This window comes from Armigeres subalbatus, chromosome 2, assembly GCF_024139115.2.
Source record: "Armigeres subalbatus isolate Guangzhou_Male chromosome 2, GZ_Asu_2, whole genome shotgun sequence".
Classification (NCBI taxonomy): domain Eukaryota; kingdom Metazoa; phylum Arthropoda; class Insecta; order Diptera; family Culicidae; genus Armigeres; species Armigeres subalbatus.
The window spans coordinates 138,137,021-139,149,018 of record NC_085140.1 but is presented as its reverse complement, the minus strand read 5'-3'; the positions used below and the strand labels follow the sequence as shown (position 1 = coordinate 139,149,018).

The 1,011,998-nt window shown below is 39.9% G+C and overlaps 8 protein-coding genes, 1 long non-coding RNA gene and 1 pseudogene across 16 annotated transcripts; 2 read left to right on the top strand and 8 right to left on the bottom strand.

The window, feature by feature from the left end:
* Positions 1–29,183: 29,183 nt before the first annotated feature.
* Positions 29,184–32,681, bottom strand: LOC134215180 (putative ferric-chelate reductase 1 homolog). Its single transcript, XM_062694415.1, has 7 exons — positions 32,572–32,681; positions 31,928–32,027; positions 31,648–31,705; positions 30,417–30,648; positions 30,175–30,287; positions 29,514–29,573; positions 29,184–29,449 (listed from the first exon to the last, which is right to left on the bottom strand). The coding sequence occupies exons 1-7, from the start codon at positions 32,579–32,581 to the stop codon at positions 29,360–29,362; spliced, it is 663 nt and encodes a 220-aa protein (XP_062550399.1). The 5' UTR covers positions 32,582–32,681; the 3' UTR covers positions 29,184–29,359.
* A 47,346-nt stretch (positions 32,682–80,027) lies between these two features.
* LOC134210913 (basement membrane proteoglycan) lies at positions 80,028–734,725 on the top strand. Its single transcript, XM_062687352.1, has 18 exons — positions 80,028–81,390; positions 138,366–139,259; positions 360,190–360,306; positions 536,755–537,358; positions 537,476–537,588; positions 608,909–608,991; positions 611,592–611,710; positions 638,976–639,120; positions 656,835–657,018; positions 658,291–658,427; positions 668,775–668,852; positions 671,150–671,289; positions 688,529–688,604; positions 688,923–689,075; positions 699,729–701,410; positions 702,387–702,488; positions 708,205–708,308; positions 734,062–734,725. The coding sequence occupies exons 2-18, from the start codon at positions 139,172–139,174 to the stop codon at positions 734,214–734,216; spliced, it is 4,080 nt and encodes a 1,359-aa protein (XP_062543336.1). The 5' UTR covers positions 80,028–81,390; positions 138,366–139,171; the 3' UTR covers positions 734,217–734,725.
* Positions 387,210–438,588, bottom strand: LOC134210906 (uncharacterized). The gene is made up of 3 exons (XM_062687340.1): positions 437,687–438,588; positions 424,725–424,992; positions 387,210–388,145 (listed from the first exon to the last, which is right to left on the bottom strand). Exons 1-3 carry the CDS (start codon positions 437,874–437,876, stop codon positions 387,956–387,958), a joined length of 648 nt encoding a protein of 215 aa, XP_062543324.1. The 5' UTR covers positions 437,877–438,588; the 3' UTR covers positions 387,210–387,955.
* LOC134210905 (17-beta-hydroxysteroid dehydrogenase 13-like) lies at positions 450,915–468,071 on the bottom strand. Of its 3 annotated transcripts, none has more exons than XM_062687339.1 (7): positions 467,515–468,071; positions 454,432–454,608; positions 451,822–451,894; positions 451,559–451,742; positions 451,371–451,496; positions 451,185–451,290; positions 450,915–451,113 (listed from the first exon to the last, which is right to left on the bottom strand). In XM_062687339.1, exons 1-6 carry the CDS (start codon positions 467,902–467,904, stop codon positions 451,206–451,208), a joined length of 1,035 nt encoding a protein of 344 aa, XP_062543323.1. In that variant the 5' UTR covers positions 467,905–468,071; the 3' UTR covers positions 450,915–451,113; positions 451,185–451,205. The 3 variants fall into 3 exon arrangements, with proteins under 3 accessions (XP_062543323.1, XP_062543321.1, XP_062543322.1); XM_062687337.1 differs by having other exon boundaries at positions 450,915–451,124; positions 451,205–451,290; XM_062687338.1 differs by lacking the exons at positions 450,915–451,113; positions 451,185–451,290; positions 451,371–451,496; positions 451,559–451,742; positions 451,822–451,894 and adding exons at positions 451,977–452,192; positions 452,260–452,385; positions 452,453–452,636; positions 452,708–452,780 and having other exon boundaries at positions 467,515–468,068.
* LOC134210916 (17-beta-hydroxysteroid dehydrogenase 13-like) lies at positions 479,408–495,255 on the bottom strand. The gene is made up of 5 exons (XM_062687355.1): positions 494,467–495,255; positions 480,363–480,435; positions 480,107–480,290; positions 479,926–480,048; positions 479,408–479,869 (listed from the first exon to the last, which is right to left on the bottom strand). The coding sequence occupies exons 1-5, from the start codon at positions 495,040–495,042 to the stop codon at positions 479,791–479,793; spliced, it is 1,035 nt and encodes a 344-aa protein (XP_062543339.1). The 5' UTR covers positions 495,043–495,255; the 3' UTR covers positions 479,408–479,790.
* Positions 505,869–509,359, bottom strand: LOC134210918 (uncharacterized oxidoreductase YoxD-like). Its single transcript, XM_062687357.1, has 5 exons — positions 508,812–509,359; positions 508,360–508,432; positions 507,833–508,016; positions 507,615–507,737; positions 505,869–507,548 (listed from the first exon to the last, which is right to left on the bottom strand). The coding sequence occupies exons 1-5, from the start codon at positions 509,340–509,342 to the stop codon at positions 507,464–507,466; spliced, it is 996 nt and encodes a 331-aa protein (XP_062543341.1). The 5' UTR covers positions 509,343–509,359; the 3' UTR covers positions 505,869–507,463.
* A 6,049-nt stretch (positions 734,726–740,774) lies between the features above and the next one.
* LOC134210917 (uncharacterized) lies at positions 740,775–745,011 on the bottom strand. The gene is made up of 3 exons (XM_062687356.1): positions 744,449–745,011; positions 743,710–744,382; positions 740,775–743,623 (listed from the first exon to the last, which is right to left on the bottom strand). Exons 1-3 carry the CDS (start codon positions 744,689–744,691, stop codon positions 743,526–743,528), a joined length of 1,014 nt encoding a protein of 337 aa, XP_062543340.1. The 5' UTR covers positions 744,692–745,011; the 3' UTR covers positions 740,775–743,525.
* Positions 745,012–793,389: 48,378 nt separating this feature from the next.
* LOC134210902 (protein windpipe) lies at positions 793,390–987,889 on the top strand. Of its 6 annotated transcripts, none has more exons than XM_062687335.1 (3): positions 793,390–793,624; positions 910,723–911,352; positions 984,502–987,889. In XM_062687335.1, exon 3 carries the CDS (start codon positions 984,544–984,546, stop codon positions 986,632–986,634), a length of 2,091 nt encoding a protein of 696 aa, XP_062543319.1. In that variant the 5' UTR covers positions 793,390–793,624; positions 910,723–911,352; positions 984,502–984,543; the 3' UTR covers positions 986,635–987,889. The 6 variants fall into 6 exon arrangements, with proteins under 6 accessions (XP_062543319.1, XP_062543315.1, XP_062543318.1 ...); XM_062687331.1 differs by lacking the exon at positions 793,390–793,624 and adding an exon at positions 910,120–910,329; XM_062687334.1 differs by lacking the exon at positions 793,390–793,624 and adding an exon at positions 910,120–910,548.
* On the bottom strand, positions 812,913–813,595 carry LOC134215178 (large ribosomal subunit protein uL5-like; annotated as a pseudogene).
* On the bottom strand, positions 889,140–890,239 carry LOC134215177 (uncharacterized). The gene is made up of 3 exons (XR_009980060.1): positions 890,093–890,239; positions 889,963–890,032; positions 889,140–889,881 (listed from the first exon to the last, which is right to left on the bottom strand). It is a non-coding gene; the product is annotated as an uncharacterized LOC134215177 (long non-coding RNA).
* Positions 987,890–1,011,998: the final 24,109 nt, after the last annotated feature.

Here is a 1,011,998-nt window from a genome sequence, read left to right as displayed (position 1 = left end):
ACTGTGCGGTTATAGACAGTATAGCTTCAATATACTAATTATTCTAGAAACTCGTGATATTCACGAGAGATCGAAACGTTCTCTGCATCTTGAAATATGTGGAAGAAGCAAGTATTGTACCATTAAACATTCTCGTGAGATATTTAACGATTCCCTGCCAACTTATGCCGCGATTGTACGTACGTAACTATGTCGAGTGTGTAGCAGCCTATATGTGTGATGGAACCATAGAGCAAACTATGCTGACGATTTTCCTTTGCGACCACATTTGTGCAATATGTGAAACCACGACCGACAGCTTTGGACCGTTGCGTTGCTGTGCCTCACACTGCATGGCAGATAAAATAACTTTATCTGGCTTGCAGTGTGGGTTCTCAAACATCATATGCATTTTATGCACATAGTAGAATCAAGAGTACTAGAACGGCCAGATGCCACGAAAATGAATTTTGTCTAAATACAGTGAACTCTCTCTTATTCGATGTTCTGTAACTTTGTATCGGTGTAAATCACGGCCAATCTTTATTTTATTTTTTTTATACTAATTTCAAAATTTTATCTCTTCCAACTTGAAAGTCTTTTTAAGGTGAAGTATAAATGAGAGTTTGATTTCATTAGGATCGAAAAATGGATTAGTTTATGGCTCGATTTGCTAGATCTTACACCGTAAATCACTACGAAAAAGTGATCTACCCAGCTTTACGGGAAAGGCTTTACTTCATATCCGAAGCAAAGCGTGTCCAACTGTTTTCCGTCTTAGAAAATGTCAACGATGCGACTGAAATCGGCATCAAAGAGTAAAATTAGTATGCAGAAATTGCACTTACATATAATTTTAAAGTGCTTTTTCAAAAACATTGTAGAATTTTGCGAGATTATGTCTGATTCCCATACATATTTATGTCTTTGTTGGATTTCTAGAAAAACGTGTCCGAATTATGTATAAATGTAACGAAAGTCATTGTGATTTAATTCTAAGATAATAGTGGGTTCAATCTCAGACCCGTTTCACCTTCGTGACCCTTCTGACATTCTCTATATTCCTATTTTTCTTCTATCGTTCAGTTGCTAGAACATGAAATGGATTCTATACCAATTCCATCTGCTATCCTATATATTTAATTTGACTATTTCTCTGGTACTTATTCAAAAGTACGTATGTGATTTTGTAAACAAAGAATCAAACGTCGATTTGTCCAATTTGATGGCACTCCCACGCAAACCAACACTACCAACAGGTAGCCAAAGGCTTCCCCTACCTGTCTGTGATGCTGGTTTGCATGGGAGTGCTACACGGGTAAAAATCCGTTCCCAGAAATGAGAAAATAATTCATGATTCCATGAATCCGTTGTGTTTTCATGCTATGAAAATACACCATGAATATAAATCATGATTTCATGATTTATTTTTGCGTAACGCAACCAATGCGTTACAATTTGGTTGTTAAAATCGACAGAATAAAAAAAAGTTCAACAGGGGATCCGAACTCGAGTACACTGAGCGAGAGTCCGGCGTGCTACCTCTCAGCCATTCTTACTTCTTGGGAATGGAGTGTTGGAAGTATAACCGGTTATGCATACTGTCGACTGATGAGGATTGCCTAGTATTATGAATAATGTTCCTGAAATCATGAATTATAATCATGGCTTCATGAACTGACCTGATTCATGATTTCATGATTTATTATTCATGCCTGTGGGTATGCATTTGTTTCCGTGTATCAGATTGGACAAATCGACGTTTGAAAATTTGTTTAACAAATCATATACGTCCTTTTGAATAAGTAACCAAGATTTCAACATTCTGTAAGAATTGGAAATGATAAAAAAAATCAGAAGGATTGTGTACAAGACACGACCGCTCGACGTCAACTATGTAAAACCTCTTAGGCTCTGTCTCATTTGGAGAATTAAACTTAAAAGTGACAGTTCGAAAATTAGCAAATAACCCAGTCATAAGAATGGCTGGTGCTACCCAGCAATTCCAATAAGACATCGATGCAAAATGATTCGATATCTGTCAAAAGTAATCTTGCACTGCGAGCAGGGTTATTTGATAATTATTGAAATGTCACTTTTAAGTTTAATTTTAGTTTAATTCTCCAAATGAGACAGACCCTTAGTGCAATGAGAATCGTAATATCATGCCAATATTAGGTTGTATACATGACACAATCGCATATTTTAACCAAAAATTATGTGAAGTGTAAAATATTTACGTTACTAACGGATCGTAATCTGTTCTCAACAAAAAAAATTGCTTTTGTACTGCTCCCACCGACGACGAGATTTCTGCATCAATACCGCCGACGGCCATCATTGTTGGAAGATTTTCGAAATCTTGATGATGTTGCTGACGACGCTCGGCCGCACGATTATTTACAGCAAACCTGATCTGCAGCAACCGCCAATTACGCGAGAATACACCACTGATGATGTTAATACTGGGACCGAGCCATTTTGTTCGAGAATCCACGGATAGTGGTCCCTTAATCGGCATCAGTGGCAGTCGTTGCTTTCAGCGGATTGGGGTCCCAGCATCGGCTTGTTGGTGCCCGTCGGCGTGCTGCTGCAGAATCATCGTCGTGTGGCATTCATCAGCACTAGTAGGGGAACCCGGGCAAGAAGGTCACCTTAAGCATTTTGAACTATTTCATGGTAAAAACACCACTAAATCAAACGTTTATCGTACGCAAAATGTAATGTAGATTGCTATCAACGAAACTTCATCGATATTGATATGAATCATATGATAAATGTGTACAAAATATGAACATTTCTTTTGGTTGTTTTTTCATTGGAAAAAAGGCCACCCTACAGGGGCAAAAAAGACACATATCGAAATAAAGTTGTAATAAATAACCTATCGCACATAATTGAGTCCTGCATCGGGGGCCGTGGATGTTGCCTTAGGAATACGCGGGCACAGTTCAGGATGGTGTTTACGGAAGCCGTGAAACCAACTTTCACCGGCCAATTGGAACTCGGTGATGAACGGATGTTAAATTTTGTTCCTTATCGCCTGCTGAAACGCAAATTACTACTGAAGTCGCAAATTGGCAGTGCAAAGAATTGTTGTTTCAAAGGGCTGCCCAACGTACGGCCCGCGGGCCGGATGCGGCCCTTGGCTCCATTTTTGTGGCCCGCGGCGTGTAGGAAAAAATACTTCATAACTTTATTACTGATTAAAAAATTAAATCTTTGCAAACATGGTGTTTAATAATCCAGCATAGGCCAGTTTTGTTGGTAATGTTGGCAATACGGATGAAACCTTTCCAGGACGAAGAACTTGTTAAGAAATGCATATCGACTGTTGGCGTTATCGTGTGCTCTAAAGTAAAAGCCTCCTTCAGAAGTATTAGTTTCTTGTAAAGCACGGTGAAGAGTTAAAGTTTTCACAGAAGATTTAAAAATAACGTTACATTAAATGTCCACCTGCTTCTGATTCTACCTGCTCGCAATTGACGAAAATCCTTAATGTAAAAAACAAGACACATGTAGCTGTCTTCATAAGGGGCATTAAATTTATGATCATCTTCAAATCACAGAGGAATCAGCAGCTTTGATCCCAATGAAGGAAACGACTACCAGTATAGACCATAGGAAAGCTGTTAAGACCTGTATGAAGGATACTGAACTCTTCTTTGAAAACTGAAGCCCTAACAACAGATGGAGCTCCGGCAATGACGGGAAAGAACACTGGCGTTGTTACACTTGAAAATTAAAGCAGTTTGTTATTTGTTTATTGATTAATCAATTGTTAATCAGCCACAAAAGTTGATTTGTGATATTTCTCTGCACATTGCATTTTTCAAAAAGATCTATGTGCAAAAACGATCAATATTTGTGATTTAGCGACGCTCGTTATTAAGAAAATCAACTTTACCTAAGCGAGGAAACTCAACCACCACTAATTCCAAATTATGTTGACGGAAGTGGAAGCAGAATGCGGAGATTTGTTATATTAGTTCGTTGGCTAACCCATGGTACCTTGCTTGAGAGATTTTATTTTCTTAGAAAGGAAATCACACTATTTCTACAAGATAAAGCAAAATTAATGCCCAAGCTGCATGATCCTGAATGGGTGAGTGGCTTGGCCTTTATAGTACATGTCATCAAACATCTCAATACCTTGAACATAAAGCTGCAAGTCAGGGATCAACACGTCGAACTTTTATTATTCAACATGCAAACTATTGAAACAAAATTGAAACAATTTGGCACAATTGATTGTCGAAAACAGATTCATTTCTCTAATCCTGTAGAACACAGTTCATGCAAATCTGGTAAATATGCTGGTAAACTCGAAACCGACTGTGAAAATCAATATGCGTCGAGTATTGGGAAGAATCCAACAATTCTATGTCCTGTTACGTAAAAAGAAAAAAAAAATAAGCACACATAAAAACGATTGTTCAAACGCAATAATATCGTGTTTAGTTTTTCTTTTGAAAAATTTTGCCATTCAAACTTAACGCCATTAAAAAAAATACTTTGGCTATTTTTAAAATGTATAAAAAATATGTTCCAAATAATTCCTGGCCCGCCAGCAAGTGGTCATTCTAAAAATCGGCCCTTGGCTTGAAAAGGTTGGGCAGGCCTGGTAGGGTATGTGCTGAACGAGCCATAGCTTTAGACGAGGAACACCGCGCTGTGTGGCTGCTCGCTTCACAGACATGCCTGGCTCGGTCATCGCTTTTATTGCCGCGGTCATGCTGGCGGATGGCCATTATTTCCGCGTCGAAATTCATACCTCTTTGCCCCGGATCGTCAAAAGTGCATTTAAATGCATATTTTCGCAAAAAAGGTGCCACAGCCAGAAGTGTTGAGTTGGGAACACTTGTAAAAACTGTGAACTTGGTTTCAACTTTGAATAACCCTAAATAAATATAAAATACCCTTCGAAAATCCTTATTTTATGTGATTATTATTTATTTATTCAGACTAAGGCCGAAGTGGCCTGTGCAGTATATAAGAGTCTTCTCCATTCGGCTCGGTCCATGGCTTCACGTCACCAACCACGCAGTCTACGGAGGGTCCGCAAGTCATCTTGCACCTTATCGATCCACCTTGCCCGCTGCGCACCTCGCCTTCTTGTGTCCGTTGATTCGTTGTCGAGAACCATTTTCACCGGGTTACTGTCCGACATTCTGGCTACGTGCCCGGCCCACCACAGTCGTCCGATTTTCGCGGTGTGAACGATGGATGGTTCTCCCAACAGCTGATGCAACTCGTGGTTTATTCGCCTCCTTCACGTACCGTCCGCCATCTGCACCCAACCATAGATGGTACGCAGCACTTTACTTTCGAAAACTCCACGAGCATCGTCCAGGTCTCGTGTCCGTAGAGGACTACCGGTCCAATAAGTGTTTTGTAGATTGTCAGTTTGGTACGGCGGCGAACTCTATTCGATCGGAGAGTCTTGCGGAGTCCAAAGTACGTACGATTTCCAGCCACTATGCGTCTCCGAATTTCTATGCTGGTATCATTTTCGGCAGTCACCAGTGAGCCCAAGTACACAAATTCGAGGTGGGTGGCTCACATTGTCTTCTCTTGAACCTCTTCCTATCATGTACTTCGTCTTTGACGTGTTGATGGCTAGTCCGATCCGCTTGGCTTCCCTCTTCAGTCTGATGTAGGCTTCCTCCATCTTCTCAAAGTTACGTGCCATAATATCTATGTCGTCGGTGAAGCCAAATAGCTGGACGGACTTATTGAAAATTATACCACTCGTGTTAATCCCTGCTCTTCGTATTACCCTTCCAAAGCGATGTTGAATAGCAGACACGAAAGACCATCACCTTGCCGTAACCCTCTGCGGGTTTCGAAGGGACTCGAGAATGCCCCTGAAACTCGAACTACGCACATCACCCGATCCATCGTCGCTTTGATGAACCGTGTCAGTTTATTCGTAAATCCGTGTTCGTGCATTAGCTGCCATAGCTGGTCCCGATCGATTATATCATATGCGGCTTTGAAATCGATGGATAGATGATGTGTGGGCACGTTGCATTCGCGGCATTTATGCAGTACCTGGCGAATGGCGAACACCTGGTCCGTGGTTGAGCGTTCGCCCATAAAACCCGCAATTGGTGCTAGTCGACGGCATAAAATTTGGGAGAGTACCTTGTCGGCGGCGTTCAGCAATGTGATTGCGCGGTAGTTGCTACAATCCAGCTTATCGCCCGTTTTGTAGATTGGACATACGACACCTTCCATCCACTCCTGTGGCAAAACTTCCTCCTCCCAAATCTTGGTAATGAGCCAGTGCAGCGCTTTAGCCAGTGCCTCACCACCGTGTTCAAATAGCTTTCCTGGTAGTTGGTCAACCCCAGGGGCTTTGTTGTTCTTCAGCCGGCCAATCTCCTCCTGGATTTTCTGGAGATCCGGAGCCGGTAGAATTATGTCCTGCACGCATTCTCCCAGGTCCATCACCATACCCCCATCTTTGTCTGCCACATCGTCATTCAGGTGCTCTTCGTAGTGCTGCCGCCACCTTTGGATCACCTCACGCTCGTTCGTAAGAAGGTTCCCGTTTATGTCCTTACACATATCAGGCTGTGGCACGTGGTCCTTACGTGAACGGTTCAACTTCTCATAGAACTTTCGTGTGTTATTAGCGCAGTACAGTTGCTCCGTCTCTTCACGGTCTCAATCTTCCTGCTGGCGCTTTTTCCTCCGGAAAATCGAGTTTTGTCTGTTCCGCGCCTGTTTATATCGTGCCTCGTTCGCCCTCGTGCGGTGTTACAGCAATCTCGCCCATGCTGCATTCTTCTCTTCTACTAACTGCTCGCATTCGCCGCCATACCAGTCGTTTCTCTGATCCGGGGCACTGTGCCAAGTGCAGCGGTTGCGGTGCTACCAATGGCGGATCGAATATCTCTCCAGTCATCTTCAAGAGACGCTGCGCCTAGCTGCTTTTCCGTTGGGAGTGCCACTTCCAGCTGCTGCGCGTATTCTTGGGCTAGTCTACCGTCTTGTAGCCGCCCAATGTTAAGCCGCGGCGTCCGACTTCGACGCGTGTTGTACACCTTCGAGAGTTTTGAGCGCATGCATACTGCAACGAGGTAGTCGTCGGATTCAATATTCGCACTGCGGTACGTGCGGACGTTCGTGATGTAGGAGAGAAATTTACCGTCGAACATGGTCGATTTGGTTTTCCGTCTCTTGGTTAGGTGATCTCCATGTGGCCGGTCCATACATTTCCTCCCTGCCTACCTGTGCGTTCATGTCACCGATGACGATTTCGACGTCCCGCAGTGGGCATCCTTCGCATGGTTGCTCCAGCTGTGCGTAGAACGCTTCTCTCTCGTCGTCGGGTCTCCCTTCGTGTGGGCAGTGCACGTTAATGATGCTATGGTTGAAGAAGCGGCCTTTTATCCTCAGCTTGCACATCCTTGCGTTGATTGGCTGCCACCCAATCACACGATGGCGCATTTTACCAAGCACTATGAAGCCGGTTCATAGCTCCAGCTCGTTGGTGGTGCCACAGCTTTAGTAGAAGGTAGCCGCTCGATGCCCGCTTTTCCACACTTTCTGTCCTGGCCAGCAAATCTCCTGCAGCGCGACGACGTCGAAGTTGCGGGGATGTAATTCATCGTAGATTATTCTGTCGCAACCTGCGAAACCTAACGACTTGCAGTTCCATGTTCCAAGCTTCCAATAGTGATCCTTCATTCGTCGCCTAGGTCTTTGCTGATTATATCGAGTCGCATTATCTCTTATATTGTTCGTAATTAATGGTTTTCCAGGCGGCTTATTGTGCCTGCGCAAACCTCCTGTCTCGTCGGAGGGCCGTCGTGTCAGGGCTGTTTAGCGTCCCACCTAACACCTGGACTTGGGCTTGCGCGCTTTGAGCGGCACACGGTCGCGTTGGTGGGACCTACTTGCGGATACATGCAGCTTTTTATAGGAATTTAACAGGGCCCACTGTCAAACCCCACCACATCCTAGGCAAGACCCACAACTCGCAGATGGCCTGGGGAGGGATCGTCAAGCCCTTGGACATAGTCCCTGCTGCCTGCTTATTTTATGAGATATTATAAATTTTGACCAGATCCAAGAAGCTATTTTTTCAGCTTTTTTAGCTTTATTCAGAACTTTTAATACAACATTTGACGAATATTACGTTATAAGACTGTAAAGAAGGTTAATAAGTCATCGATTATGCTTATATTATTACTTTTACAGATAATTTAAGGGGTGTCCTTCTTGCCCCGGTGTCCTTTTTGCCCCGGGATCCCCTCCTCAAGTGAAATTTTCTGTAAATCGTGATAAAGCATCCAGCAACAATCGTCAGCGGATGTGTATCGAGGCTCATAAGTCGGTTTTTTCAGGATCAGCATTTTGAATGAAATACAATGGATGTGCGACGAATATTCTTTACAGGAAAAGGACATTTGATGAAAATTATGGTGATGGCCGTCGGTGGTGGCTTCTGCAGTCAATTTAATTGTCGCGTTAGCATTTGTAACCATTTTGCATTAGAAAGTGATATTTGATTACTAGTTTGTGGTTAAAATTTGGAAAGACGCTTCCTTGGGTATAATTTCCTGGCGCATGTCAAGAACGACGCCATCCAATTTTCCACAGACAGATTTTTTTTTTTTATCTTTCGTTTATTTGGAAGGCTCATTTGCCGTGAAGCGTTACGGAGCCGAAATCAAGTTTAACAATACATTTCTTGATTCTTATACATAGTGTTAGTTTTGGGGAACCGAAAGACTCGCGGTTTAGTCGAGGTTAGGGAATACAATAATACAGTAGGAAAGGAAAGGATTTTAGGGTGCTTAAGTAATTACTATGCTGATGTTCACAAAGTTGACATTCCTCGCATTTTACATCTGTAACGGGACAAACAAACTTTTTTTGGGAGACAACGACGAGAGGAAGACATACGGAAGGGATTAACGACAGACATGGAAATGTACAACAAGAGGAAGACATTCGATATGGGGTACGACAGACAAGGGAATGGGCAGACAATGATTACAGTTTTACATCAGCAACTTTCAAAATTGGTGGACCAGGGACATGTACTCGAGATCAAGGCCCGACAACACTTCCCTAATAGGCTTTGGTTGTTTTCCTCGGACCCGGAGATGTTCAGTTAGCGCAGATCTGGGGCCACGATGCTCCCTCGCAAGCCCACAAGACATGATCGATGTCCTGATAATCCTCGCCGCAAACACAGAGATTTCCTTCCGAGAGCCCCACTCTGAAAAGATGTGCATTTAGAGTGTAGTGATTGGACATTAGACGACACATGGTTCGAATGAAGTCACGTCCCATATTCAATTTTTTGAACCATGGACGCTTCGACACCTGCGGGCGAATTGAATACAGCCATCTACCCAACTCCCCATTTGTCCATTTCTGTTGCCAGCTGTTCAAGGTTTCCTGACGAACTAATGTGAAAAATTCATCGAAGGTGATTTTCCGATCGTAAATATCACCTTCCATAGCGCCCACCTTAGCCAAAGAGTCCGCTTTCTCATTTCCCGGGATCGAGCAATGAGAAGGGACCCAAGCCATGGTGATTGTGTAAGACCGTTGTGATAAGGCACTCAAAGCTTTCCGTATCCCATTTAGAAGATACGCTGAGTGCTTAACCAGTTTCATTGACCGAACAGCCTCCAAGGAACTTAGACTGTCGGTGAAGATGAAAAAAGTGGTCAGGAGGTAGGGATGCGATTTGCTCGAGTGAATAGTGTATAGCTGCTAGCTCAGCGGTATACACGGAACAAGGCTCTTTGAGCTTAAAGTAGGCGCTATGAAAACGTTGAAAACACCGAAACCAGTGGAGTCATCAATTTTTGACCCGTCTGTAAAAAAGCTTCTCTCCTCGCTGGCGTGCCCGTATTTGCTTGCAAATAATGGAGGTATGATCTCCGCACACAGAAAGTCTGGTATTCCATGAACCTCCTGCTTCATGGACAGATCAAAAGTAACAGAGGAACTGTAAGAGTCTAAGAAGTTAGCACGATTGGTGTCAACCAAAGATGGGCTTATCTCCAGCGTTATGTACCAGTGGTAAATACTCATGAATCGAGATTGAGGGTTTTGTTCGAGCAGCTTCTCGAAGTTGTCAATGACCAATGGATTGAGAACCTCACAGCGGATGAGGAACCGGAGCGATAATTCCGCGAAACGATCTGTTAGTGGCAGTACTCCCGCAAGTACTTCCAAGCTCATCGTATGTGTCGAATTCATACATCCTAACGCGATACGAAGACAGCGGTACTGAATCCGTTGAAGCTTCAGCATGTGTGTTTTAGCCGCGGACTGGAAGCAGAAACTACCGTATTCGAGGACCGACAAAATGGTTGTTCTATACAACGTCATAAGATCTTCGGGATGCGCTCCCCACCATGTTCCGGTTATTGATCGCATGAAATTGATCCGTTTTCTGGCATTTTTGTGTCAGATACACAATGTGCTTCCCGAAGGTACATTTCGAGTCGAACCAGACCCCGAGGTATTTAGAAGATATGCTATGAGTGATTGTCTTACCCATCAGATGGAGCGGGAACTTTGCCGGCTTATGTTTTTTTGAAAAGACAACCATCTCAGTTTTCTCCGGAGAGAATTCGATACCCAGCTTCGTAGCCCAAGTAGACAAATTGTCCAAAGTATCTTGCAATGGTCCTTGCAGATCAACCGATGTTGGCCCCGAAACGGATACAACACAATCATCTGCAAGCTGTCTCAACGAGCAATTTAGCATGAGACATTCATCGGTGTCTCTGACGCAAAAATTGTAAACAAGGGCAATCAAACATGAGCCCTGGGGGACCCACATGTCGCTCATTCGTGCAGCTGTCAAGTCACCATGAGAAAAGCTCATACGCTTCTCTGACAACAAATTGTACAAATAGTTGTTCAAAATTGGTGAAAGTCCACACTCGTGGAGTTTGTCAGATAAGACATCGACGCAAACCGAATCAAAAGCCCCTTAATGTCCAAAAACACTGAGCCCATTTGCTCTTTTTAGCGAAAGTTAGTTGAATTTCTGAAGAAAGCAACGCAAGACAGTCGTTCGTTCCCTTACCCCTGCCGAAACCAAATTGTGTATCTGACAACAAACTATTCGACTCAACCCATTTGTCTAGCTGGAAGAGAATCATCTTCTCCAACAGCTTCCGAAGACATGACAGCATCGCGATGGGGCGATACGAGTTACAATCCGACGCGGGTTTTCGGGCTTCTGGATGGCTATCACCCTCACTTCCCTCCAATCATCCGGAACAATGTTGCACTCCAGTAACTGATTGAACAAGTTCAATAAGCGCCTCTTCGCGACGTCTGGGAGGTTTTGAGCAAATTGAACCTGATTCTATCCATCCCTGGAGCGGAATTGTTACATGAAAGGAGAGCAAGTGAGAATTCAATCATCGAAAAGGACGATCCATATCATCCCTGTCTGCAAAAGCATCACGTAGCTCTTGCCTCACCGGTACCGAATCCGGACAAACTTTCTTTGCGAAGTCAAGTATCCACCGCGACGAGCTTTCACGATCTTCGTTTACGGACGACGCGTTGCGCATTCTTCTCCCGACGGTCCACAGAGTTTTCATTGAAGTCTCGCGCGATAAACCTTCAACAAAAGTGCGCCAATATCCGCGCTTCTTCACTTTGACCAGTTTCTTGAACTGGATTTCGAGCGCGGTGTATCGTTTGTGAAGAACGATCGCCCCGTGTTTCCGAAATTCTTTGAACGCGGCGGATTTCTCGCGATAAAGTTGCGTACACTCGATGTCCCACCACGGACTGTAGGGTTTCCTACGAACCGAAGCTCCTGGCACCGGCCGACGTTGTGCCTGAAGAGCGCTTTCAAGAATCAACTGCGATAGAAACTTGTACTCTTCCCGCGGGGACGTGCTTCTATCGACTGTATGCCATCGCTGATGGCGTCCGCATCTTTGCCCCAATCGATGTGCTTCGTGAGGGCAGATGAGAGATCGATGGAAGCTGATTGCTTATGTCCATTGAAAATCGAAACTTCGATCGGCAAATGATCACTACCATGGGGATCTTGGACCACCTTCCAAGTACAGTCCAACGATAATGAGCTCGAACAAATGGAAAGATCTAGACGGCTATCTCTTGCTGGAGGAGCCACTCGTGTAACTTCTCATGTATTCAAAATTGACATATTGAAGTCGTCGCAGAGGTTGTATATCATTGATGAACGGTTGTCGTCGTACAGTTCCCCAGCCTGTTCCGTGGGAGTTAAAATCTCCCAGGAGCAACCGTGGCTCGGGCATAACCGAGCAGATGTGCGAAGATCTCTTCGAGATATCGCGGTGTTTGGAGGAAGATATATCGAGGCGATACTGAGGTCTTTTCCTCGAATAGTCACCTGACATGCGACAGCTTCGGTGCCAGACATCGGCGCAAGATCGACTCTATAGAAGGAGTGCTGTTTTTGATCCCTAAAAGCACTCCTCCATATCGATTTGCCCGATCGCGGCGGATTATGTTGAAATCAGGAAAATGAAGGTTCACATCTGGTGTTAGCCATGTTTCACATAAAGCAAAGCATCGCATTGTAATTTGTTAACTAAAATTTAAAAATATCTAATTTTGGAAGAATACTTCGACAGTTCCACTGTAGAATCGAAATCATGTTACCCTTATTGACTAAGTTAGCCATCGAAGGATACAAATGACTCGAGGAGGGGCATTTTCGAAGCCAGCTGCTTCAGGAGAGGAGTCAGAATAGGAAGAACAGTTTTGACCATGTTCTTCACGGGGTCGGAAGCATCAAAGAAGTTGAGGATGAGCTCCACGATGCCAGAAAGTGTGAACATTGGAGCGCTCGGGAGTTCTTCTGCTCGCTCTGTATGCTCTCTTTCTGGCTGAGAAATCGCAAAAAATGGGGTATCTGGGATTTTAGATGTTCCGGAAGCGGTGGAAACTCTCGATCATCCTGATGTGAAACCACAAAAGTTGATCGTTTTTGAGTATTTCCTCCGCTTTGAATTTGACCATGTTGGATTGGGGCTCACTTTTGAGGCTGTTTTCTAGGCTTTTTCGAGGATCGCTGGCTCTGTTTTATTCTCTTCCTCGTTGAGCCATTGAAAACAAAGGGAACCCCATTTCCAACCTCGAGTCAGAGCTACCTTGATCGTCCAAAGGAAGAGACGAGTAGATGGTGTCAGAACGAGTGGAGGAGCGGCCTTCCTCAACATTTCGGCGTAACTTCGCCGAGAACGTTGCTGAAGAGACCGCTTCTGGTGGATTCGCTGCTGTATGTACGTTGGGCAAGCTTCAAGAGCATGTGGAGGGCTTTCGTTACAATAGACACATTTCGGTGCCGTCTTGCACGCTCCTCCACATGCTTCTCTTCCGCATAATGCACAGCGAGGTTTATTGCAACAGTACTGAGCGGTGTGGCCCAGCTGCTTGCAATTAACACACCATCACCTTCGGTACATACAGCCGAACAGGTAGACGAAGTTTGCCAATCACTACGTAGTCAGGCAGTGCGGACCCGGAAAAAGTGACGCAGAAAGAGTCAGACGGGGAATAGCTCCGCTTCTCTCCCTCCTGCGACACCGAATACATTTGTTTGCAATCCAGTATCGCAACAGGAGGCAAAGAAACGTTCTTGAAACGACCGAAACCTTGTTTCAAATCGTCGCATGTCATACTTCCCTCCGTCACCACCCCCGCGATCTCACAAACTGCTGACGGTAAATACACCTTATATTCGAGAGTGAAAAGCTCACAGGTGGCAATCTCGTTGGCCTGTTTGCGATCACTGACCGTGACACGGAGTTTACTGGACCCAACCATGTCAATGGTCGTGACAGACGAAAATCGCTTTTCCAGATCTTTGCTGATCTGGCTGATATTCAAACGTTTGCCTTTGGGTCGAAAGAAACTAACATACGGCCCACTAGAGTCGTGAGGGTAGACCTTGGGACGGGGGCTCGTAGAAGAAATTTTAGCGTTGCTGGTGTCCATTTCATTTTGGTTTGGAACACCTGAATGCAACGAAACATCTGACATGGAATACGAAGTACCCCGCCAACTTCGCCTTCGCGCATTGCGGACACAAAATGCGCCGCTGCAGCGAGGCACAATCTATTTTAAAACTAAACACTTATCACAAGAACAGAAAAAACACACACACAACTTAATGAGAGGGGAAGACGAGTTAAAGAAAAAGGAAAAAAACTATTCAAATAAGATGGAGAAGAGAGGGAACAACGAGAGGGAGCTCAAGTAAATACTTGCGTTCACACTGCTGTGTCGCCGGCTAACGGTTCTGGCAGCACACACTGACTGGATGGACAATCGCCGGGGCGGTGGTGCGGTCGAAGCGAACCACGCTGTTGTTGGTGTTCTTGCTGCAGACAACACTGCAACTGGGTGGATGGATGGTGGCAGGACGGCAGCGTCTGTGTTGGTGGAGACGCACGATGGATGATGACTGTCGGCGTGGGGCGATGATGCCTGCGCCTGCGATGGACGCCGAAGAAACTGCAAAACTTTGCGTTGTCTTGCAAAAGCAACGAAATGGCTACTTAACTGCTTCCAGCTAAGCACCACTTCCACTCAAGCACTATGCTTCAAAACACTTTCGGAAAAACCTCTACTTCAGGAAAAAAACCAAAAGAGAAGCAGACCGTACGCGGACTTACAACCGTCTCGCTCGGATGCTCGACGTGGAATGTCCACAGACAGATTATGTTTAGTAATGTGGTGAAAATTTCTCTCAATTAAACTTGCTTTTGTATATAATAGAGCACTAAGAAAAAAATTATATAAGAAGTGAAATAGTTGCGCAAGAGTATGACAATCGGCTGGTTGCTGTTAGTAGTTGGTAATGCTCTACAAGGTCTCAAGAAGAATAAATCGGTCTTATCAGAACCCCCATTTGAAACAGAAGAGTTGATTTGAGGCATATTTTCTTCAAAGTGACATTCAGTGACAACAACATCAGCGATGGCCGTCGACGGTGGTTGCTGCAGCAGACAATTTATTCGCCGCGGAAGCGTCTATAGCCATTCAGCAGTAGAAAGTTAAAATATATCGCTATATTCGGATAATCGTTTGGTTGCTACTAAACCGATCAGCGTGAAATTTTGTATATGTGTATTTTTTGGGCCGGGGAAGGTTCTTAAGATGCTTCAAGACCCCTCCACTCTCTTGAAGAAATGAAACCCAAATGTCCACATAATTTGAGAACTAATCAAGCAAATGAAACCAAATGTGGCATGTAGAGGTTTTTGATTAAAATAAATGCTTCTAAGATGGTTCGAATGGTTCTTCTGGACTAGGTTACGGTTATATCAATCCATTTTTTTTTCATTGTAGGATGCCTTATCCGATGAATTAAATATATATTGATGGAGAAACAGAACATCTATCATTTCTTGATGCTAAAATTTATAACAGCTCAGGTTGGCCCATAGGGAACATTATTCCGTACTAGACTGACACTTTCAGTTCTGGAATTACGCCTTTACGAGCGTTGAAATTCGTAAGGTGGTCACGCGAACAGCAGCGACAATGGAGATCTTTCATTTCTGCATCCACCCTTAGCACAACGAAGAATGCAACTAGGAGTCTGCTTCGAAGGTAAAACTTTCTGTACACACTTGCACCGGAACTGTTTATGGAAAACAATTCCAAACGCGGAAGGGACTCCGCAGGCCATAATGTAGAAACTGATGCACGGTGGAGCGTTCGTTGGGCCTTGCTTGCGAATTTTCATGGATCAACATTTTTGTTTCCTAGGCAGCTACTAGTCTATTATTATTATGTTGTAGTAGGGGAAATCAAGAAGCTGAGCTGAATGTTTGTCACATTACCAACCGCCTAAAAGCTACGCAGGCCTGCGGATTGTGGTGATGACAATATTATTTGGAGACCATGCATCTAGTTGTAGAATTAATTAATCTTTTAAAAATAAGCCGTACCTGAAATTTCAACTAGATTATTATACTTACAAAAAAATCTCGTTCAATTCCTTTGTTCTTAATGAGTTATTTATACTATTATGCAGTTTCAATATCTTCTTGAAAGGTATGCGCTTCTAATCACGGATGTGGAGCTTCCGCGTTACCACAATGTAATTTGTGGATATTTGGGTATTTGCTTAAAATCTAATTTAAGCAAGTTATATTGAACCAATAGGTCTCTGGCTGGGCTCCGTTTTCTCATTTGCCTCGTCAGAGAAAATGGCAAGGGTGATTGTTGGGATATCGCGGCTCCATAATATGCCATTCCCAATGGGCAGGATCGCGCGAACGCTGCTTGCCATTCTACCTACACGTATATACATGCTGGTGCGTCGTGTGCTGAAGCGCTGGAAAAGTGGAAAAGTTGCAAATAAAGATAAATTGGGTTGAAAGTCTTTCAGAGGGAAATTAACCTGTTTTGTGCCACTTCGTGCTGTGCGAGCGTGTCAGCTGTATGGAAACCCGCAAACTAATGAATGCTGGTCCCGCGTGGCTGTCTACACGTGGGTGTTGAAATATGGCGCTAAAGCAAGTGGCGTTTTGGGGAAATGAACTTGTTTGCCAGTGAGATCTTACTTGAGTGATGTGAAGTTTATGTCAGGATATTACGTGAATAGGTGCACTTGTTGATTGAAGCAGAGGTATAATTATTATGTTGTCTTGTATCATTTTGGTTTGCCTGTCTTGTCCAACTAATAATTACTGAAATGTTGCTCGACGAGCACTTTTGATGATATTTTATGCATTGAAAGGATTTTCATGGCTCTGTCTTTAGAGTGGGGCGCAGTTGTATGGGAAAACGCAAACTTCGTCCGATCAAGTTAGATCAAGGTTTTTTTGAATCGTTTTGGGACCCCAATCAACTGTGCAAAATATGGGCTCAATTAGTTGCGACCTCGCATGCCGCATCGCGTTTTAAATTTACATAGAGATTAGTATGGGAAAACGTACTTTTTTACATTTTTGCTATTAGCGACTTCAATGTATCATCAATCACGTGATTCAATACGTTAGCATATAGTCTGGAAGATGCCGAAAGACTTTGCCGAAGAAGGTACGTAGCTGGAAGGTCTACAAAAATGTTATTACGTTTCGAAAATTGATTGTTCAAACCATATGCAAGAAATCAATGTTTCTGCCAGCATTACCAGACAACCTGTAATTGTCAGAGGCAAAACCCATTTTCCTTCAAGTCGGAATTTTTACTTTGTGAAATCATTCCGAAAATCTCCCATTAGCTCCAAAGTCCTATAAAATCAATAATTTTGAAATAACACTCAGTTAAATTATTGCTCCACGTAGTTCAGCAGTGCTGGCAGAATAAATGATTTTTTGCATATGGTTTGAATACTCAATCCTCGAAGCGTCATAACTTTTTTCGTGGTCGTTCCAGCAACGTGCCTTCTTTAGCAAAGTTTTTCGGCATCCTTTGGGTTATACTTTAACGTAATGTGCCACTTGGTTTAAGATGAACTGAAACCTCTAGTAGTAGAAATGCAAAAATATACGTTCTCCCATACTAATTTCCATACAAACTTCAAACGTAATGCGGAAAGCGAGGAAGCAACCATTCATTCATTCATTTTCATTTATTTAGTTAACATCTAAACAGATAACACTGAATCAACAATTTGACGCCACAATGCACGGTTCGAGGCCGCATCTCTCCATCCTCGGATACGCCCCACGCTCACCAAGTCGTTCTGCACCTGGTCTGCCCATCTCGCTCGCTGCGCTCCACGCCGTCTCGTACCTGCCGGATCGGAAGCGAACACCATCTTTGCAGGGTTGCTGTCCGGCATTCTTGCAACATGTCCTGCCCATCGTACCCTTCCGGCTTTAGCTACCTTCTGGATACTGGGTTCGCCGTAGAGTTGGGCGAGCTCATGGTTCATTCTTCGCCGCCACACACCGTCTTCTTGCACACCGCCAAAGATGGTCCTAAGCACCCGTCTCTCGAATACTCCGAGTGCTTGCGAGTCCTCCTCGAGCATTGTCCATGTTTCATGTCCGTAGAGGACTACCGGTTTTATTAACGTCTTGTACATGACACATTTGGTGCGGTGGCGAATCTTTTTCGACCGCAGTTTCTTCTGGAGCCCGTAGTAGGCCCGACTTCCACAGATGATGCGCCTTCGTATTTCACGACTAACGTTGTTGTCAGCCGTTAGCAAGGATCCGAGGTAGACGAATTCCTCGACCACCTCGAAGGTATCCCCGTCTATCGTAACACTGCTTCCCAGGCGGGCCCTGTCGCGCTCGGTTCCGCCCACAAGCATGTACTTTGTCTTTGACGCATTCACCACCAGTCCAACTTTTGTTGCTTCACGTTTCAGGCGGGTGTACAGTTCTGCCACCTTTGCAAATGTTCGACCGACAATGTCCATGTCATCCGCGAAGCAAATAAATTGACTGGATCTGTTGAAAATCGTACCCCGGCTGTTACACCCGGCTCTCCGCATGACACCTTCTAGCGCAATGTTGAACAACAGGCACGAAAGTCCATCACCTTGTCTTAGTCCCCGGCGCGATTCGAACGAACTGGAGTGTTCGCCCGAAATCTTCACACAGTTTTGCACACCATCCACCGTTGCTTTGATCAGTCTGGTAAACTTCCCAAAGAAGCTGTTCTCGTCCATAATTTTCCATAGCTCTACGCGGTCTATACTGTCATATGCCGCCTTGAAATCAACGAACAGATGGTGCGTTGGGACCTGGTATTCACGGCATTTTTGAAGGATTTGCCGTACAGTAAAGATCTGGTCCGTTGTCGAGCGGCCGTCAACGAAGCCGGCTTGATAACTTCCCACGAACTCGTTCACTAATGGTGACAGACGACGGAAGATGATCTGGGATATCACTTTGTAGGCGGCATTAAGGATGGTGATCGCTCGAAAGTTCTCACACTCCAGTTTGTCGCCTTTCTTGTAGATGGGGCATACAACCTTCCTTCCACTCCTCCGGTAGCTGTTCGGTTTCCCAGATTCTGACTATCAGTTTGTGCAGGCAAGTGGCCAGCTTTTCCGGGCCCATCTTGATGAGCTCAGCTCCGATACCATCCTTACCAGCTGCTTTATTGGTCTTTAGCTGTTGAATGGCATCCTTAACTGGGGGCTGGTTGGCTTCCATCGTCCGCTGAACTGACGTAGTCATCTCCTCCGCTGCCTTGACTTTCACTGCCTGTACTCTCAGCGCCATTCAGATGTTCCTTGTAGTGCTGCTTCCACCTTTCGATCACCACACGTTCGTCCGTCAAGATGCTCCCATCCTTATCCCGGCACATTTCGGCTCGTGGCACGAAGCCTTTGCGGGATGCGTTGAGCTTCTGATAGAACTTGCGTGTATCTTGAGAACGGCACAGCTGTTCCATCTCCTCGCACTCCGCTTCTTCCAGGCGGCGTTTCTTCTCCTGAAAAAGGCGGGTCTGCTGTCTCCGCTTCCGTCTATAACGTTCCACGTTCTGCCGGGTACCTTGCTGCAGCGCGACCGCCCGCGCTGCGTCCTTCTCCTCCAGAATCTGTCTGCACTCTTCGTCGAACCAATCGTTCCGTCGACTTCGACCCATTAACCCGACGTTGTTCTCCGCTGCGTCGTTAATGGCTGCTTTGACTGTACTCCAGCAGTCCTCAAGAGGGGCCCCATCGAGCTCACCCTCTTCCGGCAACGCTGCCTCGAGATACTGCGCGTATGCAATGGCGACATCAGGTTGCTTCAGTCGCTCTAGGTCGTACCGCGGCGGTCGTCGGTACCGAACATTATTGATGACGGATAGTTTTGGGCGCAGTTTAACCATCACCAGATAGTGGTCAGAGTCGATGTTAGCGCCACGATATGTCCATCAATCAGAACGTGGTCGATTTGTGATTCTGTCTGCAGTGGTGATCTCCAGGTGTACCGATACGGGAGGCTGTGTTGGAAGTAGGTGCTACGAATGGCCATATTCTTGGAGGCGGCGAAATCAATTAGCCGTAGGCCGTTTTCGTTCGTCAGCCGGTGAGCGCTGAACTTTCCAATAGTCGGTCTAAACTCCTCCTCTTGGCCAACCTGAGCGTTCAAATCTCCTATGATGATTTTGACGTCGTGTCTTGGGCAGCTGTCGTACTCACGTTCCAGCTGCGCGTAGAATGCGTCCTTATCATCATCAGTGCTTCCGGAGTGTGGGCTATGGACGTTGATTATGCTGAAGTTGAAGAACCGGCCTTTGATCCTCAACCTGCACATTCTTTCATTGATCGGCCACCACCCGATCACGCGCCTTTGCATATCGCCCATCACTATGAAAGCTGTTCCCAGCTCGTGTGTGTTGCCGCAGCTCTGGTAGATGGTATGATTACCTCTAAACGTTCGCACCATTGATCCCTTCCAAAAAAAAACTTCCTGCAGCGCTACGATGCCGAATCCACGGTCCTTGAGCACATCGACGAGTATGCGTGTGCTCCCGATGAAGTTGAGAGATTTGCAGTTCCACGAACCGAATTTCCAATCGCTAGGTCCCTTTTTGTCACAGTAATCTTCGCCGATTGTTCCGGTCCGTACTCTCTTGTTGATTGTTCGTTGCTTATGATTTTTTAAAGGCTGGCTTGCAGGGCCTGACACCAAACCCCCTAAATTTCCGGAGGACCATTCCTCCTTATTTCCGGTGGACCATGGTGCACAGTTTCACTTAGAGTCCCTCGCTGGCACTCGGACGATGATCGGCCGTTCTCCAGACGCTGTTGTGAGCCGATCCTGACATGGAGAACAGACGCTCAATAAGATTTGCACCTCCGGAGAGGAGCAAACCCCCCTTCCCTGTCAGCATACGACCATAGTTCCCACCGGGGTTGGTTACCCGATCTTCCCTAAGGTTGCTCGTATCCCGGCCAGCACCGCGGGGAGGTAGGAATAGGAGTTGCTGGGTAAGAGGCTAAGGACCGCGAGATGGGGTCTATTTTATTCCTTCAGGTACGCGATGTACCAATGGTACGCTTTACCCAGCATTTGCCGTGCCCAGGAAGCAACCAATCGGTCCCAAATTCTGCACAGTTGTTCAGGACCCAGAATGGCTTCGAAAAACCATTGATTTGAAAAAATGATCATGACGCCCCACTCTACGTCTATCCATATCACGGAAGAAAGAGACACATAACAAACATTTTTTTGACAGTGCCGTAGTTGGCCTCCGCCAATCAAAAATTAGGCTATAAGAAGTAGAACAATTTCAAGCCAAATAATAATAAAATGACATGCCAAAATGTCTATGGAAGAAATATTTTTCTGCAATCTGATGACCCTGATCTGATTGACCCCTTGAAATTTCGGAGACAAGTAGGACAAAATGTTAATTAAGGTGACTCGGGGAGGCACTTAACACCGTGTTATTTTTCCTATCTTTCGTCTCTTTCTAGCTTTATCACCTCGTAACTTTGGAGCGGCTTATTTCGGTTTTCAGTTGTTTGATGTAACTGTAAATGTATCAGCATGTAGATTGCGACTAAGCACGCGCCGGTGGTAATTTTTCAAAATCATATTTGTTGTAGAAAGCATTCAATGATGAAAATGATGACGATTTGATGATTGTTAGTGCTTTCCGTGTCACCTTAAATATTTGTAACGGCCTTTGTGCAAATTTTATTATTTTTTCAAGAAGTTCCATGAAAATTTCAAGAGATTTCTAGATATTTTATGAATGTTTAGCAATCCCTGGGACGGAAATCTTCGTTTAATATCACTTGCATCAACACTCAGTTGACAGCTTCGTCATTGGCTCGTGTTTGTTTTGATTAGACGCTCCACAATGCAGATACGAATAGCTAGCAGCATGCTGTCAAACTTCCAAACCAAATTTGCTGCCTAATTCTCAATAGCAGATTGATAATCGAGCGAAAAAAATGAATATCTACCGGAACTGAAATTAATATTTTGAATTGCTGTTGATTTGCACCGATAAATAAAGAATGTACGTTGTGCCTATGCAAAATGTTCATGCGAATCTTAATTTTAGTCTTTCACGATTTACTCAGCCTAAATATATCCTGGAGGAACTTCCGGAAAAATTTCTGGAGTAATTTCCGGAGAAATTCCTGGAGAAACTTCCGGAGGAATTCCTGGAGGAACCTCCGGAGGAATTCCTGGAGGAATTTCCGGAGCAATTCCTCGAGGAACTTCCGGAGAAATTTCCGGAGTATCTTCCGGAGGAATTACTGAAAAAACTTCCGAAAGAATTCTTGGAAGAACTCATGGAGGAATTTCCAGAAAAAATCCTGGAAGAATTTCCGGAGGAATTCCTGGATGTCCTTCAGCAAGAATTTCTGGAGGAACTTTCCAGAAGTATTTCCGGAAGAATATCTGGAAGATTGTCCAGAGGAATTTCTTGGTGAACTTCCCAACGAACTTGTGGAGGAACTTCCTGAGGAATTCGTTGAGGAACTTTTGAAGAAATTACGGGAAAAAATTTAAGCGTTCGAAACTAGTTTACACAGACCCACGCCACCGCCGATCACTAACCGCCACGCCGCCGCCGCTGACTGAAAATGATCTATCACTCCGCCGCTGGTAGAATTTCAATCAGCGCACAGGTCTAATCTTCATCTTGAGCGAGACTATAGACTAGATTTTTATCAGCTTTGGTTATTTCTTAATGGGCTGCCTCTTCTGCCTGGTAGATTCCAGTCCAATGGTTGTACCGCATAGCAGCACATTTCACTATCATTCATTCATTAATTTTTCTTACATCCACTCAGATAACACTGAGTAAACAATTTGAGTTGAGGCCACAACATTTGGCTTATCCCCGGTTGCGCCCCCACACGCTTCAAGTTGTCGACGCTTTATCTACATTTATAGATTTATATGAACATAGATGAATAACTGGAAAGATTAAGTTTTGGTGGCAACGTCCTTTCTAAATGTTGATCTAGAGATACCGTATATGAATGTAGGATAGGTGACGATTGTTTATTGCTGTTGGAAATTTCCATTACATTATGGCGTATTGGATGAGTTCCAATGTTGGTTACATCTCCAATTGAGATGAGATTGATAGGAACTCATGCCGCCATTGTCGAAAGCAAAATACTAGATACGATTTGTTTGCTCATTTTCAATGCACAACGCTATCAACACCACTAGATGGATGCTTCTGAGGTTTTACTGTTAAAATACTGTTCGCCATGAGTATTATCATATGCATCGCGCAGTCATCCATCCTTTCGTAAGTCGATGGAAATCTTTATTATCCAGCTAAAAAGACCATACGAAACAAGTTGATAGCATGCACTTCTTTGTCGCCGTTGCTTGGTAGACTTTTCACAAGGAGCTACTAGGCATAAAATATGAATCAAAGCAGATGACATCCGATTAATGGGGGGTGGGGGTGAATAATTAATCATATTATGCTTACTCGGCGTCCTTTATTGTAACGTAAAGAGGGCACGCTTACTTTCGTTCGAAATATAAACAAGAAAACATATTATATACATCCTTTGAGCGTATTTAGGTCTCATTTAGCTGTATTATCTGCTGATCTGCTTGTCGGAATAAATAAAGGAAAGAGTTGGGTAGTGACGTCTGCAAGTTGGGAACAGAAAAAAGTTAAATGAATGATTGTTAACATTGATGGGGTATAGTTACGTTTAGTATTTCATGCTGTAGCCACACTACTGGTCTGGAACCATGGTTTCTTTCTATTTATCAATGTCATCTTTCTCTTATTGGCATTACATCTCTACACTGGGACAGAGCCGCCTCGCAGCTTTCATTAAGCACTTCCACAGTTATTAACTGCGAGGTTTCTAAGCCAGGTTACCATTTTTGGATTCGTATATCATGAGGCTAGCACGATGTTACTTTTATGGCCAGGAAAGTCGAGACAATTTCTAATCCGAAAATTTCCTAGATCGGCACCGGGAATCGAACCCAGCCACCCTCAGCATGGTCTTGCTTTGTAGCCGCACGTCTTACTGAACGGCTAAGGAGAGCCCCAATCACATATCTCTGTCAATGTTTCATTTTTTGCTCATGCTTTCTGGTCCTGTATATATAAGTGAAGGAGGAAGCTTCCAACTTAAACTGACAAAGAAAAACTCGCTTTTACACATAAGAATGTACACCCGATTCTTTTTTCAAACACGGCCGTGTAAAAAAATCCCATGCAGAACTTTTTTTTACACGGAACGCTTCCCCCGTAAAAAAGGATCAGGTGTATGTATTTCAAGCAATAAATCTGTGTTAAATTTCCCGCATCAAACAGCCAGAATTCAGACGTTTACTACTCGAGATCTTTTTCTAATCTCTCAGCAGCTCCTGTTTCATCAGGATTATCCTTGTCAACTTAAACTCAACTCTACGCGGAAACAATTGTCTGGCTTTCTAACCAAGAAGTTCCACATCGAATGGATTAATAGTTTACAAAATACACGACGGTTAAAGTTAAATATAACACAAGACCGAAAATATATACCCATTGGAGTCTTCTAATGTGCTACTAAAAATTTGAGAAGTGGCTTGAACAATCTGTTTAATTCTCATGGGAACCTTGAAAACATTACGAAAATTAAAATGTGAGCTCTTCTTCAAAATCAATATGTTTGTTACGAGATTCTAATTTCGATCAATCTCGAAGGACTATTCATGCATGTTGGAATCCAGCACTAATATATTGCAATTTCGGAGTACTTTTCTTCCAGTTGCCTATTTATGTAAATGGTTACCACAATCTGGTGACTTCTTAGAAATGAATACACCGTTCATGCTTCTTTTATATTATGCTTGAAGAGATGAAAAATTGCAGATATGTTTCAAACCATCAACGCGTTTCGCCACGGCTGTCGTGTTACAAGTTGGCCAACTTACCCCACATTTTAGTTGTTGGTACAACCAACCCACCATCATTTGCACGTGCACCTCAGTTGAGACATGAAGTAAACTTTAAATTTATAATTTTCTTTCCTTCTTCGAGGAAAACTGACAAAAGAATCAACGAGAACGGCTTTTCATCAACATCGTGGCAGTGGAACAGGAGGATTTCCATAAAAAAAGTTTTGACGTCTTCAACGGTTAATTTTTTGGCTTTCTCGTACACTAAGTGTTCATTTTAATAACGATCCATATAGTGTTATAAACCGACGGACACAGCTCTACAAACCATGGTTATGTGATTTTAATTAGTGGATTCATGATGGTTTGAAATGTTTTCCTTTTATAGCTATATTGTCTTATCTGAAAAGGCATTCGGCAGGAAGATAACTCTTTGAAATTATAGTTCAACTTAGCTTGATTGACTGTACACTTTGTAGTTGCTATAAAATGATACAAAACTGCATTATTTCAATACAACAATTGTATTAAAATCTTCCGAAATTGTATATGCCCAATTATTATACAGTTTCTGTAAGGTTCTTATGCAGAACTGTATAAAAATCTGCCATCCGCAGGTTGGGTGATGCTTTGGAGATTCATTACTTCAAGACCAATAACGATGCAGTCAACGACCTAACAATGAGGAGGTAATCTATAGAAAGTCGTCTTGGTGAAAGGCTAAATAATTATTTTATGTCAAGGTAAATTTCTGATCCGCACAAAGGAGAACCAATTATTTCGATGATCGCGCGATCGTTCTACGTCAGTTCGTGTCGGAAGACACGAGCAAACACGCACTCGGACGATAATTCTATGAAATTATTCCTAAAAAGTACGTTTAATTTCCATCATAGAAAAAAAAAACAATTTAAATATGCCTTTAATTTCATTTTTTGCCTTTATCGTTTACTAAGTATACGTAAAGGCTATACGATCACTCCAAAATCAAACTTTTGATAGAAGGCTCGGAGACCCATAGTGTTATATACCAATCAACTCAGCTCGACGAAATGAGGTGATGTCTGTTTGTGTGTATGTATGTGTGTGTGTGTATGTGTGTATGTGTACAAAAATTTGTAGACACACTTTTTGGAACTTAGCATTGGCCAAATCACTCGCAAACAAGTTCCATTCGACTGAGAATCCTGTCCCATTGTTTGCTATTGAAAATTGGCCAAATTGGACTATGGGTTCAAAAGTTATGGCCAAAATACTATTTTCTATGCGCAAAACACGCTAAAAAGCACTCACTCATATTTTTTTAGTATTTTTTTTTTTGCACGAGATAGGCACCAACACCGCTAGGTGGATTAATCAGGGTTTTTTTTCCTAACAATAGACTTTAAAATAAGTTCCGGGTAAGAAATCGTCTCGACTTCCCTGGGCATTAAAGGGGTAAGTCATTCGAGCGAAAGGCATCTGACCGAATACCACTTGGCTGAAAACACGTTAATCCGAAAATCGTCTATCCGAATCCTATTCCGATCGATTTGGACGTTTGGCCAAAACGGTTGATAGGCCGAAATCGATTTGGACGAAAATGTAATTTAGCCGAAAGCGACATACAGCTGACAAAGACATACGGCTGAACTGGTCATTTGTCCGAATAGGTAATTTAGCCGAAAATTTTGGTTGGCCGAATGGATTATTTGCCCGAAAATGCCATTTGGCCGAAATGATCTAATCTAGTCTAGTCTACACATACACAGCATGTTCGTAAAATAGTTCTGGAAAGTGATATATTTGACCACATCCATCACTTTCTGCCGTAATCTGAAAAACTGACGTATACGCCATTTCCTAAAAATGGTGTTAAATATTAACTAACATTAACTAGTATTCATCGAGCTCTTTAATAGAGAAATGGAAAACATGCACTTTTCAGATTACAGCAGTTTCCTTGTCATTAATTATGTACGTTAATTATTACGTATACATATGACCACCAGTGTACATATAAGCCATTACTTGCTTTCTGAAGTGAGATGAAAAGGAACACAGCAGTAAAAAACAAGCAAAATCCCATAAGACTATGATATTTATGCCTGGAATCGTTGTCGTTATCTTGATTATCCCAAATATTCACTAGCACATATTCAATCATAAATGAATCACGAGCAGTTACTGGTTACTGTCAGCATCCAAGCGCTAACGTATATGCGCGACAAGCCTCATGAAGATAACCGTCAGATATCTGTATGGCGGAAAAAATTTAATGTGGGTCCTCTTGAAAGTATGAACTTTTTTTTTTATTTTTTTGTTCCCTTCCTGCGTAACTGGAAAGTGTCCGATAATTCAACCATAGATACCTTTCCCTATAATAGCTTCTAAAAGTAAACTCCTAGTGTACCGCTGTAAACACGAGCACAAAAGGTAATTTATTGACAAAACAATCGATTATTTTTAAGCTTGTGCGCAAGCAAAAGTGTGACATTCGATGTTGATGAAATTAGAAGTGCTTGATGCATTTGTCAGAAATAATTTTGCAAAAGAACTTCTGCAGCGAAATTTGAAAGTGTACCAATGACAACGGCCTACGGCTAGTAAGTGTCGCTGTTCCCAGAGGGATGGCCATCAGTAGCACCTTCTTCTTCTTCTTATTGGCATTACATCCCCACACTGGGACAAAGCCGCCTCGCAGCCTAGTGTTCATTAAGCACTTTCACAGTTATTACCCACCATGATATTGTATTGGTGGTGACAAAAATGCCACTCTGGCCTTAGTCTGGTAATAAATAATAAAGTGTGCAAAGAAGCGGCGTAAATAATAATATGAAGTGAACTCTCCATCCCTCGTATCCTTAAACTGCAGTTAAAAGTCAATGTTCTCACTTTTAATTTTTGACTGAATATTCATTTGGCCGAAATGGTTGTTTTGCAGAAAAGTCCATTTTGCTGAAAATGTCATTTGATCGAAAAAGTTGTTTGCCGAAATATTTGATTATCTTATCCTATGGCATCGAATGCGCCATTTGACCGAAATGGTCATACGGCCGAAAATGTTGATTAGCCGAAAATGTCGTCCTGCCGTAATACATATGCCCGAAAGTGTCATTTGTTGAACAGATAATACGACGGTAAATGTGTTGAGTGTTGTTTAACCAAACAATAGTGAATGTGAAAAGTGTGACAGTCGAGTTGTTAACGGTATTAATTATTATTGAGAAGTGAAAAGTAAGAAATGAGGAGTGAGAAGTGAGATGTTCAACTTCTCTTTTCTCACTTCTAATTTTTCATTTTTCATTTCTCATATTATTACTACTTTTCTTCTTCTTCTTCTGGAGCTTTGCCCGCTTATCAAGTTATTATTCATTTAGCATTTCCTTAGTTATTATTTTAAAGCTTTTATATGCCCACCATTGCATGAGTATGTACTTTGTGTTGCCCAGGGTGTCGAGAAAGTTTCCAACGAGCAAACTTCCTAGACCGGACCGAGAGTCGAACTCGCCATCTTCGGAGTAGCAATCCTATGCCTTTGCTCGCCAAGTTATTGAAGACCCCTTATTACAACTCACCTTTCAATAATCATTAATCTCTTCTCAGTCATTATTATTCGGCAAAACGACATTTTTGGCCATATGACCTTATCGGTAAGACGACATTTTCGGGGTGTGATTCGTTCGGATACTTACAGTTTACAAATTGCCTTCACTGCCAAACGACCATTTCGGTCATACGACTTTTGACCTGTTGGACCAAACGACATTTTCGGCCATATGACTTGTTTGACCAGATCACATTTTCGGACAAATGGCCCTTTCTGCCATACGACCATTTTGGCTAAATTGCATTTTCGTTCAAATGACCGATTCTGCCAAACAACTTTTTCGGCTTAATGGCCTGTTCTACCAAACGATATTCTCGGCCCCACACGCCCATTGTAATTTACTCAGTAACTGAGTCAAATTGTTTTACCTTTTTTTTCTCACGGATATCTTACTTAATTTTCGTATATGTGCTCACAGTTTGGGTAGTTCCATTTTTTACGAAAAATGAGTAAGATTAACGTGAGAAAAAAAGAGGTGGCAATAAAATTTCACTCAGTCTCTGAGTAAATTGAAAAGTTTGAAACATCTTAGACCAGACCGAGAATTGAATCGAAACTGGGACCATGTGATGGGGTCATAAACATTAATAATATAATAGTAACAATCTATGTGTTGAAAATAATGTGTGCTTACAATATCCTTTTGCGAGTAATGCAAAAGCACTGGATTTTAGGTATAATATGCATCACTTGATGTTACACAAAAACGTATAATTAGTTATTGAAAAACAATCACGCATTATTAAAATAAAAAAAAAACAAACCAAATTTCTCATATAAACAATAACAATACTCCTAAATTTGGTTGGGCGTATTATCCAATAATGTTAAACTCTGTAATAAATGCATTCGTCGCTTATAAATTAAACAAACATAAACACACATTCAGTTTACTCATAATCACAGTACTTGAAACAAAGTTGAGTTCTATATGAAACATTTTCGCATCTTTCCTCAAACTGACGTCCACACTGCCTTCGAAACGGTGATGGTTGGGTCTCTAACTCCATAGCAAGGCGACCAGCGCTATCGTGAAGGCGAGCTGTCCAATCATTTGGGCCATCAGCGTTGTTTTACGCCATCTCGAAAACTGTACAGAAAGTATCATAGATATCAGAGCACCATCACGGAACCATTTGTAACTGTTTACGTACCGAAGCATCCTTTGTTGGATCGGTGGGGGTTCCTCTCTGCGCCGACATGTATTCCAAAACCTGTGGAATAAGATAAACAATACTGTACACGAATGTAACTGGAAAATAGACTTAAATTTAAGAGACAAGAATGAGCTTCAGAAAGAAACAAAGTATCCTTAAAAAATATGTTATATATTATAGATTACGATTTTACATATAAAATAGAAGCAAAAGTTTGCCTACACGAGATGAACCAGCCACGGGCTGAACATATCGAAAATAAAAACAAAAGAAGCAAAAAGTTCGAAATAGTTTCCGATATTGTTAAATTTGAGTTAAAGTCAAAATTACAGCAACAGCATTTTTATCAAAAAGGATTTGAATACAACATTTTTTTCAGTTTGGAGCTTTGAAACGTTTATGTGTTTTCAACGATATTTGGAATTTGCAAATACGTTTATGTGTTTTCAACGATATTTGGAATTTGCAAATACGATAGCTCATTTTCTAGGAACTAAAATTTCCAAATTCCTTATTAATTCTTACTTGGATGAATCTGTGGTAAGAATTAGTTTTCTGCTTCTACTCTTTCAACATCAGATGTTTCAGGATTATTACTGCTAATCATATTTTTGTTTTGATGTCAGGATTGATATCCGAGAAATCCAATTATACTTACGTTGAATGCCAAGTTTGCCAAAAAGTGTAGCACAACGGCTGCCCCGAACAAGCCGTACATCTCATTTGGTAGCTGTGCCGAGCTCAGTCCCATAGCCAGGAACATGTTGGTCACTGTCATCGTTGGTGGACACGAATTCGTTGCGAAGGGCGGAAATGAAACGAAATTCAATGACAATCATTTTTTTTTCTGGGGAATCAAAAATCGAAGTTACGCTATGATTCCTTCGCCCAGTTACTTACTTGATAGAATGTATGACAAATGGCCGGACACCACATGCACTAGGCGAAAGATTTTTCGTACGTTCTCTGGTGGACTGATTGCGCCGAAGATAGGCTGCAAGAGACACAGGATGAAAGCAATCAGACCCACAATGGCGTGAGCATGATCCTGCCAGGCATCCATATCGATGAAGATGATGATGAATCCGCAACACGTTAGCAGCCATGTGAAGAACATGTAAACCCGGTGATACTGAAAGATTCATAATTTGAGAAATTTCATTCATATTTTTTTATGGTTGAATAGCAGACATGTAAGAGATTCATCTATTAGTGAGTGACTGCTCCTAAATTATTGTCTTTAGTAATTAGATTTTTTATTCAAAATAAAAATGACTTCTGTATTACAAAGAAAGAAAAGACAATTATTAATTTCAATGTGTTACATGAGTAAAATCACCTCCTCTTGCATAACAATCTATCCTGCATGAACGAGTTTAGAGACAAGGATTCCAAATCCATAAGGCTAATTTATAAGAAAAAAAATCGATATAATGCAATCGGTATCCAGAAAAAAATCAATAGGTATAAACCAAAGCGCACTCTGAAAAACGGTATGGTACGTAATTTATGTTCTGCTGATAACAAGTTATTAATTCACCACCACCATTATCCAATACCATATTTGCAACAATAATGATGAAATCGTAAGTAAATATCGCTTGAATAGTTTTGTTTAGTAATAATAATATCATGACCTAATAATTGAAAAGCATTTCATTAAATTTTGTTATGCAAACATTTTATTAGGTTGCAGAACAATAAAAAAATTATTCAGTTGATGTTAAAGTATTAGATCCGTAATGTCGTATGACCAACAATTGAAGCACCGGTTCTAGAAGTGTAAAGCCGACGAAGGTCATAAAACACAACCACTTGATGCATAGTGAACAACCAAGTTAAGGTAATTGAGACGTATTTTGGAAAACTTTGTTCAATAATTATAACACTACTATCAATATAGCACTTAACTCTTCAAATTTAGTCACATGTTGCAAACTGCTACCGTCTTCATCTCACTTTTCCCAAAGTCACTGATAAAATGAAACAAAACATATTGTTCTTCATTTAACTGCTTTTGATTGCATGGTTATGAGCTATGAGATGAAGAACCGGAATAGCTACCCAACATATGCTTGTGCTACCTCACTGAACACTGTCTTGTTTTCTTACTCTACGATTCGATACTCACCAAAAACCATGCTTCTCCACCGAAGTATTGTTCTGCAACCCACGTTTTCTTGAAGTACCTGCCATCAAACAAAACATTTTTTTTTATTCACAACATCTCCATCAAATTTGATTATCAATAGAAACGGCATGCAATCGATTAATCGCCATTCATCAAGACAACAAAAAATATTCGCCGGTTTATCAATTTATTTATCAACGCCATCCGGTGATTACTCACGGTGCGTCACGATAGTACGCTGCCTTAGCATTAAGTGTCTCCAAATTAACGCGTTGATTACCTTGCAACGGTGCTTCCAACAGACGCGAAGAGTATCCAGGCGATAATCATGAAGGTGCCGTGAAGTTTGATAAGAACCGTTGGGTCCGGCAAGTCTAGATCTGAGGAAGGGCAAACCGGTTAGGAAGGATTAAAATTTTCCTATACAAAATTTCGATCGTGACTAATACGAATCCTTTATGGCGTAGTGGTAAAATATTCGACTATAAAGCAACGACATGCTAAATGTGGCTGAATTCGATTCCGGGTTGGTCTACAATTTCGGGGTTGGAAATTGGATTTCTCTGAGCATAATACTGTCGTGTTATACTCATGTTATAACAATGCAAACAAAATGTAAGCTTCATGATTCAAAACTGCAAAAGTCGTAACTTAACAAAAAGGGAAACTTGGCTTAGAACACTAAGCTACGAGGCAGCAGTGTCCCAGTGTGGAATTTAATTAAAAAAAAAAGAAAAAGAATAATCCGAACGTGAATCACAAAGACACAACATTTAATCTGTTTTCATCATAGAAGATTATTAATGATACTAATCGATTTTCTTTTATAAACATTAGAAGCGTAAAACAATTGCAAAGAGATGCTTCGAGTTATAGTCACTTCTTGAATTCAGATAAGAGTATGCATCAATAACACTAACGTACCCACAACCATTTTTGAGATTCTTTTCTCGAGTCGGAGATGAAGGTGTCAATATATATATTTTTGTGGCGCGTTCCTAACTGGTGATGCGACCGATCGCGTTGGGTTAACGGAATGAACTGACGTCCATGGCAATCCTCCAAAATATGGAATATTCGATATCGAACGGTAATGGTTTGCTGATAAACCTGTCTGTTGATAAGAATTTAACGGTGGGTTCAGGTCTTTAATGTCGAACCATTCGTAAACCGTTAATGCGCATGATGGTGAGGATAACTTGTAGTTACAGTCTGCGAAGAAATATGAAAGTGGCGTTATCAGTGGATAGCTTACAACGGATTTCGTTCGGAATCACTGCGTACATAGCGTTTGTCTACTGTAAATCTTGATAATCTATTTTATCATTATTGTATTGCAATATTATTCTTATTTAAACTGTTTTCTAACCTAATATAACTTTTAGCATTATGAACTGGTCGTTCTTCTTTAATGGCTCTACATTCCAATTGGAACTTGGCCTGCTTTTCAACTTGGTATTCAATTAACATTGTCACAGTTATTAATTAAAAGGTTTTCTGAAACAACATGAATGCTTTGTACTGCGTAAACACGATCAATCAGTTTGACCTGGTTTGACTCCAACAGCGGCACGAACATTCAATTTATTCGACCAACAATATCATACACGAAACGAACAACCGAAGCACCAACTTGAACACCCCCAGAATTTTAGAAAAATTGATGCTCTGTTTGATCATGTGTAGAGCCATTTGACAAACCAGGTTTACCGACAGCTCAAACAACTCTAACACGGTCAAATGTTGAACCGATTTGTCTATTTTCCTGAGGACGTAGTCAATGTTTGACGAACATGCATGATCATGTGTATAAGAGTTTACGATTTTTACCAACTCGAATGCAGGTTATGGCGAAATAGTTATCTGTCGAGTATGGTCTGTGAGACGCATATCACGAGTTTCTGCAAGGTTACGGAAGTCCGGCTCACATTTTAGGGGGTCAAACGCAAAGAGGTATAAGCAGGGCTGACGATAGTCTCGTCGTATGATGAAAGCGAAAAAAATATGGTCTTCGTCAAAACATAGAACGACGCAACACCTGCACGGTTTCTTCGTGCCGCATCAAAAGTCATGACGATTTTGGTAGTTTCTTCTTCATATAATTGACGGCACATCATTATAGACGGACTGGTTAAAAATAGACTAGCGTCTCAAATAAACAAATAGTAGCAACTATTATAATATAAATATATCTAAAACATTTAAAACGCCTCTATAGGTTACCTGAAATTCATTATTACAAAAGTTTGAAAAAAAATCGTTGAGTGGCAGCTGTCACCTGAAAAATATTAGTATGGAATCTTCGTGCTTCGATATCGTCATGATGTTAATATGGACAAAAGGTATAGAAAGCGATTCTTTTGCATCCTTCCTCTCCTTTTTTCTTCATTCCTCCTTTTTCTTCTTCAATCATTCTTTTTCTTTTTTCCTTCTTTTTTTACTCTTTTTCACGTCTCTTTTTTCCTTTCTTCTTCCAACATCTATATTTTTTTTCTTCCATCTTCTTCTTTTTTCTTCCTTCAACCTTTGTCCTTTTTTCTTTTCCTTTCTCATTTTTCATTCTTCTTCTACCTTTTGTACCTTTTTACGTTTTGTCTTCTCGACCTTTTGTTTTTACAATCTTTTGTTCTTCTACCTTTTGTCATTTCGACCTTTTGTCTTTCAAACTTTTCTTTATTTTTTTTTCGTACAAAGTATTTGGGACATTTGTTTGAGGTCACACGCACATGAATTAGGAGTGCTTCTAATCGATCTAGATTTTGTCTAGATCGTCTTTGACTATTTTTGAATCTACCGTCGTCGGGGGTGACAATGGGTCAAATGGGGGTGAGAATGGGTCACTGTTTCAACTACTTAGAATGCTTGTAGAATGGATTGAATGTATCTGAGGGCAAGAAGACTAAAATATAAGAGACCTTTTTGAACGATTTTGCTCTACGAGCTCCAGGCTGCCGGTGAGAGCGATGACCCATTCTCACCCCCAGACCCATTGTCACCCCCGATGGCGGTACCGAAACTTTTCCTAATGCCCTGTAACTTAAAGAATTTTTAATTATTTTAAAACAAACAAAGAGCAACAGATATCAACGTTTTATAAATTTTCATGTCATTTGGCATCGAAAAAAGTATTTAGATTCCTTCAAGGACCTTTAGGTAAGTGGGGAATGGTCGTTTGGTCGAAACCCATTTGACCGAATGCCACTAGGCCGAACAAACCATTAGACCGAAACCCATCTGGCTGGAAGTCATTTGGCCGAAAGGGTCATTTGACCGAATAGGACACAGTGAGAAAATAGACGTCTTACTTCTCACTCCTCATTCCTCACTTCTCACTGTGAAAAATGTGATGCGCGAAGTGAAAAGTGAAACGTCTCACTACTCACTTAGCCCTTCTCACTTTTTACAGCAAGAAGCACGTGAGAAGTAAGATATGAGGAGTGAGAGGTGAGACGTTTCACTTCTCACTCCTCAATTCTCACTTCTCCCAGTAAAAATTGAGAAGTGCGAAGTGAGTAGTGAGACGTCTCACTACTTACTTCGGGCTTCTAACATTTCACAGTAGAAGTGAGAAATGAGGAGTTAATTTTTCACTTTTTACTGTGAAAGGTGAGTAGTGCGAAGAGAGAAGTGAGACATTTCATCACTTACTTTTCACTTCTCACTTTTAACAGTGAGAAATGAGAAGTGAATAGTGAGACGCCTCACAAATGACATCATTGCATCAAGCGAGATTCAATAGGGCAATTTTAAACGAAACGGATTTTAATCGAAACCGTTTTTGGGAATCAACCTTTAAAAGGATATTTCCCAAAAACGGTTTCGTTCAAAATCCGACCGTCCGAATAGACATGCTCGGTCAAATGTCCTATTCGGCTAGATAAGCATAACTTATAAGATACATATATGAAAATTGACTCGAAATCCAACGCAATATATGGCTCTCCAAAATATTTATTTTGTGAAACTTAGCTGTTCAAATTAAGCTTATCCAGCTTTCCACGCTCGCCATAATGGCGACTGCTATAAAATAATTTGACAGTAACTGCTTCCGACGCTGCAAGGTATCTTAGCAACCATTCATTTTGTTTATTTATTGAAAAAAAATTGGAAAACCGTTTGCAAATTATTAGCTTTGATTTTATAAAATTTCTAATATTTTTACATTTCCAGGACATTTTCTAACATCAATTCAGGAGCGGAGGCTTTAACGAGTTTTACCAACTAACGAATGCATTTATATGGATGACTGTCTTACCCGACCAGAAATAATGTGGATTTAAAATGTTTTTGGCAACGCACTTTGATGTCTGGGCTTCCAATGTCCAACTTTGCTGCATTCTCAATCCGTTTGTCAGTAATGACCAAGGCTTACGAAAGTATCGGCATATGAGTCCTGACTAATAAGCAGCTTGAAGTAGCTCGAACTTTTTCCCCTCCCGCTTGGTTCCATTTTGTTAACAAAAAAGAACGAGCAGGATGGGAGAAACTTTGAGCTACCTCAACCTACAGATTAGACAGCAATATTGTTAGCATCCATCTTCATTGATGGGAGACGAACATCAGGGGGCTCTGGGGTTTATTTTGCTGTTTCACTGTGTGTAGTCGTTTTTCAAATTGACCTTTTTTTTGTTTTCTAATTTCCAAGGATTTTTTTTTTCGATTTTTAGCTATCACTATTCATGAACAGTGATATGATTCTAATATTTCTCTCTAAGCTCAATCTTTGAAACTTTAGCTTTTTTTTAGCTGAAATTCTTAAGCAGACTGACATTGCATAAACCCCATAAACCAGAAAGCTCTTCTATGTTGGTTGGACGTGGTTGAGAGGTTGGATGTGGGATGTATCAGGGTCCATTGGCGAAAGCATCCAAAATCCACATTACTGGTCAGATGAGCCTGCGGTCATCCACATAAATGCATTAAGTAATTGTAAAACTTGTTAAATGTCTCCACTCCTGACTAAATGTTGGAAGGTGTCCTGGAAATAGAAAATCAATATATTTTAATTAAATCGAGGCTGATAGTATGACAAACACTTTTCCTGAGTTTTCAGTAAATAAACAAAACGAATTAGTTGCTTAGATACCATGCAGCGTCGAAGGCGGTTCGGCGTCGGAAGCAAATACTGTCAAATTATTTTATGGCAGCCACCATTATGGCGAGCGTGGAAAGCTGGATACATCAAACTTCCTGTTAGACTTTGATAACTTTTGGAGGCTTCCAAGCCGTTTGAAAGAAAGCTTTCGAGCCCCTTGGAAGGAGGCTTCCAAACCTCTTGAAAGCAAGTTTTCGAGCCTATTGAAAGAAAGCTTACGAGCCTCTTGAAAGAGAGCTTCCAAGCCTCTTGGAAGGAGGCTCTCAACTCTTTTGAAAGCAGGTTTCCGAGTCTTTTGAAAATAGGCTTCTGAGCCTCTTGAAGAAAGCTTCCGAAACTCTTAAAAGAAGAATTCCGGGCCTCTTGGAAGGAGGCTTCCGAGCCTCTTGAAAGGAGGCTCCCGAGCCTCTTGGAAGGAGGCTTCCGAGACTCTTGAGAGGAGGCTTCCAAGTCTTTTGAGAGGAGGCTTCCGAGCCCCTTGAGAGGAGGCTTCTTAGCCTCTTGAAATGAGGCTGCTGAACCTTTTGAAAAAAAAAAAGGATTCGGAGCCTCTCAAAAATAAGCTTACGAGTTTCCTGGAAAAGAGCTTTCAAACCTTTTTCAATAAAGCTACTGATCTTCTCGACAATTCCTTTATGCCACTCAAATGTAGGTTTCAAAACCTTTAGATTCCAGATTTTAGTCTCTAAACTTTTTGTTCTTGTTGCACAGCCCTTCATACAGTATGCTGGTTATAGTGGACAGAATCCAATAGGTTTTGATTTACTGATCGTCATGCATATTATGTACAATTAAAAGTTTTGGAATCTAAAAAACTGTATCAGTTAGTTTAATTAGAATTACATCCGCCATTATGCATTTTGGTCATTTGGGCCGGCAATTGTACCCCCAGGCAGGGGTACATGTACTCCAGGTTCGGAATTACTGGTTTTGAGGCATCCCTAAAACATGTCCGATTGAGCCTAAAATTAACAAATGGTCATATTTTTGAAGGATAAAAATATGTCAGAAGCGTCAGTTTTTGAAATTCGAAAACGTCATTTTGATTGACACCCCGTTAGAATTGTGAACAGAAGTATTAGTAATTAAATAATTATTTTTATTTGCATCATGCTCTTTTGATCACTGTCTTGAGCTCCTGACTCGTTCGACGATGACGGTTCCATTTCCATTAATTTAAAACACTTTTTCATCACAATTTTTTTTTCTTGGAAGAACAAAAGGATGTAATTAGTTTTCACTGGCTTCAATAGAATTGGCATAATGTGGTATACCTACCAAGTTACGATGCAGTGTAGTTTGTTACCTCTAAAAGATACCCCCACTCAGGTCAACTCATTGGCAGCGCCATATGTTCGACCTATATGTGAAGAGAGGCTAGAGATTTTGTTTTTCATTTCAATTTACCTAAACTACAGTTTCTAAAATTTGTTTTCCAAAATATTATTGTCTTGAAAATGAAAAACAAACAAAAAACAATTAAATAGATTGTTCTTCAAACTGGTACTGCCATATTACCTGTCGGTTTAATGCCAAGGCAATTTCAGTGTGTCTAAAACCACATACCGCTTAGCATCTTCCGAATAAAACGATTTGTGGTACGACATTTTAAAAACATCAGATTGTCTTCTCTTGTGAGCACAACATACTCGAATCGCAACAAGTTCCGCCGACTGACGACCGGAGTGTCTCTTAAATAGAAAATATTTCCACTGTTGAACATCGTAAAGATTATCCTCGAAACGGTTGGTTGGGTCGATGAGCTGGATAGAGAATTTTGTGTCTTACAGAAAACTGTTGTAAAACTGTTCCTTGATGATTTAGGCATTGCTTTTATAAAAGCGTTCGTAATGTGTTGGAGGTTTGCTTGTTATTATTATTACGGTGCGTTGAATTTGCTTTAGGAATATTTTTCCATTTTCTCGAGCAAATTTTCATTACGGTTGGAATGGCTTGTCCGTCCATCAACTAAGTTGCAACGACAAGTGCCTTGCACCTTGAAATCAGCAACATTATCAAAAACCGCTGAAACATCGAGCATGATTAGGACAAGGGTAATTCTGCGTTGTTGAGCGGTCGTTATTATGTGATAAGACAACGAATTGCCGTCTGCTCGTTAGAGACTGTGCCGTTCAACGGGAATTTAAATTATTAGCATTATCAATACCTGGCTATGGCAACATCTACTGCGATAAGTGGGACAATTGCTGTTAAGCGGTCGTTTTTTTAAGATAAGGCCGTAAATAGTCAAGATCCGTTACTGATTGAGTCGTTTAACGGGAACCATGGTTGAAGTTTGATTTATGGAGCTGGTAATACCTAATTTCGAATCATTGCGAACAATCATGCTCACAATCTGTTTTGAAATACTGCTCCGTTTGACTGGGGTACATGTTCCATCAACTAAAAATTCGTCGAACGTTTTTATCAGTTGGTGCAAAAGTGACGTACCAAATACGAAGTAATGAGACTCTCGCCTCTCGCCTGATCGACCGATGAACTTCAAAAAGGTCGTTTTATCTTTATCCGATGAAAACTGATTTAGTATTATGTTTGTCTGTGGTCCATGTTCTCAAAAATAAAAAAAAATCGAGTTGTCATCAAAAGCATTATTCATTATGCTATTGCTTTTGGGAGATTTATATTCAGATTCAGCAGAAACAAATAAATACTTTAAAACATATGCCATAGGTATTTATTTCCATATGTCTGTTTCATTCAAACTTACTGCTATTGCAATATTATAATCTACGAAACAACCCGACCAGTTAGTCATAACAAAATTTTATCACAATTATGTGTTACAAATAACAAAACTTGCAATAATTTTGTTATAAATTCACTGCCAAAGATGGAGGAAAGAAAATTTCATGATCGTCATAACATGATTATAACATAATGTGTTATGTTTATTTCTAGCGAAAAAAAAATTGCCTACATTTTTGGTAGATAGCAATTGGAAAAAAACGAATGTACCACCTACAGTATAACTTGAACTTATATTCAAAGTAGACCTGTGCGCCGAAGTATTTGTGAACGGCGGCGGCGTAAGGCCATTTTTACACCGGCGGCGGCGGCGTCGGCGGCGTCACGCCGTAAGCAATGTTCGGCGGCGGCGTGAATCGGCGTGCAATTATCAGACTGATGGGAGGAGCATCCTAATAGCTGTAGCTTGTATCTCCACAGCAAAAGTTTACATTATATCCTCCACTAGGACATTTCCGCATAACAACTCATGAGTTCATTGGAAAGTACTTCGGATATAAATCCAGAAATTCGTGTGGAAATTCCTCAAGATATTCCTCAGAAAATTCGAGAAAGGGTTTCTAAGAATTAATTTAAAATTTCCCTAATGAGTTCCTTCAGAGCTTCCACCAAGAATTCAGTTGAAAATTTGTTAGGGTATTTCTTCGGAAATTCTTCCGAAATTTCTTCAAAAGTTCCATCAGGAATTTCCTTCTACTTGGGGAATTTCTTCGGAAATTCTTTTGCGGAGTCTTTTGGGAATTTATTCAGTAATTCATTCGAATCTACTTTTCAAGATTCCTTTGAAAATTACTTTAAGAATTAGATACCCATGGAAAATCATTCAAGAAGTTCTATGAGAATACCTACGGACACTGTTTTAGGAATACATTCAAAAATCCATTTGGGAGAAATCTTTCAGAAATTTTTAATAGAAAATCTTCCAGTAATTCCTCAAAATATTTCTTCGGAAACTCTAGGAAGATATTTTTGGTATTCTCATAGGAATCCCTTCGGATATTCCTTTAGCAACTCTTCCAGAAATTCCTGTAGACCAGTGGTGCTCAGCACTTTGGGCGTTTTTTTCTTTAATTTACTTCTCACACAAGGAAAATGAGCTTTAACCATGCAAATTAGCACTTGGTCGAAAGCTTTCAAATATATCTATCTGCTGAGAGTAATAAAACGGATATTGGTGATAAATTCACTCCGTACGAAACGATCAAAGCAAAACAAAAGTGCGGACCGCGGGCCTCAGGGCAATTTTACTTTGATCAAGTCGTACGGAGTGATTTTAACACCAATATCCGTTAAATTACCCTCAGCTGATAGATATATTTGAAAGCTTTCGTCCAAGTACTAACTTGTAAGGTGAAAGCTCATTTTTATTGTGTGACAAGCAAATCAAGGCAAAAAACGCACAAAATGCTGAACACCACTGCTGTAGACCTTCGAAAATTTCCTTTTAAATTACTTTAAGAATTATTTCGGGAATCTCTTCAGAATTTCTATTGCGAAATCTTCGGAAATTTTGTTTGTAAATTCCTTAAGTTTTTTTAAAACGTTTTTAAGTGTTTTTTTTTATTTGAAAATAAGTTTAACTCTCAAATACCTTTAGAAATTTCTCCGAATTCGAATTCTTTCCGGAACTATTCCTGCAGTAATTTTGTCTAGTTTACTGAAGTAATTTTCTTAAGTTCCAAAAGAATTTCTGAAAATATTTCAAATGCCTTTCCGGAGGGGTTTATGAAGGAATCCTTGGATAAATGTCCAAATTAATTCTTGGTGGCTTTTCTAAAGAGATTTTCGGAAAAAATCCTGAAGAAAAGGAAAGAAAAAGGAATAACCGGAAAAGAACCTGAAAAGATTTTCGAACAGAATTTTAAAATGAGTTTCTGGAGGAATATTCGAAGGAATTCTGAAAGTAATTTACGAAGGAATTTTAAATGGATTTTCCAAACATTTATTGAAATTTACATAGAAATTCATATATTTCTCCTGGAATTTCTTCAAAAACCCGGACAGTAGTAAAACAAATTCAGTTTTGACTCTAGAATCAAAATTACATGCCAAGAAAAACTCCCAATATATTGAGATTGCAGGGCTGGTAGCGACCAATGTCGTTCAAAATAGTGACTTTAGTGACCAATGCTGACGAAAAAAGGGACTAAATAATGACTTTCAGTTCCAGAAAGAGTGACCAAATAGTCACTTTCAGTTGACTTTTATGTGGCAATGGTACTTATTTAATTATTTCTCAGACATAGAATTATTTTGACTCATCAAGTTTATAAGTCTGCGGTCGGAATCTCTGTTGTTATGGAAAATATAGCAACGTTATAAAGATTTTTAGAAACTAACTTTCTTTATAAAACTTGTAAAAATGCATCCCACTTTCAAGTATATTCATAAAGGGAACTGTTCCGTTTTCCATTTTACTAAACATATATTCATCTTATCAAACTAATACAGCACAATCTTCATTGTAACTTTTCACAAACATGTATGCTCACTGTTTAAAAAATCACAAGAATAAGCAACAAGCAGTAAATCTACATTATGAAATCATGAATTTTACGAACATAAATGGACAACTTACTAGTAAGCATAATAAGAAAGTTTCCGAGGAAAATTAAGCAATTCCGATAAAATAAAACTACGCGCGCATGTTTCCTACAAGCTTTGCCAGACTAGTTTTTACGCGGGTTAAATTCCACATAAGTTTCCAAAGTTTAAGGGGAATTACCAATCAGCTGCGTAAAAAACGACTTCATTGTACGAAACATGTTAGTTAACTGGGTAAACAATTGAGTGGGTTAGAAGCAAAAGGGTGTAAGTGACATTTTGGTCAACATTGAGTTGACTATAGCAAAAAATGCTTTGGTCTTAGAACTTTGCGTCAATATATTCATATACTCAGTACGGTATTTGTAAAAAAAATAAAAATTCCCAGTATATTAGTTATTTTTTAAATCTTTATACGATTTGTATGAAAAAATATTGAAAAACTTAACAGTCATTTTTCTCAAAACTAAGATTTTGTCACTTACACCCCTTTGAGTTTGACCCTCAATTAAGGGTTTGCCCTCTTATGATTTCGAAAAATATTAAGGAAACTCATGAGCTTCATTACTTCAAGCAAATTCAATGAATCCATAAAAAAATGGGAATGTTTTAAAATCTTATCAAGCATTCATATTTTATCGCTTAAGACTTTTCTTTCTTCATGGCCAAATATACTGAAACTAAAATTGTTTATGTTGGCAGCCTATAACCATGGAGCACCTAAACGACTTCGAATTGGCGGATGACGTTGCACTACTCGCGCAACGGCGCTCTGATATGCAGAGTAAGCTCAACGACCTTGCCGATCGCTCCTCCTCGGCAGGTTTAGTCATCAACGTCAACAAAACCAAATCGTTGGATGTAAACACGGTGACTCCTTCCAGTTTCACAGTAGCCGGGCAACCAGTGGAGAATGTTGAAAGCTTCCAATATCTTGGTAGCCAAATGGCGTCAGACGGCGGTACCAAGATCGACATAGGCGCACGGATCAAGAAAGCAAGGGCTGCCTTTGTGAGTTTAAGAAATATCTGGAAAAACAGGCAGATAAGTGAACGCACCAAAATACGAATTTTCAACTCTAACGTGAAATCTGTGCTGTTATACGCTAGCGAAACATGGTGTGTATCAGTGGAGAACACTCAACGGCTGCAGGTGTTCATTAACAGATGCCTGCGGTATATAATTCGGGCCTGGTGGCCTCACAACTGGATCTCGAACAACGAGCTCCATCGTCGTTGTCACCAGAGGCCGATAGCAACAGAAATTCGGGATCGGAAGTGGGGCTGGGTCGGCCACACTCTACGTAGGCGGAAACGAAATCTGTAAGCAAGCATTATACTGGAACCCAGCGGGACATCGCAGCAGAGGCAGACCCAGAGGCTCATGGCGGCGAAGCCTCAATAAAGAAATAAAAGAAGTCGACCGAAATCTAACCTGGCAACAGGTTAAAGCGATAGCCGGGCATCGCTCAGGATGGAGATCTTTCAAGTCGGCCCTTTTGCACCACCGGAGGTGTACAGGATCCATAAGTAAAGTAAGTATGCATTGTATCTTGGATGTAACTCTTACAATTTAAAAAGAAGTTTTAAGAAAGAAAAGAAAAAACAAGCAAGAACAAACAAACTTTTTCATACATTCCAAAACATATAAAAAAACAACAATCTTCTCCCCGTCTCATAAAAACTGTAATATTTGCATTGAAATTATGTTATTTTAGAATTAGTTACAGAACAGATTCTTGCCAGAGATCAAAGAATCATTTCAAAATCTATTTTTTTGTTAATGACATGTCTGAACAAGCAGAACACGGTGTGTGTCAAATTCAAAATCATCAAAATTTTAAAACATTCACGATTTTTTTATATTTGAGTACCCAAAATTTATGCATTTTCAGTTTCAGATGTATATCATCTGAATATATTTTTAAAAATTCACAAGTATTGATACGTGATCAATAAACCACCTCAAATCCCATTACATTATCTAACACAGATGCAGATTTTAATATTTCGATTCTTTTTATGTTACAAAATTGATATATTTATTTGTTACAAAAAATGGAAAGCATGCATGTTTACTTAAGGAATACATTAATGACATTTCGAACAACGCAACCCCTTGCTCACTTTCAGTTTCCTCGAAACACTGGAAAGTATATTTAAAATTGAAAATATTAATCTGAACGTAAACAGTTCAATTGATACGAAATGAAATTTAATAGTTTTTGAAAAAACTTATAAAATCAACAAATCCCTGTGGGCATTCTGTTTGCATCACTTATAGTTTATAAACTATGACATGAAACCCTTTTAATAAATTTTTGTCGAAAATCCCATAAGAACACCAAGTTTCAAAGCGAATATTAAGTCACGAAGAAGTTAAGAGCAACTTTCGGACAAAAAGGCACTTAGCGGTCATTTTTTCCGATCCGTCATTCAATTTCCGCCATGAGCTCTAGGAATTGGCCAAAATTAAAATTAGCCAAAAGTTTCAAAATAGTTGAAAATAGTGACTTTAGTGATTTGAGCTCGAAAAAAAGAGACTTTTTAGTGACTCGCCCAAAAAAGTGACCAAGTCACTAAAAAGTGACCCGGTACCACGCCTGAGATTGCGGATGTTCGAATATTCTCAAGAATTTCTTGGGAACTCACTGCAGGAGCTCCTTCGAAAATTTATATTTTTTTTTTCGTGAATACCTTTAATAATTCTTCAGAAAATTTATTCAGTTAGTCATCAAGAAACTCATTCTAGTATACCTTCGAAAATTCCGTCAGGAATTCAGTCGGGAATTTCTCCAGGAATTCCTTCAAAAAACCTCCACAAATGAAACAAATTTTTCTGAAGATTCTCTGAAAACTCTCCTACGATTAATGCTGACAATGAGCAATTTTCAAAGGAGCTTCTAAAGGAATTACCGACAAGCTTAAATTTCTTTGGACATTCCTCCAAGAATTCCTTCGGAATTTTCTCCAGGAATTCCTTCAGAAAATCTTCCAGACGGAGATAACTTCCGAAATTCCTCAAGACTCTAAGAATTTTCTTCGGGTATTCCTTCAGAACTTCCTCCAGGACTTCCTTCGGAAATTATTTCAGGGAAACCAAGAAAATTCTTTGGGAATTGTTGATCAAAATAAATCGAAACCGTTATTTATAGAACAATTCTGGCTATTTAAGTACAAGGAGAGTGAAGGAAATGTTCAATTTGGTGGGTCACGTGCCCCATCGTGCTTCAGCTACAGAAGCCAAGTTCCAAGTTATTGCTTTCTGTAGCCAATAAAATCTTGGATGATCTAACATTTAACACGCCAATGCGGGTAAAAGTGACAGAGATAGAAGCAAACAAATCTGCTAAAGGTATAACAGCTATTTAATTAATGCCTGATCGGTTGCCTTGGCTCGGCAGATGCAAACGATCTGCATACTGTGATTTTTGTGTTGGCCAATCATCGGCGTGAAATACGAAATTCGGCGGCGTTGAGCCAACCGGCGTATGGCGCGCCGCCGACACCTTGACTGGCGTCGGCGTACGTCAATAAGTGTCGGCGGCGGCGGCGTGGCGCGGCGGCGCACAGGTCTAATTCAAAGTAGAAACAGCTGGACTAAGTTAATTGCCTACATTATGGATAATCATAATCTTTTCAAGAACATAATTTGTTATAGTATAAGCTATTTTCACCCCTTTTTATGTAACACAACGAGTTATAATTTTGTTCAAAAAATAACATATTCAGTAATATTTTTGTTAAAACTAGAGGAGATTTTGTTACAATATTGGTTATTTTAACTACTAATAGTACATGTTTCATAACAGCCGCTGTTATAAAAAAAACTGCTGTAACAGAATAACAAGGCCTGATATAAATCTGTTACTATCTACTGGTCGGGAATTGTTTTACATATATTTACTTATTTTACATATACACTGGATTTTGTTTTTACACGATTTACATTTTCTCAATTTTCCACTCATCCTAAATGTTTAACGTATATTAATTATTATGTGATTTTTCTTTGATTTATTCTGGATTTTTTGAAACATGTTGCGAAGAGTTTGGTGGCAAATTGAAGTCACACGATCAAAAATACGAGCGAAAAAAAATCGTGTAAAAACAAAATCCTGTGTATGTACTATGAAATAAAAATAAAATATTTAAGATATCATCAATCTATATACTATCAAACTATTTTATCTATTGAACTATTGGCCAAGCAATCATTTGAAAGCATGCAAGAGCAACATGTTAAAAAGCAAGACGGCAATCCAACAAATGTATCGGTTGACAAAGGTTCAATGAAATGAGCAAGATGATTCGATGAAGAGTACGATGTGCTCCATGTGTCCAGTTTTGTTTTTACTTTCAATTTCTCCTACTGCCAACAAAAGCCATATGAACGGATAAGCATGTCCGTTCAGCGAACAAATGGGCGAAAAAAATGATCTCTGAATATTGAATGAAATGCAAATATGTGGGCTGGTGGTGACCGTTACGATGACACTATTGCAGAATGGAGATCCATTCGATGGTGGCAGTTATGGGCATCAGCAGCAATAAACGAGTTGCATGGAAGGTGGTCAAAAGTTTTTCAGTGAATATACAATTTGTCAAACAAATCAAGAACATAATCATATTCCATTAATGAGTTAATTCTTTAGAATGCGTTAAATTGACATTTTATTCAATTTTATAATATATTTTTAGTGTATAACACAACAATCGAAGGACAATTCTTTCCAAAATAGTTCCCATAGTGCACTCATGAAAAGTCATCGTTCTAAACTTCATCCACGACGTTATGTATCTATAGTGTAGATGCCATATCTACACGTATCACAATTTTGCTTCATTTCCAAAACGCTCGGCACTGGTGCACTCCACTGGAGCTATTCTCACTAGGGGATAACATTCCTCCCGTTGCCGTCAGATGCGGAGTACGAAGTGCCTCTTTTACCATATTGGTTTTTAATTGGTTCTAATAGAGAGGAAAATGATATTTCGATTGAGATTTCTGCTCGGTAGTCAGAAATTGAAAATCATCCAACATAAATGTTGCACTGCGTTCTTTCCACACCCTGTCAGCCTATCGCAACTGACGGAGCTCATTGGATTAAATTAGTTTTCGTCAAACATTTATCGTTATGATTATTGCTGGCATTTGTGAATTTTCTCTTGATCTTCTCGAACAATTGAAAAAGTGGAATATGCTTAAAGCTAAAAATACGACAAGCAATACGTATCTTTAACCTTGACCTATTTCTGACCTAAAACTTGGGATAAAAGCATAACAATACACTCAACCAGGATTAAAAAGCTGCTCCACAAGATTCATATCAACAATACCCATGGAAAAAACTACAAAATAATCATGATTTCTTCAAAGTGTTGAAACTTTGTTGCAAAGAAGGTAATCTCCTATGTGGAACAGTTTGCCCTTTGAAGTAGTATGTGCTCATTTTGCTGTGCATTTGTTCCCCTTTTGTCTATGAAAGAAAAAAAAAACAATCAATTTGTTGAAATTTTCTCCACATGAAACCGCAAACGTGAAACTAGTGAGCAGACAAAGAATGCAACTTCAGGTTCAGATAATATGAATTCTGTTCTTTGTAGTATGTCGCATTGAAGCCAGAAATGGTTTTATGGAAATGTAAAATCAGTTTTAAGAGTATGATTGATAATTACAGTTTGGCAACACAGTTTAATAAAATTTTGTCCAACAAAAAAAAATGTATCTTGTAGACTAAATTAATGATTTCGTGTGTGTTACTTCTACGTGAAGTTAAACGATTTACAATGATATGGAAATGCTAATATCATCTTCCAAACTTGGACGTACATGATCATGATAGCATTAGAGGCGAAAGTATAGAATTGATAGTTCCGTTAGGATACGGCAGGCATGAAGAATGTTTTTATAGAAGTCGATTTGAAAGCGAGCGGAGGGCAATATTTGTGATGGCACATATCGCACGACCTTCCTTCTGCCAAGCTCCTGTATGAAGAATATCAGTGTGGAAGCTGATATATCTCCACTGGCAAAAGGAAGGTGGTTTGACTTGCTCATATGCCATCGCGTGCGGAAGGATTTGCTATCGACGAGTACTGTCTCCAAATTTCTAATATGACATCAGCATTTAGTCGAATAGGATTTTTATTGCACAGTTCTGTTTTCTCATTGCGTCCGTCTCGTCGCAACCAACTTGGCTGCCTCGGAGAGAACAAAGCAGAGAAAGGCACTGCTGCTGTACCGTCGACCAATAACAGCTGAATTGATGGATGCCCCCACCAAGGGTAGTACACTAAATTAATGATTTCGTGTGTGTTACTTCTACGTGAAGTTAAACGATTTACAATGATATGGAAATGCTAATATCATCTTCCAAACTTGGACGTACATGATCATGATAGCATTAGAGGCGAAAGTATAGAATTGATAGTTCCGTTAGGATACGGCAGGCATGAAGAATGTTTTTATAGAAGTCGATTTGAAAGCGAGCGGAGGGCAATATTTGTGATGGCATACGGGAGCTTGGCAGAAGGAAGGTCGTGCGATATGTGCCATCACAAATATTGCCCTCCGCTCGCTTTCAAATCGACTTCTATAAAAACATTCTTCATGCCTGCCGTATCCTAACGGAACTATCAATTCTATACTTTCGCCTCTAATGCTATCATGATCATGTACGTCCAAGTTTGGAAGATGATATTAGCATTTCCATATCATTGTAAATCGTTTAACTTCACGTAGAAGTAACACACACGAAATCATTAATTTAGTGTACTACCCTTGGTGGGGGCATCCATCAATTCAGCTGTTATTGGTCGACGGTACAGCAGCAGTGCCTTTCTCTGCTTTGTTCTCTCCGAGGCAGCCAAGTTGGTTGCGACGAGACGGACGCAATGAGAAAACAGAACTGTGCAATAAAAATCCTATTCGACTAAAATGCTGATGTCATATTATAAATTTGAGACAGTACTGTCGATAGCAAAACCTTTCCGCACGCGATGGCAAATGAGCAAATCAAACCACCTTCCTTTGCCAGTGGAGATATATCAGCTTCCACACTGATATTCTTCCTCCCTTCATACGGGAGCTTGGCAGAAGGAAGGTCGCGATATGTGCCATCACAAATATTGCCCTCCGCTCGCTTTCAAATCGACTTCTATAAAAACATTCTTCATGCCTGCCGTATCCTAACGGAACTATCAATTCTATACTTTCGCCTCTAATGCTATCATGATCATGTACGTCCAAGTTTGGAAGATGATATTAGCATTTCCATATCATTGTATCTTGTAGATTTTGGTTCGCTGAATACGAACGAAAATGACTTCAGATTTGCTCTAACATGTCGGGATTTTGAGATACACTTCGATAAATATCGTAAAATCAATGATTTTAGGCCTTTTAGAACGGCCTTCGTTAACCCTATAAAAAGAATTTACTAATCAATCAATGCCCAAAATGGTCCACACGCATATGATATTTCAAAATGTGGTGAATTACATAAAAATGAATATCTGTCTGTCTGAACCTTATAGACTCGGAAACTACTGAACCGATCGCTGTGAAAATTTGTATTCTGAGGTTCTTGGGGTCAGGGAAGGTTCTTAAAATTGTTCGAGATTTCTCCCTCCTTTGGAAAGGGGGGCTCCCATAAAAATGAAACACTAATTTCTTCATAATTCGAAAACTAATCAGAGAATAAATTAATTTTAGGCGAGACGAAGTTCGTCGGGTCTGCTAGTTTATACATAAAAAGAGTCATTCAGCTCATTTTGCGTTTATTGCAATATTAGTTATTTTGAGCTATATAAAAAATGTTTTATACAAGTCATGTCCAAAAACTTATATACTAGCCAGGATATTCTGCGGACGGTTCTGAGAGGAAAGTAACAAGAATTCAATCCATTATCCATGCAAAAAAATAATATAATTTCATCGAAGTATCTCTATCTAAATGATTTGTTGCATTTTCTCTGTCATTTTCAATAATCAGATCAAGCTATATGGTGTAAATATTTACTGTCAATAGTAATTTGGTCTATAAAATTGTTCGTGGAGGGAGCTGCGTGCAATAATAATCCCAATGCATTTTGTTTTATGTGTGGTCAGTTTATGACAGTGAAACGAGAAAAAAATGTTCACTAGTTTCATCAAGCTGTGTTATGAGCTATATTTCAGACGCAAAGTTATACGTCAGAGGATAACTTGGACTTTACTTGCATGTTCTTGCTACATGGCACCGTAATCAAGAATAAATTGTCAATAAATTGGTTGTAATTAGATCAACCGTCTAAGACGAAATAAGTACTCTCCATTTAATTCCACCAATTAATTTTCGATATCTTTGCAGATACGTATTTCGACCACAACCGTGTGGTCGTCTTCTTCCGTCTTCTCGTACTTGACTCGACTTGGACTGAATTCGTCTTAGACGGTTGAATACATTCCACTAAAAGAGCTTTATATATTTTTCTGTAATTAGATTCCAAACACATACTTTTGGGTGTCTCTATGGTTTGACGAGAGCCGAAAGACTATTAAAAAATTGTTTTTTTTTCTGTATGGAGCATGTCGTTGCAGGAGCAACTTAAACAAAACATCATTTAAACATCAAACAATTAATGAGTCGTTGGGTAGTTGAATGATCTGGTAGGGGTTTTAAATTTGTTCAAATTGCATTCCTATCAGTTTCCTTCTCGATAAAAAGGAAAGAGCCTTCTGGCATCAGGCATCAATATTTTGGAAGCTTCTTTTGTTAGGAAAATTAATTTCTGTTTTCCAGGTCATGGCAAGCCGCCAACTGCCAAAATCATTAGATTTATGCTGCAGACTATTCAATCAAGTGTCAGGCATAACACAATTGCAACATGATAGTAGATTACGTGCGGTCATTGGAAGTAGATTGATCGCAAAAATACAACCTGAAGTCGTCTAAAATATACATTTAAATATAGGGAGAAAAGTGAAGCATAAAAAAATTAAAATGGATATTTTATTAAAAGTTGAATGAAACATATATTAACAAACTGACTAGTATCTCTATATTTCATATTCAAGTTCCTCTACTCGCATGTTATTGAATTTTTGGTGGCTTCAAACTGATGGTGATGGCGTTTGCATACAAGTTTTTGAAACGGACTTGCATGGAACTTTTTTAAGTTAAATTCATCAGCGCCCTTGGCGAAACCGTGATTTGGCGCTCCTCGCTTACAAATGAAAATAAAAATGCGAAAATTATACATTTAGAGACAATTTGAAAATAGTGGTTTAAATATGCTTCAAATATCATTCAATACTGCGAAGAGTGTAAGAACCTTGTTCCTAGAAGTTCACGTGGATTGCTGAGTGTCCTCCTGAGATTTTTTAAATTTAGTGATGCTTTTATGACTCATTCAGAATCAGAATTGCTATCGAACCACTAGGTCTAGTTAAATCAGGGAAAACCATATTTTGGAGTGAGTTGGTTGATGGCCGGTCAGGGGCCCTCCTTAGCCGTGAGGTAAGACGCGCGGCTACAAAGCAAGACCATGCTGAGGGTGGCTGGGTTCGATTCCTGGTGCCGATCTAGACAATTTTCGAATTGGAAATTGTTTCGACTTCCCTGGACATAAAAGTATCATCGTGTTAGCCTCATGATATACGAATGCAAAAATGGTAACCTGGCTTAGAAACCTCGCAGTTCATAACTGTGCAAGTGCTTAATGAACACTAAGCTGCAAGGCGGCTCTGTCCCAGTGTGGGGATGTAGTGCCAATAAGAAGAAGAAGAAGGTTGATGGACGGGAATCGCCAATGAACCTATTTGGATCAAGAAAAAATCAACTTTGGAGAAGATCCTTCGATAGGGTGGACCACAGGACAGATAAAATTCAATTCTAACGTGGGTTGGCTGATCGATGTTCAAAATCGCTTCAGGACAAATCAAGAAAAATGAAATCTGACAAATATGGCTTGATCGGTAGTTTGAAGGAACTAATGTGTCAATAGTGGTCAAAAGTGCAATTGTATAGTTAGGAGATTGGCTGATGATTGAAATCGCCAACGGATCTACTCGGATCAAGAACATTTAACGCTGAACTGAGTCTATATATGGGGGCATTTCCTGAACATAGTTGGCTCGATAAAATTTAACTCTGCTGTGGGTTTGTCAATGATCGGAATCTCCGTCCACCTCAGAACTTCATCATTCATGAAAAATGGCTCCCGAGCCTCTTGAAAAACGGCTTCCGAGCCTCTTGAAAAAAGGTTTTCGAGCCTCTTGAAAGAAGGCTTCCGAGCCACTTGGGAGAAGGCTTCGGAGCCTCTTGGAAGAAGGCTTCCGAGCCTCTTGAAAGAAGGCTTCCGAGCCTCTTGGACGAAGGCTTCCTAGCCTCTTGAAAGAAGGCTTCCGAGTCTCTTGAAAGGAGGTGTCCGAGCCTCTTGAAAGGAGGCTTCCGAGCCTCTTGAAAGGAAACTTCCGAGCCTCTTGAAAGGAGGCTTCCGAGCCTCTTGAAAGGAGGCTTCCGAGCTTCTTAAAAGGATGCTAACGAGGCTCCAGAAAGGAGGCTTCCGAGCCTCTTGAAAGGAGGCTTCCGAGCCTCTTAAAAGGAGGTTTCCGAGCCTCTTGAAAGGAGGCTTCCGAGCTTCTTGAAAGGATGCTAACGAGGCTCCAGAAAGGAGGCTTCCGAGCCTCTTGAAAGGAGGCTTCCGAGCCTCTTAAAAGGAGGTTTCCGAGCCTCTTGAAAGAAGGCTTCCGAGCCTCTTGAAAGAAGGCTTCCGAGCCTCTTGAAAAAAGGCTTCCGAGCCTCTTGAAAGGAGGCTTCCGAGCCTCTCGAAAGAAGGCTTCCGAGCCTCTTGAAAGGAGGCTTCCGAGCCTCTTGAAAGGAGGCTTCCGAGCATCGTAAAAGGAGGCTTCCGAGCATCGTAAAAGAAGGCTTCCGAGCATCGTAAAAGAAGGCTTCCGAGCCTTTTAAAAGAAGACTTTCGAGCCTCTTGAAAGAAGGCTTCCAAGCTTCTTGAAAGAAGGCTTCCAAGCTTCTTGAAAGAAGGCTTCCAAGCTTCTTGAAAGAAGGCTTCCAAGCTTCTTGAAAGAAGGCTTCCAAGCTTCTTGAAAAAAGGCTTCTGAGCTTCTTGAAAGGGGGCTTCCGAGCCTCTTGAAAAAAGGGTTCCAATCCTCTTGAAAAAAGGCTTCCGAGCCTCTTGAAAAAAGGCTTCCGATCATCTTGAAAAAAGGCTTCCGAGCCTCTTGAAAAAGGCTTCCGAGCCTCTTGAAAGGAGGCCTGAGCCTCTTGAAAGGAGGCTTCCGAGCCTCTTGAAAGGAGGCTTCCTGAGCCTCTTGAAAGGAGGCTTCTGAGCCTCTTGAAAGAGGCTTCCTGAGGCTCTTGAAAGGAGGCTCTGAGCCTCTTGAAAGGAAGCTTCCAAGCCTCTTGAAAGGAGGCTTCGAGCCTTCTTGAAAAGGAGGCTTCCGAACCTCTTGAAAGGAGGTTTGAGCCTCTTGAAAGGAGGCTCTGGAGCTCTTGAAAGGAGGCTGAGCCTCTTGAAGGAGGCTTTCCTGAGCCTCTTGAAAGGAGGCTTCTGAGCCTCTTGAAAGGAGGCTTCGAGCCTCTTGAAAGGAGGCTTCCGAGCTCTTGAAAGGAGGCTTCCTGAGCCTCTTGAATGAGGCCTAAGCTCTTGAAGGAGGCTTGAGCCTCTTGAAAGGAGGCTTCCAGAGCCTCTTGAAAGGAGGCTTCTGGAGCTCTTGAAAGGAGGCTTCCAGGCCTCTTGAAAGGAGGCTTCTGAGCCTCTTGAAAGGAGGCCTGAGCCTCTTGAAAGGAGGCTTCCTGGAGCCTCTTGAAAGGAGGCTTTGGAGCCTCTTGAAAGGAGGCTTGAGCCTCTTGAAAGGAGGCTTTCAGCTCTTGAAAGGAGGCTTTGAGCCTCTTGAAAGGAGGCTTGAGCCTTTTGAAAGGAGGCTCTGAGCCTTCTTGAAAGGAGGAGGCTTTGAGCTCTTGAAAGGAGGCTTTGAGCTCTTGAAAGGGAGGCTTGAGGCCTCTTGAAAGGAGGCTTGAGCTTTGAAAGGAGGCTTTCCGAGCCTCTTGAAAGGAGGCTTGAGCCTCTTGAAAGGAGGCTTGAGCCTCTTGAAAGGAGGCTTGAGCCTCTTGAAAGGGAGGCTTTGAGGCCCTTGAAAGGAGAGGCTTTTTGAGCCTTTTGAAAGGAGGCTTCTGAGCCTCTTGAAAGGAAGCTTCTGAGCCTCTTGAAAGGAGGCTTCCTGAGCCTCTTGAAAGGAGGCTTCCTGAGCCTCTTGAAAGGGAGGCTTCCGAGCCTCTTGAAAGGAGGCTTCTGAGCCTCTGAAAGGAGGCTCTGAGCCTCTTGAAAGGAGGCTTCTGAGCCTCTTGAAAGGAGGCTCTGAGCCTCTTGAAAGGAGGCTTCTGAGCTCTCTTGAAAGGAGGCTTCTGAGCCTCTTGAAAGGAGGCTCTGAGCCTCTTGAAAGGAGGCCTGAGCCTCTCGAAAGGAGGCCTGAGCCTCGAAAGAAGGCTTCCGAGCCTCTCGAAAGAAGGTTTCCAAGCCTCTTGAAAGAAGGCTTCCAAGCTTCTTGAAAGAAGGCTTCCAAGTTTCTTGAAAGAAGGCTTCCAAGCTTTTTGAAAAAAGGCTTCTGAGCTTCTTGAAAGGTGGCTTCCGAGCCTCTTGAAAGGAAGCTTCCGAGCCTCTTGAAAGGAGGCTTCCGAGTCTCTTGAAAGGAGGCTCTGAGCTCTTGAAAGGAGGCTTCCTGAGCTCTTGAAAGGAGGCTTCTGGGCCTCTTGAAAGGAGGCTTGCGAGCCTCTTGAAAGGAGGCCTGAGCCTCTTGAAAGGAGGCCTGAGCCTCTTGAAAGGAGGCTTCCTGAACCTCTTGAAAGGAGGGTTTGAGCCTCTTGAAAGGAGGCTTCCGAGCCTCTTGAAAGGGAGGCTTGAGCCTCTTGAAAGGAGGCTTGAGCCTCTTGAAAGGAGGCTTCCTGAGCTCTTGAAAGGAGGCTTCCTGAGCCTTGAAAGGAGGCTTCCTGAGCCTCTTGAAAGGAGGCTTGAGCCTCTTGAAAGGAGGCTTCCTGAGCCTCTTGAAATGAGGCTTCCTGGGCCTCTTGGAAGGAGGCCTGAGCTCTTGAAAGGAGGCTTCTGAGCCTTTGAAAGTGAGGCTTGAGCCTCTTGGAAAGGAGGCTTCCAGCCTCTTGAAAGGAGGCCTGAGCCTCTGAAAGGAGGCTCTGAGCTCTTGAAAGGAGGCTTCTGAGCCTCTTGAAAGGAGGCTCTGAGCCTCTTGAAAGGAGGCTTCCTGAGCCTCTTGAAAGGAGGCTTCCTGAGCCTCTTGAAAGAGGCTTTGAGCCTCTTGAAAGGAGGCTTTCGAGCCTCTTGAAAGGAGGCTTCCGAGCCTCTTGAAAGGAGGCTTCCGAGCCTCTTGAAAGGAGGCTTCCGAGCAGAGCGTTAATGAATAAAACTTCCAATGAATGATTAAATTTGTTATGAATAAATCATTCAGCTCTATGATTAAAGATTATGATTAATGATTTATTCATTTTTGACAATGATTAATGATTATGATTAACGATTAAATTAATTTTTGGCAATGATTAACGATTATGATTAATGAATAAAACGTTTGAAGTATGATTAACGATTACCGATCGTGATTAAATGTTGACACAATATGTGTATGATTAATGATTAACGATCGATATAATTAATGATTAATGATTATGAATAATCAAATTATATGATTTACATATTGATCAATCAAGTAACCTTTCTATCAAATTGTGTTATTAAAAGGTATAAAAATTGTATGATTATGATTAAAGATTAATGAATAAAAGCGATGTATGCAATGATTAAAATTGATGATTAATGAATAAACCAGAAAGAGTCATGAATATGATTAGTAATTAATGATTAAATGTAAAAATCTATGATTAACGATTAGTGCTTAATGATTGAATCGTATTTTTTGTATGATTATGATTAATGAATAATGATTAAATTACCCATTATTCATTAATCATGATTAAATCTATGATTAATCACTAATGCTCTGCTTTAAACCTTGTTTCTTAGAAGGAAGTGGAGAATTCAGAGACTCCCCCTTCCTCTTGTTTTTCTCTCCGCTATGTTATTACCCCTTAGGAACCGAGTTCTGTGGGAAGTGCCGCGTGTACTTTTGGGCAAATGCGTTAATATTCAACATTTTTCTTCGATCAGATAGATTGCATTGAAGACTTTTTTAAATTTGTCAATTCGACGTTTTGTAGTTGTCCTGTAGCCCTTGATACACTGTGCTTGTTATGGAAGGCAGGATGCAATTGGCTTTGATTTACTGATCACATGTACAAGACAAAGTTATGAAACAAGAAACTACACACATATCAAGCCTTTATCCGAAGACCACTTTATCAAGAAGACTGGCAGCTCTGGCATTTTTCCATACAAGCGGTCAACTTCATTGCCGACAGACCCTTTTCTGAGCAGGGATGCCAGTGGATATTTTCAAATGTCTTCACAGTCGAGTAAAAATGTCTTCAAATGTCTTCAATATCAAAATTATGATTATCAGTGAAAAAATTTCAAAATCCAATAGGTTTGTAACTTCAATCATCTCCTTGTTTTATGTATCGTTTATTTTTTAACACTCAAATTGTTAGAATTCAAAAGAATATGAACTCTTTTAAATCTTCATGAGTAACGGCAATGACTTTTCCTTGGATTTTTTAATAAGTCTTTAAATATAATTCCAACGGATTTTTCTAACTGAATTTCCTTGTGGAATTCTTCTGAATTTATATTTAAAGACTTCTTTAACTTTCACAAGATTTTCTGAAGATATTTCCGGAAGAATTTCTGGAGAAACTTCTGAATAAATCCCTGATGGATTTATCGGAGACTTCCTAAAGGAGCTGCTGAAGGAATTTCCGGAGGAATTGCTGTTGGAACATCCAAAAGATTTTCTGAGGGAACTTCCAGATAAATTTCTGAAGGAACTTCCGGATGAAATGTTAATGGAACTTCCGGAGGAATTACGGGAGGAATTCCGAGGGACTTTCAGGAGAAATAACTGAAGGATTTTCCTGAAGAGTTCCTGGGGGATTTTCCTGAGGAATAACTAAAAGGGTTTGCAGTGGAGTTCCTGAAGAAATTTCTGAAGAAACTTAAGGAGAAACTTCTGGAATACTTTTTGGAGGAGCTTCCTGAGGTACTGCTGCAGAAATTTCCGAAAGAATTCCTAAATAAAATAACAGAGAAATTCCAGAGTATAATTCCAGAGGTATTATTGGAGAAACTTTCGGCAACATTACTGGAGCACCATCAAGAGGAATGGAGAAACTTCCGAAGGGGTTCTTGGCGGAATTTTAGTACGAATGCCTGTAGGAGCTTCGAGGGGAAGAAGATGCTGTAGAAAGTCATGAAAGAAACAAACTAAGGAATTTCTGAAGGAACGACTGGAGGACTTTCCGACGGAATTCTTGGAGGATCCTACGGAGAAAATTCTGGACGAACTTATGGAGGAGCTCCTAGAGGTACTTTCAAAGGAAATTCTGGAGAAATTTTCTGAAAGATCTCTGAAGGAATTGCTGGACGAATTCCTGGATGAGCATCATGTGGAATTTCAGAAAGAATTCCAGAGATGGATTTACTGGAGAAATTCTTAAAGGGATTTCCAGTTAAAATACTGGCAGAGTGCACAAAGATATTTCTTGAAAAAGTACCAAAGGAATTCAAGGAAGAATTCAACAAGAAAGTGTATCGAGTTTACCCTGAACTTTCTACTGAATCTTTAATAAAAACTCTGGCGGATTTGTTTATGAAATTCTTCTGATTATTTTCCAAAAGATTCTCCTGTAGAGAATTGAAATTGAAAATTCTTTTTAAATTATCTTGGAAATATATAATAATTTCAGTATGGATTTATATTTTCTATTCGCTGACTTATTGATTGTCTTTAAGTATTTTTAAATAAGAAGGTAAGTCTTCAAATATTTTAAAAAGTCTTCAAAATGTCTTCATGAAATAAATTCAAATGTCTTCAAATTGAAGACATGTCTTCAAATCTGGCATCCCTGCTTCTGAGTTAAAGTGGTAGCTTGTTATCTGTGTGGTACACTGAACCAAAACTTCATCCCGACAGCGACTGATACTTGATTTGGTCCTGCCCCTTAACGAGAATCATTCGCTTTCAGGATGATCGTCATTTGCCTGTTCCCATTCGCTTGCGTGCATCGCGTATGACAGTCATCCCATTTCCTTTACACAATACAGATGGCTGAAGGATGACAAGCATTCGATTAACGGTTGAGTTTTTGATGGTTTTGGAATTAATTTGATTTGAAAGTAATATGCTGTGATTTGGAAGCCGAATAACGATCTGCATTGTCTTTTCGTGATGAAAAATAAAAATACTATTTTAGACGCATGTTTTATTTACATTTTGCGAGAATCGAAACTCGTTTTTATTCATGATTTTGGTGTATTATCAACAGAAACGCGTAGTTCCGACCTGCCTTCATTAAGTTGTATCTTAATTGCGAAATTTTGCTATATGGGACACCGCCCTTCAGCGGGATAATTCCTGTGTCGATAGTGCGATTACCAGGGAATCAATTTTTGTGGAATGCGCGTGTGAAACAAGCGACAAAAGAGAACCAACGACAAAGCTTTGTTTTTGTCGGAGATAATAATGACAAAGATCCGAAAAATTTTGTCAACAACAAAAAAGAAGACAATTTTGTTGCTAATTTTTCAACCCGTTATTTCGCATTATTTCAAGAGCAAATTTCGGTTTTATGCTATCATAGTTTCTGCTTTTATGGAAATATTCGAGAATCGAACAATGATTACAAAATTAGCATCGTATTTTCGGAAATTTAAGAGCATACAAAGCAAATGATTCTTGTCATATTGTGTTCAAGTTCGGATAAAGGTTTGTCGCTAGGTGCGTTTGTCAGTACATACTCTGTTGATGACAAAGAGTATATTGTTAGGCGTTGCCCGAATATTGATTCTCTGGCGATTACATATCATCGCGTCCAAGCGGCCGTCCATCAGGTTTCAAATCTTTATTTAGGCCGTTCAGCGAGTCAAATCCTGTAGAAAAATAGAACAAAATTCGATTTCATAACGTTCTACATATTCGTAATAAACATGTTCTCACCGGATGCCTTAAGGACAAAAAAGTCTTCGATGTTCCAATCGGGTTTCGTTTAACCTGTAAGTCTGACGCGATAAAATAGTTATTTTTAGAATATTTAGAAATGATTTATCACTCACCTATTTACTAAAAATAAAATGTTCTTTAGCGACACTTCAACTTAGCTTGAAACCGAAACTATTACAAATGGCGACAATTGAGCAGTGAACAAAATCATCGGACCCACTGACCTAAGATGCATAATAAAACTATATGATAAACGTAATGGGGCGCGACCAAAAGGAACATCATTTGTGTTTTGGGTTTCAATTCAGTCGGTACTGCGTCATCCTATAAGTGGATGACACGTCATTTGGAAATGGTTCGAAAATCATTCGTTTCCCGTATAACTATTTTATGGGATTTTGATGATTTTACATTCACTCCGTTCCATCATACGCAAGCGGGATGACACGTTTCATAGGTAATAGAAATTACAAATCAGACTGTTTTGGCAGGATGTTTGGGTTCAGTGTAGTGATCTTAGCTGACAAAAGTAAATGGGATCTAATAAAGGTGCGGAGGAAGTCGATGTCTGCTAGTGTTAGTTAGCTGTCAACAAATTACTTTTAGAAAAAATATTTTCCACAGTAGGGAAAAGTAGAATTCTACTCTAAATTGTGTCGACATCGCGAATACAGATACAAATACTTCACACTTAAAATAAATCGCAGATTTCTGTGAAATTTCACCGAAATCTCAACAGCAGAACTGTTCGGTAAAATTTTTACAGATTTTTTGGTGGTTTTGATAGTTGAACTAAGGAAAATACCGCAGAAAATCGGTGAAATAATTACCGAACAAATCTGCTGTTGAGATTTCGGTGAATTGAAGCAAAATTCACCGAAATCTGTGAAATGATTTAAGTGTGTTGGGATCGCAATATGCCAAAAGAATTGTCATGAAGCGTGTATACTAACTATTTTCGCAAATCGCCAGTACCAATCAATTTACATTGGCCATCCATGATTATGCCCTTCAGTTAATTGCCTAGCTTTTGGCTATTAGTCAACCGGCACCACGAACCCTCGCCGCTTGGTTCGCCGGGTTACAAAATTTCTCTTTTATGTTTATTTTGCTGAAGATCTACCAATCCAAGCAAACGTCGATGAACCCCGCACCTTTATTATTTGCAATGGAATATAGCTGTCAATTCACAAAACAAACCACACGGAATCACAAATCAGCTCAGTTTTGTACAGGCAGAAAAATTCCTCGTGAAAATGAGTTTGAAACAAAAAGAGTTTTTCGTGGCAATTTAGAAAAAAACAAAAAAACACAACAACACACGAAATTATTATTTGTATGAAAATCTCGCATGGACAGTTCCTTAGTACTTAACATCAATCAAGAGAGAGAGAGAGTCAGAGTGTAAGTTTAAAATTGAGGCTGTTTACTTAGTTTTATATGCTTTAAACTTATTTCTTTGGGGTCTTTTTTGTGTTCTTATCCGTTTGTCTACAAAATAAAGTGTTGTAATGAATTTAAACCTATTGAAACGGTAGAAACATCAAAAACTGAAAAGCGATAAAAATGAGTTTTATTTGCATCGGAAAATTATTAATCTGTCAAAATTCTGGCTTGCTCCAAGGTAGCACAGAGAACAGACGTTCATCTTCATTCGCGTGCTTGTGTAAAAGTTTGTACTGGTCATTTTAAAGTATGTCGTTATGCCCCCGTTGCGCGGTGCTAGTGTGCTGATAAATATGGTTAAAATTTGCCGTGTTTTACTTTTTAGCGCTAGTGTTCATTCCAAATTGTTCCCTGGCTCGCTCCTAGGTGGCAGCAGTACATTGTTTATGAAGTGTATGCTAACGCCATCACTTAGTGAAATTGAGTTTTTATGTCGGGCAGCCTGCGTTGGCGGCGCTGAGGTGCGATTTAAATCTTTACACACGTTTTTAACGAAACTTTGTTCGAGCGACCATGTCTGTTCTCTGTGAAGGTAGTTTAATCACGGCTAGTGAAGTAACATTCTCAATAGTTGCCGTTTCTGTATATTAACATCTATTTTTGTTATCTATCATCTGAATTTTCTCAATGATAATGTGGTCTTCGCTTTATCGATAAGTTTTGATTGGAATTTTAATGCATACACCATATCGTATTTTTGACCGAGGTACCTCTGCGGGGACTGTTGTTCTACTATGAAAACAAATACGAAAACGAAATTGAAGGAGATTCTTCAACGGTGACGCCTCCTTATCTGTGTCTTGTCTATACTTCCCTCCTATGCCTTTCAATATGTACACGGTAAAAAATATACACGTCCATGTGAACTGTTCTGCATTTGAATATGCACTACTTTGGAATCAAATCAATATCAATAGCAGAGCTCATCGCATTCAAAGACCACCACTTCCATTTGACGTGCACAATATTTTGAATATAAAGCAACAAAATAAAAAATAGAATTGCCTCAACTCAGATTTGAATAACAAACCTTTTGATTGAAAGTCCTTCGTCTTACCATGACTCCATCTCACACTTCGAAATACCTCTTGAAATAAGCAGAACAGATGAAAGAACTGTCATCTATTTTTAGAACAACACCAATATCGCTCCACTCTTAAATCAATAGCCTTGAACCTGTGAATTCAATAGCATAGCACTTTCAATTCTAGTGGAGACATCATTGGTGCTGATCGAAGTGCTAATCATTTCAACATCCAGTGAGTAGCACTTTGATCAATCGTGTTGATGTTATGGAATTGTCTGCATTCAACACACTTGTGAAAGGTGTGACACCACTTCAAAATCAAAGGAATATCATTTTCAATAATAGTGATTGTAAAGTTGATCATTCAATAGATGGAACAGTTAAATTGAGCGTGTTGATTTTTTACCGTGTAGGTGATTGTGGGATAATAAGGATATCACAGACAAACAGACGTAACACTAGAAAAATACCATCGACCATGATTTCAACGATCAATTTGAATTTGATTGGTTGTGCGTTTCACAACTAGAGGCGCTTGTGTCGTAATCCTTCGAGTTTGACATTTCACTCCAGCGCCTTCTGGTGACAATGTCATACGAAATATTGTTTCGTGCAACATGCTCGCAAGATGGTGGTAGAGGAGTTGGGCGATGGATTTTTCAGAAATTTGTTCAAGCTGTTACGTCTGTTTGTCTGTGAGGATATTTCAACCGTAGTAACATCGATACGTTACAGCTCTCCATCCTTGTTTGACTGTTTATGGGTTGAAATTATAGATAGTAGAATCTATAGATGAGCGAAAGCATGGCTGAGTCTATTTTTTTGCCCGTGCACACGCGCATATGACGTCACAGCCCTCAACGTTTCCATTGAAATCGTGACGTCATGCTCGTTTGGAGACACGTTTGACAGTTCGTTTGGAGACAGAGGATTTATCTTCGCTCATCTATATATTCCACTATCTATAGTTGAAATGCTTTACATGGGCAAATGCTCATAAGTCATACCAAATACATGCAAAAAGCGCGATGACTTCTATGTCAACTATGAGATCATATGCAGTTTCTGTTTTCCCTATTTCTGATTACCTACTGACAAAATAAGTACATGAACAGATGAAGGTGTTTGGGTGGCCTTTTATGCAATACGTTACTCATTCCTATAGCAAAAAAGTTCCAACCACAAGCAATCTATAGATGAAAAGAGAGTAAAACTATATAGGTAGCTCGTTGACAAGTCGTTGACCGTCCCCGTCGGGGTTACACCTCACACCGATTGGTGCCACGTATACTACACAGTTAAATCCTTTCCGTTATCCTGCTGCATTTTTGCATCATTAGGCTTTCAGCGATCGTGTACGTACACGCACGTTTCACTCACACTTTTACTCGGTTTGTTTGCAACCACAAGCAGCTGTCACGGCAAAATCAAATGGGATTGTTTTCAACCACGAACCTGCGTTCGTGTTGGTGAGAAATGTCGGCAAGACCCTAATACCCCAGCCGAGCCGGTGTGCTCGATGTTGTAATGCACTTGTGCCGTGCCTTTGTTCAATCGTACACTGTCTGCGTTGCCTCATCGCCATTCATACTTCTGTTACTCGTAAGTGGAAGGCTCCAGAAGAGGCCGTCAATAGCACTAGACCAGCCGCCACCCGCCTGCCTCAGCCATTCTGACTACCGCATCTAGTCGGGCTGGCAAAAGTAGAGAAAAAAAAAATCGATTTTTTTAGAGGCCTGAATAAAAGAAACGCGGATAGGTATGTGCCGCCAATCGAACCGTCAAAAAGCAGCAGCCAATCGAGCAGGAGACCTGTCAAGCAGCCAAAATGTTGGCTCAAATACTGAAAACGGCTAAATTCGATTTTATGTCGTTTTTAAATAAACAAATTTGAATGCATTTTACATTAGTTTGCAATAATCTATGCAAGTCATTTATAGATTATGAAATTAAATTGCATTGCTTATTGGATTCTATTGTCATGTGATGTGGACACATCAAATAGCGGTTTATGAGATTTTATCTACATAAACCATTTCTTACTTTTCATGTGTTGCTCTTTAATGAAGAAGATTGAATACAGTGTTGGCAGAGTCATATCTTCTATCCGCGTTTCTCTTATTCAGGCCTCTAGATTTTTTCATCAGTTTTTTTTGTGTCCGTTTGTAGGGTGAAAACATAAACATATCACTCCGCCGGTCCTGAATCATGATTACGTGCTTGTCAGTTGTCCACCCAAATTTGAAGTGTCGCTATTGAACCTGCTACGTAATTTATTAAAAAATGCGTGTTTCGAGAAAGCTACCGAGTATATACCGATGATAATGATAAAACAAACGTGATGCGACGGCGATTCTGTTGCCATATCGGTACAGAAGCCTTAATTGAACATTGCGTGCAGCGATTCAGCAATAGAGCCGCGGCGACTAGTTGTCACCGTCGTGGCGATGAACTCACTTAGGTTTGGAGGAGCCTTTAAACTAATCTGACGGTGTCCTTGCGAATGTTGAGAAAGGGTATTAGTTTGATTAGAAGAAACAAATATAGAGAAATGTCTTTACTAACGTGTCACCTGAGATTAGAAGATTCTATTCGGAACTGATTGTAGGAAAAGTTGTTTGAAACAGTAGGGAAACAGATTTGGGATTCAACACGTGATTATAACAATGTGTAAAACAGGAATAATAAAATTTCCTGTTCCTATTTCTAAAACCTTTATGTTAGTTATTACAATAAAATTTGTATTAAGAAGAACCAGTTGCGCATCCATATACCACTTGGAAAAAAAACACTTTTTTTTATAAGGAACAAAGACTGGCGGCGACGGGGGTGTAGATAGTGAAGCTGTTTATCGAAAGCATTTCAATAGAAATTAAGAATTTATATTGTGACTCCTAAAGGATTATCACATGTTTGTATAGGAATCCCTGTCAAATTCTATGGTGTTACAAAAATAGGTATAAACCTTAAAAAATCTCTTAAGTCTAGTTTTTTAAGGGATCTATAAACTCCGAACATTCATTAAAGATATCAAAGGTTGTTTGCGTACTATAAGGACCTTCCTATGAATTTTGTATAAGAGATTCTCGCTTTTACAAAGTTTGAAAAAGTCAGAATTTTTCAGATTTTCATCTCGATGCGTCACAATGTTATTGGTCTACTGGGGTTGAAATGAACCTCAATGCATTAGGAAGGATATGTTAAGTGCTGTCAAAAACTTTTTTTTTGCTTAAAATATTTAAACTTTAAACTTTAAACGAAAATAATGGAATATCACAAAAAGTAAATATAATTATACATACATATATATATATATATATATATATATATATATATATTTGTACAACAATTTTAATGAGGGTTCGACTGATACGACTGAATACGAAGTTTTTTTTTATTTTTCCCGACGTTTTGACTCTATTTCGAGTCTTCGCTTTGAATTCCTGGGGATACTACAATTTTAGTCAGCTGATTACAAATTATTAGGGAAACAGATAAATTCCGGATTCCGGTAGGATTAGGATAGTCAAATTGGAATAAAGATTTAATTTTGGTATGCAGGTCAGTCATGCAAAACCGAAAACAGTGGCATTTGGCTACAGCGTCGGTACAGCATGTAGTGTGGCACGTGAATCCTCGGAACATCTGCTTTCCAGTTGTGATGCATTGTACAAGTGTAGATCTAAATTTCTGAATTGTGGCTTCATGCTTTTCATAGCAAACATATCTCTAGTGTTTGGGCAATGATCATATTAGCTAGGCACTGATATTTTGATTGTTAAAAAAATCACATTCAAATATTACTCTGATATGATATTCAATTCCTCTATAATAGTTCGGTTTCCCATATTTGGTTCCAAAAATAGTACTTTAAAACTTTTGGAGAAACTTTTCGATCATGTCTTTATGGAATGATGCTGATGATATAAAGAAAAATCTCACATGATAAAAAATATGAATGAAAAAAAATAATCATTCATCTGTTGATTTTGAGGAAGTTGAGAAGTTAAAAGGTTAAAATGAGTAGATGGCAGAAATGAGAACATAGAAGTGAAGTTAATAAAAAAATTAAAAGTGAGAGCTGTGAAGTGAGAAGTGAGAAATGCATAGTGAGAAGTGAAAAGTTAAAAGTAAGATGTGAAAAATTCGAAGTGAGAATTGAGAAATGAGAAGTCCGAAGTGCGAAGTAAGAAGTGAGTAGAGGAAAATTAGAAATGAAAAGTACGAAGTGAGAATTTAGAATTGTGATATAAGAAGCTGTAGATGAGAAGTGAAAAATGAGAAGTGAGAAGTACGGAGCGAGAAGTACGATGTGCGAGGTGAGAAGTGCGAAGTGAAAAGTGAGTAATGGGAAGAAGGAGGTGAGAATGTGCGAAAGGAGAAGTAAGAAGTAAGTAGTGAGAAATGAGAAATAAGGCGTAAAAAGTGAGTTGTGAGAAGGGGGTAGTAAGAGAAGTGAGGACCGAGGAACGAGAGGTAAGAAACGAGTTTCTTTCTTCTTTCCTTTTTTTATTTTTCTGCTTCCTGCTTCTATTTTCCTTTATTTTCTTTTTTATATCTCTCCACTTACTTCTCACTACTCAACATTTCGCTTCTTACTTCCAAATTTTCATCTCTTTCTTCTCACCCCTTGCTTCTGTTTATCTCACTATTCACATCGTACTTTGCAAATATTATATCTCACTTCTTACTACTCACTTATCACCACTCACTTTTCATTTCTCACTTTTCGCTACTCACGTACTGCATACATCTTACAACTTAATATTCACTTCCGTTTCCCAGTACTCACTTCTCACTACTCTGTTAAGGAGAGTTCACTGTATAACACATACCTACTCATTATTTTATAACACATACCGTGGATAATCAAAATTCGGACATACTCAAATTTTGGACACTCCAATTTGTATGGGAGGTTTTGAGAAATATTTCATTGAAATGTTTCATCCAGCTGACTCATAAGGGCACACAGTTTTAGCTTTATTTAGGATAGTTTCATTCTAGTAATCCATGTTAATTAAATGCGACGAAATAATTAAATGTCAGTCTGAGCTACCTAGTTATAGTTATTTGCAATTATTCTTCTCAATATTCGTAATTTGATGTCCGAAGTTTGAAACGTTGTATCCGAAATATGGATCCAATGTAAGCTGCTGTCCAGAGTTTGAATAAATCAGAATTAATCGCAAGGATTCTGCACAATAGTTCGTATATGTTAATCTCGTGTTACAAAGATAAGCGACATACTTTATGATTGTTCATGGGCGTAGCCAATATTCCGAGTAGGGAAGGGGGCAAGATCTTCTGAATTGTAGTTTTATAGAAGTTTTATGAAAAACACATGAATATTAGTGCTTGGTACAATCTCCTTCTAAGTTCCAAAAATTTTGATACCAAATCCACAACCAACAGTAAAATCTGGATCGCAATAGCGCGTTGCGCGTCACATCGTTCTGGGCGTTGAAGTCAGCGTTTTGTACTGGATGAAATTAAGAATGCACGATTTATTGCTCATCAGATATTTTTAAATAAAGTGAGAAAATTATGAATGAACTTAGTATTCAGAAAGAATATAAAATCGGCTATAACAATTATTATAAAAATCCTGCATTCATCAATAAGTTTTAGAAAACTAGAACTATACATCTGAAATTTTAAACAAATCCTCTCTGAAATAATATTTATCATAAAATAGGCAGAAAAAAAAAACAATATGCAAGCTTTCTCCAGGAATTCCTTCGACAATTGCTCCAGGTACTCTATCAGGAATAATATCAGGTATTCTTTAGGAATGCCTCCAGCAATTCCTTTGGCAATGTCTTCAGGAATTTCACCATTAATTTCGCCGAGAATTGATCTGAAAATTCCACTCCGAGAAATCTTCCACGAACTCCTTTATAAGTTCTGCAGGGAATTCTTCAGATAATTCTTTCGTGCTATTTCTCCTAAAAAATTATGTAAAATTTCACCGTGGAATTCCTAAGAATATTCCGTAGAAATTCCGCAGAATACCCAGTAAACATTCCTGAGAGTTTCACGAAAAATCTTCGTTTCAAATAAATTTCAAAGAATTTTTCCAGAATTTGCATTGAAAATTTATACAGAAATTATATTCTTAAATTATTATCCTAGATTAATTCCCAAGAAATCATTAAAGAATTCCGGAAACTTCAAGGTTTCCAGTGGGAGATCGCTCAGGAGTTTCTCCGAAAATTCCTCCGGGAATTCTTCCACCAGTTCCACCGGCAGTTCCTCCAGGAATTCCTCCAGGAATTCCTCCAGGAATTCCTCCAGGATTTCCTCCGAGAATCATTCCGGTAATTCTATCGGCAGTTCTTGCGGGGGCTCATCTGAAAATTCTTCCGGGAATTTCTCCAGAATTTCCTCCGGGAATTCGTTCAGGCTTTCTTTCTGGAATTCATTTAGGCTTCTTTAGGAATTTATATAGAAATTCCTCCAGAAGCTCCTCCGAGAATTTCTCTGGGAGCTCCTCAGGGAATTCTCCAGGATGATGATGATGCTACATACCCCTATTAAGGTTTTAGCTAGACGAGATTTGTCTATAAGATGAAATCTCCAAGATTTTTTCCGAGAATTTTTCTGGTAGTTTCTCTCCGGGGGTTCCTTTGAAAATTCTCCCGGGAGTTTCTTTAGAAATTCCTCCGGAAGTTCCTTCGAGAATTACCTCGAGAGTTCCTCCGGGAATTCCACCGGCAATTCATCCGGGAGTTCCACCAGTAGCTCTTCCAGAAAATCATTCAGACTTTCAGGAAATTGTGTGGCCTAATTCCGCCGAACGAGCAATCCGTAGATTTGATCGCTTGTGTGCTGTCTTCTCGAGCGTGCAACTCCGGGTGTGCCCGACGAGGAAAGAGGCAAAGTCATGGCCTGCTATTCACTGGTCAATGTTGGCAACCGAGCCGTTATACGGATGATATTTGCATATCTGTCATCAATGCACGCTCAGAGTGGATTGCCCAATTTCTAATATATCTCACCCTCACAGAAATCAATTGGGCTTTCTTCAGAAATTTAGCTGGAAATTCCTCCCGAAGTTCTTCCGATAGTTTCTCTGGGAGTTCCTCCGGGAGATCCTCTAGGAATTCTTCTAGGAGTTCTCCTGAAATTCCTCCGGGAGCTCTTGCGGCAGTTCCTTCGGGAATTCCTCCGGGAGATCCACCGGGAGTTTCTACAAGAATTCCTCCGGGAGTTTCACCGGCAGTTCCTACGGGTGTTCCGCTGAGGAGGAACTACCAGAGCAATTTCCGGAGGAACTCCCGGAGGAATTTTTTAAGGTATTCTCGGAGATATTATCAGAGGAATTCTCGGAGGAACTACCAGTGGAATTTCTGGAGGAATTTCTTGAAAAACTACAGGAAGAATTTCCGGAGGAAATCCTGGAGGAACTCTCGTAAGAACTTCTGAAGGAGCTCCCGAATGAGCTTCCGTGAGAATTCCAGGAGGAACTCCTGGAAGAATTCTTAAAGGACCTCCCGGAAGAATTCCCGGAGGAACTCCCATAGAAATTCTCCGAGGAACTAGATAAATTCCTAAAGAAAGCATAAATGAATTCCTGAAAGAAAGCATGAATGAATTCCCAGAGGAACTACTGGTGGAACTCCCCAAAGAATTTTCAGATGAACAGCCGGTGGAATACCCGGAGTTGTATTTCTAGAGGAACTTCCGAAATCCCATTTCTCGTGAAATTCCTGCCAAATATTCTCCAGGGATTCCCTGTGAAGTTCCTGGAGGGATTTCCGGAGGAACTCTTGGAAAAACTCCCGGAGGAACCCCCACAAGCAGCACTTCAGGAGGAATAAATCTTGGAGAAGTTCCTGAAGGAATTGCCGTAGATGTATCTGAAGGAATTCCAGGAAAAATACCAGGAGATAATACAGAAATTCCCAGATGAAATCCTGAAAGTATTCCCAAATGAATTGTTGAAGAATTCTGGATGAACTACCGGATGAATTCCCAGGGGTTTGTTCTGAAGAAATTCCTGGAAGAACTCTTGGAAGATATCCTGGAGGAACTCCGGAAAGAATTCTAGGACAATTCCGCGGAAAAATTCCCGGAGAAATTCCTGAAGGAATTCCTGGAGAAGTACCTGAAGGAATTCCCGGAAAAATAGAATTTCCGGGGAAATACTTGAACGAATTCCTGGAGAAATTCCTAAAGAAATTTGTGAAAAGAATTCCAGAATGAAATCCTAGAGGATTTCGCTATGAATTTATGGAGGTATTCCCAGAAACATTCCTGGAAGTTATCCCGGAGGAATTGAAGGAAGAGTTCCTGGAGGAATTCCCGGAAAAGTTCCTAGAAGAATTTCCAAAGCAATTTCTTATAGATTTACAAGTGAAATTATGGAGAGAAATCGGAGGATTTCCATCATAAATTTCTGAAGAAACATCTGGTGAAATTTTTGGAAGAAATTCCGTATGTATTCTTGAAAGGAAACTCTCGAATGCATCCCCAAGAAATGTCTAGAAGTAAAACTTGGAGAGAAGGAAAGAAATCTTCTAGGAATTTCCTAAAAAAAATAGTGAGTCATTTCTAGATAAGGAGGAAATACAATTAAATGAGAAGGATTTTCGAACGATTTCCAGAGGAATTTGTGGATAACTTTCCAGAGGAATTTAGAAGTTCCAAGGGAAGCTTCTAGAAGGATTTCAAGGAGAATTTTTGAGCCCGAAATGTTTCGAGTTGCTTTGAACTTTAAAATTTTATGGACTCTGGATACACAAATAAATTTTTGGGAATCTTTTGAATTTCAACCACCTATTTCTGAATATTATTGGATCGTAAAGTGCACATGTTTAAGAGAATTTATTTCAGTAAACGTGCAATCTTTCCACTATTTAGGGGGGGGGCGCCCCCTTGCCCCCCTCTGGCTACGCCTTTGTGATTATGACAGTAATTTCAAAGGTGAGTCTTCAAATTTGTGTTAACAGACTGATTTCATAGCAGAAAGTGCTTAAGCATCCGAAGTTTGAATTGGCACGGTATCTCATTATTTTGGTTTGCAATAATTTTCAAATATTTTAACTAGGGTAACCAACTTGATTTGGAACCCCACACATTTTGTACCCTCCCACAATAGGAAAAAAGGAGGTATTTTGGCCAAAATTATGAATCCTGCAATAAACGGTGGTATTCATCATAAAAACATAGATAGAAAAGAAAAATATTTTTTCTGAGCCATCAATGGGGTAAGGGGCCAATTTTCGGCATAGCATCGATTTTTGACATATTCTACAAAACCATAGCCCTTCAGCTGGCGTAGTAAAGAGAAATCTACATGATTATTTGCCCAACTGGCTCAACGTGACATAGTTGACGAGCTCGGTGGTCTAGTGGCTACCGCTTCTGCCTTATAAGCAGGAGGTCGTGGGTTCAATTCCAGGCTCGTACCTTTCCTACTTTGTATTTCTATCTTAGTTCTTTCTGTGTTTCACGTTCTACCAGAACGATTCCTACTGTTAAACCTTCAACACTAACAATCCAAAAACCTCCCGTGGCACCTATGAGAGGTCGTAGAGTTCTCTGCATCTTTCTTAAGTAGGTGTCCAACTAACCATCCTTTCCATTCCTCAGCATTCGCAAGGACGTGGCCAGGACAGATCTCGACTATTGGAGAGTGCATTGCTTCCATCTAAGAGATAGCGATTAGTCCCAAATCAATATCTGTGGTACCGGATGAAAGTGTTGCTACTCTCATACAATAGTCTTGGCTTGTACCACCTACGAATTTGTGCGAAATGCTCAATGCTAATGCAATGCTAATTCTACAAAACCAACGGAATTTGGTCACTTTTTGGCTTGCAATAAGCCTGTTCGATGCTAAATAAATTCCTAATGGTCATATACTGTATATTCGTGTCACAGACAAATGGACGCAACACAGATTTCTTAAAATGATCAAAAAGCACTATTAGCTTCTGGTGTTGAAAATTCACGAATAGAACTTATTAAGGAGGGCAGAACAGATTCAATTAGCGTCATTTTGTGACATCAACGAAATGGAGATTTATTTATTTTATATTTCATTAAGATTTCTTTCATAATTATAAAAAGGTATTGTGGCAAAGAGTTATTCACACTACTCATCCAACACGTTATGACACGTTATGGTTAAATCTATAATTCGCTCCTATAATGTAGTAATGTCAATATTGTAAATTTTGAACAACTTCCCTTCTCACTGCTTAACGCTTTTTATATGATAGATGATTTTTTCTTGAATTATGCGCAACGTTAAGGCATAACCCTTTCCCTTAAAATGTTATGTAAATTGTGTTCGTCACCAAATTCAATTAAAGTGGCATTATTAAGTAACTCAGATTAAAATTTAAAAATAAGAAGTTTACCAAAACACCTGATTAATCCCCCTAGCGGTAATGTTGTCTTTCTCGTACATTATAAGAAAATGTATTTTGGCCATAACTTTTGAGCCCATAGTCCGATCCAGCATATTTTTAATAGGGAACAATGTATCGACGTTCTCTGACGAATGAAACTTGTTGTGAGTAGGTCGGTTTAGAGTAAGTGCTTAAAAAAGAGTTAAGACCATTTTTGCTCACACACATACAGACATTCACACACACGTACACACAGACATCACCTCAATTCTTCGAACTGAGTCGATCGGTATACAACACTATTAGTGTTTGGGCTTTTTTTAAATGCTTTTAGAGCGATCATATAACTTCTACGTATACTTTGTACACGAGAAAGGCAAAAATGGGCAATTTTTAAAATTCATGTATCTTACAAAGTTGTGAATTTGGGCAGAATTTTATTCATGGTCCTCAAAGCTTAAGAGTTCAATAGTGTAGTGCATGATGTTTTATTGCGGGGTACTGCGGGGTACCAAACTGTTTTGTTCGTTAAATATTGCGTAAAATTTGCTTTTACAAATCTACTAAAAACTAAATTCTGGACGGAGCTATTATTACATTATCAAGCCTATTGCATAGATCTGTTTAAGAGCTTTGTAACGATATATAAATATGTTACTTTTGAGACGAAAACATGGCAAAGCTGTCCGTTTTCCCAAAAAACGTAAAAATATAATTTCTAGGAGGGGCTAGTTTGAACGCCCCCCACCCCTCCCTAAAAAATCTAAAAAATAAAAACCGTCCTGATTATAGAAATATAGGTTATTAGCTGTGTATTCATCACATTTTACTCGCCCAAATCGAAAATTGGCCTTTTGGTAGTTTTGGCCACACCTTTATATAGGGCTGTCCTATTGTGCCTCCTTCTGAACTAAAATCAATGCCACTGCTAATTCCCTCATTAGCTTCAGGAAAATAATAATGTTCAGCATCTGTTTCACTGGTTTCCCATGCGATACCGTGTATTATCGAATTTCGGACACACTCAAATTTCGGACGCTTTAATTCGTATAGGAAATTCTCAGAAATATTTCATCGAAATGTTTAGTCAAGCAGGGGTGACATTGCGCATCTCGAATCGAATCACTCGATTCGTAAGTTTTTCGATTCGTTTCGAAAAAATTGCGGCATTATGTATTTCGTTCGACTTCATTCAGTCGCAGTACAAGATTTCGAATGGTGTTGTACTAGTTCAATCGAGTATGTTCTGTCAAACGGAATGTAAACAAAGAGAATAAGAGATAGCTGTCTCCGTGTTTAGTATGCCGCCTGCAGGAGAGACAACCTTCAGCGCATGGCGAATGTGAGTAAACAGAGAGAATAAGAGTAATTTCATCTGCGTGTAGTATGTTGCCTGTTGGATAGGCATCCTTCATGGCATGAATTTACAGTTAATTTATAAACAAGCAAATTGTGCTCGATGACTTTAAAAAGCAATATTATTTATTGAGCAGTTGCAACCGATTAAAACATTATGCCGATACGACAAGTTTTGTAAATTGAGATATTGTTACGACACAAATTATAAGTTTTATGTTTTTTCGAATTTATGCCATAGATCCAATTTTGAGCTAAATAATTTAAAGCTAAAGAAGGATTCGATAATAAATTACTTTGATGTTTCTATGTGTTTTAGTTAAATGCACTTGAATCTGATGCGCGTTTTTTTATTTAACTCATTTATTTTTACGTAGATTGTGGAATAAATACGTTTTTACGCAGATTTTCCTCATGGATTTTTCACGCGGTTTATCGAAAACGTGAAAACTTCGAAAAACCGATTTTAGTTGAAGTCGTTTTTACGCGGATTTCGGGATAATTGGAAATTGCATATTGTCAGGGAACTGTAAAAGTAGGTATACTTATGACATTGTTTTCCTCAAGAAACAATAATAAAACATTTATTCTCTTCTCGTAGAGAAATAATAACAAATTATAATTAAAAACTTTCAGCAAGAAATGACTCTCGAACAACATTCGAAAGCTAAAAAGGTGACGAGTGTTTTTCATTCGACTTGAGTCGTTTTTCAGTGTGCTATCGAGCATCCATAATGCCAAAACATCTCGTTATTCTTGTACCTCCTCGAGCATACTCGAACGATGAGTCGTTTTCGAGATCGAATCGAAACCCGTAATGCCAAACATGTTCGACTCGATAGAATTACGTTCGAATCGAGATGCACAATGCCACCCCTGGATTGGAAGGACTAATAGTTTTAGCTTGTTTTAGTATAGCTACTTTCCAATAATACATATTAAAACAATGCGACGAAATAATTAAAAGACAGTCTGAGCTGTGCAGAGATAATTGTTTTCAATTATTCTTCCCGGCAATGTGTAATCAAATGTCTGAAGTTTGAATCGTTGTGTCCAAAATATGAATCCAACCCCATCGGTGTCCGAGGTTTGAATCAAACAAAAGCCGGGAATTTTCATAAATTGCAAACATTCTTTGCAATATCTTGCACATATTAAATACGTAGTTCAAAGATGAATACTGTACTTAGTGATTGCAATGGTCATTGAAACGGTGTGATTTGAAATTTGAGTAAACAGGATGGTACATCAAAAAGTGCTTAAGCGTCTGAAGTTTGCACGGTATTTAGATGAAATTTCGAGGAAATTAGTTTGTTCCAGAAGGCGAGCGTTACAATGCGTTACGCTTGAAAGTATACGTCACTGAAAATCGCAGAACGCACACAATAAGTTTTTGTCAAAATTGCGAATTTAAAAAGCAGGAATCTTCTCATTTATTCATGCCAATCGAAAGATTAGGGGTCTAAAATATGTTGCACTGTCCAAAATGAAGAATATTTTCATTTCAGAAAGTTACGATTCTCAGCGATTTATCAACACTTGATGCAAATTTCATATTTTTATTTCATAAATGAGACTTCCATCTATCAAATGGTGTGATTTACGCCCACAATAAACGTGCCATTTGATACATATAATACTTGTGACACATATATGATACCAATATCACTGTACAGCATAAAATCATATGTCTGTCACCCAGAATCACGCTGGTATCACGATAGCACGATGATTTCCGTACCCTGCCCTTCGACCGTTGTATTGTACGAAGCAGAACATAATTTGTTATTTTGAAATGTCAAATGTGCCGTTTGACATATGAAATGAAAACAAACATTTGCAAGCTGACTGATTAAAATTCGTTTTTCTGCAATTCCGGATGATATTTTTCACAACATTGGCAAAATAATTATTCGTAAGCTCATTATTTGCTACAATCAATGTGAAGACACGGGACTGACACTTGTATACCTTCACCACAGTTTGTTTCGTAGTCAACATAGAAAATTCCGCACTGACAGCCATAAGGATAAACACGGGAAGAAAAGAGATAGGTGCGATCCACACTGACAGTTCCATAAACGAAAAGCAGAAGAAAAGAGACTGCATCTATACTACGAAAACACAACCAAAACATCAGACCCCTGTGTGAAGATGTCTTCATATTGATTTTGCAAGTTCTTGGGTTGTTTCGGGGAAGATCTATGGTCACTTTTGTATGATATTCAATGGTTTGAGTTCTGTATCGTGTGATTTCGAACATTTTGTGCAAGGATCCCATGGGTTTTAATTGGAATGAGGTCTTGGGATTGGGAAGGATGCGGGATCTTTGATTTGCCATTAGTCAGCATCTCCTTTTTTAGATGGAAAGAATGTTTTGTACCACTGTTTTGGACAAATTCAAAATTGGATCTGTAGTGTTTGGAGAGGGAGGGAGGAGAGGAAAGGAGGATCTCGTGGACATAAAAGTGGAGTGCAAAAATAAGAGAACATCCATAAATTATGTAACGCTTTGAGGGGGATGGGGAGGTTGCCTGAAGTGTGACAATCTATACAAAATTTTCAGATGTTTTATGCAAAAAGTGTGACATAGGGCGGAGGAGGGGGGGTTCTTCTTCTTCTTCTTCTTATTGGCATTACGTCCCCACACTGGGACAGAGCCGCCTCGCAGCTTAGTGTTCATTAAGCACTTCCACAGTTATTAACTGCGAGGTTTCTAAGCCAGATTACCATTTTTGCATTCGTATATCATGAGGCTAACACGATGATACTTTTATGCCCAGGGAAGTCGAGACAATTTCCAATCCGAAAATTGCCTAGACCGGCACCGGGAATCGAACCCAGCCACCCTCAGCATGGTCTTGCTTTGTAGCCGCGCGTCTTACCACACGGCCAAGGAGGGCCCCAAGGAGGGGGGGTTGAAAATGGCCAATTTTTGCGTTACGTAATTAATGGATCTTCACTAAACGGTAGTCAGCGCGAAGTAAATAAGTCTTTGAAAAACATGGAGTTCCGTTTCCGAATAAACCTATTACGGGTCGTTAAATAATGACGTCACAGGTTTTAAGGTAGTACTAAAATTTTGCGAAAATACATATAATAGGTATACAAAAAATCGTGACAGACGGAGGTAGTAGTGGACGTCATATTTGAATCGCCCCTTACAGGATCTATGATCCAATTGAACGGTGCTGGCTTTATCCTTCAAAATGTTCAAATGACGAGTTAAGTAACTCCATTTAATTCCACCAATTATTTCGATATCTTTGCAGATACGTATTTCGACCACAACTGTGTGGTCGTCTTCAGTGTCTCGTACTTGACTCGACTTAATAAAAAGAGCTTAAAATATTTTTTCTGTTCAAATGAATTAAACAATCAGTGCCGTTTGCACTGAAATCACCCCAAACCATAGAATAGAGTGATTAACGTCCACAGAAATAATTGCCCTGCAGAATATTTACAAGAACTCGCATATTTCTGCTAAAATACCTATACGAAGAATTGGAAAACTATGTCGTTTTCATATCGATGAATGAACTGCTGACGCGAATTCACAATTTATTCAAAAAATATGTGTAAATATTGTGTAATACTCATAAAAAAAAACTATAGTAACAGTTTATGATTTCTATACATTTTGATGAAAAATATAGTTTTGGAATACGGTAGAATCAGTTTCAAAACAAGCTGTCAAATAGATACAATGGTGGAAAGAAAATATGTGTGTCATCTTGTCACTGTACGCGTACAGCGTGATATGAAAATCATTGTGCGGAAATCATATATCTGTCGATAGTATAAGCAGGTATCGGTAAGCACTTCCTTTAAGGGGTCCAAAATAGAATATTTACCCTACTAATGGGATACAACTTATTACAGGATCTGTCACAAGATATCAACGATTTTGTTCAATACAGGCACAACTCGAAATCTGAAAAAGTTCAGAAATGACGTTTAAAAATTTTCACTTAAAAAATGAAACTTTCCTATTTTTCTGATTATTTCGAACTCCATAGTATCAGACATTGCCCAATGCTCGTTTTGCAATTAAAATTAAAAGAGAGACTACCCTTTCATTTATCGAGATTTATTGCAATGCAATGAATGATTCTTGAACCACAAGGATATATGGATTATGACATCTATCATCATCGAAAGAACTCATTTTTTTTTTGGGTAAATGTAAAGGTTTGGTCCCATTGTTTCCAAATTGAATCAATAAAAAAAATCATTTGAAAAAAAATGGTCGTTTTAAATATTTCCTGTTAATGCCAATAACATCCTTGAGAATTCTTTTGTTCGGTCACCCTACGTGATATAATTTCCTTCCCCTACAAAGTCTCCCCCGTAGCAAAACCTTCAGTTTCAGATTGAATATTAAATTGAATTACATTTCAAATTCCACAACATCCCCGTGAATTTATTGAGAACCCTCTGTGTTGTACGTTCCCTAGGAATAGGTCGTTACACAATAACACATACACATTCACTCGAACCGACAGATTACAAGCCAAAGTATTACATCGAGCATATTGAGAACAGACAGACTAGAGGATAATGTTATCTACGAATAGTGTCTGACAACAAGCACCAGTCGGAGAATTACATCACACCAACACATTCGAGCGTCGCTGGCGCGACGACGACGACGGCTCACAGGCTGGCAGCTTTTCCAACAAACACCCACAAACATTACACCTTCCCGTGTGGTGCGAGGTATCCAGACTGGGAAAAGGATACTTGGGGGTGGTTAAAGGAGCAACAACGGAGACTTCGTTGGCTATAGTTATTTACAAGACGCACGACTTCGGAATTGCATGAGTGGAAAACAAACCACAACTGAGAGTGGGCTCGTTTCCAATGCACGCTCTCTCACGGCCATGATGCTGGGGGTGGAACGAGCGGGTGCGCATGACTTGGGAAAGCGAGTTATCTCCTCAATTTTCTGTTGTTGGATCGTGAATGTGAAGGATAAAACAATCTCTCAGTTATAAAGGAGATGGGAAACATTAACAACCCTAAACGACCGCACAGTTTTAGACTCTTAATTAGAATGAAACACTAAGGAGGTAATATATTAGTTTATTTATTACTGGGAATTGATTATTTTGACAGTTTTGTTTCTATTCTGGATTTTTTTTTGCTGATGTTGAATTAAGCGCATACCGCTTTTTCATTAGGCGATGCATTTGTAGTCGAATTTGCTCCGCTTTTTAGTACATGTTATCAAAATTAATGTTGATATTTTCATATGAAGAACCCATCAAATTTTGGTTAAATATCAATTAGCTTAGAGCAACAGATTTCATTAGAAGAACAGGTACTGAATTTTCAAATAATCACAAATGCGTAGTCTAGTCTAGTAACATCGAGCCGACGATGGTTCTTCGTGAAAGCGAACACTTGATCAATGTGTAGCAATTGTATACACACTTTTTGTAACTAAGCATAGACCGATTTACACACAATAAGTTAATTTCAGAGACAAACCAGTATCGAGCTTGAAGTCTTTTTAGAAAAGACTCCAAAAAAGGGGAATTTGGTCCCATTGTTTGTTTTTGAAAATGAACTGATCGGACATTGCCTTCTGAAGTTATTGAAAGATCATTGTTTTGTTCGCTTTCGGGAAAAATCGCAATAATTTAAAATTTGTGTTGGCTTCGATGTATATAAATGAGTGTATTAAAATTAAATCAATGAAAAAAATAAAACCCAGCTACCTAAAGTGCTAATTTAGTCCTTTTGTATGTAATTGTTTTCAAAATCTTCCTAAATGCATGGGAAAGGTAGCATCGCTGCTAGGTGGATTAATCTGGGATATTATTGTGCCTCATGGTTATTAGATTCAATAAATCATTCCTTTTCTTTAAATCTGCGTGGTTTTTACTCGTTATTCTCTATTTAAAGTCGAGCTTTAAAGAGTGCCTTCAACCGAACCACAAAATTGAAGTGTCCAAAACTATTAAATTTACGAAATAGTCAATACAAATTTTTAAATCGACTAAATCTAGCTAATTTTTTTGTTAATAGTAAAGTCATTCGTTTTGCTAACCATTGGTATACAAATGTTGGCATAATATCAACTAGGAACAAAGTTATAGACAAATGGGTGTCTACAACCGAACTTATTCCCTTATATGTATAATAAGTAATGGGCTTCGTGGCCGTACGGTTAGCGGCGTCGATTGTCTAAGCATATTTGCGTGCCGTGAAGTGTGAATTCGATTCCCGCCCTAGTAAGGAGAAAAATGTTCGTAGAGCGAAATATTCTCCACTGGTCTTCGGGGTGTTGTGTCCGTTGTCTTATACTAGGTGTTAAGTATTCAGTCTTTGCAACCTCTGGTCGAAGACGGTAATTCTGTCTTTTACATCTGTTCTGAAAAAAATCTGTCCAGCAGCACTGATCGACCAGCAGTTCTCCACACCTGAGATCACTATATCCATTATTGTATTGGTATCGGAAAAGCGCCACTCTCATCTCATATGTCGGATAAAAATCCGCCCTCTCACAACTTTCGCTCATTCTCTCCGCCAAGGATATGCCACGGAATATAAATCCTGCAAACGCGATGCTCCTTCGACACACAGTTGGAGTTTGGCATTCGTGAAAATCGGTCGCTTCGCTAATGGTGCGTTCCTGGATTGGCTCGGCTGTCTGCTGAAGAGGATTAATTCATTTAGCCACAGTAAGTGGTGGCACGGGCTGGAAAGTGTTCCAGAAGTGGTGCGCCCAGCACGGAAGGGGGTGATTTTCCTCCCACCCACTCGTACAACGTCAGTTGCCGATTCTTGGATAAGCTTTTGGAAGTACAGTAGTTGTGAGCGAGGGGTTGGTGTTGGTGTGTCGGACGGAAGTTTCATTCTGGAAGGATATCATCGTTCAGGTGATAGTAACTGGATTTCGGCCGTGGGGAAGGTGGTGTTTTGGAATTAGTTTCACTTCCAATAGGAAGTGGAGAAAAAAATGACGGTGACTAATTACATTCGTCTGGTTTGGTTATAGTTTAATTTGATAGTAAATTGCTTTCGGGAAGGCATAGTGAAAAAAGGAAGAAACTAAAGCTGGATTTTCCTTCGTTTATTTGACTCGGTTCAATTTCATGACTAGCATCAAGTAATGAAATAGCTACGGTTTCTTCAGAAGTGTGGTATACATTGTTACCAGATAACAGTGATCATAAGTTGTATTTTATCAGCGGTCATACCGAGCGTCTTGGTACTGTTTTGTCGAGGTTGTTTGGGGATCTCTCATATTCAAAAGCGGAAGTGAAAGCTTGTGAAGTAAAATTGCCAGAATGCGATCTCATGTTATATGTATCTCTGTTGTTGTGAGTCCCGACAATCACAATGTGAACAAGTGTAAGTGGAGGAATTCGTCTTGAAGAAGGTGGCTGGAAAGTAAAATACACCTCAGTTTTCCTCATGACTGCAGCACCGTAGATGATTCGTTGTTGAGTAATGTTATTGCCGCAGGAAAATAAGCCATTCTCATAAAAAATACTGGATATAAACACAAGATTTACCCTCTCCAAATTACCAGTGCAGTGGTTGAGCGACAAGTATAAGCTCTCGCATGGTGATTGCGTGCTGACTGAATACGTAGATTCGTGTTTTTGGGGTCTGTTGGGAACAACGGACGGTGCCTACTTTTGAGCTCGTAAAATGCTGCTACCGTGACAGTTACGATTGCAATTATAATTATAATTTCCATCAGCGCACAAAAAAGTGGAAAACAAAAAAGTTCAGTGCTGCTTTCGTGACGAATACTGGAAGTAATTAAAATGTTGCTTGGAAAATTTTAATTTACGTCCTCAGTGCAGTAAGCGACTCTTCGCCTGAGCCTGTAGTGGAATTTACCGGAAAAACGTTTTGTGGTGGGGGACATTGCGTGCGAGTTTTAAAACGTTTACGTTGCTGTGTGCAGTGCGCTATGAAAATGAAGGATTGTAATTGTAGTCTTTCTCCTCAAGCGGATCACAACAGTGAAGAAAATTTCCAGTAAAGGATAACCTGATCATAAGGTAAGTTCTTGATTGCGTGATGAAATGAAGTTACTGTACAGTAGTTCGTTCGCATGAAAGTATGTGTAAACATAATCCTGTGGGTTCGAAGTGGCTGATTATTGCACATTTCCCAAGAAATTTTGTAAAGTTTACAATAAGAGACTAGGAACACGCATAACGTTCATGTTTTGTGTAAATCGACAGTTCATTAAAAAGGATTGCAACATTATAAGATATTCAACCGCGTGAAAATAAAAATTGAGGCATGGAATTAAAAAAAGGGTTTCGCGTTGCAAACTTTTCATTTATTATTTTAGTAATATATCAGAGTCCACGGTTATGGGCTTCCTTAGACGAGCATAGACTTCCTGAAGGTGGTTTGGTTCAATGATCGGGTCTAGGACATTTTCAGACGTATATTTCCAGGGAACTGTGGAAGTACTTGATAAACACTAAGCTGTAAGGCGGAAATGTATCAGTGAAGGATGTAATGTCAACAAAAAGAGGGTACGCTCTTGGTCAGAAACATATGACCTATTACAGCCTCAAAAATTCTTGAAAATATCAGCTCCGATACCCATATTAGCATCTTTTTGATAAACTAGAAATCCTGCCGCAGGCTTCTTGTCAAAATTTTAAGAATTTTACCTGATGGTTTAGGGGTGGCACAAAAACGTTTTTTATATGGAAAAAATGTGGTTGATATCTTCGTATACTGTAAATCGTGTTAAATTAAAATGAAAAACTCCATTTGTTATTGTAAAGTTGCATCAAACAACATTTTTTACATTGGCGTAACTAGCCCCGATGCCTAGGGGGCTATAGCCCCTTTATTTATTTTCTCTCTTTTGAGCTTCTTTGAAAAAATCTCGAACCTTTCACCACCTCACTAAGTTATCTTAGGGGTAATGTGATAAATACGGTCCAACTACTTAAGGCAGTGGCGGATAAATCACACTCATCCATTTTCTTTAATCGCGTGCTTTCTGTTGTAGCCCACAGATGAACTGCTAAATAAGTGAATAAAAATAATATAATACAAAATACGTAGGCATTGGGAACTAGTTCTACACAACGTGGTCGAACCGTGGGCACGTCGTTATTTTGATACCAGGGGTTGGGTCTTACGACAGGATTAGATGTCAGTTGAAAAAGTGAAGAAAACCTAACTAAAGGGTTTTCAGGGTTTATTTCAAGCTAAGAGCAGCCAGCGACTCCATCGAGCCTAAAACCTATGAATTTTACTGTCTGAAGAATGTTGGAGGTCGCGTCTGCTCTGAAACATCATGTTTATGTGCAAGTCCTGAAGCGACATCTGATGTCGTCTGGTAAAATAACACAAGAACATCTGCGGGCTTCGTACGATACGTTAATCGATCGTTCATCGAAACTTGACCAGTGAACTTTTCAAAAGGGATATATTTTTTCGTGAAATTGAATGATATTGAAATATTTGTTTTTTGTTTTGATCAATTAGCGGACCCTGTATGTTTTTGCAAATCTATATACATGAAAATGAATTTTTGTCTGTCTGACCCTCATGGACTCCGATACTACTGATCCAATCGGTGTGAAAATATGTATGCAGAGGTTTGGGGGGGGGATTCTTAAGATGGTTTGAGACCCCTCCCCTGCATAACTTGAGAACCAATCAATTTTAGGCGAAACGAAGTTCATCGGGTCTGCTAGTATTTTAAAAATATTCTATCTGTCTTTAACGAAAAAATAATAATAATAATAATGCAACATTTTTCCGATTCCGATTTGATTAAGATATTCCGACGGGAATCTCCAAAGATTTCGACGGGAATCCTCCAAGCATACCGAAGGGAACCCTCCACGGATTCTGCAGGGAATACGCCAGGGATGTTACAGGGAATCCAAATTCCCCCGGGATGTTGACGGGAATCCTCAAAGGATTCCGACGGGAATGTTTCAGGAATTCCAACGGGAATATTTCAGGGATTCCGACAGGAATTTTCCATAGATTTTGTAGGCAATGTTCCAGGTATGTAAAGGCAAATCGTCGAAGGATTCCGAAGTAATCTGTCGAAGGATCCTGAAGCAAATCGTCAAGGGACACCGAATTAATCCTCCAGGGATTCCGAAAAGAATCATCCATCGATTCCGATGGGAATCCTCCAGGGATTCCAAAGCAAATCATCGAAGGATTTCGAAGCAAATCGTCAAACTAAATCTTCGAGGAATTCTGAAGCGAATCTTCGAATGAATCAGAAGTAATTCGTCGAGGGATTCCAAAGTAAATCGTCAAGGGTCTCCGAGCTAAATCTTCGAGGAACTCCGAAGCGAATCTTCTAATGAATACGAAGTAATTTGTCGAGGGATTTCGAAGCAAATCATTAAGGGATTCCGAGGTAAAACATCGAGAGACTCCGAATAAAATCTTCAAGGGATTCCGAAGCAAATCGTCGGAGGATTCTGATACAAATCGCCAAGGAATTCCGAAGCAAGTCTCCGAATGATTCCGAAACAAATCTTCGAACGATTCTTGCAAAAAGCAAATCAACGATGAGAATCCCTCTCGGACTCTGATGAGAATCTTTCTTAGAAATGAGAAACAAGCTCATTTGTATACACATTATGATACACACTTAAAATAAATCGCAGATTACTGAGAAATTTCAACAAAATCTCAAAAGCAGAACTATTCGGTAAATTATTTTAAAGATTTTCGGTGGTTTTGACAGTTGAACAAATAAAAAAATACCAGTAATCATTGGCGTAAATAAGGGGGGGCCGGGGGGGGGCCTGGCCCCCTCCAGACCTACTTGTGGCCCCCCCAGAAAATTTTGAAAAGTAATTCCAACTTAGTCAGTTTTTATTTCATTTACATATTTCCTACATATTTCTTAATTTTGATTATGAATTCTATAAACATATTTTTTGTTGCGTTATCACATCTATGACCATTTGTTCAGCAAAGCATCGAAATATTTAAGTTGGAACATTTTCCCGGGAACATTTTCTCGATTTTTAAGCTAAAATCAATGCCGCTTCTAATTCAGTTGCTAGCTTAAAATAATAAATTTGTTCTGCATTTGTTTGACTAGTATCCTGGTCGCAGAAACATAAAAACATAATTGTATTAAGATATAAATATTTCTGTTCTATTAAACTACCATCCGCTTCAAAAAAGACTGAAGCAACTACATCAAAATGAGCACATGTACACAAATCCGGTCAATGAAATTTCGAACGACCATTCTTTCAAAAATCTTCGAGTTAATCGCAAGGTATGCCGCAAAACAGTTGATCAAATTCCTATGGAGCTTTTTGCTCTCGCTAGATAATTCTGGCACAGAAAGATATAAAATTATAAAACTTAAGAATCTTTGTTACAATGACAGAAAAATCAACAACGCTTTCCATTGAAAGTATTAGGACAAAACTTAGGCAACCTTCGCACTCACAACAGAGATTGCATTAAAGATATATTTTTATAATCCTCAAAAGATCTTGTTCCATTTAATTTTTTGGCGATTTCATAAGGATCATCGGAAAACTCTTTTGTGTCTGCTTTAGTTAGAATTTGATTTTTAGGATAAAAAAAATTAGATTTAGAAACCAGTTCGTATCAGAAAACATTTCTTTTGCAGCACAATTCAGATCGATTTGGTTGCTTCTCAAGTCTCTTTGATTTTTGCAGAGAAATCTTTCACCTATTCAGAAAACCATAATAAATGTTATTCTGGAATTTGATTTATGACTCATAATTTTATGACTCATGGAATTTATGACTCATAAAAAAACACTTTAGGATTCCAAATTTGTGTTCATCGGTCCTTAACTATTTCACCACATAGCATACATTTTGAAATTGCATGAATACTTATATTGATTATGACAAAATTTCGTGGAATTTATTCCACATCTAAAGAGTTTCAAAAATTTCAAGTTTCAAAAAATCGAGATCTTTATACATTAAGTAATCATGGAAATGCTTGAAAACTTTCAGAAATATACTCATATCGAATTTCATTTATAGATAATTCGAAGAAGATTCTTGAATCTTAGATTACACACTTATCCACATTTAGTAACATGGAGAAGACAAGTTGACACAGACACAGCGTTTTGAAGCAATCACAGCATCATTGGAAATCAATTGTATTATTCGCGTTTTTTTTATGTTAGTTCTAGGACGAATGAGCGATAAACTTAGTCAAACAATTTTTATTGCAATCCATGCGAACAGTGCTTTAAATCGCCTTTGAAAATTACATCCCACCAGCTGGTGCCATGGCCCCCCCTAGACCGAGACTCTAGTTACGCCTATGCCAGTAATTCGGTGAAATATTTACCGAACAATTCTGCTGTTGAGATTTCGGTGAAATGAAGCAAAATTCACTGAAATCTGTGAAATTATTTAAGTGTGTAGAGAAACTAAGAAAGCAAACTTATACTTTTCAGTAATTCATTATTCTATATGTTGAAAGTTTATATCATTGCTTACTAACTTTTTAAATCCTAGAGGTGGCTATTTTTTTTCTAGGAAGGGCTAAGCTCTCCCTAGCCCCCACCTTATTTACACCAATGATTTTCTAGTTCATTTTATCTTTTCGGCCGAAAATTTCTTATATTTTTCGATCCGATCCTCTATTCGTTTGGATCACCAGAATAGTTTGGGTTTTATACATGACAAATGTAGTTTCCGTCGACATATTGGGTGAGCAAATCTGATCTTCTTCTTCTTCTTATTGGCATTACATCCCCACACTGGGATAGAGCCGCCTCGCAGCTTAGTGTTCATTAAGCACTTCCACAGTTATTAACTGCGAGGTTTCTTAGCCAGGTTACCATTTTTGCATTCGTAATATCATGAGGCTAACACGATGATACTTTTATGCCCAGGGAAGTCGAGACAATTTCCAATCCGAAAATTGCCTAGACCGGCACCGGGAATCGAACCCAGCCACCCTCAGCATGGTCTTGCTTTGTAGCCGCGCGTCTTACCGCACGGCTAAGGAGGGCCTAAGAAGAGCAAATCTGATCACGTTATTCATAAAAGGCCCATCGAAAAAGCTTAAGGGAAGCATTTTGATCTGTCCTCCCTCAAATAGCTGGAATATATCGGCCTCTGTTATAATTACGTTACGGCTAGTGCGATTTTTGTTATTTCAACAACAAACCCAGCCAAATTTATATCAAATTTTGTTACAATATTTTTCTGAAATAAATAACTCCCCATGGGTGAACGACCCTAGATAACAACATGCGGTTTCCACTAGATAAAAGAAGGATACATAAGTAGGGAATAAAATAGCCATAAATATAGGAAGCCTTTTGGTGATAAACAAAAACACATTTCCTAACCAGCCCTACTGTTTAGTAAATCTTATTATAGATCTAAGAAGCTTTGTCCAAATGCATTTTTTCGTCTATCATGGATGCGATATCCGTGGATGTGAGCCTTTATGTGCGTACATAAAATAGTGCGCGATACGGTCGCACACTTTCACGTTCATGCTCCAACTCCAAGATAGTTTAAATGCGTTAGAAAAGTCACTAAAAACTTATTTTGAAAAGGAGATCATTGTGAACGCAGCAAGTTTTATAAATTTTGTATCAAATTACAATAGGTGAAAATAGGTGAAAACATTAAATTAAATAGGTGAAAACATCGAAAAAACTTAAGGACACTCCACACGGAATCCAAATTTTAAAGTACTCGCGTTTTGAAGTTAACTTCAAGTTAACGCAGAGATAAGAAAATTATTTTGAGCTTTTTAGTGGAATGTTTTCACCTGTCATAAGACGAGTTTGAACAGTCCCATTGAATTCCACCACTTAATTGTATCCTGACAGATACGTATTTCGACCTCAACAGTAAGGCCGTCTTCAGTGTCTTGTACTCGTCGAGTCAAGTACAAGACACTGAAGACGGCCTTACTGTTGAGGTCGAAATACGTATCTGTCAGGATACAATTAAGTGGTGGAATTCAATGGGACTGTTCAAACTCGTCTTATGACAGGTTAACGCAGAGGTTAACACGGTTTTTAAACAGCAAAAAATGTTCAAAAAATTGGTATTTTCATATCTCCGGAGGGGTCGTTCAATAATGATGTCACAGATTTTAGGGGGGTGTTTAAGATTTTGTGACAATACATATACTAGGAATACAAAAAGCGTGACAGAGGGGGGAAGGTGGGTTTCTAAAAATTTTAAAAAGTAGTGGGCGTCATAGTTGAATAAACCCTGAACAGTTTTCTCAAAGTGGCTGCATTGACAAAAGTGACAAAAGAGGTTCATAAATGTATTCGGGAGGGTGCGGTGAAGTCAGATAGTTTTGCCTTTCTCGTATACTAAGTACACTGAATTCTCTTTTTACACGATTGATGCGTGCGTGCAAAAAGAAAATCGTGTAAAAAAATTGTATTTTCGAGAAATCGTGTAAAAAAATCGCGCATTTTCGAGAAATCGTCTAAAAATAAAATGCATTTTTTTGGAAGTTACGAAAAAAATATGCATTTGTGTCTTCTGCCAATTATGATGCTACATATGTTCTACTACTCCAGTTATTCAAGAATTTCCAAGAAACCACTATGACTGCGCACTGATTTGAATATGATACATGCTCTTTGGGCCCTCCTTAGCCGTGCGGTAAGACGCGCGGCTACAAAGCAAGACCATGCTGAGGGTGGCTGGGTTCGATTCCCGGTGCCGGTCTAGGCAATTTTCGGATTGGAAATTGTCTCGACTTCCCTGGGCATAAAAGTATCATCGTGTTAGCCTCATGATATACAAATGCAAAAATGGTAACCTGGCTTAGAAACCTCGCAGTTAATAACTTTGGAAGTGCTTAATGAACACTAAGCTGCGAGGCGGCTCTGTCCCAGTGTGGGGATGTAATGCCAATAAGAAGAAGAAGAAGAAGAAGAACATGCTCTTTGTGAAACATAGAATAGAATGTGCTCACAACAGATGTTCTAAGTCATCCAAGAAATCCCTGAAGTAAGGCCTTATGGTCTACACGCGTTTGTGGACCGTTTTGAATATGGTACATGCCCTTTGTAGAACATTGAGTAAAACAGATGTTCCTAATCATCCGAGAAATCCTTGAAGTAAGGACTTAGGGTCTTCCGAAGTTCATTCGGACCGTTTTTAATATGCTACATGCCCTTTGTAAATTATAGAATAGAATGCGTTCACAACAGATGTTTTTAGTCGTCCGAGAAATCCCTGAAGTAAAGTCTTGAGCTCTACCTGCGTATCTATAGATCATTCGGACCACAAAGGCATGTTTCACATTAAAAACTGGCCAATAGATCTCTGATTAAGCGTATAGACCTTAAGGCATGACTTCAGAGAATTCTTGGCTGACCACTCCCACATGTCATGATCGCATTCTATTCTGTGTACCACAAAGGACATGTTCCACTTTTTTAACTGACCAATAGTATACTGATAGGCGTGTAGACCTTAAAGCCTGACTTCATAGAATTCTTACCCACATGTCATGATCGCATTCTATTCTGTGTACCACAAAGGGCATGTTCCATGTCCATATGTCATGAATACGATTATGCGGTTACGCGAGTAGACCTCAAGGCCTGACTTCAGGGAATTCTTGGAAGACCATACCCCGTATCATGAACGCATTCTAGTATGTGTAACACAAACTGCATGTTCCATGTTTGAAACTGGCCAATAGATCACTGATTAGGCGTGTAATCCTTAAGGCCTGACACTCCCACACGTCATGATCGCATTCTATTCTGTGTGCCACAAAGGGCATGTTCCATGTTTAAAAATGGTCAATAGATCTCTGGTTACGCGTGTAGACCTTAAGGCCTAACTTCAGGGAATTCTCGGATGACCATACCCATATGTAATGAACGCAATTTTTTCTATGTACCGTAAAGGGCGTGTTCCATATTTAAAACTAGCCTATAGATCTCCGATTACGCGTGTAGACCTTAAGGCCTGACTTCATAGAATTCATGGATGCCCATACTTGTCATGATCGCATTGTATTCTGAGTACCTCAAATGGCATGTTGCATATATAAAACTGGTCAATAGACATCTTTTATCCGTGGAGACCCTAAGGCCTGACATATGCTATGAACGTATTCTATACTTTGTACCTCCTTTTTTAACAATCCGATAAGGCACAAAAAAAATATATATATTTTTTGAAAATCGCGTAACTTTGTGAACATCGTGCAAATAAAAATCGTGCAAATTTTAATCGTGGAATTTGAAAAAAAATCGTGAAAAATAAAATTGTGTAAAAAAATCGTGTAAAAACAGAATCCAGTGTATACGTAAAGGCTATTCAGATGTTCCTAAACTGTTTGGGTATGCGACCCACCTAGCAGAATCGCATAATGCTTGCTACCCATATGGTACCAAATGCATAGATTTCTAGAAAATAGATAAAAATGAGCTCCCGTTTAATTGGACAAATGATAAATTGCTTCATGTATTCGTCAAAATCTCGTCAATTTTTTATCTATTAGAATTGGATGTGAATTGGATATGGATGGGATTTGGCTTGAATTTAGATTGCAGGGTGTCCATTCAATTCTAATTTTTGATTCTCCGTTTTTTCCCGGTTCCCAAATCCAGGTACATCAGATTTTGGGTAACAAGAGATATGCTCAACAAATATCAAGGAGACGGAAATAATTGTGACACCAATAACTTTCCTTTAAACAGACAATTAAACCAAAATTTAAAAATATAACAAAAACTTGTCATTAGCTCAGCTTACTTAGTAAGATCTTTCATCTGTTTATCTGCCAACTCATTTTGCGTTTCAGCCACCAGCTTGACCTTTTCAATTCAAGATTTTTCATCATCCGAGTTGCCTCCCGTTTACGGTGCTTTTCCTTTGCTGAATCGTCCTTTTCCTTCTTTTCGTTATCCAAAGCTTCCTGATATATTTGGTCCGCAATCTTTGCGTATTGAACTAATTTCTTCGTGATGACAAAATCCTTTACGCTTCCAACTTTCGCCAGGACGTCGTATACAATACGCTAAGTCACCAAGCTTTCCTCTTCTTGATTTACAATGAGGCAGTCTTTGTTCACTGAGAAACCGCGCTCCAAAGTTGCATTACCATGCGACATAATGCAGATGTCGCGGACGAGGACCAGTAAGTTAGGCAACTTACTCGATGACTGCTGTATAATGCTTTCCCAAAATGTGTCTAGGCGTGTCACTTCTCTTCTGTAGTTAGAACAGGCTGATTTTACCTCCGGTTCATCGATGAAGTTACGATATTCGACCAATATATCTGCTTGTGTACCAGATAGATGATCTTTTCCACTAGATGATCAAGTAAGAAGGACAAACGTTTCTTAGCTGTTTCTGGTGAGTCAGTGATTACTTGTGAGCTCAGGCAAGACACGTATCGTGTAAGCGAGTAAGTGAGAGGAGATTTGTCGATTTTTTTTTGTAGAAATGCAATATAAAATGATTTGCATTCATTTCTGAAGAACAAAATATGCGATTTTTTCACAGGCGAAACACTCTTTAACGATACTTTAGTGGCGAATCCGACGTCCACTTAATTGCTAGTGAGTAGATTCTCGTCGCTCAACTCAACGGATACCAAAGCTTTGATATCAACTTTCAGATATTTTGGCTTGACCACTCTTTCCATAATTGGTTTTATGAGATTTACCAGAGCGCCGAAAAGAAACGGAACCATCGGTGCATCGGATTGAAACATCTTAAGAAATGGCTCAACAGTTGCCGCCATAGACATCAAAAAGGACAATCTGGCCTCTAGCTAGCTAGGATCATTTATTTCTTTAGCAATCGTAGAAAATACTTCCGATGTATGAACCGTAACGAAACTTCGTTTATAATCAAGATGCGATTCCTTCAATTTTCTGTCGTGTTGCTTCTTTACAGCATTTACGTAAACCTTCAAGAAAGGCAACATTTTGCAGGCTCTCTCGGCGACTCGTTGATTTTTCACCCAGCGTACACCACAGAATTTCAGCGGAAACAGAGAAGATCCGGTTACAGTTGAATAATCCGCACGTCGCAGAAGTACATCTTTGAACTAATTATGCAGTGCGTACAAGAAGTCATCAATGTTCCACAATGTTTTTTGCGCACCTGATTTTCCTCATTATTTCAACAATTCGGTTAAGCTATCAGTACACTATTTGTCATTATGACAAATATTTACCAAGTAGGTCTGATATCCATCCTAAAAAGCTCAAAATAATGTTCTTACTGTTTGCGTCCCGCAATTAAACTTGACTCTAATGTTGTTTTCCCTTCTCGTGACTAACGAAGGCTATTTTGAAAGTCTTATTGCACCATTTACAGCGAGCAGATCCACAATCTTTCGGATTCGGTGCACTCCAGGGGAATTCCTCTTCGTACCGCGGTGCGTAGTTTGTCGGCATGACTTTTAGGTTCGGATCAATAGTTAGAACTAGTGGAATTAAATTTTGAATGAGTAAATAGCTTACCTGATTCACTGATATCTAAATCGCCTTCCTTGCGCTCAATTGAAAGATTGTAAAACACGAAACAACGTTTGAAATTTGAAACACACGTGCAAGCAGCAAAGTAGCCAAATATGAATGATGCAAGAACAAGAATGGTGTCAAAATATGTTTTGTTTCATACAAAATTGACAGCGGTATGGCTGATTGCTGGATATTCAGTCACAGGTGGTGCAAGTACATAAGGGTTGCTGACGGTTAATCAGCGCATAGAAAAGATGGGAAACGTTTCCCGATGAAAACAAATCCTATCCTTCCTTTGCATTTGAAAGAGAAAGGGAAATGAGGGAAATTGTGGTTTTTGACAGTGAGTTGATAGAAAATTATTAAGCTGACAGATGAAAAGTTGATTTTTTCCCGATGACTTTCAACAATTCCCGCATTTTTCCCGGTTTTTTCCCGGCTGTTCGTAATTCCAGGTTTTCTTCCGGTTTTCCCGACTGGACACCCTGAGATTGAATTTGGATTGCATTTGTAAAGGTTTTAGTTGAATTAAATTTGAATTAGATTTGTAGTTGAATTGGATTTGGGTTTATTAGGATTGGATTTGGATATGAGCTGGATTTGGATTTTATTGGGATTGGATTTGGATATGGATTTGATTTAGATTGAATTTTGATTGAATTAAAATTAGATGTGGATTACATTTGAACAAGATTTGGATTGTATTTAACTTCATTCTAATTGCCCAAATATCGTATAACAAAAAAAGGCAATTGACTTCGTAAAATTTGTTATTCTCTAGTTATCCAATCATTAAGTAATGACCCTAATCTGAAAGCTGGTATTGATTTGTGGGCAAAATAGTAACAACAGTGACATAGATTTGTCTTGGTGGGTCGATTGATCAGTCCACGATCTCCCTGGGGGTCGCAACCCACAGTTTGGGAGCCCATGGGCTATATGAAGTACACAAATTCTTCTACCACCTCGATTTCGTCACCACCGATGCAAACTCGCGGTTGGTGGCTCACATTGTCTTCTCTTGAACCTCTTCCTATCATGTACTTTGTCTTCGACGTGTTAATGACTAGTCCGATCCGCTTGGCTTCCCTCTTCAGTCTGATGTAGGCTTCCTCCATCTTCTCAAAGTTACGTGCCATAATATCTATGTCGTCGGCGACGCCAAATAGCTGGACAGACTTATTGAAAATTGTACCACTCGTGTTAATCCCTGCTCTTCGTATTACCCCTTCTAAAGCGATGTTGAATAGCAGACACGAAAGACCATCACCTTGCCGTAACCCTCTGCGGGTTTCGAAGGGACTCGAGAATGCCCCTGAAACTCGCACATCACCCGATCCATCGTCGCTTTGATCAACCGTGTCAGTTTATCCGGAAATCCGTGTTCGTGCATTAGCTGCCATAGCTGGTCTCGATCGATTGTATCATATGCGGCTTTGAAGTCGATGAATAGATGATGTGTGGGCACGTTGTATTCGCGGCATTTCTGCAGTACTTGGCGAATGGCGAATACCTGGTCTGTGGTGGAGCGTTCCCCAATAAAACCCGCCTGGTACTGCCCCACGAACTCCCTTGCAATTGGTGCTAGTCGACGGCATAAAATTTGGGAGAGTACCTTGTAGGCGGCATTCAGCAATGTGATTGCGCGGTAGTTGCTACAATCCAGCTTATGGCCCTTTTTGTAGATGGGACACACGACACCTTCCATCCACTCCTGCGGCAAAACTTCCTCCTCCCAAACCTTGGTAATGATCCAGTGCAGCGCTCTAGCCAGTGCCTCACCACCGTGTTTAAATAGATCTCCTGGTAGTTGGTCAACCCCAGGGGCTTTGTTGTTCTTCAGCCGGCCAATCTCCTCCTGGATTTCCTGGAGATCCGGAGCCGGTAGAATTATGTCCTGCGCGTGTTCCCCAAGGTCCATCACCATACCGCCATCGTCGTCTGCCACATCGCCATTCAGGTGCTCTTCGTAGTGCTGCCGCCACCTTTGGATCACCTCACGCTCGTTGGTAAGAAGGTTCCCGTTTATGTCCTTACATATATCAGGCTGTGGCACGTGGCCCTTACGTGAACGGTTTAACTTCTCATAGAACTTCCGTGTGTTATTAGCGCGGTACAGTTGGTCCGTCTCTTCACGGTCTCGATCTTCCTGCTGACGCTTTTGACGTAAACTACGTCTAAGGGGAAGAATCTGATACAGGGTGTAAAACGGAAATTTCCAAATTCGAGACCGTCACGAAATTAGGATAGATTTCAAACGCTAATAGCTCCTTTATCTTTCAATGGATTTTCGAGATTTTATTATCAATCGAATCCGCAACTCTCCAGCAATTTTTTAAGCCTATTGAAATTATTGATTGTCAACGAAAATTTTTTAAAAATTCCAAATCTTCACCAACCCAGTAAAATTTCACAGTTTCGTTACGACCGCCGCTGCGGTTGGTTTTTGCGCTCTACTTTTGTGCGATGATTCGCACAAAAAGTACAAAATAGAACCAGAGCAATGACCGCGGTCGGAGCAAAAAAGTAGTGTTTATGAAAAAGTGCTACAGATGCTGGACATGTTCATGTAAGCAAGAAGTGAATATTAAAATTGATCAATTTTAAACAAACACTCTAACTTTTCGAAGGAAATTGAGTAAAATTTCTGTGGGATAGAAAGAGAGAGCAATGCAATTTTACTCAGTCACTGAGTAGGTGAAAGTTAGGGTGTATCCTACTATTTATGCAGCATCCCTTTAAAAAAAAAACACTTCAAAAGCATTTAATCACCATTTAATAGGCAATTAACTATGAAATGCATAATTCACTTTAAGTCGAATAACAATCGGAGAAAGGCATCATCACCACTGCGGAATAATAAATTTGGGGTTTTTAAATGAAAATTTTAAATTGTCATATCCAACCATTTTCATATATAGTGAGTTACGCCAATTTTGTTCGAAACATAAATGGATTGGTGTGCGATCGAACATGATTTGCGGAAAAACTACACATTACACGCGGCAAAACGTTTACATATACAAACCTCGCTACCTCCCGACCCCATATATCCAACATCCCAATGGTTGTAATTTGACTAAGCACGCACGCGCAGTTTGAAGCTTGTATGAGAATTACTATGAAAACAGTAAATTTTTCGGAAAACCGTTTTGCAACGTTGGTCATTAATATCTAAAAATATATGAGTACGTTGGCAACATAGGAAACTTAGCAAGTGAATAAATCGTCTTTATTGCGAAACAATTCGCTGCTTGCAAGAAAAATTATTAAGGAAATACTATATTGTGGGAAATTCAATTGAGCAGGTGAAAGAATAACATCAATAATGAGCAGTTTTATTTTCTTTATAACTTTGCTTACAAAAATCCGATCGGTTCGCACCAACAATCGTATTACAGATTTAGAAATATTCTACGAAGTCTTCGGGTTGATTATATTTAGGGGGTGATCCTCCAGTGCCGGACACATAAGCCATTAAACAAAAAAAACTTTAACTATCCGGATTATATTTCCTTTTATACCATACTAGCAGAACGTACCCTGCGTTGCTCGGGTATTTTCGTTTAACGTTCGAAATGTCATTTTCTGCGTTGATTGCGACGACGCCGCACTCTAGATCATTTTTCCAGCGATCGAATTTGGTTTTCTCCAAACTCGCCTTAATATTGTATTTTGACAATTTTCCCAACTTTTCCTTTAAAATTTACTAACCTTATGCATATAGAAACACAGCTGATCCCAATACGAATCGATTAGTGAGGAAATCTCGCAAATCGGTCATCCTCTTCGTGAGTTATATTGCCTCAAAGGAAGAATAGATAGAAGAAAGACACAAAATATGACTATTGGCCATTAGACTGGCCCAGATTACTATGGGGAGAAAAAAATGTTGTCGAATTCCACGGGGCACCCCCCAGGATTGGGTCTTTGGGTGAGAAAATCAATCTCTGAAAATTTCAGCTCAATCGTTTGTTGCATAAGCTGGCGCATTTGATTTGAAGTTTGTATGGGGATTTCAGCCAAAATGTATAGGAAAATACACCTCCGTCACTCATTCGATCTGGAAATTGGTTCTGATTGCACGATTGATCTCAGAATTGCAAAAACGGCAGTTGGTATGCTACAGAACAATTTCACAGAACATTGCATGATGATTAAATAAACTTTTATATAATTTTCGGCTGAATTATTAGGAGCTGATTTGTGTATTTTTGTGTTTTTTGATCGAATTGCATCAGCCGAAACCCATATAAAAGTTCATTTAATCATCATACAATGTTCTGTGGAATTGTTCTGTAGCATACCAACTGCCGTTTTTGCAATTCTGAGGTCAATCGAGCAATCAGAACCAATTTCCAGATCGAATGAGTGACGGAGGTGTATTTTCCTATACAAATTTTCAGAGATTGATTTTCTCACCCAAAGACCCAATCCTGGGGGGTGCCCCGTTGAATTAGACAACATTTTGTTTCTTGGGCCAGTCTATTGGCCATTGATGATTCATACAAACTATATTTGATCATTTGAAGTGGAGCTTATTTGACTCTCTTCAGCTTAATTTTTTACATCCTAATCCAAATTCCCACCTTTTTCAATGTCCTCTTCAATTTTGTTTCTGCTAATTTCTGTGGCTTCTCAGCAAGAAGAAACAATTGAATTGAAGTAAGTGTAGTTTTGTACAAAGTTTATCACATGAAGATCTGATATTCCTTGCCGTTAGAAGCCTGTTCAATAGCTTCCTTTTGTACTTAATAAGATGAAGGAGGGACTTCTGCAAGTAGTGTCGTTTTAAGAAGTGTCCGGTATTGGGAGGTGTCCGGCGCTGGGAGATCTTCCCCTAAATCAGCGGTTCTCAACCTGGGGTACATGTACCCCTGGGGGTACCTTTGCTGGACCTAGGGGGTACCTCGGACAAAAATGCGTAATGGCGGACGTATTACAATTCCAATCAAAACTCATTGATAAAAAAAAGACAGAATCATAAAGTTTTGATAATTGTGTATTTTTTATTTCAAAAATTTATATTGTACATAATATGCAATGCGATCAATAAATCCCAACTGAATTCTGCCTTCCACAACCAGCAAAATGTAATAAGAACTTCGGAACAAAAGAAACGAACAAAACGTTGAATGAACAAAATTATTTGATTTTTCACTAAAGCTCGTTTGCTTCGTTGCAAGAGGATTAGAAGCATCCTTCTACGCTTCTCGAAAGCCTTCTTCCGAACAGCTTGAAGCCCTCCTTTCAAGAGGCTCGGCAGCCTCCTGGGCACTTCAGAAGCCTCCTTCCAAGTCGTTAGGTTGCCTCCTATCAAGAGGCTCGTAAGCCTTCTTTCAAGAGGATCGTAAGCCTCCTTTCAAGAGGCTCCGAAGCCTCCTTTCAAGAGGCTCGGAAGCCTCATTTCAAGAGGCTCTTCTTCTTTTAAAAGGCTCGGAAGCCTCCTTGCAAGAAGCTCAAAGACTTTTTTTCTTGAGTCTCAAAAGCCTCCTTTCAAGAGGCCCGGGAGCCTCCTTTCAAGATCCTTCCAAGAGGCTCAGAAGCCACCTTTTAAGAGGCTCAAAAGCCTCCTTTCAAGAGGCTCAAAAGCCTCATTTCAAGAGGCTCTGAAGCCTTTTACAAGAGGCTCGGAAGGCTCCTTTCGAGAGGCTCGGAAGCCTCTTTTCAAGAGGTTCAGAAGCCTCCTTTCAAGTGGTTAGGGTGCATCCTTTCAAGAAGCTCATAAGCCTCCTTTTGAGAGGCTCGGAAGCCTCGCTTCAAGAAGCTCGGAATTCTTCTTTCAAGAGGCTTGGAAGCATGAGGCTATCAAGAGGCTCAGAAGCTTCCTTTCAAGATGCAAAGGAAGCCTCCTTTTAAATGGCTCCAAAACCGCCTTCAAGAGGCTCGGAAGCCTATCTACAAGAGGCTCAGAAGCCTTTAATCAAGAGGCGCGGAAACCTACTTTAAAGGGATTCAAAAACTGAAAGGAGCTTCCCTTCAAAGGGCTCGGAATTATTTTTTCAAGAGGATTGGAAGCCTACTTTTGAGAGGGGGTACCTCAATTAATGCAAAAGTTCGAAGGGGTACCTCTCAAGAAAAAGGTTGAGAACCGCTGCCCTAAATAGTTAGTGATCCGCCTCACGTAAGGATCTCTCACATACGGGGCGTTTTCTATAGTAATTTCTATACAAACTTCAAACTGCTCGTACTCAGTTATGTTATAACCAATTCAGTTGAAAATTTAGGAGGTTAACCAAAACAGCAAATGTTATCGTTCAAGCATAAGGTAGCGAAAAAGTCAAAATTTCAATCACTCTAGGCTCTAACCAAAATAATTATCTTATGATCTGTTTTACGTAGTTTACGTCGGGCGGTCGTATCTTGTATATAACCCTTCTGATTTTTTTTCCGAAAAATTGAATTTTGTCTGTTCCGCGCCTGTTTATATCGTGCCTCGTTCGCCATCGTGCGGTATTGCAGCAATCTCGCCCATGCTGCATTCTTCTCTTCTACTAACTGCTCACATTCGCCGTCATACCAGTCGTTTCTCTGATCCGGGGGCACCGTGCCAAATGCAGCGAATATCTCTCCAGCCATCTTCAAGAGACGCTGCGCCTAGCTGCTCTTCCGTTGGGAGTGCCACTTCCAGCTGCTGCGTGTATTCTTGGGCTAGTCTACCGTCTTGTAGCCGCCCAATGTTAAGCCGCGGCGTCCGACTTCGACGCGTGTTGTACACCATCGAGAGTTTTGAGCGCAGGCATACTGCAACGAGGTAGTGGTTCGTGGTTCGTGATGTCAGAGAAGAATTTACCGTCGATTAGAACGTGGTCGATTTGGTTTTCCGTTTCTTGGTTAGGTGATGCGAAGTTTATGCATCGTTGGCCGTTGTCATTCAATACGGTGTGCAGACTATCCGGTCCGATGACCGGTCTATACATTTCCTTCCTTCCTACCTGTGCGTTCATGTCACCGATGACGATTTTGACGTCCCGCAGTGGGCATCCATCGTCTGCTCTAGCTGTGCGTAGAACGCTTCTTTCTCGTCGTCGGATCTCCCTTCGTGTGGGCAGTGCACGTTGATGGTGCTATAGTTGAAGAAACGGCCTTTAATCCTCAGCTTGCTCATCTCATCAGCTTTGGTAGAAGGTAGCCGCTCGATGCCCGCTTTTCCACACTTTCTGTCCTGTCCAGAAAATCTCCTGCAGCGCCACGACGTCGAAGTTGCGGGGATGTAATGCATCGTAGATCATCCTGTCGCAACCTGCGAAACCTAGCGACTTGCAGTTTCATGTTCCAAGCTTCCAATCGTGATCCTTTATTCATCGCCTTGGTCTTTGCCGATTATATCGAGTCGCATTATCTAATTATTGGTTTTCCAGGCGGCTTATTGAGCCTGCGCAAACTTCCTGTCTCGTCGGAGGGCCGTCGTGTCAGGGCTGTTTAGCGTTCCACCTAACACCAGGACTTGGGCTTGTGCGCTTTGAGCGGCACACGGTCGCTTTGGTGGGGCCTACTTGCGGATACATGCAGCTTTTTATAGAGGTTTAACAGGGCCCACTGTCAAACCCCACCACATCCTAGGCAAGCCCCACAACTCGCAGATGGCCTGGAGAGGGATCGTCAAGCCCTTGGACATAGTCCCTGCTGCCCGCGGGTCAGCTAGTAATCCATAAATTTTGACATATGATCCATAGATATTGAAAAAATTGTGGATCAATTAATATATATGCCCATATATTCAGTCACTCGCTCCGTGGGGTATTAGTTGTAATACCACTATTTTCATCATGTCTCCCCTTTGTACACCTGCTGTGCATCCATTTTGGCGTGGAACACCTGGCCATCACTAGTGCCTCAACGCTTACCTATCAGGGCAGGTAGTCTAGCAGGTACCTTGCAGGAGGTGCCCACCTGCAGCAGAGTGGCACCATTTGTCTTTCATGTCTCCTATTTCTGAGGTGCAGCAGAAGCATCAACTCCCCGACTCTCCTGTCTGGCATAGCGAGACTTTCGTGTCCCCTAATTCTGACTTCTGAGTTGCCGCAGAGGCATTTGCCCCCCCCCCCCCAACATTCCTGCTAGGCCTAACGAGGCTTCACTCATTCTATCACTACCGAAAATGCGTATCATGCTAGACTTACTTGTGTGCTCACCCATACACTCGGTCCCTCACTCTGTGGGGGTATTACGTTTAATACCCTCAACTCCCTTTCGCTTGCATCACATGTGCACCACTTGGGGGTGTGCGGGTACCATCCGCTGCCACCCACTTGCCGTTAAAGCAGCTTGCACTCTGTGGAACCTCCTCAGGCTCTGTTAACTACCTGGCCATTCATCCTCTCGGAACAGGTCGCCTGACAGCTTGGGATTCGGGGCTAGGCAGACCATATTGTCAGCTTCAGTGAAAACTGATCAGATTGGACTATGGGCTCAGAAGTTATAGCGAAAATACTTTGTTTTACAGGCGGAACACGCTAAAAATCATATGAGTGAATATGAATTATTTAGTATTTTTTTAGCACAAGATAAGTACCAATGCCCGCGCCGCTAGGTGTATTAATCATGGTTGTTGTCTACACTTTGTAAATACAATCAAGAACAACATATTCTGACCCTTCGCGTACTCTTGACCTACCCAGCTCTACACTAAGGTACATCGATCCAGTGAATTCATTACAAGTCAGTCAGAACAATAAGCTAGTGAATGAAAAATTGCTTCGCACATAATTCAGTCGATTGGAAATGCCCTTCTATAAAACTGACAGAACAGAACATACACGCAGCCTTCCTTATATGATATATCAACTCAATGCTTCCCCGCGACGGACGTATTTATTTTACCCTGCGTTATTGGATTTTAGACATTTGTTTCAACCTCCAATATTCGATGGGGAAAACATCATCGATGCCTCATTCATTGATTGATGTTTAAGTTCCGCGTGAGTGAAACATTGCTATTTGAAGCGACAGCACATTTTAGCACATGTTTAGCAATATGAAATATCAATGCATTTGTTTTTAAAATTCACAGTTTGCTTTAGATTTAAGTATCGGATATCTGTATGCCCTGCTTGTTCTTGATTTGAAATGTTTTGTTATTTCCCAAAATGAAAAAAAAAAGGTTTTTTTTTAACTGGACTATGCTCAGACCATGCTCACGATTATTTAAATACCACATAGGTACTATTAAATGATGGTCTAACTTCAGCGAGTAAACATGCTTCGCTTGGCCCGAGTTCGATTTAATTATGGAAAGCTAAGCTTCCGCTTGACTGAGCAGATCATCACGATTACGAAAACAAAAAAACCGAAAACATTGGAGAATAATATGCCAGAAAATCGGAACAAAATAAAGGAAAATTTGTTCATCGTTCCGACAAAGCTCATAAATGGTGCCTGTTTTATAAAAATCAGTTAACCGTGGAGGCTTCCTTTTTGTGGCTGTGGTTTGCTTTTTGGTCTGGTAATCAAAATATTTCTTTCTCCATTGGCACACTAGAGTTGATGGTTAATATTAATGGCCAAAACATGTAACACATTAATGTATTAGGATAAAGTAGCATTAGGGTGTATGAGCAAATATTTTACATACGCATTTTCCTATATTACAAAATTATTTTTTCGAGAAGAATTTTGCGAGCAAATACATTTTCAATCTGGAGTTGCCGAGTGCGACTGTTCGGCTTTGAATGTATTCGAATGGGAACATACATGCTACCCTGTGCGTTATGAACCACAATTTTGTTAGCTTTGAGCATAATTTGAAGCAATTCCAGATAAATCAAGCATGGGTAGACAAGTTCCTTCATTCACATTCAGCCATCTATGTTCACAACCAGTTTTCTACGATCAACATTATTGATTATAGTGAATAACTAGAATTATTTGAAGCTTTTCATCGATAAGAGGTCATACAATGTTGTTTGTAGCTCCTATGAAAGTTCGTATTTTGTCGGTAACATTCAATCCAATTCCTACCAGCTTCTCTCCCATGGCATCCGCAAGGCAATGTAGAATTGGGCCGATATACAACGTAATGAACAAAATAAATATTTTTGACCAGTTACTCAAATGTGCCACGGCTTCTGGGAGCCACGGTAACGACTGAATCATTGACAGATCATGCAGGTTGTAGATATTTTTCAATTCAACCATATCGTAGGATAAAAACACTCTTGTTACTTTCAATCCAGTGGGATACGCCAGAGTCATAACTCACGTCTTTTTATTGATTTTGCCGCAAGAGAAGCAGAAATATGTCCTTCCCCTGGGAAGCAACTGGCACAGCGGGAATATATTTACGAATATTACACCTTAATGGAATGGGGACCATCATTCAAAACAGGCTCGCATTTGTTTACCCTGCATGCTTGTTTTTGCTGGTGGTTGCTCGAATGGCGAGTGATGTGTACTGTTTACGTAGATATTCATAAAGTCGTTCGCGAATATAATGTTATGCATTTGTTTGAAAATTGTCTTGGATTACGGTTCATGCTTGGCTGGTAGTGATCCTTTGATGTTTTTTATAGGCTTTATGTCAGATTAAAAGTTGATGTCTCAGCCGGTTCGTAATATAAACATAATATGCAGGGATAACGATTAGATACAGTCGAATGTTAGGCATTGAATTGATTATATGGGATGTATATGCCTGTTCGAGGAAGGATTTTTTTTTCTGGCTACGTCAAACTGCTCAAAGAGAATAAGTCAAGTAAAAAATACAAATATAAATGAATAAATAAATTGAAATGGATAAAAGGTTCTGTAAGAAAAGTAAGTCCACTGATCCAAGCTAATCTATAATTAAAATAATTGTAAACTAAATTTATAATCGAGTAAATAATGTTATCAATCAATGCATCAATCATCTGTACAGCTTTCATGCAATCGAATCCAATCAAAAAGTATCGAAGTTGGTGTTCTATATTCAAGCACTGCCTAAGAATGTACATTGTATACTGTCTTGTTTCAAACTATCTGGGGAAATAATGCTGGAAATAACTTTTCCACATGGAAAGCCAGCCGCCACACCTTTATGTGTCCTCATGGGCGAGCTTCGCACGTAGTAGCATATTTGGGAAAGAAAATGGTTTGCCACCCAAACGGCTAATCCTCGATGAACTTTCAGATAAGATTAGTGTGTTTATGGGTGTTGGGGTCAGCCCCAGAGCCTACATGTGCTCGGTCTAGTGTCTATATTTGCGCATTGGTCAGGAAGTTTTGGCCACCTCGTGGGCATGGGACACCAAATACTACTGGCCTATGAATACTAGGGATGCTCCGCATCGAATGTATGTGTTTGTGTGTATGCATGTGTTTGACATCCAACCGTAGTCCGAAAAGAAATTTACGTGTGAGCTGTGGTATTTAATCTGCAAACCAGCATCCATTATACATATTATCCGCCCGGCAGCATCGGACCGACACAGATAATGCCGAAACACCATAAGTGTTTGCATTTAGCCACGTCGTCCCCTTGATACCATCTAAGCACAGCAAAACGAGCGGTAAAAACTTTTCCTGTTCCGAGCCGTATCCCAAATTGAGCTGGATCATAAATAAGAACTGGAAAAGTTGAAACTCACTAAACACTAGCTGCTAGCGTTGGGGCTGGGCCGGGGCAATTCGGGGGTAGATCCACCCGACGATATTCAAGCAAGAACGCTTCCACTTCTCTCGAGGCTAAGCGGCAATATCTCAATATTTTGAATTATGATCACCTCGTGAAACATGAGGAATTTTGCCAAATAGATGCTCTTCTGTTCGGTACAGGTTGGCCCACAGGTAGCACAATGCGTCAAGAGAGCGATTGTAAAAGGCAAAGTGGTTTACGATGTGTTTTCCACAAGCGTGGAAAGGCTTTCCAGGTACAATCGAGAGCGAAAAAAAAGGTCCAACATTTTTTCGGCACTTTTATTTTGATAAGATTTTCCTATTTTATACAAGTAGTGCTTCTTTTTACATTTTGTTTACCATTACAATTGGTCAGTCGTCGTCGGTCTTGATGGACTTAACTAGGTACCCAACAGATTCCATTTGATTTTCCTAGGATACGGTTTGAAACGCAATTTCCGTTATTGCGAAACATACCGAAATTAATAATTGGATTGTTTAATTTTTGCGATGTCAAATATAAGTCCACAGGGGAGCAATGTGCTGATTTTTCTGGGTATTTGATACATGAGACCTAGATAGCAATCATAACACGTCGATACCATTTCAAAGTTGCGGAAAACCTCAATAATATTCCTAACATTTTCATACCACAATCGTGTTGGTGTAGTGCTGCCAAACGCAAAACGCTTGTTAGGCCTTAAAAAACAATCCTAGGTAGCTCCATTTTTTTCATGCATCAAGCGTGGAGGCGCGTGGTATATCATAGTTTGGCGTCGCAAAGGGTGATGTTTAACCTCGCAGAAATGTTTTATCCAAATGTGGAAAATTTTATTTTTTCATACTTTTTCTTTCATATTATTTTAATGCTTTTAATACCTACTTTACATAATTTAAGAATTAGTTTTTGTTTTAAAAAGCCTTTTTCCTTTTTCTAGATCATAATACCGTTTTGGCTCAAATCCTGAAATTAAAACATTCATCAATTTTTCGCACTGTAGATCAAGAACACAAGAATGGAGAAAATAACACAAATAAAGCCAAAATGTTCATTTAAACGCGAGTGTTCGGAATTTGAGCCAAAACGGTATGCACCAGGTTTTACAATTCATGTTTAAGGGATAAAACGGTCTATTACATTCGAAATTTCATATTTAAAACTTTTATCTACTTTCCATCTCTATAAATAAAAATGAGTTTGCATTTCCTTTGAGGCAATATTACTCATGAACAGGTGGACCGATTTGCAAGGTTTCCTCATTAATCGAATCGTCTTAGGATCGGCAGTATGCAAATCTATCTTTTCTATCTTCTATATAATAAAAATAAAATGGTCTGTGTTCGTATCCGCATAACTTGAAAACGGCTGGATGGATTTTCTTCATTCCTTCAGCAGTTACATTCGTAATAGTTTCCGACGGGTTTATATGATATTTCCTTAGTCGAAAATCATTAGTAAAGTTGAGTAAGTCATGAAAAACTAAAATAAAGATTTGTATCAGAATTTCGTATGGGCAGTTAACAACGCGCATTTTCGCCTACTATGCAGGACAACGTCTGCCGGGTCGACTAGTATATGATATATATGAAATGGAAACATATGGAAGATGGAAAATTTCAACGGGAAAGTTTAACAATTTAAAGAATAGAAAGTTCTGATGTATTCTGAAGGAAGTCATCAACCTCGCCATGAAATCGATCTAGAGTGCGGTGCTGCAATCAACTCAGTTGACAGAACGAACATCAAATACCCCAATCAAGATCGGGCTGGTTTGTCTAGTGAAATATAAAATGGGGTAGGGTCGTTTGGCCAAAAATCATTTGATTATTTGTCTACATTTACATCTATTTCCACTTGAGACTAACACCGTTTGGACTCGTTATCTATCAGCTACCAGCAAAGGACACAATGGAATCTTCCATTGATTTGCGATCTACATAAACGATGTCGATGTCATCCGCAAAGCTAAAGAGCATGTAAGAATACTTGAATTGTACCTTCCAGAGCTTGGACGAAATTGTTGTTAAGCAAAAAGCGTCATTACCTCTCTCTTACTAAACAAATGATAAAATGATATTGATTGTACATATCACAAAGAATCTTGACTCCGTAAAGTGTTATACACGCCTGAACCTACCGAATAAAAGAATTTGAAAAAAGGTCGTTTGACTGAAAATTTCATTTGGCCGAACAGGTCGTTTGGAAAATGTAATTTGGTCGAATGGGTCAAACAATCGTAAATGTCGTTTGCTGAGGGGGTCATGTGGACGAAGATGTCGTTCTGCTAAACAATAGTGAATGGGGAGAACTGTAGAAAATGAGAAGTGCGAATTGAAACGTTTCATTTTGAAAATTTAATTATTCCGAGCTCTTGAAGAGAGGCTTTCGATCCTCTTAAAAGGCGGCTTTCAAGCTACTTAAAAGGAGGCTTCTAAGCATCTTAAAGTGACGCCTCTGAGCCTCTTGAACGTACACTTCCAAGCCTCTAGAAAGATGAATTGCAAGCCCCTTGAAGAAAGATATCCAAACCTTTTGAAAATAGGCCTCCGAGCCTCTTGAAAATAGGCTTCCGAGCTTCTTGAAAGTAGGCTTCTGGGCCTCTTGAAAGGAGGCTTCCGGCCCTCTTGAAAGAAGGCTTCCGGCCCTATTGAAAGGAGGCTTCCGGCCCTTTTGATAGAAGGCTTCCGGCTCTCTTGAAAGGAGGCTTCCGGCTTCTTGAAAAGAAGCTTCTGGGCGTCTAGTAAGGAAGTTTCCGGGCCTTTTGAATGGAGGCTTCCTAACCACTTGAAAGGAGGCTTCCAGACCTTTTGAAAAGAGGCCTATTGAAAGGAGGCTTCCGGCCCTTTTGATAGAAGGCTTCCGGCCCTCTTGAAAGGAGGCTTCCGGCCCTCTTGAAAGGAGGCTTCCGGTCCTCTTGAAAGGAGGCTTCCGGGCTTCTTGAAAGGATGCTTTCAGGCCTCTTGAAAGGAGGCTTCTGGGCCTCTTGAAAGGAGGCTTCCGGCCCTCTTGAAAGAAGGCTTCCGGCCCTCTTGAAAGGAGGCTTCCGGCCCTCTTGAAAGGAGGCTTCCGGCCCTCTTGAAAGGAGGCTTCCGGTCCTCTTGAAAGGAGGCTTGCGGGCCTCTTGGAAGGAGGCTTCCGGCCCTCCTGAAAGAAGGCTTCCGGCCCTCTTGAAAGAAGGCTTCCGGCCCTCTTGAAAGAAGGCTTCCGGCCCTCTTGAAAGGAGGCTTCCGGCTCTCTTGAAAGGAGGCTTCCGGTCCTCTTAAAAGGAGGCTTCCGGGCCTCTTGGAAGGAGGCTTCCGGGCCTCTTGGAAGGAGGCTTCCGGGCCTCTTGAAAGGAGGCTTCCGACCCTCTTGAAAGGAGGCTTCCGAACCTCTTGAAAGGAGGCTTCCGAACCGCTTGAAAGGAGCCTTCCAAAACTCTTGAAAGTAGGCTTCCGTACACACTTAACTAAGTTCACCGTATTCGGTAATTTTCACCGAATTCTCAACAGCAGAACTGTTCGGTAATTTATTTTACAGATTTTTTGTAATTTTTTCCATTGTTCAACTATCAAAATCACCGAAAATCAGTTGAATTATTTACCGAACAGTTCTGCTGTTGAGATTTCGGTAAAATTTTACCGAATTCAGCGATTTATTTTAAGTGTTTACCTCTTGAAAGAAGGCTTCCGGGCCTCTTGAAAGGAGGCTTCCGGGCCTCTTGAAAGGAGGCTTCCGGGCCTCTTGAAAGGAGGCTTCCGGGCCTTTTGAAAGGAGGCTTCCGGGCCTCTTGAAAGGAGGCCTCCGGGCCTCTTGAAAGGAAGCTTCCGGGCGTCTTGGAAGGAAGCTTCCGGGCGTCTTGGAAGGAAGCTTTCGGGCGTGTTGGAAGGAGTCTTCCGGCCCTCTTGAAAGGAGGCTTCCGGGCCTCTTGAAAGGAGGCTTCCAGGCCTCTTGAAAGGAGGCTTCCAGGCATCTTGAATGGAGGCTTCCAGGCCTCTTGAAAGGAGGCTTCCAGGCCTCTTGAAAGGAGGCTTTCAGGCCTCTTGAAAGGAGGCTTCCAGGCCTCTTGAGAGGAGACTTCCGGGCCTCTTGAAAGGAGGCTTCCGGGCCTCTTGAAAGGAGGCTTCCGGGCCTCTTGAAAGGAGGCTTCCGGGCCTCTTGAAAGGAGGCTTTCGGGCCTCTTGAAAGAAAGCTTCCAGGCGTCTTGAAAGGAGGCTTCCAGGCTTCTGAAAGGAGGCTTCCAGGCCTCTTGAAAGGAGGCTTCCAGGCCTCTTGAAAGGAAGCTTCCGGCCGGCGGCTGATGTGTTGCATTTTGCATTTGAAGTTCTCGACCTCTAAAATCGACTAGTTACTGGCGTTTTTCGTTTGATTTGGAAAATTATGCGATCATTTGGTCATAAAGTAGGAAAGTTAGGAAAGTAGGAAAGTCACTTGCCTGTTTGCATAATTACATGTTCAGATAAGTTGAAATAATAAGTTATTTCGATATATGAATATCCCCATATGAGTGTTTTTTCAGGCAAAAATAGGCCTCTTAGGACAAACTATAGGTAGGGATTGTGAAAACTTTTTTTTATATATCCTTATTAAGGAGGCTTTCAGCCCTTGGCTGGCTTATCTCCGGCTGATTGTGAAAACTGTTCTGCAGCATATAAGCATAAAAGCATATGGATACGCATGGTACATTTGTGCGATGTTTCATCTTGTGATTAAACTTTTTACGCAAATATTATATCACAAATGAATGAACAAGTGTGGCAGCATTCGTATGGAATATTTATTATGGGAAACTTGAACCTAATTGCATGTTGAGAGCTACATGTTCTTGGTTAACATGTCGACTACTGTGATCAAAAAATCATTAGAACACGATTTCAGACAGCAGGTTCCCGGACGTTTTCTAAACGGTTTTCACAATTCTTTCACGGTTGTCTTATCTACCTCATCTAGTTTCCTGTAGTTTGCTAGTTTGTTATATCTCTAGGGATTCTAATTTTTATGGTAGATCAGCTGGAGTACGGATGCTGTCATTAAAAATGGAGAAAACTTCGATTGACCAAATGCAATATGAGTAAAATTTACCGATCACGAAGAACTTTAAAAGGGAAATTAACCAAACTTGTCCCTGCAAGCCCCTAAAGTTCTGGCGTATTATATTGGTTTGATGCAGATGCTCTAGGTTCACCAAATTATTCATAAGTTCAGATCGATTGGTCTTCAAGGTCAACTACGCCTGGTATGCAATCGTAATCAGCCCAGCATGTTTGCACAAGTCCATATAGCCCTTGCGTATTATATGCAGTCCAAATAAGGTTGATGCAGATATTCTAGGTTCTTCAAATCGTTCTGGAATTCAGATCATTTGGTCTAGCAGGCCAACTACGCCTGGTATCCAACCGGAATCAAATCACCATGTCTATGCAAGTCCTTTGAGTCCTGGATTCAATCCGAAATCAACCCTGCATGTCCACTAGAGTGGGGCGTCATGGTCATTTTTTCAAATCAATGGTTTTTCGAAGCCATTCTGGGTCCTGAACAACTGTGCAGAATTTGGGACCGATTGGTTGCTTCCTCGCTTTCCGCATCGCGTTTGAAGTTTGTATGGAAATTAGTATGGGAGAACGTATATTTTTGCATTTCTACTACTAGAGGTTTCAGTTCATAGTAAACCAAGTGGCACATTGCGTTAAAGTATAACTCAAAGGATGCCGAAAAACTTTGCTGAATAAGGCACGTTGCTGAAACGTCCACGAAAAAAGTTATAACGCTTCGAAGATTGAGTGTTCAAACCATATGCAAAAAATCGTTTATTCTGCCAGCACTGCCGAACTACGTAGACCAATAATTGAACTGTGTGTTATTTCAAAATATTTGATCTTATAGGGCTTCAGAGCTAATGGGAGCTATCCGGATTCATTTCACAAAGAAAAAAATGCGGCTAGAAGGAAGATGGGTTTTGCCCTTCGATAACTATAGGTCGTCCGGTAGTGCTGGCAGAAACATTGATTTCTTGCATATGGTTTGAACAATCAATTTTCGAAACGTAATAACATTTTTTGTAGACCTTCCAGCTATGTACCTTCTTCGGCAAAGTCTTTCGGCAACTTCCAGATTATATGCTAATGTATTGAGTCACGTGATTGATGATAAACTGAAGCCGCTAATAGCAAAACTGTAAAAAAGTACGTTTTCCCATACTAATCTCCATGTAAATTTAAAACGCGATGCGGCATGCGAGGTCGCAACCAATCGAGCCCATATTTTGCACAGTTCATTGGGGTCCCAAAACGATTCAGAAAAACCTTGATCTCACTTGATCGGACGAAGTTTGCGTTTTTCTATACAACTGCGCCCCACTCTAATGTCCACACAAGTCCATAGAGCCCTGGTGTATTATGTGCAGTCCAAATTAGTTTGATGCAGATGATATAGGTTTTCAAAATTGTTCTAAAGTTCCGATCATTTGGCCTAGTCGGTAAACTGCGCCTGGTATCCAACCGGAATCAACTCAGCATGTCCATACAAGTCCTTTGAGTCCTTGCGAATTATGTGCTGTTCAAATTAGCTTGATGCTAATAGCAACCATAAACTGCCTTGTATGGACTCTGTGGGTACCTTGGTTATCGATTTTAAAAGCTTTAGAAGTGAACACTCTCGTCAGTCACTTGAAGGGTTGAGTAAAAATGAAAGTTGCCAAAATGGTTTCATGAGCATCATTCATAAATCAATGAAGGAAGATTCTCTTTGCGAAACTTTACTGTTAGACAGCTTGGTATCAACGATTTCAACTGTCAAAGTGAAATTAGTCCTATAGTGAATTTTTTGAAACATCATTGAGCCATTATCATCATACAACCTCACCGCGATTCTTGCAATTCTGTATAAATTCGTGGCATATGTAGAATTTTTAGATTTTCATGCGAAATATAAGCTTCGTACACATGTATTGTATGGAAAAAATGATTGGTTTGTACGAATTTTGGCCTTTATCGTGTGTAACGAAAAGGCTATATGTTCTTTTAGAAGTCAAAATTCAATAAAAAGTATCATTAGAAAATCTGAACCAAAAATTATTTAAAGCTCGTTTAGTAGAATGTCTTCACTTTTCGCAGTCCCAGTAGTACCATTCCACTTAATTTCACAATTTTTCAATCTTTAAATATATGTACGTATAGCTCAAAACACAATTCAGCGGATTGGCAAGATTTGATAACTGTCGTAAAAAAAAGTCGAGTCAAGTACGAGACACTGAGGACGACCTATTTGTTGAGGTAGAAATACGTACCTTAATGATTACAAACTGGTGGAATTAATTGGAGTAGTATTTACTCGTCTCGCGATAAGTGAAAAAGAAAGTCTGGCCTGGCATTTAAAGGTTGTATATCGCATCAAATGAAATCTCCTTCAAGGTACCTACTAGACACGCCACTGTCGGTTACAAAAGAATGCCGTTCTCCGTACAATGGGATGCAACTTTGTTCAACAAATTTCACTTTAACGTTGCTGTTGGAAGCAATTGGTCAAGTTTGTACAAGCTCTCGTTATGCACAGCTAGTGCTTACGACACGTTTGCTTAAGAAATTGCTTAGGAACGTGACTCCAGCGCAGCCAAACTGGGTCAAAGGATAACCACTTACCGAAAAGGAAACTCCCAGACGTTGTCAATCCGGTCGCAATTTCGTTTGTAAATTTAACTTGATATGGCATTATGTGTTTATACAGCTTACTTGGAATGGGATCGTTGTCGTTTTCGTTGCTAAAGCTAGTAGCGCATCTCAATTATCGTAAGAAGATATAGCCCGGAGTCCTTTCAATCAGTAAAATATTATATGGTAGACAAAAACTACGGTTATATATTTCATCACTTCATTTCATTAATTTTATCACTGCGTATTACGGACTTGTCTGGGTTGACAATGAATTGAATCGTTAGTGTGTCGTCCTGGAAGGGGTTGACTTTCCAATCCCGGTCCAACCATACCCCATCGTCATTGTCGACTGGAGTGATATATTGCACGAATACCTTAATTTACCGATAGACTGATGGTTTTGAACAGTCAACATGAGTTTTAGCTCTTCCAAAATGCCTTCTGGAGCAAGTCTCGGCAGGGTACTTAGAGGTGAAATAAACGCATCAATCAACCATGTCAGGTCCCTTCCAGCAAGGAGACATACACACATTGATCGCAAACCATCCCAGAGTATTCAGGGCAAGCTGCTGAAAAGGACGTCCCAAAGCCGTACCATTTCCGATGTATGCATGAGGCACAGACTGAAGACAAACAACTTCGGAAGATACCCTGCTCAGTAGCATGAATGGGTCCGAGTGGATTTTAAACCTTCTAACTCAATTTATTCGTCGTATGCAAACGAGCTTTGCGATAAAATTTACCACTTGGAAAAGCTCATCCTAAACAATAATGCCATGTGGAGAAATGGAGCCAACTGGGTTAAGTGACCCCGAGTTGGAAAACTAATTAATTTGATAACGAAATTTCGCTCAATCAATCAACCTTGAGCTTCGGGCGTGTGGTGATGGCAATGTTTACGGCTTGCGTAAAGTATTTTCAATATACAATGTATGCTTAGCTGAATAGATATCTGATTTTTTGAATGACTATCGATAGCGATGCTTTGGGATCTTTTTTGAGTAGATTTCGTGAGAACAATTTCCTTTTCAAAAGACCAAAATGAAAATGCTTTGTTTCATTTGAGTAAACAACGATGATTCGTCTATTAAATAATCATATTCTTCCGGTTGAAAGTATTGTTGAGTTGAAAGTGATAGTAATAACATTATTGAAGCATAGACAGCTTGTTTACAATAGTTTGATGTTCTTCCATAAACTAAAAAGATATGATAATGATATGATAATGATATGATAATGATATGATAATGATATGATAATGATATGATAATGATATGATAATGATATGATAATGATATGATAATGATATGATAATGATATGATAATGATCTGATAAGGATAGGATAAGGATAGGGTGAAGATATGAGAGGGAGCTGAAAATGATAAGATAATGATATGATAATGATATGATAATGATATGATAATGATATGATAATGATATGATAATGATATGATAATGATATGATAATGATATGATAATGATATGATAATGATATGATAATGATATGATAATGATATGATAATGATATGATAATGATATGATAATGATATGATAATGATATGATAATGATATGATAATGATATGATAATGATATGATAATGATATGATAATGATATGATATTGATATGATAATGATATGATAATGATATGATATGATAATGATATGATAATGATATGATAATGATATGATAATGATATGATAATGATATGATAATGATATGATAATGATATGATAATGATATGATAATGATATGATAATGATATGATAATGATAATGATATGATAATGATATGATAATGATATGATAATGATATGATAATGATATGATAATGATATGATAATGATATGATAATGATATGATAATGATATGATAATGATATGATAATGATATGATAATGATATGATAATGATATGATAATGATATGATAATGATATGATAATGATATGATAATGATATGATAATGATATGATAATGATATGATAATGATATGATAATGATATGATAATGATATGATAATGATATGATAATATGAAAATGTATAATTTGGTAAAATTCCATTCATTGTTTATGTGTTCTTGCTCTTCTGGGAAAGGAGTCAAAATATTGCGTGACTTCTCTAATTGAGAAAGAAAATCTCAAAAATCTCTACAGTACACAAATTCTTATTTACAGAGCTTAAATCCATACACCAGTTTAATGATTCAATATCTTGATTACCACACAAATGCAATCTGGTTTAAGTCCATTGATTTTAAAAAATCTCACAATAATCAGCAAATTTTGAAGTTTATTTTCCGTGGTATGTCATAATTCATTAGGGGAGATCCTACTGTGCCGGATACGCAATTTTAAAAGTTAAAAAAAGTTAAAACAAAAAAAAATCTATTTACAAGAAATAAAATTTTCATAAATATTTATAAACATTAGCATAAACAATTAAAAATCTTCCACAGAATAAATATTTTTTCACGTAATTAAAAACTTTCAACGAAATATGCAAAAGAGCAATAAAAACTATGAAATTTGGAAAAACATAATTGAAAAAAAAGCCAATAATATTATAATAGCAGCAAACATGACCATCGTAAATGATTGCCCCTATGTAGGATCAGGAGTTCATTGCATTTGTGTGTCCAACTCTAAGAGTGAACAAACTCACTATCTCAACAACAGCAATAAGCAGGGCTTTGCAATGCCATTTCTCAAAACTGCTGTATTACACCCAATTGCTGGAAAATAATCACAATACATTTTGTGGAAAATCCTCGCAATACTTTTGGTGCGTCTACATACGAAATTTTCGCATGTGGAACTTTCCCAACCCGGTTGGTAGCGGCGACAATAACGACTGCAATTCAGGCATTAATCCGGCTTATCCCTCAACAGACACCCGCTTTTTGCCCGAATCACATCGTTGGGTTCTGCCTGTGTGGGAAAACTCGAGAGGGGCATTGCCAAAACTGTAGTGTGACATATTACCTTGCGACGATTGTGGTCCGTGGTATAGTTGAATATGTACAATTGTATAACTACAGTTGACTTCAGAAAATATTACCACAAACATTTTATTATTTAGATCATAGCTGAAACATTTAGGTATTTCCAAAGGCTTGTGAAATGATTACCACTACGAGTCCTATAGATTTCTTAATTGGAAACAAACGTTATATGTATTCGAATTTAAGCCGAAACTAGCGATGTGGCGATTGATGGCACAATACTTAGCCAAATCTGGATCACAGCCATTGCTGATCTTCATCATCAACGACTGTTTCTTCGTGTAAAGAGTTCTGTATCGAATTAGTGTCGCTGAAGAGCTGTGCTAACAGAACCAACTACTAGCCCAACTACATGCTGTACAATGAAAAATTGCAAGAGTGCAAATAATTGCTTCCAGGGTAGCAGTAATACGGATGCATGTTCGGAGTGCATATGTGTTTGCCTATATAACTAAATGTATGTTTCCGCATTTGTATTCACACAGAAACCGACAGAAGAGCAGGACAAACATTAGTTTAGACATTGCGAGCCGGTAGAGACTCGTCTTGACTCCTACCAACTAACTCTCAAATGAAACAAAAAGTTTATTCATATATTTTAATTATTTGTGTAAAATATCCTGACATCCTCTTGGATAATAGTTGTCCCTTCCTGTAGGAGTTTTCTGCTGTTTTCGCCGTTCTGTTCGTAGGCGAATATAAATTCTGGCAACGGGTTGCACAACGCCAGCGGTGGGTGAAAAAGTGGGGTGTGATAATAGCAAAGGTTCTATTCAGTAGCAAACGAGCTGGTACAAAATGCAAGTGACATCTTTTGAAAAGATGGGTTCCTCTATTATGCATCTCAGGCATCTGGAAATGGTACAAGAGTAGAATAAAAAACAGAATAATCATCCTATTGGCAATGGTGGCTTTCTGGTGCAAAAAAACACAGAGAAGTCGGAACGTTATGGAGGTGTATATTGTACATTTATATTTACAACTGCTTTCCCTAAATTTGTTTTAAATCTTGACATCTTGTTTGTCAAGAGATTTTCACCCATCACAATGATCGATCTGACCTTTCATTAATTACAGTAAAAAGGATACGACTTGCAGTTATCAAATGATCCTTGTACACCACATTTCAACTGAGTTTGTTTGTATAAACTAATTTTTGGGGTGATCTCATATTCTTTCGGTACCTTCTGATGTACGAGAAAGGCAAAAACTTATTATAAGGTCGGTTGGAATAACAGATTTGACTTGGACGATGGTCTTGCTTCGGGCACACAATCAGTTCGGTACCAGCTGTGATGAATAAGTTTGGCCATAGGAGAGTCATCCGTCCACTTACCGGGTGAGCCCAGCTAATTTGATTTCCCTGAGGCTATTTGTGGCTGAATGCGGATAGGCAGGTGGTGTATCCGGAAGCATTTTAAATGGATACATATCATCTCTTTGGGAAGCCAGCAATGATTGTAATCTGCAGTTGCAAGGTGTTTTGCTTTGCCTGGCACGATCTTTGACACTCGGATATTTTCTTGACGCAGTTTTAGTACATACGTTGAATTGAGATACATATGAACATAATACAAATTTAGAGTAATGTGTGGTAAAGGTTTGTGTAGAGACTCAATATTTCAAATGTAAACAAATTATTATCAGTGAAAGTAAAATTTACGATGTTAAGTGCCATTCCAAAACTTCATGTGAAAATTGTAGCTTTTGCTCATCTCAGTGTTTTGAACAACAATTTGTTAACAAAACTAAGACATTATGGTCATATATCGAACTCAGACATTGTTTCTTAGATTGTTTCAACCACTTCTTCTACCATCTCTATAATCTTCTTTCGACCATTTTCTGCATATGACTTGTTACACATTCGACGCATCCGATGCCTGGCCAATGAAACCTTCATCAAGAACTTCGATCATGTCGTCCTTCGCTGCATCCAACAATATCCGCTCAACTATTACTCTACGTACTCTTAACGCAACTATGGTGTATACGATTTCTGCAATCTTATTTGTTTGCTTATTCGGTTTGACGACCCGATCTGACGTTGGGGGCAAGAGTCAAAAGGGCAAGGGCAAAAGGCCGTCATAGAAAAACCTTCCTTTCCGATCGATGACGACGCGACGGTATGAAAAAGGTTCATTTCCAAGATTCATTGGATTTTTTCGCGAATAACACGATCCATTTATCCAAACCTGGCTTGCGTCGATGATAAATCTAATATTTTTTTTATTGTTGTCCTACTCAGTAAAAATATCAGAACCAACCAATCCCTTTAATGCATTCCCAACACGGACATCAGAATGATGTAAGATACGGGCCTTTTGACTCACCGGTTCATTGTCTCTGGGTATAAAAAGGCCCGTATTTCGCGCTTACGCGTCATTTCTGTTCGAGGATCTACAGTGGGTGGTCGCGGAGAGCGGACAGAACGATGGCGTCGGTAGCGGTTCCAGTATCGATGGCAGTGGTTTCTGCATCTGTAGCGGCAAACCATCGAGTGGCTATCGTTGGCGTCAGCAGTACTCCAGTGAAATTTTCTCCCATCGTTCTGGATCCAGTTTTGTTGTGGTTGATTGGGAAGGCGCATTATTGAAAATAAACCGGTTATAGTAGAAAAGGTTGAGTCGACACAAATTTTCATCATCGCTTGGCGACAGCAGAAATTTGACTTCAGCTGCAGAATCACAAGTGCGCGTTGGATTGTTGAGTGGTTGCTGTTAGTGATTCGGAATGCTCATGATTGGAAATAATCCGGTTTTTCCCAAGACCAACATTCTATACAAGGGAAGGTTAAGCCTGGACGAATTTGGCGACCGCAGAAAGTTGCTGCCAGTAGCAGAATCAAAAGCGCGCGCCGGAGAGAGACATCAGTACAAGTATTGTGCAATTTGATCTCAAGATTCTGTTTGGTTTTGCTGCTGTTAGTAACTGGAAAGGCGCATTGTAAAACCACAATTTTGTAGAAGAGAAGAATTAACCGAGACAAATTTTCTCAATGTGCAAGTCATAATCGCTTGGTAACGGTAGAAAATTTCCATCGGTAGCAGAATCATAAGCGTGTGTCAGAGCGAGAGGCTGCAAACAATTATTCGAATGCAATGCAGCGCACTGCTGTCATGACCGAAATCAACGTAGCGATACAAGCATCCGATAGCCCGAATGATGTGAACGGAAAGGCTCGCGCGCGGGAAAGCTATGATGGCGTCTTTGGCGGCCATGGCAGTAAGATACGCGACTATAAAGCAAGACCAGGGTGGCTGGGTTGGATTCCCAGTGCCGGTCTAAGCAATTTTGGTTTGGAAATTGTCTCGACTACCCTGGGCATAAAAGTATCAAGTATCAAGTAGCCTTATCATATACGAATGCAAAAATGGTAACTTGGCTTAGAAACCTTGTTAATAACTGTGGAAGTGCTGAATGAACACTAAGCATCGAGGCGGCAATGCCCCAGTGAGGGATGTAATGTCAATAAGAAGAAGAAGAAGAAAAAGAGAAAGAAGAAGAACAGCAACAAAACCTAATCAGAATATTGAGAAAGAATTTCACATTACTGCTACTAATGTCATCCATGCGAATACATTTTTGCAACGTCTCCTTCTGCCACGCTTGTGATGCTGCTGCCGAAGGTAACTTTATGTGGTCGCCAAGTGATAATGTCATCGGTGAGAATAAAATTTCCTTTCTTTCCAATGTTGGGACCGCTCTCCGCTTTTCGCGAAATTTCGAACGAAATGGCTCGCGCGCGAGAAAGCAGCTTACTTTTAACCAATAAAGAAGACCCATTAGTCTCGTCTCTTTGTTGATCGTGTGCAATTTTATGTGCAACCGTAACACCCATCGGAATTCTTGAAGGAACTTCCGGAGGAATTCCCGAAGGAAGTTTCGGAGGAATTTCCCGAGAAACTTCCGGAGGAATCCCCCGAGGAACTTCCGGAGGAATTCCCGGAGGAACTTCCGGAGGAATTCCAGGAGGAACTTCCGGAGGAATTCCCGGAGGAACTTCCGGAGGAATTCCCGGAGGAATTTCTGGAAGAATTCCGGAGGAACTTCGGAGGAATTCCTGGAGGAATTCTCGGAGGAATTCCGGAGGAATTCTCGGAGGAATTCCGGAGGAATTCTCGGAGGAACTTCGGAGGAATTCCCGGAGGAACTTCGGAGGAATTCGGAGGAACTTCCGGAGGAATTCCCGGAGGAACTTCCGGAGGAATTCCCGGAGGAACTTCGGAGGAATTCCCGGAGGAACTTCCGGAGGAATTCCGGAGGAACTTCGGAGGAATTCGGAGGAACTTCCGGAGGAATTTCGGAGGAATTCCCGGAGGAACTTCGGAGGAATTCCCGGAGGAACTTCGGAGGAATTCGGAGGAACTTCGGAGGAATTCCCGGAGGAACTTCGGAGGAATTCCGGAGGAACTTCCGGAGGAATTCCGGAGGAACTTCCGGAGGAATTCCCGGAGGAACTTCGGAGGAATTCCTGGAGGAACTTCCGGAGGAATTCCGGAGGAATTCGGAGGAACTTCCGGAGGAATTCCGGAGGAACTTCCGGAGGAATTCCCGGAGGAACTTCGGAGGAATTCCTGAGGAACTTCCGGAGGAACTTCGGAGGAATTCGGAGGAACTTCCGGAGGAATTCCCGGAGGAACTTCGGAGGAACTTCGGAGGAATTCCGGAGGAACTTCGGAGGAATTCCCGGAGGAACTTCGGAGGAACTTCGGAGGAATTCCCGGAGGAACTTCGGAGGAATTCCGGAGGAACTTCCGGAGAATTCCTGAGGAACTTCGAGGAATTCGGAGGAACTTCCGGAGGAATTCGGAGGAACTTCCGGAGGAATTCCGGAGGAACTTCCGGAGGAACTTCCCGGAGGAACTTCGGAGGAATTCCGGAGGAACTTCCGGAGGAACTTCGGAGGAACTTCCGGAGGAACTTCGGAGGAACTTCCGGAGGAATTCGGAGGAACTTCGGAGGAAATTCGGAGGAACTTCCGGAGGAATTCCTGGAGGAACTTCCGGAGGAATTCCCGGAGGAACTTCCGGAGGAATTCGGAGGAACTTCCGGAGGAATTCCCGGAGGAACTTCGGAGGAATTCCGGAGGAACTTCGGAGGAATTCGGAGGAACTTCCGGAGGAATTCCGGAGGAACTTCCGGAGGAATTCCCGGAGGAACTTCGGAGGAATTCCGGAGAACTTCGGAGGAATTCCCGGAGGAACTTCCGGAGGAATTCGGAGGAACTTCGGAGGAATTCCGGAGGAACTTCCGGAGGAATTCGGAGGAACTTCCGGAGGAATTCCCGGAGGAACTTCCGGAGGAATTCGGAGGAACTTCCGGAGGAATTCGGAGGAACTTCCGGAGGAATTCGGAGGAACTTCCGGAGGAATTCCGGAGGAACTTCGGAGGAATTCCGGAGGAACTTCGGAGGAATTCCGGAGGAACTTCCGGAGGAATTCCGGAGGAACTTCGGAGGAATTCCCGGAGGAACTTCGGAGGAATTCCGGAGGAACTTCCGGAGGAATTCCCGGAGGAACTTCGGAGGAATTCCCGGAGGAACTTCCGGAGGAATTCCGTAGGAACTTCCGGAGGAATTCCCGTAGGAACTTCCGGAGGAATTCCGGAGGAACTTCCGGAGGAATTCCGGAGGAACTTCCGGAGGAATTCCGTAGGAACTTCCGGAGGAATTCCCGTAGGAACTTCCGGAGAATTCCGTAAAGACTTCGGATTCCGTAGGAACTTCCGGAGGCTTTCCTGGAGGAACTTCGAAGGAATTCTCGGAGGATCTTCCGAAGGAATTCCTGAAGGAACTTCCGGAGGAACTTCCCAGGTAATTCGTGGAGAAACTTATGGAGGAATTTCAGGAGTAAGTCCTCTGAGGAACTGCCGGGGAAATCATTTGAGGAAATTTGACGAAATTCTGTACGATTTTCTCTGAGAAGCTTCCGAAAAAAAATCCTTCCGAAAAAAAATACTTCCGGAAATCCTTTGAGAAACAGAATTTTGAGAAACTTCTGAAAGAGTTCCTAAGAGTAACATCCGATGAAATTCCTCTGAGGAACTTCCGGAAAAAATCCTTCGAGGAACTTCCAGAAGAATTCCTTTGAGGAGCTTCTGGAGGAATTCCTTTGAAGAACATTCGAAGGAATTGCTTTGAGGAATTTCCGGAGGACTTACTTTTAAGAACTGCCGGAGTAATTCCCAACAAAAAAATTTAAGCTAAATAAGTTATGAAAACTTATATGTGAATATGTACATTATGTGGAATGTGGTTTAATCCCCGGAAATAGGCAATTTACTTCGATTGAACTAAATAAGTTTATTTTTTTAGCTGAAGAAGACTATTTTTGGTTTAATAAGCACTATATCAGAATCCAATATTGGTTGAGTTCCTTCAAAGAACTGTCGAAGAAATTCCTTTGTATAACTTTCGGAGGAATACCTCACAGAAACTTCCGGAGTGATTTCTTTTAGGAAATCATGGAAGAATTCATTTGAGGAACTTCTGGAGGAATTTCTTTGAGGAACACTCGGAGGAATTTCTGGAGGAACTTCCAGAGGAATTCTTGGAATAGTTTTTGACCGATGGTATTGAAAGGATTTCAGGTCGATTTAACGAACGGCACCAAACATGGATTTCCGGCTACTACTCACCAAAGGGGCGGAGCGTTAGGGTTCACTTTTTTAACTACATGAAAGCAGCTCTCCCGCGCGCTCGAGCCATCACGTTCAAGATATCACGGTGAATGGAGAGCGGACCCATGCAAAAGGAATTTTTCGTACCACTGATGGTCGTCGTCGTCAGCATCAGTAGTTCTCGACTGGAACTTTCTCGCAGCATTCAGACTATCGGTTGGCGCTTCGATGGCGTATGTTGCGGTCATGGCAGCCGCGGTGGAGTACATTTCTGCAACGGTGGCATCTGAAGTACCCTCGACTGGCAATCAGTGGAAGCAGCTCACAAGCCACAATTTTCTTGCAAATCCAAACTACTGAGTGGTTACTGTTAGTGATTCGAAAGACGCATTATTGGATTCTAATCGATTCTTCTCAGGACCGCCATTCTATACAAGGGGAAGTCAAGCCGAGACGAGTTGTGCAATTAATCGCATAGCGACCGACGGCAGAAAGTTTGCGTCGGTAGCAAAATCACGAGCGCGCATCTGAGGGAGCAGTTGCAAAAATTAATTCCCATGGATGGCATCGGTAGCAGTCAAGTGAAACTTTTACTCGATATTATCATTTGGTTTTGCTGCTGTTTGTGGTTAGGAAGACGCATTATTGAAAATAAATCTGTTCTCTTCAAGACCAACTTTCTGTACAAAAGAAAGCTGATCCGAGAAGAAATTTCTTCAATGTACAATCACAGTCGCTCAGTCACGGAAGAAACATCGCAACGATCGTGTCTTGCACACAATCCTTCTGATTTTTTCTCTTTGCTTGCGCGGTAAAATTGTAGGTTTGTTCGTTTTGACTTCTAAAAATTTGGGCTTGCTGACGTTGACGATGAGACCCACCGAAGAACTGAGTAGAGCACCAATGCTTGAAGACTTAGGGAAAGCGAAAGAAGCAAGAGAAAGCAATTAGGGTTATATAATTTTACCAATTCGCACTAAGTAAACAACATTCCAAACGCTGCCTTGAAGATGTATAACTGTAAGTGTTTCCTGAATATCCTCAAAAAGAATCCAACGCTCGTGGGAAAGCTTAACCCGGAAAGTCACAACATGCGGAGTGTTAGCTCCATTTAGTGGCAATCTAATTTTACGCCAAACGCTCACGCGTAGCTTCCTCGTATTAGATGGGATGCAAAACTTTTTTAATCGCATTATAGTTTTCCATTATCGTCTGCATACATTAGGGGAAACTGGAATGGAATATGTTGTGAGGGTGAAATTGCGCAGAAGTAATACATTATCGAAGCAATGAAAATTACGTAGCGCTGTAGGCTCTACACCTGATTTATTTTATACACTTAAATGATTTTTTCCAAATTCTTAATAGCAGAACTGTTTAGTAACTATTTTTAAGTTTTCACATACTCAATAATGTAAGCAACTCGTGTTTTAACTTGATTATTCAGCACTTGCACTAATTATTCAACAATGCTTTCTACGAACAACTCTAAAGAATGCTTTGATTCCAACAAGCAGCAGAAGTCATTCTTATTTTTCTGTACTAAAGAAAATTCCATTAAGTATGATTAATAAAGAAGCTTATTGTAGACAATCGAGAAAAAAAGCTGTTTCCCGATTCTACTGCCGATTAGATTTACTGCTACAATATGGTAGTCAAATGAAAAACAACCCGAGAACAACGGTAATATGTTTTTAACATTATATCCGACAACGGTTTGAGCGGATACGATTTGTTCGCTTCCCTATAGATCCCTGGAATCCAGAAAATAATTTAGAATATGAAAAATAATACGTTGTATGTGTATTCTGCAAAATGCAGATGGCCCCAACTTCCCCTATCTCATTGCTTCACCATCTCTTACTTGATTGCATCCTGCACATTACCATCCTACATCCCACCCAATTTCGGTGTGGAAATGGCTAAACTTTTACCCACAATGTTCTAGCTGCTGCACTTCCAGCGACGCTGACGTTGCGTTATGGAGGCCGATGGGAGGCATTTCTCTAAAAGTGCAATTTCAGACTCGGTTGCAAACCTTCAAAGTTTTCTCCCCTTCTGCGCTCCGTGTGGCTATGCCTTTTCTTTTCGCATTGTCGCGTCGGCGACGGAAGCCTGCAGCACAGTCATGTGCTTTTCTGGTTGGATGCATTTTGCACTATCAACGGGGGTTTGTTCAGAAGAATGCCTGAAATGCAAATTTTGTGTGATGATTTTGGATTATTTCTTTATTATGGAGTCAAGGGTCATCGAACTGACACTAATTTTTTAGGAAGGGCTGTTGCCAGAAACTCAAATTTCTATAGATTATATAAAGTAGTAGCCGAACAACTTATGGACATCGGGTAAACTGTTTGCATTTATGGTACATTATCCAGTTTTCTGCGAGCGGTAATGGCCGCCAGCTTACCTGCGGGTTAGTCTCTGATTTGACCTTTATGGAGGTCAACTGCACCCACCGTTTGAGCATTTTGATCAATGTGGTATACACAGCAAATAATTTTGAAAATTCAACGACGTGTAAAATTGCAGCAAGTCCCAACAAACGAATAAACACTCGATATTCAATAAAATTTGATTGATTTTTACAAGCAAGCACGATTTAAATTTGTTTCAATTTAAAGTACGTTACGTTTATTTGCATGCTTTAAATATGTGCATGCAAAAACATTAAAAATCACAACATATTTTTATCTGTGTATAAGAAGCTTGAATTCACTTAATCAGCACCTTCTTATATGCCACATTGGTCAGAATGCTCGGAGCGGTGGGTGTAGTTGACCTTCACAAACGTCAAATCAGAGACTAACCCGCAGGCAAGCTGGCGGCCATTACCGTTCGCGGATTTATGAAACTAGTGTAAAAAAGATCTGAAAAGATGCTGAAAAAAAATCAAGTTTTGCAACCTATATTATGTTTCACTCAAATATGAACTTTTAAACCATGTATTATGATCCGAAATTACAAAAAAACGTTTTCCTACATCAACTATGAAAGCCACCACTAGGAAAGCCACCACTAAAGTTATATAAAGTACACATTGTGCACTGAAAAGTTACTACACCGTGCGCAAAATTAAACCTGAATGCATCCAACTTTTCCAAAATTTCTTGCAGCTTTTATCATCATTCCACTGAGTATTAGAATGAAATGGAGATTGGAATGAAAATTATGAAACCAACTTACAAACGAACAAATCTCGGTGGTCTGCGGATGTACCGTCCCGTTTTTGGCCTCCGGGGGACACTGCGTTCTGCTTTGCTGCTGCCCATAACACGAGTCCGAAAAAAACCCTTTTTGTTGACCATTCGTTGCCTAATGGATATCGTTTCGGTTGCTGAAAGGGATGATGACCAGGGTTGTAATGGGTGATGCTAAATCATTGTTTCAACTTTTATGTGCTCGTTGTGTCGAACAAAGGGCTGCCCGGACTAGACACTGCATCCAGAGAGGCTGCCGCATCGATAGATACGACGACACACGAAACAAACGAACCAAAGTAATGATGAAAGCGGAAACATTTCCATTGAAAAAAGGACTTCCTCTTCGACTGTTCTGTTTCCGTAGCCAACGCCGCCGTCGCCGTCGTCATCGGTTGGACCGCAGCCACAATCCCATTCTCTTTCCTGTCCAGCTCGCGCTACATAGTCAGGCTGTATGATAACCTCCCTGCGCTGCCTTGCATCATCTGGTGTATACAAGGGAATGACGGGTCTAGGATTAGCATTGGTTATGGAGTGCTGTGCTGTGCTGGATATTCATTCCACTGTGCAAAATTTGTTGGATGAGTGGGGGCAGACAGCACAAGTACTGCTAGAAACAAGAGGAAGTCACATTTAGCTGGTAATTAGTCAGTGGATACTGCGAATGGATGTATTTTGACTGATTCAGAGTGTCCCACAGAGTGCCCGAGGGCACCAATGTCGTACTGCCGAATGAAGAGCACTTGTGAATGGGTTTGAGAGTGGATTTAAGAGTCATGAAAAAGCTTGGGTTCATAATTGAAAAATTGATTCAGTCGTTCACATAAATTGTATTCGAAGCGTAGTTTAATAGAGAACAAAGGCGGGCAAGGGTCGAGAAAAACGAAAGATAAACAAACTTTGATTTCTGTAGTATTTAATTCAAACAATTTAAGTTATCTTTGTGAATAAAACAGTTTTTTAAACATACTTAATACATAATACAAGTTTACACATATTTGTATGTCGTATAAATTAAAAAAAATCTTCTTCTTCTTCTTCTTCTTCTTCTTATTGGCATTACATCCCCACACTGGGACAGAGCCGCCTCGCAGCTTAGTGTTCATTAAGCACTTCCACAGTTATTAACTGCGAGGTTTCTAAGCCAGGTTACCATTTTTGCATTCGTATATCATGAGGCTAGCACGATGATACTTTTATGCCCAAGGAAATCGAGACAATTTCCAATCCGAAAATTGCCTAGACCGGCACCGGGAATCGAACCCAGCCACCCTCAGCATGGTCTTGCTTTGTAGCCGCGCGTCTTACCGCACGGCTAAGGAGGGCCCAAATTTAAAAAAATAATAATGTCAAATTTTCAGTTAATTCGGATATAATTTCGAAGTGACTCAATTCGATTTAGTGTGGGTTTTTTCTTCAATTTTGAATAAAATCTAATAAGAGCTATAAAAGCCGGAAATAATCGCAACAAATTCTAAACAGAAGCTTTTGGTGTGCTCTACAAGTTTTGTGAACTTTGCGGTTCGTTCCGTTCACGTTTTGTCCGTTTTGACCGACTTGTTGAAAAATCTTAACGTGTAACTGACAATTGATCAGCTCCTGATTTTTATAATTTTACGATAATAACAATTTGGCAATTATAATACTCAAATGTCCAGGGAAAAAAGGAATAATAATAGAATGAATTAACAATGATTTGTATTAAATTCAAGAATTTTGTAGAACAACGACAATTGACACTCAAAAGCTTGAAAATCACCTTGAATGGTCAAAACGTAAACGGAACGAATGGCAATATTCAAAAGACATGAAAAGCATACCAAAGGCTTCCGTAAGTCATTTCGAAATGAAATATAGTTTCCGATTTTTGTACTATTTTCGTTGTATTTATAATGGTTTCTTAGTTTTATAATGGTTTCTTAGTGTTCTTAATTGTAACACTGATAATTTCTTGTTTTATTCCTTTTTTATTGAACTTATGGATTCTAAATATAACCCTTATGACGATGCAGGAATGGAATTTAAAAAAAACTTGTGCAATCTGTATAATTTTTAAAACGTTTTAGGTCGGTGGTGCTAGAGCGTTAGCAAACATTCAATAAGCTCTTCAATTCTTGCTACTTGTTTGCCATGTTGTAGAAATCTGTGTAGTAGAGAACCGTATTCTAACTGTAATTATTTTGCAATCCTGTAGAAAATTCATCTTGCGCTTTAATAACTACTGATCCTACTACATTTATATTCAAATATTTTCTCCGAGGATAATTAACATACTGGAGCACGACTTCAATTGCCAACAGAAGAAACACTGATTCAAGCTTCGTTTTTATTCAGGAACACTGCAAATTTTCTTGTTATGCATTGCTGTCTTGAGAATATAATGAAGTGATTAATGTAGCATCTGGTATACTTGCCATGAACCATGATCTAGATGGTTGAGCCACTTTTGCGGGTTGAAGCTTATTTTATTATAGATGATTGAAGCTCTGCTATGCAACTGTGTCGATGTTTATCGATTTCATACTTAGAAACCGGCAGAAAGGTTTCTAAACAAATCGCAGATTGATGAAGATGTGTATCATTTATCACTGTTCATTAAATTTAGTTTTTTAGTCATTTTATTTGTTAGGCTTTCCCAACGCTAAGTTACTCTAATTGACCGGATAATCATATCTTCCATTCTATATTGAATTTAATAGTACTGTTTTGACTCAACTCCTGGAAACTACTTTTTTAAAACGACTCCTTCAAACTTAGTTTGCGTAATTATTTCGCTAGAATCGTGAATTAATTTACAATCTTGATTCACAGTATGGAAAATCAGTGATATTTTTAGTTTAAGGGCGTTTAAACGCCAGTGTTCGGAACATGGGTCATGTTCGGAATTCAAGTCAAAACGGTACTACGGATCGATTAATCCCAGTTGTATTGCCATTGGGCCGTGCACACATATAAAGCTAATCGTGTGAAGATTAATAGGGGCACGGCAGGTATTTCCGTCCTTCGTCGTAGGGGCTAAAACCAACGAAAGCAACGTACATTTGCTAGAACTTCACTATAGTAGAACGTTTCTCCTGAGCTTACGATTTGGTACGTATGAGTTTTACAAAAAAGCGTCTTTTTTATTGGTTTTAGAGACTATGACGAACAGACGAAAATACCTGCCGTGTACCTACAAAGCATAGAACACAATATCTTGTGCAGCGGGGATACACATTTTCGCATGTTCTTCATCAGCACGAGCGTCGTTCCATTTGGTTGTCTTGGACGCTCTTTGTGCAATGATGGTTATCCATATAGAAAGAGTGTCATTTTAAGGTTTCTATAATTATACAAAGAGTATCCTGATATTGCAGCAACTGCCGCATCGCAGCTTTCGTTCATTAAGCACTACCATAGTTATTAACCGCGAGTTTTCTAAGCCAATTACCATTTTTGCATTCGTATATCATGAGGCTTACACGATGATACTGTATGCCTAGGGAAGTCGAGACAATGCCCATGCCGACGAACCTTTGATAAAACATGGGGTCTTAAACCCAAATATATCAAACATAACAGTTGTACGACCAATTTTGGCTTATGGATGCCTTGTGTGGTGGCAAAAGGGGGAAGTGAGGACAATTCAGTCTAAATTAGGCCATCTTCAAAGGATGTGCCTAAAGGCTGCTCTCGAAGTTCTCTTCGACGTGGCCCCACTACACATACATCTCAAACAAGAAGCATTTTCCTGTACTTTCCGACTCGACTGGGTACTCGGTTTTATGGAAGAAAATACTGTAAACCGCAGTTCTACACACACTTCGTTGTTACCACTTATGGTTAATTGGGACAAAATTTTCCTTGCTCCAAGTGATCTCACACACGTTAGTAGTTTTCCTTATAGGACATTTTCAACACAATTCCCCCCGCGGGATGAGTGGACATCTGGCTATTTGGAGAGAAGTATGTCGGACAGCATTGTTTGTTACACTGACGGCTCCCTCCTCGAAGGTAGAGCAGGTGCAGGCGTATATTCGCGTGAGCTGAGATTGGAACAGTCACACTCACTGGGTACTCACTGCACTGTCTTTCAAGCGGAAATATTTGCCATCATGTGTGGAGTGCAATCTGCACTGCAGCAACTCATTATGGGCAAAGTAATATACTTCTGTTCAGATAGCCAAGCAGCTATTAAAGCTCTCGCCTCGGCCAACTCAAGGTCGAAGTTAGTAATCGCATGTCGAACTCAAATTGAGGAACTGAATTCAGTTAATTCTTTATACCTTAAATGGGTACCAGGCCATTCTTCCATAGCTGTAAAACGATTGGCTGATGAGTTAGCTCGTAATGAAGCATTACATGACTTTATTGGTCCTGAGCCAGCTATTCCAATATCTAAGTGTTGGGTGAAGCTTTTGATCAACTCTTGGGCTGTCACTCAGCACAAATGGCATTGGAGTAGTCTGGATTCATGTCATCAAACAAAATTGTACATTCGGGAGCCATCTCCGGTAGTAGCAAGCTATTTAGCTAATCTGTCTAAACAGAATTGCAGTGTCTAAGTCAAGACCTTGACAGGTCACTGCCGACTGGACTATCACATGGCAAATATTCAACGCGTTGAATCATCTGTTTGTGATAGTTGTGACATTGACATTGACATCTGCTTGCAACGCGCAACAATCCACCAAAGACGTTACAACTCGAAACATTTCCAAGTCGTCGGCATACATGGGTTTAAAAGATTTCAATTCGCTGCAAAAATCGTTCACAAAAAGCACAAAAAGTAGGGGCCCTAGGTAGCTCCTTCTGGTACCCCACACGTTATACGGAAAGGAACCGACATAACTGTCGGTTGTCGCGGTATGAAGGGATCCAAGTGGCTAGCCAGTCAGGGAAGCCGATTCTTCTGAGTTTCTCTACCGCAAGAGTTAATGAGTTGTCCTCGCTAAAACTTTTGCTCTTAATACTTGCTTCAACAAACGGTTTAAATAACGGTTCATAAAAGGTCGCAGCATTATAGGACGAATATCAAGAATTGGCAACTTCTCGGGATGTTCCAGAGCATCCGTAGAATCGCTTAGTGACCACCAGGAGTCAATGAGTTGACCACGCAAAGACTTTTTCTCCTACTCGGTTCAACAAGCTGTTTGAAAATAAGTTGCAGCGTTCTAAGACGAATTTAAAAAAAATACCACTTCCTCGTATGCTCCAGAACTTATCCGATACACTGGGATATGTGCGCACTCTGAAGTAGTACGTGGTGTTAATTCGGTCAAATCGCCAGGCTCGGTACAACACTGAAGCTGACAATATGACGTCCCTAACCCTGAATCCCAAGGTGTCAGGGGACCTGTACTGAGGAGATGAATGGCCTGGGGGTGAAATAATTCGCCAGGCAAGTAATGGATCCTGTAATGCTGGGTAGATCCTTCTCGTGGTGCATTACGGAGTAAGATCTACCACACTGTGCTCTAGTTAATACTTATGAGTAGTATTAAAAAAAAAACAACTTGCCGCTTAGGGGTCAATGTAGTCAATGGAGTAAATTATATATATGTAACTCAATCTAAGGCTGGTTTCGAAGCCGACGACATGAATCTCCAATCTCCAGAGCGCTGATTTATTAGGAAAAAATACGAATTTGGTGGATCTGCTAAACCATCCAACTGATTAGTGGTCTATGTAAAGGTGAGATTCCAAAATACCAAACGCAATGAAATCAGACCTCTGTACAAAAATGAGTTCTGAACTCATAAGAAGAGCATTTGGAATTCAGCAAGAAGAACTTCAGTACCATTTAGAGGTGAGCCAGCCTAGGGCTGAAAACCTCACAAATGAAGACAAAAAAACTTCAGTACCGATACATGATCAAAATCAGTATTATTCCAGCATTTGAGAGTTGGTATAAGCCATTTCCCGAAGGGTATAAATAGGGGTACCTCAATCTAAAGAGGCCTCATATTAAGTTTGAGAATTATCTGAATAAAAAACGACTACTTTATTTTTTCTTAATAGAAATGGAGCAGAAAGACGTGACGAGCTCGGTGGTCTAGTGGCTACCGCTTCTACCTTATAAGCAGGAGGTCGTGGGTTCAATTCCAGGCTCGTCCATTTCCTACTTTGTATTTCTATCTTAGTTCTTTCTGTGTCTCACGTTCTACCAATTACCAAAACGATTCCTACTGTTATAACCTTCCACACAATCCCAAAACCTCCCGTGGCACCTATGAGAGGTCGTAGAGTTCTCTGCATCTTTCTTAAGTAGGTGTCCAACTAATAATCCTTCCCTTTCCTCAGCATTCGCAAGGACGTGGCCAGGACAGATCTCGATTATTGGAGAGTGCATTGCTTCCATCTAAGAGGTAGTGGTTAGTCCCAAATTATTATCTGTGGTAACGGATAAAAGTGATGCTACTCTCATACAATAGTTTTGGCTTGTACCACCTACGAATTTGTGCGAATTGCTCAATGCTAATGCTAATGCTAATGCTAATGCTAATGCTAATAGAAATGGAGCAGAAAGACATGCACTAAACAAATTTCAACAAAATTCGATTTGAAGAAAGTCATAGGACACTTCGGAACATCTGTCAGTGTCAAATTCTTGAATACTTTTCAGCATTCCAGAATTTGACACTGACAGATGTTCCGAAATCCGGACCTTTCGGAGGATTACATAGTGGCCACCATAGGGGTGCATGAGTAATCCTAGTATGAATTTTTCTCTGATATTGGTACATCAAACGGTTTACGATTTTGTTGACATTCCGCAGTATACAGAAAAAGCGTCCCGAGCAGCACATGTCAGGAAAATATGGTTGCAGCAACTTTATATATAAAGCCAAAGAACCCAAAAAACAAATCTGACAATTATTGTATAAGATCTGGGCATATACAATTCTGTAAGCTTTTTAAAAAAAATATTGTATTTAAATAATTCAAATCTGTATTATTTCAATACAATAATTGTATTGAAATAATACAAATTTTGTATATGCCCAATTATTATACAGTTTCTGCACGGTTCTTATGCAGAACTGTATTAAAATCTGCCATCCGCTGGTTGGGTGAGTGACTAAATCTTGTCACATATGAGTTGTCGTAACCCATGTGGAACATGCGTGCTGCTAGGGGTAGATAGTAAACAAAATAGAAGTAAAGATAAATAGAAGAAAAAAATGTAATCGAATAATTAAGTAATCTCCGCTAAATTGCTCATATCTGAAATTATGATTAATGATTATTATCTTCATTAAAGAGACTTACAGCTCTAGGCTAGCTCATCTCTGCGGCTTCAGATGTGTTTTTCTACTACCTACACTGCTTTTCTACGCATAATTGTCCCATGTTACCTTTGATGGAAGATCTCAAACACGAGTCAATTTAATCCATTGAAAGCATGAAGATGTCGTTTTATGATAAAGGAGACTGTAAAACGTTTACTTAAGAAGTGATCCGTCTTACATTCTAGAAAAGTGTTGTATAAGCTAACTAAATTCCAAAAATATGGGTGAAATTTTCAGATATAGTTAGATTTTTTTTTCATGTCATACAAGGTATACCAGACATTAGAATAAGTGTACGTTTACAACGAATATATAGTAATCACTTATTGGAATGAACATAGAAATAGTTTTTCAATTAAATAAGATGGACAGTAAATGTTTTCGATTTATATGTTCATATTCGGCAAAGATTCAGAAACTCCAATGATATTTTATGCCTCATAAAGTTTTATTGCTGATCAAAATCCCACGGCCCACTCGAATCTACGTCCAGCAGTTTTCACAATACGCTTTGTGTAAGCACCTTTTCCGTATAATAATATAAAAAGGCATAAATAGGGGCAAGCGGAATTCAACGTAAAACGATAAACTTTCATTCCGACCAAACTTCGAAACACAAGCATCTTCTGGAAAGGGCTTGGGATGATTTTCCTCCTAATCTCTTTCGACACCTTCCCTTTCTATCTCTTTCTTCTAGCTCTGCCTCGCCACCACACCAAAACGTCTTGCGTTCTTACGTCATCGTTTCATCTTATTCGTCCCAGATATGAGACAATAGATTTTTTTCCGCACAAGCCCAAACTAATAGAAATAGAAAATCCTAACAGCCCAGCACAAAATGGAAGTTTTGAAACATACGGCCAGGAGTCGGAATAAAAAATAATGTGTCTCTTTGTCTCACATTAGATGCTTATCAAGTTGAGAAAAGTAAATATTTTATGGTAGACCATTAGATAACTTTGTTTCCTGCTGGCGAGACCAGCTGAGCACTGCCGGGAGGGTTCATGAATTTTTAAAAGCACCGGAATGAAAGTGGGACGTGTAAGTTGATTTTTCAGCGTACTTTCTTTTTTCTTTTTCGGCTCCAGATTATGTTTTCTGTACTGGATAAAAGTCCTGTCAAGATCCTTCTTTAAGCGATGTGATGCGTGATAAAAGCGGTGGTGCACATTATTTATGGATACAATTTATTAATTGAACGTCTCCGTAGAGTGGAAAGTAAATATTTATGTGTTTAAAATTTTTAGATCTTTTTTGTAGAGGTGCTAATTTAGCACGTGCATTTAATGTTTCGTTTATTTGGTTAAATGGCTGCCCCTTCTAAGAAAGATTAGACCCGATAGATGGTTTTTTGAATCTGATTATTATGGTTATTAATGTTTATTTAAAGTAAGGCCGGAGTAACCTCGTAGTCACGGCATATGGTTTTCTGTATACCGTGCTCGTAGTAATGGATATTAAAGCACTCATTTCATTGGCATGGAAAAGTAGGCGTTTCTTCATTTAAAAATGAATTGTTAAACCAGATGTTATGATACGGAATTGCAAAAAGTATTTTTTCCAATCTACACAAAATCGTGATTAACTTTTTAACGGACAGTTATGAAAAGTTGCTGTTTTCAGCAAAGTTTTTCGTTATAAAATTTGCTATCTTTATATGTGTGTCAATACAGCAATATTATGTATACCCTCTTTTGTTGATTGAATAGAAAAGTATATAGAAAAACTCCTCATTTCTGGGTATTTAAAACATCTGTAAAAATATATAGACCTTAAACCATAAAGTAAAGATCCTAGATTAAACGTAAAAATTATGAAATGGATGGGTTTCTTCGAGAATTTTTCCGTTATATCATTTTTTGACGACTTTTTTTTCATAAAATGCAAGGCGAGTGTGTTCTTGGCTTGCAGTGGGCGAGTGATTGCATCATCAATTCCTTCCCATCTTCGATAGACCGTGATGTCGTGGCCAGCGCCATTATCCAGGTTGGAGAGCAAATCTCCATGCTTCCATCCATTGGTTTCCTAATACATAAATAAAGTTAAAAAAATATTAATTTCCTGAGCAAATGCGATTGCTCTGGTCAATCACGGACTATCAACTACAAAATGCACGGTCATCGTGCTCATGCTTATGCTCAAATGCGTCGCGGCTACCCCTAATAGTCATTACCCAGAGTTGTCGTGAGACAATTTTTCTTTCGTCATTCCCTAAGCTTTCCTTCGAAGGTTGAGCCCCCAATTTCCAGACTTTGTCCAATTTTGGGACACCCTAACCTGGACGCACTCGTATTAAAGTGCAATACGCCGCAAGTGCCGTCCTCTGTTGGACCACCTCGGTAGGATTCAGCATGACCGTATGTATGTATATGAAGGTATCAGCTGTCGGGACCGTGCTTCAAGTTGGGGAAACCGTAAAATTGTTAAAGTACTCGGCGTCTCCATCGACCGTGGCCTCACATTTCTGCCTCATTTTCGGACCGTTAAAGTTTACTGCCGTACCAGGGTCAACTTGATAAAGACCCTTTTAATACCCCACAGGACCAGCAACAGGAGTAATTATCTCCGTATTGGGAAAGCTATAATAGACAGCCGGCTTATGTACGGTCTTGAATTCACCTGCATTGCCTACCGTAACCTCCTCAACGCTCTGTTCCCGATATTCATAATTTATGTTTCAGATCGCCTCCGGTCTCCTCCATACTCGAAACCGAGACAGGCATCTCGGTACTTCGTCACTGCGTTCTGGCTTCTATATGCATCTTTCTTCGCTGCTTCTGCTGCCGGAATTCACAGGATCCCTCTACTTATTGAAGGGGACCGGATCCTGCGCATGGTGGCCGGCGTCTCTCCCTAGTGTGATCAGTATCACCTGGCATGGAGCGAGGAGCTGGCACTCCTCCATAGCCAATATAAATCACTCCATCGCGAGACGCTTCAAGAAAGGATACAATACGGAAGCTCCTCTCATGGATTCAGGCCATTATTGAGCTCTTTCAGTGGAATGTCTCCACCTGTCGTAAATCAAGGTTTAGTACTATTTTATTATAATTTCATTATGTTGTAATCTTTACCTACCTATATTTATGATGGTTGTACACTCCGTTTTGTCCGGGACAAAACCGAATGTAATGTCTAGTACCAAGTCGCTCGTTCTTGGGCCAGCAGTCGCTAGGTACCCTGCACGCCGGCTTCACGCGCATCTTCCTCGATTCAACACAGCGCAGTATTTCCGCTCAAATACTCCGAGAATTCTATAGTCTGCTTCTTTTAACGTCCATGCTTAATGGCCGTACAGAGCGACAGAACGAGCCAACGATATGTGCAGAGCTAGTTTTGTCCGTGTCTGTAAGCTGTGAGACTTGAGTTGGCTACGTAACAAGTTTTCCATTTCGCGGCTAACGTCATTATCACATGTAAAAAAGACAGGATTACCGTCTTCGACCAGAGGTCGCACAGACTGAACACTTAACATCTACCATGAGACAACGTACATAACATTCACACAACACCCACTGGACCAGTCTAGAACTTATCGCTTTACGAAAAGTTTTCTCCTTACCGGGGCGGGAATCGAACCCACACTCCACAGCACATGCGCCTAAACGATTGACGTCGCTAACCGCACGACCACGAAGCCGACAATACGGAGTAACTAGTGTTCGTAGATATATGAAATCATCGACAACCTCAAATCGCATCCCATCCATTTCCACCTTGGGACCAACATCGTTTAGACTGCCATGTTCTGTTTTAACAGAGTTTATAGACTCTTCCACTGCACTGCGATATACACCAATGATGTCGATGCCATCCGCAAAACCAAGGAGCATGTAAAACTTGTTGATGGTTTCGTTACTTTGCACACCAGATCTTTGAATTGCACCTTCCAGAGCTATGTTGAATAGCAGATTAGAAAACGCATCCCCCTGCTTCAATCCATCTAATGTCACGAACGAGTCAGATGTCTCACCAGATATTCTGACGCATGTGTTGTATCCATCCAGCGTCGCACAAATCAGCGTAATAAGCTTTACCGGGAAGCCATGTTCTAGCATTATATGCCATGGTTCTATCCGTTTCCACGGAAGGCCACGAACTCGCTGGCTGCACGTGGTGGAATCGGACTTAGGGACCCTGAACGTTCGGGGAAACTGGAGGAACATCGCCCAAGACCGACGATTATGGAACTCTACAATACGCCAGGCATAGGTGTATCGACGCTGTAGCCGACCAGGTATAGATACCAGGTAGGTATCTATCCGTTTCACTGAGTCGTACGCTGCCTTAAAATCTACACACAAATGATAAGTCCGCAAGTTGTATTCCCGGAATTCATCAAGGATCCTTCTCGAAAACCACTTTGATATACACCGACAAAGGTCTCTGCAAACGGACGCAGTCTGCTAAAAAGTCAGTATTGAGGAGTGTTATAGTCTGTGCCCTTTTTTGTAGATAGGATATATGAGGCCATCAAGCGAACTCGAAGGAATTTCTTCTCCCTGACAAATTATTTCATTTATTCGTTTATTCGTTCAGCCGATCACTCCCCACTTTTAGAAGCTCGGCCGGGATTCCGACCTTCCCAGTGGCCTTACCGTTCTATATAGCTCTCGGATAATTTTTATAACTACGTCTAGTGTTGTCTATCAGTCCCGATTCTGTTTCCGATTGTTCATTCAACAATAGCTCAAAGTACTTCTTTCATCTAGCAGCGACCCCTGTTCGGTCGGTCAACAGATTTCCGAAGCTGTCTTTGATCATGACTGGCGTAGGTGCACTTTGTTTCCCAGCCAACTTTACTGTAATTTCGAAGTAAGCTGCATTATGGTCAAATTGTTTTTTGTTGTTGATAACTAGTAGTCGTTTGGGCTTCGTGGCCGTGCAGTTAGCGACGACGTCAATCGCCTAAACGCATGTGCTATGGAGTGTGGGTTCGAGGAAACTTTTCGGAAAATTCTGGGTGTTATGTGCCTTGTCCGTTGTCTCATGAAAGGTTTTTTTTTATATATATATTTCTATTAGGGAGACTTTCAGCCCGAGGCTGGCTCGTCTCCGGTCTCATGGAAGGTGTTAAGTGTTCAGTCTGTACGACGGTGTTCCTGTCTTTTTTAAAAAAGAAAGAAAAAAAAATGCTTAACATAATAATGGAAACAGTTATATTTATCATGCTGTTTATACCTTCAGCTTCTTAGGGAACCTTGTTTCCTAAGGGGAGGGATAGCTTTTTTATGCGATCTAAACCCCAGCTTACGGCATACGAAGCTTTGTGATATCGATCAGAAGAAATCGAACACATGATGGATATTTGTTTACATTGACCAAGTTCATAAACTTCCTGGGTGTCCGGTTCTGCCAGGGAAATGGTTTTTTTATGTTCTTCGCGATAAGATCGTCAATATGGACCCAATTTTCAACTTAGTGCAGCTACCAAAAATATAGAGTACAATGCAGCTTCCTCAATATTTCAAACAAAGCGTTTGAACTTTCTTATCTGAAACCATTGCCATGTCCGATCTCAAGTATAAAGGTCCTTTTGGGATGCTGAATTGAAAAAAAAGTTGATCAATTTGGCTAAAAATTTGGCTATTGGTCAGGGAATTGATTATTAAAAGACAAATATGCATAACAAAGATAATAATCTGAAATCTTGTTTGCAGATTTGGAAAGCTTGGGCTCATAATAATGAAATGTCAAAGAACAGTAGACAATTTGATATCAATTTTGAGCATTGAATATTATTATTTTATAAACTGGTGAAAACAGATTAAATACAAATTTTAAAATATATCTTTTTGTTATCATATTGTATAAATCATTCCGGTAATTTTTTTTAACTGTTTGAGTAGAGATATGAGATTTATTGAACCAAACATATTTTCTTAATTCCCGATTGAAATACCAGTTTTTTCTATTTGGTGTGTTATGATGACTGATGAAGCACTTACATATGTAATGTTCACAATAGAAATATTTATATTGGAATTGGAACACCAATTAAGCGATTATATTTGCGCAACGTTTAATGATCGAATAGTGTGTTCCCTAACCTTCATCTCATGCTGAAATCTTCTTCTTTTTTAAGGCCTCTGGCTCTGGGATTGAAATTCAACACTAATAAAAATTAGGGTATCATAGTCTTATTTCATTAATATTCCAAACCCATATACCGTTCTCCGCTGTCCGTTGACGCTATCTTCCCATTACATGCTTCTGCCCTTTCAATGAATGTTAGGCTCGATTTATGATATTTGTGGCACATGTTTCCTTGCATATTGCTCCTTTTTCGTTCAACTAAATGGTGGTGATTTTGGGTAGCCCGAAATGGTGAAATATGACGGGTGAAAAAAATATCGGTTCGCTTATGGGTTAGCGATTTCGGTGTGCGATATCCTTTATCATATCCCAAATGAGAATAAGGCTGCGTATTATGAATTTCAATGCGTTTGGATTTGATTTTGAAATCAATTGAAGCTATGGCTCTCTTAGACAAATGAAATGTTGGACATCGCACATTTGAATCTATGCATTTTTATTTGAATCATAAGGTACGATTCATAAATTAGCAAAATCTATCCAAATTCAGTTGAAATCTGAAAAATCAGTTGATTTTATTCTTTACAAACGTAGGGACGGCTTTTGTTTGTTACAGTTTGTTATAGTTACACTCACTCTAATGGTTTTTAGTGGAGAAACGAATTGAAACACAGCTAAATCTCGATTTTATTTTGTTGTCTGTTATTCATTTGTGCAATTTTAATTCATGGGGAATATTTTTGACAGAGTTAGCTAAGACACCCATAAATCGGCTCCACCAGTTTTCACCCACCTATTTCCAAATCACCTTTTCTCGAAAACTAGTTGTAGAAAGCAGTTAAAGTACATGTTTGATTGTAATTGTTTAATGAAGGTGTGAAAAGTCTTGGGCTTTGACTGTTTTCATTACCTAGTTTTCGAGAAATTAGAATTTTGAAATGGAAAACGAAAACTGGGATCATGCCGATTTCTGTTTGTCCTGACTATACATGTCGTGTTGGTTTTATTTTTTCCCAGAAAATGTCCGTGTTTATGAAATTTTTATTCGCCTTCCAAAGAAATATAACGAAACAGCTCGTTAGTCAGAGATATCATTATATGATCTAAATAAAGCAATCAAAACCCAGCAGTCATAAAGTTAACTGATGAACCTTATTTTCTCTTACACTCCCATCCACAGATCATCAACCCTCATCAGCCCTAAACCAAGCCCCACCGATGGACCAACAAAACGCTGACCAACCTGCCTAACGTGTTTCCCTGTACAAACCGGGGCAACATTCGCTGATTTAATTATTTCGCCCCTGCTGGATGTGTAGTGAGGGTGGTAATCATCCCAGTGAGGCGTGTGCTTAGGATAGAACGGGAACGTTAAACAAACATAATTAACCTTCAACCCGTTCGTTGTGCAAACTCGTACAAACTCGACCGGGTGGAGGAGCGTTTGTTGAACAGCCGGGTCAGCCAAAGTGAAACATAAATGAAATATTCTTAGGAAAATAACAGTCGAAACAGCCCAGACAGGTGTACTGTACGTGGGTGGTTCTAGAATTCAAACATATTTCTCGGATGCTTGCACTGTTTCGGCGAAGAAAATCTTGAAAAATGCTCGGCAAGTTCGACATGTGAAAGTAGAAGCCACTGGTGAGATCATCCTTCGTGGGAATGTGGAAAGAAACCATGAATAAATGATTTTAATGAAAAATAAACAACTGTGCAGAAAGCTGAAGGTAGCGAAGAGACTCATCGTCACCAGGCTGAATGAATAATACGCCAACAGAAAATATGCAAACTCGAGAAGTTTAAACTGAGGATAAATAAATTTCAACGGTGTATTTGTACGCGCTGCTAATTAGTATCAATGGTAATTTGTTGTACAATAAATAGTGGAAAAATCGCTGTTCAGTGTTGGTATTTTGATTCATAGCTATCTCAGTGAATAATTCGTCGCACAACTGTGGACAACTCAACGGAACAAAACCGAAAATGTGGCTGTTTGCGTTCTCACTCATCGTCGTCGTGTGCGCAGCTAAATGCACTGATGCCGACGTGTCTGTTGAAGCTGCTTTTCAAGGTAAGTTTGAACTTGATCTAATATGTTGCATAATACTGAAGATAGTCAAATTTAGTAATTAATGTTTGACGTCCACGGTCTTCAGTAGCCTTACAAGCAAAGGCGTAACATTGCCAATCCGGAGATGACGAGTTCGATGTGTAGGTGTTCTCGGGTTGGAAACTTTCTCATAGTGTATCCATTGTACTTGCCTTACAAGATACATATTCATGTAATGGGGGGCATAGAAAAGCTTTCAATTAATAACTGAGGAAATGCTAATAGAATACTAAGCTCAAAAGCAGGCCAAGTTCCAGTTGGAATGTAGAGCCATTGAAGTTTGAAGAAGAAGTTTGACGTCCAGAAGTATTTCAAGATTCACATAGATTCCCTAATTTGTGTATAAATGATTCAAAAGTCTGATCGAAATCTTATGTTTGGACTATGATGGATGCAAAAGTTTGCAATGGTTTGAATAAAATGTTCTAAAGTCAAAAGTGAGGCCAAAATCAAATTCACAATTCCAGTGAATCTGCCCTTAGAATATATGTAGTACCCTTGGAAACGTAATAGCAAGTTAATAAAACTACGAGAAAGATACAAATCACTCTTACACTAGGCGGATTCGCTTACATAACATTGAGACTAAGGTGCGTGCACTCATTTCTGAAAAACATCACAAAAATAAACTTAATTTTTTGCGCTCTAATGCAAGTTTAGCAAGGGGAGCGGGCTTGGTAGTCATATGGCTACTGCTTCTGCCTCATACGCAGGAGGTCGTGGTTTCAATCCCAGGTCCGTTCCATTCTCCTACTTTGTATCTTTATCTATATTTCTCATGTTCTAGCAATCGCTAGAACTGGAAATGGACTTCCATACCGTTTCCATTACTATTCCTATACCTTCAACTTGAGTATTCTAACAGTAATCTGCTAGAATTGGAAATGAACTATAGATCTCGTTTCCTACATCCAATTAGAAATTCCATCAGTTGCCTTCTCCTATCTAACACATTGGCAGCTCGTTAACCAAGACGGACCTCTGCCTGTCCAACCTAACCCAGAAATTCCAACAAATTCACCACCAGTACTTGTGTGCTAGTCCCAAGCAAACATCTGTTGGTTCCCTGTGCAAGAACAGCTGATCTGGTCATAATGGAGTAGCAGCTACGAGCAGTCAATCAAGCTCAAGCTCTAATGCAAGTTTAGCAAGGGTGCATTAAAATGTAAACTCAAGATCAAAAACCCTGTTTTTTCTCTTCGGTTTTCATGCCAATTTGTCAATATGTTTATACCTACTGTATCAAAAAACTTTCCAATCAACAAATCGCTAATTTACCTTCATCATAATAAGGCGTAAACAGTGATTGTAAAACTTAGTATGAATGATGAGCTGATGAGTTCAAAACCCAATGGTTTTAAGACAATATTCCCACAGAAGAGCCAACCAGTCCGTGACCTTTAATACTCAATGTACCTTGTAGTTTAAAATCAATAACCCGTCTAAATTAGTGCCGCATTTACCTCATTTAGTGTGGGAAATTTCTCTTCAGTATTATGGTTGAACATAGCTCTTGAAGTTCTGCCAACTGGTAGCAAGGAAAATAACAATGCCGTAGATTTTCGAGAGATTTCACATCTATCTATTTCACGTCTTTCCTCGATGAACAGACGGGTTCTTGTGCTGCTGCTGCTAAGAATAGGATCCTTCAACTCACCCCCAAAGCATGTCCCAATCGGAAATTCAAAACAGAACATAAGTCACACCTGGCTTTACCGCTGAAATTTCCGACTGCTGGTTGGTACACTCAAACTAGTGGTGTCAACGTTCAAAACTAATTGAAAATTCAATTTTAAAAATTAAGTATAAACGACAAAATGTAATGTAACGGCTGTTATTACACCCCTAACTAGATTGTACATTAAACGTTTCTTCAACAATTGAAAATCATAAAATTGAAATGAAATCGAATCGTTTATCACTGTATTATTTGGGTGCGCTATACCAAGGGAGACAGCAACACACCGTGTAGCCATAAATATTGCAGTTTAATTAATTTTCAATAAACTTCTTGGCAGCTGTTCAATTCTCCACCAACGACAAAAGCAGGCTTCCAGCGTACCGTCCTGTGTATTTGAAGTTGAATTTGTGTATTATCGTCTTCGGTGGAGTATAGGTACACAGCCCACCTTCAAATTGGTGCTTGGAGGTTTCTCCGATTTGGTTCGGTTGATGTACAAACAGTATGCCGCTGCTGGGATCCAAAGGTTTCTCAGCGCCCACATGCACTGGCTGAACGGGAAGGAAACCCGGTATCTTATGAGGTTTTTCACCCAGCAGCATTTTCTGATTGATGCATGGAAGTTTCTATATCGATAACATTTGAGGGTATTTAATGCTCTTGTGGTAGACAACGCAGCAAGCTTGTTCAAGCTAAATGAGAAAATAGGAAGAATGATGGGTGTAACAGAATAAGTTTTTCATTATTCTTGGATAAATGTTTGTAATTTTGAACAAGAAAGGCAAAAAAAACTTTGGTACCCTGTAAAAACTGATATTCTATAGTGACAGTGACGATGCGTCACAAAATCATATTTTCTTGTTGCTGTATTGGTAGGGAAAGTCGATTTAAAATACGTCAAATAGTCCCGTTCCAAAGCCGGATGCACAGACGAACAGACGTAACACTTTCATCAATTCCATCGTTCATCAATTATTTTGCGTGATTCTTCCTGCAGAAGCGCTAGTTGTCGACAGACTAGAGTTTAGGCGAAGACTATAATTTAGGGTTCTGAACATAAAACGCACGAGGTGTCACATTATCTTGCATCATAGCAAGCGCATATTGGTGAAGCGCAATCAATAAACTAACAAATCACAATCTCATTCGTTAGTGTCATTCATCTACCTCAATTTTTGGCAGTAGGGTAACAAAACTACATTTACATGAGAATTAGAATCAACAGGAATCAACTGTTTTATGGTTCTATGCTTGCCTTTTGACCGACTCTTGCTAAATGCTCGCATGGGACAAATAGGACGCAAAGACGATGAAGAGCATATAACCAATCATAAAAGGAATACGTGGGAATACTTTCATTTTATAAAGAAATGGCAAATACATCGTTAATTAGTTTTTCATTGAATATTTATTTAGAGTTTTTTTAGGGTTAGCAATAGTACGAACCTGTACGAACGATCAACTCCGTTAGGGCCCACAAAAATACTATTTTTACTTCGCACCGCTTGACCATTTGTGGACCGGGTTTTGCTTCCGATTCATCTATGGGTTAGAAGCTTTGGGGTCCAAATAGTTACCAACGTGAAGCGGATTGCAAAATACAGCTTAGGTTCGATAAGCACTTATTGGACACCACGGGGAAATGGTATGACAGGGCGTTGGCCAGGGTGTACTGAATCATGAGAATATGCAGAACGGTCAGAACGAACTATGTCACGTTGAGCCAGTTAGCATTAGCATTAGCATTTAGCAGTTCGCACAAATTCGTAGGTGGTACAAGCCAAGATTGTTGTATGAGAGTAGCAATTAGCATCACTTTCATCCGTTACCACAAATATTGATTCGGGACTAATCACTAACTCTTATATGGAAGCAATGTACTCTCCAATAGTCGAGATCTGTCCTGGCCACGTCCTTGCGAACGCTGAGGATGGCGAAGGATGGTTTGTTGGACACCTCCTTAAGAAAGATGCAGAGAACGCTACGACCTCTCATAGGTGCCACGGGAGGTTTTTGGGATTGTGTGGCAGGTTATAACAGTAGGAATCGTTTTGGTATAACGTGAAACACAGAAAGAACTAAGATAGAAATACAAAGTTGGAAAGGGTCGAGCCTGGAATTAACCCCACGACCTCCTGCTTATAAGGCAGAAGCGGTAGCCACTAGACCACCAAGCTCGTCAACTATGTCACGTTGAGCCAGTTGGGCAAATAATCATGTAGATTTCTCTTTGCTACGCCAGCTGAAGGGCTATGTACACAAAATCACAAGCAACTAAACAAAAAGTGTTTTGGTGTATACTCCAGCCAGTCGAAAATGTATGTAAATGTTTGTAGCAGCTCACGAAAATTGACTTGCGGAATAAAATTAAAAAAACATCAACAAACAGGAGCATAGCATTGAACGCAGAAACATATGCCGCAAAGCGTCAAACGCGAATTCATCCTAGCTGCCACTGATTCGAGTAGATTATGCAACAGATGACGCTAGTCTTTCAATATTCTATGAAGACCAAGATGAAGACGATATTTTTTAAATTAATTTTCACTAAGAGTTACGTCTGTTTGTCTATGCCAGATGTCTAAACATGTTTTGTGATTTTCAAATGAAAAATATTTTTTTTGGAAAAGATGTTTAATTTTGATACACATAGTTAAGTTTGCCATCTTAGGGTGTTTTTAAGAGATATTGCGAAAAAAGATTCGGCTGCCGGTGGGACTTGAACCCACACTATTCCATTTAGTACACAGATCTTTTTTCGCAATATCTCTTAAAAACACCCTAAGATGGCAAACTTAACTATGTGTATCAAAATTAAACATCTTTTCCAAAAAAAAGAAAAAATCTGACTTCCCTCACAAGACATCAATCAAGAAAAAAATAAAAAATAATGATTACAAAATCAATCCAGTATTTTGCGCTCGGCAATGGCGGCCAAATGAGTGCCGTTTTGACATCTAAGAGGTAGAAAATATTTACATATTTTAATCAATGTAGGCTTCGATTCATTAAAAAAGATTGGCACTCATCGGCGAAGCAATAATTTTGTTTTCCAAATGTCAAAAAACTCCACTCCTTGATTTGTTCGTTTCTTTCAATCTAACATTCTGCCTGTTTTCAAATATGAATCCTTTTTTTAGCTGAAGCATTCGAAAATCGCAAGTAGCATTTATTTCTAATTTTTGTCTGTACTGGAATTTGCAGAGGAATGCAGTCACAACTGAAAGCAGCAGAACGGGAGAATCTATACTACTGCCCAAAAACATTAAAAAGGAGTGGGAATCGTTGGAATGCGTGGGAGAGTAGCACAGAAAACTTTTTTATCCATACTTCCTGCTTTCAGCTATGGTTTTTGATGCCTACCTGTATTTGTATAAATTCACGATGAAACATAATTCGTACCCATACATACAGTTTTGTGATATCAACTTTAGCTTTTTTATTCCATGACTTATATACTTAGACTCAGACCGATTAGTTGACCTTCCGGACGCTCCGGACACTGCGGATCAGGGTTGTAAATTTTCGGCAGCACTGGATGAAGGTGATGTTTTTTCATATCATGTTTTTATTTTCTTCCTGCTTTGAAATCAACCTCACATTCCCGGAGAGGCAGAAAAGTAAACAACAGAACTCACATCACCCACTGCGCCGCGAAGATGAAATTTACCACAGCAAAATGTACACATTCACCCAGCAAATTGAAAAAAATCACCACGCCTTTAGATGGGCCATTCACAGTCATACGGTAAGGCGCGAACTGAGCAGCCTGTCAGAGCGACTTGTGAGTGGCTGAATGCGAAATTGAACTGTCGGTGTTGGAAATGATTTTTCGGATGCACCCAGTCGCACTCACCACGGCGGCGATGAAGGCGACTGCAGATTATACTGAGATCCATATTTTTCACTGCATTGACTGTGAAATATTTCTACCCTGCTGCGGATACCTAAACCCCTGGAAGAGCTCGGAAAGTGCGGACCATTTCTAAAATAAAAAATTTTTCAGTTTTTAGGAAACAGTTGAAAATATTTAGAATTCTTCATAATGACTAGGAGAATCCTTCGGTCCGAAAAGAATTGTTCGTCAAGCTCAGATGTCTGTTGATGGGAGAGAAGTTTATTTGAATAAATTAACCTTCTTGTATCTGCGTTCTTCATGTCCGTTGAAAGGAAACCCAACCCTTCAAATAAATGTCCGTCAGGCACGCCCACTTGTTCTGAATTAGCCGTCAAGTCCATCAAGTCATTTGAGTCTCCGACAAGTTAAGTGTTTGTAATTTTGAATACGGTTACTACAAATACCACGGCCTTGGCCTGATGACAAAAAGATTTTATTAGTAAATAGTTGTACATAGTACATGTACATAGTACATACAAAATTATTTCTTTTTGAAGGTACCGAGAGCACTTGAAAAATAAAACTTGAGTAGATAAGATTTTGTTCTGGTTTGAGCTAATCACCGTGGAATTCATTAATCAAAATTGATTGGCTTTTTTCGGTGACGATGCGTTGCGTTGCGTTGCGTTGTAACGGAGTATTTCGTAGATTGCATACTGATAGTTGTCATGTATATTCTTTACCTTTCTTACCCCAATTGCTTATGGATTTCCATTTGGGATTCAATGGAAATCCAATTGGGGGTCCAAAATGATAAAACATGAAAGCTATCATTGCCGGCCACGCCCATCTTCTCCGTTACTAGGAAAGGGAAGGAAATGATGATATGACATCTACTTAACGAGAGGCCAGCGACTCACCGACGCCCTCATAGATGTCAAGGAATTGGATGTTGGGTAGGGTATGTGGTTTAGGAGTATCATTATAAGCAAATGATAGAAAATTTGTGAAAATACGTTGGGAGTGACTTTGCTAAGAAATTTATGTCACTCCATTATCCTTGCCGATGATTTTCCTCGGATGGGGCGAAGCTATTAGCCTTGCCCTGGCTAATAGCCTAGGTTTAAGCGCCTTTGCTCGCTCTCTGAAACGAAAAAAGAACAAAAAGAAATTAAATTCCCCTTCCCCCCTGATATGATAATGATTTTGATCAACAAATGAATTCTAAGTGGATGAATAAATGATCAAACGGCTGCAAACAAGCCTCTATCATTGACACAGGTTTGCATCGCTACAGAAAATATGTTGCTTTTATAATCCATGGTTCCCTTATGAGGTTAACTAATACAGTTTTTATTCCATAATGGCTGTCAATCATTTAGTTACGCACTATGGCTCCTATTCAATGCAATATACCTACATATAAGCGTTGTGCAATATAATACAACTAGCGTCACCTAAATCCATAATTTTGGCTTGACCAATTAAATGAACCTTTCAAATATTAACTAGATGCTGTTTCAGTTCCCGAAACACTGTGCTTTGAAGTTTATCCATATAAATAACATATCCATAAATATCCTTCGTTTGTTTCGTACATTATTTCCATGGAACAAACAGTATTCGTTCGTACATAATTTTTTTAGTTAGTTTATAAGTATGAGTGGAAAAAGGAACAAACTTACCAAAGTAGTTAGTTACACATACTACCAGTACCGTATAGGATCTTCCGCACCGTTTAATAGTTCTTGGCAGTGGTGGAATACTCGCTTCACGAGTAAGAAAAGAGTGTAATTGGGCCTACCAAAAATGCCATACTCGCGCGAACCTCAAAAATTGATTGGCTTTTTTCGGTGACGATGAATTAAAAAAGGCATTTTTCACGTTACGCGTTTCGGCCTACTATTCTTCAGCCATCATCAGACGTAATTCGCTAATGCAACCATTTCCCTTCCTCGGTCAAACTAAACTAAACAAAAAATTTTAGTTTGACCGAGGAAGGGAAATGGTCGCATTAGCGAATTACGTCTGATAATGGCTGAAGAATAGTAGGCCAAAACGCGTAACGTGAAAAATGCCTTTTTGATTTCATCGTCACCGAAAAAAGCCAAACAATTTCGATTAATAGATAAGATTTTGGTCTATGCAAAGTTGAAGTGAATTTCACCTCCATTTTCCACTGATACAATTGATGTTTATTTTCGGGTTCCATAGTAAATATATACCAAAAGCGGTTGTAGATAGGACTTCGTATAGCCTAAAGCGGAGGGTTCGGATAGTAATTAAGTTTTCTTTGCAACTTCTTCTTCAGAAACACGCTTTCAGACGATTGGTATTAAGTTTTGCATAGTAGTAGGTATTGATTCTGCTAAATTGAATGCTACTTGCTGTTGTAACCACATTCCTCTGCAACGAGAATACATAGAATACATAAGGAGATGGACCTTTCTCAAATGGTTCGTTACTATAAATTTGTCCTCATATTGTGTGTGATCTAGCTAGAAAATAAGAATTAATATTAATAAAAAAGAGCAGAATTCCATATAGCAAATAAATGAAATAAACAAATCAGGGAAGAAAGTATTTTGACATTTTTGCTAACAAAATTAGGCAGAGCAAATGAGTGCCCGTAAATCAAAGCCTACATTGATAAAAATATGTTTTCTACCTCTTGAATGTCAAAAGGCACTCACTAGGCCCCCATTACCGATCGCAAAATACTGGATAATGAAATTATTTTTAAAAAATCAATGTGTTTTTCCTTTTCGTGAAATAATTTAGGATTTCTTTTTTATGTTTGACCCTGGGAGTTGTAGTTTGATAAGGGTATGTGAAAAACCAATTTTCATCACTTTCCACGTGATGAGTGATGGGAAGTAAGAATCGAGTTTCGAATCCAGCCACCAGCCTAAGGTTGATTGAATTACGCACCTTTCCGGTCATTACCCAGTATTAAGAATAGTTAGACCTAGCCCACAGTGTGGCAAATCTTAATCCGTAGCACAACAAGTAGAGTATAGTGGGGCAAAGGTGCGCGTGGGGTAAGAGTACGTTCTAGATTTTTCGAAGTTATAAAAAAGATAAACTAGCAGCACTGCATCGGTTTGAAAGGTATTTTGACCAACTATTGTCATGTGTAATTGTAAACGATTTGAATAAAACACAAGGGGGATATGAAGTTGGATATTTTTCTGGCCATTTTGTTATTAAAAATGTGTTTTCACAACTACACACTTAACTTTTTTTACCGGGATCTCAGCAAAATGTTGAACTTTTACCGAGAATCGCACAGCCGTGCCCCAGCAAACCTGTTTTTTGCCGAGATTTCTGTCAAAATTGCTGATATTGAGCAAATAATTTGCCGAAAATCAGCTAACAAACGCTATTATTGCCGGAATATCAGTTATTTATTCTGCTGGCGCACGGCTGTGCGGATTTTTGCCGAGCTGCAGAAATAAAAACTGAGTGTGTAGTATTCGATTACCATATGTACCTTCAGTCAGGCGAACATTATACCACTTCGATAACCTATTGTATATAGTACTTTATAGTGTATCCGGTTGGTTTCCAATAGGTAAAAAACATTAAATGAATAAACTTTGGGGCTGTGGGAACCTTCAAGTTCTGATGCCAAACCCGTATTTACTTTACTTACTTATGGATCCTGCACACCTTCGGTGGCGCAAAACTTGAAAGATCACTCCAAATAGTCTAAACGTAGTTTCCACCTGAATTTTCAGGTACATTTTACGTGCACACGTAGCTGCAAATGCTTTAGAAAATTCTGGTGAAATTTACGTGTCCGGTGAATTCTATCCAAAACTCAGGTAGAACTCTATCGAAAAATCAGGTAAAAGTTACGTGAATTTCAGGTGGAAAAAATCTACATACTTTTTCAGGTGGAAACAACGTGCAGATTTTTTTTTGGGTGATCTCCATCCTGAGCGTTGTCCAGCTATCGCTTTAACCTATTGCCAGGGTAGATTTCGGTCGACTTCTTTTATTTCATTTTTGAGGCTTCGCCGCCATGAGCCTCTGGGTCTGCTTCTGCTGCGATGTCCCGCTGGGTTCCAGTCTAATGCTTGTTTACAGATTTCGTTTCCGCCCCTACATAGAGTGTGGCCGACCAAGCCCCACTTCCGATCCGTATTTTGGTGGTTTGGTGGTCACTTATCTGTATGTTTCTCCAGATGTTTCTTAAACCCACAAATGTAGCCCTTGCTTTCTTGATCCGTGCGCCTTTGTCGATCTTTTTACCGCCGTCTGACACCTTTTGGCTACCAGGATATTGGAAGCTTTCAACATTCTCCACTGGTTGTTCGGCTACTGTGAAACTGGAAGGGGTCACCGTGTTTACATCCAACGCATCGATTTGGTTTTGTTGACCTTGATGACTAAGCCTGCCGAAGAGGAGTGCTCGGCAAGGTCGTTGAGCTTACTCTGCATATCAGAGCGCCGTTGAGCGAGGAGTGCAAAGTCATCAGCCAATTCGAAGTGGTTTAGGTGCTCCATGGTTATAGGCTGCCATAACAGGTTTGGTTCACGGTCAAACGCACCTACCAGAATCTTGTCGATTAAGATGAGGAACAGTAACGGTGATAAAATACATCTTTGCCTCACACCAGCCACGACCCGGATAAAAAAGGCCTCGTACTGTGCCTCGATGAGGCCGATGATTTTCTCAGAAACCTCCTTGCGTATCAGGGCGCCACACATATTCTCGTGATTGAGACGGTCGAAAGCTTTTTCGTAGTCAATGAATACCAAGTAAAGGGACTCTTGGAACTCGTTGACCTGCTCCAGAATGATGCGGAGCGTGACAATATGGTCCACACGGCCCGCCGGAGAGTCACATCGATCTTCTCCTGAATCCGGGCTAGGATGACTTTGCATCCGTATCTTTTCAAACCCGTATCTCCAGCCGAAATAAGATTACTTCTAAAGCGTAAAGATCCACAACAAAGAAAAATTGGAAGTCGAAAATAAGCACAAGTTCTCCTTTTAAGAATAAGTTGGAGTCCTTTTGTGTTAGAAAGGACTTAGCGAACAAAGCACTTAAGCGAAACAATGATATTGTATTAGGTATAGATTTACACAATTTCATACAAATGATTATTCCATTTGATCAAAACAAATATCTATAAATTACGCAACGCTTAGCGGTATGCGAGATGTGTGATGATTCACACATTTTTTTAGAGGATTCATACAAAAAGGGTAAGATAGGGGAAGGGGTAATTAAATGGAAAAATTTTGCGTTACGCAATTAGTGGACTTTCTTTAAAGAAAATTCCTTTGTTTACGCCACGTGAAATCTGGTATATATTTACCTCTGTAGTGTTTTTATATAAAAATATAATATTTTTTCGTATGAAAATTCACATTTCAAGGATCCCCTTTCCCTTTCGAATTTAAGTAATCTTTAAACATTCCATAATATACTATCAATCAAGATCAATTAAATGTTATTAATTCTTATTTTTGTAATTCTTCTTCTTCTTCATTGGCATTACATCCCCCACTGGGACATTGCCGCCTCGCAGCTTAGTGTTCAATTAGCACTTCCACAGTTATTAACTGCGAGGTTTCTAAGCCAAGTTACCATTTCTGCATTCGTATATCATGAGGCTAGCACGATGATACTTTTATGCCCAAGGAAGTCGAGACAATTTCCAATCCGAAAATTGTCTAGACCGGCACCGGGAATCGAACCCAGCCACCCTCAGCATGGTCTTGCTTTGTAGCCGCGCATCTTACCGCACGGCTAAGGAGGGCCCTATTTTTGTAATTATATACTTTAAATACATGATTGAAAAATTGGATACTCTTACCCCACCCGATGCGCACTCTAACCCCACCGGTGTGCGTTTTCAGGTGTGTTGCAATCAGGGCGTTAATGATTCCAACTTCCAATGAATGATTAAATTTGTTATGATTAAATCATTCAACTCTTTGATTAAAGATTATGATTAATGAAATAATAATTTTTGATAATAATTAATGATTATGATTAACGATTAAATTAAATTTTGGCAATGATTAAGGATTATGATTAATGAATAAAACGTTTGGCGTATAATTAACGATTGCCGATCGTGAATAAGGCCGCTACAAATATTTAATTTAAATTATGTCCTACTGGTCTAAGAAAGGTCCAGGGGGGTATAATAAAAAATAAATAATAAAATGGAAAAATTCAATAAAATTCCTCGGGTTTGTTAAAGAATGTTTTGAAAATCCTCAAAATCATCCAAATTTTTTTTAGTTGCCCCCTCAAAATTTTATTTTTTTGCACAAAAATCCGAGGGGGGGAGACATAATTGTTTTTAAATATTTGTATCGGCCTAAATGTTGCCCCTTCAAAATTTTTTTTTGCACAAAAATCCGAGGGGGGAGGGGAGACAGAATTGTTTTTAAATATTACAGAATTGTTTGTTGACACAATATGTGTATGATTAATGATTTACGATCGTTATGATTAATGATTAATGATTATGAATAATCAAATTGAATGATTTGCATAGTGATCAATAATTGAGTATGATTAAAGATCAATGAATAAAAGCGATGTATGCAATGATAAAAATTGATGAATAATGAATCATTTCAAAACAGTTATGAATATGATGAGTGATTAATGATTAAATGTAAAATTCTGTGATAAACGTTTAGTGATTAATGATTAAATCATATTTTTTTATGACTATGATTAATGAATAATGATTAAATAACCCTTCTTAGCCGTGCGGTAGGACGCGCGGCTACAAAGCAAGACCATGCTGAGGGTGGCTGGGTTCGATTCCCGGTGCCGGTCTAGGCAATTTTCGGATTAAAATTGTCTCGACTTCCCTGGGCATAAAAGTATCATCGTTCTAGCCTCATGATACACGAATGCAAAAATGGTAACCTGGCTTAGAAACCTCGCAGTTAATAACTGTGGAAGTGCTCAATGAACACTAAGCTGCGAGGCTGTCCCAGTGTGGGGATGTAATGCCATTTTGAAGTGCACATTTTCTTTCACAAAATACAATCCAATTGTTATTTCTGTGTTACTTTGTTAACTACTGATTCAATATATCGATATCGAAAGCAAAATATCAATATGACCGATATATTGAAAGCAAAATATTGATACAAAAATTTCGGATATCGAAATTAACATATCGATATTCCGATATATCGGAAGTATCGGAACGTTCTTAGTTTATATTTCGAGAAGTGCGCAGAACGATTGCTCAAAAATTCGAAACAATTTGTTCTGTTTTGTGTTAACTGTGTTCCTTAATGCGCGTTTGGTCTTATTTCAAATCTCACGCCGGTTCGGTTAGTAGAAACGTGAGTAGAATATTTTCAATGCGCGTATTTAAATCCCATCCTATGTATGGCATCGCTTACCGATGCGAATCCAGATAGAATATCCTTTATAAGTAACATGATACCCTATCCCAAGATAATTGTGGAGATGCAGAGGTATACTCGGTCTCTAGTAGCAACGAGAGTCGGACTAACAATCCTTCCCTTCCTATATGACCATAAGGGCGTGGTCGGTGCCGTTAATGATTAAACATATTTGAGCTTTCGAAACGTGTACATTGAGAATGGATAGCCAACCCCAAGCCGCATTCATTTGGTACTCTGTGCAATTTTGGAAGGTCTGGTCAATCACGGAGTAGCAACTACGAATTGTACGGCCATAATGGTCATGTATAAATGTCCTGTCCGTTGTGCTATTTATTCAGTCTGTGTGACCTCTGGTCGAAGAGGGAATCACTTTATCTCCACTTAGAGCTTAGACCAGGTTAGGCACAGGGTAAAGCGGAGGTGAAGAAAATTGGTCCTAAATTTTATAAAAATTGAATGTGCTTCCTTGAGTATATTTCGGAAATATATATATTTATTCATGGAACTCAATATTTTTGAAGCGCACTGATACCAAATTTATCTGGTCGCTTTTCCATAGTCACAAAATGTTGTATTAATCATATAAATAATTATGAAAAGGACATTGCATTGAACATCAAATTAAGTACAAATATGTAAACCCTACGAATGGAATCAAATAAAAAAACAGATTTCGGTACAGTACGAATTTTGGTCCCACACATGAGAGACGAAAGGGATGCTCAATTTGACTACCCATAATTATTTCCATCCTTTGCTTTCCTTTTATTGTTATTAAATCATGAGGTTTGGAGTTAGTGACTTGCTGTTTTTCGACATAAAGTAGTTATACAAACACAAGAGGATCAATAAACCTCAACTAAAATAGAAGTACCAAAAACGATGCGGGGAAAACTGCTACTTTACCGCGTATTCACTCTCCTCTATTCCACCCTCATCTATAGCTACTTGTTTAACCTGTGAAATTGTGCGAGTGGAAGAGCTTCTATCTCACTCTACTGTATCCATATTCCTACTTTTGAGTGATTATACGAAACTTTAAGACACATATTTTCGACGAACAAATAAACGAGTTCACCACTAGGGTATTTAAGTAATTGTTTAGCTGCATGATAAATACGGCAAATTTCATTAATTAATTTAACGTCAGACCTGGAAGCACATTCTGCATCGTGACATGAGAGTGCCATAAAACTTTGTGAGTTCGGCTGTTGTGCCTCCCGCTATACCTACTCAAGGACAAACGTATCATAATCGAGAGATGGCCTTCCTATTCCTTGTTTTTTTGTTTGTAGCACAAATGTTAAATGGCTCAAATCATATTTCTATGCATTCTTCATCACATGAACACAGATTTTCATTATTTTGTTGTTGTTGAGATTGGTGCCTCTAAAATCATCAGATAGCATTGAAATTAGATTTTGACGCGTATCACCTTAACATTGTGCTTCCTACATCTTCGATAGACGTAGCTGCCTGCTGATGGGATATTGCCTGTCTATGCTACCGGCGGCGGCCCCATCGGAACGGTATCGGTACGGCACTACGCAATAGAACGATAACGTCTACAGCTATTCAGCGGTGGCACGAGGGCCCACGTTCCAAATCAATTATTAACCAGCATTTCGTTTGCTAATTAAGAGCGGCCTCATTTCACACTAAAAACACGATTCCATTTAATCGTTTGGTTACGGCACTGACAGAATGTTGCTGCAATAAATTTGGCTTCCAGGTAGAGTGATGCTACCACACAGCAAGAATGCCTATCTACGCATCAATAAATTTCCGAGTTTGTAATTTCTGTTACTCGGTATAGAACCTTGGCATAATTTTGCATCAATTTTCAACCAAAAATTTCTTGTTGGTTGAAATGATCTTATTTGACAATTATAAACCAATTCACTGTACTTATGATAACGCGATGCAAGTAATTTCCATTTTTTCTCTACATACTTATAGTTGTTTCTAACGCGTATATTTGGTGTTGAGATGCTATAAATCTAAACTATTGAACAAGTAAACTCTTTATTCTGGGCTTGATCAATTTTACGTTGAATAAGAGAGATTCGTTTGTAATATTTTGATTAATTTTGATCATTCTTGTTCAAAATGCTTTATGCTTAATCAATTGTTTTAAGCAATTCTGCTTCCGGATTTAAACATGTCCCTTTTATTCCCAGCCTTACAATTAGCAGATAAGTTGCAATTTGGAGAAACTTTATCCGACTTTAATAAAGTATATCTCTCCAAACCTCTATTCAAATCTTTCCCGTATCAGCCACTCTGGGCTAACAATTTTAACATTGTAGCAAGCTATTCAACTATATCTGAGCTTTCATCTAACCGCCTCCAGGGTGCTGGTTATATAATATTCTGGGCGATGGTTCGTTCACCTTATTAGGAGGGGGCTTTGTCGCATTACAGTAGTTACAGACGAGACTAGGATGACGTCGGCGACGACGATAGCGACACTTAAACAAGAACGCCTAGCTTGAACTCACGCGCGTAAAATTGAATCGCTCCACCGAGATAATCCTATTAATTGTGCAGATTTTCTCCTTTCTCCAATGGGATTTTTTACCCTCTGGTTTCATTTGGTTGGCTGCCTGTGTAGTGGCCTGTTTCAACTAACGCCATTGCAAGGCTTCATGATCAGGTAGTTGGAGCCACACGTAGCGGTGGCTTATTTCGAGCAATGATTTTTTTCGTTGAATTACGGCTATTTTATATCCGTGTCTATTATGGATAGAGCTGCCATATGAACAAATTTATCTAAAAATAATGATGATCTTGAGAACTATTTTCAAAACATTTGAAAGAAAGAGATGTTAACCCATTGAAGTTCCTTTATTGTCTACACTATAACAATAACAGATATAACAGATGCTTCACTCCTAGAAGGATTTTGTTATATTTTAGCCTTTCTAGTACACGAAGTAAAGGCTATAGGATTTCTCCAAGAACGAAATTTAGATAGAAATGTCAGGGTTCATAATGTTATATATCGATTGAATCAGCTAGCCGAACTGAGGTGATGTTTGTATGCATATTACCCAAGTAACCAGTAAGAACTATATTTCGCCAAATCGACCATATAGTGCTACTTTAATGCCTATAAGTTTTTAACTAGCCGTATAGTGAGCATATATGGCAGTTTGGCGTAATATAGTGCTAATGGTTACTTAGATAGTGATTGTGTGTATGTATATATGTGCAAACAATTTGTTTTAAGCATTTATGTGTGTTTATTCAATACGTTCAAAAATTATGCTTAAAAAACTAATTTCAAAACCCGAATAGAAATCATCCGGCAGCTCTGGTCCCGGATCCCACTCTGGTACCGCAGCTGAATCTGACCGAAGTGGACCGGAACCGGCTGAACCTGGTGAAAATAAAATTTATAACAAAGCAGCAAGGATAATCTCCGAGAGAAAATAATCCGTGCTTCTGCTGCCTATACGTGGCTTCTCGCTGGTCCCGGAGCCCGGCAGTCGAACGCATTCCCGTCACATTTGCATGCAACATATAACCTTAGGTTTTAAACAGATTCCGAGAATGTGTGGGTTCCGTTTTGTTATGTTGTTCCATCACCGTTGGCTGGAAATTATGCCACGGTTTTATTTTCCTACCACACCACGCGTGAAGGATGATGAAGCTTCCAGGGGTGTTATTTTTCATGAAGGAACAATATTTCTCTATTTCGGTAAGCTGTAACCAATATATGAAAAAATATATACATCTATTTCCAAACTTCAGCTAACAGTTCACATTACACTGCACTTTAATAATTCGAAGCAATCCAATTTGTTTAATGAGTTGTGCTTTTCTGTATTAATTGCCCTCCAATCAGTTGCAGTCAATGCCAAATTAATCAAATTTCTGCGGAAGATTCAGTTTATTTTTTATCCCTTTTCGCGCGGAAAACTGTTACACTTTATATTTTCGTATTTATGATTCTGTCATGATTCGCATATAGTTTACGAATGTACATGCCGTCCATTTGGCTACGGACAGGCAACATCACGAGGAAATTCAGTGACGATACTGAAAAAGAATGATCATATCCATCCATTGGTAAATGCATTTTGCCTTTGCCGAAATGAATTCTGTTTCTGACGTAATCCCAGTAATAGTGTGAGCGGAATGTACTTACAATTATTTTTATTGAGGGTCTATGAAGGAAAATAAATACTTTGATGCGTGATGTGATGATGATACTAATTGATTCTTGGTTAGAAATATTTGAATGTTTTTAAACTTCACGGATTATGAACGTTGCCCTAAAACATATCACGTGTTTGTAAAAATGCGTTGGTTTTCCTAACCAATAGTTCAGCACGAATTTTATATTGAACATTAATGTGGCTTTTCTTGTATAAAATTTCAATATGTGTTCGCGGCTTTCCAATCCAAAAGTAGTCCGAACGATGTATTTACTCAAAATTATGCATCATATCCGATGGTTATTTTTCAGCTCGATTTCCCCGGAAAACAGCAATAATTGTAGATAATCTTTCAATTTGAAAAGCGCGATGATGAACCAGCTATTGGAGTTTGTCGTACATTAAGTACATATGTTGCAGCTATGAATGCTGTTATTAGTATACGGATAGTATGGATAGTACCTTGTGCATTGACTGTAGTTGTGGAAGCATTATTTTGCCTTTCTAGTTTTACTGGATTACTCTGAACAAAGATGTTTTTACTTGTTATAAGACATGTTAGTACTATCCCATTTAATTCCACCACTTGATTGTTTCTTTACAGATACGTATTTCGAAATTAACAGTAAAGCTGTCTTCTGTGTCTAGTACTTGACTCGAGCTAGTAGTAAGTCGAGTCAAGAACGATATGCTGCAGATGGTCTCACAATCAAATAGAATAAAATGGGAAAGTACTAACTTGTCTTATGACAAATAAATCCCATCCCGAGTAGCACAAGTCAGACATAAATGGTTGCAGCAACTTGATTGTGACCAGATCTGGTCACATATGAGATACAGTAACATACGTGGTACATGTGTGCTGCTAGGGATACCACTAGAAATCTTTTAACAATTTTCGTGTCAATTTTTTTTTTGATAAAATGTTCGAAACTGTTATACTCTTTTGTTCTGCTAATCAGTCTCCTAATTCCTCGAATCCCTTGTCTCACTTTGTCTGTCTTTAGAAACATATTCTATCTTACTTACTTATGGATCCTGTACACCTCCGGTGGTGCAAAGGGCCGACTTGAAAGATCTCCATCCTGAGCGTTGCCCGGCTATCGCTTTAACCTGTTGCCAGGTTAGATCTTGGTCGACTTCTTTTATTTCTTTATTGAGGCTTCGCCGCCATGAGCCTCTGGGTCTGCCTCTGTTGCGATGTCCCGCTGGGTTCCAGTCTAATGCTTGTTTGAAGATTTCGTTTCCGCCCCTACGTAGCGTGTGGCCGACCCAGCCCCACTTCCGATCCCGTATTTCTGTTGCTATCGGCCTCTGGTGACAACGACGATGGAGCTCGTTGTTTGAGATCCAGTTGGGTGGCCACCAGGCCCGAATTATATGCCGTAGGCAACACCTGCAGCCGTTGAGTGTTCTCCACTGATACACACCATGTTTCGCTAGCGTATAACAGCACAGATTTCACGTTAGAGTTGAAAATTCGTATTTTGGTGCGTTCACTTATCTGCCTGTTTTTCCAGATATTTCTTAAGGTGATTATACAATCAAGCCGTGTGGTGAACTTCGAATTCACCACACGGTTTTCTACTTCTATTATCAACAGTTCAAAGCTAGCGTAAGAGTTTTCGTACAATGCTGAAATTAAAGTCGATTGTTTAGCACAAGTAAGCAAAAGAACTACGGATGTTCCATCCCCATGGGCATTGTGGTTCTCTCAATTCGTGCTCATGAAAAATCACAAGAAAAAGCACGTGGTTTCCAAGATGGTCGATTTGTGGCTTTGTTGTATAACCACCTTAAACTCGCAAAGGCAGCCCTTGCTTTCTTGATCCATGCGCCTATGTCGATCTTGGTACCGCCGCCTGACGCCATTTGGCTACCAAGATATTGGAAGCTTTCAACATTCTCCACTGGTTGCCCGGCTACTGTGAAATTGGAAGAAGTCACCGTGTTTACTTCCAACGATTTGGTTTTGTTGACGTTGATGACTAAACCTGCCGCGCTCGGCAAGGTCATTGACCTTACGCTGCATATCAGAGCGCCGTTGCGCGAGGAGTGCAACGTCATCAGCCAATTCGAAGTCGTTTAAGTGCTCCATGGTTATAGGCTGCCATAACAGCCCGCGGTTTGGTTCACGGGCAATTTCACCTACCAGAATCTCATCGATTATGATGAGGAACAGTAACGGTGATAGAATACATCCTTGCCTCACACCAGCTACGACCCGGATAGGGTCAGACAGGACCCCATTGTGCAGCACTCTACACGAAAAGGCCTTATACTGCGCTTCGATGAGTCCGATGATTTTCTCAGGAACCCCCTTGCGTCTCAGGGCACCTCACATATTCTGGTGATTGAGACGGTCGAAGGCTTTTTCTCTATCTTCCTCCAGGTCTCATCGGTGATCCATTGTTTTCTCTGGGTGCGCAGTTCGCCCAGATTGTTCTCGCTGGTTGCGATGAAGGCATTCTTGATGGCGGTCCATTGGTCTGCCACGCTGCCACCTTCCGGAAAATTTGCAGCACGCGTCTCCAGTTATTCAACGAAGGACCGTTTCACCGTGGCATCTTCCAGTCGGCGTGTGTTGAATCATCGTCCAACTCTTTCCTCCTGCCGACGAATCCGCGCAATGCGCAGGCGTATTTCGCCGATGAGGAGGTGATGATCAGTCGCGATATCGGCACTACGTTTATTCCGTACATCAAGAAGGCTCCGTTTCCATTTTCGGCTGATGCAGATGTGGTCGATTTGATTTTCTGTAAAGCCGTCAGGGGAGACCCACCTGACCTTGTAAACCGGTCGATGAGGAAGAGCGATCCCCGATCACCATGTCGTTATTACCACAAAATTCTGCGAACAGCTCTCCGTTTTCGCTCATTTCTCCGAGACCATGGCGTCCCATAATGCGCTCATGGTTCGAGTTGTCAGATCCGATCTTCGCATTGAAGTCGCCCAAACAGATCTTGATATCACCCTTCGGAATTCTATCTACAACGGCATATAGTTGACTGTAGAAGTTCTCTTTGTCTTGCAGGTCGGCAGCATCGGTTGGCGCATAACATTGGATTTTAGTAAGGTTTCGGACCCGTGTTCTAAATCTAGCAACGATTATCCTTTCACTTATAGGTTCCCACTTCATAAGCGCAGAGTGAGCGCTTAGTAGGAGGCCAACTCCGCGATGCCGGGGAGGGTTGACCAAACTTTGGAGAACACAGAACGCCGTCGGGACAAGTTGTGCTATACTCTGGTTTACGAGGTGAACTTGTCCCGACGGCGTTCTGTGTTCTCCAAAGTTTGGCCAACGGACTTCACTCAGTCCAAGGATCTCAAGCTTCATGCGGCGTGCCTCATTGGCAAGTTGTGCCAATTTACCCTGCTGGGCTAGGGTTAAAACGTGCTATGTTCCTATTCGTGTCCGTTGTTTCGCGCTAAGAGTCGTCGCCGTAAAATCAGTCCTTATTCTTCATTATCGGATTCTCGAACAAATTGATGTTTCGGGAACAATAGGTTGTTGGCCCAAGGTTCTCTATCCACCGGAATGGGGCTGCCATCTTAGGTATAGCTTCCGGGGAATAGCATTTCATACTCAGCCGCTGGATGCCAGAACAGACGCTGTTGGAGCCGCACCTCCTTGGACAGACGCTCGATCAGTCGGGTCCAATTTGTTTAAAGTCCCACCCAACACCACGACTAGGCTAGTGCGCTTTAAGCGGCACACGGTCGCTTTGATAGGGCCTGCTTGGGGACACATGCAGCTTTTTATAGAAGTTCAACAGAGCCCACTGTCGAACCCCACCACATCCTAGGCAGACCCCACAGGTCGCACCCTCTCACTCTAACTGATGTGCCAACAGTGCCCAGGTTACACTACCAGCTAAGTATGCCACCCTTAGCTGGTGGTCAGTTGTCATCGAAAGAGCCGCGAAAGCGTGAGTATTGGAACTTGTGAGGACCAGAGCTATGTTAGGCGCCCCTTCCCGGATGTCAACTCACCATTTCGCAGCTCATATTCTATCTCTCTTTTCAATAGATACGCTGTATACTGGCTCTCAAGTTAGCTTTGCGTGCAGAGGCGTGAGATTGCCAATCCGGAGATGGCGAGTTCGATTCTCGGTTCGGTCTAGGATGTTTTCGGGTGGGAAACATTTTCGATTCCGTGGGCATGGTGTATCCATTGCACTTGCCATACAATCTGCATACTCATGCAATGGCGGGCATAGAAAGTTTTCAATTAATAACTGAGGCAATGCTTATTTATATATTTGTATTTTTATTCATCTGAATGAATGCTACTTAAACTATTCAAACATAATTTGGGCGCATACAACGTTGTAGTTTTTTGTCTAAATCTGAAGAAGTCATACCAAACTCAAACAAGTACGCCACGTCATTGAAGGCACTTATCATAGAGGACATCGGTTCATAATAGCCATATGAAGATCGATAAAAAATTGTAGCGAGCATCCGTTCAAGGCTTCTACGTTGTATCCTGTTAGGAGCATTTAGAGATAACCTTGCAAGAAGATTCGGAGAGTCTATTTCACCGTTCAGCACCTTGGTAGCAGTCACAGCTTGTTGAATGGTCCGCCGTTGTACGAGCGTTTCGATTCCAAGCAAACAACACCGGACAGTGTATGGTGGGATATTCACAGGGATCATAGAAGCAGCCGTAAAGCATAGTGTACAAAACGTTTTTGAATACGAAATTGAAATTCACGAAATTCCAGAATCGCTTAAGATATCGACGGAGACTTCTTTGCATTCTGTCGACATACTGCATGTAAAGATGATTGTTTAGCGATCTGTATGAAAACGACGCCTTTGAAATGGCGTTCGTAGTCTGCGGTAGTGACGCTGGCATGCATTTTTCTCGCGTTTGACCGAACGGAGTCTATCGTTCGTTCCCCCAGGCCAGGGTTGCTTCGCCGGTAAACGCCTTTTTGGAACGTTCGATGAAAACCAGTTCAAGACAACATTTGCACAGCATTGTCAATACAATATTTGACAATATTTGCACAGCATTGTCAATATCAACATTAGCGAGAATTCCGGTCCAATCGACATGCTCTAAGAAGCTATGTAATGAGGCAAAATTGACGCGTTAGAAGTCCAATGGAAGAGTGTCTTCGTGATCGAATAAAGGCTCACTATCGGTAACGATTTCTAGAGGAGGATGCGGGCGATCAACCTTCAATAAAGCGACAGCAGCTTCAGTTACAACGCAGGAATCGACGTTGGTGAACACCAAATCTAGAATATTGTTCCAGGGATTCATTACTTGACAATACTGTTTTAAATTCAGCATGGCCATGTTGTCTAGTAAGCAGGCGCTCGCCAAACCAACGCTATTGGGTTCAGCAGTAACAGAGTTCTGGTCAGTCACGAGGTTAGCTTGATTGAAATCACCACAAACAATAATAGAATGCAGGTTGAAAAGCAGGCCAAGTTCCAGTTGGAATGTAAAGTCACAGAAGAAGAAGATAACATGCTGGCTCACTTATATGATATTCTTGATGCCTAGAGAAATACTTCAAAAGGGTTTGTTTTGTAATCTTTCTTAGCAGAAGGATTTAATATTCTATCTCAGGGAAACTGTGAAACGTCAGTCAACACATGATCCATCGTTCACCTTTTCAGCGGTGGTTTCATTTCCTGTAGTCGGTCACTGATGGTACTTCCTTTGATTATGTTTGGTTTTGTTACACATCGTTGAGTATCTGGAAGTGGGCGAAAACGGTTCATATTTAACAAATTAACAAAGTTTCGACAAATAATTTATTACCAGACTGGGTCAATTAAACGACACTCTGCGTTTTGGAATTGGTAGCAGCAACATTGGTTAAACTTACTGTAAAACGAATTTCCCCAAAAATCACAGGTCTTAAAAGGCTAACATCAAGAAGCAACTATTCAAATGAAGTTCAAGATTTCCTTATGATTGATGCAGATGATGAAGAATAGAAAAAAAGAACAATGAGAACTAAAAACAAAACACACATACAAGAAAAATCAAATATAGGGTTACAGCTCCTGTACATGTACATTGTCAAGTTAATTTCTGGAGCTACAACGGCACTGTGCAGGCTATTTTTGGGCGAAGCACACCCGTGCGATGCATAATCTGGGCGCCGAGGAGGTGACAAGCTTCACTGAAATGGAGCAGTGGAATGCGAGAAGTGAAGAAGAGAGTGAGCGATTGCTGTTTTTTGGCGGGGAAGTGTTAATGAATGCGTCGGGAGCCAGTTGATGTTGAACTGTGAAGCAAATGGCATCATTAAGTAAAAGTTAACAATTTCTGACCGAAAAACCACGTTTTTAGTGAGGTTTTCAAGGAGTCTCCGTGCAGGCAGAAATGCAGGTTTCCGTGAATAGTGGGTTTCGCGTACCCGGAATGTATCACTCCACAGCCTTTGTTATGAACCTGGAAACATAAAATGAATAGCATAGCATAGCATAGCATATCTGACCGCACACTATCCTGGGTTGGCTGTCGATAGGGACGTCTGATGTGCCAGAAAAACAGCCTGGGGCTTGGTATGTTTTTCATTCAACGATCCCTTTGTTCAACACCTGGCCAGGTCCTTATGATCAGTGGGGATTTGGGTGGGAAGTGTTGATTAAATACCTACTTAAGAAGATGCGGAGAACTCGCGCGACCTTCATAGGTATCTGGAGTTGGAGTTTAAATGGGTTATTAAGGGGTGCTTTTCTTGGCGAAAAAGCGTAAATATTATATTTTTATTGGTATTGATATTGTAAAAGGTGATGTTTTTGTAATATGAATAAATAGATTTTGGCAAAACAATTGCATTGATTTTGCAATCTGCAGCATATTTCTAAAATAATAAATTGTAGTAATATTAGACTTGTAGTGTGATGCTGCTTCAGAATCTTCGTCAGCACCCAATGTTTCTGAAAGTGAAGATCAATAATTGTTATTTGGTTAGGTAAATCGTTTATGGTAAGATGGTTCTTTATAAATGTTGTTTATAATTGTTTATAAATAATGCAAGATTATTTAAAATATATGGAGCTCCGTGGAAATTGAAGAAAATGAAACACGCACTGCACTCACTTGCTCGATGCTACTGCAAACTCGCTTACTAGAGAAACACGACTGGACAAGGAACAAACTTTTACTTTCTGATTTATTTAATCACCCGCGCAAAGCAAAAAAAATCGGCGACCGGCCGATCGTTTTGCTTCCCGCACAAAGCAAAACTAAATTTCGACGACCAGCCGATCCGCTCACTGAGAAACACGACTGTCACTCGGGTAAATGTTAGGCCAATCTTGAAAAACAGCACTTTTCAATTTGTCGTTTTGAATTTTAAAAAATACTTAGAGATGTCAAAGAATATGGGTTCTTTGAGAAAGTTCATCTTGAATCAAATAAAAAGTCGATTGAGCAAATAAAAATTTTTGGCGGGAAAAGTCAATTCTTGATATAGCTCAATTCTTCCAAACAGCTTTGGTCACATTTAATGTAATTTATGCTACTTTTTCATTGATTTAGAAATTAAGATAATGTAAAACTAATGATTTTAGCTGTCGAAAAATCGATTAAAAAACGATTAATCTGGTTTAAAAAATCGATCCAGGAAAAAACGGATCGAAATCGCCCACTTTGTTGAATTTTAACCAGCAGTCTGGAATTAGATGCCGGTTTACCTACGAAACCGTGATTTGCGGTTTGGGAAAAAAAAGATCTTATAAGCAGAAAGAAGCATAAAGTCACTAATGGGACGCACAAGGGAGGAAATGGCGATCCTTATGTGCTACAAAAGAATAAATTCTATAAATTAGTATAAGTATACCTCTGGAGCTTGGAAGAGTTTGGCTGATAGAAGCAATCGAAGTTTAAAAAAGCTATCTTCTATTCAGTCCCAATTTCAGCATTTGCTTCTATGAAATTTACAAGTATAACTTAATTTCAAAATTTGTGGAAATTTATTGGGGTACGTACCCTAACAATAAAATAGATTCTTTAGTGATATGTCATGAAATTATCTAAATTACATAAACCTTGAAGGCCCATGTTGATAGAGTTCTTTGAAATAATAAACAACGCCACAAAGAATCAATTTTTTGGGCATATGGGAATGGCGAAAAATGCAATAAAAATGCATTATTTTTTTAAAATAATGACTGAGGCTTCAATATTCAGACTTTGACAAATTTACGCAAAAAATATAGTTTGAAACAGCGAGCTAGAAACAGCACGCATTGATTATTTTCCCTTGCATCTCCTGCTGTTCATGTCTCGATTACAAGTTCGTTTACATCTTGCATCTCGTGTTTCACTCCTTAAATCCTCATGGCGATGGACGATGGTTCACTAGGTCAACGACAGAAAATGTCGTTTGTCGAAAATTCCGTTGGTAGTTTGGCTCAAAGGATCATTTAACCAAACGGGTAATACAACTGAAAATTTATTATTTTTATTTACGGTTATGTGAGCGAAAATGTCATCTAGCAGAACAATCCTGAATGTGAATATAGTGAAGTGATTGATGATAACTGGGTGAGGAGCCCGAAATGAAAAGTGAGAAGTGTGGAACAAGAAGTGAGAAGTAACATTTGTGAAATGAGAACTGAGACATCAAGCATCTCACCTTTTTGTCCTCACTTCTTACAGTGAGAAGTGGGAATGAGAAATGAGAACTAACAAGTGAGAAGTATGAAGAAAAAAGTGAGCCGGCTCTTCTCACTTTGCATTTCTCACTGCTTCCTCATAATTTCTCTTGTCTCATTTTTCACAGTGAGAAGTGATAAATGAGGAATAAGATGTGAGAAGGCTCATTTTCTATTTCTCATTTCAAACTTCTCACTTCTTATTTCGCCGCACTTGTTCACTTTCGCTATTGTTCGGCGGACATTTCTGGCTGTATGACTGACCTGTTCGACGAACAATGTGTTCGGTCAAATCACAACCTTTCCGGCCAAACGGTATTTTCGCTTTCGCAATACAATTTGCACCCGAAGCGTTGTTAAATAAAAAGAACTGCAAGTATTTGAAATAAATCTAGAGTTTATCACATCCTTGAAAGTGCTGGAAAGAGCGCTTAATATCAATCAATTATCATGAAATTTATGTGAAATTTTATTCAATATACGAAAAAATGATCAAAAAATAAAAAAAACATCTTAATTTCATCTAGCGGCGATGGTGTCTTTCTCGTGCATTATAAAATGACCGAGGTTCTGCCAAATTGCACCAGACGCCAATGAAAATTTACCATTTTTTCGCCTTATTATTCGTAAATCCCATTATTTCTGCAAAGATACTTCGGAACACCCCGAATATGTGATGGGTTTCCAACTAAGCATATGCGGTATTTCGAAAATTTCGTTTCAGGTGGTCCGAAACGAAATTCCGCGGAATTTCTCGGAATTTGAGCATGGCGAAATCTGATTTCTTGCTTTCGTTTCGTCTCGTTAAATTACAAAAAATTCGCTAGAAAAAACAAGCTCCTAACGAAATTTAACGGAATTCCGCGGAATTTCGAAACGAATTTAAACTAATCCATACTTCACATCATAAAAAAATTTTGGCTGGCGCGCTCAACAAAATCGTTAAGTTGTTTTCAAAACTTAAGGTTATACAAATTTTTCTATTGACGCTTACTCACCCCATTTGTCGACTAAGAGACAAATACGTAAGTAGTTTTCTTCTATAAAACGTCTTCAGTGTTTCCATGATTAAAATTTTGTGTTTTTTTATTATTTGCACAATATGAATGCGGAATGATCGCGTAGCAGAAATTTGTTTAACCAGTGTGGAATCGATCGTGTTGATGCTGATCACGCCAGCTAGTGTGGGAGAACGCGAAGTGATACATTGGCGTAACTAATGGAAAATTCTAGGGGGGTCTAAATTTTTTTTAAAATTATTTCTACTTTTTCACTCAAAACAATTAAGTTATCGTTTTCGCTCAATGCTCAACACAACTCGTATATATTGTTCGCAAGTTGGCCGACCAAACAAACATTGACCTATTTACATACAACAACACATCCATTGACGACTTGAACATTATAAATTATGGTCCACGACACTCAGCCTATAAAAAAAAGAAAAGCCGTGAAAAAATCATACGAGCCTTAGCAAAGCAAAATTGGATTGGATTGGAAATTGGATCTGTGGATTTGTTTGGGTCTGGTCTCTCTGAACTTTTTTTATTTAGAAAAAAAAAATCATTCAAAAATTTTGTCTTTGGGGGGGGGGGGGTTTATGAACAAAACCACCCCCGTGGCTACGCCACTGGTAGACGAGGAATAAGAAGGAATCAATTTTGGCAGACACACCCTTTTCAATTGTTGATCTAGTTTTATCAATTCTATATCTGCGTATACGCCTGACAGATGTGGATACATGGTTAAGTATCCCACTAAATAAAAAAAATAATATAAGCATTCATTTTCAAATTTTGACAAAGTCAATACTGTAAAACCACGCTGACAAGATAATATGCAGTATGCTTCAGCATAATTACATAATTCTTAAGTGAACTATGGTTTTAAAGGAAATTTGAATCCGTATATGAAAAATACCACAATTTCTTTATTTTTATATACTTTATATAAAACTGATATAAAATTGATCAGATTCAGGAGCACACGCTCCACGATGAATTCCTATGAAAGCGGCACATGGCACTTATCGCCAATGGTATATGCGGCGAGAATGTGGCGATTTATCACAGATTGCCTCTTCAGTTATTATAACTCTTTTGGTCGCAAAACAGTTATTCGACTTCGAAAAAGTGAAATCAGAATTGCGTACATAATGTAAAACCAATTCAATAAAAATTCCGCGGAAAAAAAAATCAAAATTTCGTTTCGTTTCGAAAAATTTCGAATTAAATGAACCTCGATTTCGTATCGTTTCGAAGTCTCGAAAGAAATCTATATTTCGTTTCGTTTCGATCCGAATCAACATAGACATTTTAAATTTCGTTTCGTTTCGTTTCGTTAGGAAAAAGTGTGTTATCGCATACCCTTATTTCCAACTCGCACTATTGAAAGCATTTTTTGGTTTGTCACAGATACCTTTCCGGAAGCCGAACTGCTTGTTCGTTCTCCAGTTATATAAATGATCTGTTCAAGATCAACCATTCTAGCGGCTTACCAACATTATCCAGCAGGCATATCGACCTACATGCTGATTGATCTTATAAAGTTTTCCTGTTTTTAGCAATAGCATCAACTTGTCCTTGTTCCAAAGGTCGGAAAAGTAAGCAACGTAGATGCAGTACTGCAGTGCGGACTTGAACATTACCGGTTTCGCCTGGCTCGTTGTTCTCAAAATGTGTTTTGAAACTCCGTCAGCAACCCAAATTAACTCCAACTTTAAGAATGAATTCTGTTTACTGTAAGTTAATTATTAAAACAATGTTTCAGGTCATCTCTACTAGGAAAATTAATTTGGTGTTTTCAGAATGCTGCTTCTGTGCTTACGATCTGATATCTTTCTGGACTTTGCTTGCTTGTTTTCGACTAAAACGCTAAGGAAATTGAAATCAATTCGTAGAAATGTTTCGCTTCACATTCCATCGAACTTCTGCATTCTATCTTCATATTACGGAGAAGAAAATACTTTCATGACAGGGGCAATACATGTACATAGTATTGAGTATTTTCCATCAATCCAATTGTCGGATGGAGCTGAAGAGCGGCGTAAAAGTGGAAAAAGGGTTGGAATGCTCGCGTTGTTGTGGAACACTTTTGCCTTCTTGGCAAGTGGGCTGAAAGATGAGAGGTAAAAAAATACCTGACGTCGTCGTTCCGTTACACGGCGAAGTGTGCTCCAGTGCGTAGCGAAAAACCAGGCAGAAGAAGTCAGGAAGGTGGGTGGCGAAATCCCGCACCGATCGTCTGTCATTTGCACGAGCTGAGCCATCATTCGTTAGTTCAATAAGGGTTGTTGTGCTGAGTTGTGTCGTGTTTTTTTTTTCTGCGGAAGAGTTGTTTTTGTCGTTTTGTTTTTTTCTTACGAAAAAATATCGCTCGTTATAGGAATTTCTAGAAGAATTTTCCGGGCTGTCGATGGCATCCGATAATGTCCAGCGGCCAAACGAATGATGGTGGCTGATGATGATACGTTGTGTGCTGACATTTGAGCCTTTGTCAGTGGCATCGTGTTTCATTGGGCATTGACAAAGTACGTTTGCTGAGGTTGGATTACGTCCTCTGGCAGCGAACCTATTAGAAGCATACCAATCAATTGCTCACTTGACTCACAATAGCGGTTCATGTTTTTCTCGAAGAAAACCATTTCTTTTGAAATATGAATATTTTCGAAAGCAGTGAATGACGTCTTGCGCTCCACAGATATGTCACATATTAGGGTAAATAATAATACGCTCGAAGAATAGTCAAACGAATCTTCAACCACCTAGATTCCGATACTACCGATAAAAAATCATGGTGGGTGGCTTACGTCCAGAACGGCACGAGTCTGATAAAAATTGTTGCAGCAACTTAATTGTGACTAAATCTCATATAGTCGTGTTAGCCTTTGTGAAACTTGTGTGCTGCTAGAGGTGTATTCTCTTGAGCTTCTTCCTATCACGTACTTCGGTTTTTCGAAGCACATACAGCATTAGCTTTTATTTTCTGTTTAGTCTAATTCGTATTTGTTTGGTGCGCAATCTCTATTGAAAAGTAACCGTTAAAGTGAAACAAAAATCCCTTTGTTTTTGGCAACATTTCTGTTTTGGTTATAATTATTTTTATTAGTATTATATTATTATATTCTATTTGGCATGAATTTAATTCAGTGTTAATGTAAATGTTTTCCATCCCAAAATGCTCTACACGTGTCCCCACGCGAAGAGTAATCGACGATGAAGATAGTAATCGACCCTCAGCTCATTTCCAATTGATGGTTGAATTAGGAACATCAATTTCACACTCTTATGAACACAAAACGCCCCGCATCCTCCGCCATGGAATTCATCACCCAACGGTGGTGGGCGGTCTGTGGGTACAAGTAAGATTTCACACGAGTGAATTCCTGCCTGATCAACGAACCGTGCAGCCACGTTCCAATTTATGGTTTAATGCGCGCATGATTTGACCGGGAGCGTGCTCGCGTAGTTTCTACGAACAGCTTCATCCTGCTAATAATTTTTACACCACCCAACCGCCGCGCCAATGACCCAATGCATTCGGTTCACCCACAGAACAAACGATTTTATCGTAAACCAACATTGGAACGTGCCAGGACAACTTCGGGCAATTACCCCTCGTAGGAACGCCATTCCATAGCAAAACGTACTTTCTCCAGTCTCCTCAGCAAAGCACGCTACTATATATGTCGGTATTTATTAAGGACATGTAATATTTCGATTTTAATAGACACAAAGGTACATAATTCCATGCACAGAATATGCTACAAGGGGTTTTACCTTTTTCGTAACCAAATATTGCATCTTTACATACTTTTTCGTCAATCTGCAAATCAATTATTCTACGCTTCATGATTTTGTTTCCCATGGTATTCAAAACTTCATATTTCGTTTTGATATCACGAAATCGGATATCACACACCCTTAACATTTACAACCACTACTGCTCAACCCCACTAGGCAGCCACCTTCAGAAGCCGATTCAACCAGGACTTAAATTGAAGCTTAATAGGTTTCAAATGGAATTATGGTTTATTTATATCTCCCGAGGAACGCTGCCAATGATACCGAACCGAATCCTGGCCAAAAATATCATGCTGCCCACTCAGTGACCATAATTTCAGTCGTGTGTCACCTTGCGAACCCAATTCATTCCCGTCCCTTCGTCTTGGCATTTCGGATGGTGGTGATTGCTATGAAAAGTTTAACGATTATTCGGAACCTTCTGGCAGCAGGGCTCGCTGTTGGATTAACGTTCTTTCGATAGTGTTGATTTTTTCGTACCCCCTTTCGGCGTAGTACTCATACATAACTCTCGAGGGATGCGAGCAACTCACTGAAATATTTTTTTCGCACCACCCACATTACTTGTATCTGTATTTATTACTTGGAAAAAGCATGCAGCAGAAACGAGCCCGACCGACGTGTACACCAACCGAATATACGAGCGAGGGCGGCCGTGAGGTGTGATATTACTTCGAGGGGTGTGGTGTGGTGGAACTTTTCCTATTTGTTCGGTTGGGGTTTAGCAACGTCAATAAAAAGGGACTTTGTAGGATTTCAGGCTGGAGTTAAACAGTGCAGCCTTTGCCGTACCTTCAAGGTTGTTGGCCGTCGATGGGTGTGTGCGGGTTGGGTGTGAATGATCAAATCTTACGAAATCCTTATTATATCCTGGGTGTGCCATTATTGTTTTGACTTGTTTTCACATTAAATTTTACCGTTTATTTCTTTCTTTATTTATTATTATTATTTTGCATCGCTGTTATTGGCAAACGCACGCTGTCGTGTTTTCATCAGATGGGGCAATTTTTAGTAATGGTGGGGAAAATGTTTTATTATTTAATGTGTAAACCAATATAGGAATTATTCATAATAGGCTTATTGCTATATTATATTGGTGAATGCAGCTGCTGTACTATTCCAGAATGATATTAGCTTGCTTCTCCTTATTTCGATTATTAGGTACTGGTACTGGTACAGGTATTAGATTCAAGGAGATAAACCATTGAATATTGAATATTTGTTTTCTTTTTTTTATCTTTATTTACTACCAATTAGAATATCGCCTAGTAAAAAAACCGAGATAGAAGGACATCTTTAATCTCCACGTACAAACCAGTTATAAAATAGCGAATAAAGAAATGTGTATAACCGATTAACTTGTTACTGATAGTATTGGGGTTGCTGAAAGTAAAAAGTCAGTAACTGCACTGTAAATCCGGATACCCAAATATTTATAGTTTTGGACAACCTTACTTTCATCCGTGCGAATTCGAATTTATAATTTGAATCAATGGGCATCAGAAGTAGTTGCTGATTCGTTACTGAACAGAACTAGCACCATACCAACAAATGGCCGTTGGGGTGTGCACTATATCCTCAATAAACACGTTACATAAGCTCGACTTTTGCAAGGTCAATAACGCCGCTGACCCTGACACAGCCATCGGCCATCGCGGAAAAAGAAGGAATATCATTGTAACGTTCGTTGTTCTAGAGATCGACGAATCATCTGCATCTAAACGGATGATACGGGAAGAAATATTGTTTATAGAAGAGGGGAATGTCACCATCATTGAAGAAAAACTGATATAGTGTTTAGATATGGGCACCAACCTGCAGTAATATTATTTGAGCGAAAGTTACAGCTACCACATAGATAAAATATAAATAAAGTAACGATTTGAAATTATAACAAATACAGAATTCTGAAACTAGCACTGAAAATTATGAATGAAAGATAATCGTACAATAACACAGATAGTTTAGAATGAACATTAGAAGCTATGCATCTGCAATACATAATAGATATAGATAGATATATTTGGGGGCAGCAGGGACTATGTCCAAGGGCTTGACGATCCCTCCTCAGGCCATCTGCGAGTTGTGGCGCCTGCCTAGGATGTGGTGGGGTTTGACAGTGGGCCCTGTTAAACCTCTATAAAAAGCTGCATGTATCCGCAAGTAGGCCCCACCGAAGCGACCGTGTGCCGCTCAAAGCGCACAAGCCCAAGTCCTGGTGTTAGGTGGGACGCTAAACAGCCCTGACACGACGGCCCTCCGGCGAGACAGGAGGTTTGCGCAGGCCCAATAAGCCGCCTGGAAAACCAATAATTACGACCAATATAAGAGATAATGCGACTCGATATTATCGACAAAGACTCAGGCGACGAATAAAGGATCACGATTAGAAGATTGGAACATGGAACTGCAAGTCGCTAGGTTTCGCAGGTTGCGACAGGATGATCTACGATGAATTGCATCCCCGTAACTTCGACGTCGTGGCGCTGCAGGAGATTTGCTGGACAGGACAGAAAGTGTGGAAAAGCGGGCATCGGGCGGCTACCTTCCAAAGCTGTGGCACCACCAACGAGCTGGGAACCGACTTCATAGTGCTGGGTAAGATGCGCCAACGCGTGATTGGGGGGCAGACAATCAACGCAAGGATGTGCAAGCTAAGGCTTAAAGGACGTTTCTTCACCTATTGCATCATCAGCGAGCACTGCCCACATGAAAGGAGACCCAACGACGAGAAAGAAGCGTTCTACGCACAGCTGGAGCAGACATACGGTGGATGCCCACTGCGGGACGTCAAAATCGTCATCGGTGACATGAACGCGCGGGTAGGAATGGAGGAAATGTATAGACCGGCCAACGATGCATAAACTTCGCAGCCTCCCGCGGAATGGTAGTCCGAAGCACCTTCCTTCCCCGTAAAAATATCCACAAGGCCACATGGAGATCACCTAACCAAGAAACGGAAAACCAAATCGACCACGTTCTAATCGACGGTAAATTCTTCTCCGACATCACGAACGTCCGAACTTACCGCAGTGCGAATATTGAATCCGACCACTACCTCGTTGCAATATGCCTGCGCTCGGAGTCGTCCACCGCGGCTAAACATTGGGCGGCTACAAGACGGTAGGTTAGCCCAAGACTACGCGCAGCAGCTGGAAGTGGCACTCCCAACGGAAGAGCAGCTAGGCGCAGTATCTCTTGAAGATGGCTGGAGAGATATTCGATCCGCCATTGGAAGCACCGCAACCGCTGCACTAGACACGGTGGCTCCGGATCAGAGAAACGAATGGTATGACGGCGAATGTGAGCAGTTAATAGAAGAGAAGAATTCAGCATGGGCGAGATTGCTGCAACACCGCACGAGGGCGAACGAGGCACGATATAAACAGGCGCGGAACAGACAAAACTCGATTTTCCGGAGGAAAAAGCGTCAGCAGGAAGATCGAGACCGTGAAGAGACGGAGCAACTGTACCGCGCTAATAACACACGAAAGTTCTATGAGAAGTTGAACCGTTCACGTAAGGGCCACGTGCCACAGCCTGATATGTGTAAGGACATAAACGGGAACCTTCTTACGAACGAGCGTTAGGTGATCCAAAGGTGGCGGCAGCACTACGAAGAGCACCTGAATGGCGATGTGGCAGACGAAGATGGCGGTATGGTGATGGACCTGGGGGAACGCACGCAGGACATAATTCTACCGGCCTCGGATCTCCAGGAAATCCAGGAGGAGATTGGCTGGCTGAAAAACAACAAAGTCCCCGGGGGTTGACCAACTACCAGGAGAGCTATTTAAACACGGTGGTGAGGCACTGGCTAGAGCGCTGCACTGGGTCATTACCAAGATTTGGGAGGAGGAAGTTTTGCCGCAGGAGTGGATGGAAGGTGTCGTATGTCCCATCTACGAAAAGGGCGATAAGCTGGATTGTAGCAACTACCGCGCAATCACATTGCTGAGCGCCGGCTACAAGGTACTCTCCCAAGTTTTATGCCGTCGACTAGCACCAATTGCAAGGGAGTTCGTGGGGCCGTACCAGGCGGGTTTTATGGGCGAACGCTCCACCACGGACCAGGTGTTCGCCATTCGCCAAGTACTGCAGAAATGCCGCGAATACAACGTGCCCACACATCATCTATTCATCGACTTTAAAGCCGCATATGATACAATCGATCGGGACCTGCTATGGCAGCTAATGCACGAAAACGGATTTCCGGATAAACTGACACGGTTGATCAAAGCGACGATGGATCGGGTGATGTGCATAGTTCGAGTTTCAGGGGCATTCTCGAGTCCCTTCGAAACCCGCAGAGGGTTACGGCAAGGTGATGGTCTTTCGTGTCTGCTATTCAACATCGCTTTGGAAGGGGTAATACGAAGAGCAGGGATTAACACGAGTGGTACAATTTTCAATAAGTCCGTCCAGCTATTTGGCTTCGCCGGCGACATAGATATTATGGCACGTAACTTTGAGAAGATGAAGGAAGCCTACATCAGACTGAAGAGGGAAGCCAAGTGGATCGGACTAGTCATCAACACGTCGAAGACGAAGTACATGATAGAAAGAGGTTCAAAAGAAGACAATGTGAGCCGCTCACCGCGAGTTGGCATCGGTGGTGACGAAATCGAGGTGGTAGAAGAATTTGTGTACTTGGGCTCACTGGTGACTGCCGAAAATGATACCAGCAGAGAAATTTTGAGACGCATAGTGGCTGGAAATCGTACCTACTTTGGACTCCGCAAGACGCTCTGACCGAATAGAATTCGCCGCCGTACTAAACTGACAATCTTCAAAACGCTCATTAGACCGGTAGTCGTCTGCGGACACGAGACCTGGACGATGGACCAACGCGCACTCGGAGTTTCCGAAAGGAAAGTGCTGCGTATCATCTATGGTGGGGTACAGATGGCGGACGGTACGTGGAGGAGGCGAATGAACCACGAGTTGCATCAGCTGTTGGGAGAACCATCCATCGTCCACACCACGAAAATCGGACGACTGCGGTGGGCCGGGCACATAGCCAGAATGTCGGACAATAACCCGGTGAAAATGGTTCTCGACAACGATCCAACGGGCACAAGAAGGCGAGGTGCGCAGCGGGCAAGGTGGATCGATCAGGTGGAAGATGACTTGCGGACCCTCCGGCGACGTGTAGCCATGGACAGAGCCGAATGGAGAAGACTCTTATATACCGCACAGGCCACTTCGGCCTTAGTCTGAATAAATAAATAAATAGATATTGGGTCTCCAGTTAGTCTTGAGTGCAAAGGCGTAGGATTGCTAATCCGGATCCGACGATTTCTCGGTTCGGTCCAGAATGTTCTCGGGTGGGACACATTCTTGATTCCCTGGGCATAGTGTATCCATTGTACTTGCCACACAAGATACATACTAATGCATTAAAGGGCATAGAAGCTTTTAACTCATTACTGGTAGTTCAGCAAAGATTTTCATGGACATTTTTTGGTCCTTCGAACCGGATCCAGCGTCGAAGGGTGTAAATTCTGACTTAAATCTCATAAAGCGTCGCGAGGGAAACCTGGCAAATCCGAAGAACGCCATCAGTGCCGCGGACAATCTAGTAAGGTGAAAGGAAGGAGGAGCTAATTTCGCTACTGCGGAGGCATTATTATTACTAATAAAGGAAAGTGAACAAAAATGGCACGAAAGTGACGGTGCGTTGGTGTTGAAAACAGGACAAGGGCACCGCTCTTTCAGCAGGGCAAATTGCAATAAAACATTTGATGTTTTGCTTACCGCATGCTACAAAGCTAAATAAACTTTATTAAACTAAATACAGTCGATACAAATAACATAAATAACTTACAACTACGGTGTTTTCAACCTCAGAATTAAAACTAACGCGCCCGTTCTGTCTCATGTTTCCACTTACTCTAAGCCTAAACTAAGCCTTATAAAAACCCGAAGTCTGCAGCACTGATATAAAACAGGGGTTCTGTATTCTGCTTTCTCACGCAACAGTTGGACTGTATGCACACACGATGATAGGTCAGGTTGATGATTGCGACATGTGTTGGTATGATGGTCTGATGACCGAACGGTGACTGAGTGAAATGATTGAAGAGTGAGTCATTGACGATGACAATGTTTGAATCGGGATGTTGTGGTTTTCGCTTGTGGTTGATAATTCGTGTTGCATCTTGCTTTCGATCGGCGGAGGTGTTTTGATTTGATTTGATTTGAACGATATGGCGAAATGGGTAGAAAATTCATACGTGAAAGTGAATAGAAAACGAAAAAGTTTGTAACAGTGTAATTTATTAACCAAAACAAACTATGTAACTATGTGATGTTGATTTTGTTGTCGAGAATCGATATTAGCGTAGAAGAGATTTGGTAAAAACAGATAAATCTGGAAATTATTTCACTACTTTTTGTCTTTCTCGTACAACAAAGTTGTACCGAAAAGCTATAGGGTCCCCCCTTGGAAAAAAATCAAAATCGAATAAAAAACCCGGATTAATCCACCTAGCGTTGGCGGTGCCTTTCTCGCATTTAGTTAAGACACCAACCTTATATGGGGTTTATATGGTCCGGTGTACCATTTTCTTTTAAACTTTTAAACGCAATGACCGATCGTTATAAAATTCAATAGTAATCAACAAGGCTTTGTCCCCTGTCGAATGAAACTTGTTGCGAGAAAATCGGTTGAGGATTACTATACGAAAAGTTGTCTGATGTTTTTTATAGCTTTTGTGCACACACATACACACACACATACACACACACATACACACACACACATACACACACACATACATACATACATACACACGGACAGACAGACATGTGCTCAGCTCGTCGAGCTGAGTCGATTGGTATATAATACTATGGGTCTCAGAGGCTTCTATAAAAAGTTCGTATTCGGAGTGAAATGATAGCCTTTCGAACTTAGTTGTACGAGAAAGGCAAAAATCCTAAACTAGTCCCAATGCATATTAATTAATGCAAAAACATAAAAATGAAAGAAAAATGTGACCTAGGCCCCTAAAGTGGTTTTTTGACCTTTATTATGTGATTTTTTCAATACTTTTATAATGTACGAGAAAGGTATCATCGTCGCTAGGTGGATTAATCTATTTCTTGTTCATTCCGGAGCGAGAGGACCTGGTCGCATTTTTTGTATTTATTCCGGAGCAAGTAGGACTCCGAGGCACTTTTTTTTGTTTTTTTTTTCCGGAGCGAGAGGACTCCGGACTTATTTATTCTGGAGAGAGAGCAGAACTGCGCGGCATTTTTTGTTTATTTTGGAGAGAGAGGACTCTGAGGAATTTTTTGTTCATTCCGAAGCGAGAGAGACTCCGAGGCAAATTTTTGGTTTATTCTGGAGCGAGAGGAGAACTGCGAGGCATTTTTGGTTTATTTCGGAGAGACAGGACTCCGAGGCATTTTTGTTTATTGTGGAGCAAGAGGACTCCGAGGCACTTTTTGTTTATTCTGTAGCGAGTAGGATTTCCAGGCCTTTTTTGTTGGAATATTGATTGGATTTGAGCTATCTTGGAATCGATTGGGCTGTGGATTGGATATATGTGTGTGAATATGAATTTGAGTCAAAAGGGCATTCAAGGTTCCAAGGCACGTTGTTCGTTGCTCATGTTCATGCGTTAAATCAGTGCGTCAATGTCAGATATATGATACGGCACCAAACAAAAATAGTCAACATGTGATACCACCACGACAGGATATGCATTTGGTTGCTATCTCAGTGCTGATGATGTAAGCCCACTCATTGCATCAAGATAACATCAGGTGTGTGATGAAAAAGGCTGTGAAGGCGATGGCACAAATCTCCAAATTAAAGTGAACGTGGACCTGAAGCCGACATTCTGATACATGATATCTAATACTAAGGTGATCCAACCCAATCCACATCTTATGTAAAGATGCTTGTAATCAAATTTCGTGCTAATGACCCAAAAATCACCTCAGTTGTGGCCGATCCGAAAGATACTGTAGTATAATGAAAACATGACCATAGCTGCACAATTCAGTCCAAATTTGATGCAGCAACTTATACATGACTGAATTTGGTTGTATATGAGTAATACTAATTAATTAACAACATGTGTGCTGCTCGGCTAGCTTCGAAGGCATCCATATGTTTTCATTACGGAACATAAAGTGTGGAAATGACCTCTCACGTCACATTTTCTATTGGTTATCAAAACTCGCCTTTTATGTGAGAAAAAATCTCAAATTCTCTGTTATCACTAAATCTGGAAAAGAAAGCGAAATTGAATACTTGTTTATCAAATTAAAACAGGCCAACTTAGTCTGTGGAGTCGTCTATAAACCCCCAGACGTGGCAGTTGCTAAACTAGATACAGTTTTCTGCATTGTTTCTGAAATTCTTTCTACAGAACCCAATATTTTGGTTACAGGCGATTTCAACATCAATTTGATGATGGAGAACTCTAACAAGACATTAAAACTAATTGATCATTTAAGCGCATTATCCTTTAAACTGATTCCAACTTATCCAACTTGTCATAGGCCCGGTTCTGCATCCACCATTGATTTATTCACAAGTAATTGCACAGAGAACATGAAGAACGTTTATCAGTCATCAGTGGGAGGAATTAGCGATCATGATTTTATTTGCATTGATTACAAATTCAAGCTTCCTAAACCTGGTGCTAATGTATACTGGACACGTGAATATCACAAAATTAATCAATCGACTTTTCTGTCTGATTTACGTAGCGTAAATTTTGATGGTGTGTTCAATTGTGTGGGGATTAATGGAAAACTAAAATGTTTCAATGATGTATTCTTCACCATTCTTGATAAGCATGCTCCGCTCAAGAAAAACACGATTTAAGATCCAAGCACTCATTGGATCAACACATCCATCAATTGATTCCGGGGCTTATGAATGTTGGAAACGCGATAGAGGGAATCAGCGTAAATGGAAAAATTTCACTTGTCTTCGTAATTTAACAAACCAAGAGGTCAATCGTACAAAACGTCAATATTTTACCTCACAGTTAAGAGCTGACCTTCCTGCTAAGCAACTTTGGAAGAACATTAAACGATTAGGCTTAAAACAAACAAACACTTGTATGGGTGGAGGGATGTAAGTGCTGATACTCTGAACTGATTCTTTGTTGCTCATTACACTCCACTTTCATTCAATCAAAATGACGACGTTGACACACACCCGAATTTATCATTTGGGTGTGTTACAAATGACGAAATACTTACTGAGTTTGTTAAATTTTCATGTGATGCTGTTGGCAACGATTCAAGTCCACTACACGTTTTATAAATGTCTTTAAATGTTACTCTCTCATACATTCGGGATATCTTTAATTGTTGTATCACTTCCTCAGATTTTCCACTTGCTTGGAAAATCGCGAAAGTAATTCAAATAGGTAAGATAGACCACCCAGTTACTGAAAGAGACTATCGTCCGATCAGCATTCTTTGTGCCCTCTCAAAATATTCGAATCACTACTCTCTCAGCAACTGAATGACTACTTGACACACAATGATCTGTTATGTCCATTCCAGTCTGGATATAGGAAATCATGCAGCACCGTAACCGCGCTTATTAAAATAGAAAACGACATTAGAGAAGCGTTAGACAAGAAGATGGTCACTTTACTGGTTCTTCTTGATTTTAGTAAAGCATTCGATTCTATTGATCATAGACAATTGTGTAACAAGTTAAAATTTAACTTCTATTTAGATCAATTCTCCATAAAATTAATTCAGTCATATTTGTCCAACCGATTGCAATACGTTGACTTCAACAACCAACAATCTGAATTAATTCCTGTTCTAAGCGGGGTGCCTCAAGGTTCAATTCTCGGAACGCTACTTTTCTCAATGTACATTAATGATCTTCCATTGAATCTGTCACATTGTCGATTCCACCTGTATGCAGACGACTGTCAATTATACATATCTGGGGTCCCTGGCACAATATCAGAAATGGTAAATCGAATGAACTCTGACATTCAGAGTATATTGCTATGGTGCGAGCAAAACGGCCTGATTCTTAACGGAGGAAAAACCCAAACGATTATTTTTCACACAAAACGTGCCGTTTTGTCGAATGTACCATCAGTTAGAGTGGAAAACGATATAATTGAATATTCTAATGTCGTCAAAAATCTCGGTTTAATGATGGATACTAACTTGAACTGGTCACCTCAGGTTAATGCCGTGTGCAGTAAAATTTATAATGCCTTACACTCGCTTGTATTATTGAGACGGTGTACTCCCAACATATCCGGATTCAACTGGTCAGTCCTCTTTTAGTTCCATTGTTTGATTATGATGATATTTTGTTTGGCCTTGTTACTAAGAAAAACACGAAAAACTAAACCAAGTATTCAACGCTGCTACACGATATGCTTTTAATCTGAAAAAGTTTGATCATTTATCCAATTATAGAAAGGCTATTCTTGGAACTGATTTTACAAATCATTTAAAGTTTAGAACCTGTATCCAAACATTCAAAATTATTAACAACTCTCCAATTTATCTTCGAGATTTTTTAGATATACTCGTTCTTCGCGAGGTTCGTTACTTATCGTTCCTAGATGTTTCACAAACAGTTTAAGAGACTCCTTCCGCCTACGAGCTATAAGAATTTGGAACGATTTACCTAGGAATCATAGGTGCGAAAGAAGTTTTTCTTTATTTAAGCGGAATCTAAATATCTTATTCAGTATGTAGTTATTGGTATTAGATGTTGCATAGTAGCATAAGCATTGAAAATCAATATGTGATTATTTATGTTGCTATATGGTAATTGTTAATAAATAAATAAAATAAAACTAACGCCACATTTTCTATTAGTTATCAAAACTAACGTCTTCATTCTCGATTACTTGACTTAATTCTTGCCAGTGTCCCAATAAATCATCTAAAAAGTTCTGAATTCTAACTTTGGACTGATATTTACCAGATTTTGGGAGAACATTAATCTCATTCTGCAGGACCGTTCTCCCTTTTGTTGTCTATGTTTTAAATAGTTAGAGGCGTCAAAATATGATTTGGAAAAGTTGACTCTAATTAAATCAAATAATCGACTGAGACAATAAAATGATTACCGAAGTGTAACAATATCATGTAAATGCTAATATCATCCTCTAAACTTAGACGCTAACATGTTCATGAAAGAATTAGATGCGAAGGTACAGTTTGGATAGATCCGTCAGTATACGAAGTTTGATATAGAAGTTGGTTTGAATGTGAGCGGAGGGCAACTATAGTGATGTAATTTGATTCTGTACACCCTTTACTATCGGTGAATGCACGACAAAGACATGACGATCAGTGTAGTGTATCAGTGTAGTGTATCAGTACTCCCGCAATGGCGTCAGAGATACTGACGGTCGGTGGTGACAATAAATGGTTATAAGAACATCCGTTACAGTTAGCTAGCTGATTCCATGCACAAACAAAAACTCAAGACTCCTGGTGATGAACGGATAGCAGGCGGAGAACTATGGGTTGTCATGATGGTAGCAAAAGAAAGTGATAAACCTTTATATATGAAGGTCGCACTTTTTATCACTTTCTTTTGCTACCATCACCACACCTTCCTGCTTTGGGGAGAATTGTACACAATGAAACGTGACGCTCGTGTCAATCCGAATGGACAATACTTTTGGATAAGACAAGAAGAAATTTTCCAAAATTCATATTCTTTATCAACAGTTACACCGAACCAACGACTGTGAGATTTTTTAACAATTCTGTATAAGAAACTACCAAAATCTTCATAAGGATTGGATATATTTGTTAGAATCTTATACAAAAAATGTAAGAAGAAAAACTTACAAAATTGTAAGGTCTAATACAAAATTTTTATAAGAATCTAGCATTTTCGCATATGCCCACTGGGCATTGCCCAGTTATTATACTGGTTTGGTAGGTTCTTAAACAGAATTCTTAGAAAATCAGTCACCGGTTGGGTGATAATTTATAGTCTTATGTAGTTTGTAATATAACGATGTGCACAACTCATTTATCGTAAAACTACATTTCGCAAAACATCTTATACTTATTTAAATAAATATTTCTGGCGTACGGTTGAGCATTATATTTTAGTTTTCTTATTAATCACAATTAAGGCTTTATCGCGATTCTGCAAACATTTACCATTCAGTATGTAATAGTTTGTTGATCCCGGATGAAAATCTAGGTATTGTGTGTATTTTGTACCCTTTTCGCTCACCAAGAATAAATAAACAGATTGTACAAATGTTTCTAACAAACGAAATAACTGCAACAGTGCTACCGCCAACAAAGCAAAAAAAAACAACTACACCAACGACGAACAAGACAAAAGAAAAACGAACAAATTGGGCACCGGCCCAAAGGGGAAAAATGGGTCTTGGTGAAAGCTTCGTCCTTCGCGGTATAATGAGGAAACAAATTTTTCCCCTTGGCAGCTTTTCTTGTGTCCCTTAGTTCGGTCGTTTGTAACCCTTCCATATTTATCACGATCGAAGAAAAGGAAAGTAATTAGGCAAAGAGTTATTTAATTGACATTACTGACCGATATTTTCAACCGTATATATTGTGTTGTTTCTAATTCATAAATTCTTCGCTGTTATGATTATTAAAATCAGTATATCAGAATTGAGTTGAACTTACCTTGGAAAGCTAGACATCTAATTAAGGAATCGCAAATTTCCAGGATACTTTGCAAAGTATCTTTAAACGATTGATGATATTTCGAAGAATTATCCATACTGTCGTTGTCTATTTTTGCATAAAATTATCAGAAAAGCTTTTCTTTTAATCAATACCTTACACATTATAGTAAATGTGACCTCTTCACGATACTTTCGCCTTTGATGTGGATAAAATTAACTGAGTCATCAAACATGTGAAGATACAACACACGAGCGCTGCTGTCCGAACCAAGTCGACATGTATTTATGTATCTTCATTTGATAAAATGAGCATTCTGACGTCTAGACACTGCATGGACGGTACCCATAGGCACAGGATAATTGCTTTTAGTTTCATTATTTAGAGTGGTTTCCTGCTGTAACTAACGATCTTTGTAATTAGAGTGGAAGCAATTTTTGCCCTCCTACTGCTATCGTTGAGAAGGGCTTTCCAGGTCTTTACCGGGCCAGTGTAGAACGAACATGAACATTGCTACTGCTACCGCTGCTGCAACACTTTAGACAGCCACGAACCAGCTAGCATCGAAGTTTCATTCCGATCTGTAGGATACTAACATGGATACCGATGCTGGAGGTAAAATAGCTATTCGTTGGAGTGTACCTACCGAGGGAGCATACATTGAAATTGAATTCATAAACCCAAGGCGATCTCCAAGAAGAGGCATGCTAATAATTGATAAGTAGATTCCACTCCAAGACTGCATGCTATACATAAACCATTCCCTCGTTGGTTCAACATATATGCCGTTTAATTAAACTCCGGGTGATGCGGCTAATAATCACATTAGTGATGAACGAAACACTTATTTTGTCTTCATTTCAAACAAAAAAAGATAACATGTTTACAATATAAAGATAAATGTACGCTTGAATATAACAATGACTGCTATAAGCTTGAGTTTTCATGTTGGAACAAAAACAACAAAAATCAGTTCTTACAAAGTCAATAAACCTTCGTCCGGGTATTTCCCTCCCGACATTACAATGCTTAGAAACACGATGTGCGTATGCTAGGCATGTGGAAGGTTTAATTCGAAAAATGTATTGAATGTGGAGTTTGAGTCTCGACGCTCAGTTCGCTAGACTGGTGCCTTCTCCAACTAACCTCCGCCCGTCGGCCTTCGAAACTCCCAACATAGGGTACATGGTCTTGCACTCGCAATTTATTTTTCGAATCAACCCTTCAATAGAAACTATCCCCGCATGCGACGGTAAATGAACAAGTCAAAACAACTTCCCTTTTCCAATGAAGAGAGGTCGATTTCCACGCTGGTAATGTCCCTCCCAATCCAGAGAGTCATGTGTTTTATACGCCACCAAAAAATTACTTCCGTTGCTTTACATATCTTTTTCTGTTAACAATTCTCACAGATACCGTTTCATAACGAAACTGTCTAATATATACTTTCTACTACTCTACTACTATCATAAACATTTACATTTAGTCTGCAAAATGAAATTAACATTTCCATATGAGGGGGTCAAACGCAAAGGAGTGTAAGTGACAAAAAGTTCGTTTTGAGAAAAATGGGTGCAAAGTTTTTCAATATTTTTTCGCTTCATACAAATTGTATGGAAGTTCAAACAATTACTAATTTTTTTGTAAATTTTCACATTTTCTATAAACATCGTATAACATTAAATAACATCGTGACCAAAATGTCACTTACACCCCTCTGCTTCTAACCCCCTCATATAATTGTAAAATAAATCGTCTTCTCATAAAATAATACACACACTTCATTAATTATAATGTTCGAATATACTATCTGATATGATAACTTTACTGGTAGAATACAACATTTGACTTGTTACATTTGTTTTTTTTTATTATTATTTTTTGAATCATTTGTTTTGTATCTATCTATCGGAATAAACAATCGAAAAATTACACGCACCTCACACATTGAGAATGTAGGGAACAACTTTTCATGGAAATGATAGTTGAAACTCGAATGTTTTTGGTTGACATTGTAGGAACATTGTATGTGTGTGGATGGCCCCATACTGCTGCGGAGCATTGGCAGAACACTTTTCTCTTTAGGACATTATCCATTTTCAGTAAAAGCTATTCTCGTTCATTCCTGGTAATTGCTTTTACTGGAAATAAAATATTCAAAACCGTTTTAGGCTCACATGATGCCAACCGTTTACCTCAGCCTATATTGTTCTGTGCTGTCTTTCTAATTGAAATAGCTAACTAAAACTACTATGACATTTGCTTTTATTTATTCCTCATGCAGAGATAAACACGTGGAATAGTGGTGCAAATGCCCAGTTTCAGCATAAACAAGAAACACCTACATCCCGTTGACTATGGTGGCTGTTTCGAACGAATGTTTCTCAATTATTATTAGTCTAGTTTTCACAACATCAATTCATAAGATGTCGAAACTATCGAAAGCAAATTGGCTGCTGCTCCACAACTCTTGACTAAAGACCGACCAACCTCATGTCGTAGGAGCATTTGAGACAAACATCCGGTGGCTGAGGTTAAGCACAGTTATTTTGAAATATTTGCGCCTAGGGAAAACTGACCGCAGCTGCCATATAAACGAGGCTAGCAATATTCACCCTCGGTTTATTGTAGACGCAAAAGTTTTCGGAATGCATCGAATGTATATCTATTAGGGCAGTTCACATTTCAAAAATGTTCAAAAATGCTTGCTCCCATTTCTTAATTAGTATATATATATAATTGGCAAAATGACAAGAAATTTGATGGTGAATGCAAAGGCGACGAAATCTCTGTGATGAAAAAAATGTTCAAGGCATCTTGCAATAATTCAAATATACTTTCCCAATTACCGTTTCTAGAATCTACATACACTGATAATTTACTAAATAAGATGATTTGTCATTGTTGAACTTCGCTCTTTTTTGTCGAACATCTAAAAGTTTATAGGTTATTCACTGGTTTAGTTTATTTAGATACTAGAAATGAGGCTCGGGGTTGTACATTTCAACTAATCACGATTTGAAGGCTGTACGAGGTTTTGAAACGTTTTTAAATTTCCCCTGCAAAAATATCCATATAAGAAGTGGCTAGAAAAATTGGGGTACATAGAAAATTGTTTGGCGCCACCCCTAAATCATCACCGAACTGTCTGAAATTTTGCCAGGACTCTTAGATTGTCAAACGGATACTGACAGAGATATGGAAGCAATGGTTTTAGATTTTTCTAAAACATGAACTGCCCTAAAGTACCTACGTACACATAAGGAAGGTGTAGGCATTAAATAGGACTAACGCCCTCTTTAGCTTGTGAAACCAGAAATTTTAGACACGTAGGAATACTGATTATCTTTATTTTGTTCCTATTGACAGAATAATAGTTCATTAATTAAGGAATGAGAGTAAAACACAAAAGAAGAAAGAAGAATTGTCTAAAAAGTTTTTTTTCTGAATTTTTTTCGGGACATCGAATTTTGCAGGAAAAATCTAATGAAATTCTCAAAAAGATTTTCAAAGTTTTCCCAAAACATTCATTTGGATCGAAAGTTTTCATGGGATTTTTTTTGAATTTCCAAAAAAGCTCTTTGGAATTCTCAAAGAAAAATTTTCGGAATGTAAAAATAAAATGTTTAGAATGTCTAATGCAAATTGTTTAGAATTTTTCGAGAAAATTGTTGGGAATTTGAATGAGAGGTCCCGACCAGTAGATACCCTAGTAACATTTTGGTTTTATGCTGGTTTTATAACACTCCTGAAGAGTAAATTATGGTCTTCAAGAGCGTTATAAAACTTAAAATGTTATTTGGGTAGTAACAGATTTATATCAGACCTTGTTATTCTGTTACAGCAGTTTTTTTTATAACAGCGGTTGTTATAAAACATGTACCATTAGTAGTTAAAATAACAAAAAATATAATCTTATCTCTTCTAGTTTTAACAAAAATATTACTAAATATGTTATTAATTGAACAAAATTATAACTCGTTGTGTTACATAAAAAGCGGTGAAAATAGCTTATACTTTAACAAATTATGTTCTTGCAAAGATTATGATTATCCATAATGTAGGCAATTATCTTGTCCAGCTGGTTCAACTTTGAATGTAGATTCAAGTTATACTATAGGTGGTACCTTACTTTTTTTCCAATTCCTATCTACCACAAATGTAGGCAATTTTTTTTCTGGGGAAATAAACATAACACATTGTGTTTTAATTATGTTATGACGATCATGAAATTTTATTTTCTTCATCTTTGGCAGAGAATTTATAACAAAATTATTGCAAGTTTTGTTATTTGTAACACATATTGATATAATTGTGATAAAATTTTGTTATGACTAACTAGTCGGGGTTCTTCCAAAGTTACACGGATTTTTTTTCCAAATTTTGACGTAAAATTGTACTGAATTTTCATGAGAAGTTGTTCGGAAGTTCCAGCGGATTTTCTTCGGTATTTTTACAGAAAACAATTTAGAATATTCGCGTGAATCTTTCCGAAAATTCCACGAAAAATTTTGAATTTTCAAAAAAAAAATCTACCGAAAGTTCAAAGCCAATTTTTTGGAGCTTCGGCGGAAAATTGTTCAAAATGTTTATTACAAAGAAAAATTCATTGGAATTCAACAATAAATTGTTAAGAAGTTTCACAAGAAATTCTTCGGAATTTCCATGGAAAATTTTTCGGAATTTTCACAAAAAAAATTAGAGTTTCCACGAGAAGTTTTTAAATTTCACGGACAATTGGGAAATTATTTAAATTGTCCATAATGCATTCTTCGGAAAATCCACAGAAAATTATTCCATCTGGCCGAATTAAACGTTTGACTGGATTGGTTGTTATGTTGAGAAATGTCGTTATTGCCGAACATGTCATTTGTCCGAAAGCGACATACGTCTGAAAGGGTCATACGGCCCTACTGGTAATTCGACCGATAAAGCCGTTTGTCCTAAAAGGTCATTTGGCAGAATAGGTTATGTATTCGAAAATGCAATTTGTCCGAAAAGGTCATACGCTCGAAAATGTCAAATGCAACTTGAAGTTCTTTAGATTTCAACACGAAATCCTTAGGAATTTCAACGAAAAATTATTCGGAATTTTATTAGTAAAATCTTCTGGAGTGTGCGCCTAGGTTCTCTGGATTTCTACAGAAAATTCTTCCAAATTTTCACGGAATTGCACTCTGGATTTTATCGGGAGTATTTTCGGAATTTCGAAGGTAAATTTCCTGAATTTCATCGTGGAATTCTTCTCCATTCTGTATTCTTCTTTTTTTGAGAAAGCATGTCCAGACTTCAACTAGAAAGCCTACATATATAACATAATTATGGTTATTTTATGACTCAGAGAGTTGATTAACCGAGTCGTGCTGAATAGGTGATCAATTCATCACGTAGGGTATTTTGACTTGGTACCTATGCCTGATATGAAATACTAAAAGTCGCTGTAATAATCTTTAGCACTTGAAACGCAGGAACTCCAAAATAGATGTTTTGTGATTAAAACATTAGAAATACGATTATTTATTATGAAAAACTGCAACTATCTGTGAAATTGAATGATTGATCATAAGAATGTCAGTTCAATCAAAGTTAATTGCCTATTTCCGGGGATTAAACCACCCGACTTGGACGTTAATTTACGTTAATTACATGTACGTTATGTGGGAGATATTGATTTGAAAAATGTATTGGAGGTAACCACTTTCCCTTCGATGGGACTCGAACCCATGACCCTACAGTACGCTAGACTGGTGCTTTAACCAACTAAGCTACGAAGGACCTCCGTCGGCCTTCGCAACCTAGCGGCTACTGAACGAGCTCGAGATTCCCAAATTGGACGCATAGTCAAATCACTCGCAATCCATTTCTCAAGCCAACACTACCACATGTGTATAGTACACGTTCACATTAGAGGAGCGTGAGTATTTAGTAACCTCACTTGATCAGTACAGTTGCTGATGAAGAATGTGTGTAGCCGCCAGACATTCTAAATACTCACGTTCCTCTAATGTGAACGTGTACTATAGACGAATCCAAGTAAAAATAAGAAGAAGACACGCGACGGTGTTAACTTTGACAGATCCTACAGCACAGCATAGGAAGATCATTTTAAAATGCTTATAATAAATTCTAGACAAAATGTAATTAAAATCTGATCGATGTATGATACGGAAAAAGTTCCGAACTGTATGATAGATACATTTTTGGAAAATATTCAAAAAATTGAGATAAGCTTCTTTGATATGTAATTCAGAACTTTTTCCGTACTGTACATCAATCAGATTTTAATTACAATTTGTCTAGGATTTATTATAAGCATTTTAAAATGATCTTCCTATGCTGTGCTGTAGGATCTGTCAAAGTTAACACCGTCGTGTGTCTTCTTCTTATTTTTACTTGGATTCGTCTATACACATGTGGTAGTGTTGGCTTGAGAAATGGATTGCGAGTGATTTGACTATGCGTCCAATTGGGGAATCTCGAGCTCGTTCAGTAGCCGCTAGGTTGCGAAGGCCGACGGAGGTCCTTCGTAGCTTAGTTGGTTAAAGCACCAGTCTAGCGTACTGTAGGGTCATGGGTTCGAGTCCCATCGAAGGGAAAGTGGTTACCTCCAATACATTTTTCAAATCAATATCTCCCACATAACGAACATATTCACATATGAGTTTCCATAACATAAGAATGTGTTTGATCAATTTGGTGACATTCTTGAACCCCAATTTAATTGCAAGATTTAAATGCGTTTCTTAATATTTCACGGCAATGCTAAAAAAGCATATTTCAAAACCAACTTGTGAATATTCTAATTTTTACCTACAGTACGTATGTATTACTGTTAACTCGATAATTATCGATAAATCAACGAAGACTCGAAAACGATAACGATAAATCAACGCTCACTTTATCGTCAACGAAGCATCATCGTTAGGGTGTCCCAAAAAAAATCGATGTTCGAAAAGTCATGGTGCTCAACCCTAAAATGAAAGATATACCTGTCTGGATAATTTTTGTAGAACAAACCGAATTTCTAAAAAATCGTTTAGAGGTCGCGCCAGATCGATTTTTGAAAAATGAGCTTTTTTTAGGTCAAAAATCAAATATTGGGTCCTTTCACAATTTTTTTTCAGGGTCACCCATTCGTTTTATATTTTTTTATTTTTCTGTGGATCTTTGCCCATATTCTCCATGAATTAGTTTTTAGTATTATACGTGTTTACAGTCAGAAGAACTTTTTAAACATCGAAAAAAGCACATTTTTTTGACTAATTTTTGAAGTTATTTCATCCTCACACAAAAAATATTTTTTTCTCGTTCAGAAAAACTTACATACTACGAAGAGCTATTTATAAGGAGTATTTTCATAAAAAAATATCCAAGAAATGTTGTTCTGATGCTGAGATATTGCAGTTTTAGTAAATAGTCAAAAAGTGTTGTACACATTTTATTTACGTGTTATAATTTCATCAAGATTGCACCAATATTTTAATTTAAATTAAAAACAATTCAAAAGCGAATAAATGGGAATATTTTCTATGTAACATAGCTTTTATTTCCGATGGAGTTGGTTACCTGAATTACAGGATTTGGTCGGAGTATATGGATGGAGACAGTTATAAAATGATATCACATCCAACAATTAATATGTAGCAATATACAAGTAATCAGGTTTACTATGATCTCTTTATAAGTTTTGGTTCAATCATAGGCAGGCTCAGCACGTATGTAAACATTCAGTTTGAACGTAAACATCTGTGGTCACTACTATCTTCGCACAAGCTGAACTGAAACGATGCTCTACGGTCTCAGCATGCTTACTTTTGTACTCTAACATGTGGCGATAAAATATGCGTCTCACTTGAAGTGTCATTTTTCCATTTTTACTTTACGTTTATTCCGTTTTTACTTTTCCAATATCTCAAGTGAACTCATGGAAAAGCTGTCGAACTGGTACGACGAAAAAAATGTTTGACTGTCATATGACATATCAAAAGCATCACGGTATACAGACAACAAGGTAGGCTTGTAAGAAAAGTGACACGTCAAGAGTGACGCATATTTTAATGCCACATGTTAGAGTACAAAAGTAAGCATGCTGAGACCGTAGAGTCTCAGTTCAGCTTGTGCGAAAATAGTAGTGACAACACATGTTTACATTCAAACTGAATGTTTACATACGTGCTGAGCCTGCCTTGTTTTTTGTATACCGGGAAAAGCATCCTATGATTGAATCAAAACTAATAAAGAGATCATAGTAAACCTGATTATTTGTATATTGTTACATATTAACTGTTGGATGTGATATCATTTTATAACTTGCTCCATCCATATACTCCGACCAAATTCTGTAATTCAGGTAACCAACTCCATCGGAAATAAAAGCTATGTTACCTAGAAAATATTCCCATTTATTTGCTTTTGAATTGTTTTTATTCAAATTAAAATATTGGTGCAACTTGATGAAATTATAATATGTAAAGAAAAAGTACCGAATTTGTACACTTTTTGACTATTTACTAAAACTACAATATCTCAGCCCCAGAACAACATTTCTTGGATATTTTTTTATGAAAATACTCCTTATAAATAGCTCTTCGTAGTATGTAAGTTTTGCTGAACGAGAAAAATTTATTTTTTGTGTGAGGATGAAATAACTTCAAAAATTAGTCAAAAAATGTACTTTTTTCGATGTTTAAAAAGTTCTTCTGACTGTAAACACGTATAATACTAAAAACTAATTCATGGAGAATATGGGCAAAGATCCACAGAAAAATAAAAAAATATAAAACGAATGGGTGACCCTGAAAAAAAAATTGTGAAAGGACCCAATATTTGATTTTTGACCTAAAAAAAGCTCATTTTCAAAAATCGATCTGGCGCGACCTCTAAACGATTTTTTAGAAATTCGGTTTGTTCTACAAAAATTATCCAGACAGGTATATCTTTCATTTCAGGGTTGAGCACCATGACTTTTCGAACATCGATTTTTTTTGGGACACCCTAATCATCGTACAATCGTTAGCGTTATCGAAGATGGCGTTACATTAACGACGATAATTTATCGATTAACAACCCTGGTCCCATGAACAAGTCGATGGTCAATGAGCGGCTCGTTCAGAATTTTATCCGTTGTGGGTAAGGGAGGTATTTTGAACCACCAGTTCGACGATATTTTGGACCACTGAGTGCACATTCCTCTTGGTGGTCCAAAATAAGAGCCCCCGCAAGGGTGGTCCAAAATACATCCTTTACCCTAATAACTTGTTTTATTTATGTTTTATTTATTTTTATTTTATTTATTTTCTGGAGCAGGGAAAAGCCCATTTGAGTAGAGCTATTAATAAAAGCTCTTTCTCAAATGGGCGCTAAACTTCCTCTTCTTTTCATATCAACAGAATACAAATTTCCAAATGATACATACAAAATATGCTTAATTAATTATCTAACTAACTAACTAACAACTAACTATCTAGCTAACACCTCACGATAACGATTCTTATTGGTGACACGGGACAAGTGGAAGTCAAAAACAGGATAGTTTGTACGAGAAGCAGGAAGACGAAGAAATTCATGAGAATGGAGCTGACGACGACAGATGTCAATATTCAACATATCTAGTACACTAGGACAATCAATGTGTGACTGAAGAACATCAGAAATGAACGAGGCTTTGAAAACATTCCGACGTGTTTCCAATAACTCCAGATCAATTAACATACATCGATTCTGATAAGGCGGAAGGTTCAGCGGATCGCTCCATGGAAGTCTTCGAAGGGCGAAGCGAATAAACTTGCGTTGGACTTTTTCTAATAGTTGAATTCCATTTTGATAGTAAGGAGCCCAAACAACGACAGCGTATTCCGAGATAGAACGTACCAAATAGCAATAGAGAGTTTTGATGCAATGGATATCATCGAAGTGTTTTGCAGCGCGGAAAACCATGCCCAAACACTTGAATGCTTTGACCGTAATCTAGCGTATATGCTCCTTAAATGTTAGTTTCGAATCTAACAGAACACCAAGATCTTTAATGGTGCTTTCTCGTTTGATTGGAGTGGAGGAAATACAGTAGTTGAATGACGTTATTGAGCGTTTTCTGGCAAAAGAAATCACGGAGCATTTGCTTGCATTCAAGCTCATTCTGTTCAGTGTGCACCAATTGACAAAATTATCTAGTTCCTTCTGAAGAAAAATAGCATCTTCGTGACATGACACTATATAATAAAGTTTGAAGTCATCAGCATAGGAGAGTTTGAAACATTTCAGGATTCGGTTGACATCATTCAGGTATAATAAAAACATAAAAGGCCCCAAATGACTCCCTTGAGGAACACCTGATGTTACGACAAATGGGTCGGAAGTAGTGGATCCTAATTTGACTGACACTGTTCGATTGTGTAAATATGAACGAAACCAATTTAATATTGGATTAGAGAATCCTAGACGTTCCAATTTTGCTATCAATATTTGATGATTTATCTTATCGAACGCAGCAGAAAAGTCAGTGTTAATCGCGTCAACTTGTTTACGGTTTTCTAAGGCTTTGATGATGAAGGACGTATAAACAACAAGATAAATTGACGTTGACCTTTTCGGAAAGAATCCGTGCTGAGTTTCAGATACGTAGTCCAAGCATTGGTGTTTTAGGAAATCAAGAACAATTAGCTCGAATAGCTTAGATGTAGCACATAAAGCAGAGATTCCCCTGTAGTTGGAAATGGCCTGTTTGTCACCTTTCTTATAGACCGGAAATACAAACGCCTTTTTCCACAAACAAGGGAAACAACCGGAAGATAGAGAAAGGTTGAATAATAATGACAGCGGCTGTGAAAAAGTACCGCTGCATTTCTTCAGTAATAGAGCCGGTATTCCGTCGGGACCAGGGATTGGTGCTTACAGCAGAGGAACGTAAAGGTACATTTGTAGCAGCGTGGATAACTTGAACGAACTTGACGATGCGAACGAATACGACTACATGTGCACGAATACTAGCAAGCACCGATTTTCGATATCAGCATGGTATGTGTGGTGTAAAAAATTGAGCTTTGGTGAACTGATACTCAATTCGATCAAAATTTGAATAGGGTAGAGGATGTATTTTGGACCACCCTTACGGGGGCTCTTATTTTGGACCACCAAGGAGACATTCGTGTCCGCATCGTCAAGCACATGATCAAAACAAACACGAGTCGGTTGCCGATGCAAGTGATAACAATATGAAGATTTCTGTCCCTGGTAGTGACGATCAAGTCACAAGTTTCCGGATTTTTTTTCTATTCCAAAGCAGTAGACATAGTTTCGTATGTTTGATTAGTTGCACGCAGCTAGACCCGGCCAGAAGATCGTAGGGCTTTTGTATTCCTTCAAAGGCAGACTTCAAAAACAGATGCTTCTGTGGACACTCCTTGAAGTAGATCTTCCCGCTTACCGTTCCGGTAGTTATGAAAGGCACACTCCGTTTGCCACATCAGCAGATCGCTTTCTAAATGATTTATTTAGATTTTTTTTCTGTTCCTTTACTTTTTCCGAAACATCGCTTGTGCTGGGTGTTGAAGAATACTAGACCCGGAAGCTGTCTTGGAGCCTTCTGCACTTTGAATATATGCAGTGTCTCTTGGTCATTTTCTCTCTGAACGAAAGACGTGGACAGAATCAACTTTTTGGCCATACCCCTGACCGAAACATTCGCTTAATCGCATTCACAACACAACACAATATCCATTCTGACTGCATTTCTACTTCCGTTCAATGCTCAGTGTTTCGTAGTATCATTTAATCACACGACCCACCGTTGTCTGTACAATTCCGAGTTGTTTTTGATGTTCCGATGAGAGATTTGAGGATTCTCCAAGTGATTGCGCAAAATCAATTTGCGACGTTGTCGTCATATTTTAACTTTTTTTCTAAAACTGACAGCGATAAAAATACAGTGTAAACCAAGGTGTAAACAGTAGAAGCATAAGTACTAGAACGCTAGTGACGCTGTAGTCATTAAAAGTATTTTGCGAAAATATGCTTCCACAAGCCTAACTTGGCCGTTTATTATGCATCATGTTTTAGTGCATTTTTTAGTAGATTTTTTCAGCACGAGTTGTACGTTTATCCAACGAGGCTTGCCGAGTTGGATAAATACTACGAGTGCTGAAAAAAACGAGTTGCACCCGCTATTTTTTGCAATGATGAAAAATGGGCTTTGATATGATAAATCTGTACCAAAATGGTACAATTTTATTTACTTCACATGATAAATCTTGCCAAAAGATCATGCTGCTGCAAGAAACAAACATATTCCATGTTATTATGCCTCATTGTATGATCGACAGACCATGAAGCGATAGATAAACCCGCCTTTGGAAAATTTTATGTCATGGCCATCAAATTATTTCATTTATTGTGTGACACGGAGAATACACTATTTGAACACTCACCCAAGCTAATTGAGCTAAATATCGTCATGTAACTACTGTTCTAATGCTGGTTTTTCATTTTAGCACCCAAATGAGTGCTTTAATGGATTTTATGCAACCCATTTGAGTTGCATAATGTTCATTAAAGCACCCATTTCATTTGTATGGAAAAGTAGGCCGTTTCATCACTCAAATGTCAACTGTAAACCAGGTATTATGATCAGGAATTGCAAAAAAAAAGTTTTAAGAACTCAACTTTAAATACGAAGTTCAAATTTTCAACTCAATAAGGCAGTTTTCTCACTTCCTCTCATGGATGATATTTTAAACGTTTATGAGGTGAACCGGTCAAGGGCCGAAAACCTCATTAATAAAGACAAAAAAAAATTAAACGAAGAGAGCTGCATCGATCCAACGTGTGTTGTTCCGTGGAATAAGCCAAATTTGAGTTGTTTTCACCATAGTCTCGGGTTAGTGAAAATAACATAAATTTGAGTTGGTGAAAATTCAACACGGAAGTAAAGGCAAAGTACTCACCGGATTTTTTCGCATTTTACTTAGTTTTGGCTTCTTCCACGCAAGGGCGGATTTGAGTGAAAGAAACCATAAAGTTGAGTTAGATGTTAGCCACGCGAATAGGAACGACATTAGCAATCTTATATTTTTGCATCAACTGTGTAAACACTATACTTTAAACTGCTTCTACCAAAATTTTTGAGAGAAAATACCTGATGAGAAATTTTCTACATCGTTTCTTTTCGTGATGTAATTTGATGTGGAACACCATTTAGGACAATGCACACAGTATATGTGTCAACTAACGGGATTGTGGCTTGGGCACGTAAGATCAAATTCCGGCTCCATTCAAAATAAACGGGGTCCAAAATCCGGCGGAACATTTTCTGGAGGTGTGCTACCTTCAAGTAAAGCAATACGACCAAGGTCCAAGGTCTGGGTGGTTTTCGATGCGCCTTGTTGTACAAGTACAGGCGCGTCACTAAACGTTACATTGCTGGCAGGTCCAGTGATTCAGAAAAATTTGCTTTCCGTAATCCTACGGATGAAAATTAAGTATATCCGTCAGACCGGTAGGGTCTCTCGTTACAGAACATACTGTGGCGGAAGGTGGGCAAACCGAAACGTGCGAACTTGGTATAGTAACACAAGAAGATGCTTGAAGCAGTTAGTGTTGGACAAACAGCAAGGGTTTTCCGTAGCGGCTAAGGCGATTTTGGGAGACGTCTACATGGACGAAGTTTTGACGGGTAATAAGTGGGCGAAGACAAAGATCCATCACTGGCAGAGTCTAGTGCTAGAGATAAAGCAAGTTTTTCAGTGCGATCCAGCTTCAGTCATGAAGATTTAATCGTTAAACGGAGTTGCGGGAGTTATTATTATTATTATTAAAATCTTTATTAAAGAGGTTTTTAGCCCAAGGCTAGTTCACCTCCGAGTTGCGGGAGTTGTTAGGAATGAATCACTCAGGAAACGAAAGGATTTCGTAGCTTATTGTGACAAGGTGGAAGGCAGGTAGACTGAGACCAATCAGATGCTGCCAAATAATGTGAAAAAATTATGGAAACCAGCTGTTGTGTGAGGAATCACGTGGGTGAAGCTGTACTGGGAATACTGACGAACCCAAGTAACAGGGATGGCTGCGAATGAAGCAAAAATAGACATGGCAAACCATCGCGTACTGCGCAGCGCCAGAAACAAGAACTAAAGTTTGTTGCCTTGAAAAAACGGGTTTTGCCTTAAAAAAACGATTTTTCGAACCCATCGATCGAAAGAAACTACTAAACCATTACCCATCCTATAAGTAAAATCGAAGGAAAGGTTACAGATAATCCACCCAAATAAACGCCCGCACAGGAAGAAGCATTCCAAGGTTAAACACTTTCCTTCGAATTGAATGTGTACAATACTTTAAACATTGATTTCACTGTTTTGAGGTGAACCCCGTTTGAATACAATTTCAACTTTACTTTAAGAGTTCAAATGCATTCATCTCAACCGAGAAATAGCTAAAAAGGTGTGTACAATAATGATGTGAATACTCTACAAGAATGGTTTCTATATCAGGAGATTACGGCACCGAAGAATATTCATCTGGGTGAAGAAAAAATGTGTCGGTACAATACAGCAGTTTAATTAGAAATTCGAAACATTGTGTGTACAAAGTTCTGCGGTTAATTATATTTCAAAGGAATCGGCTCAATTACCAACAACTCACTAAGGGTATGCGATAACAAACTTTTTCCAAACGAAACGAATCGAAACGAAATTTAAAATGTCTATGTTGATTCGGATCGAAACGAAACGAAATATAGATTTCTTTCGAGACTTCGAAACGATACGAAATCAAGGATCATTTAATTCGAAATTTTTCGAAACGAAACGAAATTTTGATTTTTTTTCCGCGGAATTTTTATTGAATTGGCTTTTACATAATGTACGCAATACTGATTCAACTTTTTTCGAAGTCGAATAACTGTTTTGCGACTAAAAGAGTTATAATAACTGAAGAGGCAATCTGTGATAAATCGCCACATTCTCGCCGCATATACCATTGGCAATTAGGCAATACCCATTTGTATATGCGGCACATTTGTGCCTCTTTCTAAGGAATTCATCGTGGAACGTGTGCTCCCGAATCTGATCAATTTTATATCAGTAAGTATATAAAAATAAAGAAATTGTGGGATTTTTCATATACGGATTCAAATTTCGTTTAAAACCTTAGTTCACTTAAGAATTATGTAATTATGCTGACTTAGTCAATGCTTAGATTTATTTTTTTATTTAGTGGGATACTTAATTATGTATCCACATCTGCCAGGCGTATATGCAGATATAGAGTTGATATTACTAGATTAACATTTGAAAAGAGCGTATCTGCCAAAATTTATTCCTTCTTATTCTTCGTCTACATATATAGCACACATTTGCTCACTAGAAGAATCCTGTGCACCTTTCTTAAATGCACAAAGATATGTATTCCAGATTGAATTTCACAGACCCATAACCTTATATACAATCCGCTCGACAAACTGAGCTATTGTGTGTGTCCTTGGCATATAAAAACAGCTGTTACGGTCAGTATGTGCTGAATGCAATCAAAAGTAAATAATTTTCAGCAATTTTAATGATCTTTCAACCCATTCCGGATTTTTTGTTTGCAAATTCTATGCGAAGATCTAGAAATGCCCACAAATCTGCAATGTTTCTCACATATTGTGCAAATAGTCAAAGAAGAGCTTATTAGTTTGATTAACTGTACATATCGTAGTTGCTAATCATGATTGGCCGAGGAACAGCAAATATGCACAGCTCACCAATTAAATAATATTCTTGGGATACAAAAAAGTTATTCTTATTGTATACTTGCTTCGGAGCTTCCAATTCATGACTAATAACGATGCTGGTCACGTGCTTATAGTCAATTTAGGATTAGGAGAGGAGAATTAGTTTAACACTCATTGTTTTAAGAGACCGAGGAATGCTCTGCATCTCCGTGAGCGCTACGGAAAAGGAATCGTTGGTTAGTTGAGAAGGTAATTCATGTGAAATCCCTTGGTAAGCAACAAAATATTTATTGTAAACGAAGTTATTTTGAAAACAAGAAGACGAAAACTGTGTTTCAAATCAATCCAACGCAAGATCAATGTGCTTCGTTTAATAATCTTCTACAACACGATCGATTCCGCACTAAATAATTTTGTGCTTTTCGATGCAGACAATAGTTTTATCACTTCGCGTTCTCCCACACTAGCTAGCGTGATCAGCATCAACACGATCGATTGCACACTGGTTAAACAAATTTCTGCTACGCGAGGTAGATTTTTTTCACTTCGCGTTCTTCCGGACTAGCTGCCGTCCCATGACCAGCAGCAACACGATCGATTCCGCTTTCATATTAGCATAAGCATTAAGCAATTCGCACAAATTCGTAGGTGGTACAAGCCAAGACTATTTTATGAGAGTAGCATCACTTTCATCCGTTACCACAGATATTGATCTTGGGACTAATCACTATCTTTTAGATGGAATCAATGCACCCTCCAATAGTCGAGAATGCTGAGGAAGGGGAAGGATGGTTAGTTGGACACCTACTTCAGAAAGATGCAGAGAACTCTACGACCTCTCATAGGTGCCACGGGAGGTTTTGGGATTGTGTGGAAGATTATAACATTAGGAATCGTTTTGGTACAACGTGAAACACAGAAAGAACTAAGATAGAAATACAAAGTAGGAAAGGGACGAGCCTGAAATTGAACCCACGACCTCCTGCTTATAAGGCAGAAGCGATAGCCACTAGAAAACCGAGCTCGTCTACGATCAATTCCGCATTCATATTGTGCAAATAGTATAAAAATATCACATAATTTATCACATAATTTAAATCGTGGAAACACTGAAGACGTTTCATGGAAGAAAACTACTTACGTATTTGTCGACTAAGAATGGGGTTATGTACAGGGTGTTCAATAAGTTCGAATATACTTTCAATTCACTTTCTTTTCCCGGTTACATTTCATTGAAAGTATTGTTTATAAGGAACGTTTGTAACATTTCTTCTGGAATGACCTTTATTTTGTACTTCTTTACGAGCTTCAAACGTTTCTGAAATCCATCGCAAGCGGCACGCACGGTCTGCATGGGCATTTCGTTCCAGATTTTGAGAATTACGTCTTGAACTGGTCCAAGTTACTGACCTTGTATTTGTACAGCTTTAACATAATAAAGGACCAAACAAGAAAGTTAAGAGGGTTCAAATCCGGGAAGCTGGGAGGTCGCAAAGTTTTGTCCAAAAAGTCGATGAAATTGTCCCCATATAAGGCTTAAATCGCATTTTCCGTGTATAAAGGGTTATCGTCCTATTGGAACATGTAGGGCTGATCTCCGTCTTATCACCGGGCCACTGGGGGTATCAATCTTCCCCAAAATCTCAGTTTTGTAGTACACCGCAATGATTTTGACCTTCAAAAAATGCTGTTTACAATGCCCCAATCCATTTTCACCGCGCGTAATAAACAAACAACAAGTGACAGAATGTCAACACCACACATATACGTTAGCGTATATATACCGCTAACGCTGACACCAATACTTATACAGAATATGTACATTGGGCTTACAAACACAATGATCAAACATTTGTATTCGAACTTATTGAACACCCTGTAGCAGCGTTAATAGTAAAAATTGAATAACCTAAAGTTTTGTCAACAACTTAACGATTTTGTTCAGCGGCTTGGTTTAGTTCAAATTTGATTCGAAATTCCGCGGAATTCCGTTAAATTTCGTTAGAAGCTAGTTTTTTCTAGCGAATTTTTTGTAATTTTACGAATCGAAACGAAATCAAGAAATCAGATTTCGTCATGCTCAAATTCCGCGAAATTCCGCGGAATTTCGTTTCGAACCACCTGAAACGAAATTTTTCGAAATACCGCATATGCTTACAACTCACAGCCAACTCCCATCAAATCGTGCTACAAATTGCAACTCGACAACATCTAATCGTCACATCCAGTCAGCGAATTTTTTCGAACCATTAATTATAACCACCAAACCTCGCACGACATCCACCCACGGATTCCGCCCATTCATAACAGTTCAAGATACTGAATGGGTAGCGAGCGGAATGGGCTTTTTCTAAAAGTAGCTACAAAATATTCTCCAACAATTTCGTTTCCGCTGGCGAACAATGCACAGTGGCGAAAAAGACGAACGACAGGCGAATAACGGGATGTGTGGGGGCCAAAATTAAAATATCATTTGCTATTCCAATATTACAATCATTGTCCTATTTATCCGTGTTCATATTATTGATAATCAAGTTTATTAGATTGTGTAATGATTTTGTTTACTTATTGTTGGAAAAAAGAAATACAATTTTGGTAATCCTCAATTGGAAGTTTATCAAGTGATATTTTGCCTATCCAAGATAGGCCAACCAAGAGGAAATAACTATAATAGGGGAACTGTTCGGCACTTCATCTCAAAACCCCCTTATTTATCCCATTAAAAACAAAGCGGTGAGTACGCATTTTAGCAAAAGGAAGCGACGAGATTTGTATTGCGATGAGATGGATATATGTTCAGTGAGATGGAAAACGGAACACTTCCCCTAGAAACTACCCATGTTCCCATCTTGAAATCAAGAGCCATTCCAAACTATATTTGGTGAGTGGTGAACATTCATGAAACGAAGAATGATTTTATCGCATTTTATATTGGCTATGTTGGCATCTACTTCAAACACATTTGACATTCACTTAAATTGTTTTTAAATATCTTGCATATTTCATTGCAAATTAAATTTGTGTATAGCCATTTTAACTCAAATTTGTGTATATAGTTTAAAACTGTTTCTATTAATTTATATGTGCTTGACATAAAATTAAGTTTATTAAAAAAAAAATTCAACTGCAGGTTAACCTAAATTATTTTTTCTCAGCCGTCATTTAGCTCAAGTTTTGTGTGACCATGAGTGAGGAAAATATCCCACTGTGCAACGCTAAGACTCACCAAGGAAAACTAAATCAAATGTGTGCTTCCTGGAGCAAACTTGAGTTGGTTCTCTCCCTTCGTGCCCCATAAAGCTGGAAAATTGCTCCATTTTCTACCGCACCAACCATTTCGGCAAACGACAGTCGACAACTGACGGAGGCAAATGCATGTGGCTGAGCGCGGCTGCTGCTGCTGGCCGCAAAACTGAAAACAGGAAAACAACCAACCATCAAGTCAGGAAGCAAGCGAGTGTGAAACGACACCGGTTATTCGTTAGTTTCGTTACAATGTTGTTAAAGCTTTTACGCTATTCCGGAAGAATATTGTTGCTGCTGCTCGTATCGGCTGTTGCTCGAACGTTGAGCGGGTGTGCATATTATGTGAATGGATTTTCCTGATAGAACGTATGTGCAATGTGCATGCTCGAAACATTTTACATGTGCGTGAGAAGTTGAACAGCAATGGCGAATGGTATTTTTTCTTAGGTTTTTTCACTGCAAACATGTCTTTCGGACAGGCGATTTTATATAAATGTATAGCAGTGCAATGTGCACAGGAAATCCAGCAAACATGTGACATTCATGTGTTTATGGGCAGTACAGTTTAACAAATCTGAGCAGTTTCATCTAGGTGAGGTGATTTAATTCATTTTCAAGCACTTATATTGTTTTAAATTAGTTTACCGAATTCAGTTACGAATAATCACAAATGCTCACTATATTGTAAATCACTTCTGCACATATCAAATGAAAAAGGGGGGGCCTTAGCTTTCGATTGGAGAGTGTTTTAGCGATACTGTTTTTTTTTAATTAATGTTGTTTACTAGACACTCCGCGAACAATGGCCCATTCCCATTGTCACCCTCGACGACAGTATTTAAAAAAAATCTTGATTCTTCTAGTCTTTTAGTGCGAGAGGAAATTCACAATATTTAGGATATTCTATATCATGAAACCTCAAAAACAATTTCTGTTGAGCTCCTGGAGCTTGTCGTATTCCATCCGAAAACGGCTGAATGGAATCCGCCGTTGAAGAGCGGTGCGACTGTTCGTTTTAAAATTCGACAACAAACTGACGGTGCAATCTTCGTCGTTGCTACTCAACCCGATGGCGCTACCAACACCATCTCACACTGCGGTGGCTGCAATGCGCTAGCATTGCCATACCCCGCCGCGCAACCTCTCTTAGCCCTTCACAAGCTACCGATTCCTTGGCACACGCTTAAATGAAGCAAAGTTCGTCAGAAAATTCAATATGTTGCTCTCCATACTCTCAAATACTCAATCATGCACAGATTCTTTCACGATAGAGATCAATATTAGTGCATATGCAAAATTGAGAGTTCGAATCAAGTCTTATGTAAAACTTGCCACATTGTACGGTAAATTGGGGCATGCGAAATATGTGATTTCACGATTGGTATATTTGATTGCTTATGTTTAATGCACTATCCGCAATAGCAGAATCAATTCATAGTCTAGAATCACTTATACAAACTAATATCATTAGCCGCTTACTCTGAATACTACATCTTTCTCCTTCCCTACTCTTTCAGCTTTGTAAGAATATGATTTCAATTTTATAAATATTTCATTATAAAGAAAAATCATACCCAAATTGCTCCAAAATAAATTAAAACAATTCTTAATATTGTAGTACCATCAACATCTAATGCAAAGAAGAACAAACTTGATATGTTAAGTACCGTCATATTTTTGCTAAAAACTAATAATGATTGTGGGTCACATTTTAATTTTTTTTTCGAAATTCTACTTGCTTCTGCACAATTCGGAATACACTAAAAATGCCTCGGAGTCCTGCTCGGTACTCACAAAGAGCAATCCTCTATAGAACTTGCAAACGTAGTCCTACGTCAACATTCTTTGGAGTTTTACTCACTCTGGAATAAATAAAACAACGCCTCGGAGTCCATTTGCAAAATGTATTCCTTCATAGAAGCCACAGACGTAATCCTACGTCAACATGTCTCGGAGTTCTACTCGCTCCGGAACGAACAAAATTGTCTCGGAGTCCTATTCTGCATTCGTGTGGTCTTCTATAGAATATCCAAACGAACATATCTTGGAGTTGCATCGGAGTCCTGCTCTGCATTCGCAAAGTATACTCTTCTATAGAACACACGAACGATGTCCTACCTCAAAATGCCTTGGAGTTCTACTCGCTCCGGAATAACCAAAAATGCTTTGGAATCCTTCACATTTGCAAAGTTTACTCTTCCATAGAATACACAGACGTATTCCTACGTCAAAATGCCTCGCCTCGTTTCGGAATGAACACAAAATGGAATAAACACAAATTTTCTCGGAGTCGTGCTCTGTATTCGCAGAGTGTGGTCCTCTATAGCATACCCAGACGTAGTCCTACGTCAACATGCCTCGGAGTTCTGCTCGCTCCGGAATAAACAAAAAATGCCTCGGAGTGCTTCACATTCACAAAGTGTACTCTTGTATAGAATACACAGGCGTAGTCCTACGTCAATATGCTTCGGCGTTCTACTCGCTTCAGAATAAACACGAAATGCCTCGAATGTCGGCTCGCATTCACAAAGTGTACTCCACATAATACACAGACGTAGTCCAGCGTCAACATGTCTCGAGGTTCTACTCGCTCCGAAAAAGAAACAAAAAATGTCTCGTAATCTTGCAATGCATTCGCAAAGTGTACTGCTCTACGGAATACCCAGATGCAGTCATACGTTAAAATGTCTTTGATGTGTACTCGCTCCGGAATGAACACAAAATCCCTTGGAGTACTGCTTTGCATTTTCAAAGTAAACTTTTTTGTTGAATACACAAACGTAGCCCTGCTTTAACACGCATCGAAATTTTACACGCTCGGGAATAAACACGAAAATTCCTCGAAGGTCTGCTTCGCATTCACAAAATGTACTCGGAGACCTGCTCGCTCCGGAATAAACAAAAAAATGCCTCGGAAACCTGCTCGTTCCGGAATAAACAAAAAAAAATGCCTCGGAGACCTGCTCGCTCCGGAATAAACAAAAAAAAATGCCTCGGAAACCTGCTCGTTCCGGAATAAACAAAAAATGCCTCGGAGACCTGCTCGCTCCGGAATAAACAAAAAAAAATGCCTCGGAAACCTGCTCGTTCCGGAATAAACAAAAAATGCCTCGGAGACCTGCTCGCTCCGGAATAAACAAAAAATGCCTCGGAGACCTGCTCGCCCCGGAATAAACAAAAAAAAATGCCTCGAAACCTGCTCGTTCCGGAATAAACAAAAAATTCCTCGGAGTCCTACTCGTTCCGGAATAAACAAAAAATGCCTCGGAGTCCTACTCGTTCAGGAATAAACTAAAAAATGCCTCGGAGACCTGCTTGCTCTGGAATAATCAAAAAATGCCTCGAGACCTGCTCGCTCCGGTATCTTTTATTATATCCTCGAGACCTGCTCGCTCCGTGATCATGATTTATTAAACACTCGAAGACCTGCTCGCTTCGGTATTTTTTTTTCTATAATTTCGGAGACCTGCTCGCTCCGAAATCCACAACATGAGAGCATACTTACCATTTAGTAACTAGCACATTAATGGATGTGGCAAGCACCATTTTCATGCGCTAGTTACAAATATAAAACCAAACACTACCGACTGCGACATGTCGTATTCCATCCGAAAACGGCTGAATGGAATCCGCCGTTGAAGAGCGGTGCGACTGTTCGTTTTAAAATTCGACAACAAACTGACGGTGCAATCTTCGTCGTTGCTACTCAACCCGATGGCGCTACCAACACCATCTCACACTGCGGTGGCTGCAATGCGCTAGCATTGCCATACCCCGCCGCGCAACCTCTCTTAGCCCTTCACAAGCTACCGATTCCTTGGCACACGCTTAAATGAAGCAAAGTTCGTCAGAAAATTCAATATGTTGCTCTCCATACTCTCAAATACTCAATCATGCACAGATTCTTTCACGATAGAGATCAATATTAGTGCATATGCAAAATTGAGAGTTCGAATCAAGTCTTATGTAAAACTTGCCACATTGTACGGTAAATTGGGGCATGCGAAATATGTGATTTCACGATTGGTATATTTGATTGCTTATGTTTAATGCACTATCCGCAATAGCAGAATCAATTCATAGTCTAGAATCACTTATACAAACTAATATCATTAGCCGCTTACTCTGAATACTACAGAGCTGTTTTGGTATTTAGAGTTCAATTATAAAATGGTTTTCAATTCCCTGTAATTTTGCTGTGAACATTTTCGACGAATGAAATCAAGGTTGAAAACATTGAATTCGTAGAAAGTTTATGCATAATGAACGTGTTTCGAATGATTGATAGTAATGTGACACTATAAACAAAGCATGATTATATGCTTCTTTTTAATTTACAATTCTATTTAATTTTGAATTATTCTTTTTCGCAAGCCTCACCCACGACATCGTTTAAGCGCTATACATACCATTCATTTACACCCTATACGATGATGCATCCTAACAAGCTTTTTATTTTCATAGTTTAGTGATCCAATTCAACCATAAGCTCCCGGATCGTAAACTGAACAAAGAAATTGGACTGATAAAAATTGCTCCACATTTAATAACAACCACAACAAAGTGCTCGCTTAATGGAAAACGAATGGCCCTGTCATCCGAAATGGCAAATGAAACCTCGCTTGTTGTACGATTTTCCACTCTCAAACTGCAACATATTTTATCGATGGCTTCTCGTTGGTTTGGACCTCTCGCTCCAACAACGGCGACGGGCGCTGCGTTAGAGCTTGTCAGTCCTCTGCCTTCTCCCGTTCGTTGCCATTTCGCCGAACAAGTTCACCCGAGGAGTGAGCCGAACGTTTCACCCTTCAAAAGAGGGATTACAGCATATCGATACAAAATGAGCCCCCAACTCTGCACCAGTTACCACCCGATATCATCCATTGCTATCCCTTAAACTGTTTGAGCCCAACATCGATACCTTTCCACATCCTGATTTCTGTCTCTACTGTCATCCGCACTCGAAATGGAAGCCGAACAAAATGATTTCTCATCATTTCCTTCGAAAACGCTCCTAGCTTATGTACTTATTCCACCGACATCAGGTCTAATTGGTCGTTTGGGACGGCCCCAGTGCTTGCCGATGGCGGTGGCGGCATTGTGACAGACAACTCAAAAGGTTTCAGTCTGGTTTGCATTTTGAAATGGTACCGGCGGGATGGAGTTTCATGGGAAGTTCGTGCTACAGTTACTGAGTGCGGCGGGAAATGATGGGATCATGCCAAAGTATCTTGAAAGGTTCCATTTTCAGCACATGCTGTAATTCGAAGTAAGTGAAATTCGAACCGTTGCATTGTCCTCGGCTCCAGACAATCGTTCGCTTTTGCGAGTTTGATCCCGTGCTGCTTGAATGAAGGCAAAAAGGGGAAAAGTTCGGTATTATTTTAAAGCAGAACAGTCTTTTTGAAGCTATGTATTATGAGGATTATTATATTCAAATGGTACCAAAGCATCGAAGCATTTTCAAAAGTATGGAAAAAGGTTTTTAGAGTTTAGGAACAGTTCAGGCCATAGGATTTTTTTTCGATATTGTTCGTACATTCTCTACCTACATATTGCTTTTATCTTCCATCAGAAATTAGAGGGGGTTGAAATTCTCGATTCCAGTGTCAAGTTTATATTGGGAAACCATGATGATTACCGGTATTAGCCCGTTTTATCACAACTAGGAAGTTGCAATGCAAAGAACCGTTTATGTAATAGGGGAACAGACGGCTTTGGCAGGTTTTGTTCTATTATTGGCAGGGGGTTTTTGTCGACCGAATTTTATGAAATTTGGCCACAATGTTCTTTGATATGCAAAGAATGTTTGGGTCAAATTTGAGCATAATCAGTCATAAAAAACCCCCCTGCCAATAATAGAACATAACCTGCCAAAGCCGTCATTAACCCTACTAACCTAATGAGAAATCTCATTTTTTTATAATAAAGGGAACATAAATTTTTGAATGTATTTTCATTAATTCTCAACAGATGTATAATAAAATCTTTCAACTACCATATTGGGATTTGTTCTCCAAACTTCAGGGGGTTCTATCAGCCCCCTGTTGAAGAACTGTAATCTCTTTCTTAAAAATTGCCGGACAATGGCATAACAGATCTTCCGAGACCTCTACATGTATATCGCAGAAACGATATACATCATCTTGAAGTTTTCCCAACAGCTTTTGAAATTTCATAAATACTTTAATAATATTTTGAGGGTGGTAAATACGTTTGGTGTGATTATATGTTTAGACTGGTTAGCAATCAAGGTGTTTTTCCAGATGCCCTCTATTCTAGAATGTTCCCAACATAAGAGTTCCATTCTACGAGAACACGCAGATATTCACACCACAAAATGGTTAGGGACCAATGAATTTTTGAGATGAACCTTGCTCGTTGCCTTCAATGCCACAGTGACCAGAAATCCAATACAAGCTGAACAGTGAAAACATCCCCAAATGAGACTAGATGTGCATGTTGCTGATTTCAAAGCATTCATTGATGCTTGCCTGTCAGACATTATGCAAATATTTGAGCGCCTGTAATTTCGACGTAAGCATAGACTAGAGTAGGGCCCTCCTTAGCCGTGCGGTAAGACGCGCTGCTACAAAGCAATGCCATGCTGAGGGTTCGATTCCCGGTGCCGGCCAATTTTCGGATTGGAAATTGTATCGACTTTCCTGGGCATAAAAGTATCATCGTGTTAGCCTCATGATATACGAATGCAAAAATGGTAACCTGGCTAAGAAACCTCGCAGTTAATAACTGTGAAAGTGCTTAATGAACACTAAGCTGCGTGGCGGCTCTGTCCCAGTGTGGGGATGTAATGCCAAGAAGAAGATAGACTAGAGTATTCAAGACTATCTTGTACTTTAGCTTGGAAAACAGTTGGCCACTTGCCCATGAAAATCGAATTATTTGTCCCTGGGTCAGTCACGCCTGCTCGTAGTTGATTGTTCAGCTTTGAACCATAGCACAAAGGCTAAAATCGTGTTTTTAGCGCGTTTTGACGTAAACTACGTCTAAGGGGAAGACTCGGATACAGGGTGACAAATGGAAATTTCCAAATCCGAGACCGTCACGAAATCATGTAAGATTTTGAACGTTAATAGCGCATTCATCTTTCGATGGATTTTTGAGATTTATATATCAATCGACTCGGAAACTCTCCACCAATTTTCCAGTTATATTGAAACATTTGATTATCAACGTTAAAGTAGGGTATTGGACCATTTTGGCAGCGCCTCTTTTTCTGGTTCGCAACGTGAGTCTCATTCGGCCGTCGTTCAGTGTAGTTGGTTTTTAAGCTCTTCTTTTTGACGTAAACTACGTCTAAGGGGAAGACTCGGATACAGGGTGACAAATGAAAATTTCCAAATCCAAGACCGTCACAAAATCATGTAAGATTTTGAACGTTAATAGCGAATTCATCTTTCGATGGATTTTTGAGATTTATATATCGATCGACTCGGAAACTCTCCACCAATTTTCCAGTTATATTGAAACATTTGATTATCAACGTTAAAGTAGGGTATTGGACCATTTTGGCAGCACCTCTTTTTCCCGTTCGCAACGTGAGTCTCATTCGGCCATCGTTCAGTGTAGTTGGTTTTTGGGCTCTTCTTTTTGTGCGGTGTTTCGCACCAGTTTGCCACAAAAAGTAGGGCCAGAGCAATGACCGCAGTCGGCGATATAGGGTATCCAATCATGGTTTGAACTAGTGAAAAGCGTATCATGGTTTGAACCATTTTGAAATCAGTAGAAATTACCATCTAATTGGCAGGAAATGAACCTAAAACAGTATGAATGGAATATATAGGTTTACTGGAAGTGATAGAGTTTATTTAAACATTTGTACATATTGTTTTAGTAATAAAACAAAGCAATTTAAAAACGTCCTGAATTTGCGCCAATTCCCCCCACCAGTGGCATAATTTCAAAAAGCTCGTAAAGGACGCATTTTTGACACAGGAGTGAGATCAATATATAAAAAGAATGCTTTTTTCATCTGTAATCGATTGACGTCATCATACAATTGAGAAACAGTTTCAAATAGTTAAAATAGTAACATTTATACATGGTAAAAACTGATCATGATTTGAACTAAATTCGTACCATGGTTTGAACTTGTAAATGCAGTCATGTTCTGCTGCTGTCCGCTAGGAGCGCTGCGTCTAGCTGGAGCATTTTGTTTACATTTCCAGTATGGAAAAATCGTAATTTTCATATTGATAATTTAGACGATTTTCACACGTTTCGAGTTACTAATCGAATGCGAGAAGATGAATAGTAAAACAAATTTGCTTTTCTACAGATTTCTTCAGCCTTTCATGCATGTGATTAGTATTATATTTAGCAGCTGCTGGCTGCCGCAGTAGTTCAAACCATGGTACGAATTTAGTTCAAACCATGAACAGTGTAGTTCAAACCATGGTACGAATCAAAGTTATGTAATTATTAAGTTTTTTCAATGAAACTAAGCATAAGTATGTGCACCCAGGATGTTTTTAGAAAGATAAGCTTCTAAGCTTCAATACAAACTAGAAATCGCAGTTCCAACATGTCCCTTCAATGAAATAAATCAACTTTATTTTGACGGCTCAACTGAAACCTGCCATTTGGTTCAAACCATGATTGGATACCCTACATACAAGCGCATGTTTGTGCAAGGATAGGATGATCGATTGATAGCAACGGCAATGCAATGTCATAATGCGATAATCGCAATGCAAATGAACAAACATGTTCGATTCAAAGATAACTTAGGAAAATGGTAAACCATTTTATGATAAACTGCAAATTGTTAATTATATTGTTTTTTCAATATGCGCCAAAATCAAAAGAATTCAATTAATTCAGGAAGTTTGTATACACTCCAAATACTCTGTGGGTACAATCATGCGCATTGTATACGGCTATAGCTTCGGAACGCATACTTTATTGAAACGGGCTATAGGTTACAATAGAGCTATTACCTTCTAGCTCCCAGATCTAAGATTCTTACAATTATATTAATAAAATGTTTGCACGAATATGTTATCCATAATGCCACTGCCAGATAGTGGGAGTAAGATTGTAATAAAACAGCACAAATACCCTATTCCCGTCCGCAGCGCTTACTACTTACTACTCTGGTGCATCTGAACCGAATGGCTTGGTTTTTGGTACCGTTCTGACTCAAATCCCGAATATGACTCATATTTCGAACACTGGCGCCTTTAGCGCCCTAAAACTAAAACTATCATTGGTTTTCCGCACTGAGGATCAAGAACTCCAAACTCCAAGAATTCAAACTCCTGTGGAGAAAATTACACGAATAAAGTTAAAATGGGCATTTAAAAGTTCGGAATATGAGTCATGTTCGGAATTTGAGTCAAAACGGTACATAGCTAGTATTTGTTGATTTCTAGTTGGCGCAACCGGGTTTTATCGACTCGCGCTTCTTTGTCGGACTCAACAATCGACTATCCCTTCTCTGCCAACTATTCCTCGTCACTCCAAATAACAGAAGGCGGAAATTCTACCAAAGGTCCAAGGCTCGTATTCTTCCACCAGTGATGATTTGATGCTCTGACTACCATTGGACAGAGGCTCCTGTTTGTCCGTAGCTAAAGCAGAGAATCTTTGCAAGATCCAGGGCCGATGCGTATCGTCTCGCATCTGTCGTAAAATCACTAAATCGTGGTACACGCAATCACCAGTATACCCCCAGCAACAAACATATTGCACATCGATCTTCAAATTTTAAAAAACACTAGCGCCTCCTGAAGGCCGTCATGATACATTATATTTTAAAAATTAAGTCAAACATTATAATCATAATAATAACAATAATTGAAATTGAAGTTGGAGGGCCAACCGGCCGATCACTGTACATGTTAAAATTAATTGTAGAACCAAAAATGTTTTAAATAAAGAAGAATTTTACTACTACTACTGCACATCGATCACAGTAACTTATATATGCCCAAATTCTATCACAATATGGTTACTACAGTGATTCAAATTTTGACTTTTTTGCCCCCCGATGCTTAAACGATTGCATTTGCCATTTTAATAATCCTGCTAAATTTTTAGCAAATTTGGATGTAATTTGACTGTGCATTTAAAGTTTGCATGGAAATTACTATGAAAACTGACCATAATGTGAAAGACCGTTCCGTGAGGTGGCCCATGAACTATTTAAATATAATCAACACATTGAGTACACAGAATACTTCTAAAACTGAAAGGCAGTTGTTGTTGCGAAGCGATTTCTCGTTTAGAAGCAAAGTTATGAAGAAAACAAAAATGCTCATTTTTGATATTGATGTTATTCTTTTACGGGTTAAATCGAATTTCCCACGATTCAGTATTTTCTTAATACATTTTCTTGCGAGCATCAAATCGTTTGGCAACAAAGACGGTCTGTTTCATTGTAAAATTTCCTGTATTGCCGGTGTACTCATATGTTTTTAGAACTTGAAGGGAAGCGTTGGGGAACGGTTTTCCATGAAAGTTACTGTTTTCATAGTAATTTTCATACAAACTTCACACCGCGCGTGCTCACTCAAATTAGATCCAAATCTACTTAAAATTTAGGAGGATTATCAAAAAGTCGAGTCAAGTACAAGACACTGAAGACGGCCTTACTGTTGAGGTCGAAATACGTATCTGTCAGGATACAATTAAGTGGTGGAATTCAATGGGATTGTTGAAACTCGTCTTATGACAGGTGGATTATTAAAAAGGCAAATGCAATCGTTTAAGCATCGAGGGGCAAAAAAGTCAAAATTTGAATCACTCTAATGGTTACTGCAACAAGATTGGCTCAACGTGTGCTGCTTGGGATATCATAACCATGTAACGCTAGTGAGTTATTTTTATTTCAGTTCTTTCATACTTATCATACTCCACTATTTCCACCTATATATTACTACAAATAAACTAGAATAGTGGTCGAAAATTTGGAATGAAACTGAATCCCTACTAATTTTACTCTAAGTCGAATGCAACAGTTGGAATTGTGAAAAGCATTATTACCACTTGGGGTTTTAAAGTTAAAATTTTAAGTTATCGTACCGTCGTCGGGGAGACAACGGGTCAAATGGGGGTGAGAATGGGTCACTGTTTCAACTACATAGAATGTTGCAGAATAGATTTAATGTATCTGAGAACAATAAAACTGAATTATAAGTGACCTTTTTGAACGATTTTGTTATCCGACTTCCAGACTGTCGGTGAGGGCTCGGACGTCACCCCTGACTACGGTATCCAAATTTTTTTTTTATATTTTGAGTTATGGTAATTTTGTTCTAAACTAGTGACATAAGTAATCGAATGAATTATCTTAAAATATGACTACATTCCTCAATGCACCAAACTGTTCTACGTAGTTTACGTTGTGCGGTCGTGTCTTGTACATAACCCTTCAGATTTTGTGCGGTGCTTCGCACCAGTTTGCCACAAAAAGTAGGGCCGGAGCAGTGACCGCAGTCGGCGATATACATACAAGCGCATGTTTGTGCAAGGATAGGATGATCGATTGTTAGCAACGGCAATGCAATGTCATAATGCGATAATCGCAATGCAGATGAACAAACATGTTCGATTCAAAGATAACTTACGAAAATGGTAAGCCATTTTATGATAAACTGCAAATTATTAAGGCTGTGAACCATTCCACCGATTCATTTAACTTTTGGTTAAAATTTGACACTTTGATGGTTATTTTCCCATCGTGGTTAAAATTTTACTCCGAAGCCGACCCATTTGATTTTTGACAGATTGATAGTTATTCGGAACGAAATGTATTTTATCGTAATATGCGCCAATTTTCTCGCGAACAAAGTTTAACTATTGAACTGTCAAATCTAACCATGCTCCGGAGCAGGGTTATTTTTAACCACGGCGAAATAACCATCGAACTGTCAAATTTTAACTAAAAGTTAAACGAATCGGTGGAATGGTTCACAGCCTAAATATATTTTTATTATTAAACTAGCTTTATGTACCCGGCCTTGCTCGGAGTTGCCAGTTTAATTCGCAGTTTTTTTCACCATCGGAATTGGAATAGGTCAAAAGGATAATTGTGTTTTCTTATTGATATTTCATCATTTGATTAAAAGAAGGTAGATTACATTTGAAAACATTGACTGATTTTGAAAATGGGATCAAACCCAAAATCGCTTTATTCCGGGCAAACGTCTATTTCTAAAGAAGGAAAAACATACACCGATGCCTTATTCCGGAAAAACGTCTATTTTTAAAGAAATGATCACATTTACCGTCCAGAAGGAAACACTTTAATCATTGCTTTTCTCTGGGCAAACCATGATTTCGATGAAGTGTTGAGTTGATCGATCCCTGTCATCTTCGCCTTCTTAAGAAAAAGAATGTTTGTTCCAAATTTGGTTGAAATCGGGCAAGGTACAGAAGTTATGCTGGAACATTGGATCATTGCATACCTTGCTTTTTATTTATTAATCTTGAATCATTATCATATAATTATCATACCTTTTAAAATTTGGAATAAAGGTTACTCGATTATGGATCACTATGCAATTTGATCATTCATAATCATCAATCATTAATCATATCGATCGTTAATCATTAACCATACACATAATGTGTCAACATTTAATCACGATCGGTAATCGTCAATCATAAAACAACGGTGATTTTCATCTATTATTCAAAATCGTTAATAATAGTAAAAAAAGAATTTAATCATTAATCATTATCAGTAATCATTTTCAAAAATTATAATTCATTAATCATAATCTTTAATCCATAGAGTTGAATGATTTAATCATTTAATCTGCTTAGAATTGGTCCTGGGGGTCAGGAGTTACACTGAATTGCCCGTTTTCTAAAGACAACCGCTTTCCCTTTACCCTTCCTCTTTTCTCAACGGCCATTTCACCCCTTTGTTATCTTCTCCTAGGGATAGAAAATGTGTACCAAATTTGGTTGAAATCGGTACAGGGGTTCAGAAGTTACACTAAATTGCCCGTTTTCTGAACAATACCCTCCCTTCAGACCCCTACCCCCTTATCCAAATTTCCCTCCCGTACGATCGGCTCCTCATAGTGAATATGTGTACAAAATTTGATTGAAATCGGTCCTGGGGTTGGGAGTTACACTGAGTTGCTCGTTTTCCAAAGACAACACCTCCCCTATACCCTCCCTTTTTCCAATGACCATCCCATCCCCTTTGTTATCTTTTCCTTATGATGTAGAATGTGTGTACCAAATTTGGTTGAAATCGGTACAGGGGTTCATGATTTACTTTGAATTGCCCGTTTTCTAAACAAAACCCCTCCTCCAGACCCCTCCCCTTTCCCAAATCCCTCCCATATGATTACCTCCTCGTAGTGAATATGTGTACAAAATTTGGTTGAAATCGGTCCTGGGAGTTGAAAGTTACACAGAATTGTTCGTTTTCTGAACAAAACCCTCCCACCACCCTCCCCTTTTCTACATGACCATCCCACCCCTTTGTTAACTTCCTCTGAGGATAGAGAATGTCTGTACCAAATTTGGTTGAAATCGGTCCTGGGAGTTGAAAGTTACACAGAATTGTTCGTTTTCTGAACAAAACCCCTCCCACCACCCCTCCCCCTTTTCTACATGACCATCCCACCCCTTTGTTAACTTCCTCTGAGGATAGAGAATGTCTGTACCAAATTTGGTTGAAATCGGTCCTGGGAGTTGAAAGTTACACAGAATTGTTCGTTTTCTGAACAAAACCCTCCCACCACCCCTCCCTTTTCTACATGACCATCCCACCCCTTTGTTAACTTCCTCTGAGGATAGAGAATGTCTGTACCAAATTTGGTTGAAATCGGCCAAGTGGTTCAGAAGTAGTTAGCGAACATACATACATAGATTGGTTTTTATATATATAGAAGAAGAAGATAGAAGAAGAAGATATGCGCCAAAATCAAAAGAATTCAATTTTAATTCAGGAAGTTTGAATGCACTTCAGATACTCTGTGGGTACAATCATGCTTGGCTTATTGTATACGGCTATAGCTTCGGAACGCATACTTTTATTGAAACGGGCTATAGGTTACAATAGAACTATTACTTTCTAGCTCCTGGATCTAGGATTCTTGCAATTATATTAATAATATGGTTCCACGAATATGTTATCCATAATGCCACTGCCAGATATTGGGAGTTAGATTGTAATAAAATAGCACAAACACCCTATTCCCGTCCGCAGCGTTTACTACTCTGGCGCATCTCAACCGAATGGCTTGGTTTTTGGTACCGTTCTGACTCAAATCCCGAACATGACTCATATTCCGAACACTAAAACTAAAACTGTCATTGGTTTTCCGCACTGAGGATCAAGATAACAAACGAATTCAAACTCCTCTGGAGAAAATTACACGAATAAAGTTAAAATGGGCATTTAAAAGCTAAAGTTCGCAATATAAGTCATGTTCGGAATTTGAGTCAAAACGGTACATGGCTAGTATTTGTTGATTTCTTGGTTGGCGCAACCGGGTTTTATCGACTCGCGCTTCTTTGCCGGACTCAACAATACGACTATCCCTTCTCTGCCAACTATTCCTCGTCACTTCAACTAACAGAAGGCGGAAATTCTGCCAAGGGTCCAAGGATCGTATTCTTCCACCAGTGATGACTCGATGCTCTGACTACCATTGGACAGAGGCACCTGTTTGTCCGTAGCCAAAGCAGAGATTCTTTGCAAGGTCCAGGGCCGATGCGTATCGTCTCGCATCTGTCGTAAAATCGCTAAATCGTGGTACACGCACTCACCAGTATACACCCCCAGCAACAAACATATTGCACATCGATCACAGTAACCCAAATTCTCTCACAATATGGTTACTGCAACAGATTGGCTCAACATGTGCTGCTTGGGATATCATAATCATGTAACAATACACAGTAAAAAATAAAAAGTAATATCACATCAGATTTGATGCACATCATCCCCGTCGTAAATAAGATGCTTTATTACATCTGGATGATGTTTTAAAAAGTTGACGTACTTGATATTTCGTTCTCAAATTAAAACGATGTAATACATTTTCGACGTAATATTTTCGACGTAATTGAATAAACGACGTAAAAACCGGATGGGATGAATCCCGCTTCCGGAAGCAGGGTTGGGGGAATTCGGATTATTTCTTTCATGCTAGAAAATAAATTTTCAGAGGATACAATTTTACATTTTATTTATTTTTGACACATTTTTTGTTTCTACAAATAATAATTTATACATTTACTCGATTTTTTATTTTGATTTCAAGCATGATATTTTTAGTTTTAAATCAATTAAAATCAATCAACCAATCAACTAAATTATCAATTCTAAATTATAGTTTCGATTTCAAATATGAAAATTTTAAATTTTTAATTGTATTTTTTTATTTTGATTTCTAATTTTTAAATATACTAATTCATTTAGGGAGGATTCATTAATTACGTAACGCTAAAATTGCCCATTTTTAACCACCCCTCCCCCCTCCCCATCAGTCACACTTTTTGTATGAAACATCTGAGTATTTGGTATGGATTGTCAAAATTCTGGCAAACCCCTTTAAGCGTTACGTAATTTATGGATGTTCCCTAACTTCTAATTTTCAATTTTCATTTCTTTATTTTTTATTTTTGGTGGGTCGACGTGAACATGATTCAGGCATTAAAAATTCATCTTAGAATATTTCCTACACTACTAAAAATCCACACATATTTATTGGCAAAAATCCATAGATTTAACTTATGATGTATATCAGCGCACACATAACCATTCTCCAAGCGAACTACTAATAAAATATATATCCAAATAAACTTTATGTGTGGTCTCGAATTAGCAATTATTTAATTTATGTGTGGTTCTATATCGATTATATTAGGGTGGAGCTATTGCAAAATTTATAACGGCGACACATATATCTTATATAGATATTTTTGGCAGTGTAGAGTTACTTCGGAAGTTTCACCGAGAATTGTTCCGGAAGTTCCTCTAGAAATTCCTCCGGAAGTTCCTCCAAGAATACCTCCAGGAGTTCCTCCGGAAGCTCCTTCAGGAGTTCCTCCGGAAATTCCTCCAGCAATTCCTCTGGAAGTTTCTCCAGGCATTTCTCTGGAAGATCTTTCAGAGATTCCTCCGGAAATTCCTCCAGGAATTCCTCCGGAAGTACCTCCAGGAGTTCCTCCGGAAGTTCCTCCGGAAGTTCCTCCAGGAATTCCTCCGGAAGTTCCTCCAGGAATTGCTCCGGAAGTTCCTCCGAAAGTTCCTCCGGAAGTTCCTCCTGGAATTCCTCCGGAAGTTCCTCCGGGAATTCCTCCGGACAAACCTTCAGGAATTCCTCCGGAAGTTCCTTCAGGAATTCCTCTGGAACATCTTTCAGGAATTCCTCTGGAAGATCCTTCAGGAATTCCTTTGGGAGACCCTTCAGGAATTGCTCTGGAAGTTCCTTCAGGAATTTCTCCGGAAGTTCCTTCAGGAATTCCTCCGAAAGTTCCTACAGGAATTCCTCCGGAAGTTCCTTCAGCTATTCCTCCGGAAGTTCCTTCAGGAATACCTCCGGAAGTTCTTTCAGGAATTCCTCCGGAAGTTCCTTCAGGAATTCCTCCAGAAGTTCCTTCAGGAATTCCTCCGGAAGTTTTTTCGGAAGTTCCTTCAGGAATTCCTCCGCAAGTTTTTTCGGAAGTTTCTTCAGGAATTCCTCCGGAAGTTCCTTCAGAAATTCCCCGAAAGTTTTTTCAGGAATTCCTCTGGAACATCTTTCAGCAATTCCTCTGGATGATCCTTCAGGAATTCCTTTTGGGAGACCCTTCAGGAATCGCTCTAGAAGTTCCTTCAGGAATTCCTCCGGAAGTTCCTACAGGAATTCCTTCGGAAGTTCCTACAGGAATTCCTCCGGAAGTTCCTACAGGAATTCCTCCGGAAGTTCCTACAGGAATTCCTCCGGAAGTTCTTTCAGGAATTCCTACAGAAGTTCCTTCAAGAATTCCTCCAGAAGTTCCTTCAGGAATTCCTCCGGAAGTTTTTTCGGAAGTTCCTTCAGGAATTCCTCCGGAAGTTTTTTCGGAAGTTCCTTCAGGAATTCCTCCGGAAGTTCCTTCAGAAACTCCTCCGAAAGTTCCTTCAGAAATTCCTCCGGAAGTTCTTTCAGGAATTCCTCCGGAAGTTCCTTCAGGAATTCCTCCAGAATTCCCCTCAGGAATTCCTCCGGAAGCCCCTTCAGGAATTCGTCCGGAAGTTCCTTCAGGAATTTCTCCGAAAGTTCCTTCAGGAATTTCTCCGGAAGTTCCTTCAGGAATTTCTCCGGAAGTTCCTTCAGAAATTCCTCCGGAAGTTCCTTCAGGAATTCCTCCGGAAGCTCCTTCAGGAATTCCTCCGGAAGCTCTTTCATGAACTCATCCGGAATTTCCTTCAGGGATTCCTTTGGAACAACCTTCAGATTTTTTTGTTTGTTAGATCTTGGCTGTGCATATGCACAGCATATGTTTCGAAATGGACAAATTGATATGAAATTTGCGAAAAAGAATCCACGTGTCTTCGTACGGCCGAATGGCGAATAATATGCAATTAATTGTAACCTTCAGATATTTCTCCGGAAGATCCTTCAGAAATTCCTTCGGAAGATCCTTCAGGAATTCCTTCGAAAGATCCTACAGGAATTTCTCCGGAGGAATTCCTGAAAGAACTTCCGTAGGAATTCCTGGAGGAACTTCCGGAGGAAATCCCGAAGGATCTTCCAGAGGAATTCCTGAAGGAACTTCCGGAGGAGGAATTAAATTTAAAAATTAAAAATAAACATTTAAAATTTAAAAAATAAATGAAAATTAAAATCAAAATTAGAACTTTTTTCATGATTTTGTTTTACGTCGGTTCAAGGCTCTAACTCATTATGCTTACGGAGATTATGAGATTTAGGGTGCGGCCAGAGTAGACGCGAAGTGCGAAGCGAAGCGTCCATACGATTTGACAGCTCCTGATTATTGACTGTTACTCCTTTGCGTGCAGTTTTCGCGCGTTCACTCTGGAAGGCACCTTACGCGGCTTACAAGTGGTTTCAAAAATAAAAAATAATAAAAAAATTGTTGCCAAAATCGATTGGGGTCTGTTTTAGGAATAATCACTTCGACACGGTTGTTTCATGAGGGCCGATATCGCAAACGTAAACAATGCCTTTTTCTGCAAATTCCTCAACAACTAGGACCGCTCCCAGCTAACAACCACTTGGAACTGGTGGCGCTCCGCGCCTTCTATCGAACGGAAGTGGAAAATGCCACCAGAAGTCTCTAATCTTTCTGAAATCAGCAGAAGAAGTCAATGTTTACGTTTGAAACCTCACCGCCCTTTTGAAACAACAATGTCGACTTTTTCGTCGTTTTACCGGGTAGCGTTGGAGTTTCCCATTTCCTGCTAGCAGCCGTTTAGTCGCACCACTTCTCCACCATTTTGCTTAGGGCCGAAAACACCGATTTGAACACTGACACGATAAACTCCGGAACACTCGTTGGCTGGACACTGTGCGTAAAATTCGGCGATGACTGCAATAACACAAAACCATTTCAACATTGCAATAAACCTCCTGCCGATCGGAAACTTACCTTTCATCCTGAACCTAATTTAATTTATCCTGAACTTAACACACACTCGATTCCCGCAATTATATGCTTGCTCCATGCTTTATATTTAATTAACATTAAAAACGCACAAGTTTTTCTCCACGCACCGACATGTTCGTCAACCAGCAACAAGCAAATTTTTCTTCTGACTGACAGTTCGTTTCGAGTGGCGGGTTTGAGTTCGATTCCTGCAATGTTCTGCAATTTCACGTTGATTTAACATAATATACAACATAAGTATGTAATATTACGCTTCTTTTCCAACTGGCATGATGTGCATCGTTTTATGTGTAAGAAATTACCGATTTATAGAGGTAATGATACGTACTTTGCGCGCAACCGAAAAAATATTTTGTCCGTTAGATTTTACGTTCAGTTATGTAATAACACATCGAATTGACTTGAAAATACATCAAATCGGCTATTACATAGGTTTTTTAAGTGCATTGACCAATGTTACGTCATGGGATATTAACATTTTTTTTGCTGTGTAGTGAGTTATTTTTATTTCAGAATAGTATTATTTAATAATCATACTCCACTATTTCCACTTATATATTACTTCAAATAAACTAGAATAGTGGTCGAAAATTTGGAATGAAACTGAATCCCTACTAATTTTACTCTAAGTCGAATGCAACAGTTGGAATTACGAGAAGCATTATTACCACTTGGGGTTTTAAAGCTAAAATTTTAGGTTAACGTATCGTCGTAGGGGAGACAACGGGTCAAATGGGGGTGAGAATGGGTCACTGTTTCAACTACATATAATGCTTGTAGAATAGATTTAATGTATCTGAGAACAATAAAACTGAATTATAAGTGACCTTTTTGAACAATTTTGTTATCCGACCTCCAGACTGTCGGTGAGGGCTCGGACGTCACCCCTGACTACGGTATCGAACATTTTTTTTTATATTTTAAGTTATGGTAATTTTGTTCTAAACCAGTGACATAAGTAATCGAATGAATTATCTTAAAATATGACTACATTCTTCAATGCACCAAACTGTTCTACGTAGTTTACGTTGGGCGGTCGTGTCTTGTACATAACCCTTCAGATTTTTTAATAGTACCTAAGTTAGCGTAATGGTGTCTTAGAGACATTTTATCGGTAAGTTAATGCGCTTCTTTGAAGATATTCAGCTCACTGATTGACTCACTTCCACTTCACTACATATAAGGTTTGATTCTTCACAAAAGTTGTAGCAAAAGCTCTCCGAGTTCAGTGCGTGATCTCTCTTGCTTCGGACAGCAGAACGATCGCGCGGTCGGCTGAAATATTGTGTTCTGCATTGCGGGGCCGGTAATAAAATTAATCAGCGCATGTTGCATGCGCGCGATTGAAAAAAAACACGCTCTTCAATAGTTTGCTGTAGCCATCGAGCAAGTTAGTACAGAGTGCTGCGCTTCCGTGCGGTCGTCCAAAACGCGAATCTCCTCAGTTTTCTTATGCCACTGGGCGTGCATGTTTTAACTTTTAACTCGTATTAGTGTTATTTTCTATCCCATAGATCGCATCGCTTACCAAAGTGAATCCAGATAAATTATCCTTTGTAACTAAAACGATATCCTATCCCAAGACAATCGTGGAGATGCAGAGGTATACTCGGTCTCTAGTAGCAATGTGAGTCGGACTAACAATCCTTCCATTCCTATATGACCGTAAGGACGTGTCCGGCGCCGTTATTGACCTTAAATATTTCAGCACCCGAAACGTGTACATTGAGAATAGGTACACACCAAAAAATTCTCAATTTTATAAGGGACGCAATCCTTTAAGCTGACGTAAACAACCGAGATGCATATCCAATCATAACATAATATTGTGTCATATTTGCTTCAGACACACAAAACAATATATTTGCAGTATCGTTCTGTCATCAAATACCGAATGCTATCCACACACCAAAAAATTATTATTGTTACAGGTGACGTGATTGAAAAAACTGACACAATAACGCAAGACGTAATATGAATTGAGATGTATTTTTCAGTCAATTTGAATGCACACGAAAGTTTCAGTCCAATCGCCACAGTTTCAATGAAAAACAAACTGAAATTTACATCCATCGAACCCAAAGCACAGCAACCGGTGCGATGAACGTATGAAATGACAACACACGCACCCAATACCCAAGCAGCCGACGGGTTGATGCAATGAACATAGCGTACGCGGAAGAATGTAGAACTTGTTTCACTTTGATCTCTGCTTCCTCATGAAGCGGTGATGGCTGGGTGGTAACGTGAGTGGCGCTCACGCAGCGAACCAATGTTCGATTCCCGTCTGGTACTTTATCATTTTTATTTCAATAATACAGCCGTGTAAATTTAAAAGTGAACCTAGTTTCACATTTATCATGACACAATTTCACATCAATAATGATGCTCGTCGGTGTCAGTCTCAAAGCATCTAAAATTACATGGCTTTTTCGAAGTGTGAACGCTTCTCATTACCAAATGGCTTAAATTTACAGTAAGAATGACTGAAATCCAAAGCACCCCGAAATAAACAAAGTGACCCATGAATACAAGATTCTTTACGCACCAGCTGAGCATTGTTTTCGTTTCTCCTTTTTGACCTTCAGCGCAGTTGCAAAGAACAAACAGTGCGGATGGGCTGATGCTTCTCCATATTCGTGAAATTGTAGAACATGATAGGCTTCGATCTCCCTTCTGCCAAGCAGCAGGAATGGTAGAGTGGTATCGAACGGGACTCCCACTCATAAGATCTGGTGTTAGATTGACATGCTGGGCCTTACCATTTTTGTTACATACACTAGTTTTTTTTGGCCGTGTAAAATTTAAGATACACATCTTCAGAGCCTTGTAAAAATTAATTTGAACGCAATAATGCGTCTTTTGGTTCGGTGACATAATGTTACAGGACTTTTTCGTACTACGAATTGTGCGGTCATAATGCTCATGCTCAAAGTTGTAGCAAAAGTTCTCCTGAAAAACTTTGTCGAAGACACCAAGTTCGTAATTTCGTTACTTTTGAACAATTTTTACGTTTTATGCAGACAACCTCTTAAAATGGTTTTTTACCATATCTTTTTCATTTTCATTTCTACATTTTTTGTATTTCAAGAATGTTTTAGATAATATTAAAATACGCCGTTTGGTGGCTAAAGACGATTTGAAAGCTTAAAAAATAAAAAAAGTTATAGCAGTTTTATTGGATTTTTTAGTCATATTTGATTTAACTGGAACTTGCCAACGGGCTAATTGTGGCAGTAAATCTCATACGCATAACAAAGTACAAGTAATGATCTTTAAATTAAGATCTGAACTGTGGAGTTGTAAGCGAAGGGAATGAATGTTTTATCAAAAACTATTTCCTACTATGCACTGTAGAAACCAATGGGGGATTGGGAGTTGATTTCCAAAGCACCATGCGTCTCCATATGCTTGTATGCTTATCCGTCGAACATGTTCAAATCTTGTTGGCATAAAAAGCAATAAATCTCCAAGGGTAATGAAATTACGAACTTGGTGTCTATGATAAAGTTTTTCAGGAATACTTTTACTTCAACGCTCTCGAAGACATATACTTTGCATGTTGTAAAGTGGAAAGTTCCATCATAAGTTTCCATCGCAAAAAGTGCCCGATCGTACACAACTACGTAATTGGTGATGAGCCGCTAAACCGTGCTTTTTTTTGTTCGAGATCTTGGAGTTGTTCTGGATGCCGAGCTGACGTTCAAAGAACGCCAAGAAGAAGTAATCAAGCGAGCTCGTTGTCAGCTTGGGGTTGTGACAAAAATCACTAAAGAATTTCGTGACCCTTATACGTTGATGTCATTATACGTTGCGTTGGTCCGTCCAATCCTGGAAACAGCATCGTTGGTATGTGATCCGTATCAAGCAACAATTATCGAATGATTAGAATCGGTGCAACGAAAATTCATAAGATTCGCCCTACGTTTTCTGCCCTGGAATGACTTATCGCACCTTGTACCGTATGCAACCAGATGTCAACTGATTATCATCGAAACTCTGAGACAGCGTAAGAGAAACGCGATAGCGACTTTTGTTGCCAAAGTTCTGGTTGGAGAAGCGGATGCCCCCAATATTTTGGCGCTAATCGACATCAATGTGCCTGCGTATACGTTCCGTTTTAGTGCCTTCTTCAGTTTGCCTCGACGACACCATGACTACGACCTGAATGAACCAATTCGATCAATGATGATCGTATTTAACGTGACACTTGACACACTTGACAATATACAATAAACAATAAACAATAAACAATAAACAATAAACAATAAACAATAAACAATAAACAATAAACAATAAACAATAAACAATAAACAATAAACAATAAACAATAAACAATAAACAATAAACAATAAACAATAAACAATAAACAATAAACAATAAACAATAAACAATAAACAATAGACAATAGACAATAGACAATAAACAATAAACAATAAACAATAAACAATAAACAATAAACAATAAACAATAAACAATAAACAATAAACAATAAACAATAAACAATAAACAATAAACAATAAACAATAAACAATAAACAATAAACAATAAACAATAAACAATAAACAATAAAACAATAAACAATAAACAATGGAGCAATAATAAACAATAAACAATAAACAATAAACAATAAACAATAAACAATGAGCAATGGGCCGATGGGCAATGAGAGCGAATGATAAACAATGATGGGCGATGGGCAATAGACGATGAATGATGATGAGCGATGGAGCTGATGAGCGGTGACGATGAGCGATGGAGCGATGGAGCTGATGGACGATGGAGACGATGGAGCGATGGAGACGGTAGACGGTAGAACCGATGGAGCGATAGACGATAGACGATGGGCGGTAGACGATGGGCCGGTAGACGATGGGCGATGGAGCTGATGGGCGATGGACGATGGGCGATGGACTGATGGAGCGGTGAACGGTGAAGACGGTAGCGGGCGATGGAGCTGAACGATGAACGATGGGCGATGAACGATGAGACGGTAGGGTAGACGATGGAGCGATGGGCGATGAGACGGTGGAGCGATGTGATGGACGGTAGACGATGAATGATGGAATGATGGACGATGAAGCTGATGAATGATGGGCCGGTGAATGGACGATGACGATGGGCCGGTGGGCTGATGAATGATGGAGCGATGGAGCTGATGGGCGATGAATGGGGAATAGACGATGGGATGATGAACAATGATGATGGAATGATGAACCGATGATGAGACGATAAACGGTAAACGAGTATGATGGTGATAAGCGATGAAACAATGAATGATGGACAATGAACGATGAACGATGAATGATGAATGATGAATGATGGGCAATGATGGAATAAACAATAAACAATAAACAATAAACAATAAACAATAAACAATAAACAATAAACAATAAACAATAAACAATAAACAATAAACAATAAACAATAAACAATAAACAATAAACAATAAACAATAAACAATAAACAATAAACAATAAACAATAAACAATAAACAATAAACAATAAACAATAAACAATAAACAATAAACAATAAACAATAAACAATAAACAATAAACAATAAACAATAAACAATAAACAATAAACAATAAACAATAAACAATAAACAATAAACAATAAACAATAAACAATAAACAATAAACAATAAACAATAAACAATAAACAATAAACAATAAACAATAAACAATAAACAATACTGTTTATTGTGACGACTATTTCTTTTGTATTTTAGTTAAAACAGCTACTCAGTCTAAACTTAGTAAAACAGGTATGTCATTTTACCCAACGTTTCGACACAGGGATTTGTCTTCCTCAGGGGAACTGTAAATTTTTACTATTACTATTTGTTTTACATGTTTGTCAAGTGGAACTTACAATATTGTCGTTTTTTGTCTATTGTTTGGTCTAACTTTAACTGTCACAGGTGAAAATTTGGTTTGTTGGTACATTCTGTGGATGGTATATCTCTAATGAGCTAATTGGCATGATTGAGATATACCATCACAACAAACAAACAAAAATTAAACAATAAACAATGAACAATAAAACAATATGATACAATAAACAATAAACAATAAACAATGCAATAAACAATAAACAATGAGCAATAAAGATGAGCAATGCAATGAGCGATGGAATAAACAATAAACAATAAACAATAAACAATGGGCGATGAGCGCAATAAGACAATGGAGCAATAGAATGGGCGATGAAGCGATGAAACAATGAAACAATGGAGCGATGGAGTAGACGATGGAGCGATGAATGATGGCGATGAGCCGATGGAGCAATGGAGCGATGGACGATGGGCGATGATATGAGCGATGGGCGGTGGACGATGGAGCGATAGACGATGGGCGATGAAGCGATGGCGATGGAGCGATGGACGATAGACGATGATGGGCGATGGACTGATGAATGATGGCGATGAGCGATGGAGCGATGGAGCGATGGGCGTGATGGGCGATGGTAGACGATGGCGGTAGACGATGGATGGGCGATGACTGATGAATGATGGGCGATGAGCGATGAGCGGTGATGATGAATGATAGACGATGGAGCGATGGAGCGATGGGCGATGATGGGCGATGGAGCTGATGGAGCGATAGACGATGGGCGATGAATGATGGCGATGAGACGGTAAGACGATGAGGCGATGGGCGGTAGACGGTGGAATGATGGACGATGGGGCGATGAAGCGATGATGAGACGATGGGCGATGAACGATGAGGGCGATGGAGCCAGTAGACGATGGAGCGGTGACGGTAGACGGTGGGCGATGGGATGAATGATGGGCGATGGACGATGGGCTGGACGATGGAGCGATGGGCGATGGACGATGAATGATGGGCGGTGGGCGATGAATGATGGGCTGATGGACGGTGGAATGATGGGCGGTGGAGCTGATGGAGCGATGGGCGATGATGGAGCGATGGGCTGATGGGTGATGGAGCGATAGACGGTGGGACTGATGGGGCGATGGAATGATGAATGATGGGCGATGGAGCTGATGGACGATGGAGCCGATGATGGAGCGATGGGCGATGGGGCGAGACTGATGGGCTGATGGGCGATGGGCGATAGACGGTGGAGCGGTGGAGCCGGTGAATGGGGCGATGGACGGTGAATGATGGGCTGATGAATGATGGGCTGATGGAACAATGAATGATGGGCGATGATGAATGATGGAGCTGATGGACAATAGGCAGGTAGACGATGGAGCTGATGGATAAACGGTGAATGATGGATGGGCAATGATGGATGAACAATGGAGCCAATAAACAATGGGCAATGAACAATAAACAATAAACAATAAACAATAAACAATAAACAATAAACAATAAACAATAAACAATAAACAATAAACAATAAACAATAAACAATAAACAATAAACAATAAACAATAAACAATAAACAATAAACAATAAACAATAAACAATAAACAATAAACAATAAACAATAAACAATAAACAATAAACAATAAACAATAAACAATAAACAATAAACAATAAACAATAAACAATAAACAATAAACAATAAACAATAAACAATAAACAATAAACAATAAACAATAAACAATAAACAATAAACAATTGCAATTTCTTTAAGAAAGCCTTCCTAATTGTTGCCAAAATATCAACCGAAAATTAACCATAATTCCTACCGAAAATTATTCGGAAAATTCTTTGGAATGTCCATAGGATTTTTTCAATGGGCAGCACCAAACATGTTGGGTACAGAACAGTCAAATCATACGGATTTAAGATGTTCCGAATAGTGACAGCCAATTGTGGTGCGCGAGAGTAGTTTCCATGTTGCTCAAAGAGAGCGGAATTTGTGAAAATTCTCAAGATCCACAATCCACTGCCGCTGCCCGCTGACTCATCGATGCAACTCCACCTCCAGTCTGGGGAATGTAAGGAGGCGATAGGATACGTCCCACGATCAACCTGTAATGACTTCCTCAGCGGTTAGAGACTTTTTTTTTCAAATATGTGTGCTAAGAATGGTCTGAAGATTTTCAATTTGAACGTTTGTTGTGTTAAGAGCAAAAAATACACAGCAGAAAGGATATTGAAATCGCTATCTCCATGAAAACGCACCTAAGGATGGAAGTCTTCATCCCCGATTTCTGACATGTACGGCTCGATCGGTCCTGCTTCTAACCAAAGTACGTGGTCGTTGCTCTACATCACAACATGTTTGACGCCATGAGAGTCGAAGTAGAAACCACTTTACACTCGATCACCACTATGCCTGATACAAATGAATATTGGGAACAGTCTTTTTGGCTGAAATTGTCGTTCGGCCGAACCCTTTGCTTCTATGGTTGCTACTCCGTGATTGACCAGAATCCGTGAAATTGCACAAAAAATCAATTGAATGAATGACTGGGATTGTTCAAGTACCGTGGAAACTCAAACTTCGGACGCTTAAGCACTTTCTGATATACAATCATCCTGTTTACTCACATTTTAAATCACACCGTTTAAATTACCATTGCAATCACTAAGTATAGTATTCATCTTTGAACTACGTATTTAATATATGCAAGATATTGCTAAGAATGTTTGCAATTTATGAAAATGTCCGGCTTCTGTTTGATTCAAACCTCGGACATCGGCGGGGTTGGATTCACATTTTGGACACAAAGATTCAAACTTCGGACACTTGATTACACAGTACCGAGAAGAATAATTGAAAACAATTCTCACTGCACAGCTCAGACTGTCTATTAATCATTTCGTCGTATTGTTGAAACATGTCTTATAAGAATGTAATTTACTAAAACAAGATAAAACTATTAGTCCTTCTGATCCAGCTTGACGAAACAATTTGATGAAAAATTTCAGAATATTTCCCATACGAATTGAAGCGTCCGAAGTTTGAGTGTGTTCGAAATTTGATTATCCACGGTATTCTCAGCGTGCAAGTTTCAGTGACTCTAATTTCAAATTAACGGCGCTGGTCACATCCATGTAAGGTAAGGAAGAGGACAGGAATATTGCTATTTGAAGACAGTGTTTACCTCTGCGTCTCCACAAAAGCCACAGGAAGGATTATCAGTTGGTCGATAGGCATTGTTGGATCCGGATTAACTCTGATAAGCGATACGACCGTGCCATTCTTGTTACACAAAAGTTTTAACGAATCATGATTAGGCCGCACAAAGCAGAATATACCAACAACCTGCACACCGAGCAGGAACACGATCAAACGCATATCAATTAATTTACTTCTCGACCGCACAAAGTACAACGATATCAGATTGTTCGACGTGTCTATGAACCGAGCATGGACACTAATCACCATGCATGCCCGTTGGCATATGCAAACTGTGGAGGATCGCGTTTTTCTACGAGGACGCGTAACATTCTATTCATACTTTCCCGATGGCTACTGCAAGTTATAAAAGAGCGCACTTGTTTCGACCGGAGCAAAGCGCATTACTAGCGCATGATCCACCGATTATAAGATAAATATTTTTTTCTTCCGCTCGCGACGAATAACATATGCACTGTACTTACTTTTCCGATGGCTACTGCCACTTACGTTTGATGGCTACTGCAATTATTGAACATCACGCTTGTTTCGACCGGAGCAAAGTGCAATACATGCGCATGAGCCACCGATCACTCCACATAGATATTTTATTATTTTCGGGACGACTAAAACACGCTTGTTCAATGGCTACTCTGAGACTGCTCTGCCCTGCTCGTTAGACAAAGTCCAACTAAAGCAAAAAAACATTTTTTTCAATAATTACCCACTTTTTACTAATTTTTATTAATCGTGTTACCTCAAAATTGAACTGTCGTTCGCTGAGAAAATTGCATTTGTTTGAAATGCAATTTTTTCTTCAATTTCTATAATTTTCCTAAGTCTGGTGTCTGAGGCGTAATGAGTTTTAATCACAGAGGATTGAAATTGTGAAAATCTTGGTTTGAACAATCGGTCTATCGAATGGTACACAAGACACTTCATTCAAAACAAGTCAATTTTTAGATTTTTGGCCACCATTTACCCCATCATGCGTTCGTCCCATCTATGTGATGGTAGTCGAAAAGGTTAATTTAGACTCTCCTAGTTATCACTATCAGTCGCAGGCAGTAAGCAGATAGTTCGCGCGGTCGAGTGAGTAAATAATTGGTGCACGATCGGACGTGTTTTAGGTAGGATGCAGAACATTTGTAAGATCCGGGTTACTTTGTCGTGCTTTGGACGGTTCGTAAGTAGATTGATGAATATATTTGAATAATTTTTCAGCATATACTGTTATTGACAAACACTCTATATTGTCGAATAGAGCTCCTATAATTCACCTTACCTACTAACAATAATTTTCCTTCCAGAGACATCTATGAGGGTAGTGTGGGTTCCCTGCATCTTCATTCCTTCCATGTCGAACTAACATTCCTTCCTTTCCTTCCGTGATTGTAAGGACGTGGCCAGGTATACAACTGCTACTGTATAGGAAAAGGTACTAGTCCCAAGTACCAATTTGCGACAATATACAGTAGATTGCTCAATTGAGCATTGTATAGCCACCCACGATTTGTACAATCAAATATGCTATGCTATGCTATGCTAAGAATGCAAGCTATACAGAGGGAATTGTTAGAGTATGCCAATGATAGTATGTCGATTTAGAAGAAAATTGAAATTTTAAACACCCATCTTCAAATGCGGCTTTTAAAAATTATTGTAGACTAACTGAGACGATATATTTATATGACAGCTAAATCTTTTTGCTTTAGGTCTCGTTCAGAATGATTAAATGGCGAACTATCTATTGAATTAACCAAAGAGTCCAACATTTAACGTGGACAGGGTTTATGAAATGCGTTGTTGTAGTTGCAAGTAAGTTGTTTATGAATGTTTGAACTGATCGTTTTTCAATAAATGGTTACACTGCAGCTAGGCGGTGTTTCAACAGCAAATCCAATGAGAGAAATCTGGTGAGGTAAAGGATTTTTTTCATGTTTCAGTCGTTTTATTCGGACGAGGTCGTTCAAATATCTAGAGGTTGAGTTCTACTGTTGATAATGGCCGTGTAGGCAATATTAAAACTCGTAAAGCCGACGGGTTGCAAAGAGTAGAAAAAGCTTGTATGAGTTTTTTCATTACATTTTATTATACACGAGAAAGCGTTAAAGCGTCGGATGCAGTTCACTTTTGATTTTTTTACCACAAAAGTCAAAACAGAGAGATATTTTTCTGCTATGCAAAGCTTTTTAAAATTCTGCCTGTAAAAAAAGTTATTGTCACATTTCTAAATGATTGAAGCCATCCCTAATAATAATTGAATAACATGGATGTAAATTAATCCGAATGTTTGCCTCTGTTCTCATGTGCTGTTACGTTTTATGGAATTTATGGGAATAATAACTGATTGACATTTCCCATCCTTCGTTCACCTATTGCTGCCTATTGAAGTAGAAAACCCACTGAAGGCGGAAATGTTATTTCTCCCTTCTTTGCCTATAGTTCATTAACATTTCCGCGATCTCGCATGCAAACTCCACTTCCATCACATCCGCCCGGAGGTACCTATCACAAGCCATCCCACGGCCATCGGGAGCAGCAAAGTGCCGAGAAAAGGCACGGAACTTTTCTTCATTAAACAAATGAAAATTAATGAAGCTACTTTTTTTTCGTTCGGTTTGCTGCCTTTGCCACTCTCTGCTCAATGGAACGGGAAGCTTCGGGTTCTTTGATATTTTTCCCATTTTCCGGGCAGTCATGCTTCTCTTTAGCGCCAATGGTTTCCCGTTGGCGGGGTGGCTTTTTTGTTCTTTCGTGCAACCGACAACAAACAAAAACATCGGTTTTGAAAAGGGGATCCCTACCAACTAACGGTGATGAAGTGATGGCGTGTGGGGAGGCTGGAGGGAATTTTATCCTAATTGCACTGCAGAAATCGTTAAATTTCGAAAGGCGGATGAAATAAAAAGGGAAAAACATTATCTAGGATTTGAATATGTATACCCGTTCAAATGAATTTGGTTACTATTGGGAAGGATTCCGTTTAACATATTTGTTTTATTTTATTTTCAATTTTACCCTGAAGACCAGAAACCGATTCTAAATTAATTGCATTATTATGTGTCCGTCCCTCAGTTGGGTAAGCATACCGGTTTTCACCACTTTGGTTCATAATTTAACCATCTTTAAAACATCGATTTTATAAAGATAATCAACCGCGATGAAACATAATTAACGAATCTCCTATTGGAACTATTTTTTTGCAAAATATTTACAAGCAAATCTGTATATGTCGACATAACTTCAAAATCGAAAAAAAATAGCAAGCAACCCTTGTTCCATTCCAATCCAATGTAGAATGTTACTGGAAAATCGAATCAAACGTGTGATGATTGGATGTATGTGTAACATTAAATTTGCGATATGATAAAAAATGCGACATGCCACGACAGTAATGAGTTTTAGATTCTGTCACATTGTCAAGCACTTAATCTTCCTATTTATGGGAAGATCATTAAAAATGCCGCGTGACAGGCCAATAAATTAACACCCGACAATCGAATCTCTCAAGCAATCATCCACATAATTTAATCCTCTATAATCTTAATCTACCTGCCGCCGTCATTGTACCACCGCCATCTCCAAACAACTTCATGCGATTCACAAGAAGTTCTCTCGAAGATAAAAAATCATGATCGAATTAAATTTTCATAGATTTTCATTATCCGCTCACTGCGAGCGCCTATCTTCATTCTTGTTCCATTCAATTGCGCCGCCGCCCGCTCTCATTATTCGCTCTTATTGATGTTCTTTTTTCTCCGCTCCGCTTCCCTCACAAAGTATGCACACGTTCGGAACAACCGACCTTAGCGTGTTTACTCTTCCTCTCACAGCCATGCTCGCCCACTTTTTAAAACACTGGGTTTCCCATCCTCCATTAGCTGATTTTGCCTTGCGGCATGGTTTCGCCATCATCGTCCTCTCGTAGCCTTCCGCCTGGTGATGTTTGTACGGCAAACGATTCCGCTTTTCCGACGATGACGTGAGACTGGGGAAAAGCGCATTAGTCCGTTTATTCGCGCTTCCTATACATACTGATGCTTCTGCCTGCCGTTGCTAGTTATAGACTTTTGTGCCGCTCCTGTAAATCTCAATTTACAGAATAATAGCAACTTGCCCAGCTCCCAGCCTGAAACAACAGCTGAGCACTATAGGATGAGAGCATGGGAAAGTTTTGCAGAAGCGCAAGTTAACTGTAGGATTATTTCCTTCCCTATCTTCGACTGCTGGGAAATGAATTGGTAGACCGAACGAAGGCGAAATTTTGAATCTTTGGCCGGGTTGTGTCTTGAATCGACAAAAAGGAAAAAATAGTACCGTTTAGGTATCTTCCCCTCCTGTTACATTGTAACATTCTTTCCGTTATACTTGTGACACATATATGATACCAATATCACTGTACAGCATAAAATCATATGTCTGTCACCCAGAATCACGCTGGTATCACGATAGCACGATGATTTCCGTACCCTGCCCTGCGACCGTTGTATTGTACGAAACAGAACATAATTTGTTGTTTTGAAATGTCAAATACGCCGTTTGACATATGAAATAAAAACAAACATTTGCAAGCTGACTGAGTAAAATTTGTTTTTCTGCAATTCCGGATGATATTTTTCACAACATTGGCAAAATAATTATTCATAAGCCCATTATTTGCTACAATTACGGTCTGAAGATGTCTTCCTATTGATTTTGCCAGATCTTGGGTTGTTTCCGGGAAAGATCTACCGTCACTTTTGCATGATATTCAATGGTTTGAGTTCTGTATAGCGTGATTTCGAACATTTTGTGCAAGGATCCCATGGGTTTTGATTGGAATGAGGTCTGGGGATTGGGAAGGATGCGGGCTCTTTGATTTGCCATTAGTCAGCATATACTTTTTTAGATGGGAAAAATGTTTTGTACCGTTTTTTTGCCCGTAGAAATAATTGCCCTGCGGAATATTTGCAAGAACTCATATTTGCAAGAACGCATATTTCTGCTAAAATACCTATACGAAGAATTGGAAACCTGACGCGAATTCGCAATTAATTAAAAAAAACATGGATAAATATTGTGTAATACTCATAAAAACTATAGTAACAGTTTATGATTGCTATACATTTTGATGAAAAATATAGTTTTGATAAGCGGTGGAATCAGTTTCAAAACAAGCTGTCAAATAGATACAACGGTGGAAAGAAAAGATGTGTGCTTAGATGTGTGTCATCTTGTTACTGTAAGCTTACAGCGTGATACGAAAATCATTGTGCGGAAATCATATGTCTGTCGATAGTATTAAATGCTTGCAGGCTTGAAACTGTATTTCTTTCATAGTTTTTCCAGGATTGTTTTGGAGCAGCATTTCGTTGAAACATGTACGATGATGCCACTAAAAATAAATTAATCCAAAAGGAATTTTCTTTGTACCTTTGATGCAGAAGCCACTGATGTTGATTGGAATGAAGATGGAAAATAAGATAATCATTGGAACACCCAAAAGCAATGAACGATGAAGAAAAATAGTATCGGTTTATTTTCATTACCAAATTTCGCAGTACAAGCTTCCGAGTAGAGAATTTCAAAGGAATTTAAGTTTACATTCAGTAATAGACACATTTGACTACTGTTGACTATTGTGCTTGACTTTTGCTTTGTTTCCACAAAAAGCACATGAAGTCAAATGACCTGATCTTGATCTCATTTCACTAGGCGTGTTTGAAACATGTTTCGTTGAATGACATTAAGCTTAAGCAACATTACGTCGAGGAGACATTTGATTGGAAATTAATTTTAGATTGACTGTTGGATGTGGGACATTTGGTCCATAGTTATTTCAGGATTTTTTAAATAAAAAAATCTTTGGGACATTTCGTCGGATAACATATAGCGAAAACACTCTGGTAAAAAGGTTTGGTTGAAGTGATGTTTTGTCGAATGGTCATTCGATCAAAAGTGTATAACAGCAGTGCGAGTAGGTCACGTAGTCGAAATTGGACATTAGGTTAAAGTACAGTTTTGGCTGAAAGTACATTTGTTTCAAAGTTTGGTCTAGCAGTTTTTTGTTCGAGTGTTTTGAATTTCTCGTACACTAAGTGTACCGAAAGGCTATATGTTCGAAACAAAAACACAAATTTTATAGGGAACTCTAACACCCATAGTTTTATATATCAGTCGACTCAGTTCGACGAATTGAGGTGATATCTGTGTGTATGTGCGTATGTGTAAGTGCGTACGTAAAAGAAACTCACTCAACAGGTTGCATTCGACGCAAAATCCTGTCCTATTGTTTCCTATTGAAAATTTGCCATATCGAACATTGGGTTCAAAAGTTATGGCCAAAATACTTTTTTATTCGATAAAAAGCGTGAAAGTCTTATACATTAAAGACAATAATCCTTAATCGATTTTCTTGCAACAACTCGCATTCGACCATTAGTACTTCGGGCCCTCCAAGCCAGCCTTTAAAAAAACCTACGCAACGAATAATCAACAAAAGACAGGGTTTGAAGCCGAAGGAGAATGAGAAAATCTCTCACTCATCATGTCTGTATACACTCTCGATAGGTAGCATACCGTGATAGACGTTTTTATTCATTTATTAATTTATTTGTTCATGACCAACAGGCTCAATTTAGCCCTAATGATCGTTACTTATGCTATTACATATATACAAAATACTTCAATTATTATATGACATACTTCAACAACAATGAGGACAACCAGATAGTGATATTCAAATTGAACAAAGCATTACTACACATAAAACATAACACGTAAATTTGTATCACGGCTCCCAGTAACAGTTTTCATTATTCACAAACTCTCTGAAAAGCAGCCCCGTTGGCCATGTTGAGTCCATTGTAGCCATTTCCTTATACGTCCAGTCAACACCAACTTTGAAGGATATATAATGCAGATTTTCTACGTTGCTCCAGCGTGGTACTAGCTTAATAACATCGGGTTCATGGTTCAGTCGCAGAGAATCACAAACCATTTTTCGCATGGCATCAGTTGAGACATGTTTGGCCACCTTTGTAAAAAATATCCAGAACCTACGGGAACCAGCTTTGTTGGTATCAGATCTAGTACCCCTTAACAATCGAGAAGAATCGTTGTAGTTTAGAGTAGGCTTGGGTTTTTCGTAGATTTTGGCAGGAGTCGAGGTAGAAGGCATCGTTGCAAGACTTTCGTTCAATTGGCGGTTACTGTTTAACGATTGTTGTAAATCAGAGAAACGCTGTTTAATTACAGATATCTCTGATTGGAGTTGATCTACGGTAAGCGCGATCTGGCACTCATACTCCTGTTTATCGCCCTTCTTCTCCATCAAGATCGTTTTGTCCGTTATCGATTTCGATCGCTGCTTGCGGAAGCAAGAAAGACATGCATCGCACAACCAGAGCACATTATCAAATTCAACACACACTCGCCACTGATAGGGATTCATATTCGTGCAGCTTAGGTGGTATGCTTTACTGCACCCGTGGCAATCGACACGCTCTTGCAAAGCATTGATAGACAGCGAGCAGTTCGTACAACCAAAACCCATACTGAATAAACGCGTTGTTTTGAAGTAGATGGTAACTCAGGCGGGATACAGCTAGCAAGTTTCGATGAGATGAGACGAAAATAACAACAATGGATGCTTGTTTCACTGTTGCAAACTGAATTCTTTTTCTCCAATTTATACAATTTTCGGCATTACAAGACGTTGATATTCAATACTCTCGAAGTCAGCTACAGGCTTTATCGTCACTGAACGCAATTTCAACAATAACGGGAATAAAATCACGACGATTCGGTACAAAACTCAAGCGCCAATTATACAACAAGCACGCAATATGACGATCAAACAACATTTCAGCTGAAAAAGTCGGTAGTTGTTACGGTAGCTGTTACGATAATGAACTGATTCGGGGGGCTACAACCCATGATAAATTTCTTTAAATAAGCCCCTATTGCAGAGGAACCGGTTCTGATGATGCATTTACACTTATTATACACAGCTGTGCGAAAAAATATGGACCCCAACATAAAATGAGCGAGAAAAACTTGTTGTATCAAACTCCCTCGGTGGGGGCCTATCCGAATCAGTTTTTTTTTCGACTTGCATACAAGTGCGATAGTTTTGTTTTCAGGCTTGTTATGATTCGAAGAAGTTTTTGCCTCTCTTTTATCGTTGTTCGTTATCTATCGAGAGCGATTTCTGCAAACCCTGACAAGAGAGTACGGATCGGAACAATCGGCGAAGACCACTGCGACGTAAAGGGACTAGCGATTGGAATCTCGGTTCGTGGAATTGCAAAACTCTCAACTTCGTCGGGAGCACACACATACTCTCCGATGTGCTCGAGGACCGTGAATTCGGCATTGTAGCGCTGCAGGAGGTTTGTTGGAAGGGATCAATGGTGCGAAAGTTTAGAGGTAATCATACCATCTACCAGAGCTGCGGTAACACACACGAGCTTGGAGCAGCTTTCATTGTGATGCAAAGCCATGCGATCGGGTGGTGGCCGATCAATGAAAGAATGTGCAGGTTGAGGATTAAAGGCCGGCTCTTCATCAACATTATATGGACCCATTCATCTATTCTTGTAATAGAAGTGGCGCTAAAAAGTACTACACGATAGTTCCTGGTGCCCGGATAAATTCAAATTTCGCAGCCCCTACCGAAAAATAGAGGGGGCGATATAACATAAAGTTGTGATAAAACGTTCTATGCTAAGACAATGTAACAATAAAACGGGACTTAGTTAACTCCTTGATAAAGGTACAATATATGTAACCGAAACGTCGGATAAAAACCCAGATTAATCCACCTAGCGGTGATGGTGCCTTTCTCGTTTTTTTTTTCGAGTTAGTAATTTCTACGCGCTTCTGGTATGAAAAAAAGTATTTTGTCCATAACTTCTGAGCCCATAGTCCGATCCGGCAAATTTTCAATAGGAAACAATGGGACAGGACTCTGCGTCGAATGCAAGCATATACGTTAAGGGTAAGTGCCTGAAAATGGGCTAGACTTTTCCACTCGTTGTTGTCTAAACAAAAAGTATTTTGATCATAACTTCTGTGCCCATAGTCCGATCCGGCCAATTTTCAATAGGAAACAATGGGACTCCGTCGAATGCAACTTGTTGCAAGCAAATCCGTTAAGGGTAAGTGCCTGAAAAATGGGCTAGACTTTTTGCGAACTTTTGCGCACATACACACACATACACACACACATACACACACACACATACACACACATACACACAGGGACTTTGTGGGGGCAGCAGGGACTTTGTCCAAGGGCTTGACGACCCCTCCCCATGGCCACTGCGAGTTAGACCGGGACCATCGTCCCTAACCCCTAATCCCAAGGCGTCAAGCGACCGTGCCGAGGGGATGCATGGCCAGGGGGGTGAAATAATAAGCTAGGGCTTTAACGGAGCCTGTGGGGTACCTGGGCACCCTCCACAGTAATTGTCCCGAGCTTGGAAAACCAAGTCAATTCTTCAATTAGTGGTAGTAGTGTAGGCGACAACCCCTTCGCAAGAGGTGGGTTGTTCAGGTCTCCGCCTAGGAGGCCAGAGGCAATAGTCGGCAGCTCAGTGCGCAGCGCCAGCGTGGGTCACTCAACCTTCCTCTCGGCTATAAAAACGCCGGAAGGGGTTATTGACGGCCCATGGCTTGTGAAGGCGATGAACCGCAAACGCGATGGGCTTTCGGCCTTCGAGGTGGCGACGGAACAGCTGGACGCCATCATCGACTTTGCGTCATCGAAGCATAATATCAGCAAGGACCTCAAGAGGAGCTTGCAGAAACTTCGAAAGTCGATGCTGGACGCCAAGCTGGAGAGGGCGGTCTAGACGGCCAAGTGTAAACCCGTGAAATCGGTGGAGTCGAGGTCTGCAGACTGAGGCCCAAGGATTCGCGGACTCGGGCAAGGTCGAGTCGACCGAAGGCGTGCCAGCTAAGACGGTGGTGCCAAAGTCTACCCAGACTGAGGCTCAAGTATTTGCGGGTACGTCGGGGTGACTACTCCAACGGAGCAGACACAAAACGGGGAGACAGTCTCCAGGGATGAGCTCCTGGGGCCGCTCCAAAACGCGGAGGGTTACTACCCCAAACAAGGGTAGTGGGGCTGGGAAGCTGAACCCCGGTCAGGTACCTCCAAAACTGGGGAGGAAGGACCTGGAAAGGTCCGTCCACTCAGGCAAGACGGTGGTAAGGGGTTACGGCAGGCTGAAAGTTCTCAGCCGCACCAGACCAGGGAAATAGAGGGAATGACGCCTCCTGGACCCTGGTCAAGAACAAGAGGAAACCGAAGACGTCAAGGGCCGAAAAGAAGGCCCAGGCGAATGAGGGTAGCAAGAAGTTCAGGGTAGGCGCCAATCGCTCCAGGGCGATGCCCTAGTCATCACGGCGGACGAGGCTAAGTACTCGGATGTTTTGAAGGCGATGAGGAGTGACGTTAAGCTCGGTGAACTCGGCGCCGACGTACGTCGAATAAGACGTACCCGGATGGGCGTGATGATACTCGAGCTGAAGCGGGGCGTCTCGGCGTCTACAAGAAGTTGGCGGAGGAGGTCCTAGGCGAGACGGTCAAGGTGAGGGCACTCACGACGGAGGTGAATCTAAGGGTTAAAGACCTGGACGAGATCACTGAAGTCGAAGAGCTCGTCACGGCACTGCGGCGACAGTGTGAAGTGGAGACGCCCACCGCAGCCGTTCGGCTACGGAAAGGTCCGGCAGGGACGCAGGTAGCATTGGTTCGGCTATATGCAGCGGACGCCTCCAAGGTAGTCAAGTTAGGGAGCGTCAAGGTGGGATGGTCGGTATGCCCTGTGCGCATATACGAGCAACCCGAAGTTTGCTTCAAGTGCCTGGAACCGGGGCACAAGCAATGGGACTGCAAAGGCCCTGACAGAAGCAATCTCTGCCGACGCTGAGGATTGGAGGGACATAAGGCACAATGCTGCACGAACCCTCCCAATTGTTTGATTTGTTCCAGCAAAGCTGTGAACAGCAAGCACCCATGGGGCCCCATCGATGTGCCCGGCGTTTAAGCGTGCTGCAAAATCAAAGTGCAGGTAACGCAGCTGGCTTGCTCGGCTTCGCCCGAGTGTTTGGTGTGCGCAGGTTTAGAGGAAACGGCGGAACACGTGTTGTTCGTGTGCTCACGTTTGTAAATGTGTAAAGACGAAGTTGGCTGGAACGCCGTTTTATCGGCTATCGCCCAATTCGTCTCGGAGCTACACAGAAGGTGGCGCGTGGACTCAAGGATGGCTAGTTCAGGCGCAAATAAGAGGTGGTCCAAGGGATCGGAGTCGGCTTCATGGGCCATACCGGTGGTCATGCTCTGTGGTCGAACTCGATCCTTTTATCGAACAAGTGGCCGCGCGAAGAACAACATGGTATCGTCGCTTTCGCGGCGTCGGTCAACCGGGCGGGTTCCGAGCCCGAGGACGGAAAGGGGTCCTCGTCAAGGCTGGGGCAGGCGTAGGCCTCGCGTCGGCAAGTCCCTCTGTGTGCTGGCGAATAGGCCCTATCGCAGTAAGGTCAATTTGGGGTGGACGCGGCATCATCATTCTTGATACCAGTCGTGCAGAGGGAAGCAGGCGCGAAGTCGACCCTGCCCACCTTCCGAGGACATAGGGCGTGGTAAGGCCACCTGGAAAGCCGGCAATGCGCTGGCACGATACCATGGTGTTCTTCTAAAAAAGCGAGTCACGATGTTCGATGCTGCAAGGACACGCAGCTAACCTCGAGGGTGCGTCATGCACTGGCCCCCCTTTGAAGCATTACTTTCTGGTTGTACCGAAGGGACGATGGGCTTGGCGGCAATGGAAACGGTTTAGCTGGTCGGGGATGCAGCCCTGCCTCCCTCATTGGAGGTGGCCCCTAACCCAGCACTTCCTGGTCAACCCAGGATGTCTGTTGAGCAGATTCCCCCTCCATTGTTTAGGAAGAAAAAAAAACACACATACACACACATACACACACACAGACATCACCTCGATTCGTCGAGCTGAGTCGATCGGTATATAACACTATGGGTCTCCGAGCCTCCTATAAAAAGTTTGTTTTTGGAGCGAACATATAGCCTTTACGTATACTCTGTATACGAGAAAGGCAAAACGTAAAACCCGTTTTTGAGCATAAGAAGACTGAAAGCCATAACCTCAAATATAACCATCATAGTCTGTTTTTATCGATACATCGAAAGCTTCAAAACAACAGTATAAATCGGAAAGTTATCACGAATGTGTGTTGACCGAAGGGCAAAGTCATGTACCATGCAATGATCATGATGGTTATTTTAATTATTTGAATTCACGTGAGTTTTGATTATTTTTCGTTTTTAACTGTTTGAAGATCAAGTTCAAGCAGTTTTTCGATGTTTTCATGACCAATTTGTTGAGTACTGCACAACGAATGAGGAACCGGAAAGGTAATTTCGCAAAATAATCGGCCAGAGCTGATGAGCTACTCGAATGAAATCGGATTATCTGTCAATCACAAGCTACATCGCAATGAATAACAAAATCGCAAAATCGCTCGCAAATTGAACACATCGCATGTACTAACGTACAACGTCGGATAAGGAATATACTGCCCTTCTACGCATAGTTGTCCCATGTTAGTTTTTGTGGATTTTGACTTTTCACCATAGAGCAGTCTATTTTGATGTATATTTTTAGAAAACTCTAACAGATTTTGAACTTTGTTCGGAAAATCATTGAAAACAACATCAAGTCTCATTCCACGTCGAGCATCTGTGTAAGGCAGTGCATAGTCCGCGTACGGTCGATTGTTCTTCCGTTTTTTCCTCGAAGCCAGGTTTTTTTACCGAAGCTGAAGTGCTAGAGTGAAAGTGTGCTGGGCACTAGCAACACCAATGTCTCCCCCACGACCCCGCGCCTCAAGGACTACCCTTCCGACTCTAGTAAACCGTATGTAGTTTTCTTCCGACCCAAAGGCAAGCGGTTGAATATAAGTCAGATCAGCAAAGATCTGGAAAAGCGATTCTCGTCTGTAACGACCATTGACCTGGTTGGATCCAGTAAGCTTCGCGTCTCGGTCAGTGACCGCAACCAGACCAACGAGATTCTCACCTGTAAGCTTTTCACTCTCGAATATAAGGTCTATTTACCGTCAGCAGTTTGTGAGATCGCGGGGGTGGTGACGGAGGGATGTATGACATGCGAGGATTTGAAACAAGGTTTCGGTCGTTTCAAGAACGCTTCTTTGCCTCCTGTTGCGGAACTGGATTGCAAGCAAATGTATTCGGTGTCGCAGGAGGGAGAGAAGCGGATTTATTCCCCGTCTGACTCTTTCTGCGTCACCTTTTTCCGGGTCCGCACTGACTACGTAGTGATTGGCAAACTTCGTCTACTTGTTCGGCTGTATGTACCGAAGGTGATAAATTGTGTTAATTGCAAGCAGCTGGGCCACACCGCTCAGTACTGCTGCAATAAACCTCGCTGTGCATCGCGCGGAGAGAAGCATGTGGATGGCGCGTGCAAGACGCCACCGAAATGTGTCTATTACAACGAAGGCCCTCCACATGCTTTTGAAGCTTGTCCGACGTACATACAGCGCCGAATCCACCAGAAGCGTTCTCTTTAGCAGCGTTCTCGACGTAGCTACGCCGAAATGCTGGGGAAGGCCGCTTCACCAGTTGTTTCTGACACCATCTACTCGTCTTTTCCTTTGGGCGATCAAGGTAGCTCTGACTCCGAGGTTGGAAATGGAGCCATTGTTTTCAAAGGCTCAACGAGGAAACGAGTAAAACAAAGCCAGCGTCCTTCCAAAAAGCCTATAGAAAACGGGCTCAAAGTGAGCCCCATTCCAACATGGTAAAATCAAACGCAGCTGTAACTCAAAAACGTTCAACTTTTGTGGTTTCACATCAGGATGAACGAGAGTTTCCACCGCTTCCGGAAACACCTAAAATTCCAGATTCCCCATTTTTTGCGATTTCTCAGTCAGAAAGAGAGCGACAACCTCCGAGCGCTCCAATGCAATGTTCACACTTTCTGGCATCGTGGAGCTCATCCTTAACTTCTTCGATGCTTCCGACCCCGTGAAGAACATGGTCAAAACTGTTCTTTCTATTCTGACTCCTCTCCTGAAGCAGCTGGCTTCAAAAATGCCCCTCCTCGAGTCATTCGTATCCTTCGATGACTAATTTCGTCGATAAGGCTCATATGATTTCGATTCTACAGTGGACCTGTCGAAGTATTCTTCCAAAATTAAATATTTTCAAATTTTTAGTTAACAAATTACAATTTTTTTTTGCTTTATGTGAAACATGGCTAACATCAGATGTAAACCTTCATTTTCCCGATTTTAACACCATTCGCCACAATCGGGCAAATCCATATGAAGGGGTGCTTTTAGGGATCAAAAAACAGCACTCCTTCTATAGGGTCGATTTTGCTCCGATGTCAGGCACCGAAGCTGTCGCATGTCAGGTGACCATTCGAGGAAAAGACCTCAGTATCGCCTCGATACATCTTCCTCCAAACACCGCGATATCTCGCAGAGATCTCTCGCACATTGAGCACATTGAGCTTGTTCAACCAGTTACTGGAGTGCAACATTGCTCCGGATGATTGGAGGCAAGTGTGGGTGATAGCCATCCAAAAGCCTGGAAAACCCGCGTCGGATTGTTACTCGTATCGCCCCATCGCGATGTTGTCTTGTCTTCGGAAGTTGTTGGAGAAGATGATTCTTTTCCGGCTAGACGAATGGATGGACAAATGGTTTGTTGTCAGATACACAATTTGATTTCCGCAGGGGTAAGAGAACGAACGACTGTCTTGCGTTGCTTTCTTCAGAAATTCAGCTTACGTTCGCCAAAAAAAAAAGCAAATGGGCTCAGTATTCTTGGACATTAAGGGGGTTTTGATTCAGTCTGCGTCGATGTCTTATCCGCCAAACTCCACGAGTGTGGAATTTCACCAATTTTGAACAACTATTTGTACAAATCAGAGAAGCAGTGGCGTAGCTGAGGGGGGGGGGAGGGGGGTTTCGACATACCCCCCCCCAAGAGACGAAATTTTGAAAAAATTTTAAGAGGAAAAAAAAGTTCTGAAAACCCCCCCAGACCAATTTTCTGGCTACGCCACTGCAAAGAAGCATATGAGTTTTTCTCGTGGTGACTCGGCAACTTCACGAATTAGCTACATGGGTCTCCCCCAGGGCTCATGTTTAAGCCCCCTTCTTTACAATTTGTACGTCAGAGATATTGATGAATGTCTCATGTCAAATTGCTCGTTAAGACAGCTTGCAGATGATTGTGTTGTTGATCTGTTGATCTGCAAGGACCGTTGCAAGATACTCTGGACAATTTGTCTACTTGGGCTTTAAAGCTGGGTATCGCATTCTCTCCGGAGAAAACTGAGATGGTTGTCTTTAAAAAAAAAACATAAGCCGGCAAAGTTTCCGCTCCAACTGATGGGTAAGGCAATCACTCATAGCATGTCTTCTAAATACCTTGGGGTCTGGTTCGACTCTAAATGTACCTTTGGGAAGCACATTGTGTATCTGACACAAAAATGCCAGAAAAGAATCAACTTCATGCAAACGATAACGGGAACTTGGTGGGGAGCGTATCCCGAAGATCTTATCACGTTGTACCGAACAACCGTTCTGTCGGTTCTCGAATACGGTAGTTTCTGCTTCCAGTCCGCGGCTAAAACACACATGCTGAAGCTTCAACGGATTCAGTACCACTGTCTCCGCATCGCGTTGGGTTGTATGAACTCGACTCATACGATGAGTCTGGAAGTACTTGCGGGAGTACTGCCTCTGACAGATCGTTTCGCGGAATTATCGCTCCGGCTCCTCATCCGTTGTGTGGTTCTCAATCCATTGGTCATTGACAACTTCGAGAAACTGCTCGAACAAAACCGTCAATCTCGATTCATGAGTACATATTTACCACTGGTACATGACGCTGGAGGTAAGCCCATCTTTGGTTGACACCAATCGTGCTAACTTCTTAGACTTTCACAGTTCCTCTGTTACTTTTGATCTGTCCATGAAGCAGGAGGTTCATGGAATACTAGATTTCCTTCGAGCGGAGGTCATACCTCCATTATTTGCAAGCAAATACGGGCACGCTAGCGAGGAGAGAAGCTTTTTCACTGACGGGTCAAAAATGGATGACTCCACTGGTTTCGGTGTTTCAACGTTTTTCATAGTGCCTACTTTAAGCTCATAGAGCCTAGTTCCTAGTGAGCTAGCTAGTGTCTAGCTAGTTCACTCGAGAAAATAGCATCCCTACCTCCTGACCACTTTTTCATCTTCACCGACAGTCTAAGTTCCTTGGAGGCTGTTCGGTCAATGAAACCGGTGAAGCACACAGCGTATCTCCTAAAGGGGATAAGGAAAGCTTTGATAAGGAAAGCTCGATTCCGGGAAATGAGAAAGCGGACTCTTTGGCTAAGGTGGGCGCTATGGAAGATGATATTTACGATCGGCAAATCACCTTCGATGAATTTTTCTCATTAGTTCGTCAGGAAACCTTGGCAGCAGAAATGGACAAATGGGGAGCTGGGTAGATGGCTGTATTCAATTCGCCCGCAGGTGTCGAAGCGTCCATGGTTCAAAAAATTGAATATAGGACGAGACTTCATTCGAACCATGTGTCGTCTAATGTCCAATCACTACACTTTAAACGCACATTTTTTCAGAGTGGGGCTCTCGGAAAGCAATCTCTGTGTTTGCGGCGAGGATTATCAGGACATTGATCATGTCGTGTGGGCGTGCGAGGAGAATCGTGGCCCCAGATCTGCATTAACTGAACATCTTCGGGGCGGAGGAAAACAACCAAAGCCTATTAGAGAAGTGTTGGGCCTTGTTCTCGAATACATGTCCCTCGTCCACCAATTTGTGAAAGTTACTGATGTAAGATTGTGATCTTAGTCTGCACATGGCGGATTTTGTTATTTTATGGAGCAACACACATTGAAATAGCATTTTCTGTTTAGGTTTTGCAATCTTAGCCTGTTGCACTGATTTAATGGGGGCAATTTGTACAATACTCATTCTTAGCGACATAATCACTTCAACCACGTGGCAGGTTCACTTCCATAGATAAAGCATGTGGAGACATATGTCAATCGCAGTAGTCATTTACAAAATCCGGGGCTGATATGCGTAGAAACCATAAAACAAGTCTCGTTTAACTTTTCAAAAGGACCTAAGTAGCATTTTTTCATGAATTAATTTGAGTACTGCAATCAAAAGCTTAGTGCTCTATTTCTCGCCATAACTGTCCCGCCAAACTATTTTCATCATCGTTGTCGCAAATTCTATTTGTGAGTGAAAAATAAGAATGATTTCAGTGAATTGTCTTCTGAATAGTTCTGTGATGTAATAATCTTATATTGCATTATGGTTATACGCCAGCAATTAAAATTAGTGTTCAATTTCGAATGCCATTTTCTCATTTGTCGTTTTTTTTTTAATTTGGTACAAGCATGCGTAGAACGGCAGTATACTGCGCCCATGATTTCATAGTTGACGCAACAACCATTTCACTACCGCTTGTGTTTCGAATCATTTAAAGACAAACATTGCAAATTTGAAACATTGCAACCCGTAAACACTTAAATGAGGCTTCAATCACTCAACGTAATGAATCTTGTCGACCTGCTAGATTTGCTGGTTTGCGTAGCCGTGCATGGGGAAATTTCGCGCAAAAGATTTGGAGCTGTGATATCAATTGGAATGAGCGAATCAACAACAATATCTACGTACCGTGGCAAAAATATAGATCTGTAGATGTAGATTCTCTAGAAGTCTATGAAGTCTTACCCTCGTTTTGGTGTACTTCCGAGATGCAGACTCGGATGGAATAGAGACTTGTGCTTTGGTGACTGCAAAAATGAAGGTCGCTCCGTTGAATACGTCACCATTCCTCGATGAGAGCTGGTGGCGACTGTTATATAGGAGTTCGTCTCTTCTCGACTACTAAGAAATATCTCACCGTTCGGATTCATCTTTGCAGATACTGGTCAGACAAGTGTTCACTTAATAAAGTATAGTTGGCATGACCCCGATCTGATAATCACAGGTACAGGCCTTTCATCATTTATCGCGTCTGAATAACCTTATCACTATCATTTATCACGCATCTTGAGGCATCATAGGCAGTCGCTAATAGGTACTGCATCAAGAAAACGATGGCTGGCTTCGATGGTTAACTCACGGCCGCCTATTTTTCTGTAAGTGTTGATTCTGAACCATTTCATTATGGGAAATTCTAGGCAGAAACAATTCGGAAATCGTGGGATTTAGTTCAACAGCGCGTCGACAATTTTTGAAAAAGGTGAATTCTGGAATATCTAGTAGTAGTAGTAGTAGTAGTAGTAGTAGTAGTAGTAGTAGTAGTAGTAGTAGTAGTAGTAGTAGTAGTAGTAGTAGTAGTAGTAGTAGTAGTAGTAGTAGTAGTAGTAGTAGTAGTAGTAGTAGTAGTAGTAGTAGATATTATCTACCCACTCTAACAAAACAAGTGGTTTGCTGAAGCGACGCCAATTTGTCCTGGCGATTTAGTAATCATAACTGGTGAAACTAGGAGGAATGGATGGTAGCGTATAATAGGTTACCACAGGCAGGGATGGTAGAATCCGACAGGTTCATCATGTGGACTGTTTTGACGGCCGATCTATCTATCAATTAAAATGAACACCACCACAAAATAAAAAGCAGTAAAAATATCAATTCTTACGACCCGTTAATTTCAAACCATTTATTAGAAAATTAGTATTGACTATTTCAAATATAAAACTGAATCTTCTCCATTAAGAGAAACTCATATGATATCAAAGCATTTTGGCTGACACTCATTTCATTCTGCGCTTGCAACAACAGTATATCGTATTCTACTGAGGTACAGCGTCAGAACGTGATTTTTAAGTTCTGCACGTTTTTGTTCCAATCTAATTTTCCCTTCACCGTGCTGCGCTGGGACGTCGTATTTCAAGACTTTTTACGACACCGAAGTGCATTTTTGGGACTTAGAATCCTTTCTACCGAACCAAGGTAACGTGTACTGCGGAACGCTGCTATCTCAAGCACTGCATCACCAGTCACCACTCGGCACTCACCTATGGTCATGTGGTGGGGGTTGTGCAGCTATCAGATAGCGGAAGAACATACACGAAAAGCATCAGCGTGGGCACGAGCAACGGACACGATGGCGGTGGGCTTCTGCTGGTGCTTTACGACGTCGATCAAATGTAGATTCGTGTTTTACGGTCGCTCCAGGAAAATGAAAATGGCAGAAACAGAAATCAAATTAGGGCAGCATTGTAAAGCATAGGTGTGCTGATACCTCCTTCTGCAAATAAACATCATCGCGAAATGGTGTGGCTCTGGTGAAGCAAAAATGGGTTGTTTTCTCCATTTGATGAACAACACGGTCGAGGTCTAAAGGATACGAGATGGGAACAAGCTGGATCTGATTTCTGATACAAATAACTTGCTACTTTTCAATCTTCCACAGTCTTATCCATCCCCCGAAGGCTGCTTTTCATTTTAGGGTTGAATCAGAAGGGATCACTAGTACCAGATTTATAATAGTTTTTAAAAAAATTTAAAGCAATTAATGCTTTACAGACTGTTATAAAAGCAAAAATGATTATTCAAACTAACAATAATTTATTTTGCGTATATTGCGTTGCCTCAAGATATTGCGTTTCCATTTTAATTACTATGCATACAAAAGTTGCCCTTACGCTATCTCCAACACCAATTGCTCACTCAAAATGCTATTTCCATAGGTACTACAGCCACCTTTTTTTCTGTTCCTCATTCCAGGTAAGCACCCACTCAGTAATGCCCATTTTCCATTCACCGTGAGGGAATTGAACAGCACAGTCGAACGGCAAACGGTCCCCTCGGTAATATTTCATGCCGATAAGGTAGGATGTAAGTAAATTGTTCGATTCGTGGTACGGTTGTTACGGTTCACAGATGCACAGTTGGTAAGTTCCGGAGAAAAGGCCAAACAATGTGAAGGCGTTTTTTTTTCAATTGTTAGTCAGACTCTCTAGCATTGTGATTCTACTTACTGGAATCAGTAAGAAATGTTTGTTTCAAGTGCAATCAGTTTTTTTTACGAATAGTGTTATTTTTTCCTGATCTAAAAACACTTACATTCTGCTCAAAATATTATCATTGAAGGTCCCGGCTCGCTTCGGTTGTGATAATTTTTGGGGACTTACGATTGATGATCAGTCCTACATGTTTCTATTTGTGGTCAAGCACAGTCACAGTTTTCTGTGAGATTGTGCCATTGTGCGATGAGGGGATGTAGAACGCCAGTCGCCGACCGGATGATGTTTGTTTGATAGAAGTTAATGGAACTTATTGATTGGTTCACATTTGGGGAAAGAGTTTCCGTGATTCAAAGTTGAAATTGACGGCGATTGTTCTTTTCTTTCCCGAACTTTCATTAAAGTGTACTTTAATGTTATGTGCTTTTCCCTCTACTTGACATTCATTTATTCATAATCTCGTTTGCCGGGTTGGATGGAAAATATATCTTCACAATTTCAGTCCCAGCCAGCGCAGTGACTTCTAGTTTGAACTTGGGCTACTTGACTGAATAAGAAGTGAGAATATCACGAATAAAGAAAAAAGTGAAGATCGCTCTGTAACTAAAGCTAGAGCTTCCTGAAATATCCCTCGACATTTTTATAAAGTCATATGAGCTCCATGGGATCACACTGGAATGAGTATGAAAACTGAGCGGGTAAGGGGAGAAGTGACTGTGACTCAATTGTACACTTTAAAAGAACGTTCAAGTTGAGGAGCGAGAAATGAAGGAATAAAAAAAATTGAAGTGCCGGGGCTTGACTCCTGTGGGAGTCCTGGCCAAGTGTAAAGAAGGGTTAGGATGCCAGAAAGAGTTTGCGTCTTTGTTGGAGGCGGACATTTCGTCTTACTTGAACATGAAGGATACAAAGTGTGAGCGCCGAGTGTTGAGGAATGATGATTTATATCCCTGACGGTGTCTGTAGAAGCACACCAGCTAACTCATGTTGGTTTTACTTGGGTGCTTGTAGATGTTTGATTTTTTTTTGCTTAGATGGTGGTGGCGGTGCCACCATCTAAGAGCTAGTGTTGAAGTGATGAAAACCATAGAAAAATGAGAAGAAATGTATGATAGGCTAGGACGTCTTCAAAGGACAAAAATGTAGCATTCGAAAATTTGAAACTCGACATTTTTTATTGCTGATGTTTTATGTAAGAATGTAGGGTAAGACGGTATAATGCTCCCCACCTGGGCAAAACGCCCCCCTTTGATTTCTAGAAAACTATAACTAACTAAGGGTCAAAATCAGTTGGTACCTATAAATATTTGAAAAACCATCTTACTATGTGAATGTGGAAGTATTTTGTATTACATAATGAAAATATTGGCAGTTTACAGTTTTGATGTAACTTTCAATGTTTATTTGTTCAACATTCTGGAGCGACGCTAGCATACCGTCCGCAAAACTTGCACGTGAATACTCACTTGGGCAACAAAATAACTTTTCTCAGTGGTTAATATGATATAAAATTGCTTCCATCTTAAAAAATGTAACGTTTTTTTTTTTAATATGTTTCACTGGTCAAAACGCCCCAGTGTAGGCAGGACGGCGATATGCCCTTACCAACTGGACACAAGCGCGGCGAGCTTGCAGCAGTTGCTTCCAAATCATATGGAAACTATTGAAATGTAATTCAAACCTGCTTAAATGGACTTATGTTGGTTTTTCAATGTCAAGCACATAAGGATGTGTGACCTTTTTATTATGGGATCAATAAAATACTAATGAAGGGCTAATAGGAAACGTCTTTGGTTAAAGTGGGGCATTTTGCCCAGGCACTTTTTGAAATCCATTTTTTCACGACTTTTCAAAAACCTTTATTGCGTGTTATCTGTAATATTTTTATATGAATACTCACGGGCGATGCATTTGCGACTTCCTGGACTACTAAATAACACAAAGTTGGCATAAATTGCGTTACTACTTGACTCGACAGACGTTGTCCTGCACAGTAGGCGAGAATCCCGTGCCAAATTGCCATACCATTCTAAATTTTAGTTTATCACGACGACTTTTCTCCTGATTTTCATATGAGGAAATATCATATAAACCCGTCGGAGAATAAAACGAACAGTTTGTTGAAGGAATTATGAAAATCCATCCAGCCGATTTCAAGTTATGCAGATACTAACACAGACCAATTTATTTTTATGTTACACAGATATTACTCAACAGCGGTTAACAAATAATCGATTCCAAGAATCGATCTCTTTCAAAACCATCAATCAGAAGACTTCCCAAAAAGCACGCTTGTCACATATCAGTCACAGTGACTCATAGGCAACCAAATCCAGTCTCATTGGAGTTGCTGCAACCAAATCGATCCGAACTGTGCTACAAGGGTTTTTAGTCTCTGCTCATTGTACAATCGGTTATTCAGATTTCCTAAAGAACCCATGTAGTGTCCACCGGATTGAACAACTAGACTGATATTGGATAAAAATCGGGCTAATGTCAGGCTATATTTTTATTGCATTGTGAATGATTGCCTCACCCTAGTAACATTTCGGTTTTATGCTGGTTTTATAACAATCTTGAAAAGTAAATTGTGGACTTCAAGAGCATTATAAAACTTAAAATGTTACTTGGGCAACCTTCCTTATTTGTATGTTCGTATGTAAGTAGTTAGCCACCATCCTAGCTCGAGTCTTCGTCTACATGTGATTCCACTTAAAAGTAAGAACAAATTTCAATATCGTTTTGAATTCAACTTATTGCTGTATGAAGGCCCAAAAATGGGGATGACCTGTGAGCAGAGACACTTACACGAAACCCACGGAAAAATGAGAATCTCCTTCCAGCAGATTTATCCAACAAATTGAATAATGAATTTTGCAATACTTGTCAAGATGCCGTACAATGGTGAGCTGTCCAGAAACCACGTAGACCGAATTTTCACATCTTCACTTCTCCCCCCTAGCAGACTTTCGTAGACTTTTTCAAAAACCCCTTCCCCCTCCATTGAAGTCTACACGTAGACTTTTTCATATTTCATAAAACATCATATGTGTTGTGCATCATGAAATAATATGGAGATCGATCTCGTGTTAAGTAACTCAGTTATTCAAATCCATTTAGAAAAAAAAAATGTTTAAACAAAATCAAATTTCAAAAACCCTGATTGATCCACCTAGCGGTATGCGTGCCTTTCTCGTACATTAGATATACAAAAAACGAGCAATGGGTAATGTTTTCAACATAACCGCGAGTAGACGTAGGACTTGTATAAACGTAGCGTATTTACATTTAACTTCTAACTTTTGGATCTATGGAGTTTGATTATAGTATCGATATTGGAAACGACAACTTCCATGCTGTGTAGAATTATTAGCAATGTTTATTCAAAACTTCTAGAAATAAAACTAATAATTAAAACCCAGATTAATCCACCTAGCGGTGATGGTGCCTTTCTCGACCTTCGTAAAATGTGTGTGCTTGAAAATAGATGAGCTAGTAGCTAGGAGTAAAAAAGACAAATTTCTTTGTCCGTTCTATGAAAATCAGATTATTTATGGCAAAGATATTGTAGATCCAGTTGAAACCCGAAAATCATATTTTGTCCCATTCCCGGATGTCGCCACTGCATCGCGAGTGGTACCCGACTAAGGCACAGTTGCGCACTACTCGCGATGCAGTTGCAACATCCGGAAATGCGAGAAAATGCGATTGTCGCGAAACCTCGGTTCGGTTTTCAGCTTGATCTACAATATGCTAATAAGAATTTCAACATTTTTGTTTCCTTTCCAAACTTTTTGACGTACATACCCCTGTTTTATTTTACCAAGTCATATATTTTAAGGATATCACTTTTGGATGTAAATTGAACCGAAGTTCCGACTACACAAAAAGAAAACGAAAATATTATTCCCATCAAGCGAGCGGAGGGCAATATTTGTTATGATATAAATCTCATGACCGTCCTTCTGCCAAACTCCCGTATGAAGAGGGAGGAAAGTGTATCAGTGTGGAAACATCCGATAGTTCGTTTTCGGAAAGAAATTATAGCCTTTCGGTACAACTTTGTTGCACAAGAAAGGCAAGAAGTATTTTGACTATAATTTCTAAGGTGATAGTCCAATCTGGCCAATTTTCAATACAAAATAATAGAACAGGATTCCGCGTCCAATGCAATTTGTTGTGGAGTAAATCGGTTGAGGGTAAGTCCATTAAAAGTCAGCTCGACTTTTTACTCGCTTTTTATAGCACATAGTATATTTTGGCCATAATTTCTGTGCCCATGGTCCAAATTTCTAATAGAAAACAATACGACAGGATTCCGCGTCGAATGAAACTTGTTGGAATTATAGATAGTGGAATATATAGATGAGTGAAGATAAACCCTCTGTCTCCAAACGAACTGTCAAACGTGTCTCCAAACGAGCATGACGTCACGATTTCAATGGAAACGTTAAGGGCTGTGACGTCATATGCGCGAGTGCATGGGCAGAAAAATCGACTCAGCCATGCTTTCGCTCATCTATATAGTCTACTATCTATAGTTGGAATTAAATCGGTTGAGGATAAGTTCCAAAAAAGTGAGCTAAACTTTTCGCACTTTTGGTGCGCACACACACACAGAGACATCATCGCAGTTCGTCGAGCTTATACGTATATAACACTATGAGTCTCCAGGCTTTCTGTAAAAGTTTGGTTTTGGAGCGAACATACAGCCTTTTCGTATGAAAAGGCAAAATGGTGTTTCGGCCATAACTTCCAATCCCATAGTCCGATCTAGCCAATTTTCAATAGAAAACAATGGGACAAGATTCTGCGTCGAATGAAACTTTTGCGAGCGACCTGAGAAGCACACATATTGCGCATCAATCACAGTAACTTATATATGACCGGATTCAGTCACAATATGGTTACTGCAACCAGATTTGTTGAACTTGTGTTGCTTGGGGAATAGATGAAGTCTAAGTGCTAAAAAAGTGAGCTAGACTTTTTCGAACTCTTTTTCACAATAAATAGTAATTTGACCATAACATCTAAGCCCATAGTCCGATCTGGCCAATTTTCAATAAGAAAATATGAGACATTCTGCGTCGAATGCAATTTAATGCGAGCAAATCGGTTGAGGAAAAGTGCCTGAAAAAAGAGTGAGTTTTTTTAGCGATTTTTCCATAAAAAAATGGTATAATTTTCGATCCCATAGTCCGATATGGCCAATTTTCAATAGGAAACAACAGGACAGGATTCTACGTCGAATGCAACTTGTTGAGAGTAAATCGGTTGAGGATATGTGCCCGAAAAATGAGTGACATTTTTTACGCGATTTTTACGTATGAATTTGTATTTTGGCCATAACTTTCGATCCCATAGTTCGATCAGGCCAATTTCAAATAGGAAACAATGGGACAGGATTCTGCGTCGAATGCAATTTGTTGCGAGCAAATCGGTTGAGGATAAGTGCCCGAAAAATGAGTGACATTTTATACGCGATTTTTTCGTATGAATTTGTATTTTGGCCATAACTTCTGATCCCATAGTTCGATCTGGCCAATTTCAAATAGGAAACAACAGGACAGGATTCTACGTCGAATGCAACTTGTTGAGAGTAAATCGGTTGAAGATAAGTGCCCGAAAAATGAGTGACATTATTTACGCGATTTTTTCGTATGAATTTGTATTTTGGCCATAACTTCTGATCCCATAGTCCGATCTGGCCAATTTCAAATAGGAAACAATGAGACAGGATTCTGCGTTGAATGCACTTTGTTGCGAGCAAATCGGTTGAGGATAAGTGCCCGAAAAATGAGTGACATTTTTTACGCGACTTTTTTGTATGAATTTGTATTTTGGCCATAACTTTTGATCCCATAGTCCGATCTGGCCAATTTCAAATAGGAAACAATGGGACAGGATTCTGCGTCGAATGCAACTTGTTGCGAGCAGTGCCCGAAAAATGAGTGACATTTTTTGAGTAGTTTTGCGCACACACACACACACACACATACACACACACATACACACACACACACACACACACACACACACACACACAGACATCACCTCAATTCGTCGAACTGAGTCGATTGGTATATAACACTATGGGTCTCCGGGCCTTCTATAAAAAGTTTGTTTTTGGAGCGATCATATAGCCTTTACCGTATACTTAGTATACGAGAAAGGCAAAAAATGGTATAATTTTCGATCCCATAGTCCGATATGGCCAATTTTCAATAGGAAACAACAGGACAGGATTCTACGTCGAATGCAACTTGTTGAGAGTAAATCGGTTGAGGATATGTGCCCGAAAAATGAGTGACATTTTTTACGCGATTTTTACGTATGAATTTGTATTTTGGCCATAACTTTCGATCCCATAGTTCGATCAGGCCAATTTCAAATAGGAAACAATGGGACAGGATTCTGCGTCGAATGCAATTTGTTGCGAGCAAATCGGTTGAGGATAAGTGCCCGAAAAATGAGTGACATTTTATACGCGATTTTTTCGTATGAATTTGTATTTTGGCCATAACTTCTGATCCCATAGTTCGATCTGGCCAATTTTCAATAGGAAACAACAGGACAGGATTCTACGTCGAATGCAACTTGTTGAGAGTAAATCGGTTGAAGATAAGTGCCCGAAAAATGAGTGACATTATTTACGCGATTTTTTCGTATGAATTTGTATTTTGGCCATAACTTCTGATCCCATAGTCCGATCTGGCCAATTTCAAATAGGAAACAATGAGACAGGATTCTGCGTCGAATGCAACTTGTTGCGAGCAAATCGGTTGATGATAAGTGCCCGAAAAATGAGTGACATTTTTTACGCGATTTTTTTGTATGAATTTGTATTTTGGCCATAACTTTTGATCCCATAGTCCGATCTGGCCAATTTCAAATAGGAAACAATGGGACAGGATTCTGCGTCGAATGCAACTTGTTGCGAGCAAATCGGTTGAGGGTAAGTGCCCGAAAAATGAGTGACATTTTTTGAGTAGTTTTGCGCACACACACACACACATACACACACACATACACACACACACACACACACACACACACACACACACAGACATCACCTCAATTCGTCGAACTGAGTCGATTGGTATATAACACTATGGGTCTCCGGGCCTTCTATAAAAAGTTTGTTTTTGGAGCGATCATATAGCCTTTACCGTATACTTAGTATACGAGAAAGGCAATACATAATGCATATTCGCAGACCCACCGGCAGTTCTACAGCTGTCGCTGTGTAGGTAAACAGCAAACGAACGAACGAAACAAAAAATGCGCGAGCAAAAAGCACGTCAGTACGCACTGCTGTCACAAATTGTAATGACTCGCACACGGCAGGCACTGCTTCTTTTATACACAAAGAAAATCTTCCGGTAGACCCGAAGGCCCGTGACATACCACATTCTGATGTCCGTGTTAGGAATGCAAGGGATTGGTTACATATGAAATTTTTACTGGCTTTGACAAGAATTGAAATTTTTAATAGCTTATCGTCAATAATCTTAAGTTTCAATGAAATAGGCAAAACGATGCAGAGTGTCCGAGTCGATTGATATATGTATCTTAAAAATCCATCGAAAGATAAAGGCGCTAGTAGCATTCAAAATCTTCCCTTCCAGCGTAACGCTCTCGATTTCCAAAAATCTAAATGACACCTATTATAGTAAAGAAAGACGTAAGTCCTACGTCAAAAGAATTGAGGGAGAATTTCTTAGCGTGTTTTTTTGTTTATGAAACGTATTTTGGCCATAACTTTCGATCCCATGTCCCATCCCGATCTGGCCAATTTTCAATATGAAACAATGGGACTGGATTCCCCGTCGAATGCAACTTATTGCAAACAAATCGAATCAAGTTAAGTGCCTAAAAGATGAGTGAGTTTTATTTTACGCACATACATACACACACGCACACACAGACAGACATCATCTCAATCCGTCGAGCTGATTTGATTGGTATATAACACTATGGGTCTCCGGACCTTCTATCACAAAATCATCTTGGAAGTGAATATATAGCCTTTTCGTTACACCTTGGTGAACAAGAAAGGCAAAAAACAGAATCAATCTAAGCAAAATCCAACCAAACAAAAATCAATATATAGCTAAATCAAATTTAACGGCTGTTGAGACTAAATCGCGTGGTCACCAAATGGAACCTCCGGTAGATTCGATTACTGCTAGAGGTGTTTTTGCAACGACGTGCCACTGTTTGAAATCTGCAACGTCACTGACCTATAACTTTCCACGCCGGTTCACATTGGTGGAAGTCCAAAGATTTTTTAGGGCAAACTTCGAAGAATTTTCCAAATGATAAAACTAAAGGGTGTACGGAATCAAATTGCATCACTTTGAACTACTCGCCAAAAATTAGTCTACCAACCGATTGTCATGAAATTTTCAGGGACTGAAATACAATATCACTGTTTCACTGTAATTCTTAAATACATCCAAATTCCATTTAAGAAACTTTTTTCTTAAATGAACTCATAAGATTTTGTACATGTCCCTAACTAACATTTTTCATCCTGCAATCTATCCCAACAAAAAAATTAACTAATTTTATTGTCGCAGTCGATTATTTAACTTAATTAAAGTCAACTTTTCCAAAGAAACCATATTTTTTTGATGCTTCTAACTATTACAAAAATCGAAAACAAAAAATCAAAAAAGTGCTGCAGTGTGAACCGGCCTGAACAATTAGATTGATGCTCTCTCAAAATCTGAAAAATATCAGTCCAAAATTAGATTTCAGCGCTTTTCTTATTTTTTTGATTTTGGTTGTTTACTATAGAAGCGACAAAAAAGAAAGTTTTTTGAAAAGTTTACCTGTATTAGTCGGATAAACAAAAATGTTAACGTTGGAGTTAGAAACCAATACGAAATGTTGACGCGAAAGGCCAAATTAACATTTTATGTTCCGTAATAATCAATTTTGGAGGCTTCCGAAGCTCGTGTTTTCATTCCAGACCAGTATCTTTTAATCTGCCGCAATTCTGGTGATATCGGGGTCAGAGGCAAAAAATTGGATTACTAACATCTTTTTAAAAGATGTGGAATACGGAGTTGAATGCGCAAGATTTATTTTCACACGTCCTGTTCCTTCGGCTGTATTTTCGAAACTACTGGAAGTCTCTTAATGAAATTCACGCTGAAGCCGTCTTTCACAAAATTTCGTTGTAATCAGCCTAGTAGGTGAAATGTTATCGACTTTTGAAAGTGGTGCAATTTGATTCCGTACACCCTTCACAACACGTTGATAATCTGTGAAAAACTTTCCGTGAAAGTTCCGATGCTTTCCTCGAAAGAACTTTCCGTAAAAAATGAAGCTTTCCTTTCGAAAACTCCAAGATAATTGCCGTGAAAATTTAACATAGTTCTCCGAGGTTATTTAAGATTTTCAGCAAACATTCTGAACTTTTTCCTGTGGAATTTTAGAATAACTTGACGTAGAAGCATTTGAAAAATTTGTCATGCTAATTTTGAGCAAATTTCTGAGGAAATTCCATCCAATTTAGTATTACAATCCGGAATAATTTCCGAATAATTTGCAGAGGAAATTCTAAAGAATTTCCAGTGGATGATTTCTCAATTTCATTATTTATAGGGAAGTTGTTTCCATTGATTTTGAGGATATTTTTTAAGTTCGTTCGAGAATTCCTTATTAAAGTTTGGATGTACTTAAACATTTTTTTTAAAGTTCAATAAAAGCTAACTGCCTACTCATGTAACATTTTAAGTTTTATAACGCATATTCTTGAAATCCATTATTTGCTCTTCATGAATTCTATAAAACCAGCATAAAACCAAAATGTTAATGGGGTATATTACGGGTATTGACCACTCAAACAAACATGTGTGTAGTACACATTCACATTAGAATGAGCGTGAGTATGTATTATTGTGGCTTCACACATTATTCATCAGCAAATGCACTGATCAAGTAGAGGTTTTGTGCACAATGTAACTGCGTAAATTTCAAACTAGAATCCGCGAAGAAAAGTTTAGCTTAGCTTGATTGACTGTAAGTACACTTAGTAGTTGCTAGTCGTGAATGGCTGAGAAACATGCACAAATCACCAATTGAATAGCCTTCTTGGGCTTTGAAAATTATTCTCACTGTACATTATTCAAAACCAATAAAGGTACTGGCCACCACCGCAATCAATTTAGGATAAGGATAAGAATAATGAATTCGACTCTCAGCATTTCTGAGAACTAAGAACTAAACATTTCGATGATCGCACGATCGTTCATGTCCGACAGAAAACACGAGCAAACGAGCACTGAAGTTTTATTTATTTTTTGTTCAATTTACTCACCAGCACAGAACAGAACTCGAAATACGTTCCATAGCAAACTAATTGATTTTCTTCCCAACCACTTTCTGATCGTATAAAACAGAACTGAACACCTGGATCTGCATCCTTCGTATCGGACATTACTAATTGATATTTTTTCCGACCTCACAAAACAGTATTACACCCAAATCCGCGTCCGATACGAAACACGTTCAATCGTCCACTGATTGATTTTTATTCCGACCCATCAAAACAGAACTAAACACCCGGATCAGCGTCCGAAACGAAACACGTTCAATTACTCACTGCCAAAATCCGCGTAAACGATACGTAAAGAGTGACCCTAGTCTAATGTAATTTGAATGAACTTCTTCACAACGCGATAATTTCGTTAACTGCGCTGACCATTTTCAGTAATTAAAAACAATTAGGAAGGGTCGTATGGCCGAGGGTTATTTGACAAAAATCCATTTGGCCGAATGCCACTTGGCCGAAGAACACGCTCTGCCAAAATCATCTAGCCCAATTCTATTTGGCCGAATAAGAGAGAAGAGATGGCCGAAATGATTATTAGGGACATACAACCGAAAATGTATCCAATAATACTGATCATTTGGTCGAAAAAGACCGACGTTTCCATTTGACCGAAATAGTTGTTCAACAGGGCTTTGGGACAGTTCGTCGAATAACATTTCGTCGAATGACATTTAGTCGAAAGGACATTTGGTCGAAGGGACATTTGGTCAAATGGACATTTGGTCGAATGGACATTTAGTCGAGTTGATAGCGAATTTCAGCCAGTAATAGATAATTTAGTAAAATGTAAAGCTCGATCCACATAGTATTTGGCCGTTTCTTTCCAATTACTGCGGCGCCTCTGGTGGCCGTACCGAGAAGTAAAATACATCACATCGTTGCGGAATGTTTGCTTAATTTATGGTGAAAGTTTCATCAGTATTGATGATCACGTTCAAAAGTTATCGAAAATGGAACGCGAGAGATGGGAACAAATGTTGCACACTAACGTTGGAAATCCAACATGGTCAGGAGGAGTGATTTCAAAGTATCTAAAATTAGCGAAATTGACTGTAAAAACTGTCAAACGTTTTCGGGAAACACTATTGCTGGATCGCGTAGAACAAAACAATCGTAGAAACGGAACATACGACCAGAAACTACAAGTGAAAGTCTGCAGAGCAGTTCGGAACCATTTTGGGATTTCCTTGCGTGATTTAGCGAAAAGGTTCACTGCGCCGTACAGCACAGCTCAAATAATCTGTCGGCGCGAAGGTTTCAAGTCGTATGATGTCTGTAACGTCCCAACAGGACCCTGAAACAGAACCTAGTTGCCAAACATCGCGCAAGAATGCTGGTCGAGCAAGTTCTGACGAAATACAATTGATGTATTTTGATGGGCAATGAAATTAATATTAAAATTGACTTTCAATTCCCGGGACACAAGTTTTACCTTGCCAAACGGAAGGGTAATGCCCCAGGAAAATTCAAATATGTATATGCAGGCAAGATTGCCCACAAATTGATGGTATGTCAAAGCATCTGCAGTTGTGGAAAGAAAACTAAAGTTTTCATCACTGGAGCGACCATAAATGGGCAAATATACAAGGAAGCGATTTTTGCCATCCATTAAATCACACGACTGTCCGGTGTTGCTTTGGCCTGACTTAACAAGCTGCCATTACAGACGGGATGTAATGGAATGGTATGAACCGAATGATAATGACGTTATTGAAAAAACTATCAACCCACCAAAATGCCCAAATTTTCATCCCAACGAAAAATATTAGGTAGTTATCATAGGGAAACTTGAGAAATGGTGCAAAACAATCAGAAAACCATCTTATGGGGAAGTGGTGTGAAAAAATGGCAGATTAAGTTGACCGTTCTACTGTGCAAAAAATAACGAGTGCTATTGAGAGAAAAGTCCGAGAATTCAATCGAAATGCCAATGAATCATTTTTCCATATTTTTTCCTTCAAAGTTTATTAAATTTCCTGTATAATAAACCTTAACCACCTTTTTATGTACTTTTTCGGCAAAGAAATGTTTAATTTCGTGCGGCCAAATTCTAAGTGGATCAAGCTTTATAATTCTTCAATAGATTTTTCACTTCTCACTGTAAAAAGTGAGAACAGCGAAATGAGTAGGGAGACGTCTCACTACCCACTTCACATTACTCACTTTTTATAGTGAGAAGTGAGTAGTGAGATGTTTTACTACCCACCTTGCACTACTCTCAGTAGTGTGTAGTGAGACGTCTCACTACTCATTTCGCGTTTCTCACTTTTTACAGTGAGAAGTAAGAAATGAGGATTGAGAAGTGAGACGTCTCACTTCTCTTTCCTCATTTCTCACTTCTCACTGTGAAAAGTGAGTAGTGCGAAGTAGGTAGTGAGATGTCTCACTACTCATTTCGCGCTTCTCACATTTAACAGTGAGAAGAGAAAAATGAAAAGTGAGAAGTGAGACGTCTCTCTTCTCAGTTCTAATGTCTCACTTCCCAAATGAACTATTAGGCCAAATGACCTATTCGGCCAAATGTCCTATTCGGCCAAATAACCCTTTCGGCCAAATGACCCTTTCGGCCAAACGATCCTTTCGACCAAACGACTCTTTCGGCCAGATAACCCTTTCGGCCAAACGACCCTTTCGGTCAAATGACCCTTTTGGCCAAATGACCCTTTCGACTAAACGACCATTTCGGCCAAATGGCCCATTCGGCCAAATTACTTGCGCTCATTCGGTCAAACAGCTTTCGGCCTAGTGGCATTCGGCCAAATGGCTTTCGGCCGAATGGGTTTCGACCAAATGGATTTCGGCCAAATGACCCTTCCCCATCTACAAGAGACATTGAGAAACTGATTAGAGGAATTCAGTGGACGTGAAGCAAATGATGATTTTTGCCTGAGCAAACGAAAACTCTTGAAGGCCCTTGTGAATAGAAATATCAAAATATTAGGTACTGATGGTGAAATACCCTCTGTTCTATTTTTCGGCACAAGATCAAAAACCAATGATATCAATGTCGTTTTGTCAATACATCATCGTAGTCGGCTTTGGAACATTTCGTTGATTGATTGATTGGTCAAATGACGTTTCGTTGAAAGGACATTTGATCGAATGCAAATGGTTTTCTTATTCTTTTCATTGATTTTTCTTTCACTCAATATTTATACCATAAATAATTCAGTATAAAATTTACTTCCAATCATATTTCGTTGATTATTGGCCGAAAATTCAATTTCGTCCAAACGTCCATACGACCTAATGTCTATTTGACGTAATGTCTTTCCGACCAAGTGCCATTTGAGGAAACATCATTGGACTCGAGGAGCTGTTGCCCATCAAGTATCTAGTATCATAAGAAAACATATATTTAAGGTGGGTTGTATTGATTAATCGCAGTCGGTTAGATAGATTCGCTATAGTCAATATCCTGTCAGGAATATTCAACGTTGTCGTAATTTATTCTTACCATAAACCAATTTTTTTTTTATTCCTTTCTTTATTTGGTAGGCACTCTGTGTTACTTAACCGCTACTATGCCGAGATTTACTGTGATATTCTGCTGCCAGAATCCACACAGAAAATATTTTTAGATTTTCCATTATTCATTGTTGTTGTCGTTGCTGGTCCATCTCACAGTGAGTCCATTGTGTCTATCTGTCCGGTCCGTGAATCCAAACATCGTTGCGCATTGTTCGGTTGCCATTTATCCGGGTACGTTGGAGGAATGCCTCCGTCATCAGGCAGTCGTAACGGTAAGGGCGCTCCCCAATACGCCACTGTACAGACTCCGCATCCGGCGACTGATGAGGGTTTGGGAATCGAACCCATGACCATTCGCTTGTAAGGCAAACGTGTAGCCAACTACGCTACGGGACCCCTCTAAACCAATTGTTCTTTGGCTAATGTTGGAGCATTAATTATGTGACTCTTTGAAATACAACAAAAAATTATTTATTTGTTCAATTATTATTGACTAAAGCTCCTTTCTTTCAAATATCAACTCGACAGAATGTTATTCGACTCAATGTATCGAGATTATTCATTCAAGAATCAGTTTTTGACCGAATGCCCTCTCAAACAAACGTCATTCGATCAAATGTACGAAGATTCTTCATTCTAAAATTTGATTTCGACTAAATGTCCATTCGACGTAGTGTCGTTTCGACCAAATGCCCTACGTCTGTAATGGATTTAAAATTTATTTTCGACTAAATGTCTCTTTGACAAAATGTCCGCTCGACGTAATGTCCTTTCGACCAAATGTCATTCGACCAAATGTCATTCGAACAAATGTCATTCGACGAAATGTTTTTCGACTAAATGCTATAGATTCGTTCGACAGAGAGTGCCATTTGGCCGAAAATAAGAATGGGAAACGAAAAGTGAGAAATAAAAAGTAAAACATGAGACATCGCGCTTCTCATTGCTCATTGCGCACAATGAGAGTGGAAACAGAAAGAGAGAAGTGAAAAGTAACATGTGAGAAACTAGGTGTGAGAAATAAGGCATATCTGTTTTTACTACTCACTTCTTATGAGAAGTGTGACGTCTCACTTCTCACACTTTTTTTAAATTTCCTCATTTTGCGCTTTTTTTTCGCCGTGAAAAATGAAAAATTAGGAATGAGAAGTGAGAAATGCGATGTCCTACTTCTTACTCTTTAAGTCACTCGTATAATTTCTCACTTTTTACATCTTTTCATAGTGATAGGTGAGACATATTCAAGCATATGAACTTTTCAGCAAACGACATTCACGGTTGTATGACCCATTTTGTTAAATGATGTTTACGGATATGACGTTTTTGTCTCTATGACTCGTTCGTCTAAATGATATTTTCGACCAAATGGCATTTTCGTCCAGATTACCTATTTGGCCAATTGACTTTTTGGGTCAAATGACCTGCTCGGCCGAATGACATTTCCGGTTGTTTGTTTTTTTTTTTCGGCCAAATGAAGTTTTCGATTAAATGGGTTTCGATCTAATTGTTTGTTCGGCCAAATGACAAATTCGGCAAAACAACTTTCGACTTGTTTTTCGGTCGAATGGTTTTGGCCTAGTAACGAGCTTGGTGGTCATATGGCTATAACTTCTGCCTCACACGCAGGGGCTCGTGGGTTCAATCCCAGGTTCGATCCATTCCTCCTACTTTGGATTGTTCCATTTATTTCTCATGTTCTAGCAACACGATTGTGTTGGAATTGGAAACGGATTTTCATACCGTTTTCATCTTCTACAACTTGCATTATTTTAGTAGGTATCTATTAGAATTCGAAATGACCGATGAGCTCATTTTGGCATCCAATTAGAATATACCTCCATTTTTTTATTACTATCACATTGGCAACCCGTTAACCAAGACAAACCGCTGCCATAGAACCTAAACCCTCAGATTCCAATAAAATTCTGCCTGCTCTCGTGGCGAGTGTAAAGGTGTTTTCGGCTTGCAATGGGCGAGAGATTGCATCATCAACAGCATCAACAGGACTTCAAAACAGTAGTAAAGAAAGAAGGATCAATTGATGCTTTTTCCTTATTTACAGTATGAGATAAATTTGGTTATTGCATTGAGAAGGCACCGATCAGCTATTCAACGTAATCTGTATTGCCATTAATAGGGATCCTATATGTAGGATCCCTAGTTATCACCTTTCGTGATTATTGAACATTTGCGGAACGTAGTAATAGAAATAGTTCATCTTTTTTTTTTTTTGAAGAGATGTTCAATTTTGATACACATAGTTAAGTTCTTCTTAATTGCAGTTTAAGAGAATATCTTATTCTAATTCAGTCGGTGGTTGTTGGGAAGATTGCACGTTTTACTTTATTTAATTTTAGAGGTTTTCGATGTACTTTTTAAACACAAATGTACGTACAATATGCTTCAAACATCTCCGAAATACGAGAGACAAAAAAAATCAATAGGATTCCTAAGCCTGAGCAAATCTACAAAAGAAGTCACCACTCGTACTTCTCTATCGACCTTGTTGGAGTGTGTACGTATGAACTTGACTTCCATAATGGGAGCTTGAACACATGAAAGCAGCGCATGGAAGCGCCACTAGTTAGGCTCCTAGAAGCAGCGCGGCGGGAAAAGGGAAATGTAAACGAAAATGGATATGAGGGAAAAATGATGATTTTTTCTCCATTGCTGGAGCTATGTGGACGGGCAAAATAAGTGTTAGCAAACAAGCGCCACTGATAAAGCGCTGAAGAAGAGAAGATGTTATGAATTATGGATGAATAATGCTCGAGGAGGGGTGACGATGGATTAAGACGACCTGCGGTAGGGAAAGGAGGGCCGCCTGGCGGGCGGTGGTTGAGTGATTTTCGGCTTCTGAGAAATCGGGGGAAAGTTCGTCTAATACACCATCCGTGTTTGTACTGTGCGAAACGAAGTATATTTTGTTAAGGGGGAATTTTGCTTAGTGATGTGAGATTTTTTACGAAAGGGAAACGATCGGGAAGGAAGTGGAAGAATGTTTTCCAAATATTCATAAAGATTCATGATAAGAGGGCTTGGCCAAGAATGAACCGAACACTTATCACTAATTGCATTCTTACTTTTACAGACGTGATGGCATGTAGTTCCCTGTGGGCACCGGAAAAGAATACAAATATGCACTTTCATTTCAGCACTCTGTCATCATTCGGTTGTACCATCTTGAAAGTTGCAATTTCACAGGAAAATTTATTTTAACACGTTTCAACCAATGTACTCTGCTCGTGTTATTCTTTTACGTTCTGTCTCGGAATGTGAAAATAGATCTTGACAGACCATCTAATATTACGTTCAATGCAGAAAAAAAACAAAGAATTTTGTCCCGTCTTACGTTGCATTCCATCATCAAAATAGCATGTAATATAATTCTGTTGAAGAACAGCAGACAGTTGACAAACACAGTAGCATACCTGGGAGCGTTGAATATTTTAGTCAAATGACAGAGCTTGTGGCCATCGAAGTCATTTTAAATTTATTCTCGGTATCAATTAATATCATCAGCGAGAGATTATGGTTGTGTTTTTTTTTCGAAAAATATCGTCTTACATTTTGGTTATCAAAAGTCCTGTAGAAAAGGAACATTTATGGATTTGAGGCAAATCAAGGGTACGGTTATTGGTTTCTTTTCAAATCGCGTCCAAACGTTTAACACGAAAAAGTCATGGATTCAATAAACCTTGATCGGGAAGGGAAACAAGTTGATATTGATCGAACACTTTTTGAACGAAAAAATGTGGTTGATAACAGCGAAAAGAACAGTCATCATAGTGAAATAACATTTGTAATCATTTGTTGAGCTATAGGATGTTTCTTGATATACCTAACCAACGGATGCGATTAGAATTCTGTGCTTTAAATAATACATATGTATAAAATGTTGCCATATTTGAAATTGATTCTAATACAAACCAAAACCTTACAATTCTGTTTAAGAAGCTTGCATTTTTATATTGGCATTTTGCTGCTGTGTGTGTGTGTGAGTCATCCTCTACCCCTCACCCAGCTGGGGGTGTTGGTCAAGTAGTACTACGAATAATTTGATCAGATCTCATGCTCCGTAATGGTGCCCTTTTTGTTACGAAGACTAGTACTACAAAAGGGATTCACTTCGGAAACAAGTTTCTTCAGCGAGTGTAGGGAATGGGATGTACTAGTTGTTCATAACAGGTACAGCAAAACTTAACAAGGACGCCCTTATTCGTACTAACTACTCAGGGAATAGAAGGTCGAGAAGAGCCACCGTTGCTAACTAAAGCGTGAACCGAATATCTGGGACTCCCACAATATCCGCGGCAATAGCAGCAAACGATGCCCTGTACGTATTTAGTGGCATTCAGATGAAATTTAAACTTTATAGCACAATGAAATGAACGATCAGAAAGTAAAGAATTGGAACGTGCTCACCGATTTAGTCCTTCCACTACTGTTGACTTCATTGCTGGCGACATAAAAACATTGACCAAGTTGAATTTTATGACGGCACAGGCTCTCCTGACTATGTCAGAATAAATAGTAAACGACTTCATACTGGTAAGCTGCAGGGATGCAAAATCCGACTAATTAGACACTTGAACGTTTACTGTCCAATCGACCCAATGGATATTGCAACTTCGTTAGGATCCATGTTGGGATGTTCTAACATTTAAATCGACTCTCGGCTCTCTGAGAGTTTCTTCCGCTAAACCTTCTCGCTGCACCTGGTTAACGTGGCAAGGGTCATCGATGCTATGGTATGGTGTTATCTTCATGCCTCAACATCACGGATATACTAAGCGAACAATCAGGAGAAACATTATTCTTCTGGTATAGTACCATCAGCCAAAACAAAACAAAAATCGAGCTGTCAAAAAATTTCACATCCGCCCGTCGCACGCGGCACACTACGATCCTTGGCATTTTGCTGCTGTTTGTGTATGTCAAAATTTCATATAGACTAGCCTAAATTTGTTTTTGATCGTATATATGACTATTTTGACTTCATCTGTACTATCGTCTTCAGCGGCCAGAAGTACATGAATCGAGTTACTGAAGTCGATGTAACAGCCAACCCTGAAATATCATAACCTGTAAAAATATGGAACTCCTATATACTATCTCTAAAGAATATTTGGAATCTTCGTCCATTGCATTGCATTTGCTTTAACTATTTTCAAAATATCCAAACAACATTTGAAACGTTTGTTTGAGAAACTGCATGTGTGACATTATTGACCAAAAAAATATTTTTATATATAAAAATATATTATATAAATAAATTTATATATAATTTCATGAAACTACATATGTACACGCACTTTGAAGCGTAATTATGGAGTACTACGTTTTCACGCTGGAAGTGCCTCGGGGTGTTGAAATTTGAAAAAACAAAAAGATTCAGTGCCAATTTGTTCAAAGACAGTTTTGTTGTTTTCTCGGAATTGTGTAAAATGGATATAAACAGTTTCTCAAACAAATGATTCCTGAGTGCTCCAAAATTTCATGGAATTATTCTATACGACACGAAACTGGCTATGCCTATGTTCCCAGAAAAGCTTTCGCGCACTGCAGCAGTTCCATTTTGCTTCCGGTTTGCACAGGGAGATCATTGCATTTTTCTTCACCACGCCGCCGATGAAGGCGATGGCGTCTAGCGCTTTGCCAGCTTCGAGTTTTCCTTGGGAAGATTTTTATTTATCTTTTCCGGAACCGGAACACGATACACTATATTTGCAGAAAATTGAAAATTGAGTTTCCTTGTATACTCTCCAGGTTGTCGCTGTGTCGTCGCATATTCCAAACGTCGTTGCTCCGCTCCCACAATATAGGACTGGGACTGCTGCAGTAGTAGCGCTCCATTTTTTTTAGATGCCATTATTGCACATCTCACATACTGGAGGGTGGGTTGTCCCAATAGTCATGCAGTGCGGAGCTGTATTTACGGAGATATGAGCCCAACGAAGGCAAAAAATAAACGTATAAGGCTGTTTAGGTTACCATTTCCGGACCAGTGCACTGCATCGGTGATGTGAATGTGACGGAATGATATTTCAAAATGTGATTAGATTTGACGAGCGATGCGCAGCACCTGATATGACCGGGTGATATTTCGAATGTATAGAACGCTACGTTCGTAAACATTGGAAGGTAGAAATAAACTCGAATATTTTTTCACTGACGGGGGCAGGTAAAGGACTATTGATTAGAGATGTAAGAACAACTTCCATTTAATGTCCTTTCTTTTTTCTGCTATTGGGAAGTGTCCGGCGCTGGAAAACCACTCCCTACTCCCTAATTACAAATAACCCTTCAAAACTTGCTTCAAGATGTAAGATTCAATCTTACAAAGGAGAAGTTAAATGCTTTTCTAATATTTTCTATTTTTTCATTACTTTTGGAGATTTAATGCTTATTATGCCAACAAGCTTTGAACATGTTCGACGTATCAGCAAGCATACAAGCATATGGAGACGCATGGTGCGCTGATTCATCAACTCCTTGTGATGGGAGATTGATTTTGCAAAGTAGGAAATGTTTTTTGATGAAACATTCGTTACATTCGCTTACAACAGTTCAGGTATTAATTTAAAGTTCATTACTTGAACTTTGTTATGTGTATGTGATTGACTGCCACAATTTGCCTGTGGTCAGGTTGCAGTTAAATGAAATATACCTAAAAAATCCAATAAAACTGTAATAACTTCAGAAAAAAAAAAATTTTTTAGCTCTTTTTAGTGGAATGTATTCAACCGTCTATGACGAGTTTAGTACTTTCCATTTAATTCCACTACGTTTTGTTATCTTCGCAGATACGTATTTCGACCGCAACTGTGTGGTCGTCTTCAGTGTCTCGTACTTGTCTCGACGAGTCGACTAAGTCGAGTCAAGTACGAGACAATGAAGACGACACACAGTTGCGGTCGAAATACGTATCTGCAAAGATAACAAAACGTAGTGGAATTAAATAGAAAGTACTAAACTCGTCTCGTCTCGTCTAAACTCGACGGTTGTTATAACTTTTTCATTTTTTAAGTTTTTAAGTCGCAATAGCCACCAAACAGCGTATTTTTATTATCTTATTAAGTTATTAAAATTATCTGAAAGATTTTAGAACATGCAAAAAATGTGGCAAAAAGATATGATGAAAACCCCATTTTTAAGGGTCTGATGGCATACAACGTAAAAAAATCTCCAAAACTAACGGAATTACGAGCTTGGTGTCTTCGACAAAGTTTTTCAGGAGAACCTGCAACAACTTTTATGACGAGTCAAACCTTATACCTCCAAACGAGTCAAGCTGAATACCTCCAAAGAAGCGCATTAATTTACTGATAAAATGTCTCGAAGACACCATTACGCTAAATTGGATAATAAAGGTACTGTTAAATAAACGCACTAAAAACACGATTTTAGCCACTGTGCAACGGCGTCTGTTTTATAATTTGCATGTCTACAAAATATGGAGGCGCTTGGTAATCGCTAGTTAGAGTAGCATGCTGCCTCGCAAAATCGTGAGAAATCATATAACACCACCCCCCAAATAAATTACTATTTTATGGTTACATATGTTACAAAATTTTATTTACTTCCATATAGCATCGAACATTCGACAATGTTTCGAATATTTATCATGCTCTATGAATTTTTACTTCCCATTGTTTTGAGGATTTTGCACAACATGCTTTCAGCTATTACTCAAAAATTTTCATAAATATTTCTACTTACTCCATACGATCTGTTTTTGGCACTCATTTAACAAGCATTATGGATTTTCAAAATTGAAAAATTGCAATCGGATGAGAATTAGAACAATTTCAAATTAACAGCTACTAGCCTCAAAAAACATTAAAAATTATTTTTCACTAATGCAACCAGTTTTTTACTTTTTGAAGCAATGTGGTCTGTGTCATTAGTGTCCAGATCAAACCTCAGTACGCATGAGGATTATTTCATTTTCGAAATAATTTTTGAGGTTTTTCGGAATTTTCAGGTTATTGAAATCATTTTCAACCAGATCTCGTCGTTAATGCGACATTTTTATGTATCTGTATTGAAAATTATATTGATGTAACAGTTACACGTTTTTTCAGGTTATTTACCAAAAAACACGTTCCAAAAATAACTAATTCAGTGCAAAAAAAAAAATTGGTCAAAAATCAAACCCTCATATTTTTTTAATTTTCAGCGAAAAATTCGGTTCTAATATATCACGTGAAAGAGTAGGATGTACCCTAAATGTATGTGTGTGAGTGATATGAATGCCCGTTCCATAAAAGTGCATTAGTTTTACTTTGCCCCACTTCAAAACCATGTTAAATAAGTTTGTTGAAAACTATTCAATTTGCAGTGTTGTATACCAATCGGCTCTGCTCGACGAACTGAGGTGATGTCTGTATGTGTGTATGTGTACACATTCTGTAGACATACTTTCTGGAACTTAGCTCGCAACAGGATCCATTCGACGGGGAATCCTGTCCCATTGTTTGCTTTTGAAGATTGGCCAGATCGGACTATGGGATCTGAAGTTATGGCCAAACCACGCTAAAAAATATTTAGTCATTTATATTTTATTAGTATATTTTTGCACGAGAAAGGCATTAACACCGCTAGGTGGATTAATCAGGGTTTTTTTTTTATTTCTTGAAATGATAATTATTATAATGGTTTACCTCATCTATAGAGTATGTATTAGACCAAGTTTTGCTTAAAAACGAGGTGATTGGTATACCCAAAACGCGTTTTGTCTTATGGGTCCTTATTCGGTCATAAATCGAACGCATCAATAGATGGTCCTGTTTCAGCCAAGCACGTCAGTACCTACGCATTTGCCATTAAAATGTGTTATGTGATCTTTCGATTTTGCCTTTTCGACAGTAGCTTTGTCACGTTATATGCAACATAATTGACACGCTGCAGATCCAATTATCCTATGAATTTGAAAGTTGTGGACATATCTTCAAATGATCGTTTATTTTTCGTGCTATTAGTCGTTTGTAAATGGCAACACTCAACTTTCAGCTGTCAACACTTAACTAACAGTATCTGAAAACGATTTCCCTGAGGCGGCACGTTTGCGCAATCAACAGTAGAACAATGAACAGCAGTTGTTTCTACTCGTTTTCGGCCGTTTCAAGAGAAAACATAATGGCTTTGAATCTACAGCACTGTACTTAATTCTGTTTGGTGATCGGCGTTGGTCAGTATAATTGGTTTGATAATCGACTGATGATGAAAGTGACTATGTTTCAGTTATGAATGGTATTAACGGCATAATTATGACCGAATAAGTTGTCGCATAGATTTGATATGCCATTCGCAAAGCAAGATAATTAATTCCCATTTCACATTATTTAATATAAAACTCATTATTCTTATCTCAAATTGTGAAAATGAGCACACACTTAATTTGTTCCTCACTTTCCATTGCAGGAATGATTGCAAAATTCAGCTTTACGTGAGGCTTAACGATATTAAGAATGTTAGCTCTTTAATCAATTTGTCTTTTACAAAATTATTTATTTGTTAAATTCATCTCAGCCTAATTCGTGATTTAATGTAAAATTTGTACTGACAGAAAAAAAAGAAAAAAATGATGAGCAATGGATAATGGCACAAGGTATGCGCACGATTTCAAATGTAATGTGTTCTAGGGGACACATGTTTATGCTTTTGTAACTTTGATATCTCCAAACTTCAAAAACAATTAACATTAATTCTAGTTTTGTAGATTGTACAAGAAAAATTAGCTTCCAAAATAATGTGATCGATATATGTGTATGAGACATTTCCAAATCAAATTTAGTGAAAAAGCTTATACGCAATCCGTTTATATTGTATTATATTATTATATATATTATTATATCATTATATATATTACTAGTCGACTCGGCAGACGTTGTCCTGCATAGTAGGCAAAAATGCATGTTCTGCACTGCCCATGCGAAGTTTCTATACGATTCTCAATTTTAATGTTTTGTCATTTACTTGACGTTAGTCGACCCGGCAGACGTTGTCCTGCATAGTAGGCGTAAATGCCCATGCGAAATTTCCATACGAATCTTAATTTTAGTATTACACGATTTACTCAACCTAACTCGTGATTTTCTTATGAGGAAATATCATATAAACCCGTCGGAAACGATAACGAACATATTTGCCGAAGGAATGAAGAAAATCCATCCAGCCGTTTTAATTTTTATATATACATATAGATTTATATTGTTGATTGGGAAAATCTCAAGAGTATTTAAAGTGGGTTCGTCGTTTTGACGGTTTTGATATTTGCATGTTTGTATGATTACTTTTTCATATAAGTTCAATTACTAAGATTTAATTCTTAAAAAGATTTAATGGTAATCTACGTTATGATGGTATTTGTTTGTCCCCATGAGTGATTTTTTGGCAAAAAATGGGCCTCCTGGGGAAATGATAAGTAGAGATAATAAAAACTGTTCAGTTGCATATAACATCGTGAGTAAGAAAAGAGTGTAAATGGGTCTACCATAAACGCAACACTTGCGCGAACATATAGGTTTCTCGTTTTTGGGGTAGGCTCACAGATTTCCACCACTGCATATAAGCATAACAGCATATAGAGACGCATGGGCAGAGTTTGCTGAAATCGCTCTCAATAGATATGAACAATGATGAAAGAGAGGACACCTCGTCGAACATTACAAGCCATGAACACTAATTTATATAATTTGTATACAAGTGCAATAAAATGTAATCGAGAAGACCGCCCCATTGATAAGCTATGATAAAACCCTTCTTTCTCGCTCAAATGCCATTGACCATATTTTTTTCCGCACAGTTGGGGTTTTTCGTACAGAATAGGAGCTCCCGCAATGGGATCTTCATTGAAGGAATTTATCATAAAGTACAGCCCCAGCAAGAAAAAATTAAAAAATCTCATATTTGTCATCTTGTTTTTAGATTACTGTTAGTTTTGATGATAAAGGACTGTTTCGGGGGCTATACTTTATGATTTCTTTTTAATAAAAAGCATTAAAGCATTTTTCTGATGATGCATTTCAAATTGTTTTACACGCAAAATGAACGAGAACGAAGCATTTTATCATGGTTTCTCGGCCTATCCGATATTGTTTTTTTTTACATGTTTATACAAGTTTGATAAACTTATTTTCATGGCTTGATATGGTAAGAAGAGGTTTTTGCCTCTCTTTTATCGTTGTTCGTTATTTATTTCTGCGCATCCCTTACAAATTTAACCTTTTCTGATTGCTTTTGTACAGAGGTAATTATTTTTGAAAAGTAATTAATCTATGAATTGCTGAATATTTTGCCTTTCTCGTATATGTACTAGACAAAAAAGATGAGATAGGCAAAATTTTGTCGAAATTTAAATTAGTATAACTTTGCATAAGACAATCCGATTTTGATAAAACTGGGACCAGGGTTTGAATCCAAAGGAGAATGAGAAAATCTTTCACTTATCATGTCTGTATACACTCTCGATAGGTAGCATACCGTGAGAGACGTTTCACGGTAGCTGTTACGATAATGAACTGATTCGGGGGGCTACAACCCATGATAAATTTCATTCAATAAGCTCAAATTGCGGGAGGCACCGGTTCTGATGATGCATTTCAACTTGTTTTACACAGCTGTGCGAAATAAATGTGGTCCCCAACATAAAATAAGCGAGAACAAAGCGTTTTATCAAACCCCATCGGTGGGGGCCGCCTATCCGAATCATTTTTTTTTTCCAACTTGTATACAAGAGCGGTAGTTTTATTTCCATGGCTTGTTATGATTCGAAGAGGTTTGTGCCTCTCTTTTATCGTTGTTCGTTATCTATTGAAAGCGATTTTTGCAAACCCTGACTGGGACCATCAAATGCTGAAGCTAGTTTTTTGAACTTATTCTAAAACTCAGATCGGTCCGGATTTTTCGGTGGTATGTTAAAAATAATGCATTTTTTGAAATTCATTTTTCTTTCCTGTACCCTTTTGACTCAAATCCCGAACATGACTTATATTCCGAACGCTGGCGTTTTGGTACCCTAGAACTAAAAATTTCATCGGTTTTCAGTTCTGAGTATCAAAATTACAAATGAAATCAAGATCCTATGGAGAGTTAATTACACAAATAAAGCCAAAATTGCCATTTGAAAGCGAGTGTTTGGAATTTGAATCCGAACGGTAATTGTCGCTGAAAAATGCAAAAAATAAGCAACAAAAGAGAATAGCGGGTAAAGACAACTGGGTTCTATAGTGATGAACTTTGTACCTTACTTAAAAATCACTCAAATAAAGAAATAAATAAAAAAAAATAACTGGGTTCTATTTTATCTGGAACTAATATAGTGAAATAATTGTTGTGAACTTTTCAAATTGCGATAGTTGGTATATTTCAGAAGTAAAACACAAATCATCTCAACAGATGGCAATGTTTATGTCTACACATTGACAGGTGTTACATTTTTAACCGAAAACATCATCGAAAACCGATTAATTACCAAAATGCGCGGCATGCGGTAACGATCCTATTTTGCTGCTTTGGGACAAACGCTGTTTGGGACAAACGCTGTTTGGGACAAACGCTTGTTGCGAGTTGAGTTTGTACCAAACATTTTATCTTGACAATATTGTTGACAATGGATCGATCGCCGCGATTTTTCAGTTTTGTTACAATGTTACCATTGCTGTCACTTTTGTTTATTTTTATGTTTTTCATTTTTTTCGATTTTTTTATTTCACTTTCATTTTCTAACGTAAACTGCAGTCGTTCATGGAACCTGTTGAACTCATTCAAGACGGTTTCAACCTCTTCTTCTCTCGCACACAGTAAACAGTAAAGAGGTTGAAACCGTCTTGAATGAGTTCAACGGGTTCCATGAACGACTGCAGTTTACGTTAGAAATGGAAGTAGAAGGGAAAATAAAATTTCTGGATGTTGTTCTGCGCCGTGAAGACACAACACAATTACAACTGAGTGGTTCCTAAAGGATATCGACGGAAGGTATTTAGATTATACATCTGTTAGCCCCTTTATACATAAGAAAAATACAATTATAGCATTAGTAGACAGATCGCTGAAATTAACGCACGCTATATACCGAAAAAACACACTCAATATTGCAAATCAAATTCTAGCCAATAACAATTGTCCATGTTGTCTTGTGGAAAAAGTTATTAGGGAAAGGCTACACCTTATGTACAATTCACTACAACAAAACACACATAGAATTAACAATTTTGTAACAATACCATATATTCATGGATTAGGAGAAAAGCTGTCCAAGTATTTAAGAAATCACGAGTTCAAAGTAGCTTATAAACCAGTAAATAAAATTAAAGATATTTTGTTTACAAAAACTAAAGACCCAATACCAAAAAACAAAAATACTAATGTAGTGTATGAAGTGCCGTGGTGCATGCAACAAATCGTACATTGGGGAAACTAGTCTGTTCTTAACCAAACGTCTAGAACAACACAAGTACAATGTAAAACAAAAACATTTCTGGAACTGGTTTATCACAACACACTGTAGAAGAGGGACATATTTTTGACTTCGACAAAACAAAAATACTTGACCAAATTAGTAATAGTTACAAAAGATTGACAGCAGAAACGTTTTACATTAAAATTAGAGGGGACGATAAAGTTGTGAACAAACAGAAAGATGCAATGAATTTTAAAACCGCCTATAACTCAATTATAACAAAGCTTAAAACCCCCAATAGCAGTACGTAACAATAAGAATAGATGTAAACAACTAGTAGTAGTAATGGCCGTCTTAGAGTAAGGAAGCGGCAGGAAGATTGTGAGTGATTATTTTGTGTTATTTATGTTTTCTTGACAATATATATGTGTATTTTAGAGTCCGCAGAAGATGGTCGAAGGCCAGTGAATCGACCGAAACGTCCGGACAATCTGGCAAACATTTGTTTTATTTCTCGCCGAAAATCAATCGATTAGCAACCGAAACTTAACAATATTGTTGCCATTGACAAAGTGGTAGTTTTACATACACTGGTCTCCTGTCTACTTTATAGCAGGTTCCAGGGCTCTCCGAGGAAGGGGTTGTTTTAGAACCATAAAACTATGCATATTTGAGTGGTAAATTTCATGATTTTCCAAGAATTTATTTTAAATATACATTTTGGTTCAGGAGGTACGGCCAAATCTCGACCCTTTTTCACGGAAACGACCATAACTCTGCATTTTTTTGACGTTTCTTGATCAGCATCCAGTATTGGTCGGCCAATTAGTTATAATTTATTTTATTTCAGTTATTTCAGTTGCTCATTCGGGAATTTGAGGTCGTGAACAGTGTGTAGCGTCGTGCTCGGATTATGGTTCGTCAGGAAGTATCTTCCGGGAGTCCAGAGCTTCGTGATACACTTAACAATTAGACAGAAATAAGACAAAAAACTTAGCTTAGCCGTGCGGTAAGACGCGCGGCTACAAAGCAAGACCATGCTGAGGGTGGCTGGGTTCGATTCTCGGTGCCAGTCTAGACAATTTTCGGATTGGGCATAAATCATCGTGTTAGCCTCATGATATACGAATCCAAAAATGGTAACCTGGCCTAGAAACCTCGCAGTTAATAACTGTGTAAGTTCAATCAAAGGTAATTTCCTATTTCCGGGGATTAAACCACCCGACTTGGACGTTAATTTACAATGTTATGAAAACTCATATGTGAATATGTACGTTATGTGGAAGATATTGATTTGGAAAATGTATTGGAGGTAACCACTTTCCCTTCGATGGGAGTCGAACCCATCCCAAGTAACAATTTCCATGCTTATTGAATTTATTCAATTCTTATAGTGGATTTAAAATAGCAATCACAAAAGCTAGTTGCTCAGTTTTATTGTCGTTCTTATTGCTATCTATAAACCTCTCATAAATATTCTGAAAAAGCTTCAAACGTCAAATGCGTATTGATCTTATGAGCAGCTCTACGGTTGTGATGAAGAGCGTAATAAATCATATTTCCAAAGCTCGAATAATGCCATAATTTTTTGTCCTAATGTGGTCAAATGAATAACCCCAATAAGAATATTTGCATTGCGAAGAGTTTAAAACGGCTTGTAATAAGAACCGCATTTTTCTGATCGAAATTGATGGTGGCCATGTTGAAAAGGTACAGGCATTTTCAAGTCAGTGTTATTATCACTGGATCTCATGATTTGACGATGTTTTCAGCACGTAATCTACTTTTTTGGAAATTAATTTGCATTAAAAATATATTTAGGTGGAAAATTAACACAATCAGTTAAGATTTGCGATATTGCTTTTATAACTATTTTTATTTGATTGCCCAAAATTAGAAGAGAAATCGCCTTCTAGTTTTTCGCCCACCTATTTTAAAATCTTTCATTTTCGTAAACTAGTTGTTGAAAACAGTTACAGTTGAAGTTTTTCCATACAAGCATCAATCAATTACGAAAAACTTGAACTTTGACTGTTTCCAACAACTAGTTTTCGAGAAATGAAGGTTTTAAAATAGGTGGGCGAAAACTGGGGAGGGCGATTTCTGGGTGTCTACCCTACACTATTTTGGGAGCGCTTGGTGATCAATCTAATTTTTTTTATTAGCTTTCACCATAAAATCGAACGCGCACCTCATTTTAAGGAAAGTACAATGAACGACAATCATGTAAAATACATTATTTTGTAACCCATCATCATTATCCTCAACAACCATTTATTTTGTTATTATTTTTCGGCAAAGTTTTATTTCTCTTTTTCAAAGCAACATTTTTGACAGCAACCGCAGCCAAATTCCCTTTTCTGCGGGTAGTTTAAAAGGGGGTTTTTAATACTCTTATAATAGGTTTATAGCGGTTATCCAGGGAGGGCCACTTGGCCATATCTTACTCTTATAGTGGTCATCAAAAGGTTGTCGTATTATAGTGAGTTTTATTGGTCGATCTTATTATTTAATCTTGAAAACCACTCCTAGAGCGGAATAAAACTTGAAATGTTACTTGGGATGACCCTACAGTACGCTAGACTAGTGCTTTAACCAACTAAGCTACGAAGGACCTCCGTCGGCCTTCGCAACCTAGCGGCTACTGAACGAGCTCAAGATTCCCAAATTGGACGCATAGTCAAATCACTCGCAATCCATTTCTCAAGCCAATACTTCCACATGTGTATTGTACACGTCCACATTAGAGGAGCGTGAGTATTTAGAATGTCTGGCGGCAATACACATTCTTCATCAGCAACGGTACTGATCAAGTTGTGTAAGCTATTTGCCAGTCGGTCGTCAAGCTCAGACCCGACCGCATTGCGTAGGCAAGAGCACGCAACTCAACTGTGTAAGTGCTTAATGAACACTAAGCTGCGAGGCGGCTCTGTCCCAGTGTTGGGATGTAATGCCAATAAGAAGAAGAAGAAGAAGAAGACAAAAAACTAAGAAAAATAGAAGCATTAGATTTTTATGACAGCCAAGCAAAGACTTGTTGAGAAACTTGCATTGGATTAGTCTACGCCAGTTCAACCAATTTTATTCAACCATGCTAATTATTTCAAAGCTATCGTGCCCATTGGGATATTATATGTCATAAGTCGCCAATAATTAACCCTGTAGTCGGTTCGCTCGGTCCTTACTCGCTATTAAAATTGATCGGGTAGATGTTCATTCGACGAAGCATTGTTATTTTATTGACACTATTCAAACAGCATCTGTACTACGTACTCGGTTGAACTTTTTGCACCAGTTTCCACCCACTATGGGTACTTACATTCGCATACAACGAGCATCACTCCTCGGATGATGGATGTTCCCGACCAGCAGCTGAAAAACAAAACTACCAGCACTCAAACATTTATGGCCCATCCTTGCCTTGCTGCACCCATCGGATCGTGACTCCGCAACAATCTGCGGCTTATTGATGGCAGTTTCCACGACAAATTTTCCTCCCGATCCATCGCGGGCGTCTATCATAAAAACGTTCTACCGACTCCCATCCACATGCGTTCGTCTTCTCCGTTTGCCTTCGCCACCGCATCGATCCTTCTGTTGCTTGATTTGTTCTGTAGATTGTGTGTGTGTCTGTGGGAGAAAATTGATATTTACAACAAACTGAGCGCGCCGGAGCGTGTCATTTTACAACAGCAGCCCCACCAGTCAGTAGTGGAGGCAGTTCGATGGTCCTACTGTCGGCTACAACAGCCGATGGCGGGACCCAGAACGCGGCGCATATGTTGCCCTGTTATGAAGGTATGATTTATCGCTTGCAGACGCGTCATACCATTTTCCGATTATTATGGGAGCGACCGCACCTTACGCTCATCCCAGGGGACTCGTAAAGTTGCGTCCGGAGAAAGGGTGAGCGGACACTTCCGTGGCAACTTGTTAAATAGAGAGCTTATGCCTAGGAAACGGTAGAACGATTGATTTGTAACTGCTGGTTCAAATTTGAATGATGTAACTAAGAACCTTGGTAATTAAATTTAACATTGACGAATCTATATGTGCCATTCCAACTTAATTCACAACTTTTTTACCTTTTTTACATTTCTTTTTCATGCTTGCAATAACTCCATGATTTCACCTGTCATAAGACGAGTTTAGCACTTTTCCGTTTAATTGCACCACGCTGTAAACTTTAGGTCGAGATACATATCTGTGAAGATTACACTTATTCTTCTTCTTCTTTTTAATGGCTCTACATTCATACTGGAACTTGGACTGCTTTTCAACTTCTCTCCTGAAAACATCCTAGACCAGACCGAGAATCGCCTTCTACGGATTGGCAAGCTGTGGAGCTGCGAAGATTCAATTGGTATCATCACAAGAATAGCAACAAACAATAAAACAAAGAGCAATGTTGTGCAATAAACAAGAATAAGAAGACAAGGGAGCACATCTGTGCATGTAGTTGCTGCATGCGTCATTTAGCATGTGCAGATCCCGATTAGAAACGTGGGATGACAAACGAAGTGCTTAACCTGAACGTAAGTAGTAATATTGCAACCAATTGCCTTCGTACTGTTGGCCTACGAGATTCTTGAAAAAAAGTTAAAGCCCCTACTCAGGAAGGCAAATATCAATAACACTTCTAACTTTGCGAGGAAGCATATTTCAAAGCCAAGAATTTGAAAAATAGTATGAATTTTATTAATTAGTTGATTATCCCGTTGATTTATTTTTCAGCAGAAAATAGTATATTTATCCATTTCTGTAGATATTTTTGCTTTTCTTTAATTTTTTTAAGAGCTGGTTTTGGTGATGGAATCCATGGCGTTAAATCTATAACTCCACAATTCGAAAAGGTATCCGGCCATTTGGCCAAATGCCTTTCGGCTAAATGTCGTTTGGCTGAACGCCATTTAACTGAATGCCGTTTAGGCGAAAAGGGTCATTTGGCCGAATGCCGTTTGTCGAAATTAATTTATTGGCTTTTTATATATACTAGGGTAAGTGTACCGGTTTTGGCCACTAGCCTACCCAAGTAACATTTCAAGTTTTATTCCGCTCTAGAAATGGTTTTCAAGATCGAATTACAAGAACTGACAATAAAACCCATTACTACAGGATTACCTTCTAATGACCACTATAAGAGTAAGATATGTCCAAGTGGCCCTCTCTAGATTACCACTATAAACCTCTTATAAGAGTATATAAAAATCCGTTTTAAGCCGCCCGCAAAAAAGAGAATTTGGCTGCGGCAGCTGTCAAAAATTTGCTTTGAAAAAAGAGAATCAAAATGTTGCAAACAAATAATAACAAACTAAAATGTTGATGAAAATCATGATGAGGATGACTACAAAATAATACTTTTTTAGGTTTTTTCTCCAATGTACTTTCATGGAAACGAGGTGCGCGCTCGATTTCATGTTGAAAGCTAGTGCAAAAATGAGATTAAGCACTACGCGCCCGCAAAATAATATAGTTTTGGGCAATGAATTTAAAATTATTATAATATCAATAACGTAAATCTTCGCTAAACTAATTGATATTACACCCAGATATGTTTGTTTTTTTATATCCTTTACCAAAAATGTGTCTTTTTGCGGCGAAAACACCGTCTAATCATAAATTCCAGTGATAAATTTCACTGACTTGAGGATGGTTCTCCATTTCCAATATGGCCATCATAGATTTCGATCAGAAAAATGTTGCTCTTATTAAACACCGTTATAAACCCTTTGCAATGTAAATATTCTTATTGGGGTTATTCATTTGACCACAGTACGACCCAAAATTATGGCTTTGATCAAGCTTTGAAAATTAGACTTATTATGCTCTTCGTTACAACCGTAGAGCTGCTAACAAGACCAGTCGGCATTTGACGTTTGAAGCTTTTCGAATAGATTTATTAGAGGTTTATTGATAGCAATAAGATCGCTAATAAATCTGAGCAACTAGCCATGGTGACTGCTGTCATAAATCCGCAATAAGAATTAAATAAATCTAACAAGCATGAAAATTGTTACTTGGGTAGTGTGCCCAACCCTGAAAAGTGCTTTTTTTCTAAAAAATATGTGGACCAGTTTCAACAGCGGAGAAAGGTAAAGGATATATCTCCTGTTAGATCTAATAAAACCCTCGAAATTGCTTTGTTTTTGGAGTTATGCGATAAACTGGCCCAATTAGGAACATGGCCAAAACAGTTTCTATTATACTACTGAAAACGAAAGGGAGTAGATGAAAGTAATGAAGATACACCGATTGACACCGCAAGCGAGCGGCAAATATAAAATGAATAGAAACTGAAGATTAGCATAGGGCCATATGTGAGATCAAGCATCCAGGAATGGCTTGCAAATGCCGTTTAGCCGAATTGTTGAAAAAAATCATAGATTGCGAGTAGTGAAATGTGAGTGATGACAAGTGAGTAGCGAAAACTTAGACAATACTTACATCTCATTAGAAATAAGCCGTGAGAGGTGAAAAGTGAGAAGTGAAAAATGAGAAGTGATCTGTGAGAAGTGAAAAGTGAGCAGGGAGCAGTGGGAGGTGAGAAGTGAAAAAAGAGAAGGGAGAAGTGAGATATAAAAGTGAGGAGTGAGAAGTGAGAAATGAGAAGTGGGGAATAAGGAGTGTGCAGCGAACAGTGAGAAGTGACAATCGAACAATGAGAAATGAGAAGAATAAATTAGTAAGGAGTGAGAAGAGAGAGGTTGAAGTTAGAAGTGAAAAGTGAAAATTGAAAAGTGAAAACTTTTCTTCTTCTTTCTGTCCTATATCTCATATAATTTCTCACATCTCAACATATCGCTTCTCACTTCCCAATTTTCATCTCATTTTTTCTCATTACTCCCTCCTACTTCTCACTTCTTAACTATTACTTCACACTCACTTCTAATTTCTTATTTTTCATTTCCCACTACTCACTTCTCTCTTGTGGCTGCATACATCTCTCACTTCCATTTCGCAGTACTCACTTCTCGCTACTCTGTACTCACATCAAGCATCTTATTTCACACTTTTCTCTATTCACTTCGAACATCTCATTATCTTAATAAGGAACCAAATTTCAGCTATTCGGTCAAACGGTAATCGGCCAACTGGCGTTCGGCCAAATACCCTAGTAGAATCTATAGATGAGCGAAAGCATGGTTGGGTTCGTTTTTTGGACTGTGTACCAGGCGCATATGACAGAACACCCCTTTATATTTTCATTGAAATAGTGACGTCATGCTCCTTTGGAGTCACGTTTGAAAGTTCATTCGGAAACAGAGGATTTATCTTCGCTCATCTCTATATTCCTTTATCTAAAATCAGAACTTTTGTAAAGGGCTTTGGTGCTAGTGGATCGGGAAGGAACTGTTATGACTTCCTAACTCACACGAGATCTGAGATGGCTTCTCAGGTGCCTGGTTGCAAATTTTCATTTATCTTGCTCTTAAAGGTACGAGACACTGACAAAACAGAACTCAAGTACAAGTGGCGCTCATTAGTTGGAAGCCAACTTCCACACATTCAATCTAGGGGCCTGAGTACCATTCTTAGGGGTACCGTCAACTGGGGGGAAGATGATCATTGAGGTGAAGATGATCATTTGATGTGTCAGTCAAAAGTGCCAATTTTTTTTATGAAACGGTTGTCAACAATATTCTCCGTTCAAGTAATGTTACCGCTAGGTAGAAATCCGAGTTTTTCGATTATAATCATGAAAATGTATTTTGTGGAAGAAAGAGAGAGATAGTCATAAATGACGCTATTTTCTTTTCAAATATTGACTTCGTAGACTTCTTTACGTAGTAAATTCAACATTCATACAAATAACCTAATGTATTTTGACTACTAGGTCATAATGATTTTAGTAGAGCTGTCTTGATCAACTTCACCCCAAACCAGATTACTCAAAAAATGTGTGATATTTTAATTTATTTTAATAAATGCGAACGCATTTCAGAAAACTAAAGTTGTTGATTATTGCAACGTATAGCAGTACATGTTTTGAAAATATTTGTTTCGATTTAAAATGTCAACACACATTGTTATTGCATGTTTTGTCTTAAAAATGATCATCTTCCCCCCAGTTGACGGTACATGAGGCCACCGTAAATGGTTTCCATCCTCGTTTTAGTCCTCACTTGGGCCTAGGTCAGATTCATATGACAAGTGTGCTGCTCCGGCAATTTTTTTGTTGAGGTTTCGTCGCCACAAAAAATTACTGCGATATCCTGCTCTTGCCAATCTTGTCGGGTGAGGCCGACGATTCTGTTTGGAGCTCCCTTGCGTCTCCCCCACAAATTTTCGTGGATCATACCATCGAAAACTTTTTTGTGGTCAATGAGTACCAGATGGAGGGACTCTTGGAATTCGTTGACCTGCTCCAGGACGTCTGCTGCTGCAGCCGTCGGAATATTGCGTCTAGAATGTACAGAACAATGTACAGTAACATGAAACGTCGCTAGTTGTCGCACCCGGTCAGATCTCCTGTTTTGAAACCTTCACTTATACGCCTTGCATCCAGTCCACCAGAAACGAAAATGGCAGATTGGTTGATGCAGCATCTATGCTAATCTACCGTCGATTCTTGGGTTTTACAGGCATACCTCGATAGTACGTACACCTCCGTAATTTTAGTGTACGTACTATCGATGCATACGTACTATCGAAGCAAAAAAATACCGAACAAAAAAAAAATGTTTTTACCTTTCTATTTATTTGGGAGTGGTGTAATGTTTATAAAACCACTCGGAAGCCAAAATTTCGATAGAAGGCTCTGTATTCTAAGCAAATTTATATTTGATATAGTACACAACGGACCAGCATGACTCTGATTTTTCTTAAAATGGTGCCTACATGTAGCATTGCGCAAAATTATCGTCCTTGTAAGGCTATTGTTTTTATGAAATATTGTACATATGTTAATGCTTCGGAACATCCATAAGTAACGTGATATTCGTGATGTTTCAAAGATATGTTACACATCATGAATAATTATGCATGTGCATGTTGCGTTGCGTTGCGTTGCGTGGTAACGGAGTATTTCGTAGATTGCATACTGATAGCTGTCATGTATATTCTTTAGCTTTCTTACCCCAATTGCTTATGGATTACTATTTGGGATATAATAGCAACCCAATTGGAGGTCCAAAATGATAAAGCATGAAAGCTACCATTGCCGGCCACGCCCATCTTCTCCGTTACTAGGGAAAGGAAGGAAATGATGATATGACATCTACTTAACGAGAGGCCAGCGACTCACCGACGCCCTCATAGATGTCAAGGAGTTGGATGGTTGGTAAGGAATATAGTTTAGGAATATCATCATAAGCAAATGATATAAGTTTGTACAGACGTTGAGAGTGACAATGCTAAGAAATTTACGTCACTCCGTTCTCCATAGTGTTGCTTCTTCTTGGGGTGGGACGAGGTATTAGACTTGCCCTGGCTAATTAGCCTTGGTTTAAGCGCCAATACTCGCTCTCTGAAACGAGAAAGAAAGAAAAAAAATTGCCCCACCCACCTCCCAATACATGTCAATAGTCATTTCCTTTATTGGTTACAGAAGAAACTTCGACAAAGATAAAAATTATAATTTTTGTCAACAAAAAATACAGATGCGAATTTTAACATGATTTTTTAGCTGTACCAGGCGGTAAGAGTATTAGGGCTATCGCTGAGAGTTACACTAATACTTTTGCAAAGGATAAAAGAGACAAACGCTCTTTCCTTCGTTAAAAATTTCTTGCATCTTAAAGACTATGATTTTTAGATTAACGTAAATAATGTTCAAAAACTTACTAAATTAGGATTTCACTTACGGATACCATCTCTAAATGACCAGTGATGCCAGCGACGTTTATTCGTGCTTCCCACAAAACCATTGATGTCCCTTACAGCTTGCCGTAATGAAGTGAGTTGGAGTTATTTGCAAGGCCTAATACAACTACGCACAATTGAAAAAAAAAATGGTAATATAAATGTGGACACACAGGCCAGAAAGAATTAAAATAATAGAAGAAAACTAAAGCAATAAATTTAAAATGATACTTAATGATTCCAGGAAGCTCTTCGATGTAGAATTCAGCAGGAACTATTGAGGAATAAATTTAGAAAAATCGGCTTCCCAAGATACGCCAAACGCTGTCCGTATATTTCACCCATTTGATACCGTTTCTTCACAGTCATCTGTTTCTGACGGGGCACCAATCTGACGATTGGTATTTGCTTGGCGGGAGTTCCGAAACAGTTCAATTGATTCAAACAGGAACAGATTAACGGAATATCATCGGGATATATGCAATTCACACATATACATGCAACTTAAATTTGAAACTTTCTGGGTAGAGCAAAAAACACTTGAACTGGAGTTCTAAAATTCGAGGTAAAATTCCCAATTCAAATCGACGGAAAATAATCTGAAAAAAAACTGTGACAACGAAAAACAAACACGTCGATTCGCGGCACGACTTACTACGATTCTTCGGAATAACTATGCATGTGCATGTTACTACAAAAAGTGAAGATTGGGGGTGGATCACAACATTTTTACGTGACGTATTTTATGGATTCCACCTATAGTTTTTATGTAAATGAAAAGCTTTAAGATTGTCTTGAACTGTCACTGTCGTTGCGATTCTATTGGCTCCATTGACGCTTCCTTACCAAAGCGATTTTAATTTTCTCGTCTGTAGAATCGTTTATGCCTTTCTCGTACAACAATATGTAACAAAAAGGCTATATACTGCAAAAACGATTTTTGGTTAGGAGACCTGGGGGGCCGACTTTTATATACTTGATCGGTATCAGCTTGATGAATTGAGGTATCACTGGTGTCTGTCGATAAAGTATTTGAATCTAAATCATTGGATGTTGATTTACTCACAAACTGCAACTAGCGGCCAAAAAGGGCAACGTGGGATAATTTTTGGCAACATTGGGCACTATTCAACACATTCTCGGCCAAACATAAAGATACTTTTTTCTGAAAATGTGGGTTTGATCTTCAGGAAACTAAGAAACGCCCTCTGAAATTCTACTAGATTTTTTTCGTATTTTAATTTGAAATTATTTCAAAACCTTATTTGAAATTTGTTTTGGCATTCATAAACATTTTCCTCTGAAAATTCCTCAGGAAATTCATTCAAAAAACTTCTTATTTTCAAATTTCTCCTAGATTTGTTTCAGATATTCTTCTAGGATTTTTTTTCCGAGAATATATCCAGGAAATCCATAGATAAATCCATCAAGATTTTTCGAAACTCAAACTCAAACCAAGAAATCCATCGTGATTTTTTTCAAAAATTACTTTAGGAAATTCTTCAGGAAATCCTTTAGGATACTCCTATTCTTCCTAAAAAAAAAGAACTTGAAGGAATTTTCTGCAGAATAATTTGAGAAAATTCTGTGGGAATTCCCAAACGAATTCCCGGATAATTCTTGAAGAACTTTTCGGGGGAACTTTAAAAGAGATTTCTGAAGAAGTTCTTCACGTAATTTCCGGGGAAACTTTTGGCTGATTTTTTGGAAATACATGGAGGAACTTCTGGAATAAAAAGTGAGAGAGTTTCTCGAAGAATTTTCGGAGTTATTGTTTTAAGTAGACCTGTGCGCCGAAGTATTTGTGAACGGCGGCGGCGTAAGGCCATTTTTACACCGGCGGCGGCGGCGGCGTCGGCGGCGTCACGCCGTAAGCAATGTTCGGCGGCGGCGGCGGCGTGAATCGGCGTGAATGATTTTAAGTTGAAAAAAAAAATTCACGCAGCAAGGCCTATCATGCTTTTATTTTATTTTAGGTTTTTGTACAATTGCTAGCTACAGATAGACTGATAGGGTGAACATGCTAATAGCTATAGCTTGTATCTCCACAGCAAAAGTTTACATTACATCCTCCACAAGGTTTTTGCTGCATCACAGCACATAAATTCAGTGGAAAGTACTTCAGATATAAATTCAGAAATTCGTTTGGAAATTCCTCAAGATATTCCTCAGAAAATTCAAAAAAGGAATTCGGTGAACTAATTTAGAATTACCCTATGAATTCCTTCAGAACTTTCTCCAAGAATTCCCTTGAAAATTTATTTGGGTAGTGCTCCGGAAATTCTTTCCAAAATTCCTTCAGGAATTTCCTTGAAAATTACTTTAGGGATTGCTTCGGAAATTCCTTTGCGGAGTCTTTTGGGAATTTCTTCGGAATCTCATTCGAAAGCTTTTTTAGGGATTCCTTCGGAAATTCCTTTAAGAATTCTTTAGAAAATACCCATGGAAAATCCTACATGAATTTCCATCGGAATACCTCCGGAATACATCCGGAGATCCCTTTAGGAGAAAGCCTTCGGAATTTGATTTAGTTTTTTTAATTCCTTCAAGAATTTATTTTAGGAATTTCTAATAGAAATTCTTCCAGTAATTCTTTAAAGAATTTCTTCGGAAACTCTAATCTTCTTATATATCTGGTCTTATATATCTGGTATTCTTTCAAAATTTCCCTCTGGAATTTATTTAGAACTTTCTCCAGGAATTCTTTCTGAATTTCCTATAGGAATTCTTTCAAACATTCCTCCGGAAATTCCTTTAGCAACTCTTCCAGAAATTCCTGTAGAACTTCGAAAATTTCTTTTAAAATTCTTTTAAGAATTCTTTCGAGAATATCTTCAGACATTCCTTTGGAAAATTTTCTTAAATTTCGTTTGTAAATTCCTTTAATTTTTTTGAACCTTTGTTTAAGGTTTTTTTTAATTAAAAATAAGTTTAACGCTCAAATACCTTTGGAAATTTCTTCGAAAATTCTTTATAAATTCCTCCAAATAAGAATTCATCCGGAATTATTCTTGTATGAATTTTGTATAGTTTATTGAAGAAATTTCCATAAGACCTCCTGGAGGAATTTCTGAAAAAAATTACCTCCTAGAGGAATTTCCGATTCAATTCTTGAAGGAATAACCGAAAGAGAACCTGAAAAGATTTTCTAACAGAATTTTTGAATGAATTTCAAAAAGATGAACCATAGAGATGGTCGGGTTTCACATTTTGTAAACCCGAACCCGACCGAGAGAATTCTGAAAGTAATTTACGAAGAAATGTTTAATGGATTTACCGAACAAATTGCTATTGGTATGTACACAGAAATTCCTATAGTTCTCCAGGAATTTCCTCAAAAGTCCGGACAGTAGTAAAGCAAATTCAGTTTTGGCTCTAGATTAAAGACTACATGCCAATAAAAACTCCAAAAATATCAAAATTGCAGATATTCGGATATTCTCAATAATTCCAGGAATTTGCTGCACGAGTTCCTTCGAAAATTTCTACAGGTTTCTTTTTTCATACATACCTTAAGTAATTCCCTAGGAAAAATATTCAGGAATTAATTCGGTAAGTCATCAAGAAACTCATTCTAAAATACCTTCAAAAGCTCCGTCAGCAATCCGATCAAGAATTTCTTCAAGAAGTTCTTTAAAAAACTCTCCACAAATGAAACCAGGCTTTTCTTTTAAATTCCCCCTAGAAATTGCTTCGGAACTTCTTAGGACCTTAAGAAATTTCTTAAGGAATTCTTCTGGAAATTCCTTCAAAAATTCATATAAGATTCATACTGACCATTCCATAATTCCTTCAGAAATTCTTTTTTGGAATACTTTTAATAATTTCTACTCATGTAGATGGGTACACTTCCCCACAGTTGTAATGGACTCGACGTGCCCTTCTTCAAAGAAGCCATCCCTCGGAAAGCTCAAAAAGGATTGCGAATCTATTTATTAATCTGTTGGATTACATTGCTGAAAGGAGATTCTCTCTATCCCGCGGGCTTCGCGTAAGTGTCTCTGGTTACGAGTCCGCCACTTCCGTTTCTTGCCCTTCACACAGAAGTGCATTGAAAGCTGAATGGTAATTAAATTCGATTGTACTATTGGGTGGAGCCGCATGCAGATCAAGACTCAATACATACTTTAAAAATTTCTACAAAATTCCTTCGAAAATTATTTTAACAATTCCACTGGAATTTTTCCAGGTATTTCATAAGACATTCCATTCCCTCGGAAATTAATCTAGTAATTCCTTCGGAATTTCCAACACCAACTTCCAAAACTGTAGGACGAATTTCAAGATATCTCCGTACGAATTCCTAGAGCAATTTCCAAAGGACCTCCTAAAGGAATTACTGACATACTTAAATTTCTTAAACAATTTGTTTGGATATTCCTCGTAGAATTCCTTCATGATTTGCTCCAAAGATTCCTTCAGAAAATCCTCCAGAAATTACAACGGAGATAAATTCAGAAATTCCTCAAGGCTCTAAGAATTTTCTTCAGATATTCCTTCAGAACTTCCTCCAGGACTTCCTGGAAATTATTTCAAGAAAATCAAGAAATTTCTAGCCGCGTTTTTCTTACTTAATTTTTTTCCGGGATCTCAGCAATTTGTTGAACTTTTACCGAGATTCGCACAGCCGAGCCCCAGCAAACGTGTATTTTTGCCGAGATTTCTGTCAAAATTGCTGAAAATCAGCAAATTATTTGCCGAAAACCAGCTAACAAACGTTATTTTTGCCTAGATATCAGTTTTTATTTTGCTGGGCTAACGGCTGTGTGGAATTTGCCGAGCTGTATAAATAAAAACTGAGTATGTAAGCACTGGACCAATTAAGATATGTAGCATTCCAACCAAGATGATGAACCACCCAATGCGACCAGAATGAGGTTATTCCACATGAAGTTACATATTGTCGGGCCGTCACCAAACCGGACCGCGCGATTGAGCACTCGCGCTGCGACGCGAGTCGCGACAATTTGAAATATTTCATTAGTAGTGCACGCAAGGATGTACTATCATGCGCACTAATCAGAAATGAGTTGCGACGTCTGATAACTGCAGATATTTCATTTTATTGAAAACAAATTTTCGATTTTCTACTATACACGGAATATGAGATTAGAAGTTAATCGCCACGCTCATTGATTTTGGATCTGTAGCAAAGAAGTTTTTGGATGCCCTAACATTTAACACGCCAAAGCGGGTTAAAGTGACAGGAATAAAAGTAAACAAATCTGCTAAAGGTATAATAGCTATTTAATTAATGCTTGACAGGTTGCCTTGGTTCGGCAGATGCAAATCTACTGCATAATGTGATTTTTGTGTTGGCCAAACATCGGCGTGAAGTACGAAATTCGGCGGCGTGGAGCCAACCGGCGTATGGCGCGCCGCCGACACCTTGACCGGCGTCGGCGTACGTCAATAAGTGTCGGCGGCGGCGGCGTGGCGCGGCGGCGCACAGGTCTAGTTTTAAGATATTGCTACGTATTCCTGAAAAAAAAATCTCGGAAAATACTAAAGAGCATTTTGGAGGATTTTTTATAGAAATTTTAAGCAAAATACCGTAGTAATTTTGAGAATGGCTGCAGGATCTTCCGGGAGAATCCCTTAAATAATTTCCAGAGGAATTTCTAGGGGAATCTTTGTAAGTAATTCCGAAAGAGTTTTGACCACTGGTAGAAATCTGTGAACCTTGTTCATAAAACAAGAAGTAGGCCATGCTTGTTTTGACTTTTCTTGCCTACCAACTACTCGCAGAGAAAACAGAAAAGCGAACCCCGAATTCGATCAATACAGTTACGCCCCTATGAAATTAAGCGCGAGATTTGTTCATTGTTTTTGTGTTTATGTTAAGTAAAATTTATCCATTTTATTCGAAGTAACCTCAAATACTCGCGATCGTGATTTTTACTTGTGAAAAAATACTGCCCTGCTTTTTGTCATTGCTCTGCCCGTACACGCATACAAATCAAGCGCTAGAAAAAATGCAGGCAGTAGGTTCGCGCGAGTATGGCATTTCTAGTAAATAACACTCTTTTCTTACGCGTGAAGCGAGTATTTCCAGCACTGGTTTTGACGATATTTAATTTTTGTAGCCAGGTTAATTTGCAGACGAATTTTGCATGGAATTTCCAAGAGAATTCCCGAAGAAAAAAACGGGAACAATTTTCCGGGAGAGTTCTTGCAGGAATTTCTGGAAGAATTCCCGGGGCGTGCGTATCAAGGGCTTCCACGTGAGTTTCTGAAGAAATTCAATGAGAATTTCCGGAAAGACCTCGAAGTGTCGAAGTAATTAATGGAGAGATCTTGATGGAATTAAAAAATTACCGTGAAAATAACGGAATTTAGAGGGTATATTTGGAAGGATTAACGGAGAAATATTTGGCTATAATTTAAGATGGATGTTCGGAGAAATTTTGTAAAAATTCGCGGAGAAATTCCTAGAGGAACTTCCGGAGGAATTTCTGAAGGAACTTCCAGAGGAATTCCTGGAAGAACTTTCAGAGAAATATCTGGAAAAACTCCCGTAGGAATTCTCGGAGAATTTTTCGGAGGAATTCCTGGAGGAACATCCAGATAAATTCCGGAAAACTTGTAATACACGAAATTGATGCACGCTGACTCACGCCACTGCCACTGGGTGAAAATGATCTATCACGCCTCACCGTCGATAAAATTTCAATCGGCGCGCAGGTCTAGATAGAATATTGAGTTAAATCATGTATGGCATTTTCGACCAAACTACCAAGGTATCCCAGAAGAACCCTTGGGAGGAACTACTGTTCCAGGATAAACTTCTTCGGAAATCCCAGTAAGACGTCTCAGAGGAAATTTTCGACCAAAATTTTTCCTCATTTTAGTAACGCTGCTAATTTGTTTCTCAAGAAAAAAATTGTGGAACTAAACTTAATGTAAACTTAATTAAACAGTAAAATATCTTGCCGAAAATTCAATTTTATGAATCACCATTCCCATGATGGAATTAATTTACTCCTCGGGGAAATATTTTCTGGTCTATCAGATGAACTAATGCTTGGAAATAGTTCTAGAAGTGGAACTAATTTCCTTGATAGATAAAATAATTCATAAACATAATAATTGTTCAATCCACTTATAGCTTATAGCTAATCTGCTTTCTAAGAAAATCATACCCATAAAATTTCAATTATTGCTGATAACACTCTTATGCTGGTGACAAACTCACGTGAGTGCGTGTGCGAACGCGTCCAAGACAAAAGAATTCCTCTTGCTGATATTCTGCTTTATGAGGGCTTGGACGCGCTCTGCATCGCTCAGCTGTTTCAGATGTACCTTCAATTGTTTTAAATGATGTTTTGTGGGCTTCGTGGCCATGCGGTTAGCGACGTCAATCGTCTAGACGCATGTGCTATGGAGTGTGGGTTCGATTCCCGCCCCGGTAAGGAGGAAACTTTTCGTGATCGAAAAATTCTCCACTGGTCCACTGGGTGTTATGTGTCCGTTGTCTCATGCTAGGTGTTAAGTGTTCAGTCTGTACGACCTCTGGTCGAAGACGGTGTTCCTGTCTTTTTAATATGTGTTACGTAAGACTGGCAAACATTTATGACACGCTGCTTTTTTCAAAGTTTTGCTACTAAATTCGTTATGACCTCACGATGGTGTTTAAATCAGTTGTGAAATTATTACGTAACATATGAAGGACCCGCATGTGCCATGATCAAAGCATATTCAAATTTTTACAAAAATCCTACAGAAAATTGAACGAAAAAAAATATTTTTTTTGTACGTACTATCGAGGTAAAATGTACGTACAATCGAGGGTACGTACTATCGAGGGTGCGCACTATCGAGGGTACGTACTATCGAGGTATGCCTGTATTAGATTTCGTGTTTAAATGGATTCGAAGCTAACAGGATTAATGCGTTGCACTCTTGGCGGCACATGCCGTGATGTTTATGGTTAGACGGGCATAAAAACATGAAGATCTTGTTCGAAGTCCGAGATACGTAATACGACTATGCATTCATTGGCGGGCGGGAGTGGCGGTCGGAGAGGCCCTAGCGGTGAATCAACAGTCAACACAGACCGATTAGAAAATCCAGCTGTGAAGAAATCGATCGTTGAAGAACTTTGAGCTTGGGGAGCGGACAGCTATCAAGAATGTTTCAAACGAAATCAGGTAGAACAACCTGGGGCGGAGACGAGCCAGCCTCGGGCTGAAAGTCTCCCTAATAAAGACATAAAAAAACAACCTGGGTGAGCTTTACTGGCGTGAGTGGAAAAGAAGCAACAATCGGAGTTTATCGCATCCTGTGCGTTGTCTCACGATATCTGGGTGAAGAGGACAGGTCTGTTACTCAAATACTTGGACTCCTGAAAAATTTGTTCGAGCATTTCGAACAGCTTCTTCAGGTCTCGGCCAATATTGTAGATCAGCGATCTGTAGAGAGAAGCCCAAAGGGACTCTCGAGGCTGACCCCATGCTGTTTGTGGGAATCTTGTGCAATATATAGCACCGCTCCACATTATCCTGTAGCAGAGATCCAATGTCCTACTATATCGTGAAACGCAGTGTGTATAGGCAGACCACAGACCACCGTAGAAGAAGATAAATCATCGTATTTTCATTGAAATTCCTGTTGGTGTCAAATCTATGGTCTGGACGATGCGTACGTATGCGTCTGGAAAAGAACGATGCGTAATGCTTAAAACTAACATGAAGTTTTTCGAAACATGTTTGATTTGTTTCGCTCTTTCAATACTTTTAGAAAGTATCCCCTTTCTACTTTAAGGTTACCGAAAAAAAAACTATTTGAATCGGTCTTATGATAATACTTGATAATACAATAAAATAAAAAAATAAAAAAAAATAAAAAATCATTCCGTGCCGATAGTTTGAACGAGCCAGACGTGTGTGCTGTGTCTCATCGCGGGTGTTGTTCGGTAGTGCGAGTCTATTGTGTGGTGCCTACCTACGGATCCAGGGCGATTACTGTCGGCGAGCGAAGTAGCTGCTTCTGGCGACGCCAGTAAAGCAGGCTATTGTTTCTGCTGCTACCTACAGCAGCAGCACAGATAAGTGGCAGATTTTGTTTTATTGTTCTCCCTTTTGGAGCGGGACTGATTGAAATCAATTGAATTAGTTTTTTTCTTATTATTTTTTTTCTGATTTGCTAATAGTTTTAAGTTAGTATAAGACAGAATTGTCCTTCCACCTCTCGGGGTGAGAATGGAAGCAGAGACTATGGGAGGTGGTGAGCCACCAAAAGAGGTTCGCACACGGTTTTACCAGGCATCTTCGCCTGGCCCTTGGGTTGTTTACTTTCGGCAGAAAGCGAAAAGCCTAGATTTTCTCGGCATCAAACGAGACTTGACGCGTCGTTTTACGAAGCTTACGAAGCTTCAATCAAATCAACAGAAACAAGCTACGCATCACCGCACCTACATACCAGGTGGCGAATGAAATTGCTGGCGACAGGGCGTACAACATTGAATATTTAGTTTATGTCCCCTCGCGGGAGGTCGAAATAGAAGGTGTGATCAACGCAGCGAGCTTAACTTGCAAGGATGTGCTTGCAGGGAAAGGTCGCTTAAAGAATGCCCTGCAATCTACCGTGGATATCCTGGACTGCAAGGAATTGCATTCAGCAAACCACAGTAGATGGTAAAAAGGTATATGCTAAGTCAGGCTCGCTTCGGGTGACGTTCGCCGGTTCGATGCTCCCAAAATATGTAGATATCGAGAATATGTTGTTTCCGGTGCGTTTGTTTGTACCAAGGGTATTTAATTGTACCAACTGCAAACAATTAGGTCACACTGCCGAGTTTTGTGACAACAAACCACTTTGTGGTAAATGTTTCCAAAGACATCGGGAGGATACCTGCCAGCAACAAGCCACAAAATGTGCTTATTGTGGTTTGGATCCTGCCCATGGTTTGCAAGATTGCCCGGTGTACAAAAGACGCACCAAAAAGTGAAGCGCTCGTTGGTACAACGCTCCAAGCAGTCTTATGCGGAAATGGTTAAAGCGCAAGACACATCCGCCACTGCCACCGCAAAGACTGCTTTTCAGCTGCCGTTCAAGTAAGTGACTATTATGATTCCATCTCCATTGATGAATCGGACTCTGACGCAGCCGACATGGATGATTCTTCGAGGTACACGCGCCCGAAAAGAGGAAGCAACCGTCTTCCCTGGATCGCGCCGAAAGAAAACAAAAGTCATCCATAAAGGCTTGGCAAAATCTGAAGGTAAGGGGGGATTATTTAAAATCCCGAAGCAACCAGTCTTCACTGCAGATCCCTGCTGCTCTAAGACATTCCCGCCATTGCCTTAAACCGATGTTCCTAAGAAACATCCGGCTAGGATTATCAATGAAAAGGAAAATGCTACTCGCACTTCCGAAAAGAGAATCTCGTCCAAGCGAGGATTGACATCCTTTAAGGACTTCGTGGACCGCTTTTTGAATCTTTTCAATATTCCGGATTCATTGAGGCCAATCATTGACCTCTTTATTCCAACAGTAGAAAGTTATCTGAAGCAATTGACTGTTTCATAGCCCCTTCTTGCAGAAATTGTATCTTTCGATGGATAATACGGCCATACAAGATACAATCACTGTGCTGCAGTGGAACTGTCATAGTCTAAAAAATAAATTGGACGTGTTCAAGTTTTTGATTCGCAATTCCGATTGTGATGTATTTGCTCTCTGTGAAACATGGCTTTCTTCTGAAGATGAAATCAACTTCCACGATTTTAACATTATTCGCCAAGATCGGGATGATCATTATGGTGGCGTTCTTTTGGGGATCAAAAAATGCTACTCCTTCTACAGAATTCCCATTCCGACTGTTCCTGGCTTAGAAATCGTCGCATGCCAAGTAAATGTGAAGAATAAAGATCTTTGCATAGCTTCAGTGTACATTCCTCCAAATGCCTCTATTAATCGTCGACATTTTTGGAGCGCAGTCTCCCTCCTATCATCTCCAGTATTGATATTGGGTGATATGAACGCACATGGTATTGGATGGGGCGAAACGTATGACGATTGTAGAGCGCCTATTTTCTATGATTTGTGTGACGATTTCAATTTGAATATTTTGAACACTGGTGAAGTAACTCGAATAGGACCAAATGGTCAACAAAGCCGTATTGATCTGTCTTTATGTTCTAATTCACTATCGTTAGATTGCACGTGGAAGGTTATCCAAGATCCCCACGGTAGTGACTATATGCCGATAGCCACCACCATTAAAAGTGGCTATCAAGTATCTGAGCCAGTTAATGTTCCTTTCGATCTCACAAAGAACATTGACTGGCAAAAATTTGCATCGGCGGTAAAAATTGGTATTGAATCAACTGATACTCTTCCGCCACTGGATGAGTATCGATTCCTTACCGAATTGATTCATAAAAGCGCACTGGAAGCTCAGAAACGACGCGTTCCAAGTACATCTGTCATAAGAAGACCAGCCACTCCTGGATGGGATGATGAATGTACTAAGTTGTATTCTGAGAAATCTGATGCCGTCAAGGCCTTTCGTGAACACGGAAGGTCCGAGCTTTTTGAAGAGTATTTGAGGCTTGAAAGAAAGCTCAAAAATCTTCTCAAGGCTAAAAAACGTAGCTTCTGGCGACGTTTTGTCGAGGGACTATCGCGAGAAACCTCAATGACAACACTTTGGAAAACGGCCGCAACATGCGGAACCGCATTTCCACCAACGAGAGTGAAGAATACTCCAACCGATGGATATTCAATTTCGCAAAAAGGTCTGTCCAGATTCCGTACCAGCAGAACCGCTATTTCGAGAATCAGTCACTGATCCCGGTTCTTTGGATGGGCCATTCTCAATGCTGGAACTTTCTATGTCTCTTCTTTCATCGAATAACTCTGCTCCGGGATGCGATAACATCAAATTCAATCTTCTTAAAATCTCCCAGATATCGCAAAAAAGACGGTTACTTGACCTGTACAACTGTTTCATGGAGTACAACATTGTGCCACCTGAATGGCGACAGGTCAAAGTAATAGCTATTCAAAAGCCTGGGAAACCAGCGTCTGATTACAATTCCTACCGACCGATTGCCATGCTTTCATGCATGAGAAAATTATTGGAAAAAATGATCCTTTCAAGAATCGACCATTGGGTTGAACAAAATGCATTACTCTCAAATACTCAGTTTGGATTTCGTAAAGGTAAAGGAACAAATGATTGTCTAGCGTTGCTCTCTTCAGATATACAGCTGGCCTTTGCGCACAAGGAGCAATTGGCTTCAGTATTCTTGGATATTAAGGGCCCTTTTGATTCAGTTTCCATAAAAGTGCTGTCAGACAATCTGCACAGTAATGGATTGCCCGTTATTTTGAATAATTTCTTGTACAATTTGTTGTCAGAAAAACAAATGAATTTTACACTCGGCACTCTGACAACTTCCAGAAATAGCTACATGGGTCTTCCCCAAGGTTCATGTTTAAGTCCCTTGCTTTATAATTTCTATGTTAAAGATATTGACAATTGTTTGGAAGGACAATGCACGCTCAGACAACTTGCAGATGATGCCGTGGTCTCTCTAAGAGGTCCAAGTGCAGCTGTCTTGCAAGGACCATTGCAAAGTACCCTGGATAATCTGACTGTTTGGGCCAGACATTTGGGGATCGAGTTTTCACCGCAAAAAAACTCAGTTGGTTGTGTTTACTAAGAAGCGGTACCCTGCTCAACTGAAACTAAAGCTGTTGAATGATGACATCAACCAATCTTTATCTTCTAAATACCTTGGGGTCGTGTTTGATTCTAAATGCACCTGGAGACTTCATATTGAGTATTTGATAGAGAAATGCCGGAAAAGGATCCATTTTCTACGTTCTATCTCCGGAACATGGTGGGTGCTCACCCGGAAGACCTCATCAAACTCTATAGAACGACTATTCTCTCTGTTTTAGAGTACGGCTCCTTCTGCTTCCTCTCAGCAGCTGATTGCCACCTTATCAAATTGGAACGAATTCAATATCGTTGTTTGCGTATTGCCCTTGGCTGTATGCATTCAACGCATAACATGAGCCTGGAGGTGCTTGCTGGAGTCACTCCTTTAAAGCACCGTTACTGGGAGCTCTCATTAAGAATACTAATCAAATGTGGAACAAGTAACACACTTGTCTTACATAACTTCGATAATATGCTTGAACTGGTTCATCGGTCAAGATTCTTAAGAGTTTATCTCAACTACATATCGTCAGATCTTTGTCTTCCATGTTATACTCCCCCTCGAGTTGACTTCACCAATGACAGTTTCTCAATTGAATACGATCTGTCCATGAAACATGCTATTCAAGGAATACCAGATCATCTTCGAAATCTTTCTATTCCCTCCATTTTCCTGAAAAATATGAACATGTCAATTGCAACAACAGATATTTCACTGATGGTTCTCGCATTAACGGATCCACTGGCTTCGGTGTTTTCAATGTAACTTCAACCACCTTCCGAAAACTTCAGGAACCGTGTTCGGTTTATGTTGCTGAGCTGGCAGCAATTAACTTCGCTTTGGGGATAATTTCAAATCAGCCCGTAGACCATTATTTCATCTTCTCGGATAGTCTTAGTTCTATCGAGGCACGCCGGTCGATGAAACCTGTTAAGCACGCATCTTATTTTCTTACAAACATAAGAGAGCAGATGCGTGCTTTGGTCGAAAGATCATTCAAGATTACCTTTGTTTGGGTCCCTTCTCACTGCTCAATCTACGGCAATGAGAAGGCAGACTCGCTGGCAAAGGTGGGCGCACAGGAAGGTGAGGTTTATGATAGACAATTCTCGAGCAACGAGTTTTTCCCATTAGTCCGTCAGAGTACTCTTCAAAGTTGGCAAAGAAATTGGACACACAACGAACTTGGACGGTGGCTATTTTCTATAGTTCCAAAAGTTTCTGGGCGAGCGTGGTTCAGAGGTGAGGACTTAAGTCGAGGCTTCATTCGCGTGATGTCGAGACTTATGTCTAATCACTATTCACTAAACGCACATCTGTACAGAATAAACCTTGTCGATAGCAACTTATGTAGGTGCGGAGCCGGTTATGATGACATCGATCACGTAGTTTGGTTCTGCTCGGAAAACGACGTCTCCAGAGAGCAATTATTGGATACCCTAGTGGCCCGAGGTAAACAACCCTTCCAGGAGATAAGAGGTGTTTTGGGGGATCGTGATGTGGTCTATATGCAAGCCATTTATAGTCTTCTTTGTTCCTCTGACATAAAAGTCTAATACTTTTGTTTTTTTTTCTTTTCTTCAAAGTTTTTTTTTTCTTTTGTCTCTGTCTGTCTGTCCCGAAGAGTGCCGTAGCTCTGGCCGTCCAGAAGATGCTCCCATTCGAACCACTCTTTGAGCACGACGACACACCACATCGTCCTTGACCAAATGGCCAAATGACCGGATGAGCTGCTGAAATTCCTTGATTATGATGATTCCCTGATTCCCGAATCCTAATCCCCGTCCATCCTTAAACATTGTAAACCTAACCTCGAGTCACCACGAGTACGTTGGCTTATTTCCCTCTCTTACTAATTTAATAATAAGATTATGTCGATTGTACATATCTCAAAGAAACGTGGCTCCGTAAAGTGTTATACACGCCTGAGCCTACCAAATAAACGAAATTGGAAAAAAAAATACAATAAAATATTTTTTAAAAGACAGGAACACCGTCTTCGACCAGAGGTCGTACAGTCTGAACACTTCACACCTAGACAACGGACAGGACATATAACACCCAGTGGACCCGTAGAGAATTTTTCGATCCCGAAAAGTTTCTCCTTACCGGAGCGGGAATCGAATCCACACTCCATGGCCATGATTGACGTCGCTAACCGCACGGCCGCGAGGCCCAAAACATATTAGCAATATGAATTTAAAAACCCCAAATTAATCCACCTAGCGTTGGTGGTGCCTTTCTCGCGCATTATAAAAATGAGAAAAACATATAAGAGAGGTCGTATTTGCACTTTAGGGGGATGGATTTTACTTTTTCCTTCAATTTATGTCTATTTGCGGTCATTTGAGTGCATTGCATCGGATTCTTTAAAAAAAATCTTTATAATCGAGTTCCAACAGTTATATTTCTTTACATGTTTTACAAACTTTTGAAACGATCCACATCCACCGAGGTGAACCATTCTTCATTCTAGTTTTGTGTATATTTACTCTATTTTTATTTGGTGGAAAAAACTCCTGCATTAGAACACACTGCTCTGTCGAACTAAATCACGTTGCAATTCGGATTTTTTTTAATGTTTCCATATCACGAGCAGTGCTTCATCAACATGAGTGCATGCAATGCATTAGGTTATATGCATTCTGCAACCACTCGAGACATAAAAACGTATCCAGTTTTTCCATTATCTCTGCCTTTAGTCGAAATGCGATACACCAACTTTTATTTAACTCACTAAACGAACAGCTGAGGTGTTCGCCCCTCAAAAATAACTCACAAACGGAAAGCACCGAGGATGCCGGAAACATAAACTGGGTTATCGTGCAAGAATGCCAATCAATGTCTTTCGTCACCTTTTTGACTATTAGCCGGTTATAAGGCATCTAGTACCTGTCTGTACTCTACCGACGAACAGAACGACGATGACAGCTCTCAGAGGTGGTCCTTTCAGGCTCTCGTGGTTCGGGCATTGTTCTTTTCTAAACAGGCAACGACAGTCAAGCTTCGTCCGGAAAACTCTTCCCATTCACCGTTCAGCGCACTTGGTTTTCTTTGATGGCTCCAGGAAAAATGCTTCTCGTGCTGAGTGATTTTCACCGCTTTGTGACCGACGACACAAATCAGCATAATCTCGATGTGTGAGTCCGTACACTTGAGCACAAAGGTACATTTATGTTCACATATATAGGTAGATTGGTCCACGGAAATGCAGTTAGGCGAAAACACTCGGTTGGCATCTTTTGCGAGTGCGGTCTTTTGCTTAGCATTCAAAAGTGAAGCTTGACATCGATGCACTCATTGCACACATCCCATGGTGGAGGAAAACAAAAAGAAAAATCAAGCCGTTGCTTCCAATTTGCCCCGGGCAAATGTTGGAGCATCAAATATTTGCAAAACTTGTTTGCGCTGTTGTGCTACATTGTTAGTTCTCTCCGCACTACTTGGCATTGTGATAAAGAGAGTAATCCTTTGAAATCTGAAAATTTATACTGGAAAAGTATGTGGTTGGATGAGTATCGCGTCGATTGGCTTCCAAGTTTGATGATCTTGATTCGGAATATGGAATTAGTTTATAGTTTTGTTTAAAAAATATATTTATATTGTTTTCGTTAGTTGTTAACCAAATAGAAATGATAAATGCAAACCACTTTCCATTCTTCGCATTAGTGCAATTAAAATTAATTTTGTTTTAGAATGTTTGCATGAAATATCCTTTAAAGTCTATTTTAAAATATGCATCACTTTGTGGTTGGTATGCTTTTACGGGTAAGATATATTATTTGTCTGCTGACATTTAATCAAAAGAGACTTGATGTAGAGCAAAAAACAGTTGAATCTTAATCATGAAGACGCCTGCTGAAATGTCATCCTCTAGGTAACCTCCTGATTCTCTAATGATGATGAAGGTGACATTGCTTCACCACACCGCCTGGTTTTTCATCGCACTCTCAGCGAACTCATCCCTAATAGACGACATGACGAAAACACCATTAGTTTCACATTACCTACGTGGTTTCCTCGGTATCACGTCGTACACTGCACTGTCTGCTTCTTCACATCACCGTCGTCATCGTTATTTTCGCACATCGAGCCTTGATACATATGCCAGTGATGAGTTCATTTTTGATGACAAGTTGTGAAATTTAATCAAAAACTTGTTGATATGTAATTAGTTGGCACATCCTGGCAGTTGCCTTTCTGTTGCTTGGTTTGAGAAGCTGGTGCATGATGACCCCGATTGGGGGCACAACGTAGGTTGGTAACCGGGGTATAATACAGCTTCGACTTGATATAATGATTTAGAAATGGAAGTTTTTTTTATGTGCTGTGAAACATACTCACAATGCATGGCAAACCTACAAGCTTCATGAGATTTTATAAAGGTATGTCAACAGAAAATTATTGTTCTGTATAAGACAAACATATCCAAGGATTAATCCCGAAATATATCATTTTTATTGTGCAGTGACATGCAGCTCTGTTCGTTATTCTGAAATCTACGTGCCGATTTGACAATTTTCCTTATCACATAATACACTACTCGGGGAAATCCACTGGATGCGACCGAATCAGATTAATAAAAAAAAAGTTTCAACCATTTTACTCATTTTTTAAACCATTTCATTGGACTGCTAGGCTCAGGCGTAAGTAAATTTGATGGAACTGAAATGTATTATGATATTTACAATCGATATCGTTTTTTACCAGTGATTGTTAATTTTTTTTTAAATTCTGTATTAGAACCTATCGAAACCTGTATAAGAACTGGGCATATGCGAAAATGCTAGATTTTTATACAAATATTGTACGAGACCTTCCAATTTTGCAAGCTTAATTACAATATTTGTTTGTGAGCTTACATTTTTTGTATAAGAATCTAACAATTTCGCATTAGGGTCTGGGGTCTCCACCAGCCTTGCGAACAAAAACGTAGGATTGCCAATCCGGAGATGGCAAGTTCGATTCTCGGTTCGGTCTAGGATGTTTTCGGGTTGGAAACTTTCTCGACACCCTGGGCATAATGCATCCATTGTACTTACCACACAAAATGCATAATCATGCAATGTAATGGAAAACATTGAAAAGTTTTTCAATCAATAGCTGAGGAAATGTTGACAGAATACTAAGTGGATAGCAGGCCAAGTTTCAGTTGGAATGTAGAGCCATTGAAGAAAAATACGCTTATGCCCAGTTCTTATACAGGTTTTGAAAATTTTATCAGCCGCTATTTGGATGTATCAATCATCATCATAGATATTTATTAAGATATTTTAAGCATATTCTCAATAACAAGTATATCTTGTGTGAATACCGTCGGAATCCCTTAAATTTCCAGAAGATTGTCTTCAATATACCCAACTAAAATAATTTCTACTCCAAACAATGCCAATCATTCGTTCCCGAAATACATATGCTTCGTTACGCATACCGAGAACACAACCCCCGATTAAGCCGCTCCATTCTGCCGGACGTTTTTTGTCGCTGTGCTGCTTCCATTTCGGATGGCTGACTGTAGTTGGCATGATGATTTTCGGAAAACATTTCTCACACCAGATGATGCACCCGTCCACCCACCTCTCAACAAATTGTTGCCTCAATTGAGTCGCCAAACCGCTCTGCTACCGTTCGGTGCCCTCCCCCCACACCAACCAACCGAGTGAATTGAACTGAGGGGGCAATTTTCCAAGCCAATCGCGTTTTTGGCCAGGATCTGCCAGTAGTGGGGCCCATTCGATTGAGACCTCCATACGGCTGGTATGGATTCACATTTGTGCCAATTGCACCGAATCGGCAAACCGCATACCGTCGGACGGAGCCTGCTTCTGCCATTGGTTGCCATGATGGTGGTGGTAGTGGTGGGGAAAATTTAAAACACGCAATCATTTAAAATTGACGATAAATTCGTTTTGGGGCGAGGACAATTATAGTATAATTATTTTATTACCATCGGAAACTCGGGTGTGTTTGTATTGTTCGTGGTACTTGGGAAATCGGATGAGAGAGTGACAGAATACACGGCGTGTTCAACAGAATCATATTATCACAAAACAATGGGCATGCTGTGAAAATCTAGCTTTCCATTGTTTTTATATTCTGTCTGTGAAAAAATATCACCGGATGAAATGCAAGCATTTTTTCCCTTGGTGAATACGTAGGGAGCTTTTTTAAAGGAACATCTGAACCGGTGCCAGCGAAAGTGGTACATAAACCATTTTTGTCGATTTTGTGTTTTTTACACCAACGGCTTCTATTAGCAAAGATCTGGTAAGGGAATGACGAAAAGTGATTTTTGACAACTAAATCAGGAGATATGCACTTTTTAACTTCTGGTATATATCACAATGGCAATTTCGTTGACAGGAAAAGTGGTACATGTACAGTTCTACCCACTAAAATCAGCTAATTGTTTCCAAAATTTAACAACAAAGATGTTCCCGCAACAGATTTTAACTCTATTTTAAATTTCAAAACGGTTTACTGCCGTTTAAAATAATTTTATGAATGAACATGTACTACTTTTACTAGCAACGAATTTCGATTTCTGTTGCATTTTGTTCCCATTAATAGAGGTACATGTGCATTTTGTTTAAACAAACTTGTAATTTGTCAAGAAACTTTGCATATTTCTAATTGAACCGGTGCCAGCGAAAGTGGTACATAAACCATTTTTGTCGATTTTGCGTTTTTTACACCAACGGCTTCTATTAGCAAAGATCTGGTAAGGGAATGACGAAAAAGTGATTTTTGACAACTAAATCTGGAGATATGCACTTTTTAATTTCTGGTATATATCACAATGGCAATTTCGTTGACAGGAAAAGTGGTACATGTACAGTTCTACCCACTAAAATCAGCTTATTGAAAAGAAAATTTAACAACAAAGATGTTCCCGCAACAGATTTTAACTCTATTTTAAATTTCAAAATGGTTTACTGTCGTTTAAAATAATTTTATAAATGAACATGTACCACTTTTACTGGCAACGATTTTCGGTTTCTGTTGCATTTTGTTCCCATTAATAGTGGTACATGTGCATTTTGTTCAAATAAACTTGAAATTTGTCAAGAAACTTCCCATATTTCTCATTACTACCTTTAGGCACACCAGTCATAACACGTTGGTACAGTTAAATTGCAGAAAATAGCTAATTCGAATTTTATTTTTGAGGTTTTTGGAAAAATGCGTCTCCTGTAAAATTTACTCAATGTAACATGTACCACTTTCGCTGGCACTGGTTCAATTACTACCTTTAGGCACACCAGTCATAACACGTTGGTACAGTTAAATTGCAGAAAATAGCTAATTCGAATTTTATTTTTGAGGCTTTTGGAAAAATGTGTCTCCTGTAAAATTTACTCAATGTAACATGTACTACTTTCGCTGGCACCGGTTCATCTATAAAATGAGTTTGATGGTACTAACTAAAAAGAGCTTAAACTTTTTTCTGATTACACTACAAATAACGTTACATAATGTTATGTTAGCATTGTAAAAGACTCGTGGATATTTATAGCTTCCGGTACTCACATGATCTTGAATGACTGATGCAACCTCGTGGGGATCTGTTTATAATAAGCGAGACTTTTTCGATTGTTGTTTTTTTTTACTTTTCTACAATGGTGCAAATACAGACGGTTAAGTTTGATTCACTGATTTTAACTTAAAATATAGTTTGAAGATAACATTCTTTATTTTTACGAAATATTTATGTTTTGCTTATCGCATCATAATAAAAGCAAGATTCCTTACTTTCAAAGATTAATTCGGCTATTTTGTATACCTTTTTTGAAGTCTTTCTTTTGAAATAATTTGCTGGTATTTGCTTTGTAGCGAGTATGCGACAGAGCAAAGAAAAAACAGTATGGCCGAATTTTATTCGCAAACATTAATCCCGGTAAATGCTTTTTCGATTTGATGTAAAGGAGTTGGAACATTTCGTTCGGAAGATTTCAGGAATACCATTTTGATTCAATTGCCAACAAACTCAAGTCCCGAACATTTATATTTATGTATATATAGAGGACTGTCTGGAATATTTAATTGATTTTTTTTAGTATCCGAACTATGATAAATTTATATTTAATTATGAATACATAAGAGCGTAAACGTAAACAAGTATTCCCAATAGAATTTCCAGTTCCTTCGGTGAGATTTGATCCCACGACCCCAGTACGCTAGACAGGTGCTTTCTCTCCGCCGTCCTCCCTGGCTCAGTGGGTGCTGATGAGATCAAATTTCCAACACCATGCACAAAGAAAAATCCCACCGAAGGAAGTAGTTACCCTCCAATGTCGAGAACTAAGTGAACATCCCTAGTAAATCCACTCTCTACTCTCTTTTTGAATTTCAATTTGTTCAGAGAATTCTTTGTATGAAATTATATTGCCAGTACTCGTATGGACTTGTAAGAGGCTGGTTCTTGCTACTCGTATTAAAAGTATTCAGTATCCGGTAACGGTTTTCCAAGTCATTCAATCATCTTGAGATCCGAAAATAGTGATTCCCTGTGGTCAACTGTGGTCCGCGGTAGAAATTACATTAAAAACTCACAAAATTGGGGACTCGTCCGAGAATTCGTATGAAGCATGTTGATGCTTTAAGCCGCAGTCCAGCAGTGCATATTCTAGAAAGCAAAGTGATTGAGCAAGTGAAAGCAAACCAACGTAATTGCGTTGCGTTGCGTTGCGTTGCGTTGTAACGGAGTATTTCGTAGATTGCATACTGATAGCTGTCATGTATATTCTTTAACTTTTTACCCTTAACTGCTTATGGATTACTATTTGAGATTTAATAGCAATCCAAATGGGGTCTAAAATGATAAAACATGAAAGCTTCTATTGCTGGCCACGCCCATCTTCTCCGTTACTAGGGAAGGGAAGGAAATGTTGATATGACATCTACTTAACGAGAGGCCAGCGACTCACCGACGCCCTCATAGATGTCAAGGAGTTGGATGGTGGGTAGGGATATAGTTAAGGAATATCATTATAAGCAAATGATATAATAAGATTGAACGAACGTTGGAAGTGACCATGCTAAGAAATTTATGTCACTCCATTGATGATTTCCCTGGGATGGGGCAAAGCTATTAAACTTGCCCTGGCTAATTAGCCTAGGTTTAAGCGCCAATGCTCGCTCTCTGAAACGAGAAAGAAAAGAAAGTTTATTACACTCCCCTTCCCCTTATTTATTTCCTAATCAAGTTAAATTATTATGTTATAGTATTTATATCCTTCCGATAGATAGTTCACCAATTCCAAAATACCTGTATTATTTGTTCTGATAACAACCTCGTTTTATAACAAACATACTGCTCATAATCACATGTTTGTTCCTAATGAATAGGAAATTCAGCAAAGATGGGGCTATTATGTGTTTATAGGGGCTATATGCTTTAATAAAATCACAACATTTTTGGGGGAACAAAATATAACATTTATATAAATTTGTAAATCAAATTTTGCTTTGCGTACAAAAATGGAATATTTAAAGATTTTCCAATAATTGTATACCTTTAATTAATTTCTCGAAAGCAAAAGCAACGTCAAGAATTTATATACCCACTCAAAACGTTTATTTTTTAGGATTCGAATTCACCCTTATTCGTTAGAGTCGAGCTAAAATACCGCCTACCCCATATCAAAATTAACCAATCTTTCAATCAATTAAAATTATTTGTAAGCATTTTCATTTCGGAAGCCTGTTTCAGTTTGAAATAATTATAAAGCCACGCCACTTGTATAACGCTCTAGAAATAAGTCTAGAAATAAGTGCTGGAAGAAGTGTACACTTATTGGGCAAAAGAAAATACAAGTATTGAACGTAAAATAATTCTAACGCCTCAAACGACGACGATACTAGAAGAATTTGACAAATACGGTTCTAGTAGGATTTGACAAATAATACATTGACATACTGTAAAACTCAGCCGCCGCCCGTTACCTATTTATCGTGCTCAGGGTTTGAAGAACGAATTGAGTGGTTTGAGCTAATAATAGTAATTGACAGTATAAATTATTTAGGTGCTTTAAGATGCGGTGAAAATTCGAGTAAGGTATAACAGTGTTACAAAAAAGTGAGTGAAACGTAAAATTATTCAGCAAAGCAGAAGCATAGAAACTTATAGGAAAAATAGAAAACACATCCTTCCTTTTTAATAAACACAGTTAGTTTTCCATTCACATTTCCATTCCATCCATTTTCCATTCACAAAATGAAAATGGTAAAATAATTTAAAGTAAAATTTAGTAAATTTAGTTTTAAATGGTACCCTTGAGATAGAACAAACGAATGAGAAATGACACTATACGATTTTATGTCTGTTAAAATTATTCAAACTTAAAACGTTTGTCAACGCAAAAATATAATGGTTTGATCTCAGCGGAATAATTTTGAATGAAAATTACTAAGGCCTCCTTATCTACATAGGTGAAGACGGATGTGATCAAGTTTTTAATCTTCCGATGATCCGCCGCTCGATGCTAGCAAATACCAATCCTACATTATGCTGAAGGCTTCGCTGGTCCGCCCTAATGTTCCATGTATAAAAGTCCAGGTGGAAGTCTCTTGCGTATTGGAAGATCTTCGAGCCCGAGCGTTTAATTGACATTTATTGGACGACTGGGCCCAGCGTAGAAAAAATATATCAGACATTCAGCTATTTCCACCAATCACTATAGTACAATTCTTCTACTAATAGTTCGTTCCCACACAATTTATGATTTTGTGATTTATTGAGCGGATTTTTCTTTAGGATTTTTTGACAATCTTTTTTATTTACAACTTTCTCCTATCGCGGCATTATATTCAGTGATATAGCTAAAATAGTGAAATAGGTACTTACTTTGGTCCCAAAAATACATACCATCTCCTTCCGCAACCAACGCACGGAATCAAATTACCCTTAAAAATGTGCTCTTGATGGGACATGCTTGCATCGCGATGGACATGTTCGGTTGGACATCAGGTGTGACGCTTGATTTAGGATGCACTTCAATCAAGATTTCGACTGCATACAAACACGGCTTTCCTTCTTTGCGATAATATTGTCATCCTCAGACCACAGGTTCAATGGATCCGGTTCGAGAGATATTTGCTGATACGCATCCTATACTCCCCTGGAACATACCTGTATCGCGATGTCCGTGAAATTCATTTTCGCTATGTAGCATTAAAAATCGATTGAACTTAATTTTTCATCAAATAAATTTTCTTTTCATAAATTTCCGATAAAAATGACGAGTCGTGAAAATCTACGTCTGTTCGCGGCCACAGCACACTACCCAAGTGAAAGCAAACCAACGTAATGATCAAAAACTACGAGCCATAATGAAAGTCCTGGAGCAAGAGAATTTCGACGATTTCTATGTGGACCATGGTGTAAACTTCTTGTGGTACCGCGTATTATGCAGCATTCGGTAATTTGGCAAGACCACGAGCAAGGACATTTCAAGCTAATTAAGGTGAAAAAAACTCATCCAGCGTGAGTATTGGATCGAAGGTCTACAAGCAAAACTAGAACGTTTCATAGATAACTGCATACCATGCATCTTATATCACGTTGACCATCTTGGTCCTCTAACAGCATCTAAGAACTATCGTTACATATTCACGTATATGCTTTCACCAACTTCATCTGGAGCTACCCAGTGAAATCAACGACAGCTGAAGAGGTTCTCAAAAAAAATGAAACTCAAAAAGCTTGCTTTGGAAACCCGGTGCTATTCGCTATTCCGTTCGAGGGGCGGCATTTACATCTACCATGCTTCAGGAATACTGTGAACGTGAAGGGATTCAACACGTTCTAACGACAACTGGAGTTCCTCGAGGTAATGGGCAAGTTGAGCGGATTCATGGTATTATCGTCCCTGCATTGGCAAAATTGTCGATGGATAATCCAGATAACTGGTATCGTCACGTAGCTTCCTTACAACGTAAACTGAACTACTCCTATCAACGTTCGATCTACCGTGGAAGATACACGGCTGGCGGAAAGAGTCTTGCAAGAAAATGTACGGTTGTTCGATGACGAAAAAGAAATGGAGCGCGTTGAAGCACGGATGAAGATAGCAGAAGAACAAATTAATTCGAAGCGACAGTTTGATCGAAAGCGTACGGGAGCAAACGTTTATGAAGTTGGTGATTTGGTTGCCATCAGCAGGACTCAATTCGGATGCAACTTGAAGATTGCCAAGAAATTCCTTGGGCCGTATCGTGTTACGAAGCAGAAACGAAATAGCCGCCACGATGTCGAAAAAGATGGTCTACACGAGGGACCGAGCCAAACCTCAACATGCGCGGAGTATATGAAGCACCGAATCCTGGTGAATCAACATTTGATATTATTGAGCTATTTTCGTCTACTAGGGTACGCATGAATTGACAGGCATAGAAAACCGCAGGAGTGGATGGAAGGTGTCGTGTGTCCCGTCTACAAGAAGGGCGATTAGCTGGATTGTAGCAACTACCGCGCAATCACATTCTTCCTGAACACCTCCTACAAGGTACTCTTCCAATACTTTTATGTCACCGACTAACACAAATGGCAAGAGAGTTCGTGAATACAACGTGCCAACACATCATCTATTTATCGACTTCAAAGCCGCATATCACAGTGTTCGATTTCGTCGATTTCACGATCAAAATTGAATAACTTTTAAACCGTTGGATTTAGATGTTTGGTGTCTTCTAGAAAGTTTTTGGGCGTGAAAAGACACATCTTTGGATGTAATGAGTTTGATGATCAATCCTCCTAGAAGTGAGATGAAAATTCACTTTTCGTCAAAAAAATAAATAGAGAATTGGTTTCTTCAGCAAAGTTGTAGAGTAAGGCATTACGAGAAACTTTGTAGAACATTCCGAAGCTCTATCTATTAAAGGTAATGAAATATGAGCGTTATCTGAGGATGACCCCCTCAAAACCTGTTTTTTAAATATAACTTTTTAACGTGATTTTTCACATTTTCACGATCTTCTACAAAGTTATTCGGGCCAACAAAATACGCATTTTGATTACGATAGAAAGTTTCTATCTCTTAAGATTACAAAGTTATTCACGATTTTCCATTTTTTCTTGGTGAACTTTCACCTTAAGTAACTTTCTCCGGCGCAAAATGGCGCAGTCAGTTCAGGTGGTATCCGAAAGTCCTAGCCTTCTGCTACAACTGACATGTGAAACTCCTTGTAGGCAAGAGTAGGCAAGGTATGTTACATTCAGAAGAAGTGTCCAATATAACACCAACAAAAGGCAAATAACGCAGCTCGCAACCTACTGTTAATGCTTTAAATGCATTTTCATTCCATAAAATTATAAGGAGAACTACTGTAAGCCCAAAGCGAAGCACTGGTTTTATTTGGTTCATCAAACACAATAATAGGAATGACAAAAGTTATTCTCAAATACATTTTTCAAACTAAATCGTTCACATGTTGTGCATATGCACAAATTGAGTTTAAAAACATAATAATTAATTTCCACTCTGGGTGGCCAATATCCGGAAAGAAGGCAATGAACTTTGATTGAATTTTCAGAATCTATGTTTATTTGCGTTTCAGTCAATTGTTACTGTAAAAGCAATACTGATAATATTTTATTGTGTTTAATGAACCAAAAAAAAACAAGTGCTTCTCTATGGGCTTACAGTAGTTCTCCTTATAATTTTATGGAATGAAATAGTAGTTTGTGCAACTAGTTGCAAAAAGATGATTTTTTCAGCACGAGTTGTACGTTTATCCAACGAGGCTTGCCGAGTTGGATAAATACTACGAGTGCTGAAAAAATCGAGTTTTGCAACGAGTTGCACACGCTATTTTTTGCAATGACGAAAAATGAACTTTGTTATGATAAATCTGTACCAAAATAGTAAAGACCGATTTACTCCACATGATAATTCTTGCCAATAAATAATGTTGCTGCAGAGAACAATCAGAATCTATGTTATCACGCCGCATAGCTCCACAAGCCTTGAAGCGATAGATGAACTGAAATTCTGATGTTATGTCCATCAAACTATTTCATTTATTACGCGACGCAGAGAATACACTATCTGAACACTATCCCAAGCTAATTCAGCAAAATGTAGTCATGTAATTACTGTTCCGATGTTGGATTTTCATTATAGCACCCAAAATGAGTGCTATAATGGATATTATGCAACCCATTTGAGTTGCATAATGTTCATTAAAGCACCCATTTGGTTGGTATGGAAAAGTAGGCCGTTTTATCACTCAAAGACGAACTGTAAACCAGGTATTATGATCAGGAATTGCAAAAATGCATTTAAAGCATCAAATGTAGGTTGCGAGCTGCGTTATTTGCCTTTTTGTTGGTTTTATATTGGACACTTCTTCTGAATGTAACATACCTTGCCTACTCTTGCCTACAAGGAGTTTCACATGTCAGTTGTAGCAGAAAGCTAGGACTTTCGGATACCACCTGAACTGACTGCGCCATTTTGCGCCGGAGAAAGTTACTTAAGGTGAAAGTTCACCAAGAAAAAATGGAAAATCGTGAATAACTTTGTTATCTTAAGAGATAGAAACTTTCTATCGTAATCAAAATGCGTATTTTGTTGGCCCGAATAACTTTGTAGAAAATCATGAAAATGTAAAAAATCGCGTTAAAAAGTTATATTGTAAAAACAGTTTTTGAGGGGTCATCCACAGGTAACGCTCATATCTCTATACCTTTAATAGATAGAGCCTCGGAATGTTCTATAAAGTTTCTCGTAATGCCTAACTCTACAACTTTGTTGAAGAAACCAATTCTCTATTTATTTTTCTAACGATAAGAAAATTTTCATCTCACTTCTAGGAGGATTGATCATCAAACTCATTACCTCAGAAGATGCGTCTTTTCACGCCCAAAAACTTTCTAGAAGACACCAAACATCTAAACCCAACGGTTTAAAAGTTATTCAATTTTGATCGTGAAATCGACGAAATCGAACACTGTGATATGGTACAATCGATCGAACACGAAATCGGATTTCCGGATGAACTGATACGGTTGATCAAGGCGACGATGGATCGGCTGATGTGCGTAGTTCGAGTTTCAGGGGCATTCTCGAGTCTCTTCGAAACGTGCAGAGGGTTACGGCAAGGTGTGTCTGCTATTCAACATCGTCCGTCCAGTTATTAAGTTTCGCCGACAACATTGATATTATGGCACGTAACTTTGAGAGGATGGGGCAAGTCTTCATCAGACTGAAAAGCGAAGCTTAACGGACTGGACTAGTCATCAACACGTCGAAGAAGATACATACATGATAGGAAGAGGCTCAAGAAAGGACAACGTACCCGAGCAAAGTCGGTTAACAAAATGAGAGCGAATTGATATTAAGCTCTGCTGTTGAGATTATATTGAAAACAAAATTTGATGTCAATTGTTAATTAATACAAATTGATATCGCAACATGTTTTCAATATGCATTCTTCAGTTATCATAATGATAGCAGCTTTACATCAAATTATGCTGTCGATTATCTAAAGTGTATTATTTACGAAAATCAAATGCAATCTGCAAACAAAATATGCTGTTGTTGTTATTAATACTCAAAAAAATAATCTGGTTGAGTACTCACTTTGATATCAAATTAAAAATCTTATGATATCAAATTTAGTAATCATGTTGATTTCATTGATAGCAAAATTGGTTTTCAGTATGATTTCACAAAGTAAAAATATGCTCTCATTTCTGCTGTGTTAACCGTTAATCCATACAAAACGAGATCAACTGGAGTAATCAAATAATTGACATCTTGACAGCAAATTTTGATATCAGTTTGATTTCAAACTTTGCTCGGGTAAGCCACCCACCACTAGTTTGTATTGGTAGTTAACAAATCGAGGTGGTTGAAGAATTGGTGTACTTGGGCTCACTGGTGACCTCCGATAACATTACCAGCAGAAAAATTCGGAGACGCATCATGGCAGGAAATTCCGTGGCGGACTTCAGTTTAAGATTCTGAATTAACACCCAGCCGAGACAGAAGCTATGAACAGAAAAACAAAACATGATATGGACTTGATTGATATAAGAGATAGAAGAACAGGCAACAATATCAGAATTTAGCACTGAAATATCGTTTCAATATCAAGAAATGCTATGCATAAAAACAAACTAATGGTGCATGATATTGATCACTTCTTACAAATAGCATATCTTGATCTCCTCATGATATTTTAGAGCAAAATATTGATATTGTCGTCACCCGGTAATAAGAAAGTCTGGTGCTACCCAGCAAAACCAATAAGACAAATATAAAAAAAAACGAAATCTGTCAAAAGTAGTTTTTATGCGATCAGGGGTGTTCGTTAATCTTTTAACTGTCACTTTTAAGTTTAATTCACGAAATGAGGCAGACGATTTCCGATGCTGTCAGTTTGTGTTTTGCCCCGAAACATTAATATTATCAGAGTGCGCTACTATGCGACGCAATTCACACAAAGGAATAACAATTATTATCAATGAGTTGTCAAATTGCACAGTCGTGTCGCGTCGCATCGCGTGGTCGCGTCTACTCTGACATCACCGTAAAGGCTCCATCAGGCATTGGCAACGAAAGTGGCACTATACCGAAAGAGTAACAACTATATTTTCACATAGTGGATTTTTGAAGCTTTAATTTTTCATCGAAAAGCCGTCCCACATGCACGCCGTGCCCTGGACTAATGACTTTTCACCATTTGTTAGAATCAAATGAACTGCGTTCACATTACAGGTAATTATGAGTTTTGGAAATTTGCCAGTTCAATTATTATGAATTTGATTTCTTTTACGAAAGCCTGAACTGTTTGCTGCTTAGTATTCGAAACATCAATTGAATGTCGATTAAACACAGATTCCCAGATCTAGAGGACAGTCTCACTCAGGATTTTTTCCACATTTTTAGATCTTCCATTTTTTTGCTGAAGCTTGGAATGTCTATTTTTATAATTTCAGGCTTCGTGAAGCTTCTTCCTGGCTTTGATTAAGTTTTAATACGATATGGTCATATGGTAAAACTTGAGCTGTAAATATGTTTACTATTCTCCGCCAAAATGATCTTCTGCCTGTTTGAAATCAATTTTCATAAAATAAATATTATGTAAACGGGTTTGTTCGATCAACCCTAATCAACGCTGCCGTCCGGTTTAGTCACGCTTAGTCGACAACTAAGAAGCTTATTCCCCTAAAGCAAAAATTCGTGTTGGTCGATTTTAGCTCTTTAAAACTCAGATTCGCCTATATGGGTCTCAGTATGATAGTTATGTACTATCAACTGTGTGTACAAAGAATAGTAAACCAATCGGTTGTTGTGCATCCGCGAGTACGGCTTCGCACTGCCCTATATGGGTCTTGATTCTGCATTGAAAGTATTCTATTGTTCACCTGAAATCGCATTCCAACATCCTCTGAAAACATATTTTATTTTGGGATACTTGGGTCATTCCTAATTTTTGAGTTGTCATCTCTTCTATTGCACTCTTTTCTATCGACTGAGGAAAGCCTATTTTGCATTAAATAGATTAAACTGAAATTAAGATGATTTGAATCTAGAATTAGGAGACAATAATTTATTATTATTTTTACGTGGGATCTATTCCAACTATTTTGAGAGCGTACACTTATTATTTAAAAGATTATGGAGGGAGGAAGGTTTGACCCTTCTTACGCTCCATGTGAATAAGAAATGTTTTGCATACAAATTTGGTTCCTCCACAAAAGTGCTAAACTAAATGGATTGAGCTCAATTTTGAGTTTTCCAAGCTTTATTTGGTGGATTTATCTACCCGTATACAAGTTGGCTGTATCTAGTTTGAAACTACGCTAAACTGTGTTAGATTTGGTGGTACATGCATACCTTGATGGTACGTACACCTGCGTTAATTTTTTGTTTATTTTGGAGTAGAAGAATGTTTATAAATCAATCCGGTAGCTAAATTTTCGATAGAAGGATCTGTATTCTAAGCATATTTTTATTTGATATAGTACACGAATCTATGACAAAAGGTCGAAAGACAAAAGGTCGAAAGACAAAAGGTCGAAAGGACAAAAGGTCGAAAGACAAAAGGTCAAAAAGACAAAAGGTCGAAAGGACAAAAGGTCGAAAAGACAAAACGTCGAAAGGGACAGAAGGTCGAAAGGACAAAAGGTCGAAAGGCACAGAAGGTCGAACGGGACAAAAGGTCGAAAAGGACAAAAGGTCGAAAGGGACAAAAGGTCGAAAAGGACAAAAGGTCGAAAGGGACAAAAGGTAAATCAAGAACAAGTTAATAATAATTTGGGTGTATTCCAAAAGAATTTATGAAATGCATTTAACTTTAAGTTTATTTGAATTTTTCGTTGGCTTTTTCCGGTGAGTACATACGCACTAAGCTCAAAGTAGAAGGGAGCAATCGAAAGCAATGAAGAACAGAAATGAAAGATATCGCAAGCGAGCGACAAGTATGATTTTTTTCCTTTATAGAAGGTTAAACTGTGCGTGCAAGGGCCATCAGTGAACAATATTGATTGAAATCGCTGTTATTTTGCCCAACGTCCACCCAGGCACAGCTTGACTGATAGCGTGGGGACCATCATGCTAAGACCGTTCGGAATTAAATGGAAAGTACTAAGCTCGTCTTAAACAGTTGAAGACATTCCACTAAAACAGCTTAAATAATTTTTCTAAGGAATAGTTTTTAGAACGGCCCGAATTGTAGTATGCAACGATAAAAGAAGGACGTATTTTTCATGTCCTGCCAAATCTTCATTTTTTCACAAGACGAAAAAACAAAAGAATTTGGAATCGAAGTGCAACATATAAGTGCGAGTCAGTACCATTCGGAATCAAAAACCGGCTGGACTGGGAGTTGTGCATACCAAGTTTTCGGGTGAGAAACGAATGTGCGGACTGGTGCAGGCTTGTAAAATGTCATCTGCATGTCATTTGACTAATTTGTTCATAACTTTCTTTAGAAGCAAAATTTCTTCCATAATTTTGAATGTACTCATAACGCTTGAGTAGGGTTATATTTTTGTCCAAGGGTACATTGCTCTAAGTATAACATCAAAGGCTGGAGAGTGAAAACTCTCCAAAATGTCACGTGTCATTTGACATAATGTCATTTGAATGACATTTTGCCTCCCACGCCCCAGATTACATATTTACAGCAAAGTCTCGTTAGACAAAGTTGTAGGCCCATTTAACCGCTATAAGTTCGTCATATAACATGAATTGATAGCTACCTTCTGAAAAAAGTTCTGGGAAAATTATACAAACGAATGCAAATGACATTTTACAACACTGGACTGGTGTTTCAGTTGGTGGCTCCATCAATCGAACAACGTCTCAAACATCAACATTATAAGGAGTAGAAGAATGGATCAGAATGGATGAAATCTGGACGCGTTTTTCGTTGCCTGCTCTCGTTGTCGTTCTCTGTAGGAACCTACATTTGTATCGGTGTATCGGTAAGGGTACTCCATACGCGTTGGTAAGTTGTAGGATGTTCTACTTCTCTACTATATGAACTGAAAGGTAGGTGGATTGATTTTCTATTATATGACATTATGAGTCGTCGTTAGTAATTTATTGATTTGCCAAGTACACGCATGTGCCAAAGAACATGCGTCAAGTCATGTTACATAAAAATCAACGAAATTATTGCCAATGAATCTTTGAATCCTACTGATCTTTCATGTGGCGTTGCTTAAATGCGTCCACTATTTACGTAAGGAATTTGATGGATTTTCAACCCCATCCCTCCTATAGTAAACATTTTCCATACGAATTATTTGTTGTTTGAAAGGAGTGCAAGAAAATGCCAGGCCCTCCCTTTTTCGTATAACAAATTAGTGTGAAGCTCCACTTTTGCAAATATCTATTTAACGCAAGCGTTACGTGGTAAAACGAGTGAAATAATGCCTGTGAACTCCTCCGTGAACGTTCATCACGCCATCTTTTAAACATGTCTTCTATATTCAAAATAAAGTAACTATGTGATCAAACCAGAAATTTTGGGGCAAATAAATCAGTCGAACAACGTTTTGTATATAGTGAGGTTCAAAGTTGATTACTCGAACAGTGATCAAATGTAATATTGTTTTTTACGGAAATAATTGATGCAGGGCTGACAATAGTCATTCTCGTCGTATGAAGAAAGCGAAAAAAAAATTAGTCTTCGTCATAACATTGCACGACGCAACACCTATTCGTTTTCTTCGCGCCGCATGCGTATTACGACGATAGTCGCGCAGCCAAAAGTTATGACGATTTTCGTCGTCACTTCTTCACACAATTGATTGCACGTCATTATAAACGGACTGGTTAAAAACATAATAGCGTCTCAAATAAACAAATAGCCCTCTCCATCCCCATCAGTGTTGGTGCTATGTTTACAAATTTTTCCTTTGTTTGCTGTTAGAACTGTCATATTTTTCTTGTTTGCTGTTAGAAAACAACAAACAATGCGTGGAAACACTAAGAAAAATATCGCAAATTTGAACTAGACATCAGGTGAAAATGAAAATTTTCATTTTGATTCAGTGTGCAGCAAAAAAAATTCACTCTGTGATAGTGTTGGTAAAATCTGCTTGGAGACCTCAATAGTAGGAAATTTGGTAACATAAATGTATCAACAACATTCATAACGCTTTCATACGTTGCTTCTAATTCATTATTACAAAGAATTAGTAAAAATCTTCACATGACAGCTTCCGCTTGAAGAATAAAGGTATGAAGTCTTCGTTCTTCGATGTCGTCAGGACGATTTGGTTACACGACGGAAGCTAACGTCGGGCGCGTCATTGACGATTTGTAGAGTAGCAATGAAGACAATGCAACTCGTCGCTACTGTGGTATTTCGTGCTATGACAATGACGATTGTCAGCCCTGAATTGATGTCGAGTTTCCAGGCACGAAAATATGGACCAGTAGTAAGTAAAAGATATATATTTTGTTATGCTTATTTTCATGCTTTTGCTATTTTATCTTTTTTCAGAGGGCGAGTAATGGCGCTTGCACATTCCAATTAGATGTCTTCATTTCAGTATAATATAAATATAAACGATTCATCTTCAAGAGTGTTTCCCATATGTTTCGTCTATATGCTTCTAAGCTACATCCCATATATCGAATTAAGTGTAGAACTGATCACTGGTATCAAAATTACCAAAAATAAAGTTAAAAAAATCGAATCAAACTCAAACTAAACTTAAAGTGACAGTACGTTAAAAAAATACCACCATGAGAATCGTTATGGTTTTCAATATGACAGGTAAGACATCTATCTATCTACTCAATTGAACGGTATATTTTAATTTTAATTCAAGTTATTTCGTACAATGAGACGAGTTTTAATATTGTTAACTTAATATGTTAACAAGAACATTGAAATATATTAAGAATGGTTAGACGACTAATACACATTTGTAATCAGCATGTCATACATATCAGAAACATGGGGTCTGTACAAATGTACAATGAACGTTCCTCAATTATTATTATTATTATTATTATTTCATAATTTGCTTTCGGAAGGGCTGTTCTTTCTTGATCATTTTTCTTTAGTTTTCGCGAAACTTTGTGGTAAGCAATTTCAATAAATTGTGTTTTGACGGGGGCAATTAAAAAAAAAACCGATATCAAGCACGGAAAATATGGAGATGTTGTAAGTATATGGTATAATTTTATCGTCTTGAGTTTTTGCTTGTTTTCATTGCTTTTGTTTCTTTGTTCTCGTTACAGAGAGCGAGTAATGGCGCTCAAACCTTGGTCTATATGTACACTGATGTACATAAGTATTCGTCATGTTTTCATAGTAATCTATCTGAATTTTTGCGAATACTTTTGCTCATCAGTGTATAAGCCAGGGCACTAGACTAAAAACTGTGCCCCATCCCAAGACGTTGAGAACCCAAGGATTGAACATTAACCTTCTTAGCAAAGTCACTCCCAACAATTTCGTTAATCATTTTCCCCCTGAATGTGAAACGGTTGGTACGGCTGTCCTCGTTTCTTCCTTTCGTAGATTCAAAACTCTTCGTTGATCATGTTATTTATAACTAAATAATATAATTGCCGAGATGTTTTGGATTTTCTCCCAAATTCAAGCCTGCACGGTGGGCCTGGCCGTTTTAATACTTGTGTCATATTTATGATATGCTGCAAATATTAATGCAGACAAGAAAATGCTCGGGAATACAACCGACATTTCCAGGATGCTTTTCAATACTGGCTGTGCATGTGCTAAGACAAGACAAGACAAAACAAGGAATAGTTTTTAGAACGGCCCATAAAATTCAGGAATGACTTCAGTAAATTCTTCAGGAAATCCTTTGAGAACTCCTTCAGATAATCCTCCAAAAATTCCTTCCGAAATATTTTCTGAAAAAGTAATTTTCCGGAGTAGTTATTGGAGAAATTTTCTGCAGAATATCTTGAGAAATTTCTGTGGGGATTCTGAAACGAGTTCCCGGGAAATTCTTGAAGAAATTCTCGGGGGAACTTCTAAAAGGATTTCTGGAGGAGTCTTGAAATAATTTCTGGGAAAATTCTTGACGGAATTTTTGAAAGAAGAAGTGGGAATGTTTCTAGTAGAATTTCCACGGTTATTGTTCTAAGATATTGCTGCGAATTCCTGGAAATAATTCTTGGGCAATCCTGAAGGGGTTTTAGATGATTTTTTGTAGAAATTTTAGGGGAAGTACCCGCAGAAATTTTGAGAATTCCGGCAGGATCTTTTGGGAGAATTTCTTAAATAATTTCCAGCTGAATTTCAAGTTTTGACGAAATGTTTCGAAGCATATCTGGAGAAATAAGCTGAGGAATTTGCAGAAGAATCTCTCTAGAAATTTTCTGGAGAATTCCCGAAGAATCCCTGAATAATTTTCCGGGAGAGTTCTTGGAGGAATTTTAGGAAGAGTTCCCATGGCATGAGTGGCTACAGAGGAGGATTTTTTGAAAGAATTCACGGCGAAATTTCTGGAATAACTCATGTGAGTCCTAGTCAATTTTTTGGAGCAACTTGCGGTGGAATTTCTGGAGAAACTTGCGGAAGAACTCCAGGAGAAACTTGCGGAGGAGCTTATGGATGAATTCCTGGAGGAACTTGCAAAGGAATTCCTTGAGGAACTGGGATTGTGAACTTTGGATTTGATTGGTTGTCATGGAAAACGTGAGCATGTTATCAAAGGTGGCTGAGATATTTGTTTTGGCGCGGGTGCATTGACATATGGGCGGGTATATGCCGGCAATGAAAACATTCCAAAAGCCTTGGTTGATCTGGTAGATAACTTGAGTTGAACTGGAGAACGTTTTGGAGAACCTTGCACGTCTCGTATTCCTGAAAATAGATCATTGTCTCAACAATCTGGACTTGTTAACTTAATGGAGGCGCATGGTTATTGTTTGGGTGCATATGACTCGGAAAAGCCAGAACAGAACTGCTAAATGTTTTCGACCTCGTCAATCTAATTAGAACACCTTGGCATTCCAATGCATTATTTGCATCAAAGTGCTGAACGCTGAATCAAAGCCCGAAATTGCGGTGCGTAATTTGGTTATATACTATGTCCAGTGATCCATAGCATTTTTGACATTATTCTTCTCAAATAGCATCTAACAAAATGAAAATCAATTTTCTTACAAAGTATTAGGGTTTCCCCAGATCTAGGGGATTTAATTGGCGGGACGGCGACAACTAGTCGCCGCGATTCTATCGTTGGGTCGTTGCAGGCAATGTTCCATTTATGCTTCCATACCAACGGCGACAAACTCGCAGTCGCCAAGCGATTGAATTACGTCGCGTGTGTTTGGTAAAACCTTTAGTTGAATAAAGTTCTAAGTAAAGAGTATTGAAACTCATATTTGATATCTTTAGAACAACAACCATATCGTACGGACCAGTGCGGAGACTTATATAAGTTTTGATATTGTTTACTTTTATTGTGCAAGTAGCAAGAAAAATACCGAAAACTCTAGGAATAACGGTTTTCGTCATCAAGTATAAGTTCACAAACAAATAAGATGCTCCGCTGAGTTGAAAGTAGATGTTGTTTATAAATGCTGTGTTTGTCTTCAAACATGAGAAACATCTTTGCATCTAAAGCTAAATCAACCAGCTGAAAGGTTAAAACAAATATGTATATATATTTTTCAATGGTAATCTGTTAAATCATATTATCACAAAACATTGAAGTGAGCTTGTGGTGATTCCAATTGCAATGATTATGCAGATGATTAAATATTGTTTTAATATCTATATAAAATAAACTAATAATTGTTATTCGGAAATGCTATATGCATGGATTAACTTATTACTTATGTCAGCTTTTTATCTGTGGTTTTATTTGTGCAATGGACACATCAGGGTTAATTATATAAAAACACCTAATGAACTGCTATTGAAAGTACTTTGCCAGAGTGCCACTGCACTACTGCAGGCCATAACTCTGAACTTGACACTCATCAAACCAAAAGCAGTGCACTTCATATACTCTGTGTAATCAACTTAAAATGTACAATTTATTAATACGAAGCCCTCTCAAAGAATCAACTGCAGCTGGTACTCCGTATGGCTACGCATGGCAACGTAATACGAATGACCTGACGTCCATAAAATATGCAACCTCACAAGAGCCTCTACCACGAAAAGCTACTCGACGCTGACCTGGTCTGTTTTGTTGGTCCCGACAAAATATCCATATGGGTCCCGCAAAGTGCAGTTCCCGGCCAAGAACCACATCGAGATCGAATATGCCAGCAACCAGCTGGAAAGTAAGCTTTGCAACATTGAAATCGCATCGATAATTGATTTGCATATGAACCAGCTCCCCTTGAAAATCTGAATACAACTGAATGCGAAGCATAACCGTCACAAATCGGAGCATATATGAGTGGAGAATGGTGCAAGCTCTGTTCCTACCGTGCCGCAAATTGAAATATATTTTTGAGGAATGCTAATGCACATGATGGATCCATCAGAGCGTACCATTTTTGGATGAAGTTTTGTTCTGAGCTGAATTTCATATATTCACGGCACGTGACGATGAACCATCCATCCGAAGCGTTGGTGATCAGTTTGATGATAATGACAACGAATTATAAGTTAGTTAGATTGATATGATGTCATGCTAAACAATTCAGTTCAAGAAAAAGAGATACATATTGACCAAAACAATCTGTTTTAATTGCGTTACGTTTTCTCGGGGAACTGACAGTCCCAAATTAACCGTATTTAGGGCTTCCATTTTTCCCCGGAATCAACTTCCCGGGAAACGGCAAATGATATAATAGGGTTTCTTACCCCATTCCCGGCCTAACATGCATACGACTGCATTATTTAATTGATATTTATGACAGGAAGCAACTTTTCCTGAATTTCGTGGGCCGTGCAATACTGCAAAGAGGTTCACTTCTGCTTAAAAATAGCTTTTCTTGGTAAACATGGTTTGAAAAAGCTTTTATTTGATTTAAATTAACGATGAACAGCACTCATTTCAGTCATAGCGATTCCATATCCGGCCCACATCCAACCCAGTTCCCGGCCTAAGCAAAATTTCGCTCAATCTCTCAACATCTTACTCTCATTCTCTCTCGGGACAGTAGAAAATGCGACGTAAACAAAAATATGCACGTTCAACGCCGACATGATGCCAGATGGTATTTTTTATAATCATTTTTATTTGGTTGAAAAGATACATTCACTCATCCAAATTACTTCCAAAAGATTACAAACTATATTTTTTTTCACTTTTTGAAATCGAGAGAATTATAAATAACATGATAGCGTCAACTAATTAGATAGTTTTCCTATGAACGATGAAGGATTTTTTTCATACTAAAAAAGACTCCTGGGCTTCTGGCAGCACGGTGCGGCTAGAAGTTCTTAGGCCGAGGTGAATTTTTGTTCGGTTTGAGGATACATTTTTAAATGTATTCTAATATGTTTATATTAGTTCTAGTGAAACGAACAAATAGAAAAGATTAAAGTGCGCGAGTTTAGAATTATTGTGTGGTGATTAACAGATTGAAGCAATGATTGTATCGAGAACTGTGACGATTTTCAGGTAGGTGTTTATATGAAAATACCGTTTTGTAAAAGTGGAAAGATTCACTTCGGCTCAGTGGTATACCAACGGAGAGCGAATGTTCGGAATCTACATTTTTATTTTCTATAATTGGACCAATCAGGAGTGAAATAAATAGTTGGAAAATATTGAGTATTGTGCGAAATAAATGGGAGACTTTTTAAAAATTATCAAATCTAAACCTATGGCTTCCAAAAAGTATGAATCCTTAGTTTTATGTGCAGTGAGCCGGGAATCGGGTCCATAGGCCCAAGTAGTGATTTACCCTAATTTCCCGGGATCCCGAAAAAAAAACTCTCGAATCTAATTCAAAATCGTAGTTTTTAATTTTGTCGTAAAATATGATTTCGAAAATATACATTCGACAGGGATGCTTGCTACTTTGTCCTGTTGAAAGTTGAGAAAGTTTTTGTTCAGTTCGAAAAGCGTTAACTCCTTCTATAAAACGTTCGCCATGTCATGAGTATCAGCATCTGCTCTGGCTCTAGAGTAAGATATGCAGTGTCCTGATGAGCTCCGCTATGTGCTACTTTTCCATTTTTTTAAACTTTTTCATGTTGTATCCGCATCAGTTCTAAGATTCTCATTTTCATTGAGAGAGGTCACGCGATATTTACACTTTATTCTCTCCCGCTTTCATAGAAAACATAAACATTAATTTTAGCAAACATAAACATTGAAAGAAATTCCACTAAATTTTCACAGATTTTTATTTCATGAAAGCGCATCAAACTAGTGTAAACAAGCTGTTTCTTCTTCAATAACGTTACTTCTAACTCGAAAATCAAAAACAATACAATCATTGTATCGATTAGTCATCGTTATTTGCACAGATCTATTAAAACTATTTAGAAATTTAGATTTCAAAACAAAGCACATTCCCATCATGACTGCTTGTAATGTGACAGGTGACCGGGAGGCGGCTACATTTTCATTTGGTCTCTTGAAAATGAAAATGCAACTGTTTTCGCTTTCACATGACAGTCACGAAAACTAGCAGTACTGATCCGCTTTTTTTTTTTCCAGTTTTTGGACAACGACGGCTTCGAGAGATTCTCTTCTAATATCCGTAAAATATTCCTAACATGAACTATTCTTATACTCGATGACTTTTTTTAGTGCATAGAATTTTCTGGTCAACTTTGAAGGATAAATTATTTTTATTCATGTACGTCCACTTGAACACATTTTCGACATTGCATGTATTTAAAGCAGATGAATGAAATACTTGAAATGAGAATTCTTCCATTCGATTGTGCTTGATTGTCGTACTTCAATGATCCTGACCATAACATTTTTTTCAGTCAAATTTTGCTTGAAATGCCGAACAGCACCTAAAACGCATAAAATTGCAAAAGTTTTGCGAGTATTTGTTGTAAGACAGTTGTAATGATCGTATACTAAAGACCTAAAATCTGAGCATGAATTAAACTGTATAAATACATCACCTTACCATTATTTCTACACTCTGTTGAAAACAACACATTATTCACCCAGAAAATTCATTTATAAACCATTGTTTACATGATATTATGTGAACCGATACAAAAGATGGCCACGCTTGCGACGATCTCGGTGGAATGTAAACAAAACAAACAATTCCATCAAGGTAGCTGCAATTGCAGCTGAACACCTTCGTTTTCGACCGCCGTCATACTAAAGTGAAGATTTTCCATTACGACTACAAAACAGCATCCATGATGCTGCCTTTCATCGGTGTGCTTCATCAGGCGCTTACTTAAATCGATGTAAAAACTTCAAATTCTTGCACTTCATCCCACTGTTCGAACGAATCATGTACATTTACATCAAATATATGCATACTTTACATCACTTATCATTTGTTGTTTTAAATTTACATTTTCTATTTTATGCTATATAAATAAAAAAATCGGTTAACATGAGAATCGAACTTAGGTCCGCGGAGTGATAGCCCGTTCTGATACCACTCTACCGTCTTCACTTCTTGAAACCGACGATGCCCAAAGAGTAACAGGTTCTGAGTTATGGCGATTCAAACATAAAGTATCGAACCCGTCGTGATCGGGTTCTGGCTAGGTAATGTAAAGTTACATGCACTGAGTAGGCGAATGCGCATCGTCAAGGGGGAATATCTGACTGAATGAAGTGCAAGATTTTGAAGTTTTTCCATCGATTTAAGTAAACGCCTGATGAAGTACACCGATGAAATGCAGCATCATGGATGCTGCTTTGTAGTCGTAATGAAAAATCTTCTCTTTAGTACAACGGTGGTCGAAAACGAAAGTTTCCCGCTGCATTTGCAGCTGCCTTGATGGAATTGTTTGTTTTGTTTACCGAGATCGTCGCAAGCGTGGCCATATCTTTAGTTACGGTTCACATAATATCATGTAAACTTAATTGTTTATAAATGAATTTTCAGGGTGAATAAAGTATTGCTTTCAATAAAGTGTAGTCATAATGGTAAGGTGCTGTATTTATACGGTTTAATTCATGCTCTGTTTATGTGCATGATTTTCAACGCATAATTACATTGAGAAAACGATTACATGATCTGCATTTACATTAGTTTTATTGATTACATTACCAGTAAAAGTCAAATTTTTTTGCTGTGAGTCATATATTTCCCCTTGACGATGCGCATGCGCTTACTCAGAGCATGTAAATTTACATTACTTAGCCAGAACCCGATCACGACGGTTTCGATACTGTATGTTTGAATCGCCATAACTCAGAACCTGTTACTCTTTGGGCAACGTTGGATTCAAGAAGTGAAGACGGTAGAGTGGTATCAGAACGGGCTATCACTCTGCGGACCTGAGTTCGATTCTCGTGTTAACCATTTTTTTATTTATATAGCATAAAATAGAACATGTAAATTTAAAACAACACATAAATTTGAGATGATAAGTGATGTAAAAATAAAATTAAATGTAAATTTCTATCGTTTATCATGCTCCAATTATGTGCATGATATTTGATGTAAATGTACATGATTCGTTCGAACAGTGCGGGAAATAGGATTTCCCGGGGAATCGTTTCCGGGAATGGAAGCCCTACGTATTTAAGCTATTCATTGAGTGTCATCATCATACCATTGTAGTCAATTAATTCTGATTTTGTAAAGATACCGGAAGAAATTGAGCAAAAAGACATTTTCTACAATATTTCTATCCAAAAACTTTGTAATTTATAAGTAATTGAATATCATTAATCCTAAGTGAGTGTGCAAATTCGAGCGTTGGTCTTTCAAAAAGTAAAAAAAGCATTTTTTTATTAGACATCTCTGGGAACAGAAGGTAAACAACAATCTCTGATTCAACTCAACCATTCATTGGTATTTTTTTAACGGAAGCTATTTAAAAACAAGAGATATATATCATTTTCTGCAAATTTATAGATACCCTCTCGAACGGAACACTATTTTTTGGCATTGTGTTAGGACAACTTCAACTTTTCAAATGTATTGCATATTCATCAGATCCACCCTAAGCCAATTTGCTTGGAACATTTTGATGCTGTTCAAATGCAAATTTAAAAGAGAGTGGTCTAAGACCATCATCGTCGTCAATTTTAGAATACTATCTCTCGTGATAGTATTGCTGTATGTTTGGTACGTTTTTGTGTGCAGCAAGGACGTGCTCTCAAATATGCTTTTGCATGTTGCACATGCAGTCCCTTTGATACTCAAATATGCGAAAGGTCGGCGAAACTCTGGAACTGTCGTTGCTTACATATCAAAAAATGGAATCCTTTCAATTATTGACGAAGTGCAGCTGGGTTCAAGCTATGCTCTGAACATTGCTTTACGTATGATTGACAAGATGGTAAAGATGCCAACGTGAATTAGATATGAGAAACCTCTACAGCTGTGATGGTTCAAGGATGAACAGCCAAGCACACGAAAATATAGAAGTCATCTGGGTTCCTCAATCTCGTTGGTAAGGTTATTAGAAAGGACATACAACACAAATTTGAGAATCCAAATAAAAAATGACTTAGTGCAGTATATTCCACAACCGATTATGCAACAGAAAACCACTCTCTCATATATTATGTTTAACAGAAAATAGAATCTTGGTGGGCTGGAACAAGATAGAGGACATCCAATGCTTTATTACATTTCAAATATACGCAGTATGCTTTAGTCAGTTTATATTAATCGGGGAACTATCACAGTCTAAAGTATCTTGTACGTTCCACTGTCTAATGTGCTTTTTCACTCAATCTGTTGAGATGGTACTCAAACACAAATAATAAAAATCAATAAAAATCAAAACCATAAATCTTCTGTCAAATAAGGCTCAGTAATAATGTCTTATTTGCGTGAATCGGCTTAAATACTATTAGTCGACGGTAATTCACCACCATTCAACCATCGCTAATCCCCGGTGACACATTTTGCCCTAGGAAAACCTTCAATTTCCCTATTTTATTGGTAGCAATCATCATTTACCGCAGATTTGCGCACACCATTTACCACATTAGCTTCCCATGAATATATTTCCCGTTTTCAGCCATTCAATCATCCCCTTTTTTAGACTTTTGACTTTTTCTGTGTGCCACCATTCCATGTCGCACTTTCCGATCCGGTGCAGTTTCCATTGACTGCGATCCAGAGAAAGAAACCCAACAAAGAGCAGAAAGTGCACTTCTACCTCTCGCTAGGCCCGTAGTAGCACCTGAAACAAAGACTAAAAAGCGACAAAAACCGTTCAACTGCCATATTTCCATGCCACACGGTGGGAACGACTCCAGCATCAGCCCATTTCAGTGCCTCCGCTCCGGGATGAGACCGTTTGAAGTGGTTCTTATTGTCTAAGGAGCGAACAGAGCAGTTTTCTGTCTCGCGTCGAAATAGCAAGATGGCTGACGGCAGAGGAAATTCAGTGGCCGGGTGTCGGGCATCACCTTAAGCGTATCACACTATTTCGACTTTTGTCAAAAAACAGAAATTTGAAAATTGTTATCACTAGCCTAATAATAAGTCGAGTAAGTGAGATTTTGTCTGAACGACATGGGCATAAACGGGTTACCTTTTGTGATTATTTCCGGCGATTCTACGGTGGTCTGCAACTGTGCTCCAGCAACGGTTTTTATGCCGAATCTGATCGAAGCGGACTATTATTCCGCTGGGTTCACGAATGGGAAACAAGTGAATTTGAATATTCTACCCGTGCGACGTAAGATGGAACACAAAGCCAACTAGCGCTGTCAGTCGCTGAGCCGGTTTGCGATGCTGCCGCAACTCACCAGCAATGGGAGGAAAGCGAGGAAAATCAAGCGAAGTCTCGAACGCACCCTCTTTACCGTGCCTTGTCGTGGGCTCTTTTATTTTCCCATCTACAATGAAAATTTTATACTTCATTGAATTTTTATCGTTTGTTCCGGTTGTAGGGAGGCAGGTAGTGTGTGCATGGCGGTTTGATGGGACTTTTCTTGGTAAATTTTTGCCTCATAGTTCGAGAACTGAATGAGCAGGGTCTTCGATGGGAAGCAAGAAGCAGCTTGTCACCGGATTCGACGGAAGAGAATTTTACTTTTAGAACAATGTTTTATAATGCAAAGAAAAAGGCTTGGAATAATATTCTTTGCGTATCGGTGAACCTTAAAATGTCTAATTTGTCCACCTATTGGTGACACTACCTTTCTCTTTATGCCTGTTGTTGCGTTAAAACTGTATTGATAGTAACAAGTAAAAAGGCAACGGATCAGCAGAGATGTCTTTCTTCAGAGCCACGTTTCCCCCCAAAACTACCCCCGCTCAAACGTCCAAGCAATCAATCAGCAGAACTACAATGCCAATAAATCAAAGATCTACCCCGGTCAGGAAGTCTTTTATTGCCCGCAACCAAAGACTTCAAACAAAGACCTACCAACTACGACTTAAATCACTCCCTCTAACTTCGGAGTTGGTTTTGGGGTTTCCAATACAAGCCCAACTAACACATCCTCTGATTCCTTAGGCCCCAGAAATTTCCCAAAACCCAACGTTTAATCAACAAAAAGGATTGCGAACCTCCCACCAAGACTTAACCACATTTTCAACAAGCATTCAAGCACCCCATAAGCTACAGCCTCCAACCACTGCGTATGAAGACGGTATTGGACGTAGTAAACAACAACGGGCCCGGGTAGCCGTGGCGCTAGAAGACCGGATGTCTTTCACACACTGGAACTGGGGAATACTCAAGGCGCCCGGAGATAGGTAAAAGAGGGACGGTTGTTCAACCTGCAAGCAAATTGTCAAGCACAATGTATCAAGCCGCTGTTTCTCCGAAGGACTCCGATGAAGTTAAGTGTTTTCCATCAGGCATTCTCAGATTGTTTTGTTTATTCCCGACGGACGACGAGGAAGTCATGACATCCAGCAGCAACGTGTCTATCATGCAGATCAGCTGTTCTTACGTTAGAACGTTCGACGCTGCGAGTATTGCTCGGGCACTCTGAAAGCTTCTTTACGGGAGGAAGTCCCACCCCTCCAGGCCGCTTTTTGGGCACCCAGAAACTCCAACCCGGGCAATAAGTCCCACCAGAAACAGTGTCTTAGGCATCCAAGGTACCATCCTGGTTATAAGTCCAACATTTGCCTGCGTCTTTCGCAAGCTCTTTCTTCCGTCCGTATCTACGGGTTCAACAATCACCAAAATCTGATCACACAAGAATCTACCATCGATAACAGCACCCCTTCGGATACATGCGGAGGACACCATCCCCAAACACTCAGGTTTATTCTCCCCTGACTAGCACAAGTAGACTGGTACATCAAACACATCGCCCCTACCTTCCACTGAATTCCACAGTTCTGAAGATCAACTTCTGTCTCCAGTGGCTCATCAGCGGTTTCTGGAAAACTTTCCCAATCTGGAGATTGAGCGCTCGTCTGAGGCCACTAGGTGGACTAAGCATATTCTTCGCTTCTTTTCTTTTTTTCTCTTCAAGGAAAATCTCGCGCTTAGTTTCATAGGGGCGTAACTGTATTGATCGATTTCTCTTCGTCGATGTTTTATTTTTATTATTGCATCGAATTGACATAGTTTGTCGATGATTTAATAGTTTGGTGTGATAAAGGATGATTGTATCTTGCACCCGAATCAAGAATCACGGTTGTAGCTTTTGAAACAATTGAGTTATTACCAAAATATAAAATCGATGAAGAGAAATCGATCAATGCAGTTACGCCCCTATGAAACTAAGCGCGAGAAATATCTATAAAAGTATTTTTGTAAAACTGTTATGTCTTGAACAAGGAAATCATCCCGGAAAAGCTCGGAGGGAAGTTCAAGTGGACTCTTAAAGCAGATTCAAACACCCGTGGTAAAAAGGGTTCTTTTGAATGTCGCTTTCGACGTCCTTTAGTTCAACGAAGACCTCTCAGTTGTTGGAGTCCGTCTTCAAGGTAGTTTCCCTGTTAGCGTGGTAATATAATCGACGATTAGCCTTCCCCTGTCCTTCTGCTGCGGGATATGGACGCGCACTTCCCAGTCTAGAGTGATTGTGATCCACTAAGCTGAGCCGTCTAGGTTTATCCACGAGGTACCAAATCGTTCGAGATTGCGGACCTTGTATCACATAACAACAACGCCCACCTTCTTTAATGGTCACTCGGCCACTGCGGTCGACGTGACCGCTGATAGTCGGCCTATACTTTCCACTCTCAAGTGGGAAGTGTCTGCAGACTAGGGTGGTCGGTATTGGCCATTTTTGTCAAATACCGGTTTTCGGTATTACATGGAGTCAATACCGGTAATACCGTAAAAATTTCAGGTAGGGAAAGAAAAACTGTTGATTTGGACTTCTGGATGAAAAACAATATTTGTTGATAAACTTTAAATGTTAAAATCATTGCTTGTTGAACTGGGCAAATCAAAAATTAAGTGAATATTACATACTGAGCGACTTATCTCCCAATCCACATTGGATTTTTTAGCAATGTTACCAACTACTGAGAATGCCCTCTCTGGTTCAACTGAAGTAGTTTCGATGGTTCCAAGACCGTCGAAAGTCAGTGTCAAGTTCTTGCCCTTAATCCCTTCCGATTCATAGTAGGAGAATTCCTTACGGATTGTATGCAAGGATCCTGGCGTCAACGTATTTGCCACCAGCAACGCAAGTGTTTTGCTATGCTACAGTCTCTTCATGAGTTGTTCTTCAATCGATAAACCAGAAAAATATCCATAGAGGCATCTTTTTCGTACCGTTCGACAGGTAGGGTCGTTGTCTCATTTTCACCGACCGAATCAGGAATGATTAGACGCTAAAAGCCCCCATCCGTTTGCTTAATAAAGGGGGCTCTGGATGCCTTGAAGAAAATGCCAAAATCGTTTCTTATTAATTGCTTCACGGCAGAATTATTCAAAAAAGCAAAAAGATCGGCGTATTTGGATCGTCTCTCTTGGATTCATTCCTTAGAAGCATCGAAATAGTGGTGGAAATTTCTGTAGCTTGATTTGATAATAGTTCCAACGTAAATTGGAACGCCACGTCGGCTTCATATAGAGTGCAGAACTCACAGAGCAGTAGTTCCACAACAGCTTGGAAGGTTCGGGGGCTTGAATTATTTTAGCGTGCCTTGGCATCAACCATTAATTCAAATTCTTTTCCGAATTCAGAACGGACATATTTTTGCAGAAAATCGTTTCTCACAGGTGGTCTACGGAAAAGAACTACTACGGCTCGTGCCGTTTTCACAATTTCATACATTGCGGAAAAATTCGGGACAATATTAACAATGTTTATTGAAGAAAAAGTCACATTTTTTATACTGACAGCAAAATTTTAAATACCGAAAATACCGGTATTTTCCGTCTCTAATACCGGTATTTTCGGTACCCAAAACTGGCCGGTAATACCGGTATTACCGGTTAGACCACCCTACTGCAGACTTCTTCAGGAGTGACCATGCTTCTTCCCCGGACATTACTCGCAGGCCAAGATGGCGTTACGAAGCCGCTGACTGATTTCTTTGAATTCCTTCCGAAATTCACATAGAATTTACTAAACTCCCGCGAATTTTTCCGGGAAATTGTCTAGGAAGACTTGTATAACTTCTTATGAAAATTAAATATGCTCTTCCCAGAAATTCATACCTCAGAGTTCTTTCGAAAATATCTTCAAGAACTCCTTCACAAATTCCTCTGAGAATCTACCCGGAAATTATCTTGGGAATTATTTAAGTAATTCTCCCAGCAATTCCTACTGAAACTTCTCCAAGAATTCGCCTTAAAACCCTAAAGGATTTTCCGGGAAATTTTCTTGAAAACTCCTCCGATATATCATAAGGAAATTACTCCGGAAATTCTCCCGCTTTTTATTCAGAAACTTCTTTAGAAATTCTCCAAGGAACCCTTCCCGACTTCACCAAAAAGAAAATCACAACGAATGCAGGGCAGTAATATTTGAAGTCAAGAGGGACCAGTGGGAGGATTTCCTCAATTCGGTCAACACAGATCGTTCAGATCCTGAACTGTGCTTAGTGGCAAGCGAAGATCTTCTTCAATCCACATTGATACAACTGATCAAGGTAGCCAACAAACTTGAAAAATACACACTTGGAAAGTACTAGTGTCGATGACCAACTACTCCACCGAGTTCCAGCGGACAATCAGGAGCTGTCGTTTGTCCTCTTCAACAGCAATGGGAGGTCCTCCGGTCCTGATGGTATTAGGAATCCTATGCTCAAAAACCTAATGCGATCGGCTAAAATCCGGTTTCGAGAGCTAGTCAACCATATATGGTTAGACCAAACATTCCCGGATGAGTGGAGAAATAGCTGTGTTTTCCTCATGCTAGAGAACAGGATCTGCTTCCGGAATGTAAACAAATGAGGTGGCCCATCCCGCTGACCACTTATGTGCAAGGATGTTAACGATCATTTAGTAATTTGCATTCGATCATTTAGTAGTTTGTCAAGTTTGTCGCACGCATTCCAGAAGCTGAATTTCAAAATATGTTGTATGGTGGACTTCTACTGCGAAGGTTTTTCTACAACTTTGCCTAATGGTTTGTTATTAGAATTCAACTAATAACGGAGTTAGAGCGCTAGTTGCAGTAACTTAAACTAAATGATTGGAATTTTGTTATCATTTAGTCTAAGTTGCTGAAACTATAGCTATAACTCCGTTACTAGTGGAATTCAAACAACGAACCATTAGGCAGAGTTGTAGAAAAACCTTCGCACTAGGAGTCCACCATACAACATAATTTGAAATTCAGCTTCTGGAATGTGTTATTGACAATCTACTAAATGATCGAACGCAAATTACTGAATGATCGTTAACATCCTTGCTTATGTGTCTAAGACCGTCGAGAGGTTTGTGAACTGGACTTAGACCCCCTTCGTTCTCTAGCAGTTAAGCGAGTGGAGATTTACAAGCAACGTCATTTGGGCTTTCATCCGATTTTTTTTCGCAGGGCGCTCCTTTCAAGTCAGAATCGGAAACCAGTAGTGTAGCGACCAAATGTCGTACAGTATCCCCTAAAAATTCGAAAACCCAAGGCAGATAATATTCACACAGCAATGGGAAAGAATATCAGCTTCGATAAAAGTGGCACATTTACCATTACCGACATAGCGATCATATTGTTAACAAAACTTTGCTTCTTACTGTGGAGGGCAATTTGATTATTTCCGCTTTCTTGTTTACATATAGGAGCTGACGGTTCCGCGTCCAAAGGTCTGATGACATTAAAATCCCCTCACAAGAGCGGAAAAATCAACGCAGCCAAAAATGCGGAGAAGCTGCGCATACGTCCGGCGACATGAGGGTCTCTTGCGAGAGATTTACACTAAATTTTAAGAAAATAAATGATTCATGAGTTAACCACGCATTTTGTTTTCGCGTCTTTTGACGGACTGGGAAAGATGCGTCTTAGGTGTTTTACATGTCAAATGGTGATCGATTTACAAGATGCGAATAGTACAGTACACCACAAAAGATCAACTCAATGGCCACGCCACAAAACAAAAGAACCTCGCATTTGTAAAGAAGTCTGAGTTTTAATTCAGTCTATTAATTCGAAAATCAGTGCCGTGCCACCGACTTAGTTCGAAGACTTTCCCGAAATACTCCGGGAATCAAATGCGAAGCAAGCGTTTGCAAGCTAATGAGTCCTTTTCCGAAATAAAACTATTTATATAAGAAGAGGTATTGAGATGACGACAGAAAGCTGCCCTTCGGTAGCAGAATCACAACCCAGTCAACACAAGATCGTATAAGATGTCACATAAGATGCTAAAGTGGAGGCCATATAGGTACTTCCCCATACAATATGTACGTATATCGCCTCCACTTTAGCATCTTATGTTGCATCATATACGATTTTGTGTTGACTGGGAAGCGTGCGTCGGACGTAGATGATGCAATAAATATTTGCTCGAATAGATGGCGTCAGTAAGCAAGCCAGCTACCACGCATAACGCCCATGCCACCAAAACAGTCCTTTTTTGCAAATCAACCTTTCTTTCCAGGAAATGCTGGTCCTGAGAAGAACCAATTTTCTTCCCCAAATCTGCCTTTCCCATAACTAACTGCAACCAAACGCTTGTCGGAATCTTGCGTTTAAATTTCACTTCGTGCTAAGACGTTACCATTTGGAATGAATTTACAGCACAGACGCGGGGGACCGCAACAGACGTCATTTTTAATAATCAAAATCTTCATCACGCACAATGCTGCTTCGTTGAGGTTGAATGATCTGCAGCAACCATCCCGACGACCACCACCGATGCGATGGGTTTCCATTAAAACTGCTACCAGTGCTTTCGTGATGCTGTGTCCGCTCTGCTGCGTCCTCTCTGCGTGAAATCTTGTTCTAACTGAGGATTAGATGCGAACTCGCAAGTTGCTTGATTTTGATGTCTGTGCATGCGATGCATGTACGTGACTGGTTGGTTTACCTATTTCTCAATTTTTAATCAATTAGGCCGATACAAATATTAAATTTATTTTATGTCACCCCCCTTCAGTTTTCCAAAAATATTGAGGGGGCAAAAAAAATGTTTTTTGTGGGGTTTTAATTTTTTTTTTAAATTTTGAACATTATGCATCACAAACAGTGATGGTGCGAAATATATCATTTATAGTTCATAAATTTGTCGCCAAGAGTATTTTAATAAAAATACGAGCATATATCTCTATTGGCATAAATATTCTATATCCTATCATGTCACAAATATTAAGGGGACTCTTGCTTACAGATTCCGTTTAAGCTACTTTGCAATATGTGGCCGACCCATTTCCATCCAGGTTATTAAACATCTTTTTTATTGGTATTTGATGGTTTTTATGTGTCCGATATCCAGCTGTAAGGTCGTCAGAATTATAAATTTAAGACATCATCTGCGTTATCTTTGCCTATATACAACACGTTTCACGATAGCGTAGTACACTGCCGTCATACGCATATTTGTCCCATGTTTGCTGGGATTCCCTATATACATGGGACAGTTATGCGTATAACGGCAGTGGAGTATAAAAAAAAAATAAATTGGTGCGTGGATGAATCCGGTCTCAAATATTTCGAAAACTCGCAAAGGTAGCCAGCCTTTCTGACTCGTGCTTCCATGTCGATCCCAAGTTCGCCATCTGATGGTATCAAATAGTAAAGATATTGAAATCCTACGATCGTTCGACTACTGAAAAGTTTGAGGGGCTGTTCCAGTTTGACACTCAACTACCTGGTCCTGCTAACGTTGATAGTGAGACCCGCCACAAAGAAGCATACGGTCAGCTCGTTGAGCCCACTCCGCACAAAAGAGCGTCACAGCATTAATATAGTATTTCGTGTTCATTAGCCAAATCAGAGTCGATTAAGGTATGGTACCGTTTTGACTCGAAGTCCGGACACCTAAGCACTGCTGAATTTTCAGTTCAATATTTCAAACGGAATTAAGTACTTTACACTGAGTGATAACACACCCTGTCAAGATTAACTTATCAAATTTGCTGTAGTGTAGTGAAAATGACATTTTGTATGCACGAAATAGCTAATATAATCGAAAACATTGAACATCGCTTGCTTCGAAAACCGGACACAGTATAAGGGATGCTTCAAATACCGGACAATTTTGCTTCGAATTTCCGGACACTTCAAGTTTGGCTATATTGATTCTCAAATAGCCAATTTAATCCGTTCAAAGACAACTAGGATATAGCATTCATATTTCTCGATTAATATAAATCCGTAAAGTAAGGTTTCTGTACACATTTGTATGAAAATCTGGCATCCCCCAGTTGTGTGTACCATCCGAAGTTTCTGCTCCGAGATTGACCAGGACTACCAAAAAACAGCATTTGAAACCAAGCGGGAGTATTTAACTGCAATATACAATATTGGGAATCTAATAATTTCATACAATCTCCCCCCTCTCCCGTTTCAAGGTAGCACGCCTCTTTGACATTTGACGTGTCTGTGGGTAATGAAATATTTTCTTCAATCTCAATCCTCTAAAATTCAACGTGGGTAAGCTGCAATTAGTGTTATTTATATGTCTTTTGAAATCCGTTAATTTTTAGAAATCAAGGATTGAAAGGAGCTATTGAAATAATGAATTCATGCGGATTGATAAATCCGGGCGTGTCCGAGAAATGTTGAGTTTTTTTTTATTTGACGGGAGTCATTCACAATGTGTCTTTTTATACAATTCTGTTGAAAAAGCTAGTTTTACGAACTTGTTTTTTTTTCTACAAAAATGTGAATGGGTAAAAAATACATGTGAAGACAACCTTTCACTAGAAACTGAAGGCAAGTTTTGCTACTTGTGTACAATTAATAAGGTGATACCATTTACAATATGTGTATAAGAAAATATCGAAGCTGAGAGCAAGCAATGTTCCTTTTGGGGTGTAGCAACTAAAATCTAATGAAATTGTAGCTTTGATTGCTTATTATAAATCATTTGATTTCAATTAACTTAACTGATAAACAGTTATTTAACATCATTTCAGCATGTCCGGTAATCGAAGCAATTGTAAAAACTTGCCTCGAAGTCCGGACATACAGAAAATGTAATAAAAATTATAAAGCTATGAATTCTCAAGCAATTTCTCTAATTCATGACAAAGAGTCCTATCATATTATGTCAATAAATTACTAATACCCCTTGCAAATGATAGAATATAGAAAATATTAGCTTAGTTTCTCTAATGTTGAGTCTTAAACTGCATTCAAGAAAAACGAAATTCACCGTTGATTATAACATGCTTTCAACTTTTACCTCTAATTTTCAAGTTTTTACCACAGATCACGGATTACTTGTTAAAATGGTTTGAAGTCCAAGAATCGTTCCCTGCATTGATAACCCAAGAAATACTTGATGAGATGGTTAAAAAAGTCGAATAACAATTGAAGTGTCCGGCATTCGAAGCGTCCGGCAATTCGAAGCAAAACGGTACACTGTCAATCGTACCCACCAAGATCTCATAGATTGAGAAGTAACAGTGGAGATGAAATGCATCCTTGCCTCACATCAGCGACTATTCAAATGGGGTCTGACAAACTTCCGATCCTATCTGAAAATCCCTTGCATCCTTAGGCCAATTCCAACTTGTTTACCTGCTCCATAATGATTCGGAGCGGGGCAAAATATTGCATCATAATTGCTACAACATCCGCACAGACAGCATAGGGTCAGCCCTGAAAACCTCCGCCGACAGCCGATCGACCTTGGGGCCCCCTTTAGATTTAATGCCTCGGATGGCTGCTTTTTGAAGAAAACTTAAAGTCAGTTTTCTTCAAAAAGCTGTCGTGTTTGAAGTGCTTCAACAAACTATCTCTTCACAGCTGGATCATCTAGTTGGTCTATGTTGATTCGTTACCCGAGCATCTCCTCCCACCGCTGAAATCGAGCAATGCGTTGCCGGATCTCGTGAATTAGACGATGATAGTCAACCGCGATGTCAACTAAAAGCGGTTCTAAAAAAGTAAGTTGCTGGCTGCAGACGGGAGAGGCGGTTGGACGCCCCGGCCGACGATGTGAAGAAAGTCGAAACAACCGGCGATCATCGCCTACTGTTCGATATTTCACGACGCCTGATTGGAACAAGGACAAGTTCGTGGATGCCAAGGAAAGACGCGACATGTCAGTCACTCATCGATCTTACTGATCAGCTAATCTAATACGTTGCTCGACCTTAGCACAAATTCTTCAAGTTTTGACGACTCATACTAATTCGGATATAGGGAAAGGTTGACAAGTCTCCGACGACAGCAGGCAGGATTCCGGGCGATCATGTGAGAACCATACTGCCAAGATTTGCGTCATCCTGGAGCAGGACAATGGATTTCAAGAGTTCCTCTATTTGTTACTGATTGACCATGGAAAAGCCTTCAATCATTTAAATCACAAAAAACTGCAGGACGTCCCTAGAAGCAAGGGAGGTCTAGACAAAATCCAGACTCCTGCACAATGGAATCGCTAGCGTAAGGCAAGGATGGATGTATTATATCTCTGTTGCTATTGCCCATCGTAATCGAGGAAATCATTGGCCACTCTACCAGCCCACCACCATAGAACAATCGAATGACCTCGAACCAGATGATGATAATGCTCTACCAATGCAACATCGCTCTACCATGTAGAGTAAACTGAATGACCTGGTCGACCTGACTCATCAACGTCAATTAAACCAAATCAAACAACTCCAACTCCACGGTAGACGGGCAAACAGTGGAAAGAAGGCCGAAAACCAAAGCCAGCCAACGTCGGGTGGCGGCACAAAATCAACATAGAACATGGAGATCCAATCGGTCCAGGTAGTTCCTGTGGAGTTTATTCTGATTATTTGCAAGCGGGAGCCACTTGGAACACCTTATCGCACTGTTTGTTCACTGAATGTGATCGACGACACATTCCCCGATTGCTTTGATTGCTGATGATGTGACTCTAAGTTGTGGTTCACATTAGGCCTACTTCGATGGTTTCAAAGCAATTGAATATATGATTTATGTAGTAAACGGTAAGTACTGTTTCACTGCCACACAGTTCCCCAAACCTATAATACGTGAAATCTGTGATGTTATAGACCAGTGAGACTTTGTGCGTATTAGCAGAGATCACATAGATTTGCAAGTATTCATCAACCGATGTCTACGTTTTACAGCTCAGACCTGGTAGCCTTACAACTGGATCCCGAGTGCTGAGCCCCATCGACTATGCCACCGAAATTCGATATAAACACATAAGAACGGTGACGAGATCTCCAAGCAAGCGCTACACAGGAATTCGGCAGGATATCGCAGAATAGGCAGAGCAAGGATCTCCTGGTTCTGAAACCCTAACAGAAAAATGAACGCAGTAGATAGAAATCAGACTTGGGCCCAAGTCAAGGATGGAGATCTTTTACGTAGGCCCTATGTACTCCTAAGGGCCGTTTTTTAGGCTGCGTGCACACCGCGTCCACGCAAGGTACTCAGCATCAAATAGAATAATGCACTGCACACATATACAGTCACTCTCAAAATTGAGCGTACAGCATGGGTTAGATGAATATATTCGAAAATTCCAAAGGAAATTTAATTGTTTGCTCGGTTGTTTTTAATGCATTTCAATATTTATCCCTTCCTTCAATGTATGCGTACATAAAATGGTTGAAATTTTTTCGCTAAAGTTCATTTATTTGAAAATAATCTCAAAATACGCCTATTAGATGTGACAAAATTGAGCGTACAGCTAATGTTTTTCTATAAAATTTCTTATTATAAACACGATTAATGTATTTTAATATTGATTTTTCATTATTATATTTATAATAATAAACATCCGCTACTTAAACATTCAATGTTTTGAAATTAAACCATGTTTTAATCAAAATGGTGAACAAGTAAGATGTATAAACAATACTATTTAACAATTCAATGCTGCTGGGCAAAATAGATACTTTAAGATATGGATTTCACCGGCATCGTGTCTTATATATGATAGATAATCGAAATCGAGCGAGACATACGATAAATTTAGGAAAATTCAGTCGGTAAATGATGAAAACAGATGTAAACATATAAAGAAAACGACAAATGTTGGGAACGGCATATTTCAAACTAAGTATAACTTTATTTAAAAGTCGATGTATTGGTAGCTTATAAGCTCAGGACACTCATTAATAATAATATTAATAAAAGAGCAGCACACGGATACATTATAAGATGTCATTTTATATTTGAAGACTCAGTCACCGTAGGAACAAATTTGGTTGAATCATTTCAATTCACAAAGATATCATCAAATAAGCTGCCGAACTCTTAAAAAAGTTTATTTTTACTCGCCACATGGAAATCATCCAATTGTATCCCTTATGGTAACAGATCGTGGAGTTTAATCCAAATTTAATTATGAAATTACGATTTTAAGCTAACTTTTCAATATTCAATCAGAAGTGCTCTACGGGATTGAAAAGCTGTTTTTATGTTCGGTACCTTAACATGCACCTTATACTTTTAGAATTTGACTGTGAATGATTGGATTCAATAATATTACTCTTAATGATAGACCTGAGACAATAACCGAGCTTTAAAACAAATTTATGTTAAAGACATACTAAATTTGAATTATGTCATTCCTAACATTTGTCGTTTTCTCTGTATGTTTACATCTGTTTTCATCATTTACCGACTGAATTTTGACAAATTAATCGTATGTCTCGCTCGATTTCGATTATTTATCATATATAGGATGCGATGCCGGTGAAACATACAAATTTAAGCATTTATTTTGCCCACAGGCATTGAATTGTTAAATAGCAATGTTCTTACCTCTCACTTGTTCGCCATTTTGACCAAAACATGGTTTAATTTAAAAACATTGAATGTTTAAGTAGCGGATGTTTATTATTATAAATATAATAATGAAAAAACAATATTAAAATACATTATTCGTGTTTATAATAAGAAATTTTATAGAAAAACTTCAGCTGTACGCTCAATTTTGTCACATCTAATAGGCGTATTTTGAGATTATTTTCAAATAAATGAACTTTAGAGAAAAACCCAGATAATCCACCTACAGTGAGATTTTGACCCTTCCTTAGTTATAAGGAATTTTTTTCCAGACTCCAGTATTTAAAACGAGATAAAACTACTCAGCTTCCCACGGCGATTTACCGTGAAAGTGACAAAATAATTGCCTACCCAAAGGCGGATGTCTTGGGTTGAGTGACAACTTAACGAATGATAACATACAGTACTTCATGCTGCCTATCTATAAGGCGCTCGTCGGATTGAATAACTATTGTGACATGGTTAGCAACTATCGTAACGCTGGTTGCATATATTGTACTCGTAATTTCTAGAGACCTCGATATTAATAAATCCAGAACTAACTAAATCAGTCATTGATCTGAGCGAAACTCAATAGCGTTCAATAATAACATATATTTCACCTTATGGATGCCTAATTTGGTAAAACTAAACTTGTTCAATACCTTAAAAATGAGCGAGATTTTCATGGTAGTAAATTTCAGAATTTGCACACATACGCACACATACATGCATATAAGTGATCTATTAGTGTCTCAAAACATGCTCACATTTGCTATCTAGCTTCTACTGAAGAAATTTTTGAAATCCCTTTCATTTTTTACGTTTTCGCTTTTCTGAGAAGATTTTTTTGTACATGCTTCTATATGTTCCTCAATAAAAATCATTTGTTTCTTTGAAACAAATCAGAAAAATAGGCATAATTCCATATCATATCATTTGTTATAATTATATTTCCAATGTCAAAGTGAATTTGTTTCAAATACCATACATTTTATTTAATAATTAACGAGATTTCTTGATAGATTAATACGTAACACACCTGCGTAACGCATACAAAGTGAAATTATAGACACTTCCGAAGGAAGGGTCAAAAATTTAAACAATTTTATGTACACATACATTAAAGGAAGGGATGAATATTGAGATGCATTAAAAACAACCGAGCCAACCATTTAATTTCCTTTGAAATTTTAGAATGTAGTCAACTAATCCATACTGTACGCTCAATTTTGAGAGTGACCGTACGTGTGTCGTGTGCACTACATTTGATGCAGGGTACCTTAGGGCATTGGGCCTAAAGCTCAGAACACAATAGTGAGTATGTGAAAATTGGATTCCACTTGATGAATGCCACATATACATGGTTGCTGACTACTGAGAAGAAACCCAATCTAAGTGTCGTATAGCCAATGTATTGTGTAACTTTGATTAGCTATTTTTACAAAGTAATGGAGATTTATTTTAGAACTTGTTTGGAAGAATGTTTTATTTTTTATAAAACAAGTGGAGCTGTAGCTCTCAAAAATCTAGGTTGTTTTCAGTGTTTCGTACATTTGCATGAAGTAAGGTAAACGAAAAGCTGCAACTAGATACCTGAGAAGACATCGCAGATTATGCGGGGTTTTATTGCATGGGTGAGTTTATCGTCCATTGCATCCTCTTTACGGGTTGACCCGAGGTTGTATCTATGCCACCAACAAGTAGCATGGCATTCCAATAATTTGAGGAACATGGGCTGATATGACGTGCTCCACCGATTCTGCTTCAGGCTTCACGTGTATTCCGTATAGTCTGGGAAGCCTGCAATTCCAAACCTATCCAAGAAATTTATAAAACAGCCAGGTTCAGACAACACATCTGTTATTTCAAAAGTACATCTGACCATTGCCCTTATTGATTCAACCAGTTTGAGTTTCAGACTTGATTTAAACAAAGGCCTCTAATTCTAAAAGTACTTTAAAAAATGGTGTTATGGATTCAACGGCACTTTTCCAAAAAGAAAAACAAAAATTTCTAAAGAAATGAGTTCCAGTATTTTTTTTAATTTATGAAGTTTATGCTAAATTCACTAATGGATAAATATACTACAAATATTCATATCCTTTGCTTCTCCGAAGATTCTTTGCTATCATTTTCCATTAAAATTTCAATGGATTATTTGCATTTTGAACTTTTTTTTTTCGTTTCATTGTTATTATTTTTATTCCCCCCCCTCGTACTTTTCAAGAGCTGTTAGACATAAAATAATTTTAATATTTGTATCGGCCTTATCGATAATAAAAAACAGAAAATCAGCGTTTTCAGAATAATACAAAGCAGCGTTGACTCTCGCTTAATCGAATGATCCAAAAAATTGAAAATCCGGCGAGAAACGACTGAGATATTAACTTTTGAAGTTTATCATATTCTCGTGACGGTCTTCGATTGTCTTTATTACAAAGTGTACCCCAATATAGAAAACACAGACGTCAAAACACAGTAGAGGCAACCGCGCAAGGACTCTGGAGTGTGCGGGACAGTTTCGTCAAATCAAGGACACTTCACGGCCTAGACGAATCTGAATAATCTTAAGGAACAGCAAATTGTCTTTCGGTTTCGAACTGGACACACGCGGCTCTCGTTCAACTTTGAGGGAAGCCCTTTCTGGACAATATGCAACGTTTGCGGGGTACGCAATTCAGTGGAACATTTCATATCTCGACGACCTACATTGCAGTTTTCCAGGGATACCTGCCTGCTTTAGGGACACACTCTCGGACGATGCAGCCAGCATAATTGCCCTCATCTGTTTTCTCAAGGATGGGGGCTTATATAGGCATATTTAAACATCAAATGCTTCATAGGCATCCCGAGGTTAATCCTTGGAGTAAGGCCCATACCGCGAGGATTTCTGGCGTTTCTTAGATCAATCCAAGGACATAAGACCCCAACCACTAGTGACCGGATATCCCGGGAACCTCAATCTGGATCCTAAGTCCCCTCTTCAATCCAAGCTGCAAAACTCAACACGGTCACCTAGGGGGCTCCCCCCTCTACTTCCCTGGTCATGTCAAACAACTTAAGTTCGATTGTGCTGTTTTCAGCACTCATAATGGTAAGTATTCCCAAGTAACATTTCAAGTTTTATTCTTGGAATGGTTTTCACGATCAAATTATAAGAACTCACAATAAAACTCATTATTATACGACAACCATCTGATGACCACTATAAGAGTAAGATATGGCTAAGTGGCCCTCTCTAGATGACCACTATAAACCTCTTATAAGAGTATTTGAAAACCCTTTTTAAACCACCCGCAAAAAAGGGATTTTGGCTGTGGCAGCTGCCAAAAATGTTGGTTTGAAAAAAAGGGAAACAAAATTACGGAGAAATAATAACAAAATGGACTGATGATGAAAATTATGATAAGGATGTCACACAATAATATTTATTCAGGTTTGTTTTGCAACATTTTATCATTGAAATAAGTTGTGCTTTCGATTTTATGGTGAAAGCTAGGTAAATAATAAGATTCTATACTACGCGCCGGTAATGTAATTAAAATATCAACATTGTTAATATCCACTTAATCTGTAGATTTTCACCCTGATATGTTTCCAATTCCAATCATTTACCAGGAGAAGTGTTCTACGCGATGAAAATATTATCTAATTATTGATTTCAGCGATAAATTTGATTGATTTAAAAATGCTTCTTCTTTTCCAATATGGCCATCACCAATTCCGATCAGAAAAATGTTGCTCTTATTTCACACCCTTATAAACTCTTTGCAATGCAAATATTCTTATTGCGGTTATTAACATGACTACATTACGACCAAAATTTTTGGCTTTTTTTGATCTTTGAAAATATGGCTTATTACGCTCTTCATCACAACCGTTTGACGTTTGAGTCTTTTTCAGCAGATTTATGAGAGGTGTATTGGTAGTAATAAGAGTGCCAATAAAACTGAGCAACTAGCCATGGTGATTGCTGTCATAAATCCGTTATAAGAATTAAATAAATCCAACAAGCATGGAAATTGTTACTTGGGTTCTGCTGAATTCAGCACTCAGATTCCTTTTATGCCAGTAGATTAAACCAGCGTTCGAAGGAATTCCCAGTCGGAGAATCCGGCTTTCTTTAAATACCCGTCAACAGAAATACATCTGGTCTGATTTTTTTTCGACCAGAGGAAATAAGGTGGTATGCAACTTTGGGGTACGTGTTTTCGCCACAAGCCATTCCACTATTTTCGAAGCACAATAAATAAAAATAGGGTGTTTGTTCCCATATCAATAACAGCCCGTATATTAATCACAACCGTCGATAAACCAAATAAAAAATCAATTTAATAACTATTCCTCACATCGTATGAACACAATAATGGATGGAACACATTCTTGAATGTTTGGAATATTATTTAAAATTCCGTTTGAGTAATGTTTTAGTTTACAAGACTCAAATTATTTAAAACAAAATTATAAAACACATTTATTTTCATTTTCCTACCTCTGAGCTGTTGGTTTGATGCACTGCTCGTTTGCTACTAGCAGATTCATCTGTTTTCGCGACGTTGTTTTCCACTCAATTTGAAGCTAAAACAATTCTATCACTTCAAAATTTACTTCACAACACATAAAGCACATCACATTTTCACTTTAAATATAATTATATTTAAAAAACCAAAGCGATTTCCTATAGTTTGATATAGGTTTCTTTCGAACAACGTCTAAATTATGCTTGTCCGTATTCCAAACTGTTTACATGGCTTGCAGTACTGTCAAGGGTTGCCGACCTAGATTTTTATTTAAAAACTGCTTGAATGAACTATCTCTGTGAAATTCAACTCTTATGTTTGTAAAATAAGGTATATCGAAAAGATAATCTATGACAAACATAAAATTAAACTTATAAGTTGAAAAATAACAACAAAAACCAAAATTTTGTAATTATATTTCAACTCAAATACAAAACATTGATGAATTCGGCATCACTGCAATCATATCGTTACGTATACACACAAGTAATAGTGTGCGTGTTTTATGTTGGAAACAGTATTATTGATATAGGTACAAGCATAGGATTAACTGTTTTTGAATGTTATTGATATAGGTACATGGCGGGGATGATGTTTTTTAGCTAAATACTTCTATAATGTGATAATAATTTCATTTTTGAAGTTACCAAATTGTTTTCAATTAAAAATTACGTGAGCCGAGTATATTTAATCCCATGTTTCTTGATTATTGGGTGAGAAATCAATGCATTTCATATGCGCATTGCCTTATTGTTATTGATATAGGAGCAGATACCCTATGTTTCCGTTTCATGTCCATTGAAGGAAGCGAGCTTGGTAGTCATATGACTACTGCTTCTGTCTCATACGCAGGAGGTCGTGGGTTCAATTCCAGGTCCGTTCCATTCTCCTACTTTGTATCTTTCTTTATATTTCTCATGTTTTAGCAATCGCTAAAACTGGAAATGGACTTCCATACCGTTTCAATTTCTATTCCTATACCTTGACCTTGAGTATTATAGTAGTAATCTGCTAGAATTGGAAATGAACTATAAAGCTTGTTTCCTACATTCAATTAGAAATTCCATCAGTTGCTTTCTCCTATCTATCACATAGGCAACTCGTTAACCAAGACGGACCTCTGCCTCTCGATCCTAACCCAAAAATTCCAACAAAATTTCGCATGAACTCGTGGCAAGTGCAGAGGTATATTCGGCTTGCAGTGGGCGAGTGATTGCATCATCATTTCATCCCCCTTCCCTACATTGACTTGCAATTTGACGTGGCAGGCGCCCGTATGACCTAACAAATGAGATCACCAGTACTTGCGCATTGAAGATGAGTGCTAGTCCCAAGCAAACATCTGTTGGTTCTCTGTGCAAGAACCGCTGATCTGGTCATAATGGAGTAGCAACTACGGGCAGTCAATCAAGCTCAAGCGTGTTTTCGCCACAAGCCATTCCACTATCTTCGAAGCGCAGCGCAATCAATCAAAATATGTTTCCGTTTCATGTCCATTGAAGGACACCTGGACTTCCTTAGAACGATTGGTCCATTATTCGGTTCAGTCTTTATACAGCAAACTTTCTTGTTTACGTTATCTCTAAAGAACCAGATTTCTTACCCAAATTTTATAATCTTACACCGAGTCCAATATATTCTAATAGAAATTCAAACTTCGATTATTTCACAACCATTATTCGGATTTTATTATTTATTGTTTACTAGCAGACCCGACGAACTTCGTTTCGCCTAAAATTGATTTTTTTTTCTGATTAGTTCTCGAGTTAAGCAGAAATTTCTGTTTCTCTCCTCCTTTTCTAAGGCGGGAGAGGTCTCGAACCATCTTAAGAACCTTCCCAGGCCCCAAAAACCTCTGCAAATTTTCACACCGATCGGCTCAGTAGTTTCCGAGTCTATAAGAATCAGATAGTTAGAAATTCATTTTGAACCGAATTCAGTGAATGAGAATCCGCTTCCGCCTTCTGCAACACGAAATCATCCTTTCCGTACATTTTGTCTAAGCTTTGCCTTACGCCATTCTGTAACACTTCCATTTTACAACAGAAAGCGTTAACATTAACGCCTTTCTCGATAAAAACAAACGGTGGCTTGTTACGCTTGCAAATGACTTCACCACGAATAGGTAAGTCCAATTTAAAATCGTTTATTTGTAAATGATTATTGCATACGGGAGGCCTCTAGGTTGGACCTGAAGTGGTTCTCAAACCTCCTCACCAATACATTAACTAATAATAATAAATATTAGAACAGGATGAAGGTAACTAAATGAAGTGATCATCACGAGTTGTGAACTGGGCCGAGAGTCAAACTCGTCTTCTCCGGATTTGCTATTTTACGCCTTTGCTGGCAAGGTTAAATGAACACATGGAAAATTTCATGAACACAATTTGTTATACAGAGTTTCAGCGTGTAACATCATGCTTACAAGTTTTAAACCCCTTTTTAAGTTAATGATATCGGTGCATTTCCCATAAGCATGTGAATGTCGCAAAAACATAATCTATTCCTAGCCACGATGAAACTCAACGACACTCAATTAAGTGAAGACACGTGTTGTCGCCGACAGCAGAAGAAGAATGGTAACACCGTGTAGATACTTAAGAAGGAGCAAGTAATGGGGGTAGCCACTCATGAAAGTTGTCATTGCTTAGTTCCTTTTTGTCAAGATTTCAATCGTGCCGCACCGCGAGGAAGAAAAACAATCTGTATCCTATTCATTAGGACGACAAAGGATTCAACATTTCAGTACTCACTCCTTCTCTTAAAATTACTGCTCTACATTTCACAAAACTGACTCATCTCCTCTACTTAAAGAATATCAGATTGGTGACAATCTTTATATGACACCAATTAATCGTGACAACTCTATTATGTCATTTATGTAAAATTTATTTTAATCGTATAATTGTGTCTACGTTGACAGGATTCCTTCCGTTGTTTGTTCAATGGTACCTTAAGACAATTATGCGTGAAATGGTAGCCAGCTACCCGCCTGCCTAACTTACAATGTGGGATGAAACGACCCAGAACTTACTCCGAAAGGAAACCCCTTTCTTGCGCAAGGCAGCACAATAAAACCTACAGACTTCCTGGTAACGAAGTGGAATGATGCTTCCAAGAAGAGGCCAGATGAAGATTTTCCAAGCACTGATACAGCCAGTAGAACTTTGGCTTCGAGTTAGATTTCGGCATCATGGTGGCGGTGTGGAGCGACAATGTGCGGAAGACAAAGTCTATGAATCAAAATGGCATCGATCCTTATCTGGGGGTAGGTCTTCGCCGTACTGACTGAGTGCGTTTCGGTGTCTTCAATTAATTAACTCCGGCATTGAACCACCAGCATAGTCAATGGAATGAAAAATTGAAATCTTTGCGTCGATAATTCAATGTCGTCTGAATAATGGATCGTTGATGCGAACCTTTTCGATTAATATTCCGTTAGGACGCTTTATTAGAATGGTTTTTACACCACTCATCAAATATTTAATTTGAATTTCGAGAACTTTCTTTACTCAGATGAAAACTAAATGATTGTTTAATGGGCGTTACAAACATTATAAGCGACCATCAGTCGATCGAACTATTATGTTCATCATTATTCTTATCAAGATGCTGCTGAAAATTTAAATTGAATTTCCATTCTATAGTTGATTTGTATTTGGACACGACCAAGACTCAATCATTATTTCATGAAAATCGTTTCTTCAATTTTGTATTTTACACTGAATATTGCCTATTTAAAATTACTGTTTCTGACTTGGTTCTTGCGAACTACTTAAACAATTTGATGTTTTTTAATTATCTGCATGTAAAGGCAAATACTAACCTTCGTGTACATATCAAGGGAGCTGAGAATTATTTTGACCGGACTGTGAATCGCCATTTCCGGATTGGCAACCCTACGTTTTTGCTCACACGGCTAACAGGAAACGCAAACATACGTTATGAACATCTTGCAACTAAATTTTGTGAGATCTGGATTGGAAATTCTCTACAAGGCGGTATGAACCTTAAGAACAGTTAAAAATCTTTTTTTTTTTGCTGCACCTGTCTCTTTATTTTTGACAAGCACGCTATTCATTCAGATACATTTCAAACCAGATCAATCAAATTTAAATCGAATTCGTCATTGCAAACAGTACTGTACGCAATTTGGTATAAACTCGATTTTTTCATCACTCGCAGTATCTAAAAGTTTCAGATAAGGATATAAGTTTTAGAGAAAAATGTTTTTTTACAAAAAAAATGTACGCCCAAAATGAAAAGTAGTAGCAAAATAACTATTTGGTCAATGACATTTTGCATTTTTTTATCATTTCCCTAAGGCTCAATGAACTTCAAACTTTAAATACACATATTTTTCCCATCACTCGGATCCGTGCCATCAATCACATTCAGTTTTTCAAATAGATCCCAGTGCAGACAAATCCTGTTTATTTATTTACCAACTGCTCACGGCGGCCCCGGTTAGGTTAAATAGAATGCCGAGTGGCAGGCTAGCTGCTGCTGCTGCTGGCTACTTGCGTTACGTACTGTGCATAGATATTTATTCGTCAGCTCGGTACCATGCAGATTGCATTCTGCTCGGTATTATGCATTGTGAATTGTACTTCTGTTTAGAGACACGCTTTTTTGCTCTCGTCTATGTCAATACAGCGTAGAGCGTACACGGCAATGATTCAAACTGTTTAATATGTACCAGGATTAGCGAGCGGTGGACATGAAAGCATACATATTGATAGAAACGAGTTTAAACGAACGTGGCCATGAGCACGGTAAATACTGACCAGACTAATGGGTAAGTTTTTTTTGTAGGAAATTCCACGCATTTTTTGATTATTTTGTCAGAGGGTACAGTGACCTGCATAATAAAATGCCCACTTGCCGTTTTTATACAAAATGGTCAACTTTGTAGATCTACATTTCGGTTGCGTGCGAGCCAGTTTTGCTGAGTATTTGACTAGAGCCCAGAGCTCATATCATAGGGTAAAACATTATTGCGGTAATACCAAAAGGAATTTCTTGACATTTTTTTATATCTTGGGCACTACAATTCTTAGTGTACAGGTAAACAGCAAACTGTTTTTATTACCAAAATACGCATTTTTGCTGAATAAGTCATCAATTAAGAACCTATAGAATACAAGATATTTAAAAAAATATTGTTTTGCTATCAAATTCATTTTGGTATTACCGCAATATTTTTTTACCATCTGAATCAATAAGCCGTGCGATAAGATGCGCGACCATGCTGACTGGGTTCGGTTGTGAAATTGTTTCGGGCATCAAAGTATCATCGTGTTGGCCTCATGATATACCTACCTGGATACCTGGTTGGCTACAGCGTCGATACACCTATGCCCGGCGTTTTGTAGAGCTTTATAATCGTCGGTCTTGGGCGATGTTCCTCCAGTTTCCTCAAACGTTCAGGGTTCCCAGGTCCGATTCCACCGCGTGCAGCCAGCGTGTTCGTGGTCTTCCACGAAGTCACCGGCCCCTATCTGGTTCTCTGCCGTATTTTATATGATTCAAAATATTTTATTCTTTGTATACTTGTTACTTGTCTCTTGAAGATGGCTGGAGAGATATTCGATCCGCCATTGGTAGCACCGCAACCGCTGCACTTGGCACGGTGCCCCCGGATCAGAGAAACGACTGGTATGACGGCGAATGTGAGCAGTTAGTGGAAGAGAAGAATGCAGCATGGGCGAGATTGCTGCAACACCGCACGAGGGCGAACAGGGCACGATATAAACAGGCGCGGAACAGACAAAACTCGATTTTCCGGAGGAAAAAGCGCCAGCAGGAAGATCGAGACCGTGAAGACACGGAGCAACTGTGCCGCGCTAATAACACACGAAAGTTCTATGAGAAGTTAAACCGTTCACGTAAGGGCCACGTGCCACGCCACAGCCTGATATGTGTAAGGACATAAACGGGAACCTTCTTACGAACGAGCGTGAGGTGATCCAAAGGTGGCGGCAACACTACGAAGAACACCTGAATGGCGATGTGGCAGACGAAGATGGCGGTATGGTGATGGACCTGGGAGAACGTGCGCAGGACATAATTCTACCGGCTCCGGATCTCCAGGAAATCCAGGAGGAGATTGGCCGGCTGAAGAACAACAAAGCCCCTGGGGTTGACGAACTACCAGGAGAGCTATTTAAACACGGTGGTGAGGCACTGGCTAGAGCGCTGCACTGGGTCATTACCAAGATTTGGGAGGAGGGAGTTTTGCCGCAGGAGTGAATGGAAGGTGTCGTGTGTCCCATCTACAAAAAGGGCGATAAGCTGGATTGTAGCAACTACCGCGCAATCACATTGCTGAACGCCGCCTACAAGGTACTCTCCCAAATTTTATACCGTCGACTAGCACCAATTGCAAGGGAGTTCGTGGGGCAGTACCAGGCGGGTTTTATGGGCGAACGCTCCACCACGGACCAGGTGGAGCCAAGTACTGCAGAAATGCCGCGAATACAACGTGCCCACACATCATCTATTCATCGACTTCAAAGCCGCATATGATACAATCGATCGGGACCAGCTATGGCAGCTAATGCACGAACACGGTTTTCCGGATAAACTGACAAGGTTGATCAAAGCGACGATGGATCGGGTGATGTGCGTAGTTCGAGTTTCAGGGGCATTCTCGAGTCCCTTCGAAACCCGCAGAGGGTTACGGCAAGGTGATGGTCTTTCGTGTCTGCTATTCAACATTGCTTTGGAAGGGCTAATACGAAGAGCAGGGATTAACACGAATGGTACAATTTTCAAGAAGTCCGTCCAGCTATTTGGCATCGCCGACGACATAGATATTATGGCACATAACTTTGAGAAGATGGAGGAAGCCTACATCAGACTGAAGAGGGAAGCTACGCGGATCGGACTAGTCATCAACACGTCGAAGACGAAGTACATGATAGGAAGAGGTTCAAGAGAAGACAATGTGACCCAAGCAGCACTTCTTGAGCAAATCCGGTTGCAGTAACCTTATTGTGACTGAATCCGGTCATATATAAGTCACTATGATCGATCTGCAATATGTGTGTTGCTCGGGGAGCCACCCACCGCGAGTTTGCATCGGTGGTGACGAAATCGAGGTGGTAGAAGAATTTGTGTACTTGGGCTCACTGGTGATTGCCGAAAATGACACCAGCAGAGAAATTTGGAGACGCATAGTGGCTGGAAATCGTACGTACTTTGGACTCCGCAAGACGCTCCGATCGAATAGAGTTTGCCGCCGTACCAAACTGACAATCTACAAAACGCTAATTAGACCGGTAGTCCTCTACGGACACGAGACCTGGACGATGCTCGTGGAGGACCAACGCGCACTTGGAGTTTTCGAAAGGAAAGTGCTGCGTACCATCTATGGTGGGGTGCAGATGTCGGACGGTACGTGGAGGAGGCGAATGAACCACGAATTGCATCAGCTGTTGGGAGAACCATCCATCGTTCACACCGCGAAAATTGGACGACTGCGATGGGCCGGGCACGTAGCCAGAATGTCGGACAGTAACCCGGTGAAAATGGTTCTCGACAACGATCCGACGGGCACAAGAAGGCGAGGTGTGCAGCGGGCAAGGTGGATCGATCAGGTGGAAGATGACTTGCGGACCCTCCGTAGACTGCGTGGTTGGCGACGTGTAGCCATGGACCGAGCCGAATGGAGAAGACCCCTTTATACTGCACAGAATAAATAAATAAAATAATACTTGTTACATCTCGTAATTCATGCGTCTGTTCCCTCCCTACCGCCCGAGTATTGTTCGCAGCGCTTTTCGCTCGAAAACCCCGAAAGCTCTTCGGTCCGCCTCTTTTAATGTCTATGCGTCATGTCCATAAAGGGCCACTGGTAGAATCAGAGTTTTTTTTATAGAACAAATTTTGTTTCCGTCTGCATGTTGCGGGACCTAAGCTGGTTACGTAATCCGTAAAAGGCACTATTCGCAGCAGCAATACGTCTTTTTACTTCACGGGAAACGTCATTGTTGCATGTCACAAGCGTTCCAAAGTAAACAAATTCTTCAACAACTTCAAACACATCCCCATCAAGCACTACCTCACCACTAACACCACTAGGTCTTCCTCTATCTCTACCTCTTCAGTGCGACAAAAGCCTCCACTACTGCTTTGTGATCGATTCCAATAAGGTCGATGTCGCCCGCATAGCCCAGGAGCGTATGCGACCGTGTGATAATAGTGCCGCTCCTCTGCACGCCAGATCTCCTAATAGCGCCCTCGAGTGCAATGTTGAGCAATAAATTCGAAAGTGCATCACCCTGCTTCAATCCGTCTAAGTTCACAAACGAGGTTGACACTTCGTTTGCAATCCGAATACTTGATTTCGAGCCATCCAGCGTTGCGCGTATCAGTCCAATCAGTTTTTCCGGAAAACCATGTTCGGATATTATCTGCCACAGCTCATTTCTTTTCACTGAATCTTACGCTCCTTTGAAATCAATGAACAGATGGTGAGTCTGCAAGTTGTACTCCCGGAATTTATCAAGGATCATCCGCAAGCTAAACATTTGATCTGTCGTTGATCGGCCCTCACGAAAACCTGCCTGGTGTTCGCCGACGAAGGACTCCTCAAGCGGTATCAGTCTGTTAAACATGATATGCAACAGGAGAACCGTTGCACTTCTCCTAATCTGAGTCGATGTTCGGACCTCTGAAGGACCTTACATCTATAATATCCGAGAAATGTCGTCCGTCGATCAGCACGTGGTCTCCCAACAAACATTGGAAGCTGAAGAAGAGCTTGTTTCGTGGCAATTAAGCTTCTTCAGCTAAAAAACTAGCTTGTGCAGCCTAAATTGTTTGTTGGGCTATCTGTGAGCAAGTGTCTCCACTCGGATGTTGCCATGTGTGTTTGCGGATATTCTTTCGTGCGAAGTAGGTACTGCTGATTGCCATCCCTCTAGCAGCAGCAAAGGTTACAAGCCGCAGACCATTATCGTTGGTAGCCGAATGAAGGCTTTCCGTACCAATGACAGGGCGAAAGAAACATTTTGTTCTGATCTGCGCATTTGCATCCCCGATGACAATCTTTACATCATGTGTTAGGCACTCTCCGTAGGCCTTACCAAGGCTCTCATAGAACTCATCCTTCACGTCATCAGGCTTATCGTTCGTTGGGGCATGTGGGGTTTGAGTAAGTTACCATCAGCGTGTACATTAACGTACATTAACACCTCAGCGCGTCAATCGGTGAGCAGCAAGCCATGACTCGTCCTCTTCTTGTCAGATCTCGGTGGCGTGCATACGCACCGACGGAGAGCTGCTGTCATTGCATTTCGCTCCATCCATTTGGAGCCACACAGGGCATAGATGCTGATCAGGCTTATAGTTGAAGAATTTGCCCTTCATTCTCAACACGCAAATGCGGTCACTTATCGGCTTCTACGATTCATCTGCTTCCCGATCACCATGAAGCCCACTCCTCGTTCTGCTCTGTCACCGCCGCTATAGTAGATGTGGTCGCTATGGAATCCACCGCCCGGAATTCACGTTCTCCAGTTCTGGGCCACCGTATTTCCTGGATTGCTGCCACACTCACGCCGACATGCTGCAGCTCACGAGCCAGGAGCCCAACACGTGCGGGTTCATTCAAAGTTCTCACGTTCCAAGATCCGACTTTCCAATCGTTGTCCTTTATTCGTTGCCGGGTCTGTTGCCATTGAATCCATCCGTTTGCTCTACTTTTGCCTTTCTTGGTAACCGTAGAACCTTCGGTAGTCAACCTTGCCAGGGTTGCGCTACCTACATCGCGTTGAAGGGGCTGCCTCTCGATGCTGACACGATGCAACATGGTGTGCACAGTTTAGTTTAGAGTCCCTCGCTCCTAACATGGGGAACAGACACTGTTGTGAGCCACTCCTAACATGGAGAACAGACGCTCGATCAGATTTGCACCTCCGGAGATGATCAAATCCCCCCTAACGCATCAAGGCACATAACCAATTAATGAGTCGCGCACTGGCCTACCTCATACTGAACAACGCAGTACAGAGCACGTATGTAGGGTCAAACAGTTCATCCAGCTCCAGCGCATGCCATTATAAAAGTAACGCTGCTTCTAGGTCTGTGACTTAATAGATAATTCAGTTTCTATGCCTAATTATAAATTCTCAAATCTGAAACAAGTCAAATAATTCTAAAATAATGCTCACCCTCCGTTTTAAAATCTCGTTTAGCCATAATCACATTACAATCGCGCAATTTGTTAAGAGAATACGATATATTGAACCATTAACACTACACACTTTATCAATTAAACCGATGCCCTTCACAGTGGATACGCCCACGTGTGCAGCTTCCCATTTACAATATCGCACCGGAGGGGTTTTTCGTGTACTGTGTTCTTACAAGGCTGGGTCACGGAAATCTGACCCGACGGTGCCAAGGGACAGGACCGCAAAATTAATTTGCATTTAAAATAACACCGTTTTCCGATCTCGCGAGAACCGTTCCCAATAGTGGGAACCATCATCGTACCACGAGTGTCCCACTGAAAATTAATTGAATTCTCGACTTTTTTTACTTTTTCCAAGCACTGCCGGTACCTCTCATTTAGAACAACCATGAATATGTAACATTTTTTGCACCGATAGGCTTTTTGTGTGAAATATTTGGCCAAACTTGATTTTCTGTTTGTAATAAGTTCATTTAAGCTGTATTGTATTGTAGTATTATATGAAACAGTAATGTTTTATTGTATTACAAAACCAGTTGGGCTTTTCCAAATTCAGTAATTTGATTTGACTCCTTTTGAAAGATACTTCAAGCTTGTTACTAATTATCTTAGCAAATATTACACACAAAAAAAAATCACAAAATGGCAAATTCTAAAATTCTAAAGCCAAAATAAGAAATCCACGTAGAGAAATTGTATCGTAATTTATCAAAAGAGAAGTAAATGTACTGTTTGATTTGTCCATTTGGATGTAGGCACCGTGCATCCCAATTGACCTTCGAGTACGTACTGGACTTACAATCTAATATGCAGGAAACTTGTATGACCAGACAAGGGCTCCTACAGATTCGATAACACCTTTCTGTACTCTGTACTGTAAAACGACATCTCCAATCTGATTGATATTGAATTGAGAGGAACAGTTCGTGAATAACGAGCAACTCTGCTAATTCCACTTTTAAACCATTCCTAAACACATTTTTAGCTTGCCAATTCGGGCAAGAAAATTTTAGTCACTCTCTGCCAGTAAGGATTGCTGGTCGTTTCAAACGCTTTCCTTTTGATCGAAAGTTATTAGTGTATCGTGAAGGGATGTTTAATATGCATAATAAATGGCACTATCTCTCAGAGGTCAGAATACCTTTCATGCAGATAAGACACATTTAGAATAACTAATATTGTATACACAATTAGGTAAAAAGCAATTCCGAGAGACTTAACCAGAGCGTGCCATTAAAAAGGTTGCCTCTACATTGGAGTACACAAACAAATCTTACCATCGTACTCTGTTAAATGTACTAAGTGATCAGATATTCGAAATATGAATGTGAATGGTAGAAGCAATATAAGAGGTAGGCTTTAACTTGATACCATTTGAACCTTTTCTCAAATATAAATTCTATAGAAGCTTCCATCGGGTACAGTAATTGATCATAGCTCCAAATATTTGTCCAAATTTTGGTAATAAACATTAACGCCGAACCGGCCATTGCTCCCACTTTCATTAACCGACAAACTCAACGAAACACAACAAAAGCCCCACAGCTGATGGTAGCCAACGATATCGTTATTATTGAAAATGTCACGTAGCCCGGCAACTCGAGCGATATTGAATCAGATGAAAGCTCACAATCAATTCTGCCCACCGCGAACCACTCGGTAACACGGTCCTAGCTCTGACTGTTTCATCGGGTCACTTGAAGAGGATTAGAATAATTAGGTCAGCCATGATTGGTAAATTACAGCTGGAGCGGTAACAATGGTCCTTGGAGCTAGAAATCCCCATTTTGACGTCTGAGGTCTTTAGCTTAATTGAAAAACGAATCGCACGAACGGCGTGGCATCGGCGGTTACCATCATCACGATAAGCGTGGATTTCGTTGTTTTGTTTTTGTGAGAAATGAGAGAAAGTAAAATAATAATCAATAAGTGCCGGAGCATGTCGACCGAGAGGTTGTTCTGGGTTAATCTTGATTGTTATTTTGGAACAGGTCTGACTCTGAAAAGTATGTTTGTTGTACATATTTGAATTATGGCATGTCGAGTAATCGAATATGTTTAAAGCTTATGAACGTTAAAAAATAGACTAAATAGTTCCTATTGCTCACTAAATTACTTTCTTTTTTTATTTATTTATTTTCACCGTCTTCAGTTTAAGCTGCACAGACTAATATTCTTATAACTAATGTAATTGCCTTATGCTATTTTTATAACGGTCTCTACTGATATTGAAATCAAACGTGGGTACATAGTTGAGCATAATAAAATATTTTTCCAACGGGTGATTTTGTCCAAACACAGTGCGATGCCGATTTGTATAAAATAGTGGACGTTGGAGATAGGGGACTCCCGAAGGGGACTTAAGATGCTTACTAAAAAAGCAGTCTGATAAGTTACTTAATAATTACTGTTACATTTCGCAGCTTATGAAAAAATATAAAATCGATACATACGCATTCCTAGTTATAAAATGAGATTCATATTAAGGAAGACGCCAACAGAACTTAGTGTTTAGGTAGTGTGGAGGATCTGTTAGCAGGGAGACAATCGGTTTCAGACAAGTTACCGAAGTCGTGAGTTATATTTGTACTGATTTTGATTATGTAAATCAATAAATGAATATTGTTTGTTTCAGCTTTCTAGCTAATAACTGACAAATAATGTATTTCATTTGCTGTAAGCATCGGATCGAAGCCGCCAGCTAACACTCCGGCAACAATTACTATTGCTGCAGTACTATCGTACTATGCTGTAGTAAGATGCTTACTAAAAATAGCAGTCTGATGAGTTGCATTGGTTCTCCGTCTTTTTTTCATGCAATAAAACCGCCAATGTTGCACTAATTGAAAGATATTGCTTTTTCAAAAACGCTTTTGTTATCTCGTTTGTGTTTCAGGACGTTGTGGCCATGGTAGCCCTTGCGAACAACTCTGCTATGAATTGCACGACGGAATGTACGAGTGCGACTGCACCGAAGGATTCGAGCTGGACAAAAATGGATACAGTTGCCAAGGTGAGTACATGCTGGCTGGGAAATAGGTGTGGTGGAATAGAAGACTGTCATGGAACTACACTTCAGTGATGTCTGTAGGCAAGCAGTTGCGATTTATTTCGGGATGGCCTATATGTAGGGGAGGATGGCTCTCCTGAATCTTTTTGTCGTTTTAACCGTTTTAGAGCAAGCGCACCAATGCGTTGCTACAGCTATTATAGTAACGATCACCATAACGTAGTTATCGCACCGGGGGTGCTATCCGGGTGCGGGAAATAGCAATGCATTTCAGAATTAGTATCAAGTGGCCAAATTTAGCAACACAATAGCAACCATACATGCAGTTGCTATTTGAATGTAACGTCAAAATGTTTGTTTTGGCTCCGTACAGGCTGTTTTTGTTTTTGTTATGCAACCATTTTAAAGTGGTGTCAAGAGTTGCTTGATAATTTAGTAGATTTTATAGTTGATTAAATTATTGTGAAGCTGAGATGAGTGCGTCGAAACAACGAGAAAAAAATTGGAGTATAGCGGAGGATGAGGCACTGTGCACTGCACTGCAATATATCGCAAGATGCAAGCATCGGAACGAACATACGTATCGAATCGATGTATGATCGGGTATATGATTTGTTCATAGAGATTTGCACGGAACGGCATGTGTTGGCAAATCCGGAACTGCGTACCGCTAGTGGCATCAAAGCCAGGTGGCATCACATAAGCAAAATAGTCAGCAAGTTTGTTGGCTACCATGCTCAAATTGAGTCTCGCTGCCAAAGTGGTGCCTCACCGGAAGATATTTTAAAACAGGCGGTCACTTTATTTGCAGCTTCGGAAAACACCTCGTTCTCCCTGATGCACTGTTATATTATTTTTCAAAGTGCTCCGAAGTGGCAGCAGTCAGGGATTGAACTTATCATTTCATTATCATTTAGTATTCAGCCAATAACTCATTTCAGAGACGAAATTCCGAAAAGTGTTGTATGGCGGACTTCTAGCGCTGATTCCCCTCTACAACTTTGTCTAAGGGTTAGGGTGTCCCAACAAAAATCGATTTTCGAAAAATCATGGTGCTCAACCCTGAAATGAAAGATATACCTGTCTGGATAATTTTTGTAGAACAAACCGAATTTCTAAAAAATCGTTTAGAGGTCGCGCCAGATCGATTTTTGAAAAATGAGCTTTTTTTAGGTGAAAAATCAAATATTGGGTCCTTTCACAATTTTTTCTCAGGGTCACCCATTCGTTTTATATTTTTTTATTTTTCTGTGGATCTTTGCCCGTATTCTCCATGAATTAGTTTTTGGTATTTTCCGTTTTTACAGTCTGCAGAACATTTTAAATATCGAAAATAACACATTTTTTGACTAATTTTCGAAGTTACTTCATCCTTACACAAAAAATAATTTTTACTCGTGCAGAAAAACTTACATACTACAAAGAGCTATTTATGAGCAGTATTTTGATAAATAAAGATTCAAGAAATGTTGTTCTGGGGCTGAGATATTGCAGTTTTAGTAAATAGTCAAAAGTGTTCAAATTCGGTACTTTTTCTCTACATGTTATAATTTCATCAAAATTGCACCAATATTTTAATTTAAATTAAAAACAATTCAAAAGCAAATAAATGGGAATATTTTCTAGGTAACATAGCTTTTCTTTCCAATGAAGTTGGTTACCTGAATCACAGTAATTGGTCGGAGTAAGTAAATGGAGCCAGTAATAAAATGATATCACACCCATCAGTTAATATGTAGCCATATACAAGTAATCAGGTTTACCATGATCACTTTATTAGTTTTGATTCAATCATAGGATGCTTTTCACGGCATTCAAAAAACAAGGCAGGCTCAGCACGTATGTAAACATTCAGTTTGAACGTAAACATGTGTAGACGATGCTTTACGGTCTCAGCAGACTTACTTTTGTACTCTAAAGTGTGCACATGGCGATAAAATATGCGTCACCCTTGAACTGTCATTTTTCCGTTTTTACTTTACGTTTATTCCGTTTTTTTAAATATCTCAAGTGAACTCATGACATATCAAAAGCATCACGGTATACAGACAACAAGGTAGGCTCGTAAGAAAAGTGACACGTCAAGAGTGACGCATATTTTAACGCCACATGTTGGAGTACAAAAGTAAGCATGCTGAGACCGTAAAGCATCGTCTCAGTTCAGCTTGTGCGAAGATAGTAGTGACGACACATGTTTACGTTCAAACTGAATGTTTACATACGTGCTGAGCCTGCCTTGTTTTTTGAATGCCGTGAAAAGCATCCTATGATTGAATCAAAACTAATAAAGTGATCATGGTAAACCTGATTACTTGTATATGGCTACATATTTACTTACTCCGACCAAATACTGTGATTCAGGTAACCAACTCCATTGGAAAGAAAAGCTATGTTACCTAGAAAATATTCCCATTTATTTGCTTTTGAATTGTTTTTAATTTAAATTAAAATATTGGTGCAATTTTGATGAAATTATAACATGTAGAGAAAAAGTACCGAATTTGAACACTTTTTGACTATTTACTAAAACTGCAATATCTCAGCCCCAGAACAACATTTCTTGGATCTTTATTTATGAAAATATTCCTTATAAATAGCTCTTTGTAGTATGTAAGTTTTTCTGCACGAGTAAAAATTATTTTTTGTGTGAGGATGAAGTAACTTCGAAAATTAGTCAAAAAAATGTGTTATTTTCGATATTTAAAATGTTCTGCAGACTGTAAAAACGGAAAATACCAAAAACTAATTCATGGAGAATACGGGCAAAGATCCACAGAAAAATAAAAAAATATAAAACGAATGGGTGACCATGAGAAAAAATTGTGAAAGGACCCAATATTTGATTTTTCACCTAAAAAAAGCTCATTTTTCAAAAATCGATCTGGCGCGACCTCTAAACGATTTTTTAGAAATTCGGTTTGTTCTACAAAAATTATCCAGACAGGTATATCTTTCATTTCAGGGTTGAGCACCATGACTTTTCGAAGATCGATTTTTTTTGGGACACCCTACTAAGGGTACATTGCTCTAGGTCTAATATTCACCGCGGGAAACGCTAGTATCATTTTATATACTAAATGATAATAACACTTAAAGCTTGTTCGCGACAAAATCTGGACACAAAACTTTAAGAATAAAAATAAACTGCTGTTGGTTTATTTCGGTACGTTTTTTACTTCAAATGGCTTCATTCCTTATCGATGCTTCGATGTATGCACGAAACTTGGTGACATTTGAATTTTCAAAGAAATAATACGTGCCGAAAGATCTGGCATCCTCAGTAGAATTTGTTTCGAGCTCGTATCCTTCTGGTGGCTCATAAAATCCGTTTTTGTTCTACTCTCTAACGTTTTAGATGTTGTCAAACAAGCATCGACAAATTTTAAAACGCTTTGAACAGTGTTCACATGAAAACAAAATGTTTTTAGTCAGTTTCTGGATCGAGAGACTCGAATTTCAATTGCGACTGCACACAATTCTTTCCGAACCTGCAATTCCTTCGACGCCATCTTTCACTACGTACTTGTAACACTTATGAGAAATATATTTTCAGAAAGTACAGACATACATTCATCAATCTACGAAATAATTCACTTGTTGATGAGCTATTTCAAAAGTTATACGTGTTTAAAGGTGTCCAGATTTTGTCGCGTACAAGCCTTATTATCATTTAGTATATTGAGTGTTCCTAGCGTTTCACGCTGTTAATATTAGACATAGAGCAATGTACCCTTGGCAGCAGTACAACAAAGTAAAGGTATGTCTTTTTGTTTATCTGTTACTCATATTCCTAATTGGTTGATGAATGTGTCCTAGGCCCAACCAAAACGAAAATCGTATGCAGATGAAACCGTTGAAAACGTCAGGCAGGAAGTAATCATGCCAGATGATATGTCTTCGACCTCCAAACGACCTATGGGACAAAAGGCTAGTAAATCCCTTAAGAAGCACCATGGATTCGCTGCAACTAATGCTGGACTGGAAATGGCGAAGGCTGGCACTCAGTTGGCGTATGCTGCAAAAAAAAGGTTAGCTTACAGCCAACAGAAAGCTGTGGCCTTGAGCAGACTGGCCAACCATTCGATTATGTCGATGGATTTGAACGGCTTGAATACGACCGCTAAAGAATATTATATGTTGGAGCAATCAAGAATATTGAAAGAAACCAGAGAGTTGGCCGAAATAGAACCGGGTTCAGAACCAGAGCCTGAAGACGATGATCTGCTTAACGACGATGCTGCGATTGAAGAGAATGCAGCGGACTATGATCCAGATAGGATTGTCGAGTATTTGCATGAAGGCTATTCGGAAGAGAATGTTTAGCTATAACACTGGAGTAATACTGTGAATGAAAAATACTCTTAGATCTAGTTATTATGTAAAAGCAGCGGTGTGAAATAAAACTACGAAAAGTAGTGCGACGACTTATAGCATTTGTTTTACCTTTCTCATATACACTAAGGGAATATATTCATTCCAAAATCATTTTTTTTATAAAAGGCCCGGATATCCATAATGTTAAATACCAATCGACTCAGTTCTATGAATTGAGGTGATGTGTGTGTGTTTTTTTTTCTTCCTAAACAATGGAGGGGGAATCTGCTCAACAGACATCCTGGGTTGACCAGGAAGTGCGGGGTTAGGGATCACCGAGGGAGGCAGGACTACATCCCCGACCCGCTAAACCGTTTCCATTGCCGCCAAGCCCATAGTCCCTTCGGTACAACCAGAAAGTAATGCTTCAAAGGGGGCCAGTGTACAACGCACCCTCGAGGTTAGCTGCGTGTCCTTGCAGCACCGAACATCGTAACTCGCTTTTTTAGAAGAACACCATGGTATCGTGCCAGCGCGTTGCCGGCTTTCCAGGTGGCCTTACCACGCCCTATGTCCTCGGAAGATGGGAAGGGTCGACTTCGCGCCTGCTTCCCTCTGCACGACTGGTATCAAGAATGATGATGCCGCGTGCACCCCAAATTGACCTTTCTGCGATAGGGCCTATTCGCCAGCACACAGAGGGACTTGCCGACGTGAGGCCTACGCCTGCCCCAGCCTTGACGAGGACCACTTTCCGTCCTCGGGCTCGGAACCCGCCCAGTTGACCGACGCCGCGAAAGCGACGATACCATGTTGTTCTTCGCGCGGCCACTTGTTCGATAAAAGGATCGAGTTCGACCACAGAGCATGACCACCGGTATGACCCATGAAGCCGACTCCGATCCCTTGGACCACCTCTTATTTGCGCCTGAACTAGCCATCCTTGAGTCCACACGCCACCTTCTGTGAAGCTCCGAGACGATTTGGGCGATAGCCGATAAAACGGCGTTCCAGCCAACTTCATCTTTACACGTCCTCCGAACTAGGTTGTCCGGGGTAGTGTCCAGACCACATGTGGCAAGCATGTGGTCACGCATTGCGCGAAAACGTGAGCACACGAACAACACGTGTTCCGCCGTTTCCTCTAAACCTGCGCACACCAAACACTCGGGCGAGGCCGAGCAAGCCAGCTGCGTTACCTGCACTTTGATTTTGCAGCACGCTTAAACGCCGGGCACTTCGAACCCCCCATGGGGTGCTTGCTGTTCACAGATTTGCTGGAACAAATCAAACAATTGGGAGGGTTCGTGCAGCATTGTGCCTTATGTCCCTCCAATCCGCAGCGTCGGCAGAGCTTGCTTCTGTCAGGGCCTTTGTAGTCCCATTGCTTGTGCCCCGATTCCAGGCACTTGAAGCAAACTTCGGGTTGCTCGTATATGCGCACAGGGCATACCGACCATCCCACCTTGACGCTCCCTAACTTGACTACCTTGGAGGCGTCCGCTGCAGATAGCCGAACCAATGCTACCTGCGTCCCTGCCGGACCTTTCCGTAGCCGAACGGCTGCGGTGGGCGTCTCCACTTTACACTGTCGCCGCAGTGCCGTGACGAGCTCTTCGACTTCAGTGATCTCGTCCAGGTCTTTAACCCTTAGATTCACCTACGTTGTGAGTGCCCTCACCTTGACCGTCTCGCCTAGATCTTCCTCCGCCAACTTCTTGTAGGCGGCGCCCTTTTGCGAGACGCCCCGCTTCAGCTCGAGGATCATCTCGCCCATCCGGGTACGTCTTATTCGACGTACGTCGGCGCCGAGTTCACCGAGCTTGACGTCACTCCTCATCGCCTTCAAAACGTCCGAGTACTTAGCCTCGTCCGCCGTGATGACTAGGGCATCGTCCCTGGAGCGATTGATGTCTACCCTAGACTTCTTGCTACCCTCATTCGCCTGGACCTTTTTTTCGGCCCTTGACGTCTTCGGTTTCCTCTTGTTCTTGACCAGGGTCCAGGAGGCGTCATCCCCCTCTATTTCCCTGGTCTGGTGCGGCTGAGAGCTCTCAGCCTACCGTAACCCCATACCACCGTCTTTCCTGGACGGACCTTTCCAGGCCCTTCCTCCCCCGCTTTTGGAGGTACCTGACCGGGGTTCAGCATCCCAGCCACAGTACCCTTGTTCGGGGTAGTAACCCTCCGCGTTTTGGAGCGGCCCCCAGGGAACTCATCCCCTGGAGACTGTCTCCCCCGTTTTTGTGTCTGCTCCGCTGGAGCAGTCACCCCCGACGTGCCTGCGAATACTTGAGCCTCAGTCTGGGTAGACTTTGGTACCACCGTCTTCGCTGGCACGCCCTCGGTCGATTTAACCTTGCCCGAGTCCGCGAATCCTTGGGCCTCAGTCTGGGTAGATCTCGATTCCACGGATTTCACGGGTTAGACTTGGCCGTCCCGACCGCATGCTTAATGATCTGTGCTTATGAAAATGTCAACATTCCATCAAAATTGTAGGATATTTAGATTTGAAGTTATTGCCTCAATATGGAGACACTTGATCCCCCATTAGTTTATTTATTTTATTTCGTCAACCAACGTAGACTAGTACATATACATATAGATGTTTGTTTTTGTAATCCTATAGTATGATTAAATAATATTTTTTTTAGTAAAGTGATGTATAATTTTGATTTTGAATTTATATTGCTGAATTTGTAATGCTTGTTCTTTGAAAACATTGTCTAATGTTATGCCGGGACATTGTTGTCAATAGTTTCGCAGTGTTGATTATAAACAGCCATCATTCGGTTGAGAGGCCCAAATTTGGCGTAATTTGTTCGGCAGTGGTTGGTTAAAAATAATGTTCTATGTTGAAGTAGCCGAGAAGGTATGTAAAAATTAAATTTCGATAATTCCTGAATGTGCACAAAATTCCGGACGTCTGAATGTGCACAAAATCGGGAGATCAGGAATATCAGTGAAAATGGTCAATTCCAAAAGTTCATCCCACAGCTTTGATAATTTTCGCTTTCATTCATATGGGTGAATTATGTACGCAATCAATAGCGAAAATCCTCCGTGATATGCAATGACAATAATAAAAGTCGAGTCAAGTACGAGACACTGAAGACGTCCTTATTGTTAAGGTCGAAATACGTATCCTTATTGTTAAGGTCGAAATACGTAATCAAATCACATAGTGGAATCAAATCAATTGGTGGAATTTTTTTTTGTAAACACGTTTATTGGGGCTTCAAACATTAAGACTCATTCTACAATTTACATTTGTAAACAATTTAAAACAAATTCTAACGCATCTACAGAGAGATCGTTGGCATTTAAAATGAAATTTATATAACTAATAAATAATTTAAGTGCCTGATATCTGTTTCTCCTTGGTACGTCCTTTAGTTCCGGGCGCTGTAGATCATGGAAACGTACTCTCCGACCCAGGATTGTTTCCAACCTTGGTTGAAAATGTCTCCACAATGCGCTGGTTCGTTCGCAGGTGGTAAATTTATGTTCCAGATCCTCTACGACGTTAGGACACAATTGACATATTGGACTAGCTATACGGTTCTGCCGATGTAGAAGCGCAGCATGTGGGATTTTCCCGTTCACAAGAAGGAAGTATGTAGATTGCTCCACAGATGTAAGTTCCTTGGTTCTTATGTTCTTCCATACCCTCTTCCACTCAACTCCTGGATTATCTTCGACGACTTTTGGAAGTTGCAAACCATCTCGATTAAAGTTGTGTATAGCTGCGGTGCAAGGATTATCTTTTAGTTGTTGCGGAATGTATGGTAATGTCTTTGTTATATTCTTCAGGCAGGGATACAGGGCTGGTATTGCAGCCACATTTGGAGGATTATCCATACAATATCTGAAGGAGCTGGCAAATGGTGTATATTCCAATTCCTTGAGAAATCTGGTGTTGAGTAAAGCTTTACATTTGTACATGGGTAGGTGAAGATTGAGACCCCCCTTTTCTTTAGGTAGTGTAAGCTGTGCTATAGGTACTCTGTAGGGGTATCGCTCCCAGATGAAGCTTCCGATGTGCGAAGTAATGCGCGCGACTGCTTGATTCGGGATACTTAATGTGGATGCAAGGAACCATAATTTTGACGTGATGAATGTATTGAGAGCTATCACCTTCTGGTGTAGATTCAAATTTCTTGGTTTGAACATCCACATCAAACGTGACGTATTCCTAATGACTTCATTCCAATTGAAATCAATTGTCCGTTTTTGCGAGTTGAAGAAGGTCACTCCTAAGATCTTGATTGATTCGCACACCCGTGGCCAGAAAGTATCATCTCCATCACGCTGAGGTCCAATATTTACTGCAAATGATTTGTCAAAGTTCAATAACGATCCAGAGCATCGACCAAAGTCCAGGAACGTTTGCTTGATAACATCGAGTTTTCTTATGTCCGTGATCACAATCGATATATCGTCAGCATACGCCACTATTAGATCCAGCGGACCGTCACAGATGGTGTGCAGTTTTTCTAGGAGAGGATGCAGGAAAAGGACAAAAAGGTGCATACTTAAGGGATCGCCTTGACGGATGGAACGTTGGATGGGAAAATACGGAGTGAGATTTCCATTGATAAGAAGGCGAGAGCTAGAAGTGGACATGATCTTCCCTAAGAGCTGTATGAAGTTTGGATTCAAACGAAAGTTCTGCATCACACTCAGGAGGAAATTTTTACTGACACGATCAAAGGCATGATCGAGATCAAAAGAAATCAGTTTCCCAGATCTACGACGACAGTTAAGCTCTGCAATTCTATCTTTAATAGAGTGCACTGCTTCAAAAATGGTTCGATCAGCATTTGAGCATTTTTGGCTGCATGTTAGCAGATTGTTTTCAACCATCACATTTTCCAAACGCTGTTTCAGTATTCTTGAAAGGAGTTTGTAATCATAGTTAAGGAGACTTATAGGTCTAAATGCCTTGATAGTTTGGTCATTCGTTTTCTTTTTGCTTAATACAATTACTCCCTCAACAAATTTTTCGAGGATATTTCCCCTCAAAGCTTCATTAATGATTAAGTTTAACTGTGGGTGGATAATATCAAAAGCTTTAAGATAAAATTCCTTGGGAATTCCATCGTTACCAGGAGATTTCCTAGAAGCACTTTTTTTGATGGCGAAGAATATTTCTGCCGTTGTGATTTCGTTCATCATGGTGTTGTTGGTATCAGAGTTAGGAGGAATTATTCGATTGTGGAGAAAATGGTCGTTGTTATCCAAATCTTCTTCCCTGTATAAATCCTTGAAAAAATTGAACACATGGTTTTCTATTTCAGATAAATCAGAAAGACGATGCTCCTGATGCCGTAAAGAGCTAATTATAGTTTTTCTCCGATACCTCTCACCTAACTGATAAGCAGAGATCTTTTCTCCACAGATAAATCGATCATTTAAACGTTCGTATGATTTAGAAAACCGACTTTGAACAAGGAGCATTTTGGCTTTAATTTTATTTACATCTGTGGTTCCATTTGGGTTCCGATGTAGATCATTATAGGCTAGTTTCAGTTGTCGATATAAAATTTCGTTAGTTACATGAAATTGCCGAAACGATTCGTTAGTTTTCCATCTAAAAAAACTACGTATTTTTGGTTTGGCGTATTCGATCCACCAGGACATCCAACTGCCGTAGTTTCGGCGTTCACGCAACCAACGATTCCACTTATGGGAGAACTCCTCCAAATTATCAGCATTCAACACATGAGCGCGGATCGACCAGTAGCCACGACCATGTGGCTTACCTAAGTTGGGTAGACAACAACGAATTTTGTACGCTTTATGGTCGGAGAAAGACGTTACAAATAGCTCTGAAGCACGAAGATGCGGAACAAGCGACCTAGACACGTAAATCCGATCTAATCGCGAGGCAGAATTTGGGCGAATGAAACTGTAGTCAATTGTGTTTCTGTGTAAACAATTCCATGAATCGGACAAATCAAGATTCTCTACCAATTGTTTGAGCGACATACTGAAGTTACTTGTACCAGTTGCATCTTTCGCGTCAATTACACAATTAAAATCGCCGCCTATTATAAGATGCTCGGCCGAGTTCTGTAGATAGAAGGGTAACAGTTCTCTAAATACATTTTCACGAGAGGCATGATTCTGCGTCCCCGAATGGGCATAAACATTGCAGATTGTTACAGAATTCGATATTTTGACCGTTAAAACACGACTATTGAGGCTGCGTTGTATATTTGAGTATGGAATATGGGATTTGAGAGCGATAGCAGTTCCTCTTTTGGCTTCATCGACATTGGTTATTAGATTATAACCAGGGATAAATAAATTAGCAGATTCAACCTCTTGTAGAAGAATAATATCTAATTCTATCAAGCGAACGAAGGAGCGAAGAGAGGCTATTTTGTTTTCGCTAGAGATAGCATTTATATTGATTGAACCAATACTGTAACAGAGAAGGGGAAGTTGGTTCATTTCAACAGGTTACAAGACAATGGACCGTATATACTCGCGGTGACTCGAGGTTAATTTGTCAGGATTGGAAAGGCTTTATTAAATGTGAGCTTTAGTTTGTTGGAATAAAGAAATAGTTTCAGAACGTCGTTAGTAATGTTAAGCAGAGTCGATTCTCTAGGCCGAAGAGGGATTCAATTTTTGCTTTTCGGACGTCCTCTTCCCCGTTTGGCTAAGACGAACGGGCCGCCTTCAGTGGATGACTCATTGCTCTCACTCTCAGAAATCTCCATGGATAGGGACTTGGATGGGAGTGGGACTTTGAATAAACTGACTTGACATGGTGAAGCATTTCTGTGGAGTTGTCCCTTTACAGCTTGTTTCTCCGATGTACCATTCGCCAATTCTGCAACAGCAGCATCAGCATCTGTAACGGTTGAACATGCAGCATCAGTAGCAGTACCAGTGACGGTCGAACAACTAGCAACAACAGCAGCAGCAGCGATGACGAACGATGATCCATCAGCAGCAGCAACAGCAGCAGCAGCAACAGCGGTATTATCTTCCCCATTTGTAGTTCCCTCATTCTCGTCCATTCGCTTGTCTGTTTCTGGAGGCGGTGAAATGGTGGAACAGGAAACCAGAGACAGTGGCTACTCTATTTCCATCATCCACAGTTTGTGCTCTTGACGATCGAGCTAGATCATTCAGCTGGTTAAGGTTTGTACCTACAAACTCTGGCATGAGCGAGGCCACACCAGCAGGTTGGTTTAACACATTTGCGTAGCTGGATTTACTTTGTGCTGCTTTCAGCCTGTTGTTGAGATCGGTCTTTTGTCCCAACAGCTTTTTATTTTCGACACATGTACTCCCTGGATGAGATGGGTTAGTACAGTGCCGACACCATTGAGGCTGATTTCTGTAAGAAATCAGGGTCTCCTCGCCACAAATTGTCACAAATGATTTGATGTGACGACGCAGAATTACTTTTGCCACTCGCACTCCCGATGATATGCCTTTGAAAGCGAAATTTTGTCCCCATACTTGCTCCTTAATGGATACGACATCTCCGTACTGCTGCAGGTATGCAACAATATCATCGTTCCGAACGTTTTCGGACAAATCGTGGATCTTTACTTCCACTCTCCCGTCGTCCATAACCAACCGCACCTTGACTTTGTTTTTGTTCACCTCCAGCTCATGGCGATTGTTGTGGCGATCAACCACATCTTGGGCAGTCTTCAAATCACAGCACTTAACATGGGCACACACTTGCGCATGGTTCATCTGTAGACGTAAGACTTGTTCTACGGTGAGACCGATCGTCTCATGAATGAAACCATGAATTTCTTCAAAAGAAGGTCTCTTCGGGAAGTTCGATAGATCGATCTTAAAGGCGTTTTCACGGGCGCGCACGGCGGTCATGTTTGCTAGCGAACGACAGCACAGTTTTCGAAGTCGCCAGAGTAAACTGACGCAATTTAACGTTCTTCACACTAGAGTGTGAGACAAAGCAGAAAAATAAAACCGATAGGGTTGCACAGAGCAAATTTGAAAATACGTCTGGTGTCAGCAAGAGCTTGAACCTAACTGAATCAAATGGAATTGTACAAATTCGTCTGATGACAAGTAATGACATTCCACTGATAGCTCAAAATAATTTTCTTATCAATAATAAAAATTCCTTCGTTAATTACCGTACAGTACCGAAAACTTTTATTACTGATTGCAAAATGAAAGGTTATCAAAAAATCGCGAAGCTCTGGGATGAACTTTTAGAATTGGCCAATTTTACGGAAATTCCGGATCTTCCAAAGGGCTTTCCGATGACCGCTCGAGGGATAAATTTTTCCAGAAATGGCATATACAATATATCAAAGTTGGGATCATCAGAGCACATATTTCCAAGCAATTTTATGTTTCAAAACACGAAACTCGAAAATTTGGTGACAAATTGAGAAGCTCAAACAGTACCTCTTTAGCACAGGTTCCCCGGGGACTAGAGTGGTCAATTTGGATGAATCAGCCCGTGGGCTTGTTATTGGAACCTACAGCTTTTGTTTGGTGCCTAAAGATCGAAAATCGGTTGAAATTTGAGTTTTTGTGATCGAGATGAAATCTTGGGTCCAAATGGACCCCAATGCACAATGTGTCACTTTTTTTGTGCCGCCTCTCCTAGATGTCGCTGGAAGCTGATTTTCTCAGGGAATCTTAATTTCTTAAATTTAGGAAAAATCTGAAATTTTTCAGATTTTTTTCTCGTTGCGTTGCAAAGTTACAGCGGTGTTTTGAGTGTGCTTGGGACGAAATGGACCCCAATGCACTAGGAAGGTTAAATGGTATAAAAATAGAATTTTCGTCATATAGAAAATAGAATATCAGAACAGTCTCTATGTTGATCTGAGGTGTGAGAACTGGGTTGAACGCTCGCTAGCGTCTATGAAGGCGGACGCAAGATCACATTAAGTACAATACGGCCAATCTGAGGTGTTCATAGCAGATTGATCTCTCGTCTGATGCCATGAGGGCGGATGCAGCATGTTCTAAGCTTCTTTTTTTCTTCCCTTCGAGGGAAATAACTAGAAAAGTATTTTTGTAAGAATGTAGTATATTGAACAAGAAAGTCATCCCGGAAAAGCTTGTTAGTCGTCGACTAACCGCGACCCGCCACTACTACAGGACTGTTTGACTTAGAAACCTTGCAGTTAATAACTGGATGTGGGGGATGTAATGCTAATGAATAAGAAGAAGAAGAAGCGCGAAATTGCATTACTAGCATCTTTTCATAAGATGTGGATTGTTTGAGTGAGTGTACAAGATTTTCTCGCGCACGTTCTATTCCTTCGACTGTATTTTCGAAACTACTACCTTCAATGTATAAAGCTTTGGAAAAGTTGATAAAGAGCAAAAATATTGCACCCTTTCTATCAATAAACTGATTTTACTATCACTTGTCATAAGACGAGTTTATACAATTCCATTGAATTCCACCACTTAATTGTATCTTGATAGATACGTATTTCGACCTTAACAGTAAGGCCGTCTTCAGTGTCTTGTACTTGACTCGACTTCGTCAAGTACAAGACACTGAAGACGGCCTTACTGTTGAGGTCAAAATACATATCTGTCAAGATACAATTAAGTGGTGGAATTCAATGGGATTTCATAAACTCGTCTTATGACAAGTGAAGACATTCCACTAAAAAGCTCAAAATAATTTTCTTATCAAAATGATTTTACTATGTTTATAGGAATTAAAATTCGTCACCATTAGAGAAAAAATCGGTATCTCTTTCAATTCTAAAATGAAGAAAAAGTATAAAATCAAAATAAAAATTCCGAACATTCAACTTTTTAAATTGCCATTTTAACTTTAAGGTTCCCCTAAACAAAATTGCCATTTTAACTTTGAGGTTCCCCCAAACACACGCGACGCGATTCTGGAAATGTAAATGGAACATTAGTTGTCGCCGTCGCGGCGATGAAATCGCTCAGGTTTTTCCAGGAGCCTTTATTCGTGTGATTGTTTCCAAAACATATTAAAATCATTTGGTCGGGGTTCTGCCAAAACGCACCAAGCGGCTTATTGACTAACTTGCGATATTTTGATCGTAAAAGTAAAACGGAAATCATTTCATATCAACTCATCCACACATTTGATGTAGGATATCCTTAGTTATGGAGTAGTGGGAAATCCAACCGGTGGAGGTTGATACTCGGATTCTGATGGCTTGTCCGCAAACGAGACCTTTAAGTGGTCTTGTTGTGTAGGGGTTATCACGCCTATCTAGAGAGTAAGAGGTTGAGGGTTCGAGTCCCTCCAAGACACGTGGATTCTTTTTTTTTTTGCAAATTTCATATCAATTTGTCCTTTTCAAAACTTGTGCTGTGCATATGCACAGCCAAGATCCCATTGGAGTGATATAAATTTCTTGGCAATGTCACTCCCAACGTCTATTCAAGCTCATGATGATACTTCTAAACTATATTCCATACCAATCATCCAACTCGTTGACATCTATGAGGGCGTCGGTGAGTCGCTGGTCTCTCTTTAAGTAGATGTCATATCATCATTTCCTTCCCATTACTAGGAAAACGGAGAAGATTGGCGTGGCCGGTAATGGTAGCTCTCATGCTTATTCATTTTGGACCTACAATTGGGTTATCAAATATTAATCCATAAGCAGTTGGGATAAGAAAGTTAAAGAATATACATCACAGCTATCAGTACGCAATCTACTAAATACTCCGTTACAACGGAACGTAATGCAACTGATTTGTTTGTTGAAGAAGTTACGCATAATAATGGTGAATTGAATAAATTAATTCATCAAGTAGGCATGATTTTCGTTTATTTTTGTTCTGGTGAAAAGAGTGGTGGTGACTTACAGATGTTTTTAATCACAACTACGAAAATGACTTCTCCTTCAATTCCGACTCTGAAATTGAACAAACAAAACAAAACAAACAAAAAAAACAAAAAATAACAATTGAACAAAAATATTTTGAACATGGTGCAATTCTGAATCGTGAAACTTTTCAAATGATCAATTATATGGATGAATCAGCTCTGTGATTAAAGATTATTATTAATGAATAATAATTTGTTTTACAATAATCAATAATTATGATTAACGATTGAATTAATTTTTGACAATGATTAACGATTGCGATTAATGAATGAAATGTTTGGAGTAGGATTAACGATAACCGAACGTGAATAAATATTGACACAATACGTGCATGATTAATGAATAACGATCGATTTAATTAATACTTAATGATTATGAATAATCACATTGAATACATTAAATTTGTTTTTGCAAACCTGATCAATCAAAATTGGGTTATGAAAAATTATAAAAGTTATATGATTGTGATTAAAGATTAATGAATTTAATTGATGTTTGCAATGATTAAGACTGAAGATCAATGAATAAACTCATAACAATTATGGATATGATTGATGTTTAGTGGTTTGATATAAAATTCTGTTAATAACGATAAGTGGTTTATGATTAAATCATATTGTTTGTATGATTATGATTAATGAATAATGATTAAATAACCCAATATTCAATAATCATGATTAAATTCATGATTAATCACCAATGCTCTGTTTGAAAATATAAATTGGCTTTTCACAAAGTAGTTCTTTTTTTATTTTATTCAGCTTATTTCTTGAAATAGCAATAAACATTAATTGTTAAAATAACATAAAATCCTTCTCATCGCAACTAACGGAATCCGACCGATTATCATAAGCACTGTCCAATTTGCACAATAATTGCTCTCTAAGTGGTAGGATTTCCGAGGTGACAGGAAAATTATTGCTGGTAGAGCACGCGGGTTGCCACCTCGCCGGCCGGTAGCTCATCGTAGGATTACCGCCACTGACTGGTCTACATGAGAAAAAAAAATAGTGCCAAACCAGCACCCAAAAGCGTCTGATAAAAGAGATTTTTTCTGACCATACCCCACCAGCCAAAGGCCTCCAGTGTCCTGCCGAATCCACAAGCTCGATCTATTCAGTCCGAATGGGAATGAGTATGAAAAGAAGCGACAACATGAATCAAACTACTAGCGGAGATATTCCACACCCACCCCCTTTATTGAAATCTACTCTACGGGGAGTGGATTGCAGCGCGTGCGGGGAACGGAATCACTATCCGAATTCTGTACCGTGGATAAGTTGGAAGATTTATGGCATTCAACAGCTTTGTGTTGTTATCAGAGAAACCGTTCTCATCCCCGTCCGTTCGTGGACCATCCTTCTGCGATTGTTTTTTTTTCTGTTTTGAACCTTTGGCGATGCCAGGTGTGCAGAGGAGCCCACTCTGCTGACCTTTTTTCACTTTTGTGAATAACTGATATTCCACACGGGGGTTTTCCTGGGGAATTGGTTGAACCATAACAGCTGCGTTCGGATTCAGATTTCTGGCGTGGTTTACCCATAAAAGAACCATGATTTACGCATTGCCTTGCGTACGCGCGGTGGTGAAATTGCTTTTTCCGATTTTCCGATACGCTGAAAATGTTTTCTCACGCCGGTGGTGTTGCGGGGTCAACGCAGATTGGAATTTTAGTGGATAGGAGTTTTTTTTTAACATTTTAAATTAATTTTTTATCTCGCTTAACCTAAAAACTTAATAATCACAAATCATTTTAAAAAATTTCTAAATCAAAGGCTCTGCAATGTATCACTAAGTTTAATGTTATCAAATGTTCATTACCGTCGTGCTTCTTTTGACAAATGGGGGTCTGCTTTGGACATTTTGAAACAAGAATTTTAACGTAAATTTTAAAGAATTTTAAACTATCAAATTGTCATTATCGCCATTCGGGTGTCTTTTGATTGTTGGATGACAACTTTTGGTTTGAAAATTGGAATTTTTTTGCTCTAATTTCTCGCAAATTAAAACCTATTCAACGCACATTCGAAAAGAAATACCTTATCAGTAAGCGTTTCGATTTTATGATATTTATGATATTTTTTTCACTTCCACAATTAATTATGAGTGCATATAAATAGCGTCGTATATTTCATCTTTTACTCAAACAGTTTAATGTTTATCTACTGCCAATTTCAGGATTATCTAGTTTCCAACTGCTTTTTTTACGGAAAACGGAAAAATGTAAATCTTATTTAAGTGTTTTTGTGCTCGAGAATTGTTGTTTCAATTCAAAAAAGATTCTCATTGTTATCAAAACATTAAAAAATCTCAACAAAGATAAAATGTTCTATACATAAGAATATGAAGATAAACTCATCTCATACGGAGGAAAGGTGTTTAATGAAACGAAGAAAATGCAACAGAACTTATGCATTTCGCCTTCGCTTCGGACGGTTCATACACTTCGTAATCAAGTCATCTTTTTAAAACATCCAACAACCTTTCAACAATCAAGACGGGGAGAGCAAAATCAGAGCAAACAGAATCATCTCGTGCGACATTATTTCACTCCGCATCGCTCGAAGTCATGTGTCACCTATGACGCAAATAAAATTTGCTTTCTACGAAAACATTGCCCGCTAGCTCCAGGTTCGTTGGTTCCCAGGAATGCCCCTTCGCTGGCAATGCCTTTGGTCGGGTAGCTGTTGACCAAGTCGTACCGGCTCCGGCTCCATCTGCAGATCTACAGAACTATTGCAGCAGTACTTCTAGTACTGGTAGCTCACTGTGACGCGCAAGCGAATGCAGCAACATCCACACACGAGGAGGGCGATAAACCGCTTGTAATCCACTCTGCTGCTGCTGACTGGAGTTGACTCGGATGCCGTTTTTGGGGCATAAGTGGCACTGGTCGTTGTGGACCTCTTTGTATGTACCTTTCAACTGTCGAGAGGTTGCTTCTGGTTGTCTCCCATTCGGCTGTGTGAGATTAAATTAAGATGAATGATTCTATGAATTAAGGCTGGCACACCGATGGCCATACCTGGTGGAACATGATTCCAGCTACGTGGAGGGGCCATGTGGCAGTAATGTTCGAGAGTAACTTTTAGCCGAACAAATATGCTATCCAAGAGCTTTACGGATTTAAGTCAATTCAGGTGGGTAAATTGGAAACATTGGTTTGGATAAGTGTGCAATCTTCGAATAGAACTTTTCACTCGAACCTGTGACGTTCTACTAACCAAATTGGAGAGAGTCTCATTAAGGCTTAAAAGCAATACTAATAGCAGCACTATTTTTCTGTTTAATAATCAAAATAGAACAGAATGATCCAACAACAGTAGCGAAATTATGAATAAAATTTTGTTTCATGCTGATGCTTTGAGGGTAGTCAATTATTACCATGAAAGCACTACCAAGCTTTTTGTTTTTCCCGGTAGATCAAAGCACACGAGCACAGCCTTCCACAACCGTCTTGAAGTTATAAAAAAAATCTTTGATCCTATGATTATGCATTTGTAATTTGTAGATTGGAAGGAGGGAAGAAGGGAAGAGCGACGACGAACGGCGAACGTTAAATGTTAAATGTTAAATGTCTTGGCTGTGCTTATGCACAGTACATGTTGGACAAATTGATATGAAATTTGCGAAAATGAATCCACGTGTCTTAGAGGGACTCGAACCCTCAACTTCCTACTCTCTAGACAGGCGTGATAACCCCTACAAAACAAGACCACTTTTCGGAAAAGACATCAGAATCCGAGTACCAACCTACACCGCGGTTAGCTCTTTTTTGCAAATTGAATATCTTTCAAATGCTTGATTTGCCCAATCGTCACATGTGCTTTACTGTTGCATATCCACAGTCAAGAGAGCCCACATTGTGTATAGTGTGTGAATCAATCAAAGTCTGCTGTATCAAAGACTTGCTTGGCTAAAGCATTTGATGAGTGTGACTGTTCTACGCAGTGTTCAAACGAACAGCTCGCTTTACTGTTGGTATACAATAGTAAAGCACTTGTGTCCAGGGAGTCGGGAATGTTTCTGACCCGAAAACATTCTGGACCGAGAATCGAACTCGCCACTTCCGAATTGACAATCCTACGACTTTACTCGCAAGGCTACTGGAGACCCCAACGGGCCAGCACCTATTGTTGAAGTAAGGGATTAAATCTAACATTGCCTTTTTCCAAGCAAATTCAGAGATCACATCCACAATTGCCTTGACCGTGAAAAACGCGATGTGATAATTATGAAAAAGAAAACATATTAATCATTGCTTTTAAAATTCCATGGAAAACTAACAATTAACATCACTTCATATTCGCCGAATACACGCGTTCTACGAAAGGACTATGTAGTATGGAGTAAACAGAATCATGTATTGTAAACATATATACTAATGTTGTTTCAATTCAAAGGAGAAGGTAATGTCACACAAGAATCACAGAGAACTATTTTTAAACCAGGATATTTCGAATATTGAATTGGCAGAAGTAAAGGAAGAATGTATATTGTGCAAGGTCAAATAAAATAACTTCCTTCATTCTTATTGTGAAAACTTATAAGTTACGATCGGACAATCAACAGGTTTCTCAACAGTAAATTACTTCACGGAACACATACCGGTGCAATCAAATGTAATGGCTTTTGGTTATTGTTGTTGATCGCATCTATTTTTCATTTAATCATAAAAATTATGAGCACTGTTTTGGCAGCAGATTTTATTAGTATTCAGCATACCTGATGTCATCCTAAACCGTCGCTTTGAGTAGTTATCTACGATAATCACTGATCAATCAAAGTATTTTCCATGCTGCTATTACAAATTTAAAGAAAATACGTGACGTTGGCATGGCAAATGAAGTGATTATGTGCACGATCAATTTCATTCGACAAATCTTTTTGCATTAGTAACCTAAAGGATTTATGCTTTTTGGACCACATTCTGGCTCCTATTGGATATAGATCTGGAAAAGAATCGTCGTCTTTATCTTTAATGCAATTACAAGTGTATACAAGTTTGATAAATTTGTTATCATGCCTTGTTATGATCCGGGAGAGTTTTTTCATCTTTTTTATCGTTGTTCGTTATCTATTGAGAGCGATTTTTGCAACTCCTGCTTCTAGTACTTATGCTTCTACTGTGTAGTGCATTATTGGTCGTCGTCGGGCCAGCTTCCCAACCCTCACAGAAAGATATTGAAAGTTCTGGGGGTATCAATTGTCGAGCTTCCAGGCAATTAAGGTAAGCTGTTAGCCGAAAATAAACCTTATCAAAACCTTTTCCAGGCCCCATAGGGTAACAGCCGAGCGCTCCATATGTGGACCAAGCAGTCAATCATCGACAGCAGACTGCTGCAAAGCCGTCATTTTTTTCCATTTCACATGCGGAGAACACCGAATCGCTCCCATTGGCGAAGGGGGTTGGATCCTGACCTGCGTACTATAGCCGGCGTTGGTACCACAACTCCAGCTGAGCGGGGAGCTAGCCCTAGCCCAGCTCCATAGCTCTTCGTTTCAAGAGGGGCGATTACTCAGTCGCATCCAGAAGGTCGGTTACAAAATTATTGAATATTGAATACGGGATTCGTGGATTTGAACAATTTTATGAATGGGTCAGTTTCAAGCCGAGAAGTGTGAACCAGTGTCACTGGTAACAATTTGACGATTTCAGATAGCCTGTCGCACCAGTAAAACTTGTTATTCGTCGATATAGCAGCGGTCTGATTGCATGCGTATGTTTTCATGGCAATTAACGAATTTCAAAGTGTTCAACCCAACTCCAAATAAATCAGCCAAAAACTGATTTAAAGTTTATTTAGTTATAGTAGAATTTTATGTCGAATTGTTCATGTAACATACCCACTTCATTTCCTGCAAATCTGGGCTCAATCGGGCTTTTCCTTCCAATTTCCTGTACGAAATAGTAACAGAGGTGTATTTTCCCATATATTTAGGCTAAAACCCCCATATTAACTTCAAATTAATTGGGCCAGCTTATGCAATAACCGATTATACTGAAATTTTCAGAGAATGATTTTCTTACTTTACTTACTTATGGATCCTGTACACCTCCGGTTTTGCAAAGGGCCTGCCTCTGCTGCGATGTCCCGCTGGGTTCCAGTTTAATGCTTGTTTACAGATTTCGTTTCCGCCCCTACGTAGAGTGTGGCCGACCCAGCCCCACTTCCGGTCCCGAATTTCTGTTGCTATCGGCCTCTGGTGACAACGACGATGGAGCTCGTTGTTTGAGATCCAGTTGTGTGGCCACCAGGTCCGAATTATATACCGTAGGCATCTGTTAATGAACACCTGCAGCCGTTGAGTGTTCTCCACTGATACACACCATGTTTCGCTAGCGTATAACAGCACAGATTTCACGTTAGATTTGAAAATTCATATTTTGGTGCGTTCACTTATCTGCCTGTTTTTCCAGATATCTGACGCCATTTGGCTACCAAGATATTGGAAGCTTTCAACATTCTCCACTGGTTGCCCGGCTACTGTGAAACTGGAAGGAGTCACCGTGTTTACATCCAACGATTTGGTTTTGTTGACGTTGATGACTAAACCTGCCGAAGAGGAGCGCTCGGCTAGGTCGTTGAGCTTACTCTACATATCAGAGCGCCGTTGCGCGAGGAGTGCAACGTCATCAGCCAATTCGAAGTCGTTTAGGTGCTCCATGGTTATCAGCTGCCATAACAGCCCACGGTTTGGTTCACGGTCAATCGCATCTACCAGAATCTCATCGATTACGATGAGGAACAGTAACGGTGATAGAATACATCCTTGCCTCACACCAGCTACGACCCGGATAGGGTCGGACAGGACCTCATTGTGCAGCACTCTACACGAAAAGGCCTCGTACTATGCTTCGATAAGGCCGATGATTTTCTCAGGAATCCCCTTGCGTCTCAAGGCGCCCCACATATTCTCGTGATTGAGACGGTCGAAAGCTTTTTCATAGTCAATAAATATGAAGTAAAGAGACTCTTGGAATTCGTTGACCTGCTCCAGAATGATGCGGAGCGTGACAATATGGTCCACACATGATCTTCCGGCACGGAATCCGGCTTGCTGACGCCGGAGAGTCGCATCGATCTTCTCCTGAATCCGGGCTAGGATAAAGTTGCACAGAACTTTGAGAACGGTACACAGCAACATAATGCCTCGCCAGTTATCGCATACAGTCAGGTCACTCTTTTTGGGCATTTTCACTAAGATAGCTTGCATCCAGTCGACCGGGAAAGTTGCGGTGTCCCAGATATTACGAAATAAACGATGCAGTAGTTGAGCGGATGTCATGGGGTCAGCTTTGAGCATCTGGGTTGATATGCGATCCACCTTTGAAGCTTTATTCGATTTCATGCTTTGGATGGCTGGTTGAATCTCTAGCAGTGATGGAGCTTCGGTATTGACGCGTGTTATACGTCGGATCCTAGGCAGATCATGCCGAGGTCTGGCTGGCACTTGAAAAAGTTGTTCGAAGTGCTCGAACCAGCGTTTCAGCTGGTCAGTTGGGTCGGTCAATAACTGATCATTCGCGTCTTTCACAGGCATCGTTGCATTCATCTTCGCCCGCTTAAGCGTCGAGAGATATCGTAGAGGAGGTGAATGTCTCCGGTTGCGGCGGCCCTCTCTCCTTTGTCGGCCAGAGAGTCTGCCCACGCTCGCTTGTCCCGTCGACATGAGCGTTTTACTTCCTTCTCCAAAGTATTAGCCGCGTATCGTTGACGGGCTAATACTTTGGCTCCTCTGGTTTTCGATTGCTCTATCGCGGCTTTGGTTTCTCTTCCCTCCTCTATCTTCCTCCAGGTCTCATCGGTGATCCATTGTTTTCTCTGGGTGCGTAGTTCGCTCAGATTGTTCTCGCTGGTGACGATGAAGGCATTCTTGATGGCGGTCCATTGATCTTCCACGCTGCCACCTTCCGGAATGTCTGCAGTACGCGTCTCCATTTCTTCAACGAAGGACCGTTTCACCGTGGCACCTTCCAGTCGGCGTGTGTTGAATCGTCGTCCAACACTTTCCTCCTGCCGACGAATCCGCGCAATGCGCAGGCGTATTTCGCCGATGAGGAGGTGATGACCAGACGCGATATCGGCACTACGTTTATTCCATACATCAAGAAAGTTCCGTTTCCATTTTCGGCTTATGCAGATGTGATCGATTTGATTTTCTGTAAAGCCGTCACGGGAGACCCACGTGACCTTGTGAACCGGTCGATGAGGGAAGAGCGATCCCCCGATCACCATGTCGTTACTATCACAAAACTCTGCGAACAGCTCTCCGTTTTCGCTCATTTCTCCGAGACCATGGCGTCCCATAATGCGCCCATGGTTCGAGTTGTCGGATCCGATCTTCGCATTGGAGTCGCCCAAACAGATCTTGATATCACCCTTCCGGAATTCTATCTACGACGGCATAGAGTTGACTGTAGAAGTTCTCTTTGTCTTGCAGATCGGCAGCATCGGTTGGCGCATAACATTGGATTATAGTAAGGTTTCGGAACCGTGTTCTAAATCAGGAACCGATTATCCTTTCACTTATAGGTTCCCACTTCATGAGCGTAGAGTGTGCCTGAGCACTTAGTAGGAAGCCAACTCCGAGATGGCGGGGAGCGCGTTCACCTCGTAAACCAGAGTATAGCAGAAATGGTCCCGACGGCGTTCTTTTTGTTCTTCAAAGTTTGGCCAACGGACTTCACTCAGTCCCAGGATCTCAAGCTTCATGCGGCTTGCCTCATTGGCAAGTTGTGCCTATTTATCTTGTGCCTATTTACCCCGTTCCATGTTCCTATTCGTGTCCGTTGTTTCGCGCTGATTCGTCGCCGTAAAATCAGTCCGTATTCTTTCATTATCGGATTCTCGAACAAATTTATGTTTCGGTAACAGTAGGTTGTTGGCCCAAGGTTCCCTATCCACCGGGATGGGGCTGCCATCTTAGGTATAGCTTCCGGGGAATAGCATTTCATACTCAGCCGCTGGATGCCAGAACAGACGCTATTGGAGCCGCACCTCCTTGGTGGACAGCCGCTCAATCAGTCGGGTCAAATTTGTTTAAAGTCCCACCCAACACCAGGACTAGGCTAGTGCGCTTTGAGCGGCACACGGTCGCAGGGGACACATGCAGCTTTTTATAGAAGTTCAACAGAGCCCACTGTCGAACCCCACCACATCCTAGGCAGACCCCACAGGACGCACCCTCTCACTTTAGCTGATGTCAGAAGGACAACAGTGCTCAGGCTGCACTACCAGCTAAGTACACAACCCTTAGATGGCGGTCAATTGTCATCGGAAGACCCGTGGAAGCGTGAGTATTGGAACTTGTGAGGACCAGAGCTATGTTAGGTGCCCCTTCCCGGATGTCAACTCACCATTTCGCAGCCCAATGATTTTCTTACCTAAATGCAAAATCCTGGAGGGTGCCCCGTAGAATCCGACGACTTTTTTTTCTCCCCATACTAGGCTGGGCCACTCTAATGTACATGTACAATTTGGGCTTGGGTCATATACTCGGAGGCAAACGGTATTTCTCCTGGTCTCCTCGTTTTCAAAGGCCCAGAAGCCTCCTTTCAAGAGGCTCAGAAGCCTCCTTTTAAGGAATTGGAAGCCTTCTTTCAAAAAGCTCGGAAGGCTTTTTTCAAGAGGCTTGGGATGCTCCTTTTCAGAGACCTAGAAGCCTCCTTCCAGAAGGCCTGGAAGCCTTCTTTCAAGTGGCCCGGAGGCCTGCTCTGAAGAGACCTGGAAGCCTCGTTTTAAAAGGCCTTCTTTCAAAAAGCTTGGAAGGTTCTTTTCAAATAGCTCGGAAAGCTTCTTTCAAGAGGCTTGGAAGGCTCCTTTCGAAAGGATCGTAAGCCTACTTTTAAAAGGACTTCAAGTTTCTTGGAAGCCTCCTTTTAAGAGACGCGAAAGCCTCATTTCAAGTGGTTTGGAACCGCTTTTTAAGAGGGTCGGAAGCCTTATTTCGAAAAGCACGGAAGGTTTATTTTAAGAGGCTTGAAGGCTCCTTATAAAATACTCGTAAGCCTACTTTTAGGAGGCTCGGAAGTCTATTTTCAAGAGGCTCGGAAGCCTACTTTTAAGAGGGTCGGAAGTCTCCTTTCAAAAAGCTCGGAAGGCTCCTTCCAAGAGACTCGGAAGCTCCCTCTCAAGTAGCTCGGAAGCTTTCTTTCAAATGGTTCAGAATCCTCCCTTTAAGAAGCCTGGTAACCTTCTTCAAGGAGCCCGGAAGCCTGTTTACAAGAGCCCCGGAAGTCTCATTTTGAGAGGGGTTGAAAGCTTTCTTTTAAAAAGTTCGAAAGGCTCCTTTCAAGATGCTCGGAAGGTTCCTTCCAAAAGATTCGGAAAGCTCCTTTCCAGAGGCTCGGAAGGCTCCTTTCAATAGGCTCATGAGGCATTTTAAGAGGCTCGCAAGCGTACTTTCAAGAGACCCAGAAGCATCCTTGCAAGATGCATAGAAACTCATTAGTGGCTTGAAAGCGTCTCTTCAAGATATTTAAAAGGCTCTTATTCAAGGATGCGGAAGCCTTCTTTTAAGAAATTCGGAAGCTCCTTTCAAAAGGCTCGGAAGGCTCCTTTCAAAGGGCTCGGAATTCTTATTTCCAGAGGCTTGGAATTCTATTCTCAGCATGCTCAGAGGCGTCCTTTCAAGATGCTCAGAAGCCTCCTGTTAAGTGGCTGGAAAGCCTCCTTTTGTTGGAAGCCTTCTTTCAAAAGGCTCGGAATGCTCCTTTCTAGACGCTCTGAAGGTTCCTTTCAAGAGGATCGGAATGCTCTTTTCAAGAGACCTGAAAGCCGTCATGGCCGCTGAAAAGATGAATGTCGGCATGTTTTCAGCTATTTCGCAGCTTTGCCGATCAATTGCTCCTTTTTTACCCAATATCCTGCTTAGTGATCGCCAAGTCGGACACCTTTTGTCAAGTCAGAGATAAATAAACATTTCCATTACATTTCCAAAAGCAATCTTCAACTTCCGGCAAGCTGTTTAGTGCAATAGTTTTGAATTTTGAGCTCCGTGGCAATATATCAGTATAGGTAATCGTATTTTTTAAATTTTGATGTACATTTGACAGAATTTGATGTAGGAGTGTAGATTTTCTAGTTTTTTAGGATACTATTATCGATTCTATAGATATAAAGAAATGATGTATATGATATTTACCTGAACTCTATTAACATATTCAACAAATTTCTCGAAATTTATGCTCAACAAAACTTCTGGGAAAACCTTGCTTGAATGATTTGAAAACGATTCCGAAACAAGCATTCATTCATCCGGCTAAGACGAGTTTAGTACTTTCCATTTAATTCCATTACGTTTTGTTATTTTTGCAGATTCATATTTCGACTTCAACTGTGAGGCCTTCTTCAATGTCTCGTACTTGACTTGGCCTCATAGTTGAGGTCGAAATAAGTATCTGCAAATATAACAAAACGTAGTGGAATTAAATGGAAAGTACCAAATTCGTCTTAGACGGTTGAATACATTCCACTAAATGAGCTTAAATAATTTGTCTGTCTTCCATTCATGTAAGTACTATATTTTCACAGTTCCAATGCGCTGATACTCTCATGATTTATATGTTTGCATAATACTATCCGTAGTACGATTAAGTCAACACTTTATCCGAGCCACAAATCCTCGTCGCACGTCTACATAATTACTGACCACCAATTCTGATTGCATTAAATATTTGCAGAGTTCACAGTTCCAACCCACATATGGTTTTCGAAGGGTGCATTAACAGATCAGAAATAAATTGTCAACTAGCATTTAATTTGTGTTTATTTACAATCCGTTCATATTTCATATCGTTTTTTTGTTTCTTCTATCTCAGTACAATCGCTGCTTCATTAATAATTCAATTAGGTATATACAACAGTTAGTGCATAAAATCACATTAGCATTCGCAGGTAATGATCCGCGCATTGAGCGGGTGAAAAGTCACTCATTCATACATTCATCTCCTAGCACTCATGTAACAACACACATCATACAATCACAAACATAAGGTTGTAACACTTCTGAAATTTCCATTGACCACCATAAATTAGAATTCGACTGGTTTTGAGCTGTTTAAATTTTGAATTTCATGTTTGAACCCTTCGCTAGGAAAATAATTCATATGTTTACTCCATTTGTCTATGATTCAACATTACAGCCATTCATTGTCCTTTATCTACTATAAACTCTGCAACAAACTAATCTCTCGAATATGGTTCCACCTCAAAAGAAGCCAAACAACGGAGCCGGGATGATTTCATTGATGACTAATGGGCGGGCAAATCTGTATGCCCGTGGGGGTTTCTAGTATTTACATTTCGAATTAGGGGGACATCGTCGTGATGTATGGCTCCAATTAAAGTACATAATGCTGGTAGTGATGCTATGGTTCTTCGCGGAAAACCGTAGAACAATGCAACCCATTCGCGATAATGCAAACATCTGGTTTTCTACGGATTTCCTCCGGCGTCATCGGCTGGACACCTATTCGGCGGGGCTCATTTCAACTGGACCACGTTCGTCAGCTTGAGTAGCTTCTTCGAACTGTACGGACAGCTGGGCCACAGATGCGAACAGCCCATCGGCGTGACCAAGCTGTCGCCCGCGTCCCGCAACAGTTGACCCATGTGCGCCGCAAAGTGCCATTTGGTTGGGCTGACTGCCATCGTCAGTGATAGCGTGGTGGACCTGTGCGGGTGAGGCAAACAGAGAGTAACATTAGAGAGCTTTTAAAGCTTAGGTGGCGTTATGTTTGTGTTGTGCGGCAAGTTGTACACTGAATCGTGAAACGTATTTTAGACCAGTCAATCGATACTTGGAATTACGATCGATACATACATGTTGGCGTTCGGGTTTGGTGGTGGGTAAGTGCGGTACAGAAATCTGGAACGGTCGATTCATATTTTACAAGGCATTGCAGAAACAGGAGAGATTTTTCAGTCGTTAAACACTTGTTGTATTGGTTTATTGACAGCCAGTTTCTAATTATCCAAAATTTTAAACCAAAACAAAGTATTAAAATAGCTGGTTAGGTGCATCTAATTATATTCGTTATTTATTTATATCGAATTTATATCTCTGCAGTCATTTAAAAACTGACAAACAGTCTAGCATGAACTTGAAACTTCCTTGTACCGAACAGTCAGTCAACTTGAACTTGCAGTATTCTTAATTAATAATGTACATATAACAAAACTTATAACTGGTGCTATAAAAAACTCAACGGGCTGGATCCAAAGTCAGACTACAACCGTAAATTTTATTTATGGTTATTGGCTGGTCTGAAATGCATTTGAAAATATAAGTTCAGTCAAGCTATCTGTAATCAAGTGCCAATAAGTTTAAAGTAAGTCCATGACGTGGTGAAATTGAAACAAACAGAAAAGTTGTCCAATCAGGTATTTGAATGAGTTGAATATCCTCATGAATAATACATGCATTGCAAGTACTTTTGTGAAGGTTGAAAAACTGATTTAATTTGTTTTTATTATTGAAGGAAATATGAAACTAGAGGCCCTCCTTAGCCGTGCGGTAAGACGCGCGGCTACAAAGCAAGACCATGCTGAGGGAGGCTGGGTTCAATTCCCAGCGCCGGTCTAGGCAAATTTTCGGATTGGAAATTGTCTCGATTTTCCTGGGCATAAAAGTATCATCGTGTTAGCCTCATGATATACGAATGCAAAAATGATAACTTGGCTAAGAAACCTCGCAGTTAATAACTGTGGGAGTGCTTAATGAACACTAAGCTACGAGGCCGCTCTGTCCCAGTGTGGGGATGTAATGCCAATAAGGAAAAGAAGATGAAAATGAAACTCAAATAACGTGAATTATTAGCTTCTGTTTGCGGTAGTCATAGGATCAAAATCATAGAAAGTCAGTGATCTCTCGAAAAAATAAATAAAATAAAATAATGCTGCCTCACTTTTTCTTTTTTTTCCTTACCAGGTTCAATTTACTTAGCATCTTGTGGTTTACTTTGGTCTTCCGAGTTCAAAATTAGACAATATTCGTTGAACTTATAGTTTTAATTATTATAAAGCTTTTTTTTAGATTAAACTCAACCGTCTAAGACGAGTTAAGTAATCTCCACTTAATTCCACCAATTATTTCGATATCTTTGCAGATACGTATTTCGACCACAACTGTGTGATCGTCTTCAGTGTCTCGTACTTGACTCGACTTGAAAAAAACAGTCGCAACTTACATGACATTAATGTCATGACATTCCGTGATATTTTTAAATTGCCTCTCATTTTTCACACTTCGTATTTGAAGCAATGATATGCATGTTAGTCACAAAATTTGAACTGTAAAGGGGTTATTAGAAAATTAGTAGTAACAATCCCATGACATTTTTTTTACATTTCCCATGACTGCGTTTCAGTACTGTGCTCGATGATGATGCTCTGTTCACTCCATTCCTAGCGATGGTTATTGAAGATGACCAACTCGTTGCTGAAGGTCGCGTTGCAGTGTTGAAAATTCGATGACACGGTGCTATTTATCTTCTTTGATGCAGCTGATTTAATCATCGGCTACCATTTAACATCATCTTTTTCACACCAAGGTGACGCATATCTGAACATTTGCATTAATGTTGATTTTTAAAAATTACTCCAGAAAAGTAAAATTTGAAATATCTCTATTAATCTTGGATAAATTAAAAGTCGTTAATTCAATGTGAACCACTCATAGGTGGACCAAATAGCATCAAAAATGCAAATGTTTAACATGTGCCACCGATGCAAGGGCCCCTCCCTGCCTCGTGTACCTCCACTTGAAAAATCAAATATAGAACCCAGCCTTGTCTGGAATTGCCAGTTTGATTCGCTGTTTCTGTTACAATCGGAAAAGATAAAACCAGTTGGTCAACAAGGGTTTGTCGTAATTTTGGTCGGCGGCGGTGGCGTTTTGGTATTACTCCGAAAGACATTTTAGCCGCCGGCAACGTGAATCGGTGTGGTGATTATTTTTATCCCATTCATTTCTTAACAATTGGATTCATTAGTTCAGGAAATCGTTGCAACAAAATTTTCAAGTGGCTATCTCAGAGGTTTTTTAACCGATTTCTTAGTTTTTCACAAATCTCTTAGCCATTTCTTCTAGTTTCTAGACATAACCAATTATTGTGTCTAGGGAGGCTTATTTTTCGCTAGAGCTGTGGGAGTAAAGCAACGGATTAAAAACCCAGATTAATCCACCTAACGGTGATGATGCCTTTCTCGTGCGGTAAAAAATAGTATTTTGGGCATTACTTCTAAGCCCATTGTTCGATTGAGCCAATTTTCAATAGGAAATAATGAGACAAGATTCTGCGTCGAATGCAACCTGTTGCGAGGAAATCGGTTCAGGGTAAGTGCATTAAAAGTGAGCTAGATTTTTTTACGTGCTTTTTTTCTGAAAAAAAAGTATTTTGGCCATAACTACCAAGCCCATTGTCCGATCCGTCCAATTTTCAATAGGAAATAATGGGGCAGTATACTGCGTCAAATGCAGCCTGTTGTGAGGGAATCCGTTTAGGGTAAGTGCATTAAAAGTGAGCTAGACTTTTTTACGCGCTTTTTTATGAGAAAAAGTATTTTGGCCATAACTTCTAAGCCCATAGTCCGAATCGGCCAATTTTCAATAGGAAACAATGGGGCAGTATACTGCGTCGAATGCAACCTGTTGCGAGTAAATTGGTTGAGGGTAAGTGCAAAAAAAGTGAGCTAAACTTTTTGCTCTTTTGGTGCGCACATACACACACACATACACACACACACACACACACACACACGCACACACACACAGACATCACCTCAATTCGTCGAGCTGAGTCGATTGGTATATAACACTATGGGTCTCCGAGCCTTCTATAAAAAGTTTGTTTTTGGAGTGAACATATAGCCTTTACGTATACTTAGTATACGAGAAAGGCAAAAAATCAATTTTGGAGAAATACTTATATTCTAATACCTTCTTCTTCTTCTTATTGGCATTACATCCCCACACTAGGACAGAGCCGAATCGCAGCTTAGTGTTCATTAAGCGCTTCCACAGTTGTTAACTGCGAGGTTTCTAAGCCAAGTTACCATTTTTGCATTCGTATATCATGAGGCTAACACGATGATACTACATGATACACCCTCAGAATGGTCTTGCTTTGTAGCCGCGTGTCTTACCGCACGGCTAAGAAGGGACCCCTATTCTTATACCGAAAACGATATATGATTATGATGGAAATATTGAAATAAAATATTGATATCACCTGGAACATGGGAACAAATTTTGAGCATTCGTAATATGCATACAATGATGATTTGGTGCCTGATGGAATCACCTTCTACTACAGAGTAAATGAAGCCCCAAAACACATTTAAAAGCATGTTGTCTCCTGTGAACTTGTTAAATTAAATATTAACGATTCAGGAATCATTTGTGATAACAAACTATGGTGTTCTAGGTTATCCGAATTGTCGTGGTGTTTGAATCAAAAGGTCTACCAAATCAACCACGGCTTCGATTTTAGACGCAAATGGAAGACAAATCCTCAGGTTGATATCGCGGCTGGGGTCATTATGGAAGCCGTGGTTGATTCGGAAGAACATTTGATCCCAACTCCAGGATAATTTGAAGATCTCATATGTCTCGATTTGAGACGCCAGATGGGTTTGATCTATTCGGCCAAACTATTTTTTCGGCAAAATGACCTTTTCGACCATGACCTTTTCGACGATGCACTAAGGGGTAACTAGACCAAAATCCTGGCCAAAATTATATTTCAGCGTTTTCTAGTAGGTTTTGCATCTATGATGAAAAAGAGATAGTAACAATCGATTTTCGAACATTTTTACAGGTGCAAATTCACCTACCAGTGATAAGTTACCTTTCTTGATATGTTCATAAATTAAACAGCGTTATTATAAACTAATACAGAAGCGACAGCTCCACGACAGTTCATTTGTTTACTCGCTTTTGTCCTTAATTCGCGTGGGAGACGTGAAAATTGAAAAATCTCGCGTAACATTTGATAAGGGCCTATTACAGAAATGTAAACATTAATCGATTCAAAACAAAACATTAGATTTTCAGCTCCTATTTCACAAGTTGATGATATTTTTAGCAGTGAAAGCTTCCCAGAACGTACAATCAACACTGCACTAATTACGTACGCATAACATCAGTGGCATCGGAAACTTCGAAATTGATTAAACGAAAGTCTGGCTATTGTTTTTGCACCCTTATGGGTCGTCCATAAACTATTTGCTAAAATCTTGTTTACAAAAACATGGGATCGATTATTTTTGGAGAGGAAATGTTTTTTTTTTTCTATGGATTTGGGACGATGACAATTTAGAATATTTCCTGTTTTGGTCCTAATTACAAGGTTGCCTCAAGTAGTTACTTCACTTAAGACTAAGTAGACTGCTTATTCGAATTGTTTTTATTTAGCTTGAGGTGGCATCTGCCCATTTTATCCCCTACTCCATATTATGTCTATGCTTCAACTTGTCTACATAATATCAACTAAATAATGTATTTAAATTATATCGAGATTTACATATCTGTTGTCAACGCAATCGCCAAATTCAATACAATTCATATTTTGATTTTTCATAAGATTGGTTAGTGTGAAGGAGACGAAAGATAATGGATCATGCGGAATGCTTTGTAGAGATTTAAACGAGCAGCAGATGCTTCAAACTAATATTATTGTATGAGCGTTAGGTCACAAAATTGTATTAAAAAGTTTTTTTTTAATCGGCTCCGTAACGCCCGACAGCATTTGAGCTTACCAAATGAACTAATGAATAACAAAACACAGAGTATGTTACTATTGTATCCAATCATGTCAATGTATCAAATGCCTCGAAAACCAAAAAAAAAATTATCTGCGGAATTTTTTGCCTATATACTGTTGAAAACAATGGCGGAAAGTATGGAAACAACCTATTTTGAAGTTACTCGCAAATTTGTTTGCGGACGAGTGCGGATGATCTTTAACCCGCAATAGAAAGATGAAAGCCTTTATTTTCATGTGTATACAATCTCGTAGCGGAATACGAGGGAGTACTTCTACTTTTTGCCTTTCTCGTATACTAAGTATACGTAAAGGCTATATGATCACTCCAAAACCAAACTTTTGATAGAAGGCTCGGAGACCCATAGTGTTATATACCAATCGACTCAGCTCGAAGAATTGAGGTGATGTCTGTTTGTGTGTATGTATGTATGTGTGTGTGTGTATGTGTGTATGTGTACACATTTTGTAGACACACTTTTTGGAACTTAGCATTACCCGATTTACTCGCAACAAGTTGCATTCGACGGGGAATGCGGTCCCATTGTTTGCTATTGAAAATTGGCCTGACAGGACATTGCATTTCGAAATTATTGAAAAATCATTGTTTTTTCCCAAGGGTCTGTCTTGGAAAAAAAAAATCAAAATCGAAAAAAAAAATTATTTTAAAGAATGGTGGGAATGCATAGTAATTAATGCAAAAACATGCAAAATGATAGAAAATATGCGATCTATCCCCCTAAAGTGCTTTTTTTACCTTTCCTATGTGATTTTTTCAGTACATTTTAAGATGCACGAGAAAAGCATCATCGTCGCTAGGTGGATTAATCTGGGTTTTTAATAATGAAGTTTGTTAAAAACTGTCAAAAACTCCATGTTATTTATGTTTATGAAAAAATATCTTAATGTTGAATATAATCCATTTCAACTCATGGAGGTCCCAGGGCAGTTAATAAATGATGTTTTGTGTACTATAAACCTAACATTATATCTGTTGTTTAGATTTGTCAGCAATGGTAACTTATCTTTGTTTGACGGCACGCTAAAAACCATCAAATTAACCTGATTTTTGATAGGTTGTCATTAATACTAATAAGAAACAAACGTAAAAATTTCAATGACAAATAATGGAGATACTATTGAAGAATATTCTAAAAATGTAATACCATGCAAAAGTTCGAAAAACGAGAAAGGGTTTTTGGCCAGCCATTTGTTCTAGCTACTCCATCTTGCGATGACCAAATAGCTTTCATGCTTGTTGCCTTCGGCCAAATGGCTCTCAACCAAATGTGTTTCGGCAAAACGACGCTTACCCGTCCAAACGCAAAAATTCGATTGATTTTTAGTGCATATTACGTCAATTTGAAAACTTTCCGCAAACCAATCGCTACAAACATCAATTCCACTTATCACTTATAAAAATCGGAGACAACAAATTTATTTTCAGCTCAATTTCCCATTTTCCTAACTATCAGACATATTCGAAAGACGTGTATCTTCATTAACTGAATATAATCTGTCAATTGACAAGACACACTGATCAATTGAGATGGCATTTGATACTATAGCGGTAAAAAATAGCTGACTATATTCACTATAATAAATTAGACAACATTCATCTGCATTGGATACTAACAGCCGCATGTCCACTTCAGCTAAATAACATTTTTGGCCAAACACTTTTTCGGCAAATGACCTGTTCGGCCGAACGCTATATATAATGCCGTATGTCCATTTCGACTAAATAACTTTCGGTCAGATGATTCTCGGCCTAATGGTTTGTTCAGCCAAATGACATATTTGGTTAAAATTTTTTCGGGCTGTTGGATATCAACCAAATGGCTTTCGGCTAACTGTTCTCCGTTCAAAAATTTCATTTCATAGATTTTTCGGGAAATCATAAGTTTTTTTTTAAACTTTTACAAGAACAAATTTTCATGTTTTTTTTTTATTTCCATGGGAAATTTTCCGGAATGTGCACGTACATTCTTAAGAATTTCTACGTAAATTTACTCAGGATTCCAACGATTATATTGACTGAATTTTAAAGAAACTCCTTATATTTAGGCGGCGGCGTATGTCAAAAACTGTTGACGGAGCGCACACACACATCACATACTACAGTGAAATGTCGTTTTTTTTTAAATCTAGTTTTCGGGAAATGTCGTTCTTGGTAAAACGTCATTTTTTTGGGGAAATGTTGTTTTCGAGAATTTGCTATTTTTTGAGAAATTCGAGGAATTGGTTACAAAGAGTGAACGATTAAACGTGTTTCGTATCGGACGCAGATCCAGGTGTTAATTTCTGTTTTGTGTAATCGGGGAGAAAACCAATAAGTTCGCGATTGATCTCGTTTCAGAGCTCTCGGAGTGAGTAAATTAATTAGCAAGTGAATGTTTAGTTCGCCAGACGAGCTCGGTGGTCTAATGACTACCGCTTCTTCCTTACAACCAGGAGATCGTTGGTTCTTCCGTTTATTCACCCTGTCCAATAAACAAAACTTACTTTTCGTGGTATTGTGTCTATTGTAGCGACAATCACTGCACACTAACATTCCCCTATTTTGCCAACTGACTGTAAGGACTTGGCCGGCACCGTTATTGAACTAGATTTGTGAGCTACTAAAACGTGTACTTCGAGAATGGGTGGTAAATCCCAACCTCTATTCAATTAGATCTAAAAGCAATTTACACCAGTTATGATTAATCACGGTCAGTCTAAGCTAAGCTCAGCTAATTTGAGGAATTGGTTTACGGAAAATTAAACAATCTCAAAGAACCTTCGCGAATGGGGAATTTAAATTGTGCCTAACTTCCATTATGGCTAACGTGATTGTATAACATTTCACCGAAAACTATTTCGCGGAATTCATTTTCGCGGTTGAACATTTCGCGGAATAACATTTGGCGGTTTGTAACTTTTCGCGGTACGACATTTTGCGGATTGTACCTTTTCGCCGAATGACTTTTGGCGGAATGTACCATTTCGCGGAATGCACCATTTCGCGGAATATTAATAATAATAGCCTTTGTTCATTCAGCATTCCGAGATTATTACCTGCGAGGTCTCTGAGCCAATTTACCATTTTGTTTTGCATTCGTTTAACACGAGATTAACGAGACTATCCTTCAGCATAGGCTTGTCTTGCAATCACGCATCTTCCCGCACGGCTAAGGAACGCCTCCCAGAATATTTAGAAGTAGTTTTCCAAATTTCAATTGCCCCTTATGCCGAGCAGATACATTCATTTAAAGAAGGCGTTACCCCTCCTTTCGCCTTATACCGGGCAGACGCGTTCATCTAAAGAAGGCATTATCAACTCCTTTCGCCTTATACCGGGCAGATGCATCCATTTCAAGAAGACGTTACCCATCCCTTCGCCTTATACCGGACAGACGCATTCTTTTAGAGAAGGCCTTATCAACTCCTTTCGCCTTATACCGAGCAGATGTATTCATTTAAAGAAGGCGTTAACCCTGTCTTCGCCTTATACCGGGCAGATGCATTCTTTTAAAAAAGGCATTATCAACTTCTTTCGCTAAGGAGGGGCCCTCCTTAGCCTAGCGGTAAGATGCGCGGCTATAAAGCAAGACCATGCTGAGGGTGGCTGGGTTCGATTCCCGGTGCCGGTCTAGATAATTTTCGGCTTGAAAATTGTCTCGACTTCCCTGGGCATAAAAGTATCATCGTGTTAGCCTCATGATATACGAATGCAAAAATGGTAACTTGGCTTAGAAACCTCGCGGTTAACAACTGTGGAAGTGCTAAATGAACACTAAGCAGCGAGGCGGCAATGTCCCAGTGGGGGATGTAATGCCAATAAGAAGAAGAAGAAGAAGATTATCAACTTCTTTCGCATTACCAACTCCTTTCGCCTTTTACCGGGTAGATGCATCCATTTAAAGAAGACATTATTAACTCCTTTCGCCTTATACCGGGCAGACGCATTCTTTTAAAGAAGGCATTACCAACTCCTTAAGGGCCAACGTAAGGGCCACGTGCCACAGCCTGATATGTGTAAGGACAGAAACGGGAACCTTCTTACGAACGAGCGTGAGGTGATCCAAAGGTGGCGGCAGCACTACGAAGAACACCTGAATGGCGATGTGGCAGACGAAGATGGCGGTATGGTGATGGACCTGGGAGAACGCGCGCAGGACATAATTCTACCGGCTCCGGATCTCCAGGAAATCCAGGAGGAGATTGGCCAGCTGAAGAACAACAAAGCCCCTGGGGTTGACCAACTACCAGGAGAGCTTTTTAAACACGGTGGTGAGGCACTGGCTAGAGCGCTGCACTGGGTCATTACCAAGATTCGGGAGGAGGAAGTTTTGCCGCAGGAGTGGATGGAAGGTGTCGTGTGTCCCATCTACAAAAAGGGCGATAAGCTGGATTGTAGCAACTACCGCGCAATCACATTGCTGAACGCCGCCTACAAGGTACTCTCCCAAATTTTATGCCGTCGACTAGCACCAACTGCAAGGGAGTTCGTGGGGCAGTATCAGGCGTGTTTTATGGGCGAACGCTCCACCACGGACCAGGTGTTCGCCATTCGCCAAGTACTGCAGAAATGCCGCGAATACAACGTGCCCACACATCATCTATTCATCGACTTCAAAGCCGCATATGATACAATCGATCGGGACCAGCTATGGCAGCTAATGCACGAACACGGTTTTCCGGATAAACTGACACGGTTGATCAAAGCGACGATGGATCGGGTGATGTGCGTAGTTCGAGTTTCAGGGGCATTCTCGAGTCCCTTCGAAACCCGCAGAGGGTTACGGCAAGGTGATGGTCTTTCGTGTCAGGGATTAACACGAGTGGTACAATTTTCAATAAGTCCGTCCAGCTATTTGGTTTCGCCGACGGCATAGATATTATGGCACGTAACTTTGAGAAGATGGAGGAAGCCTACATCAGACTGAAGAGGGAAGCTAAGCGGATCGGACTAGTCATCAACACGTCGAAGACGAAGTACATGATAGGAAGAGGTTCAAGAGAAGACAATGTGAGCCACCCACCGCGAGTTTGCATCGGTGGTGACGAAATCGAGGTGGTAGAAGAATTTGTGTACTTGGGCTCACTGGTGACTGCCGAAAATGACACCAGCAGAGAAATTCGGAGACGCATAGTGGCTGGAAATCGTACGTACTTTGGACTCCGCAAGACGCTCCGATCGAATAGAGTTCGCCGCCGTACCAAACTGACAATCTACAAAACGCTAATTAGACCGGTAGTCCTCTACGGACACGAGACCTGGACGATGCTCGTGGAGGACCAACGCGCACTTGGAGTTTTCGAAAGGAAAGTGCTGCGTACCATCTATGGTGGGGTGCAGATGGCGGACGGTACGTGGAGGAGGCGAATGAACCACGAGTTGCATCAGCTGTTGGGAGAACCATCCATCGTTCACACCGCGAAAATCGGACGACTGCGATGGGCCGGGCACGTAGCCAGAATGTCGGACAGTAACCCGGTGAAAATGGTTCTCGACAACGATCCGACGGGCACAAGAAGGCGAGGTGCGCAGCAAGGTGGATCGATCAGGTGGAAGATGACTTGCGGACCCTCCGTAGACTGCGTGGTTGGCGACGTGTAGCTATGGACCGAGCCGAATGGAGAAGACTCTTATATACCGCACAGGCCACTTCGGCCTTAGTCTGATTAAATAAATAATAATTACCAACTCCTTTCGCAGATGCATCCATTTAAAGAAGGCGTTACCCCTCCCTTCACCTTATACCTATATACTCCTTTTAAAGAAGGCATTATCAACTCCTTTCGCCTTATACCGGGCAGATGCATCCATTTAAAGAAGGCGTTACCCTTCCCTTCGCCTTATACCAGGAGACGAAATCTTTGAAAAACATTAACAACTCCTTTCGCCTTATAACGGGCGGTAGATACAGTCGAGTCGAACCCGTACCCGATGGGTTCGGGTTTGAAAAATTATTACAATATCGGGTTCGGGTCGGGTACGGGTTTGAGTAATAAATACTGTAAATTATTTTATTCAGTTTTGTTAATTGTGAGGCTAGTTTGTTGTTTGGGCTTACATTTTTTTTTTTCAATTTTAAGAGAACCAGAAAATATCTAGTTTGAATTTTTCGGAGAAAAATTGTGTGCGGGCTAAAATAATTAAATTATGTCGGGTTCGAATCGAAATTCTCGTGAACGGGTCGGGTTCGGATTTGCATTAAATGCAAACAAAAATGCCCGGATTTCATGTAATTAAGCAGAAATGGGTTATTATTTGAATGATAATTATTCTAACTGAATTCCGCCAAATGGCATTCCGCGGAATGACTTTCGGTGAAAAGGTACATTCCGCGAATTGTCTTTCGGAAAAAAGGTGCATTCCGCGAAATGTGTTTCGGTGAGTTGATACATTCCGCAAAATGTCGTACCGCGAAAAAAAAAAATCAGAAGGGTTATGTACAAGACACAACCGCCCAACGTAAACTACGTAAGGCAGTTTTGATCATTAAGGATTGTAGTCCCATCATGCATAAACATTTTTAGAAAATTTATCTGACATACAGGGGTTAGACAAAAAGGTTGAGATAGGCAAAATTTCGTCGTAGTTCAAATCAGCATAACTTTGCGTAGAATGATCCGATTTCAATGAAACCGGGACCTTCGGACGCGTAAACTCTTCTAGTATACTGCCGAACCCCAGATTGGCCCTTGGCCACCGGAGATGTTCCGGGTTTTCCGAAGATATGTTAAAAATGCAATTTTTCTTCTGCTTGTCGTTTTATCCGACGTTTACTGCCATCATGTTTTATACTCTCCCTGGAAACTAGAACTAATAAGCTGATCAATGCTGGCTGCAGATCGAAAAATCGTTTGGTATACGCAAAGATATGGCCATTTTCGTAAAATAGGTACGGGATTGGCCATACACCCTGACCAAATGTCACTTCCGTAGAACACCCGGAACCTGTTACAAATTGGCCAGAGAGTCTAAAAGTCACCATAATGTATCTTTAATAAAGATCCTATATTCATCCTCTTGGGAAAACATAAATTTTGACACCGATACATGCATATTTCCAGACGGTGCCAAAACCTGCCCCTCCTGGAAGGCCCTTGGAACCTGCTATAACGGTGGCAGTGGACACTATCATTCTGGAAATGTTTCTGTAATCATCGTCTCGCAAAGCCATGAGCATAGATACCCATATTTGCATTATTCTGATCTGTTTTCATTTCATCATGTTCCCGGATCCGTTTTTACGGAAATGGCCATATCTCTGCGTAGTTTTGATGGATTCTCGATCTACAGCCACCATTGACCGGCATATTAGTTCTAGTTTTTGGAGAAAGCATAAAACATGATGAAAGTAAACGTCACATAAAATGACAAGCAGTGGAAAAAATGCATTTTGAACACACCTTCGGAAAACCCGGAACATCTACGGTGGCCACGGACCAATCTTAGGTTTTGCAGGGAGGCAGTATACTAGAAAACCGTCCGGTTCTGAAGGTCCTGATTTTATCAAAATCGGATTATTGTACGCAAAGTTATGATGATTTGAATTTCGACATAATTTTGCCTATCTCAACCTTTTTGTCTAACCCCTGTAAGTACTGGTTTCGAACAAAACTTGCGTATCTTAAGATATGAAAATTGTTGGATACGACAATTGTTTAAAAAAATTACTATGAAAACCCAAATTTATTCCTCAGTGGTAATGATGCCTTTCTTGGATCCGAATTGCCAACATTTGGGTTTTGAAGCATTTGATGAAATATTTCAATAGAAGAAGCTCTAGGGGAGCATCCTCTTTTCCGTTTGCAACATTTGTTATTCAGAAATATTCCAATCATAGGCATATCTTGTTTTTCGTGCATCACTAGAAATCATAAAATTTCAATCATGTACCAAAACCCAATCAATTTGGTTGTGATGCGCGCGAGTAGTAAATGTTGCGGACGGGAAAAGAGGGTGTGTGTGTTATTACAATCTAACTGCCACTGTCTGGCAGTGTCACAAGTGTTGGTAAAATCTCAAAATCTCAAATCTCATTGGCGATTCAAACCATGCGTGAGTCAATTTCCATTAGAATCATTTTATTAATATCATTGCAAGACTTTTGAATCAGGGAGCAAGAAGGTGATAGCTCTATTGAGCTCATATAGCCCGTTTCAAGAACGTATGCGTTCCGAAGCTTTTGTCGTGTACAATAAGTACCGCATGTTTGCACCCACGTGTTATAAAAATATCTTAAGTGCATTCACACTTCCTGAATAAAAGGTAAATCCTTCTGATTCAGGCGCGCATTTAATTGGACAAAATATTATTAGGCCGATATAAATATATTTTTTTAAATATGTCTCCCCTCCCCTTCGGATTGTTTTGCTCAAAAATACCAATTTGAGGGGCAACAAAAAAAAAATTCCGGTAAATTTTGAGAACTTTCAAAACATTCTTTAACAAATCCGAGAAGTTTTTTATTTTTTTTTTATTTTTTTTTTAATATTTTTTTTTTACTAGCAGACCCGACGAACTTTGTTTCGCCTAAAATTGATTTATTCTCTGATTAGTTCTCGAATTATGCATAAATGTTTGGTTCATTTGTATGGGAGCCCCCTTTCCAGAAGGGGGAGGCGTTGCAAACCACCACAGAAACATATCTTCCCTTCCAAAACCTCCACACGCCAGATTTGTTTCCATTCGCTTAATCTCGAGTTATGATGAAATTGGTTTTTCATTTGTATAGGAGCCAGGTTTCAAAGAAAAGAGGGGTCTCGAACCATGTTAAGAACCTTCACCGGCCCCAAAAACCTCTGCATTCAAATTTTTACGCCGCTCCATTCAGTAGAAGAAGAAGAAGATTACCCCCTCCCCCTTGACTTTGCCCTTGCGTAGACCATAATTTTCAATAAATATGTATAACGGCCTTAATAGTTTTCAGTTTGCAAAAAAAATGCTCAACATTTTTCCAGAGTCGTTTTTCAATATAAACATGTTTGTGCAATTACATTGCGATGATTGCATTACTAACAAAGGCATTGGCATTGATAACAATTGATTGTCTCATGCCCGCACAAACATGCCCTATCTGCATCACTTTTTATACACCATGCACTACATTACGGTCGGAGTAAAGTCGGACCGTCTGTGGGCAAGTTGTACTGTCAAACAGTCGTACAACTTGCCCACAGACGGTCCGACTTTACTCCGACCGAACCAAATTTCCTGGGGGTGGTGTCAAAGTTGTACAACACGTCGGAGCGTGTATGGGGCCCCTTACGTATTTTTGTTACATTTGTTTCGACCGCGGTCACTGGTTCGGCTCCATTGTTCTACCTTGTGTGCGAAACACCGCACAAAAAGCAGAGTTCAAAAGCCAACCGCACTGAACGGCGACGGCCGAAACGAGACTCTTGCGGACAAGAAAAGAGGGTGCTGTCAAAATGCACCGATACCCTATTTTTATTTATTTTTTTTTTTATTTATTTATTTATTTTTTATTTTTTTATTTTAACGTTCATGACCCAAAGTTTCAATATAATTGACAAATTGGTAGAGAATTTCCGAGTCGATTGATATATAAATCTCAAAAATCCATCGGAAGATAAAGGCGCTATTAAAGTTCAAAATCTTACATGATTTCGTGACGGTCTCGAATTTGGAAATTTTCATTTGTCACCCTGTATCCGAGTCTTCCCCTTAGACGTAGTTTACGTCAAAATTCCGCGAAATGGTTTTCGGCGAAATAGTATACAACCGGCTAACGTACATTTTGCTAACATACTTATAACTAGGCTGACCATACGTACCGTATTTAACGGGACAATCCCGTTTTTTAGACCTTATTGTGCTGTCCCGTCGTAATCTAAAAAATCCTCGAATTGTCCCGTTTTTTCATTGATTCTTCCAAAAGAAAAAAATCAATAATTTAGGCAAACCAAATACAAAGAAAGTGGACGAAACCAATAAAAAAAAGTGTGAGATTGTGTTGATTTTCAAAGGAAGCTATTTATGCCATTATGCATTTCGCATGGATTGACTTTCTTAAGGTTTTTCACAGTAACTGTTAATGACAACGGGTGACAACGGGAAATTTCTTCATACAGTTTCATTTCAATGACTTTTTCTGTTTATTTCGAAGTCAATTTGGCCAATTTCATCAATGAATTAAACGGAACCGGTAACTTGGTAGGCAAGTACATCCTGAAAATCAGGTCAGGCCTCAACGTCAAGAAAATAAAGCGCAGGGACAGACATTCTAATTTCCAAATTAAATTTAATTTACGATTTTCTTTTCTTGCGAAGGTAATTCTGTTTTTTTTTCGATTGATTCTTTTCGAAACATTAGGAATAATTCAGTCTTTCTGAATAATTCCTAATATTTCGAAATCATATACTTACTGTAAAAAATCGACGATAATAAAAAAAATATAAATCAGTTGAACAAATCGAGTTTGAGGCATTTTCAAACCAAGGGAAAGTTTGTTCGGATTTCGGTTCTCACGTACTTTAAGGCTAGGAACTTGTCAGCAAGTTTCGCTTTCATATGTGTGACAAGCGTCATTTAAAATCAATTTTGATCAAAAAGTACTGTGTATTGATTAGTTTTTACATTTAAGCACATGCGCCAACCATGTTCATGGAAATAATTAAAATTACATTTAATTAATGTTCGTTTCGGGGCCCTCCTTAGCCGTGCGGTAAGACGCGCGGCTACGAAACAAGACCATGCTGAGGGTGGCTAGATTCGATTCCCGGTGCTGTTAATAACTGTAATAACTGTGGAAGTGCTTAGATAGAACACTAAGCTGCGAGGTGGCTCTGTCCCAGTGTGAGGATGTAATGCCAATAAGAAGAAGAAGTAATGTTCGTTTCTTGTTGATATTCTTGTTATTCTTGTCTGTAGATTTTCCCTCACTTATATTCATGAAAAAGGGTTTTCGCACGAAAAATCTATAATCCTGTTGCTCTTTTCGCATATGCCTTTTGACAGTGTACTTCGACTATTTTTTTGTTATTTTCAAGTTCACAATAGAGATGACCCAAGTAACACCAAGCATTACAATATTGCACATATATCAATCGCAAATCGGCATGCTAAATGCTAATTGCATTAGATCTGTTTTAACGATGTGTTGTTGCATTTATTCATCAACTGTCAGACAACGATACTCTAAATCAGCAGTACGAATGCAACGATGCATTACTGGTGCTTTATTTCAACATGCCAAAGTAATGAACCATTATTTCGGTCTTATAATTGCCCTTTTCCACTTTAAGTCAACTTTTAGGGCTGTGTTTTTTACAAGCATATATAGCTTCATGGTTACTTGGGGAGTGACGTTTAACGCTCGCACACTGATGTGCAATTCGGCATGTGTAAATACATGTTTGTTTTCCTTCTGCTCATAACCTCAAAATTGATCGAGTCATCACAATGGTTGCGAAGGAGTCAAAAAATATATGGAAATATACTAATTTTTACCCAAACTTTGCTGAGTAGCACCATCTAGGAGTGTTTGTTTTCCTTTTATCGCCACTCACACATTCGGACGTGAGAATCTCAATTGGAAAAGTTTTCGATATTGGTCAGTAATAAAATCCATGTTTAAGAGTAGATTAAAAATTTCAAAGCTCCACAATTAAAAAAAAATGAAGAATGCGTTAATAATTTAAATAACTTCTTCGTGTTTTTCCGCGAGAGAATTATTTGTTATATTTTTCCACAACTAACTTAATACAAGAGAAGGTTATGGTGGTGAATGATTCACTCTAAAAAAAATCTCTAACTTTTTACACGGAAAATGAAAATAAGCCCACACATTTTGAAATTTTCACAGCTTTTGAATTTTCCCACAAGGTTTTTTGACATGTTCCGTTTTGCAAGTGCATTTGTCCCGTTTTTTCACCGAAAGGATCTGGTCAGCCTACTTATAACATACTTTTATATGCATGACCTTGCGCTCTACACCAACATATCTCTCCCTTCTGACTCAATGACAGACCAACCCTTGCTACAATCGTCTGCTTAGGATAAAGATTATGTATCAAAATTTTGATGGAAATCGGTGAAGGTGTTCAGAAGTGATGCCGAATTGTTCCATTGTTCCATTGTGTGTATTGTTTTTATACAATACTCAACCCCGTCGACTAGCACCAACTGCAAGGGAGTTCGTGGGGCAGTACCAGGTTTTATGGGCGAACGCTCCACCACGGCCACGGACCAGGTGTTCGCCATTCGCCAAGTACTGCAGAAATGCCGCGAATTCAACGTGCCCACACATCATCTATTCATCGACTTCAAAGCCGCATATGACTCTTATATACCGCACAGGCCACTTCGGCCTTAGTATGAATAAATAAATAATAATCAACCCCAGTAACCTCCCGCATTCCAAATGACCCTCCCATTCACTTTGAAATATTCATTTTAAAATAGCGAATACGTGTTCTAAATTTGATTGAAATCCGCCCATTTGTTAAAAAGTTACATAAAAATGTTCGTTTCTTTCATTGTCCCCTCTCTTTCGCATATGGCCCTTCTACCCAGTCTAATGTAGTCTTCGTATAAGTGAAAATACTTGTTCCAAACTTGGTGGAAATTGGTCAAGGGATTCAGAAGTTTCACAGAATTGATCGATAACTAAACGATACACCACCCCTACCAGTTCACCAATTTGACATTTTCTCATTTTTTGTTGTTCTATGGAGTGTTAAGAAAGACAGATTCTCTTTCTCTACGCTGATTAGAAGGAGTTAGGTGATTGTATTGCAGATATAAATCTTGCGATAGTTCTCTTATCAACGTCTTATCAGCTTAGAGGAAGAGAATCTGACAATTTTAACTCACCATTAAACGATACAGAATGAGTAAAACGTGATTATGGAGAACAGCTGATGGGTTGATTAAAAAAAACAGAGAATCTATTTCACAACCAATGTATGTATTACCCCATCAAGTGTGGGATCAAGCAGATACTCCAGAAAGCGGTTATATTGGATTGCAAATAGCTGAGTCATTCTATTTTTGATGTTTATGTTTACATGCGAGGATCGTTCTGAAGCGGTACGATCGATACCATTTTTTGCACCGTTCGCGTATACCGGTTGGTTGATGTACTAAAATATAAAGAACGATGCTAAACACTGAGAATACTGGTTGTTGATTAACAAGTTTGTCGTGAATCATAATGACAATGACGATTGCATCATTTTAATAGCAGCTGAAGAGTGAAGAGTCACTGAAGACTAATTAATTGAAAATGTCTTCGAACAGAAACATGTGTAGGGAAAACTTTCCAATTGTTTCCCCTTCATGCGAACATAAAAACAAATTCTGAAACATAACTTTGACGCCACTTTTGCTTCATATTGCACAATCCTGGTGGTGTATTTGTAGTACAGATGCAACTATGCAATTGAAGCTGTTTAGCCACTGGTCATTTTGCTTTCATTCCTAGTTATATTTGTTCACGTGTGATCTTAATATATCCATACAAACATGGAATAATCTCTAGTTACAAATAAAAGCTTTTATCATTCATCACCATTAAAAGAGCGGGCATCAGCGCTTACAGGCGAGTAATCACTAATTAGGTTGACCTATAAAAATGCTTTCCCAACAGAGCCATGCTTCCCCGCAATAAACTTCAACAAACTCCAAATTAGCAAAATCTAGCCTTAAGCAACTTTTCCGAAGCAGATCTATCTATGGAATTAGATAACAACATAGACACAGTGCCGCTGTCACGCGTTAGTAATGTTTCTGTCGACAAGACTAACGTCTGGTGGTCACGGCGGGCCGCATCTAGTTACATAATTTATGTACGCTCGTACACATGAAAGCTTTTTTCAAGATCAGCTGCGTGGAGTCGTTGGAATGGTCATCGTTGGGCCCGGCCCTGACATGACTGCGCGGTGGGTGGGGTCCTCTGAAAATAGGCTTAATCACTTCGCTGCCATTGTTGTTGGTCCGCTGATCCGCCGATGGTGCCTGGGTGACAGACAGCAAACAAGCGCCATTAGTGAGTCGGTACTTGACGCTCTGTTCTACACATCAGTGGTGTACTTTGTATGTACGTACAACTTGGTGCCGTTTTGACTCAAATTCCGAACATGGTTGATATTGCGAACACTGGCATTCCAGCGCCTTAAAATTTTCATCCGTTGATTAAGAACACAGATTGCAATACCGTTTGGAACGAATAACGCAAAAGAGATTGAAATGGCCATCTGAAAATAAACGCTCAGAGTATGGGTCTTGATCAGGATTAAAGTCACAACGGTGTAGTTTTATTTCACGTTACTCTGCAAATTTTTAAACCAAGCAGTTATTTGTGGCATTAAAAAAAAATATTTCAAACCAAATCACAGTGTACCGACTGTAGAAGCATGAGTACTAGAATACTACCCGAGCAGCACAAATCAGACAAAAATGGTTGCAGCAACTTGACTGTGACCAAATCTGGTCATATATGAGTTGCAGTAACTCATGCGGAACATATGTGCTGCTTGGGTAAAGGCGCTGTTAACATTAAACACGCTTCAACAATACTGGCTTCAATATGTTAAATATAATGTTAGTCACGCGACTTGAAACGACAATACTAGACCAACATTTGAAAAGGGCGTAACAGCCAAAATTCATTCGATAAACCGCGCGGCGTTTGTAATGTTTCCAAAAGCGCATTTGCACAAGATTCCACGCGGCGTTTCCCATTCGAAAGGAACAACCGCACCCTAGGAAACGCCGCAATATTATCTCCCCTTAAGAATCGAGTATACCGGCAGCAAAAAGTGCGGTGCGTCGTTTCCTCTGGGGAGCGCCGCGTGTACTTTTGGGCAAATGCGTTAATATGTGGACGAAAAATCAAAAGAAATAAATTTTAGCTGTTGCGCCCTTTACAAATGTTGATTTATTATTATAGTAATCTTATACTTTTGAATCAACTGTGGCGACATATCTATACTCCAATTTCAGGAAGCGATCCCATTATTTTGTCAAAATTTCACCGCAATCCTTTGTGCTTATTCAACATAAGCTTACTCGCGAATAAAAAAAGAATTGCTATTTGTAATGTTTCATACACTACAGTGAATTTGATATATTTATTTCGATATTTTGAACCTAGCTAAGCTCCAGGTTTTGAAGGGAAACGATGGATGGAGAGGTGGTTGTTGTTGTGTAAATGAAATTCACTGCAATGGTTTACGCAGTGTATTCAGCATTAAAAGAAACATTTTAAAATAGAAGAGTACTCGGTTATCTAAAATCTCTGGAAGATCCTCCAGAAATTCCTCCGGAAGTTCCCCCAGGAATTCCTTCGGAAGTTCCTCCAGGAATTCCTCCGGAAGTTCCCCCAGGAATTCCTCCGGAAGTTCCCCCAGGAATTCATCCGGAAGTTCCCCCAGGAATTCCTCCGAAAGTTCCCCCAGGAGTTCCTCCGGAAGTTCCCCCAGGAATTCCTCCGGAAGTTCCCCCAGAAATTCCTCTGAAAGTTCCTCCAGGAATTCCTCCGGAAGTTCCCCCAGGAATTCTTCCGGAAGTTCCCCCAGGAATTCCTCCGGAAGTTCCCCCAGGAATTCCTCCGGAAGTTCCCCCAGAAATTCCTCCGGAAGCTCCCCACGGAATTCTTCCGGAAGTTCCCCACGGAATTCCTCCAGAAGTTCCCCACGGAATTCCTCCGGAAATTCCCCACGGAATTCCTCTGGAAGTTCCCCACGGAATTCCTACAGAAGTTCCCCACGGAATTCCGCCGGAAATTCCCCCAGGAATTTTTCCGGAAATTCCCCCAGGAATTCTTCCGGAAATTCCCCCAGGAATTCCTTCGGAAGTTTCCCTGGAATTCCTCCGGAAGTTCCCCAGGACTTCCTCCGGAAGTTCCTCCAGGAATTCCTCCGGAAGTTCCTCCAGGAATTCCTCCGGAAGTTCCTCCAGGTATTCCTCCGGAAGTTCCTCCAGGAATTCCTCCGGAAGTTCCTCCAGGAATTCCTCCGGAAGTTCCTCCAGGAATTCCTCCGGAAGTTCCTCCAGGAATTCCTCCGGAAGTTCCTCCAGGAATTCCTCCGGAAGTTCCTCCAGGAATTCCTCCGGAAGTTCCTCCAGGAATTCCTCCGGAAGTTCCTCCAGGAATTCCTCCGGAAGTTCCTCCAGGAATTCCTCCGGAAGTTCCTCCAGGAATTCCTCCGGAAGTTCCTCCAGGAATTCCTCCGGAAGTTCCTCCAGGAATTCCTCCGGAAGTTCCTCCAGGAATTCCTCCGGAAGTTCCTCCAGGAATTACTCCGGAAGTTCCTCCAGGATTTCCTCCGGAAGTTCCTCCAGGAATTCTTCCGGAAGTTCCTCCAGGAATTCCTTCGGAAGTTTCTCGAGGTATTCATCAGGAAGTTCTTCCGAAAGTTCCTCCGGAGGTTCCTTCAGGAATTCCTCCGGAAGTTCCTCTATGTTTTCCTTTAGAAGTTGCTCTAGAAACTCCTTTGAATGTTTTTTCAGAAATTATTCCGAAGGTTTTACCTGAAATTAGTTGGGAAGTTTTTCCAAGAATTGTTTGGGAAGATTCATCAAGAATTGTTTGGGAAGTTTCTCCAAGATTTCATCGAAAAGATCCTCCAAGAGTTTTTCCCTGAATTCCCACAAAAGTTCAATAAAAATTCCTACAGGAATTCCTCATGAAGTTTGCTCCAGAATTTTCTGGGATTTTTTCACCAGGAATTCCTTCGGAAGTTCCTCAGGGAGTTCGTCTGGAAGTCTCTCAGATAATTCTTACAGAGATTCCTGCAAGATTTTTTTTGGAAGTCCCTGAAGCAATTCCTCCAAATTCCTTGTAAAAAATTCTGTGGAGTCCAGAAATTTCAAAGGAGCTATTACGAAATATCTTCCGTGACTTCCTTCACATTCTTCTCAAGGAAATTCTCCAGAAGTTCTCCTTGGAGTTCAGGAAATTTATTTAAGAACTCTTCATAAACAACTTTGAGAACCGTCCAGAACTTTCCACTGAACTCCTTTCCTTACCTGGAGGAATTCTAATACTCAGATACCTTTAATCCATTCTACTGACAGTGATATTCTCCCTCACATTTGAATCATTGTCACTCGATGATGGTACAAAGATAAACTGAAAGTTATCCTTCTACAATTGAAGCTACAATTTGTAAAGATTGGGACATTGCCAAAATTTTTGTAATTTGTAATATTTTTTCTCACTCGTTATAGGATTTCAGCAGAATGATTTCATTTCATGGTGACGCATTTAAGCGTTGTGAAAAGTTGATTTGCTCGTTTTCTCACTTTCTTTGATCTTTTTTGTGCCTTCACCAATGCCAACAAGAGTAACGTTTATGGAAGAACCAAATTCCTATGAGCAGTCGATGTGATGGTGTGGCAGAAGTGAAGCATCCCAAGGCCATTTTTTCAATGTTGCAGGTTCGAATCCCGTTGCAACTATACAATTTTTATAATTGTTTGCTGGAAACTTCCACAAAAAGGGAGTGAGTGACGTTAAAATAATAAAACGAAAAAGAGCTTCATCAAGTAAGCTCGATTTTCACTTATCTTCTAGGTTCGATCTTAACAAAAAAAAGTGGAGTGGTGAGTGAAAGATGTTTTCGCTACGAAAATAGATTCTCATTCGACCCGAAAATCGCTTGATTTCGTTTCGAACCTCTGAAACGAGATACATAAATACTTGAGAGTGCAAGTTCTTTCATCCATAAAAATAATAATTGAATTGTAATTGTATGATTGTAAACGCTAGCATGCATAGTTTTATTATCAAACACTATCAAATTTTTAATTCACCCAACAAAAATATCACTAAACTGAATTCACTTCTATGAGCGCGCGGTTGCTGGGCGGAGCATGTTGCGAAGCAAACAACACTAAGCTCATTAAGCTAATTACGGCTACATCAAACCCCTAGTTCATTAAGCTACCTGGAACAGGTATCCAGTCATGAAGTTGTTTTCGTGGCATGTCTATTCTGTTCGACATTTCGAGCAATCGACACTTTGCACAAAAGCCATACAAAGAATTAAACGTAGGCGAATTGTCCCTTTGGTTGCAAAAATTGGGCCAATCGTAACCAGGTTACCTCGTTTGCACCATGTCCCATGTTTCAACAAAAGCGAGAGATGTGAGTAACCCATTCAACCTCCACGGAAGGTCTGCGTTTCATCAAACAGTGGCGAATTCAGCATGATGATGGCACGCGGTGCGCTCATCTGCGGTTTGTGTCAAATTTTCTACTCCACTTCCCATCGCATTTTTGCAGCAATCGTTCATGATGGAACCAGCCAAGCCTTTTCCCCTCACACGTACCGATACCAAATGCACGTGGGTCGAGTTTGCATGAACACAAGAAACGAAACTAGGGAAACAAAAACGAAAGTTAAAAAACGGTTACTCAACCGTTGCAAATCAGGTACGGCCCGTGGTTACCGCATAGCCGGCGAACGCCGCAGACCATCGAACGGGTGGACGAATGGATCAATGGTTGTTGGCTGGTTGGTTCGTTAGGAACATCGTGTTGAGGACCAGTGCTTCTCCAACGATGGAGTACGGATTTACCCCAAGAAATTTGAAACACTTTAAACATACAACATTGTAACTGTGATTTTTATTCATCATACGTCCAGTAATAATAATAAACTAGATAAAGAGTATCTCTCTCGTACAACAAGGATAGATTATGGTGCAAATTTATCGACGTACCGCAACAAATGCTTACATGTCCAATCGCATGAACATTACTAAAACATGATCCAAACCATCGTTCTTGTTTTATTTGACGCATCAGGCGTTGACTTGCGGTTGACAAATCATTCATATACAGGATGCGTGACGAATTTTTGCGAAGGATTGCAGATCAAGATTCAGATATATCTGGCAGCACTGAATATTTTGATGTAAATTTCAAATATATTTTAATTTTATCATTGCAGAGCAAGGATCAGCTATATCTGGCAAGACTGGGTATTTGACTAGCTGGTGTAGATTTGCAATAAAATAATAAAAATTAAAATTTTTCTTTCATTTTGGGTTTGGAACATTCTCTGTAGGTTCATAGTTTGCCAAAATCACATAGAGCTATGGAAATTGCGTGGGAATTCCTGCTTGGTAACTGCTGCTTGCACTGCTACTGATTGCTGTTTGCAACCGCTGCACTTTAAACATTGACAATGCAAACTACCAGCCAGTCTCAACAACGGTAGGTCTTGGGGGTCTTCGGGGGTAATGCCATTTCCACACACTCTTCTCACAGCGCAATTTACCAACAACGTAAAAAATACACACATTTTCGGTGTTAACCCCACGCGTGCGGTGAGTTGTTTACTTTTTTGCTGCGTCACAGACTGTGGGGGTCTGCTTTTGGATGTTGCTTCTGCAGCGCGCCGTTGCCATGCCGTTGCGATGGTGGCCCCACCACCGACTCTGGCTGGTTGCAGCTTTGTTTTGAGTATTTTCCTTTCTCGCGTGAGCCGCTGAAGGTCAGTCCGAAAACCTGATATTTTGATTTTGGTGCCATATTTTTGTGGTTCAATGTTTTCGGATCAGATATTGAAATGAGATAGGCGATGTCCTATTCGCCTTGAAGGGAACGATCGGCAGGTGTAGCGGCAGAGGCAGGGAAGGCGACGAAGACGTGCGACCCACTTTGCACTGAAGTAGCATGGCCCGACCGACCGGCGTTTTCAAATGCAGTTATAGTTAGTACGGCGCGTGGTTGACCTTATCAAGTGACGAAGCAGTCAACGTCGTCAGCTGCGTTTCAAATGCAAAAGCCCGGCGGTCGGTAATGCCGGTCAATTGTGGATCAAGTATGAAAGGCATTAACAGCCGTTCACAATTAGTTTTGCATTGAATTGGGGTTAATTGCGATTTTCACATGCAAAAAACACGCAAATTGAATTTTATTAATTTAACAATTATTGCTGTACAATGAAGACAAAGAATCCATGGTAGTTTGGATATGACTTGAGTAAATATTCCATTTTCTAACTCACAAAATCATCAAATTACGTGCCCATTGCTGAAAAACCGTTAAAATAAGCAACATGACAATTTGTTTGTTAAGACTTTTTCTTATAATTTATTTTTTTTTTGCTTAGAGCGCAAGATGCAAAAGCTATAATAATTGAATAAGTTGGGCATTATAAACTGCAATTATTTAGCCTCTAACCTACTATTTTATAATGTAAGAATTTGTGTCGTTTGATTCGTTTTCTTCCATATAGTTGGTTTAGTTCGTTTTTGGAACAGACATTATCACATCCTCCAAAGTTACACAGACGGTCATATTTTGTAGTTTTAAATTTAGTATTATACATGTCTCCAAAGAAACATAGCTTTGAATTAAACTTCCTATCATTTTAATTGATTATTGAAAATGTGTTTGTTTGCATTTCAGATGCTTTCTTACATGTTGTTGAATTTTCAATACTGTTTGCTGTGTATTCTATAATTAGAGAAATTCGTCCAACCACTTGACTCCACCCACATACATCTTGACAAGCTCGTGGAAAGACAATGAAATCCACCCACCACCAGTCTTGATGAAACGCTTGTGCACTTGAACTGGTGACTGGTGAAGTGGTGACAGAAGACAACGACACTTGTTGAAATATTTTGGAAATGCGTCCTGGTAGGGAGCCGTGATTTTTGGTATCGTTTGAGATTACGAAAATTCCACTTTTTATGTCATTTTGAGTTATTGAAGAAAAAGTCTATTTTTTTAAAAAATGCCCGGATAAGATGGGTCAAAGGGGCAAAATGGGTCATCTTTGAATTATAGTTAATGTTGTTTTTTATTTATAATATAAAAATTCACACATATAGAAACGTTTATTGTCATTAGTTTCGTTGTATAAACCACTGGGATGTTGGATATATGGGGTAGGTAGTGTAGCACGGTTCGTTTAGGTTTACGGAATGCCGGCTGCAACGTGTAGTTTTATCGAGATTCAAACCAAAACCCAATCGAACGAGCACTAATCAATTGCCTTACCGATCACATAACGCATAATCAAATATTTCTATGCTTACGCGATCGTTCTGCGTGCTAAAGGAAACAGGATCGGACGGGCACTAAATTTTTAATTGTTAATCAATTTCCTCAACCGCACAGCGCAGAACAAAATATTCCGATGATCGCGCGATCTTTCTGGGTACTGAAAGAAACACGATCGTACGCGCACTAAATTTCTACTTGCTAAATAATTTACTCAACCGCACAACGTAGAACAAAATATTTCGATGATAGCGCGATCGTTCTGCGTGCTAAAGAAAACATGATTGGACGGGCGCTAAAGTTCTACTTGCTCATTAATTTACTCACCCGCACAACGCAGATCAAAATATTTTGATGATCGCGCAATCGTCTTGCGTGCTAAAGAAAACATGAGAGTAATGCCATTTTTTTGACGTTAACTACGTCTAAGGGGAAGCCTCGGATACAGGGTGCAAAATGAAAATTTCCAAATTGGGGACCGTCACGAAATCATGTAAGATTTCAAACGGTAATGGCGACCTAATCTTTGGACGGATTTTCGAGATTTTGTTATTAATAGATTCGGAAACTTTCCACCAATTTGCTAATTGTATTAAAACTATTCATTATCAACGGTAAACTATTGAAAATGTTATTTCTTTCCAAACCGAGTGAAAAATTCAAAAATAATCAATCCCGTTCATAAATCACCAACACGGACATCAGATTGCAGTAAGGTACGGGCCTTTTGATCCACTGTTTCGTTTTTCATGTGTATAAAAAGCCCCGTGTTTCGCGTGCGCGCGTCATTTTCATTCTGGATTTCATGGAAAGCGGACCAAGGTGTCCTAGACCTAGCGACAACGGCTGTGGTGGTGCGGATGAAAATTTTTCGTTCGATAGTGGTGGCGGTCGTGGCAACAGCAGTACATCTTTACATCCGTGTTACAAGCAGCATTTTTGGATCTGGCAATTAACGGCGTGCGTAGAGCCGAATCATCAGATGGCTGTCGCGCAGTCAAGTAGTTGTTGTTGGTGAGGCACATAATTGGGAATGAATCGGATCTTTTCAGAACCACCATTATGTTTGGGAGGAAGGTTAAGTTGAAATAATTTGTCTATAGTGCAACCACTAGGAACTAGAAAATTTTCAGTGAAATATTCTAGCGTGATTCTGAGCTCAATTATATGATGTTTGTCTAGCACTTAACTACTCTTCTTGCTGTGGATGTAATTTTGAACAATGATTCAGTGATTGATAAGTAATTGAGAAAGTTGATATAAGACGAACTTTTTTCATAGAACAAAGCATAATTGTTTGGTATCGGTAGCGGAATCATAGCATTACTGCCGGTCCGAGCGCGCGTCAGAAGGAGAAGCTGCAAATATGTATTCGCATGGATGGAAATAAAACCTTAAACAAGTAGCAGGCTACTCACTAGAATTATAATCTTGATGGGAAATTTCACTTGACTGTTACTGCTATCCACGCGAATAATTATCGGCAGCGTCTACTTTGAACAAAATTTTTACGTTTTACTTTGAATAAAATTCATCTCGCCTCAAGTTGTGACTTAAGAGCTACTTTCTCTGATGGTAGCCAATCATTAGTACTTCAGAAAAGAAAATTTAATCTGACCGCGAACGACCGCATGAACCACACCATCGATGAGAATGAAATTTCCGGTAGCAGCTCCGCCGAAGCCGATGGTGGGACTACGATCTGCTTTTCGCTACATCTCGAAGGAAATGGCTCGCGCGCGGAAGAGCTGCTTTCTTGTAATCAATAAAGTTAAACCTGTAGTGTAGATGGGTACACAATATTTGCAGTCATACCGGACAACAAAGAGGCGGGACTAATGGGCCATCTTTATTGTTTATAAGAAAACTGCTTTCCCCCGCGCGCGTGGCATTTCATTTGAAATATCGCGAAGAGCGGTCCCAGCATCGGTAGAAATGTCGCAAATTAATCGATTACTTCCCAACGATTAATCGATTCAATAATCGACAAGAATCGAGAGTAATCGATAATTCGGGATTACTTCAATTAATCGATTCATCGTTATGATAATCGATTAATTTTGATTCGATTACTACTCAACGATGAATCGATTCAATAATCGTCAAGAATCAAGAGTAATCGATTAGTTACTAATCGATTAATCGAGATTTTACGACATCTCTAAGCATCGGCGGAGTTGCTGAGCAAATTTTATTCCAAATACATATGGGATATTGGAAAAATCGGTTCTTCTCAGGGCTTCCATTCTATACAAAGGAAGATTGAGGCGAGGCGAACTTTTTTCAAAATGCAAATTAACCGCTTGAAAACGCCATAAAGTTGCCTGGCGTCCGTAGCAGAATCACGAGCGCGCGTCGGAGGGAGATGCTACAAATATGTATTCGCATGGATGGCTTCAGTGGCAGTCAAGTTTAATTCTTTCAAGATTCTTATTTGGTTTTGTTATTCCAGCCTATAACATATAATATGAAAAAAAACTATACACGTCAGAAAATAAAACAAAATGGCTGAGATTTTAGAAAGCAGTATTATGTTTGTCATTTTTTAGTTTTCTACTTTTGCGTAAATGATTTTTATGTGAACGAAAGCCCTATCAGTGGATGACACACATTTATACAATTATGTATCAAAACCATGCAAAATCTATGTAAAATACCATTGTGAGTAATTCTCGCTGAGACTGGGCCACTATTTGCACGAGGTTCTTAAAAATGACTAAATTTATGATCATTAGAAAGCTTTCGGCGAGTATATTAAGGATCCGAGTTGAATTTTATAAAAAAAGATGGACCTCTCGTTAGTTATACGCGAAATCACTTTTATGGACCCCTCGATTTTTGTCAATTCTTGTCTCACCAAAACTATCATAACTCCAACATTTCTCAACCGATCTTAGAGATCATCATATCGTTTGAAAGAGGAAAATTTTGTCCTCAATTCTTGAATTATTTAATACAATAACTTGAATTCGGCTCCGTTATGCTCAAAAATTTTGAGCCTTCCAAATAAAATACTCTTGTAGATATGCTTTTCATTTTCAAAATATATTTGGCGTAGAATACTTAGTGTATGAAATCAAGGAACTGACGTCGTAGTATCATATTAACCATGACAATAATGTTCGTCGGTCAGATGGGCCTTAAAAAATAAATCGTACATAACTTTTGATAGAAAAAACATACACCTGAGATTTTATAGAAAACAATATAAGCTAAGTTTTCAATCGATGTATTAATATTAAAAATCGGTGGTTGCGAACCTTGCGGAAAAACAGTTTTCAAAAATAAATCTAAGATGGCAGCATAATTCAATATGGCTACCTCCATTTTTATTATTGCAAGTTGAGGACAAGTTACCTCTTTCCAACGATATGATGATCTCTAAGATCGGTTGAGACATGATGGAGTTATGAAAGTTTTGGTGAGTCAAGAATTGAAAAAAATTGAAGGGTCCATAAAAGTGATTTCCCGTAAAGGGTGTACGGAATCAAATTGCATCACTTTCAAAAGTCGATAACAGTTCGCCTTCTGGGCTGATTTTAACGAAATTTTGTGGAAGACGGCTTCAGCATGTGTTATTCACACTGCGTGAGTTTCATTACGAAATTTCCAATAGTTTATAAAATACAGCCAAAGGAACAGGGCATGTGCAAATAAATCTTATATATTCCACATTCCACATCTTATAAAAAGATGTTAGTAATCCAATTTTGTGCCTATGATCCTAAAGTCACCAGAATTGCGGCCGATCGAAAGATACTGATCGAGAATGAAAACACGAGCTTCGGAAGCCTCCAAAATTAATCATTACGGAACATAAAATGTTGATTTGGCCTTTAACATCAACATTTCGTATTGGATTATAACTCCAACGTCAACATTTTCGATTATCCGACTAATACAGGTAAACTTTCCAACAAACTTTCTGTTTAGTCGCTTCTATAGTAAAAAACCAAAATCAGAAAAAAAATAGAAAAGCGCTGAAATCCAATTTTGGACTGATATTTGTCAGATTTTGGGAGAGCATCAATCTTATTATTCAGGCCGGTTCACACTGCAGCACTTTTTTTGATTTTTTGTTTTCGTTTTTTACAATAGTTAGAAATATGGTTTCTTTGGAAAAGTTGACTTTAATTAAGTTAAATAATCGACTGAGAGAATAAAATTAGTTAATTTTTTTGTTGGGATAGATTGCAGGATGAAAAATGTTAGTTAAAGACATGTACAAAATCTTATGAGTTCATTTAAGAAAAAAGATTCAGCATTTGGATGTATTTGAGAATTACAGTGAAACAGTTATACGTAGTCAAAGCTTACATATTGTATTTCAGTCCCTGAAAATTTCATGACAATCGGTTGATAGACTAATTTTTGGCGAGTAGTTCAAAGTGATGCAATTTGATTCCGTACACCCTTTATAACTAACGAGAGGTCCATCTTGTTATAAAAATCAACTCGGATCCTTAATATACTCGCCGGAAGCTTTCTGATGATTATAAATTTAGTAATTTTTAAGAACCTCGTACAAATAGTGGTCCGATCTCAGCGAGAATTACTCTTGTACAAATTTGAAGGATTTGCTCACAATCGCTACACTAAATTTACACAACTATGTTTAAGTTCAATAAGTTTTCGTGTAAGAAGCCTTCATTTTTAGATTTTTTTATCAAGAATTTATACATAACTACGAAATTTTATTTTTGGATGAAGCAGAATCAGATGATATTCTGATTCAATGATGATTTTTACAACTTAGTAGAACTTTTTTTTCACAGAGAAACAGACGTCTCATGTAGAACGAAATGCTATCAAAAGAATCGTCACTCAAACATTATCGCCCAATCCTAAACTCACTGTGAGTGGACGATCGGCAACTAGATGTCGGTGGTGTGTAAACGTCAAACACAAGAAAAATTGATGGAAGCGCCATCGGTGGCCGATCTACCACCAACAAAAAATTGAATCCAGCGTTGGAAATGTGAACAATGGAACATATGTTGAGTGTTTCTCTGAGGTTTTTTCTTAGCTCAGTTGCTTGACATATGAACTATTGATCGGTGGGTTGAAAACCAAAAAGTTTGAGAAACTCTGTACTACTATCAAAGTCTAAAATTAAATGACTGTGAAAATTAAACCGTATTCTCAATGAAATCTGGAGTCAAATTGAGTAGCGTGTTGGAGTTGACATAAGTAAAGCTAATTGGTTGAATGTGCGACTAAAACGTCTAAATAGATTTAGGGGTAGTATACTAATTACGTAAGCACTTATGGGAGGAGGGGTGTTCTGCCATTTTCTTACGTTCCATATACATAAAAAATCCCTTATACATTTGAATTGAAAAGGCGTTTAACTTGCCATCTTTGGCTTGATAATACCGTGCCCAATCGGTAACAGGCTACCTGAGGCTCAAGAATATTGTGGAAATGAAAATGGCTGCTGAACAAGACTCATGAACAAAATAAACGGATAAATCAAATCTATTTGAATGAAATACCACAACAATTGGAAAGAGTCGGTTACTTCCGTATAATTTGTTGTCGCCAGCAATTTTATGATCATAAATCAAACAATATCACACTTAGAATAATCGACGTTGTCCTTTTACCCCTGAAAAAATCTAAACGCATTCGCGTCTACTCTGGCTTCCAGGGAATCAATTTTTCTTGGATGCGCATGCGAAACAAGTGACAAAATAGAACCAACGACAAAGCTTTGTTTTTGTCGGAGATAATAATGACAAAGATCCGAAAAGTTTTGTCAGCAACAAAAAAGAATACAATTTTGTTGCTAACGTTTCAACCTGTTATTTTGCATTATCTCTACAGCAAATTTCGATTTTCTACTATCATAGTTTCTTCTTTTATGGAAATATTCGAGAATCAAACTATGATTACAAAATTAGCATCGTATTCTCGGAAATATCAGAGCATACAAGGCAAATGATTCTTGACATATTGTGTTTGGGTTTTGATATTGCGAGAAGATAGAAAAATTCGAACGAGAGTCCGACGGTCGACCGTCGGAAAGTTGTTCCGCAAACGTCAAATCACTTGATGCACGGAAAATAATGTTGGTTAATTTTTTCGGTGTGAATGTTGTTTATTGAAATCAAAGAAAATATGTAACTTTAAACGAGTGCTACATGCCGCTATATATTTTAAATATGTTTTATAGTACTTTCAAGGCATTTCGGAACGTATTTATGCGATTTTGAAACATTTTAGACTTCTCGAATATTCTTGATATCAAGGAATATCATCACTTTTCGCACAGTGCATGTCATTTCTATGTTTTCGCAATATAGGCTTGCTGCGAGATGCGTTTGTCAGTAACAAACTCTGTTGACGACAAAGAGTATAGAGTTATATAAGTAGAGTTACACGAATATTGATTCCCTGGGCTTCACCCTAACTTTCATCTACTCAGTGACTTAGTAAAATCGTATTGCTCTCTCCTCTCTCCACGGAAACTCTACTCAACCTCCGTCAAAAGCGACGCGTCCTCCTCACCGGCTCTCAACGGCCTATATTGTTAAAAATCACTCTACAATAGATTGCATATTGCAACAGACGGATTTTTTGCATTTCCGCCCCTTTTGACATTTGAAGCGCTTAAGGACATGTTAATTCGTTAGCTTAAAAGAAGCCAAAAGGAGTTCCATTACAGAAAGCTTGAGCTTGAGCTTGAGCTTGATTGACTGCTCGTAGTTGCTACTCCATTATGACCAGATCAGCTGTTCTTGCACAGGGAACCAACAGATGTTTGCTTGGGACTAGCACACATCTTCAATGTACAAGTACTGGTGATCTCATTTGTCAGGTCATACTGGCGCCTGCCACGTCAGAATGCAAGTCAATGTAGGGAAGGGGGAGGAAATGATGATGCAATCACTCGCCCACTGCAAGCCGAATATACCTCTGCACTTGCCACGAGTTCATGCGGAATTTGTTGGAATTTTTGGGTCAGGTTGGAGAGGCAGAGGTCCGTCTTGGTTAACGAGCTGCCAATGGGATAGATAGGAGAAGGTAACTGATGGAATTTCTAATTGGATGTAGGAAACGAGCTCTATAGTTCATTTCCAATTCTAGCAGATTACTGTTAGAATACTCAAGTTGAAGGTATAGGAATAGTAATGGAAACGGTATGGAAGACCATTTCCAGTTCTAGCGATTGCTAGAACATGAGAAATAAAGAGAAAGATACAAAGTAGGAGAATGGAACGGACCTGGGATTGAACCCACGACCTCCTGCGTATGAGGCAGAAGCAGTAGCCATATGACTACCGAGCCCGCTTCCAGAAGCCAAAAGGAGTTCCATTACAGAAAAAGAGAAAACAGAAAAAATGTAGGAAAATTATATTTGAGGATTTTTTATCCAAATGAATGAATCTCAAACCGGAAACCATGCGAACTCTGAAGTCTAGAACAGCAACTTTGAGGAAATTCAAAAATATTCGGTGGTCGCACTCAAAAGCTTGCAGATTTGACAACGATTTTTCTTTTGAACGCAAACTTCCACGGAAGCAAATCTTCACGAAAATCTTCCAAACTTCGACGGCAAGCTGTTCAGGTCACTATTGCGACATATGTCTGTTGACTTTAGTCGAACTTAAGCTGAACGATATCCGTATTCAGCTTTTGGAGATTTTTGTCAGTGACCAGTCAATTAAGAATTTTGAAATACATATAATTCCGGTTTTTATTCCCATTTCAAAGACCAATACTGACTTGGCAAAAAACATACGTCCATCTTTACTCATGGCACACTAAGAACTCAGCACCTTTTATAAATCTTGGCATCATGGATTTTGCAGAAACCAAGGAAATGTTAATTCTGGGCTCCTGAAGAGCCACTGGAATTCAATTTGGTGAATTCTAGACTAGAGATAAAACGCGTAAATTCCATAATCCGTGTAAAAAAAAACGGTTTTGATCGCAAAACCAGCGTAAGAATAGGTTAAAAACCCAGATTGATCCACCTAACGGTGATGATTCTTTCTCGTGTATCAGATTTTTTTTTTTTAATCACATCAGAAGGGTCTAAAAACTCTTTAGGGGAATAGATCGCATTTTTTCTATCATTTTGCATTAGTCAATGGCATTGCCACCATTAAACAAAATTGACTTTGAAAAAAAATTTCCCAACAGAGAAAAAAAAAACAATGATTTTTCAATAATTCCGAAATGCAATGTATAACACTATGGGTCTCCGGCTCTTCCATCAAAAATTCTTTATTGGAGTAATCCTATGCCCTTTCGCTACAACTTTAGACGAGAAAGACAAAAGCGCGTGAAAAACTTTCAAGAAAAAAGCCTAATTTTAAAAATTCTATCACAATAAGTGAAGAAATCTCGCTCAACTTTTCAAAAGGACCTAAGTAACATTTTTTTCATGAATTAACTTGAGTACTGCAATAGAAAGCTTTCATGTTTTTATGTTGATTGCGCTATTCAAATTAATTCATGAAAAAAATGTTACTTAGGTCCTTTTGAAAAGTTAAGCGAGAAATGTGAAGTATCATGAGAAAACAAAAATCATTCGATTTTGGTAATACAAACGTGCCGAACGTATTGCCAAAATCAAACAGGGTCTGTACATGTAGGGGAAATGTTCCGATCTCCATCTCACTGAACATATATTCATCTTATCGCGAAACAAAGAAATATGGCACCAATTTCGTCGCTTCTTTTTGTAAACATGCGTGCTAACTGCTGAAAAATCAAAACAATAAGAAACAAATCAAGTTCCTTTCCATTACTTTGTTTTTTGATAAGATGAGGTGAGGCATGAGGCGAAATCCAGGAGCAGTTCCCCTAATTTTGTTAAAAAAAATGGATAAACTCTTGAATTTCCTAAATCAAAACAGCAGGATGTAGAAATTCTGCGCATTCATTAAAAGAAACGAAAAGACCCAGCGTTGAAAATACCGTCAGATGCTCGTGCCAAGAACTAGATCTTTGCTTTTAACACGTCCAACTGATTGCAGTCATGAGGAAGCATTCTAAAGAATTTGCAATGCAAAATAGGTAATCATACGAAAATATAAATGTATACACGCAAGGAAAACAATCGTTTATCGTGGTCAATATCTCCGAGTGTGTTTTTCAGCCTTGTCGATTTGAAATTAAAAATAGATTTACTACGAAGCTTCGTCCAGGTTTGCACATAATAGTCAATTAAGAAACATATTCGAAAATATTGGCAGCCATCGTGCACTAGAGGTACGATTCAAAACAATACCAAAGTTGATGACCACCGTGCGCAGCGCCCGTTATCCAATCGTTTCGAACGCTTCGATGGCTGCTACTGCTGCTTCTTCTGCAACCGCAAGTGCGAATCAAATCGTGCTAATTGGAAATTGACGAGCCACTCCAATTGTACACGTTGCACAGTAAAAAAATGAGTGAAAAATTATGACTATTTAGCTCATGGACTGCATTTGTATTGATTATAGGATCGTGACGATCGCCCAACAAAAAGTTTACACCCTAACTTTCATTTAGTACAGTGTTTAATATTGTTGACTAAAAACGAATAGTGCCTTTATTACAATTTCAGTATTTTTTTTACCGATGAGCCATACTTTTTCTTTTTCACACATGACCGACCATGTAGATGTATCGCAATATTGTAGAATACATCGTGATGTTTACCACAAACGACGTTTACTCACTAGCATTGTACAATGCGTGATCAAGTCATAAAACTTGTTTTAATTCTGATTCTCAAGCTGCACGCTTAGAACATTCGATTTGAAGAAATATTTTTATAGCCGTTTTTACGGAAACATCTCAAGCTATGAGACTGATAAATTCTACTTCCCAAAACATGTTCAACAATACAATACATTCAAAATCAATAATACATAAAATGAGGAGCGAAAAACCAATAGACTCAATGCAATGAATTGGTTTACGCCACGTGCCGCCACGGCGCTTAGCATTAAACGATTTGTAACCAATTGCATTCGATGAAGAAAACAGGTTCTGCATATTAGGACAATTCCATCGAAATGCTAATCAAAATATGAAAATCAAATTCCCAGTATTGGAGAAGTGATAATTATAACAGTATTGAGACTAAACATATGATCTAGCCCCCTAGCAGAGATATTTTTACATTTTTACGCACGTTTTTTCCCCTGCCTGAAGCCCGAAAAAAGTTTATCATCCCTAGTAAGATTTTGACTTTGTGTTGGTTTTATAACACTTACTCTTCAAGAGTTAAATTATATTAAACTTCAAATGTTACTTGGGATCACCACTTGGTGAACTACTCCGATTTTGTCTTTCCAACACAAATCACCATCGCATTAAATTTCTTGTGCCATTTTAATCCAAAAACAAAAATATTTCGACTTCTTGTCGTCATGAAACCGTTCTGTCCAGCATTGCACCAGAAGAATCAGACACACAAATATCTTTCATTTGTCATGTCGGTGCTAAATGTCGCTTCAAATATTGCCGCCATTAACCTTGAACAGCAGTCTACTCAGGCTTACCGTATCAGTGAGAGCAGGTCCCTTTCGCGCACGTTGAGCGAATAGTTTGGTTTGGCTGCCATCTCGCACAGCAGCTTGGGAAGACACGCTTCCCGCAGCGAGTTTTTCAACTGCTCCTTGTGGGTGGCAAGGTCGGCCGCCTGACTGCCGCTGGCGGCGGTTGACTTCGTGTTATCACTGTCGCTGTTGCTGTTGCTGCCGCTGCTGCTGCTGCCGCTGGTGTACGATCGAGGAGCCAGGGGGGTTTCTCTGTCGGTGGATGCGATTTCTGTTACGGATCGAAGAGCAGAATAAAATGCAAATTGATAACATTTTGAACACAGTAGATATTTTGTTAGAGTTTTATTGGGTCCTTTATTACAGATTTTGAGATTTCACAATGATAAAGCTGATTTCCCGGAAGTACATATTCAAAAAATACTTTAATCAAAGGGAAACAGCTCGATTGTGCAATTGTTAATTAGATCATTATATCATTTAGATAAAGTTCAAGCAGCAAAAAATGTTTGATATACCTACCATTTAGTTTTGTTTTTCTAATCGGGTATTGATTGCTTTAGCACGCAGAAATCTGCCCTGAATTTAGATATCATCCAGTCCAGATAGAAGATTTCAGGATAGCTAAGACGGTCTCTTTCAATGATTGTTATTACATTTCGCCGAAACCACACTCGACCACCCAACAATGCCGATAATAGAGCACTTTGTATGCATCGTGGTGAATTATTGTTTTGAAACTTTAGAGCTACATATATGCGCGACTTGGGTGTGTTTGAGCAACGGAGTTATCGAGCAGCGCAAAACAAACAGAAATACGTGCGTGTCTCGATGTGCACATTGATAAATAAAAATGAAGCCTTAATCGATATTTGTCGATGGATTGTCGAAAATAATTTCTCCAGATAACGGAAATTCCACATTTTGCGCATTATCTTTTGATTCTCTCTGCATACACCAAATCATAAATCATATAGGAGCAGTACAGTCGACTGAAATTGGAGTTGAAAGTCATAAATGGTGGTCAAACTACACAGACTTTACGAAGTATGTGCTAGAATATAATATTTGCTATGAGGATAAATTTTGGCAAAGACATGTTGAAAGCGGAACCCAATAAATGAATCTAATCAGTGGCAGCCTCAGATCACATATGCTTCAGATAATTATACATAGAGTAGAAGTAGTATGAGATCTGAGAATAAAAAAAAAATATTCTGCCTGAAAGTGCACTTTAATAAAAAAAACAAAGTTAGTCGTAACTTCATTGTACCGCTTGTGGCACATATAGAAGACTATTAAAAATAAAATGTTCCTCAGCAAAAAGTATTTTGCAACACATCAGAAATATTGGCTCACGAACAAGGACATGTTATTATTCGTGCTACTTATTTGTGTTATTTTGATATTTGACAAATGAACTTATAATCAACCAAGAAGTCATTGCGAGGCAGATTATAACGTCACTGAAACGGAAATGCAACTTGGTGTGTTGCCAAAGAATTAAATGCAATTTATCAGGAACAAGCCACTTTTTGAAAGTCATGCACAAGTGAGAAAAGCTACTTTTTGAAAGTCATGTCAGTGAGAAGTAATAAGTGTCTGTGAGTGCACGTGACTATTGTGGATGCCTGCTCAAGTGTTCATGCCCGTGAGTTCCTATAAGTGCTAATGTGTGCCAGTCAGTGCTTGTGATTGCCAATAAGTTTCCGTAAGTGCCAATGAGTTCTCGTAAGGATCATTTAATACTCATGAATGCAAATAAGTGTCCCTAAGCGCCAGTTAGTTTCCATGACTGTCAATGGATTCCCGTAGTACACGTCAGTGCTAAGGGTTCCCATCAGATACAAAGAGTGTCATTGAGTACCAGCGAGTGCTCATGAGTGTTGAGAGTGCAATCAAATGCTAATGAACTACCGTAGTTGACAAATAAAATACTCGTGAGTACCATGATTACCCGTGAATGTCTGCGAATAGCTATGAGTTCCAAAAAGTGCCAGTAAGTAAATGTGAGTTACGTGAGTGCACAGTAGTGCCGATGAGTTTCCCTGATTGGCGTCAATGAGTAACCATGTATTTTCCTAGTAGCGTTAAGTAACCGTGAGTTTCTGCTCATGAGATCTAGTGAGCACCAAAGATTTCCATTGTACCCGTAAAGAGTTCCTTAGAATTCGCAACTGTCGTTAGTATGCAGCAAGCGCGTGGGGGCAGAGCGTGACGTCACTTTCACTTGCGGAGAAGTTCTCGCTGTTGGGGAAGTTATCGTTGGTGCAGATTAGTTCCGCCGCCAGGCCATTTTAGCCGGTAGCGGTAGTGTGAATCAGCGTGGCGATAATTTGTTTCTGAAAGGTTTTACTGCATTTTTTCGGGATATTTTCAAAACATTATTGATTCATCCATTTCATTTTCATTTATTTAGTCTACATCTAAACAGATAACACTGAATCAACAATTTGATGCCACAATACACGGTTCGAGGCCGCATCTCTCCATCCTCGAATAAGCCTCACGCTCGTCAAGTCGTTTTGCACCTGGTCTGCCCATCTCGCTCGCCGCGCTCCACGCCGTCTCGTACCTGCCGGATCGGAAGCGAACACCATCTTTGCAGAGATGCTGTCCGGCATTCTTGCAACATGTCCTGCCCATCGTACCCTTCCAGCTTTAGCGACCTTCTGGATACTGGGTTCGCCGTAGAGCTGGCCCAATAAACCACATATCGTATATGAAATGATAAATTGTATTGCATATATTGCTATTTTCTTTCACATTCGTATATGACTACTTATTAAGATGGCTAAAATATGAACAATATTGTATATGATACTTGCGTATGCAATATTTACGATTTCGTTTATGAAAGTCATAAACCTTTATAAACAATATCAGTTTTATCGGATAAAATCGTAAATATCGTTTATGTATACTAATATTGTCATGCAAATCATATACACATGTATATGGCTTATATAGCTATGGCGTATATAGCTTCCACCCTCTGCGTATTGAGCACTAACCACTGAACCCTACCGATTAAATAAATTTCAAAATTACATACTTCACTCCATCCGATCTGCCAAAATTCCGGTTATTGTCGGTGTAATTTTTTGCTGCCAACTATTATCGCTCAATATCTGCACTGCACTTCATCGAACAACTAAAATGTAATTGAGCTGCAATACAGTTCGAAAGTAAACACGATGAAAGACATTACTGATGTTGACATTTCAGAATCGTTTATACGTGGGTTGAATCGTTTGGAATGATACGCAATTGTTGTTATGTACGAACATTATCAGGATAATCATAAGTTGTTATCATATACGATTCAATCCACATTTGTACGTACAACAACAAGGCATCCGAATCGTATCAATGTAGTTCATATCGTACACTGAAGCTCTTGTCAATAATAAATCTCCATATAGATTATGATTGTCAAAATTTTGCTGCTTTTCAAGAGTTGCTGAGTAGCGCAAGGGTAGAGCACCAGCCTTTAGTTCCAGAGATCAAATGTTCGAGACAGGGTTGTTACCATTTATTTTTTCAAATAAGTCAAATAAGTCTTCACTAAGTCGTATAAATGTTCATGAAAACTCGAGAAAGTTCTTATTTAGCACGTATATGGCCTCCACTTTAGTAGGTAGGGTAACGGAGGTATTTTGGACCACTTTAGGAGATGGCCGAATAATTTTTTGAAATAAAAGTTGGATTTTGTAATAATGCTTGATCAATCCCCTAAGCAACTAAACAGTGGTGAATGCTAGGTAGGATTTGTAGGTAAAAATGTTGTAAATCCCACCGAAAGAACCAAACTATCATAAATTCTGAAGATATGTGAGATTTAATTTTGGACCACCTGTTTTTATTTTGGACCACCTGTTGAACATATTTTGGACCACTCGAACAATTCTGTATTGCTTGCAATTTATGTTACTATTAGATCAAGCTAGTGATCTCCAGCATTTTCGGCGTTTACAATACATTTTTATAACCACTTTAAAGTTTACAACATTATCTACCAGCTAAGGGTATTGAAGCTATAATCAATTTCAGTACCACTCGGTGTAGCATCATCAAAGCAAAACAAACGTTCTGTCCATAGCCGTTATGTATGCACCTGGTTACTTCTACCCTGCCATATTTTTTGTGTAGTCTGCCAGATCTGTTCCATTTGTGTTACTGATAGTAGTGGGTTGCCCGGTTCTTCTTTGCTCCTTGCACGTTATTTTCCAAACGATCGTAAGGAAATAATGAAAACAGTTACATGTTGGTTTAATAGAAATTTTCCTAGTGTTTACATCAATGAACGATAGTTTATAATTGCGGTATGAACAGTAATTTATGAATGGTTTGATACTAGAGAAACAAATGGTTGGTAAAAACAAAAATTTAAGAGATCTTGAACTAAAAATAAAGGTATGTCGAAAATATATTCGGTTCAATGAAAAATGATCCTATTTTCGACATGCCTCAGAATACTGTTTTTAAACTCACAATGTTTTGTTCGAGATATGAAACTGCTTCAATTAGGTTTTAATAAGTCAACAACATCATTCACATGTTTTAAATCTATGTACAAATAAATTTACAGCTTTTGAAAGTTGACTTAAATTTTACAATGGCGTCTTGGTTTTGGTCTAATCCAGCCGGAATGGTTAAATGCGTGACAATATTTTTTCAAAATTACTATATTTCATAAGAAACAAATGTAGGAGATACCTTATGGATAGTTTCTTTTTGCAATAATGTTGAAATGTTGCATGATTTATTTAGTTTTGTGATATAAATGCAAAATTCAGTTAGGTGGTCCAAAATATAAGCCCGGTCCAAAATACAGCCGTTACCCTATATAGCGATTCGGTGCATTATATACATAATATCTTATGTTTATATGATGACCTATATCAATAGCAATAAGTATAAAAATGATGACTGAGGGCGAGCTCGTGGTTCATTCTTCGCCGCCACACATCGTCTTCTTGCACACCGCTAAAGATGGTCCTAAGCACCCGTCTCTCGAATACTCCGAGTGCTTACAAGTCCTACTCAAGCATTGTCCATGTTTCATGTCCGTAGAGGACAACCGGTCTTATTAGCGTCTTGTACATGACACATGTGGTGCGGTGGCGAATCTTTTTTGACCGCAGTTTCTTCTGGAGCCCGTAGTAGGCCAGAATTTCACAGATGATGCGCCTTCGTATTTCACGACTAACATTGTTAAGAGCCGTTAGCAAGGATCCGAGGTAGACGAATTCATTGACCACCTCGTTGTTGCTTCACGTTTCAAGCGGGTATACACCAATATGTTCTAAGAAAGGTGTGGAGGAAGTCGACATTTACTTGTATTCGTAAACTGTCAACAAAAACAAACTTTGAGGGGAAATTGAGCGACGTAACACAAGCTCATGTTGTTAGTATGATGGTTGAGGCAGTGATATATTTTGAGCTTCTCATTAGAATGTCACAAGGTTATCGTGATATCGAACTAGAACCGTTAACCTGAATAACCTTAGAACAGAAAACTTATTCAGATACCTAGCCGAGTATCATCTAAAACAGGAAAAAAAACTATTTTTGTACTTTTGCCAGTCGTAGAAGTTTTCTGCTCAAACTGGTACGATAAACGAGCCACCATAGCTGCAAATGGATTGATTTGATGCAATCATGTGAACTAATGAATATCTTCAACATTGTTGTCAGTTTGTACATATCCATAGAATATCTTCTTTTCTCGTAAAACCTCTCCATCCTAAAAAAACAGAAATTTAGCGCAAATTTAATTAAAGATATTTACCTCCGACATTCTCCGCTGCTGCATTTTTTTCATGTTTGTTTATGCATAACAATGTGCAGGTTACCCTTAGGAACGGCAAGGGGAGGGATACAATCACATGCTTGCCTGGAGGAAAATTAAATAACAACTTTTGTGACGTAGGGCGTCGTCAAGATGCCAGACGTTGCTATATGAACAAAAGTACACGACGCACTACTACACATAGACTTCTGTGTAATACACGTATTGATTTCCACACCTTTAGTAGATCATATTGGGTATACACTGCCGCTAACCGCAAGTCGAGCACATCTGTATATGGGGCTCCATATACAGATGTGCTCGACTTGCGGTTAGCGGCAGTACAGTTCTGCCACCTTTGCAAATGCTCGACCGACAATGTCCATGTCATCCGCGAAACAAATAAATTAATTAATTTGTAAACATAAATAATAAAAACAATAAACAATAAAAACATTATTGATGGAATATTTCAATTTTCAAAGATTCTTCCGAAAATTTTAAGTTTCCCAAATTATTTCCAGGAAGAAATGCTTTAGAATTTTCAATGGAAGTTCTTTGCAATTCACAAGGAGAAATATTTTGAATATTCATATGGAAATGTTAGAAATTTCTTACGGAAATTTTCAGTAGACATTCTTTGGATTTCAACAGGAAATTGCTCTGAATTTCCAAGGAAAATAATCGGAAGTTTCATAGGAAAACAATTGGAACCGAAAGAGTTTTTTTTTAAATTGTATGAGAAATTCTTTGGATTTTTCACGAAAATTTTCCGGAATTTCTACAATTTTTTTTTCGAATTTGGTGGTGATTTTTTATAATTTCTCGGATCGAATTTCTCAAATTTTCAAAGAGAAATTTTTAGTAATGTTGAAGGATTTTTTTTGGATTTCTACGGGAAATTCTTTGTATTGATATATTGCATAAGAAATTCAAAAATTTAACGGGAAATTGTTCAAAAAGGGGAAGACAGTTAGCTAGCCGAAAGTCATAACACATTAAGCTGAAAGCAATCTAACCGAATTTAATGTTTCACTCAAACAATTATTGTATTGAAACGGTTCAGCCGAAAATGTTATTGAGCATGAGCATGAGCGAGCATGATGACCGTGCATTTCGTAGTTGCTACTCTGTGATTGAGCAGAACAATCGCAATTGCACAGGGAACCAATGGAGCATGGGATTTTGCTTTCCAACCTCAATGTGCGCAGCCCGAGAGCTCTGGTATTTTAAATGGTCGATAACGGCGCTGGCCACATCCTCACAGTCTATCGGGGATGGAAAGGAATTGATGATGTAATCACACGCCCACTGCAAGCCGAGAACACCTCTGCACTCGCCACGAGTTCATGCGGATTTTTTTATTGGAAGGGGATCAGGTTCTATTGGCAGAGGTTCGTCTTGGTTAACGGATTGCCAATGTGATAGTAATGAAATATTCTAATTGGATGCTGAAACGAGCTTTTTCGCTCATTTCAAATTGCAACAGCTACCTGCTCGAATAAGACAAGTTGTAATTATATGATAGAATATGGCAACGGTATGGAAGACCACTTCCAGTTATATCGATTGCTAGAACATGGGAAATATATGGAAAGATACAATGTGGGATAAATGGAACGGGCCTGGGATTGAACCAACGACCTCCTGCGTATGAGGCAGAAGTGGTAGCCATACGACCATCAAGCCCGTTGAAACAGTTTAACCGAAAATGTTATTTGGCCGAAAGAAACTTGGCTTTGCTCTAACAAGACGTTTGGCGGAAATGATCGTTTGGCAGAAAGGGAAATATCATTTGGCAAAACGAGTCATACGGCCGAAAATGTTATTTGCAGAACAGGTAATATGGGCAAAAATATTGACCCGTTTGACAAAACAGAAACTTCTGCTAAACGACCAATTCGTCCAAATGATTAATTCAGCCGAATGACATTTCAAGCCGTATGTTGACAAATTGACGATTTTGGCCACATGCCCTATTCGCCCAAATGTTCAGTTGTTCACTTTGGCCAAAATAAATTTTTGCCTGGATGGGTTTCGACCAAATAAAATATTCGGCCAAATAACTTTCAGCATTATGGCTGGTTTTCGACCAAACAGCCCTTCCCATCGTTTGGCCGAAAGTCAGTTGTCGGAATTCAATTTGTACGAATGCCACTTGGTCGAATAACGCGTTAAGACGAAAGTCATCTAGCCGAATTCCATTTGATCGGAATGTTAATTGCTCATTGCTCAAATGGCTCATTTAAAAAAAAATCGTTTGCTTTGACAAATTTTGTTCCGATTCCGCTATAATCTCTGTTGGATGGGTTTGCCAGTTTTTCACCTTTCCATGGACGTTACTGGCTTAGCCATGAAATGATTAGGGACAATAATTATTAACCTAAAATTTGTGAGCCTCCATAAGAAGGGCTAAAATATCTACGGTTAAAAAATAAGTGTTTTGTTCTTCATCGATGTTTTTTTTTAACTAGATGGAAAAAATATTCTTCCTTATTAGCGCCAATCTCGGAAACTGACTGACGTGAAGTAAAGTACTACTTATTATGTTGTGCAGAGCAGCAGAGGATATATAGGATTTACTATTTGGAATACTGTTTTTAGGTGGCGCATATTATCCAGCATCGTTCTTTTCAGATGAAAATACACGACTTTCGAAGAAAAAAAACTGATTTGAGTACAAGTACGTATCATCGATGCAAAACATTTCGAGCCTTAATGTCGCTATCAGATAGACCTCGCATCCCTGAACTTGTACAAATTAAAAAATACATTTACGTTTTCATCGAAAAAACTACTCGGTCGGAAAAGATGCTTGTTTACAAATTAGAAAAGTAAATGATTCTTCATGCTAGATGAAACTCCATTGTCGATATTTCTTAAGGTCACTCCTGACGGAATCCAAGTTTAAAAGTGCTCGCGTTTTCGGGGGCACACTACTCGATACGGAAGCAACGCACAACTGTCATTTTTATTATTTCACGCATGCTGCGACGCAGCAAAGCTAAATCAACAAAAATGACAGTTGTCCGCCGCCTCTGAATCGAGTGGTGTGCCCCCGAAAACGCGAGCACTTTGGAGCTTGGATTCCGTCAAGAGTGACCTTAAGAAACAAATGTATTGCTATTTTGAATTAACATAAATCTTAAATCTCAAATTATCAAATTTCATCGGGGATTCATATCATGCGTGAGTCAAATCCCATCAGAATCATGGCCCAGAGAATCGCTCATGAATCGAATTTTTACGTGTTCTCTATTGTTGAATGCATTGGAATTACTTTTCTCGCTTGCAACAATGGATAATAAATCCATATGTAAACAAAACACACGCCTCGATTGCGTTTTGACGCTTCTTAGAGCAAAATAATTTTTTCGGCGGGTAAGCGAAGCGATGCGATTTTGTCCGAGAAAAACTCAAGCTTGATGCTCTCCCTACAGAACCTCAAGCGAGTTAGCTCGTGAATGCAGCCTCGATGATTGAGATTTGAGTATGATTTTACCAACACTTCCAACACTTCACCTCATACTGGTTTTTAAGTCCTTTTATTTGGCGCCCTTAACTACCATGCAGAGTGTTTTGATTTGGTTTTTAGGCTGTTCACTTCATATTGTTTAATTAGAAAATCTGGCTTCAATTTATTTTAAAATGTATATTCTTACTAGGTTTTCAATATACCGCATAGCACAACTGCTCTGACTAACAAAACTAAACATGAATAATTATTTGCTAATGCTTAGGGAAAAATGTTACACGGTTCGACTCGATAACAACACACTGAAGATGTCCTCAAGTGGAGGACGAAATACGTATCTGTGTTGATACCAAAAAACGAATTAGTGGAAGTAAAAGGAAGGCAATAGTCTTTTAAACCGTGTAAAGCTAAACAAATCCGATGATGTATGTTACTATGCGTTGAGCTAACGGCTTAAAAGCCAGACGTCCTGCCGGTAATATGAGTAAACGACGTAATTTTTGTGTCAGCTGAAAATTTGCAGACTTTGTATGGATTTACTGTTATAATATAAGCGTTTTCGTATAGTATTGACATGTTTTTGACAATAAAATGAGATTCTACTTCATTTAACGAATCAATCTAGAACTTAGAAAACTTGAACTTATTTTTTCGTTCCAGCGTTGTTGGCTTTCGGTCGTATTCATATGTTGCTCGAGATTTGTTCTTCGTGTATGTGTATGAAATTAAGAGTGGAGACACTGTCAGAATTGGAACAAAATTCATCTGTCATTCCCATACAAAATCGTGTTCCAAATGAGCAGAAGACCTGTCAAATGCGGCACATGTCACCACTCTTAATTACATAAACTCTGGTCAACACATTTGTACAGTTTGTGAATATTTGCATTGAAAACAAAAACGTAGTCCTGCGACAAAAATATAATTTATTAATAGTACATGTGAAGTCGTGTTATGTATTTCATGCGAAATTAACTTATAACCTTGGAAGAAGAATAACATAATATGTTTGCATCATACACTTATCTTTTATCCAGTGGCACTTGTGGAGCTGCATGAGATTGATTGCTCTCTTATTGACTGCAAGAAAATGACCGGTGAAAGGGTGAAACGCTTATATAAGCTAATGATATATCAATAAAAATGATTGTAACAATCAAGTATAAATTTTTTTATCTAGTGCCGCTAACACTTAGCATCAGATTCCAAATTAAACCCATAAATCAGTATATACAGCAATATTCCGATTTTATCACCCCCTGGTAAAATTTGGGGCGATAAAATAGAGAATGTGACAAACTCGGAAAAAGATTAATTTTCATTTTTTTTTAATTATTTGACCAATATGCATCAGTTTAATGTCTTGGAATATTTCTAGTTTGAACGGTACCCGTTATTTCTTGTCCGAAAGGCTTACAAAATCCTTGACAGGTACTCAGAAATTTTTCATAATGAACCGCAGGCGGTGGAAGTTATTTAACGAAAATCATTGTTGTTTGCGATACTATATACGAAAATGAAAAGAACGACTTAAATTTTCAAAATTTGTTGGGGTAACAAATTCGGGTCGAAAACGTGATAAAATCTGGGGTAGACACAACCGTGGAATTGGTTTATCGAGTTCCGAAGTTTTGTTTTAGTATATTTTCAGTATAGATCCTTTAGACAAATGATCGTTATGTGGTGAGTTATTTTTTGGATTCACAACCGTATTTTTTGTACAAGAATGTTTGTGTGTTTTGACCGTCCAAAAGATTTTTTTAGTGGCTACGCAAAATTGGAACAACTTCTCCTAACAATGACCAAATGTTATCATTTTTTCACAGCACAAAGCCATACATATACTAAATGACTGTACTGAAAAAAATGTCAACATTCTTTCACAATTTTAGGTTATTTGTATTTTAAATTGTTGCTTTAACATGGGGACACTTGATCCTCATTAGTCACCCATACAAAAATTTACCGAAAAAAATCAAAAATATATATATTTGTTCTAAGGCAGCTAATTTTTCGTAGATTTGACAGATTTGATGAAGGGTTGGCTAGAAAAAATATTGATTGTGGTCATAGAAAGGGGATCAAATCTCCCCAAGTTCTAAGATTTCATGCGCTGTTGCTGCGCATAACTAAAATCGGAAAAATATTTAAATAATCAGAGAACAACTTTCTAATTTCATCAAAGCAAGTTCTTGGAGAGGGATCAATTCCCCCGAATATTTTAAAATTCGACCTTTGACAGCACTCCAAAAAAATTGATTGTGTATCAATAATAACAACCCAGCTAACATTTTGATATGTATAACTTTTGATATAAGTTGTCATATACAAGCAAGCAAACTTGTATATAATGCACTGAATCGCTATATACCCACTAAAGTGGAGGCCATATACGTACTAAACAACGACTTTCTTGAGTTTTCGTTAGCATTATTACGATCTAGTAAACACAAAAAAAAATAGAAAACAACCATGCCTCGAACGTTTGACCTTTGGATCTAAAGGCTAATGCTCTACCGATGTGCTAAACAGCAACTGTTGAAAAGCAGCAACTTTTTGACAATCATAATCTAGATGAAACTCTAGTGTTGACTACGATATTACAGTATACGATGTCTATCACATTTATACGATTCAAGTACTATGTTGTTGTACGTACAAATGTAGCTTAATTCTTAAATGGAAACTGTTTGTAATTGTTCCGATGATGTTCTAAAGCGATTACGCAGCATTCCAAACGATTGTGCCCACATATAAACGATGATGAAATGTCAACATCAACAATTCGCCGTGTTTACCATTAGTACTGAGTTATTTTCATTCGTTTGAAGTTTATAGAACGGGATTAGATAACAGCATTTATGCAATGGAGTTAAATCACATCGGATAATTTGAAGTAAGTAGAAATGAAATTTATGTTATCGCAGAGATACAGTGGCCTTTGGCCAACGCGCAAAATTAAAAACTATTTACGTACAACGCACATCCGTATACGATTTTTATGACAACACGTAGGGGGATATACGATATTCGCAATTCAATCAGATTAACCGGATATTATTAATATCATTTTACGATTTTTTTAAATATAATCGTAAATATTCCATATGCAGGTATTACATACGATAGTAATCATATTTGGGCTATTTTATAAGTAATCATTTACGAGTGCGATAAAAAAACTGCAATATATGCGATCAAATATATACTTTCATATACGATCTGTGGTTGACTGGGAACAATTTACAGACTGTCACACATCAGTGAAGTTAAATAATATATTTCTTAGAAAATCTGTGTAAAAACCGCGTAGGCTTAATTATTTTTCGATGAGATACAACATCGGAAATGAGAAAAGGGGATCAAGTCTCCCCAGTTTCCCCTAATACAAACGGATCAAGCAATCAAATACACACACTAAAAAGTGTGCGAAATCATGGAATCATGTTTCTATCATTCCTTGAACTTGTTCGCATTTTGTCCAAAAGGCATATTTCGACGAAATATTTGATAAATGTTGTGGATCAATAAGTATAAATTTACCATAAAATGATAATAAAACAAATTGGTAGTGCAAAATATATGCCACTGCCTCATAACGAAGCTAAGTGCTAAGCAAATTAACAACATCTCAAGCTTCATGCTCATTGAAAACTCCAATCATCACATCACGACCTTCAGCTTCCTTTCACTTACCATTTTCACGGCTGGACCCCGCTGCGCCATCCATATGCCCGCTCACGCTTCCGAAACCAGTAGACAAGCCCGACAGCAGTGATTTATCTTTTGGATCTTTCTTCGCTCCACCATACCCAAGCAAATCGCCAAATATGATCACCGCAAATGCCATCGCAAAAATAATTCTAAATCGCCAAGCCACTTCCATGTTTCAATTCTGCCTGAATCTATTCGCCTCGAGCACGCGATCGCTGCTGATCGATTTTCCGCCAATGCAAAACAGCAACTAGAACTTCAACTTCTCACTGAAGCAGTGCAACCTCGCACTTGACTGCACCGAACACTGTGTTTCAGTTGAATTCCTTGATCTCGATACTCAAAATGATCTGAATCTGAATAGCAGCACACTACACTGCATTGCTATACAGCACTCGATGCAACATATCAACCGTCAGGCAATCACCCATCCATTTCAAGTTCGGTTCAACGAAACTGGATACAATTACCCGTCACACTCACATGGAACTGGCGCGTCTCGCCGAGATTCCCACAAGTGCAACCTTTCACTATCTATTGCGCGCCCTTACGCTTCCCATGCACGCAACCCATAAAATAAAACTTCGGAAGTTGTTTCCCGCGGTGTCGATAAGGTGCCACTTTATTGCGATCTACCGCAATCGATTACGTCAGCTGGGTTTATCTTACCAACAAGCCGAAGTTGTTCTTGTGCTGGAGAAGTAGCAGCGATCGAGCGGATCGATGACCGAATGGTTGCCGTGCGATGAAACCACAACAAAAACAACGTGAATGGTACCCAAAAGTGTACGCGCGATCGCGAGGAAAAAAGCTTGACCGTTTCGAACCAACTTTGAAAAGCAACTGTTGAGGCTGCAAACGCATTTTATTGGTTTGGGCTGTGTTTTTTCTGCCTACCCACTCAGATACAGGTAAGGCAGGCTGCTTGCTACACCGATCTACCTGAAGAAAGAAGCGAGCAGCTGAGCGAACATGGGCTTGCTGCATGCTGCGCAGAGCAGCTCGCGATTGTTTTTTGCTTTGTTCTGTTGATGGTGAACCGCAACAGCAACTGGTAGGCTTTCTTCGACCATGTTCATGCGTTCATTTGATAAATTTGAAGCTTTTTGAATCGGTTAATATTTTTGAAGCTTTTTGAGACAGAGCTTAAAAGTTTGAATCGTTAAATGATTCATTGAAAAAGCTTCTATCTTTTGGTATGAGTCAAGTTAAATGAAAAGTTTGCATTTTCAAACGAACTTTTTACATGATGAATTACACAAATCAGTGTACTAATTAATGATTAGAGTGTATTACTTCTATGTGAAGTTAAACGATTTACAATGATATGGAAATGCTAATACCGTCTCCCAAACTTAGACGAGCATGTTCATGATATAATCAGAGGCGAAAGTATAGAATTGATAGTTCCGTTAGGATACGGCAGGCATGAAGAATGTTTTTATAGAATTCGATTTGAAAGCGAGTGGAGGGCAATATTTGTGATGGTAGAGGACCAGGGGGCATTATGAACACCCGGGGCAGATTGGACACTAGGGTGGCTCAAAAAACACTTTTTCAAATTTTTTGATGGGCCGCCCTCTTTTTCGGTTCTATTTGACGCCCTGAAGCTCTGGACAAAATTTCAGCCAAATCGGTCAACGTTTGGGCGGTGTTAAATTCATTGGAAGTTTATATGGAAAAATGTATGCAGAAACATCGAAAAACAGTGATTTGCAGTTGGACGGCTCAATTTACGATCAAGAACCATGATACTCATTCAGTTCTTGTAGAATTAAATACAGAATGTTATGCTGAAAACCGCGAGAATATTAGAGTTTGTTAGACAAAGATATTAGCATTTACTGGAGTGTTGTAGGGGTGAATTTATTTCTTTTCAAAGGTAAAAGAAACGAAATTTGCTCGAACCGCACTTCAGAGAAATGCTAATAACTTAGCCGGGCAAACTCTAATCTTCTCGCGGTTTTCTGCATAACATTCTGTATTAAATTCCCCAAGATCTGAATGAGTATCATAGTTCTTCATCGTAAGTTGTGTAGTCCAACTGCAATTTACTGTTTTTGGATGTTCCTGCATACATTTTTGCATATAAACTTCCAACGAGTTTAGCACCGCCCAAACGTTAACCGATTTGGCTGAAATTTTGTCCAGAGCATAAGGGCATCAAATAAAACCGAATAAGGGGGTCCATCAAAAAAATTGAGTAAAGTTTTTCCCATACTAATTTGAGCCACCCTATTGGACACCCCCAATATTCTTGTTAATTCAATCATTTTTCTACTTTCAATGCAGTGAACTCTATAATATTTTCATAAACAACTAATTTATAGCGTAGAAGTCATTGTTTTATCTTCTCAGCGCATAAATTTGACAAAAAAGTTAAAATGTCTTCCAAATGATTAAAAATTATAAGTTTCACCTCCCATAAAATAAGCTTTACTTTACCATAGAGGAGGATTTCTCAATTATTGATCATCCCATAGCAAAATTCTGTTATTTACAGTGATCTGGCATGTATTTATGACAAGTTTCCTTGATTTTTACTAAATTTGGCAACAGTTTTTAAATATGTTCACCTGTTGGGGCAAACTGAATACTCTATATGGGGGTAGAACTGACGCCTTGAAAATTAAAAATATAACCTCAAACTCATCGAACTAGGCTTTCATATCGTGTTATTTTCGTGTTATCATGGTGCGGAATTATAAATCGCTATAAATGTTCCAGTACATGACATATATACCATAGAAGTTGCTGAAAGTGCAACAAAAAAGGAAGTGTTTTGTATAGATTTGGCAATCTCGTTGGCAAGTTGATCGGTACATCCCATTGGAAGGACTGGCGATGCCAATATGGTGGATAATAACATGCATAGATTACGCAATGCTTAGAGGAGAGACGATTAGGATCCATATAAAAAAAATCATATGCTTCATATAAAATGTTCGACATACATGTATAAGGCCTGCAGAAAGTGGCAAATTTTTGCGTTACGTAATCATTCTTCTTCTATTCACCATGGAATTAAAATATAAAACGACCATATATAACCTCGCTTAAGAAGAGGGAAATAGATTTTCGGATGTGGATGATCCAAACACAATTTTAGGTGTCTAATACAAAAACATTACAGGAAGATGAATAATTGGATCATCCAACAATATTTTTGTTGGATGATCCATAAAATAGGTCGAGTAAAATAATTTTCTTCATATTTTATAAGGGTGTCCATACTGCCCCATGGGGGTGTCCAATCTGCCCCGCTACCTTCCCGAGGGTATTAAAAATTAACTATCACAAAATCGTCCTATTTGATTGAAATTGCCTTATTTTCAATACGATTCAAAACAGAACTGGTAGTTAACGAGTAATAGTATCATGTAACTGCTAGAAATCCGAATTATATTCAATTTAAATCACCTAATATTGAATAAAACTTACTTCCCCACACTGGGACAGAGCCGCCTCGCAGCTTAGTGTTCATTAAGCACTTCCACAGTTATTAACTGCGAGGTTTCTAAGCCAGGTTACCATTTTTGCATTCGTATATCATAAGGCTAGCACGATGATACTTTTATGCCCAGGGAAGTCGAGACAATTTCCAATCCGAAAATTGCCTAGACCGGCACCGGGAATCGAACCCAGCCACCCTCAGCATGGTCTTGCTTTGTAGCCGCGCGTCTTACCGCACGGCTGAAGAGGGCCCCAAGTTTCGATGTCTAAAATCTGAAAAAAAATAATCGGTTTGAATAATATTGAATTACTTAGGGTAACCGTACCCTTAGTGGAGGCAGCACCAATAGTGGAAGTGGAAGCTTTTAATGAGATTTTTCATAACTATACACTTTACGATGGTTTCAGTTGATGCGTCGTGCTTGCGTGTGTATGAATGATGGATGGTTCTCCCAACAGCTGATGCATTCGGCTCCTCCACGTACTATCCGCCATCTGCACCTCACCATAGATGGTACGCAGCACTTTTTTTTTTCGAAAACTCCCAGTGCGCGTTGGTCTTCCACGAGTACCGTCCAGGTCTCGTGTCCGTAGAGAACTACCGGTGTAATAAGCGTTTTGTAGATAGTCAGTTCAGTACGGCGGTAAACTCTATTCGATCGGAGCGTCTTGCGGAGTCCAAAGTACGTGCGATTTCCAGCCACTGTGCGTCACCAAATTTCTTTGCTGGTATTGTTATTGGCGGTCACCAGTGAGCTCAAGTACACGAATTCTTCAATCACCTCGATTTCGTCACCACCGATAGAAACTCGTGGTGGGTGGCTTACATTGACCTCTCTTGAGCCTCTTCCTATCATGCACTTCGTCTTCGACGTGTTGATGACTAGTCCAATCCGTTTAGCTTCGCTTTTTAGTCTGATGTAGGCTTCCCCCATCCTCTCAAAGTTACGTGCCATGATATCAATGTTGTCAGCGAAACCAAATAACTGGACGGACTTCGTGAAAATCGTACCACTCGTGTCAATCCCTGCCCTTCGTATTACTCCATCCAAAGCGATGTCGAATAGCAGGCACGAAAGACCATCACCTAGCCGTAACTCTCTACGCGCTTCGAAGGGACTTGAGAATACCCCTGAAACTCGAACTACGCACATCAACCGATCACTCGTCGCCTTGATCAACTGTAACAGTTTATCCGGAAATCCGTTTTCGTGCATTAGCTGCCATAGCTGGTACCGATCGATTGTATCATATGCGGCTTTGAAGTCGATAAATAGATGATGTGTGGGTATGTTGTATTCGCGGCATTTCTGCAATACCTGACGTACGGCGAACACCTGGTCTGTGGTATAATGCCATAAATCCCGCCTGGTACTTGCAATTGGTGTTAGTCGGCGGCATCAAATTTGGGAGAGTTCCTTCTAGGCGGCGTTCAGCAATGTGATTGCGCAATAGTTGCTAGAATCCAGCTTATCGCCCTTTTTGTAGATGGGGCACACGACACCTTCCATCCACTCCTGCGACAGAACCTCATCCTCCCAATCCTTGGAAATCACCCAGTGCAGCGCTCTAGCCAGTGCCTCACCACCGTGTTCAAACAGCTCTCCTGGCAGTTGGTCAACTCTAGGGGCTTTGTTGTTTTTCAGCCGGCTGATCTCCTCCTGGATTTCCTGGAGATTCGGAGCCGGAAGTCGCATGTCCTACGCCCCACAATGGGATCATCCTGAAAATAGACGATCGAAAATTTTTTGACCCCCTAAACGCCATTTTTTCGCCACGGTGTCTTCCTAGGGTAGTCTCATTTTTCCCCTGCATCAGCAGGAATGTAAATTTCAAGGGTCAATTTACATGAATACCCGAGCAAAAAAAAAATAATGATAATTTTTTTTAGAAGGTTGATGTCTTCAGCAAAGTTTTAAAGTATGTTATTTTAAACTTCTTTGCTGAATAAACCTTATACTTTGGACTTACATTTGTAAGAGAAATCGCTTCAATTTGGTAAACTAACCTCAAAATCGGGTTTTCAGGTTTTTCATGTTTTAGTTTCAATAAATCAACTCAGTATGTTCTGTGAACTTATATATCTAAGTAAAATATAGCAAATTAAGGAGACTCCAGCAATATACAATGAGGATATGTGATGATATAATGATTATTAGGTCAAATAGGTGCTACTTTATTCAATGTTTATTTTTTCAATTGGCACTTCTTGGCACCCAAATTAATAATTTGTTAGCCTATTATGTCTAGAATAAGGTAAGGGATAAATAATTATCGGGTCTCATAAGGCACATTTCATCCAATTGGTATTTTTAAATGTCTAAAAATTATGGAGAACGAACTGTTTCTACTATCCAAGCAAGATCAAGGAAATATTTGTCAATGTCATATTATTTCTTGAAAGAAGCTTTAATTCTTAAGCTTTCATTTCATAATAATAGATTGGAAATCGGTCCAGTAGTTCAAAAGTTATGGATTTTTTTACAAAAGTAAATTTTTGATAATGGTAATACATTTCAAAATTATTCACCCTAATGGCTAAACAATGCAACAACGGATCTATTAATTTTCGTAGAGGAATAATTCAACAATTCAACTTAAATTTTCCAAAACTCTGGAAGGTCGTAAATCGGTTTCACCTGATATTGCTGTACGTATACCTGCATTACGATATACCATTTCTATAAAAACGATATTTTCGAATATTTACTTTTGTCAAGAATCCATAACGTTTGAACTACTGAACCGATTTTCAATCTATTATTATGAAATGAAAGCTTAAGAATTCTACTTTGAAGAAAAGATACGAGATCTTACAATTTATTCGATTTTGCTTGACAAATTCACGAATAAGTTTGTTTTCCTTGATTTTTGAGACATTTAAAAATACCAATTGGATGAAATGTACCTTATGAGACCCGATAATTCTTTATTCCTTACCTCATTCTAGACATAATAGGCTAATAAATTATCAAAAATGTAGGTGCCAAGAAGTGCCAATTGAAAAAATAAACATTGAATAAAATAGTACCTATTTGACCTAATAATCATTATATCATCACATATCCTCATTGTATATTGCTGGAGTCTCCTTAAATTGCTATATTTTACTAAGATATATAAGTTCACAGAACATACTGTGGGGATTAATTGAAACTAAAACATGGAAAACCCTAAAAACCCGATTTTGAGATTAGTTTACCAAATTGAAGCGATTTCTTCTACAAATGTTAGTCCAACGTACAAGGTTTATTCAGCAAAGAAGTTTAAAATAACATACTCTAAAACTTTGCTGAAGACATCAACCTTCTAAAAAAAATTTATCATAATTTTTTTTTTGCTCGGGTTTTCATGTAAATTGACCCTTGAAATTTATATTCCTGCTGATGCAGGGGAAAAGTATGAGACTACCCTAGGAAGACACCGTGGCGAAAAAATGCCGTTTAGGGGGTCAAAACATTTTCGACCGTCTATTTTCAGGATGATCCCATTGTGTGGTGGCGGTATGGTAATGAACCTAGGAGCACGGGCGCACAGAAGGACCAATCTTCAAAAAGACGGTCAAAAACCATTTTTTCAAAATTATCCAAATTGATAACTTGAGTCATGGGTTGTTAGTAGAATACTTGACGATGATGTAAACATAGTTTTGAGTCATTTTATTCGGGTGGATCTTACATTTACAGGCAATACAAGTTGAGCATGTTTTCGATTTTTAATTCTGTTAAATTTTGTAACATTTATCTTACTGCTTCATTATGTTGGCCACAACGTATACATCACCCAAACCTATTTTATTTGGCACCATCACAAAGTGTAGTCCAAAAACTAATAAAGCCACGCATATATGTTCGTTACTTATTTTTGATCGCGCAGAAAGTACTCGGTCTTTATTATGTATAAAATTATTATTGTATTATGTTCTTGCTGTATTCATTGTGAAATTCAAAAAGGTACCCATCGGTACCCATCAATGAAATTCACACTGTAGTTTCATTTTTTTGTCAGGAATCCAATCCTGCAGAAATTATGTTCCGCCACCCTCCGCCCACTCAATTATTTTAGTTTTACTGACAGCGGTCTTGCCAATCAATTTTGATAAAAAAGCAACGCACAATATGTTTTCTCTTCTCCTTCTACTTCTCATTTGCCTCAATGCAATCGTGCGACATCAGCTGAAAACTGTGTAGGGGTTGTACACCTATTGCGTAAGCTTTATTTCTAGTTTTTTCAACATCCCTCCCTTCATGTATGATTTCTTACATACAAATTATTTTTCATTTATAGGTAAAACGACAGATCCCCCTCTCTCATAAGAGCATACGTAATATGTGTACGGCTCTCTAGTACCATTTGTTCTTGTCTCACGCATACTTTAATTAAGGAAATTCCGCGTGATCATGAGTTTTTACAGGCACTTGCGCTCTGAGATTTTGAAAATATTATTAAAGGAAGTAGGACAAACTATCAGGTCATGTGATGTTTAGTCGCAATGCAGGGACAGTATTTTATTTGACCCCCACGTCTAATTTTCCATACTTACTCTGTAAAATATCATGAGTTTTTCACATGAATCGTAATATCAAGAAACGATTTGCGTAATATCAAGAAACGATTACGCCTCTTACTTTGTGTAGGGACGAAACAAAATCCATTCTAAATGTTTACAATTTTTATAATGGAATACATTTTCCTTTAGCACTGCAGTGAGGCGGCAGAAATTGGTAATTAAAGGTAGCAGTTAATACCTGTGAAAGTGCTCATAGAAATAGAACTCTACACTGGCGGCGCCAGCCATTTATATTTGGTGAGGCACCACTTGGTGCAAGCACGTTGTCTTTGAGAACGTTAGCGTGCTTGCGACGACTGGTGCCCCACCTCTCGTTCCGGTAGTGGATCTCTAGCTTACGGGTCGGTGATGCCGAGAAGATGAACCATCCATTCAATGAAATATCATAATATGTGGCCTGCTAGACCATTTTATTGACTTCTAACATTTTTGACCGCCTTTTTTGGAGTTGGTCCCACTGTGCTCCGGCGCGTGTTGTACACCGTCGAGAGTTTCGAGCGCAGACATACTGCAACGAGGTAGTGGTCGGATTCAATATTCGTACTGTGGTAAGTGCGTACGTTCGTGATGTCGGAGAAGAGTTTACCGTCGATTAGAACGTGGTCGATTTGGTTTTCCGTTACTTGATTAGGTGATTTCCATGTGACCTTGTGGATATTCTTGCGAGGGAAAAAAGTGCTTCGGACTACCATTCCGCGGGAAGCTGTAAAGCTTAGACATCGTTGACCGTTGTCTTTCGATACGGTATGCAGACTATCCGGTCCGATGACCGGTCTATACAGTGTGTGTGTATGTGTACAAATTTTGTAGACACACTTTTTGGAACTTAGCATTGTCTGAATTACTTGCAACAAGATCTATTCGAAGGGTAATCTTGTCCCATTGTTTGCTATTGAAAATTGGCCAGAATGGACTATGGGATCAGAAGTTATGACCAAAATACTATTTTTCATGCCCAAAACACGCTAAAAATACTATATATATATTTTTTTTGCACGAGAAAGGCACCAACTCCGCTAGGTGGATTAATCAGGTTTTTTTATATAGCTTTATTAAAGAGGTTTTCAGCAGGAGACTTATTCGACGCTGTTCTATTTATCAGACTTCTACATATTTCTCTTCGGTAAGTGGGTATTGAGTTGAACGAGCTTAAGGGAATACGAGGGGCAACACGGGATAAGCAGGGAGAGTTTGTTTTCCGCAGATTCGGCAGGTAGTTTGAAATATGCAGCCAGCAACCGTTCAAAGATTTTCCCTGGTAATGCGTCAAGAAATTCGGGCAAATCAACAGACTGGTGATCTCTCGCTCACGAGATTATTATTTTTCTTTTCACGGAAAGATCGGTAGTTCAAATAAATACATGAATGTATATAAATGTGAGATGATAGAAATAAATGTGAGTTGATAGAAATAATGGCACGGCAAATGTTGGGTAGAGTTCAAGTTAGATGATTAACTCATGCTCAACCGGAAACTTCTTAAGTTATTAATGTTCTTGGGATCTTCATCAACCAAAGTCTGATCTTCCTCCCTAATTTTAAAGCGGTGAAAAGCGGCTGCAGGTTCAACCTGATCAAAACCCTTCTAATATCGCTTATGACAAACAACAGGGCCACCCGGTACTAAATCGTTTAGGCACTGACTGATAGCAGGCTGCTATACGGGCTAGAACTGACATGCACAGCACGCCGAGAATAAATCAACTCCCTCTCCTCAGTATTCAATTAGTACCTGTACATGGCATGCAGACTTCTATCCTCTAAACCCACCGAGGCCGCCTGTGCTGAAGCAGGCGTCCTTCCATTTTGCCACCGTATGCTGGCGGCCATATGCCGAAAAGCCACCGTGTACGCTTCCATCACAGCCGGAGTTTACAGGATCCCTCTCCTTGTGCAAGGAGGTCATATTCTGCGCACGATGGCCAGCGCCAGTCTCCCCCAGTGCATTGACTCGCTTCCACTGGCACGGGGCGGGGAGCTGGTGCTCTACCATTGTCAACGTAAATTACTCCATACAGCTGCCTTTTTAAAATGGGTAGAATATCGAGGTTCTTCAAAGGTCTGTTGCGGAACTGCTGAATACTATTTTTGCCAGATTCGAGCATCGTTACACCAGCGCCAGCGGGTCACTTTCGAACTGAGGCGTCGGGATGAGTGTATCTGGGAACGGCTTACCCAAGTAGCACACGCAACATCTTCCTAAAAGCACCTTGTTTCTATTCAGTTTCAATTAAGGCATTGGAAAAACATCAACGCACGAAAAAGTTGCAACAAGATGTCAAAAACGTTCGAATTGTGATCAATGTTTCATTAAAATTGCAATGCAGTACGTGTTTGACACTTGGAAACAAACAACCAAAGAATACTGCGCTTCATGTTGCAAACACGAAACAAAATCATCAAGTTGCATATTTTTCACCATGTAACTTCAATGCGTCTTTTAAAATGTAATTGTTTGTTTAAATTAAGTTGCAGAAAAGTTGAGTGCGCCTTCATGTTTAATATAGCATCGTTCAACGTTTTGACAACTCACAATTTTTTCATGTGATGGTGCAATCAAGTAACAGGAAACCCGAGTACAAAACTTCATAATCGTATGGTTTTTATGGTGAGTCAACATGCAGTCCCTTCGAGGTATTGAATGGTGCTGTGGTAGAGTGAAGGTCTATCAATCGCAAGATCCATAAATCGAATCCAGTTTTATATTTTTATTTAATTTTTTTCCGCTGTAGTATTTTGCAACATTATTGTAACTTTACTGCAATCGAAAGATGTTTCCGTAGGCTCCACCTCTTGCGCTTTTTAGATTGCAAGAGTGTTATATTTGATGGCACATACGCAAAGATGGCTTCTTTTCAAATAGTTGCAACACAGTGAATTGTTCAGTAGTGAGACAAGTTGTGCTGCTTGGATAGCCGTTTTCAACACCCTGCCCTATCAGTGAAGCGTATTTTCTACTGATGCTGTGACAGTGCACCACCCTTCATATAAACTTGTACTCATTCTATTGGACTCAGCCAGTGTGATTGCGACCCTGCAAAGTGACCACTCCAAATACCCCTGAATCCACAGTAACCACGCAGTAGCACCTTTTGCAAAAATTCTGGAGAATTGTATAATTTCGGGGAACACTGCCGCCAACCTATAAGCTGGAACAGGGTATCAAGGGCAGGACTTTCCAACCCATTGACATTAAAAACTGGATCAAGAAAGCTGTTTAACTAACTCTGCTTAGGGTAGTTAAGGGCACAATCGGTCTTCGGACCGAGCTGGAAGCTTCGGACCTGTCACACGAGATTCTCGCATAATTCTAGAGGCAAACTTTTTCGGTTCTCGTGCGAGCTCTTTGACGTTCTTAACAATGTGGAGCACTCCATATGCGGGTGCCCTAAATATGAAGTGCCAAGAGTCACCTACAACATTCCGACCAGATAACCCGACGTCTTAGGTGACGACGGAGTCACCTAACAAGTGCTTCTCTACTTCATGAAACACGCCACCAATTTGAAGAGGTTTCGCCATGGTACACTGGAACTATACTTACCGCAGAAAAGCCGATCCCACCCCAGAGGAGGTCTTCCTTGGAGTTTAAAAGATATAAGTCACTCTCCTGCAGTAGCCCGTAGGTTAGCTGGAGGAAGGCTTCCCCCCCAATCAGCAAGAATAGATTGGTCGAACTGATTTGTCCCTGATTTTTTAATGTTCTATCGAATTGGCCCCTTTTGCCCAATATCCCAAGTAACATTTCAAGTTTTATTCCGCTCTAGGAGTGGTTTTCAAGATCGAATTACAAGAACTGACCATAAACCCATTACTACAGGATAACCTTCTGATGACCACTATGAGAGTAAGATATGTCCAAATGGCCCTCTCTAGATTACCACTATAAACCTCTTATAAGAGTATATAAAAATCCGTTTCAAGCCGCCCGCAAAAAAGGGAATTTGGCTGCGGCAGCTGTCAAAAATGTTGCTTTGAAAAAAGAGAAACAAAACCTTGCAAACAAATAATAACAAACTAAAGTGTTGATGAAAATCATGATAAGGATGACTACAAAATAATACTTTTTCAAGATTTTTTTCCAATGTACTTTCATGGAAATGAGGTGCGCGCTCAATTTCATGGTGAAAGCTAGTGCAAAAATGAGATTAAGCACTACGCGCTCTCAAAATAATATAGTTTTGGGCAATGAATTTAAAATTATTATAACATCAATAACGTAAATCTTCACTAAATTTATTGATATTACACCCAAATATGTTTGTTTTTTATATCTTTTACCAAAAACGTGTCTTTTGCGGCGAAAACACCGTCTAATCATAAATTCCAGTGACTTGAAGATGGTTCTCTATTTCCAATATGGCCAACATAGATTTCGATTAGAAAAATGTTGCTCTTATTAAACACCGTTATAAACCCTTTGCAATGTAAATATTCTTATTGGGGTTATTCATTTGACCACATTACAACCCAAAATTATAGCTTTGATTAAGCTTTGAAAATTGGACTTATTATGCTCTTCGTTACAACCGTAGAGCTGCTAACAAAACCAGTCGGCATTTGACGTTTGAAGCTTTTCGAGCAGATTTATTAGAGGTTTATTGATAGCAATAAGATCGTCAATATATCTGAGCATTTAGCCATGGTGACTGCTGTAATAAATCCGCTATAAGAATCTAACTAACTAACTAACTAATAACTAACTAACTAATCTATAATAAATCTAACAAGCATGAAAATTGTTACTTGGGATGTGATCTGAACACCCTAAAACTATATGAATATTTTTGTTGTTGTGCTCCAGAGAGCGCTCTGCAGCAGATATGCTTTTTTCCGAAAGATCTCTGCACTTGGGTCACTGAGAGCTAAACTACTGGACCTACTATCACACCGAAAAATCTCGCTTTTTGCCTGCCCCGAACATGATTAGATTGGCAATCATACTACAATCGCAAAAATTGGATACTGGCCCGTAGCGAGAGTAGGAGTCGATAACTTTAGCAGTTCCAACCAGGATAGCGTGTTCCTTTAAACGTGTTTCATTTTATCTGCATCTTTGACAACGTGTTGGATTAATTTTATTTTTGTTCTTCGTATTGTGGATACGTACATTTAAATTATTCTACCGTTAAAGATTCGTCCCCATGTTATAACATTTTTAGACTGAATAGTCAAAACCTCCATATTCGATACTTTAATCTTCTATGTATTTATTAAACATTTACTTTCTTTCTTTCGTTTCAGGTATTGCAGCATTTTATGGTACCTAATTTCCACTTGAATGAATTGTTCTTCAATCTGGTAAGAGTTCTTCCATTGTAAATCGGTTTAATTCACTTATTTTCTACAGCCTCGAAGAATTTCCACAATAGTGGAAATATCAATGATTGAATATGTCTGGAACAAGTAAATAGTAAAGAAATAAAAATGTGAATAATTCCGACTAAACAATCAATGCTAAGTGGTTTGGTTCTAACTCTAGGCGGGCAACGGCATCAATCGTGGAATATCTCCTTGAAACACCAGTTTCCGTCCCAGCCGTTTCAAATCGTTCGGTATGAATCTGCAATACAAAGTCATTAAAGCATTAATTACAAACCTAATTCTGACGTTCACGTCAGCACAGTGTTGACAGACACTCACTCGTATTCCTTCAATCCCGGACCCAAAATCCTCGGCAAAAAGACCTGCCGACTGTTGGTGAGGATTCCTTTGACGGTCAGGTGTGCCATTCTCTCCGGTGCGAAAATTGGCACCCTGCCGATGATTCTGGGAAAAAATCATGAATTATTCAAGCTTCTTCTTCCACCCACCTGTCATAATGTACTCACTTCAGTTTACAGAGCATGTCAATTAGTTCCTTTCTGGTGGGCATGAAAAATGGGAATGTGATTGTGGTATTTATTTGATTCGATACTCCTTCGTAGTAGAGCTCGTCACTGAAGGCTTCCATCATACCACGGAGACCGTATTTTGAAGCAACGTAGCATATCATTCGGCCCTGTGGGAGGTACGCTGTAACGAAATGCAAAATTGATAATACGTATGTATGAAGTTTTAATTACATCAAATGTTCATCATCGTTGGAACATACACGCAACGGAAGCAACCGCCACAATATGACCTCTCTGCCGTTTGATCATCCCATCGATGAAGGCACGAATGGTCTGAAAAATAATGAATAAAACAAAACTAATTTATGATTTGATTAACGCATATTTATGTTTGAAAGAATGGCATTAAATCGTATCATTAGTATCATAAGCTCTTATTATTTTATTTGCGACTTTTTGATGTACAATCACAGTGATGTTCGAAAGCAAAACGTATTCTGGTATTTACATTTCAGTCATACTAAAATCTAAAAAAAAAATATTTTTGGTTTCCTAGTCCATGAGTTTAGGAACTCCTTTGTTTTTCAGCAACAGCTTGGTCGCAACTCTCCTGATATCCACTGGAATAGTTCTAAAAATAAGCAAACAGGGGATTGAAATATTGCGCCAACAGAATAGAATTTCTGTAGCAAACTTACTCATAGTGGGTCAGGAAAGGACCCACATATTTCGGCATGAAAACGTGGCGTTGATTCCGAAGCATACCACTGACAATGGCTCGTGCTGTTCTCTTGGTCGAAAAAATTGGCATTCTCGACAGAATACTGCAATGTAATGTGTTTCCAATTAATCAAAGTCCCCGAGCCACCTCAAATACACACACAAACTTACTCCAGCTTCTGCAAAGTATTAATTACTTCTTTGCGCGTATTCATGAAACACGGGAACACGGTGGTAGTATGGATTTCGTTCTCGAGCCCATCGAAATATATCTCATCGTTGAGCGCCTCCATCAAGCCTCGTACTCCGTACTTGGAGGCAACGTATGACACCAAACGTCCCACCGGGACGTACGCTGTCGTTATGGAGAAAAGTTGTTAGCTTTAAGATGCGACTTACGGCAACGAGTGTCAACTGGGTACTTACAGGTGGCAGAAGCAATTGCCACAATGTGACCCGAGCGTCGAGCAACCATGCCTTCGATAAATGCGCGGAGGGTCTGCAATGAAAGAAAACAAAGAGAACATGATTGAATCTCAAGTGTACTGTCAGATGGGACTTACGTCGAAAATGAGAATGAAAAGTTTCATTTTTGTGAGATGTGCTGATATAGTCGGATCCTTGTGTCAATATCATTATTCTGCTCAGCAATTATTATTGATTTGTCAGATCGGATATTGGATTAATATGACAGTGATAATAATTGACGATATTTGAAGAGTAACTGTGATCATAATAAAAAATCTTCAAAGTTGCTATTGTTTCGCGTTGTAATAAAGACGACGGCTCACATTATTCTAAGAAAACCATTCGGTGAGCTCCGGCTTTAACTTTTATTTCTACCAAAATATCCTTAGTGATTAAATTAATAATGGATGGGTATGATCTTTGTGTAGTTCAGAGAAGGTTTCCAAAAAAAGCAAGCCCGTATAGATTTATGCGCAAAATCATTAAAAATACATTCGAATCATCACGAGAAATTAAAAATTACTTAATTCAAATATGCTCCCCGGTCATGAATTTTATAAAACACAGCCCAACTTGTTATTCTGGCCGAAATTGACATTCTTCCAAGATAACAAAGTAGATAAAGTATGATAACAAATGTATGGTACAGTGAACCTTTTGTACAGCTGGGTTCTTCTTCTGATTGGCCTTCAAACTTGGACATTGTCGCCTCGCAGCTTAGAGTCCATAAAGCATTTCCACAGTTATTAACGGCGAGATTTCTAATCCAAGTAACCATTTTTGAATTTGTGGCTACCGCACGATGATATTTTTACGCCCTGGGAAGTCGACCAAATTTCCAATTCAAACATTTCATAGACCGGAACGGGAATCGAACCCAGCCACCCAGCCATCAGCATTGTCTTGATTTGTATCCGCGCATCTTACCGCACGAGTATGGAAGGCCTCTACAGCTGGGTTCTCTCAGTTTATTAGGAATAGTCGCGTATTGTTTTGAATTGATTTTGTGCTTACTGTTCGAATTAGGACAGTTCACATTCCAAAAATGTTCGAAATTTCCAACTCCCAAACGTCTGTTAGCATCATTTTAGTAATTTAGGAATCCTAGCAAAATTTCAGTCTTTACGAGACGAGCCAACCTTGGGCTGAAAGTCTCTTTAATAAAAATATAAAAAAAAATTCAGACAAGTTGTTGGCTATTTAGGGGAGGTGCGAAGACAATTTATTGAAGTCCCTTTACAACTATCAAATCAAATCTAACAAATTCTTCATATTTGTTAAGACACAATATTTCGTCTCCTTCATAATAGCATCGCATCTCATAACTGAGACATGGCCGTATCGCAGCTAACTATTCTCTATTCAGTTAGACATATATAAAGTTATTATCTGCGAGCCAAGTTACCATTTATGCAGTGGTACCTATATCATGTGAGTAATACGAATGCTCTTTAACGAGATAATTTCTCGTTTGCTGTTTATCCTAGTATTCTTCCCCTTCCTATCATGTTTTTGGTGCGAATTAGTTTAACAGGCTATCCAATAGAAACAATACACAGAACGTTATTAAAAATCTAATTCAATGCGGTTTATAAACCAGTAATCAATCTATTCAAAACAAAGCACATCAGTTGAACAGTTGAAGCAATGTACGTACACTGAACTTCAAGCAAGATACTTACCCAAAAATGCGACAGCAGGTTAATCTCCAACACTTTCTGGATGTCTTCTGGCTTGCCTTCGCGAAGAGACATCAACGGCAGCACACCGGCATTGTTGACCAATATGTCGACCGATCCCAAGCTGTTCTCGATTTCTTTGCGCAGCCCCTGCACCGCATCAAAGTTGGAAATGTCCGCCTAAAATCATCGAAATAAAAAAAAGCTGATAGCAAATAAAAGAAAAAAATATCTCTGGCGATTCATCAGTCAGAATTTTCCATTAATAGTTCGATGGCCGCCAAAGTTTGTTGTCAATGTGCACAAGCACTCGCATAGCATAGACCATAGAGCATATACAGATAAACAAGTCTATCGGGTAATGTTTCCCACCAATTGCATAATCGCACTTCAGTTGCACTGTGTTTACCCTTCTGCAGCGCAGTCGTCGTCGGACGTTCAGTGCAATGCAATACTTGGGCCGGTAAACGAGTTTAGAGCAGTTTGGTTGTACATTGCACATAACTTTACTGAGCATGCTACCGTTGCAAGTGTGCTTACTCGTTCGATGTTTTGTTTACGTTCACATGCGAAATGATGGAAGAAAAAAAGCTAGGAAGTTTTACGGAAGAATTCATACTTTGCTGCAGAAGCACATTTCGGGTGTCGAACAACACTGCCGCGACGAGTCTACTCCGATTGGTTGTTTATTATGCGATTATTTGCTTTGATATACAGAACATTGTTTTACCCTACGTTTGCACGCCTATTATGAATTGGATTGTCTTCCGCATGTTTTATAACGGAACCATAGTGGGCGTTATGAGAATGTAATAAAAACTACATTCATATATTAACCCTCTAGGGACCGAATCCGCCTTTAGACAGAGAACTGTTAATGAATTTTCGAAATTTTCAATATTTATTTATTTTATTTATTAATTTATTTATTTATCATATCATAACTCTAGCGAAATATAATTCTGGAGAATAGCATAAGTCTATGCGTACTAAGAGTGATTGATAAATATATGATGTTATAATGATAATTGATAATTTTCAAAGTTACAACACAGCGAAAAATTTGCAATGAAAATTTTTGTAGAATACCGTCGTCGGGGGTGACAATGGGTCAAATGGGGGTGAGAATGGGGGTGTTTCAACTACTTAGAATGCTTGTAGAATGGATTGAATGTATCTGAGGGCAAAAAGATTAAAATATAAGAGACCTTTTTGAACGATTTTGCCGGTGTGGCCCCACTTGTTAAATTACGAGCTACTACAGAATTCCACCACTGGTTTATAGCTTTGCAGATACGTTTTTATATAGGGGGAATGACGGCTTTGGCAGGTTGTGTTCTATTATTGTCAGGGTTTTTTTTATGACTGATTATGCTCAAATTTGGCCTAAACATGCTTTGCATATCAAATAATATTGTGGCCAAATTTCATATTGTGGTCGACGAAAACCCCCCTGACAATAATAGAACAAAACCTGCCAAAGCCGTCTTTTCCCTTACCTATCTTTTATTTTTACTCCGATGGCCGACAATAAGGCCGATTCAATCTTTTTTAACCGATTCAATCCTTTTTTTAAATTTTCATTTCAATATTATTATTAGTTATACCAGTTCTAAATGTGATACAAACCATAAAAATACGTGGAGCAAATTTGTTTAGGATGTTTTAGACAGTTCAAATCTTTCTTTGATTTTGAACTAGATTATCTACGTGACTTACAAAGCGATTCGTGGGGTCTCGGTGGCAATTTGTAGTTGGAACAGCTTCTTGGGAATAGCACAAAGTAACATGATTACATACACATTTCAGTTTTCCCTGAACATAAACATTCAATCAACCCTCCAAATTATCCTTGAGGTCTGATCCTTGTCATCTAACTGATCAATAAAGCGTTATGTGGAGTCTTGATCACATATTTTTTAGCTAGATTAGCTCCATGGGGCATCACTTTCTTATTACGTACGAACATATTACAGTACTCCCAGGATATCTACGATACTCCAAACTGTTCTTCAACTCAGATCTTGGCGAAATGTATGGTTAACAAAGTGATCTACGGGGAACTAGCTATACATTTGAATTATAATAGCCCCTTGAGACATCACTTCATTACTAAAATCATGCCATCTCCCGTTTTGCAAACTATTCTTGAGTCACAATGTTCTACGACAGCGGTTCTCAACCTTTTTCATGAGTGGTACCACTTTAGACCTTTGCATTGCTTGAGGAACTCAAGTTGAGGTACCCCTTGTATTTTTTTTTAATGAAAATTGAACAAAAGGCTCATATTTCAAAAAAAAATCATCGGGTTACCGACGAAACAATTAAAACTTGGATTGATATTTAAAAAAAATTAAGTCGGCTGGGTTCAATTCCCGACTGAGTTAGGAAGTTTTTTTTAACTTTCCTAGGCATAAGAGTTTAATTTCAACATGTTGGCCTCAAGATATATATGCAACAATAATATATTGGCTTTGAAAAAATCGCAGGTAATAACAATAAAAGCGCCTAATAAACACTGAGCTGCTATTTGGAAATGCCTCAGTGTAAATATGCCATTGAAATATAAAAATAAATGTTCAAAATTTTTGAAATTCTCGGAATTTGTTTTTTATTAGTATCGGACAATATTCTGAGGATATGGGACTCTTAGTAAATCTTTGGAATTCTGTACGAAATTCTAGGAATTAAAAGGATGTTACTGGTGTCCATTTCTGACATTTTTTATACTCCAAAATGTGATAGAAGGGTTGACTTTTTAAGGATCTTTTAACAATTAAGTTACTTACGCATTTAATTGAGAAACTAAGATAATAAAACTGCGTCATGCTGCTGCTGATCATGTTGGATTCGAGAGGAGACCCGAATTGGTCTAGTCATTTTTCATGCCTAGAGAAATTGTAGGAATTTCGATTGTTCATATTATTTTTCCTTCACAAACCGTTGTAGCAGAACTCTGTCTGAAGCTATGAAATAATAGTTTCAAATGGTTTGTCGGCGTTCTGGTGGTTGAAAGGTAAGTATGCCTGCTTCTCATACGAGTGTGCCGGGCTTAATCTCAGTCTCTGCTGTTTGTGGTTTAAGAGACGAAAATCTCAAGTCCATCCTTAGGATAGAAATGGATCACAATCACAGACTTTAACCCCGGGCATCTATTGTGCGTTACAGAATTTTTAGTTTTTTTGCATCCTCATTGACGCTCTACTGTTCTAGTATAAACTGCAAGAAAATGACTAACCCTTACGTAGTTAGTGTATGGTCTTTATGAACTCCAGGACTCTATTTAAAAAAAAACTTGCGTTGAACTTCTCTTCATTAGTATGTCAAAATCAATGCCCGGTTTTTTCCAAACCTCACTGAGGAGAACTAGTTCTTATGAATTAGTCAAAAAAACGTTGTGCGGGCTTCTTTTGACTCCGGCACTACTATAGATTATTTATTTCCTAAAAACAAATTAAAGCTTAGCTTAGCTTAGACTGACTGTACATAATAATGGTTACTACTCCGTGATTGATCAGAGCTGGTGCAAATTGCACTTCGATCCAAGTGAATAGTTATTGGGGTTTGCCATCTATTCTCGAAGTGCACGTTTCAGCAGCTCGCACATGTTGATCAATAACGGCGCCGGCCAAGTCCTTACAGTCAGTTGGGATAGGAAGGGAATGTAGTGTGTGGTAATTGTGGCTACTAGAGACCGAGAATACCTCTGCATCTCCACAATTACCACGGGAAGAAAGTTTTGTTAGTACGGTAGGGTAATTAGAAACATAGATCGGGATGCACTATGGAAAGTGATGTGATGTATGGAACTTCTATTCTACTAATTAGTTACGATATTTCGAATATTAGCATTTCCTTATATTGTTTAATTGTTCATTCTTCGCGAGGATAAACAACTAATCGATTGTGAACGATTGTGTATTTGAGTTTTGAGTCAAGCACCTGCAACAGAATACCTTTAAAGCGAGGACAGTTTAACCACGGCTGTTTAACCACTTTGATAATTTTCGGAAAGTCAATCAGCAACCCTTTTTGAATCTCAACTTGTGGTTAAATAAGTAAGGGTATGCGATAACACACTTTTTCCTAACGAAACGAAACGAAACGAAATTTAAAATGTCTATGTTGATTCGGATCGAATCGAAACGAAATATGGATTTACTTTCGAAACTTCGAAACGAAACGAAATCAAGGTTCATTTGATTCGAAATTTTTCGAAACGAAACGAAATTTCAATTTTTTTTTTCGTGGAATTTTGATTGAATTGGTTTTACATTATGTACGCAATTCGGATTTCACTTTTTTGAAGTCAAATAACTGTTTTACGACCAATAGAGTTAAAATAACAGAAGAGGCAGTCTGTGATAAATCACCGCATTCTCGCCGCATATACCATTGGCGATAAGGCAATAACCCAGCATTTATGCCGCTTTCATATCAGAAAGTATAAAAGTATGTGTGTCCTTGGCATATGAGAACAGCTGTTGAAGCCTCTTGAAAGGAGGCTTCCTCCTTCTGCAAATGGAGGCTTTCGAATCTGTAGACTCTAGAATCATATTCTTAACATATTATTCAACATTCTGTTTTGACCCGGTAGATTGCATAGAAGATTTTTAAAATTTGTTCATTCTAGGTTTTGCCCTTTTGATCTTTTGTCCCACATCTTTTCATCCATTGCTGTGGTTGTGAATGACAGGATTCAATAGGTCATGATTTACTGATCGTCATGCATAGGATAAGGGAGGTATTTTGGACCACCAGTTCGAAGGCTCATATTTTGGACCACTGAGTGCAAATTCCTCCTTGTGGTCCAAAATAAGAGCCCCCGTTAGGGTGGTCCAAAATACATCCTTTACCCTATTATGTACAAGACAAAGTTTAGAAATAAAAAAAATACAAAACTTTATCAATAAGTTTGGATTAAAATTGTAATTCATCCGCCATTAAGCATTTCATCCGAGGTACCCCCTGGGCCCGGCAAAAGTACCCCTAGGGGTACATGTACCCCAGGTTGAGAACCGCTGTTACAAAAGACCGAGGAATGCTCTGCATCTCCGTGAGCGCTACGGGAAAGGAATCGTTGGTTAGTAGAGAAGGTAATTCATGTGAAGCCCCTAGGTAAGCGACTGAATATTTATTGTAAACAAAGTTATTTTGAAAACATGAAGACGAAAACTGTGTTTCAAATCAATCCAACACAATTCAATGTGCTTCGTTTAATAAGCTTCTACAATACGATCGATTCCGTACTAAATAATTTTGTGCTCTTCGCTGCAGACATTTGTTTTATCACTTCGCGTTCTCCCACACTAGCTGGCGTGATCAGCATCTACAAGATGCCGTCCCATGACCAGCAGCAGCACAATCGATTCCGCATTCATATTGTACAAATAGTAAAAAATATCACAAAATATAAATTTGAAACTTAGAAACACTGAAGACGTTTTATAGAAGAAAACTGCATACGTATTTGTCGACCAATAATGGGGTTATTTATGTAGTAAGCGTTAATAGAAAAAAATGTATAACCTAAAGTTTTGAAAACAACTTAACGATTTTGTTTAGCGGCGCAGCCAAAATTTTTGTTAATATAAAGAACGGTTTAAGTTTAAATTTGTTTCGAAATTCCGCGGAATTCCGTTAAATTTCGTTAGAAGCTAGTTTTTTCTAGCGAAATTTTTGTAATTTTACGAAACGAAACGAAATCATGAAATGCGATTTCGCCATGCTAAAATTCCGCGAAATTCCGCGGAATTTCGTTTCGAACCACCTGAAACGAAACTTTTCGAAATACCGCATATGCTTATAAATAAGGATGCACAGCCAGACATATTTTGACGATTTATGTTTATTTTACTTGTCGTTTATATGTTCTTGTGTGTGTTTTTTTAACATTTATACCCTTTATGCATTCTATTAATGCATTTGTAATAAATTATCAAAAATCATTAGCAACATTTATTGCCGTTAATATAAAAGTAGAAGTGTGTTGGGAAAACAAAACAACACCAACAGTTTCTAATCACTAAATGTGTTGCTAGGACTAAGATAAGCTCTTTTAGAGGAATGCTCCCATCTGTCGCAAGACGAGTACAGTACAACTTCATTCAACTAGACTGCGTTGCAATCTCCACAGATACGAATCCCGACCACAACGGCAAAGTCGTCATCAGCGTCTCACTTCGAGTCAAGCATGAGACACCAAAGTCGGCCCCACAGCTTAGCCAGAAACACACTGGAATAGCACTAGTCTTATGACCAATGATCAAAAGGTTGCCCCTAAAAAAATCGAAATCTAAATTAAACTATCATTGACGAACTGCAGATAGAAAAAATCAGTGGATACCTAGTTGTGAGACGTTTTCAGAAAACTAACCTGCAGTATCCAGTTCTATGTGTATTTTTTCAGAAATTTTGCTTCTAACGCTGACCCAGTCTTTCGCTGTTCTTTAAAATCTCATTACTGGTTTCAGATTTCCAAACCATTCTGGAGTTCAGGCCCTTGGCCTACCAGGTTATTGACGCTTGGTACAAAAACGATCCATAACATGCGTATGATTTACGATTTAGATATACTCAAATCATATGATTACCAATCCAATCCAAAAACCAATTACAACCAATCACTTTCATACAGGCCTTTCGATTTGTCTATATATCATGTTAAATTAAAATCATATTGGAGCTCAGACCAATTCTGCCATAATCTGAAAAAGTGACGTTTTAACCATTTTCCGAAAATGGTGTTAACGAGTAGTACTCATCGTGCTTTTTAACAGAAAAATGGAAAACTAGTATGTTGTAATTTGGCACATACGTCACTTTTTCAGATTACGGCAGAATTGACCTACCATGAATCTGTGTCAAAAGGTCGAAGGTCAAAAGGTCGAAGGTCATAAGGTCAAAGGACAGAAGGTCGAAAGGACAAAAGATCGAAAGGACAAAAGGTCGAAAGGACAAAAGGTCGAAAGGACAAAAGGTCGAAAGGACAAAAGGTTGAAAGGACGAAAGGTCGAAAGGATAAAAGGTCGAAAGTATAGAAGGTCGAAAGGACAAAAGGTCGAAAAGACAAGACCGAAAGGACAAAAGGTCGAAAGCAAAAGGTCGAAAGGATAAAATGTCGAAAAGTCAAAAGGTCGAAAGTCAAAAAATTGAAAGTACAAAAGGTCGAAGGAAAAGAGGGTCGAAAAAATAACAGAAGGTTGAATGAAAAACAGGTCAAAAAAAATATTAAAGTTTCCCGTCTGAAGGCGGTCTTGGGCGTTAGAGGGTTACTAATTGACTTCAAAATGAAACACAAACATTCATCAATCACGTAAGGGAAGGGGTTGAGCGAAGTGTGATGATCTATACAAAGTGAGGGAGGCTTGAAAACTCGCTATTTTTGCGTTACGTAATTAATGGATCTTCCCTAATGCAAGTTTTGGCAATGCCATACCCCTCCCAACTTCACAGCGTAATGTAACGGTTTCTAATTATAAAAATAAATGTATTTTGTATATTCGTGCATAGTTAGGCCGTTACAAATATTTAATTAACTTTTTGTCTTACTGGTCTGCGAAAGGTCAAGGGAGGGGGGATAATAAAAAATAAAAACTAAAATAAAAAAAAATCAAAAAACTCCTCGGATTTGTTAAAGAATGTTTTGAAAATCCTCAAAATTATCCGAATTTTATTTTGTTGCAACCTCAAAATATTATTTTTTGGCAAAAAAATCTGAGGGGGGGGGGGCTAGACAAAATAGATTTTAAATATTTGTATCGGCCTCACTTAAAAACACATTATGTGAACAAAAACGTATCATCTTTTGAGCACATAAAAATAAATTATTGTCATTAGAAGATGGTATGTTAAGCTAAAATTATATATTTTGAATTATCATTTTGATGAAAATGAGTAAAGCACTATTTTCATGAATTACAATTGAAGTTATTAAAGCCTGGCAATACTTTGATAAAAATAAGAATACCCTATGTTTTAACAAAAGGAACATTCTAAAATGAAATGTTTTCAAGTGTTGGTATTTCATATGCGGTAGAAAATGAAATGTTTTCAAGTGTTGGTATTTCATATGCGGTAGAAAAATGCGAAACTCGAAAGAAAAGGTTATGAATAAAATAATGAAAAGAATCAACAATAGAAATAAGGTTAAGCACAAAAAAATATTAACGTGCGAAACTCGAATGACAAGCCTTTGATTAAAAGAAGGAAAAATTCAATAATAAAATATAATCAGGCGAAACACAAATAAATATAAATATGTGAATCTCGAAAGAACGGCCTATGACTAAAAGAAGGAAAAATTCAACAATAAAATATCAGGTAAATCATAAATGCGCAAAGGAATGGTTGATCAACAGTCAACGTTTTGCCCAATTTTTTCGACCTTCGACCTTTTGTCCAACAACCGCAATTTCTATCTTTTGTTCTTTCAACTTTTTGTCTTTCGACTTTTTCATTTTCGACCCTTTGTCTTTCGACCTTTTTTCTTCCAACCTTTTGTCCTTCGACCTTTTGGCTCAGATTTTTTTGTTCGACCTTTCGACCTTTTGTTCTTTCGACCTTTTGGCTTGTATTTTTGTTTAGACCTTTCGACCTTTTGACCTTTCAACTTTTTGTCCTTTCGACCTTTTGGCCTTCGACCCTTTCACCTTCGACCTTTTGACCTTCGACCTTTTGATATTCGACCTTTTGTCCTTCGACCTTTTGGCTCAGATTTTTTTGTTTCGACCTTTTGACCTTTTGACCTTTTGACCTTTCGACCTTTTGTCCTTTCGACCTTTTGACCTTCGACCTTTTGACATTCGACCCTTTGACCTTCGACCTTTTGTCCTTCGACCTTTTGGCTCAGATTTTTTTGTTTCGACCTTTTGACCCTTCGATCTTTTATCCTTTCAACCTTTTGTTCTTTCGACCTTTTGTCCTTTCGACCTTTTGACTGAGATTTTTTGTTTCGACCTTTTGACCCTTCGACCTTTTGACTCTTCGACCTTTTGTCCTTTCGACCTTTTGACCTTCGACCTTATGTCCTTCGACCTTTTGACCTTCGACCTTTTGTCCTACAACCCCTACCATGCTATCTAGGCTCGGAAAAAACAATAACAACTCATTGAATTCATTTAGGTCAAGAGACAATGCGTATGATTTACACTTTAGATATGTCCAAATCTGATGTTCTAGGTTTTTCAAATCGTTCTGGAGCTCAGAGCAATTGGACTACCAAGTCAAATAGGCACGGAACCAAACTAATAGTAATTCACTGGTCCACCAGACCAATTAAGTTCGGTACAAAATCAGTAGCAACTTTTTATATTCATACAGGCCTCTAGAAACCATGCCTATGAATAACAATTTTTATATATTCAAATACCATGAGCTAATTATGATGATGATGATACTACCATCTATTGTAGCAAGGCGCCTGCCTATAGCACTGATCATATCCGGAAAACGATTTGATCATGTTTGTATTTCATCAAACTCCAAAAATGATTGGGGTGGTTCATAAGCAGACCCATTTATGCGAAATCCACGGAATGAACAGAAAATCTTCTTCCAGGAGAAATTTCGTATAAACTACATTTCCCAGATTGACCCAATACCTGGGAAGGTGAGCCTACCCTTTATCCACCCTTTATAAATCGCTTTAATCGGGTGGTCTTTTTTAAATAAAAGTATATAATTTGCATATGCAAGTAACAATAATGAATTAATAGATACATTAGAATTATGTCATCAAATGGGCTTGCCATGCATGTCCAGGATATTATCTGAGAAAAAGTTTCGTTTTCAGTCAATGTCAATGGAAGCCCAAACCTCAGGAAGTATTAAAAAGTTGAAAAATAGAATTCTTGAAGCACTCCGCCACTCCGCTTCGGTCGAATCTGTGATTCATTCTCGTTGGCTTGCACATTCTTGTCTGCAGACTCGAAGCCGTTCCACTAATGTTCCCTCAACGCCAGTATTGTACCGGAGGTAGACGGTGAAATCGTATAATGAAGTTGGACACTATTTTGTTGTGGTGCAACAGATTAGGAACATATAAGGTACTCAAATAAAACACTTCACTGTTAATATTCGTTTTCATTGAACTTAATGGAACTCCGAAAAACAAATTAAATAAAATTTGGAAAAATGACGGCACACACTACGATCCTTCTATTTTCGCACACTACGATCCTTCTATTTTCTAGAAACAAATTAAACGTAAAAAACACCAAATTTGAAATAGAAAGTTGCCATCCAAAAATCAACAAGACACCCGAGTTATGATAATGGCCATTTGATAGTAGTTCTTGTTTCAAAATGTGCAAAGTCCCCCAATTTTACAAAAGAAGCCATGCACGACGGTACTTGTTATGTGCAACTGTACATGATAACTATGTTAAGTTACGTGAGGACTGATTTAAAAATTCGACTGAAGTATCAAGGACATGAATCTCACTTTGTTTATGCATGTATGCATGCATGCGAAGACGGGGCTTGATGTATTTCTTACATCGCGCACCCATAGATATGCTCAACAGAAAGTATTTATGCTGTTATATTTGGAAACTTAACGGAATAGGCTGAAAAAATACAGTCGTTAAGCGTACTCGAAAAAAGTTCATAACATTAGTATTCTTTGCTATTTTAATACAAAGTCCGCCATTACGCATTTTTGTCTCAGGTACGTGTACCCCAGGTTGAGAACCGCTGTTCTACGAGCCCGTGGCCAAACTTATTGAGTTCGGATCTTGAAGAACTGAACTTCGCCATACTTTTGAGTTGAAGAAATATATTGGACGCTGTTTATCTATCATAAACAGGTTACAATTTTTTCATAATCCTACGTTAAATAATGCGTCTTTGATGATGTAATAATGTCCCAGGGAGCTGATCCAACTCATAAAAATGCCAGGGACATTGCACATTTTCTTGTTTATTGTTTAAAATATCAATTTTTGAACTTGAGGACATTTCGTATTGTCGTAGATAATGCTCATGTTGATTGTTAAGAGCATCAAGATGTGAACTTGACTACAGTTCAGATTGTCGTAGATATTCTATACAATAATATCCCTAATAGCTGACCTAACTCATGTTGATTATTTGGAATATCAAAATCTGAACTTGAGGATAGTTCGGATTGTTGTAGATATTCTGGTAATACTTTAAAATATGCATGACTAGCAGACCCGACAAACTTCGTTTCGCCTGAAATTGATTTATTCACTGATTAGTTTTTGAGTTATGCCGAACTTGATGTTTCATTTGTATGGGAGCACCCCTTTCCATAGGGGGAGGGGTCTCGAACCATCTTAAGAACCTTCCCCGGCCCCAAAAACCTCTGCATACAAATTTTCAGGCTGATCGGTTCAGTAATTTCTGAGTCTATAAGGTTCAGACAGACAGAAAATCATTTTTATGTATATAGATTATGTAATGATGTCCATAGGACTCAAAATTTGAGGACATCGCATTTATTAATTTTGATTATTTAGAATATAAAAATCTGAGCTTGAGGATATTCCGAGGTATCGTAGGTATTCTCACAAATTTAGTTCTGAAATTTAAAAATTTCTTCGAAAAAAAAACTCTTTAGTGTTTCCTTAGTAAATTTTTCGAAATTTCCTCGGCAAAATATTCGGGATTTTCTCTCCAAATTTGTCAAAATTTCCTCAGCAAACTCATCTTTTTTCCTCGATAAACTCTTCGATGAATTCTTCATAATTTCCTTGGGGCTCTTCCCTCAGGAAATTTCATCAATTTTTTTTTGTGCAATTTCTTCAAAATTTCCTTGAAAAAATTCCTCAGCAATGTCATTGGAATATTCATGACCAATTTACTGAAATATCCTCGCAATTGCTTCTGACTTTCCTCGGAAAACTTTTTGTGATTTCCTTAGCAAATTCTACTTAATGTCCTTTGTGCCAGGGTTGTTAATCGATAAATTATCGTTGTTAATTTGACGCTATTTTTGATTCTTCGTTATCGTTAACTAATATTCGTTGATTTATCGATAATTATCGAGCAAATTGTAATACCGCTACAATAGATCTAATAACTGGTCGCAGTGGCACACCCGAACAGGAAAAAAAATGTAATACGTACACCAGTTCAAAATACAAATATTCTATAGTTAGTTTTGCCCAACCAAATTTAGGCATTGTCGTGAAAAATTAAGTATCGTCTTTGAATGTTGAATTGAATTTTGATGCAATGAAATAACCGGATTGACCAAAAGCATCCAAATGATGAATGATTCAATTACGCAGAGTTCCGCAGTTTTCCATTGTAAATCATCTGAGAAGTTTATAATGTTTGAACTGACGACTAAAAGTCGCTTCAACTTTCTTTAGCAATTTTCAGAAATTTAGCGATGGAATATTCTTCGGTATTTCATCCGTGGAACATTCATGCGAGATTATATCTATTGATTTTCTTTTGATTTGTGAATTATGTAGACATCTTAGAATTATGCGTGAGAAACTTTAGTGGCGTGCCGAAGCAAAATGCGCACCTCAAAGGAAGATCATTTTATCTTTACTTAGGTGATTTTTTATTTTAATAATAAGCTCATCACTGAAAGGAAAAAAATCTTAATTTTGATAATTAGAGAAAAATTGATATTTTAATTAGAATTGGAAAACTCGCTCGTATGAATAGTATCCTGTTCATCACTTTCAGTATTGTCGCAAAGTCACAAGTCGAAATCACGTACTTTTTCTAGTTGTTTTCCAAAAGCACGAGATAACGCGCATTAAAATGAAACTAAGTAAAGGTATAACATTTGCTTGTTGATGCTGAACAATCTACTTTAGTTTCAGACTCAACACATATATCACGTGATATTTGATATTTTTTTAATAGCCAGTAGCCACCATAACTTTCTAAAAGCCCAAATCTGTTTGAATATTTTCTTATTTTATTACTGACTGTTATATGAATTCAGTGTTTAACTGGATGTGTTCGAATAGCTAAATTGAATTCTGAATTGAAATCAAGCCAAAATCTGCTAGACTTGCGGTTAGCAGCACTGTTGGCTTATCATAATCTTACAATTGGACTCTCGAACAACTCTAGAACGGAAACTGTTTAACATACCTTGTAGAACTTCGCCTTCACACCCATCTTCTGCAAGTCGTCCACCGTTTTCGCCCCATTGGTCGCATCCAGATCGTTAACCGCAATGTTGCAGCCCTCCTTTGCCAGCTGCAGACAGATTTCACGTCCGAGCCCGTTCGCACCACCCGTCACCAGCGCCAGCTGTCCGGCGATTTTCTTCTTTGGCTGTGTCACGAACAGACCAACCGCATACCGGACTAAAATGGGAATCACCAGCACCACAAACGTCAAACAATCGAGCACAACCGACAAAGCAAACTTCAACGTTTCCAGCCCGCTGCTCCGACCGCCGTTTTGCAGCTTCCGCAGGGATTCTCCACGTGGGGCCGGTTCGTACGGTGTTGCCCCGATATCGCTGATGCGTTCCATCTTGCTGATCCCGCAAACAAAGTTTCACCGCACAGGCTGAAACTGGTGCGGCCGATCTGCGAAAAATGTAGTGTCTATCTGAACTGCACTGGAAGACCCTGGCAGCGCACAGAATGTGACTTTATGGTCTCAAGCCGACCGTGGTTCGCGCTGAACTAAGTTACCGATTGCTTGTGCTGACCAAGCTAGGCGCACGTGTTGACTCCTTCATAGGGTTCCCACCATACGGGGCAGGGAAATGCAACCATCGTTATTGGCGTCGTCGTCGTCGTCGTCGTCGTCGTCGTCGTCGTCGTCGTCGTCGTCGCTGCAAACGTAACTGACTATGTACGTCTGGGCTCTGATGCGGTGCGTGCATGCGATTGCCGTATGCCGGGTATCAGTTTTGATTATGTTGGAAGCATATTCATAGGCACTTGCTGTTCCGTCTAGGCTTGTTCGCCGTTGTGACAAGCCGCCGCCAGTGATGCTTGTTTATACGCCGTCGGCCATGGCGGTTTGGATCTTTCACGAATGGATATTTTTTAGGATTTGGAAAACTCAAAAAAGTTCTCCACCGAAACACATAAAAATTGGCTTTTATAAAATCTAGTTTTAAAGATTTGTGTTCTCAATGATATAATTATCGACCTATTAATTTCGGAAAAACGATGAAACAGATCGGTGCAGATGTCTATTTACATTCAAAAATCGAGTGTTCGATAAAATTGATTTCCGTATTGAGCACTTTCCTACTTGTTTTCGGCTGCTCCAGTTAAATACATTCATTGATGCATGATTTGAATATGTTGGTGAAAGGATTTCAGTGATGATTGAAAATCAATAGTTGATAGATAGTTAGACACTTCGTGGCAATCCACAGTTGAACAATTCTTGAAATGTTTGCAATTTTCATTAACCATCATGTACTCAAATAATTATTCTATGACACACCATTTTTGATTAATTTATATCTTTTCTCACTAGTTAATCGATTGACTTCAGTATTTTGAATACAAAGTTTCTTGGTGGTTTGTATGTAGGGTTACTGTTCCTGGAATTCATCTTATAGCTCCGATATTCATCCCATGAAAAACAAAGCAATGAAAAGGTATTTGATTTGTTTCTGTGTGTTTTTTCAGCAGTGAGCATGCATGTTAGCTAAAATAAGCGATGACATTGGTGCAGTTTATCTTTGTGTCACGATGAAATGAATATATGTTCAGTGAGATGGAAAACGGAACAGTTCCCCTATTACAATGCAATTAATCATCGCAATGCATTCACCAATAATATGAGAAAAAATCACTTAGCGCCGATTTCTTCACCTCCGCTTAGTCCTCAAACCAGCATATGGCTAATCACTACTTAAGAGCTAAGCGGAGGTGAAAAAATGTGTTAATCGTTTGAATGGACCACTCATTTCTTGCGCTTTCGTTCGAAATGAGTGGCTTAATTGTCAGTGCGGACTGTGTATGGCCGATTTCTGACTCGATCGTTTGGTTATTTTCTGCTTTTCATACAAATATCATCCCTTTTACTAAAAAAACAAACAAAATGCTGATGATTGTTTTCAACTCTGGAACGCAACAACCAATTCAAGCATTTTTCAATGGGAAGTAATGTGAACGAATGTCTGTCGTATACAACTTGTGCCAATCAATTGGTTAAGCAAAAGTGCCTAAGAGATGAGTGGGTTTTTTTGTGAGCACGCACACATACAGACTTCACCCTTGAACTTTTTTTTTATTTATTTATTTATTTAACTTTTATTGCTACTGAAGTTAATGAAAACTGTGTACAGTCGCCTTAAAGTGCAATTCAGACAGAGTATATGTATGTACCAACTAATTATTTCAATGATTGTGATTTGTAATGTTTAATGTAATGTACCTATTCTAATGTTGTTGGTTCAAAGTTTGTAGCAAAAAAAACATGATGGACATCTTTAAAGTGCCGGAAAGGAAGCCATTTACCCAACCGTACAGATTGTACGTCGGGGACTTCCCAACCCTACGAGTCCAGATGAATAGGTTAATGATCTTGGTAGCAGATCCCGCGCCTACAGTCGCGTTACTTTTGATAGTCGTAGGGAGCCAGCACTGTGAGGTTAAGGGTTTTTCAGTGGAAACAATAATTCACGTCATCCGACGCTAGACACACTATCTTTGTACAGTGTGGTTTCGCAATCGTGATGAGTGTTTTATTGTTGAATTGGTACTAATTGCTCAGAAATGAACGTAACTTGTCCTTAAAATAAGCTAGAGTTCTTGCAGTTTTTATATCAACAGGAAGATTGTTGAAAAACCGTACTCCTCTTTGAAATATACTATTCTGCGCCATAGATAGTGATGAAACTTGGTAGATATGATTTTGCTGTCTAGTACGTTGTGAATGAACAGTAGATACTCTAATAAGAGGTATATTACATTTTATCAGACCATGTTGTACTTTATACTTATAAATCAAAACTTCAAACCTACTTAAATTATACAGATCTAAAACTCTTTCATTGTACAGATCAGAAGAGCCGGTTAATTTTTTTTTTATTCCTTTATTTATTTGTTAGGCACTCTGTGTTACTTGACCGCTACTGTGCCGAGATCTACTGTGGTATTCTGCTCTACAGAATCCACATAGAATCTATTTTTAAATTTTCCATTACCATTATTGTTATCGTTGCCAGTCCATCTCATCGGGGGTCTATTGTGTCCGTTTGTCCATGTCGTGTATTCAATGATCGTTGCATTGTTCGGTTGCCATTAATCCGGGTAACGTTGGAGGAATGCCTCCGAGAAGAACAGTTTTGTCAGTCATCATCAGGCAGCCGTGTCGGAGAGGCGTATTCCCCAAACGCCACCGTACGGACTGCGCTGCTGGCGACTGACGAGGGTTTGGTGGAGGGGCTGGGAATCGAACCCATGACCATTCGCTTGTAAGGCGAACGTGTAGCCAACTACGCTACGGGACCCCCCTAGAGCTGGTTAATCTAGGTAATTTTTTGATGGTTTTTATAATACCATTCTGCAATCGCGATAGCTTGAGTAAATTCGTATTATTTGCACTACTCTAAATGCAATTCATATACATTAAGTGAGGATGCACAAATGCAAAATACAATTTCCATGCTGTATCTTCCGTAACTATTGGTCGTAATTTTTTAAATGCAAATGCCATAGTTTTAAGCTTGGTTTCGACGTGTTTTATGTGGTATATCCATTTGAGGTTGGAGTCAATTATTAGACCAAGAAATCGGGTATATTCAACTTGTTTCAAGCATTTGTTTCCACACAAAATTCTTAGACTCGAAGGCTTGGGAATATCCAATTGAACAATAATTAGTTATTGTTCGATATTCTGACTTGGTGACAGGTCCACCGTGGTCGTCCGATTATTGATAAGTGAACCAAGATGAATACACCACTAGGTGTTTCCAATCTGCAAATTCACGATTTTAGTATGGAAGAGCCAGCCGGTTTGTTTTCGTTTTGCACTAAAAATGAATTTTTCACCCCCGCCTTCTTCTCTAGTACTGTATTCAACTTGGTGTGAACGAAGGATACCCGATCAGGAATACATAACAAAATTATAACTCAATTCTATCAATGGTTGTTATTTAAAACAACGTGTGTTATAATTAGATAATTCGATAAAAATGTGTCTTCGGCCAGTTTTATTTCATATCAAAATTATAACAACATTAGTTATGTATATTTACACAAAATAATTGCCTACATTTTTTGATATTGGAAAAAAGCGGAAGTAATCACCTCCAGTATAACTTGAATCAATGTTCGATGCTAATAGCTAGTACAAAGTTAATTGCCTACATTATGGATGGAAATCCGGCGTTGCAGCGTACCACATTTTTATACGTAATGTAGGCAATTACCATGAAAGTAGATTTTTGTACCTCATAATCATATCAACGGTTGTTATAATGTTGAAATGAAGGTAACAACCTCTGATATAATTATGTTACGGCTAGAGGGAATTTTGATATAATTTTTGTTATTTTAACAACTAACCAGCCAATTTTATAACACATTTTGTTAATTATTTTTCTGAAATAAATAACTCCCCTTGTTATAATTTTGTTATGCATTCTTGATCGGGTAGTTCTCCCAACAACAATTCGTGGCTCATTTGCCTCGGCGTATAACATACGTTTATCCATATCCACTTAAACCATGCATGAAGGCCAGTTGCTAAGTTTAATGTGCTGGTGCTAATTTTTAAACTAAAGAATAACCTCATGCCAGAATATTTAACAAACATTATTGTTAGAGGTGGCACGGCAAATGCTGGGTAAAGCGTACCATTGGTACTTCGCGTACCTGAAGGAATAAAATAGACCCCATCTCGCGGTCCTTAGCCTCTTACCCAGCAACTCCTATCCCTACCTCCCCGCGGTGCTGGCCGGGATACGAGCAACCTTAGGGAAGATCGGGTAACCAACCCCAGTGGGCACTATGGTCGTATGCTGACAGGGAAGGGGGGGTTTGCTCCTCTCCGGAGGTGCAAATCTTATTGAGCGTCTGTTCTTCATGTCAGGATCGGCTCACAACAGCGTCTGTTCTCCATGTTAGGGGCGGCTGATCATCGTCCGAGTGCCAGCGAGGGACTCTAAGTGAAACTGTGCACCATGGTCCACCGGAAATAAGGAGGAATGGTCCTCCGGAAATTTAGGGGGTTTGGTGTCAGGCCCTGCAAGCCAGCCTTTAAAAATCATAAGCAACGAACAATCAACAAGAGAGTACGGACCGGAACCATCGGCGAAGACCACTATTGTTAGAGGACGAAATTTACATCAGCATAGAACTAGGCAAATTGACGATTTACGTGTTGTACCATTTACAATGACGACAAATCAAAAGTCAATGTATTATAGAGGAATACGAATTTTTAATGAATTACCTTTAGATATAAAAAATGCAAGAACTATTATTGAATTTAAAAGAAAGTTTTCTGAATTTGTAAAAACTATGTTTATGTTAAGGTGAAAACTGTATGAATTAATTTTAATTATCTGAAGATAAATAAATGAACTATTATTAAGTTTTTTAAGGGCGAGTTCAAATTTATGCGATAGTTAGGTTGAACTTAAGCCAAGTTAATGAGCGACCTCGCCCTACGCCCTTCTATTCGGTAATCCGTTGGCTACCCGGCGGTCATCTCTTTCGTCCAACTGCTGACTGTATTGTGCATCTCTCGTGTTAGTAGAGGAATACCAGTATAATGAGCTTTTCGACTTCTTTTATTGCTTCATGGAGGCTATGCTGGGCCTACCTCTGCTGCGAAGTCCAGCAAGGTTCTATTCCAATGTTTGTTTACAGATTTAGTTTCCGCCCCTACGTAAGGTGTGGCCGACCCAGTCCAACTTGCCGAATTTCAGTTGCTATCGGTGTCTGGTGACAACGATCCGATGATGGAGCTCGTTGTTTAAGATCCAGTTGTGCGGCCACCAGGCACGAATTATGTACCGCAGACATCTGTTGATGACACACACAGCAACATGATGCCCCACCAGTTATCGCATACGGTCAGGTTACCCTTCAAGGTCACGTTCACTAAGATGCCCTGCAGTTGACCGGGAAAGTTTTGGTGCCCCAGATATTACGAAACAAACGATGCAATAGTTGAGCGGACATTATGGTAGAGCTCGAAACTTCGGAACTTCGGTATTGACTAAGCATATGCGGTATTTCGAAAAATTTCGTTTTAGGGCATTCGAAACGAAATTCCGCGGAATTCCGCGGAATTTTAGTATGGCGAAATCTGATTTTCTGATTTCGTTTCGTATCGTTAAATTTAAAAAATTTCGACAGAAAAATCAATCTTTTAACGAAATTAAACGGAATTTCGCGGAATTTCGAAATTAATGTTTAATAATTCCAATTTCCATATCATAAAAAAAATTCGGCTGCGCCGCTGAATAAAGCCATTCAAATTCTTCTCAATATTTTATACATATAAATTCTTCCACTTGATCTTATCTGTATCTTCAACAGAAACGCATTTGTTAATTTAAATAATATTGTTAAGTGAAGTAAAATAATTTGTAGATCTCATCGTTTTGGTATGCTATATTTTTATTTAAATTAACTGAGTTGTGTATGAAATATGTAATGTATTATGAGGCGTTTGTTCGATTTGTGCTTTCCTAGTTGTGGAAACTCTTCGATAAGCGAAATAATCCTCACTGTACTACTGAGTATTGTCCGTTTTCCGTTGTCTTTGGAAAGTATTCAGTTTAAACAATCATTGTTTAAAAGCAATGAAATGGAAATGATGACGTTTCAGAAGTTTTCCTGATGTAGTAGATTGTAAGATATTTGCAGATTTAAGAATGCTCCAGATTTGAGGCATCCTGCGATTTCTCATTTATTTCGGATTCTGGAACTGATTCATATCTTTCCAATTGAGATCATTGTCATGATCTAAACTTCTACCTTCAGATATTTTTGATTCCGTAAAATGCGTGGAAATCTATAACTTTCTCACATTTTCTAGATCCTTCAGATAATGGACTCAAAAGATATGGCAAAAATAATATTTTTCCATAATATACCAGAAAGTTACCGATGCCGCAGGTGGATTATTCAAGGTTTTTTTTTCTAAATAATTTTTGACTACACCACTGCAAGTAAAATAAAACATAGGTTTTTTAATTGCAGATTTATTTTTTTATGGTGATTCGATTATCCGGAGTGAAAATAAAATCGATACTTCGGATAATCGAGTCCAACCTGTATTTCGAAGATTCTGTGTGAAATTAATTAGGTTATACTGGCGATCACCTCTTCAGAGCTGCCTACTGAATAGTAACAAGGCATTCTCAATTGAATTGTTATATCATGTCCTAGCTTTCATTTTATTGCTAAAATCAGCAAATAACCGTATTTTTTACGGAAATTTGTTCTTTATTTTGCTGAGCTGCAGAAATAACGGCTTTACAGATTCATCATGGAATTCGGAACGTTTCCGGGGCACCAGGAAATGCGAGGCAAGTAGACTGTTCCACATAATCCGGGACGTTTAGCCACTGTAAGCTAATGCCTACATGCAGATAGCGTGAAAATGTTGCTAGAGTCAGCGCATCCCACGGATATTATTGTTAAGGTTCAACTCCCACCGCATTGCACCATAGAATTTGTGAAAAAATGATGAAACGAAAAAAGGTTTTCATCTAGCAGTCACGATTTTCGTTTATCTTCCAAGGCTAACTTCATAAAAAAACCCAGATTAATCCACCTAGCGGTGATGTTGCCTTTCTCGTGCATTATAAAAATAGTATTTTGGCCATTACTTTTGAGCCCATAGTCCGATCTGGCCAATTTCCAATAGGAAATAATGATAGAGTATCCTGCGTCGAATGCAACTTGTTGCGAGTAAATCGGTTAAGGATAAGTGCCTGAAAAATGAGTGACATTTTTTTTCTCAATTTTTCTATAAAATAGTGGTATTTTGGCCATAACTTCCGAGCCCATAATCCGATCTGACCATTTTTCAATAGGAAACAATGGTAGAGTATCCTGCGTCGAACGCAACTTGTTGCGAGTAAATCGGTTGAGGATAAGTGCTTGAAAAATTAGTGACATTTTTTTTCTCAATTTTTCTATTAAAAAAGTGGTATTTTGGCCATAACTTCTGAGCCCATAGTCCGATCTAGTCAATTTTCAATAGGAAACAATTGTAGAGTATACTGCGTCGAATGCAACTTGTTGCGAGTAAATCGGTTAAGGATAAGTACCTGAAAAATGAGTGACATTTTTTTTGGGTTGGTGCGCACAGACACACACATACACACACACACACACACACACACACACACACACACATACACACAGACATCACCTCAATTCGTCGAGCTGAGTCGATCGGTATATAACACTATGGGTCTCCGGGCCTTCTATAAAAAGTTTGTTTTTGAAGCGATTATATAGCCTTTACGTATACTTAGTATACGAGAAAGGCAAAAAGTGATGGATGAAAAATGCCCCTCATCATAAAAAACTCACAACGTAAAAAAAAAATACTTTAAGTACATTCAAAGTTAATTGCCTATATGCCGGGTATTAAGCCACCCGGAGTGGAAATTAATTACTATGTCTGAAACTTGATTATGCATATGTACAACATGTGATAGATTTAGTTCGGAAAAGGTATTGGAGGGTAACCGCCCCTTCGGTGTGGTTTGATCCCACGACCACATGATCCCACCGAAGGGGCGGTTACCCTCCAATACCTTTTCCGAACTAAATCTATCACATGTTGTACATATGCATAATCAAGTTTCAGAAATACTTTAAATTAAAAAAATAATATTTCAAAAAGACCTTAGTAAAAAAAATTAAAAAGTCGAGTTTTGTATTGCAATCAACTGCTTATCTGTTGAAAAGATCATTTTGTTTTTCAATTTTCAAAGTTTTACATATTCAATGAATCTTCATGAATTTGGTCGAAAATTTACCTGGAGACTTAAAATGGTGAACAGATCTAATCAATATGAAATCTGTTGGAAATATTGAGCGAAATTAAGCGATGAATATTCTAACGTTGTTTATGGTGAGGGGCATACTTTTGAAAATGGTTAATGAAATCTGGAGCAAAATAGAACGAACTCGCAGGTTTCCCCAACACATGATTTTAAAAATTTCAATTGAATTAAATCATTATGTTGCTGCCAAGAAAGCCAACGCAATTGCAAAGTGGATTGATCCGTAGATAAATTGATAAATAATTTATTAATTAATAAAAAATATGTCCTACTGATGCCGGAAAGGTCAAGGGGGAGGGGGTAATAAAAGATAAATACTAAAAAAAAAAAAATCAAAAACCTCTTCGGATTTGTTGAAGAATGTTTTGAAAATACTAATAATTTTCCGAATTTTTTTATGTCGCGTCAAAATTTTATTTTAGAGAAAAAAATTCTACGATTTTAGTTGACTTTGAAATTTTTTTTTAATCATTCGTTTATTTGGAAGGCTCATTTGCTAACTCTAAAAATATTAAACAAAATTATTTTCTCCGCGGTTTTTTTTTATTCGTTTTTTGCATTATTTATATAGGTAATGCTAAAAAAACTATTTAATAAAAATTTCGCGGAAAAAAAAATTAAATTTCGTTTCGTTTCGTAAAATTTCGAATCAAATGGACCCGGATTTCGTTTCGTTTCGAAGTTTCGGAATAAAATTTGAATTTCGTTTCGTTTCGTTCCGATCCAACAGTAGCATTTCTATTTTCGTTTCGTTTCGTCAGGAAAAATTGTGTTATCGCATACCCTTAGTATTGACGCGTGTTATATGTCGGATCCTAGGCAAATCATGCCGAGATGGTGGTGGCCTTGCTGGCATTTGAAAAAGTTCTTTAAAGAGCTCGTATAAGCGTTTCAGCTGGTCAATTGGGTCGGTCAACTATGCAAGTCGCATATTTCACATGCATCGTTGCAGCTATCTTCGCTCCGGTTAAGCGTTGTGTGATATCGTAGAGGATGCTGCAAATGTCCTCACTTGCTTTCTCTCTCTTTTTTCGGCCAAGGAGTCCACCCACGCCCGCTTGTCCCGTCAACATGAGCGTTTCACTTCCTTATCCGGCGTTGACGGGTTAAGACTCTGATTCTTCTTTTTTTTTACGTTTAATTACGTCCTTCGGGAAGATTCTGGGGAGTCATTCTGCAGATTCAAATTTGAGACCGTCACGAAAAGTGACAAGGAAGTATGGGCTAATATCTTAGCCATCTTTCAACCAATTTAGGAAATTTTGTTATCTATCGATTGTTAAGATTTTATCAACTATTAAAAACAATTGATTTAAAGCGCCAATCTATTGAAAAATTGAATTTTGCCAAGCACTGTTAAAATAGGTAAACCAACCAATTTCGTATGTGCATCACAAGCACAGACATCAATATTGTGCAGCTTACGGGCTGCGCTCTAACTCTCAATTTAATTAAGATTTCATGGAGAGCGGACACGAGGGCCGCAAAGTGCTGTCGCAACGATGACGCGTCATGACGCCGGTGGAAGCAGTTCCAGCAGTAGGCTGATCATCGAGAAGCCGTCGCCAACAGCAGCCGCACTCAAGAAAAATTTTCACGTAATGAGTGATTAGAAAGGTGAATTGTGGATTGAAAAACTATTCTTTCCAGATCAACGATTTTACTAGAGGTAGAGCCGAAAAATTTTCTTCAATGTGCAAATCATAACTGTTTGGCGACAGTTGGAGTTAGTAGCAGTGGAGACGCTCGTTAGAGGGATACGTTGCAAAAATTCATTCGTATGAATGACGTCTCAAATCATCGAGTAACTGACGTTGACGTTAGTAGCAGTAAACTGGAAGATTCATGCAAATTTCAAATTTTTGATTTTCTGCGTGCAACTCCTCTCTTCTGTGAGCACGTCTGGGACTCTAAAAAGAGATTTTTTGGGTAAAGCTATCCCTTGTTCGAGATGGCGTGGCGTGTCTGACCAGCTCGCTCGGCGGCAAGAGGTGGACGGTGGTCTGAATCTCGTGTGTCGTGATCGTTGAGGGTTTGTTGCAGTGCGCCAGACGGGGAGTCACAGCCTTGATGTCGTTTAAGAAGCTGTTCATGATGTTCATCGCCTTCGAGGAGACGCCAGTGCTAAGACGTCAGCAGCAATTAAATTGAATTTTCTCTAGATTGTGATTTCTATTTTGTAGCGGCTTGTTATTGAAAAGGCGCATTATAGACAACAAATCGGTTCTTTTCAGAATCATCATTTTACACGACAGAAGGCAAATCATAATCGCTTGGCGACGGCACAACCCAGCAAACACAAGATCGTAAATCATAGCGAAAAAGTATACAAAGTGGAGGCCATATACGTGCATTTTGCACGCAGTCAAATGGAGCAATGCGCCTATATCGCCTCCACCTTGTACACTTATTCGCTAGCATATGCGATTTTGTGTTGGCTGGGAAATTCTTCGTTGGTAGCAACGCAAGCGCTCGTCGATGAAAAACGGGACAAAAATGTATTCGCATGGATGACGTCTCAAGATATCGAGTAGCGGACCCTAAATGTCTGGCCCAAACAGTCAGATTATCTAGGGTACTTTACAATGGTCCATGCAATACATCAGCGCATGTACCTCTTAGAGAGACTACGGTGTCATCTGCAGCTGTTCTTCCAAACAATTATCAACATTTCTAAAATAGAAGTTATGAAGCAAGGGTCTTGAACACGAACCTTGGGGGAGGCCCATGTAGCTATTTCTGGAAGTTTTTAGAGTGCCTAATGTGAAATTCATGTGTTTTTCTGACTACAAATTATACAAGAAAATATTCAAAATAACTGGCAATCCTACTACTGTGCAGATTGTGTCTGACAGTACTTCTATGAAAACCGAATCAAAAGCGCCCTTAATATCCAAGAAAATTTCAAGGTTAAATCTAACATCACTCGAGTCGTTGGAAAAAAGTCAATAGAAGTGAACTGTAAAACTGAAAGCCGAAGACAGAAAGAAAGATCATGATATTTAAAATAAACCAAACATACAGTTATTGTAATTATCTCAACGTGAGAATGATATTTATTTTTATTATTTGATGCCTATCTATTTACATTTCAACGCCTTACATCCAATCTAACATTGTACAATTACCCCTATCATAAATAGTGACTGTTGATTCTATATTTGCACTCTAAGCACTTTTGCTGTATCATGTCATCGGCTATTTCAAAATCTGGTTCGCCCAGATGCACGCGAAAAGTATAATGACAGATTCGAGGATTTAATAATATGTATATGGACATGCTTTCGTTTATCAACATCCATGATCTGCTAAAACTGACAGTTTATCATCGATCATATTGTCGTTTGGTATTGCGTGCTGATGATTATTACTTTACAATGAACCACACCATATCGACATTAGATAGTTTATCCCCTTCTAGTGAGCACAGGAATTTTTCCCACTATTATTTCACTCACAAGAAGACTCAAAGATCTGGGCACAATGCTGAAAATACAATGTTGCAAGTATTAATTCGATTTACATGGGAAGGTCTATCTTACTGATACATCGCTGCAATGATCCGCACTCCAAGCGAACTTGGAATGACCTCCGTCTTGTTCACTAGCACCGCATCAACGATTGCATTCGCTACGTATTCTGGTGAGTGCACCGGAATCGTCAGCCTAAAATTCAAGTTTAATTAATGATTTAAGTACAGCACTGTTGTGGGTTCGCTTTTACTTCAGATCTCTCATCAGATCGATAAACTGCTTCCGAGTGCGGATTCCCGCCGGATAGACGCAGGTGGTGTGCAAATCGTTTGTCAGTCCATCCAGATGGAACTCCTCCGTCAGCGATGCCATCAGTCCTCGCACTCCGAACTTGGTCGCACAGTAGCTGATGGTTCGACCGATCGGAATAATGCCTACCGGAATGGGGGAGAATGTTTATTTAGTGAATGTGGGGAAGAAATAACCTCATGCAGAAAATGAAATACCCAGTAGAGAGCAGATGGCAACGATGTGTCCCCGACGTCTCTCTACCATGCCATCTTTGAATGCTCGGATTGTCTGCAAAAGAGAAGAATGAGTCGGTCAGGTTTATTGATAACTGATTTTTTAGTTTCAGAAAAAAATGCACACGAAGGAACTGTTCCATCTTGCATCTCACATATTCATATGCATCTCTTTTTTTACATGCTTTATACAATCACAAAAAAGGAACACATCAAATTGCTATTCATACTTTGTTTTTTTTATAGGACGGAAATTGAAGCTGTGAGATGAAAACCCGCAATGGTACTCTACTCAGCTGGATGTTAGATTTCCTTGGGGATGGACCTCAGAATAGTTCTCCTTCTGCGAGTGGTATTCGGGTAGACTTGTTTGTGGTCTTCCTTGGTTTTCACATGTGTAGTGGATTGGTGGTTTCTCCAAATTGATGAGATTAAAAGCTTCGATTTTCTTCGTATTGATCGATTTCTCTTCACCGATTTTTTATTTCGTCAATAACTCTGTATTCTGTATTCTGTAAAAGATGCGGAACTTCTAACGGCAGATGAGGAATTACTAGGATTTCGGCTAAGGAGGCTAATTTCGTACATTACAACAATATGCGATTCTACGCTACCCATAATTCCATTACCCCGAAGGTCACCTCAATGATCGCAATTACCCCTAATGGGACGCTACCCAAATTAGTTATTATTTCAAGTTTATACTTCATTTCAATGACAAGAATGTTACTCAGTAAAAGTTTATTTAAATTTCATGTGAATATTAAATAATTGTTTTACGAATTAATAAATATCAAGGCGACTCCAGTCGAGTTATCTACACAATTTTAACGAAAATCTTGATGCTGGATCCATACTTATTTTCTGAGTTTTTATTGACAAGGTTCACGAAAATCCCGTTCCACATCGTGTGGCATATATCAAGATTATTAGAGGTAGGGGAGGTTGGATAACGTTTTCATACAATTAGAATAGGTATTATGTTCTATGTTCGCCTTACACCGGACAGACACTTGACTATTATCGAGGGGATTGCGGATGGTGAACGCTGGGTGTCGTACAAACATTCTCCCTAACCCTGAAATTACGCAATTTCTGAAAAGAAAAGAAACCTCTTCGAACACAGGACGGGTGGCTTGGCAATCGAATCCATAACCACGCCTCTTATTCAGCTGGTTGGCACGATGGGGGTAAAATTCAAAGTGTCTCAACAGCGTGTTTTGCCATACCGGAAGCGGTCCTAAGTGTCACTATCCTAACTACGATGTCTACCGCAGGATGAACTTCCTGAGTCCGTCGCAAGTTCCATTGTAATGGAGGCATGTTGTCTTTCCTGACAACGACGAGTTTCCCTACGGTTACAGGAACAGCTGGGTCAATTGGATCATCTGACATAGAAGTCAGTGGCCTTGAGTTTAGGCATGACTCTACATGAGCCGAAATCGTAGCCAGATCTTCGTATGAAACGAGGTTTTCTCCTAAGGCCTTCATTAGGCGTAGCTTCGTCAAACGAACGGCTGCTTCTCAGAGCTTTTCAGAGCCACACAGACTAACAGTGTCACGTATCCTTTTACTGCAGTTCTGCGTGGACCTGGTCGGAAAGAGACGGGACCGAAGCAATAGGGTGGTTCAAAAAATCGATTTTGCTCCACAGTGCTCATCTGATTTTTTACCATGTTCTGAGTGTCCTCTGAAAATTTGAGCTCATTTGGATTTAAACTGATTTAGCACAAGCCGTTTCAAGTTTGCATGCAAATTAGTATGGGAAGATTTATTTTTTCATTATAGTGATTATGGCGCTTCTTCATTAAGCGCAGGTTAAAAGAAAACCTACATAGCTAAAAGGAATACTTAACAGCTTTCACCCAACGAAAATCGCATGTTGATTAATCGCCTCAATAATTAGTAATCGATTTTAAGACAGGTTGCGAATCTTTAGTCATGATAGTTAAACTTCTTTGAGGGCATCACTGAAATGTGCAGTGCAACATAGTAGCCTGAATTTGTGTGTGCTATCTTTCGCGCCACGAGCAGCAATGTTGCCTGTTGTTGAGTTATGCAATTAGCTCCAGAAAACCACGGTATAGATTAAATTCGATTACTAATTATTGGAGCGATTAATCAACATGCGTTTTTCGTTGGGTGAAAGCGGTTGAGTATTCCTTTTAGCTATGTAGGTTTTCTTTTAACCTGCACTTAATGGGGAAGCGTCATTAACAGTATAATGAAAAAATAAATTTCCCCATACTAATTTGCATGCAAACTTGAAACGGCTTGTGCTAAATCAGTTTTAATCCGAATGAGCTCAAATTTTCAGAGGACACTCAGAACATGGTAAAGAATCAGATGAGCACTGTGGAGCAAAATCGATTTTTTGAACCACCCTACTAAGCAATCTACGCATATCCTTGAGAAGGGTTGTGCTACTGGCAGTTCACTCATAAACTGCTGGCAGTTCACCCATATCGCTCAATGGCCAAGGAAGTGGTGAGCCTCTCGTGACCAGACTCTTCTTGGATAATGCTGACCTTGGACGGGGCTTGCAAAGAGGAAAAAATGTAACGTCATCTGCTGCTAGTCAAATGCTGTCACGAGCTGTCGAATGCAGCCACCAGCTTTTTGTGTGAAAGTATGGGTATCCCATTTAAAGTGTTCCGCATGTTTTTTTTTGTTTTACGAAGCCTTTTTCACTTTGAAGAGTATTCCAAATTAGTCGGGTAGCTTAATATTACACAAATATGAACGTATATTTTGTTCTCGATATGAAAACCTTTTGGCAATCGATTTACAAATTCGCAAATTGGAAACACTTTTATTGTGCTCAGAAGAGTCTACACGTGACACGATGGGACAGTTGAAAATCTATGGTCAACTGTGACGACCATCCATCTACGATCTTCCAAAACATTTTCCTTCCGGCACTGCGCAGTGTGCGACGGATCTGCGTATCTCTTCTTCGTTCACATAATTTCCTGTGACGTGTATTGGCCAGGATTCCGGTTTCAGCTTCAGCTACGGGGCTCCCAGCACAGTTGGTTCGCATGATTGTTGCTGTAGTAATCCTCTAGAGTTCAGGTCTACATCTTGAACATGGTTACATGCACAATTCTCCGGTGCTTGTTGTATTTTCATCACACGGTTCGCTACGAAAGTATTCTATGCAGCCGGTACTGTCTATATAAACTGTAGTACGCATGTCGAAAAGAATGTTTCCGTTTCTATTTTCAGCAAGCTGAGCACCTTTTCATTCAGCTGTAACACTAACTATGCTCTACCAAGCTCCAGACGTGAAATTGACTGCGATTTCAGTGGAGTAACCTTAGATTTTGAAAAAAATGTTGCTTCTTTTGAAATTGTCTGTACTTTAGACACAAAGGCAGGTCCTGCAGACAACTTTGGAAGCGTCCGAAATTAAAAGAAGTTGAATACGTGTTGGTCCTGGCATCACCACTACGCATAACTGAATACATAATAAAATCACAAGTGGGATTTGCTTATGAAGTTCCATCCATTCTTCACATTCACGGGCTCTTACTGCTTAGACCCAGGCTAGCTTTCTTCCTCCTTCATCAGTCCAGCACCGAAGAAGTTGCATGTATATTCTCGTCGTCACAATAACCGCAGCTATCAAACATAAGGGTTCATTTGGACTAGCTCCCACAGCCTTGAACAGGAACTTGAAGACGCCACTTGTGGGGAACCATTATAACCCTATTGCTGGATCCGGGTCGACTTGCTATCCATTCTTTTTCGCCAACGCTAGATTCTCCTCCGGAATTCCATCACCCCTGTAGAATTGATGTTTGCTCAGTTACACTTTGTACTGTTGAGCTGCAAATTTGAATAAAGTAGTCGTCACATTCACATAAAACGACAAGCAGTAAAAAAAGCATTTTTACAGACACTCGGAAAACCCAGAGACCGGAACGTCTCCGGTACCCGTGGACCGATCTGAGACCATAGTTGCATCTTCCCCCACTGAAAACTGATAATGAACGCAAAGCAGCTACACGCTAACTTTCACCTACTCAGTGACTGAGTAAAATTGTATTGCTCTCTCTTTCTATCCCACAGAAATTTTACTCAATTTCCGTCAAAAGCAGGACAACTCAAAACTATGAGTAATCCTGCTTTTGACGGAAATTGAGTAAAATTTCCGTGGGAAGAAAAGAGACGGCAATACAATTTTACTCAGTCACTGAGTAGGTGAAAGTTAGAGTGTAGTCAAATCAAAGCATTCGTAGATCATCGCATGCACCACAGTGATAGACCATTAGATTCATTCTTTGCCTTATGGAAATGAGTGCCCTATACAAATGTATGGCCAATGTTATCCTCTACAAAAAAATGAAAAGAGAAATGTGGCGAACGAATTCCACATTCATTCCGATGCTAGAGTGTTTAGTTTATTTGCCTTTTCTGTTTATTTCAATCTGTTGAGAACCAAAATGAGAAAGTGGGAGAATTGCGAAAATTTTAACAAATCGCACTCAACATGCGCTGTCAAAAAATTGCAACTATGTCTGAGACTTTGGATAGGGACAAAATGCTAGAAAAGTTTCTACGTCCGATCTCCCAACTCTATCATAATCGGATTATATTCTCCAATTTTACGCTCGAATTTCGACAAAAAATTAGCCTATAGGGCACTGCACGGAAAAGTCTCTTTCTCTTTCGTTCTTTATAAATTTTGACGTTTACTGGCCTTGTTGTTTTCTAATTTCTTTGCAGCGAGAAAGAGACAAAGCAGTCCGTGCAGTGTCCTATATCAACATTTTTGTCTGGGTTAGGAGAAAAAGGTAGAAAGACAAAACGTCGAGAGGACAAATGGTCGAAAATGAGAAAAGATCGAAAGGGTCGAAAGATCGAAAGGGAAAAAAGATTAAAAAAATATTTCATCCATCCTTCTTCTTTCTACTTACTTTCTCCATCTTCCTTCTTTTTTATTCCTTAATTCTTCTCTTTCTCCTTCTTCCTTTTTTTAATTCCTTATTTCTTCTTTCTTTAACCTTCTTCCTTATCCTTTCGTATTTGTTCTCCTTCCTACTTTCTTCTGCATATTTTCTTCATTCTCCCTGCGGCCATTCTTCACAATTCTTTTATCTTCCTCCTTCTTTCTTGTTAGTTCCTTCCTCTTTCTTCTTTCTTTCTTCTTCCTTCTCTTCTTCTTTCTTGTTAGTTTCTTCTTCCTTCTTCTTCCTTCATCTTTCATCCTTTTCCTTTCTTCCTTCTTCATATTTTTTGCCTTCCTTCTATTTTCTTCCTTGTCACTGCTTCCTTATTCTTCTTTCTTCCTTCTAGCTTCTTGTTTTTTCATATACCTTCGTTTTGTTCCTTCTTCCACCTTCCTTCTTCTTTCTTCCTTTTCTCGTCTCGCTCGTGATTTTATTTTTCGAATTTATTTTTCGTGAGTGTAAAGTTAGGTTTAAATTTTTTCTGCTGAATCCACAGATTTTTTTTTCGAAATTCTGAATATATTCCCGTTGAAATCCCGAATTAATTTCCGTAAAAATTTGGCCGAATTCTCCGTGGAAATTCTGAAGAATTTAAGTGCACAATTCAGACATTTGTTTGCGTATATTCCGAATAATTTCCCACGAAAATGAAAAAAGTCGAAACACTCCTTGTGGAAACTGTAAGAATTTTCCGCAGACGCTACCGAGTATTTTCCATTGAAATGTAAACAGTTTCTTGACGAAATCAAATTATTGAATGGAGAAGGGTCGTTTGTCCAAAAGTCATTTGGCTATAGACCACAAGGTCGAAAGTTGTTTGGTCAAATATGTGATTTGGCGGAACGTACCATTAGGCCGAAAGTCAATTGGCCGAAATGTCATTAGGCTGAAATGGACATACGGCCGAAATTGTTATTTGTCTAAACTGATTGTTTTGCCGAAAAAGTCATTTGTCCGAATAGGCCAAACGGGTTGACCTTTTTGGCCAAATGACTCTTTTGGTAATGACATTTTTGGCCGTATGTCGCTTTCAGCCTAATGACATTTTCGGCCAAACTACTTTTGACCTAATAACCATTTCGGCCAAACGTCCAATTCAGCAAAATGTAATTCGGCTAAATGACAATCAGCCAGGTGGCATTCGAACAAATGGTCTTAGCCGAATGACTTTCAGTCTAACGACGGGAAGAGCCATACGGCCCAAAATTGTTTAGCCGAATATGCCATTTGGCCGAACAAATCATTAGACCAAAACTCATCGAAAATGTCATTCGGCCGAAATGAACAACTGGTTATTTGGTCAAAAAAGTCGTTTGGTCGTATAAGTCATTTGGCTTAACCTTCGGGGACTTGCGCCGTTGTAAAAAGTACAACAGGTTCGAAAAAAGCACGCTTCTCGTTTACATCACAGGCGGGACTGCGTGAGCGGTCCAGGATGAAGCGAGTCCCGGAAGGTTAAAATTCCCTTTTGCATAAAGGGTCCGAATGGCTGAGATGGACATATTTACTACCGGAACTGTTTTTGGCCTTTGGCCGTGAAAGTAGTTTTGCAGAAAAAACGCTGTCGTAACTGATTAGAAAGGACCATTTAACGGAAAATGTTGTTTGACCTAACGGGTCGACGTTTTTGGCCATATAACCTGTTTAGCAACTAATATTCTCGGCCTTAGACCAAATGAACATTTCGACCAAACGGCATGTTCGGCTACTTGACCTATTCGACCAAACAACCTGTTAAGGCAAACTGCCTTTTCGGCCAAATTACATTGACAAATGATATATTCGGTCAAACCGTTTTAGACCTGTTAACCATTTCGGCCTAGCGTTTAATTTGCCGAATGAGTTTTGGCTTTATGATTCTTCCTCTTTTTGAACTATGTCCCGTCGAATTTCCGAAGATTTTTAAATGGAAAATACAAATAATTTCCTCTAATTCCTGAAAAATTCTCGTAAAAAAAGAATCCCGTGCGAGTTCCAAAAAAATTCCTGTGGAATTCAAAGAATTTCTCCCACATTCTGAGCAATTTCTCGCGAAAACTCCAAATATTTCCAGTGAAATTCCCGTAGAATCTTCCTCGAAAAATCCCAAGAATTTCACGTGAAAGTTCCAGAGAGTTTTCCGTGAAAAATTGTAAGAGTTGCCCACAGATATTGCAAAGAATTTTATGTGAAAATTCCGAAGAATATCCCTTGCTAATTCTAAGAACAACCCGCGGAAATTCTGAATAATTTTTCGTTAAATTTTGGAACAATTTTCCGTGGAAATTCCAAAGAATCTCTCGCGGAAATTCTAAATAATTTATTCAGAAATCCCAAAAAAATTAATTTCGATATTCCAAACAATTTTACATAGGAATTTCTTTAATATTTCATTGGAAACTCCATAGATTTTTTCGGGGAATTTAAAACAATTGCCAATGGAAATTTCAAGGAATTTCCGAAAAAAAAAACAAATGAATAATTTAGAAGAATTTATTGAGCAAGCTCATTGTATTTTTCAGACGAAATACAAATGTTTTTCCTGTTAAAGTGTATAGATTAAATAAAGGCAAGCCAACGCAGGCTATATTGTTCGTAGTTTGTGCTAAAACCAAATCGCAAATAATTTTACTTGGTATCTATTTCAGCGTGTGCTAGAATTTTTTTGATTCAAGTGATGATAAAATATTGAATGAGGTTTACAAATGAGATTTGTTGTATCATACACAGGTCAATAGTCATTCTAGTCGTATAAAGAAAGCGAAAAAAAGTACCTAGTATTTGTCATAACATATCACGACGCAATACCTAGTCGCGCAGCCAAAGGTTATGACGTCATCACCGTCGACGTCAATTCTTCTCATGATTGATTGCACGTCATTATAAACTGGCTGGTTAAAACATAATGGCGTCTCAAATAAACAAATAGTATGCAGTTTTGTATCATAAATGTATCGATAACATAACGCCTTCACTTATTAATTCATTAAGACAATGGATTGATAAAAATCTTCGCATTGCAGCTGGCGCTTGAAGAATAATGGTTTGAAGCAAAGATGGCAAGAAGCAACAAGATAACCGAGTTCAAAACTTTTCATACATCTCACCGGAGACACTGAAATCAATGAAAGTGCTTCCATCTATTGCACAAAAACTCAACCATTAATTCTATTCTCGGAGTATTCGAGAGACGGGTACTTAGGACCATCTTTGGCGGTGTGCAAGAAGACGGTGTGTGGCGGCGAAGAATGAACCATGAGCTCGCCCAGCTCTACGGCGAACCCAGTATCCAGAAGGTAGCTAAAGCTGGAAGGGTACGATGGGCAGGGCATGTTGCAAGAATGCCGGACAGCAACCCTGCAAAGATGGTGTTCGCTTCCAAACCGGCAGGTACGAGACGACGTGGAGCGCAGCGAGCGAGATGGGCAGACCAGGTGCAGAACGACTTGGCGAGCGTAGGGCGTATTCGAGGATGGAGAGATGCGGCCTCGAACCGTGTATTGTGGCGTCAAATTTTTGATTCAGTGTTATCTGTTTAGACGTAGACTAAATAAATGAAATGAATAATTCTATTCTTGAAGGTTTTGGTTTACCGTGTATCGAGAATGTAAATAAGAAAAAAAAACACAAACGTCAAATAACTCGGCACACCATCTGTACCTATTTGTTATTTTAAGGTTCTCCAAAATACATGCGACGGGACAGTCGCGACGCGATTCCATCGCTTGACGACAGCGATTCTGTCGACGTTGATATGGAAGCGTAAATAGATCATTGCCTGCAGCGACAAAGCGATAGAATCGCGGCGACTAGTTGTCGCCGTCGCTGCGATGAAATCGCTTAGGTCTGGGGAAGCCTTTATTCTGCAACAAGATTGATTCGTGATTCTGTTTACACATATTTTTATGGTAGCTCCTTATTTTTTTCTATAAAACTCTGTCCTCCTCCTTCACGATAACAAGTCGCTCAAGAGGATTAATAACTCGTTCCGCATCAAATGCGTAATCATGATCATGGACCTAATGGATCAAACAAGGTAACTCATTTCGCACTCACCGCATCAAAAAAAACGGCGACACTGTATACGTATATTTCTATTATGTTCGTTTCATAGCGGCAGTTTTTGCTTTGATCTTTTTTGATTCGATTGATCCATTCTTGTCGCGACTCGCGAGTTTTCCTCGGATTTTCGTTAGGTGTATTTGCTGATCCATGTTGACATTTCCCAATTGAACTTCTCCAGCAACATCAATTTCGTTATCCTCATAGTCTTGATCCAAATCCATTGGAGTTGCTTTTCGATCGATGAAACATGTATTTCCATCGGAGTTGATATCAATACTGCTGGATTAGCCGGGAAAAGCGATGGAGCTGCTAAATTAATGCATTTAAAATTGATTTAATTGTTGGACTTTGTTATCATTGTTTCAATACACCATTGAGATTTATTTCTGTGATTTGTGAAAGCAGAGTTGGCGAAATGCTTCGCAGATTTCACTGTTCTTATTGATACCCGGGGTTTGGCAAAACTCGATCCAGGGTCTCACATCCCTGAACATAATTTAATATACGCACTTCATTAAATAAAAATAAAATGGATAAACAGCTTTCCAGCTCAGTGTTAAAGAAACTATTTTTAAGCATCGCTTTGCATGTTTGCATGGTGCAGTCTCAGCTGTTATTGTTTTATTTTATTGAAATTTCTACAAAAGATGATCGATTAAAATTAACAGTGTACTAGTTCGACTTTTGTTCACTTGGCGCTTATCGTGTCTCCGTAAAATCATAGAAGTCGGGTATCTTGTTCCTTCTAGCCATATTTGTTTGAAGTCTTCGTTCTTCGATGTCGTCCTGACGATTTGGTTGCATGACGAAAGTTAACGTCGTGCGCGTCATCGACGATGCGTAGAGTAGCAATGAAGACACTAATACTCGTCGCTACTGTGGCATTTCGTGCTGAGACGAAGTCATTGACTATTGTCAGCCCTGAATATAAATAGGAGATAACAGGAGATAATAGGAGAAACAGTGTATCCTACAAAGTAAGTACAAATTTGCTACTATGTCTGAAACTCGATTATGCATATGTACAACATGTGATAGATTTAGTTCGGATAAGGTATTGTAGGGTAGCCCACCGAAGGGGCGGTTACCCTCCAATACCTTGTACATATATGTTGTACATATGCATAATCGAGTTTCAGACATAGTAATTAATTTCCACTCCGGTTGGCTTAATACCCGGCATATAGGCAATTAACTTTGAATGTAAAAATTTGCTATTCGTGTGCTGTTTTCTTTAACAATGCAATACAAAATGGCAAGGATTTTTCTATTTCTCGTTTATTTTGGAGGCGCAATTGCCGTGAAGCGTTACTGAACGAGCTCGGTGGTCTAGTGGCTATCGCTTCTGCCTCATAAGCAGGATGTCGTGTGTTCAATTCCAGTCTCGTCCCTTTCCTACTTCGTATATCTATCTTAGTTCTTTCCGTGTTTCACGTTATACCAAAACGATTCCTGCTATTACAGGGCTGGTAGCGACCGAAGCCACTCAAAATAGTGACTTTAGTGACCAAAGCTGACGAAAAAAGGGACCAAATAGTGACTTTCAGTTGCAGAAAAAGTGACCAAATAGTGACTGCCAATTGCAAGTTTAATGGGACGAAATCAAGCGTTTTTGGGTCGAATGAGAATAATTTGTGGCGAAAAACATGTTTCACTTACCACTCTTTTCTCTTAGAACAAACTTAGAAGAGAAACGAAAATCGTACACGCTAACTTTTGTCTACTCAGTGGCTAGATAAAATTGTATTGCCCTCTCTTTCAACCCCACGAAAATTTTACTCAATATCAGTCAAAAGCAGGACTACTCAAAACTATGAGTAGTCTTGCAAGCAAATCAGTTTTACTCCATTGGAAGTGAGCACTCATCACTCATAACACCTGTTTTTCTTTCCCGAAAATGTTTTCTCTGCGAAAATCTGCCTGAATGAGCATTTTCTTCTCTTGAGAATGAGTGAAAATTACGATAATTGGATTAGCTGAACACCTACTTTAGAAAGATACAGAGAAATATACGATTTGTCACTGGTGCCACGGAAGTTTTTGTAATTTTTAGTGCGACAGGAACAAAAGTGCGGATCGTTTTGGTAGACAACGAAACAAAAAAAAATATAAAGATTCATGTACAACGAGACTGGGATTGAACGCTCGACCTCCTGCTTGTAATGAGGACCATGCTCTCTGAACTTTTAAATTTTTTCCTCCTTCCACAGATTATCCGACTTGCTGTGCGTATTCATGAACGATTTTTGCTATGGAATTCGACAGCGCATGCAATCTTCAAAATTGGGGAGACTTGATCTCCTTTCTATGATATCTACTAAATAAATATTTTTTACTGCAAAACCCTTCATTACATCTGTCCAATTACAAAACAATTGAGAACAAATTATATTTTCTCGAATTTTTTAGACAAAAATTTTTATATTATATTATATATGGATGACTAATGAGGGATCAAGTCTCCTCAAATTGAGGCAACAACTCAAAATCCAAAAATCTTGAAATTGTGGTGGAGTGTTGGCATTTTTATCTCTTCATTAAGCATATTTATGGATTTTTGCTGTGAAAAAATGATAGCATTTTTTCATTATCGGGAGAAGTTGTTCGAATTTTGCGTGGCCACTAATAAAAAACTTTAGGAGGAACAAAACACAGTAAATAATAGAGTTAATAAGGTTGTCTTCCAAAAAATAACTCGCCACATAACGATCATTTGTCTCCCCACCTCCCCTGCTGTATTGAGTTTTAAGAAAACTTGAAATCGACAGGTCTTCTGCTTGCATGACTGTATACCAGTTTATAAATTGTGACGTAAAGCACCTTCAATAAAATGGCGAAATGCGAATAAGAGCACCGAGTTGAATGGCTCGCGAAGTTTCCGAGCGATAATTTTTCCAAGATCCGTAATTTCATTTCTGCATGAACAAAGCATCATCCGATGGATACATAAAACTTTATAAAAAATCTTGGCCAATAGTTCCAAAATAGTTGAAAATAGTGACTTTTTGCGAGAAAAAGTGACTTTAGTGACTTGAGGTCGAAAAAAGAGACTTTTTAGTGACTAGCCCGAAAAAAGTGACCAAGTCACTAAAAAGTGACCCGCTACCAGGCCTGCTATTATAACCTTCCCCACAATCCCAAAACCTTCCGTGGCACCATTGAGAGGTCGTAGAGTTCTCTGCATCTTTTTTAAGTAGGTGTCCAACAAACCATCCTTCCCCTTCCTCAGCATTCACAAGGACGTGGCCAGGACAGATCTCGACTATTGGAGAGTGCATTGTTTCCATCTAAGAGTTAGTGATTAGTCTCAAATCAATATCTGTGGTAACGGATGAAAGTGATACTACTCTCATACAATAGTCTTGGCTTGTACCACCTACGAATTTGTGCGAACTGCTAAATGCTAATGCTAGTGCTAATGCAATTGCCGTGAGCGTTACGGTGCCGCGATTAAATTTAATATTACATTTCTTGATTCTTATACATAGTGTTAGTTTTGGGGAACCGAAAGTCTCGATTTAGTTGAGGTTAGGGAATACAATAGTACAGTAGGAAAGGGAAGGAAAATGGCAAGGATTTCGCAGGTTCAAATTTGTTTCCGCTTTTAATTCTACAAATTCTTTTACTTTTAGGCTAAAGTACATTAAAAGCCTGCACTTCAAATTGTGTGCTGGGATCTGAATTTTGTTCAAAGGTGGTGTATTTTTGTCGGATTACGAAAATATTGTTAGGGCTGCTAACAACAAACGCAAAGTTTGTACTCATTTGTGTATCTCATTTGCGTAAAATTTATTGATGAATAAAAACCTAGAGAAGCTAAACGCTCATTTTGGCTAATTAATTCAATTAACATTGGGAACTTACTACGCTGGCTACCGAATGCACATTGTATCGAATGCACATTGTATCGAATGCACAATGTATCGCCAGCTTGCTGAAAATTGTAAATTGAGCGAAAAAGAAAATATAAATACGGACAGGGTGTTTGACTCAAATTTTAGTCCATCTTCGTCAGTTGATCGCACTTTTGTCACAAATCAGATAATGCAGCTAAAGCATCGGCAGAAGAATCACACGATCATGGTGATTATGTTGACCTTACATTAATAGACAATTTCTAATGCATCACATTGCACCATTTACGCTATTTTTTTAACTTTCATCATTGAAATGAATCACACTTATGTCGTTTTTTCGCGGTAGATACGTTCCGCAAATACATAATTGCGTTAAAAAACCCATTCTCAAAATCCGAGTGAATTCCAAATCCACCTAAATTTGAAAATCTGCCTAGAAACGATTTTGAGGAAATTCACTTTTGTGCAGGACTGGCAGGGGGAACACGAATCGTATATGATACCGTTCTGCCATTATACGCATAATTGTCCATATGAATCCCATCAAACATGGGACAAATATGAGCATGACGGCAGTGTAGTTATGGGTCAATTTCTTACTTCATAATATTTAATGCTTTTTTGCGACTATTTAAAAAAAAACTGATTCTATTTCTTCAAACGTTATACATGCTATGTCGCTATAACATGTTGTGTCCCCATTTGAATAATCCACTTTCGTCAAAGATTAATGAAATACTTTTCCTGCCGGACATTCACTTTTGAACTCGCAAGCCCACTGTAGAATGCGCCTCGATAAAGGGCGGTGAATGAGCTGAACTTGACCCAGTGTGTCATTAATTATCCTGCTCGCGTCGATGCGCGCCTTAATAGTTTCAGCTACCCGTCAGTAGCCAATCAGTAGTGATTGGCAACTCATAGACGAATGCATTTTCTAATTTGAAATTAGGCGTTCCACAATTTATAATTACTGCTGTCAAGAAATAATGACAAGTTCATTGAACACTTATGATTGTGGTTATGATCACTGGACGATTTGTACAAAATCGTTGTTGATAACATCTGATACACGATTTCATGTAGGTACACTACGATGGAAGCTACACTTATGCTGACTTGTATCAATGTAATTATATAGCGCAACCAAGGTTGCAACAAGTGCAAATAAGGTAAAATCAAGTTCAATGTTAGCCTTGTACTATGTATGCTCAACAATCTTCTCTAACTTACCCAGAAGTGTGATAACAGATTAACGTTCACTATCCGCTGGATATCTTCCGGTTTTCCTTCCGATATCGAGAGCATGGCCAACAAGGCCGCATTATTCACCAGAACATCAACATTTCCCAGTGCGGATTCGATGTCCTCTTTCATTTTGCAAACCGAACCGTAATCACTCACGTCCACATGAAACGCGTTGGCCTTCACGCCGAACCGGGTCCGCACTTCTTCGGCGGTACGACGCGCTCCAACCAGGTCGATATCGGCGACGGCCACCGCGCAGCCCTCTTGCGCCAAACGGAAACAAAGCGCTCGGCCCAGACCGTTGCCACCGCCGGTGACCAATGCTAGCTGCCCGGTAATGGATTTCTTTTTCGCCGGCAAAAACAATTGCACAAAGTCTCGGAAAAGCACAGGAACTAAAAGCAGCAACAGTTTAGTTATTTTGGGAACAACTTCCACCAGCACAAATCGCACGTTCTTTTCCAACCTATCAAGGTTGAACGGTTTGCTCGAGCGGTGGCGTTGGGCAGCCGCTTCATATCTGCCGTCCGCGTGTGTAAAATACTGCTCTTGGAGCACCATACTTCTGAAACTGCTGCACCACTTTGGAGGAAGGAGTTTGCAGTCCGGTCGACCGTTTCGGCTCACACTTTAAACTTAACTGCACTGCGCTGTGGGGTTGACTGAGACTGGCATCAAATCTTTCTGTTGTTGCCCACTTCGGAGTGCATGGCAAACGAAACCTAGTTGAGTGCGATGCGTGCCGGAGAGGTACTTTGTTGTATGGTTTATGTTGATGTTTTATTCTGGCTTTCGCGCAAATACCTATCCACAATGCAATCCACATGCGATGGAATCTCACTTTTGGTTCTGTATGAACATTCAGGTGAAGGTCATTTTCATAAGACGAAAGCCACTAGTCAGTGACTCGGTTGATTCACTATAATGAATAGCAGGATTTCTTCCTAGGGTTCTCTACCCGAGAAAAGTCTGACATCATAATGAGAGCCAGAAGAAAACGTATGTTGATATCGACATCAAATTGAAACCATAATTTGTTTTCAAAGTGCGATATTCATGATAGATAAAGGTCCGTTCACAAATTACGTAACGCTGTAGGGGGAAGGAGGGGGTCAGGCCAAACATTACGGTCCATACAAAAAAACTTCCTTAGCTTAGCTTAGCTTAGACTGACTGTACATATCAATGGTTGCTATTCCGTGATTGATCGGAACTGGTGCAAATTGCACTTCGATCCAAGTGAATAGTGGTTGGGATTTTCCATCTATTCTCGAAGTGCACGTTTCAGCAGCTCGCGAATGTTGATCAATAACGGCGCCGGCCAAGTCCTTACAGTCAGTTGGGAAAGTGAGGGAATGTTAGTGTGTGGTTATTGTTGCTACTAGAGACCGAGAATACCTCTGCATCTCCACAATTACCACGGGAAGGAAGTTTTGTAAGTTGGGTGGGGTAATCAGTAACATAGATCGGGATTCACCATGGAAAGTGACGTGACCTATGCAACTTCTATACAACAGTATTAGCATTTCCTTATCTTGTTCAATTGTTCATCCTTCGCGAGAATAAACAATCAATTACTTAAAGTGGGCGATTGTTCATTTGAATTTTGGATTAAGTGCCCGCGTCATCATTTTTAACGAATGGAAAGAAGAAAAGAAGTAGGATTGAAATTGAAAATATGAAGATAATCATGGCTATTCAACAACATTGATAGAAATCCTAAAGCTTATGTCAATCAGCAATCAACAACCCTTATTTAATCTCAATTTGAGGTTAAATAAGAATTTAGTTAATTTATGTTTATTTTACGTAGGTGCCTGTGTGCGTGTGTGTGCGTGTATGTGTACGCGTGTGTGTGTGGAATTTTCGATTTGTACTACGGATAAACATCCATGTTATACATATTTGATCCTAGCGTGTATTTAGTAAAATCGTTTTTATAAATTGTAATCATGGAACGGACTCACAACTTCGCTTGAAGACTTTAGTTTTCAGTACTGTATGCCAAATCTGTATGCCATTCAGATCATCAAATCCAGTAAGATCATTTCCTTGGAAACATCTAAACAGTTCAAATCCAGTACATCCACGTATCAAGTATAATTTAAGTGGACATTTTTCTTCCTTGACTTAGTTGCCATATTTAGTTTTCTGTGAAAATATGTGAAATGTTAATATATACATTTAATTGATTGCTGTTCATAACCAAGTTATTAGTCAAGGGTAAAACATTGCAATAATTGGTCGAAAGAAATTAACTATATGATGTTGAAATCATTGAATTAATAGTTTTTGGTTTCAATCCTTTGAATATTTTTTCCCTGATTTATAATCTGATCTGGACACTCATTTTCAGAACTATATCTCTTTCCAGACATTTGAGCTCATATTTTATATATTGTATGAAAATGTCATTATGTGTTATATTGAAGTTTATTTAAAAAAAAAGAAGTGGGAATTTTTTTCATGGATATTCTTATTTCGGTGGTGTACTTGGTACGCAAGAAAAATCTATCACATGCTGATTGGGTGTGGGAATCTGATTAGCAATAAATATTGGAAAATTTATTGAATGTTTCGATATTTTGAGTTTAATGGGATATCGAACATTAAGTGTAATTAAGGATATTGTAGATATTTAGCATATTTTTCAAGTATATTTATTCTGTAACGATACCATTCATGATTAACGTTTTTTATTTCTAGTCTAAACGTTATTGTATTCGAGTTGTGTGCGAAATAATAACACGTAAAAATGCCCAAATGAGCACACGCATTTGTTGAAGCAAATTTTAGAAATGTACCGTTTTTTATACATCTCCTTAAGGTTAAGTCTTAATTCTATTGCCTAAATGATCATTTTCACTAGAATTGAAATGTATTACAATTATACTATCACCAATACTTACGACCATTTAATGACCGATGTACACTTGTGAATGGCTAATGCATTCATGATCATTATGCATTATGCTTTTATTTACTTTTCATTTGTCAAACATTGAGTGATTAATTGTTTAAAAATTGACAATAATTTAATATTATGATATAATGAAAATAGTTTACGCCGTTACAAGACATTTTTTTTCTTTTGACTAGTGATTTGAGAACGTAATTGCTTTTTCTTTGAATCTTCATTTTCATCTCCAGGTAATGATAAAAACGAAATGAAACATAATATATATGTTTGATAAATATTGAAAATCATCCACGATACATCAATTTAAGGAGTATATTCTTACAGCAAAATCAAATTAACGTAATCTGGAAGTATAGAATCCGATGATTTTCATGCAATTTGTAATAATGTATCCTAATATTTTACTTAAACAAATCACAAAGAGCATTCACTTTATTGAAATTAAAAAAATCTAAAAGCGTGGCAGCTGTATTTTATTATGCTAATGTGACTCTTTTGATATGCCAGTACCCATTTCTGTACCATTTATGAATGTCAAAAAGTCAATCAAACATTGAATGTGATATTATGAAAATTTACCAATGGGAGGTTTATATTATGCTTTAAACGATTTCCAAAAATACACATACCCATAAAAAGAACATGAATAAATACAAAATAATTAAATAAAATTATACTTGGCCAATCAAATCAAGTCAAATCCGGGTCAATATGACCCGAACACCGTAGTGTGAGTTTTTTGGAGCCCTACAGGGACGTCGTGAAAAGTATGTCAATGTTCTGAAACATAGTTTTCCACCTAATAGGAACCCGAGCAGCAGAGGGAGGACATCAAGGAAGGAGCGCCAAACAGAGCTCTGGTCCCCACAAGTCCCTATCTCACGCTTCCACGGGTCGTCCGATGACAAAAGACCGCCAGCTAAGGGTTGCGTACTTAGCTGGTAGTGCAGCCTGGGCACTGTTGTCCTTCTGACATCAGCTAGAGTGAGAAGGTACGCCTCGAGCGTCTGTTCACCAGGAGGTGCGGCTCAAACAGCGTCTGCCTGGTACCCAGCGGTTAATTAACGAAATGCTGTATCGCGTCAGCTATACCTAAGGTGGCAGCCCCATCATCGCGATGTAGGTAACGCGACCCCGGTAAGGTAGCTTACTGAAGCCTCTCATATACCATGAAAAATGGAGATAGAAGAAAAAGAGAACGTTATTTTTGGCAACCGACCCGGCAACGAAATAAGGACTATGATTGGAAACTCGGTACCTGGAATGTCAGGACCCTAAATGAACCTGGACGAGTGAGCCTTCTGGCTCGTGAACTGCAGAAGGTTGGAGTGAACGTGGCTGCTAGAAGAAGAAGTCCGATGGCCTAGATCCGGAGAACGTGAATTCCGAGCCGTGGACCCCACGACCAATACTGCATTCAAGTATAACATCTATCACAGTGGCGGTGAAAAGGCAAAGCATGGAATTGGTTTCGTAGTGATGGGCAAGCAGATGAAGCGAGTGATGCGGTGGAAACCCATTGGCGAACGAATCTGTGTGTTGAGGATACGGGGCAAATTCTTCAATTACAGCCTAATCAACGTTTACGCACCGACAAACGATAAATCCGACGACGTGAAGGACACGTTTTATAAATGTCTTTATAAAGCCTATGGAGAATGCCCAAAGCATGACGTGAAAATTGTTATCGGAGACGCTAACGCTCAGGTCGGTAGAGAGGACTTTTTCCGTCCCATAATCGGTAGGGAGAGCCTTCACTCCGCTACCAATGACAACGGCCTACGGCTAGTAAATTTTGCTGCTGCCAGAGGGATGGCCATCAGTAGCACCTACTTTGCACGAAAGAACATCCGAAAGCACACCTGGAGACACCCAAATGGTGAAACTTGCAACCAGATAGACCATGTTCTGGTGGATGGGCGCCATTTCTCGGATGTTATCGATGTGCGGACATTCAGAGGTCCGAACATTGACTCTGATCACTACCTCGTTGTCAGTAAAATTCGATCACGGTTGTCAACTGTATCGAACGAAAGATCACAGCGAACGATGCGTTACAATATCCAGCGATTGTCGGCGGAATGAGTATCGGTTGAGTACCGCCAGAAGCTCGACGAACGGATAAGTGCAATCAACGTTAGTGACAACATCAACGATCTGTGGGAGTCGATCCATGGAGCGGTGAGCACAACAGCACGAGAAGTGGTAGGCACTGCACAGAGGCGACTCAGGACGGGTTGGTTCGATGTGGAGTGGCAGAGAGTGACAGACGAGAAGAACGTTGCCAGAAGCCGGATGTTGGTGTCAGGTACCCGATCGAATAGAGATCGGTACAAGGAAGCAAGAGCAGCCGAAAAACGAACCCACCGCAGGAAGAAAAAAGAGTACGAAGAACAAGTGATTAGTGAGGCGCAGGAAAAAATGGAGCAGAACGATATGCGGAGGTTTTATGAGTCTGTCAATGGCGTGCGGAGAAAGACAGCGCCATCTCCCGTCATGTGCAACGACCAACAAGGGAATTTGCTGACAGATAAAACTGAAGTGGCTGCCAGGTGGAAGCAACACTTCGAGACTTTGTTGAATGGAGGAAGTGACGGTGCATCGGTGAACAGAATAAATATTAGCGACGATGGACAAGCTGTGGAGTCGCCTACACTAGATGAGGTTAAAAAAAGCTGTCAAAGAGCTGAAAAACAATAAGGCTGCGGGGAAGGACCAGCTCCCGGCTGAACTTCTCAAACATGGCAATGAGCAGCTTTATGAAATTCTGCACCATATTATGTCGAAAATATGGGAAGACTAGGAAATGCCTGCTAGCTGGTTGGACGGCCTCATTTGCCCTCTCTTTAAGAAAGGGCACATACTGGAGTGCGCCAATTACTGAGGAATAACACTCCTTAATTCGGCGTACAAAATTATGTCCCGTATTCTGTTCAACAGATTGAGACCGCTTGAAGAGTCCTTCGTCGGCGAATACCAAGCAGGTTTTCGTGAGGGCCGATCAACGACGGATCAAATGTTTACCCTGAGACAAATCCTTGATAAATTCCGGGAGTACAACTTGCAGACACATCATCTGTTTATTGATTTCAAGGCGGCGTACGATTCAGTGAAACGGAATGAATTATGGCAAATTATGCTTGAACATGGTTTTCCGGCGAAACTGATACGGCTGATTCGTATAACGTTGGACGGATCGAAATCAAGTGTAAGGGTTGCGGATGAAATATCGACGTCATTTGTTACCTTAGATGGATTAAAGCAGGGTGATGCACTCTCGAACCTACTGTTCAATATAGCGCTCGAGGGAGCGATTAGGAGAGCTGGTGTGCAAAGAAGCGGTACCATTATCACAAAATCGCATATGCTCCGCATGATATCGATATTATCGGAATTGATCGCCGTGCCGTGGAAGAGGCTTTTGCACCTTTTAAGAGGGAGACAGCGAGGATTGGACTCACGATCAATACCAGCAAAACGAAGTACATGGTCGCTGGCAATCAACGTGGGTTCATTAGTGGTGGTGGTAGCGAAATAGTGCTGGATGGTGAAAAATTTGAAGTGGTAGAAGAATTTGTGTATCTTGGAACATTAGTGACGTGCGATAATGATGTTACCCGCGAGGTGAAAAGGCGTATTGCAGCTGCAAATAGGGCTTATTACGGACTTCGTAACCAGATTATGTCCCGTAGTCTGTAAACGAAAACAAAACTCGCGCTGTATACTACTCTGATTCTTCCGGTGGCTTTATACGGCCATGAGACATGGACGTTAAAGAAGGCTGATCGGAGAGCTCTCGGAGTGTTTGAGCGTAAGGTGCTGCGGACAATACTTGGCGGTAAACAGGAGAACGGTATCTGGCGGCGTCGCATGAATCACGAATTGTACCAGGTGTATAAAGCGCTGGATATTATTAAGCTTATACAACACGGCAGACTACGGTGGGCTGGTCACGTTGTTCGTATGCCGGAAGAACGTCAAGCGAAGATAATATGTAGTAGAGAACCCGGAAGAGGCCGCAGGCTTCGTGGAAGGGATGGCTTTTTGCAGTTGAAGAGGACCTGAGGGCGCTCAATGTTCAGGGCGACTGGAAGCGATTGGCCCAGGATCGAGTCCAGTGGAGAAGGATACTCCATTCGGCGTAGGTTCATCGAAGAGCTGTAGCCCATCAAGTATCAAGTATACTTATTCAACGCGGCGTACCGAGTTTCGACCGATTATTGGAAAGTTCAACGTTTACCGGCTGATAAATAAAAAGGGTCTATGACTAATTGATTCCGTCGCTTCCAAGAAAACGGCAATTCGCAGCACCTACTTCCAACACAGCCTTCTGCATCGGTACACCTGTAGATCACCAATGCAGACGAAATCACAAATCGACTACGTTTTGATTGGTGGATGTCACTTCTCCGACATTATCTACGTCCGGACATATCGTGGCGCTGACATCGACTCTGAACGCTATCTGGTGATGGTTAAACTGCGCCAAAAACTATCCGTCATTAAAAATGTTCGGTACCGACATCCGCCGCGGTACCACCTAGAGTTACTGAAGCAACCTGATGTCGTCACTACTGTGTACGTGCAGCATCTGCAGCTGGAAAAGGGTGAGCTCGATGGGGCCCCTCTTGATGGATGCTGGAGTACAGTTAAAGCAGCCAATAACGACGCAGCGGAGAACAACGTCGGGTATGTGGGACGAAGTCGATGGAACGATTGGTTCGACGAAAAGTGCAGACAGATTCTGGAGGAGAAGAAAGCAGCGCGGGCAGTCGCACTGCATCAAGAGACCCGGTAGAACGTGGAACGCTATAGACAGCAGACCCACCTTTTCAGGAGAAGAAACGCCGCCTGGAAGAAGCGGAGTGCGAGGAGGTGGACTAAAGAAGTTTTGTTCTAGCGTATTTTTAGTATAGATCCTCTAGACAAATGACCTTTATGTAGTGATTTATTATTTGAACTGACAACCTTATTTATTCTGCAGGGCGGTTTGTATGTTTTGACCTTCCTAAAGATTTTTTTATCGGCCACGCAAAATTTGAAAAAAAAAATTATAGCAATGACCAAATGCTTTCGGTTGTTCACAGCTCAAAGCCATAAATATGCTTAGTGATCTGTACTGATGAAAATGTCAACATTTCATCAAAGTTTTAGTATATTTAGACTTAAAGTTATTGCCTCAATACGTTAGTCACCCATACAAAAATTTGGGGAACAAATTCAAAAAAATATAAATCTGTTCTAAGGCTTCTAATTTTTTGTAGATTTGATAAATGCTTGACAGGAAAAAATATTTATTGCGTGGATATCATGGAAAAGGGATCAAGTCTCCCCAAATTTTAAAATTGCATGTGCTGTCGAATTCAATAACAAAAATCGCTTATGTATACGCACAGCAATTCGAATATTCCGTGTATTTTGAAGGTAAAATATCAAAAAAATCTGAGGGCACCTTTCTTATTTTATCAAAGCAAGTTCTTGGAGAGGGATCAATTTCTCCCGTAAATTTTAAAAGTCGATTTTTGACAGCACTCCAAAAAATCGGTTGTATATCAATAACAATAATTAAGGACTGTCATACATCAGTAAAGTTAAATACTATATTTCTCAGAGGGTCTGTGTGGAAATCGCGTGCGTTTATTTATTTTTGGCTGTGATACATCGAAAATCAGAAAAGAGGATCAAGTCTCCCCCGTCTCCCCTATTTTTGTCGATTTGGGAATCGAGCGCGACAGGGCCCGCCTGGCAGCAACAACTTCTGCTGGAAAATACTAAATTGATGTCGATTTTTTTTAGTCGATGGCGTAACTAGTTGGCGATGTGTTAATCATAGGGGATCGGTACTCTTCTTTAGCAGTTTATCGATCGGTGTTAGTGTTGTCAATTCGTTTCTCCGTACGTTCCTTTTCCTCTTGTTGATGAATGCTTGTATATTGTCCTCTCCTTATATCCGTTGATCTTCGCTGTTTCCAAAATATTCCTTCGTTTCGTCTGCAACCTGTGGATCATATGATGAAATGCTGGCATTTTATGGCTCTCATGGTGTCGGTGGGCTTTCTGTGAATCTTGAAGTCTAATGTTTCATTTGTTCCCTTGATGATCAGAAGATCCAAGAAAGGTTATTTACCTTCCTTTTCATCTTCGTGGGTGAATAGGATGTTCTTATGCATATTAATTATCATCGCTTCAAAAAGCCTTCGTAGATACTCCGGGTAATGATGTTTAAAATATCGTCGACGTATCTCCACCATTTCTCTGTAGGTTGTTCTCCAAAATAGTAGAATAAGTTATTGTATCCGGATAGTACTTCGCCTGGTATAAATAGTGTAAGCTGTGACCATTTTTAAGTAGAGTCAAGTACGAGACACTGAGGACGTATCTGTTAAAATTACAATCAAATTATGGAAATTAATGAGATAGTTCGAACTCATCTTATGATAAGTCATATTTTTTACTGGATCGAAAACCTTTCTGTGTATATACGCTGGATATCTTGCTGGATTTTTATCCATTCATCCTTTTACTCATATGGGAAATATGTGTGAGAGTAGGCTGTATTGCTGATACTCCTGCGACCCAGGAGGCTGATTGTAGATCCTCGATTCCACAGAAAGAAGACTTTTATTTCTACCGAAAGTGACGGAAATGTCCCAGGGGTAGATGGTTTTAACCGTCCCCATTTTTTAATCTCCCAGATTCATTATTTCCCCGAAAACTTATTTTTCTGCTCGAATCAAAAATTTAAAAATCAAATAAATCTTCGGGATTTCACTGTCAATAACAACAAAAAGCTTGCCGATGTCAAATTCAAAGAGTTTAAAATAAAAATCAAAATAAATACAGTCAACTCTCTACATCCCGATGCTCTATATACAGATATCTCTCCCTTTGTCGATGATTTTCTTGGTCTCTTAAATCTTTATACATTTCGGCTTTCTACATATCGATAATTTCCCTATCTCGATATTTCTCTATCTCGGTGTCCTATGGCCATATTTTGTTCAGGATTCTCTCTCCCTATGTCGATACAGTAAAATATGTAGGCTACTAGATCATCTTTGGACAATAGCAAACTAGGATAGGATGTGCCAATTAGTCATTAAAAATCGTACCGATTTTCTGTCAAAATCGTACCGGTTGCTGATTGGGCGAAAATGACAATCTGTAACGGTGTCTAATATTTTGCGTGAATATTCTTACATTAATTTTTACGTTCCAGTTAATAAATAATTAATTAAACTAGTTTAGATAAATTGATACTTAATATTTCGCGAACCATTTACACAACTGCCACTTGCCATAAAGTTGTGTAATAAAAAAACTGCCATTTTTAATATGCTTTTTAGGATAAAAGTTTAGAACTAAAGTAGATTAAATATTAATGAGTCCTGAGAGAAATTATTTAGCTTCAAAGTAATACTATAAAACTCGTCTAAAAATAATATGAATGTATTAGTAAATTTCAATTATTCTAAAGCTATGACTACCCAAATTTGAGGAACTAATATGTGCTTCTGAAACTGCTCTGCCATTTCTATTTTAACTTGGCTGAAGAGTAGAAGCCAGTTTCAGTGCGATAGCTATTTTTTAAAAAGTTTCTCTAAGGTGTGTATTAAAAAGTGAAGTTACATAAAGTACAACTTGTAGTGCAGTGATGAAAACTTAATATACATTCTTATTTCTATTTTCTTAAAATTATTTAAATAGTTCGAGTACGTTTAATTTCGCACTTTTGAGGCGAACGCTCTACTCTCGAGCAATTTATTTTAGTACTTAAAGGTAATTATCCATTGAATTCATTTATTTAATTATTACACACCTAACCAAGATTCATGTCGGACAGCAGCGTCCGAACGACGCTTTTGTACGGGTTTTCTTTTTCCCATTCCCGCCGGACACGTCTCGACCACGCGGTGTAAAACCATCCGTGCGGGCCCGCCATTACGGTAGCCAAACGAGAAGTGAGGCCTTCCGACCTACCGAGAATCTCCGAAGGAAAGTATCCCCTAGTCCCGGTGGTTGTGTAGTCCTGCAGGCGAAGGCCAGTTGGAGACCCGTGACGCTTCCCGAGGAGAGGAGACGGCAGAGTATCGGACCATCAGCCACTGCCCCTTCTCGCAACTCTAAATCGGCCATCAACGCACGTGTGCCCATTCCGGCGATGCATCTGCCGAAGAGCTCGAGTGTTCCGTCGCACCATTGATCGGACACCCCCTGTAGCTGGCACCGTCGTTATCATCGCTCGATGACGACACAGCCCTGTCGGTATACCAGCCGCCAGCATAAACCCTGATCAGGTATGTCGCAAATCATGGCCATGTAACACACACAACAACACTCACACTCTCACTGCACGCGAAAATGAATCTTGAAAAAAACATAATACATAAATGAATTCAATATAAATTTCTCTTGCGTTCATTCATTTATCTCGCTAAGCCCTGTGGTTTATTAGTCTGCCCGGGAATGTGCTGAGTTTTCGTTTCTTGCGCTACAGATAGAGTACGTTTTGCCTACGTTCACTTTACTGCTTCGGTGCGTTCACCTCAGGAAACTTCACCTCTGAATTTTCGTTGTCTAGCTTTGGAACCGTTCTAAAACCCCTTTTAGATTGCGCTCATGCTTCCTAAAGCTAAGTCGGGCAACTTATTATAACACGACCAGTGGTCTCTCAACGTTGAGAGTGGCGCATAAGTCACTGAGTTTGCGGCAATTCATTCAGAGCTTTGACGAACGGTTACAAATCGATTACTTCGATCGGTGGTATCACATTTTCAAAAGGGTAGTTTGTTGTTAACTTGGCCGTGTTGCCGTGGCCGACTGCAAATGATGCATGTATGATTCTCAAGGGTTATGCTTATTTAAAACTCTCGATTAGAAGCATTATTAACCAACTTTTTACCCATTTCACTGTAAAACTCATATAATTCCATGTAAAAACTTTTTTTTTTCATAGTACGTAACATCTTTTATTACGAATAATGAAAGAAATGAACGAGAAAAGATTATTTTTTTACAAGTATTATTTGGCGGATTTCGCCAAAAAAAAAAATCGGAAGCACTGGCCACCACCTCGTCGAAGCAATCGACTGAGGAAACAACAAGGCAGTCGCAATTCAATTATCACATCCTATCCTAGATAGCAAACACATAAAAAACAAGATTTGACATTTGTTGTCGTTTTTCATAGCAACGAGCTTTTCTCGATCTAGTAGTCATTTCAATTTTCCTTCCATTCCTCGTTCTCTTCTTATCTCGATGATCCGTTCAATATCGAGATGAAAAGAGGTGACTGTATTGGGCCTATTAAATAATTGTTCGTTTATAAAAAAACATCTAATGCTAGATTGCATTCGTTCTGTAAATTAAAACAAAATGAAGGGTTTGTCAATTTTCTATAGTAAATCAAAAATTTGTCAGAAAATAAGGCTAAAACAATTACTAAATGTTTTTGTCATAACATAATTTTCCATGTACGAAAAAGCAAGTAATTTTGCATGGTCAAATTTATATTTAAAAAAAATCGTCAAAAGATAGCAATTTTTCATAGAAAAATTCTAATTTTCACGATAAATTAAGTCAAGCAACAATAAAGAATTCTCAAGATAAATAGTGTTTCACATGAAAATTGTTTGTTTGTTTGTTTGTGTATTTACGACACGTTACACCAGAAGGGTGCATTCGTGTCGGAAATACACATGAAAATTAAAATGTATGGTAAAAATTCTATAAGAAATTATGAAAAGGCTAGAATATAGAGCACATTGTACATAAACATTTTTCTAAGGAAAGAAGTTTGTGGAAAATTTTGAAATTATTGATTGCTCATTTTGACTTATTTACTATTTTTTCCTCTGCAATTTCGGTACTAATGCTTCATTATTTTTGAACAATTTCCATTTTTGGTTATGGAAGTTTTCAGTTATTTTTTAAATTTCATATTTAGGAATTGTAACCACTTGTAACTTGTAACCACTAACCACAAGCCGTTTTCTGGCAATTTTTAAATTTTCTTTGAAAAAAAAACTGATCTGTAACGGAGCGTGCCTATTTCAGTCGACATCAGCCCTCCTTCCTAACCGTCAACTGTGGCACCTTGTCGATAAACATTCCAACCAGCAACCGAGTCACCGTGTTCGGCATCAGCCTAAAATAAAAGATCACAATCAGTGTGCTGCTACAATTAAACTGTCATTTATCTATTGCAACGTACGCATAGAGCTTGATCATGATCTGCATGTACAGGGGCGAAGTAATGACTTCGCATCGGTTTCGTAAAACGGCTTCAATTGCAACATCTGCTACCTCATCCGGTGTGTGAATCGGCACCCGACATCTGGAATAATAAACATTTTTTTTATTTGGTGAGTTGATTGCTTGAATTATGACTGCAATAATAGTTTTAACTTTCAGTTCGGAGCAAACAATTACCCAAGCTGTACGAGATACTCCATAAACTCCTTCCTGGTAGCCACAAATCCTGGGTATACACAGGTGACGAATATATCGTTGGCGTAACCGTTCATGTAGAACTCTTCGTTGAGACCTTCCATGAGGCCACGAACTCCGAATTTTGTAGCGCTGTAGCATACTGTCCGACCGAATGGAACTATGCCTGGTTAAATGACAGAGAAAAATACTGTTCAAATTGTTAAGAAAATTATTTTTCAGCTTTTTAGTGGAATGTCTTCACTTGTCATAAGACGAGTTTGTACAATCCCATTCAATTCCACCACTTAATTGTACCTTGACAGATACGTATTTCGACCTCAACAGTAAGGTCGTCTCGTACTAGTCGAGTCAAGTACGAGACACTGAAGACGACCTTACTGTTGAGGTCGAAATACGTATCTGTCAAGGTACAATTAAGTGGTGGAATTAAATGGAATTGTACAAACTCGTCTTATGACAAATGACTGTTCAAATGTTTTACTTGTAATTTTTTAAATCTGTTTTACCGAACGTAGATGAAACTGCGACGATATGTCCCCGGCGGCGTTCCATCATACCATCCTTGAAGGCACGGATCGCCTAAAAACAAAATAAAAAGTTTTGGAGGTAGAATAATGTTAACCATTTTATACAGAATAGAATAACAACTGATTACTCAAAGAAATCCTGCCAGGATATTTTGTTTTTATTTTTTCAAATTTGAGCTAGAGCTTTCGGCTATTTATACTGCCTTATACGCATATTTTATCATGTTAGGGATTCCTATGTATGTATATGGGTCAGTACTGCATATAACGGTAGTACTGCTCTTCACTTCATTCATGCGATAAGTCAAATATTAATAATGCATATTTATTTAAATATATTTTCAACCTCTTTGTCAGCGTCAAGGTTAATCGATTCAAACCAAATAAGCATACATTCAGATTTTCAATTCAGTTACAGAACTGTAACTCACCCAAATGTGCGAAGTAAAGTTCACATCAACGATTCGTTGAACATCCTGTGTAGTTCCTTCCGACAGTGACAGCATAGCCAGCAGTCCGGCGTTGTTCACCAAAATATCCACCGGGCCTAACGCTGCTTCCACCTCAATCTTTAGCTGCTCAATGGACCGTTGATCTCCAACGTCAACCTTGAACGCTGCCGATTTGAGCCCAAGTTCACGAATTTCTGCCGCCGTTCGCTGAGCACCGATTAAATCGATATCCGCGACCGCGACCTTACAACCTTCTCTGGCCAATCGAAGACACAGCGCTTTTCCGAGCCCATTTCCGCCACCGGTCACCAATGCGATCTGTCCCTTGATAGATTTTTTCTTGCCGAACAGTAACTTGTACCACTCTAAAACTAATGTGGGAACAAACATCACTATCACTTTTATCATTTGGACAACAATATCTCCCAATTTTTGAGGGTGATTTTTAGGTTTGGACGCAGGGACGTATTCACCATCCTTGTGCTTGAAATACTGCTCTTGGTGGGCCATGTGGAAGAATGTGACGCGATGTGATCCAAAAGACAGTTCCTTGTAAACTGAAGCTAATGGCTTCTTCAAGTAAGCTGAAAAATTGAAGAACGATCGATGACAAGCGTATCTTTTGATACTCTACAGATAGCTTGATACCAGGCGGCGCAACGATGGGTAAAAAAGGTAACCACAAGAGCGGAACGTGAAACAAATTGCGATGAGATTTAATAAACATTTCATCATTTGCGCCACGGTCTAGACGAATCAGTGGGTGTTATTAGGCGGAATTCATCGCAACACTTATGGGGCCTGGTACCAAACAGATATATGTACCAGTATTTTGAGCATAACTTATTTGTTCAGATGTGGTAATGGCGAGTACAATATGTGTACTACATAACCAGGAAATCAACAGCCTTTCCCGTCTGAAATGGTTCACAATCGTGTCCACGGATTTACTTCCGTGGCTTCAAATTGCCATTATTACTAATTGGCTAACAAGAACTGATAAGGACTTGAATATGGCTAAATGTTCAAGAGAAAAAAATATAACTAAAAAACAAACATTTATTATTTAAACATAACACTTCTGAATATATTTAAGATTCGATATTGAATGTTGTTTATATTTTTTGGCTTTTCATATCTCTTTGCCTTCAACCACTGTACTTACCATTCATAGTGATCATCATAAATATTAATTACGTTAAAGGTCGTATGCGCGGTGTATATGTGTACGAGTGATTTGGTAATATTTCAACTGCTTACAACTGGTGAAGTAGCAATAAGATACGCACGGAAGTAGGGTGAAACAGTCAAAACAGTCGACCATTACTAATGGACAGGGGAAAAACTTACAGCGTATAAGTGTATAACAAACATTGCAATGTATTGGTAAGAAACAGAATTTTAAATAAGAAAATATTGGAAAAATATTAAAAATTTAAATTTACTTCTTTTCTACAATCCAATGGTTGAAATTCGGTTTGTCGGTTAGCAGACTCGGTATTCGGTTAGCAGACTCGCAGTCGAAAATCGTCTTTAAAAACCTTCACATGCCAAATTCGGTTCCTTTTGCTTAATTTGTTCTCGAATTATGCAGAAATTTGTATTTTATTTGTATGAGATCCCCCTTCTAGAGCGGGGAGGGGTCTTGGATCATCGTAGAAACATTTCTTGTTTTTGAGAACCTCCACATGCAAAATTTGGTTCCATTTGCTTGATTAGTTCCCGAGTTATGCAGAAATGTGTGTTTTATTTGCATGGGACCCCCCTCCCTGTGTGAGCAGGGAGGGATCACGAACCATCATAGAAACATTTATTGTCTTAAAAAACCTCCACATGCCAAATTCGTTCCATTTGCTTGATTAGTTTTCGAGTTATTCAGACATTTTTGTTTCATTTGTATGGGAGACCACCCGTCTCGATCAGTCATAGAAACGTTTCTGTCATTAAAAACCCTAAAGATGCCACATTTGGTGCCATTTGATTGAACAATTCCGGAGCTATGTATAAATTTATGTTTCATTTGTAAGGGAGCTCACTTCCCAAAGCCCAGTTAACCCCTGTATACTAAATTTCACGCCGATTGGTTCATCAGTTTCCGAGTCTATAAGGGTCCGACAGACATGTATTATGTTTATAGAAGAAATAGAAGATTACTGTTTTACAAATAATTTAATATTCTGAGTAGCCAGTATAAATAGCACGAACTAATGAATTGCAATTCTTAAATTTTCGCTTTTTTTACGGTCTCACTTTCTAACTAGAACTAGGTCTGCTTTTCAATTTAGTATTCTATCAGCATTTCCTCAGTTATTATTTGACAGTTTTTCTATGCCCGCCTTTGCATAAGTATTTTCTGCTGGAAAGATTTTTTCAGCTAGAGCGAAATCCATCAGGACATCCAAACATCGTTGGAGATTTTCTATTAGAGATGTGATCACTTAAAGTGATTCACTTTATCCCTTTACTAACAGTTGATGCAGAACTATAAGATTGCCAATGAAGCTGATGTTCGAGTGACCAACATCTAGTTTGCAGTCAAAGCACCGGTACTAAAAATGTCAAACCGATGTTGGTGATGAAACTAAACGTGCACTACAACATGATGCATAATAAACGGCCAAGTTAAGCTTGTCGAAGTACATATACTGCAATGTACTGTCGACTCTCTACATTTTGAAATTGAAGAGCTGATCGAGATAGGGAGAGATCGGGGTATGAAAGAAAAATGTATATGCTCATTGCTCTGATAAACGACAACAAAACAAATGTTATTTCTTATATTTGATGTTTTGTTATTGCCCAAAGTCATGGTCAGACTTAAAGTTGGGACCAGAAAAGGAGTTAAGGTTTGATACGTCAGTGTTACCATGCTACTTCGTGTTCCTTTATTATTTATACTAACGTGAGTCATTGCACCCAACATGAAATAGGCTTAATTTTAGATTTTAATTGAATTTTTGAATGTTTTCAAGACTCCCACGTTTCCCATCATTGGAAATATTCGAGGAGTACGGATCGTTTGTTCTGTTTATGCAGTTCCAGCTGGCAGCAGCAGCGAGAAATGTATCCGAGCCAGTACTTGTAGTTTTCGTGATCGTCATGTGAAAGCGAAAGCAATTGCATTTTCATTTTCAAGAGACCACATGAAAATGTAACGGGCTCCTGGTCACATTACAATCAGTCGTGATGGGAATGTTGAATAGAGGTAATAAACTATAGAGGACGCTTGTCGCTGTCGTCACTGGCGGAACATCTTTTGCCAGATAGGTACCCTACATGTTTGGGGACGATAACAAAGGGAACCGCAGCGACAATCGTCCTCTATAGTTTATTATCTCTATTGAATGTTGCTTTGTTTTGAAATGTAAATATCTTAATAGTTTCAATAGATCTGTGCAAATAATGATAACTAGGCGATAAAATGGTTATATTGTTCCTGGTTTTCGAGTTAGAAGTAACATTATCGAAAAAAGAAACTGCTTGTTTACAATAGTTTAATGTTCTTACATAAAATAAAAATCCGTGAAAATTTGACGGAATTCCTTTCATTGTTTATTATTTTTTTATTCCTTATTTGGTCGACACTCTGTGTTACTTGCTACTACGGTGCCAATATCTACTGTGGTATTCTACAGCCAGAATCCAGACAGAATCTATTTTTAAATGTTCAATTATTCATTGTTGTTGTCGTTGCTGGTCTATCTCACTGTGAGTCCATTGTGTCTATTTGTCCATGTCGTGAACAGAGCATTAGTGATTAATCATAGATTTAATCATGATTAATGAATAATGGGTTATTTAATCATTATTCATTAATCATAATCATTCAAAATACGATTCAATCATTAATCACTAATCGTTAATCATAGATTTTTGCATTTAATCAATAATCACTAATCGTATTCATGATTGTTTTGAGTTTATTCATTAATCATCAATTTTAATCATTGCATACATCGCTTTTATTCATTATTCTTTAATCATAATCATACAATTTGGTAGAAAGGTTACTTGATTATTGATCACTATGCAAATCATTCAATTTGATTATTCATAATCATTAATCATTAATCATATCGATAGTTAATCATTAATCATACACATATTGTGTCAACATTTAATCACGATCGGTAATCGTTAATCATACTTCAAACGTTTTATTCATTAATCATAATCGTTAATCATTTTCAAAAATTAATTTAATCGTTAATCATAATCATTAATCATTGTCAAAAATGAATAAATCATTAATCATAATCTTTAATCATAGAGTTGAATGATTTAATCATAACAAATTTAATCATTCATTGGAAGCTTTATTCATTAACGCTCTGGTCGTGAAGCCAATGATCGTTGCATTGTTCGATTGCCATTTTTTTAACGAAGGTAACGGAAATCTGCATCCAGACACCTGGGGAGGCGAACCCAGGTAGTGTGGAGATGGGATCACCACTCCCGACCTACTAAAACCAACTTCTTCCTCAACATTCAATTAAGCAATACTTTGGGGGATGACTATTGGGCATTGCGCCCTCAACATGACGTACACAAGTGCACGTATCCTCGACTCTCCTAGGACCTCCCATGCATCACATGTGCGCAAGACATACTGGCACCACATGTGCCGCTCGAATGATAGCAAGAAGTCTATAGGCACCCTTCAGGAGGTACCCAATGTCGCCATCTTCCAACATAGACAGTCCTCATTCAGTATGGTGCTCACCCCGTCCTGCAACAAGGTAGCACCACTTGTCTACCAATCCGAGGCAGGCACTACGAGGCAGACCCTTTCATGTCTCCAATTTCTGAGGTGCCGCAGAAGCATCAACCCCCCGACACTCCTATCAGGCATAGCGAGACTTTCGTGTCCTCTAATTCTGAGGTGCCGCAGAGATATCTCCTCCCGATACTACTGCCAGCCCTCACCATACTTCAGTCATTCTAACACTACCGACAAAAACACGACATTGTATTAATGCAAAATGCGCATCCGAGTTTGATTTTTTTTAATCTGGTTATTTTGTTACGTAACGAATCATAAACTCCCCCTCCCTCCTATGTCACAATAAGCAACGGTCGTTCAACCTTCCTTCTTCCCCCTCAAGCGTTACGTAGTTTGTGCACAAAGCCTTAAGCGTAAATGATACAACCCCACGAAAAAATTGACAAAGAACCAAACAAAATTCAGGTTGTATTTAAAAAGCTGTGAAAGTTCAGGTTAACCGAGAAATTAATGAATTCCAACAGCTTTAAAAACGTCTGTGTACTTTGTTCTGCTTTATGCAGGTGAGTTTGTTGATTAGCGAATAAAAATCAGTGCATGTACTACCGTGTTTCGTTGATTACGCAGAACAATCGCGAACAATTATTCAACCTTGATCAAACTACACTCTACACCTGGTAACCATTTACTAAAACGAATCCTGGTACACTACCTACTGCATCTATCCAACATACCAGTCTTTTTTCGTGGAAGTGCAAATGACACGTCGGCTTCCATCAAAGCGACCATCACGTCAACAATTCAGACCTAACCCTTAATTGATTTACATTCGAACACTGTCGGCGCTGGTATTGCTTAGTTTTTGGTCACCAGTTCTAACAAATAGAAGATGATGTTAGTCCCAAATATCAGCTGTTTGTCACCATTCTTGATCAATTTTCGCGTTACTATCTGTATTTTTCTAAGAAGAATTGCAATTTTCTTACAGAACAAATACTTTGCTGCTAAAATTTAATCATTTTTGCTAGAAAATTAATGGCTATTTTGGCGACTTATATTTTCAACTGTATTCTGCATCTAAATACTATACTAGCTATGCTAATAACACGTCATATTTTTTGTCAGTTGCTTGATTATACCACATGTTTTGTTTTATATTCTCATGACATGGAACATATCATCAGGATGATTTTTAGAACTTATAAATAAAATGTCATTTTTTGACTTTTGTTTAGTTAAAAGATTTGTAGTTATGATGTTGTTCTCGCTGAAATAAGTGTTCCGAAAGTAATTTAAACATATTTCTATGGAATGTGTTAATAGATGATTACCCAATTTTTAAAGTTTTTAGTGTAGTGCCTATTTTTCTCCAATCAAGCAATGGCGTATACATTTAGAAGCTTTTTTGTATTCAATGCGTATGATCATATCATGTGGAGAGGATCTTATTGAATACTCACTTCGGAATTAACTATTGGGAATGTGTTACGATTTCTATCTTGCAAATGATTTATCTCTGCACTCCACTCGGTCCATATTACACGTTACCAACCACGCAGTCGTCGCTTTGATCAACCGTATCGGTTTACCCGAAAATTCGGGTTCGTGCATTACCTGACATACATAGCTGATCCTGATCGATTGTATCAGATGCGGCTTTGAAGTCGAGGAATAGATGATATTGTATTCATGAATCAAAGGAAATAAATAAATATTCTTCTTTTTCTTTTATTTTAAACCTAATTTCAAAGGCTCAGATGTGGACAAGCATAACGCTTCGCAATGATTAATCTCACTGGTATGCAATCTTTTCCTGATCAATATACTTTGGTTTTGTTACACTTTTTGGATTCTAATGTAAATTGGAAAAACAAACCGTAGAGATTTATCCAGATATATGAGAATTTACAAAATTATTATTTCTAGACCAACATTTGAAAAGGGTGTACCAGCCAAAATTTATTCCTTCTGATTCTTTCTTCACATATATAGCTATATAAGTAGACGAAGAACATTTCCAAGGATGATATTATTAACCCATTTTTACCTACCTGTGCGCTGAGCATGCCCAGACCATGCAGGAGGTGGCTGATCTGTATCCCCGGTTTGGTCTAGGAAATTTTTAAGTTAGTTATTTTCCCGGTATTCCTATGTAAGACGATTTTTTGGTTTTGATAGTAAGGAACACAGTTTTGACAAATATTAGTGGGGCCTAATCATTGGTAAAACTTTTTGAAATTACGGCTCTGAGCATTGCCCATCTAGATTCTTTCCTTTAGATAGATGAATGAAAGTGATGTTCATCGATCACTTCAAAGTCTACTGGTTGTACCAATAATCATGAAAATAAGTGTCTAAAAAAATGCATTTGGAGTATGGAGTATATTTTCGTTTTTTGGTTCACTACACCCAGGTTGTTTTTTACACGGTTTAGTTTTAGTCGTTTAAGACCTTCAGCGTCAATGAAACAATGAGTTAACCCCACGAAAAAATTCACAAAAAATCAAAGAAAATTCAGGGGGTATTTAAAAAACTGCGAAAGTTTAGGTTAACCGAGAAATTAATGAACTCCAACCAAGGGGCAAGTAACTCTAAACTTTACGATAATATTACTCATTGTTTCACTATAGTATTTCGTGATATTTCTAGTATCCATGATTTTCGTCAAACAAAGAAACGGTTGCTAGTTCGGTTGTTATGGCGTTTGTCAGTTAGTTGATGAAACACAGTGCTCCCTCGTATTGGAAACACCTGATTTCTACTTTCTACAGATTCTAGAAAACTTTCAAACCACATTTTATAACTCTAATGCCTTTAAACCAAAACGTGGGTTCTAAAGATTTCTTAAAAGTAATAATAATAAAAATAGTTGTTCAGTGATTTTTTAAGAGTTTAAAGGAGACTGAAATCATGTGTTGCCTAAATCTGGTTGGACTGTATCGACTGGGTACCGTTGTGTTTCATGCTTTTCCTACCAGGGCTCTTCGATCAATTTACCGTAGATACGACGTAGTTTTTCGCTAGTATTTGTTAGTATTTCTGGATACTGTCGACAGTTGAAAGTTAGTTGCCCCTTAATTCCAACCGTGTAAAAAAAAACCTGGGTATATTCTGAACTGTGGGACAATTTTGTTTTCATGAGATTCATCCCTTTAGCACGATCTTCTGACTAAAAATTCAAACTTTTGAAAATCCTTTACAAACTACCCTGGTTCTGATCGTCCAGATTTTGTGTTTTCGTTTTCTCTTAGTGGTATTTGGCTTGATCTCGGGCTTGACCAAATAAATAGGGTTGATGTACCAATTGTCGCCATACATAAGAACAACTATTTTTTTAAAAATAAGTAAAAGGCATGTCGGTGGACTTTATATATCAAGCGAAAGGTTTTACTTCCTGCTCCTTCGAACAGCTGTGAAAACCACAATAAAATTAGTTATAATCATCAAAATTAATTAATCCATAATAGGAACGCATGCACCAGTTGTGGCACTATTCTTAATTTTGGTTCCTTATTTGGCAAATCCCATTGTTTTCTTATGGGACTGGCCAAAAAGGGACCACTAGTGCGACAACTGGTGCAAAGGACGTCAAAAAATAGGCAAAATCAATTTTTACAATTATGCTTGGCTTGTTTTGGGGGAGATCAAAGGTTTTATCGTATCATATGAATATGCTTTATCGATATGAACTTGGTATGCGATGATTTGATTGGCCATTTGGCATATAAAGCACTAGTGCGACAACTGGTGCTATAGCCACAACTGGTACATCTAGCCTAAATGTTATTGAAAATGATTGTCAATGGTAATATTGCAACTTCTAAATGAAAAGTGAACTAAATTTTGAATTGGTAAAGAACTTCTGGAGGAAATAATTGTTTCTAATAAGTATTTCTCCAAACTTACGCATTGCAATATCATAGAAAACTGGTGTGATAATATTTGTTATAAAAATAGGGAGAAAATTAAGCTGCTGTTTGAAAGAGCCACATCATTTGTAGTGAAATGAATTTGCTTTTTGATTGAATAACTCGTCCTCATTAACTACGCATCGCAGCGATATGATTATTAGGACAAAGTACTGCTAACATTTTTTTTTTAGATTTTTATACGCTTCCCGAGCAGAAGCCTTGAACAGAATAACAAAACATGATATGGATTTGTTTGACATAAGAGATAAAAGAACAGGCAGCAATATAAAAAAATTGCACTGAAATATCATTTAAATATCAAAATATGCTATGGAAAAGAACAAACTAATGGCACATGATATTAATCACTTCTTACAAATAGCATAACTTGATCTCCTCATGATATTTTAGTGCAAAATATTGATATTGTCGTCTGATCTTTTATCTCCTTAATCAATCAAGTCAATATCTCATTTTGCTATCTAATCAACATTTGATATTATTTAGCTATTTTCGTCTACCCGGGTTGTCATTTACTTCCATTACCAGCCACCTTCAGCATGGTGTTGCTTTATAGACACATATATTACCACATGGATAAAGAGGGCCCGTATATTACCATGATAAATTATCGTTTAACATGATCAATCGTTTTGGATAATTTTTTGACACCAGTTAAACTTATTCGTTCACATAACAATTCAATTTTGGCATGTGTTGGGAAAGAATTGGGTGTAGATGCGCATAAGATTACGATGCAGTGCATAATCTCCATCCAAGCCTTTCTTAGCTGTTTTCAGAGGACAACATAAATTTGTCGAGTTCGGCTTCGTTATGCCTTTTGACGATTGAGATCCACCAAACAAGTTATTTAGACTATAACTAAGTAATAATCGATTCTCCCTTAGTTTTTTTATGACGATTGGAAGAAAAAAAAAACCAGGAATCGGTAATTTAGTTTAATTTAATAGGGGAAGCGGTAGATAATCGATGGTTTTCCAACTAAAAAGTTTCGTTTTAGTGAGAAAAAAAAAGAAATGAAAGCTGAAGAGCTATGTTTTCATGTAGTGAAGGTTTTAGCGATGCTCATTTTTTTGTCCTAAAGGTCCCCCATACACACGTCGTGGGCTATGTATGATTTTGCTTCCAAATGTCTGACCCTTATAGACTCGGAAACAACTGAACCGATCGGCGTGAAAATTTGTATGCAGAGGTTTCTGTGGCCGGGTAAGGTTCTTAAGATGGTTCTAGACCCTTCCGCCTTTGGAAAGGGGGATTACCATACAAATGAAACACACATTTTTTCATAACTCGAGAACTGGCATGTAGACGATTTGAAAGGGAAAATATGTTTCTGTGGTGGTGCGAAACCCCTCTCCCTTCTGAAAAAGCAAGCTTCCATAAAAATGAAGTATAAATTTCTGCATAACTCGAGAACTAATCAAAGAATTTTACTATAATTAGAGAAAATCGATTTTAGGCGAAACAAAGTTCGTCGGGTCTGCTAGTGAGCCTAGTAGATATTCTTGCGGGTGGAAAGTGCTCCGTCCTACCATTCCGCTGGAGGTTGTGAAGTTTATGCATCGTTGAACGTGGTCATTCGATATGGTCGGGTCCGATCACGAATCTGTATTTTTTTATTTCCTAAACATACATGAGTTTTCATGTCGCTGATGGTGATTTTGACGTCCCGCAGAGGTTTTTCATCATATGTCTGCTTCAGCTATGCATAGAACGTATATTTTTCGTCGTCAGGTCTTGCTTTGTGTGGACTGGCCATGTTGACGATGGTTGAAGAACCATCCTTTTATCCTCAGCTTCCACATCCTTACACTAATTGGCTGCCAGCCAGTCACGCGTGGACGCATCTTACCCAGTAAGTACTATGAAGCTGGTTCTTAGCTCATTGGGGATGCCATAGTTTCGGTAGAAAATCGGCAAATTTACTACAGCATCACGAGGTCGAAGATGCGGGAAGGCAATTCATCGTAGATTATCTTGTCGTAGTCCGCAAAACCTAGCGACTTGTAGTTCCATGTTCCACGCTTTTTCAAGCCAAGCCCAGATCCTTTATTCGTCGTCTAGGTCTAGGTTGAGTCGTACTACCACTTATGTTGGTCGTAATGCTTGGTTTTACTAGTTTTACTAGTTATCGGGCTTGCGCAAATCTCCTGTTTCGCCGGAGGGCCGTCGTGTTAGAACTGCTTAGTGTCCCACCAACCACCAAGACTTGAGTTAGTGCGCTTTGAACGGCACACGGTCGCTTCGGTGGAACCTGCTTGCGGAATGCGGATACATGCAGCATTTTAAAGAAGTTTGACAGAGCTCACTGCCAAACCCCAACACATCCTAGGCAAGCCCCATAAATCTAAGTGTACTGGAGAGGGATCGTCAAGCCCTTGGACATAGTCCCTGTATTGGTCCAAATCAACAATTTATAAATTTTAATACACATTTTATGCAAAACTATAGTTTTGACGCGAAGAAGCTTATTTTTTATCGAAATAATAAATGAGTTTTGACCCTGGAGCAGTAACCCTATGCAATATTACCAACATAATTGCTCATAACATAAACATAGAATTGTTCGTACAATTATAGATCCGTCCAAACATGTGCAATAAACGGCATTCTTTCCCGACTACAATTCACAGTGGATGATTCTGTAGCTGACAGAACAAAACCAGCTGGAAAGTTTCCTTTCTACGACTCGGCTGACACACGTCAACTATGTCATCTGGCAGTCGCAAACACTGCTCATCATCATCATACTACCTACTCGTTATGCAGGTTTTGTTTCCGTCGACAGCGAGCGAAGGAAAATAGTCAAGCTCATTTCCTATGCTTCTCATCGTTTCTCGACATGCATGCAATACAACACAAAACCCACTCTCCCTGGCCAGTCCTGCTGACAACTTCTTCTGTTGCGGTGGGTGGAGGCTGGTTCGGCACTCCATTAAGGATAATATAGTACTCATTTCTAAAAAAAGTGAACCGCATGATTAAGTCGAGATTTCGAGGGAAGAGATTGAGAGTTTTTTCTTGCCTTGCCGAAGCAACAAATCCAAATCGAGTGTCTGTACACATAATTTCTAAAGAAAAGGGGAACGGGGATGAAGTCGTATCCGTTCGCAGGGGACTTGCAAAGTATTCATAGCGAAATGAGAAAAAATCCTGAGAAAAAACAACTTTGCAGTACGTGAGTGAAGAAAACCTTTCTATCATCTCGTGCGATCTACGTCTCAAGCCTCCACCACGTCATGCCTGCTGACTACGAATGCCAAGCACAATGAAAATGATTCCAATTAGAGGTATGTGCTGCTACAAATTATTTCGTTTTCGATTTTGACAGGCCAGTTAGTACTATCTCGTTTAATTCCACCATTTGGTCAAATAGTGAAATTAAATGGGATATAACTAACTCGATTTATAAGTGTAATAAGTGTAGTATTCCATCAAAAAATCTTAATAATTTCCTATTCAAACTCAATAGTTTTTTTTTTTTTTTGTTAAATATCTTGGCTGTGCATATGCACAGCATATGTTTCGAAATGGACAAATTGATATGAAATTTGCGAAAAAGAATCCACGTGTCTTGGAGGGACTCGAACCCTCAACCTCCTACTCTCTAGATAGGCGTGATAACCCCTACACAACAAGACCACTTAAAGGTCACGTTTGCGGAAAAGCCATCAGAATCCGAGTACCAACCTCCACCGCGGTTAGCTCTCTTTTTTACCAAATTGAATATTTTTCGGATGCTTGATTTGTCCAATCTCCACATGTGCTTTACTATTGTATACCCACAGCCAAGCGAGTGCACATTGTTTATTAAACGAGAGGATCACACTCCATGCCCCCCAGGAACTGTCTGGGCGGGACGGTATAGAATGCGAATTCAATCGCACTCTGCTGTGCCAAAGGCTTGCTTGGCTAAAGCATTTGATGAGTTTGATTGCCTTAACGTAAGCGGTCACGTGTACTCAGACGACTATGACGGTGAAAGATCATCTCGTTTAATAAACAATGTGCACTCGCTTGGCTGTGGGTATACAATAGTAAAGCACATGTGGAGATTGGACAAATCAAGCATCCGAAAAATATTCAATTTGCAAAAAAGAGAGCTAACCGCGGTGGAGGTTGGTACTCGGATTCTGATGGCTTTTCCGCAAACGTGACCTTTAAGTGGTCTTGTTGTGTAGGGGTTATCACGCCTATCTAGAGAGTAGGAGGTTGAGGGTTCGAGTCCCTCCAAGACACGTGGATTCTTTTTCGCAAATTTCATATCAATTTGTCCATTTCGAAACATATGCTGTGCATATGCACAGCCAAGATATTTAACAAAAAAATAGTTTTCGTACGGCCGAGTTGCCGAATAATATGCAATAAATTGAAACTCAATAGTGTTGAACGGAACTCGGGAGAACCATTCCGATTCGCGTCATTTCTCATTCACATTCCATTTATGTCCCAGGAAACAAAATAATTTTTTGAGGATTTTTGTCAGATATTTATTGGACTCTATGTGGTGCTGTGCAATTTTTTTTATTATCAAAATTTATGTCGACTTTTTTCATTTGCGTGATTAATGAATTTGAAATGCCAATTTTATTGAGATTTTGTATTCTTAACTATTCTATTGGATTTCAGAATCAAATCAAATCAGATATCGCATATCCACAAGGCCAAGCTTGCGATGGTGTGGGACCGGGGACTACATAGATACCGAGTTGCGGAAAAATTAGATTTCTTTTGTTTGCTTATGAGAGCTGTGCCGCAAACGAGAAACCACTTATGCCGTTGATAGCGTTGCTCTGTTGAATTTTCCACCGAGCATTAATCTTCAATGCGTGCGTAGAGTGGCACAGGCTCCCATTCCCGACGTGTGTCTGACGCTTTCCTGCGGTTGAGTCAGGCGAGTGGAACTTGTTGGTTGATTGGAGAGAGCTCTTGATAGAAATCCTCGCTACGACATTGACGTTAAGCACCTGCACACCGGAACTGTTGTGACACTTGTCACTACCCTGCCTAGCCCGAGGCAGTGGACCGTGTGGGATGCAAATTCTTTCTACCTAACCTGCACGCAATGGATATGCTTCTCATGTGCCATCATTATTGTCATATAGCACCGCGCCAACAACCCCATTCAGTACGTACACAGGATATCTTGATCCACCGGCATGCAGTATAAGAGCGAAGCTACGCTATCGAATGCGGGGGTAGTAGAGGCATCCTAAAAAGCTATGCTTTCAGAGGTATGCGGTGTGGCACAAAGGACCTGCCGTGTTCCGTCTCGAGAGACACCGTAGGTATTCACGCGAAGCTACTTTCTCTGCTATCGCAACAATCTTTTTGATTGAGGAATGATGAATTCTGATCATGTACGTGCTTCACTGCAAAACACGGAATGGTTTATGGTAGCCGTATGGCTCTGGCTTTTTTAGTGGTGCGCCGTACAATTGATCAATCTACCGAATGTTTGTAAATTTTAGGTGACCACAGGTAAGATATTAGAAAACAATGTTTCAAGATTTTATACCAGTAATGAGCAGAAATTCATCAGATACTAGTTGCAAGGGGTTTCTTGGTTAAGAAAATGACTAGCCCTTCTAGCAATGACGATTCCATAGTATTACTGATTGAGGGCAGATTCAACTCTTTTATTTTCATTTACACCACGATCAAACGATCAAAGTTCCAGTTTTTTTTATTTGAACAAGCTTTTTTAACCATGAATCCAAAGCATAATGTGAGACTTTATCTATGATTGATAGTAAATAGAACCATCGTGTATAGTCAATGGAATTTAAACTTCACAGACAAAGATCTACACCAATTTAATATAAGGAGACTGATTCTTACTGCCGTTTGGAAAACAAACATCGACATTTCTAAAGCTACTGAATACGAGAAAAGAGTTTGTTAACGAGCAGATTTTTTTTAATACTTGTTCTTAGTGTGTTTTACCCATTTAAGCACGTATTAAAACCTTTTTTTGGCTAATCTGACGAGAAGCTTTCACCTCGATAATAAGAGTATTGTCCGGTACTAATCAAAAGTTAAGGAGAAACTATGAGAGCTGTCAAGAAACCACGAGGAGAAGGGAGGAAGCATCTTTGATCCGAATGAAATCGGATAATAAAGATTCAAAAAACATAAAAAAAAATGTGCTGATGAAAATGTCAATATTTCATCACAATTTACGGATACTTCTCGGGTACTTATTCAAAAGGACGTATGAGATATTGTAAACAAAGATTCAAATGTGTGCTGATGAAAATGTCAATATTTCATCACAATTTACGGATACTTCTCGGGTACTTATTCAAAAGGACGTATGTGATATTGTAAACAAAGATTCAAAGTCGATTTGTCCAATCTGATGACACTCACGCGAGACTTGGCTTTTAAGTTGTTGCCGGAGATCGAAGTGTGCCGTGCTCGCGGGTAGGGTTATGCGCTAATTCGTCCATGGCGCTAGTATCCGTCATATCAAATTCTAAATCACTAAATACTCGCGAATCGTAAACTAACATAATATACTAGTCATCTGGCGAGTTAGAAAAAAGTGTACACTACGATCTGCATTCATTTAAATTACATTCCGGTGTTACTTACTTGAAATACAGTTAAATTTAACTTTGCGACTGTGACTTTTTGCACAATTTCCTACGTTATCCGTGCGACGAAGGAAAATCCAGTTCGTTCACTGCTGTAGAAGACGCGCAACACCGTCACCAAAATCAACGTAATTCACTGATTTTCACCGCACTTTTTCACATAATTTTCTCACTGCGCACTAAATAAAAGCAATGTTTATTGCTCAAGTGAAAAATAATTGTAAAATAACTACCGGAAGGCGTTCAAATGATCTGTTTTTTCAAACTTTAGAGCGTTTGAAATTTATTTTCTTCGTCGCCTTGTTTATAGTCGAAAAACGCGTTGCCAAACTGGCGGTTTGAACTGAAATAATCTTATGTTACACATCTGATAATACATCATGCAATCAATAAAAGTAGGTTTTTCAATTATTTTCCGCTAGCGTAATAAAAGAAAAGTCTTCCAAATAAATATTCTTCATACACACTCGTCATTCATACTAAAAATTTCTACTATTCCAAAAGTTTGAAACAGGAGAAATAATTTCATAATAGAAATGTGTTGGCAGCACTACCCACGTACATGTTAAGCATGTGTGTTAGTTGTTTGACAGACTGAGGCATTTAGCTGAATGGCAGCACAATCAAAACCATTTTTATGCGGTCGAAATGGGATTGCACTAGGAAATTTTTGTTAACTGGAATTGAAATAAATTTTCAAATTTGACTTTCAAAATTGACCGAAATGATAGTTATTCTGCACGAAGTCACAGATAAGTCATCAAGTTATCTAAGAAATGACTTGAGCTCAGGAACAAAGATTTGCAGTTTTGTTTTAAGTATGGTACATGCTCCTTGTGGTACAGATAAAGGATACGTAGATGATCAATTTTTCGATTTCAAATATGGTACATGCTCTCTGTAGTACAAAGAACAGAATGCGTTCACAGCATATGTTCTTGGTCATTCAAGAAATCCTTGGAGTCAGGCCTTCCGATCTATAAGCGTAACTAAGGATTAGTTTTCCGGTGTTAGGCGACTAAGTGTGCCATGGTTATGAACGCACGTGTTGTTGATTTCGCGTCGGTTTGCCAATTTTTCTGCATTTTGTGAGATTCGGCGGGTGGTGTTTCGGGCTACGCCACCCAGCAGGATAGTGATTTTCTGGTGTGTTTATTGGATACCGTGGAAAGTGTTAACGACTGTAAAATATCCTTATATGCGTGTAAACTCTTTACATATTTGTAAAAAAGGATACGCAACAAAGTCAAAGTACTGTTCCTGCTGGCTTTGAACTTTGTGGATGCAGATGTTAATATGGTGAGCAAGTTTCTTGTTGGTTTTTAAAGTGTTTCAATATTGAGTCGTAAGTTGAATTGGGTATAGTTTTTGCACTATTTTTAGGAGTGTGGTGACCGAAAGTCATTTAGTTTATTTAGTCTGTTTAGTTTCTTCTTTTTACTATAACTAAACTTTTCTTATTTTCTGAGTGATCGATTGTTAGCACGGGCAATGCCCTTACTAATAATGTGATCAAGAAATGTAAATGTACAAACATGGTTAGTGTACTATTACTATTGGGAAAATGGTAAGTAATTTTTGATAAATCATAAATGCCTTTTTTTATATTGATTCATTTTATTACTAAATACGCGCCAGGATTAGAAAGTCAAATTTTGATCCAGGAAGTGTGAATGCACTTCAGATATCCTTATGATATGTGGGTGTAATCACGCGGGGCTTATTGCAAACGACTATAGCTTCGGAATGCTTGCGCTCTTGAAATGGGCTATAGGAGTGACAATAGAGCTATCACCTTCTAGCTCCCGGATCTAAGATTCTTGCAATTATATTAAATTTTGATAGCTGCACGAATATTCTATCCATAATGCCACTGCCAGACAGTGGGAGTTAGATTGTAATAACACACACACACACACACACACACACACACACACTAAGGATTAGTTTTCCGGTTTCAAATATGGTACATGCTCTCTGTAGTTCAAAGAACAGAATTCGTTTACAGCATATGTTCTTGGTCATCCAAGAAATTCCTAGAGTACGGCCTCTCGATCTAAAAGCGGAACTAAGGATTAGTTTTCCGGTTTTAAATATGGTACATGCTCTCTGTAGTACAAAGAACAGAATGCGTTCACTGCATATGTTCTTGGTCATCCAAGAAATCTCTGGAATAACGCCTTTTGATCTACACGCGTAGCTAAGGATTAGTTTCCCGGTTTCAAATTTGGCACATGCTCTCTGTAGTACAAAGAACAGAATGCGTTCACTGCATATGTTCTTGGTCATCCAAGAAATCCCTGGAGTATGGCCTTTCGGTCTACAACGTAATTAAAGATTAGTTTTCCGGTTTCAAATATGGTACATGCTCTCTGTAGTACAAAGAACAGAATGCGTTCACTGCATATGTTTTTGGTCATCCAAGAAATCCCTGGAGTAAGGCCTTTTGATCTACACGCGTAACTAAGGATTAGTTTTCCGGTTTCAAATATGGTACTTGCTCTCTGTAGTACAAAAAACAAAATGCGTTCACTGCATATGTTCTTGATCATCCAAGAAATCCTTGGAGTAAGGCCTTTTGATCTACACGCGTAACTAAGGGTTAGTTTTCCGGTTTCAAATATGGTACATGCTCTCTGTAGTACAAAGAACAGAATGTGTTCACAGCATATGTTCTTGGTCATCCAAGAAATTCCTAGAGTACGGCCTCTCGATCTAAACGCGGAACTAAGGATTAGTTTTCCGGTTTCAAATATGGTACATGCTCTCTGTAGTACAAAGAACAGAATGCGTTCACTGCATATGTTCTTGGTCATCCAAGAAATCCCTGGAGTAAGGCCTTTCGATCTACACACGTAACTAAAGATCAATTTTCCGGTTTCAAATATGGTACATGCTCTCTGTAGTACAAATAACAGAATGCATTCACTGCATATGTTCTTGGTCATCCAAGAAATCCCTGGAGTAAGGCCTTTTGATCTACACGCGTAACTAAAGATCAATTTTCCAGTTTCAAATATGGTACTTGCTCTCTGTAGTACAAAGAACAAAATGCGTTCACTGTATATGTTCTTGGTCATCCAAGAAATCCCTGGAGTAACATGCTCTCTGTAGTACGAAAAACAGAATTCGTTTACAGCATATGTTTTTGGTCATCCAAGAAATCTCTGGAGTAAGGCCTTTCGATCTACATGCATAACCTTTAAAAGTTTTCCGGTTTTAAATATGGTACATGCTCTCTGTAGTACAAAGAACAGAATGCGTTCTCTGCATATGTTCTTGGTCATCCAAGAAATCCTTGGAGTAAGGCCTTTTGAACTACCCGCGTTACTAAGGATTAGTTTCCCGGTTTCAAATTTGGCACATGCTCTCTGTAGTACAAAGAACATAATGCGTTCACTGCATATGTTCTTGGTCATCCAAGAAATCCCTGGAGTAAGGCCTTTCGATCTACACACGTAACTAAAGATTAGTTTTCCGGTTTCAAATATGGTACATGCTCTCTGTAGTACAAAGAACAGAATTCGTTTACAGCATATGTTCTTGGTCATCCAAGAAATCTCTGGAGTAAGGCCTTTCGATCTACATGCATAACTGAAGATCAGTTTTCCGGTTTTAAATATGGTAAATGCTCTCTGTAGTACAAAGAACATAATGCGTTCACTGCATATGTTCTTGGTCATCCAAGAAATCCCTGGAGTAAGGCCTTTCGGTCTACACACGTAACTGAAGATTAGTTTTCCGGTTTCAAATATGGTACATGCTCTCTGTAGTACAAAGAACAGAATCCGTTCACTGCATATGTTCTTGGTCATCCAAGAAATCCCTGGAGTAAGGCCTTTTGATCTACACGCGTAACTAAGGATTAGTTTTCCGGTTTCAAATATGGTACATGCTCTCTGTAGTACAAAGAACAGAATGCGTTCACAGCATATGTTCTTGATCATCCAAGAAATCCTTGGAGTAAGGCCTTTTGATCTACACGCGTAACTAAGGATTAGTTTTCCGGTTTCAAATATGGTACATGCTCTCGGACTAGCGGATCGGACTAGTCATCAACACGTCGAAGACGAAGTACATGATAGGAAGAGGTTCAAGAGAAGACAATGTGAGCCACCTACCGCGAGTTGGCATCGGTGGTGATGAAATCGAGGTGGTAGAAGAATTTGTGTACTTGGGCTCACTGGTGACTGCCGAAAATGATACCAGCAGAGAAATTCGGAGGCGTATAGTGGCTGGAAATCGTGCATACTTTGGACTCCGCAAGACGCTTCGATCGAATAGAGTTCGCCGCCGTACCAAACTGACCATCTACAAAACGCTCATTAGACCGGTAGTCCTCTACGGACACGAGACCTGGACGATGCTCGTGGAGGACCAACGCGCACTCGGAGTTTTCGAAAGGAAAGTGCTGCGTACCATCTATGGTGGGGTGCAGATGGCGGACGGTACATGGAGGAGGCGAATGAACCACGAGTTGCATCAGCTGTTGGGAGAACCATCCATCGTTCACACCGCGAAAATCGGACGACTGCGGTGGGCCGGGCACGTAGCCAGAATGTCGGACAATAACCCGGTGAAAATGGTTCTCGACAACGATCCGACGGGCACAAGAAGGCGAGGTGCGCAGCGGGCAAGGTGGATCGATCAAGTGGAAGATGACTTGCGGACCCTCCGTAGACTGCGTGGCTGGCGACGTGTTGCCATGGACCGAGCCGAATGGAGAAGACTCTTACATACCGCACAGGTCACTTCGGCCTTAGTCTGAAATAATAATAATAATAACATGCTCTCTGTAGTACAAAGAACAGAATGCGTTCACTGCATATGTTCTTGGTCATCCAAGGAATCCCTGGAGTAAGGCCTTTTGATCTACACGCGTAACTAAAGATCAATTTTCCAGTTTCAAATATGGTACATGCTCTCTGTAGTACGAAAAACAGAATTCGTTTACAGCATATGTTTTTGGTCATCCAAGAAATCTCTGGAGTAAGGCCTTTCGATCTACATGCATAACTTAAAAAAGTTTTCCGGTTTCAAATATGGTACATGCTCACTTCATAATGGGTACATTACATATTCAGAACAGGCTTTTGGATCGTTGGTTACGCGTGTCGACCTGAAGGCCTCCACTTCAGGTATTTCTTGGATATCCGTGAACGGCTTTCATACGCAGATTCTGTTATATGTACCACAATGGGTACATTACATTTACAAAACAGGCCTGTAGATCATTGGTTACGCGTGTAGATCTGAAGGCCTTCACTTCAGGGATCTCTTGGACAACCGTGAAGATCTTCCATACGCACATTATATCATATGTACCACAACGGGTACATTACATTAACAAAACAGGCCTGTAGATCATAGGTTATGCCTGTTGTACTGATGGCCTTCACTTCAGGTATTTCTTGGATATCCGTGAACGGCTTTCATACGCAGATTCGGTTATATGTACCACTATGGGAACATTACATTTACAAAACAGGTCTGTAGATCATTGGTTACACGTATAGATCTGAAGGCCTTCACTTCAGGGATCTTTTGGATAACCGTGAAGATCTTCCATATACACATTATACCATATGTACCACAACGGGTATATTACATTTACAAAACAGGCCTGTAGATCATTGGTTGTGCCTGTAGACATTTTGACCTGATCAAAACAGGCCTGTAGATCATAGGTTATGCCTGTTGTACTGATGGCCTTCACTTCAGGGATTTCTTGGATAACCGTGAATATTTTCCATATGCAGATTCTATCATATGTACCACAATGGGTACATTACATTTACAAAACAGGTCTGTAGATCATTGGTTACGCGTGTAGATCTGAAGGCCTTCACTTCAGGGATCTTTTGGATAACCGTGAAGATCTTCCATATACACATTATAGCATATGTACCACAACGGGTACATTACATTTACAAAACAGGCCTGTAGATCATTGGTTATGCCTGTAGACCTTTTGACCTGATCAAAACAGGCCTGTAGATCATTGGTTACGCCTGTAGACCGGCTCCACCCCACTACCCCGAATGACAGTACCCCGAATTCCATTACCCCGAAGGCTACTACCCCGAACGGTACAGTACCCCGAAAGCCATTACCCCGAATGGGACACTACCCCGAAATCCATTACCCTGCAAGGCCATTACCCCGAAAGTATTTCAAAACAGATACCGATGAATCGTGAAATGAAAAAAATTGCAAAGTATAAAAAAAATATGCTACTTGGAGTCACTTAGAGAAACGCAATAATGATTCTGTTTAACCAAACATTTTTTTATTTACGTGTAATTAACTTGGACTGTCATTCTACCCCATTACTATCTGCGAAAGTGCTATTGTACGAGAGAGGAGATAATAATTTTCTAATTTATAATTTATTTGAACACCGCCTTCAATTAATGGATTGCACAGACTGATAGTTTGACTTAATTCTATTTAAAAAAAACTAATTTTCTGTATTTTCTGTATTCTCTCGATGCGGTCGACGTGAACGGAATGACACGGAGCCCAGATTTGTACTCCATACTCGAGTATGCTACGAATTAGTGCACAATACAGCGATTTAAGAGCATGAACATCATCGAACTGTGCTGTGTTACGCCGTAAGAATCCCAGCATAGTGTTTGCCTTAGCGATGGTAACTGAGATGTGTTCAGTGAAACGAAGCTTGCTGTCGATGTAACTCTCTGAAGCGCTGTGTGACTCAGAAAACCGACAGCGAGTGAATGTTATGGCTCTGCATTTCGTCCATTAATAATACTTTCTTGCAATTAACGCATCTGTCCGGCGTGAAGCGAACAGAGAAAACAATGCCTTTTTAAACCTTTGTTTAACTTTATTAAGGTGTTTTTTAAATTTTGGACCACCTTTTTCTAACCCTATGCTTCCCATGGTGGCTTTCAACTTCCTTCGATTTTTTCAACAACAAAAAGCAATATTTAGCACAGCTTTATAGTTTCATTAGACTACTAATATGATCAATTTTGCGTTTAAAAATAATTTTCATAAACGCGCTTGCTCGGTGTAAGGCGAACTGAGAAGATAATGCCTTCTTAAAATCAACGCGCCTGTCCGGTATAATGCAGATTGAAGAAAAATGCCTTCTATGAATGAACGCGTTTGTCTGATATAAGGTAACCAGGGTGAATAATTAATAAATGAGTCTGCCCGGAATAAGGCGAACTGAGGAGATGATGCCTTCTTTAAATATATGCATCTGCCCGGTATAATGCAAAAAGTTCGAATTTGCCCAGTATAAAGCAAACAGAGATGATGCCTCCTTTGACTGCCTGGTATAAAATCAGATAAAAAGACAAAAAGAGTAGATGCCGCCCTCATTATGCTTCTAGCTGTCTGTCTGTCATTCTTCTTGTCGCAGCAAGGTAAACCGCCAGCTTTTCATACAGTATTGAAGCTACATTTCCACAAAGGATCTTTTAATTTATTCTGTCCATCATTGCATCTAAAGTATGCAGTCTATATATGTCTAAAGTATAGCCCAGTCGTCGTGGTTAAGTTTCCACCAACTATCTGCATTTTACATGAAAAATGCTGCAAAATCTACCCTCAAATACGTAGTGGAATGGGATTTCACGGAACAAGAATTAGTCGTTCTATACTGTATTGAAACAATTCCAGTTTGAAGAACGGAACGCACCATCGAGTACTTGCTAGTTGAAAAAGACGCAAATAGGAGGTTACGAAAGATTGGTATTGATTATTTCGTAAAAAAATGTTAGTAATTCTGAACAAACTTTTATTGAGAAAAAAATGGTTTTCATTGAAATGAAGAATAAACTTGAAATACTGACTGATTCGGGGTATTGGCTCATTCGGGGCAGTGCCCTATTCGGGGTAATGTCATTCGGGGTAGTGATTCATTCGGGGTAATGGCGTTCGGGATTGTGGCCTTCGGGGTAATGGCATTATGGGTAATGGAATTATGGGTAGTGTCGTAGAGTCCTGTAGACCTGGTGGCCTTCACTTCAGGGATTTCTTGGATAACCGTGAAGATCTTCCATATGCAGATTCTATCATATGTACCACAACGGATACATTACATTTACAAAACAGGCCTGTAGATCATTGGTTACGCGTAAAGATCTGAATGCCTCCACTTCAGGTGTTTCTTGGATAACCGCGAACATGCTCCATACACATATTCTATTCTATGTTTCACAATGTACACATGTCATATTTAAAACAGGCCAATATTAATTGAATTTATGTTATTTTTATTTAACACGGTATGATACCGCATAAAAAACTAATTTGGTGTACTTGTAGAAATCGCACACCAATACCAACAGATTTATTTGACAGCAATCCATCGAATTTTAGACTGGACGAATGAAAATTATCATGGACGTAAACAGATTTTCATAAGACAAATTTAAAAATTTTGAAGTTTGTTTTTAATTGCCGATTCTCAATAAACTATGATTTGTTCAATGCGCTAATAGTACACAATGAAAACTAGGAACTCTAAAATACGTGTTACATACAACTTAGTTAGAGTAAGTAGTTGGGATAGCGTATAAATTAGATTTGAAAACCAAGCATTACCTACTACGACGGGAATTAGCTCACTACCCTAGATGTGTTTTCATTTCGTCACGTCATTTTTTTTATTGTTTCGTCCGGTCAATGAATAAACGGCCGGAGATTTGTGTGTCAGGATTTCTATGTGCTTTTCGAGAATATGCATTGCGGGATTGTGAACGGGAAGTTCTGTGCAGGAGAAGAGACGCCTCCGGGAAGCTGTTCCAACGAGGTCAACACTGCTTTACATACAAAATGTTCGGTTTTCGTTTGATAAAGTCCGTCCGTTTTGACGCGTGTGTTTTTTTATTCTAAGCCCTAAAGTAGTGCAATTTGGAATTTGGAATTAACCACAGGTCGGATGCAGCGTTGCTGACTGTGGATTGGTGAAAAGTGTATTCACGTTGGCGCATCTATAGTGCTACGAAGTTAATTTACAGATACTTGCTGATGCTACAGATTTGGTGAGATTGTTTCAATTTGCACTCTAATTTCATTAAAAAAAACTAAATACGCTCTGGATTGGATAATCCGGAAGTTTATTTATGGGTCCATTGTTCATTTGATAATGGTAGCATAAACAGGCGGGGCTTATTGTAAGCAAAAGTGACCTCGGACTGGTCATGAAATACCAGGCAGTCTGAAATGGGTCACTGGAGCTGCAATAGAGCTAGCACTTTCCAACTTCTGGATTAAATCTGACTGTTTAAACAGACAGCTTTCTTCCATAACAGAGTATGGTATCAATAACAGAGTAAGGTTCCATTGAGTTAATTTCTGCTGCTCGGGACGTGTAGTTAACGACTAAGAAACAACAGGTTTGGTCTTTTGGTAGTAATTGAAGAACTGGTTCAAGTAATCTTCAGCGAAGGTTGGCGATGGAGAAGCGGTTTCTTCTTTGAAAGCAACCCAATTGCTTACGCCTTCTACTGGTATAGGCTACGCATCTTTATCGCAGCGAAGCCATGGAGTTCCTCGCCCCCATCTTCCACGTTTCGTTTAGTTCGTTTCTCAGTTATTAGTTGAAAGCTTTTCTATGTCCGCCATTGTATGAGTATGGCAAGTACAATGGATACACTATGGCCAGGGTGTCGAGAGAGTTTCTTACCAGAAAACATTCTAGCCCGTACCGAGAATCGTACTCGCCATCTCCGGATTGGCAATCCTTCGTCTTTGCTCGCAAGGCTACTAGAGTCCTCCTTATTGCATTATAATTTTCATATCGAAGATCATTTTTTGGTAACATTCAAAAGGATTCAATGGGAAAATAAAATTAGGCAAACATCAAAAATTTACAGAAATCGTCAAAAGAATTTTTTCTTAATTTTACTACATTAGGCCGACACAAATAGGTGAAATAACTATGTCTCCCACCCTTCTCGGTTTTTTTCCCAAAAATAATAAATTGAGGGGGCAACAATGATTTTTTCGGAAAATTTTGAGGATCTGCAAAATATTCTTTAAAAAATTCGAGGACCAGTAGGACATTTTTTGTTTCAATATTAGTAACGGCCTCATAGACAGACGTATTTCTATGTTAAATTAAAAATAATAAATCTAATTTTTTAAGCACTTTAAAATTTTCAAAAATTTTGCAGAAATTTGGTCTTGTGACTTTTTTTCATATGCCTCTCGCGATGGGGTGGTTTCACTTGTTTCCTAAAATATTTCCGAAAATAATAAACTGATCTAAGCTAACATCAGCGGTACTTCGAGTAGCCAGATCTTGATATTTCACATAGTTGACAAGAAAGTTGTCAACGTTTCGGCCGTATTTTCAAGCTGGTTTAACTACAAAGAACATCCTTTCACTGCACTAGGCAAAGTCTAGCGATCTCAGAATATTAACATCCGAACAATTCTTGATGCTTTACGTGATCAATATGAAGATTTTCGATATTTCGGCCGTACTTGATACAAGTTGGTCTATTAGGTTTATTCTAGCCTAGCAATAAAATGCGCTTGTATAAAGCAAGACCATGTGAAAACATTCGAATCCCTCTGGCCTTACATGGAAAGTTTCAGGTTGGATATTTTTTTTTTTTTTTTGTTAAATATCTTGGCTGTGCATATGCACAGCATATGTTTCGAAATGGACAAATTGATATGAAATTTAGAATGCGAATTCAATCGCACTCTGCTGTGCCAAAGGCTTGCTTGGCTAAAGCATTTGATGAGTTTGATTGCCTTTTTCGTAAGCGGTCGCGTGTACTCAGACGACTAATGACGGTGAAAGACCGACACTTGATTACAATTAATTGCATATTATTCGGCAACTCGGCCGTACGAAAACCATTTTTTTGCTAAATATCTTGGCTGTGCATATGCACAGCATATGTTTCGAAATGGACAAATTGATATGAAATTTGCGAAAAAGAATCCACGTGTCTTGGAGGGACTCAGACCTCAACCTCCTACTCTCTAGATAGGCGTGATAACCCCTACACAACAAGACCACTTAAAGGTCACGTTTGCGGAAAAGCCATCAGAATCCGAGTACCAACCTCCACCGCGGTTAGCTCTCTTTTTTGCAAATTGAATATCTTTCGGATGCTTGATTTGTCCAATCTCCACATGCGCTTTACTATTGTATATCCACAGCCAAGCGAGTGCACATTGTTTATTAAACGAGAGGATCGCACTCCATGCCCCCCAGTAACTGTCTGGGCGGGACGGTATAGAATGCGAATTCAATCGCACTCTGCTGTGCCAAAGGCTTGCTTGGCTAAAGCATTTGATGAGTTTGATTGCCTTTTTCGTAAGTGTGTAGGGGTTATCACGCCTATCTAGAGAGTAGGAGGTTGAGGGTTCGAGTCCCTCCAAGACACGTGGATTCTTTTTCGCAAATTTCATATCAATTTGTCCATTTCGAAACATATGCATATGCACAGCCAAGATATTTAACAAAAAAATGGTTTTCGTACGGCCGAGTTGCCGAATAATATGCAATTAATCGTAATCAAGTGTCGGCCTTTCACCGTCATTAGTCGTCTGAGTACACGCGACCGCTTACGAAAAAGGCAATCAAACTCATCAAATGCTTTAGCCAAGCAAGCCTTTGGCACAGCAGAGTGCGATTGAATTCGCATTCTATACCGTCCCGCCCAGACAGTTACTGGGGGGCATGGAGTGCGATCCTCTCGTTTAATAAACAATGTGCACTCGCTTGGCTGTGGATATACAATAGTAAAGCGCATGTGGAGATTGGACAAATCAAGCATCCGAAAGATATTCAATTTGCAAAAAAGAGAGCTAACCGCGGTGGAGGTTGGTACTCGGATTCTGATGGCTTTTCCGCAAACGTGACCTTTAAGTGGTCTTGTTGTAGGGGTTATCACGCCTATCTAGAGAGTAGGAGGTTGAGGGTTCGAGTCCCTCCAAGACACGTGGACAGACCAAGACACTTTTTCGCAAATTTCATATCAATTTGTCCATTTCGAAACATATGCTGTGCATATGCACAGCCAAGATATTTAACAAAAAAATGGTTTTCGTACGGCCGAGTTGCCGAATAATATGCAATTAATTGGATATTTTCTCTACTACCCTTAACATATGAGTACCATCTCATGACAAATCTTCTTTTCCTTTCGAAACATATTCTGTTTCAGTCAGTTATATGATCTCAATCTCCCAATTTGAGGGGTCGTGTCCTCGATTCGGCTTTCTTGTGCATGAGACTACATACGTTAAGAATTATATCTGATGGATCCAAAGACCCATATAAGGAACGCTGATGCGAAGCCGAGAACAGTTCTTGAATTAATTTCTGATTCATTAAATTAATCTTTCAATTTGAAGAGAAATTCAATGTTTTGAAATAAATTTGGGTAAAGATCCCGGATTTTTTAGCAGAATTGAAGCAATCATGACATAGTCCACAAATTGGCTAGCAAGTTCTGGAATTTTGAAGAAAATGTAGAGGTTTAAATTGTATTGCTTTGGGTACGCTACATATATCATACACAATTTTGGCATAGCTGAACTGACTGCTCATTTGCTGATAAATAACGAGGCGGGAAACAGCCTCAGTGATATTGCACAATGAATCTACAGAACAAAAATGTTTTTCATATTGATAAAACTATTTTCGTTTCATTCCTTCTTTCCAGAAATCAACTCCACAACGACCGACGAAAACATGTCTGCGGTAGAGGAGGACGTCCTGTATCAGCGAGGTGCCTCGTTCAGTGCCAAGCTGGACATGTCCGACCTGCACATATCGATGAAAACCTTCGACGACGGCGACGACGAGGACGGCGAAGGCAGCATGAAGCCAATAAATCTCAACGCACTCGACAGCACTTTGTCGCTGAGAAAAGCTAATCATAATTGGAAAACGAACAGCTCGAAATTGGCCACGTCAAAATCGTCCGGCAGTGGCAGTGGCCGCGGGCAAACCAATTCCGCTAATAGCAGCAATAACGGCGACCAAAAGAGACCAATCGTCACTGGTGCCACTGCTGGCAGAAGTAAAAGCGATAGTAGTGGCACTAGCTCCAGGTCAGTTCATATGGAAATCACCGACGACATCTCATTACATATGCAGGACGCAGACGGAAGCAATCCCGGTGAAATAAAAGCTCTCGCGCTGACGGCTTTCGAGGATGACTTTGACGGTGGCAAGGTAGTAGCTTCCGTTTCACCACCTGCCACGAGTGAGGAAAGTTCGACATCGTCAGCTTCTACTCTGGGATCGACACCCGTCGTGACAAGGTATATATTAGAGCATTGATTCGATTCAATCATATTTGGACCGCTCTGTACGGGAAATATGTGCGCTTCAAGGCGTGACTCATTGACTGCGTCGTGTTTTTTTTCGTCTCGAAACAGGGAGCCATGTACGCTGGATTGCGGCTATGAAGGGATCTGCAGCAACGGCGAAAGTGGGCAGCAACAGCGGTGTCTTTGTCCTTTCGGCAAATCCGGTCCCCGGTGTGAAGATGGTATGTATTCTAGTGATAATCTATTGATAAGCTTGTTTCTGTTCAATATTGATAGCAAGTGTCTAAAGGACACGTAGCCGGAATGTCGGACAATATATCGGGAAAAATTATTCTCGATAGTACGAGAACGCGTGTGGATCGCTCAGATAAAAGATTATTTTTGGAACCTTCGTAGACTGTGGTAGACTGCGTGGCGTGTGGGACAGCTGATAGATAAATACCTCAATTTTCTGTTTTGAACAAAGAGGAGCACCAACATATCATGCAATGATACAATGGAATGAATTGAATTATTCACAATTCTGTTTCCGATGAGTTCATCGCCTTGTGATTTGTGCTTGATTATAATCATGCATGATTTTCGGATGTTGAGTTTTTTTTTCAACTTTAGTGATGATGTAGATACTCAGAAGAGGACAACATGTGTTGCAAACACTTGTTCATATGCGGAGCCCTCTCGACCAAGTAGAACAAATTCCTTGGTCAGGGTGTCAAAATGTTGTGTGCTCGAAAATAAAGTGACAATCGCTGTCGCGTCGTCATCGTCGTTGTGGTCGATGTCATTGGTTTCCCAGACCGGGACCCAGTTCAACTCCCCCGTCGAGACTCACGCTTCCCATTCCAACTGCCGTGGCGATTCATAATCCGTCGTAAAATTATGTTTTCCTCATGCAGGTCCCAAGGGAGTATGCTTTGAGCAAAATCGTCATCATCGTCGCCGTCTGCTGCGTCCGGTCAAATTGAAGGAAGTGACTTTTTCATACCGTTATTCGTACTTTTTTGATTCAGTTGTCTGACGCACCGCACCACACGCCATGTCAGGGGACGGGAAAGTTTTTTATATAAATTTTCGTCGAAGCTTTTGCTAACGATGGTTGACGTGGAACGTTTCGGTCCCCGTCGAGGGATGTAGGGATCTCGCAAATATTCGCCGCGCATAAAGCCGTAGTGATACCGAAGCCGCAAAATAGACGACGAAAAAGTTCAAGCACCGCCCGTCCAACGCGACTTTGTTGAGAGGTTTCCCCGCTGCGAGGTGTGCTAAATATTCAGCCAGAAAGCTTTTGGTGGCTTTTCCGGTTTGGATTACGTGGACTAGTGCAAACCACACGAATGCATTTAAATTCAAATCAAGTAGTCAAAACAGTAAATTTCGCGGAATGACCGAGTTTGTCAGGGTTTTTTTAGAGGGGAATTTGTTCGAAAAAAGTGTTAGCTTCCGGGACTGGTGTTGTGTCCAACTAATCCGATTTATCTTCATAATATTCCACAGACATACCACGACATAACTTAGTGTACGAAAGAAAACAAATAATACCCTTGTAATCTAAACACTGAGTCACTGGATCACATGATAGAACATCTGTCATAAGCCATGATATTGGCACCCAAAATGCCTCCAGAGTGGTAGGCGATTAATATTAAATGTCGAAAAGCTAAAACATTCTGTATATTATTACCTGAAGCTTTGACTGTCTCTCAATATGAAGATCAAAAACAACAAAACAAACAACGAAATACCAGCATTTCCCTGTTCTACTTGACCAACCAGCACGTGAAACCGCAAATAGTAGCCTCGCCCAATGGTGGTGAGATGGCAATCGATTCAAAGTAAGTAATCCTATCGTCGTCGTTTCCACCTTCACTTTGACGTACACGTGTTTGCGATGATTCGACTAAGTTTTGTACAAAAAGTTGAACGAAAAGAAACGGAGCGAAAACTCACCACATCATTGATTTTGCAATTAAATATGCATAGGAAACGTCTGAATTGCTGCCACCAGTAGTGCACTAACCGACCCAAAGCTCGTCAACGCGGTCAACATGGCTAACAGCGTAACGTCTTGATTGAGTGCTACCGTGACGAACTTTCTGCGGGAGTTGATGGTTTCGTGTCTGTAAACAGTAGGGTGGCTCCTTATAACAATGGTTTCTATAATAAAGTTGATTCGATTGGGGTCCCAACAAGGTTGAGATAATGAACAACTGTTTAGGTCACAGCTTTTCCGAATGTTTTCCATCAAATGAAAAAGGAGCGATGGTTTCCATGTGTACCCCCTAACGTTCATCACTATTTTTGCTCAGTGTGAGATGAATAAATAAAAGCTCCGCAGCATCAGATACACAGCCGAGAGGCAGCGTGGAGTGTCGTGGAGCCTCTCACTTGATCCCAATGTTAGCATGTTTGATGAATGCCTCGGGCATACATACACGTAGCTACCGCGCTGGAGGCATTGTGGGTGGCATAGTAAGTATGGCACGAAAAACTTGTGAATGAAATGAAGAGACACGTAACACTGCATGACACTGATCATATTGTGTGGGAAAGTTCATTCACTACACAACAGTGAAGGATAGACGTGGTAAACCAGATGCATGTACGCTACTAGGTTTCAGTTGAACAAGGCCGTAAAAGCTGTGCCGTCACAAAAACAAAAAAAACAGAATCAATTCAGTTTGCTGCAATTCAGTCATTCCCAACTGGTGGTTAACAGAGATGACGTAATCAATTCATCAAAATTCTATAAAAGCACAATAATATTATTTTTAAATTTATGAAATGAGGTTAAATTTTTATACATCCCCTTTCGTACGGGAAATTACAATTCACCTTATTTGTACCATACTTTTTGTTCATAAGGTGCGAGTGTTGTTGAGTGAGCGCTTATTTGGCCAAAAATATTCTTCTTTAGCTAAAAAAACAGTTTTTTTTCATCTGAAATTATTTGTGGTTTGATATGCATTATTTTCAATATCGGAACCCATCTGGTCAGTCCCTAAACGATGACGAACCACTGTGCTGCTGTCCACAATGTGGATTGTTCACGTGATCGCAGCAAAAAGTTTACACTGTAAACCCCCAACAGTCAACCGTTATGATGAAAGTTTTGTGGCGCTATCAGAGGAATATTCAATGGACTGTAAAATAATAGCTTGAAGGTATACACCATGGGAGATTAGTCTACGATACTTTATATTTAAATTTTATTCATGAAACCTGAACAGAGCTGAAGCAAAATGGTCGTTCATTGCAGTTAATATTATCATTCTTGGTTGGCTTTTATTGAAAACCGACTATAAAGTTCATTTTCGGTTTTAAGTGAAGAACTTTTAACACTGAAGAAATCACTCTTATAAAGAATAAAAAAAAAAAAATCGGTAACTAAATGATTCTTGAGCAATAAACTTTATCATATTTTCCTAGTATTTCAACTTTTTGATTTGTTAATGTTTTAATTCATTCAACGAGTTGTTTACTGTTTATCAATATTGATGGTTTTACATCCCTATTTTGTCAATTGGTACATTATTGGTTGGTTGTTCAAATTTGTATAGACATTCCCACAGCACTTTCCGGCTGCCACGTCATATCCAGAAATCATTCTAAATCAGTCGACTTCTTCGCAATGAAATATTCCGAAGATTCCGAACCTTATTTCCAGAACCGCTCAAAATCTGGAATTGAAAAGCCAATTTCGTATCTCGAATCCTGCACTTGCGTGAATTGGCTTACCTCTAGGCTAACGCTACGCACTGTATGTTTAGTCTGCACTGTTTGCGTAGGTGTTCAACTTCAACAATAAATGGTTGTGTACTTCACAATTTCACTCTTATCTGCTTAAGTGTTCTACTAGTGGAACTATAATGCAACACCCACGTCACGTTTTCGATGAAGAAGAAATCCTTCACTGAATTAGGCAGCTGTTGATCAGAAAAAATGAACGCAAATGTGGAGAAGACTTTGTTCGGAAAAGGCAGCAAAACCTTCGGCTTTTCCGTATATGGTCCAACTTAGTCTCGGTTTTAGTCGTAACTTGTTTGCAATTCTTCCCTTACGTTTTTAAAACGTCAACAACAGCTTGTCATTATCAATACTGATCAAAATACAGAGGCAATGGTGGTATAGATTAGCTATGTACTGTAAATGAAGGCCTTCTAGGTCACAAAATACTTCGAGGTAATTATACTGCAGGTGCAGAGCAAAGCTTCAAATAATCTATTGATTTTGGCAAAGCCTATTGGCCTTCTTTGTCACCTCACTTCACAACATTCATTCATTCATTTATTTAGTTAACATCTAAACAGATAACACTGAATCAACAATTTGACGCCACAATGCACGGTTCGAGGCCGCATCTCTCCATCCTCGGATACGCCCCACGCTCGCCAAGTCGTTCTGCACCTGGTCTGCCCATCTCGCTCGCTGCGCTCCACGCCGTCTCGTACCTGCCGGATCGGAAGCGAACACCATCTTTGCAGGGTTGCTGTCCGGCATTCTTGCAACATGTCCTGCCCATCGTACCCTTCCGGCTTTAGCCACCTTCTGGATACTGGGTTCGCCGTAGAGTTGGGCGAGCTCATGGTTCATTCTTCGCCGCCACACACCGTCTTCTTGCACACCGCCAAAGATGGTCCTAAGCACCCGTCTCTCGAATACTCCGAGTGCTTGCAAGTCCTCCTCGAGCATTGTCCATGTTTCATGTCCGTAGAGGACTACCGGTCTTATTAACGTCTTGTACATGACACATTTGGTGCGGTGGCGAATCTTTTCGACCGCAGTTTCTTCTGGAGCCCGTAGTAGGCCCGACTTCCACAGATGATGCGCCTTCGTATTTCACGACTAACGTTGTTGTCAGCCGTTAGCAAGGATCCGAGGTAGACGAATTCCTCGACCACCTCGAAGGTATCCCCGTCTATCGTAACACTGCTTCCCAGGCGGGCCCTGTCACGCTCGGTTCCGCCCACAAGCATGTACTTTGTCTTTGACGCATTCACCACCAGTCCAACTTTTGTTGCTTCACGTTTCAGGCGGGTGTTCAGTTCTGCCACCTTTGCAAATGTTCGGCCGACAATGTTCATGTCATCCGCGAAACAAATAAATTGACTGGATCTGTTGAAAATCGTACCCGGCTGTTACACCCGGCTCTCCGCATGACACCTTCTAGCGCAATGTTGAACAACAGGCACAAAAGTCCATCACCTTGTCTTAGTCCCCGGCGCGATTCGAACGAACTGGAGTGTTCGCCCGAAATTTTCACACAGTTTTGCACACCATCCACCGTTGCTTTGATCAGTCTGGTAAGCTTCCCAGGGAAGCTGTTCTCGTCCATAATTTTCCATAGCTCTTCGCGGTCTATACTGTCGTATGCCGCCTTGAAATCAACGATCAGATGATGCGTTGGGACCTGGTATTCATGGCATTTTTGAAGGATTTGCCGTACAGTAAAGATCTGGTCCGTTGTCGAGCGGCCGTCAACGAAGCCGGCTTGATAACTTCCCACGAACTCATTCACTAATGGTGACAGACGACGGAAGATGATCTGGGATATCACTTTGTAGGCGGCATTAAGGATGGTGATAGCTCGAAGATCTCACACTCCAGCTTGTCGCTTTTCTTGTAGATGGGGCATATAACTCCTTCCTTCCACTCCTCCGGTAGCTGTTCAGTTTCCCAGATTCTGACTATCAATTTGTGCAGGCAAGTGGCTAGCTTTTTCTGGCCCATCTTGATGAGCTCAGCTCCGATACCATACTTACCAGCTGCTTTATTGGCCTTTAGCTGTTGGATGGCATCCTTAACTTCCCTCAAGGTGGGGGCTGGTTGGCTTCCATCATCCGCTGAACTGACGTAGTCATCTCCTCCGCTGCCTTGACTTCCACTGCCTGTACTCTCAGCGCCATTCAGATGTTCCTCGTAGTGCTGCTTCCACCTTTCGATCACCACACGTTCGTCCGTCAAGATGCTCCCATCCTTATCCCGGCACATTTCGGCTCGCGGCACGAAGCCTTTGCGGGATGCGTTGAGCTTCTGATAGAACTTGCGTGTATCTTGAGAACGGCACAGCTGTTCCATCTCCGCGCACTCCGCTTCTTCCAGGCGGCGTTTCTTCTCCTGAAAAAGGCGGGTCTGCTGTCTCCGCTTCCGTCTATAACGTTCCACGTTCTGCCGGGTACCTTGCTGCAGCGCGACCGCCCGCGCTGCGTCCTTCTCCTCCAGAATCTGTCTGCACTCTTCGTCGAACCAATCGTTCCGTCGACTTCGTCCCATATACCCGACGTTGTTCTCCGCTGCGTCGTTAATGGCTGCTTTGACTGTATTCCAGCAGTCCTCAAGAGGGCCCCATCGAGCTCACCCTCTTCCGGCAACGCTGCCTCGAGATGCTGCGCGTATGCAGTGGCGACATCAGGTTGCTTCAGTTGCTCTAGGTCGTACCGCGGCGGTCGTCGGTACCGAACATTGTTGATGACGGATAGTTTTGGGCGCAGTTTAACCATCACCGGATAGTGGTCAGAGTCGATGTTGGCGTCACGGTATGTCCTGACGTCGATAATGTCGGAGAAGTGCCGTTCATCAATCAGAACGTGGTCGATTTGTGATTCTGTCTGCAGTGGTGATCTCCAGGTGTACCGATACGGGAGGTTGTGTTGGAAGTAGGTGCTGCGAATGGCCATATTCTTGGAGGCGGCGAAATCAATTAGTCGTAGGCCGTTTTCGTTCGTCAGCCGGTGAGCGCTGAACTTTCCAATAGTCGGTCTAAACTCCTCCTCTTGGTCAACCTGAGCGTTCAAATCTCCTATGATGATTTTGACGTCGTGGCTTGGGCAGCTGCCGTACTCACGTTCCAGCTGCGCATAGAATGCGTTATCATTATCAGTGCTTCCGGAGTGTGGGCTATGGACGTTTATTATGCTGATGTTGAAGAACCGGCCTTCGATCCTCATCCTGCACATTGTATCATTGATCGGCCACCACCCGATCACACGCCTTTGCATATCACCCATCACTATGAAAGCTGTTCCTAGCTCGTAGATGTATGGTTACATCTAAACGTTCGCACCATTGATCCCTTCCAACAAACCTCCTGCAGCACTACGATGCCGAATCCACAGTCCTTGAGCACATCGAGTATGCGTGTGCTCCCGATGAAGTTGAGAGATTTGCAGTTCCACGAACCGAGTTTCCAATCGTTAGTCCCTTTTCGTCGCAGTGGTCTTCGCCGATGGTTCCGGTTCGTACTCTCTTGTTGATTGTTCGTTGTGTGAGTTTTTTTGGCTGGCTTGCAGGGCCTGAAACCAAACCCCCTTAATTTCCGGAGGACCATTCCTCCTTATTTCCGGTGGATCACCAGTTTCACTTAAAGTCCCTCGCTGGCACTCGGACGATGATCAGCAGACGCTGATGTGAGTCGATCCTGACATGGAGAACAGACGCTCTATAAGATTTGCACCTCCGGAGAGGAGCAAACACCCCTTCCCTGTCAGCATACGATCATAGTTCCCACCGGCGTTGGTTACCCGATCTTCCCTAAGGTTGCTCGTATCCCGGGCAGCACCGCGAGGAGGTAGGGATAGGAGTTTCAGGATAAGAGGCTAAGGACCGCGAGATGGGGTCTATTTTATTCCTTCAGGTACGTGAAGTACCAATGGTACGCTTTGCCCAGCACTTGCTGTGCCATGTATACTATGTATCCGTAGTAAAAATAGCACGTGCTATCAAAGCATTCACCACCACAACACATAACGTGGCGGTCAAATTTACAAAAAAAATCAAATCAGCTTTTTTTCTGGATGTATTTTTTATAAGACGTCTATTTGGCGCTTTTTTGTCGTTGCGGTTGAAAATAAACGGAGGAGTAGTTTTTTTGCACGGTACAATAATTACCCACAAAGATTTGATCTCGACGTTCAACTGAAAGGTATCTTTAGCGCCAAAAGTCAATATAAGCAAGGCGAATTATATTTTGTCATACACAGTGACCATTATTAGTACCAATCATATGAGTCAGTTTATGAAGAAGAAGACCTAGGAGGTTGTACAACATTTTGATTAATCATGCGATGTTACTCAAAATTCTGGCCGAAATTGCTTCATGTAGTTCAGCGGTTCTCAACCTGAGGTACATGTACCCCTGGGGGTACCTTCGCTGGCCCCTGGGGGTACCTCGGACAAAAATGCGTAATGGCGGATGTATTCCAGATCCAATTAAAACTTATCGATTAAGTTTTGACAATTGTGCAATTTTTTTCTTGAACGTCCTATTTTATACATAACATGCATAGTGATCAGTAAATCAAAACCTAATCAATATACAGTATGGAACAAAATGCAGAGTGTCTAAATTCTAGAATCTAAAATCTCGGAAGCCTCCTTTTAAGAGGCTCGGAACCCTCCTTTCAAGAGGCTCGGCAGCCTCCTTTCAAGAGGCTCGGAAGCCTCCTTTAAAAAGGCTCGGAAGCCTCCTTTCAAGAGACTCGGAAGCCTCCTTTCAAGAGGCTTGGAAGCCTCCTTTCAAGAGGCTTGGAAGCCTCCTTTCAAGAGGCTCTGAAGCCTCCTTTCAAGAGGCTCTGAAGCCTCCTTGCAAGACGCTCGGAAGCCTCCTTGCAAGAGGCTCGGAAGCCTCATTTCAAGAGGCTTAGAAGCCTCCTTTCGAAAGGCTAGGAACTCTCCCCTCAAGAGGCTAGGAAGCCTATTTTTATTAAACTAGGAAGCCTCATTTCAAGAGGATCTGAAACCTCCTTTCGAGAGGTTTGGAAGCTGCTTTCAAAAGCCTCAGAAGCCTCCTTTCAAGCGGTTCAAAAGCGATTCAAAAGGTTCGGTAGTCTTCTGCCATTATGGTTGTAAGTCTCCTTTTAGGAGGCGCGAAAGCCTCCTTTCAAGAGGTTCGCAAACCCAATTTAGCGAGTCTATAACCAGCTCGGACGAGATGCGCAGAAGCCTTAATTCAAAAGGCTCGGAAGCCCCCTCCAACCTCCTCCCTCTTCGAACATTTCAGACATCTTTTTTGAGAGCTATATATTCAGTTAGTTTTCAGGTCCGTTTTTCATATATCTTATAAGTTATGTTTAATTCACTGCAAAAAAAATGGGGGTACCTCAATGAAGGTAAAAGCACGAAGGGGTACCTCTTAAGAAAAAGGTTGAGAACCGCTGATGTAGTTGAATATTTTATACCCTGATGCAGAGGATGCGGCTGAAGATTCAAACTTTCAACCGTTCGCACGTAGCTCGAAGGTTGCCTACTATCACTACCAGCCAGCAGCTGAGATTTGAAGCCGGACTTTTGATAGTTGTTTTTATATCATTTCACAAATCCTTCAAATCCTTCAAAATTGTTGTATGCACTGAGCCATATCGTGGAGAATCTCCAACGTGTTGATAGACGCATTATTTCAATATAGTGTTTTGGGCAGAATCCGGAACAGCACTGAACAAGAAAGTTGGCGATGGACGTTTATAGTTGCTGGTGATGTAGCATGACTTTTCACTGACATTCTGGATGCAGTAGTTGACAGTTGAGGATCTCCAGGGTGCAGTAGTTTATGATGACGGGCTTCGTAACTGCCAATATCACAAACCGTAGCCTTGCATGGCCGCTTATCGTGTGGAATAAGGCATCGAAGACAAAGGTTCAACTGTCTTCCAGCGAGAATTGCTTTAACCTGTTGTAGTTTTTCACTTTGTGTCCATTCTTCTTGCACATCAAACAGGGTTTCAGGTGATTAGTTGCATTGTCGACTTGACCACAGTCTTGTAATCTGCCTCTGTTGTATGTGCATTGACAAAACGTTTTTCTTCCTGCTCATCGTTTTTCAGCTTTCTCAATGAAACTCTTTGGAGGCTAACGTTGCTGGCTGCAGCTCACTTTGAGACCGGCAGATTGTCAACCACTTATTCTATAAGTGAGCGAGCAATCATGTCCATACTACGCAACTGACTACAGAGGTTCTGCACTACCTGTCAGAAGCTTACTAAAATATTCAACTGGTTTTCTGTCGGCGCCGGAGCAAGTTGAACGAGTTGAGTGGTAATAGCTGCTCACGAATAACGGTCAAGCTATTGAATTACCGTAGAACTCTGATTGCTCCTTGGACATGACGTGTTTTGAGGCAATTTATTGTGCTTTATTGTGCACTTGTGAAACCGCCGGCGTAAAAATAGAATTCTGAATACTCGGTGCATGCACGACGACAATGGAGGAGGGTACACTGAAAACCGCAGGTTTCTGGTAGATCAAATTCAGAACGCTTGTGAAGAAAAATTTTGCATCACTTCGTCCACTAGCCACGAAAACAATCGAAGCGCAGGGTTTAAACGGCTGCCACATATTATCAGAGTTATTCTCAATCACATCATTAAACACTTCACTCTTTTCACATTTACTATTGTTCGGCCAAACGATATGTTCAGCCATATGATCCATATAGCAAATGACCTTTACGATCGTTTGATTCGTACGGCCAAATGACCTATGACCTTAGCCGTGCGGTAAGATGCGCGGCTACAAAGCAAGACCATGCTGAGGGTGGCTGGGTTCGATTCCCGGTGCCGGTCTAGGCAATTTTCGGATTGGAAATTGTCTCGACTACCCTGGGCATAAAGGTATCATCGTGTAAGCCTCATGATATACGAATGCAGAAATGGTATCCTGGCTTAGAAACCTCGCAGTTAATAAATGTGGAAGTGTTTAATGAACACTAAGCTGCGAGGCGGCAAAGTCCCAGTGTGGGGATGTAATGCCAATGAAGAAGAAGAAGACCTGTGCGGACAAACGACATTTACGACCTTATTACCAGTTAAATCAAGTGGCATTTGTGACTGAATATCATGTTCGGCCAATTAATCTTTTCTGTCGAACGATCATTTCAGCCAAACAGGATTATAAGCCAAATAACCTATTCGGCAAAATGACTTTTCTGACCATATGATCAGTATAGCCATATGTCCCTTATCGGTCGAATTACTTTTTCGGTCCAATAACCATTTCGGCCAAGCGACCCATTCGGTTAAATGGGGTTTTTGATAGATGACATTCAATGTAGCGTTCAACTGGCATTCGGTGAAATGACTTTCGGCCGAAAGACTTTTTGCCATTTGAACCTTCCTCATTTTTGGGATTGTATAACATTTCGCCGAAAACTAATTCGCGGAATTCATTTTCGCAGTTGAACATTTCGCGGAATGATATTTGGTGGTTTGTAACTGAGTACATTCAAAGTTAACTCCCTATGCTTCGGGTATTGAGCCACCCGAAGTGGAAATTATTTTTTTATTTCTGAAACTCGATTATGCATATGCACAACATGTGATAGATTTAGTTAGGAAAAAGTATTGGAGCGTAACCGCTCCCTTCCGTGGGGTTTGATCCCACGAAACCGTTGTTCGTTGTCCTCCGCCGTTTAGCGGGTACTGATGAAACCAAACTTTTGGCAGTTTGTACCTTTTCGCCGAATGACCGGAACGTACCATTTTGCAGAATGCACTATTTCGCGGAATATTAATAACGAAGAGCTTCGTGTTCATTCAGCATTTCCACAATTATTACCTGTGAGGTTTCTAAGCCAAGTTACCTTTTTTGGCATTTGTATAACACGAAATTAATACGTTGAAACTTTTATGCCTAAAAAGTCGAAAAAATATATAGACCAGGCCAGAAGTTAGACGCCTCCATCAGCATAGTATTACTTGGCAGCCACGCATCCCGCACGTCCAAAGAAGGCCTCCCAAAATATGTAGAAGTAGTTTTAAACATTTCAATTTCCTCTTACAAATCCTTTATTATATCTGGACGGGCCAGATAAGATTAAGGGATTATCTCCTCCCTCTACTTTGTTACGGTTGTTACGGATAGACGTTTTTATAAATAATCCTTTATTTCTTCTTTACCGAGGAATCGTATTCATTTAAATATGGTATTATATCCTCCCTTCGTTTAGTACCGAGCAGACGCTACTATTTAAAAAAGGCATTACTCCTTCCTTCGCCTTTTCTGGACAGATTCATTCTTTTAAAGAAGGTTTAATCAACTCCTTTCGACCTATTCCAGGCAAATGCATCCGTTCAAAGAAGGCCAACGGGTTCGGTTTTGAAAAAAATAGTACTATATCGAAAGCTCTTATAGTGGAATGTATTCAACGACGAGTTAAGTACTCTCCATTTAATTCCACCAATTATTTTCGAATTTTCGCAGATACGTATTTCGACCACAACTGTGTGGTCGTCTTCAGTGTCTCATACTTGACTCGACTTGAAGAAAACAATCGCAACTTACACTATTTATACTACGCTAAGGTACCTAAATCTAATCTTATTTGCCTACTTTATTTACCTATACAGTTAATTACTTTATTGCTTAGGTAGAAACTTGAAGAGCCAAGAGCTGCCGTTTCCCTGATCCTTATTCAACAGCGCTGTTTGTACCTGTCGGTAGATTTTCAAACTCTCAGCTACATCGAGTTTCCATGGAGAAGAGACATTTCTTTAGATTTTAATATTTGATTACGTAATTGGGTGATTTTCCTTATACACATGCTCTGCTACCTTGAATCTAAATTCGTACTGTAATCCCTTATCGTTTTCTATTTTCGCCTTACTCACTTCCGCCATATGTTCCTTGAACCTTATATCTAATGATCTTTTTGTTTGGCCTACATAGACTTTTTCACATTGGGAACAACTTATTTTATAAACACCTGCCTTATTCAATATTTCTACTTTATCCTTCGTTGAACCTAATAGAAACTTGAGTTGGTTGCTTCTACTGGAGAATACTAGATCGATGCCGAATTTCCTTAGTGGAGGGCGACCACAGTTGTGGTCGAAATACGTATCTGCAAAGATTCGAAAATAATTGGTGGAATTAAATGGAGAGTACTTAACTCGTCTTAGGCGGTTGACAATATCGAGTTCCTTGGGTACGGGTTTGTAAGATAAAACGGGTACGGGTTTCAGGTATAAAATACTAAGGGTATGCGATAACAATTTTTTTCCTGACGAAACGAAACGAAACGAAATTGGAAATGCTATTGCTGATTCGAAACGAAACTCAGATTTACTTCCGAGACTTCGAAACGAAACGAAATCGAGGTCCATTTGATTCGAAATTTTGCGAAACGAAACGAAATTTAATTTTTTGCCGCGGAATTTTCATTGAATAGTTTTTTTTTGTATTTAAGCTAAATGCAAAAAATAAATCCAAAAAATCCGCGGATGAAATTTATTTTGTTTAATACTTTTAGAGTCAAATAAGGCCGCTACTAATATTTAAAACGAATTCTGTCCCTCTCCCTGGATTTTTCGCCCTAAATTAATATTTTGAGGGAACAAAAAAAAATTTCGGAAAATTATAAGGATTTCGCAAACATTCTTAAACAAATTCGAGGAGTTTCTCGATTTTAATTTTTATTTTTTTTTACCTTTCCGGGAATCTAACTTAATTTTTCAAAAGGACATACGTAACAGATCAGTTTTGGACCTATTCACCATTTTCAAAAGCATGCCTTCACCACAAACAACGTAAAAATATTCATCGCTTAATATTTTCAACAGACCTCAGTAAAAATAAAAAAAGCCTATTTTTAACTGCAATCAACTTGATTTCATTACAAAACTCGACTTTTTCTAAATTTTCTAATGATCACTTTTTTCTATGAAGTTAGCCTTGGAAGATAAACGAAAATCGTGACTGCTAGATGAAAACCTTTTTTCGTTTCATCACTTCACCTCTCACGGCGAAGTGGCGGAAATTAAAAAAACAAATGTATGTTAGGAGTCAAACCTTAACAATAATAGCCGTGGGATGCGCTAACTCTAGCAACACCATTACGTTATCTGCATGCAGGCATTAGGTTACAGTGGCCAACCGTCCCGTATTCTGCTGGACAGTCCTGGGTTCAGCCTACTAAGCTCGCATTGCCTGGCGCCCGGTAAATGTTCCGCATTCCATGTAGAATCTGTAAAGCCTTGAATCTCCATTGGAAATGGAAATTAAAAAAAACTGTAACAGATCTGAATAATTAAGGGAAAAAATAAAGCAATGGAAAGCAATTCAATTTGTTTTTTAATTTTGTGATTTTTTCAGCAGTGAGCACGCATGTTGACAAAAAGAAGCGACAAAATTGATGCTGTATTTCTTTGTTTCGCGATAAGATGAATATATCTTCAGTGAGATGGAGATCGGGACAGTTCCCCTATATATGACTGTTAGATAAAAAAATAACAGAAGAAGAATACACACAGTTCGAACGAATCATGTACATTTACATCAAATAGCATGCACATAATTGGAGCATGATAAACGATAGAAATTTACATTTCATTTTATTTTTACATCACTTATCATTTCCAATTTATGTGTTGTTTTAAATTTACATAATTTATTTTATGCTGTATAAATAAAAAAGGTCAACATGAGAATCGAACTCAGGCCCGCAGAGTGATAGTCCGTTCTGATACCACTCTACCGTTTTCACTTCTTGAAACCAATGTTGCTCAAAGAGTAACATGTTCTGAGTTATGGCGATTCTAACATACAGTACCGAACCCGTCGTGATCGGGTTCTGGCTAGGTAATGTAAATTTACATGATCTGAGTAAGTGCATCGTCAAGGGAAAATATCTGATGGATGAAGTGCAAGAAGTTGAAGTTTTCCATCGATTTAAGAAAACGCCTGATAAAGTACACCAATGAAATGCAGCATCATGGATGCTGCTTTGTAGTCGCAATGGAAAATCTTCGCTTTAGTATGACGGTGGTCAAAAACGATGGTTTCCCGCTGCATTTGCAGCTGCCTTGATGGAACTGTTGGTTTGTTTACATTCTACCGAGATCGTCGCAAGCGTGGCCACCTTTTGTTTCGGTTCACATAATTTCATGTAAACTTAATGGTTTATAAATTAATTTCCAGGGTGGATAAAGTATTGTTTTCAATAGAGTGTAGTTATAATGGTAAGGTGATGTATCTATACGGTTTGATTCATGCTCCGTTTATGTGCATGATTTTCAACGCATAATTACATTGAAAAAACGATTACATGATCTGTATTCACATTAGTTTTATTGATTACATTACCAGTAAAAGTCAAATTTATTTGCTGTGGCAGTTTGAATGGCTTTATTCAGCGGGGCAGCCGATTTTTATTACTTATGATGTAAAAATTAGAACTATTAAAAATTCATTTCGAAATTCCGCGGAATTCCGTTTAATTTCGTTAAAAGAATTATTTTCCATCGAAATTTTTAAAATTTTACGATACGAAACGAAATCAGAAAATCGGTTTTCGCCGTACTCAAATTCCGCGGAATTTCGTTTCGAATGCCATAAAACGGAATTTTTCGAAATACCGCATACTGAATATTATTTTATTCAGTTTTGTTAATTGTGAGGCTAGTTCATTCTTTGGGCTTACATTTTAGTGGCAAAAATGGCAAAACTTTAGTGCGGGCTTAAATAACTACACAGTTCGAACGAATCATGTACATTTACATCAAATAGCATGCACATAATTGGAGCATGATAAACGATAGAAATTTACATTTCATTTTATTTTTACATCACTTATCATTTCCAATTTATGTGTTGTTTTAAATTTACATAATCTATTTTATGCTGTATAAATAAAAAAAGGTCAACATGAGAATCGAACTCAGGCCCGCAGAGTGATAGTCCGTTCTGATACCACTCTACCGTTTTCACTTCTTGAAACCAATGTTGCTCAAAGAGTAACATGTTCTGAGTTATGGCGATTCTAACATACAGTACCGAACCCGTCGTGATCGGGTTCTGGCTAGGTAATGTAAATTTACATGATCTGAGTAAGCGCATCGTCAAGGGAAAATATCTGATGGATGAAGTGCAAGAAATTGAAGTTTTCCATCGATTTAAGAAAACGCCTGATAAAGTACACCAATGAAATGCAGCATCATGGATGCTGCTTTGTAGTCGCAATGGAAAATCTTCGCTTTAGTATGACGGTGGTCAAAAACGATGGTTTCCCGCTGCATTTGCAGCTGCCTTGATGGAACTGTTGGTTTGTTTACATTCTACCGAGATCGTCGCAAGCGTGGCCACCTTTTGTTTCGGTTCACATAATTTCATGTAAACTTAATGGTTTATAAATTAATTTCCAGGGTGGATAAAGTATTGTTTTCAATAGAGTGTAGTTTTAATGGTAAGGTGATGTATCTATACGGTTTGATTCATGCTCCGTTTATGTGCATGATTTTCAACGCATAATTACATTGAAAAAACGATTACATGATCTGTATTCACATTAGTTTTATTGATTACATTACCAGTAAAAGTCAAATTTATTTGCTGTGTAGCGTCTTGAAAACAAAAAATTCGAAACTCCGCGGAATTCTGTTAAACTTCGTTAGAAGCTAGTTTTTTTTAGCGAAATTTTTGCAATTTTACGAAACGAAACGAAATCAAAAAAACAGATTTCACCATGCTCAAATTCCGCGAAATTCCGCGGAATTTTGCTTCGAACCACCATAAACGAAATTTTTCGAAATAGGGGGAATGACGGCTTTGGCAGGTTTTGTTCTATTATTGGCAGGGGGGTTTTTTATGACTGATTTTGCTCAAATTTGGCCTAAACATTCTTTGCATATCATAATAATATATAAAATTCGGTCGACAAAAACACCCCTGCCAATAATAGAACAAAACCTGCCAAAGCCGTCTGTTCCCCTACCGCATATACTTAGCAGACGCATCCATTCAAAGTAGGCAATATCTTTTTTTTTAGTATACAACCCATTTTTGGTATTTCCACGACCCTTCCTCATTTTTGGTATTTAATTTGTTCCATTACCAGCGCTTAGTTTTTTTGCCAACTTCTCAAGTCGCTAGTTTTTTTTTTCGCATTAGGGGGAGCTGAGGACACTTGTCCCTATTTTATCATTTCCAATGTATCACAAGGGGCCATCCTTAGCCGCGCACACCTAAAAATATTCATGTAACTTTAGGTGTTGTGACGCTGACATATTCGAGCATCATTTTTGACGTGAAATTAGGTGATACTTTAATTTTACATCACAACTTTATTGACAAAAAAATGAAACGGTTGGAACGAGAATCGAATATAAGCCCGCTGAGTGAGAGCCCAACACCTTACCACTCAGCTATATTTATTTCTCGAAAGAGGGGTCATCGAAGTGAAACAGGTTCCACGATTTGCACTGAACAAGTATTTCACTGCATCAAGTCGTCGACTGCTTGTGCGTTAGGTGCGTCGCATCGAGTGCTGTGTTTAGGTTCCGTGACATGTAATTTTAAATCACGTGACAATGAAAAATATACGATTCAGTTTATAGGTGTGTTGTTAAACTCATCTTATCGTTTTTTGATGAGTTTGGTTGTTGTTGTTGCAACTGTGTCGCGCTACACGATAAGTAGTTCATCCGCAACCATCATGCAACACATCAAGGCATCGTAGGATGGATCGTGATGGGCTGATGGCCCAGATCAGAGTGAAAAGGAGAGCGTAGTTTGTTTTGACAGCTCGCTTGCTTCCGTTGAAGTTGAAAGTTATTTATATAAAGATTCTTTTGCGAGAATTCGCTTATTTCTTTTATTCCGGTCGAATTTTGTTGTTAAGGAGAACCAATTTAATCTAAAAATAAAAACCAACGAGACGCGTATATTTCATGGTAAGGACCATTGCTCAGTGTTTTTAAACCAGATTAAAACAGGCATTTATTTTAGCGCGTCATTAGGGAATAAAACTAATCTGAATTATTCGTCAATCACCACTGTAGAGATTGTAGAGCCCACCACCCAGAACGGCAAACCAACGAGCCTACGTCCATCAAGAACACGACGTTCTATGAAAAATAAGACCAGTTAACTCACAATAAGCAAATGAAACGCTCAAAGAAATCCATGGTACCAATGTCAGAGTAAACTTTATTGAAATTATAATTAAACTCAGTTGAAATTAATTAAATTAAAGACAAAATCCACCAAAAAAATTTACGAGAAAGCTTGTCACCTTTCCTCAGACTTCCAGCCCAAGGAGGCGCATCTAGAGATGTCGCAAATTAATCGATTACTTCGATTAATCGATTCATCGTTGTGATAATAGATTAATTTTGAATCGATTATTACCCAACGATTAATCGATTCAATAATCGAGAGGAATCGTGAGTAATCGATTAGTTACTAATCGATTAATCAGAATTTTACGACATCATAAGGATGTCGAAAATTAATTGATTATTTCGATTAATCGATTCATCGTTGTGATAATCGATTAATTTTGACTCGATTACTATACAATGATTAATCGATTCAATAATCGACAAGAATCAAGAGTAATCGATTAGTAACTAATCGATTAATCGGGATTTTACGACATCTCTAGGCGCATCCGGCACAGAGACAAAATACAGTACATCAAAAAAGACACACAGAACTGAATCCCCCAATCCAAAACTCGACCTGTGGCAACTTTTAGTTCGATTACAAGCAGAACCCACTGGAATCAACGAGCCATTCCAATTGAAGTCTCACAATGAATACGTGATCATTTTTTTTTTCAGAGGTACCTTTGGGAATTCCTAGAAATTCCTTTTTGATTTCTTTCAGGAACATTTATAGAAATTTTTCAGGAGATCATTTGTGAGTTCCTCAATCAATTTATTTGAAAATTCTTCCAAAAACCATTGAGGAGTTTCTTCAGGGATACCTGTATAAAGTCTCACAGGAATTTCTTTATTAACTTTTCTAGAAATTCCTTCAAAAGAACTAATTAAACGAAGAAGTCCATCGAGATTCCGCTTCCAATGAATCCTGAATAATTTTTCGAGGATTCTCTTAGCATTTAAAAAAAAAACAGATTCACCAATTCTTTCGAGTATTTGTCGGGGATGTTTTCAAAATGAAAGTTAAATTATTGTTGAAATTATTTCAAAAATATTTTTAGGAATTCTCTCTGGTACTTTTTTGGACATTTATTTGAGAATTCATGCGAACATTTCCTGGAGTATTAGTCCAGAAAAGTCTCCAGGAAGCCCTCCAGGAATCCCTTTAATGAAATTAGTGAACGAATTCCCGAAAATATTCCCGGAGGAATTCACGAAGAAATTCCCGGATGAATTTCCGGAGGAATTCCCGAAGCAATTCTCGGAGGAATTCCCGAAGACATTCCCGGAGGAATTCCCGAAGGCATGCCCGGAGGAATTCCCGAAAGCATGGCCGGAGGAATTCCCAAAGGCATTCCCGGAAAAATTCCCGAAGGCATTCCCGGAGGAATTTCCGAAGGCATTCCCGGAAGAGTTTCCAAAAGAATTCCCAGCCCAGCGGAATTCCCGAAAAGATTCTCAGAGGATTTCTCGAAGGAATTCCCAGAAGAATACCCGAAGGATTTCCCGAACAAGTTCCCGGAGGAATTCACGAAGAAATTTCCAAAGGAGTTCCCGGAAGATTTTCCGAAGGAATTCCTGAAGAAACTCCCGAAAATATTCACGGAGGAATTCGCGAAGAAATGCTTTCGTGAATTCCTCCGGGAATGCCTCCGAAAATTCCTCCGGGAACGCCTTCGGCAATTCCTACGGGAATTCCTCTGAGAATTCCTTCGGAAATTCATCCGGGAATTCATTCGGGCATTCATATGAGAAAAATCCTTCAAGAATTCCTCCAGAAATCCCTTCGGGAATTCCTTCAGGAATTTTCCTTTGGAGGAATACCTGAAGGACCTTCCTGAGAAATTTCTGAAGGAACTTCCGAAGAAACTCTTGAAGGAACTTCCTGAGAAATTCCTGAAGGAAATTCCGGAGAAGTTATTGAAGGAACTTCCGAAAGAGGAGGAAGAAGCATCTTCAGCAATTCCTCCGTACGTTCCTCCCAACATTTCTCCGGAAGTTCCTTAAGGAATTTCTCCGGAAGTTCTTCAGGGATTCCTCCGGAAGTTCCTTAAGGAATTCCTCCCTCAGTAATTCCTCCTGGAATTCCTCCTTCGGGAATTGTTCCATGAACTCCTTCGGGAATTCCTCCGGAATTTTTTTTCCTTGAGGAACTTTCGGAGAAATTCTTGAAGGAACATCCGGGGAATTGCTAGAGGTGCTTCTTTCTCCTCCTCCGGAAGTTCTTTCAATAATTCCCCCGGAAGTTCCTTCAACAATTCCAATTTCTCCGGAAATTCCTTCAGGAATTTCTCCTGATGCTCCTCCAGGAATTTCTCCGAAAATTCTTTCAAAAACTACTCCAAAAGTTCCTTCAGGAATTCCTCCGGAAGTTCCTTCAGGAGTTCCTCCAGTATTTTTTTTCGTGAGCTCCTCTGGGAATTTCTTCGTGAATTCCTCCGGGAATATTTTCAGGAATTACTTAGGAAATTCCTCCAGAAATTCATTAGAAAAATCCTCCGGGAATTCCTTTGAGAATTCCTCTGAGATTTCTTTTGGGAATTCTTCCGGGAATTCATTCGGGCATTCCTATATGAGAATTCCTTCGAGAATTCCTCCGGAAATCCCTTCGGGAACTCCTTCGGGCATTTTCCTTTGGAGGAATTCCTGTAGGACCTTCCTGAGAAATTCCTGAAGGAACTTCCGGAGAAACTCTTGAAGGAACTTCCTGAGAAATTCCTGAAGGATATTCCGGAGGAATTATTGAAGGAACTTCTGAAAGACGAGGAAGATGCATCTCCAGCAATTCTTCCGGACGTTCCTCCAAAAATTTCTCCGGAAGTTTCTCAAGGAATTTCTCCGGAAGTTCTTTCAGGGATTCCTCCGGAAGTTCCTTTAGGAATTCCTCCGGGAATTCTTTCGAGAAATCCTGCCTCAATCATTCCTCCGGGAATTCCTCCTTCGGGAATTCTCCCGGGAACTCCTTCGGGAATTCCACCAGGATTTTTTTGTCCTTGAAAATTTCTCTGGAGTTCCTCCAGAAATTTTTTTCGTGAATTCCTCTGGGAATTTCTTCGTGAATTCCTCCGGGAAAATTTTCAGGAATTACTTAGGAAATTCCTACAGAAATTCCTTAGAAAAATTCTCCTTTGAGAATTCCTCTGATGATTCTTTCGGGCATTCTTCCGGGAATTCATTCGGGCATTTCTGTGAGAATTCCTTCGAGAATTCCCCCTGAAATCCCTTCGAGAACTCCTTCAAGGAATTTTCCTTTGGAGGAATTCCTGTAGGACCTTCCTGAAAAATTCTTGAAGGAACTTCCGGAGAAACTTTTGAAGGAACTTCCTGAGAAATTCCTGAAGGAAATTCCGGAGGAATTATTGAAGGAACTTCTGAAAGAGGAGAAAGATGCATCTCCAGCAATTCCTCCGGAAGTTCTCCAAAAATTTCTCCGGAAGTTTCTCAAGGAATTTCTCCGGAAGTTCTTTCAGGGATTCCTCCGGAAGTTCCTTTAGGAATTCCTCCGGGAATTCCTTCGAGAAATCCTGCCTCAATAATTCCTCCTTCGGGAATTCCTCCAGCATTTTTTTTCCTTGAGAATTTCTCCGGATGCTCCTCCAGGACTTTCTCCGAAAGTTCTTTCAAAAACGACTCCAAAAGTTCCTTCAGGAATTCCTCCGGAAGTTCCTCCACAAATTTTTTTCGTGAATTCCTCCGTGAATTTCTTCGTGAATTACTCCGGGAATATTTTCAGGAATTACTTAGAATTCCTCCAGAAATTCCTTAGAAAAATCCTCCGGGAATTCCTTTGAGAATTCCTCTGAGAATTCTTTCGGGAATTCTTCCGGGAATTCATTTGGGCATTCCTATGAGAATTCCTTCGAGAATTCCTCCGGAAATCCATTCGGGAATTCCTTCAGGCATTTTCCTTTGGAGGAATTCCTGTACGACCTTCCTGAGAAATTCCTGAAGAAACTTCCGGAAAACTCTTGAAGGAACTTCCTGAGACATTTCTGAAGGAAATTCCGAAGGAATTATTGAAGGAACTTCTGAAAGAGGAGGAAGATGCATCTCCAGCAATTCCTCCGGACGTTCCTCCAAAAATTTCTCCGGAAGTTCCTCTCACAAGGAATTTCCTCTCACAAGGAATTTCTCCGGAAGTTCTTCAGGGATTCCTCCAGAAGTTCCTTTAGGAATTCCTCCGGGAATTCCTTCGAGAAATCCTGCCTCAATTATTCCTCCGGGAATTCCTCCTTCGGGAATTCTTCCGGGAACTCCTTCGGGAATTCCTCCAGGATTTTTTTTCCTTGAGAATTGCTCCGGATGCTCCTCCAGGAATTTCTCCGAAAGTTCTTTCAAAAACTACTCCAAAAGTTCCTTCAGGAATTCCTCCGGAAGTTCCTTCAGGAGTTCCTCCAGAATTTTGTTTCGTGAATTCCTCCGGGAATTTCTCCGTGAATTCCTCCGGAATTATTTTTAGGAATTACCTAGGAAATTTCTTCGGAAATTCCTTCGAGAAATCCTCCGGGAATCTTTTCGGGAATTCCTTCGGGTATTCTTCCTGGAATTCCTTCGGGAAATCCTCTGCGAATCCCTACGGGAATTCATCTGACATGATAATTCCTTCGGGAATTCCTCCGGGAATGCCTTCGGGAATTTTTCTTGCAATGCCCTCGGGAATTCCTCCAGGAATCGCTTCGGAAAGTCCTTCAGTAATTGATTCGGAAATTCCTTCGATAATTAATCCGGGAATTTCTTCGTAAATTCCTCCGGGAATTCCTTCGGGAAATTCTCCGGAAATTGCTACTGCAATTCCTCCGAAGTTCTTCAAGATTCCTCAAGGAATTTCTCCGGAAGTTCCTCCAGGAATTCCCACGAAAGTTCCTTCAGGAATTCCCACGAAAGTTCTTTCAGGAATTCCTACGGAAAGTTCCTCCGGGAATTCCTACGGAAGTTCCTCCGGGAATTCCTACGGAAGTTCCTCCGGGAATTCCTACGGAAGTTCCTCTGGGAATTCCTACGGAAGTTCCTCTGGGAATTCCTACGGAAGTTCCTCCGGGAATTCCTACGGAAGTTCCTCCGGGAATTCCTACGGAAGTTCCTCCGGGAATTCCTACGGAAGTTCCTCCGGGAATTCCTACGGAAGTTCCTCCGGGAATTCCTACGGAAGTTCCTCCGGGAATTCCTACGGAAGTTCCTCCGGGAATTCCTACGGAAGTTCCTCCGGGAATTCCTACGGAAGTTCCTCCGGGAATTCCTACGGAAGTTCCTCCGGGAATTCCTACGGAAGTTCCTCCGGGAATTCCTACGGAAGTTCCTCCGGGAATTCCTATGGAAGTTCCTCCGGGAATTCCTACGGAAGTTCCTCTAGGAATTCCTACGGAAGTTCCTCTAGGAATTCCTACGGAAGTTCCTCTAGGAATTCCTACGGAAGTTCCTCTAGGAATTCCTACGGAAGTTCCTCTAGGAATTCCTACGGAAGTTCCTCTAGGAATTCCTACGGAAGTTCCTCTAGGAATTCCTACGGAAGTTCCTCCGGGAGTTCCTACGGAAGTTCCTCCAGGAATTCCTCCGGAAGTTCCTCCAGGAATTCCTAGGGAAGTTCTCCAGGAATTCCTCCGGAAGTTCCTACAGGAATTCCTCCGGAAGTTCTTCCGCAGTTCGAAGAAATTCCCGAAGGAATTCCTCCGGAAGTTCCTACGAAGTTCGAAGGAATTCTAGAAGGAATTCCCTGAGGGATTCCCGAAGGAATTCCAGAAGGAATTCCCGGAGGAATTCCCTAAGAAATTCCCGGAGGAATTCCCTAAGAAATTCCCGGAGGAATTCCCGAAGGAATTCCCGGAGGAATTCCGGAAAAAAATCGCAAAGGAATTCCCGGAGGAATTCCCAAAAGAATTCGCAATAGAATTCCCGAAGAAATTCCCGGAGGATTTCCCGAAGGAATTCCCGAAAGAATTCCTGGAGGAATACCCGATGGAATTCCCAGAGGAAATCCCGAAGGAATTCCCAGAGGAATTCCCGAAGAAATTCCATGATTTACCCGAAGGAATTCCTGGAGAAATTTATTGATGGAATTAGAAATTACCGAAGGCATTCCCGGAGGATTCCGCGAAGGAATTCTCGGAGGAATCCGAATTGCCGAAGGAATTCCCGAAAGAGTTCCCGAAGGAATTACCGGTATTACCGGAGGAATTCCCAAAGATATTACCGGAGGAATCCCCGAAGGAATTCCCGGAGGAATTCTAAAAGAAATTCGCGGAGAAATTCTCGAAGGAATCTTCCAGCACTTCCTCCGAGATTACTTCCAAAAATTCCTCCGAAAATTGTTCCAAAAACTCCTCACAAAATTCGTTCGAGAATTCCTCCAGGAATTTGTTCGGGAATTACTTCGCGGAATCCCTCGGGTATTCCATCGCGGATTCCTCCGGGAATACCTTCGGCAATTTCTGATTACATCCATAAATTTCTCCAGGAATTCCTTCGGGAAAATCATTACTACCTCCGGAAATTTCTTCGGGAATTCCTCTGAGAATTCCTTCGGGATTTATTCTGGGCATTCCATCGGGAATTCCTTCGGGGATTCCTACGGAAATTACTACAGGAATTCCTCCGGGAATTTCTTCGGGAATTCCTCCGGGAATTTCTTCGGGAATTTCTCCGGCAATTCCTACTAGAATTCCTCGGGGAATTCCTTCGTGAGTTCCTCTGAGAATTCCTTCCGGAATTCCTCCAGGAATTCCTTCGAATTTCTCCGAATTCCATCGAATTCCTCCGGTAATTCCTTCAAATTCCTCCGAATTCCTTCGAATTCCTCCGGAAATTCCTTCGGAAATTCCTCCGGAAATTCCTTTGAGAATTTCTCCAGAAATTCCTTCGGGAATGCCTCCGGAAATTACTAAGGGAATTCCTTCGGAAATTTCTCAGGGATTTCCTTCGGGAATTCCTCAGGGAATTCTCTCGGGAATTCCCCAGGGAATTCCTTCGAGTATTTTTTCGAACTTCGGATGAACTTCCGGAGGAATTCCCGGAGGAACTTCCGGAGGAATTCCTGGAGGAACTTCCGGAGGAATTCCTGGAGGAACTTCCGGAGGAATTCCTGGAGGAACTTCCGGAGGAATTCCTGGAGGAACTTCCGGAGGAATTCCTGGAGGAACTTCCGGAGGAATTCCTGGAGGAACTCCCGAGGAATTCCTGGAGGAACTTCCGGACGAATTCCTGGAGGAACTTCCGGAGGAATTCCTGGAGGAACTTCCGGAGGAATTCCTGGAGGAACTTCCGGAGGAATTCCTGGAGGAACTTCCGGAGGAATTCATGGAGGAACTTCCGTAGGAATTCCTGGAGGAACTTCCAGAGGAATTCCTGGAGGACCTTCCGGAGGAATTCCTGGAGGAACTTCGAAGGAATTCCTGGAGGAACTTCCGAAGGAATTCCTGGAGGAACTTCCGAAGGAATTCCTGGAGGAGCTTCCGAAGGAATTCCTGGAGGAACTTCCGAAGGAATTCCTGGAGGAACTTCCGAAGGAATTCCTGGAGGAACTTCCGAAGCAATTCCTGGAGGAACTTCCAGAGGAATTCCTGGAGGATCTTCCGGAGGAATTCCTGGAGGAACTTCGAAGGAATTCCTGGAGGAACTTCCGAAGGAATTCCTGGAGGAACTTCCGAAGGAATTCCTGGAGGAACTTCCGAAGGAATTCCTGGAGGAACTTCCGAAGGAATTCCTGGAGGAACTTCCGAAGGAATTCCTGGAGGAACTTCCGAAGGAATTCCTGGAGGAACTTCCGAAGCAATTCCTGGAGGAACTTCCGAAGGAGTTCCTGGAGGAACTTCCGGAGGAATTCCTGGAGGAACTTCCGGAGGAATTCCTAGAGGAATTTCCGGAGGAGTTCCTGGAGAAACTTCCGCAAGAATTCCTGGAGGAACTTCCGGAGGAACTCCTGGAGGAACTTCCGGAGGAATTCCTGGAGGAACTTCCGGAGGAACTTGCGGAGGAATTCCTGGAGGAACTTCCGGAGAAATTCCTGGAGGAACTTCCGGAGGAATTCCCGAAGGAAGTTCCAGAGGAATTCCCGAAATAACTTCCGGAGGAATTGCAAAATGAGATTCCACTTGTGCTTTTTCGGAAATCTCTGCAGGAATACTTTTGGAGATTTTTTCAAGAATTCCTTCGGGGATTCCTTTGAAAGTTTCTTCAGGAGGAATCTCAGGAGTAATTCCTGTAGGAATTTTCGTAGATATTCCTGGAGGAACTTCCGGAAGAATTTCGGGAAGAAATTCCAGAGGAATTCCTGGAGGAATTTCCGGAGGAATTCCCGAAGGAATTGCTGGAGGAATTTCCGGAGGAATTCCTGGTGAAATTTCCGGAAGAATTCCTGGAGGAATTTCCAGAGGAATTCTTGGAGGAATTTCCGGAAGAATTCCTGGAGGAATTTCCGGAGGAATTCCTGGAGGAATTTCCCGAGGAATTCCTGGAGGAATTTCCGGAGAAATTTCCGGAGGGATTCACGGAGAAATTTCCACAGGGATTCACGGAAGGAATTCCTGGAATTTCCGGAGATATTCCTGGAGGAATTTCCGGAGGTATTCCTGGAAGAATTTCCGGAGGAATTTCTGGAAGAATTCCTTGAGAATTCCCGGAGGAATTTCCAAAGAAATTCTCGGAGGAATTTCCGAAGGAATTCCTGGAGGAATTTCCAAAGGAATTCCCGGAGGAATTTTCAAAGGAATTCCCTGAGGAATTTCCGAAGGAATTCCCTGAGGAATTTCCGAAGGAATTCCCTAAGGAATTTCCGAAGGAATGCCCTGAGGAATTTCCGAAGGAATTCCCTGAGGAATTTCCGAAGGAATTCTCTGAGGAATTTCCGAAGGAATTCAAGAAGAAATTCTTGTAAGATCTCTCAGATAGATTCCCGATGGTGAATTCTCTCAAAAATTCCGAAGAAATTCCTGGAAGAATTCTCTGAAGTGTTTTCGAAGGCATTCCCGGAGCAACTTCCAAAGGACTCCCGAGAACTCTTTAGGGAATTTCTTCCAGAGGATCTTCCGGAGGAATTGCTAGAGGGACTTCCGGAGGAATTCCTAGAGGAACTTCCGGAGGAATTTCTAGAGGCGCTTCCGGAGGAATTCCTAGAGGAACTTCCGGAGGAATTCCTAGAGGAACTTCCGGAGGAATTCCTAGAGGAACTTCCGGAGGAATTCCTGGAGGAACTTCCGGAGGAATTCCTGGAGGAACTTCCGGAGGAATTCCTAGAGGAACTTCCGGAGGAATTCCTAGAGGAACTTCCGGAGGAATTCCTAGAGGAACTTCCGGAGGAATTCCTAGAGGAACTTCCGGAGGAATTACTAGAGGAACTTCCGGAGGAATTCCTGGAAGAACTTCCGGAGGAATTCCTAGAGGAACTTCCGGAGGAATTCCTAGAGGAACTTCCGGAGGAATTCCTAGAGGAACTTCCGGAGGAATTCCTAGAGGAACTTCCGGAGGAATTCCTAGAGGAACTTCCGGAGGAATTCCTAGAGGAACTTCCGGAGGAATTCCTAGAGGAACTTCCGGAGGAATTCCTAGAGGAACTTCCGGAGGAATTCCTAGAGGAACTTCCGGAGGAATTCCTAGAGGAACTTCCGGAGGAATTCCTGGAAGAACTTTCGGAGGAACTTCCGGAGGAATTCCTAGAGGAACTTCCGGAGGAATTCCTAGAGGAACTTCCGGAGGAATTCCTAGAGGAACTTCCGGAGGAATTCCTAGAGGAACTTCCGGAGGAATTCCTAGAGGAACTTCCGGAGGAATTCCTGGAGGAACTTCCGGAGGAATTCCTAGAGGAACTTCCGGAGGAATTTCTAGAGGAACTTCCGGAGGAATTCCTAGAGGAACTTCCGGAGGAATTCCTAGAGGAACTTCCGGAGAAATTCCTGGAGGAACTTCCGGAGGAATTCCTAGAGGAACTTCCGGAGGAATTCCTAGAGGAACTTCTCAGAGCAACTTCCGGAGGAATTCCTAGAGGAACTTCCGGACGAACTCCTGGAGGAACTTCCAGATGAATTCCTGGAGGAACTTCCGGGCAAATTCCTGAAGGAATTTCCGGAGGACTTCCTAGGAGAATGTGGGTTTCGTGGCCGTGCGGTTAGCGACGTCATTCGCCCAGGAGCATATGCTATGGAGTGCCGGTTCGATTCCCGCCCCGGTAAGGAGGAAACTTTTCGTGATACGGAAAATCCTTCACTGGTCCACTGGGTGTAATGTGTCATGTCCTTTGTCTCATGCTAGGTGTTAAGTATTCAGTCTGTACGACCTTTGGTCGTAGATGGTGTCCCTGTCTTTATTGAGAAGAAATAAAAAAAAATCGTTGATGAACTTCCGGAGGAATTTCTGGAAGAATTTCCACAGGAATTACCGGTGGTACTTCCAGAGGAAATCTCAAAGAAATTCCAAAAGGTATACCCAAAGAAACTCCAAAAAGAATTGTCGAGCGGATTTCTGGAGGAATTTCCAATGGAATTCCCGAGCAAATTCCCAAGTGAGTTTACGAAGCAATTCTCCAGCGTATTCCAAGAAAGGTTGCAAAGCGTATATTCCCAAAGGAATATTTTTGGAATTCACAAATGAACCCCCAGAGAAACAGGAAGTCGCAGGGGAATTCCCAAAGGATTTCACAAAGGAATTGTCATAGGACTTCCCGGAGGAATTCACTAAAGGAACTCCAGAAGAACTTCTATGAAGAATTCGCGAAGGAATATAAATTCCTGAACGACTTCTCTTAAGAAATCCTTATGGTATCAACGAAGGAGCTCCATGATGAACTTCCAAAGGAATTCTTAAAATAATTTCCGAAGAACTTTTTGGAAGAATTTCTGATGCAATTCTCGGGAAAATTTCCAATGGAATTTGCGAATTCATTCTGTCGGAATAATTCCCGGAGGGATTCCTGGAGAATTTCCCGGAAAAAGTTCAGGAACGATTTCCCGAAGAACATCCCAACGTGATGTGAGGAATATTCGAGTGAATTTTTGGAATTCCCGATAGTATTCTTAAAGGAATTGCCGAGTGAAACCTCGGAGAAATTTTCGAAAAAAAATCTTAAGGATTTCCCGTAGGAGATCCTGAAAGATCCGGAAGAAATTTACGGAGGAATTTGTGAAGAAATTTCCGGAGGAATTGCCGATGAAATTCTCGGTGAAACTACCAAAAGTTTCAGTCTGCCGGTGGAATTCACAGATAACAACCCTCTTTCTTAAAAAGGAATTGCTGAATAACCTCTCCGCAGGATTTTTTAGTGGAATTTCTTGAAGTATTTCCGCAAAAATTCCTGAACGTCCTGATAAATTTTCAGAGCATAGTTCCAGTAGAATTCCAGTACGAACACCAGATGCCATCGTGAATCAACATCATTAATCGACCTAGAATAACAATTAAGGATTAAAATATAATTTAATTTCATGAAAAATCATCTTTGAATATCAACGCTTGGAACAGCTTTGAATAATTTACTGCAAATGATTTTTTTTGACATCTTAGATGTCAACAAACCGAGTTTTTATGCAGCAAAATCTGTGCAACATATCGCGTGAACCAATTTTGTCACGGATGAACCATACGAAACAAAATATGACAGATCTACTCATCAAAATCAGTCATCAAAGGCGATTGTTGAATTTAACAACACAGCTTATGTCTTGTGGTTTTGTGTCATTATATTGAAATACGTGACCTGTAATATTCATAATTTTTTGGTGTGCGGCTACAAAGCAAGACCATGCTGACGGTGGCTGGGTTCGATTCCCGGTGCCGGTCTAGACAATTTTCGGATTGGAAATTGTCTCGACTTCCCTGGGCATAAAAGTATCATCGTGTTAGCCTCATGATATACAAATGCAAAAATGGTAACCTGGCTTAGAAACCTCGCAGTTAATAACTGTGGAAGTGCTTAATGAACACTAAGCTGCGAGGCGGCTCTGTCCCAGTGTGGGGATGTAATGCCAATAAGAAGAAGAAGAAGAATGTATCACAGACGAAAATAAAGGAGTTTACGTGGTTTTCGTACAAACTTTCACGGGAAGCATATAATTTTACTTTACTAATGTGTTGCAGCTATTAATTGTTGTTGTTTTTAATACACAATCCATTTTTTGGAGTGCTGTCTTAACTCGAATTTTCCAAATAGATGGAAGAATTAATTTCTTTTCGAGAATTGGGTATAGATGAAAGTGCTCTAAATATTTAAAAAAAAAATCGATTTGCTGTGCGTATTCATGAAAGAATTTTGTTTAAGAATTCAGCAGTGCATTCTATCTTAGAATTTGGTGAGACTTCTCTTATGATAGTCTACGCGTTTCGTCTCGTCACCGTGTTATCTGCGATGGGCAATACGGTGATGGATACAATTTCGCCACAGCACGTACGTGACATATGCATTTAGATGTTATGTTCAATAGCTTAACGTCGATACAAATGAAATGTGGTCTTGATAGGATGCAGGATGTATCTAAGGGCACGGAGCTTCGTTAGTTGAATTTTTCGCTTATTTTTAATCGAAGTTTGTGAAAATTGTATCTCATCATTAGGCATAGCAGGACACAAATTACAAGTACATTGAACTACTGTTAATGCTACTCTCCTCGTTAACAATTGTCGATCAAATAGAAACAGTATAACAAGATCGCATAGTGTCCATAAAGACATGAAAACCTACATACTAAGTTATCATCTGAATCGAGTGGTATGTATGAGGCTTCTCTTATGGATGTAGCTATTTTGTACATTAACTAGAAATGCGAAAAATTCAAGTGTTTTTTGGAAAACGTGTGAATTTTCAAAACACATTATCTGTTTTCTAAGTAAGTCGAGTCAAGTACGGGACACTGAAGACGACCACACAGTTGTGGTCGAAATACGTATCTGCAAAGATATCGAAAATATTTGGTGGAATTAAATGGAGAGTACTTAATTCGTCCTAGACGGTTGAATACATTCCACTAAAAGAGCTTAATATTTTTTTCTGATTTCTCGCGAGATTTGAAAAATAAAATAAGTTTACGGCAATTTTATTTCACATCCACATTTTCTAAAATCTGGTGAAGATATATTTAATGGTGAATATTTAATCGTCAAAAGCCGTCCTAAACTCAAAATTCAAGCACAAAAAAATCTTGTTGTGCCGGGCAGAAGCCATGAACAGAATAACAAAACATAATATGGACTTGATTGATATAAATATTTATATTGTCGTTTGATCTTTTAGTCATAATCAATAATATCCATATGTCATTTTGAGAATCATCATTTGATATTATTGAGCTATTATCGTCCACTCGAGATTACTTTTATGCACTTATTTTTTTAAATAAAATAAATGTCCACATCAAGTGCCGCATCCAACTTCAAATTAGACCGGAAGTGACATTCCCCTTTCACCATTTGTACCAAACAGGTGGATGGATACAATAAGTTTGCAATTTGCACATGAGCGGAAAACGCACGAATACCGTCACTCCTACGAGCAGTATGAACTATCTGATAAACATTTTTTCAATATTTTGTTCCATTGCCATTTGTGGAGTCCGCGTTGGTGAGTATGACGACAATGACGTTTCGCCGATGATGATGATGATGTGCCGGTGATTATTGCCACCAGTGTCAACCTACCCACCTGGAGTATAATGAAGCGAAAAAAAAAGTGATTGGCTTTTTGAGCCATAGTCGGCATCGTTTCATCGCGGAAGAGAGTACGGAAATTGGTCCTGAACAGAAGGTCCGTGTTTCAGTGCCACACCTCGTTTTTACGTTTGTGGTACAATCAGCGATAGTGTCATATGAGTCCGGGCGACCGCCTCCTGCCGGAGCGATGAACAGCACAGACATCATCGGAAATAGGAAACGAGCTTTCGACAGTGACTGGGGTTTAATTTACTGACTGATGTGAATGCGAACCGCACTGACACCTGGAACTAATGACAGTGTAAACGTGACGTGGCGGTGTGATGTTCGATTCGAATGCGGCTGGAATGTGATAAGCGTTTGGGGTGATGATATACACATTACATGGGAACTGAATTGAAATGTTGGGAAATTGGATTTGAATGTCTCTGAATTGCTGCACCTGGTTTTTCTAGGCTATTGCTACCTGGATGACAGAGAGCATTAAATTTGATTTTAGACCTGGACTGCCCCTCTTCGCATGTCCGTCCCATGTCGGTTTTTGATGATTTTGGTTTTCCTGCGGGAATCAGCTATAAATTGACTGCAGTTCATGAAAAACTGATAACTTTGTAGATTTTGTTCCTGACATGTTGGAAATCAAAACCCGTTTGTTTTGTGCCATGTCGAAAATATTCGCATAATAGTCACGTGATTTTCATTACATCGTTGAGAGTCACAGCGTTGTCTTGCAAGTCAATCGAAGGAAAGACTGTGAAGTGGGGCCCTCCTTAGCCGTGCGGTAAGATGCGCGACTACAAAGCAAGACCATGCTGAGGGTGGCTGGGTTCGATTCCCGGTGCCGGTCTTGACAATTTTCGGATTGTCTCGACTTCCCTGGGCATAAAAGTATCATCGTGTTAGCCTCATGATATACGAATGCAGAAATGGTAACTTGGCTTAGAAACCTCGCAGTTAATAAATGTGGAAGTGCTTAATGAACACTAAGCTGCGAGGCGGCAATGTCCCAGTGGGGGATGTAATGCCAATGAAGAAGAAGAAGAAGAAGAAGAAGAAGAAGAAGAGACTGTGAAGTAGCGTCGTCTACTGTCCTGCCCTACAAATGTCTGTTCATGCCTTGGTTCGTTTCACGAACACAATAGCTTTTTATTTATTTTTATTTTTAAACTTTATTAAAGTGTTTTTTAATCTACAGATCAAACTCAGCGCCGAAACACAATAGCTGTAGGTATTACCACTATAAAAAAGCTAACTATCAATCAATGAATCAGTTTCTGGCGTGCATCAACTGGAATGAGCTACTATCCACTCATGATGTAAATAACGCTGCCGTATTGTTTTCAAATATTGTATTATACGCAATCGATCAGTACGTTCTTAAGAATACTGTAGCGAATCTCAAACATCCGGTTTGGTCCATGCCGTGCTGAAACAACCTAAAGCCAATTTGCGATAATATACATTTACAATAGTTTCTTCAGTTGAGCATTGTATAGCCACGATTTGTACAATCACCTCTAAACCGTTTTCTCAGTTGTCCAACGAAAACACAGATCTGCCCCAGTTTGCAATGTTACACAAATAAGCCATTTTAGTTTCATCGGAAAACTATGCTCTAGCACAGCGGTTCTCAACCTTTTGCTTGAGAGGTATCCCTTCGCACTTTTGCATCAATTGAGGTACCCCCTATTTTTTTGCTGTAAATGAAAATAAGTGTAACTTATAAGATATATAAAAAATGAAACTGAAAATTTACGAAATATATGACTCTTCATGAAGTTGGCTGAAATTCCCATTATTCCGAGCTCTCGGAATGAAGCTTCCGAGCCTCCTGAAAAGTGGCTTTCGAGCCACTTAAAAGAAGGCTTCTAAGCATCTTGAAAGGATACCTCTGAGCCCCTTGAACGTAAACTTCCAAGCATCTAGAAAGATTAATTTCGACCTCTTGGAGGGAGACTGCCGAGCCTCTTGAAAGGCGGTTTTCGGGCCTCTTGAAAGGAGACTTCCGGGCCTCTTGAAAGGAGGCATTCCGGGCCTCTTGGAAGGAGGCTTCCGGCCCTTTTGAAAGGAGGCTTCCGGGCCTCTTGAAAGGATTGATTTCAAAATTATTCTGCGCTTTTCAGTGGATTTCTCGATTTCTACTTCTAACTTGTCGTTTCTCATTTCTCACTTCCCGTCACTCAATACTTTTTACGTTGATTTTCTCACTTTTCAATTCTTACTCTTCTTACTTTTTAATTAACCCTTAAAAGGCCGGGACGACAGTCGCTTCCTTCAAAGTGCTCGTTCTCAGTAAAGCGTTGACTAAATTTCATGACCCCGGACTTTTCTTAAAGGGGATTAGTAGGGCTTTCTTTTGACTTCGACTCCGCCCCGCTAGACACCTCCCCGCGTTCATGAGTTTTGAAAATGTCTGTGTTTTTTCCCTATTTTTTGCTACGAAGGCCAAATTTCTTCAGTAATCAAGTGCAATAAAGTTCTGGCGTCTTAAAACAAAGTAGCTACATGAAATATATCAAGTCGAAGTGATTTTGAACGTTTCCAAGTTATCTGATTACTGTAATTACCGATATTGAAAGTCATATTCCTGATCTAAGAGTTATGGTCATATTTATTCAAATCTGATCATGAAATGAACCAAATTGTGCCAGATAAGAGGGAAAAGTATCACAAAAAACTGTAGACATATATGTTATCAATTTTATGTGTTGAAGATACGATTTTGGAGCATTCCAGTTCATCCAAAATATCCATAAGTTCAGGTCTTGAATTCTACCATAGAAGCGAAAGGTAATGTGAAAGTGCAGCGGTTGCGGTGAAAATACTCAGAGTACATCCTACTCAGTTCAAAGATATCAAATGACTCATGGAAATTTTTTTCTGCATGCCCCATTGTGACATTCTAGAATGCGCGAAATGTTTTGAAGTTCGGCTCGTAAGATCTACGCAACAACGGCCTCCAATATGTTTTCGACAGCTATCAAAACACCTTTCCCAACAGATCCTTGGATACCTACCAAGAATTGTTATACCGATCTTTCTGCATTTCAATACACTGAAGGCCATCCAAAACGTTCTTGAGTTCAGGTCGTCAGTTGTACAATCAAGTAGAAGCGCTTTGTTCGTATCAAATGAAACTCAGGTGATCCTGGCTAGTTCAAAGAAATTAAATGATTTATTGAAAAAAAAACTGCGGGCCTCATAGTGACATTCTAGAATGCGCGAAATGTTCTGAAGTTTGGCTCGTGAGATCTACGCAACAACGGCCTCCAATATGTTTTCGGCAGCTATCAAAACCCTTCCCAACAGATCCTTATATACCTGCCAAGAAACGTTATACCAATCTTTCTGCATTTCAATACACTGAAGGCCATCCAAAACGTTCAGGTCGTCAGATCTACAATACTTGATTGTATTCAACGATCTGTTAGGAAGGGTTTTGATAGCTGCCGAAATCATTTTTCTTACTAGCCGAACTTCAGAATATTCCACGCATTCTAGAATGTAATTGTGGGGTACTACGCTTCTACTTGATTGTAGATCTGACGACCTGTACTCAAGAACGTTTTGGACGGCCTTCAGTGTATTGAAATGCAGAAAGATCGGTATACCGTTTCTTGGCAGGTATCCAACGATCTGTTGGGAAGGGTTTTGATAGCTGTCGAAAATTTTTTGGAGGCCGTTGTTACGCGCATTCTAGAATGTCATTATGGGGGGGCCGCAGAAAAATTTCCAATAAGTCATTTGGTTTCTTTGAACTGAGCAGGATGACCTGAGCTTGATTTGAGACAAGCATTGTACTTCTACTTCTACGATGAATTACATCCCCGCAACTTCGACGTCGTAGCGCTGCAGGAAATCTGCTGGACAGGACAGAAAGTGTGGAAAAGCGGGCATCGAGCGGCTACCTTCTATAAAAGCTGTGGCACCACGAACTAGCTGGGAACCGGCTTCATAGTGCTGAGAAAGATGCGCCAACGCATGATTGGGTGGCAGCCAATCAACGCAAGGATGTGCAAGCTGAGGATAAAAGGCCATTTCTTCAACTAAAACATCATCAACGTGCAGTACGTGCACTGCCCACACGAAGGGAGACCCGACGACGAGAAAGAAGCGTGCTACGCACAGACGTCAAAATCGTCATCGGTGACATGAATGCTCAGGTAGGAAGGGAAGAAATGTATAGAGCGGTCATCGGACCGGATAGTCTGCATACCGTATCGAACGACAACGGCCAACGATGCATAAACTTTGCAGCCTCCCGCGGAATGGTAGTCTGTAGCACTTTCTTCCCCAGCAAAAATATCCTCAAGGCCACATGGAAATCACCTAATCAAGTAACGGAAAACCAAATCGACCACGTTCCAATCGACGGTAAATTCTTCTCCGACATCACGAACGTACGCACTTACCGCAGTGCGAATATGGAATCCGACCACTACCTCGTTGCAGTATGTCTGCGATCAAAACTCTCAACGGTGTACAACACGCGTCGGAGTCGTCCGCCACGGCTAAACATTGGGCGGCTACAAGACGGTAGACTAGCTTAAGACTACGCGCAGCAGCTGGAAGTGGCACTCCCAACGGAAGAGCAGCTAGGCGCAGCATCTCTTGAAGATGGCTGGAGAGATATTCGATCCGCCATTGGAAGCACCGCAACCGCTGCACTAGGCACGGTGGCTCCGGATCAGAGGAACGACTGGTATGACGGCGAATGTGAGCAGTTAGTTGAGGAGAAGAATGCAGCATGGGCGAGATTGTTGCAACACTGCACGAGGGCGAACGAGGCACGATACAAACGGGCGCGGAACAGACAAAACTCGATTTTCCGGAGGAAAAAGCGCCAGCAGGAAGATCGAGACCGCGAAGAGACGGAGGAACTGTACCGCGCTAATAACGCACGAAAGTTCTATGAGAAGTTGAACCGTTCACGTAAGGGCCACGTGCCACAGCCCCATATGTGTAAGGATATAAACGGGAACCTTCTTACGAACGAGCGTGAGGTGATCCAAAGGTGGCGGCAGCACTACGAAGAGCACCTGAACGGCGATATGGCAGACAACGTTGGCGGTATGGTAATGAACCTAGGAGCACGCGCGCAGGACATGCGACTTCCGGCTCCGAATCTCCAGGATATCCAGGAGGAGATCGGCCGGCTGAAAAACAACAATGCCCCTGGAGTTGACCAACTACCAGGAGAGCTGTTTAAACATGGTGATGAGGCACTGGCTAGAGCGCTGCACTGGGTGATTCCCAAGGTTTGAGAGGATGAGGTTCTGCCGCAGGAGTGGATGGAAGGTGTCGTGTGTCCCATCTACAAAACTGCCGCGCAATTACATTGCTGAAAGCCGGCTACAAGGTACTCTCCCAAATTTTATGCCGCCGACTAACACCAATTGCAAGAGAGTTCGTGGGGCAGAACCAGACGTTCGCCATACGTCAGGTATTGCAGAAATGCCGCGAATACAACGTGCCCACACATCATCTATTTATCGACTTCAAAGCCGCATATGATACAATCGATCGGGAACAGCTATGGCAGCTGATGCACGAAAACGGATTTCCGGATAAACTGACACGGTTGATCAAGGCTACGATGGATCGGGTGATGTGCGTAGTTCGAGTTTCAGGGGCATTCTCGAGTCCCTTCGAAACGCGTAGAGGGTTACGGCAAGGTGATGGTCTTTCGTGTCTGCTATTCAACATCGATTTGGAGGGAGTAATACGAAGGGCAGGGATTGACATGAGTGGCACGACTTTTACGAAGTCCGTCCAGTTATTTGGTTTCGCCGACGACATTGATATCATGGCACGTAACTTTGAGAGGATGGAGGAAGCCTACATTAGACTGAAAAGCGAAGCTAAGCGGATTGGATTAGTCATCAACACGTCGAAGACGAAGTGCATGATAGGAAGAGGCTCAAGAGAGGTCAATGTAAGCATCCCACCACGAGTTTCTATCGGTGGTGACGATGGAATTCGTGTACTTGGGCGCACTGGTGACCGCCGATAACGATACCAGCAGAGAAATTCGAAGACGCATAGTGGCTGGAAATCGTACGTACTGTGGACTCCGCAAGACGCTCCGATCGAAGAGAGTTCGCCGCCTTACCAAACTGACTATCTACAAAACGCTTATAAGACTGGTAGTTCTCTACGGACTCGAGACCTGGACGATCGAAAGGAAAGTGTTACGTACCATCTATGGTGGGGTGCAGATGTCGGACGGTACGTGGAGGAGGCGAATGAACCACGAGTTGCATCAGCTGTTGGGAGAACCATCCATCGTTCACACCGCGAAAATCGGAAGACTGCGGTGGGCCGGGCACGTAGCCAGAATGTCGGACAGTAATGGTTGTGTGAAATTGGTTCTCGACAACGATCCGACGGGAACAAGAAGGCGATGTGCACAGCGGGTAAGGTGGAGTGGAGGACGAATTGCGGACCCTCCGCAGACTGCGTGGTTGGCGAAGTGCAGCCATGGACCGAGCTGAATGACGAAGACATTTATGTGCAGCACAGGCCACTCCGGCCTTAGCCTGGTAATAAATAAAAAAATTGTACTTCTACTTGATTGTAGATCTGACGACCTGATCTCAAGAACGTTTTGGATGGCCTTCAGTGTATTGAAATGCAGAAAGATCGGTATAACGTTTCTTGGCAGGTATCCAAGGATCTGTTGGGAAGGGTTTTGATAGCTGCCGAAAACATTTTCGAGACCGTTGTTGCGTAGGTCTTACGAGCTGAACTTCAGAACATTTCGCGCATTCTAGAATGTCATTATGGGGCACGCAGAAAGCTTTTCAATAAGTCGTTTGATTTCTTTGAACTGGGCAAGACGACCTGAGCTTGATTTGAAATAAGCATTGCACTTCTACTTGATTGTGGATCTGATGACTTGAACTCAAGAACGTTTTGGATGGCCTTCAGTGTATTGAAATGCAGAAAGATTGGTATAACGTTTCTTGGCAGATATGTAAGGATCTGTTGGGAAGGTTTTTGATAGCTGCCGAAAACATATTGAACGCCGTTGTTGCGTAGATCTCACGAGCCAAACTTCAGAACATTTCGCGCATTCTAGAATGTCGTTATGAGGCCCGCAGTTTTTTTTTTCAATAAGTCATTTGATTTCTTTGAACTTGAAGCCAGGATCACCTGAGTTTCATTTGATACGAACAAAGCGTTTCTACTTGATTGTACAACTGACGACCTGAACTCAAGAACGTTTTGGATGGCCTTCGGTGTATTGAAATGCAGAAAGATCGGTATAACAATTCTTGGTAGGTATCCAAGGATCTGTTGGGAAAGGTTTTGATAGCTGCCGAAAACATATTGGAGGCCGTTGTTGCGTAGATCTTACGAACCGAACTTCAGAACATTTCGCGCATTCTAGAATGTCATTATTGGGCCCGCCGATTTTTTTTCAATAAGTCATTTGATTTCATTGAATTGGGCAGGATAACCTTGCTTGCGCTTCTACTTGATTGTAGATCTGACGACCTGAACTCAAGGACGTTTTGGATGGCCTTCAGTGTATCGAAATGCAGATAGATTGGCATAACGTTTCTTGGCAGGTATCTAAGGATCTGTTGGGAAGGGTTTTGATAGCTGCCGAAAACATTTTCGAGGCCGTTGTTGCGTAGATCTTACGAGCCGAACTTCAAAACATTTCGCGCATTCTAGAATGTCACAATGGGGCATGCAGAAAAAATTCCCATGAGTCATTTGATATCTTTGAACTGAGTAGGATGTACTCTGAGTATTTTCACCGCAACCGCTGCACTTTCACATTACCTTTCGCTTCTATGGTAGAATTCAAGACCTGAACTTATGGATATTTTGGATGAACTGGAATGCTCCAAAATAGTATCTTCAAAATTGATAACATATATGTCTACAGTTTTTTGTAATACTTTTCCCTCTTATCTGGCACAATTTGGTTCATTTCGTGATCAGATTTGAATAAATATGACCATAACTCTTAGATCAGGAATATGACTTTCAATATCGGTAATTACAGTAATCAGATAACTTGGAAACGTTCAAAATCACTTCGACTTGATATATTTCTTGTATCTACTTTATTTTAGGACGCCAGAACTTTATTGCACTTGATTACTGAAGAAATTTGGCCTTCGTAGCAAAAAATAGGGAAGAAACACAGACATTTTCAAAACTCATGAACGCGGGGAGGTGCCTTTGAGCACTTTGAAGGAGGTGACTGTCGTCCCGGCTTTTAAGGGTTAAAAATAGTTTATAAATATATCATTTATTACATACGCCTTTGTCAAACTATGATACTCACATTCAAGCATATATGTGTGTTTTTCTATGAAAAATGGTGTTAAGTTAAGTTTTTAGTAACTTGACACAATCATTATTAATTTGTTCTTCTATGTTAAGGCTACCGAAAAAAAAAAATTTCATCTAGTAAAAAAACCTTAGCGAAACGGAAGGATAAATTTTATCAAAAGGGGAAAAAACACATTTTTTTAAATTTCACTATAGATGTCTGTGAAAGAAATAATGAGAAATATTTTCAATTAAGTGATCTGACAACACGTTTGGACGTCAGCTGCAATCGGTTTTGTAACTATATTCAGTCTATTAACTAAGAGATTACCATGGCGCATATTAGATGTCTGGCGCTTTTTGAACCTAATTCTCGTATATGTTTTCCATATGATGTTAGATTTTTAGATTTATAAGTTGTTCAATAAGACTAAACAAAGTCAGTTGGATTAAAACAAATAAAACAATAAAACAATATCAATCTATACCATAGAGTTCTGGTTATTTGACCGTTTACGGAGAAAACAAATTGAATATCGCAAAATGGAACGCAGTTTCCTAATCTTAAGAGGAAGGATGATGTAAATGGATTTCATAGTTAAGTGTTGATTTTTTTTTTAAATTTCATGTAGCGTTTTTTATAAAAGCTAACAGAGAAAAGGCTTCCCCAGATCTAAGCGATTTCATCACCCCGACGGCGACAACTAGTCTTGAATACACTGCCACAGAACCATAAACCCCTCCCCTCTTAAACTGCGGACAACATTTTTGAATGACCCCTTATGATAGCATTCCAAATGCTATTTATAAATGGTTTCCAATTCAATTATGCGAAACAATTTATACGACCCTTTTTATCAATAAACGTTTTCGTGGTAAATAGACCGTTATTTATTACACTGCAAATAAGATTGCTTCACCTTTTCGAGAAGCAGCTTGTTGTTCGTTGCTGTCGTCGATCTCAGGGCTGAATTATTTGCTGCACTGCCAACCACAACAAACCAAACTAGGAAAAATTAAACGCGAAGAAATTGCTCCGAATTTCTTCCGAATCCGATTGAGAAAGATTCGGAACGCTGGCTGACTGCGGTGGGGTGTACGAATGGGGGAAGGATATTTTCCCGTGAACTGACAGCTTTCAGGAAACTCGGATATTAATTTCATTCGAAGTTATACCGTGAATTTCTTGGCTTATGCTTTTTTCCACTCTACGCAGGTTCCGCTACGGGGCTTTGAGCTCGGAATAGATTCCAATGGTGAAGCTGCGTTTTTCGGCATTGAAATAAAAGCCCTAGAATAAAGTAAATATTTCCAAGTGGAGGAACAGTTTCTTAGAAAGAATTGAAAATATATGGGTCGTTTTGATTTTAAAAAGTTAAACTTATTCCTAAAAACCCAGATTGATCCTCCAGGTTGTAGTAAAGGACAGACACAAGCAAAAGTCGTTTTTGTACTAATTATGGAAAAAGCATTCTATTGTAATTTAATAATTTGAAAAAGTTTCCGATTGCAATTTTAGATTCTTTCTTAGCTTTATCTTGCAACATTTATCCTATATGTAAAGCTATATATTCTCCAATAATAATCAGAACCCTAAAAATCAAGATTGTACACCTAGCGATACATCAAACCAGATCTTGTGTTGATATGGAAGTATGTGACGCAGTAATTCAACTTGACGAATAATGATTAAATTTATTATTATTCAGAATCTTTTTTTATATAATTTTTATTTCGATATAAATTGATAAAAATTAAATATCACCAGGAGGTCTACAACACATTTGATCACTTTTTTCACCTACTGCAGGGCAAACCATCGTATCGGAAACAAGGAGAAAAAGTAGCAACATGGTGCCCCGGAGTCTGTTTGAAAAAGAAAACAAATGCCGTCCTACCCCACAACCTAGTATGGTTTGCGGAAGTTGTGTCAGCTGTTGTGAAAGGTAACATTCGAAAGCAACACCAAGCCAAGCGGGATGCGTTGGAAAATTGTTTTTCTCGTTTTGGTGGGTGTTGGTCGCTAGTGGGAGCACTCAAATTGAGAGTGGGGTGATGATGGTCAAATGTTGTTTAACGAGAATTAGAGCAGTTTTTTTTTGGCAAATTAATTTGCTTGGGGTTCTAATGAATTTACAGAAGAAGATAGGAAAAAGCCTATATTTCTCCAAATAGCATTCACGTAACACTTGATGATGAATTTGTTTTGAATATTTAATTAAAGCTCTTTCAAAATATGGAGAACATTTTTGCTTTTGCCATTTCCAAACATTTCTTCATTGCAACCGATTTTCTTGCTTAGCATTGACAAATTATCAAAAAATGTGTTTCTCAGGTTTCAGAATAAAATCCTTTGCATTCGACCTATACCTATCTGCAGATCGATTGCACATTTTTATTTATAGCACCATCTCGGTTCGCTGGAAGACACGTCTCAAATTTACTTTTGTTTGTTGTTCAGTTTATATCGCCTTTCTTCTCTCGAACCATTAGATCGTTGGTTTATAAAAATATTCGCGAAGAAATTGATAGCGGAATCGAAGTTTTCTGCCATTTGCTTTTATTGGCGTATTTTAATTTAGAGACGTAGCGTGAACGAAAGAAAACAGAACTTTTCAAATCAAGCGAAGTGGACGGGAAATTAAGCAATTGACGGTTGTTGTGAGAAAGTTTGCTGCGTGATGGGAAAATCTTTATTTCTGCTTTGTTATTCTTGAATGATAGCACGTACTTCGATTAGAATCTTGTGCCGTTTGTATTTTATGCGTTGTCAAGAATAAGCAATTGTCCCACTTGAGGTGCCTCAACCTGTTGAGTAAAGTACGAGAAATTAGAGACGACCGTACGGATGAGGTCGAAATTTGCGTATCTGTCAAGTTTGAAAAGAATAGAAGTGGAAAACGTTTTCTGGATTTGAAAAGTTTCTTCACTAAGACTTGAACCTGAACAAATTTTAAAGTTGTGGGATTTAAGAAATTTCATCTCTTCCTGGCGGATTTAACACAAAGGAAATAGACAAATTACTAAATAACTGTGATTAATGCATCACCGCAGTGATTACAAAACGATTCTCTCATCCTTCTTTGTTCAAAATTGTGTTTCGAGTGATTATATTCTGATTGAATTCTAACACGTTACACCATAAATGACTGTGCAGTGTGCATCGTGGTACGCATCTACGTTTACTTCACAATGTGCGCTTATTGATAGCAAAATGCCACTCATTCGTGAACGTCCGTTCACAAGCAAGGTTTCCCAGCCCCAGCGAACCAGATAATGGATTTCCCGTCGCCAGTCCTATACACAACCTGCAGTTTCGTCCCGCAATGTCATCACAGCCAATGGACCATCGCCGGCTGCAGCACCGATTGAAACCACGCGCGTGCTACACTTTCGCATCCGGAATGACCTCTGCTGACGATGACGGCGATGTCCCCATCGGTTAGACGATCTGGTCCAGAAAAGCATGTGCAACCCCGTGGCGTACATTGGAACAGAACCAAGGTTTGGTGTTGTCAATACGATTATTGGAAGATGGTAATTTTGAGCTAGTTTATGAGAATCTATAAATTTTTAAACTTTGCAATACCAGCAGGCTCAAGTTTTGCCTGCGTTCTTGCTGCGTTCATTAAATTTCTTCAGTGAGTAAATGATTGTTGCTTCTAAACCAAAAGCTAAATTCACTTAATTGTAGCTAAAAATCCCTTTATTTGGATAACTTACACAACTTACTTATCTTACTTTTATTTATTGAAACACTCGTGGAAAAAAAATGTGATTTTAATATGGAAATACGCAAGTTCTACTTTTTATTTGAAAATGAATACTCCCTGCTGATTGTTACGATTCACCACGACTCTCGCGAAGAACAAATTATCGGTTCAGCAAAATCGTTTTTTTAGAAATACTGAAAGCCCATTTTTTATTTATATGAAGGACAAGAAGATCATATTTCTGACCATGTGAATATTGCGAGTAGCACAAACATGCTTAAAATCCAAATCGGGACCTAAGAATAATTTTTACAAAAATAGGATTCTACCCCGGTGTGCAGAACTGATATATAGAACTAAACATAGAGATCGACGGCTTGGCAGTTCGATCCAGTTTTTCTACTGCACTGCATGTGTCAATTAATGGTTTGAAATGGATATTCAATCGATTATGTTTGTGTTGTCGTGATGTCGTCCTGGATACGTCGTCATCGGAGCCCATTGCGCCATTGCTGGAGAGTATAGACTAACGTTGGTTGGGTAGGTCGTGTATTCTCATTCTTCGAAGAACTGTTAGTCGATGAGAACTCACAACTAGTGAAGGTGGGCAGTAAGCCGGAAGGGAATCGTTTTGATGAGATGACAGTTTGCATTACGCTTCGTCCATCTTTATGGTTTTCCTAACAAGACCATCTCGAACCTTGCATCCGTGCATCGCTATCTGCCACCCATCGCATCGCTTTCGATTCGCTGCTGGTTGGCCTCCTGTAGCACGTGTATTACGACTGATAGTCATCCGAGATGCATCGGACTAGTTACGATAACAATGTGTCCAAGTGCGGTGACATTTATTGGGCCATGTATTTCGTTCATTCGTTGCAGTTGTTGCCGAGAGTGCCACCACCACTGCCACACTGTTGAAGTGGAATACGAATGGGGAGGAGGCAGCTCCTGAAGGTTGGAACTAAATGTTGATGGGAATTTCGTGTTCCTCTGTAACTGGTTGAGCGAAGACGGTAGAAGCTAGCTCAGGATACAGATTCACGTCCAACGAATGGTTGGACGTGGATGCAGATGTAATAAATTGAAACGTATTTGTGGTGCGTGTGGTGTCTAATGTTTGGACAGCAAAGAAAGTTCATATCTCTAGCCGAGGGCGATTTTCTTGGAAGAGCAGTACTATCATCACTTGTCTCCAATAGTTGCATGTCCCATTGGGTCAATAGGCAATGTTCGTAATAATATGTCATGTAGCAGGCACGGCCATGATTATACCATATACAAACATTTCGGCAAATCTGATGCAAGTAATACGATGACAAAGCAACAGCGTATTGATGACATGGTCAATTATAGTTTCTGTCATACACGATCTACGATTTAACAGTGAAATGTCTCTTACTAGTCGGTACTGAAGGTATATAGAGTGAGGTGAGGAAAGATATCTAGTTAGAGAGGCCAAAATTTAAAATAATATGAAGAAAGTTCTACGAGTAGCTGGGATTTACATCGAGTTAGAGAACACATCCAGCTACATACAGATGACTGTATTTCTTAATTTTTGAGGGGAATTGATTGACTGTTTTTTGAAATTATGATTTGACCAGAGTTGGTAAAATCATACTCAACTATCATTCAACCATCGAACAGTCAGGTGTGAGAAATCTCGTTTGACAGGAAAGAATCACACTTGAGTTTTTTTTATGAAAGTTTCAGCTCAACTCAATAAATACAAAAATCAATAAAGGCAAAGGTGTGAGGTCAGTTATGAAAAAAGTAGGAACATTACTGTTTAGCCCTGCGTCTTCACAAAAAAACAGAGAAAATACATTTTTGCCTTTCTCGTATGTATACTAAGTATACGTAAAGGCTACACGTTCGCTCTAAAAACAAAGTTTTTATAGGAGGCCCAGACACCCATAGTGTGATACACCGATCGACTCAGCTCGACGAATTCAGGTGATGTCTGTGTGTGTATGTGTGCAAAAGATCTCAAAAAGTTTAGCTCATTTTTCAAACACTTATCTTTAACCGATTTGCTTGCAACAGTTGCATTAAAAATTGGCCAAATCGGTCTCTGGGCTCAGAAGCTATGGCCAAAATAAATTTTATTTGGACGAAGACGAGTGAAAAAATCTAGTTCACTTTTTTGGCATCTATTTTTAACCGTTTGGCTCGCAAAAAGTAACGTTCGACGGAATCCCGTCCCATTGCCTTCTATTGAGAACTGGGTTGACGGGATCATGTTTTTCTTTTTCTGTCAATGAGCTCGGACCTAGTTGATCTATCTTGCTAAAGCCATGTCCATTTAGAATCCGGAATCATTTATTGTATTGCAGCGGCACGGAAAGTGACCGCTGCAAGAATTCTTTTACAGCGGTTTGTCTACCTAGGCGCCCACTTGCTGTGGTATAAATTTCACGATGTTTCGTGCAGCGTGTCAAAAATTATTCCAGATGGAAGCCTAAAGGAGAGAAAAAAGTCTGCACACCCACGTTGATAATCCTGCTCATCGACGATGGAACCTACGTCAAAATGGATTTCGGACAGCTTCCTAGCCAAAAATTCTAGATTGTGACGGCACGAGGAGTAGTTCCTGCGAAGTTTAAGTTTGATTTTTGGACAAACTTGCAAAAAAACGGACGATTATGGCAAGGGATATGCAACTGTGGGGCAAAGACCTTAGTGTGTTTGACGAATAAGACGATGGACTCGAAGCTGTACAAGGAGGAATGTCTCAAAAAACCGCGGTCGACCTTCCATAAAGCCCATAAAGGTCCCGTGAAGTTTTGGCCAGATTTGGCGAGTTGCCACTACAGCCGGGAAGTCATCCAGTGGTACCGGGATAATAAAAAAGATTTCATCGATAAAAACATAAATCCACGCAACTGCCCACAGTTCCGGCCCATCGAGACATTTAGGGCAATAATGAAGCGGAAGCTTAAGAAAAGTGTAAAAAGTGGAAAAACAGCTCGGGACGCGACTCAGATGACCGAAATGTGGAACAAATGTGCCAAGGAAGTTGACTCCGGAGGTGTGCAACTTCTGATGAGAGGAATAAAGAAGAAGGTGCGAATTTTCACTAGAAACAAGAAGAAATTATTTGTATCAATAATTTTTCCTTAAAGTACAGTGAATTACTCTTGTTTTGGTGTATTAACCTTCTTTGTACGTCAATCCGTTACCGAGACACAGATGATTTTACCATTCCGGATTCTAAATGGACATAGCTTTAAATACATTTTTTATGCAAAAAAGGCGTGGAAAGTCTCACCAACATTTCAATTAGCTTCCATCAACCGATTTGCTCGCAACAAATTGTGTTCGACGATTCCGATTGTTTCCCATTGGAAATTGGGCTGATCGGACTCTTGGCTCGGAAGTTTTTCTACAAAAAAAAAAAAATAAATAAAAATATAAGAGGCCCTGGGACTACTTTTCTATTCGTAAAATGGATTTAAAAAATCACCTATTTATGGGACACTTAGTTTTAACTTGTTTACTCACAACAAGTTGTACAGGACGGCGAATCCTATTTCATTATTTCCTATTAGAAATCAGACTATGGGCTCAGGAGTTATGGCCAAAATACAATTTATATATCAGTTCATTCAAAGTTAATTGCCTATGTTCCGGGTATTAAGCCACCCGGAGTTTAATTGCTCCCGGTGGGGTTAGATCTCATGAAACCAGTACGCTAGACAGGTGCTCTCCCTGTCCGTCATCCTCCGCATCTTAGCGGGTACTTTACTTACTTACTTATGGATCCTGTACACCTCCGGTGGTGCAAAGGGCCGACTTGAAAGATCCATCCTGAGCGTTGCCCGGCCATCGCTTTTTTTTATATTTATTAAAGACTCTTTAAATATTATTCGAGTCTTGGTTGTTCAATTCACTATCGCTTTAACCTGTTGCCAGGTTAGATTTCGGTCGACTTCTTTTATTTCTTTATTGAGGCTTCGCCGCCATGAGCCTCTGGGTCTGCTTCTGCTGTTTACAGATTTCGTTTCCGCCCCTACGTAGAGTGTGGCCGACCCAGCCCCACTTCCGATCCCGAATTTCTGTTGCTATCGGCCTCTGGTGACAACGACGATGGAGCTCGTTGTTTGAGATCCAGTTGTGAGGCCACCAGGCCCGAATTATATACCGCAGGCATCTGTTAATGAACACCTGCAGCCGTTGAGTGTTCTCCACTGATACACACCATGTTTCGCTAGCGTATAACAGCACAGATTTCACGTTAGAGTTGGGTACTGATGAAACCAAATTCCCAGCACCGGACACGTAGCCGAACTCTCGCAATACATTTTCAGAACAAATTCTTCATTTATTTTTTTTTTCATTTATTTAGTGTACATCTAAACAGATAACACTGAATCAACAATTTGACGCCACAATGCACGGTTCGAGGCCGCTTCTCTCCATCCTCGGATACGCCCTACGCTCGCCAAGTCGTTTTGCACCTGGTCTGCCCATCTCGCTCGCTACGCTCCACGCCGTCTCGTACCTGCCGGATCGGCAGCGAACACCATCTTTGCAGGGTTGCTGTCCGGCATTCTTGCAACATGTCCTGCCCATCGTACCCTTCCGGCTTTAGTTACCTTCTGGATACTGGGTTCGCCGTAGAGTTGGGCGAGCTCATGGTTCATTCTTCGCCGCCACACACCGTCTTCTTGCACACCGCCAAAGATGGTCCTAAGCACCCGACTCTCGAATACTCCGAGTGCTTGCAAGTCCTCCTCGAGCATTGTCCATGTTTCATGTCCGTAGAGGACAACCGGTCTTATAAGCGTCTTGTACATGACACATTTGGTGCGGTGGCGAATCTTTTTCGACCGCAGTTTCTTCTGGAGCCCGTAGTAGGCCCGACTTCCACAGATGATGCGCCTTCGTATTTCACGACTAACGTTGTTGTCAGCCATTAGCAAGGATCCGAGGTAGACGAATTCCTCGACCACCTCGAAGGTATCCCCGTCTATCGTAACACTGCTTCCCAGGCGGGCCCTGTCGCGCTCGGTTCCGCCCACAAGCATGTACTTTGTCTTTGACGCATTCACCATCAGTCCAACTTTTGTTGCTTCACGTTTCAGGCGGGTGTACAGTTCTGCCACCTTTGCAAATCTTCGGCCGACAATGTCCATTAGAGTGGGGCATCATGGTCATTTTTTCAAATCAATGGTTTTTCGAAGCCATTCTGGGTCCTGAACAACTGTGCAGAATTTGGGACCGATTGGTTGCTCCCTCGCTTTCCGCATCGCGTTTGAAGTTTGTATGGAAATTAGTATGGGAGAACGTATATTTTTGCATTTCTATTACTAGAGGTTTCAGTTTATCGTAAACCAAGTAACACATTGCGTTAAAGTATAACCCAAAGGATGCCGAAAAACTTTGCTGAAGAAGGCACGTTGCTGGAACATCCACGAAAAAAGTTATAACGTTCCGAACATTGAGTGTTCAAACCATATGCAAGAAATCGTTTATTCTGCCAGCACTGCCGTACTACGTAGACAAATTATTTAACTGAGTGTTATTTCAAAATAAATAAAATAATTGGGCTTAAGAGCTAATGGGAGCTATCCGGAATTATTTCACAAAGAAAAAAATCCGATAAGAAGGAAGATGGGATTTGCCATTCGATAACCATAGGTTGTCCGGTAGTGCTGGCAGAAACATTGATTTCTTGCATATGGTTTGAGCAATCAATTTTCAAAACGTAATAACATTTTTTGTAGACCTTCCAGCTACGTACCTTCTTTGGCAAAGTCTTTCGGCATCTTCCAAACTATATGCTAACATATTGAGTCACGTGATTGATGATAAATTGAAGCCGCTAAGTGCAAAAATGTAAAAAAGTACGTTTTCCCATACTAATCTCCATGTAAATTTAAAACGCGATGCGGCATGCGAGGTTGCAACCAATCGATCCCGTATTTTGCACAGTTGATTGCGGTCCCAAAACGATTCAGAAAAACCTTGATCTCACTTGATCGGACGAAGTTTGCGTTTTTCCATACAACTGCGCCCCACTCTAATGTCCATGTCATCCGCGAAGCAAATAAACTGACTGGATCTATTGAAAATCGTACCCCGGCTGTTACACCCGGCTCTCCGCATGACACCTTCTAGCGCAATGTTGAACAACAGGCACGAAAGTCCATCACCTTGTCTTAGTCCCCGGCGCGATTCGAACGAACTGGAGTGTTCGCCCGAAATGTTCACACAGTTTTGCACACCATCCACCGTTGCTTTGATCAGTCTGGTAAGCTTCCCAGGGAAGCTGTTCTCGTCCATAATTTTCCATAGCTCTACGCGGTCTATACTGTCGTATGCCGCCTTGAAATCAACGAACAGTGCGTTGGGACCTGGTATTCACGGCATTTTTGAAGGATTTTCCGTACAGTAAAGATCTGGTCCGTTGTCGAGCGGCCGTCAACGAAGCCGGCTTGATAACTTCCCACGAACTCGTTTACTAATGGTGACAGACGACGGAAGATGATCTGGGATATCACTTTGTAGGCGGCATTAAGGATGGTGATCGCTCGAAAGTTCTCACACTCCAGTTTGTCGCCTTTCTTGTAGATGGGGCATATAACCCCTTCCTTCCACTCCTCCGGTAGCTGTTCGGTTTCCCAGATTCTGACTATCAGTTTGTGCAGGCAAGTGGCCAGCTTTTCCGGGGCCATCTTGATGAGCTCAGCTCCGATACCATCCTTACCAGCTGCTTTATTGGTCTTTAGCTGTTGAATGGCATCCTTAACTTCCCTCAAGGTGGGGGCTGGTTGGCTTCCATCGTCCGCTGAACTGACGTAGTCATCTCCTCCGCTGCCTTGACTTTCACTGCCTGTACTCTCAGCGCCATTCAGATGTTCCTCGTTGTGCTGCTTCCACCTTTCGATCACCACACGTTCGTCCGTCAAGATGCTCCCATCCTTTTACCGGCACATTTCGGCTCGCGGCACGAAGCCTTTGCGGGATGCGTTGAGCTTCTGATAGAACTTGCGTGTATCTTGAGAACGGAACAGCTGTTCCATCTCCTCGCACTCCGCTTCTTCCAGGCGGCGTTTCTTCTCCTGAAAAAGGCGGGTCTGCTGTCACCGCTTCCGTCTATAACGTTCCACGTTCTGTCGGGTACCTTGCTGCAGCGCGACCGCCCGCGCTGCGTCCTTCTCCTCCAGAATCTGTCTGCACTCTTCGTCGAACCAATCGTTCCGTCGACTTCGACCCATATACCCGACGTTGTTCTCCGCTGCGTCGTTAATGGCTGTTTTGACTGTATTCCAGCAGTCCTCAAGAGGGGCCCCATCGAGCTCACCCTCTTCCGGCAACGCTGCCTCGAGATGCTGCGCGTATGCAGTGGCGACATCAGGTTGCTTCAGTCGCTCTAGGTCGTACCGCGGCGGTCGTCGGTACCGAACATTGTTTATGACGGATAGTTTTGGGCGCAGTTTAATCATCACCAGATAGTGGTCAGAGTCGATGTTAGCGCCACAATATGTCCTGATGTCGATAATGTCGGAGAAGTGCCGTCCATCAATCAGAACGTGGTCGATTTGCGATTCTGTCTGCAGTGGTGATCTCCAGGTGTACCGATACGGAAGGCTGCGTTGGAAGTAGGTGCTGCGAATGGCCATATTCTTGGAGGCGGCGAAATCAATTAATCGTAGGCCGTCTTCGTTCGGCAGCCGGTGAGCGCTCAACTTCCCAATAGTCGGTCTAAACTCCTCCTCTTGGCCAACCTGAGCGTTCAAATCTCCTATGATGATTTTGGCGTCGTGGCTTGGGCAGCTGTCGTACTCACGTTCCAGCTGCGCGTAGAATGCGTCCTTATCATCATCAGTGCTTCCGGAGTGTGGGCTATGAACGTTGATTATGCTGAAGTTGAAGAACCGGCCTTTGATCCTCAACCTGCACATTCTTTCATTGATCGGCCACCACCTGATCACACGCCTTTGCATATCGCCCATAACTATGAAAGTTGTTCCCAGCTCGTGTGTGTTGCCACAGCTCTGGTAGATGGTATGATTACCTCTAAACGTTCGCACCATTGATCCCTTCCAACAAACCTCCTGCAGCGCTACTATGCCGAATCCACGGTCCTTGAGCACATCGGCGAGTATGCGTTTCCAATCGCTAGTCCCTTTTCGTCGCAGTGGTCTTCGCCGATGTTTCCGGTCCAGAGAGTACCTCTTGTTGATTGTTCGTTGCTTATGATATTTTTTTGGCTGGCTTGCAGGGCCTGACATTTTTATTTATTTTTTTTATAAAAAAAAAAAAATGTCAGGCCCTGCAAGCCAGCCAAAAAAAAAAAATCCTGGGCCTGACACCAACTCCCTAAATTTCCGGAGGACCATTCCTCCTTATTTCCGGTGGACCATGGTGCACAGTTTCACTTAGAGTCTCTCGCTGGCACTCGGACGATGATCAGCCGCCCCTTACATGGAGAACAGACGCTGTTGTGAGCCGATCCTGACATGGAGAACAGACGCTCAATAAGATTTGCACCTCCGGAGAGGAGCAAACCCCCCCTTCCCTGTCAGCATACGACCATAGTTCCCACCGGTTGGTTGCTCGTTGGTTCCCCAAGGTTGCTCGTATCCCGGCCAGCACCGCGGGGAGGTAGGGATAGGAGTTGCTGGGTAAGAGGCTAAGGACCGCGAGATGGGGTCTATTTTATTCCTTCAGGTACGCGAAGTACCAATGGTACGCTTTACCCAGCATTTGCCGTGCCGAATTCGTAACTAGTGAAGTCCCAATAGAATATCAAGTGTTATCGACAAATATAGATTGAAAATTTTCAATTTGAAAAATGGGCGTTTTTTAATTGCGTTTATTGATCTCAAATCTTTCGGCTAATATTTTTCATAACTCAAGTTCAATTTGAGTTTCGTGGATATAATTAAAACCTTGAAATCTAAAAATCGCTAGCTGGGATGATGGAATTTTCAAACCCTTTGTAGGACCAATTACACATGCATCGGTGTAAGCGGCTTAATAGGTGTGTGAGTTAGGAGATGACGAGTTCTGCTTTAATCAGGGCAATTCAAAGCGTCAAGTCGCCCAATTAGTTTCCGGCTTAACCCACTTCTATCTACCACAAGCTACTCATATGCAACCGAACATAGGACGAGAAAGGCATCATCAACGCTAAATAGAATTTCTTAATTTTTGATTTTTTTCCACTAAAAATTTTAGAATATCTACTTGAAGTTTTCAATTTTCCTGGAAAAATGTATATTGTCAAAAATGTCATTCGACCGAATGGGTACTGTTTTTTCGACAAAACATCATTTTCGGCCTAATGACTTTCGGATAGGTTTCGGTTTATTAGTCGGTTTAACCAAATGACATATTCGGCCAAACAACTTCCGGTCTTGTGGCCTTTGGCCGTTCCCGTTCTACATCCGAAGGTGATTCGGCGGGAAGCCATTTGTCGGAATGCCACTAGGCTGAAAAATAAGTTAAGCCAAAAGTCATTTAGTCAAATTGAATGTTTGGCCGAAACGGTATATTATAAAATATAATTTAGCTGCAAGCAACTAACTAACAGGTCATTTGATCTGAAATGTCGTTTGACAGAAATAGTCAATTGCTGAACGGGTCGTATGGCCAAGAAGGGCGACCTGTTCGGCCCAATGGTCCCTCTGCCAAAATACCATTTCGGTCAAACGGCATTTTCAGCTAAATGATCTTTTCGGTCAAACGACTTTTTCGGCAAAATGACTCGATGAGCAGGGCACTTTCAGCCGTATGTCCATTTCGGCCAAATGGCATTTTTGGCTCAATGACCCTTCTGCCAAACGACCAATTTTATAAAAATGCATTTTCGGCCAAATGACCTATTCAGCCGAACAACTTTTTCGGCAGTACATCCATTTCGACCAAATCACATTTTCGGCCAGATGGGTCTTTGGTCAAATTTTAGATTTTTTTTTTATTTTTAATTTTTTTATTTTGATCCCAAACCTAATGAGAAATTCTTTGGATTTCAATAGAATTTCCGTAGAAAATTCTTTAGATTATCCACAAGAAGTTGCTTGAAATCAGCAGAGATAATTTTTTTAAAATTTTCATGGGAAATTCTTGACGAATAGATTACAAAACTTTACCTCCAGTATATGTTTGCCATAGCACCTCACGGGTATCATTTACAATTTTGAGTTTGTTCTCTGGTCATCTTCACAAGGAATGGCAGGTTTACGCATCCAGCACCTATGGGGCTTGGACTTTGGACACACCATTTCATAGTTTCATCAGAATTGCTTTGACTATGAACCTAGAGCTCAGGCAATACATAGGTTTTTTTTATTGCCTCTCAGCTTTGAAGGTCGAATAATACTATATATGCATACAAAATCTTCTGCATACACTGACCTCACAATAACCGTATTGTTAGTTATCCGTGTAGTTGTGACATATTTTCGAATTTACAAGAATATAACCATTTATTCAAGACTTAATGCATCAATGCACGCCAACTTACATGAATGTTCCCGTATACAAACAATATTTATGACTTTCTACCAGCACTTCGCCAATCCGCGAGACGGAGCTGCCCTTCCTCTTACAGAACATTCGGTATCCAACTGGTGGGAGTCACCGAGAATAAACGCACGACAGTGGCACGGTCCTGTTCGCTCCGCTCCGCGTGCTTTTGTGCATGTGGATGTGTGCTCTTAGTAGGTACATGATTTATGAGTCTGGGAGAATATATTTTTCTTTTTGTCGAGTCGAGACCCCAATTACTTCCATTCCACACGGTCACCACCTGAACTGGCCTGGCCCCAACACAACGAATCGTGGCATGCGTCGTTGTTTACGAACGTGTAGGCACCTACAGCTACAGCTACATACCATTTCAAACTAACACAAACAATAGCCAGGGGCAACCCATGTTTCAACCTAACTGTGATGGCGTTAGATTTTTTTTACTGAATTCCAAGAAAAATATAACACAAACAGAGAATAGGCCACACCGGAAAATAACCCGTACCAGTGCCGTTCCCGGCGATTAGCATATGAATGGTCGGTTCTGTTAGTACCGAGCAGAACGGGGAAAATCCAATGTTTTCCAATTTCGTGGAAGGGATGGACGAACCGCCCTGCAGGCAACAAACAAACCTTGATGTTAATGTTGCTCCCTATGCAAATTTGCTTTTATTCTTTAAGTTTAGATAAAGCCATTTACGGTGCAATACATTGGGTAGGTTGCTCTGAAGTGATCCCAATTCTGTTTGGATATTGAATCAAACTGAACCTTATGTAAATTGATTGTAACACCTGGAACAGCAATGGGGAAAAGGAGTGCCAATGCCATCGAATTGGGATTCTAGAAAAAATAACTGAATGAACATCGTTTGCGGCATAAAATAGCCCAATTAGGAAGAGATTTATTCTTCGCATAAAATAACAAAATTGTTGGAAAACTTATTAAAAGGCTTTCTACCGTCTGCCACATTATTGGTAATATATTTATTTTTATGTTTATGAAACTTCTGCTTCTGAGTGGAAGTTTCATTTTCTACGAAACTGCAAAAATAGGTCAATTCTTCTTTTGGTCCGAGTATGAAAAAAACTATATTTCTACGTTTATTACTTAAAAACTTATATCACTTGATACTTAACCCTTTTAATATAACCTACAAACGTGAAACAGCTTCAATGAGAAACACACAGAAATGGTTTCATAGTTTTCTTTTCACCAACATAATGTCATAGAGAAAAATAGTATCCAGGTGACTGCATCCATTGAAGCCCATCCCATTATGCCCGGGTGCACAATGCACATCCTTGCCATCGAAAGCCGGTATTTTATTCGGGAAATCAACAATCGCAACAACATCCACTCTTCAACATAGCCGTCGTCGTCCCGAAATGCCGTTGCTGAATGTACACACAAGAGGCACATGTACGTACCGAGTTCGAGTACAAGACCCATAGCACAAAGGCATTGAAAGCTACTCTATAGATTTTTGCTATCTTGCTTTGTTTTGATGCAGCAGTTTCCCAGTTTAGTTGAGCTTCATTCAGTTTAGCAGCCAGTAGTGGAAGTGCTTCTCGTGTTGGAGGGGGCCAATTTGTGTCATTAGTTTTCTCGGATGTGTTGCATTCTCTGTTGTTCTTACCGGATTGTGGCTCTGTGGGTGGATACAGTCAGCCGGTGAGAAAATTCAACAGGATGAACACATCAGGATCAATAGTCCACATCGCCATCCGTATGGTTCACCCACTGACTGAACTGACGGGAGAGAGATGAGGGTTGATTTAGTATTGCATTTCATGTACCAACGGGGGACAGCTTTCACAACAATTTTCTTCTTATAGACGATCATTATTCCTCAAGACGAATGGGTGTTATTTGAGGGGAAAAAAGACTAGAAAACATATTATCCTTAGCAGTAGAAGGGTATTAAATAAATCCAATGAATTAATTTTGGTGACTGATTTCAGATGATTATAAATCGATAGATTTTTGTCGTGATAGATTTGGACGATATTGTTTGTTCTATAGGAAATTATCATCAAACGTAAATGGGCTTGGCTGACTCTAAACGGCTTTTGCTTTGGCTCTTGTTCTAAACGAAGAAAGTTGTGAGTTCAATTACAGGATCGTTCAACTAACAAAAGTGTTTTTTACTAACAAAAGTGTTTTTGCACATAATATGAATTTTAGATGCATTATCAATTATAAATAATGTTATTGGTAAGTACATTACTTTTTGTCATGATATGAATCATGAAGCTAACTTCTTCTTCTTATTAGCATTACATTCCCCACAGAGACATTGGTGCCGCGCAGTTTGGTGTTTTCTCTCTTCATTGTGAGGTTTCTAGGCCATGTTACCATTTTTGCATTTGTATGGCTAGTAGCCATTGGCTACACGATAATACATTTATGCCCAGGGAAGTCGAGACAATTTCCAATCCGTAAATTTCAGCATGGTTTTGCTTTATAGCCGCGCATCTTACCGCACGACTAAGGTAGGATCAAGAGGACATCTTTCACGGATCAAATTTACCTCTTGATGTATTTATTAGCCTGCTTATTGAAGCGATTTATTGGGATGCGGTTTTCGTTTAGTGAATGCTTTTGAGTATTGACAGGATTGACTGAATTCAGGAGCCACGATGGTAGAGTATGGGCTTCAAAATCAATTACTATGGAATAAGCATGCTGAAATGGGCATGAGGCTGCTCAAGCTTTACAAATCAGTTGTTTTGAAAATTTCATTTTCAATTGACATTTACCTTCTGAAATTATTGTCAGTGACGGATTCAAGGGTCAAACGAGGGAGAGCAGAGGCCATCACACTATTTACAACGAAAGCATGCGGCTGCTCAAACTTAATGAAAACACATAAGGAGAAAAATTATTAAAGCTCTTTTAGTGTCGAGTCTAGTACGAGACACTGATGACGGCCTCACAGTTGAGATCGAAATACGTATCTGTAAAGATAACAGAACGTAGTCATCAGAACGGGTCATTTGGTCGAAAGGGTCGTTTGGCCGAAAGGGTCATTTGGCCGAAAGGGTCGTTTGGCCGAAAGGATCGTTTGGCCGAATGGGTTATTTGGCTGAAAGGGTCATTTGGCCGAAAGGCTCATTTGGTCGAAAGGATCATTTGGGCGAAAGGGTCGTTTGGCCAAAAGAGTCGTTTGGCCGAAAGGGTCGTTTTGCCGAAAGGGTCATTTGACCGAAAGGGTCGTTTGGCCGAAAGGGTCGTTTGACCGAATGGGTCGTTTGGCCGAAAGGGTCATTTGACTGAAAAGGTCATTTAGCCGAAAGGGTCATTTGATCGAAAGGGTCATTTGGCCGAAAGGGTCATTTGGCCGAAAGGGTCGTTTGGCCGAATGGGTTATTTGGCTGAAAGGGTCATTTAGCCGAAAGGCTCATTTGGTCGAAAGGATCATTTGAGCGAAAAGGTCGTTTGGCCGAAAGAGTCGTTTGGCCGAAAGGGTCGTTTTGCCGAAAGGGTCATTTGACCGAAAGGGTCGTTTGGCCGAAAGGGTCGTTTGACCGAATGGGTCGTTTGGCCGAAAGGGTCATTTGACTGAAAAGGTCATTTAGCCGAAAGGGTCATTTGACCGAAAGGGTCATTTGACCGTAAGGGTCGTTTGGCCGAATGGGTCATTTAGCCGAAAGTGTCATTTTTCCGAAAGGGTCGTTTGGCCGGATGGGTCGTTTGGACGAATAGGACATTTGGGCGAATAGGTCATTTAGCCTAATAGTTCATTGAAAAGTGAGAAATTAGCAATGAGTAGAGAGACGTCTCACTAGTCACTTTGCGCTCCTCTTTTTTATCAGTGAGAAGTGAGAAATGAAGAGTGAGAAGTGAGACGTATCACTTCTCACTCCTCATTTATTACTTCTCGCTGTAAAAAGTGAGATGCGCGAAGTGAGCAGTGAGACGTCTCACTATTCACCTCGCGCTTCTTACTTTTTACAGCGAGAAGTGATAAATAAGGAGTGAGAAGTGAAACGTCTCACTTCTCACTCCTCATTTCTTACTTCCCACTGTTAAAAAAAATGGAGCACAAAGTGAGTAGTTAGACGTCTCACTACTCACTTCGCACTACTCACTTCTCAATGTGAAAAGTGCGTAGTGAGACGTCTAACTACTCACTTCCCTTTTGGCCATATGATCCTTTTGGTCAAATTACCATTTCGGCTAAATGACCCTTTCGCCCAAATGATCCTTTCGGCCAAACGACCCTTTCGACCAAACGACCCATTCGGCCAAACGACCCATTCGGCCAAATGACCCTTTCGGCCAAATGACCCTTTCGGCCAAACGGCCCTTTCGGCCAAACAACCCTTTCGGCCAAATGACTTTCGGCCTAATGGACTATTCGGCCAAATGGTATATTCGGCCAAATAACTTTCGGCCTAGTGGCATTCGGCCAAATGGGTTTTGGCCAAATGACCCTTCCCCGCAATTGAAATTGACCTTCTGAAATTTCGACCAGGGCCGGATTTAGGAAACAAAGTGGCGAGAGCGGAGGCCATAACACCAATTACAATGAAACTGGGCATGCTGTTGCTCAATCTTCATGCACACATAAGGTCATGCGGTTACTCAAACTTCACAAAATATCATCATAAAAATAAGGTACCAATTTTTTTGACCCTTTTTGCAAACATGTGAGCTTAGCGCCGAATGAAAATCACAAAAATAATTAGTAACTCAAATTGTATTTCTTTTATTTTGCGAGCAAACTTTGAGAGAAGAACCAATTTCTCATGTCCAATGTTGTTCTCATGTTTTTCATGTTTCCAACTCTGGCTGAAATTTTAAAAAGACAATTTCAAGTTCAAATAGCTTTTTTTGAGTTCCTGATGTGTTTTCATGAAGTTTGAGCAGTCTCATACTCGGTTTCATTGTTACTTGTGCTATGGCTCGATCTATCCCAATTCCGACCCCTGAATTCGGCCCTGGCCGAGATTTTAGAAAGTAAATTTCAAGTTCCATCAAAATGCATTGAACTCCTGATGTATTTTCATGTAATTTGAGCAGCCGCATGACAAGTTTCATTATTGTCGGTGTTATGACTTCTGCTTTCCCCTATTTCAAGCCCTGAATCCGGCCCTGGCCAAAATTTCTTAAGGTTAATTTTGTTTTCAAACAGAGTTCTTTGAGCTACTTATGTGCTCATGAAGTTTGATGCCTAGTTTCATTGTAATTAGTGTTATGGCCCCTACTCTCCCCCATTTGACCCCTAGAAATAAATTTCTAAAACTCCTGATTTGTAAGTAAAGCAGCCACATGCATATTTCATTGTAATTGATTTTAAAGTCCATATTCTACCATCGTGGCCTCTGAATCAGGACCTGAATCCAGTCAATCCTGCCCTATCAACGAATGAAACCATCCAGGTGATGTTCATATTACAGAAAAAAAAACCTTTGCGCACAATTATGTTTATCAATTATTTGGATCTGAACAGGTATTTCGGTCTGAAAATATATCAGGGCAAAAATATAGCTATTTCCATTGAGCACAAATGAAACCGCGTGAAATTCCGACGATCAGGTGCTAAATGTGAGCCATTTAAAAAAAAACTAGGTCTTGGTCCGTCCTTGGTCTTGGAGGGATTCAGTACAATGAGAAATTTAATTTCTATACATACTTTTTTCTGTACAAACTTGAGCTGTTAAATCAATTTTTCTATTTAATCTATATACCCTTCAAACGGACGCGATGGTCATTTTCTAATCTAACAATTCTATATTAATGTTCGCCAATATAATCAAATTGTTCCTAACAGTACGGAACTCGCCTAGTCAATTCTGTGATTTCTTTGTTGGCCATTATTTCCACCATCTGTGGATATTTTTCCTCGTGATACATCGGGCATTGATACCATCAATCATAATAACGACGGCTATCGCCCACCAATTCCCAGTCCACCGATATTATTCCATCCAACTACACTGAGGAGTCTCTACTTTTATCGTTCGACCAAGGACATACTTCAGACATAATTTATTCTTCACTACCAAATTATTTCTCCCTCGGCTACTATTTCATTTGCTGTCTAAAACTGGTGAGCGACTGACCACTTATCCGTCCACGAACGTCCTGTGCCAGGAAACCCCTTTCCCTAACAAACGACCCTTGGCGGTGAAATTGAAAAATAATCGTTTGGCCGTCATAAATTTAAATTTTAATTGACTTTGACAAGTTGTTGTCAGGTATTGTTGGAACAAATCACCAGCGTTCAGTTGCCAGCTCTCGCGCGTTCCACGTTGATGCCAGTGGGGGAAGATGAACTTTGGCGATTAAAATTTGCTCATAATTTGATACTACTCGACTAGGTAAGGTACCTGCTAGTTTCGAAGAACGTCGGATTAGTGACTGCACGGTGAGTTTACCCTTACGGGGTTCTCTTAAGATTATAAATATGAATTTAAATCACTACTCTTGAATAATGGAAATCCTGATAAAACTTTCTCAAGAATAAACATTTCAGAATCCTGAATGGCCGCCACAATCGCCGATTTGTTTCAATTGACGAGTAGGTGAGATTTTAACTTCTTAAGCTCAAATAATTCTATTTGATAATTTCGTATGTATTAAGTCAAATTATATTTTCGTTTTGTTGATGTTTTTGATCGGGTTGCAGCTTCCAGCATCGTGATGTAGATTGCGATGAATTCAATTATGCATAGAGTTTGACTTGGCTACGAAAATCGAGTTCTAATCCTTATTTCCTCCTAGACAACAAAGTCAACGTTGATGCCAGGAGTCTTATTAAATTCTTTATGAAAAGTTACCACTTCACCCGTAGTTTGTGCCGTGGATCAACCGATACCTGTCTGGGACGTGCTCGCGTGCGAGCAGAGCAAGCGGCAAGCTAACGTTTGCAGTAGAAATCTCCACCTCCTTGATAATGGCATAAATTTCAAACTTTTTAATCCCCGGGGGGAAATTTCCTAAACAGTATATTGATATAGCAAACTATAAATATGATGACAGCTCAGCAGGAAAGTTTAACCGGAAGCATAATTTCACAATGCAGCGTCACTCTGGGTGGGGAACATTTCGAGCAGTTCGTTGGATGACTTTGAGAGGAGGAAATCCGTTTGTCTTGCCTTCTGCCGCCAACACAGCCGACCGGCAAAACTATTTTTTGGCAACTGAACAGCAGAAAACTGGCCATTGCAGGAAGTACATAGTTGAGTTGTTTGAGTGCCAGCGGTTGCTGAAAAGTGCACGAACCCACTGCAGCTTGTTTAATGGACTTTTGGTGGCCAACGGAAAAGGAGAATGGACATTTTTCTGGTTAACAATGTTTTTCTAATGTGATGGCTTGTAAGTCTACCAACGGATAAACTTTGATGGATAATCAGTTTGACTTAGGGTGTTTTTATATTGCTTCATTGACTCCGGTCTTAAGATTTTGGCAGACCTAAGCGATTTCATCACCACGACGCGACATATAGCTGGGTTACTGCAGGCAATGTTCCATTTACGCTTCCGTACTAACGGTGACAGAATCTCAGTCGCCAAATAATAGAATCGCATCGCGTGTGTTCTAGGGAACCTCAATTCAATATAATAACTAATAACTACGAATTTATTCATATTATTTACCAGGTATTTTGTACGCATCGCAAAGTCGTACCCTAAGCCAATTACCGAAAATCCTGTTTAGAATTATTTTTAAGAGCAGATTCCGAATTTATCATGATGTTGCACGAGCAATTCTATACGACGATGATGATTTTGAAGATATCGTATAAGTATAGACAAATTCATCCCTAGTAACATTTTGGTTTTATGCTGGTTTTATAACACTCTTGTAGCTTAAATTACTGTCTTGAAGAGCATTATAAAACTTAAAATGTTACTTGGGATACGATTCCTATGCCTACGTTAACAATACCGATTAAACGAATAACAGAACTGAACAAGAGAGCAAAACCATGATGTAACATTTTTATACGATATAGACCATTTTAAAATGATTTTCTTGATTGAAAAAGTTTATCTATTAGTAAAATAAGGAAAATCTCATGGCAAATAGAGGTTTTCAGTTTCTGAGATGCCATAATCATCTTTACTTGTTTAGTTTCGACACCGAAAAAAAAAATTATTTGGACTGGAATCATTTTTTGTTCGATCAACAGATTTTTTCTTTAAAGTACCGTCAACTGGGGGGAAGATGATCATTGAGGTGAAGATGATCATTTGATGTGTCAGTCAAAAGTGCCATTTTTTTTTATGAAACGGTAGTCAACAATAGTCTCCGTTCAAGTAATGCTACCGCTAGGTACAAATCTAAGTTTTTTGATTATAATCATGAAAATGTATTTTGTAGTTATATTCAGTGTCATTGTTAAGGATGTGAGTGGCTTCATCAGTGCTATGATTGCTCATTTGGGGTGGTTGATATATAAATATTCATCTTAAATGTAAAAATTGTGAATACGATACAGGTTTTCTCTTTTTAACTATCACATGCGATTTATTTGATGGTTTGGTGGAAGCTTTTTAGTTTTAAATTCACAATAGAACCACCACTGAAAAGGTCAAGCAAATGTATTTTAGGTAATTTTCTTTGTAGTTGCCAGACTTCGTTTATTCTTTTTAGACTGTTTTCACAACATCTATGGACTTTCTATATATATTCGATACACAAGACATTTTTCTTCTAGTAAATAAAATAAAATTATTAAAATTATAAAAAATATAGGGTTTTGAATATATGCTTCTCTTTTTTTGCACTTAAAAATTCATTGAATGGTTCGTCATAGTAGGTGACGACTTATGTTGGCATTAATATCCCTAATTAATCATTAATATCCCGGTCAAAATAATAAAAAGCATTTTTTTGTTTCATATTATCGAAGTTGCATGGATCGCATCACTTACCAAGGTGAATCCTGATCCGTGTAACTACCTACCCCGCCCACTAATAAGAATCCCTCCTGTGGCAACTGTGGAGATGCAGGGGTGATCTCGGTCTCTAGTAACAAGATGTCACACCAACTATTCCTTCCCTTCCCAGATGACCGTAAGGACGTGGCCGGCGCCGTTATTGATCCTATAATTACTGAACTCTCGATCTGTGCACATTGAGGTTGGAAAGCTTATCCCAAGCCCCAACTGTTGGTTCCCTGTGCAATTTCGATTGTTCTGGTCAATCACGGAGTAGCAACTACGAATTGTGCGGTCATCAAGCTCAAGCTCAAGCTCAAGCTATAATCATGAAAATGTATTTTGTGGAAGAAAAAGAGAGATAGTCCTAAATGAAGCTATTTTCGTTTCAAATATTGACTTCTTAGACTTCTTTACGTAGTAAATTCAACACTCATACAAATAACCTAGTGTATTATGACTACTAGGTCATAATGGTTTTAGTAGAGCTGTCTTGATCAACTTCACCCCAAACCAGATTATTCAAAAAATGTGTGATAATTTAATTTATTTTAATAAATGCGAATGCATTTCAGAAAACTAAAGTTGTTGATTATTGCAACGTATAGCAGCACATGTTTTAAAAATATTTGTTTCGATTTAAAATGTAAACACACATTGTTATTGCATGTTTTGTCTTAAAAATGATCATCTTCCCCCCAGTTGACGGTACCCAACTTGCCATGTATGGATGGCAGGGGACATAATTACCTATCTCGAAACAAAATTTCGTCCAAATCAAAAAGGTCTTTTTGCCTTCCTCGTATACTAAGTATACCGTATACGTAAAGGCTATACTACCGCTAACCGCAAGTCGAGCACATCTGTATATGGGCGTCCATATACAGATGTGCTCGACTTGCAGTTAGCGACAGTATATGTTCGCTCCAAAAACGAACTTTTTATAGGAGGCCCGGAGACCCATAGTGTCATATACCGATCGACTCAGCTCGAATTGAAGTGATGTGTCTGTGTGTATGTATGTGTGTATGTGTGTGCTCAAACCAATCTCACTCATTTTTAAGGCACTTATCCTTAACTGATTTGCTCGCAACATGTTGCATTCGACGCGGAATCCTGTCCTACTGTTTTGTATTGAAAATTGACCCAATGGGGCGCTATGGGCTTCGGAGTTATGGCAAAATATATTTTTTTACAAAAAAATTCTCACCCATTTGTTGGGCACTCATCCTTAATCGAATTGCTCGCAACAAGTTGTATTCCACGGAGAATCGTGTCCCATTGTTTCCTATTAAAAATTGACCGGATCGGACTATGGGCTCAGAAGGCCCAAATTCCTTTTTTTTTTTTCATTCCAAAAGTGCGTAGAAAGAAACAAAGAAGGCACATCACCGCTAGGTGGATTAATCTGGGTTTCTTAATTTTTCAAATCAATGAATTGAAATCAAATCTGGAGTTTTTCAAATATTTTTGTTCGAAAATATTACTGATTTTGCAAAAGTCACCATACAACATTTTTTTGAACTCGAGTGGCTATCTTTCTTCGCTTATATGGTCGGGATCTGACGACCAACTGGCACAACCTCACACAACCCTACTTCATTGAGCGCCGTTGCTGATGAAGCAAGTGTGTAGGAGCCGGACAATACTAAATACTCATCCTACTTGGTTGGCATGTGTACAAAAATACATATGAGAGAGTTGGTTCTGACAATGTATTGCGAGAGTTCGGCTGGGGCCCGGTGCTGGGAAAAGTTCCTGTCTAGTGTAGGGGAAAGTGGGTAGACTTGATCCCCGGGGAGACTTGATCACCCCCTGTTTTATCGAGAACTAAAGTAATTTTGTTCTTGCGTATTTTTAGTATAGATCCTCTAGACAAATGACCTTTATGTGGTGAGTTATTTTTTGGATTGACAACCTTATTTATTCTGCAGACGGTTTGTATGTTTTGACCTTCCTAAAGATTTTTTTATTGGCCACGCAAAATTTGAATAACTTTTCATAACAATGACCAAAGTCTTTCGTTTTTTCACAGCACAAAGCCAAAAATGTGCTTAATGATTTGTACTGATGAAAATTCCAACATTCCATCAAAGTTTTAGGATATTTGGATTTGAAGTTATTGCCTCAATATGGGGACATTTGATCCCCCATTAGTCACCCATGCAAACATTTGGCGAAAAAATTCAAAAAATATAAATCTATTCTCAGGTTTCTAATTTTGTGTGGATTTGACAGATTTGATGAAGGGTTGGCAGGAAAAATTATTTATTGCGTAGATATCATAGAAAGGGGATCAAGTCTACCCGAATTTTAAAATTGCATGTGCTGTCGAATTCAATAACAAAAATGTGGTTAGCGACGGACGTCATCCAGTCAGGTGAACCACCGGATCGGGCCTCGAAAATGGCCGGCGGATCACGACACTATATTCTTTAGAGAGTCTGTGTGGAAATCGCGTCTGTTTATTTATTTTTGGCTGTGATACATCCGAAATCAGAAAAGGGGATCAAGTCTACCCAGTCTCCCCTACTGGGGTCGTGGGATCAAAGCCCACCGAAGGGGCGGTTACCCTCCAATATAGAGTTTTAGTACCGGGAGTACCGGTACCGGAATTCCCGGGAGTACCGACCTATTTTCGGTACCGAAATACCGGTACTGCCTTAATGAAAGTACCGGTATTTTCGGTACTAAGGAAAAAGTTTTGGTTAAAACTTCCGATGGTTTAAACCACATTATTTGAATGCAGCAGCTAGTAAGAAAGATATTTTTTTCCCTTTGTTATTGTCCCAAAACATGTTGGCTACCTATCTGTCAAAAGGTACTCATTATTCCTTCGTTGACATTTAGTGCCCTATCCTTGCCAGTAAAAGATGTTTCGCCAGTGACGACAGCCACAATCAATTAGGACAAACGTCAGGCGTCCGATGACGTACCTCAAGACAATCAAACCGCAACGACATCTTCACATCCCAAAAAAATCGTCACACTTCATCAGTATTTTTCCAAATCGTCCCTGCTTGAGGCAAGAGTGTTCTTGTAAGTTCGATTGCTGCTCCAGGATTCGTGAAGATTGTAAGACAAGAGTTAACTTACAACGACTCAAAAAAGCTGAAAGGAAAATACTTGTCAATGCTTCATGATTCACTAGCAACAGTTCGCCCTACTTCTGTAGACTCAGAAAGAGCTTTCTCTGTTTCTAGAAGCTTCGCTACTAAAATACGATCCCGTATGTCTGACGAAACATTGAATATGCGGTGCGTTTTGAAAGCATATTTCAAGGATAAGGACAAACCCCAAGACAAGTGTTTAATACATATAAAGCAATGAATAAAGTTTGAATCCTTACCATTTAATCCTGGCTTTTAATTGATTTTAATGGTTTTCGAAAAAATCTTCCAGTACCGGTATTTTCCCGGTACTCCCGGTACCGTAGTACCGGGACTCGCCAAAAAAGGTCGGTACTAAAAACCCTACTCCAATACCTTTTCCGAACTAAATCTATCACATGTTGTGCATATGCATAATCGAGTTTCAGACATAGTAATTAATTTCCACTCCGGGTGGCTTAATACCCGGCATATAGGCAATTAACTTTGAATGTACAACGTTTTTTTGTAGGACTATTCATTTTCCAGCTATTATTATTTATTTAGTTTACATCTAATAACACTGAATCAACAATTTGACACCACATTTTGTACGTCTAATAACACTGAATCAACAATTTCCGAATCGGAAGCAAAGATCATCTTTGCAGGATTGCTGTCCAGCATTCTCGCAACATGTCCTGCCCATTGTACCCTTCCGGCTTTAGCTACCTTCTGGGTACTGGGTTCGCCGTAGAGCTGGGCGAACTCGTGGTTTATTCTTCGCCGACACACACCGTCTTCTTGCACACCGCCAAAGATTATCCTAAACACCCGTCTCTCGAATACTCCGAGTGCTTGCAAGTCCTCCTCGATCATTGTCCATGTTTCATGTCCGTAGAGGACTACCGGTTTTATCAGTGTCTTGTACATGACGCATTTGGTGCGGTGGTGAATTTTTTGACCGCAGTTTCTTCTGGAGCCCGACTTCAACAGATGATGCGCCTTTGTATTTCACGACTAACATTGTTATCAGCCGTTAGCAAGGATCCAAGGTATCTATATCGCCTCCTTTTTAGCATCTTATACGGCATCATTTACGATCTTGTGTTGACTGGGTAATGTTTTGTTCGGCCAAGGCAACAAACAGCAGAAAGGCTGATTCGGCCGAATTAGTAATTTCGCCGAAAAAGTTGTTTAAATGACAAAAAGTCAAATTGACCGAAATGGTCGTTTGGCCGAAAAAGTAATTTGACCGTCTAAATCATCTGGCCGAAAATGCCGTTTGGTATAAATGGTCGTTTGGCAAAAAAAATCGTTTGACCTGAAAATGTCCTTTCTGCAAAACAAACATTTCAGTTAAACAGCATTTTCTGACATATGACCTATTCAGCTAAATGGCTTTTTTGACAAAATGACCAATTCAGTAGAACGACACTTTCGGCCGAATGTCCATTTCTGCCAAATGACCTTTTTGGCCAATTGAGCTATTCGGTCAACTGTTTTTTTTCAGTCAAAGTAACTTTTCGACCAAATGACATTTTCGATAAAATAATTTTAGACTAGAAGGGCTTTAGCCAATTCTAGTATATTAGGCTATACAACTTTCGGCCTTATCAATAAATAATGTTAGCTATATAAACTATATAATACTAATTTTGGTCATTATCCTTCAGTGTTTGTTGGGCGTTGTGGCATTCGAGAAAATGGCTTTCTGTCAAACGACTCTTCTCCGTTAAAACATATTCTTTTTCAACAAGATTTTTTTCGGATTTCAACGGAAAATCCTTAGAAATTAAAACTCGAAATTTTTCTTAGTTTTCACGGTAGGATCTTCAAAATTTGGAAATTGGAATTAGCGGAGTTATTTTCCTTTTTGTTTTGTTTTTATTAAAGAGATTTTCAGCCCATGGCTGGCTCATCTCTATATGTGGAGTTCTGTCGTTATTCTAGGGATCAATCGATAAAGTCGACGGAAATTCCATTGAATCGTCGGAATTTCCGCCGCCGAGGAAAATTATAGACCATGCAGAAATGTCGGCGGCGGGCCAAAAAATGTCGGTGGCGGTGCATACCTCTAGTTCTATTTGAGCTTCTTTTTGTAATCGATGCCTTATCATTGCTATTATTCTTCTTGACTTGACGACCTTGCTCGATATTGGATTTGTCATGTGATGCAGATAAAGCTGTTTTCAATGCCTGAGGTATTTGGGCTCACCTACAGCCATTCTCAGCCTACGTCCTAATAAATCTATTGAAATTGTTGCTAAAAAGTTGATAGAATTTTTACACGCACACATACATCACCTCAATTCGTTGAACTGTTGAACTGAGTCGATCAGTATATAACACTGGCAAAGAACGATGTCACTATGGTGCCAAACGGGGGAATGTGTTTTCCAGCTTGGATATGCGACATTGTGTTGGCTGGGTAACCACTTTTTCAATAAGCACCCAAACACCCCATATGCTTCAGCTTCCACCGTGCCAAAAACAACCCACACTACTGCAACACCTGAGCCGTTTCCTGATCCGGATAGTCGTGGTGCCTTAGGATCGGAAGTTATACTCTAGCTGGAACCTTTGTACCGACCACAGAGTCTGGCGGCGGTATCGGTCGAAAAAAACAACCTCGTTGCCTTGGGTAGTAGACAGGACGTTATGACCCCACATGAATGACTGTCCAGGTCCTCCAGTAGAAGATACGCCCCCTCTCCCAGCCATCCCGTTTTTGCAGACGTCTTTCCATCGGAACTTGGGAACATCCACCTGGCGTTCGGGGTTGTACGGAAGTTGTACGCCTTTTTTCCCTGCAAGCAAATTGTAAAGTGAAAGATATTAAGCCGCTGCTTCTCCGGATGACTCCTTTAGAGGCAAGCGTTTTCTCGGTACGTATAGTTTTTCCCCGACGGAGGGCGTGGAAGTCAAGACATCGAGGAGCAACGTGTCAACCAACTGTTCTTTTATTCATAGTCGCTGTGAGTATTACTAGCCATCTCGGGCACCCCGAAATCTTTTTTTTTTTTGAGAGGTGATCCCACCCCTTCAGGCCGCTGTTCTGGCGCCCCTGGGATGTAACCTACGCCTCCCAGCCAAACATCGGTTGTAATAAGTCCTCTGCATCTTCCAGCATCTTCATCCAGCTCTTTTTTCGACCCTTCGGGTTCAGGAATCACACAACTCTGACCACTCAAGAGTCTCCTGCTGATCACAGCATCCATCCGGATTTTTTTCCGGGGGACACCATCTTAACTCACAACCTGCTTTCTTCCCCCATGACCAGCACAACTCGAGTGACTCGTCGAACAAATCGCCCCTACCTTCCACCGGATCGTATTTACGCACGACAACCCGCCAGCCCAGATCATTGGCCAGGATGAGGTCAACCGGGTCGCACCTGACTTCATGGGTTGCTCCCTCGAGGGAAAGTAAAATGGACTATTAAGATTCAAACATCCGGCATTTTGTGACTATATAGGTCCTTTGGCGGGGCATCCGACGTATTCCAGTTGAATGGAGTCCTCACAGTTTCCCTTTTAGCGTAAACGTATACTTACCCTACGGAAATCTTCCGTGTATAATAAAGAAACGATCTCGCAAATCAGCACTTGACCAGGATGAAAGGCATTCCGCTGGTAGCCGGATGATACGCATCGGATGGTTAAAAAGAGAAGGATGGCACTCCGAGCACTATGGAGACTTCCCGCTGGTCATTCTGATAAGGGAAGTGCCCTTCAGGCTAACAAAGAAAAGCTCTACGAATTCAGGTCAGTAATACTTGAAGTAAATAGGAAACAGTGGGACGATTTCTTCGATTTCGTCAACCGGGCCACTCCATTGCCAAGCTCTGGAGGAAAGTCAACAAGTCTACCATTTTCTATGCCGAGTTGTCGTTCGCCTTCTTCAACAGCAATGGAAAGTCCTCCGATCCCGATGAGAATGGATACCCTAACGCCTTCCGCTAAGATCCGGTTCTTAGAATTGGTCAACCAAATATTGTCTGAACAAACCTTCCCGAATGAGTGGCGAAAAAGTTTGATCATTCCTAACCCTAAGAACAGTAAAAAAATCGTCAAGGTTTCTGGAGGACCAGAGTCAATTTGGTTCGGATTCTTTCCAAGACCCAACCCAGCCCCCCACCCTACCGTAAACTAATAATAGGAAGTTCCGGCTAAGGATCGAGCGGACTGTCATTGATTGCATTACGATTGCCGATGCCCCGAATTTCAGGTTCCCAGACTTATAAGATACCTACCAAAGGCAGGGATGCGTTTTCGGTCGAAGTAGCCAGCATTATTGCCCGTATCTGTAATTTCATAAAGAGGCTCGAAAGATTTCATGGCAATCTCGGGAAAAGACCCATACGAAAAACACGATGCGCTTTTGCTTTTTTGGATTCTCCTAAGATGATAAGTCCTCACCCCTCCTGTCAAGTACCCCCCTGACCTTGGAATATACGACGAGTGAAAAACTGATCCAAATCTCAAAACTCACATAAATAAATTGTGGTTGGATTACGACTGTGAATTTTGTAGTTCGATTTTCGGATTTCATCGAAACTGGAACGAAACGTCGGCGATGAAGTAAAATTGTCAACGCTTTTATTCATGACTGATAGCCAATCCGAAAATCGAACCACATAAATAATTATTTGAAAAATGGTTTGAGTATCAGGGTCATTCTCGAGTCACTTTTAAACACGCATAGTTATGTTTTTGAGATAAGTTAAATTATTGTTCACTTCAATGTGAATTTGGATTATTTTATTGAACTGAGCCATGGTTGAACCTCCCGACCTTCATAGATATAGGTTGGTGTAGGTAAACCATAGCAGCACGCTTCATGTTGATTTAGTTGCATATATTACCTTATTTGATTATATAAAAATACTAGTAATTGTTTTACCACATGTGTGTTGTAACTGAACGGTGAAACCTAAGAATTATACTCGTTTTATGATTGAATTGAACGCAAGTCCTTAAGGGTTTCATTTAACCACCTTTACCGGTATACATATTGAAGAAGAATAACTTCAACCGATTACATTAGGTTTATTGATAGCATTATCAAAAAGGAGAACAACAATGTATAGAAATAGGCACATACACGGCCTGTTTTATCCTTTTTCCGGATCGGTACCTTTCCGTCAAATCCGATCAAACGTCACGCCTTTATTTTTCTTTATGGCGATGGCATTCTTCTGTGAAATTGGGGAAGCAAGCACCCACCTGCTTCGCAGGTTTTGAAGCTGTAGCCCATTTTCATCGAGAATTACTCAGCGTGAATATCCCATGGTATTAGATATTGGTATGAGATGTAACATAGAGTGTGTGGTGACTACAAGGTCGACACAAGTATTGTCACAGCATGAAAGGATTCTGAGTTTTCCATCCTATAGAAGTCTTTAATTAATATGTAATATATCAACTTGTAACGCTATTTTTAAAACCATGTGAAGTGCGTTATTTACCGAATGGAATCGATGCAGCTCATCTAAATCCAAATGGATAAATATTTAAATATCGATCATATCTAGCTCGCTTCTAACAATTTCAATATTTCCTCCTACTTCTTTTCAGATTCTCGAATCAACACACCACGCTTCAACCAGCATTCGTGGCTTGCTTTTCCGGCACTGCGGGGAGCCTATAAACACGTCCAGGTAAGCACTAAATTCTGTTCACAAACCATGATGGTGTTATGTTCGATTGCGTGTGTGTATTTACTTCACGCGGAATATAAACTCCGAATAGCCACACCCAATCACATGTGCCCGGATGCAGCAAAAATCATCGGGGTAAACGCAAAAATCAACTCACGCAAAATGCACATTTTAATTGATCAACAAACCTGATGAATAATAGTTTGTTTCCCGGTTAAATGTTGTACCAGCAGCCACTAAACGGCGCAGTGCTCGGTGAAACGGGACTCACAAAGCCAGAAAAAAACGGCGTTGTCCAGTTTTTACCCTTTGATCAAAACTGGAGGTGTTGCGAAGCTCGCACTACGGATCTGCGGGTCCATTCATAAAAGTGTTCGGAATTGTTTGCAGACTAGCATACCGTACACCTATATTCATATGACTTTCCCAAGTGGAAGGGACTCCCAACATTTTGAACTTGTATAACATTCTACAATAAATTGGTCAAACATGTAGGAAAAAACTGATTAAAATAGCTAAAAATCAGTAAATACCTCATATGCAATAGATTGTCCCATTCCACATAACAGATACAAAATAAGAGATATTGGATAAGCCGTTTCTGGAGATACATTTTTCTGCTAGTATTAACGTCATCGATTTGCCATACCAACACTATGGTCAACAACCATGCGTCTCCATGTCCTTGTGGTGCATATTATAGCAGATGGTGTTCGTGAGGCGAATCAAATAGGGGAAGGGGGGGCAATATGCCCTAGCTAAGTAAAGACTGCTTTATTGTCTTATTTGTAACGCTATTCATGGGTATTATTACATTATGCAACAGTTAAACAAGATAGCTAGTTGATGCCATTCAAAAATTGTCAAAATTCTTAATCATATTGATATTATTCACATTTCAAAAAAGTGGTGATATTCTGTTGCCGGAAAACTCATGAGGCAAAACGCCTTTTAGCTGGCAGCTCCTAGGGAACAAAGCACCATGCGTCGGCGAATCAGCATTCTAGTATGGATAGTGCGTGGAGACGCAAGTACATTGTAGATTAATGCCACTAGGGCGTTTTGCCTCGCCAAAATGTTAGATGTTTCTTCAAAATGTGGAAATTTTCGGTTTTTCCGACCTTCCCATACACTATTTTGAAACTTTTTTCGCCTAACTAAAATATTAAACTACTCAAGCGTTATGGATTCATTAAAAATTATGCAGTGAATCAGATGTTTAAAGAAAAGTTTCAAACAAAATAAGATATACAAACCCTTGAATCTTTACTGCTCTCTGCTAGAACAGTTTTGCTGCAAAATGCTGAGTTTAAGGTTCGAGAACACCTGCTGTTGCACTGCATGCCACTGATGTTCCGATGATATACAAGTGCTATTGCTGTAGTGTGTTTACTGGCGAACAACCGTTGCCTTTGGCACTGTTCCTGCCGTGATGAGCGGCCAGACAGGTATTTGCATTGTTCTAGATTGCTGGAAAACGAAAAAAAATACGAAAAAACAGAGCAGCAGCTACAAATGGGTCGAAAAAGGCAACGAGCCAGAAAAAACCACTCCTGCAACAATAACTCGCTCACACAGCGATATCTAGCAGCCAGAAGTGCTGTCGCATCGCTTGGCAGGCAGTTTTCCCACTTTTCTATGTCCGGCTTCGATGCAGTCAATGTAGTCATGTGAGATAGAGTCTGCCTTTGAAAATGGTAAATTGCAAGGCAATGATGGTAGAGACATACCAAATTGACAAAATAGTATTTTAGCTGCTTGCGATAGCTAAATGATAAGGTTGGTCGTCCAACTCGTTAAAAAGGCTTATCGATATCATCATTTTTACGGAGCACCATTTAGCATTCTCTGTGTTAATGTTAATAACGGGTGGCCACTAAATAGCGGGAATTGAAAGAATTGCTCGGGTAGAAAACTACAAAGAAGTACAGTTCAATCTGATATACGTTATATAAAGTGTTGGCCTTAGTCTTTAAACTTAAATTAATGAATAATAGCATATGGTCCGTGGTTTGCCTTGCAGCGTAGTTTAATCTTGCAGATATCACATGACCGCTGGACGGCTGCCATTTCCGGATGATGCTTGTGATCCTATTGATGAGTTGCTTCGTGTCATTGGCCTTCCAATCACCTTTGTATACAATGCAGCGCAGTAGACCAAAAATCCTTTTATAGTTTTCGAAACATTTTCACGCTTAAAATTATTCACCGTGTATTTTTTTTCATGATTTTTGTTAGCTTGGAAGAATTAATCAATGCCCACCGCAGAACTTCCTGTTTTGACGGCATGTTGTAAAAAAACTGAACACATTGAAGTGGAACTGTGTGCGACAATTTCTGAATATACTAAGGATTCATGCACATAGGAAAATATTTCTCTGAAAGAATCAGTGTTCTCATAGAAAAGTATTGAAATTCCAGTTTTTAAGTGGCCACCCGTTAGTTCAAGTGCGTAAACATACCTAATAGTAATAAGTAATCGGTGACATCAAACTTGCAAAACGTCTCTTTTAGCTCTATTTCGTTTAAAGCATGACAGCCACGGTTTGCTTCTATATTCACGTAAATATCATCTTATTAAATTTGTTTATTGTTTCCAGCTTCACATCGAGTTTCGACCGGAATCGTTTGATGGCATCCTGCTGCTGACGGGTGAGAAAGACGATCTAACGGGCGACTTCATGGCATTGCTGATTCACCAAGGATTTGTGGAGTTTTGGTAAGTCTAGTACTTAGTAAATAAGCGAAGCACTTTCAAGTGAAAAAGGTGTAAAATAATGAAAAGTTTTTAAAGTTAAAAGAGAGTGTTCATTCCGAAGATCATAATTACACTATCGTATAATCCAACGGACGAAAAAAAGTCTCATTGAATAAAACTTATCCTATCTGGAAACGATAGGCGGTGAAAAAAATGAGCATTTGTTGTCGAAACACACCCGAAGAAACGTTAAAATCAAATAGGTTGAACAAATTATTAAAAATTGATGACGAAATGAGCTTATGCAGAGCATAGCCTTTCTCGTCGATTCAGGTACAAAACATTGCCTTGACGAAGTGGCCTCTGAATTGGCAGATCAAAACATTCGATATTTCTAGAACATCATTTGAAAAGGGCGTAACAGCCACCATTTTATTCTTGGCTCTGGCGATTATGTCATTGTAGTGAACCCGAAAGGTAAATGCAATGTCTAGGATTGCGCCGACATCCTCAAGGATCTGCACTTGGATGAGACTGCGTCCAGAAAGGACAGAATCGAATATAATCGGCAGGTTCTTACGGTGGTACGGAATGATGTTGAAGTATGGGACAAATCTAGACCAACATTTGAAAATGGCGTAAAAGCCGACATTTATTTCTTCTGATTCTTCGTCTACATTTAAAACTATATATGTGGAGAAAGAATCAGAAGGTATACTTTTTGGCTGTTACTCCCTTTTTCAAATGTTGGTCTAGAAATGTCATTTTTCTTTGTGGAATTATGGAAAGAATATTTTTCCGCAAAGAAAAGTGACAGCTCCATTTACTTTACATCCTTCTTCTTCTATGGCTCTTCATTCCAACCGGAACTAAGCCGGCTTTTCAACTTAGTAGGGTATCCAGGATCCATACTATATGAAATTTCAAAACAACTCGAAACATTTCGGGCTCAAGAATTATCCTATAAATCCTTCTAGAAGCTCCCCTGGGAACTTCTAAATTCCTCTGGAAAGTTATCCACAAATTCCTCTGAAAATCGTTTGAAAATCCTTCTCTTGTAATCGTAATTTCTCCTTATCTAGAAACCCCCAACTAATTTTTTTTTGGAAATTCTTGTGAAAGTTTCTTGAAGATCTCTTTTCTTCAAGTTTTACTTCTAGACATTTCTTCGGCTATTCTTCCAGGAAAATCTGCGACATTTCCTTCAGGAGTGCATTCTAGAATTCCTCCAAGAATACATACGGAATTTCCTCCCAAAATTCCACTAAAAGTTTCTTCAGTAATTTATGACGGAAATCCTCCGATTTCGCTCCATAATTTCATCTGCTAATCTATAAGAAACTGCTCCGGGCATTCCTCCAGGAACTCTTCCTTAAATTCCTCCCGGATAACTTCCAGGACGGAAATTCAATAGCGAAATCCTCTAGAATTACATTTTGGAATTTTTTCCGCAATTATTTCAGAATATCCTCCAAGAATTGCTCTAGAAATTTCTTTAGAAATTTCTCCAAGAATTCGCCGGAAAATTCTTCTCTTCCTTCAGGAATTTCTCCGGGATTTTTTCCGCGAAATTGTCTTAGAATTCTTTGCGGACTTCACTCGGAATTTACTCCAGAATTTCATTCGGAAATTAATGTTAGAGTTCCTCCAGGATATTTTCCAAGAGTACTTCCAGGAATTTCTTCAGAACAAACAAAGAACAGCAATTCATCTGGGAATACTTTCTGGAACTCATCTGGTAACTTCTGCATTAATTCCTCCTGGTATTTTTTCGGGAATTCCTTCTGATATTTCTCCAGAAATTCCTTCATGAACTTCTCCAATAATTATTTTAGTACTACCTTGTTAAAATTCCTCTGGAAGTGCTTGTGGGAGTTCCTCCGGGAGCCCCCCCAGGAGTTTTTTTTTTCAAAAGTTCCTATAGTAATCTCTACAGGAACTTCACAGGGGATTCTTTGAGGAAGTTCCTCTAGAAATTCAACTCTGGGTATTCCATCGCCTGTTCCTCTGAAAATTTCTCCGGGAGTTCCACTAGTAGTTCCTCCGGAAATTCATTCAGACTTTCTTTTAGGAGTTCATCAAGGCTTTCTTTGGGAATTTATCTACAAATTCCTTCAGAAGTTCCTCGGAAAATTTCTCTGGAAGCTCCTCCGGAAGGTCCTTTAAGAATTCTTCCAGGAGTTTGTCCTGGAATTTATCCAGAAGTTCTTACGAGAGTTCCTCCAGGATTTCCTCCGGAAATTCTTCCTGTAGTTCTTCAATAAGTTCATCTAGAAGTTCCTCTGGAAGTTCTTCCGAAAATTCCTCTGATACTTTCTCCGGGAATTCCTACAGAAATTCCACCGGGAGTTGCTCCGGAAATTACTCCGGGAGTTCCTTCTCAAAGGAACTGCCGGTGAAACTCCCGGAGAAATGCTCATAAAAACTGCTGGTGGATCTCCCGGAGGAATTCACGTAGGAACTGCCGGAGGAGCTCCCGTAAGAACTCCCGGAGGAATTTCAGGAGAAACTCCTAGAAGAATTCCTAGAGGACCTCCCGGAGGAACTCCCAGAAAAACTATCGGAAGAACTTCGGGAGGAATTTCCAGCTAATTTTCTGAAGAAAGCCTAAATGATTTCCTGAAAAAAGCCTGAATGATCTCCTGGAAGAGCTACTGGTGGAACACCCGGAGGAATTTCTAAAGAAACTCCCGGGAGAATTTTTAAATGAACCTCCAGTAGTGTAGTTTTTAAAAGAAATTTAGATATTTTAACAACATCCTGCACCATATTTCTAACAAATTTTGTTATAAAAATTTAGTATAACATAATAACATAGGATGATATAATTATGATATGACCTTCTAGTCGGGGAGCTTCTGGAGGAATTTCTGTATAATTCCCGGAGGAAATTCTGGAGAAATTCCCGGAAGAATTTCCAGAGAGCCCCCATGGGAACTGCCGATAGAACTACTGGAATAATCCTCGGAGTAAATCCTGGAGGAATTCTTGGAGGATCTGCCGGTTGAACTCCTGAATGAATTCCCAGAGGAACTCCCGGAGGAATTTTCGAAGAAACTTCTGCAGGATGTCCAGTGGAAATCTTGTAGTTTCCACCGGAATTCTTTCTGGATTTCTTTGGGAATTAATCTAGGAACTCCTCCAAAAGTTCCATTGATGATTTTATTTTCGGTATAATTTCTGTATAAATTTTCGGTGGAATTCCTGGAGAAATTCTTTGAAATTTTCACAAGAAATTATTCGAAACTTTCACGGAAAAAAATATGGAATTTACACAGGAAGTTCGAAGATTTTTCGCGAAATTCTCAGGAATGTTTATTGGCAATTCTGAGGAATTTCCACGGAATATTCTTAGGAATTCCACGGTGCATATTTTCAGATTTTTTTATGAGAAACAGCACGAAAGTGGAAGAATTCGTGGAGGATTTCTTGGAGTAAATAATGGTGGAATTTTCGGTCAATTCCCGGCGAAATTGATGGTGAAATTCCTGAAGACATTGCCGAATAAATTGCGGGAGGCATTCCTGAAGAATCCGGGCGTGAATGCGTCACGTTTATTGGCATTACGTTTTAGTACAAACGCTGACGCGCAACGCACTGTTGAGATTCAGCCTTTCTGTTGGTTGTTGATTTGGTTTCAAAGTGTTTGGAGCTTAGGGGTCGTACACTTATTACGTAAGCAATTTTTCTGGGTTTTTCGAGCCCCCCTCCCCCCATGTAAGATTTTTCTCATACAAATGATTTTTTATTTATATGGCGCGTAAGAAAACAACAGACCCCCCCTCCCCCCAAAAGTGCTTACGTAATATGTGTACGGCCTCTTAGAAGGAAAAAGTACCAAGCACTTATATTCATGTGTTTTTATAAAACTAGTATAAAACTATGATTCAGAAGACCTAAAAAATTTGCACCCCCCCCCCTAATCAAAAACCTGGCTACGCCCATGGCCCTACACACTTTTTCACTTCAACGGGTGACCGGACGAGTGCTCAGGTCGATTCAAAGATTCCGGGTGGAAATAGCTTCCGGTTCAATGGAGCTCCGACGACCCGAAGCTGGAGCATTCGCACGCCACGGTCAACTCAGCTGGTCCCCGGCGGTGGACCTAGCCTACACCGATAACGCCTTATTTTTTTTAGCTCCCTCCTCGTACGCGATCGCGAACAGCAGTTGAGACGTTGGTAGATGGCGCTGGCATTACCATTCATTATAGACATATATCTTCCGCGGTGGTGTACTCATGGCAATGGCGGCCTACTGCTACTCCGTGCGCCAACTTCGTTGTAGGATGTCGACTATCCTGGTCGACATTCTTGCGACCGCACTCCACTCTGCTGCGGTTTGGCACATGCTTCTGACGATGTTATCGGTGGTAGCGTTCATTTTGCATACCTTCAACGTAGCACTCCTCTCCGTTTCTAACCAGTGACATGTGAACATGGTGTGCTCAGCCGTTTCTGTCACGTCTAAGCATCGTGGACAGACGGAGTAAGCCGCATGTCCAAATCTGTGCAGGTACCATCTGAAGCTTCCGTGACTTTTTAAGAACTGAGTCAAGCCAAAGCTAGCTTGACATGAGCTCTGTTAATCCATGCCGACACACTTGGGACTAGACGATGGGTCCATCTGCTCTTAGTCGAGTTGTCCCACTCCCTCTGCCATTTGACTACCGTTGATGCCTTAATATTCCTTCGGGAATTAATGGTGCCCCTGAGGGCGTAGCACACATCGTCTTGATTCACCACCAGTTTGATAGGCATCATGCCCGCTATTACACATGCCGCCTCGCGAGATTATTTTAGGCACATCTCCGTGATGCGCCATGATGCGCCAACTAATGCTTCTTGCTGTCCAACCATTCCTCAACTAAACTGATCGAATATACTGAAATCAATTCGACGTCCTCAATAGATTATCCATACACGATCATGGATACGATATCGGTGAATCGCACTAACTTGACTCCTGGCGGGAGCTTTAACCTCAGCACGCCATCGTACATCACGTTCCACACCAATGGACCCAGAAACGATCCCTGTGCGACACTGCCGTGATGGGAGCGCTGGCCCAGCCTTGAACTTGTGGCATGATTGAACTGCAAGTTATTCACAAAAGCCCTATGGACATGGGTGGGTTGGTGGGTTGACATCGATGTGTTACAGAACGTAGTTGACCTGGTAGATCATTTGATCTGTACTCCAGAACGGTTTAGAGAACCTGAAATTTCTGTAGGAATGTTGTTTGTAATACGTTATCTATCTCCTCAGGAATAATTTTTGAACAAATTTATGAAAAAAGCCGGTTCAAGATCATTTGAGAAATAGCTAAAATATAGTCATTGTTTAGTTTTCCAACATAGTAAACCCTTCCAAAGGTATCTAGGAATGTTCAAAAAGTGTTTGTGGCATTTCCTTATGGAATGATAGTGAACTATGTAAATTAAATTGAGTAAACCGAATTTTACTATTTTCTGATTGGCAGCGTCCTGACTCACGGCATTTCAGTGGAAAATTGAGCACCCTTAGAAACACAGAACACCGGTATTATGAAATTAAATGAGATGGGTAAAAGATCAATAAAAGTATTTTGAAAATCGGTCAACGGGCTGCTGTGATACCTAGGGTTACGGCAGGCATTTTCGTCTTTTCGTCATAGTCTCGAAAACCAATAAAAGAGACATTTTTTTGCCGAACTCATCCGTACCGAATCGTAAGCTCAGGAGAAACGTTCTGCTAAAGTGTAGTTCCAGCAAATGGACGTTGCTTTCATAGGTTTTGACCCATACGACGAAGGACGAAAATACCTGCCGTGTCCCTATAGCGATTTGAATTTTTAGTTTCCTCCAAATTTGATCTCGGTATTCGGCGTGATAAAAAATTAAATGCTTTAGAAAGTCTAAAAAACCTAGTTATTTTGAGTAGGAGATCATTTCTATATGATTGGGTTTCTGCAAAACCGTACAAAACTCCTTTAAACTGGTCTGGATGTGATATTTTGTTCTTAGAAGGAAAATGGAAATTTCAACAGCTCTGGAAAATGGGAAAAAGGCATCAACTACTTTACTTCTAAATTCGAGTTTCAAACCAAGATCATCTTTACATTTGGTGTTGATTAAATTAAACATAGAAATCTAAAACCAGAGTGTTTATCAGCCAAGCATCGATTATCCGTTTGTCGCAGCTTCCTATTTTAATCCATCGTAGGTACAACTTCTGCCAAACTAAACCGTACCAAGTGAATTGTAATGCAACGCTAGGACAAGTTTCGCACTGAGTCGGATGAAAAAAAAATCGCCAGAACTGTTTACAGCATCCCGGAATGTGATGCAATTTAAACTTCCGATGGACTGTTTGCCCTGCCCTGACAATTGGATCCACCTGTTCTTCTTGGTAGCGGTTGCTTGTTCACTGCACAAATACTCATTACATTTTCTTTTCTCGAAGTTTGATCGAACACCCGAAGCGAACCCGTTTCGAGGAAAGGAGTACAAAAGTTTACCGGATAGATGGAGTTTTGCGTCCCACTAACTGACAGCGCACAGAAAGACGGTGTGCATGCCCCTGTGCCCCGGTGGGATGTTCAAAGAAAAGTTTCAGGCACATTCACCGACGAGACTGCTGCTGGTCGGGTGTCGTTGATACTTTGATGGCCGGGACGAAGATGATGGTGATGGAAATTACTACGGCTGCTATTTTCGTCTTTGAAAAAAAAGTACAGAAACCACATTTCTAGTTTGATGGTTTTTTTTACATATTTTCAGAAACGGTTTTTTGACAAAATATACTATTCATTCATTTATTTAGTTAACATCTAAACAGATAACACTGAATCAACAATTTGACGCCACAATGCACGGTTCGAGGCCGCATCTCTCCATCCTCGGATACGCCCCACGCTCGCCAAGTCGTTCTGCACCTGGTCTGCCCATCTCGCTCGCTGCGCTCCACGCCGTCTCGTACCTGCCGGATCGGAAGCGAACACCATCTTTGCAGGGTTGCTGTCCGGCATTCTTGCAACATGTCCTGCCCATCGTACCCTTCCGGCTTTAGCCACCTTCTGGATACTGGGTTCGCCGTAGAGTTGGGCGAGCTCATGGTTCATTCTTCGCCGCCACACACCGTCTTCTTGCACACCGCCAAAGATGGTCCTAAGCACCCGTCTCTCGAATACTCCGAGTGCTTGCAAGTCCTCCTCGAGCATTGTCCATGTTTCATGTCCGTAGAGGACTACCGGTCTTATTAACGTCTTGTACATGACACATTTGGTGCGGTGGCGAATCTTTTTCGACCGCAGTTTCTTCTGGAGCCCGTAGTAGGCCCGACTTCCACAGATGATGCGCCTTCGTATTTCACGACTAACGTTGTTGTCAGCCGTTAGCAAGGATCCGAGGTAGACGAATTCCTCGACCACCTCGAAGGTATCCCCGTCTATCGTAACACTGCTTCCCAGGCGGGCCCTGTCGCGCTCGGTTCCGCCCACAAGCATGTACTTTGTCTTTGACGCATTCACCACCAGTCCAACTTTTGTTGCTTCACGTTTCAGGCGGGTGTACAGTTCTGCCACCTTTGCAAATGTTCGGCCGACAATGTCCATGTCATCCGCGAAACAAATAAATTGACTGGATCTGTTGAAAATCGTACCCCGGCTGTTACACCCGGCTCTCCGCATGACACCTTCTAGCGCAATGTTGAACAACAGGCACGAAAGTCCATCACCTTGTCTTAGTCCCCGGCGCGATTCGAACGAACTGGAGTGTTCGCCCGAAATCTTCACACAGTTTTGCACACCATCCACCGTTGCTTTGATCAGTCTGGTAAGCTTCCCAGGGAAGCTGTTCTCGTCCATAATTTTCCATAGCTCTACGCGGTCTATACTGTCGTATGCCGCCTTGAAATCAACGAACAGATGGTGCGTTGGGACCTGGTATTCACGGCATTTTTGAAGGATTTGCCGTACAGTAAAGATCTGGTCCGTTGTCGAGCGGCCGTCAACGAAGCCGGCTTGATAACTTCCCACGAACTCGTTCACTAATGGTGACAGACGACGGAAGATGATCTGGGATATCACTTTGTAGGCGGCATTAAGGATGGTGATCGCTCGAAAGTTCTCACACTCCAGTTTGTCGCCTTTCTTGTAGATGGGGCATATAACCCCTTCCTTCCACTCCTCCGGTAGCTGTTCGGTTTCCCAGATTCTGACTATCAGTTTGTGCAGGCAAGTGGCCAGCTTTTCCGGGCCCATCTTGATGAGCTCAGCTCCGATACCATCCTTACCAGCTGACTTATTGGTCTTTAGCTGTTGAATGGCATCCTTAACTTCCCTCAAGGGGGGCTGGTTGGCTTCCATCGTCCGCTGAACTGACGTAGTCATCTCCTCCGCTGCCTTGACTTTCACTGCCTGTACTCTCAGCGCCATTCAGATGTTCCTCGTAGTGCTGCTTCCACCTTTCGATCACCACACGTTCGTCCGTCAAGATGCTCCCATCCTTATCCCGGCACATTTCGGCTCGCGGCACGAAGCCTTTGCGGGATGCGTTGAGCTTCTGATAGAACTTGCGTGTATCTTGAGAACGGCACAGCTGTTCCATCTCCTCGCACTCCGCTTCTTCCAGGCGGCGTTTCTTCTCCTGAAAAAGGCGGGTCTGCTGTCTCCGCTTCCGTCTATAACGTTCCACGTTCTGCCGGGTACCTTGCTGCAGCGCAACCGCCCGCGCTGCGTCCTTCTCCTCCAGAATCTGTCTGCACTCTTCGTCGAACCAATCGTTCCGTCGACTTCGACCCATATACCCGACGTTGTTCTCCGCTGCGTCGTTAATGGCTGCTTTAACTGTACTCCAGCAGTCCTCAAGAGGGGCCCCATCGAGCTCACCCTCTTCCGGCAACGCTGCCTCGAGATGCTGCGCGTATGCAGTGGCGACATCAGGTCGCTTCAGTCGCTCTAGGTCGTACCGCGGCGGTCGTCGGTACCGAACATTGTTGATGACGGATAGTTTTGGGCGCAGTTTAACCATCACCAGATAGTGGTCAGAGTCGATGTTAGCGCCACGATATGTCCTGACGTCGATAATGTCGGAGAAGTGCCGTCCATCAATCAGAACGTGGTCGATTTGTGATTCTGTCTGCAGTGGTGATCTCCAGGTGTACCGATACGGAAGGCTGTGTTGGAAGTAGGTGCTACGAATGGCCATATTCTTGGAGGCGGCGAAATCAATTAGTCGTAGGCCGTTTTCGTTCGTCAGCCGGTGAGCGCTGAACTTTCCAATAGTCGGTCTAAACTCCTCCTCTTGGCCAACCTGAGCGTTCAAATCTCCTATGATGATTTTGACGTCGTGTCTTGGGCAGCTGTCGTACTCACGTTCCAGCTGCGCGTAGAATGCGTCCTTATCATCATCAGTGCTTCCGGAGTGTGGGCTATGGACGTTGATTATGCTGAAGTTGAAGAACCGGCCTTTGATCCTCAACCTGCACATTCTTTCATTGATCGGCCACCACCCGATCACGCGCCTTTGCATATCGCCCATCACTATGAAAGCTGTTCCCAGCTCGTGTGTGTTGCCGCAGCTCTGGTAGATGGTATGATTACCTCTAAACGTTCGCACCATTGATCCCTTCCAACAAACCTCCTGCAGCGCTACGATGCCGAATCCACGGTCCTTGAGCACATCGGCGAGTATGCGTGTGCTCCCGATGAAGTTGAGAGATTTGCAGTTCCACGAACCGAGTTTCCAATCGCTAGTCCCTTTTCGTCGCAGTGGTCTTCGCCGATGGTTCCGGTCCGTACTCTCTTGTTGATTGTTCGTTGCTTATGATTTTTGGCTTGCAGGGCCTGACACCAAACCCCCTAAATTTCCGGAGGACCATTCCTCCTTATTTCCGGTGGACCATGGTGCACAGTTTCACTTAGAGTCCCTCGCTGGCACTCGGACGATGATCAGCCGCCCCTAACATGGAGAACCGACGCTGTTGTGAGCCGATCCTGACATGGAGAACAGACGCTCAATAAGATTTGCACCTCCGGAGAGGAGCAAACCCCCCCTTCCCTGTCAGCATACGACCATAGTTCCCACCGGGGTTGGTTACCCGATCTTCCCTAAGGTTGCTCGTATCCCGGTCAGCACCGCGGGGAGGTAGGGATAGGAGTTGCTGGGTAAGAGGCTAAGAACCGCGAGATGGGGTCTATTTTATTCCTTCAGGTACGCGAAGTACCAATGGTACGCTTTACCCAGCATTTGCCGTGCGTTATACTAATTTTATTTAAATTTTTAATTAGATGTGGATGACAAGATCATTAACGCTTGTAAACTTTGATTAGAATATATTATGTAGTAGGCATTAATCTATCTGGTTAAAACAGCAATACTTGCAACAGTGGAACATTATTAAAACTACGTTCTTTCTCATGCAATCATGCAAATTGTACTCATTTACTCAGAAAAATTTATTCCGAATCTGCACTTTTCGTTGGGTATAGCCCGTTATTTAAAAAATTTCGACAGAAAAATCATACTTTCAACGAAATTTAACGGAATTTCGCGGAATTTCGAATTTTTAATAATTTCATTTTCCGTATCACCGCCGCGCCGCTGAATAAAGCCATTCAAACTCTATTCAAAATTCTATACATATAAATTCTTTCACTAAATCTCACTACGTAATCCAATTTTGTATCTTCAACAGAAACGCATTTAGTTTTCCACAAATTTCTTCGTTGTTTTGTTAAAAGTGTTCATGTAAACGTAAGCATATCTGTTAAGGTACACCGGGGCAAGTTGAAACGGTTTTTTCAAAGTTGAACTTTGAAGTGCTATAAAAAAAACGCTTTTTAATAAATTTTGAATCCGTTTGCGGTGTTTGCTAGTTCGGGCCAAAGATTATACATAAAAAATAAGCAACATCACCAAACTTTTTTATAAATATTTTGTATATTGAAATTACTTTTTTATGTGCATCATTTCAACTTGCCCCGCGTATCGGGGCAAGTTGAAACACTGCGCTACATACATAGATAATCTATTTTTTCCGTATTAAAATCACAATATATGTACTCAGTGAGACTCAAGATGCACGAGGTTGTAAAGGTGACTAAATTCGCATAAGAGTCCCTTGTAATTTTTTGATGATTTTGATTTTTTTTAGAAACTAGCTTAAAATTGACTCCTGTTTAAGAAAAACTGATAACATAGTAGGCTTTGTTCTAAAATTTTTAAAACCAAATCCCTAATTGTGTCGCCTCATCTTGATATTTACTCGCATAAAAGTCACATTCCAGATATTGATATTCTTTTATTAAAAAAATAAACTTAAATATGGTCCATTCAATTGTCTCATATCAATATATACCGTGGGATAAAATCCGTACTCTAGACTAGACTATAGAAATCGAATGCAAATGAAACGTTTGTCATTGACACGGGAACATTAAGGCTTCTACTTTTGAAGTGTTTCACATTTACACATAAAAACTACGAAAAACATGAGAAAATTATGAATTAAGTCACCTACTCCTGAATCGAAATCCGTCCACCGCGCCCGGATTTTGAATCAAAGGATCATAATCCGTACAGCTATTTTCAAACTAAATATTTAATTTGAAGCAGACTGATTAAACAAACTACCATTGTAAAAAGTTCAATACGCACCTTGAAAAGCGATCCCTTCGTTTTGTAGTCCACTTATCTTATGTAATGATTCGCAATTAGCAATTAAAAAACAGTTACCTCTGGTGTAATTATGCTCTACCCGTAGAATAATGGCGGCAGAAACTCCACGTTTGGTGGGTGGCGACTTGTTTTTGATTTTTGTTGTTTTAATTTCAAAGCCTACTTTCCATTTTATTGCCCTAAAAGCTTACTATCAAGTATCTGAATTTTAGAAGAAAAAAATTGCGAGGAGACGTTTTGAATCGTTGTTTCAACTTGCCCCGCACCACACATTTCTATTTGCCCCGATGGGTTTAAATTGCGGAGCAATTTCAAACGACCGAAATACAAAAATTAAAATGGATCTCCCATCGATTTTTCATAATCATTATGTTTGTTCAACATTGAATGATTACCTACCGTGAAAATTTAAGGAAAACCAAACATCCAAACATCATTTTGAGACCTGTTTTATTGGCACGTCAAAAAGTTGGTTAAAATTTTGCAAAGGGCGAAAAATAAACATAGGCAAGGATTGCGTTTTTGTAGCTGCAATCTTCCGGGAATGGCAGTCAGAAGGTGCGTTCAGGGGAGTAGTTTGTTGTAAAAAATAATCAGGGCATTGGGTCATTTCCGATCCAAATTACAGCTTCCGTTTCAACTTACCCCGCATTTCAACTTGCCCCGGTGTACCTTAAATTAAAAAATATTGTTCAGTGAAGTAAAAATAATTTGTAGATCTCATCGTTTTGATATGCTATATTTTTATTTAAGTTAACTGATTTGTGTATGTAATATGTAATGTATTATGAGGGAATTGTTCGAATTGTGCTCTTCTAGTTGTGGAAACTATTCGATAAGCGAAATAATCCTCACTGGTCTACTGAGTATTGTTCATTTTCCGTTGTCCTTTGAAAGTATTCAGTTTGAACAACCATTGTTTTCCTGATTTAGTAAATTGTTAGATCTTTGCAGCTTTAAGAATGCTCCAGATTTGGGGCATTCTCTGATATATCATTTCTTTCGTATTCTGTAACTGATTCGTATCTTTCCGATTGAGATCATTGTCATGACCTAACCCAAGCAACCAAAAGTTCGGATAAGAGGGGATGTTTTAGCTTAATCAGCTCGCATTTTAGGTAATTTTTTGTATGGTGGGAGCGCAAAAGTGAACTTTGAAGTTCCGTTAAGGTGCTTGGAACTCGATGTGAACCAAAAGTGAACCAGTTGGTTCGGTTAGGAACAAATTTAAATAAAATCTGAACTTTTGGTTGCTTGGGAAACTTCTACCTTCAGATATTTTTGATTCCGAATATCATGGAAATTTATATTTTTTTTCACAACTTCTAGATACTACAGATCCAGATTATTCAAATGCTTCAGAATCGTACCGGTTTTCCGTCACAACCGCGCTTGCTCAGTGCGTTTTTCCTACACGCTTAAAAATAAGCATGTAAAGTTATGTCATTAAACATGCACATAAAAGAAGTGGCCCTTTAAACGTAAATTTGTGTCATGTCTTAAAATTACATGATGACAAGAAACCAAAAAAATACACGTCGTGACGTAAAGTGAGCAGCAAACGAGAAGCCCATTTTTACGTCACGACGTGTAATTTTGTTTTCATTTATCATGCCACGGAAGATGTTTCACAGATAGAAAAATCCACAGAAATTTACGCTAAAAATCATGCACATAAATGGAACGACATTATTAGCGTAATTCCATACGGGATATAGCATAAATCAAGCTCTATCTGGAATAAGGGCGAATGTCGCAAGAGAGAATTCTTTTCGCCGACTTCCCCTCTTTTAAATTAAAGTGACAAGCAGATGATTTCGTTACGGTTTTTCCCCTCAGAACGAAAGAAAACAATGAAAACTTGCATTCTGAGGTGATAAACCGCGATGAAATCCTCTGCTTGTCACTTTTATTTAAAAGAGGGGAAGTCGACGAAGAGAATCCTCTCTTGCGACATTCGCCCTTTTACCAGATAGAGCTTGAAATGTATACAATATTCGACGTGAATCGTCAATATTGCATACAAGTTGAAAGCAATCTTGTAAGCAAGAGGACCATTTCAGCGTAGAATAGCGTAAATTTTCGCATGTCAAGTTTTACGCGCTGTTTATTTTTCATTATTTTTTCCTGTGTTCCTTAAAGTGATGAAATGCAGCAGATTATTATTTTCTTTTTCAATTTTCGCACTGAACTTACGTTTTAGTTTTGTCGATCTATGGATTAATACGTCGTTAATCATCGCTGGCAAAATAGACAAAATCTGTTCATATTTTGAAAACAAAATCACTACTGCTTCATGGATTGGCCTCATGCGCCGATTCCGGTATCCGATTATATTTGTATGCACCGCGCTCTGATCGAATAAGCAAACTAATGATGGCCGTGATGTGAGCTCTCAGTACATCCTCGTGCAAATCTACGTGCAATTGATTTCAAAAAATCAAAACTTCAATCAAAGAGAACATCTTTCAACGATAACGTGACAACGAACGTAAGTTTAAGTCTTATATATGATTGAGTATCAATATATTAAAGCATATCAGAGATTCGGTCAGATGTAATTTTCACGATTTTTAAGAGTGTAGGACAGTTTGAGCGCATTTCACGGATATTATCGCACCGCAGCCACCACAGAATTTGGAAAAAAGAAAAAAGGTTTCCATCTAGCAATCACGTTTTTTGTTTATCTTCCAATGCCCCTCGCCATAAAAACCTCACAACGTAAAAAAAATACTCGCCTAATATTCCAACAGACCTTAGTAAAAAAATAGAAAAAGTCGAGTTTTGTATTGCAATAAGCTTTTATACTGCTTAGATCTGTTGTAAAGACCATTTCTAAAAGTTTTACAGATTCAATAAATCTTCATGAATTTGGTCGAAAACTTACCATCAGACTTTATTCAAGATGTTAACTGAAATGGAGGAGAGGCACTTTGAATCTGTAATACTTTTCAAAATGGTGAACAGATCAAATCAATATGAAATTTGTTGATTGCAGTTAAAATTCGGCTTTTTAATTTTCACTGAGGTCTGTTGAAAATTTTATGTGATGAATATTTTCACGTTATTTATCCCTCACCATCATACTTTTGAAAATGGTGAATAGATCCAAAATGATCTGTTACTTACCTATGTACTTTTGTAAAATTAAGCTAGATTCTCCCTATGGCATTTGGGTGACAATTATGTAGATTTAAATCAGTAGTGATTCAGTTTCAATTCAAATTTTCGATCACTATTCTAGTTTGAATCTGGAGCAAAATAGAACGAACTCGCTAGTTTCCCCAGCAGTGTACAACACATGTTTTTGAAATTTTCAAATTAATGATATAATTATGTTGCTGCCAAGCAAAGCATCGTATTTGCAAAGTGGATTAATCCGTATTTAAAATGACGCATTCATGCACCAAAATATTTGAAACTCGTGATTCCTTCGTGGTTCAAATATGCAGAAAATAGAGCTGAGCGTTATGTCTGTTTTAAGCTTTTGACAGTTGACTGGAATAAAAAATGAATCCAGAACAGCTGCTGAGCAAATAAATGATTCAGATTCATATTCAATATGAGCATTGCTCTTAGGCCGTTATGCCGTTTCCCCAGCAGCACAACTTGTTTCACTACAGAACATTTCACTGTGTTTCAACTATTCGGAAAGAAACAATATTTGCGTATGTGCCATCAAATCTAACTCTCTTGCAATCTAAAAAGCGCAAGGGGTGGAGCCTACGGAAAAATCCTTCGATTGCAGAAAAATTACAATAATGTTGCAAAACACTACAGCGGAAAAAAATAAAAATAAAAATATAAAACTGGATTCGATTTATGGATCTTGTGATTGACAGTCCTTCGTTCTACCACAGCACCATTCAACACCTCGAAGGGACTGCATGTTGACTCACCATGAAAACCATACGATTATGAAGTTTTGTACTCGGGTTTTCTGTTACTTGATTGCACCATCACTGGAAAAAAAAAATTGAGTAGCCAAAACGTTGAACGATGCTTAATTAAACATGAAGACACACTCAACTTATCAGCAACTTAATTCGAACAAACAATTAAATTTTGAAAGACGCATAAAAGTTGCATGGTAAAAAATATGCAACTTAATGATTTTGTTTCGTGTTTGCAACATAAAGTGCAGTACTCTTTGTTTGTTTGTTTCCAAATGTCAAACACGTACTGCATTGCAATGTTGATGAAACATTGATCACAATTCGAACGTTTTTGACATCTTCTTGCAACTTTTTCGTGCTTTGATGTTTTTTCAATGCCTTTAATGAAACTGAATAGAAACAAGGTGCTTTTTGGAAGATGTTGCGTGTGCTACTTGGGATTGCTTTTAGGCCGTTACATTTATTAAAAATTATATCCTATTGATGCCAGAAAGGTCAAAATAATAATAATAAATAATAAAAGTAATAAATATTAAAATGAAAGAAAAAATTTAAAACCTCCTCGGATTTGTTAAAGAATGTTTAGAAAGTCCTTATAATTTTCCGAAATTCTTTTTTGTTGTCGCATCAAAATTTCATTTTATAACAAAACAAATCTTCATTTTTTTTATATTTGTATCGACCTTATTTGACTATAAAAATATTAAACAAAACTATTTTCCCCGTAGATTTTTTTATACGTTTTTCTTGCATTATGTATATAATTGTAAAAAAACTATTTACAAAAAATTCCGCGGAAAAAAAATTAAATTTCGTTTCGTTTCGTAAAATTTTGAATCAAATGGACCCGAATTTCGTTTCGTTCCGAAGTGTCGGAAGTAAATTTGAATTTCGTATCGTTTCGTTTCGATTCAACAGTAGCATTTCTAATTTCGTTTCGTTTCGTTTCGTCAGGAAAAATAGTGTTATCGCATACCCTTAGACATAAGTACGTTAGACATGAGGACGTTAGGCATGAGGACGTTAGGCATGAGGACGTTAGGCATAAAATGACGTGCTTATGCCTAACGTCGCAGACCTCTTTTCGTTTACACTATTTGTGACTTTCTTATACATCAACTTTACGCTGTTGCGTACATAGGAGTATAGAATCACTACAAAATCTAGCTTTTGATAGACCTTTCGATCGACCTGATAAAAAAGTGACTACCTTGATTTAGTTAATCGCCTCGTATCATCAGCAAATTTTCCAAAAATAAAACTATGCTTCCGTGCTGTTAGTAATTCATATTCATACAATAACTACCTAACGATACAATCTTAATTTAATTTAAACTCACTAAATTTCCCTCACGTTCAGTTGCGTGGTAAAATTCTCCCAAAAACTAACTCCATATCGTATGCTTTGCGGTGAACAATTGTTTTCCCATTGCTTCTCCAGGAGTAAAAAGGAAAAATATCCCGTTTAATTTTCCGCCTACCGTGCGAATTATACCTCATATCGTCTGAATCCCGACGAAAAAGCAGCAAACTGCATCTACAAACTTACGCTGAAAAGATTACCGACCTTTGAATGCTGCCAGCAGAGAAACTTTTCCCCCGAATAGTGCATTGTTGCGAAAAAAAAATATCTAGGTATATTCTTGAAGATAATTCATGAAGAAGTAGAATTCCTGTAAAATCTTGAGCGTCGGACGGTCACCAAAGTAGACGCATTTGAAACCGATCAAACCCCGATATCTTTTCCACTTCTCCCTATTCTGCATTACAATCAAAATAAATTACCTATTGCAAATGTCTCAAGTGCTTTTTTATAGAGTCGATATTTTTGCAGGAACATCGTATACAAAATTCTAAATTACTTACAAAAAGGTTGCTTTGATGTGTACAAACTAATTAAACCAGGTTTTTTCCGTAGTTGGATTTTTTTTCACAGCTGTTTTAAATATAACCTGAATTTTCTTTGACTTCTTGCGATCATTTTTCGTAGGATTGACTCATTGTGTCATTGACGCTAAAGGTCCTAATCAACTAAAACCAAACCGGAAAAAAACTGGGTGTACATCAGAGTAAAGAGTTTGTAGATTGGCAATAAATTGAACTGATTGGTTCAGCTCAGAAAAAGGTTTATTCTAAATGTGTCCTTATAAATGTATGCTTTCTATAGAAATCAGAAATTGTTATAGAGAAATAATACAACAAAAAATAATACTTGGAGATAACAAAAACAATCTTTTGTGGAAAAAGTTCAAATACAAGAATAGCTTCATAATCCCAAGGCGTACTTCTGATTTTGAGAAAAAAAATCCGATTGTAGATCGATGCAAATTCACAAGTCAAACTATTTCTTGACCATCATTTGAAAAGGACGTAACTGCCAAGATACATTCTAGATTTCCCCTGGTGGTTTCCATAAAAACATGATAATAATTTATTTTCCAAACTTTTGGGTTCCCCGGATTCTACTTGTAGACCAATTCTGTTTGGCATTCTTTGCTTTGTTCACATAGAGATTAATCTTTTCAAAATTTATCTTCAAATAATATTATTGGAAGTATTTTGAGAATTCCCCTCGTTTCTAATTAAAGGTATACCATCACATTTGTTTTGGACAAAATTATTCAATGTAATTTCTCAATCCGACATCAGCTGAAAGATGAATGATTATTATTTTGGCGTAGCACGCGAGCGGCAAATGCGGGATAAAATTATGTGGGACGTTATTAATCTTCATCGCTTTTTTACCTTGGACGGAAAACAAAAGCGATGAATCATCCGCGCTTTTATTTGCCGAAGCTCGACCGATACCGGAAAATAATGGAGTGGGGACAAATTCTGTTCCGGCGGTTGTTGTCCTGTTCCATCGATGACTTAACTATATTTAGGTGTAAGTTCCTAAGCGTTGGTTTTTCGGCGTATAACCTTTGAATTGAAGTCGATGCAATTAATTATCGAGGATACATAAAAGAGGTCTTTCACTTCTGAAATTTAATTTATTGCGTTGTAATTGAGTGAGTAAGGCAAAATTAGTTTCCAGCCTTTTGATGGGAAGGGTGTTAATGTTTTAGAAATGTAACCATTTGCTATACCTATTACTGAAAAGATTGAAAATGTGTTATCATCATTTTGTCTATATTATTGCGGATGATGACTTAGACCGTAACTTTTCTCAAATTTAGAGCCTTGACTCAAAGTCTGCATTTATTCTTAATTTTTATATTTTGTGGATGCTCCAAAAGATGCGCTTCCAATGAAGTGACACAACCCTTTATACGTATGCTAAACATAGGTTCAATATACAGGGTCCGGCAATTAACCCTTACGATACCAACCCCCCTTTTAAAAACGAAAATAAAAATCTTTTTGGCTGTAACTTTTTTGTCTTTCGACATTTTTTCGCAACTTTCACCAAAAGAAGCGGAATTTAATCAAGTTTCAGGGGCTCTATGGATTTTTAGGACTGGTCACTCGAGACTGGAATTATTCCGGATTTAAAATGGGTGTTAGCGACGCATAAACTATACCAAATTTTATCAGGAATTTTATCGGTCCGGCCTGTATTCCGAAATCCGGACGTTCCATCGGAACCTGTTACGGGGTCACTTTACGGAAATGGGCGAATACCATCATGCAACCCATCAAACTTCATAAATTCAAAAGTTATAGTATTCTATGGTAGTTTTGTACTTCCTGGACCGTATTTGAACCGATTGGAACCGGTAAACGGTTTTACCATGATCCGGTTCAAAGGACATTTTAGGAAAATAAGCAAACTCCATCATGCGGCGTATCAAACTTCATGAATTCAAAAGTTATAGTATTCCATGGTAGTTTTGTACTTCCTGGATCGTATTTGAACCGATTGGAACCGGTAAACTGATTTACCACGAACCGGTTCAAGGTCAATCTTGGGAAATGAGCAAACCTCATCATGCGGCATATCAAACTTCATGATTTTAAAAGTAATGGCATTCTATAGTAGTTGAGGGTGGTTGGGTTCGATTCCCGGTGCCGGTCTAGGTAATTTTCGGATTGGAAATTATCTCGACTTCCCTGGGCATAGAAGTATCATCGTGTTAGCCATGATATACGAATGCAAAATTGGTAACTCGGCTTAGAAACCTCGCAGTTAATAACTGTGGAAGTGCTTAATGAACACTAAGCTGTGAGGCGGCTCTGTCCCAGTGTGGGAACGTAATGCCAATAAGAAGAAGGAGAAGTAGTTTTGTACTTCCTGGCTCGTATTTGAACCGATTGGAAACGGTTAACAGATTTATAGAGTACCGGTATGAGAGTCAATTTTGGGAAAACGAGCTAATACCATCATGCGGCATATACAGTTTCATGACTTCAGAAGTTATGGCATGGTAATCTTCCATGGTAGTTTCGTACTTCCTGGATTGTATTTGATCCGATTGGAAGCGGTAGAAGGGTAGTTTTTCACCTCATGGACAATATTTGAACCTATCGAAATTTTTGTACTGGTCGAATGGAGAAAAATGTTGTTTTTCCAATATTTTTTTCCTGGGGAAATAAGCTTTAAATTCAACGCAAACATTGAAGGTATATTGAACAATTATTCCTAACATAATGCCCCAAAATACCATTTGTAAAATATTCTCAAATCTTCTAAGATGCAGATGAACAGTTGATTATTTTTGGTAGCGTATTGGCGATAAAAGAATGGATCAACTGAAAATAAAGGGGGAGGGAAATCTAATGTTATTTTTTTTTCTTGTTTCAGAGAGCGAACAGTGGAGCTTAAACCTGGGCTAATAAGCCAGGGCAAGTTTAATAGCCATCCCAGGAAAATCAACAATGGATTGACATTAATTTCTAAGCATGGTCACTCCTATAGTTTGTTCAAACTTACTATATTATTAGCTTATGATGATATTCCTAAACTATATTCCCTACCGACCATCCAACTCGTTGACATCTATGAGAGCGTCAGCGAGTTACTGGCCTCTCGTTAAGTAGATGTCATATCAACGTGGCCAGCAATGGTAGCTTTCATGCTTTATCATTTTTTACCTTCAATTGGGTGCTAAAAATCCCAAGTAGTGACACATAAGCAATTGGGGTAAGAAAGTTAAAGAATATACATGACAGCTATCAGTATGAAATCAACGAAATAGTCCGGTACAACGCAACGCAACGAATGGATAAAATTGTTACCCAGAAAATACAAAGGTATCAACTTAGTATTCTATGACCATTACTGCAGTTATTCATTGAAAACTTTTCTAAGCCCATCAATTGAGAGCTTCATGGCCGTTCGGTTGGCGACGTCAATCGTCTAGACGCATGTGCTGTGGAGTGTGGGCTCGATTTCCGCCCTGGTCAGGAGAAAACTTTCGTATACATGTGTGTTGTAAAATGCCCTGTCCATTGTCTCACACTAGGTGTTAAGTATTCAGTCTGTGTGACTTCTGGTCAAAGATGGTTTTTCTGCTTTATAATTGCATGAGTATGTATTTTTTGAGACAATTATACTGCATAAACAATGCCCAGGGTTCCTATTTCCGGTGCCTATTTCCCAAAATTGAACAAATGCCCAAGTTCACCTGTCAAATAATTCCAATCGGTTCAAATATGGACCAGGAAATGCAAAACTAGCATAAAAATGCCAATCATGAAGTTTGATATACCGCATGATAAAATTTGCGTATTTTCCAAAATTTATCCTCGAATTATTATCGATTCCAATCGGTTCAAATAGTACAAAACTACTATAGAATGCCATAACTTTTGAAATCATGAAGTTTGATACGCCGCATGATGGGGTTTGCTAATTTTCCCAAATTGAACCGGTTCATTATAAAACTGTTTACTGGTTCCAATTGTTTCAAATACGGTCCAGGAAGTACAAACCAACCATGGAGTGTCATAACTTTTGAAATCATGAAGTTTGATATGCCGCATGATGGGGTTTGCTTATTTTCCAAAATTGTTCCTTGAACCGGTACATAGTAAAACCGTTTACCGGTTCCAATCGGTTCAAATACGGTCCAAGAAGTACAAAACTACTATAGAATGCCATTACTTTTGAAATCATGAAGTTTTGAATGCTGAATGATGGGCTTTGCTTATATTCCAAAATAGACGCTTGAACCGGTTCATGGTAAAACCGTTTACCGGTTCCAATCGGATCAAATACGGTCCATGAAGTACAAAACCACTATAGAATGCCATAACTTTTGAAATCATATGCCGCATGATGGAGTTTGCTTATTTCCCGAAATTGTCCTTTGCACCGGTTCCTGATGAAACCGTTTATCGGTTCCAATCGGTTCAAATACGGCTCAGGAAATACAAAACTACTATGAAGTGCCATTACTTTAGAAATCATGAAGTTTGATATGCCGCATGATGGGGTTTGCTTATTTTCCCAAATTATCCTTTGAACCGGTTCATGGTAAAACCGTTTACTGGTTTCAATCGGTTCAAATACGGTCCAGGAAGTACAAAGCAACCAAGGAATGTCATTACTTTTGAAATCATGAAGTTTGATATGCCACATGATGGGGTTTGCTTATTTTTCGAAATTGTTCCTTGAACCGGTATATAGTAAAACCATTTACCGGTTCCAATCGGTTTAAATACGATCCACGAAGTACAAAATCACCATAGAGTGCCATTTCTTTTAAAATCATGAAGTTGGATATACCGCATGATGGAGTTTGCTTATTTTCCCAAATTGTCCTTTAAACCGGTTCATGGTAAAACCGTTTACCGCTTCCAATCGGTTCAAATACGGTCCAGGAAGTACAAAGAAACCAAGGAATGTCATAACTTTTGAAATCATAATGTATGATATGCCGCATGATGGGGTTTGCTTATTTTCCCAAATTGTCCTTAGAACCGGTTCATGGTAAAACCGTTTACCGGTTCCAATCAGTTCAAATACGGTCCAGGAAATACAAATCTACCATGGAATGCCTTAACTTTTGAAATAATGAAGTTTGATACACCGCATGATGGGGTTTGCTTGTTTTCCTCAATTGTCCTTTGAACCGGTTCACGGTAAAACCGTTTACCGGTTCCAACCGGATCAATAACGGTACAGGAAGTACAAAATTACTATAGAATACCATAACTTTTGAAATGATGAAGTTTGATGGGTCGCATGATGGTATTCGCCTGTTTCCGTAAAGCGACTCCGTAACAGGTTCCGGTGGAACGAAAAATATCTAAAATAATAATTTCCGTAGTATGCGTTCTTGCATATGGTCAAAAGCTAACAACCATTTTAAATCCGGTATCAACTGGCCAGTCCTAAAAATCCATAGAGCCCCTGAAACTTAAATAAACTCCGCTTCTTTTGGTGAAAGTTGCGAAAAAAATGTCGAAAGACAAAAACTTACGGCCAAAAATATTTACATTTTCGTTTTTTAAAGGGGGGTTGGTAACGGAAGGGTTAAAGTGCTACATTATTATTAAATTATTAAAAACAAAAATTTAATTTCAATTTCATTAAATTTCACAAGAACACGTATCACTTTTTGACAGTTCACTAGTCAAATTGATCTTTTTCGTCCACTGGACGCAGAGGATAAAGCAACGCATCGTACGAGTCATGCAGGTGCTCTTGAGTTATTTTCCCAAATGCCACCAGATGTCGCTCCAGGACTTACATACGAAAAATAGTACGAAAAACATGATATTTTAGAGCAGACGCGGCCTCCAGCATACTCCGGACAGTGTTCCTAATTCATAGAGTTCATGTCCGACGAACTCGTTGGCCGCTTTAAGCTCGAAATGTACACTGAACCCCTCTTAGTTGGGTTTTCTTCACTTTTTGAGCTAGCTAGTCAAATCCTGCCGTACAACTCCTGGTATAAAAATAACGATGTGCCCATGGTTCGACGACGTTTTGTAGATCTAATTCCCAATACGTATTTTGTACTAAGTTTATTACTCACGTATGCAATAGTTCAGTTGCCGGACCATGTAGATGGAAGTGTTAATTTTGAGTGATGTGTATTTATTAGACACTTCCATGGTTATTTTTTTTTTGCAAAATTTCTAAAACATGTTAATTTTTTTTTATTCGTATGTCATGAGGCTAGAACAAGGGCTACAACGATGATACTCATATGTCGTATGCCCATGGAAGTCAAGTTTCCAACCCGATAATTTCTTAGGCTGAATCGGAAATCAAACCCAGCCACCTTTATCATGGTCTTGTTTTGCAGACGCACATCTTATCGCTTGGTTAAGGAATAATTCTACTAAAGTATTGTCTACAGCAAGCCTTAAATAGTGATGCGAACCAATATCATGTTAGGAATTCAACATATAAAATTTAAATGTTTCTGCCTCTTCAGAAAAAAAACCTTGCAGGATTAAATTAGCTCTTCTCTTGGCTATTTTTGGATTTTTCCTATCTCCAACACAGCTGAAAATCCTCTTCACTCTCAACCGTTTTGTTTCAAATGATTAAATTTAACAACTTTCATCCAATTAACTGATATCCCTCCCACACCGAAAGCCCCGTACGAACTGTTCGTCCGAGTTGCTCCCGAATCGAAACTGTACCAAAGAGAAACCGGATGCCAGCTCGTAAAATGTGAACAATTCAATCAAATTATCGAGCGACTAAACAAGTTCATGGCAGAAGTTATGTGTGCAATAAAGCCATCTTTTATGGCTCATCCGACCGTTTTGCGACTTTGCCAAAGGGCTGTCAAACGATAATCCTGAATGGGCATGTGTTGCTCCTGGTCAGCTCCTTGATGACACTCATTATCCAGTTGGTTCGGTGAGGAAGAGAAAAGAGGGCATTGTATGTAAACAATCTTCATTTTTAGTATTTCATGCGATGGCCCTCTCACCTATACTTATCCCGAAAATAAAAGATTTTCATTTGACCATATTTCTGACACCCAAATTTGTTTTGCTTTAATTTTATTTGTTAATTATTTACTGCATTCATTCGTTTCTCAGACTAGATGTTGCTGGTTTGGATAAAACCGCTTTCCTAATTTGCTAGAATACTTATTAAGTATTATTACATCTACATTGCCTTTGGCAGCTAGAATTTTTTTCTGGTTGAATTAAACATTTCAGCAAGTGGTATAATTTAGTTGAGAATGTGAAGCTTGGAGCTTACATTTAATAAAAAAAAACTTCGAAAACTCATAATAAAACTTCACAACAGGCACTCAGCTTCTGCCTACTAGCAAAAACCAATGAGTACAAAAGTTGTTCACTTGCTGAGCATGACGTTAGTGTTTTTTTTTACTACTGAGACATTTGTTCAGCTTATTCTCGTATGTCCTATGTCCGACAACACCAGTTGCAATAATATGGTAACACCATTCCAAACGGTGACAGCTTCACAAAAAGTCATTGGAGCATTGGACTTCTATCCGGTGCTTCCAATAGATATTCCGTTCGTATGCTCAGTCTTTCTCTTCCTCAAGCAATCATATACCTAGATACAGCAGACCAGAAGCATCGTCCTGTATTTATCTTGCATAATTGAACATTCCCTGTTCAAATTAATGTATGTACACATAAATATCAGTTGCTAGTTGATTTATCGTGAGGAATTTCTGTTCTCATGGCTTCTTGCGGCTTCATAAACGAGGGCTGTACTGTGCCTAGGAAAATGGCATTTGGGAAATACTCAATACTTGTTGCATTGTATTCAATTTTGAACATAGAAAAACAAAAACTGGATGATATGTATGATTGGTTACATCATTTTTTATTTAGAACACAAATGGATAGAAAATTACAATCAACAAGATATTACATCATTTTGAAAACTGTAGGTATCACTTGAAAAATAGTTATAAAGAAAACATATTATACACGTTGCATCATTAGTCTTTACTACAGCACTGGTGCTTTAACACTTAATAGATACAGTTTCTCCACTGAACGATGCAACTAGGAATGCAATGCCGCAATTTATATTCGAAGCAAAGTTTTTCCACCGCCCTGCCACTATAAACCATTTGTGGGTTAAAATATGAAATGCAGGAGGCGTGCACAAAAAGTTGGCCAAACTTCATCATTACTTGCGCACATATAAATAATTTGTCAAACAATTTGGTCAAATTTTGCAATTTCTTAAGGAATCTTAAACATCGCGTATATAAGTTTGGTTGACAATTCAACTCGAATTCCGAATTCCGTACGTTGATGGGTTTAATATTTCCAAACGCGAGACTGTACGGAATCGAATAACATTCAAAATTTAGTCACTTTCAAGTGATTTGATTTGAGATCCCGTTTCTCATTTATCACATATTTTCTCTTCTCAACTTTTGCAAAGCTTTGAATCAAAATGTAGGTACCGTGGGGGACCGAAATCCGTACAGCACCGAAATCCGTCCACCTCATGAGATATCAGTAAATTAAGGGGGGTTCAAGGTTATTAATTTAGAAATAATTTATCTTATCCTGTTCAGATACTTGACAGTAAGCTTTTAGGGCATAGGAATGGAAAGAATGCTTTGAAATTAAAATAACAAAAATCAAAAACAAATCGCCACCCACAAAACGCGGAGTTTCTGCCGCCATTTTGTTTTCGGGTAGAGCATAATTGCACCAAAAGTAACTGTGATTTATTTGCTAATTGCGAATCATTACATAAGATGAGCGAAATACAAATCGGAGGGATCGCTTCTTAAAGTGCGTATTGATCTACTTACAGTGGTAGTTTAGTCAATCGAACTGCTTCAATTTAAATATTTAGTTAAAAAAATATCTGTACGGATTTTGATCCTTTGATTCGAAATCCGTCCACGGTGGACGGATTTCGATTCAGGAGTAGTTTATTTTATTCATAATTTTATCATCTTTTTCGTAGTTTTTAATTAGCAAATGTGAAACACTTTAAAAGTAAAAGCCATCATGCTCCTGTGTCAGTGTCAAACGTTTTAATTACATTCGATTCCCATTTTCTAATGACTTTTTCATATACTAAGGTGCATAAGTGTACGGATTTCGATGCCCCACGGTATATTGCGTCTTGTCTACTGTTCGATTGAAATTTCCTTGTGTGAAATGGTGCACGATGGCAACGTTGACAAGAGAAGTGAAACCGAGGGCTACTGAGGGTAATTGTCATATCTCTTCCGACAATAGGAAACCACAGTTTGGGAAGCAATTAATAGAAAGTTAGAAATCTTCAATGGATTGGAGTGTTTGACTGACGGAAAAGTTTATGGGCTACTAGGGGTCGAAATTGATTTATCCGCTCTCTTCGTAACTGAATGCCGTATGTTGGCCTTGCATATGGCACTTGGGTTGCATATAGTATCAGCAAAGACTAGATCCAGGGGAGAAGGTTGGTGACTTATAAAACCGCATATGGAGAAGATTGTTTCGTGCAAGAGTCTCTTAGCTACATTTGTTATATTTCGGAATAAAGATGGTCCCCACAACCACAAGTCTTTAAGTCATAACTGGCTTTGTGTGGTGAAAAGGGGTGTGTCGGATGTTAATATAAACAAACAAAAAAATAAGCTTTCAATATTCAATTAAACTTGTGGTCATGAAGCCATACTCATTCATTATAAAAAAATGAAATACAATTTCGTCGATAAGCCTTAACATATACAGTACATAGAATACATAAAAGCTTTGCATATTGGGTGAACAATCGTTACCGCAAATAAAATTCACTTGCCGTCGATAAAATATTTTGCATTCTAGCGAAGAACATTCCTCTAACAATGCATCATTTTTTTCCTCCTCCCACACACACACACAGGTTCGATTGCGGCTCCGGAACGGGACGTGTGCGTTCGGAAGAAACGATTGTCTTGAATCAGTGGAATACCATCACAATCTATCGGCATCGTTGGGATGCCTGGCTGGTGCTGAACCAAGGCAACCGAGTGCAGGGACGCTCCAAGGTAAGCCCACAGGACCATTCTTCTTTTATCGAGTACAGTTGGATCTGCATTCGCATTTTGCATTCCGGTAGAAATACACATCATCACCGGAATGCTTTCTAATACTGCATCTGCACTCGTTATGGAAAGAGCGTATCTGTACACATATTTAGTATCCATACATCATCATTCTTATCATAGGGGAAAAGAAAGTCACAATTTATCGTTCTCGATCGGTTGCCATGATTGTGCATCGGTTCTGCCGATTCAAGCTCAATTTCAATCAGATTTAATTTCTTTACTTCTCAAATCCGAACAAATAATCCGATTTGCATACACATGAGGGTACGAGCTGGGTGCTTCTTATTGTGCATGATTGGTATGTCGATTGGAGGTTTGTCGTAGAGTAGTTTTTCCTGTTCTTTATTGGCGGCATCATAATAGATGCTCGAATTCGTTTGTATCGATTTTAAAAATGATTAAATTAGGCATTCTTTGAAATGCAAAACTTGAATCAATTGGATTTGACAAGTTTCATAAAAATGCATTCAAAAAGACAGCTAGGGAAACGCCATGTTGTCAACGGAAGGTATTGTCTTTTACCAGGCGCTTTTAAAACGGTATTCTAACGATGTCCTCTACTTTTAATATCTATGGCACATGAAAAATAATAGAAATAGGGTTAAGGCAGGCATTTACATCATAGTCTCGAAAACCAATAAAAGAGACACTGTTTTGCCAAACTCATCCTTACCAAATCGTAAGCTCAGGAACAACGTTCTGCTATAGTGGAGCTCTAGCGTTTAAGCTGTAGATATTAAAATATGTTAGTAGAGCTTATTTGACTCTACAGCTATTTTTTTTTACATCCTTCTCCAAATTCCCACCTTTTCAACGATACTGCGCGGAATTCTCGTTTTCCTGTTCCTCGCCATCGAATTTCCTGAAGCGCTGATATATGAGGGTCTCAAAAATCAGAATGGTTATGTACAAGACATGACCACCTGACGTAAACTACGAAAAACCTTTTGGTGCAATGGTAAAGTCCGTTTCATAAGTATAACGCCACGTGTGATTCGCATGGTAAACCTTTTAGGGGAGGTCAGACGTCTATGCTGATTTGATCATTTGGCACACTCGTTTGAGACTATTTCTTGTGTATGTGCGGAAATAAAAAATTATCTATTTTGTATGAATACCAGAAGGGAATGTTTATTTAGGCATTTCTTAATTATAACGCCACTGACAAAAATAATGTTTTTGTAATTCAAAACAGCTTTCATTTGTCCAACTGCTTCCCATTCTTCTTGATAACCTCAAAAATACGATTTTTCATGCTTCCGATTAAGTTCTGCAACAATTCTTTGTCCAGCGAGGTCCAAGTTTCCATAATGGCCGCTTTGAGCTCTTCAACTGTCTCAAAGTGACGATTATCTTTGTAAACACGTCGAACCATGATCCCCCAAAGATTCTCAATTGGGTTAAGGTCGGGGGAGCACGCTGGCCAATCCATAACATTAATTTTGTTGCTTGAAAACCATGCCATGGTCTCACGACTAACATGAATTCTCGCATTATCTTGCTGGAATGTTAACTTTTTGGATCGGTTCCTTCTCAAAAATGGTACTAGACTGCGCTGAAGAACGTTAATATACTCTTGACTATTCATCCGACTCGTTGTAAACTGTAGATCAAGACATTTCGAAGCCGTGAATGCTCCCCAAACCATTACGCTTCCACCGCCAAAGTTACGCTTTGAAAAATATTGCGGTTCCTTTCGAAGATCCCTCCAATATCCACGAAATCCGTCTGGACCATCGAGATTCCACTTCTTCTCATCTGAAAATATTACCTAAAAATATTCAGAAATGAAAACATCAATAAACTTTATGTTTCTAATAGACATCACCATTTGCCAATTCCGGTCCATATTATCACGGGCGAACTCTACTCTTGCATCTTTATGACGCTTGAGTAGTCTCGGAGCTAGCTTCATTTTTGCAAATTTGATATTTTCACTACGATGTAGAACTCTCCAAACAGTTGATTTCGATGCTTTCACACCAGTAACGTTTATTATTGAAGTCAAACTTTGTGGGGAATTGCTCGCCTGTCGGAGAATTCTCGACTGATCACGTCTGCTTATTATTCTTTTACGTCCGGATCGACGTTTCTTGTTGTAATTTGATGGGTCTTTGAGAAAATTTTGAACAACACGGTGACTTCTCCCGAGCCTGCGAGAAATTTCACGGATTCCAACATTTTCTTGTTGGAAGGCAAGGATTTGGCCCTTTTCAATGTCGCTGAGCGATTTTCCACGAGGCATTACTCTACTTTCATAGAATAGTACTAACCAAACGAAAAGGAAAACACAACGCGGTTCGGAACGAAATAAATAGTGTGTAACTGTATTAGTGCCATACTGGCGTTATAATTTTGCAACAGAATTTTTACTAAGGTTTTGAATGTCGGTGGTCACACATACTAGCAAATATGAAATTTGATCGTTATAGTGGTTATCATGATTAGTTTTATTAGTGCATCAATATACCATATAAAATCAAGTATATTGATAAACACTTCGAGGATTATTTGTAAATATTAAGGTGGCGTTATATTTTTGAAATGCACTTTATTTGTAGCGTCGTGTAAATATTAGATTATTAACCCTTTCGTTACCAACCCCCCTTTTGAAAACGAAAATAAAAATCTTTTTGGATGTAAATTTGTTGTCTTTTAACATTTTTTATCGCAACTTCCACCAAAAAACGCGGAATTTATTCAAGTTTTAGGAGTTTTAAGTGTTTCCAGGATTGGTCACTTGGATCTGGAGTTATTTTGGATTTAAAATGGGTGTTAGCTTTAGGTCATTTCTCAGAACGCATACCTCAGAAATGATTCTTTTAGATATTTTGATTGGAAACGGCGCATAAACTATAACAAATATGATCATGAATTTGATTGGTCCAAAATATATATCGTGATTTCAAAAGTTATGGCATTCTATGCTAGTTTTGTACTTCCTGGACCGTATATTGGATCCGATTGGAACCGGAAGACATACTTACCTAGAACCGGTTCAAAGTTTAAGACGTTTGCTGACAAAATTTAAAAGTTTGAGACGAGTAACAAGAGAGTTGATCTGAGACGAATTTTCTTCAAACTACAGAAAAAATGCTTGGCATGGGTCGCGGAATCATGGCGACAGTGTCGTTCCGAGTGATTGCTTCAGACACTTATTGGCGTCTTCATCTATTTGGCTGTCGTTATAAAAAAATACCATGTTCTTAAAAGATTCTGACTTTGGTTTTGTTGCTAATACTGACGCCATAGAATTTTCTTCAGTCATAATGTGAATAGGGTAAGTCCGGGTGAGATGCCACACCTTTTTAAAAATCTATATTTCTTCAAAACAATCCGTTAAATTGAAACTCTAATTATTGTTTTTGATAGTTTAGGGATCCTTCTTAGACGTGCGGTAAGACGCGCGGCTACAAAGCAAGACCATGTTGAGGGTGGCTGGGTTCGATTCCCGGTGCCGGTCTAGGCAATTTTCGGATTGGAAATTGTCTCGACTTCCCTGGGCATAAAAGTATCATCGTGCTAGCCTCATGATCTACGAATGCAAAAATGGTAACCTGGCATTGAAACCTCGCAGTTAATAACTGTGGAAATGCTTAATGAACACTAAGCTGCGAGGCGGCTCTGTCCCTGCGTGGGGATGTGATGCCAATAAGAAGAAGAAGAAGTTTAGGGATCCAAATACTTAGTGTAGAAGTCATTTGCGGAAAAAAATCGAACTGTACTATTTACATAACAAAAAAAAAGTCAAATCCAGGTGAGATGCCATACCTCAGGGGGAGATGCCGCACGTGGGAAATGTTGGAAAAATGGGATTATAATTTTTTTTGCGATAAACGATATTTTTCAGCAAAGCATAGGTAGTGAGCCAATTCCCGTCATAGTATATACTGCATGGTTTACAATTCCAATTTAAACGCTGACTTCAATTTATTTATATGTAACATGTATTTTAGAGTTCCTACTTTCCATTGCGTACTATTAGCGCAATGAACAAATAATGGTTTATTGGGAATCGGTAATCAAAAATTCCCTTAATTTTTTTTAATTTTGTCTTACGAAAATCTGTTCACGTCCATGATAGTTTTCATTCGTCCAAACCAATATTCGGTGGATTGCTGTCAAATGAATCTGTAGGTATTGGTGTGCGATTTCAACAAGTACACCAAACTAGCTTTTTATGGGGTGCATACAGGACCGGATTTAGCCGGAAGGGGGCCCCGGGGCCGACGGTATGTGGGGGCCCCAAAATGTACAAAAAAGGTTGGTTTTAGTACATAAGATTTGTGGGGGCCCGGGGCCACGGCCCCCCCGGCCTCCCCATAAATCCGGCCCTGGGTGCATATTAGGGTGGCTCAAATTAGTATGGGAAAAACTTTTTTCAATTTTTTTGATGGGCCGCCCTCTTATTCGGTTCTATTTGATGCCCTGATGCTCTGGACAAAATTTCAGCCAAATCGGTCAACGTTTGGGTGGTGCTAAACTCGTTGGAAGTTTATATGGAAAAATGTATGCAGAAACATCCAAAAACAGTGAATTGCAGTTGGACGGCACAACTTACGATGAAGAACTATGATATTCATTCAGATCTTGGAGAATTTAATACAGAATGTTATGCAGAAAATCGCGAGAAGATTAGAGTTTGCCCGGCTAAGTAATTAGCATTTCTCTGAAGTGGGGTTTGAGCAAATTTCGTTTCTTTCACCTTTGAAAAGAAATAAATTCACCCCTACAACACTCCAGTAAAATGCTAATATCTTTGCGTAATAAACTCTAATCTTCTCGCGGTTTTCAGCATAACATTCTGTATTTAATTCTACAAGAACTGAATGAGTATCGTGGTTCTTGATCGTGAATTGTGCCGTCCGACTGCAAATTACTGTTTTGGGATGTTTCTGGATACATTTTTCCATATAAACTTCCAATGAGTTTAGCACCGCCCAAACGTTGACCGATTTGGCTGAAATTTTGTCCAGAGCATCAGGGCACCAAATAGAACCGAATAAGAGGGCGGCCCATCAAAAAATTTGAAAAAGTGTTTTTTGAGCCACCCTAGTGCATATGCACCGTGTTAAATCAAAATGACATAAATTTATTTAATATTGCCTGTTCTGAATATGTTTTGTATCCATTGTGAAAAACAGAATAGAATATGCGTAGGGAAGGTGTTCGCAGTTATCCAAGAAGCCCCTGAAGTGAAGGCCTCCAGATCTACATGCGTAACCAATGATCTACAGGCCTGTTTTGAATATGTAATATGCCCATTGTGGTACATATGATCGAATATGCGTATGGAAGATGTTCGCGGTTATCCATGAAACCCCTGAAGTAAAGGCCTCCAGATCTACACGCGTTACCAATGATCTACAGGGCTGTTTTGAATATGTAATATGCTAATTGTGGTACATATGATAGATTATGCGTAGAAAAGAAGCTCGCGGTTATCCAAGATATCCCTGAAGTGAAGGGCTCCAGATCTGCACGCGTAACAAATAATCTACAGATCTACAGAATATGTAATATGCCCATTGTGCTACATATGATCGAATATGCGTATGAAAAATGTTCGCGGTTATCCACGAAACCCCTTAAATTAGGGCCTACATGCGTAACCAATGATCTACAGGCATGTTTTCAATATGTAATATGCCCATTGTAGCACATATGATAGAATATGCGTATGGAATTAGGGCCTTCAGATCTACACGCGTAACTGATGATCTACAGGCCTGTTTTGAATATGTAATACGCCCATTGTAGCGTAATTGTAAAGTAAATTGATCTTTGGTTGCGCGTGTAGATCGGAGGCCTTGCTCCAGGAATTTCTTGGATAACCAAGAGCATATGCTATGAACGCATTCCATTCTTTGTAGTACAGAGAGCATGTACCAGATTTAAATAGGGCTTATTGATTTTTGGTTACGCGTGTAGATCGGAAGGCCTTACTCCAGGAATTTCTTGATTGACCAAGAGCATATGTTGTGAACGCATTCCATTCTTTGTACTACAGATGTACCATTTTTCAATTGAGTAAATTGATCTTTGGTTACACGTATACATCGGATCGCCATACTCCAGGAATTTCTTGAATGACCAAGATCATATGCCTTACTCCAGGATCGAGAGGCCTTACTCCATGGATTCCTAGGAAGACTGGAACTTATACTGTCTACAATTTATTTTCTCTGTACCACAAGAAGCGGGTACTTTATTAAAATCATCATCAGTCTGTCAAACAACTAACACAAGAGCGGAGAATGTACGTGGGTAGTGTTGCCATCAAATTTCTACTATGAAATTATTTCCCAGTCAAATAACGGTTTTGCGACCAATAGAGTTACAATAAGAGAAGAAGTATAGTCTGTGATAAATCGCCTCGTTCCCGTTTATATACCATTGGCGTTAAGGCAACACCCCAGCATTTGTGCCGCTTTCAAAGCAAAACATCGGGGAGCGTGTGCTCCCGATCTGCTCAGTTTTATTTTAGTAAGTATATAAAAATATAGAAATGGTGTGAAAATATAGAAATAGTGTGCTGCCGCTTGCTGGGCCGTCTTTAATGTTTTTATTGTTTGACCACCATTAGATTTAAGAATTGGGTCCTAAAATGAAGAATCGATATTCGATTTTCTTTCAGGGAACGATGAAGGTAATCATCCTGAACGCGTCAGTTTTTATTTCGACTCAAAAATCGAAAAGAACATTGTTTAATTTGAAATTAAAAAATAGATGAAAAATGCTTCCTCGACATTTTTGGTCTTGTTTGACGTACGGAATAATATGATTCAAACGCACTAGCAAAACACCGCAGGGCACTTGACTCAACCTTTGACAGTTAATATATGGGCCTGACGTTTTGGGCTGATGGTTCATTCGTTCTGAAATGTTGCACAGCCCAAAATTTGCCTTAAAATGTCTTAAACACAAAAATATTATTTTTACTGATTTAGAATTTTACCAAAATTTTTATAACATTGGTTCAAGTATTCTTGACCGATGCACTATCGTTTGCAACCATAAACGAGGTAGGGCTTTAGGACCCAATTTCATGTAGACAACATAGTCCGATGAACAAAAGAAATACAAAAAGAAAGAAATGTTTAGCGGCGCAGCCAAAATTTTTGATAATATAAAGTATGGTTTAAGTTTAAATTTGTTTCGAAATTTCGCGGAATTCCGTTAAGTTTCGTGAAAAGCTAGTTTTTCCTAGCGAATTTTTTGTAATTTTACGAAACGAAACGAAATGAAGAAATCAGATTTCGCCATGCTCAAATTCCGCGAAATTCCGCGGAATTTCGTATCGAACGACCTGAAACGAATTTTTTCGAAATACCACATATGCTTATTCAGGAGTGTGTTTTCGAATAATTTCACAATTCAGTGAAAGATATTCCTTTGATTTAGTGCATAGCGGAGAAAAAAAGTGAGAAAGTGTAGTGGAAGTTTTTGAAAAACATCGATTTTGATGCGGGGTGGCTCGACTTCTCTAAGCGGCTATAGGGAAGAACGGTCCAAAATGCACCCCTGGGGGAAAATGGCCTCACTCATAAAGTCACTCATATAATCTGTTGTAGTACATTTATGAACGAATATTACAATTGCAATTAATAATTAGTTATTCATTATTGAGCTCCATTGGAAAAAGTGAGCGAAATCCCTTCATATTCACTCAAATTTAACGATTTGAGATTCTTCCACCTCAACCGTAAGATTGTAGCTCAATCCATTAAGAAAAAACAAACAACCATGCGTTCACCATCATTTTACATGCAATTGAGTCATTTTAGACCACCATTCGGGCGTTTTGCCCAGGCCTATTTTTAAAACATTTTTTAAATGCGTTAGAAAGTCATGAAAACCTTATTGTTTTTAATAGGAGATCATTGTGAAATGTAGCTGGGTTTGTAAATTTTGCACCTATAAGATGAAATGGTTGGGTATTTTTGTTTATATGGGCGAAAACGTCGGAAAAGCTTAAGGTGGTTGTACAACAAAGCCACAAATCGGCCATCTTGGAAACCACGTTCTTTTTCTAGTGATTTTTCGAGAGCACGAATTGGAAGAACCACAACGCCCATGGGGATGAAACATCCGTAGATCGTTTGCTTACTCATGCTAAACAATCGACTCCCTTAATTTCAGCATTGCACGAAAATTATTACGCTAGATTTGAACTTTTGATGTTACGAGTAGAAAACCTTGTGGTGAATTTGAAATTCACCACATGGCTTGATTGTATAATCACCTTAAGGGGTGCATTTTGGACTGTTCACCCTTACGTCTTTGGTAGGTTTTATTTGTTGACAGGTTTACTCCTTCCCTGGTATGGGGGGTAAGATGAGTACGGTGACACATGCACACTAAAAATGAGCTATTCAAATCAAATTCAAATCGAATCCGATTTTACATATGGGTAGCATAAAATTTTGTGCAACATGTGCGCTGCTAAGGAAGCCTGTCATACAAGAATAATTCAAGCCTACCTAAGACGTATACTGCCCTTCTACGCATAATTGTCCCATGTTACCCTTGATGAAAAATCTCAAACTCGAGTCAATTTGTCCCACTGAAAAAATAAAGCTGTTGTCTGATAATAATAGAGGCTGAAAACCGTTTAAATAAGTAGGGATTCGTTTTATGTCCCGGAAAAGTGTTGCCTACGCTCATAACATCCCAAAAATATTTGTTAAATTTTAAGATCGAATCGATTTTATAAATTGGTGGGACTAATTGACTCGAGTTTGGATTTTTTCATCAAAGGTAACATGGGACAATTATGCGTAGAACGGCAGTATAGCCGCTTAGAGAAGTCGAACCACCCCTCATTTTAGCGTGTGTGTGTGTGTGTGTTTTAACTCAACTACTGGCGCATCTCACCCCGCATGGTTTTAAAATCATTTGTTTTCAGATGCTTTTTAAAAACAAAATTTCTTCGAAATAAAATGTTTAATATGATAACTGCTATCGGTAGTTAGTAGCAGATATCCTATTATTCCGTTTGCACTGAAGAAAAGTTGCTAAAATCTTGGTTTTTAGCGATTAAAAAAGTTTCTTCCTTAACGTTGACGTCTTACCCCCAGTTCCCCTAATCTCGGTAGTCCCTGTAAAAAGTGTATTCATTGTCCCTGCCATACAAGAGTCATGTTCATATAATGGGAGGCATATAAAAGCATTCAAATAATAACAGTTACTGGGGAATAGAGAGGCATCCAAATAAAACATGCTGTGGTCTCCATGTGCAGGTGATTCTAGATAAACAATATGTTGCAATAAATAGAATCTTCAAGGATCTATAAGTTGATATTCAAGGATACCTTTTATACCTGGAACTACCGGCTCGAACGATTGCTTCAATAAAATGATTTGAAATAGATTTATCACATTGTTTATATTCCCTCTGCCATCAATGAGATCCAAAGACAATCTAAATATTCCTCATTCCAGCTACAAAGCCGAGTGCATCAGTCTTTGCTGCACCACCACACTTTCTCAATCCTCACATTTGCATCGATCAAGATTGATACCTAATGAACCTAAATAATAGGTCGATTATAGTGTTTGATATAGTATTTGTCTCCTTCCTTCATCCCCGCCACTTGGAAATGTCGCCTTGGACAAAATAATTCTTCATGGCGCATATGTACAATGCAATCATAATCTCGGCAAATTGATACGTTGTGGGCGGACATCCGCGTAGTTGTCTGCTCTTTCCGGCTCTCTGATGGAGTTGTCTACTAAATTGCATACAGCTCTTTATGACCGCTCTCCGCTTGCTCAACTGCAGGACGATAAAATACGTACGTGCTCGAGCCAGCCAGCGAGACACCGGAATTCAGATCGGATTACAGATTGATGAGTAGCGGATCCGGCTCTGCAGGTCATTACGCACTCTTTGATGTATTGAGTGCTGTCCGAAGTGCATTCCTCGAAAACCGATGCACTCGGCCGGAATGTGCTCGAAATAATGAAGAGCTTTTATCCCACATTCGTTTGGCGAAGGCATGTTGCAGGCGGTTAGTCACTGCTGGTGTGACCGAACCGAACGCCGCCGCCGAGAGGTGAAATAATGTTTGATGATGATGGGGCTTAATTAGTTGCAAATAGGTTCTTTGGTAATTAATTAGGACAAAGGACGTTCGTAAATGGAGGGATAATTGGTCGCTATGACATACGATCGTGAGCGAACTTTAAATGCAGAGCGATGGACATGCGATACTATAAACCGAATTATGTGGTCTGAAATTACTTAATCATTGGATTACAAAATTCGCAGAAGTGTTGTAGTGTGTAAGTATTTGGAAAAGATGAAATCTCAATTTTGAAACATCGATGATTGTAGCCGTTATGTAGATCCTCTTTATAAAAGATATACAAAGCATCCAATCGCCATCACCATTATCTCGGTACCATCTATTGAAGTATCGCCATTGCATTGAAGTTTGCCTTCATCATCGTTGTCGAGATCAGCACCGGTGATGATACCTTCCAACCATCAGCGTTACGGCGTACTCTAATCTCATCGTTCGAAGTTAATTGAACTATTCGTGTAATCCGTAGAGCAAACATAATTAAAATCCCATTGTTTCCACACCGTGGTCGTCGTTCATTTTGGTGCATCGGAGTCGAGTCCCTTGGCACTAGACCAAGCCGCTGTGGATGGTGTCGATGAGTACCTGGGAGGAAGCTGGCCGATGATGGAATGGCTTTCTGTGGTTGGTACAACAGGGAAACGGTATGCGCATCGAAATAACTTGGGTGCCGACCTGAAACTATCACCGGCACCACCATCATAAAACAAATAGTATGTGTATGACTAGAAATATGTTATAATTATTGAGAAATGGGTCGTTATCACGAATCGATGCGTAAACAGATAGATCAGAACATTTTTTACCTGATAGCCATCTGATGCTTTTTAAACATATTATAAAATTAATCCACAGTTTTTTTTATATGATGGCATTTTCATGTCAATATTAATGGCACAGCAAATGCACGGCACGGCAAATGCTTGTACCATTGGTACTTCGCGTACCGTCAACTGGGGGGAAGATGATCATTGAGGTGAAGATGATCATTTGATGTGTCAGTCAAAAGTGCCAAATTTTTTTATGAAACGGTAGTCAAAAATATTCTCCGTTCAAGTAATGTTACCGCTAGGTAGAAATCCGAGTTTTTCGATTATAATCATGAAAATGTATTTTGTGGAAAGAAGAGAGAGATAGTCATAAATGACGCTATTTTCGTTTTAAATATGGACTTTTTAGACTTCTTCACGTAGTAAATTCAACATTCAAACAAAGTGTATTTTGACTACTAGGTCATAATGGTTTTAGTAGAGCTGTCTTGATCAACTTCACCCCAAACCAGATTATTCAAAAAATGTGTGATAATTTAATTTATTTGCATAAATGCGAACGCATTTCAGAAAACTAAAGTTGTTGATTATTGCAACGTATAGCAGTACATGTTTTGAAAATATTTGTTTCGATTTAAAATGTAAACACACATTGTTATTGCATGTTTTGTCTTAAAAATGATCATCTTCCCCCCATTTGACGGTACCTGAAGGAATAAAATAGACCCCTATCTCCTCGTGGCGCTGACTAGGATACGAGCAACTTTTGGGAAGATCGGGTAACCAACCCCGGTGGGAACTATGGTCGTATGCTGACAGGGAAGGGGGGATTTTCTCCTCTCCGGAGGTGATCGAGCGTCTGTCCTCCATGTAAGGAGCGGCTTACAACAGCGTCTGTTACCCATGTTAGGGGCGGCTGATCATCGTCCGAGTGCCAGGGTAGGACTCTAAACTAAACTGTGCGCATCATGCTGCATCGTGTCAGCATCGAGAAGGCAGCTCCTTTAATGTGATGTAGGTAGTGCAACCCTGATAAGGTAGCCTATCCAAGATTCTACAGCTACCAAGAAAGGCACAAGTAGAGTAAACGGATTGATTCAACGGCAACACACCCGGCAACGAATAAAGGAAAACGATTGGAGAGTCGGATCTTCGAACGTGAGAACTTTGAATGAACCCGCACGTGTTGATATCCTGGCTAGTGAGCTGCAGAAGGTCATCGTGAGTGTGGCAGCAATCCAGGAAAGGTGGCCCAGTACTGGAGAACGTGATTTCCGGGCGGTGGATCCCATAGCGAACACTTCATTCAAGTACCACATCTACTATAGCAGCGGTGACAGAGCAGAACGAGGAGTTGGATTCATGGTGATGGGGAAGCATATGAAGCGTGTTATCCGCTGGAAGTCGATAAGCAACCGCATTTGCGTGTTGAGAATGTAGGGCAAATTCTTCAACTATAGCCTGATCAGCGTCTATGCCGCAAAGAACGATAAGCCTGATGACGTGAAGGAAGAGTTTTATGAGAGCATTGATAAGACCTACGGAGAGTGCCCAACATACGATGTAAAGATTGTCGTTGGGGATGCAAAAGCGCAGATCAGAAGAGAAAGTTTCTTTCGCCCTGTCATTGGTACGGAAAGCCTTCATTCCGCTACCAATGTTAATGGTCTGCGACTTGTAACCATTGCTGCTGCTAGAGGGAAGGCAATCAGCAGTACCTACTTCACACGAAAGAATATCCGCAAACACACTTGGCAACATCCAAGTGGAGACATTTGCTCAAAGATAGACCACGTGCTGATCGACGGACGACATTTCTCGGATGTTAAAGATGTAAGGTCCTTCAGAGGTCCGAAAATTGACTCGGATCACTACAAAATTTCGGATGCGGCTTTCCAGCTTCACGAATTCAATATCCAACGCTTGTCAGTTAAAGGAGTTGCTGAACAGTACCACCAGAAGCTGGACGAGCGGATAGGAGGTGCACCGGATCTGGCGACGTCAACAGATTGTGAAATATCCACAAAGCTGTGACTACAAGAGCGCAGGGAGTGTTAGGCACTGCACAGCGACGCAAATGAAATGGTTGGTTTAATGAGGAGTCCCAGCGAGTGACGGACGAGAAAAATGTTGATAAGAGTCGAATGCTAGTGGCTCGTACCCGTTCCAACAGAGAGCGGTACAGTGTAGCAAGGGCAGAAGAGAAACGAATCCACTGCAGATAAAAAGGCAACACGAAAAGAGTGTGATAGCTGAAGCGCAGGAGAACATGGATAGAACCGATATGCGGACGTTTCACGCAACTGTCTATGGCGCGCGGCATAAGACTGCGCCAGTGTCCGCCATGTGCAATGACCGAGAGGGGAATTTGCTGACAGACGAGACTATGGTGGTGGAAGGAGCACTTTGAAGATTTGTTGAACGGTGAAAATGAAGGTGTATTAAGCAGCAGGATGGACATAGTCGGCGACGGTCAAGCTGAGGAACTACCAACGCTGGACGAGGTTAAGAAGGCTCCAAACGAGCTGAAAAACAGTAAAGCTGCTGGGAAGGACGAGATCCCGGTCGAACTTCTCAAATACGGAAGTGAGCAGCTGCATCAATCATACCACCACGTTATCCAGAAAATATGGGAGGATGAAGAACTCCCTTCCTTCCTGGTTGGATGGCCTCATATGCCCAATCTATAATAAAGGGCACATGCTAGAGTGTGCCAATTGAAAAAGGGATCACCATTCTGAAATCGGCGTACAAAAGACTGTCGCGTATACTGTTTAACAGACTGAGATCGCTTGAGGAGTACTCCGTTGGCGAATACCAGGCAGGTTTTCGTGTGGGCCAATCAACGACGGATAAATTCCGTAAGTACAACTTGTAGACTCACCATCTGTTCATTGATTTCAAAGCTGCGTACGATTCAGTGAAGAGATGTGAGCTGTGGCAGATAATGTCCGAACATGGTTTTCAGGCGAAACTGATCAAACTGATACGTGTAACGCTGCCCGAGCATCACACATGTTGTACATAGATCACAGTAGCTTATGTGTGACCTGATTTAGTCACAATTAGGTTTCTGTAACCAGTTTCATTAGACTTGTGCTGCTTGGGTGGATGGCTAGAAATCAAGTATTCGGATTGCAGACGAAGTGTCAACTTCGTTTGTGACCTTAGACGGATTGAAGCAGGGTGATGCACTTTCGAATTTATTGTTCAACATTACACTTGAAGGCGTTATTAGGAGATCTGGCGTGCAGAGGAACGCACTATCATCACACGGTCGCATATGCTCCTGGGCTTTGCGGACGACATCAACCTTATTGGAATCGATCGCAGAGCAGTAGTGGAGGCTTTTGTCCCACTGAAGAGGGAAACGGCAAGGATAGGCTTAACCATTAACTCTACCAAGACAAAGTACATGGTGGCAGGTAGAGATAGGTGAAGACCTAGTAGTGTTGGTGCAGAGGTAGTGCTTGATGGGGATGTGTTTGAAGTTGTTGAAGAATTTTTTTTTACCTTGGGTCGCTTGTGACATATGACAATGACGTTTCCCGTGAAGTGAAAAAACGTATTGCTGCTGCGAATAGGGCCTTTTACGGATTACGTAACCAGCTTAGGACCCGCAACATGCAGACGGCAACGAAATTCTTTTTCTCTATACAAAACTCTGATTCTACCAGTAGCCCTTTATGGACATGAAGCATGGCCATTTAAAGAGGCGGACCGGGGAGCTTTCGGGGTTTTCGAGCGAAAAGTACTGCGTACAATACTCGGAGGGAAACTAGAAAATGGTGTGTGGCGCAGACGCATGAGTCATGAGCTGTATCAAGTATACAAAAAAGAAAAAATATTGTGATTCGTATAAAATTCTTCAGTGGGCTGGTCACTTAGTTTGAATGTCGGAAGAAAGATTAGCGAAAACAATATTAATAAACAATATTATATATCAGTACTAACATTCGCCGCTTCCAGCAATCGAAAAAGTATCCTTCGTCTACGCACTTTTGTAACGTAGTGCAAAACTTTCGAATGATCGACTGTTTATTGTTATTTTAACTTAAAACGGCTACGCAGTCTTTAAGGATTAAAACAAGATTTATATTTGTCCAACGTTTCGACACGGGGTTGGTATCTTCATCAGGGGATCAGTTATTGTAAGACTAAACATTAGACAAGGAACAAACATAATATTTTTCCCCTGATGAAGACACCAACCCCGTGTCGAAACGTTGGACAAATATAAATCTTGTTTTAATCCTTAAAGACTGCGTAGCCGTTTTAAATTAAAAAAAAAAACAAAGTAGTGCAAAACATATCAGGATTAGCCTGGATCGCCTTTTTCAAGACCAAATTGGGGATTCTATCTAGTCCAGTAGCATGATTAGTATTTAGACTTTTTGCTGCCGAGACCAGTTCCCGAATAGTGACACGGGTTTTATCCGTACCCCCAGATCTAAGCGATCGACGAAGTAGACTGGCTGGCGAGCATTCTGTGAAATATCTTGGCTGTGCATATGCACTAGGGTGGTCCAATCGGTAGTACCGAAACCGGTAATACCGGTATTACCGGCCAATTTGAGTACCGAAAATACCGGTATTAGAGAGGGAAAATACCGGTATTTCCGGTATTTCGTATTTTGCTGTCAGTATGAAAAATCTCGAATAGTTTTCACCTACATATATCAGCTAAAGACTCACCGTGCAACAAACACTTACAAAAAATGAATGCGCACATGAATGAACCTTTGCACAAATAAACATCAGTGACGACGTTCGCACGCTACAGCAAGAATCGATCATCATCGTCATTAATCATACGTGTTGATTCATTCTCTTATGTAACTTTTAGACAGGGCAAGTAAATTGAACAAGTCGCTCGAGTTGAACGTCTAAACACCTTCATTCAACTCACTTGAATGAAAAGAAAGTTGAATAAGTTTAACTTTTGTCAAGTCAATTGAATTCAGTCGCTATTTGACGGGGCAACGGAATTGAACAACCGTTGCCCCGTCAAATAGCTTCAGCCATCTGTCAAATTGCTAATGACTTTTATCTACAATGGACATTGCTTACAACGTTGAGAATTTTCCTGCTACGTATAAAATGGTGATAAAGGTACGTGCCGTAGTAGTTTTGTTCCGGAGATCACCAGTGAAAAATGATTTGCTGTTCTGAAATTGGAAAACATCTTGTATTGGGGGCTGATACCAAGACACATTTTATCCATGCTCAAACGATTCTATGAGTTGAAGGGGCCCGTTAAAAACTCTCATCGATTTGAAGCTTCAATTCAAATTCAACTTCAGTGATGATGATGTTTTGGCGGTAGGTGAACCTCTCCTAGGTGGGCCCTTGAACCTGTTCAAGCCGATGTGGAACTACTCTGCCGTGAGTTCTGCATTATGAAGCCGACGTGAAGCTCCAATTTATGTTGGAGCAATTATCAAATCAAGCTACAGAAATTGCCGTCAACTTATTCGATGATCTGTACGCAGAAGATACCTCTATAGATGATTTTGTCTGGCTTATCGGCTAAAGAACAATTCGTAAAGAGACTTCAGCAGATCAAACCACTTGCGTAGCTGATGGCAACTACGTTGACGCCAGGATCCTTGCAAGCAATCTGTAAATAATTCTCCTACTATGAATCTAAAAGAATTGAGGGATGACACTGATTTTCGACGCTCTTGGAACCATTCGTTCAACTTCGGTTGAACCAGAGCAACATTGCCAACAAAATCTGCAGCCGGCAACATTACATTACCAACAAAATCCGATGTGAATCGGGAGATAAATCGCTCAGTATGTTATGTCTACTTAAGTTTCACTTCGCCTGGCTCAACAAGCAATGATTTTAACATTTGAAGCTTGTCAATAAATATTGTTTTTCACCCAAAAGTCCAAATTTCTGAAATTTTCACAAATACCGGTATTTTTCCGGTATTACCGGTATTGATTCCACCAAATACCGAATACCGGTATCAAAAATGGCCAATACCGACCACCCTGATATGCACAGCACATGTTACGAAATGGACAAATTGATATGAAATTTGCGAAAAGGAATCCACGTGTCTTGGAGGGACTCGAACCCTCAACCTGCTACTCTCTAGATAGGCGTGATAACCCCTACACAACACGACCACTTATAAGTCACGTTTGCGGAAAAACCATGAGAATCCGAGTACCAACCTACACCGAGGTTAGCTCTTTTCTGCAAATTGAATATCTTTCGGATGCTTGATTAGTCCAATCTTCACACATGCTTTACTGTTGTATATTCACAGTCAAGTGAGCCCACCTTGTTTATTATCAAGAACATTACAACCTAAACCCCCAACAACGAGCTGGGCTGCCATATCCTATCCATAAATCAAGTTTCAACCGATGTCGTTTGCCATTGACCAGTAACCAAAATCATGATCTAACTGCTTTCAATCCTAATGCGCCTGTTGGCACACGTGTTGGGCTTGTGTGCTTTGAGCGAAGGTCCATTAAAAAAACTAAGAGATACCACAAGCTTTGCAGAAGTCCAGTAATGAAAAGCGTTTAGAAACGCTGATGTAGGTACATAATTCTAACAACCGTTGGACATTGAATGAATTCAGTTGTAAAACTGAAACGGTGCCACCCTAGTGAGGTGACCATTCTGCTTTGCCTTACAGTTCTTTCATAATTTTACGCATCAAAAACGATTAAAACTTTCCCATGTATGTCTTACCAGTGCAGATAGTAGTGACTTGCTATTTCCATCATGTGTATCAACTTTTCCATTTAACGATGCAACCTTCTTTTACAGGGACTCTTCTCTCGGATCACTTTCCGGGAGCCGGTATTTCTCGGAGGATTTGGCAACATCACCGGCCTGGATAAGAAGCTTCCCGTCAGCAATGGCTTTACCGGCTGCATACGAAAGTTTGTCGCCAACGAGCACGACTACAACTTCCAACCGCTCGGTGACGTTTCCCGGGGTTTTGATATCCGTAAGTATGCATTAATATTTGTGGTGCGGGTCATTTGTTAGGGTTTCTTGTTTCAAAAGTTTCTTCCTTTGAAGTGTGTTCGTTCATGTTCTCTGGGAACATATCGGGTTTATTATTCAGTGCAGTGACATGTATAATATAAGTGCAATTTTCATTTCATTCTGTACTTTACAAAATTGTACATACATACATACACACTGGAAGCATGTGAAGGCGCGCGGTATATTGCAGGTTAATGTCATTAGAGAGTTTTGCGTCGCACAATTATTAGACGTACCATCCAATTGTGTTTCACACTTTCATGTATGTTTTTATAGTTCTTTTTCCATTACTTCATTTGAGATCTAGTTTTGTACATCATCAATCTCATCCACGAATAATATTAGCTTTTTACCTTCGATGGCATTACGGGGTCTCGTCACCTAATGCTTTTTTGTTTATTTTGTGAAAAAAACGAGAAAAATCACATAAGTGGAGCAAAACTTGTAGTCTTAGGTTATGAGTTGAAAATTTTGTTTGAAAATGCAATGCAAAATTTATTGAATAGCCACATTTTACGCATTTTCAAGAATATTTAGTCTTTTAGCAAATTTTGTCCTGGCATTGACAAAAGCATTTCATTCCACCCAATTTCAAACGATCCATAAAAATACGCCACCTACCGCGGTTCAATAAGTAGCTGAGATGGCAAAACGTTCCAGATGAACAACTTTAAGCTCGCTTCGCAAACTCAAACTGATATCAGCGGCAAAACTTTGAAACGAGAAATAGAGCAGATTTCACATTTTTTCTCCTCACAACACCCAACATCTGCCATGGACGACGTCAGGCAGCAATTCCACAGCGCAATACCAGAGCGTTCATTACAGTAGCGAAAAAAAAACAATTAAACGAAATCGTGCATCTTCCTTCCATGGTTCATTCTGTTACAATTTAATTAAACGATAATTAATTTTAAACTTTTATCTCTCGCATCGTTTTCCCCGCGCGTGCTGCTGTCGTCGTCGTCAGTTGCATGTTCCATAATTCATATCATTCTATGCATTTCTCTTTCCATTCCCACCATGGCTGAACCACCCACGTGTCATGCCCTACTGTGTGCAACTGTCAACCGACCGAATCATTCGCCACAATGGAACAAACGCCGCCCTATAATTTGGGATCCTCTGACTGAACTACGAACTGATTGTTTGTGGCTGTGAATTTGTGTATTCCGGTACGGGGGCAACAACATCAACCAAAAAAATCGCAATCACAACATCCATCCAACAGAGGAATGTGTCACCGATCGGTGCAGCCGGTATCCCTGTCAGCATGGGGGAAAGTGTCTACCCTCGGATGATGGTGCAATCTGTCTCTGTCCGCTGGGATTTGGCGGTGATTTATGCGAGATGAGACTGGATCTGCAGGTACGTTAGTTCATTGTTTTGCAGATTAAAATTTTTCAATCAGTTCATGGGTTTCTAGGGATGTGTTGTTAAACATACTGCCGCTAACCGCAAGTCGAGCACATTTGTATATGGAGGTCCACATACAGATGTGCTCGACTAGCGGTTAGCGGCAGCATAGGTGTAATGCATTAAATTATCGAAAAATTTGTCTAACAAAAAAAAAACAAAATATGATTTACGCAAGAACTCTGAAGAATTTATATTTCCGTTTTAAAAAGTCTGTAACATATGCTGTAATTGCACGTGTTTGTTAACGATAATATCGAAATTCGCACAGCCCTAATTCAGACTACGCCATTTATTATATGATAATTACCGTTTCACAATTATGGGACTTTATGCCATTTTCAACATCATAACCCATACATTTGGGCTGTGAAATGTAGGGTTGTCAATTTTCAGCATCTTGCTTGAGCCGACGTGTTTGTATCGGCTGCACTCCGATTCAATTTTGTTGGAGTCTACATTATTCACTGCCAAGTTCTTCGTCGGCATGACATCTCCCCAATAGTAAACTAGGGCCTCGCAACTTAGTTTTTTTAACCTTCCACAGTTATTATCTACAAGGCTTCTAAGCTGTCATTATTTTTACATTTTTGCCTTGGGCTTTGTACACAAATAACGCAGCGCAAAAATCGGAATTTGGAATCCCCTCCCCCTTCATGTAACAACAAGTAACGCGTGACCAGACTCCCCCTTTAATTACGCAACGGTCACCGACACAACCTTTCCCTCCGTGTTAACCTTATTACAAGAAAAACCGTTATTGTTGTTATTTATGTTTTATGCTTTTATGCTCATTTGTATTAAAGCAAAACCTTGTATTAATACAAATTGCGTTTCCGATTTTAATTTTTTAAAATTTGGTTGTTTTGTTACGCAACGATTAATAAACTCCCCCTCCCCAATGTGCCACATTAAGTAATTATTGCTAATGATCAAGGATGTTATCGATCATTTAGTAATCTGCCTTCGATCGTTTAGTAGTTTGTCAATAACTCATTCCAGAGGTCTAATTTCAAAATGTATTGTATGGTGGACTTTTAGTGCGAAGGTTTTTCTACAACTATCCTTAACAAGTCGATGTTCGAATTCCACTATTAAAGGAATTACGGTGCTAGTTGCTATACTTATACTTAATGATAACAAAATATGCAATAATTTAGTCTAAGTTACTGCTACTAGCGCTATAGCTCCGTTATTAGTGAAATTCAAACAACGAACTGTTAGGTAGAGCTGTAGATAAACCTTGGCACTACAAGTCCACCATACAACACATTTTGAAATTTGGCTTCTGGAATGAGTTATTGATAAACTACTAAATGATCGAAGGCAAATTACTAAATGATCGATAACATCCTTGCTAATGATTCGTGCCCTCCTTGGCCGTGCGGTAAGATGCGCGGCTACAAAGCAAGACCATGCTGAGGGTGGCTGGGTTCGATTCCCAGCCTCATGAAATACGAATGCAGAAATGGTAGCTTGGCTTAGAAAACTCGCAGTTAATAACTGTGGAAGTGCTTAAGTGAACACTAAGCTGCAAGACGGCAATGTCCCAGTGGTGGATGTAATGTCAATGAAGAGAAAGAAGAAGATGAAGAAGAAGTGATTCGTGTACAAAGCCTTTCTCGTATACAAAGTATGCGTAAAGGCTATATGTTCGCTTCAAAAACAAACTGTTTATAGAAGGCCCAGAGACCTATAGAGTTTGTACTGATCGACTCAGTTCGACGAATTGAGGTGATGTCTGTGTGTGTCTTGTGCATGTCTGTGCGCAAAAAAACACACCCATTTTTTCATTTTTTGGGCAGTTTAATTTGGTCTAGCGATAAGTTGCAACCGACGGAGCCCGAGCAACACACTTGTTACAGGGGAGCTTTTTTGACTCATGTGCAACCAAAATGAGTCACATAAGAGTTGCTGCAGCAAAATCTGTCAGAATTGTTCTACTAGGGAGAATGCTGTCCCATTGTTTTCCATTGAAAATCGTCCCGTTCGGACTATGGAATGTGATGACCAAAATCCATGTTTTTATACGCAAAACTCGTACAAAAACTCACTCATTTCTCGGGCACTTAACCTTAACTGATGTGTATAAACAAATGTGAAAAATAACCTATTTTCAAACGAAAAATTTGCCAAGGAGATCCAGAAATTGAGAGCCAGATGAAACTAGATGGTGATAACCGTGAATAAAATATAAAGATCGATCAAAAGATACACGAAAATCAAACTTTTTGCTCCTATGCTTTCCCGGTGACTGTATTCCAACAAGTAACTAGGCTCAGGTTCCCCTTAAATCAAATTTCCATGCATATGTTAGCACACTTGTTAAATCATTTAATTAACAGATGTGATAGTATACACACAAAACGTTTATTCACACCACAAGAAGTTGATGAACCAATACACCATGCGTCTCCATGTTAGCAGGATCATAGATCATACATATATACATGTTAGGGAAGGGTATTTTGGCCAAAACCCATTCGGCCGAAAGCCATTTGGCCGAATACAACTAGGCCGAGCACACCATTAGGCCGAAACCCATCTGTCATTTGGCCGAACGGGTCATTTGGCCGAAAGGGTCATTTAACCGGAAGAATCGTTTGGCCTAAAGGGTCATTTGGCCGGAAAGGTCATTAGGCCGAAAGGGTCATTTGGCCGAAAAGGTCGTTTTGCCGAAAGGGTCATTTGTCTCTCTACTCACAACTCACTTCGTGCTCCTTATTTCTTACAGTGAGAAGTGAGGCGTATCACTCTTCATTTTTCTCTTCTCACTGTAAAAAGTGAGAAGCGCGCACTTTCAGCTTCTCATTTTTTCAGTGAGAAATGAGTAATGCCATGTGGGTAGTGAGACGTCTCGTCTTTTGACAGTGAGAAGAGAAAAATGAAGAGTAGAATGATGTAAAAAACGAGAAGCGCAATGTGAGTAGTGAGACTTCGGCCTAATGAAGCTTACGGCCTAATGACCCTTTTGGCCAAGTGCCCCTTCCGGCCAAATGACCTCTTTAGCCAAACGACCCTTTCGGCCAAATGACTTTTTCGGCCAAACTAAAGACACTATAAACAAAGACGGGAAATGTTCCAATTGGAATTCAAAATTTACTGTCAGTATCATTCCAATCGAGCAAGAGACCTGTCATTCCAAAATATCGCGTTGCAACACTTGGCAAGGGTTCATTTGAACCAGCACGAATAAATATGTTTATATTATTATTTGAATATTCTTTGATGGATTTAGGCAGGGATTGAATCCTAAAGAGAAAGAGCAAGTCTCTCACTTATCATCTCTGTGTACATATAGGATATGTAGCATACCGCGAGAAACTTTTTTCGCAAGCTGTCATGATAGAGGAATGATTCGGGATGTTATACCCCATGATAAATTTATTTTAGAAAGCTCCAAATGTGGGGAGCACTGGCTCTGATGATGCATTTCAACTTGTTCTACACAGCTGTGCAGTAACCAACACGAAAGGAGCGAAAATAAAGCAAAAATCACCATTTTTCTGTGGGGGCTGGCTATCCCATTCTGTTTTTTCGCAATTGTTATGATTCGGAACAGTTTTTGCCTCTCTTTTATCGTTGTTCGTTATCTGTTGAGAGCGATTTCTGCAAACCCTGGATTTAGGTAAAAAAGTGTTCGTATGTGGTTGAAAATCAATTACAGTCAAACCTCCATGAGTCGATATTGAAGGGACCATCGACTTATGGAAATATCGAGATGAGGAATAGCAAATCTTTGGAAAGCCGTTTGAAGGGACCATCACAGTAACCCAGAAAATATTTTTTAATATGGCATAATTTGCTTCCTTGAGTCGATATCGAGTCATAGAACATCGACTCATGGAGGTTTGACTGTATTATTATTATTTATTCAGACTAAGGACGAAGTGGCCTGTGCGATATTTAAGAGTCTACTACATTCGGCTCGTTCCATGGCTACACGTCGCCAATCACGCAGTCTACGGAGGGTCCGCAAGTCATCTTCCACCTGATCGATCCACCTTGCCCGCTGCGCACCTCGCCTTCTTGTGCCCGTCGGATCGTTGTCGAGAACCATTTTCACCGGGTTACTGTCCGACATTCTGGCTACGTGCCCGGCCCATCGCAGTCGTCGAAAATCAATTAAGCATGTTTATAGTGAATTGTGGCTTTTTATTGGGTGGTTGAACACGATACAAATCAAATATAATTGAATTATGAAATTCGTATAGACCAATGTGGAAAGTATGTCCGGCATCAGTAGTGTTGCGCACGCAGAGTTGCCTGGTGATTTATTTGTTCAGGGATCAGACTTCCCGTCTTTGTATATAGTGTCTTTAGGCCAAACGACCCTTTCGGTCAAAGGACCCTCCCGGCGAAATGACCCTTTCGGCCAAATGACTCTTTCTGTCAAATGGCCTAATGACCCTCACGGCCAAATGACCAAATAACTAATATTCTGGCGAATATAAAACATCCAAATCACTTTAACAAAAATGTCAAGGGAAATTCACAAATGGCGAACCTCCTGCTGTGACCAAATAATCTCAGAATTTCCCCGTCATCTAGCTGGCGACAGTCATCAATCAATTTCTGAGGTCGTAAACTACATTGCTGCCTCGCAAGTTTACGTTTGTCACTTGACAGTTTACGTTTGTCACTTTTTATTTCATATTCTAGCAGTTAGAATTGGGAAGTAAAGAGTGAGAAATATGGAATAAGTATCATGAAGGAATTAATATGTAAGAAATAGCGTGTCGGTTGTTTAAAAAATACTTTCCATGACTCACACTTTTGACTTTTTGCGTCTCATTGTGTGAAGGGAGAAGCAATAAGAAGTTAAAGGTGATTCGTGTGGAGTAGTGAGTGGAAGATAAAACACCAAACTTCACCACTAACTTCTTACTTAACAATTTAAAAGTCTCACTGTGTGCAGTGGAAAGTAAGAAACGAGAGATAAGATGGAGGAGTTAGGTTTAAGTAGTAGAGATTGTTCACTTCTTAATTTCACATGTCTCCCTTTACACTTCTCACTTTATACAGCGCGAAGTTAGACGAAAGATGTTAGATGTGAAAAGTGATAAAAGAGAAGTAAGGAGTGAAATCAGATCGCCTCACTATGAGTAGCGAAAAGTCATAAGTAAGAAACAAGAAACAAGTAGTGAAGTGTGTTATCTCATTTTTATTTTCTTCTTCGTGCTTTTCACTTCAAACTTCTTACTTTTCACTGCATACTGATAAAATGAAAAGTGAGAAATTAGAAGTGAGAAGGGAGAAGTATGAGGTGATGAGTGAGAAGGGGTGAGAAATAAAACATGAGACATCACTCCTAATTACTTATTTCTTATTATCTAGTGCGCTCTTTTAGATGTTCATTTCTCACATTTCACTTCTCACTGTCAAAAGTTTAGTATGTTTTCCTTTTTATTAGAATAATTTTTAATTTGTAGTTCAGGACAAGCCCCTTAGAATCGAAAACCAAATTCACTCGCGTTTTCAAGGACACACCACTCAATACGGTGAAATTGGTTGAAATGGCTTAAGCGCCACTCCCTGAGGAGACCATTAACCTGATCGAAGGTTGCCCGACCTAGTGAGACCCTTCAGAAGAGGGTAAGATTTTTCCCAAAGAGATTGGGCGGGAGACAAGTGGGCTGTTCAGGGAAAATTGGATGCCTTTAGACCGTGAGGTCTAGTAAATAGAGAAATTGGTGTGAACAGAGGTGATTTCTGCTGGCGACAAAGCGATATACGCGGTTGTTATCATCATTGGAAGACTTAAAACCAATACACTCCGAACATGCCACGTTCGAATGGAGAGAATCCTTGGTTGGAGTAAGGGCCAACCTCCCCAGAAAATAACCAAAAAAAAACGGTATTCACCCTCTTTCAGAACTATAAATAAGCCAACTACCTCGCTGATGCGTATGGAAGGAACGGTAGGGCTATCAGCTTGTCCACGCTAGCGGATTGGCTAAGGCTAGGGGCTCTCATTCGCCATGCGCATGGGGAAAAATAATGGAACATGCATGTTACTCACTCTGTTCGTTACTTGGAGGCGTCAACGGTTCTCCACTACTGCTGCTTTGGCGCCACGCGTGTCAGGCGCGGTCTCTCCCACGGACTCCGAAAATGTTCACGCGTCGTTCATTGATGTCGCCGTTGTCGATGACGCCTCCGGTGCGAAATTATGGACTGCTCGACGGGGTACAGCCGTCGGTGGTGTCGAGCTACGGTGTGCGCCTCCCGATCCATAGGTCGCCGGTTCGGCCGGGGGAAAACTTTTTATACGTGACCGTGTCACGCTCTGCACGCCGTCACTCACGAAAAATGATGAAGAAACTTGATTACCGGTTCGTAACCGGTCCGGTTGTTGCCGCCCTGCCAAGGGCGCGGGAAAAAACGTGCGCTGCCCTCTCCGGTCCACGTGTACCACCGGGACGTCCTTCGTAGCAGGTAAACGGGGTCAAAAGCAGTCTCCAACTGTGTGGGTGGTGTGTCGGGCCTTGCAACTTGCCACAATCGCTTTATCCGCAAGTCTACACTACCACCTAACCGCCAGAATGCACTAATCACTTGATTACGGTTTGACTAACTTCAAGAACACACCACGACGCGATTTAGAAAATCCGGACTGCTCTTGCCTCTTCCGTAGACCAGAACGAAGTGAACGAGCTAAGTCCTTGGATCCTCAGATCAAAGCGCGAGATTCTATGATCGTCGCCGGAAATTACGCGAATCGCGAAGGTCAAAAATCGCCTCTACCCACACCAACATCCATATTCGGCGGGTAAAGAGTAAATACCTCCCTTTTCCCGAGCTTCCAAGTGAAAACGATCAATCTACTTGTCTCCCACCCGAAGTTTGTAAATGATTCCGGGGGTCAACGAATCTTGAAAGCGATCCGGATAGGTCATTGGCCAGGCCTTGCCACATGGTCGCTGAGATATTCGTTTGAACGACGGATATTTTGCGCCATACATTTGAGTGGGTACTCATTCAGTGCAGAGATTTACTGAGTCCAAAACTGAACTTTATCGGTATGCACTCAAAGTGAGCGTTTGAATTCAAGGGGTAGTTCAATGGGCAAATTCATCGTTACTGTGCTACTTTGTACAATTCTATTTAAAATTCAAAACATAAATCATGGTACTGTTACAACGGAAGCAACACACTACTGTCATTTTTATTATTTCACGCATACTGCTGCGCAGCAAATTAGAATAATAAAAATGACAGTTGTGCGGCTTCAATGTATGGCATTGCATGGGTCGATTCGTATGCAGGTGGGTGGCACGACGCCACGTTTTTGCAGCCAACATATCCGTGTAAAATTCCTGATAGTATGTGTTTGGTTTACAAACATCACATTTGATTCTCATTAGGATACAGAACTGTCAGTGGGATACAGTCGCGCAATGTTGGCTGCAAACCAAACCTATTGTGTGAGATAGGGATGCCACCGGGCTGTTCGTATGTGTTATTAATTTCGGTGCTCAGATTGATTCAGATTGGTTTCCCCGTGTCAACCTTTATTTCACTACTCATACCATTTCGGTAGATTTGTATATAGGAATTATATCAGAAACAAAAATCATTGCCCCTTTTGCGCATAATCATGCCCTTCAATCTGCACGTAAATGTAATGATAGAGTATTTTATAACTTGAGCAACTCTAAGCAAACTAAGATACTTATTTATGATAGAGTGCATTATCCAGACAGAACGAAAACTGATTTGCGACCGTGAGTAGGTGCACGCATCGAAGAAAATAAATAATTTGTTACATTCTTTCACTGAATCAGTAAGTCGTATTATATTTCTGTAGATTGTTTGTGTAATAAACATATTTTTAAAGCTTTGTAACTGATCTTAGGCATAAATATGTCTCTGACAGTGTCTGTTGAAAGAGTCGGATCTATCGGCACCTTCCTTCTACTGAAACAGTTCCAAAAAACAGCTAATTCTATATTTTGGCTTTTTTTAAAAACATGTGGGGGACAAAATTAATCTTGGCTTCAAATCATGATTTTAGGGATGTTGGCCACCCCGAGGTCACTTCAGAGGCCTTTCAGAAAGCCTCGAAAGGCATCATAAACAACCATTAAAAAATAAACTATCTGAAATATGGGTATCAAAATTCAACTTTAAAAAACAAGGTTTCACATGTCAAATCCGATGCTTTTGGGAGGAGCCTTCGATGGCATCAAATTCGACCATATTCAAGAAATCATAAACTAAAGGGTGCATCACAAATTTATCTGATATCACTCTAGGATAGGATGTGACAACTCAATTGAGACTGCCTTGTTGTTTTGGTTGCTCTGACGAGGTGGTCGCCAGTGCAGCCAAAGTAATTTGGTACAAAATCTTCCAAATATCATGTATCAGAACTTGATGTTTTTCTTCTCGTTTCATCCATTATTCATGTAAGAGAAGCGAAAGATTAACAGAGAGAAGTTTTCGCTACTGAAAAAATGAATTTGAGATCGAAAATGACGGAAAGGTGAATGATAATGTTAAAAATCAATAGTTTTAAACCTTTACAGCCCTTGAGAATAATTTATTTTGCGTTTGCATTTCAATATAAATTTATTTTTCATCAAAAAACTGGAACTCAAACATTTACGAAATTTTGCTTAATATTAACTTTACAAACCTGCAACACGCCAAACTAACAACATGCTGCCCTACGAAAAACGCGCCGCCACCAATCGAAGTAATCGATTGTTATTTTCAACCAATCAGCAACCGGTACGATTGTGACAGCAAATCGGTACGATTTTTACTGACTGCTTGGCACATCCTATCCTAGATATCACTTAGGTCAATACCGTGAGGCATCGAAATCCGTACACTTAAGCACTTCAGTATATGTAAAAGTCTTTAAAAAATACAAACCGAACGCAAATAAAACGTTCGTCGTTAGTACTGGCTCACAAGGGACTCTATTTTTGGAGTGTTCCACTTTTACGCATTAAAGGATACGAAAAACATATTAAAATAATGACCAAAGTCAACACCTCCTGAATCAAAATCCGTCCACCGTGGACGGATTACGAATCAAAGGATCATAATCCGTATAGCTTATTTTTGACTAAATATTTAAATTGCAGTCGATAGATTGACTCTGCTACCACTATACATAGTTCAATATGCACCTTGAAAAGCGATCCCTATGATTTATTCCCCACTGATTTTGCTTTATTTATTGTTATTCACAGATTGAATACAGTCACTTTTGGAAGAATTCTAGTCAGCACGCGAACGGCACCAAAAGCTACGAGTTTTATGTATGGTGGTTTGTTTTAGATTTTTGTTGTTTCAATTTCAAAGCCTACTCTCCATTTTAATGGCCAAAAAGCTTACTGTCAAGAATATGAAGAGGACCAGAAAAATTATTTATAAATTAATTACATTGAACCCACTATAATTTACCGATTTCTATTGAGGTGGACGGATTTCGGTTCCACACGGTATAGGTTATTGATCTTTTTGCTTCTGATTCTTTGTTGGAATAGTTGGAGCTCAAGCTCATACGATCATTAAGCACTACTGATTCACAGCTGATAACAAACGGGGATTTTAAAACTGTTCCATTGAAGGATCATAAACGCAATTTAACGGATTTTATTACAAGATTTTTGGCAGAAAATGATAAAACTCATGATCAAGTTCAGATCGACAAGTGGTGTAAAAATAAATGGAATCAACGTGTACTCGTCATGCTTGATGGTATCGAAAGAAAATTCAGACAGGTAGAAAATTTGAGATTACTGAGATATGCAGCGCAAACGAATCGGAGAACTTCTACCGGAACTGAACCGAATATAAGGCCGGATTTGGTAGATTTGATGGCGAGTTTAAATCGGCTTATATCTGCTGACTAACGGCAGACTATGTTCCGTTTGATGAAGTCCAATCGAACGATCAAACATTTTTGTCTATGATTGGAAGCGAGGGCGAACCTTTTTTTTTTGCTTCGATAGTTCGTACACTAAACGCACGTCAATATACTATCGAGGTATGTCTGTATTCAGTAGAAAAGATTCTTTATGATTCTTTACATGCTACGTACACGATAGGTTATTTCACCCTCAAAATCCACCTAACTTGTGGCGGTTAAATAGTTGAATTCTTTAGTGAACACAACTTTTTCATATTCACAAAAATACGAGACAACGATCATTATAATTATCATGTTAGTTTTGGTCACCCGGAAATTATCATTCAATTAACCATGTGTTTGGAGGATATCTTTATTAAAGAAAATGTTTGAAATGTTGTATTCCTAACCCCTATTCGTTTTATTTGCAGGTACCTTCATTTAATGGATCATCTTATCTGCGGTTTGCGCCACTAGGGGATAGTTGCATCATTTGGTTTGAACTTAAGGTAAGTTTTCTTCTGGATGTACCGAAATCTGTTAAATGGCCTAATAGAGTTAAATTTTAAATAAGCTTATTATAAAAAAATCTTGAAGTAAAATACAATGCCTTAACTAACAGATGAAACCAATCCCATTAGCTTTCGTACAATTTAATTTAGCTATCAGTCTACTTTATTGAACTTCCAACAAACGATTTATGAACTACACCCTTTTCAATCTCATAAATAATCTGAGGCATATAAATCTCGAATAACAACTCCCGTGTGCGAAAGTTTATGCGGCAACTGGTGGCAACATGCACACTCGGCCAAGTACGCAAATTTCATCAATTACATTTGATAATCAGTCTACATATTCAGCAACACATTTTAACTCTTCCACCCATTATTGCATTGATCTGGGGGTGGCAAGGGTAACATGGGTATAAAAGCGTCGCAATATCATCGGCCCAAACACACATAATTATTCCGCCCTCGGATCCTGACTGCAAACATTATTTAGCGTGCGAAATGGCCCTCATCTGCGCCGATTCGGTTTTGCGTAAAAAGAGCACCTCTAAATACGCAGCTAAAATGATAATTAGATCGGCACCGATGAACCGATACATGATTCATAATTGCATAAATTAATTTGCCGCACATTAATATTCCCGGCTCGTCTTCGAGTGTTGGCGCCGGCAGAACGAAAGCTCGTGAGCATTGTGCCCTGCCACCGAAGTGTCCCACACGTAGGTTGTTTGCGACGTGCGCTCGCTCTCCACATAATATTGATATTTGATTCTGTGGATGAGGACGATTGACTTCCTGTGAACGCTCCGGATTGCTACAAGTAGATTAGAACGCCGCGCCGCCCGCCCTGGGTGGATTGCGAGAGTTATGAGACTAGGTATGCGTGCGTGCGGCGGGATGAATCGAATTGAACGAGATAGTCTAATTACGTGGCATCCATGTAGTGACGAACAATATTACGTTACGAATCGATTTTGGTTGTGGTGAGTCAATAATATCGTTTGTGCAGCTAATCACAAATAGCTTGCAATCGAATGACTGGAATAGATTGATAATTGTAATGATTGCAATTCGATGGTATGAATGTTTATCCATTCAGAGAACAGTTTCAGGTTGAAAATAATTCAAGCATGTATTGCATCCTTTTCCAAGATAATTTTCCCAAGGTTTCTTTCCTACTTTTCATTGTGTTTCTTGTTGGTTTTCACTGTGATATCGTGGATGTTTTTTTTCTGTTTACCTCAAAAGTTATAATCCATTAGATTAAACGTTATTTGCAAATAACTCACAAGAGACAACTAAAGACCTCAATATTAAAATTCAAGCAATCAGCAGGGGGCTCCAATTGTTTACCTGATATACCATTTACTATTGCTTCTTCCTATCTATCACATTGGCAGCTCGTTAACCAAGACGAACCCCTCTCCTACAAACCTAGCCCAAAAGTTCAGATAAATTTCGGCATGAACCTCGTGGCAAATGCAGAGGTATATTCGGCTTGCAATGAGCGAGTGATTGCACCATCATTTTCTCATCCTTCCCTACATTGACTTGCATTCTGACGTGGCAGGCGCCAGTGTGACCTAACAAATGAGATCACCAGTACATTAAAGATGTGTGCTAGGCCCAAGCAAAACATCTGTTGGACATCTGTGCAAGAACAGCTGATCTGGTCATAATGGAGTAGGAACTACGGACAGTCAATCAAGATCAAGCTCAAGCTAACAGCAATATATTCTGAACTAACAATTCGTTCATTTTATTATTGGTTGTAAGGACGTGGACAGTGCCACAATGGAACTTGTTAAAATGGGTCTCTACGGAGTACCAACTACGACATGTAGAGTTGGTCAAGCTTACCTTAGCATTGGCTTCTTGTGTATATTGTACTAGCTGAGTCTAAAGAATTATTAAACTAGCTTGCTTTCAAATTGTTTTTGGTGTGAAATGATTGCCTTTTGATAAAACTTTGATGTACGACAAATGCAATAGAACAAATAATCAATTTATGCTAATCTCACATATCGCACATACTAACGAAAATATCGTTCTCTTTTATCTTTCCATGCACCAAAAAACATCGTGTACCATCGCTAATTAATTACCTTCACTCAAACAAAATCGCGCCATCGATTCTCGCGCCAAACCAAATCGCCACAAATGACCGGGATCACTGGAAACCATGGTCAAAATCGGGAACAATCCGAACAAAATAATGCTATCCTTGACGCTTCCGTGCCAATCATCGTATGCAACATCAAACAACAAATAAACCCTTTTCGGCACTGGCACAGATTATCATCAAACCCTTGCTGGAGGACGGGCTGCTGCTCTACAGTGGCCATCACGAGTACGGGGACTACATCTCTCTCTGCCTGAACATGGGCTACGTGGAGTTTACTTTCGATCTTGGAAGCGGCCCAGCCACGGTGAGGTACGTATCATTTCCAGTCGTGTCCGTGATTATGAGGGGAAACGTGCATGTTTTAATTTAGCAGCTTTGGAGCGAGTTTCGAGCGCTCTTGTTTTGGTCTGGGGGGAAAACGCCGGAGCCAGAGCTACACACTTTTCGACGCGACAGACGACGAAAGCCGGTCGAAAGCCTACCGAGGCTTATTCATAATGATGTTCAAACAAAAACATTCACCCAACTCTTCGTATCGTATGGCATAATTAAAACCATGCGGAAAGATAACGACGTCAGATATTAGAAACAGTAAATTGTAGGAGGGCGGGTTTAAAATCATGGGACATTTTCATTGATTTTTTTTTTAGCGAAATCACTTTACTATTGATGTTGATGATGATGATGACGATGAGGGTCCGAAAAGAGAATTTTTATTTTGCAAAATTTGTCATTAAAAAAGATGCGAGGCAACAATCAATTTCAAATAATATGCATTGACTTTCTTAGTAGCATGAATTAAAAAGGATAAAATCCAATTACCTGACTTCTGTAATGCATAAAATATTATATTATTCTATCGATAACTGATTTTTTAGATTTAAGACATTTTCCGATACATTATTTTTCACTACCAAGGGCACATATTTAAAAATGTAGATGAAACTTTTCCATTACGCTGAACAAGGGAGTTATTATGCTACCACGATCGTCCGCACATCAGCAATTGCCCCTAACCACTCGGCAAAACATTTTTACCACAATGCAGCAGCCAAGAGCAGACAAGAATTCCTCCCGATTCAGTAATGGACGCTCGACGCTCCCTGCATAGTTCTTCTACCATATGGGGCCGAAATACGCCCACCCCATGATTTATGGTTGGATTTTGAAGGTTTTAGGCTGGTAAGGTCAGAAGATGAAATTTTGAAATTAGTATGAAGAGAATGACAAAAGTAGTCAGGATTTACGTCAAGCTTGAGAACACAACAAAACACTGAGTAAATGAGTGCCACTAATAAAATTTAATGAATTCTTTCATAATTTAATAATTATTGAATAACCGCACCACGTTTTCCTGTGAACAGGAAAGATGGTTATGCATCGCTTCGTTAATAAAAGTGATAGCAAAACAGATAAGAACTTTTAAGCGGGTGACTAGTGACAAACATAATATAAATTCCTTTAAATCATTCTCAAGATCATTCAGAAGAACTATTTGCAGTACTATTTAATTCTTTCATTCTCACCACCAAATCCACATAACGGCAATAGATTCGCACATGATTTTTTGAGCATTTTAAGTACAAATCATCACATTGAGCCAATAATTTGTTGATGTAGGTTAGACCTCTTCATGTTTTCAAAAAGTATCAAAAATTCAATCGGTCAGCCCAGCATCACAGTTCTTAAGCTAAAATAAGTCTCTTGTCAAATTTTCAGCTAATTCGGATAAAATTTCGAGGTGCCTCAAGTCGATTTAGTGTTTTTGGGCTATTTTCAATTTTGGAAAAAATCTAACAAGAGATATAAACGTCGAAAACTATCGCAACAACCTCTATATGGAAGCTTTTGGTGTGCTCTACAAGTCTTGTGAACATTGCCGTTCGTTTCGTTCACGTTATGTCCATGTTAAAGTGATTTTCAAACTTTCAAGTGGATAATAATACTGTTTCCCCCCAAATTCGTTGTTCTACAAAATTCTTGAGTTTATGACAAATGATTGTTAATTTATTATATTATTATTCCTCTTTTATTCCTGGAGATTTTAGTAATATAATTGCCCATGTGCGATTTACCGTTAAATTCTTAAAAATCAGAAACTGAACATTTGTAATAAATCTGCACGTTAGGATTTCTTCAAGCAAGTTGTTCGAACAAAACGTAAATTAAATCATATGATATTTGATACTTACAACAAACGACTTCCAAATTTTGTTAAATTCATCATATGTCTGCATGCTTTTAACATTGAGTGCATTGTAGTAACAAGTGAAATCGAAGCTTCTTTGTTTGAACAACTTGTTTGAAGAAATCTCAGCGTGCAAATTTATGACAAATGTTCAGCTTCTGATTTTTAAGAATTTAACGGTAAATCGCACATGGGCAATTATATTACTCAAATTTCTAGGGAAAAAAGAGGAATAATAATATAATAAATTAACAATCATTTGTCATAAACTCAAGAATTCTGTAGAACAACGACTTTTGGGGGAAACAGTATTTTTATGCACTTGAAAGTTTGGAAATCACTTTAACATGGACAAAACGTGAACGAAACGAACGGCAATGTTCACAAGACTTGTAGAGCACACCAAAAGCTTCCATATAGAGGATGTTGCGATAGTTTTCGACGTTTATATATCTTGCTAGATTTTTTCCAAAATTTAAAATAGCCCAAAAACACTAAATCGACTTGAGGCACCTCGAAATTTTATCCGAATTAGCTGAAAATTTGACAGGAGACTTATTTTAGCATAAGAATTGTGATTCTTGGCTGACCGGTTGAATTTTTGATACTTTTTGAAAACATGAAGAGGTCTAATGTAGGTATGATTGTACCCCGTTTGGCATAAAGTCATTTGGCATAATGCCGTTTGGCATAATGTCGTTTGGCATAAAGTCGTTTGGCATAATGGTCGTTTGGCATAAGGTCATTTGGCATAATTATTATTTAAGCTGTTTAATGGATAAATAAGATTTGTTGAGCAATTCAGTTACGTGGTTTCTTTTATATGGGCAATACTTGACAATTGGGAACGGAATTGTACGGCGTGATAAATTAAGAATAAAGAAGCTTTCTGTCAAAACGGGACCATTTGAAATGTTGAGCATCAACCAGCAAGATAGATCAGGATTAAATTAAATTGACATTGTTTTTTTTCATGTAAGGGATAGCCAGAAAACTTGCATATTTCTCCCTTTTATGAGCAAACGGTTTCTAAGAAAGGATCATATTTCCCCTTGCATTGAACCGAGCGAACCAAATGATTGAATTGAAAGTAGGAGTCATATCCTCTCTGGCTTCTGCTGGGTTAATGCCGGTAAAATGTACCTTTTGAAAGAAGGGAAATATCTTCCCGTGTCTGAAACCAAGCAAATTCCTGAATTGAAAGAAGGAATCATTTCGACTCTATAACACTACCCATATATCCATAATCCATAATGCCATTACCCCAAAGGCCACTACCCCGAATGCCATCACCCCGAGTGGGACACTACCTGGGAATGGGAATGAGCCAGTATCCCCAGTAGTCCTGATTTCAAGTTTATAGTTTATTTCAATGAAAAATTTAATCAATAGAAATTTATTCATAATTTATGTAAATGATTATCACTTGTTTTACGACTTATTCAATAGCAGGGTGACTAAAAATTACAGGGTGAGTAAATTACACAATTTTTACGATATTTTTTATCGTTGATCCTTACTTATTTTTTGACCCTTTTACAAGGTTCACCGTGTTGGAGTCGCGATTCGTTTCATCAAAATCGAACTTTTTTTTTTTTTTTGTGTCTTTATTAAAGAGACTTTCAGCCCGAGGCTGGCTCGTCTCCGGCGAGAGAAAAAATCGAACTATTTGAAGCCAGTATAGCACAAATAGTTCTCGGTCTAAAAACTCCCATTACATGTCATATGCCAATTTTGAAGACTGTTTAAGCTGAGATGAGAATTTTGAAGCACGTTCTCATGCTCAATGCAGGAAGCTGGAGGAAAGTTCAGCCCACATCGACTGGGCTTGAGACGGCTTGCGAACATGTATTCAAACAGAATAAAGGGGTAGAAAAAGTTGCTTCTGAAATTTTCCGGCAATAAACTTTACTGTGATAAGAAGGGCATGATGACAAGACCCTAGAATGAGACAATTTCTTCTGTTCGTCGAATATGTTTGTTCCTCCATGGCAAGGAACAGGCATTGTTTCGTTATACAAACGCGATCATTTAAAGGAGGTGTTATCTCTTCTGTTTGCCTCATACCGGGCAAACGCGTTTTTTAAAAGCAGATATTTTCAACTCTGTTCGCTTTAAACCGAGCAAATGCGTTCATTAAAAGAAGGCATCATCTCCTGTGTTTGCCTTAAATCGGGCAAATGCGTTCATTTAAAGAATGTGTTCATTTCAACTATGTACGCCTCATATCGGTCAAATGCATTCTTCTAAGCATGGCATTGTCATCTCTGTTCGCATTAAACCGACAAAAGCGTTCATTTAAAGAAGGCATGATCGCCTATGCTCGCCTCATACCGGGCAAATGCGTTCATTAAAAGAAGGTGTTACCAACTCTGTTCGCCTTATATCCAGCAAATGTGTTCATCTAAAGGAGGCATTATCAATTCTGTTTGCCCTAAACCGGGCAAACGCGTTCATTTGAAAAAGGCATTACCTCCTCTCTTTGCCATATACTGGACAAATGCATTCATCTGAAGAAGCCATTATCTCCTATGTTTGCTTTATACTGGGCAAATGCGTTCGTTCTAAGAAGGCATTATCTCCTGTGTTTGCCATAAACCGTTACCGTTGCATCTTCTGAATGAAGGAATCTCATCTTTCCCTTCTACTTGACCTTCTGCCATCCTCTGATCATATCATATCTTCTCTCGCATTAAACCGCCTGATTTGGAAAAAGGAAGCATATCGTATTTCGCCATCTGCCGGGCAAATGTATCCTTTGAAAATTGAAACCATATCTTCTCTGATGTAACTGTCGGGAAGATGCATCCTTTGAAAGAAGAGATCATATCATCCTTTGCCTTAAAACGAGCAAATGCCTTAATCGAACAAATGAATAAAATCTCTTCTTGCCTTCGCCAAGAAAATGCATCCTTTGAAAGAAGGAGCTATATATTACCTTCCCTAGAACTGAATAATGCATATATTAAGAACAGGAACCATACATATTCTCCCTTGTGATATGCCTGACAAATGCATTGTTTGAAAAAAGAAGCTTATACTTTTTAGACTTATGAACGACAATGTACGTTTTTGAAAAGATGAATATATGCAGAAATAACTTCATTTGCTTTGTATTGCCTTTTTTTGTGTAACATTGTTTTTGCTCTTGAGCACTTACAATTTTGCTATTTGACTTTCCGTATTTTGTAGTTTGTTTCAGTCAACAACGATCTTGCTGCTTATTCAGAGGTAAAAAGATTATCGTTAAGTGAAGTGAAATAGGCAGATAATAAAAAGTCTCAGTAGCAGTGATTTGATAGAATCTGAATTTTAATTCGAAAAATCGTTTCAAAACATCTCTCTTATAATGTTAAAGTGACAATCATTATAAATAATTGAACATATTATGTATAAGTTTCGAAATTGATGATTACCCAACTATTATGCCAAATGACCATTATTCCAAACGGCCATTATGCCAAACGGCCGTTATGCCAAATGACATTGTGCCAAACGACCTTTATGCCAAACGGCCTTATGCCAAACGGCGTTATGCCAAACGACTTTATGCCAAATGACCTACCACCGTAGGTATGTGTACAGAAAGTTATTTAGGCAGTAATGGATATATGGATGCGCGCCAAATGTTGTGGATTCGGCGGACATTCACCATAATCTGGGTTAGTATGTGTTTGCTTGGTACATAAAGTGCAATCTTCCATATAGGGGAACTGCTTCTGGAATTGATATCATGGCTCCGATATTCATCCCATCAAAAACAAAGCAACAATTATTTTGTTTTTTTCTTATTTCTGAGATTTTTTTCAGCAGTGAGTACGCATGTTGACAAAAACAAGCGACAAAATTGGTGCTGTATTTCTTTGTTTCGCGTTGAGATGAATATATGTTCAGTGAAATGGAGATCGGGACAGTTACCCTACTCAAAAAAAAATCATTCAGTCGAATTGAAGAAATTTTCGAAATTAGTTCGAAGCAGTGCTAGAAAAATTAAAATTTTAAAAACTCATGAACGATACAAATTGTGAGCTGAAACGCACCCAATTCAGCAACTGACAAATCATGCCTGAGTTGAATAATCGTTTTCAATAAAGTATAGTTCTGAAAAAAGAGACACCAGGCGAACGTCCATACACGTCATCGGTAATCATTACCGAGATCTCGGTTAAAAGCCAACTTTGCCGAGTTTCGGTAAAATTGTGACGAAATTTCGGTAAAGAAAAATACCGAGATCTCGGCTGTTGGAATCTCGGAGAAAATTTTGCCGAGGTCGGCAAACTAATTTAAGTGTGCAACGACCGTGGTTGAAAAAATCTATTTAGCTTCATCACGCTCACCCGATTCGGTATCATACAGTCCTAATATTTTTATTATCGATGGTTCAAAAAATCGATTTTGTTCATTCGATTTTGATAGTGTCCTGCGGAAATTTGGGCTTTTTCTAAAAAAAACTTATGCAAGTTTGTAAAGAAATTAGTGTATGGGGAAATTATTTTCATTATACTGATTATAGCGCTTCCCCATTGAGCAATGGAGAGAAACTTACATAACTGAAAAGAACATTCAACAGCTTTAACTAAATCAAAATCGCTTCTTGATTGATCGTTCCAATCAGTAGTAATGGATTATAAAATCTCCATCTACTTTTTATGTAAACTTGAAACGGTTTGTACTAAATAAGTTTTTATCGGAAAATGCCCAAATTTTCACAGGACAGAGACAAAAACGAATGAACAAAACGGACTTTTCCATCCATCGTGGTATAAATATTTCTATTAGAACTGTATTTAACACTCGAACACTAACGAAGAAACATCGCTCACATCTACACAGCACGAAAAAGCCTGCATGAGCGTTCCAGGACTGCATGAGTGCTAAACGGTTAAAAGAGACTATGGAATGTGCTGAGAGGTCCGGTTCTCGGTACCTCACGGTACTTGTTTTCTCCTTTTCTGGAGATGAACATTCCGTAAAGCACTTTAGCTCGATTCCAATGCCAGAAGTTTTTGGCCCGATGCGTTAACAACATGAGCTCGGCAAAGTGAAGTCCTTGAAAGTTATGTGCTAAATGTTTGCATTACTAGGGCAAATTCAACAGCATTGAAAAAGAAGTAAACATCGATCTGAAATGCACTCGTTGCAGATGAGCTCAAGTAAACAACTGGAAAAATCTGCTGACACGAAATCCAAAACATTCCTACAGCCAAAGGGCAATTTACTATTTAAGGACTGTTCAGTTTATAAAGAGGACACTTATAGAAATTATAGAAATCTTTTTTTTTTTTTCGTTGAATATATTATCTGACCTTCTAGAAATGAAATCCTATTATTAACGAAATAATTGCAATCCAGAAATTTGCGATATTCATAACAATCTCAATTTATTGGATTTTCAACAGCTCCAACCGTTTTTTTCCCGGCTCTACTGTTTCTGGATATCGACAAATCATTGACAGTGTGTTTCTTTTTCATCTTCTTGATGATTTCGTTGACATGCCGATATAATTTTATTTACAAACTTTCTATTTTGCATATAAAAAATTCTGTTGGGTAACTTATGTTTACTCGAAATTCGAGAAGCTTTGACAATTGGCGTCATTTTGGTGGATATAAACTTTTTTTTATCTCTTTTCAAAAATTAGGCCATTATAATTATTTGATTAACATTTTGTCCTATCGGTCTCCGGGGGTATAATAAAAATAAATATTAAAATGAAAAAAATCAAAAAAATCCTCGGATTTGTTAAAGAACGTTTTGAAAATTCTCAAAATTATCCAAATTTTATTTTGTTGCCCTCTCAAAATATTATTTTTGGGCAGACAAATTCGAGGTGGGGAGACATAATGTTTTTTTTAATAATTGTATCGGCCTCACTATTGATTCAAAGTGTATAATAATATAAGATAAAGCAAACTCCATCAAAATTGACCAATCTGTCTGTTTTTTATCGTCATGTAAAAGTGACCTCTCAATAAACTGAACAGTCCTTATTATGAAGGGTCACTATTGGATAAGAGTCACTGTTGGAAATAAGACAACTATTTTTTATTCTGCCCTAGGCATAAGACCGTTTGGTGAATTCTCGTTATGGATCAAAACTACCTGAGTAATTTAAATGGCACCAGACTACAAACTACATAAATAATATTTTTTATACTCAAATGGGGAGATTCGGCAGTAAACATCTATAGGCAATATTCAAATTCTAAAAACTCATGAACAATTCAAATGTGACGTCCAATATTTTTTTATTTTTTTTAACTCCTTCTTTGTAAAGACTTTTTGCATATTTCATATATAAACTGTCACTCAATCTCAACCGTCTCATTCAAACTCATTCCTCTCGAATATTTCATCATCGTTAAAAAAGTCCGTGATCGATGTTTACGATGTATGTATGTAGTTAGCCAACATCCTGGCTTGAGTCTTGCTCTGCATGCGGATCCACTTGACACTAAGGTCCATTTTTAATATGATTTTGAAGAAGACATATTGCTGTATGAAGGGCCAAAAATGGGGGTGGTAGACCAGTGAACAGAGACACTAACACAAAACCCACGGGAAAATGAAAATTTCCCTCCAGCTGAATGATCCAACAAAAAGAATAACGAAATTTGCAATACTTGTCAAACTTTCCACGGGATGGTTTGTTTGAAGAAGGGCGCGTCAACTGGTTAACAACTGTTGGAGATAAAAGTAATAGACGCAAACGAATGATAATTTCCTTCCTTGACTCCGATTGGCTACAACTTCATTTTCCAGTTGTAACTCCATTGATGCCCTGATGCACCCACCCAATCCCATCTAATATATTTACAGTGGATTCAGAAATAAATTGCAATGCATGTAAAGAATTTGAATATATAGATAAAATGTATACCTCGACAATTCATATATGGCCTTGCTTTTTTTTTTAAATTCTAGTCCTCAGAAATCAGAATCTGAGCATTGATCCAAAAACATTACTAGCTGAATATTCGAACTTCAGTTTGTTAGATAATTAATATGAAGCTAAATTTCGCCTGTACGTGCTGTCGAGGTTTACCCGTAAAATTAAATGAATATGAGGATATAACATACTTAAAACATGTAATAAAATGTACCAGGTGTCAAAGGATGTAACTATATAACACCTGGAAATGAGTTCGTTCCGATAATTAGTACATAATACCATTTTTATTAATTTACTATCAGCCGTAAAATTGCATTGCAACTAGGGTGGTCTAACCGGTAGTATCGAAACTGGTAATACCGGCATTACCGGCCAATTTTGAGTACCGAAAATATCGGTATTAAAGCGGAAAATACCGGTATTTTCGGCATTTCAAATTTTGCTGTCAGTATAAAAAACCTCAAATAGATCAATGATCACGCTACAGAAATCGACCATCAACGTTACTAGTCATACGTGTTGCTTCATTCTCTTAGCCATCTTCTGTCAAATTGCCAATGACTTTTTTCTTTGAAGAACAAGGAAACCGTTATGGCGCTCCAATTTATGTTGGAGCAATTGTCATAACAAGCGACATAGATTGCCGCCAACTTATTCGATGCTCTCAATCCAATCCAATAGGAGTGATCAGAATACGCCGACCTTTTTGCGTTTTTGAATAATCCTTTTGCAGAGATCCGAAACGATTTTGGCATTTTCTTCTAGACATTCAGAGGTACTTTGATGAAGCAAGCGGATGAGATCTTGAAGCGTTTGAACATTTCTGGAGCGAAAGTTGAAGCTGAGACAACGACCACACCAGACGATTGGTATGAAGAGAATGCCTCTATGGATGATTTTTTCTGGTTTATCGATTCAACAACAACTCGTGAAAAGACTGCAACAGCAGAGTAAAACACTTGCGTTGCTGGTGACAACTACGTTGATGCCAGGACCCTTGCAAACAATCCGCAAAGAATTATCATACTATACATCTGGAGGTATTAAGTGATTTTCAGCGCTTTTTCGTCCTTCTTCGGTTGAATCAGAAAGGACATTACCAGCTGCTGGCCAGTCTTCAGTGTCTGGTAGTCGTACGTGACAAGTAATACATTTTAATTTTTTACTCAAAAGCCCAAACCAGAGGTTTCTGGTATTTTCACAAATATCGGTATTACCGGTAATGGTATTTGTCAAAAATGCTTAATATCGACCACCCTAATTGCAACGTTTCTATTTTGTAAGATTGTATCCATCAGGATCTATAGCTGGGAATAGACAACCCAGTCAGCACAAAATCGTATATTATGCAACATAAGATGCTAAAGTGAAGGCGATATGCGTACATATTGTATGGGGAAGTACCCATATTGCCTACACTTTAGCATCTTATACGGCATCACATACGATCTTGCGTTGACTGGGAAGCATTGAAAAATAAAATGACGAAAATACAAATTATATGAGTAATTGACAATTATATGATAGATTTTATGAATATGTAAGTTATTGTATACACATACAGATATAGGGTTCTTTCATTTTGTAATCGATGTAATAAAGGGACATGATTTTATGCGGCATATTTTGTTTTCTTGATGATAAGCCAGTAAGCCAATAGTGAATTACAGCTAATGAAGAGTCCTCCGAAAAATTAATAATTTTCTTTTTTTATTATTATTTTATTTTTTTATTATTATTATTTATTCAGACTAAGGCCGAAGTGGCCTGTGTGGTATATAAGGGTCTTCTTCATTCGGCTCAGTCCATGACTACACGTCGCCAAAAAAACAGTCTACGGAGGATCCGCAAGTCATCTTCCACCTGATCGATTCACCTTGCCCGCTGCGCACCTCGCCTTCTTGTGCCCGTCGGATCGTTGTCGAGAACCATTTTCATCGAGTTACTGTTCGACATTCTGGCTACCTCCCCGGCCCACCGCAGTCGTCAGATTTTCGCGGTGTGAACTATAGATGGTTCTCCCAGCATCTCATGGAACTCGTTATTCATTCGCCTCCTCCACGTACCGTCCGCCATCTGCACCCCACCATGGATGGTACGCAGCACTTTCCTTTCAAAAACTCGAAGTGCGCGTTGGCCCTCCACGAGCATTGTCCAGGTCTGTGTTCGTAGAGGACTACCGGTCTAATGAGCGTTTTCTAGATTGTCCGTTTGGTACGGCGGCGAACTCTATTCAATCGGAGCGTCTTGCGGAGTCCAAAGTACGTACGATCTCCAGCCACTATGCGTCTCCGAATTTCTCTGCTGTTGTCATTTTCGACAGTCACCAGTGAGCCCAAGTACACAAGTTCTTCTCCCACCTTGATTTCGTCACCATCTTCCTCCATCTTCTCAAAGTTACGTGCCATAATATCTATGTCGTCGGCGAAGCCAAATAGCTGCACGGACTTATTGAAAATTGTACCACTCGTGTTAATCCCTGCTCTTCGTATTACCCCTTCCAAAGTGATGTTGAACAGCAGACACGAAAGACCATTACCTTGCCCTAACCCTCTGCGGGTTTTGAAGAGACTCGAGAATGCTCCTGAAACTCGAACTACGCACATCACCCGATCCATCGTCACTTTGATCAACCATGTCAGTTTATCCGGAAATCCGTGTTTGTGCATTAGCTGCCATAGCTGGTCCCGATCGATTGTATCATATGCGGCTTTGAAGTCGATGAATAGATGATGTGTGGGCACGTTGTATTCGCGACATGTCTGCAGTACTTGGCGAATGGCGAACACCTGGTCTGTGGTGGAGCGTTCACCCATAAACCCGCCTGGTACTGCCCCACGAACTCCCTTGCAATTGGTGCTAGTCGACGGCATAAAATTTGGGAGAGTACCTTGTAGGCGGCATTCAGCAATGTGATTGCGCGGTAGTTACTACAATCCAGATTATCGCCCTTTTTGAAGATGGGACACACGACACCTTCCATCCCCTCCTGCGGCAAAACTTCCTCCTCCCAAATCTTGGTAATGACCCAGTGCCTCACCACCGTGTTTAAATAGCTCTCCTGGTAGTTGGTCAACCCCAGGGGCTTTGTTGTTCTTCAGCCGACCAATCTCCTGGAGATCCGGAGCCGGAAAAATTATGTCCTGCGTGCGTTCTCCCAGGTCCATCACCATACCGCCATCTTCGTATGCCACATCGCCATTCAGATGTTCTTCGTAGTGCAGCACCTTTGGATCACCTCACGCTCGTTCGTAAGAAGGTTCCCGTTTATGTCCTTACACATATTGGGCTGTGACACGTGGCCCTTACGTGAACGGTTTAACTTCTCATAGAACTTCCGTGCGTTATTAGCGCGGTACAGTTGCTCCGTCTCTTCACGGTCTCGATCTTCCTGCTGGCGCTTTTTCTCCTGGAAAATCGAGTTTTGTCTGTTCCGCGCCTGTTTGTATCGTGCCTCGTTCACCCTCGTGCGGTGTTGCAGCAATCTCGCCCATGCTGCATTCTTCTCCTCAACTAACTGCTCACATTCGCCATCATACCAGTCATTTCTCTGATCCGGGGGCACCGTGCCAAGTGCAGCGGTTGCGGTGCTTCCAATGGCGGATCGAATATCTCTCCAGCCATCTTCAAGAGATGCTGCTCCTAGCTGCTCTTCCGTTGGGAGTGCCACTTCCAGGTGCTGCGCGAAGTCCTGGGCTAGTCTACCGTCTTGTAGCCGCCCAATGTTTAGCCGCGGCGGACGACTCCAACGCGTGTTCTGCCGTAATCTGGCAGAATTACGTATACGCCATTTTCCAAAAATGGTGTTAACGAGTAGTACTCATCGTGGAAAATGGAAAACATGGGTGTTGTAAAATGGCACATACGTCACTTTTTCATATTACGGCAGTGTTGTACACCATCGAGATTTTTGAGCGCAGACATACAGACATAGGTAGTGGTCGATTGAATCCGATCACTACCTCGTTGCATTCGCACTGCGGTAGGGTGCGTACGTTCGTGATGTCGGAGAAGAATTAACCGTCGATTAGAACGTGGTTGATTTGATTTTCCGTTACTTGATTAGGTGATTTCCATGTGGTCTTGTGGATATTCATGCTGGTGAAGAAAGTGCTTCGAGCTACCATTCCGCGGGAGGCTGCAAAGTTTATGCATCGTTGGCCGTTGTCGTTCGATACGGTATGCAGACTATCCGGTTCGATGACCGGTCTATGCATTTCCTCCCTTCCTACCTGATGGTTCATGTCACCGATGACGATTTTGACGTCCAGCAGTGGGCATCCATCGTACACAGTATAAAAATGTTACAGCATATATGATGTAACAAAAAGGCTCCGTTCGATTCGACTCATTTTTCCATCACTTATTAAAATTACAGGTCGTCATTACTATGGAGCTTGCATTCAATATTGTGTACAAGAAAAAGATGGATGTAACATTAGAGGCTATTAGCTTAGCTTAGCTTTGACTGACTACACATATCTATGGTTGCTACTCCGTAATTGACCAGAATCAGTGAAATTGCACAAAGAATCAACTGAATGATTGACTGGGATTGTTCAAGCATTCTCAGTGTGCAAGTTTCAGTGACTCTAAAATTCAAATGATCAATAACGGCGCCGGCCACGTCCTTGTAGTCAGTTAGGAAGAAGGAAGGAATATTAGTAGGTGGTTTTTGCTATTTGAAGACCGTGTTTACCTCTGCGTCTCCACAAAACCACAGGAAGGATTATCAGTTAATTGGTAGGCATCGTTGGATCTGGATTCACTCTGATAAGCGATACGACCGTGCCATTCTTTATACACAGTGATTTTACCTAGCCATGAATCGGGCGCGAAAAGTAGTACAAACTAACTACCGGCCTACCGGGCGCGCAATGCAGAACACATTATTTCGGCCGATCGCGCGATCGTTCTGCTGTCCGAAACAAGAGAAATCTCGCACTGAACTGATTTTTATTACCGTCCGCGCAAAGCAGAACACAATATTTCGGTCGATCGCGCCATCGTTCTGCTGTCCGAAACAAGAGCAATCTCGCACTGAACTGATTTTTATTACCGGCCGCGCAAAGCAGAACACAATATTTCGGTCGATCGCGCCATCTGCTGTCCGAAACAAGAGCAATCTCGCACTGAACTGATTTTTATTACCGGCCGCGCAAAGCATGACACAATATTTCGGTCGATCGCGCCGTCGTTCTGCTGTCCGAAACAAGAGAAATCTCGCACTGAACTGATTTTTATTACCGGCCGCGCAAAGCAGAACACAATATTTCGGTCGATCGCGCCATCGTTCTGCTGTCCGAAACAAGAGCAATCTCGCACTGAACTCTGGATGTAACATTAGAGGCTATTGAGCACAAAAATATGGGCTCAAATATTTCCATAGCGTGTAATTTTCAGAATTTTTAACTGTGTACGTTTGCTCCAGCTGTGCGTAGAACGCTTCTTTCTCGTCGACGGGTCTCCCTTCGTGTGGGCTGTGCACGTTGATGATGCTATAGTTGAAGAATCGGCCTTTTATCCTCAGCTTGCATATCCTTGCGTTGATTGGTTGCCACCTAATCACACGATGGCGCATCTTTCCCAGCACTATGAACCCGGTTCCCGGCTCTGTGGTGGTGTCATAGCTTTGGTAGAAGGTAGCCGCTCAATGTCCCCTTTCCACACTTTCTGTCCTGTCCAGCAGCCTACGACGTCCAAGTTGCGGGGATGTAATTCATCGTAGATTATCCTGTCGCAACCTGCGAAGCCTAGCGACTTGCAGTTCCATGTTCCAAGCTTCCAATCGTGATCCTTTATTCGTCGCCTAGGTCGTTGCCGATTCTATCTAAACGTATTATCTTCTATGTCGTTCGTGATGGTTGTTTTTAAAGGCGGCTTATTGGGCCTGTGCAAACCTCCTGTCTCGTCGGAGGGCCGTCGTGTCAGGGCTGTTTAGCATCCCACAGCAGCTTTTTATAGGGGTTTAACAGGGCCCACTGTCAAACCCCACCACATCCTAGACAGGCGCCACAACTCGCAGATGGCCTGGGGAGGGATCGTCAAGCCCTTGGACATAGTCCCTGCTGCCCCCACCCAAATACTTGCTGGGTATTTTTCGGCGGATTCACAATTGACTATGACCTGGACAGCCTTATTCGGTGGATTTAGAGCCACATGAGTTGAAAAGATGATTTATTCATCCCAGGCCCATAGCTATCGATTAGCTAAGGTGAAGGCGGTCCGTCAACAAGCGTGTTCCTTCGTGGGAATGAAGGACTGGAAAGGTCTTCTTTTAATCTTGGATATGGAAACATTCTGTTGAACTTTTTAGTTAAAAATAAGAATAACTGATAACCTATTTAAAAAACAACATATACAGGAAATTGGAAAAGTTCAATCGTGTTCAAATATTCAAAAGCTTTGTGCACTTTCGAATATTGTTTATTGTATTAAAAACCTTTAGTACTGTAAAATTTATTTAAAAAAAAGCTTCCGTTTCGGAATTTTCGACAGTACAAAGTTCCAGCTTTTAATGATTGTTCAGCTGGAAGTTCTGCTATAAATCATTTCCGTTCCAAATTAAGTTCCAAATGGTCAAACTCTTATCTGAACTCCAGTTCATGAACTCTGCATGAATGGAACGGTTCACACCAAGCATATACAATAAATTTAGAAACTGAATAACAAAAATCATTTCACCTCACTAGTGGCGCAACGACAGAAAGCTATCATCATCGCTCGGTAGACCATGGGACATTTTACGGTCTCATCCTTCTGGTTTCGGAAAGCCAATTTTGAGCGTGGTCTCTGTATAGTGCCCATGTGTGCCGCCATAGGGAGCAAGCTACGGTACACCGATAGTCATTATTATACATTGACCACAACATGACGGCACTCTACGGTGGCCAACTGCCAGAATCCCATATCGAATCACTGGTAGTTCCTGGTTGGTGCCTGAAAAATAAAACTAATGCAGAGCTTGGCCGTTTCCTAAATATTATAAAGAGACGGGGGGTTGAAAACTTCACATCCAGTGCAAAAATAAAATATGGTTGATTGCGGAGTAGTGTTTTGTCCTGTAAAGGCACCTGCATTTTCTGATGCAGTATCATTGTTGAGAATTAATTTGATGTTGCGTTGAAGCTTTGATCAACTATTTTCTTGACTGTTTTAGAAGTTTACCACGTTTAAGTAGTTTTTAGCAGAATGTTTTTATTGACTTCACAAACAATGCTATAAAATGTTGTAGTAATTGATAAAATGTGGAAGTAATTATAAGGTGTTGGCAGGTGGGGGTGTCCATGTTATGAGATTCTTTATCAGTATAAAAGCATATAGGGTAAACTGGGGTAATATGACCCTCGGGGCAAAACGACCTTTAATCATATTTAGCGGTGTTCCAGGAATATTTTCAAGAATGCTTACTACGGAGTTGGTAGCTCGAGATCTGAACTACATGCTCTGTAGTAAATACTATCGAAAATCTGCCGAAAATGTACTCCAAAATGCCAAAAGGACGTTTTGCCCCGGGGTGCATATTACCCCAGTTTCCCCTACAATTAAGAGTGGTTAAAAATATCGATTTCGAAAAAAATAATTTTCCCATGCTAATTTGCATGCAAACTTAAAACGGCTTGCGCTAAACCAATTTTTATCCAAATCAGCTCAAATTTTCACTGAACACTCAGAACATGTCACAGTTGGAGAGCAAAATCGATTTTTGAATCACCCTAATATAAATACATACATACAGCGAGTTGTGGATTTATTGATCAACAAAAAATGCTCATGGGCACGGCAAGCAATCAAAGTGTGCTGCACAAAAATACGATTCAGGACGTCAAAACCAAATTGTGTTCTAGACCAATTTCTGGCTAAAATGAATAATCAAAATTTCAAGTTATGTGAAGATTCCTCCAAATTGTTAAATCAAAATTACTTTACCTTCAACAAACCACATCACTATCCTTACGAAAGCGAATCACTGGAATTCATTGGAGTCGCTAAACTATCGGAACCAGTAATCTACCAAGCTGCACCACCCATCCATGAACCGCAACCACTTGGTACCAGTTCCAACTTACTCGCCATCGAATCAATGGATTCCTGTTCGTCGTGTTTAACGTTGACCGATGTGGAAATGTTCTCAGTGAATGATGTCGGTTCCGATGCCTCGATGACGGATAGGGGGCTTCCAATGGAAACGGAACCAGAGGCAGGTGGCAGTGGAAAACTTGACGATGTCAGTATTTCAACGATGTGCAAGAGCTCTTGTGGTGGATCCCGGCAAGGGTCGAACGATCAAATTAAATATCATACGGAGGAGTATGAGTTCTATTCATAGACATGTGAATTACTGTATGCAAATAAAATTACGTATATGACACTGTTTAAATTGTCTCTGCATTTATTACGAAATATTTTAATTCATTGGTCTCTTATGTCGTATTTATTTGCTAATTTGCATTTAATTTTTTTCCAGGAGCGAGTTTCCGTTGACAATGGGGCAATGGCATACAATCAAAATTTCAAGGACATCCCGATTAGCAGTTTTGAAGGTAAGTTACCAACTCTCTAACATAATTATATACTTTATCTTACATTTATAATGTTTTGCATTGTATACATACAGTTGATATTATCAAGTTCAAATAAAACATTAAGAGCTATAACAACGGCACTTACTACATCAGCACGAACAATTCTTTTTTTTACATTCTTCACATTGTATAAAGGTGTTTTATGGAAAATAACATTAACTTATTCATACGGAATTGATTATTCTTCCAATTAAATTTACTTAACTACCAATTAAATTTTCCGTCTCACAGCAAATCGTTTTTATTCCCATTTTCCACTTTGTTTCCGCATTGCAGATCGATCAACTGCCAGAGGTGATGACGGTTTCGCCGAACGGATTCTGGCATCTTTCGCTGCCGCACAGCTTGTACCTGGGTGGGGTGCACAACATCCACACGCTGCCAATGAGCCTCAGGGATAAAGGTTCCTTCGCCGGGTGTGTACAGAAGGTAAGAATCACCCGATTTTGCGAGCTTCTTCCTCTTTTGATTTTATTGCTCTGACAAGTGTTCTGTCATAGGACGATGACGGCGGACGAAATGGAGAATCCCACGTCGTCGTTGTCGTCGCCAAGCGTAGACGGACAGAGATTGGTGCAGCGTACGCCGGTGCGGTGTGTGGCATGCGGAGTTCGAACTCCGAGGGATGAAATGGCTTGTTTCTATATCGTGTTCTCTTCACCCAGAAACGTTTCTTGAGGTTTTATGACTTTGTTCCGGTGGATTGAACTTTCTGGCAGCAAATGCAATTATTCCGCATCACAAACCGCCAACAGAGGCTCCATCTGCGATGTGGTATGGTGGCGTACTGCTGGCATGCAGAATCCTCCGCTACGTAAATCCACAGGGATTGAGTGCCGGCCGGTGCCTTTATCGAATTTGTTGCTAATTTTATGATAGCAAAGGCTATTTTAATTTGCTGTAAAATGTTATTTTCAACATCTGGTGATTTGATGCGCCAAAAACAGATTGAAAGTAAATCTGGGTTGAGTTAATTCCCTCAATCTGAATACTTCGTTAAATTGTAATTGATTGTGATGGCAAGGGCTATTATGGTCTACCCTGCGGTTGACAAATGACCAGCAAAACTTGTTCTACAAAAGTTTTTGTGGATTGTGGTCAATTTGAAAAGCTAGTAGCACTGCTGCCCCATGTGTTCCGCGTAATTGCTGAACGATGCAAATCAGCTTCAACCATTCGCTTCACAGTACATTCAAATATTTGCGGGGAACTTATGAACCAAAACTGAGCAGTAAAGCAGAATTCGTGTGGTGCATTGGCTGACCAACTCGTCCTTATATTGTATTTTAATAGTTTTTCAACTTTTCCCTTAAATTTTTCAAATATTTCGTACATCGTACATGCAAATCTGTCGCTCGTAAGTTATATTGCCGAAAAGGAAATACAAACTCATTTTTATATAGAGAGATATCAATCAAGCCCATATCATATTTTGTTTTTCAGTTTATGGATACTGCCCGAGAAAAAAATTTGTCAGTAGTGACACAAGCTGTGTTGCTTCGGCAAGTAGAAAAAGAATAAGAGGGCAGCGTTGCGTTTTCGCGTACGGTGCGTGCAACTTTTTCGGTTTTAGATAGCACGGAAGAGATCTCGCGATCAGACACTCTCGGTGGCAGATCGTAAACCGCACATAGCGTGACACCAAAATTGTTCATCCCATTGCACTATGGGGAATCAGGTGGCCGAAAATAAAAAAATCGACTTTCTCTGATTCGTAATTCAAGTTGACCTACTAAATGCTAATGCTTTGGAGCATTAAACCCCAGCATATCAGCACTCTAAGCCATATGGTTATCAAGATATAGGCATTAGAGCCAGACACTTTTTAGTTCTTGAAAAATCAATGCATTATTCAACTGTCAATATCTTCGGCTACAGTAGCTCTTTTCCAACTCTTTAAAAAGTTTCTGAAAGCTTGTTTCATGGACTTGCGAAGAACGAATTAGTTATGGGAAAATAGGTAGTGAAACATCCGAAAATGACCCGAAGAAAAAAAAAATTTTTTCATACAAAAAGTTCCATACAAAAAAAGTTTCTCAAAGTTTCGCTTAGCGACTACCACTACGACTTTCTTTGGACCTCCCAGAAGGCATTAAAACAAATTCCAGCTGCTTATGGCTGCAAATCTGCGATTCCGATCACTTTTTCGAAAAAAAGTCATTAATTTTGAAACATTAAATGTAATTATTCTTATAATACACGGCAGACTGTGATGGGCTGGATACAAATCCCATGCGTATGACAAAAGAGCATCAAGAACAGTTAAAATAGAGATAGTAGATAACACGAAAAGTGTCGTAGGCTTCGTGGTAGGCCGTGTACACGATAGCTTATGCAGCTATATGATACATTTGGCGTAGGCTCACCAAGAGGAGGCAACTCATTATCTATTAAGTATCAAGCAAATAAATATGAAAAAAAAAACAATATACTCTTGAGGGTTACGAAAATACTCTAGGCTTCATTTGAAATTATTTCATAAAAAGTAAAATTTTGATATTGGTATAAAATTCCTGCTACGGTGCATAAAGTCCTTGCCCATGCTGGGGATATAATTATTCATTCACCAGCACCACTTGGAATGTTGACTGAAGAAGCAGCTGAGTGTCAACACAAGCACTTAAAAAAAAAGTCGGACTCATCATGCCAGGAAAACCTCAAGAGAAGAAAATTTACATGACGTTTTCATTCGTGCTATGAACTCGTCGGATCCTTTGATAAGCTCCCTCAACTTAGGTAAGCGACTTCAAAATAAATCTAATCTGTAATATCCAGAAGATGTTCAAAGTTTTTTAGTGACTGAAACTTCTTGCAATACAACAGATTCGAGTACAGAAAAATATACCATAGCAGATATTTTAATCGATCTTGAAGAAATAAATGATGATTTTGTTGAGGATGTTCATGTACATAATGAATAAATAAATGTTGTTGCAGTATACTTATATATCTTGAAGCTTTTATTGCATGGAGTTCGTTTAGCTTTAATAGAGCTTTATATTGTATTCCCTTTACTTGTTTTACGGGTTAAGAGCCTGAACCAATTTGAAAAATCCTACAAAGACAACCTGTTACGTATGTAGATGCAATGGCCTGTATTTGACGGAGTCCTTGTGCAACTTAGAACATCTGTACAATTCAATTCACATAAAAACAGTATACAATTTTCTAGTTTGAACTCTACAGGTCTGCGCTGCAATAAAATACACATCTATAGACTGCTGTGTACATGAGACATTCGTAGATAAAAGGGATATATTCCATAGAGATCAAAGGTCTGTATTCCAGGGAGTTTGGAGACCTTAGAAGTAATAACGACCTGGAAAACAAGTATTTCACATCTTTTAGACAATAATCTACGATATAAGTGTGGGCCACCTACTTGTATGGAGCCGCCCCATAGTGCATTGGTGTAATGGTAAGGAAGCATAGCTAGAGGTGTGCGCCGCCGCCGACATTTTTGCATCGGCGCGCCGCCGTTTGAAATTTATCACGCCGTTGATCTACAATTTATCACCCCGAGGCAAATTTGTAGAAGTCCACAGATTTTTCCCGGAAATTCCGAAGATTCAATGAACATTCCTTGGAATGTTCAAATAGATATACATACAACATCACGTTGAAACTTCTCTGTAAAAACCAAGGCAAACCAAAAGGAAATTCTAAAGGATTTTTTAACGATATTGTTTGGCAGAAACCCATTTCTCTTCTTTCTCCTGTTTCATCCTGTTTTCATCCTTCTTTCTCCTTTTATCTTCCTTATTCCTGCATTATCCTTCCTTTTCTTATTCCTTTGTCCCTTATTCTTTCTTTGTCTTTCTTCTTCCTTCTTACTTCTTCCTTATTATATATTCATCCATCCTTCTTTATTCTTCTTTCTGTCTTATACCTTACCACTAACTTTTCACTTCTCACATCCCAATTATCATTCCTCACTTGTCATCTCTTGCTTCTGTTTTCCTCACCATTCACTTACTACATTTCACTTCGCAACTATCGCATCTCACTGGTCACCACTCACTTCTCTTTTCCCACTTCCAACTACTCATTTCTCATTTATCTACTGCACATATCTCACTACTAAGTACCCACTTCCATTTCTCACTTACTTCTCACTACCCTGTACTCAGTTCCAACTTCTCATTTCTCACTTTTAACTGGTCACTTCGAAAATCTCACTTCTCTCTTCACCATTTTCCCTGTTCGGCCAAGTGACCCTTTCTTCTAAAATGACCCTTGCGACCAAATGATCTTGAACCATATTTCTACATGCTATGAAAAGTATTTCATATTTTGGGAAAAATGTCATTTAATCAAAAGAAAAATACGCTGAATAGTTCCTTTGGCTGAAAAAGTCGGTTGTCTAAATAGCTTATATGGTTGAAATGGTCGTTTGTCAGAAAGGATCATTTGGTCGAAATGAACATGCGGCAGAAAGTGTCGTTCGGCTGAACTGACCATTATTCGGAAAAAGTCGTTTAGCCGACTGATAATTTGACAGAAAGGACATTTCCGAGCCTAATGACTCTTTCTGCCAAAACATCCTTTCTACCAAACGGCATTTTCGACCAAATGATCTATTCGAACAAACGACATTTCCGGTCAAACGATTATTTCGAGTAAACGGCATTTTCAGTTAAATGACCTGTGAAGGCAAACAACTTTTTCGGCCAAATTACCATCGTTTAGCCGAAAGGCATTTGGCGGAAAGCCATTTGATCGAATGCTTATTGGCCGATAGAACGTTAAGCCGAAAGTCATCTTGCCGAATTCCATTTGTCCGAAACGGTTATTAGGAAATGGTTTGGCCGAAACCTATATGGCCGAAAATGTCGTTTAGCCGAAATGGGCATATATGATCGAAAATATCATTTGGTCGAAAAAGTCGTTAGGACAAATAGGTCATTTCGCCGAAATGGTCCTTTGGCCAAACGAGTCGACATTTTATTCATAAACTGAGCAGAAGAAAATAGCACAATAATAACAAATCGTGATTCAATGACAAAATGAGATATGGAGTTGATCGGACGACAATATCAATATTATCAATTCAGTAGAAAACCGAAATGGGTGACTAGCGAAGCTGGATTTTTCTCACAATCTATACGTTAAACCTAATATCGGAAGTGGTGCGCTGTATAGCGCATCACCAAATAAAAACAGCGCACCACTTCCGAAGTTAGGTTTAGAGTTCGGTTTGTGAGAAAAATTCAACTGCGCCCATTTCGGTTTTCTACTGAATTCATAATATTTTGCACTGGAATATCACAGTTATGTCAGGTGTATTTGTAAGAAGTGACCAATATCTCGAACTATTAGTTTGCGGTGCACATTTGTGACATTGTTGCCTGTTCTTTTATCTCTTGTACCAATCGAGTCCATATGATGTTTTTTTATTAACGCATTTTCCCAAAAGTACACTCGGCACTCCCCACAGGAAACGACGCACCGCGCTTTTTGCTGTCCGTATACTCGATTCTTAAGGTGCGGTTGTTCCTTTCGAATGTGGAACGCCGCGTGAAATCTTGTGCAAATGCGCTTTTGAAAAACATTACAACAGCCGCGCGGTGTATCGTATTGACACCACCCTACAATATTCAATTCATAACTTCTGCCCTGGAACAAATGAACCGTTTGTTTGAGAAACTGCATATGTAACATTTTTGGCCAAAATGAGATTTTTATATATTCTGAATCCTCGTCCAAAAATACGTATTCTGACAAAAAACACGAAAAACATTTTTTTGTTCAGGAATGTATGAATTTTTTTCGTTTGTTTGAGAAACTACATAAGACCACGATCTTTGAAGAGCAATTGTGGTGTACTGCCTACATTTTTTGCACTGAAAGTGCCCCAGGGTGTTGAGTTTTGCCAAAAACTATTGATCTGTATCGAAGAAATCGAAAGATTCGGTGCACATTTGTTCAAAAACAGTTTTTTGTATTTCGAGAAAAATAGTGTAAAATGGATTTATGCAGCTTCTCAAACAAATCTCGCTTAACTTTTAAAAAGGACCTAAGTAACATTTTTTTCATGAATTAATTTGAATACTGCAATCAATAGCTTTCATGTTATTCTGATTCAAATGATTCAAATGTTCAGCAAATTACATTTTCGACCGTATGCCTCATTCGAACAAATGACATTTTCAGCCAAATGGCCTTTTCTATCAATCAACCATTTCAGCCGAATGGCATTTTCGGCCAGATGACTTATTCGTTCAAACTACCATTTTGGCCAAATGATCAGTAGGGTGGCTCAAATTAGTATGGGAAAAACTTTTTTCAATTTTTTTGATGGGCCTTCCTCTTATTTGGTTCTATTTGAGGCCCTGATGCTCTGGACAAAATTTCAGCCAAATCGGTCAACGTTTGGGCGGTGCTAAACTTGTTGGAAGTTTATATGCCAAAATGTATGCAGAAACATCCAAATATTGTAAATTGCAGTTGGACGGCGCAACTTAAGAAGAAGAACTATGATACTCATTCAGATCTTGAAAAATTTAATACAGAATGTTATGCAGAAAACCGCGAGAAGATTAGAGTTTTCCCGGCTAAGTTATTAGCATTTCTCTGAAGTGGGGTTTGAGCAAATTTCGTTTCTTTTACCTTTGAAAAGAAATAAATTCACCCCTACAACACTCCAGTAAAATGCTAATATCTTTGCCTAATAAACTCGAATCTTCTCGCGGTTTTTAGCATAACATTCCGAATTTAATTCTACAAGAACTGAATGAGTATCATTGTTCTTCATCGTAAATTGTGCCGTCCAACTGCAAATCACTGTTTTTGGATGTTTCTGAATAAATTTTTCCGTATAAATTTCCAACGAGTTTAGCACCGCCCAAACGTTGACCGAATTGGCTGGAATTTTGTCCAGAGCATCAGGGCAACAAATAGAACCGAATAAGAGGGCGGCCTATTGAAAAATTTGAAAAAGTGTTTTTTGAGCCACCCTCATGATCAGTTAGGGTAAACGCTTTGGCCATATGAAATTTTCAGTCAAACCGTTTTCGGTCTAATGATCGTTTCGTCCGAACGTTCATTTCGGGGCGACGGCTTAACGCGTAATTCGATCAAATGGCTTTCCACCAACATATTTCGTCAATTTTTTTTTAATTTCCGTGGAATTGCAAAAAAAATTCTTCGTGAAATTCTACGTTCAAATATCGAAAAGTTTTCCTTGGAAAAATTAGAAATTCTGAAGTTTAGTAAAATTTCCGGATAATTCTTCGTGGAAATTTCGAATAATTTTCCAGAATCTTCCGTGGAAATTCCGAAGAATTTCTCATGAAAAATACAGAGTTTCTAATAAAAACTTTCCCCGCGGATAGTTCGAAGAGTTTTCTGAGTAAATTTTGAAGAACAATCAACAGAAAATCCGAGAAACTTTCCGAGCATATTTTAAACAATTTAATATAGAAATTTAGAACAATTTCCTGAATATTTCTCATGTAAATTCCGGAGAATTTTCAATGGAAATGCCAAACACTTGGATATTCCAAAAACCTTCCCTTGAAATTCCAAAGAAATTCGCATGAAAACTTCAAAAGAGTTCCCGTGGAAACTCTTAAAACAATGTTCTAATAAGTTGACTCAAATTCCGAACATGACTCATATTCCGAATACTGGTGTTTTAGTGACCATAAACTAAGTTTTTCATCGGTTTTCCGTACTGAGGATGAAGATTACAAACGAATTCAAGATCCTATGGAAAGAATTACGAGAATAAAGCTCAAATTTCCATTTAAAAGCGAGTGTTCGGAATGTGAGTCATGATCGGAATATAAGTCAAAACGGTATTTTAGAAAAACCATTAGATTTTTTTTAGAGAAGCTCAAAAAATTCTCCCGGTAATGCCTTGAACATGTCCCGAAAAAATCCAGAAAAAAAATTCAAGAAACGAACGCAATGAAGTAAAATCAACGCCGATTCACGCCGCTGCCGCCGCCGGCTGAAATGGTTTTCGGTGTGACGCCGACAACGCCGCCGCCGCCGACCATAATTATGACAAACGCCGCTGCCGACGATTTTTGAACCGGCGCATACCTCTATTCATAGCATCTTCACTTTTGAATCGAATAAAAAACCAACTTCTCGTCTCTTTATATGGTAATTTACCAACTATGATTTGTTTCCGTTTAAAAACTTCTTTAAGCGGCCCACATTCGCCAGAGAAAGTTGAGCAACATTCTCTCAACCAAGCAACAAACAATGCGTCTGTTCACATAGATATGTGATCGTCCACTGATATCCGACACATTGTAGCTACATCTACATCTGCTTACGAACGTGCGATCGAAAGGTGATCCTGATCCCGTTGATGCTGGAGGCGATATGGGCGCATGTCGCCATTTGACTGCACGCAAATTGTACGTATATGGCCTCCACTTTGTACACCTATTCGCTATGATATACGATCTTGTGTTTGATGGGTTGCCACCATCTATTGGGTGCTTAACCATGTGACCGTTCGTGTGGCCAGTGTTTGCAGCAGGCATATACAAGTTTTCAATTCCTCGTGTCCGGGAAAACCGGTCTAATAAACGTTTTGTAGATGGTAAATTTGATACGATGATGTACTCTAAATTGTCTTTCTTTTTTGTCTTTTTTCTCTTGAGTCTCTTCTTATCATGTGGTTCACCATGGACGTGTTAATGACTAGTCCGTCCCACTTGACGTCCTTCTTTAGTGTGATGTAAGCTTCTTCCATCTTCTCACAGACACATGGCATAATACTATTGTTTTCGATGTAGACGTACGCCGTGATTTCCTGTTATAATTTTACCACTCATACTCTCCAAAGCAATCTTGAACAGCAGGCATGAAATACCATCATCTTGCCATAACCGTTTGTGCGTTCTAAAGGCAATATCAAACTAAGAATATCTACATAGCCTCTTGGTGAATTGTACCAGTTTACCCGGAAATCCACACCAGGTCAGTGGTGAAGCATACGCCTGTGCTGCACATGGCTGCAGTGGCCTGTGCTGCACATAAAAGACTTCTCCATTCAGCTCGGTCCATGGCTGCACTTCGCCAACCGCGCAGTCTGCGGAGGGTCCGCAAGTCGTCCTCCACCTGATCGATCCACCTTGCCCGCTGTGCACCTCGCCTTCTTGTTCCCGTCGGATCGTTGTCGAGAACCATTTTCACCGGGTTACTGTCCGACATTCTGGCTACGTGCCCGGCCCACCGCAGTCTTCCGATTTTCGCGGTCTGAACAATGGATGGTTCTCCCAACAGCTGATGCAACTCGTGGTTCATTCGCCTCCTCCACGTACCGTCCACCATCTGCACCCCACCATAGATGGTACGCAACACTTTCCTTTCGAAAACTCCCAGTGCGCGTTGGTCCTCCACGAGCATCGTCCAGGTCTCGTGTCCGTAGAGAACTACCGGTCTTATAAGCGTTTTGTAGATAGTCAGTTTGGTACGGCGGCGAACTCTATTCGATCGGAGCGTCTTGCGGAGTCCAAAGTACGTACGATTTCCAGCCACTATGCGTCTCCGAATTTCTCTGCTGGTATCGTTATCGGCGGTCACCAGTGAGCCCAAGTACACGAATTCTTCAACCACCTCGATTTCGTCACCACCGATACAAACTCGTGGTGGGTGGCTCACATTGACCTCTCTTGAGCCTCTTCCTACCATGTACTTCGTCTTCGACGTGTTGATGACTAGTCCAATCCGTTTAGCTTCGCTTTTCAGTCTGATGTAGGCATCCTCCATCCTCTCAAAGTTACGTGCCATGATATCAATGTCGTCGGCGAAACCAAATAACTGGACGGACTTCGTGAAAATCGTACCACTCGTGTCAATCCCTGCCCTTCGTATTACTCCCTCCAAAGCGATGTTGAATAGCAGACACGAAAGACTATCACCTTGCCGTAACCCTCTACGGGTTTCGAAGGGACTCGAGAATGCCCCTGAAACTCGAACTACGCACATCACCCGATCCATCGTCGCCTTGATCAACCGTATCAGTTTATCCGGAAATCCATTTTCGTGCATTAGCTGCCATAGCTGGTAGTTGCTACAATCCAGCTTATCGCCCTTTTTGTAGATGGGACACACGACACCTTCCATCCACTCCTGCGGCAGAACCTCATCCTCCCAAACCTTGGTAATCACCCAGTGCAGCGCTCTAGCCAGTGCTTCACCACCGTGTTTAAACAGCTCTCCTGGTAGTTGGTCAACTCCAGGGGCTTTGTTGTTTTTCAGCCGGCCGATCTCCTCCTGGATTTCCTGGAGATTCGGAGCCGGAAGTCGCATGTCCTGCGCGCGTGCTCCTAGGTTCATTACCATACCGCCACCGTTGTCTGCCATATCACCATTCAGGTGCTCTTCGTAGTGCTGCCGCCATCTTTGGATCACCTCACGCTCGTTCGTAAGAAGGTTCCCGTTTATGTCCTTACACATATTGGGCTTCGGCACATGGCCCTTACGTGAACGGTTCAACTTCTCATAGAACTTTCGTGCGTTATTAGCGCGGTACAGTTCCTCCGTCTCTTCACGGTCTCGATCTTCCTGCTTTTTCCTCCGGAAAATCGAGTTTTGTCTGTTCCGCGCCCGTTTGTATCGTGCCTCGTTCGCCCTCGTGCGGTGTTGCAGCAATCTCGCCCATGCTGCATTCTTCTCCTCAACTAACTGCTCACATTCGCCGTCATACCAGTCGTTTCTCTGATCCGGAGCCACCGTGCCTAGTGCAGCGGTTGCGGTGCTTCCAATGGCGGATCGAATATCTCTGCCCCTTTTTTTTTTCTTTGTGATGTCTGTTGACAGACGGCTGGGACCAATCATGGTCCATGGGTCCATGGGCCAATAAGAAGAAGGGTCCATCTCGCCAATACTGCCCCTTTTTGGTATAGCATTTGGGAGAGGTGGCGTTTAGCAGTATGATCGCTCGACAGTTTGTGCAATCAAGATTTTCATCTTTTTTTTTTTTAATCGGAGTAAAATAAAATCGCCCCAAACGATTGTGTGATTTCCATACTAGAATTTTGATTATTGAAATTTTTTACTTCCTCCTCGTATCCTGCCAATCACAGTAAAAGATTTTTTTCCCTATCCTTTCTGCAGGTGGACATTAACGATCGCACAATTTCCATCATCTCGGAGGCTCTCGGTGGTTCGAATGTGGAAAACTGCCCGCACGCTTGCGTAGCTCGGCCTTGTGGACCATTGGCCAAATGCGTCCCCAATTTGGACAGCTACGAGTGCCAATGCAATCCGCAGAACAAGCAGTGTAACCAAGCGGAAGAGCTGCCCACGGAAGTGATTGAGCAACGCCAACGGTTACTGAAGCAACATCAGGTGCACCTTCGGAGCCAGGATTTGGTGCAAGAGCAGCAGCTGGAAGATGATGACTACACAACGACTACGATGGTTCCATCGACCAAAGGTGTTGGTGGTAAAGGGGAGACGGGCAGTGGGGAGGATGATTACTATTATTATGAGTATGATGATGAGAGCCAAGAAAGCAATGGGCAAGCTAATGAGAATAGCGGTCGTGTGAAAGATAATGAAAAAATAATCGTAAGGGCGGAACGACAACAAGCGGAACCGGCCAATAGTGGTGTCATCGATGATGGCTACCGGGACGGTGAGCGAAAGGGTCAACTTCCGGGCGATAATATGAGTTCAAATGGTGACGACGACATCGACGACAAAAATTATGATGGAACGGGATATCTGGTTCAGGATGACGATGTAGATGGCGGAAACGCTGGTGGTGGTCGGGAGTATGGTAACACAGATGATGGTGATGATGATGAACATAAATATCGTTATGGCACTGGTTCGCTATCATCATCAAAGAAAGCGAATCGATTTTTAAAGCAGAAAAATATTGGACTAGGAAAAAACTTTGCTGAAAAATCGAGGGCTCCCGAGTATGGGGTGGCCATAAAACAGCAGGGTGGAAAAGTGAGCGATGCTTCCACCACAAACATAGATAATGGTTTGGATAGCGAAACCACAGATGATGATTCGCAAGATGAAAGCAACGGTTTCAGTGGCTCAAACGATGAATATAATAAGGATTATGATCAAAACGGTGACAGAATACCGTATCGTCCTGATCTAGTGAAAAAGGCGGGAAATGAGCCAAGGATGAGAGCTCATAGCAAGCAGACGGAACGTGAGCCTGACATTGATGAAATATTAATCGAAGAGATGCATAGAATAATGAAAAATAAAGACGACGGGTACGAAAGTGATGATGTGTCCGATGGTGGCCCTGAGGTTTGGGATTTCGCCTTGGACGACGAGGAAATCAGGCACGCGGGCACCGTGATGGGTGGGGTCGGCAACAGCCTGGGTGACGATAACGAAAATGGTATTGATGTCACTCGCGATGCGCCCGACGACGAGAGAAAAGAAAACAATCAACTTCGTGATAAAAATACGAACCTTAGCAAGGGTGCAACGAAAATGACATCCAGTAGTAGTGGGGCCAGTGCTAGGAGCAGCAGTACAAACAACGACCGGCAACACCCGAAGCACGCGGATGGGGAGGACGGAGTGTCTCGCAGCGTCAAGTACAAGAACAAATACTACCGACGGTATCAGGGGGCGTGTTTCACCGGCACGGAAAGTTTCTTTCATTACAGTGACGCGGAGACTATGCGCCGGGTGATCAGCTATGAAATTGATCTAAATTTGCGGTTTAAAACGCATTCGACGAGTGGGCTGATACTGTGGACCGGGCGGCACAGCGCCCTCGAGGGAGATGATTTCCTCTCGCTGGGCGTCGAGAATGGGTAAGTGAATTAATAATTTTCTTTAATGGCAATGAAGTTCATGAAACGATAAACGATATTCAACTCCTCGCGGATTCAGTCAGCTCGAATAATATGTTCTTTACACATACATAAATTTAAATAATTTGTAGTTTATTGGAGACTTAAAAGATTTTTTACACCAATGAAAGACATCTGAAGATAAAATATATAAGTAACAAATTTTCAAAACGGCGTATTTATATACTATCAAACATAAATGTGTCGAATCTGGTAGCACATCACGAAAACCGAGATCATTACCAGGTAGAAGCCTATTTTCAAAATCAAATAACCCGTTTTGAAATGTATTTTATTCTTGTTAGAAAAAGCGGATTCTGATATTTCTCGGGTACTTATTCAAAAGGACGTATGTGATTTTGTAAACAAAGATTCAAACGTCGATTTGTCCGATCTGATGGCACTCCCACGCAAAACAACTCAACCAATCGGTAGCCGAAGGCTTCCTCTATCTGTCTGTGGTGATTGTTTGTGTGAGAGTACTATCAGATTGGACAAATCGACGTCTGAATCTTTGTTCACAAAATCACATACGTCCTTTTGAATAAGTACCCGAGATTTTACTTCGATTACGTTTTCTGTGTACCTATTCCCATTATTCACCTCACTTTCAATTCTTGGATTTTTTTTTCTTCCCAATCATCGGTTTTTGCCAAACTGCTGATACCACTTTACGATCCACGAGCAGCAATACGCCCGATGTGCTGTATTCAATGTTCGATAACGTGATTGGAATGAGCAAATATTTAGCTTTAGCTAACGAAGTGCAGAAATGAATTTCGGATTCATCTGGGGTGGTGTCGGTGATTAAATGTTTGAAGTTAGATGGATTTTCAAGTTGATTTAGGCTATCGGTCGGAAATGGAGCATAATTATGGCAAACCGTTCTTTCAATAGAGATTTTTCCCATCGTTTATTGTTTCTATTTTACTTCCAGGTTCCTCCACCTCCGGTACAACCTGGGGTCAGGTGAGGTGAACATCAAATACAACTCAACGAAAGTCAGCGACGGGCTGTGGCATCGTGTGCGGGCATTGAGGTGAGGAGAATAAACATTTCCATTTTATGGGTGTCTGACCCTCTTTTACACAGATTCCAAGAAGCGGATGAACGTCCGCATTATTTAAGTTCGCTACTGCACACACACGGTAGCATGATAGCGTGGTAAGCTAAGTGAGAATGACAAGAAAAGTTGTCGTAAAAGTTATCTGGAAAAAAAAAGCTTCGTGCCGCCTACGCATTGAGCCATATGTGCAACGTAACACAGTCACGGTGAACTTCAAGTGATATGAAGTGATTGTTATGGTGACAAATTATGTGAACACTAAATATGATAATGTTCCTCAAGTAGCTTTTTTCATTTCGAAGTTACTTCTTCCGGTGAAAACCTGAAGCTCTTGATCCCTACTGTCACTAATAAGGACTAAGTTTGATTTCATTTTTTTAGCATTAGCATTTTTTTCATTTTAGTCTTCTTGCACTTCGGTCCTAAGCAATACAACTGGTGGGATGAAACAGGACGCTGGGCAAAGTGTGATAGCCGGATAGTCTCACATAGGAGTGATTGAAGTAATTTCCTGGACAAAATTATTAAATTATTCATTGATGTTATTTACACTAATTTGGGTTGTCTTCAGTGTCTCGTTCTTCTCAAGTAACATTTTGAGTTTTACCATACTCTATCAGCAGTTTTGGAGAGCAAATTTTCAAGAGGCTGCGGGCTGGGGCTGCGAAATGGTGAGTTGACATCCGGGAAGGGGCGTCCAACATAGCTCTGGTCCTCACAAGTTCCAATACTCATGCTTCCACGGGTCTTCCGATGACAATTGACCGCCAGCTAAGGGTTGCGTACTTAGCTGGTAGTGCAGCTTGGGCACTGTTGTCCTTCTGACATCAGCTAGAGTGAGAGTGTGCGTCCTGTGGGGTATGCCTAGGATGTTGTGGGGTTCAACAGTGGGCTCTGTTGAACTTCTATAAAAAACCGCATGTGTCCCCAAGCAGGCCCTATCAAAACGACCGTGTGCCGCTCAAAGCGCACTAGCCTAGTCCTGGTGTTGGGTGGGACTTTAAACAAATTTGAGCCGACTGATCGAGCGTCTGTCCACCAAGGAGGTGCGACTCCAACAGCGTCTGTTCTAGCATCCAGCGGGTGAGTATGAAATGCTATTACCCGGAAGCTATACCTAAGATGGCAGCCCCATTCCGGTGGATAGGGAACCTTGGGCCAACAACCTACTGTTCCCGAAACATCAATTTGTTCGAGAATCCGGTGAAGTGAAGTCCGTTGGTCAAACTTTGGAGAACACAGAACGCCGTCGGGACAAGTTCTGCTGTACTCTGGTTTACGAGGTGAACACGCTCCCCGGCATCGCGGAGTTGGCTTCCTACTAAGCGCTCAGGCACACTCTGCGCTTATGAAGTGGGAACCTATAAGTGAAAGGATAATCGTTGCCAGATTTAGAACACTGGTCCGAAACCTTACTATAATCCAATGTTATGCACCAACCGATGCTGCCGATCTGCAAGACAAAGAGAACTTCTACAGTCAACTCAATGCTGTCGTAGATAGAATTCCGAAGGGTGATATCAAGATCTGTTTGGGCGACTTCAATGCAAAGATCGGATCCGACAACTCGAACCATGAGCGCATTATGGGACGCCATGGTCTCGGAGAAATGAGCGAAAACGGAGAGCTATTCGCAAAATTTTGTGGTAATAACGACATGGTGATCGGGGGATCGCTCTTCCCTCATCGACCGGTTCACAAGGTCACGTGGGTCACCCGTGACGGCTTCACAAAAAATCAAATTGACCACATTTGCATCAGCCGAAAATGGAAACGGAGCCTTCTTGATGTACGGAATAAACGTAGTGCCGATATCGCGTCTGATCATCACCTCCTCATCGGCGAAATACGCCTGCTCATTGCGCGGATTCGTCGGCAGGAGGAAAGAGTTGGACGACGATTCAACACACGCCGACTGAAAGATGCCACGGTGAAACGGTCCTTCGTTGAAGAACTGGAGACGCGTGCTGCAGATATTCCGGAAGGTGGCAGCGTGGGAGACCAATGAACCGCCATCAAGAATGCCTTCATCGCCACCAGCGAGAACAATCTGGCGAACTACGCACCCAGAGAAAACAATGGATCACCGATGAGACCTGGAGGATGATAGAGGAGCAAAGAGAAGCCAAAGCCGCGATAGAGCGATCGAAAACCAGAGGAGCCAAAGTCTTAGCCCGTCAACGATGCGCGGCTCTTGAGAAGGAAGTAAAACGCTCATGTCGACGGGACAAGCGAGCGTGGGCAGACTCTCTGGCCGACGAAGGAGAGAGAGCCGCCGCAACCGGGGACATTCGCCTCCTCTACGATATCTCACGACGCTTAAGCGGGGCGAAGATTAATGCAACGATGCCTGTGAAAGACGCGAATGATCAGTTATTGACCGACCCAACTGACCAGCTGAAACGCTGGTTCGAGCACTTTGAACTACTTTTTCAAGTGCCAGCCAGGCCATCACCACCTCGGCATGATCTGCCTAGGATCCGACGTATAACACGCGTCAATACCGAAGCTCCATCACTGCTAGAGATTCAAACAGCCATCCAAAGCATGAAATCGAATAAAGCCTCAGGGGTCGACCGCATATCAGCCGAGATGCTCAAAGCTGACCCCATGACATCCGCTCAACTACTGCATCGTTTATTTCGTAATATCTGGGACACCGCAACTTTCCCGGTCGACTGGATGCAAGGCATCTTAGTGAAGGTGCCCAAAAAGGGTGACCTGACTGTATGCGATAACTGGCGAGGCATTATGTTGCTGTGTACCGTTCTCAAAGTTCTGTGCAAAATTATCCTAGCCCGGATTCAGGAGAAGATCGATGCGGCGGCAGCAAGCCGGATTCCGTGCCGGAAGATTCTGTGTGGACCATATTGCCACGCTCCGCATCATTCTGGAGCAGGTCAACGGATCCCAAGAGTCCCTCTAATTGGTATTCATTGACTACGAAAAAGTTTTCGACCGTCTCAATCACGAGAATATGTGGGGCGCCCTGAGACGCAAGGGGGTTCCTGAGAAAATCATCGGCCTCATCGAAGCACAGTACGAGGCCTTTTCGTGTAGAGTACTGCACAATGGGGTCCTATCCGACCCTATCCGGGTCGTAGCTGGTGTGAGGCAAGGATTTATTCTATCACCGTTACTGTTCCTCATCGTAATCGATGAGATCCTGGTAGATGCGATTGACCGTGAACCAAACCGCGGACTGTTATGGCAGCCTATAACCATGGAGCACCTAAACGACTTCGAATTGACTGATGACGTTGCACTCCTCGCACAACGGCGCTCTGATATGCAGAGTAAGCTCAACGACCTTGCCGAGCGCTCCTTCCCGGCAGGTTTAGTCATCAACGTCAACAAGTCACAGTAGCCGGGCAACCAGTGGAGAATGTTGAAAGCTTCCAATATCTTGGTAGCCAAATGGCGTCAGACGACGGTACCAAGATCGACATAGGCGCACGGGTCAAGAAAACAAGGGCTACCTTTGCGAATTTACGAAATATCTGGAATAACAGGTAGATAAGTGAACGCACCAAAATACGAATTTTCAACTCTAACGTGAAATCTGTGCCGTTAAACGCTAGCGAAACATGGTGTGTATCAGTGAAGAACACTCAACGGCTGCAGGTGTTCATCAACAGATGCCTGAGATATATAATTCGGGCCTGGTGACCTCATAACTAGATCTCAAACAACGAGCTCCATCGTCGTTGTCACCAGAGGCCGATAGCAACAGAAATTCGGGATCGGAAGTGGGGCTGGGTCGGCCACACTCTCGGTAGGGGCAGAAACGAAATCTTAAACAAGCATTAGACTGGAACCCAACGGGACATCGCAGCAGAGGCAGACCCAGAGGCTCATGGCGGCGAAGCCTCAATAAAGAAATAAAAGAAGTCGACCGAAATCTAACCTGGCAACAGGTTAAAGCGTTAGCTGGACATCGCTCAGGATGGAGATCTTTCAAGTCGACACTTTGCACCACCGGAGGTGTACAGGGCCCATAAGAAAGTTAATTTTTGTGAACTGTGCAAAATGAGCAAAAATGTTTCCTTTGTTTAGCTTACTCTCTGCAGGCTGTTTAAGGGCAGTATCTTCTAAGTGAGATAGCATGCGACACTCATGCGACAGTAAAGATAAATCTGTGTTTAACCTCTTAGCGTATTATGCGAACGAATCTTCAAACAAGATGCGTTCCATTATTAAGTATTCCTTCAATGTTTCACTTCCATGAATTTTCCTCTACTTGATTTTCATCACTAATCCTACCCGGTAAATAACCCAACCGTTTTCGACATGAAGCGGTACATATATCCATTCATCGGAAGCAGGCACCAGCTTCAATTCACAAAGCAAAGGAAAACCCGTCTTCCTCTCCTCCCTCTGTTTTATGCGACACCCACAGTTTTAGTGCTAGTTTCAAGTCACAGGAACTAAGTGCTTTCGCGGCCACATCGAATTTAATATTCAAATTCTACTTTCACGCCAAGATGTGCAAGAAGCGAATCGCTCAGCACGCGGGTGTTGTTTGGAAATTTAGCAACACACCCAATTCTGTGGAAACAAACTGCAGAACCAACCGGTGAATCATTTTGTCAGTCTTCTTCGTATCCTGCCCGTTCCGACCTCAACGATTGACACCTTTGGGGTGTGGATTTCGGAGGAATTCATGAATCGCCCTACACTGGAAGAAATGAGAACGAAGACAAGCTTGATTTTTATACAAAATGGCCACCATCCTCATGTTTGATGAGGAATATTGCTGCAGGAATTAAATTTTCAATGAATGAAATGTCTTCATAATTCATTTCAGTTTCAAAGGATTGAAGGAAGGTCAAAAGGCTTTCTTACAAATTACTTACAGATAAATAGTACCGGTCTTAAAACGAAGGTGGGCCAAATAAAATCGCTGTTAATCGAATCAACAGGCGCCATAATAATGCAAGAGAATCAGGCTTGTCCTCATGTTTGTTTCTGGTAGTTTATTTAAAAGTTACAAAAAAAGTAAAAAGATATTCAATTTATTTAATAATAAAGATGTTCCTTAAATTTAGAGGAAAAATAAAAGAAGCATATGGAAAAATCTTTTTTTAATCCTGAATCCAGAACTTTGAAATGATGTTGAACGAATCATAAACAAATAATCAATTTCTACTTTATGTAACTATTACATAATCCCTTAGTTAAAGTTTCCCTTTCACCTTATGTTGAATAGAAGCAGAACTCCACCAGAGTCAGGCGAACGAAAGCACGTCACCTCCCGTGACATGTGGCTAGGAAAAGATACAACGCGGTGCGAGATCACCACTGACTGGTCCCTATGTGTGCACGTGCGGTGGGTTCTGGTTATTGTTTGACTTCTTTTTTTTTGCTCTCCCATGCAACTAACATGGAAAGCTATTTTCCATGAATTATAAATCAATCAATCACGAATGCCCGGCGCGCGGTAAGAGGATCAAGCACATTGGATATGCAGGAAACTGGTGGTCGGAGTGAAAAAATCGATATTTTAGTGTTTGCTATTAGTGGTCGTCTACAAACTTGGTCGTACCGACGACGTGGCCGCTGTACGAGGTTGAGCATTGGCTGGGTACCGTTTTTGTAGACATGCTTTTGTGGGAACCCTTTGTTGTCTTATTGAAAGTCGGTGGCAGGTAATTTTGTTTCGACTCACGATGTTTTCTATTTTCCACAGGAATTCCCAGGAAGGCACGCTGAAGGTTGATGGTGGAAAGCCCATTACTCGGAGGTCCCCGGGCAAGCTGAGGCAGCTTAACACGGACACCGGGTTGTATGTCGGTGAGTAAATTAATCTTGACTATGCATATTTTTCTGGTTCAATTTTGATTCTAATAAACTAACTATTTTTAACATGTTGTAATCGTAAGTTATGGAATTAAAATCTGCACATTGGGTTTATTTCAAATCATATGGCCCAGAATTCATTCAAATGGAACGAACATTTGTAAATGTAAATACTTTTTTCTTCAAGCGCTTAGTATGTTAAATTATAAATTAGAGGAATCAATCGTATTTCCGAAGAATTTCCTGTGCTAATACAAAGCAATGGTGATGAATCGATCGCATCCAAAATCCTCTTCAGTCCACCGATACGCCTACATAAACCGCCCTCCAATCACCGCTTCATAAATTACGACAATTGTGATGATAAAGATATAGCTTGGGATATAATTATGCACATTGGAAATATTCTACTCACTTTCTTTCCAATAGAATCGGCGTGCTAACCAAAAATATGACCAAGCACGCACTAATTACTTTATTTTATCAAAAAACTCAAGAGTAGCGCATCAAGGGCTTGATATTGTGACCATTCATTCATAGGAACAAGAAGTATAAAGTAGCATCAAGCAGAGAAATACGAGTCATGATTAAGCATATACGGTATTTCGAAAAAAAATTATTTTAGGGCATTCGAAACGAAATTCCGCGGAATTTCGCGGAATTAAAAAATGTCGCGGAATTTTAGTATGGCGAAATCTGATTTTCTGATTTCGTTTCGTATCGATTAATTTCAAAAATTTCGACGGAAATATCATGCTTTTAACGAAATTAAACGGAATTTCGCGGAATATCGGAATAAATTTTTAATATTTCAAATTTTCATATCGTAAAAAAATTTGGCTGCGCCGCTGAATGAAGCCATTCAAACTCTATTTAAAATTTCATAAGGTACATCGGGGCAAATTGAAACGGTTTTTTCGAAGTTGAACTTTGTAGTGCTATAAAAAAATCATTCTTTGATAAATTTTGAGTTCGTTTGCGGCATTTGCTATTTCGGGGCAAAGATTATACATAAAAAATTAGCAACCTTACCAAACTTTCTTATAAACAGTTAGTATACTAAAATTATATTTTTATTTGCATCGTTTCAACTTCCCCACGTATCGGGGCAAGTTGAAACACTGCGCTATATACAGACATTAGACAATTTTGCCGTATCAAAAACAAAATATAGTACTCAGTGAAACTCAAGATGCACAAGGTTGGCATGGTGACTGTACTGCCAGGACACTCATAAGAGTCCTATGTAAATGTTGATGTAAACTTCTGATGATTTTGAATATCTTTCAGACGTTAGCTCAAAATTGTCTCCTGTTAAGGAAAAGTGATTAAATAGTTGGCTTTGTTCTAGAATTTTGAAAATCAAATCCTTCTTGTATTGTCCATCTTGATATTTACTCGGATTACTTTTCAAGATGATTTTTTTTTTTTAACTAATTTTATTTGCTAATTATCTAATACATGCATTCATCTCTTAGACTAGGTGTTCCGTGTTTTCTTAACACTATCATCCTTATTTGCTATGTTATATTTTTAGTTATCTTCTTCTTCTTCTTATATATAAAAATGAAATGGTCTGTGTTCGTATCCGCATAACTCGAAAACGACTGGATGGATTTTTTCATTTCCTCAGCAGAAACATTCGTTATAGTTTCCGACGGGTTTATATGATATTTCCTAATGCGAAAATTACGAGTAAAGTTGAGCAAATCGTGAAAAACTAAAATTGTGATTCCTATGCGAACTTTGCATGGGCAGTTCGGAACACACATTCTCGCCTACTATGCAGGACAACGTCTGCCGGGTCAACTAGTTATCAATACATTTTAATTGCCTCTGGCAGTTAGAATTTTTCCTCTGGTTGATTTGAACCATGTAGGAATTACAATGTTTTCAACTTAAACTAATCTTAACCTATTTTATACTAAGCGTACAAGGAGTTAATCATTGCAATAGAAGATTGCAACGATTTTTGTCTAAAATTGGAAATTATTTTGTTGGACATTTGTTGCAATGTCTCAATATTAGAAATTCTATGAAGTTCATTGGTACTATACCACGAGGCAACTTCAGAATCATTTTCAAAATTTTATTTTGAATCCTCTGAAGTGCCTTCTTTCTGGTATTGCAGCAACTAGTCCATATTGGCACAGCATACAACATGGCAGGTCTAAAAATTTGTTTGTAAATCAAAAGTTTGTTCTTAAGACAATGTTTTGATTTTCTGTTTATAAGTGGATATAGACACTTAATATATTTGTTACATTTGGCTTGAAGGCCTTCAATGTGATTTTTAAAAGTTAATTTTTGATCTAGCAGAAGTCCTAAATATTTACTCTTAATAACTGATGAGTGGTTGAATGCCCATGGCGAAAACCAAATTGCTCATCAGCAAAAATAGAATTGTCATTAATATGAACCATCATTCTATTTAAAATAATCTTTTCAAACAGTTTGCTTATTGAAGAAAGCAAACTGATTGGGCGATAACTAGAAGCCTCAGCTGGATTTTCGTCCGGCTTCAAAATTGGAACAACTTTGGCGTTTTTCCATTTATCTGGGAAGTATGCCAATTGAAAACATTTGTTAAATAAATTAACCAAAAAGGATAAAGAGCTCTCAGGAAGTTTTGCCTTTCTCGTATACTAAGTATACGGTAAAGGCTATATGATCGCTCCAAAAACAAACTTTTTATAGAAGGCCCGGAGACCCATAGTGTTATATACCGATCGACTTAGCTCGACGAATTGAGGTGATGTCTGTGTGTATGTGTGTGTGTGTGTGTGTGTGTGTGTGTGTGTGTGTGTATGTGTGTGTGTCTGTGCGCACCCCACCCAAAAAAAATGTCACTCATTTTTCAGGTACTTATCCTTAACCGATTTACTCGCAACAAGTTGCATTCGACGCAGGATACTCTACCATTGTTTGCTATTGAAAATTGGTCAGATCGGACTATGGGCTCGGAAGTTATGGCCAAAATACCACTTTTTTTTATAAAAAAAGAAGTAAAAAAATGTCACTCATTTTTCAGGCACTTATCCTTAACCGATTTACTCGCAACATTTTGCACTCAACGCAGGATACTCTACCATTGTTTCCTATTGAAAATTGGTCAGATCGGACTATGGGATCGGAAGTTATGGCCAAAATACCACTTTTTTATAGAAAAAATAAGTAAAAAATGTCACTCATTTTTCAGGTACTTATCCTTAACCGATTTACTCGCAACATGTTTCACTCGACGCAGAATACTCTCCCATCGTTTCCTATTGAAAATTGGCCAGATCGGACTATGGGCTCAAAAGTAATGGCCAAAATACTATTTTAATAATGCACGAGAAAGGCATCATCACCGCTAGGTGGATTAATCAGGGTTTTTTGATAAGTATGTAGAAAATACCATCATCACCCGGGGCTTTCATATTTTTAAATTTTCTAGTAATAGATCTCACTTCATCCAAATTAGTTCCCAACGAAGGGTCAAAAACATTCCCTTGATTGAGAATGTCTTCGAAGCTCCGTGTAACCTGATCCTCAATTGGACTAGTGAGACCTAGACTAAAATTATGGGCACTCTCGAACTGCTGAGCAAGTTTTTGAGCCTTTTCGCCATTTGTTAATAAAATTTTATTTCCCTCTTTAAGCGCTGGAATTGGCTTTTGAGGTTCTTTAAGAATTTTCGTTAATTTCCAAAAGGGTTTCGAACTGGGATCCAACTTCGAGACATTATTCTCAAAGTTGGTATTTCTCAGAATAGCGAAACGTTTTTTAATTTCATTTTGCAAATCTCGCCAAATAACTTTCAACGCGGGATCGCGAGTTCTTTGGTATTGCCTTCTTCTCACATTTTTAAGACGGATCAGTAGCTGAAGATCGTCGTCAATAATAATGAAGTTGAATTAAATTTCACATTTAGGAATTGAAATGCCTCTGGCTTCGACTATAAAATTTGTCAAAGATACGAGCGCATTGTCAATGTCACTTTTGGTATCCAAAGGAATATTAACATCAAAATGCCTATCGATATATGTTTTATATAAATCCCAATCAGCTCTATGATAATTAAAAGTAGAGCTGATTGGATTATAAATGGCTTCTTGTGAGATTTCAAATGTCACAGGAAGGTGATCAGAGCCAAAGTCAGCATGAGTTACCAATTGGCCACACAGCTGACTTGAATCCGGTAAAACTAAATCAATTGTAGAAGGATTTCGACTGGAAGAAAAACAAGTAGGGCCATTGGGATATTGAATAGTATAATATCCCGCAGAACAATCTTCAAATAAAATTTTGCCGTTGGAATTGCTTTGAGCATTATTCCATGAACGGTGTTTGGCATTGAAGTCACCAATTACGAAGAATTTTGATTTGTTGCGAGTCAGAATTTGAAGATCAGCTTTCAACAAATTCTTTTGCTGCCCATTGCATTGAAAAGGCAAGTAGGCTACAATGAAAGCAAATTGTCCAAAATTTGTTTCAACAGAAACTCCCAAGGTTTCAAAAACTTTGGTTTCAAACGAAGAAAATAATTTATGTTTGATACGTCTATTAATGACAATGGCGACCCCACCACAGGCGCTGTCAAGACGATCATTTCTGTAGATAAAATAATTTGGATCTCTTTTAATGGAGAGTTCGGGCTTTAAATAAGTTTCTGTTATAATAGCAATATGCACATTATGAACTGAAAGGAAGTTGAATAATTCATCTTCATTACCCTTTAGAGAGCGGGCATTCCAATTTAGAACTTTCACACAATTATTTAGATCCATTAAAACGGAGTCCGATAACAATTTTTTGTTTGTACTTTATACCAACCTGAACAGCTTCTGGTATGGTATTTGCTTTGAACATTGCATCAATCATGTGATGCAATTGTTCAGTTAAAAAATCAAAATCGGAAGCAGTCATGCTACCTGAGTCGGCAACATGACCATTATTTTCCGTTGGGACATGGGTATAAACCTCATTTTTAGAAGAGAAATTTTGTCTACCAGCAGCGATGTTTGCATACGTAGGTACATTGGAAAAATTGGAATTTACTGAAGTGCTTGCTACCCGTTGACGAGCGGCAAAATTTGTTTGTGAATTGTGGTGGGTATGAATTGCTCGACCGGTAACCGGTTTCGAAATTTGAGCGTTTGAAAAATTTCTACCCGTCGAATCTGGGATCCGATTGGAATTTCCCGTCATCAATTTTGCACGGGAATTCAAAATTGCGTGAAGGGCATTCCCAGAAATTGGATTTATGATTGCCCCCACAATTTGCACATTTAAATTTATTGGAATCTTCTCTCACAGGACATGCGTCCTTGGCGTGAGAGGTTCCACCACAAGTCATGCATTTAGCATCCATGTGACAATGTTTGGTTCCATGACCCCACTTTTGGCACTTACGGCACTGGGTGGGGTTTTGGAAATTTCCCCCAGGCCTGCGGAAATGTTCCCATGTAACACGGACATGGGACATAATACAGGCCTTTTCCAAACTTTTCATATTATTTAGTTCACTTTTGTTAAAATGAACTAAATAAAATTCTTGAGAAATGCCCCTCTGGGAAGTACCAGAGTGGGATTTCTTTTTCATCTTAATTACTTGGACTGGTGAAAATCCAAGTAATTCAGAAATTTCAGTTTTAATCTCATCCAGTGATTTATCATCACTGGGGAGACCTTTCAAGACGACTTTGAACAATCGCTCAGTTTTGTCGTCGTATGTGAAGAATTTATGGCGCTTCTCAGTTAAATACCCGAGAAGACGTTTGCGATCGTCAAAGGATCCTGGCAAAACGCGGCAGTCACCCTTCCTAGCAATCTGAAATGAAACCTTGATCCCCTGAAGGTTACTCAAAATCTCATTCCGGAAGCCAGAAAACTCGGCAACAGATACCACAATTGGCGGAATCCTTTGCTTTTTCGCATGAATCGAATCACCTGGGCTATAGGAATATTCGATTTGCTCAATTTCATCATTAATCAAATCGAACTGATTGCTCAGTTCGATTGGAGAAGAATTATTTCCGATATTAGAGTTAGAAGGAATATCTGAATTCTCCAGCTTCCTTCTATTTTTTCCGCGCGAAGGAAGTGGAGAATTCAGAGACTCCCCCTTCCTCTTGTTTTTATTAATGCTCATGGCTGAGCGTGGAGACGTGACCTTCTAAGAGGTTTTTTCCCAGAACGGTGTCCCTGCAGGATTACCACCGCTTGTCGGAATTTTACTTCCGCAAACGGGTCCAACGTAAAACGAAGGCACGGGTCCTTGCAAAGATCGTAACGGGATCAGTGGGTACAAATAGCGCTAAGAAGCACCGTTGAAATTAAAATAGCTTCGGGTAGTATTAAAAACTTCCTTCCGCAAAGAGAGAAAGAACCGCACCTTTCAAGATGATTAATTATTAGGTTCGCTTGAATTGTGCGCTTAATCAATTCGTTTGTGGCTTTTTGGTATATTCACATTAATTAACCAGCAAACCCCTCGATTGAAGAAACAGGGGACTAGGGAAGTGAAAGGTGGAGGTAACAAAATGGTGACATGCTCTGTTTTATTTTTTTGAAAGCCAGTGCTCACTACGAGGAAAAGTAGATTAAGAATCTCGAAACTAGACCATGCAGTTTGAACATGACCCCTTTTAATACTATTCTTGAGTGAAAATTGCAGGTGGGTTTCGCGTTTCGCATTCGTTTTGCCTAAAATTGATTTATTTTCTGAATAATTCTTGAGTTATGAAGAAATTGATGTTTCATTTGTATGGGAGCTCCCTTTCCAAATGAGGGAGGGGTTCGAACCATTTTAGGGACCTTCCCCGGCCCCAAAAACCTCTGCATACAAATTTTAACGCCGATCCGTTTAGTAGTTTCGAAATCTATAAGGTTCAGACAGACAGAAATTCATTTTTATGTATATAGATTGGATGATTACCTACCGTGAAAATTTTATGGAAAAAAAACTTTTACAAACACCATTTTGAGGTTTATTTCATTGGCACGCCAAAAACAACTACCATTATATGTGAAGCAACTTTATCCAATGGAGATTTGCAGGAAATCGTTGATTCCAGCGTTAACTTTTGGTTTTTGTTCAGGGGGTCTATTATACGCACGGGGTCCATTACTAGCACTCTCCCTAATATACAGCAATAAACGTAAATGTCTGCATTCTAGTTTGATGGCATAAAATTAGTTTACATTTAATAGCTAAAGGCTTATACATTGTTCTTAAGGTCTGAAAAGATTTATAACTGTTGATTTTAAGCATTATATTCATTGTTTTTCCATCTAGCAGTTATATTTTTTCAATCTTTTGTGCTTGTAACTTTCGCTTCTCTTACATAAATAATGAATATTTCTATCTAGTTTAGATAGTTTCTATCGAGGAAGATAAACATCGATTTTTGAAGCATATTGTATGGAAGGTTCTGTACCGAATTAATTTGGTTACACTGGCGATCACCTCATCAGAGCTACCGACTGAATAGTAACAGTTTTCCGGGGCGCCAGGCAATGTGAGGCAAGAAGGCTGAACCCGGTACTGACCCGCATAATCCGGGAGGTTTGTAACCTAATGCCTACATGCAGTAAGAGAGAGCTAGAGTAAGAGCATCTCACAGCTATTATTGTTAAGGTTCGACTCTCATCAGCGCACCATAGAATTTTTCTAATCGTTCTCACAAAAAGTGAGTGAGACGTGAAGTGATTAAACGAAAAAGGTTTTCATCTAGCAGTCACGATTTTCGTTTATCTTCAAAGGCCGAGAAAAAATTATGGATGAAAAATGCCCCTCACCATAACCAAAAAAATGCTCGCCTAATATGTCCATCAGACCTCAGTAAAAATTTAGAAAAAGTCGAGTTTACACACTTAGTTTTTAGTTCTGCAGCTAGGTCAAAATTCGCATAGACGTTCGCCAGCAAAACAAAAAAACTGATATCCCGCAAAAATGATGTTTGTTAGCTGATTTTCGGCAAATTATTTGCTGATTTCCAGCAATTTTGACAAAAATCTCGGCAAAAAACATGTTTGCTGGGGCACGGCTGTGCGAATCTCGGTAAAAGTTGACCATTTTGCTGACATCCCGGTAAAAGAAATTAAGTGTGTACTACTGCAACCAACAGCTGTTTGGAAAGTCTCATAGATTCAATAAATCTACATGAATTTGGTTGGAAATTTGCCTGGAGACTCTATTCAAGATGTCGATTAAAATGCAAGGGTGGCACTTTGAATCTGTAATACTTTTCAAAATGATGAACAGATCCAATAAATATGAAATCTGTTGATTGCAGTTAAAAAATCAGCTTTAATTTATTTTTACTGATGCCTGTTGGAAATATTAAGCGATGAATATTTTTACGTTGTTTATGGTATAGAGGCATACTTTTGAAAATGGTAAACATGTACAAAACTGATCTGTAAGGGTAATTGTACCAGTTTTGGCCATGTTCCTAATTTGGCCAATTTCTCGCATAACTCTGAAAATAAAGCAATTTCCGAGGGTTTTAGTGGCTGTAACAGGAGATGTATCCCTTACGCTTCTTGTGCAAACAGATCGATATTTTTTTGGAAAATATGCATTTTTCGGGGTTGGCCAAATTAGGCATTAAGGTGGCCAAAACCTGTACACTTACCCTACTTATGTCCTTTTTTAAAATTCAGCTAGATTCTACCTATGGAATTTGGGTAACAATATTTTTCTTTAACAATATTAAACAAAATTAATTTTCTTTTATTCGTATTCTTTTTATTAGTTTTTTGCATTATGTATATTAGAGTGGCCCAGCCTGGTATGGGGAGAAAAAAAGTCGTCGGATTATACGGGGCACCCTCCAGGATTTGGCCTTTAGGTAAGAAAATCATTCCCTGAAAATTTCAGCCTGATCGGTTATTGCATAAGCTGGTGCAATTGATTTGAAGTTAATATGGGGGTTTCAGCCGAAATATATGGGAAAATTCACCTTTGTTACTATTTCGTACAGGAAATTGATTGGAAGAGCCCGATTGAGCCCAAATTTGCAGGAAATGAAGTTAACATGCCCATGAACAATTCGACATGAAATTCTACTATTACTACATAAACTTTAAATCAGTTTTTGGCTGATTTATTTGGAGTTGGGTTGAGCACTTTGAAATTCATTAATTGCCATGAAAACATACGCATGCAATCAAAGGTGCCTGCGATGCGTGATTTCGCGCGCACTGAAACATAAGTAACTGCATGCGCGCCACAACACATATCGCAGCTACCTTCGATTACATGCGCTTGTTTTCAAGGCAATTAATGAATTTCAAAGTGCTTAACCAAACTCCAAATAAATCAGCCAAAAACTAATTTGAAGTTTATTTAATCATAGTAGAATTTTATGTGGAATTGTTCATTGGCATGTTAACTTCATTTCCTGCAAATCTGGGCTCAATCGGGCTTTTCCATCCAATTTCATGTACGAAATAGTAACAGAGGTATATTTTCCCATATATTTCGGCTGAATCCCCCATATTAACTTCAAATCAATTGCGCCAGCTTATGCAATAACCGATCAGGTTGAAATTTTCAGAGAATTATTTTCTTACCCAAAGGCAAAATCCTGGGGGTGCCCCGTAGAATCCGACGACTTTTTGTATCCTGGGCCAGTCTAATGTATATAATGCAAAAAAAACTATTCAATAAAAATTCCGCGGAATTTTTTTTTTAATTTCGTTTCGTTTCGAAAAATTTCGAATCAAATGGAGCTCAATTTCGTTTCGTTTCGAAGTATCGGAAGTAAATCTGAATTTCGTTTCGTTTCCTTCCGAACGAACAATAGCATTTCAAATTTCGTTTCGTTTCGTCAGGAAAAAATGTGTTATCGCATACCCTTAGTCATGATGGTTAGGCGTATCGTTAATCCACCAACAAATTGACTTCCCTTTCACGTTCAGTTTCAGTATGCTACATTATAGATACTCGAGGAAGCACAAAGGATTACAGTATGGAATTAGGTTAAATAATAATGCCATCTATGGCATTTGCCAGGAATACCTGTCATTACGCTTTATACATATTTTACTCGTTACTCATGTATATTTATGAGAAATGGAATTCCGAAATGCCCATCGGCAAACATGACTTTTTTGTTGATATAAACCATCATAGGGACTGTCCAGAGCATTTTGATAAATGGTAAAATAACTGGGAAAACACCGGAATGATGCGGAAACAGTTTGCTCGCAACTGGATTATCCACAAAGCTAACTTTTTGCCGGTGACAGTCGGTGAACACTGACTGGGTGCTCATTGTGATGGATGCTTATCCGTAATGATGACAATTATTCATGTCTGAACAAGCTGCGTAGCTACTAGCCACTTATTATCTGCTGAGCCGTGTGGTACGGTGGCAGCTGTAAGCATATTTCACGATTTGTGGACAGATTCATACACATTGTTGCGGATACTCACTTGCAGTTTGCATCAGACTGCCTGATGGGCGAAAATTTACATTTCCACAGACGAATGCAAAGAATTCTCCCCGCTAGTTTCTATAGGTATATGCGGTGACTATGAGCGTAGAATATGTGCTTGTGGTTGTAACTAATACTGCTTTTATTTGTTTACAAATACTTGAAATAAAAAAATGGTTTCACAACCAATATTACACTAGTGCCAATTTCAGCACCTGTTATAGGTATAATAGCATCTATAACGCCAAGCTATATATCATGATTCAGCATAATTGGAACCCATTTATCTCTTATTTTTTTTGTACGAAGCTTTTGTTTTGTCAAATCAAAACTTTTATTTTCTACCATTCTAGCAATGCACGTATACATTTGTTTTCTCAATTTGTAAAAAATCTGATTTATTTATTTATTCGCAACACATCCTGCTGTACTTTCTCGGTTTTGCTGGGTGGTCCACACGTCGCATGTACAGCTTGTTCGTTCGGATGAATATGATGATTGTGATGACGATGAACATAAAGTGCCGTCGTAGATCTTTTTGCAGATATTACACTCGTCCGTCGATCCGTTTTCGAATAGAAAATTAAATATATTTCACCAAGCCATAACTCGTCCCACCCTTCTTGTCGCTCGACCGACAATAGCTCAAAGAGCTAACTCTCAACTCAACCGACGACGATGACAGTGAAAACTGGCACAAGTGGAAGAAATTTATGGCACCAATAAAACAGCACCAACCGGTTTGAAAAATGTTTTATTCTAGTTGACCATATTAGGTACGGGGATGGGGGAAATAAAACCCAAATATTTCCGACGATTTTCCAGCATTTGGGAAAACGATGCTTCCTCGCTTGGTCGTCGGTTTCCTTGAGCAAGTCGAGACAGTAAAGAGTCATTTGTACAATCCACGTCATCCAGCGGAGGAACTTCATAACTTATTTGGTTGGTTTGTTTTAGAGGTCGTAGATGACTTACAACTTTAAGGTTCCCCTCAAACACACGCGACGCGTCAATCGTGACGCGACGCGTCAATCGTGACGCGATTCTATCTAAGCATATGCGGTATTTCGAAAAATTTCGTTTTAGGGCATTCGAAACGAAATTCCGCGGAATTCCGCGGAATTTGAATATGGCGAAATCTGTTTTTCTGATTTCGTTTCGTATCGTTAAATTTCAAAAATTTCGACTGAAAAATTGTTCTTTTAACGAAATTAAACGGAATTTCGCGGAATTTCGAAATTAATTTTTAATAATTCCAATTTCCATAAAATAAAAAAAAATTCGGCTGCGCCGCTGAATTAAGCCATTCAAATTCTACTCAATATTTTATACATATAAATTCTTTCGCTAAATCTTACTACGTAATACAATTCTGTATCTTCAACAGAAACGCATTTAGCTTTCAATTTGTTAATTTAAATAATATTGTTCAGTGGAATAAAATAATTTGTAGATCTATATATGTATGAAATATGTAATGTATTATGAGGCGTTTGTTCGATTTGTGCTCTGCTAGTTGTAAAAACTCTTCGATAAGCGAAATAATCCTCACTGGACTACTGCGTATTGTCCGTTTTCCATTACCTTTTGAAAGTATTCAGTTTAAACAATCATTGTTTGAAAGCAATTAAATGGAGATGGTGACGTTTCAGAAGTTTTCCTGATTTAGTTATTTATTTATTTGATTTAGTTGGATATTTGCAGATTTACCAGATTTGAGACATTCTCTGATATTTTATCTATTCCGGATTCTGGAACTGATTCATAACTTTCCGATTGAGATCATTGTCATAACCTAAACTTCTACCTTCAGATATTTTTGATTCCGTACATTATGGAAATCTATAATTGTCACACATTTTCTAGATCCTTCAGATTCAATTGTTTCAAAATCGTACCGATTTTCTGTCACAATCGTGCCGGTGCGGTGCGTTTTCCGTAGGGCAGTTTGTTGTTAGTTTGGACGTGCTGCTGCTTTTAACAATTAATATTTAGCAATAATCGTAAAGGTCTGCGTTCGAGTTGATGGCATAAAATGAGTAATGGCCAAAATATTATTTTTTGTGCAAAAAACGCGTAAAGAGTCCAGCCATTTTTTTGTACTTATTCTCAATCAACAAGTTGCATTCAAATGGAAATCCTGTCTTATCATTTCATATTGAAAGTTGGCTGGATCGGACTATGGACTCAAAAGTTATGGCAAAAATACTATTTTTTCATAATACACCAGAAAGTCACCGATGCCGCAGGTGGATTATTCAGGGTTTTTTAAAGTAATTTTTGACTACACCACTGCAAGTAAAATAAAACATAGATTTTTAAATTGCAGATTAAATTTTTTAATGGTGATTCGATTAGCCGGAGTGAAAATAAAATCGATACTCCGTATAATCAAGTCCTACCTGTATTTGGAAGATTCTGTGTCAAATTAATTAAGTTACACTGGCGATCACCTCTTCAGAGCTACCGACTGAATAGTAACAAGGTAGTCTCAATTGAATTGTTATATCATGTCCTAGCTTTCATTTTATTGCTAAAATCAGCCAATAACCGTATTATTTACGGAAATTTGCTCTTTATTTTGCTGAGCTGCTGGAATTCGGAACTTTTCCAGGGCACCAGGAAATGCGAGACAAGTAAACTGTTCCACATAATCTGGGGCGTTTAGCCAATGCAATGCAAGCTTAAAGCCTGTCCACGTTAAATTTCGGACAGTTAGATAATGTTCAATTCATTTGTGGCCATTTCATCAATTTGGACGAAAGCTAAAACATGCTGAAAGCAGCGGTTAAGCGAAGAGATTGAGCTGTCATGTAAATAGTTCGTCTCAGTGGTTGGTAAAAATGTTTAAAAATCGCGTTTGATGATGGGTGTCCGAAATTTAACGTGGACAGGCTTTATGCCTGTATGCAGATAGCGTGAACCAAGAATTTGTGCACGCACCAAAGAATTTGTGAAAAAGTCATGAAGCAAAAAAAGGTTTTCATCTAGCAGTCATGATTTTCGTTTATCTGCCAAGGCTTACTCCATAAAAAAGTGATGGATGAAAAATGCCCCTCATAATAAAAAACTCCCAACGTAAAAAAATTACTTTAAATTAAAAAATTAAGATTTCCAACAGACCTTAGTAAAAAAAATTTGAAAAAGTCGAGTTTTGTATTGCAATCAACTGACCATTTTGGAAAATTTAACAGATTCAATAAATCGTCATGAATTTGGTCGAAAATTTACCTGGAGACTTTATTTGAGATGTTAATTGAAATGAAGGGGTGGCACTTGGAATCTGTAATACTTTTCATACTTTCACCATACTAAAATGGTGAACAGGATTCAGTTTCATTTCAAATGTTCGACCACTATTCTAGTTTGAATCTGGAGCAAAATAGAACAGACTCGCTTGTTTCCCCAGCAGTGTTTTATTCATGTTTTTGAAATTTACAATTTAATGAAATAATTATGTTGCGGCCCAAAAAATCCCGGTATTGGAAAGTGGATTGATACGTGGATAAAATGACGCATTCATACACCAAAACAATTGAAAAATATTTGAATGTCGTGATTCATTCGCGGTTCAAATGTGCAGAAAATAGAACTAAGCGTTATACCAGTTTTATTTTTTTGACAGTTGACTCATATAAAAAATGAATTTAAAACAGCTGCTGGGAAAATTAATGTTTCAGATTCATATTTCAACTGACAGCCCCGAACGATTTGAATCACTGCTAATTTTACTCTAAGGCCGTTACATTTAATAAAAATTATGTTCTACTGATTCCGGAAAGGTCAAGGGGGAGGGGTTAATAAAAGATAAATATTAAAATGAAAAAAAAAATCAAAACCCTTCTCGGATTTGTTGAAGAATGTTTTGGAAATCCTAATAATTTTCCGAATTTTTTAATGTTGTCGCATCAAAATTTTATTTTAAAGAAAAAAAATCTACGACCTTGACTCTAAAAATATTAAACAAAATTATTTTCTCCACGGATTTTTTTATTCGTTTGTTTGCATTATTTATATAATGCTAAAAAAACTATTTAATAAAAATTTCGCGGAAAAAAAATTAAATTTCGTTTCGTTTCGTAAAATTTCGAATCAAATGGACCCGGATTTCGTTTCGTTTCGAAGTTTCGGAAGAAAATTTGAATTTCGTTTCGTTTCGTTCCGATCCAACAGTTGCATTTCTAATTTCGTTTCGTTTCGTTTCGTCAGGAAAAATTGTGTTATCGCATACCCTTAATTCTATCGCTTAGCGATTGTGATTCTGTCGCCGTTGGTATGGAAGAGAAAAAAAATCGGAACATTGTCTGCAGCGAGTATTCTGAGTAGAATATTCTTGTCAAGAAGATTGGAAAATTTCCTATCAGGAAAAAATCATCGAAAAATCTTTGGTCTCTGAAGATACGTAGTGCATGTTTTGGTAAATATCCTTGATTGAGCTCTAGAAACATTTTTTGCGACTTTTATAGGAATTCTTAGAATTCTCGGAACGCAAAATTTTCTACATAATATTCAAAGTTGTTTGAATGATTTAAAAAAACGAGAAAAGGTTTTCTCAACAGAAACTACAGAAGAAAAACATCTCTTAGAATCAAACAAGACACGAACGTTTTTGATTCATTCAATACATTATTTCCGTAATAAAACAACAGCAGCTTGTTCTACTAGGCTTTGATTCCCTCCAAATTTCGTGTTATTTATGATAAGTTTCGTTATTGGGAAACACATAGGAAGTACACACTTTCAATTGTAATCATTGTTCTTTTTGAAGGTTTGCTCAGGGGCGCATATTGATCGTGATTCTCGTGAAAAGTTGGCCAATGTTTTCCTGACTTATGTGCACACGCACTCATATTTACGGGCAGACAGACATTTGCTCGATTCGATTTTCCTACCGCAACGTGACAAATAACCGGTCTTAGCTATCATTAACAAATAACAAATTGAGTAATTCAAAGCAAAAAATAGAGACTGAAAAGCATTTGGTCCAATTCAAAACCCTTCATAAAGAGGGCCCGAATGGAAGAGCAAGCTTCCAAAGTGAACAGAGCGTGGTGCCAAAGAACCAACACCCTCTCAGTTGAGTAGCTGCCAACGCCGATTGGATGGTTATGTCTTCGGTTCTAAGCCCCCCGTAAACCCAACATAATAGCAAATGTGGTTCTGTTCTGATGAAAAAAAAACGAGTCGCTGCGAAAAATCGCTTTAAAACCGAACAACATATTGCTCGACCATGCGCTCCGCGGCATAAATAACAGCTTTATGAGCGAGATTGGAAACTGGATCAAATATTTGCCTTGCATTCCTCCCGTCTGGCGATGTGGGCAACGCGAATTGCAGCTTTACAGTGAAGGGAGGGATCTACGAAGCCGGGTAATATTATCGTCATCATCATCATCAACGTCCGTTTCATTCAGCTGGTCTGAAGAATGTGGATTTCGTAGAAATTTGACACAAAGAAAATAATGATGGCGACGCCAGACAGAGCCGTCGCGTCGTTGTGGACTGGCTTACAAATCAAATCAGGCTGAAAAGGTTGTTTTTTTTTTGTCTCGAACTACTGCGAATGCTTGTGCGACAATCGTGCGATTAGACCACGTGCGCTGGTGGACTCCGAACATCCTGCTGGCCCATTATATTCGTTCTATAATGGGTAGCTATTTTGGAACGTATTTGGGGGACAAACACTTGGTCATAATGGTCGGGCTCCATACAAAAGAACGGGCAAAATTATCAAAACATGGTTACGAAGACTGTCTACTTCAACTTTTTCATGCACAGGAATTTGTTTTTCCTGCTCTTAAATTAGATAAATTACAACTTATAAAAATGATTTCACTGGATATGGCATCCATGTTGTGATAATCTTGAAATAAATGCTTGAAAACTATAGTTTTGGTCACACTTCGTTGTTTGCCGACCATTTGTACAATGAACGTGTGCTTACGGTGGAAACGCATGGTCTCTCATGTCGCCCTGTGTAATGTTTGTACCTAATGAGCAAGTTCTTTGTCGTGTGCATGATTTCCTCACTTAGGCTCGATGCCCACGTAGCGTATTTTCAACGCTGCGTGCACACGGCGTTAAAAGGACGCATGTGTGCATCGGGAAAAAGCGGTAACGCAGCGTCGCCGCACCGATGCACACCAGCGTTTTTTCAACGCCACGTGCACGCAGCGTTGAAAAAACGCTACGTGGGCATCGGCCCTTAGTCATACTATCTAAAAAATATTTCTTGCAACATTGTGTATTGCCATTTGTGGTAACAAATTTGAGATAAACGTTGTCGCAATTTACAACGTTCTGAATGTTTTGATAGCTTGTTTGAAAACAAAAAAAATAGGTTTGACGGTTTTGCCTTTCTCGTACAACTAAGTTGTACCGAAAGGCAATCATTTCACTCCGAAAACGAACTTTTTATAGAAGCCTCTGAGACCCATAGTATTATATACCAATCGTCTCAGCTCGACGAGCTGAGCACATGTCTGTCTGTCCGTGTGTATGTGTGTGTGTATGTGTGTGCACAAAAGCTATAAAAAACATTAGACAACTTTTCGTATAGTAATCCTTAACCGATTTTCTCGCAACAAGTTTCATTCGACAGGGGACAAAGCCTTGTTGATCACTATTGAATTTTATAACGATCCTTCATTGCGTTTAAAAGTTATGAAGAAAATGGTACATCGAACTATAGAAGCGCCATATAAGGTTGGTGTCTTAACTAAATGCGAGAAAGGCACCACCAACGCTAGGTGGATTAATCTGGGTTTTTATTACTGTATTGAACACAAAATAATTTCTCGCTTATCTTTTCAAAAGGACCTAAGTAACATTTTTTTCATGAATTAATTTGAGTACTTCAATCAACCACTGCCTGGAACAACTGTGGATGAAAATAAAGCTGACAGACTGTTCCGTTAGTGTTGGAGTTCTCTATCTACCACCTGACCGGAGAGATGACCTCAATATGATCTTAGACCATGTTGACTCCGTCGAATCCATTATATCTGGACTAAACCAAAACGATTTTGCTCTTCTTCTGGGGGACTACAACCACTCTGAAATGCATTGGACACGTTCTGAGAATGGTGGATTTAAGATTGATGTAAGTAAATCAAGGATGACACGATCTGGGAACGCACTTTACGATGGATTTTGTTTCAATGGTTTGACACAAGTGAACCCCATACAGAATACTAACAATAGGACTCTCGATTTGGCCCTGGTGAATGACAGGACGTTACCAGTCTGCTGCGTTTCTGAAGCAGTGGAACTTCTGGTTGTTGCCGGTATCGCTCATTCACCAATTGAGGTCGGTATAGTAATGGATTTACCGCTGCAATTTGAACAATCTCTTGCTAGGGTTCAGTTTGATTTTCTACGTGCCGATTATGATCTTCTAGCATCCGTCCTATTATCAATTGATTGGCGCTTCCTAGATTCCGATCGGGATCTGGATGATATTATCGGCATATTCAACCGCGAAATTCAGCGTGTGATTGAGCTCCATGTACCACTCAAGCGACCGCCGCTGAAGCCTCCATGGACAAACAGATATTTCCGTAAGCTGAAAAAATGTAAGCAGTCTGCCCTCCGGAAGTACAGACATAATCGTACTCCGCACTCCAAGTGTTGTTTTGTGTTGGCTAGCAACAAATATACTAGCTTTAACCGTTTAATTGATCGTGACATTGCGAATTATAGGGGCATAACATCGTTAAGCGCCTGCTCGAAAGTTTTCGAAATAATCATGAACAAAGCTCTCTTCGGTACCTGCAAGGCTTACATCTCTACTGCTCAACATGGGTTCTTTCCAAAACGGTCAGTGACTACTAACCTTGTCGAGTTCTCGTCTTTGTGCATCCGCTCAATGGATGCAGGCAAACAAGTTGACGTGGTATATACAGACTTTAAGTCAGCGTTTGATCGCGTGAATCACTGCATTCTCCTTCACAAACTTGGAAAACTCGGAATGTCGACTGGACTTGTGAGCTGGTTTAAATCTTACCTATCAGACCGGTGTATGAAAGTGCGAATTGGTTCGGAGTATTCAGATTCCTTCCATATCGCTTCAGGAGTGCCACAGGGGAGTAATTTAGGACCATTGCTTTTTTCGTTATTCATCAACGATGCAGCGTTTGTATTACCTCGCGGTATGCGAGTGTTTTACGCGGATGATGTAAAAATGTATATGGTCGTTACAAGCAGAGATGATTGTCTGGAGTTACAGGCTACCTTGGAATCTTTTGAGAGCTGGAGCAAACGGAATGGTTTGGAACTCTGCGTGGGAAAGTGCAACACCATTACTTTCTGTAGATTGCGGCGCCCGATTATATTCAACTACTCTCTGTCTGACGAAGTACTTCAGCGTAAAACTGAAGTTAAAGATCTCGGTGTAATAATGGATAAGGAGCTGACAGTTCGGTCTCACTATGAAGATGTGATTTCGAGGGCGCACAAGCAGCTTGGTTTTATCTTCAAGATATCCAATGATTTTCGTGATCCTCTCTGCCTCAAATCACTCTACTGTGCTTTAGTTCGTGCCATTTTGGAATCTGCCGTACTGGTGTGGTGTCCATACAACAAGAATTGGATTGACCGTATTGAGGCTGTTCAGAGAAAATTTGTTCGACTGGCACTCCGGAACCGTCCCTGGCGTGATCCTGTGCGTCTTCCTCCATATGAACATCGATGCAACTTAATTGGCCTAGCATCGCTGGAAAGCAGGAAATCTGTAATGCAAGCCGCTTTTATCGGTAAAGTGCTGAGAGGTGAGCTCGATGCTCCAGCTATTCTCTCTGAGATGAATATTTATGTCCCGGAGAGATCCTTGAGACGGCGAAACTTCCTGCTGACGGACGCTCGCAACACCCGATATGGACAACATGACCCCATTAGGTTTATGGTATCCAGGTTCAACGAAAGGTTCCAGCAATTCGACTTCGTTACCTAGGCTAGGTTACCGTATACTGATCATGAATGTTTTGTGTTATATGTATAATGATCCTTCTGACAACATTATTGGCTTAACTGTTTGTTTGTTTTTAATGACGATGTATTTTGACTGATTCCATGATTTATGTTTGTACCGAATATTTTTGTAATTTAATTTGGTTTAGTTTTTACTTCATTAAGACTTAGGTCAGATGAAGGTGATCAAGCAAATAAATAGAAAAAGGTTTCATATTATTCTGTTGATTGCGCTATTCAAATTAATTTATGAAAAAAATGTTACTTAGGTCCTTTTGAAAAGTTAAGCGAGATTTGTTTTGTCATAAGAAATGATCATAAAGGAGGGGATGAGGCACACAATAGTCATAAACCTCATTTGGGGACCTCAAAACCTGTGAATAAATATTACTGCGTGGTTTTTTTAGAAACCCCTCAAATCAATAATAGCGTTTTCTTTTATTCTTCGCTGTTGTCCATATGATCAATATGATCATTTTTGAAAATGGTCTTAAAAGTGAAAATTTATTGGTAGCAAATCAGATCAAATATACAAAAGAAGATAAACACTTTTTTTCTAAAATAAACACACTTGAAAACAATCTCGTACTGAAAAATATTATGTTATGTAAGTCTTTCCGGACTGAATCTCTTTAGAACAAATGACGTACCAAATATTTATACACATTTGTTGTACACAAACACACATACAGACATCACCTCAATTCGTCGAGCTGGGTTGATTGATATATAACACTATGGATCTCCGAACCTTCTATCAAAAGTTCGGTATTTGAGTGATCCTATAGCCTTTATGTATACTTGAAAAGGTAAAAATAATACCAAGAAAATAAGATTGTATATAGGTACGACATTGTTTGTCATTATCATTATATTTTATTTGAATGCTTTTTGGGCAGCTTGCTGTGATTTAAAAAATAATGTTGATCTTAATTTTTAATTTTTGCGAAAAATAAATGGAATTACAGTCAAAATTATATTATTCAGCAGCAAATTTAATCAAGAATAAGATACCTAAGTTACAATAAGTAATTGTATTAAGAGAATAAACTATTTCATAATAAAAAATAATTCTTGAAAATGGTTAAACTTGTTAATGATACCCCGGCGATCAAAGCTCCCCCGGATTTCTGTATTATTATTTTTTTGATCAACCCAATACCAAATTTTCAAAACGACTTATCTGCATTTGCAAACAAAGAATCGCACGTCAATTTGACGAATCTGATAGCACTCCCACACAAACCAATACCATCAACAGGTAGCAGAAGCCTTCACAAGCGAGAGATAAACAAACAATCATTCGAAGTGAGCGATCGTTCATTTAAAGTTACGACAAATGTGAATTATTGCTTCGTATGAAACAGAAATGAAGCAATTAATAGATTCTTTATAGCTTATAAACCGTTAAGCATTTCGATAAGTGAAAACAATTTTAAAATTTTCGTCGAAATGATTGATTTAACCTTGTCGAGTTCTTTTCGATGCACGATACATATCGCTTACTTGCCACTCTTGAGATATTGATCATGAGTCAAGGGCTCAAAATCAAATTTTAGCATAAACGCTTGATAGATGGGAAACATATAGTTCTGCAAATTCAATTCGTCGCTTATCAAACAAGTGCATGTTCTTCCTCTTCCTCTTCTTCTTCTTCTTCTTCTTATTGGCATTACATCCCCACACTGGGACAGAGCCACCTCGCTGCTTAGTGTTCATTAAGCACTTCCACAGTTATTAACTGCGAGGTTTCTAAGCCAAGTTACCATTTTTGCATTCGTATATCATGAGGCTAACACGATGATACTTTTATGCCCATGGAAGTCGAGACAATTTCCAATCCGAAAATTGCCTAGACCGGCACCGGGAATCGAACCCAGCCACCCTCAGCATGGTCTTGCTTTGTAGCCGCGCGTCTTACCGCTCGGCTAAGTAGGGCCCATGTACATACTTTTAATCACCATCTTAAAATCGATAAACATTGTCTAAAATGCTGCTGAAGCATTTCCTGCATTGGCAACAACAAGTTGACGCGTAAAATACGAGGAGCAAAACAGAATGTAAAGTCATATTCCAGGGCGCTCGTTCTTGGACCGCCAAACGCCAGTATCCCTGCCTACCGGGCGGCTGCATGCGCATCTCCAGTAGTTTCCTAGTCTATAAATGTCAAGCTGATAGACATTTATTTTTATGTATGCAGATTAACTACTGAGGAGAGTTATTGTATAGCCCAACTGAGTGTCCCAGTGCAGGTTTGCACGGATCATGCATGTCGTAATTTTTTTCTAATCGAAGGATAGCGAATGTGATTGATTAGTATTTGGAGGATCACGTGTTAGAGCTGCGCGTCATTTTGGTCATCCAAAATTCAATCCTCCACAATTTACCGAACGGGTCATTTGGCCGAAAGGGTCATTTGGCAGAAAGCGTCATTTGACCGAAAGGGTCATTTGGCCGAAAGGGTCGTTTGGCCGTGAAGGTCAGGGCTGTTTGGCCGAAAGGGGCAATTTGGCGAAAGGATCATTTGGCCGAATAGGTCATTTGAAAAGTAAGGAATTTGGAGTTAGAAGAAAGACGACTCAATTCTCATTCCTCATTTCAATCGTGAAGTGAGTAATCAGACGTCTCACTACCCACTTCGTACTACTCACTTTTTGCAGTGAAAAGTGAGAAATGAGGAGTGAGAAGTAAGACGTCTCACTACTCACTTTCCGCTCCTCATTTTTTACAGTAAAAAGTAAGAAGCACGAAGTGAGTAGTGAAACGTTTCACTTCCCCTTTTCGCACTACTCACTTTTCACAGTAAGAATTGAGAAATGAGAAGTGAGACGTCTCACTTCTCACTAATCACTGTAGAAAATGAGGGCGTGAAGTGAGTGGTGAGACGTCTCACTACTCACTTCGCGCTCCTCATTTTTAACAGTGAGAAGTGAGTAGTGCGAAGTGGGTAGAGAGACCTCTCACTACTCACTTCGTACTTCTGACTTTTTACAGCGAGAAGTGAGAAGTGAAATGTCTCACTTCTCACTCCTTATTTCTTGCTTCTCACTGTGAAAAGTGAGTAGTGCATAGTGAGACGACTCACTACTTACTTCAAACTTCTTACTTTTTACGGTGAGAAGTGAGAAAAGAGGAAATAGAACTGAGACGTCTCTCTTAATTTCTCACTTTTCAAATGATCTATTCGGCCAAATGTCTTATTCGGCCAATTAACCATTTCGGACAAATGACCCTTTCAACCAAACGACTCTTTCAGCCAAATGACATATTCGGACAAATGTCTTATTCGGCCGATTGACCCTTTCGGCCAAATGACTTTCGGCCTATTGGCACACAACTTTCGGCCACATGGCATTCGGCCAAACGGCAAATCCCCGTTTGCACATACCACCGGGCATGCATGATGTGGAATGCGCGTTTGATCGCGTTCATGCGCAATTCTTAGATACTGTGCTTTGCGGTCGAAAGAAAGAACAGGTGGAGCGCGTTTGATTGTGTCCCTGCTCGGTGCGCAGGTAGTTAGTTCGTTCTGCTTTGTGCAGCCGAATAAAAGTTCGTTAAAATCATTGTGTATAAAAAACTGGCACAGTCGCATCACTTATCAGACTAAATTTAGATCTGACGACTAACTAATAATTCTTCCTGCAGTTTTTGTGGAGACGCAGAGGTAATCACGGTATTCAAATGGCAAAACCACCTACTAACATTCTTTCCCTTTTCCTAACTTCCCATCATTAAGTTGATTCTTTATGCAATTTAACAGATTCTGGTCAATCACGGAGCAGCAACCATATGTATGTGTAGCCATATACAATATACTCTCAACCTAACAATATACTCTTTGCCATCAACAGAGCTTGTTACTGACAAACGCACCTAGCGACAAACCTTTATCCGAACACGAAAACAATATGACAAGAATCATTTGCCTTGCATGCTCTTATATTTCCGAGCATACGATGCTAATTTTATAATCATTGTTCGATTCTCGAATATTTCCATAAAAGCAGAAACTATGACAGCAAAAAACCGAAATTTTCTCTAAAAATAATGCAAAATAACGGGTTGAAAAGTATGCATCAAGATTGTCTTCTTTTTTGTTGCTGACAATTTGTCATTAGGCCGATACAAATATTTAAAAACATTTATGTATCCCCCCTTCGGATTTTTTCGCCCAAAAATTATATTTTTAGGGGGCAACAACAAAAATTTTGGATGATTTTGTGGATTTTCAAAACATTGTTTAACAAATCCGAGAAGTTTTATTGATTTTTTTTTCATTTTAATATTTATTTTTTATTATCCCCCCCTTGACCTTTCGGAGTCCAGTCGGACATAATTTAAATTAAATATTTGTAACGGTCTTATTATCTCCGACAAAAACAAAGCTTTGTCATTGGTTCGCTTTTGTCGCTTGTTTCGCACGCGCATTCCAGAAAAATTGATTCCCTGTACAGAGGCGTTTTGGACTGGGGGCACATTATCCCGTCTTACCAGAGAAACCCAAAATATTAAATTTCATTCTTTTAGGTTTTTTCAGCATTTCTTGTGCGAAACACTATTGATAATATATATGTATTCATCATAACATTATTATTACGAGGCATTTTAAACAATTATTCCCCCACTCGAGTTCATGGCCGACGAACGAGCTGAGTAAATTTGCACAAATGAATGCGAAGGATCCTTGCGGTTCACTTTGGCGAGCAACGTCCGTCGACCAATGCAGAACCGTACATTTTCGATAAAATTAGAAATTCTTGCCTTAACCACAGGCTTGCATGGTGTGCGGAAAGCTTCACCATGAATGGGGGGTTGATTATGTTTCCGAATTTATGGCAAAAATTATTTCACTTGAATAGACAAATGTGTCTGGCTCATGGAAATGGCTGAGATTCTCTTCTGTTTGAAACTTATTTGCGTTGTTTTCAAATTCCGAAAGTTCCGTTGGATAATATACTATGTAAAATGTCTGGTTTATGCTTCCTGCATAAACGTAACACCTTCAGATTCCGCATAAGATACCGCGTCATATGAATTACGTTTATGCTGCTCACGACACCTTTGGCAGAGGAAACAATTAATTCATTATCCAATAATGTTATGATAAAAATCATGACTAAAATTGGAAAAAGAACTAATCAACCCACGATATAATGTTGTCTTCTTTATTTTTTCCTCTGCCAAAGGTATCGTGGGCAGCGTAAACATAACTCATATGACGCGTCATATCATCTTGTAGTAAGGCAAAAATGACACCTGTTTGACAAGTTGTACACAACACGGAGCATCAAATTACAACCCCCATTCAAAATATTCGAAAATAATCCAGCTGATTAATAAAGAGCCAACTTATATACCCCATCAAAATATGTCAATTGCAACCACTCATTATATGCAATTGCACTGGTCCCGTTCGTTACCACCGATTAGTAATTCCAATCCAATCAATTTGTTTGAATACTCGCCCACAAATACACCTGCTCCGTTCAAATCCTTCACAAACGAACCTAATCAAAAAGCTATAAAATGGATTTGCCCAAACCGAATTAAATTATTAATTAATACCGATGCATTCTTATTCACCTGTCACACATGTGAACGTGAACGGAAACACCCTCGGCACAAAACCGATCCAGCCACGAACACACACGCAAACCGAGGAAAATATAATCCTATTTCGAAATGTTGATCCAATTCCGGAGCCCAATCCGGGAGGGACGAATTTTCCGAATTATTTTTCCGTTCTGTTTTTGTTTCATCATTTGGTGAGCAGCAGCTGTTTCGTCCATTTGATGTGCTGAACACCTACTACCTACTGACTGCTGATTTTGTCAAGTGGTTACCCGATGACAACGTATTCTAAGTGGAACCATTACACGTCTGTTGACGATCGGATCGGATGTAGAGGGTCATATAAAATGGAAATCCGGATTTGCGTCGCACATATGCATGATGAGTTTCTATCTGATGCATTTTGGAGATTTTGTGTTCCATATTTGATTATGTCGAGTAATGAAATACAGACAGTTTCGAAAACAAGCCGAGAGCAAATCGAAGCCAATCGGAAACATCATATAAAAATATCGTATAATAATGATAACAAAAGTTGCCGAGGCTTAGGAATTTGAATTTTTGGAGGGCATACAGGTGCGAGCCCTGTATATTCAATTCAATATATTTTAACAGTTTTTTTGCGCGAATGTAAAATAATGCCCAATTATCGATTCTCATCGTCAATGTCTCGAATTATCGCAAATATTACAAACTTCTTCCCCTTTCTTTCTTCAGATTTCAATTCCATCGTAATCGACACATCACTAAATGGAGCATTATGACTTTTTTCCAGGTGGCCTACCGGCGGCAGCATTCTACACCCGCCAGCGATACTCGTCCGGTATTGTGGGCTGCATCTCGGAGCTGATACTGGCCGGCGAGTTGAGGCTCAACTTTGACTCGACGATACTGGGCACGGCACACAACGTGGAACCGGGCGCCCCATGAAGGTAGATTTAGGCGGCGAGTGTCACAACCAGCAGCCAGCAGCCGTCGTTGCCGCTGCTGCCGATTGGGGATATCGCTAGAACTGCTACCGATGCTACTACTATTACTACTAATATTACGACTAGAGCAACAACGGCTACTGCTATCACTACTAGGAGTAATATCAATTGAAAACGTCCATCAGCGAGTAGACAGGGGGAGAAAGGAAGGATCCTGAAGGTGTGCGACGGTGTGTAGGTGGGAGCAAGTGGCGAACGTCGAAGTTGGCGAACGAATGCAGACGAGGTGATTTCTATAGCACTGGAGTTCGGATGACAACGGTTGTGGATGTTTAGGGATTCGAGTGTGAGAGTAACATGGAAAGAGAGCGTTAATACCGACAGATAAACTAAGCGGATACATACACACCGATTTAGACTAAATGAATTTTTTATATAAGAATGAAAAACTAGGCTAACAATTTAAATGTAAGAACTAGGTACTGAGAAATTGTAATATTAATGTTGAAAGGGCGATAGCTTATGGAATGAACCGAAAACCTGAGTAGAACTCGTGAAAAAGTCATTGGAATGTCAGGTGATAATGGATAATGGAAAGTGTGAGGTGAGAATTTGATGGATTGTCAAAATCATTGCGTGACTTTAGTTATTCTATCATACGATGTGTGGGATTTATAAGCGATAACAAGCTCTATTTTCAAGTACTTATTTAAGAATAATTTTTATATTGCTCTGAGGTCTGACCCTAGAACGGCCTTTGTTACGAGTTGCTTTTCTATGGGAAAACTATCAAAACATACGCTAGCGTGTCCAACGTGCGAGGGCCTTTAAAGAGGCGCGTTGCTGCGCCGCCTCTGCTTACAGCACTGGCGGCCTAAGAGCTTTAGTAATGGTGGGACACCAGCATTTTTGGCGTTATTGTCAGTAGTAAGAACTACAATAGAGGGCGTAATCAGTTATGCGATAAATCAATTTAAAAAATGTTAAAAGGTCTCTAGAAATTCTTTGGAATGTATTTCCAAAAACATAGAATTTAAAAATTATTTCAGGTATTCCTTCGGATACCATCGGAAATTTCATTCTCTCGGAAATTTCTCCAGTAATTCTTCCGGAATTTCCAGCAAAAACGAACGAATTGCTAAAAAAGTGACAACGGAACTCCTGAAGGCATTTTCCGACATTAAATTTATCCAAGACATTCCTCCAAGTATTTTTTTCGGAATTTAGTCTAGGGATTTTTCCATAAAATCCTCTGGAAATTACTTCAGAGATAAATCCAGCAATTCTTTTAGATATTCCCCAAGACATTCTTTTGAAAATTCAAAGAAGCAATTTGAGGAAAATTTTGAAAATTTCGTCGGAAATTCCTTTACGAATTCGTTTAGAAATTTCTTCAAAGATTCTTTTAAAAATTTCTTTGAAAATTCCTTTGAGAATTCCTCTTAAATTCCTTTGAAAATGTCTTCAGAAATACCTTAGAAACTTCCTCCAGGAAATCCTGCGGAAATTCTTTTAGTAAAGCCATATGAAATTTCTTCCGAAATTCCTGCAGATAATATACCGGAAATTTTGTTGGAAGAGTTTTTCTGATAATTTATCAAAGTATGCAATAGGAAATACTAAAAGACTTAGTATTATTAGAAAAGGAAGAGTTTCTAAAGGAATTTTCAAAGTTGGGTTCAGATGAAATTAATGAAAGAACTCTGAATAAAAAAAACCGAATGATCCTAAAAAAATTCTGAATAAATTTCAGAAGTGACTCCAGAAAAAAATCTTAAAGGAATATCCGAAGGTCTCAAGGCATTCGTGGATGAAGTTGTGAAGAAATTTCGTAAGAGCTCCAATAATAATAATAGTGGGAATACTGTAAGAATTCACTTAATAAATTCCTGAAATAATCACTGAAGCAATTTCTAAAAAATAGTTCGAAGCAATTCCTAAACCAATTTTCGCAGATATTCTCAAAGCCATTTTTAAAAGAAATCATAAAGAAATTCTCTAAGGGATTCCCCTAAGGGAATTTCGAAAGATTTTCCTGCAGCAATATCCGTAGCCATTTCCGAAACTTTTTTTCGCAGGGGTTCCGACCAAATTTTCAAAGCAATTTCCGATGGAATTTATGAAGAATTTTCGAAGAAATTCTAAAAACAATTCGTTAAGGAATTTCCGAAGGAATTTTCCAAGATTTTTTAAGGTTTTTTCAAAGAAATTTTAAAGGAATATCTTGATGTATTTCTGAACAAATTTCTGGATCTATCTGGAGGAAATTCTTGGAGGATTTCACAGAGAACTCAAGAATTCCGGAAACTTCGTTCAGGAGTTCCTTCGGAAATTTCTTCCTCACCTGAATGATTACTGAAGGAATTTTCAAAGCAACTCCTGAAGTACATTCCTAAAGAATTCTCGAGAATATCCGAAGAAGCATGATGTTGGAGCGACTGTCATCCCAATATTTTTGGTTTTTTGGCAAGTCTTAATTCCAGATTCAAAACAGGGTTTTTTTTACTGCTGTACGAATTTCGAAGGACTTGCCGGAGAATTCCCGAAAGAAATTCTTGTAGAAATCTAAAAAAATATATGAAATTTCCATTACGAATTTGTTTGAAAATTCCATAGGGAATTCTTACGAGGATCCTTTTAATAATTCTTACGAGGATCCTTTCAATAATTCTTTAGGGAATTCTTTCAAAAATTCCTTAAGAAATTCGTTTAGAAATTCTTGTCCCAAATCTATTCAGGTTAATCTTTGGAAATGAAGAATGAAATAGGAAATCCGAGAAGAATTTTCGGAGTACTTTCTAATGGAAATTTCAAAGGATTTCCTGATCGAATTTCAAATGTAAACTACGTAGGTCTTTGTAGAGGAATTTTTGGAAAAATTGCTTAATTCACCCGAAGGAATAACTGAAGGAATACCTAAAAGAATCCTCGAAAGAAATCCTGATGGAAATTTCGAAGGAATTTGAAAAATAACTTCCCAGAGTTTCCAAAGGGATTTCTTGAGAAAGTAATTGCAAGAGTTTTAAAATTTATTCCGAAGAAATTCCTAAAACAATTTCCGTAGGTGTTGTAGGTACTGTAAAAAATATTGAAATAAGGATCTTTTGAAATTTTCATATAACTCCTTCTTTGAATTTTCGAAGTAATATTATGAGGAATATCCACATACATTTCTGGATTTATCTCCGATGCAATTTTCGGAACAATTTCAGAAGAAATCCCAAAATATTCTGAAATTTTTTTTTGGGGGCTGTCCAAAGAAATTATTGTAGAAATTTAAGAATGTCGGAAACTCCTACAAAATTTAATTTGGAAATTTGTTTTAGAAATTCCTTTGGAAATTTCCTTAAGAATTCCTTAGGAAAACTCTTTGAAATACCTATTGAAAATCCTTCGGGAATTGAATCAGGAATACCTACGGATTTTTTAAAGGATCCTACGAAAATGGATTCAGGAGAAATCCTTCAGAAATTTCTTCATCCTGGGAAAGTTCAAATTATTTTCGAAAATACCTTGCGAAATTTCTTCAATTTTTTTTAATGATTTTCAACAGCATTTTTTCCAAGATTTTCTCAAACAAATTCTTGCAGTATTTCCTTAAGAAATCCCTTTCGAAACTCTAGGAAGAAATTCCTAAAATTTCTTCGAAATTCTTCGAAAAATAGGAATATCGTCATAATTTCACCCAGGAATTCTTAAGAAAATTAATTAAAAATTCCTTTGGACATTTATTTAAAAACTCATTATGGCTTTCGAACATTCCGTTAGAAATTCTTTGGAAATCAGAAATTTATTCAGACATTCTCTTAGGTATCATTCAGAAATTACTTCAAGAGTTCCGTCGGAGATTTCATCTGGAAATTCCATTGACATTTCCGTTAGAAACTCTTCCGAAAATTCCTTTAGGATTTTCTATTTCATTCTTTTCAAGAAAAAATCTTCCAACAAAATTTCCGGAATGATTTGTGCAGCAATTTTGAAAGGAATTTTGTATGGTTTTACTAAAATAGGAATATCGGAATGAATTCACAAACGCCTCTTCAGAGGATTTTCCGAAGGAATCCCTGGAGGAATGACAAAAGGATTTGATGGCCTGATTTTCTAAATTATTCCTGGAGGGAATTCCTGGAGTAGAAAGAATTTCAGAATGATAAATTTCAGAATGAATTTTCATACAATTTCGCAAAGCAAAACCTTAGAGATTTCGGAAAAATTTTGCAAAGAAATTTTCAAAGGAATTGCTAGAATTATTTTTAAGGAATTCTCAGAGGAATTTACGAATTAATTTCCAATAGAATTTTCGAAGAAATACCGTGGTGCATCGAAATCCGTACACCTAAGCACTTGTTTTTATTAAAAAGGCTCTAGAAAATACGAATCGAATTCAAATGGATCGTTCATTATTGGTACAGGTGCCCGAGGGCCTCTATTTTTTATGTGATCCAATGTATTGCATTGAAAACAACGAAAAATATGATGAAATGATGAGTAAATTTACGTGGACGGATTTCGAATCATAGGATCATAATCCGTGCAGATATTTTCTAACTAAATATTTAATTTGAAGCAGACTGTTTGACGCATCTAGAGAAGTAATCCCTTTGATGTTTATTCTGCTGATCTTACTCTATTAATTGCAATTTGCAATTCAAAGTAGTCACTTTCGGTACAATTATATCCGACGCGATACAAAATGGCGCCTGAAACTTTGCGTTTTCTGGGTGGCGATTTGTTTTTCAATTGTGATATTTTAATTTCAGAGCATATTTTCCATTTCAACGGCCAGAAAGCTAACCGTCAAGTATAAGATAAGGATAAGATAAATGATTTATAAATGTATTCCCTTAAACCCTCTATAATTTAGTGGTATCTCACAAATGGAGGGAATTCGGTGCTGTACGGATCCCGGTCCAAAGAAATTCCAAGATGTATTCAAAAATTCTTCCTGAAATAGCCCTTAGAATTTTTGGAAAATCAGTTTTTTAGGGCAATTTTGGCGTGTATAATAAAATTTCGGGGAAAATATCCTATGTGGTGGGTCGCATGTCCCATCGTGCCCCAGCTTAGCTCCGCCAGTGGCTGACAGTTTTTGGTAACACACTGTCACGGGTATTATAGAGTCGTAGTACCGTTGATTTTATTTGATAATTTATTTTGTTCATAATTCATCTGACAAAAGTCTTAATGAATGCCACTCAAACTATCGAAACATCAATCGGACGCAATTTATCAGTTTCGCAGCATCGTTTTCTTCAGTCATGAGTAGAATACCAATGTCACACAGATTTTCGAGTAAATTGGAGGCATCATCATCGACATCATTGACTATTGCACTCAGTATTGTAAACATTTGAAAAATGTTTTGCGAGAAGCATTTTTCTTAAGCAGTTGTTGATAATTCTCCGGAAAAGGAAACCAAAGCAGTCACACCCTTTGTATGGTACTGTTCTGGTTGCACTTAGAAATTCGAAAGCATTAAGGATACCACTTCACTGGTGCTTTTTTTTTGTTTTTTTCCGACATTACTGACTCACTTATGTGTTCTGAGCATCCTTTGGGGAAATATAAGGCTAACGTATAAGATCTCCATCCTGGACGGCTACTCGCTTTTGCTTCGATCTGGACCCTGGCGTATGCTTGCAGATTTCGTCTCCGCTCTTTCGTTATGTGTGTCCGACCCACCTTTATTTACGCTCTCGTATTTCTGTTGACATCGGTTTCTGATGGCATCGTCGATGGAGCCCAGCATACGAGAACCAATGCATGCAGTTTCTGCGTGATTTCTGCTGATATACACCAAGTCACGTGTAACTGGGGTATGACAACATCGATTTTAGGCTAGAGTTGAATATTCTAAATTTTGTGAAATGAATAAACTGATTGAATCTCCATATATTTTCGATCCGTGCTTCTATGTCAATCTTGGTTCCGACTTACACTGCCAAGCTATTAAAATTTTTCGACCTTCTCTACTGCTTGCCCGGCAACCGTGAAGTTGGAGGGTTTGCTCGTGTTGACATCCAACGATTTGGTCATGTTGACGTTTATGGTGAGAACCACCGTGGAGGAGCATTCGGCCTGGTCGTTCAGCTTACTTTGCCTCGAGGAAAAGTTCCGGTGACAGAACACATCCTTGTCTCACTTAATTGACTCCCATGATGAGATCACACCCTGGGGCCCTCCTTAGCCGTGCGGTAAGACGTGCGGCTACAAAGCAAGACCATGGTGAGGGTGGCTGGGTTCGATTCCCGGTGCCGGTTTAGGCAATTTTCGGATTGGAAATTGTCTCGACTTCCCTGGGCATAAAAGGATCATCGTGTTTAGCCTCATTATATACGAATGCAAAAATTGTAACCTGGCTTAGAAACCTCGCAGTTAATAACTGTGGAAGTGCTTAATGAACACTAAGCTGCGAGGCGGCTCTGTCCCAGTGTGGGGACGCAATGTCAATAAGAAGAAGAAGAAGAAGAAGAAGATGAGATCACACAAAGTTCCATTATGCAGCACTCCGCATGCGTATTGCGCTACGATGTCATCCGGAACTCCCTTGCATCGCCCCAAAGATTTTCGTTGTGCAGGCGATCGGAAGTTTTCTCGTTGTTGGTGAATACCAAAAATAGGGTCTTCTATAATTTGTTGCCCTACTATACGTTGATACGGAGCGTGACAATATGGTCCGCATATGATTTTCCGGGTTGGAATCCTACCAACAAAGAGTAGTGTCTATCTTCTCCTGTAATTAGGATAACTATTCACAAGACTTTGAGAAGAATGCTCAGTAACCAGCCAGTTGTCGCACATTGTCAGTTCCACTTTTCTTTGGACCTTTACTAAGACGCTCTGCATCCAGTTGGTCGAAAAGCACGATTTCTTAGATATTGTGATGTGACTTCGGAGTTCACGCGGGTAATATGACGCTCTCTTAACAGCATATGCCGAGATATTGATGTTTGGTCGGTCGTCAAAACTTAAAGAAGTAACTGGAAGTGCTCGAAACAACGTTTCAGTTGATTAGTTGATGTGTCGCGTCTTTTCGTCGGATCTCGCCAATTAGGTGATGGTCACAAACGATGTCAGCTTTGCGTTCATCCCGAACATTAATGCTCGATGCCCACGTAGCGTCTTTTCGACGCAGAGTACACGCGGCGGTAAAACGACGCAGGTGTGCTTTGGGAAAAAACGGTAACGCAGCGTCGCCGCGCCGATGCACATCTACGTTATTTAAATTTAGTTTTGCACCGGCTGCTGCACAGAAACGGTTAAATATTTCACGGATCATTCCTATCCGTGCTGATGTGACGCTGATGTCGTCCGCATATGCCACAAACAAATCATCCTCACACGCTTGCTCTAGTCTGCATAATACTTGTGACACATATATGATACCAATATCACTGTACAGCATAAAACCATATGTCTGTCACCCAGAATCACGCTGGTATCACGATAGCACGATGATTTCCGTACCCTGCCCTTCGACCATTGTATTGTACGAAACAGAACATAATTTGTTGTTTGAAATGTCAAATACGCCGTTTGACATTTGAAATAAAAACAAACATTTGCAAGATGACTGATTAAAAATCGTTTTTCTGCAATTCCGGATGATATTTTTCACAACATTGGCAAAATATTATTCGTAAGCCCATTATTTGCTACAATTATGCTCTGAAGATGTCTTCCTATTGATTTTTCCAATTCTTGGGTTGTTTCCGGGAAGATCTACCGTCACTTTTGCATGATATTTTATGGTTTGAGTTCTGTATCGTGGGATTTCGAACATTTTGTGCAAGGATCCCATGGGTTTTAATTGGAATGAGGTCTGGGGATTGGGAAGGATGTGGGATGTTTGATTTGCCATTAGTCAGCAACTATTTTTTTTAGATAGGAAGAATGTTTTGTACCGTTGTTTTGGATAAATTCAAAATTGGATCTATGACTCAATTGAACGATGCTGGCTTTATCCTACAAAATGTCCAAATTAATTAAACGATCAGTGCCGTTTGCACTAAAATCACCCCAAACCATAGAATAGAGTGGTTAACGTCCGCAGAAATAATTGCCCTGCGGAATATTTGCAAGAACTCGCATATTTCTGCTAAAATACCTATACGAAGAATTAGAAAACTATGACGTTTTCATATGACGTTACAGTACCAGTTTATGATTTCTATACATTTCGATGAAGAATATCGTTTTGGAAAGTGGTTGAACCAGTTTCAAAACAAACTGTCAAATAGATTCAACGGTGAAAAAAGATGTATGTCATCTTGCCACTGTACGCGTACAGCGTGATATGAAAATTATTGTGTGGAAATCATATGTCTGACGATAGTATAACAGTGGATGGAGATACAGTACAAAGAGATGCATTGACAACGGGCCCCCTTGCCGCACCGACCGAGCGATCTCGAACGATCGAGAGAGGTGCCCGTTGACAAGCAGCCTGGATGTGGACCGACTGGCTATGCGCGCGAGAAGAGCGATGAGTTCCCAGCCCGGTGGCATCCCTATCTCACACAATAGGTTTGTTTTGCAGCCAACATTGCGCAATCATATCCCACTGACAGTTCTGTATCCTAATGAAAATCAAATGTGATGTTTGTAAACAAAACACACACTATCATGAATGTTATACTGAGATGTTGGCCACAAAAACATGGCGTCGTGCCACCCACCTGTGAGTTCCTCGTTGAACCAGAGCGACCGCATGGTGCCGAACAAGAACGAATGACGAACCAGATCGAAGGCGTTCTTCAGATCGAAACTGTTGAGCCTACCGGTGCCACGGTGCACTATGGGGCGGCTCCATACAAGTAGGTGGCCGAAAATATTTTCATTTCATTTCTGCAATATTTCACACTTATATCGTAGATTAATGTCTAAAAGATGTGAAATACTTGTTTTGCAGGTCGTTATTACTTCTAAGGTCTCCAAACTCCCTGGAATACAGACCTTTGATCTCTATGGAATATATCCCTTTTATCTACGAATGTCTCATGTACACAGCAGTCTATAGATGTGTATTTTATTGCAGCGCAGACCTGTAGAGTTCAAAGTAGAAAATTGTATACTGTTTTTATGTGAATTGAGTTGTACAGATGTTCTAAGTTGCACAAGGACTCCGTCAAATACAGGCCATTGCATCTACATACGTAACAGGTTGTCTTTGTAGGATTTTTCAGATTGGTTCAGGCTCTTAACCCGTAAAACAAGTAAAGGGAATACAATATAAAAGCTCTATTAAAGCTATACGAACTCCATGCAATAAAAGCTTCAAGATATATAAGTATACTGCAACAACATTTATTTATTCATTATGTACATGAACATCCTCAACAAAATCATCATTTATTTCTTCAAGATCGATTAAAATATCTGCTATGGTATATTTTTCTGTACTCGAATCTGTTGTATTGCAAGAAGTTTCAGTCACTAAAAACTTTGAACATCTTCTGGATATTCCAGATTAGATTTATTTTGAAGTCGCTTACCTAAGTTGAGGGAGCTTATCAAAGGATCCGACGAGTTCATAGCACGAATGAAAACGTCATGTAAATTTTCTTCTCTTGAGGCTTTCCTGGCATGATGAGTCCGACTTTTTTTTAAGTGCTTGTGTTGACACTCAGCTGCTTCTTCAGCCAACATTCCAAGTGGTGCTGGTGAATGAATAATTATATCCCCAGCATGGGCAAGGACTTTATGCACCGTAGCAGGAATTTTATACCAATCATACAGCTGCAAATATAACCGGTAGGTTGCTTTACAATAACTGTCTAGCTTTTCAGGATTGATTGGCTCTTGGCAGTTTATCGCAATCAGAATGTTCCAGAGCCGGTGAATTAGCTCTTCGTTGACATTTAATGCTTCACTTAACAGATTTGGATTCGAAAACGCTCGTCGACAAATGTTTCCAGTTGTACTTGATCCTGCTCCACCTTGCCTTGGCTGGTCGACTCTCACACCAAAGCTATCATAAAGCCTTTTCTGTATAAGTTGTTTTCTCTTCAAGTACGCTTCCTTTAATATCTTTGATACCTGCCACTTTTTAAAATCCATTCGGTAAGATATGTGAAGAAGGCACTCGAAAAATCGCATCCATGCATGTAATGGAGATATTCCATAAATAAGTGTCCCTATCTCTGGTATATATCCTTTTTCAAACTCCTAGAATATTTGAAAAACAAAACAGTTTTTAAAAATGTACAAGTATTTCTTTTAAAAAAATAATACCTCTAGGCTTGTCATTACATTTGGAGTGGCTTTACAAATTGGGCAATTTTGCATAGATGACGTACCAGTTATGTAATTTAGAACTTTACCATCCACCATGCTCATGACAAAATCGAAGTCAACCAAAACATATTTCTCCTGCTCCAAATCGATCTTAACTGGAACTAATTCACTTAGTTCTCTCTCTATGGTATTTTTGCAATCGATCACAACTTCCTTCGATTCCTTCACAAACTCTAGCATAATTGGTCTACAATAACGAATACTTTGTGGGGTCAAGTTGTACCAGAAAATGTTTACGATTACTTAGTAAATATAAATGTATTGGAGTCGTTGTCACTGAAAATACATCTGAATCATCTTGTTGATTCGTACCTGGGAATGATTGATGGTATTGCGAGTATCCCGTAGATCCGTCCATACCCCAACTACTTAAAAGGACCATTTCGACGAAGTCCTGGTTATTTTCATCCATATATTGATTGATTTCGTGTTTCAATGATTTCACTATTCGTTCTACAGTATGTTGCATTAGCGATTGTATTCTAACCTAAAAGAAAAATATGAATACATATATTATTCCATTTCAAGGAGATGATCTATCTTTCATTACCTGTATTTTTGTTGCCGTTTTTCGATGGAATCCAGCGGAGGAGAACATATCGCTTTCATTTTTGTATCACTTTGTAAGTAGGAAATCTTGCAGGATTTTTTATGTGTTTGTTCGTACACATATTTACTCATATCATAATCGAGCAAATATTCAAAAGTTTCTTCATCGGACATCATTCCATGAGAATCACTTAGAGTAGTGTACATGCTGGAAGCGTGATCTCGGTTTTTTTTAATATGGCCTATCACTTTCACCATACTCGTATCACTTCTGTTGTAGGCAGTTCTTCTTGCTCCCAGTAGCGCTTTTTCTATGGTATCCTCTCTTGGATTCATTAGCTCGTCATTAATTCTTCCGCGCTTCGTACGCTCACTTAAATCCTCAAAATTTTTTGATGGTCTTCCACGAGATGTTGAAGCCACTGGCTCTGGCTCAGCATGATAAAATTCTTCTAATTCAAATTCTGTGTCAAGCCATTCCTCATTATATGAGTCAAAGTAAGTTTTGGACCGGGATGCGGCCTGCCATTTTTTTTCAAATTTCAAATGCAGATTTTTCAATTTTGTATGGAGTTAACTCTTTTTTTGTTTATCCACTGCGAAGCTTTGGCAGATATATTCCAAAGCTTTTTCAACGCGATCTACCTGACGTCCCTCGTGAGCTCTAAATACTTCAATGAGTTGCCTATAATTCATGATTCGCCAAATAATAAGTACAAACACTTCACACGATTTACCTTCGCAATCACAGCTCACTATGCACTCAGATAGACATTCATAAATGTACTGTTTATTTATTTCACCTAGGTACATACCAATAATTATCGAAAGATGTCCTTAGGTACAGACATTTTTGCTTCTTGTATTCACATATTGGATTTTAATTAATATCAAAATTTTACTTTTTATGAAATAATTTCAAATGAAGCCTAGAGTATTTTCGTAACCCTCAAGAGTATTTTGTTTTTTTTTTTCATATTTATTTGCTTGATACTTGATAGATAATGAGTTGCCTCCTCTTGGTGAGCCTACGCCAAATGGAGTATCATATAGCTGCATAAGCTGTCGTGTACACAGCCTACCACGAAGCCTACGACACTTTTCGTGTTATCTACTATCTCTATTTTAACTGTTCTTGATGCTCTTGTGTCATACGCATGGGATTTGTATCCAGCCCATCACAGTCTGCCGTGTATTATGAGAATAATTACATTTAATGTTTCAAAATTAATGACTTTTTTTTCGAAAAAGTGATCGGAATCGCAGATTTGCAGCCATAAGCAGCTGGAATTTGTTTTAATGCCTTCTGGGAGGTCCAAAGATAGCCGTAGGGGTAGTCGCTAAGCGAAACTTTGAGAAACTTTTTTTGTATGGAACTTTTCGAATGAAAAAAAAAAAAAAATTTCTTCGTGTCATTTTCGGATGTTTCACTACCTATTTTCCCATAACTTCGCAAGTCCATGAAACAAGCTTTCAGAAACTTTTTAAAGAGTTGGAAAAGAGCTACTGTAGCCGAAGATATTGACAGTTGAATAATGCATTGATTTTTCAAGAACTAAAAAGTGTCTGGCTCTAATGCCTATATCTTGATAACCATATGGCTTATAGTGCTGATATGCTGGGGTTTAATGCTCCAAAGCATTAGCATTTAGTAGGTCAACTTGAATTACGAAAGAGAAAGTCGATTTTTTTATTTTCGGCCACCTGATTCCCCATAGTGCGGTGGTGGCGGATGCTGCCAATCCGGTCTTTGAGACTCGAGAGTTGCTTGAAAAATATTGCGTTCTGAGTCCGAGTCGAACATTTCTGTCCGTCGTGCAGCACACGATGGGATTGCATGCAGGTGGGTGGCACGAAGCCATGTTTTTGTGGCCAACATCTCAGTATAACATTCATGATAGTGTGTGTTTTGTTTACAAACATCACATTTGATTTTCATTAGGATACAGAACTGTCAGTGGGATATGATTGCGCAATGTTGGCTGCAAAACAAACCTATTGTGTGAGATAGGGATGCCACCGGGCTGATTGCATGACGTGCTCTAGTTGGTTTTTGAGGATACGGAAAGCAATTTGTAATCGCTGTTGAGCAGCGATATGGGTCGCCGGTATGCTCGGGCCGTGTTATTACCTCCCTTTTTCTTAACCAGCACGATAATACCCACGAAGGCATTGGTGAGATTGCCGGTGAGTGCTTCATTCAGTTGAAAGATCGACATTGGTTCGTCGGCCAGATGCGTCTCGTTGATATGCATACAGGGTTTGCAGAAATCGCTCTCAATAGATAACGAACAACGATAAAAGAGAGGCAAAAACTGTTCCGAATCATAACAAGCCATGAAAAATAAATTTATCAAACTTGTATACAAGTGCGAATAAACAGAATCGGATAGGCAGCCCAGAAAAATGGCGATTCTCGCTTTGTTTTCGCTCATTTCGTGTGAGTTACTGCACAGCTGTGTAGAACAAGTTGAAATGCATCATCAGAGCCAGTGCTCCTCACATTTGGAGCTTTCTAAAAGAAATTTATCCTGGGGTATACTGCCGTGAATTGCATATCTGTCCCATCTTTGCTGGGTTTCCTGTTCATATGGAGCAAATATGCGATTCACGGCAGTATAGCCTCCCGAGTCAGTTCTCTATCATGACAGCATGCGAAAAAAGTCTCTCGAGGTATGCTACATATCGTATATGTATGTAAACAGAGGTGATAAGTGAGAGACTTGTTCATTCTCTTTTGGATTCAATCCCAGTGCGCATAAACATGTGCGAGAAATTACGCTGCAGTGCCAACATTTCTCCTTTCAGCCGATTGATGGTGGTTATCAATTGTGACTGCTGGTACTAGCCGTCGTTCGTTTGCCGTAATTGCGCATAGATATGCTGGTGCGCATCGTGAAATTAGTCAAAAACAGATAGAGATTTCCACTTACAAAACGACTTGATTTTAGGCCAGCCACCAATCCAGAAATGTCCCATAGCTTCTGCGTTGTCGAGTCCAGTGTTGCCACTTATACTGGAACTCGGCAACATTTTCATCGGTAAGGAGATGCGAAGGGCCCAGAAACCCGGCCCGGGTCATGTCCCAGTGGAAGGAGACATATTCTGACTGTAAGCGTTTTATGGTCTGTGAAGCAGCAGACGAATGTGAAGGCCGACTGCAGTTTGTCGCGTAGTCCCCGGTGAATACGGTCGAGTCGAGACCACGCGTTTCGATTGATGAACGTGAAGCCGACATCGCGTGGGCACAGCATATCCTACTGCAGCAGCTGCAGCAGCTGTACGGAGGTTTTAAGGGATGGACTAGTATTCGGGCTAGACGAATCGCAGGCACGCAGCACGCATTGAAATCGCCAGTGAGGATGACGTTTCTAGTGTGGTGACGGAGATAGTACGCCAGCGTGCAATTGAAAAAGCCTTATCTGGTGCGCAGTACCGGAGGGAGCGTAGACATTGCAGATGGTCGTGTCGTGTATTCTGAGTCGGCTGTCCAGACTCTTCTCAACGTGAGTGACCTGGATGTGCTCTTTCACCGCAACAGCTGTTCCTCTCCTCGCGTAGTTCACATTCGCGAAAACGACAAAGCCAGGCAAGAAAGCTGTTTGTTTTCGACTTCCTGCAGACGCACGATAACAAGACATTGGCTGGTGATAAAATTTCGTGGTTTTAGGACGGTTTTAGAAGGTTTTAGGATGTGAGAGCCATTTATGGATATTAGCTATCGTCCCGCTCATCGTTACTGTCGTCGTATCGTTGCTTCTGGTCGGGCAGGCGACCTCGGCTTCTGCTACTCCTCGTAGATGTTGGCGAGTCATCCGTCTTGTTGCCGGCTGTTCAGCTTTGCGATCGAATTGCGCTAATAGGTTTTCTAAAAACACCCACCAAGGCCACTTCGGTGCTCTGTGGGTTCTTCCGCATCGACCGACGAGGACGATAAGCTGCGCTCTTGTGGAGCTTGCAACAACGGGCTGGCTGGGTTCGTGTGGTGCGCGCAGCTAGCTGGCCTGCTGGTTGGTTGTTTGAGCCAAACGGTTCGGTCTGACTCAGCTGCTTCGGTAGCTAGGAAAAGGCCTCCAGCGAAGCTGGTGCTGAAGTGACGGAGCGTAGTTTGACCGGTTTGACGATCGGATGTTTCGCACCGTTCGTCTTCTTCGGCGGTTGTCGTAGCTCTTTTGAACCAGCAGTTTCTTGTTCTGCACACAAGATATGCCAGTATGAGCCTGCTCTTTGCAGTGTTTGCAAGAGGCAACCTAGTCCTTGTAGTGGATGATGATTGCTGTTCATCGATCGTGACCCACGAGTTAATGTTTCGCTGAATCTGCATACGAGCCGACCATATATCGAGAGGGGTGCCACCGAACTCGAAACCATCACCCTAAGTTAATTCCCGCAACGAAATCCCTTCCTCGAACGCACTAAGAAATTCCACAATAGTCCATGCTTTTCGTCGTGTTCGTCCACGATTTTTGTGCGAGCGTCAGCTCTTTCACCTTGATGAACGCACATTGTTCACCGCGGTGGCACTGAAATCTCACTACATCGGCTTTCTGCAGTCCTAGAACTGTGCGACAAAAGCCATGCACCTTCTCGAAAGACGGCTTCACTGGAAAGCATAGTCAATTCGGAAAGTGTTTTCTCGCCTCATCGCGAAACACTAAAGGCGCGCGACGCGGCACGGACAGATGAAAGATAAACCACGGAAACGGAAACTGACTATTAGCAACAAATCCAGTCGAAACCCATGAAGTTTATATTAATATAAAAATTGATTGAACAGCTCACCACGCAATGATTTTAACAATCATCAAATTTATATGAATAATACGAAAGTTCATGTTTTAGAAACCGAATGAATCAGAACGTAATCATTATTCCGAACGAAACAACAATTCTCCACTAATCAAATTGTGAACAATTCATTATAAGTGCGTCAATTCTTTTATCGGCCTTCCTCATCTACCAACTATTGATTTCTTTACGTTTTACGATTACTAACAAAGTTGAACATTAGTAACCCAATCTATTCAAAACTACTGAAAGCGAAACAAGAACAATAATACGATCATATCACGTTGAAACTATTTTTCAATAAGTAATCGCATAAGTGGTTCAAGCAAGACCAGTAATCAATAAAACAGCGCAAACCTTAACGAACACAAGACAACCCTACTTACATGTTGCTTACCGCTTAGTATTTGATGCACTCTTCTTGGGCGAAACTGTAGTTTTAACTAGATTCAAAACCTTAACACAAATGTATTGATCGGTATTTGAACCCATTCGTTTAACCTTCGAAACTCAATACCCGACCCGTCGCATTCGTGAATAGGAGGCTAACGAGAACAATTGATAACGATAATATTTTGTATGCAACAATACAGGGATGAACTTCACAGTTTTTTGAGCAAAATTCACACGTTTTATGTTTCCATTCGAATGCTTCGTTGACCCTGTTATTGTCATACATTTCAAGTGCTTTACAGAGATGAAATAACTTTTAATGAATATAAACAGCAAACAAACTCCAAGTAAGGTGACACGCAAAACCGGGAGTATCACAGTCGACGATGGAAAGATAAACTTTGTTGTTTGTGCTTAGACGTGCGTACAAATACAAATCCAAAAAGCAAACAGTAGGAAAATGTGTTTCAGTTTTCAAAAACCAAAACATTTTAGCGCAACCAGCCGAACGGAAATGAGGTGTAGAAAAAAAAAACGTGGATCACATACAAAGCAAGATCACACATCGTGTCAGTCAGGTATTTACAGTTGTAGTGCAGCGATTTTTGTAAGTCCAACTATTGATTTTTGGTAGCGAAATTTTTGAAAAGCTGTAACTCTATATAGTCTAATGCGAACTGTCCTTAGAAGAAGATGATATATTGTAGTAGTGTTTATTTGTGTGATACGATGGAAGAATGTATTATTTTCTCTCCCATAGTAAAAAACGGAATGGTGGCAGCACCCTACTAAAGCCATATAATGAAAATGTATACTGTAAATAGTCTAAAAGGGAGGCAACTCTCAAATGCGAAATACTAAATGCTATATATACAATGTAACATGCAAACAAACTGCAGGAACACGTGAGATCGCAATATAGCCTTTTCGTTTGTTTTTGGAATGGAAGCTTTTGTCACTACCAAAGAGGAAAACCCACAATCTTAGTGTGTAAATAATAGCCACCCCTTAGAGGAAATAGTGAGGAAATCTGCTTATCAATGTTCAAGACAATGTGATGTGCAACAATCGTGCTAGGATTAATTACAGCTGTTTAGTTCTGAATGTGTACCTTTCCCAAACCTGATTGCTAGCTTAACCCGCTGTTAGACATTCGACGAGCAAACGTTAATTGTTTAGAAAATTTGGCATATCAAAGAGAACAACGTGCAATTTTACTATCTCATCGGTTCGTCTTCAAACAAACTCGATTGTACATCGAAAAAGGATGCTTATTTGGAAAAACTGAAGATTTGAGAAAATTTTAGTACAGAAATCACACAATGCTGCCCAGAGATTATTTCCGTACCCTAGCATTAATCATTAGGTTTAGGTTCTAGTCACGTGTACTAAGGTGAATCGCAAAGTATGTATATTGTAATGAGATTCAAATAAACTGAACTGGTTTTGGGTTTTAAATTCCTGTTCTTGTTAAGAGTATTATCTATCCGAAAATTGATTTCCTTGGGGATAATGTGCTACTACTCTCAGATGCGTTTTGCATCACAATTCACAATGTTATGTTAATTCTTTCAATGGTGTTAGGCAAAGCTGAATGGCACGCAAGAATAATCAATCCATTTATATTCTCCGCTCTCCCGTACAACATTGGATGCAAGTTCTCATAATACCGTTTCATAGCTACATTGAAAACATGTTTCATCGAAAGCTTTCAGAATCATTCAACTTACACGAAATCAACTTTTTCGCTGAAGCTGCACGAAAGCTTGTTTGATATCTTGCAAACAAGAATGCTGAAAGCTATATTAAATATAATAAATAATAACATATAATAAAATACTATAGCCGTGTTTGTCTGTCCGGTGACTAGCCAACCAGACGCAGCACCCGGGGAAATTCTCACAAAAAATTAAATATTTGACACTTCAATTCTTTTTTACTATCAGATGCAGAAAACAAAACCAGTGACAACCTTAGACAACAAGACGCAGCATTTGATGAAAAAAATCACAGACAACAGACGTTGAAAAGTTTGATTTTTTTAATGCGTGAAATAATGAACCGTTTATAGTAAAAAAAAAACACTTGCCACGGGCGCTACTGCGTCCAAAAATAAACTAGTTTATCATATTTATGAAGGTGCATTTCTAAACTAGGTCCCCCGAATTAAAACCATCGCATGGTTAAATTTGGATTCATCAGTGAGTTTTTTGTCTTTATTTTAGAAGTTTTCAGCCCTCACCTCTCACTTCTCACCGCTTGGAATCAGCGAGTTGATAATTACGCATCAAAAATATTTTAAAAATCCTGATTATATCACCCAGCGGTGTTGGTGCCTTTCTCGGGCATTAGATGTATCAAACAATATGGTGGAGTATTTTTAGCTTGTTTTGCTAATAAGAAATAATATTTTCGCCTTAACCTCAGAGCCCAGCAAATTTTTAATAGCAAACAATGGGGCCAGGATCCTCGTTTAATGGAACTTGTAGCGAAGAAATCGATTCCTTGTAGCGAATAAAAGTTCCAAAAAGTGTGTCTAGAAAATTGTGTACACATACACACACATACATACATACATCACTTTAGTTTGTCGAACTAAGTCGATTAGTATATACGACTATGAGTCTCCGAGCCTTCTAACAAAAGTTTGGTTTTAGAGTGCTTCTGTAGCCTTTACGTATATACTCAATAAACGAGAACAATAAAAAATCAGAGAAAACTTTTTTTCGGAGCTTGAAGGCGTAGAGTTTAGTTGAATTAAACAATTCTTCATCGCATACGCCAAAAAAGTTTTGACTTACGATTACCAGTAGACGAAAACGACTAAAATTTATTTCTCAATTTGCTCTCATTTCGTCAATGATCAATCGATTTTAACAAAACAGACATGGTTGGATCAAAAATTTAATGTATTTTCAGGAGAGGGTTTGTGGACGTGAATTTTCGTAATGGTTCCGGATTGAGGCCAAAACCCCGTGGGGTACATTTAGTACCCAGAATGTAATTTTTCCAAAAAACTCACAAAAAAATGATTTTGTTCATGGAAAATCTGTGAAAAACCATATGGTATATTTGAGATTTCTAGAACCCAGCAGTTGGTTTCGGGTACATGGCTGCTTGATATCGGTTCCGGTACGGACCTAAAGTGGACACCTCCAAAATAGATATATTGGACTAGTTTGAATGACCAAATGTCTTGAATTCACTTATAAAAGCAAAAGGAGCTCATTTCGTATACTTTTAAGTGTGTTTGATCACTTTCAGGTGGCCAACCTGGAGCCGGTTCCGGTGGGAGCCCAAAGAGGACATTTACGCAAATGATTATATTGGTGCCGTTCGACGGCTCAAAATTTGGGATTTTTACAAATTATGCTCAGTACTTCCAAGAGAGTTTGGTTGCCCTCAGGTGGCCGAACTGGAGCTGGTCCTGGTGGAAGCCCAATGAGAACATTTACGGAAGGCAGGCTTAAGGTGGCTTTTGAGGAATGTCACATGAGTTTTAAAAGAAATTCACAAGAAATTTCTGGAGAGCTCTCAAGGTAACTTGTGTAAAGGTCTCGAAGTGCAGGAGTTCACGGAAAAAAATCGAGAGTAAGTGCTAAAAGAATTTCTGGATTTAAGAGACATTTCTTGGAAGATTTTTCGGAGGAACACCTGAAAAAAATTCTGAGCAAATCTTGGAGGTACTTCCTGAGAAATTCCTGGAACAATTTAAGAAACAATTCCAGGAAAAATTCTAGGTGGCATTGATGAAGCGTTAACTCCAGGAATTTTTGAAGGAAATCGTTGGAGGCATTTCCGGAGGAACTTTCGGAAGAACTTCCGGAGGAGCTGTTGGAGGAACTTCAGAAAGAACTCCTAGAAGAACATCCGGAAGATCTCCTGAAAGAACTTGCAGAGGAACTTCCGGAAGAATTCCTGGAGGAACTTCCGGAAGAATTCCTGGAGGAACTCCTGGAGGAACTTCCGGAGGAATTCCTGGAGGAACTTCCGGAGAAATTCCTGGAGGAACTTCCGGAGGAATTCCTGGAGGAGCTTCCGGAGGAATTCCTGGAGGAACTTCTGGAGGAATTCCTGGAGGAACTTCCGCAGGAATTCCTGGAGGAACTTCCGGAGGAATTCCTGGAGGAACTTCCGGAGGAATTCCTGGAGGAACTTCCGGAGGAATTCCTGGAGGAACTTCCGGAGGAATTCCTGGAGCAAGGGAGGGATTCCTGGAGGAACTTCCGGAGGAATTCCTGGAGGAACTTCCGGAGGAATTCCTGGAGGAACTTCCGGAGGAATTCCTGGAGGAACTTCCGGAGGAATTCCTGGAGGAACTTCCGGAGGAATTCCTGGAGGAACTTCCGGAGGAATTCCTGGAGGAACTTCCGGAGGAATTCCTGGAGGAACTTCCGGAGGAATTCCTGGAGGAACTTCCGGAGGAATTCCTGGAGGAACTTCCGGAGGAATTCCTGGAGAAACTTCCGGAGGAATTTCTGGAGGAACTTCCGGAGGAATTCCTGGAGGAACTTCCGGAGGAATTCCTGGAGGAACTTCCGGAGGAATTCCTGGAGGAACTTCCGGAGGAATTCCTGGAGGAACTTCCGGAGGAATTCCTGGAGGAACTTCCGGAGGAATTCCTGGAGGAACTTCCGGAGGAATTCCTGGAGGAACTTCCGGAGGAATTCCTGGAGGAACTTCCGGAGGAATTCCTGGAGGAACTTCCGGAGGAATTCCTGGAGGAACTTCCGGAGGAATTCCTGGAGGAACTTCCGGAGGAATTCCTGGAGGAACTTCCGGAGGAATTCCTGGAGGAACTTCCGGAGGAATTCCTGGAGGAACTTCCGGAGGAATTCCTGGAGGAACTTCCGGAGGAATTCCTGGAGGAACTTCTGGAGGAATTCCTGGAGGAACTTCCGCAGGAATTCCTGGAGGAACTTCCGGAGGAATTCCTCGAGGAACTTCCGGAGGAATTCCTGGAGGAACTTCCGGAGGAATTCCTGGAGGAACTTCCGGAGGAATTCCTGGAGGAACTTCCGGAGGAATTCCTGGAGGAACTTCCGGAGGAATTCCTGGAGGAACTTCCGGAGGAATTCCTGGAGGAACTTCCGGAGGAATCCCTGGAGGAACTTCCGGAGGAATTCCTGGAGGAACTTCCGGAGGAATTCCTGAAGGAACTTCCGGAGGAATTCCTGAAGGAACTTCCGGAGGAATTCCTGAAGGAACTTCCTGAGGAATTCCTGGAGGAACTTCCGGAGGAATTCCTGGAGGAACTTCCGGAGGAATTCCTGGAGGAACTTCTGGAGGAATTCCTGGAGGAACTTCCGGAGGAATTCCTGGAGGAACTTCCGGAGGAATTCCTGGAGGAACTTCCAGAGGAATTCCTGGAGAAACTTCCGGAGGAATTTCTGGGGGATCTTCCGGAGGAATCCCTGGAGGAACTTCGGGAGGAATTCCTGGAGAAACTTCCGAAGGAATTTCTGGAGGAACTTCCGAGGAATTCCTGGAGGAACTTCCGAGGAATTCCTGGAGGAACTTCAGGAGGAATTTCTGGATGAGTTTCGGAGGAATTCCTGGAGGAACTTCCGGAGGAATTCTTGGAGGAATTTCTGGAGGAACTTCCGGAGGAATTCCTGGAGGAACTTCGGAGGAATTCCTGGAGGAACTTCCGGAGGAATTCCTGGAGGAACTTCCGAGGAATTCCTGGAGGAACTTCCGGAGGAATTCCTGGAGGAACTTCCGGAGGAATTCCTGGAGGAACTTCCGGAGGAATTCCTGGAGGAACTTCCGGAGGAATTCCTGGAGGAACTTCCGGAGGAATTCCTGGAGGAACTTCCGGAGGAATTCCTGGAGGAACTTCCGGAGGAATTCCTGGAGGAACTTCCGGAGGAATTCCTGGAGGAACTTCCGGAGGAACTTCCGGAGGAATTCCTGGAGGAACTTCCGGAGGAATTCCTGGAGGAACTTCCGGAGGAATTCCTGGAGGAACTTCCGGAAGAATTCCTGAAGGAACTTCTTGAGAACCTTCCGGACGAATTCCTGAGAGATAAGAAATTCTGAGAAAAAATCAGAAAATATCTAATTCATGATATTGGTTCACGCTGACCCACGCCACTGCGCCGCCACCTATCGCCAATGGCGTGACGCCGCCACATCACCGCCGCTGACTGAAAATGGTCTATCACGCCGCCGCCATTTCAATCGGCGCATAGGTATATCATCCACAAGTTCGATTTTTTAAATGTCCTCATTGGGTAATCAACTGGAACGATTCAAGGCTCCAGGTAATGAAGAACAACCACACTTGGAAATACGTGGCATAACTTTCCTAAAATGTCCTAAAAGGGGTCTCTACCGGAACCAGCCCCAGGTTGGCCACCTGAAAGTGACCATACCTACTTTGAAGTGCTCGGAATGAGTTCCATTCCCTTATTAATGATAAATCACGAATTTCAAGTCGTCGAACGGCACCAATATGATCAAATCCGTAAATGTCCTCATTGGGTTCCAGACGGAACCGGCTCCAGGTTGGCCACCTGAGGGTGACCAAACTCACTTGGAAGTACTCAGCATTAGCATTAGCTGAATTATTAGCCGTGATTCTGTAGTCTCAATATACGAGAACGACAAAAATCAGTTTAGTTTAATTGATCAATTCTTCATCACAAACGCCACAAAAGTTTTGACAACATTTTTAAAGACTGTACTCGACTTGGTGCTAGACCGGTGCGCCGATCTACTTTGAGCCGGCGACGGCGTGAACGCAATTTTCTAACGGCGGCGGCGGTTTAGCCGGCGCCACGCCGCGGTTGCTCTCGGCGGCGGCGGCTGCTCGGATCGGAGCGGTACAAAATTATCGTTCAAACTTTTCGTCGGTGGGTGATGAGAAATGCGAATTCTTTGAGTGAATTAAAAATCTGGGAGAGTAAAACCCCCTAAAATTCTTGGATAAGAGTTTCACAGGAATTCTTGTAGGATGAAATTCCCCGAGTTTCTGAAGGAGATATTCTCCAACAATTCTAAAGCAGGAATATACCACAATTCTTGTAGTATATTAGGAATACTTGGGTTGAAGTGAGAAGGTTGGCTGTAGTTTAGAATTCCTGAGAAAGAATTTGTACAGAATTCAAGAAAAATGTCAGTCTGCACCAATTTTTTTTTAATTATTGGAAGAAGAATTCAACATAATATCTGAAGGGGCACAGGGAACATCCTTAGAACTACTGGGAAACAATTCCCCGTAATTTCTTAGGCAGGGAAAGCCTTATATTCTTATAATAGAAGAAGAAAAAGAACTAAATGCGGTAGCGAAAAACACGACCGTTCGTGTTGCTGTCACAAACTGAACAGATCAACGCATGGACCGAAACTTATTTCTTATTACTAACTTGCAGACACGCGAACCTCTTAATCAGTGATGCCGTTCGTTTGAATGTTTTTTTTTTTGTACTTATATTTATTATTTATTATTTTATCAGAGTAAGGCCAGTGCGACCTCTGTAGTGGCTATAGGTCACCAAGCCAACCGTACAAACGATTTTCTGCCACGACGCGTCTTTGATTTTCTCTGCTGGTATTGTTTTCGGCGGTCACCTGTAAGCTCAAGTACAAGAATTCTTCAAACACCTCAATTTCGTTCCCGCCGATGGTGAATAGCTAACCTTGCCCCTCCTGAGCCTCTTCCTGTCATGTACATCGTCATCGACGTATTGATGACTAACTAGTCCAATCCGCTTTGCTTCCCTTTTCAGTCTGATATGGGCTTATCCATCTTCCAAAGTTACGTGCTTTAATATATATGTCGTCGGTGAAACCAAATACCTAAAGCTTCGTGAAGAACGCTCCACTTGTGTCAATTACTGTCCTTCGTATTGCTTCTTTCAAAGCGATATTGAATGGAAGCCATGAAAGATGCATACCCTTGCCGTAACCTTCTGCCCGTTTTAAAGGACCAGATCCATCATCGCCTTGGTCAAACGAATCAGTTTAACCGGAAATCCATATTCGTGCATTAGCTGCCATAGCTGGTCCCGATCGATATGAAGACTAAGGGTATGCGATAACACTATTTTTCCTGACGAAACGAAACGAAACGAAATTAGAAATGCTACTGTTGAATCGAAACGAAACGATACGAAATTCAAATTTACTTCCGAGACTTCGAAACGAAATGAAATTCGGGTCCATTTGATTCGAAATTTTACGAAACGAAATTTAATTTTTTTTCCGCGGAATTTTTTGTAAATAGTTTTTTTACAATTATATACATACCAATTATATATATTACCGAAACCGTCGGATGCAGAAGTAAACTTGTTTTTGCTGCGTTACAAGACTGCTACAGCCGGAAAACTACTCGTTCCGTTACATACCCACAGTCGTCAAGCATTAATTCGTATTATATACATAATGCAAAAAAAAAACGAATAAAAAAATCTACGGGGAAAATAGTTTTGTTTAATATTTTAAGAGTCAAATAAGGTCGATAGAAATATAAAAAAATGAAGATTTTTTTTGTTATAAAATAAAATTTTGATGCGACAACAAAAAAGAATTTCGTAAAATTATAAGGATTTTCTAAACATTCTTTAACAAATCCGAGAAGGTTTTAAATTTTTTCTTTCATTTTAATATTTATCTTTTATTACCTTCATTATTCATTATTATTATTTTGACCTTTCTGGCATCAAAAGAACATAATTTTTAATAAATGTAACGGCCTAAAAGCAAACGGCATAACGGCCTAAGAGCAATGCTCATATTGAATATGAATCTGAATCATTTATTTGCCCAGCAGCTGTTCTGGATTCATTTTTTATTTAAGTCAACTGTCAAAAACTTAAAACATACATAACACTCAGATCTATTTTCTGCAGATTTGAACTACGAAGGAATCACGAGTTTCAAATATTTTTGGTACATGAATGCGTCATTTTAAATACGGATTAATCCACTTTGCAAATACGGTGCTTTTCTTGGCAGCAACATAATTATATCATTTAATTGAAAATTTTAAAAACATGTATTGTACACTGCTGGGGAAACCAGCGAGTTCGTTCTATTTTGCTCCAGATTCAAACTAGAATAGTGATCGAAAATTTGAATTGAAACTGAATCACTACTGATTTCAATCTACATAATTGTCACCCAAATACCATAGGGGGAATCTAGCTTAATTTTACAAAAGTACATAGGTAAGTAACAGATCATTTTGGATCTATTCACCATTTTCAAAAGTATGATGGTGAGGGATAAACAACGTGAAAATATTCATCACATAAAATTTTCAACAGACCTCAGTGAAAATTAAAAAGCCGAATTTTAACTGCAATCAACAGATTTCATATTGATTTGATCTGTTCACCATTTTGAAAAGTATTACAGATTCAAAGTGCCTCCCCTCCATTTCAATTAACATCTTGAATAAAGTCTCCAGGTAAGTTTTCGACCAAATTCATGAAGATTTATTGAATCTGTAAAACTTTTAAAAATGGTCTTTACAACAGATCTAAGCAGTATGAAAGCGGTTGATTGCAATACAAAACTCGACTTTTTCCAATTTTTACTAAGGTCTGTTGGATATATTAAGGATATTAATTATTTATATGTATTCATTAATTAAGATATATTATATATATATTAATATTAAGCGAGTATTTTTTTTTTACGTTGTGAGTTTTTTATGGTGAAGAGCCTTGGAAGAAAAACGAAAATCGTGACTGCTAGATGGAAACCTTTCTTCGCTTCGCTTCGCAAGCACGAACCAGCGACTCGTTTAGAGAGGTGACCTTCCGTAAGCCGCCATTGAATCCCGTCAACCAGTTTTGCATTCCCGTTTCGAGCGGACACTCTTTTGTTCCCGTTTTGAGCGGTTTTAGCAAGCCCAAACCAACGACTCGTGGAGGGACGCCGGGTGCCGGAAACCATTTTGTTTGACCAGCTTATCGCCATTCTGTGTGAACACCTTCCACGCGACGCCCTTCATCGGTGAAAGATTACCCCTCCCTACAAGACGCGATTGAGTGTTACTGCCGTAACCTGCCTGCCACCTATTCATCGTCGTTACTGTCGCAGTGACCCGCTTCCACCGGTCTGTCGCATTGCGCCGCCCCACGTCATCCTTCTCCCTCTGCCGCCCGGCAGGATCGACCGACTGTTCAACTACAGATCCATTTCGTAAGTGAATATAAATTCTAAAACTAACCCCCGAATTTATTAGGTAACCAAGTCCGAAAACCTCCCCAATTACCCCCATCGACGCTGGGACTCGAGGACTAAAAGAGGCCTTGCGTGCCCACCCCGTTGACTACCGTTGGCTATAGACCAGTAGTCTGGGGTTTAGGACGGTTCCTCTTCTAGAACGTGTCGACGGTTCCTCGAGGGCAAGAGGCCGTACCAGAAACGGTATCAAGATGTACTGAGAGCTCACATCACGGCAATCATTAGTTTGCTTATTCGATCAGAGCGCGGTGCATACAAATATAATCGGATATCGGAATCGGCGCATGAGGCCAATCCATGAAGCAGTAGTGATTTTGTTTTCAAAATATGAACAGATTTTGCCTATTTTGCCAGCGATGATTAACGACGTATGAATCCATAAATCGACAAAACTAAAACGTAGGTTCAGTGCAAAAATTGAAAAAGAAAATAATAATCTGCTGCTTTTCATCACTTTAAGGAACACAGGAAAAAATAATTAAAAATAAACAGCGCGTAAAACTTGACATGCAAAAATTTACGCTATTCTACGCTGAAATGGTCCTCTTGCTTACAAGATTGCTCACAACTTGTATGCAATATTGACGATTCACGTCGAATATTGTATACATTTAGGCTATATCCCGTATGGAATTACGCTAATAATGTCGTTCCATTTATGTGCATGATTTTTAGTGTAAATTTATGTGGATTTTTCTATCTGTGAATCATCTTCCGTGGCATAATAAATGAAAACAAAATTACACGTCGTGACGTGAAAATGGGCTTCTCGTTTGCTGCTCACTTAAGGTGGTTATACAACAAAGCCACAAATCGGCCATCTTGGAAACCACGTGCTTTTTCTAGTGATTTTTCCAGAGCACCCCGACTAGAAGGTCATATCAAAATTATATCATCATATGTTATTATGTTACACAAAATTTTTGAAACAAAATTTGTTAGAAATATGGTGCAGGATGTTGTTAAAATATCTAAATTTCTATCAAAAATTACACTACTCGAAACAAAAAACTATCAAATTTTGTTACAATTTTATCATAAAAATAACATATTTTGTTAGAAATTTATAACAGAATCAGATGCAAAATATATTGTTTACTGTGCAGTTACAAGTCGTGATAGGTCTCCAGATTGTGATCAACATTCAGAATTATTAGTTTTTTTCTGAACAAGAATATTTTTCAAGAAAATGAAGCTAAGAACATTACAAATTAGACAACTTTGCTTCATCTAATTTAATTGCCTACTGTTGGGCAATTCGGTATTGAGCATTTTTTAAATCTTATTATGTTAAAATCCTGTTACAACATTGGAAAGATAATGACTACTAAGATCAAAATTGTATCAAAATAAGTTATAAAGATCACAATATGTTAAAATTGTGTTAAGTTTTAGTTATACTCTTCTAGTCGGGACGAATTGAAAGAACCACAATGCCCATGGGGATCAAACATCCGTAAATCGTTTGCTTACTCATGCTTAACAATCGACTTTAATTTCAGCATTGAACGAAAGTTTTTACGCTAGGTTTGAACTTTTGATAATAGGGGTAGAAAACCGTGTGGTGAATTTGAAATTCACCACATGGCTTGATTGTATAATCATTAATCACCTTTACGTCACGACGTGTATTTTTTGGTTTCTTGTCATCATGTAATTTTAAGACATGACACAAATTTATGATTAAAGGGTCACTTCTTTTATGTGCATGTTTAATGACATAACTTTACATGGTTATTTTTAAGTGTGTAGGAAAAACGCACTGAGCAAGCGCGGTTGTAACGGAAAACCGGTACGATTCTGAAGCATTTGAATAATCTGGATCTGTAGTATCTAGAAGTCGTGAAAAAAATATAAATTTCCATGATATTCGGAATCTAATACATAAAAATGAAATTCTGTCCGTCTGAACCTTATAGACTCGGAAAAAACTGAACCGAACGGCGTGAAAATTTGAATGCAGAGGTTTTTGGGGCCGGGGAAGGTTCTTAAGATGGTTCGAGAACCCTCCCCGATTTGGAAAGGGGGGCTCCCATACAAATGAATCTGAAATTCCTGCATACTAATCAGAGAATAAATCAATTTTAGGCGAAACGAAGTTCGTCGGGTCTGCTAGTCAAAAATATCTGAAGGTAGAAGTTTCCCAAGCAACCAAAAGTTCAGATTTTACTTAAATTTGTTTCTAACCGAACCAACTGGTTCACTTTTGGTTCACATCGAGTTCCAAGCACCTTAACGGAACTTCAAAGTTCACTTTTGCGCTCCCACCATACAAAAAAAAAATACCTAAAATGCGAGCTAAAACTAAACAGCCCCTATGCGAGCTAAAACAGCCCCTCTTATCCGAAGTTTTGGTTGCTTGGGTTAGGTCATGACAATGATCTCAGTCGGAAAGATACGAATGAGTTCCAGAATCCGAAAGAAATGAGATATCAAAGAATGCCCCAAATCTGGAGCATTCTTAAATCTGCAAAGATCTAACAATTTACTAAATCAGGAAAACAATGGTTGTTCAAACTGAATACTTTCAAAGGACAACGGAAAATGGACAATACTTAGTAGACCAGTGAGGATTATTTCGCTTATCGAAGAGTTTCCACAACTAGAAGAGCACAATTCGAACAATCCCCTCATAATACATTATATATTAAATACACAAATCAGTTAACTTAAATAAAAATATAGCATATCAAAACGATGAGATCTACAAATTATTTTTACTTTACTGAACAATATTTTTAATTTAACAGATATGCTTACGTTTACTTGAACACTTTTAACAAAACAACGCAGAAATTTGTGGAAAACTAAATGCGTTTCTATTGAAGATACAAAGTTGCATTACGTAGTGAGATTTAGTGAAAGAATTTATATGTATAGAATTTTGAGTACACGGGTAAAAAACCGGAGCCCCAAAGTGACAAAATGAGTCATGATATCTGGAAAAATGTGTTTTTTTATGTTATGAAAATACACCATAAAAAAAGGTCATGAATTCATGACTCATTTTGACGTAACGTTACCTTGGCGTTACGTTTTCGATATTTACGACGAATAATGGCAAGTTGAGTCATGATATCATGAAGCATGCACTCCGGAACCATGAGCTGAAGTCATGGATACAGAATCATAATTCATGAATTTGGAATCTGTCATTTATGATCCCTACTGTTTTGCAGAAAAGTGGAAATTTAGGTCATGATATCACGATGCGTGTACACTGGAATCATGAACTTAGGTCATGAAATCAGAATCATAATTCATGAATCTGGAATCTGTCATTTATGATCCCAACTGTTTTGCAGAAAAGTGGCAATTTAGGTCATGATATCACGATGCTTGTACACTGGAATCATGAACTTAGGCCATGAAATCAGAATCTGTCATTTATGGTTCTGACTGTTTTTCCGAAAAGTGACAAATTAGGTCATGATATCATGAAGCTTGCACACTGTAGCCATGAACTTAGGTCATGAAAATAGAATCAGAGTTCATGAGCCTGGTATATGTCATTATTGTGTCCAGGGTGTCGCCTCTAGTTTGAGAATAAAATTCGCCAGCCTTTCAATTCTTAAAAAAAACTCATATATAAAAAAAAATGTAATAATAGTTATCATAACATTGCTTTTTATAATTTTGGGATTTTTAGCAAGGTCCCAGAATGCTAATAGTTTACCTAACTCGTTTGAATCTAAATAGTCCCACAGAAAATGAATGAAGATCCATAAAGTACGTCACGGAAAAATTATCTATTTTCAACCCCTCCCCCCTTCGTCATGCTTTTTATAACAAACTCTCAAAATTTTTGTATGGATCGTCACGCTTCTCAGAACCCCCTCCCTCTAGAGGCGTGACGTACTTTGTGGAAGACCCCTAAATAAGTTAGGAGAACAGTTTTTGGAATACAAAGCATTTAGTTGTATGGTTCCATACTTCTATTGAGCAGGATAGAAAACCGTTATTATGTCACAAAAAATTGACCCCTTTCTCCTGGCCCATTTTTGGTGAGGTCATAAATTTTTATATTATCGACACGCATGACCAAACCCGCTCCTTCAAAGCACAACGTAATTCGTGGATATTCGCTATCATCACAGACAAACTTACGTATTTCTTCTTTTCTATGAAGAACTCGAAAAATTATCGTCACTCGTTTACAGAACCCTATTTCCATCACTATCGCGAGAAAAATTGTCAGCTATGTATGATTGACATTATCGAGATTAATCTTCTTCCATTTAGATACCTTGCACTCAGCTGCTTATACACTAATTGTTTGTTTGTCTGTGGTACTACATTCAATTGTGGAATACGTTTTTTTCTGAAGCAGTGGCGTAGCCAGAAAATTGGTCTGGGGGGGGTTTTCTGAACATATTTTTTTTGAAAAAAACAAATTCTTCTAAAAATGTTGTCTTTGGGGGGGGGGTTTATGCCCAAAACCACCCCCCTGGCTACGCCACTGTTCTGGACCACTGTGGGAGCAGAAGTAGGCACCAATCGAAATGGGCTTTTCTTTTCAATTATTTAGATATTAATGACTTTCAAACTCATTATGATTTTATTATTGCGGTATTCGAATGTTGAAAACATATTTTACTCTACTACTACGTATTTTCGGTTTGTTGTTTTAAAACAACATTGCGCATTTAACCTTTCCGTCCCCAACGTCTGTTTTTGAGGGCTTTCAAAAATCTAAACTGCTGTAAAAATCGCATTTCTTGACCGATTCTTTCGCAACAAGTTGCATTCCATCCGGATGGATCCCAAGTTTCGATTTATACTAGGTTCGAGGTTATCCACAGTACGGTTCCAGAATTATTCCAGATTCCGTTGGGGTCAGTTGTCCCCGGAATAAGTGGCCATTTACAACTTTAAGTCAAAACAGGTCGTGCGACACCTCAAACTTCATGATTTCACAAAGCAATGATGGGAATCATATTTTTGGGATTCCTGGCCCACTCGGACTCAATCTGGCCACATCGGTCACAATCCGGGGACCTACAGAATGGCCATTTTCTAAATTGATTCAAAATAGGTCGTGCGACACCTCAAACTTCATGATTTTACAAAGCAATGATGGGAATGATATTTTTAGGGTTCCTGGCCCACTCGGATCCATTCCGGCCACATCGGTCACAACACAATCCGGGGACCTACAGAATGGCCATTTTCTAAATTGAGCCAAAATAGGTCGTGGGACACCTCAAACTTCATGATTTCACAAAGCAATGATGGGAATCATATTTTTGGGATTCCTGGCCCACTCGGACTCAATCTGGCCACATCGGTCACAATCCGGGGACCTACAGAATGGCCATTTTCTAAATTGATTCAAAATAGGTCGTGCGACACCTCAAACTTCATGATTTCACAAAGCAATGATGGGAATGATATTTTTAGGGTTCCTGGCCCACTCGGACTCATTCTGGCCACATCGGTCACAACACAATCCGGGGACCTACAGAATGGCCATTTTCTAAATTGATTCAAAATAGGTCGTGCGACACCTCAAACTTCATGATTTTACAAAGCAATGATGGGAATGATATTTTTAGGGTTCCTGGCCCACTCGGATTCAATCCGGATACATCGGTCACAATCCGGGAACGAACGGAATGGCCATTTTCTAAATTAATTCAAAATAGGTCGTGCGACACCTCAAACTTCATGATTTTACAAAGCAATGATGAGAATGATATGTTTAGGGTTCCTGGCCCACTCGTATCAACTCCGGCCACAATTCGGAGGACCTACGGAACAGCCATTTTCTAAATTTATTCAAAATAGGTCGTGCGACACATCAAACTTCATGATTTTACAAAGCAATGATGGGAATGATATTTTTAAGGTTCCTGGCCCATTCTGATTCAATCCGGCCACATCGGTCACAATCCGGGGACCTACGGAACGGCCATTTTCTAAATTTATTCAAAATAGGTCGTGTAACACCTCAAACTTCATGATTTTACAAAGAAATGATGGTAATGATACAAGGGCGTAGCCAGAGGGGGTAGGTTGCGGCAAAACAACTCGAAAAACTTCGGGCTCAAGAATTCTCCTTGAAATTCTTCTAGAAGCTCCCCTAAGAACTTCTAAATTCCTCCGGAAAGTTATCCACAAATTCCTCTGAAAACCGTTCGAAAATTTTTCTCATGTAGTTGTAATTTCTCCTTACCTATAAACCCCTCACTAAATTTGTTTTTTAGGAAATTCATGAGGAAATTCCTTGAAGATTTCTTTTCTTCTCAAATTTTTCCTTCTAGATATTTCTTTGGCTATTCTTCCAAATAAATCTCCGGCATTTCCTTCAGGAATACATTCGAAAGTTCCTTCAAGAATACAAACGGAATTTCCTTCCAAAATTCCACTAGAAGTTTCTTTAGAAATTTATAACGGAAATCCTCCGATTTCGATCCATAATTTCACTTGTAAATTTATAAGAAATTCCTTCGGAAATTCTTCCAGGAACTTCTCCGGGCATTCCTCCAGGAATTCTTCCGTTAATTCCCCCAGGATAACTTTCAGAAGTTTTTTCCGGGAAAACCTCCATAAATTTAATAGCGAAATCCTCTAGGATTTCATTCTGGAATTCTTTCCGCTATTATTTCAGAATATTCTTCAAGAATTCATTTAAAAATTTCTTTAGAAATTTCTCCAGGAATTTGTCCATGTATTTCCTCGGAAATTCTTTCCGGTATTTTCCCTGGAATTGCTTCAGGTACTTCTCCAGGAATTACTCCCGGAATTTTTCCGCGAAATTGTCCTAGAATGCTTTCCGGACTTCACTAGAAATTTACTCCAGAATTTCATTCGGATATTAATTTGAGAGTTCCTCCAAGATATCTTCCAAGAATTCTTCCAGGAATTTCTTCAGAACTAACCTCCGGGAATTCATCCGGTAATTTCTTCAGCATTTCATCTGGGAATTTCTGCATTAATTCCTCCTGGCATTTTTCCGGGAGTTCCTTCAGATATTTATCCAGAAATTCCTTCATGAGAGAATTAGTTCAGGACTTCCTTGTGAGAATTCTTCCGGAAGAGCTTGTGAGAGTTCCTCCGGGAGGTCCTCCAGGAGTTTCTCCGGAAATCCCTTCAACAACTTCACAGGGAATTCCTGGAGGATATATGGCACTATGGCAGGAATTTCACGGGAAATGGAATTTCGGAAGTTCCACTTGAATTATACTTCGTGTATTCCAACGGCTGTTCCTCTGAAAATTCCTCCGGGACTTCCATCAGTAGCTCCTCCGGGAATTCATTCAGGCTTATGGTGGGAATTTATCTACAAAATCCTCCAGAAGTTCCTCGGAGAATTTCTCCTGGAGTTCCTCCGGGAATCCTTTGAGAATTCTTCCAGGAGTTTCTTCTGGAACTCTTACGGAAGTTCATACAGGAGTTCTTACGAGAGTTACTCTTGAAATTCTTGCTGTAGTTCTTTAAGAAATTCCTCCAGAAGTTCCACCGGAAGTTCCTCCGAAAATTCCTCTGGAAATTTCTCCAGAAATTCCTCCAGGAGCTCCTCCAGAAATTACTCCAGGAGTTCCTTTTTAGAGAAACACTCGGAGGAACTGCCGTAGAAACTTTCGAAGGAATGCTCATAGAAACTGCCGGTGGACCTCCCGGAGGAATTCCCTTAGGAACTGCCGGAAGGACCCCGTAAGAACTCCCGGAGGAATTTCAGGAGGAACTCTTAGAAGAATTCCTAGAGGAACTCCCAGAGAAACTATTGGAAGAACTTTGGGATCCCCGTGGGATCTGCCGATAGAACTACCGGAATAATTCTCGGAGAAAATCCTGCAGGAACTCTTTGAGGAACTGCACGTGGAACTCCCGGAGGAACTCAAGAAGGAATTTTCGGAAAAACTCCTGAAGGATCTCCCAGTAGAAATCTTGAAGTTTCCACCGGAATTCTTTCAGGATTTCTTTGGGAATTAATCTAGGAATTCCTCCGAAAATTCCATTATTGATTTCATTTACGGTATAATTTCTGTATAATTTTTTTCGTTGGAACTCCTGGGTCCCTGGAATGTGACCGATGTGGCCGGATTGAGTCCGAGTGGGTCAGGATCAAAAATAAAAATATCATTCCCATCATTGCTTTGTAAAATCATGAAGTTTGAGGTGTCACACGACCTATTTTGAATCAATTTAGAAAAAGGCCGTCCATAGGACCTCCGGATTGTGGCCGGAATGGATCCGAGTGGGCCAGCAACCCTAAAAATATCATTCTCATCATTGCTTTGTAAAATCATGAAGTTTGAGGTGTCGCACGACCTATTTTGAATTAATTTAGAAAATGGCCATTCCGTAGGTCCTGCGGATTGTGGCCGGAATGGATCCGAGTGGGCCAGGAACCCTAAAAATATTATTCTCATCATAGCTTTGTAAAATAATGAAGTTTGAGGTGTCGCACGACCTATTTTTAATCAATTTAGAAAATAGCCGTTCCGTAGGTCCTCCGGCTTGTGACCGTTGTGGCCGAATTGAATCCGAGTGGGCCAGGAACCCTAAAAATATCATTCCCATCATTGCTTTGTAAAATCATGAAGTTTGAGGTGTCACACGACCTATTTTGAATCAATTTAGAAAAAGGCCGTCCATAGGACCTCCGGATTGTGGCCGGAATGGATCCGAGTGGGCCAGCAACCCTAAAAATATCATTCTCATCATTGCTTTGTAAAATCATGAAGTTTGAGGTGTCGCACGACCTATTTTGAATAAATTTAGAAAATGGCCATTCCGTAGGTCCTCCGGATTGTGGCCGGAATGGATCCGAGTGGGCCAGGAACCCTAAAAATATTATTCCCATCATTGCTTTGTAAAATCATGAAGTTTGAGGTGTCGCACGACCTATTCTGAATCAAGTTAGACAATGGCCATTCCGTAGGTCCCCGGATTGTGACCGATGTGGCCAGATTTAGTCCGAGTGGGCCAGGAACCCTAAAAATTTGATTCCCATAATTGCTTTGTGAAATCATGAAGTTTGAGGTGTCGCACGACCTATTTTGAATAAATTTAGAAAATGGCCATTTCGTAGGTCCTCCGGATTGTGGCCGGAATGGATCCGAGTGGGCCAGGAACCCTAAAAATATCATTCCCATCATTGCTTTGTAAAATCATGAAGTTTGAGGTGTCGCACGACCTATTTTGAATCAATTTAGAAAATGGCCATTCCGTAGGTCCCCGGATTGTAACCGATGTGGCCAGATTGAGTCCGATTGGGCCAGTAACCCCAAAAATATGATTTTAATCATTGCTCTGTGAAAACATGAAGTTTGAGGTGTCGCACGACCTGTTTTGACTTAAAATTGTAAATGGCCACTTATTCCGGGGACAACTGACCCCAACGGAATCTGGAATAATTCTGGAACCGTACTGTGGATAGCCTCGAAACTAGTATAAATCAAAACTTGGGATCCATCCGGATGGAATGCAACTTGCTGCGAAAGAATCGGTCAAGAAATGCGATTTTAACAGCAGTTTAGATTTTTGAAAGCCCTTAAAAACAGACGTTGGGGACGGAAAGGTTAAGGGTTAAATTGAATTTGTATTGGAATTGGGTTGGATTTGGATTGTATTGTAATGGACTTTACTGTATTTGCGAAAATGTCAGCTATTTGTTATTCTTTTTCTGAGTAGACACCTCAGTTCAGCATTCATATTTTTACCTGTTTCAGATAACAAAAGAAGGCTAAAAAAAGGTAAAATTTGTTGTTCAGTCGTTCATTCATTACTAAGATTCAAAAATCTAAAATCTGGTATAGGTAGGTTTTTAAGTCAAAATAGGGACCTAAATATGAATCAAGATTTGTCTTTCGCGACGCACCAATGATTAGTCCTCGACCCCTCTGGGGGCCGCGATCCACAGTTTGGGAAACCATGCGATAGATAGTTCCAAACAGAAGCGAAACATAATTACAGTTTACTATGTATACCTATACTTGTTTTCTTGCAACAAGTTGCAGTATGCGAAGAATGTAGCAATGTGTTTAAATTTTTATATAAAAGTTACTAATTATCAGGTCAATAGACGAATCCAAGTAAAACTAAGAAGAAGACACACGACGGTGTTAACTTTGACAGATCCTACAGCACAGCATAGGAAGATCATTTTAAAATGCTTATAATAAATTCTAGACAAAATGTAATTAATATCTGATTGATGTATGGTACGGAAAAAGTTCCGAACTGTATGATAGATACATTTTTGGAAAATATTCAAAAAAATTAGATAAGCTTCTAAATATGTAACTCAGAACTTTTTCCGTATCGTACATTTATCAGATTTTAATTACAATTAGTCTAGAATTAATTATAAGCATTTTAAAATTATCTTCCTATGCTGTGCTATAGGATCTGTGAAAGTTAACACCGTCGTGTGTCTTCTTCTTATTTTTACTTGGATTCGTCTATTGTAGACTGTTATGCTTTTTTGGGTGTTAAATTATTGTTTTTTTTTGCAAATGATTTCGTAATCTTCAAAAAGCTAGCATGCAATATTTTGCAATAGCCACATGATAAGGTTCGTAATTCACACCCGCCATTTTTATTTTTTTTAGTTCAAAACTTTTCCTGTTCAAAACTTGGCTGGTAGTTTTTTCGCTTACAGTAAGTAAATACAAAAACAAGTGCACTTACCTGGTACAACACTATAAATCACTATATATAATCACTATATATATTAGTTATAATTAAATCAATACACTTTTTTACGCAAAACAATTTTTTCCGATCTTACGGAAAGACAGCTCCGACTAAAACAGACGCCTAGACTGAAATGAAAAAAAAATGTGCTAACAGTTGTGCGTAACGCTTAGAAAAGTTTCGGATATTTCTATCTTGTTTTCATGACTCATAGTCATGGTTTCATGACTCAGAGCCATGGTTTCATGACTCCGTGTCATGATTCCACGAATGAGCGTCATGGTTTCATTTATGAAAATCTGAATAGTTTTGCGATAACGCTTCTGGAGGCCATGAACTTTAATTCATGAAAAACGGATATATTGGTCATGACAACTGTCGTTTAGGTCATGATATCATGAACTATAGTCATGATATCATGAAGTGGCAAGTTTTATGTTTTCATAAATTTTTGGTCATGAATCCGGCAACGGATTTTTACCCGTGTAGAGTTTGAATGGCTTTATTCAGCGGCGCAGCCGAATTTTTTTATGTTACGGAAAATGAAATTATTAAAAATTAATTTCGAAATTCCGAGAAATTCCGTTAAATTTCGTTGAAAGTTTGATTTTTCAATCGAAATTTTTGAAATTTAACGGTACGAAACGAAATCAGAAAATCAGATTTCGCCATACTCAAATTCCGCGAAATTCCGCGGAATTTCGTTTCGAATGCCCTAAAACGAAATTTTTTGAAATACCGCATATGCTTAATGAAGACCGCCAGCTGTCACCTAGAGAAAAAGTAGATTACACAGTGCGGCATAGGAATTGAATTATATTTTGTTATTCTATAAAATATTCTTGGTTTAAAAGATTAAAATTTTGAATGCACTCAAAAAAAATGTAATATCTCGATTTTCATATTTCATTTTCAAGCAGTTAAATCATAAGATTGTAGAATTTCTAACCTTACAAAACAAACAAACTGAAAAAAATGTTATAACGTTTTAGTGGAAATTCAATTTGATGTAAAATTTCCATGTTTCTACTTTTTCTTAAGTATTTTCTAGGTGGCAGTGATGAAGGAGCCGCACTATAACAAGCAAACTTGTTCAAATGAAGAAGCTGTCCACCTCTTATCTTTGTTTTTCAAAAGTATATTCAGATAGGTGTCTTCAGTTCTTCGTCAAGATTGCTTAGCCCATATTTCCTATACCTAGTAAAACATGAATCTTCCCGTGGTACAATTCTCTCTAGATGACGTGTTGTTAGCCAATGAAGAGCTTGATTATAAGATTATAAGGTCAGTTACGGACGGATATCTTCCACTGTTCCTGGAAAAGTGCTTTACTGAATTAGCAACTCCAATCACGGCTTTGTTCATAAATCTGGCAACAAAGAACGAGGAATGTAAGAAACAAATCGATGGTACCGTCGTCCGGGGTGACATTGGGCCTAGGGGGTAAGATTGGGCCAAAAACGAAAAATGTTTCAACTCCTAATAACTAGGGGTGGTGAAAATTCGCTTCAAAATTTTCAAAATTTCGCGGGCAGCCAATTCAGAAAATCTGATAATTCGCGGCAATTTCGCGGTAAATTATATTTCGGTACAGAAAATAAAAAAGACATTATAGATTCCATATTTATTTAAATTGTTGCGTTTATCAATTTCAAATTATTTTTTTATTATTTCTTTGCATTACTGGTCAAAAGCACTTGGTTGACCAAATTTTTTCCGTCAACTTTTGGCGCTGGGAGGTGTTGATTAAATTGTACTGTCTGACACTACGTTCAGCATCTACCGAGTTTCCAGGAATAGACAGATATTTCACCGCTATTTTGAAGAGCTGAGGAAAGCGGTCTCCAAAACGTGAGTGGATCGGAATTTTCCTGTATTTCCGTAATGGCATGTTTGTAGGCCGATAGCTCATCCTGTATCATAGACTTGTTGCTGACACATTCTGAAATTCCATCGTACAGGTCATCAACATACAAAAACTTCGCTGGCTGCGAATCCAGTAATCGGACCATACGTAAAAACTTCAAACCCGGTTGGCTCAACATTCGACCGATTTCGGACTTTGCACTTAAAAAAAAATTTCAAGACGTCAAAAAATACGTTGTTTGACGAGTCAAGAAATCGACTTAGGCAATAGCATGGAATAAAATTGACAAAAAAGGTTAATTTCGCGGTTTTTAGCGAAAATGTCTAAATTTCGCGGATTTCGCGGCTACCGCGAAATCGCGAATTTCCACCACCCCTACTAATAACTCAAAAACCGTTACGAATTTTGATGAAAACTTCAAACGGTTCGAAATTATATTAAAATTCACGTCTAGGAAATCACAAAACAAATTCCAAGAATTAATTGTGCTCGTACGATAATGCTTGGAATTTGAATGTAAAACTATTGAGCGAATGAAACCGTATTAAAATAGTGTCAGTACTGCCCCACAAATCTATTACATAACTAGTTTTTAGATCGATGGATACCTGGTTATCATGTTACGATAATCTGTTTTTGTTTTATCGAATTTTAATAATATTTAAATAACGGTTCTATAGAATTTAAATAACGGTTCTATAGTTTTTCGTAGCAACGAGCAATGCACGCAAAAAAGGGGTGAGATTGGGCCAAGCCTTCAGTTGATTTGCCTCACATAGTTGGCAAGAGCCGTAATGTAGGGGAACTGGGGGTAGGACGCCCACGTTAAGGAAAATGCCATTTTTATCAATGAAAACCACCATTTCAGCCAGTTTTCATCAGCGCATACTAAAGAACAGCATATCTGCGACTGACTACCGATGACAGATATCTAATTGTACATTTTATTGCACAGAAATTTGATTTTTAAAAAGCACCCGAAAAATATTGATTTTGAAACCATGCGGGGTGAGATGCGCCAGTGGATGGGTTAAAACGCGCATGTGTTTATCGTACTGATTTTCATTTTAATTGCCTACATTAAGGCAATTAACCGAATGTTTAAGCTGTTTCGGTCATACGAAATGAGCATGGGCGTACTGCCCCACACCGACCTCAGAAGTTTGAAGGCCCATCAAATCGTTTTAAGACCAATTTTGACGACGATTTCGTGTGGAACATAAAGAACACGAGTAAGCAGCATGGCTCATGGCTCAATTTTCAATTTACCAATGAATAACAGCGATAGAAAGACTAAATTTCGCCGAGCTAGAATTGCATCAAAACACGCAAAAATCATTTTTTCGAGTTTTTCATGTGTAACTAGAGAAAAATCATGAAATATATGTATCCAATGGCAATATTTTGCATTGATTCATCGTATAGACTATTGAAAATAATCACAATGGGGATATTTAACCTTATTCAGGGGTGGCGCGTTTTAACCCCTATGGGCGTGTTACCCCCACTTCCCCTAGGCAATTATTTTGAATGAACGATTGGATCGTTTCATCGTCACCGCTGAACTATTTCATTTGGCCCAATGTCACCCCCTGTGCGGGGTGAGAATGGGCCAATTTTGAACAACATATAACTTTGAAGAATTTCCATAATTCATTATTTTTTCCCCACACAGCGGTAAATTTATTATTCAAGCTGGTACCAAACTAATTAAAACTTAATTCCAATGTTAACTACTAGAGTTTTGTAACATTTACTTGGAGCTTACCACATTTTGGCCCAATGACACCCCCGTTGGCGGTACATTGCACTGTTGTGAGTTATTCCGATTGGTGCTTGACGGTCAGTGCTGACGACTTGAAACTGTTTCCACAGCAGTGTATTTTCAAAGCACAAGGAAAGCATCGTCGCTGTTAAATGGATTATTCTGTTTTATTTCTCAAATATGGGTAACCTTCGCTTGGCAAAATGCAATTAGTCAACTGAAACAATGCAATGCATTCGAACTTGCCAAGGTTACCTACATAGAACGGCTGTCATTGGAATTAGGGATTATCCCCCAGAGAATAGCGGGACCTCACGAATCAAATGATACTTTTCTAGGAAAAAAAACTTCTCCTGAATGGGGGAAATGTTCCATTCCCCATCTATGGGCAACAATTTCAACTAATTTCGAAGGAAAATAATAAAGCAATTGATAAAGTTCTTTTCACTATCATGCGTGCTCATTGCTTAATAAAGAACAATAAAGAGGCAAACCAATTTGCTTTTCATTCCTTTGTTTTTGGTAGAAAAATTAGGAAACCTATAAAATAAAGAAACAAGAACCGGAACAGTAACCTTATATGAATTATTTTTTATTTCTTTTTTTTTCTTTTTAGTATATACTTCCTTCAGTTCACATAATACCTTAATACCTTATGTATGTAATACGCACGCAACAAGTAGAATAACCACAGACAGCATTATGTGACAATACTTGAATAGAAAAAAAGGTCCCCCTCCCAAAAGATAGAGATGCACGTAAAGCACCAAAAAAGTCAATGTCGTTTGGGCTGGAAGTAAAAAGTTGATAAATTAGTATTCCACAAGAGTGTTTATAGGAGTGATAGCAATTATACTGGACATAGCGCTAGAACTTGAGCAACCGATCGAGCTGAGTTTGGACTGACGCCGGTTATTGTTTGGATAATCGATCTGATTGGTGCATGTATTGGGAAGCCAAATTTGGTTCGTTGATTTTTTAGTGATATACACACTTAAAATAAATCACAGATTTCTGTGAAATTTCACCGAAATCTCAACAGCAGAACTGTTCGGTAAAAAAATTACAGATTTTTTGGTGATTTTGACAGTTGGACAAAGGAAAATACCGCAGAAAATCGGTGAAAAAATTACCGAACAAATCTGCTGTTGAGATTTCGGTGAATTGAAGCAAAATTCACCGAAATCTGTGAAATGATTTAAGTGTGTAGGTAATTAGATCTACGAAAAAGTGTTTCCGTTAATTGTTACTGGCGCTGACCAAGATGGTGGTAGGGTAAGACGGTATAATATGCCCCCCCTAAGGCAACTCCTTGATAACTTTTTACTTTTCAACGCAATTTATGCAAACTTTGTGTTATTTGGTAGTCCAGGAAGTCGCAAATGTATTGCCCGTGAGTAGTCATATATAAATATTACAGATAACACGTAATAAAGCTTTTTTGAAAAGTCGTGAAAAAAAGGATTTCATAAAGTGCCTGGGCAATACGCCCCACCTTAACCAAAGACGTTTCATAGCCCTTCATTAGTATTTTATCAATCCCATAATAAAAAGGTTACAAATCCTTATGTGCTTCACATTAAAAAACCAACATAAGTCCATTTAAGCAGGTTGGAATTACATTTCAAAACTTTCCATATAATTTGGTAGCAACTGCTGCAAGCTCGCCGCGCTTGTGTCCAGTTGGTAAGGGCATATCGTCCTGCCTACACTGGGGCGTTTTGACCAGTGAAACATATTTTTGAAAAACGTTACATTTTTGAAGATGGAAGCAATTTTATATCATATTAACCACTGAGAAAAGTTATTTGGTTGCCCAACTGAGTGTTCCTGTGCAAGTTTTGCGGACAGTATGCAAGCGTCGCTCCAGAATGTTGAGCAAACAAACATTGAAAGTTACATCAAAACTGTAACTTTTTGTATTTTTCTATTATTTTTATTACGTAATACAAAAATACTCCCATATTCACATAGGATTATGGTTTTACAAATATTTATAGGTACCAACTGATTTTGACCCTTAGTTAGTTATAGTTTTCTAGAAATCAAAGTGGGGCGTTTTGGCCAGGTGGGGCGCATTATACCGTCTTACCCTATGTGGCTTTTATTATTAGTTTAAGGTAACACATGTCTGAGTCTATTTATTACCTAGCGGTGATGATGTTTGGTTTATAAGAAACTTTTATTTCTTCATCTCCACATCAACATTTTATCCAGCTTTCCACGCTCGCCATAATGGCGACTGCCATAAAATAATTTGACAGTAACTGCTTCCGACGTCGAATTGCTTTCGACGCTGCAAGGTATCTTAGCAACTATTCATTTTGTTTATTTACTGAAAAAATCGGAAAAGTGTTTGCAAATTATTAGCTTTGATTTTATAAAACTTCTAATATTTTTACATTTCCAGGACATTTTCCAACAGCTATTCAGGAGCGGAGTCTTTAACGAGTTTTACCAACTAATGAATGCATTTATATGGATGACTGTCTTACCTGACCAGAAATAATGTGGATTTAAAATGTTTTCGGCAATGCACTTTGATGTCTGGGCTTCCAATGTCCAACTTTGCTGCATTCTCAATCCGTTTGTCAGTAATGACCAAGGCTTACGAAAGTATTAGCATGTGAGTCCTGACTAAGGAGCAGCTTGAAGTAGTTTGAACTTTTTCCCCTCCCGCTTGGTTCCATTTTGTTGACAAAAAAGAAGGAGCAGGATGGGAGAAACTTTGAGCTACCTCAGCCTACAGTTTAGACAGCAATATTGTTAGCATCCATCTTCATTGATGGGGGACGAACATCAGGGAGCTCTGGGGTTTATTATGCTGTTTCACTGCGTGTAGTCGTTTTTCAAACTGACCGTTATTTTTTTCTTCTAATTTCCAAGGATTTTTTCCGAATTTTCATGAGAAGTTCTTTTGAATAGTAATGGGGTTCCCGTGGAAATTCGGAACATTTTTCTTTGGACATTCAGTTGAATTTATCGTAACAATTTGGAATAACGGGAAATTCTTCCTTATTTCTATGCCAAATTCTTCCGTATTTCCACGAGAAATCCATAACCATTCGGAACTAGTTTCGGTTTGGAATGTCTAAGAATTTCTCGTTGATATTTGTAAAAATTAAAAGTAGGGAATTTGAAAGAAAGCTAAAAGAAGCTGGCTATTATTAAATTGATATTATTATGTACATCAAACACAAAAATAAGTTTGCGCGATGGTTACATCTTCTTCTTCTTATATATAAAAATGAAATGGTCTGTGTTCGTATCCGCATAACTCGGAAACGGCTGGTTGGATTTTTTTCATTTCTTCAGCAGAAACATTCGTTATAGTTTCCGACGGGTTTATATGACATTTCCTCATGCAAAAATTACACTTAAGGTTGTGCAAATCGTGAAAAACTAAAATTAGGATTCGTATGGAAATTTCGCATGGGCATTTTCGCCTACTACGCAGGACAACGTCTGCCGGGTCGACTAGTTTTTAAATAAATATTAATCATTCAAGGAAATAATAACATCATTCAAGGAATTAATTTTTAGATCTTCAATGAATAGCTATCAATATTCATGAACAGTAATATGATTCTAATATTTCTATATGAGCTCAAAATGTGAAGCTTTAGCTTTTTTAGCTGAAATTCTTAAGCAGACTGGCATTGCATAAACCCTAAGAACCAGAAAGCTCTTCTATGTTGGTTGGACGTGGTTGAAAGGTTGGATGTGGGATGTGTTAGGGTCCATCGGTGAAAGCATCCAAAATCCACATTACTGGTCAGATGAGCCTGCGGTCATCCATATAAATGCATTCAGTAATTGTAAAAATCGTTAAATGTATCCACTCCTGACCAGTGTTGTAAAATGTCATTTGCATCCGTTTGTATAATTTTCCCAGAACTTTTTTCTGAAGATAGCCATCATTCCTGAGGTGTGACGAACTTATAGCGCTTAAATGTGCCTACAACTTTTTCTAACAGGACATTGCTGTAAATATGTAATCTGAGGCGTGGGAGGCAAAATGTCATTCAAATGACATTATGTCAAATGACACGTGACATTTTGGAGAGTTTTCACTCTCCAGTCTCATATGTTATATTTAGAGCAAAGTACCCTTGGACAAAAATATAGCCCTACTCAAGCGTTATGAGTACATCTAAAGTTATGGAATAAATTTGGCTTCTGAAAAAAGTTATGAACAAAATAGTCAAATGACATGCATATGACATTTTACAAGCCTGCTCCTGACTAAATGTTGGAAGGTGTCCTGGAAATAGAAAATCAATATATTTTAATTAAATCGAGGCTGATAGTATGACAAACACTTTTCCTGAGTTTTCAGTAAATAAACAAAACGAATTAGTTGCTTAGATACCACGCAGCGTCGAAGGCGGTTCGGCGTCGGAAGCAGATACTGTCAAATTATTTTATGGCAGCCGCCATTATGGCGAGCGTGGAAAGCTGGATATGGAGTAGATCTAGTTTTAACAGCTATTTCGTATTTTCAGGGACCTCCGACATCGGGCTGAGTGAGGAGAGTATGTTATTTAAAAAGTTTTTTGAAAATCATGAAGTTGTATACTAGAGTGGGGCGTCATGGTCATTTTTTCAAATCAATGGTTTTTCGAAGCCATTCTAGGTCCTGAACAACTGTGCCGAATTTGGGCCCGATTGGTTGCTTTCTCGCTTTCCGCATCGTGTTTGAAGTTTGTTTAGAAATTAGTATGGAAGAATGTATATTTTTGCATTTCTACTACTAGAGGTTTCAGTTCATCGTAACCCAAGTGACACATTGCGTTAAAGTATAACCCAAAGGATGCCGAAAAACTTTGCTGAAGAAGGCACGTTGCTGGAACGTCCACGAAAAAAGTTATAACGCTTCGAACATTGAGTGTTCAAACCATATGCAAAAAATCGTTTATTCTGCCAGCACTGCCGTACTACGTAGATCAATAATTTAACTGACTGTTAATTCAAAATAGGGACACGGCAGGTATTTCCGTCCATCGTCATAGGGGCTAAAATCGAAAGCAACATCCATTCGCTAGAGCTCCACTATAGCAGAACGTATCTTATGAGCTTAAGATTTGATACGAATGAGTTTGTCAAAAAAGTGTCTTCTTTATTGGTTTTAGAGACTATGACGAAAAGACGAAAATACCTGCCTTAACCCTAATTGATCTTATAGGGCTATAGAGCTATCCGATAATCCGATAAGAAGGAAGATGGGTTTGCCCTTCGATAACCATAGGTTGTCCGGAAGTGCTGGCAGAAACATTGATTTCTTGCATATGGTTTAAACAATCAATTTTCAAAACGTAATAACATTTTTGGTAGACCTTCCAGCTACGTACATTCTTCGGCAAAGTCTTTCGGCATCTTCCAGACTATATTCTAACGTATTGAGTCACGTGATTGATGATAAATTGAAACCGCTAAGAGCAAAAATGTAAAAAAGTATGTTTTCCCATACTAATCTCCATGTAAATTTTAAACGCGATGCGGCATGCGAGATTGCAACCAATCGAGCCCATATGTTGCACAGTTGATTAGGGTCCCAAAACGATTCAGAAAAACCTTGATCTCACTTGATCGGACGAAGTTTGCGTTTTTCCATACAACTGCGCCCCACTCTATTGTATACCCACATTGCGATTGATTAAATTGTTGGCCACTATGGCCATCAGTGTTGTCCTACACTTTGTGCAAAAACTTCTGCTCTTTCATTTTACACCATCCCAACAATTATATAATCTCAATACAGTAAGAGGGACTAATAGAGGGACATTAGAATTTCTTTACATTTTGCAACAGCAATTTAGATGCTTTGCTGAACAAATGGTCATAGATGTGATATAGTTCAACGCGAACATATTTTCTGTAGAATTCAAAATCAAATCTAATCTTGCACAATGTTATGGTGTGTAAAAACTGTAAAGTATGTACAATTCCAATTTTTCGAGTCGATTTTTCCACTTCCCCCAGTAAACCTTAAATATTTTGGCCATACCTTTTTGAGTCATATTTTCTCCGACCTGGCCAATTTTCAATAGGAAACAATGGAACAGAATTCCCCGTTGAATGCAATTACCTGTTGCAAGTAAATTTATATAACAGGTGAGTTAATTTTTGTGTGTACATACATACACACATACACATACAGTTAGGCATAACCTAAAATCCTCCTATCAAAACTTCGTTTTTTGGAATAAATATAAAGCAATTTTTTATTTGTATCTTCGAAAATATAAAAAACCGCACAGACTGGAAACTTGAAAATGAATCTTAGATTTAAACACATTTTTTTAACCTTCGGGGACTCGCGCCGTTGTAAAAAGTACAACAGTACATAGTCTTCTAGTTTAATACTAGGCCCTTACCGCTGATGCCTGCCTATACAGAGGTGATTACTAATGTTAGACAGTATACCCGATTCTGTTTTTACACGGATTTTTTTTACACGGCCGTCCGTCCGCGGGAGTAAATCACTGACTGCAGATTGTATTCTAATTCCGGTTCGGCCGGGGATATCCCCTGTTTCACTAATAGGATTAGGGACGTTCCGATACTTAAAAATATCGATATTTGACTCCGCGTTCCAACCAAACGGCTTGATTTTTTGTACATCACTAGATATCGACAGAAACTACTTCTTTTTCTTTTTTTTATTGGCATTACATCCCCACACTGGGACAGAGCCGCCTCGCAGCTTAGTGTTCATTAAGCACTTCCACAGTTATTAAATGCGAGGTTTCTATGCCAAGTTACCATTTTTGTATTCGTATATCATGAGGCTAACATAATGATACTTTTATGCCCATGGAAGTAGAGACAATTTCCAAATCGAAAAGTGTCTAGACCGGAACCGGGAATCGAACCCAGCCATCCTCAGCATGGTCTTGCTTTGTAGCCGCGCGTCTTACCGCATGGTCAAGGAGGGCCCCGACAGAAACTAACCATGTACTAGAAAAACAAGCAATTCGATTGTAATGCGCTCGAGTAATGAACGTTGCTGACGGGAATAGGGGATGCTGCCCAAATGGTTCTCTATCCTATTCTTTTGAATTTCGGATGAAAATTTTCATGTTCTCAAATTCTTCTTAACTCTCATTCCAACAAATCTCCTCCTAATTTTTTAAGGTAATCTAATTTATCATAGGAACACGTCAAGTATATAATTGAACTCGCGTGAGGATTCAAGGACCATCGGCATGACAAATGTTACATAACGGCGCATCAATGTAAAGTGTCGAGTTGTCAAAACTGTTTGTGATGGCAGCGCACACCTCACACCATCCGCGCTATCGAGAAAAATCATCCTAACCAATAAAAATACGACATTTCAGCTCCATTTTGAAGTACTTTCTTTCACAAAATATAATGCAATTGTTATTTTTCTGTTACTTTGTTCTGATTCAATATATCGATATCGAAAGCAAACATATCGATATGACCGATATATTGAAAGCAAAATATCGATAAAAAAAATTTCGAATATAGAAACAAAAATATCGATATTCCGATATATCGGAAGTATCGGAACGTCCCTAAATAGGATGTCATTGGCGTAGACGAAGTTGTAGATGTTAGCCGGACTTAATTTTAGGATTTGGACATGATCTATTCCCAATACTATACTAGTCGTTGTTATACTATTTTGCAATACTTGGGAAGGTCACTACACCTATATAGGCGATATATTGTCTGCAATCGGGTGGTCGCCCGAGAAGTTCCCACAGGCCACAGGTACTATTATTAGTTTTACAGCGAACCCTGGTGTGGCAGAAAGCCCAGCAGTTAAATCACAGCGATAGCCACTGGAAACGATGGCAGGTCAACACTAGTTGACGTGACCAGGCGGCTAAATGAGCTACAAACGAGGGAGCGCGGTAGCGCATTGAGGCTGACGTCAGTAAGGTCTCAATTACGGTACTGACAGGCGTGTATATGGTTGTGTGTTCTGGATATTGTTATATTGTGTAAGCGAGGGCTGACAGTCGAGCCATTCCACTCCCTTAGTAAAGCCACGTGACACCGACTCGGCGGGTAGGCTAATGGACAGGCTGCCTTCCGTTCGATGAAACCGGCACGCTGTCCAATCCAGCCACCTAGTCGGTGACTAGGTAGCAGTAGGTTCAGATCATACTACCTGACTAACGCCGGTCTGGCTTTGAACACGTATCAACCCACGCATGAGATCAAAAGGCGACTGCTTCGGTAAGATTCGATAGTAACTGCAAGGGGGACCCATAAGATATGTTTAATTCTCCAAGAGTCGGCGGTAGGAGCGCTTCTAACACAACGGGAGAGCCCTTCGCAATAAGGGGTCTAGTGAGATCTCCTCCCATTATGGAGGAGAATAGTGAGGGGGTAGTCACTAACGAGCACGGCGCGGCGTTAGTACTCCTCCAGCGGTGAGGGAAGATAGCCAGAGTGGTGCCCTGGCTATCGACACGCTTGGCGGGCAACTACCCGGGATCCGGTTAGTCGTCGAGCAGCTTGATGACATCATCGAGTTTACGAGCGTTCGAAATAATATCAGCAAGGATCTGAAACAGAAACTGCTGATACTTCGACAGTCTGTTCAAGCTGCAAAGCGAGAACAAGACACGCTCATTAAGAGGGAGGTGGGAAGTGAGAAGGTTGAGGTAGGCTCGCAGACCGAAGCCTTCTCCTTCCCAAGCGGTACGGAGGGGACGCAAGAGGTGATTGAGGTCGCCTCGAGCGTCATACGAGAGCCGGACAGCGGTGTGTCCCAAACGCGCCAGGCAGCAGTCCGGGGGTGAGCCTAGTAACGCCAGACGGCGGTTGTTCGCTACGGGCAGTGGTACGGCCAAGTCCGAGAAAGAACCTAGACGAGGCCTTGTTGATTAAAACCGACAAAGACAAGTACGCCGAAGTCCTGAAGTCCATGCGATGTACCGAAAGTCTTTCGGCACTGGGTGAGGACGTGCGATGCGTCAGACGCACTAGAGCAGGTAAACTGATCCTGGTGCTGAAGCGTGGAGCACAAGCGAGTGCAACAGCCTACAAAAGGCTGGCCCAGGATGCCCTGGGTGACTCTCCAGTGTAAGCAGCTGGACGAAGTCACCGAGGCAGAGGATCTGTACAGTGCGGGACAGAAGTTGAGCGGACTTCTGTGTGACTTAGAAGGGGAAGGGAGGGGCGGGGGATTGGGGGGGTGGTTTTGGTACGCAGGTAGCTTGGTTCAAGTTACCAGTCACGGACGCCAAAAATGTCCTTGCGGTCGGTAAACTGAAAGTTGGATAGTCAATATGCCCAGTAAGCATGTTCCATGTAAGGCTCTCCTCGGGAGCAGCAGGGACTATGTCCAAGGGCTTGACGATCCCTCCTCAGGCCATCTGCGAGTTTTGGCGCCTGCCTAGGATGTGGTGGGGTTTGACAGTGGGCCCTGTTAAACCTCTATAAAAAGCTGCATGTGTCCGCAAGTAGGCTCCGCCAAAGCGACCGTGTGCCGCTCAAAGCGCACAAGCCCAAGTCCTGGTGTTAGGTGGGACGCTAAACAGCCCTGACACGACGGCCCTCCGACGAGACAGGAGGTTTGCGCAGGCCCAATAAGCCGCCTTTAAAAACAACTATTACGAACGACTTAGAAGATAATACGACCCGATACAATCGACAACGACCTAGGCGACGAATAAAGGATCACGATTGGAAGCTTGGAACATGGAACTGCAAGTCGCTAGGCTTCGCAGGTTGCGACAGGATAATCTACGATGAATTACATCCCCGCAACTTCGATGTCGTAGCGCTGCAGGAAATCTGCTGGACAGGACAGAAAGTGTGGAAAAGCGGGCATCGAGCGGCTACCTTCTACCAAAGCTGTGGCACCACCAACGAGCTGGTAACCGGCTTCATAGTGCTGGGAAAGATGCGCCAACGCGTAATTGTGTGGCAGCCAATTAACGCAAGGATGTGCAAGCTGAAGATAAAAGGCCGTTTCTTCAACTATAGCATCATCAACGTGCACTGCCCACACGAAGGGAGATCCGACGACGAGAAAGAAGCGTTCTATGCGCAGCTGGAGCAGGCATACGATGGATGCCCACTGCGGGACGTCAAAATCGTCATCGGTGACATGAACGCTCAGGTAGGAAGGGAGGAAATGTATAGACCGGTAATCTGACCGGATAGTCTGCATACCGTATCGAACGACAACGGCCAACGATGCATAAACTTTGCAGCCTCCCGCGGAATGGTAGTCCGAAGCACTTTCTTCCCCCGCAAGAATATCCACAAGGCCACATGGAAATCACCTAATCAAGAAACGGAAAACCAAATCGACCACGTTCTAATCGACGGTAAATTCTTCTCCGACATCCCGAATGTACGCACTTACCGCAGTGCGAATATTGAATCTGACCACTACCTCGTCGCAGTATGTCTGCGCTCATAACTCTCGACGGTGATCTACACGCGTCGGAGTCGTCCGCCGCGGCTTAACATTGGGCGGCTACAAGACGGTAGACTAGCCCAAGACTACGCGCAGCAGCTGGAAGTGGCACTCCCAACGGAAGAGCAGCTAGGCGAAGCATCTCTTGAAGATGGCTGGAGAGATATTCGATCCGCCATTGGAATTACCGCAACCGCTGCACTAGGCACGGTGGCTCCGGATCAGAGAAACGACTGGTATGACGGCGAATGTGAGCAGTTAGTTGAGGTGAAGAATGCAGCATAAGCGAGATTGCTGCAACACCGCACGAGGGCGAACGAGGCACGATACAAACGGGCGCGGAACAGACAAAACTCGATTTTCCGGAGGAAAAAGCGCCAGCAGGAAGATCGAGACCGTGAAGAGACGGAGGAACTATACCGCGCTAATAACACACGAAAGTTCTATGAGAAGTTGAACCGTTCACGTAAGGGCCACGTGCCACAGCCCGATAGGTGTAAGGACATAAAAGGGAACCTTCTTACGAACGAGCGTGAGGTGATCCAAAGGTGGCGGCAGCACTACGAAGAGCACCTGAATGGCGATATGGCAGACAACGGTGGCGGTATGATAATGAACCTAGGAGCACGCGCGCAGGTCATGCGACTTCCAGCTCCGAATCTCCAGGAAATCCAGAAGGAGATCGGCCGGCTTGAAAACAACAAAGCCCCTGGAGTTGACCAACTACCAGGAGAGCTGTTGAAACACGGTGGTGAGGCACTGGCTAGAGCGCTGCACTGGGTGATTATCAAGGTTTGGGAGGATGAGGTTCTGCCGCAGGAGTGGATGGAAGGTGTCGTGTGTCCCATCTACAAAAAGGGCGATAAGCTGGATTGTAGCAACTACCGCGCAATCACATTGCTGAACGCCGCTTACAAGGTACTCTCCCAAATTTTATGCCGTCGACTAACACCAATTGCAAGAGAGCTCGTGGGGCAGTACCAGGCGGGATTTATGGGTGAACGCTCTACCACAGACCAGGTGTTCGCCATACGTCAGGTCTGCAGAAATGCCGCAAATACAACGTGCCCACACATCATCTATTTATCGACTTCAAAGCTGCATATGATACAATCGATCGGGACCAGCTATGGCAGCTAATGCACGAAAACGGATTTCCGGATAAACTGATACGGTTGATCAAGGCGACGATGGATCGGGTGATGTGCGTAGTTCGAGTTTCAGGGGCATTCTCGAGTCCCTTCGAAACGCGTAGAGGGTTACGGCAAGGTGATGGTCTTTCGTGGCTGCTATTCAACATCGCTTTGGAGGGAGCAATACGAAGGGCAGGGATTGACACGAGTGGTACGATTTTCACGAAGTCCGTCCAGTTATTTGGTTTCACCGACGACATTGATATCATGGCACGTAACTTTGAGAGGATGGAGGAAGCCTACATCAGACTGAAAAGCGAAGCTAAACGGATTGGACTGGTCATCAACACGTCGAAGACGAAGTACATGATAGGAAGAGGCTCAAGAGAGGTCAATGTGAGCCACCCACCACGAGTTTCTATCGGTGGTGACGAAATCGAGGTGGTTGAAGAATTCGTGTACTTGGGCTCACTGGTGACCGCCGATAACGATACCAGCAGAGAAATTCGAAGACGCATAGTGGCTGGAAATCGTACGTACTTTGGACTCCGCAAGACGCTCCGATCGAATAGAGTTCGCCGCCGTACCAAACTGACTATCTACAAAACGCTTAAAAGACCGGTAGTTCTCTACGGACACGAGACCTGGACGATGCTCGTGGAGGACCAACGCGCACTGGGAGTTTTTGAAAGGAAAGTGTTGCGTACCATCTATGGTGTGGTGCAGATGGCGGACGGTACGTGGAGGAGGCGAATGAACCACGAGTTGCATCAGCTGTTGGGAGAACCATCCATCGTTCACACCGCGAAAATCGGAAGACTGCGGTGGGCCGGGCACGTAGCCAGAATGTCGGACTGGAACGGGAACAAGAAGGCGAGGTGCACAGCGGGCAAGGTGGATCGATCAGGTGGAGGACGACTTGCGGACCCTCCGCAGACTGCGTGGTTGGCGAAGTGCAGCCATGGACCGAGCTGAATGGAGAAGTCTTTTATGTGCAGCACAGGCCACTCCGGCCTTAGTCTGATGATAAATAAATAAATAAATAAATGTAAGGCTCTCCTTAGCCGTGCGGCTACAGAGCAAGACCATGCTGAGGGTGGCTGGGTTCGATTCCCGGTGCCGGTCTAGACAATCTTCGGATTGGAAATTGTCTCGACTTCCATGGGCATAGAAATATCATCGTGTTAGCCTCATGATATACGAATGCACGAATGGTAACTTGGCTTAGAAACCTCGCATTTAATAACTGTGGAAGTGCTTAATGAACACTAAGCTGTGAGGCGGCTCTGTCCCAGTGTGGGGATGTAATGCCAATAAGAAGAAGAAGAAGCGTGTTCCAATCACCTTTAGTCGAAAAGTGTTTTAGGCAAGATGAATACACCACTGTCCGGTCGAGTCCGGTCACAAATCATGGGAGTGTAAGAGGCCGGACCGTAGCAACCTTTGTCGCCGCTGCGGTGAGGAAGGACATTTTGCTCAGGCCTATGATATAGCATCTAGGTGCCATATCGGCGCTGGTAGGAAGCAAGCCCGTAACCATGTTATGAGCGGACCTACTTGTCCTAATAGTGGCAATAAGAAGACGCAGTGCGGGTAGCACAGCTGAATCTTAACCATTGTGCAACTGCTCAGCAGCTGCTGTGGCAGTCGGTTTTCGAGTCGGAGACCGACGTCGCCATTCTTGCGGATCCGTACCGTGTCCCTGCCAACAACGGCAACTGGGTCGCGGACGGGTCGAAGATGGCGGCGATTTGTACAACGGGCCGGTTTCCGGTTCAAGAGGTCGTACACACACCTACCGAAGATGTTGCCATAGCTAAGATCAACGGGGTGTTCTATTGTAGCTGCTATGCCCCACCACGGTTCCCAATAGAGCAATTCACCCATATGGCCGACAAGCTATCGTCCGACCTTGTAGGTCGGAAACCAGTTGTCCTCGTGGGTGACTTCAAGGGTCAAGCTTTGCTAAAAGCTCTAGCAAAGCGGGAGGTAGTGTTAGTCAATGACGGCTCAGTCAGCACATTCCGGAATGGGGTCGAGTCGTTCATTAACGTAACGTTCTGTAGCTCTGGCTTGGCCAGAGGACTGAACTGGAGAGTCGACGAGGGCTACACCCATACTGCCGTAATATGTAGCATACCAACTGCCCTTTTTGCAATTCTGAGCTCAATCGAGCAATCAGAACCATTTTCCAGATCGAATGTTTGACGGAGGTGTATTTTCCTATATATTTTGACATAAATCCCCATACAAACTTCAAATTAATTGCGCCAGCTTATGCAACAAGCGATTGAGCTGAAATTTTGAGAGCTTGATTTTCTCACCCAAAGACACAATCCTGGGCGGTGCCCCATGGAATTCGACAACATTTTTTTCTCCCCATACTAAGCTGGGCCAGTGTACTGTACAACATTTTGGAAAGCTATTTCCAAAATCGCGTACTATTATACGAGACCGATGTTGGTCAGAGCAGTGTCTCTATCACCGCAGGTGTCCCTCAGGGGTCTATCCTGGGCCCGGTGCTGTGGAACTCTATGTATGACGGTGTTTTAAGACTCAAGTTCCCTCCTGGTGTTAATATCGTCTGCCCAGGGGTGGACAAGACGGCCAAGCACCTACTATTCGTATGTCCTCGTTTCGTCTTGGAGCGGAGCGAAATGTTAGTCGTTTGCGGGAGGGACACTACCCCGGATAATCTTATCCAGAGGATGTGTCAAGAGGTGGAAATGTGGAACGCGGTCTCGGCCGCTACCATTCAGATTGCCTGCATTGCAATTGGCAAGCACCGACTAGTGGGTAGCTACTCAAGAGGGAGTGAAACTAGTGGGTAGCTAGTTAAGAGGTTGAAGCTAGTGTGTGGCTAGTAACGTGGGCGTGCGTAGGACGTGAACAGGGTGGTTTTAGCGGGTTCCGTAGCCAGCCCCTTTCGCCGGTAACCGCAAACGGTATCTGGATGCAGATTTCCACCCTACTGAAAAAAAGGGATAGAGGGGTGGATAGGACACCTTAAAAATCAGAAATTGATTAATTCCAGCCTCGTGGTCTAATCGACGAACGGAACAAGAAGGGGGGGGGGGGTTGAACCCTCACAACACCAGATCTTTTCTTCATCCTATATGCACTTTGCCAACGCCCAAATCTTTGAGATCAAGTTTAAGCCCGGAAGCTTCGTAGTCGACAACAGCCCTACAATACAATACACGATATACTTCGGGAAGTTGTGCACTGGGTGGGAGAGAGCATGTTAAACAATGAAGTTTATTCCTAGCCTTAAGGGAATATGATCTTCTTATACCCTCCGGGAAGTTTATCTTTACCAAAATTCACGGAAATTACCTGTACCCAGGGCCGGATTTAGCCGTAAGGGGGCACCAGGGCCGACAGCTTGTGGGGGCCCCAAAATGTGCAAAAAATGTTGGTTTTGGTACATAAGATTTTTGAGGGCCCGGGGCCACCGCCCCCTTCCTAAATCCGGCCCTGCCTGTACCTTAAAAACGTAGAACAATTAAATCTCCATATTTATCTCTCGGGGTTCATGATATGCTAAATTAATCACCATGAAGGAATCCATTTTTCCGTGAATGGTAATGGCCGCCAGCTTGCCTATGGGCTAGTCTCTGATTTGAGGAGGTCAACTGCACTCACCTTTCCGAGCATTTTGATCAATGTAGTGAGCATCTGGAAAACTGAATAGATTTATTAGATTTCTAAACCATTTGCCACAATAATGGACTAATACATATTTGACACATTTAGAAGCTGAAATTTTGAACCAACTAGAACAACAAGTTGATTTAGGACGAGAACGATTGACAGTGTAAGATTCGGTAAAATCAGTAGGATTGTGTACAAAATAAGACCGCAAGGGCAATGTAGATGTTGGACAACGCAAGGCAGTTATTGCGATTGATCTTTCTGCCGTTGTCAAGCGATTTTGTTTTGTACTTTGAATAAATTTGTTCTTGGATTTTAATAGAATGGTTGTCTTGGAAAGAATTATAACGCGAAGTTCCAATCACTTAAGATCCCAACGCAATGCAATGAAGAGGCGGAAATCGAATCGGAATTGCAGCGTTTTTATCCTACATGCGCTCGTATTTCTGGTACCGACGGCAAATTTCGGCCATCGCCAAGCGATTGTGTTATGCACTTTGAAAAAAGCTCGTCTCGGTTCAACCTTTCTTTTGTATAAAATTGGGGTTCTTAAAATAAAAAAACGATTTATTTACAATAATGCACATTTCCAATCATTAACAGAAACAAATCTAAAATCAGAATCTTACGAGGCACCAGCATAAGCCTTTCAAAGCGAATAATTTGTTGCAGCGTCTCTTTCGATGCGCGCTTGTGATTTTGCTGCCCAAGGCTACTTTCTGCTGTCGCCAAGCGAAAGAAAGTTTGTCTCTGCTCAAATAAAATTGTGGTTCTGGAAAAGAAAAATAATGCATCTTTCCAACACCTAACAGTAACAAGACCTAAATCAGAATCTCGAGAGAAAATTTCAGTTTACTGCAACTGACACCATCCATGCGAACAAATTTTTGCAGCACCTTCTTCTCACACGCTTTTGTGATTTTGCGCATTTACAATCAACGTCTGCAACATCACCAGTGCCAAAACGATGCGAGAGTCTTTTCCTTGAGTGCTGCTAACGCTGACAAAAACCACTCGATAGTTTGCCGCTGAAACGCCACAGATGCAGGAACCACCTTGATCGATGTTGGGTGGGACCGCTACCGACGCCATCATTGTGTCTGCTCGCCGTGTTCGCTTACCGAGGATTCTTGAACAGAAATAACGTGCGTGAGCGAAACACGGGCGACAAGTGAATGTGAAGCGGTGAGCCTAAAGGCCCATAGCTTACTTCATTCTGATGTCCGTGTTGGGAATGCATGAACTGGAGAGTTTCCGAGTCGATTAATATATAAATCTCCAAAATCCATCGGTAGATAAAGTTCAAAATGTTACAGGATTTCGTAGCGTTTCCTAATTTTGGATTGTGATTCAACTCCCTGGGGGTAAGACGTTAAAAACAACAACAAAAAATTACTCGTTTTGCATTGTTCAATACAATACGTGTGAAAGTGTTGGCTTCAAAAATAGATTGCGAGAGTTTGGCTATGTGCCTGATGTATCATAGGTATCATCAGCACCCGCAAAGCTGCGGAGGTCGATGGAGGTCCTTAGTAGGGAAGCACCTGTCTAGCGTACTGAAGTCATGGGATCAAATTCCACCGAAGGAAGTGATTACCGTCTAATACATAAAGTCTCAGACATAGTTAATAAAATGTAAGTGAAAAAGAAAAATCTATACGCTATATGCGTTTTCCTAAGAAATCGGATCGAATACTAAGATAAAAAGAATTATACAATAGAAAAATCCCTGTCGTCTTCGTAAGCAAATTAGAATTAAAAATTGTTAAGCTTGCCTTTTTGAGCTCCATTATAATAAATGCAACCAACCATACTACATTTAGAACATTACTTTTAAACCATCGGCATGCTTGAGAATGATATTTCCATTTCTAACTCTCGCAGTTGAACCAACAGAGCGTGACTTGCATTCCAGCAGTATGCATCTCATTCGTCTTCTGCATGTTTTTAGACTTCAATGTTGAAGACGACACAATCGTCAAATATCATCCAAAGAACATGGAATGTGCCCAACCTGTTTCGATTTGATACGGTGATGATGCAGCTTTTCAACTTTTTCCGAAACAATGCATACTAACGATCTGCGTACGACTGGGAAGATATTATGTTTGAATAAGATTGGTGATTGTTCGTTGTCGGCTGCTGCAGTTCGCTTTGCTCCAGTGATTGTTCTTCATCCAGAAAAGACGACAATGCACAAACGATTCCACTAATATGTAACGAAGTGGAAAAGTGGATAAAATTCTAATTCATTTTTCATTCATCTTTCATTTTTAACTTTGGTGGAATATAAAGCAGTACTCAGAGTAATGTATAAACTAAATCTAGAGATTTCTACTTGAAATATGCGTAATTGATTTTGACCTCGGTTTTTGGAATGGCGATTGCGCGCTTCATTCAAACAATATTTGTCAACCTTATGTGCTTATCAGAAAGAATAGATTCTAATATATCTGGTGGTAACGTCAGTTGAACAAAATATGTTAAATAGAGAGAGTATTGGCCATTTCAAATTTCTAGGTCAAATACAAATAGGTCTATTTGAAAAAAGTTTCTAGAAATAAATATCTCATAATATTTGATGTACATTGCAATTCAGGTATATTTACCCAGAATAAAATATCCTGTTCTATTCTTTGGCAGCGCCAAGTTGAGGAGCAAAGCAACATCCACCGGTCATCCAGTCAGTCAACTCAAAACATTCACGGGGATAAGTTGAATTTTCTTTGTGCGGGCCATCCTATGAGGAAAGCTTTCTACGTTTGCCGGTACATAATTGACTGACTGCATTGACTGCAAGTTGATGAACACCGGTTTACGTTTATCTAGAGCGGCGACGAGAGATGGTGAGCATGAAAATGAACACGGAGTCTGACGAAACTCCATCGCACGTGTGCCGGTGCTGCTGACGACAAACTACCTTCGGGGCACGTTCACAGAGTACAAGTAAACAGAGAGACTGTTTCTCTCTTTTGCTCTCGGTCGGTACCTATTGAGTTTGGGTTACTTGAGTGGCATCGTCGCCGGTGGCAAACTGCATCTCCGCGGTTTCGATGCAAGACCGAAGTAAAGTGAACTTTTTTGTTATCATGTTTATTTATGGTGCAATAACAACTAAGTGTTAATGAGGAAATTAGGAAAGCTGTGCCAACAAACAGTTGCCCCGCGAGAAGAATACGGAGAAAACAAACAACATTATAATGACTGTTTTATCTTTCAAATGGTGACATGCGACACGTTGGAAGCTGGCGAGCGCAGTTCGTCCATTCGAACATGTTCATGAGGAAAGAATGTATGAGCGAGAATATGCTCCACATCTAAGAGCAGAGAGAAGCACTAATGCTAGCGGTGATCAGTATTCTACCGAAGTGCTGGGGTTTTCGAGATCGTTACCGGACCCTCTGAATGTAATTCCTGTTTGGTTGATGTTGCCCCGTAGGAGAGAAGAGCTCATTCCGCATTAGTTCGCGGATGGTGTGGGATTTTGATTCGATGTGGTGCGCACTTACGAAGAAAACAAAAGTGAACTTGAAAGCATATAACGTGAAAAATTATTGCTTCGAATTGGCCTGTTGGCAAGGGATTGTGTTTTTATAATATTCGTTTTCTGTTTTTTTCCTTCGCCGTCATTACATTGCGAATCTACGTGTCTGTTGCGGAATGTACTGCTCGTAACGTGTTCACTGACCAAAAGAAACAGAGCAATGTGAGTGTGAATTTTGGGTTTTTGATTTTCTGATTTTATTGGGATACATGATAGTGTGTAAAACCGAGTTTAATGTGAAGTGTTTTTTTTATCCACTAGTGATGAATTGGCGATCTTCTGGTACGATGAACAAATTCAAGCCAAGGTTGTTTCAATTAATTTTCACGTTTATGTGATTGAGAGCCGTTTCGTTAAAGAAAAGCGAACGATTCGCGATTTTTCCGTTGAGTTTGGGGTTACGCTTCAGTAGTTAAATTGAAAAGTGGAACTGTTGAACGGCTTTGTAGATATGTTACGATGGTCTTGCCGGGTGAAATAAGAGTAGACACGGAATGTCAAAACGGGAAATCCAGAGTGAAAGAAAAATCAGCACGCCACGCCGCCCGTGGTGAACTTCGTACCGTAAAAATGTGTCTCGTGTAGCCGAACCCATCAGTGAAAGGTGAATATTTAATTATACGGAGACGTTGAACGTTTATGGTTTGTTTTGGCTTCTAGGTATTTATTTTTAAAAACACAAAAAAGACATTTGAAAAATTAGCTTCTAGCGCATTTTCGGGAGGAGCCACACCATCGTTCCCTGTCGAATGCAGGTTTTCACCTATGAAAGTTATCTATCTCAAGCGGATACACGTGCTTTGGTTGTCAACTATGCTAAATGCTCACGAACAAACTGACTACATAAGGGGGGTTAAAGAACTGATTTATGATGCTTGTGGTATGGCAGGTTTTGGAGAAGGAACTAGAAACACGCATTTGCTGCTAAGAACGAACATTGAAATATGTTTGACGTAACCGGGGAAAATGTATTGTGTAGGAATGATTAATTTGGAACACGTTCGGAATGTGTCTCCGTTCTATGGCGGATATTGTATTATGAGATTTTAAACATTACATGTCAAACATTTATATTAGAAGCTTTTTCCGGACTACAAAGTGTACAAAAAATTATTAACACTACACATGAGTTTCAGTCTGAAGGATCGATCATATTATATCAACTCATAGGGGTTAAATAAAATGCTTTTTTATGCAATTATCATTAACAAATTATCTTCTAAATACTTGCAGGAAAACACTGTTTAAACAAACGATCAAAGTGTTTGAAAAGTGCAATAAACTTATCATAGAACAAATGTATTCAAAAATAATAAAATGACGTAGGAGAAATGACGGCTTCGGCAGTTTTGTTCTATTATTGTCAGGGGGGTTAACTAATTATGCCAAATTTGGCCTAAACATTTATTGCATATCAAAGAATATTGTGGCCAAATTTCATTAAATTTGGTCAACAAAAACCCCCTAACAATAACAATACAAAATCTGCCGAAGCCGCCATTTGCGCTATACAAATTTGCAAGCCAGCGAACTTGTCAGCAGTCAGTATTAATTTCCCTATTACTTACCACACCCCGTGTCGAATTACTAGGCCTAGACCCTTGTACCTAGTGATATCCCAACAACCATAAATCACTTTAACCTCCCGCAACTCGCTTCAACTTTCATAACACGAGAACTCGCATGTTGTAAAAGTACAACAGCCCGAAAATCCTTTATATTGAAACCAAATAAAACGACATCAACGATTTTTTTGGGAGAATAATAAAGGGGAAATATACTTTCATACAAAGACATTTTTTAAGTGCAATGAATCTTATTATTCCGATAAAAAGAGTTAATTTTCTCAATAAACGGCACGATGCTCCTCTAACATTTCTAAAAATTCTGGCGAAGTAAAACGAATGCCTAATTCATCCAAGATCCCATGCAGCCTTGTGAGTCAAGAAAATAATTGATTTGGAAGTATTCCACTGGGCGGCGCTAGTGTATATACAACTACCAGTTTCGATCGATCTGTTGGCTTTAGTCCAGGGATTAGAAACCATTACAGTACTGAGAAACTGTTCAGTTTAGAATTCATCCGCAAGGCAGCGCTAGTGTATATGAGATATTAGTTTTGTTCGATATCTCGTAATTTGTTGAATTTAGAAAGTTGCCGTCTTCTACAAATCTGTTTGGGGATTAGAAATCTATAAGATGAGAAACCATTTAGTTTAGGAATCTTCGGCAAGGCGACGCTACTGTATATGAGAGATCAGTTTGGTTTGACATCTTGGGATCTGTAGGATTTTGAAAGTTGCCGTCTTTTACTAAGTTGTTCAGGGATTTTTTTTAATGGGGCGTAGAACCACTGCGTCCATTGAGTTGAACTTTTGTGGTATTTTCAGGGATTAGAACAGAGGAAAAAAAGTAACTTCCTGTGTACCTAAACAATATCCATCACCAACTATCAGATGCATTCATCCGCTTTTTGTGTGAAAGTATTCAAATTATTTTGAATCACCTTTGTTTTACGAAGACTTTTTCCACGGGCAAACATACATAACACATTGGACATTCACTCTTCAGCTTCATCGTTTTACAAACTTTAACAATATCTGTTGTTTTCACTTAGCTGGGGAAATCATTAACCAATGCAAATGCGATGCACGCGCCACGAGAGATTTAGTGACCAACTAATGATTCTTTCAATTGACGAGTAAATCAGTGAACGATGAAAAATGCATGAGTGTTATGAATAGAAGTTGGTTTCAGTACTGATCTGAAATTTAATTATGGAACTAAGTTAACAAATTCGCGAATCGGATACGATTTCATTGCGTTAAGAAAAATCTACACGGGACACAGGTGAGTCAGTTGAAAATTGATGGTATAGCTGTAACTGCTGGAATTAGAAATGAACGAAAAATACGTTTCCTACAACCAAGAAGAATTACACGCAATACATGGTACTTTCCTATCACATTGGTATTCATAGTAGCCAGGATTCACATCGAGTAAGGGAGAGTTCACTGTATGTAAGGGAAGGTGGGGAGACTTGATCCCTTGGGAAACTAGATCCCCCCAATTTTACGGAGAACCAAGGTAGTTTTGTTCTACCGTATTTTCAGTATAGATCCTCTAGAGAAATGATCTTTATGGGGTGAGTTATATTTTGGATTGACAACCGTATTTATTCTGCAGGACGGTTTGATTGTTTCGACCCTCCGAAACATTTTTTAGTGGCCACGCCGAATTTGAACAGCTTTTCCTAACAATGATCAAATGCTTTAAGTTTTTTTACAGCACAAAGCCATAAATATGCTAACAGATTAGTACTGGCCAAAATCTCATCATTTCGTCACAGTTTTAGGATACTTGGAATTCATGTTGTTGCGTCAATATGGGGACACTTGATTCCTCATTTGGTTGATGGAGGGTTGGCTCGAAAAAAATATTTATTGGGTAGATATCATTGAGAGATGATCAAGTCTCCCCAAATTCTAATATTACATGCATTTACAAATTCCATATCGAGAATCGTCCATGAATAAGCACAACAAATCGGAAAATCTGCGTACTTTGGAGAAAAAATATTTAAAAGATCTACTTTTATCAAAGCATGTTCTTGGGGAGGGATCGACTACCCTCGAAATATTCTTAAATTCGATTTTTGGTAGCTCTCCAAAAACTCGATTGTGTATCAATAACAACAACCAATTAACAGACTGTCACACATCAGTAAAGTTAAATTATATATTTCTTAGAGAGTCTCTGCGAAAATCGCGTAAGTTTATTCATTTTTGGCAAAAATGAGAAAGAGGGTATCAAGTCTCCCCAGTCTCATCTACCATAAGTAAGTATAAAACCTCAATGAGGTATGGTTACTGCTTCTGGACTTCATCTCGTGGCTACTATTTTCATTCCATACAAAATAATGGACAGGATTAATTTGATCCTAATTCAAGTTTTTCCAGCAGTGAACACACATGTTAGCAAAAGTATGCGACAACATTAGTGTTGCATTTCTTTGTTTCGCGAAAAGATGAACATATGTTTAGAGAGATAGAAAACGGGACAGCTTCCTAATTTTAACAGGCGTTTCATATTTTGCGGATTTTTTTTAAAGGCAGTAATGTATTCAAATGAACGCAAATAAATATATATTGATGAATATAACTGGATCTGCCACCCTAAAGTGCCATTTTGACCTCTCTCATGTGCTTTTCTTGTTACTATTATGTGTTTTCTTGTTGTATAATACACGAGAAAGGCATCACCGCTAGGTGGATTATTCTGGGTTTTCATATTAAAATCGATAAAAATTTGATCACTATAGCGTTTCTTCAGCGACCAACTTTCGCTTCATGTATATTCCTCTTCCGAAATAGACGAATTTCACACTTGGGCCTTGATGCTTCGTTGAACACGTTGAATTCGAAAGGTGGTAAAGCCTTGTAGATCACTATTGAATTTTGTGGCGATCGGCTGTTGCGTTCAAAAGTTATTAAGAAAATGGTTCATTTCACCATATAAGGTTGGCGTCTTGGCTAAATGCGAGAAAGGCAGTATCACCACTCGGAGAATTAAGTTGGATTTTCAATTTCATTTTGCAAATCTCGTCAAATAACTTTCAACGTGGGAACGCGAGTTCTTTGGTATTGCTTTCGCCTCACATTTTTAAGAATGGTAGCTGAAGATCGCCGTCAATAATTCATTCATTTATTTAGTTTACATCTAAACAGATAACACTGAATCAACAATTTGATGCCACAATACACGGTTCGAGGCCGCATATCTCCATCCTCGGATACGCCCCACGCTCGCCAAGTCGTTTTGCACCTGGTCTGCCCATCTCGCTCGCTGCGCTCCACGCCGTCTCGTACCTGCCGGATTGGAAGCGAACACCATCTTTGCAGGGTTGCTGTCCGGCATTCTTGCAACATGTCCTGCCCATCGTACCCTTCCGGCTTTAGCCACCTCCTGGATACTGGGTTTGCCGTAGAGTTGGGCGAGCTCATGGTTCATTCTTCGCCGCCAAACACCTTCCTCTTGCACACCGCCAAAGATGGTCCTAAGCACCCGTCTCTCGAATACTCCGAGTGCTTGCAAGTCCTCCTCGAGCATTGTCCATGTTTCATGTCCGTAGAGGACAACCGGTCTTACAAGCGTCTTGTACATGACACATTTGGTGCGGTGGCGAATCTTTTTCGACCGCAGTTTCTTCTGGAGCCCGTAGTAGACCCGACTTCCATAGATGATGCGCTTTCTTATTTCACGACTAACGTTGTTGTCAGCCGTTAGCAAGGATCCGAGGTAGACGAATTCCTCGACCACCTCGAAGGTATCCCCGTCTATCGTAACACTGCTTCCCAGGCGGGCCCTGTCGCGCTCGGTTCCGCCCACAAGCATGTACTTGGTCTTTGATGCAGTGGCGTAGCCACGGGGGTGGTTTTGGGCACAACCCCCCCCCCCCCCCCCAGAGACAAATTCAAGAAAGGATCTCGCCCAGTCAAGTCAAACGAGGGAGCTGCAGTTTTCTCGGACAGGAATTTGGTGAGAAAATTCCATTATATATATTGATAAATTATATTAAACGCATATGATTATATAAAAAAAGAACCATCAGGGCACCCGATTGAAGCGATTTGGATAGGAAGAGTGGAATCGCCAACTTCCTGTTGTTAACATCTCGTGGATAAAGGGCGGGCTCTTCTCCCCATCTATTGGGTCAATCTGGGAAACGAAGGCTAGATTATAATATTGCATGTATGAACTTTCTTCTTGAAGGAGATTCTCTATTCATCCCGTGGATTCGCATAAGCGTCTTTGCTTATGGAACCACCCCACCCATTTTTGGCCCTTCACACAGGAGTCTGATGAAATACAAACAATAGCATAATCATGATCAAATCGTTTGTCAGATATGGCCAGTGCTATCGGCAGGTGCCTTGCTACAATAGATGGTAGTATCATCATCATCATCATCAACCCCCCCAGAGACAAATTTTTTAGAAGAAACTTTTTTTTCCAAAAAAAAATGTTCTGAAACCCCCCCCCAAACCATTTTCTGGCTACGCCACTGCTTTGATGCATTCACCACCAGTCCAACTTTTGTTGCTTCACGTTTCAGGCGGGTGTACAGTGCTGCCACCTTTGCAAATGTTCGGCCGACAATGTCCATGTCATCCGCGAAGCAAATAAATTGACTGGATCTGTTGAAAATCGTACCCCGGCTGTTACACCCGGCTCTCCGCATGACAGCTTCTAGCGCAATGTTGAATAACAGGCACGAAAGTCCATCACCTTGTCTTAGTCCCCGGCGCGATTCGAACGAACTGGAGTGTTCGCCCGAAATCTTCACACAGTTTTGCACACCATCCACCGTTGCTTTGATCAGTCTGGTAAGCGTTCCTCGAAGCTGTTCTCTTCCATAATTTTCCATAGTTCTAAGCGGTCTATACTGTCGTATGCCGCCTTGAAATCAACGAACAGATGGTGCGTTGGGACCTGGTATTCACGGCATTTTTGAAGGATTTGCCGTACAGTAAAGATCTGGTCCGTTGTCGAGCGGCCGTCAACGAAGCCGGCTTGATAACTTCCCACGAACTCGTTCACTAATGGTGACAGACGACGGAAGATGATCTGGGATATCACTTTGTAGGCGGCATTAAGGATGGTGATCGCTCGAAAATTCTCACACTCCAGTTTGTCGCCTTTCTTGTAGATGGGGCATATAACCCCTTCCTTCCACTCCTCCGGTAACTGTTCGGTTTCCCAGATTCTGACTATCAGTTTGTGCAGGCAAGTGGCCAGCTTTTCCGGGCCCATCTTGATGAGCTCAGCTCCGATACCATCCTTACCAGCTGCTTTATTGGTATTTAGCTGTTGGATGGCATCCTTAACTTCCCTCAAGGTGGGGGCAGGTTGGCTTCCATCGTCCGCTGAACTGACGTAGTCATCTCCTACGCTGCCTTGATTTTCACTGCTTGTACTCTCAGCGCCATTCAGATGTTCCTCGTAGTGCTGCTTCCACCTTTCGATCACCACACGTTCGTCCGTCAAGATGCTCCCATCCTTATCCCGGCACATTTTGGCTCGCGGCACGAAGCCTTTGCCGGATGCGTTGAGCTTCTGATAGAACTTGCGTGTATCTTGAGAACGGCACAGCTGTTCCATCTCCTCGCACTCCGCTTCTTCCAGGCGGCGTTTCTTCTCCTGAAAAAGGCGGGAGAACCGGCCTTTGATCCTCAACTTGCACATTCTTTCATTGATCGGCCACCACCCGATCACGCGCCTTTGCATATCGCCCATCACTATGAAAGCTGTTCCCAGCTCATGTGTGTTGCCTCAGCTCTGGTAGATGGTATGATTACCTCTAAACGTTCGCACCATTGATCCCTTCCAACAAACCTCCTGCAGCGCTACAATGCCGAATCCACGGTCCTTGAGCACATCGGCGAGTATGCGTGTGCTCCCGATGAAGTTGAGAGATTTGCAGTTCCACGAACCGAGTTTCCAATCGCTAGTCCCTTTTCGTCGCAGTGGTCTTCGCCGATGGTTCCGGTCCGTACTCTCTTGTTGATTGTTCGTCGCGTGAGTTTTTTTTTTGGCTGGCTTGCAGGGTCTGACACCAAACCCCCTAAATTTCCGGAGGACCATTCCTCCTTATTTCCGGTGGACCATGTGCACAGTTTCACTTAGAGTCCCTCGCTGGCACTCGGACGATGATCAGCCGCTCCCTAACATGGAGAACAGACGCTGTTGTGAGCCGATCCTGACATGGAGAACAGACGCTCAATAAAATTTACACCTCCGGAGAGGAGCAAACCCCCCCTTCCCTGTCAGCATACGACCATAGTTCCCACCGGTTCCCTAAGGTTGCTCGTATCCCGGCCAGCACCGCGGGCAGGTAGGGATAGGAGTTGCTGGGTAAGAGGCTAAGGACCGCGAGATGGGGTCTATTTCATTCCTTCAGGTACGCGAAGTACCAATGGTACGCTTTACCCAGCATTTGCCGTGCCGTCAATAATAATGGAGTTGAATTTAATTTAGGAATTGCAATGCCTCTGGCTTCGACAATTAAATTTGTCAAAGCCACGAGAGCATTATCAATATCACTTTTGGTATCTAAACATAATATGGTGCAGGACTTCATAAAGCTGCTCACTGCCATGTTTGAGAAGTTCAGCCGGGAGCTGGTCCTTCCCCGCAGCTTTATTGTTTTTCAACCCTTTTATTGGTTTTTCTAACCTCGTCTAGTGTAGGCGGCTCCACAGCTTGTCCATCGTCGCTAATGTTTATTCTGTTAACTGATTCACCATAGGTTCGATTTTCGGATGCTCTTGCTTCTATATACCGATCTCTATGCATCCGCGTACCCGATACCAACCAGGGATGCCAGATGATATTTTCAAATGTATTCACAGTCGTTTAAAAATGTCTTCAAATGTCTTCAATATTAATATTATGAATATCAGCGAGAAATTTCAAAATCCAATAGGTCTGTAAATTCAATCAAGTCCTTATTTTATTGTCTATCCGGAACAAAGTTAGAACGCTTTTTGTACCGAAGTTGAATTTTTCTCCAGATACAGGCAACAACAGGCAACTTTTCCAACTTCGGAAGTAGTGCGCTGGATTCGCCTAAAGATGCGCTAAACAACGCATCAATTAGTTTGACAGATAAAACTTCGGTAGAAAATTCGGTTCGGAAGTCCCGACTTCCGAATTCTAAGTTGGTGCTACGCCTACAATATTGATGTGGAATGATGTTTATTTTTTTAATACTTAAATTGTAAGAATTTTAGAGAATATTTTTTAAATATAGTTTAAATATTTTTTGAATATTTATATTTAATTTAAAATTTTCACGAGATAGTGTATAACGAGTTTCGCTGGATTTTTTATTTAGTCTGGTTGAAATTCCACTGGCTATTTTTACTGAACTTCTACGTGGAACTCTTCCAAATTATTTTTTTAAGAATGTCCTGTACGGATTCAAAGTTTACCATGAGATTTTTTGTAGGAACTTCCGGATAAATTTCTGGAGCAACTTCCGGATAAATCCTTGATGGAGCTTCTTATTACTTATACTAATTTCTTCTGGATGGAGCTTCTAATTACTTCTAAAACTCCTGACGAAATTTCCCGAAGATTTCCTGTTGGAACATCCAAAGGATTTCTTGAAGGAACTTCCGGAGGAATTGCTGGAGGATTTTCAGGAATGTAGGAACTTCAGAATAAATTTCGGAAGGATTTGCTGGAGAAATTCCTGAAGGATTCTCCTGATGAATTTCTGAAGGATATTCCTTAGGAATTACTGAAGAATTTCCCGGTGTTCAGGAATTCCACCGGAAATTCATTTAGCAATTCCTAAGAATATCCTTCAGAAATTCATCAAGAAAATCCTTCAGGAATTTCACCAGAAAATTCCTCTGGAATTTACCCTGAAGTTCCTACAGGAATTCCTTCTTGTTTAGAAATTTCTAAACAAACCTCTGAATGAATTCTTAGAGGATCTTTTTGAGATATTTCTGCAGAAATTTCCGAAAGAAATTCTGGAGGAAATACCAGAGAAATTCCATAGTATACTTCCAGAGGCATTCTTGGAGAATCTTTCGGAAACATTCTTGGAGAATCTTCCAGAATAATTCCTGGAGAAACTTCCGGAGAGATCCCTAAAGAAGCTTCCGCGGGAATTCCTGGGGGAACTTTCGAAAGAATTTCTGGAAGAACTTCCGGAGGAATTCCTAAAAAAAACTGCTGGAGGAGTTCATGAAGGAACTACCGGAGGAATTCTGGAGGATCTTCCGAATGATATCTTGGACGATCTTACGGAGGAGCTCTTAGAGGAAATTCCAAAGGAATTCCTGGAGAATTTTTTGGAGAAATCCCTGAAACTTCCGGACAAATTCGTGGAGGAAATTTAGGAAAAAATTCAGAAAGAATACCAGAACGATTTTTCTCAGAGAAAATAATGGAAGAATGACCAAAGATATTTATAGAAGAATTACCAAAGGAATTCAAGGAAGAATTTTACGAAAGCGTGTATCAAGTTTCCTCGGGATTTGTTTTAAGAACATTTTTCTGTAGTAATTTACCATGGAAATTCTGAGAAATATCTTTTTAACACCAAAACAATTTCAATTTCTTGTCGACATTCGGTAGAATTTTCTATGTAATTTCCATATTGAGACAAAATTCTTGAGGAAATAAAAAAGAATTTTTTTGTGGGAGCTCATCGGAAATTCTTCTTATTTTACACAAAAAATTCTATTAAATTTTCACTGAAAATTCTTTTAAAAATCCACGGGAAATTCAAAGAGTTTCCCAACGGATATTTAGAGGAATGTGGAATGATGGAATGGAAACGCCAAAAAGATCAGATGAATTCAGAAGGAATTTAGAAAAAAAAAATCTGGTTCTAGCTCAACGGTTGAATACATTAAATCTAGTCATAGAAGAATTCTGCTTATGTTTGCCGTATATTAGAGCGGTCATTGCGTTCCGATGTAATGATCGAAATACCTTTTCACAGACACGCCAAAAACGACGCCGCCGCCATGAGGTCTAAAATGCGTTACAGTTATCACTCGGCTAATGTGAATGTATTTTTATATTTGAGATTCTAAGCCCGAGACAAAGACTATTATAACTTATTAAATTTACATATAGAGGTAGCAGAATTTATAAGTGAATTGTATTTTCTATTCGCTGGCTTATTGATTGTCTTCAAGTATCTTCAAATAAGTATACAAGTCTTCAAATATTTTGAAAAGTCTTCAAAATGTCTTCACTAAATATATGTCTTCACGGAGATTCAAATGTCTTCAAATTGAAGACATGTCTTCAAATCTGGCATCTCTGATACCAACATCCGACTCAGTAGCATCGTTTTTTCTCGTCTGTCAATCTCTGACACTTCTCATCGAACCAACCCGTTCTAGGTCGCCTCTCTGAGCAGTGCCTGTCACTTCTCTTGCTGTTGTGCTCACCGCTCCATGATTCAATGGCCCAATGCGAAATACTGTCTCATTATTTCCTGTCGAAAATGTGCCGGATCGGACTATGGGCTCGAAAGTTATGGCCAAGTATACTGTTTTCATAATGCACGAGAAAGGCAACCTTACCGTTAGACGGATTAATCAGGGTTTTAAATATTCAAAATAATTTGGTAAAATGTTTGTCAAACGTTGTTCTTCATCAGATAAAACAATCTTCGTGAACAAAGTGCAATCACTTTCAATGCTAATAGGATACATGATGACAAACAGCTGGCTTATTCCAAGTGATTGCTTTGCCACATACCTACATATGACACTGTGTTTTATTAATGAGGTGTTTATTTTGGTTGTTCAGTTCGCTCGTGTTTGAAATTCAGAGCTATGCAAAATATGCTTGGAATAAATAATTCTTACTTAATTAACACCACATTAATCGACATTCTTGAAGCGTTGGAATGTATATCGAAAAAAGAATCTTACCTGTGACATTTATGAATGATCGTAATTGAAACCATAATTAGTTAAGCATCGATCGAGTTTTCAAATAGCATTTTAAGAAAATCTGGTACTCGCTAGTTCTTAATAGAACTAGAATTGAATTATGTAAAATATAATGAATGTTTCCAAAAAAACAATCACCGTCAGAAGAATAAAACACACGCAAGTGGTCGCAGTTTTTGAAGCAACTTTTCAGTGCTCTAAATACTGGATAGGTATGATTTCCAGTAGAAGAATCGAAAACTGCTTCCCTATAATTTTGTATCACGACGACGCGTACGTTGACCGGTATCTAGGCATGCTTTGCCGGCCACTATTCAGTTCAGGTAAAATATTTCACCATTAGCATTCGTTTGTTTTTTTTTTCAACTGTTATAAGATATAATCAATTTCGTCTGTCTTAAAAGGAACCCGACTGCCGCCAAATATATCTGGCCCAAGGCAGATTCACCTACAGCGTGACAAAGATTTGAAACATCGACAACTAGGGTGGATGTAATTAACATTGATTGTTTTGAAAATTGTTCCAATAACACTTTGAGTACTTTTTGTTGCTGTTATCTGAATTTTATATATATGTATTATTTGAATCCAAAAAATCATTATATTTATGTGGTAGATACATTGACCCTAGCAATATCTGAATAGCATGGAAAATTAACTTTTTTGCACATGTGATACCCTTTGACTAGGTTGTGCCGGCTCGCAAAAATATTGTCTTCGGGCGATCGGTCGCTATTTCTTTTTTCGGAATTTCGTGTGTAGTTAATTATCCGCGTTATTTTTTTCTGGTTTATCCATGCAGCCCCGTGCTGTTTCTCTTCATCGTCATTCATCGTCGATCTTCCCGGGCAGAGTAATTTCAAGTGTTCATTATTATTATGATCATTGGTCCTGCGTCGACTGACGGCGGAGAGAAGGACCAGTTAGAAGCGCGGCAAAGAAAAAAAAAGCAACCGGGAAAGGAATTGATTTATTTCGCTTCCGCTTCGAGTATGGCAATGAAGAAGAAAAACAAACAACCACTTGACCCGTGATTCGCGAATTGGTTGTGGGCATGCCTATCCACAGTGGAGATGGTTCGACCTCCAAAACCATTCGTACGGGAATAAGGTTCAAATGTTGATCATTCATTCGTTCTCTTTCTTGTATTTTATTTACATCTTCTTTTTCATACAACCACCTTAACTGCTCATATAAAAATAACACATGTGCGCTGCACCGGGCTCTGTGTTCATGTTCCGTGAAAGTAGAGAAGATGATCTACGTACTAAGCTATTCAGTACAAAACTCTAGAACATGCTTTTAAATCACATAACAATTTGACTCAAATTCCGAACATGACTCATACTCCGAACACCTGCAGCCGTTGAGTGTTCTCCACAAACACACACCATGTTTCGCTAGCGTATAACAGCACAGATTTCACGTTAGAGTTGAAAATTCGTATTTTGGTGCGTTCACTTATCTGCCTGTTTTTCCTGATATTTCTTAAACTCGCAAAGGCAGCCCTTGCTTTCTTGATCCGTGCGCCTTTGTTGATCTTGGTACCGCCGTCTGACGCCATTTGGCTACCAAGATATTGGAAGCTTTCAACATTCTCGTTGAGCTTACTCTGCATATCAGAGCTCCGTTGCGCGAGGAGTGCAACGTCATCCGCCAATTCGAAGTCGTTTAGGTGCTCCATGGTTATAGGCTGCCATAACAGCCCGCGGTTTGGTTCACGGTCAATCGCATCTACCAGAATCTCATCGATTACGATGAGGAACAGTAACGGTGATAGAATACATCCTTGCCTCACACCAGCTACGACCCGGATAGGGTCGGACAGGACCCCATTGTGCAGCACTCTACATGAAAGGCCTCGTGCTTCGATGAGGCCGATGATTTTCTTAGTAACTCCCTTGCGCCTCAGGGCGCCCCACATATTCTCGTAATTGAGACGGTCGAAAGCTTTTTCGTAGTCAATGAATACCAAGTAAAGGGACTCTTGGAATTCGTTGACCTGCTCCAGAATGATGCGGAGCGTGACAATATGATCCACACAGGATCTTCCGGCACGGAATCCGGCTTGCTGCCGCCGGAGAGTCGCATCGATCTTCTACTGAATCCGGGCTAGGATAATTTTGCACAGAACTTTGAGAACGGTTCACAGCAACATAATGCCTCGCCCGTTATCGCATACAGTCAGGTCACCCTTTTTGGGCACCTTCACTAAGATACCTTGCATCCAGTCGACCGGGAAAGTTGCGGTGTGCCAGATATTACGAAATAAACGATGCAGTAGTTGAGCGAATGTCATGGGGTCAGCTTTGAGCATCTCGGCTGATATGCGGTCGACCCCTGAGGCTTTATTCGATTTCATGCTTTGGATGGCTGTTGTAATCTCTAGCAGTGATGGAGCTTCGGTATTGACGCGTGTTATACGTCGGATCCTAGGCAGATCATGCCGAGGTGGTGATGGCCTGGCTGGCACTTGAAAAAGTAGTTCGAAGTGCTCGAACCAGCGTTTCAGCTGGTCAGTTGGGTCGGTCAATAACTGATCATTCGCGTCTTTCACAGGCATCGTTGCATTCATCTTCGCCCCGCTTAAGCGTCGTGAGATATCGTAGAGGAGGCGGATGTCCCCGGTTGCGGCGGCTCTCTCTCCTTCGTCGGCCAGAGAGTCTGCCCACGCTCGCTTGTCCCGTCGACATGAGCGTTTTACTTCCTTCTCAAGCCGCGTATCGTTGACGGGCTAAGATTTTGGCTCCTCTGGTCTTCGATCGCTCGGTCTATCGCGGCTTTGGCTCTCTTCGCTCCTCTATCTTCCTCCAGGTCTCATCGGTGATCAATTGTTTTCTCTGGGTGCGTAGTTCGCCCAGATTGTTCTCGCTGGTGGCGATGAAGGCATTCTTGATGGCGGTCCATTGGTCTTCCACGCTGCCACCTTCCGAAATATCTGCAGCACACGTCTCCAGTTCTTCAACGAAGGACCGTTTTACCGTGACATCTTCCAGTCAGCGTGTGTTGAATCGTCGTCCAACTCTCTCCTTCTGCCGACGAATCCGCGCAATGCGCAGGCGTATTTCGCCGATGAGGAGGTGATGATCAGACGCGATATCGGCAGTCGGCACTGCGTTTATTCCGTACATCAAGAAGGCTCCGTCTCCATTTTCGGCTGATGCAGATGTGGTCGATTTGATTTTCTGTAAAGCCGTCATGGGAGACCCACGTGATCTTTTGAACCGGTCGATGAGGGAAGAGCGATCCCCGATCGCCATGTTGCTATTACCACAAAATTCTGCGAACAGCTCTCCGTTTTCGCTCATTTCTCCGAGACCATGGCGTTCCATAATGCACTCATGGTTCGAGTTGTCGGATCCGATCTTCGCATTGTAGTCGCCGAAACAGATCTTGATATCACCCTTCGGAATTCTTTCTACGACGGTATTGAGTTGACTGTTGACTGACTTGACTTCTCCAGTTGTGCATAAATTTCTGTTCCATTTGTATGGGAGCCCCCCTTTCCCAAGGAGGAAGAGGTCTCGAACCTTCCCCGGCCCCAAAAACTTCTGCATACAAATTCTCACGCCGATCGGTTAAGTAGTTTCGGAGTCTATAAGGTTCAGATACACAGAAATTCATTTCTATGTATATAGATGGTGTAGATGCTTTTTTTTTAATCTTTATTAAGGTGTTTATTATGGTGTAGATGCGGGTTATGGAATAAAAATCATACAGAGTAACTTTGGCCGAGTATCGGAAATAGATGATTAAGTAGGGGAATGACGGCTTTGGCAGGTTTTGGCCTATTATTGTCAGGGGTTTTTTTATGACTGATCATTCTCAAATTTGGCCTAAACATTCTTTGCATATCAAAGAATATTGTGGCCAAATTTTATAAAATTAAGTCGAAAAACCCCCTGACAATAATAGAATAAAACCTGCCAAAGCCGTCCTTTTCCCTAATTGCACTAATTGCACTTCAGGTTCTGGTGGTAGCGTTGTGGTTGATACTGAGCACGATCAGCGTGATTAGTGTGTAAATCATTGACGGTTAGGTGAGTGAGTGGTGTGATAATTGCTGATTACTTGATTTCAAATTAAAGCTGCCTTAATGAATGAGCAAACTCCAACACTGAAGATTGTGACTGCAACACCTAAAACAGTGTTAATAAAATTCTAGCTTGCATATCCCAACACCATGTTTCTCTCCTTGAATATTAATCTAGACGTGTTGGACATTTCTTTTAGTTCAAAGCACTCCTTCCATAGCAGCTCTCTTCAAAATTTATAGCCATCATAAAAAGTATAGTTCCTCACTCCCAAACGCTTCCCAACAGTCGAGTAGCGAGCCGAAATCATTGAAGATTTATACTGTATTTGATCATATTGTCTTTCACACGATTTCCAAACAAGCTAAATGGTGTGTACCAAACAAGGCGCGGTAACGACTCATCACGCTTGTTTGTTTTCACCGTTTGGAACCAAATTTCCACCTCGGAAAAAGAATCGAACCCATCGACCAGGCGATAACTATTTGGAAGACCGCCTTTCATCTACTGACTCGCTTGACATCGTACGTTTTATGACTCACTTCCTAAGTTCGATTTCATGCTTCGTAAGTAAATCTCGGCTCGGAATAATCCCGCGCCAGCAGATAAGATTGGAAACTAGTCACAGGTTGAAGACGATCAACACGCCCGCTCGGTATGCACCGAAATAGATTCCCGCCCTACTGGAGTACGGATCCGAAAAAAAATGATATTCAAATCCCTCTGGAAGCTACAGCTTTTCGGCGACCTCAACCCATCTGAGCGTGGGGAATCGTCTTCAGCGGAGGAATTAGGTTACTGAAGCATTTAAAACCCGTCGTCAACCCGACGCGACGCCGCGACTGTCGATAACTATCCTCTGGATGCTGACGGTGTGTATGCTCACTTTTAAGCCGCAACCGACAATGGGCGCTCATATGGTAGATCATAGGAGATTGTCGTCTCGCTACCGGGAACGAAATATAATCCGGGAAAATATTTTACCTCTCGGGCTGTCAGTAGAATGCTGATTGGTGGGATTTTGCGATTTATGAATGAGCGGGTTTTAAATCATTTTAACCCAAACGCTGTGAAAACATAAAGTTTGTTTGTATTGGAATAACGCGTTGCGATGAGTTCTCATTAACTCGATATTGAGGGAACAATCGAGTAAAGAAGGATATCGAGCTAAAGAGTTAAAATTTTCACCTGCCATGAGACGAGTTTAGTGTTTTTTGATTACAGATACAGAATAATTTTCTTAAAATTTCAAGTTTAAGAATCTGATCAGCTTTGATTTGGCAACAAAACAACTGGCTACTTCAAACTCTACTAATCTAATGTTCGTTTCCAGTGCCGCGATGACAGTTAATTTATTTTTCTTGTAGAATGCTATACTGACTGTAAGAAGGGGACCATCATCGTTATTCACCTTTATTTAGAGAAACTTCAAGCCACGTACACTGATAATCTATTTCCACTCCCAAGAAGACTATTCATTTGTGCATATTTGTTGTCTGTTGGCCAATCTCGATAGCAACCACAGTGCGTACAGTCAAACAAGCTAGAATAATTTGCTTATCATTTGTTTGCGTCCGATAGGATGAATATAAGCTAACCATAGCAGTGCCGGTGTCGTCTGTAACAGTCTCTCAATTATGAACCCAATCAAATTGTAAAACAGAACGGTCGACTAGTAAAGTATTTTTTTTTATCATCCGTTCCTCAAGCTTAAATCTAAAATCGATGTCCCATGTTTATTTGAACGTGACTTCAAAAGTGAGGGTTAATGTACGTTTTAAGAAAAGCATCAAATTCTGTTTTTCTTTCGGATAGGGTTCATTATTCATAAAAGTCTGTTGCAATCGTGCTAAGGCAGCAAGAGGAATGACCAGAACGCATAGTTCAAATGCACGCAGAGCTAGGTTTCGATTTGGTCAATCTTACCTGTTGACAACATCAATAAATACCTTGTTATTAGGCCATACTGTACATCGTCTTTTGTATCGATTTTTTAGCAAAACTACTGAAATTAGGTTAAGAAAACACAAATCTAGCAGTGATATGCCCAAAGATGTCTGTGAAACAACGATAAAACCTGATCCTGTTAAGTTGAATTCTTCTTCTTCTTCTTATTGGCATTACATCCCCACACTGGGACAGAGCCGCCTCGCGGCTTAGTATTCGTTAAGCACTTCCACAGTTATTAACTGCGAGGTTTCTAAGCCAGGTTACTATTTCTGCATTCGTATGTCATGAGGCTAGCACGATGATACTTTTATGCCCAGGGAAGTCGAGACAATTTCCAATCCGAAAATTGCCTAGACCGGCACCGGGAATCGAACCCAGCCACCATCAGCATGGTCTTGCTTTGTAGCCGCGCGTTTTAGCGCACGGCTAAGGAGGGCCCCGTTGAACTAAAATGTTTAAATTCTATGATGTACCAAATTGAAGATATCTGCTGACATACAAGAAAACCATTTTGCCAAACGGTGTATTTCGTTGTAAATTTTTTGGCAAAAATATTAATGAACAAATGCAACACGATGAGTAAATCATCATCGACCGCAACACCCCATGCAGGATTATTCTTCAATTCGGTTCAATGCCATCTTAAGCCACGCCACATGAGCTTGGCACTGATGTGACTATGCCCACCTTATAGTGTGATGAAATCTTGCCGATGGACAAACCCAGAACTGGCAACGAGATAGGGCAAAAAAACTTCATCACACATTGCCGTAGGAGGCAAGCGAAACAGAAAGCAGACGATTTATACTATGTAGAGAGGTTTCCCAGAAATGTGACTAAGGAACTTGTACCGAACCGTTCGGTCCCAATGGCTGACGTAAATTTGTCGACTCGCGCACATCGAATATCAAGGTAACAGTTTTTTATTGTTATTTTTCGAGCGGCAACGATGTTCAAAGGTGCAAAAACGGTGATGATGTTGTCATTTTGCAGCTGAAAATCGGTATTGGGTAACCTCAGTCTAATTTAGCAATTCCAGGTAGTAGCAGCCTAGGACGTAGCACCGAAAATTTTGCATTCAATTTTTGCCTTTTAAGTTGTACGGGCTATGATAGCATATTTGAGCTAAGTAAACAATTAAAAAATATTTTTATTTTTACATAAAATCGCTGAAAGTTTTACAAACTATTTTTCAAGTTAAAATATTTCGCAGTAGCATTTACATTATATTTAACTAAGTGCAAGTTATTTGCGAAGAACATGTACTCTAATATTTCCAGTGTTAATGCTATGCGGTTAGTACACCCAACCAGCCAGCGACTGTTAGATTTTCTAACAATTCTGTATGATAACCTACTAACTCCTGCATAAGGAAAGGGCATAAAGCCTGTCCACGTTAAATTTCGGACACTGAGATGATGTCCAAATAATTTTTAGCCATTTCATCAATTTGTACGAGAATGAAAACATGCTGAAAGTATCACATAAAGCGGCGAGGTTCAGCTGTGTGTAAATTGATCTTCTCAGTGGTTCGTGAACATTTTTAAAAATGGCCTTTGAAGATGGGTGTCCGAAATTTAACGTGGACAGCCTTTATATGCGAAATTGTTAGATTCTTATACAAAAAATATAAGCTCACAAACACATATTTCAAGAAAATTGCAAAATTGTAAGGTCTTATAACATATTTGTCTTAGAATGTAGCATTTTTGCATAATATGTCCAGTTCTTATACAGGTTTTGGTAGGCTCTTATACAGAGTTATTAGAAAAACTGGACATATTATGCAAAAATGCTACATTCTTATACAAATATTGTATGAGACCAGGTTTTGGTAGGCTCTTACGCAGAATTGTTAGAAAAATTAACAATCCCCGGTTGAGGGTATGTTTGATATGACTGAACAACTAAATAGTTTTGTCGAGTATTAGAAAAATCTTTGTTATGTCACTTAGTCAGCTGATGGAAATAGAGAGCAGGTTTCATATTTTGTTTTGTGTTACTTCTAGCTTATTACAAAGACAGTAAAAACTTGGTTTTGGAACGCATTTTACTTCGCCTTGCTGTTCAGGATGATACCGTCGTACTTCTGCTGGAACCACTTCATGGCGTCCTCCTTAGTCAGGCGATGAATGAAACCGATCTTGCCGGTCTTACGCCGTCTCTGAGCAACGTTGTATCCTGGGCGTCCCAGCACAACATAGAAGTCCAGACCGTAATTACCGATCGAGGGATCGTACTTGATACCCAGATCGATGTGTTCCTGAATACCGAATTCGAAATTGCCGGTTTGGGAGAAGTTATCACGTCGCAACTCGTATTCACGGACCTTCAAACCACGCTCCAAAATTTCCTCAGCCTTTGCACCGCGAACCGTGCAGTGAACGGCGATCTTTTCATTACGACGGATACCAAAGGACCGCACAGTATAACGAGCCTTCGACTAGACTGGGGTCTGGCCAGTCAGCTGTGCCAACACCTTGGCAGCACGGGTCAGCCGGTCACCGGATTCACCGACGCAAATATTTAGGCAGAGTTTACGGATCCGCAGATCGCGGATAATATTTTTGGATTTATCCTTCGCAGCGGTTTTGGTGGCCATTTTGGAAATTGTCCGCAGAACGATGAAAATGTTTTCATCAAACAACACAAGTTATCGGAAAAATAGAGAGCAACCTTGATAAGTTAAGTAACAGTAGACAAGTTTCGTCGTCCGGTCGGTTCAACCTTTGCAATCGAAGCCACAGGGGAAAAAAATCACGCCCATACATTGACATGTTACCTCAATTCTACGAAATTTCTCAAGTTTTTCCTAATACTTAATATCCTATTTTTCGTGCAAGAAGCCATTTTTGGTCTAATTATGAAGTATAAAGTATAAAACAGCAGAAATAAAAAATTCGAAAAAAAATCGAATTGCTTCAATACTTTATATACAATCAGACAAAATACAATCAGAATAATAATGCTTTCACAGAAAATATAACTTAGAATTGTCGCACACACATTCACTCCAGCATTGCTTAACATGCCGTCGAAACAGGAAGTACTGCGAGGCGCATTGTAAATTTTTCAAGCGAACAAAGATCATGGGAGAAGAACACGGTTGAACATTTTAATCGTGAAAATGTTTCGAAAACTGTCAGCATTTTTTGGTCTACTGAGCTCCATTGTATACAAAAGTGATTGTCAGGCCGAACATTTTGAGCCCGATATGTTTCGGCCAAACACCTTTCGGATTTGTGGTCACCGTCCCTTTCCGTCGTTTGGTTGAAAGTCATTTGGCAGAAAGCCATTTGTTCCAATGCCACTCGACCGAATAGCACGTTAAGCCGAAAGTCATCCAGCTGAATTCCGTTTGACCGAATTGAATTTTTGTCCGAAACGATTATTCAGTCGAAAATGGTTTGGCCGAAAATGACATTTGGCGAAACCGGTACTTTAGCCGAAAAAGTTGTTGGCCCCTACATGTCATTTAGCTGAAAATACCGTTTGGTCGAAGTAGTCGTTTGGCCGAATATATCGTTTGACTGAATAGATTATTTGGCCGAGAATGCCGTTGTAGAAAGGGTCTTTTGGCGTTGTAGAAAGGATCTTTTGGCGGAAAGAGTCATGTGGCTTGAAAATGTCCTTTTTGCCTTTCTCGTATACTAAGTATACGTAAAGGCTATATGATCGCTCCAAAAACAAACTTTTTATAGAAGGCCCGGAGACCCATAGTGTTATATACCGATCGACTCAGCTCGACGAATTGAGATGATGTCTGTGTGTATGTGTGTGTGTGTGTGTGTGTGTATGTGTGTGTGTCTGTGCGCACCCACCCAAAAAAAAGTGTCACTCATTTTTCAGGTACTTATCCTTAACCGATTTACTCGCAACAAGTTGCATTCGACGCAGGATACTCTACCATTGTTTCCTATTGAAAATTGGTCAGATCGGACTATGGGCTCGGAAGTTATGGCCAAAATACCCCTCTTTTATAGAAAAATTGATTAAAAAATGTCACTCATTTTTCAGGCATTTATCCTTAACCGATTTGCTCGCAACAAGTTGTATTCGACGCAGAATCCTGTCCCATTATTTCCTATTGAAAATTGGCCAGATCGGACTATGGGATCGGAAGTTAAGGCCAAAATACTTTTTTTTACGGAATAATCGCGTGAAAAAGTGTCACTCATTTTTCGGGCACTTATCCTTAACAGATTTACTCGCAACAAGTTGCATTCGACGCAGAATAATGTCCCATTGTTTCCTATTGAAAATTGGCCAGACCGGACTATGGGATCGAAAGTTATGGCCAAAATACTTTTTACTAAATAATCACGTAGAAAAGTGTCACTCATTTTTCGGGCACTTATCCTCAACCGATTTACTCGCAACAAGTTGCATTCGACGCAGAAAAGTTTCTCATTGTTTCCTATTGAAAATTGGCCAGACCGGACTATGGGATCGAAAGTTATGGCCAAAATACTTTTTTTTACGGAATAATCGCGTGAAAAAGTGTCATTTATTTTTCGGGAATTTATACTTAACCGATTTGCTCACAACAAGTTGCATTCGACGCAGAAAAATGTCTCATTGTTTCATATTGCCAATTGGTCAGATCGGACTATGGGCTCGGAAGCTATGGCCAAAATACTTTTTTACCGAATAATTGCGCAAAAAGTGTCACTCATTTTCACTCATTTGTCACTCAGTCACACACTCATTTGCATTCGACGCAGGATACTCTACCATTGTTTCCTATTGAAAATTGGTCAGATCGGACCATGGGATCGGAAGTTACGGCCAAAATACCCCTCTTTTGTAGAAAATTGATTAAAAATGTCACTCATTTTTCAGGCATTTATCCTTAACCGATTTGCTCGCAACAAGTTGTATTCGACGCAGAATCCTGTCCCATTGTTTCCTATTGAAAATTGGCCAGATCGGACTATGGGATCGGAAGTTAAGGCCAAAATACTTTTTTTACGGAATAATCGCGTGAAAAAGTGTCACTCATTTTCGGGCACTTATCCTTAACAGATTTACTCGCAACAAGTTGCATTCGACGCAGAATGATGTCCCATTGTTTCCTATTGAAAATTGGTCAGATCGGACTATGGGATCGGAAGTTATGGCCAAAATACTTTTTTTACTGAATAATCACGTAGAAAAGTGTCACTCATTTTTCGGGCACTTATCCTCAACCGATTTACTCGCAGCAAGTTGCATTCGACGCAGAAAAGTTTCTCATTGTTTCCTATTGAAAATTGGCCAGACCGGACTATGGGATCGAAAGTTATGGCCAAAATACTTTTTGCCTTTCTCGTATACTAAGTATACGTAAAGGCTATATAATCGCTCCAAAAACAAACTTTTTATAGAAGCTCCGGAGACCCATAGTGTTATATACCGATCGATTCAGCTCGACGAATTGAGGTGATGTCTGTGTGTATGTGTGTGTGTGTGTGTGTGTGTGTGTGTGTGTGTGTGTGTGTGTGTGTGTGTGTGTGTGTGTGTGTGTGTGTGTGTGTGTGTGTGTGTGTGTGTGTGTGTGTGTGTGTGTGTGTGTGTGTGTGTGTGTGTGTGTGTGTGTGTGTGTGTGTGTATGTGTGTGTGTGTCTGTGCACCCACCCAAAAATGTCACTCATTTTAAGGCACTTATCCTTAACCGATTTACTCGCAATAAGTTGCATTCGACGCAGGACACTCTGCCATTGTTTCCTATTGAAAATTGGTCAGATCGGACTATGGGCTCAGAAGTTATGGCCAAAATACCACCTTTTTTACAGAAAAATTGAGTAAAAAATGTCACTCATTTTTCAGGCACATGTCCTTAACCAATTCTCACAACAAGTTGCATTCGACGCAGGATACTCTACTATTGTTTCCTATTGAAAATTGGCCAGATCGGACTATGGGCTCAAGAGTAATGGCCAAAATACTATTTTTATAATGCACGAGAAAGGCACTATTACCGCTAGGTGGATTAATCAGGGTTTTTTTTCTGTTTGTCCGGACTTTTTCGGAAAAATGACCAGTTCAGCCAAATGACACTTTTTCCCGGCCAAATGCAAAACGACCATTTCGGCTACTTCAGATCCCCATTTTTTAAATTTTTTTTACAATTTTCTAACTTTCAACTGATATGCTTATTTCAGAAGGCTTAAATCAACAATAATAACATCAATTAGAATCTTTATGAATATGTAGAAATGATCAACTTTAGTCATATTTTGGACAATAATCATGATTCATATATATATATATATATATATATATATATATATATATATATATATATATATATATATATATATATATATATATAGGGGTTAGACAAGAAGGTTGAGATAGGCAAAATTATGTCCATCTAAATTCAAATCATCATAACTTTGCGTACAATAATCCGATTTCGAAGAAATTAGTACCATTAGAACCGGGCGCTTTTCTAGTATACTGCCCCCCTGCAAAACCTAAGGTATGTTCAAGATACATTTTTTCCATGCTTGTCATATTATGCGACGTTAACTTTCATCATGTTTTATGCTTTTTCCAAAAACTAGAACTAATATGCCGGACAATGGTGGCTGTAGATCGATAATTCATCAAAACTACACAGAGATATGGCCATATCTATCTTCATGGCTTTGCGAGACGATTATTAAAGAAACATTTCCAGAATGATAGTGTTTACTGCCACCCTTATAGCAGGTTCCAAGGGCCTTCCAGGAGGGGCCGGTTTTGGCACTGTATGGAACTATGCATATATGGGTGTCAAAATTCATGTTTTCCCAAGACGATGAATATAGGATCTTTATTAAAGATACATTATGCTGACTGTAAGACTCTCTGGCCAATTTGTAAAAGGTTCCGGGTGTTCTGCGAAAGTGACATTTGTTCAGGGTGCATGGCCAATCCTGTACCGATTTTACGAAAATGGCTATATCTTTGCGTATACCTAACAAAGCATTGGTCAGCATATAAGTTCTTGTTTCCAGAGAGAGTATAAAACATGGCAGTAAACGTCAGATAAAACGACAAGCAGAAGAAATCTCCGGCGGCCAAGGGCCAATCTGAGGTTTTGCATGGGGACAATATACTAGAAGAGTTTCCGCGTCCGAAGGTCCCAGTTTCATCAAAATCGGATCATTCTACGCAAAGTTATGCTGATTTGAACTTCGACAAAATTTTGCCTATCTCTACCTTTTTGTCTAACCCCTGTATATGATATATAATATATATGATAATATATAGAATTTCAGAGAAGCTATCCCACAGATATGGGCAGTGATATATTTCATGTGAGCAAACAATAATTTGTAATGCAGTACATATTGTTAAGCACATTCGTATTCATTTGTAAAACAGTAGATCGAAAATTGAAGATGACATTGACGGATTTCGCGCCAATTCTTATTATATTGGCATTAGCAACTGGCATTTCAATGAAACTTTTTCTTGGCCGAATAGAAGTTCTTTCCAGTGTCCTTTTTTCCAAAATTCTAACAGTAAAAATTCTAATCATCGCAGAATCCAATGAAGCTCTATTTATTATGGCGTTTTGTTTGATTTAACAGCCTAATGTATTTTTATGAATCGAGAACCCAATATGAAAAGGGTTTATATCTTTGTACAAATATTATATTAATTAACTATTTTACAAGTTGTTTGACAAAATCAGGGAGGGAAATAAAATGTATAGTCTTAATATGTATCAAATTTCACTTATTTTATTTTTATTTTTTATTTTTTTTATTTTTTTCACTTAAATTTATTCAATTATTTATTTTAACGTCACATGAATATAATCTTTATCTTAAAGCTATTTTCATATGTGCTATTTTTAATTTTCTGAAATCAAGGTGAGAATATTTGTTAGATCATCTGAAATAGAATATCTTTTTACCTCTAACTTTTCAACTGGAACAGGCACAAAACTGTGGAATATCTGAGTGCCAGATATTGTTTTGGCGTTATTATATAACTCCTCCGACATTTTGGTGTACTGCTCAATGGATATGTAATAGAAATTTATCTTCGTGATATTGTAATGTGTTTATTTAACGGCTCAGATATATAGCTCTCGTAGTGTTGTTATGGTATTCGCATAATCTCTAGCAATACTTGCTATCTTCGCCATTCACTTGAGAGTGCCACCAATAGCATCACATGGACCTTTTCCACGGGACGTTGGAAAAAAAATGCCATTCTGCTCTTAATCCATGGTTTGACTGGAATCGACACAAACTAGCAAAGTTTTTCTTATTTTTATATAGTGCTGCTGCCCCATCAGACAAAAAACAAACTTTAGCAAAATGTGTCGTTTGTCTCGTTTTGTCGTTCGTTCCATAAAATCTATCATTCTTGAGATGAACAACTGAACTGCTACTGTATCGTGACTCATTACTTTTGATATGATAATAAAGCTAACATTTGCGAGTTCATTGTCTTTCTCGTAGTAAATTTCAGATGAGTGAATTGTTGCTTGAGATTGATTCCAATGATATTCCTGTGCGGCGTTTTGAATAAAAAATAAATCATTTTCTAAAACATCGCATATCAACAGAATTTCGTTTTCTTTCAATGATTTTTTTTTTTTTTATTCCTTACTAGTCGACCCGGCAGACGTTGTCCTGCATAGTAGGCGAAAATGCGTATGTGAAATTTCCATATGAATCCTGATTTTAGTTTTTCACGATTTGCACAACCTTACTCGGAACTTTCGCATGAGGAAGTTTCATATAAACCCGTCGGAAACGATAACTAACGTATTTGCTGAAGGAATGAAGAAAATCCATCCAGTCGTTTTCGAGTTATGCGGATACGAACACAGACCATTTCATTTTTATTATATAGATAAAGGACGACTGTTCTCTACAAATGGAAATATTGAGTTATGAGATTGCCAATATTATGAACAAAGTACGTAACAAATTCATCAAAAGGCTTAATAATGGTTTCTATATTACAACGATCAGTGTACAGCCACTGTAAATCAATATCCTCTTTGTCGATTGATTATATAAGAGTGAAATCAGTAGTGATTCTGTTTCATTCCAAATTTTTGATCACAATCCTAGTTTGAATTTGGAGCAAAATAGAACAAACTCGCTAGTTTCTCCAGCAGTGTTCCATTCATGTTTTTAAAATTTTTAATAAAATAAAATAATTATGTTGCTGCCAAGAAAGGCGCTGTAATAACAAGATAGATTATTCCGTAGATAAAATGATGCATTCATACACCAAAACAATTGAAAAATATTTGAATCTCTTGATTCATTCGTGGTTCAAATCTCCAGGAAAAAGAAATGAGCGTTATACCAGTTATGAGTTTTGAACAGTTGACTGGTATAAAAAATGAATCTAGAACAGCTGCTGGGAAAATAAATGTTTGATATTCAAATTGAAAATGACAGTTCCGAGCAAATTTAATCTCTGCTGATTTCTCTCCAAGCGTTGAACAGGAACAACATGTTCTTTGGGAGCACAGCTGTCACACATACGGAAAAAAAAACAATCAACTATTCTAATAGCTCTATTACAAAGCAATTTTTCAATTATTTCTTTCTTTAACAAAATATTTAAACTTTTTAAAAGATTTCAAATGACATTTTCATGGATTTTTCTTACACCTACTCATACAAATATAGCTCAAATATGTCTCGTATGAATTATAAACTATCACATTTTGTATTTACGGTGTATCAGTCAACATAACACAGATAGTTTAAGAAAGTGTAGATCGGTTCCACCAATTTTATCGAAAGAAAGATAATTTGAGAAAAAAAATGTATAGTGACAGAAAATTTTATAGAAATGATGTCGTCGCGTAGGTAGTTCTTTATAGCAGTTTTTTTTAGCGTCGATAGCGTCGGTAGCGGTGATGGCCGTCGGCAATGAAAATGTATTTGCTGCAGTGGCGTAGCCACGGGGGTGGTTTTGGACATAACCCCCCCCCCCAAGAAACTTTTTTTTTCCAAAAAAAAATGTTCAGAAAACCCCCCCAGACCAATTTTCTGGCTACGCCACTGATTCGCTGCGTTAGCGCCAGTAACCATTCAGCGGCAGAAAGTTGTTTGTTTTTTGCTAGATTCAAATATTTTGTTGCTGTTAATGTTCGAAAAGGCTCATTGTTAGAAAAATATCAGACCTAGTTTATTGGATTGCAACAACAAACTCTGTAAACGCGCAAAAGATAAAAATTAAAAAAGTGAATTTATCAAAATAAGAACATCTTTCAACTGTTATTGTGTTAGTTAAAGTTAATTATTTTCAATTACTAACATCAACAAATCCAAAAATTGTAATCTTGTGAGAAATTTTCACTTGAGGTTTCAGTCGTTTGTTCAGTGATGCAAACAATTGACATACTCAGTATTCGATCATTCATTGCCAACCTCTAAACAACGCATTTTGCTACTACTAATAACATCCATAACATAACAGCTGCGTAGTCTTACGTCACTCTGGCGGGCAACCCGATTGGGGTGCACTTTAAATTTCTCATTAAAAAACCATTCGAAAACATTTAAAATGGATCTATTTGAAAGGTTGTTCTGAAATGTGCATCTTGTTCCAGGTATATGAATACGCCGGGCCATGTGAAAATTGTATATTTTTGCTAAAAAGATATTTCATGATACATATTAATCGTGTTGAATGTCATATAATTACACATATATTCAAAATATTCGCAAACAACATCAACATAATAATCATCATATTATTGAATGGATCATATATTCAATTGTTTCTCGTCGGCGACATCAATGATTAAAAGCACGTCGTCAATTTCTTCCGCAATTGCTAATGGATGGACTTCTGAGTGGCGTTGATCAGTGCGCAGGATAATAAACGCATTGCTGGTATGATTCTCGCAGATAACCTTCAAGAAAATAAACAGTACCGAAATGTATTCGGAGGATAGACAGAACAGTTGTTTGCACGATGTCCCCGCTGACTCGAATCGGTTTATGATAAAACTTTTGGTGCTTTGGGATCATGGGTAACATGCTACCCGGCTTGGAAGTCTTCAGCTGTCATTCCTGTTGTTCCGGGAATCACCCCAGATCGAAGGCTAGGCATTTCACAGCAACGACAAATTTCTGTTTCCGGCGGGTCAACCATTTGATGTAACGAATTGGGATATATACGATGGGGTAGCCAGGAAATGCTAGCTCGACGCAGACAACTTTGATATTGGATTATCGGAAGTCCGAGAGTGTTCTTACTGGCTGCTCCACCTACGGTTTGGTCGATGATCCAAACGAGTAGAATGATGGAATGAAGTGCTCGTTTGGTAAGAGTTGCGTTTCCATCATAAACATCGTGTAAGGATCTTGAGGGCAACTGTTATAGCGAATGATTAATTGCTTAATTTGCACTAGCAACTTCTGCATCTTGGAGACGTTAGTTGTTGGCCTGAGGCAATCCACCAGGAGGTGGAGGCGCCGTTGTTCTTTAGTTTTTTATTTGGGCAATTCCACGATGCTTGCTTGCGCAACTGAATAAATTCAGCTGGCTTCGGACAGGACCGGCTTTTCATCGAGTTTTCTTGGTCACAATTCATAAATTTTGTCGAGGGTCCTCAAGCCACCCAGGTGGAGGACCCCATGGTTTCTGTTGCAGCTCAGGCAGTTGGCCCACTGCGTACCTTTGCGGTGCATGGGTTTGGATCAGAGTGTAAAATAATCGAAACTTTTTGGTGAAGCCCTCCTTTCTTCACTTGTCAGTTCACTTCCTGACACATTCATTGCCGGCTCTGAACTGTCAATATTCGGTTGAATATTAGTCATTAAATATTTGTGCACATTATACATATTGACAAATTATCTGAATTTTGAACACGTTTTTAATGATTAAAGTAATTAATCACATAGAACTGCATCCGATTTTCATCAGCGAGGCACTTTCACCGAGAACGAAACAATATAAACAATGCTAATTATGTTTTTTATGCACATAGTAAGCACACTCAGTGACAGTCGAATGAATGAGTTTGTGGAGCAGTCGTCTGACTATGTCATTCTATGTTTTGAATAATCATGCGATGTTTGTCGAAATTCGGACCGAAGTTGCTTCATGAAGATGAATATTTTAAGCTCTGGTTTGGATACTAAATGCTCTACATTATCGTAGTTGATACTTTAGAAAATGAGTCAAGTACAGCTGGTTGCGGATCTACAGGGGTTAGACAAAAAGGTTGAGATACGAAAAATTATGTCGAAATTCAAATCAGCATAACTTTGCGTAGAATAATCCGATTAATTTGATAAAACTAGGACCATCAGAAGCGGACACTCTTCTAGTATACTGCTCCTTTGAAAAACCTGAGGTTGGTCCTTGACCACCAGAGATGTTCCGGATTTTTCAAGGGTATATTCAAAATGCATTTTTTCCACTGCTTGTCATTTTATGTGACGTTTACTTTCATCGTGTTTTATGCTTTCTCCAAAAACTAGAACTAATATGCCGACCAATGGTGGCTGTAGATTGAGAATCCATCAAAACTACGCAGAGATATGGCCATTTCCGTAAAAACGGTCCCGGGAACATTATGAAATGATAACAGATCGGAATAATGCGAATATGAGTACCTAACTTCATGGCCTTGCGAGACGATGATTACAGAAACATTTCCAGAATGATAGTGTCCACTGCCACCCTTAGAGCAGGTTCCAAGGGCCTTCCAGGAGGGGCCGGTTTCGGCACCATCTGGAACCATGCATATATGGGTGTCAAAATTCATGTTTTCCCAAGACGATGAATATAGGATCATTATTGAAGATACATTTTGAGGACTGTAAGACTCTCTGGCCAATTTGTAACAGGTTCCGGGTGTTCTGCGAAAGTGACATTTGTTTAGGATATATGGCCAATTCCGCACCGTTTGGCCGCACGAAAATGACCATATCTCTGCGTATACCCAACGGATCTTCGATCTGCAGCCAGCATTGGTCAGCATATTAGTTCTATTTTCTGGGGGAAGCAAGAAACATGACGGCAGTGAACGTCATATAAAATGACAAGCAGAAGAAAAATGCATTTTTCACATACCCTCAACAAACCCGAAACATCTCCGGTGGCCAAGGGACAATCTCAGGTTTTGCTTAGGAACAGTACACTAGAAGAGTTTCCGCGTCCGATGGTCCCGGTTCCACCAAAATCGGTTCACTCTACGCAAAGTTATGCTGATTTGAACTTTGACAAAATTTTGCCTATCTTAACCTTTTTGTCTAACCCCTGTATTTGTTCATATTGAGTCGATCTTAAAAAATGGCTCAACTTGACGCCTACTTCCTGCAGCTCTTCTTCTAAATTGCTGATGCCCATATCATCCAGGGTACTTAGGATTGCCTTGTCGTGGGCTAAATAATCCACTGATGAGTGATTCAGACAAGCCTCCACAGCACGATAGTGATTGATAGAGGATGGATTTGTACCCATCTGTGCGCCGACGGAGAGTTGCCTACAGGTTTTGCTTGACGTAGTTATCGAAGTTTGAGTGCAAGTGCCCCGGAAAACTTTTCGCGTAGATGGTAAGGAGTTGTCCGTAGTAAAGACCGCGAAATGTTTAATCTTGAACCCTCACTTATATGCACTTACTTCTCCTTCAACAGCGCGTCGAAGCAAGCCATATGAAATTGAAAGTCATGAAAAAGCTGATTTGTTAGCAAGAATAGGATCTTTCGAACCATTTTCTTGTTCCATCAAAATGGAATCGAAGAACTAAGAAAAACTGAAAATAATTTAAATCTTAAATAATACCAAGACAGTACGACAATCAAGATTCAATAACCGAAAGGCATTTGAGTTAAAAAAAAAGACATCAGAGGACTATAGTCCTCAGGTCACTATAATATTAAAAATTGTTCAAAACAACTATAGAAGTTGGAGGACGTATCTGTGAAATAGATATTGATACTCCTTCATAGAAGAAGCAAGTTTTTTAAAAAGGGTTAGATAAGGTTCTAATTAGAAGGGTTTATTTCAGGTCTACCTAATTTCACTCGTAGCCATATTTTGGTGAGTGACTATTTTTGTTTGGTTTAAAGCGTACCGCTTTAAAGACAGAAACTACGTTTTAAAATATCGTTACGTAATTTACGATACGAAAGGGATTTCAATTTATTCAGATCATAGATTGCATCATTCTACTTTAAGTCTATAATGACAAAATTTATTTCAACTAAGCTTGAATACTTGGAATATCTTTATATATTTAATAAAACGTTTCTATGTTAATGCAATTTTTCTAATAATGATTGGAATTGCTCGAAAGATAACTTTAGTATAACTGTTTACCATTAAGATAGGGGGAAATACGGCTTTGGCAGGTTTTGTTCTATTATTGGCAGGGGGGTTTTGTCGACCGAATTTTATGAAATTTGGCCACAATATTCTTTGATATGCAAAGAATGTTTAGGCCAAATTTGAGCCTAGTCAGTCATAAAAAACCCCCTGCCAATAATAGAACAAAACCTGCCAAAGCCGTCATTCCCCCTATATTGAATGTGCAACTGTATAAACCTACGTGCCTCCACTCACGCGTGATCGTACGATATCTCCCGACGTCGGTATGTTTACGAAGTGTGGCAAAGTGTAAAAAACTCAACCGCTAGCCGAAAAAGCTTCCACGATATGTGGCTGAATATTTACCAGAGCATCGTTCGTACCAACACCCCCAAACCATGGTAATGATGATGAACACCATCATCAATTTGATCAACATCTTCGCGTTGACTGTCGGCTGCCGCAAAGCCGGTGCTCAGATAACTGACCCATCGCTCGGTGGTCCAAGCGATGGCACCCTTTCGAACCCTCTCAAGTGGTCCAGTGTTTTTGTTGTTGATAGTCAACAAAATGTTGTGAGTATGATTCATAAGTACCACTCTCGAAATAAAAACAAGAAGAAAAACTTGAAACCGAAAATTGTAGAAAAGTAGACGAACAAAACCTGATCTTCGACCTGCGAAGTGGTCGATCAACTTTCATCCCTATCCTTTGCTGTCCTATTGGCGGCTATGGGCTGAACAGATGATTTAGTAAAATAAGCATCGTGCAGGAGCAGGGGTTCAAAATCGTTCTGACACAAACTAATTTATTGATATTCGCTTAATTTACAGTTGTGTAAAATTTGTGTGTCCTAATTTCAAATCGACAAGCATTCAGACAAATATTATATATTATTATTACTTAAATATCTTTGATTTAGATTAAATGAGTAAACTTCTTGAAGAATATTGAATGCTTATGGGCGAAGGCTTTCGAAGAATGATAACGTATGGTTTTCAGATCAACTCTTAATTTACTATTTTTTACCGTACAAATCTAAATCAACCAGCAGCTGATCACTTGATAGAAATCAAGAAGAAAATCAACAATATTTAAAAAAAATCATCACTTAATACTATTATGATTCATGGTTATATCAATTACAATATAATTGCAATCTCTTTCCTACAAACAATTTTTCGAAAGTTATTGGTCCATGGCCCACAGTGATCTGATGCGCAGCCGGATAACTAATGATCACAATCCGCAAAGAAGTCTGAGATCGCGCCGCACGATTCGGTGGTGTGGTAACCTTGACAATGAACCACAGCGCAGCCCCAGCCTGAGCTCAATATTTGTATAACGCCCACAACTTCGCCGTGGCCGTAGCTGACTCAGGGTGCTAATGATGCGGCAATCGATTTGATTCCATTTCAGCTCAGACAGATTCATCACGATCACGGATGGTGAGGTGATGATAATTTTGCCGCTCACGTAATGATTCTGTGCTCGAAGCATCCCCGCTTCTGCACAGAATGCGTCAAGCAGAAAATCGATTTTGTTCGAAAACAAGCCATATCGGGAGCGAACTGAGGAAGAAGTGCAGTTGCAAAAATGCTTTTTCGAGTCAAGTCCTCGGACTGTGTTGAGTTGGTTGTGTGCGGAGAAAATTGTGCATGAATCCATGCGATTTTTGATTATATAATTCTTCTCAATCAACGGGTAGCTTGCTCGAAGATATTTTGCGAGAGTGTGTCTTATGGGCGCTTGCGGGTTGCAGAACGAAATATAACCAATAGGTAACCAATTATAGGAGGGTGTGGTATGAAGGTAGTACATACATCATTTCATGGAATATATGAACTACACAAAGATACACTATAATGGCCGATATTGTTGAAACTCGCAGTTTTGAGAGCACCACACTTATTATCTCCAGATCACTAATCTCATATTTTTATTCTAGACTCGTTGGCAACGCAGCAAACCCAAAATAAAAAGGTGGGAGTTTTTCGTTGCATTTTTGTTGAGATTAGTAAATCTTCTTCTTATTGGTATTACATCCCCACACTGCAGGACAGAGCCGCCTCGCAGCTTAGTGTTCATTAAGCACATCCACAGTTATTAACTGCGAGGTTTTTAAGCCAAGTTACCATTTTTGCATTCGTATATCATGAGGCTAACACGATGATACTTCTATGCCCAGGGAGGTCGAGACAATTTCCAATCTGAAAATGGCCTAGCCCGGCACTGGGAATCGAACCCAGCTTGCGATGGATAGGAAGCCATACAAGTTATGGGCTTAATGCACCATCCAGACTACGAGCTATATCACTTGATATTGCAAATCTGACATGAGAGAGAAGTCGTTTGCATTATAATTTGAATTTTCAACAGTTTTGATGTAAATTGTTTTTACGATCTCATCAGTTCAAAGATTCACTATTTTAAAAACTGTTGCTTGTGTCGATAGAGAAAAAAATATACTAGTATCAATAATTGATTTCTGGATGAAATTCATAGATTTTTGTTAAAATTGCTTTATTGAGAAAAAGTACTGCTGGGACAAGTATGAGTACTACTGGGTCAAGTGTGCGCAGCTATGAGCGTTAAAATATACCATCGAAGGGAAAGTGGTTACCTCCAATACATTTTCCAAATTAATATCTTCCACATAACGTACATATTCACATATGAGTTTTCATAACATTGTAAAATACCTAAGGACTTAGAGGGGAGGCAGCCTAGTTTTCAATAATGAATAAAAAAATATTTAAGGACAAGCCTCCCGTAATCCAAAACTAAGTGCACTCGCGTTTTCAGGGGAACCCTATTCAAAACGGAAGCCACGCACAACTGTCATTTTTACTATTCCACGCAGGCTACGACGCTGTAATGACCATCTGTTTGATGGGAAAACACCAAAAAAGCCGCCGCACGGATTATATTGGTGTAAACATGGAAATGTCCCCTTCTACGGGTTCCCTGGGGGCACCTCATAGGTTCCAGGCGTTGCCAATGTGGTCACTTATCGAATTCAAGCGCATTATCATCTATTTTGTGGAAAACCATGACGAAAGAGACGCCGCACGGCATTTTTTCGTGCTAAAACGGAAATGTCCTCTCATATGGGTTCCCCAGGGGCACCTTGCATGTACCAGGAGTGGCCAATGTGGTCACTTATCGATTTCAAGCGCATAACCATCTGTTTGGTGGAAAATCATGACAAAAGAGCCGCCGCACGGCATATTTTGGAGCTGAAATGGAAATGTCCCCTCCTGCGGATTCCCCGGGGGCACCTTGCATTTACCAGGAGTGGCCAATGTGGTCATTTATCGATTTCAAGCGCATAATCATCTATTTTGTGGAAAATCATGACGACAGAGCCGCTGCACGGTATATTTTGGTGTTAAAATGGAAATGTCCCCTCCTGCGGATTCCCCGGGGGCACCTTGCATGTACCAGGAGTGGCCAATGTGGTCTTTTATCGATTTCTAGCACATAATCATCTCATTTCATTTCATTTATTTTGTTAACATCTAAACAGATAACACTGAATCAAAAATTTGACGCCACAATGCACGGTTCGAGGCCGCATCTCTTCATCCTCGGATACGCCCCACGCTCGCCAAGTCGTTCTGCACCTGGTCTGCCCATCTCGCTCGCTGCGCTCCACGCCGTCTCGTACCTGCCGGATCGGAAGCGAACACCATCTTTGCAGGGTTGCTGTCCGGCATTATTGCAACATGTCCTGCCCATCGTACCCTTCCGGCTTTAGCTACCTTCTGGATACTGGGTTCGCCGTAGAGTTGGGCGAGCTCATGGTTCATTCTTCGCCGCCACACACCGTCTTCTTGCACACCGCCAAAGATGGTCCTAAGCACCCGTCTCTCGAATACTCCGAGTGCTTGCAAGTCCTCCTCGAGCATTGTCCATGTTTCATGTCCGTAGAGGACAACCGGTCTTATAAGCGTCTTGTACATGACACATTTGGTGCGGTGGCGAATCTTTTTCGACCGCAGTTTCTTTTGGAGCCCGTAGTAGGCCCGACTTCCACAGATGATGCGCCTTCGTATTTCACGACTAACGTTGTTGTCAGCCGTTAGCAAGGATCCGAGGTAGACGAATTCCTCGACCACCTCGAAGGTATCCCCGTCTATCGTAACACTGCTTCCCAGGCGGGCCCTGTCGCGCTCGGTTCCGCCCACAAGCATGTACTTTGTCTTTGACGCATTCACCACCAGTCCAACTTTTGTTGCTTCACGTTTCAGGCGGGTGTACAGTTTTGCCACCTTTGCAAATGTTCGGCCGACAATGTCCATGTCATCCGCGAAGCAAATAAATTGACTGGATCTGTTGAAAATCGTACCCCGGCTGTTACACCCGGCTCTCCGCATGACACCTTCTAGCACAATGTTGAACAACAGGCACGAAAGTCCATCACCTTGTCTTAGTCCCCGGCGCGATTCGAACGAACTGGATTGTTCGCCCGAAATCTTCACACAGTTTTGCACACCATCCACCGTTGCTTTGATCAGTCTGGTAAGCTTCCCAGGGAAGCTGTTCTCGTCCATAATTTTCCATAGCTCTACGCGGTCTATACTGTCGTATGCCGCCTTGAAATCTACGAACAGATGGTGCGTTGGGACCTGGTATTCACGGCATTTTTGAAGGATTTGCCGTACAGTAAAGATCTGGTCCGTTGTCGAGCGGCCGTCAACGAAGCCGGCTTGATAACTTCCCACGAACTCGTTCACTAATGGTGACAGACGACGGAAGATGATCTGGGATATCACTTTGTAGGCGGCATTAAGGATGGTGATTGCTCGAAAGTTCTCACACTCCAGTTTGTCGCCTTTCTTGTAGATGGGGCATATAACCCCTTCCTTCCACTCCTCCGGTAGCTGTTCGGTTTCCCAGATTCTGACTATCAGTTTGTGCAGGCAAGTGGCCAGCTTCTCCGGGCCCATCTTGATGAGCTCAGCTCCGATACCATCCTTACCAGCTGCTTTATTGGTCTTTAGCTGTTGAATGGCATCCTTAACTTCCCTCAAGGTGGGGGCTGGTTGGCTTCCATCATCCGCTGAACTGACGTAGTCATCTCCTCCGCTGCCTTGACTTTCACTGCCTGTACTCTCAGCGCCATTCAGATGTTCCTCGTAGTGCTGCTTCCACCTTTCAATCACCACACGTTCGTCCGTCAAGATGCTCCCATCCTTATCCCGACACATTTCGGCTCGCGGCACGAAGCCTTTGCGGGATGCGTTGAGCTTCTGATAGAACTTGCGTGTATCTTGAGAACGGCACAGCTGTTCCATCTCCTCGCACTCCGCTTCTTCCAGGCGGCGTTTCTTCTCCTGAAAAAGGCGGGTCTGCTGTCTCCGCTTCCGTCTATAACGTTCCACGTTCTGCCGGGTAGCTTGTTGCAGCGCGACCACCCGCGCTGCGTCCTTCTCCTCCAGAATCTGTCTGCACACTTCGTCGAACCAATCGTTCCGTCGACTTCGACCCATATACCCGACGTTGTTCTCCGCTGCGTCGTTAATGGCTGCTTTGACTGTACTCCAGCAGTCATCAAAAGGGGCCCCATCGAGCTCACCCTCTTCCGGCAACGCTGCCTCGAGATGCTGCGCGTATGCAGTGGCGACATCATTATCATCTGTTTTGTGGAAAATCATGACGAGAGAGCCGCCACACGGCATATTTTGGTGGTAAAACGGGAATGTTCCCTCCTGCGGGTTCCCCGGGGGCACCCTGCATGTACCAGGAGTGGCCAATGTGGTCTTTTATCGATTTCAAGCGCATTATCATCTATTTTGTGGAAAATCATGACGACAGAGCCGCCGCACGGTATATTTTGGTGCTAAAACGGCAATGTCCCCTCCTGCGGATTCCCCGGGGGCACCTTGCATGTACCAGGAGTGGCAAATGTGGTCACTTATCGATTTCTAGCGCATAACCAGCTGTTTGGTGGAAAATCATGACAAAAGAGCCGCCGCACGGCAAATTTTGGTGCTAAAACGGAAATGTCCCCTCCTGCGGGTTCCCCGGGGGCACCTTGCATACACCAGGAGTGGCCACTTTCGTCGGAAGCCCTTTCATGGACCGTACATTACCGTTTTAAGAGAATATATGAAGAATTAGCGATCGAATGGCATATATGGAGCGATTTTTATGCTCCCCTTATATGACCGACAAGGTCCCCGTGGAAGTCGTTTCCCGGTGGCCATTGTATCCAGAACCAGCATATCACCACATAGCCACAAAATTGATGAGTTTATCTATCGAACGGTATATAAACTTTGTAATTCGGTTATAATTTGACTGTTTTATAACCATTTACATTTCTGGGTCAATATGACCCTAACATCTTATTCGTAACTTTTTTTGTGGGGTCGTTCCTGTTGCACCTTAAAATACTTTTTTCATGTCAGATGCTTCATTTCCACAAAATATTAAAAGTCAAGAAATTTCAGAACGATCGGATTATTAGGTAAAAAGTTATTCTACTTTGATGTTTCGTTTTGGGTCATATTGACCCCAACATCTTACTAAGGTTAAGTCAAGTATATGACAATGAAGATGACCTAACTGTAAATTTAAAAAAAAACACATATATGTAAAGTTATGCTCAAGAAGTTTTATTAAACTAAACTAACTTAATTTATAGTAAAAGTAAAAAAAACTTTTGTTCAAAAATGTTCCGAGCAGAACCAGTACTGAGATTGTCATTTTCATTGAGAGAGGTCACGTGATATTTACATTTTATCCTCTCCCACTTTCATAGAAAACATAAACAATGAAAGGAGCTCTGCCATATTTTCACGGATATTTATTTCATGAAAGCGCATCAAACTATTGTGAACAAGCTGTTTCTTCTTCAATAATGTTACTTCTAACACGAAAATCAAAAACAATACAATCATTTTATCGACTAGTCATCGTTATTTGCACAGATCTATTTAAATTATTTACAAATTTAGATTTCAAAACAAAGCAACATTTCCATCATGACTGCTTTTAATGTGACAGGTGACCGAGAGACGCCTACATTATCATTTGGTCTCTTGAAAAAGAAAATGCAACTGTTTTCGCTTTCACATGACAGTCACGAAAACTACCAGTACTGAGCAGAACACACTGTGTAAATTTTTTTCAGTTACTCATATTCTACTAAATTTAGTCATATGTGAGTACACCCGGTTCTTTTTTTACACGGGTGGGTTTCAGTTTATTACGACCTTTAGCGTTGATGAAACTATGAGTTAACCCCTTGAAAAAAATCACAAAAAATCAAAGAAAATTCAGGTAGTATTTAAAAAGCTGTGAAAAATTAGGTTAATCGGGAAATTAAAGAATACCAACCATGTAAAAAAATATTGGGTGTAACTTGTTTCAATTGTTGAGTTCCCAAATTGGGTGAGCTCCGATGGTAGCCGTAGTACTAATGTAATAAAGCATGAGCAATAACGGAGAAGGAATAAGAATAGCTTGATGTAACACATGAGAAACACATCCCTACACAAGGGGCAAGTAACTCTAAACTTTGCGATAATATCACTCATCGTCTCGCAATAGTACTTCGTGATATTTCTAGTATCCACGATTTTCGTCAAACAATGAAACGGTTGCTAGTTCGGTTGTTATGGCATTTGTCAGTTAGTTGATGAAACACAGTGCTCCCTCGTATAGGAAACACCTGTTTTCTACCTTCTACAGATTCTAGAAAACTTTCAAACCGCATTTTATGTTTCTAATACCATCAAACCATGATAGTATTTCAAAACGTGGGCCATAAAAGTTGCTCAAAAAGTAATAGTAATAGAAATAGTTGTTCAGTGATTTTTTAAGAATCTAAAGAAGACTGAAATCATGTGTTGCCTAAAACTGGGTGGACTGTATATACTGGGTGGCGTTCAGTTCTATGTTTTCACAACCAGGGCTCTTCGATCAATTTACCGTAGGTACGACGTAGTTTTTCGCTAGTATTTGTTAGTATTTTTGGATACTGTCGAAAGTTTAGAGTTAGTTGCCCCTTGTCCCTACATATTAGTTATTGTTGTTGTTATTGCCGTGGATTTTAAATGGATTCTAATTGGTTTTATATCTTATCTTCTTGCAGGTATGACGCAAAACCGCAACGAAACTGATGAAATCATGAAAAGAAATCCAAAAGTAAGCTAGTATAAGTTGGTTTACTGCATCTTGAATTCATAACAAGTACCTAAATTGATACATCCAACCGGTGATTGTTGGATTATCCTGCAAAATTGTAAGGTCTCATACAATATTTGTATAAGAATCTAACAATTTCGCATGTGCCCAGTTCTTTTACAGGTTTTGGTAGGTGCTTATACAGAATTGATAGAAAATCTGGATATGACAATAGAAAGTAATTCAAAATAATTGTGAACACATAAATGAATTTATAAGCAAACAATTGAAAAGTCTTGTTTTGGATCCATGTCCACTAAGGCTCTACTAACTCCGATCGAGACCTCGTAAAAGTCTATGTTGACTCAAGAGAAAATTAAACTCAAGAACTCAAGGACTGTTTATTTTTTTTTGTGAGAATGCATTAGTATGCTAGGGGAAGAAGGCTAGAAGATGAGATCTAAAGTCTTGTTTTTATTCATTTGCCTAACTTGGCTATAAGTCTAGGGCTTGATTTCCCGGAAAACCATATTCTAGTATAATTTGCCATAATACATTTCGTTTCACTGAATCGTACGCTGCTTTGAAATCTTTTTAAACAGATGATGTGTCGACAAGTTGATCTGCCGGAATCTATCAAGGACTAGTCGACCTGGCAGACGTTGTCCTGCATAGTAGGCGAAAAAAAGGGTTCAGTAAACCTCCCATGCGAAATTTTCATACGAATCTAAGTTCTAGTTTTTCATGATTTTCTCAACTTTACTCGTAATTTTCGAATAAGGAAATATCATATAAACCCGTCGGAAACAATAACAAACGTTTCTGCTGAAGGAATGAAGATAATCTATCCAGCCGTTTCGGAGTTATGCGGATACGAACACAGACCATTTCATTTTTATTATATAGAAGATTATATAATATATATATATATATATATATATATATATATATATATATATATATATATGGGGTAAGCTCGTAGTTGTTGATCACCCTTCGTGAAAACCTGCTTGGTATTCGCGAAGGAGGACTCTTCAAGTGGTCTCAATCCGTAACAGAATACGGGACATAACTTTGAACGCCGGCTTGAGAAAGATTATTCCTCGATAATTGGCGCACTCCAGTCTGTGTCCTTTCGAGTGGACAAACGTGGCCGTCCAACCAGCTAGCAGGCAATTCCTCGTTTTTCCATGTTTTTGACATAATATGGTGTAGAACTTCAAAAAGCTGCTCACTGCCATGTTTAAGAAGTTCAGTCGGGAGCTGATCCTCCCTCGGAGCCTTCTTGTTTTTTAGCTCTTTAATGACTTTTCTAATCTCATCTAGTGTAGGCACTGTGGAGCCGCCGTCCATCGTTGCTAATATTTATTCTGTTCACTGATGCACCGTCACTTTCACTATTCAACAAAGTCTAGAAGTGTTGTTTCCACCTGGCAGCCACTTAGGTTTTATCTGTCAGCAAATTCCCTTCTTGGCCATTTCACATGACGGGAGATTGTGCTGTCTTCCTTCACACGCTATTGACAGTCTCTTAAAACTTCCACATATATATTAGCTACATCAGACTGAAAAACGAAGCTAAACGGATTGGACTAGTCATCAACACGTCGAAGACGAAGTACATGATATGAAGCGGCTCAAGAGAGGTCAATGTAAGCCACCCACCACGAGTTTCTATCGGTGGTGACGAAATCGAGGTGGTTGAAGAATTCGTGTACTTGGGCTCACTGGTGACCGCCGATAACGATACCAGCAGAGAAATTCGGAGGCGCATAGTGGCTGGAAATCGTACGTACTTTGGACTCCGTAAGACGCTCCGATCGAATAGAGTTCGCCGCCGTACCAAACTGGCTATCTACAAAACGCTTATAAGACCGGTAGTTCTCTACGGACACGAGACCTGGACGATGCTCGTGGAAGACCAACGCGCACTGGGAGTTTTTGAAAGGAAAGTATTGCGTACCATCTATGGTGAGGTGCAGATGGCGGACGGTACGTGGAGGAGGCGAATGAACCACGAATTGCATCAGCTGTTGGGAGAACCATCCATCGTTCACACCGCGAAAATCTAAAGACTACGGTGGTTCGGGCACGTAGCCAGAATGTCGGACAGTAATCCGGTGAAAATGGTTCTCGACAACGATCCGACGGGAACAAGAAGGCGAGGTGCACAGCGGGCAAGGTGGATCGATCAGGTGGAGGACGACTTGCGGACCCTCCGCAGACTGCGTGGTTGGCGAAGTGCAGCCATGGACCGAGCTGAATGGAGAAGACTTTTATGTGCAGCACAGGCCACTCCGGCCTTAGTCTGATAATGAAAAAAAAATATAAGTGCGAAAAAACAATTCCGGATAGATTTAAGTTGAGCCAGCCTAGGGCTAAAAGCCTCTCAAATAAAGATTTAGAAAAAAAAGGATAGGCAGCCCCCACTGAGAAGTGATGATAAAACGCATTGTTCTCGCTCATTTTGTGTTGGGGATCATATTTTTTTCGCACAGTTGTGTAAAACAATTTGAAAAGCATCATCAGCACTAGTGCCCCCCACGTTTGGAGCTTTTTCAAACGAATTAATCATGGGGTATAGCCCTCCGAATCAGGTCTTTATCATGATAGCTTGCGAAAAAAGGCTTTCACAGTATTTTACATATCGTAAATGTATACATAGATGATAAGTTACAGATCTTTGCGTTAGATATCCCAGTAAGTAGATACTCGAGATGTCAAGCTGAGTTTCAAAGAAGAAGCTGAGTTTCAAAATGTGTTGTGGACTTTTATTGCGATGGTTTTCTACAACTCTGCTAACAACTGAATTTTAGCACTAGTTACAGTAACTTAAATTATTGAAAAATTATTATCATTCAGTGAAAGTTATTGCAACTAGAGCTTTAAATGTTATGTAAGGTAGTAGAAATATCTTCACCCTAGAAGTCCTCCATACGACATATTTTTAAATTCAGCCTCTGGAATGAGTTATTGTCAAACTACTAAATAATCAAACCCTAATTATTTAATGATCGAAAATATTGCAGCCTTTATTAATAAACGAATGCGTAACTAATGTTTTCGAATAATTTGGAGAACTACACACTCAATTAGCACAGCCAAGCTCTCGATTCATTAATTTCTCTTGATATCTCGAATGTATATCATTTATTTATTGCAGCACTCAAAAGAACCCTCGTAATTATACGCCTCTTTTATCATTAAACAAAAATTGCGGACAAGATCAGTGAATCAATTCCAAGATAGGGTTGTTATTTTTGCTAATCTTTCAAATACAGATTCAATATTACGCCGCTAAACTATTATTGAAAAATAAGCTTCAGAGCTCTTTCTAGAAAATGGAAATAAAAAAAATAATATTTAGATGAATAAAATCATAAGAAATCATTGAATTCGTTAAATAATGGTATAGTAATTCATAACATTTCTTTGAAATTTATTTATTGTTACCCTTTGGTGTGCTTTGCCAAAAAACATCCATTGAAGTGTGGGGACATCATTTCAAAAAATGTATCAGTTAATCAAACAATGGATGTTATTCATATGCAAACAAAGGATTATATTTATGTCCTCAGCAATAATATGATACCCAGTGCACCTCAATAGGAATGTTCTTTTCAAAATTTTATACGAACAAAAAAACATTTCTCAGGAAATGATGGCACCAAGAACTCGATGTTGATTTTGTTGATATAGAACCATGCGATATCGAAATTTGTTCAACAATGACTGTATCCGCATATACAAACGTTAGCCCTCTACAACAAAGATTCCCAAACCTTTGGGTATGCGACCCACCTAGCAAAATTCTATATGTCTCGCGACCCACCTATGAAAAAATGCGTTTTACCAAGTAGTATTAAGCATAAATTGTATCAGAATGTCATCTGTTTCGGCTTCTTCCACATAAAAAATATTCACGTAACCTTACATGTACAAATGCAAAAAATGACGAACATGGTTTTGTTTGTCAAAATGTTAGCATTTTTATTTTACTTCATTAAGGGGACAGCTTTTAGGCATAAATGTTTAAATAAAATAGCGTGGTGATGGTTCTTTAAAATCAAATGCGGTTTGAACTTGAAATAATGTTCCTGAAAAAAAAATGATCAAAAGGTTCGGCATTCGAGCTGCAATTAATATTTGTTCTGCGCGACCCACCAACAATCTGCTCGCGACCCCCCTGGGGGTCGGGACCCACAGTTTGGGAAGCCATGCTCTACAACACACGCATGTGAATTCCGTCAGCAATTGAAACGATTTTCGATTCGCCTGTTGCCCAAGGCGTCACCCCATCAAGAAGACGAAAGCACTTCGCCTTTGTAATGAGCGAAGTGGTTCACCAGAAGTCGGTACTTGACACCCGTCGAGAGGCCCCTACGTACCATCATTCCTTCGAGTATATTGAAATAACTGCGACTACACGTTGTTGATGTTGATTTGTTTGTTGGAACTGGGTGACAGCTTCATCGAACATTTGACGCGTTTGGATAGGAATTCGACAAAACAAACACTGGGTCTGTTTTTCGAACAAATGCATTCAAGAGCTCAAATATTGGTGCGATATAACCTACCCGTTTGTTTGATATTATCGCAAGCTAAAAGGGTGGGCGAGCGCAACAATTTTGTTGGCTATCATAATGTTGCAACAGTTCGGTTGAGCGCTTTCGGAAATCAACTGAATCGGAGGCCTACTGCCGAGAGGCATGTTCAATTAAAACGTTTAATCAAGGGTAGGCTCGGATCAACTGCTGGCTGGGGCTCTGAGCGATACTATTGCCGGTAAGTAAACCGCAGCCAATTGTCGCTGCATAACTCGACATAACGTTCTGCGCGTGTAATCAACATTCCAATATCTCCAGACCGCAGACACCGCGAGCTGAATGGGTCTCCAGTTTCTCATAATTATCCGGTATAAATAGTAATGAAGTAGAATTAGATTCTTCTATTAATTGAATTTGTACAACAATTCTTGGACCTTGGGTAGTGAGAACTGTTCCCACATTCGAAGTCTTCTCGCAGAACGATATTGGAATGATGTGAATGATGCACTCGTCGGCATAGTCAAGTGGCGTGGAAGCACGCATGTACTGAAGGGTGGCTCTCATAATCATAATTAAAAATTGCTCAATCGAATATCGGTGACCTATTTTCCTTCTCTAGTGCAACATCGGACAACCCTAAATCACACACGTTCTTACTGATGGAGGGGATTATGGTGAGAGAACGCTCGTTAAGTTTTAAATCAAAGAAAGCACAAAACGAAGCGGTAAAATCTGATCTCAAAGACGCATTAAAAGCCATAATCCAATCAGAAAAAGTAATTTTCGGACCATTAATAGCCCCCGGTGGCACCGAAATATTTCGCGTTGAGACTTGATGTTGGAGGAACGGCTGATACTGAAGGAGGCTGGGAAAGCTGATAAACATTGTGTCAAGCTGCGCCACCACAAATGCATCGATAAGAAGGCGGCTTTGTTGAAGTCGAACAGAAGTGCGACTGTTCGGGGACTCGTTAGATGACAAATTTTTATACTCGCTGAGAGCACAATCAACGTCTCATGAAAAGGGGCCGGCCACATAGTCGTGCATATGCACGGAATGCAGTCAGATTCGGTTTTGATTCGATAGGGAAATGCATCGCTATGACTTGAAGTGCGTCGCTAGAATGCCCGACTATCTCGGGTGTGATTTGAATAATCGTTAGGTTGTTATCGATATTTTCTTGAATTCTGCTGCGCTGTTGTAATGAATAATAAATGTATAAATTTGGGAATTTGATAATTGACAGGAATGCGTATTGATTGGACCACCGTTGGATCATTTATGATGATTTATGGTAGTTAAGGTGAAACACAAATAGCTTAACCGACTAAGCTCGAATTACGATTTCGAAAAAGGTGGTATGCAATTCCTTAGTCATTAACCGTAAACAACACCATCCAGCAACAACAAACCGTATTTTTTTAAACAATTAGACATCAATTATGTTTGACCATTTTGTTGACCGTTTTTCTTCTTAAGTACCTACTATGCCATCTAATTTTGCCATTTGAGCAGAGTACAGTACCTACGAGAATTTAAAGACGGGCATGTACTGCTCAAGTCGAAATACGTATTGCACTTTACTTCAGTGTCTCAAAAACTTTAGGATCCTAAAATTTTAGTATTCCAATTCTTTCAAACAATCATTACACAGAATTGTGTTGTAACACTATCCTTCATGTCTTTATTATGATATTATGACCTCAATTTTCCACAAAAGACATGTTTCAAAGTGACATGTTTCAAAAAATCGAAACAAAAAAATCAAATAAACTGATGAATGTTTAGCTTTTCCATAGCATAGCTTCCATAGTTTTCTCCTAGTCACGGCTATAAGAACTTCAGCATAAAAATGGTCAGTTTTGTCCAAAACTAGTCGCCAGCAGGCGCTGACTTCCATGAAGCCAAACAAAAATTAGCAATCCAGATCACGTGACGATTTTTTCACCGTTTCGTTCCGTTCTGATTCTGGGTCAAAGTGAAAGTCGTTGAGCCGATTACAAATGCTTTGCTTTGGATTGCAATGCGCAAGCTCTTGAGTGGACCGACCGAGTTTTTTTGTGTGTGAGGCGAGCGATGCGAGTGTTAATTCTACTACCGAAAATACAAACTGCTGAGGCCACTGATACTTATTATTACGACTGAAGTGGCCTGGCAGCAGTTCTGCATAAATGTAAACATTTTACATTTGGTTGGTTTGTTTTGGTTCGGTACGATACGATAAGCAGCTTGGGGAACGGTCAACGGCCTTGGTTTGCTTTGCTGTTGCGGTTTGTGGAGGCCTGTTCCGACGGGAAATCGATATCGGTCATTACGTAGCGGGCACAATTAAACGAAAGGAAAAAAAAACTGCCACTGCTTCTATTTTTGTGCAGTGCATTAACGATGAAAATTCAACAAGTAGTTTTTTTTGTGTTCAAGCGAACTGCTTGATGCTTAATTAATTGCTTGGGATGGTGAGTTAAAATTCTACATGCGGTAGAATACGCAAAGGAATTACTCCAACGCGAGACCATTAAGTAAGATTTATCGCCTCGCCTAATCTGTTTGGAACATGCTCCACAAATGTCCATATAAAACCGAACGTGACAAATTTATAGCTTTTCGGCGTTGTAAATATATTGGAACTCTCTTGGAAGAGTTAATATTATTTCTACCAAAATCTTCAACATTCGTTTATTTGGACCCCTATCAGTTCCTTAGAAGGAGCGAGATATATTATTTACGATCACAGCAATACCGCATCGAATTAACTTAAACGTTATAACGAAGATTTTCAAATTACTCTTAATCGTAATGAAACCGGAAAATGCTCATTTTGATAGTCACTGTTCTCTATCGAGTGACACAGTACGAGAAGACCAAATTGTACACACATTCATCATTTCTGTTTGCGAACCAGTAGGTAATTGGCCTGATCATAGAGCTGCCGGATCCATAGGGTATGATCAAAATTTAATGGTAGACATCGCTCAATTTAGGTTTCGCCACAAATATTTGAAACGAGCTGCTAGAGCTGCTAGCTATTAAATATATTGAAGGGAGATTGGAAAAAAAATTGAAACAAAAAAATTATAACTTAGAAAGCACGATAAGTTTCTCTCATTTCTCTATCTGTTCATGTTCATGGTTTTATAGCGCTCTTCGAGACATCGATCTACTCTACAAGTATGCATCAAAACTACAATAAATCCAACGATGTAACTAGAGGGTTGTTTAGGCAAAAGCAATAATGCTGAAGAACATAACATGTTAGACTGAAAGTCATGTACATAGTAGATTTTCATATGGCCGAATTGAACGTTTGGCCAAACGGTTATTTGGCCTAAAACTTGTTGGCTGAATATTTTGATCAGCCGAATAAAGTAGTTTGGCCGAATGAAAGGTGTGGCGAAACAAATCAATCGTCAAAACTGTTATTTGACCGGAAATAACTTCCGGTCGTATAGATAACTCTGCCGATAATGACGCTGAGCAGGCCATTTCGTCAGGAGCAAAAAGTAGAACAAATAGGTCGTTTGACAGAATATGTCATTTAAAATGAAGCTGAATGTATTGTAAGGCCGGAAAAATCAATTGTGTCATGAAAAACAAACAGATTACAAAACAAATGGTGCAACAATCATAGAAAGCAGATGATTATCATAGATTTAAGTGTTGTATACCCACTTTTATCTGGTTACAACGAAATGAAGTGTAAACAAGACGTACCATTTCTCACTTCACGTTCCTCACTATTCACAGTAAGAGGTTTGAAGAAAGAGAGTAGTGAGAAATGAGAAATGAAAAGTAAGATATCTCACTAATCACTTCTCTTTTTTGTGAAAAATGACTACTGAGAAGCGAGAAATGAGAAGTAGGTAGTGAAAACAAAGGATGGAGAAGTTATAAGCAAACAAATGAAAAAAAAATGAGAAATAAAAAGTGATTTCTCGCTTAACTTTTCAAAAAAACCTTTTGAAAAGTTAAGCGAGATTTGGTCAAAAGTAAAATGTAAAATCCTTTATCATCATCTTCAGCACACTATAGCACCACACCACGGCGATGTAATAACATACGTCAAAATAACCAGTACATATTACATACACAACACTTATAAAATCGACTGTACTCTTTGTAATTTTTGCATAATTTGATTTGCAATATGTTTGTGTTTATCTGGTCTGGATCTAATTGGCGAAATGGTTTTTTCGACCAAATAACATATTCGTCTGTAAAACGAAATGTTTTTTCGATTTTTGTTCTTGTTCATATTATTTTTTCCGTAGACGACATATAAAATCGTATGACCCGTTCGGTCAAATGACATTTTCTGCCATATGACTTCTCCTGTCAAACGATCAAATAACGTTTTCGACGAAATAACCTGTTCGGCCAAATGAAAGTTTCTGTCGTATGGAGTTTTCATTTCATTTATTTAGTTTACATCTAAACCATTTTAAAAATTCATTAGAACAGCGTTCGGGCTTGAGGCTTTCTGTAAAATGAGCGAATCTAAAACCAAAAACCCTATCTAAAACTGAACAAACCTGCGCAGGATTTTTCTTGGTTTTCTTGATCCTTGAAGCTGGCACGATGGCGGCGAAGCGTAGATTCCAGGCGCGATGACGATGGCGTGATGACGACCTACACACTGTAAACTCGACAATATCCATTAAAGAGTTGAAAAGAACCATTTTTTCATGATATATGAAGCTGTCAAAATTATGGGTACTTTGAAATTTTTGATAATGTGTACTTTTACCTCATTTGGAACTTAAAAGATTTTACCCATTAATGGGTGAAAATCTACTTGAGTATTTTTGTGACAACCAATCGAGAGGAAAAGCGGAGAAGCTGAACGAGCTGACGAGATTTCGTGTGGATTGAATGTAAGTTTTATTTTTGCTCAATTTATTTTTTTACGTTATTAAATCAATTAAATCATTGGGTTTTGCAGCTAACGGCGTTTCAATTTGTCAATTTGCTAAATGATGGTCGTCGGGGAACAAAAAAAATCATCACCGGACAGGATGGGATTCCGCCTCTACAGATATTGGGGCACCGGTCGAAAAACAGTATCGCCTGTCAGGACGAATATCCACCTCTATTGGAGTTATGCTGGTTTGATTCGGCTGAGAATAATGGAGGATCCTGTGGGTGGACTCTCGGATCTACAGATGGAAAAGGAACCGCCTTCTCGTGATCATTTACAGCTGGGAAAGATGAGTGAGTATATTATTATGCCGATTAAACTTTTAATAAACATTACGATTATATTCCACATAAATCATTTCTTTTACTATGCGATTGATGGTTTGAATATTTATTTATTGTAGCTGTTTCTGAAAATAATAAGGGGTAAATTTTACACATTGTCCAGGAAAACTGTTGCACAATAGTGGGTAAAAATCACTCGTTAATTTGACGTACAAACGGTTTACTCATTAATGAGTAAACGACGTTTACTCTTTTAATGAGTTGAACTATTTAACTTCATAATGGGTACTTTTTTACCCATTAAAGAGTACTTTGGTGGCACAGTGTATTCGAGGGGATGACGGCGAAGAGAAGAATCTCTGAGCTGCAGAATGGCACATAGCTTGATGAGGTCGTGCAAAGTGGGTGGCGGCTGGACGGAAGTACTCCTATTTGTTCTAGAGAGCTGCTGCATCGACGGATTGTCGTGCTTCCCGGGTTGATTATCCCTTCCAGTCAAGGGCCAACCTTCCTCCACACTCCATGAACCCCTTTCGGTTCGATTTGGATCGATGGTTCACTATCGCTTCCCTTTGATTGGAGAGCTTCATCATAGTTCATTCGGCTACCGCGGTTAGTACCTTGGCAAATACACGGACTCCGATTAACAGACGCCAAATCTTAACATCGTTTGAAAAAGCTTTCATTTGATTTAATTAAAGAGGTGTAGCACGTATTTCTGTCACAGCGATTGCTTTTCCGGCACACTTCAGTTCAATTCCCGGCATTAGCGATTTCCACGCAATCTATCAACAGCTTAATCTCTCATTCTCTCTTGGGACGGTAGAAAATGCGACGTAAACAAAAATATACACGTTCCACGACAACGTGATGCCAGATGGTATTATTCATAATAATTTTTATTTGGTTGAGAAGATATATTCATTCATCCAAATTCCTTCTAAGTACTTAAAAACAATATTGTTTTCACTTTTTGAAATCAAGATAATTATAAATAACATGAAAGCGTCAACGTATTAGACAGCTTTTCTATTGACGATGATGGATTATTTTCATACTAAAAAAAGGTTCCTGGCCTTTTGGCATCACGTTGCGGCTAGGAGTTCTTGGGCCGAGGTGATTTTTTGTTCGGTTTTAGGATACATTTTTAAATGTATTCTAATATGTTTATATAAGTTCAGGGATTGAACTTATCATTTCATTATCATTTAGTATTCAGCCAATAACTCATTCCAGAAGCGGAATTCTGAAAAGTGTTGTATGGTGGACTTCTAGCGCTATTTCCCCTCTACAACTTTGTCTAAGGGTACATTGCTCTATGTCCCATATTTACAGCATGAAACGCTAGTATCTCTTAATATACTAAATGATAATAACACTTATTATCATTTAGTATATTAAATGATTTTAGCGTTTCACGCTGTAAATATCAGACATAGAGCAATGTACCCTTAAACAAAGTTGTACAGGGGAAATAGCGCTAGAAGTCCACCATACAACACTTTTTAGAATTCCGCTTCTGGAATGATTTATTGGCTGAATACTAAATGATAATGAAATGATAAGTTCAATCCCTGTATAAGTTCTAGTGATACGAACAAATAGAAAGAATTAAAGTGCGTGAGTATAGGATTATTGTGTGGTGATTAACAGCTTCAAGCTGTATCGAGCACTGTTAAGATTTTTAGGTAGGTGTTTACTTGATGATACCGTTTTGTAAAAGTGGAAAGAACCACTCCGGCTCAGTGGTGTTGTAACGAAGAGTGAAAGTTTTAAATCAACATTTTTATTTTCTTTAATTGGATCAATTAGAAGTGAAGTAGATGGTTGAAAAATATTGAGTATTGTGCGAAATAATCGGGTGACTTTGTTAAAATTTTCAATCATATGGCTTCCAAACCTTTGGCTTCCAAACAGTATAAATAATTAGTTTTCTGTGCAGTGAGCCGGTAATCGGGTTCATAAACCCAAGTAGTGATTTACCCTATCATTCAATATATTATATACACGATCGGCACAAATGATCATTGTTTATGTCAGAACTCTGGGTATGGAACCATAACTTACATTCCAAACATTTTATCCAACATTTTAACAACTCACAGTCCACAGAAAATGTCTTCTGAGCTACTTCCAACCGTTTGTGTTTTGTTGCGTTGTCTTGTTGAACTCTTCCAAATCTATGACAAAAGGTCGAAAGAGAAAAGGTGGAAAGAGAAAAGGTCGAAAAGACAAAACATCGAAAGGGACAGAAGGTCGAAAGAACAAAACGCCGAAAGACACAGAGAGTCGAAAGAGCCAGAAGGTCGAAAAGGGCAAAAGGTTGAAAGGGACAAAAGGTCGATCAAGAACAAGTTGATGACAAGTTGGGTGAATTCCAAATTGTGAAATGCATTTAACTACAAACAGAAATAACACACTCATCTATTAATCAAAGTGGAAGAATGAGCAATTTTCGAAAAAGGAGTAATTACTATGAGACAATATTATGAATATCTGGATAGTTCTGTTAGATATAAAAAAGATTGCGCGAGACAGAGTTGTCCTAGACAGTTGGCAAAAATTGCTCTTTTATTTTTCACTATTTGTACCACTATTTGTTTCTTGTCTATTTCGACTTTTTGTCCCTTTCGCCTTTTTGATCTTATTGATCTTTTGTTTCTTTTGACCTTCTGTCCCGTTCGACGTTTTGTCCTTTTCGACCATTTGACCCTTCGACCTTTAGTATTTAGACCTTATGTCCCTAACCCAACACTTCCGACTAGCTTGGTTGTTTTTATCTGCTTGGCTGCTTCAGTAACAGCCAATTCTTGCCGGTAGTTGTCATTAGTGATATCAACAGCCTTTCCAAATTCACACTTGCGTATACGACCTCGATCAGTCTCCGTATTTGGGAGTGGTACAATCTGAGAAGGAGATACTTAAATGTGGATTTCGGATATGTTTCAGAGCCTTCGGATGGCAGGTTGACAGGGATTTTGCTCAAAACATTTGAGTTATTAAGGGGTTTGACGCCATCGCTTTATCAGTAAAAGTCAATTTTTTTGTGTGTGAGCTATGGCCATCAAGGATAAGAAGAACGGGATCTCGTTCTGTTGGTTTAACATTCTCCAAAAAATGATCAAACCATTCGTTGAAAGTATCGCCGTTCATGTATCCAGACGGGTTACAAGAAAACTTAGTTCCGATCGGGGCTCCCTTTTTCAAGGTCTCGTGCATACGTACTCTTGGGAATATGACGAACGGAGGTAACTGACATACACATAGTGACTGTCGTAGTTTCGCCTCTTTCCGCAGAAGTGATTGATCCGACCTGTCGTTTCCCTTTTCGAGCAGCAACTTTTTGCTTCTTTGGTGGAACCTGCAATTATGTTTTATTGAACAATGAAAATTCATGAAACCTAAATCCAAAACAGTTCAAAATTAGTCGAATGGTATTTCCAACAATCTCCTTCTTCTATAATGGCCCTACATTCCAACTGAAACTTGGCCTGCTTTTTAACTATTCTATTAGCATTTTCTGAGTTATTAATTGAAAGCTTTTCTATGCCCGCCATTGCATGAGTATATATCTTGTGTGGCAAGTACAATGGATTCACTATGCCCAGGGTGTCCTGAGAAAGTTTCCAACCTGAAAACATCCTAGACCAGACCGAGAATCGAACTCGCCGTCTCCGGATAGGCCTTTGCTCGCAAGGCTACTGGAGACCCCAACAATATTACCGTTGAAGCCCCCGTCTCATCTGCATTGAAGATATGGGAAGCCGGAAAGTGATGTCTGTTGGCTGTGTTCTTCAGAATATCGAAAAAAGCGTTGACAGAATGTCGATTAAAGCCTCTGGCGCGTGCGGTTGACGTAGCTTCTGGCTTTCAGAATGATACTTTGGGGTTTCGTCAGCTAGTCACGACCAGTAATTTTTTTCTCCAGGTAAAATGGATGGACAAGATGTTTTTTTCAGCTAGTTCAAAAGATAGATCTTGGATGTTCTTCGCAGTTAGTCCAGAACAACGAGGTGTTGCTCATATCAAAAAAGTGTTGCAAAATTTGCAACTCTTGTTCCAATCCCAAGTAACATTTTGAATTCTTTTTGGATTTATTCAAGTTTTATTACAGTTTTATGAAGGCATCGCATAAACTGTAGAATTTTATCATAGTTTTCATCTAGTCCAAGTTACCTGAAAGCTAAATTCTCTTATAATAGTTTTATGATATGCTCCAGGTCCATCTTAAGCTGTTTATTTTGATAAATTATGCAGCAAGAGCACTCTATCCCAATTGAAACCAAATAGTTTTGAGAAAGTTTTATGGTACACTCTTCATTAAGAAAGAACGATCTTGAAAATGTCCTTATAAAACTTCCTTAAAACTATGTGGTTTTGATTGGGAGAAAGTGCTCTTGTTGAAGAATATATCAAAACAAACAAAGCATAATGTCAAATTGGACGCAAACAAGTGTATAAATTAAAAACAAGTGGATCAAAGGCAAAAATAATGTAAATTCATCCCATATACGTCCCATATCCCATATACGTCCCATATCCCATATACGTCTCATATACGTCATACGTCCCATTTGCGCAAGCATCTGTTTTTCTTCTATCGGATCATCAGCTGCAGTTTTCTTTCTATCGGATCAAATTTACCACCAGCTGTCTTGATCTTCCAATACCAGGCAGATTTCATATCCTCCCATTTATCATACGACCGATCAATTTTCCTCAAAATACATTTTCTCGATTTTTTGGGCATTCGTAATCGTAACCAACTGGGTACAATACACAGGCGAATTTCTCCAGTTTTCAACGGACGGTTGAGCTACGCATACTGGCAAATTGAGTATTTATACGATAGATTTTTGAAATCTTTAACATATTGTTACAAAATCGCGACCAAAAATCATTATCGAACTATCAACTCTACTCGTATTTCGAAGCTGGTTTATTTTTAATAAAGAAGTATTAACTATTTACTTTTTGACTAAAAATAACCCTATAGATGTTTAACTAACAGGTAAACAAATAAGTTATATGAATTTCTTTTTCAGTTGGATTGCATATGACAATATTCGCAAAATGGATGATCTCAATATGTGGCGTTTTTTTATTGCAATCATATGAGCCCACTACTGAAAACATCACAAATATGGAAATCAAAACATTTTGCGCTCCAATTATTTGTTATCGATTGTTATTGATATTGATAGATAGATATTATGAACCCGATTAGCAGTAACCCTATTGAGTTTTAATTAAATTCAGCATTTTGTGCAGATATTCAGTTTAGTAAATATTTAACGGCGAACTCTTTCCAAATGAACGACTTGTTTTCAATGGATATGTAAACAACATGTTATAATGAAAGCACCAAACTTATAACGCTCTTCAATAAAACTTCTTAGTTTTGACCAGTACTAGTTAGTTTTATTCAAGACAAACTAAGCTTCGTCAAGATTGCGATAAATCTAGTTCAATTTATCATGCTCCTGCATAAACCTAACAGGTTTTGTATGAGATAAAGTGGTTTTAATCCAACCTTATGAGATTATGTTTTCGATAAAACTATTGAAATCATGGCGGATTATCGTCTGCGTCAAATTTCTTGATGGAAGCCATTTCTATATGAACGCTGAAAACCTTGCTATTTGTTTTCATTTTACATGCATGAGTCATTTAATAGATTGGGGCATAACACAAATATTGTTACATCTGAGAAATAAAAAGTAGAGCAAAATTTATGTTTTGGGCATGTATAATTTTTTAAATAAAAATAGTTTTTCAAAATAATACTTTATCTGGCAATATAAATAAGGCGCATTCAATATTTGTTACATTTATTCGGAAAACCATCGACAAAGTGGTTGTGGCATGTGAAATTACACGATCACAATCCAATTAAGTTTAAATTTTTCAACGTATCCATAATAATGTTCATCATTATGAGATACTGTTCGATTTGGTTCAGAAAAAAATCAATATAAACAAGTATAAACATCAGCGCATCTAGATAACGAAAACACATGCTGTCAAATTCCTTAGTAATTCTAACAGGGTTTTATGCTGATCTTTCAAGCCATCATAAGCTCACTTTGATAAAACTAACAAGTTTTAAGTGAACCTTGAAAAATGGTCTTGAACACCATCTTAAGAGTGGGCCTCTTTCGTCTTATAGTGGTTTTATGGCTGTCTTGGAGCAAGCTTGTAGGACAATTGGTTTTAAATGTGGTTTTAAGGCACAAGTCTAGAAGTGTGCTTCAAGTGCATCATACAATTAATTTTGCTACTTGGGATGTGATGACTAGATCCTTGGATCCCATTCGTTTTTGTTTCTTAAAAGAGGAGAGTCTTCTTACAAGTATACTCCGTGAAATCTGGAATTGTGTAGAAGCAGCATTGACCGACATGCCAGAGGCAACTGCATTCCTGGCAGCTTCCAGCTGATCCTCTGTCCAGCTTTGCCATTGCGTTTTGCGTTTGTAAACACGCGGCATCTAGAATAAAACCGATGATCTAGTTAATTCGATTTATAGCACTGTTTTCTTTACTCCTCAAGGATGTGACCACTTTACCCTAAAAAATAGCTTAAGAGTTTTTGTTGGAAAATACCTAAATTCACTTTTGAATTACTCAAGTATCACACCGATAGAATTACATCAAACCGGCTTTTGAAAGATTGATTTACAATTTTGTTTATATTTTGAAGATTGACAGGTTGTTTTGTGCATTAGGGTGGCTCAAAAGGGTAAAATACTTGAATCAAATGATGGCATGCAAAATATCATGACAAATCAATAGTTATTTGGCAAAAATTCTGGTGGCAAACAAGCAACTACCCACTTTACTCCGCCTGTCCATTTCACCTCGTCTATCCCTACCTGAATTGCCAGAATCTGGTCTAGTGAGTCTCTGGAAGAAGGTGGTAGCGCACGTGGTCGCAATTCAAGAAATCCGATGGTATGAAATCATAGCGGACCTCAAGGTCAACGCTTCATTCAAATATGTCATCTATGACGGCGTCAAAAAAGTAGAGCATGAAGTCGGTTTCATAGTTGTGGGTAACCGGAACCGTGTGTTGAAGATCCGTGGAAAAATCCTCAATTACAGCCTTATCAAAATCTTTGCACCGATGAACGACGAATCCGACATGACGTCGCGTTTTACGAATGTCTTGCTAAGGCGTATGAACATCGCCTTCTCTCAGCTATCATAACAGCTAGCACATTTCGTTCCTAGCAGAGGGATGGTCATCAGTAACACACGAAAGAATATTCAAAAGTTTACCTGAAGACAAAACGGCAAGAATTGCAACCAGATAGACCATGTACTTACTGGTAGATGGGTGGCTTTTCTCGGATATTATTGGCTTGCGTACATTCATATGTGACAGCCAGAAGCTAGACGAATGGATTTCAATCAACGTAGACTGTAGACATTATCGATCCATGTGTCGGTGAATACAATATCACTAGAATAGAAGTAATGTGGGCAGCAGGTACTATGTCCAAGGGCTTGCGATCCCTCCCCAGGCCATCTGTGAGTTGTGGGGCTTGCCTAGGATGTGGTGGGGTTTGACAGTGGGTCCTGTTAAATTCCTATAAAAAGCTGCATGTATCCGCAAGTAGGCTCCACCAGCGACCGTGAGCCGCCCAAAGCGCACAAGCCCAAGTCCTGCAAGTCGCTAGGTTTTGCAGGTTGCGACAGAATGATCTACGATGAATTACATCCCCGCAACTTCGACGTCGTAGCGTTGCAGGAAATCTGCTGTACAGGACAGAAAGTGTGGAAAAGCGGGCATCGAGCGGCTACCTTCTACCAAAGCTGTGGCACCACCAACGAGCTGGGAACCGGCTTCATAGTGCTGGGTAAGATGCGCCATCGTGTGATTGGGTGGCAGTCAATCAACGCAAGGATGTGCAAGCTGAGGATTACACGAAGCCCACACGAAAGGAGATCCGACGATGAGAAAGAAGCGTTCTACGCACAGCTGGAGCAGACATGCGATGGATGCCCACTGCGGGACGTCAAAATCGTCATCGGCAACATGAACCCACAGGTAGGAAGGGAGGAAATGTATAGACCGGTCATCGAACCGGATAGTCTGCACACCGTATCGAATGATAACGGCCAACGATGCATACACTTCGCAGCCTCGCGTGGAATGGTAGTCCGAAACACCTTCTTTCCCCGCAAAATATCCACAATGCCACATGGATATCACCGAACCAAGAAACGGAAAACCAATTCGACCACGTTCTAATCGACGGTAAATTCTTCTCCGACATCATGAACGTCCGCACTTACCGCAGTGCGAATATTGAATCCGACAACTACCTCGTTGCAGTGTGCCTGCGCTCAAAACACTCGACGGTGTACAACACGCGTCGAAGTCGGACGCCGCGGCATAACATTGGGCAGCTACAAGACGGTAGACCAGCCCAAGAATACGCGCAGCAGCTGGAAGTGGCACTCCCAACGGTAGAGCAGCTAGGCGCAGCGTCTCTTGAAGATGGCTGGAGAGATATTCGATCCGCTATTGGTAGCACCGCAACCGCTGCACTTGGCACGGTGCCTCCGGATCAGAGAAATGACTAGTATGACGGCGAATGTGAGCAGTTAGTAGAAGAGAAGAATGCAGCATGGGCGAGATTGCTGCAACACCGCACGAGGGCGAACGAGGCACGATACAAACAGGCGCGGAACAGACAAAAGGAAGGAAAAGCGCCAGCAGGAAGATCGAGACCGTAAAGAGACGGAGCAACTGTACCACGCTAATAACGCACGAACGTTCTATGAGAAGTTAAACTGTTCACGTAAGGGCCACGTGCCACAGCCTGATATGTGTAAGGACATAAACGGGAACCTTCTTACGAACGAGCGTGAGGTGATCCAAAGGTGGCGGCAGCACTACGAAGAACACCTGAATGGCGATGTGGCAGACGAAGATGGCGGTATGGTGATGGACCTGGGAGAACGCGCGCAGGACATAATTTTACCGGCTCCGAATCTCCAGGAAATCCAGGAGGAGATTGGCCGGCTGAAGAACAACAAAGCCCCTGGGGTTGACCAACTACCAGGAGAGCTATTTAAACACGGTGGTGAGGCACTGGCTAGAGCGCTGCACTGGGTCATTACCAAGATTTGGGAGGAGGAAGTTTTGCCACAGGAGTGGATGGAAGGTGTCGTGTGTCCCATCTACAAAAAGGGCGATAAGCTGGATTGTAGCAACTACCGCGCAATCACATTGCTATACGCCGCCTACAAGGTACTCTCCCAAATTTTATGCCGTCGACTAGCACCAACTGCAAGGGAGTTCGTGGGGCAGTACCAGGCAGGTTTTATGGGCGAACGCTCCACCACGGACCAGGTGTTCGCCATTCGCCAAGTACTGCAGAAATGCCGCGAATACAACGTGCCCACACATCATCTATTCATCGACTTCAAAGCCGCATACGATACAATCGATCGGGACCAGCTATGGCAGCTAATGCACGAACACGGTTTTCCGGATAAACTGACACGGTTGATCAAAGCGACGATGGATCGGGTGATGTGCGTAGTTCGAGTTTCAGGGGCATTCTCGAGTCCCTTCGAAACCCGCAGAGGGTTACGGCAAGGTGATGGTCTTTCGTGTCTGCTATTCAACATCGCTTTGGAAGGGGTAATACGAAGAGCAGGGATTAACGCGAGTGGTACAATTTTCAATAAGTCCGTCCAGCTATTTGGCTTCGCCGACGACATAGATATCATGGCACGTAACTTTGAGAAGATGGAGGAAGCCTACATCAGACTGAAGAGGGAAGCCAAGCGGATCGGACTAGTCATCAACACGTCGAAGACAAAGTACATGATAGGAAGAGGTTCAAGAGAAGACAATGTGAGCCACCCACCGCGAGTTTGTATCGGTGGTGACGAAATCGAGGTGGTAGAAGAATTTGTGTACTTGGGCTCACTGGTGACTGCCGAAAATGACACCAGCAGAGAAATTCGGAGACGCATAGTGGCTGGAAATCGTACGTACTTTGGACTCCGCAAGACCCTCCGATCGAATAGAGTTCGCCGCCGTACCAAACTGACAATCTACAAAACGCTCATTAGACCGGTAGTCCTCTACGGACACGAGACCTGGACGATGCTCGTGGAGGACCAATGCGCACTTGGAGTTTTTGAAAGGAAAGTACTGCGTACCATCTATGGTGGGGTGCAGATGGCGGACGGTGGAGGAGGCGAATGAACCACGAGTTGCATGAGACCATCCATAGTTCACACCGCGAAAATCGGACGACTGCGGTGGGCCGGGCACGAAGCCAGAATGTCGGACAGTAACCCAGTGAAAATGGTTCTCGACAACGATCCAATGGGTACAAGAAGGCGAGGTGCGCAGCTGGCAAGGTGGATCCATCAGGTGGAAGATGACTTGCGGACCCTCCGTAGACTGCGTGGTTGGCGACGTGAAGCCATGGACCGAGCCGAATGGAGAAGACTCTTATATACCGCACAGGCCACTTCGGCCTTAGTCTGAATAAATAATAATAATAATAAATAATAGATGTAAGACAACGGTAGCTTTGGATGGGTCGATGTGGAGTGTCAAAAAATGTCAGACAAAAAGAAAGTAACCAAACGCCGAATTATGGTGTGATAAGGCGTATTGCAACTGCAAATAGGGCTTATTGAGGACCTTGAAACCGTAGTCGGCGAACAAAAATGAAACTCGTTGATTCTCCCAAGTCCCAGTGGCTTTATACAGTCATGAAACTTGTGGCCGCATGCGCGATGGATTTTGCAATTCACGAGAGCCTGACAAAATCGTTTAGGGCAACTGTGAAAGCGAATCACAGGATATAGTTCAGTAGAGAAGGATTCTCAATTCAGGGTAGGCTCATCAAAGTTCCTGATAGAAGGCTTTATAGATAGAAACAGTAATAATGACTGCTAATAATAATATGACGGTAGTAGTAACTCATCACTAACAATAGTAATGATATAAATATTTTTGTTGTAGCTATAAAACATTCATGGCGATTAATATAACGATATTTTCATTCTGTTATTATCGTATTAAAAAGGAAAGAATCAAATCTCACGTTTCAGTGATTGCTTCTAGTCACTTTCGTTACGGTCATAAAATCAAACATGCTGCCTGGAATGCTCATAGTTTCGAAGTGCTGCCCTTGAGCCACCGTATTTCTTCAGATTTACGACCTAAGCAAAGATAGTCAACACAATCAGTTCGACAAATATCACCCTACGCTGGACGCAACGGAGTAGGTCTGTGGAAAAATGCGTTGATAATTTTATACTGCTTCCCATCATACGCTTCTACACATACCTACTCTTTCGACCCAACAACCAACGTCCGCCAAGACTTTATGGGACGTGCAACATGTGTCATTCGCCTGGCGGATGCAACAGATAGCCGTATACATATTTAAGGTTTTCGCTTTTCTCTACCGCAATCCTTCTGGGCTGGTTGCATTGCAGTCCAGATCCAGAAGCCGTCCTCGACATATGTGGCAAAACCGGAGTGCATTCTTCCGACAGCTTTGCCAACATGATGCATATGCAGACAAGCGGCGATGGTGCTGCCAGGCTCATATAGTAGTGCATTAATAATAATCACTGCGGAAACCTCTCGGTCTCTCTCTCTAAGAGTTTTGTTCACTTTTTGTCTTGTTTGACTTCACTATGTTTGTTGCGGGATTGTTCTGAGCTATGTGCGCGCGCACCGCATATCACACTATCAGCTGGGGAGGTTTTGTTTTCTCGGAAGGAGAAAAAAAGTTGTTCACAGCATGTCTTGGTTAGTTATGATGAATTCTGAGAATTTTGCCTTGGAGGTGGTCCACCCGCAGCAGCCGTACTGTCTAGTTCCGGTTTCAATAGATTAGACAAGTTATCATCGAGAAAAGATAAATTGGATAGTTTGTTTATTTGAAGGGTTAATTTGCATTATTTATACCCAAAAAACAAATCTTATAGTTATTGCATAAAACCTGGACATATACAATTTTGAAAGGATTTAACACAAGATCGGTAAACTTTTTGTACATATACTTTACTAAAATAATACAAAAGTGGGAGATTTCAATAAAATGGTTGTAATTAAATATTCCAAAATTTGTTAGTTCCTGTAAGGTTTTTATGCAGAACTGTATAACAATCTGCCATCAGTTGGTTTGGTGTACGTATCAATTGGTATTTGCGAAAATCAATACCCTCAGAACATTGAACTACATTGTTTAAAATTCGTATGACTGCGATCTCTCCTACAATCACACAAATCACATCGCCAATCATGCATGCCATCAACGGTATAAGAATTATTCCTACATCGCTAGTCACTTTTTTGCTTGCATGAATTGCTATGCAAACGAGAGCTACGTTGACAAATAAATCGTCCAATAAGTGCAAATCCCAATCTCTTGCGCAGTGTCGGATAGGAAACAGCCGCGTAGCTCAGGCAAGCAAAGACAAATAAATTGCACCGTCAATGACTTTGTCACATTCGTTCTGTCCTGACCGACCGTGCAAAATGGCACAAGAATGAAAAAAAGAATGCCTTGTGTTGTTTCAAGATTATTCTCGATCACCGATGAAGCTCCTTATTGTGGAGAGAAGTGGCTGAAAACGAAATCCACCCCTACGCCTTCTCCTTCAGTCAATTGTCCCATAGTGAGGCGTATGAAAGATGGCATTTCCCCCTGTGTTTTCGTTATGCATCTTGAACCAGTCAGTAGTGAGAAGACAGCTGTCGTCGAGGTGGTTCAGTCGAACAAAAAAATGTTTTTGCTTATTTCGAGGGCAGTCGGCGCAGAGCAACACGTGAGATGCAGAAGAATAAATTGAATTCATTGGCAAATGTCACCTTGTTGCTGGGGATGTGGCTAGCGGATTGTTGTACAGGTTTCTGTGACGTACGATGAAGCTGAATTATAGTCGAGATAAAACTTTCGTTTATTTGGTACCAGCAGACCCGACGAACTTCGTTTCGCCTGAAAGCGATTTATACTCTGATTAGTTATCGAGTTATGTCGAAAGTTCTGTTTCATTTGTATTAGAGCCCATTTCCAAAGAAGGGATGGGCCTCGAACCATCTGAAGAACCTTCCCCGGCCCCAAAAACCTCTGCATACAAATTTTCACGCCGATCGGTTCAGTTGTTTCCGAGTCTATAAGGTTCAAACAGACAGAAATTCATTTTTATGTATATAGATAAACGATATCTGACTGCATGTTTTAAGGGGCATTACACTTACTACGTTAGTAAATTTTCTGAGTATTTTAATCCCTCGCTGCAGGTCCACCCCAGCAAACACAAGATCGTACATCATAGCGAGTAAGTGTATAATGTGGAGGCCATATACGTACAATTTGCATGCAGTTAAATGAAAGAATGCGCTTATATCGCCTCCACCTTGTACACTTATTCGCTAGCATATGCGACTTTGTGTTGGCAGGGACATTCTCACTACCCCATCTGTGTTGCCTGACATGCTGGCCACATTGTTCATTCCTGAATTCAGGACGCTTCCAGTATCGTACAGCTCATTGGTAACTGCCCTGCCCATCGGTGAAGATGATCTGACGCTAGACGTGGTGAAGCAACAGCTTTTGGGTATAGTGATGAAGCAATACGACCGACTTCAAGAAGAGACGAGCGACAAGTCTACTGCTTTTGTTGGTACAAGGGAGGGATCGCGAAGTTCGAAGACGAAGGTTTGTTGCCTCACCGTCAAGTTCATACGGAAGCAAACTTCGTCGTACTTTACGTCACGATCAACTATACCTTATAGCGAGTTAGATCCTAAAGCCGATGGCCGCTCGGTGCTTATGACATCATGACCACTTCAAAGCTTTTCGTATCCAATTTTATTCAAATAAACTCAGGGAAATTAAAAATTTGCATCGTCTTCAGACTCAGACTTTAGACATTTCGCTCCAAGCCATAACTCCGCAGGTATCGACTTGGCCGGAAGATCTGCCGTTGCACTTCGATTGAGATGGTACTGTACGAAAATATTGGGCCACTTAAATCAAAATGGGTGCTCCGGTTGACGGAAGACGGAAACAGCGAACAGGGAAAGCCAGGATTTCGCCAAATTACCGGATGAGTAGTTGAAATTCCTTGATTATGATGATTCCCTGATTTCCGAATCCTAATCCCCGTCCATCCTTAAACATTGTAATTTGTAAGCTAACCTCGAGTCCCCACGAGTACGTTGGCTTCTATCCCTCTCTTACTAACTTTTTCTTTTTTTTATTGTCTTTATTAAGGAGACTTTCAGCCCGAGGCTGGCTCGTCTCCGGATGCTCTTACTAACTTAATAATCTTGATTGTTCGTGTATGTCAGTCTGAGTGCACCGGCGATACTATTTCCATCAAATGGATAGTCGAAGAATCGAAGAAGAATTCGGCCTCGACGTTTGAAGGTGACGTGACGAAGGTGAGTCGCAAGTAGGATTAAAATTGGAACCAGTCGCTATGATATGAGAAGGGGCTTTGTAAGGGCCTTCTGATGAAGAGACTTCCTGCTGTTGGAAGAACAGGGGTAGTGAGCGATGGCCACGGTTGTGTAACCGTCCGATTTCAGTAAGGGTATGCGATAACACTCTTTTTCTTAACGAAACGAAACGAAACGAAACGAAATTTAAAATGTCTGTGTTAATTCGGATCGAAACGAAACGAAATATAGATTTCTTTCGAGACTTCGAAACGATACGAAATCAAGGTTCATTTAATTCGAAATTTTTCGAAACGAAACGAAATTTAATTTTTTTTTCGCGGAATTTTTATTAAATTGGTTTTACATTATGTACGTAATTCTGAATAACTTTCGAAGTCGAATAACTGTTTTGCAACCAAAAGAGTTATAATAACAGAAGAGGCAATCTGTGATAAATCGCCACATTCTCGCCGCATATACCATTGGCGATAAGGCAATACCACAGCATTTGTGCCGCTTTCAAAGGAATTCATCGTGGAGCGTGTGTTCCCGTATCTGATCAATTTTATATCAGTTCAATTTCATATCAGTTTTATATACTTAATATGAACATAAAGAAATTGTGGGATTTTCCATATACGGATTCAAATTTCGCTTAAAACCTTAGTTCACTTAAGAATTATGTAATTATGCTGAAGCATACTTCATATTGTCTTGTCAGCGTGGTTTTACAGTATTGACTTAGTCAAAATTAGAAAATGAATGCTTAGATTTATTTTCTTATTTAGATACTCTATTATGTATCCACATCTGCCAGGCGTATCCGTACCCTAGCAGCACACTTGTTCCACTTAGGTTACTGCAACTCGTATGTGACCAGATTTAGTCACAAACAAGTTGCTGCAACCAATTTTGCCTGACTTGTGCTGCTTGGGTAGTGTAACTGCCAGTGACGTCCGCCGTCTATGCAGTGGACGTCCATACATCCCAAGCTAGCTCACCGTTGCAACGCGTTGGGGTTCTCAGGCTTACCTTTACTTGCTCAAGGGATACACGACGGAATAGTGAAGAGAAGTGGACAAAACAACAAGAATTCGACGCAATTTCATGCACATAGGGATAGTATTTGAAACACTAAAGATTTAAAGATACATTTTTAATTATATTTTATTTTTCATTTGATATTCCTGGGTTTTGAATTAGTGGGAGGAAAGGAAGGGTTGCGGCCTCACAAAGTTGGTCGACATTGTCATGCTCAGGCGTTTTGACATACCTGGGTACTCAACGGTACCTGCAACGGGGTTTGAAGGAGCTCTTCCCCGGCTCCGCTAGTGGATTGCTGACCGGGCTGACAGTGGTTGGTAGTTTGAAGCGACTATGCTTCTCCAGGTCCTCTGGATAGGTTGTCGACGAGGCTGTAGTCTTGGACACGTGGGAGGGGAGGGCTCGATGATTCGTTGTGTCATATTTCCGGCACCGCGAGGTAGGCAGCCGACACGGTCGTAGCATTGGACACTAGACCTGTTCACCATTTTCAAAAGTATTCCAGATTCAAAGAATACTTTTGAAAATGGTGAACAAATCTATTGGACACGTCGTGGGCGGAAGCTTGAGGGTTTGTTCGAGATTTTTTTTTCCAGTCCTCTTGGGGAACGCAGCCAGCGATCTGCAGCGTTGAACACATAGGCGACTTGTCGAAGATTTTTCTCGGCTTCGCGGAGTTGCCGCCAGTGATCTGCAGCGTTGGACACGTAGACGGGGTCTTGAAATTCTCTTTGATACACTTTCACGGCCTCAAGGGGCAGGCAGCCGACGAGGCTGAAATGTTGTACACGTGGGCGGTATGTAGAAGCTCTCTTGGCTCCACGGGGATGCCGCCAGTGATCTGGAGCGTTGGACACGTAGACGGTGGCTTGAGATTCTTCCTAATGCACTTTCACAGCCTCAAGGGGCCGGAAGCCGACGAGGCTGAAATGTTGGACACGTGGGCGGTTTGTCGAAGCTCTGTCTCGGTTCCGCGGAATGAGCCGCGACGTTGAAAACTGCGACGATTGGTGATTCTTCGAGGTTTGTTCCCAGCTCGGTGGGATAGATAGCCGGCGAGACGGTAGCGTTTAGCACGTGGAGGCAGCTTGAGAAATAGTTGAGGTTTTTTTCCGGCTCCGCGGGACTCACGACGCACTACGTGCTTTTCTATCGGAAACAATCCTCCGGACGGGTAGCAGCCGATCACCGTGCACACTCTTCAATATTCGGACGTTCTAGGCTCCCTTCACCAGCACACTAAGTCCTCGCTAAATCAACGCTTCATAAGGATCTTCTTTTACAGCTTTTCTCCGGTCAGTCGAGAGGTCTGTACCCAATCACAGTCAAAATACGACTCCTCGACTAGTCCACGATCTTTCGCTTGGCTCCCCCGATTTTCTCTTTCTCTGCACCCCTCCTTCGACGTTCGGCTTCGGTATAGCGGTAATGCCGTCTTTCTTTCAATTTTGCTCCAAGGGCCGAAATAGTGAGAGGGGATAGGACAGTGGGTACACTTTAACTAGCTGTAACGCCTCGATATTGTTTCCTATGTATATACATGTTATGCAAGTATGCCGATGGTTCGTCCATTGTTACTATATTCGGTAACAGTAGATAGAGAACTGATATTACTAGACCAACATTTGAAAAGGGCGTATCAGCCAAAATGTATTCCTTCTTATTCTTCGTCTACATATATAGCATACATTTGCTCACTAGAAGAATCCTGTGCACCTTTCTAAAATGCACAAAGATATGTAGTTCAGATTGAATTTCACAGACCCATAGTCTTATATACAATCAGCTCGACAAACTGAGCTATTTTCTGTGTGTCCTTGGCATATGAGAACAGCTGTTATGGTCAGTATAAGCTGAAAGCAATCATAAGTAAAGAACTTTCAGCAATTTTAATGATCTTTCAACCAGATTTTTATTTTGCAAATGCGAAGATCTAGCGATGCCCACAAATCTGCAGTGTTCCTTACATATTGTGAAAAAAGTCAAAGAAAAGCTTATCAGCTTGATTAGCAGTACACATCGTAGTTACTAATCATGATTGGCCGAGAAACAGCAAATATGCACAGCTCACCAATTAAATAATATTCTTGCGATACAAAAAAGTTATTCTTATTGTATACTTGATTCGGAGTTTCCAATTCATGACCAATAACGATGCTAGTCACGTGCTTATAGTCAATTTAGGTTTAGGAGAGGAAAATTAGTTTTACACTCATTGTTATAAGAGATCGAGGAATTCTCTGCATCTCCGTGAGCGCTATGGGAAAGGAATCGTTGGTTAGTTGAGAAGGTAATTCACGTGAAACCCCTTGGTAAGTGACAAAATGTTTATTGTGAACGAAGTTCTTTTGAAAACAAGAAGACGAAAACTGTGTTTCGAATCAATCCAATGCAAGACCAATGTGCTTCGTTCAATAATCTTCTACAATACGATCGATTCCGCACTAAATAATTTTGTGCTCTTCGATGCAGACATAAGTTTTATCACTTCGCATTCTCCCACACTAGCTGACGTGATCAGCATCAACACACTTGTTCGATTGCACACTAGTTAAACGAATTTCTGCTAAGCGAGGTAGATTTGTATCACTTCACGTTCTTCCGGACTAGCTGCCGTCCCATGACCAGCAGCAACACGATCAATTCCGCATTCATATTGTGCAAATAGTAAAAAAAATATAACAAAATTTAAATTTTAATCATAAACTGAAGACGTTTTATAGAAGAAAACTACATGCATATTTGTCGACTAAGAATGGGGTTATGTAGTAAGAATTAATAGAAAAAATTGTATAACATAAAGTTTTGAAAACAACTTTACGATTTTGTTCAGCGGCGCAGCCAAAATTTTCGATAATATAAAGTATGGTTTAAGTTTAAATTTGTTTCGAAATTCCGCGGAATTCCGTTAAATTTCGTTTGAAGCTAGTTTTTTCTAGCGAAATTTTTGTAATTTTACGAAACGAAACGAAATCAAGAAATCAGATTTCGCCATGCTCAAATTCCGCGAAATTCCGCGGAATTTCGTTTCGAACCACCTGAAACGAAATTTTTCGAAATACCGCATATGCTTAGATTTCAGTATAAGCTCATTGGCTCCACCACAAGTGATTGTTCGTCATTCTTCCTTTTCGACATGTAAGACCATTCCAAAACGGAACTTTCACGAGTGAGCATATCTCTCATCAAAATCTCAATCATGTAGGCCTCATGTGCGAGCATTAATACCTTCTACGAACAGATCTGTTTTTACTCCTGCGAAGAACTGAATCATCCTCAGCTTGAATATTAAGGAGATTGAAATAGCCAGCGATCCTGCAGATTACTTTTCCTGTGAGCTAGCGAGTTTCAGTTGTTTGATGCAGCAAAAGGAAGAATCGGGGTCAGGTCCGAGGTGATTCGCAGAGTGGCCATAGAACTGAAAAATCGTGTACAGTGAGCGATTTTTCTCTTCGGCTGGTTTTTTAAGAAGGCCTTTTTGTAGATTCTGAAGTCTGGGCGTAGGTCTTCTGTGCTTCTTTTTCGGGTTTTCAATTTTCTGCTGATCGAAAACCCTGTCCACATGTCTGAAGTTTGATCACGTAGGGTAAACGATCCGATAGTTGTGGGTGTTCTTATAGTTGCGGTACTATAGTTTTTAGAGAAAATACGAATTTAACACAGCAACCCGCATTGTCAGTCAATCAGTTGATAAGTCACTACATGAAAGAAAAGAAAACGCCTTCCAAAATCCCTCAATATCGGGGAAGTATTACTAAAAACCTTATTTTTGTTTTACCTTTGCACCCAAGTTTGCACCAATAGTTGCGGTAGTGTTCCAATAGTTGCGAATACCGTATGAAACCAATGAGATTCGCAACTATAGGAACATGAATTACAAAATACCACAACTATTGGAACAAAGCACCAACTATTGGAGGAACGTTTTTAAGAAACAAAACTGGATTCTGTTGCAACTTGAAGACTCTTCGTGCAAGGAAAAATTAAAGAGCTTTCGGATACAGCCCTAAGGTAAGCAAAATGAAGTATAAATTTGGTGCAATCGATCAAATAACATTGGAAGGTGCTTAGCTCCTCCACTATTGGATCTTTTGCCCTAGTCATTAAAAATCGTACCGATTTTCTGTTAAGAGCTGAGCAGAATAGATTCGTTTGCGAACGTTTTGACAGTTTTCCCAAAGGGAAATTGTCAAAATGTACGCAAACGTATCTATTGTGCTCAGCTCTTACACGCTCCGACATGTTGACAACTTTGTCTCCACCCCAATAAGTTTGGTTCAGTCGGAGTAAAGTCGGAGCGTTTGTGGGCAAGTTGTACGACTGTTGGACAGTTCAACTTGCCCACAGATGGTCCGACTTTACCCCGACCGAACCAAATTTATTGGGGGCGAAGTAAGTTGTCAACATGTCGGTGTTGTATAACTTCAACTCCGCTCCCAGGAAATTTGGTTCGGTTGGAGTAAAGTCGGACTGTCTGTGGGTAAGTTGTAATATCCAACAGTCGAACAATATGCCCACAGACGGTCCAACTTTATTCAGACCGAACCAAATTTCCTGGAGGAGGCGGAGTCACAGTTGTACAACATGTCAATTGTGTATGGATTCCCTAAGGTACTGCACGGAAATATCTCTTTCTCTTTCGTTCTTCTTAAATTTTGACATTTCTTTGCAACGAAAAAGAGACAAAGCAGCCCGTGCATTGCCCCTTACAATCGTACCAGTTGCTGATTGGGTGAAAATAACAACCGATTACTTCGATCGGCGGTGGCGCGTTTTCCATAGGGCAGTTCGTTGTTAGTTTGGCCGTGTTGCTGGTTTTAAAATTGATATTTTGCAACAAACGCAAATATTCATATTAAAGTTTATTGGTACAAAATTAATTTAGGACAGGTTGATTGTGAGCATAATAAATCATTCTATTGTCATTTTTTAGATCCTAATGTCACGTTTTCTTCAGAAAAATCTTATCTGCACCAGCCCTTTGATAAAAGAATCATAAATAATGCATAAAAGAAAGAGAAAATATCAAGTTTTACTACACAAAATTAGGAAGATTTCTCAACAATTTAATTTGGCAGCCCTGGCGACCACCTCACCATAGCAACCAACAAGAAAAATATCAAGGCAGTCACAATTGAATTGTCACTTCCTTTCCTATAGAGTTTGATTAGCAAAGTCATTTTCCTTGCGTCGATTTCACTTTCCCGGGGCACCCAGAACCTCAAATTTTGAGTTGTTCCACTTTTTACGAAAAATGTGTGAGATTTCCGTGAGAAAAAATGAGACGGCAATACAATTTCACTCAGTCTCTGAGTGATTTGAAACGGGTGTGTATATGTTTTCCACTTTTCTGTTAAAGAGTACCATGGTACTACTCGTTACCACCATTTTTGGAAAATGGCATATACGTCACTTTGCCAGATTACGGCAGGTCAGGTGTTGTCAGGTGGACTATTAATTTAATCTCAGTATGAGGGCTAAATTTGCCTTTTCGTTCGAGGCCTAGTTTCTTACCCCAAATGAACAACGAGAGTTTCTACCGTGGGGCATCGAAATCCGTACACTTAAGCACCTTAATATATGAAAAAGTCATTAGAAAATAGGAATCTAATGTAAATAAAACGTTTGTCATTGACACAGGCGCATGAAGGCTTCTACTTTAGAAGTGTTTCACATTTACTCATTAAAAACTACGAAAAACATGATAAAATAATGAATTAAATCAACTACTCCTGACTCGAAATCCGTCCACCGTGGACGGATTTCGAAACAAAGGATAAAAATCCGTACAGCTATTTCTTAACTCAATATTTAATTTGAAATAGTCTGATTGACTAAACTACTACTGTGAATAGTTCGATAGGCACCTTGAGAAGTGATCCCTTCGATTTGTGTTCCGCTTATCTTATGTAATGATTTGCCATTAGCAATTTAAACACAGTTACTTTTGGTGCAATTATGCTCTACCCGAAAACAAAATGGCGGCACAAACTCCGCGTTTGGTGGGTGGAGATTTGTTTTTGATTTTTGTTGTTTTAATTTCAAAGCCTTCTTTCTAATTCTATGCCCTAAAAGCTTACTGTCAAGTATCTGAACAGGATAAGATTAATTATTCCTACATTAATTACCTTTAACCCTCTTTAATTTATTGATATCTTATGAGGTGGACGGATTTCGGTGCTGTACGGATTTCGGTCCCGCACGGTACAGTAATCAAAATCCGTACACTTGAGCACCCCAGTATATGAAAAAGCCCTAGAAAATGGGAATCGAACGCAAATGGAACGTTTGTCGTTGATACCCACCTTGCTAGCTGTGCTCCACGCCGTCTCGTACCTGCCGGAACGGAAGCGAACACCATCTTTGCAGGGTTGCTGTCCAGCATTCTAGCAAAATGTTCTGCCCATCACACCCTTCCGGCTTTAGCTACCTTCTGGATACTGGGTTCGCCGTAGAGCTTTTTGCACGCCGTCTTTTTTCACGCCACCAAAGATGGTCCTAAGCACCCGTCTCGCGAATACTCCGAGTGCTTGCAAGTCCTCCTCGAGCATTGTCCATGTTTCATGTCCGTAGAGGACTACCGGTCTTATCAGCGTCGATATCAGCAATGTTATGTCGTAATGGCACCTTTTCTAACCAGTCTGGCCATTATTCGCCCTTCCAAAACCGGCTATGAGGGAGTATATCCCGTAATGGCCAAATTGAAAAGGAAAATCCTGGCTTGCGACATATCATATGTAATTATTTTGTGATCAGGTGATCGAAAGTGACCAGCGCTCTTGGCGGAACCTTTATTGGGCGCCCTTCTTTTACAAAGAGGGAATAAAATATCATGCGCTAATATCATATTTAACCCTTTTGTTACCGACAGGGTACCCGGGTACCTTTTTCGTTTTCAAGTGACATTTTTTTAGGGTTCTAAACATCGCAGGAAATTGAAACTCCGTGACATCTTCAAACTCGGCAAAATTAAGGTTTGGGTGGTATGAAAATGATAATCCAGTAAGGGGGGCTTAGGGAGGGGCTTCTGAATATTTTTACCCCGTAACGTACCGACAGGGTACCCGGGTACCCACGTTTTGGTATGACCATAACTTCGTTAGTTTTCAACCGATTTGGACGATTCCGTTTGCTATGGATTAAGAAATTCATCCTCTATCCGAACCATGTCACATAGGACCGATCCGGATTACCTGGTTACCGGAGTTCCGGATTTGCTAGACCATGTCTCAAAAATGGAGAAGTTGATCTTATAGAATCCAAATGATGATTTTTTGTAACCTGAGTTACCAGTTTCGCAGAAAACTCGAGGATTATGACTTCCCAACGTATTAGGACCATGTGATCATATGGACTCGGAACGGACATCCCGGAATAGGTGCCCGTGGGCCCTATAGTGGCCGCAAATTCATTCTGAAGGATCCCTGGCAATATGGGTATCAACATTCTTGGAATTGTTTCGGAAACATGTTATTCATATAGTTGACACCATGAGATGGATATGAACCGGAACGGCCATTATGGAACACGTTCCCGGAGGGTCCGTAGGGGCCAAACACTCATTCAGAATAAACCCTGGCAGTATGAGTATCAAAATTCTTGGAATTGTCCCTGAAACATGTTTTCCATGTAGTTGAGACCATAGGATGGATTTGAACCGGAACGGTCATCCTGGAACAGGTTCCCGGAGGGCTCATAGTGGCCAAAACTCATTTAGAATAAACCCTAGCAATATGGGTATCAAAATTCTTGGAATTGTTCCGGAAACATATTTTCTATGTAGTTGAGACCATAGGATGGATATCAGCTGGAACGGTCATCCTGGAATAGGTTCCCGGAGGGTCCGTAGGGTTCAAACACTCATTTAGAATAAACCCTGGTAATATGAGAATCAAAATTCTTGGAATTGTTCCTGAAACATGTTATTCATGTAGTTGAGACCATAGGATGAATATGAACCGGAACGGTCATTCTGGAACAGGTTCCCGGAGGGCCCGTAGTAGCCAAAAACTCATTTTGAATAAACCCTGATAATATGGGTATCAAAACTCTTAGAATTGTTTCGGAAATATGTTATCAATAAAGTTGAAACCATAGGATGGATATCAACCGGAACAGTCATCCTAGAACAAGTTCCCGAAAGGCCTTTAGTGGCCACAAACTCATTTAGAAGACACCCTGGAATCAAAATTCTTGGAATATTTTCGGAAACATGTTTTTCCAAGAATATGGGACTGATGTTGGGTCATCAGGCTGAATGGCCGTTAGGCCGAATGGTTATTGGGTCGAATGACAAGTGAGGAGTGAATAGTGAGAAGTGAGCAGTGAGAAGTGGAAAGAGAAAAGTGAAAAGTGAAATGAAAGAAATGAGAAGAGAGAAGTGAAAAGTTACACAGTGTTGACCCGATTTTATCTTCCTCCGACTTTATCACATTTTCGACCCGATTTTATCACGTCCCGCTTTTGTCACGTTTTTGACCCATTTTGTCACCATAAAAATTTTTGAAAATTTTAGTCTTTCTTTTTATTTTTGTAAATTATTCAGCAAACACCAATGATACTTACAGCGCCTGTGGTTCATTATAAATCATTTCTGAGTACCTGTCAAGAATTTTCAAGTCTTTTTGATAAGAAATAACGGAAAAAGAAGATAGCAAGAGTTTCTTCTAAATGAGGGGCCCCACGGAAACCTGTTTGAGAATGACCATCTTATGGCCTAATAACCCAAAAGATCATGCTTCCGAGACAATTTCATGAATTTTGATACCCATCCATTGTCAAACCATCCTATGGTCCAATAACTTATCAGATCATGCTTCCGAAACAATTTCATGAATTTTGATACCCATATTGCCAGTGTTTCATCAGAATGAGTTTGTGGCCACTTTAGGCCCGACGGGAACCTGTTTCCGGATTAACCGTTCCGGGATTCAATCATAAGATGGTCCTGTAACATAGTTAAGTTATATTCTTTTAATTTCCACCGAAGTTTATTAGTCATGACGCAAGAAATCTTCATTTGGTTGAATATATATCTTTAATTTATACATACTTTGGGACTTGGCCCAGTTAATCCGGAATTCCGGTAACCAGGTAATCCGAATCGGTTCTATGTAACATGTATCGAATAGCAGGTAAGTTCCTGCATCCGTAGCAACCAAAATCGTCAAAATCGGTGAAAACCTGACAATGTTATGATCATTTTAAATCCGTGGGTACCCGGGTACCCTGTCGGTAACGTAAGGGTGTTTTTTTGTCGGTAACAAAAGGGTTAAAGAACTATTTGAATCTAAGCCAAATAAGAAGGTTTAGAGGAGAGTTCAGAACCACTATGTTTTACGCAATGCAATAAAAGAATATTGGCTATGGTTATGGTTTTTGTAACGTTCTATAATCTATGATAGAGAATGAAAAGATACTTGAAATACCTTGTGTTACCGTTCACACAAAATGTCTCTAAGTAGACTGCCGATTAAAAAGTAACATTAACTATATTATGAAACTTAATTATTATGTATAACAATGTTAAATATATATGTATGTAATCTAATGCCTAAGAATTAAAATATTAGCATGCACACGAGTAAATAAAAGATAATAAAATATTCAAAAACGAAGAGCTAAAATAAAATAAAAACAAAATTTGTAAAACACTTTCGAACACAAAACACACATAAAACTGCTGCATGGGTATCAGCCGAAAAGTTGTCGCGAGTTGAGCAATTATCGCCAAAAAGGGATGGTAAAAGCTACAGGGCAAGAATGGATAGGCTATAGGTAAACGGAGACTAGAGAGGATTTGATCTCTTTCCTACCGAGAACACCGAAGAGTACAGACGTTAAAGACGAGATTCGTATTGGAAAGTCTAATTTGACCTATTAGGTCCCTAAGAGTGCCAAAGTGATCGTTAATTCGTGGTACTTACTGTTTTTTAACGAATCAGGTATGCTATAATCAGGTTTCTCGAGTATCTGGAGAGACAAGCCCCAAATCCCATAGCCTGTACCTAAAACTAACCTCAATCCGATCTCCACGTGTGCAATCAGGACCCAAAAGTGCTCAGTTTAAGAGCCTGGTAGTTGAACCCAACACCCCAACTGACCCAGCGATTGCCACGGAAACCGAATCGCTCAAGCTAGGTCTGGTGGATGCCTCGAAGAATCGTCCTTCACCGAATACGGAACGTTCGGACCTTATCTGGTCGCACAGAAGTCATAGGAAAGGGCAGTCCGACCTAGAGTCTCCCGTTTGCTTTGGTAGCTCTGGATAACCTGTCTAGCGAGAAGCTTAGCCCACCGAAAGACATCGACTAATGTCCCGTTCACCCGCTGTACGACGAACTATCACTACCCCCGACATCAGCAGTTCACGCCGGCCGGCCAACGTACCGAAACCCACACACACACATACCCCCCTTGTGAGTAATATTAATAAATTCATTATTAAGCTCAATCAAAAATAGTGACTTTTGTTGTTGAACCCTTGATAAGCTGAAAGAGCCGACCCTGCGAGTAAGACCCTCAAGCTCTAGCTAGCCTAGTGGAAGAGAGGAAGTTAACACTTGTTGAGTCAATAAAATTCAATTCTGGAGTGGATCGGCCGATGTACGGCTTCACCATCGAAAAAAATCTTCCTCTATAGTGGATAATGATTCTTCATCTTCTTCATTGGCATTTCCTCCCCCACTGGGATATTGCCGCCTCGCAGCTTAGTGTTCACTAAGCACTTCCACAGTTATTAACTGCGAGGTTTCTAAGCCAAGTTACCATTTTTGCATTCGTATATCATGAGGCTAACACGATGATACTTTTATGCCCAGGGAAGTCGAGACAATTTCCAATCCGAAAATTGCCTAGACTGGCACCAGGAATCGAACCCAGCCACCTTCAGCATGGTCTTGCTTTGTAGCCGCGCGTCTTACCGCACGGCTCAGGAGGGCCCCGTCAGTGGATAAGTTTTAATAATATGGATAAGTGGATAATGATACAGTCCATGATTTGGAATCAGTAGTAAACCTGATTGGATTAATAAAATCCCACTCTGGGTTGAGTGAGTTGATTGTCAAAATCGCTATCATAAAAAAATCCTACTTTGAAAAGGGTTGGTTAAAAGCCGAAATCGCCATAGTACCTATTCGGATCAAGAAAATTCAATTCTGAAGTAAGTCTTTGAATGAAATGTAAATCTTAAGTGAAATAAATGTCCGGAATCGGACCTAGACGGATTAAAAAAAAATCAGTGGTATGACGCTACAAAATGTGCTTAATTGGGTCAATTAAAACCAAATCTAGAATCGAAATTAGACCTTGTTGGAACAAATGGATTGGTTGGTTGGTGGATCACGTACAATCCAACTCTGGGATTGGGTCTGTTGGTGTTGTTTGGAGATCCTTATGCACATAATTGAGTCAAAAAATACAACTCTGATGTGGTTTAGTTGATGGCCGAAACACCATTTGAAGTAAAAGGGTAAAGCGTAGAATAAAAAGATGGCAACTGATCGTTGCTTTAGTATTGATAGTGCGCCCTTGAAAACGCGAGGTGAAGCAAAATTAGATTCCGAAAAGTTCGTTCTTAAATACTCTCCGAAAATCTATTTCAACTGGCTCCTTCAGCCCTATCTCTCTTTATTTATTTGTAATTTCATTCATCTGACAAAAATAGTCTTAATGATTACATAATATTCAATTCTATAAGCGAATCCATAAAGAGTGCGATGAAAGCTCGATTGCAACATAGTCTTAGCATTCTGCCTGAAGCCCTGAAGTTAAGCTGCGACAAAAGACGCAACTGGCGTCAGCGTTGAGCAATTTGACCATAAATGTAACTAAATGACCTTACGCCTCGATCAAGAGTTTAAAGGCCAAGTAGTTGACATCTGTCGGTATACGCTGGAAGGTTTGCGTGATCACGCCACGGTAGATGTTTGAAGACTATCCGTAAGAACCTTTTTTGAACCTGCTCAATTCGTGAGTTCCACGTTGTTTCCAGAGTTGGTCGCAACTCCATATAAAACATTGATGTGGAATTGAAGAAATAAAAATTTCTTAGAGCTGACATTCATTTTTACGCCCCTGAAGGCTGGCGCCCTTGGCGGGACCAACCGTACGCTACGGCGCTGGTCGGAGTTCGGTTCAGATGGACAACTTTTGCGAAAATTCCAAATTTGACTTGCGACATATCATATGTCATAATTTTGCGATCAGGAGTTTGAGAGTGACGTCCTGGAATTTCGAATCAAAGGATCAAAATCCGTACAATTATTTCGTAACTAAAGATTTAAATTAAAACAGACTAATTGACTCAATGTAAATAGATCAATGTGCACCTCGAGAAGCGAAGCCTTCAATTTGTGTTTCGCTGTACGCTACGGCGCTGCTTTATGATTCGCAAGTTGCAATTAAAACATAGTTACTTTTGGTGCAATTATGTTCTATACGAAAACAAATGGCGCCAGAAACTCCACATTTGGTGGGTGGTGATTTGTTTTTCATTCATGTTGTTTCAATTTTAAAACCTACTTTTCGTTTCATTGGCCTAAAAGCTTACTTTCAAGTATTTGAACAGGATAAGATCATTTGTTTGCCTTTCTCGTACAACGAAGTTGTACTGAAAGGCTATCATTTCACTCCGAAAACGAACTTTTTATAGAAGCCTCTGAGACCCATAGTGTTATACACCAATCGAATCAGCTTGAAGAGCTGATCAAATGTCTGTCTGTGTATGTGTGTGCATAAAAGCTAAGGGCTCATTCACAAATTACATAACACAGAAAAACGCAAATTTGAACCCCCACCCACCCCTCTGTGACTTGTTTGTAACATTTCATTTATACCCACCCACCCCCATCTGTGACGCATAACGTCTAACCAAAATTTCACAAAAATGATAAATTGATATTTTTAGTGATCTCTATACCATACTCTGCATAGTACATAATAATGCTTTCAACTTTGAATTAATTAAGTAATTTCGTGTTTCATATTATTTAATTATCATAAACGTTACCCGTAACAGAACTGAACAAACCCACCCACTCCCTGGACAAACTGTAACATTGTGCAACGCAATATTGTGTACCCGCTAGGGTGTCCCAAAATTTGACAAAGTCTGGGATTTTGGGGGCTCAACCTTCAAATGAAAGCGTAGGGTAAAACAAAAGAAAAATTGTTCTACGACAACTCAGGGAAATGACGTTTAGGGGTGGCCCCGACGCGTTTTATGAAAAAAGTGCATTTTTATAGGTAACATCGAAAATACCGGTATATCGGAAAGAAATTCGATGAAACCCATCCATTTTATATTTTTACATTTAACTTAGGGTCTATACTTTATGGTAAAACTTTGATACCGCATGTTTTAGGTCTATATATTTTCACTGATGCTTTAAATGCCCAAAATGATGAATTTTTCCTAATATTTTTATTAATGCATCCAAAACGGGTATCCATCATGATGCTTTCGAAACATAGAAACATAGAAAGATGGGGAATTTTCTATCGAATATTTTGCTAAAAAGAGCAACCTGCTATCTCTATCCGTGTGAAAGTTATTCACAATTTACTGCAGCTTGGAAAAGACTTTTGAAATTTCGGATCATAATATGTACCTGGATCATGTTTAAGTAAAAAAACGCCTACTTTTCCATACCAACCAAATGAGCGCTTTAATAACCAATATAGTATTCATATGAGTTGCATAAAATTGATTTTAATACTTATTTGAGTGTTATAATGGAAACCCAACGATGGACCAGCAGTAACATGACTGACTACAAATTGTTCAGTTAGTCTGGGTGAGTGCTCAAATAGATTGATGAATATGGTTTCAAAACTACCCATAGGTAGGTTCAATTTTCGTGTCATGGTTTGTTGAGCTGTGCAATGTTTCTCGATAACATGGAAATTAGTTGTTTTGTGACCATCTTGATTTTTTGCAAGAACGATCATGTGAAGCAAATCCAACTAGATCATTTTGATATCGATTTGTCATATTTTACGCCATATTGAAGCTCATTTTACGCCATTGCAAAAATAGTGTGTGCAACTAATTGCAAAACTCGATTTTATCAGCACTCGTAGTATTTATCTCATTCGGCAAGCCTCGTTGGATAAACGTACAACCATGCTGTTTAAATCACCTTTTGCAGCTAGTTACACAAATTACTATTATCATTATTATTTTATAATGCATATTGAAATATTTGGCATCTACCATCTACGGAATCTCTGGAAATAAGAACAATCTACACTAATTACTAACTATTTTGCCTATCAATACTGAATACAATGATAAATTGATTGCATCGATAAATCAGGGCCAAAATGATCCAGCCGGATTAACTTCACATGATCGTGCTGGTTAAAAAATCAAGTTGGTCAGAAAACAATAAATTTCCATGTTATCGTGAAACATTGCACAGCTCACCAAACCATGAAACGATAGCTGAACCTACCTATGGGTAGTTTTGAAACCATATTCATCAATCTATTTGAGTACTCACCCAGACTAACTGAACAATTTGTAGTCAGTCATGTTACTGCTGGTCCATCGTTGGGTTTCCATTATAACACTCAAATAAGTATTAAAATCAATTTTATGCAACTCATATGAATTCTATATTGGTTATTAAAACACTCATTTGGTTGGTATGGAAAAGTAGGCGTTTCTTTACTTAAACATGATCCAGGTATTATGATCCGAAATTTCAAAAAGTCTTTTTCCAAGCTGCAGTAAATCGTGAATAACTTTTAAACGGATAGAGATAGAAGGTTGCTATTTTTAGCAAAATATTCGTTATAAAATTCCCCATCTTTGTATATCTATGTATATCTAGTTTCGAAAGCATTATGATGGATACCCGTTTTGGATGCATTAATAAAAGAATATTAAGAAAAATTAATCATTTTTGGGCATTTAAAGCATCAGTGAAAAATATATAGAGCTAAAACATGCGGTATCAAAGTTTTACCATAAAGTATAGACCCTGAGTTGATTGTAAAAAATATAAAATGGATGGGTTTCATAGAATTTCTTTCCGATATACCGGTATTTTCGATGTTACCTATAAAAAAAAATGCATCTTTTTTCATAAAACGCGTCGGGGCCACCCCTAAACGTCATTTCCCAGAGTTGTCGTAGAACAATTTTTCTTTTGTTACACCTTAAGCTTTCATTTGAAGGTTGAGCCCCCAAAATCCCAGACTTGGTCCAATTTTGGGACACCCTAGTACCCACCCACCCCTTGTTGCGTTATGTAATTTGTGAATGAGCCCTAAAAGAAAACCAAAAGGGCGGCCACTATCGACATTATCGTTCGTCTCCTTCAAGGTTGGTGTTAGTCAAGAATGGAAATCAAAATCGCTGGACCCATCATTTTAGCCTTCTGAAATCGAATTTCGGGAGTTTGTAGAAACTAGCTCCAGTGTTCGACATTTTTGGAAGCCGGGCCAGAGAACCGACCCCGGTACATCGAACGGTTTAGAAGTTCATCAACACCCAGCATCAACATTAGCACAGATCCAGCAATAACAGCCATCACAAATTCGATTCCAGTCCTTCCATACCCTGTGATTGCCTCAGATACTTCAACCTCGATTGCAGTGCCCCCCTCACCAGAACCGAATCAACCCGATTCTTTTCCACTGAAAGTGTACAATCAGAACGTTCGTGATCTGAGAACAAAAACGAATACTCTGCTCCTGTCGTTACTCGATTGCGATCTTGATATTGTTCTTCTGACAAAAACATGGCTTCACTGTGACATCGCTTTCTCTGACTTGCCAGTAACTACACAGAAAAAAAATAATGAAAACTAAGAAGCGCGTAAAAAATAAAGACGTGGAAAATTAAACTATATTGGGCGTACATGGATATTTTCCAACCAGTACACCCTAAATGTATGCAATTTCTATAGCATTATGTCAGTTTCTATAGCACACATCATATAAAAAGTGACATAATGCAATGGAAATTGCATACATTCAGGCGATAAAATCGTTTAAATTTACGCTCATTTTGGCATTCCCTTTATGTGCATTACTTTCGTGTAAATTTCAACAACTTTTTCTATCTGTGTATGTTATTTACCGTTGCGATCGTAACGCTTCCACTAGTAATCTCCGTAGAGGCGGCGGCGTACTAATTGCTGTCAAATCGGAAATGCAGTGTATTTCGGTGAACCTCGTCGATTGTGATTGCCTAGAATAAGCCACTGTTCGCAGTATTCTGCCTCAGTTTTCCCTTCACGTTAGCTGCATCTACATTCGCCCAAACAGCTGTCCTGATATCTACACGAAACACGCGGATTCAATTAACCAGATACTGAATCGTGCCGATTCCTGCGACGTCATTGTTTGCCTCGGAGATTACAATCTGCCGAATCTAGTCTGGCATTTCGATGATAAAATTAACGGATACTTACCTATCAACGCGTCATCTGAGCAGGAGCTTGATAGGCAAGCATCATAGATCTCTTCGAATCGCCATCTGCTCTTTTAAAAATTGACCCTCATCACCAGCCATTAGTTTTAACCGTTGGCGTCCGTTCTCGCGATGAAAAATCAGTGCCAATATCTACCGTTGACTACGACTTCAACAGGTGTGATTATCAAATCGTCAATGCACGGATTGCTGCCCTGGACTGGAATCATGTTATGAATTATGCCTCAATCGACGACTTACCGCGTTCTATCGCCACATGCACTAGCGATAGAATTGACCGACTTGGCTTACCTACTTGGATCATTCGGTGGTTAAAATCGTACTTATCCTCTCGCAAGGCTTTCTTCAAAGTACATGGCGCCAAGCCTTTTTTTTTGTCTTTATTAACGAGATTTCGGCCCTAGGCCGGCTCATCTCGTGGGCGCCAAGTCTGATGCCTATGAAATTCCCTCTGGAGTATCGCAGAGCAGTATTCTAAGTCCGCTCATCTTTATTCTTTCCGTCAATGATCTTTGTAGCAACATGAGCTCCGGAAAACAGCTTTATGCGGACGATTTGAAAATATACCGTGTCATAAAATCGCTCGTAGACTGTTGTGCTTTACATACTGATATTGCAAATGTTGCAAACTGGTGCAAAATCAATGGTATGCAGATGAACCCGACTAAATGCAAAGCCATAACATTCACTCGTTGCCGATCTCTTCTATAACCTATGACTATTGTCTAAATCACACAGCGTTTCAGAGGGTTACATCGATCAAAGACCTTGGAATCGTTCTCGACAGTAAGCTTCGTTTTACGGAACATTAAACCATCTTACCATCACTAAGGCCAATGCTATGCTTGGATTCTTACAGCGGAATACAGCGCAGTTCGATGATGTCCTTGCTCTCAAATCATTATATTGTGCATTAATTCGGAGCATACTAGAGTATGGAGTGTAAATCTGGGCACCGTATCATTCTGTTCACATATAACGCATCGAGAGAATACAAAAACGCTTCATCAACTACGCCTTGCGCCGCTTACCATGGAACGATCCATCAAACCTGCCTCCATACCGAAATCGTTGTGCTTTGATTGACTTGCAACCATTGGCAGACCGTCGAGTGATGCTTCAGAGGATGTTTATTTTCGACGTCATAACGTGCAACATTGACTGCCGTTACATCCTCGAGAATGTTCGATTTCATGCACCGTCTCGTCAACTCAGGAATCGTCAACTGTTATGGATCCGTGGCCACCGGACACATTACGGTCAAAATAATCCATTGGACTTATGCTGCAGACTATTCAACGAAGTGTGTTGCTTTTTCGACTTTAATGTTAGCAAATTAGTTTTTAAAAATAAGATTAAGTCAAACAATCAGTCTGTGCAATTTATAAGTTGAAGACGGTGTACAATAAATAAATAAATAAAACATTAGACAACTTTTTGTATAGTAATCCTTAATCGAATTTCTCGGTTTTATTCGACAGGGGACAAAGCCTTGCTGATCACTATTGAAATTGATAACGATCGGTCATTGCGTTTTAAAGTTATGAAGAAAATGGTACATCGAATCATAAAAACCCCACATAAGGTTGGTGTCTTAACTAAATGCAAGAAAGGCACCACCAACGCTAGGTGGATTAATCTGGGTTTTATGAATTAATTTCGTTAAACCTCCTTCAATTGATTAATATCTCATGAGGTAGATGGATTTCGGTCCTCCACGGTGAACAAAAGCGAAACTCTTTCGCAGCGCAGTATTATGCGTATTCAAATTACTACAAACAGCATTCATTCGATCCTTGAAAAAAAAGTATAGTTACAACTGGGAAAAAATCTCTGGTTTGGTCTTCACTATAAAAGCAATAATACATGAACGTAAACGTTTAAACTGTGCAACCTTGTTTGGACATTTCTCTCGATTGCGAATACAAAATAAATTGCAGTCGCGGTTCTGACCGGTCCTCCGTGCTGTGGTCCGTGGATAAAAATGGACACAAAAGGTTTCCTTCGAATGACATCTCATTGCTAATTGTAAGCGCACGAGGAACTTCCCTCTTCGTTCGGTGTGGCTCGATTTGCAGTGAACCCGATTATTATTACTTCCATAATTAACACCTTTCGAGGACTGTCAGTTCGTCCATCGCAACCGAACGGAATGGCACTGGTTCGCCCGACATTGCTGGTGGCGGTTTATCACCGATGCCGGCGAGTGGATGACAGTGCCGAGGATCGAAACTCACCGTCATCAACCGTGTAAATACTCCTGGCGAATACTGGGCATCAAAGAATTAAACGAATTGCATACCAACCAACGGTGGGGTGTGTCCTTATGTGGCAATTCGTATGGCAAATAACTTGAATTACCTTGGGGTTTCGTTGTGGAAGAAGAAATCAAGAAGATGTACTGATCATTCATTACGTGTAATGGCAGTGAATTTTAGATGCGGTTCAGGCAGCAACGGCTACCTTTGTAATGATCTGTATGTGGAACTATCCTTTTTACAATAATAAATTTATTGTTCGATTATAACTAAGCATTTTAGTTAGTTTGTTCGCACTGAAAGACACCTCACATTCAATATAATGTTGAAATGAATTGAATTTATTTTCTTTTCAGGACCAGAAAATTTGTAGATTCATAAAATGTTCAATAATTTGACGCGTCCTTAGCTTTTAGGTTTATGATTCCATTGATGCCAACAAAACCATCAAGAATCCATTTCAATAAGATTATATCTTCAAAAATCGCTCATTTGAGTCCATCTGGTATGACCGGTTTGCATCGGTGGTGACAAAATCGAGGTGGTAGAAGAATTTGTGTACTTGGGCTCACTGGTGACTGCCGAAAATGACACCAGCAGAGAAATTCGGAGACGCATAGTGGCTGGAAATCGTACGTACTTTGGACTCCGCAAGACGCTCCGAACGAATAGAGTTCGCCGCCGTACCAAACTGACAATCTACAAAACGCTAATTAGACCGGTAGTCCTCTACGGACACGAGACCTGGACGATGCTCGTGGAGGACCAACGCGCACTTGGAGTTTTCGAAAGGAAAGTGCTGCGTACCATCTATGGTGGGGTGCAGATGGCGGACGGTACGTGGAGGAGGCGAATGAGCCACGAATTGCATCAGCTGTTGGGAGAACCATCCATCGTTCACACCGCGAAAATCGGACGACTGCGATGGGCCGGGCACGTAGCCAGAATGTCGAACAGTAATCCGGTGAAAATGGTTCTCGACAACGATCCGACGGGCACAAGAAGGCGAGGTGCGCAGCGGGCAAGGTGGATCGATCAGGTGGAAGATGACTTGCGGACCCTTCGTAGACTGCGTGGTTGGCGACGTGTAGCCATGGACCGAGTCGAATGGAGAAGACTCTTATATACCGCACAGGCCACTTCGGCCTTAGTCTGAATAAATAAATAATAATGGTATGACCGAAACTGGCACAGTCACCTTATAATTAATTCCAGTGTTCGGAATTAGAATTGAATCTCGCAAATTATTGTGTAATTAGAGTTGATTGCTAGACATGAGCTAATCTTTATCGTGCTTTATCTAGTATAAACCTATTTCTGCCGCACCGAGTGGACAACATCTTATCTCCCTATATAAAATGCGACAAAGTCTAGCAAATTAGCTGCACAAGACTTTGATTATTCCAAGCAAAACTGCGTCATTAGGATTACTCATCTACCGGAACCGAGATTTTCTCAGCAGCGGTACCTCAATATCATTTTTTCGTGTGGTCACATCAGCTAATCAAATTGGCACGCTTCATTAACTAGCCGGTATGCCGAGTCGCCTGTTTGCTCCGTCATCGAATGAGAATAAATAAAACACCCAATAATAAGCTCCATTGTATTGTCTACTCGCCATAAGCGTTCGATATGCTGCGTACCTACCGTCCGTGGTAGAACGCTGGCTGTTTGTTCTACTTCGATGATGGGTGACAACGCTGGATATGCGCAATAGTGCGCAAGCACCGAGCCCAATTTCTACTCAAGCCATGACTAGGTCAGCGTAACCGACCAGCTCAAGATATTCAGCAAACCAATACATTTTTGACGTCACCATCGCATCGTACGATAGATTGGATATGGTTTCCACATCAGAAGAGGTTTAGCGAATTCGCGCCGTAAGGTCTTATTTCGACAGCTCAAGTAGATTTCCGTATGCATTGCCATTTTTCATTGCAAGTCAAATGTTTGAGGCTAATTGTTTAGGGGAAGGGGGGGCAATATGCCCTAGCTAAGCAAACACTGCTCTATTGTCTTATTTGTAACGCTATTCATGGGTATTTTTACATTATGCATCAGTTATACAAGATAGCTAGTTGATGCCATTCAAAAATTGTCAAAAATCTTAATCATATTGATAATATTCACATTTCAAAAAAGTGGTGGTATTTTGTTGCCGGAAAACTCATGAGGCAAAACGCCTTTCTGCTGGCGGCTCCTAGGGAACAAAGTACCACGCGTCGGCGAATCAGCATTCTAGTATGGATAGTCCGTGGAGACGCAAGTACTTTGTAGGTTATTGCCACTAGGGCGTTTTGCCTCGCCAAAATGTTAGATGTTTCTTCAAAATGTGGAAATTTTCGGTTTTTCCGACCTTCCCATGCACTATTTTGAAACTTTCTTCGCCTATCCTACATAATTTTAGATCTAGTTTTGTTACGGACATATTAATGACAGTAAATATGAAGGAAACCACAAAAGGCGTTTTGCATCGGGGGGGCGTTTTGGGGCCTCTTCCCCTACGTGTGAGTTTGTGCTGCATTACAGAAACAGAATTATGAGGGACAAATAGAAGTCTTTGTTTTGAGCCTTCATGCAGCGGATTAATTTACCATTACAATCATAATGGCAATCTGCAATTTGTGTAGATAGAAATATGTGGATGCTTGCTTTGTCATAATGTGTCACATTAGTCTTGGGTGATATTTCTTCAATTTCATCAAACGATAAAGTTCATCTCCATGTTGACATGTATTGTTAGCAGCCATAAAGTTATTACTGCGAGGTTTCCTATGTATAGGAATAGTAACAGGATAGGATAGTAACAGGATAGAAGCTGCTTCGGAAGGAGATGACTGAGACCGTGGCATTGTCAAAAGCAGCTCAAGTAGCCTCATTGTAGCAATGTGAAGAACATTTAGAAGTGGATACAATTTATTTATTTATTTATTTATTTAGTAGTAATTGTCATCTGACATCTGATGTCTCAATGACTACAAGGGTAAAACTTATCACTGAATCTAACAAGCATACACATAATACATAATCATAATACACAAGAATTAATCACTACAGTAAAACAGAACTTAACAAACTACGTTTGTGTCAAACGGTGTCTCGAAAGTGTGTTGTGAAAACTCGCTGTAGATTTGCTGGCGATAGATTAAAATCAAAGAGGTGGAACACTGCGTTGAAATTGGATGACATATATCGAACTGGATCATGCTGACCATATCGACTGTTTCGAGCACCAAGCTGAATGAAGTCCCTTCTCCTCAGCGGACGCATAGGAGCGTAAAATTCATCTTACTAAGTATTGCTGGAGAGTCAAAAGCACCATTGAGGATTTTCCCTACGAACATGGCCTGTGCCACACGGCGTCGAACATTTAAAGTATCCAGCCCAAGCAGCCGACAGCGGTTTTCATATGGAGTGAAATGTTGGCCATCACGCCAAGGAAGATTGCGCAAAGCAAAGCGCACGAACTTTTGCTGCACAGATTCGATTCTCGAGATCCAGGTGGCTTGATAAGGGTACCACACAGTGACAGCAAACTCCAGTGTTGATCGTACAAGCGCACAATAGAGCGATCGCAGGCAGTATGGGTCACGAAATCGCTTTGGCGATTTTTCATTATGAAGCCAAGTTGTCGGTTTGCCTTAGAAATCACGTAATCGTAGTGGAAACGGAAGGTTAGTGCGTCGTCAAGTATAACTCCAAGATCCCTGATTTGTTGCACTCGCTCAAGAGCTGTCCCAGCCAGCATGTAATTGTAAATAATAGGTTTTCGTTTTCTGCTGAACGTTATTGTCTGACATTTATGGATACTAAGTGACAAATGGTTTCGCTCGCACCACCCCTCTAAACGGGTTAAAAGCATTTGTAGTTTAATGCAGTCCTCAAGACTATTGACGACAATGTATATCTTTGCATCGTCAGCATAGAGTAGCCTCACTCCAGGTGGTAGCACCAGTGTCACATCGTTGACAAACATTGAAAACAATAATGGTCCCAGATTCCTCCCTTGTGGTACCCCAGATGGAGTAACGAAAGGATCCGAAAAAGATGATCCGACTTTCACACGCAATTTTCTATCCGTCAGGTAGGATCTAAACCAATCCACGCACGCAGAGGAAACGCCCAACTTCTCCAGTTTACTAAGTAGAATACCATGATCAACACGGTCAAAAGCAGCTTTGAGATCTATATATACAGCATCCACTTGCCGCCCGTTATCAAGAGCCTCAATGCAAGTTGTTGTGAATTCTGTCAAGTTGGTCGCGACCGATCTCTTAGGGAAAAATCCATGCTGGTCCGTTGAGATGTACTGCTTGCAGCAAGCGAAGAGCGTGTCGTTCACTATGATTTCGAAAACTTTCGAACAAGCGGAGAGAGTGGTTATTCCACGATAGTTGCTCACATCGCATTTGTTCCCTTTCTTGTGTACTGGGAAAAGGTATGACGATTTCCAGCGCATGGGAAACTTTCTGGTTCGAAGCGAGAGATTGAAGATTTTTGCTAACGGTTTGATAAAAGCACATGAACACCGGCGCAGCAAAGCAGCGGGTATCCCGTCCGGCCCAGCACGGAAAGAAAATTTCAGTTTCCGAATCGCCCGGCACACATTTTCATCACTGATGGGAAAGATGTCTAAATCCAGTACATCACGAGGAGCGTCGCGAGAAGCCTCAACGGCATGAGAGAGCGGAGCTGCGAAATCGTTGAAGGAGGTCTTGAACTGTGTAGCAAAGAGCTCGCATTTGTCAGCGGGAGTGTCAGCAGAGACACCATTCAGTTGCATTGACGTAGGAAGACCATCTTCGTTCCGTTTGGACCTAACAAATTTCCAGAATTGCTTGGGATTTAGACGCAGATTTCGTTGTGTGCGGCTGATGTATCGGGAATACAAAAACTGATTATAACTTCTGTATACACTGCTGGCACTATTGAACTGCTGCTTGTTGTACGTGGAACGATAATTGCAGTATCTACGAAGTGCAGAAGAACGGCGACGTTTAAGTATTCGTAATCTGTGGTTGGACCACGCAGGCTTCCGTGCAGGTCCTACAATCGGAACATGAATAGCAAATGCACGAACGATACTGTCGGTGAAAAAGTCCACGGCATCGTCGACGTTATCGAAAGAATTGATGCAATCCCAATCAACTGCAAGTAGCATTTCATTCAGTGCAGAGTAATCTGCTTTTCGGAAGTTATAACTGCTCGAATCATGTCCAGACTCAAAGGTAATGGGCGGCACGTACGACACCTCCAAGGTAAGCGGAGGATGGTTGACATCTACAGGTGTCAGCGGCTCAACAGCAGGGTGTATTGTGCAACTTGGCAACACTGCATCATTAACCAGTACCAGATCAAGTACACGACCATTTGAGTTAACAATGGGATTGATCTGGGTCAATCCATGAAAGTTGAATCCGTCCAACAATACGCAACTGGATTCTGATAGACGAGAGCGTATCAAGTCTACTGATGGGTAGGAATTTTCACCCGAACACCACCGAATAGCAGATTGATTGTAGTCACCGAGAAGCAAGACCTTGTCGCTAGCTCTGAGAGTAGAAGTAACCGTTTCGATAGAATCTAGATGGCGTTGAATATCATCAAGATTGTTCATACGATCAGGTGGCAAGTACACAACCCCAATGCTGATAATGAAACCGGTCATATTGACACGAACCCACAACTGTTCAAGGGTATCGCTGACGACAGCAGATTCACGAACACAATTCATACGGGAAAGGAGGTCAGACAACTATGGCAATTTTTCGAACAGCCTCAAGGGAAGACAACATCACTGAAAACCATAGTGTTGAGATAAACTCAAATTCTCAAATCTTATCCACGATTCAAATCAAGCGCGAGTCAAAACACACCCGACTTATGGCCCAGAGAATCGATCATGATTTGACTCGCGATTTGCATCATTACATGATTGCTACAAGTTCTTCTTCGTTGATTTTATCGCATTAACTTTCTTTACTTAAAACAATGGAAAATAAATCCATATGTACCTAAACAAAAAAAAAAAGCTTCGATTGGATTTTAACGCTTTTTAGAACAAAATAATTTTTCGGCGAATGAGCGAAACGTTGCGGAGTTAGCTCGCGCTTGAGGCTTCGAGATTGAGATTTGAGCATTACGTTTCGAGTTTACCAAATGCTCTTCGAACATTCGTCACAATGTGAGCAAATTCACAAAAACCAATCTACCAATTTTTCCCATCAGCAGGAGTACGCAAAAGTTGTTTGTTGTTTAACAATCGATAGTCAACAGAGTAATTGTGTTTTTTGTTATTGACACTTCATCACTGGATTAAAAGAGGACAGACTTCCCTTTTGAAAGCATTGACTCCACTAAATCTTATATATAAAAATGAAATGGTCTGTGTTCGTATCCGCATAACTCGAAAACGGCTGAATGGATTTTCTTCATTCCTTCAGCAGATATGTTCGTTATAGTTTCCGACGGGTTTATATGATATTTCCTTATGCTAAAATCACGAGTTAGGTTGAGTAAATCGTGAAAAACTAAAATAAAGATTTGTATGGGAATGTCGCATGGGGCTTTCTCAACGCGTATTTTCGCCTACTATGCAGGACAACGTCTGCCGGGTCGACTAGTTATTGATATATTCCAGATTATAAAATTAAAAAAAAATAAAATTAATAAAAAGTAGTTCTCTTGGGTATGTAATTTAAGGAAAAAAATCATTTCCAGGGGAATGTTATTTCCAAGTAAATTATTTTTAGGAGATTTCGGAGAACCATTGATGCTTCGACTATATGAAGGTAAAAAATAGACTCCATTTAACGGCCATTAGCTTCTTATGCAGCATTTCCTGTCCCTAACTCCCCGCGGAGCCGACCGGGTACAATCAATCTTAGGGACCATCGGGTGACCAACCCCGGTGAGAACTATGGTCGAATGCTGACAGGGAAGGAGTGAGCGGGATTGCTGATCTACGGAGATGCAAACCTGAAAGATCGTCTTTTCTCCAAGTTACGAGTGGCTCATAACAGCGTCTGTACTCTATGCTAGGAGCAGTTGATCATCATCCGAGTGCTAGCGAGGGACTCTAAGAAAAACTGTGCACCATGAACCAACGGAAATAAAGAGGGAATGGTTCTCCGGCATTGGGAAGGGAATAGGAATACAGGAAGACGGGAATAGGAGTAGGGGCCCTCCTTAGCCGTGCGGTAAGACGCGCGGCTACAAAGCAAGACCATGCTGAGGGTGGCTGGGTTCGATTCCCGGTGCCGGTCTAGGCAATTTTCGGATTGGAAATTGTCTCGACTTCCCTGGGCATAAGAGTATCATCGTGCTAGCCTCATGATATACGAATGCAAAAATGATAACCTGGCTTAGAAACCTCGCAGTTCATAACTGTGGAAGTGCTTAATAGAAACTAAGCTGCGAGGCGGCTCTGTCCCGATGTGGGGATTTAATGCCAAGAAGAAGAAGAAGAAGAAGGGAATGGGAATACGAGGAGGACTTGCCAGCACTTGGGATATTCGAGAGACGTATGCTTAGAAACATCTTCGGTTGTGTGTAAGAGAACGGTGTGTCTGCGACGAAGGATGAACCACGTGCTCGCCCAACTTTACGGCGAACTCTGTTTCCAAATGGTAGCTAAAACTTAAAGGGTGCGATGGGCTGACCAGGTACAGAACAACATGAAGAGCATGGGGTGCAAACCGAGGATGGATAGTCTGGAACATAGCTGATCCTGCTGCTAAGTTGTCAAATAGTGGGGAAGAATTGTATAAAGCTCTGTGTTTATGGTGAGGTAACTGAAAGGTGAGTGTTTTTTTATATTCTTTAGGAGCAACCCATGTCGAAGCTAGAGCTCAATTCGAAGAGGTCCTCTAGCTGGAATCTGCTGCTACAAACTATAGTATACCTGCATCGATTCCTAAACTGTTCTCGCGAAAGAAACATTTCAAAACCTTACCTGTCTCAAACTGCATGCGATGCCATTGCTCAATTTGTTGCTAACTAAATTCACAACTGACTTTACTCTGAATTATTAGAAAACCGAATTTGGAAGTGATACAAAACTAAACTGGAAACTGTGATAAACCATAACTTCAATAATTGTGGCGTGGCTGTAAAGAATCGGTTGAAGTCCGAAGGAAATCTGTTGTTAAGAACAATATGGATCAATACTAGACTCTAGAAGTCTACAAAGCCTGATAGTTTATATAAGTCTTAGTTAAAAACAACTTGTAACTTGGCTACTTGGTTCACTTTTATAGTACTGAGGAAGGACACAGGAGAAATTTGTAGTTTCAAATGATTCTTAGTAGCTGAGGTATTGGAAGACAAAATACTCTCTAGTACTCTTGTGGATCTAAATAAAAGACAACACAACGATGTACACAAAAACAAATCTTACAACTATTACTATTGTATAACATTTTGGCATATATGTACAATTCTGCAAGGTTTCAATACATGAAATGAAAGCTATTTATACACACCAGAGAATGCATTATTTTATGACAATCTTTTATGAATTCCATGCACAGATTGCATTAGGCTGAGGCCCATGCACAGATTGCATTAAGTCAATATAGCAAGCCATTGCATTAGATCTCTGGTCACGAGAAAAAATAACGAGGTTTGTGTTTGTGTCTACAAAAAATCTATTTTCAAACGCTCGTCGAGGAACGACTCTTTGTAAACTTCGGCAACCTTATGTGCCTACAAAAAAAATGGTCGAAGACGAGAATTGAACCTCAACCCTCAAGATAAGAGAAGTAGTGATAGAAGACTATCGTAATCCTCGTTCTGTATTATGTGAATGTGATAATTATCATATAATCACAAGTAAAAGGGTAATAGAGATAGCAAAGGATGACGTTAGTGGAATTGGAACTACTTTCATCTGTGAGTTTGTCCGACGGAGTCGGGAAGATTGTGTGAGTCGAAGCTATACTGCTGTACACGATGCATATATTTGCTGCTGGAGGAACCAACGAGAGTCGTTTAGATGTTTTGATCGAAACCAAATAAACCGATTTAATGCAATGAGCTGAAGTAACAAATATAACATTCTCTGAGCGATTTGCATGCGAGATTTGATACAAAACGCTTAATGCAAATAATGTCACAACTTTTTGTTTTAGGTGCAGATACTGTGATAAAATATAACAAAGTTGTAAGACTTCATTACAATGGTTGTATTAAAATTTCCCGAAACTGTTTATGCGAAAATTTTATACAGTTTCTGTAAGGTTCTTTAGGGTGGTCGGTATTGGGCATTTTTGACAAATACCGGTATTCGATATTTGGGGGAGTCAATACCGGTAAAATACTATAGGAGAATTATTTACAGATTGCTTGCAAGAGTCCTGGCGTCAACGTAGTTGCTACAGGCAACGCAAGTGTTTTGATCTGCTGAAGTCTCTTCACGAGTTGTTCTTTAGCCGATAAGGCAGAACAATCATCTATAGAGGCATCCTCTTCGTACGGATCGTCAGGTGTGGTTGTTGTCTAAGCTTCAACGATCGCATCAAGAATGATTAGGCGCTTCAAGATCTCGTTCGCTTGCTTAATCAATGTAGCTCTGTATGTCTTGAAGGAAATATCAAAATCGTTTGTGATTACTTTACGGCAGGATTATTCAAGAAGCAAAAAAATCGTCTCTCTTGGATATATTCTTTGAGAGCATTGAATAAATTGACGGAGATTTCAGTAGCTTGATTTGATAATTGCTCTAGTAGTAGTTCCACAGCAGCTTGAACAGGTTCGAGGGCCCACCCACGAGAGGTTCACCTACCGCCAAAAAATTATCATCACTTAAGTTGAATTTAGATGAAGCTTCAAATCGATCATAGTTTTTTTTAACGGGCCCCTTTTACTCATAAAATCGTTTAAGCATGGATAAAATACTATTCCAGCGTGGGTTGGTATCAGCCACCAATACAAGTTCTTTACCAAATTTAGATCGTACAAATTTTTGCAGCAACTCATTTTTCACAGGTAACCTCCGGAACAGAACTACTACGGCACGCACCTTTATCACCATTTCATACGTAGCGGGAAAACTCTCAACGATATAAACAAAGTTCATTGAAGAAAAAAGTCATTGACTATTTGACAGGTGTCTAAGAGAATAAAACAAATAAAACAACACGTATGATTAATGACGATGATGATCGATTGTTGAACGTCGTCATTTATATTTACTTATAGAACGTACACACGGTCAAGCAGTTCGACCAACATTGACTCCACCTCTCGTCTATTCAAACATCCATCAAGCTTTACCAACAGCGCGCTGCAGCGGCAAGAACAATCAATTTATTCGACCAACAATATCACACACGAACGACCGAAGCGACAACTTGAGCACCAACCATCAAAAAATATATGGGGGTTTGTGCAACTTCACTACAAACGCTCAAACATGTGCGGCGAACCTTGACTCCATCCCCGACAACTCAAACCAAAATCAAACCGTTTTAATTTTTTCCAACCGAGCCGCCAACTGTCAAATGGTTGTTCGAACAACTTCACACACGTTCAAACAAAGCAGCAACCGAAGCGTTTTCTTGGGGGTGGAGTCAATGTTCGTCAAACTGCTTGACTGGTGTGTACGTTGCATTATGGAAAGGTTCATTCATGTGAACATACATTTGTTGTAAATTTACACCAAATTTTCAAAACGACTTATTTGATTTTGTAAACAAAGATTAAAACGTTGATTTGACGAATCCGATAGCACTTCCACGCAAACCAACACCATCGACACGGAGGTGAGGTGAAGGCTTTAGGTACCTGTTGGCATTGACGTAAATAAAGGGGAGGGGCAGGGGGGCTGCCCCCTCCAGACCTACTTGTGCCTACTTCATGTTAGTAATTCAAAATGATATAATCTTATACATGACAATGATAATTATGCATGACAATGGAAAGATAAGACTATGCATTAGATCATTTGACCAACGAAACCTAAAAATTCGATTAAATTGGGAGTATCCAAAATGTGTACATTTGGAGGGCTTCTCAGAAAGTTGCAATTTTGGGACATTACGCAAATGATGCTCATTTCAAATTACTATTTTATAAATAAGTCTTCCATCCATGGTATAGTGTAATTTCCGTTTGTTTGAAACTTGCTTTTAGATAGGGTAAAGTGTCCAATAGTGGACCCCCAACCAATAGTGAACCCTCCAGCCGTTTTTGCATTATTACAGCACAATGTAAATATTTTGCTATGAAATTCCATCAGGAGAACCTACCTTACAGTCCTATGATTTGATTACATGCATTGGAAATGCTATGGAAAGTAAAATAAGATGATTTTTTTACAATTTTATTAAAAATAAACACAAGAGTGTCCATTATAGGAATATTTTGGGGGGTCCACAATAGGAAAGAAGAACGTCCCGAAACGAAACATGAAAATCAAATGAAGTGTCGACTATAGGGAAGCAATTTCCTATTATGGACCCCCAGGGGGTCTACTATAGGGCGAATTCAGTCAGACTTTAAAATGTTAATTTCAATGAATAACGTCGTGTATTTGAGTGTTTTATGTATGTATCGTGAAGAGGAGATGCAGAACTTGTTATTAGATATCAAGCAGAATTATTATGTTGAAAATTGGATCCACTATTGGGCATTTTACCCTAGAGACAAGATGTTATTCGTAAGTATTTTCTCTATGGGTCCAATATCAACATTAATAATTAAAAATGTCTTTTTGGATTTTCATCGCTTGTCACACTTAAACTTTCACCTTATTTGTATACATCAGGAAGTTCTTCTGATTTGAAACCTGCCGGCTCACCGGATGGGATAAGGAATCACAGGGTCGTTTGAGCAGCATCTTTCCAATCTCATTCAGTTCCTTGGTGAGGCTCATTGGCACGGGGAACACAATGATAAAACAACACTTGCTTGAGGAGTTTGCACGAGAACGACGGACATACAAATAAAGCCTTACAACAAGGGTGCTCAAAAGCCGTAAGAAAGCAATTTTATATTCACCAGAGGAAGACGAGGCTTGAATGTTCCCTTTTGAACACGGACAACGAAAAACAATAAGAAGTGCAAACTAAATAATTCAGGGCTGCGCTCTAATAAAAGTAGACGGCACCACTAAGTTCCAATTACAAACTATTTATTAACAAATTGTCCATTTTGGACACCTCTTCTCCTACCGTCTGACGTCACATAGGGTACTTGCGTATATTGTTGGTTGGGATCCGGATCCGTAGTGGTTTTGGCTTGTAGGTGGCAGTTGACAGATGGGGTTGCTGTTGATTCCGGTGGCGTATTCTGATGTCGGTGGGTGGTTCGTAGTGGCTTGGTGATACTTTCGTCGGAAGTTCGGGGCAGTTATCGATGCTTCCCGACTCGACACGGAGACAGGCGGCTTCCCGCATGGAAAGGCCTTCCAAGATGGCTGACTCACCGTTCTCCGACGTATGCTGCCCAAAGGGGGGGGGGGGTTCTCGAATGTCTTCCTTTTCTGCTCATCCATGACTTTGCGGATAGACGTGCGCATCTAGCGAGGTTTTGTCGGTCCAGCGGCTAGCCGGAACTTGTGCCGAAGAAAAGAAATAAAGAGAAAGGCCCTTGATGGACCTAACCACATGGATTAGCACCCTACTGTGACGCCATCTTCTACACCACATTGCACAATATCGATAATCAATAATATTTTACCTTTCTCTTTTCACAGCAACTATTCTTATAGATCTCTATACATTTAGATCAGGCACATTATGGGCAAAATCTACTAGAAGAAGGTATTTTTAAGTTTTCACAATTGTAACTGTTTACAAATGACACCAACCGTACTATTTCTTTTAATTCTTCTCAAATATAACGTTTACGTACTACTGCCCGTACTAATAGTTTTTAAGGAACACAAACCGTACTTCTACAAAAAGAAACAACACATAAATTAATCAGTTAACACTTTTAACAATCAAATTAAATACTTTTTAATACATTTCGCTAATCACGAAAAAAGCTTTCTTAGCCATGGCCGAGTATTTATAAGATTTTAATTTGTAAGAACGGAATGCAAAAATCATAATATAAATTGATTTTACATTGAACATTTTCCTCCTTACCTCACATGTACATCCGTGCGCCTCACTGGCGTACTCTATGTGTCGCGCTTGACATCATTCTGACATGCTATTGTTTTGACAGAGCATTCACACCACTGCAAATGAGTGTTGTCACGAAAGGAAAGAATGAGAGTCATGATGCTGTCAGTTTATTTCATTAGGGTGGGACATGAATTTGGATTTGCGGTAGAGCCAGCAAAATACATTTGGAACCGAACGGTTACAGATTGTACCAAGTTCAAAAACATAATTGTTTAAAGATATAAGCATGAGACTACCATCCGCTTTAAAACGACTGAAGCGTTTTAGAACTACATCAAAATGAGCACATGTACACAAATCCGGCCAATGAAACTTCGAACTATCATTTTTTCGAAAATCTTTGAGGTAATCGCAAGGTATGCCCCAAAGCAGTTTCTTTGAAGCTTTTTGTTCTCGCTACAGAAAGCCACAGAAAGATATAAAAGTTTAAACTAAGGAATCTTTGTTACAAAGACAGAAAAGTCGAAATTGGTGAAAGTATTAGGACAAAACATAGGCAACATTCGCACTCACAACGGAGATTGCATTAAAAAACACTGATTAATCCACCTAGCGGTGTTGGTGCCTTTCTCGTGCAAAAATAATACTTAAAAATATGAGTGAGTGTTTTTTAGCGTGTTTTGCGCATAGAAAATAATATTTTGGCCATAACTTCTGATCCCATAGTCCAATCTGGCCAATTTTCAATAGCAAACAATGGGACAGGATTCTCAGTCGAATGGAACTTGTTGCGAGAAATTCGGCCAATGCTAAGTTCCAAAAAGTGTGTCTACAAAATTTTGTACACATACATACACACATACACACACACATACATACATACACACATACAGACATCACCTCAATTCGTCGAGCTGAGTCGATTGATATATAACACTATGGGTCTCCGAGCCTTCTATCAAAAGTTTGGCCTTGGAGTGATCATATAGCCTTTACGTATACTTAGTATACGAGAAAGGCAAAAAATATAAATCCTCACAAGATCCACAAATCTTGTTTCATTGGTGATTTTATAAGGGTCATCAGAGAACTTTTTTATGCCTGACTGGTGTTATTATAATGTTACATTTTTTGGATAAAAAAAACCCCCCTGTTTTAGAAACCAGTTCGTATAAGAAAACATTTCTCTTGCAGCACAACTCAGATCGATTTGGTTGCTTCTCGAGTCACTTTGATTTTTGCAGAGAAATCTCTCATCTATTCAGAAAACCACAGTAAAGTTGCTTTCTAACGTGAGCAACAACAAAAAACCCATGTTATTCTGGAATTTGATTTGAGTCATCATCATAAAAAACACTTTAGGATTTCAAATTATTGTTCATCGGTACTTAAGTATTTAGAAAAAAATCGAATGTTATTCTCAGGATTCCCACACATTTTGGAAATGCATGAATACTTATATTGATTATGACGAAATTTCATGGAATTTATTCCACATCTAAAGAGTATCTAAAAATTTCAAGCTGAATTCGAAAACTTTATACATTAAATAAACATGGAAATGCTTGAAAATTTTCAGAAATACACTCATATCGAATTTCATTTATAGATAATGCAAAAAGGATTCTTCAATCTTAGATTACACACTTATTTACATTATATGGAGAAGACAAGTTGACACAGACACAGCGTTTTGAAGCAATCACAGCGTCATTGGAAATCAGATTGCATTTATTTCTTTCCCAATAATCAAGAAACATGAGAATGATTATGCTCGGCTCACGTCATTTTTAATTGATAACAATTTGGTAACTTCAAAAATGAAATTGTTATCACATTATAGAAGTATTTAGCTAAAAAACATCATCACTGCCATGCACCTATTTCAATAACATTCAAAAACAGTTAATCCTATGCTTGTGTATATCAATAATACTGTTTCCAACATAAAATACGCACACTATTACTTGTGTGTATACGTAACGATATGATTGCAGTGATGCCGAATTTCTCAATGTTTTGTATTTGAGTTGAAATATAATTACAAAATTCCAGTTTTCGTTGTAGTTTTCCAACTTATCAGTTAAATTTTATGTTTGTCATAGCTTATCTCTTCGATATACCTTGTTTTACAAACATAAGAGTTGAATTTCACAGTAAAAGTTCATTCAAGAATTATTGAAATAAAAATCTAGGTCGGCAACCCTTGCCGATGCTGCAAGCCATGTAAATAGTTTGGAATACGGACAAGAATAATTTAGACGTTGTTCAAAATAAACCTATATCAAACTATAGGAAATCGCGTTAATTTTTCAAATATGATTATATTTATAGTGAAATTGTGATGTGCTCTATGTGTTGTGAAGTGTATTTTGAAAGGATTCATTTGTTTTAGCTTTAAATTAAGTGGAAAACAACGACGTGAAATGAGATGAATCTGGTAGTAGCAATCGAGCAGTGCATCAAATCAACAGTTCAGAGGTATGAAAATGAAAACAAATGTGTTTTATAATTTTGTTTTTAATAATTTGAGTCTTGTGAACTAAAACATTACTCAAAAGGAATTTTAAATAATATTCCAAACATTGCAGAAGGTGGTCTATTCATTATTGTGTACATACGATGTGAGAAATTGTTATCAAATTGATTTTTTATTTGGTTTATCGACGGTTGAGATTAATATACGGGCTGTTATTAATATGGGAACAGATACCCTATTTTTCGCGAATTTTGTAATGTTAGTTCTAAGACGAATGAACTTAGTCAACAAATTTCTATTGCAACCCATGCGCGCAGTGCTTTAAATCGCCTTAGAAAAATACAGTCCACCCGCTGGGGCCATGGCCCCCCCTAGACCGAGACTCTAGTTACGCATATGCCTGTTGGTAGTGTCGGTTTGCGTGGGAGTGCTATCGGAAATGGAAGAAATGGTGCTTAAAATGGAAGAAAATGATAACGAAAACCCTGCTTTGATTCTTACAATTGAACTGATAAGAGAGCGTAAATTTTGATTCCAGTTTTAAAAATTTTCGAAACCTTACCTCACTTTTAATTGCCAATAGGTAGGTGAAAACCTGGGACGGGACTTGCAAAGAGGAAAAAATGTAATGTCATCTGCTGCCAGTCAGCCGCTGTCACGAACTGCCAGATGCTGCCAGCAGCTTTTTGAGTGAAAGTGTTGATATCCCATATAAAATATTTCACATGATTTATATTTTACTAATAATTTTGCCCTTGGAAGAGTATTTCATCATAGGCGGGCAGCTGAAAATATTTTTGTTATGCTAAGAAGAGTCTACACGGCGCTTAAGTGAAACTGTTGAAACAGTCCATGATCAACTGTGATGCAGCTGTGATGAAGAAGGATGAATAAAATTAGTCATATTTTTAATTCTAAGAAATAAACATATTTTCTCGTATGTTTGCGAAAAGAGATTCATGTCAATTTTGATAGCAATTTGAATGAAATTGAAAGGTTGTCTGGTCGAATATACGATTTTCTATCCTTATGCTCAACTAGTAGAGCCGTTTGATACGATAATATTTTTGCCTTTCTCGTATACTAAGTATACGTAAAGGCTATATGATCACTCCAAAACCAAACTTTTGATAGAAGGCTCGGAGACCCATAGTGTTATATACCAATCGACTCAGCTCGACGAATCGAGGTGATGTCTGTGTGTGTGTGTGTGTGTGTGTGTGTGTGTGTGTGTGTGTGTGTGTGTGTGTGTGTGTGTGTGTGTGTGTGTGTGTGTGTGTGTGTGTGTGTGTGTGTGTGTGTGTGTGTGTGCGCAAAACTACTCAAAAAATGTCACTAATTTTTCGGGCACTTATCCTCAACCGATTTGCTCGCAACAAGTTGCATTCGACGCAGAATCTTGTCCCATTGTTTCCTATTTGAAATTGGCCAGATCGGACTATGGGATCGAAAGTTATGGCCAAAATACAAATTCATACGAAAAAATCGCGTAAAATATGTCACTCATTTTTCGGGCACTTATCCTCAACCGATTTGCTCGCAACAAGTTGTATTCGACGCAGAATCCTGTCCCATTGTTTCCTATTTGAAATTGGCCAGATCGAACTATGGGATCAAAAGTTATGGCCAAAATACAAAATCATACGAAAAAATCGCGTAAAAAATGTCACTCATTTTTCGGGCACTTATTCTCAACCGATTTGCTCGCAACAAGTTGCATTCGACGCAGAATCTTGTCCCATTGTTTCCTATTTGAAATTGGTCAGATCGGACTATGGGATCGATGGTTATGGCCAAAATACAAATTCATACAAAAAAATCGCGTAGAAAATGTCACTCATTTTTCGGACACTTATCCTCAACCGATTTGCTCACAACAAGTTGCATTCGACGCAGAATTCTGTCCCATTGTTTTCCATTTTAAATTGACCAGATCGGACTATGTGATCGAAAGTTATGACCAAAATACAAATTCATACGAAAAAATCGCGTAAGAAATGTCACTCATTTTTCGGGCACTTATATACGAAAAAATCGCGTAAGAAATGTCACTCATTTTTCGAGCACTTATCCTCAATCAATTTGCTCGCAACAAGTAGCATTCGACGCAGAATCCTGTCTCATTGTTTCCTATAGAAACTTGGCCGGTTCGTACAATTGGGTCAAAAGTTATGGCGAAAATACTAATTTTAAAACTACAAAATAAAATGCCATTTTTTGCTCTTATGCTCATCCGATTTGTTTACAACAAATTGCGTTTGGCGAGAATTTTTTTTATGCATATAAACAAATATGAAAAATAAGACCAATTCACATATTGGTGTTATTTTAGATTTTTCCAAACCTTTTGAACGAACGAGAAAGGCACCATCACCGCTAGGTGGATTAATCTGGGTTTTTGTTTAACTTTTTGTTTAACTGATGAGTTGTATTTTTCATCGTTCAATTTCATATGCCGTTCATCGTAGCGGTATCGAAAAAAAAACAGTGAGATTCATACTCACTGTTGAGCTTGAGCTTGAGCTTGATTGACTGCTCGTAGTTGCTACTCCATTATGACCAGATCAGCTGTTCTTGCACAGGGAACCAACAGATGTTTGCTTGGGACTAGCACACATCTTCAATGTACAAGTACTGGTGATCTCATTTGATAGGTCATACTGGCGCCTGCCACATCAGATTGCAAGTCAATGTAGGGAAGGGGGAGGAAATGATGATGCAATCACTCGCCCACTGCAAGCCGAATATACCTCTGCACTTGCCACGAGCTCATGCGGAATTTGTTGGAATTTTTGCGTTAAGTTCGAGAGGCAGAGGTCCGTCTTGGTTAACGAGCTGCCAATGTGATAGATAGGAGAAAGTAACTGATGGAATTTCTAATTGGATGTAGGAAACGAGCTCTATAGTTCATTTCCAATTCTAGCAGATTACTGATAGAATACTCAAGTTGGAGGTATAGGAATAGTAATGGAAACGGTATGGAAGTCCATTTCCAGTTCTAGCGATTGCTAGAACATGAGGAATAAAGAGAAAGATACAAAGTAGGAGAATGGAACGGACCTGGGATTTAACCCACGACCTCCTGCGTATGAGGCAGAAGCAGTAGCCATATGACTACCAAGCCCGCTTGATTCATACTCACTGTTACTTAAAAACCAGTTTTGTACGGTTATGGTCTAAAACAAACTTTTGTGAATAGATATATCGAGATATATCTAGATTGTTCACGTAACTGTTATCTAGCCGTCAGCTGGTTATTTTATTATGTAGAAATCGTGGTTACAAGATTGCAAAATTATATTAGAATATTCGTTGTGCCTCGAGCAGTGGCAAACAACACAGTACTCTTTTCAATTTTTCACCGTTATCAGTTCTGTCTTGACGTAGTACGAATTTGTTCAAGAAGAAGCAACTCCAACCACCAATGGGGTTATTATCTGTACTTGGTCTTGTCTTTCTTATCAGTCAGAGGATAAGTTGTGGCAACAACAGTATGGTTTGCTTCGCCACATTTCGGTCATGTTTGTTCTGAATTGTAAAATTTTACCGGAAAAAAAACATGAATAATCCACCTAGCGGTGATGATGACCTTTGACTAGTGCATATATATTTATTATACTTCACTTATTGCACAGCGGAGTATTAAAATATCATATTTGGGGTTTGTTTCTCGAAACAGTGTGACAGTGACGTATACTCACTAACTCATAAAAACGTAGTGTTAAACGGACTTCTAATCAAAAGTAATTGAGCCTAAATAAATCTTGAAAAATCCAATAAAAATATATTTTGGGGTGATCATATAGCCTTGCGGAACAACTTGGTGCCCGAGAAGAACAAAAACTATGTTGTTCAAAGTGTGATATCTCGAATGATATGTTTCTTGACCAACAGTATTTGACCCTGTCGTTACCCAACAAATTGAGAATGTATGTATCGGAAAAAACAGTATCTTATGAAACTGTCTGCGCAATGATGTATGGAATTTCGGGAGGGACGAAATTCTTATAGGGGTAACAAACAAACATACTCAATGAATGGCTATGGTGGATGAAGCTATTCAAAATCTAAATTTTTTTCTTTATCGCATAGTGAAAATTTACATATGAGAAATCATTTAAAGGATTAGTCGGTGACTTGGTAGTTTTTTTATTGTCTTTATTAATAAGGTTTTCGGCCCTAGACCGGTTCACCTCATAACTTGGTAGTCATTATCACTGTACTACCATCTGTAGACTTGGTATCATTTTTCCTACAGAACTGGAACATTCGAGCTGGAAGCAAACATTTACCTTTAAAATTGTTTGCGAGTTCGTTTTGCAATAAACACATGATAAAGAAAGCGCCAACGCCAATTGAATTATTATGGCGGCGGCGATATGCACGGCAACCTTGCTATAGGAAGGAATTTATGAATTTATTTACGCATTTCAAAGTGCAAGTTAAAAAAATTGTCCAGTATATGAAAAATGAATTATGGATGTTATTATGAAGACATAAACAATTACATAGAATAGCAAAAAATAACTTATTTCTAACAAGTTACAACTCGTTGAAATGTACGTTGATTATTTTAAGTGTATTATTTCGTTTGGGAATATCAACAATTTTTAATAAAGGTGTAGCTTAATGAACGAATCTTCTGCTCTATTTTATTCATTTAGCCTTGCACCGTATACTATGTCCAGCAGTCCAGCACCTTTAGCTTGAAAACCTCGAAAGATTTGTACGCACACTTGTCTGTAAAAGGTCACTAAAGAAATTCAAGTTTTATGCAGATCAAACGCATATCCTTATGTACCCTATACATATAAAGTATTGGTGGTTTTGGCTACATCATTTTCCAAAATATGAATTTAGTTTGCTGACCTGGCAGTTTTCGCTTTAACATATTCCAAACAACAAACTGACTTGTGACTGAGTTGCGTAAATGCTATCATCAAAACTCATCTTACCAATGCAATATTCTATTATAACCTGTCCAAGCCGTTATTTTTCTTACATTAACGACTTTATTTTTAATTGGTATGTCTTATGTCATTATGTGAAACAAATCTCATCGAGCTCTCCCTCCTCTACTCGATTGTTTTTCTTTCTCAATGAAATACATTTGCCCCAAAATCGCATGTTTATAGCTTATTTGTCGCTCAAGGAGCCGAAAGCCATAAAGATCGTTCATCTGTGTCGTTGATCTGCCACGGCTGATACTCAGCCATTTCGGTACAGCCAACTGGAAACAATTGGCCACTTCATTCCCGTCCATTTTTCCTCTCAACGAGTAGTAACAATTTTGCTAAGGTCACGGTCAGTGTGCACACTCCTCCGTGCTGCGCTGGACATTGGCAATGAAATCTCCCGCCGCGGCAATGTCTCTGCTTGTTTATGATTTGTGAGTATGACCTGCGGAGTGCCGCCGCCGTGCCGTGACCATGACGATTTGTGTACTGCCACTTCAATCAACAACCCCAGCAGCATCATCATCATCAGCGCATCAATGTCGCCGATTTCTACTTTTTCCGCTTTTAATTTCACATTCAACAAAATCCTCACTCATAGGCCACTGCTGACGGCAACAGTAGCTCCATTGTAGCTCCTGTATGCAAAGTTTGATGCAAAATGCTCGACTATAATTGACTAATTCTGCATTCGAAGCGACTAATACCTGCTCCGTTCACGTTGCTTTGCTCTAGCCGGCGAAGATTCATTGCGCGATGATCGAGTTCCGGCGCTCAAATGACCGATCATTAAAGCAACACTTTTTTTACTGCCGCTCGTGCGCTGTTTGTAAGATAGAGGAGATGGGGATAATATGCTCGGTTTTGGGAAATGTCATGATTATTAGGTATAAGAACGATTCTTTATGGTACGAAATTATGCATGTCTTAAACTATGTTTGGATAGAGAAAATAGCAGTGGTGTTATTGAAATTATGATATCACGCCCATGAAAAATTTCATTCTAAGGAAATAGGATACGCACGTGGAGAACACATCACCAATTTTTCCATTCAAATTCATAAGAATTTCAAATACATATTCCACTATATGATGTTTTTTTCTACCACTATTGTGAGTAGCCAAAAAAACTTCACCGCTAGCCCGGGTGCGTTTTGGAACATCTTCCCCAAAGTGGCCTCGATGATTACCGAGCTGGCGCTTTTCCTACTCCGGTCAATCGACGTCGTCGTTACATTACCAACGACCAGATACTTTAAAACAAAACACAATTAGAACTTCTCCCATTAGAACGTGCCTTGCCGTCACTTCGCGCTGGCATAGCTACCCAGAATTGCCAAACAAATTGCAAACACTCTGCCGCTAATGTGCGGCACATCGAGGGATGGGCTGAGAAGCAATCGTAGCAATAGCAATTAGACAAGCAACGCCGTATAAGTAGGTATATGGCGATAGTGCTCAGGCGCTCAGTTGAGGAAATAGGAAAGAAAGACAACTACAAACAAAACCATCAACCCGGACGGACACCGTTGTCGCAAGTGAATGAAGAACAGTAACTGTTGATCGCTCAACCAACGAATGATTGCAAAAAAAGAAGCGTGGATTTACCCAAAACGTATCTTCTCTACCTTTATCGTACACCAAGATGTGCGGAAAGGCTAAATGAATCCAAAAACAAAATTAGGATGATCATGAGAGGCTGTATGCAGTGTATTTAAACCTATTTAAGCTTTGCATTTAACGTTTCCTACATAGAAATCAAACTATATATTTCAAGGTCTTCAAAATATATATTATAACTTTATTACGTGGAATGCTTTCTACCCGCTAGGTGTATCAATCTAAGATTTGGTAATACGTTTCGGACCCTATCTGTTACCCCACAAATTGAGAATGTATGCCTCGGTGATGACGATAGCATAAAATAGTACCAAACGGTAGATACGTTTTGAAATAGCTAGTTATTACTTTCAGTGGAACTTCGGTGGAAGAACTCAATTGAAAGATGAGTTGTATTTGTTTACAATCAATATTAGCTTAAATGTCAAGCAATCATTTGGATAATTTTGCACTCTCTTGAGTCCTGACAATGATTTATAACGGAAATCAAAGACACATCATTTCGATGTGATTTGATTTTTTTGTCAATATAATGTATGTTATGTACATCAGAAAATAATAAATTTCACTAATATTTAATAATTTTCGGGGAAACTGCGGGGTTTCTAAGCCAAGTTACCATTTTTGCATTCGTATATCATGAGGCTAACACGATGATACTTTTATGCTCAGGGAAGTCGAAAATTTCCAATCCGAAAATTGCCTAGACCGGCACCGGGAATCGAACCCAGCCACCCTCAGCATGGTCTTGCTTTGTAGCCGCGCGTCTTACCGCACGGCTAAGGAGGGCCCCTATAACATTTAGATTTATCAAAAGATACCTATTTCGTTTCCTACTTGTAAACTTGTTAGCGTTTGCTTATCAACTACGATAACAAACTACTACTGTTGATATCAAAATACTGAAAAAGTTTTCAAGTGGGAAACGAAATATGTATCTGTTATGAACAAGAGTTGTACATATTGGAGGAAAATAAAAAAAAATTCAATTGACAAATTCCAAATTTCAAAAACACCATTTTTTGAAGGAAAGATATTTTTTGGAAATCTTACGGAATCGATTACCTCTATGTCATGCTGTCTGAAATTAAATGCTTCTCTTTATTTGCATTGATTACATTTGATCGAACGCAAGCTTAGTATTCACCCTGTCGCATAACGTCCCCTCTTCGTACATTGGGGAAAAAAAGACCCTTATCATCGTGAAAAAAAAACATACCCAGCAAGTACTTATCGACTCACCTTTTTTTCGCGCTGATAGTGGTGTGCTATACTAAAAGGTATCAAGCCGGGCGGCATCGACGTTTGCATGGGCAAATAACCTGAAACCATGACGGCGATCGAACGATGACGACCGCGATGATCACCACGACTACGCTACCCGCAATGGAGCAGTAGTGGCAACCTATACCTCTCTACCAAACAGCAGTCTGCGAACGAACAGTGTTCAAAATGAACAACCAACAGCACAACGTGCTCGCGAGACCCTTCGACCGCACTGTGGGCCATGCAATCTACTGGCGCAGAAAATGGCAAAAGCCGTACCACGTTTATAGACGATTTTCAGCCAGAATTGAGTCTCTTAAGTAAGTTTTGTTTCCGTCTGCATGTTGCTGGAACTTACGAAAGTTATAGGCCCTACTTGCAACAGCAATTCGTCTTTCCAAATGAAGAATAACAAATTCTTCAACGATTTTGAACACATCTTCGCCAAACACTACCATTACCATCAATATCACCACGCATACGGCTATCTGTACTCGTAACCATCTGCTCAGTAAGCATATGCGGTATTTCGAAAAATTTCGTTTCAGGTGATTTGAAACAAAATTCCGCGGAATTTGAGCATGGCGAAATCTGATTTCTTGATTTCGTTAATTTGCATAAATTTCGCCATGAAAAACTAGCGAAATTTAACGGAATTCCGCGGAATTTCTAAACTAATATGAACTCATATCTGTCGTATCCCAGCCGAATTGGTTAATTTATTCAAAATCTGTTTTTAAATTTTGTTCCCTACATATCGACGCCTACTATTTACGAACCCCATTCCGAGTCGATAAATACGTATTTAATTTTCTTCTAGAAAACGTCTTCAGTGTTTTGTTGGAAATGTTTTAACAGAAAACGAAAAGCATCTTTTACTTAATTTTTTGAGGTTATCCTATTTTTAACGAAAATGCGTCGGATTTAACGCAACTATTAGTACGCCAGGCTTAGAGTGTAAATGTTAGTAATAAGATTTAGTTATTCTGATAACTTTGTCTAGCATGCAAAGTCGTGGATTCCTAGCGCCCCTGACGAACTCTTTTCTGGGCGCCTCTTTCGAACTAAATGCCTTCACCTCCACTTATCTGTGATATAACAGTCAATATTCAGCGAACCAAATAAATATACTTACAGTCCTTAAGAAGTTTTGACATTTGTTGAAATATTGTTTGAGTCTTTGAAATATAAATAAATATATAAATATGTTGTAACATTGCAGAGTCGTGTGTATTTCTAGATCTTTGTATGGCATTTACCAAAGTCCAGAACGGATTGAAAGATTAGTAGAATTGCTGAAAGTATTTTTTTTTTATTGTCTTTATTAATGAGGTTTTCGGCCCTTGACCGGTTCACCTCATAGCTGAAAGTAAAGTCTCATGATTACTCATCAGGTTCAGCTCATACTGTTCATAGCAGCTGTTTCTTGCACTTAAGGGGGAACAAAGATTGGCATCAAACCACTACACAAATCCGTATTTTTTTAATGAGTGTTTGTGGCATTTCTCAGTGTTGCACTACTGCAATAACAATTTTTCGAAGGATGAAAAGAGACAGACGACACAACGCCGGTAGTAAAACTTAAACTCTTGAGCCTTAATTGAAGAAGTCGACTTACATTATAGTACATCACGGAGAAGAGGGCTTTAAAACACGACAAATCGTGACAAATCATATCCCGCGCAAAGTTTCATAATAGCGTAACTGCATTGATCGATTTATCTTCATGGATTTTTTTTTGTTTATAACGCAAAAAGATTCAAAGCTACAACCATGATTGTTGCTTCTGAAGCAAGATGCAACCATTCTTTACCACCTCTAACTTTAAATTCTATGGCAAACTGTCTAAATTCGCTGTAATGTTAAAAAGAAATAATCGACGAAGAGAAATCGATTAACGCAGTTACGCCCTTATGATCATAAGCGGGAGATATATAAATTTCTGATGGTTAGACACCTCTGAAGTGGATCGGTCGATTCTCGGATTAGCTGTCGAGCCTTGGATAGCTCGTGCTGATTGTATTGCGAATTCATTTTGCTCATCTTTAGGATACTTTAGCATAATCAATTTATTTTAAGGTGAAATAAGGGTTTTAACAGAATTATATCCGTTATGTGCTCATCGTGTGCTTCGGGGGCATACGCCTCACGATGAATTTATTTTCAAACAGCTTCTATAACCTGATTCTTCTGTTACTAAAACTCTATTTCTTGCATAACAGTTAGGACAATACAAATTTAAAAACAATTATGTCTCTCCCCCCCTACTTTTGGATTTTTTTGCCCAAAAATAATATTTTGAGGCGGGAACAAAAAAAAATCCGGTAATTTTGAGGATTTTCAAAACATTCTTTAACAAATCCGAGGAGTTTTTTTTTATTTTTTTTTCATTTTATTTATTTTTTGTTATCCCCCGCTCCTCCAACCCTGGACCTTTCGGAGACCAGTAGGACATAATTTAAATTAAATATTAGTAACGGCCTTATTTGACTTCCAAAAATTTTACTTAAATTGCGTTCGTAGGCAATTTAACAAAAATTCCGCGGAAAAAAAATTAAAATTTCGTTTTGTTTCGAAAAAAATCGAATTAAATAGACATTGATTTCGTATCGTTCCGTGGTATCGAAAATAAATCTATATTTTGTTTCGCTTCGTTTCGAATCAACATAGACATTTTAAATTTCGTTTCGTATCGTTTCGCCAAGACAAAGTGTATTATCGCATGCCCTTACTGCTCAGTCTTGATAGAATGAATGATGTAGCCTATCCATGCCGTCCTTCCTCTTCATTGGGACAAAAACTTCCACTACCCTGCAATTCCAATGATATCGGTATCATCAACACAGCCTAAGAGCTTATGTGTCCGCATGATGATGATAATGTTCTTCTGCCAGCCGAATCTTCTAATCGCACCTTCGGCTATGTTGAACAGCACATTTGAAAGCGCTATATCCTATTTCAATACATCTAAGTTCGCACACCAAGGTGAAACTTCGATCCAAATGCCAGCCTCAGTTTCACTGCAAAAAAAAGGGCAATCATTGATAAGGGGCTCTCCTTAGCCAATTAGTATTTCTTAGATTTCATACTAATAGCTGCCATGTACGTACTTTAACTTTCTCACCCCAATTGCTTATGGATTGCCATTTGGGATTTGATGGCCATCCAATTGGAGATCCAAAACGATAAAGCATGAGGGAATATAGCTTAGGAGTATTATTATAAGCAAATGATTTAAAATTTGTGAAAATACGTTGGGAGTGACTTTGCTAAGAAATTCATGTCTCTCCGTTATCCTGGCTGATGATTATCCTCGGATGGGGCGAAGGTATTAACCTTGCCATGGGTAATTATCCTACGTTTAAGCGCATTTGCTCGCTCTCTGAAACGAAAAAGAGCAAAACATAAATTAATAACCACCCTTCCCCCCATCCGAATCGTTTGTGTGTTAGTGTAGTGTACACGAGCGCAAGTAAAGACCAGCTATCTTTTCATTAACTGATAAGGTTAAGAACACAATGCTGAATGTGGCATGACCCACAGCTAATAAAACAAAATCTCCTACAAATGATGAGATCCATGTTGATATGATCCTTTATTGGTATGGTATGGCTCTTACTTCTTCAAAATTTATACAAAACATTTTTAGAATATGTTGTAGATATTTTAAGGGTCCTTCGTTTTTTAGTGTTGTTTTATCAGTACACATGATATTGCACATTACCTGTTAAATTCTACCACGTTCAACCATTTAAAGACCTGAACCATATCCACATCCAGCGAATCACAAACCATGTCATTGTTATAATAAAGATCTTCTGAATAAAATCGCCTATCGCTGTAAGCTTTATTCAGATGGAGTTAACGAAAATCCGGTAAAGCCTGAAATAGATTGCGCACTAATCGATGAATATTTTCGAGGAACGGACGAATGACTTCACTAGGGTGGATCAAATTAGTATGGGAAAAGCTTTGTTCAATTTTTTGATGGGCCGCCCTCTTATTCTTTTCAATTTGATGCCCTGATGCTCTGGACAAAATTTCAGCCAAATCGGTCAACGTTTGGGCAGTGCTAAACTTGTTGGAAGTTTATATGGAAAAATGTATGCAGAAACATCCAAAAACAGTGATTTGCAGTTGGACGGCACTAAAATCTGTGAAACCTTTTATGACCATAGTGGCTATGGTGAATCATTTTTTAATTATACCAATATGAGTATCAATCATCACGTTTTTTAAAGGCCATTAATGCAAATATTAAATTACATCCCCGCAACTTCGACGTCGTGGCGCTGCAGGAGATTTGCTGGACAGGACAGAAAGTGTGGAAAAGCGGGCATCGAGCGGCTACCTTCTACCAAAGCTGTGGCACCACCAATGAGCTGAGAACCGGCTTCATAGTGCTGGGAAAGATGCGCCAGCGCGTGATTGGGTGGCAGCCAATCAACGCAAGGATGTGCAAGCTGAGGATAAAAGGCCGTTTCTTCAACTATAGCATCATCAACGTGCACTGCCTAGCCCACACGAAGGGAGATCCGACGACGAGAAAGAAGCGTTCTACGCACAGCTGGAGCAGATATACGATGGATGCTCATTGCGGGACGTCAAAATCGTCATCGGTGACATGAACGCACAGGTAGGAAGGGAGGAAATGTATAGACCGGTCATCGGACCGGATAGTCTGCACACTGTATCGAATGACAACGGCCAACGATGCATAAACTTCGCAGCCTCCCACGGGATGGTAGTCCGAAGCACCTTCTTTCCCCGCAAAAATATCCACAAGGCTACATGGAGATCACCTAACCAAGAAACGGAAAACCAAATTGACCACGTTCTAATCGACGGTAAATTCTTCTCCGACATCACGAACATACGCAATTACCGCAGTGCGAATATTGAATCCGACCACTACCTCGTTGCAGTATGCCTACGCTCAAAACTCTCGACGGTGTACAACACGCGTCGAAGTCGGATGCCGTGTCTTAACATTGGGCAGCTACAAGAAGGTAGACTAGCCTAAGAATACGCGCAGCAGCTGGAAGTGGTACTCTCAACGGAAGAGCAGCTAGGCACAGCGTCTCTTGAAGATGGCTGGAGAGATATTCGATTCGACATTGGTAGCACCGTAACCGCTGCACTTGGCACGGTGCCCCGATCAGAGAAACGACTGGTATGACGGCGAATGTGAGCAATTAGTAGAAGAGAAGAATGCAGCACTGGCGAGATTGCTGCAACACCGCACGAGGGCGAACGAATTTTCGGAGGAAAAAGCGCCAGCAGGAAGATCGAGACAGTGAAGTGACGGAGCAACTGTACCGCGCTAATAACGCACGAAAGTTTTATGAGAAGTTAAACGTGCCACAGCCCGATATGTGTAAGGACATAAATGGGAACCTTCTTACAAACGAGCGTGAGGTGATCCAAAGGTGGCGGCAGCACTACGAAGAGCACCTGAATGGCGATGTGGCAGACGAAGATGGCGGTATAATGATGGACCTTGGAGAACGCGCGCAGGACATAATTCTACCGGCTCCGGATCTCCAAGAAATCCAGGAGGAGATTGGCCGGCTGAAGAACAACAAAGCCCCTGGGGTTGACCAACTACCAGGAGAGCTATTTAAACAAGGTGGTGAGGCACTGGCTAGAGCGCTGCACTGGGTCTTCTTCTTCTTCTTCTTCTTGGCATTACATCCCCACAATGGGACAGAGCCGCCTCGCAGCTTAGTGTTCATTAAGCACTTCCACAGTTATTAACCGCGAGGTTTCTAAGCCAGGTTACCATTTTTGCATTCGTATATCATGAGGCTAACACGATGATACTTTTATGCCCAGGGAAGTCGAGACAATTTCCAATCCGAAAATTGCCTAGACCGGCACCGGGAATCGAACCCAGCCACCCTCAGCATGGTCTTGCTTTGTAGCCGCACGTCTTACCGCACGGCTAAGGAGGGCCCACTGGGTCACTGGGTCACTGCACTGGGTCATTACCAAGATTTGGGAGGAGGAAGTTTTGCCGCAGGAGTGGATGGAAGGTGTCGTGTGTCCCATCTACAAAAAGGGCGATAAGCTGGATTGTAGCAACTTCCGCGAAATCACATGGCTGAATGCCGCCTACAAGGTACTCTCCCAAATTCGGAGAAGCATAGTGGCTGGAAATCGTACGTACTTTGGACTCCGCAAGACGCTCCGATCAAATACAAGTTCGCCGCCGTACCAAACTGGAAATCTACAAAACGCTCATTAGACCGGTAGTCTTCTACGGACACGAAACCTGGACGATGCTCGTGGAGGACCAACGCGCACTTGGAGTTTTCGAAAGGAAAGTGCTGCGTACCATCTATGGTGGGATGCAGATGGCGGACTGTACGTGGAGGAGGCGAATGAACCACGAGTTGCATCAGCTGCTGGGAGAACCATCCATCGTTCACACCGCGAAAATCGGACGACTGCGGTGGGCCGGGCACGTAGCCAGAATGTCGGACAGTAACCCGGTGAAAATGGTTCTCGACAACGATCCGACGGGCACAAGAAGGCAAGGCGCGCAGCGGGCAAGGTGGATCGATCAGGTGGAAGATGACTTGCGGACCCTCCGTAGACTGCGTGGTTGGCGACGTGTAGCCATGGACCGAGCCGAATGGAGAAGACTCTTATATGCCGCACAGGGCACTCCGGCCTTAGTCTATATAGGGTAGAATAGCCTAAAATGCACCAATGAGGATAAATAGTCTAATAAAATTGTATACACTGAATTTCGGAGGGAATGTTGCCATCAACAATTGAATTGCGCCGGTCCGAAAATCGTCAGTTGTGGCGGCGATCATATTTTCAAAATTTGATTAGAGAATTTTTAATATTCACGAAAATCTTTTTATGAATTTCCTCGTATAAACATTTGGGAAATGCTTCTCTTATTTACTAAAAAAATTCTTCGCGAATTCGCATCAAAATATGTTCCCAATTTTCTAGATTTTTTTTGGGAATGTCCAATGGATTTTTTTATTATAAATCATCATTAGAGAGACTTGTAGCCCTCGGCTGTCTCATCTCTAGAATACCAATGGAATTTATTTAAAATTGATTTTTTTGGAAAAGTTGTTTAATTTTGATTCACATAGTTAAGTTTGCCATTTTAAGGCGTTTTTATGCGATATTGCGAAAAAAAAGATTCGGCTGCCGGTGGGACTTGAACCCACACTATTCAATTAAGTACACGGACGTATTACCAATTATAAACAGCTGCCCTTGCGAGAAGTTGTTCCATAACCAGCTAATAACTATGGGATATCAATGATATAGAGAAGACTGGGGAGACTTGATCCCCTTTTCTGATTTCCGATGTATCACAGCCAAAAACAAATAAACATGCGCGATCTCCACACAGACTCTCTAAGAAATATAGTATTCAACTTTACCGATGTATGACAGTCCTTAAATTATTGTTGGTATTGATACATAATCGATTTTTGTTAGTGCTGTCAAAAATCGACTTTTATAATATTCGGGGGAAATTGGTCCCTCTCCAAGAACTTGCTTTGATAAAATTATAAAGGTGCCCTAAGATTTTTTAAATATTTTTCCTTCAAAATACCCGGAATTTTCGAATTGCTGTGCGTATACATGAACGATTTTTGTTATTGAATTCGACAGCACATGAAATTTCAAAATTTGGGTTGATCCCAGACTTGATCCCCTTTCTATGATATCTACACAATAAATATTTTTTCCTGCCTACCCTTTATCAAATCTGTCAAATCTACAAAAAATTAGAAGCCTGAGAACAGATTTATATTTTTTTTGAATTTTTTCGCCAAATTTTTGTATTGGTAACTTATAAGGGATCAAGTGTCCCCAAATTATGGCAATAACTTAAAATCCAAATACCCTAAAACTTTGATGGAATGTTAACATTTTCATCAGTACAGATCATTAAGCATATTTATGTCTTTCTTCTGTGAAAAAACAAAAGCATTTGGTAATTGTTATGAAAAGTTGTTCAAATTTTGCGTAACCAATAAAAAAATCTTTAGGAAGTTCAAAACATACAAACCGCCCTACATAATAAACAAGGTTGTTAATCCAAAAAATATCTCATCACATAAATGTAATATGTCTAGAGGATCTATACTAAAAAATACGTTAGAACAAAACTACTTTAGTTCTCGATAAAACAAGGGGTGATCAAGTTTCCCCGGGGATCAAGTCTCCTCACCTTCACCAAAGATATAATTACAAAATTCTTCTCTACTAAATTCTTCACAATTCTCAAGGAAAGTTCTTCTGAACATTTTGGTTTTCCACAAAAGTTTCTTTTCAAATTTAGGAGAACTTTATTTGTCATTTCTGAAGAATTTATCATGGAAATTTAGAAGATTGATTAAAGAACAAAGAGGGCAGATTTTTCGTTTTTGTACCTCAATACTAAGTAGGTAAAGTCAAATTTTAATGGAAATATTCACTCCAAAATATTGTGTGAACGGTTACGTTGGGCCTTTTTCCCCCTGGATGTATTTCATACCATTCTTCCCTAAACCAATCATATTTTTATTGTTGTGTAAAACCATGACGTTTGACACCCATTACTCGACTTCGAGTCAAGTATGAGACACTGAAGACGGCCTTACTGTTGAGGTCGAAATACGTATCTGTCAAGATACAATTAAGTGGTGGAATTCAATGGGATTGTACAAACTCGTCTTATGACAAGTGAAGCTTACCTTACCTCACCTTAGACTGACTGTACATATCAATGGTTGCTACTCCGTGATTGGTCAGAGCTGGTGCGAATTGCACTTCGATCCAAGTGAATAGTGGTTGGGATTTACCAACTATTCTCGAAGTGCACGTTCCAGCAGCTCTATATTGTTGATCAATAACGGCGCCGGCCAAGTCCTTACAGTCAGTTGGGAGAGGAAGGGAATGTTAGTGATTGATTTTTAAATATATTAGACCCACTAATGTTTTAGAAAAATATCAAAAATGCGACTTGTCAGCCCAGAATCACGATTCTTATGCTAAAATAAGCCTTCTGTCAAATTTTCAGATAATTCGAATAAAATTTTGGGGGATGTGGGTCAAGACGATTTAGTGTTTTTGGGCTATTTTCAATACTGAAAAAAAAAACAAGAGTATATCTTATGTAAGATATAAACATATAAACAATCCTAATATTTACACGTGTCATAATATTATTTTCCAATAAAACTTTTTTTTTCTTTCTTTTTCTCCACATTTCAGCGTGCGGCCCATAGCGGTCCGGCTCGGTAAACCCGCTGACTGCCGCCTGTTCGGAGAAACTTTGGCTTTACCCTGCGCGACCGAGCATGAATGGATGAATGGCAATAAACCTACAGTTCTACGACTACCGACTGCGACTGGCACCGTCAATGTTGGTCGTTCAACAACTCGAAGAGCGCAACTCAGTAGCATTTCGGCGGTTGGTGGCGCGACGCGTCGTGAAGCGGTTCTTAGTTTTAGCTCTCGATGCGCTCGGACCCCTACGAAACCACTCGCGGACGTATCATTGAGAAAAAAAAAACAACCGTTCAAGAAGGACCCGTTGACTAGCCTATATTTTTGTGATAACTGCAATTCGTTTCGATTGAAGCTACCCAACAACGTTTAATTTACGAGGCTGCTCCCGACAGTGACAGTGAGTTGGACATATCCAGATGTGACGGGGGCACGTGTTCCGAAAAGGGGTTCTTCCTACGGAGAATCGAGAAAGGGTTTATTTCCTGTGTTGGTTTATCACACCTTTGGCCTGCAACGTGCAAATGCCTTAGTCGAGGGATAGTGGCGTATTTTTGGTCGCCGGAACGGTTTTGCCACGAGCTGTGGCGGTGAAGTGGAGACGAGCGCGGCATAGACAGTGTGTATTCTCTTATCAGCAAGTGGGATTTTATTTTCGGAGTGTGGTCCAAGTGCTCGAGCAACCTTCTCGGCTCCAGTTGAGGCAAAGGTGTGGTACTGTGTGGAAGGTGACTCCAGTGAAAACGATGTGCTCGTTTTGTTTTTTTTTTTAACTAAATATGTCTTTTTTCAGAAATTTAAAATTGATTAGTGGCTATTAGGGAGAAAATTTAAGTTTATTAATCAACCAGAAATAAAAGAAACGGAGAACTCCCATCGTCTTATAAGCAATGAAGAAAATCATTATATAACACCACCGTACGAGAGGAAATGTGAACGTGAGTGCATCCCCGAAAGAAAGGAAATACAGGAAAAGCAATAAAAGCTGTTAACAGAAACCGGTGATCAAGTGAATAAAATCGCTAAGAAAAGGTACCAACTTGAATTATGTCTTCATCGGTGGAAGATCGTCGTCACACGGGTTGAGGATGATTTCACGAGGCTGAAAATATGTGTGCGTCTCTATGTGCTGCCGTGGTGTCGATGGATTTTCGATCTTGATAACGAGAGTTTGTTGTAGCGCTCCGCTTTGACTGATTTGGAAATTATCAGTAACTGATATGATTGAGTGGTGGTGTTAAGGTGCTAGAAGGCGAAGCGACTGACGGTTGGAACTGTTTTGTCCGAAATCAACGTGTCCGGGAGCATCCTGTCAATCGACGACGTGTACAGTTAGGACAACAGAATCCGACAACTTACTATAAAAGAAGACGCACATTTGGAGGCCATTGCCTTACGCTTGTCTTGTTCTGGATTAAGAAAGGTGAGTGGTTCGAACTTTTAAATTTATTATTCGATTTTACCTGTTATTCTTCCGTTTGACATTTCACGAGCTTGGCCAGTATGGCTGTAGTGGTTTATGACCAACAACTCACATTCTATAACAATGATATAATCAGCAATGTAAATAGCACTTTTATCTATGTTGACACAACTGATTAACTTATACTACATTATTTTGCATTTTCGATGATGTCATACTCGAATTTAAAGTTTACTGAACAGATTTCTATTTTAGAGGAATTTGTCCAATTTTTAAATGCGTCTTAGCCAGGGCAGAATTTGTCTTTATAGGAGAAAAGAGAAATGTTTTGGAAAGGTGTATTGGTTTTCACTATATTTTTTTGTAAGAATTTTTCATGATATTCAATTTTTACTGGACAATTTTTTGCTTTCCGGAAAATCGAAGAAGAATTATGAATTCAAACTATTTGGATGGTAGATTTACGATTGAATTTTAATTGGAGAACAATCACTCTGAATTTCATTCTTTTTTGTGAGTTCACAAATCAGGAAAGCTTTGGATTTCAGTAATTGTCGAAATGCAGGGATGGTGTCAATCAATTAGCCAGAGATTGACTTATTTGCCAATAGCTTATTAAAAACCAGGTTTTTGGAATTGGTTGTATTTTTATAAACAGTTCAGTGTTCCAATATTTACGGAGTTCGATTCATTCATTTATTTAGTTTACATATAAACGGAGTTCGAGTGCTTGTTAAAATTACTTCTAAAAAATTATTTAAATTTATGAGTCTATGACAAAAGGTCGAAAGACAAAAGGTTCAAAGGACAAAAGGTCGAAAGGCAAAAGGTTGAAATGACAAAAGGGCGATAGGACATAAGATTGAGAAGAAAAAACGTCGAATGGGGCAGAAGGTCGAAGGACAAAAGGTCAAAAGGGACAAAAGGTCAAAAGATACAAAAGGTCAAAAGGTACATAAGGTCGATCAATATTGTTATTCTACAACAAGTTGAGTGTATTCCAAAGGAATTTGTGAAATGTATTTAATTTATAAGGATGAGCAATGTTCATAGAATGAGTAATTACTATGAAATATTATTATGAACATCTAGATAGTTCTGTTAGAGATAAACAAAATTGTTGATATAAGAAATGAATGAAATTTGTATTGTGCGAGATTGATTCTCTCCGTTTCAGTTTCTTGTTGGTTTCGACCTTTTGTCCCTTTCAACCTTTTGTCCTTTTAGACATTTTGTATCTTGGACCTTTTATCTTTCGACCATTTGTCTTTCGACTTTTTGTCCTTTTGACCTTTTGTCTTTCGAACTTTTGTCTCTATTGACCCTTTGTCCCGTTCGACGTGTTGTCCTTTCGACTTTTTGTCCCTTTCGACCTTTTGTCCTATTCGAAATTTTGTATCTTGGATCTTTTATCTTTCGACCATTTGTCTTTCGACTTTTTGTTCTTTTGACCTTTTGTCTTTCGAACTTTTGTCTCGAACCCATTAGACAGTACACCCAACCACCGGATGGCAGATTTTAATACAGCTCTGCATTAAAACCTTGCAAAATCAGTACCTTTACAATTTTGACAAACACAAATTCGATTTTTTTAATACAATCATTGTATTAAAATCTGACAATTTGTATTTTTTTTATTCAGTAGTATAAAAAGCTTACATGTTTTGTATAAAAACCATGTGGCGTTGTATATGCCAAGATTTTATACAAAAATTGTTATATTCTTTGACTGTAGTTGCAAACGAGAACATCTCGCTGAAAATCCAACCTGGAACACATTTCGATATTCTATCTGATTTATAAATCAGATTTTTTATTAAAAATCAACGTAGCATAAACTGATTCTGAATAATTTGAAATATGCTCAAAAAGAACTGTTCAATTCACCGAGCTATGCTGGTGTCTTTCTAATGCATTAGTGCGAGGCATTGCATTTCGATGTATTCAACAAAAAATAATACGTAAAAATCATACAATGTTGAATGATGCAAGCCGCGAGTCAAATCATGAACGATTCTATGAGCCATAAGTCCGATAGGATTTGATTCGCGCTGGATTTGATACCTGTCTGGGTTTCAAAATTTGAGTTTTTACCAAAACTGAGCCCGAGTGGACGCGATGCTACACGACGCGACAGAGGAATTTGACAGCCCATTGATAATAATTATTATTCCTTTACGTAAGGCCTAAGTTCAAAGGGAATCGTTCTTTCTCCTAGTCATAAGAAATGATAGCCTCTGCACAGCTTCCAGTAGGTCATATAGCTGAATAGGTCATTTGACCGAACAGTATATTTGGCCGAGTAGGACATTTGACCGAAGAGGTCATTTGGCGATTAGGACATTTAGCCCAACGATTCTCAACCTGGGGTACATGTACCCCTGAGGGTACCTTCGCTAGGCCCTAGGGGATACCTCGGACAAAAATGCGTAATGGCGGACGGATTAATTTCCAATTGAAACTTTTTTTTAAAGTTTTGATAATTCTGTATTTTTTATTTCAAAATTTTTTCTTGTGTATAATATGCATGGCGAACAGTACATTTGAATCCTGCCCTCCTCAATCAGCACAGCGTATGAAGGGCTGCAGAACAAGAAACCAAACAGACAAAACGTCATGTGAACAAGTTTGGAAAATCTTCAAAGCAATCTACCTGTTCTAAACAAAAGGTTGAATAATATGTTAGGAATATGCTTTTGAACAGAAATCTAAAGGTTCGGAAGCCTCCGTTTAAGAGGCATGAAGGTTTTTGAAGAAAGCTCGGTTGCTTCGTTGCAAGAGGACTAAAAGCATCCATCTACACTTCTCGGAAGCTGCCTTCCAAGAAGCTCGAAGGCCTTCTTTCAAAAGGTTCGAAAGCCTCGTCTCATGAGGCCTGGATGTCTCTTTTCAAGAGGCCCGGAGACCTCGTTTTAAAAAGGTCGGAAGCCTTCTTAAAAAAACTCGGAAGCCTCCTTTCAAGAGGCTCGAAAGCGTCCTTTCAAGAGGCTCGAAAGCCTCCTTTCAAGAGGCTCGAAAGCGTCCTTTCAAGAGGCCTCGAAAGCCTCCTTTTAAGAGGCTCGGAAGCCTCCTTTCAAGAGGCTCGGAAGCCTCCTTTCAAGAGGCTCGGAAGCCTCTTTTCAAGAGGCTCGGAAGCCTCCTTTCAAGAGGCTCAGGAAGCCTTCTTTCAAGAGGCTCAGGAGGCCTCCTTTCAAGAGGCTCAGAAGCATCCTTTCTAAGGGCTCAGCAGCCTCCTTCCAAGAGGCTCAGAAGCCTCCTTTCTAGAGGCTCAGAAGCCTCCTCCCAAGAGGCTCAGAAGTCTCCTATCAAGAGACTCAGAAGCCTCCTTTCAAGAGGCTCAGAAGCCTCCTATCAAGAGACTCGGAAGCCTCCTTTCAAGAGGCTCAGAAGCCTCCTTTCAAGAGACTCAGAAGCCTCCTTTCAAGAGGTTCAGAAGCCTATTTTCAAGAGACTCAGAAGCTTCCTTCCAAGAGGCTCAAAAGCCTCCTTTCAAGAGGCTCAGAAGCCTCCTTTCAAGAGACTCAGAAGCCTCCTTTCAAGAGGTTCAGAAGCCTCCTTTTAAGAGGCTCAGAAGCCTCCTTCCAAGAGGCTCAGAAGCCTCCTTTCAAGAGACTTAGAAGCCTCCTTTCAAGAGACTCAGAAGCCTCCTTTCAAGAGGCTCAGGCCTCCTTTCAAGAGGCTCAGAAGCCTCCTTTCAAGAGGCTCAGAAGCCTCCTTTCAAGAGGCTCAGAAGCCTCCTTTCAAGAGGCTCAGAGCCTCCTTTCAAGAGGCTCAGAGCCTCCTTTCAAGAGGCTCAAGCCTCCTTTCAAGAGGCTCAGAAGCCTCCTTTCAAGAGGCTCAGAAGCCTCCTTTCAAGAGAGCTCAGAGCCTCCTTTCAAGAGGCTCAGAGCCTCCTTTCAAGAGGCTCAGAGCCTCCTTTCAAGAGGCTCAGAGCCTCCTTTCAAGAGGCTCAGAAGCCTCCTTTCAAGAGGCTCAGAAGCCTCCTTTCAAGAGGCTCAGAAGCCTCCTTTCAAGAGGCTCAGGCCTCCTTTCAAGAGGCTCAGAAGCCTCCTTTCAAGAGGCTCAGAAGCCTCCTTTCAAGAGGCTCAGAAGCCTCCTTTCAAGAGGCTCAGAAGCCTCCTTTCAAGAGGCTCGGAAGCCTCCTTTCAAGAGGCTCGGAAGCCTCCTTTCAAGAGGCTCGGAAGCCTCCTTTCAAGAGGCTCGGAAGCCTCCTTTCAAGAGGCTCGGAAGCCTCCTTTCAAGAGGCTCGGAAGCCTCTTTTCAAGAGGCTCGGAATTCTACGTTCAAGAGGTCCAGAAGCGTCCTTTCAAGATGCTTAAAAAGCCTTTTTTTACATTTTAAGTGGCTCCAAAGCCGCCTTCTAGAGGATCGAAAGTCTCTCTACAAGATGCTCAGAAGCCTCTTATCAAGAGGTGTGGAGGCCTTCTTTCAAGAGATTCAGAAGCCTCCTTGAAAAAGGCTTAGGATTATACGAATATGACAATTAGCCGAATAGGACATTTAGCCGAATAGGACATTTAGTCGAATAGGACATTTAGCCGAATAGGACATTTGACCGAAAATGTCATTTGGCCGAGCAGGACATTTGGCCGAATAGGTCATTTGAAAATTGAGAAATGGTGTGTGAAAAGTGAGACATCTCACTTCTCACTCCTCGATTTTCACTTCTTACTGTGAAAAGTGTATGGTGCGAAGTGAGAAGTGAGACGTCCCACTACTCACTTCGCGCTTCTCACTTTTACAATGAGAAATGATAAATTAAGAGTGAGAAGTGAGACGTCTCACTTCTCACTTCTCACTGTGAAAAGCGAGTATTGCAAGGTGAGAAGTGAGACGCCTCACTACTCACTATCCACAGTGAGAAGTGAGACATCTCACTCCTCCCTGTAAAATGTCATCAATTTTCAAGGATGTCATCAATATGGTACTCCTTTTAGCAGAATGCGCCTATTGTCACAGTTATTCTGTCGGCAAATACCAAATTGGATTGAAGTAGGTCGATCAACGTTTACTTTTTCGATGGTTACATTGCGATAAATCTTTGATCAATTATGGGAAAACATCTTGCTCTGTTTGCGGATGTTGAGGCAGCATACTATTCAGTAAATCGGAATGAACTGTACGATAATGCTAGTACATGACTTTCTGAAATCGGGGCTTAGAATATTTTGTGAGACATTGAATTTTTTCGCGACGTTGGATTGAGTGAATCAGGCAAATGCTCTTTTCAATATACTATTCAATATAGCTCTCGAAAAAGCATTTCGATGATCTGAATAGTGTTAGATGAAGGCGAAAGGCTAGATAAAATTGAACGGGATTCGTTTTGAAGTTGATATCATGGAACACTCGTGAGTCGTGATATGTGATAATGCGGTGAGAAGTACTGAGACTTTCGTTTTTATTGAAAGAGGTTACGCGATATTTAAATTTATTTCTCTCTCGCTTTTATAGACAACATAAACAATGAAAAGGATTCCTCCAAATTTTCACAGATTTTTATTTGATCAAAGCGCAACAAACTATTGGAACAAGCTGTTTCTTTTTCAAAAATGTTACATCTAACTGAAAATCAGGAACTATAGCCAGCTAAAGTTCCTAAAGTCCTACGCTCTATGCGGCCATGAATCATGGCAGTTGAAATTAACATGCTATTACACTCCGTGAATGTTTTCGCGGAAAATACTGCACTCGATATTTGGTAGAAATTGCGCAGACGCATGAGTCACGAGGCGTTCCAGACGTCCAAAATTACATTTCGGCAGTCTAATAAATAAGACAGATTAAAGTGGGCTGGGCATGTAGCACTTGTTTGGCAGGAGATCTGCTGGAGGACGTTTTTGTTGTCAAAGGATATTTTTGCTAAATATATTTTGTCTAATATATATTAGCTATATTTAGTGTTTTCTAAAAAAGTGTAATGTGACCAGACATCCCGGATACTTGTCCCACATTGCCAGGTGTCCCGGAAAACATCCTGCATTCCATGATCAATCTGTTAAGTCTGGGTAATCTACGGAAATGAAATGTCTAGAAAATGTGTAATGGATCCGAATATTCAGGAGAAAAGAGGCAACATGAATAATGGTTTGAATAATTTTGAGAATCTGGACAATTTCCGTAAACAGAACTTTAGGCATTCTGAAAGATCAACAAAAGTTTAGTTGATTTGTTAAACTTTGGATAATACAAAAATCATGTGCATTTGAATAACTTTGAGGGTCTAACAACAAATGTGGGACTTATTATCTTCACATTCGTTGATCTGCAGAATAAGATAAGGATAAGGTGTCCAGGATTGGTTCAAAGTAATTTGGTCACTTTATGATAAAACATTGAAAGTGATTGGACCTAGCTGAATAACTACAGATAGTATTATAAAATAAAGAATTAAACTGGACAAACAGCTAAAGGAATGCTTATCATTGCTTATTTAAAAAAAATCTATACAGTGGCAAAAAAATAATACAAAGTATGCAAAATAATACATTACCTCGTTTCTCGGAAAAGCTACTATAAAAATTTTACCTTTTAATATCACTTTTTGGTTAATTTTTCCATCGATTCATCAGAGATTCCTTCAAATATTTGATATTACAACACGACGGAGTTACTTCAACGATAAATAATTACCACACGAACGCTGCATCAATCCGGAAGGTGAGCAATCTGTTCACCTCCATTCGTTCACTTAATCGGCGAACATGAACTGACACCAGAAACCTTGACTTTACGATCAACTTTCAACGCCTTCATTTGGGAACCCCCTTCGCTTCTTACAAGCAGGAACTAATGAATCTACGTCACAGCAACATACTACGTTGGGGTTTTATATTTTTTTTCTGCTGCGTAATCATGCGACTTCCTCACGGCGATGTCCGACGTGTGCGAGTTTCATGTTCACAGGTAAGTAGCTCGAGAAGGTTCTATTGCCAAAGTGTTTGGATAGTAGTTTATACACTGCACAAGCTTTAAGTAAACTGTGACATGATTGTTGACCTCTTCTTGATCAGATATCGTTCATCCTGCATGGCACGTAATCACAGCTTACAAAGTAGATGCGCACAGAGTTCTTATGCCGCTCCGTTGTTGTCTCGATAGAACAGATTTCAAACATGTGCACTCTTCTCATTTGCTTTCCGCACAGATCGTTCCGACCAAGATGAATACACCACTAGGTGTTCCAATCTGCCAAATTCATGATTCAGCCATCTTGGATTTTAGTATGGGAGAGCCAGCCGGTTTGTTGTCGTTTTGCACTGAAAATGAATTTTTCACCCCCGCCTTCTTCTCTCCCATAAACTTGTCAGATTGGAGCACCTACTAGTGTATTCATCTTGGTTCCGACTGTTCAAATGTAGAGATAAGTCATTGAATTGATTAGCTGACTGCGGGCTCTTCTTGCGAAAGAACGCAGACTTTGTTGCAGGTGAACTTGAGATTTAATTGAATTCAACTGAATTGGATCTGAGTTGCTGTTCTCAGTCGCGACTCGCGGCGATGAACTTGTCACATGAAAGATGTCGACTGTAGAAGCAGAAAATCATAATGAAGACGGACTGTTGAAACGGATCAACGATCGCGTTTATTGCGAGAATGGTGACAAAATGGGTCAAACAAATATGAAGTGCAACCCGCATCAATGGTCAATTAAACTGCAGCTCGAAATGCCAAGGGCAGTTCCCGGGTAAAGCGTTTAGTATAGCCAGGGTCTGATTGTGAGGAGTGCATGGCCATGACATGGCCTTGACCCCCTACAAAACCTTATGTACCAAAATCAACCTTTTTCGTACATTTAGGGGCACCCGAAAACTATCGGCCCTGTGGCCTCCTTTCGGAAAAGTTCGACCCTGAGTGTAGAAAACTGAAAAGAAAAACTTGTGGCATGAATTAATAGAAATTTACTTTCTTTTACCTTTAAAAGGGTAATCAGCAAACTTATTGAAAAAAAATCAAGGTGAACTAAATATATTATATAAATATAGGTTGTCCCGGATAATGTAGGGCAGTTCCAGCATTCAGCATTCTTGTCCCACATTGCCAGGCGTCCTGGAAAGTTTCCCGCATTTCATGATTAATTTATAAAGTCTTAAGTATCTTTGGAATCCGAAAAAAATGCGATGTCTAGAAAATATGTTACAGATCCGAATAATCAGAACAAAAAGAACTTGGAAAGTCTAAAGGGTTTACTGCAAAATCTAGGGGTCTAAAAAAGGTGAGAATATAAACGATTTGATCTACGTAAGCAAAATATCTAAAGATATTCTGGAAGTGTGGGTTATGTCAATAATAATATAATTAATAAAATGGATAAAATTAGAGTTCAGAAAATGTGAAAAATCTAGAGAATCTTTAAACTTGCAAATATCTGAACGTCTTTTGAAACAGAAAAGTGTCTAAAACATTCAAAGATTGAAGAAACTAATTTTTCTACAACTTAAGGTTATCCAATCCACAAGGTATAGATTGCAGAACAAGTCTCATTCCTGAAATATTTGGAAATTCAAAGATTTTATGAAATTTGTTTCTATGGAATTGAGTAGTTAGCATTGCACTGAGTTTTGTAGGTCGATAGGAGAAAAAATGTTTTTGAAACGATTTGATACGTTTTCAAAATATATAAAGCATTGGCCCAATAAAAATATGGTCACTTTATCCGAAAACGATCGCTCAGCTTTAGATACTGTTTTGCTTTTGTCTAGTCAAATACGATACACTGAACCTCGCAGTTGAGGTAGAAACGCGAAGACGATCCACTAAAAAAAGAACAACTTTAAAAAAAGTTTTAATTGTTTCATATACTATTTAAATCGAACCGAGCTACTTATAGAATAGAATAAACATTAACAATTAATAATCCCTGATAGCCTTCATATGGGAAAATCTAGCTGACAACCAATGAGTCAAATACTACAAAGAAAAGAACACATCGGTCCCACAATAACTGATAATGAATCTTCTACAACGTATGAATCCGCATTAGGTCCGTAACGTGTATTTGCTAGTCGCGAAGCAGAATTGATTAAGTGACATTACTCTGTTTGTCAGTCAAGGTTAATGCATGTTGATATTTTTTTTCAATTTCGCAGAAACTCGTCATGCGGTCTATTTAGTAACCATCGTTTGGGCTTGAATGATAGTAATCGATGAGCTCAGTCAGGTTGAGGAAGTGTTGAACTTGATTGCATGACGAGACCTTGAATTTAGATTTGTTCCAATTAGTCACCCTCATCAATTTTAATTGTCCGAGAAAGTGTTCGAGTTGGTAAAATGTGTGTAAATGAATATATTAATTATCTGGGAATTGACGACTGAAGTTTTGCTATGAAGATTGAATTTCTTTCGGCGATAGCAGTCTTAATAAGTAGCAAATACTTTGTTGCTCCTACATCCGACGTTTCGGTTAATTTATTCAACCTTCTTCAAGGGGTTCTAAAATAAACATAAAAGTATTTGAAAGTGAACATTTTTTTCCGATTTACAAAGATTTTCCCACTTTTGCCCTACTATCCCTTACTCACAGGAGTATGTATTTTTGTTGGTGTGTGTAGTGCCCTACATTTATTTGCCGTGGTTTTATAATGGTGTCCGCTTTTACTATACGTGAAATATCGTTATTCGTTGTTTAAATTTTGGTTTAACCGTATTTTATAATACGTTTTTCTAGTGTACTCACTTCATACGTAGCGATTTTTGCGAACGACACTGTACACCCAATATTTTTTTTACACGGTTGGTAGTCTTCAATTTCCCAATTACCCAGATTTTTCACAGCTCTTTAAATAATACCTGAATTTTCTTTGATTTTTGTAATTTTTTCATAAAGTTAACTCATAGTTCCATCAACGCTAAAGGTCGTAATCAACTAAAACGCACCCGTGTAAAAAAGAACCGGGTGTATTTAGTTTTTATTGCTATTTCAAAAGCTCTCTATCCTGGAAAAAACGAAAATATCAGACAAAATAAACAAAACACATACATTACCATATCTAGAAATGTGTCATATTGTTAATAATGAAAATTGCATCAACCATAGAACAGATACAGAAGGTTTGAATGCAATATATGCAGGTATACTACACAAAATAGGAAATATTCAGAAAACAAACATAAATATTGTAAACACACGGGAAATTATTGAAAACACGGATAGTACAAACACTAACAATATGACTAGACTGTCACTCACACACATTTGAACAGTCATCAGTTTCATAATCGAAAGTCGAGGTGTCGCGATTAAGCGTACAAATTAAACTTTAACCAAGGATAGAGAGCTTTTTGAAATAGCTATAAAAACTAAATACAGTGTCGTACGCAAAAATCGCTACGCATGAAGTGAGTACACTAGAAAAACATATTATAAAATACGGTTAAACCAAAATTTTAACAACGAATAACGATATTTCACGTATAGTAAAAGCGGACGCCATTATAAAATCACGACAACTAAATGTAGGGCACTACACACACAAACAAAAATACATACTCCTGTGAGTAAGGGATAGTAGGGCAAAAGTGGGAAAATTTTTGTAAATCGGAAAAAATTGTTCACTTTCAAATACTTTTATGTTTATTTTAGAACCCCTTGAAGAAGGTTGAATAAATTAACCGAAACGTCGGATGTATGAGCAACAAAGTATTTGCTACTTATTAAGACTGCTATCGCCGAAAGAAATTCAATCTGAATATATTATTATAAACAGCCGAATAGGCTCTTATTTCGATTTATGAAGAATCGTTCTAACTGATTTGTTTTTAAGATGTACCTTCATCAATGTCCAATATTGTATAATTAGCCGCAGTTTTGTGCAATAAGGAGGGTTCAGGTCTTTACAGTCAGGAAAGAAGTAAATGTACAAATCCACCATACAGTTCTTGGTTTAGGCGTTCATCTATCGGCGGGTTTGGCATTATTATACCTTCGTATAGCTCGACGATCACCAATGGGGGACGCTGTTTGTACCGAACTTAACATCTCCCTCTTTCAGATTTAGATATATTCGAGAAGATCCGTGCCTTTTTTATCGACAAAAACAGGAGGAAAATATAGGTTCCTGTGTGGAATTTATTAGAAAGACGGTCTTAAGGATGAAAACTGGTAAAAGCTAATGGGCAACGCAGGACCAACGTCAGATTAATGATCATGTGATCATCACAATGAACAATGCCAGAGCCAATGACCTTTATTCTGGTAATCGCCGAGGGCATGACTGGACATAGACTGCATTCGAAATAACATATCAGTGCACCCGATTGACAATATTTGAAAATGGTCAATGGTTGCGTTACGTAATCAATGGATCTTCCCTAATCGGTCTTAACCTGATTTCTTTATTGGCAATTTCCAACTGCTTTGATTGATAATTTGTGATACTTTATGTAACTTTTATTACGCTACTTTCTCTATCCACCGCGCGGATTTCTTTTATAAACGGGATCAAATCGTTTATCATTATACCATTCTACCGATTATTTTGCATAATGACAATACGCAAGATCTGGCTGGAAGCAACATTAGATTTGAATACAAAATTTTCAAAACGACTTATCTGCTTTTGTAAACAAAGATTCAAACGACGATTTGACGAATCTGATTGCTCTCCCATACAAACCAACAACATTAAGAGGTAGCGGAAACCTTCACTTACCTATTGGTGTAGTTGATTTACGTGGGAGAGCTATCATATTCGTCAAATCGTCGTTTGAATCTTTGTTTACAAAAGCAGATAAGTCGTTTTGAAATTTTTGGCTTGATTGTGGGTTTTAATTATGGGTACAGATTATTTTTGGTATCAGGCCATTTGGCCGAACAAGTCGTTTTTCCAAATAGTTAAGAAATTTGACCTCAGATTACGAGTAGTGAAGAATGAGAAGTGAGTAATGAGAAGTAGGAAGTGAGAAGTAAAAACTAAGAAGAAAAAAGTGAACTGCGAAGGGGCTGTCCACAAACCACGTAGACAGAAATTTCACATTTTCAAACCCCCCCTCCCCCCTAGTAGACTATCGTAGACTATTCCGTAACCCCTCCCCCACCCCCTTGAAGTCAACGTAGACTTTTCAAATTTTACAAAATATCATATGTGATTGGACAATCAAAATCTAAGTCAAATTGGATCCTCTGTGAACATGCCCTTGAAACCAAATCTCTATTAATTTAAATTCTGTTGAATTCGACTCCTCCTGCACACTTTTGTATCGGCGCGCCACTGCTAAAAATCTGTCACGCATCTGACCTATAATTCTCCACTCCGGTTCAAATTTGTAGAAAAGCGAATATTTTTCAAAATTTCGAAAATTTTGAGTTGAAATTCAGAGAATGCCAAGTCTACATTCCAATAAGTTGTTCGTAGACATTTTCGTAGAAGATCCCGATTGATAATCTTCAAAGCTTCCCGATAATGTTTCAAAGAACTCTCCGTGAAAATTCCGATGCTTTTCTTGAAAATTCCATGCAATACCCCATTGAATAACCATCCGTTGAAATCCCAAGAATTTCCTACTAAATTCCAAAACTGTTCCCGTTAATATTCCGAATAATTTTCCATTCCAAATAATTTTTAATGGTTTCTTTAGAAATTCCAAAGATTTTCCTTCGATTATTCCGAAGAACTAGCATTAGTACTTCCGAAGTAATTGCCGTGGAATATACGAAGATTTCCCATGGAAATTTCGAAGAATTTCGCTTATCTATCCAAAGAATTTCTTGCGAAAATTGCGAAGAATTTCCGAAATTGAGAAAAAATTCCTGGGGACTTCCCAGAAAAACTCCAGTGAAGGGTTTCTCGCGTAAATTTTGAGGAATTCCCCGTTGCGACATAATTTTTCGTGAAAATTCAAAATAATCGTTTGTAGTTTCTAAAGAAGTTCCCGGCGAAAATCAAAAGATATTCTAGTAGAATCTACAATAAAATCCAAGTGGTAATTTTGAAATTTTTTCGAAAGTTTTTATAGAATACTTCGGAGAATTTTCCTCCTCAACACAGAAGAATTTCCTGGGGAAATCCATATAGTTTTAAGCCATAGTTCAGACTATTACATCAGTGAAATTCATTAGATTTTTCTAGAGAAATCCAAGAGATTATTTCGATAAAGTCTTGCAAAAGAATCTGGGGAAACCCTAAAAAAATCAAACAATAGTGAACTTTGCACAATTTTCTTCTTCTTATTGGCATTACATCCCCACACTGGGACAGAGCTGCCTCGCCGCTTAGTGTTCATTAAGCACTTCCACAGTTATAAGCTGCGAGGTTTCTATGCCAGGTTACCATTTTTGCATTCGTATATCATGAGGTTAACACGATGATACTTTTATGCCCAGGGAAGTCGAGACAATTTCCAATCCGAAAATTGCCTAGACCGGCACCGGGAATCGAACCCAGCCACCCTCAGCATGGCCTTGCTTTGTAGCCGCGCGTCTTACCGCACGGCTAAGGAGGGCCCACGAACTTTGCACATTACTGGTGTATAAATGGTTTCTAAAAAAAAAAAAATCTACTTATACTTATACTACTTATCTTTCGTAAACTAACATAGACTGTTTCGAAACCCCTCCCTCCCCCTCAAGAGTCTACGTGGTTTATGGAGAGCCCCGAACTGAGAACAGAGAACTTCTTGCTTCGTTTTTCTTCTTTCTTCCTTCTTCCTACTTCTTAGTTTTTATTCCTCCTTCCTTCTTCCTTTTTCCTTCTTTCTATAAGAAGGAAGAAATAAGGAAGATGGAGGAAAGATCTTCCTTCTTATTTCTTCCTTTTTTTCTCATCCTTCTTCGTCCTTCCTTTATCCTTCTTGCTTCTTCCTTCTCCTTATTTTATACTTAGGGAGAAACTTCATTATTTCTGTTTTTTTTGTTTCTTTTTTCTTCTTTCCTCCTTCTTCCATCTTCAATCTTCTTCCTTCTTTCTTTTATCTTCCTTATCGTTTCTTCCTTATTCTTTCTTCCATATTTATTCTTCCTTCTACTTTCTTATTTATTCCTTCTCCTTTTATTCTTTTCCCATCTTCCTTCTTTTTTCTCCCTTCTTCTTTATTCCTTCTTCCTTGTTCCTTCTTCCCTTTTTCATTCTTCCTTCTTCCATCTTCCTTTTTCCTTCCTACTTTTTCCTTCTTATTTCTTCCTTCTTCCTTATTTATTGTTCCTGCTTCTTTCTTCTTTCTTCCTTTTCCTTATTCCGTTTTCATTCTTTTTTTCCTTCTTCCTTCTTTCTTGTTCTATCTACCTTGTTCCCTCTTCCTTCTTCCTTCTTTCCTCTTCCTTCTTTCTTCTTCCCTTTTCCCTTCCCTTTCTTCTTGTTTCTTCCTTGATGATTTCGCTTCGTTTTGCTTTTCTCCCTATTTCAATTATCACTTCTCACCTATCACATCTCACTTCTTACCAATAACCTCACACTACTCTTTTATCATTTGTCACTTCTCACTTCTTGCTTTCCCTTACAAACACTTCTTACCTCTCACTACTCAGTACTTACTTCTCACTTCACACACCTAATAAGGAAACGCATTTCAACTATTCGGCCACATGGCGTTCGACCAAATAACCCTTTTCGACTAAATGACATTCGGCCAACCGGCATTCGGCCAATTGACCTTAAACGTTTTTTGTTCACGCTCCTTGATGAATATTTCGCAGTTCATTGCAGCAGTTGTGATAAAAGTTTGCGAATTTTAGCACAGCCAGATCATAGCATAGTTACTAAACTTACCGGGTACCGAGTAAATAAACGTTTCGAGTTGAACAGATGACGCTAGACTGACCTTCCTGATCGCTGTTTGCACCGTTTTCTTGCTTATTTCCTCTATTTTGTCAACTGTGACATTCCAGGCTCTGTTCTCCTTTAACTCACAATATACACACCTAAAAAAATTGACCGAACTCGGTTCAATTTTAACCGAGTTTTTATCTGCTGAACGCTCGGTTGTCTGTTCGGTTCAACAGTTAACAACCGAGCAGTCGTTAAACTTTTCAGCAATCCCTTTCTGTCAAAACTACCGAAAAAACTCGGTTCATGAAACATAATCTACATAGATAAACGAAGTTCGGTTGTTTTAATATGTTACCGAATGATGTCAAACAAACCGACCGTTCGGTAACAATAACGGAATTTGGTTCTCCAGTATTACGCACAAATAATGCAAAATCATTATGCAGAAGTTCATAATTAGAATAAAATAGACTCATTTCAGTCAATCATCACTATATTTTATTTATTCAGGAAAATCGTACATTAAAATTTAAATTACTTTAAGAAATTCACGGAATTACCTCCAATTTTACACGTTCAACATTTTCATCAATTATGCTGTTGAGATTTCAATAATAAAAACTCAATTTAATTCACCGAGTGGTGATACTGCCTTTCTCGCATTTAGCCAAGACACCAACCTTATATGGCGCTTATATAGTTCGATTCCATTTTCCTAATAACTTCTAAACGCAATGTTCGATCGTTATCGTTAATTTACTTTCTTTTACCTTTAAAAGGGTAATCAGCAAACTTTTTGAAAAAAAATCAAGGTGAACTAAATATATTATATAAATATAGGTTGTCCCGGATAATGTAGGGCAGTTCCAGCATTCAGCATTCTTGTCCCACATTGCCAGGCGTCCTGGAAAGTTTCTCGCATTTCATGATGAATCTATAAAGTCTTAAGTATCGTTGGAATCCGAAGGAAATGCGATGTCTAGAAAATCTGTTACAGATCCGAATAATCAGAACAAAAAGAACTTGGGAAGTCTAAAGGGTCTACTGCAAAATCTAGGGGGTCTAAGGAATGTGGGAATATAAACGATTTGTATGATCTAAGTAAGCAAAATATCTAAAGATATTCTGAAAGTGTGGGTTATGTCAATAATAATGTAATAAATAAAATGGATAAAATTAGAGTTCAGAAAATGTGAAAAATCTAGAGAATCTTTAAACTTGCAAATATCTGAACGTCTTTTGAAACAGAAAAGTGTCTAAAACATTCAAAGATTGAAGAAACTAATTTTTCTACAATCTAAGGTTATCCAGGCCACCAGGTATAGATTGCAGAGCAAGTCTCATTCCTGAAATATTTGGAAATCCAAAGATTTTAGGATATTTGATTCTATGGAATGGAGTAGTTAGCATTGTACTGAGTTTTGTAGGTCGACAGAAGAAAAAATGTTTTTGAAACGATTTGATACGTTTTCAGCATTGACCCAATAAAAATATGGTCACTTTATCCGACAACGATCGTTCGGTAAGCAGCTCTGCTTTAGATACTGTTTTGCTTTTGTCGAGTCAAATACGATACATTGAACCGCGCAGTTGAGGTAGAAACGCGAAGACGATCCACTAAAAAGAACAACTTTAAAAAGTTTTAATTGTTTCATATACTATTTAAATCGAACCGAGCTACTTATAGAATAGAATAAACATTAACAATTAATAATCCCTGATAGCCTTCATATGGGAAAATCTAGCTGACAACCAATGAGTCAAATACTACAAAGAAAAGAACACAGCGGATCCACAATAACTGATAATGAATCTTCTACAACGTATGAATCCGCATTAGGTCCGTAACGTGTATTTGCTAGTCGCGAAGCAGAATTGATTAAGTGACATTACTCTGTTTGTCAGTCAAGGTTAATGCATGTTGATATTTTTTTTTCAATTTCGCAGAAACTCATCATGCGGTCTATTTAGTAACCATCGTTTGGGCTTAAATGATAGTAATCGATGAGCTCAGTCAGGTTGAGGAAGTGTTGAACTTGATTGCATGACGAGACCTTGAATTTAGATTTGTTCTAATTAGTCACCCTCATCAATTTTAATTGTCCGAGAAAGTGTTCGAGTTGGTAAAATGTGTGTAAATGAATATATTAATTATCTGGGAATTGACGACTGAAGTTTTGCTATGAAGATTGAATTTCTTTCGGCGATAGCAGTCTTAATAAGTAGCAAATACTTTGTTGCTCCTACATCCGACGTTTCAGTTAATTTATTCAACCTTCTTCAAGGGGTTCTAAAATAAACATAAAAGTATTTGAAAGCGAACATTTTTTCCGATTTACAAAGATTTTCCCACTTTGCCCTACTATCCCTTACTCACAGGAGTATGTATTTTTGTTGGTGTGTGTAGTGCCCTACATTTATTTGCCGTGGTTTTATAATGGTGTCCGCTTTTACTATACGTGAAATATCGTTATTCGTTGTTTAAATTTTGGTTTAACCGTATTTTATAATACGTTTTTCTAGTGTACTCACTTCATACGTAGCGATTTTTGCGAACGACACTGTACACCCAATATTTTTTTTACACGGTTGGTAGTCTTTAATTTCCCGGTTACCCAGATTTTTCACAGCTTTTTAAATACTACCTGAATTTTCTTTGATTTTTTGTTATTTTTTTCATAAAGTTAACTCATAGTTCCATCAACGCTAAAGGTCGTAATCAACTAAAACGCACCCGTGTAAAAAAAGAACCGGGTGTATTTAGTTTTTATTGCTATTTCAAAAAGCTCTCTATCCTGGAAAAAACGAAAATATTAGACAAAACAAACAAAACACATACATTACCATATCTAGAAATGTGTCATATTGTTAATAATGAAAATTGCATCAACCATAGAACAGATACAGAAGGTTTGAATGCAATATATGCAGGTATACTACACAAAATAGGAAATATTCAGAAAACAAACATAAATATTGTAAACACACGGGAAATTATTGAAAACACGGATAGTACAAACACTAACAATATGACTAGACTGTCACTCACACACATTTGAACAGTCATCAGTTTCATAATCGAAAGTCGAGGTGTCGCGATTAAGCGTACAAATTTAAATTTAACCAAGTATAGAGAGCTTTGTGCAATAGCTATAAAAACTAGATGCAGTGTCGTACGCAAAAATCGCTACGCATGAAGTGAGTACACTAGAAAAACATATTATAAAATACGGTTAAACCCAAATTTTTCACGATATTTCACGTATAGTAAAAGCGGACGCCATTATAAAACCACGACAACTAAATGTAGGGCACTACACACACCAACAAAAATACATACTCCTGTGAGTAAGAGATAGTAGGGCAAAAGTGGGAAAATCTTTGTAAATCGGGAAAAAAATTGTTCACTTTCAAATACTTTTATGTTTATTTTAGAACCCCTTGAAGAAGGTTGAATAAATTAACCGAAACGTCGGATGTATGAGCAACAAAGTATTTGCTACTTATTAAGACTGCTATCGCCGAAAGAAATTCAATCTGAATATATTATTATAAACAGCCGAATAGGCTCTTATTTCGATTTATGAAGAATCGTTCTAACTGATTTGTTTTTTAAGATGTACCTTCATCAATGTCCAATATTGTATAATTAGCCGCAGTTTTGTGCAATAAGGAGGGTTCAGGTCTTTACAGTCAGGAAAGAAGTAAATGTACAAATCCACCATACAGTTCTTGGTTTAGGCGTTCATCTATCGGCGGGTTTGGCATTATTATACCTTCGTATAGCTCGACGATCACCAATGGGGGACGCTGTTTGTACCGAACTTAACATCTCCCTCTTTCAGATTTAGATATATTCGAGAAGATCCGTGCCTTTTTTATCGACAAAAACAGGAGGAAAATATAGGTTCCTGTGTGGAATTTATTAGAAAGACGGTCTTAAGGATGAAAACTGGTAAAAGCTAATGGGCAACGCAGGACCAACGTCAGATTAATGATCATGTGATCATCACAATGAACAATGCCAGAGCCAATGACCTTTATTCTGGTAATCGCCGAGGGCATGACTGGACATAGACTGCATTCGAAATAACATATCAGTGCACCCGATTGACAATATTTGAAAATGGTCAATGGTTGCGTTACGTAATCAATGGATCTTCCCTAATCGGTCTTAACCTGATTTCTTTATTGGCAATTTCCAACTGCTTTTGATTGATAATTTGTGATACTTTATGTAACTTTTATTACGCTACTTTCTCTATCCACCGCGCGGATTTCTTTTATAAACGGGATCAAATCGTTTATCATTATACCATTCTACCGATTATTTTGCATAATGACAATACGCAAGATCTGGCTGGAAGCAACATTAGATTTGAATACAAAATTTTCAAAACGACTTATCTGCTTTTGTAAACAAAGATTCAAACGACGATTTGACGAATCTGATTGCTCTCCCATACAAACCAACAACATTAAGAGGTAGCGGAAACCTTCACTTACCTATTGGTGTAGTTGATTTACGTGGGAGAGCTATCATATTCGTCAAATCGTCGTTTGAATCTTTGTTTACAAAAGCAGATAAGTCGTTTTGAAATTTTTGGCTTGATTGTGGGTTTTAATTATGGGTACAGATTATTTTTGGTATCAGGCCATTTGGCCGAACAAGTCGTTTTTCCAAATAGTTAAAAAATTTGACCTCAGACTACGAGTAGTGAAGAATGAGAAGTGAGTAATGAGAAGTAGGAAGTGAGAAGTAAAAACTAAGAAGAAAAAAGTGAACTGCTAAGGTGCTGTCCACAAACCACGTAGACCGAAATTTCACATTTTCAAAACCCTCCCCCCATAGTAGACTATCGTAGACTATTCCGTAACCCCTCCCCCATCCCCTTGAACTCTACGTAGACTTTTAAAATTTTACAAAATATCATATGTGATTGGACAATCAAAATCGAAATCAAATTTAATCCTCTGTGAACATGCCCTTGAAACCAAATCTCTATTAATTTAATTTCTGTTGAATTCGACTCCTCCTGCACACTTTTGTATCGGCGCGCCACTGCTAAAAATCTGTCACGCATCTGACCTATAATTCTCCACTCCGGTTCAAATTTGTAGAAAAGCGAATATTTTTCAAAATTTCGAAAATTTTGAGTTGAAATTCAGAGAATGCCAAGTCTACATTCCAATAAGTTGTTCGTAGACATTTTCGTTGAATATCCCGATTGATAATCTTCAAAGCTTCCCGATAATATTTCAAAGAACTCTCCGTGAAAATTCCGATGCTTTTCTTGAAAATTCCATGCAATACCCCATTGAATAACCATCCGTTGAAATCCCAAGAATTTCCATCTAAATTCCAAAACTGTTCCCGTTAATATTCCGAATAATTTTCCATTCCAAATAATTTTTAATGGAAATTCCAAAGATTTTCCTTCGATTATTCCGAAGAACTAGCATTAGTACTTCCGAAGTAATTGCCGTGGAATATACGAAGATTTCCCATGGAAATTTCGAAGAATTTCGCTTATCTATCCAAAGAATTTCTTGCGAAAATTGCGAAGAATTTCCGAAATTGAGCAAAAATTCCTGGGGACTTCCCAGAAAAACTCCAGTGAAGGGTTTCTCGCGTAAATTTTGAGGAATTCCCCGTTGCGACATAATTTTCGTGAAAATTCTAAAGAATCACTTGTAGTTTCTAAAGAAGTTCCCGGCGAAAATCAAAAGATATTCTAGTAGAATCTGCAATAAAATCCAAGTGGAAATTTTGAAATTTTTTCGAAAGTTTTTATAGAATACTTCGGAGAATTTTTCTGTTCAACACAGAAGAAATTCCTGGGGAAATCAAGTTTTAAGCCATAATTCATACTATTACATCAGTGAAATTCATTAGATTTTTCTAGAGAAATTCAAGAGATTATTTCGATAAAGTCGTGCAAAAAAATCTGGGAAAATCCTAAAAAATCAAACAATAGTGAACTTTGCACAATTTTCTTCTTCTTATTGGAATTACATCACCACACTGGGTGGCCAGAGCTGCCTCGCCGCTTAGAGTTCATTAAGCACTTCCACAGTTATAAGCTGCGAGGTTTCTATGCCAGGTTACCATTTTGCATTCGTATATCATGAGGTTAACACGATGATACTTTTATGCCCAGGAAGTCGAGACAATTTCCAATCCGAAAATTGCCTAGACCGGCACCGGGAATCGAACCCAGCCACCCTCAGCATGGCCTTGCTTTGTAGCCGCGCGTCTTACCGCACGGCTAAGGAGGGCCCACGAACTTTGCACATTACTGGTGTATAAATGGTTTCTAAAAAAAGAAAAAAAAATCTACTTATACTTATACTACTTATCTTTCGTAAACTAACATAGACTGTTTCGAAACCCCTCCCTCCCCCTCAAGAGTCTACGTGGTTTATGGAGAGCCCCGAACTGAGAACAGAGAACTTCTTCCTTCGTTTTTCTTCTTTCTTCCTTCTTCCTACTTCTTAGTTTTTATTCCTCCTTCCTTCTTCCTTTTTCCTTCTTTCTATAAGAAGGAAGAAATAAGGAAGATGGAGGAAAGATCTTCCTTCTTATTTCTTCCTTTTTTTCTCATCCTTCTTCGTCCTTCCTTTATCCTTCTTGCTTCTTCCTTCTCCTTATTTTATACTTAGGGAGAAACTTCATTATTTCTGTTTTTTTTGTTTCTTTTTTCTTCTTTCTTCCTTCTTCCATCTTCAATCTTCTTCCTTCTTTCTTTTATCTTCCTTATCGTTTCTTCCTTATTCTTTCTTCCATATTTATTCTTCCTTCTACTTTCTTATTTATTCGTTCTCCTTTTATTCTTTTCCCATCTTCCTTCTTTTTTCTCCCTTCTTCTTTATTCCTTCTTCCTTGTTCCTTCTTCCCTTTTTCATTCTTCCTTCTTCCATCTTCCTTTTTCCTTCCTACTTTTTCCTTCTTATTTCTTCCTTCTTCCTTATTTATTGTTCCTTCTTCTTTCTTCTTTCTTCCTTTTCCTTATTCCGTTTTCATTCTTTTTTTCCTTCTTCCTTCTTTCTTGTTCTATCTACCTTGTTCCCTCTTCCTTCTTCCTTCTTTCCTCTTCCTTCTTTCTTCTTCCCTTTTCCCTTCCCTTTCTTCTTGTTTCTTCCTTGATGATTTCGCTTCGCTTTGCTTGCTACTCCCTATTTCAATTATCACTTCTCACCTATCACATCTCACTTCTTACCAATAACCTCACACTACTCTTTTATCATTTGTCACTTCTCACTTCTTGCTTTCCCTTACAAACACTTCTTACCTCTCACTACTCAGTACTTACTTCTCACTTCACACACTTAATAAGGAAACGCATTTCAACTATTCGGCCACATGGCGTTCGACCAAATAACCCTTTTCGACTAAATGACATTCGGCCAACCGGCATTCGGCCAATTGACCTTAAACGTTTTTTGTTCACGCTCCTTGATGAATATTTCGCAGTTCATTGCAGCAGTTGTGATAAAAGTTTGCGAATTTTAGCACAGCCAGATCATAGCATAGTTACTAAACTTACCGGGTACCGAGTAAATAAACGTTTCGAGTTGAACAGATGACGCTAGACTGACCTTCCTGATCGCTGTTTGCACCGTTTTCTTGCTTATTTCCTCTATTTTGTCAACTGTGACATTCCAGGCTCTGTTCTCCTTTAACTCACAATATACACACCTAAAAAATTGACCGAACTCGGTTCAATTTTATCCGAGTTTTTATCTGCTGAACGCTCGGTTGTCTGTTTGGTTCAACAGTTAACAACCGAGCAGTCGTTAAACTTTTCAGCAATCCCTTTCTGTCAAAACTACCGAAAAAACTCGGTTCATGAAACATAATCTACATAGATAAACAAAGTTCGGTTGTTTTAATATGTTACCGAATGATGTCAAAACAAACCGACTGTTCGGTAACAATAACGGAATTTGGTTCTCCAGTATTACGCACAAATAATGCAAAATCATTATGCAGAAGTTCATAATTAGAATAAAATAGACTCATTTCAGTCAATCATCACTATATTTTATTTATTCAGGAAAATCGTACATTAAAATTTAAATTACTTTAAGAAATTCACGGAATTACCTCCAATTTTACACGTTCAACATTTTCATCAATTATGCTGTTGAGATTTCAATAATAAAAACTCAATTTAATTCACCGAGTGGTGATACTGCCTTTCTCGCATTTAGCCAAGACACCAACCTTATATGGCGCTTATATAGTTCGATTCCATTTTCCTAATAACTTCTAAACGCAATGTTCGATCGTTATCAAATTCAATAGTGATCAACAAGACTTTGTCCTCTGTCGAATGCAATTTGTTGCGAGAAGATCGGTTAAGAATTACTATATGAAAAAGTGGCTAATGTTTTTCGGTTTTCGTGTGCACACACACACACATACACACGGACAGACAGACATTTGTTCAGTTCGACGAGCTGAGTCGATTGGTATATAACATCATGGGTCTCCGAGACTTCTGTAAAAAGTTCGATTTTGGAGTGAAATGATAGCCTTTCGGTACAACTTTGTTGTACGAGAAAGGCAAAAATAGTTAATCCAAAGAAAATAAAAATGTTTCGCCTGTCGTGCTCATTTCCGTTATTCCGCTTATTGTGCGGGCAGTGAACGAGTAGAATATTGTTTATCATGGAGCATTGTTCAGGTTTCCTACAAAAATAATGATATAATTAGAATATTAATTACTCACAAAAAAATATCTATAACACGTGCATTTTCCGCTCTCAATACTCTTTAAATTTTCGTTTTTTTAGAATAAACAATAGAAAACTGATAGAGACAATTACCTTGGCACGCACTTTTAAAAATGGCTGAGGGTTCCTTCGACACTGCTTCGCTGATGTGTCAACCGACTAATCGGTTTCGATAATTGTCAAAACGGCTTTAAACCGAGTTTTCTCGGTTTTAGTGAACCGAACTCGTACATACATTCGGTTAACCGGAGTTTTCGGTTCATCTGGCATACCAAACTGTCAAATTACTTCTAGTTGTACCGAAACTCGGTACACATATGTTACTAGTTTTGATTTTGAACGGTTGTTCGGTTCCTTATTGGTAAACCGATCTAGTGCGGTAAAAAAATACAACCGAAGTCGGTCAAAATTTCTAAGTGTGTATCGATGTCAATTTTTGAGAGATAAAGATAATACAACAGAATGCAGCCAAATATGAAGAATGTTGTAAAATGTAGCGGCTTTTGCGGCGTTAAGTATATTAAACACAAAAGGACTAATTACCCTAGCGTTAGTGAGAAGAACACATTAGAGAGGTCAAAATTAAAAACTGAGGAAGATATATTACACTATTTCCATCAATTCAAATCAATTTTTGTTGATTACAATGCTTTGCAGTAATTTCCAAGAGATTTTTTTCTATTATTACATTACATTGCGAGTGTAGAAATAAAAAAATCCAAAGGGGGATTTTTGGTAAAAATCAATGTTTTACCAATAAGTTTACAACGCAATGACTGATTAGGTCTATTTCCAGTAGAAAAAAAATAGGCCACAATTCGCGTGGAATACAGTCTTCAAGCAAGTCGGATAACACTCACATACAGACATCATCTCAATTCGTGGAGCTGAATCAATAGTGTATAACACTGGATCAAAAGTTTGGTTTTCGAGTGGTCCTATGCCTCTTCGTATTACTAATATACAAGAAGAGCAAAAACATTCAAACTAAGTTAATCTGTTTTATTGTTCCTACTAAAATAGCGAAGGTTGTTTTTAAATTATCTTCACGGCCTGGTACAAGTGTCTAGAGTCAAACACATGGTAGAGTAACTGAGCGGTGGATTTTTCAGCAAAAAGGATAAGGGACCAATTAAGGGGTTGGTTCAGGGGATTCCATCTCGCAATGGGCTCGGATTCTACCTACCAGATCTAGGTTGATGTGGGCATCCCCGTGTACCGTTGATACAGTTATTTTACAACCGGGATTTTGCTTGAAAATTAAGCTTTTTTTGGATATTGTGGTGGGGATTAGCCCCATTTGCCTTATACAGGGATTAGAAAAAAAGGTTGAGATAGGTAAAATTTTGTCGAAATTCAACTTTCAACAGCATAACCTTGCGAAAAATAATCCGATTTTGATAAAATGATTTTCATAAATTGTATGCATACTACTTATTTTACCATCAATTAAAACAATCACATCTGTTTCGTTCCAAGCTTTAACACGTTGCCATTGCCAACCTCACAGCAAAGTCGATGGAAGTCAAAGTATTCAAAAACGTCAATCTTGGGTACCGAGGGAATAAACGTACACTCAGCGAACTGGACTATCGAAATTCATAACTGGCGACTTATCAACTAATTACTTAATAACTTAATTATTTCACCAACAGTGCTTCTTATATGCAGTTACCTTCCCGAGTATTTAGGCGTCGATCGGCGTGTGGTCTACATACCGGCTTCCCGACCGCGACGTCCATGGTTCCAATCCAGTCTGCCGCACTTTTTTTTAAATGAATCCCTTGGATCATCATTCATAAGGCAACATATTGAAATTCATACCGATTCCTTGTGGCGAATTTCCATAAGGCGTTTGATTGAAAATCATAGTCCCATAGTCGGGACGGTACACGTGTTTCTGGAACTCAAAAATCCCATTTTCCTCTTGTTCCGCAAATGAGCAGGGCTCATGGATGAGTGCGTGTTGGCGATCCGGAGGTATCAACAGATTTCCTGCAACGATCGTTTTTGAATAAAATTACTCAAAAGTGTCGATAGTCAACTTCATGTGATGGCGTCTTCGATCCAAGAAACTTAACACAATTTTGATATTTTCTTGTACATACTTTAGTATCGCAAAACTAAAGATTACGATTTTGAATATTTTTATATTTAAATATTTAATTTTTATTATTAACAATGGTCATTACTAACAGTGTTGGTAAAAACTCAAATTCTCAAATCTCACCCACGAATCAAATCAAGCACGAGATAAACCTCACCCGACTCATGGCCCAGAGAATCGTCCATGATTCGACTCGCGATTTGCATCATTGCGTGATTTTTACGTGTCTTCTTCGTTAAATTCTTCCGAAAAACTTTCTTTGCTTAAAACAATGTATAACAAATCCATACGTAAACACAAAATACGCTTCGATTGGGTATTGACACTTTTTGGAGCGAAATCATTTTTCGGCAAATGAGCGAAACGATGCGATTCTGCGTGAAAAACTCATGCAACTCATGCTCTCCATGCAGAATCGCAAGCGAGTCAGCTCGTGCATGAGGCTTCGGTGAGTGAGATTTGAGCATGATTTAGTTGAATAGTATTTCTATTCGTCATCTTGATCTTGGCACCATAAGCCTAAACGCTAACTATTTACATCCTAACGGGGTTAATGAGCAACTTTGTTGAATCTTTATTGCATCTCCAAGTTGTTGAACGTTTTTGGAAAGGCTGCCCCAGTGTCCATCACCAACGATACACTCAATTGAGTTTTCCTTTTTTCTCCCTTAAAAATTCAATACGCACGGCAAAACCGCTTAAGCCAACCAAAAATTTAGCAAGACTAGGCCACAAAAGAAAGCGACATGAAGATTTTGGCACGCACAAAGCGGAAACATTTCAATGTCACGAAACGTAGGAAAGTTCGCCGAGCCCCTACGGCATCTCTAATCCCAACGGTGTGCTAACGATAACGACCAAATTGAAGCGATCATTCGTGGTGCCGGGCAATGATTTGCTGCTACTGGGGACTGAATATCAAATGCAGCGTCAAATGATGGTGGTGCGGTGTACACTCTTAGCAACCTCACCGGCGACGACGACATCGAACATTCGACTGACTGGCGGACTGCTGCTTGTGTATGTAGCCACTGACTGACTGGTCGGTTGGTGATTGCAGCTCAGCTGAATGGTTGTGCGATTCGTCGCAGCAGCGCGACGGGGATTCAAAAATAGCCGACAGTGAACTCTTTCGAGGTTTCACTTAGCTATACGTACGAATGAAATGAAATTCGATTCCGCCGGTGGTCGAACGGAAAGAGTGACACTATTTCTCCAATTGCATCGGTAAATATGAATCGATTGCGGTATAGACGGCACGTGGAAATTTTTGATTCGATTAGCAAAGTTTAGCTAATAGCCTTTGTCACTAACCATAATAATTATGAGCTGCACTATAAACTCATGTATAAACAGTTAGTTTGCCTCTCTAGCGTTTAGGCCAAAATACCCGTGAAGACATTTATTGGCGACACTCAATAGTAAATCTGATTATTGGTATATCAGCACTGTAAACTCTCAAGTATAGGTTTATAATCTATAAAAGAATGATTGATGGTGCACTCAAGAAAAATTCAATTTAGAATGTTTCAATCACTAAGATTCAAGGAATGCATTTTATTTTTAATGGTCCGCTCATATTTCCGTCACAAACAGATTGTTACTAAATGGCTACTAAATGCAAACTCTATTCTAAAAACACCACAAAAATGGGAAGTAAACAGTTTTCACCTCAAATCTTCTTATTCGAGGATCACTAGAATGAAGTTGAACAAGTTAAATGAAGTTAAATCATGGAGCAGTAATGCTCTAAGCAAAATTTCCGTTCTCCTTTATCCGCTATCCAGCTCTCATAGTTTTATTTAGGTATGCTATGCTTGAAAAGTCGGTGATCGCTAAATTTCAAAATTTCCTTCTTCCCCATACAGATCCTCCAGAGTATTGTTAAAATTGTACAATCGGCTAGTTTTGCATTCTATTAGGCTCCAAATGCATATACCTAAGTTAATCTCTCCAAATGGAATTTCAAAGAAAAAGTTAATTCGAGCTCTTATAGTGTGACTATATCTATTATCGGTAAACAGCATCTCATAGTTCACTAATGGAAACGGGCCTGCTATAGAGCAATTTACCCTAGTCATTTACAGAAAACGCATACCAACGTATCACTTAGATTTCGTAACCTGATCTCCGTACCTGAAGATACAATTCCAATCATCTAAATTGCTAATAGCCGTAATTAGCTGTCATGGTTTCTGACTGCCATCCAAGTAGAAGCAATCGTAATTGCATGCATACGGGTGTCGAGCTCATTGTTCACATCAATCCCGGCCATGTAGCGTTTTAAAATGCATTACACGGGTTCTGCCGGCTTATTACACTTAAGATCATATTTCGTGAACTTGGGCGGAAAAAAGAAGGGTATGATACTCGTCTCCTAGACTTGATGATCCACGAATTAATCATCTGAACCAATCATTAATTTAATTATGAACAAGCATGCCCATAAGTGAGGTCACCTGACATTTAGCTGAAAACTGACAACGCATGGTGTTCAATGAAGCATTTTCAAGTTCACTAAAGTCTTATCAGAACTTGTTTTCCAGTAACTGAGATAACAAAATATTACTCAAAACTTGAACATTCCCGAAGCAAATTTAAAAGCGTTGACAAACACGATACAAATAGTAATACAACCAGCAACGCTGGTGGACTCTTGACTAAACTAGACTCAGTTGCTTTTTCAGAGTTTCATGTAGCGTATGTGTGTGTTTTTGTCATGAGGGGTTATGATAAGATAAGCGATACGATGACGAAAATCGATATGTTTCAGGAAGTCAAACATTGCAAACTTCCATTATGCGAGTATGATCCATTATTTCCTCGAACTTATCAAATTGCACCGGAAACGATGGAGTCTTCACATTTGAATATAAGCGGGAACCGATCAGGAATCAAATTACATTCATTGTCTATTTTTATTGATTACTTCAAATAAACGACGAACAGTTGAGTTGATTAATCCGAATGTCAATAAAATTATCTCCAATCAAGTAATCATATCTGCCGTCCTTACCTATCACAACAGCGAACAAAAAAATCGAACGAGGCAACTTCTTAGCTGTTGGCGATTAACGCGCTTGTTTTGCTGCAGCATAATTAAACAATTTGCATAATAAGGTAAACAGACCCGGCATAAAAGGGGCACGGCTTCTGATTGACCGACAAGCGTGGCCAGACTTACTAATGAACAGCCACCTTCCTATATAGCGATCGATCAAGAAATCCAGAAAGACGTTAGCCCTCCATCCATCGTATATACCCTTTATCGGTGGATTCAATTAACCTTTCATCATCGGTAGTTGGGAAGTATGCTGAGAAGAGAGCATGTTTCAATTTGTCAATCACACTTGATCGCTATGACATGAGCATGATGGTTAATGGTTTTGTAGAAATTTTAATGAACTAAAAAAAATGCTGTAACCACCATCAGAATCATGTTGCACACAGAACAATTATGGCATTTCGCAAAACCGGCTGTGGAAAAGATCCCCTCGGGGGTCTGCTGGTGTGCTGTGCATGATTATGTTTGGTGTTAATAACGCCCGGTATTGCATGAGACAAACTTATGATTGCCGTGGTAGACCTCTACGTACAGTCAGTGCGCTTCAACGAGCGGCAGCAACCGGACCATGGCGATGCAACCTTCAAGGTGACGACGGCGATGAATAGAGGTGGTTGGCCATGGTGGTCCGATCATACGATGTTACTCTGAGCTGTAAGAGTAACGAGGTATGGCTTGGCTGTAGCGAAGAGTTCTTGCATTGCGCCGTCGCCGCGCCGGTCGGAAGGTGTGCGAAGCATTTCTTGTAGTCAGCCATCCAGTAGTGCGGCGCAGTGGTGACCTCGTGGGCTTTCCGACGAGGGGCATGCGGCGCGTGATTGACCAGCTACGGCAATTATGCCAAGTGCACTTTTTCAACTTCGCTTCTATCGCTTGGTGTAAGCTTACTTAAGGTTAGGCTGTGGCTAGAGCTAGAACCACTAACATGATGATTGGGAGAAGGGGAACTACTGATGGCCGAGAATGGTGTGATCGACTACTGACAGACTGACTGGCATCGAAATGGGTGTCAGTTGGTTACCGGATGAATGCAATAAGTTGAGTACAGCCGAGGAATGTTTGAAAGTAAGAGTTCAGTTCTTGATCGGAGGAAATTGCGAAAACGCAAGCTCTGCTCGTTTTATTAGGTTTTAATGAACTGTGGTGAAGGATAGAGTATGTAGAATAGTAAATAATTTGATCATTTATAGTTTCATTTATTAGAGTAAGTTAGGCTGATACAAATGTTTAAAGAAAATATATGCCTCTCGGATTTTTTGGCTTGAAAATAATAATTTGAGGAGGCAACAATTAAATTACTAATAAAACGCGACGCGAGACAAGACATAACACTTATCGTTTTTACACTCGTCAACTATGATTTTTTTTTTTAAATTACCTTTTAAGTCGACCGGTTTCGGGCGCGATGTTGCCCATCATCAGGACTATGTCCAACTGACTAATTTTCGTACGTTGCTCGTACACGTTCGGTTGCAATTGTTGTTAGGGAATGTTCTTTTCGGTCAGTCCGAAAAGGTTGGATACGATGGGTGGCTCGTCTTCATTCATCAGCGGTTCCTTGGAATTTGTGCGACAGGAAGTTTGTGGAAACAATTCTCCGAAAACACAAACGAAAAAGGCACCGCCAGGAAATCACAACACTGGAACCAGCAGCAGAGAAAAATAGAAGAATAAGTCTACCGTTTTATCCCAGAATAACCAACCCAATTAAGACCGCACTTCGACGACAGGGACTACACGTAGTACACAAAAGCGAAAACACTTTACGTGATTTACTGTGTAACCTGAAGGATAGGGTTCCATCAGAAGAGCAGTCAGGAGTTTACCGAATCTCCTGTGATGACTGTTCTGCAGTCTATATCGGTCAGACCCGCCGCAAAATTAAAGTTCGTTTAAGGGAACACAAAAGTGCTGTGGAAACACTGAAAATACACGAATCGAGCGTGGCCGCACATGCAGTAAACTGTGGTCACAACATAAACTGGGAGGATTCAAAACTGTTGAGAGCAGTAAGAAAACTCCCAGCTCAACGCATGGGAGTCGATGTTCATCACAAATTTCAAAGAACCACTGCTGATGAATGAAGACGAGCCACCCATCGTATCCAACCTTTTAGGGCTGGCCGAAAAGAACATTCCCTAACAACAATAGCAACCGAACGTGTACGAGCAACATACGAAAAGTAGTCAGATGGACATAGTCCTGATGATGGGCAACATCGCGCCCGAAACCGGTCAACTTAAAAGGTATTAAAATCTTAGTTGACGAGTGTAAAAAAGTGTAATTTCTTGTCTCGCGTTGCGTTTTATTAGTGTCGTGTTGTTTTTACGTTAGCATAAACCATAAAAACCAAAAGTGAAACAATTAAATTCCCGGAAAATATTGAGGATGTTCATTTTAATCATTTCAATATTTAATTTTTATTATTCCCCACCCCTTCGACCTTTCGGAGACCAATAGGACATGATTTTTATTAAATATTTGTAACGGTACTATGTTATTATTATATTATCATTAGATTTATCACTTCTGTCACATTTGCTGCAGTAGTGAAGAACGCACCATCGGAAGGAAAAGTAATACAGAAAAATATTACCTCAAATCCTGATTGCTGTAAGAGAAGTTTTTTTTTCTTCTGCACTGTCACTGTCATACAACAGTCAAGCGGTGTTCATTTCATTTATTTAGTTTACATCTAAACAGATAACACTGAATCAACAATTTGACGCCACAATACACGGTTCGAGGCCGTATGTCTCCATCCTCGAATGCGCCCCACGCTCGCTAAGTCGTTTTGCACCTGGTCTGCCCACCTTGCTAGCTGTGCTCCACGCCGTCTCGTACGGATCGGAGGCGAATACCATCTTTAGACTTTAGGCTTTAGCTACCTTCTGGATACTGGCTTCGCCGTAGAGCTGTGCGAGCTCGTGGTTCATTCTTCGCCACCACACACCGTCTTCTTGCACACCGTCAAAGATGGTCCTAAGCACCCGTCTCTCGAATACTCCGAGTGCTTGGAAAGTCCTTTTCGAGTATGCTGGGGCTGGACTGGGACTGGACTAGGACTGGACTGGGGCTGGACTGGGACTGGACTGAGAGTGGGACAGGACAGGGACTGAACTGGGGCTGGAACTGGGACTGGGACTGGACGGGACTGATACTGGATTGGGACTGGACTGGTACTGTACTGGGACTAGACTGGGGCTAGACTGGGACTGGACTGGGTTTGGACTGGGTCTGGACTGGGACTGGACTGGGTCTGGACTGGGTCTGGACTGGGACTGGACTGGGACTGAACTGTGTCTGGACTGTGACTGGAATGGGGCTGGACTGGGTCCGAACTAGAACTGAACTGGGACTGGACTAAGACTGGACTGGGACTGTGCTTTAACTGGACTGGGACTATACTGGGACTGAACTGGGACTTGACTGGAGATGGACACCCTAGTAGCACACATGTCCCACATAGGTTACTGCAACTCTTATGTGACCAGATTTAGTCACAACCAAGTTGCTGTAACCATTTTTGTCAGACTTGTGTTGCTCGGGCAGGGACTGGAGACCGAAGGAGGCCTTGACCGGGTTAGATGGTTTTGTTTCTCTGCTGTCATATTTTTCTTTAATTTCAGGCCCAATTTTTTCTGGATTTTTGGATTCTTTTGTGTACATCTGATTCTGCGGTCTGATCCTACTTGCCTATAGCTTCCTGATGCTATGAAACTTATAAGGCGGACGTGGTGATTACGTGCTCAAGAACCTTTCAAATTATTCGAATGGAGCTGATTCTTCGTGTTGAAGTCGACGATTCTGAAGATACGATAAAGGATTTTGTTGAGTATATTTTTTCTCGTTTTTTAAATTAAATTATATGTTTGCTTCTGTTCCTCGGTTTTCAATGATGTATGGATACTTGTGAGGAAACTTTAAATTGCATCATAGAGTAGTGATTCTCAGTCTCATTGTTTGTCTCGCAGTATCTTGGGCTAGAGCTTTGAAATGTATCTATCGATCTGGTGTATTGGGACTCAGAGTCACTGCGTGCGGTTGGATAAGGCAGAATTTTATTGCAATCTGCCGGCCGACTCTTTTTTTTTTTTGCTTTGATCGTGTCGTGAGGAAAGGTTTTGGAATCGGTGTGAATTTTAGTTAGGATGCCAGCCAAGGATGTTATTTTTTCTTAGCTTTCGTACAAGTGCTAGCTAAGGATGGAAGCTTGTTTTTGTTTTGTAGAGAGATCTTTTGGGAGGGAGACGCTTGAGATGCTGGGAATCGCTGTCATAGAAGAAGACGATCTAACGAAATAGCCTACTTCTTCTAAGCTATTTCGCATAACCTTTACAACAGCAAACATTTGTGTATTTTGGAGGTGTCAAACTATTGTATGTAGGGGAAAATACCTATATTCTTGGCAGTCTAAGACATTCGCCAAATTGAAGGATGGGAATAATAGAAAGTTACATTAAAACACAGGGTGGAGCTCAACTGGTATATATTTGTATGGTCTTCCTTTGATGATTGGTGCTCACTAAGTATAACAACAATTAACAAAAAATCAGTAATTTTAATATTAATGTAACAGGTCAATCCTTCATTTATTGGCATAGCAATTTCTATCATCAGCACGTCGAGATTCTTGCATTGTAGAATTACGACGCATAAAAATTCCAGAAAAAATATTCGCATCACTCGATTATTCAGTCCAATAAAACAAAAACTTTTGTTTTGCTGCTGTTATTCCAAACACCACTAATTTGCTATAATATCAATATTTATCGTTATATTTGAAAAATAAATCAGCGGTGGAAAGGTAAATGAGAATCGTACACGGTTATTCAACCGTTAAAGTTTCTACGGATAGAGGGTTGGATTATTTTTATGCCATCTTACATCAAATTACCTAACCAAGTTTATCAATTGATAGCCTGGTTTAATCAAAAAGGGAAAACTTTATATTAAATTATTTGTATCAATTTATGTTTCGTAACATTGTGACTCCAATGTTTTTCTATTTCGACGAAGCTCTGGTGTTTTTTTTTTCTTTTTTCAAATCGTGCGACAATTGTGATGTTTTGCAGAGCTTCAATGACGATTTCGAGGATACACCTTCATTATATTCACTGCTTTATATTTCGGATAAATTGTGAGATCGTATAATTTTATATATCCCAACCTTTTTAAGTTATTTACACTCTTTTAGATCATTTTATCGTTAACTTGGTTCATAGTAATTGCTAATAGGACAAGTGGACTGGGTGTAACGAGGATTAAATTAAATTAGATTAAATAAAAGCAAGAAACATATAAATGCTAAGGTACAACAACTATTTAAAAATATATGTAATAATGAATTAAACTAAATGCGCGCTGAATTCTAAATATATTATATACATTTTGAATCCGGAAGTTTGATTATGGTACCCTTATCCATTTGATAAACGGTAGCATAACCAGGCGGGGCTTACTGTTAGTGATAGTGACCTCGGAGTGGACATGAAATACCAGGCAGTCTGAAATGGTTCACTGGAGCTGCAATAGAGCTACCACTTTTTAACTCCCGGAATCAATCTGACTGTTTAAACAGACAGCTTTCTTCCATAACATCACTGCCAGACAGTGGGGGTTAGTTTGTACACACACACACACACACTTGTGTTGCTCGGGCAGGGACTGGACTGGGACTGGAATTGGACTGGAATTGGACTGGGATTGGACTGGAATTGGACTGGGACTGGAATGGGACTGGTCTGGGACTAGGACTGGAACTGGACTGGGACTAAACTGGGACTGTATTGGGACTGGACTGGGAATGGACTAGGACTGGACTGGGGCTGGACTGGGACTGTATTCAGACTGTATTGGGACTGGACTGAGAGTGGGACTGGACAGGGACTGAACTGGGTCTGGACTGGGACTGGACTAGGACTAGACTGGGACTGGACTGGAACTGTACTGGGACTAAACTGGGACTGCATTGGGACTGGACTGGGACTGGACAAGGACTGGACTGGGGCTGGACTGGGACTGTATTCAGACTGTATTGGGACTGGAACTGGACTGGGACTGGGACTGGACTGGGACTGGAACTGGACTGGGACTGGCCGGGATTGGGACTGGACGGGACTGGGACTGGACGGGACTGGGACTGGACTGGGACTGCGACTGGACGGGACTGATACTGGATCGGGACTGGACTGGTACCACCTGGTACTGTACTGGGACTAGACTGGGACTAGACTGGGACTGGACTGGGTTTGGACTGGGGCTTAACTGGTACTGGACTGGGACTGGACTGGGTCTGGACTGGGACTGGATTGTGACTGAACTGTGTCTGGACTGTGACTAGACTGGGGCTGGACTGGGTCTGAACTAGAACTGGACTGGGACTGGACTAAGACTGGACTGGAACTGTATTGGGACTGGACTGGGACTGGGACAGGACTGGGACTAAACTGGGACTGTACTGGGACTTGACTGGGGATGGACAGGGACTATGCTGGGACTAGACTGGGACTAGACTGGGACTGGACTAGGACTGAACTGGGACTGGACTGGGACTGGAACTGGACTGGGACTAAACTGGGACTGTACTGGGGCTGGACTGGGACTGTATTGAGACTGTATTGGAACTGGACTGGGAGTAGACTGAGAGTGAGACTGGACAGGGACTGAACTGGGACTGGAACTGGACTGGGACTGGGACTGTACTGGGACTAGACGGGACTGGACTGGACTGGGACTGCGACTGGACGGGACTGATACTGGATTGGGACTGGACTGGGACTGGAACTGGATTGGGATTGGACTGGGATCGGACTGGAACTGGACAGGGACTGGACTAGGACTGAGCTGGGACTGGACTGTCCTGAGCAGCACAAGTCAGACAAAAGTGGTTGCAGTAACTTGATTGTGACTAAATCCGGTCACATATGAGTTGCAGGAACCTATACGTGATTTGTGTGCTGCTAGGGGTGACTGGACTGGGACTAGACTGGGACTGTACTGGGACTAGACTGGGACTGGACTAGGACTGAACTGGGTCTGGACTGGGACTGGACTGGAACTGGACTGGGACTGTATTCAGACTGTATTGGGACTGGACTGGGACTGGGACTGGACTGGGACTGGGACTGGACTGGGACTGGACGGGACTGATTCTGGATTGGGACTGGACTGGTACTGTACTGGGACTAGACTGGGACTGGACTGGGTTTGGACTGGGTCTGGACTGGGTCTGGACTGAGTCTGGACTGGGTCTGGACTGGGACTATACTGGGTCTGGACTGGGACTGCGCTGGGACTAGACTGGGACTGGACAGGATCTGGATTGGGACTGGACTGGGACTGGAACTGGACTGGGACTAGACTGGGACTAGACTGGGACTGGACTAGGACTGAACTGGGACTGGACTGGGGCTGGAATAGGACTGGACTGAACTGGGGCTGGTCTGAGACTGAAGTCGAACAGAACGTTGAATATAGTGTGCATAGTGTGATTTTTTAAAATCATTATTGGAAATCAAATTAAAAAAATAACCCTCGAGAAATAGCAAAAATATTTTGTACGTAAAATAATTGATAAATGATTGGAATATGCGAAAGACAGATCATAGTCTCCAACACATTTTATCATTGACTCCACGTTGTGCTGAACTTATGGAATGTGTATGCTCTTTGTTAGCCACGCCAGCTAGGGACACATATTGCAATTTAAATCTGCTGTCTTTTCCAAGATAGCGCACCGTTTGATAGAGGAATATTAAGTAGAAATTTCCAATATTTGTATACCCAACCAGCCAGTGGCAGATTTTAATACAGTTCTGCATAAGAACCTTACAGAAATTGTATAATAATTTGGCATATACAATTTCGGAAGATTTTAATACAATATCTGTATAAAAAGCTTACAGAATTGTATATGCCAAGATTTTATACAATAATTGTCAGTTTTGTTTTTGGGTGTATGTTTCCAATGTAATTCTATTTACCCAACTGCCTATGCCTCATATCTAAATGATTATAATGAACCGAGCAATTGAACCAGTTTTTTGGTGTTCTGCTAAGTTTTATTCGAAATCAAAAGCATCAAATCAACAAAAAACAGCTAATAGCCAACACTTCACAGCCAGCGGCGTGCGCAAATAACCACAATCATAATGCATCTCCGCCACGTACCTCGTCATCACGTCATCCACAGAATATACGACAATTACGGAATGAGTATATGCGCGTCATTCTTCACACCATGCTGGCTGCCTCCAATGTCACAGTTGGACCTCGAAAGCAGAAACTGAAAGCAGAAGAACTTCGAATGAAATCTTCAAGCCAGCACCGAGCTGCGCTCTTGAGTCTTGAATGAAACTGCATTCTTTTTGTTCGATTTTCCTCCGTCTCACGATGGCAGTAGTCGTCGGTTGTAAGAAAATGATTCGTTGATTACTATTATAGTTACGGTTGTGAGCCTGCCGCTAGAGGAACCGAATCATAACGAATCGTACGAAAGTAATTTTATGATAATTTGTTTTGATAGTTTCATTTATCATATTTCCGTTGTGGCTTGCGATCATTGACACTGCTGAATGTGGGACGTAAGGCCTTACTTGGTGAAGTCTTGACACCATTCAGGTGTGATTCAGCTCAAAATGTGTTAACGTATTACGCCAAACAATAGATAAATGGAAACATTACTTCGCTTAGGAGTTGACAAATAGTTTAAGTGGATCATGAGTAGATTTGACATCATCAGTGTCTCGTAGTCGAAATACGAAGTCTTGTCTCGGATATCACACACCGTAACTCGGCAACAATTTGTCCACATGTAAATTACTTCACTCAGTGGGGAATTATTGCCAAACTACTTGATATTTGCTCAACGACAACCTTGAACGCATTAAAAAATCATTCTATTTGTCAAAAATGTCATACCGTCTAGCAAATTCTCGTGTTTTTGTCTCATCTATTTATAGCACATTCATGAAAGAATAAAAAAAAGTCATCATAATGTTGCTCAATGGACCGTGAAATCGAGCTAATGCTTCATATGCGACTGCGAATTGTCTTATGCTCTTGTATATAGGAGAAGTGCTGCTGAAAATAACAAAAGGCTTTAATGTTATAGTTGGCCCTATATTTCAATTTTACGCACAATAATGTAATTTCTTATTAAAGCTTCAAGTGTTGATGTATTCTCATTTTCAATATTTTAACTACATTTGCAACTTTGATAGCATACTCAAAGAAGCTACAAAATGAATAAATAGTTGATGGCATAAGCATGATGTTAAGTTCGCCACCTTTCCCCTTGTTCTAAAACAAAGCATATTTTTTTGAAGTCGATTCAAACGGTGTCCCATTTCAATGCGGAGGCACATCATCACATTTGTCCGTAAACTCGGTAGATACATTTGCCGTTATGGTTTGTGACGGTTCACTATGCTTCCACACTACGACGTCAATGAGTTTTCGCTTTATTTCGGCACGTGGACTGTAATAGGATAGAAAAAAAGCACTGTCACTCAATCGACGTCACTATGGATATAAAATATGCATATCATCGTATTTTCTAAGATGATTCCTCCCAACTTGATGTGAGCTAATGCGTTAGTTAATGAGTAATCCTTCTTGGAACATCCTCGGATGTTGTTTGGCTTAAGCTATCACAACGTTTTGTACGATTATGTTGAGCCAATCAACTTGTTGTTATATCGTTTGATGTAGCCACGTGGCAGATCTACTAGATCCAAGACTTTGTAGGGGAGTCCGAATGTCAGTAGACTCATTCTGGTAAAAATGTTCAAAAAACGATTTTCACTGTCATAAACATACATGTTTCGAGCACATTTGTGAATTTTGTCATTGAAAAAACTTGAAACAATTATTTTTCACAACTCGACCATTTGGTGGCAAAATTTTCAGCTTCCTTCCACATTTCACGTTCCCATTGAGCGTCCAAGAGTCCAAGATGCTTTGACATAAACTCCGCGTAAGTTGACAAAAGATCTCCGTTCTCACGGACATCATGGGTGTGACCGACTTGCTGTAGTTCCTCACTATTTCAAAGTATTGCAAGCCACGCCTAATATGGCAAACTTCTTCCCTGAATAATCTAACAGATTCATCTTCTCCTAGTTAAATATGTTGGTAGCAGGAACTTCGTCGAGCGAAACCTTCAGGTTGTCTATGTATTCCCTGATTGTTTTGCGTGTCACTCCTGCTCGACTGAACCTGATTTTTTGCACAAAACGTAGCTCCTGACGAGTGCGAGAGTATCAAACTACCCAATACCGCGACGGTTTGTATTGTTGTCGACGAAAGTTGAGATGATTTGATACCGCAGTCGATGCTCCATATCTCGATGTATTTTCCTATGTCGATGGTTTTCTCAGTCCCTTCAATCCACGTAACTTTTATGTGTTGTTTAATTAGATATTAGGAGTCGGCTATAGTAGTCCCACTCGGACAAGGTAGGGAGAAGCTGCTTGTTTCGCTTCTGAAAAAACTTTTCTGTGGCCATGAATGTTACCCGACTAGAAGAGCATAACAAAAATTTAACACAATTTTAACATATTGTGATATTTATGACTTATTTTGATACAATTTAATTCTCAGTAGCCATCATCTTTCAAATGTTGTAACAGGTTTATATCATAATATGATTTGAAAAATGTTTAACACCGAATTGCCCAACAGTAGGCAATTAAAATAGATGTAGCAAAGACTCCCAGCCATAGATATCACAACGCTGATATAATTTGAGAAGGATGCCTTATTTGTAATGTTGGTAATTTCATGTTCTCTAAAAATATTATTGTTCAGACAAAAACAAAAAATTATGATTGTTGATCGCAATCTGTAGCCCTATATCACGACCTGTAAAAATTCCAACTGCACAGAAACAATATATTTTGTATCTGATTCTGTTATAAATTTCTAACAAAATATGTTATTTTTATGATAAAATTGTAACAAAAATTGATAGTTTTTTGTTTCCAGTCGTACAGTTTTTGATAGAAATTTAGATATTTTAACAACATCCTGCACCATGTTTCTAACACATTTTGTTATAAAAATTTAGTATAACATAATAACATAGGATGATATAATTTTGATATGACCTTCTAGTCGGGTATTCAGCCGAACTAATCATTTGTCCTAGAATATCGGTTGACCGAAAATGTCGTTTGGCCGAAATGGTCGAAAAAGTAAACCGATCAAATAGATCCTTTGGCCGAAAATCCCTCTCGGTTGAAAATGTCATTTGGCCAAAAATTGTTTGACCAAAATGGCGTTCATTCGGTCATTCGGAAGAAAAGGAAAATTAGGCGGAAAATGTCTTTTGGTCAAAAGCGGTAATTCGGCTAAAAAAGTCGGACAGCAGAAAATGACATTTGGCCAAAAATGCCGTTTGGCTGAAATGATCGTTTGGTAGAAAGTGACCGTGAATGTCGGCCGATCAATAGTGAATGTGAAAAGTGTGAAGTGATTAATAATAATTCTTACTTCTTCCTTTTGTTTTCTAATGAATTTGATTTGCAGTTTTTATTTACAATTGGAAAATGATAAAACCAATTGGTCAACAGGGTAATTGTGTTTTGTTATTGAAGCTTCATCATTGATAAAAAAAGGCAGACTCTACTTTTAAAAACATTATCTGATTTTTAAAAAAGGGATCAAACCGGTATCAGGTTATTAGGCCGAATGGCCATTAGGTCGAATGAGAAGGAAGAAGCAAAAAGTGACCTACACAGGAAAAAATGATTTAATTTCAACGACATGTGAACAGAGCAAGCTGTAATAACACAGCACTTGAATTTGTTATTTGATTGAAATTTCATATATTAGAGCATTGAAGCATTGAAAGCATAGAGCATAGAGCATTAGAGCATTGAAAAAGATATAAAATTACACGGCTCGTTGCTCATTTTTCAATCGATGTAAATATACATCAAAATGCATTTATTTTTCCATCAAGAAAACTTTATTTTTACACGATCGTGTAAATTTCAACCCATGTACTTTAAAACATTAAAACAACATGGAGGCAGAACTCGTCATCTCGTCAACTCGTCGTCAATAATATATTGTGAGATAAGTAAAGTAGTAGAGGCGGCTCTGTCCCAGTGTGGGGATGTAATGCCAATAAGAAGAAGAAGAAGAAGTAAAGTAGTACCTGTACTGTGTGCCGAAACCGTTTATAAGTAAACAAGTTTAATCTAAACAGCGGAGCAACTAAGGGGATGGTAAGATAAATTTTGGTGAATATTATTACATGTCTCAAAAGTCATCCGTTGCTTATTTTGCAGCCAATTTGTTTGACCTTGTGCGGCTCACAATTTCAGCTTAGGAAAGCTCCGCGAATGTCTACCAATCAGACATTTATGAATATGCAACAATTTACCGGATCACTCCATACCATATTGAACGGATAGATATAGTCAATATAAGTTTTTATATTTATGATTTGTATTGTGCGGAATATAAAAAAAATGAGTGATGAAAATTTTTATTTTATTCAAAGTTTGATTGAATTTGGGAAAAAGGAATCAAAGGTCGTCGTCTATTGATTTTTACATTCATTTAATTTTACACGTGTGTGTCATATTGAACGTGTGAAATTCAACGATCCTAATTGAACTTCAAAGTGATGTAAATTTAATAGCTAACTTAATTTTAGATGTATTTCGATGCTCCAAATATGTGCATCAAAATAAACGTAAATTTACACAGAAATTCTAAGTGTGTATGAAAAATTCCTCCTTAAAGTTATATTTTCTTCCTTCTAATTTCTTGATTCTTCCTTCTTTCCTCTTTCTTCTTCTTTTTCCTTGTTCCTCTTTTCCTTCTTTCTTCTCTCTTCTTTCTTCTTCCCTTTTCTCTCTTCCTTCTTACTTTTTACTTCTTCTTTCTTTCTTCTTCGTTCTTCTCTCTTTTTCGTCCTTCCTTCTTCTCGTTTTTCATTTTCTTTCTACCTTCTTCCTTCTTTCTTTTTACATATTCTTTCTTCTTCCTTCTTCTTTCTTCATATTTTTCCCTTCTTCCTTCTTCTTATTTTTTCCTACTTCTTTTCCCCTTTTCTTTCTTATACTTTCTTCTTCCCTTTTTCTTCTCCCTTCTACCTTTTTTCTTTTCTCAACTTCTTTCTTTCGTCTTTCTTCTTCGCTCTTCCTTCTTCCTTCGTCCTTCTTCCCTCTTTCTTCTTACTTCTTGCCTTTTCCTCTCCCTTAGTTATATTTCTACTTCCGTTTTCATCTTCCTTTTTTCCTTCTTTTTCTTCCTCTCCTCTTCTTCCCGAGCAGCACAAGTCAGACAGGCTAGGGATCCTTCTTCCTTCTTCAAGAAGGCGCTTGCCCAGATTAAGGCAATGGTGGATGTGATCCCTTCTTTAAAAGTAGGCACTTGACCGGTTGAAGGCAATGGTGGATGTGAACCCTTTTTTTAAGAAGGTGCTTGCCCAGATTAAAGCAATTGTAAATATTATACCTTCTTTAAAAGTAAGCGCTTACGCAGATTAAGGCAATGGTGGATGTGAACCTTTTTTTAAAGGTGGCGCTTGCCAGGATTAAGGTAATGCCCCAGCAACAAACATATTGCACATCGATCACAGTAACTTATATATGACCGGGTTCTGTCACAGTATGGTTTCTGCAACAAAATTAGCTCAACTTGTGCTGCTTGGGTGGTGGATGTAATCCCTTCTTTAAAAATAGGCACTTGAACGGTGGAAGGCAATGGTGGATGGGAACCTTTTTTTAGAAGCCGCTTGCCCAGATTAAGGCAATGGTGGATGACTTCCCAAGCAACCAAAAGTTCAGATTTTACTTAAAGTTGTTCCTAACCGAACCAATTGGTTCACTTTTGGTTCACATTGAGTTCCAAATCTCCTCAACGGAACTTCAAAGTTCACTTTTGCGCTCCCACCATACAAACAATTACTTAAAATGCGAGCTGATTAAGCCAAAACGTTCCCTCTTATCCGAATTTTTGGTTGCTTGGGTTCCCTACTTTAAAAGTAGATGCTTGTCCGTTTTAAGGCAATGGTGGATATAAACTATTTTTTAGCGCTTGCTCGGTTTGAACCCTTTTGAAGATAGCGTTTGTCCAGATAAAGGCAATGATGGATGTGATCCCTACTTTAAAAGTAAGCGCTTGTCCTGTTAAGGGCCATGACGGATGTAAACTCCTTTTTTAGGGAAGCGCTTGCCCAGATTAAAGCAATTGTCGATGTTATGCCTTCTTTAAAAACAAGCGCTTTCGCAGATTAAAGCAATGGTCAATGTGATTCCATCTTTAAAAGTGAGCGTTTGTTCGAAACGGGGTAAAGGTGAATTTAGTTTCTTTCTTTGGAGGTGGAAGTTTGCCCAGAATAAGGCAATGGTGAATGTGATTCGTCCTTTGAATGTTAAAATAAGGCAGTGATGAATTTGATTCATTTTAAAATAGACGTTGACCCGTGTTAAGGCAATGTTGGATTTGATCCCTTCTTCAAAAGTAGGTGTTTGTTCGACATCAAGCAACGGGAATTGATATTCCTTTTTTGGAAGTAACCATTTGCCTGGAATAAGTCAATGATGCGATACCTTCATCGGAAGTAGTTCTTAGGTCTTGTCCGGCCGTTTTTCCGAAAAATGTCTACCATCACTCAAATATAGCAGAACATTCCTCGATCTACTTTATCCATGTGGAAAACACATCGAATAACCCTTTTTCTTTCACAATTCTAAATTATGCCAAATGGCCGTTATACCAAATGGGCTTCATGCCATGCGACCTTATGCCTAATGGTGTTATGCCAAATGACTTTATTCTAAATGACCCAGACCCATACCAATGCAATGGCGAGCATATAAGAGCATTCAATTAATAACTTTTCCAACCAAATTTCGACCAAACGGTACGTTCGGCCGAATGACTAGTTTGACTGAACGACATTATCGATCGTATGTTCATCTGGGTCAAACGATATTTTCAGCCAAACCGATTTCGGCTCAACGTTCAATTTGGTCAAATGTAATTAGGCTAGATGACTTTCAGCCTAATGTGCCACTTGGCCAAATGGATTTCGGCCCAACCCATTCAGATTCACCATTTTAAAGTCCAACAAAAAGTGAACAACATAATTATGTAACGTGATCGTGATAAAAATTCCAACACCACTAACTTTTTGTCACAAAATTCAACTTTCGACGGTAAAATCATTACAATTTATGCTGAAAACGATTAATTAAAAACTTTTTTAATGAACTTATTGGCTTACTGTCATTTCTGTTTATGAGGAATTGTTTTTAACGGGCATAATTTGAGGTATAAAAAAACTATGTTTTACACGTTTTAACAAGCAGTGGAAATCTTCTTTTCTTTAAAATGGTTTGTGGTCGTATCCGCATAACTTTAAAATGTCTGAATAGATTTTTTTCATGCTTAGCTCGTTATAATCTCCGACGGTTCTTTTGAATATTTTTTTTGCCTTTCTCGTATACTATTTTTTTGGGTAAAGATCGGAATTAAAATTGGAAAGATCGGGAGAAACCAAAATGAAGATTTCTTTCGGTATCTTGCAAGGGTAGTTCCCAAGGGTCCGCGACGTTAGGCATAAGTACCTTAGGCATAATAGACGTTAGGCATAATGGACGTTTGGCATAATTCTGCCTTCTTTATGTCATAGGCTGTTCTTTGGGTCATTTTATGCCTAACGTTCATTATGCCTAACGTACATTATGTCTAACGTCCGTTATGCCTAACGTCTTTATGCCTAACGAGGTATACCCGGTTCCCAACGGGTATGCAAAATGGCACACAAAAAACATTTAAAAATATACCGTAGTGATAATTAGTTTGTAAATAGTATTTCCCAATAATTTGACAAACTTAAGTGTTCAAAAGAAGAAGCCCCCCACTACAGTTGTTTGGAAGAAATGATGAAACACATTTATAAAAGTTAATACATTTGTTGAAAAAAAAAATCAATTTGGTTAATTATAAACTTGATTTATTAGTGAAATAGTGAACTTGTGAATTTTCGATTTCGTAATAAATCTGAGAACTCGTATCTCGTGTTTGTGAGAATTTGTTATTTCGTTCAATTGTTACGTAGTTAATTCGGTAATTCGTAAATTCGTTAGAGCATGAATGAATTTATTGATTTGTTAATTCTAAAACTTTCATTAGTATATCCTCATTTTTCAATGTCGACCAGGCAATCCGTTTTCTAAGCGCTAAAAAGTGCTCTGAACTTGTTTGTTGAAACGAATTTCGTCTGAATTCCATGCAGTTCTCGCTTAACTTTTCAAAAAGAACTAAGTTACATGTTTTCATGAATTAATTTGAATAGCGCAATCAACAGAACAACATGAAAGCTTTTGATTGCAGTACTCAAATTAATTCATGAAAAAAATGTTACTTAGGTCCTTTTGAAAAGCTAAGCTAGAATTGATTAACTCTTACTCTTACTTAACAACATACTATACTTACATGTCTTTACAAATAAATAAAGTAATAAATCATAGAGGAAGATTGTCGCTGCGGTTCCCTTTGTTATCTTCCCCAAACATATTAGGATCACAACTGTCAAAGCGTATTATTTAGCGCCCTATCCTCGCCAGCAAAAGATATTTCGCCAGTGACGACATCAATTTTCCTCTACAGTTTATTACCTCTATTTTACAAAGACACATTTCCTAAAAAAAAGTTTAACTTTTTCAGATCATGCCATTTATTTTAATAAATATCATGATAAGAAGTATTTCGATGCAAATCCACATACATTCAATTTTTTTCCTTCATTCTGACACGATATTAAATTTTATTATGAATTATTAAAAAAAATATAAATAGCGTGTCAGGCGATGTGCATAGTTTGAGTTTGAGTTACGCTCTCGAGTCTTTTTGAATGGCGCAGTTTGTAGGTCTGTTAAATCTAGGTTCTATATGTACGCCATTGATCACTTTCTTTTTTTAACTAATTTTATTTGCTAATTATCTAATACATGCATTCATCTCTTAGACTAGGTGTTCCGTGTTTCCTTAACACTATCATCCTTATTTGCTATGTTACAGTTTAAGTTATTATTAATACATTTCAATTGCCTCTGGCAGTTAGAATTTTTCCTCTGGTTTAATTGAACCATGTAGGAATTACAATCTTTTCAACTTAAACTAAACTTAACCTATTTTATACTAAGGGTACAAGGAGTTAATCGTTGCAATAGAAGATTGCAACGATTTTTGTCTAAAATTTGAAATTATTTTGTTGGACATTTGTTGCAATGTCTCAATATTAGAAATTCTATGAAGTTCATTGGTACGATACCACGGAGGCAACTTCAGAATCATTTTCAAAATTTTATTTTGAATCCTCTGGAGTGCCTTCTTTCTGGTATTGCAGCAACTAGTCCATATTGGCACAGCATACAACATGGCAGGTCTAAAAAATTTTTTGTAAATCAAAAGTTTGTTCTTAAGACAAAGTTTTGATTTTCTGTTTATAAGTAGATATAGACACTTAATATATTTGTTACATCTGGCTTGAATGCCTTCAATGTGTTTTTTTAAAGTTGATTTTTCTTTTAGCATAACTCCTAAATATTTAGCTAAATATTTAGATCAATTAATTGGAACCCTATTAATAATGACAATATGTCTGCTAGAAGGTTTTAAATAAGAAACTCTCGGCTTGTGTGGGAAAATTGGAAACTGAGTTTTGGAAGCATTCGGGGAAATTTTCAATTTTTGCAAGTAAGTGGAGAAAATATCCAAACTTTTTTGCAATCTACTACAAATGACACGAAGGCTTCGCCCTTTGGCTGAAAGGCCCGTGTCATCTGCAAACAAAGATTTTTGACACCCTGGTGGTAAATCAGGTAAGTCAGAAGTAAAAATGTTATACAATATGGGTCCCAGTATGCTGCCTTGGGGAACACCAGCTCTTACAGGTAATCTATCAGATTTAGAATTCTGATAGTTTACCTGCAGTGAGCGATCTGATAAATAATCTTGGATCAGTTTAATAATGTACAGAGAAAAATTAAAATTCATCAATGTTACAATCAAACCTTCATGCCAAACACTGTCAACTTCATGTTAAACACTTTCTTGAAAATTGTAATGCGAAGGGGGTTGTTGTTACGAGATCCTTTCGATTAATTGGCTCCACTGAAGTAAATCGGCAGACTATGGTAGGTCAGTCAAATAGCCATATTGTTGAACAATAATAAAGAACAGCGAGCGAAACAGAAAACAAGAAAACGGCTATATGAACAAAGCAAATGAACCTGTAGGTACGTACGCTTTTATTAACCGAAGTGTGTCCGATTATAATAAGGCGACTATAAAGTAATCCATTTTTCATCTCAATGGCGGTCATTTCCCTATCCATACGGAATCGTTTGGCCGCCTCAACCGAATCGGATCGAATGTATCAAACAACCCTTCGGCTATGGGTACTTCGAGACACTTATCTCGGTTTCACGTGCTCCTACTTCAAGTTCAAAGCACCTGCGCGTGGGTTGCCCGGCGCGGCGACCGACAGACTGTATGACTTATCGATTTGATATACACGCGCGCTGTAAACCGGTACCACCTCCTCCTGCGCCCATATGACCGTCTGATGCCATTTCCTACTCGATTTCTTCCTTACTTTAGGGATCTTTAGGGCCAGCATCGTCATTCGCGGCTTGGTAAATTTGTTGCACCGTGTCGGTCTTATGTCCGGTGGGCTTTTAAGAAAATCAGACCATGTTCAGCAGCGCCAGCGTATTTAAATTCAACATAATTTACCATTAGCTGCACCGAACATACCAAGAGAATGCTATTAGAAGCAATCAATGTGATTTAATTAGCCCAGCCTTAATACCACATTTTACCACCCATCAGCATCCTATTGCACCGGACAAGTTTATAATGGACGGGAACCTAATTTTTTGCACTATTTTTTTCTCTCGTTACAGGTAAACAGATTGGCAGTATATAAGGCAATAAAAAGTCGATAGATGAGGCCAATTTCTTACTCAAACTAGGTAAGCAGCAATAAAGCAGCTGGTGGCCGGTGCAGCAAAAACATCTTTTCACCTATTTGGACGATTTTACGGCGCAAGTCAAGGCAACTTTCTAAAACACACAGTCTTCAGCATAAGTTGTAAATTATTTTCTCTCATTGCGCTGGGTTATAACTCAGGCTCGGTGCTGGCGCTGCAGGGTCATACGAGCAGTAATATCTTAATCCCCGATCCTCGTTGCCCCGTGCGAGCTGGAATGAGTGAAAATGGGAGGGACGCGTAAATCTCGGAACAAGTCCATTTCTCCAACGCACAATGGTCTAGAAATTAAATGTGGCAAACTATGTTTCTGTTTTAGTAATTTTTCAAAAGTGCATTTACGATTGATTAATTTGAAGCTTTCCTTTGTTTTAGTATGTTAAGCATAGAGAATTGCCTTCCGAGACTAAGAAATTTTTCTGAAAATTCAAACTTTATTGGATGTTGCATTTTACTTTCATTGTTCACGAGGAAACTGTTTAAAATATCAAAGAAAATAATTTATTGGAATTTCAATATTTCGATTGCGAGAAATTTTTAATATTTTTCCAATATGAATTTAAAAGCAAAAAATAATGACCAGATTTCAGCGACATAATCTACAGTGCGACGGACGGTGTCGGTCAACCGCTAGCTGTTTTGTGTTAATTGATTACAACCAATGCTGAAATCTTGCCAGCTTGGGACTTACCCAAGCAAGTTCTTCCGGGGAGTAGATGTAGGTGGTTTATTGAATGCAGCGAGTTGATGAAACGGGAACACCGCCACATGACGGTTTCATTACGATGTCAGCCTGGCAGATAGGTTGATTCATTCTTCTGTGGAATGGGGTTTGCTGAGTGGGATTGTGATGAAGGTGTTCCTAGAAACATGGTGAAACCTCAATGTAGGTTTTTTTTCTGATTACGAGGCTATGGCATCTCTAAGTACATGAATGTACGAAAGCCATTTCAGGAAAATGAAAGTAAGAAAACAAAATCACTTTTTTCTAATGACTTGCATCTGTTGTAGGTGTTTGTCTACTTACAGTGTGTATTTAATTTCACTAATGGAGACAACACACAGATTCAAACATAAGAGGGGGAGAGCTATTTGGATACAGCCCCATTCTCGCTCTCGGCCTTCGTTACTTAGCCGCATTCCAATCTAACGACTTGGTTTTCTAAAAATGATTTGTTTCTGTAGGGTACTTATGACATATAAGAATTTAAACCACATGATGGTCAGTAAACGGTTGAATAATAAAGGTCGAGTGTGGAAATAGGGATACTACCCGATGTTCATAAAAAGTTCTCACTAATTACTAACATCAAGCGAAATAGTGATACCATACTTGGCTAGACGATGTGTTTGCACAACAGCTCAGGGCGAAATGCACTTAGGTACATGCGGCGACAGTTTGTTACGTTTGCGACCATTGTGCCGCGAGCTAAAATAATTTAAATAAATCAAAACTCTCTAATAGAGTTGCGCGCCGCAATGATTCCTCCGAGCATGGTATTGCGAATAAAGCGGGTGGTGCGAGTAAACAATTGTGCCTAAGTGAGAGAAGTGCAAATTATCTAAAGCAATTAGATCCTACGGGGAATTCCAGGCATTCTGGGCGCAGGAATTGCTCTTAGAGTGTTAAGATGATTGATACGAATTTTTTTTTAATGTTTCGTAAAACAAACGGTCAACATTAAAATGTACATTGAATAAACTTGAATTAAGCATTGATGTCATTCAAAATGCATTTTTGCATTAAAAGCGGTTTGTTTGTATTGTGCACTTATTTTTCCTCTCAATAGATTACTTACTAGTTGCTTATTTTTAGCTAGTTTTTGGGAATTTACTGAACTGTGGTGATGCCCGAATTTGACGAGTCCTATGAAACGAACCTGTAACTGTCTCAACGTTCTGTGACTCGATGTGTTCTCTAACTCGTTGTCTTAATCCTGGCTACTCTGATCAAATTCTTCATACTAGTTTCAAAACTTCACCTGTTTCATGTCCAATCTTCTTTCTATCGATCATGGTAGTTACGTTCAGGGGTGGTCAGCTTTTTGAAAAAGTATTCCACCACTTGCTCGCGACCATCTATCTTCTGAGTCAAAACGGTAGCGACAGCCTGGTCGCTCGCATCTGTGTGTATAATAAACTCGTGATCAAAGTTTTCGCTTGCAAGAATGGGGGTGGTAATGAGCTTTTGCTTTATAGCTTGAGTCCATTTCAAATTCTTCGTATTTGACTTTAGAAGTTCCGAAAGGGGAGTGGTAATGCGACTATAATCGGCAATAAAACGCCGATAACAATTCGTCATGTCGAGAAAACGGCGAAGCTTCGTGACGGTTGTGGGTCGCTCATATTCCACGATAGGTTTGATCTTCTCCGGATTGGCTTGCAATCCGCGTGAAGACAAAATGTACCCCAAGAATGGGATTTCGGCAACACAGAAATGGGATTTTTCTAATTTAATCGATAAATTGGCCTCCTTTAGACGCCTCGCAACCTCATTGAGCAGACGAATGTGTTCTTCAAACGTCTCCGTGACTGTAACAATATCATCCAACTACACGAAGACGTTTGGTTCCAGCACACTCTGCCCCAACACTCGATTCATCAACCGCGTTGCTGGACTGTTGATGAGACCGAATGGGAGCCGGGTGAACTGGAACATCCCCTTACCCTGGACACTAGATGCACAATATTTTCGAGAGCCACAGGCCAAAGGAATCTGCAGAAAAGCTTCTGTCAAATCAATCCAAGAATGCGCCCAGGATGAGGTAGGGGATAAGCGTCACGAATCGTCCACTCATTGAGTTTGCGTGCGTCAAGGCATAATCGTATGTCCCCGAGCTTTTCTGTATGGGAACTATATTTAGCGACTAATCGGAGTTAGACTCTTCGATAATTCCCCGAGCTAAAAGTCGATGTATTTCGGAAAAGAGACCGGCCTGAATTTTCGGAGAAATGGGGTTAGTTGGAGGTTAGTTTTAGAACACTTTAATTTACTCACTAGCAGGGTTTTACAGAAGCTCGTGTCGAACAAGAACACGGCGTGGTTGCGTTGGGTCCAAGGGTCCCGGATCACGAAATCTCACAAAAATCCACTTTTGGCCTTCTTGCGGGAATCACTCCCTACGGCTAGCCACTTGTCGACGTGCCTAATTATAGCGATCACTCGAAATTCCGATCAAGATTACTTTTAAAACTTTCGATCCTTCTCGTTCGGCGGTTGAGATCCAAGTCCTCACACGTTTTCTCTGTTCCCAACCCCGAGGTTCGCTCCTTTTCATTCTGCCTCACTTTCCGGGTGGACCTTGGAAAGGCATATCCGCTTTTCTTTCCGCTGACGTTCTGTCACACCACGGTTATCGCTACCATTATCTGATCTGTTTCTGTCATATCGCCCACCTTGGTAGCACCGCACCGAGCAATAGGGTTCTAAAACCTTCACCCACTCCAAAAACCACAACAAGGTGGTGAAAATCGCTAAATATTTGTATTGTTTCTACTAAATCATACAAATTTGTATAATTTAGTTACACCTTGGAGACTTACTGTTAGGAGAATGTACCACTTTAATGTGTACTACTCAAGGCAAGTGAAGAGGGTAATCCATATTTTAGCAATGCTTCTGCCGACTGTCACTACAACGGGCCCGAAGTAGTCAAGCCCGACAATCGTGAATGCTCGAATGAATAGAGAAAGGTGGAACTCAGGTAGTGGTGCCATTGCTAGAAGTCTTGAATTATTAGGCCGAAAGGGTCGTTTGGCCGAAAGAGTAATTTGGCCGAAAGGGTCGTTTGGCCGAAAGGGTAGTTTGGCCGAAAAGGTAATTTGACCGGAAAGGCCGTTTGTCATTTCTCACTTCTCACTGTAAAAAACGAGGAGCGCGAAGTGAGTAGTGATAAATGAGGAGTAAGAAGTAAGACATCTCACTTCTCACTCTTCATTTTTCTCTTCTCACTGTAAAAAGTAAGAAGAGAAAAATAAAGAGTGAGAAGTGAGACGTCTTCCTTCTCACTCCTCATTTATCCCTTTTAAATGACCTTTTCGGCCAAATGATCTAATCGGCCAAATGACCTATTCGGCCAAATGACCCTTTCGGCCTAATGACCCCTTCAGCCAAATGGTCCTTTCGGTCTAATGACCCGTTCGGCCAAATGACCCTTTCGGCTAAACGACCCTTTCGGCCTAGTGCCATTCGGCCAAATGGCTTATGGCCGAATGGGTTTCGGTCAAATGACCCTTCCCCCTTGTTAAAACCTACGTTCTAGTTGCTCTAGACAATGAATCGCTATCGAGTAGCTGTCTGGAAAATCAGAGTTGTCAACCTTACATAATGATCCAGTATCGTAGCAGACTCCACCATCTGTTGTTCTCGTAGAATAAGATTTGTCCGTTCATCATATTCAGAGTTCAGCTTTTTACTCTATGCAGTATAAATCCTATATACTCCAAAGCAAAATAATTACGCATTTGTCCATTCATAGGATCATGAAAAGTTGCGACTCTTGCTTGCTATGGATGTAAATGCTCCGAGCTGAATGCCAACAAACAATCGATACGTTTTTATGGTGTAACAAGCAAAGTCATAATCTTGCTGTCCCATATTAATTTTTTATACCGAATGGAATTGAGTTGCTGCAAACAATTAACAGACGATGGTTTTGGTTCTTATCGTTAATCATTGTCAAAAATGATTTAATCGTTAATCATAATCATTAATCGTTGTCAAAAACGAATAAATCATTATTCATAATCTTCAATCATAGAGTAGAATGATTTAATCATAACAAATTTAATCATTCATTGGAAGCTTTATTCATTACCGCTCTGATTGGGTGTATATCGACGATGAGGGCATTGCAAAAGCATCGATTGATCTGATAGGTACAGTGGGATGAACTCGAGAACGTTTTGTAGTACCTTAAGGGCACTCCTCACGGAATCCGAATTTCAAAGTACTCGCGTTTTCAAGAACATACCACTCGATTCGGAAGTAACGCACAACTGACATTTTTATTATTTCGCAGCAAAGCTGAAACAATAAAATGACAGTTGTGCGTTGCTTCCATATCGAATGGTGTGCCCTTGAAATCGCGAGTACTTTGAAAATTGGATTCCGTGAGGAGTGTCCTAAAAATAGAGGTAATAAACTATAGAGGACGATTGTCGCTGATGTTCCCTTTGTTATCGTCCCCAAACATGTTGGGTACCTATCTGTCAAAACGTACTGATTTTTCCTTCATTGACATTTAGTGCCCTATCCTCGCCAGCAAAAGATGTTTCGCCAGTGACGACAGCGACAATCTTCCTCTATAGTTTATTACCTCTATTGTCCTAAAGCATCTCGTATTATTGAAAACTAGTTTATTTGTGGATGCAGTAGCGCCCGTGACAAGTTTTTTTAATATAAACAGGTTATTAATTCATGCATTAAAAAACATCAAAATTTTCAACGTCTGTTGTCTGCGATTTTTTTCATCAAATGCTGTGTCTGCTTGTCTAAGGTTGTCACTGGTTTTGTTTTCTGCATCTAGTAAAAAAGAATTGAAGTGTTAAATATTTTATTTTTTGTGAGAATTAACCCGCGTGCTGCGTCTGGTTGGTTAGTCACCGGATAGACAAACAGGGCTATTATATATGTGTAGTATTGATCACAGGTATAACGCTCAGGATGGCTCAACTTATTTGAGTATTCAGAACTATCAAACAAGGTGATTTAAGATTCAAACAAATTTATGATTGCCATGTTTATTTGCATGCTCTCAGAAGCGAAATGTTCCCAATGTTTCGGATATCCGGGTCTTCAGAGTAAAATCAAACTTGACCCCTGCTATATTTCCTGAAGAAACTGGTGACCTATTTCTCTTCTGTGATTTTACACAGCCAATCTAAAACGCTAAGCATATATGGCCCACCCGTCCTGAAAGGGTTAAACTGTTCTGCCAAATGGTATTCCGCGGAATGACTTTCGGTAAAAAAGTACATTCCGTGAAATGTCTTTCTGATAAAAGGTGCATTTGGTGAAATGTATTTCGAAAAACTAGTACACCAGCTTTTTTTTCACGTAACAACATTCCGCGGAATGGGAGGATATTAATAAATAAATAATAAATGGAAAAATGGAAAATTCCTCGGATTTGTTAAAGAATATTATAATACTATATATAGGAAATCCTCAAAAAAAAATTAGATGATTTTTGTTTACCAATTCAATTTTATTTTATTCTTCAAAATCTTGAACACATTTGTCCATTGATCTTCTCTCCAAAGATCAGACAAAATGTCACAATTCGCACTCTTGGATGCAAATGAAATTATCCGACTCTAAATGTTTACCTTCTCACCAGGATGATGTCAAATCTACAAACAATCGTCACAACACCCACCAGTTGGCAAAATCTATTCATCCATCACCGCGCTACATACATTGTCTGCCCCGTCGCCAACTCTGCTCACAGTTCGGCTACCTTTCTACTTTGAACTTGAAACGTCCACGTTATGAATGGCGTGTGGTTAAATACGTAGCGTCTCTTCGCCACTTTTCCGCCAAATGCCCCCCATTCCCACATAATTTCACTTACACGCTTTTCACGGGTTGGCCACAAATCTGTAGGTGGGAGAATATATACCTCCATCATCCAAACCGAACTTGCATCGCCGTGTGGTTGCCGACTTGCTGCACACCGACTGACTGATCTCCCCGCGACCTTGAGTTGTTTCCTGAAAACGAATTCGTGCGTGTATTTGTTGACGCCTTCGCTCGTCAAACCGATCACCAGCGCGCCAGCCGGTCGAAGAATTTGACGGATTTGCTTTTATCTCAGACTTATTTTTGCATTCAACTAACGGTTCATACGGGAGAGTGGTCATAAGATGGGCGCGTCCGGTCGGATGAACTGCAGACATCGCAAAGCATCTCAGCATTTGATCTTTAGGGAAAAGATATCTACTGAAGAGAATATTATCCTAGACATCTTGTGAAATTGACGGACGTACAAGGTAGGATCACAGAGAAACAGACGTCGATCGGCCACCGATGGCGCTTCCATCGGTTTTGTTTGTGTTTGACGTTTGCACACTACCGCCATCTGGTTGCCGCACACAGGGTATTTAGCATTGGGCGATAATGTTTTCGTGACAATGATTTTGATTGCATTTTGTTCTAAGTGAGACGTCTGTTTATCTGTGATAGGATGTTCTTCTTTAAAAAACGGTTGCGCATTTCGTCGAAAGCAACAACTTCGAAAGGTGAAATAATACTCTTCGATTAGGGAAGATACTGCAAAACCAAAACATGGCGTATATGAAACAACAAAGGTCGGTAACTTGATTTATCACAAGAAAAATATTATATGAAGAAAAGTATGTTCATATGCAAAATGAAACAAACACATGAACTGATCTGAAGTGTATTTGACACTGGTCTTTTTTTCTGTTTCCTAAACCAAAATACCATTGTTGCCCACAACATCTTATGAATTCAATCAGCACATTGATCTGATGGCGACGGATATTCCACTCAAATGTGCATTGCGATGGGCAAAGTTTGCAGTTCACTTTTACTTTCGGATTGTGCTTATACCCGAATGAACCACACGGGGTTGCGCATCAGGGCTGAGCAAAGTACATCATTCAAAGTGCTATTAACGGACGACCACCATCGGTCGAAATCCATTTTTAGCACATTCATTCGCTTGAATTCGGTATGCATTAAACAATGCAGCGCAACGGAATGTAACACCATGTCCAATTTTTATTGTGCATTTTTCATCAACGTGTAAAACATATTTCTGTATAATATAAAATTGACATTATTCACGAGATTTTAAACCAGTTTCTAATCAATCACCATGATGGACCATGATATACTGCTAGTTCGTGAATAGGATTCATGGAAATTCAACGATGAAATTCTGGTGAATCCTATGTAAGAAATTGTTTCAAATTACACAAACCATAATACTAGTTAGTGTTCTCCCATTTTGTACCACCACATAATTGTAATTTTAAAGAAACGAATTCTAACCTCAAAACTTTTTTGAAGTACACGATTTTTTGTCGCTCGTATTTTTTATCGTGTGACTTCAATTTACCTCCAAAATCTTCGCAACATGTTTCAAAAAATTCAGAATAAATCAAAAATTCACATGATTATTAATATGCGTTAAACATTTAGGATGAGTAGTAAATTGAGAAAATGTAAATCATGTAAAAACAGAATCCAGTGTATTTGTGTGCTCTTGTACAGTCTCGTGTTGGATATCTCCTCCTTCCTCCAATTGTGATTATCATCATACAAAACGATTATTCACTTCTGCTGTAATCAAAACAACGATAAACGCTACTACAAATAGCGAACAAATTGAAACTCAAATAAATAAACATCCACTGTTCTACCATCATCAATCAGACCGAATGGCATCAATTCTCATCTCCAGAGCCTATTGCCTGGAGACATTCGAGCGTTGGCAAATGTTTCAATTTCCCGTCACCGTCAGAGTTGCTCGACGCTGTCGGACCAATAAAACTTACATTCGAGAAATGCATTCGAGACACACAGCCTCCGCCAGTCGAACCATCGTAATAGTTCTTTTTTGTTCCGAGACCGATCATTATCCAAGTCTCGTGTTAGAAAACTAAAGCATCCAGGCAGTGCCCACGTCCTTCCCCAACTGATTCATTGTGGTGGCAGCAATTGAATGGACTACGGATGACTATTGGGGCAGATGATGCACTTGGTAATGAACAAGCGTGCGTTCGGTTTGGAACCAAAAACGTGACGTTTGGCTGCTGCGGGAGATAATCCCTGCTTAAATATTTGCCTACCTAGGATAAATGGTCAAAACACTTGTACCAAAGATAAGCTTGGAATCGAAAAAATAGATCTGATGGTTTTGTAATGCGCTAATCAGTGCGATATCTTTGCGCCGGACAGATGCACGAGAACGATGTGGCGTTGCACTCACTGTGGTTGCGGCGTGGCATGCCCGGCGCCGCCAGAAGAGTTGATATATTAGCGGAAAAAGCAATTGACGAGCGCGAGACGTATGTAACCACAAACACGTGGGCTTAGCGATTGAGCAGAGGTTTAACTGGATGAATGGACTTTGGGCATTGTCGCCGTCGCGCGCGCTCCCGAGATGATAAATTCAAACGATAGCGATGAATGGATTTGTTAAGTCGTTGCAAATCAATTTAGTGGAACGAATCTGCGAGGTGGTTGATGTCATGGTCAAACGAATGCTATTCATGAATCATGACCCTTTCAATGTGTGCTTGATATTAGTCTACAAGAATGGTCAATAATGATGCATAATATTTTTTTTTAAGCATTATACTCACGTGGTTGATTCAACATGATACCTACCTGGATACCTGGTTGGCTACAGGATCGATACACCTATTATTATTACTTATTCGGACTAAGGCCGAAGTGGCCTGTGCGGTGTATAAGAGTCTTCTCCATTCGGTCCATGGCTACACGTCGCCAACCACGCAGTATACGGAGGGTCCGCAAGTCATCTTCCACCTGATCGATCCACCTTGCCCGCTGCGCATCTCGCATTCTTGTGCCCGTCGGATCGTTGTCGAGAACCATTTTCACCGGGTTACTGTCCGACATTCTGGCTATGTGCCCGGCCCACCGCAGTCGTACGATTTTCGCAGTGAGAACGGTGGATGGTTCTCCCAGAAGTTCATGAAACTCGTGATTTGTTCGCCTCCTCCACGCACCGTCCGCCATCTGCACCCCACCATAGATGGTACGCAGCACTTTCCTTTCGAAAACTCCCAGTGCGCGTTGGTCCTCCACGAGCATCGTCCAGGTCGTTTCCGTAGAGGACTACCGGTCTAATGAGCATTTTGTAGATTGTCTGTTTGGTACGGCGGCGAACTCTATTCGATCGGAGCGTCTCGCGGAGTCCAAAGTACGTACGATTTCCAGCCACTATGCGTCTCCGAATTTCTCTGCTGGTATCATTTTCGGCAGTCACCAGTGAGCCCAAGTACACAAATTTTTCTACCACCTCGATTTTATCACCACCGATGCAAACTCGCGGTGGGTGGCTCACATTGTCTTCTCTTGAACCTCTTCCTATCATGTACTTCGTCTTCGACGTATTAATGACTAATCGGATCCGCTTAGTTTCCCTCTTCAGTCTGATGTAGGCTTCCTCCATCTTCTTAAAGTTACGTGCCATAATTTCTATGTCGTCGGCGAAGCCAAACGGACGGACTTATTGGAAATTGTTCCACTCGTGTCAATCCCTGCTCTTCGTATTACCCCTTCCAAAGCGATGTTGAATAGCAGACACGAAAGACCATCACCTTGCCTCGATTGTATCATATGCGGCTTTGAAGTCAATGAATAAATGATGTGTGGGCACGTTGTATTCGCGACATTTCTGCAGTACTTGGCGAATGGCGAACACCTGATCTGTGGTGGAGCATTCGCCCATAAAACCTGCCTGGTACTGCCCCACGAACTCCCTTGCAATTGGTGCTAGTCAACGGCATAAAATTTGGGAGCGTACCTTGTAGGCGGCATTCAGCAATGTGATTGCGCGGTAGTTGCTACAATCCAGCTTATCGCCCTTTTTGAAGATGGGACACATGACACCTTCCATCCACTCCTGTGTCAAAACTTCATCCTCCCAAATCTTGGTAATGACCCATTGCGGCGCTTTAGCCAGTGCCTCACCACCGTGTTTAAATAGCTCTCCTGATTGTTGGTCAACCCCAGGGGCTTTGTTGTTCTTCAGCCGGCCAATCTCCTCCTGGATTTCCTGGAGATCAGAAGCCGGTAAAATTATGTCCTGCCGCCGTTCTCCCAGGTCCATCACCATACCGCCATCTTCGTCTGCCACATCGTCATTCAGGTGTTCTTCGTAATGCTGCCACCACTTTTGGATCACCTCACGCATGCCGTCGACTAGCACCAATTGCAAGGTAGTTCGTGAAGCAATACCAAGTAGGTTTTATGGGCGAACGCCATTCGCCAAGTATTGCAGAAATGCCGCGAATACAACGTGCCCACACATCATCTATTTATCGACTTCAAAGCCGCATATGATACAATCGATCGGGACCAGCTATGGCAGCTAATGCACGAAAACGGATTTCCGGATAAACTGATACGGTTAATCAAGGCGACGATGGATCGGGTGATGTGCGTAGTTCGAGTTTCAGGGGCATTCTCGAGCCCCTTCGAAACGCGTAGAGGGTTACGGCAAGGTGATGGTCTTTCGTGTCTGCTATTCAACATCGCTTTGGAGGGAGTAATACGAAAGGCAAGGATTGACATGACTGGTACGATTTTCACGAAGTCCGTCCAGTTTTTATCATGGCACGTAACTTTGAGAGGATGGAGGAAGCCTACATCAGACTGAAAAGCGAAGCTAAACGGATTGGACTAGTCATCAACACGTCGAAGACGAAGTACATGATAGGAAGAGGCTCAAGAGAGGTCAATGTAAGCCAACCACCACGAGTTTCTATCGGTGATGACGAAATCGAGGTGGTTGAAGAATTCGTGTACTTGGGCTCACTGGTGACCGCCGATAACGATACCAGCAGAGAAATTCGGAAGCGCATAGTGGCTGGAAATCATACGAGTAAGACGCTCCGCTCGAATAGAGTTCGCCGCCGTACCAAACTGACTATCTACAAAACGCTTAATAGACCGGTAGTTCTCTACGGACACGAGACCTGGACGATGCTCGTGGAGGACCAACGCGCACTGGGATTTTTCGAAAGGAAAGTGTTGCGTACCATCTATGGTGGGGTGCAGATGGCGGACGGTACGTGGAGTAGGCGAATGAACCACGAGTTGCATCAGCTGTTGGGAGAACCATCCATCGTTCACACCGCGAAAATCGTACGACTGCGGTGGGCCGGGCACGTAGCCAGAATGTCGGACAGTAATGCGGTGAAAATGGTTCTCGACAACGATCCGACGGGAACAAGAAGGCGAGGTGCACAGCGGGCAAGGTGGATCGATCAGGTGGAAGACGATTTGCGGACCCTCCGCAGACTGCGTGGTTGGCGAAGTGCAGCCTTGGACCGAGCTGAATGGAGAAGACTTTTATGTGCAGCACAGGCCACTTCGGCCTTAGTCTGATAATAAAAACAGTTGCTCCGTCTCTTCACGGTCTCGATCTTCCTGCTGGCGCTTTTTCCTCCGGAATCGAGTTTTGTCTGTTTCACACCTGTTTATATCGTGCCTCGTTCGCCCTCGTGCGGTGTTGCAGCAATCTCGCCTATGCTGCATTCTTCTCTTCCTCTAACTGCTCAAATTCGCCGTCATACCAATCGTTTCTCTGATCCGGGGCACCGTGCCAAGTGCAGCGGTTGCGGTGCTACCAATGGCGGATCGAATATCTCTCCAGCCATCTTCAAGAGACGCTGCGCCTAGCTGCTCTTCCGTTGGGAGTGCCACTTCCAGCTGCTGCGCGTATTCTTGGGCTAGTCTACCGTCTCGTAGCCGCCCGATATTAAGCCGCGGGTCCGAGTTTTGAGCGCAGGCATACTGCAACGAGGTAGTGGTCGGATTCAATATTCGCACTGCGGTAAGTGCGGACGTTCGTGATGTCGGAGAAGAATTTACCGTCGATTAGAACGTGGTCGATTTGGTTTTCCGTTTTTTGGTTAGGTGATCTTTATGTGGATATTTTTGCGGGGAAAGAAAGTGCTTCGTACTACAATTCCGCGGGAGGCTGTGAAGTTTATGCATCGTTGGCCGTTGTCATTCGATACGGTGTGCAGACTATTCATTTCCTCCCTTCCTACCTTTGCATTCATGTCACCGATGACGATTTTGACGTCCCGCAGTGGGCATCCATCGTATGTCTGCTCCAGCTGTGCGTAGAACGCTTCTTTCTTGTCGTCGGGTCTCCCTTCGTGTGGGCAGTGCACGTTGATGATGCTATAGTTGAAGAAACGGCCTTTTATCCTCAGCTTGTACATCCTTGCGTTGATTGGCTGCCACCCAATCACACGATGGCGCATCTTACCCAGCACTATGAAGCCGGTTCCCAGCTCGTTGGTGGTGCCAACAGCTTTGGTAGAAGGTAGCTGCTCGATGCCCGCTTTTCCACACTTTCTTACCTGTCCAGCAAATCTCCTGCAGCGCCACTACGTCTAAGTTATTATTATTATTTAATCAGACTAAGGCCGAAGTGGCCTGTGCGGTATATAAAAGTCTTCTCCATTCGGCTCGGTCCATGGCTACACGTCGCCAACCACGCAGTCTACGGAGGGTCCGCAAGTCATCTTCCACCTGATCGATCCACCTTGCCCGCTGCGCACCTCGCCTTCTTGTGCCCGTCGGATCGTTGTCGAGAACCATTTTCACCGGGTTACTGTCCGACATTCTGGCTACGTGCCCGGCCCATCGCAGTCGTCCGATTTTCGCGGTGTGAACGATGGATGGTTCTCCCAACAGCTGATGCAATTCGTGGTTCATTCGCCTCCTCCACGTACCGTCCGCCATCTGCACCCCACCATAGATGGTACGCAGCACTTTCCTTTCGAAAACTCCAAGTGCGCGTTGGTCCTCCACGAGCATCGTCCAGGTCTCGTGTCCGTAGAGGACTACCGGTCTAATTAGCGTTTTGTAGATTGTCAGTTTGGTACGGCGGCGAACTCTATTCGATCGGAGCGTCTTGCGGAGTCCAAAGTACGTACGATTTCCAGCCACTATGCGTCTCCGAATTTCTCTGCTGGTGTCATTTTCGGCAGTCACCAGTGAGCCCAAGTACACAAATTCTTCTACCACCTCGATTTCGTCACCACCGATGCAAACTCGCGGTGGGTGGCTCACATTGTCTTCTCTTGAACCTCTTCCTATCATGTACTTCGTCTTCGACGTGTTGATGACTAGTCCGATCCGCTTAGCTTCCCTCTTCAGTCTGATGTAGGCTTCCTCCATCTTCTCAAAGTTACGTGCCATAATATCGATGTCGTCGGCGAAACCAAATAGCTGGACGGACTTATTGAAAATTGTACCACTCGTGTTAATCCCTGCTCTTCGTATTACCCCTTCCAAAGCGATGTTGAATAGCAAACACGAAAGACCATCACCTTGCCGTAACCCTCTGCGGGTTTCGAAGGGACTCGAGAATGCCCCTGAAACTCGAACTACGCACACCACCCGATCAATCGTCGCTTTGATCAACCGTGTCAGTTTATCCGGAAAACCGTGTTCGTGCATTAGCTGCCATAGCTGGTCCCGATCGATTGTATCATATGCGGCTTTGAAGTCGATGAATAGATGATGTGTGGGCACGTTGTATTCGCGGCATTTCTGCAGTACTTGGCGAATGGCGAACACCTGGTCCGTGGTGGAGCGTTCGCCCATAAAACCCGCCTGGTACTGCCCCACGAACTCCCTTGCAGTTGGTGCTAGTCGACGGCATAAAATTTGAGAGAGTACCTTGTAGGCGGCGTTCAGCAATGTGATTGCGCGGTAGTTGCTACAATCCAGCTTATCACCCTTTTGTAGATGGGACACACGACACCTTCCATCCACTCCTGCGGCAAAACTTCCTCCTCCCAAATCTTGGTAATGACCCAGTGCAGCGCTCTAGCCAGTGCCTCACCACCGTGTTTAAATAGCTCTCCTGGTAGTTGGTCAACCCCAGGGGCTTTGTTGTTCTTCAGCCGGCCAATCTCCTCCTGGATTTCCTGGAGATCCGGAGCCGGTAGAATTATGTCCTGCGCGCGTTCTCCCAGGTCCATCACCATACCGCCATCTTCGACTGCCACATCGCCATTCAGGTGTTCTTCGTAGTGCTGCCGCCACCTTTGGATCACCTCACGCTCGTTCGTAAGAAGGTTCCCGTTTATGTCCTTACACATATCAGGCTGTGGCACGTGGCCCTTACGTGAACGGTTTAACTCCTCATAGAGTTTTCGTGTGTTATTAGCGCGTTACAGTTGCTCCGTCTCTACACGGTCTTGTTGCTGGCGCTTTTCCTCCGGAAAATCGAGTTTTGTCTCCTCCGTGCCAGTTTATATCGTGCCTCGTTCGCCCTCGTGCGGTATTGCAGCAATCTCGCCCATGCTGCATTCTTCTCTTCCACTAACTGCTCACATTCGCCGTCATACCAGTCGTTTCTCTGATCCGGGGCACCGTGCCAAGTGCAGCGGTTGCGGTGCTACCAATGGCGGATCGAATATCTCTCCAGCCATCTTCAAGAGACGCTGCGCCTAGCTGCTCTTCCGTTGGAAGTGCCACTTCCAGCTGCTGCGCGTATTCTTGGGCTAGTCTACCATCTTGTAGCCGCCCAATGTTAAGCCGCGGCGTCCGACTTCGACGCGCGTTGTACACCGTCGAGAGTTTTGAGCGCAGGCATACTGCAACGAGGTAGTGGTCGGATTCAATATTCGCACTGCGGTAAGTGCGGACGTTCGTGATGTCGGAGAAGAATTTACCGTCGATTAGAACGTGGTCGATTTGGTTTTCCGTTTCTTGGTTAGGTGATCTCCATGTGGCCTTGTGGATATTTTTGCGGGGAAAGAAGGTGCTTCGGACTACCATTCCGCGGGAGGCTGCGAAGTTTATGCATCGTTGGCCGTTGTCATTCGATACGGTGTGCAGACTATCCGGTCCGATGACCGGTCTATTCATTTCCTTCCTACCTGTGCGTTCATGTCACTGATGACGATTTTGACGTCCCGCAGTGGGCATCCATCGTATGTCTGCTCCAGCTGTGCGTAGAACGCTTCTTTCTCGTCGTCGGGTCTCCCTTCGTGTGGGCAGTGCACGTTGATGATGCTATAGTTGAAGAAACGGCCTTTAATCCTCAGCTTGCACATCCTTGCGTTGATTGGCTGCCACCCAATCACGCGTTGGCGCATCTTACCCAGCACTATGAAGCCGGTTCCCAGCCCGTTGGTGGTGCCACAGCTTTGGTAGAAGGTAGCCGCTCGATGCCCGATTTTCCACACTTTCTGTCCTGTCCAGCAAATCTCCTGCAGCGCCACGACGTCGAAGTTGCGGGGATGTAATTCATCGTAGATCATCCTGTCGCAACCTGCGAAACCTAGCGACTTGCAATTCCATGTTCCAAGCTTCCAATCGTGATCCTGTATTTGTCGCCTAGGTCTTTGCCGATTATATCGAGTCGCATTATCTCTTATATTGTTCGTAATGATTGGTTTTCTAGGCGGCTTATTGGGCCAGCGCAAACCTCCTGTCTCGTCGGAGGGCCGTCGTGTCAGGGCTGTTTAGCGTCCCACCTAACACCAGGACTTGGGCTTGTGAAGTGTTGAGCGGCACACGGTCGCTTTGGTGGGGCCTACTTGCGGATACATGCAGCTTTTTATAGAGGTTTAACAGGGCCCACTGTCAAACCCCACCACATCCTAGGCAAGCCCCACAACTCGCAGATGGCCTGGGGAGGGTTCGTCAAGCCCTTGGACATAGTCCCTGCTGCCCCCACTACGTCGAAGTTGCCGGGATGTAATTCATGGTAGATTGTCCTGTCGCAAACTGCGAAACCTAGTGACTTGCAGTTCCATGTTCCAAGCTTCCAATCGTCCAATTCGTCGCCTGGTCTTTGCCGATTATTTCGAGTCGCATTATCTCTTATATTGTTCGTAATTTTTGGTTTTACAGGCGGCTTATTGGGCCTGCGCAAACCTCCGGTTTTGTCGGAGGGCCGTCGTGTCAGGGCTGTTTAGCGTCCCACCTAACACCAGGACTTGGGCTTGTGCGCTTTGAGCGGCACACGGTCGCTTTGGCGGAGCCTACTTGCGGATACATGCAGCTTTTTATAGAGGTTTAACAGGGCCCACTGTCAAACCACATCCTAGGCAGGCGCCACAACTCGCAGATAGCCTGGGGAGGGATCGTCAAGCCCCTGGACGCAGTCCCTGCTGCCCCCTGATGCGGATCGATACACCTATGCCTGGCGTATTGTAGAGCTCCATAATCGTCGGTCTTGGGCGATGTTCCTCCAGTTCCCCCGAACGTTTAGGGTCCCCAGGTCCGATTCCATAGTCTTGTCTGTCAACAAATTCCCCTCCCAAGACGAATCAATCAGTGAGAAAATGTTGAAAATCTGTCCAACCGTTTGTGAGTTATAATGCCTCAAAGGAAAAGCAAACTCATTTTTATGTATATAGATTACCAAACCAAAATGATCCTGAAAAACCTGAAAACCTGGAAAAAAGCACAGACAATTTGGTGATTTCAACAATCGCCACTGGCGAAACTCCTTTGATTGTTTTGAGAACTGAACACTCCTACGCTGCCGCTAACCGCAAGTCGAGCACATCTGTATATGGGCCCCCATATACAGATGTGCTCGACTTGCGGTTAGTGGCAGTACGTCGCCGTCAAAGACATTTCTGAATCGGCGAGCCGCCGCACTGTGGCGGAAAGCCGGACAAAACCTCAAAACATTTTTTCGTGATTTTCGTGAAGCCCATATTTTTTTAATTTAACATATATATGTATTTCTTATTTCCAAATTTTTTTGATTGTAGCTTGTAAATTAAATTTTTGGTGTCTTGTTGAAGTTCATTCCGTAAAGTGTCTCCCGAACAAATATGTATGTGAAAATGAAATTTGGCTAAACTTTTTTTGGAAAGATTCGAAAAGATCGGGTATTATTTTTTTTTTTATAAGGTTTACTGGCGGGACACTGAATAGAGTAGAAACCTCTGCACCAGGCCTTTGATGATACCGTAGGATAATTCCTTTCGAAGCAGTTTGCCAGACGTACACGGAACATGTCGTCCAAGAAGACGCTGTTGCAACTGAATCAGAGGGAATTACGTTCATAAATAGTCAGAGAGGTCTCATGCTAACTAACATCGTAATAGTATAAAATAATTTTTGTCATTTTCTTGTCAGTCAAATTATTTAGCCAATTTGTATGGTATTTAGACATCTATTGTCATTGTACGCGCTCAAAATCGACCGAAGCAGTTTATCCGACTCACATGGAACATGTTGCCCAATGCTTCATCGTAAAAACTGAGCCGGAAGTTTTTTTTTTATCAAATATAAGGAAGTGTTCAATCCGCGATTTATAAAAATGACAAGCTAATAACTTTTGAAGCAGTTTTCCAGCCGTACAAGGATCATGTCGTCCATTAAGACACTGTTGAACTGGCTCAAAAGACACTATATGTACAGCTTTAATAGATATTCTCTCCCATTATCTCATTCTTAATTACTAGTTTATTTGTGGACGCAGTAGCGCCCCTGGCAAGTGTTTTTTTATATAAACGGTTTATGTGTTATTCAACGTCTGTTGTCTGTGATTTTTTTCATTAAATGCTGTGTCTTGTTGTCTAAGGTTATCACTGGTTTTGTTTTCTGCATCTGATAGTAAAACAGTAGTGTAAAGCAGTAGTGATAGTGTCAAATATTTTATTTTTGTGAGAATTTCCCTGCATGCTGCGTCTGATTGGCTAGTCACCGGACAGACAAACAGGGCTATTATATTTATGATATAGATTGATGTGTACGATGTCATTTTTGTCTTTATGGTCAGAAGGTATGAAGTATGCGTTCCTCGAATTACTTTGTTTACCTAAGTTATTGGTTCTTCATGGTTTTCGTTCTGTGTCAATACTATCAAACACAATGTAAGTTATGTCTTGTAAAAAGTGGAAACTGTTCGTGCATTTAGTCTATTTTACTGTTATTCCTTTGTCAAGGTAGTCTAAGACTATTATTATGTTCTAAGGCTGTGAACCATTCCACCGACTCGTCCAACTCTTAATCAAAATTTGACACTTCGATGGTTATTTTCCCATCGTGGTTAAAATTTTACTCCCAAACCGACCCATTTTATTTTTGGCAGATTGATAGTTATTCGGATCGAAATGGATTTGGCGCCAATTTTCTCGCGAACACTATCGAACTGTCAAATCTAACCATGCTCCGGAGCAGGGTTATCTTTAACCACGGCGAAACAACCATCGAACCGTCAAACTCCAACCAAAAACCAAACGAATCGGTGGAATGGTTCACAGCCTAAGAAGTAGCTTAATCGTTTCTAAACTGTCAATGTCTATAATGTACTAATGATCAGCTATGAGTCAGTTATAGGATTCACTTTTCGGTGGCAAAGTAAAGCTTCATTACGCCTATTCCCTACTATGAGTAAAAATTATCGAGAATGAAGCCGTCATAAGATTGTTCATATACCATCATTATAATGTGTGGTATTTTTTATTATGGTTCTTCGAAGTGAGACATAACAAAATAAGACTGGCACCACGTTCCTAGTTTGAAAAAAACTTCTACTCAGTGAATCCAGTAGTCATTCCCCTACGAATGTCTTGAATACATTGTGTATCCATAAATGCCTAGCTAACTAAGTGTAAGCGTGGCTACGATTCATCGTCACAGGGAACGCATCAGAAAAGTATTGCCGAAAAGAAGAGAACTCACATCATTATCACTGATGAAAAAGGCCTCTGCCTGACTGCACTACCATTCAAGGCTCCAAGACACGATGTCCGTTGGATTACATGCATATGCCGTAAATTAGTGCGTCAATGCCAGATATGTAACGCGGCACCAAACAAAAATAGTCAACATGTGATACCACCACGACAGGATATGTCTTTGGTTGCCATATCAGTGCTAATGGCGTAAGCCGACCCACCGCGGCAAGGTAACATATCCGAGGGGAAGGTGATTCGAAAAGATCGGGTATTATGTATTAAAATCTATTTGTTTGTCTACTTTCCGGTGGTTAGTGTGGTGAATTGCGCATAGCTGCGCCAAAGCGGGAAATTGACTGGTGCAATGTTACAATGAGGACGTTGTCTTTATTCTAGATCCTAGGGCCTGGGCTTGTGGAAGCCCTTGGATAACATAAAGTATGTCGGATAACCATTTTAACCTCAAAATGAATTCAACGTTTCAAAATTACTCTGTGGTGAAGTTTTGAACGCAACCTGAGGTTCTGTCCGGGATTTGTATGAGGGCCCGCCACTGTGCGCCGTTTAAAATTTGTCACGCCATTTTCCACGCCGATCCAAATTTGGAAGAGGTCCGCAGATTCAGTTCTTTCTCCGTTGAATTTTGAATGTTTTGTGACAATGACGAAGACGTCCTATCCAATCCAGCGCTTATTAGGCCAAGAATTACAATAGCAAACAAACTGAAACAATCTCTCTAAAGCTTTGGCACCAGTAGCCAGCTGGCTTATCCTTAATGATTCACTCTTTTTGGCTTGCTTATTGTTCACTTCAGGCGAATGCTAACTCGGGAAATCGGCTTCCTTTCAATGCAGCTTCTTCAGAACACGCTAGTTCACTTGGATGCGGCGAGCTTGCGGATCACTTTTATTAAATCTAGGCAAACAGTCACTCAAGACATAAAAATTCAAGGAAGTTTTTTTTGTATCCTTTTTACTTAACAACCTACTTCGATCTTCACAAGGCAGAAAGGCCAGTTTGCTGAAAATATCATTTGGCCATACGGGTGGAGTTTTTTGACCATATTATCCGTTCAGCAAACGGTCATATGCTCCGTTCGACCAAATGGCCCTTTCTGTCAAACGACCATTTCAGCCATACGGCATTTTAGGCCTGATGACCTGTTTGGCTAAACGACTATTTCGGCCAAACGTCCTGTCAAGGCAAACGGATTTTTTGGCCATAATTAATTATCAGTTCGGCCAACAAGCGAATACCGTTCGCTAATTGAGACGTTTTGACAGGCCTTCCTTGTTGTTTATGATTTGCATTGAATATCTCAGTTTCGACACTATTTTAACGCTCTTAATTCAGTTGACGATTCGAAGGGACCTGGTCCAGATCAGATTCCACCATCGCTCATATAGAACTGTGCAGCCTCGCTGGCTGTCCCCGCCCTGGTAATATTCAAACGATCACTAGCGGATGGCGTGTTCCCTGATGCCTAGAAGCTCACATCAATTATACCAATTTTCAAATCCGGCAACATACATAGCGTGGAAAATTATCGACCTATTTCGATCCTAAACTGTTTGGCCAAAGTATTCGATAAGCTGTTGCATGATAAGCCTTATCCAGCCGTTAAATCCGTTATATCCGAATTTCAGCATTCATGCGAAAGCGCTCGACGCTCTCTAACTTGATCAGCTTCACCAATAGTGTATTGGATGCATCGAGAAGCTGAAACAAAGTATATGCTGTGCACATTGACTTCTAGAAGGCATTTGATGGAGTTTCGCATGATCTTATTATTTTGAAACTAAACCGTCTTGGTATACCGTCGTGAAACGTCAACTGTATTAATTCGAATGTAAGCCAATGCCACCAAATGCAGAATCATAACTTCTTCCCGTGTTCAATCACCAATCAGATTTGAATATTCGATAGACCAGTTACCGTTAATGAGTGTTAACTCCAAAAAAAGAATCTTGGGCTTACCTTGGACAGTAAGCTTCGGTTCAACGAGCACATCTCCAAGACAATCTCTAAAGCCAACACTAGGTTTGGCTTTCTGGGCCGCAACTCTGCACATTTCAATGATGTTTATGCTTTGAAAATACTTTATTTCTCATCCGTCCGAAGCATTCTTGAGTACGGAGTTCAAATTTGGGCCCTTTACCATGCGACTAATGCATCAGCATCACGCATAGAAACGTTTCGTCAGATTCGAATTACGACGGCTGCCATGGAGCAATCCCGATAACCTGTTTCCGTATGAGCACAGATGTGCACTCATTGGTTTGCAAACACTCTCCAAACGCCTAACGTATTTAAAACGACTTTTAATTTTTGACATGATCCGTGACAACATTGACTGCAGTAGCGAGCTCCGGGAAAGCCGCTGATAATGCAATCCCCAATGAATTATTGGCAGTGGCTGATTTTCTACTCGCCGCTGCCACATCCAGGCGCTATAGTATATGCGCAAAATAGCCAGCATGAGTTAACCGCCAGAAATTTGTATGGCGAAAGACATCTAACGCGGTTTTCTCAAAATTAGGAACTTTTAATGAAAAACTATTTGGTACCGGTTATGAAGGATGGTGTCCGCTACTACGCCTACCAAATATTTTTTCGATTAGGGTGCTTAATTTTGAGAAATCGAACCTTAGATGCCTTTCGCCATACTGATTTCAGAAAGTTAACTCCTAGTGTGCCGCTGTAAGCACGCTCAAAGCAGTCGATTCATTGCTTTGGATTCCAGTACACCGCACTGCTTACTGTTACAACAAGCCTCTTGACAGATGTTGTAGATTGTTTAACGATGTATGTGATATGTTTGATTTTAATGTTAGTAAACTTGCCTTCAAATATAGAATCAAGATACTTAAGTCTGTGTAGTTTTGAACCAAAGATGAAATAAATAAATAAAAAAGGTCAAAAAGCATCGATCCCGCCGAACAAGAAAACAAAACGCAACTTGATTTTGATATCACATTTTGACTTCTTAATTTGGTTTCGCCCCAATTAGCGAACTTTTAACTAAAAAGCGCACTAATTAAAAAAAAAACCAACTGGCAAACTTTCACTGTAACCGTTTGGCCTAAACCATGGCCTAAATGTTCATTTTGGCCAAATGATATCCTCTTCTTTAGGCTTAACGTGTTATCCGGCCAAATAGCTTTCCGCCGAATGATTTCCGGCCATTCCTCCTTTCGTTTATTTCAATAATTTTAGTGAAATTTCCGAAGAATTTCTTATGGACAATGCAAGTGTTTTCCCGAATGAATTCGAAGAAATATTTTTTTTTCTTTCTTTATTAAGGAGACTTTCAGCCCGAGGCTGGCTCGTCTCCGGATATACGAAGAAATATCTTTAAAACTATTTCGTGCTATTTCTTTGAAATATCGATTAATGTTACGTGATTTTTTTTTTATTTTCGCAGAAATTCAGAAAAAAATTGTACGCATTTTGAAGAATACTCAAAAGAAATTCTTTGAAACTTTACATGGATGTTCTGAAAATTTTCCTGTAGAAATTAGGTACAATTACCTTTAAAAATTCTAAAAACATGATTTTTTTTTGAAAGACTTAGTAAATTTTCTAATGTGTTCAGAATGGTGCAGATTTTCTAATTTTTTTAATAATAATAATAATTAAATGTTCAAGCCGATTCACGCTGTCGGCTAAAATTGTTTTTGGCGTAACGACGAAAACGCCGCCGTCGCCGACCAAAATTCTGACGAACACCGTCGCCGTCAACATATTTTTCTCCTTATTTTTTGTGCAAACTCCATAAAAATCTCAAATGATAGCCGATTTGATCCCCAAGAAAATGTATGGAAAAAGTGAAAGAGTAAAATCTATATTTTCGTTTTAAGAAACAAACCTCTTTGGACAAATATATCGTGGGATATCCATGAATCCAGTAACTGAGGATATCCTACAATAAATATGCGTACATGAATTGAGTTGATTTCTGTTTGCCTTTTTCGATCAAAATGTCATAAAGTTAGTCAAAGAGGCGCTTGGTGCGGTTTCGTAGAACCCCGAGAATTTGAACTGTCATAAGCTATCCTAACACGATTCTGATTATAGAACAACAGAACTTATTTCCTATATCTATTATTCAATGATAATAATGCCAGAAAAAACTGTTTCCTAATGATGACTTTCCACATTCGCATAGCATAAAAGCAAACTTCTAGGTTGACTCATATCCAACAGAGGTGACCCTGACAAATGCGAGTTATCAATGAAAAGAAACCTCCAGGCATATCAGAAGCCTATGCGTGATGCTGACTTCGTTCGACTATGATTCCAATTCCGTTGAAATGATTTGGGATTGACAGAAAAAAAAGAACAGCTTCAAAGATAATTATTCGTCCAATCGTGCCTAATTATTAGTGAAGGACACTATAACTACCGACAAACACTTATAATAGTTTACAGATTCCTGTTTATCCGTAATCAGTAATCCGCCATCTTGTGTGGTCATTGATTGTAAGAGGATGGATGCCGTGTCAGATTCGTGCGGAATCTCATTGAGTTGTCGCTGACTAGACTTCAGGAAATCCCAATCGCTCACACCAAATCACAAATAGCTTTTTACGAGTTGAAAGTGTCCACAGTCTGCGCGGCTTCGTGTAAAACATGCCTGCGGCTGGTACGTTTGCCATTCAGATAATTTATGGCTTTTTACCAAACAAGGTCCATTATCCACCAGGAATTCTTCATTACGGCACGGCGTTGTCAGCCGGAGTCGGAACAGCTTTGCGGTTTATCAATTCATCACCGAACCGCACGGACGAGACGACGTGTTCGGCAAATTTCCCACAGTTAAATGTTGAATAGTGAGAGGCTGCCTACCTACTTATTTCCCGAATCGACGGCAAATGCACATGTCATGCTGCATGTTGTTGGTCGAAGGTGGTCGAATATACGGGAAGCACAGTGGAACGATTTGTTGTAGCCATGCTTGCTTGCGAAAAAGATGAGGGAAACAGAGACTTTTATCTAAACCTCGGTTTTGAAACACATTTTCAAAAAGATCGTCTGCGGTGCGAATTTTATTGCTATCTTGTTTTCAAAGTAAGCAACGATCTACAATGAGGTGGTGGCGACATGCATGGGCTCGTCAAACGAAGGTTTTACCAGTCAATAAATGACTGAATGATTATGCCGGTGAACATCACATTATCGTGGATGGATGAATGGATGGATGGAGGAAAATGACCAAATCAGACTGACATTCGATTAGCAATTGTGAAGCATGTTTCAATACATTTGCCACCGGTGCTGACGGTGAGCTTATCGTGATGAAATTGAATAAATTCCCTTTGATGTTAGACGGTTAGGACTCATGCGCAAAATATGTCGTGTTTTTAATATGGAGTAACAATTTCTCTTCATGAGTTATCACTTTTTACAAAGTTATCTTCTCCAGCAGCGTGACTCAGAGATGCAATTATTGGGAACGAGCTTGAAATACTGATGCGTGCTTTTGCCCACAAAGAGTTTCAAGACGTTGTGACCTTTTTGGTTTCGCCCAAGCTATCCAAAAGCATAAAAGAACATCATTTCAAAGTATGGCTTTGTTAGCAATTATGATTCTATAATTGGACAAATTGTGCTCTTAATACAAACGTCAGAAGATTATTTGCATGCTAAACAATATTCTGTTAAAGTTACAGAAAGCATGATTTCTGAACACCATATCAATCTTCTATATAATAAAAATGAAATGGTCTGTGTTCGTATCCGCATAACTCGAAAACGGCTGGATGGATTTTCTTCATTCCTTCAGCACATATGTTCGTTATCGTTTCCGACGGGTTTATATGATATTTCCTCATGAAAAACCATTGCTAAAGTCGAGTAAATAGTAAAAGACTAAAATTAAGATCCGTATGGGAATCTTGCTAGGGCTGTTCACAACGCGCATTTTCGCCTACTATGCAGGACATCGTCTGCCGGGTCTACTAGTAATAAAATAAAACTTGCCAAGCTCACCTCTCCCCTGTTTTAAATCTGTTAACAGATTTTGAACCCAATTGGTGTTAATCATCCTATATCATATTGTAGACATTTCAGTTGTTCTAATTGAATTTCCTATTTCCTATATCTTTCCAGATCCAGTGCCTCCAATACCTTGCCGTTGCCCAACTCAACTAAATGATGACGTCGTCCGGAGTGGCGTCGTCGTCGGCGACAACGACTACCAACCGCCGCCATCTGCCCCAGTTGGCACTGGTGGCCCTACTCGTATTGCTCAATGCCGTCGCGGCTACAAACACATCAGCCTACATCTGTCCCAAGGGCTGTGAATGCAACAACGCCAGCATCGCTTGCTCCAGCGCATCCGGGCTGCGCAGTATCGACAAAAGTTTACCCATCAAGCGGCTGGTCCTGTCCGGGTTAGAGCTGAAAAAGATACCGGCCCACTTGGAAAACATCCGAAACATCACCGAGTTGGATCTGTCCGACAACCAACTGGCTGAGGTAAATCACCTGGGCAAGCGGATACGGCGTCTCAATCTGAGCCAGAATCGAATCACGTCCGGAAAGCTGTCGAAGATCCCACTGTACGTGGAATCGCTGAATTTGTCGCACAATGATATCACTTACCTGCCGCTGTATTTGATGAAACTAAAGAAGCTGCGATCCATTGAGCTGGCGGACAATCCGATAAACTGCACCTGCGAAACGTTGCACATTCGAAACTGGCTGACAACCAGGCACGTGTGGTCTGATCAGCATATCAAATGCAATGCCCCGCAAGAGTTCAAGGGTAGACCGTGGCTACAGGTGAAGCAATCGGATGTTTGCAATGAAGCTAGAAGAGACGGTGGCTACAATTGGGATGACTATGAGGATGAAAACGATTTGATGCTGGGAGATCAAGCAGATTTGAACGACGACGAGGAAGAGGATGATGATGATTTCAAAAAAGAATACTTCCCTGTCGGAGAGAAGCTAAAATCGCAAGATCCTCCGATGGACATACAAAATGACGAGGAGTTGGAGGATGCTTCCGGCAGTGGACCATCGGACATTGGAGAAGAGGAAAAGGCTGAGGCAAGAAAAGTAGCTGATTTGTCTTCGACAGTTGAGGGATCTGGTGCTGAAAGTGACGACAGTGTTCGAGTTGGCCAGGTCCAAAATGCAGTGGAAAGCGAAGATGATGATGGCAGTGGTAGTGGAGCTGGTGCTTTCCTCACTGGATTACGGGCGATTGGAGCTGAAGATTCTTCCGAAAAACCGACTGACACTGATTTAGAAGACAGTACCAGTGAAGAAAAACCCATAACTCCCCCAGATGGATTGGGCATCTTTGGCAAAGGGCTTGATGACGATTCAACTTCATCACCAGCTACGGAGTCTACGGAAGGGGTTATGCCTGTTAATGTAAATGTGTTTGCGGATGTCAGCAAAGGCACCTCCGGAGGTACAGACGGCCCAACTGAAGAGCAGAAATCAAACATCTCCGAATCACCTACTCGCGCTGATACTGATAGCCAAGGAACATATATTCTATTGGCAATTCTTGGAATTATTCTTATTAGCTTGATTCTTGTGGTTATGTGCAAGCGGAAGCCAAGTTCCAGAAACCGTCGTGGTAAAGCAGACCTTGAAGCCGCCAGAGGACGCGAAATGCTGGACATGGACAAGAATTTGTTGGGCAAACCTGTGGAGAAGAATGGCCATAGCATACCGGAGCAAACACCTCTGATAAATGATAAATCTGATTATCAAAAGGTTTTCAGTGATAAACCCAACAATTATCCTCCAGCAAAACCAGAAAGGACTTCCTTAGATAAGCCCGCCATGGAATCATTCAAACCAGTTCCTGCTGACAGAAACAAGAGCAAAGAAAGCTTGTACGAAAATGTGCCTCCGAATAACAACAATAATACGGTTCCGCTCCAGAACGGAAACGGACCCGTAGGAAACGGTGACCTACCCGGAGTTCATCAACCCAATCACAATGTGCCATCTCAAGCCGATGAAGAGTTCCTACCGCCAAATGGCAATCCTAACCAACTTCAGCCAGAGCCCATTGAGTCGCCCAAATCCAAACGATACAGTCCCATCTACGTGCCCACGTCACCAAAGTCCGATCGCTACAGCCCGGTGTACTCGCCGGAAACCGGACGCGTCAAAATCAAACTAACCGAAACTCCGAAACCAAAAACTCCTATCTTGGTCACGCGAAGTCGATCGAGAGCCGGAGATTACATAACGACAACCGACCAGAAGTTCTGATCCACGCTGAACAGCGAAGGACAGACAGACAGACGTCACAGACCTTGGTACACCTTGCTGCGGATTTTGCTGCGGCCTTCCTAACGAATCCGGGACGTCATGAGACCGATGACGTCCGTCTAGGCACTGCTAATCCGCACAGACGGTGACCCGAGCTTGTTTTTAGATCGACATTGAACATTTGTTATCGGTGAGGTTGCCAAACCGATAAGAGTATATCGAGTCAGAAATTTGTATAGATAAGCATCCGTTGAGAATTGAGTTTCCTACGTTCAACGTTTAGTAACCTGTCATGTGCGCTCAAAACAGTAATCGCTTAGGAAGAGATTTTCAGGAATTATAGTAAACGAAACATAAATTTAGGAAAGCGGCATGAAAAGGAAATATTTTGCAATAAGATTCTTCGTGGTTGCAATCGTGATGAAGGAAAAGTTTATGCTATAGATCGTTTAAATAATCAGTCATCATCAGTGTGCACAAAACGTTTTAACTTTTAAAAATGATGGGTTATTCATGTAGTAATAATGAGTCAATCTAAACACACATGGACTTCTCGACAGAATCGTTAAAGCATAAATTATTAGGAAAACTAAAAACAAATGTGATAGTTAAACACACCCATTCATAAAAACACAAAATCATTCAGCCATGTGGAAGAACAACCAGAAGAACAAAGTAAATCATAGCATTCAGAAACGTTCCTGAAGAATCCTCTCCTTCCTTCTTGCACCATTGTGAACCTTAGTTTTCAGTCGGTCGCTCTTAGAATGTAAATATTAACGTGCAAATTGTTGAATTATGTGACCCCTTTCTTCCCCAGTTGAGAATTATGTTCCCTATTACTGCACTGTGACGACTAAAGATGCCAATAAATTATTAGACTAAAATCATAGTTACGTAAAATAATTTCCTTACGACATTGAATAGATGTGTGCTAAGTCCATTTGAAAGAGAATTTTGTCTGCGTATGACCTTTTCAAAAGAATAGAAAAATAAAGCCAAATTTGTAAACACGAAATATGGATTCACAAATCTGACATTGATAATCAGAAGATGCTGCCTTATGTGGAATTCAACAACCCCATCACCCGGTGCGAAATGGAACCGTGGGAACGTTCAGCTTGCAATCAAAATGTGTGTCACGAATGAACATGTTTGTTAAGTTTAAGTAATTTAACGAAAGAGAGGATAGTGAAGAAATACTATTGTATATGTATTTTAAATAAATTATATTAGAATTTAACACTGTCGTGAACGAACGATGAGTTAATGTTTTGTTTGATAATATCCGAATGCAGTTAGTAACAAATTCGAAAAAAATATTTTTTACACAAAATATAACGAATACTGATATGGCTTATGATACATTTGAAGGTATTCTAATATGTGTCCCAGGTTCCAGTGTACTAAAAACTGGCCGCCATGCTTCTGAATTCGTTCAGATGCTTCGCAAATTCTCCCCCGATACGATTATGAAATTATGAAAAGACTATGTTGGTACGAATAACATGAGCAATGAGCATGAGCATGACCGTCCATTTCGTAGTTTCTACTCCGTGATTGACCAGAACAGTCTCAATTGCACAGGGAACCAATGGATGGAAGCGTGGGATTTGTTCTCCAACCTCAATGTGCACAGTCCGAGAGCTCTAGTATTTTTTAAATGGTCGATAACGGCGCTGGCCACGTCCTCACCACGAGGAATTGATGCTGCAATCACTCTTCTCTGCAAGACGAGAACACCTCTGTACTCGCCACGAGATCATGTAGATTTTTTGTATTTGGAATCTGGATTTCGGTTCTATGGCACAAGTTCGTCTAGGTCAGCGGTTCTCAACTTTTTTCTTTACTGGTACCCCTTCGAACTTTTTTATTTATTGAGGTACCCCCTATTTTTTTCGCTGTAAATAAAAATAAGCGTAGCTCTCAAGATATATACAAAACGGACCTGAGCTCTCCGAGCTGCTTGAAAGTAGACTTTCGAGCCTCTTGAAAGAAGACTTCCGAGCCTTTTAAAAGGTGGCTTTCGAGTCTCTCAAAAGATGGCTTTCGAGCCTCTTAAAAGAAGGCGTCTGAGTATCTTTAAAGGAGGCTTCCAAGTCTCTTGTAGGGACTCCCAAGCCACCTAAAATAAACCTCTTGAAAGTAGGCTTCCGAGCGTTTTGAAAGAAAGTCTACCAGCCTCTTGAAAGGAGACTTCTGAGCCTCTTAAAAAGTGGCCTCCGGGGTTTCCGAGCCTTTTGAAAGAAGGCTTGCAAGTCTGTTAAAAGGAGGCTCCCAAGGCTCTTGAAAGGGGGCTCCCAAGCCTCTTGAAAAAAGATTCCCAAGTCTCTGAAAAGAAGTCTTCCAAACCTCTAGCAACAAAACTACTCAGCTTTCCAGAAAAAGGCCTTCATGTCTCTCAAATGGAGGCTAGTAATTAGAGGGTGGTATACTCCAATTCAATGAAGCTACGTGTTTTTTTTTCGCTCATTTTGAATTCTAACAGCTACCTGCCTGAGCTGGTCAAGTTTTTGGTATGATTAGAAGATGAAAACGGTATGGAATCACATTTCCAGTTCCAGCAATTGCTAGAACATGAGAAATATATGGAAAGATGCGATGTAGAAGGAATGGATCGGGCCTGGGATTGAACCCACGACGTCTTGCGTATGAGGCGGAAGCCATATGACCATCAAGTCCGGTGATAAAATCCTAGATTGCCACCCGACAGACTTCAAGGAGATTTCTCATGAATCCTAAACCATCTTCTTCTTCTTCTTATTGGCATTACATCCCCACACTGGGACAGAGCCGCCTCGCAGCGTTCATTAGGCACTTCCACAGTTATTAACTGCGAGGTTTCTACGCCAGGTTACCATTTTTGCATTCGTATATCATGAGGCTAGCACGATGATACTTTTTATGCCCAGGGAAGTCGAGACAATTTCCAATCTGAAAATTGCCTAGACCGGCACCGGGAATCGAACCCAGCCACCCTCAGCATGGTCTTGCTTTGTAGCCGCTCGTCTTACCGCACGGCTAAGGAGAAATCCTGAACCATAAAACTGGCATATCTAAGACTGGTTTATGTCCGAAAATTTCAAACATTTTTTGGAAAATTGAATGAGTTACAAAATATCAAAAAAAGGTTGGGGACGAAAAAGTTAATGAATGACCGGAGAAATGTAACAAGAAACTATCGCAGGAATCCTTGGAAAAATTCTCGTAGTGGGGCTTGGATTAAGTTCTGCAAAAATTCCCGGAGAATTTCAAAATTTATTTTTGGAAATTCTAGATAAATTTGCCATAAATTGTCAATGAGTTTCCGCAATATTTACTAACTGGCTCTTGGAAATTTTTTGAAGGAATTTTTGAGGAAATTGCCTAAAAATACATAAACACAGAAACTCTAAGAGACTTTCATCAAGAATTTTCAGAGAAAAATTCCACAGGCAATCCAGAGGAAATTCTTCTGAAAAATCTGTTCCACGATAGGGGGAATTTTAAAATCAAATCTCAGAGTAATATCAGTAGAAATCTCTCAAGAATGATTTGCAACAATAGACCTTTTCCGTCAAAATTTTATCTCGTTTCATTGTCTTAGTTTCAGTCTTTGATTTATTTAAGGTCAGCTTTCTCAATTTCTCTGGAATATCCTTGAATGATTGATGCTTGCATATCGCTGAAAATATTAACCTATCCCGTGATTATTTTATTATTCGCTCAATTGTATCTTTAGCATTGGTAAATTTTCTCAAAGAATCTCTAACTGTTTTGAAAATCGAAAACAAAACATGAAAAAGTGTTGGAAGTGTAAACCGGCCTTAAGACAGCACTTTTCAATGTTTTGTTTTAATCTTCGGAAACAGTTAGAGGCTTAAAAAATATGTTTTCTTTGGGAAAGTTGTCCTCAAATAAGCTAAAGATACGATTGAACGAAAAAAAAGCTATGACGGAAAATGCAAACTCGTGGTGGGTGGCTCACATTGTCTTCTCTTGAACCTCTTCGTATCATGGGTATGATGGGCCTATCGAATGGGTTTGATGAATAGAACTCGAAAATCGATGTCCGTTGCCATTTTGAAATCCAAGTTATGAGTAGAACTCGAAAATCGATTTCCGACGTAATTTTGACGCAATTTTGACACCCATAATGCAAGGTTTCAGGTCAAACGATTGTTAAATATTGTCGCCATCTAGATTTTCGGGCCAATATATTGGATTTCAAAATTGAGTCGGATATCGATTTTCGAGTTTTACTGATCGAGCCCGATCGTTAGACACCTATATCGCAAGGTTTTGCATCAAATAATTGGTACATATGGCCGCCATCTTGAATTTCGGTTCACCATCTCGGATTTTAAAAATGGCATCGGACATCGATTTTCGACTTCTACTCATCAAACCCTATCGATAGACCCCCATATTGCATGGTTTCTCGTCCAATAATTGGCCCACATGGCCACCATCTTGAATTTCTGTCCGCCATCTTGGATTTCAAAATGGCGTCCGACTTCAATTCTCGAGTTCTACTTATCAAATCCGATCGATAGACACCCATATTGCAGGATTTCACGTCAAATAGTTGGTCCATATGGCCACTATCTTGAATTTCGGTCCGCCATCTTGGATTTCAAAATGGCATCGGACATCGATTTACGAGCTCTACTCATCGAACCCGATCGATAGACACCCATATTGCATGGTTTCACGTCAAATAATCGGTCCATATGGCCACCATCTTGAATTTCTGTCCGCCATCTTGGATTTCAAATTGGCGTCGGACATTGATTTTCGAGTTCTACTCATCAAACCCGATCGATAGACACCCATATTGCATGGTTTCACATCAAATAATTGGTCAATATGGCCGCCATCTTGAATTTCGGTCCGCCATCTTGGATTTCAAAATGGCATCGGACATCGATTTACGAGCTCTACTCATCGAACCCGATCGATAGACACCCATATTGCATGGTTTCACGTCAAATAATTGATCTATATGGTCGCCATATTGAATTTCGGTCCGCCATCTTGGATTCCAAAATGGCATAGGCCATCGATTTTCGAGTTCTACTCATCAAACCCGATCGATAGACACCCATATTGCATACTTTCAGGTCAAATAATTGGTCCATATTGCCGCCATCTTGAATTTCTGTCCGCCATCTTGGATTTCAAAATGGCGTCTGACATCGATTTTTACGGTCTATACAATAATATATGTAATTATATTTGGGTAGCTTCATATTTTCATATTAATTTTTAATTCCGGGAAACTTATCATAGACTTATAGCACGTTTGATAGGAGACTCAACTGTACTTACGAACTTACTGGCGCACCGCGGTGTACGGTGTGGCTCACCGCGGTGTATTCTACACCGAGACACCGCGGTGTTCAGCTCGATCTCCCCGGTGATTTTTTGACACCGCACGGTGCACGGTGCTGCATGCACCGTACACCGAAAATCACCGGGGAGAATGACATCCCTGGCTGCCATAGCTGGTCCCGATCGATTGTATCATATGCGGCTTTGAAGTCGATGAATAGATGATGCGTGGGCACGTTGTATTCGCGGCATTTCTGCAATACTTGGCGATTGGCGAACACCTGGTCCTTGGTGGAGCGTTCGCCCATAAAACCCGTCTGGTACTGCCCCATAAACTCTCTTGCAGTTTGTGTAAGTCGGCCGCATTAAATTTGGGAGAGTACCTTGAAGGTGGCGTTCAGCCATGTGATTGCGCGGTAGTTGCTACAATCCAGCTTATTGCCGTTTTTGTAAATGGGACACACGACACCTTCCATCCACTCCTGCGGCAAAGCTTTCTCCTCCCAAATCTCGGTGATGACCCTGTACAGCGTTTAGCCAGTGCCTCACCACCGTGTTTAAATAGCTCTCCTGGTAGTTAGTTAACTCCAGGGGCTTTGTTGTTCTTCAGCCGGCCGATCTCTTCCTGGATTTCCTGGAGATCTAGAGCCGGAAATCGTATGTCCTGCGCGCGTTCTCCCAGGTTCATCACCATACCCAAGCAACACCTCTTGTTTCTCAGTGAGTAACAACAACTGTGGTGTGATTTACTAAAGGTCTGACTTATGCACAACGCGTCGTATTTGGAACTCCTTTGTGACACAAAAAGCGCAAGAGGTGGAGCCTATTTGCAACATCTTGCAGCTACAATGAAAATAAAAACACAAAAACCAACCGGGAATCGAACCATGGACCTTGAGATTTGCAACCTTCTACTATAACCATCACACCAACAATTCTATTTGGAGATTCCGCTACAAGTGCACTACATAAACAACAAAGTCATTTGTAACTTCATTGTACCTTATACGGAACATGCATGGGACTGTCAAAAATAAAATACTGCTCAGCTGAGCTCAAAGTGTTTTGCAACATATCAGAAACATTGTCGTAACAGCAATGAACCGAAGTGTTATTTATTCTGCAACTTATCTGTTTTGTTTCTGATATGAAACACATCGAATTGAAAACCATCCAAGAAGTCAGATGGGTAGAATATTGCGACGCCATTTAAACAGAAATGAAACATTGTGATTTTCTGAAACTGGGAAGTGGCTTTAGTGTGACTCGATGTATTGCCAGTGTCTTCAATGCAATTTATTAGGAACAAACACCTATTTGAAAGATGTTGCGCGTGCTGCTTGGGTACCGCCATCTTCGTCTGCCACATCGCCATTCAGGTGTTCTTCGTAGTGCTGCCGCCACCTTTGAATTACTTCACGCTTGTTCGTAAGAAGGTTCCCGTTTATGTTCTTACACATATCAGGCTGCGGAACGTTGCCTCCACGTGAACGGTTCATCTTCTCATAGAACTTTCGTGTGTTATTCGTGCGGTACAGTTGATTCGTCTCTTCACGGACTCGATCCTCCTGCTGGCGCTTTTGCCAAGTGTAGCGGTTGCGGTGCTACCAATGGCGGATCGAATATCTCTCCAGGCATCTTCAAGAGACGTTGCGCCTAGCTGCTCTTCCGTTGGGAGTGCCACTTCCAGCTGCTGCCCATATCCTAGGTCTAGTTTACCGATTTGTAGCCGCCCATTGTTGAGCCGCGGCTTTCGACTTCGACGCATGTTGTACACCGTTTTGAGCGCATGCATACTGCAACGAGGTAGTGGTCGGATTCCATATTCGCACTGCGGTAAGTGCGGACATTCGTGATATCGGAGACGAATTTACCTTCGATTAGAACGTGGTCGAATTGGTTTTCCGTTTCTTGGTTGGGTGATCTCCATGTGGCCTTGTGGATATTTTTGCGGGGAAAGAAGATGCTTCGGACTACCATTCCGCGGAAGGCTGCAAAGTTTATGCAACGTTGGTCGTTATCATTCGATACGGTGTGCAGACTATCTGGTCCGATGACCGGTCTCAAGGATGTTATCCTTCATTTAGTAATTTACCTTCGATCATTAAGTAGTTTGTCAAGAACTCATTCCAAAAGCTGAATTCCAGAATGTGTTGTATGGTGGACTTCTAATGCGAAGGTTTTTCTAGAACTATGCCTAATGGTTCATTGTTTGAATTTCATTAGTAACGGAGCTATAGCTATAGTTTCAGTTACTTAGACTAAATGATAACAAAATTCCAATCAATTAGTTTAAGTTACTGCAACTAGCGCTATAACTCCGTTATTAGTTGAATTCTAACAACGAACCATTAGGCTGAGTTGTAGAAAAACCTTCACACTAGAAGTCCACTAAGCAACACATTTTGAATTTCAGCCTGTGGAATGAGTTATTGACAAACTACTAAATGATCGAACGCCAATTACTAAATGATCGATAACATCCTTGCGTGTTAGGTCTGTTTAGCGTCCCACCTAACACCAGGACTTGGGCTTGGGCGCTTTGAGCGGCACACTGACGCTTTGGCGGAGCCTACTTGCGGACACATTCATTCATTCATTTCATTTATTTAGTCTACATCTAAACAGATAACACTGAATCAACAATTTGACGCCACAATACACGGTTCGAGGCCGCATCTCTCCATCCTCGAATACGCCCCACGCTCGCCAAGTCGTTCTGCACCTGGTCTGCCCATCTCGCTCGCTGCGCTCCACGTCGTCTCGTACCTGCCGGATCGGAAGCGAACACCATCTTTGCAGGGTTGCTGTCCGGCATTCTTGCAACATGCCCTGCCCATCGTACCCTTTCGGCTTTAGCTACCTTCTGGATACTGGGTTCGCCGTAGAGCTGGGCGAGCTCATGGTTCATTCTTCTTCGCCACACACCGTCTTCTTGTACACCGCCAAAGATGGTCCTAAGCACCCGTCTCTCGAATACTCCGAGTGCTTGCAAGTCCTCCTCGAGCATTGTCCATGTTTCATGTCCGTAGAGGACTACCGGTCTTATTAACGTCTTGTACATGACACATTTGGTGCGGTGGCGAATCTTTTTCGACCGCAGTTTCTTCTGGAGCCCGTAGTAGGCCCGACTTCCACAGATGATGCGCCTTCGTATTTCACGACTAACGTTGTTGTCAGCCGTTAGCAAGGATCCGAGGTAGACGAATTCCTCGACCACCTCGAAGGTATCCCCGTCTATCGTAACACTGCTTCCCAGGCGGACCCTGTCGCGCTCGGATCCACCCACAAGCATGTACTTTGTCTTTGACGCATTCACCACCAGTCCAACTTTTGTTGCTTCACGTTTCAGGCGGGTGTACAGTTCTGCCACCTTTGCAAATGTTCGGCCGACAATGTCCATGTCATCCGCGAAGCAAATAAATTGACTGGATCTGTTGAAAATCGTACCCCGGCTGTTACACCCGGCTCTCCGCATGACACCTTCTAGCGCAATGTTGAACAACAGGCACGAAAGTCCATCATCTTGTCTTAGTCCCGGCGCGATTCGAACGAACTGGAGTGTTCGCCCGAAATCTGCACACAGTTTTGCACACCATCCACCGTTGCTTTGATCAGTCTGGTAAGCTTCCCAGGGAAGCTGTTCTCGTCCATAATTTTCCATAGCTCTACGCGGTCTATACTGTCGTATGCCGCCTTGAAATCAACGAACAGATGGTGCGTTGGGACCTGGTATTCACGGCATTTTTGAAGGATTTGCCGTACAGTAAAGATCTGGTCCGTTGTCGAGCGGCCGTCAACGAAGCCGGCTTGATAACTTCCCACGAACTCGTTCACTAATGGTGACAGACGACGGAAGATGATCTGGGATATCACTTTGTAGGCGGCATTAAGGATGTTGATCGCTCGAAAGTTCTCACACTCCAGTTTGTCGCCTTTCTTGTAGATGGGGCATATAACCCCTTCCTTCCACTCCTCCGGTAACTGTTCGGTTTCCCAGATTCTGACTATCAGTTTGTGCAGGCAAGTAGCCAGCTTTTCCGGGCCCATCTTGATGAGTTCAGCTCCGATACCATCCTTACCAGCTGTTTTATTGGTGTTTAGCTGTTGGATGGCATCCTTAACTTCCCTTACGGTGGAGGCTGGTTGGCTTCCATCGTCCGCTGAACTGACGTAATCATCTCCTCTCCTGTACTCTCAGCGCCATTCAAATGTTCCTCGAAGTGCTGCTTCTAACTTTCGATCACCACACGTTCCCATATGCTCTCATCCTTATCCCTGCTAATTTCGGCTCACGGTATGAAGCATTTGCAGGATGCGTTGAGCTTCTGATAGAACTTGCGTGTTTTTTGAGAACGGCACAGCTGTTCCATCTCCTCGCACTCCGCTTCTTCCAGGCGGCGTTTCTTCTCCTGAAAAAGGCGGGTCTGCTGTCTCCGCTTCCGTCTATAACGTTCCACGTTCTGCCGGGTACCTTGCTGCAGCGCGACCGCCCGCGCTGCGTCCTTCTCCTCCAGAATCTGTCTGCACTCTTCGTCGAACCAATCGTTCCGTCGACTTCGACCCATATACCCGACGTTGTTCTCCGCTGCGTCGTTAATGGCTGCTTTGACTGTATTCCAGCAGTCCTCAAGAGGGGCCCCATCGAGCTCACACTCTTCCGGCAACGCTGCCTCGAGATGCTGCGCGTATGCAGTGGCAACATCAGGTTGCTTCAGTCGCTCTAGGTCGTACCGCGGCGGTCGTCGGTACCGAACATTGTTGATGACGGATAGTTTTGGGCGCAGTTTAACCATCACCAGATAGTGGTCGAAGTCGATGTTAGCGTCACGATATGTCCTGACGTCGATAATGTCGGAGAAGTGCCGTCCATCAATCAGAACGTGGTCGATTTGTGATTCTGTCTGCAGTGGTGATCTCCAGGTGTACCGATACGGGAGGCTGTGTTGGAAGTAGGTGCTGCGAATGGCCATATTCTTGGAGGCGGCGAAATCAATTAGTCGTAGACCGTTTTCGTTCGTCAGCCGGTGAGCGCTGAACTTTCCAATAGTCGGTCTAAACTCCTCCTCTTGGCCAACCTGAGCGTTCAAATCTCCTATGATGATTTTGACGTCGTGGCTTGGGCAGCTATCGTACTCACGTTCCAGCTGCGCGTAGAATGCGTCCTTATCATCATCAGTGCTTCCGGAGTGTGGGCTATGGACGTTGATTATGCTGAAGTTGAAGAACCGGCCTTTGATCCTCAACCTGCACATTCTTTCATTGATCGGCCACCACCCGATCACGCGCCTTTGCATATCGCCCATCACTATGAAAGCTGTTCCCAGCTCGTGTGTGTTGCCGCAGCTCTGGTAGATGGTATGATTACCTCTAAACGTTCGCACCATTGATCCCTTCCAACAAACCTCCTGCAGCGCTACGATGCCGAATCCACGGTCCTTGAGCACATCGGCGAGTATGCGTGTGCTCCCGATGAAGTTGAGAGATTTGCAGTTCCACGAACCGAGTTTCCAATCGCTAGTCCCTTTTCGTCGCAGTGGTCTTCGCCGATGGTTCCGGTCCGTACTCTCTTGTTGATTGTTCGTTGCTTATGATTTTTAAAGGCTGGCTTGCAGGGCCTGACACCAAACCCCCTAAATTTCCGGAGGAACATTCCTCCTTATTTCCGGTGGACCATGGTGCACAGTTTCACTTAGAGTCCCTCGCTGGCACTCGGACGATGATCAGCCGCCCCAACATGGAGAACAGACGCTGTTGTGAGCCGATCCTGACATGGAGAACAGACGCTCAATAAGATTTGCACCTCCGGAGAGAGCAAACCCCTTCCCTGTCAGCATACGACCATAGATCCCACCGGGGTTGGTTACCCGATCTTCCCTAAGGTTGCTCGTATCCCGGCCAGTACCACGGGGAGGTAGGGATAGGAGTAGCTGGGTAAGAGGCTAAGGACCGCGAGATGGGGTCTATTTTATTCCTTCAGGTACGCGAAGTACCAATGGTACGCTTTACCCAGCATTTGCCGACTTGCGGACACATGCAGCTTTTTATATAAGTTTAACAGAGCCCACTGTCAAACCCGACTACATCCAAGGCAGGCACCAAAACTAGCAAATGGTCTGGGAAGGGATCGTCAAGCCCTTAGACATAGTCCCTGGTGCCCACAAAGGATTCGTACGCATCGTACCCAGTGAACTGATCACGGTAATTTTAATAGTTCATGCATTCCTATTTTACTTATATCTTTACTTGATGTTCTTCTCTCATGCCGGACATGTCTCCTGTGTAACGGCTTCCGGATGTTACCGGAAGTAAGTGGTCCGAAGCTGCATCAATACTGAACATATGTGTTCTTAGGAGAAGTGAGGCAAAATCGCCATTCTAAACTTTGGCTCTTGTGGAACACTAAACTCAATCGCCGGTTGAGTGTAGAAATCCTCCGAATGCTGCAGTTTTGTCTCTTAGCCATCTATTTTGGATCTATTCAATAATATTAGCATGCAACACAGTATAAAAATGTTAGAGTAGAGTGGGGCAAGAGTACGCACTTAGTTTTCAATCGAACATGGGGACCTTATGAAACAAGCTTCTGCATATCAAATCAATGTCGACGATTCGTATACTCTTCCTTTATGTTACCCAGTGGAAAAAATAATGGATATAATTAAATTCGTTTTAGCAGAACCCTTATTGCAAGACACCTAAAAACGCACTCTTACCCCACCGGTGGGGTAAGAGTGCGCATTGGGTGGGGTAAGAGTACGCACTTTTCCAATCATGTGTTTTAAGTATTTATTAACACAAAAAGGATCTAATAACATTTAATTGATGTTTACTGAAAGTATATTGTGGAATGTTTAAAGATTACGTAACTCTGAAAGAGGGAGGGGGTCCTAGAAATGTGAACTTTCATACGAAAAAAAACCTTGTGCTTTTTAAATACAAAAAAGCTAGGAGGTAAAAATATATCAGGTTTCGCATAGCGTAAACAAAGGAATTTTCCTTAAAGAAAGTCTACTAATTACGTAACGCAAAATTTGGCCATTTCACCCACCCTCCCCTATCTTACAATTTTTGTATGAATCCTCTAAAAAAATGCATGGATCGTCATACATCTCGCAGCCCTTCCCCCACCCAACCTAAGCGTTGCGTAATTTATGGATGTTGCTTTTGATAAAATGAAATAATCATTTAGATGAAATTGTGTTTTCAGACTATGTTTAGATGTAAAACAATACCTAATACAATTTCATGATTTCGATTCAGCGCTTTGTTCGCTAAGTCGCTTCTAACACCAAATGACTTCCCAACAAACAACGACAAGCTACAAATAAGCATCTAGGTTGAATTATTGTTTATTTGTGATCTTTGTAGCTGAATAAAATGGATGCTGAATAATTTGCTAAACAGATTTCATTTCAGCATTTAATCTAACTAATATTCGACATAACCTATTTATTTGTTAGCTACCTTTATTTGAAGTTGAACTTACGTTTTCGTTTTATCACATTTCAGCACATTGGAGAAGTTAAACAATGTACTGAACTAATGATTTTTAAAGTTCTCTGTTCGACTATGATATGATGCTCTGAAAGGGTGGTCGAATTGAGTTTGAATAGTAAGTTAATAAGCAGGCATTAGACATCCTTCTTAACCTTTGTCCTTCTTAACCATTGGATTTCACATTTATCTGATCTATCGCACAGTGGAAAAAAACATGCTTTTTCAGTTTGAGAGAAAATCTGGATTCTAGATCTGGAAAATTTGATTTATAGAAAAATAATGATCCACCACTTAATTGTATCTTGACAGATACGTATATCGACCTCAACAGTAAGGCCGTCTTCAGTGTCTCGTACGAGTACGAGACACTGAATACGGCCTTACTGTTGAGGTCGAAATACGTATCTGTCAAGATACAATTAAGTGGTGGAATTCAATGGGATTGTACAAACTCGTCTTATGACAAGTGAAGACATTTCACTAAAAAGCTCAAAATAATTTTCTAAACAAAATGATTTATTTTCAAGACATGCTTTTTATTTTCGTGATTTATTAAACTGTCGGAGATTATAACGAACAAAACTGCTGGAGCAATAAAAAAAAATCATGCATTCATGCGGAACTAAATTTATTAAAAGCCGGACATAACGCCGTTGAATAACATCGGAAAATTATTGAATCTTTGATGTGTGGAATCCCAATATTATCGTATGGATGTTGATCTTTATTGCGGCGAAATTGGAATAATCTTAGCATTTGACAATCATATCGCAACCGATTATCAAGAGATTCTAAGGAAGGCCGAATATACATTGATTTTATTTTCATAAATTCGTAAATAGCACTGGGGACGGATTTTATTTTATCGTTTATCGACATTATTTTTACGCATTTTTCCTAGTGTGCGATAGTTATGACTGGCTGAACAATGGTTGAAATAAAAATCTTGTACAGTTATTAACAAACTGTAGTTTGACAGCTCGACTTATTGAATAAGAGTCCAATTATGATTCATATTCAGCAATAAGATTATTTATGTTATGCATTGAGTGAGCCATATCTAACAAATCAAGGATGGCGCGGATGACAACGGTACCGGCGGATGATCAAATGTCAGCAGTTCGAGACTCGATTTAGGAAAATTTTAAAAAGATTATATGAAAGTTGCAATTGCTTCAAAATACGTTCATTGGAGATCTTACTGATGTTACCTTCTATGCGTTATTATTTTCGAAGAATTCACATGTAGCTGAATTGAGGCTTAGTAAAATGCTTATTAAAGGTTTAACGAATCAGTTAATAAAGTTGTTTTTCAAAATGAGATGTTGTAGTTGTATAACTTCGCCAAAATTGTGTGAACAAAGCTTGAACAGAAGTTGTGATAAGAAATAGTACAAACATAATTCAACACAGCGCTGAATTAAATCATCACACTGATGTTAGTTCAACTAGTGAATGTTTGTTGGGTTTAGCTTATCCTTAGAAGGAGAACTTAATTAATATTTTTTGATTTCTATCCCTTTTTTGATTGTTGTGGATCTTTACGCTTCGGAAGTAGTCTTATATCGGCCGAAGATACGGGTTTGACATCAGAACTTGAAGATTCATATGCGTACTTGGAAAACCAACCCAATTTATGTTCTGCACCATAAAGTACTCTACACAATAGGTTATCGAAATGGTTATAATGTTCACCTGATTGAACGTATATATGGTAATGGAATACTAGTTGCGGAAACACAATTATTTTTAGCATAATGATTAAAAAAATGTCTTACTTCATATCTCCCTTGTTGTTTATTCAAATCGTTAACAATTACACATGACAATAGTTGGTCAGAATACCTGCCAAACTGATGCAGTGCTGCTAGTTTATCTTGTTTTATCACTTCAAATAATCGAAAACGTACTCTTACCCCACGCGCACTCTTGCCCCACTCTACTCTACAGCATATATGATGTAACAAAAAGGCTCCGTTCGATTCGATTCATATTTTCATCACTTTTTAAAATTACAGGTTGTCGTTACTATGGAGCTTGTATTCAATGTTGTGTACAAGAGAAAGTTGGATGTAAAATCAGAGGCAATCGAACACAAAAATGTGGGTTCAAATATTTCCATAGCGTGTAATTTTAAGAATTTTCAACTGTGTACCGTGGATAATCAAATTTCGGACTCACTCAAACTTCGGACGCTTCAATTCGTATGGGAAATTTTCTGAAATATTTCATCGAAATGTTTCGTCAAGCTGGATCGGAATGAATAATAGTTTTAGCTTGTTTTAGTATAGTTACATTCTAGTACGACATATTAAAACAATCCGCCGAAATGATTAAAAGACAGTCTGAGCTGTGCAGTGAGAATTGTGTTCAAATATTCTTCCCGGTACTGTGTAATCAGGTGTCCGAAGTTTGAATCTTTGTGTCCGAAATATGAATCCAAACCCGCCGGTGTCCGAGGTTTGAATCAAACAGAAGCCGGACATTTTCTTAAATTTCAGATATTCTTCGCAATATCTTGCACATATTAAACACGTAGTTCAAAGATGAATACTATACTTAGTGATTGTGATGGTGATTTAAACGGTGTGATTTGAAATTTGAGTAAACAGGACGATTGTATATCAGAAAGTGCTTAAGCGTCCGAAGTTTGAGTTTGCACGGTACGTTGATTGTGTAAAAACAACACTACCGCAACTATAGGGCACTGCACGGACTGCTTTGTCTCTTTCTCGCTGCAAAGAAATTAGAAAACAACAAGGCCAGTAAACGTCAAAATGTATTAGGGACGAAAGAAAAAGAGTCGTTTCCGTGCAGTGCCCTATAGGAACATCCACGACTATCGGTACTATTACCCTATATTAAAAAAAAAATCTGGTTTACTGTGATGGTCCCTTCAAGCAACTTATCAAGGATTATCTATTCCACATCTCGATATTTCCATTTGTCGATGGTCCCTTCAATATTGACTCATGGAGGTTTGACTCTAGGCTTTTGCTTCCGAGACTTCTATTAAAAGTTAGTTTTCGAAGTGAAATGATAGCTTTTTGGTACAACTTTGTTGAACGAGAAAGGCAAAACATTATTTTAAACATAGACTTCTCACATCACTAAAATTAATTGATTTGATTGCTTTCAAAAGGATGACACAACAAAGCACTACCCTTAATTTTATATTTGAACCACATTTTATCCGAACGTTGATGGAATGTTGAAGTATCTAGCAACTGCTGGTTGATGCACATTTTTCTACTAGTTGCATTCAATTTTCGGTCGTCTAGAGCTTCACAGATGGCGCGTTCAGTTACGTAGTTGCATAGAATGTTTTAATCATACGATGACGTATTTCCATCTTTTCATATGACCTGTTATCTTGCTAGCAACATTTTCTTCTAAAACTTTGTCAGAAACAAAATTCTATTTAAAAAATACTATAATAAGATGAATCTATATTATTATCTGCATAACATAAAAATGTCTGGATAGATTTTGTCTATTCCATCCGAAAATCTGTTCGTTATAATCTCCGACACGCAGCGAACAAGAATATTGATGGCTGAAGGCTAATTAGGGGAACTGCTCCTTTTTCCATCTCACTGTACATATTCATCTCATGGAAAAACAGAGAAATACAGCACCAATCTTGTAGCAAATTCCTTTTCATTGCTTTGTTTTTGATGGGATAGAAATGGGAGCTATGAGGTAAAGTGCCAAACCGTTCCCCTGATTCTTTATTGTTGTTTCAAATGTTAAAATATGATTGAATCTACATTAAATATTGTTGAATAAATCAAGTGATTGTTAGTTCGGCAAACAATATTTATAGTTAATTCAATCTATAAGACTTTTGAAACAATGAAAAATATTATTAGCCCTCAGTAAATAATAATTATTGATGTCTTTAATGTGCGTGGACGGGTTTTTATAACCTTTTCTCTACTAAATTTACGAGTAAAATCGAAAAAAATACAAAAATTACGATTTGTATGGATATTTTACATGCATAGTTTATAATGCGTGTTCTCACCTACTATACAAGACAACGTCTGCAGGGTCATCTAAAATAGGAAAATAAAAACGTCCATAGTACATAGGGACACGGCAGGTATTTCCGTCCATCGTCGTAGGGGCCTAATCAACGAAAGCAACGTACATTTGCTAGAACTCCACTATAGCAGAACGTTTCTCCTGAGCTTACGATTTGGTAAGTATGAGTTTTACAAAAAACGTCTCTTTTATTGGTTTTCGAGACTATGACGAACAGACGAAAATACCTGCAGTGTCCCTACTACTACTGAAAATAAATAATTCAAGACAAAATTTTCAAACGACTTATCTGCTTTTGTAAACAAAGATTCAAACGACGATTTGACGAATCTGATAGCGCTCCCACGCAAACCAACACCATCAACAGGTAGCGGAATCCTTCACCTACTGATTGATGGTGTTGGTTTGCGTGGGAGACCTATCAGATTCGTCAAATCGTCGTTTGAATCTTTGTTTACAAAAGCAGATAAGTCGTTTTGAAAATTTTGTCTTGAATTATCACTGCATTCAAAGCAATTTCTTGAAACGGTAGCATTGTATTGAAGATCGCATGAATTGTTGCGTGCAATCTTGTAGGATGATACACTCTCAACAAATTCACATCAGTGATTGGATATAGCTTACTCGTTGAATGGAATACAAATTATTGGGTATATTTTGCTTGCTAAGCGTAATACAATTTATGTTAAAGTATACCAGTGGTATATTCGCACAATTTGAATCTAACAATTAAAAATTTATGTGAAATTTTCTCCCTTTCCCTACATTGACTTGCATCTTCTGACATGGCGGGCGCCAGAATGACCTAACAAATTAGATCACCAGTGCTTGTACATTGAAGATGAGTGCTAGTCTCAAGCAAACATCTGTTGGTTCTCTGTACAAGCACAGCTGTTCTGGTCATAATGGAGCAGCAACTACGGGCAGTCCATCAAGATCCAGCTCAACCAAGCAAGCTCGGTGCTTAAACGTTGATTAGGCTGTAATTGCCTACTCACACTTCCTCAATTTCAACATTGTCGCCAAACCCGCTCCGTCTATCTCCTGGTCGTTTCGCAACGCAAGTTTGAAAATGGTTCCATCGAAATTTTCAATGTAGCAGGGCTGGTAGCGATAAATGCCGTTCAAAATAGTGACTTAGTGACCAACGATGACGAAAAAAGTGACCAAATAGTGACTTTCAGATGCAGAAAAAGTGACCAAATAGTGACTTTTGTATGAAGTATTAACCAGAGGTAGTGAGCTGAATTGTATTTGCATTGTCTCTGTGTAACTCGTAGTGGATTGAAAACTAGTGATATATATTTTTTTCAAATCCTTATCTAGAATGCTATAAGAAATCTAGAAAAGACAAAAATTACAAAAGCATGAGGATTACTACTGCTGGCCGTGCCCATCTTCACAGTAACTAGGGAGAGGGATTTTAAATAATTAATAACAACATTTTTAATAATAACAAATTTAAATACATACAGTGTCCATTCGCCATTCGAGCCCCTGATCTCGTTGAACCGATTTTATTAAAAAAAAAATACCAGGACTCAGATATAACATGAATTTTACATACCTTAGTTTCGATCGGCGCCAAATCCGCGCTGACTGAAATCAAATACGCGACATTACCGCACGGCATGGAATCCAATTCGCGGGAAAAATATCAATTTTTGTTATCACAATTTACTGAACGTTCTCTCTTCCAGTAAAGTAAAGTAAAACTGATTTTCTACACGATTTTACCACATTGAAAAAGAACAAAGAAAATATACATTAGTATCACATCCCTTCTAGATGGTCCTGTTCACCAACGTTCCGAAGCTTAGCAAACAAGAATGAAGCAGTCTATATTTCTATAATCAAAGTTTAATAAAGAAAATTATTGTTGCAGCTTTGTTGTAATTGTGGATCATTGTCTAATTATCGTAAAAATTAGGAAAAAAAAATAATATAAATTCGTTTTTAGAACAAAACATCTGTAAACAAATTATTTGAATTCATTATTCATATGAAAATTATTTGGATTTATATCCAGAGAGAAATAATTCAGAATCTAACAAAATTGCTCAAGTTTCGTAAAATGTGATCCAAAATCTTGAATTTGATGCAGAAATAGCTTTGGAAAACTCTGAAGATTTTTTTTTTACAAATTTCAGCAGAAGTTAAATTTCTGTGGAAAGCCTTGTGAAAACCTTTAGGTTTTTTCAGAAATTGTGCGGAAAATACTTCAATTCTTGTGAAATCAATCTCCAGGAGATCAAACGAAAATTTCAACAGAAATCTAATGGCGATTGTCAGCACAAAAGCTTCCGGAAATTCTTTTTTATCATAAATTCAAGGCGGAATATTTTACAGACATTCCTGCTGTCATTCAGGAATTTCCGCGGAAATTGCAACGTTATTTCTGGTAAAAAAATTTCCGAGAATCCCTGAAAAAAATCTTCCTGAATTACAAGCGGATTTATTCATGAATTCCAGTGGTCGCTTTGAGAATTCCTGTAGATATTATTTGGTGAATTCCTAAAAAACCCTCCCGAAAATTATTTCCCAAATTCAAGGCGGAATTTCACACAGTTTGCGCTACAGAAATTACAGTAAAAGTTCCTCCAAGAGAAAAAAAAAAATCAAATTTTTCAGAGCAAAATTCAGCAGACTGAATGCCATGAACTGAATCCCATCGTATTGTTAAAAAAAAATCAACAGGAACCACTTTCTGAATAATCAGAAAAATCTAATTTCTGTATAAATCAAGGAACATTTTAGTGTTTTTAATTTTTGTATAGACCCTGCTTCTTTCTAGATGAATGCTTTGAAAACCATATAAAACCTTCAATACCTTAAGAAAGGGAACTAATTCCTGACAAAAAAATCGAACTATGATGGTATGTATCATGCTGTGTGGTTTGTCGTAGAGGGGTTAATCAATAAGAAACTAAGAAATACCTCGGCATTATGTCAAACTTGACGTGACAAAAAATGAATGTTCAGAAACGATGAAAAATGACCACAAATGAAGTTCTTACCCTTATAATGCTTGTTAAACGAGTGCTCAAGAGTATAATGCATTCAATAATGGAAAATATCCAAATAATTGGGTAAGCAAAGACTTCAAACGTGAAGTCCTCTTCTCAACAACATTTCGCTATCGAAAACAAAACCATACGCTTCTTATTTATTGAATTTCCACCCAAAACTAAATCCGCGTGAAGCCTTAAAATCCGCATCAAATCCGCGAAATCCGCATAGTCGTTACAATCCTGCGATTTGAATACGGAGTTGTCTAAACGTATGCCCAAGCTTCGCTGTGTGGTCTGCATACAGGCCTCTCGATCCCGACGTCCATGGTTCGAACCCAGTCTGCCGCACATTGCACAAAACATTTTCCATTAGACGGCCCTTCGAAATTTATGACGATTTCTTGTGGTAAACTTCAATAAAGGGTTTGATTAAAATTCTTGCGATCAGTTTCCTCAATGCAGAATTAATTCTGACTTATCTTGCTTTTCAATTTTTGTTTTCGAGATTATTATTGAATAATGAAGGATCACAAGACGGATTTCACAATCATAAACGATTTTAATTAACTTTACGTCATCGACACCATATTATCGTTAATTATTCTCCCTGGCGTAGAAAAACCTCGCTCGACGTTGTTGTCACGGGATGTATCCCAAAAGCAAAAGCTATTTTCATTATTTTAGTCACCTTAGGGTATTTACGCACAATCGTTTTTTAATTAAAAAGGCTGGTTTCAGTACTTCTCAACTCTTGTCTTCAGCACTTCTAATTTTAACAACCTTTATTCATGGAGAGCAAGATCACAGTTCACATGAATTGTAAGTAACCTGGCGATTTCCACAATACACTTGATGTAATTTCTCAAATTTGTATATTTTGCTAACAGATTTACATTTGATTTGGTTGATGATAATGATAGGTACAAATGATTTTTATTTTGAACTTTTTTTTTACAAATGGCGGTGCGAAAATAGTGACTTTAGTGACCATTTTCCGAAAAATAGTGACTTTAGTGACTTTTGAATGCAAATAGTGACTTTTTAGTGACTTGGCTCAAAATAGTGACCAAGTCACTAAAAAGTGACTCGCTACCAGCCCTGATGTAGTTCTCCAGCTGAATTTCATCGTTCTTTTTTAACTAATTTTATTTGCTAACTAGCAGACGCGACGAACTTCGTTTCGTCTAAAATTGATTTATTCTCTGATTAATTCTCTAGTTATGAAGAAATTGATGTTTTATTTGTATGGGAGCCCCCTTTTCCAACGTTGGGAGGGATCTCGAATCATCTTGAGAACTTTCTCCGGCCCCAAAAACCTCTGCATACAAATTTTAAAGCCGATCGGTTCAGTAGTTTCGGAGTCTTTAAGGTTCAGACAGACAGAAATTCATTTTTATGTATATAAAATAAGATAAGATTATGCATGCATTCATCTCTCACTTACTTTACTTACGGATCCTATACACCTCCGGTGGCGCAAAGGGCCGATTTGAAAGATCTCCATCTTGAGCGTTGCCCGGCTATCGCTTTAACCGATTCAAAACGGATTTTTTTTTTGTCGTATTTCAACATAAATTTTGGACATACTGCTTGAAGAACGGATGCAAACCATAAAAAAGTAGAAATATGTGGGAAAATATTTTTTTTGAGATCTTTTAGGGCTTCCAAACCCTTCTTGAGTACAGAACTTGATGATCTACATAAACGACGAAGCGTTTTACGGGGCCTCAATCCTAATATGAAGTTTGAAATGGTACTTGAGACATAATTAAACTATTTTTATCAAATCGCAGTGTTACCAGAACATTAACGGTACTCCAAACTATTCTTGAGTTCAGACCTTGAATCAATCACTCTTGGTCTTCAAGACCAACCGAGTGATTGATAGGGTCCTGAGCTTGTGTGTTAGTTGTAGAAACCCCATGGGACACAACTACATCAGTATTTAAAAAAATCAACATTCCCAGTATAGCTACGGTACTCCAAACCATTCTTGAGTTCAGATATTGGAGGTCTACAACACCAACAGAGTGATTCATAGGGTCCTGAGCTTGTGTGATAGTTGGAACAACCCCGCGGGACATCATTACACCAGTATACACAAATCACAACATTCTTTCTGCGCTACTCCAAATCATTCTTGAGTTCAGATATTGGAGGTCTACAATACCAACAAAGTGATTCATACGTTTCCGAGCTTGTGTGTTAGTTGGTGAAGCCCCACGGGACATCATTACACCAGTGCAGTGTATACAAATCATAACATTCCCAGAATATCTACGATACCATAAATGAGCTATTCCAACTTCCAACTCATAAAAATAGTTGAGACATCGAAGATTTTCATGTTGATCTTTTTGAATATTAGGATCTGTACTCAATGACAGTTTGGAGTTTCGTAGATATTGAACGAATTTTGTAGTGTGTCTGTAATGGTGTTTTGAAGTCCCGTGGAGCTATTTCAACTTATAAAAATAGTGGGGACATTCAAGATATTTTTGTTAATCCATTTGACATCGTTGAGACAGTTGAGACATCGAAGATCTTCATGTTGATCGTTCATATTAAGATCTGAATTCATGGACGATTTGGAGTATCGTTGATATTGAAAAAGATCTGTTATACCGCTGGGTAGGCGCAGCATTTTATCATTAAGTATTTCAATTATTCAACAAGAGTATGGTAGAGTATGGTGTTGATTCCTGGGAACATAAAAATTACAACTCAAGGATAGTTTGGATGCTCTATATCGTCGTAGTGGCCGTAACCTGACCTGTGCAATATTTTTCCTGGATGAAGCAGTTAATTTTGAACATTTTTGCTGAAGAAAGCAAGGCCCTATCTCTTGAAACTGATTTTTGGCAGCTGATTTTCGTCTTGGGTCATATATGACCCATCCGTATTGAATCGGTTAACCTGTTGCCAGGTTAGATTTCGGTCGACTTCGCAGCCATGAGCCTCTGGGTCCGCCTCTGCTGCGATGTCCCGCTGGGTTCCAGTCTAATGCTTGTTTACAGATTTCGTTTCCGCCCCTACGTAGAGTGTGGCCGACCCAGCCCCACTTCCGATCCCGAATTTCTGTTGCTATCGGCCTCTGGTGACAACGACGATGGAGCTCGTTGTTTGAGATCCAGTTGTGAGGCCACCAGGCCCGAAATATATACCGCAGGCATCTGTTAATGAACACCTGCAGCCGTTGAGTGTTCTCCACTGATACACACCATGCTTCGCTAGCGTAGTATTCACGTTAGAGTTGAAAATTCGTATTTTGGTCCGTTCACTTATCTGCCTGTTTTTCCAGATATTTCTTAAACTCGCAAAGGCAGCCCTTGCTTTTTTGATCCGATCCTATGTCGATCTTGGTACCGTTGTCTGACGCCATTTGGCTACCAAGATATTGGAAGCTTTCAACATTCTCCACTGGTTGCCCGGCTACTGTGATACTGGAAGGAGTCATCGTGTTTACATCCAACGATTTGGTTTTGTTGACGTTGATGACTAAATCTGCCGAAGAGGGACGCTCGGCAAGGTCGCTGAGCTTACTCTGTATATCAGAGCGCTGTTGCGCGAGAAGTGCAACGTCATCACCCAATTCGAAGTCGTTTAGGTGCTGGTTATCGGTTATAGGCTGCCATAACAGCCCGCGGTTTGGTTCACGGTCAATCGCATCTACCAGAATCTCGTCGATGAGGAACAGTAACGGTGACAGAATCCTTGCCTCATACCAGCTACGACCCAGATAGGGTCGGACAGGACCCCATTGTGCAGCACTCTACACGAAAAGGCTTCGTACTGTGCTTCGATGAGGCCGATGATTTTCTCAGGAACCCCCTTGCGTCTCAGGGGGCCCCACATATTCTCGTGATTGAGACGGTCGAAAGCTTTTTCGTAGTCAATGAATACCAAGTAAAGGGACTCTTGGAATTCGTTGACCTGCTCCAGAATGATGCGGAGCGTGACAATATGGTCCACACAGGATCTTCCGGAACGGAATCCGGCCTGCTTCCGCCGGAGAGTCGCATCGATCTTCTCCTGAATCCGGGCTAGGATAATTTTGCATAGAACTTTGAGAACGGTACACAGCAACATAATGCCTCGCCAGTTATCGCATACAGTCAGGTAACCCTTTTTGGGCACCTTCACTAAGATACCTTGCATCCAGTCGACCGGGAAAGTTGCAGTATCCCAAATATTACGAAATAAACGATACAGTAGTTGAGCGGATGTCATGGGGTCAGCTTTGAGCATTTCGACTGATATGCGATCGACCCCGGGGGTTTTATTCGATTTCATGCTTTGGATGGCTTTTGGATGGTTGCGGCGGCTCTCTCTCCTTCGTCGGCCAGAGAGTCCGCCCACGCTCGCTTGTCCCGTCGACATGAGCGTTTTACTTCCTTCTCAAGAGCCGAGTATCGTTGACGGGCTAAGACTTTGACTCCTCTGGGTTTTGATCGCTCTATCGCGACTTTGGCTTCTCTTCGCTCCTCTATCTTCCTCCAGGTATCATCGGTGATCCATTGTTTTCCTTGAATGCGCAGTTCGCCCAGATTGTTCTCGCTGGTGGCGATGAAGGCATTCTTGATGGCGGTCCATTGATCTTCCACACTGCCACCTTCCGAAATATCTGCAGCACGCATCTCCAGTTCATCAACGAAGGACCGTTTCACCGTGGCATCTTCCAGTCGGCGAATTCGCGCAATGCGCAGGCGTATTTCGCCGACGAGGAGGTGATGATCAGACGCGATATCGGCACTACGTTTATTCCGTACATCAAGAAGGCTCCGTTTCCATTTTCGGCTGATGCAGATGTGGTCGATTTGATTTTCTGTAAAGCCGTCACGGGAGACCCATGTGACCTTGTGAACCGGTCGATGAGGGAAGAGCGATCCCTCGATCACCATGTCGTTAATACCACAAAATTCTGCGAACAGCTCTCCGTTTTCGCTCATTTCTCCGAGATAATGGCGTCCCATAATGCGCTCATGGTTCGAGTTGTCGGATCTGATCTTCGCATTGAAGTCGCCCAAACAGATCTTGATATCACCCTTCGGGATTCTATCTACGACGGAACTGAGTTGACAGTAGAAGTTCTCTTTGTCTTGCAGATCGGCAGCATCGGTTGGCGCATAACATTGGATTATAGTAAGGTTTCGGACCCGTGTTCTAAATCTGGCAACGATTATCCTTTCACTTATAGATTCCCACTTCATAAGCACAGAGTGTGCCTGAGCGCTTAATAGGAAGCCAACTCCGCGATGCCGGGGAGCGTGTTCACCTCGTAAACCAGAGTATAGCAGAACTTGTCCCGACGGCGTTCTGTGTTCTACAAAGTTTGACCAACGGACTTCACTCAGTCTCAGGATCTCAAGCTTCCTGCTGCGCTCCCTGCTAGGCTAGGGTTAAAACGTTCCATGTTCCTATTCGTGTCCGTTGTTTCGCGCTAAGAATCGTCGCCGTAAAATCAGTCCATATTCTTTCATTATCGGATTCTCG

What these genes read in the sequence shown, in the direction of transcription:
- LOC134210916 (XM_062687355.1), bottom strand. Translation starts at nt 495,042, where the DNA reads ATGGTGCTCCAAGAGCAGTATTTTACACACGCGGACGGCAGATATGAA. An exon ending in ATCTGTTATCACACTTCTGG is followed by an intron (nt 480,436 to 494,466) that starts GTAAGTTAGAGA and finishes TCTCTTTTGCAG; the next exon opens with ACAATCCGAGCATTCAAAGA. An exon ending in TGCCATCTGCTCTCTACTGG is followed by an intron (nt 480,291 to 480,362) that starts GTATTTCATTTT and finishes CCATTCCGGTAG; the next exon opens with GCATTATTCCGATCGGTCGA.
- LOC134210902 (XM_062687335.1), top strand. Translation starts at nt 984,544, where the DNA reads ATGATGACGTCGTCCGGAGTGGCGTCGTCGTCGGCGACAACGACTACC.
- LOC134210905 (XM_062687339.1), bottom strand. Translation starts at nt 467,904, where the DNA reads ATGGAACGCATCAGCGATATCGGGGCAACACCGTACGAACCGGCCCCA. An exon ending in ACCTGCTGTCGCATTTTTGG is followed by an intron (nt 451,895 to 454,431) that starts GTAAGTATCTTG and finishes ATTATTTTTCAG; the next exon opens with ACCATTCGTGCCTTCATCGA. An exon ending in GACATGCTCTGTAAACTGAA is followed by an intron (nt 451,497 to 451,558) that starts GTGAGTACATTA and finishes ATTTTTTCCCAG; the next exon opens with AATCATCGGCAGGGTGCCAA.
- LOC134210906 (XM_062687340.1), bottom strand. Translation starts at nt 437,876, where the DNA reads ATGGAAGTGGCTTGGCGATTTAGAATTATTTTTGCGATGGCATTTGCG. An exon ending in GGGGTCCAGCCGTGAAAATG is followed by an intron (nt 424,993 to 437,686) that starts GTAAGTGAAAGG and finishes GATCCGTAACAG; the next exon opens with AAATCGCATCCACCGACAGA. An exon ending in GACCTGCTCTCACTGATACG is followed by an intron (nt 388,146 to 424,724) that starts GTAAGCCTGAGT and finishes TCACCCGCACAG; the next exon opens with GTCCACCACGCTATCACTGA.
- LOC134210918 (XM_062687357.1), bottom strand. Translation starts at nt 509,342, where the DNA reads ATGGCCCACCAAGAGCAGTATTTCAAGCACAAGGATGGTGAATACGTC. An exon ending in ACTTTACTTCGCACATTTGG is followed by an intron (nt 508,433 to 508,811) that starts GTGAGTTACAGT and finishes TTTTGTTTTTAG; the next exon opens with GCGATCCGTGCCTTCAAGGA. An exon ending in ATCATGATCAAGCTCTATGC is followed by an intron (nt 507,549 to 507,614) that starts GTACGTTGCAAT and finishes CTTTTATTTTAG; the next exon opens with GCTGATGCCGAACACGGTGA.
- LOC134215180 (XM_062694415.1), bottom strand. An exon ending in TTTGTCATACATTCTATCAA is followed by an intron (nt 30,288 to 30,416) that starts GTAAGTAACTGG and finishes CAACGATGACAG; the next exon opens with TGACCAACATGTTCCTGGCT. An exon ending in ATCCAACAAAGGATGCTTCG is followed by an intron (nt 29,450 to 29,513) that starts GTACGTAAACAG and finishes CTTTCTGTACAG; the next exon opens with TTTTCGAGATGGCGTAAAAC.
- LOC134210917 (XM_062687356.1), bottom strand. Translation starts at nt 744,691, where the DNA reads ATGCTAGAGTTTGTGAAGGAATCGAAGGAAGTTGTGATCGATTGCAAA. An exon ending in ATGTAATGACAAGCCTAGAG is followed by an intron (nt 744,383 to 744,448) that starts GTATTATTTTTT and finishes CAAATATTCTAG; the next exon opens with GAGTTTGAAAAAGGATATAT. An exon ending in GATAAGCTCCCTCAACTTAG is followed by an intron (nt 743,624 to 743,709) that starts GTAAGCGACTTC and finishes GCAATACAACAG; the next exon opens with ATTCGAGTACAGAAAAATAT.
- LOC134210913 (XM_062687352.1), top strand. Translation starts at nt 139,172, where the DNA reads ATGTGGCTGTTTGCGTTCTCACTCATCGTCGTCGTGTGCGCAGCTAAA. An exon ending in AAATGGATACAGTTGCCAAG is followed by an intron (nt 360,307 to 536,754) that starts GTGAGTACATGC and finishes CCTTCTTTCCAG; the next exon opens with AAATCAACTCCACAACGACC. An exon ending in TCGCCGGGTGTGTACAGAAG is followed by an intron (nt 689,076 to 699,728) that starts GTAAGAATCACC and finishes TCCTTTCTGCAG; the next exon opens with GTGGACATTAACGATCGCAC.